We start from the raw sequence: 1,008,183 nt of genomic DNA on the forward strand, positions 1-1,008,183 counted from the left end.
CAGCAATTTAAAAAATGCTTTGATAAAATTATGTTGGTTAAGGGCTACCCAGCCAGCTGTTCTGGGGGGGTCAGTGAAGCACAGCATGGTGTGGACCCCCTCCCCCACTTGAGGGACATCCAGCTAAGTCTGGACACCTTTGGTTTTCACAGCTGGTGGGGTGGGGTGGAGGTGCTCCTGGCGTCTAGTAGGGAGGGCCGGAAGATGCTCCTGCACCTTCTACGATGCACAGGACAGTGCCCACAGCGAAGAAATGTCACTAGTGCTGAGAGAAAAAGGAACTGCCTCCAATTATGAACTAGAACTGCAGAGAGCCACGCTGTGGTCCAGGTGGGCTCTCCCCGACCCAGACAGGCCTGTCCAGGTCCTGCTCTTGCAATGCTCTCAGATGGTATTCAGGTGACCTGAAGAATGGGGTGCAACTTTGGGAAATGCCTAATTCCTATCCGCAGAGAGAGAAAATGCCTCTGATTTTTCACCTCAGTTACTGTTTTAGGAACAAATTTAGGGACTCAAAACTCACCCTCCTCCCTCACTACAAAGTATAATGTGATACATAAATAAAATATGGAGGCATAGAAAAGAAAGTAAAATTCAGTGTCTTTAAAATCACAGGTAGAATGTCATAAGGTAGCCAAATCCAAAAAGGAGCGCCTTGAGCTGGTAGATTGGTGAAATTGCCAAACAATGGAAGCTTACCTGAGCGTTTTCTTCCACTTTTCCTCCCCGGCAGCTACGTCGAGTTTAGCTGTAGAGATGAGGATGTGAAACTTCGGATCAGCTGACCAGAAACCACAAACAGTAATTAGGAAACACACTTCCAATTCTCATTTTGTCCCTCTCCTTTAAAGGACCCAAATAAAGATAGTCGGGAAGGAGCTGGACTCTGAACGCCCTCCCTTCACCACGGTTGGGAGGTCACCAGTAATCGGGCTATCCCCGTCTCCCCATGGCTCCGGCGGCTCAGGAAGAACAAGGCAGAGCTTGCTCGGATGTTAATAATTGCTCACAGGCGTGGAGTGCATCCCAAACGAGGTCTGAGTCACTGGACACGAAGGCGGGGTGTAATGCAATGTCCGCAGGACTCCCACGCTCCCTGTGACGTCTGTCATCGCCCCGAGGGGAGGCTGGATGAGATGGCACCATGTTGGCAAACCTGTTATTGTGTATGTCGTTGCAAGGTAAGGAGACAAGAAGGCTTAGGATAAAGCCTTACATGAGGATCTGACACGAGCAAGCTGTCTAAACCATGTAAAACCTGGCCACATTGCGATGACAGGGTGGTCACGCTGATCTGTTAAGAGCCACATGTCTTGAACAGAAGTGCAGACGGGATTATACTGGCAATAAGGCATTTTGTTCTTTTCTACCAATAAATAGCAACCATGAAAATCAACTAGCTTTTGACCTCCAAGCATCTAGGAGCAAAATTCTTGTTAGTACACAATTTACTTAAAGAAAATAACAAAGTGGTTTGTGCTTATGTTTATAAAGACCAAGAAAAGAGCCAGATTAATCTTAGGGTTGTTACTAAATAGTAGAAAATAATGATACTCATGTATATAGTGCTTTGGTTTATGAAATATGTTTCATAAACATTATTTTGTTTGAATATGTGCTCAAAGGATGTTGATTAAAGTAAGTAAATGTGGCGATTCTGGTTAATATTGGTGCACTCCAAAAGGAGCAGAGATTTTGCTCCAAAACAGGATGTATCGTCAAGTGAGAAAATAAATCTTGGTTTAAATCATTATGTTTGTGTTATGTTTGTGTATTAAGCATTTTTAAAATTTTCTGTATGTATGATGCTTTGATATCCTGGGGCCTGGCTGACTGAGGAGGACTGCCCTCCCCGAGGGAGCTGACCACACGGAAACCAGCCGGAGTCCACACCCCACCCCACCCACCTGCCTCACCTGGCTCTAACTCTGGGAGACACAACCCCCCAGTCGCCCCAGGACCAGGCATCAGACAAGCAGGGGCAGCCCCTGCACCCAGGGCCCACTGAAATAATTCAAACTCCCAAATCCCAAACCTGCTCAGCCTGTTCCCCCTGGTGCCCAGTCCTGTGGGATGCTCTAAGTCACAGCACCACCTATGAAGTATGTGGCCAATCAAGGCCTTAGATCCACAGCCCACGCTGCAGGCTGTCCAGGCCACAGAGGGACCGTCCACAGAACAACTTAAATGAAGCCACAGAGAAATAGCCAGATGAAGCCGGAATGTGGGACATTTTGTGGGACAGCCGGCCTGGTCTCCTCAACAAGCACTGGGATTAAAAAATAAGTTTGTGTGCCGGGTCGATTCTGGGCTAAGACAGCCAAAGACTTAACAGCCAAACGTGCTACGTGAACCCTGATTGGAGGCTGTTTCAAACCAACGTGATAAAATGCATCTTTGGGGGCCATGGGGAAATTTCAATACGGACTGAGTATTAGGTGATGTTAGGGAATTGTTGTCGATTTTCCCAAATGGGCTAAAAGGTATCATGGTTATGGAGATGAATACGCTTATTTTTAAGACAAATACCTGAAGTGCTGGAGTCAAGAGCGGTGACATCTTCAGTTTACTTTGAAATAGCTCAGCACCGTGTGTGTGTGTGTGTATGAGTGTATGTGAGTGTGTGTATTATGAAATAAATAACAATTGTGAAATAATTAATAATTAAAAATGAAGTAAATTAATAATTGTTGAATCTGGTGTTTGGTCCATGAGTATCCATCTTATTTTTAAAAACACTTTTTCTGTGCATTTAAAAACTTTCATAAGTGGGAAAATGTATTTGATCACTAAAACAATTTTCCGGCCCGTCTACACAGTCCTTTTCCAGTTCCAGAATAAAGGCAGCACAGTGCAGAGGTTATGGGCTCCGCTGCGGAAGCCAGACCGCACGGCTCCATCTGTGTGCACACTCCAGCTATGAGATCCTGGGCATGCTGCTTACTTTCTCTGTGTCTCGGTTCCCTTTTCTTGAAAACAGGGTGAATACCTGTACCTGCCTCTGGCTGACATTTGGGCCGCACACGCCAGTGTGGCCATCTTGGGTGTTAAATATTTAAATTCTTCCAAAGCGGTTGGTAAAGAGCTGATTTCCAGGATCCCCTAGATGGCTCCGTGATCCAGTAACTAAAGCTGTAGAACTGAATCGGCTGCTAAATATTTTGAGTTTATCTCACAGGATCCTTGGGGGAATTCAACGAGTGAATACGTTCAATGAGAGAAGCACTCACCTTAGGAGTACTCTGTAAGTGTTTGCTATTATTAGTAAGCCTTTCATTTTTACAGAAGATTGGAAGTGCAATCTTTGTTTGTTTTATGTTGAAAGAGTAGACTGAAGGTTAATGTTGAAGTAATTAAGTTTTAAACTGAAGTGCATAATTAACAATTGAAAAGAAGACTAGATATGGTCTGCAAGAGGTTTGTGGCTTCGCGCCTCGTGCTGTAATATTACTTGTAAATTCAAGTCGAGGTGCCTTGAAAGTTCTTGTTGTAAATTAAAGCCTGTATGCAAATGAGCAACAGGTTAATCAAGTGGACCTGGGACACAGGTGGCACCCAGACGCTGTCAAAATCAGTTTCAAATCCAGGCCATTTTATTTCGCTTCTTAATGACGACTTTGGTAACAGGCATTAAATTACCAAGGGCATTATGCAGGAACCCACTAGGAGATCTGTGGAGAATGAGAGGCTGACCTGGAGTTGGGGTACAGCTGGGAGAGGAGAGCGCAACGAGACTCATCTGAAGCCCTGGGCACCTGCCGGGGTCAGGGGAGGGCAGGAGGGGAGCGGTGCGGATCCGACGTCAAGGACTCCTTCTATTGTAGGTTAATCAGTTGGAACTCAATCATGTCAGGCAAGCATTGAGGAGTTTCAACACTAAATGGTAATAAAAAAGTCTGGAGGGGCAGAGAACCGCCATTGTGATGTGGGACATCCCTGAAGGCACTGCATCCCTGGTGCCTGGTGGAGGATGCTCTGGATGGGTCTGCTGACGCCCAAGGTTGGAGGAGCCAGCGTGAGGATTAAAGGGGTGTGTGCCGAGGTCCCTGGGCCCCGTGTGTCCGTTTAACTAGTGCTCCCTGAATGTCCACGTGTGCCTGTGTGAAGCCATCCCTGGAGTGGAAAGACGAAATGATGAGACATCTTCTGTGCTGCCCCCCAGGAGCTCCCGGTCCAGGAGAAGTCAGAGGAGGCGCCTTTACCCGTGTTATCCCAAGAGGCTTCTATGGGCTGAATGTTTGCGTCCCCCACAATACGTGTGTTGAGACCTAGTCCCCAAGTCGATGGTGTTTGGAGGTGGGGCCACTGGGAGGTCATCAGTTCTTGAGGGTGGTGCCCCCACGATGGGATCAGCGCCCTCAGAAGAAGAGATGAGAACTTGCTTCCTCTCTGCTCTCTGCCGTGTGAGGACACAGAGAAGAGGGCCATCCACAAACCAGGAAGAGGACCCTCACCAGACACTGGATCTGGTGCCACCTCAGTCTCGGACTTCCGGCCTCCAGAATGTGAGAAATCAGTGTGTATTGTTTAAGGTCCCCCGTCCGTGGTAGTTTGTTACAGCTGCCCTAACACACTAAGACAGAGGTTCACCCATCAGATATGTCTATCTACATTTATGCCTATAATGTGTATGCATTAAAATATTTATTTATTTATTTATTTTTAAAGATTTTATTTTTCCTTTTTCTCCCAAAGCCCCCCAGTACATAGTCGTGTATTTTCAGTTGTGGGTCCTCCCAGTTTTGGCATGTGGTATTTAGATGAGGAAATAAGCTCAGGGACATTCCGTGTTTTCACTGCCAGCAAGAGTCAGGCTGGACTGCATGTGTCTCTGTAGCCAGAGCTGCGTGCGCTCCGCGACCCCTCTCTCTTCAGGGTCTGCATTAGTTTCCGGGGCTGCCCTAATGAAGTGCCATAAACTGGGTGGCTTAGAACAACAGGAATTTGTTTTCTCACTGTTCTGGAGTCCAGAAGTCCAAGATCAGGGGTCGGCAGGGCCGTGAAGGCCCTGGAAAGGGTGTGTTCTGGGCCTCGCTCCCAGCTACTGCAGCTCCCTGGCTCGTGGTGGCAGAAGCCCCACCTTTACTCTCGGTCTCCCCATGTGCTGTGTCCAGACTCCCCTTTTTATAAGGACACCCATCTTATGGGATGGGGACCCATCCTAATGACCTCATTCTAACTTGATGACCTCTGTCAAGACCCTATTTCCAAATGAAGCCACTTTCTGAGGTGCTGGGGGTTAGGACTCCCAACATATCTATTTTTGGGGGATGGTGCACAATTCAGCATAACAGGGTCCTTCACTGAAACCCGGTGATGTCCCTGAATCCACATCCTGTCTCTCAGTGCCTCATTCTATTATCTCGTCACTAGATGATGCTAGAGGAAAGCTTTCTTATCCAGAAGTGCTTTCCCACTGTGTTTCCAGAGTTTATACATTTGCCAGACTTTAGAAGTATCATTACTGTGTTTCAGTTTTATGATTTCACCTTCAAGACAATAAATAGCATTTATATAAATTCCAAATATCCTTGGAATTTATCCTTTATATAAAATATATTTGATGGGTAATGCATGGATACTGGTTGCTGACATCAGGGGCGACATTCCAGCAATATGCGGTGTTCACATCACATGTAGGGTTCTCAGGGTGCCGTTCCTGGACAGAAATCCAGCAGCCGCTCTGAGACAGGGCAAGGCAGGAAGTGGGTGCTCCGACTACAGGATACGAGGGAATCAGCAGAGAGAATGACTCATGGTCACAAGCCTGGGGTGGAGCCGAGAACCCAGTGCTCTGCTGCGGGACCTCTTGCCCAGTGAGGGCCTCCCGGATCCACTGTGCATGTATTTATGGCTGGGGGGCAGGGGAGGGCCAGCTGGCAATTCCTACAGGTTCAGGCAGGAATAAGCTTTGTAATAAGTCATGGGAGGCGAGACACATCACTCGTCTTCGTATGACCTACTGTAACCTCGGGGACACAGTTAGGGGTCTTTGCGCTCTCCTCCTTGCCTCCTCGTTCACCTGCGTAGCCTTATTTTCTCGATATTTCTCTTCATTTGGGGTGGAACATGAGGGAAAAGGTTAGGGCAGGTGGAAGCAAAAATGAGAACTTTGATGAGAATAGTGTGGCTTCAGGGACTCAGCCTCAGGACATGTCATCTCAGGAGGTGATTACTCAATTAGGAGGCAAGAGGGACCCTTTATCCCAGGTGGCGGGAACGTCCGGGATGTGACCCGGAAGCTCAGGACAGGAAGGGTACAGCCTGCCCTCTGGTCAAGCTTAAATTCTGCTGGATGGGGTTCTCCGTCCTCTGCGGTGTGCCCCATGTAGTCATTGGACGTCTAGTGCTGTGACCATCCTGTGACAGACAGAAAATCCTCCTAAGGACTCGGCGTGGGACAGCAAGGCGGCATACACTGAGAGCAAGAAGTGTACAAGTCACTCCTGACAGTGGGGACAACCCAGAATTCTGATCATGACGGCTGAGGCCACAGCCATGGTCGCAGTCCCCAGTGTGGAACGCTTGGACTTTGGCCGCCAGGCACGGCTGACTTTCTTGTTTTGCAGAATGCGTTGGGTTGGAGGGAGTTCTTTGTAATGTTCTCACATCACAAAATGTAAACTGCCAGAGACTTAAGATTTAAACATTTTCCTGCATCAAAACAATGCACAACAAAACCAGGACAGGCAGCCACAGACCACACATTTGGACCAACGCCCCAGAGTTCTGTCACACCACGCAGTGTTCCCAAGTGAAAAAACACCAATATTAAGAATTCAGGGTACAAACTTCCAGCAATAAAATAAATAAGTCCCGGGATGTCATGTATAGCATGGTGACTAGAGTCAACAATACCGTATGTATTTGAAAGTCGTTAAGAGAGTAAATCTTGAAAATTCTCATCACAAGAAAAACTATTTGTAACTATGTGTGGTGACGGATGTTAACTCGACTTATTGTGGTGATCGTTTCACAGTTATACAAGTATCTAATCACTATGTTGTACACCTGAAACTAATACTATGTTATAGGTCAGTTATACCTCAATAAAAATATAAGAACTCAGGGGAAGGAGAATTTCATCTGCCGCATTAATTTCCTAACAGCTGTGTGTCTTTGTGGTTGAGTCTGTATGTAAGCAGTCTCAGATTTAAAGATTAGAATCGAAGATTGGACTTATTTCCATCCCCTCCTGCCCATCTCAGAGTATAGGTCTATATGGGGAAAATGTTTCCATCCTGGAAAAGAAGAAAGGGTGAGTGTCATTTTCGGAGCCATCGAGCCCCTCATGTGGCATTTACCGGGGGCTTCCTGGGTGCCAGCTTGGTGCCCGGTAGGTTACTTGACTTTTCTTGAGATTTTTCCTCATGGCTCATGAGGGGAGATTTTTACCCTCGAGGTCACGTCTGCACTTTGCTCATGTTGTCACGGTCCTGTTTAGGTGCTGGGGATCACGACAAGTCGTGCCTCGGCTTACGCACAATTTAACGCTTACAGTGTCTGCGTGTCTTCCCATTGCCTCCAGGATGCTGAGTCCCCGTGCCCCTGGTCCCTTCTCCTGTATCTTCTCCCACAAGCCTCCCCTCCTGCCATGCCAGGTGGGCCTCTGTCTCCCGCCCTCACTGTTGACCTTCACCCCTGTGTTTGACCTTCAACCTGTGGGCTTTTGCTCATGCTGCTCTCTTTCCTGGGGTCCCTGCTCGTCCTCAAGACCCAGGCTATGGGGCTGCCCCTTCCGGCCTTGGCTGTCTGTCACCCTGGAGGAGCCGCTCTCCATCGCCAGCACAGCTTCCTCAGCGGGGTTCTTATGGCCATCTTAGGTCACTCTCCATCCGCGGCCACATCACTTGTGGTTCTTTACTATGATCGCTCCTTTGTCTTTCTCTCCATGGTGACTTTGTACTGTGTCAGCTTAACTAAGCTGGACCCTCATCTTTCAGAGTTCCCTTGCCCGGATGGTCCCAAGTTCCTGTTGGAGGGGAGGGGGATTTGCATAAAATTTGGCAGGTGCACGCCCAAGGGCACCCATTTTGGACAGACTCTGTTATCACCACACTTCCTGAGGAACACTAAGCCCTGCTCATCGCTTTCCCCTATCAGCCCTCCCCACGCCTGTCACGGCCCTGAGAGCCTTTATGGAAGAGCTTTATGGGTTCCATTTGTAGGGTGCTCGTTGTTTCAGAGCAGAGAAAGAGAAGAAGCGATGAAGATAGTAAGAAGTAGAGGGAGGAGATTGGGTCCTTGGCAGATGCCAGCCCAAAGGCCAGGATTGCACAAAGCTTTCTCTTGTCCAGTGAGATCCACCTCCCATGATGGGATGCTTCGCCTTATTTAGAGCAGCCGTCTTCTCTGCCGTGTAGGTCGGAGTGGCTGCCAGGCCCTGGGAGGGCTGGTGTGTAACTGCTGCAGGTCAGTGGGCTCTTCTTGGTGGCAGAAGCACATTTAAATCACTCCATCCATCTATCCATCCGTCCATCCACCTGTCTATCATCTACCCATCCATCCATCCATCTATTCATCATCTAGGTTTATCATCATCATCATCACCTATTTATCTTCATCCATCTAATCTACCACGAGTTCACACTGATTTCTTCTATTCCAATCCAATGCCACAGGGTTTTTTCTAGCTTTCCCCATATTTGCTTCCTCATATTTCACTTCAATAGTGAAAAAACTTATTCGCATCAACCTCAGTATATATTTTTTTTACTGTGGTAAAATACACAAAACATATAATTTAGCATTTTAACTATTTTTAAGTTGAAGGGTAGTAAGTACATTCACACTGTTGTGCAGCCGTCACCACTCTCCAGCTCCTGAACTTTCTCATCTTCCCAAACTGAAACTCTGTCCCCAGGAAAAGCTAACTCCCCATCCCCCACCCCAGGCCCTGGTAACCAAGTAACCTTAATGTATCTCTGCTCAGTTCCCTGTAGGGAGCCCAAATACTGGACAGGTCACCCCTCCCCACTCCCTCAGCCAGAAGCACCACGCAGGATTGTTCAGTGTTGCCCACTCCAGGAGGAAGAGGGAAGGGAAGGAGGAAAGGCCACTTATTCAGAAAGCATGGCTGCTGAGATGCCCCCATGCCCACCCTGGCCACTGGGTGTGCCAGCCCGAGCAGGCCCCGACCTGCAGCCTCCCCGGCTGGACGAGCAGCCCAAGCTCATCCTGACAAGGGATGGGAAAGAGGTCAGGAGGCTGTCAGACAGCCTGCTCTGGTGTCAGCTCCTCCACCAATGCAATGGCCCCAAGCTGTGAGGACACTTGGGGACCAGGAGCTGGGCCCCAGTACAGCGGATGAGGAGGGGAGGAGAGGAGAATGGGAGGGAAGCACAGATAACTGAGGTCCCCCCCCCAACCTCCTGCCCCTTAAATACACCTCTGGCTTCCACTGTTCCTGTGGAGACTCAGCTCTCCACCCCGTTGCTGTGGTCCTAAGATAACACACCCTTTCCTCTGGCTGCCCTGAAGACCTGCCTCTTTGCCTTCCGTACTCAGCAGCTCTGCTAAGCTGGCCCAGGTGTGATTTCCCCCTCTGCACATCTTGGCGTTCTTGGTGCTCCTGGCAGCGTGCTGCCCTGCCTTTGATGGTTTTTAAGAATGGTCATGGGCCGTGGTCTCTTCCAAGATTTCCTGCCCCACTTTTTTCTTCTCTTCCGGGACTCCAGTGACGTGCATCTTGGACCCGTTCACCTCGTCCTGAATGCCCAACTTTCTCTCACATTCTCTCCTCTGTTTATAGCCTCCTTTCTCTGTGTGTCTCGGTCCATGAAAGTTCTTCTGAGCTCCGTCCACTCTCCTAATCCTCTCGATTGCTGTGTATGATCTGCTCGGGTATCATTTTCAGCCAGTTCATTGTTCCTTTCTAGAACTTCCACTTCATTTTATATATATTTATGACTTTCACTTTTCTAGTGAAATCTCCACCTGCTCATTTCAGTACCTGAATAGAGCAATCACATATGTTTTTAAAGAATGTATCTCATAACCCCAAACTCTAGAGTCCTGTGGATCGGCTTCTATTGTCTGCCTTTATCTTTTGGTTTTTAGTAATTTTTTTCTTATATTATCTTGGCTAGGCAATTTTATTTATTTATTTTTTTTTTGGTGAGGAAGATTGGCCCTGAGCTAACATCTGTGTCTATCTTCCCCTATTTTGTAGGTGGGATGCCTGCCACAGCATGGCTTGATGAGTGGTGCCATGTCCGCGCCCAGGATCCAAACTGGGGAACCCTGGGCCCCTGAAGGGGAGTATGCAAACTTAACCACTGTGCCACCCGGCTGACCCCCTGATGGTTTTTGATTGAATGTTGATTACTGCATATGAAAAACTGCAGAGGCAATTTCAGGCTCTAGATGTACCATCTTCAGGCAGCATTTTCTTTTACTCTTGGCAGGCATGTGGGTGGGGCAAATTATTTTAATCCAACCTGGGACTGAGTTGATTCGGGGCTGCATTTCAGGGTTTTTTAAATCAGGTGACTAAATCAGATATTAATATGTTTTGTGTTTAGGATCACAGATTTGAAATTACTGTGTACCTCTTGGCTCAGCCTGACAAGAGAAATGTGAGTTCACAGCTTAACATTCTCAAATTGTGGCAGCAAATAAGTCAGTGAAAAGTCAGCCCCTGCGTCTGAGGCCACAGTCCTGGGCGGGAGGAGGGCAGGTGGCTGTGGCTGTGAAGGAGGTTTTGGTTGGTGGGGGGCGGGGGGGCCCGTGGCCAGAGGAAGAGCTGCGGGAGGAAGCCTTTGTCACTGGCTTCATTTCCAGGCCCAGCACAGTTCTTCATGAGTTTTATTTTTTCTTCTTTTGCAAGAACAAACCAACCAAACTAAAGTGGGGAATAGTCTTTGTTAATCTCCTGCCTGGACACCAAGCATGGGCTGGGTAAAATGGGAGATAGGAGTTCGTTTAACTTTTTCCATTTTGTGCGCAGCACCTACGTACGTTGGTCTCCCTCCCTCCCTCCCGTCTCTCTTTCACTGTCTTTCTCTCTTTCCTTTCTTCCCCTGATGCATGGAATGATTACAATGTTTGAAACACAAAACTGGACTCCAAATAATGAAATAGTTTATGAGGTGAGGCCGGCCCTGTGGCTGAGTGGTTAAGTTTGTGGGCTCCACTTTGGCAGCCTGGGGTTTGCTGGTTTGGATCCTGGGCATGGACCTGCACACTGCTCATCAGGCCATGCTGTGGCAGCATCCTACATAGAAGAACTAGAAGGACCTACAACTAGGATATACAACTGTGTACTGGGGCTTCAGGGAGAAAAAAAAAAAAGAGGAAGAGTGGCAACAGATGTTAGCTCAGGGTCAATCTTCCTCACCAAAAAAAAAAAAAGGGAAATGTATAAAAAAATAGTTTATCAGTTAAAACAAGAATTAAATCTGTAAATTATATCACCCATAAGCTATTGTGGAAAACTCCCCAGCTCCATTTGGACAGCGTCTGTGTCTGAGTTATCTTTGCGGTCTATACCACCTGACACACAGCCTTCTCCCAGAGATGCTCTGTCATTTCATTTCTTGTTGCTGGGTGTGACAGTTTATGGAGATGCCCCATGTGGGGTAAACACCCGTCTGTCCACTGTCTAGTGTCCGTTCATAAGTATTTTGCATACGAGAAATAGCTGTCAGTGGCAATGATTAGTTAGTTAGTGGGTTGATTTTGACTAGGGATTCAAATAAAAGATTTGTCTCTTCCTCCTCTGTATCATATTAATTTTCTTATTAACCCAACATAGAGTTTACTCTCAAGTCCTGTCCTGTTAGTTCAGAGGAGACTTGTTAGTTACAGAATACAACAATTATCTCATGTTTAGCAGCACAGCTGTAACTTTGTGACAGCTCGTATCAAACTGCTCCTATTCTGAAATTCATACAAGGTTACAAACCAATGTCACCTCAATAAAAAACAACAACAAAACTGCTCCAATTTTGAAATATAGTGTTGTTTTACCAATCCCTGTTTATTCAACATCCTTGAGCAAAAACCGAATGTAAAAATAACATTGACTTGATGGTTGTTAACTTAAAAGTCAGTGTTTAATGATGGTGTTTATAGTTGTCACTGCTGATGGGAGATGAGACCGCCTTCTTCCCAATGCAGAGGTGCTGCCCTCTGGTGTGAGACCTTGAGCGCCGTGACACCCTTCACGCTGTGTCTAAGCTGGCGAATCTAATTGCGTTTGCCTGAAGCCAAAAATATCCCCAGGCAACGATAATAAAATATGTTTTACTTTAGAAACAAAGTTGTTTCCAAAGTGTGTTGGGGCAGTGCCTTATTAATGCATAAATCCATAAAACAGATTTTCTGGGTGCCAATTACTTAATTCAAATGAAGACACCCTGTTCAATTTCTTCACGGTTATTATGGTGAAAGCAGGCTGGCACTTCAGAACAGGAGATGTGCAGGGAATGGCTAAACTCAAAAGCAAAATCCAAATCTCGCCTCCGGAAGCTTCAGTCACTCACGTTTCAAATAGAGACGACCTGAGGGTATTTCACAGGCAAGTTGCTTGATCCAGATTAGGAATGCAGAAGAATCTAGAATTTTGGTTTGTTTGGAGTATCTTAGGAAACTACCTTCTTTGAATACAGTTAAAATGAGCTCTTGTTAGAGCTAAGCATTTTAAATATTCCGTAAGTTTTTATAAAATTACAGGTTGAACATCCTTGGTGAGCCCAAGACCACCTAGCAAGGCTAGTTGGGGAGAATTTAGGGAGCACTGGAGAAGGTCAAAGATTCACCAGGAGGAGCGTCTGGTGTTAACAAAGGAGAATCACGTGCGAGTAACAGGAGCTCCAGCCAAGGAGACTCTGTGTCCTGCGTGGGGGGCTTACTGCTCAGGGCCAGCTGACCCAGCGGCGTCCAAAGGTCCAGGCTGCCTGCGTGTGGCTCAGGTCAGAGTCACCCAGGGACTTGGCGCTGGCAGCGATTATAGTAAAAAAATGAGGAGCAGTGGGGTTTGAAATAGAAAAGCAATATGGACACAACTAGAAGGACCTGCAACTAAGATATACAACTATGTACTGGGGGAGGGGGTTTGGGAAATAAAGCAGGAAAAAGAAAAAAAAGATTGGCAAAGTTGTTAGCCTAGGTGCCAATCTTTAAAAAAATAAAAGAAAAGCAATATGGAGACAGAGGTTGAAAAAAACCGTCACCCGGGTGATCTCTCCCGCAGCGTAGGCACCTAGAATTTTTTCAGTTTCAGAACGAAAATTTACAAGCTGATGGGAAAGACGTCCTCTGGGGTTGTTCCCATCCTACATGTCTTCGGCAGGTGTGTTGAGAAGGCAATGCCCTGACTGCTCTTCCCCGCACCATTTCTCAGGCCGAGCTCAAGCTCGCTGTTGGCAACCTTGAGGGTGAGGCAGTATCTTCCTCTGGGATCAGGAGCCGCTGCCGTACGTTTGACTGTGAAACAGCGGGTCCCCAAATTCAGCGTTTCTCTGCTGTGACCAAGCCCGGAGCTCATGCAGTGTCCATCTGGCTACCACACACAGGCCCAGTGGAAGTTGGGAAACAGAGCGCATGCTGATGGTCATGCTGTTTCCCGTGTGGTGAGTAGGAAGGTTTTCTGATCTGCAAGTTTCACATCTTTGAGCCACGTCAACAAAACAGTAACATGCTAGCTTATTAGCTTGTAAGTAAAGCAAAAGAAATTCTGTGACCCTTCGCAGACCCAACACTATTTTGGAGTAAACCTTCTGTCTGGTAGTTGAACCTAAGCGCAGAATCCACGACTCTCTCTCTCTCTCTCTTTTTTAACTACAGTATCTCCAGCATGGTGCCCAGTACATAAATGTTGTTCAATCAATATTTAATGGATCAATGAGTGACTGGTAGAGACACAGAGGAGCTGGATGCATTCATTCATCCAGTTGGTCACCTATAAGTGGGTGTAAGAATATTGTGGATGTATATTCGGTGTCACACGCTTTATGGGGAACCAGAGATCTAAACAGGAATTTGATATATTTCTTGTGCTCAAAAAAGCTCGCAATCTGATCCCAAACTGGTTAACAAATAGATTCTGCTTAGTGTGACATATTATAACAGATGCAAGGTTGAGCATCGTTTTGGGAGAAGAAAGAAGACAGTGATCAGTTCACTTGGGAAGGACAAGGGAGACCCTCCGAGGTGACAGTTGAGGTAACTCGAAGGCTTGGCAGGAGTTTGCTAAGGATGGGGCGCCCAGGCGAGGTGGAAGGCTGTTCCACGAGAGTGAACAGCAGGTACCAGGTGAGCTGTGAGACTGAACGGCGCACGAATCTGGGAACTGCTAGTGATTTGTTAGAGCCGGGAAATCCAGGGCACAGTAGGCACGGGAAGAGACTCAGTTGGAGACGGGAATGGGTTCAGATGATGAAGAGTCTTGTGACAAGGAGCCATTGAACATTTTAATGGAGAGGCCATTCCAGATCTGAATTTTAGAAATGACCTTTTGGCAGTATGGGACAAGCCAATGGAAAATCGATGTTTGGTGAGCACCAGGAGAGAGGATCCTGGAGGACTATATGATTGATTGTGATAAGGAAGATAAATGAGAGAGAGAGGAATGGACACCAGCTGCCAGCCGGCAAGTGGTGCCCCAAAATGCCTACACGGGAGCCAGGGTCTCAGTTCCCAGGGAGACGTGGTGCTCGGGCTGGGGGTCTGGTGTGGAGAGATGGAGGAATGGGTAGCAGGGTGGACACTGGAGAACGGGGCAGGAAGGACAGGGAGAGGTGGCTGCTGACAGCAGCGTCCCTTCCCCTCAGGGCTCTTCAGCATGTGGAGTGTCTGTGATGGACGCCCAGGAGGAGGGCGGGAGCCGGGCCAAGAAAACATGCAGAAATGTGTGCATTTGGAATGTGGTCTGCATTGTCGCTGAATCTCCGCTTTGCAAAGCGTGTTGTTGGTATAAAACTGAATTTTTCACACTCTAAATTGTAAAAGACCATAGCGGTGTAATGAGATCATTTGGAAATGGATTTTCATTGGCACTGGTCTCTAATTTTTCAGGGAAAATCCATCTAGCCAATTTTAAACTACCATGAAAGTCGTATGGCGCTCTCCCAAGAATTTGGCTGGATGGCAAGGCTTGAAGTAGTGTCTTCGGAAATCGTGGCTTCTTTCCTGATACAACATCTGTGTGTTGCTCTTCACCTTAACCAAGAAGCAGGGAACAATTCTCTGAACATATTAAGTGATGCTAACTTCAGAGTTCGCAAAATAAAAATAAACAAAAATAAGGAGCAGAACTCTTTCCAATGCCCTAATTTTCAGAAGGCAACTCATTTAAAATTTCAAACAAGGAAAAGCAAGCTGAAAACATCCCAATTGTTGCACCTGACTTTTTCTAATCATTGCTTCTCGTTTTGAGGTTGTGTTTTTTAATTAATAGGCTATTTTGGGGGAGCATTTTCTTTTACAGAAAAATTGAGTGGAAAGTACCGATGAAAATAACAGTAAGAAGTTTTCACATATTGAGGGATATGGAGAAACCATTCTGGTTTAAATCTGATTTGGCCTAAAACTTGTTTTTCCCAGAGCAGCCTGACTTACGGCCCACCAGACAGGTACCGTACATCTGTTTCAAACATTTTTCCCAAAGCAAAGAATGCCCTTTTTAAAGATAGAGATGAATGTCTCCCTTTCTCTGACACGGATACCAGTATTTCTTTGAAGATAAGCTTTGCTGCCCAGAGAACCAAGGGCAAGTTGACCTGCTGCGTCTGTGCTCCAATGCAGCAAAACATCTCCTTGTGATTTTGGGGAAAAAAAGTGTATTCCTGTCATGCTGGATGTATGTTCTTTGTTCTGAAATGATATATAACCAAGCTGTAAACTACACTTCTCCAGAGCACCTTCTTCCCTGGGGAGGATAACACTTCTGGGCTAGTCCTCACATTAGCTCATTAAAGCTCTCTCGTATCTATAGATTTGTTATTGACTATTTGTGTCAACAGTCCTGAGTTCCCACATACCTCTCCCCTCATCCCCCCCCCCCCACCCGTGCCCCTGTTAGTAACATTTTGCATTCCCGTGACACATTTGTTACAATTGATGAGCCAATATTAATACATTTTAAACGAATATCATGTAACTTTCTTTGCACTTTGACTGAGCCCTGGGAAAACAGTGATAGACCATATGTGGATAAAAGTATAAAGTTTTCAATGAAATACCAAGTAAATTAAAACTTTTATTGACGGATTATAGGATTAAAGACAGGAAAGTATATAAAGCTTTCTTTAAGTGTGTTATAGAAAGCAATAGGCTAAAAGGGAGACTAAAATAGTAGATATGTGTTCTCGATTTATTTATAAATGCTTTCTCTTACCTGAACATTTTTATACATCGTGATTGTTGTAATGTGAGTTAAACGGAAAGGGCACGCACAGGGATTCAGTTCCCTCAACAGTCCTATCACACCAGGACTCAAGGACGTCAGCAGAATTCCCAACCAAGCACACAGCTCACTGGGAGGAAGCTAACAAGTGGTCTCACCAGTGGTGACTTTCACTCCAGATGCTTCCTTCACTAGCCACCTCTGTCAACGCACCTCAAAACCTCACCGAGGCTGGAGCAGGCGGAGGGGAGGAAGCGGCGGCAAAGTGCACGAAGCACCGTGCCTGAGAACCTGGGGCAGGTGCTGTGACAGCGAGGTGCCCTCCCTCAAGACCTTGGTCCGTGCTTCCGCGGGGGTCAGAGGGAGAGAGACTCAAAGAGGGAGCCACCTACCGTGATATCCCGCAAGAGCTAAGGGACAGGTGGAAGGAAGGCTGTAGATGCCTGGGCAAGCGGAAATTTCCAACTAAGGGGGTGCGAATCTGGAAGGCAACAGACAAGAGAAGGCGGCCAAGGCACAACAACACACTGACAGCAAGGGATCAGGGCCTGACTAGAGCAGGGACAGCCCACACCCACCGCAGGAGATGACTGAGTGCTGCTGGGTTGGTGGGAGCTGGAGCCCCGGCCCCAACACGGGGCCTGGGGTGACTCCTGACACTCCACAAGGCCCTGTCCACTCAGGCCAGATCTGTAGACCGACACAGTGACCTGACACGTGTCTCCTCTCATTGCAACTCCAGACAGTCTAAAACAACCGTTTCCTAAATACCGTAGCATTTATTAACTTTAAACTCACTTTCATCTATGCCATTTTTGATGAAATCTGTAGGCTTAAGAAATGTCCATTTCTTCTTAGTAGATGGAGAAACTGAGGCTATTTCAACAGTGAAATAGATAATGGAGGAAGGGTGCAATTGTTTTCTGGATAAAACTCTTTGGTCTATGTAATTTTCCTGAGTTTAAAATAACACGAGAATTCACTCCAATAAAAAGCAAACATTAGTTTTCTCAAAAAATTTAATTGCAGAACTATTTACAAGAGGTGAACTTCAGCAATACAGAAATTGAATGAAAGGCATTGTCATGGACCAGTTATGGAGGAAATGGTGAGCACATTTTTCTTATAATCAGCTGAGAGTGAAAAAAAAGTCATGGAAAAACAAGAACTCAAATAACGCAATCCTTAAAGGCCCTAAAGTATTGGCCAACATTCTGATAAGAAGCTATTAACAAGAAGCAAGAAATTGTGGTGACGAATAGCATACTGTACACTCAGGGTAGGTATCCTGCATGCTACTGAAGAGAATTTATCAAAAGAACCATAAAAGCATGAGAAAGAGAATTACATAAAAAAGTTGAATTCCAGTGAGGTGTGACTTTGTACAGACGTCGAATATTTGGCACTCTGTTCATCCTCATCGTTGATATGATTTCATATGTATATATATTTATATATATATATTTGTATATATATATTTTAAAACTTTAACTAAACAGCTAGTTTCCTGGTTCTAACATTCCTTGAATTTCTATAGGAGGCATTTAATTCAGTCCTCAGGCCACACCTGGGTATTTTGGCATGTAGTATGGGGGGCGGGGGTATGAATTGGTCTCTGCACGGGAAGGACCCGTCCAGGAGGAAAGTGGCTTAGCATTTGGAAATAAGAGTTCAAAAGTAGCCTAGGATTTACTACTTGTGAGGGGAAAGCTTTTTGAATTCAGCAAACCAGTTATAATGTGGAGGGAGAGCGACACACGTGCTGAGCCCTTTTAGAGTGATAGGACCGTAATATTGAAATGGCTGGGGCTGGGGCATGGTGGTGAGTGAGGGGTCAATCAAAGAATGGGCGAGTGGCATCCAGAAGGTTCCAGAAACAGTCTCAGAGCTTCCTTCATGTACATTAGCAGACAAAACCCAATATACACTATGGCCTACTTGGAAGAGACAATTCGGTACCGAAATTTGCACAAGAAACCTGGCATAAATCTTTTCTTTCCTCTTTGCCTCTCCTCCATCGGGTCCATGGAAGCCTGGACTCCCAAGACTGTCAGGTTCGGAATAAGCACCCATGATGAAGAGTCACATAAAATCTAAGAAAGTAGGGAGGTAAACCTCTGTTACCTTAGTTTGCGTATATACAAAATCTTTTAAAAAGTAGTTTTATAGTAGGTAACTAACATTTCCTCTGCAAAGAAGACGTCTGTCAAGAGTTGAGATCAAAACTCGAAATAATTTCTTTGAACGCTGGATAAAAACGCCAGGGTTAGGAGAGCAATGCATAAAATTATGGGCATTTCTCAATGCTGTGAGGATGAGAAGATGGTTATTTCTTGGAGTGTCCCCATGGACCACTTCTGCATTCTCTGAAGTGTGAAATAGAGCAATTATAAAGAGCTGGAATCAGAGGGCAGACGTCACAGCTTTAGCAATTTGGTGAGTGTGTCTGATTCCGTTCTTGGCACTCTCCCGTGAGCTCAGTTTTCTGCTTCCAGATAATTTTTTTCTTCATCACTTTAATGTTTAGCTTAGTGTCTCTTATTTTTATCTAAGATGCAGCTGAGCTTAAGTGATGGTGCCTGGTTTTTGTTCATAGAACCATCTAGAAACACTTGAAATCAAAGCTGGAGGAAATGGAGAAATGCCTCCTTGTAGTTATTTCTCCATTTCCAAACCTTCAAGAAGCTCTTTTTTGGTCTCCTGGCCACCCCAAACAGTATTGCAAAGAAAGAACCCCTGTGTCTGGTAGTCCTGGTTACCTCTGAGACAGTTATATCTGACTTGATGTCCTCGAGCATCCCACACAGCTGGGAGGATGACAACTGGGAAGAGGACCGTGGCACTCCATGTTTGACAATAACTGACACTTTGACGACCTGTTTCCAAGGAGGTCAAAGGACTGTACAGCCAACAGGTCATTAATCTTCATAGTCTGTCTGTGAGAGAGACAAGGGCCTGGAGGAAACGGAGACGTGACGTTAAGCTAAGGTTAACTTGGTTGCCTGACTAGCCGGCTAGAGATTTCTGGGCTTCCCATTCATTTCCAAAACATTCTGCAGCCACTCTGTGCTGAGGGGCATTTAGCTAAATGTGTCAAAGGGCACCTTCCCTCCGGCATTCTGATCACTGCCCACATTTACTGCAACTATCAACACAGCAAAAGTGACGAGCTGGGCCTCTTGCTGTGAAGGCACAGGGATCTGACTTGACCCTCGTGTCGTGCTTTATGACCAACGGTGCAGGGGAGCGGAGTGAAGCCGTTCCCATTGTTCCAGCCCCGTGGTCAGACACGCTCACCAGTCAGCAGCTGACTCTATTCTGGATCTCTTACCCTCGCGGTTTTCCATTTTATTTTCAAGTATGGGAACCCTGTATTCGACCAAACTTTCAAACAAGTGTAAACAGAGCCACAGATAAAAACAAAAGCAAACCCTCAGGGAGTCCAAAGGGGTATGGTTTGAAACCCACTGTCTTCAGCTACCTGATTAGTATGTCGAATTTGCAGTAAAAAGAAAAAAGCTGGAGATTCAAGGGTGGAGCAGAAAGGAGTTGGCTGGAATGAGCGCACATGAGGTATGTAGAACTTAGCCACGTATGTAGGCCCGTTTCTGGGAGACTTGACTCTGTGCTCCCGGCCGGGAAGGCTCCGCTTCTCAGAGCGTGGGCCAGGTGCAGCGTCTGTGTGCGCACCCTCAAACTCATCCTGCTGGGGCAATACTTTCACATTCACGGTGGGACATGCGGCCCTTGGGCGTTTCCTGCTGCCTCCCCCACCGAGACTCGCGGAGGTGTCCACCCGTGAACAACGGCGCTGGCCACTCTGCGCAGCCTGGGGACGCGCGTGTTCCTAAGCTGATTCAGACATGGCACAGGGGACCGCATGTCCATTCGAAGGTTCTGGGAACCCGTCAGCACTCTGAACAAGGCAGATTGCTCTTCCTAGAGCTCAAATACCGTCTGCATCTCCCTGAAAAGGCTCCAGGGCCTCCAGATCTCTAGGGCCACATGGGGTCCCATCTGATTTGATGGGGTCACTGCCAGCGGAAAAAGACTTCCTGGTGAAGACCATTATCCCTCTCTCCCACTCCCTACTTGCCACCAAAAGGCGAGCACATATTCCATAGTCACCGCAGGCCCTTTGACCAGGTGTCTGCCATAGGACTGTTATTTCCTGGAAGGTTCCACCTGGGAGTGGGATGGGGTCGGGAGGCTCTAAGGGCCGGCTCACAACAGAGGAGATGAGTCGATACACAACGCAGGGTCTTTCAGTTAAAGTGACGGGAAGAGTGGCAGCTCAATATGATCCTGAGAAAGGCAAAAATCAAGACAGGGCACATGTGGACAGAGACCCCAAAGACACGGTCACACCGAACGCGTTCGTGTGCCCTGGAGCTGTGTTGTCTTCCAACCGTAATCTGGCCACTTCCATAGGAGCCAGAAGGGAGAGTCCTTCTACTTTTTGGGTCACGGATTTTGTGGCTATTTTTTTTTTTAAAGAGGGAGTCTTAAATGTAATTTGCTTTTTTCCTAATAATACGCTTTCTATTTAATGTTGGAAGTCTTTAGTATTGATCTTGAGGTGAAAACATCAACAACACTTCCTTTCAAACAAATATGTAATGTTTTGGTGTCATACAACAGTTTGATTCTTTATATATCATTCTAGATGGTTCTATAAACTTGCTGAGAAAAAAATGGTAACATCTGTCACTGATAACACGTACTTTTACATCAAACACAATGATAACAGATGAAGATGTGTGAGATGAATTACCCTGAAAGCACTCTAGTTCACAAAGGACATTCGCCTTTTCTGGGTTTTGTTAAACACTGGGATCCTGTTTATTATACTTGTGTTTTGACTTCGGAAGTTAACTAAAGCCTTCAACATGGCAAGATCAACTCGTGGGTGGGGAGGAAAACGATTTCCAAAGTAACACATGAGTTTTGACAGTTATCGCTGGATCTTTTGGGCATACAGGTAGGCGATCACAGAGAACGTCGCACTCTTTCATGGCAACCTTCCTAGAACGTGGTGCATTATCATTGTCAACCATATTCTCAAATCTGTGTGTCATCTTTTACTAAAATTACATCACAATGTGGTTAAATGATCACACCATAGCTCTGTGTTATGTGTCGGCTGGAAGTGACTGAAATAAGTCAGTGTGACTGACTAACACAAGTGTCATAAACAGTTTTATTTTTCTTTACATGTACAATATGTAAACATGGCTTGTCTTCTGCACGTCGGGATGGAAGGTCACCTGTGTGAGAACTGGATATATTGCACTTCATCATGTTACGTGTGAGCAGGTGACGCTCCAGCAGACCCAGCAACAGGCACCCGCTCCGCTGTGGCAGAACCTTCTTTGGAACACAGAGGACCAAACAGGAGTTCACACACGATCCCACTTGCAATCGATGAAGCCGTCACATTTAGCTGTGGGTTAATTGGCTCGCCTAGGGATGGTTTAGGCCAAGACTTTTGGGGATTTTAAGATAAAAATAAGTATACAAAACATAAAAAAATTAATCCAAATCCAGTGAATACTTTCGTTCGAGTCAGGATCAGAGAATCTAGGATCTAAAATTGATAATTATTGTCCAAATTCATCATTTGTTGTTATATATTTTGTACAAGTTGAAGGAAATGGGATAAAACACATCAGCTGCCAGTAAACACGCACGTGTGAAAGGTTGGCACGCATGTGTGCGTGTCACGTCTCTTCTTCCTAGGGAGTAAACATCGAATGTGCTTTCCGGTGCTTGTTTCCAAGAGCAGCTCATCCTAAATAACACACCGATTTTAAAGTCTAAAATGCCAATACTTGCAAATACATTTGTTTTTAACATAGTATAGTGAGTATAGGAAGAAGCATCATTATTGTACACTACTCAGGATTTAGGCATTTATTTAGGTAGAAAAAACGCTTTGAACACTCTGGGGAAATAGGTTTCATTTATAGAAGAATATTTCAGGGAATTTTTTTTTTTGCATTTTTTCAAGGATATACATTCGTACTGATTTTTGCTTCCAAATATATTTTAAGGCTGTTTGGTAAAATATATACCAGATATGAGGCTCAACTTACAGGGTTTTGTTCTTACAGGGAATTCTTAACTACTTGGCTTTAAAAAACTAAAACTTTGAAGATAAACATGCTTTAATATCAACTGTGCTCCAGTGAGCCCCATGCTTCGTGGAATGGAGAATATGAGGAAAAGGAAAAACCGTCGTCTTAAAGAATGCCCCAACCGTGTCAGTACCGCACTGAATGCTCTTGGTAATGTGATCGGGCCACAGAGAAGCTGGGTACATTTTAAAGTGCGAGTTAGGGGAGGACAAAGTGCTACAGGGCAGCAGCCGGCCTTCACGGCCGAGTACACGGTACTCCAGAAGCCGCAGAAGGAAGGCCTGGTGTTCTGGTGGAAACATCTGTCTTCCATCGCAATCCTGCTTTGACCTTGAGTTCCCGTGAGAACTCTGAGTTTGGGATCAAATGGATAAATGTCATAGGCTTTTCCTTTGAAGATGTGTCTGCATAGCGACACACGCGTCATGTTGGAGCAATGCTCACTGACTGCATCTAAGTTTAGTTAGACAAATGGAAAGCCTTCTCATTGGATTTCTTCCTATTTTTCTCTGGTGCCAATCGGAATCATGAGAACTCATCACCTAAAGTCCACAGCTGGAAATCACAATATGTGACCTTTTTTTTTTTTCATCATGTCTAAAACAGGCAAGAAATACATTCTTGACTTCAGCAATACTGCATAGGACAAAAGAATTCTTGAAAAATACAAATGTAAACTACATTTCTTCTTTACCATTTAAACTGAGATATACTTACCACTCACATTCATATTTCTTAAACTTTTTACAACATCACAACTGTCATTTTAAACAAGCAAACTTTTTGTTTTTTTGTGTTTTTTTTTTTAAGGATACCCTGGAAAGTCAACTGATAGAGCAGTCCGAGAATATATACACACATGTCGCATGAATGGTGAAACTTAAAGACAAAACCGTGTGCGATGTTTTAAGTTACAAAGGAAGAAAAAACACAATGACTCTTTCATCAGAGCAAGCATATTTTTTTTTTCTTTCTACTCCTGCTACAGAAGAGTTAGCTTGTCTGAAATCTCCCGTCTCTTCTCGTCTGTCACTCCCTGGTGTGAACGAATATTCAGCTTATTTTTGATTGTGCTGATGCTGGGTTGTTTGAAAGGGTTTGGACTTGTAAGCCCCTGGGCTTCAGGAGAACCACATGGTGGGGAGGTTGGTGGCTGCAGAGATGTCGTCTCACGCCATGAACTTGGCACAAGAAACCTAGCGATGGGTCACTGGATTCAGGGAATAGTAGCCCGAGGTTAGAGGGGGCGGGGTCTTCTCTCCTGCACTTCAAGCTGTAGCACCTTCCACTTGGGTATCTAATGCCTCTAGTGAGCGGTGAGATGCACCCATTTATAGTTATTTGTTATTCTTGCCTCTAATTATCTCACAACTTATAAAAATATAAATAACAAAATGTAAGCTGGGTTCCATCTCAAGAGGTGTTTCTCGTTATCCTCTGAGAACAGAGTGGCTAAGTTAGCTGTCCCCACGCCTATCCATCACCGCCGACGGCAAGTCAGACCATCCAGCGAGAAAAAAGGAGTCGTTCTGGCCGTGAGCTCGGCAAACCTCGGAAATCAAAAGCATTCCAGTGTGTTTATGGCACAAAGAACACGACAGCGAGGGCGTATTCGGTGGAGAAACAAGACAGAAATTACCAGGTGGGGGAATAAACTGTACAAGTGTTTTGTCAAAAAGAAAAGAAGAGAAAGCAGGTGAGAGTGGGCGCCTTCGGTTCCTAGAGCCGGGTCTGGGCCTCCGGGATGTAGATCTCGATGCTGTCGGCCCGCTCGGTGGCAGAATTCTGTCGGAAGGAGGCTGCCCTCTTGGCAGCCATGAGCCGTCTTCGGGCCTCTTGACGCTGTCTGTCGGGCAGGTCCAGAGACTTTTCTCTCGTAATGGGAAATTTCCCTTTGGGGGGCTTCTTTGGTATTGGAGGGGGCACCTTTCTTTCTTCCTGAAAAGCATCACAAGTCAAAATTGGGGGCGAGTCAGAGGAGAGCAGCACCAGTCCATGGACTCGGTCACACCTGGGTGACCACCTGTGCGTGACATTACCCTACCCACACCTATATCACACCTACCCAGATGTGCCCTGGGTCCTGACCCCCATAATCACAGCTTGCCTTCTGCATGGTATATACTTTGTATAACTTCCCTCAAATTCTTCAAGGTTGAGGGAGCAAAGCGTTTACAAACAAGAATATATGTTCTGTAATTAACGTTTAACATCTCCTTCCTCTCAGGTTTATTTTGACATTGCTGCTATGCCGTCTCTGAGCATTGGCAAATACGCACAATTTCAAGCTCTTGAGTATCCCTGGTATTTTGATGCCACTTGACATCCCTGTCATGTGCCACAGTCTGTTCAACAGACTCCAGAACTCCAAGGACGTTCACGAAAACCGTCCTACGTGGGTGTCCTAGGGAACCACTGGCCAAATTTCCTATTGTGGGCCTAAAACCCCTGACATTAACAAGATTTATATATGTAAGGTTTTTTGTTTGCTTGGTAAAAAGATGGACATAATTATCTCTGACCCTTAGCTCATATTCTCAAATAAGTCACACCAAAATATGTGTATGCTATTTTCAGAAAGATAAATTCCACAGTTCGGCAGCAAATGCAATATATAACACTTGCAACCAATCCGGGGAAATGTCTGTGTCCCAAACTGTGTTGTGTTATCTCATGTTGATCCTAATTAACAAAGTGGGACCTCCCATTGACTCTCCGTCCTAGTGGAGCCAGGGCAGGAACTCTGCCGAGACAATGTCCTTCCCAGCAAAGGGTACACCACGGAAGGAGCCAGAAACCTTCTTTCCCTCAGCAGGTATCTAGTTGTTGGGGTGGCGGGGACAAAGCCAGCACCGTGTCTTTTTCCCTTCAGCCTCCGCAAAATTCCAAAGGGGGCCAGAAGTGCCTGGACGCTGGGGGAGAGGAAGCAGCAGCTGTGCCAGTTCAGGGGGAACAGACGAGGCAGAATCCCACTGTTGCGTCATATTGTTTTTGGCTGGAAGATTGTTTTGGTGCCTGAAACTTTGTTCCCGTGACTTATTTTAAAATGACTTGCACCAGAAGCAATGAGTCTCCCCTGACTTTTTGGCATGCATCCCGAAAACGGGGTAATTAATTCATTAAACCTTCCGGCTATTCCAAAAGTTAATTCCTGTGTTAGCACACGCCTGTGTTTGCCTGTCTCTTCCCTCTTCTCTTGGTGGCCTCTGAAATATGGGGCTGTAAGAAATGCAGTTCCTGGCAGAGTCTCCTTTTTGAAGGGGCTCACAGCCTCGAGGGGGCCCTGCCGTTGGAGAGAGCTAAGCAGGTGCATTGCAAGTCCATGGGGTAGTGTCAAGAACCCCGCCAGAAGGACACGGCATGGGGCCCTAGTGGTGCTAAAGAGCTGCTCAATTATCTGGACCAGGGGTGCTAGATCCTCAGTAAGAAATGTTTCATTTTGAGGACCATTCTTTACATACAGCTTAGGTAGAAGGGGATTACGTTAGCTGTCAATTACTGAAGAACAAAAAATAGGAAGGATTAATACCTATCTGTAGACTGGTCTCGCAAGTTCTATGTTTAGTATTTTATTAGAATAACCGTTTCCTTTAGAACATTACTTATGTTCTCCTTCAGTTTAAAACCAAACCGTAGATTACCTGGACCCGCTTAGGTACCATTTAGGGCTCACGTACAACCTATGTATTCGCACACCCCCTGCCCCTGTGATCTGTGGTAAGAGGGAATTTGTCAGTCATCTGTGATGGCATCTACAGCATCCAGCCTGGAACTCCACTAAGACAGTCACCAGCACTTTTAGGGAAGAGTAGATGACGAGGTGGTGACTCTCATTCTAATTATGCAGATACACATCCTCAGCTATCTACTAAAGACCACTGTCCAAAAGTAGGTTGGATTAATTTTCTTTATCATTTTATTTTCATTGATAACACCTGTCTAGAAAAATCAGATTATAATGACTTAGAACTTCTCTAAAATGTGTTAGGAAATCGATGTATTTATTGCTAATTCAGACCTATCTATTAGCCCTGTGAACAGGGAAGAAGTGAAATCATAGGGTTCAAATTTAATGGAAATTTTATGCCTATTTTCAGGAAGTTTACATCATCAAACTCTTCAGTAAAGTTCCAAACATCTTCTTGTCTTCAACTGCAGCTGTGCAACCGGGAAGTTGACCTGAGTAGAACATGGTCATTGTACCCAGGCCTGAAACTTCCCTGTTGGAAATCATCTTCCTACAACCCAAACAAAGGTTTGATGAAAATAATTCAGAGGACAGGTGCCTAAAAGGCACAAGACTATAGGTTTACACGGGATGTTTGGCTGGTGTCTTCTCTGAATTGTCTGTGTCCAAGAGATACAGCAAGAAAGACACTTGTTTCCTACACACAGCCGATGAGTTAATTCCACCCCAGTTTATGCACACACACAGATATACGGATATGAAAATGGGACCCTGTATTGCTAACCAAAGACCAGCAACCGCATTTTAATGTAGTATTTGGAACAGACCATTTCTGCCACCGGATTAGCTCCCGGGACGCCCACCGACAGCGGCAGCGGGGAAAGCACACGGTGTGGCCATAATTACCTTCTTTTCTGGAGACTCGATGATCTTCCAGTCGTTGAGCTTCAGCTGGTGCAGCTCGTCGAACTTCATGCTGACGTCCTCGATGGACAGCTGCAGCATGTCCCAGTAGCCTGCAAGGTCCTGGGACGTCGGCCTCGGCATGGCACTGGGGTCCTGAGGACACACACGGGGTTCAGAACCATGAGAATCTCCAGCTGGGAGAGGGCTCGGGGTGGCTGCTCTTTCCCACGTGTGCCTTTCAGGGCATCCATTAGGGGGAAGCCTGACTAATCCCAATTCTGATGTAAATCTTCAAGAGGGCCCATGAGGATTCAATAACAGAAATAGAAAGTATTTGCCAACAGTTCAAAAATATGAAAAGGCTACGTCCTGGATGATTCCAACCTTATGCCTTTCTGGAAAAGGCAAGACTATGGAGGCAGTAAAAAATCAAGAGTTGCCGGGGGTTAAGGAGGAGGGGGAGATGCACAGGTGGAGCACGGGGTATTTTTAGAGCAGGGAAAATACTCTACATGATTCTATAATGGTGGATACATGTGATGATACATTTGTTCAAACCACAGAATGCACAACACCCAGAGTGAACCCTAATGTAAACTATGGACCTTGGGTGACGGTGACGTGTCAATGTGGGCTCATCAGTTGTGACAAACGCACCATCTGCTGGGGATGTTGATAATGGGGGAGGCTGTGCATGTGGGGGCAAAGGGGTATATGGGAAATCTCTGTACCTTCTGCTCAATTTTGCTGTGAACCTAAAACTGCTCTAAGGAATTCTATTATATAGACATATATGTAGTACGTTCACTCATTGTTTCATTTTGGAGATGCTGCCTCAGAACCTGGGAATGATGGTAAATATTAAAGTTTTTAAACACTTGACAGTTCATAAAAGGCACAGGGCCCTGTGTTTTTGATCTCCTGTTGATTATTCAGAGGCTGGTGCCTGGGACGGGGATGACGTGGGTCTGCCGTGGTGCTGGCGTCGGTGGGTTGGTGCTGAGAATGCGCTTGGACCAATCCTGCTTCCTTCTGATGGTTCTCTGATGGGTCTCAGCTCTCATTTTGCCCGTCAGCATGCACCACGTACTCAATCTGCCTCCACGATGAGGCAGGACGGACACGTCATCTCATGAAGGAGCGGAACGATCTAAAGGATAGGTTCTCTGTGCCCAGAAGGTACAGGTGATGCCACAGAGCCACAGACAGGCAGCCGTGGGCTGAATGTGCCCAAAGATGTGTCTTGTTTCTCTGCACACACAGTGCCTGCTGCGTGTACAGTTTCAACGAGCTGTCTGCATTTAAAGTTGGGTGAACTTCACAAGATCAGAGCACGGGTCATCTGGCTCATTCCCACACCGCACATCGCTGGCCGGTGACCGCAGCCTGGTGGGCACCTCTCTGGCGCCAGAGCCCCACGTCCTCTGTCCGATGCAGGCTGGCTTCACTCGGTCACCGCACCTGCCACCTCTGGCTTAAGGGTACAGATTTTTCTGCATGTGGTTCCCTCGATTCAGTGGGAGGCTATCTCAGATTAAACAGTCAGAGAAATTTCTGGTCGGTAAGCATTTATCCAAATTTGCTTAAAATATACAATTTTCAGTTTACTCATAAATTGTTCACATTAAGCACAACAGGAACTTCTGTTTGGTTTGCCTTAAACTTCCTTTAACCCACGTCTTAATCTGTTCTGGCTGCTAGGCTATCACACACTGGGGGCTTATGAACCACAGAAACTTGCTCCTCAGGGTTCTGGAGGCTGGAGCCCAGGATCAAAGTGCCCGCAGACTCAGGGGCTGGTGAGAGCTTCCTGCTTCATAGACGGCTGTGTTTTTGCTGTGTCCTCACATCAGGGAAGGAGAGGGAGCTCTCTGGGGTCTCTCTTATAAAGGCACTAATCCCATCGTGGTGGCTCCACCTTCATGACCTACTCACCTCCCTAGGGTCGCCCTCCTAACACCATCACATGGGGGTTAAGTCTCAACATGTGAATTTTGGGGGGGACACAAACATTCAGTCTATAGCAGTCTGGTTAGACATCCATAGCAAAATGATCACTTTTGACCCCAGTGTCATTCTGGGCACACAATCAGATGGCCGCTGGTGCTAAGAGAGAGGGTCAGAGGGTAAGACTAGCTGCCCGAAGCGACTTGCACAAATTGCCCTCGTTTCCTGATCCTCAGAAGTGAGAATTGCGATTCTGGGCGGCTTTCCGCAGTTTGAGGCCCGTTCTGTTGAGCCACAAGAGGGCCACATGGGCCGTGAGGATCCCTAGGAGCAGAGCACTCCCGGGTGCAGCAAGGGTTTCATGGATGCGGCCACCCCGAATGGCAGCTCTGACCCGGAGAAGAGAGGCTTTGGGTTTTTCACTTACTTGGATGAATCTGAACAACCAAACAAACAACTGCGGTGGGGCCGCATTCTGCGTGAAGACAGAACAAGGAGCCTGAGGGCCCACGGTCAAGGGCGGGGCTGGGTTGGTGGGAGGAGGGCTTCTCACACCACAGGACGCCTCTTTACGTCCCAATTCGAGCTTCTCAGGGCGGTTCGTGTTTCCTCCTTCTGGGAGACTTCACAAATACGACGAGCTTTCTTTCTGTAGCTTTAGGCATGACGGCGCCCAACGCGTGGGAAGGAAGCAGAGTGCCGCTCCTGTCAAGGCCCAAAGGCCGGACTGCGGGGCTCTGGTCGTGTCTTCAGAGAGAAAATCTAGAAAAGCATTCTGGGCAGCCGTGGTCCAGGCTCTCGTCGACGTCTGTCTTCTCTGTCACTCCACGAGGCAGAGGGAGCAGCCTTGGGCGCCCTGGGGGCAGAGGCTGTGGTGTAACGGGGCACAGCCAGGATCTGGTCCCAGGTCCTCTATTCTTTTTTGGGGGAGGTCGTTGCACCTGTATCCACTGGATGTTCAGATACCCTGATATGTTCACAAAATTTTTTTAATGGCAGCCGTGTATCATGCTGTTCCTTCTCCCCCAGCAAAGCGAGACAGTGCTGCATATCCCAGTCAATCGCAGTCACGTAGAGTTCTCTTAGCTCCCGGCTCGGACACCTAGGGTCCCTGTGATATGGACTCTGATGCTCCCATGTTCTGGAGCATTTCTCCATGTGGTGGTGGTGTGGCGGAGAAGGGCTGAGAAGCCCCAGTGCATGCCCCGTGGATCCTGCTCAAAGGCAGAGCTAGACCCACAGCTGTGAGTGCCATTCTGCACTTCCGCCAAGCTTGCTGCAGATGCCACCCTGCTGGTGCAGGAAGCACACACATCAACCTGCAAGCGTCAAGGGCAGACGCTTTCCAGGGTTGTCTCACACTGGTCATGCAATGAATTACTCGGACGCCCTTACCTTGAAGAAAGTCTGCTCTGTAGTCTACCCGAAATATCCAGGCAGGTTTTGACTTACTTTTTAGGGTCATTCCTTCGACTTAAAACTTAGTTACCAACCTAAGGCTTCCAGCCACCAGCAACGCTGCTTTTAATCGTGGGCAATTTGGCTTTGATGAGCAAGACATCTGCTTATCCTCCCAGCATCCCTCCCCTGCCAGGCCTGTCTTAGACACCCCCACCTCCCTTCTCCAACAAATGCTCCCGAGTTTTTTTGTCTAATCCTAGATGGAAGCCAAAATAAAAGGAAGTAGCTGTGTCAGATATTCCAAAACTCAAGAGAATTTTGTTATGGTTAACAAAAAGTGCAATCTGACGTGTGTAAGAGGCAGCAAAAACGTTAGGATGGAGACATTCTAAGTCTTCTGTTAGCTGCTTCTGGCAGAGAGGACGCGAACACTTTGCAGGCTTGAGGGACACACCTCTGCTGCGTGGAAGGAGGACACTTTGACGATCATTCCCTGCAGACAGGGACCACCTGTGCTTCCCCGACTCAGCGAGATGCGGTGCAAAGCCCTTTAGTGGCCTAAATCAGTTCTTTGAAGACAATAATTAAATAGATACTACAGTGGAGGCAAGCACATGCCTGGTAGACACGATAACTGGATGTCTTGATGGCTCTGTGTCTCCTTCTGCTCCCGCTTTTCACAGGTTGATTACAACTTCACATCATATGGGTGTGTTGGTGGCTCTTTAAATTTCGTAATGAACTTTAATGGGGTTAATTGGAGAATATGAGAGAAAACACACTTTTTAACAATCCTCCTAAAAGGGATGAATTGGCAGCTCTGACACGCTGTGCTTCCTTTGATGTAGAAGAACCTTCTATACGTTCACGTCTCCTTGCAAATTAAAAAATGAAACAGGACACAATCAAACCCCTCAGCACCATTGCTACGTGTGTGAAGTCTAGAGGGACCTATTTGCATTTTAATGAAAATGTTTGGTCTGAAAGAAATCAATGTATGGTTTGCAAAATGGCCTATAAAGTAATGTGAATACTATTCAGTAATTTCTCCAAATAAAATTAAATGAATACTTTCTTTAGTAAGATAAGATATATCTATAGACACACACATTCATACATAGATATAGTGTATATACATGTACACATATGTATATGCGAGTATATATGAATACATGTATCAATACGTGTATAGATACATGGTTTTCTTTCCTTTGCTTTTCAGGAAAATCAGAACCAAATTTAATGTGAACTGTATTAATAATCTAGTTTATGGCATATTCATTTCACTGCTAACTGTAAAATGTAAAGCCCGAATTATTTCTAAAATCTCTGTGAATGTAGTTGTTTGTGTTTTATTCAATCCACCTCATATCACCATCTTTATTTGTGACCTTACTTTTTAACTCCTTTCCTAAGTTCTCTGGTGGAAACCCAGCCACCAAGGCTCCACCTCACAGCGTGGGGACCTTTCTGTCTTCCCGCCCAGCCCTGCTCCCTCTTTGCCCAACACCCCACGGCCTCTCTGCCTGGGGTCACCTCTAAGCCATCCCAGAGCCAGGGAGCACCTCTCTTCAATCAGTAGTCTCACAGGCGTCCTTAACAAGCAGAAAGGCAGTGAGAAGGTAAAGAGAGAACATTCAGCTTGGTTACAAGGCCCGAGGTGACCTGAGGACTCACTTACCATGTTCTGTTGGCAAAGCCAATAAAACTGCTGGAATTTCTGGGACATCAGAAGCTGGGCGCTCCCCACGGCACTCCTGATCTTACCAAGAACTACGCGAAAACAAGAACAGGTTTAAAACGGGGTCAATTAAAGAAACCCAAGCAAAACCATTACCCCGGGAGCGCGCTATCGTCTCTTCCACCAGGGGCCACAGCTCTGCGTTCACTGTGGGGACACGTCCACCCACTGCAGTTTCCTTCCACCTGCTCATCCCCGATCCACCATAGCAGCTCTGGTAGGTCCCAACTCCCGTGATGCGCAAAGGCACTTAAGAATCCGCGGGGAGACGTTTCCTACTCTAGACCCTGGGCCCACTCATCTCTGATCAGTTTTATCGCCTAAGCAACAATTCAAGTTATTCACAGACTGTCCACAGCATCTACCCCTACAGCCAGCAGCTGTATTCCCACCTGCTCCATTTTGTCTTCTCTGTTGCTGCTCCCTCAAGACTGTTTGCAGAACACAGATAACGACTAACTAGCCCAGCCACTCTCAAACTCAGATGCTGCTAGTGACGAGTTCAGCCCGTCGTCTTGGGCTTTCACATGAAGAGAGCCACGGACAGCTTGTGTCTGCCGACGCCAGGCGGGAATGGTGAAGGCTATCTGTTCATCACGACCGCGGAGGCAAGAGAACCCCCCCCACCCACATGATATGTGTGTTAAGATTTATCTACTTCAGGTTGGAATGCTTATGTGCTCGAGGTCTCATCTAGAGAAGACAGCGATTAGAGCTCAAACGGTCAGCACATGAGTCTCCCGGGGTCTTGTTACGAGGCAGATTCTGGCTCTGCGGGTCTGGGGTGGGGCCTGAGACTGTGCATTTCTCACGAGCATCAGGGCTGCCCATGCTGGTCCACGGGGTACACTCGACTGCGGAGGCTGTAGAGATTGTCCACGGAAGCAGAAACGGAGGTCCAGGGAAGTAGCTTCAGTTCCACTAGCTTTCCCCCAAATTTCCCCAAACCTTGGTAATTTTAACATGCAGTCTCCAAACCAACTGTTTGTGAGATTCATTCAACGTGCGTTAGAAACCGGCTTCAAAGACTCTGATGTCCTAACAGCCAAGCCACGCTGCTGCTGGATTCCATTTCCTAGGCCTCACTCTGGGGGAGAAGGAATCATAGACAGTGGTTGGAAACACCTTAAAATCCACATAAAGAAATGCTATGAGGCTATTCGAACCGATATCCCAGAAATAAACCTGCTGATGCGAAAAGGGGCTTATGACACGTCGTAACGTAAAGGAAGTCAAGCGCAGAGCAGCAGGTGCAGAGCAGAACTCATGTTTTAAAAACGAGGATCTGGCACTACATATAACATGTTCTGAAAAGTGCTCTTCTCCTGCGTAGGACGATGGACTTTGAAACGTCCTCATTTGTCCGTATTTTCTCATTTGTCTGCAATGAACTCAGGTTGCCGTTCCCCACAGCTTTCCTATGCAAAGTTTCACACATCCAGAAAATTCGAAAGAAAATTCTAAGAAGCACCTCCATCCCTGTCACTCGGCAGTTAACGTCCTGCCACGCGAGTGTGTTGATTTCTCTGAACCATCCAAAAACAAGCTGGAGCCAGCCCTTTCCTGCCATTGTCCTGTACCACTCCGACGTCATTATTGCCCCTAAGAAGCTAATAATTCTCTAAGAGCATCTAATTCCAGACTGCTTCTAGGATATTAAAGAAGAGTTTTAAAAATGTAACTTTTAATAAAAAGTGAATAAATTAGATAATCCTTTGGCATCCTTTCAGACTCAAAAAAGAAAAGGAATTGTATGCTGTCATGTATCGCTGTACCTGGCCCTCTGACTGTTACAAGTCCATTCCAGGAGGGGCTTGCTTCCCCCAGACCCCATCCAGCCTGCCCACTTCCTTGATCTGATTTGCCAGCAGCCAGCAGTGGGGAGGGGAGTGGGGAGGACGCAGGAAGGGAGCAGGAGCCCCCAAAAGCGGTGTAGGGCAGAGGGTAAGGGATGGGCTCAGGCAGGGTTTAATGTGCAGCGAAGAGAGAGGTGGGTAGCTGTGGTGGAGCATTTCCAGGAAGGGGTGAAAGTCCTTCATTCTTTGTCCACATTTTGATACTCAAACCAAATATGTTTCTGCAGCTTAACAAATGGAAATGGCAAACATTAGGATATATTGGAGTATATAAGGAAGACATTTGGTGTAAAACTAATTTGGCCTGACTTTGTTTTTCCAAAAGGGCCTGATGTGGCCATTAAGCCTGCTTTGTACATCTGCTGAAGCATTTGCTGTGTCCCAAAGACAAGAGCAAATGGCCTTAAGACATAGATGCAACTTCCCCCCACATGGCATTTCCTTAACGATAAGCATCTCTCCCTAGGCTAGGAACTGATTGCTGTGCCCACCCTGTGACCACACAGCTTGAGACAACAGACCTGCCACCTGCTGTGTCCACCGAGACGGCAGACCTACTACCTGCCGTGTCCATCAATTGCTGTGCCGACAGAGCAGTCTCCTGACTGTTGTAAAAGGGACATTTCAATGATATGTGAAACATGCTCTTTGATGGTATATAACCACTCTGTACACCCGCTTCTTTGGTGCCTTTCCTTCTTTGGGGAAGGAAGGCCCTGGGCTATATGGTCCTCACATTTGGCTCAGAATAAACTCACCCAAATTTTCATGTATAAATTGGTCATGGATTATTTGCGTTGACAAGCTCCAGTCTCATTGCTCTGTGTGAGGAACTATCTCTGGTTTTGAAATGTTGAATTTCCACTGTAAACCCCCATCACCAGCATGACTGATGAAAACGTTCAAAGAGACTCATTTTAACCAAGCTGACGCTGCAGGAAGATATGGGAGTGACAAATAAATGCACTTCTTTTTACGGACTCCATGCTTCCTCAAATGGTAATTAAGAAGTCAATCAGTTTTATACAATTTGAAGTTTTAATCCCTAATTTTCATATTCTTCTTAAAATGTAATTGAATGGAAGCATTCACACCAAGTCCTTCACTTTATAATCTTTAGCACAGCATGGAGAGACGGGCGCCATCTTGGTGTTGATTGAATGTAGTGAAGGGTTATTATAAAGGGTATAAATTGATTATTGCTGGGAGTGATCATGAATGTCAAACAGTGTAGCTGATGATGTGATGGCTAATGGCAGGAAGGTTTCGCTGTTCACAGAATGAGGATCATTCTATCTGAAACCGATCATTTAAATAGCTTCCAACAAATGCAAAGAACTTGAAGCAAAAATTCAACTCATTGTTTTCCACCACACCTCCCTAATTTTGTCATAGTTTAGATACATTTTCTTTCAAGAGCTGCAGATAAGGACTAATGCTTATCAGAATGCAAACTTACGAAGAACCTGATACAACCCTTGCCTTTGACGTACAAGAAATCTGATTAACTTACTTGCTCCTTTCATTTATTCTTCACGTGTCTTCTATAATTTCCAATTCTACCGAAATTGCTATGAAGTGCCAGGACAACATTTTACACTGTTCTTTTCTTTCAAAATTTGAAGTGGATTTTTGTAGACTTTGCAGATCATTGGAAACGATCTTCTGAGTATTCATTACCTCTCTGATCTCTTGGGATTCCTTCATGACTAATGTCAAAGAGCAGGTGGAGAGAAATTGCTGCTTCCACAAATCTCCGCCCTCCAGGATCTCAAGCTCGATCATCTTCATGTTTATCGAGCACATGTTTCTTTTTATGCTCCTGTTCCCCATGGTCATTTGGTGGTTGGGATGTATGGGGACGTCCCCTAGGGCACTTCCCACATATTTAGCAAGAACCTGGGCACAGACCCTGGTCAGTGTCTCCCATCGCAAGTCTGGGAGCAGTGGCTGTTCCATCAAGCTGTGCAATACGTCGGACCCCCAAGGCTCGTACAACCAAGTCCATGCAGCATTTCTTCTGCTCAGAACGATCATCATTGTATATGATTCTTCCATCTGTTATTTTCTCTGTTGATCCGAAACATCCGGGGCAAACAGCAGACACAGGTGCAGCTTCTCTCTGGTCACGACCTCCTCAGCCCCCTGCATTAGGATGTGGCCCATGTGTTCTCAGGTCACTCTGAGCTACTTGTCATCTCCTCTTCCGTGTGCTACAGACACTGCAGCTGGACATGTCTCCCATCCAGAGATCACTGCACCTCAGCACGGATGAAGGTCTGAGAGAGCCTGTGCCACACATCTAATCCCGACTCTCGTGTTAGTATGGCCTGTGAATCTGGGGGTTCCCTCACTCTGTCAATAAAAGGAGTCCTTTAAATGAGGAAATCACTGAAGCCGCCCAGCTCTATGAGTCTGTGGTTCTATGCATCTGACCAGCTGCTATTTAGATCATTAGCCATTTTGGGCATTTTGGGCAGAGTTGTTTTGGGGCAAGACTTCTCAACACCTCTCGAAACACCCCATCATCAGGTTCATCATGTGATTCACTCTCCATGAACCTTTTGAACAAGACCTTCATAGCTTTGGAACAATTTCTTTTGTTTGAGAAAAAATACTATTTTTTTGTTTCACTTTATGCCATTTACCTGTTTGATTTAACATAATTAAAACAAAAATCCCCAAACACTAGTCTACCAATGGCTCACAATCCCTACAGAATATATCTATTTATGTGTTAACAGTAGGAAGCCTGCGTTAATCTGACTTAACTTAAGCTAGTATTGATTTGGGCTCACGATGGTTTTTATTAACCACAGAGGACTGAATGAAGCTACATCCCTTCGATCAGTTCAGTGAGCTGTGATTATAAAATTACGCTTTGGCAAAAGATTATTTCACGTAATGGAAATTTCAGTCTTTGAGCTCAGAGCTTTGGTTTAACAAGCCATTTAATTTAATCTTTACTTTTAAAAGTGCAGAAGCCAAGAACCCTGTTTCTGTTCTTAAAATTAGGACTAGAATAGAAGGTTACTCTTCCTTTTGAAAATTATCAGGGAAAAATTTAAATGTGATTAATATGGCGCTAGTTTTATGTGCAAAGCACACCGAGGAGATGTATAATAAGTGTTTTGTCATCTGTGTCCACAAAAAAGATCAAGATATCTGGGTAACTTAAGAAACGAGGAAAATCACAAAAAGCTTTGAATGGATCTATTCTCTGTTCCTTGTGTCCAAGGGTCACAGCAACGCAGTTACGTTTAGTCATGAAGTAGTGGTGGGAACACCCACCCAACGTCAGAATTATTTAGCTGGTATCTACAGAATGGGAAGGGCACGGGGCACTCCCAGCCCCTCACTGAGGGCGACTGAAGGATTCGCTGGGATTCTTGATGCTGCACTTTTGGGGAGATGTGAGCAGGAACGTGAACACCCTTGTTTATTAAGGCTGCCCATCTCTTCTCGCCTTCTCTTCCCGCCTCCTAATTCTCCGTGCAGAGGATTTCGCTCCAGGCACACGTGTATTAAATGCCATTTCTGCATTCAAGGCACCTAGATCTCAGACCACAGCAGAGGGGCAGAGCTTCGGGAAAACACAAGGCTGTGCTGTCCTTTGAGAAAAGCATGACCCTAAAGGGGTGGAGGATGACAGAGCCAAGGGATAGAGAGGTGGGCAGCCCAGTCTCTCCCCCAGGCAGGCGGGAGGTCCAGTTTAAATGAGGGTCTTCTCAGAAAGGGCCCCAGGCCCCACTTCTTTGCCTGGACTTGTGCCCTCAAAGCTCCTTTCTCTTCCCTTGTCTCACTTTTCGCCCTTCACCCTTCAGCAGGATGCCACCTCCATCATGAAGCTTTCTGGGAGTTTTCCCCTTTGAAAGCATCTCTCATACCTCTGAGATTTAAAAGCACTTTATCTGCACTTCTCTTGTTACACTTCATCTTTCCCGATCGCTCTGAGCAGTTTCGCCCTGGCCTCACTTCACCCCTCTTAGCTACCACAGTCAGCTTCATACTGTGTCTGGTCACTTTTGCGTCCCCCTCCAGCCTCTCAGACAGCGGCCGGCTCACAGTACACATTCAATAAATATCTGTTGGATGTTTACATTAACGAAAGAGTCCAGAAGAAGATCCCAAAGTTCAAAAAAGGTTGTAAAAAACTTGTTTAGGGAAAAACAATTGAGGGGGCAGCAGAAATTCACTTTCTGCTGTTGAAGAAAAATGTGCCCTCCAGATGCCTAATAATAAGAAGGCAACTGAAATTTAAATACTGTATATCCTAAGAGGATGGAATCTTACTGTTAATTTGGGTCATTGTAGATCTTCAAATTGAATTTCATTTACAGAACATTTATGGCATTATTCCCAGAATTTTCTTGAATGCCCCCAGTGACAAGAAAATCATGACTTATCATGACGCTGCCTCAGCGCGGAAGCCTGTTAATTGTTAGATCCTTCATGCCTAGTTTGAGAAGGAATTTGCCTCCTTTTAACTTTCCCCTCTGGATTTCCAATGGCTAAGGCTCGATGACCTCAGTATATATTTTATCAGCTCAGAGATTCTCTCTCTGGACCATAAATGGGTGTCACAGCTGCAGTGGATGAGAATGAAGTAAATGGCCAGGATTAGGGACTCTACATTTTCTAAAATAGCAGACAGGATAGTTCATAAGAACACAGAGTGGTAGGAAGCAACGTCGGGAGGAAGTTTCCAGCAAAGGGACAGTTTGATGTAAAACTTCCGACAGCGTAGTGGAAAAGCAGAGCTTCCGACAACAGAGAGCTGTAACTTTGAGTCCTGATCCATCGCTGCGCTCTGTGGAATGTGGGGCAAGATATTAACCTCTCTGAGCCTCGGCTTCATTATTTTTCTAATGGTGACAATACCGTCTACGCATCACAGTACGGTGAGCATCTAATGAGGTGTGTAAGGCACTTAGCATAGGACTCGGCAGGTGGTAAGTGTCCAGAACGTGCTGGCTGAGACATGTCTTTTTAAAAATATAGATATCTATTTTCCAACTATAATCTTTGAAAAACTGTGACTAAATTAAAAGCACACACTAAACATGGGAAATTATGATGAGGCAAGAATTGCTCTGCGTTATCTACAAATGCAGCGATGGCTGATGTCTCTGTTTCTTCCACACACAAAGGGAGACCAGAACCCTTCGAATGTGTCGGAAATGGTGTAAATTCAAATGGTTGTAGAAGAAAGTTTTATAGACATATTATGGGGCTAAGAGCTGACAAATGTTACCTCTTGCTAAACTTTTTCCTGTCGGGTCCTCTTCTGAGGTGGCCACTGGGAAGCCACAGGATGTAGAAGGTACATCCTGACCGATGGACATTTAGGCCCCAGGGTTCCGAGCCTGAAAGGGTGCACACCCAGCAGTCGGGCAACTGGAGCCGACAGTTTGACTCAAGTTTCACATCAACTTAGGTAATTCAGTTTTTCTGTGCCTCATCTTTGTGATAAAGATTATAACTCCTTGTTAGAATTAAAACAATTTTGCCAAGTTGAAGCACAGACCGACAAGTGAAAAAATGCTGTAGGAAATGAGTGATTTTTAAATATCAGAACTGTGAGCACTCACTCTATTAAATGTACCCTAAACAGAGGGTAAATTTAGACAAGTGCGTGAGAACAATTTGGATGCTGCCACATTGACCTTCGTCAGCCACAGGCTGCAATGCAGGCACAGCCAGCGGGGGGCCGGGGGGCGGTGAACCCTTCCCCATGACAACACTTCCTCCAAAAGACTCTGTCTAATATCCACCCAGGAAAAGGGTTTGTGGGATTTCATGACTAAGAAGGAGACGTGGGAGAGGAGAATTAGTGCCTCACAGGCAATCTCTCCCTTTCTTCACAGGTTAACACCCTAAGTTCTAACAACTAACGACCAACAACAATGACTTCCCAGACTCCTTCAATTCTGGGGCCCCTGTGCTCTGTAGGTCACAGTGCACGCCACGGCATCATTGCACTTCTGCTTCTAGGATGACTGACATATCCCGTTACAGCAGCCATCCAGAAGCGCAACGTCAGGGCAAAATTCCCAAGGATGTCAGCGACCCTCCTGAACTTCAGAATTTACAGTGATCTAGCGAAGGTACAAAGGAATTCGTGGAAAAAGAAGAAAATACTTTAAAGGGAACATGATTTGTCAAGTCAAGATGTTCAGAAATTCCTTTGTGAAACTGTATTTTGGTAAAGACCAGGGTTAATTCTAAGGATATTGCAAGTATTCTCGTGGTCTTCTTGCTCTACAAACAAGGACAGTTAGTGTTTGTTTAGAAAGCACACGCAGCAATTCACGAAGGATGCTGCTTCTGGACAGGCCTGACGGTAGCGTCTTTAGGTAAATGGGAGGCAGGTGGAGAATAAGGGATGCTGTCCCGGTCTACACAGGGAGGGAGGGACCCAGGATAGGGAAGCACACAGACCCCCACTTGGCCCTGTGGTCAGAGAGCTGGCAGCTCTCGTCACGTAGCCGACTGGGTGAATCTTTTGCTTTTTTCCAATTTTTCTTTGGCATAAAGCCAAAGCAATTTCTTATAAAGATGGGGTGGTAGCGATTCTAGAAAAGGGTTGAAATACTCCAACTCAAGTTACTGCCAGAATTCAAGAGCACCGGCAAGTGGAATAGGAGATAAACGACACTACCGTAACACTCAGCACGGACTCTCTCGTTACCTAAGGAGCAAACCCAAGGATGCCCTCAGGGTTTTAGTGACGGCGTTTCTGTCCATTTACTTCTAACTTTTTTTTAGAATTGAGTGGGATGTGGTAGGAAGCACATTTATTTGAATTTCCTCGAGTGTAAAGGAACTTTCCTCCATCACTATTGCCACCTGCTTGTCTAAAAGCCACAGAGGAGACCAGTGCCCTTACTTTCCTCCGAGAGGTCGTTTTCCTCGGCTTCTCCTTCCATCTCTTTACACCAGCCTTCCATCCTCTTCGTCTCCGTGTGTAGCAGCTTCAAAAACCAGGAGCCATCCCTGCGGCACGGGGACATCCTTCCGGTTTCTACCGTCTCGATGGACGGTTCCAGCCAGGGGTCGGGCGGGGGCAGGTTTGCAGTGTCCACTGGGGTCCGATAGTCTTCTCTGTAGCTGAAGAGCCCCTGGGTCCGGACAGTTCGTACCGCCCCGTACTGGGTGGGCGTGCTCGGTTCCGAATGCCGCTGGAAGGAGGAACCGAACTGCAGGCCTTTGTCCTCCATGGTGATGTGTCCCGGGAAGCCCTCAAGCTCCAGGTCCGCCTGGACACCTGCCGTCACGCTGTTGGAACGCTTAAAACGCCCATGTCTGCAGAGGGGAAGGAAGACAAAGGGAAGCCTTTCTGAGTCGACTTTGTGCAACAAAACCTAAAGATAGCTTACAAAGAACATGCGTGGACCACAGCAATGTAAGAACTCAAGGAAAGGATGAATGTTTTCATTCTTATTATTAATATTTTGGTGCTTTATCCATGAAAGAACATTTGGTTTTGCAAATAATTAACCTCTAACATCTACCTAAGTCTCAGTGTCTAAACAATGCCACTCAAGATACAATGAGGTTTAACGTATCCATGAAACTACTATTTTGGAATGGTTATCTTCCTTGCAGAAATATGCTACAAGTTTACATAACTTCCACATGTTGCATATATGTAACACCAGCCCTGTGTTGCTTATGTAAACAGCATCTGCACCCTCCGGAATTTTGGTGACCATGCTTGTCACATTTCAGGACGTGAGTTTCTTCTCCTATCTGAATAACTTAATATAAATCTCCGTGAAGTCTTTTATGCAAAGTAACGAATCCAAATTCTGACTTCAGCAGGTGTTTTAAAAACATTTTCGTTGTACGTATTTGAACGGTACCCATTTCCGCACAGCCAATTACTGAAATGATTGGCAGGAATGAGCTTATAATTGGAGTTCAGATATCGCTGGGTGAGAATGGTGTGTGTGTGCCTGTGTCTGCACAGCCATACTTTACCTAGTTACACATTTGGGCTCCTTACCAACTGAACCCGCAGGTGGCACACAGCTGTGGGGGCAGCTGGTTAATGAATTTGCCACTTATTTCCTGTGCTGGAGGCAAAGGAGATGAGAAGGAGCCACCCATGGGACCCAAGGCAGCCCAGATCCCCAGGAGCAGAAGGCGTCCAGGTTCTAAGATGTCTACAGGCAACCTGGGGGAGCCATTACTTTGTGGTCTGAATTTCTTTGAAACCAAAATCTTTATAGGTTGGGTCCCAAAACCCTCCACTATGAGCAACGTCGCCCAGGACTTTACCAACTAGATGCTAATGGGAGTTCAAGATGTAATATGTTCATTAAAATACGACTTTATGAAATTTACAAGATACATTATTTCAAATATAAAATTAAACCATCATCCTGCCCTTGTTACAAAAATAACCCTACTGTAACGGACACCCCTGTGTTCCACAGTTTGAGGGAGTTCTTTTGAAGTGAAACACTCATGGTATAGCTAAGGTCTTGAACTTCCTTCACCCTCTCTCTCGTCTTTCTGTCCACTTTGAACACTATCAAGTGAGAAAACAGGCATTGGCTTCATCCTCAGCCCATGTTTTCCCTGTGGACAAAGGACTTTGACTTTCAGGGCTGTCAGCCGCTCTGCTCTCATAGGGGGTAAATTACTTTAGAAAGAATTATTCCCCTGCCTCCCGCAAAAACAAGACACAGGCGGATGCTAATTCATACTTGAACGATATAAATTGAAAAGTATAAATATATGACCCTGTTTCCACAAACGGCATGAATTATTGATGGGCAGTGCGATCTAGAGGCTTGCAATCAGGGTTTTAACAAATGGCTCCAGCCGGGGAAACGGCATCTATCTGGAAGGGGCTGAGTTACCGCTTCTCATCCTCCACCTGCACGCCGACAGAGTGGTACTCCCGCAGGCCACGGCTCTCGGTGTCCGAATCGGTAGCTGTTTCCACCTAATTCAACACAGAACATCTCATTTTAGAACTGAGACCTGGGACCCGGGCAAGGGGCTGTTTGCGTGTGTGTGTTCACTCGCTGTAATTAATTACTCGTCTGTGTAATTAATGCCTAGAAGCCCTCGGCGCAGTAACATCACAAAGAGGGAAGGCATTCATACTGCTGTCATGGTGCTGCTACTGTGTTTCATCCCGCTTTATGTAACTACTTGAACTCAGCGCTGCACTCGGGTCTTTTAAATGTGACCAAACAAAATTGCTTAGTTCAGCTCAGGAAAAAAAATAGGCTTTGTTGCAGCGCGTTATCATAGGACGGGAAAGCTCTTACCAAACCCTACAGTGAAGAAGGTTAAGTACAGCATGAACCGGATAGAGCTGAGGACAACAAATAAGCGATTTAATAGAATTATACTGATGGCTGCATCCACATACAGAAACACACGGAAAGGAACTTAAGCATTTCTCGGGGACACGGAGGCAGTCTCTCCCTCTGTTCTACAGGTAACTGTCTCACATTCGCTAACAGGCCCGTGCCCAGCTGGGTGAGGTTAGAACGGAACAGACATCGTGTATTCTGCACAGAATCCTTATTGGGGCCATTTTGCCAGAAAGTCTCCCCAAACCCACGAAGCACTTCAGTGATGGTCAGCAGTGTGAAGTTGACACATGAAGGAATTCTAGTACAGCACGTTTTCTAAAAAAACCCCAAGCTCTCAGTACAAAAAGTCTGTGAAACCAAAGGTTAGTTCAGTCATAAATATTATCCCAGATACTCAGCCAGCCCTTTCCTTTTCACAAAAAATATCACCTATTGTACCAATAGGACTTCTGACCCCAATCTAAAATGTCGTAACTAAGCTGTAAAACACATTTTTTCTTCAAAATATTAATGATCACTACAGGGGTAAGCTATAAACCATTAAACAAATAATTACGACACTCTCTTCTGTGAGTTACGAGAGAGAAGGTGTTCTTTACAACTCTGATTGTAATTTGAGATTGCCCTATGGCAAAGTGTGTGCCATCGAGGGCTGACTCAATTCGTCGTGAGTAGAAGTAATGAAAATAATAGCTGATCTTCATTTTATGCTTACCACTCACCAGGCGCTGTGCTATGGCATAATAAGTATTTTTGCACATACTCCACACGATAGCCCTGTTGTGGTTTCTAGCCACATTGGACAACTGAGGAATCAGAGAAGGTGAGTAACTTGCCCAGGGGTACACAGCTTGTTGAGGGCAGAGCCAGGATTCATGCCTGAATCTCTCTGAGCACAGAGCTATGCTCTGTACTGCTTCTCTGTGGCCAGAATAAATATGGCCTCATGAAGACCCTGGAGCTCCCGGTTAGTTACTGACCTGTGGAGGACGGCCGGGTACACCCTATTTTTTTGTTGGAATAATACTAGAAACGTGCATCGAAGTTGTACCTCATGTGTGTTGCATGTTTGGATACGTGGAAGAGGAAATAGATTGACGACAGGAGGAATAACATTCTGGAACGAAAATCCTAACCTTGGTGTTAATCATCATTTCTCCTTCTAATTTTAGGTGGGCTATGGTTTTAACAAATTTTATTGTGCTGGACAAGGAGATTGCTGTTACTCTTATTTTATACAAAAGGATTGCAATAAAAATCAATATATTTAAAATGTTACCCCATGTCTAATCAAATAGGGCAGGCTTGTGTTTTAACTGTACACAATTCCATTTTATGAATATAACCTGACATTTAATGAGTCTTCAATGGCTATATTTGGTTATTTCTAGTTTTCTGCCATTATAAATATACGCCTGCACGTGTATGAACGTGCAAACTTCTGTGAACAGATTCACAGCCCATGTGGTTGCTGGGTCAAATGTATTAGATATTACAATTTTGGTAGATATTGTCAAATTTGATAGATACATGGAATGGTGAAATCATTTCATATGAATACTTTTAGAGAGACTTTTGTCAAGAGCTCTAATTTTTTATCGTAAAATTGTTCAGAATATTTGCCTCACTTAGTCCACTTTTAGGGTTGTAGTCTAAAGAAATTACATTTAATTCGGACCAGTGTGTGACATCTTCATGAGAGCATCATTTATAAGGTGAAACGTGGGGAAAACTAGGGTGGTGACGTAGGGTGGTGACACACAGTCAAGGAGGATGCACTGACACACAGCACCGTGCGGTCACCCGACGTAGGGTGGTGACACACAGTCAAGGAGGATGCACTGACACACAGCACTGTGCGCTTGCCCGACGTAGGATGGTGACACACAGTCAAGGAGGATGTACTGACACACAGCACCGTGCGCTTACCCGACGTAGGATGGTGACACACAGTCAAGGAGGATGTACTGACACACAGCACCGTGCGCTTACCCGACGTAGGATGGTGACACACAGTCAAGGAGGATGTACTGACACACAGCACCGTGCGGTCACCCGACGTAGGATGGTGACACACAGTCAAGGAGGATGCACTGACACACAGCACCGTGCGCTTACCCGACGTAGGATGGTGACACACAGTCAAGGAGGATGTACTGACACACAGCACCGTGCGCTTACCCGACGTAGGATGGTGACACACAGTCAAGGAGGATGTACTGACACACAGCACCGTGCGGTCACCCGATGTAGGATGGTGACACACAGTCAAGGAGGATGCACTGACACACAGCACCATGCGCTTACCCGACGTAGGATGGTGACACACAGTCAAGGAGGATGCACTGACACACAGCACCGTGCGCTTACCCGACGTAGGATGGTGACACACAGTCAAGGAGGATGCACTGACACACAGCACCGTGCGCTTGCCCGACGGTGGTTATAAGGATCACAACACGAAAGGTGCTCATGATGCAGGGAGGACGAAGGAACGGACTTCAGGAGGTGGCATGAACGATAAAATCACAGGACACGTGTACACACGTAAAACAGACACATACCCACAGACATGTAAACATGCGCCGCAAGGGACTCACAAACACGACCAAGACACAACAGAAGAGTTTTCGTCTTCCTTTCTTCAGGCTTCACATTTTCTCTACTATAATTCTCTTATTTCTATGGTGAATGAGAAAAATATCGTTTTTGGAGCCGGCCGGATTCTCCCACTTGCTGGCCATGTGACTCTCAGGTAAGTCTTTCAAATTTTGTTGAGTTCTTTCTTCCTAATCTCAAAAATGAGGGAAGATGGCCCACCTTGTCTGATTGACGTAAAAGTCTGTGTGAAGCCCGGTTCAGGTAAGTCTGTCCACAGCAAATACCAATGCTCTGTCCTGTCCCCTCAGCTTCTTAGATCATCAGGTGAATAATGATATGGGTATTAAATTCGAGGAATGCACACAATGAATTTAACAGATTTTACAGTGGTTGTCGTATGAAACCTTTCTAAAAAAAAGGAAGGTATTTCTATTATCAGCAGTGAAGGCCAAGGGGAATCTGATACAGTCACACACGGCCAGGATGAGCTAAGTGTTTACCAATTTCAGAAATCCTGGGAGTAGACAGCTTTATATATGGGAAAAACCCAGCCAATTTAGGACAAAGGAAAGGAATTTCTATTTTGCCTGGTGGGAGGGAAGTCAAAGGAATCTTTTCCCAAGAGGACATTCTGGCTAGAAGAGTAAACGGATGTTAAAAGTTTTGAGAAATATATGCACACGCTCATTTTCACAAGAGCCGCTGTGTTCTAGGCGTTGAGAAGGACGATGAACCAGCACAACACCGTGTTTGAGTGAACTCTGTCGGGAGCAGACGCTGTGTGTGAGGGGCTCACTGAGGCATGAGGGACAGACACGGCCCAGCCGCTGCAGTGAGCGGGGCCCTTCACAGGAGGGTCTCCAGGCCCGCGGAGTCCAGAACCCTCACATCACGTCCCCGGGCAACGTCACAGGGCTTTACGCTGGGCCGGACGCCATGATGGGAAGGGAAGCGAGCACGTTCCCAAACGTGATCTGTTTAAGAAGGAGGTTAGTGCATCTGGTGTGTGCAAGTGAGTGTGCACATGTGTGAGTGTGCACGTGTGTGAGTGTGCATATGTGTGAATGTGCATGCATGTGTGAGAGTGAGAATGTGCTTACATGTACAGACGTGTGTGTGCGCACAGACATATGAGTGTGTGCTGGTGTGCAAATGCATGCACACGTGAGAGCATGCACGTGAATGACTGCATATGTGTGGGTGCGTACGTGTGCACACGTGTGCATGCACACACAAGCACACATGCGAGAGTGCCCTCACATATATGTGAGCGTGTTCACAGTGTGAGCATGCACAGAGTGTGTACATGTTCACACAAGTGTGCACACATGAGTGCATGCACGTGCAAGTGTGCATATGTGTGAGTGCACGTGCGCATGAGTGTATGCATATGTGTAAGAGGGTGCACACATCTGTGAGTGGTGCATGTGTGTGCATGTGTGTGTTGAGAAGCGTGAGCTGGAAAGGAGGCAGGCCCCAGGTGCTGGTCCCCATCTTGCACGTGGCCAGGTTTGTGGGACGTCAAGGCTGGGTGGGGACCTGGGAGAAGAAACCCAGGCTGGGAGCCATTACCAGAAATAGTCGGCTGGAGCTCTGATCTCAGTGTTCGCTCTCTAAACTCAGCTCATTTTATGCTCTGCCTTCGAAACCCTGCAGGTCGCAAGGCAGGAGCATTGCTCCAGATGCAAAGTCACTGTTTCCCTGGGGACCTGTTAGAAGACCCAGAGTTAAACAGGACTTGCCTGCCTGCTGCCTGAGACGCTCCTGCGTTGGCAGCCGTGGGAGCCGGTGGGGGAGGCATGTGGAAACCTGGAGGGCGCAGGCTGCCCAGGAGGGGTTCCCATCACAGTAAAGCAGCGTTCCTTATGGAGGACGCTTTGATGGAACAGCAACAGACCCGATTCAGGGTCGCTACCATTTACTCCCACAGCCTGGTGACACACAGGGTGGTAACTGCCCCATTATAAAGACGGGGCTATTCCTGAGTGTTAACCAGAGGCCAGTATCTGGGAACACGAGCCGTTCCCAGTGGACTTTCACACACACACAGGAAAAGTGAAACCTCTGCAATAACAGACACATCACATAAAATGAAAAACGAACACACAGAGAACAGTTAAAGGTCACCATCGTGATGAGAAGGGAGGCTGGGCCAGCTGGGGAAGCCGGGTCAGGAGACAGCCGCTGTCTGGGCACCCTTAGAAAGGGCCCCGCAGGAAGGGGTGGGAGGGTGTCCTGTGACGTCCTGGGAGCCGAGGCAGTCAAGACCCCAAACCCAGTGTGGCCTGTGGGGCCTGAGCGTCACAGACAGTGCACGCAGTGGGCCGTCTCCAACCCTTGGAGAGAACCGTGGTTGTAAACTGAGACCCTCCCCCGTCCGCGTTCAGACGACGCTCTCCCGTCTCCCTCTGCAGTGGCTGTTCCCGTGGTTCCGGGAAGCGTCGGTGGTCAGGCGGGACCCCATCCCATTAAGTGCTGGTGGAGTGTGGAGAGTGCCAGCCAGCTTTCTGTACAAGCTGCAGGACAGAGCCACCCCCTCAGTGTGCAGAATGGGGACAGGCTGCTGCTCTCGCACAGGCTCAGGGACGAGGACGCGCCCGGCTCACGGGGCCCTGCACCCCACCCCTTCTCTTCTCTGGGAAGCAGTGGGGATGGCGGGCTTGGGAATCCCACCCTCCTGGCTTCAACCTCGGCTTTGACACTTACGGCTTGGACCCGTAGGCAAGTCACTTACCCCTCAGAGCCTCAGTTTCCCCATCTGTAATTTGGATGTGAGACCTACTGGCACATAGTGTTAACACGAGTATGGAGCGAGCACGTGCGCAGAGCCAGGGTCACAGCGACGTGTCCATAGCTCGCTCTTTCACTCATCACCGTGATGATTTTTACTTGTGCGTTGTCAACACTGCCATTGACCTCAGCTGTTCTAGCGCCTTGGAGGAATCTACGAGTGTCTTTCCATCTGCTCACCTCGCCATTTCTTACTGTTCCTTTGTTCTTTGCTCTTTGAGTTGGCCTCCGACACTCATCTATCTGTCCTTTCTTTTTTCTTTTTTTCATTTTTTTTGCTGAGGAAGATTGGCCCTGAGCTAACACCTGTGCCAATCTCCTTTATTTTGTATGTAGGGTGACAGCCACAGCATGGCTGACAAGTGGTGTGGGTCCACGCCTGGGATCCAAACCTGCGAACTGGGGCCACCGAAGCAGAGAGCACTGAACTTCACCACCAGGCTATGGGGCCGGCCCCTCATTTCTTTTTGACTCTTATTTATCCTAATACTTGCATCTCTGTGACTACGGTTTCTCTTGGCTTTTCAATTCACGTCAATCTGACAACTGCGAGGTTACAAGCTCACGTGGACGTGTGCATTGTTTTACTGCCATAAGAGACAGTTGGACCCGCTAGACATGTGCATCCCCCCGTTCACACTTATCTTCACCAGCCACTCACCCACCGACTCTCCCACTTCACTCGCATCCAACACTTACGGAGAACTTGCTATCTGCCAGGCCCTGTGCTGGGTGCTGGGTTGTCAAGAGGGGGAAGGCGCAGCCTCGGCCTTCACAGAACGCGCGGCTTGGGGACGGTGTAGGGAGAGGCTTCCAGGGGGGCTTGGCGTGAACTGCGCGTAGGCAGGCACAGCAGAGTGGGAGGGGGCGTGGAAGGACGTTCTCTCAGAGGGAGAGGCCCGGCTGCTAGAAGCAGAATGGGCTACAGGGTGAGTCAGGGGATCCTGAGGGGGAGGTGGGGGCAGGGAGCGGTGGTGTCTGATTTGATGGGTTCCTGGCACCCCGTTCCCACCATTTTCAGGTAAAATCAGCAGTTCCACGTGTTCAGAAGCTGACATCCCGACCCCCGTCCGTGGTGCGAGCAGGCAGCTGAGAGAAAGCTTGTGGAAGGGGCAGGTGAGAAAGCCAGGGGATGCGTGGGCCCAGGAACGGGAAGCTGGCCTCACTAATTTGGGGACCTCATGAGTCTTGTCTGGACACGTGACTTCAGAGCCAGAGCGACAGGCGCAGGGGCCGGGCAGCCCCACGTCCCAGCCCTGTGGCCCCAGCGAGTCTGTTGGCTGCATCAAGTTCCTGGCCTGTTTTGTGCCCCATCCTTGTCCTCATCCGAGAGGGGCTAATGACACACCCTCAGGGGTGCAGGGTCCCTGTGACATGTGGGAGCACCTAGCATAGTGCCTGGCACATAGACTAGGACAGAGAGAGGTGACAAGAGCGGTTGTATGGAGAATCCAGAAAAGGGAGTAAAATGAAATTCATGCGTGCTTGGCTTTGCAGTATGTTTGGTACTTACATCTGACCTTGGGTATGGCTGATGCTCTGGGAATTCAGAATCCTAAACAAAACAATGAAGCCACAGTGTGGAGACCTGGTGCGGAGGCCCTAGACAAGCGGGCGGGCTCCCCAACCTGCTCTCCCGCGGCCCCGTGATGCCCAGGACGGTGCTCCCCCGCTCACACCAGGACCAAGCACGCATGGCCTCAGCCAGGCGCCGCTTGCCCTCCTCCCAGGCAGCAACGAAGCCTTCTGATTCTTAAGGCTTCCGGCTGACACAGGCTGGACGGAGGAGCGACAGGAAGCACGAGGTGGACCGTGCTCCGGAAGGACTTGGCGGGAACCCTGCCTTGCCAGGTCAACACCATCTTGCGGGGGAGCCACCCAGATAAACCAGGGTGCGCTGTGTCGGTGGGACAACTGTCCTGTGAGGTCCCTGGGTGGGGAGGGAGCTGGAAAGGGTGTCTGTTGCTCAGCTCAGAGGTTTCCCTTCCCCAACTGGGGACACGGGGTGGACGTGCTGAGTGGAGTTAGGAGCCGGCAGAGGGCAGAGGGGAGGAGGGAGGGCATCGGAGAAAGGGCGCTGCCAGGTCTGTATCTTGGGCAGATGCTCGGGCCTCAACAGAGGTGGTCAGCGATCGGTGGTCTGAAACCACAGACGCGGCGTTGGTGACTACAACCAACGCCCAAGAGCCCCCCGTGGTTGGTGAAGAAGCACCTTCGGGGGCCCCACTTGGGTCCCTGTGAGCATCATATCCTCCTTTGTACCAAACAGGCCTGTCTTCTCCACTTTATTATCAATGCCTTTGTCTCCCCACTCAACTGTTTGCCCGCAAGACTGAAAAGCTTTTGAAAAATCAGGTTTGAAGAAAAACCATCCTTCCTAAGCATCAAAATGACCTACTTCCACGCTCTCTAAGCAGCCAGTGGCCCCTAGAAATGCCCTGGGGTGGGGTGGGGTGGGGGCGGGCGGGAGACCCGGGGACCTGAGCCGCGCAGACAACGGGAACCGAAGACCTTCTGGGCGCCTCACGGCCCGCGAGAGCCTCTCGCTTACCGCGAAGGACCCAGGGCCGCGGCTGGGTTGTGGCTCAGTGTACGCGATTAGCAGAGCCAGGCGGAGCAAGCGCCAGGGCGCGGCAGAGAGCGGTACCTGGATCCCGATGGAGGAGCGCCGGCTCTTGAGGAACTCCTCGGCCTTAGACGCCAGGATGGCCTTGTCGCTGGTCCGCGTGGAGCTGGTCTGGCCCTCGGAGGCGAGGCGCTGGGCGGCCGTCTCCAGGGCGAGGTTCATGGCCTTGTTGCTGTCCAGGCTGTCCGTGGAGTTGTAGAGGCTGCGGCCATCCTGCGGCCACGGGGACATCCTCTGGGCGCGGCTGTCCTGGTAGGCATCCTGGGTGGACTCGGTGCTGCTCTGCGCCGTCACCGAAATCAGAGGCTTGGAGGTGGTCCGAGGGGGCACGGGGGGCGGTGTTTTTTTATAATTAGTATAGGAGACAGCTGCAAGGAAAACAAATGTGCCAAGTCAACAAAGGCTTATTTCCCCTCCTCCCACATGGAAATCTGGCCTACATCGTGCACGTGTTCATTCCCTATGACGGTCAAGCAAGTCTATGCCTGACGTCCAGCCTAAGAAAACAACGCAAAATACTGGGGAAGCGCTGTCTGCTCAGAGAGAGTCTACACGGATGTATTTATAACAGCGAAAGTGGAATATATTTGTAAAGAAAACCTGTATGAAAAGAGAGTAGAAGGACATAAAAGGGTTAGTCGTGGTCATCATCAGGACAATACGGGGGATTGTCTCCTCTTCCACTTACCTGTATGTTCTAAAAATGCTTCTATTGGAGAAAATACATGTTATCAGAAGACTGGGTGTGCATTACTGTGTCTACACCGTAGAAGTCAACTGAGAAGGGACAATAGGACTCCAGTTCTGTCCCTGCCCAGGGCTCCTTCACCTTCAGGCCGATGACGGCCACTTCACCTCCTCCTAACCCCGCAGGACACACTCGAGTTCCACACACTCTGGCCGTATAGTAAATCCACCCAAGAAAAATGAATGCACTGGGACATGAAATTATGTTAAATATTTCTTAGAAGCTCCCCAAAATTCCTTAGATATATTTGCCAGGCTCTGAGTGTTACTTATTTTTACAGCAAGGATGAACCACTCCTGGTACTCTGTGTTGACATGAATGGGTTTCCCATTTCTGGTGACTATTTTCCTTTATCTGGAGAGGAAAAACCGACAAGTGCTTCTGACAGTGAACCTGGGCGCCCTTCACCACCGTGCAAAGCAGACGCGCCGGCACGGTGCGCAGACGTGTGAGGGCTGTTGCCGTGCTCCGTGACCAGACATGCGCACGAGCTTCTCCAGGAGGGGCCTCAGCATCATCTGTGAGCAGAGACTGAGCAACAGTTTCCTTTAAGAACTTTCAGAAATTGTGCCCAGGAATCACCATCCTGCAGCTGTTTGTGGAAATACATCATTTCTGCTGTTCTGTTCCTGGGGGTTTCAACGTATTTCCTATGGCTTACCCTCTCCGATCATCTTTAATCTGTGCGAATGGACTTTCCTAAAAAATAAAACCTCAAATGTCATCGCAAATAAACATCAGCAAATAACAACAAATGAGTTCGTCACGTCAGGACGATCTGAGTTTTAAGGCATAAAAATTGCACATGAAAATTTATGACATGTTTTAGAAGAAAGCATTGGAAAGAGACTCCGAGGGAGAAAACAGATGGAGGAAGACGGCTGTTAGAAAAGTGGGCTCGGAGCTCTGTCTACACCAGAGGAACATCTATAATCCTCTCTTTTTATTTTAAGGACATTTTTTCCAGTGTTGATCAACCTCTAAAGGAAAATTACTGAACACTGACTATATTCAGGGCATTGTCCCAGGAGATCCAGAGTTTCCCAACCTCTGACACATACTGGTTGACGTCTTAGACGTAGGTGTGAAGTCCCCTTCACGGAGGCAGCCTGTTGCCAGCAGGAATAGGCGGTCCTGCCCCGGGCATGGTCCTTCTCTCCCCTAACGTCTCTCCCATCCTTCTCTTCCCCACCATCATCCAAACTCCAGCTCCTTTCTCCCTGAATTCCTGCCTTCGCCAGGGTGGCTTGAACATCCTTATCCATGACCTGCCCCCCGCGCCTTGGTGTCAAAGTGGCTAAAATATTTTGGCTGGTTTAAGAAAGACCTTTGTCTCTGTCTGATTTCAGAAAATCACAGATGCATTCCCCTCCAAACCTCAGTCCTCCGGAAGATGCTCCTCCTGCCTCCACCTCTTCCTCTCGTCCTCTCTCACTCCCACGCCTTCACTCTCGCTAAACTTCAGAGACGGCCAGACCCTTTGCTCTAGTGGATTTTAAACCTTCTTCCCACGCGTCGTCAGCCTCTTCACCTCTCCCTCACAAACCTACAGTCCCGGCTCCCCCGCCAAGCTCCCTCTCAGGTCCTCCCATTAGGTCCCCTGGATCAGCCAGTGGTGCTCAGCTGGGTGATCCTGTCTCCTCTCTCTCCCAGGGGACCGTTGGCCATGTCTGGGGACATTCTCGGCTGTCACACCTGGGGTGGGTGGTACTACTGGCATCTAGTGGGTTGGGGCCAGAGATGCCGCTCAGCATCCTCTGGGGCACAGTCGGTCCTCACCACGAAAAATCACCCAGCTCAGAACTGTCAGTAGTGCCGAGAGTGAGAAAGCCAAGGTAGGCAAATCATTTCGTCTTGCTGGGTGGGACTCGTTTGCTCCTCTGCGCGATGAAGGGACACGTGTGTGGGCAGATCGTCCCGTAATAACCGTCCTTCTCTTTGGCTATCAGCTTTGACGATTCCCTCTTCTTCGCAACCTGGTATCAGGATTACCGGTTAGAGTGCATTCGCCTGCCCTTCACAGTGGTGGCCCGCTCACATTCTGCTTTTTACCAAGGGTTTCTCAGTAGTATTTCATAGTGTTGCCCTCTCGAGGGTGTTAAGGGCTACATATACACAGGAATAGGAGAAGCGGCAGGTAAAGTGGGAAGGAAGCTCAGTAGGATGGAAACCAGGTGGTCGTTTTCATGGTAACCCATCGATGTGGTTCGTTTACTGAAAGAAGAATCTTTATCCTTTAAGAGCCTGTCTCCAGAGTCTACGGATCCAGCAGAAAGGAAGCCCAGCCACCCACCGTGCTCTGCAGAATAACTGTGTCTAGGCGCTCTTGATAAAACCTTGCACCACAGAGTGAACTCTGCTTTGGTTCTCTTAAGCAGAAATATTGGTTCTGAAGAAATTTCATGTCCCAGCAACAGTGGGAGTGATGATGCAGGGTAACGGAAATACAGGAACATGGATGAGAAAGCTATGCCTATCTTAGCATAGTTCTGTTTCTCTTCACAGTGTTGAGATGAGTAAAAAGGTTACAATAAACATGCCAGACGGGCCGACGTTCCCAGCTGTGCTCTTCTCACCCATGATGATGCCACCCGCACAGGCACCGTGACGCCGCCTCACGGGCACATACGGCAGAAAGATCCCACAGGAAATCGAAGCAAACCCACGCAGCAAAGCCATCCTTGTTTGGCTCGCTAACTAGGTCATGGTTATTCTTAAAAGTTTCCCTTCACTCCTGTTCAAAATGAGAAATCTTACCAAACGGATCCAGTACAATTTAAAGAGTCGGAAAATTTGACAAAACAATTAAAACTTCTTCCCTGTGTGGATATCTTATAAATAAAAAAAATACAGAGTGTTATGATTTATCTCCATGATCACAGGAAATCTAATATCACATCTTCTCACCTTATAATGTGTTCGCGACAGCATGATAATATGAATTTGTAAATTGATTTCCTTGTAAAAATGTAGTTGGGCAACATAATTTCTTAACAAATTAATTAAAAAGGGGCCATCATTTCTAGAATTGACTTTACTCAAGCCAGGGAGGGTGAAACACAGGCGCTTTTCCTGGGTGACAAGACAAAGAGGTTATGCTGTTTTTAAACCTGTGTGCACGTGCCAGGTTCCTTGGGACCACTAAGTGGAAACATGCTCTGACGCATTTGCTGCGTCATTTGTCCAGAGCGGCATGGGTGGTACAATGTTCGTGGAACCAATTTCATAGCAGATCAGAGAGACTATTACTGATTGGCTTAATTGGTAAAAGTTATAGTTAGAACTTTTCTGGAAGAGTAATGTTCTTCCCCATGTCAGCAAAGCACAGATGTTGGAGTCTTTATTTAGGCTACTCTATTCTCCTAATAAACAGTTTAGAAAGTACATGCAAATACATGTTTTTTTTCTACTGCTTAAAAAATTCAACTGCTTACTGGCATTGAACCCATATAATCATTAATTTTCACTGTCAAGTCATTGATGGAGATTTTATAAAGATACACAGTCCGACGTGAGGTGTTGCTATGGATGCTGTTGTTATGGACGTTCCAAAAGCTGCAGCTCAAGGAGACTGAAGAGACCTTACAGCTTCTTTCATGTGGGACCAATGTCACTTGACCTTCAGGCATCATCTGTTGCTATAATACTGTAAAATTCACTGGTTTCAGTGCTCATGTATCTAGAGCCTAAGACACCGGCTCCAGTGTGCTCACAATCTAATTGAAGAGATGGGCAAAGGAACCGAATATGCATTGGATTCTAGGAAAATCCTGAGAAGAGAATGACCCAAGAGTCAAAGGGAGGCGTCCCAGAGGAGATGGCCTTGGGGTGAGTCTTGGAGGATGGACCCAGCTGGCCCTGTGGGAAAGGATGAGTGGGGAGTCCCAGCAGAAGACAGAGCTTGTCCGTTCCACGTGTGGATGCAAGTGTGCATGGACTCACGGTGCTTGAACTAGAGATACAGTACTGAGTAGAAGAGGGGTCTAGAGTCAGTAGGTCAGTACTTACTGATAAAAAGACTCTTCTTTCACTTAAAAGAGACTTTAAAGTTTAATTTGATTTTTCGCCCCTGGTCCAGAGACTCTCATTGGAGGGCTAAATTGACTAGTTATACTAGTTTTTTGGGGATGCAGGCTACTATGTCTTTTCCTTATAAGTGTCATAGAGTTTTCTTCAGTTTATTTACTTCCTGGGGGAAATGTCACATGACCCTTCTACCGCTCTCTCCCCTCAAACGGACAGTCTGCTTTAATGTTCGAGCTCTCGCTTTGTTTCATTTCAGTGCTCTCATATCTCGACCTGTCGGCGCACTTGTTCAACTTCTTGAACACGACGCCGACTGTTCGATCTCTTAAACTCACTGCAGTTGACCTGAAATTACAGCCTCTTAGGACTCACAGACAAGGATGCTCACAGATCCCTTCCACCAAAATCTTTAGAAAGGGAAATTTCACACTTCTCCTCTCTGGTTCTGTTAGAGCTAAACTAAATTTTCCTTGTTTTAGACTTAAAATGACGTAATTGTGTGACCCTGGAGAAATTATCTTCTCTTAGCCTCAGTTTGCTCATCTGTAAACGGAAACACTCATGATACCACCTTATCTGTTGTCTCGAGAATCAGGAACAAAGCACACGAAGGGGCAGGCAGACGCCAGTGCTCAGGAAGGGTTCCTGTTACAATGCCGGGTATTTAAAACCACTCGCCATATCCACTCTCAACAGAGAGAATAAATACCAACAGCAACCACAAACTGGGCACCACCCTTCATTTCTTTGGAGATTGTTACTAAGTTACCATATGTATATTTATAAGATACAGTTATGAGAAAGAAATTCTCCCAAGAGTGCATGCGTGAGCGAGCACGCACACGCATACACACACACACACACACACAGCCACAACTGGGTGAGTGTCTGCTCTGTAGCAGGCACCATGCTGAATGCTCTATACTTCATTCCTCATGTAAGCTTCAGAACATTGCCAGGCAGATGGTGTTTGTGTTTCCATTTCCCAGATGAGAATATGGAGGTTCAAATGGGTTTACACATTTTCCTGAGGTCAGCCAGCAAACCAGTGGCAGGGCTGGGATTCAGACTCCCGTCCAGTGTTGACGACAGCAATTCTTTGTTCCTTCTCTGACCAGTATGTAGCTCAGTCTTATTTATCATGGCCTGATCTGACTTTATTCTCTTTTAAGAGACAGCTTCCTCACCCGGGCACAGAAGCACATTGGGATCCTTGCCTAATGCAAAGTTAAATGGGAGAATCATTTATTGCTTTAGCAAGGATTTCCTCTGAATTATATCAGTTCCAGGTTTTCTAAAAAAAAAGGAAACCAAAATACATTTGGTTGGAGAAGAAATTTTAGATTGTACTGTTACTCAATGACCCAAATTGTTTGAAGAGACTGTTGACTCATGGGCTTAAGACCAAGAAGAGGAAATTAATTGTAATTATCTCTCAATTCCTTAAATGATAGAAACTAATGGAAATTATTTTGAGGAAAAAGGCCTTCTAATATCTGCCTACTCTCCTAATGACATAGTCCCTGGTTTACAGAAAGCTCGTGTGGGACCCAGTGATTTTCAAAGCATCGGCATCTCTACTTTGTGGTACTGTGGAAGCACCATCATAGGGAGTATTTCTTCCCTCCGGCCAACGAGCATGCTGGCAGAGCACACAGGTTTTGCATCCTGAATAATAAAACTTTGCATGGGAAGTTTTTGTGCTCTTTTTTAGCTGAATAACGGTGATGTTAAGCTGCTCTCCCTTCTCAGCACTGACTAGCCGTCTGCATACAGAAGAGGAAGCAGAGGAGATGTTGTCACTCTATTAACACGGCCAGCGGTCACACAGCTGTGACAGCAGGTGCCAGGCCTAGCGAGCTCAGACCGGTAGCGTTCTCTTGGTGTTTGAACTGAACAGGCAAAAAATTCTTCAACGAATATGGAAAGGATTTCTATTTATACAAAGTCTTCTTGGAAATAGCTACATTGGATGAACACCAAGTGCCAATCACTGTGTTATTTTGACATGGATCATTGTGTTTAATCTTCCCCCATCCTATGAAGGAGAAATGGGTTGGGCAATTTTCTCCCGTGTTGTGCAGAGGCTGTGCAAGAACTGCTCTGAGCACCTTACAGCAGAAGTTGTACCATTAGCCGCGGTGCTGTGACGCCTGCTCTGTGTGTCTGCCACCTGCTGGAGGGAAACGCCTCCCATGATTCCTCTCAGACCTTCGGATGCTCTCAAAGACACTGGGATGTTTAGCTGAGGGGCCAGGGAAAGCTCTGGTCAAACATCGGAGGATTTCCCACCCACAGGATCCAACCCACCGACAGCTCAATGGTGGGAAATATGTGCCTTGGCGGGACACTGTCAGCCCTGAAAATGTTTATCACTTTTCCATTTGGTTCCCTTTGTAATGGCCTCATGGAAAATCCAACACAGATTTAATAGAGATAAATAAGTGATACCTAATGTTCTGAAAACAACACATTGGAAACAAGCTAAAGAAAGAAACAGATTTAGAAATTCAGGTAAAAACTTCTAGGCACCATGATACCAGACTTACTTTTTCTTGTCAGTGTAGAAGGCAAAATGGGCTTGTATCTGAAGACGCGGGAGAGCATCTAACACATATTTGGAATGCGCCTTTGGCCACTCCCCCCGGGGTCCTCTATGCAAACGATATGAATCCTTATGGGTTTCTGAACGGGGCTGTTTATAGCAGAACACTAAATCACGTTTATCTTCCTGGGTAATTGAACATTTTTGAATTTTATAATTTAAAAATTAAGACTCAGTTGTCAGTCTTGATGTTATGGTACATAAAATATTTTAGATAAGTAGAATAATTTCCCATCTTGTGGGACAGAATTCTACATTCCCAAATGACTCATTATGGCTAGAATTAGAAGCTGGAAATATAATAAAGAATTAAAATGATCATTCAATTGTGTTAATTTGCTGCCATGAATTAAAATAAACAGTTAAAGAAATTATTTTACACATTCAAGAAAAACATTCAATTATTCAGTTGGATAGCTTGGGCGATAATAATTGTCTTAATTCTGTGTATGTGAATACACAGTTAGAATCCACTTATCAGAGCTAATCATTATTAGTCACAGGCTGTGTTCTTTCTCATTTTCTATATGCATGTCAGGCAAACATTAAAATACAATTGAAAAATTTAAATTTCATTCAGCAACATAATTCTATTGAAGTATGTACATCTTCAAAAAGCAGATGAATCAACAGAGAGATTTCTAAATAATCATATGAGTTATTTACATACAAATGATCAAATATGAACTTTGAAATAAAAACAATGAAATGATTACTTAATATCTTAAGGTGTCTGAAGACCTGAATACTCTATTTTTTTAAAATTGAGTCCAGGCAGGAATATCCTTCTGGTTTTAAAAGCCCATCACTGATTTCTTTTACCACGTGTCTAGTACCGTGAAAATCCCTGGTGGTTTTTCAAGTGGCTTCAAAATTATAGGGAGAAAGGTTAAAATATACCTATGCTTTTGAATCCAATTACTGAGTTAGTCTGGATTTTGCTTATGTCTCAGAGATTAGATAAGTTGGTGACAGTCACCCCGAAAATAAGGGGGGTGACGGAAAGAAGCTGATCCATAAAGTGCCTTCTCTCGTGAGAACAGCGACACGAACGTAAGCCTCTATGCCATGGAGAAAAGGTTAATTACGCTATTTAAAAGATGGAAGGAGCCATGCATATAATACACTCTAGCAAGATTTCTATAAAAATTGTATTAAGCCAGAAGTAGTGATGCTGAGAGGAAATTTTGCTCAGGTGGATTAACTCTTCTCTGCTAGAGCTAAATAAATGAGGCGAGGAAGAGACATGTAACAACGACTTTTTCAGATATATTTGGGGTTGAGTTAATCTCATTTGGAAGCCCTTTCTGAAGAAATTGCTCAAAGACCTGAGTCCAGATGACCGTCGGGCAGGAAGACGGGAGGAGGTTGCAGCTGCTAATACTGCTGGCAGAGCAAAGGGAAGGATGGAAGCTTTATTGCACTAAAACTGGGCCTAAAAACTCGCAGATTTCTCTTAATGGTATGAGAAAGGTTATGTTCTAGACTGCTTGTCCAATAGCATAGCTACTAGCCAAGTTTAAATATCTAAATATCTAACCTCCAGTAAAAAACCAGTTCCTCTGTAACACTAGCTCCATGTCCACTGCTGGACAGTCACACACGGTGGATGGCTGCTGAACTGGACAGCACAGTCACAGATCCTTCTCGTCACCGCACAGTGCTGGTCTGGAACATTTTTTGCCATGCAAAGTCAATACCAGGACGTATCTACCTGTCTGCTCAATAGACATCGAGCAAATGAAATTGATCTCAAGGGCTTTGCTTTGGGTCTTCAAGGTGTTGGGTTAGCAAAGCTATTGAAGGAGAATTTGGAGAAACACATTTTGTTTGAGTTAAGCTAACCTGAAAGAGATGAAATAAACTGTTGCCCAGTCTACACTTTTATATGACTGAGTAATCTCAAGTGTGAACACATCATTACTTTAAATTATCCATGTACACCTGGAATTCTGGACACCATTTCTGAATTCAACCCTTGGAAGTCATTTGCAAGCCAAAAAGGAAATTTAGAAATTAGCATGATATTGTATAAAGCACAAATGCGTAATCAAGATAAAATATATTTCAATCGGCAAGCATGGCCCTAACAGCCACACTTAAATTCATTGCACTCTCTTAATTAGAACTTCAAAGATACAGCATAAAAGCAATTACAGTAATCAAGCCACGAATGTCTAAATGAGAGTCTAGATATTGGAGAAGGCAAACTTTGAAGGCAAAAGACTCAACGTAAAAGATTAAAGCTATTTTGACGTTTTAATTGATGTTAGTCTCCAGACCCGAATGCAAATCAAACACAACAGAGAAATGACATGCCACGGGCGTGCACACAATGGTCTCCCCAATGTTACAAAAAAACCCTGCGGCCACCCAAGTTCTGGGGCAAAGACACGCATTTCCAATGTGTTAATTAGCAAGGAATCATCGTCTAACCAGCATTTAACTTCTTGTAGATGGTAAAATAAAGTGATGACAGCTGTTTCACTGTTTGAGACACTTTCCGTTTTCATTTTAAATACTGAAAAATCAAATTACACAATAAGAACTTGGATTTTCTGAAGAATAACTGAGAAGGAACCCACTTTTAATGACGTGGGTCACATAAGTTTCTAAGTATGGACTTCTGAAGCTCAAAGGGCCAGGAAGTAAACAAAATGATAATCCTCCCATGGATTTCACTAACGGTGATGGCCCGGGCCAAACCTTATGATGATCGGATAACAAGATGAAACGAGACAATCGCATCAGCAGCACAGTGTGGTTCCCTCCCGAACGGACTGTTCAGTAGAACATGATTATGTCCCGAGTCTTTGAGAACGGGAAGCTTTAGACTGAGATGAAAAAATTTTTGAAAAGAAAGATTTTTTTCAGTGGGAAAGTTGACAGAACAATAACAGAGACGCAGCTAGATGACTCTGATCAATCTGCTCTTTGAGAAGTTCAAATTGTACGGCAGATGGCACTTGTCCAGTGTCTTCATAATCCATACGTGTGTGTGTGCTTCGTTTCACTTGGGACACGTAATTGTGAGTGAAGTTTACATATATTCAAGTTGTCCTGGAATTATATCTTTACTATCAAAATTTGGGGGTGAGGGAGTCATTCTTAGGTGGTGTTTTGTTGTCTGACAAAATCACTGACTTTCACGTCTGCATATGGCAAATCGGGAGTGCATGGTTGTTGACCCACATAAGACAATAACATGTCTAGAATTGCTACTTGTCTTTATTCAAGGAAAAGAATGTGATCTCCCACGAAAAAATTCATAAATGATAAGGCAAATGCTACTTAGAAGGGTGAAAACAACACACGACGTGTCTCATTTACACTTACTGATGCTCATGCTCAACTGGATACGACCTAAACACTGTCTACTTTTCCCTAAAGTTCCACGAGCAAGTTGGAAGGCCCCCAAACTTAGAATACGGACGACACAGTCCTAATCTCAAGGCAACTATAATAGAAAGGAAAACACACTCCTCGGCCCCCTGAACCGCAGGCCCAGCATTCAAAGTGGCCTCTGTGCACGTCTGGCGACAGTGACCAGTCAGAGGCTGATGTCAGCGGTGGGGATGAATCAGAGCTACCCCCACAAGGGGCCTCCTGCTGGACTTTCAGAACCTGCTTCAACCAACGCGCACCACCAGTGTGAGCTAGCCAAGCACCAACGACTTGCGTGGCCAGGGAGCCGGCGGCCATGAGGGAAGTGAGGTCGGGGTGGTGGCTCTGCCTGGACCTGGTGAGACCAGGGCTCTGTTGTGGCCCCACCAGGAGGAGCCGTGGGGCTTCGGGCACTCCTTGACCTTCTGCAAGAGAGACTGGATCACAGCTTCCTAACCAGACTCCCAGTCCCAGGTGAGGGCCAGACACGAAGCACACACACACTGATGGGTAAACGCCTGCTTTGCCCCCTGAAATACAGCTGCTCCGAGTGCCCCGTTAACGACGGTACCCTACCCTGAAGACTGAGAGCTCCTAACACAACGGAGACGGCTCCCTGCCGCCCCTGTAATCTCCAGGAAATTGTGTCCCTCGCTGGCCGGAGGCAAAGGGCACACCAAGGGAAAAGGTTGCGGTGAAAATTGCACGATGAATCATCCAGTAACTCGGCCTGGAGAGGGAACACGTTAGAAATGATACATGGACCAGAGCGGCAATTCACTGTGTTTTCCAGAAACTGCTCATAACGTTTTGGTTTGCCGGCTGACTCTCATTACTGTGTTCTACCCTGCATGTTATTCTTTATTAAAAAACAATCTGACCTTGACTTCTGGAGTTAGAGAAACAAATGATGCAAATTCTGTAATGAACTATGAAGAAATTCTACCATAAGTCCACATAAAGGACCGATTCATCAATTCATGCATCCCCAAGTGTCCATTGATTGCCTCCAGCGAGCTTGGTGTTATCAACATTGCATAGAAGGTTTTATTCCCTAATGCCTCTAAACTCAGAAAAATCATCCACGGAAGGAACGCCATCTGCAAGCCAGCAACAGAACTAACATCTTACGGTAGTTCAGAGAGAGAAAAATCCTTTTCGTTCAGCAATGCATTCTGTTTTAATTGTTTTCATTAAAAAAATTGACAAGTAGTTATTTAATGTCTACTACACACCAAACATGATTCCAGGCACTGAGGGTTCGGCAGTGAGAACTCGGCCTCCTGGTGCTTGTCTTCTCCTGGATGGGCGGAGAGACACAAAACCCAATCGACTATGACAATATACAATCGTGCTCCAAGACAGCAGACCTGAGGGGCTCAGACAGACTCCAAGAACTTCATGAAAACGTTTAGAAAAGCACCACGATCTGAATAAATAAAACATGCTCTGCTCTTTGGCCTAAACCTGGGGTTCAGTTTAATATCCAGTTAGCACCAGGTTAGTGGAATAGTGGAATTATTTAAAAAAAAAAAAAAAGGAAACAGAAACATTTCTAAGTTTCACACCTCATGTTACTGAACGTAGGACTGGGACAAAAAGCCAACTTAATCCTCAAGGGAAACGAGAGAGAATTACCAGGCAAATGGCGCTTGGAAAAATGGACCACATATGTTGGCGTGTTGGGCCTGCGGGGTGGGGCCCCTGAATGCTTGGCTGGGTTCCACAAGCAGCTCTCCTGGAAATGCTTCTTATCAGAGCTTAGAGGTCCATCAGTGTCTGCCCGGAGTGCAGGCGGGAGCTGGCTGTGGGGTGTTCACACATGGAAGACAGTGTCTCATCTTTTTCTTTTTAACTTTTCAAATTTGCTTCTGGGGGCTGGTCCCGTGGCCAAGTGGTTTAGTCACACTCAAGTTCACACTCCGCTTCTGTGGCCCAGGGTTTCGCTGGTTCGGATCCTGGGCGCGGACACGGCACTGCTCGTCAGGCCATGCTGAGGCGGCGTCCCACATACCACAACTAGAAGGACCCAGAACTAGAATATACAACTATGTACTGGGGGGCTTTGGGGAGAAGAAGGAGGAAAAAAAAGAAGATTGGCAACAGATGCCAGCTTGGGTGCCAATCTTTAAAAAGATTTTTGCTTTGGATGGGCACAAATCTAGATGGGCAGAAATCCTGAGAATAAAAACAGAAGCTCTTCTGCAGCCTGACGTTGCCTCGTAAACCAGACATCTTCCCACATGACTCACCTCTCAGGAGAAGGCTGCCGTCTCCCCAGCAGTTCTGGAGATGGATGCAGTGAATGGAGGCAAGAGAGCCACACGCGGAGGCAGCTGGAGGCCAGGAACCCGCGGCCGAGGCGGGAACGGCCGCCGCAGACCATTTCCAGGAGGAAGGGCCATCCTGCCTGCCAAGGGCTGCGGCTACTTCTGCTGCCCTCACCTTCTGGAGGAGCAGCCCCGTTGGGGCTTCCTGGCCCACGTTGTATCCCAGGCCTTCACATCTCTTTGATAACGGAGCTGAGGCCTGACTGATGACCCGGGGAGCTGGGCTCCCCGATCAAGAGCTTGAGCTGAGCAAAAAGCTGCTCTCGGCCTGAACTCCCAAGTGACCCCCAGCTGCTGTTGACATGGCCATTCTCATATCTGTTGGCCTGAGGGCCACCCAAGGAAGACCTGTCACACGGAAACGGACAGATTCCAAGCATTTCAGCCACATACTTGTGTCCCGGGCTCCTCCGGCTCCAATTCTGGCCTTCTGTGGACAGCAGAATTTGGGGAGGAAAAAGATGGGATCTGAGTGCAGAGAGTCTGCCGACGCTGTCATCTCCATAACGCGGACCTTGGCGGTATGTTTGAGAAAGTCAACGCATTTTTTTGTTAGCACTATTGCCCAAAATACTCCCTGTGTGATCCCAAAATTGTGCTGAGTGGGATTTTCCTGGTCATGGATATTGGAGACATGCATTTGAAGCCACAGTAATAGTTCCCATATCTACCCCGGCCCCAGTATCTCCGCTTCAGAGATCCTCTGTCCTCTGAATCCAGGAAATGAAGGTCCAGACTCTCGGAGCATCTTTTGAAAAGCACACAGTGTCTGCCCCTGAATAACCCCAAATGCCAAAGTAATCCATTTCTTTTTAGTATCTTTTTCCGGATAGTATGCCTTTTAGAATACCCACACGGAGAAAATTAAACCTCAGTCTGCAAGAAAGAACGTGTGGGAGGAAACTCCTGTGTCCTTAGAGTTAAGATCTACGTTCTAAGTTCATGCTGTAAATATTCAGAAGAGAAAAGAACTTGGACCATTGTATGAATCATAGAATATTGTGTAATAACTCAATACTAATTAGGAGAAGGGATTAAATGTTAAGCAGCAAGTCTTAGTAGAGAAGTATTGAACATGGTGATTATTTATCTATTTGCATCTATATGGAGCTTCTAAATCTACTTCAAATCCTGTTTCCTTTCATTTTATGAAGCATCTCTATGGTGTTTTACAGACATTAGGCACAAAATAAATATTTGCGGATTTGATTCAATTGGTTATGTGATTGATCAGAATGGCCGTGAAGGAATGACCTGTTATAAACCAATAAAGTGATAAAAGCAACGTTCTGTTAGAGAAAGAGATCAAAGCACAGACAGACAATTACAGCACCGGAAATGGAACTGTGCCTCATATTTCCCACGTAGGACTTTTCTCCAGGAATTCAATGAGCCTGCAGTCGCCTTAGCTAATGAATCTTTTCATTTTCATTTATCTCACTTACTCTCATGGTAACATTTGACATGATCAGTCATTCCATTCTTCCTTCTCTCTTTGCTCCTTGGCATCCAAGAAACAATAAATGGATAAACAGAGGTATAAATATTCCCCATGATAAATCCACTGGGATTTTCAAAGCTCTCCCATTACTTGTGTTTAAAAAGCGCAGCAGCACGGTCCTACGTCTTAATGGCTATGACAGGATGAAATCAATCCAGTGTAATTAAATATTTTAAAGAGAAATGCTTTACACATAGGAATATATGCTTCTAGTCTATGTCACTGTTTCCTCACTACATTTTACTGTCATTCCAGAGTTTTAGTAGAGATATAAATTTACAACCCATCTCCTAAAACCATAACCCAGCCATATATGTGTGTAGCTAGGACTCCACATTTTCGGTGTTTGAAAAGGATTGAAAGATTAGTCTCAAAATAATCAATCTCATTCAATCTCTTCCTCCAGACATTAAATGGACTAAACAAAATTCTGTTTTAGCCCCACACCTCTCCTGAAAATAAATGATAAATACCCAGAAGTAAGTTTGGGTTTTGAAAAGCTCTGGTGTCTTTCTAAAGGCAAAAGGAAGTTAGTGATGCAATTTTTCCTCGCTTAAAAAAAAATGTTTTTGAGATTTGTATATTTAGCTTTTGGACATCTTGAATTTCAGAGAAAGGCAGTTCCCTCAAATTCAATTTACATGCCTGAACGGTTCTCGCTTTCCCAGAGAATCAAATTAAATTTTGAAGGATCACAATGGTTTTGCGATTAGTGGGCCACCAAGGACCTCCCTTCCAGAAGCGCGTTCAGACACCATCAGTGGAAAACCTCTGCTCTTGCCCTATGCTGCAAAGCAAATCTTTGAGATGTTATTTGTATTTTTCTCACAAGCCTTCCCATTTCCAGTGAGCTCTGGGGTTCCTCTCCTCAGAGATTTTGCTGGGGGAAGACAACTCCAGGATGCGCTCGCCTTGACTTTTGTGAAGGGCTGAACTTGAGAGAGAGACTGCCCAGGGGTCAGGGAGGAGGGAAGAGAACAGAAACCTGCAGAGAACGGTGGCAGCCAGGAAGAGGGCTCTGTGGTCGCAGAGCAGCAGCAGTGCTGACGATGCCCCGGTGAAGATGCAACAGGCTTGAAGGGGCCCATGCAGAAGGGGACACGGAGACCGCAGGGCAGCTGGTGACCATGACCAGGAGGTCCCCAGAACCCCGGATGCCATGTGGGAGTCCTGGTGTTGGTAATGCCCAGGGCTCAGCCCCAAATGACTGAGGCTGAATTTTCCTAGTACGCCAGGCAGGACGCATGGGGCACTCAGGAGTGGAACGAAACTGACTTAAAGAAAATAAATTAATGTGTGATTTCTTGCACACCTAAGTTGTAGATGATCAAATCCTATGCCACATGGAACATCTGACAACGCAGTGGGTCCTCACGAATTGGTACTCTCCAAAGAAAGAAACTCGAAGAGAAAAAAGCTCAACCAGATGTTTGAGATAATAGCCAACATGGCTGGAATTTAAACATTGAATTTTAAATATTAAGTTAGTGCAAACTGTTCATGTAAACGGGTTTAAATATTTTATATAACTGTAAATTCTCAGGTCAATCATTCATACACTCAACACATACTCACTGAGTCCTGCATAGGATGGGTGTACAGACTGGGAGATGAGCTAAACCCACACTCACGTGGAATGCATCCACAAGTGCCTTGAGCAGTTGTGGCCCCCGGTCAACACTACAGATGAACTACATTAACTAGAGATAAATGATGTCCTGCAACTACAGGTCTGTGGATTGTTTTGGGGCAGAATGTGCCAGTCTGTGAGTACCAGCATAGTTTAGTAATAATAATGGGATTTGTGATTTCCAGCTGGTTTCACTGGAGCCTACTGGGTGGAGACTGGTCATTTAGCTGAGGGTGCCCATGGAGCAGCTCACCATAAGAGACCCCCAACAAGAGCAGGCTTGGGCTCCCTGGCACCACGGTGCTTGGCACACATGCTGGTGGTGACTCGAGACCTGGAGACGAGGCACGTTCCGTGCGAGTAGCAATGGGGGGACAAAGAAACCCCTCGAGACTTCTGCACCCCTTCAGGTGCCTTTGTTCCCCTGCCACTGTGCACCGTGTCCTTTGATCCCCAAGTCTGACCCGTGTGAGTCCTGAGTCTCTTCAACAAAAGAACAAAAAGGAAGTTCATGTGTGAGGAATTCAAGCCCCTACTCTGTGCAGACACCGTTCTAGAAGTTTCCCATAGAATGTTCAACAACGAGTTGCCTGCTCTCACGGTGCTTACATTCTGGCGGAAGGACACAGTAGACAAGAGGGTAAAAACTGACTAATTTCTGCTACTGAGATCACCCATCCACGAGAAAACCTAACAGGGTGAATACTGAATTCCTCTGCTGCTCCAGGGGGTGAAATCTTCCTGTGACGCCCGAGGCTGGCGTGCGGCCCCAGAGCAGGGCTTCTGAACCGTTTTTGTGTGATGACCCCTTTAGCAGGATGGTGAAGGCTACAGACTCCTTTTCAAAATAATGGTTTAAATGTGAAGAATAAAATGCAGAGGATGAAAAAAATTACATCAGAACACAGTTATCAAAATGTTAAACATTTTTGTGATAAATATGTATATTAAGGCAGTAAATAATGAGGTCTGGCAGTGGGACTAATAGCTGCTCTAATTTCAAAGCAATGAGCATAAACACTGCCTTGAAACCGCTTCAGGAACCGCGCAGGGATGATAAACCGTCCCGAGTTCAATCTGATGAGTCATGGACACAGCTAATGGGAATGTGTTTTGTTGTCTACATTCATAACGGAAGGAAATTTCAAAGTTAGAAGTTAGTAAAATAAAGATCCACTTTTTATCCCATCTAAGTTCTTGCAGCCCTGAACTCTTGAATATATTAGGGGTCCCCTAGGGGCCCGTGGAGTCCAGCATGGGGACCTCAATTCTACAGCAAGTGACCTCTGCTGAGAGAAGGTCTCCACTTTCCCCGTTACGGTCTCCTGCAGGGCGTTTCACGCGGACCCATCCAGGCGAGGACGTGACCTCTGTCCCTGGAGCACATGCCTTTGACCCCAGCAGACCTTTCTGCTCCTGAGAGCCAGCAATCAGGATGAGCTCCCAGCCCTGAGGCTCTGCTCCTGCTGAGGTCTCGGGTCCTCCCTCAGCCAGCTAATTACCTCTGAGGTTCTGATTTTGACCTCTCCCTTGCGTCTCTATGGTGACAGATGCTGGCTTTTCCAGCTCTCACCCTTGGTTCTCCTTTCTGGACCAGAATTTCATTTGCCCTCTGGCTCCACTCACTTCTGACAGATCTGGCTAACTGGTCACCACCCAGGGTCAACCCAGTCCTGCCGGCTGGGACGCCATCTCAGGGACGGACCGAGCAGCCAGGCTGGCTTCGCTTCTCGGACGTCCATGGCTCAGAGGAGCATGTGGTCCCTGGAAGGTAAGTAGCATTTGCTGCCTTGGGGCTGAGCCTCTGCCCCACGTCCCACAGGGAGCCCGTTGTCCTGGGGGGCCGGCTCCCAGGAGCCACACACGATCTATAACTGGGATATTCGGCAACCACTTCCTGAAACTAATGGTGGTGATTTTTTTTTTTTTTTAACTTTTAGATACCTGATTGATTGTTTTACAAACGCAGCTTATCCACATCTGTGACAATATCTTTTATTTTAATGAACCCTCTCCCACCCCCAGCCACAAGGAGGAAAGTTTCTGATCTATCTTTTTCATGTCAGAGTTTGCCGGAGTGAAGGGTTGCGGGTGAAAATTCTCTGAGTAAATAGTCTGAGCAATTTAAATATAGAACCTGAAGAAATACTCTCTGAATATATTGTATAACTGGGCCCGTCCAGAGAAACAGAACCAAGAGGATGTATACCTACACAGAGAAAGAGATTTATTACAGGCACTTGGCTCCCACGCCTAGGGAGGCTGACAAGACCCATGAGCTGCTGGGCCAGTCGGCAAGCTGCAGGGCCAGCAGCGCTGAGGGTGTGTGCAGCTCCAGTCTGAAGGCTGACAGGCTCGAGACCCCAGACAAGCCAGTGTTTTAGTTCAAGTTCAAAGGCAGGAAAAAGCTGATTCCCCAAACTGAAGACAGTCAGGCAGGAGGAAGCCTCTCCGGCTCGTGGGAGGGTCAGCCTTTTGTTGTATTCAGGCCTTCAACTGACTGGATGTGGCCCACCCACTTTAGGGAGAGCAGTCTGCTTTACTCAGGCTACAGATTCAAATGTTTACTCATCAAAAAACACCCTCACAGACACACCCAGAATAACGTTTGACCAAATATCTGGGCCCAGTCAAGCTGACACATAAAATTAACCGTGGCAGGCATCAGACTTGTAATTTTCCAACATTCCGCAGTGTAGCGAAACCTTAATCTTCAACCACCAGTCTGAAGCACAAATTGACCGACCGGGCAAGACAGTAAAGGTGAAGGAAGCGCAGGTGGCAGGATGTACGCTTCCCTCCCATTTCTGTACGACACTTCAAGGATACATTTTATAAAGGGCTAATTCCCCAGAATTTAGAAACACTTAACAAGAAACCATTTGGTGTAAGTCCAAAAATGTCACCTTAAATTGTCCGTTTCTTGGAACCCACAAGCAAAGAAAGAAAATTGGAAGTTACAAAAGTAACAAATGAATTATAATTTTTGAATGCATTTTAAAGATGGTATATGTGAAATTATTAAGTCCAGATGATCAAGAAACTCAAATGTGTCTACAGGACTTTATGACCACATCCCTCCCATTTTCAGTGTTAGTTCTCATTCCACATCACTGCAAGGAAAGAAAACTAAATACTGACACTGAGGGGCTGGATTTAAAAGCATTACTACAGTTTTTTTCCTGAGAGCAAAAGTATTTTATTTTCAATGTTCTCAGATTATTTTTATAATGTCATGAATTTAGACCACTTGTTTTAATGTAATGCTTTTTAAACTAACATATTGTAAGGAATAAAAGCCATGGTGTCAATGCTTCTTGTAAATATTTATGAGACAATGTAAATATATACAAATAGTAAATACAATTCTCCACTGTAGCCTGAATTTTTTGGCATCTAATATCTCTATATCTTTAAAAGAGAAGTATATTTTAAAAATAAGTGAAAATTAAGATTTTTTTGTTTTAATACATGTGTTCTTTTGTTGTATTTTTCTGATCAGGGAGTAGGCAGGGAAGGAATTTATGTTGGCACCTAAACTAATTAGGTAAAGAGTGAATCAGGGAAGGCTTCCTGGAAGAAGCGATTCCTGCATTGAGTCTTAAAGCATAGCTAGGAGTTAGGCAAGAAACCCAAGGAAGCAAATTCTAGGCTGAGCAAATAGCGTGTGCAAAGGCACAGAAGGGAGAGAATTTCAGGAAGAGTGAGTGTGGGGGGCGGGGAGGGGGCAGTGAGAAGGTGGCAGGAGCGCTGGCTGGGTCAGGTCATCCTGGGTGTGCACTGTCACGCGGAGGCCTGCAGCCTGTACTCATCGGTAACAGGAAACAAGAGAGGGTGCCCTGCGGGCAGTGTTGGATCAGGCTGCATTTTTAGCAAGGAAATCGGCGGCAGTGTGGAGGGCGTCATGGAGAGCGATGAGAATTCCAGCCAGGGGACCAGCTGGAGGGCCACGCAGAGATCCACGTGAGTGTGACTCGGGCTGCAGCAAAGAGAGGTGACGCAGGTTGGGGTGGGACGCTGACGGAGGGGGCGTGAGAGGAGGAGGTGACAGGACTCGTACCTCTGCAGCATCTTGAAATCTGGGGAGTGACTCATTCCTTCATCCATTCCTTTATGCGTGCACTCAGTCATTTAGTCATTGGTTGTTTAGGTTATAGGTTATTTAGTTTACATGATGTTAAATGACCAATTCCACTGGTTTACTTCTCCACGTGTTAAACAATTATGCCTTATAGTAACTGATCACCTTGCTGTCTTGGTGACACAGAATTTCCTGCATGGATCTCTACTAACTCTCCATCCACCTGTACCCTCTCACTGTACTCCTATTTGAGGTGAGAGATCGAGTTACAGGATAAGTTGCAGATATTGTAAAGTACAGGAATCCTGGACTATGAGTCAGGAATCTGCGGTTCTAGTTTCAATCCTATTACGACGAATTGATCTTGACAATGACAGAATACACTGGAAACCTCATGACCATCAGCGTTTACACTCTTCTCCCATTCTATGTAAGTGGCCATTTCTAAGAGAGGGACATGAATTACGTGAAAACAGGTGGTTCTGAAGGAAAGAGCAGGCTGCACACCTGGGGAGAATCTTCTGAGCATGTTTGTCCCCACCTGAGCAATTCCATCTCACACATGGAGCTCCTTGGACAAATCGACTACTTGTCTGCGGAGCTCACTCTTTCTGAGAATTAGGAAGCCCATTCCACCACGTTTATTCCAGAGAGGTACGTATTTTACTCTTAGGAATCGCCACTGGACGCTGGCTCACTCCTACTCCTTCTTTACACTCAGTCCAGGGTCTCCTGCCCCAACCCCCACAACGCCCCCTATCACTCCTGGGGGCCCCGCCTGCAGCCAGGTAAACTCAGGTCTCACTCCTCTAGGCTCAGGCCCCCTTCCGTGTACTTTCTCTCACTGGTCCTGAGGGCGGAGACTGTCTTTCATTCACTTATCTTGAAGGTCCGGAGCATAAATGGATAAGGCGGTAGATGATTCTTTGATTATAGTTGAAAGAAATCACGGGCAATTAAAATCACACGACTATTTTTTATCTTTTAGATGTTTAGGCTGCGTATGTTGACTTCTTCTAAAACGCAAGTCTGCACGCAGAGGAGAAGCACCAAGTAGCATTCCTGCAAAGACCTTTTCCCACCTTTCACAGAGCTCAGCGCTGTGGTCAGACTCATCAAGAGGCAGACGCCCTAGTTGTGAATCCGTCTCTAAACTCCAGGCACGGGGAATGGGGTCCTTTAAAGACACGACCGGGCTCCGTGTCAGGACAAAGAGCTCCAGGGCGGCCTTCTCAGGGGTTCACGGAAACCACCACTGTTGCTGTCTTCTGAGGAGAAGTCCTCACGGTGACCATGACAACCACGGGGACATCTTGGACCACTTGGCCATTTGCTAGGACGCTTCCGGGCTGACGGATGTGTGACGTCATCATTTTCCTGTTGCCTGAATGACAACATAGATTGATGCGGCGATGCAGGGCAGAGCCAGGACTCGGGCAGTATCTGACCCCGGGAGAGCTTGGAGGAAGAGGCTGCCCTTCGTCACGCGGTTCCCACCTTGCCACAGGGGACACCCGCCTGGCGGCCTCCACTGGACTTGTTTGACATCATCAGCACGAACTTGAATTTATTACAAGGATTAGCTTAGCATGCCTGGGAGGGTAACGGGCTCCCCGTTCTTCTGTCTGTCTGCGAGTAGATCAATGTTGACACGTGGCCTGGCTTCAGAGAAGACTTCATTTATTCATTCATTCATTTATTCCCTCATGCACTCAACCAGTATTTGTTGAAATCCTATTATGGTAGACAGACTAAGGGCTCCCCCAAATGTCCACGTCCTAATTTCTGGAACCTATGGCCATGTCACCCTACATGGCAAAAGGCACTTTGCAGATGCGATGGAAGTTCAGGGTCCAGAGATGGGAACACTACCCAGGATTGTGTCGGTGGCCCAGTGTAATCACCAGGACCCGATATTCGCAAGGCCAGAGGGGCAGAGTCAGAGAAGGAGATGTGATGAGGGGGACGGTCGGAGTCACGTGGCCAGGAGACCAGGAAGGCAGCCAAATTCTAGAAGCTGGAGGCTATCTTGGAAACTGGAAATTATGATGTACCCTAGAGAAACAAGTCGCTATAGAAATATGAACAATAAAATAAAAATAAGTTTATGGCTGTTTCCTCTGTCAGGGTTTGTATGGATTTTCCCTTTGTTTTAATGACTTCTAGAATCAGCTGTGACATATGCTGAGAAAATTTTTGACCCAGAGAAAAATCATTATAATCTAATTTTATAGCATTTTCCTCCACGATATCTATAACGCTCCCTCCCTGGGAAAATCGGGCGAAATGCATATTGAGACAAGTAAATCTATCTGATAAATCATTTCACAGATGAGAAAGAAACCATGTGTGAAATGAAAGTTAGATGTTTTCAAAACCACTTCACTTAAGGAGAGAACACTAATCAATATGCAGAGTTCTCCGTAATGAAAGAAACAGCGGGGTGGAGAAACGCTTCTGGTCGTGGGTCATCCTCCCTGGCAGTGTATTCTCGTCCTGTCGAGCTCCCTGGAGATTAGAGAAAAAGGGCCTGTTTCAGCTGGATCACCACAAGCCTTTAAGGACCGAGGGATGAACAACTGGACTCGAGTCCCCGAGACAAGCACAAGCTTCGCTGGCGGCATCAACCCGCCCAGGTTTAAAACTGAATGCCTGATACATATTTAAAAACTCTTAACAAACCTTTCATGCATATATTTGATATTTAATTATTACTAGATGAATATTAAAATTATATATTTGCATTTATACAAGGCGAGACAATCTAAAAACACCAACTTCTACTTTTCAAGCATGCAAAAAAGCCCCCATATTTAAATAAATCTTATTCTTCAAAATCGTGTGAATATTTTTTGAAAATAACTTTTTTCGGATTATTTTCAAGAGCCAGTTTTAGAACCAGAAAAGGAGATCAATTTGTCAAAATCGTCTCTCTCTCTCTGTGCAGGTGTGCGCGCGCACACACACACATCAACAAAGGACAGCTATTAAATGTTAGTTTATGATCCTCCAAATGTTTTGACACAAAATTATGAAAATCCTGTTTTGCCTCAAGGACAGGATGCTCTGAGTCGAACAGGAAGGTCAGGTCTGATAAGGAGTAGGTGTTCACAGCCGGGATGGGTAGAGAGATTTTATCCACACTTTCGTTTTCCTGTGTTTTTCCAGATATTTTTCATTTCCGTGGTATCTCTCGCAGTCTTATCAAGGGCCCTATTGCTGCATGCCATCTCAGTTCTGCTTAAGGAAGAAAGATTATAAACATTTTGTGGGCGATGCTCAGAGTAAATCGGGCAAAGGCAGGAACTGATGTACCTGGCTCATGTCCTCAGAATGGCCGGTCGTCCTCGACATGCTGAGCAGCCCCACTCACCGTCTTCCATTTCTTCTCTCATCTGACTCGCAGGCTGTTCCCGAACTCTGCCCCCACCCCCAACCGTCTAGAGGAAATTTGTATTCAATAACCAGGCCAAGATCCAGCAGAAACTTTGAAGAGAAGCACTTTTTGTAATTTATTTGGTGCATACGTTTTGAGACTACACGAATGTACTCGGTAAGATATGTACATAAATTAGAACTGTAGTCTGAATTCGGCACCGGTTCTTGTATTCTCTCTACCAATTCTGTTTTCTTCTTATTTTCCCTATGATGACAGCTCTAAAAACAATAAAGTCACTTTCGACAAGGTAATTATTGTTCCAAAGCATTTCTGAAGATCATGCAAGTGCTTAATTGTCACTTGCTCATAAGAGACACTCAACAAATATTGGCGAATTTATCCGTAATGATCTCCAAAAGTGTTTCTTAAAACACTGTGATTGTAAAGCTCGTTACGTCCCGCGGTTTCAGATCTGCTCATTTTTCCCGTTTCATTTTCACCAAGGGCAGAGCATGAGAGGCGGCCCAGGACGCCGCCGAGAGGAGGGAGCAAGTGGGAGAGGACAGCAGAGGGGAGAGCCAGACACTGAGCACCCCCCACCACAGACCACCACGCCCCCTCGGTGGCACCTGCAGGATGTTGGCAGTCCTGCAGGTGTCCCACGGAACAGGTCCAGCACCGCCCTGTCGGTTCCCACAGAGCTGTGCTGAGCTGAGCGCCAAGATCCAGGACACTTCTTCTGAGGCCCCAAGGCTTAGCCATCAGGGGACCATCATGGTGCCACAAAGCATCATGAAAAGACCAAGAGGACCCAGAGCTCTCTCTGAAGACTAGTGATCAGGTTTCCTTGACACATTTTTCATAGCTATTGCTTCTTTTGAACACCTCAGAAAACCAAGAGTCAGGAAGGTTAATGTGGCTAAGACCTCCGAGTGACAACGTGATGGAACAAGGTTTGAAGCCAGTGTATCCTGTTCCATCCAGGGCTAAACCACAATATGTTTTCCTCCCAAAGTGCCACGAGGGCAGCACGAGCTCTGCAACCTGTAAGGACGTGTCATCTCCCCAAATTCTCACTAAATGCCTCAGCTTTGAAACAGACCACGCTGTGTCTACGGGATGGGGACACACTTCTCCCCGAACTTCCACTGTCTTCCCCACTCTGTTCCTAACGCTTGTTATCGGGAACCATGCTCTTTCTGTTTCTTCTGAGAACTGTCCCCGAACACCTCTGACACGTCCGCAGCATCCGAATTTGCTAACACTCAGATCAGCTCGCTCAACATCGCTTGCTTTCGAGCTTCCCTGCTTGGCCTTTCTAGGTAGCTCGGCAGCTTTTATCACATGCTGTGTTTTATGGGTTTCTCTGGGCCATGCATATTCATTGTGTTATATAAAAAATAATAGTGCACTGAAATATTAGGCAGTGATATTTAGTTTAGGTGGTAAATTTTCAAAGGGGTGGATACGGTTTTCCATAAGACCTGAAGGAAACTGTGACATTGAATCTGTTGAGCCCTAAGACGATTAGTGAATTTACATTTATGATTGATCTGCTTTGCAGCAATGAATCATGTTTATGGATCTGCTTACCGAGCAACAGAGCTTCAGGCTGGACAGCACTACGAAGGAGCCTGGCATCAGTGCTCATCAGCTGAAGCTTTACTGCAATCTATTAAACTTTGATATTTAAAACACAATCACCTTCCAAATGTCAGCACTTAAATTTTTTTTTCCGATACAAAATGTTACAAAAGTTATACTTGATTATCTTAAAGAAGCTTGATAAGTAATAGATTTCATTCTAAGAAAAAGAAAGGTTATGAAAGAAATGTTTCAGAACATCATTGCAAATACGACAATGTAACAAACACAATTTGGAAAAGTAACCAAACGTCTGGAGAGTAAATTGTGCCCGCGGTACAGGTGCGCCCCGCGCCTTCTAGGACGAGGATTCAGGCACATCTGTACACTTTTCGCTCGGAAGGTCGGAAGGGGCATGCTCCTACCTGCTGTGGATCTGATGGTTGAGGTGATGTTGGAGGGCGTCATCGCGGGAATACATTCGTCATCTTGCGAGTAACCAGCTTGAATGGCTCGAAGGTAACTGTGACTCCTCGTCCGGAAGCAGCCGGGGAGGTCCAGGGCGTCCATGGCCTGAGACTCGACCTCACTGAAGACCGATTCGCACACCGACTCGAACTGCCCGTTGATCTCCGCCTCACTCATCTGGAACAAGAACGACACAGCTGACGGCGGGATCCAGCCGGGTGACGACGGCCATGTCACAACACAAGAGAGAACAATATTCACCCCGATCTTCACTCCCAAGCTTACGTTTTCAGCCTAGTTAGGTCGAATCAGCACTGGGAACCTGTCAAGCTTGGGAAATAGCTTATTAGGTCGTTACTTACAAAACACTAAGGTAAACAGCCAATTCCAAGACGTCATTGAAGTTCGATGGACCCACAAGGCAAACCTTTAAAGGACAGCTGACAGTTATTACTAAGTTTAAGAGCGAGAACGTGTTTAAAAGTTTAGCACCATACCTGGTACAGAGTAATTGTTCAAAATGTTAGTCCTTCCCTCTTTTTGTGTTTTCCGAATGACCCATCCCCAGCTGTTTAGAGCCCAGGCGGCTCCAGGGGTCGAGGCCAGTACATGAACACACTTTAAGTAGGGGAAGCTAGCTTTAGTCCTCTTCTACTCATGGTCCTGGAAACCAACAGCAAACTTGTCAGTAAGCTCCTATCCTTCTCCCCACGGGGCAGCATAAACCCGAGTCCAGAGGAGAGGGGAATGGCTGGACGGCTGTGCCTGCCCACAGGCAACAATGGCATCACCTAAATTCCAGTTTTGTTCTTTTTCTTCCTCAGCCTGAGTTAGTGCATTCACTTCATTTGATAACTTAGCAGGTAAAGTAGTTATTTTCAAGCCTGAGATTTAATTTCTGGGTATACCATCAACCTGGGAGCCCAAAAATTCGAACTATATTTGAAAAAAATTATCCAGGCTCTGAACAGAGCGGGGATCTCAAGTGGCATGCACACACGGGGTTGACCGTCGGTGGGTGGAAGGGCCTTTGCGCAGGGTCGATGACCCTGGGAGGACACGCTTTTCCTGAGGTTGCTAGATGGAAATACTCATGTGTTTCCGGTGAGCCAAATCTAGAGGTTTCAAATGGAAATCCAATAAAGTGAAACATACTGCTAAAACAAGGTTGAAGAGAACAGGATGGGAGAAGAAATGAGAATTTTAAGAACGAGAAGCTGAAACTGGAGAGGTAACATGTAGCTGCCCACAGTCCTGAGGACGAGAGGCCCATGGTTAGCGGGCAGCAGTTAGCGGCTCCAGGGGGTGATGGACGCCTTTGGGGCTTTGACAAATGACCCTCCCAGGTGCTCTTACATTTGGGTATGTCCCTTGGGAGCATGTTACGTGAGCAGGTCCCGGATGCTTGTTCGCGAGAGGCATGAGCAAGGGCTGCGGCTGGTGGAGAGCAGGCACGTGGAGGTGAGCAGAGTCAGAGCTGGGGGAGGTGGCAGGCACAGCACACCCATGGCCTCCTCCTTCCCTCCATCTTATCTCCTTGGCCCATCCCTCCTGCCTGAGTTGACTGGGGAGCCCAAGCCCGAAACCTGGACGCGTCCCCACGGCCAGCTGGATCCTCTAGTCCAAATCCGGCCCCCGCTGTCCCGCACTGACTCACTCTTCCCGCCACATCCCCACGACCCCAGCCCCGGCTCAGGCTGCCACCTCGGATTGTGCCATCCCAATGCCTAAGATGTCACTGACAACATCCTCAACGCCGGGGTTATGTTGGCAGATAAATAGAAAAGCATTGTTTTAAACCCCAGATTAGTTCCCCTCCTCTAATTGTTCACGGAGTAAACACAGGCAGAAGAATCCACTTTCCTCTTTTATAGGGAAAATAAAACAGGCACCCTCTGCCCGCCTCCCTGTGCCTGATGGACCTGCACACGGCTTCCGGCTGCCTGGGTTTCCCTGAGATTATTTCACGACTTCTCTGGTTTTCCTGATTATTTACATGCTAGAAGAATGGCTCTCCCACTCAACAAAGGCGAGCGAGTCTAAGTAGTCACCATCCTGGAGATGATGGATCAGGATGCCGAGGAGACTCAAAGGCAGGGCTGTTTGCCTGACGCCACAGTGTAAGAAAGAGAACATTTAGGTTGTGCAGGCAAAAAAGAGCAGAGAAAGATGAAGGGGCCCTGCATTCATCCAAACGGTTTGAGGGTTCCCGATGTTGGACAGAGACAGACAAATTCAGAGGGAAGACAGACCACAAGCTCCTGTCATGGGAGCTGCAGGTACCCCGTGAAGGAACCGAATCAGAAACCCCTGAAATACGGCATTTTCTGGACTACAAATTTCTTTCGATCTAAGTTTCCCCTGATACGGAATTACATCAAAAAGCCTCAGATTGGTTTGTCATTTATGCCAAAGATCCACATTAGACACTTGAAAAGGCCCATTTCTGAGGGATGTGGCCCCGTCTGCCAGCACCCGGATGTGGGGTTTCAGTGGACACCTTCTGCAAACCCACCCAGGCACAGGAGCTCTCCCCTCTAAGAAGAGAAGCTGTCAAACCTGTACGTGCATTTTACAAACACAGGATTAAAATTTCAGTAAGGACCATTTGGCTGGTGCTTCCAGCAACAAAAACCTATCAGCAAGGTTCTGGAAATGAAGATGACTTTTCCCCAAACAAATACTAAGTAGTTGAGAAGGATCTCAAATTGGTCTAGAAAGTAACTGAAATAATCTGTTTTCCGGGAGCTGATTTGTGCACTGAACCCGAGGGAGATTTTGAGAAGTGGATATAATTTTACGTGGGAACTCACACCATGACTCAGCCTCCTGGAGACGTCCCGCAGGGATAGGAAGCTAACGGGGTGAGCTATGGAAGCAGCCAGTGCGGCTCAAAGCATCTTACTTCTTCTTTTGTGAACCACAAATGCAGAAACGCAACTAGGACTGCTCCTAGATATCAGCACAAAGCAGAGAAAATTGGGGAAGGGATGAGGGGGGAAGGGAGACTGTCCAGCTTGCGGCAGAGAGCTCTACACAAAGCTGAGCGTGGGCCTCTCCCAGGTCACGACAGACGACATTTACGGAGCAAGCGCGACACGGGGAGGATGCGGAGATGATGGGACCCTGGAGCATACCTGCCGGGAACATGACTCAGTGCAGCCACTGTGGAGAACAGTGTGGAGGTTCCTCAAAAAATAAACATGCACTCTCATATGATCCAACAACGCCACTTCTGGGTAGCTATGAACAAAAATTGAAAGCAGGGACACGAACAGATACTTGACACCATGTTCATAGCAGCATAATTCACAAGAGCCAGAAGGTGGAAACACCCCAAGTGTCCGTCAACAGGTGAATGGGTAAGCATAATGTGGTCCATCCATACAATGGAATATTATTCAGCCTTAAAAAGGGAGGAAGTTCTGTCACAAGCTACAACATGGATGAACCTTGAGGACATTATACTCAGTGAAATGTCAGACACAAAAGGACAAATACTGTGGATTCCACTTATCTGAGGCCCCTAGTGGAGTCACATCCACGGAGACAGGAAGTAGATGGGGGGCCAGGGGCTGGGGGAGGGGGTGGGGAGTGAGTGTTGCCCGGGGACAGAGGTTCAGTTTGGGAAGATGGAAAGTTCTGGAGGTGGATGGGGTGACGGTTGCACTACAACATGAACGTACTTACTACTGAACTGCGTGCCTAAAAATGGTTAAGACGGCAAATTACATGTTACGTATATCTTACCACAACTTAAAAAAAAGGATGCATGACAGAAAGAGAGGCTGTGATCATGGGGAAACACCTTTTTAAAGAGAAAGAAAGAGAACGAGACAATGGCACGATCTGAAACTGTGAGGAAGGCGGACGTCTTTCCTGCCATGAGGACGCAGAGGGTGGCCTCCTGGTCCACGCGGGTCTCCAGCACCGCCGCCCTCCGCACAGTCCGTCTGCCACATCCCTGAGCTCGTCTGGCTCCCGGAAAACGGCTCAGGTGGTCGGAATTCTCCCCATTGCTGATGGACAGAAACAAGGTCAATGTGGAGCCCGTCACAGTGACGGTGACCCCAGCAGGGTCCGCCGGCTGAGCCCTGGGGCAGGTGAGAGATGCCGCCCCCAGGAAGATAAGATCGGGGGACCCGGATGGCAGCCCGCTTGTTCTGCACTCGCCCTCCAGAATGGTTTCCATCTTTCGCCCTGTGAGCTGTCAGTGAAACCGTCACAGGTGCTCGCACACACAAAGTGGCCACATTGTGAACCCCAATATGGCAGGAAAAAATTCAGTCAACACTAGAGGTTCATTAGGTCATAGAAACACTGTGAGTTGGGTGTGGAGGTATATAAAACGATAATTAGGGTTTGAACAGGTGACGAGAAATACATTGTAATGGGGGAAAAGGGAGCAGGTCCATGCTCTGTAGGAACACGGCTGAGGCCTCCTCAGTGGGTCCCCTTGCGGTCTGTTCCCTCTGCGACCTCCATCCCCATCGTGCAGTAAGAAGCCAGTGGAAGATCTGGGGACAGAGTGAAGCTCGTATCTGGACACACCCGCCACTTTGCAACCTAAAATAAGACAGATGTGTTCCGGCTGACTCGCCTGGAAAAACCTGGACCTGATAAGAGCTGTGTGTCCCCAGAAGCACCAGCAAATTTGGGCAGCCAACATTTGTGTGACCTTTGGGGCAGGACTCAGACCCTCCACGTGGGGAGTGGGCATGTGATGCGGGAAAGGAAGCCGCTCAGTGTGGAGGGGATGGAGGGCGGGCAGGAAGCAGAGGGCTGCTGGTGCCTCTGCTCCCTCTCGGGTGACTTTGGGATCTGCCAGGCATGGGGGACATGAATCCCCACGCTGCCCCCATCTGGCGTCAGACAGGTAACTGCTTTGAGACTTGGTTCCTTATGGCTGCTATATGTCTCACTCCGCTGTCTCCCCAGTCCCAGCACAGCCGGGAGGAGCTCCAGTAAATAACGCTGAGTGTCATGTCTGCCGGTGGGAAAGGCATGGCCATGCCCCACGGGGTGGCTCCTCATGATGGTAATGGACAGGGCAGCCCAGAGCAGTGGCTGTGGATGCAGGCCTCAGCAAACCACACCACCGTTACATTATTATTTATCAAATGAGGGGAAGGTTAGAGCATCTTCAAGTCTGCTGTTCCGAGTGCATTTAAGGGATATGAAAAATGTGGGCACTATTCCATTTAACGTGTAGATTATTTCTATATATAACAACACTGGCGCTAAATTAAGAGTAAGATGGGGCAGCATAATTCACAAGAAAAACGCAGCTGTGTCCTCTGAAACTTTAGGGAACATCATTCTGAGAATGAAAAGGACGTGTGGGGGCCTGTTCGATGAACTGACAAATTGGTGAGTCCCAGAGAGCTCTGAGAAAGGTCAGTGATGACTAAGTGGCCCAGAGAGCTCTAGACGCGCGGCCTGGAGGATCGAGGGGCTGCCGGGCTGCTGAGTCATCTGCTGACGGTTCCCGAATAGCAATAGTTCCAATGTGAGTTTCTAGCATTTTCAGTGAGATTCCCCCAGGTAAGAAATTTTATGGTAAATGAGCAAATCCGATTCCTCCAGCTGGTCAGTAAGAACTTGTTCAAACTGCGGGTGCGAGTTCCATGTGCAATGCTAAATGTTCACTGTTGGCAAATTCCAGGATATCGGCCAGAACACTTAAATCACCTAAACGTATTCTTCCCAGGTTCATGAGCTCAAAGAAAACAAAACTAACAAAGTTCAAATCAAGAAACGGCTTAGAGACAAGCCAATCTCACAAGACCCCTGTTAGACTTTTAATTTCATTTTTGCACAGGAGAAAAAATTGAGCATTAAAGGTAAAGAGTGAAATTTTAACAGCTTCAGCCACTAAATTCAAGTGTCTCAAGGACACTGGCGGATTCCCAGATATATCATCTCCAATGCATCGTCCTCTGTCACTGGGAATTGCCCTCCTCCTCCTGGAATTGGCAGGTCACAATGGCCTGGGGCTGATCCTGAATTACCGCAAGTCTCCATGCAGGTGTGCAACAGCCCCCTCACAGCCAGGGTTCCAGGATTATTTTAATAATTATTCTAATAGTATTATTACTTTAGTGATCATAATGGGTATCGTTTGTTGAGTGCTTATTATTCACTGAGGTCTTTACATAATAACACCCAGAATTCATTAGACACGTGTTCTGTCACTCTGCTACCGCATTGCACCTGTTACGTCATTTATCCTTGCACGGCCACACAGCAGGTGTTACTCTCTCCATTGATGAGGAGAGAAGTTCACCACGGCTAAGGACTCCTTAGCTAGCCGAGGCCAGAGGCAGGGGTTCTGAGCCCAGGTTTCTGGCTGAGAATCTCTACTCTATAATAAGTGGAAGAAAGCATTGAGTGAGCCTGAAAACCTCAGGTTAGCTTAAGCACTATTTTTAAAGGCAGTTAAAATCAGTAAGCAACGTGTCTAATTAAAATTTTAAAAATGCAATTCTTATTTATCCTACAACATATGGCAGTTAGAAGTACCAGCGACTGCTCGTTTTGCTGTGGCGCATTCTTCCAACAGTTCAAAACAGGGTGGGAAGGCGTGCTGGGCTCCTCCTTCTGTCAGTCAGCCGTGCCTCTGGGCCTGATTAAGACACCGCCATTCACCTGGGGACCCCGGACCCTACTTGGGGCTGCAGTGCCTGGCGAGAAATAAGCCCTGTGAGCCTGACAAACACAGTTGTCTGGGTGACAGCAGCACCACAGCATGTTTCCAGCTCTTCTTACTGGACCTTCAGGGGTTCAGTTTGGAGGACGCGATGGAAAGCCACTGCAGTCTGAGCCCCGTCCCCACAGAGCTCTCCCCCTGCCCTCCTTTTATTGGGGGAAACCTCTGGGAGAGGAAGACAGCCCGAAAGGAGGTAGAGGGGCAGCTATCAGTCACTCCCCACTCAGAGGAGATCAGCGTAAGAATGACGGAGCCATAAATGTCAGGAAGCATGTCAGGAAGCGAGTCTTACAAAGTTCACGGGTTTGTAATCATTTCAAGATAATCCCAGGCAGGAAGTTCACGTCTGCTCGTGGCTCTCCCCTAAGACATGCTGAGCCACTGTCTCTCCCCCGCAGGCAGATGTCTGTGACGACACGGGTTTAGAGACCCCAAGGGAGAAGGGAGGGAGAGAGTTCCCAACCTGGCTCACGCAGCTGGCCTGGCTCAGGGTGCTGACGGCTCGCATGTAGCTCTGGTTCCGGGAGCGAAACTTCGGGGAGTTGTAGCCGGCAGACGGGTCCAGGCTGTGACCAGCGGGCACGTCGCTTGCAGTTTGCAGGTAGCTCTGGCTATAAGAAAAAAGAAACGAAGAGAAAAGGCGTTCCGTGAACATGCACTGAAGGGGCAGAGAGGCGATGGTTATGGGACCAACGCCAAGAGGCTGTCCAAATTTCCAGCTGAACGTCAGTCTTTTGATGGAGCCTCGCCTTATGTAAATATTCTTGAGGTTCAGTTGCAAATAGGCACTGCCTAACAGTCACCGGGGAGGCTATTTACAAAACTGCTTTGAAACCTGACTTTTTATGGCCAGGTGGTGGAATTAGGATCATTCCACATTAAAACAAAGAGTGCGGAAAGCCTGGTAACTCACACGGCCTTGTAGGGAACGAATTCGAGCCAAAACCCTGGGAGAGTCTTACAAAGATCATTTAGCCTTTGGCAACTTGACCTACTCAGAAACACCAAAAAAAAGTGAAAGGCTCGCCCTCAGTTTTAATTTATGCAGAGTTGTCTGGATTATGCAATACAGGCAGACGGAGCGAGAGGACTGATCATTTCCTTCCAAAGTCCCCTAAAAACCAATGTCCTCTGGTCTCCCTTCTTGCCATTTCGTAATGTGTTAGAATGGGGGAACCTGGAGGATGTCAGGCAGACGGGGGTCAGCTTTGCTTAAATTTCTGGCTAATTGAACTCTTTCGTGTCAAGTTTTGTGACGATTTTTTCACAATATAGTAAGAATTCATTTTATTTGATCAAAAACTGGCATAATATGGACAGAAATGATTAATGATTCCTCTTTCCTCTTTTGGATCACAATGGGGCCATTACATAGGACCACTGCACTGGTCTGTGTGTAAAAACGTTTATAAACATTCTGCTGCTGATTCTGACTCCAGGGTCAGCTGGTTAAGTGTGTTCCCCACTTCTCAAAGTAAACTCTTTTTTTTTTTTTTTTTTAAAGATTTTTTTTTTTTATTTTTTCCTTTTTCTCCCCAAAGCCCCCCGGTACATAGTTGTGTATTCTTCGTTGTGGGTTCTTCTAGTTGTGGCATGTGGGACGCTGCCTCAGCGTGGTCTGACGCGCAGTGCCATGTCCGCGCCCAGGATTCGAACTAACGAAACACTGGGCCGCCTGCAGCGGAGCACGCGAACTTAACCACTCGGCCACGGGGCCAGCCCCTCAAAGTAAACTCTTAACGTAAATGGTTTCCTCTGTGATTTACTCCTTTCTTTAAAAATAGGGCAGCAAAGGAAAAAATTGGACTTGATTATACGTTCTGATTAAGTAAAGCCCATTTATTATAGATTTAGTCATTATTTCTGCTAAAATTAACAATATTTTTATATATTAATGGAATATAACTTATATTATAAATAACTATAATTTCTGCTTTAAAACCAGGTGTATAACACCTCCTGGGGCTTTGGGGAGAGAAAAAAAAGAGGGAGATTGGCAACAGATGTTAGCTCTGGGCCAATCTTCCTCACCAAAAAGCATACTTAAAAAAAAAAGTCATTATTATAGAAAGCTAATTTTTTCTTTTAAACAGACTCACAGTAGTTGACATTTGCCGCCTCCCACTGTTCTGGGTACCTTGTAGGCATTTTGCTCTGTACTAACCCATTCGATCTTCATGGGAATCCCATGAGGCAGGGCCATTTATAACCCTTACTGTGCAAATGGGGAGCCTGAGCCACAGCAGCGCTGAGTCGCTGACCCAGGCTCACACAGAGCCAAGGGCAGGAGCAGACTCTGGGCTCAGGCAGTCTGGCTCCAGAATTCACAGTTTTGGACCCAAGATCGCAGCTGCTGAGTCAAAGAAGTAGAGAACCCAAAAGGTCCCGTTCTGCGTTACTGTCTATTATAAATAGCTTAAAATCCCCCCAACTTCAGCCTCATTAGGCTTAATAGATTTTTTTCGTTATAATGGTTTAGCATTTTGTAATATAGCGCCCAAGAAGCCAGCGAACTCAGAAATCACAGGCCTGGAGACTGAAAGTCAGCCCTGACATTGGGAGGCGCAATCGAGGCCAGGAACGAGAGGTCAGGGCTGCCTCCTTCCATGCAGAGCACCCAGGCCGCAGGGACCTCACTCCAGGACGCTCCCTGGCTCTTCCTCAGAAGTCTGTCCCCAATTCCCACATCATTTTAAATTCCCTTAAGCCCCTCGTTATTCCCTCAACTTGATAATTCCTACTTCGGCATCCAGTTGTCAGGGATGGAAACACGCATTCCTGTGCAGACCGGGTGGTGCTCAGAAAATTTGAAAAGGAGACCACACAAAATTTTCTGGAATGACACGGAAATATCTTTTTTGTAGTTTTTTCCCCTTTGCAATGATGCCCACCTTGGACGGTCATATACGCACAAATGAGGCTGGACACCTAATTAGGAACACCGAGAGAGCGAGAAAGTCGTTGTAAGAAAGAGAGTAATAGGTTTCCTAGTATTTTCCTTTCATCGGCAAATTGTTCCAGAGTTGTTTGCTGAATCCTAGGCTCTCGAACCTCTTCTGTGACTTCAGATCATTGTAAAACCAAAGTTACGTAACAAAATACGTGCCTTTCCAGGACTCTGCATTTAGCTATTTAGATCCACATAAATAACTCAAAAGTCTAGACAAAATAAATCATCCCTTTGTCCTCGTCACCTTGGAAAAGCGGTCAGGATTCTATGCAGGTTGTATGAAGAAGAAATATAAGAAAACATTGTTTTCATACTAAATGTGTTCATTCCAAACACAGGGGGCATCTTTCTGTTTCCCCAAATGGAATCTGACAGGAGTGGCTGCAAATATGAAACCTCTTTCCTCCACGGCATTAAGTGGAAAACGGAACATTCTAAACAACGCTGGGGACCGACAGACACTGTGTGCGTGTGTGTATGTAACATTCCTCCTATGAAATGGAAACTATTCTAACATCTCTGAGTACACATTTCACATAATCTCGCAATTAATCAGCTGATTTCAGCAAATGTTTTTTTCCCCAGGTTATTTCCATATTTAAACTAAAAGTGTCCTCTAAGCTGTGAGTAGAGTTGCAGGAGAGGAAGGCAGGCCTGTTCCCTCCACACAGGTTTTGAGCGGAAAACCGTGTCCACACCTAACTGCGGGTGGGGACATTGTCGGGTATCCCCACATCCCTTCTCTGGGGACCACACCGGCCAGGACTCCCTCGCTGGGCTCTGCTCCTTCACGCTCTGCATGGCCTTTGCTCTGAGCCAGTGCCAGGCAGGACTTCAGTGACGTGCCACCAAAAGCTTCCTAAATGCAACACAAGGAGAAGGCTGCAGCTGAGGGGCATCTGCTCCGTGAGTTGGGTGCTAGAAAGACCCTTTTAAGAACGCAGTCAGAGACGCACTGAGAGCTCACACTGGACCCCGCCCCCCGTCACTTGCCTCGAGCACTTCGACACGTCCATATTTCTCCCCAGATCAGCATAGGGACCCCAGACAGCTCACGGTTGCACCACCACAAGGCCCTGGAGCAGGGGTCTGAGTCCAGGACAAACCCCTCGCCTTCAGTGTGGGGTGACACACGGACGCCCACATGTGACAGCGAGGCCTCAGGCATTCTGGGTTTTGTACGTGGAGAAAGCTCTGAGCTGGGTGTCAGCAGGTGATAATACTGGTACTCAGACCCTAACGTCACACGGGGGGACTTAGCACAGGGGGACTGAGTGTAGACCGTCCCTCTGGGGACAACGTGGCCCTTTCTGCCCTCTATGGAGGCTCTGGAGAAGGAATACATAAGGCTCCGAGTTGGTGCTCTTTCGCTCACTGAGAGGCTGGGAGAGTCCTGTAGGAATCACTTCACTCCACACATTTGGACGCAGCCCGGGGCAGACACGGCTCGTGTCCACAGTGCATCAGCAGCGTCCGTGATGTTTCTGCGGAGGGACGAGCTTCCACCTCACTCCCCGCACTTCTCCCCGGGTGCCTCCTTTCCCTGCTTGAACTTACTGCTCCGTTCTCCTCCTCTGCTCCTCGTGTGTTTATTATTTTACTCAACAGCCACCCCTCCGCGGAAAGGCACTCCCACCATCCCCTTAACTCTGCAGATCTTTCTTGAGCAGAGTGCCAGGAACAGAGTTGGGGATGGAAGACAAGATGGATGAACAGGGCTGTCAGGTAAAACACAGGACACCCAGCCAGGTTTGAATCCCAGATCAACAAGTGCTTCTTTAGTATCAGCATGCTCCCAATATTGTCCAAATATGTCCCAAATGGGACATACTTACACTAAAGAATGCACTGTTTATCTGAAATTCAAATTTAACTGGGAATCCTGTGTTTTTATTTCTTAAATCTGGCAGCGCTATGAAGGAGGCACATTCTCTTTCCCTGTGTCGAGGGCACAGACGTGGGCACCAACCTTCTTCACGCATGGTGCTAAAGGGGCATCTGCAGACGGGCCACCACGGAGGTGGCGGGGCTGCTCGGCGCGGCTGGGGTCTGGATGGTGCTGGGGAACATGTGCTGGGAGAGAAGTTTGCAAAAGCAGACCACTCCAGAGAGTCTCAGATTTCTTCCACAGGCAGCAGGAAAGCGCCACGGACGCTTGGCGAGGGACTCCTAGCTGTGGGTCCTCCACGCTCTCTGTGGCTCGGAGGATGGAGAGTGAAGCCAAGGGCCGCGTCCAAACAGACCCCGTGAGAAGCAATGTAGACCCTGACTGGGGGTTTCACGTTAGGGATGGACGGATGGGTGGGAGTCAGGAAGCGACTGGATGTGGCCCTAAGGGAGAAGGACATAACTGAGATGATTCCAAGGCTTCCAGACTTTGCTCAACACAGAGAATACGCCCCAGGAAGGGCAACGAGTTTTGGAGGCTGAACATGAGTTTGATCTGGACCTGCTGAGCTGAAGGCACCTTGCAAGAATAGGGCAAACGTGTTGGGGGCGGCCGAGGAGGTGTAGACTATAGAGGAAGCAGAGTCGTGAGTGTCACCCAGATGGGGCAACGTGGGGTCATGAGAGACCGTTGGAGAAAAGCTTTGGGTGGATTTGGGGCAGAAACCAAATTGCAGGAAGTAAAGACGAGAAAATGGCAGTAAAACTGACAATTTTGAGCAATTTGTCCAATTTGTCAGTAAAGAGAGGAGTGCAGGGTAATTTGAGGAAGGCTGTGAGATTTTTCGGAGGGGATGAGTCAATGTGAGTATTTATTTTTAGAAAGTGATAACAAGACACATTGGAGACATTCAGAGAAGGCGAGCAGGGTCAGCCTGCCGTCTGGACAAGACGCTGCCCCTGTGTCGTTGGGCCCTTGACATCAGATGTAGGACACGTCACGGCCCCAGAGGCTGGCTGTGCTCGGGGTGAAGCACGTTTGTGAAGTCAGCCCGTGTTCAAACCCCGCTCAACCACCTGCTAATGTGTCGTTTTGGACAAGTTACATCATCTCTCTGAGCATCTGCAAGGCGAGGATGATGGTAGCAGGACTTAACTCCCAGAGCTTAGTGAATACTGAACAAGGACGGTGTGCAGAAGACATTCAGAGGGGAGCCCGGCGCACAGTCAGGACTTGGTTAACGTTAACAAGCACTATATTTAATTTGTCCTCAGAAGGCCTGGACGGTGGGGGACAGGGGACCAGTTTTGTCTTGCGGAGTCCGGTAGAGACGTCTGGGGACACATCTTGGGGGAAGCTGATAGGGAGGGGCGGACCAGGTGGGATCCCCATTTTTCCATGTGACATTTTGTCCAAATAAAACATTTCAACTGTTTAATTTTTTTTTGAAAATAACAAACCTAGGTGGAGTCATCAAAAAGAAAATTATTTTTTTTCTAAAATAGAAATCATGGAACAGAAAAATAAATACTCATTACATTTTTATTAATTGAGACAAAATTGATAGGTGGTGAGATGCACGGATCTCAAACGTACAACTCAGTGATTTTTGAGATGTTTAGTTTCTGTAACCTCCACTCCACATCCTCACTGGCATTTTCTGTTGTCATTCCGCTTAATTTAAGGCAGTGTAGTGGAAGGGAAGTGGCGTCTCCTTCAAGGTTTCCTGGATGACTAATGATGTAATTATTGGTTATTTGTATATCTTCTTTTGTGAAGTGACTTTTCAACCTTTTCTCCTATTTTTTGTTGGGTTATTTATATTCCTGCTTGGTAGGAGCTTATATTCTGTCTTCAAATCCTTTGTCAGATATGTACTTCAAATATTTTCCTTCACTCTGTGGCTTGCCTTTCCGTTTTCTTAATGGTGTCTATTGATGAGCAGAAGTTTTAAGTTCTGATGGTTGAATCACTCTCCTGTCACGCTGATTTATTCTGTCTTTCTGGGTGGACCTTAACCTGGGAGGGTTCACCTCCCAGGGGACATCTGGCCACGTCTGGAGACACGTTGTCTTGTCACACTTGGGGGAGTGCGCTGCTGTCATCTAGTGGGGAGAGGCCACAGATGCTGCTCAAAATCCTACAGGGCACACATAGCCCCCATTAAAAAAGAAGCATCTGGCCCCAAGAATCAGTCGTGCTGGGGGTGAGAGGCCACGGTCTATTCTGACATCAATATCACACTGTCTTAAAAGCAGATAACGTGACTTGTCCAACCTTGTTCTTCTTTGTCAAGATGGTTTGGCTTTTCTACGGTCCCGTGCATTTTCACACACATTTTAGAATCTTCCTGTCAGTTTCTCTAACAACTGAGGTTGTTTTGAGTTGAGCTGGTTTTGACTGAAGTCGCCTTGAAACTATACCCCAGTCTGGGAGATTTAACATCCTCCCAATACTGAGGTTTCCATCATCGTATCTCTCTCTATTTATGTCCGTCTTGAATTACTTGGATCGATATTTGTAGTTCTCGGTGTAGAGAATCTATATTGCTGTTGAGACGTTTAAAACCCTCTTAAATTTTCCAATTGTTCATTGATGGTCTGAAGAAATACAGTTGATTTTTACGTATTTCACTGGTGGCTTAGCGCTCAGAAATGCCATTATCTGTTTTGGTATTTGTTTGGTGGTTTCCTTAGTTTTTCTGTGTAAACAATCTTGTGGTCTGAGAATAAACAGAATAAACTTCTTCCTTTTTAATCTTGATGCTCTGTATTTCTCTTGCCTTCTTACTGGGGGCGACGTTCACTCTAATGTCAAACGGAAATGGTGAGGGTTGATGTCCTGTCTTTTACCTAATCTTAGATAATATTAATATTTATATTGGCTCTCCATTTTATGTAAATTCCCTTTATCCAACTGAGGAAGTTTCATTTATTCCTAGTTTGCTGGGAGGTTTTCTTTAAATTACAGATGAGTGATTATCAGAAACTTTTTGGGGGGCTGGCCGGGTGGTGTAGTGGGTAAGTTCTCGAGTTCACTTGGCGGCCTGGGGTTCGCCAGTTTGGATCCCAGGTATGGGCCTACACACTGCTCATCAAGCTACGCTGTGGCAGCGTCCCATAAACAAAATAGAGGAAGGTTAGCACAGATATTAGCTCAGAGCCGATCTTCCTCACCAAAAATACACACTTTTTCTCATATCTTGGTATAATCATAAATTTTTCTTCTTTGTTAACTAATGTGGTAAATCTTTTGATTGAGTATTGAATGCTAGGTCAATCTTGCATTCCTGGAATAAACCTTATTTGGCCACGAATAAATTGTACATGGTCAGTCTTTTATATATATTACTGTATTTGGATTGTAATTTTTATTAATTAAAAAATATTACTCAGTAATTTCCTTTCTTTGGTAACATTTTTGGTATCAGAGTTATGTAGGCTGTTGAATCTACAATGATTTCCCTTTTCTATTCCTAATATTTGTAATAGGTGTTTTCTTTCCTTTTTTTGGTGACGTCTTGCTGAGGGTTTATCATTCTATTAATCTTTTCAGAGAACCAATATTTGGCTTTGTAATTTTTCTCTATTGTTTATTTTATATTTTACTGATTTCTACTCTTTTTCTTTCCATCTTTTGATCTGGATTTAATTTTCTCTTCCTTTCGTAGCTTTTTAAGGCGGTAACTTAGATTGTTGTTTTTAAGCTTTTCTTCTTTTTTAATATAAGCATTGAATGCTACACATACTGCTTGAGCTGCACCCAAAAATCCTTACACGCTGGATTTTCACTGTCATTCTGTTTTAAACAATTTTCAATTTTCCTTCCGATTTTTTCTTTGATCCACAATCTATTCAGAAGTGTGACATATGCTTTCTAGACACCTTATTGTTTTTGAGAGACCACCCTCTGTAAAATTTCAATCTTTTAAAATTTATTAGGATTTACTTTTTTTGTTCAGTATATTCTCTTTTTCAGTGAATGTTCCATGGGTACCTGAAAAAAATGTGTATTTTTCAGTTCTGGGATGTAGGGTCCTATTAATATCAATTAGTACAACGTAGGTGGCAGTATTGTTCAAATATTCTCTATCCTCACTGATTTTTTGCCCAGTTGTTCTACGAGTGGTTGAGAAAGGGATGTTGAGGTCTCAAACCATGTGTGATTTGTCTATTTTCCATGTGTCAGTTTTAGTCAGTTTTCCTTCACGCATTTTGGAAGCTCTGTTATTAGGTGCATATAGATTTATGCACCTAGTTTTTGGTAATTCTGATGAATCTACCTTCTTATAATTATGAAATACTCTTCTTTATTCCTGTGGTCATATTAATTATTCTAAAGTTCCTTGATTGGTACCAATATAGCCCCCCAACTTTCCTTTGCTTCCAGTTTGCATATCTTTTCCACTCTTTTACTTTCATCTTGGGTCTTTATATTTAAAGTTTATCTCTGTGGACAGCATATATTTGGGTTTTGATTTTTTTCCCTCAGGGTTAGAATTTCTGCCTTTTACTTATTTATTCCCTTTTACTTAGTGCAATTATTATTAGGGTGAAGTTTAAACCTACCACTTTGCTGTTGGTTTTCTATATTTCCAATCTATCTTTTGTTCCGCTACAGGCTGGTACCTGGAGGTGTTTTTTTGTTTTTAGCCAATCTTGTGAAAAATTTGCCCATTGTTTCTGCAAATAATTTTTTGCCATATTCTCCCACTTTTATCCTCTGGTCCTCTAGTTACATGTATGTCAAGTTACTTTTTATTATTCCATGTATTACTGAGGCTATGTTCTTTTTTTCTTCAATATTTTACTTCTTTTTTTCTTCAGATTTGATACTACTTATTGATTTATTTTTAAATTACTAACCTATTATTTTCCTTTCTGCCACTCAATCTGCTCTTAGGCCCATCCAGCGAGTTTCTCATTTTCAGATATTGTACTTTCTTTGTCAAATGGCTTTTCTTAGAGCTTTCATTTCTCTGCTTTTTGCTATCTATTCACTCATCAAGACCATGTTTTCCTTTAAGACCTTGAACCTTACAATAGTTGTCTTTATATTACTTATTAGACCTTTTAACCTGTTTAAAACAGCTGTGCTTTTTATCCAAACCTCTGGTTCATCTTAGGTTTTGTATTTATCTTCATTTCTTTCTTACTTATGAGTTTCACTTTGCTACAACTTTGCATGTTTTTTCTTTCCTCTTTGGAATGATGGACATTGTTGGCAGGGACTCTGATCCCGTCACCTTCCTCTGCAGTGTTGCTTTTCATTCTGGCAGGTCATCCTGCACTTGTGGATGAGCGGTGTCGCGCTCTGACAGCATGGGTCTGCAGAAGGCTCCAGGTGTTTACGAGGTTGTGTCTTCACCACGTTCTAGATATCATACTGCTTTTTGGAGACCATAACTTGGTGGCCTTCAATCCCTGATTTTTCTTTTCATCTTCACTTAGGCAGCAGCTAAAAACTAAACTCAGTTCAGGACTCACCGATTTTTACAGAGTTTGAGGTCTCCCCTCTATGGCGCCTTCTTTTCTGCACTGTCCCCACCCCCAGTACTTCCTGCCAATCCAGAAGCCCCAAATATCATCCTTTAACTTCTAAATTCATGACTGCAGCTATCAGCTTCAGTTCTTACTGCCCCTTACTTCAAGGAACAGAGAAAGTGCTCAGAGGAAATTTGCATAAATGTGGATTTCGCTGAGTGAGTGTGGCTCCTTCTTTCAATGTTTGCATGTCCTCCACTTCCTGTCTGCTTGTGTTTGCTGTCCAGTTCTTTTGTGTTTATATATGTGAGATCCTTGTTTTTACTGAAAATACTGTTGATCCCCAAACCTTTTAAGTCATAATCACAAACAAATATATCTCAAACATATAGATAGATACATATATATTTCTAACTGCTAAGTAATATATTCCAGGGTTTTTGATTGTTTTCTGTAGGACAGCCAGTTCTCCAGAACTCCTAAACTCCTACCCATTACATTTTATTTTTTAAATTATGTCGTTGTGGTGGCATTTGTCATGTGTTTGGCTCACTGACACCTCAGTTCCTTAGTTGCTGTTGTTTGTTCAGTGAATTCACCACTGTGAGAGGCAGAGACTGACTCCTACATAGGACTAGACGTGTTCGATATTCCCTTTCACGGACTCCCTTAAAGCTAAGGTGTAGGATTATGATCTATGTTCCTCCAAAAAGATGCACTTCCTGAGACTTGAGGCAACAGTAACACGGAGTGGAATCCATGCTGTTGACGGTCTCTGTGGTGGTGGTCGTGTCTCATTTACAAGGCAGCTGTGGCCGTGCTTCAGATAGTGTCCCCGTCCAGCCCGGTAGTGTCCACCTCTGAGGTCTCTGCACAGGGGGGCTGGCCATTACTGCCTTCACTAAGTGGTTCTGGGGTGAGGTTTCTTCCCCTGGCTGCACAGCCTTCAAACCTGGTTCTCCTTCCCTACTGGAGATTCTCAGAGATATTCCATATTCTTTTCATAAATTTCCTTTCTGCTATTTAAAAAGTCTATTTTGAGTTTAAGAGTATTGAGAGAGTTTGTGTATGATCCATTAAGTATTCCGTGTGCTGATGAAACTGTGTTTCCTGAACGCCAAGTGCGCAAGGTGACAGTTGATGCCATGACATGAATTTATGGTGAGCAGTGTCTTCTAGGGTCCACCTGGCTGTGCTAAAAGGCTCCCTTAGGTCTATTTTTACTGAAAACACTGCTGATCCCGAGAACTTTTAAGTCACACATCACAAAAATTGTCCTTACTACCAATATTTGTACTAGGAATTGTTGAGTATAACCAGAATTGTTGTTGTTAAGGTCATTGAATTGATTCCGACTCCCGGCAACCCTGTGCACAGCAGACTGGAGCCCTACCCAGCCTTTTTGCGCCATCCTCTTGCCCTCCAGTGCTGTATCGGACAAGGCTCCGCCGCTCTTCACAGGGTGTTCATGGCCAATTTTTTGGAAATGGGTGGCCAGGTCCTTCTTCCTAGTCTATCTGAGTCTGGAAGCTCCACTGAAACTTTTTCACCATCGGTGACCTGCTTGTGTTTGAACTACTGGTGGCATAGCTTTCAGCATCACAGCAACTTGCCACATGGATGTGTGGTTCCCTGACTGGAAAATAGAGTAGACACTATCAATTTAATCCTTTGACATTCAACATTTCTGAGCTTTATTTTTTCAGTTCAATTTGCTAACACCTTTCCCTATAATTTATTTTTCCAAAGAGACACAAAACAGAGGCCGGTAGTAGTGAACGGCGCATAAAAGGAGGAATTCAGACACACGGACACCAACATCAGTAGGACCAAAGCAGAACAGACTCTCTAACAATTTTTTTGTGTTAAGATGCTCTCCCAAAATATGTTTCTCCAGCAAAATGAGTCATTCATCTAACAAACATTTATTGGGCACTGAGGATAGAAACAAAGATGATTGAATCATTGCCCTTGTCCTGAAGGAGCTTGCTCTGCAGGACATAAATTTTAATAGAATTCGATTTTCTGAAGGATAAATTTAAAGAGACCCAATGTCTTCCTAAAAATCCTCTTTTTCTCTCATTCAAATTGCTTTATAGCTCAACTCCTGAAATGTATTTTAAGGAAAAGATGGCAATATTGTGTGGAGGAGTATGAATTAGATTTCACTTTAATGAGGGCAGAGATTGAAAAATCAGAAAGAATGATGGGTATTCAGGAAAAGTTCCAATTATTTATCTTCCGTGTCATGGATGCCAATATATCAATACCAACAGATACCAATATATCAAAATGGGTCAAAAAATCTGCTCTTATACAAAATTATGTATCTACAAGCTTTTAGAGATTAAAGCAATGAATATAAATAAGAAAAGCAAATTTTAAAAATGAGGGATAAATTTTATATAAATATGTGTATATTTACACATATAGTACAGAATACATTGAAAACTTATATTATTAAATAGTATACGAGGTATAGCCACTTTAAAAACAGTCTGGGAGTTCTTCAAAAGGAGCTTAAACATAGTATCATGAAATGATCCAGCAAGTCCACCCCCAGGTATACGTCTAAGAGAAGTGAGAACAAGTCCACACAAAACTTGCATAAAACTATCCACAGCAGAATTATTCAAAATAGCCCAAAAGAGGAAACAAGCTAAATTTCCATCAACCGATGGATGTGATGAATAAACGGTGCTGTATCCATGCAATGGAATATTATTCAACCTTGAAAAGAGGTGAAGCATGACACAAGCTACCACATGGATGAACCGTGAAAGTGCTGTGCTAAGTGACAGAAGCCAGACACAAAAGGTCACATACTGCAGGATTCCATTCACATGAAATGTCCAGAACAGGAAAATCCATAGAGACGGAAAGGAGGTTAGCGGTTGCCCGGGGTGGGAGGAGCTGGGGGCAAATGGGGAGTGACTGCCAATGGGTATAGGGTTTTTTTTGGTAGGATTGACCCCAATGAAGGTTGCACAACTCTCTGAATATACTAAAAGCCACTGAATTGTACGTGTCAAATAAATGAATTACATGGTATATAAATGATATCTTAATAAAGCTGTTAGAAATCAGATATGAACACTCTATATTTACTTTTATGTCACTTGTAAATTGAAGTGAGCTACATGTTCACAGAGTAGATTTGGAAGGAATTTTCCTCGGAGCCTTTGGTTCAGAGTCTCCTGGGCGCCACAGAAGAGAGAACGAGCGGATGCAGTACATTAACAATAATAAATCTCCCACAAAAACCTCCATCGTCCTTATCTCATTTGATGCTGGTGTTGACTCTCTGAGGAAGGTGTGATAATTAACCTTGTTTCATAAAGACGAGAAAACCTTCACTGAGAGGTAACAATGCCCAAAGTTCGCAGAGCATGTGACTCAGTTGGGATTCAGGAGCAAAGACCTCTAATTCCAAAGTCTGCATGTGTTACTTGAGTATTGTATACTTATTTTTAAAATTTGCAATGGATTATTACAACTGTGTGATAAATTAATAGTTCAAATGAACACAAAACTGTGGAATAACCCCCAGAACAGGGAGTGTAGCTTTCATTCTAGTGCCATCACTGATCCAGCGGCCTCAGAGTCATCAAAGGGCCTCATGCTCCACTTCTCCCTTGGAATAGAGAAGGTCAAGCTAGCCAGAGTCATCGCAGGCGGCGACGGCCATTGCAATGAACAGGGCGCTGAAGTCTTAACTGCTCAACGAGAAAACCCCATCCTAAAGAGGCATTTTAGGCCAACAGCATGGAGACAGTTTCCAAGGCTAAGGCAGAGAGTGGGGTGGCCTCAACAGACTGTGAATTTGTGCGTTCAGGAGAGATCCTTGCTATCATCCGCTTTAAGCTGCGAACAAAAAACTCAGAATATGGAAACTGCCTTGCCTCTCAGGATCTGATAATCTTATCCTCTGAGAGGAGCTGTAGCTCACCATCCGCCTGAATGTCGACAGAAATGCTAATGAAGAGTTTCCACCAGCCTCCCTTCAATTGTTCAGCCCCTTAAAGAGGCGAGGGATGAATCTCGAGAAGAGCAGAGAGTTGAAGTCAGAAGACCTGGTTTTGTTGCTTAAATTTCAGTTCTGTCCATCCTCCACGTCTGAAGCAAGCAAGTCACCAATATTCTTGAGACGAGGTTTCTTCCTTTTGACAATGAAAGCAATGATTCCATCCACCCTGCTCGTGTCAGGGGCTTGTCCTGAGGGTCCAGAGGATTCAGGCAAAGGCAGACGCATGTGAACAGCGCAGGGCAGCGAAGCTTGCTGCCTGCTCATGACCTCTGTCCGCTCCTGTTACTGCTGCTTCTCTTACTAGACAGAGGTGCCTGCAGTGTACTCATCTTGTCTGCATCCCAAGCACCTTCAGATAAAGTGACTCTCAGACCTCTGTCCAGCAGAGACAGCAAACAGTGAGCCCCACGGCTGTTCATATGAGACCTACCACAGAGGAGGTACGCTTTTGCCTAAGATCCCTTCATTATCATTTACGTCCAAGCCTTCTTCTATGTTCGCGATTTTTTCTTTAATCAAGTAAATAGCTCCTCTTTCTAAAAATTTCTGACAGTTGCGGTTTACATTTAAACGCCAGCGTCAGGCAACAGGAAAGCATCCAGCCACGGTTTCACGAACGCTAACTTGTGTCAAAACCCCCGGTGCTTGCAAATAATGTGGATTCCTGGATCACGTCCCCAGAGATGGACTTAGAGGGTGGGGTCAGCCCCAAACCCGTATTTTAATAAACATTCTAGGTGCTTCCATTGCAGGTGGTCTGTGGGCCAGACCACACTCTGAGAAACACAGATCTACATGGATGGGGGGATTGGGGGCCCCACTGAGGGACTTTTCAGAAAATCTGGATTTTTATCCATTTCATCCACAAATAATAGCAAACACACTAGTGAAACACCTTTCCTCTGGTGTTGGCAGACAGGGTTTATATCTGAATAATCAGCAAGCTATAATGCATTTACAGCAGGGTCCTCCCCCCTCGTCCCCGCCAGATTCTAGAGCCATGTTTCCCGGAGAATCATAAGCCTGAAGCCATGTGGATGCTGGCCGAGTGTGAATGGTCTACAGTGTCTGCAAAGTCAAGAGCAGAGCTTCAGTGGTTCCTCTGTGCGGCCATTTGTTGAAGCATCTTTAGGCACTTACTCTGAACCAGCTTTGTTTGCAGCAGTGAAAAGGGAAACATCTAGTGATGGAATCCCTGACATCAGGTGAGGTGGTGGGGTGGAGATGCAGAAGCAGGCGGCTCTGGATATCGTGCGTAGGCCGAGAGGCAGCATCGGGAACACTTCTCGTTGCGGTGACTTGAGCTTAACAATTTGCACTGGATCTCATCAAATATGAAACGGTCAAATATTGAACAGCAGTTTCCTGCCTGGAGAACACTGAGGGAACAGGAAGCCTGGCTTAGAGCATCCGCATCCTCCCCAGGCATAGCCCCTCAGGCAAATAATAAGGAAGACAGGAAATTCTGACTGCTCGGCTCTGACTGGGAGCTGTGCCCCATCTGCGTGGGGAAACAGCAGCAGGAAGCAGGGCAGACGGGGTCTCTGCTCTCCTTCCAGTGTGGGGGACACGGCAACAGGTGCACAACATAATCTTAATGCCAATGTCACTGCTGTGCCCAAAGCAGCCATCAGTCTCTGTTGGTACCAACGGGGCAGGATGTGAGGGTGTGGTGAGTTGGAGAGGCCCACTCCCTCAGGGAAACGTGTTCTCGGAGACTAGCTGAGCAGGCTGTGCATTCCAGCGACCAGTTATCTGAGTCCCCACAAAATAAGTCAAACATTCAGAAGAAGCCTAACAAACTGGACAAAATGAATACGGCTGGCCAGGCTAATCAACCTATATGGCTCACAAGTAATAATAGATACATTCAAGAGTTAATTACACTAACACATTAATTAGTACATTTAATGAATACATTATCATTAACTAATTAACTCATTTAACCACCATGAGCAACAACCACATGTGAGCCACTGTGCCAGCCACAGAAGTGAAAGAGAATCCAGCCAAGTGCTCATGGAGCCAAGCATCCATGGAGCTTACATCTCGAGGGGGAGCGAAACAGTAAATAAAGAATAACCATGAAGGTATCTAAACAGCTTCAGATTGTGAAGATCAAAGAAACGTTAGAGTCTAGGTTCAAGTGCTCCATCATGCACTTGGCAAAGAGAGGGAAGATGATGGAAACTCTGAAGATAATGGAAAACCCAAAGAATTCTCATGTGATGAGTGAGGTTGGCCAACCAGGAAGTAATCTGTTGTCCTGGGAAGCAGAGCATTACATGTTCAGTGTCCCTCCCTGCCTCTTCTGGGTTGTCCAGAGCAGTTAATGCAAGATGGTCGTGAGACCAAGGTGGGCCCAGCAGCCTGGTCAAGGTCGATCTTGGCTAACGCTGGTCCTCCACCCACTCAGGGCGCAGAGCTGTGCAGCTGAATGTGGCCGGAGGGAAACACAGCCATGCGGCCGAATGGTCTCCCCTTAGACTGGTGGCCGTGAACCTCAGTGGGTCCTAGTTATCTGCAACCTCACTAGCACCCCAATTCATTCACCCCATTCTCCTATCCATAACTGCTATTTCATCCAGTCCCTGCTCTTACACATCCCCCTTCGCTGAGAAGAAACTGACACAGTCAGGGAGGAGCTCCCACGGCCCCCATCACCCCACATGCCTACCCACTGGGATCTGGGCTCAGATACTCTGCTTCCCTATCTCTCCAGATAGACCCCATAGGCTCCTGCACAAACCAGCCCCTGTGCACGGAGGGCCCCACCCGCCTGCCCACTCTTGAACATCGCTCCAGGGGTTCTCCCGTCTCCTGCCCGACCAGTTGCCCCTTTCTGCTGGATCACTCTCATCAGTGTAGACACTCATCTTAAACGCATCCTTTCTTGAGCCTACTTCTCCTGACATTCCATGCGGCCCCATCACACCACTCCCCTTCACGGCCAGCCCCTGAGGTGCTGTCTATACCTGCTATTCCTGAATCTACTCCTCCCTTCCTTAGTGAACACACTCCGGGGATTTCACATCCACCACTCCACTGAAGCTCAGGAGTGTGCACCGTGATTCAGTGTCCTCATCCCACTGACCTCTGGATAGTGTCGATTCATTGCCTGCTCCTCGTTGGAGCAGGTCTTCACAGGCATCCAGCATGGACCCCCTGCTGGGTCTCCCTCCAGCTTCTCCATCTCAGTTAGTGCTGATCCCTTTTCTCCATCTCTCCAGTCCAAAGCATGGATTCCTCATGGAATATCCTCTCTTTTTCTCACACCCCCATCCAAGCCCTCAGGAAATTCTGCTGTCTCTGCTTTCAAAACATACCCAGAATCTGATCACGTCTCACCATATCTTTTTCTTATCTGATGATTTCTAATAAAACAACATGTTTCTCCTTAAGTTGTATTGGCCCATTCAACAAACATTTGCTCAGCATCTAATATGTATTAGAAACTATGCTAGGCATTAAAAATACATTCATTCATTCGCTTACTCAACAAATGTTTACCAACGCTTCTGTGTCACCCGCATCTTTCCATGTGTGAGGGATGTCACAGGGAGCATGGCTGAGAAGGGCTTGTAAGGGGGAGACAGACCATCAACAAACAAGAAAGGTGCAAATAGTGATAATTAGCAAAAAAGACAATTAAAATCAGGTTTTACGATAAAAGTGACTAGGTAGCTACTTTAGATTGGGGATTCGGAAAAGTCTCACTGAGGAGATGCCATATAAGCTGATACGTATCTCAACGACCGTGAGTAATGCGAAGGTGGAGAGGGACCATTTAGGCAAAGGAAATAGCTGGTCCACAGACTCTAAGCTAGGAAAGGGCCTTGCACGTCTGAGGGAATTCAAGGTCAGAGGGGCAGCTGGGCAGGGCTCGCTAATGTAGACATTTGTAAGCCACGTCTGAGAGCCTCCATTCCCTCTAAAGGTGATGAGTGTCGGTCACAGGGTTTTCAGCAGAGCAGGGCCATCATCTAATCTATGTTGAAAAGAGCAGCAGCTGCTGTGTGCAGACAGGTTGCAGCAGATCAAGGTTGGGGCCACATGGAGTCGAGATCCTTTAGACATCTTTATGGAACCATTGCTAGGCAATTCTATGTGCAAGTCTAGAATCCCAGATAGAAGTGAGAGGTCAACATGAAAATTTGGGCATCATCAGCCCAACGATGGTATTTATGGCCGTGCAAATGGATATGGTCCCACAGGAAGAGTAGAGAGAGAGATTGGAGAAAGAGGCACCCATAGAGCCCTGGATGCTCCAGTATTCAGGGGTCGAGCAGGAGAAACAGGTAGAAGAACAGACGAGCTGGGTAAGATGTGCGTCAGCATCATGCAAGCTGGAGGTTTTATTTGTATGGAATAGGGTGGTTATGCAAAATGCGACATCAGAGAAAACTTTCAGTGCAAGTATAGAGAGAAAATAAAAGCTCAATGGACAGTAAAACTTTAAGGAAGACCCTCAGGGAGGCTGGGGAGGTGCAGTCAGGGAGGGAGGCCGGGAGGAGGTGGGTGGTGGAGCTCAAGGGAGCAGAATTGCAAGATGCGCCTCTAAGTCACACGAAGCTTCTTTTATCAATGAACAAAACCACAGGGAGTTGAAACATTCTTTACTTGAGAAAACGCAACAAAGTAAACATGTTTCCTTTCCCTGAGTTCCCTGAGCTGTTTCCTAAACACCCATCCTTCCCTGGAGAGCTTCTAGAAGGGCTGATGGAACCAGCCTCTCTGTCCCCACAACCCACCGCCACCTGCCCCTGCTGACGCCACCACTGGAGGCAGGGTGGCCCGTTCCTTCCTTCCAGCCAAATCCATTTTTCCCACTCTGTACTTGTTTTATCTCCCTGTGCTTCCACTTTTGACCATGCTCCTCCATGAAACTTCCCCTTCCTTTGGCTTCGATGCCACCTCCCCCTCCCTTCTTCCTGGACACTCCTTGGCAGGCAATTTTCTCTCTGCTTCCCCGCCTTCTGCTCCGCATATCCCCCTGGGCCTGCACATCCACTCATGTCACTTCATCCACATAGCTCTTTTCTTGCTAATTTCCCAGTGGAGCTCTCTGGTCGTGTCCATCAGGATAGGCTATGCTGAGCCGCAGCCACAAGATCTCTGAAATATTGGCTCCAAATAAAAAAGGATAATTTTCACTCCATGCCATGTGCCCATTGTAAGTGATCTGGGGACTCTGATCTATTCGTCCTTACTCTGGGACTCAGGCTGGCAGAACTGCCACTACCCAGAAATCACTGGTCTCCATGGCAGAGGGGAAGAAAATTCTGAAGGGTCTCACACTGGCAATTAAGTGTTCATCCCAGATGTGAGATGCATCACTTCCGCCCAAAACTCATGGCCATAACTCAGTCACATGGCCCACTTAACCACGAGGGCAAAAACAGTGCAGTCCTGCCCAGCCCAGAGGCAGGGAGCCACAGTGGTTCAGTGGGACGTCCAGATCCTTTGGGGCTTGAGATGACCATCCTGCTGGGGCTCTCATACCTCATCATCAGGCTTGTGGAAGATACTCCCCTTGGCCACTTCAAACTCCACGTCCCCAGAGCTGCACTCAGCACATTTCCTCCAACTGCTCCTCCCGTGTCTTCCCCGTCTGGCTGGATCTCACCACCCATCTTGCCTGCTTGGGGCATCCTTTGCCTACTTCTTTGGTGATTTTGCACCTCCACCAAGTCTTGTTCCAGTCCATCCTTTAACATCTCTAGTATCTGCCCCTTTTTCTCCATCCCCACTGCCACAGCTAACGCAATCCTTTATACCTCACCTGCATTTCTCGAAAGGCACTTAATTGTGTCCCCGAGTCCAATCGATCTTTCTAAAATAGAAATCTGCTCATCTACTTGAAATTCTTCAGTGGCTCTGTGACCTTCAGTGACCTCAGGAAAATATTTTCAGAAAATTATTAGTCTAACAAACGATTACTGGAACACAAAGTTACAGTAAAAATATCATTTGAACAAGAGCTCCAGAGCATTACCCAGTAATAACCCCATATAATTGGCCTCAGTTAAATTTCCTGATAAGCAAGGCAGTCCATCAAATACTATTAAACACCTCCTCTGTGTGAGGGTAACTAAGACATGCTCTCTGCCCTCAGGGGACTCAGAGAGAAGTCTGGTGGGTGAGACGGACGGAAAACCAGACAAGCTCAGTGTCACACAGTGGGTGCTGAGGAAGAAGCATGTGCTGGAGGAGGCATCCTATTCTGTCCTGGAACAGCCACCTTGTCACAGCTACTGTCCCAGTCAGCGCTTGAAGTTAAATATCCCCACAGCAAATATGTTTCCCTACTTTTCACCTCCGTCATATTTTTTGACTGTTGATTTTATAGATTAAACATTTGATTACCTACCACTCTGTAAAAGGAGAAGTACATACTACTCAAGAAGAAAGCCTTCTTTCACCATTGCCATGTTTAAGGATAAATGATGAATTTAATAAATATTTGAATACTCTATGATATAAACGTAAAAATCAATAGACAGCAAAATCTACCATCCTCTTGTGACTGGAGATAATCACCATATGGGCATCCACTGGAAATTAAAATAACAGTGTAGCCGTATCCTGTAAAAGATCATAGATACATAGTGTCCTCCGCAGCTAACAGTGTTTGTTGAACATTTACTGCATGACAATTACTTTGGGATAATAAAAAGAAATGAATGTTCACTGTCCTTCCACTTAAGGGGTCATAATTTAATTAGGAAGTAGAGAAAAACACGGAAGATAAGAAATAAGAATTACGACACTACTTGTGTAGGAAAATGACAAATGAAAAGCTCTCGCTATGGGAACTTTCCAATAGTCAGAAGTCATCCAACAATGATCAAATCTGAGGGAGGACTTTCTTGAGTGGATAAAGTAGGGGTGAAATCAGAGGACTCCTGTGATCTGGGAAAGGGAAGAGAAGGGCATTTCAGGTCAATCATTGATAGCATGTGAAGATTACTCAGAGTTTGCGTGATGAGAGTAGAGATTTTTACTGCACATAGTCAACCTCGGGGCGATGAGAAGCCCTGAAGGAGTATTCTGTGGAGAATCTTCAGAAGTGTGGATGGGACTGCATGGGCAGCTGGGCACAATCAGAGAGGAATGACCGGGACACTGCTGCCATCGTGAGGTTGGCTGGGAGTGCGCTAAGAGCGAGAGACGGGTGGCCATCTTGCAGCTGGATGCCAGGAGTGTCTGGGTTTGGGTGAGAGCTGTGGCCGAGAAGAATGGATGTAGTGGACACACAGTGCTCTGATCACAGCTGATCAGGTACCCAGTGGGACAAAGCTGGAGGACTATCCAGGAGGGGAGATGCTGCATTTCCAGGCCCCTAGGCATGCCACCTTTTCCCTCCACTGTCCACCGGTCTAGATGGGAGGAACCCCTGCAGAGGCTGCAGCTCTTGACTGCATCCTTCGCTGCACACTTTCACCTCATACTGCAACTTCGTAGTTTGCATTAGAATTATTTGTGTAGAGGCAGAAAGCACGAGCTCCAGAATCAGCAACAGATATTTACAAAGTGAATAAACAGTCTCCCCCCTGTTGGGGACTGGTGAGGATTTCTCCTCTTCCTGATGCCCCAGGATGCTGTTGGGGCCCAGAGAGAGGTGGCAGGTGGAGAACCGGCTGCACCTACACCTTAGGGTAGAGCAATCCTATGCATATGCCCCATAGGTGAAGTGGACGCTCCAAAGGTGTCTGGTTTTGAGCCATTTTACCCTTACTGCTCCCCAAAGCAAGACGCCCAGTAGTACAGGATCTGAAGATGCTGTGGGAGTGAGCTACCTGAGGTGATGGTAGGGAGAAGGGAAAATGAGTCATCTCTCCCATGCTAGGGAAGGAAGGAAGGAAGGAGAAGACAGGCTCAGGACGCTCAAAAGAACCGAAAGATGCACCAGTCAACAGGCCAGCCATAAGAGAAGTAGTGGGGCTGGTCCCATGGCCAAGTAGTTAAGTTTGCGTTCCTGCGCTCCTCTTCAGGGGCCTGTGCTTCATTGGTTCGGATCCTGGGCATGGGCCTATGCACCACTCATCAGGCCGTGCTATGGCGACATCCCACGTGGAAGATCAAGAACGACCTACAACTAGGATATACAACTACGCACTGGGGCTTTGGGGAGAGAAGAAAAAAAAGAGGAAGATTGGCAATAGATGTTAGCTCAGGGCCCATCTTCCTCACCAAAAAGCATACCTTAAAATAAAAACCTCTAAAAAAAAGGAATGTATAAAACGTTGTCACATTTATATCCAGATGTTTCGAGGATCCTTTAATTATACCAAGACTAGAATCATATATCTTTTGCTTGATCCTTTTACGCCACCTAGAACGGCTCCTTGGGCGGCTTAAAGAATGATGTAAACGGATAGAGATGTGCCAGTCCCAAACAGTGATGCTGAGAGTGGAGCCCTCCACTGCTGGGGGGACTCAGGAACGTAGAGTGGCTGTCTTTTCTTTTTTGTTTCGATTAAACCTTTTACTGAAATCTGACTTATCTCCTTAGGATCCCACAAATTAAACTAATATTAATATTTTTGATATATATTGCCAAATTTCTCAATGAAAGAGATTTTAAAAACATTTTTATCCTAGTGAAAACGGTTACTTCAAAAGCAGTTTCGTTCATCAAAACCTCACTTTTTTAACTCCATGAAAATGACTTCTGTAATTTTTAACTAACTATTTAGCTTTAGGCACCTAGTTAATATCCTGACAATCTGTACATTTATTTATTCATTTAATTAAACTTGATAGTTATCTTATTTATATACTCAGTCCTTAATATACACTTATTTATTGGGTGAATAAATAAATGAATTCATATTATGTATCCTACACCAATGATGACAATGAGTTCAACAGAATAAATCATGTTTACACATTTGGGAGAATTATGTATAATACGACTTGTTTAGTAAAACCCACTCCTACTTTAAGTTTAGTATTATATTTAATTTTTCCCCAAAACCTTACAGATTAGTCTCTTTTTCTCTATTCTCTTTATTCGATGCATTCTCTAGAGACACAGTCTGTCCTTCAACACCATTGGATTCTGATTCCTCAACAGAAAACCCTGCCTGACTTTTATAGAAATATTCAGCTGATCCGTCTGTGTCACTACTGTTTAGACATTGCAACGTCTACAAAAGGAAAGAGAGTGACTTGTGTTCACAGAATGAGGGCTTTCAACACTCTTCATTGTTCAAATGTGAAAAATTCTCTGTCCATTATGCTATCAGAACTCTGTCAGCAGCGATGAGATGAAAGTAGATAACACCCTCAGTTTCTGGGCAGGAAAGCACATATCATGTTTAGATGAACAGTAGGAAAAATGCACAGAAAAAGCTCACTGGCAGCTGAAGAATGAGTAAATGCATTCTGAAGCTAGAGAGTTATCAGGAATGACTTGACTTTTTTGGAAATTGAGAGCTCATATAATCAGAAATAGGAAAAAAAATGATAATATTTTATCTACAGCTCTAAATCTAGCTCCCTGCCAAAAGGGCTGAGAAGGAAAAGTGGTCAGTATTAAAGGACTTAAGACATCACAAAAGTTTGAAACAGTAAATAAAAGGAAGAAAAACAATTAATTGTGGTTATATTTATCCTAGTAGGACCATCTTTCCTTCGTTTAATTCATTTATCCTTTGATCAAAGTGGAAATCAAAATGAAATTACAGAATATATGGAAAGCAGTGAAGACAAAAGCATGGCATATGAAGATGTCTGTGATGTAGCTAAAGATACACTTTTAGGAACATTCATAGTCTTAAACACTTTCATTGCTAAATAAGCATTCAGCTGAAGAATGGGAGAAATACCAAAATAGATCTAAGGAAATAAAAAGAAAAATATAACAATAAGAGTATAAAGTAATGAATTAGAAAACAGGAAAACAATAGAAAATCGATAAATCTGTGCAAGAGCTGATTCCAAAATCTGGCCCTTACGATGCTCTCCAGCTTCACCCCAGACCCCCATCTTCTTTTCTCAAGAAAATCCCCTAAAGTTGACAGCCAACTGTACCCTAAGCTATTTTCCTTGACAAGTCAATCCATAAGAATATTCTAAGAACTTTATTTCCTGAAATTAAATGGTTTCTAGAGATGAAAGGATTGGCAATGGATTTCTGCAAAGAGACCAGTATTTCACATAAGGCTACACTGTCTAAAATTAAGAGATTTTCAAGCTGTTCTTCAGAAGTATAATCTTTAAAGATAGTGTCCAGTTACGTTTATAGGGAAATGGGCAATAGGCCAGTCTCAGCCAAATCCTTACCTATCCCTCCAGAACTTTGCAGAGGTAGAGGGTTAAACCGCTCATGGGTTAAAGATACAAATGAACCCATTAAAAAACTGCCAATTTGGAATTACCTCCAGTCTAGTCAGATTCTTATTAGCCTTACTGATGAGGATAAAGACACAGAGGCAGCCAAATCCCAATAGAATTCCCCCATGATGCTGTCAGGAAGGGAAGAAATATCCTGGCAATAAGTAGGATTGGTGGCTGCACATTCACAAAGAGCTATTTTCTTTGCGACATTATATGCAATCATGAATGCTTAGAGTCAATTCCCCAAGAATAAAGCAACAGGTAATCAATTATAGCACATCTATTCATTGACATCCAGGCAGGCACGAGAAGGATGCATGAGGTTTGTAAGTGTGTCATGGGAGGATCATGTGAGAGTTGTGTAGGCAAGATTTTGATGCCTATGATTGTCAAGCCATGGTATTTCACCTGTGAATGCGTATGTTATGTGACAAAAGGGAATCAAAGTGGCAGATGGAATTCAGGTTGCTCATCAGCTGACCTAAGACAGGGAGAGTGTCCTGTATTTTCAGGTGAACCCAGTGTCATCATGCAAATCCTCTAAAGCAGAAGAAGACAGAGTGCGTTAGCGATGCAATGACAGAGACAAGGCAGGAGAAATTTGATGAGCAGGAGGGTCTCTCCACCCCCAAGCTGGTTTTGAAGACACAGGCAGGGACCATGAGTCAAGACACACATGCGAGTGGCCTCTAAAAACCAGGAACTGCCCTCAGCTGACAGCCAGCAAGGACATGGGGGCCTTGGTCCTCAAACTGTAACAACTCAAATGCGCAAGGAACAGATCCCTCCACCCAGAGGTCTCGGAGAGCAACGCAGCTGTGCTGACACCTCGATTTAGCCCAGCGGGACCTGCGTCCGGCGCCTGACCTACAAGGCTTTCAGATGACAAGTCTTTCTTACTTTATTGTTATGATAGCAATAAAAACCAACAAAATAGTTGAGAGAAAAAAGGAAATTGTACAGTAAGATGCACGGTATGATTTTATTTTTGTTTTAAATGTAGGTACATATTATATTTTACATGCATATGAAATGTCTAGATGGGGCAAAATTGTCAGCAATCAACACTCCTGGGGGCATGGGAATGTGAGAGAGAGAGAGGGACGTTCTACTTTATACAATTCTGTATTGTGTTATCTTTTTACACTGACTATAAATCATTTTGTAATTTAAAAAATCAATTTAATAATTCAGTTAATTAATGGACTGATGGTGTATCATGAGGCTGGCCACAATATTGCACAGACACCACTCATGGCTGGGGTGTGAAGGCTCCGTGTTATCACTTTCCCAAGAACTTCTCACTGTGTAGAATCTCCCAGAGCCACATTTCTTGTTTGCATCTGCAGTGCTATAGTTGGTTAAAAAATGATATATTTTGGGGCTGGCCCAGTGTGCTCTGCTTCGGAGGCCCGAGATTCGCAGGTTCAGATCCTGGGTGTGCACCTGTACACTGCTCATCAAGCCACACTGTGGCGGCATCCCACATAAAATAGAGGAAGATTGGTACTGATGTTAGCTCGGTGACAATCTTCCTCAGGAAAAAAAAAGTGTTTTGTGGATTATGGACTTAGGTGTGCAGTGCCCCATAAAAGGGTTGGACAATTGGTGACGAGCACCCTGCTGCAGCCCAGGGACAAGATGGCCCTAGTGAGTATTAATGAGCAAAAGAAGGCCAGGCCTTAGGACGCTCCTGCCTCCCAGTCGTCACTGGAAAGGTCCTAGTTACAGCAGGCTGAACACTAGATAGTGAAGTAAAATACTAGACATAGAGAAACAGTAGAAAAGAATAAGTAAAACACAAATTTTTTAAAAAAGGGTTTTTAATTTGCCTTTCTTTTTTCTTAGTTTTTGACTTTAAAAATGTCAAAACAACAGGAAAAGACCTAGAATACGACTGGAGTTAATGCCCATTTGAAAAAAACAAGAAACAAAATCAGGCAAAAAGCTAAGAATTTACTAGAGAAACAGTTAAGATAAATGAAGAGGAGCAAGGGGGAGATCCTTGCAATACCCACGAAACAAAGAGACAGACAGACGCGACAAAGTTGAGCGGGGCCAAGTTCCCTTGTAGACAGACGCCTGCGGAGTCTGCCAAGCACGCAGTGGGGCTGCCTCTCCTGCAGGGGGGGGGCGGGGACCTGCGGGGCCCAGTGCCAGGTGCCTGCCGTTCCTACCCCTTGGTCCCACCTCTCGTTCAGACAGTGCACCTTTGATGAGAGACATTTTCAGCTCCCTGGGAATCCAGAAGGTTGGACTTGGCAGGGCTGTAAACACGCGCTCTCAGTGCCGGCAGGGGCTCCCACACAGCCTGGCACGGAGAAACTCCCCCCGGCTTCCTCCAGCTGAAATGAGAGATTTGGAAGTCACTAGCCCACAGGGGTAGGGGAACTGTGAAAGAGGATACCTTCTCCACGGGAACATATGGTTTCCTATTAATTGAAGGATTGCACATTTAAGGTGTGTGATATTTTCCGGGAAGCTAGCATCTGGTCCTTTTTTGACTAATAGACAAGAGTTTAAGAAATTGTGTGAAGGTGAACCAGCTTTAGACACATCTTTTAAATTGATGACCTTTATTTTTAGAATCTTTAAAAAGGATTTTACTGGTGCCCTTAATAGTGGTTCATTTATTAAGCTGATTAGCAATGATCCCTGACAAGTGTTTCACAAGAAGCTCGTTTGATTCATTCCTTCAGTGTGTATGGAGCACATATAACATGCTGCACAGTGAAGATAGAATGGCAATGATCTTAAGACATCCTTTGCTCTCAAGGAGTGTACGGGGTCTCGGGGAAGAAGCAAGCGTCTGGTAGAGATAAGCACAGGTTACTAAGGAAGAATAATGCAGGGGCACATAACTCAAGGAAGACTTCCAGGAGGAGGCAATCCTGAGCTGAGTCTTGAAGGATGAGCCAGAGCATGGACGTGTTAGAGACTATGGGGCATTTGGGAAACTGCAAGTAGTTTAGTAGGACTGGAAGGTGGATTTCACGTTTGGGGAACGTGAGAACCAAAGCTTGACAGGTTGTCAGGGGCTGGATCATGAAGAACCTGCCATGGACTCAGCTCAGTGACCTGGGTGCACGGACGGTCAGAAGCAGAAAGCTGAGGAGGGAGGGTAGCCTGTGACGGGAGAAGCAGGGTCTGGGGTTGGTACTGGAGAGATGCGAGGAGCTGAGAGTTCTGGAGGAGATTTTGAGAGCCCAAACTCAAAATGGAGACCCGATATCAGGAAACGGCAAAAAGTCAAGATGGATGGTGCTAGAAATGAGGAAAGGGATGTGAGGGAGCTGCAGTTAATCTTTCTCAATGGGTTCTGCACACTCTGTGACTTCTTTCAAAAGCTTCTCAGGTTTACATCTCCAGTAGACCTGACTCCTACCTGGTAGCAAGTAGCATAACCATTTGCCCCAGACCAGTGAATTCCAGGAGATTCCTAGAGCAATTATCCAGTTTACCTAGAGGACTATGTTACTCCGTGCTTGGAGTGAAAGGGAGCTCACTTTTCCCAGGGCAGTTTGAGGAACCCGAAGGAGCATCTGACCCCATTTCTGGAGCTCCTCTCAGATAGGGCACCTGAAAGGCAGGGTCCTCTACCATCACTCATTCAATCAACTCACCCAACCAATGGCCAAGGGGGAGACAGAAGGTCTTAGAGCCAGCCCATGTCTTATATTGCCTGGATATGAGAACATCAAAAAAGGGAAGTGAGGCTGAAGTATGCCCCTCCTCTTCCTGTCCCAGAATAAAGTTTGTTTCTCCCCACAGAGGAACTACTGGCATAGATGCCATTTTGCTGCCCTCTGTCCTTTGGTTTGGCAAGATTTGGTTTTGCCAGTTCTGGTTCAGCTTCTGAGTCCATGGGTATCTCTCAATTTCTGCACAGCTCTACGCATTTTGGCAGATGTACAAAGTCATGTCGCTCCACCACAGTCGAGATCTGGAGCTGTTCCTTTCTTCGCAAAGTTCCAAATGTCTGTCTCTTATCATACTATTTCATATCCATGTTAAAGGACTTCCTTTAATATTTCTAGTGCTACAGTTCTGTTGGCAATGATTTCCCCAGCTTTTGTTTTCATAAAAAGGTCTTTATTTCACTTTCATTTATGAAAGACATTTTTGCTAAGTCTAGAATTCTGGGTTAATAGGTTTTTCTGTTAATACTTTAAAGATGTCACTTCATTGTGTTCTGGCTCAAATAGTTTATGATGAAAAATCTGCTAAAAGTTTTTGTTTCTCTGCATATAATGTCATTTATTTTTCTCCAAGATTTTCTCTTTATTCTTGGTTTCTGCTACTTTGAATATGATGCGCATATATATGTGTGGAGTTTTGTTTTGTTTCTTTTTATTTTTTGGTATTTATCTTTCTTGAAATTTTCTGACATTCTTCAATCTGTGATGTAAAGGCTTTCATTATTTTTAGGAGTTCTCAGGCATTATATCTTCAAATATTTCTTCTATCCTGCTCCCCTTTTGCGTTTCCTCCTGAGATTCTATTTATATGTGTGTTAGACCATTGGATATTTTCTCACAGCTCTTGACTGCTCTATTTTGCTTTTTATCTCCCACTCTTTTTTTCTCTGAGCTTCCGTTGGGTAATTTCCATGGACCTGTCATCAAGTTCACTGATTTATTACTCAGTTATGTTGAGTCTACTAATAAGTTGATCAACAAAATTCTTTATGTCTAATACCATGATTTTTTATTTGTAGTATTTCTATCTGCCTCTCTCTTATAATTTTTCTCTCTCTGCTAATTCCCCATTTATGTGTGCAAGTCATCCACCTTTTCCATTAGCTCCTTTACCCCATTAATCAGTGATTTTAAAGTTCTCTCTGATGGTTCCACCATCAGTGTCATGTCTAACTCTTCTCTTGGTTGCTGTGTCTGTTGAGCGCGGGTTTTCTTTTCTTTTATTGTGTCTCCTAGGTTCTGGTGGAACACTGGTCGTTGTGTACAGAGCAGTAGAGATGGAGGCAGATAGCATTCACGTCTGGAAGTGTACCCACCTCTTCTTCTGTCAGGCTTTTCATGTAGGGGATCCCGACGACCTCATCAGGAGTTGAGCTGCGTCACAGTTTTGTGTTGCCATGGTTACCTTCAGTGTTCCAAAGACTTCGATCCCTCCAGAGTTGCCCTTTTCTTAGGGTGATGGCTGGAGTTCATCCTCAGTGTTCCCATGGCACCCTCAGCTACACGCCATCGCCACACGCCTAGGCTAGTGAGGGGCTTTCTACCCACCTTCTTTCCCCTCTCTCAGTCTCCATGTCTTGGTGTTTGCTGTGTTGCGGTGGCAGCAGGAGACACTCATTGTCCTGGGACAGTGCACCTTTGGCCGACTCCGTGTGCCTAGCTGCAGGAAGCCAAGGCTTTTTTGCTGTTCCTGCCTCTCCCCCACGGCAGTCAAACTCTGCCTTGTGTTTGCATCAGGTCTTGTGCGCGAGACTTTTCCTAACCCTCCCCAGTGGAAGGAGAACTCTTCTGGCATTGATTTAGATTTGTGAGCCCAGGACAAGAGGGTTTTTATTTTTCTTCTCTCCTTGCCCCAGCAGTCTTCACCCGTGCCCCCTGCAGCAGCTGAAGGCTCTGCTCCGTGTGGAAGCTGGTCCCGGCAGCGTCATGAGCTTCCATGCTTTTCCTGCGGGGCTCACTAATCTCTTCCTGTGCACCTGTTCCAGCAGGGTGGGCCGAGGGGCCCTCTCCAGTCTCCAGCCCTGTTCCCGATCTTTCTTGTGAGCACCCAGTGAAGGGTCTGGAGAAGAGACTGCTTTTAGCATTTGTTAAAACTTAGGCTGATTTCTTCCTCACTACCTCTGCAGAGCTGGCTCCGCCTCACCCATGCTCTGCTATATGCAAGGCAGTCCTCATCCTGCTCCTTCTTGGAGGGGTCTGTCCCTCCTGTGATCCAGCCTACTAGGCTGCTCTGCCAACTCAGCTTTCTGCTGAATCACGCCTTGTAGTTATCTCCTATTGTCAGGCTGGGAAAGATGGTCTTCCCAGGTGTCCACATCCAGTGGAATTCCATGTTACCCACTACTTTTAAACTGCTTTTTCAACTGAACGATTTACTGGACAATGCCTCATTATTCTCAATGGCTACCCAGTATTCCACCATGTGGATGAATCACACTTTAATACAGTTCCTATGTTTATTTGTTTCGTTCACTACATTTTTAAATAGATGGCATATTTGCATAAATTAAGGGGTTAACAACATATATTTATTAAAGGTATTATATTGAGATGTCCTGGCCCCATCCCTGTTGCATCTACTTCCTTCCTCCTCACTCCTTAGAGGTAAACATTTTTTATTAGTTTCTTATTTGTTCTTCTATTGTTTCTTTATGTAATACAAACTGGGATGAATTTTATTCTTATTTTCCCATCTTTACGATACAAAAAGTGGCATGCTACATGATGTTCTGTAGTTTGCTTTTTAAAATTAATATAATCTGGATCTCTCTGTATCAGTACACAGAAGTCTTCCTCATTTTTTACAGCTGCATAGTATTCCAGTGTGTTCTATTAATAATGTTCTACTATTTTAATACTTGTGTGTCTATTATTCAATCAGTCCTATAATGGTGGACTTTGGGTTATTTTAAACTTTTGCTCTTACCAACAACGTTGCAATGAATAACAGTGTACATGTGCCACTGCTCACAGGTGCAGGTGTATCCAGAGGAGAGATTCCCCGAAGTGGGACCCAATCCCCACCGAGGGGCATTTAGGTAATTTACAGTTTCTCACAGCGATATACATGTTTTTCAGGAATTTCTTTAGAATAAGATTTTAGGTTTTTAGGTTTAAATGGTGTGCTAAAATACCCTCCAGGGAGTTTTAATTATTGATAAGTAGGTGAGTAGTCTTTTCCAGCCTTTATCCATTTTTGTATTACGGTATATATTTCTTCCCTACTCATTTGTAAGGCATCTCTGCGTAAGAAGAATGTGAACCTGTGTCCCTCATACTGCGAGACATTTCCCAGGTTTATCACCGTTCTACTTTGGTGACATGGTGACCACATTTTCAGTTGGTTGATTTGTTAGTTTGCTTTTACACGAATAAGTTTTCCATTTCATGAATAAAAACCCTTCAATATCCTGCAGTTTCTCACTGTGGAATCTTGTTTGGACATGTCTGCTCCATCCCTTTCTATCTCCATCCCAGGATCATGAAATATTCATACACACATGCACTACAGGTATATACACACATGCACGTGCACACACATGTATGTACACACACATGTGCATATGGACACACACAGATTCCATCGTGATTCTTACACTTATCTCTTTAACCCACCTCAGTTTATCTTTGCATATGAAGTAGCTTTTGAAATAAGCCCTCCTTTATCTGTGAATATAAATTGCGACCTTCCTGAGAGAATGACTCAGAGATGTCCAAAATTATTAGAGCTTTGACTTCTCAATTAACCTAAGCAGAGCCCCCCCACTCAAGCCCCAAAATTAAATTAGTTGGTGTATGTTTTATAACTATCAAAATTGAATTCTCCAAATCTAGTATCTCAAATACTAATACAAAAGCTAATTTAAAAATCCAGTAAACTGGATTCAGTAGTAACTTGAAATTTGCATTTCACTTATAGTAATTCTCAAAGGTGTCCACACATGGGCAGGCTCCGACCCAGGGCAGACGGGATCTGTGCGGTCCCCGGATCCATCTTCCTGATCAGTCTGCACAACCGCTGAGATTCCTGCACCGAGACAGAGGGCACAGGTGTTTGCTGTTTGTTCTGCTTCATTTTTCTTTCTAGAGTGAAGACTTTCCCTTACCTTGGGCTGTTTTAGAGAACACAGAAGGTGAAAGCAAAGATCCCTGTCTGTATAATAAGGACGTGTATTCCATTATTAATGAGGGGACTGACTGTTTTCTCGGTTTAGCAGCAGGAAGACAAGACGGTGTTCAACAGAATCGCTGTTCCAAGAGGTCAAGCATTTTGAACACCTGCAGCCTTCACAGAAGGGGTTTTATATTATACGCTCAAAACGACCGGTAGCAGCCAATTAAAGACCCAATCTTCTCCCAGGACTTTAGCCAGGCGGCTTGAAAAAGGGCTGCTGGTCCAACACACTTTATGTGAGTGTTTATCGTGAGGCAGGAGGTGCATGAAATTCCTAAGGTTTTAGCGTGCCAATGGGATAACTCAGTGATGAGAATGTACATCCACACTTATCAAATTAAAACGGAGGTATAATTACTAGGTTCATCTCACTATTTCATTCGCATTCTTGAATATTGTTAATAGAAGTTGTTCGTGGATACCAAGAGGAGACTAAAAGCCTAAAGGAGCTCAGCAGACGTTAATTCTTATTTTTGTCATTGCAATCACTGTGGCACCGTAAGACGTTCTGTGGGTCAGCTCCCGCTGGTGAAAGTTTTGCGGTGTAAAAGGGGAGACACATTCAGTCACTCTTAAATCTGACACTTTCAAGTATATTTTAAATACAACTTCAGGACTATCGATTTTGCTTAAAATAGTCTTTGGGTATAAAATAAACTCCAGAATGAATATGGTCAACTGTTTGTAATTTACTGGTGGAATAGCAGATGAAGTTAATTTAAATGATCTCCACACCTTCTCGCCCGGCAGCAGCCCTGAGCATCCCCATTTGTCCCAAGGCAGCTCCTCGGAGGGACCACGGGCAGAGGCTGCAAGTCCCGTGGGGACAGGAGGTGAGCTGACCACAAGGTGAATTTTGATTCCTCTGATTACTTGTCTCTTTTCCAAAACATAGGTTTGCTAATCTGGGAATCCCCACCGGCTCCTTTTATTCCATAGTAATATCCCCATAGTGACATTATTATAAAATATTATTTTCCTTTCCCTAGAATATCATGCCGGTCCCCAGGAGCATGCTCCTGCCATCAGAAGGAGAAATACTTTCACTGGGCATGGGATTAAAATAACTTTTCATTTCAAGCCCTTGGTCACTTACGTGACCTTCAGACCCTCACTTCTCTGAGTCAGGGTTCTGTTCCATAAAACGGGCACAGTTCTAACTTCCCGAGTGAATAGTTGAGCTTCTGTGATGTCATTTAAAAGGAAAATAGATGAAATTGCATTTAAATCTATAAAATTCTAACAAATGAAAGATGTGCTAAGATGCTAACAGGCAATAATAATGACGTAATTGACGTACCTCCCAGCAGCATAGCTTATTTTTTTAACAGAAATTCCATATTTAACCCCAAAGAGCGACTGACCACGGGAATTCCACGGACTCGGCAAATCAGCAGAGGAGTCCCGTGGGTCACGGCACCATCTGGACGCATCACAGGGCACTGACCTCTCCACTTCATTATCTCCACCGAGGATGGAGCCAGATTTCGGAGAAGAGGATACTTCTCACACTTATAAATAGAATTTAGCATAGTGCCCCAACCTTTGTTGGATGGATGGACAGAGGGATAAATTATAGAATAAAGGACAGGATGCCCCCAGCTGGTGGGCTATCTCTGCAGATGGAGAGGACAGCGGTGTGGGAGGCAAAGGCAGAGGTAAGTTTGAATTTAGAACAGGAGCAGCTGTTGGGCAGCACATTTTATTTTCCTCAGTTTTACCAGGTTTGAAGCAGTGGTATGTGTCCTGCCGGGGACTGGGAACCATCTGCGGAGGGACGCCCCGCTTGTTTCCACACTTGGACGGAGGGTTAAGTCAATGTTTAGATTTCGCTCTAGGCCGCCCTTGGCCTCTTCATCACTCCGTTGGGCTTTCGAGGGAATTGTTACTGTATTGGGTAACGATGTACATTCCTTTCATTGTCTTGTGAACGTTGTCAGCACTGGCGCCTGTGCAGGATCCCGGGGGAGTCCCTGAGACGAGGGGAGGGACGAGAAGGGTCTCTCACACTAAAGGAGGCAGTGATGGCAGCACGGCGAGGAGAGCTGGGGGGTGGGGAGACAGGATGCCTCCAAGCATGAGGGGTGGGTTAGCAGGCACCGGGGAGGAGGAACCTTGTTAACATGAAAAACTGCAGAATTCTTAAAAATTCCTGACCCCTGCTCACGGTGGAAACACTGTCTGCTTTTTTGGTTTCTTTTTCGTGGCTTGCTGTTAACACGTACAATCATAAAATGAATCACAAACTTTCAAAATGAGAAGTGACGTCAGCGGCCACCTACCAGGTGGTTCAGCAGCCCGGGCCAAGGATGGGCGTCAGCGGCTATGAGCCCCCAGGCCTGCTAAGCACAGCTGTTGCCCAGGGAGAGGTTTCAGATAACTCAATTCTCACCCGTGTCTCTAAGCACACCACATAGAGGCGGGGACACCTTGTCTAGTCCAACTCCTGACTGTGGGGGTGTTGGGTCAGTGGACCGCCTCTGGGCTCCCACCCGCTCCTTCCAGTTCCCAGCACAACCTTCCAGCAAGAACTGCTCTCCTGCTGTTTCTTTGCTCACTGGGCTCCCTCCTCGTTTTCCCTCCAAGTCTGCGGGCTCCTCCAGGGCGAGACTCAGGCTTGGTTCCCCGTCGTTCCTGAACCACCTTCCCCGACCATCTTCTCTGTGTGAGGCAGAGCGGAGACTGGTGGATGGAACGAGACAGCCTCACCCGCTTCCTGTCTGCCGCTCTCAGCACGATCGCTGAGGAATTTACTCGTCCTAGGCAATCAAGGGATGGCTCACGTTCGGTATGTGTAGATCGAGTTGCAATTGAAAATGTTTATTTTGCATCCTGCGAGCTAACATTAACGAATGACCGGATTTAGTGGGAGAAATCACTCCATCATTTCTCCACCCCGTGGGCACCGGGCACTGGAGTGAATGACACAAAGATGGCGCCTTAGTCTGTGGCTTCACCGTCTCACCTACGCGTTACAATGAACGATGTGTGCAACATCACTTGTGTTACAGTGAACAACCCTGCACGCAACACTGGCGAAGCATCGGGAAGCTGTTTCACCCTGTTGAACTTTCACATGGGATGACGGACAGCTTGCAGAGGGAAAAAACAGACCGTCCTTTGCATTTACCTCCAAACTCAGCTGGTAGGACCAGATGTACATAACAATGTGACTGTTAAGAGTAAGAGTCTTATTTTCATAGTTCAGATGAATAGCCAATTTCCAAAATAGTTTTCTCGGTTTATATTTTGGAAATTAGTTAAATTTATCAGTAATATGGCTTCAGACCAATATACAAAGTGTATGCTGTTATATTTGTAAAACTAATCCATTTCCTGCCTCCCACAAAAAAAATGTTGCCCACAAAGGCACATACAAAGTTATAGTAAACCAGAAATTCCCTACTATGATGCTCACGCACACACACATATGCTCCTGATGAAAATAACGAATGATCTGAAAAGATACTGATGGATCACACTGGCTATGGTAATTTCTTTAAAATTAATATTTGACATAGAAATTGCCCAAGTATATTTCCTTAATTACTATGTAATAGACAAATAACCAAAAGCATGATTTTTTTAAATGGGCTTGAAAATGATGGCCATAAAGTCTAACTTTTTTGACTCAGGAATTGATGACAACCGGCCCGTGCTTAGACCATTTTGAGGAGACAAGGGTTCTGACACAGTGGAGGAGGGTTCAGAAGAGAAGACGGGTCAGGCCTTACGTTTGCAGGTCTCCGAGCGGCCTCTGGCTCAGGGACCGGAGCAGCGGCTCGGGCCGGATGGCCGTCTTGGGCGACGTCTTCGGGCTGGAGTCTGACTCTCCGCTCTCCTCGTCGCCCATGGCTTTGATGTAGCTCCCGCTCCTCATCCTCCTGCAGGGTATCTCCTCATCCTTGCCCCCAGTGGGGTACCCTCCCCACTCATCCTGAGGCACCTGGGAGAGAAGAGACACACAACATGCATCAACCGTGTCATTAGAATCCCGTAACTGGCTCTTCTGAGGGAGCAAATTCTGCACGATTCCTTGAAGACACAGCTCTTTATGGTCATTTATCATCGAAAGTCAGGTGCATAAAGATAGATGCTTCTTAGCACTCTGTCATTCAAATCCTAAAAGGACATTAATATAAAACCATTGTTTTTTTTCCCTTACAAAAGTGACAGATGAACCTTACGGAAGAAGTGAGAATGTCATGAACATGGAACGAGTGAAAACCCCGCTTGTAATCTCAGGACCTGGGAAAAAAACCACTGCCTCATATTTAATTTATTTCCTTCTGGTATAAAAGGAAATTGAAACCTGAGGAAACTGGAGAAGAAAGAGTTATCCAGTGTGGAAAAGAAAGGAGAAACATAAGAGAAAAAGGAGGAGAGCAGAGGGAGAAGACAGTGCCCAGATGATTGGAAGTTCACCCCTTAAGAGCAGGTGATAAAGGAGCGGGGTTAGCTCTAGAAATCAAGCTTATCATCCACACTCTCTCCGCCCTGGTCACATCGCATGCTGCTCAGTGCAGAACCGAACAACTGTCCTTGTTGCGCATCCCATCAGGGCCCCCACACAAACCTACTCAGTGCTTGGTGTCATGTCCTTTGAGGTGGGTGAAGCCAGGAAGATGACAAAGCAGGTCGGGATCTGAGAATACCCCACGTGAAACCTGAGCTCCTCATCACACAACCAACAAGAACTGCAGAACTTTAGGACACAATGTTTGCACCGGGGCTCACCTGTTCCCGGCCACTCACTCGGGGTGGAGCCTTCCTTTGCACAGCCACCTGGAAGCTCCGGGTAAAGCTGACCCCTCAGTCAACTCACATTTATGAAAACAAAAGCCACACGGCACGGCAGCTGAGGGCAGAGAACCCCAAAGTCTTGCAAGCTCGCCCATACATCGCACGTGGTCCCGACGGAAGGCCCTCACTCAGGGGTCCTTCACGCTGGAGGAGAGAGTCTCTTATACGCCCTTGACGGAGGAGGAAAATGATAAAACTCCGTTTTTAAAGAGTCTTCAGAGTCAGTATTGTTCCCTTTGTAAAATATGCAGGTATTTATGTATAGTCTTTAAATTGCCCTAAAGAGAATCCTGCTCTCTTTCCAGTTCCAATTTGCCAGGAGCCCACTCGTCAAGCACCCAGCAGGGAGCTGCCTGCCTGGTTGGAAAGGCTGCGCTTCCAGCCGAATGCACCTTGTATTTGTTTCCTTAAAGACATGAGACTCACAGAGCTTCGGCAGATCAGACATCTTCCACAGAACAGCCCAGGACAGGAAACCGAGGACGGCAACTGCTGCTTATTGGAGTCCCAGCCCGGCAGGGACCAGCAGGACGCGCTCGGCACCTCGCTCAGTGTGGCAAGGCCCAGGCGTCTAGACAACAGTAAGTCCCTCGGTGGCGGGGGGTGAGTCAGATGGATCCTGTCTGCCGTGTTTGTGTTCTTAAAACAGCCGTTCCCTGCGCAGGCTGAGATGCATGGGAGGGATGTGGAAGAGTGCCGTGGGTCCAGACGCTGGGACCAGGAGAGGGTTCCAGAGAACGGAAAGCTCCAGGTTCCCAGTCAACTCTGACCCCAAGACGTTGAGTGGCTTGGGAGAGCTGACACAGCCCCGTCTCCTCAACCGCAGAACAGAGGTTGCGTGTGGCATGGACGGGCCCGCTCAGCTGGGCATCTCTCAGCTCTTTGAGCCGGCTCCACAGGGGTTTAAAGAGGAGCGCGACCGTGTTGAAGGGCACTGTGGATGCTCGGGACCTGGGCAGGCAGGGCCAAGTCGCACGGACTGCAGCGCAGAGCGGTCAGGACATAGGCAGAACGAGATAATGCTCGGTGACACCCAGAGGGCTCTCTTGGAAGAAAATCAGCAACTGAGAAACGGGCGTAAATCATCCACGTAGACTTCCTGACACTGAGGGTTCCTGAGCCCCGGAAAGAAATGACTCATGAAGAGTGAAGGATTAACTTCTCTGGGCATTTAAATAATTCTTACCCATGTGTCTTTTTACCAAAGTCAGTTTTCAACAGTTAGGAAAAAATTGCCAGGATGGAGAGAGACGCAGGAAACGGTCATCTCCACGTCGTTTCACGCCAGGTGGTGACGTGGGTCCAATCTTCGTGGCAACACATCAGAGGACGTCTGACTGTTGATGTCCTCTGACCCACAGCGTCACTTCCGCGAAGGTGTCCTCAGACATAGGATTCGGCGCCTGGGCCTGGTGAATTGTCCGTTAGGGTGACAGGAGGAAACGCTGATAACCTCCTATAGGAGATGACTTGAAATATTTATCACAACCGCACAGTGGATGCTGTTCTGCCCTCAAAAGTTGCAGTGCAGAAGAATATATATTTAGCCATGGAAAGATGATCAGGAGGGGACACGCAATTTTTAAAGCACTGTATACACACAATGTTTTTTTATGCAGCCATGCATCGCTTAACAATGGGGATACTTTCTGAGAAACGCGTTGTTAGGCAATTTTGTTGTTGTGTGAACATCATAGAGTGCACTTACACGAACCTAGATGGTGTAGCCACTGCACACCTTGGCCATGTGGCACTGATCCTATGGGACCACCGCACAGCAACGTAGCTGGAAGGATGTGGAACAGGGGTCATCACTAGGAGGTGGGGATTATGGCATTCTCAATGATTTTTCTCTATACTTATATTTTTGGAATTTTCTATATAGACCATATCTTGCTATTGCAATAAAAATAAACCTATTTTTAATTTAAGAAAAGTCAGTCCTCAATGACAATATATTTCAGTAGAAGGGACACAGATAAAATGAGATGAATTATGGTTTAATTAGGGCACAAGATACGGTGCAGAGGGCAAACAGAGAAGGGGTCAATGGAAGCTGTGGACAGAGGAGGTGATCTGGGAAGGCTTCCTGGACGTGAGGTCTGGGGTTCTAACTAATTTGCAATTGACCAGCAGGAAGGCACAGGCTCCCATTCCCTGCACTTAGGAAGGAGGTGCGGCCAGCTGTGTGGCGCTCCAGGGTGGGAGGCTGGGGGGCTGGCCGGGGACAGGCGGAGGACGGCCACATGCCATGGAAGATTCTATCCTGTTGGCAGCTTTATGGAATTGTCGTGAATTAAAAGCATGTTTCCACAAGAAACAAAGGAAGGTTTTTTTTTTTTCCCCCAGCAGCCTGTGAATTAACTGACAAAGGAGACCAGCTTGTATTTTTCTGTTTCTGATTTAAGAAGTCACTTTTGCAGTCTGTGACAGACGCAACTGCATTACAGAAGGAGTGGGAACCAGAGTCGAGGGCAGGGCACGGATCCCGATCCCAGAGCACGTGCCTCCAGACTCAAGGAACAGAGCAGCGATCGTCGGACGCCACTGCGTCTCAGCAAATGCATCTTTCTCAGGGACCTCACGGTGCTGGAAACCCACGGCTCAACGCTCGAGAGTGGCCAAGTGTTCATTCCGGCACATTAAGTGGCTTTACGGTTTCCAGTGAATGAATGACGAATGATTTCTCTGCACAAGAGCCACCACCCTGGGCAAACCCAATTTGCAGTCTTTGCTGCATTTAATGACAATTACCTTAAATACCCACTTGCACACAGTGGTGAGCGGTATTTATATTTCTCAACAGGCGTTTTCCTAAGGGTCACCTTAGTGTATGTTCGGTGTCTCTTGTTTCTTGCTTTAAGGATAATGTGTGTTAAAAGATCCTTCTTATTTTTCAAGCAGCAGGCACAAGAGAAAAGAACCAGGGTTTTGTCATAAGATTCTCTTTCAGGAGCTGAATCCAAGGAGGAAAATACCATCAAACACTGCATCTCTCTTGGGGAAAGGTCGTCTTCATTTGTTCAACAAGTTTTCTTGTTTTAAATGCATACCAGGTTCTCTAGCCACTGGGGAGATAATTGAGAGCAAGACAGCTGGGCTTCTGAATTCCAGATTTTACAGGAAAGGACAATGGCTCCAAAGGAGGGCAGCCTCTTGGGGCCATCGTAGAACTCCATCTGGGCTGGTTGTGACTGTCACACAGTTAGGGGAGCATTATGGGAATCTGGGGGTCCAGAGAGGCTGGTTTGGGGGAAGCATGAAGCAATCCCACCCAATGAAGAATAGGCTCCTGTCTCATATGATTTGAATGTCTGTTTTCCTGTCTCTAATTGCCTGAGCCTTGCATCTAACTCTGCTTTGTATGTAAACCAAAGGGGTTTTTGTTTTTGCACGGTTATAAGCAACAATGGATTTTTCAAGAATGCAACTCACCATGTAAATTGAGGAAAGAGAGAAGTTTGTTTGGTTTGATGCTTTACCAAGAATTGTTTACCATTTCCAAAATCCCATCAGGTCGGCGAATCCACTGGAGGTTAATGAGTCATTTCACACTCATCTAGCGGTCTCATTGGCAGCTCTAAATTCCAGTGAGACGTCATCCAGAAACAGACTTCCGAATGCTTCATTCTGTACACGTCTGTCATTGTGCCCAGACATTTGTATCCTAAAATTTATGTTTTTAGTTAATAGCTACCTTGCTTTTATTTCTCTGTTACGTTAGATTTCGGGCACATTATACAAATAAATAAATACATTAATATATACATATATACTCAAAATAGTGTGTGTAGGTCAGTCATACATAAATTTCATTTTAGAACCGTCCAGGACACATTGTGAAATATTTGCTATAAATGGGACACTTGGTTTGATAAGTTTACGGGCCATTGTTATGGACAAGAAAGCTGTTTAGACAATTGCACGGATGCGTCATAAATGCAAGGAGTTTGAGGAGCACGTGGTGGGGTTACCAGGCAAATCTCGCAGGACCTGAGGAGGCTGCTCGTAAGACGCTGAGCTCAGTGCACCTGGAAGGCGGGCGCGGTGGGGACCAGGATGCAGAGCTCAGAGGCGGTGCAGGAGGAGGCCAGGCGTGCTCACCAGCTCAGGGACAGCACGGGCTTCCGAGGAGCCGAGTCCTGGTTCTAAACCTCATGATCCTTGGATGACACCAGCGGTTCTCAGCTGCAGGGAATTCTGCCCCTGGGGACACTTGGCAACATCTGGAGACAGGTTTGGTTGTCTCCAAAATGGGGTACTATGGGGTACTATTGGCAGCTAGTGGGGAGAGGCCAGGGACACAGCTCAATGTCCCCCACAAGGGAGACCTGTCCACCCAAATGTGAACAGAACCCAGTGAAGAAGTGCCGGATTCCAAGGCGGTTTCTGCCAGTGTGTCTGCGTCTCAGCAGATGGCATCAGGATCATGCTGCTCAGGTCAACTCTGGAATCTCTAGTGTGATTTGGTTGGGGAAGTTCTTTATTGTTTATTTATTTCTGTCTTTTGGGTTTTCCTCTGAGCCGCTGTTCAGTCGCTGACTTCATTTTCTTAAGGCCACACCTGCTTCCATTTCACTCCTTAAGCATGGCACGACCTGGCCTTGCAGGGCAGTGGTCCCAGGCTCCACACAAGCATCTCCAGCCCAGCCTGTCGTCACGCTGCCCCGCGGTCACTCAGTGACCTAGCTTCGTGTGCAGACCACCAGATCCGCCAGGGTGAAGACACACAGTGACGGGAAAGAGATCCCCCCAGGCCAGGGGAGGCTGTTGTGCGGAGGTGGGAGAAGCAGAACAGAGATCTCTACAGCCCTGTGCAAAGATCTGAGGGCTGTCCTGATAAGTGAGGTGCCCGTCCGGGCTGCACGAATGAGGACGCAGGCCTAGAGCACCGTGGACCCTCAACAAATGCTTACTGTATGGACAGGCACGGTCTCTCAGAATCTAAGATCTCTGAATCAAAGGAACCCAGGAGGTCTCATCACAACAGACCTTTGAGTTCCTGTCCTAAACCTTCCTATTGACAGTTTTAGTCACATCTCTTTCTTAACTGGTAAACTTAGATAGAACAGACTTACCCACACAATCCTGTAGGTTTATAGAATGATTTATGACTTTCAAAGTGCTGTTATTACACTGTCTGAATCTAACCACAAACTCCAATGTCTACAAGACCAGTGAGGTACAAGGTTGACCAGACTCACAAAACCCCAACATCCTTCCATGGAGAATTTATTCCAACAAACATTTCTTTTTTCTTTCTTCTTTTTTCTTTTGGCAAGGAAGATTGGCCCTGAGCTAACATCTGTGCCAATCTTCCTCTATTTTATGTGGGACGCCACCACAGTGTGGCTTGATGAGTGGTGTAGGTGTGCACCTGGGATCTGAACTTGCAAACCCCAGACCACCAAACTGGAGCACGTGAACTTAACCGCTGTGCCACTGGGCAGGCCCACCAACAAACATTTCTTGAATGCCCGTCCCAGGCACAAGACTCTGCCAGGTCCCCCAAACGATGCACTGAAATGAGACACAGCATGCCGGGGATGGCCCATATGCTGGTCGCTGTCCTGCATGCTAGTCACTGTCCTGTGTGCTGGTCATTCATTCTTCCTGTGTACAGGTCACTGTCCCTGTGTGCTGGTCACTGTCCCCATGTGCTAGTGATGGTCCTGTGTACAGGTCACTGTCCCTGTGTGCTGGTCACTGTCCCCATGTGCCAGTGATGGTCCTGTGTACAGGTCACTGTCCCTGTGTGCTGGTCAGGGATTAATATTTTGCATAAGTAAAACAAATTAAAAGGAGGGCAGAAAAAAGGATGCTCGGCAAAAGGGACAGTGGACAGAAAGAGCTTCAGGGGACGGTAGATCTGAGGGTGTGAGGACTGCAGAGGAGGGTGGCCCCGGAAGTGTCTGGAGAGACGGCGGGTCTGGAGTCAGGCCCGAGGGGCCAGAACACCACAGCGACGGCATCACCCTGCAGACATTTCCAAGGTACGAACACAGAGAAAGATGAGAGCGTTTTGCTTTTCCAACAATGACTACAGTGAACCCTGAATCTACTCATCATATTCCTTTAGATACATGCAGGTAAAAATTCTATATTTGTCTATTTTTAGGGTTTGCTAACTACAAGCAGAGTTGAATTCTCTCCCACTGCCATAAAAATGGTATTTTATCCAAGTACCAATTTGTCTCTTTGAATAAATCTGCCTATAAAAGCCACTGGGCTAGCCTTTCCCTTTAAAACAGAACCCGTGGGTTTTGGGCCACGCACCAGGATGGCAATTGGAGTTGCTGAGATGATTTGCAACCACCTGACTCCTGAAAAGATGCGCAGTTGTTTGTCTGTTCCATTAATTGACTGCCTGGTGACTCACCCGGCATCCAGCACTATTACTCATCGTGGGAAGATCTCTCCAAACCCAGGCACGGCCCCCAGCAACTGCTGCCAGGCAAGCAGAGGTGGTGGCAAACCGGGATGCAAATTATGTACCTATGAAAGAAAAACTCCAGACTTCCAAGTTTTGCTAGTAGCACTGTTAGTTGATACAAGTAACTGCAGAGGCATCTTTATGGGGGGGTGCCTCTTGGGGGCCTGATGCTTCCCCTGGGGTACTCACACACTCAGTGATGGCGTGATTAGGAGGCAGAGAGGAGAGGGAAATGATAGAAAACTGAATTCCGCGATATGCCCCCTCTAGCCATCCACTGTCTTTGATTTGCTTTCACCTTTGGTAAACTCGTTTCCTCCACACCCCAGAGGAACAGCTGCATTTTCCGTAATCATGCTCATTGCTATTTGGAAACTTAAAGATGCTACTCTCGGGTGTGGTCGGAGAACTCACTCAAGCCGATTTCCAGCGGGGCAAACCAGCCACTTTGCAAGGAGAAAACATTACAGTGGGCTAATACATTTTGTTGCCGTTGCTAAATCCTCCAGCCTTGGAGGTACTGAAGGAACGGCCCTTCATACCTAGGGCTGTGGTTTAAAGGAAGAATTAGGATGTCCACGGCTTTCCCAGAGCAGGCCAGCCCACCTGCCTGCCACGGTTTGCTGGGAAGACGTGACGGGAAGCAGCAGTCACGCCGCGGGCGTCCTTACCTGAAGGTAATGGCACGGCCTCAAGGGCGGCTTGATCTCCGGGTGGACCAGGGGCTTGTCCAAGTTCAGGGAGCTCTTGCGATAAGCCTCCTTGGCCTGGCTCACGGTGAGCGTGGACCAGGAGCTGCGCTTCATGTACTTGGCCTCGGGCGTCATGGCCAAGCCCTCGCAGGCTGAGCACTTGACGTCGTTATTACTTTTGGAAGTCTTCAGGGAGAGGTCCCCAAAGGGTCCCTGCAGCGGGCCCGGGTAGCAGTGGGAGGCGAGGTCCATGTGGTGCCTGTTGATCACGCTGGAGGTCCGGTAGGTGCTGTCGCTGTCCAGATTGTCGTCGGAGCTCCACCAGCTGCTCAGGCCCGACTTATGCTTGCTCTCGGGCTTGCGTTCCTTGCTTTTATTCCGTTTACTGTGTTTAACATGGTGGCCGTGGTGGTGGTCATCCACCCGGCTGTCCCCCTTGGTCCCGTTGACGTTGCTCTTGGAAGAGCCTTCTAAAGAATGGGACTTGGTGAAGAGCTTTTGGACGGAATGGACGAGGTGTCGTATCCGCCCCGGGCTCTCGCTGCGCTGCTCCGCGGCACTGGAGGTCCTCTGGTATTGCAGCGTGTGGAAGCCGTCCCTGTGCAGAGGGAGCTGTTTCTCAAACTGGTCCAAAAGATTGGCGGGAATCCGGTTGATTTTAGTGCTGGCGTGAGACATGGCACAGTCGTCTCTGGTGTCGTAGTGGGAGCTGTAGTGCATCCTGGGGAAGGTGCTACTGGACATGTGGTCGCCCAGCATCATGGGCATCATCATGCACTCGGAATGGATGGAGCTCCGCGGGGAGCAGCGGTGGTGATCCATGAGGCAGCTCTCCGCCGGGCTGAGCAGGTGGGGCTGCCGCGCTTCCTGCCCGTGGTGGAGGTGGTCGTGGGCATGCTCACAGTCATCAGGCGGTGTTAAGCCACAGGTATGACCCGAACACAGCTGTGGTTGATTTCGACTCCCGGATAATCCTTTCATATTCCTAGGAGCAGGCGAGTATCTTTCTTCATTGAAGTGCTGAGTCGGCGACCATGAATACTGCTGGTCTGGGGAGAAAACACAGAAACGCCATTTACGACTTTGTGGGAATATCGACAAAAGCCCTTACGTGTTGGAGAAGTAAAATATTAACACCCCATGCAGGAACTACTTTTATCCAGTAGTCAGTGGTCATTTTCCACCGGGCATTCAAGTGGGCAACTGCTTTTTTATACCACACTGACTTCTTCAAAGTGTGAGAATATTAGAGAGAGTAAACTTTGATATTTCCAAACACTCCTGAATGTATTAAACAAATAAACAATTTGGGGGAAAAATGAGTTATATTTCAATTAGATTTGAGTACTGTGGTTCAGTTTAAGAAGTTTAAAAAAACAACAGCCGCTATTTAATCAGCGGCATTGCCCGGGGAGCGAATGTGCTGCACACTAGTGTACTAACCACGAGGTCGTTCAAGGCCACGTCCTTGCTGTGCAGGTCAGGAGAGGGGCTTTCTCAGGGACGTCTGTCTGTGTCCAAAGGAGGACGAAACCAGGACGTCCTGACATTCTATTTCCAATATTCGGCTTTGAACTGTAAGATTCTGCCCAGTCAAGAAAACAAGGGTTGATTATGTGACCGGCAATGTTATACACAGGTCAACAGGAGGCGACCTCGCAGAAGACGTTGGGTCTGTGGCCGTGGGCTGTGGACCGGCCCCTGGACTTCTTGCTAGGGAGGCGGTCGGTGCAGTGGTTGAAATGCTAGCATCTGGAGATGGACTAGTTGGGTCAGGGCCCTGGTCCGGCCACCTCCGGGAGTGAGGCTCCAGGCGGTGACCTGTGCTCTCTAGGTTCTCCTCCCTCAGCTGTGGGCAGGGACACAGGACACCGGCAAGGCAACAGGCCGTGTTCCAGGGGGAGGACCCTCAGACCATTCATTACCTACACTATTATTGTTGTCATGGTTTCATTTGAATTCTCTTGGGTCAGCATTTACAAAGCTCAGAGTTTGTTAAACCTGAGGAACTGGATCCCGGGATCCCCAGAGAGCCCTGCTTTGCCTCTGCTTCCTGCTGTCCCAGCGTTTCTGTTTCAGCCCCAAATCAGGGCCTGCTTCCAATTGCTGGCCAAACAGATGCAGGAAACACAGGCTCTGTTAGAGTATGTAATATACCTATATATGTAGTACATATTGCATTTATGGAATGTAATACGCACGTAATAACATGCAGGAAACACAGACTCTATATAGTATGTAATATGATGTATAATGCACAGATCCATATGTAATATGCATGTAGAGTATATAATATGCATGTAATATAATATATACAGGAAATACATAATATAATATTTAATATGCATATATAGTGTGTATACAATGCATATATGTATACATAATGTGTATATACAGTACGTAATATACATATAATATGATATATTCAGGAAATACAGATTCTAGTATATAATATGCATATATAGTATGTATATAATATGTATATCCATATATAATATACATGTATAGTATGTATGGATAATGCATATATCCATACAATATGCATATATAATATATAGTTCATATATAGTATATAATATATCCAGGAAATACAGATTATATTATAGTATATAATATGCATATATAGCATGTATATATAGTGCATATATGTGTATATAACGTGTACATAGGGTATGTAAAAGGCATATATAGTATGTATATAATATGCACATATCCATATGTTATATGTATATATAGTGTATATATAATGCATCTTTGTATACATAATGTATATATAGTGTGTAATATGCACATAACATGATATATTCAGGAAATACAGACTCTAGTATATAATATGCTAGTATAAAATAATAGTATGTATGTAATACACATATATCCATATATAATATGCAAATATAGTATGTATATAATGCACATATGTATACACAATGTTTGTATATAGTATGTAACATGCATATAATATGATATATTCAGGAAATATAGACCCTAGTATATAATATGCATATCTAGTATGTATATATTCACATATTATATAAATGTGTAGTATGTATATAACACATATGTCCATGCAGAATATGCAATATATAATATGTATATATAGCATGCATGCATAATGCATATATCCATATAGAATATGCATATGTAGTGTATAATATGCATATTATATGCAGGAAATACAGTCTATTATAGTATATAATATGCATATATAGTATGCAAACAGTGCATATATGTGTATATAATGTGTATATATAGTATATAATATGCATGTACTATGATATATTCAGGAAATTCAGACTCTAGTATATAATATGCGTATAGTATGTATATAATATGCATATATCCATATAGTATATTACAGGTATAGTGTGTATATATAATGCACATATCCATATATAACATGCACATAATGTGATATATGCAGTAAATACAGGCTTGGGAAGCTGATTCCAACAGGAAAATGGTGGGAAGAACCCGTGAGGCAGAGGGCCCAGGAACGGCCTGTGGGCTGAGCCCAGAGAGGCTCTGAGGGCCCAGCAGCCTCAGCCCACTGGACCTGCGCAGCCAGCCTTCTGTCCCTGGGGTAGTGGAGACCAGTTGGCTCCCCGGGCCAGGGCCCCGTGTCCCTCTGCACAGCCCCACGAGGACGAGCACGAAGGCTGTGCACTCCTCTCCCGCCTCCCGCTAGGAGCCCTGCTGTCAGCGCCTGCAGAGCTTGCTCCGAGTTGCCAGGAGCCCTGAGGCTGCAGTTATGACACAGCAGAGTCTGTTTCGTGACACCTGAGGCGGCTTCCTCTCTCCGTCTGCCCCAGCAGCCCTCTGGAGAAGGAGGCCCTCTGATGTTCTCCCTTTCTCTGCCTTCCCTCTCGTCTCCCGACTTACTCTCACTTCCTCCTCTGCCCCACCCTGGTCCTCAGCTCACCCTTCACTTGCTGCACCCGTGGCCTTCAGCCCAAGGCCCTGCCCTGCTCAGACCCCACGTCCTCAGCCCCGGGGCCACAGCAGGAGCCCCCAACTGCTCTTCTTTCGTCCACGTCACCCAAACATCGCTGCAGGCCTGTGTTTCCCCAGACACCCTCACCAGCTCATTCCCTGCCCAACAGCTCACCCGCTTACCAGCAAGTCCCAGCACCTCCACCCGTTACCAGGGGCCACCTCTCCGACGGCAGCCTCCGTGATGGCGGGGTTTGCTCTGAGACGGCTCTAGGCCAGCCCCAGCACGTGCCAGGCACAGAGCACATGCCCAAGGCTTGTGATGACCAGATGAGCCCGCCGGAGCCCCTCGTTCAGACCCTCGTGCACATATCTGTGAAGCTACTGGGTTTGATCACACGGAACTACTGCTAGTTCTAATCAGTACCCCACAGGTTCTTTCCACCTTCTGCTCCCCAGGCTGCTGCACCGTCCTCTCCTGTGTTCACTCTCCGAGACCCAGCTCCAGTGCAACCCAACCTGCATTCAGACAACGCCTGGAGAGTGCCTACTGTGCGCTGTCCTCGAGGCGGAAGGTCCAGACCGGAACGAGAGGTGGACCTCCTCGAGGTGCTAGGGCATCAGGTCCTCAGGATGAAGCTGTCTGAGTCCCGCTCCCCTCACCCGCACGGCCCAACACCCCTCCCCAGGGCCAATGGCACCCCTCAGTCCAGCTCGTGTAACTAACCCTGCCCGCCTGTCCTCCACCACCAGGAGCGTCTCTCCCACTTACTCCTCTCTAACGTCCCCTCCCCTGAGAGATACGACCTCAATCCTGGAGCAGGCGACACCCAGAACTCATAGAGCCATCCACCCTGACTCCTCCCCCAACAGACTCCATGCAAACACCTAGGGGGACCGCAGGAAACGGGAGAGAAAACTGAGACTCCAGGCTCCTCTGGATTACTTTTACTCAACTCTCTTGGGGGTCGATGTCAGGAAACACCATCACTTCCGAGAACATTTGCCAGATGACTGGTGCTAGCTATGGGTTCAAAGGTCTGCATTTCAGGCTCAGGGACCGCCCTCATCCAGGCCAGCTCAGACATGGAGATATCTCGTAAGGAAGGGCCATGACCTCACGGATCCCTAAGAAGTTAGGGGCGAGACCTATGACACCGGGAACGATCGACAGCAGCAGAGAGCGCAAACATTGCTTGAGGAACCCCAGTGGACTCAGAGTAGGAGTGGGGCTGCCTCTCATCCCAAGGGCACACAGGGATCGCTCCTGCATGTTCTCCGAGTCACGGATCAGTGAATCCTTTATCTCCAAAGGCAGCTTCCCTTTATCTCAATTCAAGGTACTTCGCTGTCTCACGGGAGTGGGGATCCCGTAAACCTCCTCAGTCTTTCCTCTCTCAACAGCCAAATTACCGCTAGAACACTTCAATATATTAGGAGGGGATATTTTAGCTTATGTTATATTTTAATATAATTAAAGGCAAGTTTTCAAAGGAAATTCAATATTCAACTCATAAATAGCAAAGCTGTGTGCTGTAATCTAGACGTTATAGCAGCACAAAGTGGTCATCCTATTATCTTTCGCTTTATTTTTCCATTAACACGTAATTTAATACAATCCTAATATTCCTCCATATTAAAAACCAAGTCCTTTACTGCTCCACTCACGTATCGTATGTCTGCCTCATGTTTATCCTGGAAGCTACGTTATGAATGTAGCTGCATAAAAGAACAGCATAAAAGATAAAAGTTCAACTGAACGGAATTAAATTTGATTATGCGACACGTTGATAACACATTCTCATTTCCAGTGTACAGGATGAATTCCCTGACGGACGCCTGGAAACTTACACATTACCCTCGAAAACAATACCACAAGCACAACAGACAGGATAAGTGGACTGTAACTAATGGCAACACCAGAGCGTCTAACAAGGACTTGGACGATTGCTTTCTTATAAGTCCATGTAACATGTCATAAATCCTTAGGGCCTGGCAGTTTCTCTTTGTGACAGTGAGGTGACAAACAAAAATGTGGATGATGTCTTAGCTTCCTAACTTCTAGCTACTCAGGACATCACATTTTTTTTAATTGGTTTTATTTTTACTGGTCCTACTTTTTTTTTAGGTATGCTTTTTTTGGTGAGGAAGACTGGCCCTGAGCTAACATCTGTTGCTAATCTTTCCCTTTGGTCTGCTTTTCCTCCCCAGAGCCCCAGCACACAGTCGTGTATCCTAGTTGTAAGTCCTTCCGGTTCTTCTATGTGGGACACTGCCCCAGCAGGGCTTGGCCAGTGGTGTGTAGATCTGTGCCCAGGATCTGAACTGGCGAACCCTGGGCCACCGAAGCAGAGTGTGTGAACTTAATCACTCGGCTGCGGCGTGGGCCCCCACGACACCACTTTTTGTTATTAAGCAAGAGACGTTAGCAGTTATTGTCACTATCCGTTAACTGTGTCCCCACATTCAAACTCGAATGTCAAGGCACATTTTAGTGTTGGATTTCACCAGACTGTTGGCCTACATTCTAAAGAGTGCATTTTGAGGGTAGCAATAAAACCTTTACGACATGGCTGATGTGTGCTGTGCTCGCTGTGTGTGGGTGCTGTGTCCCAGGCTTTACCGTCCTCACGGCCCTGCAGGGGGGTGTTGCCTGTCCTCATCGCAGGCTGAGGAGGCCGAGGCTAGCAGGGCAGGTGGGACAAGGTCCCCGTGGTCGTGCACGCACACAGACACATAGACACACATGCGGACACACACACAGCATCGGAGCTGCACTGGAAGCCAGGGATCCAGCTCCAGGTGGCCTGCTGCCAACACCAGGCTGCTGAGGATGCGGGACGCTGGTGGGGGGTCCCACGTGCCCCTTCTGGTTAAGCCAGGCTAGTAGTTCCACACCAAGCCTTAGCCCGAGCCAACCAGGCTGGGCGCACACTGTGGCAAGGGGCACGGGCTCCAGGATTTTTGAAACAGCATGGAGCCTGTGCCCCCATCCCAGCCCTGGGAGAAGTGGCAGTGCAAGGACAGACACTGGCCAGCCTTCCTGACCTTGGGCACTTGGAGGTCCCTCCCCAGTGAGGAAGCAGCGTTGTCTCCCTCTGCCTTAAGCTCCCTTAACCCAAGTTGCCTGCTTTCAACCATCTGATTTCATCTGCCCCCACGGGGAGGGACAGACCTTCCACTGTGTCATTGGGTCTTGCCATCCACCTTAAGTGGAAAATCCCCCGTTGGAGGTGGGAGCCCACTGAGCTAAAGGTAAAAAACAAACCCAAACAAAACAAAACGGAACAACAACCTAAAGTGGATCATGGAGTTGCTTGATAAAAAAAAATATATTCTCCTATGAAGCATTTTCGCCAAGCTAGTTAAACTTGCCAATATTTGTTCAGAAATTTCAGTTGGGCTTGTGCAGAATTGTGAGGTAGGCTGGTTGGTCCCTGGAATCACCCTGGCTCCCTCTCTCTGCTCCCCACATCCTTGTCGCCACTCCTTCATCCTTCCTGCCACCCCTCAGTGCAGCACCTGCTTAGCTGCCTTCTCTTATGGGCCCTGTGCCATCTGGTCAGGATCCTGCAACACAAGTGCAGGTTAGGGAACAGGATAAGAGACAGCCATGTGAACCTATTCTTGTACCCACCACGCGAGGGTATGAAAGATGGGGCCCACCGTGTGTCAAAAGGCATCCGTCTGAAGCTCCATTACAAACAAGATTCCTCAAAAATTCAAGAAAAAAGTACAAGATTTGTATGCTAACAACTACCAATCATCCTGGAAAGAAATTAGTGATGCTCGAAGTAAATGGAAAGGTATCCCGTATTCATGGATGGGAAAACTTAACAAGGTTAAGATGGAAATATGCCCCGAGATGATGTGCAGAATCACCACAATTCCTAACAATCACAGTTGGCTTCTTTGTAGAAATCCAAAAGCTGATCTTAAAATTAATATGGGTAGAAAAAGAAAATTAAACCTAAAGCTAGTGGAAGGAAGAAAGAAATAATACAGCTTAGAGTGGAAATAAATGAAATAGAATCAATGAAATGAAAAGTTGGTTCATTGAAAAGATCAATAAAATTGACAAACTGTTAGCTGGCCTGAAAAGAAAAAAGAGAATAGTCAAATTACTAAAATCAGAAATAAAAGTTGGGGATCACTACTGATCTTATATAAATAAAAAGGATTAGAAGAGCATACTATGAACAATAGTATGCCAGCAAATCGATAAACTAGATGAAATGGACAAATTCATAGAAACACATCAATTACTTTGAGAAGAAATAGAAAGTTTCTCAACAGGACTAAAATGAGTAGGGAGAGCGAATCAGTAATCAAAAACCTCCCAACAATGAAATGTCCAGAACCAGATGGCTTCCTGGTGAATTCTACCAAATATCTAAAGAAGAATCAGAAACAATTCTTCTCAAACTCTAACAAAAAACACAAGAGGAGGGAACAATTCCTAATTCATTCTATGAGGCCAGCATTACCCTGATACGGGAGCCAGATAAAGACATCACAAGAAAAGAAAGTTCCAGACCATAATGGATTTATGAATACAGATACAAAAATCCTCAACGAAATACTGGAAAACCTAATCCAGCAGGACATTGAAAGAACTACACATCACGACCAAGTGGAATTTATCCGAGGAACACAAGGGTGGATCAACATGACAAAAATGAATCAACGTATTACAACGTATTACTAGAATGAACGGGAGAAAACACATGATCGTCTCAGTTGATGCAGAAATGGCATTTGACAAAATTCAACACCCTTTCATGATGAAAACACTCAGAAAACTAGGAAGGAAACCCTCTTCAATGTGATGAAGGCACTTGTGGAAACCCCACAGCTAGCATCCTACTCAGCAGTGAAAGATGGAAACCTTTGCCCCTAAGAACAGCACGAGAGAAGCTTGCTCTGCTTTTGCTGCTGCTGTTGGACAATGAACTGGAGGTTCTAGCCAGAGCAATTAGCCAGAAAGAAATAAAAGGTATCCACACTGGAAAAGCAGAAGTATCTATTTGCAGATGACTTGTTCCTATATAAAGAACATACCAAAGAATCTACAGAAAGCAATTCGAGCTAATAAACAAATTCAGCAAAGTTATAGCTTACCAGATCAAAACACAAAAATCAGTTGTGTTTCTATACACCAGCAATGAACAATCCAAAAACAAAATTAGGAAAGTAATTCTATTTACAATAACATCTAGAAGAATAAAATACCCAGGACTACACTTAACCAAGGAAAGATTTGTGCTCTGAAAACTAGAAAACAGTGTGGAAGGAAATAAAAGACTTAAATACGTGGAAAGATGTCCTGTGTTCCGGGTTGGAAGACTTTAATAGTTTTAAGATTTCAATACTACTCAAAGTGACCTACAATTTCAACACAATGCCTGTCAAAATTCCAGCTGGCTTTTTTGCAGAAGCGGAAAAAGCAATCCTCAAATTCATATGGAAATGCAATGTGTCCCCAAAAGCCAAAACAATCTTGAAAAAGAAGAATGAAGTTGGGGGACTAACACCTCCCAATTCCAAAACGTACTACAAAGGTACCGTCATCAAAACGGTACTAGCACAAAGACACACATATGGATCAATGGAATGGAATCGGGGGTCCAGAAACAAACGCATACATCTATGGCCAATCCATTTCTGATTAGGGTGCCAAGACCAAGAAATGGGGGAATAATCGTCTCTTCTACAAATGGCGGTGGGACATCCAGATTTCCATGTGCAAAGGAATGAAGTTGTACTCACTCCCTCATACTCTACACAAAAATGAACTCAAAATGGATCAAAGACCTAAAAGTAAGGGATAAAAATATAAAACTCTTAGAGGAGAATATATGCTTATTTCTTTGTGAATGTGAATTAGGTAATGGTTTTTAGATATGTCATCAAAAGCACAGAAAAAAAAAGGAAAAAATAGGTAAAATAAACTCCCTAAAATTAAAAACTTTCGTGCTTTGAAGGACACCACCAAGAAAGTGAAAAGACAACCCACAGAATGGGGAAAATTTCTTGCAAATCATGTGTCTGATAGGGAAATTGTATCTAGAGTATACAGAGAACTCTTAGAACGCAATTATAAAAAGGCAAATAAATCGAATAAAAGCAGGCAAAGGAGCTGAAATTTCTCCAAAGATGATACACAAATGGCCAATAAGCACGTGAGAAGGTGCTCAGCATTATTAACCATCTGGGAAATGCAATTGAAACCACAGTAGAGACACCACTTCACATCCACTAGGATGTCTACAAGAAGAGAGACAGACAGGGACAAGTGTTGACGAGGACACAGAGAAAGTGGAACTTCACACACTGCTGCGGCGGCATGTAAAATGGCACAACCGCTTTGGAAAACAGCCTGGCAGTTCTTGAAAAGGCCAAACACCTCCCAGTTATACACCCAAGAGAAATGAAAGCGACTGTCCACACAGAAACTGGTACATGAATGTTCACAGCAGTATTAGTCATAATAGCCAAAGAGTGGAAGCAACCCAGATGCCCATCACCTGAGGAGTGGATGAGCAGGACTGGTGATATCCATTCAATGGAATCTTACTTGACAACAGAAACAATTAAGTATGGAAACATGCTACACATGGACGGACCTTCCAACCACGACGCCGAGTGAAAGCAGCCAACCACAAAGACCACATAGTATATGATTCCATTTATATGAAGCGTCTAGAAGGGGCAAATCCATAGAGACAGACAGTAGGTTGTTGACTGCCTGGCGCTGGGGAAGGGAGAATGGGGTGTGACTGCTAAGGGTGATGAAAATGTTCTAAAATTGATTGTAGTGATGGTTATATCTGCAAATATGCTAAAAACCATTGAATTGTACATTTTAATGAGTCAATTGTATAGTATGTGAATTATATTTCCGTAAAGCTCTTATAATGAATAAATATATTTGATGAAAGAAGACATAAAAAAACACAAAATTGAATATATACGAATTTCAGTTTAAAAAACTTTTCCTCCTGTGTTTTAGACCGCAGTAGAAGATCTGTTCAGTAAAATTTAGGAACGCGGTATGCTTGTTTGCTTCTAAATGTCCTCTCTCCTCCTCCCTGGCAGACAAGTGTGGTTGAGGCTGTCTCCAGTTTTGCTCTGATCGTCATACGGCTCAGAGGCAAATTCGGGCTCCACTTAAAGGTCCTCATGTCAGTCACAGTGTCCTCCTTTGTCCCTTCATTCTCAAAGATCCTGCATGACTTTGTGTTCAGATTGCTATTTCATCAGTGTATTTTATGTTTTTGTTATTCATTGCTTCATATTCTTGTAAAATGAGACGAGGTGTAAATTAGTAAATAAATTAACCCTCACCGATCTGATCTGATGACATTAGTTCAAGTTACATGGTTAACGGTTGGTAGCTGTTTAATCACCCCCCAGGGTCGCCATTGAGGAAAGCGCACAGCAGCCTGGCTGAGCGGGGCGAGGTCTGGAACCCAGTGCCTTGGTGAGTATTTCTCAAGGGTGTTATCTAAACTCTGGCCCTATGACAGCTCACTAATATCTTGTATTTCCTTACCTATTTGAGGTTTTGCCCTTATTTATCCTCTAGTTCAAAGGTCTTCAAACCCAGGCCATGCACCAGAATCACCTGGGAAGCATTTCAACGGCAAATTCCTGGGCATTACCCAGACACAGCGAGACCTCATCTCTGGGGATGCAGCTCGTGAACCTGTAAGCATCAGGAGCTGCCCTGGTTCTCACGTTCTGCATTGTTGTCTTGCATTATTTTTCTTATGTGGCATTGCGTCTCCCAACCACTTCTTTAATCTCTTTGAGTCTCTCTCTACTTAGTAGAGCTCCTTGAACTCCTATCGCAATGTCACAAAGTCAGGTGACGTTTCAGTTACCGAATCGATACACAAACGAGTCAAGCTTCATAAAAAGGATGTGCGCACTTGGAGTTTACCAGGGGTAGCATCTGCCTGACGGTCTCACCAGGTTACTAGGCAATATTTACACCCTCCGCTAAATTCTAAGGCTGGACTTGCCCAGAATAACAAATAGCTAATATTTTCAAGCGCTTGGAGCCCTTTTGAAGCGCAGACTGAATGAAACCCCTGCCAGTTTCCAAACGGTGAAGCCCGAGCTGAGTTCAGTTGAAACGATTCTGCTGGTGAGCTTTCAGTCCTTCTCTGTGCTTTTTTCTTTAAATGTTTTTTTAAAAAGCTCTACTGTTATAAAATCATGGCCCCAAATGGACAAAACCCTCAAAGTCGGTGTGTTTTCAAACCATTTTCAAAGGAAGAGCTGTCATCCGCGAATGGCTCTGGCGTTGCTGTGTGTCTCATTTCTGAGAGCCGCAGACGGCCGCCCTGGGGCAGGTGAGGGGGCCCATGCCCTGCCCACCTCGGGGACTCTCCTCCCTGTGGCTTCAGACGCTCACTTGTCCAGCTCCGCTGGTCTCCCCCGGGCGCTGTCTGCAAAGGCAGCCGAAGGGGTCAGGCTGCTCTTCCGACTCAAAGGCGTCGGGAGGAGCTCCCTGTGGGTCCCGATCACCAGGGGCGACTGTTCTGTCTCTCGTGGGTCACAGGGGCACATCGTGGGGAGGCTGCAGAGAGAGCTGCTGGCAGAGTGTCCAAACAGCTGCTGAAGTGCCCTTGCCCCTCCCTGCACTCTCCCTCCGCTCTCTCCCATTAATCGCACAGTTCAGCCTTCAAACAGAAGGCAGGGAGCACCTGCTCTGAAGCAAGCACAGAGACAGGCAGTGGAGGAATGCAGCGAAGGAGACAAAGCCACTGCTCGCCGGGTCCTTCCAGCAAGACCCACAGTAAAGGAACGAATAGACAGGGGGCCGGTCGGATGGTGATTGACACTCAGGAACGTCCAGGGTAAAGGACTAACAAACACGGGTTGTCCCCACTCCGTGGCTTGTGGGGGAAGGTCTCCTGTGGGCAGTGGCATTGGGGAGAGACCCTGAGGCAGGGCCGCTGTCTCCAGGGCTCCAAGAGCAGGAGGAGAAGAGAGGAGGTGGAACCTATGTGACAGCTTGTTCCAACTCTCTCAGGGGTGCCTGTGGACACACATGCTGTTTGTTACTAAAACAAACAACTTGAGTGTCAGGTCACTTCCCAGGGGATGTCGAGAGAAACGAGGAGTGGCCCTTCCATACTGGAGCGGATGCGCTGGAGTTGGGAAATCTGTCCTACTGGATGCACAGACATGTCCACCTTATCCTGAACTTGGCCTTTTGAAGGTTCTAGGTGGTTGTCAATCACATTCACAAGGGGAAAACGCCGTGGGCCTCTGTTTCAGACCACAGACGTTTGAGTTACGATGGTGGAATCCAGTGCCCAGAAATGGGGTCACAGCACTTGGAACAATCTCAGCGGAGGATAAACCGAGACCCGCGTCCCACCATCTGGGAGGAGGAAGGAACGTCACATCGTCGCTCTACCGCACGCGCACCTGCACGCTGCCAGGGCTGTCAAGGACGCGCTTTCATCTTTTTACAAAACCTTTTATCTCATCATTTCGCCGGGGCGCTGAGCCTTAGAGAAATCAGCCGAGGGGTCTAAAAGGAATTTAATATGCTTTTCATTTCCTCTCCATTCAATTCTGGTCGCGCTTTCAGGGAATTCTGTATTTGTGGAGAGAGCCTATTTGGGGTGAGAAGGGGGGCACAGCCTTTCTGAGGCAAATGGAACAGGGAACAAGAGACTGGAGGTCAGGAGAGCACTGCCACTCGAGAGAATCATGGACGCTCTGCAGGGAATTTAGTTAGTTACAAAGTACATTTTGGGTAGATTTAGATGGAGATAAAAAGAAGAGAAAATTGAGTGTGAATGGCAGGGAAAAGATGAAGGAAAAGGAGAAAGGGCCAAGGAAGAGAGAGGGGGAGAGGGAGTGAGCAGACAGGTGCACACGTGAAGCTGCTGGAAGCAGTGAAGTGTGTCTGCCAGCAATAATGACGCCACTGCTCTGCCAGGAGCCTTTACAGACTGCACTGCCCACCTCTGCGGGTTCCAGTTGGCCACCTTGAGCCTGAGGCACGCCACAGTCAGCTACAGCTGCCTGAATTCATGAACCCAAGTCCCAACCGAGGCAAACAGCGCTCTCTTCCCTCAGATGACCCCCTTCCCACCGAGCGCCTTTCCACAAATTAACTTACTCGCTGCCTGAAACCCCACCAAGTCTAGACGACCCCCTGCCAGTGCTTTCTCCTCCCATGAGTATTTTCCCAAACTCTCCCACCTAAATTCAATCTCCCCCTTTCTGGACATCCCTAGAATGATTTAGCTGTGCTTTCCTGTGACGTCATATTCATTCATTCATTCATTCATTCATGCGTGCACTCATTCATCCTTGCACCCCAAAAGCTATATATGCAGCATCTGCAGTGCACCATGCTCATGTCGGGTGTTGGGGATAGATGGGTGAATGAGATGGTCCCTGTTCTGAAGAAACAAGGTCTGAAACGCATAGTCTAGTAGGAGGAGGAGCATGTAAGCAAGTCGTGGCAGTGGAGTCCTTTCTGTGGACAAAAAGAAGGCTGTGTGGTGTAGGTGCGAGTCCGGGGTGAGAGAGACGGGGTCAGCAAGGAGGAATGGGGAGGCGATCCCAGTTATTACCCACAACTTACAGATGACAAAACCATTGCTCTAAGCGGGTGACTTTCCCAAGTTAAAACAGCTCATAAGAGCCCAAGTTTTGCCCCGAACCTCGGTCCCCTGACTTTAATTTATTTCATTCAACCCATCAGCAATTTTACTGAGTACTCACCGCATGCCTTGCCTGCTCTCAGTGCTGAGGCTCCCACGGGGCTTTTCCCTGCTCCACTAAATTGACTCAGTAAAGTTTTAATTCCTTAAATGGATGAACTGGGGGGAAGCTACCCACGTGTCGCGACTTTGAGGCATCCTAGCAGGGACAACAGCCTTCTCAGAGGACAGCCCGGGCCCAGAACACAGGGGAGCAAGGACCACAACTGCCATGGTCCACAGCCCACCTCGGTTCTCCTCATGCTTCTCCACCTCCAGGATGAAGCCCTTCACCTCCCAGCCAAGCCCCATCCATTCAACAATAGTCTAAACTCGGAGGCCCCTGGGGGCAGGGACCGGGCCACCCATTCACTTCCTCCAAACTGTGCAAGTGTCTGGCTCACATCGGTGCTCAAACACAGAGAACTGAGTGGAACTGCATGAGATGTCAGAACTCAGCTCCTCCTGCAACACTATGACTGTCTTGTTGAGGTGAAAAAACAACTCTGTCTTGTAAAATCATGTCAAGGAAGAGCGTAGGAAGGGCGCCTTAAAAATAACCCCAAATTCACTATTTTTAGTAAATCGTATGCATATTTGGACAAGAGTTGAAGACAATGTGAGCGTCTGGCTGGCACACCCACCTGACGGCTAGGGACCTTCACACACATCATCTAACCTGCACCATCCACCCTGCTACCCTGGCCATCCTCCAAGAGACGGGGGATCGAGAGACGGGTGCTGATCCACCAGAGGGCGAGGCCAAGCAAGTGCATTCCACGTGCATTGGTGATGGAGAGAAGAAAGCACGTCCTCTTTCCCGGGGGCTGAAACGCACACATTCAGAGAAAGAGTTTGTTGGCAGTAGCAGCACAGCAGGAACGTCTCAGCTGCCGTGGGGGGTGCCCAGGTCCAAGGGCACGACGACCAGAGCCACGGTCACCCCACTGCAGGTCATGATGAGGTGACTGCGCTCCCTGGAGCGTGCTCTGGTCCCCTGCAAGCAGAAGCGGGGCAGATGCTGACAGGCTCCTGCTTCCCTCAGCTGCCCCTGAATCTCTCCTGCAAACTGCCTTCCGCAAGCTGACTCAGACATCGGCTGCTTGCAACCAGAAGGAGCTTAATAAGTGAACACTTGGGGAACAGAAACTGCATGCTTAGGGAAACCGAGTCAAAGGGCCAGCTGGAGATGGAATTGACTGAAAGGAAGATTTCATCCATTCAACCACAACCTCAGCTGACACTTGGATTTTATGAACTGGGAGGATGTGTTCCATAGTGCGCCATGCCTACTGTCGATTTCACATGAATCAAAAGAAGACGCTAGTGACTTAACGTGGTTCTTCGATTGGCAGTTTCAATAGCACAATCAATAATTTGTAAGATATACAAGCAGCTTTTTTTGTTTTTTTTTACTCCCACTGATGCCATATACATCAAAGTGCCAATTTAAAAGAAAAATTGCACACAAATGTCTTTTGATAGTATAATGTGAACATAAGGAGTTCTGTGATGCTAAACTCAGGTGTTCAATTTTTCAGCTTTTTTTCAGAATTTCATTATATTTTCGATTAAGCATTTATGGCGAGCACATTTGCAACTTAATTGCACTTAATTACCAAATGATTTCTTATTTATGGGCTAAATAAATAGCTTTTAAACAGACCTGTAGTCTATCGCTCAAAAACAATGGCTTTCAAAGCACAAAAGAAAATTGCTATCAGTTGTAAGCCTAATCCCGTTGCTCATGAGGCCGAAAAATCATTTCTAATACTTTCTGTTTTACAAAATTTGCCTTGTGAAATAAAGGTTAGTTTCACAGAAGCAATTATAATTGTTTTCCAAACTTCTTTCTCCTGAATTTCTTTTGATACAAATCAGAGAGTCTCCTTAATTTAAATCAACAATCTTTCTCTCAACTTTTATATGTTTTTTGATGATTATTCTATATTTTTGCTTTCACAAAAATTTATAACCTGTCAGAAATATCTGTTGCTGATTCCTAAATGGATATATCAGATTTTAGCAAAAGAATGCTTGTTATAAAATATTTGATTTTAGAGAATTATTTCATAAGAAAATATAATTTTGAAATAGGAATTCACAGTAATTTTTAAGGTAGTTTTGATGACTTTCTCATTTTATAAACTTGAAGTTTAATGAAAGTTAAATTAGTTTTAAGTTCTTAGATGATGGAAACTCATGTTACAACCCCTGGTATAAATATTTTAATTTAAAATCCATGCTATCCACCAGAAAGTAGTCAGACAGTATCCATTTATCGCTAAGGGTTCTGGGTAATTTCTAGATAGCTGATCTCCTAATGGCGACTAAAGCCTGCCTTCTTCCTGGAGACTGCGGGACAGTCCCCTTCTGGGTTTTCTGTCTGCTCCTCTGTCTCCTTTCTCGGTTCCTCCTCCTGTATCTAAACTGGAGGCCAGAGATGCTCTCGCCTCCAGGAAGCTCACCTCATCAGCCCAGGCACCTGTTGGGACCCCATGGGGCTCCCTGCTGCTCAGAGGATGGAGGGAGCCTGGCACCGGCTTGGTGGTCCCCTCCCTCCGGCTCCCTGTCCCTCTGCCTCAGCCTCCCTCTCGCCTCTCAGGCCCTCCCCAAGCCTCCTGCCTTCCATGAGGGACTCTGCTCAAGCTCCTGCGACGTCTGGATGATCCTTCCCTGCCCTGTGGCTCGGTCACCTCCCACCATCCTCCATCTCTGGTAAGAAATGGTCGCTCCCCCAGGGTGTAGGTACCTTGTCTACCCTGACCTGTACTAGCGGGCCACTGCAATTCTGTGTTGATTTAGGGGAGTGATTGAATAATATCAGCCGCCCCTGCTAGACCCTAAGCTTCATCAGGATGGGAGGGCCCGTGACAAATTCTCTCCTTGACCAGACCCCAGCCAGGCCTCTCTGCGCCCTCTGCTCCATGAGGCCCCAGCCCGGGCCTGTGAAGACTTGAACAAACAATAACATAGTTTCCACGAGCTCAAGGCCACAGCCCTAGGAGAGCCCAGCCCCCTTAAAGTGTCTTCCTCAGAAAACTCAAGGCTGCCAGAGGAATTCTCTGTGCTCCAGTGACGCCTGGAGGTGGGGCCCCTGTGTCCCAGCCTCTGTGCGGGGTGGGAGCCCAACTTCCACAGATGCCAGTCAGCAAACCCAGACAGTGTTCTGGGGACCGACATCTCTTCCAATTTTGTAATGTTCACCCCCTGCCTCTACTGAGCCCCCCACCCTCCGCCCTCCTTCTCCCTTTAAACCCCAGCCTCCTCTGCACAAATCCACGTTGAGTCCCGTGCCCGCTGGACTCTTCTCACTCTTGCCGTAGTTATTACTGATTCAATCTGTCCACTGCTCACTTAGCGTCTGGCCTTGTTTATCTTTTTGTTGTTTTTTGAGGAAGATTAGCCCTGAGCTAACTGCTGCCAATCCTCCTCTGTTTGCTGAGGAAGACTGGCCCTGAGCTAACAACCGTGCCCATCTTCCTCCACTTTGTATGTGGGACGCCTGCCACATCACGGCTTGCCAAGCGGTGCCATGTCTGCACCCGGGATCCAAACTGGCGAACCCAGGCCATGGAAGCGGAACATGTGCACTTAACTGCTGCGCCACCGGGCTGGCCCTGGCCTTGTTTATCTTTGACCCGGGGCCAATGCACCCTCAGGTGCCGCATGCTGTGGGTAGAGCCGTGCGAGGCAGAGCACCCCCAACACGAGCGTCTCCCGGCACAGCAGCCTCCTGTGTCTGCAGCAAGTCCACACACCCGCTCTCTGCCCAATTCTGTGCCCCCGCCCGCCACCTCCTGCACTGATTGGAGGACAGTGACGATGCCTTGCCATCTCTGAACAGGTTCTTTGGTGACAAAATCCATTTTCATTAAAAAGATTGGACTGTTGGGTTGAGAAGTAAAATGTTTAAAAAATGAGGTAGGAGGAAGAAGATATTATTATAGGTTGATAGAGAAGATGAAGTTAGGAAAAGACGAGAGGCCACCGAGTGCCAACTCAGGCAAACTCTCCCGTCGCTGGAGAGGGACGTGGCCAGGACTGGGGTGATGGGAAGTGGCACCAGGTCCTGAGACTGTGGCTCAGACATTGATTTCTTCTTCCTCTTGGGGAGGGGCTGGGGAAGGGAGAAAGAGTGGTGGGGGGACTGAGGGAGTGATGCTCCGAGGCCAAAGCCAGGAGCAGTCCTGATGGGGCCATGAACCGGGCTACAACGAAGGAGAAAAGAGCACAGCCTCATGGAGGAGGAGGCGGGAGATGTTCGAAGGAGTGCACCGTTCTCTCATTCCTTCTCCCTCCACGTTACGGGCTGAAGTGCGTAGCCCAAAATTCCTACCTTGGAGTGCTAACCCCTAGTACCTCCCAATGTGGTTATATTTGGAGACGGGGTCTTTAAAGAGGTGATTAAGGCAAAATGAGGTCATTAGGGTGGGCCCTGATCCAAGAGGACTGGTGTCTTTATAAGAAGAGAAGATTAGGACACGGACAAACAAAGAAGGACGACCCTGTGAGGACACAAGGAGAAGACAACCGTCTACATGCCCAGGAGAGAGGCCCCAGGAGAACCCAGCCCTGCAGACACCGTGATCTTAGACTTCTAGTCCCCAGAATAGTGAGAAAATAAATTTAGGGCACCCAGTCTGTGGTGCTCTGCTGTGGCGGCCTGAGCAGACTAAGACAGGAGCAATGCAGGTCTACAAACCGTCAAGCGCATCCCAGAACTGTGTGAACCAGCTCCTCCTCCGTGTAACCAACAACGTGAATCAAGCAATGCAATCTCGCTTGTCCCCACTGCCTTAGAAAGACACCGGTCAACAAGAAACAATTACGGATCACTCACTGCATCCCAGACTCTGTGACAGGCTTTGGGACATGAGGCTGAACATGGCCCCATCCTTTAAAAGCTCTCTATGACTTCTGCTTGAAAGTCATGGTCAGCACAGTTTTTGGATGAGTTCTGCTATCCAGAATACAGACATTCCCTAACTATTGAATCGAATGAACGTCCCCAAAGATGAGAAATAATTTTCTGAGGCACACACAGCTTGACGTCCGATATTTAAAATCTTGAACGTTTGGCAGTCTCTCAAACCACAGTGTCCTGCGGGACGCCAATTCTTATGTTCACGCATGAATTCATTTTTTCAACAATGTAATGGCTTACAACTTTCCTGGTCCCTGATTTAAGAGGTGCTTCTTCCCGATTCACGAGTGAAATTCAATCCAGTTATTGAATTTGTTAAGCTGAGTTGTTCTATTCAGTCAATTCATTCAATAGATTTCTTGTAAAGCCTTCTCACGTACAAGAACTGCTGAGAGATGCCAAGATGGACGAGCTCTCCTGGGACTTGGCTTTTAGGCCACACAATGTCAGTGAGAGGAGAGGTACACGAGGGCTCTGATACAAGGGTACTAATAGTGCCGTAACAGACAAACACAAAACAGAGAGGGCTCAGTGGGTATTCCCGGCCTGCCCAAGCCCTGCCCTTGAAGATCGGGATGGCTCCAGAATTTGGAGCCGTCGTAGTCTGAACAAAACTTGGGATTCTGCCCTGGGAGCATGTAGAGCTGGGCGGTACAGAGGAGTCCTTTCCATTTTCTGAACCACAGCTCCACAGCCCCATGGCAGATCTGTTGTGGGTTTTCTAGGATGGCCAAAGACCCTGGGACCACCTGTGTGTGGGGTGTAGCTCTGCACTCGGGGGGTGGTCAGCAAGTCCCCATCTCGATGTTGTGAGGCAAAGAGAGGACTCAGATGGAGGCTGGAAACTTAGTCTGCAGGCCAGTGATGCTGTTTACAATCAGGGCACCTACAGTCCCTCCCTACTCTGGGTCCCAGCTCTCTCTATGGATGCAAACGCGCAGGAGAAGCTAATTCCACTTGAAGTGTTTTATCGCAGGATTATGTCTTCATGTCCTGGTGCTCCCTGGCAGGACCACAGAATCTGAGCACCAAGAGGGAGGAAGTGCCGCCGTTTTACTCACTGCCCTTCCTCATTTTATGTAAAAAAGCTCGAAGGTCCATAAGCTGAGGTCACACCTTCAAGGTCATCCTGCTGGTTTCTGGCTTGGCCGGACTAGACGCCGACGCTGATCATTCCTCGGTCAGTGATCTTCTTAGCACCCTCGCCTGTCTTTACATGGTTGTTGTGAAGAACAAATAAGATAATGTAAAGCCACATCCCCTTTAGTATTCAAAGCTATTCCCTAATTTTTGTTCCAAAATTTGTGACATCATATTTTTTTTTACATGAGAGCACTAAAAAGAATAAATGGTCGTCTTTGCTAGTTAACCTGATTTATTTGTTTGGAAACATTTGGTGCCATATAATTTGAAAGTCTTTTGAATTATCTTCCAAACAAGTAATTTCCATCTCCTAATTCTGCTTGCTCATTTTTCTTCTTTCTGCCAAAACAGAAGCTCCCGCATTAAGCTCCCACGTTTTGCCAGCTACGTTACAAACATGACCTTCAGTCCTTAGTTCTTATGATAGCCACACTAGGAAGGGTTTCGTATCCCCATCCCCATGACAAAACAACCTACAGCATAAAAGAGATAAGAGATTTGCTGATGGCCACATGGCCCTCAAATCACAGGCACCAACTCTGAACCCAGGATCTGTGGGGTGGGGCTTTGATATGTGTTCTCGGCATCTGGCACGAGCTCCATAAATATTTACCAGCTGAACAAATGGAATCCTCAAGCCACAGCTGCCATGATTTCTGACCTGCTCCTGACCTGCTTCAGTGCCCACCGACAGACAGTGGCCAACTTTCTCATGTGCTCAGCTGATCCAGGTTAAGCTGGGGGGACCTGGACATGCTGAAGGATTGCAATTTTAGAACACAGTCTCATGCAGAAGAGGAAATTTGCCTGTGACTGGAGGTACCATGCTAGCAAAATCCTTTAACACAGGAGGGGTCGAGAAGGATCATGGTGAGGGCATTGCAGATGGCTCGCAGTTCTGGCCGGCAAGATACACAGTTCCACCAACTATTAGCGGTGCTCCATTAAAAAGTGCTCTGTGTTCATTACATTTGGTAAATTCTACTTGCGCTATCATTGTGAAATTTAAAGCATATCGATGGCTCCAGAAGTCTTGTGTTCTCTCTGCAATGTGTCTGCGTTTTTCCCCAACACCCTGCCTCTGTCCAAATGCAGGTCCTTGCTCCCCTCACGTGGGTCCTCCAATAGCTCCTTCTGGTATGCCCACTGCCAGAAGCTGCCCTGCCCCTCCAGTCCACGGTGGGCATCACGACAAGCTTTCTCTTCCAAAAGCACAGCTCCGATATTGCTGCTCCTCTTTAAACTAACAAATAAACAAATCCCGAGGTCTCTGAATTGCTTCAGTATAAAATCCAAGCTCTCCAGGCAGGAAGGTCCTCTGTAGTCTGTCCTCAAAAGGACTTTCCACCTAAGTTCCCAGGTTTCTCATTCACGGGCTAGTTGCTCATCATCTCCTTTAGTTCAGCCTAACCATCAGCTCCTCTGCGGGCTGGGCCCCTGGCGTCCTAAATTGCTGGTGGTGCTCACACTCTGCTTTCTGCCTGCAGCATCTTCTCTTATTCCCTATCCCAACCTCCCGCCATTTCTGTGTGTCTGAGTCCTTCCTCTGTATTAGTTTCCTATGGATGTTTTAATAAACTACCACAAACTCAGGAGCTTAAAACAACACTCATCTGAGAGCTTAATACATAAATATAGTCAATTATAAATATAAATACAGTAAATATTAGTATAAATACAATACATACATAAATAACAGTCAATTAATATAAAGACAGAATATAGTCAATCTTTGACAATGGAGAACAGGCAATTCAATGGAGAAAGGATAGTTTTTTGTTTTTAAATGGTGCTGGAATAATTAGACATCCAAATGTGTAAAAAAAGTGAATTTGGATACAGACCTTCACCCTTCAGAAAATTAACTAAATTGGATCATAGACCCAAACGTAAAGTGTAATACATATCTCTTAGAAGATAACAAAGGAGATAATCTAGTTGTCCTTGTATCTAACTATGAGTTTTTAGACACAACACCAATAGCACAATCCATGAAAGAAAAAAATTGATCAGGTAGAGTTAGTTAAAATTAAAAACTTATTCATAATTCCCAAACTTGGAAGCAACCAAGGTGTGTCCTCCAGTAGGTGAACGGATAAACAAACTATGGTCCATTCAGACAATGGAATATCATCCACTGATAAAAAGAAACGAGGTATCACACCACGAAATGATGGAGGAAGATAAATGCATATGAGTAAGTGGAAGAAGCCAGTCTGAAAAGGCTACATACTGTACGATTCCAACTACACGACATAGTGGAAAAGGGCCAATCTACAGAGACGGGAGAAGACCCGTGGTCGTTAGGCGTTGGGGAGGATGAACAGGTGGAGCACAGAGAATTTAGGGCAGTGAAACTGCTCTGTGTGATGCTATAAGGGTGGACACGTGTCATTATATGTTTGTCCAAACTCACAGAACGTACAACACCCAGAGTGAACCCTAAAGTGAACTACGGACTTAGTTAATAATAATAATGGATCCATATTGGCTCATCAACTCTGGTAAGTGTACCCCACTAAGGCAAGATTTAATAATAGGGAAAACTGGGGGGATCAGGGAATATATGGGAACTCTGTATTTTCTGCTCAACTTTTCCGTACACCTAAAAACACTCAAAATAATGACGACTATGAATTAAAAACAAAACAAAGTAAAAAAACCAAAAAACGCAGCATCACACATGTTTATCTTCACATTGTGGCACGTGGAAGTCTGAACTAGATTTCACGGGGCAGAAACCAAGATATGGGCAGGCTGCATTCCTGTCCACAGACTCTGGGGGAGAATTAGTCCTGCCTTTCCCAGCTTCTAGGCCCACACTCCTGACTCATGGCTCCCCTCCATCTTCAGAGCCTGCGTGCCAGGAGAGTCCTCCTCACCAACCTCACCCTACTCCGACTCTTCTGTGCCCCTGGAGGACCCCTCAGACTACACTGGGCACCCCTCAGAGTCCAGGATAACCCCCTGATTTTAAGGTCAGCTGACCGGCAACCTTCATTCCCCTTTCCATGGAACCTACACATTCACAGGTGCCAGGCATCAGGACAGTGACATCTTGGGGGGTTGTTACCCTGCAGACCACCCACCCTTCACACGACCAATGCAATCTTCTTGCCGCCAATTCCCGCCTTCCTTGACCACAGCACTCGCCTCCCTGTGCTACGATTCTGTCTTTTGCATCTTTTTTCCCTCCCTCCACCTTGGGTTTTGAGTCAGGTTCTGTACTTGCTTTATCTCGGTTGGCCACCGCAGGTGACTAACCAACAGGTGTTGAATTATTGCTGCACACAGACTGGCCAAAGGATTTCCTCGTATAAATATTACCCATGCTCACAAGACGCTATGGTCAGGCCTGCTGTGTGTCTGAGAAAACTGGGGACAGGACACACCAGACCCTTCCCCTGTGCACCAAGATGGGGGCACAGATGAAGAGCAGCAAGAACTCAGGCGGAGAGCGGGCAGTGAGTGTCTGCACAGCGCACAGAGACAGGACGGCACCCACCAAGGAGGGGCCCGGTTCCTTCAGACGTGGCCAATAGCAGGCGGTGATGCCTCAGCCTACTCTATCAGGAGGCTGGCTCATCCTCCCTCCACAGACTGGAATCTAAGGCTTAGAACAGGGATGCCGCACAGGCAGGGCGTGGTGGGGATAGGTCCAGCCCCATCACACAACGCTGGAGTCCGGAGTCTCCATCCCAGCCCAGCCCCTGCTTGTCCCTCCCAGCTTTGCGGAGGAATGAGCTCCAACAGGCCAGGCCAGGGAAGCTGTGGCCGGAGTGACTGGGAACCCAGCTGCCCTCAGGACCCCGTGCGTCTGGCTTTATAGGGGCAGGAAAGTGCATTTAGCAACCCAAACCCACGTTGAACTTCTTGACTTTTCTTTTGGGTCTGAAACAGAGAATCTATGCCAGACAAGGAGTGGAGTGTGAAGAGGCAGGGAGCACAGGAGAAGGTTAACTGGGGAGAGAAACGAGGCTCGGGACGTGGAAAAGGTGAAGCGAGGTGAGTTAGGGTCTGTTCTCTTTGACATAGTAGGGTTCAGGCTGTGCCTTTCTAAACAAAGGCTCTCATCAAAGACGAAATAAAGTATCAAGCTGAAAAGAAAGCCTTCAACGAGGTTTCTAATGGGTCCACTTCAAATTCCAAGAACTCTCAGCATCCTCAGATCTCAAGCCCACCTGGCCGGCCCTAGAAATCGGGGTAACAAACCTTGTTAGGGAAAATATTGACATTTCAACAGCAGGTGGAACTGGAGCAATTGTTGGGCTTACAAAACGTATGCTTTGAGTTTTTGAAGAAAAGATTTCCATATGGACAAGGATGCTATTCATCCATTTTTGTTTTCAGGGGTAGGACGGAACCCGCCACAGCACAAGGCCGAGTTGATTTCTGTGCTCCTTTATGGGCGACCCTCTCCGTTTCCCACCTGTGACAGCTGAGACAGTCTTTGCTTCTGACACGTGCTGTGTCAGGTCTCACAACTTAAACGTCAGGATCCCTTTCCTAGACCTGGGCCCCTTCAAAGTAGAAACGTCTCAGGGGCTCAGGGCCCGAGTGTCTGGCATGTGACAGGTTCCGAGCTTTTCACAATTAGCTGGAGAACAGAAGACTGGATTGCCTTGACAGACAGGTGACCATCCACGCCAGGGTTAGTCTAACCTGGGGGTGCGTTGGAAAGAACATGGACACTGGAGCGACATCTCATTCTGCTCAATATTCAGTGATCACCCAGCACCGTCACGCATATATGTATATATATATATACTTACGTACGTGTGTGTATGTGTGTGCGTTACGTGTGTACACACATATGCACATTTATTAGGTCCATATACATGATAGATAATCAATAAAAATTAATTTTCAGTAGTCAAAAAAGGTAGCTAGAACAGAAATGTCTCCCACTGGCCTAGGTGGATTCTCAGAACCACTCTATCATTTACATGTTACTATGACAATGTTTGGAAACTAAGAAAAATAAGACTCAAAGATTCAATAGCTTACTTAAATCCATAGTAACTGGCACAGTGAAATTGAATTTCTATTATCTGACTCCATAGCCACCAGACACACGGAAGCTGCCAGGAGTCCTGGGTCCACACAAGCCTCCGTCATGTGTTAGCTGACTGGCGTTTTGACAAGTAACTTGACCTGCGGGACCCAATGCCCCTATCGGAAAATAGGATACTAACCACGACCATTCTGCCAGGAAGCTCCAATGTCATACAAGTCAGTTTGCTCTATTCCATGCGCCTTATGTATCCACCACGAAAACGTGTTATGTAATTTGCTTTTTCTCTTTTTACTGTGTATTTAAAAGTCCATTTTTAACTTATACTTAGTCTACCACAGCCAGAGAATGGACCATTTGAAGACGAAAACAAATAGCACTCTGTTCTGGTTAATGAGGATGAAGCAGACAGATCTCATTACAGCCAGAATGCAATTCGGGAGCAGCAGCCACTCAGGTTCACATTGAGCACCAGCAAACCTGATTTGTGCCCGACTGGAAGACTAGTGGTTCAGATATGTCACACAGCACGAGGACGCAATGGTCAACGTTTTGGACATACCCACAGGACTGCTCCCAGTAAGCGCCGTCTGACATACACCAGACGCCTCAGCTAGCAGTGGCTATCAGTTTTAATCACTTCTAAATTTTTCTACAGATGCCATTTCAACAACAAAGTCTACAAATCTGCCTGGAGTGAAATTCAATTAGGGTGTTGTTCCCAGCGATGGGCATTCCTTCTGGCAATTCCCCGGGTGCAAACACCACACCGTGGAATGGCCATTTTACGCACTGCTCTCTAATTCTCCATCTGTCTTCTGTTCCTACCCCGGGGCCACATTACAATGCTGTGTCTTGTTTCTGAAAAATAAACACAGCTTTGTGCCTCCTAATGCACCAAGGAGATGGTATTGACTTCTTGCAGATTTCCATGACACCAAAAATCCAGGCGTAACTGCAAAGAGAGTCTTGTGGACGCTGCCTCACGCCACGATGGGACAGCCATGTTCAGAGACATGATTACACGTCTGAGTGCACGGTTTATTTTAGCGGGTGTGCATTTGGATCAAGGAGGGTCTCTCAATAGTGGCCTAGAGAGGACACTTACTCAGAGAAGACCCTCTTAATACTTTTGCAAAGAGGAGTGACTCCTTCATTTTCTATTTCCTTGAGATGGCACAGGCTTGGCAGAGAAGGGAGGCGGTGCCGTCAGTGTTGCCAGTGATGGCGAGAATGGGGTGCGCAAGCATCTTGGAACATCACGGGGGTAAGGTGGCGTGTGCACTGGGGGTAGGGGAGGGAGCATGTGGGTTCTCTTTGCTCCCTTCCCCATCCCTGTGGCCTCTGGGCTCACCCAGGGTATCCTCACTGTCTTTCTTCCATCACTGCCATGGTCTGACCACTCCAAATATGCCCCTTCCTGTTCTCTTTTCTAACCTCCAGATGCACAGATGATTCAACTTCTCCTTTGCCTACTGCTATAGACCGAACTTTTGTGTCCCCCTCTAAAAGCATATGTTGAAGTGTAACCCTCATCTGATGGCATTGTGGGGGGGGGGGTGCCTTCGGGAGACGATTAGGTCATGAGGGTGGAGCCGCCATGATGGGATTAATGCCCTTATAAAAGGGACCCCAGAGAGCTCCCAGCCCCTTCCACCACATGAGGATACAGAGAGAAGACAGCTGTCCTTGAACCAGGATGAGAGTCCTCACCAGACACTGAATCTGCCGGTGCCATGATCTTGGACTTCCAGCCTCCAGAACTGCAAGCAATAAATGTCTGTTGTTTATGCCCTGCAGTCTACGGTGTTCTGATATAGCAGCCAGAGCAGACTAAGACGCCTGTGGGCCCGACTTCCTCTACACGGCTGCCAGAATTCTCCAGCACGCCTCTTCTAAAAGACGAAGGAAACACAACTTTCCCGGTTCCATCACCTTCTGTGTGTAGAGGACCTACACAGCTGGTGGTCCACCCAACCTCGCGTGGCTTCCTTCGCAGTCCGCCCAGCTCAGGCCTTCCCTCCCCCACGGGCGGCGCCGGGAATGTCTGTGGGTGGAAAGGGCTGGTGTGCTGACCCCGAGAGTGGAGCGGGTGCGGCTGCCTCGCGGAAATGCTTTCTGGCAGTGCCAGCGCTTCTTGCCCTTCTAATGAAGCCAGAAATCCGGGCTATCGAGGGAAATCTCCCACTCTTTTCTTGGCTCAGGCGGTTTAAAGAACATCATGTGGGCCACTCAATACACATCAGAGGCCCGACGGAGCCATCAAGCTGCCAATCCCTACACTCTGTCAAAACAGCACTTCTCGAACATTGTCGGCGGCAAATGCTTGTTCTCACTCTCCCCTCTCGAGGGTCTGACGCACACCCACCGGGGAGGGCCGTGCCCTCTCTCAGCCCAGGCTCACTGATCCAGGCATTTTCACTCTCTGGTGGCCTCGTCCTCTTGGCCCTTCAGTGTGGGCTTGGCCACTGCCACGCCTGGCTCTCCTCTTGTCATGCTCACCCCTGGCACCTGCTCTTCCCTCACTTGTCATAGTTACATCTTCCCTTCAGTAGACCTCTGTGGGCCAATATGGCCACCACGAGCCACCTGGAGAGACTTAATCTTATTAAATTGAAATCGATAGAGTTCCTCAGTCACACCGGCCACATTTCAAGTGCCCAAAGCCGTGTGTGGCTGAGGCGACCGTGCTGGACAGTGCAGGTCGAGATCCTTTCTGTCACCTGAAAGGCTCCACAGGAGGGGGCTGCTCGGGGCAGCTGAAAGCCTGGAGGGCAGATGCCAGTCTTGGTCCTTTCTCCGTCCTTCTCCCCAGGCCAGCATGGTGCCTGGCTCCCAGTGGGTGCCCATGATTCCCATTTGCACAAAATAGAACAAGATGCTTCTCTCTATTGAATGCAGATGTTGGGGAGCTGTTCTCAGAGTTGGGACACTCCAGTGGCTGACCGCTCCAGCCACCCCCTGCCTTGTGATGCCTTGGACCTGCTCCCTTCATTCTACAAATGAGGGCTGGAGGGGATTGGCTTTGAAGTTCCTGCCCTCACGATGTGCTGATTCTGTGGGCTCGCTCTGGTCCTACTGCTCTGGCGTGGCACGGTCTTTCCCACCTCCTCGGTGGCGAGGGCTGGCAGTCACCGTCAGGCACTCTCTCCATGAGAATGCATGTAACACTTTTCTTTGAAGGCAAACAGAACAGAGATCCAGTCATCAGCTCAAGCTGCGGGGGACTCCCGCTCTTCAGAAGAATTTCCACGTAATAACCAGGTGAGCCCGGTGGCCTGTCCCACGGGGCCGTCCCTTCCCCAGGCTCACTTCAATCGCTGGGAGCTGGAAAACGAAGGCACACATCCTGCTCCCTTGCTGGGGCGACTGCATGTGACATTCGGGGGTCCTGTCTTCCCTTGTCAGGAGGACAGAGAGCCTCAGCAGAGACCACAGGGGCTGCTGTCCTTCGACACTCGTCTCTCATGTTCTCACGCCATCAGGGCTCCCTCTCCTCTGGCACCTGTTCTTTGGACCCACTTCTAACACGGATCGCCTCCTGGGACCACAGAAGGGGCTTCCCCTCACTTTCCATCGGGGGCCGCGGTCGGCTGGCGCTCCCTGCTCTGCCTGACTCCGCGTCCTCGTGCTTCTCACCAACGGCTTCCCTGCTTGCACGCGTCTGGAGCGGCTCCTCCTGGGCCCCAGATGTGAGTGTTGTGCAAGTATGTATGCATGTGTGTGTGTGCGCGTGCTCGCATGCGTGCCTGTGCATGTGTGTGCACACGCATGTGACTATGCATGTGTGTGCCTCTTATGCCCTGTCTCTCTCCAGGGAAGCCATCCACGCCTGTCACTCACGCCAAGATCTTTTTCATATTAAACGACAGGAAGGCACCTTAACACACAAAGACCTGAGGTCCTAAGGCGGGTTCTGTCCACATCCACACACAGTAAGGCTCCTCTACAGCCTCCAACGCGTCCTCACTCTCCCTTTGGCTAGATTCCCTCCTCATGTTCCAGACCTTGTTTGCATTTTCTGTGTCTCCTTCCACACACGATTCCAGATCTCGATGTGACCTCCGCAGGTGGTCCACACTCCTTGATTTCCCTCCTCTCAGACGCGTCCAGGCTGTTACTGGTGCACATGTCTGCCCATCCCTTGCCGTCCTGTTGGGCAATCCTGTGGCATATGTGGCTGAGGAGCTCGGCCCCAGAGGTGGGCGGGCTACAAACAGCACCCCCTTCCTACACCCGCCTGACCACCGTCTTCACGCCTCACCTCCCACCTTTAAAATGGGAGAGACCTACACCACTTACCACAGGGTCGTGGAGGGCACAAACCAAGTCAGCTGGTCCAAGTGCGGTGCTTTGGACAGGAACATCAGACAGGCCCATTAGATGGTAGGTGAAAATTCCATGCATGTTCCCACCTGACCCACATTTTTAACATTTACTTAACTATTAATGCTAATAAAATGATGTCCTGTTAGATTCTCTTTCTGAGCGTAAATTATTCTTACACTGTTCTCTCGATGCAGTTGCAACCAAACTAAATTTTATAAAATGTCATTGAGTTTTAAAAATGGAGATTAAAATGCACTCACAGATTCTTTACTATGAGTAACACAAAGCAGAAAACACATACAAGATGTTTGAAAACACCTGGGTGGTTTAGAATTAACCTCGCTTTGTAGGACATAGGTGGCCTTCCGGGGGGAAGACTGGAGCAAGGAAAAAAAGAGAGTAGAATGCAGAACCAGGCAGGGAGCGGACATTCTTACGGGACAGAGAATCTTATTTCTGATTAATTACAGACACTTTCCCCACCTCCGATTCCACCGTCCTCCTGCTACCTCGTGGTCTAATTAGGCGCCGTCCTCAGCAGTGTCCGCCCACAGGGACACCTGCACATGTCTCCTCCTCGGGGGGGACACCCGAGCGCATGTTTGTTAAAGCAAATCTAAATGTCCTGTGTGGCCTAAAAGAACCGAGGATTTTGAGAGAATACTTAGACTTATTTGCATCTTTGGTTCAACATCTAAATACCGTTTTGTTCATGGCAGGGTTTCAATAAATACTTGAAAGAGTGAATGGATGGATGGATGAGCGAATGCACAGATGGGTCTTTGAGCTCTGTAGTGACCGTCTGCCATGCTAGATGTTGTTATATCTATGACGACATAACAGTCGTGGGAAACTGGGTGAACGTGCATGGGACCTCTTGGTATTGTTTTTCTGAGTTCCAACGACTCATTATTTACAAAAAGTGCTCCTTCTGGCTCTGAGGATGGAGTGTAGTCAGGGAGCTCTAAGTGAGGAGGAGCGCAGCTCCCACGTGGCTCACACGGCCTCATGAGCTCAGTGAAGCCTCACCTCCGTTTTTGGGTCAGAAATTCAGCCTCATTCATTTCCAGCCTCTATGTGCCTCTTGGAGGCTGGCATATGTCAAACGACGAGAGGCTAGCGTGTCCTCAGATGGCTGGTGTCGGTGACGGCAAACGGCCCCCGTGACGACCCAGTGGGTTTATCTCTCTCTCTCCCTCCTACTCTTGCTGCTGGGCTGGAAGCTGCAGAGATGGCGTCTGTGTACTGCCTCCTCGCAGGCGGGGCCCGGGGCCACGCGGACCAACCCACGCCCTCCGCTGTGCCTCCGAGACACCAACATGGGAACTTAGAGAGAAGAGCGGGCTGCACATTCACGCCCCAGGCCAGGGGCAGGTCCCTGGGAGGCCAGATTACAGCTTGGGTTGAGCCTTTTCTTGGAAAATGTTGGTGATAGTCACACAATTTGTCTAATTAACCTTCAGATTGGTAAGTCAAAGGCGGTAGAGCTTGCCCAGGTCTCGGCTCCATGGACACGGCAGCGAGCTAGAGCACACGGGCACTTGCGATCGGCTGGAGTTTTCAGTGTTTTCAGCAAGAACTGCTTGTCTGAGCTGGTCCCTCTGTTAGGTGTTTATAATTATTAGCAACCTTCAGTGTAGTGTTCTGCTGCCGTGTCTGCTTGTGAGTCGTTGGCTTCACTTAAGGGTGTGTAGTGAGGCACATGTGGAACCTGAGGGTCTTCTGGGCTGTAATTTTCCAATCCCAGCTTTGAAAGCATCAGTGCATTAAGGATCAAGAGGGAAGCACCACACACCCACAGCTGAAGCAAATATGCTTTCACCCCCACACCTAATACCTCTGGTAATTTATCCACAATTTGCAGGAATAGTGGTATTTAATTGGTGCTGTTCTGCTCAGGATATTGTGTGAAATAACTGATGATACCGTCAGGGTAAGTACTATACGATTCCTGGGTTATTTTTACATTTAGAGGGTGTTATTCTTTACAATTTGTGAGCATAAGCTCATAGTCTTCTCCGATAACGTCACTAATGTTTGGCGCCCGTCTGCTAGCATCAGGCTTTCTGCAATGCGACAGTGAATTCCACGCGGTCTCTCTGCCCAGCTCTTCCTGGCTGGAGCATGGGAACCGTGGGGTGAGTGGGCCTGACGCCTCTGCCTGCCTGCGTGGGCAGGCGCTGAACCATTTGGGGGCCCTCATCCAAGGGTGCCTGGGACAACAGTCTCAGTTAGCTGTTTATGCTAATTACAGCTGGCATTCACTTTACAGCAAGTTTATGATTTGGTAGAGCCGAAATTGACAGAAATATGCATGCTTTTTATCCTACTCTGATAACACCTGGAGCATAACGTCTCCCTTGTCAATTATTAAGCAGATTTTGGGCTTCAGCCTTGCTCAGGAGACTGGTTGATTACCGCAGACTATCCACCCATCATTCCCATGGGCCATCCACTACGGAACCGTATCTATCCGCCCCACATTGTGCTGAAAATGGGGATGCTTGTATGTAAAAAAGGCTTTAAGCTGAATTAACTCACGGCCTGGGGCGAACAATCGCTCATTGAGAAGAAGAAACAAGTAAAGAGGTGCCTTCTGACGGGTTTACAGGGAGAAGTCCATTTCCTGAGATCCGGAAGGTGTGCCCAAGCGATGAAGCAGGTAAACCTCGTTAGCCCATATATGCATCTTAGCTCTATGTTTATTCTACACACAATTTATTATTAATCACATAACACTTAATTCAATTTCAGGTGTTAAAGGCAGTGTTCGCCTTTTGTTTATAAGTTAGATCCACTGGACCGGATATATGATATTTTGGTTCCCTGCAGAAGGAAGATCCAAGTGGTTGACAGACCGAACCGGGCTCGGAGTGGCTGCTGATTCATTAGTGACCTTGGTCAAACCACTGAGTCTCTTTCAGCTCCCTCCTCTGCACGGGGAGAACGATAATCATATTTACCGCGTGGGTTTGTTGTGGGATTACGCTTATCGAACGAAGGTGCCCAGGACAATGCAGGAAGCAAGCGCAACGGGTCCTCAGAGACGCTCAATCCCTTCCCCTGCTCCTCTGTCATTTTGTCCAGGCCCTTGTATTGCCCAGCAGCTGGCACTTCTCATTCTCGATGCCCACAATAAAAGTGGAGTGGTACAACCATCGCTAACTGGTACAACTCCTCAAAACCACAGAGAATTGGCAAAACTTCTCAAAACCTCAGTGCATCTGCTACTTTTCATTTGTCACAAACTACAGAGTTGTTCTAGAAGCCTCACATTTGGCCAGATAATCCTGGTTTCATCCTCTGAAAGCTGACCTTTCATTTACTGTGTCCCGGAAGCCATGCTCCAAAACCATAGGCGACCATCCAAGTAAATCAGCGAGTGTTCCACTCTTCTCAAGAGCCAGCTGCCCCGTTTCTACTTAACTCTCCGTCTACACGACAAGCACCTCCTATGAGTTGCTTCTGACTCATTTTTTTTTTGGTGCACATCTGCTTATGAGTCATATACAGTTGAAGAGGCAAACCCTTACACACAAAAACATCTTCAGAATCTAAAAATTATCTTGGAAGTCCGTGTTCTCAGTCATAGGAATTTGCAGGTGAATTTAGCAGTCAGGGAAGTTGTGTTGTAGATTGGCACCAGGGGAGCCGGACGTCTTCAGGGAGATTCACATCTGTCTTCTTGTGCTCATTCTCCGCACTCACATTCCCACAACCGCTGACACTTGCTTTTATTCCTGGATGAGTGCAAGTCATCTGGTGACAGCATAACAGTAATGACCATCACAGTAATGGTAACCGTGATAAAAGCTAACATTTGTCACACTTACTGTGTTAAACCCACCACGGTCTTAGATGATCAGATTGAATCGTCTTAAGAATTTTATGAGATAGAGAGGAGACTTATTATCCCCCCGTCTCTTTTAATAAATAAGGAATCAAAGGGACAGGGCAATTAGGTGAATTGCCCAGGTTCCCCAGTGGGCACTGGCGTCAGCACACACTGGGGTCCCCCACACAAGCTGCTCCCCGTCCCAACACTGCGACAGCACGAAGTCATCCCCTCTCATCATCTCACTCCAATATCTACAAGGCACTACCTGCCAGGGGCTTCTGAGCTTTTTTTGATTATGATGCACAACACGCAATGTGTTTTACATTGGAACCGAATACACACATCACACACGCATGTACACACACCACACACGCACACACATGTACACGCACACACCACACACATGCATGCACATACACACATCACACATGTATGCACACACACACATACACACACGGACACACACATGCACAGTTTCCTTGAACAATACTTGTCCTTATTATGTGTGATATACTTTGACATTTTCTATTCTACACATTCTATACATTTCTGTTTCTTTTTTCTTTTAAAAAATCGCTGGTAAGAGAACCATTAACTTGAATTCATGGCCCATAAGTGAGCTACAACCCACAGTTTCAAAATTGGTGTCATGTAAATATAGACAACTAGAAAGATGAAATGAAGTGAAAATCCCTTACTGGCTTAGGAAGAGTCAGTTAAACTGTATCTTCTACTATTAAACAACACGTCCATCACCTTATTTCCTTCTCTCCCATATCTGTTTTCCACCCAAGATGGCAAAAACCATCATTTACTTATTTTAGAAGTTGCCGGCTTGAGTCACTACTGCAATAAAAGTGTCATTTCAAAAGGAACAGCTTTGAAAGGTGAAATAAAGGCTGTTATTCAAATTTGCCTACATGTGTGCGTGTGCATACAGATACACGTGTGAAAATATCTCGCTTCCTTTCAGACAAATGGATTTTCTGGAGGAATGGACCTGTGAGCAGGTGCATTGCAGAGACAAGAGGGTATCTGGGTGGGAGGTGGGAGGCAGGGGCTGGATGCCACATGTGGAGGTTCAGGAGGCCCGCATGTGTCTGGTTGGGGCTCCAGTAGCAAGAGGAACGTCAGGCTGGGGGCTGCACGCCCTCTGAGAGGGGTTCTCTTCCCTGATGGCACAGGCTCGTCTCTTCTGCCGGTAGACACACTCAGCATCCCCTCACCACGTCCGCAGCATCTCTTCCTCCCTCGCGACATCTACTCACCCTCCTGGATCCAGGTCCAGCTTGGACCGAGTTCTCAAATAAGCCCCAAAGCCCAGCGGCACTTCTTGTTGCCGTTAGTCCCATGTTTTTAATACTTATATTATTCAGAAGGAGTCCATCGAGCTACTTTTTGATTAGTAGTTTGAGGGTTTTTTTTTTTAATGATTTCAAAGCTAAAATAGAATCTTGTGAGTTAAGTTTTTTTTTTTTTGCTTTCTGTATTTGTTATCTTTTTTTTTATAGAAACCCCTCAATTTTAGTGCAGGTCAGGGGAGGGTATGGAACAGTGGTTCTCAGCGAGGGAGGGTGCCTTGGCCCCGAGAACACAGGGCGATGTTTGAGGCATCTTTGACTGCCACACTGTGGGGTTTGGGGGTGCTCCCGGCATCTCCTGTGCAGAGGCCAGAGATGCTGGGGAACACAGCAGCCTCTGTCAATCATCCTGCCCAACGTGGAGAGGCTGAGGCTGAGAAAGCCTGGTCTGGAGCTAGCAGGACAGAAAGCAACAAATGAGCTTCCCCTTGAAACTCCTCGCACTCTCTCCTCGATGCCACTTTCCCTCCAGGGTCTAACTCACTTCTCTCTTCCACTGTGAAGGGATTATGCTAACTGAACGTATGCACTTCACTTTCCTTCCTCCGTGCTCAGCTTGTACCTGTGGAGAATCATATTCACGCATCCTCCCAAAGGCTCCCTTACGGGGGAGAGGGTTTTTCTCAGTCTGCAGGATCCCGGGGATGGGGACCGTGTCTTTCTCACGCTCGGGAAGTATTTATACATCACGCACCTCGTCTGGTCCAGTCCGTCTCCAGCAGGGCAGGGTGAAAACGCCAGCAAGCCCATCCCAGCCCGCGGTCACACACGTGACCTTTCCGCACAGAACTCCCTGAGGGGCGCCCACAGCCTTCCAGAGCCATCGCGTCAGCTCGCTCCTTCCAGAGGGAATGCTGTGCAGGCCAGCATTTGGCTCCATAACCAGTCCTCTTTTTTCCGGAATGCACTGAGCTCCCGAGTTCACACATGGACACGACTGACGTGCTGAGAGCTGCTCTCAGGACTGCTCAGTCGGGGTCCAGACGACACGGTGCTCACGCAGCGCTCCTCAGATCAGGTGGCTCTCCCCACAGTGCACTTGGGCTTCTCCGCCCAGCCACTTCCCACGCTGGCCCGTCCAGTCGGAAAGGGCCCCGTCCCCACACGCAGGCCTCTCAGTGCTCAGGTGATTGCCAGCGGGAATGGCCTCACCGCTCCTCTCTGGAAAGCCTGCCAGCCCTCTGAACCCGAGCCTCTGCCGCCTTCCTCTCCGTGTTCTCTGGTTCCTTAGTCTGCGCTAATTCCATCTTTGGCCGCCTTTTTAGAGAATATTGTCAATGCCCCTCGAACTGCACTGACTTCATTTTCTCTTGTACGTGCAGCAGTTCTGTGTTTGTTTTTCCCTCCTGACTCCTCCGCTCTGCAGAGCTTGCCATGTTCCAGGAGCTTGCTGGTCATTCGGTTGGTGCATCCCCAGAGGAGAAGACAGTAGGTGTTGTCTGAATGAATGAAGTCTGCTGTAGACAATGTCTGCGTCCTCCCAGAACCCATATGTTGAAACCTAACCCCCAAGGTGATGGCATTAGGAGGTGGGGCCTTCGGGAGGCGACTAGGTCACAGGGAATCAGTGTCCTTATAAAAGAGACCACAAGGAGCCCCCTTGCTCCTTCCACCACGAGGACACAGCGAGATGCTGGCTATGAGGCTCCTCACCAGACAGCACATCCGCCCAGCTTGGTCGTGGACGTCCAGCCTCCAGAACCATGGGAAATCAATGTCTGTTGTTAATAAACCGCTCTGCCTACGGTGCTGCAGCAGCCACGCACACAAGGAGGCAGGAGTGAATTTATAAGATTTATTGTTCTGAGGAAGGGAATCAATCCGGGAAAAAGTTCTATAAATCATCTGGCAGTGACCAGGCTAGGAAACTGCGCAAGTCAAAAATTGATATTTAGGAGAAAAGCTAGAGAATGCATTCCAGAAATTTAGATGAAACATCCCAATATCCTAATTTCCACAAATATAAATATTAAGCACTTTAAAACTGAATTTAGTTTGCTTGTATAGAAATAAAGTTTTGACATGAAATTCTCCAATAAAATGTATCTTTTGGAGTCCTCTCTTGATTGACGTCTGACCTTGCCTCTTCTCCAGACCCTCCCCCATTTCTGCAGCACGGGATGACAACTTCGTGGATGTCACACGCTCTCCCCTGTGGTGTCTGAATTCCCACGGGCAGTGGGGTAAGAGAGCGTGTGGATGTCCTGAGGGGACTTTGAGGTGAAGGGGGATTGGGAGAGCGCAGGAGAACAGGAAGGTGGGGAGAAATGGAGCAATGGAGGGAAGGGCTCCGGGCTGCCGAGGATGCAGCAAATGAAGACATTGTTGCGTCTAGACAGAAACAGCACAGCACTGTTGCCACTATTTCTAGAAACTTCCAGAAATTCCCCTGAATGAAATAAGTGTGGATGCCCATAAAGTTCCACGTCTACAAGATGGCCAGGGGTGTTTATGAAAGGACACAAAAAATAAATTCCACAAAGGGGAGTTCTTTTTAAATAACATAATTACTAGGAGACATGCATGCAGGTAAATGGTGTACAGACCTTAAAACGATGCAGTAACATCCTACTACACAAACATATGTTCATAACGTATGTGCCTGTCCCACAGACGGCTCTAAGGATTGGTAGGTACTATTTTAATATTCAAGCATTTTTAAAATTGCATGTGCATGCATTTTCTCAGCGTCATGTGTCATATAATACGTGCCTAATATTCTTTGATTGCTCATTTAATCTGCTTTTTTTTCATTTCATTTTTCAATTGACATCATTTCAAAATTTGGTTCAATATGAAAGTCCTCATAAATGCTTATAGATCACCAGTTCTTTACAACTGCTTTAAATATAACATTCAAGAGATTAAAGAAAAGCCGTCCTCAGAAATAACATCTTCTACAATGAGCCAATGTCACAAAATTACTGGTAGAACAATTTAATTTTAGTATGTCTGAAGGTCTTCCCTCTAAACGTTTCTTCTGGAAAAAGTGGGTTTATCTCTTCCATTGTGGTCATTTTGAATGTGTTACATTAATGTACTTTTATCACTGACTTTAGATTAACTTTATAGAAACCTTCCTTATCTTGCTATAGTCCACGGCCATTTCCTCATGGTAAAATTACTTCTTATACATTACATGACACGAGCGCAGAGAATGCAGGCGCCCTTAAAACGTGATGGGCAAATGGTGTGGATATGAGGTGCGATGTTCTTTTTCTAAAAAGATGCCTTTATGCATTTATCTGTCACTACAGAAAATTTGAGGTCTTTCAGTCAATGTCACTCACCTTTCCTCACAGCTTTTAGAAACTGAAGCCAGTTGGAAAAAAAAAAAAGATTGGTATTTTGAATGAGACCAGAAGCAAATGTTACCTCATCATTTTACGACTTTAACCTACACCATGCTGTGAAATGTCCCACGGTATTTTGGAAATGGTAACTACTCAGTCCACTATAACAGCATTACATCATTATAAAGTGTTTTTAATTTTAATTTGTGCAGTAGAATTATAGGTCCACGAATCTGGAACGCGGAAGAGACTTTAAAAATCCATGTAGTTTAACCCCTTCAATTTGGAGGTGAGGATGTTGGAAAACTCAATTTGGAAAAATAAATGTCTAAAATTATGACATTCGTTCCAGGCTGGTTATTATAATAACCTGGGAATAGAAGGCAGACTTTTTCTCCTCACTCTCCCCCTCCTTTGTTTTTTTTCCCTTTCCATTAATTATCCTTTCCTACGCTTTACATCCGTGCCCTCCACCCCGGGGGCACATTAGAATCACACAGGGGACTTCGAAGATGATTGATTTCCGTGCCCCACTTCAGGGGAACGGCACAGACACGGCGTGGGGACCAGGCTCAGTATGCCTAAATGCTCCGTGAGTGACACTGACGGATGAGGGGTGGTCACTGGGTCTCTGCAGTTTCTGTGTCAGTCTGTCCTGCACCATCAGAGGCCTAATGTCGAGTGCCCCCACTGTGATGCACCCCCACCCACTCACCCCCACCCCCAGCAGGAAAGCTGGGCAAGGCAGTCGAGAACGCCTCACAGCCAACAGTCACCACATCCTCTCGTTTCTTTCTTTCCAAATTGCTAAAATCTGACTGTTTCTTTTCATTCTTACAATCACCAACTACCACCGCATGGCCGGATGGGACTGTGGAAACAGCTCCCTGAATCCTTTCTATCCCTAAACAGTATGTGGTTCCTCAAAAAAAAGTTAAAAATAGAATTACCATATGGTCCAGAAATTGTACTTCTAATACCCCAAAGAATTAAAAGCAAGGTCCTGGAGAGAGATTTGCACACCCATATTTCCAGCAGCAAGATTCACAGTAGCTAAGAGGTGGAAGCAACCCAGGTGTCCATCAACAGAGGAACAGATAAACCAAACGTGGTCCATCCATACAACAGGACAGTGTCCAGCCTCAAAAAGGAGCCGATTCTGACATGTGCTGCAACATGGCTGAACCTTGAGGACGTCGTCCCAAGTGAAATAAGCCAGACACAGAGGGACAAGGATGGCACCATCTCACTCACCTTAGAGACCTAAGAAAGCCAAACTCACAGAAGCCGAGAGGGTTGGTGGTCACCAGGGTGGGGTTGGGGGTGGGGAAATGGGGAGATGTGTTTAGTGGGAACAGAGGTTCGGTTTGGGAAGATGAAAGAGATCTGGAGATGGATGGTGGTGGTGGTTGCACAAGAATGTCAATGTATTTCACGCCACTGCATGTACACTTAAAAAATGGTCAAAATGGTAAATTTTATGTTATGCATCTTTTACCACAATAAAAAAAAAGACTTCCCCCTGTGCCATCTAGCCAGCACAACGCCACCCAGGAGACGTTGTGACTCCCTCGTTCCTGTCTCCATCCCTCTGTGCTCAGTCCATGTGGCTAAGGGAAAAATTTAAGGTCCTAGTCTGGGACTCAGCGGTAAGAACATGGCAGAACCTGTGACCGCATCTTAGCTTCGTGCCCCACGCTCCTCCCTGCATCCCCCCGAGTGAGTCAACCCCAGGGTTCGCATGCTGACTGACAAAGGCCTCTCCCGGAGGTGGACCGGCACCAGCTGGCCTCCACTCCGCCCCATCCTTCTAGAAGGTGAAAGCATAAGCCCCAAATTCTTGCCTGCCACAAAAACGTGGCTTAAAGATGCACATTCCTCACTTATTTTGGTATGTCCCCCTCATTCTAAGACTGTCACAGAAAACAATGGGCACTACAGACCCACTCAAGAGAGTAAAAATTTTTCAGACGCAGGGCAAAACACAGGTGAGCCACTTTTGAAGCCTCAACGAAAGAAAAGTGAGGTGAGCCATACATCCAGTGGAAGCCTCTTTAGACCTGCTTATGGGGGGAAATTGGTAGTGACAGACAGCTTTGCACAGTGAGACAAAAATAATTAACTTGTTTCAAAAAAACTCATTCAAAAGGAGATAGCCAGTACTCCTTTCTAACAAGTAAAAATAATTTTATTGGCATATTTTCAAGTGAAGAGAGCCTTGTTTAGAATGTCAGGTTAGAAATAAATTTCGAACTTGACCACAGTGGATAATACACTGTCATTCTTTTAGAAATTGAAAAGTAAACTTTTTTTGCCTCTAATTTTCTTTAAAAGAAATCAGAGCTTTACACAAATGGACTTTCTCAATTTTCAACATGATTTTTTAAGCCAGTCAAACGGGCAACAGATCCATTGGCTGAAGATCTGAAATAAATTAAGAAAAACTCAAATTTAAATATAAGTCGAACTTAGGATCCATTTCACAGCCCTGAGGGTTGTGACAGCATGTGGCCATGAGTGACCCGAGACAGGGAGCCGGAAATCGTCAAGGCTGGCGAATAACCCCGTCCCAGAGTCTGTGGGAGGGTTTATTTTCTCACTGTTTGACGTTGAATTTATTCAACACTTCACAGTTCTAACAGAAGCATTTGCTCCTTTTTCTGGAAGCATGACTCCACGTCAACGATGACAGCCAAATACAGCACCGGCTTTATTGTGTCCGTGGCAGCGGAAACATAAAACTTCCGCATGATTTTAACTAGCACTGGGGAAAATATAATTTGACAGTAATCGGAGCTCCCTTGAAAGAAAGCACATAATTGTCCTTGGCATCCAAACCACAGGGTTTGCTTGGCTCGCCTAGAGAAATCAGCTGTTTTATGTCTAGTAATAGAGTTGCTTGAAAAAAATGCAAATAAAAGACCTTATTCTTCCTTATAGTTACTTAGAGTAAATTGCCATCATGAAGGAGAAAGGGGAGAGGGTCTTTGTTCATTTGTAGGCATGTATCAGTTATGTTAATAACTGCCTTAATTAATAAAAATAATTAGCTGCCTTAATAAGTAATCAGTGATGTTCTGGAGTGAGTGTGATCTTACCTGCAGCTCCCATCATGCTCATAAATCACCATTAAAAAATTTTTTTTACCACATCTTATTTAGTTCTTATTGCAACACTCTAAAGTCAAACATTTGCTCGAAACGTTTTTGTGGGAAGGTTCACCAGCTCCTGACGTGCAGACGGTCACCCCAGCCCGGAGTGTGTCTGGTTACCACTACTCTCTGCAGTAGCCGCGATGGTGTTTGTACGCTACCTATGTCCTCCTCTGTCGGCCCCGGAAAGCTGATGCCTGGCTGGACCAGGTCCCCGGCCTCTTCCTCTGCAAAGAGAGAAACAGAGTCACTGTTTAATAGGTTTCTGGGGGGGCACCGCAGTCACCCCCAGCACATCTCCAACACCCGCCAGCACAGACGTTCAAACACAAGAGACACTTTCGAGTTTGTTCAAACGTCCCTGCTCAGAGCAGGTGTCTCATGCTGAAACCTCAGAACCACCACTTTTCTGTGCAGACAGCAGGTGAAGACCGCCCCGCGTGGTCCCGACGTAGGCAGTGCGTCCAGCGAGTCTCAGCCTCGCTGCTGGTTTAACTTCAGATTTATTGGACTCTGTCAGAACGGAACTCTGTACAATCGTGCCGCTGTTATTTTCTCCGGCTACTTCCAGCTGGTTGAACCCAGTAGGAGTCCCGTGCCGCCCATGAAGACCTCCTCTATTTTCTAGAAACTTTATACTATCTGAGGCCTCATTCGGCAATACTCAAAGCCTGCAGTCACTGCTTTAATGCTTAACGTTAGTTCATCTTAGGTTAATTTCACCCAAAACACGCATCCTGTCTCCCTCTGTTGGGAGAGCGCTCTCACTTGTTCATTTTGTCTAACGCAGAGAGAGCAGACGCGCTTTCCCAGAGTGGCACCATTGTGTGGGTGTAAAAGGTCTCGGGGGGGTCCCCTTCCCAGAGGGCAACAGAGGCCAGGAATGAAGGGACCTGGTTCCTCATCCAGCTCCCCGGCCTCGGTCCTGCGCTCTGCCCAGCAAACCAGGTGCCTTCCCCTGAGGCTGCTCTGGATTCCACGTGCCCCGCAGGGCGGTTCAGATGCACTGTGATGCCCACGGATTCCCCACCCCGCACTGAGTCAGAAGTGAGGGGTGCAGACAGCCAGTCTCCACATGAGACAGGAGCTTTAGATCAGGGCTCTTTGGATGATATGTTATATAAGTCATCATTTTGAAACATATTCCATAAGTATAATTCTGAATATAATGATATATTCAGACTCTACAGGTGGATATGCAGGCTTCCAACATTCATGAGTAGGCTTTGCGGCAAACATTCTACGATCGCATCCTGCTAGTCGTGTTGAACACAGTGAGCCATGGCATGGTCTGCAAAAGGATTCACGGTAGTCCACTGTGATCAGACCCAGTTATGCCATCACCATCCTGCATTCAGCAGAGGGGCATCTGCCGTTTTCAGTACGTTTACAGATCGCTAAGAAAGGAGGATGGATGGTTTGGCAATGGAAGATGCTGAGGAAGCTGGGACCATTTCTCATGTAAATTTGTAGTAGCATTTTATTTTATGGGATCTCCCAGTCACTGAGTTTTAAAATATATATATATTATACTTTTATATAGGTATAATAACTGTCTGAATTGAGTTAAGTGTTTACAAGGCAGTTTATTCAAATTATTGAACATAATTCAACTGCACCCCATTTTTGCACGGCGAACAGCACTTTTTGCACACTTTAAGTGGCGTTTTCCTGCTAATGAGGTCTCTAGTACAAAGTTGGTCAGTCAGCTGAGCACATTAACTATAGTATGAAACCAAAGATGACTACGTTTTCCTGTGTTTAGAAATATAATGCAATAAGGTGCACAGTTCTAATTAAATACAGTTGCCATGGAGACTATAGTCACGTGGTCAGTGTTATTAACTCGAAATTGGTCCACATCACTTGGGTTACGACGGAGTTAGAAGAATAAACCAAACAACAAATCTACAATTTCGGGTCTTACTGGTTCTCTTTGGCATAAACACACACACACACACACACACACAGAAAACAAAGGACAAGCTTTAAGCGAGTGAGTTTGAAGGATGAGTTCACATTACATTGCTGAAACCCAAGTGTGAGAGCTCAGCCAAGAGCAGTGCCCAGCACACGAGGACAAGGGGCAGCGTGCCCACACCGGGTGTACAAAGCTGTGCATTTCACAGAGAGCACAAACGCAGCGAAAGCCACCTGCAGCTTTCTGCGGGGACCGTAGCTCATTATTTTGAGAACAATACTCTCAGGATGATCGTGAGTCTGTCTGAAGGTCAGCCCTGAATTGTGAGGCTGAAAATGATTCCTGCATATTTTACCTCTGCGCTTGTCCTTTATCAGATCAAGATACAGCTTAACTCAGGCAAAACCTCCCACAGTGACAAAGCCCGGCGTGGGTTGAGGGGAGATGCATTCTGAGTTTCTGCTCTGGGTTTTACCTCTCAGCTGACAAGGCTTCATTCAGAGTGTGTGTTGGTACAATTGGCGGCTACAGTCCTGCTGGACCTAATCAGGCTTTGTCTTTGCAGCTTCAGTTTTGTGTCTCCACGATTCACCCACTCACGGTCCAGAGTACCCACCCAGGGGTCTGCGTGCTAGTCACCCTGACGTCGCAACATCTATGGTGGGCGCCAGCAAATATTGAAGCACGAGCTGAATGCGTGAAACGTGGAGGGTGCACGAGGCTCGTCTTCTTCCTATGACAGCTGTCACATCTCAATGACGCAGGGCCCCAGATCTGCCCCCATCTACGCTTACCGGGACACATGAAACCCCATTCTTCCAGACTTCTCTCTCCTGCCTCAACTTGTCTTCAGGAACCACCTGCTCCACCAGTGTCATCAGGACCAGCAGTCTGACCTAAGAAGCAAAGTGGGGCTGGAGTGACGGGTCACACTCTATGTGCCTTTACTTAGCGTCTTTATTTTCCAGCGTCCACACTAAATACACCACGGCCAGGGTGTGTGTGGTGGGGCTAGCAACGTCCAGATGACCCGTGTGAGATTAGTCAGGGCTGGAAGACTAAGGTCACCTCCATCTGATACGATGTTCAAATTTCTACCATGTTTCCTTAGCAAAAACAGAAACGTGCCCTAGACAGAACCATCTGGGAAGCCGTCCTCTGACAAATTTGAGGGCATCTGAGGAGCTCTGGTCTTCACCAGAGAAGCCTACTCCTTGGCTGTTATGACTCTTGATGGCACCCTCCTTACGTCACACTGCGTACTTGCCATACTCTCCAGCTGACTTCACTTTACGAGCTACCTTTCTTAGGGACCGAAATTTAACAAAACACGTCTGAGTGTCACATGCTCTTGCTGTGGCCCGAAGAGTACCGATCAGCCACCAACAAAGGAGACATGGGGCACGTCTGCGAACGTTTCTGTGATCACCTGCAAACTTCACGTAGACGGCCGGCCTGGCCCCTGCACCCGGGAGTTCACGAAGATACCTGAGACGACTTGTGACGACACACCACTAAACACAGGGCATCACCCTCATTCCAGAGGAACACACCGTTCCCCCCTCATTTGTCACGGGAGGACTTGTTTCAAGGCTGTGAGCCCCTCAGATTCCCTTGAAGGGAGACCGAGGCAGCACGGTGTTTCCACCCAGTCAGTCCTCATGAGCCCGTTCCAGGTGGCTGTAGTATCAACATTTTCCAGTGAGGAAAATGAGGACCAGGGAGGTTGAGTCCATCACCTGAGGACACACAGTCACAGGCCGACCTGGCTGGTTCCATTTTCCCTGCCGTCTCTCTGCGTCTGTGCGATGCTTCCACCATGACCACAGGGCCTGACTTACGGGAGATTCTGCATTGACCCTGATCAGTAGAGTGTTTTCGGACTGAAAATGGAATAAGCTGAAAATCCCCCCAATAAAGAGACAGAAAGGGACAAGAGAAGTGATTTGAGCAGGTGAGCGACAGGTGCACCAGGTGACTCCCCAGGTAGACTGACTTCCAAGAAGAAAGTCGACTTCCACGGAAGTTGGTGGACATTTCACTTCCGTTTATAAGGCAGGCTCATGCTCCAGGACCCACCTAAGGGGGACGGTGCCTGGGGCTCTAAGACCCCCTTGGACAGTCTTGGGTGTGGCGATTTGCATTCTCTTTCCTCCCAGGAGGCACACCAGATGCCCCCTCTGCTCTCAGAGGCTCTCCAGGACGGACTCGTGGGATCCCACAGGGTGTCCGGCGGCCTCGGGGCCTGTCGTGCGCTTTGCTGGTGCACACATGAGCTATTTAACTTCCAAGACCAGCTCAACCAACTGAGCTGGATTTGGATAATCAGTGAATCATAACACCCGTCTGTGGACACTAGAGACACTCCACACGCCGCGAGGTGGCCCAGCTGGGACAGAAAGGAGGACTGTGGATACAAGGGCAACAGCTGGGCCTGGAAGAACAGAAGAGGCGGTGATCTGCTGTCTGCGAAGCAAAGGCGCCACTCAGCAGGGCTGCAGACCAGACCCGGGTCCTCCATCGGGGGGGGTCCAACCCCAAGAGGGGTCAGAGCCGAATACGTGACGTCAGCACAGCTCTTTGATCAGGACTGGCTTCACCACATTGAGGTCACACAGCCAGTTTATTACCCACTTGTGGGAGTGTTTCAGTGCCTCATTGAGAAGGGTCCCTTGGTAACTGTCGTTGGTCATTTCAACCACCCGGCGAGTTCCTGTGAATCAGGGTCATGGGGAATTTTCACCGTCTGTGATTCTGAGGCAGCACAGGAGACTGGAAAGAGGAGCTTTGTCTTCCATGTCAGCCGTGTATGGTGAGAGACGATCAGCTTCTTGGCTCATTTCCCCACCCAGAAATGGAGACAACGCTCCCCATCCCGGCACCTAATGCAGCCATGGGCACGTCGCCGTGTCTAGCACGTGGTCACATCCGTCTCGCTTCCTTCTTTCTCCTGCTGGATATAATTCTCAGGACTCGACTGGCATTGAAGTTGGCCCCATTTCCAGTCCTGGAAACTAGGGATTGGCACCACAACCACCAGGCGGCTCTGGCTGGTCCACTGCCGTGTGGCTCTTCCTAATGCCTTCTTTTGGAGAAGCAGTGAAGAAAAGTAGTGTGTATAATAACTTATGTGCATTTGCAAGTCCTCATGGCTCCATCACTTCATTTTATTGCCCCAACCACCATGCATTTAGGGCAGGACGGGTCACCTCCATGTGACGGACGCAGAATTCGAGGCCTTGGGAGGTTAAGCATCTTCTCTGAAGTCACGTAAGGGACAGATTCCCGTGAAGCCACAAGTGGACTCCGGAGTTCAGGGCCCTTCACCCCACATTGCGAGGGCCTCAGCCACGAGGCCCCTTCTCTTCCCAGAGGCCTGGCCTCTGAATGCCCGCCGCCAGGCTCAGAAAAGCAGAGGAGAGGCAGGCTTCAGTCTCTGGGTTGTTAAATCTTCTGAAGTACAAGTACAAATTACATCTTTCGAGGAGGAAAATCTCCAAATCACGCTAACTTGGAAGGAAAATAAGAAACAGTTAAGGCTTCAAAATAGCAGGTAGAAGGAAAAACAATGTTTATATGTGAAAAGGGAAACGGCTCAGAAGAAAATATTTGATTTCTTGGTGTAAAGGAATACAATAGCATTATTGCCTCATAAACCCCAAGAAAGCGGAACGAGAGGCTTTTATCCACTGTGCTCGGGACTCAGCAGCATTTCCTGCTCTGCACAGCGTTTTTATTTATGTGCTTAATCGGTTTATCCCTGTGGGTAACGAGAGGGCAGAGACATTTGTCCTTGTCGACAACCGCAAAGGCCCACAGTGGGTAAGTGGTTTGCCCACAGCTCTCACCAGAACTGTGATTTCCACACTGTGTTTTCAGTAGCACCAGCCTTTTCTTTGAATAAAATCTACAAAGAACCCCAAACTGTAAAAGGATGCTCTCAGCACAGCTCTGGAGAACTGCGACAGGAAGCGAGCGAGGTGGGGCGTCCACCTGTCCATCCTCTCTCCAGCCCCCTCGAAGGTTCTCTGCAGAGTCCAGAGCTGCAAGGGACACGTGACGGCCCAGGGCGCGTGCGGGAGTGAACCCCAAGCTTACTTCCTTTTGGCTTCAGGAGAGGACATCCACTCCTTCTATCGATGGATAAATACGTTTTGATTGGATGGAAGTAGAATCTGAAGCTTTTGCTACTAAACCAAAGTTTCAACATCTGACTGACACACTAAAGGGCGTTCGTCATTCCCACCCTGTATCCAGCTGTGTTTCTGGGTCTGCCCTTGGGATTGGTCTCACTAAGGGTGTGTCCATTCCTTTTCCTCCAGGGGATCCATTTTGGGTCAGAAAAGCATTTCTCAGGTCACGCAGGCTCTGCTTTGCCTTGACACCTCCAGTCCCTCGTCATCTAATGCGTCCGGTCTACCTGCACGCTTTTCAGTTAACTCGCCGTCTGCCCTGCTCAGGTCCCTCCCAACCTCTGCTCACGGCGGAATCTCTGCTAAGCGGCAGCTGCCCCTTCAGACCGGGGAGTGCCTCGTGCCCGGGTGAGAACTTCCGTTCAGTCTCTCTGTGTGAACACACCTCATCTCCTCAGAGGATGGAGATGAAGGTGGAGAGTGGTGGGCAGGTTGAAAATGCCACCTGTGAAAATGTTTCCCGACTGCACGACCGTGGTCTGGGAACTGCTCCTCGTTCACAGAAGGGGCACAGGACAAGGAGCTCACGGTTATTAGGGTTATTAGTGTGGGTAGAATGACGACACGTCCAGAGCACCGAGGAGCACGGCCCCGGCTCCAGGCACGACCGAGTGGGACTCGCACAAGAGATGCTCCGTGAACTCACTGTGCCGAGAGAGTAACCCCCCGAGTTTACGATCTGACAGTCTGCCCCGCTTCTGGATTCTTCTACTTCTTTCAAAGTTTACTTTTAAAGAGAGCATTCGCAAGTCTACATTTCAGCCGTTTCCCTGATGACAGGATTTGAAGGCTGCTGAAATTAAGGATTCATTTCTGCTCCGTTAGGACAAAGGCGTTGATTGGTTTTTTAATGTTCCCTTCCCTTTCATTTCATTCACAGCTGTGCCACCAGCCTGCGTTGAGCCGCTGCTGCAATGATTACTAATGGCTTTTCTTTGAAAGCCACAGAAATGCACATAATTTCATTTTGGACCTAGGATCAGGCCTCAGGAGTAGCCGCCCCGAAAGTCTGCAGAGTTTTCAGTGACAGTTAGATGTCACTCAAATCAGGCTAAAAGAAAAACTCAAAGTCACTGATGAAGCAACCCCGCTCAACTAGGAATGACAACTAAATGGCTCTCAAAACAGGTGGCAGCTAAAACACGTGACAGCCGGGTTTCAGCATCCGAACCACAAAGAAGACCTGTGACTCACCTCCACGTCTTGTTTCCAAGCTTTGGGGGCCTCGCCGAGCTAGCCACCACTGTGAATTCAAATAAATTACAAACTCGTCTCCCGAGGAATTCACTTACAAGAGCAACAGACGCTTAAGTCTGAATTTCTCTGGACTCGGAAAAAAGATTAAAAAATGCTGAAGTAAAAAGCAGCCTGTTTCTTATTTCCATGTCTGAAAGCTTTAAGGCGACATTGCCTCTGTCTGCTGTTGAACTGCAACATTATTTGCTTCAAAAGTGACATTAATTATATTTTATATAATACGTTTTAAATCTAAATTCCAAATGAATGCGGGGTTCAATCCTTTGTGCTACCTTCTGCATTTAATGAGGTTTTATGCCAAAGTTTGCTTGAAGAGATGCCCACCATGTTTAAACCGGAAATGCTATTTTGACAACAGAGTACACGGCATTTTACAAAGCTTAGAAAAACCCGGCCTCAGCACCTGGTGTTACTGCTGCCCGTGTCTACATTACGTAAATGTCTCAGAGATCAGAGTCCACAATATGGAAACCAGACGTGCTCGTGGTCTCTGACGCGGTTCCAGGGCCTCGCTGAGTTGGCAGTTCCTGGGTAGGGCAGCCAGACAACACACAAGACACCCACTTAGATGTGAGTTTCAGATAAACAAAGAATAATATTTTCGTATATCCCATGCAATAGCTGTTGCTTATCTGAAATTCAGAGTTGCCCAGGCACGCTGTATTTTTATTTGCTAAATCCTGCCTCGGTACCCCCAGGGAAATTCTAGAAGGATGCAGACACTCACGCCTCACTCCCAAAGATCTTGGCTCAGAGGGCTTGGGGCGGCCCGGGGTCCGTTCATTTCACGGCTCCAGAGGTGAATCTGTTGTGCAGCGGGGGTTGAGAACTCTCAACTTAGAGGAATGAACAAAAGTAATTTACTGAAGGCCCCCAGTTCACCCTGTCCCGCTCCACCTGAAAGCAGGAGCCCTGGCCAACCAACCCAGCGACCCTCGGGCTGTGGGGACGCCCGGCACTGCCGCCTCTGCGCCCACCCTCTCTGGAGTTCCTGACTCTCCATGAAGAAGCGAATGGAATTCTCTGCCTCTCTAAGTTCTGTGTTATATGCCACCTGCTCTCTGCAGAGAAGTTTCCAGGCATTTTAACATTAAGAAAAGCCACAATGTTAACTTTCAAACACTCAAATTATGTTTTTGACACATTGTGTTAATTTTGCACACTTGAGGAATTTCCCATCTCGCTTTGCGCCTCCCTCTCCGCGGGGAGGATTTCCACCCCAGTGCAAGGTGCTTCGACATGGCAGGAGAGACCAGACCTCCAGTTATCTTGGGCCTCTTCCTGCGTTTGGAGCAAATGACTTGAGGGTCACTAGTGATGCGGCACTTTTTTTTCCTTTTAAAAAATTGTCAAGTCTTGGTTTTCAAATATCCAGTGAAAGCAGAACGGTTAAATAAATTATGAACAGTCACAGCACAGACTTACAGAGCTTTTAACTCTTTTAGAAATTCCCAGTGCAATGCTAACTGAGAAAAGCAATATGCACACTCTGTGTTTTATGTCCTCATTTTGCTCTGAAAAAAAAGACTGGAGGCAATTTCCCACGATGCACAGTGATTGTCGCTGACGGGGGGAATTACAGCTCCATTTTATTTTCCTCTTCAAACTTTTTGTGCCTTCCAGATTTTCTCCAACCAGCCTGTCTGTGTTTCATAGTACAAAAGAAATTATAAAAATACTTGAGGTTCAATAGTCTTCAGTAAAGCCCGAATCTGAATTTTCTTCTTTATTGGAATTAGATGGTCTGGAATGAAATGGACAGTGGTACAAACGTAAGGCTTCAGTCTCCCTCTGTTACAGACTAGCATTTATCTATTGCTCTTTCCTTCATGCATACAACGGTAGAATTAAGATGTAGAAAGAAACTCCTAAAGAGCAGGTCATTCATTCATTCAGCCAGTGGGTCTCAGCACCGCGTGCACCATCTGTGGGACATGACGTTGGGAACTCAGTAAACACTGAGGGAAGGGACAGCGATGGTTTCTGCCTGCACACAGCTCATGGTCCCGTTTTTCTTTGAAATTCAGTGTGCGTAAACCAGAAGCGCATGAGCAGCCTCTGGAAGCAGCTCAAATTTTGGCAGGGACCCTTGCTTTCTGGACATTTACAGTCTATAGGAATAGGAAGAATTTATTTTTCTCTTACCCTCTATCTGTAACACACAAAGGGCTTCTTGGGCATCGAAAAGGCAATTTTGAGGATAATTCTGAGAACTGGAATACCTTAGTTCCTTACAGAAATTGAAGACAGTGCAGAAGTTAAAAGCAGAGATGAGGGACGCTGAGTGTCAACTGTCTGTGAGTTCTGCCAAGCATCTTCCCATGAGCCCTTTCAAGAGAGAGACGTGAAGCAGTGGCTGTGGAGACGACACGCCCACGTGCACCCACTCGCCCGGCATCCAGGCCCTCAGTCTCCATGGATGTCCCTTTCTTCCAGGTCCGAAAGAGTCAACCTATTGCTGTCTGGACTTTGCAACAACCTCACCTCGGAGAAGGGGCCTTGCTAGCTGAACACTTAAGACGAAACGTCATGGTATCCACTTTGCAAATGAGGAAGGTGTGCTTGGGAGATGTTGGGTAATTAGCTTAAAATCCTATGAGGTATAAACGACATTTAACGCTATTAGTTCAGGTGTGCAATGTAACGATTCGATATTTGTATACTCTGTGAAGGGATCCTGCTATAAGTCATCATCATCTGTCACCACGTGACACTTTCTTTCTGGCTCCAAAGTCCACGTTCTTTCCTGCGCTGCACGTCGGCATTAACTGCTCATCTGTTTGCCTGAACTTTTGCAACCAATCTTGGTTCACTCTGGGGTAGCCGATTAGGATCTGTTTTTGGAAAAACAGTGGGGAGATAAAATGTGTATCTGGCTCTACTTTTACTTGGCTTTTGGTGTCTTTCTTAGGTTCACGTGCATACTCTCCTTTCCAACTTCCTCTTGAAAACACTTCTTTTCCATCATCAAAATCTGGGCTCAGGAAAGAGAGATGCCAAACTCATTCATACTAAAGTGTAAATGGATGCCGACAAGCCTTTCCTGGGTCTCTACTCTGTGTCATATTCTGTCCTTCTACCATGGCCAGTTCCAGGAACTGTGGTCAATGCTCAGAGAAACCAGGCTTCACATGTCAACCTGTTCAGGGAGCTTGCAACGGCATGAGAGAAGCGCATGAAAGAAGGAGTCTTGAGTCTTCCACAGGCACTCACTGCCACTATGCGAGGCGTGGGCTTGTCAGGAAAGCCTGAGGCATCCTCTGGAACGTGAACCTGCCCGAGGAACTAAATATCTGTGACGACAACATGGACTAGTCCAAATTATTAAAATTCCTTCTTAGAAATATCATTGAAAAAATAATATTTTCACACTTACTATTTCACTGAACCTGGCATTTCCTGGAGATGGAAGTTGAGAGAGTTTATTTGAAGAGACGGGCAGAGCAGCTCCTGGCTCTCTCGGCAGCCACTGTTCTTCTAGTTACACATAAACGCTATGGTGAGTGCCTGTGGACACTCAGCGCCTGAAATTCCATTAACTACTCATTCAACAAACACTTGTTGATTGACACTAAGTTTTGGGCACTGTGTTACACACTATGGGCCACAGTCTGGTAGGAAAAGTACATATAAACTAATGATTGCTGTACAATGAAGTAAGTTCAGTAATGGACAACATACCAATGAGAGCCTTTCATGGATTCTGACAATGACTCTGTAATAGGGCAAGCTAATTAAAAAATAGATTTTTAAGGGCCAGCCCTGGTGGCCCAGTGGTTAAGTTCAGCATGCTCCACTTTGGCGGCCTGGGTTTGGTTCCTGGGTGCAGACCTATACCGCTCTGTTAGCGGCCATGCTGTGCTGGTGGCCCACATACTGAAAATAGAGGAAGATTGGCATGGATGGTTAATTCAGGGCTAATCTTCCTCAGGGGAAAAAAAATGCATTTTTAATTCCAGTAATTCTATTTAAAATTTTTTGCATTGAGTTGTTACACAGACTTGAATAAACCCAATTATATTTAAAATTGATTATATAAATCTATATAGTAAAATATTTCATAGCCAAAATATTATGCTTAGCCTTATTTTCTAAAAGAAAGCAACTTCAAAAGTTTGATTTGTGGTTGGTTGTTTCAGATCCTGAGTCTTTGTAAATACCCACTTTCAGTACACTTAGCCATAAAACTGAATTTTGATCAATATCCCCAGGCCTAGCCATTATTCATTTATCCCACTTTGGATATTAATAAAAGTGAGTAACATTCGTTAAAAACCTGACAGGTGAAGCTGGCTACCTATTATTCACGGACAAATCACGCCGAAGGCATCGTTCTTTTTTAAATATATCACACATCGAGTTTACTCGCAGGAAACCAAATAAGTACAAGGGTTTATGGCAGCACCTTGATTGCAATTCATTTTTAAAGCCCGATCGATGTTGGTTTAACAAATTATGGAGTCCTTGCCCTGAAAGCTGACCGAGAAATAAGGGCGCCAGGTCGCACAGCTTGGACGCCTCAATATTGTCTCCATGCATGAAATGGCCGGCCTCACGGGTTACCCGGTGACACGAGGAAAGTGGAGACACATTCAAAGCAGAGACGGCTCCAGCTTTCCATCTGGTGGTGCTGTGTGCCATCCATAACCGCACAAAAGCACGCATTTCAATGCCGTGTTTGTGACACAGACGCACGGTTCTCACATTCGGGTCACTGGCAGCATGCTTGCCTCCAGCAATTTATGTTTTCTATAATGAAGAACCCTGGCAATTTCATCCCATTTGGCAGGAAGCTTGGAGGTATCATTTAGAGCTGGAAGAGCAAGAAGAGACAACGACCAGGACTGGATCAGCCCTGCCGCCCCACGTGGCTTCCCAGCCCCTGTTCCTAAGGAAACGCAGCTTCCCCGCCTTGTCTCAGAGCCAGCTAAGTGGATGGCCTTCCCTGGAGGACCTCTGCCCAGAACACGGCAGACTCATCCCCATCACATGCTGCCGGCTTCCCAAGTCTCAGAGACCCAGAGACTGCGCAGCCCAAGCAGCCCCCAGGAGCCGAGGTCCCCGTCTCCCCGAGCAGACTTCCTGGATCCACGCACCTTAGCGTGACTGCCTCCCCAACGCCCTGTGAGCACAGGGACCGTGCAGCCTCCCATCGCCCTCCTCTGAGGCCCCTCCTGCCCAAACCCAGGCTGAGGCGCCTTCAAGAGTATACGATCTGGGCAAGGAGCTGAAGCCTGGGTTCCCACATCTGTAAAATGGGGTCAGTAGCACGAGCGAATGTCCAAGGGTGGATTAAAGATGAAGGGAGGAAAACCTGCACGACGTCGACGTCCCTCAGCAGCGTGTCTGGACTCGCACGTCCTCAGCGTGAGCCTCCTCTCTCCCTTCCCGGCTGCTCCGTTAAGGTCCACACGTCTTGGGAGAAGGGCAGAGATCCTGAAGACAAGCATGCTGAGGGGTTGGTTGATCTTATTTACTGAAGCTCCACCTGAGTCCTCCTCATGCTCACTTTGTCCTTCATTAACGGGCTCGAGACTTCAGACCACCCGCCCTCAGCAGGTGAGGCTGGGCGCTCCGGAGAAGGACGAGCTCGCTGAAAATCTCAGCCCGAGCTTGTCCGCAGCCTACTCCAGCTTTCAACAACTGTCTCCACAATAAAGGCATCCAGGCACTGAACGGACCCCACTAAAACACGTGCCTTTCCTCCTCTTTCTCACATAAAGCCTCACGGCTCAACACGGGTTTTCCATGAGTTCTGAATGTATACAGCTGCTTTTAAAAACATTTCTGCATTTGAATAGCAGATAAGTCCTCAGGTCCCTTAAAGCCTGTGCTTTAGGGTGGAAAAAATCTGCTATTCATTAGCTGCGTTTATAGTGTAGGGCAGGTCTGGCTAATCAACTTAATCTAAATTATACTAAAAAAGCTTATCATAATTATCTGGCAAGAAGAGAGAAAAGGAAGGCAAAAGTACATCTTTTACAGAAAAATGACAGGGCAGCTGCATTAAACCATCCCAATTTCCAAGCTCATTTCTGAGGCTTCCTATCAAGGCATATTCTTCAGTGTCCGCATAATTCTCTACAGCCCTGCAAAAGAGCCCGTGGAAATGCCTGATGTTAATGTATAATTTTCACCCTCAATTTATTCACTCTCGTCAAAATTTAAGATAAGAGCTCCTTATTGACCTGGCAGCCATGGTGGCAAAATCAAGTTCCGACAGGGCAGACGTTAGCAAGGAAAACAGTGCGGACATCAGGGAGAAAACATGATGAAGTGCAAAGGAGATAAATCAGCTTTCTGTTGCCAGGAAATATTTCGATACAGTCTGATGGCTCGGTTTGAGAGTAAGTGCAAGAATCTCAGAAACCAATAATGACCGATTACTGTCCCGATTCCTCGAGTCACACGGTCAGTTAGGGTTGGTCTAATTTTCCACAGATCGCCTGTAAGACTTTACGAACTAACAAGCTGAATATTTTTGCATCGAATGCCACAGCCATGTTGCACAGAAATTCCCATCTGGCTTGTGACCCTGGTCTCCACTAGTTCTAACAGCTGGAGCAGGATGGGCCCTGATGGCTGCAAATGAATCTGGACCCGGTTCTGGATCCATCGTCTGCGCTATCATCAAACAGTGTCGCTCATGATGAGAAATGAATGCGCCATGAGGTACACCTGGGCTCATCTAGCGTTTCCTTGGGATGGAACCTTCTGCTTGCAAGTCTAGGCCACAGGGTTAGAATTTTTCTTTCTTTCCAGCGTCTCTGGACAATGAGAATCTACAGAACTCACCTTAGCATGTGAAAATAACCACCATTGGAGTTTCTCTTTTTAAATCAGAAATGTCGAATTCTGGAAGTCATGGCCATTTATTCTGCTGGACCAGGGCGATAATACAGGTCTGATTGCTGAAGAGGATCACTCCAAAAATTATGACAGCCCACAGGACAATAAGCTAGTTAATAGTTAGTCACAGATTCACGGAGCTCATCAGGGTCTCTCTACCATCTGGGCTCCGAGCCGCCTCATCAGTCCTTCATTCCAGCTGCTCCAAGGACCCCTGCCTCCTCCTTTCCTTCACTCCAGCTGCCCCCTCCACACCATGGCAGCTTTTGAAATGGGCACAACATCCTGTTCCCCAAGTCATGCCAAACCTTTTTTTTAAAAAATGATTTCAATTCTGATTACTATTACTATTGCTATTTTTGAGTCTAACAGGCCCTAATCAGCTAACAATCTCGAGCACATGACGGTTTCCAGACCCTCACAAGAACGCCTCCAGCTCCGTGATGGCTCCTGGAAACTCAGTGCCTGCCTTGTCTACTGACATCGAGGGGCGGGCCCACCACGTCCTGACACCTGCCCATCTCTCCTCTGCGGAGGCCCTGCAGACCGTCTCTCAGCCTTTCTTCACAGCGGTTATGCCTCCAGGAGCAATTAAAGTGGACACCAGGTGCACAACGACATCGCGTAGCAGTTCAAAATTCTGAAAATGTATGAGTGGTGTCACACGCGCCTAGCTGGGCCTCTGCCCACTGTGGTCCCTTCCTCACACAGTGGACTGGACCCCATAGTGATACTTTATAGCTCCACTGGGATCGCTCCCTTGTGAAAACCTCCTGAGATTCACCGTGAAGTACACATTCCCCAGGTCGTTCAAGGACCCTCACATCAGCCACAAATTGTGTCTCCTACTGCTTCCTTAGAAACGCCCCAAGTGACAGCCACGTCCACAGACGGGCCCTCCCCTGCGGGTCACCAAGCCTGGCCTGTGTCTGCTGGCCATGCAACTGTTCCGTCAAGCCCTTTGCTTGCGAGTCCTGGAGACCCACTCAAGCTACTCCAGAGGAGGGGGGCACCTGTGGTGGGAAGAACCTGTGGACAGCGGGCCACGCGTGGGCTGAGGGGGCCGAGGAGCTCCCAGGCCACCCTCACCCTTTGCTTGGTGGCCTTGCGTCGCTGACATCTTTGCTGCCCTGTCTGCTGTCCGCAGGCTCCCGTCCTCCTTCTGACTCCAGCCCAAAGCCCCAGGGACCAGCCCAGCCCAGTCGCACACGCAGACCAAGGGCCACTCTCGGGGACTAGTTCACCTCTCTCAGAGGCTCTGACGGCTCAGCTGCTTCAGGGCGAGGGCTCCAGGCCAGATGTCCGTCCCCAGCTTCATCAATCAGGCCAGAGGGAGTGGGGCTGAGAGAACAGGGGACTGCGCCTCCCAGGAACTCGGGGGTGGACGGAGCACCGGGCGGGGCCAGCAGGTCACCGTACGACTGGTCCGTCAGAGCGAACTAGGGTAAGTGATGGAGCTCCTGCAGACTTCCTCAGCAGCTATAAGACGTCTGACAGGGCTATCGTGAGCATCACGAAAAAGTATTGTAACTAAATTGCTTAACAGAGCAGACGTTTGATAAATCCTAACCACTATGATTTCTGTAAATCCTTTAAGAAGTAATGTAATGAATTTCAACAAATGTTAAACTATATTTCAGATATAAAAACTTATATAAACTAAGCGTGAAAAAGCAGAGAGTAGAGAACCACAAACACCGTGCAAAGCAAACACAGTCGTGAGTTAATAATAGATGTTAATCTTAGATCTCAGGCTCTGTCCCGTCCAGGGATCAAGAAGTAGACCAAACGGCTTTTTGCATTTCTTTTAAAAGGAAAACAATGACTTGGAAAAGCAACTGTTCTGAATTTTAAAATATCTTTAAAACCCACATATTCTCAAGCACACAAAATGTGATGTAACTAATGTAATTTCTCCCAAACTGTCACGTGAGCACGACACTAGGGTGACAGATACACAAACGCCGGGACGCTCTCCTTTCTGCAAGCACGGCGTCTTCGCGCCCTGCCATGGACTTGTCGTCAGCTTTCTGCTGAGGAAGACGGACTTGATCCCAAGGGCGGCGCCGAGGCGCAGGGAGGGCGTGGGCGGAGGGGCCAGGCCCTGGAATCTCCTCCCAGCTGGTCATTCTCGACGACAGTGGTGACCGTGGCCAGATGGGTCCGAGGGGATTGGGAGCTTGAGTCCAGATGATGCTCAACACACGAGGATGCCCTCAGATGAGTTTAATTTTCTGGGCCAGCTGAGGAGTTGGAGATTTGTTTTTCATTCATTTTCCAAAAGTTTAGTGCCTTAGAAAATAAAATCCAATAAAACGTCATCTAATTTTGACTTTTCTTCCTAAGGTTTTCCTGGAAAAAGCCTTTGCCATTGGAAAGAAAAGTATATTTCCTGTTAGCACCTGAGGCCGGGTCTGGGGATGTCACACTGATCAGTCATCACACTCTATGTGTGCTCGTGTCATTGATGCTGACCGTGTGGAAGCGCACGAACGCTGGACCCCAGGAAATTTAAACACGCTGCTCAGCTCTCTCTTATTTTTGTTGTTCTCTTATCTTATTTTGTTAAGACAAACCTTCTTTATTTGGCAAACCATTTACATATGATGTCATGGGCCACCCAAAGTTTCAGCTGTCCTGCATATTTCCTCAAATAACCATCTTCTTTCTTGGTTTAAGTAGTTTGTTTGCTGCGGAAGATTCGCCCTGAGCTAGCATCTGTTGCCAGTCTTCCAGTTCTTTTTGAATGTGAGCCTCTGCCACAGCTTGGCCCCTGACAGACGAGTGGTGTAGGTCCTCGCCCAGGAGCTGAAGCTGGGCCACTGAAGTGGAGCGCACCGAACTTAACCACTAGGCCACCGGGCTGGCCCTTGGTTCAAGTTGTTTGAAAGCAAAGTGTGTATGTGTGCGCCCCGTCCTTCTTTGCCCATGGTGGCTATTTAATAATAGTGCGAGGCCGAACAGAACGGAAGAAAGAATTTGAATTGGCCCTGAACCTTCCCCATCACACACGCTCTTCATCTCTCAGAGAAACGCAGAGGCAGCCTCATTCATGTGTGGGCTCTGAAGAGCCATGAAAGCGAAACTCTACTTTTGGAGATGGACATCCTTACCCCGCCACCTGGTGTTTCTCAAATTAAGGGAAGTCAGGCGGGAAGAGAGCAGGGGTTTCCTGCAGGTGTTACTGAAGGTGCAGACCCAAATCCCACCCGGCTGTGGGATGCTCTTGGGAAGTTTGCCCTCACTGGGCACCGCTTCTGCCTTTGTAGGTGGAGATGATAACGCACCTGTCATATGGGTTCTTGTGAGGATTAAGTGGATTACTGTATGGAAAACATTTAGAACAGGGACTGGGCATTTATTTAGGAAAAAAAATGAAAACACACCAGCACAACCCGACTTAGATACGCAACTCAGATTCTTCCACAATAAGTCCTACCAGGTGAATGACTGCAGCACGCAGACCTGCCGTCCTAACGAAGGTCTCCACACCAAGGTTCTGCGTGCTGTTCATATGACTTTGTGGCAAAGCACTGAGGAGCAGAGACACCAAAGATTGACGGCCAGCATGGACCTGGGGTGCTTTTGATGAGGGACAAGGAAGAGACCACCGCAACATCAACTGTTTCCTTCGTCTTAGGATTGGCCAACCCCTTTGTCTAACAGCAGCGTATACAGGGGTTGTATAAAGGAGACAGAAATCAATGACTTAGCAAAACGAAACAGAGAATGGTGCCATTCATTGCATTCAAGAATCAATCTGCAGGGGAAGTGAAATGGACAATCCTGTCTTCGGCTGAATGAACCACATCCTCCAGGTAAACACTTGTGTCTGCCATCCCCTTCAACAACGGGGCCCATTTCCAGATACCCATTTCCAGTTCATTGATGCATAAGCACACCACCGTGCTCGAGCAGGTGCGCAGGAAGTCCCACCAACTTCTCAGGGCAAACTCCCTCCTGCAGAAACACACAGAGGTCATTTCTGTCCTCAGAACCACCCGGGATGAGTGCTCGGAGCAGATGCTAATTATCACTCTGATCAGCTTCTTATTCTATGGGCCCCTTACCATTCTTGTTTGCATTTTTTGGCGGCTGAGCAAAGTTTAGGAAGTCCCTTCAGTTTTCGAAATGGAACATCATTTTAGACTCGATTGACTACAGCCAGCCAGGTCACTGGAAAAAGTCCTACAGCTCGCCTGTGCCCTATTGCTGTGAAGACCACTGATCTGGCTGCCCCTTGAATTTCTTGGTGACATCGCTTGGTATTACGGGACCTGAAGAGGTTGCTAAATTTAACCGTGTCAGCATCATTTATGGGATGTTAATAAATTAACATTTTTCTGGAGATTTTGTTCCATGAATCATATTTGGCTAACGATGCACGCTGACCTCCAGTTTCTCCTTCAGTTTCATAACTTGCCTCAAGCCATCCCCTCCTTCATTTGCACGTGGCTAATGACTAGTCTTCATTAAGGAATAAGATGGAAGGATAACCCCTCCAGGACAAGGTTTCCTGGATTCCCAGACAAAATACTGCCCAGCTCTGAGGCCGAGGAGCTGCCTAACTGAACAGGAGACAACATGCATGGAGAGAGAAACAGGATGACGTGGTCCTGAGGAGGAAGAGTGGCCAGGAGTTATGGACGGCTACGGGCTCACCGAGGAAAGCTGGGATTTTAAGCTGTGCGCTTAATATTTTGGGAAACCTTATGAAAATCTTATGGAAACCATAGACAGACTTCCGGAGAAAATAAACTGTCTACACACTACACCTCTCGCATGACTTGAGGAGGTTCTCATAACTCCTTGACACCCATTTGTGTCCTCCTGGGTCCAAATTCCCAGTGTAAACGAGGGCAGCCTGAAGCCTGGAAACAGGTCACCGGAAGTCACCTGATGTCTCAGCAGCAGAAGAAACAAACAATGACAGCAAATAGGCTCTCTGGTAAGAGAAACGCAAGGAGGTGAATGGACAGCTAAGGTAGAAACAAGAGAGGATATTTAATTAACGGTGTTTAAGGTCATATGAGCAACAGCTCAGATGTTGTCAGAAAAGGTTGTTGCTTGGAAACTTAATGCCGAATTATTTAGGCAACAACTTCCTGTTTGGTCAAATTTGCATAATAACCCAGACAGATTTCAGTTGGAAATCGGGCTGGAACCACGCGCCCAGCTCTGCAGCCTCCTGAGAGCTGTCAGATGGTGATGGTCCGGTTACCGTAGACTTGGGTTGAATTTAATGGCCTCGGCCGTTTTAACTGATGGGTTAAGATGTGGTGATTATGGTGAAAAATGACAATTGGGGAAAAGGGATGAGTTTTGAAGGTCACATTAACCTTTACACATTAACCCTTATGCACAAAGAATGAAAAGAATTAAAGCAAACTTATGGAAGGTGAGTAAACAAGATGCTGGCGCCTCCTACCAGTAAAGAAGGCTTCTTGACTCTCCAGACCCGTTGACTCTGCCCGCCAGGGCAGAATGAGCGAGGACTCTCTCTTTCACTCCCATGATGGTTTCCTCAACCACATCTGTATTGGTTTGAGTTATAATTTCATCGGGCAACATTTTTTTCTTTCCTATCTTTCAAATTATTCTGGGCCACATAATCTAATTTCTGGTCGGCTCTGAGTCTGTGAACCCATCATAATCCATATGTTTAAACATGAGAAAATAAATGTCAGGGAAATAAATAAGCTAGCTATTTTGGATCCACATTCCTCTGAGCATATGGGTAGAAGAATGCTGTTTATTCTTTCCATAGACAGGTGAACTGTGAGAAATTAGGTACCAGATCAGACAGACGCTCTGAAGATGACTGACACGGCCAAGGGCCCTTAAGCTCTAAAGCTGCATATCTAAGCCAGAATTTCAATAAAAGAGCACGATTCCTCACACTGAGACTGAATGGAGAGCATTCACTTGAACTGGGCCACGGGGGATGGTAAAATAGAGATTTCCAGAGACGTGGAGGGGGATTATTCCAAGAGGCAAGAACAGTGTGTGTGGGACATAGGGCAGGCGGGCATGGGGAGACGGCTTCCGCCAGGATACCCACCTTACGCAGCACTGACCCCCGACGCGGTTCATGGGAATGACATTTCTACTCCATCTGTCTCCATGTTTTATACGTCAGCCCTTATCCAAAGACCCGAACTATGCAAACAGGGTGGGTGCTCAGGTCTTGGCTCCTGTGGGGCAATATGCATCTAGAACACACCTGTCTTCAGTCCATCCACAGCTCTACCACACGCACTCGTGGGTTATTCCCACTAGAACCAACCAAATGCTCTGAAGGCAAAGGCTGTCTGTCTAGTGTGTAGGAGTAAAACGACCAATTCTGCATGCAGAAGATGCTCTATTCTGCATGAGTCACCTAAGAATGAGCCTGTCTTTACAGGTATTTAGACTCCAGAGTGTCAGATGAAGCACAGAGACTACAACATATAGTGTGACTTAGCAAAAATGAGCTAATACGTTGGATGAGAACACACAGCATCACGAGGGGGTCTTACTCAAGGCAAGTCATTGAGGGGAGACTGACCCCTTAGGAAGGTCACTCTGATGACAACACTGCTAAAATTTGCATTGAGGGAGGAACCAAGAGGAAGTGTGTGATCAAAATATCCAAGCTGGTCTCCACAGAAATTAGCTTGACTCAGCTAAAAATACACACTCTGCACTCAGCTAAACCAGGAAAAATCAGAGAGACTGCAGGAGAGTGGATCAAGTGACACTCCTAAGATCACAGAAGAAAGAAGGAAAATTATTAGCATCATAAGGCAAGATTTATTTTTTAATGTGGTTTCACACATGCTCTAGGAAAATTATGAGGGTTACATTGTTTTTCTCACATAGATGTGCATGTAAATAAGGCTTCAAAAGGATTTATTCTTCTTCAAAAACTTATAAAAATGGAGCAAAAGCATTTTATGCTAAGAGACACACAAAGGCAAGAGCATCTTTAATCATGAAGTTAGAGACAGTTATTATATGTCTTGAATTCTATCTACATAATGGGTGAACTTGTGTGGTTTCTTTTTGTTTTTTTTGGGTTTTTTTTGTGAGGAAGATTGGCCCTGAGCTAACATCTGTCGCCAATCTTCCTCTTTTGCTTGGGGAAGATTAGTACTGAGCTAATATCTGTGCCAGTCTTCCTCTATTTTGTATGTGGGTTGCTACCACAGCATGGCTCCGTGAACAGTGTACGTCCACACCTGGGACCCAAACCCATGAACCCAGGCTGCCGGAGCAGAGCGCACTGAAGTTGACCACTATGCCACCAGGTGGGGCCCTTGTGTGGTTTCTGTTTTTACCTCCCCTACAATGCCGACAGAGCAGTGACACCCCCTTTGAACAAGGCTTTGGGCCCAGGACTTGCTTATTCTAAAGGACTCTCGGCCAGCCCTGTCCACTGCAAGATCAAACTTTGGAAGCCTAACTACAGAAAATATTTTTCTGTTTAATGAAGAAAAGGCACCTCTGAGATTTTTCAGAGATAGAAAAAGGAACCTGAGAATTGATTCTTGTCCATTTGGGTGGGAGGAGTCAAAGATGTATAAATCACACTTTTTCTAGTTGCTGAAAAATAATTCTACTTGGCAAACATTCCTTGACTTCCCTTTGCCAGCAGACAGTGGGAACGCTCTAGCCGCCTCCTGGCCCTGGGCCTGCAGTGGCGTCCGGAGACAGCCAGGGGCGCCGTGGAGGCCCTTGAGGTCCAGGACTGTGCAGGGCTGGGGGTGGTGGCTGGAGGCACGGGGACGTAATATAATTAATCCCCGCCCTTCACCCATCTCCTAAAATACCCCGCCATGAACAGTGGGGCTCCGCCAAAACAAAACGCCCGGCTAACAAGTCTTCTTCCCATCTGACCCAAGGCTTTATTTTGCACACACAGGGCACTCACGTGGGATGAGAAGACATGTGGCTGCTCTGCGTGACTTCTCGGCAGATGCCATTAGAATCATAGCGGGAGCCTATGTGCTTAGTTAAGTGTACCCACGCGCCATGACACGACACCACCGTTTACTAAAACAAAGTGAACACCGGGAAGTGGGCACTGGGGGATGAACAGACCAGCCCTGTCCTCGGAGAGTTGACAGTGCAGCGCAGGAGACCAGCACAGATGGTCACAACTCCGACCCACGGCGGCCTGTAATAACCGCTACGGAGAAATGTCACAAAGAAGGGAAAACGGGGCCTGTCACCAAGTCAACAGGTTCCACTGGCTTCATGTGGCTGACGGACTGTGTGACTAAGCTCACGGAAATGTCCAGATTTCCTGGACATTGTCAGACACAGGCTCAAGCTCGAGGGCATAACAGAGTTAGAAGGCAGCAGGATGGACTCCTCTCCAGGCCTCAGCTGAGACTCGGTTCCCGAAACACTCCGCAAGGTGACGTTTGTAAACTGCAGTCGGTGACTTGTCAGTGGACCGTTCTGTTTTGGAGTTTGTGGCCAGAACTGTTTCTAAAACAACAGCGTGGAGCAGAGTAGAGCAGAATGGGACAGAAAAGACCAGAAAGTCCCCACGTGGTGCAGGTGAGAACCTGCCTTGTGAAACCTTCTGCCCGTTAAGCACACAGGTGCACGTGTGTTTGTGCGAGTTCGTGTTCCAGGTCCCCAGGTAAAATGATTTCTGACAGTGAGCTGTGGCCCAAAACGTTTAGAAGCTGTTGGTCTCATAAAATGGTTTTTAGGTTTTTGGGGATCCCAGATCTCTTCAAGGATCTGATAAAGTCTGAGGGGTCTCCTTCAAGAAGGATGCACACATGTTGGTAGATTGCGGCTTACGGTCTGGACTCTGATGCCCGGGAGGAAGAAAAGGACCTGACGGGTGACGAGATGAAGGCCACAAACGACTTCACCCAGCTCAGCCATGGTTTCAGAATCTGCGTCCACGTCCCCATCGCAGGGAACCAGAGGTGGCGAAGCCTTAAGGAAGAGCCGTCAGGGTGGCCCCAAGAGAAGTCCCAATTTGCCGCTCTGTTGGCCTTCACTCCTGTAACACCCACTCGTCCCTACACCCTCAGCTCCTGGAGGCATCCTCTGGGCTGTGGCCATGGACAAACAGCTGGTGACACGTACAGTGCCCTCGGGAGGGAGACGGAGCCTCACATGCACGTCCTCGTTTAACCCACACCATCACCTACAACGTGCGTGCTCTCTCACCCCAGCTCACAGGCGAGTGAGCTGAGGCTCAGAGGGCGCAGGCCAGGTGCCCAGGCAGCCCAGCCAGAGAACCAGGGCCGTGGGCAGCCCTGCCTCCCCAGCCCGGGTCAGAGGCCCTGTGGCCAGGACGTGGAGATGCGGGAGGGAGTGGACATCGCTCAGCCCGTTCTTGGAATAAGCAGAGTTCCCATTCGAACGGCTTGTATGAGTCAAGTCCATTATAACTCTGGGATGCAGCCACGACCCCGCCCGACAAAGGAAGAGACTTGAAGCCCAGAGAGAGGAGTAAGGAACTAGGACCGGGTCACACACTGTAAGTGGAGAGCTCGCAGGCACACTGACCCCGGAGTGCGTCCTTTCCCCTGGCCCACTCCAAGTCCTCTCTGCTTCTCTGTGCCCCTACTCCAACACGAACCACTTCTCTGTTTTCTCATCCGGGAATAAGGTTAGTTACACGGTCCCCTTATCTGGGAGGAAATTATCAGGAAAATAATGCAATTTCCTGTAAGTCCCATTCGTCTAGGTGTGATTTCCACACGGTACAGTTCATCTTTACTGGGTGCGGTGTGTTTGAATTCTGACCAACGCATACCCCTGGGGGAGCCACACCACAGTGAAGATGGAGCATGTTCCACACCCCACGCAGTCCCTGGGCCCCACCGATCTGAGCGCCCGGCAGCCAGAGAGCTGATTCCTGTTTGTTTAGTTTTTCCTTTTCAAGAAAGTCATGTAAATAGGATTGGACAGGATGTAACCCTTTGTCTGGCTCTTTCACCACACCAGCCGCTTTTAAACCTGTTCAACGGCAGCCACATCACTGCATTTGAGATTCATGCATGCTGTCGCTTGTTTCAGCAGTCTGCTCCCCTTATGGCTGGACAATATTCCATTGTTTGGATGGACCGCATTTTGCTATCCATTCCCCCACTGGAGGACATGTGGGTGATTTCCAGTTTTTGGTGATTATGAGTAAACCTGCTATAAACATGTGTATAAAGGATTTTGTGTGGATGCAAGTTGTCATTTATTTTAGGTAAGTACCCAGGAATGGGACTCCTGGCCTGTCTGATAAGCACGTGATTAGCTTTTAAGAAATTGCCAAACGGTTTTCTAGAGTGGCTGTTCCATTTCGTGTTGTGAGAGTTCAACCTGCTCCACATCCCTGTCAGCACTTGGGAGTGTCTGTTTTCTTAATTTAGCCATCCCCACAGGTTTGTGGAGTAATTGCATTTTAAAGGAAAATCTAAAAATGAGACACATCTTCCCGATGGATTTAAAGACAGAGTCCCTGGTGTCCCATCTTCTCGTGAGGTTATCTGTGCATGAAGGGAGAGCTCAGCTCTGGTTTCTGGAACTTTCTTCCTGACAGAACTGTACGTGCACACGTCAAGATGACAGTAGGTGGGTCAGCCCGACGGCAATCGTGTGACTGCAGGACACTAGACTCAGCTCTGAGGGAAGCTGCTCAGTAGCAAGAGGAAAGCGTAGCACCTGTGTCCCTTCTCCATCAATTATGCACCGAAAGTTTACCGCGGATAGGCTCTAGGCCTCAGGGCAATGAAACAGACACAGTCTCTGTGCTCCTGATGACCTCGACCGTGACTGGTGGTCATGGTGTGGACTGCGAACAGGCCAGTTAATTAATCACTGGCCTCTGAGCATGCGTGGATCACCTCGTTCCACTCCTGTGTTGGCTGCTGGAGAAGCCAGTGGTAACCTGGCCCCTGTCCTAGGGACACTCAGAGACTGTGCTTGTCACATCTTCACCCAAACGTCACCTTCCCGTGGGTGCCTGGTCACCACCTAACCTGCACTCCACTCTCAGCCTTCCAGTTTCTCCTTTGGCTTCCCATGGTTGCAGATCCTGTGTATACTCACTTGCCTTGTCTGTTCTCTGACTCCAGTCCTAAACCTTAACTCTCCATGAAAGCAGGGATTTTCTAATCTTTTGTTCACTGCTTTGCCCTTAAACTACTTTCTGGCACAGAGTTGGTTGCTAATTCCGTGTTTATTAAATGCAGGGTTAACGAACGTATTGATGATGCTGGCCTGGACACAAAGAGTGGTTAAAATGGTGACCCACATTCAGAATCTCATTGAACTGCCCCACTGGCTTAGGAGGAAGAACCTGAGGCCTGGAGACTTGGACCTGCCCACAGTCACTCGGCTTTCCACCAGAAAGCCAGAATTCGAACCCAAAGATGAGAAGCACATGAAGGTACCCTGAAGCGGCTGGCTTTCCCCTCAGCGTGTCACTTGTCATGTCCTGCTGCTCCGTGTGCAGCCCTACGTGGTCCAGAGAGACACTTCTCGTGGTGAACAGGCCCTGGAATCTGAAGGGTGAGTGAGACGGGACGGGGGTGTGTGGGTGTATTATGTCCCCTAGCACACAAAAGGCTGGCCAGGGAGGACGAGGGGAGCGGAGGCGGAGGTGGCCGGGAGGGGAGCACTTCCTGGAGGTGAGAGTCGGCCAGGGAATCAAGAGCTGCCAGAAGAGGGGACACGGCCTGAGAAAGGGCCCCGGGGGTCGGAGGCAGCACCTGAGCCCTCTGTGACGGGGTGCCGAGGCCAGCAGGCAGACGGGAGCGTCGTGGCGTCATGGGAGGGAGGAGACGGTTGACAACTCCTTTTATCTCAGAACAGCTGGGAAGGAAAAGCTCACAGGATGGCAGGATGGTGCGGACGATTACTCACCTCCACTTTCATTCTGTTAAACTCCTTATCCGATTGCTTGAGGATTTAGTCAAGCACCAAATATTTAGGAGAAAACAGAAAAAGATTCCCATATGTGTGTCTGCTTGTTTCCTATCCGCTGGTTTGGTTGTTTGTGAACTATTCCGTGAAGGTACGCAGAAGGGAATCATGACAAAATATCATATTTCAGCGGAGGTGATATTAAAGATATTTATCAACGGTTATGTCACAGTACCAACGTTGCGAATGAAGTCCAGCCCCCACTGGGGTGACGCTGGTCGTCGGGACCACCGAGGCCATCTTGGGGCGGACTGTCTGAATGGCAGCCCCAGGAACTGAGGGGAGCATTGACTGACCACCCAGCCCCGAGGACTGAGCACGACAGGCACAGTGGGAAGACCCAGCACACAGCAGGGGCTACACAGCTATTGTGTAGGCACTTTGCCTCTGAGTAACTAGCCATGATTGAGTTCTACAGGATTCCTTAGTGATTACAGCTCCAGGGGAGACCATCGTGGGCCATATATCGCTGAGGGGGTCACAGATGCATTTCTGTTAGTTAACTCCTCTTATGCAAAGGAAACACTTCAGTGAGGGCTGTTAGGGGTGTAGTTTTATCTAGAGCAACAAACAGTAAATTTAGGACAAGAATGAATTGCTGGGTAAAGGCAGAAGAGATGCTTCTGACCTTGAGAATAACCTGGGGGTAAGAGCAGAACATGAAGCTTATCCTTCAGCAAGTCTGTGTTGCTGGAGAACGTCTAGTGAAAATATGACAGGGATCTGCTGAGCGAGGTAAATCTTGACAACAAGAGAGCAGCTAAAAACATCTCTCCTAGGCTACTCTCTCTCCATGAGCTTCTGAAAAAACGTCTCCTGAATAGAAATAAAACATGAAGCAAAATCTACAAATCTGCTGCACGGGGCGGCCGGTGCTCCTGAGTCTCCTGAGGGGATGGTGGCAGGAGCCACAGTCCTGCGGGTAGGAAGCAAAGGAAAACATCCTTCATCCTTGGACAGGCTTCTCTCCAAGCAGGATGCGGCCCAGAGCTGATGCTGGCTGGCTGTTTCACTGGAGCTGGAGGAGCTGTGGGCTGTCAACGGGCAGCTGCCCGCCGGCCACAGTTCTCCTTTCCTGTGCGGGAGCTGGACTGAGGGATAAAGAGCTAGACCACAGGACCTTCCTCCAGTGCTCCGTGGGGGAAGGACTCATGCTGCGTCTTCGTATCCCAGAGCCTGAGGTGCAGAAGGTGTGCACAGAACGAATGTGGCACCTGCTCTGCGTTGAATTGTGTCTCCTCCAAAAAGATATGTTGAAGTCCCAACTTCTAGTACTTGTAAATACGACCTTGGTCTTTGCAGATGTAATCAAGTTCAGATGAGGTCATACTGGCTGAGGGTGGGCCCTAAATCCAATGACTGGGGTCCTTTTAAGGAGAGACTGATTTGGACAGACACAGGGAAGAAGGCCATGTGACTACAGAGGAGGAACCTGGAGTGATGTGTCAACAAGAAAAGGAATGCCAAGGACGGCCAGCACCCACCAAGAGCTGGACGAGGAAGGGAGAGTGTCTTCCTTAGACCCTTCAGAGGGAGCATGGCCCTGCCAATACCTTGATTTTGGACTCCTAGCTTCCAGACCATGAGAGAATAAATTTCTGTTGTTTGAAGCCACCAGTGAGAGGCCATTTGCTATGGTGGCCCTGGGAAACTAATCCAGCCAGGACAGCGTTGGCCCCAAAGCACAGGTCTTCTTGGGGCTCCTTCTCAGGATGGAGACCACACTAGGTCCTGACCTGGAGGGGCTAGGCACCTAAGGACTAAAACTCCCCCCCATCTGAACAGATACGGTGATTCTCAGAACCAGCCAAGATTCCTAGAGAAACATGGGACCAGCCCGGATGAATCTGCCATCCTGACCCTGGTCTGCATCTTGGGCAAGGTATTTCTGAAGGTGGCTCCATCGAATGGCCAAGATCCAACCAAAATTCCCATCATTTCACAGCACAAAGAAGCATGAGGGTAATAAATTCTCCCTCAGAACGAGGGGACTGGGAAAATCAGCATTCCTCTAGCTGGATCATGAGTTCTGAAAATTTTTAGTGGCAGAATTATTTTCTTTGGTTGTACAAACTCGGATGAGGAAACGTGTAAGGGATGTGCTCTTCTGGCTGAGGTGGACTTGGGGTCTCAGAGCCCAGTCACTTCTCACCCCTGTGATGCCCCCTGCAGTGCGGAACAGAACCCTAGGGCCCTGTGGAACACAGTCTGAGAACCACTGTGGGTCTCATCCTCTCTGCCCCTCATCGGCGGTGCTGAGCCGCACGGAGCACCCAATCCCTGCTCCTTCACTCCCCCAGGGGTACCCTGACTCCGGCGCTCGAGGAGTTCAGAGAACAGACACAGAGGAGTGCTTTCCACCTAATGTGAACACTCCCTGATATTTTCCCCATGTTTTCCTCACACGCTCCCGTTCCTTCATGGATTCAGCAAACCTCAGGGAGCGCTTGCACACGTGGGCTCGAGGCCCAGTGTGGGGGACCCAGGACGTGTGACAGAAGCCCTGCCCTCGAGGTCATCTGCGGAGGGGGGCATGTTTGTGAGTCAATGTGACACGGAGTGAATGCAATAAAAGGAGGAGGCCCCCATGTTTGTCTGGAGCTCCCGTGAGGCATCCCAGAGGAGGGGCTGGTGGATCTGGGTTCTTGGGGTGGAGACGGGGGCTATGGGGGACTGTGGGCAGAAGGTTCAGGAACACATCCAGAGACGTGGGATCTCAGGAGCAGGCGGCCACCAGGAGGGGATAGTTCTGAGGGATGAGCAAACAGCATCTGGCTGCAGAGAAGAGGCTGCAGGGTGGGCTGGGATCAGTTAACCGGGGCTGCTAAGACCACACTGGCCGTGGAGGCCGAGTTTAACAATGAAAGGAGAAATGCCAGATGCACACCATAAGGTCTCCAGCGTGCCGTGCCTGCCCTCGCCCCCATCAGGGGCCTCAGGGACCTCTGAGACCCCCCTCCATGGCCGCCTGCACCTGTCCTTGGTTTCTAGACTTTCTCCTCGTTTGGCTGCATCTCCTGATTCTCCTCCCGTCCAAACCCAGGGCCCGTTAGTCAGTCATTTCTTCACCCTGCAGAGAGGAGATTAGCCCAAGTTTTCCCCAGTTTATTTAAGCTTCAAAATGTTTAGTCTCTTAGTTATCTTTAAAAATATGGTGGGATTGTAAACTGGTGCAGCCACTATGGAGGTTCCTCAAAAGATTGAAAATGGAACTACCATAGGACCCAGCAATCCCACTTCTGAGTATACATCCAAAGAAATTGAAATAAGGATCTCAAGATGTGTGTACCCCATGTTCACTGCAGCATTATTCACAACAGCCAAGACATGGAAGCAACCTAAGTGTCCATCGATGGGTGAACAGATAAAGAAAATCTGGTGTGTGTATATATATATAAAATGGAATATTATTTGGTCATAAAAAAGAAGGAAATTTCACCATTTGCAACAATATGGAGGGACTTGGGGGCACTATGCTAAGTGGAATAAGTCAGACACAAAACAACAGATATTGCACGACCTCACTAATATGTAGACTCTGAAACAGTCAAACTCACAGAATCAGAGAGTAGATGGTGGTTGCCAGGCGCTGAGGGGTGGAGGAAGTGGGGAGGTGTTGGTCAAAGGGCACAAACTTCCAGTCATATGATAATTAAGTTCTAGAGATCAACGTACAGCATGGTGACTGTAGTTAATAATACTGTGCTGTGTACTTAAAATTTGCCAAGAGAATAGATCTTGAGTGTTTTCATCACACACACAAAAATAATAACTATGTGAGGTGATGATATGTTAATTAGCTTGAGTGTGCTCATCATTTCACATATATATATCAAAATATCACCTTGAATATACACAATTTTTTATTTTTTGGTGAAGAAGATTGGCTCTGAGCTAATATCGGTTGCCAATCTTCTTCTTTTTGCTTGAGGAAGATTGTCGCTGAGCTAACATGTGTGCCAATCTTTCTCTTTTTTGTATGTGGGATGCCACCACAGTGTGGCTTGATGAGTGGTGTGCAGGTCCCCACCCAGGATCCGAACCTCTGAACCCTGGGCTGCTGAAGCAGAGTTTGCGAACCCGACCACTACATCACCGGGCAGGCCCCTATATGCAATTTTTATTTGTCAATTATATCTCAGTGAAGCTGGAAAAACTCTAAAACTCAGTTCCATAATTAGCTTTATTTTAAACTGATTTCTAAAAAGCATGCTTAGTCTGCAGCTTAAAAAAAAAGGAAATAAGTTTTCTACCGCCTGACATCAGCAGGGTATCAGCTCTGTGTTCTAGATTCTGGTCACTCCACAGAAAACAGTAATCACCACAAATGGCCAACTTAATCAAAACATACCATTTTCTGTGAGGTATCGAAGATTTCCTTCTTTCCCTTGATATATCTCTGCCACATAACTTCTACTTAACAAAGAAACACAAGCGAGCAGAAATAATAGCAGCTCATTAATTCAAAATGTTGTCATTCTGTATTTCGATAAGTACCATGAACCCAAAGCTTCTTGAAAGTGTTGGAATTAAATTTTTATCATATGTGAGGCACAGAAACCCCCCAACTTTTGAGACATTTGACAAAGTTATTCCCTGGGCTATGATAAATCGTGCCAGGAAAAACAACACCCGTTTGAACCACTGAGTCTTGGAACTGTCACTGCACACTTGTTTCCAGTGGGCAGAATCCAAAAGAGGGAAAAAGGAAGAGAAACAATGTTTCCTCAGCAGTCACAACATAAGGATGCAGTAGACGAAGGTCGGGAACACTTTGTTTTGCTACATTGGTTCTGCGTGCAATGCGTGGCGCCAGATTATTATTTTAAACTATTAAGTCAAAATGACAAAACTCGCTTTTCCTGGGAGGCAAAGCCCAGTCTTTGAACTAGTAAAGATTCCACTGTATTTTTTTACTATCTGGCTTGACTCCTCTGACTGGTTTTCTGTCTAATTCAAAGAAAACACTCTAGCTTAAAACCTAAAGACTCTAAAACACACGTGGTTTATTACCGGAAATGCAACTTAACGCTGGAGAGCATAAGGCCTAACTATAATTTTCTTTTTGAGTGCTCCAATATTCTCCCTTGAAATTCTTGTTTAAAATGGATCAACTTTTGATGCTATAATTATCATTCTCCCGTTACTTGCTATTTCTTTCACTGTGCTCTGATGTCTCCACTGAAGACCAAGAAAAGGATGGCTTATGCAGCGAGCTCTGTTTTCAGGTTCCAATGTTTAAGTCATGGTGTGAACACGTTCAGAGTGAAGGGAGAAGAGGTAGCCGGAACCGAAGGAAAAGTCACACAGGAGACAGTCTGGCTCCAGGTTTGGGGGGAACCAGCAGAGCGGATTCCAAAAGGATTCCTGGGGCCACAGGCGATCCAGTGGAATGTTGAAGAACTATGTTGTTGCTTCTCTTTACTTACGGTTTTTATCTCATTTCAGTTGCCTATGTAGGTTTTACAATATACACAACACAGTAGTTCTGTACCACACGTCACTGATGAAGACATCAAGTCGGGGGCCACTCATCTAGCCAGCGCCTTGCTGGATCTTTATTGTTGCGCAAAATTTATCACATAATGGGATGAAGAGCAACATTTGTTTGAATCATTTGCTGGAAGGTAGCATTTCCTTCTTGAACCAATCCTTTGAAAATAAAATGGATCCTATAAATTATCTGCCACCATGCCCGTGGGGGCCGGGGGCCTGCTGTGTTTCACGGGGATAATCCTTTTTCAGAAAGTGGCCCCAGTCCCTCTGTATTGATGCGTCCGCTCGCCTGCCCTGGGACGTGCTCAGTGCTGGCTCCCTCGCCCTCCCACCAGCACCTGTTGCCAGGCAACCCACTCCGCTCAGCGAGTCCTGGAGGCTGAATCACAGCGGACTGAGCAGAAGAGGAATTAAATTAATTTGTGTCTGCCTGATGCAACACCGACCTGGTGGAAACAGTGTGTCCTTTTCCACATGAACTCAGCCAGTCTCTGTCTCTCTCCTTCCTCCTCCTTCACCAGAATCGGTTCTTTACCAAGCTCGCCGAGGGGTCACTTATTTTGGTCCCTTGATGGGGACAGGAAACCTAGGCTAGATTTTCCAATTTCAATTCTTCCCAAATTTTCCCTTGCTGTTTGTGTTCTCTAGAGAGTGTGTTTTCTCTATCCCCACCAACCCAGAAACTTTTCTATGGAAATTATATTGAATAAGAAAACATACTGGTTATACAGATGCCTACAGTTTCTATCTGCGAAATTACAGTCTCCACCCATAAACTATGTTCTCTGATTTAAAAAAAATCATTTTTCACTTTTGACTTCACCTCAAATTCTCCAAAGAGACTGCACCACAAAATAAGTTATGAGATTTCATCCCTGTAGAGTTGAGAAAATGTTGCCCTAATCCAATTTATGAGAAAATGCACAAGCGATTATTGAGAGAATCTCTTTCTCCAAAGAAAGGAATCAAATTCGCCATTCCTGTAAATTAACGCATCAGGAAAACCATGAAGGGAACGACTCAGGCCCCGGTGGTTTGGATGCGACCCCTGGGGTCTGCAGGCGAGCCGGCGGTGAGAGAGCGAGAAGAGAACGCATTTCCACCCCAGTCCTGAAGCTCAGTTGCAAACGTAGGGAGGCACTGAACTTCTCGGGAGTCATTTGGTTCATCTGTAAAATGACGTCACCTTAGTCCTCAAGGAGTTGTTGTGAGGAGGATGTGAAATACGACGAGAAAAGTCCTAGCAAGGGTCTGGATAAATATTTGTTTACAATTTTCCTTTTAAATGAAAAACTCCATTAATATTTCCTTAATAAATCAGAGTTAACAGTTTGGTTTCTTCACAGCTAACCTGAACAGTTAGTCACAGGACATAAGTCCAATAATAAGCTGCTTGGATAACGGGAGTAATAGGCATGTTTGGGTAACTGGTCTTGAATACAAAAGACTTTTCAATTGACGGACTCAGTTCTTAACCCTACAAGACTCCATGTTTCAAGGGGAAAATGCCCGGCAGACCCCCAGAAGCTAGGAGCCACTTTACATAACGTGTTGAAATTGCTCTTGGCGGTGTTGCACATATTTTCACCTAGTAACTATTTGGTTATAATCAGAGTCATTCTGTCAACACCAGGAAATGAAAGTTTATTAACTTCATTCCATTAAAAGCAAACAGGTCTCAGCATACTAAACCTTTCTCAGCACTTTTTTGCTCCCCGTTAAGAAAACAATATAATTTAAAATGCCAAAAGAGAGGCACTAAATGAAACTGTCAGCGTGATGGGCCTGCTTCCACTTCACTGTACATGCAATCAATCAATTTTACAAATAATACATGCTTGGTATTGCAGCTAATCTGAGGAAGAAAGTGAGTCCAAGCCCAGTTAAAGTTTTCCTGGCAGTGATAAACAAGCATACTCTGAATGGAACATCTTGCAAGGATTCCTCAGTTGCAATATTAATTACGGATAATGAATATCATGATTTCAAAAGAGAAATAAGATGTATGTGACAAGCGACAGTCTCTCAACACAGTACTTAAAATACCCAGGATAATATAGTGACCCCTCATGTGTATGGGTCTGAACTGGCTGGGCGTCTCTCCAGTCCCGCACACATTTCAGTCTGGGAAGGAGGCAGAAGAGATGGTTGGGAGGTCAGACGGATGCAGAGTGCAGGAGCCCTCACAACTGGAGAAGCCTCCAGCTCTCCTCTTTGTCCTGGAATTCCCTTCCTGGCTCCCCTCTCCTGTTCCTCTCTGCACCTTGGGGTGCAAAATGGACTCCCATGTCCTCTTGCTAAGCCTGCACATTATCACCACGTCCTTAATGCTGAGAGAAAACTCTGTTTCCCCACAGAAACACACCTGCGATCTGGGGCCCTTGCAGCAACCTCAAGACTCAGCACGTGCATTCTGCTGGAGACGCAGAGGCTGTGTGCAGACTGATGCAGATTCACAGGCACATTTACACACCATTTTGCAGAAATTTCCAGAGTTTCATTAACTGCCGGAAGCCTAACTGTTATTCAAAATGCCAGCTAACAACCCTCATCTAAATATATTGGATTGAACCATAGGAAACTGCCATTTTGGAAGGTCAAAAATAGAGAAATGTTAGTCATTCTGTCTGGTTTAACGTAATAAGAGGAGAGGAACCATACATATTAGAATAACTTCCACCTGAAATCACAGAATAGAGTAAAAGTTTTATCCTTACTGCGGAAAAGCGTTCAGTTATCCAGAACACGAACCTAACCTAAGTTACTAAAAATTCAAAAACTGTGTATACGTCCAAACACAGTGCAGGAAGTACACGTGGGTCTCACTAAGACTCGAGGACAGACACGATTATAGCACCGTCACGTTGGTCGGTTCTCCGCATCACAGGTTAAAGCAATTGTACGAGCTCTAGAAATGTGTACGCCCTCGAAAACAGGATGAATGAGGAAAATAACAAATAGTGGAGCCTGCCGACTTTGCAGACATCAGCTATGCATTGCTGTCACAAAGACATCCTTGGAAGAAGAGAAAATCTTCCAGGATGAAGGGACGGGGTGCTCGGGAAGGAGGCTGGAATATTTCACTCTTCACAAAGGAAGCTAAACTTTGCAGTAGAAGAGAAGAGAAATATGGCAAGTAACCTAAAGTGAAGAGAAAGCATCTATAGGAAAAATGCCATTTTTAGTAAATATCAGATATCAGTTTATTTCAAAACGAAGCTGGTTGAAACTGTTTGCAAGGAGCCATCTGTCTTATCAGAGTTGAAGCTTTGATTTGGTGCCACCAGCTTGTCCTATAAGCATTCAAAATGGATCTTTAAGCTACTAATTAAGGGTACAAACCTATGTTTCTAGGAGACAGGGTATAGACGAAGAGGCTGGCACACATTTCTCCTCACATCTTTCTAATGGTTACACAGCCTCCGTGAAGACTTGGATCACCCTCCAGAATAACAGCGAACAGTTCCACTCCCTGGTTTTCTCTCTGCAATGATTTGTATGGTTGACAACCAATGACCATTTTCTATGGATTACGGCTGTAACTTGAGAACAACCCTTTGGATTTAGATATTTTTTAAAAATGTAAACAAGCAAAATGAATAAAATGAGAAGGAAAAGTACACAAAAATGTCCAACCTAGCATACTTAATTTGCTGGAATATAAGAGTCCCTTAAACATCTTGCAACTCCACTGACAAGTCACCTGAGGCTCTGAGAGCACAGAGAGAACAGTTTACATAAAGCTGGGATCCGCAGAGCTCGGAGAGACCAGAGCTCTGAGCTTGAAGATGCTAATTGCAGGCCTGGGCACGGGACACGTCAATCCACTGTGCTCTGTGCCACCTGGACCCCTCCGATCTGATGGAAGAACACTGGGCTCATCAGCTTCATTCAGAGATTCTCTTCAGAAACGATCTCACTAATGCACAGACGGCTAAAGTTCAATTACAGAGACACTCAATATTTGGCAATTAGGAAGCATGAAGCCTTGGAGACAATTCGTCAACAATGTGTCTCACTTTGATTTTTTAGTGAATGTGGTTTGTGTTTCTTTGGCAGCCTTTTTTTTTTTTTTTTTTTTAATTTAAAAGCTTAGTTTGCTGCAAAAAGGTGACACTTCTGATAGTAATGTTTAAAAACCAGTTTTTACTGTTAAATTGGCCATTTCCGAGGCTACATTGTAACAATCTCAAAAGTCCCTTATTTGCAAGCAACAAAATAGACACCAAAGCCAGTTTTGAACAGTTATGTGATTGCCTTGAAAACACTCTGCTGGAACACCCACATTATGTTATTCTTTTAGTAAGACTGACAGAATTTCAATCATATTTAAAAGGGCAAAATGAACATTAGCAGCGTTGGCAGCTCAGTGGAAGCTGCGTATGGAAATGTTTCTTTACAAACTGCAACACTGCCTATATTAAAAGACACATCCTTCTGGGTAAGTTGAGTGCCTTGTACGTGGTGTTTCTGCAAAGACGGGAGAAAACTTCCTATTTGCAAAATACTGTAGAATCTGCTGCTTCTTAGGAAAGAGGTTGTTCCAAAAGCCATCAAGAAGGTCACTTTCGAATGAAAAGCAAAATGGTAGTGGAAACTTTATCCATTGAAAACTGCTAGAAAAAAACTACAAGTCAGCCAACGACAGGTTCCTCAGAGTAAACCAATGAGTTAATATTGGGTGAATATTCAGCACAGTGAGTTGGTTCTTTTCCACAGTGGCAGGATCTGTAACAAATCTGGACACGATCTGGAGTTTCTAAATGAACCTCTTACCATACACACTGATCCCAGGCCACACTGAGGCTGGCACGGTGAACAGGACAGACTGCCACCTGCCTTCACGGCGCTACGGTCCACCTGGGTCATCCACATGGGACAGGAGGTTACGAGTAAGGTGAGTTTTGCTAAAAGGAGAACGCAGGATATCTTGCACACTTACTTAGCCACGTGATTTAGATTAGGCTGGGGGTGGAGAAGTGCTTCCTGGAGGAAGGGACATTTAATCCAAGATGGAATGGGCTTCCATGCCCTGGGGGTGGGATGGCCCACTGGAGGCTCTGAGGAGGAGAGCAGGCATAATCAGAGAACAAAGAAGTTCCTTCTGGTCGCGTAGGGTCCAGGGGGAGACAGAGAGGTTGCAGGGAGTGTGCCTGTGTTAGAGAAGGACTTGCGGGCAGAACCCCACCACTCAGTTCTTTGGTCTCTCCTAAGTCAGACAAAAACAGAACCAGGACAAAAGGCATCTTGGTTCGTTCTGTCTACACACATCTTATTTCCCCCAAATCTAGATCCTTGGCAGGCAGGGTTTGGGGGCCCCGTGGGACATCGCTGTAAGCTTGGTTCTTGGTCTGCAGCACCTCTGTCCCCTGGCGGGTTGGACACAGCCCAGGCTGTTGCAAACCAGCCCGCTGCATGCCGGGCCTGATGCCAGGCAGCTCTGTGAGCATGTCCTCCCCCCCAAAGCCCCACCTCCAGATCACTAAAATTAGTCCCACCAGGACGCAAATCAATCCATCTGCTCCTGACCAGGGTCGGTGCCAGGAAGAGAGTGGAGCACGGCGACCTGGAGCTCCCCCCGGAGTCAACCCCAGGAGCTCACGGCCTGGCCAGACAGACGCTCCCAGGCAGCACCCCTGCTGGACTAGAAAATCAAAGTCACAAGGTCCCCTGGGGTGACGTGTGCACATGTTACACATGGTCAGGCTGCATCTCAAGGCAAGACTCGGTCTCGTCCAGAACCTTCCTTGCAAGACACGACTCCCCAGACTCACAAGATGGAGCTAAAAGTACCCAGTGATGGTTGCGCTTTACCCAACTGGCAGATGTGGGAGGAGCTGGGATCTCTGCAGCGTGGAAGCTTGGAGGCAGCAAGGCTCCTGGTTGACCTGGCTGCAGCTTTGGGGTAATGAGGTGAACATGTGGCTTCCCTGGGAGGGTGGTGTCCATCCCAGGGAAGGGTCTTGGGGTCCTGAGCCCATCGTACAGGTGGGGCAGCTGAGATGGGGCAGTACAGCGAGCAGAACTGGTGCCAGAACAAAGCAGGAGTCGCCTTCCCGCTGTGTGTGTGCCCCTTGGGGTCTCCTCCCTGTTTCTGCCCTGCCTTGGCCATGACAGCGGAGGAGATTCCTCACGTTGGATCACAGAAGACAGAAAACTCATCAACCATAGCCGGAGCACCTTAGAGAAAAAGTGATGCAACAGTTGCACCCGCAGTTGTGGAAATGTTTCATTGTTTCCTTTTCACCCCTGCAAGGAGCCCAAAAAGGTACAGGCATTTTATCTGAGAAGACTCTGTTTTCCTTGAAATAAACGCTCTCCTCAGCAAACCTGTCCCCACCACAAAGCAAGCCACGTGCTGAGGCTGCTGCTTCTAGTATTTTTGGTTCACTTCCCAACCAGCACGGCTGTACTGGGAGACCGTCCCTCCTGTGTGGGAATGAGCCAGCCACTGTCCTCAATCAATGAGGAAAATCCCTGCCTTCAGATACATTTAAGAAGAAGAGGTTTCATTGTAATCTAAAGAAAGTCAAAATTTTACAGTGGAAGCAAAACCTCACTCAAGCCCAACGTGTTGTCGATGCTGCCGTTTGGGAGGCCGGAAGCCAGGCCACGGATTTCCAGTCTCCCTGACAGGGCTGCTGCTGAGGACAGCTGAACCTGATCTCCTGATGGAAGCCGCTTTGCTGATGCGCTTGTCACACGCACACCCACATCCTCACGTGCTGACTCTTGCTTTGTGAGGAAGACCCGGTCCCCTCCCAGGCCAGTAAATGTCAGACCTCTCTATTTATATGAAGTTTCCACGGCTTCGTTGTCCCTCGGGTTGAACTTTGCAATCTGCCATTCAACAGCAGCCACTTCTGGTTCTGATTTTTGGACGAATTTCACGGCCCGGCGTGAGACCCCTCTAGTCCACGCCTCGCATACCATACGTCGCATCTGGCTTTTTGTCTATGCACATGTCTAAATCCCACAACACACAAAAACTCCAAACATAAAAACATCTTAATGCATCTGAATATCCGGTTTCTATGGAGACTGAAATCAAAGTGAACTGTCTAATGAGAGAGCTGTTTTTTTTAAAAATAAATTCCAGCCTGATGCTTTACAGTTTTGGAGCCTGTTCAAACGCCTGTGAGCCCGTTATTATTCCAAACACATTTTGCTAATATGCAATCGCGTATTCTAATGAGAATTGTGGATGACAGCTAATTTTCATTGCTGTGCCCCTCACTGACCCTCACAAACACTCTGATTACACAGGAGACCAGTGGATCCAAAACTTTCAAGGCTCGGAGAGAGCTTTCTCTACTCCTTCTCAGGCCTGGACATAGTGTTGTGCTGGGTTGGCGTGGTGCCACAGGCACGGATTAAATTATGCTTGCTGCTTTCAGGGGACCCCAGGAGAGTTTTGTAAGATGTCACCAAATGCAGTTTGCAAATGACTCTACTTCAGAATAATCCACTTAATTTCTGGGTCTTTTGCTCAGAATACATAATGATTTTCAAAGCAATCACACATATACACTGGCACACACTCAATTTTGTCACTCATGTTGTAGAGGAATTAGATTGACCCTGACAATAACCCAGTTAGAAAAGTAAATTTCATTATGGTCTGTGTTGCTCTCAGAGATATCTGCAGGAAACACACAGGAAAGACGGTCTTCCGTACTCAGAGATAACCACGATGGAGGAAAGAGATGTTCCCACACATGCTGAGGTTCACATTCTCTCTCCGTGGCCCCGTCTCCATCTCTCCAGTCTTGCTGATCTGGGGCCACCCTGTTCTGTCTCCTGTATCTTAAGCTCCAGCCCAATGTGACTAATGACCACCCTCAGTTCCCCAAGCTTAGCAGGGCATCCTGTTCATTCCACGAACGTCCTCACTTTGAGCAGCTGAGAACATCTATCCACCCCCAGTGGCTCAGCTCGAGAGTTAATCTCCCAGGCGGGGACTTTGCCCTCCTCTCATTTCTGTCCTTTGGGCCTTATGCGCACAGCAAACACCCCAAATTTGTCACTGCAAGTTGTCCCTTCCTTCTGAGTTGTGGATTTCTTGGGCCTCATTCACCTTTGTATCCTGTGCCCAAGCTCGCTGCCTGCAGACTTCGAAGCCCGACAGTCCACGGCAAGCATCCACTGATAACACATCCAGCAGCCCCCTTGGACCCAAACAGTGGTTCTCACACCTGGACAGGCTCCATCCTCTGAGACTCTGGTTCAGTAGCGCGGGGCAGGGCCCATGAATTTGCACTTCTAAGAAGCTCATGGGTGACACCAGAGTTGCTGGTCTAAGGGCCACATTTGAGAACCCCTGATCTAAATTGGGAACGGGACCAGCCATCATGGTGAAAGCAGCCTGAGTCTGTAGAATGCGCCTTTGCGAAGAATGTCCCCATCTGCTGCCTCCCGGGCTGGTCTGTTTGCCTCCAGAATTGTCCATCTCCTCTTCCCTGTGTCCTGCCTCAGCCTCTTTGATCGGGATTTGAGCCCTGCCATCCGGCGCCCACCCCCCCTGCAAGTGTCATTTGTCGCACCTGCACGTGAGTGTGTAGAACTGGGTTTGTCCTTATGGCGTGTTGCCTGGCACCAAAAGGACAGACATCTCATCCTCATTGTCTTTTCTCATTTGGGGCTGATGAATCTATCACACCCTCAGTAGCTTGCACTCAGTGTCCACGTCTCGTCCTGTTTCTGATAAACGCCTTTGGCTGGCGGATGCCATCAGCTTCCTGGAGGACATGTGGCCCCACCACACCTTTTCATGGACCATCCACGGTGATGGGGATACAGTGACGTCAAAATGAGGCAGGGCTTCTTGACAACATGGCTTGGAAACATGGTCCCAGCGAGCGTATGTTTGCTACAATGGTGCCCACTGGCAAATTCAATACATGGAACAATTCTGGTAACATTCTGTGTTATGGCCTGGGCACACAGCGCTGGCAGGCCACATGCAGGGCAGAGGAGAGAGGCTGGGGTCTTAGCCAGAACGGTGTTTTCATTTCTTGGTATCTGAACCGAATAAACTCCTGAGCCCAGCTAAGCCTTGGTTTCCTTCTCTGGAAAATGACAATGAGAAAACCCGACTCAAAGACTCACTCTGAGGTTTAAATTAAAGATGATAAGGCTCATGAGAACTCTGTGGAGAGCTATCCGAAATCCACCCTCAAGTCAACAACGCCTCCGGCCAGGACAACTCTGCGTCTCCACATGCGGAGAGAAACAAGAACAAACCAGGGAGCACACGGTCCTCTTCCTGCATCATAACTCTGCTCTGGGTGGGCCAGGCGGTGGTGGTCCCCGGGTGCCTCTCCTAGCGGCTGACCCCAGTGCCGTCAGCGAGTGGAGTGTAGACAGTCCCCCCGACATGCAAGCACGAACGCTTCTCCTCACTCTGCTCCACGTCTCACGGGTCCTCCTTCCTCTGTCCTTGGCTCCCTTTCGTCTCTGTGCTTCTCCTGGCAATTTCCTGTGTTTGTCACTATGGAAGCCTCTACGCTGACCTGCTGCCATTCTTGATTTCTGTGAGTTTTCATTGTGATGGAAAGAGGAGACAATGGCCTGTTAGAGGCGCACAGGACACCTCGCATTCACACCCTCTTCAGAGCTCCCCGTGTCTCATCTCCCTCTGAGAGGACCGTGGGAAAGGACACAGGCTGACGGAGATGCGACCGCGGACCGCGGCGCCGTGTGGAGAGAGCTCTGTGACCGAGGGGCAGAGGCCGGGGCACAGGGCAGGCGGGGGTTTTCCTGGGGGCTGAGCAGGGTCTGGAGAGCGGGCTGAGGGGCCAGTGGGGCAGGGCCTGGGCGAGGGGGCAGTGTGCGCCCGGCAGAAGCCGTGCCTGTGGAAGAGGGTCTGTCAGGAAGAGCAGACACCGCGAGTAAGGAGATGCTGAAGGAGGCAGGGGAAGACCCACGTCAGCAATGGCAGTGTGGCTGGGAGTCGAGATGCACGGTGGAGAGCGGTCAGAGAGGGGATCTGGGAGTTGGGATCAGCCGGGTAGGGTCTGCACGCTCCTCGACATGAAGAGATGCCCCAAGGTCCCCAAGTGATGGTAGCTGAGGTCCAGGTACTGCCCTGAGTGCTCCGTGACTCATTAGTCCCTTGATCCGCACAAAGCCCTCTGGGGAAGGTCGTTCCACCCACTTTGACAAATAACCTGAGATCAGGGAGTGCGTGAGGAGTGACCGGTGGAGCAGAGACCCAGCCCCAGGAGTTCAAGCTCCAGGTCCCATCTGTGTCACCATCCGCCCTCTGCCAAAGCAGAGCAGGAAACGACAGGCTCCTGGTCTTTACAAACGTTCCTCTGGAAGCCACACGGAGAGCATGGAGAGAGGGCAGCAAGCAGCGGCTCGGCCACCATGTCTGTCTGTGTGGGGGGCAACGGCGCCTCCCCCAGGCAGTGACGATCAACTTGTCCTTCAACTAACGTTGAGGATCTGCCAGCTGTTGTTCTAAGGTTTGGGTCCAGCATTGAAATAAAGAGAGAAAAACCAAAGACACTATCATTCAGTTTCCCTAAACTAGATTCTTTTTAAGGATCCCACGTGGGAGGGGCACACAGTGAAAGTGTGGCTGTGTGGACGTGGGTCTGGTGGAGGGGAGAGGACGTGTCTAATTGAGTTTATAGTGACCTCAGTGCCCTCGGGTCCAGCTCTCTATAAGAAACTGAGAGAATTATCTTGGGGTTAAGAACAGGTTGAAATTGTAAGTGTTGATGGAAGTCGTGGGGGTGGATGAAGCTCCAGAAAGGAGGGAGCAGCTGAGACCAGACGAGGCTGGAGAGACAGCGTGGGGACTCCAACTTCAGGGGTGTGAGAAGGAGAAGAGGAGGCCCAAGAGGCTGAGGGAGAGTCTGAGAGGGAGGCCCAGGAGACGAGGGTCCTTGCAGCGGAGCAGAACTTCTAGGTGTGAGCAGGTGTGGTACAGATGTCACGGAGGGAGATGACAGAAAACGGACACAGGGACACTGGCGCTGGTGACCATTCAGGAGCGACGTCTACAAAGTGGTTTCCTTTGATGGGGACGAGGGAGGTGATGAAAGATGTCGGGCACACCCCGGGCTTGTGCACCAGGACTTGCTCAGAGTGGCCACCACCAGCATTAGAACAACCGCGGCAGAGGTGGGATGGGCTCGCGGGTTTAGTTGTGTAGCTGGTCGGCTTTAGGGGAAGAAACCGCGCTCAAAACACCATCTGGGGACAGCAACGCTGGCACCGGCTGGAGCGTGTCAGAAGCCTGTACTGTATGTTTCACATTACACAGACGAATGTGTGTTTTATAGTTTCCCAGGTGACTCATATGCACGATAAAGGTTGAGAGGCCCTGAGCCCAGCCAGATGCACAGACCCAATTATCTAGCAAATTGGCACCAGCTAGGAATCTGTGAGCACACGAGTGCCCCTCATTCTCTCTCGACACGCCAGATGCACAGTCTGTAGCAGCATAATTAACTCCGGATTCTGCATGTTGCTGCTTGGTCCCAATGCAGGTGGTTTAAATGAAACCTCTATCCATGGAGGGCTTATCTGAGCCCCTTGTCACACTGGGACCAGCCTCCCTTCTCTGGCTGAGCCTTCCTAGCAGTGCTGGGTGACAGATAAGGAAACTGAGGCTCCGGGTGTGTAAGCAACTAACACGCAGTGTAAACGAAGGACTTGGGTTAAGCCGTGTGTGTCTGACTCAACGTTTCTGCTCTTCTTGTCTATGCAGGCTGGAGGCGCTGATGCTTCCCGGTGCTGGCAGAGGCTGAGTCAGGATTGAGTTGGGTTGAACTTGCCTGATAAGACCTTCAAGACCTCCAAATGGGTCTCCCCGATAAGGGCGAGGGTGAGCTGAGGCTCGAACGTTGGAGAGGAGGAGCCTTCGCACATAATCAGAACACAGCAAGCGTGAGACTCAGATCTTTCCATCACCATTAATGTCAGCACTGAACTGGGTTCCAGCTGACTGTTAGGCATCTCTGTTTATACCACCATGAGACACAACCGAGACCGCATTATAGATAGTGCGGGCTAATGACAGGGGGTGCACCAGAGCAGGAGGCTGGAATGGTAGAGGGGGCACCAGACAGGGAGGCAGGAATGTTACTTCGGGAAACCTGGCCCGCTGTCATGGAGGGGCCCACAGATGGATGACCACTCTCTCTGGCCAGGTGTCCTTGGGGGTCTGTCATATTCACTCAGAAGTGGGAGGACAGTTTTAGAGTTAATGCCAAAATCTTGGTTTTCTTCTTGACTGGGATTAAGGAAGTCTCGGTATTACGAATCCAGAAAAGTCTAATCTAGAAAGGGGTCAAAATTTATACAAAATCACGTTTCAATATCTTCCCCTCAGACAAGAATGATCCAGGCCTCAGAACCACAACTGCTATATCCTGAACTATTATTTCCCAGACACTGTGCTAAGTACCCACATGTTATTCCATTTAATCCTCAAAATAATCATGGGCGTTACCTCCAGTTCTTACTCCTATTTCACTGAATTTAGGACTGAAAGATTATGAAATGTTCATCAGTTCACCCAGGTGGTAGGTGATGGAACCAGAGCAAACTCAGCTCCGCCCCAAAGTCAAGGAAAACAGCTGGAGAGCAGGGCTGTGGGGGCTGCGTTCCGACAGACTCCTACAGGTGGAGTTTGGGGTTCGGGAGGCAGACGTCCGCCAGCGTTCTGTGGGTGCACAGTCAGCCTTTGGCTGCTCAGTCAGCGAATTCCCAGCTCTCCTCAGTTACTTCTCATGTTAGATTTTTTAAAAAAGGTGATCTACTTGTTCTTGAGTCCTTCAAACAAACAGTTCTGGTTCTGTGAAAGTCCTTATCTGCGTGTGATGGGTTAAATAGTTTAAGAGCACTTAATCTAAGAATAAGAGGACATCTACCGCCTTTGTTTATCTAAATTTGAATAAACAACACTGTTAAAACAATGAGCACCTTGGTATATCCGACTTATCATTCTTCTGTGCAAACGACGCGTTCTCCATCCTCGGAACCGATTCAACATTTCAAACTCAGCATGAAAAAGCCCTAGGTCCTCTCTTTTTATTAACAACGTGTGTGTGCATGAGTGAGGCTGAGGAGGTGGTGAGGCTCAGAGCCGCCTGGGGATGTGGAGCTTGTACATCCCGGCCCTTTTCTGTGTGGAGAAAGAAGAGCCCCTGGGGGAATGGCACGCAGGACTGATGCCCACATGAAGACCAGGGCAGCGAGTTGGGGAGAGACCAGCCACTGCACTTGGATCAGTCCAACTTAGTGGAATAGAATGTTGGGCGCTGCATAAAAAATGTTGTGGCTGCTGATGTTAGACCCCAGGCACTCTGTGCCCACCCGTGTGTGCACTCTCCCTTCCCCCAGCCTTAACTTAGTGGTGCTGGAGTGGTGGTGGGGGGAGGGTCAGGCATTGGGGTAAAAGAAGAAGGCTTTGCTATTCATGCACCATTTCTGCCCATTTTGTCCTCTGCATTGACACTTGCCCTTTTCTTTCATTTCTTCTCTTGAGTTTTGCTCTCAAGACCTACAGCCTATAATCTCTCAACGCACAGTTTCTATCTTCTTCCTTTCCCACCTGAAAACTTAGCAACAGTACACAATGATATAGGGTACTTCCTAAAATAGAAAGACGGCTGAAACCGAATTGTTCACTTGGCAGAGTGGTTCTGGACTCTCCAGAAAAACGCACGCACCCTCAAATACCAACGGGTTTGTAGATCTTCTTGAGCGCGCTCATGGAACTCAACGGTACAGATCTCGTGCTGACGTACTCAGCGTCAGCTGGCTGACTGCTCCCAGGTGGACGCAGAACCTCTGGAGAGAGCCAACCTGCTAGCGACTGAATGTCTGTGGCCCCCCAAATTCATATGTTAAATCCTAACCTTCAAGGTGACGGTGTTAGGAGGTGGAGCCTTAGGGAAGTGATCAGGTCACGAGGGTGGAGCCCCCATGATGGAATTAGTGTCCTTATAAAAGAGACCCCACAGAGCTCCCAGCCCCTTCCACCATGTGAAGATATAGTGAGAAGATGGCCGTCTGCAACCCAGAAGAGCGTTCTCCCCAGAGCCTGACCATGCTGGCACCCTGATCCACGACTTCAGCCTCCAGAGTCGTTAGGAATCAACGCCTGTTGTTTATAAGCTGCCTAGCCTATGGTGCTCAGTTACAGCAGCACGAACTAAGACACAAAGCATCTGAAAGCGAGACCTGAAGCCAGATGCGCTGTGAGCATCTCCAACTGAGCACAGACTCTGGGGTCAGAAACAACGCAGAGTTCACTGGGTTCCTAATGCTAATTCCATTCTCTCCAGTCACATCTGGCCATAAAGAAAGAAGAGTGAAAGAGCGTTCGCTTTCTGGAGAACTCTTTTGAACGACATGCATTCCTGTACTTTGAAATCCTTCCTGGGAGCTGGAAGGTGGTGGCGAGGGGAAGTGAGGATGCCCACTTCTATTTGGCATTTGTACTTGTGTGCACGGCACGCCCTTAAGTGTGAAGCCAGCCAATCACCAAGGAAAATGAGAAATGCAAGGGGAACCGCTCTCCATGGGCCATTCTCACCCGGCTGAATTCAGAGGTGGGAGAAGGAACGAAGGCAACATGAGGCTAGCTCTACATACAACAGAAGGGATGGCCAATGGACTCAGCTCTTCAAACAGGAACTCAGAAGCACCAGCTTCTACTTGCTGTTCCTCAGATGCCTGAACAACCAGACTTATGTAGTTTTCATATGTCCGCCAATTTTCCCAACACACGCCACTTAACACAACGTGCTCGGACAACTGCTGGTGGAGTCGAAAAGGCTTGGATGGTGCAGTGATTGAGCACGACCCTTGTTCATGAGTCAGACAAGAACAGAAATGACAGCTCATCCACTTGATAGCTATCCATTGAACAGCTCTCTCTCTGAGCTTCAGCTTCTTCGCCTATGAAATGGTGGTCATCATTACACTTACTTTGCCGGGTGATTAAAAAATTAAATGAAATAATGCACATACGTGCTTTGTATGAAATGCTCAATGCGTGTTGGCTATTAAAATCATTAGTGATACAGGAAGGTTATCTTTTGCAAACCAACATATATTTACTGACTAAATGATGAATAGTACAGAATGTATGCATGTATGTATATACAAAGGTTGAGATTTAACAAAGTATTAATAGTGGTTATCTCTGGGTGATAGGACTCTGGTGAGTTTCATTTTCTATTTCTCTTTTTAATACTAAATAGGACCTGTATTACTCACAGAATTTTAAAAACTGCCATGGAGACCATCGAGAAGTAAATAGTCTGGAATTCATGACAACTGGGCCTTGAAAAGTTTACAATTTGAAGGTATGATGAGTTATCAAATAAAGAAGGTAGTTATACAAATATAAATCAGTGTTTTAACCTAAAAATCACCAGAAAATATTTTAGTGAGCAATTTTCAAAGGGCTGCTTATTACAGTACTTCTTTTAAAATAAGAAAAACATTTGTACATTATTAGTTCTAACTCTTTTTCTCTCTTCTAAATATTTGCCCAAATGGCATTTTTCTGTCTCTCAGACTTTAGAACATGTGAGCAAAAAAAGACACAAACATCAGATGAGGAGAAATTTTTCTTTGCCACTCAGCTGCAGTGACAGCTGGCATCCTCACACAACTTCATTTTGTAGCATTTTTCTCATCCCAGAGCACTCGGCACATCTATTATTTAGAACTGCAATGTCAAATAAATACAGTGAGAGAGAACTAGCAGGAAGAAAGATGAAGTTTGGAAAGGAAAATAGGCACTGCAATGAGGATGGGCATGAGGAAGTGTTCTCGAATGGCCCCGATGAGGATGAGCATGAGGAAGCTCTCCTGGATGGTCCTGATGAGGATAGACATGAGGACGTGCTCCCAAATGGCCTCAGTGAGGGTGCACATGAGGGTGCACTCCTGAGTGGTCTCAGTGGGGATGGACATGAGGAAGCCTTCTCAATGGCCTTGAGGAGGATAGACATGAGGAAGTGCTCCTGGATGGTCCCGATGAGGACGGACATGAGGAAGTGCTCCTGGATGGTCCCGATGAGGACGGACATGAGGAAGTGCTCCTGGATGGTCCCATTGAGGACGGACATGAGGAAGTGCTCCTGGATGGTCCCATTGAGGATGGACATGAGGAAGTGCTCCTGGATGGTCCCGATGAGGATGGACATGAGGAAGTGCTCCTGGATGGTCCCATTGAGGATGGACATGAGGAAGTGCTCCTGGATGGTCCCGATGAGAATGGACATGAGGAAGTGCTCCTGGATGGTCCCGATGAGGATGGACATGAGGAAGTGCTCCTGGATGGTCCCGATGAGGACGGACATGAGGAAGTACTCCTGGATGGTCCCGATGAGAACGGACATGAGGAAGTGCTCCTGGATGGTCCCGATGAGGACGGACATGAGGAAGTGCTCCTGGATGGTCCCGATGAGGACGGAGATGAGGAAGTGCTCCTGGATGGTCCCGATGAGGACGGACATGAGGAAGTGCTCCTGGATGGTCCCGATGAGGACGGACATGAGGAAGTGCTCCTGGATGGTCCCATTGAGGACGGACATGAGGAAGTGCTCCTGGATGGTCCCATTGAGGATGGACATGAGGAAGTGCTCCTGGATGGTCCCGATGAGGACGGACATGAGGAAGTGCTCCTGGATGGTCCCGATGAGGACGGACATGAGGAAGTGCTCCTGGATGGTCCCGATGAGGACGGACATGAGGAAGTGCTCCTGGATGGTCCCGTTGAGAATGGACATGAGGAAGTGCTCCTGGATGGTCCCGATGAGGACGGACATGAGGAAGTGCTCCTGGATGGTCCCGATGAGGACGGACATGAGGAAGTGCTCCTGGATGGTCCCGATGAGGATGGACATGAGGAAGTGCTGCTGGATGGTCCCATTGAGGACGGACATGAGGAAGTGCTCCTGGATGGTCCCGTTGAGGACGGACATGAGGAAGTGCTCCTGGATGGTCCCGTTGAGGATGGACATGAGGAAGTGCTCCTGGATGGTCCCATTGAGGACGGACATGAGGAAGTGCTCCTGGATGGTCCCGTTGAGGATGGACATGAGGAAGTGCTCCTGGATGGTCCCATTGAGGACGGACATGAGGAAGTGCTCCTGGATGGTCCCGTTGAGGACGGACATGAGGAAGTGCTCCTGGATGGTCCCATTGAGGACGGACATGAGGAAGTGCTCCTGGATGGTCCCGATGAGGATGGACATGAGGAAGTGCTCCTGGATGGTCCCATTGAGGACGGACATGAGGAAGTGCTCCTGGATGGTCCCATTGAGGACGGACATGAGGAAGTGCTCCTGGATGGTCCCGTTGAGGATGGACATGAGGAAGTGCTCCTGGATGGTCCCATTGAGGACGGACATGAGGAAGTGCTCCTGGATGGTCCCATTGAGGACGGACATGAGGAAGTGCTCCTGGATGGTCCCGATGAGGATGGAGATGAGGAAGTGCTCCTGGATGGTCCCGATGAGGACGGACATGAGGAAGTGCTCCTGGATGGTCCCAATGAGGATGGAGATGAGGAAGTGCTCCTGGATGGTCCTGTTGAGGACGGACATGAGGAAGTGCTCCTGGATGGTCCCGATGAGGACGGACATGAGGAAGTGCTCCTGGATGGTCCCATTGAGGACGGACATGAGGAAGTGCTCCTGGATGGTCCCATTGAGGATGGACATGAGGAAGTGCTCCTGGATGGTCCCATTGAGGACGGACATGAGGAAGTGCTCCTGGATGGTCCCGATGAGGACGGACATGAGGAAGTGCTCCTGGATGGTCCCGATGAGGACGGACATGAGGAAGTGCTCCTGGATGGTCCCGTTGAGAATGGACATGAGGAAGTGCTCCTGAATGGTCCCGATGAGGACGGACATGAGGAAGTGCTCCTGGATGGTCCCGATGAGGACGGACATGAGGAAGTGCTCCTGGATGGTCCCGATGAGGACGGACATGAGGAAGTGCTCCTGGATGGTCCCATTGAGGACGGACATGAGGAAGTGCTCCTGGATGGTCCCGTTGAGGACGGACATGAGGAAGTGCTCCTGGATGGTCCCGTTGAGGACGGACATGAGGAAGTGCTCCTGGATGGTCCCATTGAGGACGGACATGAGGAAGTGCTCCTGGATGGTCCCGTTGAGGACGGACATGAGGAAGTGCTCCTGGATGGTCCCATTGAGGACGGACATGAGGAAGTGCTCCTGGATGGTCCCGTTGAGGACGGACATGAGGAAGTGCTCCTGGATGGTCCCGTTGAGGATGGACATGAGGAAGTGCTCCTGGATGGTCCCATTGAGGCCGGACATGAGGAAGTGCTCCTGGATGGTCCCGATGAGGACGGACATGAGGAAGTGCTCCTGGATGGTCCCATTGAGGACGGACATGAGGAAGTGCTCCTGGATGGTCCCGTTGAGGACGGACATGAGGAAGTGCTCCTGGATGGTCCCGTTGAGGATGGACATGAGGAAGTGCTCCTGGATGGTCCCATTGAGGACGGACATGAGGAAGTGCTCCTGGATGGTCCCGTTGAGAATGGACATGAGGAAGTGCTCCTGGATGGTCCCATTGAGGACGGACATGAGGAAGTGCTCCTGGATGGTCCCATTGATGACGGACATGAGGAAGTGCTCCTGGATGGTCCCGATGAGGATGGACATGAGGAAGTGCTCCTGGATGGTCCCGTTGAGAATGGACATGAGGAAGTGCTCCTGGATGGTCCCATTGAGGACGGACATGAGGAAGTGCTCCTGGATGGTCCCATTGAGGACGGACATGAGGAAGTGCTCCTGGATGGTCGCGATGAGGACGGACATGAGGAAGTGCTCCTGGATGGTCCCGATGAGGACGGACATGAGGAAGTGCTCCTGGATGGTCGCGATGAGGATGGACATGAGGAAGTGCTCCTGGATGGTCCCATTGAGGACGGACATGAGGAAGTGCTCCTGGATGGTCCCGATGAGGACGGACATGAGGAAGTGCTCCTGGATGGTCGCGATGAGGATGGACATGAGGAAGTGCTCCTGGATGGTCCCATTGAGGATGGACATGAGGAAGTGCTCCTGGATGGTCCCGATGAGGACGGACATGAGGAAGTGCTCCTGGATGGTCGCGATGAGGATGGACATGAGGAAGTGCTCCTGGATGGTCCCATTGAGGACGGACATGAGGAAGTGCTCCTGGATGGTCCCATTGAGGATGGACATGAGGAAGTGCTCCTGGATGGTCGCGATGAGGACGGACATGAGGAAGTGCTCCTGGATGGTCGCGATGAGGACGGACATGAGGAAGTGCTCCTGGATGGTCCCATTGAGGACGGACATGAGGAAGTGCTCCTGGATGGTCCCATTGAGGACGGACATGAGGAAGTGCTCCTGGATGGTCCCGATGAGGATGGACATGAGGAAGTGCTCCTGGATGGTCCCGTTGAGAATGGACATGAGGTAGTGCTCCTGGATGGTCCCATTGAGGACGGACATGAGGAAGTGCTCCTGGATGGTCCCATTGAGGACGGACATGAGGAAGTGCTCCTGGATGGTCGCGATGAGGACGGACATGAGGAAGTGCTCCTGGATGGTCCCGATGAGGACGGACATGAGGAAGTGCTCCTGGATGGTCGCGATGAGGATGGACATGAGGAAGTGCTCCTGGATGGTCCCATTGAGGACGGACATGAGGAAGTGCTCCTGGATGGTCCCGATGAGGACGGACATGAGGAAGTGCTCCTGGATGGTCGCGATGAGGACGGACATGAGGAAGTGCTCCTGGATGGTCCCGATGAGGATGGACATGAGGAAGTGCTCCTGGATGGTCCCGATGAGGACGGACATGAGGAAGTGCTCCTGGATGGTCGCGATGAGGATGGACATGAGGAAGTGCTCCTGGATGGTCCCATTGAGGACGGACATGAGGAAGTGCTCCTGGATGGTCCCATTGAGGATGGACATGAGGAAGTGCTCCTGGATGGTCCCATTGAGGACGGACATGAGGAAGTGCTCCTGGATGGTCGCGATGAGGACGGACATGAGGAAGTGCTCCTGGATGGTCCCATTGAGGACGGACATGAGGAAGTGCTCCTGGATGGTCCCATTGAGGATGGACATGAGGAAGTGCTCCTGGATGGTCCCGATGAGGATGGACATGAGGAAGTGCTCCTGGATGGTCGCGATGAGGACGGACATGAGGAAGTGCTCCTGGATGGTCCCGATGAGGACGGACATGAGGAAGTGCTCCTGGATGGTCCCATTGAGGATGGACATGAGGAAGTGCTCCTGGATGGTCCCGATGAGGACGGACATGAGGAAGTGCTCCTGGATGGTCCCGTTGAGGATGGACATGAGGAAGTGCTCCTGGATGGTCCTGATGAGGATGGACATGAGGAAGTGCTCCTGGATGGTCCCGATGAGGATAGACATGAGGAAGTGCTCCTGGATGGTCCCGATGAGGATGGACATGAGGAAGTGCTCCTGGATGGTCGCGATGAGGACGGACATGAGGAAGTGCTCCTGGATGGTCCCGATGAGGACGGACATGAGGAAGTGCTCCTGGATGGTCCCATTGAGGATGGACATGAGGAAGTGCTCCTGGATGGTCCCGATGAGGACGGACATGAGGAAGTGCTCCTGGATGGTCCCGTTGAGGATGGACATGAGGAAGTGCTCCTGGATGGTCCTGATGAGGATGGACATGAGGAAGTGCTCCTGGATGGTCCCGATGAGGATAGACATGAGGAAGTGCTCCTGGATGGTCCCGATGAGGATGGACATGAGGAAGTGCTCCTGGATGGTCCCGATGAGGACGGACATGAGGAAGTGCTCCTGGATGGTCCCATTGAGGATGGACATGAGGAAGTGCTCCTGGATGGTCCCGATGAGGACGGACATGAGGAAGTGCTCCTGGATGGTCCCGATGAGGACGGACATGAGGAAGTGCTCCTGGATGGTCCCATTGAGGACGGACATGAGGAAGTGCTCCTGGATGGTCCCGATGAGGACGGACATGAGGAAGTGCTCCTGGATGGTCCCGATGAGGACGGACATGAGGAAGTGCTCCTGGATGGTCCTGTTGAGGACGGACATGAGGAAGTGCTCCTGGATGGTCCCGATGAGGACGGACATGAGGAAGTGCTCCTGGATGGTCCCATTGAGGATGGACATGAGGAAGTGCTCCTGGATGGTCCCGATGAGGATGGAGATGAGGAAGTGCTCCTGGATGGTCCCGATGAGGATGGACATGAGGAAGTGCTCCTGGATGGTCCCGATGAGGATGGAGATGAGGAAGTGCTCCTGGATGGTCCCGATGAGGATGGACATGAGGAAGTGCTCCTGGATGGTCCCATTGAGGATGGACATAAGGAAGTGCTCCTGGATGGTCCCGATGAGGATGGAGATGAGGAAGTGCTCCTGGATGGTCCCATTGAGGACGGACATGAGGAAGTGCTCCTGGATGGTCGCGATGAGGACGGACATGAGGAAGTGCTCCTGGATGGTCCCGATGAGGATGGAGATGAGGAAGTGCTCCTGGATGGATCCATTGAGGATGGACATGAGGAAGTGCTCCTGGATGGTCCCGATGAGGATGGAGATGAGGAAGTGCTCCTGGATGGTCCCATTGAGGACGGACATGAGGAAGTGCTCCTGGATGGTCGCGATGAGGACGGACATGAGGAAGTGCTCCTGGATGGTCCCGATGAGGACGGACATGAGGAAGTGCTCCTGGATGGTCCCATTGAGGATGGACATGAGGAAGTGCTCCTGGATGGTCCCATTGAGGATGGACATGAGGAAGTGCTCCTGGATGGTCCCGATGAGGATGGAGATGAGGAAGTGCTCCTGGATGGTCCCGATGAGGATGGACATGAGGAAGTGCTCCTGGATGGTCCCGATGAGGATGGACATGAGGAAGTGCTCCCAGGTGGCTTCAGTTGACATAGAGGGAGAGTAACAACAGCCCTAACAAAGCTCTACTTATGATGGGTCTTCCCAGCACCAGGACACTTTCAATGTTGCTTTTAGATCTTCATGACAATTGTTTGAAGAAAGCAGTCTTTCCTTGCAGTTTTCACATGAGAGCCGGGCTCAGTGCTTCTTACCTCATCACCCTGGGTCCTTCACAGTAAAGCCTGAGCTTGGTTTATGATTACAGATTTGAGCATTCCCTGTTTCCACCTTATGCCAGAAACCTTTGCCTTTCAAAGTGTGGATCCAGGACAAGCAGCCTCAGCATCGTCTGGGAGCTCATTGGAAATGCAGACGCCCAGGCCCATCCCAGAGCTTGAGAACCAGACTCTGCATGTTGACAAGAGCGTTGTGTGTGCATGAAAGTCTGGGAAGCTCTTCCCTAAACACATGGACTCACCCCAGATCTGTGCACACGATGTGCTCTCCAGGGCTGCCTTTCCAGGTTCTTCCTCTTGAAATGCTGAACCCTACGCTGGCTTCATCAATTTCGAGCCACCCTGGAACGCCAGCTTCTATGTCAGCTCTGTGAAGACTTCTTGGATCCACTCAGGCTGAGCTAGCCCTGCCTGCCTACACCCCCATCACCCTTTGCTCATTACATTGGTTCATGTCCACTGGCTCATGTACAATGCTCATTGCATTGGTTCCCAGCACCAGCTGCCATTGGAACCACCTGGGGAGCTTTGAACACCATCTCTGGCCTGACCTGTCTGAGACAAAGTACCCTGGAACCACTGGGGTGAGGACTGAACCTTAGAATGTGTGAAACCTCCTCAGGTGATGCTAAGGCTCAGCTGGGGCCGAGAGCTACGCAAGGTTAGGGTGACATGGAATTCACTTTCCCATTCATGGCAAGCTTGGGAGGGAAAGCGAGCAGTAACAGTGACTGTGCCAGGACAACAGGCAGAGCCAGACTGTCAGGGGGTGTTGGGTGAGCCCACCTATGCTAAGCCTCATGAGATTACTGTACCATGTTCAGCATCTGGATCAGCCTCCGAGCCAGACTGTGAGCTTCAGGAGAGCACAGAGCCTGCTGTAATGATCTTGGAAAGGCCAGCGCCCACCATAATGCTGGACGTTCAAGAGATACTCTAAAGACATTCTCAAAGTTCACAGAAGGAGACACGTTATGAAGAGTCAGGGTCAAGACTGGAATCCAGGCTTGCTCCTTCCTTCCACCATCTTCCCACTCCAGTATCAGGGTTATCAATGCAATGCACTGATTTTTAAAGTAGTGATGAGAACAGTAATGCTAAACGAGAAAGTTGAGTCTCCATGTGAGAAACAGATGTAAACAGAACAGCAAAGAAATATGAAAGTTTTCAAGACACTTGCTCAGAAGGGTTCAGTTTATTTAGTCCACTCTCCTTGAGCCTTTACTTGAGCAAACAAGCACCAAGAGGCTGGAGGTGTGATCAGGCAGTGACTCCAAAGGCTAGTTGGGAGTAAGCACGTGAGAAAAGAAGAGATTGTAGTTAGTGAAACTGTAATTAAAATGATAGGGGCATAAGCTTGAAAATGAAAATACTGAAAGAGTGATGATGGAGGAAGAGTTGGCGGGAGGGTTCCAGCAATGATGCAAGAATGTCCCCAACATGTTCCATGAGGGTCCTTTTCTTTAATTCAATAATGAATGCAGAGTTCCACCACAGAAATGACAGCAGATGAAAGATGTCAACAAAACAAGATGAGGGAAAGCATTAAATATGGAAATATTTGAGAGGCTGATCTTCAGAAATAGGGAAAACCCCACAATTTTCCTTTTAAAGAACCATTTGAGGATTTGATAGTGTGGTAGTTAATAGTTAAAACTTTAATATGGGGTAAGCATCCATTGATATGGGCTTGGCTAAGTGAACTGTGTCCCAGTCATCTTGTTGGAGATGATGCTGATATGAAGATGACGTCGGGTTTGGCGTAGAGGGAGGGCACAGGGCGTGTGCCTTCTCTTCCACCACAAAGGCAGCGTGGGCAGAATGACCACAAACACTGAAAGATCACAGCGTTGGCAGAAGTGTGTCAATTATGAAGCTTAAGCCATAGCTCTATTCATTTTGTTACAGAGCTGACTGCAACTTTTAAAAATCAAGATAGGTTTTTATTTTTCATCAGTTCTACTTCCAAGTGACCCTGAACATTTTAGCCTTGTTACCTCTGTGTTACAGAAAAAGATTCAGTGATGTGAAGATATTCATAAAATATTAGGTGATAATAGTATAAAGAAAGAATGATGTTTGATACTATAATTAAATATACGTGTGGGAGGGAGAATCGGAAATATAAACACCCAGATGTTAACCATAATCATCTTCGAGTTGTGGGATTATGTTTTAGTATATTTTCCTGTTTATCTTCATTTTTAAAATTTTCTATAATCATTATGAATCACTTTTACAACATGAAAAACATCTTGTTATTTTTTAAGTACATATTAGAGCTACCCAGTATGATTTGCAGTATTAAAATGACAATATAATTAATGGCTGTCTAGAAGGAGAAATGCACGAAACATTAAATGAATGATCAATGAAGTTAATTGAAATCACAATTAGAAGAATAACTTCCGCCAACGTGCATGCTTATTTTCAAATCTCTTATTTATGGAAAAAGCCTTAAGCATATCTATATGATAAAAACAACCAGATATAGGGAAATCTGGGATACGGATACAATCACAAGGGCTCAGATGATCAATAGCATGCAGGGTCGAGGTAGTGATCAATTACCTCTCTGTCCAGGTTGAGGAAAAGCCGCAAGTCCACTGGGCAGCCCCAGAGTTTACAGAAGTCCCCGTGTGGCACGTGGACAGTTCCCCACAGAAAGGGGCCAGATTAGCGAAAGGCCACTTTTGCTGTATGTTATAAACTTGGGAAACGAATTTCAGCTAGAACAGTGATTCCAAATAGGAGTTTTACTTTCTGTGGAGCCTCAAGGTAATAAATGTCTAAAACAGCAGACACTCGACAAAACTGGAGGCTTGAAGACATTTGTATTATTGAACAAGCATAGACATCAGAAAGGTAGTAATTTTATGCAATTTTACAATATCGTGATAAGTAGTATATCCATAATTAAACCTCCAGCATTTACGAAAACTCAGAATGCATTTTAATGAAGAGATTAGCACTAAATCAATACCGCACATCCATTATATTAATACACCCCTTCATTCAAAAGTTCCTTCCTCAGAATTGCCTTTCTTGGAGCTTGATTTTTATTCTCAGATGACATTCCTACAGAGAATGTTGCTTTCAGTGGCTTTTACACGGTCAGACTGTAACCAATGGCCTCAGCTCTTCAAACAGGAACTCAGAAGCACCAGCTTCTACTTGCTGCTCCTCAGACGCCTCAACAACCAGACTTACGTAGTTTTCATATGTCCGCCGATTTTCCCAACACACACCACTTAGCACAACGTGCTCGGACAACCGCTGGGTATTTCATTTTTCCATATCAGCCCTAATCATTGGTGAGAACTCAGCGTGGGGAAGGTCATCCTGCAGACTTGGGTTTACACCAGGTTCCTTTATAAAAGATATTTCAGAAGGTGCCCCTCCAACTTGGGCACAAAAGTAGCAGTTTAAAATGTGTAAGTGAGTGAAGGGTTATTCAAACTATGTTATAACATAGAACTGAGCACGCCGATGAATTCCGCAGTTAGAAAAATGTAAAAAGAGCTGGTCATCACGATAAGTTGCGTGACACCTGATCTCCAGAAACCAGTTCATCACCAGTCCTGCCCTCCTCTGCTAATGGACGGATCGTTTCTCCCGTGAGCAGGTGTGGAGAGAAACTGAGAGCCACTCACGGCTGTGAGAACGGTTGACACCACCGCAGGAGCAGGATAGACAATCCGTCATCAACTTTGCACTGGCTCAACCATGCTTCCATTCAGAACGGCCCACGGTCTCTCTTGATTTCTGCCATTCCCCCCTTTTGGCCTTAAGTTACTCTCATGGCAAACGCACACTGTACAGCTAACAAGTCTCTTTCACCTTCTCTTCTCCTTTCTGCTGGACGAACGGCTCCTGGAACTCGGCATGTGGGCCAGGCGGGCAGGCCTATTCACAGGTGGGTCTACCCACGTCCCCTGTAGCTGATTTTTATATGTATCTTCGAAAAGTGAGCTTTACTGCAAAGTCCAGTGTATAAAATATTTTCTCGAGTGAGTCCATTTTAAAGGGAGATTCAACAGACCTTAAAGTACGGAATTTAAAAGTATGACAAAACAGACTGAACTTGACGCAGGTGCCCTCTGGATATCACAGTTGGGGCTCTCTCTACATTCTATGTTTGTGGGGAGTTGTACCTGGGTCTTTTTGCCTCTTACTTTACACACTTCTTTTTTTCTTCTGTAAGAGGAGTAAAGTCCAATTTCCACTTCCTATGACAATGGGACGTGAGAGTCAGCTGGGCCGCGGGGCTGAGGACAGACCACCTGTCTTGGTTCCAGGCCCATCCCTTGCAAGTGGTGCACCTGGCTTTGGTAACGTGACTGCCTCAGTTTCTCCATCTGAAAAGGGAACAGCTCCGGGAGGTGTTACAGGTGCTAAAGGAGTTAAAGTCCAGACAGCACTGGGAGCAGCATCTTGAACCAGCAGATGCTCAAACACCAGAATATTCTGTCACCTTAATACAGACCGGATCCCAGTTCACTGCCCAACGACAGACACCTACCCAGGTTTGCAGCCTCAGAGCTCTCCTCAGACCTTCCTGTGCACACAGTGTCTCCCGGAGCCCTCCTCACGCCGCCCAGGGCGTCTGTGTCAGACAAACGCCAGGCTGGTGTGCACACGTGGGTTGGCTCCATTGAACCCAGAGAATAAACAGAGTCTGACACCAGGAAGGCGCTGCTTCTCTTGCTGTTTTATTTCCATTCTTCTGCCCCTCTGCTCACTCCTTCTGCCTGCAATGTCTAGAGAGCGAGGGGGGCAGCGGACCTGAAAACAGGTGGGTTTTGGAACCAGTGGGCCTTGATTTGATTCCCAGCTCAGATGGAATGACTGTGCGACTTTGGAAAAGTGACCAAAACCCTGTGAGCCTCAGTTTCCTCATCAGCAAAGTGGGACAGTAATACCTGGCTGCCCGGGTTGTTGTCAAAAATAAACCCAGGACACGGAAAGCGCCCGGCTCTGTCCGCGCCGGGGCACAGTGAGCGACACCCAGTGGTGCTCATCCTCGGAGCCCCTCGTGACATCGCAGTGCTCCCTCCCTCTGCCCCACGCCCTGTGGTCCTCAACCACGGGGCACAGGCTACCCCAGACTGCTCCTCAGTGTGGGGCACGCGACCGGGCTCCCCAGCTGAACCAAACTCTGACGGCAGAGTCTGTGCGGCTTGTGATTTTTTTTTAATCCTAGCACCCAAACATGCTCTACCTGGACTCAGTAAATTGTTATCAAGGATGAAGTTAGTAAGTTCCCCGACTACCTAATTATTTCCCACTTTTCCCTTCTATACTATCTAGGTCTAAACACAGGCTGTTATTTCTTTATAACCAAGAACTACTTTTAAATGGCCAACTGGATTTTAGCAAAATGTTCCTATTTTCATGCTTATATTGAACAACTGTGAAAATGATGTTATTTCTAATAAACAAAATCAATTAATGTTAGGATATCCGTATTCGACCCCATTCAGATCCCAGCTAGATTCTGCTCATGAAACGTTTGTGAACCAGTTTCCATGGCAACGAGCGATGTATTTTTAGCAAACACTGCTGCTTCCCATCCTATGACCCTCATTGTCTTCAGTCTACACACGCAAAAGCCATTTTCTGAAGGAGCTCGTATTGTGAGAGATCAGATAACACCCTCGAAAAAAATCTTTGTATAGTATTGCCCTGTTTCTGCTCCCCATACAAAAGATTTCTCATTTCCTCCTTCGTTGCTAGTTTCACAAAAATATTTTCGACATCATTAATTCTTTTTAAAAAGAAAAATTGCTTAGTTGCAAGCGTGTGGTGAGTCAGCACTTCCAGGTGTGCAGCGGCCTTTCCTAACAAACCACAGCTCTTTGGGTCTTGATATTGTTAAGTTAGAGTAACAATTTTATTCCTTAGAAAAATGCCCTTAGCAATCCATGAAGATGGCCTCCTAACTGAAGCAGAGGATCCCATGGGATGACACAAAAAAGCCACTTGTCATTGGTCTCAAGGTTTTAATTCTCAGTAACGGAAAGGCCGGCAACCTCCCTCCAGCCCAGGAAAGGGACTCAGTGAGTTTCCGGCACTTTTTCAAAGTCACACAGTCATCACGTTCCTCAGTGGGATTCAAATTGAGGCCCATTGATTCCCCAACCTGCATGTTTTCAAGCACACAGCACTACCCTAGCCCCTAGCCCCCAGCCCCAGACAGAGGAAGAGGCAGAAAGACCACACAGTCTAAAATATAGAAAAACGGGCGGCAGTTCTGCAAAGTGCCGAGGGGAAGACAAGTGGCCTCTGAGGATAAATACAAGTGTTTTTAAAGTGGAAATAGCCGAAAATTTGGCAAATCCTTTGCACAAAATAAGTATTTTAACTTAAGCTTCTTTCTCCACTGTTGGCAAAAATATTCATTTTTAATGTATAAGCTGGATGCGTAATTACTGACAGAGCTGATGGAGGTGAAAGCATCTTCACTCACACAGTCAGGAACGCGAGAGGAATTCAGCCGCCCCTGGAGGACGAGTTCCCTGTGCTCCCACGGCCGTCGCGGGCGGAGGAAGCGCTGCCTCAACAGTCCCCAGCTCCAGGGAACTGCCATCAGTCAGGTCTGTCTCAGAACCGCTCAGAAATTTGGTTCAACAAAGCTTTCCTTGAACCATGTTCTCATGCTACAAGCCAGTGTGGATCCCACCTCTTATAATTAGAAATAATTAGTATTTACGCGATTTAGAGATTATGAAGCACTTGCATCCTTATCCCATTTCCTACACATTCTTAAAAGGTGGGCATCATTGTCCCGTTCCACCACCGAATGGAAACAGATGCACAGCCCCGAGATGTCAGTAACGTGACTAAGTCACGCAGCCAGTGTGGAAAATCTGGGGCTGAAACTCAAATATCCTGACCCAAAATGATGCCTGTCTACTAAATAAGAGGCGAGGTTGGAAGGGCACTGGGTCTCTATATCAGAAATAGTCAAACATCTCACAACAGTCAGCAAGATGGGGTTGACGTGGCTGGTAAAATGTTGGCAGAACTGCAGTTTTAGGAAGAAAACAGAGAGAATACGTCATGTGTGAGCATCTAGGTAGACAACTTCAAGACCCTGTTCGTGGCGGCCCAAGAAGTGTTGACCGGGCAAACACACTCACGTTAGGATCTGCTTGACGACGATGATCATCGATACAACTCGTGTTTATAGAGCATTTTCTATTTTTCCAAATGCCTTCACTTTCATTTGCCAAGCTGTATTTTCAACAGTCCTCTTATGGACGTGGAAAAAATGTTCCAATCTCTGTCTTACGGACAAAGAGACAGATTTTTAGGGTGAAGAGCTGGAGGCTGACTCTAAAGCTACTTTCAATATGGCTCCTCTGGCATCTTGTCTAGTTTCTTCTCTGATGCATCCTGGCAATTCCACGACCCCATCCCGCAGACTCTTATAATTTGCTGGGGCAGCTAAATGCAATTTCCTCGGGGTCACTCAGAGAACGTTCCATGTTTACCAAGAGAAAATCTGTGTGAAGAGAGAGCATAACCGAGCTGCTGGCAGCGATGATTAACCTCTGATGGCTAAGATGTAACCTGATATGGGGCCCTCTCCAAGCTTGGCCTGCAGGTCAGCCCAGCCCTATAGGCTAGAGTCCTAATTAGGTGCTGGTGGTTGAGCTGTCTGCAAAGTGTTTATTTGGGAGGAATGAGTGGGCCTAGTAACATCCTCATTTCCCTTCTTCTCTCTAATAATATTTACATAAAGAATCTTGGCTTCAGGTTTTCAGAGACGTATTATTCTCTCTGTTTTTGAGAGTCTGAAGCCCCTTAGGGGCTGAAGAGAACATTTGTTATTCTAGACTACATATGCAAAGCAGAGAAAGAGTTGCAAGAAGTAGACAGACATTTGCAGCGTTTGATAAAATTTGGATTCCAGCTTATACGACCTGCTCTGCTCACTGGCATCCCAGGGTCAGAATCCCTCTAGGCTTGATTCACCCATTCCTTTATCTTCAGTATCTGGCACAGTTCTAGGCACCTAATGGGAGTTCAGTAGTTTGCTGAATATGTGTTTGTGGACACAGAAAATTCCCAACCAGTTAGTCTGATGCTTTCGCTGCCATAGGGATACGATGGTGATTCCAACATGCCCTCCAGCTGAAAGGCTTTCCCGGGTTGGCTCACCACACAGTAGATGCAATTCGTCCACTCCAACCTCCAAAACAGTATTATCCAAAGCAATCCTGAGGCTCAGGAACATGTCCTTTTGCAAAGGTTTCTGTCTAAAATATGTTACTCCAGGCTCAGCGTCTGCCACCTGTGCCTCTAGAAGCTGGCAGCAGCAGGTCACCCATCCCTTATGTTCCGCCATGGATTACATGCATTCTGTGACCAAGTGTGCCTCACCCAAAGTGACAGTCGGCTGGCACAAGAGTGGTTTCAGAACTCTTAGAGAGGACTTCTGGGTGGGTTCTGTTCCCCAAAATACAGGAAGCATCTATGAGATTTCTTTTCAAGGTGAACTCCTTTGAGAGTTTGTGGAATGCAAGCCCAGCGAATTTTTCGGAGGGGATGTGAGTTTGGTGTCCCGACCCTCCTTTATCTGTTGGACTCCAGAGCATCACATATGGAATGCGTGGTCCCGCCAAGGCAGTCCATGGCAGAGTGTGCTATTAGAAGTCTTTGGACTAAAACGTGCCTGAAGCAAGAAGAGAGAGGGCTGTGGGGTCATCTGCTCGGGAGGTCCAGAGGTCCAGAGAGGTGCAGTCTCCTGTAGGCCATGAGTGATCGGTAGAATGACTGGGACTAGGACCCACTGCATTCTGGAAACTTCCATGAGATTTTGCAAGTGAGCTCTTGTTTCCATATCTAAAATGTCTCTCCCTTCACGTGGTCTTCCCCTGCACTTCCCTACCTCAGCTTCCGAATTCACGCTTCAGGACCTGATGACCCAGGCTCCCAACATCAAATTGGACCAGACAACCCAGCTGAACCCAACACACGTTGAGGGCAATTAAATGTGCTCTCCAGGCTAACAGGCCATGGACGAGCCATTGCTGCCCTGTCACCATATTTCCAAATATTCATAGCATGCCAAATACAACAGACATAGAAAAGAACAGCTTGGTGTAAGTGCTTTCAATGAGAAATTGCAAATGTGTTTTTACTATTAATAAAAAAAAATGGCCATGACTTTCTAGAAACAAAAATAAAAAGAGATAAGCTTTCATAAATTCAATACCCAGCACTCTTGTCTATCTCATCTTACTTTGCCCTCCCTCCCCTGAGTCAACAATTTCAGTGGCGACTTCAGGAGAATATGTCCGTGAACCTTTATGGGACAATTAAAAATAAACATGCAGTTTCCTTGGTGGGACTAATCTCTTGGCTCCAACCCCTTTAAATTAAGTGGATATTTCGTCCTCCCCACCTCTTTTTTTAAGGCACAGAGAATTTCTTGAACATAAAAGCAGTTTCTCAGATTAAATTTGGCAGCTGCTTTTGTCGAGAAGGCAAAGCAAATCAATGAAGAATTTTTAAATGCTATAATCTTGATCTTGGCAACTAGCCTTTACAAATTGCCTACGCCAGTGGAATACGAAGGAAAAAAAGAAAGTAGAAAGAGAAACACCTGTTCCCAAAATGAGTGTGTGTGGTGGAAATGGCACAGATGAGCAGAACGCCTGTGTTCAAGCTCCAGGGGACGACCGCAATGGTGACTGGCCAGCATGGGGGGCTGGGTGCCAGCCAGTGTCTCGGGGCTTCATGACACATCCACGTGGTCCACGAAAGAGATATGTTAGTGTCTCTGTTTGACAGATGGAAACACCCAAGTGAAGAAAGTGAGTTGCTTAGTATCCCTAAGAGAGTAAGCAGGGAGTCAAAACTCACTAGGTCACTAGACTGCAGTCTACACTCAGAGTCCTCAGCTCCATCTCCTCTGTGTTTCCCAGGGAGCAGTGTGATCCTGGAGAGCTCACTCCACTTTGCATTTCAAGTGGGGGAACACTACCAGCTCTGCCTGAAAGTGAGAGCCTGTATGTGAAGGGGTCTGAGCCCTGGAGAGACTGCGGTCTCCTCCTTTTCTTCTTTCTCTTCTTGTCAGCGCTGTTTCTGATTCTGTGTGTCACTATCCGTTCGTGGGCAGACCCTGACTGGTAGCAGATGGGACTGAGATTAGCATCGTCTCTGACACCCAGTGGGTGGTTCACACCTATTAGGCACACAATCAATGAATAAATAAAACTCTTACTCTACTAATTGCTAAAAAGTTGAATTTAGTGATTTCCAGTCTTTAAAAAAATCCAAAAAGTTTGACTCAGTGCTTAAGCCCGATGATTCTAATCATGTGTCAGATTAACGCAAGATGCAATTTTTATGCATGACCTGTAACGTGTACGAAAGACATTTCAGCTTAGTGATTTACGCTTGAATAGCAAGTATTTTCCCTCCCAAGTTCTGTAAACTGAACTTTCCTGATGGTGATAATAGCCACCTTCTCTTGGTCTCTACAGTTTACAGGTTCATGTTTATCTTTATGCACAAATATTTCCTTTCCTCCGCATAGCAGGAGGGAAAGCTGCGTCCGCCTCATCTCAGAAGGAAGCATCCGAGGTACAGAGACAGCGATGGCGCGCCCGCCGCCCAAAGGTGGGGCTCAGTGGAGCCGGGATAGAGACCAGCTCTTTTCTCTACTCGTTCATGGTTTCTGATGCCTAATATTTAAGACATTGCTGTTCCCTTCTTGGTTGGATGTGTCAATATCGTCTTTCGTTTCAAAGACTAATCAATTGCCTTTGACCAACCATTACGTGTTTTTTTGTTTTTTTGGATGTTGCAGTTTAAAGCTACTTCTGAGTGGAAACAAACTGTGATAGAGAAAAATACATCAAATGATCAACTTTGGTTTTTCATCAACAAAGTATGGGCGGCAGGTCACAGACTTCTAGGTCTTACAGAAGAGCAAGTGTGTACTCAGATTTATAGTCCAATTCTTGTTTTAAATACCCAGAACCTGAGGCCTTGGGGGGAAGGTTCTGTGTTTCCTGGAGGCACGGCAGCCCCAGAACACAGCGATCCAGGCTTTCTGAATATCAGCAACCCCAGGCTCCCTCCACCAGAAGACCTCCCACCGTGGAAGAGAGGCCTCTGCTTTATGTGGTTGGACGCAAGCTGGCCTTGCAAGAAACATCAGCACGACTTCCTTGTAATCGAGAAAGCACACACACGACATAAACACACCTAAATAGTTCCTCTATTAAAAGTAATGAAGCCTCATAATATTTAATCTGTACTGTTACTTTCTTCTTATTTTTAGCAAAGACAATTTCTAATGCCTATTTAAAATCCAAATTAAAATCTAACCAAAGGAATCACAGATCACTGATGATATGGAGGCATTAAAATCTTTTTGCAGAGAATGTCATCTTTCAAGTGTGTAGTGAAACCTGTTAATGAGCCATAAAATTATCCTAAAAGGCAAATTCTATTGCAGTGGTCTATTCTGCCATGCTGTACCATAACCATTCTCATTAAAAATGAACCACATTTTCATACATACACTGTGTCTCCACGTACTACTTGTGATTATGCACAATTCTGTCTAGCGCGCATCTGAAAATTATCTAGAAGGACATATACAATGAATCTAAAATGTATTCTGAGCTTATGCTTTTGACCCCACAATCAGTGGCCCAATCATCTTAGGTAAATCAGATGAATATTACTTGAATCTTTTTTCTTTTTAATGAACACAAAAATACTGCTTTTCTGCCTTAGAGGAAAAGGTACCAGAGGGCACATGCATTGAATATCTTCTACGCATGGATGGAATGTGCTAAGACATTTGAACTGTTTGGAGAAACCACCCAAGGGGGAGTACCCTGCCTCCACTTTGAATATCACCCACATGCCTGCTGCATGTGAACGTCTGCCAAAAGGCTGGTTTCAATTATGCCGATTGACTACATATTGGTGCATTTTTCTCTGATCGTTTCTGTGGCTGCAGACGATGTCCTTAGCAATTATTTTCTAGTAAGTTCTCATTGTAAGAACGTTTCACAAAAGGGCAGCCCTCAGCGTCGCTGAGTAACTTTCTGCTTGCACACTATCCACGAATTAATCCAGTCTGTCATTCTGCAGACATTCATTCAGCATCTCCTGTATCTCCAGTACTTCATCCAGCACTGCAGTCACAAAAATGGACAAGACACAGTCTCGGGCCCCATGAGATCACCATGGCGACCGAGAACATCATGGAAATGCCCAAGTCTTGATAAATCAAGGGAGGTGCCACGCGAGGGAGAGGAGCCAGGCACTGGAGGAGGAGGTCCGGGAAACGGAGGAATGGCACCGGGGCAGCTTCTGAAGCAGCTCACGGTTTGTCTGCCCACAGGGGTGAATACGCACCTGACAGCAGCACACATTTGCCTCCTGTTCTTTATGACCCCTTGTTCTGATACATGTGCTGATTGTCAACCATCTTCTCATTCCTGAGATAAACCTCACTGGGTCTGGAGCAATTACTGTATTAAAATTAAGAGTCTGTGCATATCTATCGTATATACACATACCTGTCATTTTCTAACATCTTATTTGATGTTTTCCATCTGCAGCCACAAGTAAAACTGACTTGTCATTTTCCTTCCTTGGCCTGTCCTTGGCCTGTGTTGGGCCCAAGAAGACACTTCACGGTATTGGCCGATCTTCTCTGGAAGCGCCCTTAAGCCTCTCCTCCTTTTCTAACATTCCATCCCTCCCTTCCTTCTTCTTTCTCTGCCTTCCCCTCTGCCTAAGAAGAGGGAGATTCAGATTTTTTATTGCGGTTTTATTTACTTGTAATCGGTTTATTTGGGTTTTCAATTTATTCTTCAGCCAATTTTATTTAATTTTCTTAAAGTTTGGCACCTGAGCTAACATCTGGTACCAATCTTCCGTTTTTTTCCCTCTCCCCAAAGGCCCCCAGTACATAGTTGTATATTCTAGTTGCAGGTCCCTCTGGTTGTGCTGTGTGGGACGCCACCTCAGCATGGCCTGATGAACAGTGCTAGGTCCCTGCCCAGGATCCAAACCAGCGAAACCCTGGGCCACCGAAGCAGAGCACATGAACTTAACCTCAATTTTACTTTTTAAAAATTCATCTTTTTAATCTAAATTGTAAAATTTATCATGAAATTGCTCATTGTGTTATGTTATGATTTTTGACAATTCTACTGTGATTTCAAAAAATTTTCTGATTTTTCTTGATCAGTTTTTTTTTCCACTTTTTTTTTAAAGAGTGGCCTTGAGCTAACATTTGTTGCCAATCTTCTTTTTTTTCTTTCTCCCCACCCCCCAGTACACAGTTGTATATTCTAGCAGTAGGTCCTTCTGGCTGTGCAGTGTGGGACGCCACCTCAACATGGCTTATGGCTTGATGAGCGGTGCCACGTCCGCACCCAGGATCCGAACTGGCAAAACCCTGGGCCGCCGAGGCAGAGCACGTGAACTTAACCCCTCGCCCATGGGGCCAGCCCCCCGATGAATTCTGATAGAGGTTTTTCTACTTTTAAGGAAGTAGCCTTTTCTGCTTTCCATTCTGATTCCTGTTTCCTTTATCTTCATCATCTTCTTTCTCTTGATTTGGCCCTCTCTGCTCCTTCCTCTAGCTCACTTTGCTATTTATTTAACTCATTTTTTCCCATGGTCCTTATCATTTTTCAGTAAATGCATCTGTGGATTTTTAAAATAACAGTCTAAGTACCATTTTAGCTGTATTCTACAAGTACTGATATTAGTTTATTTGATGTTATTTAATGTCCAAATGTTTTCTGACATTCCTTGTGGTATCATCAAGTCATCAACTACAGAGAAGACTATTTCCCTTTGGCATCTGATCATTTCCAAATGTACAGAAATCTTTCTTCATATTATGGTTTCTAATTTAATTGCATTATGTTTAGAGCAAGTAGCTTCATCATATTTATTCTTTAAAATTTTTGCAGTTGATTTTTGTAAACGTTTCATGTGTGCCTGAAAATCATGTTTTATTCTATATTTGTTGATATATAGTTATATTACATTTGTCATTGTGTTGTTCAAATCGTCTATATCCTCATTATTTTCTTCTCAGCTTGATCTACTTTTTTCTAGAAAATATATTAAAATCTACTACAATTATAGATTTGTCAATTTCTCCTTTTTATTTTATAAAATTTAATGCCATCTTGTGAGGAGCATATTAGCTCATGCTTACTATATGTCCTGGTTGGATGTATTTGTAATCCCATGCAGAGCTTCTTATCATCTTTTTTATGAATTCTGCCTTTACTAAAGTTATTTGTTGTGACAGAGAAGGATCTTAAAACCCTTTACCTAGTGAAGTAATTTCTTTAAATTATTCAAATAAGCATTCAAATGGTTATTTTTTCTTCTTTTGGTGAGGGAGATTGGCCCTGAACTAACGTCTGTTGCCAATCTTCCTCTTTTTGCTTGAAGGAGATAGGCCCTGAGCTAACATCTGTGCCCATCTTCCTCTATTTTGTATGTGGGACGCCCACCACAGCATGGCTTGATGAGTGGTGTGTAGGTCCACGCCTGGGATCTGAACCCATGAACCCCGGACTGTTGAAGCAGAGTGCATGAATTTAACCATCACACCACCAGGCCAGCCACCAAAAGGTAATTTTTAATCCTCAATAATTAAACTTACAAAACTTTTTATTCCTTTCTCTGCTCACTGTTATTGCTTGTATCTCATACCTTCCCTCTGTATTATTTTTTCTTGCTTAAACATACATTTTAGCAACATTTCAAGTATAACGAAAGGTTGAATTTTTGTATATCTGACACTACAGTCATGTGCCACATAACGACGTTTCAGTCAATGATGGACCAAGTTCCCATAAGATTAGTACCAGACAGCCTAGGTATGTCGTAGCCTGTACCATCTAGGTTTGTGTAAGTGCACTCTATGAAGTTTGCACAATGATGAAATCGCCTAATGATGCATTGCTGAGAACATGTTCTGGTTGCTAAGCTATGCATGACTGTATATTATTCTACAGTAACTAATTTTTTACCTAGACATAAAAGTTTGGATGGGACGTTATTTTTCTTCGGTACTTAGAAGCTATAATTTGGCCATCTTCTTGCATGATTGTTGCTAATGAGGAATCTACTGTGGTTCTAACCCTTGTTCCTCTGGAGACAGCCTGTATTTCTAGCTGACTGTAGTATGAGTTCCTCTTGATCATGGATGGTCTTGAGTTCACCTACCATCTGCTCAGGTCTGCAGTGTGCTCCTTGCAGGCTGTAGCTGAAGATCTTCAGTCTGGTGATGGATGAGATCCTTCTGGTTAATTCCCAGCTACTATTCTCTGGCTATTGCTTCCTTGTCATTCCCTGGAATCTTTTCTTCTGGAATTCTTACTAGACATATGTTGGCATCTCTAATATTTTCCTCTCTCCATTTTAACTTCTGTTCCATACTTCTCATTTCTCTGTGTTTCTCAGCCATATTCTGGTGAATAACTCAGACTCTCTTTCCCAGATAGACTTTGAGTACATCCAGTGCAGACTTTACCCTGCCTAGTGCATTATTTTTAAATTTAGTGACCGTTTTCTTAAATTACTTTGTCTCCTCATTTTTCATATCTGTTCTTAATTCCCATCTTCTTCTTCCCTCATCACTTTGAATTTGTTTAGGATGGATGTCGCTCTTCTCTCCTTAATTTTGGTGTGGATCTTAACCAGACTAATTCTAAAACCATCTTATGATTGTTCTGCTACTTGCACTGCGTTGGCAGTGAATTTGTCTTCCAGTCGTTGCATCCGTCTCTCTCTCTCCTCGTCCTGCACCCCAGGTGCTTCCTCCTGGGACCCTCGGTCCAGGCAGTTCTTTCCTCACTGCGGGGGCTCAGAGCTCTGTCTTGCTGTCGTGGTAAGGCCATCGACACCCAGGTGTCTGGGTGGGAGGCCAGGTGCTTTCTGCCTGCTCTCCCACAGGTACCTGCCTCAGGTAGTGGCTGCATCCTCTTGTCTAGTTTCCTTAGTCTCCGCTCTCTCCTGGTTTCAGACACTGAATCTGGTTGACCCCTCAGCTCACATCCGTGCTCCCTCTCAGGCCATGACCTTCTGGCTGTCTCTGATTGCTTTTGGGTTAAGAGCCCCGAAGTCCCCCAGCCTCAGCCCCCACAGTTATTGCACTGTGGATTTACCCTTTTAATGGTACATGGAGATAGTCTTCCTGACTCACTAGCCCACACAGGCCACATCCTGATACAGGACAGGAACCCCGCTTGCCATCTTGGCAGCCCCAGGCATTCAGGGGATGGGTTCCCACGTAAGGACACACCCCATGGGGCATGCGCAGGGGCTGCTTGGATCAGGAGAGGCTAACACTCCCCGATACGACTGCATCGCCACAGCAGCCCGGGTTCCACAGGGGTGCGCTCAGCTCTCAGTCATCGTACTCAGGGAAGACCCATGCGTGGTGTCCCCCTTGATGCTTATCCTTCCCTTGGTCCTGACTCAGTTTGCCAGCCAGGGTCACTGTTACCGTTGGCACTGTTGCCTCGTAACACAGTTAACATTCTTACTCTTGTTACATTTGCAGGGGACGGAGCTAGATAGTAACACAGGGTCACACTCTCGCCTCCCAGGGGACACGATCCATTCATCTTCCACTGACAGTGGCATCGAGTCATTCACATCCTTTAATAGACATTTTGCTTTCATTGAAGTCAGTTCAAAGGCTGAATTTGCAATGTTTTCATGTCTGAAGCTACGTAATTAGGTATAATTTATAAATTTAAAAACTCTTATATTGCTCAGTGCTGAAACATAATTAAAACAATAAAGACCTTAGTTTGCAAAGTGCTGTGCAATTTACTAAGAAATGAACATTTAAATTGTTTTAACTGTGGTAACTACGTGTAACATAAACTTACCCTCTTATCCCTTTTTAAGCGTCCAGTTCAGTCGTGTTGAGTATTCACATTGTTGTGCAACCAACACCCCCCTCTGTCTCCAGAACTCTTTATCCTGCAAAACTGAAACTCTGCCCCATTAAACACGCTCTCCCCTCCCCGCCCCCAGCCCCTGGCAGCCACCACCTACTTCCTGTCTCTTGAGGTTGATAACTCCAGGTGCCTCATATAAGTGGAATCACAGAATATTTGTCCTTCTGTGACCAGCCTATTTCACGCAGCGCAATGCCCTCAGTGTCAATCCATGCTGTAGCCTGTGGCAGAATTTCCTTCCTTTCTGAGGCTGGATAATATTCCATCGTATGGATATAAAGAACTGAACATTTTTATTTTCATTATTTCATTGGGAAATCACAACCACCCCACTTCCCAAAGTGTCAATATGCTCCAGCTGAAGAAAAATGAGCTAAGGGTCTAATGTGGCCCAAAACACTAGTTAGTACTCAATACATATGTTTAATAAAAACTTACTTAGGTCTCCTTTAAATTTAGCAATTGGGAGACAGACTAAAGAATAGGATTCCTTCAGCTATAACATACTTTTTACCTACGTCAAATGATCAGCCCAAGACCAGGGGAATGTCCACACGTTTCCAAACTTGGGTAAAGGCTGCCCTTGTGTTTCCTCTCGAGGGGCTGCAGCCCACCCTCCACCCACGGGGACGCTGTTTCAGTTAACAAGGACACTCGCGTGGACATCGTCTGATGACTACCTTAAAGTACATAATCAAAAGGAAAACCTCAGTCCAATGGGCTCCCCAATGTGAGCTTTGTATTATTTGGCTCTTATTTTTGCTGAACGCATTCAAATCATGGTGCTTACAGTAAGAGTGTGTCTATTTTTCAACACTGCTTGGTCCTCTCAGGCTATCTTGAATACGTTATATTTCTGCTTTCCTAATGTTCCACTCTGGGTAATGATCACGTATGCGCACTGTAATTTTTAAAGAGAGATTAACCTGCATGAATTTCTTCAATAACCAGTAGTAGCTCAAGCAGTGTGGCTACTTGCTCCTGCCCCTAATTACATGCAGTCTCGCCCGCCCCCTTCTTCCGCCCTCCAAGCTTCCTGCACACCTTGCTGATAATATTAACAGGCACCGTGTATCGCATGTCGGCGTGGTGCCAGCCTCTTATGCCGTTTGAGCGATTTCTATGAGAGTTCAGCAAGGCAGAAGCAGGTGCCATCAGCCTCAGCTGGCTGAAATCCCGTTCAGTCAGTTCTAAGGGCAGTGTTTAGAAACAGTGACGGTTAACACTTCCAGACTATTCTGGAGCCAGTGCTGGGAAATGAATGCCTTGAGGGTTGATGAGCCGGGCAAGGAAGGTCTGGACAGTCAGCTGTTGGACAGCAGGGCACAGTCATCAGACATCAGGGAGCACAGGAGTGGCTGCATGGTTCCATTCCACACCCACCCCCGCTGAGTCAGCACCTCTAGGGGTGGTCTGCGGAGTGGGTCCCCCAGATCTGCACCCACGTAAGCTCCCCACACCATTCCCATTCAGATCTGCCTTCAGTTACTGAGAAACGCTGGCTAACGGGGGTGACAAAATCAGGACCAACTGGGGTTTACAAGCTCCACACGCCGATGGACGTGAAAACGTTAACTCTCTGTGATGGAACTTAAAAATATACATTAAACCACCGACCTGCCACCTCTGCATTCGCTGCTGAGATTTATTCATTCATTCATTATTTTGAAGGTAGAGTTTCCCCCTAAAAGATATACAGGAGTCTACGTTGTTAGGGTAGTCTAAACATTTCACCTCGTTTTCATGTCTAAGCCACTGTATGAGCATCGCCTGTTTCGATGTGCTACAATGTACCATACTTACACACACAATGCTGTGTGCAGGGACCACCCCCAGATTTGAGGTGGGGTGGCAGGTCCAGGGCGGCAGCGGGGGCTCAGAGGGAGTGAGGGGGCGACGGGCGCAGCTGAGTTACATTTTCTCAGGCACTGGAGTTCCCAGACCTGCCCTGCTTGTGCCCAGATGTTTCATCCAATTTCCTTCAGTCAATTCTCCTAGGAGAGCCTGAAATCTCTTATTCACCTGTAGTAGGGGAGTCCATATGCCCATGTGTCCTTCCAGCCCTTTATTAACTCTTCTACTTTATATTAGAATGAGACAGCCAGACTTCTTATCTCAGCAGTACATTTAGCTACATTATCAGGACATGAGATATTCCTCACTAGGGACTTGACCATATGAACAAAGCAAATCACTCTACGTCAAGGAATAAAAAATTCAGAATTCAAAATCTTTGAGTCTATAATAATACTCAAAAAAAGACACAGAGAAAAATAAAGGAAAATTCTTCCTGACAGTTGGAGGCTAGCTAATAAATCTGGAAGGAACGGTTCAATCAGGAAATCAACATTTTTCCAAACTGGTGAAATAACTGAATCCGGCAAGGACTTGTGTGGCGGTTGTTGGGCAGTAGGCTGTTTATGTAGAGTTGAACTATGACCCAATAAATTATTTACTAATTGAAAATGGGGAAGCATAGTTACAATGGAGAGAACTGTCACTTACCAGCCCAGCTGAGAGACACAATGTTTCACCACCAGCGGAGCCACCCGCCATTACTGCCTCAAGCACAACACAGAATCCCCTGGGAAGCATGCTTGCCCAAATCGTCCAGCCTGAATTTAATCCAGACAGATTTTTTTGTTTAGAGGAAATACAGAGGAAGAAGAAACAAATTACAAAACCGGCTTGGACTCTTTAAAAAAACAAGGTCGTGACAAAACGTCCAATATTTAGAGACAAAAGTGATAAAGTAACCAAATGCAAACACAGGAAACCTGAGTGATTCCTGGTTTGAAAAATGAAGTAAAAGCTATAAAAACTGAAAAAGCTTTAAAGACACTTTTGGAAGAATTGGGGATATTGTACTATTGACAGAATATTACACAACATTATGGAATTACTGTCAATTATCCTCGGTGTAAATGTGTTGCGTTTATGTATGAAGATGTCTTTCTTTGTAGAAGAGTCACGATGAGGAATTCAGAATTTAGTTGACATAGACAATCTTCTTTCAAATGTTCAGGCATCTATGTGTGTGACTGTAAATGTGAGCAATACGGCAAAATATATAGCCAAAAATAGGGCAAAATACTGAATCTGAGTGGTGAGCACGCAGGTGTACACTTGCTCACCTTTGCTAAAGGTTAGTCTATTTTCATAATAAGAATTTTGGGGAAAACTCTCAGTGGGGGGAGATTCCTCAGAAATACTCACCCCCTACTCTATCTGTTCACTGCCTCCCTGACTTTCTGGAGACCCCGGGTTGGGGACACTATACTCTCCCTATTCAGGGGCCGCTCCTGGTTTCATTTTCTTTCCATCCGTCTTGAATTCCGAGGACAATAATCTTAACCGTTTTCATACAAAGACCCTCAAACGTCATGGCCTTGCTCGCTGCTATGGCTCCTGTTGGCAAAGCCTCAACTCGGATAAATGCTGAGTGCTGCCTGAAGGTCCTTCCCTGCCCCTCTGGCCTTCCTGTGGGTCCCCAGGAGACCCCACCGGTCTACACTCTCCTGGAAGAGCCTTCCCATCTCCTCTCGTAGCTCCGTCTCTCCTTTCCCACAGCAGTTATCACAAACCTTCTTCATTCTCCTCAAGTTTGGACTCCCTGCCTCTAACTCTTGGCAGGTGAACTCACCAAATTAATTTACAAATTACTTCCTCCAGGAGGCCTCCCATAGCTTCACAGGAGCTGGGTGGCCAGCCCTCTCTGGTGAATCCCTGGCGCTGTGTGCTTCCCCTGGCAGCGTCTACCCACTGCGTTCCAATTGCCCATTTCCCTCTTGGAATTGCACTAGATGACAAACTCCCCGGGCAGGGGCCCCATCCAGGACCCAGCCCCTGGGGGCACCTAGAGGGGCATCAATAAGTGAGTATTCAGTGGACCAGAGAAGCCGGCCGACCTGCCTCCAGAGTGTGGCCCTTCCTCCCAGCTTCCTGAGAAGCCATGCCTCTCCTCCGTTTAACAGCTCCAGCAACAAGGATTTCTCTACATCCCGAGCAGCTCATTCTGTTTTCAAGTAGCTCCTTCCATATCGTCCAACCTCCGATGACTCCAACCTCTCAGTCCCTTGATTTCTAAAACAACGCAACATACACTTAATCACTTAACATTCCTAACATTTGAAGACAATTTCTGGGCTAAACATGCCCTCTTTCTTTAGCCTTTCCTTGGTTGACAATGAAACATATCCTCCCACGATTCTGGCAGTTTGCAGCTTCCTGTGTTCCCTGAAAATGTAATGAACACTTGCCACGTATCCCCTGATGTGAGCACTGACCACACACCAGCCAGTGGCCGCCTGCCTTCCAGCTGACGGACAGTAAGTCTGGTTCTCAAGTTTACCTAACTCTGTTGTCCCTTCCCCAACATCCCCTTCTTTCCCAAAGAAAGTCCTTTTCCAACACTCTTCTCCTTCATGGGATCAAGATACAGATGTATGTTTAGTCCATAAAAACAGAAATGAGTTTTCTCTGGCACGATTTGATCTCAGTGAACCCAGGCTCCATCACAGACATTTCTGCTTTTCTTTCTAAATGTTCACAAACTGGGTCTTTGTAAGTCAGGTTGCATAACTCTGCCTGCAGCAAACTCAAATTTCACCAGCACATACTTGATTGTTGGAACCACGTCTGAAAACCAGAATGGTATTTTTCTGCCCCAGGCCTTCTGGCATCTTTTCCATTTTCTGTAACTCCTCAAAAATTACTGTCAGCATCTTAGTGATCATATCTACAAGCTCTTTGGGTTCCCTGGGTGGAAATCATCTGGGATGAATTCAACTGCAAATTTAAGTTATTTTAGGACAATTATGTTCTCTATAATCTCCTCACCTATCTCAGACTTCACTTCTCTCCAGAAATACATGTTCTACCCTTTCAGTCAGAAGATGACTCTTCTTGATAGGGAAAATGGATTCAAAAGAGACTCTGAGTTGATCGGCTTTCTCCTTGCTGCCCATTGGCAGGAAGAGCACCAGCTCAGCCTCTTGTCTTCTTGCCTCAGATCGTACCACGTCAGCAGAGGTCCTCGCTGGGGCCCCGTCTTTGTCACCACCGCGATTCAGGTCTCCCTGGTCTGTCTTAGGTCCATGGGGTGGTTCTGCACAAAGTCTGTCTCCAGGAAAGACCCGTAAGCTGTCAGGGAAACAAGTCATGGGGGCTGATGTCAAGCACGGGACCAGCGGCCACAGCGCCCCGGGTGGGGTGGGCGGAGACAGACTGAAGACTGTGCCTTCAGGGCTGTGTGTCTGGATAATGGCCCCTTACATGTAGCACCCGGGAATGCCAACCGTGAACCCCAGGAAAGAAGGGCACAAGAAAAGCAAAAAGTGCCGTGCTCAAGCACCCCTTGGTTGAAGGTGTAACACGAAATGCAGACAGGGCTCTCTTTCACCTCGGTCAGTGAGCAGGGTGTGGCTCTGGCCCCCGGGCTTCAGAGAGTAGAGCCCCCGATGGGCTCACGGGTGCCTCCACCAACAGCAGGGCCCCTGCACCTGCCAAGGGCAGACCAACAGCATCGGGCCCGGCAGCCTCGGCAGACGTGGATGCGAGCGGCTTTGGAGAGTCCGAGAAGGGTTGTTGGGAAGACAGGAAGCTGCTTCCTGTAGTTGGTGTGTTTTCCTACCTAGTGTCTCTGTGACATTAGGAAATGCCATCCACCCCATCAAGTCTTAGCTATGCCACCTCTATAATGGGTGTAGAATCCTATGTACCTTGTAGGGTGTTTTAACGATTAAATGGAATAATGCCTAACCCTCAATGCCTGGCACAGATCAGATGCTCAGTAAATACCAGCTACTGTGGGGGCTAATATTTTCACACACCACTTTCATTACAAATACTAAATATATATGTTTGCTTCTTGATCAGCATTAATCTCTATCCTGGCTTCTTGCCACCTTTGGTCTCTTCAATATATGGAAATATAATTTTCATAATAGTCTCAACTTTATCAAAATAACTGAAGTTTTACTCTCCCCCAGTGGACTATTACGGTATTATATTAAGACCGAGCACATAGCACAAATCTGATCCTGTCTTTTCAAGCTTTGTTGGCCCATATATTAACTCTGTGTGTATTGTTCCAGTGTTTTTATTCTGGGAGCCTCAATTTGATGTTGATTGATGAATTGTAGTCAAAACTTTATGCAAAACACAGCTGGCAGATTCTAATATATGCACGACATATAGGCATGTTGTTCCGTTTAAAAAGCATTTGCAAAGAGGAGCAAATGCAGGCTGCGTCCACAGATTATCACAGCTCTTAACATGTGACATAAAGGAGCTGGACGTGAAAGCTCTCTTCCAGGGAAAATGAACCAAGCTCCCTGTTTATGAACCACAAAATGCGAAAGCCTGAAAGGCACGCTTCAGATGTTATTTTACCATTTGCTACTTGTCACTCTTTGGAGTGGCTTAAATTTTCTCTGGTGTATTATTCCGAGTTGAAAAGATGAGAAGACAACTCACATCCTCCTCGGTGGAAACACAACCGTAAGAAAAGGCTCTTTCCCTCGGGAAGCTTACACACCGCGTGGCCTTAAAGTAGCCACTGGAGCTGCTAAAATCCAAGATGGGGAAGTTCTGTGCTGGTGCCAAGGGGGTCTGGGCAGCAGACGGACCAGACAGGACTGAGCAGACCAGGGAGCGCGGTGGAAATGGGACCAACAGGTCTAAACCCCAAAGATTACAGGATGTCAGTCAAGGTCGATGGGGGGAGGGTACTGTTAGCAAGGTAACAAAGAACCAGAGTAGACGAGTACACGATGCTAGGGACCAGCAAGGGTTTAATCTGCTTGGAATAGGCGGTTGGAATGAGCGATTGGGCCCAGATAGTGTGGACCTCCATTTCCAGGCTAAGGCCCCCATGCCAAATGGAGACTATAATACTGTTCACATATTCAGTATATACTGCAGATATCCGAAACATTTTTGAGTAGAGTAGTGACGTGCATAAAGTGCAGTTCAGGAAATTTAATATAGGAAGAATTGGAATGGGAAGAAATTCAAAATGGTGAGATGGATTGGTATGCTAACATGGCAATGGAGCAGAGAAATGATTTCAAAAAATGTTGATAGAAATAGATTTGTTTTCAAGTTCATTTACCTAAAACACTGAAAGTAGACTTAACTCATTGGATTTGGAGCTCAAGAGAGATAAGGAAGTCAACGTGACAGTGATTCAGGCTAAGTGACAGGAAAAATAATTACTTTTTCTAAAACATGCCAGAATTAAATCTATTCTCTAGATTTTTTTTTTAGTGACTTGAGGATATTTCCAAAATTTAATAGTTTTTAGGCTTCAGACCATTTAAAGTGAGGTCGTATAATTTTTTTGGACCATATAGTTTAATGAATGACAGAGTTATACTGAAATTCATCTCTTCGATGTTCAGTGGTAGAGAATATGACACAATAATTCTTTTTGGCCAACCAAGATCAAGATCTTTGAAAATGGATTTCAAGAATAATGCCGTACACGTGACACCCTGCATGACTGGAGGTGCTTCATCCAACCATGGAGCAGGATTCAGATTTTTCCTGCTAATGAAGTCACAATATTCTCGAGGGCATCTAAGTCTCCACTTCCCATGTTTAGAACATGACTGAAGACACAGGTTCCCTTCTTTAAACGCGTGCACAGATATTTCTTTTCTTCACGGTGGATGAAGGTGAGTGGTAGCTACGTTCTGAAAATCGAATGTTTCAGGACAACAAAAGGCTCCTGGTGCTATAGCTTGTGTGTGGTGAACCTCTGAGTTCCTGCCAGCAAGGACGAGGCGGTAATTGAATTCATCAAATACATTAGCTGCATTTGGGTAGACATTGATCAATTTCCCTGAAATCATTCCAGGACCCTCAGTGGTCTGTTCAAAGACCTCCCGGGCTTCTCTACACCGACGTTGCCAAGTGAACGAGGGAGGGAGGGCTGCCCCATGGGGCGCATGGAAGCGAAGCGAACCACAGAGCCAGCATCCCTGTGGTTTCATCCACTCTCCACTTCTTTCCTCTTCTCCTCCTGTCTCCCCCTCTTCTATCCTCCCCTCCTCCCTTCAGGCTTCTCATTTCCTCTGGGAGTTTTCATCTCTAATTTATCTGCCACACTGACCCTGGTGAAGGGACCACACACGAGCCTGGCTAAAATCACTTTTATGATGCAAAACCTTCAGAGGACAAGAAGACATGACGTCAGAGAGAACCACGTTTTGCATCAACTCTCTGAGCCTCAGTTTTCTGGATCAGCGTAAAGGCAGGGATAGTGACGCACGCCTCAACGGCTTCAAACACACAGAGTGAGAAGGTATCCAGCATCTGCACTTGGCAGAAGATGGGTGCTGCAACAACGCCAGTCTTCCCCTCCTCCTCCTTTTTCTTCCACGGAGCCCACTGGGGTGGGTGGGGGCGAACATTTTCGGCTGCATAAACTGCGTTGATCATGACTCTCCACTCCGACAGCAGCACTTACAGTTACCGTCCCTGGAGCCCCACAGCATCAGTGACTCGGGGCTTTCTAACCAAGTAAACCTATTACTTGGAACAAAAGCACATTCTTTATAACTTCAATAAGCATTCACACTAACAGGTTTTATGCAGAGAATGGATTTATGTTCATACTTTGGAACAAATGCCTGGAGAGAGACGGGACGTGCAGAAAGAAACGCTGGTGCAGGATGTTCATAGTAAAAATTCAGCTGCCAGAAATATTCCTTTTAAACAGACACCCAACCAAGAGGCTGCCAAGTATTTAATTCCTTTTTTACTTACTAAGCTGTCTGATCGATGCTTTGGCTAAGTGCAGCGCTGTTCGTCTCTCTGGCAACCTTTTCACAGACAGGGCTGAGAAGGAGAGCAAGGCGTTCCTCCACCAGCTCTTTGACCTTGGGCGGGTCATCCAATGTTGTTGGAACTCATGTGCTCATCCGTAACATACAAGCAATAGAATCTGACTTGACTGCCTCCCACGAGGACCAGACACGTGTATGGGTGATACACAATCACCACAGCGAAGACTTTGGAAACCCCACTGACATAAAAAGGCATGTATTAAGTTAAAACTTCAGATGCTCCACTAATCACCAGAAATCAACCTACAAAGGTGATGACAAGAACCCAGGAAATGTCACGTTAGGTCAAGTTAGCAACCATTGTGCATTTAACATTGGTCTAGAAGGAGAATTTGAGCGCAGCATGGTTGACCTTCAAAGTGAGTATTTAAAATATTTTGAAAAGTATTAATAGGCCCTCTAGCTTATATTAGGAAATGCCCATTGTATTTCCATCATCTAAAAACATATCAACCTCCGGAAGTTATTTTTATCTTCAACCTTCATCACCTTTGCAGGGGTAATCAGTTCTATCCCCCATCATGCTTCCCCAATCTTTATTTTAAAAACTATACTTTAGTCATGAGATCATCCTCTTAGAATCTAAAGGAAAAATAGAAAGTCGAAGTAGAGAATTAGAAATGAAATTTTTCGTATCACAAAGCCAATTTATGGTTTCCTGAACTAAAGATAAGTTCACAGACTGAAGATACAGATGAGACACAGAGAGGCACATTAAAGTTGCCTGTGTGTATGTGTGTGCACATGCATGCACACGCACACGCAAGCACACACACACACACACGTGACTGCAGCTAAAGGTTGAACGCACGGAATGCAGTGACCAAGCCTCTTTACACCTATTCCACAAGTTGTATGCTGCCTTTAAGTCAAGACATATTGAAGGAAAAAGCCGCCTGGACTTGAATGGATAATGAAAATCCTGAGGAGGCAGCTAAGGCATGCAACACAGTCCATCCAAGCGCCCCGCCCCATCCCACTGGATTTCTACTCTCAGCTCCTGACTACCCTCAGTCTCCTGGCCTGATGTGCACCTAGCACTCAATGTGCTTCTTGTCTCCCAAACTGGGCATGCCCCATGGGTTCCTGATCTGATGCTTACCTTGGAACCGCAATTTCTGTCTCGCCCTGAAGTGGTCCTCGGTGCCTCTTCTTGGCTGCAGCCTTCAACTGCCCTCGCCCCACTGACCATCCATCATGTCCACTATTGACAAAAGACTAGCCTCCAATTGCACGCTCAGGATACTGTACCTGGGCCCAAACCACACCCCTCCATCCCACTGAAGGATCACACAACACCCCATCCACACCATTTCTCCTGTTTTTTCTCAGACTCCATCTTTCCTAACATAAGTCCATTTCTCTTAGCTGTCTCTCAACAGACAACTTTCTCTAACCCTGAATATTTTAGTTTTCTTTCTCTTGACCAGCTCTAACTCAGACATTATAGAACCTTGAAAAAACATCTTTTCCCAACAGGACAGCTTTTCCCAACAACATGACAAGGAAATGTTTTCAGATATGAGACCAAGTTTTCACTCAATGATGCCCATATTTTGTGGAGCTTTTTGAATATTTGCTTTCAGTCTCACCCTTCTATTGGTTGGTGTCTTCAGAGAGCAGTTTATTATGACTTCAGGGTTATTTTTGGGAAAAAGTGATAAACAAGACCTTATTGCTTAATAAGTACACAGTTGACACTATATGTCTGTAAGTGCATTTCCTTCCAGAGGCCCATCTGACACGTCTGCCCACTCGTGGAGCCTTGTGAGAATCTCACACAATCCATCTCCATCGTCTTGTCTTGGCACTATTCAAAACACCTACAGACTCGAAGACCTTGTGGTGCCCTCCTAACTCAAGGTGGTTTAGAAAAGACAAACAGCAAAGCCGGTCACTGATCGTTAAGGATTTGATCATCTTTTATATCATTTCTCCACCCAGAGAAGGGCTTCAAACATTTCACATGTCCTGACTTTAAGACAATATTTTTCTGTGATAACCATTTTTTCATTTCCATTATAACTGTATTTGACAGATTTAGAGCAAAATAGTCAACAGCTTTTTGAGAATCTAAATAAAATATACATAGTGATTTTGCTTGTCCTTTAATATATTTGACTCATCTTAAAATATTCTTTTTTCAGGCTATTTCAGCATTGAAACTATATTAGCTTTCCTCTAAAAGGTTCACTTATTGATATTAGAATAAATAGTCATCCATTCCTTCATCTGTTCTCATTTATATCCATCGACTTAGCCATTCTTCTATACATCTTTCTCTCCTCGTGTTTCTTCTTTTATTTAATTTAGTTAAAAAATACTATTAATGAGTAGCTGATAGTAGACATATTGAACAAGGCAAAAGGACTACAAGATAAAGAAGACGTGACATTACCCTGAAGGAGCCACAGTCCAGTGAGGAAGAAGACGGGCAAGTACATACAATGTCGTCAATGCTCCAGCAGAGACTTGCAAGGAGTATAGTGAGGGCCAAGGAGACAGCAGCCAAGCACACAGGAAGGCAAGAGCCTCCACAGAAGGGCAGCGTTTGAGTTGGGTGTTGGAGGGTCTCCCCAGCTTGAGCTGTGCAAAGGCACTGCACGTTCAGAAAGTGGCAGATAGTCCTGTGCGTTTGGACGTAGGGTATCAGACAGAGAGTTGTGAAGTGGGAAGGAGCCAGTAGGGCCAGGACAACCATAATAGCTAACAGTGACCTTAAACCTATCGAGTTCTAACCACGCGCCCAAGAACAGTACCAAGGACTCAATAATTACAGGTGTGAACTCAGCTGATCTTCACAAAGAGCCCCATGAGAAGGTTCAATTATTACCATTTCCGATTAGAACCCTGAGGCAGAGAGAGGCTTAGGAACTCACTCGGAGCTGGTTAAGATTGTCAAGGGTGCACAGGGCCAATCTAAGAAATGCTTCCTTTATTCTCCAGGTCGAGGAGGAGCACTGGGGATTTCTGAGCACTGAAGTTGCGTGATCAGATAAATGCATCAGCAACATAACAGATCAGTTGGTGGGAAGCAGACTGACAGCCATGGGAGTGGGTGAGGTCTCCAGAACCCTCCAGAACCTGCACAGCTATAAGAAAGATGGAGGAGGAAGAGCCCATGAAGGAGGAAAGACTGAGAGAGAGAATGGCAGAGGTTGCACAGGAGGATGCAGCTTGAGGGAGAAGCTGGAGAACAAGGCCCAGGCAGCAGAGCAGGAGGTGGCTGAAGGACGTTCCTGCCAGTTACAAGGCCCCCAGGATGGGGGAGCAGGTTCTCTAGAGGGCAGGGGTTTAAAAGAGTGAATGTGGGAGGGAGAAGAGGCAGAAAGCACAGACAGCCCTGGAGAGACACTTGGCGGCAGGGGCAGAGGAAGAGCCGTTTCTCAAAGAGGAGACGAGATCGTGCTGGAAGGCTTCCCATAAGCTTGTGCAACAGGAGCGCACGGCCCGTTGGCCCATGGTTTCTGCATCTCTTCCCATCCCTCATTGTCTTTTCAGGTTTCAGGAGCATCTGACTAAAAGTAGATAACATCGATGGGGCTGCACACGCACCACCACACATTGGTGCCCCAATTACGTGGACAAATAGAGACTTGTAACATAATTAGAGAAGGGCTCTAATGCACTTTGAGGGCAGAGTCAATCAGGAGAAAATTCTCTTTAGGATAGAGACTTCATGCTCAGCTTTCTGTAAATTCGAGTTCTGGAGAGTTGGTGAAAATAATTTTGGAAGCTACTTCAATGATGGTAGAAACAGCTTTGCGAGCTTGTGAGGTGTGTGTCGTAGGCATTGTTTGAAGTTTAACAGATGGTTTGAAACAGGAGGGAAAGGGAGAGGAGTGGATGCACAGGACCAGGAGGATGAAGCAGGACCTCACGAGTCTCCCCCAGGACAGGTGTCTGCGTCTGGTCACGTCGCTTCATCCTCCCAACAGTCCACCCACACGGAGGTTCATTACTCTACTGTACAGACAAGGTACCTGCGCGTGGAGAGGTGAACGTGACTTGGCTGGAGTTCCAGGGGTCTGCACAGACACACGTGGTGGTGGTGACACTGACGTGTGTGAAACGTGTGTACTGTGACCTCTTATTTACCAGCTATGCGGAGGGTTTACAAACATGACGTGTCCCCTTCATTTCAAGAGAGCTGATGTGCTGCCTGACCTGTAGCCCCTTCTAACTCGACCTGATCGTGAAGTGAGGCAGCCCCTGCAGACAGGCGCCTGAAGGGAGCTCTCCTCCAGCCACCCTCTTACACTGCAGGACATTAGAATAAAAGGGATCCAGCTAATGAGTATTTTAAAGGGAAGAAAGTTGGCCAACGTTTGAAGCTCTCACTGTATTGGCTTTGTTGTGACCTCCTTCACCAGGGGGCTGGGGGACCACGACACCGTGCTCACAAACTTTGTTTTCTGTGTCACTACTATCGGTGTCCTCACTGCCATTTTCCTCAAAGCCCAAGGGTTCTGTCCCATTCTGATGCAAGTGAGATGCTGACAAACCCCCGCATGACTGGGCGCTGGGAGAAGCTTAGGGTCTAAACAGAAGACTGTCTTCTTGTCCACTGTGTATGTCAGAGTATGAATCGTCCTGGAAATCACGCCGTTTGGCTTACAGACGAGTCAGATTTCTCAGTCAGCCAAGGGTCCCCACGCTTGCAGTGATGGGCGTGGGACAAGGAAGATTTCTGAACACTTTAATCATACTCATCTCCTCTCCTGAACTCATGGCCTGGGGAACTTCTGAAGTTGATCTTTATGGTGCCCATTTCCCCTGGTTCTCAGTCTGTCCCAGACAGACATGCTCAGGACAATAACCACCAAGATGAGACAGACGCTCAGTACAATAAGGAAGGGGGTTGGGCAGTGTCCCAGAGGTAGAATGAATTCTGGAACCAAGACCTTGTGGCCGCCTTTTTCATATGCGGATTCATCCTTCATGAAATTAGCTGATGCTTCACCAACAGACACGGATAAAATGCCCATCTTCTTCAACATGTATGCGGATTCCACAAGCCCAACAGGTCACCAGAATCAGCTCTGTGAACTAGGCATCCTGCTTGGCACTCTACTCTCTGTGCCTTTAAAATATTAATATTAAAATGGTAATTAAATCTTCTAATTGACAAAATGAAAGTGACACATGAATGGTCTTCCAGCGTTAGAGGTATGAGGAGTTCACCAACATTCCCTGGTTTTGATTTTATCAGAAAACCTTCACCTCTTTCATGCGGAAGCTTATAATCTAACAGGCTGGAGGGTCATCAAATGTCTGAGATGCATTTTGCAAGTTACAAATGATAAAATGTTGGCTCCTCCAGACAACAGGTTTAAGAATTTGAATTGCTAAACAGTCAAAATTGCCTATATCTGTACCTGACAACATTGGTATTAATAACCAAAAGAACCATAACATCTTAATCATCTGGAAGCACAAAAAAGGTCATTCTCCAGTATCACCACGAGAGAAGTGCCACCAGGACTCCATGACTAGACAACGGTACCTACTGAGACCCTTTTCATTATACCAGGCCCCCCAGACGAGCTGAGAGGTTAGATGGGAAAACGACACTCTTGGAGGATGGAGGTAGGTAAGCTGAGAGTCTGGGATAGGTTATTACCGGAAAAAAACATGGATATGTCCTGGAGCACAAATGGAAACTGTCAGAAGCTCTTAAGAAGGAAAGAACAGATCCTGATTATCAGGAGGAAGAGATGCCTTTGCAAATGGCATTAAGGAAAACTGAAAACTTGTTGGGTGAGTGAGGCAGAATCTGCAAGAACCCAAAGATTCCTGGACAAAAGCTTTATCCGTCATCTCTGCAAAGAAAGGGAGGGTTGGAGAAGAAGTGGCCAGACTACGATAAAGACCAGCCAGTCTACTGCGGATGACTTGATCCCCCAGGGATATCTGGAGACATTGTTATTGCCGTGACTGGTATCTAGACAGTAGAGTCCAGGGACACTGATAAATATCCTACAACGGGCAGGACAGCCCTTCCCCCCAACAAAGAATTACATGGTCCAAAACGTTAATAGCACCGCTGCTGAGAAACCATGAAGCAGACCACCAGTGCCCAGCAAGTACTTTTAATCAATAGTTTTGGATGACAATGGTACTATGAAATGCTGATACCCCCAAATGCCTTCATGAAGTCTTTGTTCCATATTTATAACCAAACCAGTCTGTCTGCATTATGGGAGAACAGTTGTGGAGAAAAAGAGTCACATTTAATGGAGATGCAAGCCCCATTCAGACACATATACGTGTACACTTTGGCAAAGTCACATTGTGGACGCTTGGTAGCACCAAACCGTGGTTATCCACAATACGGAGCATGAGGCACGAGGCTGGGCTGCTGCACCATCATTGGGCCCAAGCCCAGCGCATCTGCTAAAACAGGGAACTGCTGACCGAGGGACTTGCTGAGTCTCCAGAGCCGCAGAGGGAACTTAACAGTTCATTAGCAGGCCTGTGTGACTCTCAGTTGGCTTCAACACCATGTAAGGTCACAATTAAAATTCAAAGTTAATATGAAAATAACCAGTCTATTTTAGGCCATTTCAGACAAGGGTTATTTGCTTTCAGCCCACTGCATCCTTACTCAGGGCAATAAAGCACAGCGGGATAATGATACTTAAAAGAAGGGCCGTGCAGTGTTAGAGTCAGCAGATTGAGACTGGACTCCCATTAGAAAACCAGGCTGACTGGACCCAAAAGGTTTTGTGAGTGCTGTGAGCTTGTGGGAAGACAGCGAAATCTTCCTTCTGAGAACACAGGTGACGACGGGCAACCCGCACAGCCTTGTATCTACACAGATCCGATGCCAGATCTGACAGATGAGAACAGGATTCACTTTGTCCACTTTCTAAGGTCACCCCAACAGTAAGCCAGGTATTTCAACAGTGGGCAGGGAGCCTCCGGGCCTGGGAGTCAGGAGCCTTGCTTTCTAGTCCCTTCTAAGCCTCTGGCATTCCGTGTTTCTCCTCTGAAGAATCAGAGGGCTAGGTGAAATTATCTGCATAGCTGTTCATGCTCTCAATCCTATGACCCAGGTTTTCCTGGAAGATTTCACAGTATTGGAACAACCTGTTAGCCATTTTTCTCACAAATACCTAGGGCTACACTGTGATCCCTCACAGCTCCTTCCAGGTGGACGTGCGATCATGACGAGGGAGGGACAGACACTGAAGACCCGATAATGCAGCCACAGAGCTACTGCACCGGTTGAGTGAAAATCCACTTCTAAAGATCAGCTGGCTTGAGGGAGGGTGCTCATTTAAATCTGGACGGAGGAATTTCTCACACTGATGTCAGCTCCGTCAATAACGGGGTAAAGGGAAGAACAGAACACGTACAGCAGAACCACCCCAAACACCTTTCGTGAATTCATCATCTCCCCCTACAGAGCCTGTCGCCCAGCACTCTTTCTGGACCTCAGGACAGGACCAGCTCTGCAACGGACTCCACGCAGAGTGTGCTGGACACGCCCTGACTGCCCAAAACACCACCGCTTCTCTGACTGCCAGGGCCAAGACTCAACTATCCTGTAGCCTCCATTTTCCGGGGCATTGCTAGGTATCCCCTCACGATGTCTTCAGTTGGATTCCCACCCTTGGAATTCTAGATGAAGCCCATGTCTCCGTCACGTAGAAACTGGCCTCCTACCTCTCGACGACTCCTACCTCCAACGCATTCTTGCAGTCCATGCCGCGCCGAAAAACGCTTCCCTCAGGCCCTTCACTCTCTCACTCAAAAACCTCTAATATGATCCCATTGCCTAACTTTGAAGCTCCGAGTGTACACCCTTAGATTCACAGTTCTGGGCAGTCGGGTCCCATGGACACTTCTGAGTTCATCTCTTCCAGTTCCCCATTACGAACCCTCCAGTCTAGTTAATGGAGTTTCTCATGGTCCCCAGACGTTCCTGCCCGAATGGTTCTTCCTACTCTGAGAATGTCTTCCCCTTTCTCCTGAGTATGCTCAATCCAACTCATTTCTCGAAATGTAGTTTATATTGATCCATGAGTGCTGCTCCCGATAACCCCAGTTTGGAGTAACTGGTGCCTTCTGCTCTCAACATATTTCCTGCCAGTCCACCTCCCTTGGTCCTACTATTTGCAATCTGCCTTGTTAGATTTGATGAGAGCTGTGCCCTAGGTCCTTCTCACCCTTGTCATTGGTGAGGGCAGCAGTGTTGGCCTATGATTCTTTATATCTCTCCCACGTAGCACGGTATGTTTACACTTGTTCTGGGCTCAATCTGTCGGCTAATAAATTTGAATAACGGGTTTATCAAAGAGGTTAGGGCTTAAATCCTCCTTTTGTGTTCTAAGGCAGACCCCTCAGCCAAGTAAAAACATCCCTGCTCACCACATTCCAGCAAGAGCACTTGGACACGGAGGCTGGTGATTGAAGGAGGTGAGAGGGTGGGCAAGACTGCAATTAGAGGGCAGCAATCCAGTCCTTACGCGAGTAGGAGACGTAATGAGTCCAGATGCCCACACGGAAGGAGCGCACAGTTCAGACAAACAATAATTTTCTAATTGCAGTGCAGGACGCAGAGGTCTCAGAACGAGCCTGAAGGGTTTGGAGGTGGACCCCAGAAACAACCCTGACAGGCAAAGTTCACGGCCAGCTGTTTCATTTCAAGCCTCTACAAAAATAGATTCATTCTCTCCAGCAAAAGGGATAAGGAGAAAGAAAAACAGAATTATTTTAATAAATAGATAAAGAGAAATGATGCACAAGAGTTTGATAAAGGAAACGAGACTCTGTAAGAGTGTAGGTGACAGAAGCCTTTTCCACGTCTACCAAGAAGCGAAGATGAAATGCTTGCATCTGGTTGCCGCCAACATTATCACTCACAGCAGAGATTGTCCCGGGTTCAATTGACTTACATCTCAATGGCCCAGTTCTTGACTTCGTGGTACCTTTTCCTTTAAGCTAGACACTCCGCAAAGGGCACCACAAGCCCCATCAATGGATGGAAGCATCTGCCTTCTCATTCCTGCTTTGAAACAATTTCAGGCACATCAGTCGGGATGCACCCTTGCAGACTGGATCTCTACGGCCTTCTGGTTAACGCATTAGAAATTGTCCACTTTCCGTGTGTGCTCCCTAAGCTTCTCTGTGTGGAAAGTGGGTTAGCTGTTCTTTGGACAATTATGGTTAGGCTTCCTGATTTTCGTAAGACGATGCCACTCTGTGGGTGATCTGCTTCTCTCCCCTAAGGGATACTCACTCTGGATCTTTGCCTGCATTGTAACCACATACTCCCTTGCTACTCAATGTTATCTAAGGGAAGGGTTAGAAAACTGGTGTCTGTGAAGAATATTTTGATGGACAAGCAGTTCTTGTCCTTCTGTTGCACCCTTTCTGCAGAGTCTTAGGCCTGAAAAAATGTAATCATTCAGCTTTTCCTATCTAGGCTGCTGAGCATGGCTTGAATAAAGATCATGAACCATGTAGACTGGGGTCACCGAAAACCTGTGGTCTCTGCCCTTGCTGTGCCCTCAACACTGTCTCGTTCCATCTGCGTGTGCTACTCAGCCCCCCGTCCTCTCTCACTCTGTATTCCACACATTTCCCTTTTCCTTTGACCATCTTCTTTCTGTAGAGCCTTCTGACTGCACTGAGACTCTGCAGCACCTTCCTCCTGCTCACATCCTACAGATGTGCCCTCTATCTCCCACCTCCTGTCTGGGAGCAAGCCACATCTCCTATCATCATCCTTCCCCTGGATCCCATGGCCTCCCATTTCTTTTCCTTTCTAGTGGCTTTTTCCAATAAAAATGTTCAAGCGTCTCCCATCACAAAGAAACCGTCTCCTTTCATACACCCCTACTCTGTGTTACAACAAGAGATCCACACAGCACCTTGCCTCAACTTCTCCACGACCCAGCACTCTGGAAACCACTGACACCTGGCCTCCCTCTCCCACCCCCCCCCCCGCCCCCCACCCCAGAGCATGCTCACCTGTCAGGCAGGTAAGCATCTTCACCAAGCCCTATAACCTCCACCATTGTTTGTAGGCTGGCAGCCTCCACTCTATAATCCTCATCTTCTACAAGCCTAACTTTGCTGAGCTCCAAACCCCACATCAAAACAGCTCATAGCACATCTCTGCTTGGATGTGCCTCAGTCGGCAGGGATGTATCCCTGAAATTCAACATGTCAAACTGACATCAGTTACTTCCCTGACAAGCTCACTTCTTCTCCTGGTTCTCATCACAGTGAAAGTTACAACTCTCCACTCTGTTGTCCAGGTAACACCTGGACACTCCACTCTCCCTCTCGCTCCTCCACCAATCAGTCACCAACCAAGTCAAGAGAAAAAACCCACTACCAAACTTAGCTCCCTGTCTTCTGTACTTAAAACTTTCAACCAGACACTTAATCTCTCATTTTTTTTCCATTCTGGTAAAATTCACCATTTTATCATTTTTTAAGTGTGCAGTTCAGTGGCATTGAGTACATTCACAATGCTGTGCAACCATCACCACCGTCCATTTCCAGAACTTTTTCATCTTCCCAAATGGAAACATTGAACCCATTAAATCAGACATGTAGTATTAACCTTCTAATGCATGTCTTCCAGATAGTCGAAACCCATCCCTTCAGTCTATTCCCGTCACCACTGCCTAAGTTCAGGTGCCTCCACTGTCTTCAAACTTACTTCATCCTTTCTTTCAATTAAAAATTTCAACTTTATCTTGTTTTGCATGTGTAAACTTTTACAAAAATCGAATACTACAAAGCTTGTTAAGAAAATCAGCAACCCTGGGGCTTGGCCCCTCTGTCCATCTTGAATACCCCTCCCCTAAGGCAGCCACTTTCAACTCTCCCAGCTGTTTTCTTTAATATTATCCTCCTTCTTTATAATGACCATGATTAGACTGCTATTTTGGTGAGTTGAAATTTTAGGTTTTAAGCTACATCTGCAATACAAGCTTATCCCTACTTCCCCTCTTCTCCATCGTTCCAATAACATAGCACTTGTTAAAATCAATATTTAGTATAAACATTATTTCTAGGTAAATATTATTCACTGAAAATCCATGTAATAAACTAATTATATTTCCCTTCTTGTGCAATTTTTCATTTTCCCTGGAGGTATTAATTACTTTACTTTTTAATGTGCATAATTTCTTGGTTCCTGTTATTGAAATAGCCTAAAATTATCAACATAATCATAACATTCTTTTCTATGAATATGGTCAAACCCATCCAAAATTTACCAGTCTTTTTTTTTCCCTTTAGATCCCACCCTCCAGCCTCATTCTGCATCAGATGCTGTGTGGACTTTCCTTCATCACCCAGAGCATCACCTTTGCTCTTGCCTATGCTGAGTTCTTTCCTGGATCCCCAGATCTGTCTCTTGATTGCTTCCTCTCTCATTTTCGGACCATCACATCCTCCAAATCTTCTGAGAGATTGTATATAGGAAGAAAAATTCCTGTTTTAGAATAGCCTAAAAACTACCCATAGTTTTCGGGATACAACTGAAATTCCCTCCACACTCTGCTCCCTGTCCACCTCCCCAGGCTTCCTGCCACGCCCTCTCCCATATCCCCATTTCCCTCTGTGTGCAACAACCAGCATGGGCATCATTCTGCTCCTCTGAGGCTCTGCACCTGCCCTCATCCTCTCTGGAATTCTTTGCTGTCTTCTCTCCATCCTTTTGTGAGCCACTATCTCCTTCTTGCCCCTTAAACCCAGCTCAAATGTCTCCTTCTGGGAAACCTTCCCTGAACCCCTGTCCAGCTTGGAAATCCCTGTTGATGTCTCACGGTGCCACAGGGACACTTCTGTCCTGGACTAAAGTGTGCATTTTCCTTTGATTTCTCTAAGTCCTTCAGGAGACCCGGGCTCTTGGATGAGCAGGGGGGTGGAGACCGGGCAGGAGGGGGACAGCACTTACTGTTTGGCATTTTCAATTTCTCGCATGCTGTCGAACGCAGAGCAAGCCTCAATAGATGTTTTTCTGAATCAACAGATAAATTTTTTAGTTATCGTTGGCTTTGTTCCTGGTTTAACCCCACTGATATGGCCTCCTGCAAAAAACGCTTTTGATGAGTTGCGTTTGGACGTTCCTCTCCTGGCCAGATCGAGGGGCGGGGCTGCAGAAACCACCCATAAACCAGTAGCTGTGTTTATTTTAAAAACAGGTGAAGGACATTTCTTAAAACACGGTGCTTGTCTCTTACATGAATTTTATGAAATAAATTTGTTTACACCTAAGAATCAAGAAAATCTTTATTTCTTTTGAAGAACTGGCATGTTCTTTATGATAAGGGACCATAAACCTTTTGTCACTAAGGATGCTTCCTTTTTTGCACCTCATGGCCTGAAAGCTCAAAATCGAAATAATTCAAGGTCATAGTAACCAACTAGCGTGTCCATTTTCACAAATACGGACTTAGGATGCTAACAATGAAATCTGATCTGGTGCTTTCATTAACTGATGCTTAACTCAGAGCATATTCTTCTCCAAGTCCTGAAAGAGCTCCTGAATAATGAAAACCCTTTCATACTTAGGTTCCCATATTTCTTCACTAACTACAGACACTGAATCTTAAGGCAGGCCGTGCGAGCGTTCCTCTATGAGCATACTACATCTGAAGGGAAGAGACTGAAAGCAGAATGACCTTCTGTCTATCAGAATCTATTGCCAAAGGCATCTGCAGCTAATGGGCTCTGTCATCCATGAAGAATAAATAGATTTATGAGTTTACTCAGCTGGAAAATGCTAGCTGGGAACTGCCAGTGGTCATCTGACCAGGAATTTAATTCATACTTCCTGTCACCATAAAGCTAACGTGGGCTGTAATGTGGCCACTCAAATACTGAGATGTTTTCACTCTCCTTAGAGAGAGAGGACCTGAAGCGATCAGGGTGCTGAGCAAGGCAGAACCCAGCCGCCCATCCCGGCCATCAGGAGGTGGGATACACAGATGAGGTTAAAAGCAGCGAGATTGAGCCATTCCTTCAGTAGCTGTCATGCTTCCCCCAAAAGAAGACAACAGCAGGACAGCAAAAGTCTCAGACTGGGAGCATCGCTAACTCTCTCGTGTCACTAAACTGCTTCCCTCCTTGAGTTGGTCAATCAACTCTCCCCATCCCAGTGTCCTGTCAGGAAAGAGCGGGGCATGCACCGTCGATAGCATCCTGCAGCATCTTCCTGTGTGAGGCTGTTTGTACCACTTATCTTCCAGCATTGCTCATCTTCTTATGTTCTGCAGCACCCAGCACAGAATAGGCAGTAGCAGCACCATTTTTTAAACACGCTTTCCATATCTGACAATTTTAAATACCTTATTCCCTAAACTACTCAGAGGGTACTTCTTTTTTAAAAAATAAAAATACCCTACTTTTCTAGTTGTAAAACTAATGAATATACATGATAAAAGTAACTCTAAATTTGCTAAAATACGTAAAGGAGATTACCATGCCAATCTTACAGCATAAATACGGCACAGTTCACGGTTTGATTTAATCTCCTTCTTCTGAGTATTTTCTGTGTATACATAGATGCTTAGATTCATGTTTTAACAAATAAGATGACACCACATATGCTATTTTTATAGCCTAATTAACACAATATTGTAGGCATAATTTCTTATTGATTGGAGTCCCTCTCTCTACACATACACACACACACACGTTCACCATACACAAGCACACACACACGCACACACTCACCACACACACATCCCCTCCATAATTTAATTGCCCGCAGAGCTCCACTTATGTGGACGTACCAAAGCTTATTTACTCAATCCTCTTCGATGGACATTCACCATGGCTTCTAATCACATGCTATTATAAAAATAAACTCCACATACTTATGCACATCAATCCAAGTATATTTGTATTTTTTCAAGATTCCATAAATGTATATTCAAAGCTTTCTGTGTATTTTACTATTCTAGGTGCTGGCATTCACAGGGGAGCAAGAAGTTTACATTTCCTTAACGTCAATTTGCAGAAGTGCAGTTCCTGTCTCAAGGGTTATGCTCACTTTAAATTGCCAAACTTACCTACAGAAATATGTTACATGTATATGCAGAGTGAACAGAAATGAGAGCCCGTTTCTCACACCTTTGCTAATTTGCTAAGATTGGCTCCTATTGATCTTTGCCAATCTGACAGGAAAACAAGGACCCTCATTTAGCGTGCACGTGCCTTCAGTGTGAGGTGAATGCCCTCGACCGTAAGCACTGATTTCTGAGAGTCTTCATGAACCACCTGCCCTGACGCCCTGTCCACCTTTGTACAGCATCTTACAAAGCTTTCTAATACGTTAAGAATAATACCTCCTTCTCAATATCTGCTAGGGATTCCTCTACTTTTAACTTGACTTCTAAGTCTAATTTTGGTTAACAAAGGATTTCCTTAGTATGGCTGCATGAAATCACATATAACAGCCTTTATTTTTTTTGGAGTAACGTCCTCACCAATTCTGAGATGATACCAACGGTCACCTTCCGTAATTGTTATGGTTTATTTTCTTACATTTGACCTTTCAGATCCCCTGGGATTTAAGTTAAGCTGTTAGGTAGGAATCCACTGGCTATGTTTTCCCAAATAGCCATCCCTTTGTCCCATTAATAGCCTATAGTTATCACGTTCGTGACATGAGTAGCCAAGGGATTTCTAAAGTTGTTCAAGGACACAAATGGCTGGAAACGCTAGCCCAGCCTGAACACAGCCACCTGGGTGACCTCTGACTTCGGGAGGGAGTCAGGAACCCCCACCTGCGAGTCCACGTTACTCTTTCACACGCGCGTCCGCTCAGCTCATGGTGCCATTAGGTGCCCTGGAGCAGGTCTGGACGCTGGCCCAGAGGAAAGCCTCGTTCGTCTCTGAGCAGCTGACTACCTTCTTCACGCTCTGGATGAGCTCTGTGCACCGAGTTGTGTTTTTCAGTCCACGGCTTGGTTCAGCTCAGGAATGGTATTTGAAGTACTTCTGAGGTAACCTACCATCTCGTTTCACAACTTCTGGAGCGCTGGCTGCGACCACTGCCCAGGTGCAGCTGCTCTGCAGCGCAGGAAGCCACAAGGCTGAACCCCAGGCTGTGCCCGAAGCTCACTGTTTGCGTTGCCAACGCTTCTGTGCACGGCCTCGCAGACGCTCTGCAGGTGGGAATGCCAGGAGGTGCCCTTCACGCATTGCAGAACTCTTTTTACAGATTTCTGTACATATTCATTTAAATGTATTTACTGAACGACTACGATAAACCAGCGACTTGGCAAGGCCAGGGAGAGAAGACTTCGCACCTGCCCCCAGGAGCTCAGACACCAGGAGGGCGACAGCTCACACGCCGTGGGGTGTAGTGCTGGATGGAGCTGTGCTCAGAAGAGGCTCTGAGAGGGGAGCTCGTGCCCCAAGTAAGGAGAGCTTCCCAGAGCAGCGAGGCGCGGAGGGCAGAGCATCTCGGGGTTGCTCTGTATCACGTCCTGCCGCGACCTCTGCTGAGCTGGCGAGCCTGGGTTAGGTGGGCTCCTCGCACACCGGTGGCGCACACCTCTCTCACGGCATCGGGGGCACTTAAAGTACTGTGCCTCCACCTCCCTAATGATAAAACAAACTCTTGTCTCCATCTCTGTATCACAAGGACCCCCAAAGACCTGGTTAATAACAATAAGAGAGGTTCCTATTATCATAGGAAGAGAATATGAAGAGAAAGCCACACATACGTGCCCCAGAAGTGGGTGGCTGAAGAACGAATGAATGAATGAATCAATGAAATAGTTAGAGGAAAATGAGGAGAGAGAGAAGACTCTGGAGACAGGCTGCCTGGTCTGAGTCATGTGAAATATTTAACTTCTCTGCCTGTTTCTCCATCTTTCTAATCAGGAGTAAGAAATGAAGCTGCTGCAGACAGTGGCTGTGCCAATGAGCAGAGACGGAGCAAAGGCACAGAGGTACACCACGCGGTTCAGGCGGAGGGCACCCAGGGACCCAGCGTGGTGACCCCCGTAATCTGGGCGGGGTCAGACCATAACAGGCCTTGTCACATGACTTACATGTCACACTGCACGGTCTCATAGCCGTGGAAGCCAACTAAACTTTTTTGGGAAAGAAATTGATTCTTTTTTTCCATTTTTAACTTGAAGAGCTATCCATTGCTCAATGTCAGCCCCAAAGCACGAATGCTTTGGTGGGCCCTACAGGGACAGCCCGAGCTGGATGTTCTTGAATTTTTTTAATGACTTGGATGCTGAAGGACAGACGGCTGTCAGACGAGCTGGCTGCATTGCACTGAATGAGACGGCCGACTCAGAGAAAAGAGTCGGAACTCAAAGTGCCTGGGAAATCGAGGAAACGTGAGAAGATACACAAAGAAAGGACTAAAAAGTGTGAGTGTAATTAGGAGTGACAGGAAGGTATGGTGTAAGCACAGAGGAGTATGAAGCCTGGGGTGGCCAGGGTATGCGCAGGAGCCAGGACTGGCAGGTGACACCTGCCTATCGGGCGTCCACACTCAGGAGCAGGGCCCAGAAGTCCTGGGATATGTGCCTGGAGAGCTGAGCACAGGTGGGGCGGGCTGGGTACTGAGCACAGGTAGGCAGAGCTGGGTGCTGAACACAGGCGGGACAAGGTGGGTGCTGAGCACAGGTGGGGCTGAGCTGGGTACTGAGCACAGGTGGGCAAAGCTCGGTGCTGAGCACAGGCGGGGTTGGGCTGGGTGCTGAGCACAGGTGGGCAGAGCTGGGTACTGAGCACATGTGGGCAGAGCTGGGTGCTGGGCACAGGTGGGCAGAGCTGGGTACTGAGCACAGGTGAGCAGAGCTGGGTGCTGAGCACAGGTGGGCCTGGGCTGGGTGCTGAGCACAGGTGGGCCGGGCTGGGTGCTGAGCACAGGTGGGCAGAGCTGGGTACTGAGCACAGGTGGGCAGAGCTGGGTGCTGAGCACAGGTGGGCCTGGGCTGGGTGCTGAGCACAGGTGGGCCGGGCTGGGTGCTGAGCACAGGTGAGCCTGGGCTGGGTGCTATCACAGGTGGGCTGAGCGATTCCACCTAGAGGAACCGGAGAGGGAGGGCAAGTCTCAGGGCCGAGGCGAGTGACTTAGGCCAGGCTGGGATGGACGGGACCCCAGGTGGAGCTGCAGATGGCCTGGAGGGGAGACAGCGTGGAGGTGTGCACAGACGCGGCACGGGTGTGTGTGTCTGCACAGAGGTGCACGCCCTCTATTAGAACGTTTCTGGGCCACTTCACCCCAACAGACAAACAAGATGCAGTCCAGCTGAGACGCAGGATCCAGGTCTCATCTTGAGGAGCTCGGGCTCTTCACTGAATTGGAGTCTTAGAACACCACAGATGTCGAGGAGATTAAGAAGCTGTATTTGTGAAGAATCTCTCAAAGAACTGATGTTGTGTAGCTGGGTGAGGAGACAGCTCCCAGCTGGTTTCTTCCCGACAAGGACCCCGACAGAACCTCGGTGCCCCGCCCGTAATCCCAGGGTGGAGCTCACCAAGGACTTGACGCACTGGCATGAGCTTTCCACCTGGCAGCCTGACCCTCCCTGTGGCATGGAGACTGGTGTGTTAGCAAGCCCCCGTCCTGCGTGGTCCCCAACGCTCCCTGCTGCCCCTTCCCCTGGCTGCGCCTTCTCTGGGATGCTAAGGCTGCACTGTGCTGACCTGTGGGGTCCAGGCCTCATCCTTGAGCACGGCGCCTTTTGCGCTGTGCACACTGGCGATGTCCACAGAGCCCGTCTGGGAGCTCAGGGCAGAGTGGTCGCAGCCTGACGGCTCCTCCAGGTTTGGAGAGCAGGGGACCACTCATGGAGGCTGACCTGGTGTTCTGCCGCAGGATGCAGGCGCCTTATGGGGTATTTTCATTCCACGTTATGATCAGAAACCAAATCAAGTCCCACTCTTCTAAAACTGCCTCCAACCGGGGCCATGAGATGCCCAGGTCCCTTCTCTGCCTCGGGTGTCACTGAGGACTCTGCTCTCCTGCAGATGCACCTCCAGCAGCCCAAAGGATGCCCGTCAGAGGCCTGCAGGTCCCACTGAGATTATTCTGAGCCAAGGTCGCGGCAGCCATAGACCATCCACCGTCCAGCTCCGCCCGCCCCTCGGCTGTCCGTGTTGCTGCTCCCAGCAGCGCAAGGGCAGCTTCTAATGGGGCGTCTCTTCTGGGGAAGGCATGTTGAGGTCACTGGCCACGCTTCTCGCACAGTCAGAGCTGAGTTCTGAGTCGTCCGGGGCAGCCCCACGTCCAGGGTGATTCACCTGTGGACAGTGAGGGCAGCCACACCTGGAGGGCTTGTCGCAGGAGGTGCTCCTCCCCACATGGCCTCATGACTGACTCTGTCTGGAGGAAGCGCAGCTCCAAAGAGCCGGCTGCTGGAGGGAGAAGATGAGGCACGGAGAGCGGGCGGCCTGTGCAGAAGCCCGCATGCTGCCATGTCTGCAGGACAGAAAGTCCTGCAGCGGTCTGTCACCGAAGGCTGGGTGTCCCCAACTGACTCAGGCGTGACCACATTCCTCAAATTCCCTTTGGGGTGACATCCATCTCGTTTGAAAAACACTGACTCCGAGTTTAGGAGGTCTGGGCTGGATTCGGCTATCTGGGCAAAGTGAATTTCTGAATCTTATTTTCTGGAGCATCATGAGATTCACAGAGGGGAGTGATGGCCCCGGTGGCCACTTCGGGCTTCAGGTCCCCGTTCATAAAATAAACATGTCAGAGAAGACAGTGTCCCAACGTAGTGCTGGGCACTTGGGATGCAATCCCCAGGGTGTATTTCTACTGAGTGGCAGGTCCTCATGCCATCCCCTCCGCCGGGCTATCGAATTAGAGAACCAAGTAGACTGCAGGGATCTCACAAGCTGACCAGCCCTTTCACACCTTAATGTTTTGATAACACAAAGTAAAACTAATGAAGTCAAACAAGATGAACAATTACAGAATCAGAACAGCTCAGAGGTGGACTTAGAGTTCAGATCAGTGCACCCAAATATTCTCTCAGCGACACGGCTATACGGTGGGAAGAATTCTTAATTTTCAGAGACACCATTAAGCGCAGTAAGAACAAATACTTCCCCGATGTTCTTGGATACGTAAATGGGAGCAAACAGAAATATTCGAAAGTCCCACGGATCTCAGTGACTTGTAACTTCTGGCTTGGTTGTCCTAAAATGGGGAAAAATAGGATTTGGCCCAAGAATACCAGTCCGCCTTCGACAGGAGAGCCCAGCCCTGCTCGTTCGCCCACCTGGACGAACGTGCGCGCTCGGGGAGTAAGATGGACGTCCTGGGTCTTGAGGGAGCGCTGGTCATCCGTGAGGTGACAACTCTGGGAAGTTGCCCAGCCTGGTCACTGCCGTCTGCCGTAAACACTCCCAGCCTGCATCTTCCACCTCAGGCCCCATTCTGTGAGCTTTTGATTGAGATGAGGAGAAACCTGGACCTTCCGACGGGAGCGATTTTACCAAATGGAGATGCCCATTGCCGTCACTCCTGGTGCACAGTGACTTGTCTGTTGTTTAAAACTTTGCGCCTCTATCACACACACATGACCCTCCCCATGAGCAACGGGGGGTCGGCACATGGAGCCGAGCTTCTGGAAGGAGCTCTGGTCTGTACAGTGGAGACTGGAAGGCGAGGCGGCGCCGGGAGCTGTCAGGGGGGCGGAGCAGATGAACTCCTCATCCGTGGCCGCCCCCTGGACGGAGGACTCGAAGCAGCAGCCGGCGGAGGAGCCGAGGTCTGGATGAAGACAGCGAGCGGGAGGCCCTCTTGCCTGGGAAATGCGGTCTCAGTCCCTTCAGGCCGCTGGAACAGAATACCTCAGACCAGGCAGCACAACCAGCAGAAACTTATGGCAACAGTTCTGGAGGCTGGAAGTCCAGGGTGAGGGGCCCCCGAGGTCGGGCTCTGGCGAGGACCTCCTCTGGGTCGCAGGCTGCAGACTGCTCACCGTGACTCTTACAAGGACACTAATCCCATCACGGGGCCCCACCCTCATGACCTAACCACCCCAAGGCCCCCCCTCCCAACACCATCACCTTAGGGTTAGGGCCTTCAACGTACGAATCTGGGCGGAACAGAAACGTTCAGTTTATAACAAATAACATCACTAAATATTGAGAGAAGCTGCATCCTGGTAAGTGGAACCACCTGCCTCTGCTGCCTTCTGCGGGCAGCTGTGACCCCATAGGAAGCACAGACCCGCTACTGATATGCAGGTTGCACCCGGTCCCCCACTTGGGTCTCCACAGACAAGCCCCTGCCTGGCCCTAAGACCATGGATGCTCTGCCCTGCCGGGCAGGAAGCCCGGGAGCCTCAAGCTGCAGGTGCCCTGAGTCCAGCAGCATATAACCAGCAGACCTGTCAAGGCACAGACCTCTCCAGAGGCACAGGAACCGTCCCAGCTCCCCCCACACATTGCTTTCATTACCTCATGAGCCCCGTGGGATATACTCAGACTGCTTGATGGCTCAGTCAAATAGAAGTAAATGTAAACATTCAAATGACCAAACCGCATTTTATTCTTAGAGATGCACCGTGCCTTGTGTGCAAACTACCTCCCAAGACACCAGCGCTGTCACAGGGATCACTCCTGGTGGCTCAGAGCCCCAGACCTCCAGGAGAAATGATGAGGACAAACCCAAGTTTGGTCCCAAAGGACAGCTAAAATAGGAACTAGACTTTTATTTTGCAAACATCACCGTATAAGTCAACCCGTAACCCCTGATCCTTTCACTGAAACAGTGAACAGCACACTCAGAAGAGCTTGCATGAGTGTTTGAATTAAACTCCTGTAGCTCCACACCAAAGAACGAAACACACACCAGGGAATTCCTGCACTGGAATAAATTCTGATTTGGTTGATTCTAACTCTATGTCCACTCGGCACAATGTACTGTCTTCATAGCAATACTATAAACAAGAAATCAGTCACAAACAATAAATATAGGGGCCGGCCTGGTGGTGCAGTGATTAAGTGCGCACGTTCTGTTTCAGTGGCCTGGGGTTCGCCAGTTCAGTTCCCGGGTGTGGACATGGCATCGCTTGGCAAGCCATGCTGTGGCAGGTGTCCCATGTATAAAGTAGAGGAAGATGGGCACAGATGTTAGCTCAGGGCTAATCTTCCTCAAAAAATAAAAAATAAAAACACCCAAAAACATAATAAATATAATTTTACATCTCTCCTCCCCAGTCCTCCCCAACTGACCCATCCATCTTACTCCAAAATAACTCAGATCATCGGCTTTGAAGTTGAAGAGGTCAGGGTCCGACTACCAGCTCTCCATCAGCAGCTCCATAACTTTGGGAAGCCACCAAACATCTCTGTTCTTTTACTACTGTCGACGAAAATAATCCAGAACCACTCTATAAATGAAAACTGGGGTGAGTTTATTATGAGCCACATCTGAGGACGAGCTTAGCCTGGCCTTCCTTCCCTAGGGAAGGAGGGGCATCAAAGAAGTGGGGTGCACAGAGTGGTTATATACGTTCAAAGAGCATGTTTCACATATGATTGAAATGTCCCTTTTACAATAGTCGTGAGACTGCTCTGTCAGCACAGCAATTGATGGACACAGCACGTAGGTCTGCTGTCTCGGTGAACACAGCAGGGTGACAGGTCTGTTGTCTTGAGCTGGGTGGTCAAAGGTGAGCTGGGTGGTCACAGGTGAGCACAGCAATCAGTTCCTAGCCTGGGGAGAGATGCTTATCCTTAAGGAAATGCCAACGTGGGGGAAGTTGCACCTTCATCTTAAGGCCATTTGTTCTTGTCTTTGGGACAAGCAAATGCTTAAAGCAGATATAAATGCATGCTCAAAGGCCACATTAAGCCCTTTTGGAAAAACAAGGTCAGACTGAATTAGGTTTACACCAAATGGCTCCCTCGTATACTCCAGTATATCCTATTGCTTGCCATTTGTTTGTCACTGCGAAGTGCTTCTGGTGCCTAATGGGGAGAGGCCAGGGAGGCTGCTAGACATCCTACAATGTCCAGGAAGCCCCACAGCTGAGAATTATGCAGCAACTTGTGTCAACACACTGAGCTGAGAAGCCCTGATGCAGACTGGAGTTGTCGACGTCTGTCTTCCCCACCACAGGAGAGGGAAGGGCCCTGTCCGCTTTGCTCACCTGCAGAGTTGGCACCCAATAAATATTCAGAGAATGATCAAGAGCTTCTCAACTAGTCGCTCTGCCCAGAGTTTCTCTCTGGAAAATTTACCTTCAACGTTGAAAACAGATTTTTTCTCAAGTGCATAACTGTTCCCATCACTGCTGCTGAACACACCTTGGCGCCTGCTTCTTGCTTAGAATACCGGTTTGCAAACTGTGGTCCCTGGACCACCAGCAGCATCAGCTGGGCACTTCCCGGATGTGCCGATTCTCGGGCCGCACCCCGGAACCACGGATCAGATCTGGGCTGGGACCTGGAGCGTGTGCTGTGAAAGCCCATCTGGAGAGTCTGATGCTCACGGAAGGTTGAGAACCACTCACCCAGAGGTGAGTCTTAGACTTCACAGTCGGCCCACGTGATGCCTTCAGTCTCCTTGTCCGTCACTTAATTCCTGCCATTTGCTCTGACACCTGAGGCTCCGCCTGCCACCTGAAGCTTCCCAAACACACCACGGTGTTTCTTCCTCTAAGTCTTTGCTGTTCTCTCTGCTTGAAGTCATCTTGTTTTTTCTCCTTAGAGAAGCCTCCCCCCCTCCTGCTTTAACGAGGCAACCCCCAAAACAATTGTTCTTTCTTCTAATTTCTTCTGTTTTGCCCTGGTTTTACATTCTAAAGTGTAGGCATAAAGAAAAATTGCATGGAGTCAAAATTACTTCTGTAAGTCCTCTATTCTGGGACTTGACACATGGTATCCATATAATTTAGATACAAAGATAGATACACACATGCATAGTAGGTAGAGATTTAGACATAGATACATAGATGCAGGTACAGATACAGACATGGACGCAGACGTGATGCTCTTCCTGAGTCCGGATCTGAGGGATGGAAGGAGAGAAGGCAGGAAAGGATGGATGGAGGGAGGAAAGAAGTTTGAATAAATGTCAAATTCAGTAGAGTGGCTTTTCCTATTTAGCAGCTTATATTTTTTCAGCTCTATTTTGAACAAAAATTATTTAAAAATGCCAATCACCGGAAGTATTTAGGAAACCCACAGCAAATGACCCCTATCAGATGGTTATGATAATACTTCTTAATTGCAGAAAGGATGGACTACAGAATACATCCTGCTGGAGGCAGTGCGGGAAGAAGGACAGCAAGGCTGCGGGTGAGGGCCGGTCCTGGAGCTCTCCAGCATGTGCCGGCCAGTCACCCGGGCAGGTCCCTTCCTCAGGGCGGGTCTCGGCGCCTCTTCTGCACAGACAAGAGGCTGCTCCACTAAGCTTACTTGTAGCATTAAAACGCCAAGTCCTTGTAAGAAATTCTTGCCTATTCTCCTTGCTTCTTTTTTCAGAGCTAAGTGGCATATTCCAAAGAGCATTCCACTCTCTCTCTCTGATTCTCCAGGACTCAGTTTCCCGTCTAGAAATGACAACAGAACAAAGCCCACCTCACAGGGTCAATGTGACGATTCCAGGATGCAAAATAAAGCACTTTGAGTATAGGAGAAAACCATGAATATGCCCTTCCCCTTCCTAACCTGGCACTGGCACGCAAGCTAAGCACTCCGACCACAATCCTATTCATTCCACGTAGAGCCCTGAGAAATCCTGTTAGTGATGATTTATTCACCTCAAATTTCAACATCCAGTTTCATTACCATCAAACACAAAACACAAAAGCTCTTTAAATTCCTCTTTCTCCAATCAAGCCGCGGGAAGTGAGAGAATAATAGAGTTCAACTGAAGAGATTTCCAATCACGGAAGCCACAGACCACCTCTGAATATTAATCCTTCCGTGGCCGGGCAGCGAAGATTTTGGGAGAACGCTAATCCGAACCCCTTCATCTTTGCCGCCCGTTCTCCTTGTCGCAAGTCCAGCAAACGCCCCAACTTTGGTCAGGCTGACAGGGGCACCGAGGCTCATCTCGGGTGTGCAAACTGGACACAGGACCCAAGCAGCATTTCAGGTCCACAACAGAAAGGAGACAAATAGCCACAAATATGGGCCCCATTAAAGGTTTATTGCAAAAGAGAATATTATGTTAGTTCCACTCAATACCTAGCTAAGATTGCCTGTTAGGTGCAGGCACTGCCTCTGGGTATTGGGCAGAGAGCAAAAGAGAAATACAGCTTCCCTCTCTGTCAAAGCGCCAACATGTGTACTAGGGATAAAGGAAATGCACATGAAACAAATAGAGGAACAAAATAAGATGGTACGCAAACCAATTTTACATCAGATGACAACTATCGCAATGATCATGCTGACAGAAGTAGCTGACGTAAAGTGCTGTTAACAGGCCATCTACTTAATCCTCAGAACAGCCCTACGTCCTGGGTTACTCATCTTATCCCCATTTTAAAGATGGGGAAACTGAAGAAGAGAGGACTTCAGGACTAGTCTGAGGCCAAACCGCTGGTGCTAGCAGAGCGTGGGGGCTGCGGTCTGCGGTGCTGGCAAAGGAGAAGAAGAGAAACGGCCGAGGATGAGGTGTTTGTGGGAACAACCCCAGGGGGGACGTGCGTCAGCCGGCCCATTCCTCCGTTGATGCCATCACGTTCCTCACTTGACACCATCGCTCTCTGCTTTCCCTCCAACTGCAGCTACCGCAGGCGACAGAAGAGAGCTGCTCCTCCTTAAATTTATTCTTCACCGTTTTTATTTTAAGTAAAGGAAACAGGAATAAACACGTGGCTTATTACTTGAGTAGAGAGAGTCTGATGCTAACAGAAGGTAAAGGAGAGGCAGAATTCCTCGTCCCACTCCCGGTTCGTTTTGCGGGCGTATAGAGTGAGATCTATCGGGAGGAGGACTCGTCGAGGCCAGATGGGTGGAGAGGACGGTGACGGGGTGGGAGGCCCACCAGCCTGTGAGCGCAGTGTTTGGCTGGAGTGACCGCACGACCTTGTTGACCTTCAGGGGCTCTCCGAGGACCATTTAGGGCCGGGCTCGCCTAACTGCCTCGTCTGCTGTCTGGAAGGGGGACTGAACCTGCCATCTACGGCTCTGCAGGGTGGTACTAAGAACTGGGTGGACATTATGAGGGGAAGGTCAGGTGTCTACAGCGGGGAGAGCTGTCCACCCACAGGAAGAGTCCAAAGACAGTGGCACAGCGGCCGCTCTTGGACCGTGTCGGCACCGTGGAGACGGCCAAGGGCTGGACCAGGTCTGGAAAGCGTGTCATCGAACTGATGAACCTGAGAGAAACTGCACAGGGAAAGCTTCAAGATGCCCTTCCATTCCCAGCGCTCGGGATCCCCAAAGTCCCCACATGCCGTCCGTTCTGTCGCCCCTCGGCCACTGTTTCCCATCTCCGATGTGCACGTGGACTTTTCTGTTTTCCACTTTGCTTCATTATTTCAGCTCCATCTTGTTTGTTTCTTTCACTCTTCTTCACTCTGGGAAGGACAGACTGAGCCTTCACAGATGCCACCAGGCGGTCAGACCCTCCCCTTCTCCTGGGCACGGCATCCCCCGTGCTTGTGGCGTGGTGCCCTGAGGGAGCCACTCAGTTAACAGGGTTAAGTTGACACTGTGCATCGAGCGCACGCCTGTGTGCACAGGGCCTGTGGCCTTCGGGACAGCGTCGCCTGCCAGGTCGAGTCTGGAACCTCCTCCAAGTGTCTGCTGTGGACACTTGAAGACGTCTGGATAGCCCAGGTACTTTCCTATATCACTGCCACGTGATTCCCTTGGGCGCCAAGTGTTAAAACGTTCAGGGCATGCAGGACTTGGTGCAGCCCAGGATAAACTGGGAAAGGCCTTATAATGGCAGGGAGATGGGAACCAGCCGAGGGAAGGGTAAGATTTAGATAAGAGAACAAGGCGTTCCACGCATTCCTCCTAAGAAGATGCATCAGCAGGATAAGGCCCTTTGGCATGCAGGCACTTCTGGAATTTAAATTTGATGCCAAATGAAATAAAAGGAAAAACATAGAGTAGGGGAAAGAAAAGACACAGTGGCACTTTTGTGGTGCAGAACCAACAGTGATGGGCTGAACTGTGTCCCCCCAAAATTCACGCATGGAAGCCCCAGCCCTCAGCACCTGAGTGTGACTGTGCTTGGAGACGGGCCTTTAAAGAGGGGATTAACGTACAGTGAGGTTGTAGGGTGGCCCTGACCCAATAGGACAGGGGTCCTTATAAGAAGAGGAGATGAGGACACAGACGCACCCAGAGGGACGACCATGTGAGGACACAGGAAGGAGACGGCATCTGCATGCCAAGGAGAGAGGCCCCAGGAGGAACCAGCCCTCCTGACACCTCGATCCCAGACTTCCAGCCTCCGGAGCTGTGAGAAGTAAATGTCTGTTTGTGAAGCCACCTAGGCTGCGGCATTTTCTTACAGCAGCTTGAGCAAACTAATGCACCAAACTGGAGCACCCTGATGAAACGCTACACCGACTGCTGATGGATGGTGGAATTCTAACATCACCGACCAGCCTTCCGCACTCTGCCTGGGATCGCAGGCTCCGTGCAGGCAGGGGCTGCGGGTCCAGGAGCTGCCATCCTGGGGGCCGTGTCCATGTGGCCCAGTGTTCCGCACAGCTCCTGGGACGTGGTCAATGGCCAGGATTTGGGAAATGGGTGCATAAAACCTCTGTAGAGGCCATATTAAAGGGATCGGTCACATGGAGCCACAAAGGGCAATGCACCTTTTTACTGGAGGGATGCACACAAGGAACGGGGAAGTCCTCAGGGTTCGATGGGCCGGCACAGGCTGCCGCGACTATTTTTTGGAATCACCCAATAACTCAACTCCATAGCTTACCATGTGGTTTACCCAATATTAAAAATATACATATTTAAACTTACAAGAAAGACAAACAGGCTAATAAACACCTCAGTCACCTCAAAAGACTTCGCCTTTATCTATTTGCAATCATTAATCCTCCAAAAATAGGGCCATGTTTACCCTGCGGGGGGGCCAGAGTCAACATCTTCCATAAACACTTACCCCAACAAGTCTCTCCATGGTTCTCTGTTCACAGAGAACGGCATGAGAGAGCGTGGGGTTTAAGGAGGAGGCATCTCAGAGCTCACAGGGCACCCTGTGGCCCACAGACCTGCAGCCCTGCAGGACCTGGAGCTTGCCAGAAACTCCGGCCCCACCCCAAACCTGCGGAATCAGAACCTGCAATTTCACCAGAGTCCGCGGTGATCTGTCTGCTCATTAGGGAGTGAGGGAAAGTCAATATCAATACAAAACAATAAACACTCCCCTCTCCCCCACTGCACCAGCCCTGGGGCGCAGAGTGCAGTGGGATGCTCAAGGGCTGCAGCCACTCATATCCTTCACGGAAGATCCTAGGGTGCATCAGGACACACAAAGAGTGTGCATCTGGCTTTTCCGCCCCATCTTTCCTCTCCTAACAGTTTATATATAATTTACATCTAGACAAAGGCCAACTAACTTGACATTTAATACAGATACGTCGCAAATACCACACAACAATTTTCTGAATCACAGTCAAGAATGCACATAAACAGCACATATCTTTTTCAAAAAGCAGTGTTCAAGGAGACGTGCATTGAATGCTCTTGGCTACAAGACTGCGATAGAGCATGGGTTCCAAGCACAGGGACCAAAACCACCTTCCAAATGCTTTCCATCAGCGATGTGTGAGCCCTTCCTAACTATGTGGAAGATCAGCACAGCCCTGGAGGGTGGAAGACGCTTCCACTTTCTTTTGTTGCCCCTGGCAGGGCGGGTCTGAAGCTCAGGATTTCCACCCGGGCTGGGCTCCCGGAGCCCACAGCACGTGAGCTGAAGTTTGTGTGCACACTCATCTGTGAATTCTCCCACAGACAGTAACACATTCTCACCCAATTCTTCAAGAGGTTTGGGGTCCAAAAGAATAGTCTTTAGACTTCAATTCCTAGAGGGGAATTTGGGGTTGACATATTCTGCACGACATTATCGAGTGAGTCTCAGAGACGATAACCACGCAGCGGTCAGAATCCTCACATTTTGGTTCAACAACCACCCCCTCGTTCCTTAGAGAAGCTGTTTCTCGAAATGTGAGTTGCAGTTAATATATCCCACTGGCAGCTGGGCTCCATGGTCAAGTAAGTGTGTGTGTGGATTAAATTATGCAAATGCAGCCAGTTCTTTACTGTAGAATGACTCGTAGCTCTCAAAAACGCACTTAACACCGACCTCATTATTTGGTTCTTATTCTGAGCAAAGGCACCTGCAAGAACGCTTTGGAAAACGTAGACCCCAGGGGCGACCGCCTGCTCTTCAGCTTCTCAGTGCCTGAGTCTTCTCACCACCCCCTCTCCCATCACATCAGGCTGTGTCAAGTGGGTTCTGACTCCCTGCCAACACCACCAGGCTTCCTGCTCAGAGGCGCTGCTCCTGCACGGTCCTCTCCCTGGAGCACCTCTGCCCCTCCCCACATACCTCTGCTCTTTACACTGGCCCTCCCCCTTCATGGCTGAAGCCTCAGCTCAGGCACCACCTCCTCCAGAAAGCCTTCCTGGACTGCCCCTCCTTCGGGCTGGGTCCAACGTCCGTTCTCTTTACCTCCAGACACAACGGGCTTAGTTCTATCACAATACGCCCTTCAAGAAGAACGATGACCAGTCACTGGAGGCGCATCCCTTGCTAGACTGTGAATTTCTTGAGGACAGGACACAAGTCCTATTACTCTACGTCTCTAGCCCTTGGCACTGAGTCTGGTAAAAATTAGGTAATAAATATTTATTTTATGAAGAAATAAACAAGAATATTGACAATTCAGAAAACGACCCATTAGAATTCATCTTACAAAGAGAGCAAAAGAGAGAAAGAGGAAAAGAAACAGGACACCTTCAAGCACTGAGGCTCCCTGAATTCACGGTGTAGGGCCTGAAGGTCTGGGTGCTCGGCTGTAAGTCAGAGCAGCCCCGAGGCGGCTGTAAATTTACGGAGCTGGAGCCTCTGTAGCAGCAAGCGGCTCTGACAGCCCGGCGAGGGCACGGCTTCTACAAGGACAAACGCCGTGGAGCGATTTCTCTAGCGCACAGACGCATGGCACTCATCCCTCAGCCGCGGCACGTGTGGCCCTTGCCGCCACCTGCATTGCCTCCTGGGCAAACATTTATTCTGGGCAGTGAAAGGAAGGGACACGACATCTCTATCTGAGCCCCCAGGTCCTGCTCACACTAATGCAGAGCGCACTCCTGTCCCGGACGCCCTTCCGCGGCGCTCCCCCCGCCCGGGCCCCGTCCTGGGGAGATGGGCGGTGCAGGCTCTGTCTGCGGGGACCCCAGATTGATTGTGCTTGTCTCTGAGTGCTGGCATACTTGGCTTCCGAGACAGGTCAATGTCATTCATATCTGGAGGACGTTCAGGTAGCAGCTCTTGGTTCAACAAGAATTATTTCATCTGGGGAGCGAGCTTCCTGAAGGAGCAGCCCTGAGCTCCAGGGAGCGCCTGCTTGATGATGTGCGCTTTCTCCTTCCTAACAGGGAAGCACGTGGTTCACAGGGAGCTCAGGTCACCCTTCCTGACCCACAGGAGGGAGCGACAAGCCCTGCAGAGGTGCAGGGCATGGACGAGCTGCCTGTGACTTCTCCATGTGCTGTCTGTGTCTCCCGACATCCCAGGACCCCCGGGCACGTGCACGTGGTCTCTCTCACCTCGGGGTCCTCTCCAGGGCTCAGCGCCCGAATGAAGGAGCAGGACTCCGCCGTGTCCACGGAGCTCCATGCGCTGGGACAGCGAGGGGTGTCATCCACCAGCCTTCAGGTTGTGGACCGGACGGAAGGGACCAGCACGGCCTTGGCGTTCCCCTCAGCCCTGACCCGCGGACAGCATTCCCTGGACCCTTCTCCCTGACTCCCTTCTCTTAGGGCATTTCCTTTAGAAACCGGTCATGGCCCACTCTCTCTCTGCCCCTCTGAGATGGAGGTGAGTCTTTTTGGAAGCCTCCTGCCACTCTTGCCCCCAGGACTGTCTTTCTCAAGGACCCAGGAGCCACCCCTCGGAAACATCACCGTCCAGGGGTCCAGGGAGAGGAAGCCCCCCTCCCAGTCTCTGGGGGAGGCGGGGAGCCTGACTTCGGTGGGCGCCCCCCCGACCCCGGGTTGGAAAACGACCCCCGTCATGAAGACAAGAGAGGGCTCCATGTTCCTTTGGGTAAAGCCCACCAACAAACATGGCTCTCAGATGCCCCCCCTTGTCTCAGCAGAGCTGCTGCCGCACAAAGGCCTCCTCGTCCGTCTAGCTCTGCCTCATGCAAGGTTTGCTTCCACGGAACGCATCCTGTAACCCACTGAACAACCCTAGGGGCAGGGTCACGACTGTTCCACAGACGAGGAGGTCCAGCTCAGGGAAGCCTGCCCGCTGCCCAGTGGCCCGGGAGCCAGGCCCCTGGGGACGCACACGGCTCCTTCTCCAGGGACGGGCAGAGGACGGAGAGAGCCAAGTTCTTCAGGAAATGCCCTTAATCCCACAACCCCCTGGAGTAAAACCCACTGAAATCTCCCGTTATCGTTTCCTTCTGTGAAAGGAGGTGTCGCTGAGCAGTTGAGGGAGAAACGTCTGGACAGTTTCTGGGAGGGGCTGCTCGTCCTGCATCATTCCTGCATCTGTGGGTTCAGAGACGGTGGCTGAGAGGGAGCAGAGTCACAGTGTCCAGAGGAGGGTGCACGGTCTTTCTCGCTGCTCCCACGCACGCCTGCACTTCCATTTGAATCTCACTTCCTTTCTTGTAAGAGGTGATGAAAATGTGCGGGCCAGCAGCCAACTCTACCTGCAGACGGATTCCGTTTGGCCCACACGGTAGTTTTTTTTTTTTTAATTTTAAATGAATTACTTGTCAACATCTAAAAATGAGGAGATTTCAGACAGAAACCAGATTTGGGGCTTCTCTATAAAGCTCAGAGGATCCAGTAGCGTGGTGGGGCAGCAGGTCCCTCCTAGGTGGCGTGTGCGCCAGCCTGCAGGGTTCCGGCCACCCAGCATCCCACAGGCCGCCTGCCAGGCCCCTGCAGCCTTCCAGGTTGCCACCTCTAACTGCAAAAGGATAGTGTGATGAAGAGAGATTTGCAAAATGAGAAGGAAAGGGAAAAAGACAAGGGAAACTAGTTACATGCTTTGCAATTTTGTGCTAAATGACCGAAGGGAAGTTCAGAAAGCCATGAGGTCACGCTTCTTAACCTACAATGAATATTATTAGCAGTCAGTGCTGTTGCTCAAAACTAAGGTTTTAGGGGCCGGCCTGTGGCTGAGTGGTTAAGCTCGCTCGCTCTGCTTCCATGGCCCAGGGTTTTGCCGGTTAGGATCCTGGGCGCGGACATGGCACCACTCATCAGGCCACGTTGAGGCGGTGTCCCACATGCCACAACTAGAAGGACCCAAAACTAGAATATACAACTATGTACGGAGGGGCTATGGGGAGGAAAAGAAGTAGATTGGCAACAGATGTTAGCTCAGATGTCAGTCTTTAAAAAAAAAACCCTAAGGTTTTAGTGTCATGAATGAAAAGACAAATGAGAGGAAAAGAGATTGAATTATTTCAGCGTTGGGCAGCGAAGTTGTAAGATATTTCCCAGAAAGCTGATGGCAGGGGTCATGCTAAGGCTGACGTTAAGGAGAGACTCTCGATCCGCCCCGATGGTGACTGTAGGACAGAGATTCAGGATCCGTCATTAGTGTGGAAACCCCGGCTTAAGGGAATCAGGCCACAGTTTGGGGGAAAAGGAGGGATAAATGAGCTCTGACGGAGTGGCCCGAGTGTGGATGCTGCATGGGGCACCTCACGTCCCTTTGTTCAGAATTTGCTGAAGGAGAATTTCCGTCTGCACCTGTGCTATGAGAATGCAAGCTCAGAGCCGTGCTGTGACTCGCCTGAGGTCATTCACGTAACGGCAAGGTCGGGGTCCAAACCCAGGTCACCTCCTTAAAATAAGGACTTGACCCACTTTATCTCCCCCGGCCCAGAGCGGAGGCGCCGAGGACTCTGCAGTCCCCACAACGAGGAGATGCACGTGTCCCCCGCGTGGGGCTTTCTCACACATAGCTGCTGCCTGGCCTCCTGGCCGGTCCCCAGACTGGTCCTCGGATAACCGAGCATGGTCAACAGGCACAGTCTGCTGCAGGTGGGTCTAACGCCCAAATCCCAAATCTTCTCCTTCATCCTCCCCAAACGTCAACCGTGGGAGACTCAACGCGTCTGCTTACGCGGAGGTGAACCAGCCCGTCCTCCCTCCACAGCCACTTTCCTACACTGTCCAACAAGGCAGAGAACAGAGTGAGCATCAGGTCAACAGGAGGAATAGGAAATCTCCAAAAAGCAGAAGTAACGTTACCCGCCTCCAGACTCTACCTCCACACTCATGTTTTAAGAAAGAAATTTCTCCTTGAAATAATACATGCACTTTTCACTTAAGAACTTTGTTAAACGAGGCAAATTCTGGAAGAACTTGTGTCTTGCATTAGATATTTTTGTACAAACCGCATCGCCAACTAACTCGCAGTTTTCTTTTGTGTAGCTCAGTTGCTGCTTGAAGGAGAGTGGATGGCGCGCACAGAGAAGATGCTGAACACATATTGATTAAACGGAGAAATCTATCAGTCACAGACAGGTGAGCCCCTGGACCGAGTTCGGATTCTGTTTCAACTACAGTCAAGAATATCAGCCAAATAACAATTCATCAAATAGCATTCACCTAAAACAACGACAACCTCAAAGAAGCTGGAGAAATGTTTATACACCTCGCAGCATCAGACAGCTGTCTACAGGGCTGTGCGTTAAAATTAATCCTGGCAACAAAAGGAAAAAACCTACGGAGACAAAGATGATTTCTAAAGGCAACACATAGATTTCCCTTTGGTTTCATTTTCATAAATTGTTAAGAAAGATAAATCCTTGTCCTTTAAATGTAATCTGAAGTGAAAACTATGAGTTAGGGTCAGGGCTCAATGCTCCCAAGTCTTTTCTGGGGGGATTTGATCCACGAAACGCTGATGGAGAGAACGGGGCCCCGCCGTCCTTCAGCAGCCGGCTCGTTGCAGGACGGTCACTCGGGGAGGGCAGCGGCTGCGTTTGGCACTGGTGGAATCACGGTCATTAATCTTGCTTACTGAGTCCCCAAGGGTGGTTCCAGCAACAGCCATTTTAACTCCTCTGTTCAGTTAATAGGGTTAACCTGGGTCTGGCCCCAGCACAGGTGGCCACACGGAGGCTGAAGGGAGAGGAGCATAGACAATCTCCGTCCTGTTCTCAGGGTGACAGTTTGACTTGGTGACTTTTTTGTTGTAATCACCCGCCTCCCTTGTAGACACAGCCTATGTATCTGGAACACATGTGGCTGATAAGACGTTCCCATGTCTGGTGGGTCTACACAACACACGTGCCAGCTTGCAAGGGAACAAGGTCGGGAGACAATTAACTCAGAAGCTGCGAGGAAAACCAGCCTCCACCTCTGGACCGAGCAGGAACAGGGGCGGCCGTGATGCGCACCTCGTGGGCCTGAGACCCTGTGCATTGCCGTCGAGAGAACGGCAGAGGCACACGTGGCTGGAGCTGGCTCTGTGGTCCTGGGGCTTCGAGTTGGACAGTGGTCTCTGCCCCCGTCCCTCCGGAGGAAGGAACCAGCAGACGGGAGCATTTAGTCAATGACCCTGCAGGGGATCACATAAATGGAAGACCACCCAGGCCACCCTGACACCCTGACAAGGAGGCCTGAAGACTAGGTAGTGTCCACCACCAGCGCCTGCACCAGCTGTGGGCACGGACAGCCGGGAGCCATGCCCGGCCCTCTGGCTTCCCTGTACATTCTCTGCTGGGCCACAAGGCTCCCAGAAAGCAGCCTCGCTACCCAGTGTCCCGCCTTCCCCTCGCCCAGGAACCCCCAGCACCTGCTCCCCCGCCCCCACCTGACCCTCGCCCTGCTGCTTCACCGGACGCCACTCCTCAGCCTCTTCTTCCTGACCTCTTAAGGAGGAGAGGCCCCAGTTTCTGTCCTTCGTCCACTCAGCCGGCGTGATCTTCTTCCGTCTCCCAGCTTGTGTGACCCAGATGCTGGAGACCTCGGGGCAGAGCGCACTGCAGGGGCTCAGACACACACGTTCCACTGCCTCCTGGCCAACGCCACGTGGATGTCTGTAAACTTCCACACACGACAGATCTGCACTTGAACTCTGATTTCTCTCCAGGAACTGCAGAGAAGCCCAGCTCCACCCCTCCCCGGCTTACACCTATCTCCCAGGAATCACGGACTCTTTGCTCTCTCCCTCCCTGCTGGGTCCATCTCGAAACTGTCTGGAAAATGAACCTTCTTCATTTTGGGTTGGCTCCCAGGCCCCTCTGGTCTGGTGGCTCCCAGCCTGGCTGCCCACAGTCGACCCTCGGCCGGGAGCCCTGGAGCCGTCCTTTTAGAACACAAGCAGATCGCAATGTTTCCCTGTCCTCTATGTCCCTAGCAAGTGAACGTCAAAGTTCTGCACGGAGCTCCATAGCCTGAACCCGTCCACCCTCACCGCATCCCTGTTTATTCACACTCTGCTCACCCGCTCCAGCCACACCGGCCTGCACACACCGATAGCCACGCCCATCCACCTGCTGGATCTCTCGTCTCCTCCACGTCTTTGTCCTTGGCAAATGGCTGCTTTGATGACACCTGTCCTAACTACCCCATGCAATTCCTCAGTATCCGTTACCTTCGACATACTCATAACACCTCATTTACTATGGTCCCCTCCACCCCCCACCAGAATATCACCTCCATGGAACAGGGCTGTCCAGAATGTCCACCGATGGATCGCCAGCACTTAAAGAAGGACCTGGTTCAGAGAGGGCACTCACGCACGCTTGCTGAGTTCCTCAGTCTGAGCGTGCATGTGTGAGCGCATGTGTTTGAGCATGTGTGCATGTGTGTGAGCACGTGCGTGCGTATGTGTGTGCACATGTGTGCTTCCTTCCCTCCCTTGTTTTGTGGTCTCTGCTACTTCTGTGTGAACCTCCTCCTGGGAAGGGTTAGCATTCTGGTGACGGCACTCATCTCTTCTCCATCTCGGGGAGTATCCACCCCAGGCGACACGTAGAGAGACCCCAGAGGTGCTTGCTGGCTCCGCACTGACTGGGCGGGCCATAAGCTTGAACAGCTCAGAGCAGAACCACCTGGAGACCTCAACCCAAGCTCCACTGAGGTCAGGTGCACAGACTCTAAAACATGCAGGTGCTTTTTCACTGTTGCGGCCTTTGGACGTGATTATATTATATTATATTTACTCTCTCCTTGTACTGTCATCATTCGCTGATGTCCACAGCTCTGACAGCTCGCGGGCTGTCTTCTCTTTCCTCTTTTTCCCTGGGCTCGGCCACTCCTGCACAGTTTGTTCCTGGATGTAAACACTGCACTGTGCCTCTGAGGCAAGTGGATAACACGCCTGCATCAGCTACAAAGTAGGACGAGTGACAACGGGTGCATTTCTGAGCGATGCGTCCCCGGGGCTGGTCCTGCCATGGAAGCGTCTGCAGGGAGCCTCCTGGGAGAGGCTGCAGAGACGTGGGTGGGTGGTGAGCAAGCCATGGTGGTGGAGGCAACAGGACTTCCAGTGGGGCTGCCCTGTTCAAGCAGCACAGCACAGCATCAGGCCACAGTGACCGATGGCATTGTCCCTGCCATCAAGGGGGGTACAGATGGGTTTTGGGGGGCTTGGGGGGTAGAAAGGGAGAAGTAATAGGAACATCTGAATGAGGTGGCTGTTGAAGTCCCATCCCTCGGGTCCTTGGAGGCCAGTGTACCCGACACGTTGCTCGACTTGCTTGTGAACAAATGATCACAATTTAGACCCTCGGTGTGTCAGCACAGGCTCTCTCTGCCTGTACCACACGCGTTCTCACACACGTGACCACACTGTCATGATGCACCCACTCAGGACAGTCTGTGCCTGCTTCCATCCATTCCACATTCTTCTGCCACATCACCCTGGTGGCTGCATAGTATTTCACTGCATGACTATTTTCTTTTACTTAAATAATCTACCACTCTTGGGCATTAGCTAGTTTCCAACTTTTCATGCTGATAGAACATCCTTTACAGTAAATTTCTAGAACTAGAATTTTTAGGTCAAAGCAAATGAACATTTTTAAGGCTTCTGATAAATAATTGTTCCCCAGAAGGCTCCATCTATTTGCCATCTCATAAATAGTGATGGCCATTGTCGTTAAAAAAAAAAAAATAACGATAGAAGTAGAAAGAAGACTTTGTGTTTTTTTCAATTTCCACTTACTTCATTCCTGGTAATACCGGCATTCTTTATTGTGCTTATTGAGTTTGTACTTTGTGAAATACCTATTCTTTCTTTCGTTGATTTTTTTCCCTCTAGGAATGTTAACTTATATGTACTATATTGATTTCAGATATTTTTTCCTATATTAAAATCTCTGCGTCAAAATGTTGCAAGTATTTTTCCTCATGTGTTTCTGCCTTTTAATTTTGTTTACAATGTTTTTTGATCTAAAGAAATTTGATTCTTATGATAGGTTGATTATTTTTTTTAAAAAAGATTTTATTTTTTCCTTTTTCTCCCCAAAGCCCCCCAGTACATAGTTGCATACTCTTCGTTGTGGGTCCCTCCAGTTGTGGCATACGGGACGCTGCCTCAGCGTGGCCCGATGAGCAGTGCCATGTCCGCACCCAGCATTCGAACCAACGAAACACTGGGCCGCCTGCAGCGGAGCGCGCGAACTCAACCACTTGGCCACGGGGCCAGCCCCTGATTATTTTTTATTGATACGCCTGCATTTGACTGCACGCTTATCAAGGCTCCCGGCCCCAGGAGTCGTCTCAGTTTATCACAGTACTTCTGTCCGCCTGCACCTAACGAAAACCTCCTACGGGGGTCAGAGATAAGAGAGAATTGTATCCTCACCTGCCGCCACAAGTGACAATCTAGGTGGACACAAGAAGCTGAGAGACACAACCAGGGGACTGGACACTCCCCCTCCAGCATATGTAACAGGTGGTCATTCCACGGCTCCACGCCTGCCAGGGCCGTGCAGAGAGAACGGGACAGTGTCGGGAAGCTATCCCATCAATGGAGCTATAATCTGCCTCCTGGTAATTTCCACGTGTTGTGCAGGGTCAGAGCTCTCGTACCATCAGCATCTTTAAACCCTGATGGAAGCCCGGGCTGGGACAGAACACCATATCTGCTGTGATACTGAGACCCTATCCTTGGAACGACACAGCCCTTCATCTCTCCTCCCTTCTCTGAGATCCACTTCACCTCTCCTGGAATCGGTCCTTAAGGGATGGGCAGACTTTGAACAGGTAGACGGAAGGTGGCATTCCATCCTGGAAACACACCAAGCATGGGCGTGTGGGGAAAGGCATTTTCAGAGCCCGGCAAGTGGACAACAGGCTCCGCAGAGAAGTAGAGCAGAAAGAGGGAATGTGCAAAGACCAGCTGGGCCAGGGTCAAGGTTCCGTGGGGAGCAGTGAACAACTGAAGCTTTGATGTTCCAGGGAGGGACACGATTGTGAATTAATTAGTGCAAATGTGCATGAATGTAAAGATATTACAACGCACATTGCAGAACATTCATATAATGGTGGAATTACAGGGATCCAGTGGGGGTGGGGAGAAGAGTTAGGCGGTGATAAGAGCTGCGACCAGGGGCGGCTGTCAGCGGGGGAAGGGAAGGAAGACCCTGAGGAGGCCCCAGGGAGAGTCGTCTGACCCGGGGACTGATGAGGTGGAGGAGACCACTCCACGTAGCTGCTCGGGGCTGACTGGCCTTCATACTTCTTTTGAGAATGTCCTGTTCTTTTCCATACTCGCTTCTCTGTTGTGAAACTACGTGTCACAAAGGAAGCCAGGTTCCTGGGATGTCAGACTAACAGCTCTGATGGGAGATGCGTGTCCAGCAAACCCCGGTCCTGGGGCTGGAGGTGGGTGAGGAAGAGGTGGGGTGGCGAGAATGAGTACCCTCTCCATTCAACCCTCGTAAACCTTCCCTGACAGATGAGGGACGAGGCTTTGGTTGAGCACCAACAAGGGGCTCATGGAAGAGCTCAGTTTCAGGTGAGAATGTGGGGAGGGTAGCCGGGGAGCTGTGGAACCCCAACAGAGAGGGAATGACAGCAGAGGCTCTCCTGCAGATGAGCGGTTACAGCGCCAGCACCACCCACCCGGAGCCTGAGTAGGGACCTGCCCCTCAATGCCTTCCCCTGCAATCTTGTTTTTACAGCATTTCTGCATCACAAAAGCACAAAGCACATGGTGAGGCCATTCATTTCTTCCTGGGTTTTAATAATTTTACAAATATAAAGAAATTATTGCTGCTTTTAAAGGAAACAGTTCAATATGAAAGCCATATTTTTCTGCCCTTAATATTAGTTTTAAAGTTATATTTGTTGGTTTCGGTTGCTGGGGAAAAAATGGAACATCTATAAATATAGCGTATTCCTAAGAATTTGCATGGAGCCACAGGCAAACGTGTCTGTCTTGAATATTGAGCAAATATGTATAGAGTATACAATGTAATTGGTCTACAGAATTTATGATGCAGCAATACAAAGTTTTAAAGTAATTCTAGGTGTGTCGTGAGCATGTGTTTCTCTTTAAAACCACCTGTAGCACACTGTGAGCCGCGTCCATCCTTCTGTCGTGTGACCATGAACGTGGCAAGAGCTGACTGCCCAGTTCTCAGAACAGCTCCGTTCTCTAACACCTAGCTTATGTCTCTCAACTATTTTCATATTAAATTTTAATATTTAATGTTACACGTACAACATCGTTGCATTTTATAATGTCATTCCGTGAAAGTTACTGGGAGGGAAAAGAGCACTGTGGGGTCCATCAGCCCTTAAAAACGGCAGCTTTCTCTACGTAGTGCCTGCTTGAGCAGACCTCACAGGAGCAAACGACCAAATCTGACCCTCCAGTTAATATCTCGCTATAAATTCCAGAAAAAGTAAATGAACACCAATAATATTTCATATTTAATATCTCTTAGCAAGCTTCAGACCTTGGTGGTCATTTTCCAGAATAATTCAAGACACATCTAAAACCCACCCTGAGCTGACTCCACGGATCCTGAAAGCAGGAGGAAGATCAGGGACGGGGGAAGCCAGCAGATACGTGGCAGAGGGGCTCCTGGTGGACGCACGTGACGTGGAATCCAGCCAAACGCCCCAGCCACAATTGAAGGGCTCGGGTCCCCCCACACCCAACGGCTACTGTGAACACACAGCGGACGACTCAAGCCTGGCCCGTCTGCAGGACGCTGGACACCAGGGATGACACAGAGGCTGGAAGCTGTTTCCAGATGCAGGATGCTCACTGCCATGGAGGTCAAGAGCTGGCCTTGTTCTTTCCTGCCTTGTCGAGTCATTGCACCTCTCTGTACAGTACTTTCCTCCTAGACAGATGCCACTAGCAATGATGGCAATGACTACTCTATAAACATGCTCATTTAATTTTACACCTCTGATGTAGGTATTACAAACATCATTATACTGACACACACACAGAGTTCAGAAAAGTTAAATAATTTGCGTTTGAAGCATGTGGTTCCAAAGCCTGGGCCCCCGACCACTGTACCACTTGCCTCTTTACGAACTGGAAATTATTACCTGTCCATTCCACGTCCTAGGATTATTGTGCACAGTTCAAATAAGTTAATACATATAAAGAGCTAGAAAAGCCACAGAAAAGTCTATAAAGGCAGAGTGTTATGTTTTATCTATAATTCCACTGCTAAAGGAAAGCACGCAATTTTAACCCAATTATTTTGCAGCTTATAATCTATTTTCTTAAAATAATCAAGATGGCTTATCATATTTAAATGTATAAAACAGGAGAGTTCATGTTAAAGGAAAAAAGAAGTAATATCAGAAACAATTTTCCAGGAAGAGAGAGAGACTTTTATCTGGATCCTGAGGGGAAACAGTTTTTACGATTTTGAACTCCACAGAACCTCTGTAGATTTTAGCAGCCAGGACAAAATGAGGGAAATTATATAATGTGTTCTCAACAACTGATGAAGGAAATCTTGTTAGATAAACTTGTTAATGTGGAGAAGAAAACCAGAACACACTGACAGTCTGCTCTGACGGGACCTGAACCTGCGTCTTCAAGCACAAGATACTGCAGTATTCCTCAAAAGTCTACTCCACACGAAACACACTGGACCCCGGTGAGTTCCCTGGGTCCTAACACCACATCACAACTCAATCACACCATTTGCACGGGCGGCTAGGCTAATTGCTCCATAGTGATGATCTTTGCAAAGAGCCAGATAACATGTGTCTGTAAATTTCTCCTCTGGATTATCCGTTGCCTCCATATCAAATTTGGAAGCAGCTGAAAGTGATGAACTGGAGGGTGAGCCCTCGTAGGATGTCCCTGTGCTGAGCCATCTGTACCAGGAACACATCCTTGACTGTAAGTGGCAACATTTATCCCAATAGGGGGCCCGTCATCATACTTTGGTCTCCTTCATTCATTCAACTATTGTTTGTGCTGTTCCTGCTTTGAAAGAGGCACCTTGGAATCGAGCACAGATGCATGACATGCCTCCCACGCTCGAGGAGGAACACTTGTAACCGAGCCCAGCAAAGTCCAGGGGGCAGAAGAGTCCCTAATCTGTACTGCACATGACGGGGACAGACATTCTCTTAGTCTAAGGCATGTGTCGTGCCACTGCATCCTCGTGACGACCTTATGAGGAAGCGTGAATATCTCCATCCTACAGATGAGGAAACCAAGGCACAAGGAGGTTCCAGTAACTGGCCCAAGATCAAGCACTGGGTGGATCCTGGAAGTCTGAGTCCAGACTGCAGACTTTTAGCCACATCGGCAGCCAGTACAGATGCCGGACCATCTCAGCCGTGACAGGATGAGTGTCCCCGAGAAGGGGGTGCTGAAACTCTGAAGGACGTGTGGCTATGCGTCAGACACTCACACGGCATGGGGGATGTGGCCCGGCAACAGGAGAGTGGATACCCCGCACTGAGCCCCGAGTCTGAAGCTCTGCTGAACGTGGGGGTGGGCGAGTTATCCAGAACGTCGGGACCGCAGGGAGGGCGGGGGAAGCTGGGCAGGAATGAGGCAGATGTGGACGTTTCACGAGCCCATCCAAGTCCCCTAAATAACAGGAGCCGACGTAGGATCACCCACATCTTATTTTGTCAAATAAGAAAATAAAAGCAAAAACACCATTCATTTTCATGATAAAATTATAAAAGAATATGAAAGTATACGAAGGATGTAATCTCAGAATAAAAAACAGTCCTTTAACTTAAATATATTTAGTTTTTTAAAAAAGATCTCACCAAGATGTCCCTATGTTTCTTCATTTGCTGCAGGCCGGGGGAAATCTTCTCACAGGCTCGCCCCAGCTCTGGAGCTGGAGTCTGGAACTCATGGCTATAAGCAATGGGTTTTACAGGTACCGATGGGTTTATTAGAAGCAGATTACTGTTATGGGCTGAATTACGTCCCCCACAAATTCATGCGTCAAAGCTCCGACCCCCAGGACCTCAGAACACGACCCTATTTGGAGGTGGGGCCTTTAAAGAGAGGGTTAAGTTAAAAGGAGGGTGTTAGGGTGGGCCCGAATCCCATCAGCCTGTGTCCTTATAAGAAGAGGAAATTCAGACACACTGGGAGACACCAAGGATGCACGTGGACCAAGATCATGTGAGCGCACAGTGAGAAGATGGCCGTCCTCTGGAGACCTTGATCTCAGACTCCCACCTCCAGAACTGTGAGAAATACATTTTTGTTGTTCAAACCACCCAGTCCGTGTGCCTTACTCAGTTCTGGCTGCTGTAACAAAACACCATACACTGGGTGGCTTGTGAACAACAGACATTTGTGTCTCACATTCTGGAGGCTGGAAGTCCAGGATCAGGGTCCTGGCAGATCCCGTGTCTGCGGAGGGCTCCTTTCTGGTTCACAGATGGCGTCTTCTTGCTGTGTCCTCACATGCGGGAAGGATCGAGGGAACTCTGTGGGGCTCCCTTAAAAGGGCCCTAATCCTGCTTGTGGGGGCTCCACTCTCATGACCTAATCACCTCCCCAAAGGCCCCCCCTCCTAACGCCGTCACATTCAGGGGTTAGGACGCACCATATGAATTTTGGGGGACACTGACATTCAGTGTCCAGCACTGTGGTATTTTATGATTGCAGCCCTAGCAACTAATGAGGTGACGTAAAACAAATAAATGTGCAGCCTCGACCGGAGGAGAGCAAATACAACCTCCATTCATCCCCTGGTTCTTTTCTTTCTGTAGCTGTTAACAGGGCCAGACATTCAACCTGAGCGTTTCTAATGCTCCCGCCACTCACACTTCCTCTCGCCTCCTGCAGCATCCAACATCGCTCTTCACGTACAAATTGCTCGTAAAAACTAGATCGTGCAGGGGCCAGCCCAGTGGCACAGCGATTGAGTTGATGTGCTCCACTTTGGCGGCCCGGGGTTCAGCAGTTCGGATCCCAGGTGTGGACCATGCATCGCTCATCAAGCCATGCTGTGGCAGGCGTCCCACATACAAAGTAGAAGAAGATGGGCACGGATATTGGCTCAGGGCCAATCGAGGAGGATTGGTGGTGGATGTTAGGTCAGGGCTAATCTCCCCTCCCCAAAAAAAAGATTGTGGAGAACTCATCTCCTTATTCTTATAAAAAATAAACAAGCTTGTATGTGGTTGGTGTGCAGTAAAGGGTTAACTCAGCGGGTCTGGATTTTCAAACCCTGCCCACTCCCGAGAAGGGACTTGCCCTTGACCTTCCCGGGAGGTGACTCTGATGTCCTGCCTTGTAAGAGCATCTTGGTACACCTGGGGGTTGGGCCGTACCAGACAACTGATGCTGAGGATGTGGTTTACGGTGACCGCCCGTTTTTGTTCGCCTGGAGCCCTGGGCCGTGAGGTATCCGTTTGACCTCTGGGGGTGCTGGAGTTTGGGTATCTCAGCTCAGTCCTATGGGCGTTCCAGGCCTAACTGACTGACCCCCAATAAAACCCTGCACACCAGGCTCGAGGAGCTTCTCCATGGGTGGTACTCCGTATGTCTCATCCCACATTGCTGCTGGAGAAAGACGCGCTGTCTGCGACTCCACCGGGAGCCTGTGCCTGGTGTCTCCCAGACTCTGTCCCATGCACCTCTGATTTTAACTGTCATCCTTTGGCTGTGATAAACCTGAACCACGGGCATAGCAGCTTTTCTGAGTCCTGTATTGCATCCTTGAGCCTGACGGCGGTCGGGCTCACACTTGGTGAACGATATATTATCATTTACTACAAACTGCTCAATGGGTATGTCTCAGCTCCAAGAAATCTGAGAACAAGTAGAAAAATGAATGTGGCAAGAACAGATTTCTTGGTAATCTGTGAGCTCCCTAGCACCTCACCTCCATGTGTGATCACCTGCCCAAACCTAACATTTAAGGAAAAGAAGAAACAGCTGGACCCTCAGCACCTGTTTTACTATTTCAGTTTCCTAGCTGAGGCGACCCTTAGAAAGCAGCGTAGGATGAATGCAGAAGGGAAGGGAGAGAGCTGGGAATGGTATTTTAAAATATCGCTTTAACTTAATCGATGCAGAAGAAATGCCAAACTCGGAGCAGATGACACTATTTGGCATTTCAACAAATACGCCATATTTTACAAGCTCGTTAATTTTCATTTTAAAGTTCTGTTTAGTCACTTTCAATCGATGTTAAGAGGAGGACATAAAGTTGGAGATGAGAAAGCTCATCAGAAAATTCAGCATTCATACATCATAAAGCGCTTGCTGAAATTCCAGCGCAGCTCGTAAATCCATCTTTCTGCACTTGTACATGTCAGGAATCAAAACTTTATGCTGAAGCCTGAAACACACCAAGCCTATCGGAAAAACAACAACAAAAACAAACCACGAACACCCGGTAAACTCAACTTCTTAGGAACCCACAAGTCACCCATCAATGCCCACAAAATCATACGCAGGGACGTGACCTCCAGTTACAGTCCCAAATTTCAGGCAGGACTATTCTTTTTCTAGAATTTTATTCTTAAATAAGAATTTTATATTTAAGGTGTGCAGCATGATGATTTGATACCCATATACACAGTGAAATGGTCACTACTGCTGAGCTAATTAACCTATCAGCTCCACTCTTAGTTGTCATTGTGTGAGGCGAGAGCACCCGAGGTCGAGTTTTGCGGCCGAGTCCCAGCTCTCAGTGCAGGACTATTCACCAGTCGCCAGGCTGCACCTGAGACCCCTGGACTCCCTCATCCCCATGACTGCACCTCTGTGTCTTTCACTAGCATCTCCCCATTTCCCCAACTGCCCGACCCCGGGCACCACTGTTCTGCTTTCTGCTTCTATATTCAACGTTTTTAGGCTCCACGTATAAGTGACAGCTTGCAGGTTTTTTCTTTCTGGGTCTGGTTTATTTCACTTAGCATAATGCCCTCCAGGTTCATCCACGTTGTCGCAAATGGCAGGCTCTCCTTTTTAAAGACTGAATAATATTCCATTGTATGGATATGCCACATTGTCTTTATCCATTCATCCATCAATGGACGCTTAGGTGGTTTCCTTATCTTGACTATTGTGAATAATGCTCAAGCAGGACTATTCTTAAGCCCTATAGACACTTCTCCTTTTCTCTACTCGGTCCCTCATCTGAATATTTATTGAGCACCTACAGAATGTGCTGTGTTGTTACTGTACCGCATCCACATCAGGCAGCATGGACGCTCAGAGAGACAAAGAGTCTCTGCCTGAAGTTATTCTCAGTCCCCAGCGGAAGAGGACAGAGAATGGGCAGCCACCTGGAGAGGAGACACACGTGACAGAATCCTGTAGGATCGGGGAGAGGCACACGCCTTCCTGCAACACCTGCCGTCTCCAGCCAGCACTGCTCGTAGCGCAGCTGGAGCCACGCCATTCCTGCCTCTCTCTTACGCCCTCTCTCGCACCTCGGCTCACCTGTCATCTCATTTCTCAAGGGCTCCCTGGCTGCCAGGAGTGCTCAGGTGAGACCTCTGCCCACTGCACGTGGCACTTCCCAGCCGTGTCCACACGTCCCCCAAGGGCTGTCAGCCATCTGAGCAGAGGAAGTGTCTTCCTGTCCCTCTGTCAAACCCAAAGCCTGACACACAGCACGTTTTTAATAAAAGCTTATTGGATGCATGAGGAGAGAACGAGTGGAGCCAGAGCACAGCGATGTGATCAACCCTGTGAGTTTAGAAGACTCATACTCCGTGACAAGAAGTGATGCTGGAAACAGGAAAGTGCCTGATGATGGAGATCGTGCTCAAAGCCTTGGGTTTTCTTCCGGACTCAACAGGAAGCCTATGAAGGAGCATATTTGCAGTTTAGAAAGATCACACTAATTAGCTCAAAAGGAGGTTGAAGAAATACTTAAGGGGAAGAAATATATTCCTGATTTCAGAGTCTCAGGAAATGCTGGGAGCTTGTGGGGTGGGCCGGGGTTACGGACACTGAACTTTGGGGAACATGATACAGAATACGGATAAGACACATTATCTAACAGTAGATCTGAGATTTCTTTAAAAGAGTAGAGACGCCTAAGGCCTGTTCACCCCTAGAAAGACATCCGCTTAGTCTGCCTATGGAACTACTTTGGAAAAGGTAAGTGACGCCAGGATGCTCCAGCTGAGCGTCCGTGTTCTTCCCTCATCACCGGCCAGTTCCAGTCTATTGGATGAAGGGTTGCTGTGGTGAACTCAGAGCTCGTTGGGTCCCTCAGCGCAACCACGTGTTGACGTGTGGAGTCCCCTGAGGAGCTGAGTGTCCGCACAGCAGATTCATGCACTGGTCCAGCGGATGCTCACTGAGCGCCTTCCACACGTCAGGTGCTGTTCTGGGCTTTAGGGACTCAGGGAAAATCGTTCCCCCACGGCCTCCAGCTTATTCCATCAATGTCTGAAAGAGACTGGGACCCTGACGGGAAGCCATGTAACCACATGGATGCGTGCTAATTTTTGAAATTTGTAATGCGAGAGGAGGACATTTCAGCAGGTAGAGTGGAGCCGTCTCTGCCCTTGACCCCACCGGCTTTCTGCAGCCGCCCTAAATCAACCCCGGAGTGTGGGGTCTGGCCTCTTGTCATTGCTCGGCCCACTCTCCTCCAATCAGGCCCATCAGGGACTTCTCCCAAATCCTGGTCCCTGTGCTCCTCTGCCCTTGAGGGGTGTGACCTCTGTCTGTCCCTGTGCTTGGTGATCCTGTTTGTCCTTCTTGACCCTGGATCCCACCTCCATTTCAATGATCTCCGTTAACATAATCCCACCAGGCTCTTCAGTTTGCTTTTTGGCTAAATGGGCAAAAAGCTGTTATTTCCAAGACTTTGAACATTTGGGGGAAAGACACTTAATGTTACAAAAATGATTTTTGCAGATGCCTTGTCCAAATACTAATTGCTAAAAAGGATGCCCCCAACGATGGGATGACCTTTGCCCTGATGGCTACTTAGATGCTGGCAGCCAGGCATGGCCTGCCTCCCTGTGGATGAGGCCCCTGCGAAGAGTAGGCTTCTTGGATGCAAGGTTATTAAACACATTTGTGTTCCTGTCTCACTCAACATGCTCTGACACATTCAAACCAGGAAGGAGACAGAAGATATCTCCGAGCTGTGCTAGAACTGAGGACGTTACTCGTCACTCATACAGCCCGAACTTTCTGCTGAGGCTTCTCCTTTGTGACTCCACGTCCCCTTCACAGTCAGTGAAGTGCCTGAGTAGGACTAAACAGAGCTTTGACATGAAAGTTAATTAATTGCAAAATTTGGTTTAAGGATCAATTTGGTTTATGGAAAATGCTTGCAAAACTGCATAGCTTATTATCATTTCAACATTGTCATCAGGGGCCCCCACCTTCCAAATGGCCTGAATGCAGCTGAGGTCTTCCTGCCCCATCTCTGCCTTGGTCCAGACCCTCCGTATCTCCTGTTCATACAGTAAAGTGATGGCAGCCTAAAAATACGCGCTCTGCTTAAAAGCCTTCCCTGGCTCCCAGCACTTACAGGATAAAGACCACAAGCACGCCCTTCCCAGGAGTACCCTCCAGCCTGGCTCCCCATGATTCCCCAGGCAGATGGGGGCGACCCTTGCTCATCGCTGACCCCAGGTCTCCCACGCCTTTCTCATTCTGCGCCTCTGATTTCCTGGCACCACGTGCCCTTCTGCAGGGCGGGTCCTCTCCCGTGTCAGCTGTCGGCTGAGAGTCCATCCTCAGTCCTCAGCGAGGCCATTCCTGAGATCCTGTCTGCAGCACTGTCTCAAGCCCCAAGCAGTCATCCCAGCCCTGCCCCCCGGCTTGTTGCCTTTGTCTTGATTTCCAAATCTACAGCTGTTGCGGCTACTTGTTTGACTTCCCATCTGCTGTCTGCCTCTCTTCCTAAAATGTAAGTCCCACGAGGCCATGAGCCTCATCTGACTGGTCACCGTTACATGCTTCATGCTTGGCTGGAACCCTGCCTGGACGTGCACAAGTCGCTCATTAGCTATCCCATGACCAGTGCATCCTCTCCCAGGTTCCTCATCCTGTACGGTGCAGGCGATTGCATCTTTCTCCTCCTCGTCTTTCCTGAGGTCTGAGGACACATCTTCTCTTGGTTTCCCTGTGGACACTGTGTGCTCAGGCAGGCCCTCAACCAATGTGTGCTAACCTCATAAAATGTTGGTGAGCAGGTAACGTGGTTTTCAGAAAGTATCTGACGGGCAACTGGGCACTTAATTATAATAAAAGAGAGTTCAACGAGGATTTCTTTTTAACAGGTTAAGGTAGAAGATCAGAAAGTGTGAAGGTTTCATTGATGTGATTATTACCAATAACTAGGTTATTACTAGCTTATCCATAAAACACACATTTGAGCTTAAACTAGAAATTCTCCTTGTGGTTTCTCCCACTAACTGTATCAAAATGGAAACTGGAAGCTGCCTCCCAAAGGAGAGTTTCCTTCCTACAGACGATTTTATTGAATAGGAAATGGTTAAAGAAGGGTTACATTTTTGGCCCTTACTGTATAACACGTCACAACAAACATATTTGTAATTTAACAATGAAGAAAAAACTGGGGCCGGCCCCGTGGCATAGTGGTTAAGTTCGTGCACTCTGCTTCGGCAGCCTGGGGTTCGTGAGTTCAGATCCCAGGTGTAGACTACACACCACTCATCAAGCCATGCTGTGGCAGCATCCCACATACAAAATAGAGGAAGATTGGCACAGATGTTAGCTCAGGGCCAATCTTCCTCAGCAAAAAGAAAGAACTAAGAATATAGAAAGAATATAAACACACTCTACACCATTAAGTCTCCTATACCAGAGGATGGCAGACCATGACACCCTGTGGCCAAATCTGGCCCATGTCTCTTTTTTTAAATAAAGTTTTATTGGAACTCAGTTTTCATTTACGTATTGCTATGACTCTTTTCATACCACACCATCAGAGCTGAATGTTTGTGAAGAGCCCACATGGCCCGCTACTAAAATGTTACCTATCCGGCCACCTGCAGAAAAAGTTTGCTGATCTGTGTTCCACATCATTTTATAGCCGTAGAGTGGTTCAAATATTATACATCCTATCTAACTGTCTAACTCAAGTCAAAATCAGGAGACTCTCCACAATGTCACAAATTAAATCCACCATTTCTGGTACCCAGCAATTCCCAGAGTTGGCAAAAAGTATACTCTCACACGGCCATCCTGTCTTGGATTTACCTGGAGCACCTCACTTATCACCTCCTGGCCTCGGCTGCCTTGTCTGCGGGCTAGGATCCTACAGGGAGCCTCCTGATTCAGCTCCACCACCCACGGTTTGGAGTCTATCAGACGCCCAGGTTCAGAGCCCACGACATCTGTAACATACCAGGACCACCACGAGGAACAACACAAGGGATGGCATTTATAGCGCAGTTCATAAATGGCCCCTGGTTAGCACACCTTGTCTATGAACCCCTGCAGTGATGACAAGATGAGCCACCGAGGACCACTGTGCCTTGTCTTAGCTCCTCTGGGACCCCTCTGGTCAAGCCTGGGCTAGCTGATGGCCTGCAAGTTCATATTTACCTGTGAGACTTCTGGGAAGAAACACACGGCACTAATTTTTGTACTAGGTCAGCACTGCTCATTTCCTTCTGACTCTGACTATCCTGAGACCCCACTTTAACTAAGACATCAAGCTCACACAGCAGAACTGCTGACAGAAGCATCCTCTTAAAATCCACCTGCATGTGCTTCAGAGAGGAGTGATTTCTGGAGATCACATTCAATAACAGTTTGGCTATAAAGGATTTCTTCGTAAGAACTATCTAACAGAATTAAATGTACTCTACAAAGAAAATGTGCCAGAAGAATTAAACACAGCTCCACGGGAAAATGCTGGTGGGTAAAAGGCATTCATTTTTAAATGAAAAGGAGAATATTTGAAAACTTATCTTGCACGTACCCCTGGATGTTACACTGTCTAACCTTAAGGGGTCTGGATGCTTTCCCATCGACACTTTAAACAGGGTAACATGACACTGCAGCTTCCTGCAAATACACATTTTATCACTGAATCACGGGGTCCCAGAGATAAAAGAGGAAGTTCTACTTTTCATCTATTATCAGGACTTCTTCTACAGAATTCCCTCCAGCTGAGAGATTAACTTCCATATTTTTTTTAAGTTTTTGTACCAAAGAGGCACAGTAGTGGGGAGGACGGCTCTGGGCTCAGATGTACCGTGTTCCAACCTTTTCCACCACTTGGCCTCTCCGAGACTCGGGATTCTCACCACCACATGAAGGTAATATGGGCTGCCTCCTACGATCACACAAAGCATTAGATGGGATAATGTGGGTGAAGCTCCCGTTACAGTTTCTACAGCAGTAAAACAGACACGATTACACACAGCGATTCTTCTGAGGATTACGTATGTCCTCATGAAGCTTGGCTCCTAGTGGGAGCTTCAGTAGACTGCACCGGCATTCTAGAACTCATCCCCCAGAGAGCCCTTGCATGCCCCACCCCTCCTTTACCACAGTCTCCACGTTCCTGGAGGCTGGGCTTGGGTAACACCTTCTCAAAGAGGTCTCCCTGCATTTCCAGAGTGGATGGCGTGCCTCTGCCTCTTGATCCCATAGTTCTTTCCTCACAACATCTTCATGGGGTGCATCCTGTTCTGGGGTGTTCCGTGGCCTCGCCCTCCCCCATCCTGGACTGGACGCTCTTGAGGCTGCACGGATTTTGCCCCGTTTGCTTTGCCTTTGGTTGGTTGGTTGCTTTGCTTAGATTTCCTAAATTGAGATATAATTAAAATATCATGTGCAGTTCAGTGGTTTTAGTATGTTCTGTATTTACAAATCTGTGCTAACCATCACCACTGTGTAATCACCGCAGAAGGGAACTCTGGACTCATTATCAGTTACTCCTCATCCCGACCTCCTCAGACCCTGACAACCACTCACCTACTTCCTCTCTCCGCGGATCTGCTGTTTCTTCTACATGGAATCATACAATATGTGGACTTGTGAGTCTGGCTTCCTTCGCTTAGCATAATATTTTCAGGGTTCATCCATCATAAATCAGTACTTTATTCTTTTTATAAAAATATTCCACGGCATGGATAGACCTCATCTTGTTTATCTGTTCATCAGCTGATGGACATTTGATGGTTACCACTTTGGGACTATTATAAATAATACTGCTATGAATATTTGTGTTCAAGCTTTTGTGTGGACATACGTTTCCAGTTCTCTTGTGTATATATCTAGAAGTGGAGTTGCTGGGTCGTACAATAACTCTATACTTACTTACTTACAAATGTTTTTCAAAGTGGCTGCATCATTTTACGGTCCCACCAGCAGTGGACAAAGGTTCCATTTTCTCTGCACGCTCATCAATACTCATTATTGTCTGTCCTTTTGATTGTAGCCATCCTAGCTGCATGTGAAATTGTATCTAACTGTGGTTTTGGTTTCATTTCTCTAATAACTAATGATGTTGAATATGTTTTCCTGTGCTTGTTGGCCATTTGTATATCTTCTTTGGAGCAATGTCCATTCAAATCCTTTGCCAATTTTTAAATAGGGTTGTCTTTTTGTTGTTGAGTTGTAAGAGTTCTTTCTATATTCTGGATACTAGACTCCTATCACATATATGTTTTGCAAATATTTTCTACCATCCTGTGGGTTGTCTTTTTACTTTCTTGATTGTGTCCTTTGAAGCACAAAAAAATTAATTTTGATGAAGTCCAATTTACCTAATTTTTTCTTGTGCTGCTCGTGCTTTTTGTGTTTCCTATTTAAGAAACTATTGCCTGATCCAAGGTCACAAACGTTTACACCTGTTTTCTCCTAAGAGTTTTAGTTTTATCTCTTCCATGTAGGTCTTTGATCCATTTTAAGTTCGTTTTCGTATATAGTGTGAGACAGGACCCCTTTTCCTCTATTTGCCTAACAATACTTCCTACGGGCCTAGCAGATTGGGGCTTCTTGCTCTTATTTGTTGAATAAATGTTTGCATGAACAAAAACGTAAAGAAGCACAGGGTCCACTTTTACTAAATCTGTGATATGTTTTAAATAGCTTAATTTAATTTAGCTTTTTGAGAGTTTAGAACAGAGACCACACACGTTTTCAGGTTTATTTGGCTGCATCATTGCGTCCCCTCCCTGTACGCCCACCGATGCTTGAGCCACCAGTAACTCCACACTTGAGAGTGCTGACGGAAGAGGTCTTCTCGTCTAATTCACCCTCACAAACACCCTTGAAGGAGGCGATATTATTCCCATTTTCTGAATGCAAGTGAAGTGTTGATAAGTTGAATTATTTCCCCCAGACCTGAAAAGTTGGAATTTACCTCAGCATCTCTAGAAACAACGGCAGGAACAAAAGGCTGACCTTTCACTCAGTCCTCACCATCTCCTTTTCAAACCCCTCAGTCTTGAAGCTGAGGATGACTGCCGGCAACCTCGTGCCAGGAACTGGGCAAAATCTCGTTCCTCACAGTGACGTGACTCAAAGGCACTGAGATTCTCCCAGTCACAGGCTTAGCAGAAAAAAGAGACGTAAGACCCCCCCAATTCAAACGCCAGGGATGCACAGGATGGCAGTGTCTGCTGGGCAGGTGTCTCATCCCCGCGGCAGGTGCCGGTCACATCACAGTCCTTGTGCACAGCTCCCCCTGGAGGTGTGCGCCGGGCATCACCATGCTCGCACGAGGGGGCCCGGTACAGGAGCTCAAAAGGTACCCCACAAACACCCTGAATGCCCCCAGTGCTTATGAGTCTTGGGAAGGGCCCTCACAAGAGGAAGTACAGGCACACAGTGTACTTAGAGGGAAAGATGTTGAGGACAAGTGTTCGGGAGGCATTTTCATCCTGGAAGGGATTTCCTATGGGAATCTTGAAAGAACTTCTGATAACGTGTATTTAGACCTCTGGATAGGCATCTCCACTGTTCTATGTCAACACTGTTTTGGCTTCATTGTTTATTCTCTTCCCCTGAACAAGCAGAGGCACATTTTCAGTTTGTCTGTGAAATAAAACACGCACTTGAGATTTCTTCGCAGGGAGACTCTTCCTCCAGGTGGGAAGCTCAGAGGTTGCAGCCCCCACGAGCTTCCTAGAGTGGCAAATATGACGATGAGTAACAGGGAAATGATGGCAGGCAGCAGTGTGCCCCTTTCAAGTCTGCATTCCCAGAGCGTGATGCCCAGAAAGCCACAGGGACTCTTGGCGTCATCCCACTGAAATGACACCTCTCGTGGAACTGGCTGCCATGCGCCCCGGGCTCCACTAACACGGCCATGCTCCACGCCGGCATCCCAGGGGACCCGTCCTGACTGTGTTCTCAGAGCCTGACACCAAAAACGTCCTCGATTCATTGTTTTTATTTGGATGGATGAATGCATGGATAGATGGGGACCCGACATGCCTCTTTACCTCTGGTAAATCGACCAGATGGACCTACATTCTTCCAGAGTCAGGCGTCTACATCAGGAGACAGCAGTCTCCCACCTCCTGCCACAGTGGTCGTAACGAGTAGTTCTCTCTGTCAGGTTGCTGGGCTTTGTCACGACCACCCCCTCCCCCCAAATTACATTAGGCATAAAACGGCAATACAGTAGTTTTTGAAAAACACTGTTCTTGAGGAGACATTTTAGCATTTAAGTGCAAATAATTTCTTAAAAGAAAGAGCAAATTTTTATTCACATTCCTAGCTGGGAAAGGCTGTGCTGTTTTCCCCACTTCCCCCAGAGATTGTCTAACCAAGCAAGGAGGGTATTGCAAAATGGAAAACAAACCAAAAAGAGGAAAAAAAGGAAAGGAAGCAACGAGAAACACTCGTGGTCATATGGTTGTGTTTCTACTCGTTCCCTGGACTGGACTGGCAGACTGTGTTTCTGGCTCAGCTGCAGACACGGGTTAGAAAGCCTTGCGCGCAGTCATCCACGGCCCAGCGCATCCTGCCTGGGCCCCACCAGGCCTTCTCCTCTCATGCACGCCCCTCCATTTTCTAGGCAGGGTGTAGCTATTTAGACATTCACTCTTCATTTTGTCCAGGAGACTCTTGTGACAAAAATCATATTTTACAGATTTGAGAGAAAAGCTTTGCATATCAAGTTACATCACATTTCCTACGCCACCACATTTGTTCATCCCAGAAGCTTCGAGGAGTAGAAAGAGTACTTAGTGAGCAGGGTTCTCAGAGCACTTTGCACCAGCCCTATAAAGCCTAACCCACAGGCTCAGGAAAGGTGGCCCCACCAGACCATCATCATCGTCATCGTCATCATCACATCATCGTCTCTTTCTTCTTCCTCTTCTTTATCACCTCACCGTCATCATCAGCATGGTCCTTATTTCTTTCTTGCTCCATGTCTCCCTTCCTCTTCCTCCTCCTTTTTCATCATCATCGTCATCTCTTTCTTCTTCTTCCATCTCCCCTCTCCTTGTTCTCCTGAGTTTTCTTCATCATCATCTCTTCCTCCTCCTCCTTCTTCTCCATCATCATCATCATCCTCATCTCTTTCTTCTTCCTCCTCCTCCTCCGTCATCATCGTCTTCTTCCATCCTCCTCCTCCTCCTCCTCTTCTCACTCTTCTCCTCCCCTCTTTCTTCTTCATCACATTATCCACAATTGTTACTACACACAGACCACCAGTAACTACTCTAGAAACTTTCCCGGACTCTGTCTCATTGCCCTCTCTCATCAATCCTGAACGTCAGTAATATCTCCATTTTAGGATGAGACAATTTGAGTTTAGAAAGTTTGAGCAAGTTGCTCAAGGTCATTTTTTTAGTTAAAACCATGTTTTCCTGACTGCTGAATCTATACTTTTTAATGATACTACAAATTTTGCTCTTGCTGGAAAGATAAGGAAAAAAAGCCTATCTGTAGAAGTGAACACCAGCTCCTGAAAAATTTATAACTAAGGATGAGAGCTCATCGCTTTCCATGGTTAGCTGAGAGGTCACCAAGCCACTGACCTCATATAAGGGGCCAGACCTCAACGTTTCAGTCTTCTACTCACAGGATCCTGGGCCTGCTCTAGACATGTTGGAGGTGGAAAAGCCACTGGGGGCTGCTGCATTCACGGGGCCCCCATGGTTCTAGTCAGCTGGTGACAGAACAGGCTGAACCCAGTACAACCTCCCCTTCTTGGGCGTTCCTGCCCTGGGGAAAGCTTCCAGAACAAAGTGGCCTGGTATTTGAGTGCCAACAGGAAACAGTCTGCACAACAGAGGTCTGTACAGATGAGGGGCGGGAAGAACCAGGCCCCTGCCCGCTGTCAGTGGAAGCCCCTGTGCTCCTGGCGCCTTCCCCTCCCACTCCTCCTCTGACCCTTCCCTTCCTCTCTCCCACCTCTCCTCCCTCCTCCACTTCCGGCTTCTCCCAGAACCACAGTGCCCCTCAGATCTCCGTCGTTCCACTGCCTCCCTGCCAGCACTGAGTGGGCATCTCCAAAATAAACCTCGGTAATGAAAACAGCAATGAGAGGAAACATTCGCTGCACACAGCATCTAGTGCCCAGAACCCCAAGGAGGAGTGAGACTGCCCCCGACCCCCCGGGGCACGGAGCTAGGCAGGGGCAGGGTGCTCTCGGACCAGTGTCCGGGTACCAGAGGAGACGGGCTGCACTGTCCAGCCACGTTCAGGCTCTGCTGGTGGCAGAGGAGGCTTCTCTCCATGGTTATTAATCCAAGTTCAAAGACAGTTCACCAGGGACGTGTGCCATCCAACCCTGGGCACAATTTTGCACACCAGACTCTCATACTCTTGGGGACGGTGCTACAGGTGACGGGGTCCTGGGTCAGCCATCGCTCCGCCCCAACCCCACTCCCAATGCATCCAGTCACTTGAGGTTCCCTCCCTTTCTGGGAGGCCCCACGTGAGAAACTTTTTTTGTGTGTGTCAGGTTTGATTATAAGGAATACCTGGTTTTCTTTTTCTTCCTAGTTTATTTTTCCTGAGCAATTCTTTGTTTCTACCACTTAAATACTCTAAATCCTGAAATAAATTGTGCTGTCTGCTCCAGGACACTTAGCCCCATCCGTAGCCAGCGCACAGGACTTACATGGTTCTGTACACATTTATCACATTCCAGGTTCCCCCATGGGCACCCAGGATGAGACTGGAGGGAGAGCCGAGCGCTCGCCCTAGGGAGGCTCAGACGCCCCTGCTCAGCGCTCGCATCCCAGGCTCTCACTTATTTTTCCTTCCTGCACTATCCTTTGCTTGATCTTTTTGATTTATTTGAAACTTGTTTTATCGTACCCTTTTTGGAACAAGGCAGGGAACGAGTCAAGAGAGCAAGAAAATCCATAAACGATACCCAGGGCCCCCGCCGTTCTGCGTGTCCCTCACGATGCTCCCTCTTCCCCCAGCCGCTCTCAGCTCTTTCTCCACCTGTCAAACTCCTGCTCTCCCGTGGAGGCCAGTTCAGAAGTTCCTTGCTCTGTGAAACCTCCTCCTCTCCCCCAGATCAGTCCTCCTCCTCTGGATTCCCAGAGCACCTGGCACGTCTCCCTGTGACATCAGGTTGTACGTTGTGTTGGGATGACTGATGTGCCGTCTGTCCCTCCAGGAAGCACACAGCCCCTCTCAGCTCTGAGTCTCCAGGACGGACCATGATGCCCGGTTCCTAGAAGACGCTCGTACGTGATGTCGAGAGCACAGCCGCAGAGCCTGCGGGTGCAAACGTAATCCAAACTTGACTCAACATTACACACTCCTTATCCAAAATGGCCAGCTGAAGGCTGTTTCTTCAAAGCGTCCCATGTAGGCAGCCACCCTAGATGGTCCAGGTTCCCAAACACCAGCCCAGCACGGCAGCTTCAGAGCCTCCTGCGGTTTCCTGTTAAGATGGATCAGCAGGGCCACGCTCTATTCTGTGACAGCTTCTTCACGCCTGAGGGATCCAGAACTTCTCAGGGTGAGGGGCTCCCATCCACAGACAAGTCATCCCAAGGTCCATAGGAGTGAACATTCCTTCAGATTTGCCCTGAATTTGCAGACAGCTCAGCACTAGCCAAAATTTACCCGGATGCTTATAGCATTTCTGCATTTTCAAAGACTTAGTGAAGTGCCTGCAAGGTCTGGGTCCTGGGACTCCATCAGATGGGGGGTGCAAAGCGACGTCGCAGCAGCAAATGGGGAGTAGGGAAGCTGAGGGGCAGGTGGTGATGGAGAGGACAGGTGGGGACAGGTGGGGACAGGCGGGGACAGGAGGGGACAGGTGGGGACAGGAGGGGACAGAAGAATCAGAGGAGAAGAGGGGAGAGAAGGAAGAGGTGGGTGTTCATGGGTGACTCAGTGCCCCTTCTTCACTGCAGCCCATCAGCACATTCCTCCCTTTACACCTGCTCCCGGGGAGGAACAGGGAACTGTGTTGCAGAACTACAAAAGGCGCGAGGCGAGGCTGCTATGCAAACCTGGACCGTGGCGGCTGGAAATGTCAGGTTGCAGCCACGTGGATCATTCTTTGGATCCGAGCCATGGTAGAGAGCATCCTCTTCCCTGTATCGGGAACGAGGGCAAGAGGGGGCGCCGCCTGGCACACATACATCATGTCTGCACAGTTTCTTAATTGGAAGCTGCTTTCTGAGTGGTACCGGTGGCTGTTAAAGAAGATGGAGTGGAACAATAAAGGAAAAATGAGAAATTCACAGCTTGCTTCTGTACTGTGTGCTTAGAGAAAATTCGATTTAACCCCTTGAGAGTTCCCACCGCTCAGAAGCTCTGCAGAGGACATCGAGGAACAGCACGATGACGGATCAGCGCCAGGAAAGCCAGCTCTGATGCTGAGTGCCCCACGGGTGTCAGCTGCTCCAGCAGCCTGCTCCCCACCTCCGTGGCTTTCTTTGCTTAAATAACTCAGGTTTGCAGCTGGAAAGCTGTCAATTTTCATCACACTCAAACTTCCCCTTTCCTTTCAACTCAGTTGCTTGCAAGGCAGCCTGCCGGTTTCCGGAATAGCACCAAGGGGCAGTCTGCCTCTGACCCTGGCTCGCTGATATCACCCACCCAGTCCGTCACCCACATATCACCCTCCCCTCCTGGCCCAGGCTGCAAGGTGCCTCTGAGGGGAACTATGGGCACAAAAGTCCTGGTGTCACCGGCGTTTCCCAGGTGTGTCTTGAATCTGGTCTTCTCCACGCAAGGAACCACTTCCCTCTGTTGTATGCCCCTCCCATCAGCAGATCGCATCAGCCTTTGCAATGTCCGTCCCCACCCACCCTCTCATCTGCAACCTCAACAGCCTGCGTGGGTCAAGTTCAGAGAGTGGGAGGCAAGGAGACACCAGAACCTGAACTCCCGTGCTGCCCCTGCGGCTGTCAGAGTCTGGCTAACTTTGGGATGGCACCACTCTGGTCTGACCCACTCTGAAAGGAAGTGCCCTGCTTCACATCGGGTGTCACAGGTGGGGATCCCTGAAATGGAAGGGAAGCTGCGTTCCACACCGGCAGGGTCACACCTCTGTGGAACGTGGTAGGAGAAGACAGTGCAGTGGACAGGCCCCCACCTTTCTGACTCCGCAGCCTTGCCTCCTGCCTGGTACGTGACATCACGACATCGGCTCCGTGGAAGTTCATGTGATGAGGCTGATGAAATAAACCCTGCCCACAAATAGGTCTCCAGGGAGGTGAGACGATGCACATTCGGGGAGGAATGGCGGTGCCCAGGGTTTGGCCAAGGAAAAGCCAGAGGGTTGCTGTCACATGACCTTGTTATCTCCAAAAATACACTCAACAACTGTATGGAACACACTGATGATACAGTTTCTCCCAGTGGCCAGCGCCTGCTCACCGATGCTCTGAGTCCAGAGCTGGGCGTCCCCTTCTGTGAATGACCAGAGAGGCCAGGGGTCCTCTGAGCCTTGGGCACTGTGTCTGCTTCTGCCACCACCACGTGTGGACCCTCAGCAAGCCACGGATGCGAGAGGAGAGACTGGAGGACCCTGAGGCTCCTTCCCAGCTCCAGAACTCCTTGCCTTCCTGCTTCCTGGGCGCATCAGACAGAACATCCTACAGCCTATTCAGTGATGTCAGGGACACTCAAGGTCACAACATTTCACGTAAAAGATGGCGCTCTCCCCACCCCAATTCTCTCCTGGAACCTGCTGTCAGGATAGTCTGTCCTCTCTTACACATCTGCAACACAGAGCTTTGAGAGGCTTGACGCAGGTGGGACGTGAGTGAGTGGCAGGTGCCGCCCTGCAGCTGGGGAGCGGTTACAGAACGCCTCCAGGACCCTCCCCACATCCAGCATGGAAGGTATGTCCACCTTCCCAAGAGCGACTGTCCATGGTGCTTAAACAACCGGACCCAACACAAGAGACACACAAAGGTCAGGAGGCGGCTGGAGAGAAGCAGGTGAGCACGTTCCCAGGCGTTGCAGGTTGAAGACGAAGGAGCCCGGGCTCAGAACCTCGGGATGGATGCGCTGTTGCTTACTGCTACCACCCGCTGGGATCTGGACCGTTCAGTCTGCCGCCAGGGGTCAGGAAAGGGCCATCAGCTGCCCGGCTCCCCACCGGCCCCAGTAAATCCCCGTGGGGAACGGAAATCACTTCTGCTCCCTGTCTAGTAATTAGCCCCTTCAATGTCGCCAGACCGCTAATGCACACAGGGTGCTGGAGACCCCTGCTCTCCTGAGACTTTTATCTCGGGAACACCGAGGTGACGTATACACGCGTGTCAGAGAGTCTCAGGCGGTGCCTGTGTTGTGACAGGGGGACTGATGAGGAGCAACCGAGAATCTGCGAGGCTCGGCCTTCACCGCGTGCAGCGGTCTCCACGCTGATCAGAGCTGCCCTGGGCGTCCCACCTGTCCCTCACTCCTCTCTCCCACGTGTCTTTGACATGGGAAAGCCACCAGCCACCAGGAGACACGGAGCAGGCGGGACTCAGCTCCCCGGAGAAATACAGAACCTGGAAGGCAGATGAGAGCACCTGGAACCCACCACAGTCACTCGGTCACCACAGCTGCCCGGGCACCCTCAGCCCTGAGTGATGAGAACACCTGAAGCGGAAGGTGATGCGAGGCCAGGAGGAGCTCCCACGCCTGGGGGACGGTCACGTGCACCCCTGGGTGCCATCGCTGGGCAAGACTGACTCATGAGATGCTAAGCAGAGTGGTGCAGATGACCCCTTTCTTGGAACAGTAGATGCTGACGGCCTTCCCCTGAACACCTGGTGCGAGCCCCCATCTCCTCCGGACCCCCAGAGCCTCCTGAACTGTCTAGTCGTCCTGCCTCCACCCTGCACCCCCGGCCCTCCCAGACTAATCTTCTAAAATGAAGGGTGTCCTTCCTCTCCTCCAAACCATCCACACCTCCCGCCTCGTCTGGAGCAAAGTCCCGCCTTCACAAGGCGTTCACGGTCTCACCTCCCAACCCCAGCTGTTCCCTAGGCCTGACCCCAGCCCCCTGCGTCCTGCTGCCTCCAGCAGCAATTTCCGTCAGTCAGTGAAGATGCTGGACACACTCCCATCTGAGGGGCTGCATGCTTGCCGGCCGCCTGCCTGGAATGCTCACCCCAGACACCCCCGTGGGTCCTCCCCACCTCCTTCGGGTCTTCCTACAAATCCCCTCCCAGCAGGGCCTTCCCTGCCCACCCGACTTAAGTCCTCCCTGCCCACCCGACTTAAGTCATCCCTGCACTTCTTTTTCATCTGACTCGCCGTGTTCCATGTACTTATCTATGCACACACGTGCATGTATGCACACACACACGTATGTGTGTGTACGTATACGTCTGTTCCCACTAAAACACAAGCTCCACAGTGCCAGATTCTGCTGCTTTTCTCCCCACAGAGGCCCCCTGTGTGCAGAGGCCACCGTGTGGCACGTGTAAGTACTCAATAGATAGTTGCTGGATTAACGGATTAGTCATCTCCCTTGAACAGTGCTAAACGCTTTAAAAAGCCCCCTCGTTCTTTAGTCTCCACAACCTGGCAGTGAGGCTGGTGCTGCCATCCGTGCACGTGGATGAGGAGACAGACTCGGGGGGTCCCGTCACTCACAGAGCCCGCAGAGGACACGGGGGAGCCGGGAACAGCCGAGTTCAGGCCTGTGGGACTGGAGTGCAGGGTCCTCAACATCGTTCCCTCCGTCCGTGGACAAGCTCACAAGCACAGGCCTTTAGACAGCTGGACAGCAGGCTGGGGAGGCACGGGGAGCCGGGTCACGGTCATGCTGCAGGTGATTTGAGCGGGACCGCAAAGCGCTAGATCGTGGACAGATGAAGAGCGTCCTTACAGGCTGCTTCCTCTTCCCGCAGCTCACCCAGGAGAAAGGGAAGACCCGCCCCCACGGGCCGCTCTCCCGGAGGCTGCACTGACGCTCCCCAACGTGCATTGATGGGACATGCGGCCCCTGTGCCACTGTCCTTTCCAGTTCTGGCCTTTGAACAACGGGGAGCACTGGAGCCATTACCACGCTCACAGGAACCTGAAGAGCCTGGTTCAGGAGGAAACTGAGTCCACACAGGGCACCCGCCCAGTGCGGGCCCCGGGGGTGGGAGATGAACCAGGATCTGAATCCTGCCTGTAAGCCTGTAAGGTGGCTGACTGCATGACCGGCGGCGGGGGGGGGGGGGGGGGGGGTGGGGGGGGGGGCCGGGGGGGGGTGGGTGGTTTCTAACTTCTCTGAGCCTCAGTTTCTCGAGCGGAGGGAACCCTAGGGCTATTGAGAGGATTAAACGCACCTATAAGAGCTGAATGTCCAGCACATGGTAGGGTCTTAGGGAAAACACAACATCCTTTGCTGTTTGCTGTGAACTGGGGCCAGCAGCCTGCGGGGCCCCAGGCAAGTCCGGGAGAGCAACAGAGTGAGCTGGGAGGATGTCTGCTCGCCTCGTCAGGGACGCCAACGGGAATGTCCCAGCTGCTGCTGGAGGGGCACAGGCTGGTTTGGCCCTGCTGGCAAGAGTTCTGACACCAGCACTTTTCACTTAATGGGCTTAAAGAGGCTCTCCCATTTCCTTCAGTGGCCCGTATCTTTCTTTGCAGGACAAAAACAGGTGTTTTTCCCAAGGGTCAGTCCTTAGTCACTCTTGTCTTTTCTTCGTTGGAAAAGTCAAGAATTACGCAGGCTTCAACTCTCAGCTTGAGTCAGGCAGTCTTCAGTCTCTATATAGCACCTACATGAGCCCTCGCTTACCCTGTGAAATTCAGCCCCACGTCACCGACCATTTGCAGGTGCCCTCCCGTGGTCCAGAGTCAGCGGGAGCCAGCCTCCCCCCCCACCTGCCAGAGCACAGCTTCGTCTGCTCAGACACGAGGGCCGGGTACTGGCGATGATTTTTGACTCTATGTGCCTTTGATTCTTATTTTCATGCAATTTCACTGAGTCCAATCAATTTAACCCAAAAAAAGAAATATCAACGTATTCACAAAGTTGATTTTAACACTTCATCCTCATTATGTCCTAAGCCAGATTACTAGATTCTTTTTTTAAAGAACAGCTTATTGAGGTATAACTGATATGCAAAATCTGTACATCTTTAAGGTTCACGATTGGTGAGTTTGGACCTCTGCATACACCGTCTGCAGACACCAGCACAATGAAGGTGACCAACACGTCCGTCACCCCAAGGGTGTCCTGTGTCCCTTAGTTTCTTTGACTCGTTGTGGCAACAGGCCTGAACAGGAGGTCTGCCCACGGGCAAGTTTCAAGGGCCCACCAAGGGGCCTTGGCCACAGGTGCCATGGCACCACGGGGCTCCAGAGCAGAGTCCTCCTGCACGAGGGACACCCCAGCTTACAAGTCTTGTGTCCCAATAATGCCTGGACCTGGTTTCTGGTATCCAGATCCGGCCACGTGCCCGCTCAGAGCCAGGTCTGTTGAGAGTGAGCAGAGCGAGAGTAGATGGCAGTTGGGACCACAGGCTCGTGGGCTGGGCTGCGTCCCTGCTTCCTGGGCCCGGGAGTCGGGGGATAAGGAACGTGGGTAGGAGGGGCCAGGAGGAGCTCAGGGGTATACCTGAGAAGCTGCCTTGAAAATGTTCAATGAAATAAAAAGCTCCAAGAAAACACAGCAGCACCTTGGAGCCGACCGGGGAGCTTTTCCAGGATGCAGAACGGCGGGCCTTTCTTCCCCTCCAGCCTCCGCATCTCTGAAACGAGCCAGGAGGAGATCCAAGAAGACTCCTGAATGTCCCAGATTTCCTACGCTCATTCCTGCAGACAGGGGTGCAGTCAGGTTAGGCGGAGAGACCCCCTGCTCCTTCCAGAGGTCTCGTCTGCACAAGAGCACCATGTGCAAGGAGCTGAGAGGCTGCCTGGTTTGAACAACCTGCAAGATGTTACATAACTGCCTTTGAAGTCCTGTAATTGCACTTGACACCGTTGGAAAGGCAGTGGGTGTTGCTCCTGGGTGATCAGACGCGTTGGAAGGAAGAGCGTCGCTGGGGGCTCTCCAGGGAAAACATCCTCGAGGCGGCTCTAGTCCCTCACATGTCCAACCGTTTCTCCAACACCAGCTGTTTGCTGTGCGGCTGATAGAAATCCTATCAGCCGTGTGTGTTCCTCCCGGTCTCATTCCAGCAGGCGGGTTTGATGTCTGCCTATTAATAGTCAGCGATTGTAGAAAGCTACCTGGAGCCATGAACAGCTCTAAGCTGATACGGTGTGAGAGGTAAGCACTGTAGGTCACTACTGGGTCGGGGGTGAATTCTGATCAATCTCTGCAGCTTAGATGGCGCTGAGCCTGGGAGGGCAAAGGCACTCGGGGTGGACTCTGCTGGCCTGTAGGATGGACGTGGTGCTGCTCTGAAAGTGTGCGGATGGCCACAGGGAAAGAGGAGCATGCGTATGAGTGTGTGCATGTATACATCTGTAGGGTGTATGCACACAGCCCGCACACACAGACACACTCATATACAAGTACGCTCTCACACATACACACTCCCGCATATATACAATTATACACACACACATACAATCACACACACTCACCTTTTTTATATGAGGACACTGTCTGGCTGGGGTGAAGGAAGGCAGCTCTGGGTGGAGGAGAGTGAGGGATGGGGTTTCAGTTTACGATGCTCCGTTATAGCAGCCAGCACTATCCCAACTGGTTCTCCAGCAAAAGCGAGCAAGTGCCTTCATCCATTCTCTACCCTCACTGACCTGGAGCTTTCAGCGAGCTGGCGGCAGGTGGCGGTTCCCTCCCCCCAGGAGGCCATGGAAGTGGCTTCTTCGAGGGATCCACATGCTAACAGGTGGAGGCCTCCAGGTGGAGCTGGAAGGCATGTGGTCTAGCTGGAGGGGCACAGGCCCCAGAAGAGATGATGCTGTGGACTCTCCCCTCACCCACTGCCTCGTCTCAATTCCCTCGCTGATAAATGTGTCTACAAATATCTGAGAAACAGATGAGGTAATGAATGCAAGGTGCCAAAATAATCTTAGATGTCAAGAGGACCCTTCAGTAAGTGGAATCATCTTTCACAGGATTGAAAAAACGTCACCATATTGGTCACATGCCCAAGAAGGTGTCAAAGAAACAAGATGAACATAAAGGAAACGTCCAGGACACAAGACGGATCGTATTATCAAGTTGAGAGCCAAGATTCCAAATGCAAAAAGAGGTCATGAAAAATGTCGAGATCACCGACATTCCAAGTCATCAGAAAGGCTTCCTGGGGAAAGAGGAATTGGAAGTTTACTGATAATGTCCAAACACACTTTCTGGGAAGGAGGGCAGGTTTGGATGTTTGAAGAGGAGGGGCAAACACATTTCAGGTTGCAAGTATAAAGAAAGCACAGCCTGGGGGCAGGCGGAGTCGGGTACGTGAGGAGAGAGTGTGGGTCGGTCCACCTGGAGCCAGCATATACTTTGCAGAATTGTGAATTATTTCATCTTTGAGATGCTGTTGTGGGAATTCATGGCCCTATTTCTGGCATGTGAACATAACTTTGGTACATCAATTGTCATGCTGTTGCATTCTTCCCTGTTGACTATGAACTGAGCATTCATTTTGCCCCTACGTTCTACGATGGTGACTGGATTATCAATAAACAAACAAAAGGGTGTTTGTGATAATCCACCAAGTGGTAGCCACACATGAGCAGGACCAGCTACTCCAATGCGCACTCCTTGAAGGGCTCACATCTTGATTTCTGACTCCCAGGTGTCAGCATCATGGCCAGCACACACTTGTACCTGCTGCTGCTGACAAGGACCAGCCCCCTAACTCGTCACAGCAGCATGTCCCACTCGAGACAAATCACTTCACAAATAAACCTTGGCCACAAATGACGGACCACAACCGACCACGAGCACATGGCATTGAATAAAGCCGCTTTAATGTTACGTGTCCATTCTATGGGCAGAGACCAGGGTTCACTTCCTCCCAGCCCCAATGAGACAACCAAATGGATTAGACCAAGGAGGTGGTAACGTCTTAGAGCAAGACCAACTCTTCTCTCACATTGTACTTACTATAAAACATTCCTAAGGAGAAATACATTTCACTCCTAGAAGCTTATAATCCAGAAGAAAACATAACACATGTTTTCTTTAGGCACATGTTTACGGGGTGGCTAGTAGGTTCTAGACATTGTTCTGGGTACTGAGAACAGCGGTGAATAAAGCAACATCTGTTCTCCCACGGAACCAACATTGGGAAATACAGAAAACTAGCTAATACATCTGCTTATATTTGTGTGTGTGTCTGTATGCACCTGTATGTGTGTATTTGCAAAATGGGATCGTTCTACAGAGGCGAATAGAGCAGAAAGGGGAGAGAGAACAGGCAGGACATGCAGGAGGAAGTGAGGGAGGTCTTCTCTGATAAGATGACTTTGAGCAGAGATCTGAAGGAAGTCAGAGCATGAGCTACACACGTACCGATATAGACAGAGGTGAGGACCAGAGGTGTGGATCCCATAAGTATGCTGGACCCAGATCAGCGAGGAAGAGCAAGGAGGTCTGTGTGGCCATGGAGAAGTGAGCTGGGATTAGAGAGGCTGCAGGCACTGCCCACCTTTGGTAGAGACCATTGGCTGTCCACCAGAGGTTCAGGTTCTTTCCCAGAGCGTAGAGCTGGGGCTGGGAGCAGCCGCCCAGCTATGGGTTACATTTTACAACTCCCTCTGCATCTGAGACGGGCCATGTAATGTGCTCTGGCCCCTCAGATGTGAATGGAATCAACAGCCTGGCTCCCATTCAGCACACTCTCCATCTCCTTGTCTGCCAGTTTGCTGTCAACATGCCCAGTGGTCATGGAAGCCACATACTGGAGACGGCAAAGCCTCTTTCAGCCTGGGACCATGAACGGGTGCTGAGTGGCACCACACCCTGTCTCTACCCTGAGCTCCCCAACAATTGGACTGGTGAACTAGAAACGATTGTCTCTTCTTCTAAAGTATTGAGATTTTGTGGCCTACCCTGTGATAGCAGCTTCTGTTGAACACTTAAGGAGGAGGGATTTCCATTTCATGGAGGTTGGCAGCCTTGGAGGGTTTTGGTTGGTGGAGAAACGATATAAGGCCTCAAAGGAGAAGCCCCTGCTGCGTGGAGAACAGCAGAGGGGGTGGTGGGCAAAGCTGGTGCAGAGCTACCAGCTAGGAGGCTACTGAAGTCATCTTGACAAGAGGATACCCGCTGGACTGGGGGAGCCATGAAGCTGGTGAGGTCCGGACGTGTTCTGAAGGGGCGCACATGGAAACTGCTGTTGGATTGGAGGCAGGGGTGCAGGAGAGGAGCGCAGAAAGACCCAACTGCTTCTGGCTCAGCAATAAGTAGAATGGAACCACCGTCCACAGAAACAGGGGCTGTAGGAGAAGCCACATGGTGGGATGCATGGAGGAGGGGTGTTGTATTTTCAATTAACAGACTTTGTTTTTCAAGCAGTTTTAGGTTATAGAAAAACTGATCAGACAGTACAGAGTTCCCAGGTACCCCTCTTCCATGCTCGCAGTTTCCCCTATTAGTAACATTTTGCATTAGTGTAGCATATATATTATAACCGACAAACCAATATTGATACATTATTGTTAACAAGTCCGTAGATGATATGTACAACTCTTGTGCTTTACATTCTGTGGCTTTTGACAAATGGATAATGACACGTGTCCACTATTACAGCATCAGACAGAGCAGTTTCACTGCCCTAAAAACCCTCTGTGCTCCCCCTGTTAATCCCCCGCCAACCCCAAACCCTGAAAACCACCCATCTTTTTACTTTCTCTCTAGTTTTGTCTTTTCCAGAGTGTCAGATAGTTGGCATCATACAGTATGTGGCCTTTCCAGAGTGGCTTCTTTCATTTATTCATATGCATTTAAGGTTCCTCCATGTCTTTTCATGGCTTGATAGCTCATTTCCTTTTAGCACTGAATAATACTCCATTCTCTGGATGGACCACAGTTTATTTATCCATTCATCTCCTGAAGGACATCTTGGTTGCTTCCAGGTTTTGGCAATTATGAATAAAGCTGCTGTAAATATTTGTGTGCAAGTTTTTGTGTGAACATAAATTTTCAACTCATTGGGGCAAATCCAAGGAGCATGACTGCTGGATTGTATGTATGATGAGCCTCTGCGTAGCTTTGTAAGAAGCTCCCAAACTGTCTCCAAAGTGGCTGCACCCTTCTGCATCCCCACCAGCCATGAGCGAGAGTTTCTGTTGTTCCCTGTCCTCACCAGCATTTGGTGTCGTTGGGTTTTTGGATACGGTTTGCTTTTTAACATGTAAGATCTGACATGTCTATCAGACGTTAAGTGAAGATCTGGGGTCGATTGCAGGATATATGAGTTTGGAGTTCTGAGGAGACATTTAAGTTGGGTGTGTCGGTTAGAGAATCATCAATAAAAAGATTGCATTTAAGGCCATGAGAAGGATGAGATGACTCGGAAAATAAATATAAACTGAAAAGAGAAAAGGCCCAAGGATTGAGCCCTGGGGCACGAAAGCATTTAGAAGCTGGAAAGATAAAGAGGAACCAGAAAAGGCCACGGGGAGAGGGAGAGAGAGAGAGCAGAGCGAGTGTAAGGGAGGGAGAGAGAGGGAGGGAGAGGAGAGAAGGGAGGGAAGGGGAGGGAAGAGAGAAGTGTCTCCGAGCCCAGCTGAAGGAATTGTTTTAAGACGGAAGCAGGTGGTCAACAGTGTTGACATGCCCATTCAGTGGCCTTCTAGGTCCCTGGTGACCACGACAAAGGAGTTCTTGTTGTTGTCGTTGGTCAGGAGGATGAAAGCCTGAGTGGAGTGTGCGCTGAGCGAGCAGGTCAGAGGAATGGAGAGAGCTGTGGGGGCTCCTGGGTTTTCTTTGAAGGAAACCAGAGAAACGGGATGTGGTTGGAAGCAGATATGAGATCAAGGGAAGACGTTTTTCTCTGAAGAGGAGCCGTGCGACACGTGGTCAGCTGAAGGAAACGCTGCAGCAGAGAAGACAACCAGCGACGGTGCAGAGCCAGGTCTGGGAGGCACAGGAAATGGGGCTCGCTACTCACGGGTGTGGCCTCGAGGTGGGCACTGGTGGGCCACAGGTGGATGAGAGTGTGAGGGCAGACGCAGGCGTGGGGCAGAGTCTGTGGTGGGAGGTGTGGAAGTTCTCTGATGGCACAGATTTTCTCAGCACCAGGAGAAGGAAGAGCATCAGCTGAGTGGAAGGAGAAGTGCTGGAGATTTGCAACAACAGCAGAAGGTGGGAGATCAGCTGGCAGGGCTCCAAAGCAAACTGCTGAGAGAAATGCACAGTCATCACCCAGAGACAGGTGGTGTCCACAGAAGTGAGGGCCGTGGTGTGAAGTGGGGCCTGTCAGCACGGTGGGCGCCTTTGTCCAGCCACGTTCAGTTGCTCAGGGCATGTGGAGGAGTGGACGGTTGGGTTCAGTCACAGCAGGGCTTTTGCTCAAAGAGAGTGAGGGCATATGAAAGAGAGTTGTTCTACGAATGGGATTTACGACCTGTAAGAGGTGGGCGAGGGCATCATGAGCACCAGGGATGGTGTAATGCATAAGGGTCAGGGGCTTGGTCATTCCTGTGGATGAAAGAACTGTCAGGATTGTAGGACAGGGGGAGTGAGCTGGAAAGAGAGGACACAGCTGCCAGTTGGAGAGGGGACGGTCTTGAAATGGAGATGAGGTGGGTGTGCAGGTAGTGGCGATGCTAAGGTCTGGATTTTGATCCTGGGACTGAAGGACTGAGAGGAGGTGAGGGATGAGATCATCAGCAGAGGAGAGATAAAGAACTGAGAGGCCAAGGCGTCAGAAGGAGCAGAAATAATTCTGGAGAGGAACTGACAGCATGCCTTGTGGTAAAATCTTCAGGGAGGAGGGAGACGGCCCGGGGGCTCAGAAACGGACTCAGCCAGACCGAGAGACGTCCTGGCTCAGAAGAGCTGGGGGTTTGCATTGGTGGTGTTCGTTTGTTTTAAGAAGGGGTGCAATATTCTGAAAGATTCTAGAATCTTCCAGGCCTATCTGGTATGAGAGACATGAGAGAAACAGCAGCTGCAATTGAGCAGGGCTCACGTGACTGCTAAGTCGGGTTTCGGGAGGCGCCCGCGACCCCTCCACTACTGCCTGGTCTAAAGGCTGCTCAAGTCCCCCAAGACGCTCTCTCTTGTTAGAATGTGACGTCAAGTTCGTCAAGTTCGTCATTAAATCCTTAGTCATCTTGGCGTCCCCAGTCGCAGCACAGAACTGGAATGTAGGAGACATTCAACAAATCCTGAATTGAATTTCCTCAAAATTTCAGAACAGAACCTACTAGCTCTTTAAACACATGAGCACACACACTCATGCAATTAACCACTTTTAGGAAGAAAAGATAGAAATGTAACATTTCAGAAACCATTATATTTTGTTCTAAAATGACCTTCCAAAAGTAGATCTGGTCTAATTTAACCAATTAATAAAACATTGAAAAGGGGGCAATCATTCTAAAACGAAATACCATTTAATCTCAATTGGCAGGAAGTTTTGGAGACTGGACCATTCTGGCACGCTCTGATGAGTAGAGAGTTAATGTTCCGTCATAAGAGAATTCCAGAAATTAGAAGTACCATTAAAGATTGTCTAGAAGAATCTTCATTTTATTTTTTTTAATCTAGAAAGTTTTCCCAAAGTCTCTCAACTACTGGGTGGCTGATCTGGGCCCACCTTGGACTGCAGATCATAATCCAGTTCTGCTGTGTCACCGTGGGTCCTGCTTTGTCAACCTTCTCGGGACTTTTCTTCCTGCCTTCTTGCTCGTCTATCTAGCCAGGTCACCACAAATACAGTTCACGTGACTCCCTCAGGAATCGCCGCTGTGCCTGACTCCAGCTCCCTCGAAGGTTGAGAGGCATCTTTCATGCAAATTCGCGCCTTAACCTACTTGAAGTGTCAATGTTGTAGATAGTCAGACACTCCATGCTTTAACCTCCAATTTCCAAAAGCCTCCAGCATGTTTCTTGGCCAAAGTGCAAATCATTGACGTGTTCATGGCAAATATCTACTTTCCACGTTTCTCAGAAACACAGCTCCAGAAAGGAAAATCCAAATACGGAAGTCGCATTTTGACATTTCCAAGTGCTTTCCATTATTATGGGGCGTTCTGTTTATTTGGGTTGTTCTGTCTTTACTAATGGTTTTTAAGAAGACTGAAGAATAATGATCACTGACTGTAGGAAGGAAATAGACTAGTTGTACAAAGATCATCCAGACAGAGACAGTCTCACATTCACCCACGAAACCTGGGAGGCTCAGCGTGGCCTACACAGACTCAGCCTCACCTTTCCCAGGCAGGAATCCTGTCCTTCCGTACAATCAGAAAGATCCACCCCTATCAGTGAACACCTGAAGAGTGGATCTGTTTACCATACAAGTTTGCAATTTTGAGAACCAAATGGGGTTCTTAACAATCTTATATTCACGCAAATAGGCGTGAATAGAAGATGTGTCCCCTCAGAAAGAAAAACAACCATAAAAAATTACCCGGCACAGAATGCACCCCTACCACCAGGACTGCAATTGCAGGGCTAAGAGCAAAAAGAAAATGCAGGTCTCTTGTGCAAAAATTGTTAAGAATTTCAAGCAGCAACAGCAGAACATTAAACCAAGTGCGGGATCCTTCTGGGTGTGGGGCCTGTCGCTCTGATGGAAGGCTAAGCGCCGGGGCCAGTGTCCTGGGGGATGGGGGGGGCTGTGTGGCGGGGGATGGGGGACTCTATCATGGGGGATGAGGGAGATGCTGCCCCAGGGCCACAGCAGCCAAGACTCCACAGCGGAGACATGGACTCCGCCTCCCGAGGGCAGTCTTCACTCAAAATCATCACGCCAGAGCCTTTAGGCCGGTCAAGGGTAAACTTTATGCTGTTCTACTAACTAAAATAATATAAATTTATTACTAGTTCTAACCCACGCTCCAAATATGGCTTTCAAATAAGGTTCCAGCTAGTTTCTCCTGGAATTCAGGGACTTTTCTGTTGCCCATCATGTTCCCATATTCAGAGGGAAATATTGACTTTTACTTCACACAAGAGCAGGATAGTGCCTCCAGGAGCCAAATTACTGTTTCTCTGCATGCAGGATATAAGTAGCTCATCCTGAAAGATTTTACTTTCTACAGTTACATAATGCACCTACCTTGCAAACACATTCTAACTCATTGCATTGTATCTTTTTACTTTCTATGTTTTTTTACTGATCCATTAGCTTTGCCTAAAGCTACTTCATAGCAATCATTCAATTTCCTCCCATGTTCGATTTACCTTTTAGTTCCCAGAATTTTCTGAAACACACTCTCAGATTCTGCTTTCCCAGTATTGCTTGTCAGTTGCAGGACATCACTAACTATTGGTGTTTTTGTATTTGTGGCCAACTGTTTCTCAGGTGCTATAGCCCGAATGTTTGCTTCCCCAAAATTCACATGTTGAAACCTAACCACCCTGTGATGGTGTTAGGAGGGGGGTCCTTGGGAGGTGATGAGGTCATGAGGGTGGAGCCCCGGGGATGGGATTAGTCCTTATAAGGGAGACCCCAGAGAGTCCCTCGCTCCTTCCCCGTGTGAGGACACAGCCAGAAGACACTGTGTGTGAACCAGGATGCGGGTCCTCACCAGACACCGAATCTGTAGGTGCCATGATCTTGGACTTCCCGCCTCCAGAACTGTGAGGAGTAAACGTCTGCTGTTTAAAAGCCGCTCAGTCTGTGGTGTTCTGTTACAGCAGCCACAACGGACTGACACCAGTGTTGGGAGATTTTCTATTTCTTCTCCGAGTCAGCGGACCACCACTGCTGATGTGGGCTCTGCGCAGCCCCACGGCGCTCCCAGATACCTCACACGACGCTTCAGCGAAGAACGGGGTCTACCCACAAAACCTCTCGAGAAACACTTTCAGTACGCAGGATGGAAACTATCCGCCCTCACAGAGGGGAGCGTCTGACGGCACACAGGCCATCGGCCACCGAGTGTCGGCATCAGGGTCACACACCTGCTCACCAGCCCGCCTCAGACAGGTTTGCCGCATTCGTGTCGTATTCTGTAATGGCTTTCCCGTGGGCCTCAGGAACAGTTAGCTCTAAATGTTCTCCTTGCTTCGTCCTCTACGACATTTATTTACTCCCCCAAAAGACTTAAAGTTTTTCAAGAACATCAAGTTCAACACCTCTGGATCGATTTTTCACAAACTATAAGCTAGTGAGAATCAAACGAATCAGGTGTTACTAACCTAATTGACAAGACAAGGGAAGAGAGTAAACAATGACGGGGGCATAAACAAGGATTTCACGTTGGATGCGGCACATTGCAACACGAAATTAAAGGGTTTGAGTTAGTTTTGTGCAGCATTTCCACTGTTCTGTCAAGAACAAAATACTCCTGTGCATACCAGTGGCGAAATAGAAATCCTATGATTTCTGTGATTCTGCACACAAGTTAAATGCTGTCTTATTTTTATTTAAAACTGGGATTGCAAAGTTTAAGATGAATGGTAAAATTCATGCTAAGAATTAAAATTTAAAATTTTTCTTTACTTAGAATGCATTAAAGAGTAAATAAAAAAATCCCATGACAAGTAAAGAGACCACGGAAGAAAGGAAAAGCTTGATATTTTAGTACTTTGAGTTGCACTTTTCCCTGCTTATGGAACAAGCGTCCCCATATTTTCATTTTGCGCTGGGCCCTGCAAGTCAGGGAGCCGGCCTGATACAAGTTCTCTTTCCCACGGGCTTACAGCTTAGTGGGGAGGAGGTGATAACACCTGTAATTTAAACTGTGGTAAGTATCACAAAAGGCAGGACTGGGCTTCTGTGCTGCAGTATGTCTGGGAAGCTAAGACTACGGGGGATCCTTGGGAAAAACTCTAAAAAAGGAGACTGGGACAACCCCTGACACAGTCATCTAACATTCATCTTTCTCAAGAACACAGATCTGAGTTTGGCCATTTCTCATTAGCAACATACCAGCCAAGGTTGCTGTAAACTTTCTACACAACGCCTGCCCACAGGGATAACGAGCAACACGTGCAAACCCTTGTTTGGGGCTCCTGTGTTTCGGCTCTTTATAATACATGTCATCTTAATCCATTTAGAGAGAAATCCCTACTGTATCTTAAATAAAGAAAAGAAAATGTTAATAAGGTTTAATTCGGGCTGAGCTAGCAATTTATGCATAAGAAGTCTGTAAAAAAATAAACTCATCAAGCATCCCAAATCTTGAAACCAGGGAAGATAATAAAAACTCACTTGAATGACAGAGAGCTCCAACATTTCCTGCAGGAGCTTGGCTGCAGTGTACGCGGCAGGACTGGCTCCGACGACCAGCCTTTCTGGAGGTCGGAACATGTCCACCCTCAGCTGGAAGCTGCAGACAGGACGGGCTCTCTCTGTGAGTTGTTGGGGCTCAGCCTGGGTTAAGGGATCAGAGGTCCCTCCATGTCCCTGCCCTTTGGAGAAGGGAAGTCAGTCAGCTCCTCACTTCACTGGGCTGTCAAGAAAAGTTTTGTTTTAGGCGTTATACCTCCTACTTTCTCTTCACTGGTATTTTAGGAAGACAGATAGGACAGGAGAAACTATCTGCCCAAGGGTCTTGTATATATTAGTTCTCCATAATTAAAGGACTGATAAATGGCTAAAAAGAATGCAGCTTAAGGAAGCAGGAGTTAGTCTTGCTCAAAAGGAATTTTCGTTAGGATAACACTTTTTGTTTCCCATATCATAAGATTTGGAAAAAAACTTTTATAGAAAGTGGATATAATATTGGGCCTTGGGTAATTTTGTATTTGGAGCAATATGTTAAATGTCTTAAGACGATATCAGAAGAGATAACAATACAGACATAAACTCCTATTCAGTTTTAAAAGGGTGGCTGGACCGTCAGTCCAGTTCTCTTGCACGTTTGTGAAGTCAAAGCAGGGCTGGGTTTCCACTCGGCACAAACGTGGACGTGCTCTTGGGGACAAGCGGTCTGTCGCTCAACTGAAACTCCATTGTCATTGAATTACAGACGTCGATCTGTTGTTGTTGGGCCCAGACAGTGGTTTGCTCTCATTTGGAAAAGGTTAAATAACGCTGCAAAGCAGTAGGACAGCAAACAGTGTACACTCATGGCACAGAGACAGGAGTGGCGTCCTGCTCCCTCACTTAACCTTCCTACCGGACTAAGCCCAACGGTCCCAAAGACTGGACATTACTTCTGGTCTCTCCTGTGGGATGTTATGGAAGACACCCACTTTAATTGACAAATAAAACTGAATTCATCCAATGTAAAGATACGGCAAGTTCTCTACTCTTCAAACTATCCAACACACTAACCCTATGAAACAACAACCGGGCCTTTCGGAAAGAGGCAGGGTGTAGAGATAAACAAAGAGTTAAGGACCATGAAAAGCTTTCTGCTAAAGACAGGCATGATTAGGGAACGAGACGTCACGCGAAGCTTTTTATATCCAAAATGTCCAATAGTAAGCTGTGCTAGGGTCCACAAACAGCAACTTGATCGTCTGAGCAGAGGTAGTACACTGGGTTTCAGGGACAAATTTGTGATCGTTCTAGAACATGGGACCACAGAGCAAGTGACATCAGAGAGATGACAGCATTGCTGCCTGCATCCCACACTGCCTCTCTGCCCTACAGCAACCGCCCTGCCTGTAGGTGAGTGAGGAGGTGAAAAAGCCTCACCTTCTCCTTGTCAATGTGCCGTGACCACCCAGACTCCACAGCCAGCACTGGTTTAACTCTCTTCCCTGGGGGGGATGAAGCCGTGTGTCACGGTCGCTTATAAAGAAACTAAAAGGTTTCTGGTTTAATTTAACACAACCAACATTTATAAAGTACCTACTTTGTCAGGCGTGGAGGGGACAACAGTGATTTTTTTTCTTAGAAAGAACCCTACCTTCAAGGAGATCATAGTCTAGAAAGTCAGGCAGACATGTAAAATAATCATAAATAATAATGATCATTATGCATTGTGATAAACGAAACAACGTATAAATCTAGAAAGAGATGGAAGCGAAAGAGCGATGACTAACGCTCAGCTTATCGGAGAAGATCGCACTACAGCAGGTAACATCCGAGCTGTGTTCTTAGTGAAGAAAAGGAGTTTTCCAGGATAGAAAACATGGGGAAATCATTTCAGGCTCAAGAAAAAGCACGTGCCAAGTCACAGGGGCCCGAAACAGCATGCCAGGCTGCTGAATGCATTTCCACGGGATATTTCTTATTATTAAATCTCCTTGTTTGCCTCATTCGTATTAATCGTGGTAAAGAATGAACATTCTAAGCTTGGCATTTCAACGTTTTCAATATGCTTGGCTTTTAGCTGAACTTATATTTTATAAAATAGGAAATATTCTAAACTTCTGTTAAATTATGTACATCTGAAATATTTAACGGTTTTCTAACTAATTCAAAATTAAATGTTCACCTAATGTCTTTGTGTCATTGGTTCAGTGTTGTCCAGCATGTCTGCTAACCTGAAGATTGATTCACAAGATGAAACCCACCAGAGATTAGAGCTGTTATACATTTTAATTTACAGAATTAGAATATGGTTCAGGGTTTATGCTAGACTTTATACCACGAGATAAGATCAAAATGCTGTGTTCATTGTGTCATTAGTTACTTTGGAAGCTAAAGAGGCGGTTTAAGAAAATTGGCTCTACAAATCCACAGCAAAAATATTTCTATTTCTCCAGAACCCAAATAATCACCAAGCACAACTAATTCTGCCTTTATTCTTCTAGATTTCTAAAGTCAGAGAACAACTAAATTTTAGATTTTGTAGACAAGGAAACCGAGTTGCAGAGAAACTCTGTGAGGTTCCCATCAGAAACTCCAGCCCGTGTTGATGTTCCCAGTTACCCCGGGTCCTGACTGCTTTTCTGGATTCCATTCCTCTACAGCTGCCTGCCTACTTGACGTCCCCGTTTGGGTCTTCACTATACTCAGCAGGGCTCCCAAAGGACCCGCGAGTTCCCCTGCAAATCCGTTCCTCCCTTAGTGTTCCCTTTTCCGTTAATGACACTACCATTACTAAACACTCAGATGCTCGGGTCAAAATGAAGCAGCCCTCTTCGATTCTTCCATTTCTCTCTCACCTCACAGTAAATCCAATAAAAAATCTTGTAGGCTTTCCCTTCAGCTACATCCAGCATCCAACCACTTCTGAACTTCTTAACTCCACGTTCCAGCTGAGTCATCTCTTGCCTTGATATGCAGTAATCTGCCCGTTTGTCCATTCTTGGAGCCCCTCGGTTACTCCAAGCAGCAGTTAGCACCTCCCGTAGCTTTTACTTCAGCCAGAGTGAGAGCTAACTCCACAGCACGCTCTTAAGACCCGGCATGTCTGTCTCTTCCCTCTCTCTGACTTCGTCTATTGTGGTTTTCCACCTTAATTTCACCCCTCCAGCAACACTGACCTTCTGGGTGTTTCTTATGGTCCAGATCTCCTTCCTGTTTCTGGTCCCTGACACTGGATATTTCACTGCCTGGAATGTTCCTCCTTCAAAGCTCCCAGTCTTGCTTCTTCTCACTCTTCTGATGTCCACTCAAAGGCCAGTCATGAGAGAGGTCTAAGGCCCTACCTAAAATCATCTGCCTTCTCCAATCACCTGTTTTCTTATCTCATCACAACTGATATTGCTTGATGATGTGTTAACTTAATAAATGCCCAGCTTCCCCAGCTGAAGCATCTGCATGAATTCAGTGACTCTGACTTTTTTTTCCTGCTGTATTCCTATAGTGAATGAATATTTTGTTGACTCTGTAGTGGCTTACTCTACATTCATTCTAATCCTGTCTAGAGTACAGAGGATGGAAGGATGGATAGTCAGACAGACAGATGGATAAATATGATAGGTGATGGATGATGAACAGATGATGACGATAGATAGATATGATAGATGATGATAGACAGATATGATAGATATAATAAATAGATAGATGATGGATAGATATGATAGGTGATAGATGATGAATAGATGATGATAGATAGATAGGTGATAGATGATGATTATAGATAGGTATGATAGATGATGGTAGACAGATATGACAGACATAATAAATAGACAATGGTTAGATATGATAGGTGATAGATGATGGATAAATAATAGATATGATAGTAGATAGAGATATATAGATAGCTATGAGATATAGATAGATAGATAGATAGATGCATTTCCTAGAGTCCTTATAAGGAGGGTTCCAAGATGATTTCTGTTCCGCCAATCAGCTGCTCTTGCATGAGTCTCTGATTTGAATTTGAGTCAGAGGAGGTCAGTTTCAGGTTTCAGAGAATCTATTTTACTAGCACAAATTGTGGCAGAGAGGGTAGTAAGGAATCCAGGGAGATGAGTTCACAACTGAGCAGTTTGCTGGAGTCCCTGACCAGGGAGCCCCTGACCAGGGTAGAAGACAGAAGCTGTGAGGTCAGCGGCAGTGGCCACGAGGTTTCCCAGTCCCTGCAGAGACAGAGAGAGCCCAGGGAACTTGCCCAAGCCTCCACTCCAGTCCCAGCAACACCCACGCAAGCTCCAATCCCACCGCATCCCTTTCCACTTAAACTAGAAAATGGGAGTTTATTGTTTACAAAGGAGCCCCCACTGATACACCATCTAGATCTCCTGAAAAAACACAAGGAGATAAATCGATTCCAATCTTATGGGTGAGAAAAATCTATGCCGAGTTTTGACTTCATCCTAAAATCTATGGGCACCCACCGAACCCTTACAAGTGGTAAAAGGACACAACTAATTTTGCATTTTAGAAAGATTGCTCTAGCAGCTGTTGGAGAACATATTGGAAGCCCCGGGGGTGAGGAGAGTAAGGAGGCTGATTGCTAACAACAGATATTAGTTAGAGAGACGTCCAAGTGGACTCCAGTCTTCACCTCTGCACTTTCATCCTCATACACAAGATGAATGATGGTTATATTCTGTTAACCTAATAATGAGCTATTTCACAAGAAAAGAAAACCAGAGTTAAATATGTGAATGTGTTAACTTCTCAGTATTCAGTCACATATACGAATGGGAAGCTATTGCCAAAACCAGGGACCAATACTCGCCTGATGAATACATCTCCACTGACCTTTGAAGCAAAATGTGGTCTTGTGTGTGGGAGCTCGCCAAGCTAAACCTAGATATTAACCTCACTCCTATATAGATGCGTCTCCACCACAGTCTCACATTATTGCTTATTCATTGCTCTGTAATAGCCCCCTAACTATTTCATGCATTTTGCAACAATTCAGGCATCAGCATTAGAAGAACAATGGGGTGTGGGGATTACATGGTTGGTGGTGCTGATTCAAGGTGAACAGATTTTTCAGCAACCCTGATTGAGAAAATGACCTCCCTATGTACATTATTAAAAGCAGAGACCCCAAAACTTTTTTGTACTTGCACAAGTGTATCACTCAACCACGAGTTACAGATTCTGAGAAAAACAACCTTTGCCAGTGACCAGCGCTGAGTCAGGTGATCAAACTGACTGGCTGCCGTATCTTCAGACATTCTCCTGGCTTCTTCGCTGGCTGGTGGGCCAGTAGCTTCCCGCAGGATTAATTCACTTACTCATTCACTAACTCACGCAAAAGTAAAGTAACTGCCCTGACTTGAGTTAAGATGAATCAAATGACTAGGAAAATCTTTTCCTTGTTCAAAGACCAGAAAAATCTTTCGGTTAGAACAATAAAACTGATTACAAATTTAAGAAGCTTAAGGTAATTGTAGAAAAATGATTTGAACAAGTGCTTGTGTTAAGTACTTGGGTTAGTTTACTAGAAGTTGCCAAAACAAAATACCACCAACTGAGTAAACAGAGAAATTGACTCTACAGTTCTGGAGGCCAGAAGTCCCAGATTACGAGGTCCGAGCCCCCTTCTGAGGCTGTAGGAAGTCTGTTCCAGCCTCTCCCGCAGCTTCAGGCAGCCGCTGGAAGTCCTTGGCATTCCCTGGCTTGTAGAAGCATCACCCAGATCTCTGCCTCCATCTTCTCCAGGCTGCTCCCTGTGCGGGGCTGTGTCCACGCTTCCCCTTCTTGCAAGGACACCAGTCATGTATGATTAGGGGCCCCCTTACTCCAGTAAGACCTCATCCCAACCAAGCATATCTCCAAAGACTCTACTTCCAAACAAGGTCCCATTCTGAGGCCCCGGGGGTGAGGGCATCAACATATGAATGTGGGACAGCCGCAATTCACCCCGTAGCAGTACTCATCAAAGATAACATATAATCTCAGGTTACCTCTTGACCAGAATAAATCTAAACGTTTTACAGCATTTGGATTCATAATGATTCTAGTAGCCATTCAGGCTGAACACCAGCTCCCTTTTTCCTTCCTTTCTTCTTAAAGAATAGAACAACATATTATCCCACATTCCAAGGGCCCCAATGCATGGCTACTCCGCATAAACTTGAAGGCAACATCGGGCTCCCTCAGTCTTTCCCCTCCACCACTCCCCACACTGGTGTCTTTGAGCAGAGCCCAGGGCTCACAGGGCGCCCAAGGAGCCCCGCTGAAGGAGAGGACAGCTCTTCCTGTTCTGCTCTTTTTTTTTTAAATAGAGAAAATTGGATTTTCCAGTTATCAGCTGGGGATTGAGGAAGCTTAGCAAATTCCCTGGTGGCCCTTACCAGTTCCTAAATGGATTTTTAAAATTGAGGTGTAATTTACATACCACACATTCACCATTCTAACGTGTACAGTTTGGTGGTTTTTAGTGTAGTTACAATGTTGTACAAACAGTACCACTATCTAGTTCCAGAACATTTCATCACCCTAAAAGGAAACCCCACACCCATTAGCAGTCATTCCCCATTCCCACCTCCCTGAGCCCCCGGCAACCACCAGTGCTTTCTATTTCTATGGATTTGCCTGCTCTGGATATTTCACATAGGTGGGATCACATCATATGTAACCTTTCGTGCCTTCGTCCACTCAGCATAATGTGTTCAAGGTTCATCCACGTTGTAGAATGCGTCTGCATTTCACTCCTTTTTATGACTGAATAATATCCCATTGTATGGATCTACCACATTCCTTCCTAACTTCCTTTCCTCCTTCTCTTTTTCTAAACCACAAACCTTCTTCAGATTAGACACTTAAAAAATATTTTTATTCCTGCTACATGCCCCAAATCCTCACCTACATTTGGGCACAGGGAAAGCACTTAACAGAAGTTGGCTGTATGAGTGACACAGCGAATGAATGAATGAATCCATCTACTCACCAGGCAGGAAGGGCTTAGGGGCCACATGGCAGGACATAACGCCCCTTCCTGAGATGAGACTCCTTCCATTGCTGAGGAAAGTCCAGCACGACCCCGAGTCCAAGGCACCTGCCTTCTGAGGGCCACAGCTTCTACTGAAGCAGAAGGTGCCTAGTTGTGGTTTAGAGCCAACAGGTATGGCTTTTTTGTAATCTTTTTTTTTGGTGAGGAAGACTGGCCCTGAGCTAACATCTGTGTCCATCTTCCTCTATTTTGTTTGTGGGATGCTGCCACAGCGTGGCTTGATGAGGAGTGTGTAGGTTTATGCCCGGAATCCAAACCAGCAAACCCTGGGCCACTGAAGCGGAGCACAGAACTCAAGCACTGCGCCCCTGGCCAACCCCGACACAACAGGTTTTATCGTGCGCTACCTTCCTCCATCACTACTCTGTGGCTGTCAGTGTGTGTCAACAGAGATCCAAAAGTGTATTTAGCTGGGCATCAGTATAATTAGAAACTTTATTCTGGAATCCTTCTAAGCGTACAAAGTAAGTGATCACATGGTATTAGCTTTCCAGTCGCCTGGGTTTCCAGTCCGTGTGTTCGCACAGACAACTAAAACGGAGTAAAATTATATTAAATTTTCATACAAGCCAATTGATTTTCATCTAAAAAGTAATAAATTAATATATTGGTCGATAGTACTTAATTTATAGCCTCAGACTCCATTTTGGTGACGTGAGAGAGCTGCTCTTCTCATCCACCGAGGAACCTGTAGCCCACACGAGGTGACCCATCAGTGGTGTGGGGAGAACGAGCCTCGCGTGGAGGCTTACACCCCAGTTGGAAGCGGCCTTTACAACTCAAAGACGCTAAAGGCCGCCATTTTGCTGAATGGCATCTGCTGGCTGCAAAGAAACAAAGGTCACTACAATTTTAATGTACTAGATATGTACAGCGCATAACAGTGTTGGAGAAATAAAACACTGAAGTGTTATTGAAAACAAACCCAAGGAAGGGAAACCGAAGGAAGGATGGAGAGCCATTTCTGGACCACGGCAGAGGAGATTCTGGACCGACAGAAGTTCTACTAAGTTGCTGACCTTCTCCAGTCAACAACACCTGGCAGCTACTCCCTTTTTCTTGACTTCCTTCAGGAAGTTCTACTCTTCTCAAAATGTTACCCATTAAATGGGTCATTTTCTGAAGACAACTCTCTAGTGAAAGCTCTAGGAAAGCATTTCAATTTAGTGATATTCTAGAATCATATTAAGAACTCAGAATAAAGCAACTGTGGCTTATAGCTTCCACGTTCAGTGCACTTTCAGTCGACGTCTTACATCGTACTCGGTACAGTGCGTGGGAGATCTAAAAGGAGACAGACGTTTTGTCTTCAGAAGGTCTGGAATGACCTGGAGAAGTCTAGGAGAAACAGCTAGAAGCGGACGACCGGTTCAGCCCCCTGAATCCACCACATGAAACAAACAGAAACTTAGGCAGGAATTCAGGGAAGGGAGAGCAATGGTGGGGCAGGCCAAGGAGAGTCCCCGACCTCGGAGCAGAGGGGGGTGACTCCAGGGGGTTGGGGTCGGCGGTAAGGGGGGTGGGGAGGCCCCAGCAAAGGCAGGACAGACCCCTGACAGCTGAGTGTCTGCTGCGCCCAGGAGCTGCGCCAAGTGCTTCAAATCATCGCACCATCTCCCTCAACACAGACCAAACTCGGAGGTGGTCAGAGAAGACGAGTTAAGAGAGCACAGGTGGGACCCGAGAGGAACTCGGCCGGGGTCTCCCTGACCTGTTACAACGTTGTCTTGCAACGGAGAATTCCCCAAATATCTTATCAGACAACAGACAGATCTACAGTGTAATGCTTTAAGCAGATTAAACAAGACATTGGGTGACCCCCATTCCCTCTCCACTGCAGACCGCAACGCGCTTCTGAGGCCCGGCGCCTGCAGAGTCCCTTCAATTAGCTGGGAAATGAACTTGGCCTTCAGAGTGAGAAGAAAATCTCCATTTTTCCAAGGGTCATTTACCGAAAATATTTCACATGCTTAATTGACTTAACAGTAATGAACGTTCCAGAGGGAACTGGAAGCCTGTGTTGCCATAAACTCTGAAGCAACTGAACACGTGTGTTTCTTATAACACATTTTCATGGGGGTAATCTTCAAAATCTACAAACAAAGAGTTAAGTTTTATCATCTTAGGTAGGAAAGCTGCTCTTGGGCAGTTTCTGGCAGTGAAGGGAATTATGTGCTTTGGTCTTGGAAGTAACTAAGGACCCCGAGGGAAGAAGGCATTACTCGGGGGTCCGCGCTTTGCTCGCTCTGTGCTACCCCCTACACACAGTTCACTCTTTTTTCTTTGATGTATATTTTTAATTTGAACCTTTTCTTATCCTCTGATTGGAAAATATTTTGCCTTTTTCTAGACTGGCCTGTTGGGAGTGAATCCCGGGAGAGCAGGACAGTCGCCGGTGTAGACGAGCTCCAGGCAACCCTCGCAGAAGGATGCTTGTATTGACCACTGCAGTTCTCGACCGACCCCGGCTGACTCTACTTAGGTTCACTCTTGTAGAGAGAGAAAAGAGGAAGGTTTTTAAGGGGAATCCACCCTCACTGCTGTCTGCTCGTTCCTGAGTTTTTAAAAAAGATTTTATCAAAACTTTGGAATTTACAATTCACCACAGTCACTGCCTGGAGGACAGAGGAAGCGCCACACCTGCAGAGACCGAAGGGCAGTTTCATTTTTAAATATTCATGGAGCCCTGAGGAACCCAAGTAGAGAAAAAGACAATTACTTTTATTCTGTGATGACCTCTTAATTTACCTATTAAATCAACACTAATATTTATTATTAAACCACATATAATATTAAGTATATTTCATATGTATTGTTAAATCAACACTAATATATATAATACATATATAGTGCATGCACATGGTAAAGATAAACATCCCAACTATTATCAAGTGTGAACCTGTTATTCTCTTCACAGGTTCACGGGTGCTATTTTCAGAGGTGTGCTATGTCTATACAGGCATACATATCCAACAACCCCCCGAGGGATAACATCCAAACATTTAACACCTGGTATGGCTTAGCACCCTCCCATTAGCATAGACAGTAGTGTGCACTGGCTTCAGTTCTGACCTCAGCCTATTTTTACTCAACGAAGCACATTCTGAATCTCACCTTTTTTTTTTTTAGTGAAACACACTATCTTTGAAATCCGCTCATATTGCACAGAGGACTTGACTTATCTCATTTGATCGGCTCCACAGGATTCCATTATAGAGATGCACAGTCAAGTGACCATTTTCTTATCGATGGACAATTATGTCCATTTCCAGTCTTTCACTCCTATAAATCCTCCTAAAATAAACAGCCCTACCTCTATATATGTGATCATATGCGTTTTTCTATGGAATGAATTCCAATTTAATTGAGTCAAAAGATGTGTGCATTTTATCTTTTGTGAATATTTTTTATTGTGGTAAGATATGTATAACAGAAAATGTGCCATTTTTAAACCATTTTTAAGCGAACTATTCAGTGGCATTAAGCACATTCCCAATGTTGTGCAATCGTCATCACTATCTATTCTGAAGCCTTTTCATCACCCCATATAGAAACTCCGCAACCATTTCGCAATCACTCCCCATTTCCCCTCCCCCGAGGCCCTAGGAACCTCTGTCTACTTTCTGTCTCTCTGTTTCCTCATTGTTGAGTTTTCATAGTTCTTTGTAGGTTTTGAATACCAGTGTTTTATTGAACATGTATGTTGCACAGATTTTGTCAACTCTGGTTTGTCATTTCTTTCTCTTAACAGTGTCTTTTGCAGAGCAGAAGTCTTTAATTTTAATGAAGCCGATTTAATCATCTTTTTTCTTTCAAGGACTATTCTGAAGTGTTGTATCTGCAAAGTCATCACCAGACCCAAGATCCCCCAGATTTGCTCCTATGTCAACTTCTACAAGTTTTATAGTTTTGCGTTTTACATTTACGTCTAGCATCTATTCTGAGTTAATTTTTGTGAAAGGTGTAAGATCTGAGTCTAGACTTTTGGCTCAGAACGCGGTCCACCTTGGTGAACATTCCTGTGACCTTGAGAAGAAGGTGTATCCTGCTGTTGTTGGATGAAGCAGTTTACAGATGTCAGTTAGATCCACAGTTGTTCAATTCAATGATGTCCTTACTGATTTTCTGCCTGCTGGACCTGTCAATCACTGATGGTGGGGGGTTGAAGTCTCCAACCATAATACTGGATTCTTCCATTTCTCTTTGCCGTCCATCAGTTTTTGCCCCATACATTTTGACACTCCCTGGCTAGGTGCACACACGTGAAGAATTGTTACGTCTTTTTGGAGGACTGACCCCTTTATCATTAGGAAACGCTGGACCAGAAACTGGAACTCTCAGCTGTGGGTTTTTCATAAATGCCCCTCATCATGTTGAGGAAGTTCCCTTCTATTTCTAATTTTCTGAGAGTTTTTAATCATGAAAACTTATAAGATTTTGTCAAATGCCTTTTCTGCATCAATGGAGATGTTCAGGGGGTTTTTCTTCCCTTCTTTCTGTGTGGTGTGAATTGACTGCTCTTCTTAGGTTGAACCACCTTTGCATTCCTTGGGGTTTGTTTTCAGAGGTTTTTTCCCCCCCATCATTATTGAGATGTAATTGACTTTCATTCCTTGAATAAATCCCACTTGGTCATCTGTCTAATCCTTTTACTATACTGTTGGATTAGATTTGCTGGCATTTTGTTGAGAATTTTTGCATATATATCGATAAGAGATATTGGTCTGTAATTTTCTTTCCTTGTGATCTCTATCCAGCTTTGGTATCAAGGTAATGCTGGCCTGAAGGAATATGTTAGGAAGTGTTCCTCTTCTGTTTTTTGGAAGAGTTTGAGAAGGACTTGTGTTAATTCTTCTGTATATGTTTCACAGAATTCACAGAGAAGCCATCTGGTCCTGGGCATTCCTTTCCCCGGAGGTTTCCTATTACCAATTTGATCTCTGAACTTGTTATAGGTCTGTTGAAATTTTCCGTTTCTTCAGTTTAGGTAATTGGCATTTTTGTAGGAATTTGTCCATCTCATCCGGGTTATGTAACTTGCCGCTGTACAGTTGTTCACTGTGTTCTCTCATAACCTTTTCATTCTATAGAGTCTGCAGTAATGTCTCCACTTTCATTTCTGATTTCAGTTGTCTGTGTCTTCTCTCTTTTTTCCTTGTCAGTCTAATTAAACGTTTGCGAATGTTTTGATCTTTTCAAAGAATCAACATTCAGTTTAGTTGATGCTCTCTATTATTTTTCTATTTTTTTATTTTAATTATATCTACTTTACTATTGATTATTTCCTTCCTTCTGCGAGCTTTGAGTTTCTCCAGTTTCTCAACGTATAAAATTAGGTTACTGATCTGAGATCTTTCTTCTCTTTTCAGGTAAGCATTTGCAGCTATTAATTTCCCTCTGAGCACACAGCCTTCGTAACGTTCCATAATTTTGGTACACAAAATTTCATTTCATTCATCTATAAGCATTTTCTAATTTCCCTTGTGATTTCTTCTTTGACCCACTCATTATTTGAAAGTGTCTTGTTTAATTTCCACATACTTGCAAATTTTCTAGTTTTCATCTGTTATAGATTTCTAGCTTTATTCCATTGTGGCCAAAAAGATACTTGGTATGATTTCAATCTTTTTAAATGCATTTGAATTTGTTTTGTAGCCTGACACATTGTCTATCCTGACGGACGTTCCACGTGCACTTGAGAAGAATGTGCATTTTGCTCTTGTTGGGTGGCGGGTCCTTATATGCCTATTAGATCTAGTTGGTTTATAGTGTTGTCCAAGTTCCTCTATTTTTTATTGATCTTCTGTGTAGACATCCTATCGATTATTGAAAGTGCTTTCAAATCTCCAACTGTTTTTGTTAAGTTGCCTGTTCCTTTCTTCACTTCTGCCAATGTTTGCTTCACATGTGGTAGAACTCTGGTGCATATTTATTTAAACTATTACATTTTCCAATGAATTGACACTTTTATCAACATATAAATGTCCATTTGTCCCTCATTTCCTCCATTACTGCCTTTTCTGTTGAGCTGATTTTTTTGTAGCAAACCATTTTGATTTCCCTGTAATTTCCTTTGGTACATATATTTTTGGATATTTTCTTTGTGGATAAATTTACAATGTTAGGATTACACTTATCATTCTAAATTGATAACAATAAGTTAGTTTAAATTGATGATACAAAATTGACTTCAACTGCATAGAAAAACTCTGCTCCCACATAGCTTGATTCCTCTTACTGCTTTTCACAAATTACACCTTTATACATGGTGTGCTCAATAACACAGATTTATAATTCTCTTTTATGCAATTGTCTTTTAATTACTATAGAAAATAAAACATGGAGTTATAAACCATAACTACAATTATGCTAGATTTCATATTTGCTTATATATTTACATTTACTGAAGATATTTTTCTTCATACAGCTTTGATTTACTATCTACCATCCTTTTATCTCAACCTGAGCAATTTTTTTAGCACTTCTTGTACAGCAGTTCTAGTCATATTGAACTTGCTCACTTTTTTTTTTTTTGGTGAGGAAGATTCACTCTGAACTAACACCTGTTGTCAATCCTCCTCTTTATGCTCTAGGAAGATTGTCCCTGAGCTAATGTGTGTGCCCATCTTCCTCTATTTTGTATGTGGGATGCCGCCACAGCACGGCTTGATGAGTGCTGTGTCTGTCTATGCTTGGGATCCAAACCTGTGAAATGTGGGCCGCCGAAGTGGAGTGTGCAGACTTAGCCATGACACCATGGAGCAAGCCCCAAGACTATATTCTTTGTGGTATGGGGTCACCAAAGTCTTGCTTCTGAGCTTGTGTCCAGCTTGAGTTTTGACAGAGATTTCCTTAAATTCTAGGAGCTAAAAAAACAAAAAAACCCAAAGAACAAACGAAAACACCTTTTCCCCATCTTTGCAGATTTTCTCTGTGCTGAGGCCTTCCTTCAACACATAGGCAGGCTTTCCAGGAGCCTAGACACCAGCCTGAAGTGAAAACTTCGAGTTCTCATGTCTTTTCTGAACACGTGTATTGACCTGAGTACCCGCGTGGGTTTCTAAATTCCCCCATACAAACAGGTGCTTTGTTTTAATTGTGGTAAAATATATATAGCATAAAATTTGGTGAGTGAGTAGGGCTAGGGCAAATAAAAATTCCACAGAGCTTTCTTATCATTTATAAGTTGCATTTTTCTTGATTGGCATTTGCTCCATTGCTGTAAACTTTTGACTATTTTGACTATTTTCCAGTGTTCCGACAAAGTTATTTCTGACTGTTTCATCTTGTTTTTTGATGTTTCTATGGGTGGACTGGCACATTTTTCTGATGTCACTCCTGTGAATCTCAATTTCCCTTCAAAGAGGTTGTATCAGTCACGTGAGGGAGCATCGAACACCTTCACCACGGTGGTGTGTTAAGAAATGTTTTGATCTTTGCCAATATGATGAGAAAAAATAAAACACTTCATGAAAAAGTTTCATCATTAAAAAGGCTGAGCATCTTTCATATGTTTAGAAATCATTATCACACGTGTACAATGACGTGCACTAGCCGCAATCTAGTGAAATACAGTAAACAAAGATGAATCCCAGTGCCTGGTCCAGTACGTGACATAAGCCACAATCCCGTGTGACTCTGCTCAGAGCAGGAGGGATACGCGCAGTAGGCGAGAGACGCAGGACGACGGCGGGAATGGAAGCACAGGGAGCTCGTCGCATAGAACACGGAAGCTTCGCAGAAGTGGGGCATCCAAATCGGCTCATCCTGGGGCTGCGAACGTCCGTGTGATTCAGACTCGCTGTTTCCTACAAGTTTTCTCTGCTCTGTTTCATCTGACTTTCACTGACTTCTTTCACTAGAAATGCAGAAAGATATTTAAAGGCAGCTACGACTCATGGTGGCCAGTTTTGCAACCATCCCACGACTCTGGTCAAGAATCGTGGTGAAGAAAAGCAGACGTCATTCACTAAGATGAGGCAAGGATAGTGTCCTTCTTTCAGAGGCTATTTTCTTGCAGGTAAGGAAGGTCTCAGTGTTTGAGAGAGACAGGCTGTGGACCCCCACTCTGTGGCAAACTGAGGTTCTAGTCGTCGACTGTCAGCATTAGTGGCTTCTCTAGACTCGTAGATGCTGCAAAGTGTCCTGGTAGTGTTTACACGTTGTTCTTCTCAATAAGGGCTTGAAGCCAATTAAATGAGTGCTTTCCAATTGCAATTATCTTGGGAGTTACATAGCAAACCCTGGTGAAGTGACTCACTTTGTAAGACCCAAACAAGCATCTGATCTAATGACTGTCCCAGTGAAACAGCAGTGATTGGCTATGTAAACAAGAAAACACATAAAATAATCTTTCAGCTAGGAAAGAACATGAAATTCAGGGATAACTTGCTGACTTGTTGATTATAATTCAGAAAACTGACTGTAGAATTAAAAAATATATCAATAAAATAGTTTTGAAGACCAATTAATCATGTATTGCTTTGTGAGAATCTGTGAGGAAAGCTGAGGAAAAAGAATACTCTATCTTTAAAGGAATACAACTATTATCAGAGACACATGTAGAGAGCAACACGTGATGGTAACGTGCGCACCCCCAGTTGTCACGGCTCTGTCACACACCAGACACTACACAGCATCCTCTCCTGCGAATCTTGTAGGGTTGCCCACTTTCTAAAGGGGAAACTGAGGCCTAGGGAGGATAAGTAGAACAGAACTTGTCCGGGGCGGGGCCAGCATTTTAACCAGCTCTTCTGAAGGCCCACACCACTGTTTCCAACAATGTTACACAGTCAACTACCAGGCTTACATCTCATGAAAATTGTGAGAGCTCACTATTTTAAGCAAGACCTAAAATAAATACGTGATTTTTCCACACCAAATGGGGCAGCACTGAATACCTACAGCTTCGCGAGCCCCGTGAAGTCATTGAAACGGCAGCTTCTGTGACTTGAGATCCACCGAGGACCAGGCAGGTCTGCCCCATGCGCTATTTCTGACTCTGCAACTCCCTAAGATACACAGACTCCACGCTCATTTTCTAAAGAAGGAAACCAGACTCAGAGTCTTGAAGTCACTTGCCAGGGTTACAGAAGGGGAGGCGGTGGGGCAAGCTTTAAACCCAGACCCCTGCGGCTGCAAAGTCCAGGCAATTCGAGCTTGCAGTGCCCCTGGCGTCAGCCAGGAGGGGACCGGAGGGCACTGCCTGCCCTTGGGCTCACCTCAAGGGAGGGCGCTGCCATTTTTTACCTCTGCTTCACCCCCGAAATGGACGAGACCCCACTTGGTGGTAACTGTCCTATTTCAGCTGGGTCTGCATATGATTATTCTGGATGATGCACCTCTGCACAACATCTCTGTGGCTGATGAGTGGGGTAGGTCTGCACCCGGGATCTGAATCCATCAACCCAGGCCGCCAGAGTGGAGTATGCGGAACTTTAACCACCACTCGGCCACAGGGCCGGCCATGCTGTAAGCTTTGTATTGGTTATTTTGGTGCAGGTGTATTACCATTATTTAAAAAAACTTATTTATTCCTTTCTTCATAAGTGGAAGCCTGGGAACCTCAAATTTCTCCCCCATTTGAGCACGTACAAAGGCCTCCCTACATAAGTGAGCCTGTGTCTTGTCTGTCATTATCGACCAGCTGCCCCCCTGGCCCCGGTCAGTCCCCACACCCACCTGCCACATCGCATCTGGGGCTCAGGGTAGCCCACGCCGTGCACTCTGCCACTCACCAGCCCTGCTGTGCTTAAGGCAGAATCCAGATGTAACACAGAGTTTCCTGGAGACACTTCAGCACCCTTTCAAGGACATGCTGACCAGCTATTGACGTAACCTTTCTTTTGGCTTCAGTTGCAATTTCATGAATATTAAAAGGGCCTCTGCATGGGAAAGTGCAAGCAAACTCTGCCCCTGATTCCACCAACTGACCTTCGCAACTTGAGAAATAAGTTGCCAGGGAGTCTGAGCCGTTAAACCATCTTCTGGGCCTCCTGTTTCTCCTCACAAAGGGGAAAATGACCACTTTTCTTTCCTTTCAGAATGCATTAGCTGCTCCATTTACTAGGGAGATAAATGTGCCCTAAGATCCTGTCTCTCTGTACTCCATGCGCGATTCGACTGAGAAGAGAGGATGCTGGATGCGTCAGAGTGTGCCTAACCGGCAGCGCGGACTGTGCCGACGGTCTGGGTGGAAACCAGATGTAGGAGTTAATGAGCCTACGTAAGAAGCAAAATCCCAAAGCCCAGAGTAGAGGAAGGAGAAAGTGGCCTGGCAAGGAGGCTCCACCAGACACCCCTCCCCTCCTGCCCAAGTCTCTCCTCCCTTAATGCTGCTGCTGATTCTCCAGCGTCCGTCCGCGTGGCAGGCGCGGTGGTGCCGAGGGAGGGGCTGCCTGGGGTGCTTAGGTTTAAAGCATAGACAGAGGAACCTTACTGACTCTCTGTTAATGAAAAGTTGGCCTTTAAAAAGCAAAAGCGAATTGCTAAGTGGGTGACACCAGGGCTTGAGCGCTGTATCTCAGACCAGGAAGATCCGTCTGGTAAGACACACTTGGTGTTTCAGGATCCCAGGTCCCTCCCATTCCACGTGAAATCGGAGTAAAAACGCCCCCATTGACCTTCCTCCTTTTTATTCCATTGGGCTTCTTCCTCTTCCAGAAAGTTCTTTTCCCACTGGAAGTGGAGTCCAAGAGCAGCCAGCCAGCCCTGTAGCCACGTGAGCGACATTCTCGCAGCCGAGAACACAGCCAGCTAAGAAACTGTCCCTGAAATGACAGAACTCGATGGAAATGGACGCTTTGAGTTTACTGAAAACATGGCGGAAATGGAAGAACACAGTCAGGAGGGTTTAGAAAGCAAATAATAAACAGCTATAAACTGGAGCAGAAGCGATTCCAGCAGAGTTGCTGGTGGGCAGCCCGGATGGAGAGAGTATAGGGTCTGTACAGAGTCCAGGGCAGGGTCCTCAGACCCACAGCTGCTGGCTGGGGCAACGGCCTTCCTCTCCACCATCTGTGAAATCGGGTAATATTGGTGGATATTTTTGTAGGGCCGTCTGATGACCGGATAGGGGAGCTTACTCATGGAACATATTTCACAGAGTTTCAGGAAAGTGCTCCACAAATTACGTGGTTTTCCTTCCCATCTCCACCGCCCACACCCACCTCCCTCCCTCCAGTACACACGGGAAAAGGAAGTCCTGGACAACACTTAAGAAAGAACACCTAGCTGTTATTTCTTTAATTTCTTTTTTGGCTTTGTTGAGGTATAATTGATATACAAACACTGCACATGGGTAATGCATACATCTTGATGAATTTGGACATATGCACACAGCTGTGATACCATCACGGCGCTCAGGGTACTAGACATACCCATCGCCTCCAAAAAATCTTCTTTCCGTTCTTTTGCGGGTGTGTGTGGTGTGTGTGAAGCACTTGCCGTGAGATCTGCCCTCAGCACATTCTGAAGCGCACAGATCCACAGTTTGACCTCTGGCAGATCTCTGGAACACACTCACCCTGCAGCACGGAACTTTCTACCCACTGAGCAAAAACTCCCCCCCACCCCCCAGCCCCTAGAAGCCACTTTTGCTTGTTATTAAATCATCCCAAACTGAGGATTTAATAATTACCAAAAATTGTTTTAACTAATATGTGTGGGACTTTTCTGAACCACCTTTTCCCTTCCTTCCCCATGTCCCTGGCCCGGTGACACAGCCATTTCAGTGAGCAGGTGCTGAGCGAGAGCAGCTCCCCCAGGCCCGGTCCCTGCGGAGCAACGAGGAGCTGAGTTCTGGCTCTCTGCCCGACGCAGGGAGGGAATGAGCAAAACCAGAACCATCACAGCACAACCAGAGGACCCTGTGGCTTCCTCTACAGGACTCAGCACAACCTGCAATTATCTTTTTCTTTGTTTATTTGCGATATGGGAAAACTATTTTTGGTCCTCGCTGACACTTCACACGCTCCCTGACGTCAGGCAGAGGTGCCCAGAGCACAGGCAGAATTAAGCTCATTGTCACAGGAATGCAGAGAGAAAGCAAGCCGGGGTGTCGAGCACGGGCTTCCCAAGTGGCTCTTGAGAACTGTGTGAGCTTGTCACCTGCAAAGAAAGCTTTGTTGAGAAAAAACGGGGAAGGAGTTTCTAAATTCCACAGCTTCTTGTCTGTGTGGAGGGCAGAGCTCAGAGGAGGGAACATATTTTCCTGTGAGTCATGGGTATGGAGAACCCGGGGCAGGATACACAGGTAGGAACCATCCACTTAGGGAAGAAATGCAGAGGCGTCCAGTCGAGAGAGAGTGGGGGACAGGGTGGGGATCTCCATGGAAGGGGCTGGAAGGCTGCACGTCTGCGAGGTGCATGGCTAGAGGCAGGAGCCACACAGGGCTGGCCAGGCCACTCCCACACCGTGAGGGTGGTGGTCTCCTCCCACACCCAGAGGAGCACAGCCAGGAGGCATTCTCGAGACCCAGCTGGCCAGAAATATTAGCTCCCGATGAAGGTGAAATCATATGTGGGAAACAAGGGAAACCAACCCATATATTACCCACTCGTTGTGGGGGCCACTGCAGCTGTTTATTTTCTGTCTCCCCAAATTTGAGGGCCTGTCTTGTCCGTGGGGCAGCCCGGGCCCTGCTCAGCACTCAGTAAATATTTGTTCCATAAATAAGGGACGGTCGCCTTTCTGGCATCCCTGGGTCAGTGCCCAGGAAGGTGGGACGCCAGGCAGAGCTGCTGCAGAGTCGGGCTCTGTTTTCTTACAAAAATAGTGCAGCTGATCTCCAGTTCTTTGATTTATTAAACAAATATTTGTTGCGTGCTGACAACCTGCCAGGCTGAACAAGATCGACGTCCCTCCACCGGCACCATCAGCATTTGATGTAGTTGAAATACGGCTCTGTGTTTTCTAGACGTTTAGGAGAGGCAAGATGTAGTTAAAATCGTGTTACGTGTCGGATCAATGCAGAGCCGTGTTTTAGCAAACGCCAGCGGAGAGAGGGAGACTCTTAGTGACAAAAGTCAAGGCAAGGTCCCTTTTCACACCTTGTGCTCGACCTTCCCGCAAGGGTCCAATATCGCCCACTCTAGGGGTCCGCTCACATATACATTATGGCGGCGTTGGTTTTCAAAGTTGCTATGGGCTGAATTGTGTCTGCCTCCATCCCCCTCAATTCCTATATTGAAGCCTCACCCCCACTGTGACCGTACTTGGAGAGGTGATCAGGGTTAAATGAGGGCATGAGGGTGGGGTCCCGATCAGATAGGGTTTGCGCCCTTACATGAAGATGCCCAAGGGATCTCTCCACAAGGTGAGGCCACAACAAGAGAGTCTTCTGCAAACCAGGAAGAGAGAGGGTCCTCACCAGGAACCAAATCCAGGCTCCTGGATCTTGGACGTCCAGCCTCCAGAACTGCGAGGAACACACGTCTGTGGATGAAGTCCCCAGTCAGTGGCGTCCCGTTACCGCAGCCGGGGCCGCCGAAGACAGAAGTCATTTGAATCGTGTACATTTTCACTTACACGAGGAAGTCTCTTCAGACCAATCCTGACCTACTTTAGCTGTGCAGTCCAGAGGGAACTGCAGATGATAATAATTATGACATCAATTGGGTCTTATACCTTTTTCTTCTGAAGAGCTCACAGTGCTTCAAAAAAAAATAATTTGAAAAAGTCGGAAAAGGAATAGCATTATTCCTCCTAACTTGCAACCAGCATCGAAGACTGGGTTTTACAGTGAATATCCCCGTATGAACTAATCCGTTAGTTATTGGGCTAAAGGTAAAATCTAATTCTTAAAACAGTGTTTGTGTTATTAGGGAGCACTTTCTTCATATGATTTCCTGTTAAACTTGCGCAAGTTTGTTTCCCAAGATTATTATAGGGAAATTATTGTTAAACATCATTATAACTTAACAGTAAAACACTAGATGAAATCCACGTGTGAAAAAGTACAAGGAGAATCCACTTCCAGATTCCCTACTCATTTCTTCATTTATTAGGTCGCATGACGGGAAAACCCAGCCAGGCGGACCGATGGTGCGTGAAGTCCTGGGAGCTGCCTGGAATGGCGGTCTCTGAGGGTCTGGGGCACACAGTGGTCTGCTTCCCACAGCAGCCACCTCAAAGCCTAGCACTGTGCCGTCCAATACGGTGCCACTGGCAACTCCCCGTGCATGAAACGTGACAGGTCCAAACTGGCCTTAATTTGCCTGCTCCTCTGGACTCTTTGAACCGTGGCTACTAGAAAATTTAAATTACTCCCGGGGCTCACGTTCTCTGCTGACGGCACTGATTTAGAAAGACATCTCTGACATTCTTAAGAACCTCTCTCTCCTTGGACCCCTTTGGGGTTTTCAGCCTGTGTCGCAGAGAGGGACCTGAGTTCCCCAGCTCGGCCACCAGCCCCAGGGAAGTGGGCTTCCTTGCTCCTCCCTCAGGCTTCCAGAAAGCGTGCTTCTGCCCATGGGATCCGGTGGGTACCTCTAACCTACCATCACTTTTCCATGAGCTAGCCACAGAATTACATTGCCTCTCAAGATTAGCTTTGCAAATGAAAGCTTTTATTTTTAAGATCCCTGTAAAGAAGCCCTTTTGCCCTTTTAATAATTTCAGTTACTCCTCTCTGATGTGAGAGGTCCCCTGTCCTGACAGGTTGCGTGTTCACCATAATCACGAAAGGCTGGCAGCCGGGTTTGTGCCTGTGGGTGTTCTCTGAGATTCTTCCTTATGCTCACCGTCCATTACACACGGGAAGGTGGGCTGCCTCCTCCTGGTCTTTGGGGCCACAGCATCACATGGCACTCAGTTCCCTTCTCTGTGTCCCTGTATTGATGCCTCACTTACAGAATGTACCACGATCTGAATTTGGGCCTCCTGCGTGTCCCCATGGCTGCATTGTGACAGTGTCCAGTGGAGCATATAGCACACAGCAGTGCTAACCCACTGCAGGATGGATGGATGGGTGCATGGACGGACAGATGGGTGGAGGGATGGATGGATGGACAGATGGATGGATGGATCGATGGATGGATGGATCGATGGACGGATGGATGAATGATTAAGGAAATGAATGAGCTTGACATATAGAGTTAGAGAATTAAGATTCTATTGCTTCTACCAATCATCTATAAAGATGTCAAAATAAAATTATCCCCAAGGATCCTCATTGCCAATTATGTTCTATTTGCTCCTGGTATCCACTTATGCATATGAAATCTCTCATCAGAGAAATACACAATTTAAAGCCCCTAACTGAAGCTCCCATTCTTAGAGACAGCTGACAACCTCTAGAACATCTTCCTCCTAAATGCAAGGGGAGATGGATGTTTTTCTAATGTATGTTTATATATATGACTATTAAAATTATTTATAGAGATAAATATTTATCTTTCTCTGGATACCCATAATGAGCTCCTCATTATTTGAATTTCTGTGTCATTAGAATTGTCATGAACTCTAGGAAGCCATCTTTCTTCTGCTTGATTTCATGGAAACCATGCAGCAGAGAGAGAGAGAAGGAACAAGATTTGAAAAGTACATATTCTGTGCCAGGCACAATCCTCGTTTTTTTGTACACTTCCTTTCATTTCATCCTTGTTACAGCCACTCAAGGCTGTAGGGCTCTCTATCTATACAGAGAACTAACCTCAGGCTTAGGGGTTAAATGGCGCATCCAACGTTATGACCTGACAGGAGAGTCAAGACTTGGAGCGAAGCCCTCTCAACACCCAGTTCCTGAGCACCCTGCCCTCTGCGCTGTCTGTGGGTGGCTCAGGGGCCACTCCTCCTTTGCACCCGCCACACCATCTACCTAACAGTGTGAGGCTCACTGGACTAAATGGACACCGTTCCTCTGAATGAATCTGAAAGGTTTTAGATTCTTTCAGGGTTACTTTTTAAAGTAGAGTAAAAGGGCTGTGTGCTTTGTTCAAAGATTTGTCAAAATTCAAAATTCAGTAAGGCTTCACATAGATTATGAAACCAGCCTTTATGCTGCTCCACGCATATGTTTATTCATGTAGAATCTCAAAAAGAATTTAATAAAATGCTCTGCAAGACAGGCCATGAGAAAGTATTGCACACATTCTGCCACTATCTTCCTAAAGACAAGCACATAAATGGAGGCTGGGAAATATCAAGTGATGACACCCTCATTTGATCTTGACTATCATGATGGAAATTTTTTTGGAAGTTATGAACCATATGCAACCAGAACTCCATGTGAGATTAAAGGTACCCTGAGAATCTCCTTAAGGCACAAGTTGGAATTTATTTATAAAGTTATAATTGAGGTTCTGAGAAAGAACTCAAGGTAGCCAAAGTCTACAAGGATAATACATATTTAAGAAAAGTGTCAGATCTTACATACATTTATCCTGAAACCCTCAGTTGTTGAAGATCCCAACCCACCTGCAGCAAGGGATGGCAGCCAGAGCCCAGCGGCCAGCATTTTATCCACTGTCACTCCATGCCCCAGAAAACCAGTACTCAGGGCAGAGGTTCAAAACCATTGGGCTAAGAGCAGACAACAAAAAAGGCTGTTGACAGATGTATTTCCAGGGGATTCATTAACTCACTGGGTGATTCCAAAGCTTGCTCCCTCTCCTGAGCCAGCCTGCCTACCAGCGAGACTGGGATAATATTTCTCATCCAGCCCACAGGCATGTTGTGATGCCTCCTTCATTAAGATCCCTAAAATGATTTCCAAGTCTCAGGTAGGTGTGTGGAGAAGGTGTGTAAATGATGAATTTTGCTTCAAGCAAAACAGCACATCTCTCTTCCTTCCCTCAGAACAAAGAGGTTACCACCCAGATGTGCCAGGACAGCTCCTCGGCAGAGTCATGTGCCATGGGATCCATGCCTGCACCAACGAGAAGGCGTGGAGCCATGAGTAGGGTTTCTTCTCTGATTTTCTCAAAGGATCATAATTGCCTTTAACAAAAACATTTCACCCCTTTAGGATAGATATAGATATAAACACATATATGTGTGTCTGCTTGTGCGATTATACATATGTTTGTATATGTGTATATATATGAGTCCGTATCTCTCTATGTATGTTACACACACGTAAATATATTTACAGGAAGGTCACTGTTAAAGATGGTAAAACAGTAAAGCAAAACATATGTGGTCTGCACTATACTCCTCAAGAAAACGCCGGAGCCGTATTCTGGACTTGTATCGGAATACAGCCAGAGGGGGCAAATTCTTTAAGTCAGGTATTTAATTAAATGCAATGACAACTTCTTCCACCATTTTTAATAACAGGAAAGAAAAGAGGTATTCTAGACAGCTCAGCAATACAAAAGATTGCAAGCGGTTTTTCACATTAAAATATCTTCTGCAGAATCAGCTGGTACAGAGAGGGTGCCTCAGAGACAGGCAGACCTCACGAAGACATCTGCACAGCCTGGAGTTCTGGATGTGGAGCTGGAGGCCACCTGTGGGTGGGTGTGTTGGCTGTCTCCCTTGGTCTAGTGTGTTTGTGTGTAAGGAGAAGGGTAGACAGAGGCACACGCATCAGAGATCCACACCCCAGTACCTCTGTGTAGAGAGACGCTGGAGAGCAGCAGCCCACCGAGAGACTGCGTCTCCCAACTCCTTTCCGTCCACTGGCGCCAAACTGCTAACTTGCACCAATGGACGGGGCGGTGATGCGTCACTTCCTGGCTGCAGAGCTAGGAACCAGTTCGCCTGTACTCCTTGTCTCCCATGTGGTGGCTGAGGAGCCAGCCCGAGAAGGACTTGGAGGCCACACGGAGGAGGGCAGACCCTCCACTTGCCTGGGCTGGGGCCATCTGCTCCTCGGTCCATCAGGAATCAAGGCTGAAGGCGGCCCTGTCACCTTCAACACGTGCCTTCCAAGGTCACTCTACACGCCAGTATCTAGCTGGCAGACAGAAACCAGACAGAATGGAGGGTCTGAGGGACGTCTGCACCTTCAGTCGGGTTGGTGCTCAATCTCGTTGCCACATTGAGCCTAAGGGGAGGCTGGTCTGTCCAGGCAGAAGAGGAAATGGTTGGTGAGCAGCTAGCCAGTCTCCGCCCCACGTAAGACACGGTTCTAGCTAATCTCCTGCTGGATGTTTGCCTTTTCCAATTATTTTCTTTATTCTGCTTACCAACGTCTCCGTCTAACTAACTGTGATTATCTGGCTTCTTTTTTCTTAAATGAATTAAGTTAACCGTCTCACGGTAAAATCCCAATTTATAGCATTTTCAGTGTGTAAATTATAAACCACTGCATGACCCATTACCCCAACACAGTGACTCAAAACAAAAATTCACTTTTATTATCACACACACACATACACACAATGTTGCTTCAGGAGGGGGATGCGTATTTTGAAAATTTGGTAATGAACAGCAAACAGCTGTTTACTCCCTTAATTTTAAAAAATAACTCAACATTGATCCAGTGTTTCCCATGTTCCTGGGGTCATGCTTGGCCCTGGGGACAGTGGACGGATGACACAGCCCTTGTCACAAGGGACGCACACGCAAAGGGGAGATGTACATTCATGCCCACACCCGCAGTTAGAGTGTGACAACTGAGTTTCCTTAACATGTGGCATCAGTTACTCATCAGAAAAATGGGTAAAATAGTTCTGAAAAAGGAGACAGCATAACAGAATCAGCGGCCACTGTTAGACAACAAAGGAGAACGTGAATCACGGTCTGGCTTCTGATATTCTGACATAAAAATGGTATTTTCTGCCACAGGACAACGTTCACTAACCCCAGTGTGATGTGATCAAGAAAATTCAGTTCTTAGGGTTGGCCCGGTGGTGCAGCAGTTAAGTTCTCATGTTCCACTTTGGCGGCCCAGGGTTCACCAGCTTGGATCCCGGGTGTGGACCCATGTACCACTTGTCAAGCCATGCTGTTGCAGGCGTCCCACATATAAAGAAGTAGAGGAAGATGGGCACAGATGTTAGCTTAGGGCCAGTCTTCCTCAGCAAAAGGAGGAAGATTGGCACAGATGTTAGCTCAGGGATAATCTTCCTCAAAAAAAAAAGAAGAAAAATTCAGTTCTTGTGAAAGACCTGTAAACCACACCATCCACAACGGGGGACACAGGAGGCGAAAGCATTGCCCTATGGGATGACAGACATCTCCATATGATTCGGTTTGGACTTCATGGAGCAATGATGACTCAGTAAATTCCCCTCCTTTCTCAGTCAGGGCAGCACTGGGGTCAGCAGAGCCGCCCTCCTGGGTGGGCTTTGGCTCCTCTGAAAAGCCTGTGATCTTTCCTTCCACGGTGGAGCTACAACCTCTCAGCCTGATATTTGTTTTGCATCAAAATCAACCCAGTGTAGGTCCTCAGAGTCCCTGCTTCTGAAGAAAAGAAACTATTAAGAAATACGTTGATCAATACCAACGCCAGATGGAAATAGCAGCGATATCTAATAAAAAGAAAATTGTCAAGCACAGGAGAAGGAAACCCTGGTTCTACTTCCTATCTGTTCCAAAATGTTACTGCTCATTTGTTTGTATTAATATAAGGGTAGGGGCGGGGGTGGGTCCCTGGTTCTCTGGCTCCAGAGAAATCCTACAGAGCAGGCATGAGAAATGTTTTTCTGTTCCAATTAGGGGTTGGCGGCAGAGAGTGCGAGAAATAAATTTCAGCACGAGATGAATGGGAGAAATATGAAGATTATTTCAGGAAAAATTCCAGAACCAAAGGAATGGGAGAATTTCCTGCAGCATTAATCCCCCTGAGATAAACCGCACAAGACGAGACGGAAGGGGAACTGGCAGGTGGTGTCTTGAGAGACAGCTGCCTGTGTCACCCACCAGGGCTGAGGGTGCCATGCGCCTGCACTGTACTAGGAAGAGGGGAAGGGGCGTGTGCATGCGCATATGTGGGCGTGTGTGAGAGAGACAGGCAGAGACACAGAGAATCAGAGAGAGAGACGGAGAGAGGGCGAGAGAGAGATGAACTGAAAATGGGGATTCTGCTCCCGGGGGTCTCTTTTTCCCCACAGACTGGATGAGGCTGACTTGCTCAATTCAACTTTTGCTCCAGCTGGTTCCGTAGACACCAAATCATACCCTGACCGCCCACCTCCAGCCAGCACGTGTCCATGCTGCCCAAGCAAAAGTGGCCACGTTCATATCGTCCGAAAAAAGGAAGCCCTCGCCTCGCTGGGTGAGATGGGCCGTTTTAAGTGGTCTACAGCACCCTACAGTGGGCTACAGAATGTTAGAGGGCTTACAGCAGTCACCCCCTCATGCTGCCCCTCCTATTACCTCTGACCAAAGGAACCGAGGCACAGGGAATGCGAATGCATCCACTGTTCCTGAGCATGAAGCCACACGGCTGGCTTTTCACGCCAACAGTGCAGAATGGACACGTGCAAAGCATGTGCTCCCCATCGAGCGGTACTTCTGGAGGCTGTCTTAACCCATTTGGGCTGCTATAACAACGCTACCAGAGGTGAGGCGGCGTAAACAATGGACATTTATTTTCCCCATTCTGGAGGCGAGAAGCCCAAGATCAAAGCACTGGCAGATTCGGTGTCTGGTGACGACTCTCTTCTTTGTTCATGGATGGCTGACTTCTCTCTGTGTCCTCACACGGGGGAAGGGCAGGAGCTCTGTGGGGTCCTTTTACAAGGGCACTAATCCCCTCCTGGGGGCTCCACCCTCCTGACCTGATCACGTCCCAAAGACCCACCTCCTAACACCATCACCTTGGGAGTAAGGGTTTCAACATCTTGATTTTTGTGGGGACACAAAGATTCAGCCCCCAGCAGAGTTTGTTGAGGAGTTTCTTCTAAGCAATGCAGGTCCGGCACGACACTGCACAACTCTTCTGCTCTCAGAGTCAGACATTCTTCTGAATTTTCCTCACTGACGTTACATCTTTAAACATTCCAGCTACAAACATCTGTCTCCCATGTCCTTACTGACAACCTCTCATGTGGCTGAGGCTGTCGGCCCGTGGATTTTGTTTTTCAGAGTCTTTGCAGAGTAGATATTTTGCAACAGCTGAAAGTAAGTCAAGGTCAAGCATGGTGAATAAATTGGGTGATTACACGGAGCAATATGATTTGGGGCACAAAATAAGGCGTGTCTGGATGGCATTGAGACTGGTTTTCTTGTACGACTCAAACTGGTCATGAGGAGCCTTAGGTTTTTGGGGTGACGTGAGGTTCCGAGCATCTCTGAGGAGACCGGTTTGAGGAGGATGAGGTCTCTTTGAATATCTATTCACAGAATAGTAGATTTTTAATGTGGAAGAGACTGAGGTGTGACTTAGTCTGAACCCCTAATTTTAAAGATAAGGATATGGATGCTACCGAGGATCAGAGCTCCGATTAGAAATGGGGGGGCCTAGAAAACATCACAGAAGCCAGCTCCCCGTGCAGACGCATCTCTCTGTCCCCACAGGGAACGTGACCAGGAAGGAAGCCACCTCACGGCTTTCATTCTTACCCCACCACGCGACACGTTCCCTCTGACCAACAATTCACTCCCATGTGTAGAAAATATGGTTTCAAAGGTCAACACCAATGAAACGTTCTGGAGATGGACAGTGGAAATGGTTGCACAACATCGTTAATGTACCTAACGACACTGAATTGTACATGGAAAAGTGGTTAAAATGGTACATTTCATGTTTTGTATATTTTGCCACAATAAGAAAAGCAGTGCCATTTCTTTGAAACCTCACCTCAATTTTGTATGTGTGCACAGCTCCGAGCCATCCAGGCCTGAGCCCGGGTTCAGGAGGGCTGGAACTTTGTGTCTTTGCACAGCACTTTAGTGTTTAAACCACGTGTTCTATTGAATATAAAATGCTTCCATAGTCTAAGAAAGTCCCCCAAAACACAGGAAAGCACACAGGAGAAATCCACAGCTGGCCCTTCCTTCCTGAGGTCCCCCTTCCACAAAAGCACCTGTTTGTAAAGCCAGCTGCACGGTGACCTTCCTTGTCCCATAAAAACCAAACGTGGAACCTTATAAAGCGTTTAGAGCCTGACATGTTCATTATCCTCTAACAGGAATTGAAGACATTTAAATAAAATGAGACCTGGAAGTAGTTTTGTGGGACGGAAGGAGCATGGATTGTTGTCAGATGGCCCTGAGCTTTAATCCGGTCGTCAGTCATGACAGAACATGTATGCTCAGGTGAGACGTAAGTGCGTCTGGGCCTCACTCCCCTCAGCTGTAAAGTGGGCATAACACTATTTATCTAGTGGTGTATTTTCAAGTGAGAATTAAGGAAGACAAAAATGGGACAAAGAACAAGGGCAGCAAATAGAAAACACCATTGAATACAGGGGATGCTGATCCAATTACATCAATAATCACTCTGGATGTCATGGTCCAAACGCACCGATGACAAGACAGAGGTTGTCAGAGTGGATCAGAAAACAAGACCTGACTCTACGTGTCTGCAAGAAACCCACTGTAAAGATAAAGACACATAGAGGCTTAAAGTAAGCAGATGGAGTAAAACGTGAGCACCAACCTAGAGAAAGCAGGAGAGCTCCACGAATTCCAGCAGAGCAGCCTTCAAAGCAAGGGAAATCCTCAGGGACAAAGAGAGGCATCACCCAGTGGTAAAGGGGTCAGTCCTCCAGAAAGACATAATTCTTAAATGTATGTGACTAATAACAGGCATCATACTATGTGAGGCAAAAGCTGGTAGAACCACAAAGAGAACTAGGAGAATCCACAGTCGTCCATGGAGACTTCAACACCCCTCTACCAAAATGGCAGATCCAGCAGGCAGAACCTCGGCAAGGACCTAGGTGAACTCAGCAACACCATCAATCAGCTGGATCAACGGACATCTACAGACCACTTCATCCAACAACAGCAGAAAACACCTTCTTCATAAGATCACATGGAACACTGGCCATGATAGACCACATTCTGGGCCGTAGGTCACTTCTCGACGGGTTCAAATGAAAATTAAATTAAACTGAACACACCGCTCGGCAAGCACGGGTCCCCAGCAAACATCCTTCCTTTCCCCTACTTTCTCCAGGTTTGCTAACTTCATGTCTCCACTTCACCTGCCTATGGCTGTAAGCCCAGAAGCCCAGCTGGGCTAGGGCAGCAGGATATCTTGCCAAGACACCAAAGAAACGACCCAGAGACTGCGAACGAGACATATAGGTTTATTGGGTCCTACTTATGGGAGTGTGTCCAGTGGCAGCTGGCTGGACGGAAGTACGCACCCACAGCTGCTCTCCAAGAGAAGCTTGCTTAAGTAGGCAGAGGAACAAAGGCTGCATGCTTGCCAAAGGGCTGTCCTTGGTACGACCAGTGTTCCCAGGAACAGAAGCTCACAGGGAGGGGCTCTGTGTCCACATAAGACCTGAAGTTTTTCTCACGGGATAAGGGAGGATCCGGGCTGGCCAGGCCCAGACCGTTACAAATCCCAGTAGCTGGGCTGCCTGCCCAGAAGGGAGCCAGAAGGACTCATGGTTGCAATGGGCCTGGGGGTTTCTGCTGAGCAAGGAAGGCCCAGGCCCTACACTGGCTAACACATCTGCTCCAGGAAGCTATGTGTTGACCCAAGTTATACAAAGGGCTCTGAGTTTCCTGTCTACCCCTAACACTCATAGCCAAGTAGGAATAAATTCCTAACACCAACCGTGTCACTGAAATATCACAGTTTGGACCCTAAAAACTGGTTAGCTTCAAGCTTGGCTCATAGAGCACTTTCCAGTGGCCACCCTCATCCCATTTTATTGTCATATCTTCTCTCTTCTAGAAGCTACCATTTTATCTTTCTTGAGTATCATAGATGGTCAAGAAATACTGAATTAAATAAAACCACTTTAGATCTTACATATCTTAGGAGAGATCCTCTCAAATTACATTTGCTGCTGAAATCTGAAGACTGACTCCCAGATGCTGAGAAGGTTCTCCCCATCACCCTTTGCTAGCACACAGCAGAGGCATTGCTGCAAGATGGCTGCGATGTCCCAAATTCTCCATGGAGGCCAAGCTCTGCTGGGGTTGCACGATCTTGTGAAATTTTAGCTCAGGGGGGTACTTCTGTATGAAGGCTGCGTGATGAAACTTGGAAGTCCATCTCACAGGCAGCAGGAGAAACTACATAAACACCAGTCTAGGTAAACTCCACGAGAGCAGGTATTCCCAGGGGTGCACAGGAACTGGGTGACACACAAGGGGTGGCACTGGGCACATCCTGTGACTTCAAGTCTGCAGGAATGAAAGCAGCAAGGTATGACCTCTGACGGCTCTATTATATATATATGTATATTTAATAACGTCCAGCGTGCAGAGGAGCTTACAAGATTTAGAGAAGATAACTTTGCGAAATAGACAGCATCAACCACTCAAAGAGCTAACTGTAGCAACAGAATGGCAACTGAGTCTCCAACTAAAAATCAGCATTTGTTACAACTTCTACATGTCATAATATATTAACGATTTTTATTTCCTGCAATACATTAAAAAAGTAGGTGCTTACATTTATTAGCAATTCTGTAACAAACTAACCACTCCATTGACCTCATCCAGTCTTTAAATGCTTTTGAACAAATCCTTTGCTTCCAATACTGGTTACTGAGACATAAAAGCTTAAATCCAGAAACTAGTTCTCTCACACCCAGGAGTGGTCCAGGGTCTCGCTTCAGGGCCCTCATCACGTGCATTTACATCACTTGCACCAAGGAGAAGCAAGAAGAGCTCTGTATGTCAACGTCAAAGGGAGAACAGATCTACAGGGATTTTGTTTTCCTTAGACGTTGTTTTAAATTCAGTAACTCTAGTCCATAGATGACTAGAACTTTTTAAGTGCTGAGCTTCATGTTGAAAATCTTACATGATTTTCTGCAAAGGAAGCCAACAAGCAACCAAATTCATTTGGAAGAGAAGGGGCAGTGAACAGCTTGCAATATTTCCCCTTCCTAAATGAACAAAGTCGTGTACACACACACGTGCATGTGCGCACACAATGCACACACACACAGGCATACACACACACACGCACAGACACAGGCACACACACTGAACCCAAACACAGCCAAACAAACACTCAGTCACGCGATTAGGTCACAATATATAACTGACTCTTTTCTTTCTAAAAATAATTCACAGAGGCTAATAATTGTCTAAAATAACTTGCTGTGGGTTAATTTACACATAAGCCCCACCCTAGAGTATGGAACATTCTCAACATACTCAAGACTGGTGTTTACAGAAATGAAGGCACTTTTCCCATATTGTCTAAAGCACCCTGTTTCTTCCATGAAGGAGACTTGAATTCAGAGACTGTTGGGTAGGTTCCATATGGAACAGCACACAGAGGACACCCAGTGAAGACCAACGTGGACTAAAATTCCAATCTCTCCACTTCATGCCCTGAAACACAATAAGGCCCTCATAGGACTGAACGGGACAGCGTGGGGCCCATTACGAACACGAACACAGGCTGGAGGACATGTGGAGCTCCACCATTAGAAAGGCATATGGGGTATGGATATGGGAATAAGAAAGCTGACATTGATCGTTGGGCTCCTGCATTATTCCAGTCACAGTTCCGGGCCCTTCATATATGACATTGTCTCCATTTTATAAAGAAGGGAACTAAGGCTGAGTCCTTCTCTCAGCTGATAACTGGGGACCCTCTTTTGAATCCAGAGCTGCTTCCTGAAACCTTCTTCATTTTGATTTCTACATATTATATTTGTTGATAGAAAATACAAATGTGAGCAACAAGTCAAAAAGGAAATTTAAGGTACATTGAAGGTGTCTCACTTCATAAAAACATCCTTGTTTACAAGCTATTTTTCTCTGCTTAAAAAAGCCATACTTTTTGTTTGAATGAGCAGAATCGTTTCCTCAGAGAGAAGTCTCATTGTCGGTGTAACTGGACGGTTGGCTATGATTACCCTACAAGACTGAGACACCAGATATTTATGCAGCAAACCAGAGCATGTCTTATATCATCTCCAGGACAATTTCTATTTATAAGCATGTTCTTTTTAAACATCTTCTAAAGCTCATCTAAATGCACAATGTTCCATTCATTTGTTAGTGTCCCTTTTGATATATGACTGAGCTTTACGGAGAAAAATGAATCACCAGATATCTTTTGAAAAGAAAAGTATAAAACTGTTTTTCCAACAATGAATACTGAGACAAGCCATTCATATGGTAGATACCAAGATGCTTTAACTAAAGACAATTTTTTCATCTACTTATATTCTTATCCCACTATGAAAACCATTGAGAATGTGATCAATGAAGCAGAATACAAGAATCTATGATGAAATCTAAGGTCTCATCACTAAATTTCATGTGGAAACTAGCTTATCTGGTAAAATTTATACGACATATAACCTGTTAAATAGTGCAGGCATAATCGTGTTAAATTCTTGCAAAACAGCAAATGCAGGGTAAATGAGGCAATTTGCAGGTCGTTGAGCCCTGGGAATTCAGTGCAGAGATGGGCAGGCAAAAAGATGAATAGAAGCACAGAAGGTCAAGAATGAAGAGGAAAGGAGTTTTCTGGATGCACAGAGAGCAATGAAAAGAACAGAGAAACCAGCAGATGCTAAGAAGGATGGAATGACAGCTCTTCTTACGTCAGGATCATCATTTTGTTTTGGAGCAAGTCTTCATTTCCTAGTATTGATGTTGCAAACAGTACTGAGAGGGGGAAGCCTGCATTTTCTGCTGTCTTCTTCTCATGTTGAGCCTCAATTGTACTGCTAGCATCATTTTCATGAGTTTCTTTGAAGCAATCTGGAAAATCTCTGCTGGAAAGACAAGCCTACAATGGACTGCATCAATGACCACTGGCAACCATAAACCCTAGAAATCGGTGCACTGAGCTACTTGCATGGACAAGTTGTGCAATCTGGAATGCGTGTTGTGTCACTTGCCTGCTGGTCTCAGGATGAGGCAATAGCAAATTTTAAACAATATTTCCCATTGTCAAAAAAACTCACAAACTAGTCTTAGAAAATTTAGAGTATTTGGAAAAGGAGGACGAGAACACAGGAACCTAGGGTTCTGTTTTACAGACGATTCCTCTTCACATCACTATACTTTATCTTTGGATAATTTGGGGAGGCTACTTAAAACAGATTACACCATAGCATTGCCCACATTTTCAGACACGCTGCAAAGCACCACACTGAAAGGCTACGTATGGATTCATCGCACGGAAGATACATGGTTTAACGGCGTCCCCTTACTACCTGACCAAAGGTGGTTTCCAGTTGTTTGCCTTATGAACAAAATTGCAATCAACATGCTGGTATTAAAGCTTTTTCTGTAAATTTACTCACGCTCATGAATAGAGTCCCAGATTAGAATTATAAGACAACAGCGTATGGACATTTTCAAGATGCTTGTTAGGTGGTAAAGGGGATTTTCATTAAACGGAAGTTGAATATTCAATAAAAACCTCATCAGTATCATCACTGCTACTTTCCGGAGTTAAAAAAAAAAGCCAAAGAGAAAAGTAGAAATTAGAACAAAGCAAAATTGAGCATCACGGCTGAAAGAAACTGTCTTTTGCGGCTGCTGAAGTAATTAATCTTTTCAGTGGAGCAATGGAAGATATATTTACATTTTATTTTAAAATAACCTGTATTCAATAAGTTAAAACAAATCTTACACCCGAAGAGCCATGCTTTTTCTTTGATAAAATGGAAAGTCTGGGACAGGAAGGAAACGGAGCAGAGACAAACCCAGGAGCAGGTTCAGACCAGGTGCGCGCTCCTCTGCTGCCCATCGCGGAGCGTTCGCTCACTGACGGTGACCCCTATCCTCATACGACGACACCCCGCTGTCGGTCCAGAGCTTCTCCCAGAGCAGATCAAAGACAAGCGTGATGGAAACAGAATTCCTCCTATGTCTCCACCATCATTTCACCCGACCAGAGTTCTGCAGAAGCTTTAGGAGGAGGGAGGAGCTTCTGCTCTGCCAGGTCAGCCCCTCCTTATGGGTCTGGGGAGTCGGATCAAATGCCAAACACGTGGTGCTATTGTCTTGCCCACGTGTGAAAAGAAAGAAATGCTCAGAACTCATCATCCTAGAAGGTGCTTTTGTTCTTTGATGTGGCTTAGCCTACGGGCTGCCCAGGGGGCTGACATGTGACAGCCTGTGCCCAGGGGACAGGAGGGCTCAGAAACTAGCCGCAGTTACTGAGCACTGAGACTTAAGCCATTTGGGGAGCCTAAAGGACAAGGAACCCAATCAAGGTCACGTTGACAGGAAAAACCAATGTGCAAACTGCCTTCGCAAGAAACTAGGGAACAGAGACGCTTGGCTCAAAGCCCAAATCTAAAACTTGGCAAATGTGTGCTTTCTGGGGTTGCTAAGTCAGCACTGCTTAGCCACTTACAGGATGAAGACTAATTAAAAAACCCACGGTACACGTGTCTATATATCTAAGTACCTCTCTATATGTCTATGTCTATCAACTGAACTATTACTATGCGTCAGGCGTTATAAGAACTTTACACACATAAGCTCGCTTAAACTGACAACCCCCTCTGAGCTGGGTACTGTCATCATCCCACTTCTGCAGAGAAAGCTTAGGGGCCACTTCTTGCTCAAGGTCACAGAGCTATCTCTAACCCTGCCTGCCATGTCCAGCCGGCTCTAAGCCCCAGGTCCCCGACAGCTTCTGACATGAAAGCAATGGACTTGCCCCCAGAACATTGCACACAAATTCTGAACATAACTACGGGGGTAGACGTAAGACAGCCTATGCCCCAGGATGCCCGCACACGCCCCACATGAGGATCTGTGCACCATAGTGACATCTGCAAATGGGAAGACGGCACAGCGACTTGACCCCAAGCTCCCTTCCCAGCCTCGTCGCGCACACACCTCTGCATCCAGCTGAAGGACGGTGCCCGGTTCTCTCACCTCGTCTCTCCCCCAGGTCCACGACACATGAATCCGCACACACGGTTCCCTTTCCCTTCTCTGCTGAACAAAACCCTTCTCCTCCTCAACACACACATCAAATGTCACTTCTCCCATGCAGGTTTTTTTCATCTTTAAGCCATAATTAATCCCTCCTTCCTTTATAGACTCCCGAAATATCACCTGTTCTTAATTCCTCCTATTCAATCCCTTCCTCTAAATACCTAGAGTGGGGTCTGTTTTCCTGATACACAGAAAAATCAATAGACGTCTATTAGGTAAACGGATATAAATAAATAACAGTCGTGAACCAGGTGGGTATTTTGATTTTCCCCAGTTAAATATTCATGGGTCACTCTTCACCTCAAGGAAATAGTTGGGAAGTGGTGGGCATGCAGCCAGATTGCAACCTAAGTCCACTGCTGGTTCAATCGTCAGCCACAGGCCTCACTGCGATTTGATCAATGCAACTGGCCAGTGGAGGGGAAACCTCAGCGGCGTCTAACCAGTCAGGAAGCAATGACCACAGCCGAGGGACAGCAGTTACGCAACCCGAGAGGCCAGGTTTGAGGATCAAAGCAAAGTCAGAGAGAAGACGCACGTGAGGGAGAACCAGGAACCGCCAAATCCTAAGTGGGCGCCCGTCAATATGCTACTAGATTCTCAGCCTCCCGATGTGGGACGTTTTGCTCCTGCTGTTTCTTCACCTGGGTGCAGCGAACAGATGCTAGCGGGCCCTGGGGATCCCCACCTCGTGGAGTTCATGCCTCTGTGGGGTCCCCTCCCCCTGAGTGTGGGCAGGGCCCGTGACCAAGAGAGGATGGCCAAGGTCACGGATGTCGCCCTGGTGACTGGGTTACACGACGATGGAAGACTCCGTCCTGAATGCTTCAGGTCCACTGGCTCTGTTTCTGGCTCCGAAGAAGCAAGCTGCAACGAATCCTACACCACAAGGGACAGATCCAACCAGCACACCGAGTGGACTTGGAGCGGGCACCAGCTCAGTCCCTGACAGGTGAGGACACAGCCCCGGCCAGCACTTTAGTGAAGCCTGGAGATCCAGCTCAGCCAGCCCTGACTCCGGAGCCACAGAAGCTATGACATCATCACTGTGTGTGTCATTTTAAGCCGCTAAGTGTGTGTGGTAATTTGTTCTGCAGCAATAAAAACCTAATACACCTAGAAACCCAACTTCCCCCCAGAGCACGGTCTTTGCATGTGGATTAGGACACCTGTGTCTGTCCTGACTCATAGCTCTGAACACATCTTTCTTACTTCTTGATAAATTCAGTTAGGACAGGCCTCCTGTTTATATGTCCACCAGTTCACAGAGACTAAAGTGTGAAACAGCTTCATTGGCGGCAGGTGTTATAAAATTTAACTGAATTGAAATTGAGTTGAAAGACATTTTCAAGGACAGAATGAATGGACAACTGCACAAATATCAGAGTAATCAGAAGGTTATTACTGACTCTAGAGCTGCTTTTACAAAGGGCTTTGAGGTTGAGACCTAAACTAAGATGACTATTACACGCCTATCAGACCCCACGAGGGACAACGCTCAGTGGCAACTTCACGCAAGCCTCCATCAGAAAAATGCTGCTTTGTTCTTTGATCAGCTTTATTGAGATAATTGATGTATAGAATTGGGTAAGATTAAGGTGTATGATGTAATGATCTGACATACATATATATTGTGAAAAGATTACCACAGTAAGGGTAGTTAACACCTCCCTCCCTCCCATAATTACCATTATTTATTTATTCATTTTGTGGTGAGAATATTCAAGTTCTATTCTCTTAGCAACTTTCAACTGTGTAATACAGTATCATTAGGTATAGTCATCAGAACTTGTTTATCTTATAACTGGAGGTTTGTACCCTTTGACCACATTCACCCATTCTACTCTGTTTTTGGGAGTTCAGTTTTCTTAAGATTCCCATCATATGAGATCATATGGCATTTGTCTTTCTCTGTCTGAATTCCCTCACTTAGCATAATGCTCTCAAGGTCTACCTATGTGGTCACAAATGCCAAGATTTCCTTCTTTCTCATGGCTGAAAAATATTCCATTGTGTACATATACACACACATATGTATATGTATATACACACCACGTTTTCTTTATCCATTCATCCGTCAATGGACACTCAGGTTGTTTCCATGCCTTGGCTATTGCGAATAATGCTGCTGTGAATATGGGGGTGCAGACATCTTTTTAAGGTAGTGTTTCCTTTGGATATCTTCCCAGAAGTAGAATTGCTGATCATATGGTACTTCTATTTTTAATTATTTGAGGAATCTCCATACTGTTTTCCATAGTGTCTGCACCAATTTACAAACCCACCAACAGTGAACAAGGGTTCCCTTTTCTCCACATCCTCACCAACACTTGTTATCTCGTCTTTTTGGTAATAGCCATTCTAACAGGTGTAAGGTGATATCTTAGTGCGGTTTTGGTTTGCATTTCCCTGATGATTAGTGATGCTGAGCATCTCTTCATGTGCCCGTTGGCCATCTGTAAGTCTTCTTTGGAAAAACGTCTATTCAGGTCCTTTGCCTATTTTTTTAAATTTGATCACTCTATTTTTTTTACAGTGAGTATGTATTACTTGTACATCGGAAAAGTTTTTGTAAAGTACAGGATGTGACATTGCATCTTTTTTTACCTATTTCCTAATTGAGTTGTTTGATGCTTTGCTATTGAGTTGTAGGAGCTCCTTACATATTTTGGACATTAGCCCCTGTCAGATCTATGATTTGCGGGTACCTTCTCCAACTCGGGAGGAGGCCTTTTCCTTGTCTTGAACTCCTTGCTGTGCAGAAGTCCTTCAGCTGGATGACGTCCTACTTGTTTATTTTTGCTTCTGTTGCTTGTTTTGCAAATTTATGCAGTTAAAATTGATTCCCTGGAGTGAACCAAGTTCATCTCCCCCCATTATTGTTAATTTTCTCTATGTTCTTTCTCCCAGTCTACACTAGAATGATCCCCTTCTGTATATGGTTTATCACTGTGCTAGACATTTCTGCATAAACACCTCCTACAGTTTCCTCCTCTGAGGGGAGTGAGAAGTGCTCACGTTTTAATCAATTGGAAGACGGAGTATTTTTATAGCTTTAAGCCCCTCATTGTCAAAGCGGTCTTCACCACGATTCACTTCTCAAATGTTATAAGCACAGACACATAAAATATAAAGAGGGTGGTTACACCACTGACTAGATAGAGTACAGATGATGCATTTTTTCCCTGAACACACAATCAGCCTCACAGGGATCTCTTTTCTTTAGTCAACCTGTGGTTTGAGTAAAGAAATATATCATATTTATTAAAACCTGTATTTTAAAGATTCAAGTTACTGCCAGCACGAGTAAGCAAATAAAATAGTAGAAAGTCTGTTTTTAAGTTAGCATAAGGATTCAATTGCATTGGGATTCATTTATTCTTCCTGGCATCTATTCCTTCAGCCAACAAGAAAAGTAACTGAGTATTGACCATGCTCAGGATTATGCAAAGGACGTGGAGAGTAAAGCCTCAGGGTTTAGGCTTCTTAGAGTCAAGGATCATGCCTTCATTGTATTCTCTCAATCACTGGGTTTTAGAACTGGAAGAAATCTTAGAAAGTGTGCGGATTTTCTTTTTTACTGTTTTATGTAAATAGATGGAGAAGCCAGAGATTAAGTGACTTGTCCAAAGTTGCCCATCTCTTTGGAGGCAGAGAAAGAACGGGAACACAGCTCTTCCCGCTGCCATGTGTCTGCCCTGCCTGAGCCCAGCTCCTGGGTCTGATCCCGTGTTGGTATTTATCTGAATAAATGGGAAACAGAAAGACCGTGTCTCCTGAATGTTGGAAGTGGAAGAGACCATTAAAAACTTATTGTTGACTAATGCCAATTAAGAATAACAGCTGGTTTGTTCTTTCAGCAATTTGATGAGCTCCCATTCCTACCAAGCTTTCTCCCAAAGGTCAGTACAGAACTGCGTTAAATTAACCAGATTCAAGAGAATTTTTCCACCACAAGTTTTACAATACACAGGACACATCTACTTTGTTCCGTGTACATTTTTGCCCCAGCAGGTTGGGGAGATGGACACCTTAAATGGATTTGGGGAAGGATCTCAGTTGGGAGCAGACTGACTCCAGCCACCGATCCGACGTGACCCAGTGAGTGAGCGCTGCTGGTTCCTGTGCCCAAGCTTTGCCTCAGCTGTGCCCTGCTGCCGGGTCCCAATGCTGTTTATCTCCCTGGCCAACACTTGGACACCCTTCACCACTAAGTTCAAGAACTATCACTTTTATTATCATTTTTTATAATCCACCTGCCTCCTGGTAAAACTGGCCATTCCCCCTGGACACTGCATCCATCACAGTGTTTCCTTCTTATGTTATACTCTTCTTGACTTATGTATTTCTCCCAACAACAGCTCTCTGCTCTATTACTTTCTTCTTGCCTACTGCTTAGCATGGAGCCCACTAAAAACAGGTTATCTAGGTATCTGTGAAATAATAATGGTAATAAAAATAGAGCTTCCAAATATTTGGTGGAGTGGCCATATTTGCACGGATATGTTCTCCCCTTCAGGATGGTAAGGGAAGGGTATGTTCCAGATCACTACTCCGTTCCAAACATTCATTAACAAAGTAACCACACTTTGAAATAACAATTGTATTTCTAGGATTTCTAGAATTTACCCTAAGGAAATAATCACGAATGAGCATACAGATAAAGCTATGAATATATTCATGAAGGTATAATTTATATTAGTAAAACGATTAGAAATAGCTCAAATTTCCATTAAAAGGGGATTAATCCAATAAATCACAGTGGACCAACACAATGGAATAATATGTAACCACTAAAAATGATATTCAGAAGCATATTTAATGCCCTGGGATAGAGTTCACAGTCCACGGCAAGTGAAAATGCAGATGATAATGGAAGAGGAGAGATATGATTCAATAAACAAACGTATCTATTCCTTACTTATGACATTCCTGAAAAATCTGCTATGAAGTGAAAAGCCATAAAATGAAAACTTAATTTTATTCATTTTAATGAGAAAATGATAACATCTCCTTCCAGTCCAAGACACACAAATCATTTTCACCCACCGAAAAATATATTTAAACAAGGCAAACAAGTTTATCTTTGTCATCAACAATACATTTAAAGTAAACCAACAAATTTGGGCCATAAAACATAAGCAACGATGGTTTGTTATAGTCAACAAAGCAGACTTGCTGAGCGGGGAGACGGGGTGAGGGGGTGCTCCTTCAGAAGCTGAGGGAGAGGCACAGAACTGGCTGTCGGACACACGACATTTGGGACGTCCGGTTATCAGCTCTCAAACTGCACTTGAAATCACAGCAAGAAAAACACAGTCAGGGCAAAATAAAGGATAAGCACGTGTCGCTGACACGCACAGGCCCAGGAGACGCGTTCTCGGGACCCTCCCTCTGGGGACAGCCCCCAAGCGCGGCGCTGACGGCTTCTGGAGCACGGCCGTGATTCAGATTTGCTCCCGACGAGACTGTCTGACCAGAGTCATTTCCAGGTGAAGGGATGTGTCAGCCCAAACTCTAATTTTGAAGTATCACTTCTCATAGTGGTTTTGGGGTGAAAGAGTAGTTTTAATGATTTTTTAAAAGTTGTTAAAAAGAGATATAACATTTCAACATCTGCTCTGTTGAGGGGTTGTGAATCAGAGTTTTAAAGCCAGAAGCTGGCAAACACACACACACAGAGCAGAAGGCTGCATGCCCTCGGATGTCCCGGGGCAGCTGGACGATGGACAGCTTCTGTTTTCACTTTCCTTAGAGATATTTCATGATTGTGCTCTTTGTAATAAGGTCAAAATAAAGTGATTAGGAGAATAAAAAAGCAGTGCTCTATATGGCAAATCTAAATTAATGAATGTTTCTAGAAAGAGTAATACAGATTCTTTACAAAAAGCATGTTTTATTTTAATCCTTATAGAGTTCTTCCCAAATCCTGATTTTATATGAAATTTCAGGTATTTTTCTCTTTTTGGATTGGGGCAAAGTTCCAGAAGCCCTGTATGATAATTACTCACTTCGGCCCTTTTCCTATAAACTTACCAGAAGTGGAGATTTCATATTTCCTTCTTGTCTTCGTGCCGACATCAAGATCTGAGAAGGGAAAGCAATTCTGCTCGCGTGAAATGATGCTCTGAGGAGGCTCAGCTGTGTAAGGGATTTAACGCTGATGTCGGAGAGATGAAACCATCACCCTTCAGCCTCACTCCGCTGTCCAAGGCACCTCGGTCAGTGTGATTGATGGGACCTTCCCTCGGCGTGCAGGGCACAAATCCAGCCCAGTGCTTCACTCTTCTTACTGCAAGTTCTCCGCACGAGCTGGAAAGTGGGTTTGCCGTCTGCTCCCTGAAGAAGTGCTGTGCAATCTGGTCCGCCCTTTGCCTTTCTGAGCCTCCATTTACTGAACCGCAAACCAAGGGATGTGGATGGTGTCATTTTAAGGTCTTACCAATCCCCCATCTTTAATATCATGACCAAATTATATCTACGTAACAGCAAAGCTGCTTCTGTGTAATGCGGGGAGACATTCGAATCCAGCCTTCTAGTCAGATGGCCCTAAATTCAGATCCAGGCTCTCACGGATCATACAAGACTGGGCGGGCAAATTTACTGCTCTATTTATTACAGTTTAAGTAACAGAGAGAAGAAATCAGACAGATGTAAAATACTGAACACAGTGCAGCGTCTGGTGAACACGCAGTTACGGCGGCTACAGTTATTACTGCTCTATCAGGAAGGGTCCACGAAGAATCTTTAATACAAGCTTCCTAACGAAGGAATTAAGGAAACGCAGGCATTGTGAAGTTAGTAAATTAGGAGCGGAGGAGGCCCTTCTCTGCTCTTGTTGCCAACCTGAATCCTCAGCACATAATTCTTACTTTTAATTGAGCTTGACCGCTACTAAAACGAGAAGAGAGAAAGAAAACCAACTACCTCCGGAAATGAATCCAAAGACACTCATTTTATGTTTTACGTTCTTATATATGTTAACCTAGTATTACATTCACGTGTGTGTGTGCTCGTGCGTGTGTGTGCGTGTATAAGTGCGTGTGCGTATCCATTCCAGCACGCATACACTGGAGACAGAAGAGTTGTCAACACTATTTTAAATAATCTTGTCTCTAAATACATTAAAATATAGTTTAAAAAGGCATTCTCCATAAATGTAAAAATATCTGACAAACGCAAATTGTGATAAACAGTGCTATTAAGCTGAGACAACATAGCATTTTCAACGATTTTATCACAAAGCTATTACTTAAATTGACAAGACCTTCATATATGAAAAATGGTTATTGCATGACTCAGGTTTTGAACTAATTTCAAAATCAGAAGAAGTGTTAATAAGTATACAGCCAGTTGCCCAGCATCGGAGCAGATTCTTGGCTATCTACAAAGGTATTAAATAGAGGAAAATTCATTTAAAGTTCCCCGTTTGGAATTATCCATCAATGTCATTCTAGCCTCACTCTTTGAACAGAATCCCATTTACCTCACTGGGAATTCTACAACGAGTTTATCTTAATTTAACATGCACTATATATCCTAGTTCATTAAAAACAGCTTCTGAGTTGAAGCATTCACAGTGGCTGGAGAATTTGGATTAAATTCAAATTCAAACCAATGTTTTTATGCAGCAAACTCCAAGGATCTGTGGAGAGCTGGGACGCCTCTGGAAAAGAGGGAGCTGTCTTTGCACATCACTGAGCTTCAGTGCAGCGTCTAAACTGACAATTTCTCCCATCCCTGCCCCTGTGCACACTTACAGCCACACCCCCGCCCCTGTGCACACTTACACCCACGCCCCTGCCCCTGTGCACACTTACACCCACGCCCCCGCCCCTGTGCACACTTACACCCACATCCCTGCTCCTGTGCACACTTACACCCATGGACTACAGCAGTTTGGTCTTCTTGTCATCCCTCCTGAGTGTAAACTCAGTCAAGTGATACCAATGATTAAAAGCTATAAGATAAGCAGGAGCAGCATGCATTAGCATCCTGGATCTTGCGCTTCATTGCAAGCTGCAGGACCGTGGGTAAGACAGGAGCCTTATGCTCCTCAAGCACACACTTGGCAGGTCAGTGACAAGCGCAGTCTCCCATTGGCACAACTGGTGGAACTTCCCACTGCTCCCTGTGCTTCCCAGAACCCAGGTGATAAGGGTTTGTGGTCGGGGGACGGCCTGCTTCTAAACTGACCCAACCATAGCAATCCGGACCCACAAGAAGTACTGTCCAGAGGGAGCACTCAGTAGCAATTTGGAGTTATTTACTCATTGTTGTCATAAGGGTTGGCCCAAACGAAGCAGGAATTCAGGAGTAGAGCCAAGATCAATCCCCAGTGGTCTAGTGGATTTTGTCAGAGACAGCCAAGGCAGCGATGCACCCAGGGAGCACTGAAACATTAGTAAACAGTGCTCCCTTCCAGGTTCCCCATGACCCACCACAAGGGTGTTGTTCTTCTTTTCACCATTTTGTGGTCACAAATCTGTAAGAATCTGATGAAAACTATGTGTCCTTTGTCCCCAAAAGCACATGTAGACCCTTCCAAAAGTTTGCATACATTTTAAGGTATTCTCAGGCCTGTAGCACTATACATGACAGGAAAAGCTGCCCACGATCCACGTCTGTAGACCCCCAAACCCCACCACCGTGGTGCCTAAGCCTTCGTCTGCTTTTAGGGCCCAGCTCATCACTGATTTCAGATGCCTCTCCCATATCCAGTGCTCATCACTGAGTTGTTCCTCCCCCAGCTGAACTTCTTTGCATCTTCTTCGGCACTATCATAACACAAAGTTAAAAATGTTATGGAATTTACAAGATGAAGATCCCTTTCTCCCCACTAGATGTTATTTGTCTGAAAGTCCTTGTTGCCTAGCTCAGTGCCCTTACACACTGCAGACTCTCTCTATTGGCCCATGTGAACTGAGTGTTTCAATGGCCCGAACCAAAACCTAAAAATAAATGCTAATTGCAGAGATAGCAATTCAAATTCAGTTCATCTTATGTTTTACTTAAAATGAGGATACTCCACTTACCTCTGAAATGTGATTACATTAACCTTCTTATTTTGCTTTGCGATATCTAAGTAACTATTTTAGAACTTGAGAAAATGGAGCATATTGAAATTCTAATTTTATTATTTAAAAACAATAATAAGCATACCGGTTAGGAGAGTCACATCAGGTCAACTTTCTATACAGAATCCAACCAAACTGCTCAGTGGTGATGTGGGATCGATATCAGAGCCGTGGTTCCTGCCTCCATATTGATTCAGCTTAATTCTCTAAGGATCCGCTCGTAAGTTAGATTCCAAAGAATGCCCAACTGGTCATTCCCAGAAAGACCCAAATGAAAATCCCATTTGACTCAGGAGTCACTGAGTGTTTTTTAAACGAAGAAGTACTCTGTATCTCTGTCCTCAGGACCTCTCCCACCTCCCACCTTACGCCTCTCCCCACCTGAACGCTCCCGAGGGCAGGGTCTGGCGGGACTGACAAAGGCCATCTGTATCTGAAGATTCGCTGCTCTTCCCTCTGGCCTTTCACAGTCAAGACGACAAATCTGGAAAACTTCTACCATGCACAATTCCCTATTGAGTCTGTGTGTGGGCCAACAACGAGGGAACCCGACAGCCAGTCAGCAAACATCTACTGCCTTCCTACTATGCGCCAGGTGCTGACATACGTGCTGGGGGCGCAGTGATGCATCCATCAGATGTGGTCTCTTCTATTCCCTGTCCAGGAAGAGGAATGTTCTGGCAGACAGAGTGGAAAGTTTCTACAGCTACTTATCACAAGTCCTAAAATGTGAAAGAAAACAGAGTCCCTCTCTCCACCCCCCACTCTCTCTTACCCGACGTGCCTCGTCACCTACGAGCCAAGCAGCCCCCTCTAGAAATCATGCATATGCCAAAGCTTACTCCACTTGGGAAACACTTTTCATAAAACAACAGATTAAAAGTCATCATCAGCACAATGCAACGATTGGTTTATTTGTAGCCATTTATTACAACTATTGCGTGAATTCTTAGATTTCCCTGAGATGCACGACTATCCCATTCATTGCTGTATTTCCCAACACCTGGAACAATGCCTGAAAAATAGACATGGAGTAAAAACCCAGAAATGGAATAATCACAACCGAACAAAAAAGTAAATAATAAAATAAGCACGGAAGTCACTGAGTCCCTGTGGCACCAGGCACGACGCTAACCACCCTCGTTTGCAAAACTGCCTCAAAACGTAGGGACTATTTTAACCATTTTGTAAGTGAAGACTTCAGATTCAGTGAAATTACACAACCTGTGCAAGGCCTTCAGGTTCTAAGGGAAGAAAGCTGGACTTGGACCAAGAGCTGCATAGTTCTAATCTTGAATTCCTAATTTCTTTTCTTCTTTTCTTTTCACACATTTTATTCTTTGTGCACTTATCATTAGTTTAATTAATAACTTATTATTTAGTCTGGTAATGGTTGAGCTGCCCTAATTAATGACCAAGGATATCACGAAGGTGTGGATATCAGTTCCCTTCTGCCTTCCTTGCCCCATGTCTGACAATAAGACACAGAGTTTCACTAAACAGCAGGTCAATAGTGCAGAAGGTCACGGAAACCAAATTTATACCTATGAAGAATATCTGGAAAATGAAATCCAGATGCTTAAAGCAAATACTTCATTCTGTAGACACGCAGATGTGTAGACACACAGTTTTAAGGCATATAGACATCTTAGCAAGAGAATCTCAGGTTCAGAGAGGTTAGGTTCTCATGGAAGCCCACACTTCTAATTACGGCCCAAGAAGCTGGGATAGTGGCTCCTGCTTCCTGGCCCGACTCTCTTGCCACTAGACTCAGAGCTTGTGTTTCTCCCTAGGAAACCCGATAATCCTGGATATAAGGTGGGAGTCAAAACAGAAGACAGGCACTTCAAAGATTACTTCTTAAAGCAAAGCCAATGATTGTGTTCCTATGAGTCAATAAAGTTGTGAGGATCAATAATCACATCTGTTGATGGGCTCTCCCTCGTCCACATCACATTTTCTACTTTTCTTTCCTTTTCCAGTCTCAGAGTAACAGGTTCCAATCAGCTTCCAGACTTTGCTGCTCCCCTCATTCAAGGCCCTTGAGGATATATAGTCAACACGATATATTGCCTGCCTGATCCTGTGCCAACACAGACCCTGACCTGTGGGTGGTTTCCCGTCTTAGTAAGACAGGGCCCACATAGTCTTCAAAAACCAGAACAACACATGGTCCACAGGGAAAACCAGAACAACACATGGTCCACTGTGAGCTGAGCTCAGAAGGGAAAACAGTATGTCTACAGAGACCAGGTAAAGGACACTTCTAATGGGGAAACTGTAAGAAAAATAAAGAGAAATGGGAAAAAGTCCATCACTGATAGTATGTTTGCAGGTAAGGCCTTTCCCAAAAACCTCCCGCAGCCCAGGAAAACATGGACTTCAAGATTCACAATTCCTTCCACACACATCATCTCACTTGAGCCTCTCAACAATCACATGAAGAGGGAACAACCGTGGTTCGATTTCGTGAGGCAAGTGAGTCCTACATCTAGTTTGCTTTTGTTTGTTTTCAAGACCACTGGTCTGCCCATTACTCCACAGCGATTCGACTCTTTTAAAAATGTGATGTCCACATCTGCAAATCCTTGCAAGTGTTTTTGCTCACTTCTAGGTTCACAGCTTGAGTTCTGGGTCATTTGATCACAAGTCTGATTGAGGGGAGGCCACAAAGTAATTCTATGTTGGAACATTTTCCTTCCAAGGTCATCCTAGAAAGATAGATGCTGTAAAAATCTCAATCATTTGTTATTCATAACGTTGCTAATGAGATGTAACAATCAGAGAGAAAAGCAAAATTATGAATACATATCATTAATAATCACAAGGGATTTCAGCAAGGAACGTTTTCTCATTTCTGTCAGTCACTTAAAAAGATGAATAATATCTAAAACCTCGCCCACATTTATAAGCAAAAACACTGGCGCAAGTGTTAGAGAAAGGTCGATGGTTTGACCTTGGGTTCACGCCACCTCCTCTGTGAGCAACTAATGACAGATGCTCCACCCATGATGGGGGGTCTTTCCAGTGTGTTCTCAAGCACCAGGGAACTCCGACCGGGCTGTGAGCTCCTTCCAGGCTGGAACACCCTCCAGCCCTCCTTCCCAGCACACAGCACAGCGTCTTGGGACTCCCTGAAAGCTGGTGAGACGCAGGCAGGAAAAGGAGGGAATCACAGAGAAGGGCAGGAATGAAGCTGTAACAAATGTCTTCAGGACAGGAGAAGGGCAGAGGGGAAGGGGAGAGTAAGCCTGCGGTTGCTCAGAAGCCCCCGATATTTAGCCTGATCACATTCAAGTCAATGAGCTCTTCTGTTTAACCAGGGCTTCCGTTCTGTTTCTACCTCCAAGCTCTGCCTCAGACCGATGGGCAGGGCCGCGTGCTGCTCTGCAGAACTCACTGGAGGAGGAAGGGTTTACACAGGCTGCTGGCACTGGGGACAGAACTGGGCCACGAAGGTAACTCAGCCAGAAGGTCCCAGGCAGAGAGGTGCTTCTTTGTCTTTGAAAATGTCTTGGCACCTGCCATGTCAGAATGAGACTCCCAAAAGAATTCTCACCACATTTGCCAGTGTGTAGCATAAAGTACAGGATAGACAGTTACAGGAAAGGGAGTAGTAAGTTGAGATAATGTAACTACTGCGTTCACATTTCATTCTCAGGAAACAGAAACACTCAACTTCTTTGTATTCCTGGAGCTTAAGAAGATCATAAGAATTCTCTGATGGATACTTAACTCTCAGCAGATCAACCGAAAGACACTAAATTTGGGGTATTTTATGTATATATCATGAGATGGCATGGAAGATATTCAAATTTTAAAAGAAAGTTCTTGCTTTCAAAGTGGCAACATTCTAACATGGAAGAGAAATGTCAGACCCTGACCTAATGTTAAATTTCTCTCTTTAGCCATTTTTCAATATTTTAAAAAACTTTACTGTGGATTACTAAGAATAACTCTAATTTGACTCTTCCTCAGCATTCAATCGCATATATTCTATATGTATTTTCATCTTCCACATACATTTCAAAATACAACAAATAGGCATAAGTTTAGCAACAAGAAAACAGTCATTTATCTAAACATGCTAAACCTGAAACCTGATATTTAAATTACTCAGTGACCAGAAAAATAAAATATTTATTTATTCCTTGAGCAAATTAATGAAGCGAAATTGTTTCAGCGCCAGCTGAATGCCTGAATCTCAGATATTGGATAATCTTTAAAAAAATAGAAATTTGCAAATTAGGGTTCACTTGTGCATTTTAAATCATTCTGCATAAATGCATAATTGTGACAGAGTCTCAGACACCAGATGGTATATGAAATTCATGCCTATCTTCACTCTTTTTTATCATATTTAATAGCTATCTGGCTTCACCTCAGAGTCTAAGTGTAGTTTACAAAACTGCCTTTGTTGGTAATAAGACCAGACAGCCTAATGGTCAGCTTTATGCCTTTGATTAAAAAAAACATGACTATGAAGTGTAAAGGGCACTGCGGGGTCCAAGGATGAAATGACACGGTTCCTCTGCTGAAAGTGCCGACAAAACCAGCGCTCAGCTCCACGTCTGACACGCAGCCTGCTCTGACTGACATCTGGGGAGGAAGGAAAATGGGAGGAATGCCAAAACGAAGGACAGCAAGGAAGCCACCAAGAGGGACGAGTGCAAGCTCCTGGTGGAGACGGTGCAGAACGTGTCATCAGGAGAGGGCGTCTGAGCGAGCTTTGACGGCTTTTCCCAGACTCTGCCACCCTCAACACAAAAATATTACAAGTCTGCAGTCTCCTCTCCCCTAACCTCTGCTGAGACAATGAATGCAAACCACTCCTGGTGCATCCCTGGATGCCTTTCTCTTTGCTCATCACACACACACACCACACACACACATGCAGTGCGCACTCCTCCTTCCTCTGTCCATCATAGTAAATCCTTTGAAGTCCACGGTGCACTCACGGAACCATAAGTTAGCATCCGGTGACCAGAATACAGATGGTGGATGTGCTATGTGTGGCTAAATGGGGTTGGAAAGGCAAGCTGGGGCAAGTGTACGGAAGACTTTGAGGATGGGATTCATCCCACAGGCAAGGAAGAACCTTGAGACCATTTGAGGAAGACAATGACCTGACCTGACGAGCTTCAGGAAGGGGTATTCACAGCTGCAGTAGAGACGGGCGGGACTGGAAGCTGGGTTCTCCGAGCTTCTGGGGGCCCCAGGAAGGGGAAAGCAGAGACACTGCTTCCTGCTTCCCACCCTGCCCCCCACAGAGAATGCAGTTCAGGTGAACCTGTGTTCATCCTGAAACCAGGTGGGTCCTGGATTTCTGCAAATACTTCCAATGAAAGCACAGGAGATTTGGGTCAGCATTTGCTGAAATGCCATTTAAGCCACAAATACAAAAGGACTGAGGTCAAGCAAAATATTAAACTTTTTGAACATGGCAAGGACTCGCTTCCATAGATGGTAGGCAGTGAGCCCGTCAGAGACAGGAGGTGAGGGGTGGGGAGGAACCTTCTTTGTGAGCTCGTCTGCTCTCCACTGTGTGAGCAGCTCCCTCCAGGAAGATTCTGGGCACTGAAATAAGGGAGTCTCCCACGAGAGTTTTGGACTTGTCAGTTTCTCTTTGTAATCTTCTTTTTTCATTTGAATATTTTGAGTCTATTCTAAAGTAGATGATGCTTGTTGGAGCAACGTCCTTTTATCATTAAATAATGACCTTATCTATAAGAACACTTAAGTCATTTCTATCATGTATTATGTGTTACCTGAACCTTTTTCCTCCTCTGTCTCTCTCTCTCTTTCCCTTCTCTTCCACTTTATATTGACCTTGTGGCATTTTCTTTACTCCCTTTATTTCCCCCAATAACGTTTAGATCTTATTCTAAAGCCACATAGCACCAATTTTGAGGAGAAGCTTTCTGGAAGTCACTTCACTGTAAGTCACATGTACATTCTCTTTGGTTATATTTAAGATTATTTATTTGTTTCATATTCTGAAGTTCCACTTTATAAGATGTGGGTGTGTTTTTATGTATTTGGTTTCAGCACTAGGAGTCTTTAGATGAAAGAGACACAACAAATTTCTTCAGTTCTTGGAAAATCCCCAGCCTTTATTTCTTTGAGTAAAGCCTCTCCTCTATTCTCTTCATTCTCTTTAATTTCTCATTTAATTCTGGACATGTGTTTGTGTTTCTAAAGCCATGTCCCCTGCATCTGAACTCTTGTTTCATATTACCCTTTATGGTTTCATTCAACACTCTAGGTGATTTCCTTGTATCTATTTTCTAGTTTGCACATTCTCTTTCCAGCTCTCTCTAATCCACCTGATACCATATGGACACGGTAGTGAACTTAAATGACATTTCTTGTTGCTAGCTATTCTGTGTGTTTTTTAATCTGTCTTTTTTCATACTAGATAGCTCTCTTATTATGGTGCCTTTTCCTTTTGAAAGTCTATTTAATAATTTTAAAACCACCCAATGTCTGTACAGGTCTGCTATTTCTTCACTTTGGTTGTTCACCCTGCCATCGCATCTTCTCACCTCTCTTAAGTGTCTTTATATGGGTTACAATCCTTTACAGCATGTTTCTATAAAGTAGGGGTTAGCTATTTTTAGTGGAGGGGGAGCCCCATGAGTCCTGTGTTGTCAAAGTTTCTGTAGATAATTTGTGATTTTGATTCTGCCACAGCCCTCAGGTTCTGACAGAATCATAACAGATTCTGTAATAATTTTCACATTAATTCAACCATGTGGTCCTTATGCAACACACAGGTGTGGAAATTCAGATCTCACCTCCGTGCCTGGAGTGTGCATTTCTTGTTGGTGACTTCGTATTCCACCCATGACCCTGGAAATGTGGTAAGCTTGCTTTGTACTTTCTTGGGCCAGTGCTGTCTAGTCCTTTTCTCACAAATGGAGAAACTGGTTGCGATTCAGGTTTCATTCCGGGGTTCAGTTCCAGCCACATCTCTCACCTGCCCGTGTTAGAGCACCACCACATCCTCATGTCCCTGCTGGGCCGTATTTCTCATGGGCTACTGCAACCTTGATTCATGCCTATCCTCTGGTTAAAATCCTGAATTCTTGGGACCTAGGGGATGCCCTTTCTTTCTTTCATTCAAACTCCACTATACATTGAAAGGAAAACTTGATCTATATTATACAGCGAGTTGTGTGCTTATCGAGGGGATGGGGCAGGGTCTCTGCATCGTCTCAGTCCTCTATGCCTCTGACATCCTCCATCACAGACTTCCATGAGGAACGTACCCTCTCTCTTACCCTAGACTATGTTTTCTGATTTCCACTAAAACACTAACCATTTCAATGGTCCTAGAAGACAGATTGGCTGGAGCGGAATTCTGTTTTCTCTCAAAAATTAGCTGAATTCTTTAGTTCCTAAGCAACACTAATTTTTTCTAGAGAGCCTGGCACATGTTGAGAACTTAATAAATGCTGGTTATCTTCCACTAACCATCCAAGAATAGCAATCAGAAAAGCCCATTTTTATCCAAAGCATACAATTAAAGAGGTAAGATCTCCAAATGAGAGGGGCAGCAGTTATATTCGAAAAGGTGACGCCCTCCACTTCCACGGACGGGGGCAGCGATGAGAGCCGGGAGGTGGGAGAGAAATGCTTCTTTATAAATCCTTTGATGCCCAGTTTTCAAAAGGCAACCTTATTATTTCCCCCCAGTTGTTGAGAGGTCTTACAATCTCAGGATGACACATATTCAATTAAGGTACAAAAATAGTGTGGAAATTTTCTATCGTTTAGAGTCATTTGTAGGGAAAATCTCGAATATTTGTATTAAAAAATCAAGAACATAATGCTACTAAATACAGGGAAAAAATTCTCCACTTTTCCTTACTCCTGAGCTATGAAGGAGTAGAGATAGTCTTGGTTCCTTCTATTTGTAGTAAAATACAAGAGTCTGTCTGTCCAAAATTCCAACAGCAGTATGAACTTTGTGTTTTTAAATGATCAAAGTGGAAAAAAAATACCAGATTTAGAAATTTTGCTTTTGGACTGAAATTTCTACAAACAACATTTTCCAAATAATCTACTGTATATTTATGTCACCACAAATGGTCCCCTGCTTTTGAAGTTATAATCTTGAGGCCTCTATTGCTGAAAAAATCTTTCACGCTAAAATCCATCCTAACATTTTTGAAGCATATTCCTTTATGCCAAAGTTATATCATTATATCTTATTTTATTTCTTAATTTAAATTGGGTTAAATAACATAGATGTAAAGCATTGCTACTACACTGAGGCGGATTTCAAGTATGTTCTCCTAAACTCTGCCAGGCATCACTATTCATCTTCCCATATCAGAAAATCTATTTGCTAGGAGGGCAAATTGAACCATAAAAATGTAAATGAACAGAGAAATCCATGAACTGACATCTGTGGTCCCACCCAACATCCATAATTTTCCCTATGGTCTTGTTAAAAAGCAAGTAGTATCCTGTATCTGTCAACACAGTTTGGAAAGGATCATATACTCTTCAATTATTTTCCCATATTAAATTGATGGGTTATATCATACCAAACCTTCAGGGATGTTTGCAATGTCAAGATAAACCAACAAAGTAGTCTTCTTGCTATATAGTATCCAGTTACTTCCAATGTCTAAACAGGAACCACTAGGGAAAATGATACAAATTGAGACAGTCTCACTATTTTAAAATAGCAAACTATTTTAATAAATGGCATTGTTCTCAGTAAATTTAGTTTTTTTTAGGATAGGTCTCTAGCACAGCAAACACGATGGTCACTGTAACCCTGCCAATGGCATGATGGATCTGATTAACTAAATACTCCTCCACCTCCATGCAGCCCTCTCTTTCAAGCACTCAGAGTTGAATTGTCTGTATTGGCAAGAAGAAAGATACTGACAAATAACAATAAATTCCATTAAACGTTCTCATCTCATAAAAGCTTAGTCACCCAAATTTCAGAAACCTTGCAATGCAGAAAGTGTAAGCAATTTGCATACTGAAATTATGATCTACATTTTATATACAATTAAAATTTAAGTTCTCTGAAAAACAGGCCACATCATCCTAGGGATCCACAGCCTTTGAATTCTGAGGTCTTTAGCATGCTGTAAACTTGGTGCCTCGTCTCTTCAGTGTGACGGATATTATCATAGGAGATAATGGTAATTATTCAATCTGATCCAAAGACCCAGCCATCTCCCAGAGAACTAATCATTAGAATGCAAATAGGTGTTTCCCACTTCACTGGTTTAGCGGTGAAAGACTGTTAACAGCTTTCTGACAAGAAAGAGAGGAGCTCCATGACTGGATGCCGTAACCTTCTGGATGCCAGGAGCACAAGGCACCCGGACCTGAGCTGCACATTCTGTCGCCAGCCTCTGGCTCTGATCCCTTCTGTGCAACGGCGTTTACCAGTTAACTGATAGAAGCTGCCGAAGAAATTACTGAACAAAAAGGCTGATTTCAGATTCTGCTCGCTGCACCCAGCCAGCTCTCACTTAGACTAATTACTTAAATGATTTAAAAATGTATGAATATTCATGTGATCGTGCTTTGCAAAAAATAAAGCACAGCTGAGACCATGCCATCAAGTCTTCCCTGCCTTCCCTGATTTGGAGCGAGTCCACGTGCAGATCTGAAACCTGAAATGGCTGCAGAGTGTCACATCACAGTGGAGCGGAGGAGAGAACAGCGGTCAGAGCCACCATTGCCCCATCACCACAGCCCATGACGGTCAAGTGGCTGCAGCCTGAGCTTCTCCCTAACCCTTCCTTGCCCCTGTGGTGTGGGTTGACTGTATCTGTGATGTGGAAGTTGGACAAGGCAGGTGACTGGAGGGACAGCACACCTGAGATCGTCCAGGTTGGGCAGACGCTGGTCTGCCGTCTGAGGGTGGTGGGGTCAAGAGGCTCCAACACGGGGCCAGGACCCTTGGGGGCAGGAGGACCTGACCCCTTCTCACCATGTTGAAGGCTGCTGAGGCCATGGAGGTCAGCCTGGGAGACCTCGGGTCCACCTGGAGTCCAGCCCACCACTGTGGATGTCACAGAAACAGACACAGCCACCCATGAGCAGGTGCTCCTGAGGCGACCCCCCGGCCTTGACTCAACCAGGCCTCGCCTCACAGCATGTGTGGGACTGACTTGGTGGATCAAAACCTGCTTTTATGGCAGCACGAGGCAGCAAACAGCTGAAAACCATAATCCACACGATCTATACGGCCTTCGCAGAAAACAGACATTTGTCAACAGAAACGAGTGGACGAGAAAAAGGTGATGCAATTCGGACAAGCCCCAAGTTACGAGATGTTGACATTTCACAATTCTCTAGGATACGCAGCACACTGAAAACTTTCCATAAAAAGTGTGTGTGTGGGGAGGACAAAGAGAATTAAACAGGAAGGCAAGCATGACATGCATGGTCCCGGCGTGGGAACGACAATGAAAAGTTGTAATGAGAAGAAATAATAAAACTACCAAATGCCTGAGGACACAAGACACGCTGGAGAACCTCATCAGCCACCTCGCCACCCTGGGCACAGCGAGGAGAGGCCCGTGGGCATCCGCACGAGGCAGCCCCACACGAAACCTCTCTCAATGGTCTCCTGGAACAGTCATCCCAACAAGGACCATGAAACGCAACAATGCTTCTGGCCCTGGAAATACCAGGGGTCCAGAGTCTCATGGCTTACATCCCGGTGAAGCTCAAGACTTTAAACACAAGTGACTGCCTTCCTCATGGTCACATCTATGCCTTGTGTTTCCTTACACACATGGGAACAGTTCCGAACTTGGTCATCATAACTCAGAGAACCGCAAAACTGAGCAAACAGTGTTGGATGGAATTTCCAGGCTAACCCTAGAGTCACTTCTTGTTTTCAACTCCTGGGTAAAACTCCTTCCAGGGATGGTGGTTAAGAGTGCATGGCGCAGTGCGTATATTAGAGTCTTTCTTATTCTGGCACTTTGGGGTCCTTGGCCATAGTCCCTCACTGTGCTGAGACGAGAATTGGGTGGGCTGTTCTGACCCCACATCATATTCTGGGGTCAGCCTGTCTCACAGCTCCCTGAGGCTGACTGGTCTTCTAACCAGTTGGCTTCTTTCTGCTAAAAGCAGACTCCAACATCGAAACTCTGGTTATTTCAGAGGCCCCGCTAACAGTGATGGGCTGTTCATCAGGTTCCTCTGTTCCTTCTCATTACCACACTGAAAAATACGACACACATTTTGGCTTTCCCTATTTTAGAACACAGTTAACAAACAATCTACGCAGGGGCTCCACTTTTAAAGTATTTTAGACTTAAAAAGTTCAGCTGAGATTCCGATGATAACAGGCTGTTAACAAAGTTTCCTACCCACCCCTCTCAGCTTTAGCATCAATAATAAGGAAGAGTTCTGTGAGGTTTTATTTCATGTGAGGTTCGTCAGCATTTTTAGCTAATATATTTAAAGCCAATAAATACGTATTTCTAATATTGGCATTTATTATCTGGAGAAAACTGACTAAAATTTCTAAATCCCAAACAAACAAAAAAAGAGAAAGTGTTGCCATTGGTTGTGATGTCCATTTCCCTTTAGACATTAACTCCCTGGCCTGACGCTCATCCTGTGCACGGGTCTGTTTACTTTGTTCACTTTTCCATCAAACACCACAAAGAACAAGATTTCGACTTTTACGCACTCTCCGATATGCTGCTCAGCTCTCCGTCACCATCGAACACAACACATGCGCCATCACCGTATCCCCACCCGGCCCACCTGGGGCAGGTGTGAGCAAGGCAGAGCACACTCACCTTCCGGCTCCCCGCAGAGGGTGCACTGCGACTCTGCAAACAGAGAAGAGACAGAGAGGCCGTTACTCCCAGGACATCCAGTTATACATTAGAGACTCATCGACAACAGTAGCACAACTGTGGCTTGAAAGATGATACAATTCTGCTGAACCGGAGTTACAGCATCTCAATAAACAACACTGGTTCTGACCTTGACCCAAGCTACTTTATTTTTAAAAAGCCACCACTGGCAAATATTTCATATATTACATCTTGTTAAGACAATTTCTCTTTGTCTCATGCACACGCACACGTTCAACATATTTTCATAACTGTATATGTCTCAACACGGACAAGTTACTTCGCTGAAATAAGACTACTTTAGCACTTAATTTTAATATCTAAACCTTTACTTTAATTACTGTTATATCTTCTTTCAGACACAAATAATCATGAGCAAAAGTGTAATATTATATTTGAGTAAAAACACTAAAACCTGAAAATATTGGCTGAGTTCTCAGTAACAGGCCCAGGAGTTTGCGTGACGCCTCGAATAGAACAGATCAAGATGCTCAGGGATCACGGCATGTAATTATATCAGAAAATCGTAACACACACACACACACAAAGTGAATTGAACTGCAAATTACTCTAAGATATGGTTCCTGAGGGGAGGGGATTCAGACTTTGGGGCCAGTAGACCAAAGTCAGCCATTGTCCACTTTCCTGAGTGACTCTGGGCAACTGACTGAGCCCTTCAGGTCTAATGTGGGGATGGTGACATCCCCGTGTGGGGACGGGGAGAGGAGAGTGAGCAGAACACAGCTTCCTTCCTCGCCAGCTGCAAAGAGGCAAGCACAAGCTTCTGTCTTTGGGGGCAGCAAAGGGTTCACAGAGGACATGCCATGTGGACTGAATCTTAACAGATAAGTACGATTTCAACAGACAGAGACATGGGACAGGAACACCCCAAGTCAAAGGACGGCTTGAGTAGGGGCAGAGAGGCAGGCGACAAAGGCAGAGTCTGCTGGAGGACGGGCTGGTAAAGGCGAGTCAGTCACAGCAGGCCAGGGACACACACGTCACGGCAGGCCAGGGACACACACGTCACAGCAGGCCAGGGACACACACATCACAGCAGGCCAGGGACACACATGTCACAGCAGGCCAGGGACACACACGTCACGGCAGGCCAGGGACACACACGTCACAGCAGGCCAGGGACACACACGTCACAGCAGGCCAGGGACACACACGTCACAGCAGGCCAGGGACACACACGTCACAGCAGGCCAGGGACACACACGTCACAGCAGGCCAGGGACACAAACGGAGGGCAGTTGATCAAGGCAGGGGACAGTGAGAAATCTAGGACCATCCTGCCCGACCTTGATCAGAAAGTGTGTGGGGTGGGAGGGCAGATGGGTTCTGAGGGAAGTGCCAGAGAAAGTCAAATCGTTCTTCACACTGAAACTAACTCTCAACTCTGACTTCTGGGAGGTGGGACGATTCCTGTCAGGGATCATGGGTCCCTGGGCTGCTCCTTGCCCTGCATGGAGGTGGGTGGAGGGGGAGGGCCCCTGACGAGGTCACCGTCTCCAAGGCACTGCCCCTTGTGGGGCCCAAGGGCAGGAACCACGATGTAGGCGCCTTCTGACATACACAGCTCTGAGCCCAGAGCTAAAGGACTCTTCATGACAAGATGGGGGGACCTGGAAGGCGGGGAGCCCAGAGTCTCAAAGGCGAGAGACAACAGCCAGGCACACAGCGGGTTTTGCTCATTTCTGACACCACCTATGTGCAAAGTCTGCAAACACAGTCACGCCTCGTGGGAGTGGAGTCCAGGGGGTCGGGGCGTGGGCGGCGGCATAGGCGGGAGGCCATCCATCTGGGCACCTGTCTTAGCTGCAGCCGGCCCTCAGGGGCCGAGAGAACCAGGAGCACACACGCCACCCCCTCCTGCGATCTGCAGACAATGGAAAAGGGGTGCAGACGGCGGCTCAGCCTCCCGGGAGCCTCGAAGGCCGGCTCCCTGCCCTGATCTGCGTGCAGAAGGCACAGCGCCATCTCCGTGCTCCCACAGACCTGTGGGGGCAGAGGCAGCAGAGAACAGTGCGTGATACCCGACTGACTCAGACCTATCCCCAGGGAGGAAAGAGGCGCGGACCACAGACGACACACAGGAGGGGCCTTGCTGGGTGCAGGACCGGGGAGCTGAGACCAGCAGACAGCGCCGTGCACCCGCCCGGCCACCAGACTTTCCCACCAGAAATCTGAGAGACTCTTCGTTTTCCTAGGAAGGGCTGCCGGCCAGAGGCTCCCAGGAAAGAAGCCACAGTCAGAAAAACAAAAATTGATTTAAAGAAGAACACTCATTCCCGGAAACGACCTTCCTGGAATCTCTGCATTGTGTTGAGCACTGTGTGCGATGTTTGCATAAACACTGATGCTCAGACCCCTCACCGAGCTAACACGTCACTTAAAACTCCCGCTCGTGCGACGACCTCAGTTATCCTCCCAGGACCGTCCTGGGTCGTGTGAATGGAAACACGTGAATGACGCCATTCCTTGGTTTAGAAAACCCGCAGAGAGGCTGGCGGCCTCTGGAAGAGGAGCTCGTGGTTAAACATGAGGACGGCTGGATGGAAGGGCTGCTCAATGAAGAAGCAGCACAGACTCGGAAAAAAGAACAGCCGGCAAACTGTGAGTTTCACAGCACGTGTGATGGTGCGGGGCGGAGGAATGTCACCCGGTTTTCTCTGTAGGGGACGCGCCGGCGCGTCCCAAGGAGGGGGACATGGGCACAAAGGCCCAAATCACGAGGCACTGGATGCGGGAAGCAGCAGGAGAGGCCAGGAGCCGGAGGGAGCAGGACATCGAGGTTCACACGATGGTGAGGGATGGGCCACAGGCGAGCGAGGCGTGGGGCGTGGGTCATGGAGGGGCTCTGGGGGCTCATTTCTCCTGAAAGGTAAGGAGCCATCAGCGTATGTCGGTAATCCAGGAGATGCTGCCATAGTCCTTCTTTCCAGGAGCTTCGCTTGCCACAGGGAGGGCCAGGCAAAAGGACAGAGTCACTGGTCCCCACGACAAAGCTGTCAACGTGGACAGGGAGGAGGGAGCAGACCTGAGAGGAGAACAGCGTGGTCTGGGGACGGAGGAAGGCAGGGCCTGAGTGAGAGGGTAGATGCTGATGCCGACGTTGACGCCATGAAATCCGCAATATCGGGTGGCGTCTAGCAGTGAAGCCCTTTCCTCCAGCCCTGTTCTGGGCTCACGTGAGCCTGAGAGTCTGGAGCAGAAGCTGGGCAGCTGATGGCGCTTCACTTCACTCATGATTTACTACAAGTGACTAGTTCACACAGAGTGTCAGGCTTAATGCCCCGGAGGGAAGACGCTGCCATTCACTCAGGGTTTCCACGCTGGCTGGCAGTGGCCTCGGGGACGCCCGGCCGTTGGAAGGCAGTGAACCTCTCAGCCTTGGTTTCCCATCGAATCCTCACCTCAAAGGGGAAGTTGAGCCATTGCTGGTAATAAGTGGAATTAAGCGTATTTAACTCTCACAGGGCCTGGCGCTAGGCTGGGCTCAGTCAATGATAGTTCTGGTCCCCAGGAGTTTCTAAGGCAGGAGAAGTCGGCTCCTGCCTTCAGGTCCCCCAGCGGCCCCCCCAGCCTGGGCGCCGGCCTTCCTCACATCCTGGAGTTCATTACAAGGAAAGGTGCGCTTCCCGTGGGATGCGGCGTGACAACATCCGATCTACTCTATCGCGTTCTTCCCCGAGGAACACCCATTAAAGAAATAGTCACAATGTAGAAGGGAATTAAACTTGATACACTGTGGATTCATCATCATTAGTGCAGAGTCTCATTTAGATTAGGAGAAGACTACACTAATTTATGCTAATTGACACAAGGTAGAGAAATCTTCCTGATGACTTCGTGTACATGCGATCCCTACCTGCACCAGACGCAGCCCCGCGAGAATCAGCTTGTTCGCCAAGCTCTGAAACACGGAGGGTGAGAGCCCGCCTGCTTTCTCACTGGCATGGGGCGTGCATCCTGTTTTAGTCTCCCAGAAAAGAGGGAACTGTGGCATCTCCGGTGTGAATCCATGAAGTATTCTGTCTACGGACGTTACTCTAAATTTATGCATATATTTTTAGAGCAGCGGCTTTCAGCCTGTAAGTGAAGCAATGCACACACACGGCGTCTCTCTCTCATCTTCTCTCCTATTTGAGCATAATGATGTCCCCTCCCTCCAGCCTATGTGACCCACTGGGTGTGGGGTGAAGCTGATGCAGGTGAAGGAGACGCCGAGGCCGCTGGGGCAGCCTCCAGGGAGCCCCTGGCAGCAAACAGCTGACTTGCACACAGAAGCTCCAGCAGCCAAGCTCAGGTGACACAGACACAGACCGTGCTAACGCTGCCAGATCTCCTGGCAAGGCCCATTTCAAGATCACTGAGAACAGGACATCACTTTCCTCAAGGCAAAAAGCATCAATGTTCATTCTGCAGAGCAGAGACGGGCTCGCTCGGCCAGGACGGGCACTGAGGGTGAGAGGCACGTGCTGTGGGCTGGGCAGAGAAGGGGGCAGCAGGGGAGGCTGGGAGCTGGGGGGCTGGCAGAGGAGACTGGGCTCAGAAGGCTGGCATTGGGCTGCTGTGCCAAGTGCATTAATTTGCCACTTCCCACGTCCTCCTCTGCCTCCCTCCAGCGGGGCAGCGACTAATCGGGGCGAGAGAACACCGCTTATGCCCTTCCTCTCCTGAGTCTCAAAGCAAGCTGCAGGATGCTTCCTTGTGCTCATCGCTGAGAAATGCTCCACATTAAGAGCCACTGGAGGCAAAACATCAAGACAGCTTTTGAATGGGAGGTGGAGAGCTGGTCAGACCTGCCGGAAACCACAGGACCAAGGCACCACTGCGACTGTCAGCACATCTCAGCCAAGTGAAGAACATGAAAATACGACCCTCTGCAAAGAGCCTGTGAGCAGGCGCTCCCTCATCCAAGCACTGGAGGCCATATAACACGACTGGATGACGCGATGACTATGTGACAATACATGACGTGAGACAACATGACTGCACAACAACACATGACACGTGACTGCATGAAAACACATGACATGTGACGACACGTCTCCATGACAATATGTGGCCACATGACAACACATGACACGTGTCTGCATGGAAACACATGACAACACATGGCATGTGACTGCATGAAAACACATGATGCGTGACTTCATGAAAACACATGGCATGCGACCACATGACAACACATGACATGTGACTGCACAAAACGCATGGCACATGACTGCATGACAACATACAACACATCACTACACATGACAGGTGACTGCATGAAAACACATGGCATGTGACGGCAAGAAAACACATGGCACATGACTGCATGAAAACACATGACATGTGACTGCGTGAAAACACATGACATGTGATGACATGTCTGCATGACAACACCTGACATGTGACAGCAAGAAAACACATGACACATGACTGCATGACAACTCATGACATGTGACTGCTTGAAAACACATGACACCTGGCATATGATGACACATCTGCACAACAAATGACATGTGACTGCATGACAATACATGACATGTGACAACACACCTGCATGACAACTCATGACATGTGACTGCATGACAACACATGGCATGAGACAATGAATCTGCATTATGACATGTGACAAGGCATCTACATAAGACATGACATGTGACAACATGACTCTATGGCAATATAATGCATGTGACAACACGACCACATGACAAAACATGACAACACGACTGCATGACAAAACATGACATGACCTGACAGCATAACACATGGCAGTATAACAAGACATGACAGGTGACAACATGACTACACGACATCACACAACATGTGACAACATGACTGTATGGCAAGTGGCATGATTATATGGTCATACATGACATATGACAACATGAAAAACATGACATGACAAAATGGCTGCAATGACAATAGATGACATGTGACAATATGACGGCACAGCTATAGGACAACACGGTTATTTGAACGTCACTTTATGATAACATGACTATATGATATCATGGATAATATGACTACATTATAACATGGCAATGGCCATATGACAACATGACTACTTAAAATATGACTATAGGACAGCACAACTACATGACAATACAGGACACATCACAGCGTGAGTATACGAAGACATGACTGCATCAGAACATCACTTGATATAATAGCTCAAGTAACCTGACTGTTCAGCAACTGAGGAATGCTTAAATAAATCATCATTTGTTGATACTATGAAATCTTATGTGCTAAAATGGAAAAATCTCAATCGTTTGAAAATAAAGAGAAAGAGAAAAGGTAGAACATTGCATCTCATTTCCACTTTGGAAAGTGTATTCTTTAATATTTATTCAATAAATATTTATAGGGATCCTATTGTGTGCCAGGCACTATGCTGGAAGATATGCACTGATAATACTATATTATGACATACTGGTGCTGTGTATTTATAAATGCATAGAAAGCCTGGAATGATAAACTGTAGATTTCTATCAGAAGTTATTTCTAAGGAAGGAAGTGTGATGACAGGAGTGGTTGCTGTACGGGTTAGGTAGGGAGAGAAGAATGAGAGTGAAACTCTCAGTGGACATATGCTAATTTCCAATCTGAAAAACATTAACAAATGCAAATAGCTTAAGTATAAAAGAAAAAATATTCCTGGCACAAAGTCAGTCCTTAAATATTACCTGTTAACATTACCATCATCTGAGCTTGTCTTTGTTCCAATTTCAAAATAAACAGGACACAATTTTACCATCCAGGGAGACTAACAGATTCTACACCTACAATTGTTTCAAAAGTAAATGAGACAATCATGTAAATGCCTTATCCCCAAACCTAGCACGCTGATCAGTCACCAGATTTAGCAATTTAAAAAGAATTCTCACTGACTATTAGTTTATAAAGGTAAGAATCATCTCACATCGGCAGACACTAATGAGAAGAACCAGTCAACACAGTAAGCACTATGACAGAGAGAGACGAAGTGTGTTCTAGACGCCCGTGCAGCCCCTGGTGAAGCTGGCTCCTAGGGGGTCAGCAAGAGTGACCCGGGCTTTGAAGAAGGGTTAGGAGTTGTCCAGATAGGGAATGGCCCTTTTGGGAAAGGAATTAACTTAAATGTCTGGGGAAGAAATTATGCAAGTTTTGTTTCTAACCGTTTTCAAAATAATTCCCTCAAGCAGATCGTTACGTGCAATCTCTTTCTTACCTGTCAATCTACATGCCAGAAATGCACAATAGCAGGAAAGGGTAGAGTGTTGTATTTAGGTTCTTCAATAGTTAAGAAGCACATGGAGAAACCACATCGGAAACTAACCAGCTGGGAAACGTGCTGACTGCAAGCGTGCTCCACTGTTCATTGACACAGAGAGTAGGACAGGGCATTCAATCAAATAATTGCATGCCAACAGAATTCTAATGAGTTTGTTTTAATAAAATTAAAAAATGTGAAGACAAACCCAGAAATCAATAGCTTTAATAAAGCAATGAGGCATAGGGAATCGAAATAAAATCCATGGACGAATAGATGAGACGATGTTGTCTTCTCTTGTCTGGAAGCTGCGGTTTGCTGGTCATGGGCACCACCTCAGGATCCATAATAACATATACAATTGAATTTTCATGATCAGTGCTGATGGGCGGACGCTCAAACGTCTTGGAGAATCCTTTTCTTACTCCCTTCCTTCAACAAGTACTGGTAGAAATCTGCCATGTCCCCAGCATCTCTGAGCTCCAGAGACCTTTCCACGTCTGTGGTCGGAGCAAGCACACAGTGTGAACGAAGCGTCTGAGCTGATCCGGAGTCACGTTACCTGCGAATTTACATCTCTTCTCCTCCCCTTCCCAGCTGTCAAATCCCAAAATGTCATATTTGACTTTGGAATGTTTCTGGGGAGCTGATCTACCTTCAGAGTAAGCTTGACTTAAGAAAGTTAAATAATTTATTGGAATCTCTGAGGGAAGACAGGGTCCCGTTATTATTCAACCCAAATATGTGCTCACTTGCCAGGCAGAAGTGCGCCTGGGACTAAAAGTTAGCCAAAAGGTAAATGGCTCACCAGTGAATAATCAATAGGTTACTCTATTTTATGCCATTTCTATCTATGAAATTCAATGCTGCTTACGACTCCAATCTTATTAACTCTCATGACAACTGTGTGTAAATAACCAGCATTATTATTTCTTTCATTTAGTCAGGGAAAGAGATGCCCAAGGACATGAAGTCCTTGCCTGTGGTCAGCCATATAGGAAGTTAACGATCAGGACCAGAAACTGATTTCTGGGTGTGCCCAACTGCTCCCAAGATGCCTTCATGAAACCCAAGAATTCTGAACTTGTGGTGTTCTTGCCGCGTCCTTTCGCACCATCAATAAAATAAGCAAGGACACAGCAGTCTTTCCCATTAAATCAACCATTCTCACAGAAACAGCATGAAGGAAGCTTGTGTTAAACTTAATTTCTGGTTTGCCAAGGCTCTGCCCCAGTTCAGTCTCTTCCATGTCACAAGTCAACATTACGGACCTCGCTCCTAAAAAGATGATATCCCTAGGGTCCTGTTCTCAGTCCATTGCTTATCTCACTTTTCATGGCCTCCTTGGGTGATCTCACTCAATTTCATGGCTTTAATTACCAGCCGTTTATGCCGCTGACATTCCCCAAGCTCAGATTCATAGACCTGTTGATGCTATAGGGTCCACTGACACCTGAGATCCATCATGCTGGCAAAGAAACCATTTCGCACAGTCTCCTGTATTTGAAGATCTCCTGTGCCTGGCTTTCTCCCTGTCTTCAACCACGTCCTCTGCTTTCACTCCTGACCACTTACAGTCCCTCTTTTCCATGCACAGCACCACTTCCCTTGTTCTTTGAGTTCTCGTTCTTGCCCAGGACAGCGCAGCCTCCTAATGTACCATTCCTGAAGATCTTCCAAGAGGTCCTTGCAATGCACTGAATGTTTGTGTCCCACCAAAACTAATACGTTGAAATCCTAATCTCCAATGTTATTTCACTCAGCATAATGTCTTCAAGGTTCATCCGTGTTGTAGCATGCATCAGAATTTCCTTCCTTTTTAAGGTTGCATAATATTCCATTGTAGGCATATACTGCATTTTCTTTATCATTCATCCATGGACACTTGAGTGGCTCCACCTTTTAGTTATCATAAGTAACATTGTAATCAACATGGGTGTACAAGTATCTGTTAGAGTCCCTGCTTTCATTTCTTTTGGATATAGACTCAGAAGTGGGATTGCTAGGTCATATGTGCTATGGACTGAATGTTTGTGCACTCCCCCAAATTCATATGTAGAAATCAATCCCCAACATGATGGTGATAGGAAGTGGGACATTTGGGAGGTGATTAGGTCTTGGGGATGGAGCCCACATGACAGGGTTAATGCCTTAAAAAAGAGACCCTAAGGGGGCTCGTGTCCATCTTTCTGCCATGTGAGGACACAACGAGAAGGTGGCCACCTGCAACCTGAAAAAGGGGCCCTCACCAGGAACCGACCATGAGAGCATCCTGATCTCAGACTTCCAGCCTCCAGAAGTGAGAAAATTAATGTCTGTTGTTTATAAGCCACTCGGTCTCTGGCACTTTGTTATAGCGGGCTGAGCTGACTAAGACAGTCCTCAACATTGCCACTGATGTGAGCCAGCAAAAGCATATATGACTACGTCACAGATATGACAACACGTTAGTGACTTCCCTAGCCTGACAATGCCATACTATCCATTCAGTTGCTCAAACCCAATCTCAAAGAGTCATCCAAATCATATCAGTTAAATCTTCAAAGTGTGAAGACAGATGGACTGGTTTTTTGTTTTGTTTTGTATAGACCTTATTTTTAAGAGCAGTTTTAGATTCACAGCCAAACTGGGAGAAGGTACAGAGATTTTCAATATACCCCCTGCCCCCACACATGCACAACTTCCCCCGTTATCAACATCCCCTACCAGATGGTCCATTAGTTACAACTGATGAACCTACGTTGACACATCATAACCACACAAAATCCCTAATTTACATTAGAGTGCACTCTGCATTGTACATTCTATGGGTTTGGACAAACGGATAATGCCATTCATTTATCCACCATTAGAGTATCACACAGAGTAATTTCAGTGCCCTGAAAATCTGGGTGCACCAGTTTTCACTCAGTCTGGATGGTATGTTTGGGAACTCCAGTAGTCCACATCTTAAGTCCTCACCATCTCATCTCTATCCACATAGTTGATCAAGGCTAAAATACACAAGGAGTTTTTGATTATTTTCTTTCCCATACCTCCTGAATTCAATTAATCAGCTGGTCATCTCAAACTGTAGCTCCAAAATCTACCATGAATCCATTCACTGCCCTCCATCTCCACTGCCAACCCCTTGAACATCACCTCCACTGCTGTCAGAGCCCCCTGGCTGCTCCTAGTTTCCACTCCAGCATCCAACGTGGCAACTTTAAAGCATAAATCAGACCATGCCACGCCCCCTCTTAAGCCCTCTTGGGGCTTCCCATCACATTTAGGAGAAAAAGCCGAAGTCCTGAATGATGCCCACAGCGCTCTGTGCCCTCAGACCCAAGCTCCTCCTGATCTCAGCACTTGTCACTCCTACATGAGCTAAGGGACAGGACTTGCATCTTCTCTTCCCCTCCAGAATATTCTTCCTCTAAATCTTAACATGGGGCACCATTCTCTGCAATGAGAAATTCATCCTGAACAAACCCTTTCCTTGCCAGTCTCTGTCTCATCACCCTATTTCATGTGCAGCCTAAATCTCATGACTGATTTATCTGTGCATTTGATTAAAGGTTTGTCACTCATCTCTTCCCCATCCAACAGAACATAAACATAACGAGAGCCTAGATCTTGTTGCGTGTGTTCCCCCCTCTATCACCAGATTTGAAACAGTTCCTGGCACAGAAGAGATACTCAATGAACATGTGTCAGATAAATCCAGAATGCTCAAGATTCTTATCACCATAAGGAGTTTCATCACCCAAATGCACAAAATGTACATAATTGTAAATACCAGGATCCATCAGCTGGCAGTAAATGCAGTGTGTTTCTCAGTATCTCAACCAGGCAGGACACGAGTACCTGCTATGTCCCATATTAGAGGAATGCATCGGACACTGGATGAAGTCAAGTGAGAGAACAGGGGAATGTTGGAAAGAGATTTGGAAATGGACCAGCTGCCAGGTGCAATCACAGATAGGACTGAGGGTCATTTGAGAGACCACACAACCTTGTCTACATCTGAAAGCCTAGGAAGCCAGATATGCCACAGTGGTCACGCTGTCACCTCTGCCCTCCTTAATGCCTTGTACTCACACCCCTCTTGACGACCAGCCTCACAGGACACACTCCTGATGGACCAGCTCCCACAGTGCCCAGGCAGAACCAGTTACTACTTTTCCCTTTGGGTCAGGAGGTTCTTTACATTTTAGCCTGTGGTATAGTTGGGTGTGTCCCCTATAGTTTGGGGGTGTCCTGAGGCCAAGGCTGGGCCTTTCCTGGCACTTGTGCCCAGGTAGATTTTAGCATTAGCATAGTCTTTGAAAATGAAGACTCCACTTCACTCCGAAGAGGAAATCTCTGCAAGATTTACATTGTACCATAATTAGTTCCTATCACCAATCTAACTTTGTAATGTTGACTCTCCTTATGTATTTTGTGCCATACCAACTACATTCGCCTGAATATTTAGTCATTCACTGGACTAATATTTCCATAGGGATCCAATTGTAGAAATATATATACATATGTAAGTATATATGCACATGTATGACACATATATTATGTATAAATACAAAATATATAAATAAACATATATAATTACATACACGCTTCTACTACCTATATGCCTTACACACACACACTGGCACAAAGATAGAGATGGACACGCAGACGCAGAAGTGTGTATGTGTGTTTAGTGTGTGTCCTTCCACTGGAGAATGGCATGTTCATAGGTGCTCATAAACTCTTATTAATGTTTTTAAAAATAGATGTTGAGTCATATTCCATACCTATTTCTGATAATCACACCCAGAAAATAAATATTAGCCTCAGGCGACCTGACCTAATTTAGTATTATCAAAATAAAGGACATTTGTACGAAATGCAAAAGGTAGGGAACAGTCTGCAGGATGCGACAACGCAGGCAGAGCTAGGACACGTGCCTCATCATGAGCCCCATAGGCAGTGACAGGTCCAAGATTGCTCCAGGGTCGTTTTCAATTCCCTAAGCCATAAATATTTCCACTAGAACCTTTTGTATCAAATATCCTTTCCCTGACATCAGTGTGTCCTTAGTTTGTTCCAAAAGTGTCAGCAAAATATCACTTATTTTTAAGCCTCTCTCTTTGTTCCTGGCGAGGTATCCATTTATTAAAGTAGGATTCACAAGAGTTGATAAGCGAGGCGGTGTTCAGCACCACGGACAGAGGCTGCTCTTTATTTGTCAAGTCTGGGCTCATTACTCACACGGCTGTAGAGAAAGAACTCCACTGCTCAAGCTAACGCAGTATTCACTAGGTGGTGGCTGTCAAACTTTAATTTTACTTGAATTTGTATTTTATACTTTTTGGCCTATCATAACCTAGTTTTTTCCCATTTCTGTCACTTGTAGGCAGTGCATAAATTTGAAAGGCAGTTAAACCTACCTGAAAAAGTATATAGGATCTTTAGAAATGTTTTTAAATTTACCTTGAATTCATTTTTCAAAGAGAATGCCTTATGGTAGTTTATATAATATTACTCTAAATTGGAGCCAACCATAGCTACAATGGAAGCCTTGTCTCCAATTCTGAGAACCTGGAAATGATTGAAAGTATAGGCTCCTAAAGCCATATTTAATTTTGCACCCTGATGAAGAAAAGCCTGAGCGATCCCCAAATTCAGAGGATCTGCATGGTTCCCTCAGTGAAAGGGGCTGAGGAGAAACAGGGCCAAGAAGTTCACTGATCCTTCAGCAGCCACAGACAAGAAATGTCAGAGGAAGGATGAGGGGTGAAAATTTGAAAACCAGTTAATGTATCTGAAAGCATCGTCATGTCAACTTTTAATTTCCCTGAATATAACTGTGATTAGTAGGAGAATTATTCATATATTTCTAGATTTGACTGAAAGTTTCTAGAACTCTTCCATTTTTAGGTTCGTTTCTCTACTTAATTTCTTAATTTTATTTGGGCCAATTATCCACATCCTGAACATTTAAAGTGACCAAATGTTATGGTGTGATTACAAAGTGTTTAGAAGACACATATAGGAATCCTGTTCATAACAAATTAAAGATATTTAGGAAGCCAAGTGTGTTCATTTGAACTGAAAGGTGGTCATTGACAATACATACATAACAGGAAGAATTCTCAACATAAAATTTCAATTTGGAAGTTAAAAGTGTTGTTACTCCCCTGCTCTGATCCTGCAATATGTCCATGTCCTAAATGTTAGAGCCTTCACCTCTCAGCAAGGAATAGAGGTACCTCTTCCCACCTCCCCTAGGTTACACCAGAGCCACACCAGACCACTCAGTGCTCTCACATCAAGCCAGGCTCTTTGGTCCCCTGGGTCTTTGCACATGCAATTGTGCATGAAGTAGGTCCTCCTGCTGTTCTTTGTGTGGCAAATGGCGACTCATTCTTTTTTTTAGTGATTTTTTAAATAACAGCTCTATTCAGATATCATTCATATACCATATAATCCACCCATTTAAAGTGTACAATAAAATGGTTTCAGTATGTTCAGACTTGTGCAACCATCATCACAATGAACTTTAGAATAATTTCATCCCGAATTCTTTAGCAGTGAAACTCCCATCCCTCATGTGCCCAAACCCTGGCAATAACTAATCTAATTTCTGTATTCGCCTATTCTGCACATTTCACATAAATGGAATCCCATAATATGCGGTTATAATATGTGACTTCACTTAGCAAAATGTTTTTAAGGTCCATCCAGGTTGTAGCATGTGTCAGTTCATCCTTCCTTTTGATTGTCAAATAACATTCCATTTTATGGATAGACCACAATTCATTTATCCATTCCTCGGTTGTTGGTTACCCAGGTTTCTTGCACTGTGGCTACTAGGAACAATGCCTCTATAAACATTCCTGTACAAGTCTTTGAATGGACATATGTTTCATTTCTCTTGGATATACACCAAGGAATGGAATTTCTGATCATATGGTAACTCTGTTTAACATTTTGAGGAAATACCAAACTGTTTTACAAAATGGCCGCACCCTTTCCATTCCCACAGTAGTACATGAGGGTTCCAATTTCTCCACAATCTTCCCAACACTTATTGTCCTTCTCTTTGATGACAGCCATCCTAATGGGTGTGAGTGGTGTCTCACTGTGGTTTTGATTTGCATTTCTCTGATGTCTAGTGATGTTGAGCATCTTTTCATGTGCTTATTGGCTATTTGTATGTCTTGTTTGGAGAAACGTCTATTCAAGTGCATTGTTCATTCTTTTATTGGCTTATTTGCTTTTTTTATGACGAGTTGTAGGAGTTCTTTGTAATTTCTAGATACAAGCCTTTATTGCATATATGATTTGTAAAAATTTTCCCTATTCTGTAAGTTTTCTTTTCATTTTCTTTATGGTAAACTCTGAAACACAAATATTTTTAATTTCAATGAAATTCAATTGGTATTTTTCCCCTTGTCACTTGTGCTTTTGGTGAAGAAACCATTACTTAATCTAAGATCATGAAGATTTATGCTTATGTTATTTGATAATTTTAGCCCTTACATTTAAGTCTTTGATCCATTTTGAGTTAATTTTTTGTATACGGTATGAGGTATGGGACCAATTTCATTCTTTTGCATTTGGATATTCAGTTGTTCAAGCACTGTCTGTTGAAATCCTATTCATTCTTTAAGATTTATTTTAAATATCAACCCTTTTAGAAAGTCAGCTCTAATTGCTCCATAATGATTTAATTAGTAATTAGTTAAGAGGCCCCTCCTCTATTTTTTCATAGAATCTCTTGTTTTTCTTTCTTCTCTCCAAAGCCCCCCAGTACATAGCTGTATATTCTAGTTGTGGTTCCTTCTAGTTCTGCTATGTGGGATGCTGCCTCAGCATGGCTTGATGAGCAGTGCTAGGTGCACAGCCGGGATCCAAACCAGCGAAACCTGGGCCACCGAAGTGGAGTGAGCAAACTTAATCACTTGGCCATGGGGCTGGCCCCATAGCATCTCTTTTATAATACTTTAATTTTATTATAATTTTTTGTCTTCCCCCCTCAGGAGATTATATTTCTATATACCTACAGCCTTTGTAAACATGCTCAGTAAATATGGCACGATTTTGAGTAAAAATGGCTTAAATGCATCATTTATTCTACATTTATTTAAGCACCTATCTAGTGTGTCCAACACTGGGCTAGGAATTGGAGTACAAAGTTCAGTTGACTGGAAGCGAGACAGCCATGTGCGCATATACATACATCAACAACTGCATCACATTCTCAGAGGCACGAAAGGGCCTCCCGCACACAGGGGAATCCAAACATCTGGGCACATCTGAAGCTCAAAGTATTTGTGGTGGGGTAAGGGGGCTTGAGGTGGGAAGGCTAGTCCAGGCCACATTCTAGGGACTGACCAATCTGTTTAATAACAGAACTGTTGAGGCGTTGGACTTAATCATATAGGACAGTGAAGCTATTAAGGGGCTTTAAGCGAGGGAGTTACGTAAATAAATTCGGGCTTCAGAAAGGTTCTCTGGTGGCAGGGTGGATGATGTCCCTGAGGGAAAGAAGACCAGAGGTAAGGTGATCGATTGTTTAGGAGACTCATGCAAAATCGGGGCGTGATCAAAGCCAAGGCCATGGGATGGAGAGGCTCAGTGGTGGGCAGACTGGGATGTATGGGGAAAATAACACTGGGTGGGTTTTTTAAAATCCCATTAGGAAAATAGCAGGGACCATAAGGGAAAATCTGAAGAGTTATTCAGTTATTCTACTTATTTAAATAACAAGAGGAAAATTGAAAATAAATGATTTCACATTTTATCAGGAGGGAGAAGAAAAAGAAAAGGAAATGAAAATGAGTAACATGAAATATTAATGATAGAACTACCATTCCAGAAAAGACCAGGGATGCACGTAAAAATCAATGAATAACATGACAACCAAATGAGCACATCTCTTCAAGTGCACTAATGAGCAAATCAGAAGATGCAAGCCTCACGGCACAGCCTCTGGAGACCCATGGGTGTGCTGGTCAAGACCTGTGCCTGCTGAGTCCGCTCAGCCCAGGTAGCCCTCCTGCCACACTGACCATGAGATGCTCATGTTCTTCTTTTTCTTTCTTTTTTTGGTGAAGAAGATTGGCCCTGAGCTAACACCTGTGCCAATTTTCCTCATTTTGCTTGAGGAAGACTGGCCCTGAGCTAACATCTGTGCCCATCTTCTTCTACTTTGTATGTGGGATGCTGCCTCAGCAAGGCTTGACGAGTGGTATGTAGGTCTACCCCTGGGATCCGAACCTGCAAACTCCGGGCTGCCAAAGTGGAGTGCATGAACTTAACGGCTATGCCACCAGGCTGGCCTTACTTGTGTTCTTCTTTTAAAGGAGGAAAATTTGAAGAACTTTCTCAAAATCACATGGCCAGCAAGTGTCCAGATTGGGATTCGAACCCAAGTCTGCTTTTCCCAACGTCAAAGCTCCTGAGAGTGGACCCTTTTCGGATCCCCTGCCCTCCCCAATTACAGCCCCTCACACCTCACGACTTTGTGCGAATCCTGGGTGGGCTCAGCATAAGAGATGACCACAGCTCACAAGTGTTTGGGTTTATGGTGTGTGTGCAAACAAAGGGATACATACATTTTGTAGTAAGTAGACAGATGTGAAGACCTGAGGAAAGCATGTTTCCTCCCCAAGAAAGCTCTGCCGGGGACCAGGCCGACGCCTTGGGAAGCCCAGCACATGAGCAGCAGGTGTTTGCAGGAGCTTCAGAGGTTACAGCCTGCCCTCCCACTCATTACTCCCCCCCGAACTCATTTAACACAAATATTCTGAGCATGCACGATGCTCCAGGCCCCACGGTGCATGCTGGGAGCATCATTCCACAGGGAGATGGACATGTGAGCCAAATAAATACGACAATAAATGGAAGTGAAAAATGGGGAAGTAACTCCGAGTTTCCTGGACATCAGGAACGGCTCCTCAGAGGAGAGAATGCTGGAGATGATACTTGGAGTGTCAGGACAAGTTTCAACCCATCCACCCATTCATTCATTCATTCATTAATGAATTAATTAATGTGGGCTCCTCCCTCTGGAGCCTTACTGTCAAGTGAGAGAGGTACGTCTTCATCAAGGAATCACAGGAATAAATATAACAGGTCAGCTGTGACCGGTGGTCCCAAGGGAAGGTGCACAGGGCCCATGTGAAAAGATGACCTGACTCTGTAAGCCAGGGAGCTTCCCCGAGAAATGAGCTTGAGCGACAGTCACGAGGAAACGGGTGGGGGAGTCATTCCAGAGCAAAGGAACATTTTATAAGAAGCAAATGAAGTCGGCCACGCAGGTGTTTCCCCATTTTACAGATGAGAGACTCCCAGGGAAATTACACAGGAAACCCACAGTCCCGTGGCTAATGACGGACGGGGCCATGACCCTAGCAGGCGACCCCAGGTCCAGGCGCTTTCTCTTCTGCTCCAGTTCCCCTCTAGGTCCAAGGAGGCAGCACTGACCTTGTGTCTGCCCAGCACCTCTACTCTCCAGGTCCCTGAAACGACCTCCTTTCTCCCTGCCTTCCCTCCGCCCCCTCACACAAGTGGACCAGCCCCTCGCTCAGTCCCTGAGCACCCAGAGCTCTGCCAGCAAATTGGATAAAGTAATTAGTGCTTCCATGTTAATTAACTTTCCGTTGTTTATGTAAGCTACGAGATTTCTGTTCTTGCGATGGTCCCTTTAGGTAAGTTTATCTACAAACAAATTAAATCCCATTATACCAAATTACACTGGAACGTCAATCACCAAAACCAGTCTTAAACGCATGTCTTTCCCTGTAGAACCCTCAGAGATAATCTCACACCATAAAGAGATACGCAACATAGAGGCAACGCTCATAACTGATGTACATTGTCATATTTAAACTTCAAAGAGGTTTCTTAGAAAAGTCATTTGAACAGTGTGACAGCTCTATTTCCTCTGTATTTCTAAGTCGTGAAAATTAAATCATCAGATGTAAGACCATAAGCAACTTTAAATTAAACAAGGCCAATCTAAATGTTTCCAGAATTGATTACACTTCCACCGCTTACATATTTTTTGCTAGTTTAAATCTAAGTCGTGCTCTCGCTCTGAGAAATTACAATTATACAGCTAACCCAAGTCATTTCTATTAGTTAAGATGGAGCACATTACCAGTGAGTAAGCCCAAAGCAGAGTAAAAGAACTGAAAAACCGACTGGTTCCACCCAGGGGAGAATCCCATCAGAGAACCCTAATGCACCACAGTCCACTTCCTCCACTGTTCCTGTAGGTAAGCATCTGTAGGGACCAACGCAATGACTCCAAGGAAGAAATAAATGCTGCTCTGAGACATGAGAAAGATCCTAAACCCAGAACTACCATAATTCAGCATTAAAAAGTGTCTGTACCATGCTCGCTATAAACATTGTGTACTAACGCAGTTGGGAGCACATACAGAGCCCCAACCCAATGACCTGTGAATTCCAAGTTATAAGTTAATTCTCACCATCTAAGATTTTCCATCAAAGATCAACCATAAAACCAAATTTCTTAGCAGCCCCAAAGTCAAACTCAGATTGCTGAATACAATTTTAAGGCTTGTTTTCAAACTGTTCCCTGACACAGGATCGTTTCAGAACTGAAACAATTTGCTATGGGTTGAACTGCAAACCCTCAAAATTCATATGCTGAAGTCCTAACTCCCAGAACCTAAGAATGTGGCCATATTTGGAAACAGGGTCAATGCAGATGTAATTAGTTAAGATGAGGTCAGCTTATCTCAGTAGCATGGGCCCCCAATCCTATAGGTCTGGTGACCTTATAGAAAGGGGAGATTTGGACACAGAGACACACACAAGAACCCCATGTGAAGACAGGAGTTCTGCTGCCACAAGTCAGGATCCATCAGGAGTTAGGAGAGGAGCCTGGCTCGGATCCTTCCCTCTCAGCCTCAGAAGGAGCCACCTTGCCCCCACCTTGGTCTCAGACGTCCAGCCTCCAGAATTGAGACAGTAGATTTCTGTTGGTTAAGCCCCCTGGTTTGTGGCAATTTGTTTCGGTGGCCCCAGGAAATGAATACACATATGACCATAGCTACATAGGACTCTCTCCTTAGGAAGGAGTACAAGAAGACCATTTTCTGGCTTCATTTTTCTCTACAATAATAGGCTAGGGGAATGAAGAACTTCTCTTTGACATTTTACCTTTAACAAATTTTAGAGATTCATTTGGTACTTTCATGGAATCTTCCCCTTGGAGACCCTCTTGATGACCTAGTCAGACCCCTCCTATTAGCTATGAAGTCCTTTGTATGACTGACGTTATTACAATTACTACAGTCCATGCACATCTGCAGGACGCGGTCATGTACAGCACACAGTGCATTTATCCTATGCTACAGCCCTGTGCGTTCAAACAGCCCTTTCCGACGCTTCTATATTTAGGCAAGTTCCATCTTTTCGAGTGGAGATTGAGTTACTTGAGGGAAACTTATATTCTACATATTTATATTTCCTTGTGTTGCTTCGAAAGTCAATTGACAGGTACTCACTGAATTCTTATCGACCAAGAGCATCTATCAATAACTATACATGTGAGCAAAAATTAGGGAGCAGGCACCCACCTTGATGCTTACTAGCTTCAGGTTCTTTTAAACACTATCCAAATTCTTCCTGATCCAGTTACTCTCCATCCTGCCCTTTCAAACCCTCCGTGTTCAGTCCATGGGCCCACCATGCAGGATCTACTATACATCGGGCATTACGTTAGGGATGACATTCACAACAGTTAGTGAGACAGTCACAGGCCCTGCTCTCAGGGGGGCTACGGCTTAGTCTTCTGCTATTAAATTAAGGGCTCCTTAGAGAAGAGCCAAGACAAGATTTGCCCCTTTAAATACAACACATGGCACAGGATCAGGCAAACCTTTAATAAAGGTTAGTGGAACACCCAAAACATGCACATCAATTTCATAACAGCATTACTCATCACAGCCAAAAGGTGGAAACAATTCAAATGTCCATCAACTGACAAATGGATAAGTAACATAGACTATATCCATCCAATGGAATATTACTCAGTCTTAAAAAAGGAACGAGGCACTGACACCTGCTACAACATGGATGGACCTTGAAAACATGATGCTAAGTGAAGCGAGCCAGTCACAAAATACCACCACCATTTTACTATTCCATTTATTTGAAATGTCCAGAATGGACAAATCCATAGAGTCAGAAAGCAGAAGAGTGGTTGTTTAGGGCTGGAGGTAGGGGTAGGCTGGGAATTGGGAGTGACTGTCAATGGGCACAGGTTTCTTTGTGGAGGGCAAAAACGTTCTAAAATTAAATCTGGTAATGGTTTTACAACCCTGTAAATACACTAAAGTCCATTGAATTATACACTTTAAAAGGATAAATTACAGAGTTTGTTAATTATATCTCAATAGAGATTTTTTTTTTTAAAGTTACTGGAAAACATGAATGAGTGAATGACTGAGAGACCTCAGCAAGTTACTGAGCATATGCATAACTTTTTTCTCTGAGAATGAAAATGTCTACTTTACACAGATTTTGTGAGGATAAGAGAAATGTTGTACACAACACCTTGTAAATTAAACACTCAATCAATACCAACATCTATAATCATATAATCTATAATCTATAATTCTTTTTTTTCTGCTTTGTCTCCCCAAAGCCCCCAAGTACATAGTTGCATATCTTAGTTGTGAGTCCTTCTAGTTGTGGCACGTGGGACGCCGCATCAGCATGGCCTGACGAGCGGTGCCATGTCCGCGCCCAGGATCCGAACCAGCGAAACCTTGGGCTGCCGCAGTGGAGTGTGCAAACTTAAACTGCTCGGCCATGGGGCCCGCCCCCCATAATCAATTCTGAAGGACTAAATTATTCCTATACATGTGCAGCCCTGCCTCATTGAGCCTCATGCTAGCCCATTAACAATCCAGCCCATCAGATGTTATTCAACAGACGAGACGAGTTGGTGCAAGGTCGGTTGACCTGGAGGAGGCAAGTTGAAAGACAACGCTTTCCGCTTCACCACCATTCAGTCTGGTGGTCACCACGATGAGGGGGCTGGAAAAAGACAGAGGAATGGAGACCCTGAGAGAAAGGGACAAAGGAGTGCTCCCACCGGGCCCCTCGCATTTGGCTCCTCAAAGCCCATAAACCAGAGGAAAGACATCCCAGTTTAGTGTCCAATCTGCCAAGCTCCAACTGGAATCCCCATCCTCAGTGCCAGCCTCTCGCTTCAGTGGACTGGCGCCCACAGCCTGACAGCCCCCCGCAGATGTTTAAATGGGTTGCCTTATTGTTCAGTTGGCTGAATGGATCAGCCACCATAAAAGTGGTGACTAGAAAAGTGACAATGCTGAATTATAAACTCCCTAAATAAGCATTTCAGACTCTTCTTCTAATTGAAGTAAGAAAGGAATTCAAAATTTTGATTCACTGCTTGTACAGATACTTTCCAACTCAGACAGCAATTCTTTTATATTTAATAAAATGCAGAATAGAAATAGAAGCAGGCTTGGGATCAAAGACTGGACTTCATGCCCCTCTTTAGCTACTCCAGCATCTATATGATTATGACTGAGTCACTGCGACACACTGAGTCACAGAACTCTTATCTTTAAAATAAAGGTAGTGGTAATTACATCTCACAAAGTAGGGGTTTGTTTTTAAATAGTTTTACTGAGATATAATCACATACCATACAATTTACCCATTGAAAGTGTACAATTCAGTGTCTTCTGGTATATTCACAGAACTGTGCAGTCATCACTACAATCAATTATACAACATTTTCATTACACCCACACCTTGTAGCAGTCACACCTCCCACCACTTCCTCATCACCTCAACCCTAGACAACCACCAATCTACTTCTGTGAAGATTTGCCTATTCTGGACATTTCATATAAAGGGTATCCCATAACTTGGGGTTTCTGTGTCTTGCTTCTTTCACTGAGCATACTGTTTTCAAGATTCATCCATTTTGTAACATGTATCAGTATTTCATTCTTTAAATTGGTGAATAATATTCCATTGTCTAATATACAATTTATTAATCCACTCTTCAGCTGATGGAAATTTGAATTGTTTACATTTTTGGCTATTATGAGTAATGCCGCAATGAACATTTGGGTACAAGTTTTTGTGTGGGCACAAGTTTTCATTTCTCTTGGGTAGATACCTATGAATGGAATTGCTGGGCCATATAATAACTCTATGGTTAGTCATTTAAGGAATGCTAGAGTGTTTTCCACAGTCGCTGCACCATTTTACATTCCCATCAGCTGTTCATGAGGGTTCTATTTCTCCACATTCTTGCCAACACTTGTCATTTCTCTTTTTTTATTGTAGACATCTAGTGGGTGTGAAGTGGTATTTGATTGTGGTTTTGATTTGCATTTTCCTGATGACTAATGATGTTGAGTATCTTTCCATGTGCTCATTGGCTCTTTGTGTATCTCCTTTGGAGAAATATCTACTTAAATCCTTTGCCTATTTTTTTTTTACTGGCTTATTTGCATTTTTACATTGAGATGGAGAAGGTCTTCACATATTCCAGATGTCAGTCCCTTACCAGACACATGATGTGCAAATATTTCCCCTCATTTTGTGGGCTGTCTTTTCACTTTCTCAATGGTATCCTTCGAAGCATAATTTTTTGATGAATTCCAATTTATCTACTTTTTGTGTTGTTGATTGTGCTTTCGGTGTCATATTGAAGTAAACATTGCCTAATCCAATGTTAAGATATACCTCTGTTTTACTCTAATAATGTTAGCTATTAAGTTTAAAACTGTGATCCATTTTGAGTTATACATTTTTGTATATGGTGTGAAGTAGATATCCAACTTCATCATTTTGCATGTGGATATCCAGTTGTTCAAGCACCATTTGTTGAAAACACTATTGTTTCTCTGTTGAATTGCCTTGGTGCCCTTGTTAAAAACCAGTTGACCCTAATTATGAGGGTTTATTTCTGGGCTCTCACTTCTACCCCATTGGTTTATACGTCAGTGCTTATGCCAGTGCTATACTGTCTTGATTACTGTAGCTTTGAAATAAGTTTTGAAATCAGGAAGCGTGAGAGCTTACAAGTTCTTCTTTCTTAAGACTATTTTGGCTGTTGTGAGTCACTTGAATTTCCATATGAAATTCAGGATCAAATTTTAGGATCAATTTCTGGAAAAAGATCAGCTGGGATCTTGATGGGGATTTGTAAAGCTCTATGTCAATTTGGGGAGTATTGCTGGCCCCTCATTGTGGTTTTGACTTGAATTTCTCTAATGACTCATGATATTGAATATCTTATCTTGTGCTTATTGGCCATTTGTATGTCTTCTTTGGAGAAATGTCTATTTAAATCCTTTTCTCATTTTTAAATAGATTACTTTTTATTGTTGTTGAATTGTAAGAGTTCTTCATACATTCCGGAATATATAATTCCTTTTATTTCTGTAAAGTTGGTAGTAATGTCTCTTCTTTCATTCGGGATTTTGGTAATTTGAATCATCTGTCATTTTTTTTCATCAGTTAGCTGAAGGCTTGACAATTTTGTTGATCTTTTCAAAGAATCAAGTTTTGGTTTAATTAATTTTTATCATTTTTCTATTCTATCTTTCATTAATTTTTGCTCTATTCTTACACAGGGTAGTTGTGAGGGTGAAATAAAACCTTGAATTTAAAGGATCTTTAAAAATAAAATTGTGTATATAAATATTTATTAATTCAATAACTATTATTGGGTACTTTCTATCTGACAAGCAGATTGTGTTCTAGGTGCCTGGGATATGGCAGTGAAAATTTATTCCACGTGGTGGCACATACAAATATGCACACTCGTATTTCTTATGTGGAAGAATTGTGCCTTACTCATCTTCATATTCCTTTTTCCCGGCCCACAGTAAATGCTCTATAAATGTCAGGCAAATACTAAAGGAGAGTAGGGTATTTTTATGATCTGTCATTTTTCTTGCAATTCCACTTAGATGGTAAGCTTTTTGAGACTAGAAGCCCTATCTTAATCACCTTTGTAGTTTAAATTCTGCCTACCACAATGCCTTAAACACATTGTTTGCCCTGAAACTACTGTTTTGATGAATTAACTTGAATCTACATTCATATTAATTAATATGAAGGGAACACACAAAAAAGGAGAAATCAAAGCTGATAAAGTAATACAGTTGAGGTCAAGAAAGTATCCTGAGTGTTTTCGATGACAAGGACTATGTCTTCTGCTTTTCCATCTCGCACATCGCTTGCTAGAGAATAGAACATACAGTTGGTGCTCAATAAATCTCTGTCTATTGTTCAATTGGTTTTATTTTCAGAATTCCAATAGGTAGTCGTCCTACCTCACTTAAGGAAGATTGAACAGTCATCACAAAACCCTCCATAATGACGGTAGGGGATAACGTAACCAGGGGGGCTCTCTGGGCAAAACAATGCTTATTCCTCTTTTTAAAGAACCTTATCATGGGAACTCAGATAAACTAGTGCCCCATCTCTATGCACACATCTCTAGTGTTTGAGCCAAACATAATTTTTAATAAATCGTATTTCAAAATATCAGCCTATCAAGAAGATGGTTAGTAAACACTATTTTAACTCGGGTTTCTCCTCTCTTACTTGCAAAGAGAAAGAGGAGCAAAGGTCAGCAATTCTGGTCAAACAATTTTCAGGCAGCCCTTCTAACGCAACGATATTTTTTCTTTAATATTTCAAACTTCTAGTAGTCTTGTAGAGGAAAGAGAAACGCCATCCACCCATTAATAGGTTCAAAGCCATTTTTCCTCTTTCCGCCCCGTACAGTAGTCACCGGTTAAAAAACGCAGAGCGATCAGCGTGATGTCTCACTGCAAAATGATAAACAGCTGTTGTGTTAAATAAATGTCTCCTCTTTACCTTGAGTTCTCATTACTTTCCATCAACTAAGACAGACTAGAATTTATCGCCTAATTATGTTACTACTGTTTACTTCATACTGTTTACTTTATATCCAATTTGAGGAAAAAATGAGCTTTTTGGTGAAGGAAGAGAGGACGATACATGCCCATTTATGAGAGAGAATGTGATAGCCGGGTAGTACGGGATTATATAGTGCAGTCTGAGGAGAAAATTAAATTAAAAAATGTATCGGTGGTTCCAGAACAATCAGGACGGAAGTGTAATTCACGTGAGCAGTGATGCATCTTTCTGGAATGTCAACACTTCCCATTTGAAGCAGAGACATGGCTGCTGGTAATTATCACTCGTCATTTAGGGTAGTTGAGACTCTCACGTAACACCTGAAAACCCAAATCTGCCAGGGCTAAGCACACTTTGTCAGTCCCCTGTAGACGACGGAAGTGAACTCTGCAGACATGCGTCCCTGGTCTACACATGCTCTTTAAACACAGAAGAAACTCTCCTAAATGAGAAGGAAGTCTGATTTTGAACTAAGCAACATCACAGACAAACCATACAGCCTCCTCCCAGGGCGCTGGCATCAGACGCATGCATTTCCAAGGCATGGCACACAAGTCAACCTATTAATGTACAATATTAATCTTCCATAGTCCCATCCAGGGCCATCCACCCATCACAGGGCCAGTTAATAAACACATTCCTTTAATCTGAACTTCTCCTCTCTTGCTCACAAATCCTTTATTTTTAACTCCTGGTTAGATGTCGTGCTTTTGTTTTCCTTTCTACAAATGAGATACTCAGTTAATGCCTTCCTTCCATTCTCCCCGCTTTGCAGCACGGCTTTATTAACACCCCAGAGTTCTTCCCTTGATGTTGGTGTCCACTGTTTCCTACATGGATTTAGGTTCTCTCCCTTTTGGTTTTTTGACTATTTCCAGGATGCTTTAAGAGAGAAGTGGGCAGCACAACATAAGACACAGATTAGTATCTCGAGACGGAATTGTCCTGCATTTTGAAACGTAGGCCCTGGTGAGCTTGAGTCAGAGGAGCTCACGCACACCCTAGTCAAGTGCAGGCAATGGCCACATACACGGGAACAACAGAGGCAGATGGTTTTTAACTCATTAGGGACATTATGTATAACCCAAAGCTAGTTAGAAAATCCTGAGAGTAGCAAGAATAGCCAGAATTTATGTGTTCATTCACTGTATCCACATAGATTTATTGCATGCCCACTGTGCATGTGGTAAGAGCTGATCCAGAGCGCTGAATGAAAAGATTCACGCTTGTTAACACTGAGCTCAGGGCTGACTACAGGGGCAGATGGTGAGAAGGAAACTAACAGACCCACAATTAACCGAAAGCCAAGATAAAGACCACAAACCGAGCGAAGAGGAAGCCGTGTAGGAGAACAGCTCTCGCTCCTGGAATCAGACCCCAGGCTGGAGTCCCACCTTCACCCCTGCTCTTTGTCTCAGTTTCCTCTTTGTAATGCAGGGTAATAATAGAATCCATCTAATACTTGATATGAGCATATCAGTGGTGTGCCGTTGACAGTCCCAAGCACGCGCTGCCGTGGTGTGATTACTAATAGCACCTGTTCCCTCTTGACAGCATCCTGGTTTGGCTGACAGGGCACACAGTCACCCCGCTGACAGGGCTGGCCTATGTCACCCACTTGGTCAGCTTGAGCCTTTGTGGCGGTCATTGCTACTATTATTACTACTGCTTTTATTTGGGTTGGTCAGGAAAGACCTTTCCAGGGTATTTGCAATGAGTCTTGAGGAATAAAATGAAGCTATCTGTGTGGAGCAGACTTTGAGGGAAGCAGTGGTGAGGAAGGAAGGAGGAGGGAAGGAGAGTTTGGAAGGAACTACATAAAGATGGAGGGTCCCTGAGGGAACGAGTGTGCATGCTCTGGAACTGGGGCAGCCAGTGTGGCTACAGCATGGGGGACAAGGGGCAGGCGGTCCTGAAGGTAACAAGGAAAGAGGCCAAGGTTGGTCTCTGATTGTATTCGAAGAGCCAAGATGAGTCTCCGTAGGATGCTGAAGAGGGATGGTACGTTTTCTCTGGGCACAGGGTGGGTATTGGATGGGTCAGGGCAGAGGAAGTGTGGCAGCAGTAACGGGCCAAGCGTCTGCTATATGGTCCTTCTCCGGGCAAGCGTGGATCTCCAGAATGACTCAGGAAAACACAGAAAGCTTGGCCTACCAAGGCCACAGAAATGACTGACGCTGTCCAAAATCACCTCATGAGAAGCTGACAGTCACAGATATCTCTATGGTATAGTGCCCTCAGATATTAGGGAAGACATAAGTCCTACACCATTTAAACTGGAGGAGAACATAGCAAAAGAAGAAAAGCTCTTGAATTTATGAAGCTGGCTTATGACTCCTATCGAAACCTGAGAAAGACATCACAAAAAACCTATGCAACCACCTTACTTATAGATACAAATGTAAATTCCTAACTACCATATAAGTAACAGAAATTCAGCAATAATAAAATTAATAATGCAACAAATACAATAAAGATTTACTCTGGAAAATTAAGGATGCTATAATATCAGGAAAATGATTAATATGATGAGCTATTGTCCTAAGTTAATAAATACATGGTGGATTATCATTGTAATTTTAGTGAAAAAACATTTGACAAAATTTAACTTTCAAAACTAGATCAAAAGTTTTAGAAAAAGCACACAGATGTGGACTTCCTTAAGTTACTTTAAAGATCTCTATAAAATAATGGTCACCATTAAGCCTGATGTTGACATGTGGATATCACCCCATTTCAATGGTCACCATTCAGCCTGATATTGACATGTGGATGTGACCCAATTTCAACGGTCACTAGTAAGCCTGATGTTGACATGTGGATGTGACCCCATTTCAATGGTCACCATTAAGCCTGATGTGGACATGTAGATATGACCTTATGTCAGTGGTCATCCTGAAGCCTGATGTTGACAGGTACATATGATCCTGTGTCAATGGTCACTATTAAGCCTGATGCTGACATGTAGATATGACCACATTTAATAACAAACAAGACAGGTAAGAGTTCCATCAGCAAAATAGTTAATACCATTCAATAAAAAAGGGTAGCAATATCATTACTTACAGATGATATGATTTTTCTTTCTAGAAAAACCAAGAGATCTTAGAAAAATGATTAGTTTATAGAACAACCAACAGATTTTAGAAAAATGATTAGTTTATTAGGTGCTGGATACACACTATTCAGTAGTTTCCCTAATTCTCATCATAAAACAAATGAGAGGATTTAATGAAAACTATTTCTATCATAAGAACAACAATAATATATAATGAGTAGGAGTAAACCTAATAAGCAATGTTAATGATCTCCATGAAGAATGCTAAAAGTTTTCAATGGTTTCAAATGAAGAGCTGAGTAAAAGATATACGACCTTTTGCAAGGAGAAGAGTAAATATTACACATGATCGTTCTTATCAAATATCATCAATTTAAGAACACTCATTCAGGGGCCGGCCTGGTGGTGCAGCGGTTAAGTTCGCATGTTCTGCTTCTCGGCGGCCTGGGGTTCGCCGGTTTGAATCCTGGGTGTGGACATGGCACCACTTGTCAAGCCACGCTGTGGCAGGCGTCCCACATAGAAAGTAGAGGAAGATAGGCACGGATGTTAGCTCAGGGCCAGTCTTCCTCAGCGAAAAGAGGAGGATTGGCAGCAGTTAGCTCAGGGCTAATCTTCCTCAAAAAAATAAAAACACTCATTCAATCAAAATTCCAATTACAGGAGAAAGTTAGATCTTGATGAAGTTATACTGGAAAAATAAAGATGTAATAAAGTTTCTTAAGACAAATGCAATCAGCTGTGACATTATCTGCTGGCAACAATCCTTTAAAACCCAGATGGAAGTGACTTCCTCCAGGCAGCCTTCCATGATGGCCGACTTCTGCCTTCTCACTCCAGATTGTAGTTGTTTATACACCTGTCTCTAAACTACACTGTGAAGCACTGGGGGCAGAGAGTTCATCTATTTCATCTCTTTATGGCCAGTACTCTATCCCAAAAACGTCTGGTACAGACTAACTAGACACTAAATAAATCTTTGTTAAATGAATGGATGAATGATTTTAAAAACTTGAAGGATGGTATTATTTGCACTATAATCTCAAATATATCTTTTAATGTCCTACGAGTCCCAACCGAAAAGGAAGGGACGTTGCTTGTTCTGCCTTTGGAGGCTGAGCAACGTTCCCCAACGTTATCTTCCATTAGAGCCAAGAGCAGCTGTTAAGTTCAATCCCTTCTTTTCTGATGGGGTGACGTGCACCCACAGAGGACTGATTTCTAAGTTTCTAGAAGACTTATTAAAATGAGGCTCTTCTGAATTTTGAGCTCATGTCATTTTCCTGTCATTTCATTGCCTTCATTCTTGTGTGTAATCTATTAGTCATTACACATCCCCAGTCCAAATTTTTTATTTCTACAGAAAATAACTGTGCGCCAACTCTGTTATCAGCTTCAGAGCTCTGAATCCGGCACAGAAGCTAGAATCCAGAGCTTTGCATTCTCACAGCAAACCAGGCTGCATCTAAACCACCACAGAACCAGGCAGAGCTATGATTAGTGCTGAGTCATTGAAATAAATGAATATTGATGAACGTATAGGATAATTTTATAATAACCACATCATATAACTTGTGTATGTAATCTTGAAACAGTCACTTTGGATATGATTAGAGTAATTTACATTGAGGTTACAGAAATTTTAATGAATTTTATCTTTGATTCAAAGCCCAACAGCTCCAGGTTATGAAGTAAAATTCTTTTTTGTAATATTCAAGAGCTTTTTGTGTTGTTGTTTCTTTTCTTCTCCTTTTCAGCTCTATTGAGGTGTAACCAAAGTTGTTGTTTTTCTATCCATGTATCTTATGAAAAAAACAAAATAGTTCACTGTATTGGATCTATCACTGCTGGAAAATCCCTTCACATGTTCCACTGATTAGATTTTTTCACTTTTTAAACTGTTTTCCCAACTCTCACCTTGTCTAATCCTTAAAGGAGAAAGCCACTGGCAATGCGAGAAGATGGCCCCTTGGCTGCTGTCTTACTGAGGTCTGTTCATACAAGATCATGTTGCAAAACCATGGGAAACTCTTTTAAACAAGGCTGGAGACACTCAGAGAGAGACATTGCTGAGGGAGACCCCGGGAGCTGTCTAAACGCTGGAGGATTTGGGCGGGACGGCAGCCTGAGGGGAACCATCTTATGAAGACCATGTCTGACACATGGCAGAGCCATCCAAGCTGGGGTGCAGGCGAGTCCGTGGGAAGGGGGCAGCCACGCCAGGGAGGGGACACACCTCGTGTGGCAGGGCTGGCAGGCTCAGAACCCAGGGCCACGGAGCTGCTGGGTCCGGTCATTTGCCAGTTTCCCTCCCTGCCCACAGGTGACGCCATGCTCATCTCTTTATGACGTCCTGAAAAGCAGTAGTCATTGCCAGACAGGCAGGTTACACGGGGAACCTGGCAGGGAGGGAACGTGACTCAGTGCCACACCCCAGCTGCCAGGAAACTCCTCCATGGGCACAGTCCACAGACAGACGCCAATGTTCCAAGCTCACAGGTGAAGGACACATATTTCAGCAAAGCCTCCTGCCCTTACTTCACCACTCGAACACCCCTGTCCCTCCAGGCACTCCTCTTGTCCTTTGGGTAACATGAAAATTCTTTACCATGATCTACTTTCATTGCTTCCCTCCATTCTCCCTCTCAAATCCGCTCCCCCCAGGCTGCAGGATGCTCTGAGCATCTTAAATACCAAATCAGCTTACACCCAGGCTGTCATACACACTATCCCTCTGAGCTGAGAACTCCTGGTCCCAACCTCACCAGGTAACTCCCAGGCATGCTTCAGACTGCACGCGGCTATCCCTGCTTCTTCAGGAAGGCCACCCTGAGTACCGGGGCTGCATTAAATCCTGGTCACAGTAGGACCCTGCACTGCTGCTGGCCCCATTCAGCCAGTCCAGGAACCAGAAGATGGCTAAGCGGAGCCCCAGCCACTCAGGAGCTGTCAGACCTAAACACCGCACTGTGACCCAGCACCTGCATTTCTTAGCATTAAGACCCTTACCAGGCTTCCAAAACAGGAAGAGGAAGATCCTGGGCCAAATGGATTATTTTGTTTCATTGAAGACACTGAAGTTGTTGGGATTACGAAAGTGACATAATATTTGAGTAGTCAAGAAGGTGGGAATTTCTCCAGTAGAAAATGGGTGAACACTGTGATGACCCCCCATTTGCTGGGGATGAACATGAGATCAGGAGAGGGTTGGGTCTTGCATGGGGTGATTTCCGGAGGCTACGTGAAAAATAAATTTACTTCCTCTAGGAAGAGTGCTAATATTACCTCAGTGAGATGCGAAAACTCAGGAGAGACGCAAGAAAGAAACAGACTCTAAAAGTTGCGCAAAATAAACTCACTGAATAACTAATCCTGGATAAATATTTTTCAACTCTTTCTTTAATCATAAAAGCAATTCATATTCACTATAACAAATTTGGACAATACAGTGCTGTAAACATGGGACCTCAGCCTGCTCCCACTGTGTAGCACAGCCTGGAGCACACACCTGGCTGGGGGACAGGAAGACCCCGCCATTACTGGGGTCATAGCATCAAGACAGGGGTGAGCATTCCACACAGCCCTGACTCATCCCTTAAATGATAGATTCTATTTCTCAATCGCTCAGGTGACTACCAGTCTGGAGAAAAGATGACCCTTCTTTCTTTCCATTTTTCCCTGTCAAAATGCAATATGACATCCAGCTCCCTGTGACGTGAGATGGAAGAGTGGGTCTTCAGGGGCATGTCCGCTCAGGGAAGGGAGAGCAGGTGGGAAGTGGACTCCATTTGCATCAGTAGACATGGGGGCCTGGCGGGATTCCAGGCATGGGACTGGGCCCCGGAAGTAAGACCTGCCCCTGACCTCTGAGGGTCTTGAGTGGTGGTAAAGCAGCCAACCACACAGCGAGGTCATTCCAACACAATCCAGTGAGTGCTGTGGACGTGCGGCACATGAGATATTGTGGGTCCCCATTTAATCTCTTGAGATTATGCCTCAGCTAAATCTCAAAGGACGAGAGGCAATTAGGTTCCCAAAGAATACAAGAAGTTTTCCAGGCATGACAAATAAATTGGGCCAAAGCAGAGAGGTGTGAAAATAATTTGGTGCATACTGGGCATGACAGGCAGCTGCATATGGATTGCAAAATGGAGAGAAGGGAGAGATAAACCCAGAGAAATATCACCAGCGGTGTTTACAGCAAGCTCAAAGCCTGGTCTGCACCCTAAATATTTAAGATCACCTCCGGTACACTGGAGGGGGTAGGACGGATCCCTGCCCTTCCTTTCAGAAGTTTCCTAGCATGCTTCTGCATTCTCTCGGGGCTTCCAGGGGACCAGGAGCACAGGCGCAGAGAGGAGCTGGTTATTGCTGGGCTGACGTTTGGGGCAGCCAACCATTTCGCATCATTGATAATGGCAGCTTTCACCTCACTGCAGGGCAAGCGCAGATGGGTCTAATTGATCCAGGGTGCGAATATTCACCAGAGGCTAATGAGTTCAGCACCACAGGAGGCACCGCGTGCCACAGTGCAGCTCCGCCTTGTCAGGAAGAGGGTGGCGGGGCAGGGCAGGCAAGTTCCTGAAATCCCCCTCCAGGATCTGTAGACACTATGGGGAAAGCACGGAATTCTGCTGCCTCTTAACAAGTCCACTCGATTTCAGGTGGTCTCCATGTGAACCTGAGGGCTTTCCCTGCAACGTTGCTTCCCAAGCTCTTTTACTCCCCCTGGAAAAGCTCCATGTGGGACCATATCCACCTCCTCCCACCCCCTGAGGGTTAATCAGAAAACCTGCCTTAATCTAGAATGCCTCGGTCTTACTTCTCTCTTAGTACTTAATGTGTTCCTATCATAAGGTATTGTTTTTATTCTTTATACCGTGCACTTGTGTGGCATGTATCGCTCTTGATGGTTTCATGTGGAGCTCCCTGACCATCCTCTTATTTATCAGTCCACACCAGCGTTAGCGTCACCTCCTGGGTCTCTATCGTCTACAGATTCAATTAACATATGTCCCCTGCAGCTTCCAAACCCTTAATGAAGACCCTGGACTACGCTGGATCTAATTCTGGTCCCAAGAGCATCCTAATAGATGTCTCCCCACAGCGCACAGCTGTCGTTCAAGAAACAAAGATATTAAACTACATTAAGTATAGGCCAGAATAGAAAACAAGGATTGAAAAGAGCTGCTGAACGTTAATGTGAATAATATAGAGTGAAGGTTCTCTCTGGAGTTGGCAACCTGAAGTGAGCCGGAGGGACACACGGGGTGATCTGCTGTGGCCTGGCAGCTGGGGATGTGGAGACACATGTGTCTGCCAAGCCAAATTAGGCCACCATGTCTCCCGTCAGCACCCTCTCTGTTCTCCTGGCGTCCCCTCTGTGGACATACCGACTTGCCCCCTTCCCAACCTCCCCTAAGCTCAGCCTGTGACAGATGCCACCTCTGCTGATGCCCGTGTCAAGCTCCCACATGACAAAATCTTGGTCAGCTCCTAGTGAGGAGCAGGAGAGATGGGGTCTCCAGGCAGTGGAGATGTGAGAACACGAGGAGGAGAAGCCAGAGTGGACTACGGAGGAAAGGAGCCAGAATGTCCGACGTTTTGCTGAAGAGTCAGGAATTCTGGGGTGGAGAGACGAGCTCGTGTGACAAGGGGGCAGGATGAGAAAGAAGCAAGAGGAAGAAGGATGGAGGGGGAGAATGTGGGGGGCTAATCTGGAAGATGGGTGTTATTTGTTGTATAATCACTTGTGTGGTTTTGGACCTGGGTTCCTGGCATAGACGTTCTGCAAGTCCTGGTGCTATGGACTGGCTTGTGGCCCCCAGAGTTCATAGGTTGAAGCCGCAACCCCCAATGGGACTATTTGGAAATAGGGCCTTTAAGGAGGTGGTTAAGGTTAAATGAGGTCATAGGTGGGGCCCCCTCCAATAGGACTGGTGTCCTTATAACAGGGATGTGAGTGCACAGAGCAGAGACCACGTGAGGACAGAGAGAGAAGACGGCCGTCTCCAACCCAGGAAGAGAGGCCTCAGGAGGTACCAGCCCTGCTGACACCTCCACCTAGGACTCCAGCCTCCAGAACCATGGGAATAAATGCTGTTGCCTACACCGCACCGCTGTGGGACTGCGATGGAGGCCTGAGCGGACCAGGGGATTTCCTGAGTGATGAGGGTCGTGTTATGCTAACCAGGCGACTTAGAGGGGCCCCCAGAGAGCTTCAGGAGGGGGCTGGTCACCAAAAAGACCAGCCACGGGATTAGCGGGTGGGGCTCTGAGCTCAAACTACAGGGGGCAGAGGGCTGGAGGCTGATGTCAGTCATGTACCCAATGATTTAATCAATCATCCATCACGCCTACTTAACGAAACCCCAATAAAATCTCTGGCCACTGAGCTCAGGGAGTTTCCTGGTTGGTGAGGACGTGGGTGTGCTTGGGGCGACTCCATGGGGACAGGGCACGGAGGTTCTGCGTCCAGGACCCTCCCAGACCTCGCCCTACACGAATCCTTCACAACCAAACTGCAATCATGAAGATGAGCGCTTTCCTGAGTCCCGAGAGTTAGTCGTTCTGGTGAATCCTTGAATCTGAGGGAGTCGTGGAACTTCCAACTTTGTAGCCAGTGGGTCAGAAGTGTGAGGGGCCTGGGGAGCCCTGAGCATGGCAGTCTTGTTGGGGACCCTGCCCTTTAACTGTGGGGTCTGTGCTAACCTCAGGACATCAGTGCCAGAACTGAACGGCAGTGCGCCCAGTTGGGCCAAAATGGAGAAGTTAAGACAGCATTATGGATGAGTCCATAGTAACCCACGGGGCGGTTATACAGGCTCAAGAGGCGGCGGAGGAATGAGAGGGTCTCAGAGATGCAAAGTGTAGCCCCACAAGGTTACTGACTGGAAATTTGGGAAGCACTCCCCTCATTACACAGAAGGGAAATTTGGCAAATAAAAATTCAGGATGCCCAGTTAAACTTGAATTTCAGATAAACAAAAAATAACTTTTTAGTATAAATATTTCCCATGCGATATTTGGGATATACTTATACTAAAATATGACATCGTTTATCTGAAATTCAAATTTAACCAGCAGCCTGCATTTAACCTGGTGACCTTCTCAAGGGTGAGCTTGCCTCCTCCGAGGGTCCACTGCCCGACATTCTGGCCTCAAAGTGAACACGTGACAGCTTGGCACCCCACTCTGGAGAGGGTGCCAATCCCTGACAGAACATCCCAACCACAACCACTGGCCATCTGTCCCTGGTTTTCATAATTGCTAACAGGACTGATTTCAAGTGGTAGCAAGGGAACAGCCACACCAATTGCAAAATACTGATTTTTTTTTTTTCCTGAGGAAGATTTGCCCTGAGCTAACACCCATGCCAATCTTCCTCTATGTTTTAGTATGTGGCATACCAGCACAGCATGCCTGCTGACAGAGCGCCTGGCACCTGAATCCCAGCCACCAAAGTGAAGCGTGCTGAACTTAACCATTAGGCCACCGGGGCTGGCCCCTGAAACATTTTAATACCTGTGGTTTGTAAAAAGCTGCTTCCCTGAGCCCCCAAATGCCCCACCCTGTCCACTCAGTCCTGTCTAGGCCCCAGCTGCCCCTCGATGGCTCCATGACCCAGAAATTAAAGGGAGTCCTGCCCCAGGGCTGTGGCTGAATGTCTATGACAGCCCGGTGCTGTAGATCTCACAGTCAAATATTTTGAATTATCGTCCTTCATCGTTACATGTACTTTAATAGTTTAAAAATGTTTCCATGTAGGACAGAAAAAAACCAATATTTATAACGGGCCCACCGCATATCACTGGCACTTGCAGGGCCTTCACAGGCATTAATCTTCACAGCCACCCTGTGAAGTGGGTTTTAATAACCCCAATTTTGCAGGAGAGGAGAAGGGAGCCTGAGGAGCATCAGTAACACGCCACCATCACACAGGTGAGACACAGAGAGGGTCCTTGTCTGAGTCAGAAGTCAGCGCTATTTTCTCAACATAATGTCCCCAATTCTGCAAACAAAACACTCAAAGTAGATCTGTGAATACCTTCTTTAACTAAAAACAGCAATAATCTACATTCCAGGTGGGAGTGCACAAGGAGAGATGACACACGGGAGCCGGGCCTGTCCTTTCAGAGCGCAGCAGGTGAAGCGCTAAAGACGCGAAGCCGCACTCGGACCACAGCCGTGCGCACGCGCGTCCACACCCACACCCGCACCCGCACAGCTGTGCGCACGTGCGTCCACACCCACACCTGCACCCGCACAGCTGTGCGCACCCGGGTCCACACCCACACCTGCACCCGCACAGCTGTGCGCACCCGGGTCCACACCCGCACCGGACCAGCCATGCGCACGCACCGCCGCAGGACTGGCGCTTCCGCGGGGCCTTTCGGGAACGCCCCTGTCCACGTGCCAAAGTTATCTTTAAACAAAAGCATTCCCGGAGTCTTGCTTAAAATGTTGAGGATCAGGAGCTGTGCTGTGTCTGATGATAACCTGAATGTCCAACAGTGAGGGATTCCTACGAGAAAAGCGAAAGCTACGGATGCCCGGGTGATGGGCGCACACGCGGAGAGCACGAGCGGAGGAGGAGTGAGGCGGCGGCCCCGACCACCACCCACCCACCCACCCACACCCAGCTGCGAGGACAGCCAGGACGGAAGCGGTGACAACACAAATGGAGAGCTGGGTGGCTGGGGCCAGAGGGATTGCTGCTCCTTACTTTTCTAATTTAGAATTGTGGATTATTGCTATCATGCTGTTCATGTAGTTTTTAAAACGGAATATACATATTAGCTACTTTTCAAATTTCTACTTTGCTTTTGGCTAACAGATAAAACATAAATGCCACTGTTTGACCAGTTATCTGGGTAATAGAGATAATAGCATAGAAATTGGAGATGCTATGTCGTCCATCCAAATTATCTCCAAAGCCTTTTCTTTAAAACAAAATTGGGGTCAGCAAGTGCTCAGAGAGAATCTAAGCTGTTAGGAATTTCAGCTTCCCAGATTCACCTTCTGACAATTCCCTGCCTTTTGTGATAGAAAATACGAGGTTTATACATTTACACACGCCAACTACTGGGCAGTTTCGACAAACATTTCGACAAATATTTGGGCAGGTTCAACAAACATCGCTCGGGCCGAGAATGTGTTGTGATCACACGGAAGCGTTTGCCGGGGTCCCCCTGCCACGTGAGGAAGCCCCTGACCATCCACCTGGAGGGGCCGTTGGCCTGAGCTGCCGTCTGCAGCCCGGCCTCCTCCCAGATGGTCCCATCGGGGAAGGAAGCATATCCACAGGCTGGCACTGCTTCCAGGACCCACACTCACTGACGGGAAATAAAACCTCGTCCTCTTTTAGTAAGAAGAGTAAAGGAATCAAGAATGCGACACCAACTTGGGAATCAGCTCTGACCTTCAGAGCCTGTGGCTCACGTCAGCGAGGCCCCCCCAGCAACAGCACAGTGGCCAGAACTTGGGTCGTTTGCTCACTTTTCTGAAGTCACCATTTGCTCTTTCATTTTTTTACTCAGCACGGAAGACCCAGCCCCACTTTCCAGATCCGCTCACGTCTGTCTCTGCATCAATGACCCTTAGGGGGCTGCAGTCAGAACAGAGGAGAAGGGACACGGGATTTGGTGCAAACAGCTGGGGTTTGGGCCCCAACTCTGTGACACAGGGCAGCCTGCTGACCTCTCTGGGACTCGGGGTTTCATCTGTGAAACCATCACAGCTCCCTGAGATTGGGAAAGGTCATGCCCACGGGACAATGCCCACCTGTCTCTGAACACAAGTCCCCTCCTCACTCACAGATCCGGACGTGGAGCCCGGGGCTCACAGTGACCTTTGAGTGTCCAGGAAAACAGCACTCGGTCCAGTTCACAAGGAACAGAGGCCGCTCTCATTCGAAGGAGATACTGCTTTGTCACGTTTATGAAATTACAGCCAGAGTGACTCCTGTGAGTATAAAGTAAACTTTTAGACTAAGCATCTCTGATTTGACTTATTCTGCAGTAATGGCTGGCAATGCAACCATTTCGTCCCATCTACTGCTTTCCACGGGAGCAGAGCCAAGGGGTGGAGGCAAACTGATGAAAGGAAGAAGATGCAATGGAGGAAATTCTACCCGTTAACCAGAGCTTCCCTGTGACTCGGGACAAGATCGCTGTTCCCTGCTTTTGCCTGGAGCGTGACAGCCTGGCCCCTGCCCTCCTCCCTCAGACACGGGCGGGGGCTTAGTCCGGAGCCCTCCTGGAGGACAGTGGGCCTCCCCGGGACCAGACGCAGCCCCCTGTGGCTGAATTATGTCACTTTCATAGCATCGGAATTACCTCCAGAACCAGAAGACGCTTTTCACAAAGCTAGATTTGTAATAACACTAAGTACTAACATTACTATTGTAAAAACACTAAATCAAACATTTACGGGGTGTTTTAGAGTTTATAAAGGCCTTTAAACCATGGTTAGGGATACGTACAGAGTATATACACGCAGTCTAGAGAACAGCAATAGGCAAACGGACGGTTTAATTTTCAAAACTTAAAAAACGTAATATGTTAGATTGGTGGTTACCAGAGGGGAAGAGAGGAGGGGAGGGTGAAAGGGGTGACAGGGCACATGTGTACGGTGACGGACAGTACTTGGTCTTTGGGTGGTGAACATGACGTAGTCTACACAGACACTGAAATATGATGTACACCTGAAATTTATATTATGTTATAAACCAATGTTACCTCAATGAAAAAGAATTTTTTTAAATCCCATAATATTTGGTCATACAGAAATTGATTAATTGAATTTAATAAAAAACTTCACTCAAGAAATATTAATTGGATGCCTAACATACACTGTGTGCCAAGCACGAAGCCAGGTGCTAGGCAGATGTGAGTAACAGACCCGCTCCCCATCTTCTTGAAGTTTAAACTTAAGGTGGGTAGCAGTCAATAAACAACAAACAAGAGTTACAGGTTCCAGTAAGGCTGTGAAGAAAACACTGAGAAGCCGTGACAGCGACACTGGGGTGAGCTGCGGATGGGCGTCGCCTGAGAGAGGGTGGCCAGGCCTCGCTGACACAGTGACGGAGGCGCCGAGATGGACAGGAGGGAGCAGGTGTGTAAACAGGGGGCGGGCTGCCTGGGGAAGGACCGAGGCATCTAGAGAAGCTGCCGTGGGAAAAGGGTCAAAGGGAGGCCACGGGGCCAGAGCTGGGAGAAGTGACAGCAGGAGCGGGGTGGTGGCAGGCAGGCCGGGTGGAGGGTGGAAACCAGGAGGGGTCTGTAGGTAGTACACACAGGGGGAACCCCAGCATCGCACAGCGACCTATCCCAAGAACTGGCCGGTGACCTTTAACCGTGAACCGTGGTCCTCACACCTGTGGCTCTGGCCTTCCCGTGGCCTCTTCCCTTCAGACTCTCTCGTGGGTCACCAGGACACTCAAGTTAACACCACTTTGCAGGTGTAGCGCTTTACAGGATTTTTAAGGCTGTCATGCTCAACCTGTTTGAGATGGCTGATGAAATTCTTGTCTAATTTGCTAACAAAATCCCCAAGGTCCTCCTTCGCCTTTGAAGGAAAAAGAGTCTACTGCAGACTTCATCCATCCTTCTCAGGTTGAGTAAAGGTCTGTTTGGAATCCCATGAATTTCAATCAAACAGACTCTGTTTGAAAATAGGAACATTGAAAATCTGCTCGAAATCACGGCCTGCCAGCTGCCTCGCCCTCTCCCCTGGCCTTTCCGAGAAAACAGCGAGAAGAGGCTCACGTGCTCCCCACGGGCAGTTCTCAGGGCTTCTCCTAAGAGCACACCCCACTGGGCATCCAGGAGGTGACTGCTGGCCACAGAGGGTCTTCCCGTCGCCTCCCTGGACTCTCCTCCCAGCCCTCTGAGGCCACGACTTGGCGTGTTTTCAGAGCCTCCGCAGGCAGAGTCTGCGCCCTGGGATCCCTCCCTTCGTCTGGCAGCCAAGGCATAATAACCACGCTGTCAACCGCGAGCTGACCCCACTCCGCTCGGCGTGGATGAACCTGGACCCCCGCTGCTGAAGGGCATCCCCTGACACGGCTTCTCACCCACCAGTTAAAGGAAAGAAGAGAAACTACCCCTCTTAGGGCCTAATACTGTGACGGATTAAGAAGGCCTTTCCCCAGGACTCAGGGGATCAGCAAGTGAAAATGCTGGAATGGCCCGTCTGACACCGAGGACACACTGACAGACTCTAAGGGCTGCAATTATGGTTTCGTTTCACAAACAAATGACCAGACGTCACAACGGGACTCTCAACCTACTGCATTAATCTTGCCGGAGGACCACTTTCACCTGCTGCTCCCCGTTGCAGGCAAACACAGCCCTTGTCGGCTCTGGGACCGGGTCCAAACTCGGAGAGGGCTAGTGTTCAAGTCCGGTTATAATTCAGCGCAGCCTCGGGAATCGAAACTCACCTCTCTTTCCACTCTCCTGTCCACACGAATCTCTAATTCTCACGTGTCCTCCATCGTGGGCTGTCTTCTCCCCTCGCCTCTCCTCATCCATGCACATCCCTCCCATACCTCCAAGTGAGTGTCAAGGTCTCCTCCAAGGATGGGGGGAATGAAGTGCCTTCTAAGGGGCTCCTGTGAATAGCCATATAGCGTGTGCCGGGCAAGTCCCTCGGAACTCAAACCTGCATCTGGGTAGATATCCTACATATGATACAGCATAAATGCATAATGCAAATAGTATTCATAGACATACACACACGCAGTCTATCTACACTATCTATACGTATATATTCATAGTGTGCATGTACTATATACACGCATATGTACACATACAGACATACGTATGTATTCTTTGTCCTGTTTCCCCAGCCGTGAAAACTAAGATCAACATATGAAGTCACTTGCTCAGTGTTGCTCACGACCATCGAGTGGTTCCCCTGGGATCTGAGCCAAGGGCCACTTCCTTCCACAGTCCGTGAGCTTCAACCTTATTCTGACATCTGCCAACCATTCTAGTCCCCTCTTCAATTCCCCCATCACCGCAGTCCCTCCACACAATGGCTCTGCATCTGTTCTCTCCTCTGTAGCTCCGAGCTCAGGAAGATGGCTAGACTCTGTACGCTATTATTTAGTTTTAATCGTTCACTGTACCTAACATGTGCAGGGCACGCAGGAGAAGCTGATCTAACGGCACGTAGATAGCTACTGTCATAAGTGTTATGCAGCCCCTCACTGTTCAAATGCTGGTCCCTGGACCAGCAGTGTCCTCATTAATGGGAGAACATTTCAGAAATGTGGAATTTGCATCATCGCGTGAGGATGTGGTAGGTCCCACTTTAGACCTACTGAAGGAGAATCTGCACGTGAATGAGAGCCCGAGGTGATTTGCAAGGTTATTGATGTTCGAGAAGCACTGACCTAGCCCAAATTTTCAGTTAAAACAAAAGCATTTTCAGAGCTGACCGATTTTTGGACACTTGCAACACACACACTCACTGGCAGGCTGCAGGGTGAGCAGGGACCCGTACACGTACCCCCAGTGCAAACAGAACACAGTGCTTACACAAGTGAGTGACGCGTGGGGGCCTGGCTGCGGTTAACCCACCGAGCTAAGACATCAGAACAGAGAAGATAACTTCTGGGGGATGCTGGCTGGGTGAGAACAACGACGATATGTATCACTGTGAAGGGAGAACAATGGGAGAGGAACGGGCCTGAGGATGAAAGAGTTTCCATAATCTTAGCTCTCGGCTCTGTTCCCCGCTCCTTCCTAGACGCAAATATGACTCTTTGTAAGGGCAGGAGGTTCATTCCAATGAGACAGTGAAAGCCACAGGAGAGCGGGGAAATTCCTCAACAACAGACAACCTCTAGATGCTTCTCGGAGAGTCACATCGGTGGGAAGTGTCCCCACTCAGGGCACGTGCACAGCCACAGAAGAGGCACCTCAGAAAGGCCTGTTTCCTCAGAAGCTTCGGTTCTCGGGATGATAAACCTCATGGATCATAAAACTGGAGTATGGACAGCTGCACCATCACATGACACACGCGGACACATAATTTCCAAGCGAAGGCTAAACATGTGGTCCTAAGGAACCAATGATCACGCCCTATTGATCTGGGTTCCCCCTGGCCACGTTACCTGATATCGAGTCAGTCAGCCTAATGGGTTCAACTCAGTCCTTAGGAAACTCATGGAATCTCCCCACACTGTGGACCCCACACCACAGTGTGGATGCCCAGCGTGTCCTTCACTGCCGACCTAAACAGCCAGGACAGCAGCGGCTGAGGACGGCTCTGGGAGGGGGTGAGCGGGTCCACACGTGATGTGAAAGCGCCTGGGCTGTGGTTGCACCTGCTGCCTCAGGGTTGTGGGGACGGCACACGAGCAACAAAGTGCAGGCGGGCGGCGAGGGCCCCTGTGCTGAAGGGGATCCGCCACCTCCCCTCCTGCTCCTGCCGCTCTCAGCAAAGCACCCGGGCGCCGGCTCCTCCGACCCGGGCTCGGTGAAGCGCAGACGCGGCTCTGATGACAGGTGCCTGGCTCCCCAGCTCCTGCGATGCTCTCTGTCACGCTTTGCCTTCCTGCCCAGTCTCGGTGGGGAACGGCCTCTGGATGCTCAGCCCCATGGGTTTTCTCCTAATGGCGACCAGAGTTCCCCCTTTGCCTGACATCCACTCGAAGGGTGACTGCTTCCGCGCTGTGCAGGGCTGACGGAATGGAAAGGCCATCTGTGCAGAAGGAGGCCCCTGGGGAACAGGATCTGGGAACTCGTTCCGGGGTTTGCCTCCAGCCTCCCCGTGACTTGAGGCACCTGGTAGAAGGATGGGCCGTCTTCCCGCGCCAGGACCGAGGGGCTGTGTCCACCTGAAAAGGGACCGCACACAGCCTGCTGGACTCCGCTGAGGGCCAGCGTGATGGGGACAAGAGCATCTGGTTCCGTGCCGAAGATTAACATGCGATGAAAGGACAGCAGACCTCAAAAACACTCAGAGAAACGGCAAAGCAGCACATTCTGCAGAGCCGGGGGCAGAAGCAGAGAACGGCGAGCATCTGGGTGTGGGACAGATGGGGGCAGGGCCTCTGGAAGGGAAGCGGCTGGAATCGCCCAGTCAACGGAAGCTACAGTGCTGTGCAAGCTGGTCAGGAGGGCGCACACCAGCGTGTGTCAGTGAATAATGAACACACAGGAAGCAGCGGCCGTCCGCGGGCGCCAGCTCATTAAACGTTTCAAACAAGGCCTGCGCGCCTTTACTTAGAAATGCAGCTGATCAGAGTTGTTGAGTGACCTGGCCTGTCAGACTGTGGGCGGATCGGGGGGCTCAGCACTCACAGGAGACGAGGATTGAGCGCAAAGGGCGTGAGAGGGGGCATCGATACCGTTACCGTCCTGGGGCATCAGTGCCCATCGCTCACGCCTGAGAGCCGCAGGGGCCTCGCCCTGGACCCTCACCTCCCAGAGCCACGGCTCAGGACGACCTCCGTCTGGTGGCTTTCTCAGCATCTCCACATGTCCCTCTCCCAGGAATTCCCATGCATTAAATCAGTAGGAGAATTGGAATAAAGTTCCTAAAAAATAAATATTGTCTGTCTGCACCTCCTTCTCCTTCTGAAAAAACTTAATGACTCCTGTTATCAGTAAACTCAAATCCCAGCATTTTGGCTTCAGTTTTGCCACACACGCCCCAACCTGCAGGCCTTTACTAGGACGGCTCTCCCTGCCTTCCCATCTGCTCACAGCCCACTCTGCCCTCCACCTCAGGGTCAGCTGTCCTCTCCCCAGGATCCCCCATCATTGCCTCCTTCCCTGGGCTGTCAATCACTGCCTGTGGTACCTCTGTCTCCCCAAGGGGTCCTAATCCCTCCAGATCAGACACCTCTCTGGAGCTTTCGCAGCCATGAGTGTGCACAGGACAGGGTGTGTGAGAGGCTGCAGAGAATAAAGGGGGGGCGCTCTCCGTGACCTTAGCTGAGAAGCGAGTGAGAGCCATGGTGACAGGGACGTGGCGAGGTCCCCTTCCTCCTGCTCACAGAGGTCTGTGAGCGTGTCCACCACAGGGTTTTGAGGTGCCCCCTCCAACGGGCCAGAAAGCACCTCGAGGACACGCTCACAGAGTGGCCAAATTCCCATAAATCAGACCCCTGGGGAATCCTGGCTTCTTTCCTGGCCTTCAGGGCTGCAACCCCTAGAATCACAAATGCATTTAACAGCAAACGCTGGTGAGGACGTGGAGCAGCGGGAACCTGTCCATGGCCGGTGGGAATGCACATGGTGCAGCCACTTCGGAAGACGGTTTGGTGGTTTCTCACAAAACTAAACACACACTCACCATACGACCCAGCAATCTCGCTCCTTGGTATTTACCCAAAGGAGTTGAAAACTGTGTCCACACAAAAACCTGCACATGGGTGTTTCAGCAGCTCTGTTCAAAACTGCCAAAACTTGGATTCAACCAAGATGTCCTTCGGCAGGTGAACGGATAAATAAACTGTGGTCCCTCCAGACAATGGAATGTCAGTCAGTGCTGAAAAGAAATGAGCTATGAAGCCATGAAAAGACATGGAGGAACCTTAAATGCATATGACTAAGTGAAGGAAGCCAATGTGAAGAGGCCACACACTGTATGATCCAACTATATGACATTCAGGAAAAGGCAAAACTATGGGGACAATAAAAAGACACAGTGGTTGCCAGGGGCTGGGGGAGGGATGAAGAGATGGAGTACAGAGGACTTTCAGAGCAGTGAAAATACTCTGTATGATTCTATAATGGTGCATACATGTCATTACACATTTGTCCAAACCCACAGAAGGTACAACACCCAGAGTGAACCCTAATGCAAACTATGGACTCTGCGTGATGATGACGTGTCAGTGTAGGTTCATCAGTTGCAACAAATGGACCATCTGGTGGGGATGTTGATAATGGGGGAAGCTGTGCCTGTGTGGGGACAGAGGGTATATGGGACCTCTCTGTACCTTCTTGTCAAATTTTTGAACCTAAAACTGCTCTAAAAAATAAAGTCTGGGGGCTGGCCCCGTGGCCAAGTGGTTAAGCTCGCACGCTCCGCGGCAGGCGGCCCAGTGTTTCGTTGGTTCGAATCCTGGGCGCGGACATGGCACTGCTCATCAGACCACGCTGAGGCAGCGTCCCACACGCCACAACTAGAAGGACCCACAACAAAGAATATACAACTATGTACCAGGGGGCTTTGGGGAGGAAAAGAAAAAAAAAATAAAAACCTTAAAAATAAAATAAAATAAAATAAAGTCTGGGGGCCAGCCTGGTGGCACAGTGGTTAAGTTTGCACGTTCTGTTTCTTGGTGGCCCAGGGTTCGTCGGTTCGGATCCCGGGTGCGGACATGGCACCACTTGGAACGCCATGCTGTAGCAGGCGTCCCACATAGAAAGCAGAGGAAGATGGGCACGGATATTAGCTCAGGGCCAGCCTTCCTCAGCAAGAAGAGGATTGGCAGTAGATGTTGGCTCAGGGCTAATCTTCCTCAAAAAAATAAAATAAAATAAAATAAAAAATTTAAAAAAATAAAGTCTTTAAAAAACGCATCAAAAAGAATGGAAGAAACATCAGAAACCCTCTCATCAAGCCCTTGTCTTGCTCTGATGAGGACACTGAGCCAAGTGGGCGGGGAGTGACTTGTCCTCAGCCATGGGGCATGGTGGAGCTGGGAACACGGCCGGAGTCTCCACTCTGCTGACGGCTCCCTGGTAGCACCTGCCTCAGGTCTCCTCTGGAGAGAATGTGCGAGTACCTGGTGCAGTAACACCAGAACCACCTGCCTCTCTGGAAGGAGAATCCGTCCACTGCCTGGAGGACATTTTAAAGGTCACCTGAATGTCCTCATGCTGCGGCCGGGTCAGCCGAAACCCTCGGCTTCTCGCTCCCCTTTACTCCCCACAGGAGGAAGCGAGGCTTTATTTCCGCATTTTGAAAAGAAAAAAGTGTTATGACACCCAGAGGGTGCCCAACAATTACGGGCTCCAGGCTCCCTGTCTTTACTTGTACCATTAGGGCCTCTCGGGTCTTTGTTAAACACGTACTGAGTGTGAGAAGCACGGGCTGAGCAACCGTGAGCCAGGCTAGTACACAAGTGTGTCTGCTACAGAGGAGAGACAAGGTCCTGGAGGCAGCGGGTCGGGAAAGCTGACCTCCCCCGGGGGGCGGAGAGAGAGCCCAGAGAAGCAGCGTCTGGGTGGGAGATGAGCGGGGACCAGGCAGGTGTGAGGTTGAGTCTTTAAGAAGCTCGTTGACGAATCTTTCTAACTCCCATCACACTGGACGGAGGGCAAGGAAGGGGAACTGAAAACTGGATCCACTTACTGGTGGGTTTCAGCCCAACAGAGAACTGGTCAGACTGGGTGTGAGCAAAGCCTCTTCCCTTCCACCACAGGACCTTGGCAGCCCCCCCATGGCAGCCCCCAGGCCTCCCCTCCCATGAATCTGCAGTCAGAGCAGAGAGGGCAACGAGGACGGTTGTATTTTGCTTTGTTTCTGCTCAGATAGGAGCAACCATGATGGAACCGTCACTGCCCAGAGCTAGGGAGGTATGCAGCCAAACAGGAAAGCCACGGCCGGGGCTGGGACACCGCTCCCGAGGGGCCTCGACAGCCTGCTGCCAGCCGAGCCAGGCGGGATGCTCCCCCGGAACAGAACCCATCCTGCCACCAGGGCCACGCGTGCTATTTCCAGCAGTCTGCTGAGAACGGAGCATTCAGAGGACAGGGCGGGGCCTCACTCACTCCTTCCTTCAGCGGCTGGGGACGGAGGAGGCCTGGGTGTCACAGCACCGCGAGTGTCCACACAGATGACATCACAAATGGCCTGGACGAGAAGGGGCCTGGCTTCACCCGGGTCGAGAATAAATGCATGTTCTTGAAGGTCACCAGTGGGCGAGGAGTTCCCTGTGCCCCGATACTGAGGGTTCTCAGGGAAACAATAATGCTGCTCCCTACAGGCCTCAAACACTCGCCTGATCCCAGGGTTAGGGCAACCAGTTTTCTGGTTTCCATTTTCTTGGCGTTTTACCAGGATGAACCCCAAAATGCTTCTTAGGGTTAACACAGCACCAGTGCACTGTCTTCAATGATCATAAAACAATGAAAATACTCTTTTCTTTGTCACTTCAACTGTCAGAATAAATTCAGGCCCAAATATCACGTCCCCAGCTGATGTCTCCTTTGTCCTCAGTGTCCCAGGGGTCCTTCGGGCCTCTCCTTCAGAGCAGAGTGCCTCCTGCTCTGAAACCTCGGGGGGAAGCCCACCCAGCGCCCAGCACAGCGGCCTCAGTTTCCTCTTCCGACAATTGGTGTTGATCCAGGAACGTGCCCCGGCTCTGACCAATGAGGACATGACACACAAAGCCCGTTGGCTGGAGGAAGCGGGTGAGTTACTGACCAGGACGCCAGAATCGGCCATCACAGAACACCCTCAAATGCAATGCATCTTAAAATTGTCATAATTTGGGATGGAGATTAAATTACACATTTAAGGATGAAAAAGGCAATGTCTACATAGCAACAGACACACTTCTGAATGGGCAGCATTCAGTGAAAATCGTGGCTCACTGCCCTGGGCGCAGCCCCACCTCGGGCACCAGCTGATCCCGGGGCGAACACCCATCGGTAAGTCAGACAACTGCGCGCAACGATCTAGCAATCGACGCAGGTGAGGATGCGGCGGGGAGACAGAGGGAGGAGCTGTCGCTGGGGACCCTCTGAGGACCTCACCCTGCACCTGGGACCTGAACGCACCCTGAAGGCCCTGGGTCTCCGGGACCTTCATCCAGAGCAAGGAGCGCGAACAGAAGCTGAGCAGGGGAGGGGAGCGCGGACTCAGGGGCGCAGGTGCGGGCAGGGAGGCCAAGGGCGGATCCTAACCCCGAGGTGGAACTCAGGGTGTGGGGCTAGGCGCCGAGGAAGAGAGCAGAAACCCTGACGCCAGAAGGGGCTGCGCAGCTGGCTCGGCAGGAGGAGGGGCCACAGCAGAGCAGGGACACGAGGGAGGGGGCCGTTGAGAGGGAGCCCCCCGCCCCGTCTCCGTGACTCTCCCAGGCCCCCGTGACCGAGGCTGTTCTGGACTTGGCTTCACCTGGCCCTCGCTTGTTAACTGAGGAGGAGACAGCAGACAGTGTGACTTGCTTTGAACCCTCTCCCCTGGTACAGCTAAGCCTCTTCCCTCACCCCTCTTTCCGTTCCACAGCCATGGCAACACAAGCTCCAAAAATAATCCCAGGAGCAGCCTTTTTGGCTGCATCGCACGCGGTTCACACCCACTCCAACCAGAATTCCACTCTCAGGCATCGACGGCACACAGCGAAGATGGACAGAGGCCGGTCCACCCGCGATGGGTCCTTCACGCTCTTCCAGGCCCCCTCCCCGAATCTGCCGGCAGTGAAGTCCAGAGTTACTGCAGGACCCCCGTGTTTCCACGCTGCTTGTTCTTGGGATCTCGCACCAGCTGATAGGATCCCCGAGCAGGCAGGACGGGCTGCGCAGGACGTGGCTCTGCAGGAAGCTCGCACCTGCTGGTGAACTGTGACTCTGAATCAGGAGCTGGTGACTTTCTGCCAGAGCTACGCCAGGGCCACATCTGGAGAACCGGCCCTGGGGAGGCCGCTGCGAGCAAGTGCCCGACGTGGAGGCTGCGGCAGGAGGTGCAGTCCATGGTGACCTCCGTGCAGAGGCCCCACTGCCCACAGCCACAGCCTGTCGTCCTCATCTGTATGGAGAGCAGGGACGCGCCTCCTCCTCCCACCCTGGGCTGCTCAGCTGATAAACTAGGTGGAAACCAGGCCATAAGAGGCACCTGCGTGCACCAGCTCAGAGTCCATCCCCAATGCACACACATACCTGCACACAGACACACTGACACATGCACACAGGCGTGTACACACACACAAATCTGCACACACAGTGACACATGCACACACACATACCTGCACACAGACACACTGACACATGCACACAGGCATGTACACATACAGATATCTGCACACACAGTGACACATGCACACACACATACCTGCACACATAGACACATTGACGCATACATATAGCCACACACACATACACGCACACAGACACACTGATGCATGCATACATGCATGCACACATACACACACTATGTGCACACACTGATGCATGCACACATGCATGCACACACATGCGCACACACACAGACATGCCGACGCATGAACACAGGCGCACACACGCACACACCTCTCTCCAGGGTCACCATCTGGTGCTGAGGGAGACTCGTGATAACTATACAAACCACTGCCTTAAACCCACTGGGGATGGTGGCACACTGGGTTGTGGGGGTTGAGCCATATCACAGCTATTTCATAGAGTCGCCAGGCCAATCACTGAACTCACATAAATTCTCGTAGGACGTTGCTAGTTTTCTGTCTCTGCCATGACAAACCACCACAGACTCAGGGGCTTAAAATGGCACAAATTCCTTATCTTTCCGTTCCGGAGGTCGGAGGTCGGAGTCCACAGTGGGTCTCGCTGGGCTAACACAGGCTGTCGCCGGGCTGTAACAGAAGCGTCCCCCGATGGATGTCCCTTCCTCCAGAGGCTTCTGCGCCCCGGTTCCTGGACCCGCCTCCTCTTCAAAGCCAGCTCCTTGGGCGAGTCCTTCTAACCTGCCCACCCTCCCCTCTCGCCGTCTCAAGTCCCTCCTCCACTTACTAGGATCCTTGTGATTGCGCTGGGCCCACCCAGACAGGCTCCCTCTCCCGAAGTCAGCTGATTAGCAAACTCAGTTCCATCTGGAACCCTAAGTCCCTTTGGCTGTGGTAACCACGGATCCACAGGTTCGGGGGTCTTAGGGTCAGACGTCTTTGGGGCCGACACCCTGCCCGACACCTGACGTGACCTACAATGTAACACACTCACAACCACCCCCAGTAGGAGGTTGTCAAGATACTGTTTTGCGCCTGCTCTCCCTGTAACCTCCCTTCCTCCAGCCGCCTCCGCTCCACTTCAGGCAGGCGGCGGGGCCTCGTCCTCTGGTCTCGGGAAGCCCACTGAGGCCACAGGCAGAAGCAGCTGAGGATCAGTGGGCGTCTCTGGGCTGCTGTGCAGGTCCCCAAGGAGCTCACGCTTCTCCTGAGGGACGATGCAGGGTGTGTGCCTGTGCCAGGCACCACACAGCACAGCCAGAGGGGCAGCCCGGGGACCGGAGCAGGGTCTGCCGTCCCACAGTCTGCAGGGACAGGGTCTCCTCCAGATCGGCGACCCACTGAGGGGCAAGACTCGGAGGAGAAGGAGGCACACACAGAGCTACAGGTTTCTCCCTCCCCGAGAGGGGCTCCCTGCCTTCCCGGAGGCAGCACAGCACGTGGACAGATGGATGGACGATGGTTAAGACAACGGCCATCCCACCAGTGAGCAGGGCATGCCGGGTGTGGAGGAGCCAAGCACGTCCCCACTGCCCCGTCCAGCACTGAGACCTGTGCCCACAGCTGGACGCAGGACCCGGAGAGCTCAGGGGTCTCCACGAGTCTGCCGGACCAGGGCTGGAGCAAGTTGATTGACTAATGTAGAGAAATGTGACAGCTCTACGTGCCTGCGTGTGTGGACCGCGGCCTTTTTACTCCAGGAATCACTTACGTGTTCACAGCCACCAAAGATGGTGATGCTGAGGGTCGCATACATGTGCTCGCTGGAACCACGCCCGCAGTCCTCACAGAGCCTGCCCCTTCCAGAACCAGAGGTCCACAGCACAGTCCGCAAAATAGCCGACACGTCAGCAACGCAGGCTGCACTTCACAGCCTGGCTGAGGACGCCCCCAAACCACGTCTCCCTCCTCCATCCCAGGGAGGGGCCTTACCCCCGGTCCTGCTGCATGTCTGTCTCAGAGCATTTGGCACTAACGCTCACCCACTTCTGCCGGCTCGTCCCGTCTGGGTGTGGACACGGGATCGCCCCCAGCCCTCTCACTGGATCCTGCGGTTGAGACTTGTCATCCGTGGATCCCATGTTGGTGAATCTGCCTCCTCTCTCGAATTCATTGGCAGCCCCAGTCAACACCCGTGTGCTCTCACAGGCATCTGTGGATGGGCACAGAGTGTGAGAAACTCGTGTTCCCCGATGCAAAGCGTCCTTTTGGTGGTCCATTGAGCGCCTCATTCTTTGCATTTTTGTGCTTCTCATTGGTGGCTTTGCTATTTAAAACGGCCACAAGCATATGCTGAAGCACTGCCTACTGTTCCTGAGCACAAGGAGGCTGCCACGCGCCTCACGGAGAAAATGCGTGTCAGACGCACTTTACCCGGGAATGGGTTATAGGGCTGGTAGTTCAATGTGAGTTCAGTGTGAATGAATCCATATATTATAATGTATATGAAATAAGGTGTCTTTAAACAGAATACACATAAAACAAGGTGGTGTGTTGATCGGTTGACAAAACTGTGGTGAACAGGGGCTCACGGTAACCCGACCCAGGTTTCCCGGGAGCAGAGGGTCAGCATCTGCTAATTCAGCATTCTTGGTGACTTCATATGACACAACTGCCTTGAAAGACGAGTCGACTGGACTCTGCCAGCACGCACGTATGCTGCGACATTCTCTTCTTCAGCCTGTGGCTCCTCCTCCCTCTGCCCCACCTGCCCCACCTCCCTGTGCCAGGGATGGGCTCCTGGCCATGCCCCCGTCTCTCCATGATGGGAACCTCACTGGGGATGTGAGGTTTAATTTTATGTGTCCACACGACTGAGCACAGGATGCCCAAACACTTGGGCAAGCATTATCCTGGGAGTGTCCGTGAGGCTGGTTCTGGATGACAGGAGCATTTATATCAGCAGGCTCTGAGTAAAGCAGACTGCTCTCCTTAATGTGGTGGGCCTCGTCCAATCAGCTGAAGGCCTGAATAGACACAAGGCTGAACCTCAGGAGTCAGAGAGAATTCAGCCTGACGGCCTCTGCACCGGGACGTCAGCTCTTGGTTCTACAGCAGCCTGCCGGCCTTTGGACTCAGCCTGGGACGCTGGCTCTGCATTCTTTGGCCTTTCCGGCCTCCATAATCACGAGAGCCAATTCCTCATTTTATGCACATATAAAGTCTCCCATTGATTCTGTTTCTTTGGAGAACCCTCACCAACCCAGGCGGCCTCTCCTCACTGGCTCCAGCATCCACGGAGCTCCCGTGACACTGTCCGTCCTGCCCGTCCTCCCTAGGCCTTGGGGGTGTGGCTCCCACCACTGGTCAGGTTTGTTTGCCTGGCCTGACGCCCATCTTCCACAGGACCTGGCAGGTAACACTCACTCGCCTTCCCTGACATTTAGCACAGTGCCGTGGAGCTCAAACACACTCCTGAGCGGGACTGTGAACTGCATGGATTAGTGTAGAAGGTAGTGTTACTATTGCTCAAGAGCCGACAGTCCATATGGCCTTTGATGGAAAAAAGTGTGTGTGAACAGAAAAGAAAGCTAAAGCCACTGCTGTGTCTGAGTCCACCCCGAGCTTCAGTCCAGCAACATCAGGAAATGTGTTCAGAAATAAAAGCACTGTGGATCTGAGTCCAGGGTCCCAGGTTTCAGCATTTCCTTAAACAGGATCAGCTTTTGAAGGTCAAGGACCGTGCACCGCCCTGAGGCACGCTCCAACCCAACCTTGCCCTCTACCATCTCACTGCAGGTGAAAGCTTTGGCGGCTCTACAGACGTGGGGGGTGGGGACCATACGGTGGGCGGCCCCTTCGGGGGCCTGCGAGGGTCAGTGGCTTGGAGAACTCAGCAAGTCGGACTAGAGAACCATCGTGTAGTTCCAGCCACATCGTCCCCCTCAAGGAACAAGAATCCAGATGGAGAGTTTTGTGATGAACAAGCATCCTGGTATGAATGGAAACACTATGAATCATTCTGAACAACTGCTAGTGACTGTCCTTGAGGAAATAAAAAGACAGCATCGCTGTAACAAGCACCGGAGATAAATGAGGAGGGAAAGCCAGGGGCTGTGGGACAGCACTCAATGATAAAAGGACAAACACAAGTCCGGGGCAAGAGACCAGGGACAGACGAAAAAATCCTTGCCGGAAATGGACATGCACAGAGGACAGACACCAGGGAAAGGAAAGCAAGACCCGGAGCTGTCACAGGGAACAGAGCCACGGCCATTCAAAGGGGCTGCCACAAGCACGCCTGACAGCCTGCTCAGGGGTGCTGGTCCCACGCACCCCAGACCCCAACCCCTCCGCCCTCCTCATGGGGCCAATTGTGCTCCATCCATTCATCAGATTCCTCTTCTCTGAGCATCTCCCACTTCCCACATTGCTTCTATAAAGTGAGTGAGTATGAACTAACACTAATTAGATGCAAAGAGCCTCCTCAGGATCTTTGGGTCCAAAGAGATCATATACCACAAAGGAAAAAGGAGCCTGGGGTCCGCTGGCCATTGAGCTGCCGGACTTGGGGCAGGTCACCTGAATTTTCCAAAACTCACCATTGTCACCCATCTGAACCCCATAATGACCACTTGGTGTTACATTTCCACATGCTTTCATCACACAGAGCGCTTGGCGCTCAAGCGTCCCAGATACAAATGTTTGCCAAGAGCAGGAGCGAGGGAGCACATGGGTGGGAAACACTCCCTACCAGGAGGCATTGTTCTTCACCACAAAGGACGGAACCACCTTCTGGCACTAATGATCCAGGCGAGTTTGGGTCATTAGATCGTTTCCCAAAATCTCCTTACTTTTCTGAAGTCAACTGTTGACTTCTGACCTAGAGGCCCGAGAAGTAACTGTCCATTGGCAGTCTTTCCAGACCTTTCTTTACCTTGACTCCCCGGGTGTGCATCCTTACTGCATTCTCATATTCTACGTTTATCCAAAATTTTAATATGTCTACTAATTTATAATGTGTGCTCACTTTCACAGTCCAGAAATCTACTTTTCTAAGTAGGAAAAAAGGAAATTACTACACAGATTAATAGCCAAAATATATTACAAGGGAACAGCTGAACTTGCTCAAATACTGCAATATGCTTATTTATTTATTAAAGCAGTTTCCGGAATGCTATCAATTTAGCCATTATTTTAATTATTTCCACTTACAGTGAAAATATTAAAATTTCATTTCTATAAAATTACTCCATAGTCCAGAATTCTTTTCCATAAGTCAGTTTGTTTGTGTGTATATACATATTTAAATTTCCTGTAATTATTTCAGATAAGAGTCTATTTCAGTTGACATAATTTTTCTGAACTGAACAATCTGAAAAACTAGAACGCCATCTTTATTCTACCATCTCATCTGTTGATAGAAGTTTAAGGAGCAAATCTGAAACTCACCCCTGAAGATGAGTCCAGATTACACACAGACTCTTTACAATGACACCACGTATATAGAAACTTCTGGGTCCAATTATCGATTTTGTTATTCAAAGAAGCTGAACTGCTGAGAATCCCAATGTGCATGCTTCTTTCTCTGCTCTTCAACTTTCAGAGAAAGAAGGAGATGGACCCCATATTAATTGGGTGCCATTTGCTCATATAACGCCTGTGACAACTCCAAGACACAGACATGATTACCACCGTTTGTGGTGGAAGAGAAAAAGCTCAGCAACGTCAAGTAAATTGCCCGAGGTTGCAAAGTTGAACACAGGTCTGTTTTGTTCCCCGTTTGAACCATGGATCCAAATCCACATTTGCCATTGACCGCCACACACCTTACATAAGCTAATGCATCCTCTGAACTCCACCTTCCTCAGGAGAAAGTAGAGATCACAGTGTCTTCCACACGAGGGACGAGTGAGGATTAAAGGAGGAACCATGGGCTTAGCACAGTGTCTGAGCCCAGAAAGCATTTGTGCAGCAGCAACAAACGCTCCAAGAGGAAAATCATGACTGTTAGCAAGGATGTTTTAATTACAAACAAGAAAATAAAAATAAAACAACAGCAAAACCCATCTGAAACATGGTCTGTATCCTTTAACCACAGACGTCATTCTCTGCGCGCGTTCCCACGTTATCCTTTGCTAAGCACCGATGTGCAGAGTGACGACCTTCAGCCTCGACAGATGTTGCCTCCATGTTCTCAGTTCAATTGCCTTGAGTTCCTGTCATTTCTTGAAATAGGCTGACGGTGCCTATAAATAAATAACTGTACAGAAAGTCCTTGGAGAGCCCCACAGTGTCCAGCAGAGTGATTTTCATATAAACTTTAATCTATCTGTCGATTCATTGGCTTTATCAGGCGGAAAAGGCAGATCTCTAATCAGAATTATTTTGCAAAATTCAACAGTAAATAGCCTGTACTTGACCTAAGTGAACATAATTCTAGGAGGCACGGCTTAACAAGATAGGGCCTATGCACATGGGGATGCGTCTGAGAGTGGCAGTGGGACTTCAAGGTTTCATGGAAGGTGGGGCAGATGACAGCCAGGTGCAGCCAGGCTCCTGGTGTGGGGCAAACGTGCCGGGATCTTTCTCCCACCAAACCCTCAAATACGCCGTCTCCTCCCTGTGTTCCCTCCTTGGAAGATAACTTCTCGTCCCTCTCAGATATAAAGCAGCCCCAGTGTCACGTGACCACTGTGAGTCTGTGTCCTGTCCTCTCCACCCCAGCGCTGCGAGGTCTCAGCCTCGTGGTCTAGAGAGGGAAACATGCTTTTCTTCCCCCTGCAACCTCACCCCCTCCTTCTGGGCATCTCCGCTACGGACCGAATGTCTGTGCCCCCCCAAATTGACATGTTGGAGTCTTACTCCCCGATATGATGGTGTTAGGAGGGGGCCTTTGGGAGGTGATCAGGTCCTGAGGGTGGAGCCCCCAGGATGGGTGATTGCCCTTGTAAGAGACCCCAGAGAGCTTTCTCACTCTCTCCACCATGTGAGGACACAAGAGAAGTCGGCCACTGTGGACCAGGAAGTGGGCCGTCACCAACACTGAATCTGCTGACGCCTTGATCTTGGACTCTCAGCCTCCAGAACTCTGAGCATCACATTTCTGTTGTTTATAAGCCACCCCATTTGTAGTATTTTGTTATAGCAGCCTGAGCAAGGATAGGCTCCCTGTCTCCTCCGAGGGAAAAGGCAGAGGAGACGTCTGCTGCAGGCCTCCCCTCCTGGGGTGCCCATGTCCTCAGCCTGGCAGGGGGCCTCTGGTGCTGTCCTCGCATCAGGCCCATGGGAACTGTCTGCTCGTGGCTCACTGCCGGGGACGCACTCTCGGCTGTCTGCACACTCCCTATTTCTCATTATTGGAGTCCCCTCCTCTAACTGGCAGCCACCCCAGTGGGACACGTGCACGTCATTGCCTCTGTGTAGGGACACACATCACCACTGCTGCCGTCTCCCTCACGTGCTCAAACAGGCATCATGGGCAGGTCACACCCCCCAGCCCAAACTGGCCCCTACAAGAGAACGAGGTGCCAACCCTCCCCCACAACTGTGGGGTCTGAGTCCTGGGGATTAACACACAGCGCGGTGACTAGATTAGCAACACTGTGCTGCAGAGTTGAAAGTTGCTAAGAGGAGATCTTATGTGTTCTTACCACAAAAGATAAAAAGGTAACTACGTGTGGTGATGGATGTGTTAATTAACTTGATCATGGTGATAAAGTCCCAGTGCAGATGTGTTAAATCGTCGCATTATACACCTTAAAATTACGCAATTCTATTTGTCAGTTATATCTCAATAAAGCGGAAAAAAGAAAAGAAGTGTGTGGTGGAAATGACAGGTACACAGACATCACAAGGGAACTCAACTCTCCAGAAGCTTCCGGAACAAACAGCACTTGCTTTTTGGACAGCAGAGGGCTAACACAGAAAGCACCAGAATGCGCAGAGGGGGAACTCTTCATGAAGGATCCTCTCACCAAACGTCCTCTGCAAGCAGAGACTGGAGCATAACTGACACTTCTTTTTTTTCTAGATTTACTGAGATATGATTGACAGATTATTGAGGCTAAATTCAGTGACCGACACAAGGCTGCAGACGTCGCTCTCCCTGCCTCCTTGATGACTGGGACGTTTTAAAGAGGGGCTGCTGCTGTTTTGTGAGTCTTTGTATTGTCTGGTTTGTTCCACTTCTGCAGCCTCAGCTGTTCTAGAAACCTGGAAATTCCAAATTACAGTTGGCTAGATCTCAACCTTCACAGCTGAATCCCCTGGAGACGGTTGGGCACAGAATCCTGGGACCACCCTGCAGGGTCAGAAGGTTTGGGGCAGAACTCGTGAATCTCTCCTTGGAACGGCCTCCCAGGAGATGCTGACACCAGTGGTCCAAGGACCCCGTCAGAGATGGAGCATCTGGATTTCCGAGGTTGCATTGTACATTATAAGGTATTTTAGAATAAACTCCTTATGAGCATCAATAATGAGTCGGGGCCTCTCTGTCTGGGGTTAGAGGAGTTCTCAGACTCTCACTGGTGCCCCCTGCCCGCCCTCACTGCCTTTACTGACCGGCATCCAGAAAGCCACAGGAAGGCAAACGTGGAGAGCAAGTTTGGGTGCTCAACATGGCCACGTTCTTCTTCAAATCATGTGAATTTCAGGACAAAATGCACTGGATGCTTTTGGACCTCTCAAGGAGGCCATCTCACTTTCACATCGTCCCATTCATGGCTTTGGGGAGGGGACCTGCCTGGTGTGGGGTTCTAGAAGCTTCTGTCAGCCCCATCACAGCTGCCTGCCCCCACTGGACCTTCTGAGAGATCCGAGCTCATCAAGGGAGGCGCCGCATAATGAGCAGCAAATCAATTCAGCCAACTTGTCTTGTGGCGTGACTTTGAATGGTTTAAAAAACCAGCCCCGAAGTTAGTCACAGCTACAGAGATCTGAAGCACAATTAGAGACCCCCAGGGGCCCTGTGATGATTCTAAACCTGACACGCTCACAAAAGAAACCAAAAGGCTTCTCTGGTTCACTCCTCTGTGACTCAGGCCAGATTGCTGACCGTGTAAAGCAGACACCACCTTCTCAGAGGACGTGTGCTCTCTCCCTATAGCAAGACCAGGCTCTCCGTCTCCAGGTCAGTGTTGCGCCATCCGGAGCCAGCTCTGGAGGAGAGACTCTGCTCTCCAATCGGAGCTTCCCAGCACCCCAAAGGGGACCCCCATCTGCTCCCAGGGGCCAGCCACAGCACGAGGGGCAGTGCCAACACGTGCCACATGCCCAGAGCGAGCGCCCACTGAAGCAAGCCCCCAAAGGTCGTGAGGTTTCTACCTGCGCAAAGCACACAGCCACCTAGAAATCCAGGAGAGGGGAGCAGGGACAATGACGAAGGTGCGGGAGATCCCCACCCTTCAGACGCCACGTCCCTCCTTCCTCAGAAGACCTCCAGGCAGAGAGGCCAGAGAGCAGCCATGCTGATGGAGGCTTTTCACATGCAAAGAGCTCACACAAAGCAGGCGATAGAGGAAAAGGTGAAGACCCCTTGCTCACGGCACCCCGGGGAGCACACACAGCCTTTCTACCTATGGGGTCTGCACAGGGACTTCCTCAGGGAGCACCATGTGGCACGTGGCCACCTGCCCCTCTGGCCTATCCTGTCGGCCAAAATATGTCCAACTGTGGCAGTGACCCAAGCGTCAGTCCACGCTGTTTCCAGTCAGCTCACATTTATCCCAAATTCGACAGAACTGTACCAGTGAAAACACTTTTTCATAAACACTCCATCATCTTGATTCTCCAGCACAATGTGTGGAATTCAGTCTCTCGACAGACATTTCCTCCCCCGGTTTCCAGAGGCGGGGACTGTAAGTGTCCTCATTTCTATCATTCTCCAACTATTATTGTCTGTAGAACACGCCCCACAAACGTTTGCTGAATGAATCCGTCCAACAGGGAAACTGAGGCACCAAAAGACAAAGCGGGACATCTTGTTTCCTGCCACATCCCACGAGGAGAAGGAACGAGTCCACCCCGACCAAGAGAGTCACACGGTCTGCTCAACGATGCTCAAAGGATGGTGAAATCTGCTCACTGAGTCCACACACATTTACGGCCACACAGACGCTGCACTTTGTGCTCAAACCCAACGATGATGACTATAGTAAATGCTAGAAGGACCCTCACAATTCAGGGCAGTGCGTGGCAGATCCTGGGTGCTGAGGAATCACGCAGGACGGGGGCCAGCTCTGGGGAATTCAGGAGGCTGAAGGGGTGCCCCCAAATTCATACACTGAAGCTCGGACCCCCAGTACCTCAGAATGTGACAGTATTTGGAAGTAAGTCCTTTAAAGAGGAGACTAAGGTTCCATGAGGGCATTAGGGTGGCCCTGATACAGTAGGACCGTGTCCTTATAAGACGAGGAGATGAGGACACAGACACACACAGAGGGACGACCATGTGAGGACATGGGGAGAGGTCGACAGGTGAGGACACGGGGAGAAGACGGCGTCTGCACACCAAGGAGAGAGGCCTCAGGAGGAACCAGCCCTGAGGACACCTTGATCCCGGACATCCAGCCTCCAGGACTGTGAGAAGTAAATGCCATTTAAGGCCTGTCTGCGGGCTCAGCACAGCCGCTGAGTGGACCAGACGGCCTCCTCTTCCCCCTCCTGCCTCTCCCTTCCATTTTCCCCTAGTTGCACCCTAGGCATCTTTAGGCTTCGTATTCTATATTCTTCTAACATTTATTTCCCTCGTTTGAATGACGACTTCAGGAAAACCAAGGCTTTTAACGAAAGGAACCACAGTCTCAGGTTGGGGGACCCTCTGGTGCCCGGGGTCCAGGCCAGAGCGAGCATACCCCATCAACAAGCAGACGGGGACCACATCTTCCTGTCTGGAAAAGTGTTTCACCACGTGATACTCAGAGAGTCACATGGCAAGCCTGCGTCCTGCTGCTGCGTCTGGAGCCACCGCTGTCCCCACAGATCCTCATGGGAAACGCCCGCTCCTGGGAGGAAGCCCCCACACTCGGGCCGCGGTGCTCTCGAGCCTAGGCTGGGGCCATGGGGACCTCAGCAGTGGGACTCCCCGCGGCCACCTACAGCGACCTCCAGAACACGAGGGAGGTGTGCTCTTTTCAGACGCCCACCTTTGTCGTTGAAATGAAGGTGCACTGAGGGCCTGCCCAACGGTCAACCGATTTGGAGAAGACGGGCACAAAATCCATTCTAGAGTCAACCAGAGGGAGAAAATGTGCATTTAGAGACTCCTCAGAGGAGAATTGTGTGGCGTTCCAGAAACATCACTGTAGAATGCGTGTGTATGTGCGTGTGCATGCACGCATGTGCGTGTACATGCATGTACTTTCCCAGTACAGACATATTTACACACATGCACACAATACAATATAACCTATTTACAGAATTTGAGATAATTTACAAAAACACAAAAAACACAACACAAGCGCCGTATTGAAAAGGTACCGTCAACCCACAGCAACAGTTAAGCAAAGGAAGAAAAGACGAGACACGGCCCGAGTCCGTCCTGACGTCTGATTGATGAAGTGTGTTTCGAGCCTGTGGCCTCACCTTCAAGTTTTCTCCTGTCATGAGAGCTATTTGCGAAGAGACTGAATTCTCTTACTTAATGTTGCTTTATCCCAGGTGTGTTAACATTCCCATTAGATGCAAAAGCCAGAAATGGGGGCAACTATTATTTAACCTGGAATGAAATATTCTCATACTTGATGGGAGAATCAGAAAGGCTCAAAGCTTCAGTTGAGACAATGGGTCTCATTTGGAAGATTTTCACTGAATGAAACGCATGCCTCAGCCCTGAGGTGGTGGCCAGAGCTCCTCCCACACCCAGGGCCCCTCACACATCCAGAGCCCCTCCCACACCCAGGGCCCCCCCACACCCAGGGCCCCTCACACATCCAGAGCCCCCCCACACCCAGGGCCCCTCACACATCCAGAGCCCCTCACACATCCAGAGCCCCCCCCACACCCAGGGCCCCCCCACACCCAGGGCCCCTCACACATCCAGAGCCCCCCCCCACACCCAGGGCCCCTCACACATCCAGAGCTCCCCCACACCCAGGGCCCCTCACACATCCAGAGCCCCTCCCACACCCAGGGCCCCTCACACATCCAGAGCCCCCCCCACACCCAGGGCCCCCCCACACCCAGGGCCCCTCACACATCCAGAGCCCCCCCACACCCAGGGCCCCTCACACATCCAGAGCCCCTCACACATCCAGAGCCCCCCCCACACCCAGGGCCCCCCCACACCCAGGGCCCCTCACACATCCAGAGCCCCCCCCACACCCAGGGCCCCTCACACATCCAGAGCTCCCCCACACCCAGGGCCCCTCACACACCCAGGGCCCCTCACACATCCAGAGCCCCTCCCACACCCAGGGCCCCTCCCACATCCAGAGCCCCCCCCACACCCAGGGCCCCTCACACATCCAGAGCCCCCCCCACACCCAGGGCCCCTCACACATCCAGAGCCCCTCCCACACCCAGGGCCCCTCCCACATCCAGAGCCCCCCCCCACACCCAGGGCCGCCTCCCACATCCAGAGCCCCCCCACATCCAGGGCCCCTCACATATCCAGAGCTCGAGGGAGCAACTGCAGGGATGCAGATATACATAGTTCATGGAATTAAAATGCACACAAGTGATCTGAAATGCAGTAAATATACTCGGTTCTAACATCTGATGAGATGTGCTTATAAAGAAAGAACACAATCCTTTGGAAGATATTTTAAAAACAGTTTTCTAGAAATGTCTTAATAAGAATTCTTTTGAAACAACTGGTTATAAAATGAGTAAGTCCTGGGATGTAATGTACAGCACGATGAGTGCAGTTAATACCGCGTCGTACATTTGAAAGTTGCTAAGAGCAGATCTTAAAAGTTCCCACCACAAGAAAAAAATTTGCAACTAAGTGTAGTGATGGATGTTAACCAGACTCACTGTGGTGATCATTTCACAACATATACAAACATTGAACCATTATGTTGTACACCTGAAACTAGTATAATGTTATATGTCAATTATATCTTAATAAAGAATTATTTCATGGGGCCAGTCCGTTGGTGTAGTGGTTAAGTTCACACGCTCTGCTTTGGCAGCCAGGGGGTTCACAGGTTCGGATCCCAGGCAAGGACCTACACACCACTCATCAAGCCATGCTGTGGCGGCATCCCATATGCAAAGTGGAAAAAGACTGGCACAGATGTTAGCTCAGGGCCAATCTTCCTCACCAAAAAAATAAGAAAAGAATTATTTCTTAAGAAGGTACCAGATGACCATAAGCATGTAGAAAGCATTTTTTCAAACAGAAAAAAAAATTACTTTCTTAGTAACATACTTCAAAAAATGGTCTTTCTGTCCACATATATTGTGCAGCCTCGGTATTTATTAAGGCTTCCCTTTAAAAGTAGACTTCATGGGAGCCGCCCCTGTGGCCAAGTGGCTAGGTTTGCAGGCTCTACTTCTGCAGCCTGGGTTTACATGTTTGGATCTTGGGTGCGGACCTACACCACTCGTCAATCACACTTTGGTGGTGATCCACATATAAAATAGAGGAAAATTGGCACAGATGTTAGCTCAGGGTGAATCTTCCTCAGCAAAAGAAAAAAAAAAGACACTTCACAATGCTTTTTATTAATAACATATAAATCTGTATTTTCTGATTCTGCACTTAAATTGTAGGTGATGGCATATATTTTAGCTATGCCTTCATACCTAATACACTGTCTCAGTTCAACTCTTGATGGTTTACTGAAGGCTCATTTGAGCTGGGGCATTACAGGCAGCTAAAAGGAGAGCCACGGGCTGCCCCATTTCACGTACTGTAGATGCATTTCTGTAGCCCAGGATGAAGCAGGGAAGTCACCCTAGCGAATTCTTCATTTCAGGCTCCACTCTTCTGATGTATTTGCTACCATGGGCACTTCGATGGCCACCTGCCACAGTTGTGAGCAATGCTGCGGTTTCTGGATGTCGTCGGTGGCTCACAAATATGACGGCGCTCCTCTGTGACAGCTCGCAAGGAGAGAGGGGCATCTGGAATTCCAGAATAAAGACTTCTCCAACTTTCCACCAGATTGAGGACACAGGGAGGCCCTGAAGGTGGGGGCGGGTAGCGTCATCCGCCCACGTGGGAGGGCCCATGACCAGCAGCCCTGGCAGCTGACAACCACACATCAACAATAAGAGTAAATAAACACGGAGTGCGGCATGGCCTCCAGGTGTGCACGCAAGGAAGGGAGCTCTGGTGTGTACACACATCTCCATGTTGACTGAAACCAGAAAGGGAGAAGCAGCCACAACAAGAGGACTCCTTAGGGAGCAAGGATCTAAATCTTAGGTCCAGGATGTGTCATTTTTTCAATCAGAATCCACAGGCACCAACCACAGGCAAGACCCAAGGCCTGTCCTCCAGGGTTTTGTGTCTCGTGGGGTAGACGAGACACACGGATGGGGAGGCTGAGGCTCAGAGGCCTGCCGTGAGCTCCCTGGTGCACAGGCCGCCACACCCTCTGCACAGACCAGCTGGATTTCTTCCCTGCACTTTCTGTCTGAGTCACAACCCCGGCTCGGCATCCTTCTCAACACAGCAGAGCAGGCAGCCAGCACCACTGGGTTATGAGGAGCACGTAATTTGGACACATTCCTCTTCCTGACAAAGAGGGAAGAGGCCCAGCTTAGACCACCTGCTGGAAAATTCCAGTCTCAGGGCCCGCTGGCTGTACAGTGCGATCGACTTACTAGCCTCTCTTAGCTTCAAATTTGCCAAAGAGGGACCGACACTCATCACAGGGTTATCCCTCAGTGATGCGACAGAGAAAATGGGTTTGAAAATGCTTCTCAAAGAATCAAATATGTCATAATTTTCCATATTGGATAAAGTCCTTGCTTCTTAACATGTGAGGCCCTCCATGAGGAAGCTCCAGTTCACGCTCCAGCTCTGTGCTCACGACGTCCGCCTTCCCTTCAATAGAATGTTCTGGTAACATAGCTCACAGCTCCCTTGTGTGTTTTCCCTCCTTGCCCTGCACAGGCTGGTTCCTCTCCTGTGTGCCCTTCTCCTGCCCTCCAGGGTGACAGCTCACCATCAAAGCCAAGGCAGACGGGCTCTCCTTCAGGAAACGGCCCTGCCTTTCCAGGCTGCACTGCTCCCTCAGGGGACCCTGCATCGAGCCGTCTCTCAGTCTGCCTCCCCCGTCTCCCTCTCGCGGGCGATGCTGTGAGTTATTTCCTTAGACAGCTGCCTCCCCTGCTGGACCACAGGTTCCAGGAAGTGGGGTTTGGGTCTTGGTCACGGTGGTGCCCCTGCCTCGTCAAGTCAGGAAAAGAGCCTGTCAGGGTTTTAGGTTGACCCTAGTTTTTTAAAAATTTAATTTCTGTGAACTCTAGAATTTTAGTTCTATCAAAAGGACAAACAAATAACATTTCTTAAGTCTTCTGAAAAGGACTGCATAGATTTTAAGGCTCCGTTTTATGAGCTCAATCTTTATGTACTGAGAAAACGACTAACAGAATAGGGTAGAACAGTAAACCCTTCCCCACCGTTTATTTCCAAGGCCCCCTCACGTTTGGGGCTCATTCCTAACTTGTCACTCGCTCTGTGGCTCATTCTGGACGAAGTAAGAGGAAGCATCTGGGAATGTCCTGATGCTCCATCCCGATCCTAAGAGTGGACATTCATCAACCATCGGCCAAGGTATTGTTCTAAGCTCACCCCACACCTAGTTCATTTACCACCTCAAGTGCTTACAGCCCCCGGTGTAGTGACGCCATCATCATCGCCATCACCCCGAGTTACAGATGAAGACGCTTGGGCACAGAAAACGGCAGAATTCCTGCAGCTGAGCAGATCCTGGCTCTGCTCCAGAAGGCAGGCGGCCCACACAGGTCCTAACCACGGGCACCCGATGATGCCCACGGGGGAGAGTCCCAGAACCTGTCAAGGGGGCTGGCAAGAGGTGGCGGCCCTCTCCACGTGCACCACAGCGGTCTTGGGGCTCCTGTGCGTGAGCGGGCCCTACACCTGACCCAGGGCACCAGCTCGCTCTGCCGCAACTGGATCCCCGCACCCCAAGAGCCCCCGTCTTCTCCTCCAGCATCTGCTTTTCGGAGCTGAGCAGGCAGGGGGCATGAAGGCCCTTCAGCCCGTTTGCTGTTATAAAGCTGGAGGCTGTGGGCCCGTCGGGGCCAGAAACTACCCCAGGTCACCCAGGGACCTCAGCAGATCTAGGACCAACCCTGTCAGGTCCAGTTTCCTCCAAAGATGGCACGAACCCACTTCTTGGCAGCAAGGGATGTGGCTTCTAGAAACTTCCCTGAGATACAATGGCACACGCCCCCGCGATTTCTGACTCATCTCTTGAAACTGGCAAGATGACAGAGAGAACGTTTTCACATCACAGGGGGAGCAGAACCTGGGCGACCCTCAGAGTGAGCTGGGGGGAGATGCACCACCTTCCAATACAGAGGCGGGTCTGGAGGAAGACCCCTCGGTTCTGCCCCAGACATAGCTGGGGTCAGGCATCCTCTCAGGGGCTCATGGCTGACTCTTTCCAAACCCTGAGGCTCACCATTTATGAACAAGGAGAGACAAAATCTAAGGCTGTGACAGTGGTCAGCTCAGCTGCCCACGGCCCGCAGCGCTCAGACTTAGCCCCTGCAGGTACTCGCAGATGCAAGTGCTTGCAGGCACAGGTGCTCACTGGCGCAGGTGCTTGCAGGTGCAGGTGCCCACAGGTGCAGGTCTCACAGGCACAGGTGTGCAGGTGCCCCACTCTCTGAGGGAGACCGAGACATGGTGGTTTCCGTCCACCAGCAACAGTGATCCTGCTGCCCCCCAAGCTTCACGGTTCACAGATGGTTTTGGGGATGGCTAGCATGTCTTGTAACGAGTTGAGGTAAGTCATCTTGTTCCAGTTCCAGAGGAAACACCGTGATCAAGAGAGAGGAAGTGACCGGCTCAGGCTCACAGGAGGGACCACCACAGCTGGGCCTCAGACACAGGTCTGACTCCAGTGGGCAGGGATCGGATGGCTTCTCTGCCGACGACGCGATCAGCATCGTCCTGCTCAGTGTGGATGGAGCTCTAACTGGGAGGAACACACGGTCACAGCACCCGAGCTTTATTACTACCCTTAATGCGCTTACTTCTTAACCCCCAATGAGGGAGGGAGGCTCTGCCCTTCTCCGGATGCACCCTCAGCAAGGAGCAGCCAGGATCCGCGGCACTGACTCCAGAGCCACACCCCGCCCTGGGCAGACGCCCACCCTGCGTTAGCGCCTCCAGGTCTTCCAGGCCTCCTTGGCGGCCAAATGACCACGCCTCGCAGCGCTGTCCACTTCCCTCCTCCTGAAGTGCACACACGCGCTCCCGCGCCCTCCTTTCCTCCCTCTCCAGCCTTCTGCCCAGCCACCTCCCCTGGTCCTGAGCTCGCGGCCACTGCTGGCTCCTCTGCCACGTGCTCCCTGCATCCCCGTTGTCACCACCTGCCTGTGGATGACACCTTCGTGGGGCTCAGAACACGCCACCCCCACGTGTGCCACTCGGGCACAAGGACTGTTCTGAGCTGAAGGCCCTGGAGGAGCAGGAGCTCGCTGCCCGTTCGGTGGTCCTAAAGAGGACACGAGCTTCCACCTGTAACACGTGGCCCTCTCCTGTGCTGTCTCTGAACCTGGAACGAGGCCAGGCTCCCAGCAGCCCAGATCCAGCACAGGAACCACCCAACACACCCACGAAACAACACTTATCTCACAACTGGATTTCAGGGTACAGGGACCCCGGAAGAAGAGAAACATACAAACAGCTCCAGAGGGTAACAGCTGAGCAGAAATGGGGATCCGAGTAGCCTGTGGAGAGTGGACTGTCCTCCTTGACTCTGCACGTCAGAGCACAGAAGGGGCGTCTCCCACAGCCCAGCATTCAGGATGGCCACATCAGACTCCTTCTTCAAACACAAAGGCACAAGCGGAGAAACGACCCCACATGACTCCACAATGGCGGGCACACGTCATAGTCCACTTGTCCAAACCCACAGAATGTATAACGCCATCTACTTGTTTTTGTGATGAACATTCCTCTCCCAAAAACTTCTGATATGCTAACTGTCCCATTAAATAGTCCATGTCTTAAATTTTAGCTAAGAACCAATTTTACCATCTTCACACTGGACGTCTGAATCCCAACTGTAGGCTCTTGGGTTTCTAAGCATTTATCACGTGTTATCCTTGCTTTCAACCCTGGGTGAAACTCCTGCCCAGGTTTGCATTCCATGTAAAATTAATTCAAATAGTTGAAATGTTGCAAAATGTGACATAAGCAAGGCTCCCGGATGACTAAGAGAATACGGGGTGTCATCGACATTCGGGGTTTTGTTTTGTTTAACAGTTTGGAGTGACAAGTAAGTGGTTCCTGAGAAAGTCACTTCCTGACGGCGTGGCAGGGGGACATCCCAAAGCCTTTCTTCAGTGTGCAAAGCGGAAACATCTTTCCAGATGCTGACAGCTCAGACGCCCTACCAAGGAATCATGGTCCAACTGCTTGCCAAAAAGGGAAGCAACATATACTTAGTTCCCTTGGGATTGTTTGTAGGGTGAGTCACTGTGCTGTTGGGAGGTGCTGAGAAATTTCAAGAGGAAAACATCACAGACGTGCCAGTGTTATTACTGCCCCTATTTTTACACCACAGCTAAGAGGTGGCCTGTGCTATTCTGGTGACACAGTATCGTCTCTGAAGGTACGGAGGAGCTGCCCGTGCAGCTGCGTCTCCATCAGCTGCTCAGAACAACCCTCTTCCACTCAGGGTCAGGGCCCAGGAAAACCCACTTCCGTTCCCTTCAGTGTCAGTGAAGGAACGTCATGATCCATTTCAATCTCGACACCAACCCTGGAAACTCGCCCTCACAAAACCTTCCATTTGACAGGTGAGTAAACTGAGGCTCTGAGGGTCGTGACCTGGCGAGGTTGCCCAGCTGAGAACTGGCCAAGGCAGGACGCAAACCCAGCAGGCGGCCTCCAGGGTCCCAGATCTGAACCACCACACTCTGGGCAACCTTGAGACGGTTCAGAGGACGGAGAACGGGAAAAAGAAAGTGCTGTGGTCAATGCACACTTGCCCGAGGGAGATGACGGGTGGATTGGAGAAGTCAGGTGGGAGGCGCAGTCTTTTCCCGCGAGAAGCCTTGCTTTCCAGTGCTGAGCGGTACCTGCCCGGAACCGCTGGAGTTGGGACCGTGAATATCTAAAATGATCCATTGGATCTCCCGACATTTCTTTACCATTTTCTTCCACTGATCTTGGATTCTTCTGCTTTTTGGTTTGGTTTGGTCTTTTTCGTCTACCATTTTGTGCTACTGAAATAGGGGACCAGTGAGTGACCAGTTAGACCTCGGGATGCTTCCTGGAATGAGGGTTCTTAGAATCTTGATCAAACAACCCTCCACATCAGAAGACCCTTTCCCAGAGCTGACTTCGCATCGACCTACTTCCACCTAATGGAACCACTTAATCTTCTCCTAGCGGAGAACGGAGCGGTCCTTAGGAATGACCTTGTGCCTGCCAGGGCTGAGCGTTCCTGGAAATGCCCTGGAATCATCATCTGATCCAAGATAGTGGACCCAAAGGAACTTCAGCATCACAAACCTGAGTTTACGTTCTTTGAGTCACAGCCCTGGAGTCTGGCGGACGGACTCTCAAGGCCCCAGGGTGGGGCTCGTCAGGTGGGAAACCCCGTCTTACAGTCACGTAGTAGAACCAGTGAAATAATAACAGAGCAGAACTCCAGATAACACGGCACAAGGTGCCCAGCGAATCACAACCCTTCCTGCGGTCGTCAGTACCAGGGCCTCTGCCACCGGGCCTGGAGACAAGCCATGGAAAGGCACGGCCCGTCCCTGACCTGTTCCCGGGACCTAAGTCACTCCTCGGCCCTCCGGGCTCCACCCTCTGACTCTGCAGCAGAAGGTCGCCTCCCCTCCACGGCGTGCAGGGTCCTTGGTAACCTGAGGGGAGGGGATGATGCTGCAGGAGATTCTGGGGCACAGGGAGACGTTCAATGGTTCTGTACTCAGAGGGAACGACCTGGGTTTGAAATCTGCCTCTTCCACGCTAAGTTCTATGATCTGGGGCAAATGAGGTAACCTTTCCATTCTGTGAGCTTGTCTCTAAAATGTGGATGCTTGGGTTCTCTTAGGTATCTTGAGGGGGGGATTGGAGCTCGGCCAGCCCTCATTACACATGGATGCTTTCAGTGTCACATGGCCCTCCCTGCCTGTCAGACTCCCCTCACTCCATCTCTGCCACACCTGGGCGGAGCGGCTTCCTGCTTCCTAAGCACACCCTTCACTTACTGCACTCAAACATCGCATCCTCTGCCAAGATGACCTGCGTCCCACCCCCAGATCACGGTCTGCTGGCAAGTAGCCGTTTATTCTTCAAGACTCAGTCAACACCCTGTCCTGTGAAATGCTCTCTCACGACATGGCTCCCACTCCCATGTGCCCCGTTGGTTCCTGTGGACGAATGGTCTCAACCGCACTGATGCGTCTCCTTCATCCCGCACTTGTCTACACGGTAACACATCACAGACCCCACTGAATCACCACCTGAGCAGTGAAGGGGGAAACAAGCTCTCAGATGACGACATTTCCAGCTGGCCTTCACGCCCTGTATTCATCCCGTCTTCCCGCCATTCTCCAGCTGTGCACATTTCCACCGTGTTTCCCATCTTGAAATGATAAACCGCAAATGCTTCATATCTTAATGCGCAATGTTATCTTAGTTCATCTTGAATTTAAAAATTCAAATAGTACGTTCTGGTATAGTTTTAGAATGATGAGTGACGGACACCTGATAAAGATTCCTGAACAACTTGGAGAGATCAAACGGACTTTTAAAAAATGCAAACATAATTGATTTTCCAAAGCTTTTCACCCATCTAGCTTCTAAGTTCCTCACATAATATTGATATGAATAACTGTAAAAATCCATAGAAATCTTCCTATCTGCCAGTCATCATTCCTCACATACAGTATTTCATTTAACTTTCACAAAATGATATGAATTAGATGTTCTTGTTCCTACTTTACGAAAAAATAAATGGAGGCTCAGAGACGTTAAGTAACATACCTGAGGGTAATAAATAGCAGAAGTCGGATTTTCATCTGTGCCTGAAGGCTTGCGAAATTTCTTCTGTTCTGTGCTGCTTGGTTTAGAATTATAATTCAAAGAGAGTAAATTCCTGTTAATAAAGACGCCATGGAGGGGTCGGTTGTGATAATGTGAACAAGGACTAGAGCAGAGTTTTTTCCCGCTGTGTCACGTGGAGTCGAGCGGCCACATGGTGGACTGCTCTCCACTTGGGAACCACGGCACCCGCAGCCCCCCTCGCCTCCCTGCACCTCAGTCCATCATCTGCAACATGCAGATGTCAGTGCTGTCTATCTCCTAGGCTGCCAGGACTACTAAATCAGTAAATATATTTTCACGTACTTGGAACCCTTCTGGCAAATAGGACATTCGTAGTAGGGCACGCTATGGACCAGTAACGTCAACTCACCAGACCATATACTAATACCAGGAAACACACTAAGTACGGCCAAAGATGAATAACCGTTGGACGGAGTGCACACAGGCCGCCTGTTCCACCGCAGTGACAGAACCGGTGAGTTCAGATTATTGGGGAGTCCCCCCTTCCCTGGCCTTCCTCTCTGGCCCAGTCTTCCTGCGTGGACTGCCCCCACCTCCAGCCCCACGCCCACTTCCTACAGAAGCTCTTCTCCTCGCCTGCCAGAGTCTGGTTCCCCCATCCTAACACAGCTCCTTGCTTCCCATCATGGACTCACTGGACGTGTCTGTACCCATCTCACAAGCCAGTTCAAGGGAATCAAACCAGAATGCCCTTTGTAACAGCATAGCCCTTGTCAAAGATGTTCTGACACTGCTCAGTGTTCTTTAGTAAGGCTCACGTTCCTCAGACAGACATCCACAGACATCCACGAACTGTCCCCGATTTGCTCTGAAGTCTGACTTCCAACAGCTCCGCTTGACAAGTCCCTCACTTCCCCCGAGCAGGTCTGTCCACTCAGGGCATCCTGAAAATTGCTGAGCTCGGCTCTCTCCTACGTTGCTGCCGCTGTTCCCATCGTCTGCAAAGCCATCCTTGTCTCCACCCCTGCCCTGGGTGCCTCTCTCTGGATGTCAGAGCCCCTCCTGCCTCCGACACACACTGGAAGCTCGTCCTGAGCTCCTCGCTGCTTGGCTTGTTACCACTGATTTCTTTCTTCTTTGGTTTTCAATATTATACACATTATTTTTCCCAACAAGATTATAAGATCCAGGAAGATAGGAACTTGTCCCTTAAAATTTCTTTAAGAACAAAGTAGTGTCATATATAAAAAGTACCCCCAAAATCTTTGTTTATTGCCCCCAAATATTTTATTAAGACAATGTACCTTGGAACTTCTACGAGAGGTATCACAGGTTACCTGGGAACAAGCTGGGTCATCAGCCCAACCTGATGGCTCGCAGGGACACTGGAAAACGATGAGCTGTAGTTACAGATTATTGTGGGATGCGTATTAATTGGGACTGAAGTTGATGCACCGTGGTGTGGCACATGACACTGCCTTGTTCACAATGGGGATGCAAATGCCGCTGAAGACCTGCAGCATCTCGGTTCCACAGGTCCCTGTTTTTATTCTAATTCAGCACACTTTAATCCGGGTCCATTCCAATGTGCATCCTTGCATTAAGAATTCTGTTAATCATTTCTAGAACAAAAATGGAAACATGACCTCATTTCATCAACGGTGGAGCTCTTCTCCCACTAAACTCCTCCGGCCTTTATCCTCTGGGCAGAGCATTTGGCAATCAGGTGCATACAAGACTGTGTTACTGTTCATCTTTAGAGTCCACTTTGTCTATAGGACGAGGTGCTTCCAGGTTTTTAGTGTGCTCTCCTGTGAGGGTTAACTGCACGTGTCAACCTGGCTGGGCCATAGGGTGCCCAGTCCACATTTGCCAAACATTACAGTGAGTGTGTGTCTGTGAGGGTATTTCCAGAGGAGATTAACATTTGAATAAGTAGTCTGAGTAAAGCAGATTGCTCTTACTAATGGGTGGGCCTTGTCCAACCAGTTGAAGGCCTGAATAGAACAAAAAGGCTGACCCTCTCTCTAGCAAGAAAGGACTTTTCCTGCCCAACAGCCTTTGAACCAGGACATCCGTTTTTTCTTGCCTTCAGACTCAAAATGAAGCCTCAGCTCTTCCTGGGTCTCTGGCCTGCCAGCCTTCAGACTGGAGCTACACCACTGGCTCTCGAGCGCCTCCAGCCTGCTGACTCACTCTGCAGATGTGGGACTTGCCTCCATAACCTTGTGATCCATCTCTTTCCTTATTTACACGCTCACCCATGCTGTGATTCTGTTCCTCCGGAGAACTCCGGCTGACACACTTCCTACGAGACCCAGACCTCTTCGTAGACATTTCCATTCTCGTAAGCATTCAACTCGCCTATAACTGTTGGCTGCCACCCTCCTGCACACCCGCTCTGAGGTCCAGGCTCAAAGCCGCATCTTCATCTCTCTCCCACCCACGCACAGCCGGTGTCCACTCCACAGAGCGTGAGACAGAGAGCTGCCTAAGGAACTGTGAGCCTTGAGAGCAAGGACCGTGTCCTACAGACAATGGGTCCTCTTGCTCTATTCTTACCGGCATTTAGGAAATACTCGCTGCCGTTGGTAGAATATTCCGCCCTCCCATCTGCTCTTCCCCGCAGTGTGGATTTGGTCAGAAGGTTCTGGAAGACCGAGAGTGAGCTGGGAGTTAGTGCTGAAAGCTCTAAACGCCAGCCTCCGGTCCCGGGCCCTCGTCTCCACAGGAGGAAGAAAGTCAGGACTCATGGTCTGCGTTTTCCGCCGGGAGGGGGCCAGCCTGGTTTGGAGGCTGGGGCTGTGAGCTGGGGACATGTACTTGAAGCTCTGCCTTCTGGGGCGGCAAGATCCCCAGGGAAGGGCCGAGTCAACGACCCAGGGGGAGGAAATGCCCCACATGCCATGTGATGGTCAGATAAGGGGAATGACGACTGCTGAGAGAACTCTTGTTTCCCGTCAATACATTCTGACGGCCACAAACCAGTTCTGAACCCGGTAACCGGCAGTCTAACGCAGCTGTCACAGGTGTGGGAAGGAGGCTCGCTCTCATTCAGCCACCAACAGTCAGGGGCCCTCAGGCGACTAATCAGGGCCATGCGCCCTTCTCCCACATCTGTATCCAGAATAGGGGGTGGTGGTCACCCGTAAGCCACCATGCTGGGAACTTGCAAAGGTCTACATGGTGCTCAGAACACTACCGGAGAGATCACGTGTGCAAACAAGGCAGCAACAACACAACCTAGCATTCCCCACATAGAGTGTAAATGGAAGTGCTTCTGAGCTGAAGATCAATCCTGAGCCAGAACAGTCCACGAGAGGAACGACTCCTTCTCTGGTGGTCTGAGGGCTGCAATCCCCCAGGACGGGTTTCGTGAAACGATGCCCGTAAAACTCCCCTCTTCACCTTCAAATCTGTTTATTCTGCAGTATTTATGTTTGCCTAAAATGTGAACTTCTGTCAACTAATCATGCACAAGAAACAGGAAAAACATGTCCTGGATTTGCACGGAAGATACTGAAGTCATTTGCCACAGAGCGTTGTGGCAGGCAGAAGAGAAATGCTGTGTAACTCAGGACCTCATTCAGGGCTGGCCACCTCTCCCCATTATTGGAACGTCCACCAGCCTACTTCCTCCGGGGACATTCCTGTCCCAACCGTGGTGCCCCCTCGAGGAGCAAGGGGCCCTCTTTGCTTCAATACTGTATGTTTACACTACCTTCCATTCTTGAGGATTGAATGATGTGATCAAATTTTACATTGACTTCTCTACAGACCATAAAAGACACAGCACATATGATGACTTTCACACCAGAGATGCAATAAGTACAAGTTCTTGTGTTAAATTACAGCTGGTCAATTTACAGTGACAGAAATCGGAAGACTGCTTCTGGTGGCAGAGACTTAACTAGAAGGAGCATGAGGAGCCGTCTGGAGTGTAGACGAGTTCTACATCTCGACCGGTGTGTGGGCTATGTGGGCACATGCACACCTCCGAGATCTGGGCATTTCACTGTATGTAAATTATACTTAACACAAAAAGAACAACTCTGGCTTCATGAGAGAAATAAATTATAATTTGCATCCTCACTAGTTTGGGGAAAAAAAAGGAAGAGAGTTTATGTCACTGGGGAGGCACAGCTGTTTTGATTTATTTATGAAACTTTATGGAATTGATAGAAACATAATCTGAATACTCAACAACCCTTTGCAAGTCTCTCTCCCTCCAAATAAAAACAAGTGAGATCACGTTTTAGTTCCAGTAGCTGGTATCAAGCACCAAATATTTTCATTGCATTTACTCAAACAAGAGTCCAATATTTATTTCTACAGGAACACTTTACTTTTTTCTTCTATTAGTCATTTTGTTTTCACATAATTATTTGTACACTGCAGCTAGGGTTACATATTGAATATTTTTCAATCCATTCTTGGCAATCATTGGGTACACATTAAGGGTATGCTATGAAGGCTCAAATATTTTTACTACTTAATTCAAAAATTTTATACAGTCATGCGCCATACAACAACGTTTCAGTCAACGATGGACTGCATAGACGATGGTAGTCTCATAGCTGGGGACCACACAGACTAGGTGTGCAGTAGGCTGCACCACTGGGTTTGTGTAAGTACATTCTACGACGTTCGCACAAGGACAAAGTCCTCTAACACTTTTCTCAGATGTATCCCCATCATTTAGTGACACATGACTCTACTCACACTCATAGTTCATAAAAATACTACAACTCCATGTAAGCATATATTAATGTGGTAGTTGATATTCTGGTATCATTTAATATATTTTTTTAAAAAATCATGATTGCAGCAGGCATAGGAAAACATTTATTTAAAACTACAATGCATAGTCAACTTGGAGAGTTAATCTAATTACTCAGTACATATTTATTTTACCTTCCTGAATTAAAAAAATTAACATATTAATTTTCAGCATTAATAATACTAAATATAAATAAAATAATAAAAGTGCAGAACTCCTATGGCCTTCCATAATGCCATTCCATCAGGCCACGGTGCCCGTCTTGTGGCAGCAGAGTCTCGATCTGGATTCAACTGAAGGAGTGAGAGACAAGATTCCAGTCTCCCTGGAAAGCCGGGCACATGGTGTCTTGTCTATTTCAGCCGCTGTCCGCTGCCACCTTCTCCAGAAAGCTACGGATGCGCCTCCTCATCGAGGCGGCCTCCACACTGGTACCCGGCCATCTTACCAGGAACAGAGCCTGGCAGGAGGTGAGCTCTTTGCAAAGCTGAGTTCCCTTTCCGACTTTGCATCTAACTTCTCTGAAATATTAAGTGATCATTTCTCCCAAAATTGCAAAATGAGAAAACAATATATATCGCCATTTACTCTCTTGGGACACCGGAGAGATTCAAGAAATTAAGTCCATAAAACACTCTAGGCTGTTTGGTATTATACAAAGGTATAGAAAAGTCACTTCAAATTTCTTTTTAAATCAATGTAAGAGTGTGTGTGTTTTAAACTTAACTTCTGGCATAAACTGGGAGTTTTACAGCAGAGGCACAAAATAAATGTGTAGGGACATCAAGCAGGTAACATGGAGACCGAGGACCATGCAGGTGGCTGCCCAGGTGCGGACACACCTCTGAGGGCTGAGGCTGTGAGTGCTGACCGTAAGGGAGCAGAGAGGGGCAGACCATTCCTCCTAATTAAAGGGCGGTCAGAGGGGGCCAACACAGGGCAGACGAGGCTTCTGTTTGTTCTTGTAGCCGTGGAAACAGAAGGTGCAAGATATCAAGCAGGCAACTGCTGACGGGGGGGGGGTGGGGCAAGGTGACCCTGGGTCTTCCCCAGAATTAACAGAGTTGCAGATAAGATTCTTCCCCAAAGACAGAGAAAACCGCTCTCCTGAGTTGGCTGGAACTTCTGCACTTTGTGCCTTCCCCAGGAAACGATTCCAGGAGGGTTTGACGGTGGTGCTGGCATCGTGTGTTATAATCAAGGCGAAATGAAGCAGCAGTTAAGCAAGTGGAAAATAGCAGGAGACCAAATGCTGTGCTCATCAACACTAGGTGATGTGTGGGCTTAGCTGTTTTAATAAGGATTGCTACTTTATAGCAAAAGCATGATAGACAGCCAGTGGATGGGGACCGCTCTCTGACTCAGTCCATGTCACAACCTCAGGAAAACCCACCGCTGGCCACTAGCTGCTTTCTGGAAATGCAGGTTTTGTCGAGTGGGAAAAGAGCAGTGACTGGCGGCAGACTTAGCCAAAGTGCAACTGTCACTCGTCTCTGAGAAATGACCTGCGTGTGCGCAAAGCAAACCAGTATCTTCCGAGATCCAGCTTCACTGCCCTCAGACAGCCCTCCGGGGCTAAGGACCCTCCCCCAGGAGGGCTTACACTCCACTTCAATGACCACACCCACCCCCCTTCCCGGCCCCTCAGCCCAGGTCCAGCCACCGCCGCTGCACTGAGTGGGAGCCGCCACATCCCCGTGACCACAGCCCTTCTCACACCCCTTTCCTTCCGGACGTGAGTGGCTGAGGCATCAGCTTATGCTTCTCTGGGCCCCGCCTGTTTTCTCTGAGACTGAAATGTAATGGAAATAAACACCAGCTAACAGTAAAGACACAAATAAACAGAGCAACACGGTAAGACAACAAACCAGCCAATATTTGACGTGGATGCCGCGTGTCCGGAAGCGGGTCAACACGTGCACCGACTCCATTTTGCACAAACGCCACCAGAGAAGCGAGGACGCTTCCTGAGGACAGATGGCGGAGCCCGGGCCAGGAGGCCACACGCTCTTCTATGCGGGGAACTTGGTAAAGCACTGAGGCTTATGACACCGCTCCTCCCGAGCAGAAAATGCTCCAGGAACAGACGGGGAGAGATAAATAAATATGTGGCTTTGGCGAAGGAGCCAAAATAAAGTGCAATCGTGGGACACAGGCATCCAAGTGGCTGAGCTCCGGGAAAGGATCTAAATGCATCATTGCAGCTCTTAATGCACTGAGAGCTGGTCAGCCACAGGACTAGGGCTTTTAGGAAAAAAATATATATATAATTATATATGTAATTATACACAGAACTATTATATACTATGGATAAAAATTGTATATTTTATATACAAATATAGTTTATATATAAAATAATATATTAGATAATTATATGTATATATATTTATATATAAACAGATGATTAGACTATGTTGATTATATTGTTACAATATCAAGAAAAGCATAATTTTGAAAGATGTTAATACAATATCGACATGATCTCAGGGCTTGGAGATTTTCCCCAGTTGCTACAGCCAGCCCACCACGTGTGTGAAGGTGGCACTGCGCCCCAAGAACTGCCCGGCAACTTCTCTGACGCCGCAGCTCTGGAGACGCCGGGTCCCGTGGGTTCCAGCACTGTGTCTGCTGTCTGCCTGTCTCTGTGATCTCAGGAGTGCATGGAAGGAGCGTGGCCGTCACGTCCTCCCTGGCCAGGAGGCCCCCCGTCAGCCCCGCGGTGACTGTCACGCAGCCCTGCTGTCTGTCCTGCTCTGCTCTGCAGGCACGTTCACCGACAGAGCCTCCAGCCGTGCCGTCCTCCTCGCCCGTGGCTTCCTGCCCACTCTTTCCTCCTCTCCTTCCATCCCCATGAAGAAACAGCGCAGGAACAGTGGACGGGCACGCTCGAGACACGCGGCCTGAGCTCCGATCTGTCCCTGAACGAGCCGCGGCCACCAGGGACTGACGGGGCAGGATCTCCAGAAGGGCCCTTCCAGCTGCCGTGTCTTGTTGCCCCATTCATCCTCGGCATCTGGTTTAAACACTCAGAGTCAGGGTCCAGGGTATAGACCTCATGCAGCTCGCAGAAACTCCGGGAAGACGGGCCAAAGTCAGCCTCTGGGGGAGATAACACTTGATGGGCCATGCTGGTTGCTCCCACGTGCGCTCATCCACTGGTCCTCACTTGCAGATGGCGGCTGAGACCTGGGGCCAGGGCACGTGACACACCCAAGCCAAACATCAATATACGCAGACGTGATGGAGGCGGGGGACAGACGACGGAGCATGGCCGAGGCTCAGATTGTGTAAATCCACACTCCGCGTGCTTCGCGCTACACCGCACGGCCGAGTAACTGCAGTTAAGGTTCACGGTGAGGATGAGACGCAGAAGGAACACACGCGTCCAGCTCAACGTGCAGTCAGTGGGTCTGGAGTGGAGTTCGTGGAGGCGCTGCTGTCTGACCGCACACATTGTCTCCAAGACTCTGAGGAAATCAAGTCACAGTGAATGCAAAGGACACGTTCACTGCGACGCTCTCCAGATTCTCAACGACGGCGGCGTGTCTTCATGCTCCCGCTGCACTCGTGGACTCACGCACAGAACTGGACCTCACGTTCCCACTTTCGGCAGAGCCAAATGCACACGCTAAACAACTTTTATTAGCAGATCAGGTGGGCAAGTTAAGGTTTGATAATAGAGTTTCCTTTTTACAAATGAAGGATCTTTTGGCTCACAAATATAACATCAGTGTGATTTTTACAGCTGATGATGGATGTGCCCCAGAGACTCAGAGAACCGAGCCCGGCACGCACACGCGTGGGTCTCCCTCACGACACCACTGTCGGGCTGAGTCGGACGCGACTTCTGCAGGTTAAACCAGCAGGCACGTGAACACGTCTCTGTGCTCGCCGTGGGCTACTGGCAAGTTGTTTCAGGGTCCATGGCATGAGTGTCATTAGAAAAATGTTCACATTTTAACAAAAGAGATCCTCCCAGATCTGGAGACACAGGAGGTGACTGGGTTGTGGGAGGAAGAAGCCTGGATTAATTCTATTGGAAAATCCAATTTATTGTTGTGCTTCCATGTAACTCTCTGTCTCTACTATAATCTGACTCCTCTTGTGGAGAAAAAGAACATAATTTTCATTCTCAGAGAAGAGAGAGAGAAACTAACTTCCTTATGACCATAACAAGAAGTGTGGATGAGCAACGAGGCCTCTCAGAGCCACGTCCAGCCTGTGTCCGTGGCTCGCCGCCCACCCTCACCCACAGGATCTCCCTGCAGACATGCAAACAGAGATCAACAAACGAATGGGGCTGCTATGGCACCAGTGGTGTGTGTGCAGACTCGTCACAGCCTCTAAGGAACAGCATCTTTCCTCCTGTTTCCTTTCCTCCTAGATTTCTGGAAAATCTAATTCCTAACCCAGTCTTCAACATTCAGCTCAGGGCCCCACCAGTCTCCCTGACCCCGAGCCCTCCACAGCGTTTGTCACCCCAACTCGGACCCCACAGCAGCCGGGCGCATCTCCAACACGAACAGGGGCTCCGTGTGAGCACTCGCTGGCTGGTTGGTCTCCATCACTCTGCCGGGACCTGGAACGAGTCCTTCATCCTTGGCCTGGTACCTCAGGGTCAGCGCAGTAAATACTCAGCAGACGTCTGTCAACGGAATGGATGCCATTGCTGAACAGAATTCTGCGCTCAGCAGCTCCAGATTCCCCTAGACCAGTAACAACTGATTTCATACCAATTCTCCTCAAGAATTTCACTATCTTAATTATTAAAATGAGCTTGAATTATATTCAATATAGTTTCAAGTATTGACTCAATCTGGGTCATTTATTATGGTCGGAGTCTCAGGAAAGGAGGTTGTACTTCACCGGGAGAAGCCTTGGGGGCTGTGACATACGGTAATTCTGTTCATTCGCATTGGAAACACGCGGGTCTGAGGTCATAAAATCCTGCTGCCCGACACCCGGACGAGCTGTATCTCCTGCCCAGCCAACGCCTCCCTGGCCGACCTCCTCCTGCTGAGCCGGTCCCTGCGACACCCTAACGTGGCACGTGGGCTCCTGAGGTCCACAGTGAAAACGGCAGGCACAGGACGAGTAAGGAATGGAGAGGAGCCGTGTTCAGACAACTGTGCGCTGGGGTGTGTGTGACTCGAGAGAGCCGTTACTTCTCTCTTCCTCTCGCGATCTCGGTGGCTGAGGGTTTGTGATGAATCCCATGGAACCAAAACACCGAATGCTTTATTCCCGTGAATTTGAGGCCTCCGCCGGTCCTGTTGTTGCCGCCGTTTGGTTAAATGAGTCAGGAGGCGCCTGCAAACGTTCATCTTTTTCTTCACAAGCTTCATAAGCTGTTTAACACCATCAGCCGTTCATGGAAACTATGAAACTACATTTTCTTTACCAGGGACCATCCTTTTAATCTGTGAGGTTAAATTGTTGTATGATGTTAATGGGGACTTGACGTGACCAGAAAGGATAAATAATTGAAAAATAAGCATCAGCAAATGGCAGAGATATTTCTCACGAGCGAGGGCTCTGCCTGTCCATCAAATGTCAGGGTGACAGGGCATCTCTCCCTGTGAACGAGGAGCAGCGACCACGGCCCTCGTGGAACACACGTTCTCACCTAAGGGCTTTCTCCCTCTCACTGTAGATTCACGGAGGGTCAGACCCCAACAGTCAAAGGTCAAATCAAGGGAGAATTCCACCTTCACTGTGCGACGTCAAGGCCGTGGGCTGCAGCTGATGAGCGTGGCTGCAGGAAACGCATGCACAGCGGATACACGCCCGACGGCCTGAGCCTTGGGCCGGGCCCTGCACAGTGACTCAGGCAGGAGCACGCAGGGAGGAAGGATGTGGCAGCTTTTATAAAAACCAAAAAATTCCTAAAACTGACAGATCCCAAAGAGGTCCAGGGAAGAATGGGCCAGACGTGCGGCAGTTACATAGCTGGGAGCCCTGACGGAGAGGGCTGGAGACCCGCTCACCGGACCAGTCCAGGCCAGGCTGGGGACCCGCTCACTGGACCAGTCCAGACCAGGCTGGGGACCCGCTCAGTGGACCAGTCCAGGCCAGGCTGGGGACCCGCTCACTGGACCAGTCCAGGCCAGGCTGGGGACCCGCTCACTGGACCAGTCCAGACCAGGCTGGGGACCCGCTCACTGGACCAGTCCAGGCCAGGCTGGGGACCTGCTCACTGGACCAGTCCAGACCAGGCTGGGGACCTGCTCAGTGGTCCAGTCCAGGCCAGGCTGGGGACCCGCTCACTGGACCAGTCCAGGCCAGGCTGGGGACCCGCTCAGTGGACCAGTCCAGACCAGGCTGGGGACCTGCTCAGTGGTCCAGTCCAGGCCAGGCTGGGGACCCGCTCACTGGACCAGTCCAGACCAGGCTGGGGACCCGCTCAGTGGTCCAGTCCAGGCCAGGCTGGGGACCCGCTCACTGGACCAGTCCAGGCCAGGCTGGGGACCCACTCACTGGACCAGTCCAGACCAGGCTGGGAACCCGCTCACTGGACCAGTCCAGACCAGGCTGGGGACCCGCTCAGTGGACCAGTCCAGACCAGGCTGGGGACCTGCTCAGTGGACCAGTCCAGGCCAGGCTGGGGACCCACTCACTGGACCAGTCCGGACAACAGGAGACTCACGGGTGGCATAAGGGAAGCTCTCCAGAACATTCTCAGGATGAGTCAAATTTCTTACCAGCAGTACTGCAAGGAAAAAATCAACCACAAAAAAACTTGACGATGGTCAAAATCGCACCCAGTTAAATATGTTGTTATCTAAAAAGTGGCAGAAGTATTAAATCTTCCCGAAAAAAATTAACTTTCTAAAATTTAACCAGGGGAAATTAGGCTTTTTAGAAATGAAATTCACACAAGAAAAATCAAAGTCACAGGAGCTACAAGCTGTAAAAATTTAGTTTAAAAAAAATGAAAAAGCAAATCTTCTTAATGCTGTTTGTAAAATTTTCAAAGGAAATAATTGAGCTAGACAGATCATGTTAACAAATAAAAATGAAAAATTTCAAAAATGAAAGTCATACTTAAAAGCAGTGAACAGCGACTGATGGATCCCATGAGGGCAGGGAGCACGTTCTGCTTCCTCTGCTGAAACACTCTAACATCCGAACAAATAAATATCTAATGAACGAATCAGTTAAGTTAATTTAATTAGCGCAATGCAGTTCACACCACAAACAAGCAACAAACGCACGCTCTGTGAACGCCCAACGTCTGACCGCGGTGCCTGTTGGAAATGCTGAGCCAGCGTGCGGCTTCCTTGGCACCCGGGGGCCCGGAAGGTTCTGGGGTCCCTGATGGCCGCAGCCTCGTTCCCTCATCCGATAGCAGAGGCAGATAAGGACTCTGGAAAGAGCGAGTGTGTGGTGTGGTGGGGGAATGGAAATGCCCTCACGACGCAGAACCAGCCCAGCCCAGCATAGTTTTGGTAACTTTGCATTCTTTACTATGAAACCTGTAATTCCAAGGGTTCTCCAGGATAAGGATTGGCGGCTTTATCCTATGGGAAGCTGCAGATGCGTGTGAAGCAGAGGGCAGGCTGACTCTGCATGGTGAGGGCATTTCCATTTCTCTGCCCCACTGTCAGGAGTTCACGCTCTTCTGGACTCAACGAGTCAGAACGACGACCTTTGCAAAACACGGGGTGGGGACCCAGAGAATCGGGCTTGGCTTTGTCACAGGAAAGCAGGTCCTGGTGGTTTCCACTTCCCTTCATCAAACTTCTAGGTCTCTGACATTTAGGCTCTAGAAGACACCCCACAAACACTTCAGCTACGCCCCTGATATCCAGTGGCAAGAGGAAACCCCTCCCCCACCATCCCTGGTGACATTCCACAGCGACAGCCAGGCCACAGCCTGTTCTTCTCACGGGCTGAACCCCGGTCCAAGCAAACCGAACGAGAAGCGGTGGGTGGCTCAGGGAAAACCCTGTCACTTCCACACAGAAGGTGGTCCTCGGTGTCAGAGTCTCATTGGAAGAGACGCAGGATGCATCTTACAAAAGACGAGAACTAACCACAGTTGAGGAAACCCTGCGGGAGCCAGCGGAACCTCTGGCACGCGGAGAGCTGAGGTCCCGGGGCGACGGGTCTTCAAGGGCAGGCAAGGCAGCTCAAGGCCTATGGGAGTTCTACAGCCTTCTCCATGGCTCATTCCAATGAAGGCTTTTCTCCACTCACCACTCAAACAGCGCAACAGCCCTGCATCTAGGGAGGCCAGTCACCCCCACACATCACTGTTACACGTAAGGGCTCCTAAGGCCCTTTCTCTGCTCCCAGCCCGCCCCAGGCCGCCCTGCTGCCTCCCCCGGGTTCCCTTCCTGAGCTTGGCTTGGTTATGCAACAACACTCATTGTTTACATAGCTCTGTCGGCCTAAAGCACTTTGCACACATTGATTAATCCCACAACCTGCAGGTCCCCAAGTCTTCACAGGCTGAATGAATAAATAATTCTCGCTTGCCTTTACAGTCCGCTTTCCTCTAGGAAGGGTCCCAGGGCACTGCCCACTGGCCCTCATTGCCCGTGACTGTGGCAGGCACCACGGATCCAGTTCTGCAGAGGGAGAGAGGCTGGCAGCGTTTACACAGGCAGCAACACAGCTTGTGATGACCCCACTGGAGCAGTTTAACATCTTGCTCTTAGAACCCCAGGAGATAAGACCGCTGATCTGAGTCAACTCTGTCATCATTACCGCTTCACGCATGGCCCTTCGATGCTCCCAGGCCAGGCGCCGGCATCTGCCCGTGACAGCACCCAAGTGACGGGAAGGCAGGGTCAGCGCACTCCACTTTTTTTTTTCTTTAAAGATTGGCACCTGAGCTAACATCTGTTGACAATCTTGTTTTTTTTTCTTCTTCTTCTTCTTCTTCTCCCCAAAGCCCCCCAGTACATAGTTGTATATTTTTAGTTGTGGGTCCCTCTGGTCGTAGCATGTGGGACGCCGCCTCAGGATGGCCTGATGAGCGGTGCCATGTCCAGCGCCCAGAATCCGAACCAGCGAAACCCTGGGCCGCCAAAGCAGAGCTCAAGAACCTAACCACTCGGCCACGGGCCCAGCCCCTGGACCCCACTTTGATAAGTCCTATCAATGATTTGGTGTCCAGAGCACAGTACGTATAACCAAACACAGACCTTCATTCCTGAATCTTGTCTTGAACCAATCCATACGGACGCTGACCGCTAACCCACCTCACGGCTCCAACACCGTGAAATACAGGCGACGCACGCACAGAAGAATCGCGCAAACTCTCTCAGCCCTAACACGGAATCGAAATGTGTTACATTCAGACGTCAGACCTTTCCTCCTAAATATCATGCACCATTACTAGATTATGGTACAGTTTATAGTCTGACCATTTGAAAACCCATTTAACTTTTGCTGTACATACGGTCGTCATTCCTAACCGTACAACAGAGCGAGCTGCACGTCTTTCTTCAAGAAGAGGAAGTAGACTGCTGTAATTGAAAATAAAGCTGCTTCTCTGCATTTGTCTCTGTCATCAGCGTGTGCTGTACCCCAGCCGTTGCTCAGTTTACAGCTGCTGAAACAAACGTCTAACGGGTTTCTCTCTCCTGCTCGAACCCCGGTGCACAGCGAAGCCCACACGGTGCTGGGTAACAACTGAGCGTGTAGTGACACCCCGGCGTCACGTGGGTGAACCCCAGTCCCCCTGGTCTCCAGCTGTATCTTGTCACATGTGCCGTCCCTTCTACTCGGAACCCTTTCTGCCCTGTCGCCTCCTGTCCAAACTCTGTTCCACCGGTTTACCATCGTTAACGCATAAGAATTAACCCGGGCACTAGTTGCGAATGCAGATTCCTGGGCCTCCCCTGGGTTTCCGATCTAGCTCATCTTGGGAAGGACTGAGGAGGTGGCGTTTTAAAGAGGATTCTGATGCAGACTTGACTCTGCATACTTACTCCCTTTCAAAATCATAAGCCCCTAGAGGGCAGCAAATGTGTCTCATTCACACGTGTGTCCCTCTTACTCCCACACACTCCTGCATTCGCAGGAAGTCATTCAGAGCATTTCAGATGCGGCCTCATTAAATTCCAGCACAGGCCTCCCTCAGGACCTGGTGAGTGGGTCATCGCTCCGTAAGGGGTTTTGTTTATACCACACCGTCTCCACTGGATTATAAGTGATATTAAACAGGGACACTGGGTTCTTGAGTATGACCTGCAGAGCGGGCTTCGCTTTCTTCACAGACTCGAATTGTGACATGCTCGTGCGGCCCGAGTAGAATCAATACTTGGCTCCGTCTGCAGAGCAGAGTTTGCCAGCGAGGAGCCCTGTGTCTGCCCGGGGTTGGCTGGTGGGTTTTTAAACGTGGAATCTGAATGTGCTTCAAAGAGGGGACCATGCTCCCTGTGCCCAGACCCCGCCCCTCCCGGCAGGATTCAGTCCTCACATGGGGAACACGTGCACCATCCCCATGGACGGTGGGAGCATTTCAGCCTTTTGATCTCTGTTACAGACAGAATCTTTGATCATTAAGCTGAGAAGCTCAGTAAAACCTTTCACTCTGCCTGTGAAAACGTACACCCATCTCTCCACTACCATCTACTCTCCAACAATATTTACTGAACACCTGTGACATTTCAGGGGGCTAGTGATGGTCACTTTACATATTATAAGTCAGTTAAGGGTCCTTGCCATGAGCAGATCTCTGAATGGTGGGAAATACAGATGTGTTTACAAATGGCCATAATGCACACTGTTTGGAAATGTGAGACCTCATTTTATTGGTTATTACTGCAATTTATAATAATCATCATAAAACTAAAGCTACTCTCGTAGGCCAAGTACAACATCCTATCACTTCTTCAAATACCTTCAGAGCACACGGGATTAAATAAATCCATTACGATGCTACATAGCTACAGAGCACATTCAGCAAGGATCTCGATATAGTTGCCTATTTTTCCTATAACTTTGGAGAAAAAAATAAAAATTCATGAAGTGAAAAACCTGGAGTAATGAGCAGTCTTCACTTACTTACCTGGTCACTAGAATTAGGTTTCAAAACAAACACGACCAAATGGAAAACAAAGTCAAGTGCTGGTCTTCAAGATGGTGGAAAAATGATGCCAGCGATGCCACCTGTATGGATGTGTCATGAAATATCCAGGCTCCCTGTGAGTCTGCGCTTTTTAATTTGAGCCACACTGACTTCATGGTCCTTCTGGTCCTAGAGTGAGCCTTCTCAAGCACAGGACTGTGAGTGAAAACCAGTGATGCCACGTTAGCTTCTAGAACCTCTCTGTGTAAGGACCAAGTCGTCTCCCCCAAACTGGTAAGCTAATGAACATAAGAGCCACAGCAGAAACCATGTGAACTGTATCCTTCCCAGTTTACAATTTAAAAAATAATCACCAAAGATCCCCTTAACTGAGAAAAAAATTCCCCAAGGCCAGAGAAAATCACACAGACACACACACACAGACACACCCCAGAAAGCCTGAAGGCAACGACCAGCTCCTCCATGCCCTGAATCCTGGAGAGCGGCTGTCCTATGACTAATGCAGAGGGAGAGCTCAGCGCATCCAGTGACAGGGGACCCGCAAGTCACTGAACTGCCCGGAGCACACACGGAACCCATCACAGTACGCTCAGAGGGTTTCCTCAAAGTTGAAAGGCTGCTATAAATATATGAGTGTTTTCTACAATAAAACTGCCTACTTCTAAGTAACGCCCAGGTTCCCCGCTGCCACGCAGGGCACAGTGGTAGGATAGGGACACAGAACTCATGGCGACCAGCTGTGTTAGCTCCAGGCCACAGACGACGAAGGCTTTCTCATGGTCCAGCACAATGGTAGACCTCGCTTTATTATCATCAATAAGAAGAACTCGAGGGCAATGCTACCTCCTCACGCACACGCACTTTATGTGCACTGAGGTGCTTCAGGACGTCCTAAGCACCTAGGTGATGCCCAGTGCTAATTCCACGTCAGAATGGGTCAGAAGGGAGGGAGGTGGCCCTGGAAGTCCCATTGTCACAATGACACTGGGCACCTCAGGGTCAATGACTGCAGAGAAATACCAAAGCTGGATTTTGTAAACTCAGGTCCTAGAGAATCAGTAAACTCAGAGAGAGTCTTCACTTGTCCCTTGAATGCTTCACTAGACTTCTTCAGTTTGTGATTGAAATTACGTAACCACAAGTTCGATACAACTGTAATGACCAAGCGTAGAATGAAAACATTTAAAACAGTCCAGTATCTTCATCTTCCCATGTTGAGGTGCTTTGGATAAACACAGGCATTTCATTTCTCTCATGCAAATCCAGACAGAAAATTACACACAAAAGAGGGTGCTGCTCTGTGAAAGCTTTGCAAAACCCAAATAGCTAAAATGCCGAGTCTCGCATGAGCCAAGAGCAAGGCTCTGAGCGAAATGAACCCTCAGGTACCTGCCTGTTGACCGATTCGCTCATAAGTGACGCAGCTCAGGAACCTGGGCTCTGACACGCTGTCGCTCTGACAGTACAAACCACGTCTGCGGGCAAGCAATGTCCTAAAAAATCGCATCCATTACTCCTGACGCCATTTCCTCACAACGTTTAACTACAACAGTTCCTTGAAAGCATGAAAGTATAGGAAACACTGAGAAATATAAAGTGGTCATTTAATTTCACAGATGGAACAGGAACCCCTCCCAAAAGAATCCTGAAATTTATAATAGCTTCAGAAGGATATTTAGGGACCTCAAAATTTTCTGTATTTTTATATCAGATGTCTTTTTAAAAGTCATACAAATCCCTTAAAGTGACGAGGTCTGCTATCTCCCCTCAGAGAGTGTAATAGACGAGCATTGTCTTTTTAGAAATAAGCCATTCACACCAATGTCGACACGCATGTGTCCTCGTCTCTGCAGAACCACGAGAAAAGGAAAGGAGAAGTCACAGGGAGTTCGTGCCTTTGAACAGCGTCAGCCCGCGCAAGTGCCCTCTGATTTTAGCCAGTTTCAGTTCCACGGGTCAGGCCCGACCCTCTACTCATGTCCTTTGGAAAATGGAAAGTAAGGATTCCAGTAAAGTGATCCCTAAGTGATTACTACACAAGAAAATGAACTTGACAGTCGTCGATGTCGACAGAATCACGAACAGACGCTGCGGGGTTCGCATGACTGAAACACTGGCACCAACACGCCTCTTTATGTGGGTCACTGTGCAGCCTACACGGGCAATGTGCCCATTACGTGGGTAGAGATAAAACCCTAACGATGGTCTGGGAGTTTAAACGCAACTTCGTAAAAGTGGAGAACTTCTACATAGAGCTGATCATTCTGTCGTTATCACCCACAGCCATTAAAAGAGCAATCTCTACAGGTGAAAATATAATACTTATAAAGTCACTCATACGCTTCCCCTGAAATGTAGAATTATATACTAAATCGATTAATAACCCAAATTATTCAGGGTATAGTGATATTAACTGCAAATCCAGGACAAAGGAAAATTGGCATTCTCAAACTTAAATAAAACATTTTGGCACACGTATCTTAAGGGAAATAATAGATTACATGTACACGCACAGAGACACACGTAGATGCAGACACATGTGACCACGTACATGTATAATGAGATGACGTCTGCTTACTGACCAGTGAAATGCAGCATAGTAGTGTCCATTTTTTACATTGCCTCATTTTTTAAATTTCAAAAAGTTGTGTTGGCCAGAAAACAATAATAGTTTCACGGGCAACTTTAGACTGATCAAATATGGTTGAAGTTCCGTGAGTTTTATATAAATACACAGCAGAACGACCTATTCAACAGAAAAAGACACACAGCCTGAGCCTGAGTCTGACTCGCGCTGTCCCACATCACAGCTGTGGCGCCTCGGAGGGTAATGTAATTTCTTCGGTAGCCAGTGTCCTCATCTGTAAAATTGGAATCTATCTCCTGTGTTTTTCAGATATTATTGAAGGCAAAAAAGTGTGGAGAATAATGTTTAACTTTGCAGGGAGCCCAGAAAACTAAACGAGACGGGACTTAGGAAGCACCCAACAGGGCGTGGGACCCACCGTCCCCTCATGAATGTGACGTCCACATCTTCTGTTCTCTTTGACCCGAATAGGAAATAGCTCTGAAAACTACTTAAATTACGAACTCCCGGCATGTGTTGGCAGCTGATATTCTCTACCTAGCTGCCTCGTGTTATTTCACTAAGAACCTGTCACTTGGCACATTTGCCGAGAGGAGCCACAGCCCAAGGAAGCCCAAGACAAACGCAGTAATCGCGTGTCCGTCTAGCTCCGCTAGTTGAGATACGGAGCAGAATCTGAAGGGTCTCCGCAACTTCTGCAAGATGTGGTCAAAACTAAGACTGGTCAGCGGGGCCAGGAGCAGGTGGAAACGGAAGCTTCAGACCTAAGAAGAATGAGCGAAACGGTGAGAAATCTGGTTTCTAATGATGATTCTGCCATTCCTGGCACGAGTCCTTAAAAATGGCATTTACCTGCTCCAGGTAAACAGGAGCTCCTTGCAGGCAGGCTCTGGACCGTCTCCGAGAGAGGCCACTCTAGGAGCCAGCAGAGCATCTGGGAATCACTGACTGGATGAGGTTCTGAACTTCATTTCCTCACCTTAAACTGAGGACCATGGCATGTAACTCAGCTGGTTAACACGTGAACGCGCCACCGTAAACACACAGCGGGTGGTCAACCACGCATCTGCGTCTCCTGCATCCTCAGGGTCTGGGCTGTTCACAAGCAAACACAGGAAGCCCTTATTCTTGCTGTTTTCAGTAAACCCAAAGCCCAGGAAAGACGGATGGATTCTGACTGACGTACGTCAGAAGCTACTTGATTAACTGATGCCACCAGTTCCTCAGCTCATCCTTACTGAACAGCCTCCAGAGGCACCAGGGTGCTGGCCATGCACAGACTTGGACGGAGTGTGGGGTGGGGAGGAAAAATGGGGAAGATAAGTACCAAGTTGGGCAATGAGGATGAAGAGCTCAGAGCGAATGGTGGTGCCTTCCTGAGTCATCTCTCCATCTGTACAATGGAAAGGAGAGCTCATCCGCCCACACGCCCTGGTTCTGACGAAGGTAATGGGATGTGCGGGCATGACAGATGAAGGGGTATGTCCAGCACCGATCAGGAACACGGAGCTAGAGCACAAGGACCCCGGTTTGGGGGAACTTGGGCCAACATCCCCTAATGAACAGTTTGGACTGGAGGATCCGTACCACACGGCAGCGTGCTAAAAAAGAAAAGTGTTTAGGAATTTGGAAGACCTACCCTTGACCCTGGCTCTGCTGTTTACCAGCCACGGAACTCTGGGAAAGCCATGACTTTGAGCCTCGGTTACACCAGTGATAAAATAAAGACCATCCGCACCCCTGAGTCAACCTCAGGATCAGAGGAGGTGAAGGGCAAACCTGAGCCTCCGTCCCTGGCACAGGGTGAGGATTAAAATGGACCGTCTGCAAAACCCACTGCAGACTGCCTGACCCTGGGCGATGCCCTCACCGATGCCAGCTCACCCCTCACAGCTGCCCCTCGCTGAGCCCTCTCCCACTCCCGCAGGCCAGCATCCCCTTCTGCAGAGCAGCTTTCCTTCTCCCCTCCTTTAAGCAGGGCCCAACGGGAAGGAGAGCACGTACCCAGGGCTGGGTTTCAGGCTAATTAAAATTGTCACTTGCAGGAACGTGGAGACACCAGCTCCCAGAGCTCTGTGCCAGAGGAGGGAGGTCAGGGAGCCGGTCCGCCCCCAGACGACCGTAACAAAGCACACGCTGAGCCCTGACGTCCTGGACGCCAGCCTGCCCAGCAGAGGCTCCACAGGACGGCTTGCACGCTCGCACAGCTGCCTCCCCTAAGCAGTGCTTCAGGGGCATCGCTCACTGTGTGGAAGGAAGAGAGTAGTCGGGGACACAGATAGAGAGAAGAAACGGTAGCTGCCGAACGCCCTGTGCCCACGCGAGCCTCTAAAACCGAGACTAGGACGTCCACATAGAAGAGCTTTCTCAAGTTACTGCTCCACGGAGATGTGGCCAAAGGGCCAGGGCAGGGGGGAGGGATCACACGCCTAGGTTGACCTCAATGACCCGTCTCCCATAGGCCACCCGAGGCCCGTGTGGCCTTTCAGCACCCGCTCTCCCAGTGTGGAGTTCCTCTGCACTGGCCTCCTCAGGCGTTCGTCTGATCACTCATTCATTCAACAAACACTTACTGAGCTTCTGCTTTAAACCAGATGTGCTCTAGGTGCCAAGGCACAAAGTCGGCATCACATGGCCTAGTTCTCAAAGGGCTCACGGCCTTGAGCAGGATTTTGGGAACTAAAGAGCTGCTTCGTGTCGAGGGGAAAATGGCGTGAGGAGGCTGTAGGCGGGCCCCTCGGGGGTGGACACAGGGGGACCCTGGGCAGGCGGTGCTTCAGCAACCCTGCAGCAATGGGGGGCTTTCAGATGGAAGGCGGTCTTTCAGAAAACAAGCAGCATGTGTGCTGATAGGAACAGCGGAAAAGGCAAGAAAGGTCCAAAACTGCAAAGGATGTTATTTTCCTGCCGAGGAGGCAAGGGCGAGGGAAGAGCAGACGGAGAAGCTTCGGAGACGGCAGACACGACACGGAAGACCCCGGGATCTTATCAGGATTCTCTGCCTGCGAAGCCAATGAGGGTGTGCACACGTTGCAAGACTGGCTTCAAACACAGCACGGTTGTGGGTTGTGTATCAACAAGAACATCAAGGCAGGAAGCCCAGAGCGTGCTCCCCCCGTCACACACCAAGGAGGACGCTGCACAGGCCTCTCTCCCCACACGTGAAACTAAGGGATCCGGTCTTGCCCAATAGGGCCTTATAGTGCTGGGGCAGTTACTGTGGACGGAATGTGTGTGTCCCCAAAATCCATATGTTACACTCTGACCACAAGGTGATGGTGGTAGGAGGTGGGGCCCTTGGGAGGTGATTAGGTCATGAGGGTGGAGTCCTCATGAATGCGATTAGTGCTCTTATAGGAGAGACCCCACAGACCTCCCTTGCCCCTTCCACCACACGAGGACACAGAGAAGATGCTGTCTGTGAACCAGGAAGACGGTCCTCACCAGACACCAAATCTGCTGGTGCCTTAATCTTGGACTTCCTGCCTCCAGGACCGAGAGAAATAAACGTGCTATTCACACGTCCGTTATGGCAGCCTGAACGCACTGAGCCAGCGACCCAGGACGGTGCCGTGAAGAAGCTGGTCGGGCAGAGCATTGAAGGGTGGATAACACTTGCGTACGTGGAAGCAGCAAGTGGCGGGGTGGGGCATCCCCACGAAAGGAAGCAGGGGATCTTCAGAGACCGTACGTAATCTGGAGAGCAGAGGGAGAGCAGGAGTACAGGCGCCCGTGGGCCTGAGGGTGGGGGTCCTGCATCTCAAGTTGAGGCGTCGGCTCGTCCTTGGGCCGTGATCTGGCGCCACGGGCAGGTGGTGGGAAGGCGAGTCCAGCACTGAGGCTGGAGACATGACAACCAGAGACGCGAGAGCAGGTGAGATCACAACGAGGAAAGGTGATGAGGACTTGGAGCAAATCCAAGTAGGAGGTGGAGGAGGAGAGAGGACACAGACACGTGGGGGAAAACAGCAATTCCAGGGGACGAATGAGGAAGAACAGCCTTGATTGGCTGGAACATCCCAGACGACAAACAGGAGGCAGCTCTGGTGAGCCACAGAGGCGGCGAGGTGGGAGCCAGACAGGAACCCTGGGCACCTGAGTCGGACAGGATGGATGGCGGGAGAGGGGCCAGGCAGCGGAGCTCCGAGGCCCTCCTGGCCCTTCTCTGTGCCTCAGCCCCCTCCGCACCCGCCCCAAGTCCCGCAGCCCGTCTCCGAGCCCTCGTCTCCCAGCCATCCCGTCGCCTGCCCTCCGCCATGAAGGGTGAGGGCCCGATCTCTACCACGGAGCCAGCTTTGCTACTGGGGGTGGAGAGATGCTCCCGGGTGCAGATGTCGATTCCCCATGGTGGGAAAAGTCCCTCTCACGTGACGAGGTCTCAACAACCAGGTGACAAGTGTCAGTAACTGAGAGCCTTCCGTGGGGCTACAGAGCTGGCTCCTCTCACTCGAGAGAGCTGGTTGTTGAATTCTCTAGAAGGTTACAAGCTGGGTGTTAAACACGGCCACTCTTACCAGTGTTAAATTTTATACGCTTACAAACAAATAAATTACATATATTAAAAGCAAAGGCAATAAACGCTAGAATTCACCAGTCCATAATTCTTTTACTTTGTTTCACTGCTTCCTATACCCATGAGCTTATCGACTCCTATTTTATCCACATGATGGAACCACCATACGACGGTGGGTGTGCTCTGCTCATCTCTGCTCTGCCTGTAACCAGCAACGGTGGGAGCATTTACACCGTGGAAATTGGCAAAGCCAGGGCTTTTCCTTCCTGGAGCCGGCTGTTCACCACACACCCAGGCTTTCAAACGGATCTGAAGTCTCTATACAGCTCTTGGCAAAGCTGGGAACTCGGAGGACCCTAGGTGAGCTTCCTGACTTTAAATACAGCTTGTAAGAGATTTTGTGCCCTAGCCAATGAAATCCCAACAGGATTTCCTGTGGTCTGCAGCACCAAGACCCCAGCAGGTTCTAGGCACCCCAGAAAAAGGGCCTCGGTGCCCTGCGGAGTCCGACGCGAGGTGTGCATACTTCCCTTCTTTCTTAGCTGACTGCAGATGCTGAACGACACCAGGGCCAGATTGGGGAGGACTGGGGGTTGCCTAGCAACCTGCCTACACTGCACTGCAAAGCTGCTGCCTGAAATATCCGCCCGCAACAGGAGCTTTTTTGGAAAGTTCCACCGAACATTTTTAGAATGAATTTCCTGAGGTTGCTGAATGGCTACATGGGGAGCTGGGGAGCTGTAAGAAGTGCAGAGAGAGGCCCCCCTCACCGTTCCCACCCTGAGAGCTGCCCCAGGAGGCCACCTGTCACTCTTCCTTACCCAACCTCCCCCGGGCAGGGGCCCTGTGAGCTCCTGGAGAGGCAGAGAGCAGGTGGAAATGATGTCCTCTGGGAAGATGGAGCCGGGCCAAGAGGAAGAAATGCAATGAAGCGAGGACCACCCATTCACGCAGGAACTCATTCATTTACTCAATGAACCTCTGCTGAATGTCTAGTGCACGGATGCAGCGCTGGGCGGGGGAGACACTGATAGGACAGCACGGCCAGCCCTGCCCTCACGGGACCCCACATCTAACAGTCCCCCACACGGGTGAAGCGTCACTTGATGTGGAGTGAACAGGACTCTGTGAGTGTGCACACTGAGGGGGTTCATGTGGGCGCCGGGCTCGGGAAGGCGACTCTGGAGACGTTGGTTCTCCACTGAAGCAGAGCATGACAGGCCGTGAGAAAGGGACCAGGTGACAGAAGGACGTGTCCCCCGATGTTTGAGACCTTTGGGGATCACACAGTCAAGCTAAGATCTGGATTTTCTCAAAGAGCCTGAGAGGCCATTGAGGAGTTGAAACCGAGGAGCGTGTTGCTCTCACGGCTGCAAGAGACCTTCCCTGGCAGAGGCTGCCGTGGACTCAGCTGGGTTGGCTGCTCTCTTTACGGTTTAAAAAAAACCATTTGGATCATTTTGGGCAGGTTGGCTAATTTCCCCTAAATGTAACAGGAACACCTTCTCTCCTCTCCCCGCCTATCAACATAGACATAGAATAAGAACAAGCATTCAGAGCCTTAAGAAAAGGGAAACTGGTTTCCCGAGGCTAATAACGTGGGCTCCATTCTAATGGGAGATGGAAATTCTTCCGGATTTTCACTACAGAGACACCTGAAGACAATGAAGAGGAGGACAAAGAGGAATTATTACTATTATTATCATTGTAAGGTTTCTGGTGGAGGGGGAGGAAAACCCCTGGGAGCCTGGAGGAAAGGATTGAAGAACAGCGTAGCTCAAACGCCAGTCCCCCAGGGGTGAAGACGCTCCGAGAGGGGCCTGATGTTGGGAGACACCAGCTAGAGAGGAGGACCACCAGGAGGACAGCCTGAGTGCCCCAGGGCCCCAGAGGGTCAGAACCGTCACTTGCCCACAGCCAGTCTCGTCCTGAGCAGGAATCCCACAGGATGTGCGCGCGGGATCTGACAGTGGTGGGCCCCGCCACTCACACTCTCCCATCAGCTCTTATGAGAATGTCATTCCACCTGCCTGGACCCAGCCGGTCCGTGAGAGTCAAGGACACCAGCCCACAACACACTGGCCCCCCTCCGCTGATGCCCACCTCACAAGATGGCTGTCTGCCAGACCCCAGGCGACGGGGAGATGAGGAGAAGCTCAGTAGAATTCCTTAGCTGGGAAGCAGGCGCTCTCAGGTGAGGGACCATGGGAGTTCTCAGGGCAGAGGTGGCGGCAGCTTGGACTACGGTGTTGGCTGCACAGTCAAGATAATTTAAAGCTAAAGTTGATAGGACTTGACTTAGCAATCCATTGATTACAGCTCAAGGGACATGAAGGTGTTGAGGATGACTTCTGGGTTGTGTCCTTCGAAGCTGGATGGAGGCTGCCATGGCACAAGACAGGAAACGCTGGAAGAGCGCCAGCGGCGAGAGGGTGAAGGAGGTGGCAGAAATCAGGGGCTTGCGTGGAACACATTACATGTGGCCTGCCAGAGAGCATGTGAGAACCCCAAATAAACAGCGGGACACTGTCAAGCATGTGGTGCTCAGGCGAGATTCATGGGTAAATAAGTGAACGTGGGAGCTACCAAGGGAGTCTCTGATTATAGCCAGGTCTTCAGTCAACGCGCCTGGGACGGTGCAGAGGAATCCGGAGCAAATCCCGCAGGACCAACTCAGAGCGAGCGGCAAAGCCAGCAAGAATCTGCCAGGCGGAGGCCAGGTGTGGCCACAAGAGACAGAAGCCTCGCGGTTCCTGCGTCCCGTCTCTCTTACTCCTCAGCTCCAGAGCCCTGATCTGGAGATGAGCGCCTCCCTCGCCAGAAAATAAATGACATTTCCAGCTGCCCTGGCAGTGGGTGTGGCCGTGTGAATAAGTTCTAGCCCCTGGGGTGTAAACAGAAGCAGCGTGAGGCCTGTGAAATGTCTGGAAGGGTCAGAGGCAGGGGTGTGCCTTCTGGAATATGGATGCGGTGACCACAGCTTGGCCACATCCCAGCTGTCTGAGACCACGTGGACGAGGGCCGTTCCCTCTGGGCGGCAGCATGGAGAGCTGGCAGCAGCCTGGTCAGCGTCAGCTAAAGAACTCACATACCCAGCTGGGTCCCCAAACTTGGAGGGGCGCGCGTGCACACACGTGCGTGTGTGTGTGTGTGCGTGTGTGTGTATAAAACTTGATGTCTGAAGATACTGTTAAAATGGGTTTTCCATCACAGTCAGCTGGTAATTGCAACTGATTCATGTGTGTGTACCAAGATCCCAAGGGCAAAAGTAAAAGCATATTAGCTTAGTAGTTTCGACATCATGACAACCCAAGAACAAACAAGCATGAGTTAGAGAAATGACGACTATTTCTACCCCTGAGGAATACACAGAACTGACATCAAATCTGCTGAGTACTGTCAGACACTCTCTGAAAACGCCTTCTAGTTGGGGAATAAACACCAGGGTCCCAGGCAGACACAGGGATCCAGGATCTGACCCTCAGGAAACAGCTCCCTGGCAGATCCGTGTAGTGTAATCGTACAAATTAACACAGCCCACGGCGGACGACTGTGTGTGTGCGTGTGCACGCGAGCACTGACGTAAGTCAGCTGTAAAAACAGAGACAGTGGGGTTTTGGCTTCATGCGTTTCCACTTAAACCCTCTACTCTACACCTTTGCCATCCAGACCCTTGCCGGCTCAGGGCCGTCTTGATCTCAGCCAGCATGCATTCTACAAGGAACAGCATGTCACTAATTCCCGTTCTTTGCTGACCCACAAGGGAGCTATGTCAGCGGGCTTGGAGAGTCAGGTCTGCGGAGCAATGGAAATCACCCTGAGAGCTCACCTTGGACTCTCAGTGAGGTGAGAGTCACTCCTCCAAAACAGAGAGGAAATTCAGTTGATAAAAATGCTCAATTTATAAAAGGGCAACTCACTGAACCCCAAATGTCAGGGGAGACTCCAGGACACTCTCTGAAAACGCCTTCTAGTGGCTCTCACTCGGCACACACTTGGAAACCAGCTTAAGATCGAAACCACAGGGAACCGCCCAGCCTTTCGGGAGGGTACCACCACCCGCCCGCATGACAGCTTTCACACGCGTGTGGCCACAAACGCCCATTTAATCCTCCAGGGAAAAGAAGAAAGATCACGATCTTCTGTGGCAAGATATATTCAAATCGTCAGTCCTCCCTCACGTGGTCTTAAATTTCCAGATCCCCAATTACACAACAGAGTCACAGAACTGTTCTTTTATGCAGACAGGGAACAGTATAGCATGCTACATCTTTAACACCAACACCACGGATGGAAAACATTGCGTATTTGAAGACTCAAACACCATCCCTCTTGTCAAAATGATTCAACTCTCTGTACGGGGAGGTCAATCCCGCCTCAAAGTGAGAGCATCAACAACAAGGGCTACGAAAACCCAACAGAAATAGCAGACCCTTTGAAGGAGCCCACGGGCAGGAGGAAAAGTCAGTCACACTCTTAGTTATCATAAAATCAGAGGGACTAAGTCTACTGAAAGGTTTGGTGTGTTCCAGTCCAGCTTTGATCGTCCCTGTTCACTTGGTGGGAGCCGCAGAAAAGGAGCGGAACCAGCCTCTCTTGGACAAGACTGTGTTTATGTAGCTTTTCTTCAGCAAGAACCAAGTATCCTCAAGGTTTGGAGTCCTAAATATTTCCTCAAATTAGACACTTATAATTTTACTTATGGGCCCTAATACTTGAGTGTGTTTAGCATTACATACTAAGAGGAGAAAATTCTGATTTTACACTGCGTCCTTCACCCATCTATTTCTCCCAGTACATCGACCTTTTCTTCACTTCCTACCCAAACATCCTTCTCTAAAACTGTATCCAGAACACACCTATGTACCCTTACCTTCCACCTGCACCCTGTGCACATCCCTTTCCAGTTCACACCTGAGCTCCCGCCGACATTTCCTCCTATGATCCTCAGAGGCACCGAGGGGCCAGGTGGACAGAACTTCGCATGTTGACATTGCCAGCCTTCCTGAAGGAGAAGCAAATGGCACCTTGGGGGCATTTGGCCTTAAGCAGCATTATTAAATAAGTGAAACTGAAAGAAAACTAACTCAGAGGCTAAGTACACGTGGCTTTATGATGAACTTCTCTCAAGAGCCAGGACTGAAGACCCGCAGTGACGTCACCCCAGCGGCAGTGGGACGTGGTGATCTGATCTCAACCCCCCAGAGGCCGTGAGGTCGGCTTGGTTGAGGGCTGACCAAGGAGTGGAGGAACCAGAAATCTGGGCCGGTCGTCGGATGTAGCTGGAGTCGACTCTGTCACACTTCCCCAGATCAACACCCGCTTTCCACGGATCCAAGTCACTCTGGTACTTAGTTATCAATTTTCTTACACAAAACAGCATGAACTCAAAACTAAATAACAAAGAAGCAGCGTCAGGATTTCAGGTAAGGCTTCATTTTAACCTAGATGCTTCTAAAGGATACTGACAATGGACAAGATTAAATTACTCTTGACCCCTCGACTCTGAAAGACAACGTGCTATTACACATTAAAAAAAGAAAGAAAATCGCAATCACAAAAGCAGACAGACACAGATTCACCATGTATGAAAATCCCAGCCGCCGTGTGCATTTATATGAGTTCGGGGTAACCTTGAATGAGGAGCACACTGCAAATCTACACCCACCTCAAACCAGCCGGCTGCATTCAGAGATTTTAAGCGCTGAATGCATCAAAGGAATGTAAGGGGTAATTTTAAGTGATTACAAAGTCATTCAAGTGAAATAAAAGTGCACAGCAAAGCAAATGACAGTAATATTAGGTTCACAGGCACTACTGCCCACTGGGGACCCAGTTTATCAACTTCCCAAGACAACAGACTCACCAAGACCCACCCAAGAGACATGGGGTATCTGCCCCCAAACAAATCTATCAAAACAGCCTTTTCCGCCCGTCCCTCTGCCCTAACCGATCACAGCGGTAGGTGTGACTCACTTTTAATGTGAAATATTTGAGTACAAAGAATTGCCCTTATTCTAAGACAAGGCAAAGAAAACTATCTGAGGAAAATTGAGTAAAATACTCTATTTTTTTCTAATTTCTCTTTGAAGCCGTTTGCTTGTTTCTTTTTCTTTTCTGCCTTCTTTCTTTTTTGAAATGTATTTTTAAGAAAGAAAATAGGGAAGAAAGCTACTAGAAAACAGTATTACTGGGAAGAAGGAGCTGGCCGTGTACAGGGAGGAGGCAGGCCAAGTCACACAGTCTGTCACTCACTGAACACATTTTCAAGACACAAATATTTTCCCAAGGAAAGTCCTCCACGTGTTTATCAAGACTTCACGAGGCGGAATTTCATGATTGAAATGGGTCTGGAAAACATTACACTATGTTTCTTAATAATTGCAATTGCAAATGTGGGCCACCAAGCAGAGCTAATGATGTTGAAAGAAGGTTAATGGTCTGCAAAACAAGAAAAGCCTAATTTTGATGGATTGGGTCTCATTAGACCCACGTTTCAATATGCCTATGAAAAGTTAAATCAAAGACACCAGTTTGTGGTTTTCACGTCATGTTGTTTACTAACCGCATTCTAAAGCAAAAAAGGAAAAGAAGTTAAAAACAGGTTAATTAATTCAGGGAGAACTATATAGAGCAACTTTCATAGAACGTCTTTACGGATTCCGTTGGTGGCAGAAGAGGATGTGTGTAATAATCTACAAAACTGATAGGCTTTCTGCCCTACACACCACTGAGAGAATAAACTAAAATGTTCCATGCCAATCAGATGAATGACTGTGTTATTTGAAAGCCTGGCTCCACTGTTTTCACAGCTCTTGAGGCAGACAAGTTTTGACTTAGACACAGTCCATGCCAAAAGCTTACCTTTTCCTTCTGAAGGACATGACAATCATCTGGACAGGTTCTGAATTAAGACAATGACCGTCTGCTTGGACTAAGAGGAACCTGAAACCATCACTGGCAGTCTGAACACTGAGGGGTCCCTCCCCGGAGAAGCAGGGGGAGAGATGTGAAGGCCTCGTCAAAGCAGAGAAAGGAAGGGTTTTCTCAAATGCGATACTTGTGAAATCAAACTTCTCCTTCTTTTAAAGGAAGTTTAAGCACGAGTAAAGGAGGTACATTTCATTTTTAACTTTCTTTAGAACGGCTTGAATTTTTAATGAGTGCCAAATACATTACCAAGGACAAACATTTGAGTGGGCAAGCTTCCACACTTTAAACATGCTAATTCCCCTAAGCGTCGTTTCAAAAGCAAAGGAAGTCCAAGATAGATCGCCGTCTTGGGGAAGAACAGAGCAAGGTCTTTTGGACAGAGCCGCGGAGAGGCGGAGGGCGGCGTAGGTGTGGCCTGTCTGGTTCTGGATGTGTCCATTCGCTGGGACACCTGGGAGGAAGCTGGTTTCAGGTACGCACTTTAACGTCGCAGAGTTACAAAGAGATGGAGGACGGCTCTCTCTGCCCACAAGGGCAGATATGACAGTCCTCCCGACCACCGCACCCAGCTCCGTCCTCCACCACAACACGCTTCCTGGTGGAGTTCCAGTCCATCCTCTGAGCCCTTAAACACTTCATTTGATCAGCCGTCCTCACTGCTTTGTATTTTGTAAGTCATTCAAAGAACAGTGTCCAGGGTGAAGGGCAGCCAAGGACGCCAGCCCATAATATGACTGTGGAGGGTCAGGACACTCCAGCCTAGAACACACCGCTCCGGCTGTTGACCGTTTTGAGCTGAAGGCGCTTGAAAAACAGCAAATGCCTCGAGAGGCTTTCTCTGAACTCCCTTAGCTGCCTAAAGACAGGTCCTTCGAAGGGAACCTGACCGGTATCAACCCCCTGCTGGAGCCTCATCAGCTGGAGGGCCGACTGTGGTCACAGGAGAGGGGATGAGAAGCTGACCCCACACCCAGACAGACTGTCCACAAACTGTCACACCTCCCCTCTGCTCTTCGAAGGCCCCTCCACGTCTCCTAAAATCATTTCCTCTCCCAGGAGGCCTGCATCCCCCACGTATCCCTACTGAGAGGATGTTTAAACTCGGATCCCAAGCCACCTCGGGAGGCACCCGTTTTCCCTGAGCGTCTCCCTCCTACACATGAGGGACACATGTTAATAAACTTCTGCTTGTTTTTCTCCCGTCAATCTGTCTTTCATTACAGGGTGTCAGCCAAGAAGTCAGAAGGGAAGAGGGAAAATTATTTTTCTTCCTCCACAAGGGGAAAAAATGAACACATATTTCCCTATTTCACTGGCAGCAGGAAATAGAATGCAACAAAAATCATCAGTTATTCACAGATTCTGAGGCTCTATCTTATCCCATTTGGATATTTAATGTCATTTCTTTGAGGTAACATGATCCATTCAACTCTGCATTCTAAGAAATCAGAAAATGAATGGCATGTTTTAGGGGAAAAGTTCACAATATATCACAATTTATATGTGTTAAAAATAGTATTTACACAACATAAAGATAAAAGTCCAACCAGAAATGTATTTCAAAAAATAACACAAAATGTCAGAATCAGCATGATACAAAGAATTCTTAGAAAACAATAAGAGAATCATGAACACTTACATAGCAAAGTGGAAAAATATCTGCAAATAAAATTTACAAAAGAAACATAAAGAGCCAGTAAATATTTGAACTTATAGTGTGCCTTTCTAGGAAACAAAGAGATGGGAATTAAAACAAGATACAGTTGTCACCTTTTAATTCGGGAAAGATTAAAAGTGAACTACAATTTAATGCTAGTGAGATTTCGGTACGAAAGATCCTCAAACTTCTCATGAGAATATAAATACGTTCAAACAATCGGAAAAGTAATTTGCCTTTACACTATCATGAGCCTGAAAATGTGTAACGTTCGATCCTATAATTTAACTTCTAATAGTTTATTCTAATGAAATAACCAGAAATGAAGTCAAAGATTTGTGTAAAAAGAGGCTTATAGTAACAGCACGAATAGTAGTTTTTAAAAATTAGAACCACCTAAGTATTTCATTATAGAGACCTGGTTAAATAAATAAAAATCCATTCTTAATAGGATACAAGCCACTCATTACCTACAATGATCTGAAAATAATTGAATGAAATATAAAAATGTTAACCACATGGTACTAGATGAAGAAAGCCGAATACGAAGTCAGATAGATGATGTAATGCCAGCTGCATGCGTGTGTGTGTGTTTTACACACGTGTGCAAACACACAAAAGAAAACAGAAGGAACTATATCAGATGGATAAAGATTATCTCAAAAAGTAATTTTACATGTTTTTCATGTTTGTATCATTTTTAAAATCAGAAGAACTTGTCTGCCAAGTGATGTTAAAATAATACCTTTAGAGTCACGGTATTTAGTTTGTCAGATTCTCTCACAGCTCTTTTTCTCATGTTTGCAAATACTACCTACCCTTTCAGACCCTGACATCTATGCTTTCACTCCTATTTCTTATAAAGCATCGCATTCACTAATTTTGTTGTTCTTTCCTCGACATTAGCATGACGTGCAAATTTAGCAGCATGCGGTCCTGCAGACCACACACGGATGGACCGAGGGCTACTCTCTCTTCTTTCTAGATTTTCAGAAAGCCACTGAAGGTTAATTGGAATAGTGAATGACCACCAATCCTTGCCTCTGGCCCAAGGGGAATTTCAACTGTAAATGGCAAACCCCATCCTGCATTGTAAAAGAGAAGATTCTGCAGCCTAGCCCTCACAGGATGCACAGACATAAGTAGATACGCCTCAGAAAGCGGGTAAAACACGTAAGAACCAGAAACAAAGAGAAGATACTAAGTGAAGCCTGAGATGCGTCACCACCAGGCAACAGGGCAATGCACTGACTTCCCGACAGAAACACTCGAAGGCGGAAGACAGGGAACCGACGTCTTCAAGAAGCTGAAGGAAAGTCACTGCCAAGGTGCAGTTCTTTAAAAGGAAACGCTCTTTAAAAGGAAAAGCAAAAGGAAGACATTTCTAGGCAAACAAAAACTGAGGGAATTTGTTGCCAACAGATGCATATTAAAGCCAAAATTTGGGGAGAAGGACAATGACCTTAGAAAAAAACAAGGAAATACACAAATGAATGAAGAGCTAAGAAAGGTAAAGATGAGGGTAAATAAAAATAACTAATATCAACTCTACAAAACAGTAAGAGTAATGTCTGGCTGAGTTTAAAATACATGCGGAATTTAAATTTGTGACTAAAACAGCACAAACCAGGAGGAAATGAAAGGAGTTTTAAGGTCTGAGCACAGTCTGGAAGGCGGTGAGAACGCTCCATTGACATCAGCCTCCATGACTGAAGGATGACATGCTAATTAACCACCAGGGAATCTACCAGAAGGACAGGTGTCAAACGTGTAAACAAGTCAGCAGAGGAAAAGGTGGAATAACAAAACAAATATTGACTAATAGAACAGAAGGGCAAAAACGGAGAACAAATGAAACATACAATGGATGTTACACATAGAAAATGACTAGTAAGACGGCAGATTTAAATTTGAGTATATCAGGAATTACATTTAACATAAATGGTGTGACTATATTAAAATAAAAACAACCATATGTGTAAGGAGTACAACTTAAATATAAGAACACAGAAAGTGCAGAAGTGAAACAATGGAAAAAGATGTACTATGCAAATATTAACCCAAAGAAAGCTGATACATACTAAAATCAGACAAAGTAGATTTTAAAGTCAAAATCACTGGAAAGATAAACAGGGCATTTCATGATAAAAAGCGAATTTGCCAGAAAGATATTACAATCTGAATTTATATGTCTCACTATATACTTCAAAATATAGGAAGCAAAAACTGACAATTCTAAAAGAAAACGTAAATAAACCTAGATAAATTTGGTAAATTAAGCAGATAGATTAATCAGAAAATACCAGTAAGGATTTGAAAGTTCTGAACAAGAGAATTAATAATCTTGAGCTACTGACATGTACAGACCTTGAATCCAAGAATACAATAATTTCATTCTGTTAAGTGCACACGGAACATTTGCCAAAATTGGCCATATGCTGAAACTTAAAGCAAATTGCAAATGATTGAAAACATCAAGTCTATTTTCTGACTTCAGTGGAACTGAATTTAAACTCAGTAACAAAATAGATAACTAGTAAATGGCCAGTTATTGCAAAATTAAGTAATATACTCCTAAAAGTTCCTTGTCAAGGGAGAAATCAAATGGAAATTAGAAAATATTTTGAGCTGAAGATCATGAAAGTGATACATATCAAAGCTCATGGGAGGTAGCTGAAACTGAACACAAGAAAGCTTTGCAGCCTTAATTGCCTGTTTTAGCAAAGGTAGCAGGCTAACTATCAGCGATTTAACTCTATATCACAGGAGGTCAGAATAGGAAGAGAAAACGAAAAATAATAAAGATAAAAGCAGAAATTAATTAAAAACAATGTTGAGAAAAATCAATAAAGCCGAAAATTGTTATTCTTTAAAGATTAATAAAATTCATAAACCCTTATCAAGTTTAATTAAGCATATGAAACAAAAGAAGGCTTAGAGCATAGTATCAGAAAGGGGAAAAAGTCATTGCAGATCCAATAGACAGTAAAAGATTTTAAGAGGACAGTGTGAACAATTTTCTATCACAATTTTGTAAATTTACTGAAATGGAAAAATTCCTTGAAAAACTCATAACTGCCACAAGAAGAAATTTAAAAATCTCAACAATCCCATGGCTAGCAAAGAAATCAAATCTAGGATTACAAACCTTTGCATAAAAGAAGCACCAGAAGCAGATGCTTCCCCAGGAATATTTCCAATGTTTTAGAAAATAAATAATACTAATTACACAAACTCTTCAGAGTGGAGAAAAAGAACACTTCCCAAATTTGTTTTGGGGTCAGATTAAACTGAATTCCACAGCAAAGGGATTTAAAAAAGAAATTAGGCAATCTCTTGTAAATATACAAGGAAAAGTACTAAACAAAATATTATCAAATATTATGCAACATTTCAAAAGGATCAAATAAACACAAAAATACTGTATTTATTTCAGGAATGCAGATTTAGTTTTTCATTCAAAAGCCAATCAATACAACACTATATAAAAGAATAAAAAGTAAAAATGATAATCTTCTTAAAAGAAAAAGGATTAGATAAAATTAAATTTATGACACAAATTTTAAGCAGATAAAAACTGGAAAGAAATTTTCTTACCCTGATAAAAGCTATATACACATCCTATAGTAAACACCATATTTAATACAAACAGACTGGAAATTCCCCACCCGCCACTGGACTTAGGAGTGCAAGCCGGATACTCAAGATCACACTTTTATTCAACACGGTCCTGCAGGTCCTGCCAGACCAATAAAGCCAGGAAAATGAATAAGACAACTGGGAAAAAACCCTGGCATTTGCAGTCAACTTATTATTGACGTAAAAAGTCTAAGATATCTACAGAAAACATAAATTCAAATAAATTAAAGTGAATATAGCAAGATGACTAGAAACAAGATAAATAAAATTTTTATTTCTGTAGAATAGCAACAATTGGAAAATCATGTTTAATCTGTCTCATAAATAAAATGGCAATCAAATCCCAGTGAGTTATTCTTGGTAGAAACTGAGATGCTGATTCTAAATTTCACGTGGAAATGCAGAGTGGCAGAAATATAAAGCCAACCCCGAGGGGGAGGAATTCAGTTGGAGGTCTTAGAAAACAACCGCCACAATAACCATGGCAGCATGGTACGGCATGAAGTTTGACAAAGAGACCAAGACACCAACAGGCAGTCCAGAGACGGGCCCACGCACCTGTGTTACCTGGTCCACAGCAGAGGTTGCACTGCAGTGCACGGGGTCATGCACTGTTCTTTCAACAAACGCTGCTGGACGAAGGGTGGGAACCTGCGACCCTAAGATGGATAGAAGAAACATCTTTTTTTCCTCTCCTACATGGATCAATTGTATATCCATTTGGAAAAGGAGTAAATCTAGACCCCTCCCTCACTCTGTTCACACACACACACGCACACAGAGTTTCAGATATATTATAGATCTACATACAAATTTAAATAAAGCTTCCTGAAAACCATAGAAGTTCTCACTGCAAAGGTCTACATTAATATATTGGGCTACATTACATTTAAGAAACTCTGGCCATCAACGATGCTATTAAGAGAACAGAAAGACAACCCATAGATGGGGAGAAGATATTTGCAAAATCTGTCCTCTAAAAGGTCTCATATCCAGACTACGTTAAGAAAAAGACAGACAACGTATAATAAAACTGGGCACGAGACGTGCGTAGGCACTTCTTAAAGATGCCCTAACAACAGGAAAAGGAGCTCAACGTGGTCGGTCAGCAGGGAAATGTACGTCAGACCACAGCGAGGTGCCATTAAGTGTCATCTAGAGTGGCTCATAATAAAAGAGTGACATCAGTAAGTGCTGGCGAAGGGGCAGGGCAGGAAGTCTCCCAACCTGTCAGCAGCAGTGTGGACTGCCCCCGTGACTTCGGAAGGCTGTGTGGCAGAATGCGCTAGAGCTGGACACACGGATGCTGCAGGACCCAGCACTCCAGTCCTACCTGTACACACACAGAACGCACCCACAGACTCCCCAAGAATATGCGGAAGATGCTCACAGCAGTGCTATTTGTAAGAGCTCCAAACTAGAACAAAAAGGAGGAGGGGAAGGAGGAAGAGGAGGATGGGAAAAGAAGCGTCCATTGACATTACAGCGGATCAATGAGTTGTGGTCCAGCCACACTACCCAAGACAGCAAACTTGATACCCAGCAGCACAACACAGACAAGGCTCACACACCAAACAGCAAGCGAAATGAGCTGCGGCTGACAAGCGCAAGCTCCAGGCTCCCATGTGCCAGACACGACAGACTGATGGGAGAGAAACCAAAACAGCACTGACCCTTGGGACGGGGCTGGGGAGTACTGGTAAAGTTCTGTTTCTTAATTTGGGAGTCAGTTCCATGGCTGTGTTCACTTTGCCAAAACTCCCATTCTCATAATCTGGATGTATGTATTCTACAGTAGGTGTGTTTTATTGGACAGTTTGAGACTAGAGACAAATAAAAACGCATGATAGAAAAGGCTGCGTGTCTTCAAAGCAGGCTGGCTGTGAGCTGTCAGCGTGCATGCTTCCCTGACACGCTGCAGACTGCAGACGTCTGAGCTGGACTCCCTGCTCCTCCGGCAGCCACCACTCAGCCGGGAAACCACAGGAACAGAGCACCCAGGAAGGCTGCCGAGCTTCAAATCATACTTTGACCAAAGTCCTTCAGACCCATCTGTATTTACAGTGGAAAGGAAGGAAAAACGCATGCGAAGGGGAATCAAGCTATGTAGACTTAATTTTCCCATATTTGTGGGGGACAAAGAACACACAATAGGAAAAGGGTCTACTTTCTATAACCTCTGGAGTTGGCCACGAGGATAAAGACAGATAAGGCAAGAATCCTCTATTTTGATGGATAAAAGAAATGCAATAGCTAGTCAAAGGAATACACAGATTGAGGAGAAACACTTAGAAGCCAAGAAAAAAACAACTCGGGGGTCCCTGTAACACTGATTGGTCTTTCCAGTCTCGATCCCTTCCCGATTCCCTTACAGCATTCCCTCTAACACATAATCCCATTAAACTTGACTAGAGAGCCTCACTGGCCCTATGGACAGTAATTTTACCTCGCAATTTGTTTTCCTCTTTAATCATCCACTCGAATGCTCCACTGCATTTTCTATCTGTTTTCGGAGAGTGTTAAGTTTATAGTCATTATTTTCATAAATGCCTCTCCAGCACACGGCCCTAAAAATGCGCCCCACAGGAAACTACTTCCCTCTTCTCTTTTTGCCTCATCTTTACTGTTCCATGACTTCTCTCATTAATTCACTTGATATAATTGCTCTTGCTCCGGAGGTCCAGGAAAAAGCATGAGCACGGCTGACAGTAATGACAGCTCTAAGAAGTGCTTTGTGTGGAATATGGTCCTGATTCTAGGTATTCTAAAATTCTGCCTGATTATCTGGCCTTTCCTATTTGTTAGGACGTTCATACAACAAACATATGTATGGGATCAGAACTCCAAGATGTACCGCTTTGGGATAAGGGTCATTTTGAGCTGAAGCCCATTGAGAAGCAGATATAAGAAAAGCTCTCTGCCCTCCAGCTATTTGCCTAAAAGCTGGACATAAATTTACAAAGATTCCCTCGCCTCTCTACCAGAAAGGATAGAAGTTAATCACCAGAGACAACTCTAAAACCAGCCCTTCTCCACCATTGGTTTCCCACATATTTGCCCTCCCCCAACTTGTCATCCTAGAAACTCAAAGTCCTTTTCCTTTGTCTTGTCACTTCTTTAAAAATTTATGTTCTTTGTGAAGATGCTCTACAAGCCTGAGCTCTAACCAGCCCTGATTCACTCATGTCTGTGTGCTCCTGTGTGTAGGCACCATGCACATGTCAACAAACTCCTGTCTGTTCTTCTCTTGTCAATCTGTCTTCTGTCAGTCTAATTTGTGGGCCCCAGCTGGAGCATAGAAGGAAAAAGAATTTTCTCCTCCCCTACACATGCATTTGGTCAACTCTACGCTAGTCACTGAGCAAGGACCTAGAAATACAGAGCCGAATCTGAACGGCTTCACCAAGGTGTTCTCACTGATGGTCCAAGAGAAACGAGCATCGTATAGGGTGTGAACAAGCCGGACTAGAGCACGGAGGGGGCTGGTCCCCGGGTGGCAGGTGGGCTGGAAAGAACAGAGGGAATGAGGCAGACAGAGAAATTCAGTGTGGCTGTAGGGAGTGTAGGGCACACGCAGTGAAATGGCGGGAAAGGGGATGGAGAGGTACAACAGGCCACATTCGGAAGCCTTTTCGATGCCATGCCAAGGAATTGCTACTGCACTCCAGGTAGAATGGAGGACCCAGGGACTCAGAATAGTAAAGACATTTAACTTGGGGGATCATACCGAGAACTGTGTATTTAGGTTCTTTTCCCAATTTTCTATGCATAGTTGCTGTAGACCAATGGTGCCGCCCAAAATCCACATCTATCTCCCGATTGTGATGGTGTTAGGAGGGGGGGGCCTTTGCCAGGCGATTAGGTTGTGAGGATGGAGCCCCATGTTGTGATTAGTGCCCTTATAAAAGAGACCCCAGAAAGCTCCCTGCCTTTCCCCACTTGAGGACACAGAGAAGATGCTGTCCATGAACCAGGAAGACGGCCCTCGCCAGACACCAAATCTGCCAGAGCCATGATCTTGACCTCCAGCCTCTGGAACTTGGAGGAATAAATGTCTGCTGTTTATAAACCACCAAGCCTGTGGCATTTTGTTACAGCAGCTAAACGGACTAAGACCATAGCTCTGTGACAACTCAGGGAGTGTCCCTTTTACAGCTTTTGGGAAAAGAAACTGTAAAGCAGAGAAATGAGAGTGTGACAATGATTTTAAGTGGCTAGAATGACGGTGGTGAGATGGTCAATAAAAATCTTAATGCAGAGATTTCGGAGAACGACCTCATCACAGCCCCTCCCTCGGAGAAATCCCACTGCGGGTGCAGTGTTTCAACACACAACTCACGTCAGTTTATAGAGCTTCCTATCTGTCGGGCCCCTCCAAGTGTTTCCATGTTATTTGGATAAGAACTTTGTACACAGACAGAAAATAGGAGAGATTACCTCCCTGGATTTACAAATGCGAAAACATTGGCCCAGAAAGTGGTGATTTGACTAAAATCGAACGGTTAGGTGGTGACAGACGTGGTCTATGGTCTCACCTCCGGATTTCCAGGCACTCGTGGCAGAGGTTCTGCAGAAGGACGAGGTCCGTGGGCAAGGCACAAGTCACATCTCAGGAAAGCACACCTTCCTTCCTACCCGTCTCCACTTTTCTCTGAGAAAACCTCTCTTAGAAAGAGACGAACAGCATGGAAGGGAAGAGACAGGACCACCATGTAGGAGTGGCTTTCTGCCTGCAGCATCACCTGCATTTTCACGAGCATCTTCACTTGCAGGTGCCTTTCTCTGGCCGTAGGTCTGGCCTTCCAAACTTTTCAACTTCTGATCTCCCGACACGTTTCCCCAGCCTAGACATTTCCCAATGTGGAGATTCTTAAGACCTCTTGCTGCTCTGGTTAAAGCAATTCCAACAGCCAATGGAAGGGGCAGTATGCATCTCACACCTAAATGGCTGCATCCATCCAAAAACCATTTGACTCCAGGGCTTTAAGAACAAGGCATGTCAAAATATTTGCCCTTTCCAGCTCTCAGAGGCAGAAATGTCATGCTTTATCTTCTTAGAGTACTTTTACAAAAGATGTTCTTCTATGCCAGCCCAAAATACTTCCTAAATCCCCATCTGTCAAAGTGAGAGGAGAATGCGAGCTTTCCTTCTCATCTCTCTTCATGTTTGAATACTTGATCTAGTCGCTTTCTTACCAATCTCCAGGTTCGAGGGATTGCTGAGTAAGCCTCCTGACTCATCTTTTATTAGATTTTAAATTATGAAGCGTACACTGCTCAGAACTCTTGGCTTATTTAGTGTACGTGTTTCTTCAGAAAAGAAGGAAAATTTTATATAACCTTTCAATTTACTGGTGAGCCACATTATAATTCTTAATTTTATTATCCAGTTAATACACACAAAAATCTCTATAGCAACCTCCCAGAACTTCAAAAATCTTCAGATCTTGAAACAAAAAAACCAAAGCTATTATTCCAAATTTTTGAAAAGATTCCTCGTGAAAGACTATTGTCTGTGAATACTAAGGCAAAAGAATTCTATATGTGGGCAGAAACTGGAAACTTCTACATCCCCTATGAAATAGCAAAATACTGTAAGATACATTTTTCATTTTTAAATAAATGAAAATAAGTGAATTATTTATCAATTCTTCTATATAAAATCTTTATATGACACTAATTATAAACTTAATATGAGTACATTTTGGAAATTTGAGGTAATATTTTAAAAGTATAAAGAAACAAAGCAATGATCTAAAATCAATTTATATCATTTATATTCCGCCTTGAATCATGTAATTTCCAGTTATCTTTATACCCTAAGCATTTCACTCATGTTGTGAAACATTCTTCAAAAATATGAGCTTACTTGCCAGGCTCCAGTACATAATCCATTTTATCATTCCTCTATTTCAGAATTTTAAGGTTATTTCCAAATATTTGCTAATACAGATAAATGCTGTCCATGTCTTTGATTATATCCACAGAAAAATATGCTAGAGTTGGTATAATCTCTTACAAAGGTTATAGCTAATTGGATTCCCATTACTCATGTAGGAAAGATCCCATGTGACCATATCATCAATCATGTGTATTGACTTTTTCTTCCTTTTTCTAATAACACAGACTTTCTTCTTAATACCAGCATGCTTTGAATCTGTGAGTTCTGATTCACGTGCCCATGTAGCAATATTTATATACTATAAAGAGAAATTAAGGGGCCGGCCCAGTGGGCAGCAGTTAAGTGTGCACATTCTGCTTCGGCGGCCCATGGTTCACCAGTTCAGATCCCGAGTGCTGACATGGCACGGTTTGGCAAGCCATGCTGTGGTAGGTGTCTCACATATAAAGTGGAGGAAGATGGGCACGGATGTTAGCTCAGGGCCAGCCTTCCTCAGCAAAAAGAAGAGGATTGGTAGCAGATGTTAGCTCAGGGCTAATCTTCCTCAAAAAAAAAAGATAAAAGAAATCAGGTCTGATTGGATTTCTTCAGCAGAAATTCAGTTTTGCTGGGAATTTTCAGTTGTGGTATTCAAAAATAATTTAATTTAAAAGAATACTCAATTTTCAAGGCCCAATTAAAATGAAATACCTGTCCCTAATCATAATTAATCGTCCCTCCTTGCCATTCGTCGGGAAATGATGACACCGTGTCCATACTTAAGCTCTCCGGTCACTCCCACGGATAACTGCCCTTCTCAAGGCACAGCTGCACGCCCCTCCCCATGATCCCAATGCCCAGCACACGGCAGTCAATAAAGTCTGATCTCACGAAGACTGATCAATAACGATGGCCCAGTGCCATCAAGGAACATCTCTGCCATACCTTTCAATGAAAACGACATGGAGTTTATAAAGAAAAAGGTGAGAACTGTGATTACTAATGAAATACTACTTCAGCGGCCAGGCAAGACGCTGTCTACCTCAAGGATGGGTTTAACGTCAGGATCTGGACACTCACAGGGCTCTGAGAACACTCTATCAGCCGGCTCCCACCCTCGGGTGGGGGAAATAGAGGGAAAGATTAGGGTGGTCAGAGCTGGAAGTCCCCGAGGAGGAGGGGGGAGTAAGGCCACCATCAGGGCCCCCGAGAAGGTGCTGGGGCAGCCGCGGGCCCAGCAGGGAGCTGCGATGGAAGCACAGGCAGGAAGGACCTCTGGGCAGCACCATCGGCAGCAAGGAGTGTGTTCCGATTCACCCTCCTTCTGCCTCCAAACCTACGCGAGCATCCAGCATCTGCAAAACCCCACAGGAGGCGCAGGCAGGGGGAAATCCCAGACAGGGGCGAGGGCTGGGGTCTGGGCTGCCGGATGGACGATGGCCTCACAAGGAGCAGAAAGGCTGTGTCAGCCTGGGAGACGCTGCCATCTGCGCATCTGAGAGCAAGGACAGCGGCCTATGACCTCAGGACTTCAGGGTGAAATTTTACAAGTTCATCAAAATAAAACGATGAATAATTAACAAGGTAGCTAAGGTAGTGTGATCCTCCTCATCAATCAATTGGGGAAGAACTAACGAACAAAGAGACAAAGCCTCAGTGAAGACCTGAACTTTGGTTTCAGAAAGGAAAGATTTCTCCCCAGACTGTGAAAAATGGACAGTGACAATCCACTTAAAGGAGGAATTCTTCAGAACGCTTACTCAGTCCTCTCGAGAGTTAAACTTCCGGTGCCACCTTTTATGTTTCTGATGTGCTTTTAAAATTATCAGTATTTCTTCCTTCTTGCCTTTTCACTTCCAGAAGCCCCAGACCGGCCTCCTGAGCCTTGGAGATAAGCCGAGCCGGGGGGAGGGGGGGGCGGGGGGAGGCGGTGAAGCGCACCTGACAGCCCTGAGGATGGTGCATTCATGCCGCTGGCCAATTGGCTACTCCACGTCTGGGAGGTGTTTCTGCCTAGCTGCAGTGGGAAAACCATCCCATCTCCAATCGTGCACAAAAGAGGTACCCAATGTGGCTACCCCAGGTGCAAATATCTCTTCACTCCCTGCCAGGCCTGCCCAACCCTGCCCACCCACTCCTCCAGTCACAGAATCACCTCTGCTCAGGGGTAGCAGGACAAGCCCTCTTGCCTCTCCCCCACTAAGATGCAGTGTCAAGTGGGATCAATGAGGCTGGAAGTCTCGGTTCGTCCTTGCATTAGATTTCACCAAGAAATCCATCCCCTAAAGAGGGCGGGGAGGGGATGCGTGGGGCAGGTGGAGGGTGGGGCCTGCTGAGCTCCCAGCTCTGATCTGGGTCTTCACTGTGGTCCAAATACAGCACTCAGAATCCCGTGAGCGGACAGCCGCTGTTACTCAGGCTCCCACAGTGTTTACAAAACTCTCACAGCTGACACACAACTTCAGAGAAAGTCTCCCAGGAGCTGCACTGTCCAAGGTCGAGTAGCAGTGAGTGGGGAGATGCCACTGGGAATCACGCACATCACATCCCATCTTAAATCCATTTCACGAATCGTGTGCTGACTTCACGACATCTGAGATTGGAAACGGTTCATCCTAACGTCAACGGGACTGGACTGCCGTGATGGGGCAATGCCCACACGGGGCCCGGGTGGTAAATTTCACTCCAAAGACACATTGACCATTTCTGTTGTTTTCTGGAAAAGCCGTCCATTAGGGAAGTTCATAGAGGAGACGAGCACCTGGTGGAAAGCTGGGCCCAGTGGTTTCATGTCGGACTTCAGGCATCACAGAAACATAGGTGACCCAGGACTCTGACACCGGCAGCATTCAGACACTGGGGTGTTACTAAAGCATTTTTATTAAATCAAATAGAACTTTAAACATCTCTCACTGTAGCAATGTTGAGGTTTCTGCTCTAACATGGGACAAGGTAGAGATGTGACTGGCGGGTCTCAGTGACAGCCCGAGATCACAGGGTCCACACGGTGATGGGACAGCGAGGGCTCCTGGCTAGATGAAGGCCCTGTGGCTCCACCAGTAACAAGATACCCCTGTTCTTGGTCCCTTCTATGCTTTGATGGTGCCATGGACTGAAGCGTGTCCCCCAAAATCCATATGTTGAAGCCCTACCCCTCAACGTGACTGTATTTGCAGACAGGGTCTCTAGGGACATGATTAAGGTTAAATGAGGTCACACGATGGACCCAAGTCTGACGGGATTGGTGACCTTATAAGAAGAGGGAGAGACATCAGGGGGACACGTGCACAGAGGGAAGCCCACGTGAGGACACAGAGAGAACGTGGCCATCTCCAAGCCGGGAAGAGATCTCAGGAGGAGATGGCCCTGGGACACCTTGATCTTGGACTTCCAGCCGCCAGAACTGTGAGAAATCAACGTCTGTTGTTTAAGCCCCCTGTCTGTGGGGTCTTGTTACTAACACAGTGGGTAACTTCCATTTCAAAATGCAGAATTACAGTTATTCAAATATCCACACAGATGAAGGAGGAGCAGGAGGAGCAGGGGAAAAGAGGACCCTCTAGAAAACGATGGCACTATCAAACATTTTCATTGTTCATTTTGATCATTAAGCTATTAAGATAACTAAATTCTGAAAATATATTATTACTATAGAGCAGGCTGGGCCTTGTGAATTCTGGGTGCACCACTGTCAACTGCATGTTTTGCCTCACCCTGGACAAGAACTTTTCTTTCCCCTATGGTCTCGGTTTTCACGTGTCAAGTGCTGCTTCAGGTGATTTCTCAAGGTCCTTCTGGAAGAGAGTGGGGAAATCCATATTCTATATGCAGACATGGAGAAGATCGTCTTCATTGATCATAAGTTCAGCTTGTGTTCGGAGCTGTGGGCCGACTCTGCACCAGACGCTGCCTTGGGTGTTCTACCTTCTCCCCCATAATCCTCACACAGGGCGCCTGGATTCTGCAAGGCCAGCCTGACCGCGTGGAGGATGTCCACCCTGGCCTGTCCGGGAGGGCTTGCTCTACACTGGGTCCCAGTGAGGTTGCTGGTAACGCCCCTTCACTGCCTCAAGTGCCTGCTTTGGACAACAAATCCTGTGACTCCTGACTTATGAATTTCCCTTCATCGCTGAAGACAGTGATGCTTTTTAGGAGCTTGAGGTCTAACAGCTGGGAAGCGTGAGGGCCAGAAACTGAGTCCAGGCCTGCAAAAGCCCAGGCCGTGTCTGAGGGGAGAGAGACCCAGAGGGTCTTCGATGGCAGGCTCCCTCGTGTTCAGCATGAGATCGTATTGCTCACAAAGGAAACCTCGCCTGGAAGCAAAAGGAAGGCAGAGGGAGCTTCCAATTACGCCCGGGGGTGTCTTGTTAGATTGGAAAAGGGTTGGTTTTCAGTCCAGAAACGCGACGAGACTCTTGACTTGAGCCAGGTTTGATTCTTGGAGGGTGCGTCTCATCGAGTCGATGTGTATGTGGCAACAGGCAAACAGTAAAACAGTTTTAATCCAATTTCTTAACCTTGAAAAACGATGGCCTGTGAGCCCAGGACCAACCTCTCCTGCTCTGATGCTCACGCATCCCCAGCGCCCCACAGCTGACCTTGTTACCCCGCTCATCTCCACAAACATCTCCTTGTGCGTTTTCTATGAGAAATATGACCAATTGAAATTGCGAATGAAAATGGCGGGCGTCTCCTGTGTCCGAAGCTGACATATCCATGGTGAGATTTCGCGTTTTTAAACCAAAGGCTTAATATCTAACAAGCAGCTCAGGCAAACGGCTTCTCCCCAAGCCTCCCGGCATGTCCCAACGTGGCAAGAAAGAAATAACACTATCACAACATTGTTCACCGTTAACATGGGTGGTATTGCATTTTTGAAGCATCTTCCATGCTCTTTCTTAGAGTCTCACACATTTTAAGAAATAGGCCAAAAAAAAAAAAAAAATCCCTCCCATAATCTAAAGTGAGAAGTTTGCAAGTAATTATCTCTACCTGGCTCATAAAAGCCACTTCAAACTCTTCACCGACACCCTCAAAGGCTTGTCGCCCCAGACAACACGACTTGGACAGGTGTTAAGGTCATTTAGTCTCACTCGTTCTTCACTTAACCGAGTTCTGTAGCTGCTTTTTAATTCTTGCAATTGGCTTTGGGGCTAAAGGTTGTGCTTAGGTACCCCAGAAAATATTGATTTACGTCTTTTCATTCAAAGACAAAACAAAATACCCACTCTTTTACCTACGAGAACTACCTATGTTCAATTTTTCACCCAGCTTTTCTGAGGTGTATTTGAAAACTAAAATTGTACATATTTAAGGTGTACCATGTGATGATTTAATATGTATATACATTGTGAGACGATCACCACAATCGAGTTCACTAACACATCCATCGCCTCACATGATCACCTTTGTGTGTGTGTATGATGAGAACACTTAGGATCTACTCTCTGAGCAGCTTTCCAGTGTATAACCCAGTATTGTTAACCACACTGTACGTGACACCCCACAACTTATTCACCTTATGGCTGGAAGTCTGCGCCCTTTGACCACCACCTCCCCACCTCCCCTCCTCCACCCCTGGCAAACACCATTCTGCTCTATGTTTCTATGAGTTTGGCTTTTTCAGATTCCGCATATAAGTGAGACCATGCAGTATTTGTCCTTCTCTGACTCATCTCACTAAGCACAATGCCCTCAAGGTCCATCCATGCTGTCACGAGAGGATTTCCTTCTTTTTATGGCTGAATAATATTCCATTTTATGTCTATACCACACGCCTAGGCTTTTAATTTTATGTGACCAATTGCAGGAATAAAACTGTAAGAGACATCCAAGAAAGCTATATATGTGAAGGTGCTAACATCATTGGAGAAAATGGATGGTTTCCAACAAATTAAAATGAGGAGTAATAGAATCATTTTACCAGAAGGCTCTTTGGTCCTAAAAATCATAATTAAAGTTTAATCAAACAGAGTCCTTTCCTTTCATTTGATTTAAGATTCTATTTTAGATTACTCTAATTTACCTTGCTCACTTTAATGTGGTTAATATTAATATAAATTTCTGGCATTTGTGAAGCCGACTGAACTAGAGTTTGATGCCGGAATAAAATCTGAATAATATGCCAATTACACACAAAACACATGACTTGGTAGTCAGAATGACTGGCTGTAGGCCCTTCTTAATTCCAAATCAGCTTTATAATTTGGGCAAGACAAAGTCCCAGGAATCTATTTCTGATAAAGTTGGACTTAATTTTTTACCCAGAAAAATGAATATCTATTAGGCGTCATACTACATCTCTCTTAAAAGTAAAAAAAAACAAAACCATGATTTTTCTTTTGGTTTTCCACACAAACATATGTTTCTCAAGATGACTTCTCCTATCAACAAGACAGAGAATGTTAGGATCACCTAGTTCAGGTTCCTGGTTTTACAGAAAGATGAATTTCTTTATAATCTTCTAAGCATGGTACTCTACAGAGCAATGTACACACATGCGTCACAGTAAATGAATGCACGGCAGAGACAAACCACCAAACCAGCACTGAACACAGAGGCTGAGAGTTGTTTAATTATTTGGTTGATAATTGACCTGTATGCGCTTCCAACCATCAGGTAACTTACTGTAACAGCACAGGAATCTAGTAGCGAACAGATGGATTTCCTGGTCCCTCACCCACCCATCAGGGTTCCACACCATGGTTCATGAGGTCTAGATTTCCTCATAGGCAACAAAGTAAGCCGATGATGTAAGAAATTTTGTGACAAAAACTACCAACAAGAAGGTAAAGGCTCTGCGGAATTTAAAAGTCAATTATCAAAAGCATCACGTTCTGGTTCCACGATTTACCTCTTTAGAGACGGCAGCAGCCTTCTACTCTATGGCAAACAGTGTTTACTTGTTGATTTTGCAATAAACGTAGATAATGAAAAAGCTGTCATTCATTTTAAGAGATCACTGCACTACCCTCTCCACACTATCTGGGAACATCCTCACTGTTCTTGTTTTAGTCCCTGTGACAGTTAAAGGCAACCGATGTTCTTTAATAGTTGGCCCAGCTTAAGATACAGCTGATAACACTCAAATTCAGAACATCTCACTTCTGAACAAATATGCAAAAACTCTAAATAAAATATTCATCAATCACACCCAGTCGTGTGAATCTCAGAAGCAGAGGAAAGACTCGGCATCACAAAACGCAGCAGCATGACTGATAAATCAAGGGGCGAGGAAACACGGTTCTTACCACAGATGGCCCCCGAGAAGCAGAAAATTCAAAGCACATTCTTGATAAAAACCCTTCCCAAACTAGAAATCAGAGGAAATGTCTTTATACTAAGGATATCTTACCAGAACCCCACAGAAAGCTCCTATTTAACGTGAAACTCTGGCAGGAGTCATCTCAAGAAAGTCACTCACTTTCCTAGACACACACATACACACACACACACACACACCACCCTTGACTCACAGCCACACAACGACGGGGCCTCTGAGATCCAGGGGAAGTAGATGGAACATTCTCCCCCGTGAAAGTTGGATTACTGCTTTATTCTTTTATCATATGAATGCATTTGATATTTCCGATGCAATTAAAAATAAATATACACTTTTTCTCAAAATGAAGGAACATAGTGCATATCCTTTTTAAGAAAACTCAGTGCCCAGTAGACACGTGTGGAGTGAAGGTCTTTGGCTCTGCGTAGGGTGCGTTCCATGCAGGGCAGTGCACATTGCTGACCCACAGTCCATCAAGGGAGCCGAGAGCTCCACTGCTCAGGAGGCCTGAAGGATGCTGGCTGACCCTCCCCCGGGGAAAGTCCGTCTGCGGTCTCCAGGCTGGACCTGGCCTGTTGTGCCTCCCTTCCTATCCTGGGATGGCCGCCCTGGACCCCAGGGCTTTGATGTGATGCTCTCAGCCTGTGGGACACGACAGGGAGAAGATTCCGGGCAGCTGGTCGCCATGGTTACAGCGATGCTGGTGTGCAGCCTGGTCCCCGTGGCCTTTTACGGTTCCCAGTGAAAGCCCAGTGGGGACACTCCCTCTGGCTTCAGGGCCAGGTGAACGGTGCTAAGCAACCACCGACGTCTGTTTCATTTAATGGATACAACAAAGCCTGGACTTGATCCCCTCTTCCCACTCATTCAGGCTGCTCACCATTAGATCTGCACGCTTGGCTGATCTCTAGCCAGCATAGCATTTCCTATGGTTAGGTCACTTTTATTCTCTTTTATCTTTTAAATTTTGTTTCCCTTTGAATGTGTGGCCTCATATGTCTGAGTTGCCTCTTACTATTATTTTGAATAAGGAACGATAAGAACTAAGTAAATACATACAATCATACATACATAGAGACAAAACAGAACATCAAAATTCTCATCATCTGAACCAACCTGTGCAAATAGCTTTCTAAATCAAGGGAGCGATGGGTGCCTTTGCTGATTATAACAAGGAATTATTGCTAATTAACTAGAGGGCTAGTCTGCGGCATACGCCGCTCCCTGTCCCATCTCACTGAACCCGTGTGACGCACTCCACACTCGGTAGCAGGTAAGACATGTCAGCTGTGATTACAATTAGCAGCCTGGGAGATTTACAAATGAGGGGTCTGAGGGTCAGAGCGTTTACGGGATCAGCACTTTTTACCGCAAATGGAGACTGCTCCCATGAAGCGTGTCAGTCTGCCACAAAGAATGCTCCTTTCCTACCACAGATGGCAGGGTTAGTGTCACCATGTGAGAAAGTGGACACACACACACACACGGAAAACACAAAACACCCCGAAAATCAAGTCTCACTGTGTTCCCAGGGACAAACACAGCTCTTTAGCTGATTTGAGAAAATAAAGTAGAAGCGTGATGAACAGAGCAGGTGTCCGTCCACCCAGCGCACTGAGGGCGCTTCCACCTGCGAGGCAGCGCCCGCTCGAAGAAAGCGGCCTCCGCGGCGGCAACAGTAACGAGATTTCTCCCCTCCACACTCATTAGCATCATAGCTGTAAATATTAGTGATGGTACTTTCCTGAGCTCTAAAAAGGCAGGCAATTGCCTTTAATTTTTAATCAATTTTACTTTTTTAAGACTACCTTGAAAACAGGACTCCATATCTTAAAAATACGTCCATACACAAAGACAAGGCAGGCCCACGAGACAGGAAAAATTCTGAGTTTGTTTGGATCTGCTGACGCTGAAAACACGTTACCACCAGTGGCTGACAACTTGAGGATCGCCCGGGAGGCGTCAGCATCGCTGTGTCTGCACGCACACAGGCCAGCGCGCCGCAGAGCAGTCCTAATGCTTCTGTCCAAGTAGAACTTGCATTACCCTTTCAAGGTCTATGTCCAATACTGATTGACCCAAAACTAGTAAAGACTAGATTCCCGACTCTTTAAAAATAATTAGCTTTTAATACTCTCTTTCAGAGGAGGATTCGGGCATGTTGAATATTTTGGGACCCTAGGAAATACTTAATTACTTAATTCTAGTGTTCCAAGATTTCTGACACTTCTCCTAAGTATATCAAATGGCAAGTCGATAAATAGGGAGATTTTTGGCTACTCCTTTTTAAAAAGGCAAAAATATCAGAATAAAGAATCTGGTGTTTTTCATGGGAGAATGATGACATTATAAAATATTTTGTATGGTTTATTCATTATTGAAAGATCTAAAAGAAGAATCCACATCTTTTGACTCAGCTCAGGGTCGACACTAAGGCTCCTACAGTTGTTAATCCACTTTCCCGGGGCTGAACTGGGACCCCATGTAGCTAACCTGTAGCGTCTCCACTGCACACACAGCCACCGGGGGGCAGGGACACTGGAACGGGTCTCTGGAGGGCTTCCACACTTTTCCAAAAGCCACCGTTTTCAAGGTTTTATAGCAAGCCAGCACAATTTCACCCTTATCTCTGCAGAACCTCGTTATTATCAGGGATCCTGCCCAGAAACATGAAACAAACGGCCTCGGAGGACCCTCAGCTCTATCCTGTGTCCCTTCACCACGTGCCAAGTTAAAGGAAGAAGCCATTTCTGTCACCTGCAGCTGGACAGCCCTGCGGGGCAGCCCACTGAACAGGGGAGTCACAAGGCCACCCCAGACAGGTTCACCCATGAGAGGAGCTGTGTCCTCAGAAGACAACACACAGACGCTCTAACGCCGTGCGAGAGAGACTGTCCCCCTCGAGGGCCACTGAGACGGGGGCTCTTCTCTGGCTTTAACACCCACGGTGACTTCCCTCCAGGGCTTTCCACCACCAGCTGAGGCCGGACAGCTCCAGCAGAGAGCTGGGGTTACCTCCTCCTCCTGGACACAGGTTGGGCATGGATGCCTGGCATCTCCCCAGGCCTCTGGGGCACGGCAAGGCCACAACTACAGCAGAAAGTCAGAGCGGAGCAGGTGGTCCAGGGCTGCTGACAGCGAGGAGGACCTGGCTGGGACTTGGCCCCAGCCCCCACCTGGGCGAGGCCTCCCCATGTGGGCCATGTGCCCAGCTCTTGGGGTCAAGAGCCGCCAGGGCTCCAGGTGGGGCAGTCGGATGTCCCAAGCCCGGGAGCTCTGCTTTCCAAACGCTGTCCCTCCCTGACCTTTCAGAGTCCCAGCAGGACCTCCCCCAGAGACGACAGAATCCTCCTCCCAAGAGATTCTGACGAAACCAACCCAGAGCTGCTCTCACTTCAAGCCCTTCAAGGGCACCTCATCGTCTCCGGGCTGAAGTCCAGCGTTCTAAGCCCAGCATGCGAGCACCCTCACCTGCCCTCACCCCCCAAGGCCTGCCTTTCACCTGGACCCCCAGTGATGGGACCCCTGCCCGCTGTCTGTCTGTCTCTGTCTGAGTCGGTCTCTGTCTCTCTCTCCATCTCTCTCTCTCCATCCCTCTCTCTATCCCCCTCTGTCTCTCTGTATCCCATCTCTGTCTGTCTGTCTGTCTCTGCCTCTCTCTGAGTTGGTCTCTGTCCCTTTCTCCATCTCTGTCTCTCCATCCTTCTTTCTCTCTCACAAACGCCCCATGTGACTTACCTCCGTGGCTCGCTCCTGCTCTCTGCTCTGACCCAAGGCCCTTCCCCATTTCTTCACTAGGAACCCTCATTGCTACAGACTCTACCATCATCCGGCCCCATGTCATCCCTGGCCTGACTTCCCACTGACGCCTCGCTCCATGCGTGCTGGCTTCTCGCTCCTTGGCACCGGCACCACCCTCCCCGTCCCAGGACCTCTGTGGGTCAGGCTGCCCAGGAACGTGCGTCCAACCTGCTGTTCCCGTGCCCATGTCTGGCCTCAGCTCGAGGCCTCTGCGGTCCTCCCCGGGCAGGCGAGGCCTCGTTTCTCTGTGACACATGGAATCGCATGCCTCCCTGTGAACACCTGTCCTGGTTTGTAAGCAGATGCCTGTCTGCAGGACTGTTGCTCAATGACCAGCTCTCCTGCCACACGGTGAGCTCCAAGAGCAGGGGGCGGCTCTCCATGCATGCGACTAGAGGCTCGAACAAGTGACCAGAGACAGGGGTGCCTAGCAGAGCTTACGGCGGAACCAGAGACGTAGCTGCTGCACCGCACAGACAGCTGCCAGGCGCCTGCGGAGTTCCACTCGTCCAGGGACAAACACGCATTCCAGCAACATACAGCACTGTCCTCGCTTATGCGCTAACAGAACGGATGAACAGATGCATGAATGAAGGAGGGGATGTCCACTGTGGACCTGCCTCAAAAATGCTGGTTCTGAATCTTCCCGATGCCCATGAATACACAGATGCGGTACCGAATGAGGCCGCGACGAGCTTTGTTTCCTTAACCCAGTGGCGGGTGTTGGAACAGTGTCCCAATGATCTAAACTGTGACCGCGTGTGATGAGGTCAGGACATCACCAGGAGGTGGGGTCGGTAAACAAAACAGCAAGATAGTTAGAACATCGACAAACAGCAGTGCGTGAGGCTCGCCATCCTTTCCGTCTACACATGTGCTGTTTAGGAGACTAAATATGAACGTGTGTTTATATACAGGGAAAATTTCCAAAGACCTTCACATTTTAAAAATAAATATATTTTTGAGAATGAAGGGTACACGGCAGTGAAAATCATAGCCCACCACAGCGTGCACGCCTGAGTGGGTCGTTCATCCGTCTACACGTGGAACCTACAGCACCATGCGGTCCAAGGACTCACCAACTCGGTGTATCTGACATCCACACTGTAGTCACCGTTCCCCTCCTCATCCTAGGATGTGTGAAATAAACCACGCACTGTCAGAGCTGGACGGGTCCACAGAGTGGGCGCGGTATTTAGAGAAGAGAGCGGTGGGAGGAAGGATGCTGGGCGCTCACGGGGGGCTGCCCCGTCCTCTCTACCTCCCACCCCCACCTGCCCAGCCTCAGCTCCATAAACCCAGGCTGCGCAGCCTAACCAGGGGCAGCCTCCACTCCTCTGCAACGTTTTGCTCTCAAATTTCCAAATACTTTCTATGTCAGTAAGTTACATGTGAAGCAAAACCTGTCACCCATCGCAAGTCTAAAACGCACAAATAAATCAAAGTGCATTTGCAATAAAATTGTCATTCTTTCATGATCTTTACCTGAAAAAACATAAATCACCTTGCTCCACATTAGACTTGAATCAGACTAGATGGCAAGAGGAAACAGCCCATATTTTGAAGAGCTGAGCTGGTTTCCTTTGCATGATATAACTGGAAGGAAGTGGTGACCCTGAATTCAAACAAAATCCAGGGCTATTTGTTACTGTTCAGCTCACAGTATGTGAAGACATTCAAGGGTAGAGCCCACGAGTGGTCTGACAACAGTGCGATGTATCGCAGGAAACCCCATTTCACGGAGAGGAAGAGCTCACCTCCCACGAAGACACTCGATGGAGACCTGAGCCTCCAGCAGCGTGCAGCGGAACGTCTGTTCCCACGCTCCTCCCATGACCTCGGGGAGCCTCGCGGCCCCAGGTGGGGAAGCGCATCCGCACACCTGCCAGGGGACTTGGTAGACACGACGGGAGCAAGAGGTCACACACATGCACGTGGGAGGCGGGGAGCTCGCTCACTCAGGGCTCGCGGAGGCCGTACGTCGTAGCAGAGTTAAAGTCGGTCCTGGGAAACCGGACCCAGCATGCCAGAGGGCACGACAAGCAACCCAGACACCGAGTGACCTGAGAACCGGATGCAGCTCAGAGAGTAGGAGGTGCCGAAAGCGAACCGTGGCCAGGAATGACCTCCAGCAGGACCGTCTGAGACGGAGCAGCAGCAGCTGTACTGGGGAATGAGGTCCAGAAGTCAGCCCTGGAGTGCCAGCCCAGCTCAGCGTCCCTGAGGGGCCGGCTGCACCTCCTACACTGAGGGAATTCGACCAGAAGAAAGAAAACATCACGTGGACGTTTCAGACAGTACCAACGAAACCCACGAGGTGCCACCATCTTTCAAAACACAGAGGGATCACACACTCGCTGTGTAACAGCACAGACCAGCCACAGCGCCGGGTCAGCGAAGGTCCTGAGCGTGTCACCAGCTTCGTGGTGACACAGAGAGATGATACGTCAGAACATCCAACTCACAACTAGAGGCGACAAATGAGGAAAAGGGAAAATGCACTAATAACTGACGAGTAAACGGAGCTCCCTGGATAGGACTAACGTGAAAACGGGTAGCAGACGTCCCGTCCCCCCAGACCTCTGGGGAGAATCCCGGGTAACAAATGTCGGGGCCTGAACATGTCTCTGTGGTCCGTGGGGGATCAGTCCAGTGAGGACAGATGGACAGACAGATGCCTGTGGCTCCTCCCGCTCAGCCACCCCCCACTCCACGTCTCAGCAGGTCCCGTAGCCGCGAGCAGCGCGCGTCCTCTCATTTGTTTCTGCCGCAGAAAGAAAATAAGATTAGCACCGCTCCCTCTGCTCGTGGTGAGGATGGAATGAGTTAACACCCGGAAGCCCTGAGAACAGTCGTGGACACGCATGTCCAGGCAACTGGACACTCAGACGACCGGGATGGGGACGAGCAGAAACGCTTACTGTTCCTGGGAAGTGCTGACTGGTTATCAAGCATCCACAGGAAGTTAAGCACTAATTTTATCAAATGCCGTGGTCTCTCACTATAAAAAACGATGAGAAGGGGCCGGCCCGCTGGTGTAGCAGTTAGGTTCACCTGTTCCGCTTTGGTGGCCTGGGGTTTGCTGGTTCGGATCCCGGGTGTGGACCTACACACCTGCTTATCAAGCCATGCTGTGGCAGCCATCCCACATAGAAAGGAGAGGAAGATGGGGACGGACGTTAGCTCAGGGCCAGTCTTCCTCAGCAAAAAGAAGAGGATTGGCAGCAGATGTTAGCTCAGGGCCAATCTTCCTCACCATATAAAGAAAAAAGCCAAGAAAAACATCTTCCTCTGCTCTAAGGAGCCACTTAGGAACATATGGTCAGTCATCACATGGTCTTTGTCTCAGAGGAAAGATGTTGCTTATGAAAAACCTAATTTTACAGAAATCAGAGAGAACAGAGCCAATGTCCAGTGGAGAAGGTGATGTTGATCCTTAACGTTGTTATTAGTGAATGTCAACAAATTTACAAAGTATTGACGAGAAACACATTTTAGATTGTATTCCAAAAGGGGTGGGGGGAGAGAGAGAGAGAGAGAAGGAGAGAGACAGAGAGAGAGACAGTGAGAGAGACAGTGAGACTGAGCAGTGGGGGATGGGAAAGAATGAATATAGTGCTAGTTCTACTATTGTTTTCTTTAGGGAACAAACAAAAGATAATTTATAAATTATTTGAAAGGCCCATCCAGGTTTATAACGCATCATTTTCCAGGTTTTACTCCAAATATATGACATCTTAAAGTTTTTCTTTCAGAATCACCAAAAATGACAGGCATCTCCTGCAGCCTGCACTCCTGGAGCACAGTCTGAGGGGCTCGCACTGTGATCCCCGGCCCCGGATTTTGGGTCTGACTGCAGGAGGCCTCACTCTTAAGTCTCTGGAGTTACTTTAGTCACTTTAAACACTGTCACCCGCCCCCATGGAGACTGAGAAATGAAACATGAAAGAACCACCATGTGAGATCTGTGGTAAGAGAAAGCGTTGTTCGTTACTTTTTTCTTTACACTTTGGGATACAAAAGGCACTCTTAATTGAAATTACTGTAAAAGTAGATTAATGGGGATGACTTTTGGTTCATAACTCACAAAACGGTCAAAAGCGCTCATTCAAAGCTTCCGAGCTGACACCTTTTTCCTGCACTGTAAGACAGTTTAGACAGAGAAGTTTGCAGAGTCAGTCAAATACACCTGAACATTGACTGATTCCAACCCAGTTTGTGTAAGAGATTCTACGGCTCACAACGATGCTGAGTTCACGGTCCCTCCTGATCACTCTCCATCCCGCTGACCTAAGTACAAACCCCCAGGTGCACCATGTTCTCAACAGAAGGCCTTACTCTCATCCCTGGGCTTGTCCAACTCAACTGAGAGCCTGATAAATCTTCGCTATCAAATGCGAGGGGAACTACTCGTCAGGGGACACAAGGGGAGTGCTGTGTTCAAGAACGAATTAACCTTAAAAAGAAAGTTCCACGAGAAAAGAAAAAAAAGAGGAAGGGAGGGGAGATTCCACCATATTTTATCTACTAAAAAACTCCTCAAAGAGGACTACCAAATTTGGCCTGAGGTGAAAACTAACCACACGTACTTTTGAGAAACAAAGTCTATGCATCTAAAGCAGGAGAAATGTACGTGAATATAGTCACCAGTGGGAAACTGTCTACTATGGCAAAACTGAGTAGGATGAGAGGGAAGGAGATGGCTCTTAAAGGATGGGTGTTACAGATTCTGAAGGACGCCCTCATGTTCTCTCTAGCCAGACGCATGGCGGCCGCCATGAAGGGAAAATGCCCATTAAGTGTGGTCTGTGCTTCCCAGGTCCCTGCCGGACGTGCCACGTCTGGTGGAGGGACACAAGAACACCACCAAGGACAGGCCCTCGACTCGACTCGTGGAGGGTGGTCAAGGGCCGCCTCTCCTAAAGGCAGGGGTGGTACTCACGTATGCACAGAGCCACCTCCGTCAGAGCCTGCCGTGACACCGCCGACTTGCCGAGGGATTCTGGATCTCCAGCGGCTGAGACTTAGCAGGTGCGCCTCTGCCGTTGATGGAGTCGGGCCCTTGACGCAGGGCTTTGCAGCAGACATTTCAAGGCGGCCCTAAGAATACTGCTTCTCACCTTCACCACCTCACACAGAGCCCCTCCGACAGGGATCTTCCCAGCTCCAAGGAAAGGACGGTGGAGCCGGATGTTGAAGAGGTTGAGGCTGGACCAGCAAGAGTAACAACCTCTCCCAGATGAACCGAAGCTCTCCTGGCATGGAGTTACCACGTTCATTGCCTTTTGTTAAAATCTTGGGGCCAACCACCCTCTTCAGTAAAAGAAGTTCCAACAGCGACTCCTACAGATTGTGCTAACTCTTCAACCTCAGAGGCAGAGTCTCCCTTAGGAGGAGAAAATCTGGGGGAACGTGACTTCAAAGTAGAGTCAATGAACCTCTCACACCTTACATCACTCAAGCCTCAGCTGGTCACGAGAGAAGGTGGATTGCCGTGTGCCGTGATGGCAGCAACGATGAGTGCCAAGAGACCCCGTCATCCCAGCCAGGGAACCTCAGGTGCCCTGCATGAGCCCTGCCACCTCTCCCTCCCACCTGACCAGCTAGAAGAGGAGGGGAGAATTGCGACAGGCAGCCGGTTTACTGTTGACTTAAGAACCGATGCATACAAACGCTAAGAAATGTTCTTGACTTCATGGGACAAAGCCAGCACACGTTCGGCACACCTGGGCACAGGCATGCCCGGGCACCAGCCATGAGGAGCACACACAGATGAGTGAAGTTTCTTTCCAGTTAAACACTCTTGGTATTAAAATATTTTGCAATGAGTTAAGACCCTTACATAATTTCAACAACTGTGGCTTGAAAGAAACTATTTCTACAAAAGATCAGAGACCTACTTAAAGCGTGTGTCATATTCTGCAAATCGAATGCTTCAATACAGGAAGGATGTTTATGCCATCTTAGCGCACAGTAATATAGGCCAAGCTTATTTTTAATTTTCCAATCAGTACTTAAATGAAAACAATCACACATACTTTTTAAAAATGGGATCAGTTATAAAATGTTAGGAAAATAGCTCATCAAACAGTTTTCTATTAAGCTCTCACATATTCACTTAGATGGTTCTCCATATTTAAGCTCACATGAAATGATTATTTAATGCCAAACAATTATTCTATGTAAATGTAACTCTATCCCACTCTAAATAAAACTCAACCACTCTAAATTTGAACTCACTGGAGACGTCAGCGTCTTTCAAGGAAACGAATGATTCTGAAAGATCTGGGTATTCTAGGAAGCCACAGCATGAAGAACTCACTCGAGGACTCCTTTCCCACCATTTCATTCCGTCTAGGTTCAAGAAGGGTCTCAATACACAGTCCACCTGTCTTCACCTCAAAACACTCGTTGGGCTTCCAAGCAGAGGGCAAACCCTCTGAAAGATGCTCGCAGGGTCGATAAACCACATCTTGTAGGGGCCCCTCTGCAGTTCCCTGAAGACTTCTGTTTGGGCCTCAGAACTCCATTTTCACTGATGAAAAAGCCAGAAGAAGCACAGTGCCATTTGTTTCCATTTGCACATTTAGTCTCTTCTCCTAACGCTGCTTTTGGATTATAATGAAGCCATTTGTCCCAGGCAGACACTGGGCTTCTTCTGGCAGCCGATTGAACACTTTGAGCCAGTAGGGTTCCTCCACTGTACTCAACAGTCAGAAGGAAGCCGAATGGAGGACAATGTTAATGCAGCTCCTGGCAGTCTCTACCCTACTCAGCCTGATACCCGCAGCCCACAGGGCTGACTGAGACCTGTGTGCGCAGCAGCACCAGACTGACATGTGGAGCTCTCCCGAGCTCTGATGTGCGTGCGGCTCCATCTTCTGCCCCAAGGACTCTTCTCCAGAACCCAGAGTCGTCGCAAATTTAAAGTGTCACGAACGCATTTCAGAAAAAGGTACAAAGCCCTTGTGAATTGTGGTTAAGTGCCCCCAACCCAGAACCCCCTCCTTCGTCAGCTGAACCTTCACGCTTTGAGGAGCCAAGATACAGCCCTCAGGTCAAAACCACTGAAGATCAAATTAATCCATCAGACCTCTCAAAGTACATCAAGATCAGGGAATTTGCTTTATAATTTCATTGAGCCTATTCCGTCTGGGAAAGGGCCTGTACTCATTAGCCTCTATTTTAAAATGTTTTTCCATGTTTGCATGATAGATATTTGTGTCTGCTTTTCTAAAAAATAATCTGAAATCTAACTGTGAACAAATGCTGCCCGCTGGGGAAGCTGGGAGGCTGTGAGCCCACGCTGGTGCCAGGAGTGCTCAGTAACGATTGCGTGCACCTGCCCTCTCACAGGCGATCCACATGGGACGACTTATAAATGCTCGGGGCCTGAAGAACACCTGGCCTCGCTCATTCCCATCGATGCCTACCTTCAGTCTGGCAACTACCCCAGGGAGGAATTAATAAGTCATCTGAGTTCAAGGTCATCCTACGTGGCCTCCATCCAGAAACCCAACGCCTCCTTCACTCCTTCTCACTCGGTCTGTGCCTGTATTCCTAATACTTACCCGTGCTTCTACATACGTGTCGACCTTTCTTCTCTCTGGATCTGATACTTGATAATCCATCATTTATTACATGTTTCCCACCTTTGACTTCAGTCTCCTGGCACAGAGAAAAAGACGCCTTATAAGAACAGATCCAAACTTCAGGCTATCTTCACATATCTGCTCAAGACTAACGTCAGTAGCTTCAGAAATGGGAACATTGATGCAGCACCATTTTGGGGACTGTACTTTGCTCACGGGCCGACTTCAAGAAAACAGGTCAGAGGGTTGATGTCGGCTTCTCCAAAATCTCTTCTTGACGACAGGCGTCAAGGAGGTAAGATGGTTGAGGTGAATTTCTAAAACCCCATAAAAACTTTTAGCCTCTGAGGCGAAGCTCTGGGTTTATCTGAGGACTACACAGCAGGTTTATCTTTCAGCTTTCTTTTGGCAAAAGAAAATCCTAGGATTTCCCTTTTGCAGATTAAGCCAATAGCTGTTGGCTGCTGATGAGTTTTTGCTTTGGTTTCTGTGTCTTCCCATCAACTGTGTTCAGACTCAAATTCAACTAATTTTTATTCAGTTCCTACAACGTCCTAGATATTGGAGTGAGTATTTTCAAATACAATCTCTGTCCCGCTCTCACTGTGAGGTGAGCACGTTTTCTTGCCCCAGTTTATAAACAAACAAGAAATGAGGAAATGGCCAGAGCTTCTGCAAGGCTGCATAGCCCCCGAATTGTAGGATTTAAGTCAAATCCAAGTTTTATGACTCTAAGTCGTCCTCACTCCCAAACCACAGCTGAAGCCTGTTAAGATGACGCTGCAGAGCCTCTCAGAAGTCAGAGCTGTGGGTGCGCAGCGGAAGCTGCGTGAGGAGCAATTCATCCGCAAAGGACTGCTGACCGTGAGGGAGCGCTGGAGGACGTGGGTGCATCATACACATCTGTGTGCACACCCTTCACTCTTCTCCACACTGTCGCCAGCCATGGCGGGTCGGTACCAGAAAGTCATTTCATGGCATTCCACACAACCTGCGAGGCCACAGTGAGGAGGCTGAGGTAAGGCAGACAGACTGTAGCTTGTCATCTAGTCATTCAACAACTCTATAAACCCAACAAATAGCATCAACTAGACTCAGATAAACAGGACTGTCTTCCTCATTTCTCACCAGTTCAGGCCAAGGCTGACGTCCACTAGTTGACGCTGGTCACATCCAATGAGTAACAGACTCCCCAACTCAAGGCCATGCTCTCGGACACCACAAAGCCCTGCCCGGACCTGCCCCTCCAGCACAGCCAAGAGCCACTGTAAATCCTCCCTCACAAGCACCTTGGGATTTGTCTGCATCGAGCAGGATGATGCTGATGGTGCTGTTGATGCGGATGGCTCCTGGGCCTTGACGCCCATGAGCGAAGCTCTCGTGTCTTCTGAGGAATTCAGACGCATCACATCATATCACTGGGCAAAGAGAAATGTTAACACACCTAATGCAATCCCGCACAGGTGATGGGGCCAAATGACGGACTAGAAGAGGGCCATGGGTCAGGTCCTCCCAACAAAGTGATAAGGGCACATTTTCCTAATTTGTCATTTTTGTATCTTACAATTACTGAGGTTGACCACTGATTGGAATTCTGGATTCTTGGCAGTACATATATTTCACAGTTACAACTTCAGTTTCTTAATTATTTAGATTTTATCACTGTCGAGAAGAAGGATTCCTAGGAATTCCATTGCATTTATACCATTTTACAGAAATGCTCGTAGCCTCTACGATGTGGTAGGTGCTGTTTCAAGCACTTTACAGATAGAAACTCATTTCATGCTTGTAAAAACCCTATAAGGTAGTGGCTTAGTCTGATTAGGCTGCCATAACAAAATAGCACAGATTGGGTGGCTTATAACCAACAGACATTTATTTCTCACAGTTCTGGAAGCTGGAAGCCCAAGGTCACGGTGCCGACATGGTCAGGGGAGGGGCCTCTTCCAAGCCACCGACTCCTGTGTCCTCATATGGCTGCCGGGGTGAGGGAGTGCTGTGGGGTCTCTTCTATAAAGTACTAATCCTGTCCATCAGTGTCCACAATTGACCCAATCACCTCGGAGAGGCCCCACCTCCCAACCCCATCGCATCGGGGGTTAGGTCTCAATATGGATTCTGGGGAACACAGACATTCCGTCTATAACAGGTAGTTACAATTATTACCCCAATTTTCAGATGAAAAATTGGAGTCCCATAAGGTTAAATTTGTCTGCAGTCACCCAGCAAGGAAATGGTGACTGGCATTTGAACCCAGTGATACTGCCCCAGAATCCATGCCCTTCATTTTGCATTGTGCTGTTTTTCCAGAGAATGGAAGGAAATGGTTTCCAGCATTCTATCTGAGGAAGTTAATGGGAAATTGGACCATCACACACTGAGCAAAATCCGTCCACGTTTTCTTTATGCTTAAATTATTTTCCATAATTCAATCATCTCTACATCCTGAACACCTGCTATGAATAAGATGCTGGGCTCCGTGAGGCGTAGAAAGATGTGGGCAGAGACCTCACCTGATTCAAGGGCTCCTCTTCCAGAAGGGGTCGGCCTGTGACGTTCAGACGCACACGCCGGGCCCGTGTTCCAGAACACATCCCGCACAAGCAAGGAGACGAGGCTGTTCCAGTGGAGGTGCTTCTCTCTGCCGGCCGATTGGACACAACTCCACAAGCCAGCGCACCTCCCACCCTCACAGCCACGGGGCCACACAGGCAAGGGCAGAACGCTGGACAGGGAGGCTGCGCTGGGCCTGTCCTGAGCAGAGATCAGGCTGACTGAGCGAGGGCCTCCCTGGGTGCCAGGGGTCTCAGCAGTGACAGCCTGCCACAGCCCAGCCTCTGGACGCCCAGGGCACACGTCCCCCAGGGCAGGCGGCCCCTGTCGGGGAGCTCTGACCCTCCTCTTGGTCAGCGCTTCTTCAATGTTCGGGCTATCGGCTCAGCACCAGCCTAATGCCATGCACGGTGACAGCACCCTAAGAGCCCCCTCAGTGCCCCTCACAGCTGACCCTCCCGTCAGCGTGGTCCCCACTTCACAGAGGAGAAAGCGGAGTCTGGAACCAAAGCCACAGAGTGAATACCGCGCAGCCTCTGCTCCCTCCACGTCGCTGTGTCGCAAATACACCCCCTGCATCTTATTTCTGACGACCTGTGAAACCACCCCAGGCCACGCAGCCACCAAGCCCCATGTCATTAGGAGGGGGATCCATGTCTGGCACACAGAACTCCGCCTTCTCCATGCCGCAGACAGGGTTAGCTTAACACACTGCTGCCCTCCTGCTGCTCATTTGCTAAGACTCTTCCGGAAGAAAATACGTCTGAGGGTTAAGGAAACCTGCTTCTGGGACCCTTAGAATCTTATTCGCCGTGGAGTCCGAATGCTGTACTCTCACTTTGAAGTTTCTCCTTGAACGCATTTCCTCACAAGACATCGCTCACAAATGCTAAGAGAAGGATTCTCGCCAACGGAACACAGCCCCCCCCCAGGAAACGTTCTGTCTGATCGCTCACACATGCCCCCTGCTCCAAACCCAGCTTAAGAGTGGAAACCACCCCTCTGTGCCTCCTTCACTGCTTGCAAAAAAACAAGCAACAACAAAACATTCGTTTGCCCAGGGACAAGATAATTCTCTGAGCACAAAACACTTGGAAAACTCCGGAGCAGAGAGGGAACGCTCCAGAGGTGCGTGTCCCATCGCCTCTGCTCCTCGTTGTCAACCCCCCAGGGGACGCCCGCTGGACGGCCCCTGGAGCCTATCTATGAAACAGCCAGGTCACAGATAAATTAGAAAGGCCGTGAGCATTATTATAGTAGCTACTTTGACCCTTGGGGAATGACTTGATTTACTAGGTTACTTTCAGTTAAATCTTGTTCTCTCTCTGGAGAAAGAAATTCTCTTAATCCTATCAAGAGCTGGGGGCCCACTTCCTCCTGGAACCAGGCAGGGATGCTGGGGCCGCATGTGTTGCTACCTACGATGAAGCTCCCCCTCCCCGGGCAGGGCTCGGAAATGGTCTCAGTCACAACCTGTTTGTCACATGACGGTCCTGGGCCCCCGAGAGTGCAGAACGTGCCCGTGGTCGCCCACAAATCTTTACTGCGGATCCCCACGTGGGATCACTGAGCTGGGTTCCAGGCAAGTCACGGTGGCCCAAAGGCCTGGCCCCTGACTGCCCCCCAGCCCCGCCCACCGGTCTTGGCAAGTGACAACTCAGGAGCAGGGTCTTCTGATTTCAGTGCTTTAATGGAGCCCCCCAGGGCCCGTATGGCAGAGGGAGGAAATGTGTACCCACAGGACCCCCGGGTGTTGCCCTCATGCCCTGCGGGACTGTCACTGTACTGAAGTCTGTGCTACAATTTTACTTTACTTCAAAAATATGGAAAGTTAACAATGTACAAACATCGCTGAAGGCATTTACTAAACAAACCATTTGCTTGTTTCATCGTGTGACCACAAGCAGACCCCATGCGGTCCCTACGCTGGGTGGGGGCCCGACTGGGGTTTCCACGCTCTGGGGTGCCACATGCTCAGCTCCTCTCTGTCATAACTGAATTGGGCATCCTCACGGGAGCAGGACAATGTCCTCTCTCTGCTGTTCCCCACCAAGGGCCTGGAACTGTCGACCCCTCCAGTCGCAGCAGGGTCCCTGCAGACTAAGCCTGCAGTCTGGCGGCACGGCCATGCGGACAGCGGCGCACTCTTCATGCTCAGGACTCACTTCATTCCCAGGCTCCGTGTCACCATTTTTAAGGCATTATTCCCATGTAGGACGGCTCCCTTGGCAAAAGCTGGGGTTAAGCTGGTGAGCTGGCGGCATCTGTGAATCTCCAGACAAACCACTGCTGAGAGCATGGAGTGTGGCCCTCGCACAGCCGCTGCCCCTCCACGCGGTCCTCACGCTGCGATGCCACCCCGTCACCTCCTGCTCTGGCCTCTCCCGGGTAAGCTGGCCGCAGGAGCTCTCCCTGCGCTGAGGGGAGCTGCCACCGCAGATGGGGAGACTTCGCAGATGGAGGCAGCGCTCCTGATCTCTCTCTCTGGGAAAGGACACAACCTCATCAAGGGTCATCAACCCAGCAGCAGGTGCCCGTGGTCCCGGAGGCCGCTTCCCTGACAAGCCTGGGGCTGCACGGCAGCGAGATGCAGAAGTAGCGGCAGCCGCAGGCTTTGGGACCAATGTCCCCTGGACCCCAACCCCTCAGCACTGGGACCTGAGCTCTGTCTGCACCCTAAGAGTCCTCCCTCTGAACAGGGGCAGGAGGAGCACCAGGGACCAGAGGCCCCAGACGAAGGTTTCAGATGCCTAACTGCAGCCTCTCGCCTTCACTGGAGAAGCCAGGCGTGTCCTAACACACTGTAACATGACATGGCTCCTGGCACTGGATCTCCAGGTGATCCTATCAGAACGTCACAGAAAACTGGCGCTCACCCTTCAGAAGGACATCTGCCTGCAAACTTCCTTTATCTACAAAAGTTTCAAATAACAATATAACTAATATTATATAAATAATATTATGTTTTAATAAAGAAATGATTCACCTTCTCTGAAATTACACTTAGAGCTTGCATCTCCCATCCAAGGGACGGACTTAGTTTACTCTCCCCTGATCTTACAGATGCCACGCCAACCACACTGAGTGATTTAAGGCCGATATACATAGAGAGAGATTTGAAATACATATCATTTTACAATAGAAATAGTTTTTTAATATATTTTATATGATTTTTATATATATTTCATAATATAATTTTTTCCTCAATTTATTTGAGCTTTTCCCATGGAATTAAATGTTCCTCTATGATATGGTATATACTGGCTGCATTCTTTTTTTTTGCTCATGAACATTTCTTTCTTTTTTTATGGCAAAATATACATAAAATTTACCATTTTAAGCCATTTTTAAGTGTGCAGTTTAGTGGCATTAAGTGCATCTTACTGCTGTAGTCATCATCACTATCCATCTCTAGAACTTTTTATCTTTCCAAACTGAAACTCTGTCCCCATTAAACACTAACCCCCCCTTCCCTTCCCCAGCCCCTGGCGCCTGACATTCTACTTTCTGTCTCTGTAACTCTGACGGTTCCAGGGACCTCACTTAAGTGGAATCACACAGTATTTGTCCTTCTGTGTCTGGTTTATTTCACTGACACAACATCCTCAAAGTTCACCCATGCTGAAGCGTGTCAGAAGCTCCTTCCTTTTCCAGGCTGAATACTATTCCACTGTATGTCAAGACGGGCTTTTAATACCATCCAACAGACACAGCTATGTTGTTTTCTTTCCCAGTAAAACAGAAACCACTTTTGAAAGTCATTAACATTAAACGTTCAGTAAAAATACTTCAAAGATGCTTTAAGAGGAGGAAAGTTATGTATTCATTGTCAGGGATTTCTCGATCGCTGAAGAGCTTGCCTACTGTTTACTCAGCAAATGCAGATACACGATGCTCCCGGACAGCGAAGCTGCCTGGGTTCTGGCCTAAGACACTCCCTGCCCTGGGCTGGTGGGCCAGACCCACATTTAAGGAGCTGTGTTAGGCAGTCCTGAGAGGGAGCGCTGTCCATCTCCCAAGCTGGCGCACTCACACACAGCTTTTCGTTCACTTAACGTTTGCGTTGTGCCATGCCAAATCAGGCAGATTCAAATGGCTAATGTAAGGGGAGAGCACCATTCTTGTCCTTCCAGCCCTTGAGAGCCGCACGTGCTTGCTGCACTCCAGCACCGAAGACACCACCTGCAGAGCCAGCACAGAAAACCGTCACCCACGGCCCGTCCCCGGAAATGACTCGGGGAAAATGGAATAGAGCTTGTGTTACTTAACTTTAAAGTACATTTCACACGGATAGCTGTAAAGCAGTTGAAATCTTTTCGTTAAAACGGGTCACTTTAAGAAATTGATTTTTAAATGCTATCACCTACAGGAAATTTAAGTCCATTTTGCAAATTCAGTCTCTCTGCAGGGCAAATAATTCCTCAGTTGAAGCTTTTCCTTGCCTGGCTCTACCCTGCTCACCTGATGGCATATGGAGGGCAGGGAAGCCAAAAGGAGCCAAAACACTGTTTGCCTTGACAGCGGCTTACCACACTTGTCAGTCACGACGTCTGAGAATTACCCTCTGACGTATACCCTCTCGACTCTCCTGTACACCTTTATTTTCTTGCATGAGCCTCATGACATGGTGTAAGCTACAGATTTTTGTTGAAATAAGCATCTTCAAGGCATGTCTACGCATATTAAGAGGGAATTTTCTAAGTTTAAGTGAATTATCTTCAGAATGCCAAAGATTGAGTAAATACAAAAGACCTGAGCTATTTCTAAAGACCGTGCACATGAACTGTCAATGTCTAAATGTCAGGCTACTCCTGGCAAGTGAACCAATTGATTTCAAACAAGCCATCCGCTTAACTGCTGTAGAAAGCTCCGTGGCAGAAGATGCTCTGCACCCTGGAGCTCGCGGTAACATCTCCCACTGAAGCGTTTCGACAATCTATGCCTGCTGACGCTTCTGGCATCCCCTGTCAAAGGGACAGGGTCCGTCCTGTGCGGAAGAGCCGTCACTGTGAGTACATGGCAGACGGTAAGCTTCTTGAGGGCCAAGACCAGCTCTGAACTGCTTACCAGTGTCCCCTCTTGGGGCGCGTGAGGCAGACAAACGGTTTCGGAAATGATCAAGTTCTCCACTCTGCACGTTGGGGTCCCTGCATAAACACACACATTACTCCCTGTTCTTTCTACTGTTGTGAAGTTAATTCCCAGAAGCCCTTGGGAGAACGGACAGCAGCTCCTCCAAGTTCTAACAAGAAAGAGCAAATCCAGTGAAGATTTCAAGGCACATAAGGGCTTCAGAAAGCAAGACGCCAGGAGTGGTGGCGCGTGGAGAACTCCTTGTTGTTGTTGTTTCTTTTTGCCTTCAAAGAATCTCCTAAAAATGTCATAACAATAGTATTTTCTAAAATGCGTGTCAGCCCCAGAGCAGAGAGCCATGACGTCCCTACGCCCAGTGATCAGGCAGTTGAAACGCACCCCATCCCACCCAGAGGGCACCACCGAGCAGCACGTGTGGTAAAGAGTAACACAGGAAAGTCACATTTATGATTTCCATAATGTCCAAAGCAAGAGAGAAGGAGAAAGGACCCATTTCCAGAGACTAGGGAGAGATAACAGCGTCTGCAGGAGACCATCTCCACCCGTGGGGCCGGGTGGTCCCGGTTCCCCGCAAAGCCCAGCATTCTGGATTGTTTCTGTGCTCGGAAAGTATTCTCAGATTTGCCCACAAGGTTGTGAGAGAGCAAGGCTGCACAGACGCCCTTTGAGAAGGAAAGCTAACAACGGCCACACTTCAGAGACTCCTGACGCTGCAAGAGCACGTCCCAGGGTGGGAGCAGACGAACGTCGTGCTGGCATCTTATTTACTACTTCACATCTGGAGTGATTCATCTCCAATTTAGTTTCCAAATTGTAAAAATAATATTGGAAACAAACTGGCGTGAGGAAGAGTTTCCATGATTAAGCACAGAGCGCTCTGGCATGGGCCATATTTGGGGCCTGCGTGTTCCCAGGGAAGCAGGTGTATCTAGAATGTCCCACGGATGTTTGTTGGCTTAAAAGAGAGGCAGAGATACATTCTCATTCAGGGGTTCTCCTCAGACCAAAACCAGTGAAATGGTGACAGAGGAGGCAGAAACATGGAAGGCCAAGTGGTCGCATTCCAGCTAAGAGCTGAGCAGTCAGTCAGCAACAGAAACAACATGGCGGCCGTTCCACTCTGTGCATGATGGGGTTTCACTGTGCTGGACGGACGTTTTCCAAGCGTGGCGGGTGAGTTTTTCTTCTTCACCTTTTTACTCTCTGACACGGTTCCCCAAAGCTCCTGACGATGGGCATGACCCAGAATGCTCTTTATAAACACTGGCATTTCTGAGCCCCAACCCAAACCTGTGAAACCCAAGTTTCCATGGAGGACGTTTTAGACAGGGCTTGGAAACCTTGTAATCTTTTAATAAGGATCTGATGATATGAGTCTGGAAAATAATCAACCTATGGTCTGCCGGCAGCCATGATGCAGAGTGCAAAAACAGGCCCAGTCATGATCCAGACGTGCCCACAGCCCTTTTTGTGTATTTGCGTTCCCACAATCATGAAAGAGATTTAGGGAGACATCATTTCTAAACAAACCTATATTTTAAAAAATGTTTACATTAAGTATTTTCTTCATTTAACACCTAGAACTTGATTGCTAAAAAATAAACATTAAGTTTTTTTTTCAAAATACGGCAAGTTTTCTTAAATTGTTAGGTATTCTTAGTGTGGAATTCAGCAGGAGCATCTCTCTGGGGAAAGACAAGCAAACGTTCATTCAACAGCATTTCTTAGACACGTCAGGCTTCCGGTCCACAATGAAAATTGAATTAACTCTTATTAATGTACAAAGTTGCCTTATGACCCTTTTAGTTTGGATTCTAGAATTACAACAGTGTTTTTAATATTGAAAGAGGAAAAGAACATGTAAAAGAACAGCCTCGTGAGAGTTTCCTCCTTCACACAAGGAAGACCCGAGACCTGACACAGGTGATGGCAGCACTGGGGACAATGGTTCTCTGTGCACCTAAGTGCTGGGACTACGCTGAATGGCTTTGCTTTGAATATCTGACTTCCACAACCATCTTGAAAGGTGCGCATTCATATCCCATTATTAAAATTAAAGCACATGAGACTCTTAGAAGTAACCAAGAAAGAAGCTCCAAATTGTATTTTATTCAAGAACCCCTGGGCTGACAACAGGGTCCAGGAACAGTCTGCACCCCTAAACATGCAGCCCTGATGGAGGAGCCGGGAAGATGCCCCAACAGTGTGAGGAGCGTGCGAGTGGAGGGCGTGGGGTCTGGGTGGACCAGGGAGGGTGGGGGGTCCACTGGTTAGAGACAGGCCACGTGTCACACAGAGGGAGTGGACAGAAGGAGACGTGTGGCCCTCCCCTCCCCATGGGCACTCGCTGGCAAGACTCTGTTCCCTCCTAAATTTAGTCCAAAACCATCACGGCCTCCATTCCTGGGCTTTTGTGCCCGTCATTGTTAAAACACCAAGAAAAGGAGGACGAGAGGATCTCATCTCCTGAATGAGACCAGTGTTATCACTATGGACCGAACGTGTATGTCCCCAAATCCACGTTGAAACCTAACCCCCAAGGTGATGGCGTTAGGAGGTGGGGCCTCTGGGAGGTGATTAAGTCATAATGAGGGAGCCCTCACGAATGGGACTAGTGCCCTTATAAAAGGCCCCCAGAGAGCTCCCTTCCCTCCCCCCATGTGAGGACACAGAGAGAAGACAGCATTTATGAACTAGGAAGAGGCCATCACCAGACACAGAATCTGCCGGCGCCATCATCTTGGATTCCAGCCTCCGGAACCGTGAGGAATAAATGCCTGTTGTTCGCAAGCCTCCCAGGTGGTGTTTTGTCACAGCACCTGACGGGACTACAACAGCACCCTACAGACACACCATCAGAAGACGGCTCCAAATTGGAGCTGACCAGCCCCCAGAACCCCACTGGGGCGTCACATCTGAAGAGCGATTCTATTCTTCTATTCCTTCTTGATTCAGCTTTTCCCACTCAAAACAAAAACAAAAACCCACACAAAGCAACAACCAAGAGAAACACTAGTTTGAAGAGTCAGAAAATCTGGCTGGACCACCCTCAGTATACTACTTATGACGTTCCCCCATCCTAAAATAAGCACGCTTGTGCTACACCCACACCTCGAGGGGAGAGGTGGAGACGGTGCAGAGGGCGCACGTGCAGACGTGGACCACGTCAGACACCCACGTGCTCACTGACACTCCGCGAACACGGAAATGCAGTGCACCTTGAAGGCTCTGCGTAAACCCTGGAGGAGCCCCAGCGGTGCAAAGCCACAGAACCCCGGCTGCTGTTCACAGGTGTCTCCATAGAAACAAGACATAGTGGAAGATGCGATATTGTCAAAGGACTGAAAAATTTAAGCCTTAGCAGAAAACGCAGAAAAGCACTTGAAGGATTTTTTATTTTTTACCCAGAAAAACAAAATTAATTATTCATCCTCTGCACCAGAAGTGTTCAGTGTCACCATAAATACTTGGTTCTCCTCCCTGTGATGCATGGTGGACCCACCTCACAACTTGCAACTTCTGTCAGTGGACTGGGAAGAAATCACTTCTACAACATAATTCAAAGATAAAATGCCTGAAATTATGAGACTTTCAGGTGCAGAAAGCTTTCATTGCATTGAAAATGCTTGCCCTCCCGGTTTGCACCAAGTTTCCACCACCTGGGACCCTGGGCTGCTGTCCACCTGCCCCAGTCGGGACCATTACCCAGATAAGCCACTGGGTGGGGACACCAAGCTGTGCTCAGCTCTCCATCGATCCACAGACACCGGTGGGTAACGAGGATGGCCGACAGCCCCTTCCCCCAATCTCGACGGGGCCTTGGGCTAACGCACTTCCAGTGGTGAATGCAGACATCTACTGGAAGTCCCACTGGGCTCGGGCCTCATTTTAGGCATGAATGCTCCAAGAACCACACCAACTGCCTGCCTGGGGTGGTTACTTTCATGTGTAAACATGGCTGGGCTGTGGTACTCAGACGTTTGGTTGACACCAGTCTACGTGTTGTTGTGAAGGTATTTTTTACACGAGATTAACATTTAAATCAGTCGACTTGGAGCAAAGCAGATTGCCCTCCACAGTGAGGGTGGGCCTCAGCCAACGAGCTGAAGGCCCGGATAGGAAAACAGGGAGGTCTCCTGTGGAAGAGGGAATTCTGCCTCCAGACTGCCTTTGGACTCGAGCTGCGGCATCAACCCTTCCCTCGGTCTGCAGCCTACCAGTCTGCCCTGCAGAATTCGGAATTGCCAGCCCCACAATTCTTTAAAATAAATCCCATAATAAATTCCCGTCTCTCCTCTCTCTCTCTGTTTCTCTCTCTCTGTACACACACACATCCTCCTGGTTCTGTGCCCCACGTCGCACAGTGAGTAGCTGATCTGGGCTAAACCTCATATTAAGAGACGCCCAGACCCACGCTTCTTTTCCCTACAAAGTCCATCTCCATGTGCCTGGAGCCCTCCCAGTCAGCCTGCAGCTGGAGGCCCCCCCGCAGCTGTGGGATTGCCACAGGAGTGACACCAAGGCTCCCGGCCGCCTCTCTTCCAACACTCTATCTTCAGCCTCTGCAACACGGGGCCCCAGATCCTCAGGTGCCATATGACGCGGGATGATTCCAGCAGCAGCTCGGGCAGTGGCCTCCGAGACAACCTCCCTGGAGACGTTCTGGTCTCTGAAGACGTGTCCCCCTGTGGAGGGGGCAGATCTGGCATGTGCGGACAGCCACAGGCTCCTCCCTTCTGCAGGGAACTTCCCTCACCAGAGCCCTGACTCTCAGACCTCTGCACTTTTTTTAGGAAGATGAGCCCTGAGCTAACTGCTGCCAATCCTCCTCTTTTTGCTGAGGAAGGCTGGCCCTGAGCTGACATCTACACCCATCTTCCTCTACTTTATATGTGGGACACCTGCCACAGCATGGCTTGACAAGTGGTGCCATGTCCACACCTGGGATCTGAATCAGCGAACCCTGGGCCGCCAGAAGTGGAAGGTGCGCACTTAACCGCTGCGCCACTGGGCTGGCCCCAGACCTCTGCACTTTCACCCCTGACCTTTGCAAGAACACACCTGAGTAAGAGAAGGGTGCAGCCCAGTCATCCACCGGACAAGCCCATTTCAAAGTCACTGATGGGCCTCAGCGGGCAGGGACAGCCCACGCTTCTCCATGTGGACACCACACAGCATGTCTGCAGGACACGCAGCAGGATTTAAGGGGCCTGGGGCGAAAGGAAATACTGGCCCCCTGATGGAAAATTGCTAAGCATTTCAACACGGGGACAGCAGAGCCCCAGCCAAGCATGGGGCCCTTCTGAGCACGAGGCCTGGGCGACCGCCCAGCACAGGTGACCTGAGGGAAGAGAGGAAGGGGCTGGGGAGGGGGAGGAGGTCAGAACCAAGACCCCGGCTGTCTATGGAAGATGGGCAGCCAGAACTCAGAGTCCATCCACGAGAACAGGTCAACAGACCACAATTCCCCAGGGTCTGAAATGCTATGATACAGATGTCCACCTAACACAGAAGATGACCATGAGGGAGGAAGTGAAAGAGAAACCCTACAAAATGGGATGGCAAAATTTCACATTTTTCCTTAAAAAATAAGCCTGTGTGCGTACGTGTGCACATGTGAAGACCGGGCATCTGAGTGGTGGAATTCCAGATGGTTTTTCCATAGGATTTTCCTCATTAGTTTCAAGAAAGGAACAACCCTGCTTCCATTAAAAATAGACGTTCCCAGGGCTGGCCTGGTGGCCTAGGGGTTAAGTTCAGCACGCTCCGCTTCAGCGGCCCAGGTTGGGATCCCAGGCACAGACCTACACCACTCGTCAGCCATGCTGTGGTGGCAGCCCACATACCAAATAGAGGAAGATTGGGCACAGATGCCAGCTCAGGGTGAACTGTCTCAACAACATGGGAAAAACAGACCTTTCCACTCCCTCCACCAGCTCCAGGTTCCACAGAAACTTCTGAAAGGAGCTTATTGCAGACAACGTGTCCCTAGCTTCACCCTCCAGCATTTACCCTGAAACCCGAGGGCCCCTGGGAGCTCGTCTGGCTCTCCCAGTCCTCCCAGGGTGGTGGCTACAGGACAGGAACGAGCACACTGCTCACGGAGTCCAGGGCCCAGCCCCTCTGCCTGCGCTCCCTCAGGACAACGCAGACTGTCTCGCCCCGGAACCCCACCCTGCACGTCACAAGGCCTCGTTCGAGACACCAAGGGAAGCCTCGTAAATCCCCCGTCCTGAGGCTGAAATCTGCGTGCGGTAGGCGGACCTCGGAACCCCGAAGGAGGGAAACATTCCTCTGAAGCAACAGGTTTGGATAAGGACCCGCCGTGGGACTGACCGATTCTAAACAGAAAGCCAGGAGGGACAGAGACGGACGTCAAGGGGAGCATGTACAGAACTTCACGTAAGATCTCCATGAACAAGCGCCCTGGGTGAGGACAGAATTATATTCCCTACGTTCGGCTTTCGTACAAAATTAAATAAGTAAACTTACATCAGGGAAAAAAACTAGAAACAGCAAACCAGAAAAACTCGTCTCCCAGGTGCCCTGGAGTCAAGAGTGCTCCACTGAAGCTCCCGGCACCTGTCTGCAGGGTCCCTCTCTGCGCCCACAAATGCTCCCCAGCAGGAGGGCCCAGCCACTGGCTCCTGCCGGGCCCCCAGCAGGCTCACCTTCCTCCCAGGTGGACAACTGGCTGCAGATGCTCAAACCTTCATCTCTAGTCCTAAACTTCCACACTGCTGCTAGGCCCCACCCCAGCACCGGGCAGCAGGACAGAGGAAGCTGGTCCCGTAGGATGCAGACCCTGCCCCACCCCCAAGGGGCCTGGGAGGGCAAACAGGTGGCCTGGCTCCAGGCCGAGAACCAGCCCTCTCTCCCCCTCCTTGATCGTCCCTCCTTTCTCCTCCTCAGTCACTTCCTTGACCACTAAGATCTCCCCCAGGGACAGGCTCAAGGCCTTGCTGTGGGGAGTGGCCATGAACCCCCCTTGCAAGGGAAAGGACGTCCTCACATTTGTCTCCAGCCCCCAGTGCCAGGCAGACAATCAGAGCTCAGAACAACGAGGTGAATCCAGCAGGATGAAAGCATGTTGCAGGATGTTCTCCAATGTGCTCTGGATGGAAAGAACCTTCCCTTTGTTTTTCTTTGGGAAATATTAACTGGCCATGACAAATGATAAATAAATGATAAAATCCTAAACACAGCACACTTCTTTTTCTTCTGGGTCCTCTCTCCTCTTCCTCATTAGATTAACTAATTCACTATTAATAAGAACAGCATGACTTGGCCCGGAAATCGGTACAAATCTATAATTTTCCAGCATATTTGCAAAATACCTACTTCCAACCCAAACAGTGAGCAGAGGCTCCGGGTACTCTGGCTGCATTGCCAGGAGGGAGGGCTTCTTGGAGGCCGGGGTGAGCAGAAGGGACCCCCAGGAAGGCAAGGAAGCCACCTCAGGCCCAAGAAGCCCCTGACGCTGGGGGGGAAAGTGACAAAGTCCCAGCCGGGCCCACGGTGAGCACCGAGGACAGCGTTCCCCAGGGAGACAGCACACGAGCCCGCGTCAGCAAGGGAAATGGAGATAGCTGCTTTCACAATGAGATGCTACACAGGCTGATAAACCTGTGCAGAGCAACAGACCCACAGCCAGAGAAGGCCAGTGACTGTCTTGGGGGTTTTTACTTTGGTTTTGTTACCAGCTAGAATGGCTATGACCATGGCACAGCCTGAGGATGCAGAAGGGATGGGTGGGGCGAGCGGTAACTTTGCCTGTTTGCCCCCCACCCCCCGAGACCCAGGAAAAGGCTGGGACTAATCCTTACAATCTGCAGTGATGTGCCCAGGGTGGGGATTCCACCACGTCATCCCACTGCTCAGGCACAGAAACACGAGGCACGTGGGGACTCGACGTCCAGCTGTGGTCTGAATTTCCGGCAGTCTCACTGGTCGACCACCACAGAAGGTGGAAATATGCCAACAGCACCCAGATGAGGGGCACGTAAGCTTTTAATCTGGTTCAGAAGGTTTTGGGTGACACAGCCCTGACCGGCCCTATGTGCCATCCCAATGTCCCCACCAAACAGACAGAAAGGAGGATGGATACAGAGCAAGTCTTCATTCAGATCTAAAGTGTATTAATTAAAAGCCACAAGAGTTCAGAGGAGCCAACAGTGAGTCTTGGCCCCAAGGATGGATACAGAACCTAAAGGGGCCAGTGTAGAACGGTGGGAAGACACGTTGGAAGGTAGGCCGCTTGGACCATGGCTGCTCACTGTGGTCCCCACGTCCCCATGGGTGACGGGAACTAAGGAGGTCTCACAGCCCCGAGAGGTAAAGTCCTCAATTCTGGAGCAGCTGAGGGAGAACGGGAGTGGGAGGGACCAGGAGGCATGACGCCAGTCAGCAAACGTACGTCTGCGTCCAGGCCAGGTGACAAGGTCGAGGGCAGCAGAGAGGAAGCTAATGGAGGAGCACACACGAGACAGACCAGAGACAGGGCCAGGGGACTCGGTGACAGCGTGGAAGCAGTGACAGAGGAGAGGCGGGAAGGATGTCAGGGTTTTGAGCAAGTGCCTGAAGATGGTGGGTCCACGAAGAAAAAGAGAACAGCAGGCAGAAGGAGGGTCAGAGCCAGAATAAGGCAGAGTCAGTTCTGGGTGGGCTGTGAGTCAGCGTAACAGGTCCTCAAGGTGACAGTGTCCAGTGGGGTTGGAAAGAGGCTCTGAGGGTCTGGAGACAAGTCAAGGCCAGCGTTCACCTTTGGGGATCAAACTCATTGTGGCGACAGTTGGAGAAACAAGGTCAGACGGACGTGCCAAAGAGGAGAATATAACGGATGAAGAGGACCAGAGAGAACGTTGACAAATACCTACCTTCTGCCTAAAAAGAGAAAGAAGAGCCGTGCACGCAGTTGACTGAGCAATAACCAAAGGGAACGTCTCAGATCATCAATAATCCAGCCAAAAGCTGCAAGAGTCACAGAAAATCAGACGTTGTGCACGGCCTCCGGGAAGCAGCGGCACTGGGACAGGCAAGTCTCTCCTGAGGAGACGGTGCGGCTCCAGGCCGCGCTCCTCACCTGGGGAAGGAACAGAATGAAAGACGGAGGGCTGGCTGGACAGGACAGTGGACGAGAGGGGAGAATCAAGAATCCTGCCCGTTTTAGAGCAGAGGCTCTTTAGCACATTCGTACACGGAGAGAAGTGAGTGGAGCAGTAACAACTGAAAATCCAGGATGGAGTAATTGATGATCGAGATCCCAGACGAGGCAGGAGGGACTGGCTCTCCAGAAGAAAACACAGCATTCGGTACCTTCTGGGGAGAACACATTCATCCTTGCAAATGGTTTTATACCAACAATATGATCAGTAAGACCTCCATATAACATGCCAGAAACCATAGATTTTTAATAGATGTGTAAGTTCTTACTGATTCCAAAGAGACTTTCATGAAACAGAAATGTTGCTTTATTTTACAACTAAATAAGATACTTTCACCATAGACTAAAATGACGCCTAGTAAGATTGAGAAGAGAGACCTCAGAGGGTAATGAGTTCACATTTTGCCAGGAGCACACCCTTTTATTAGCCACTTAGATACATGAGTCACTTTCTATATTAGGAAAAAATTCACTGTGGTGCAAAATAAGACTTTCTGTTTTCCATCAAGGTACAACTCATAGTTCTGATTTCTAACTTTCGGAACTCGATGTAACTGCTGAGTCGTGTACAGTGCTTGCACATGAAATTAATGCTCTTAGATTCTCTTTGTTAATGATCTACTTTAGAAATGTGTGCCCTAACAAAAGACTAATGAATATCAGATAAATTGTCCCAGCTCAGTCAACCATTAAAATCTGATTCTCAACAATTTGTGATGTCATGATAATTATGAGGGAAATGGCCATTTCTAAAATCATACTGAAAATATTCATAAAGCCTGAATACACATATATCCTTTATGGAATGATGAGTGCAATGCAAAATACTAAGAGAATAAATTTGGGTAATGAAGTCAATACAAACAAGCTTCATAAAAGATCTAAAACGACTTTGAAATCCTCCAGAAGAGCTGGTATTTCCTAAAATCAAGCCAGGAGGAAGCAGATATAAACACAGATAACTGCTCTCCCCACCTCCCAAAGGGGCTGGGGTTCTGTGCCCTGTGCAGACTCATCATCTAAGGGCAGACCCAACTGCACCCTTGGCCTCCCCCAAGGGTCAGCAGGACGCATGGCTGTGAGAAGACAGTTTTTGCCCTTGATGGACACTTGATGTTCGTGTCACCCAACGTCCTCTGTGTGTCCATCAGACCCTTGTAGAAAATTCCTTTGAAAATTTAGCCGAATCCTCTCCAAAAGTGACTACTTTTGAAGAAGAGAAAATTATATAATTGGCCACCTCTCTTATGCCTTGACTAATAGAAACCTGTAGTCAAACCTCATAACTGAGTAATTAATTGTGGTTGACATATATCTTCTTCCTTTTTTATGAATTTTCACTTGTATTTTAACATTTCAATATAATTTATAATAAGCCCATAACAGACTCATTTAAAAAGAAGTTTTATAAAAAATTTTTTAATGAATAAGACTAGGAAACAATGTCTAAATTCTACTCTACCCTCCTATCAAATGGTTTCAGGAAGAGCCCATCTCGAATCCACTTTTCCTAAATCAAATAAGCCACCACTGAGTATCTCCACAAAGTGGCATTTTGTTCCTACCAGGTTCTTTCATCCAGATAAAAGCTTACAAAAAGGAAAGAGAGTGTATACCCTCCTTGCATGACGAGTATCTCTGGTTACCCCACAGTCCTGCAAGAAGCCACTTTACTCTTTCTCCAGGAGATGGGCCGTGGACGGAGACAGATTGACACAGCTTGCAGCTGCCGTCGAGCCGAGCCTCACATGTGCCTCTCTGGCAGGCGTGTTCCAGAGGCATGTGTGTTTCCTTTTGAGTTTAATTGTCCATGAGCAGGTTATGAGTCTGCCTCTGAGAGCCACAGTGTCCCTGGATGTGGAGAGAACAGTATCTCCACTGGCATCCCTGATTTTCTGCCCCCCCCTTAACCAGGTCCAGACAATACTATTACACCCCAAAAAGGACATTTAAAAAAAATAAACAGAATGTAGAAATGTGAAGACCAGAAAGAGTCAAAGAAAGGCAAGAAAAAAATTTGAAAAAATGTTTTTCTTGTTTTGGCAAAAAGTCTATGAAATTGTTTTTGAATTATGAACACAGACTTCAAGAATGGCTTTCAACCTGCTACTTCAGTTCTGTCTCTAAAGGATTAAAATCAAAAGTACCAAGATGTTTATGTAAACCACACACACCATCTAACACGGAGGAAGCAGACGCGGCAATGCAAGATGCGTTTCTGCCTGCAGGGTGCCCTGCCCTCTCACAGCAGAAGAAACAAGGTCCCCTGTCTTCCTCTCTCTGGGGCCTCCTCTTCACACCCAACCTAGATTTGAGTGGGCATTTTCCTGTCATCCTGATTAGGGCTTGAAAGACAAACAACAGCCTAGGAATTCATTCACTGCTGCAGAGACTAGAACGTTTTTGCTCAATATTCTTCTTTCTTTGACACTGTGGGTGACAGTAAGTTCAGAACATGTGACAGTGTTTTCAATTCTACAAACTTCCTAGTATGGTGAACAACCTGTATGTAGGAAAGACTCAATAAACCGTGAGTGAACAGAATGGAACCAGTAAGAAAAGAAACACACTATGGATAATTTTCCCTTAAAATAGTCCTTAAAAAATAGTTCTTCAAAGAGTTCTTATTTACCCTATTATTAATGAGAAATTTAGTAACACAAATAGCGATGACTAAGAATGATCACTGAGCTTTAACTATGCGAGGGAAGCTGTGAGGAGTTCACATGGATTAACGTTTTTATTATTACCTATAACCCTGTGAGGTAGATGTTATGGTTATCAGTATTAACATCATTATTATTATTTCAGGAACTAGCAAGCATTAAGAAATGCAGCAGGTTCAAACCTTGCTGTTCCAAATGTAAAAAAAAAAACATACCAAAATGTTAATGCAAATTTAATTAGATTTTGTAATCATCACCTGAATAGAACTTATTTTAAATTTTAATATACCAAACAGAATACCGGTGTCTGCAAATGAAGTAATATACACATAATTTTATATTCTCAAACTATCAGGATATCCGTGGCTTCTCCATTTTCAAAAACATTCTAGATCTAGGCATTTAGAATTTCAGACAATATGTTACTCCTTTGAAGAAGTATTTACTACAGTAAATTTCCAGTACAATAAAGTACCTGGAGTATTCTGCAGAGTGCTACATAAGCGGATCTGACCTAGTATAAATTTACCACTTAAGAGTCACTTTAAAATCCATGATTCCTAACTGGAACTGAGGAAGCTGGACCCAGGTGAGCGGTGAGCTGAAGAGGCACCTCTTCCAGGGGACTTTGTTGAGCGACTGTTATGTGTCCAGCACCAAGGACAGAGCTCAATGGGGGCGATCCTTCTCTAGGGATTTACTTTTTAAGACAAAACAAGGAGTTCCATTTCCTCAATATCTACCTCACTCTGCTGGAGACTCCTGAGCACCAAGTTCCAAGGGCAGACAGCCATTTTCCACGCACGACTAGTTACACCTGCATAAAACACATCTTTCATGAGAGCCCTACATAGAAAGCGTGCACACGAGCTTTACAGGGCACTTGAGGAAGGAGAAGAGGCCCCGGGTAAAAGGAGAACTCTCGGCCTGTGCCTCGCACAGTTGATAGACTTTACGAAGTGTCCACCGTGCACCTGACACAAGCTCGGCATCTTGTGGAAAACAAAGCTGCAAAAAGTTCTAATGTGGAAGTCCACACGTTGGTACACATGCCAGTGCCCTACCATAAGGACCTGCTCAAGGCCACACGGTGGTGAGATGCAGAGGCAGGTTCACGCCTGCCATTAACCATGCGCTCAAGACCAAATCACGTGTTCTTAACCAGCCTCACTCTCTCCCATAGGCCCCCACTTATCCATCTATAGAATCAGAATAATGACAATGCTACAATATAATAATAACGGTAATACTGACCCATGCTAACAAGAGGTTGGAGACGACGTGTATTCAAGCATCTGTTAAACTGTCCCTTAACTGCCTCCTGGCCTCTCACAACACTGTGCAGATCCTGGATGCCTTCCCCATTGTCTTCTGCTTGAAATGACTTCTTTCAATTCTGCTATAAAAATGCCAGTTGCACTTCAAAGTCCAATCAAAAGCTACTCCCTCTGTGAAACCACCACTGAGCCTTCAGACCCGAAGAAACTGACTTCGTAGCCGGCGTCCTGTCGCACTGTGTTCATGGCTTGCTCATGAAAGCTTTCTCACGTGCCATGTATTGCTGCTATTTATGCTCATGATCATCCTCCCAACTGGATTATAACCTCATTCAGTATATGAGTCATATTCTAATAGTCTCCATATCTCTAGCACGGAGAGTTCCTATTCATGGTTCACAGTCAACAAATGTTCATAAAATAACTGCATGACTATTAGAACTTGCAGCCTTGTTGGGGAACTTAGCTATATGAATAAAACCACAAATAGAATAAGGCAGGATATAAAGTCCACATGAGCGCCTGACATCCCGTCTGTTACTCAGAAGGCAATCAATAACTCCGCTAACCTGACTGTAAATTTTTTTGAAGCACAGTTTCAACAGAATAATCCAGAGCAAATTAAAGCATTTCTACTTCTTAAAGACATATATTTATATGCATATATTTATATTCACATTAAAATAGTGCTTAAGAGAATGAAAAGAAAAGTAACAGATTGAGGAAAAAACTCGCAAAATACATACCTGATAAAGGACTGGTATCAAAAGAATTTTTAAAACTCAACAAGAAACAAACAACCCAACTTAAAAATGTGCAAAAGACCTGGACACCTCACCAAAGAATGTATACAGATGGTAAATAAGCATATGAAAAGATGCTAGCATCATACACGCAGCCACTTTAGAAGGCAGCCCGGCAGTTTCTTACAAACATCAACATCCTCCTCCCGTAGGATCCAGCAGACACTCCTTGGTGTTTACACAAATGAGCTAAAAGCTTACGTCTACACAAAACCCTGCACTCCAATGTTTACAGCAGCTTTATTCAAAATTGCCAAAACTTGGAAGCAACCAAGACATCCTTCAGTAGGTGAATGGATGAGCTGTGGTCCAACCAGACAATGGAATATTATTCAGCACTAAAATGAAATAAGCTACCAAGCCATGAAAAGACATCGAGGAACCTTAAATTCCTATCACTAAGTGAAGGAAGCCAATCTGAAAAGGCCACACACTGTGTGAGTCCAACTGTATGACATTCTGGAAAAGGCAAAACTATGGAGACGGTAAAGAGATGAGTGGCTGCCAAGGGGTTGGGGGAGGAGGGGTGAAAGGTAAAGCAGAGATTTTATTTCGTATGATACTGTAATGGCGGACACATAACATTACGCATTTGTACAAACCCACAGAATGTATAACACAAAGACTGAACCCTGACGTAAACCATGGACTTTTGTCAATAACTATGATGCACTATTGGGTCATCAGTTGTAACAAATGTACCACAGCAAAGCAAGATGCCAACTAGGGGAAACTGCATTTAGGGGAGAGGGTAGGTGGAAACGCTGTACTTTCTGCTCAGTCCTTCTATAAACTGCTCTTAAAAATAAAGCCTATTAATTTAAAAAAATAGTGCTAGCCACTGTTCTTACTATCATATTATTATAGATGAATCTAAGTTCTGAACTAGGAGAAAATCCTCTGGTCAGCTAGGATGTGCAGGGAGCTGGGAAGGTGGGAATCCAGCATCATTCTCATTTCAAAGTTCAGGACAATGACGGACAGAGGATAATCTGCCCAAGGACCCAGTGGGACTCCAGTTCATCTTGGCCTCTACCTTCAAGTGCACATCCACCCTCCAGAGTTGGTAACAGCCTATAAGAATGCACCGTGATGACACCCTCCAGATTCAGGAACGAGCCTGTTGCAGGGGAGGCTGTACCAACCCGGGGAAGAGTGCTGGAACAGCCCTGAGCCAGTTATGCACCCTGGGGGAGCCACCTGCAAGGACGCATGCAGCTCTCACCTTCCTGCAGAAGAGGTCGCTCTGATACGTTCAATCACACCAAGATGACAGGGTAGCCACCACGGAGGGCAGCCTCTCCACAGGAACAGTTGGGCAAAAAAAATCGTAAAGGTTCCATGAGCCCACTTTTAGTACAAAACTTGGATGCGGAATTCTGGCAGATTTCCCAATTGATGTGGCATGGCAAATGTCAGTTTAAGAAATCTGGAGTGTTCATCATCGCAACCTCACGCGGGCCTACGTGTCCATGTCACAGTCAGGACGATTCTCTGGATGAATACTGGGAGGCCTGCGGGAGAGGAAGAGTTCATCCACCGCTGTAAACCTGGGACACAGGGGAGCCAAGAACTGAATTTGGGTCCAATGACCTTCTGCCCACAGTGCAATATCTCAGTGACAATCAGAACCGAGAAAGCGACTCGCTTTAAAAGAAGAGGCACTAACACCACCATCACCACCCTGATCCCAAACTCACGGAGGCAGTACCATGGCTGTCTCCCAAGACCAGTTCTCACCGAGCATTAGGGGTGAACTGTGCCCCTCAAATTCATATGTTGGAATCCCAAGCACCATGACCTCAGAATGGAAACAGGTCCTTGCAGGTGTAACGAGTTAAGATGAGGCCATAGCACAGTAGGCTGGCCCTGATCCCACCCAACTTTGCCCTTATAACAGGGGAAATTCTGACACAGACGCACACAGGGAGAGCGACAGGCAAAGGTGGAGGCAGAGATCAGGGTGATGCTCCATACACCAAGGAAAGCCAAGGCCTGCTGGAAAACCACCAGGAGCTGGGAGAGAGGCTGGAACAGACCCCTGAGCCACAGAAGGAACCCACCCTGCGGACGCGCTGATCTCCGACTTCCAGCCTCCAGACTGTGGGATGACAAATTTCCATCGTTTAAGCCCCAGCCTGTGGTACTTTGTTATGGCAGCCCTGGGAGACGAGCACAGTAAGGGTTAACGGCCTTTAATGAGAAGAGGAGATACTTTTTACTTCCCAGATCTACACTTTGCTAGGAAGGAGGGGTGCAGACACCACACTTTCTGACACACCTCCGGAGAAAGCCAGAGACCGGTCAGGGCACGGACCACGCACACGGTCATTCACTCCCTCACACGCAGGGGGCTGTTTGGGGGCCTGAGACACCAAGCTCACCTTCCCGGGGTGCAGCCCAGCGCTGTGTGTGGAGGACCAGCAGCTGAGGCTTTTCCGTCCACTTGTGGATTTTCTAGAGAACACTCTCCTTAAACATTCCTTCTATTTTTTGCTGCTTGTAGGAATCACTTTTTCTCTTGGAAAGGCGCACTTCAGCACGTCCTTAAACCACCCTCTCTTTGGATGATCCCACGTCATCACAATGAAGGACTCCAGCCAGACCTCCTCCTCGCTCCTTTGACAAAGAGCCGCATCAGCGTTTCCTGTGTAAACGTGAGACGGAGAGCGCGATCGGGACAGGACACAGCTTCGTTTTCCACAGTCACCTGGGCTCGGCCTCCACACAGCACTTGAGGATACGGACAGACTGAAGTGTCCAGGAGCTGACTTCGCCTATAAGGACCATTGGCACGGGCTCCAGTGCACGTTTATGTCGAGCTGCCCTCGGATCCCAACACGTGCAGAGCTTCTGGTGTTAAACAAACCGCCCCCCTCCCCTGTAAGAGTGAAAAGGCAATTCCAGAGAAGGACAGAGGAGGGGAAAGTGCGACGGATGGCAGGCACCACAAAATCTCCAGGAACGGGCCCCTGTCCGAGACGAAGCACCTCTGGAAAACCGCTCCAGAGCTTCCTGACATCGCACGGCTCTCCCACAGCCACCTGCAGCACTGGATAGACACCAGCTCCCTCAGCGTCGCCTGCCCGCCCGCTGAGCCATCCTGCCTGAGTCTTCTCTGTCACCAACACTTAAGCAAGATGGTCCACGCTTTAAAAGGCAGCCTGACTGGCAAGCGAGGCAGAAAATTCCCCCAAAGCTTTGCATGGCCCCATTCATTTGAAAGGGAAGAGCTTCCCATTTGGCCCAAATGGGACATTCTCTGGCTATAAAAAAGGTCAAGAGAGGGAGGGAGAAAAAGAGAGGAAGGCAGGAGAGGGGAGGGAAAGAGAGGGAAGGAGTGATCAGGTTGATTCCTAGAATATTTGAAGACCCTTCTCTCTTTGCTGTGCCCGGTTAGGATGCATGGCCTTTGCAGAAACCAGCCCTGTGGAACCCTGGGTCTCATCCTAAAGGGATGAGCTCTTTCAGGCCTGAGGGCATCACCAGAGAGCCAGAGGCGTGCAGAGTGTTTACTGGGCAGAGCCAACGTGGGTGCAGTTGGCCTCTCTGGTCACTGCTCCCCCAGCTGCTGTGTCAGGTCTGCGAGATGCAGCCCAGGCTCTTCAAGTGCAGGGGAACTGGGCGTGGCGTCACCGTGTGAGTCCAGGAGGGTCCTGCTGGGATAACCCAATGCTCCACTGGATGCTGGCGGTCCTCTTGCTAAATGGCACTGAGTTTTCTTGGGAAGAAGAGCACCAAGTTTATACAATCCTAAAGAATAAGCCAGAGACCCTCAAAGATCACCCCATGCCCTAATCACCTGGCTCCTGGAAAAACAAGTGGTGGGATGTTCCCTTTTCTTATCCCAGAAGTTTAACACCTACAGCCCATTCTCCAGCAGCAGATCAGCTGTTGGAGCTCTGCAGAGTAACTTTTCAACAAAGGAGATCCCAGGCTCCCCAAGGTACGAGGGAAAAGGAAGAAAGATGTGGAGTGAGGGAAGGCGTGAGTTCTCTCCATCCTGGCATTAGCTCACTTAGAGATTTTTAGTATATTCACAATGTTGTGCAATGATGACCACTAATTCCAGAACATTCTTATCGCCCCAAAAAGGAGCCACGTATCCCCTCGGAGTCCCTCTCTGCTCGTCCCTCCCTCCTTTCTGTCTCTGTGGGCTGGTGTGTTCTGCAGGTTTCGTATAAAGGAGTCAGACTGTGTGGCCATTTGTGTCCCAGGGTCATCAGACACACTGCAGACAAACAGGGAACACGAGTGAACTGAGCGGCTCAGCTCAGAGACGTGGTGCTGGACACCCACCATCACAGTGAATCCTGAACTCCATCCAGGCGAGCATTTTCACTCCAAAGGGCAAACGTGTGAAAAAAATTCAGAACTCAACCCATGGGGCTCTGTCACAGTACCGCCGAAGAGAAAAACTCCCATGGGCAGAAAAGATGAAGAGTTTAGGTGAAGGCTGCTCGTTCCCAGGATCACCGACTTCCGGCACTGGAGCCCACGTGGGCCACTGGCAGCACGTTCAGCCAGAGGGAAGCTCCAGCCAGGCCAGAAACTCCACCTCAGTCTCACCTGACCCAGGCATGCGCCGGTCTATATCCTCCGCACACGTGTGCTCCACACTCTACCATTCATCTCAAGGAAGTAACACACTAAAGCATTTTTTCCCGGGGGAAACAAATAAAAAGATCTTTTGAAAAGTGAGAGAATATATCCCATTTGTTTTGGGTCAGCTGTGTCATTCTTTTAAATTCTAAGCAAATGAGCTGGTATTCATAATTTTCTGAATCACATATCGCTGACTATATTTTTAACACTGATTTAAAAATATTTTTATTATAGAAATTTCTATAGACAAAGGTCTCACAGCCTCCATGGTCATTAAAGAAGAAGACACTTCAAAGTGACTCTTTCTTAACTGTGCTAGCTACGAAACTTCATAATTCCATGTGATTTTAATAAAGCAAATAATTTGGCTATTTTTGCTATATCCATTATATAACTATATATATATCTATCTCCAAAAATCTTATGACTTTCATTATTTCATTTCCATTATGACTTTTCCTTTTTTGTGTGTGTGAAGAAGATTGGCCGTGAGCTAACATCTATTGACAATCCTCCTCTTTTTGACTGAGGAAGATTGTTGCTGAGCCAACATCCGTGTCCATCTTCCTCTATTGTATACGTGGGACGCTGCCACAACATGGCTTGATGAATGGTGTGCAGGTCTGCGCCTGGGATCTGAACCTGCAAACCCCAGGCGGCTGAAGTGGAGTGCACAAACTTAACCAATATGTCGCTGGGCCAATTATGGCTTTTTAAAATTTTACTATTTACAGTAAACTAAAAAAAGGAATGTGAGTCGATACACTCCAAATGCAGGAGAGAAAATGATCTCCGATATTTTTCTGGGTTTCTATTCAAGAATTGTTTGGGAAGGTTGAAAACCCCTTGAAACTGGAATTTGCCTCAATTCAAAATAACGGCTATGTGATTGGCTTCAGCTGGGGACTTTTTCTCCCTAGGTAAAGTCAGCACCTTTCTGTGTTGATCCTGACAGTACAAGATCAGAGGTGCCTGTGGGGAGTGATAATTAGTGGGACAAACTTAAAAATCAGAACATGTCACATAGAAACTCCCTAATTAAATTACTGCAGAAACCACACACGCCCCTGGAAACCATCACAGTCTCAGTCAGCAGGAAAACTTCCAAGACAGCTCGCTTTTCCCAGCATGGACGCAGCTCCGCCTGCACTGCCTCAGCCAATGGGAAGCCCGAGGGCCGTTTCCCACATACAGGCAGTTTCCCTTCATTTTCGGCACATGCCTGATAAATGCCAGTGACCTCAAATGTGGGAAATCAGAAACCGTGATTCTCCGTTCTGAACAGAACCTGCCGGTGCCCATGGTGTGTACGCTGTGATGCATTTTTAACATGAATCACAGCTTCTCCAGCGCAGGGTGAGGGTGAGTGTGCTTGCTCCGTGTGACATGTTCCTAAAAGGGAAGCAGGTCCGATCACACTAGCACATGGACAACACACCGAGCTCTCGGCTCTCGGACACGAGCTGAGCCTGGCCTCCCCTGCAGGAGCCTGAGTCAAGTAGGGGAAGCTTCACAGGGAAAGTGAGTAAGGTCATGTTCCCAAGAATAATATTCACGGGGACTGAAGTCCAAGTTCTCAAGAACATTCTGATCTTGAAGGACACAAAGGTTGCAATAAACCGAGCAGGCGCTTGTTGAGCCTGTGTGGGATGCTCATGGCCACAGAGGGAGATCTATGGGTTACAGACGAAGAACTGATGGGAGGAGGTTCCCTTTCAAAAATGACAGAGGACCTCCCACAGTCACAAGGGAGGGAGCAAGGAGGGGCCAAGGCGTGACGCCCTCACTCCATCCGCACTGCCTTCTCTGCCGTGGGAACCCACCTGCACGCCCTCCTGTGCTGTGGCAACACTGCCCGAGATTGGAACATCTCACGGTTGAGACTTACATGATGAAAAGGAGCGTATCACGGAAGATTTCATCCCTGATCTGTGCGGCTTCTGGCAGCCATTTCTGCCTTCACTGCCCCCATCACATGGATGGATCAACATCCCTCACACCAGCGAGAAACTGCACGGCAAGGACACACCTCCAAGCTGGTCTTCACACTCACGTGCGTGTCACCTCGCTCAGCTTGTAGAACCATGTCAGAAAAGCACACCACTTCTCAGAACTCCTTCCTTGATTAAATAAGTGGGTGATTAAGGATACTCATTTCACTGATATACATATATATATGTGTGTGTGTGTGTGTGTGTGTACACACATGTATAAGGAAAATAAATAGAAATAAATCAGGAAAATAAATCTAAACTATACACACACACACACCAGGAGCCTTATGCCATAGACTGTCCTTATAAGTTGGATGATATTCACAAATGCTTTAAAGAAAGATGAGTTTTAAAAATTGGACTAGGTGAGAAACTCGATGGGACAAGAGAAATGGGGATGATTAGACACACCAAAGAGAGAAGTGGGAGGAAACACGGCAGTTCTGTTTTGTGAAAGGCAAAGAATTCAAGGGAAAATCTAGAAGCTTCTGCCTCTTGGATGTCCAGGAGCAAACATTTTGCTGAATCAGATCCTCAGAAAGCCTTGCTCAGCTGATACCCGAGGGCGGCTGCGTGTCAGTGGGGTGGGCATGAAGGAGGCGCCTGCTACACCAGGAAGGGGTGTCAGCAGAGAAGCTACCCTTGAAAGTCAAGAGCGGTGCAGCACGCAGAAGTGGTTATTTGTGTCACATTCCTTCAGGCGTCGAGTAAAGTAGTGGTTAGTCCCGTCACCCAGGGGAAAAGGTGATGGGTGGCTGCAGTTTAATGCTGGGTTATGGCAGAGGAGGACAGTTGATAGCCACACAACAGCTGAAGCCGGAGAACACCACTGATACCTCCCCCCAGCCGCTGTTCTGCAGCGAGGCCGCAGGCTATGGGGGACGAACGCAACCTGTGACCAGACAGAGGAGCCCATGAGCAGGATGCGTGCCTCGCTGCCAGACCCACGGCTACTCCCATCCTCACGGAGACCTCCTGACACTGTCATCTGCCATGTGCTGTTTGCTAAAAGGTCTATTCTGACTTTAAAAGGCATCGACCTGCTCATCAGCTGCACCTTAAAGGGGCCTTCTCCTGGGCCTCCAGAGTCCAGGGCCAGGGCACTTCAACACTGACCAGCGGGTTCTGTCCTCAGGGGCGATGTCTGATCACAGCTCCACTCGGCATCTGCGGGATGCTCTCCCTGCCTGGGGCAGTCAGCGCGCTCCCTCCATTCATCCCAGAGATTAGCTGAGGGGGGGAAAGTTTTAAAGGCTAACTTTTCCCCCGTTTTCTTTGCTGTGAATGGAGGGAAACTTAAAAATATATATATATAAGAAACCTGTGCCTTTTAAATTGGCTTTCTGTCCAGACTACGAGTAACCACTGGACAGATCAAAAACCCAGACTGCCCTTCGTGACGCGTTTCACAGTCTGCTGGTCCTGTCTTTCCACAGGAGGTTTCCGGGCTCGGGGCTGACGGACGGATGGCAGAGGCCAGGTCATTCCTGGAACTGCATGTGGAATCTGCACCCTCCTGCTCGCCGCGGAACTAACGGGGCCGGTCCAGCTGCGTCAGGCCTGGCGTGCAGCTGCTCGCTGGGCAGTAACTCCATTTGTGGGCCTTCTCTGTTTCAAGGCCCTTTTTTTCCCAGAATCTACAGCCAGTTCAGGAGGAAAGAGAATGCAGTGTCTCTCCCCAGGAGCCCTGAACCCACCTCCATTAAGCAACCTGCTCCCCCCAAAGCAAGGAAACAGCAACAACGAGAGGGAGCCCGAGGGAAGGCTCCGTCCCATCGAGACGTTAGTTTGAACACAAACAGCAGAGAGCCAAGACTTGGGCAAGAAGCCCGCAACCGCTCAGACGTCCCTGCAGCGGAGGTTTTCAGGCAGCGGCTGCGGGAGTTGGGACGAGCACTGGAACAAGCGCCGATTCAGACGGACACGTCTTCAACACCAGATGAAAACACGTTCCCAAGCAAATTGCGTGTTTATTGGACTTTGATTTGAAAGCTCTTACTTCCCTCCCACTGCTACAGCCGCGGGGGTGGGAGTTCAGCCTGGGAGACGGCCTGGGGAGCAACCAGCGGGCTTTCCTCAGCCACCGCCTCTCTGCGGGCCTGGGGGAGCCAGCCCGCCTTCCAGGCTTTCTCCTAAACGCACATCATGGTTCCTAATCTTACTGTAAAATCCAGAAGCCACGCCTCGGGCCAGCACCGGCACTGAGCAGGCACCAAAGATAGGATAACTGGTCATTCCCACGTTTATCACATTTATGGTATTATAATAGCAGGTTGAGCACAAAATCTGTAATATGATGCCTCATTGTACACAAATAGAGCTCCTTTTAAACAGAAGACAGAACGACTGTGGGGGGAGGAAAGGCAGATTCCAATGCGTCTCAAATACTTAGATCTTCCTGTCCGGAAACCGAGAGTCTAAAGGAAAATCCAAGGCCGCGGTTTGCTCTGCCTTCCGTTTCGCATCATTCTAGGCCGTTGTGGCCTCGAAGGCCGAGAGAGGAGACCGTGAGGAAGACTCTGGCTGCGGAGAAGCCACGGCCCACCCGCGGGCCCAGCCCTGCATCCCGCCGTCTCCTCGATCCTGGTCTTCGTCCCTCCACGTCCAGCCCCTTCGCTCTAGGAGGGCTGCCCTTCCAAAGACGGCTTGGGGACCAGCCACTCCTCCACAAGTACTTGTCTAGCCGACATCATTCCTTCCAGCAACGGAGAACACCGTCACCACGTCAGCGGCCACACGCGTGTGTCCCCAGCGGGAGCAGCCGTCTGTCACCACGACTGGGGATTTCGAATGTTTGCTTCGCTACCAGAACTCTATTCCCATCAGGCACGTCCTTGGGTTTCTTTCACGGCGCAGATCATTGTGGACAGAGCCGGGTAGCCGGGCGCATCACACGAGGGCTGCTCCTTCGTTTCTTCTGCAAAAACCCTCCTTCTGGGAGCATCATCTCGAAAGACAAGCTCGCGGGTGGGAAGAAGGTACAGAAAGTGTCTGAGATCCGTCAGGGACACTCAGAGGCCAGCACACTGTGGGGGGAGAGGGGGTGTGTCCGCGGCAGCCCAGCAGTCGCTGGGCCCCCACAGCTCTGTCGTCCCCACGGTCCCCACACACACTGCTTGGCTTTCTGTGCCCCCACCCTGTCTCCCTGTGCTTGCTTTCTTCCCTTCCCTCCATCGCCCTTTCTTCCCCAAGCATCAGGGAAAACCAGCACGGGGCCCAGAGGGAGCACCGTTGTCGTCCACTGACCGCACCTTCGGTCCCTCAACCACAGGCGCCTCGTCTGCTCACCTGCAAGGTGGGCTCAGGTGTGTGCACCTGGGTGAGAGCAATCGTGACTGAATCGCCCTCTCCCAGCGCAGCCATCCCAGGAGGATCCCTCCTCCTAGGGGCCTCCTGCATCCGTCCCACCTCTGCTCAGGGCCCCGCTGCCCTTCTCCATGAGAGGCAGCTGGGCAGGCAGCTTACTGCACCAACAGCTCCTGCCTGTGACAACCGGCAACAAGAATTTACCAGAAAATCGCCCCTGGCCGGGCTAGCATGGACTCTGTAATCTAAACCCCAACGGGGCGTCGAGGCTTCAGCCCTCTGGATCCCTGTCATCAAAGGACATGGGAGGAGGCGTCGGGCAGGGCTGGGGCTGGACCTGCAGACAGAGGACACGTGGAGGATGGTGGTCGCGCCGCCTAAAAGCTCGACTAGGAGAGGCCCCAGTCAGAGCCGTCCACCCAGCCCTAGACGGCAATGAGGGACGGCAAGGAGGGAGATGTGACAGGCTCATCCCAGGACCAGCACGGGGCAGGGAGCGGGGTGGCCCGGGCCTGACACGGAAGTGACGGCACCACCGTGCTCACTGCCGGGGAGAGGTCAGCGTACTCGGAGGCAAGGGTGGGCTGTCTGAGAACAAAGCAGACGTCACAACCGACGGGGCAGGGCTCACCAGTGAGTGCGGTGGGAGAAGCTGCCCCAAACCAGCTGAGCTCCAGCCTTTCCTGGCAGCAGGAACCCAACACGTCACATGCACAGCTGGAGGACAAGAAGGAGCGCAGGTGGGGTCACGTCCTTCTTTACCCCGACCCTACACATGGAGCTGATGAGCAGACCCAGGTCCCCGAGCGACAGTCGCTCCACAAACAGCCCCTGTGAGCACACCGCCGCTGAGGGCCACAAAAGGGAGGCGAGCCCTCCAGGGGTACGTGAGATCCCGGCCGAGCTCCCCGAGGCCCCCTCGGGCTCCGGGGGTTCTCCAGAAGGAACTCAGGAAGGGCGGCTCCTCCCTGTCGCTGGCCAGGGAGTTGAGTCACAACTTGCAAAACCAAGTCGCTCAGAAGATCCTCCTGGAATCAGGAGCCGAGCCCGTCAGATGGACGCTCCTGAGAAACTGTTTGGGGATGTCGGGTAATTGAGGCCCCGGCTCGGAACAGCCCCACCACGAGCAATCATGAACTCAAATGGGAGAACGAGAAGTGGAGACTGGAGCGGCAACGCAACGCATCTGAGAGACGCTGAGCGTGTGGGAAGAGAGGCCGGACACGAAGCACTTGGTGCTCCCGCAGGAACGGACGCACACGGGTTTCACCATCAGCAAGAAGAGCTCTCACGGGATGGAAACGCATCTTTCGGAAGCTCTACTCCCCATCCCCCAACTCAAGCAGCAAAACACTTTGTGCCATGTGATAAATAACAGAAACGGAAGATTCCTGCGTAAATATGGCGCTTTCCAACCCTACCCAACACACTGCACTTTCAACAAGTCCATGTGGACAGGAAGGCAATTTCACAGCAACTATTCTCTAAATAAAAATGGTATGACTGTTTCCCTGATGCTAGTCATATGAAGAATGCTAATTTTACTGCCAGTTATCACCTTGAAATAATCATGAATAAAACGATGACCCAATGATGAAATTTCTGGCAACTGCTCCATCTTTGAAAATAACCGACTGAGTCAGAGTTTCAGACACAAGCCTCCATGAAGGCTGGCTTATGTGCACAGACGCTCGCAGATGAATAACTTTGTATGTTAAATGGAGAGAGAGTGAATAAGGGAAGTCACAATTTGAGTGTGGAGGTGTATTTATTCAGAAATACCCTGCACATGTTGTACACTGGGTGGGAAACACACGCTGTGTGGAGGTGTCTGGTTCTATCTCAGGACCCACACACAGAGAAAACTGTAAATGCACAGCTCCCGTAAAACTTTCCTTCTACCCTCCCATGATACGTGCAACGCTCCCCCACATTCAGCCCTTACTACTCCTCACACGGATTCCTAAATGAGGTGTGCGATGGGCGGCCGTGCATGTGCGTGCGTGTGGTCATTTTATTCTTCCGAATAAGCATTCGTGCCACTGCAGCAACAGTGCACTGGAAGGACAGAGGAGACGCTCTCTAAAAATTGTCTATCTCATTGGCAGAACTCAATTTTTACACGTTGACCATGTTCAGAGTTCCCTTTCAGCCCTGACGCTGTATTTTTTAAAGAATGTCAGTCTAACCTGCTGATGCAAAGACCTGCTCATTTAAGAAAAAGAATGCTATCCAGTCAAATAGTGTTTAAATAAAAGTGGTGTTGCTTTAGAAAACGAGAAGTGATTGGAAGTTGCTAATGCTGGTTGAATAAAATTAGAGAACCAAAGTTTACCCTCCAAATGCACGACAGCCTCACATAGCTCTCCAGTCTGACGGTGGGAGGTCTGCTCCCGTCACGTTTAAACAATTGTGTGTCCATCTTGCGGCTGCACCTTTCCAGTCTGAACGCTGTCCCTCTACATCGCTTGTTTTCGGGTTATTCTCTTCTGTTTTAGCCATAAACAAATTGAAGTGAGTTGGTGAAAAATATGCATACCTGCTACTCCTTACTTGCAAATGCTTACCACTGAGCAAGCACTGCAGACTGACGACAAGAACTAAACTTCGATAAACACCTGCTACTCGGGTAGCCGTCTGCTGGTACCCGGGACCCCTGCCCTCCTCACAGGTGCGGTGACTCTAAATGGACCTCTGCCGTGGGTCCCAAATGCATCAAAGGGGCCCAGCGCCTGGCTGTTCTTCTGGGGAGCCTGCCGCCCTGCGTGCGAAGCTCTCGTTTACATGAGTGACAGGAGTGATTAGTGATCCTGTGAGCACTTGTTGCTGAGTAAAAAGTGTGATTCACAAAGCCCGGGAAAGTCCCACTGCTTGCTCTGTTTCCTGAACAAATTAAAGACCAGAGAATGTTCCACTCTGACAGAAGCCTCTCTACGGAGACACACTCGAGCTTTAGGGATCAAATTATGAATGAAATAGTCAGCATTCACTGACATATGGACAAACCAATAATATCTTCTTACTGGACATGCTCAGTTCTGTGCAGAGCATAGCAGCGACATACAAGGTACTGTGGTCACTTTTAAAACCAGCAATTACCTTGATGCTCAATTACCTTGAGTTACTAATAAATCCCTTTACTGGCATTCTCTTTCATTAGAAACAGGCTGGCCACCACTATTTAGAGGAGTACATATTTTTGCACAAGATAAAGCAAAAAAAAAAAAAAAAATGTCGGCACAGCAAGGCAAGCAGCACGAGAAGAAGCACCCTCACCAAACAGCTCCTCTTCACCGTTCAACGCCTGCCCGTCAAGGCAACAAAGTTCCTGCTGATGAAGCCCTGCATGGACATCCGAGCCAGTGACCCAGGGTTCTCGGGGACCCTCGGCCAAACGTGTGGGCTTCAAAGCCTGCTTCACCTAAAACCTCAGCAATTCCCACTACACTTCCACCACTGTTGCCTCTGACAAAACAGAGGACAGCTACGCGTCGGCATTAGATGCTGGAACCTCCAGCTTCTGAAGAGGGCTTTGGTTTTCACGGCATAAATACAGGGCAGCACTTGCCAGCACCTCCACCGGCTTCCCCTCTGCTTTGATCCTATTGCATGCACTGACAAGGGGCGCCACCTCACTGCACTCGCATTACAAAGGCAGCGTCTGCACAGGCTTCTCTCTTCGCTGCTTGCACAGAAAAACACAGGTTTTAATAACTGCAGGTCCCTGGATTCACTCACCCCCAAAGGAAGGCTGCAACCAGCCGGGGGCTGCTGCATCTTTACCATGATAAATGCAGAGCGAGCAGGACAGTCCTTGCATTACAAATCACTCCGGTATTCAGTGATTATTGGAATCACGGTTAATTGGAGACTGAACTTGTCTTCTTAGAATTACAGCGGTGTAGTTCTAGACTGCTGTGTAAGACCTTTCCCCCAAACCCTCCCTGGATTGCAGTAGCGGCTGCTCTTACAATGTGTATCGAGAGATGAGTATCTTACTTATAAAGGCAGTGCAACCTACAGCTTGGAGGGAGGACGATGGAAAACATGATGCAAAGTACGGAGGGACAGTTGCCCCCGGAGGTGAGCTGGTCGTGCTCATCGCTCCCTGCTGTCTGCCTGATCCACCACACAAGTGGAAGTCTATATCCAAGGTAGGAAAAGTAAGAAATGAGTCATCCTGGACTTACCGAGGCAAGACTCCTGCTGCACTGCTTGCAGCATCCAAACGCACAGAGAGCAGGCTTCCAGCAGACGGGCAGACGCGCACGCTGGGGAGGCTGAGATCAGTGCAAAGAAGAAGGCCAGAGACGACAAAGTGTGTATCCAAGGACCTGGGCAGTCACAGCGTGGACCCGTCGGCCACAGGACCCGCCAGGCAGGTGCACTGCAGCACGGTGGCAGGCATAGGACTGCGAGGCATGTCCCATATATTCAAGCATAATAGAAAACATGGATCTGGAGTGGATTCCATGTGGATGTGGGGGACGCTGGGCACAGAGCAGAAAAGGGCGGCTCTTTTCCTCTAATAGAATTAGCCGTGGAGACGGATGCCTTAATCATGGTGCAGTGTGATCCCCCAGGATGTCAATTACAGAAAGCAGGTGCTCTCGCTCCTGTGTTTTCAGATAAATGTCTATAATCTCATTTCACAAATGATCCCTCTTTAGACAGGAGCCACCTATTGTGATGATATCATTTGCTCTAGTAGCCATAAATGGGCAACTTCCTAGGGAGCGTCACGGCTCTGACGACACGGGGCTGTATAAAGTGAGTGGGCTGGGTGTTCAGAGGCCCGTGTGCCCAGGGCAGCGTCTGTTTGTGAGGCAGAGTGCTCCCTCATGCCAGAAAAGTTGCAGATGGAGAGGGCAGCCCTCCACTCGCTCGGCTCCGAACAACTCTTCCCAGGGGAGGGTCAACCCCAGACGGGGGAGGGAGGGACGTGGGCTAGGAGCCAGCACGCCGCATCCCTCACACGACCCTGCACCCGGCCCCCTCGGACAGACGGACAGAGGAACAGAATACTTGCTGCTGAGAGCAGAAGTTCCAGGCCTTGTTGATGCTGCTCTTCAGCACGGAGACCAATCCCCGCCTCACCCACGCCCGCACACACGCTCTCTAAAACTCGTGGTTGGAGGGAGGGACCGAAACCAGGACGGGTGACGATGTCCAAGGGAGGCTGGGCCCCTTCCAGGCTTCACGCACGGCAACGTCGTCTCACACCTGGGTTTTGCTTCCAGTCGAGTAGACGTCTTCAAGTGGACATTTGGAGCATCCAATCAGCGTAGATTACTTACACATAGTTTAGTTCTGTCATCGTCTGTGCCCACAAAGAAAGCGGACGGTGAGGATCAAGCACAAAAGAAAGATGCCCGAAGTTGGGTCACCGCGTGGAGAGAGAGGGAGGTGTTCAGGCAGGTCTTCATCATAAAATCTGAAATGCCCTCGGCTGTGGCGGCCGCAGTTCACCTGGAAAGGTCAGGGTCTCCATGGACGTGCCCGTCCTTTGGGAGAGCAGTTAGGGAAGGGAGACATGGGGCTTCCCAGTTACCCCAGCATATTACGGGAAGCACATCTCGTGAATCAACTGTGTGTGCTCTGAGGTGTCCCCTGTTTCTACTGGCTCGAGTTTTCATCTGACCAATTTCCAGCTAACGTTTCCACTGAGGAGGAGGAGACTGCCCTGCGGTGGGTCTGCCCGTGCCCACTGGGAGGAACCACTGAGGACGCCCAGCACAGAGAAGCATCCCTGAGCTGAAGTGCACACATAGCCCACGATGTCCACATTTACGACACAACGTAGGAGTGTCCAAGGAGACAGGAACGCCACATCTCCTGTCCTGAGAGGGTGACATCACATGAGCGAACCCCGTCTGGTCTGCTTCCGCCACGAGTCCAGCTGCCTAGGCCTGATCTCAGGGGGCCTATGGGGGTTTAGACAGTGAGCTCACAGCCCTCTGGGAGGAAGGAAGGTTACCTGCTACGCCTTAGTGAAACGTGGGGTGTTACCCTCTGTGGGATGTCACAACCACCACCAGACCAGGTTGAACAGTGTCCACCTGGAGCCTCGGAGTGTGACTTTATTTGGAAATAGGGTCTTTGCAGATATAGTTAAAGATCTTGAGATGCAATCACCATGGATTTAGGGTGGGCCCTGAATTCAATGGCAGGCATCCTTATAAGAGAGGGGAGGCGACAGTGACACACAGAGAAGAAAGCCATGCGGCCACAGGCAGAGGTCGGAGTGATGTGTCCACAAGCCAAGGAGCAGCAAGGATGCCGGCCGAGCTGGAAGCTGGGAGAGAGGCCGGGAACAGATCCCCGCAGAGCCGCCAGAAGCCAACCCGCCAACGCCTCGAGGTTGGACTTCTGGCCTCCGGAACTGGGAGACAATCAATGTGTGTTTTAAGCCCCTATCTGTGGTCCTTCATTACGGCAGCCACAGGACGTCTGGAAACAGTTCAAAGCATCTACTCAGCAGTTCGGCTCCTACACCTGTAACATTTTATGATGATTTTATGTCGATCATGGAGAACTTCTCAAGCACAGACCCAAGGCCCTGGGACTCCTCTTCCGAGCTCACCAAGTTCTCCTACAGTTGCGTCTCCTCTCTGGATGTCTCCAGCATTTATCTGGCACCCCGGAGCCAACAAGCACCTCGAAATCTCCAGCTTTTATTCATGTGTTTATGCTACTAGCACCAGACTAATCATACTCCGTGTTGTGCCACATGCTGAGTCCTCCGAGCTCTCCCATGTCATCCCCCAGCCTGGAGCACCTTCCATGAGCTCTGTCACCTCATCCTGGTGTTTGCGCCCAAAGGCGGGAGGCACTGCCCCCACCTCGGCCTTCCCGCAGGGAGGCACGTGGCACTTGGTGCAAAGACTCGGGATTGCAGACCATCTACTGGACAAGGAGTCACGAGGGCACACTCTGTGCTGGGAAAGTGGGGGGCCGAGGGAGAACAAGGAGACCAAACACACCTGCATACACGTCCTGCTTCCCTGAGCCAGCAGAGGAGAGACGACAGCACACAGACAAGGAATCACAGCTCATGTGTGCTCCCCGTGTCCTGAGTGCCTCCCTTGCTCAACCCTCCCTCAACCCCTGAGGCAGGCACACTGTGTCCCCCTTCACAGGCGGAGAAACTGAGGCACCGTGAGTGCCAGAGATGAGCATTGGGCCCTCGTGATCTGGTTGAGGAACGCGGCTCCAGATTCTGTGCTCCTCACTGATGCTCCATCCCGCCTCCACCCGCAGGACACGGGGAGAGCCGGGGAGCCGTCAGCATCAGGCAGGGAGGGCCTGGGGACGGGAGCTGCTGGGACCCATGGGGTGAGTGCGTGGGGAGCGGGCGCTGCCATCCCAACAGTGGGTGTACACAGGGGTGCTGGATGGGATGGGGCAGACCTGGGAACCCCAAGGCAGATCACGGTTCCGTCAGGTGCAAGGGTCCTGCTGGGCCACAGGGGGCTGGGCCCCTCTGGTTCTTACTAACAGGCCATGGGGGAGCCCTGGGGTGTCCTCTTGACTCCTCTCCAGAACAAGAGTTCTGTGTGTGTCTTCTCAGAAGAAGCTGCTGTGTATGCGACCCTCAGATGCTAAGTAAAGGTTCGCTGAGTTGGATCTATACTTTCCAAGCTTCTGAACACCAGTTCTATCAGCTTTTTTGAGGTAGATACAGGTGGGTATTCCCATCAAGGGAAATTGATGCTCAAAGGTGTTAGGTCACCTGCATAAAGCCATGTCCGCATGTGCCTCTTGCTCCTACTCCTGTGCTCTGAGGAGTGGTCCTCACATACCACTTCTAACCTGTCTATACTAACACCCATCTTTGTGAGAAGTGACTAAAGGCTAACGGAACTCCAAATTAGGAGCCACAACAATGACACATTAGCCTCCCCTGCCCCAAGTGATGACTATAAAACTGGATTTTAGCGGCCAGCCCAGTGGCATAGTGGTTGAGTTCACGCATTCTGCTTCAGCAGCCTGGGGTTCACTGGTTCAGACCCCAGGCGTGGAGCTACACACCACTCATCAAGCCATGCTGTGGCGCCATCCCACATACAACATAGAGGAAGACGGGCACAGATGTTAGCTCAGGGGCAATCTTCCTCAAGCAAAAAAAACCCAAAACAACTGGATTTCACCTAGCCCTAATAAGCCAGTCTAACTCCCAATTTGAGCTCCTCTTCATGCCCAGGTACTCATCTTTGCTGAACCACACACAACTGCTTGGGTTGTCGCAAGACCACCCAAGATCTGAGAACTGCTGTACCGGTAGCCTTGAAGGCCACTCTCAGAACTCTATCTACGGGACTTACTGGTCAGTGCAGGCTCCAGAGGTTGATGTCTCATAGTGCGTCCCAACTTAATTTGGGCCACTGCCCGTCTCTGACATGCCATTGGGTGTCAGTCCTGTATTAGTCAGGGCTCTCCAGAGAAACAGAACCAACAGATGTAGATACAGATATAGATATAGATGTAGATACAGATATAGATGTAGATGTAGACACAGATGTAGATGTAGATACAGATGTAGATATAGATACAGATGTAGACGTGGATACAGATGTAGATATAGATACAGATGTAGACGTGGATACAGATGTAGACGTGGATACAGATGTAGACGTGGATACAGATGTAGATATAGATACAGATGTAGACGTGGATACAGATGTGGACGTCGATACAGATGTAGACGTCGATACAGATGTAGACGTGGATACAGATGTAGATACAGATACAGATGTAGATACAGATACAGATGTAGACGTGGATACAGATGTAGACGTGGATACAGATGTAGACGTGGATACAGATGTAGATACGGATACAGATGTAGACGTGGATACAGATGAAGACGTGGATACAGATGTAGACGTGGATACAGATGTAGACGTGGATACAGATGTAGACGTGGATACAGATGTAGATGTGGATGCAGATGTAGACGTGGATACAGATGTAGATGTGGACACAAATGAGACCTGTTCTGAGGAACTGGCTCACACGATTATGCAGGCCAAGATGTCCCACGATCTGCCCTCAGCAAGCTGGAGACCCAGGAAGTCCGGTGGTGTAATTCACTCCAAATCCAAAGGCCACGAACCAGGAGCACTGAGGGTGGAGGGCAGAGGAAGACGGAAGGCCCAGCTCAAGCAGAAAGAGTGAATCCTCTCTCCTCTGCCTCTCTGTTCTGTTCAGGCCTCAATGGACTAGAGGATGCTGCCCACATTGCGGAGGCCATCCGCTTTACTCAGTCCGCAGATTCAAACAGAAATCTCTTCTGGAAACAGCCTCACAGACCCACACAGAAATAATGTGTTACCAGCTCTCTGGGCAGCCCGGTCAAGTTGACACATAAAATTAACCATCACGGGTCCGAATGGGAACTCAGGCTTATTCTCACAGCACAAAGTGAGCAACGACCTTGTGAAGCAACATTTCAGTTCCAAAAGAAGGATTTCACCAAAATGGCAAAAATGAGGCCCACTGTTAGTAAATTAGAGCAAATGCCCCATGGAAGTCCACCCCGAACCCAAAGACACCAGGCAGCCCTCATTTGAAGAAGACGGTGAGGCTGTGTAACATTGGCCCTCTCAGAACAGCTACGTCTACCTGAGGCACACGGCTGCTGGAATTTTTCCATAATCATAGATTCACGCAGAACCACAAATAAAAGAAAACAAGTTTTCATGTTTTATGCAGCTTTATGTCTCAGTCCTAATACAGAACGAAGGATTTAAGAATTGGTAAATCAGTGAGCCAGCTCTCAACACCTTTTTCATTTCTCCAGTCTTGAGCATCAAAGCTTCAATAAGTACTTTGTTTTGCTCCATTAAATGAAAGATTATCTTTCTTTTTGTTTTCTTGGGTAGCACGTTAACCTCTAGTGTTGGTATCAATGAACATAGGCACAATTCTTAAGGATGAAAGGCCACAAGCTGTTCACAAATAAATCTCATTCAGAGAAAATTACACCAGAGGCTCTTGTTTGCATGGGCCCTGTTCATAATCTCCAGAAGGATTCTGCTAGTGTTTAGAACAGAGATTCGTAATCTTCTTTCAGAGGCAGACATAAGACATCAAGAGACAGTCCAGCTGGTAGGTTAAAGAGACAATAAATAGACTGTAGAATTCTTAGGATAATGCCATTTATATCTATAGCAGGGAAGAATAATTAGTCGATTAATGATTTATACCCTTGTTTACACAACTATCACAATGGATAACAATTTAGCAAAATTAAAAATACATGCAGCACTTGAATCTTTGGATTAACATGAACTGTATGTCATCCAAATTTACCTGTGAGTATTAGAATGTATTTTAATTTACTTGTGTCTCCTAATAACCTACAGTAATACAAACTGCTAACTTCAATTTACAAACTGTATATATATCTAATGGGGACTCTGTGTGTCCAAGTGTCAAAATTATTCTCAGGTTGAATACTTTCACAGGCTTTAAAGATTAAACTTTGCAGTAATAATTTCACAACTCAAAGGCATTTTTGTAGGGCAAAATGTAATATGGCAGTGCTTATCAAACTGAGGATCTGGACTGCTATCGTTGGTCCCTGAGTTCTCAGGTCTAAGAAGCACTGTCTTTAGTTTCTTCAAGGGGATTCCTCCTTATGACATTTTACCTCATGGTTCCATAGAAAATGAAGGCAGAAAGGATTAAATGGGGACTACTATTTATTGAGCTACCGACCAGGCACTTTAGAAGTTTCAGGGGCACAACTGCCTATATTCACTACAGCTGGTGCAACGTAGGTGGTGGTATTTCCAACCTACGAGCAAAGAGACTGAGGTCTGTGAACCTGAAGCACCTTCTGGGGCTACTGTCTGGCTTGATCAGAATTCAAGTCCTGCTCATCTGACTCCAATGTTAACGTGGATCCCAGCACAACGCTAATAGGACTCCTATCATTCAATCCACATTTTGGCATGAACCAATTAGTGTTCCGGAACATTTTCACCTGGAGTTGAATTTAATTAAACACATGTTGGAATTCATGAGTTTGGGTCTGCTGGTTTAGGGGAAAAACACAATTCTTCTTTACTGGTTCTAAAGAAAACAAGAGAACAAAGAATAACTCCTTGAACTACACATCCAAAACACAGAAAATACCTAAATTTAAAACCAAAAAATAATAATAATAAACTAGGAAAAAGATGAGATAATGATGGGAGAAGATTGAAATGAACTAGAACAAAGGAGTATGTAGAGCCACACGAAGCCAATCCTTCACCATACGCACAGAATAGTTAAGTGAAACGAGACTCTGAAGCTTGTAGACCTTACGGGACCCACATATGCTGGAGAGAAACAGGCTACGCTGTCATGAGCAGAGTGAGCACGTGGCCGGGACTCCTGAAAGTGATTCCACACAATACACTTCACCAAGGCCATCTAGTCAACAGCTACAGCAAGAAACATATGGGTAGGTTTTCTTTAAACATGAATTATAAGTTTTTAAACCCTCTAATGTTATTACGAGTTGCCTTAGGAAGCCACAAAATAGAGGGCTAGCCTTGAGAGGCTTACCCGGCGGTGAAACAATTCTACCTGGTAGATACTGAACTCACCTGCCTCCAGCACCCTGCTCTCCCCATCATGATACACCACCTCGTGCATTTCAACACCTTCTCATAGTTCATCAAGATTATACAATGTTCAGTCTTCCCAAGGACTCTTTCTGCATTCAAACAGGTATCATTGCCCCTTACATTTAACTATGAAGAAGCTGAGGTCCACAGAGATTAAATATTTTGCCCAAATCCAGGAAGTAAGAATCAGGGTTCAATCTCAGTTCTGTCAGACTCTGGTGCCCTCTGCTCCCTGGTAACCTCCTCGGTGGGACGAGCTGTTATTTATTTCCCACATAGGAGACATGAGAAAGTACAGGTTCACGGTGCGGCTGGACAATGGCCAACCTCAGCATGAACAATCACAGGGCTGTTTCTAGTGTCGTAGAGGAGTAGTTGGCATTGAGAAAGGAAAGGCATTTGGCTTTCGATTTTCAATGGGAAATGTTTGCCAACAGGACTGTTAAAAAATGCATTATGGAATCTAAGTAATAAGTACAGAGTTTAAGTGGAAAAATATATTATCTGACTCAAACATTAAGTCAGACAAAGCCCTAAGATACCCATGGATAGACAACCTGGTTCATTTATCACATTAATACTTAGAGCAGGAATAGGAGCCTTAACAATTTTGGATGATTCTAAATCATTGCCTTTATGGTTTAAAATGAAAAAGACAAATCAATTTGCCAGTTTAATAAGTTGAAGCTAACATTCGTAATGAACTCATCTTCTTCTGCCTCCCCTAAAATAGATCTTATCGTCTCAAACCACTAGCAAAAGAACACTTTATGTTTCGAGATTGTCATAGCTTCATCACATAATTGGACACTTAAGAAAGTGGTCTCATAACAAATTCTATTAATAGCCTTCTTTTGCAAAATGTCTGCTCCATAGATTTAATTCTTGGTAAAATGTTTTGGAAAGCTGGTCCTTATACACATCTGACATACACGTGTATTTCATAGGTGTGCAACTGCTCTTCTGAGCATGTGACACTTCAACATTTGCTGCTGTAGGAGCAAACTAATTTTGTATGTGCAATTTAACGCTCAGTGAAGAAAAAACTATTTTTGTGCGTCATGGGCTAAAAAGGCTGTTATTATTTTGTCCTAGTGCTTTTTATAAAACAAACAAAAAGCATTAATGGAAACATTTGATAAAGAAAAATCTTTCTAGGTAAGTTATGATTTTTCTTTACAATTTGATTGTTTGTGAAGAGTTTGCTCTCAGTCTTCCAAAGAGTTTTAAAATCTTCACCAATATAATAGCACGAAATTAACACAATGCAAAACCATAAATCCAAATTTCCAAATAATTTCCATTTCTGCTGAGAAATTCACTTCTGTTTTGTTTTATTTAAATTAAGCAGTGATTCATTATCTGATAATTCCTGGGCAAGCAATCCAAGAGGAGGATGATAAACTACTGTGCGCTTACTTTAATTTTTATATTGTTAAGAAATTCCATGGAAAAATGTAAATATTTCCAGAAATATAATGTATTCTAATATACAGTGCATTAGACTACCTTAATGACATCTTTGATCCAAAAATTTATGCTTATATGATGGTAGAAGAAGCCCCAAAAGCCTAACAGTAATAGCTAACTACAAAGCTGAGGTATTTGTTTAAGAACAAAGCTCAGTCATTTAATAGACACTAAAATAACAACACACAATTTTTAAATACTGAATTTGAATACATACACAACGACTGGGGATCTTTATGCATGGATTTTGTATGTCTCTCTGTGTCTATGTGTGTGTGCTCACACAGGGAAAAGAAAATAAATACATACATGCACAAAGGAACCCTCCAAGAAACACTTTGCAGGCAACATTAGCCTCCTATTTTAGCACTTTAGATGATGGACAGCTCCCCGTAGTCAAACGTTAAGTCAGAAACCAGGAAAAGGAAGGAAAGGTAACAGCAAATTTGTTGTAGCACTAACCACAGATTTCCTCGCACAGAAAGACCCAAATAAAACTTAAATTCCTCAAAAGGACCCTTGTCATCTTTCAGAAAACATAAACCCAATCGCACTTGCTCTAAAACCACTGTGGAACAAGTTTCTATAATAGAATAAGAATCCATTCTGTTAAGAAGGGAAAAACCACAGTGATGATAATGGAAAATAAAATATTAAAGTTTTGGTTCTCAAATATTATAATGATTTTTTTGTTGCTTGCCAACCCGCCGCGGTTACTCGCTTGGTTGCTATGGCGACGTCCTGCTAGTTCCCAATATGTTAGGCAGAAAGACTGTGGGCCCTTTACAATTCAACGCAGGAATTGTCCTGTTTCCTGATGCAGTATATGTCAACCAAATTCTTCATGGTCCTCAGGTCTCTTTGCTTCCTGTTTTTCTGAGACAATCCTCATCAGTCACATGAGTTCCATCACAACATTTTACTTCCTACATTTTCTCATGAGTGGCCCTAAGGACCACTAGGTGGCTGTGACCAGGACAACACTCAGGGCTCACACCTCTTTCCCTGGGGACGTCAGGCTTGCACAAATTTCTTCTTTTCCAGATTTATGAACTCGCTTGTATTAAGTATGCACTGACACATTTATATACATTACCTCAAACCTCACAAGAGTCATGTCAGGAAGGCATTTTATAGATTAGGAACCTGAGGTCAGAAATTACTAAGTAACTTGCCCAAAGGGATACGCTGGTCAACAGGAGAGAGAATTCCACCTCAGACGTAATGTGATTCCACATCATCCATGTTTCTGTTTCGATCTCTTTGAATAACCCCAAATCACAAAATAAAACATAAAGCATCACTTTACCATTCCAAAAATGCAAACAGCAATGCACATTATGTACATTTCCTTGTGTCTGCAAATATGTACACACATAAATTAAAGCTGGGCCTGATTCTATACTAACTTTACAATGAGAAGAAATCTTAGCAAATTTATTAATGATGTCACATTTACATTTCTCTGAATAAGTTCATATATTTGCTTAACCTGGGCATGCCTTGGTTTGCCATATAGACAGACATTTGAGGAAAGATAATGAGTTTGAATACTGAAATTATGAATGAATTGCAAGCATTTCTAGTCTCCTGGTGGAATCTGTCATCAGTCCGTGTTTTTACCAGACATCTCTCAGAAATGCTAACAGCCTTTCTGAAACTAGTGTTACAGAATATTATAAATAAGTCCATTACATGTAACCAAGCCACTGGAAAATCCCTCAGTGTAAGTAACCAGGTGAGTCACTCAAGGTACCAGGTCAATCAGAAAAGGCAAACCTCCCAAATTAGACCAACCAAACATCCAGGTGGCTGTTCCTACATGAATATTTATTAACACTCCATTGCCCTTCTAGCTCTGCCCTATGACCTCCCAACGCTCCTGCAAGGCCAAATCTGAATGCCATCCCCTCCAAGGATTCTGCCCTATGAATTCCAGTCAGAATTATTCTCTCTACATGATGCCTGGGCTATAGTAATCACGGAAAATATTGCTCTCCTTTCTCTCTCCCTTCCCTCCTCTAAATCATAGCCCAATCTCTTCCCATTAACAGTATATGTTGCATTGCCTTGCATTAAAATAACCTGTAAAAACGACTCCTCTCTCCTATTACCTTTGAGTTCAGAGACTACAGTTTATTTAACTTTATCCGTCAGCACTTGACATGGCACTTTATGTACAACAAGTCCTTAGTATTTGTGGAAAGATGGAAGAAATAACGGAATGAGAGGAAGAAGTGAAAGGGAAGAAAAAGGAAAGGAGAGAGATTCCACGACAGTAAATGGGCCCATTAGACACATTGGACTGAATAAACATATCATCCTACAAATGAGTGGGGATGAGAGGCAGGGTGCAGGGAGGGGTAATGGGACCCATGCTTCCTCTCTGCCTCCCTATGACACGGGGAGCTCACTGCCCCATGCAACCACTCTGGAGCTGAGTCACCAGGCATGAGGGACGATGATTCCCCCATTATTTTGCAGAATGAGTGTCGGGGGTGGAGGAGGCGAGCTGGCTTCTGCCTCCATGGGGATCCCACAGTGGGCAGAATGCGGATAGCTAGCATCCCATGGGTGGGCAAATGAAACACTAAATACATCTGTAGACTACACATCTAAGCTCACTTGCTTTCGTGAATTCATAGCATGTCAGGATAGTTTTAAAAAACGGAACTTTAATAGCTCTTCTGGTTGACTCTTCTCCATTCAGAGATGAGTAAGTCACAGCCTAGGGAGGTTCCATGCTTCCTCAGAGGGGTGCTGCCACAGACTGAGCAGAGGTGGGGCCAGAACTCAGGTTTCCAAGAGCCTCTCACAGCCCGGTGTGTGTGTGTGCAGTGGAGGTAAACGCAGCAAAGTGTCCACAGGGGTTGGTTATTTCAGAGTGGCTGAAAACGGACTAACAGACTATTTTCTCTTTCTATATATCCTACATTTCCCAAAGTAGACATTGTTTATATAACCAGAGAGAAAAACACAATACATTTAACGTTAACAAGTAAAGGAGAAAAAGGTAAGTTCTATCCTCACATGGTATTAAATAAGGTGTTTAGAAAGAGACATCAAACATCTCTTGCTGACTGAATCCTCTTAATAGGGTGATATTATTTGGGGGAGTCCCTTGGAGCAAGCCACGGGGAAGAATATGCCTGCATCTTTGAAGATGCTGAAATTATAGAAGCAGAAAAGGCTTTTATACTCAACATTTGAATTTTTAATACTACTCACAACGTCACTACAAATTTTTCCCCAGTAATTTAAGAGATAATGAATATGAAACCCTATGGTATAAAAACTCAGAGACACTCAATAGTCTTTTAACAAATTACTGATGACTTCCTCCTCAAAATCTTTCCTATTTCAAAATGTTTTATTCTCCTCAAAAACTTATCAATGACAGACACATAACTTTGTCAGTTTCTTATCAATCTCAATCTGAAAATCCTACAATTTATTGTATTTCCTGAGAAATTGAGTTCCAGTCATGACTCAAACAGTAACATCATTGCTGTTTTTCTGCCCTTCAGTATATTCACATTGTTGTAACAGTTGTGAAAATCACTTATTCATATTTATCGGCACATGGAATTTGAGAGTCACAGGGTACCTGGGAGGATGCCCAATTCAAGCTACTCATTTGATAGAGAAGAAAAGAAGAGACCCATGAAGGGAAGGAGTTTATCTCAGGACTTTCAGCTTCAGTGGCAGAACTGTGGACAAAACCAGAGTGCCCAACGCCCAGTCTCGTCTGGGATCCCACACAAAATCTCCTCCTGCTCTGACAGAATCCGGGGCCCCAGTCAAAGCATTCTGCTCATACCCAACATATCCAAATTGTGTGGCCCAAACAAATGCACAAAGCATTCGTCATCGTACTCTGCTGGGTCAAAGTCATTTCAGGTAGAAAAGGCAGGACGTTAGCGTATATGACTGGGTGCCTCACAGGGGGAACTACAGGTCCTTCTCCACTTTCAGAGAGTAACTGACAGACGAGCCTTGTTAACGGGAGGTGGCAAGTTCCAGAATCAGCAGTTCCCATACCGGGGAGAGGCCCAGCGCAGAACAGGAAACAAACCCGCGTGGTCAGATGGAAGCGGGTTTGAATCCCACCTTCTTTACTTCCTTCACGGTCCAGGACAATTACACAATTTCTGTGAAGCTTCGTGTCCTCGTTGGTAAAATGGAAGTGCCACCTTCACATGACAAGGATTAAATGAGGATGCACGCCAGGCATGTTCTGAGCAACCTGCGTACGTTCCGTATACTTTCTCACTTACGTGTCATGCCAATTCTATCAAGCGGGTTTTACTTCATAGATTGAGAAGCTGAGGCTTAGGCGGCTGAACAACTTCCCAAGGCCAAACAGTTCCCGCCTGAAACTCTGCCCCACGCAGGAGGCCCAGACCCTGCGCGATACACAGCTCACTGTAACTACGTAGAGCCCACGCCCCACAGGCTTTAAGGGTCTAAGATTTGCAAGCACAGAGGAAAGATTAAATTACATCTCCTTATCCAGGACAGACACGCAGATCCATGGAATAAAAGTGAGAGCCCAAAAATAAACCATTAAAAGGGATTTTCAACAAGGGCACCAAGACCATTCAATGGGGAAAGAACAATATTTTCAACAAATGGTGCGGCGACAACCAGATTTCCACATGCAAAAAAAAATGAAGTTGGATCCCTCTCTCTCACCATGTGTAAAAACCAATTCAAAATGGATGGTACCTAGAGTAAGAACCACAACTGTAAGACCCCTGGAGCAGCTCTGTGACACAGATTTGGCAAAGCTTTCTTGGATGCGACACAAAAAGCACAAGCAACAAAAGACGAAAATAGGTGAATGGGCTTCATCTCAACTCAGAACTCTCGTGCTGCAAACACAGCATCAAGAAAGTCAAAAGACAACATGCAAAGTGGGAGAAAACATTCACAAATAACAAACTTACAAGAAACTTGTATCCAGAACGTATCAATCATTCTTACAAATTGATAACAAAAAGACAACCCAATTTTTAAAATGGGCAAAGGATCTGAATAGACATTTATCCAAAGAAGACATACGAATGTCCAGCGAGCACGTGAAAAGACGCTCAACGTGACAGTCATCAGGCAAATGCAAATCAAAACTGCAAACTACAATAAGACACGAATTCACACTCATGGAACGTCTCTAATAAAAAGATAGATAATAACGAGTGCTAATGAGGATGTGAAGAAATCGGGGCCTCATATGCTGCTGGTGGGAACATAACACAGAGCAGCCACTGTGGAGAACAGCTTGGGGCTCCTCAATGAGTTACCACACGACCTACGAACCCCACTCCCCATTTTAAACCCAAGAGAACTGAAATTGCATGTCCAAACAGATACTGTTCATAGTAGCATTACCCAAAATAGCAAAAGATTGCAAACAAAATGTCCATCAATTGATGAATGGATAAATAAAACACGGTGGGTATCCATACAGTGAAATATTATTTAGCAATAAAAAGGACTAATATATCCTAAAATGTAGATGAACCGTGAAGCCTTGCTGAATGAAAGAAGCCATACCAAAGACACATGGTGTATGATTCCTTCTATACGAAATGTCCCAAACAGGCTAATTTTTAGACAGAACCTAGGGAAGCGGTTGCCAGGGGCTGGCGGAGGGGAGAATGGGCAGTGACTTCCAACGGGTATGAGGTTTCTTTTGAAGGTGATCAAAAACATTCTGGAATTAGAGAGAAGCGATGGTTGTCAACTCTGAGGACGTGCTAAAATCCTCTGAATTGTGCATTTGCAATGAGGGAATTTTACAGTATGTGAATTACATCTCAGTATAGCTGTTTTCAAAACTTACATATTGCTTTAAGAAAGCAGAAAAGCGGGTGCATACTGGACTCCCCCACCTCAAGCACATCTCTGAACGCTACCTGTGGACGAGGCACTGACACGGACGGTCGGGCGGAAACTCATGGAGCTCCCGGTGAACTCCAAATTCAGCAGAAAATTTAACATTCATCTGCAGGAGGGAGGAACTTCTGGGACCTTGACGTCGGGGCTCTGGAGTGGAGAGCGAAGAGCCAGAGGTCGACACAAATGAAGCTCCTGCTGGACACTCAGGGAGCACTCGAGGCTCGAGGTCCTGCTTCAGAGTGAGACCAGGTAGAGCAGCTGGGCTCTCCTCCAGCCCCGACAGCTGCCTGGCACAGGTGCCGAGGAGACGAGGTTGAATTTATAGGATTGGTTTTTGTGGGGTTTTTTGGTGAGGAAGACTGTCCCTGAGCTAACATCTGTGCCAGTCCTCCTCTATTCTGCATGTGGGTCACCACCACAGCACGGCTTGATCAGCCATGTGTAGGTCCATGCCCGGGATCCAGACCCAAAATCCCCAGGCTGCCGAAGCAGAGCACACGAACTGAACCACTACACCCCTGGGCTGGCCCCTAGGGATGCGGTTTTGCCAAGAGAATATGACAAGTCCAGAGACGGGCCGCTAAGCCCAGGAAGAGTTTGCAATCATGTGCACTCCTGTCCGTTTACAACCTTAGATATTCCATTTATCTGAGATGACACTGAGTGACAATTATTTAATGGTTTGCCCTATTTCAGTTCATCTCGACAAAATTTTATCAAGCCTCTACTCTATGCAAAGTGCCAGTGGGAAAGAGAGACAGAGAGATGGACAAGACGGGGGCCTATCCTCTTAAGCTAAAAATCTAGATGGAGAGAGACCTATGACCTGTAATGCAGCAGAAGACAGCCGTGCTCTTTGGGACGTCCTCATGTCAGTTTTCTGCCCTCTGGGCTTCAAGGAAAATAAGAAGCAAACAGCCCGGCAACGTCATTCCACGCAAATCTACTCCAGCTGAGGCCACGTCTTCTCTTCTCTCGACGCACCTCTTACAGCCTGTGTTACAGGGCATGCCTTGCCACGGGCGGCCTTGTTCTCCGACATTCCATGGCTCCACTGGGTCCTTCTAGAAGAGCAGGGCAGGCGAGGCACCTGAAACTCCTGTGATGGATTGTCCAGCGCACAGAATCATGGGTGCATCACCACCCGATAACGTGACACATGTAAACGCTCTCCTCCCCTCACACGCGCTGTCAATGCTGTTGGACCAACAGAAGAGGTGCCTCATGTCCTGTCCTGACCTTTTCATTCCCTGCGGCCCTGCCTTCCCTCTGGTCTTCAGCATCTCTCATCAAAATCACCTCGGCTGACTCTCTGCTGGCTGCCACTTCCTCTGTCTGCACCACAGCTGGAGTGACCTTCCCCAGGCAAGTCCCCAGTGGAGCGCGAGCACCGTGCGAGCACCTCCGAACCGCTCCTCGGCTGACGGGCTTCCTCACGCACCTCGGCCTGTCCCTCCAGCCAGCTCAGGTCCCCGTCAGAACTGATTCCCCAACAGACCAGCACCCTCAGGTCTCCAAGACAGGGCTCCTGACACGGCCTTCCCTCCCGTCAGTCCAGGAAACTCCGACACATCTTACAAGGTTCCAGAAGCATGGTCCCTCTTTGCGCTGCCCCCTGACCCCGGGGGCAAGATCCCGTGTCTCTTTTCTGTACCCCAGCAGTATTGTCTGATGCCCCCCGGCTGAGATCGAGACGTACAGAGTTACGTCTGCACGTCCACCCTCCACCTACTGTGCACTTCCAGGGGTGGAGACGGTACTGCCTGTCTCCTTGGGCCTAACTGGGGGGTTCCCACTTGAACGTGCTCCACAGATGCCGGCCGGTCGTTCCCGAATGGCACTCCATGACTTTCCTCTGCCATTTTCCACGCACACCTCATGCAAAACAGGACCCCAGGCCAGGGCCTGCCCCTGAGGGTCCACTTTTACAAGACAAGAAGCGATCTGACGGGGATTCAAGGTCAGGCATTAAATCATGTGAGGTCTCTGAGTCGTAAAGAGTCCTTCCCAAAACCTCCAAGGGACCCGCAGAGATCTGCTTCTTGAAGGAGTTGCCGGTTTCCTCCCAGCCAAGTCACAACCCTGTGAACGTCGCAATCCACCCTGACAGTACACCACATGCCCCTGCTCCGGGGAGACCACAGCTGATGTCCATCCCCCTGGTCAGACGAGTGGTCAGACGAGGCCCTCAGACCCGTGGTGAGCAGGTCCCTCGAGGAAGGTGGACGGGATGAAACTACATCCATGCGGGTGGCGCACACTCGGGAAACACTGATTCCCCACAGCAAGCAGCGCAGACGTGGTGGTCAGCCTACCAGCTCGCAGTGTCCAGAGTCTACGTCCGAGGACACGTGGCCGCAGAGACCCTGCCTGGCACAGCCGGGTCCACGTGCTCCACAAGGCAGGTGCACGGCTCCATCTAGGGGCCACAGTGAGGCTTTAAGTTCACTCTCAGGAGCTCTTCAGGCTCCTCACTAGACAAAGAGTGTGGTCACTCCGAGAACAGGGGTGGACGTTATCTAGGTCCTTCCTCATCTGCTACCCCCACAGCGAGACCTGGGAGGACCCAGATGGCAGCAGACAATACACACCGTCCTCCAGGCAAGGAGCACAGCACGGTGTCCCCGTGAGCCTCCCACCGTCCTTCTCTCTGAGCAGGCTGTCCCCTTGCTGGACTCTGCCCAACAACGTGACCTGTGTCCAGGCACCTTTACCATGCAGACGCCATAGCTCCCAACCACAGAGAAACAGCAGGAAGTGCCCGGAAAGGTTGATCTCCATTTACCCACAATTCCACCGAGTTTAGTTACGACTCATTCCTGTGTCCATGTCAGGATCACCATCCTTCTCTGGTTTCCTGGTCCACCGCAGATACAATGTGGCAAATGTTCTAAAAGGGGGACCCTCTCAGCGCCCTGACTGCAACAAGATGTGGCATAAAGACGCGAGAGGGGAAACCAGATCTAAACCAGATACAAAGCCACCCAGAGCACAGCCAGAGAGGGTGACGGAGCCACCCACCACCGCCGCAGCCCAGCGCACTTTCAGACTCTCTGAGACTCAGTGTCCTTATTCAAGTGAGGAAGAAGGAGTCGCTTCACGGCACCAAAAGGAAGGGTATCTGCGAGTCAGGACAGATGTGCCAGTTGACCGTCTCAGGCCGGACACCAGCTCCGCTGTGAGGTTGCCTCTCCCAGCTGCAGCCAGCGGGCTGGTCTCGGAGGGCTGGTGGGCGACAGGGGCAGGGACACATGAGGGAGGCTCCCACCAAAACACCCTTACACAGCGTCACTGAGAGCCATGTGCTGCGGATCCAGAGCCTGTGACACGAGGACGCCTGCCGTCCAGGATTTCCACATAAAAACAACAAGATGGTTTTGATACGACGAGCTTGAGGACATGACGAAAGAAGGCTTTCCTTCCTTAGAAAAACCAGGTAAACGAGGTGCTAATATTGATCCTGTTTTATTTCCCCAAATTTAAATGATTCTACAGTTACATTTTGCATTTAGACTTTATTTAAAATCAACTCTATCAGGGGACAAGGATAGTGATCTGACCTAAAGAAGAGAGTCATTCTGCACATTCCCAGACAGAGCGAACATCCACGACGCTTCCCAGGTCACTGACGTAAAGCCCCCGAAGGAGAGATTCTGGCGTGTCCCACGTACTTTATTTATGGAAACATCCAACGCCGTGCAGAGAAGATCCTGAATTACAGCCTGGATCACGCGGGGCCATTACGGGAATGAGAATTCATCCTGGGCAGAAAAGGCTTATCCTGGAGTCAGCGCGGAAGGCTGCCCCCTCGTCAGGAAGGGACTTCGGCTCGGCGCGCCCGGCTGGATCTCCCCCTCACAGCCCGAGGGTAACGCCCCTGAGAGCCCATGCTTCCAAGCCAGCTGATCAAGCTCTTCCACGTGGATGACCTCGCACGACTGCACCCAAAGCAATTGCCGCTGTGAGCCACTGACATGGTGTTGCTGCCTCTATTGCTAAATGAGGACCCTGGGGCTGAAACAGAACTTCTGAAAAAGCACGGATGATGACTACATCCTGAGGTCTAAGCCAGGCCAAGCCCCTCAAAGGCGTAAGAACTGACAGAACCTGGAGACCGTCAAACACCCCCCTTCCAATGGACGGATGCCCCGGGACACCGCAAATCTTTGACACAATACGCCACGGGATCTGGCAAAGTTCTTACAGACGGGTTGATTTTCCGACTGAGAAACCACTGAGGTTTCAACGATGCCATCGACACACATGGTGCTCTTCCCACCCACACACTAAGTCTGACCCGCCCCCATTTCCGGACTTCGTTGCAGTTCTATCCTTCCTTCCAAGGTCTGAATTTCACAGGTCTTCCAGAAATAGAAACCACAGGGAAGAAGGTGGTGACAGTGAGCCACTAACCAGAAAAGGCTTTTAATTCATCCAAATTAGCAGAGCCATAGCAGGGTTACTTCTTGAGAATTACTGCTAACTTTTAATGCTTATTTACTAACGGTAGAATGTTATTTAAGAATTAACAGGTTCTGCCACTCGATTTCCAATTCGACATCTAACAGAGGCTCCAGGGGATGTAAAAAGCACAATTTCATCGGAGGCTGCAGGCTTTTTCTTGTTTCTTTCCCTCAATCTTAGGGAGCGGCCACGAGTGGTACTTGATGCTCCCTGGCATGGAAAATCGCACCCAGGGTCCCCTGGTCATTCTCGAATAAAACTGCCCAGAATTGAGCCCAACAGTACTTAGAGGGGAAAAAATATCTGCCATGATCATCCAAACAGTTATAAGACTCCAACAGAAGAAGAGACCAAGTGTCACACAGGCTCCTGCGTCTGCACAGGGCTCGCCCTGCATCTTCAAAAGACACAGAAGGAGCCACTCTGGTGGTATCTAATACGTGCACATGGACGTATACATGGGGCATACTTCACACAATATACTTACAACTCGTAAGGACATGATAACACAGAGGCAAGCTACCCGTTCAGGTTCCACGCAGGATCTTCTTGTCTCTGAACCAACTCGCTCACTTATGCACGTCAGAAACTGACCACCTTTCTCTCTGTAAGCCCTCAGCTTAGACCAGCGGTTCTCAGCTGTGGTCACTGGACCAGCAACATTGTACCAACACCGTATCGCCTGGGCCCCACCCCAGACCTACTGAACCAGAAGCCCTGGGACCTGGGCTATTAGAGCTCTCGGTGATGCTGACGCACTTCGGCGTGGGGTGGACCTGCAGGAAGGCATCACCTGATTGGTATCTTAACAGTCTCAGTGGCTACAAAGGAGCCAGACCTGCCTGTTTCTCTTTGTTTAAACTTCCAGGATGACAGCTCTCCCAGGGCTCAGCGCGCCTCCCTAAGCAACACGCGCAGCTTCCAATAACAGCAGGCATTTACAAATGCTGCTTTCTTGTGGTCCGCGAAAGTGCACCTAACAGTGAGCGTTTTGAGAGGAACGTGCGCTTGGTCTCCAGGACCAACAGCAGACCGTGGCGCTGCTGGCGTTGGCTCCCCAAGACGCTGAGGACAACACCGCCTCGTCTTCAATTCACACGAGCCAGGCTCTGCTGGGCTCTGGGGGTGCAGGGGTCACAGAAGGAGGCCCCCTCCAGCCTGCCTATCAGATAGGAGTGGGGGAAACGCTGGACCCCAACAACGGGACAATTCATTCTACTGAAGGGTTTGAAATAAAAGGTATAGTTTGGTTTGGACGAAAGGTTAGAGGCAGGGTTACGAAAGGACAGTAAAAACAGGGATCAGCGAGGGAAAGTGGAACGGCATGGTGGGAGGAGAGGGCCCAGAGGGAGACGGGCTGCTCAGAGCACAGCCTAGGCAGCTCCAGGCCCCTCGGCTACCCAGGAGGCAGAGACTCTGAGTGGGCCCGTGCTCCTTTCCCTACTGTCATGGTCCAGGGCAGACACAGCAAGTCCACACTGCCCAGCTACCCCGTGCACCATGAGAGAATTCTTCATTCCTTCAAGGTCTGGCTACCTGGCACATAACAAAAATCTTCAGACCCCTCCATTCCCTCTCAGGGAATTCCTGGGGCTCCTTCATCCATCAGGAAAATGAGGGTACCACTGCTGACCCACGCGGCCCAGGGGAAGCAAAGCCCAGAGTCTGAGGCCCAGTAACAAGAACCACCTATTCTTCAAGACGTAATCACAAGGAAATAATCAGTCTATTATCTTTGAGGGTGCTCAAAATTTTGAACAAATGATTGCCTTATTTCATTTTATTGCCTATTTTATTTACATCCTCCTTTTCACATCCTCCTTCATACCTGCTGGCTAAAGTCCCAGCCTCCAGCACGTCCCCCTTCAGTCCGCTCCGTCCCTCTCAGGCAGGGTGATGCTTCTAAGACACAAGCCAGACCTCTTCCCTCCCCGAATAAAATAAGGATGTGAACGGCTCCCACGACACCAACCACCCAGGGCTGCACCGACCTGCCCCACAAAGAGCCTTCCGGAACCACCTGTCGGTCCTGGAACAGAAGACACTCACTCTCATTTGCATGCCGTGGTATATCATCTTCCCTCCAGAAAAGAGGGAAAAGTGCCCCCACCACTACCACCTGATTAACTTGCGGTCACCCCTCAACACCATGTCCAAGGTCACCCCCGCACGAGCCTGTCCAGCCTCAAGACCCCAGCGGCTGTGGAATTCTGGAGCACAGGGCGAGCCAGCTCCACACCGCGCCACGCTCCCCACCTGCTGGTCAGCCGTGGGTGGTGGGGGCTGTGTGCCAGTGGCCTCACTTTCCTAACGTCCAGCACAGCGTCTACGAACCTACTTAACAAACCCGTGAGAGTGGGTTGGTCCTGAAAAAGCCCGCGGTCTGATTCCCTCCTTCGGGGCTGAGAGGTGCATGGTCTCAGCCAAGTCTTCTGTCTTCGTCCACCTCATCCTCCTCCTTCCTGAACGCGGCTCAGCAACCCCACCCACGTGTCTGCTCTGAGAAGCAAACTGCACGAGAGAGTTTCTCGACCACAGCCACGGGCCCATCGGTCACTTCTGTCACGGCCGCTCCTCGCGCTGCCTGTGAGCACAGCCCTGAGCCGGTGCGCCGTCATCTGCCGCGCCGTGTGAGTGCGAGTCGGGGGCCCACGGCCCGGGCCCTTCTCTGAGACGGGCTCTCTGCATCTTCCATCAGCCACGCCTCGGATTCCCAGTGTGCAAAAGCCACAGACCCACCCATCACAGCAGCATCGTCCCACCTTCTAAATCCATCAAGGGCTCGCCACCCAACGTCGTCCTCTGAGCGCTCCCTCAAACCAGCTCTATGGTCCCAAGGACATAGCACACGGCTGTCGGAAAGAACACACGCCGCAGAGGAAGGCAGACGAGTATTTTAATTGTCTTAAAATACAGCACTGTGAACAACACTTTCTCTACTTTGAACTCTGTGCTACGCCCAGAACGATGATGCTTCGGTGACGAGCCCACGGAAACAGCTCATTTCTACAAAGAGAGGCTCCTCCTACTTTCGGGGTGATCCACGGGCACAGCAGAAGCCAGAACGGTCTGCTGTGAAGAGCAACCGACTCGAATACTCAGAAAGCCTTCCTTCCTGTCCACTCCCAGCGTCTTACTTCTAGGGCATGGTAAATCTTTCGGCACACAATGGACCTGGAGGCAAAAACAGATCAGAAAATGTTTAAATCAACAAAATAAAACAAGACTGAGAGTTCACAATCTCTAGTCTTCCAACGTGTCAGCACGTCGAGGTCATTTTTACCTGGTCTGGTTGGAATTATTCACAGGTGCCCAATGTGTCTTCATGGGGCCTTTGCTCAAGGTGGAGACGTGTTGACCTGTGAGGAGAACGCAAAGCGTGTGAGCCGAGTGGATTCACCAACAAGCAAACAGCCTGCGTCCCGGTGGACAGGGGCCTCTGTGACCGGGGACCTGCTTTTCCCCCGCAGAGCAGGCGGGGACCTGCACGGGGTCCTCCCTCCCACCACGGCTCAGAGGAGGCCACACCTGTCACCATTTTCAGTACTGACTAAATAAAACTCCCGGTCTGTGCCGACTCAGGGCGCAGGCCTTTGAGGCCAGCCAGATACCCCAAGAGGTCTTTCCAGAAGTGCAGGTGTTTTTACCAACGTCACTCGAGTCACACGCTGGACCGAGAGACTTTAAGGTTGTCACTCATTGGCACAGACGGACCACGCTCCTCCTGTGTGAGAAGCCCTGAAAACCCCAGGGGTTTCACCAGGGGAGGCATAGATTTGAACTGGATGGGCTGACTCGCTTGTTTCGGGTTAAAGATCCAGATTTGGAAAACAGCCTCACGGTCCGATGCACTGTGGCCATCAGAGAATTCATTTCCAACTGCAACAGACTATTTTAAAATGGTCGTTTTTAAAGGTGTGGAGAAATCTTCTAAGAATTATAACGATTTTTATTTTTTTGGTAAAATTATTCTTAATAACATGCTAATTAAAACACTTTCCTCTTTCTACAAAAATGTTCTTTTTGAAAGGGATTGTAGATTTTTTTGCACTGAAAATGACCTCAGAGGGCCATCTGATTTAATTCCACTGCTTTATACAGCATGAGAATGCCCGGCTCAAGGGCGCTCAGCTGGTCAGTGGGACCCACCAGCCCGGGGCCCCGACCAGGACCAACCTGCCCTGAGGGAGAGGCGGCCCCAGAGCCTGGACTGCCATCTCCCAGGCGCCCACCAGCCGTCGCCAGGCCTCCTGATCTGGGCTTCAGAAAAAAAAGCCCTTGATGTCTTGATTTCCTCAGACTTCGAAAAGGAAATGAAATTTGCTACTTATGAAGCGAGGCAGAGACTGCACCACGACACATACACAAAACTTGGAAAACAAAACTTGTTCATGTGACAGCAGCATCTCTAAGAAAGCAACACAAGCCTCTCCGGCAGGTGCAGGGAGGGCTCTGAAAAACCGAGGAGGCAGAAGAGCAGACGTGTAGGAAAATCTCTTTTTCTAAGAATTATTATTATTTTTTAAAACAACAAAAGCAACTTACCGTTTTCTGGGAGGTCGTGTGGAGCTGACGAGGGTCACGCTCAGCCGTGGGCCCTTCTGGGATCTGTCTTCAGGCCCTGGACCACTGAGGTCTGACCTTTACTCTCCTCCGGGAGACAAGACGCCGCATTCACGCACACTGGCTGTTTCAGCGCCTCCGGTTTAACTTACGTCTTGAACAAAGGCTGAAGAAGGTAACCTCTCTCGATAGTGTATTACTTTCTGCCACTTGGACGATGTCAAGAGTACCGCTGCTTATATAAACGAAACCCACAAAGCAACCAAAACACAGAACATTCACTGTGCATTGTTCTACAGACAGACTCAATAGCACATAAGTTAATTCACTACAAGCACAGAGCACTGAAGATTAAAACTGTCCTGGGGTGTGGTCAGCCCTGTGACCGAGTAGTTAAGTTCATGTGTGCTCTGCTTCGGAGGCCCTGGGTTCACGGGTTAGGATCCTGGGCATCAAGCCATGCTGTGGCAGCGTCCCACATACGAAATAGAGGAAGATTGGCACAGACATTAACTCAGGGCTAATCTTCCTCACCAAAAAAAAATGTTCTGGGGAGACTATTTATGCTGAATGCTTTAAAAATGGCACTTCTGTTCAACATTTTAAGGAGTAACAAAATACATAATATGTTACAGGCAAGACTACAAAAATCTTTGAATCCAACAGGTGAACTCCTGTTCCAGACACCCTCATCTTAGAATCCTATTTCTTGCAGCCAGCCCTGAAGTTTCAAGAGCCTTCGCACGTTCTGATCAATAAATTTACTTTTGAACAGACTCACATTTGAAAATATATCTATAAATCGTTTCATGACTCCTCAAGAAGAAAATACAACAGAAATGAAGAGTTTGGAGAACAAACTGTGCCAAAACATAGCTGTTCACTCTTTACTTGTAAAGGGGCTGCAACCAGCTGGGAAATTGTGTGTGAACAGACCACAGGGAAAGGACACGGACGTGGAGGGGAGGGTGAAGCGGCACTTGGCTCTCGGGTCCATAAGTGGCTGTGAGTCCATCAGCAATGGTGCAATTTAACGGACAGGTTACAGGAAAAAGGAGGAGGACCTGTAACATAAACGACTATTTCGCCTCATCAAAGTACCCCTTCTAAGAAAAAAACCTTAATGAATTTCTTAAAATTCTTAAGTTGAAATAAAAATGAAATCTGGTACCCCGAGCATTGAACGTGCTCATTCCCCTCGGTTACGACGGATGCCGTGTCTCCAGCCTGCCCCGCTGGACCTGCCGAGCCTCCATCAATTCCCCCCCCTTTTCATATGTCAAGCTCCTCCTTTCTGCTGGCGGCCTCTCTATTAGGACTTAAACACGTTCTTTCACTTCCAGCTCAGGAGCAAACACAGCCCCTCCCTCAGCCTCGCCTGTCCCAGGTGTCGCTCTAAGAGCATCCTCCTCGTCAAAGACACTGACCTGCAGTGAAGACGCTGTCCACACTCACTGCCACCACCCTCCCCTCCTATTCACCTGACTCACTCTCAACCCACGCCCACTGCCTCCCCACTAACAGCAAGAAAACACGCAGGTGCCTCTTGGCAGCGGGACGCTGTTGACCCCACACCCCAGTTTCTTCCCTGGACGTCCTTGATGCCGTGCTCTCTCCTAGCTTCCTCTATGTCCTTGGCCGTGCTTTCTCAACTGCCCCCACTTCCTCTCTGCTCACCCTTCAGCGTTGGTACTCCTTGGAGTCTTGTCCCAGTCCTTCCCCTTTTCTCACCCTGAGTCCTTCCCAAGACATCTCAGCTGCTCTCCCAGCTCCAGTTAACATCCCGATGCTGAGGGGTCTTCCCAAAGCAGGTCCAGCCCAGACTCTGCTGACTCTCCGCCAAGGCATCCGACTGCCTCCTGGATGTAGTCGGTCCCCAAGCACAGCCTCAGGATGGGGCCTGGAAGATCACACCGGCCCCAGTCCCCGCCCTGTGGCCTCGGGTCCTGATCTGCTCTTGAAGGCCACCAAGCCTCCCAACTTCCCAGCAAGACCCAGGAGTCGTCCCTGATCCTGCCCCCTTTCATATCCACGCCAGTTAACTGCCAACACTATTGATTCCACCGTCACCTCCCACCTTCGCATGTTGTCTAATCTCTCCTACTCTCTGCTCCCTGCTCAACTCCAAGCCACCACGTTCCCCCAGGACCACTGGGAGAGTCTTCAGAGGGTCTCTCCCGCTCTTTGTCCTCATCCACGCCTCTGATCCATCCTCCGTACTGCAGCCTTCAGGAGCTTGCAAAAATGCAAGTCTCAGCAAAAGACTTCAGCTCAAAAACCCATCAGGGACTTCTCCTGGTCATTCAAACCCCCAAATTCCCTCCCACGGTTCATGAGGTGTCATGTGACCTGACCCATCTTAACCTCAGGTGCCCCATTTCTTTTCTCGCCCCGTCCTACAGATTGCTCCCCAGCCACGAGAACTTCCTTTGCTTTCTGAAACGCATTCTGCTGTCCACGCTGCATCCACTGCCAGAAACAGCTACGCCTCATGCCCTGCTTGGAACCTATCAGCCTCAACAAATATTTGCTGAATTAATTAATGCGTAACTCACAAATAGGCAGTTTGCTACAATCCTGTTTTATAACAAGTTGTTATGTAGCTGTGAAATACAGGGAATTCTTCTAGTTCCTATTCCATGTTTGTACCTTTCTTAAGTAGTTCACCTAAGAAATCATAACTAAATTCTGAAAATAAAGAGGCATGGCCATGGTAGATGCATATTTCACCTGCCACAAAACCATGTGGATAATCATGTCCAACCTCTCAAATAGGATCCTTATTTTGTTAACTTTTAAGCACATAATGTGAATGATTTTTAATAATTTATACAATGGACCTACCTAAAAGAGAGAAATCATTCCCAATGTTCAGTGACAGTCTTCAGAATTCCCAAAATAGGGAGAAATGAAAATATATTTGTTGGGGGGCAGTGACAATATCATTTTAAAAAGTGTCATTAATCTTGTGGGTATTTTCATAAATATTTTACCTAAGTAAAATAACTAGAATAAATAGAAGTTACTAGATTAACATTAAATGTTGGGGCTGGCCCCATGGCCAAGTGGTTAAGTTCACGTGCTCCGCTTTGGCGGCCCAGGGTTTCACCAGTTCGGATCCTGGGCACAGACATGGCACCGCTCATCAAGCCACGTTGAGGCAGCGTCCCACATAGCACAACCAGAGGCACTCACAACTAGAATATGCAACTGTGTACTGGGGGGCTTTGGGGAGAAGAAGAAGAAGGAAAAACAAAAAGAAGATTGGCAACAGAAGTTAGCTCAGGTGCCACTCTTTAGAAAAAAATTAAATGTTAATTTATATATAAATATATAAATAAAGATTTATATATAAACATTATGTTTTCCTTAAATAAGAAATCTGAGTCATTATGGAAACAACCTAAGTGTCCATCGATGGAAGAATGGATAAAGAAGATGTGTTGTATACACAGTGGAATCCTACTCAGTCATGAGAAAGAAGGAAATGCTGCCACATGCGACAACTTGGATGGACCTTGAGGGCATTATGCTTAGAGCAATAAGTCAGACAGAGAAGGACAAATACTGCATGGTATCACTTATACATGGAATCAAAAAAAAAAGTCAAACTCATAGAAGCAGAGAGTAGAAAAGTGGTTGCCAGGGGCTGGGGTGGGGGAAATTGGAAGAGGTTAGGAAAAGAGTACAGACTTTCAGTGATAAGATGAGTAAGGTCTGAGGATATAATGTACACCATGATTATAGTTGATAACATTGTTTTGTATAATTGAAATTTCTAAGACAGTAGAACTTCAATGTTCTCACCATCAACAACAACAGAAAATAAATATGTGTTAATTAACTAGACGGCACGGGTCCTTTCTCAGTGTATATGTAGATTAAATAATCATGATGTACACTTAAATATCTTACAATTTCATATGTCAATTATACCTTAATAAAGCTGAAGGTAAAAAAAAATCTGAGTCATACGAAATACTTTATAGATGTTTAATTTCAGTTTTCAATATTTTTGATGCAAAAATGGCAAAACAAATATCTAAATAGTAATAGAGCTTCTTCCGTTCTTCTGCTATTGTGGTTCTTTTCAGTTTTCAGATGCGGAGACGAATGCAGTGACAAATTAAGGAAATTGTCTTAATATGAGTGACCTGCAAAGAAAAGGAGAAGAAAGCATTAGAAGAGATCCCGGCACAGCCAGTGGCCTAGAGTCTAGGATGAGCAGGTTGGAGGTACACTTACGGGCAGGGTCCTCGTATGACACATCCCGTGATGCCTCCGAGGAAACGGGCGCTGTAATCTGCAAAACCAAACAGTGAAATATTAGCCGTCAATCAACGCTTTGACATTAACAGCATCTGAAGTCACTACGGGTTGTTAGAGGAGAAGTGTGAATGACACAGCTGCCAGATAATAAGACAGTGCGCTCATAATTTCAGAAGTGCTGGTGCTGAGAATTGACGGCCGCCAAATGTTTCCACAAATAAGACAGCTGCGATCTTTGTGCTCCTCCTCTGCATGACAAGACGCTGACCACAGTTTCTGGAGCAAGCAGGACCAGCGCTGTTGACGGCAAGTGCAAGCTACGCTGGTGCTGGCAGCCCACGTGCGTCTCCTCGCCCAGCATGTGTGAAGCGGGAGGCTGAGGCACAGGGGACCTGGGACCCCTCAACTGCCACAGCACCCTGAGTGATGAGTCTCAGCGCCCCCGTGACTTGATGTCTAGTCCAGAAGGAGAGCTGGCTGCGCCCTTGGGTGCTTACTGATGCCTCTGAACTCTACAGAACCGTTCCATTCTGTTTCTTCCTCTTTTATTGTCTTTTCTCTGTGGATGATCAGCCAGGGTGGCAATGCTCACAGCTAGAGATGCTACGGGGTTGACAGATGCTGAGAGAACTTCGAGGCCCAGTGTTGCTCCCACTGTTAATTCGGAAGGCCCCCATTCTCAGGATAGCCCCACACACCAGACTCCCGCTTCCCCTCTGTTACCCTTTCTCCTCCCTAATAACACAAAATAAGCAGCAAGGACCAAAGGCAGGCGAGGGTTCTCCACCCATCAAGGATTGCCCCAAGGGCTCAAGTGCCACACGTTTGCTCCCTGCCATTTCCTGACTTACCCCAATCAATTAAATCAAAAAAGATTCATAACTACTACAACAGCTCTCTGTCTCCACCACTGTCCTTGTTTATATCACATTAGGGTTATTTTGTAGAGATCCCTTTTCCAACTAGAAAATGAGCTCCTCTGAAAAGGACCATATGTTATGAATCTCTGCCATCCCAGTGCCTGGCTCACAGTAAGTTTGGAGCGAACATTCGCTGAACAGACACAAAACTGAGCTGAGAGCATCAAAACGACACGTGGACTTGGGGTCCTCGGCCATTATAATCGTACAGTTAACTGTGAAGTCTGGATATTGAAATGGGAGCCAGGGAAACTGACACAAAGAGGGAGAGCTCCAGGGCCACTGGTTCACAAGTGGCTCAGGCTGTAATTTGAGAGCGTTCTAGGAGAACCAAGCCACGCAGTCAGTTAGGGCAAACGTACTGACAAAGGGGAGATTCTCCCAGGAGGACAGAACCCACAAAAATCAAGATTTCACCTTAGGTCCTTTTCCAGTTTTATGTGATTGTGTGTGTGTGTGTGTACACATACACACACACACACTCATATATAGATACATGTGTACATACCTACAAGTATACATAAATATACAAACATATACCTATATAGTGATTCCTTGTGTGTGTGTGTGTGTGCAAACACACATATAGAGAGAGCGAGTGAGAAGGAATCACTAGATACCTAGAAAGCAGCAGAACCTTATGAAATGCGAAGACCTTGATCACACACACAGTTAATTCAAATAACCTGTCCAGTCGCCCCAGACTGTCATTCCAGGACTCTGCCCCCAGCTTCCCCCTTCTGATCAGGACCGAACCTCAGGTAGGAAGCAGGGTCAGTCCTTAATCTCAACAATGGGAACTTTAGAGATTATCCAGTCGAATCCCCCAAGATATGGAGCACTTTATAAGGCTCATCTTCCTGCACAGGCAAGTTCTGCTTCTGCAAAGCTGCATGGTGGTCTTTACCCATCCCGAATGAAGCTTCCACGAATTTTACAAGCAAATGGGACAAACCATCCCACTATTCCTCTCCCATCAAGGTGCAAAAAGATAGGTCACTGCCTCTAACTTCAGTTCTGCCTCAGAGCCCACCACTCCAGCAAGGGAAGGTGATGCTATTCAGAGCAAACGGGGGTTCTGCGAGGTGCCCACGTCACAGTGAGTGCAGAGACGAGCGGCGGGGCCTCAAAGCTGCCGTCGCCCGGGGGAACCCACTAACGCAGGAGGAGGGGGTTCCAGTATCTCCCCAGGGGTTCATTTTCAACTTAGAACTCAAGCCAGAAGGAACCACCACTGCCATTCTGCGTGGCACCTGGTGGAGGCACAAAGAACACAGGTGGCCCAGAGTCACAAGAGGTGGTGGACAAGAGAACGAGAGAGGTAAGAGCCTGCAGCCGTCCCCACTGAATGACAAGCAGGCAGACAGGATTCTGCAGAGCATTTGGACAGCAAACTCATCACAAAAACTATATTTAAAGTTTGAGCACTTGCAGATGGAAAGACTAAGGACTATCTGAAAATAGCAGTAAAGACAGACATCGAAATGGGAATGCTCCATCCCACTGCAAAATCATGCGAGACAAAGCTTATGCGGCAGACATCTAAAGACTGCAGAACTGAGTTAATCTGAGGAGAAAAGTGGCTGATTTGGAGGCAGGGCTATGAGCAATATTTCAGCCACACTTTGAATGCTCTTCGCCAGGTCCTCAAGTAGGAAGAACTTGAACCCGCCAACACTATTGCACTCAAACACACACGCACACTTACAGCCACACACACGAAAATATTGCTCATTTTAGAGTTTGGGTTCAGTCATTTTCAATGAATCATTTTGTTGGGTCTAAATAAGACTTCTTTTATATATTACTAGAGAGAGAAAGCTTGAAGCGACCCCACTACAGTTACCCCCACGGAGCCCAGGCCAGCCGGGGAAGTAACATCTTTTACCAAACCTCCTTAACAAACGAGATTCTGCTTTGTATCACAAAATATATTGATCTTTATGGAAGTGAATCAGAACAAACTTTTTGGAAAAAATCACCCAGAATTTAAAATAACTCTTTATCTGATATCTTATAAAAGGTATATCTAGCTAAGATAGTTCCACTTCTGGACTGTTCCATCTCAGATACTCTGAGAACAACCTGATCAGAGATCCTCCATCCCTTTGTCCCTGGGCATCCAGACAAAATAGAATAATATTCTATTAGCAAGGTTCCGTCCTTTGAAAATCTGAAAATCAGCATCATGGCGATGCCTGGGAAGGAAAGTCATGGTGTCAGCAGCATGTTGCTGCACGTTGCTGGGACTTATGCTGAGCTGGATGTCCCCTCTCTATATAGAATCGTATGCACTTGGAACATTCTCCGTGTATTCAGTGCAAGCACGTTCCCAAGGACAGCCTCTACAATCCTGATCGAGGTTGTTTAAATCCGCCACTGTGTCTCAAGTCTGCCAGTTTCAGTGGGTACAGGCAACGCTTCTCGGCTGCCTCTAACACGGACAGGGAAGGAGCATCCACTTTGAATCAATCTCTGCTCCCACCGATGGCAGAAGGGGTGGTTGGGGGGCAGGGTGCTCAGGCAGCCTTTGGGCACTGTTTTAGATTCTTCTCTGCACCTCTTGGTCAAGGCAACCAATTCACTCTCACGAGGATGTGGTACCACTCATTCCTCTGCGTGCCCATGACCCTTCTATGCATCCAACGTGGCCACAGTGGTCTCAGGGCTCCTCCCTACGTGATGTTGATGTCAAGGAAGGAGATGTTCCCAAGAGGCTGAGGATGGAGGAGACAAGTGGTGACGAGACGAGAAGCACAGAGAGAGCAACACATCCATACAGACCTCCTCACAAATAGCAAAAACTGCACGTAGCCCTGACCCCGTGATGGCTGGACGTTCTACAGACAGACAGACAAGAGAAGCATGGCCGAGAAGACACGGGAGCCCCAACCTTCTCTCCAGAGAAATAAACTCTCAGTAAAGTTATTTGAACTTAAGTCTTACAAAGTCTTTAGCCGAGTTCTTATTAATTTAGCAAATTATTTTGGCTCCTTAACTCTTTTTATCACATCAACAGATAGTTTTTCGAGGCCTCTGACTGCTTGAGATCAAGACAGCCAAGACAGGTTCCTGCCTTCCCACAATTTGTTGGTGTATAATTAGGGGAAATCACTCTAATAACTGGTCCGGAGATGTTAGTCGAGCTCAGCGTGGCCCGTTCACCCCTGCAAATAATGGGATGTCTTTACTGAAAGTCAAACAAGAAAAATGCCACAACCCACCCTAATCATTTCTGTGTATCTCACAGAGCATTTTCCTCATCAGGAAATGAAATGGGTCATTTCAACTGTTCTTTCTTGAACACACAGAAGATACAAAACATACTGTACTTTATGGCTGGCAGCTTATGATCTTCAGATCATGGAAGGATCAGCAAACGCGTGCATTAGGATCCTTCTTATGCTTCTAATGGCACTGCAAACCACATTCTTTTAATACTTAGGATATTCCAACTTCACTGGTACCATTTATTCCCAGGAATATACTGAAGTTAATACTGATTACTTTACAAACACATGTGACCATCACAGGAGCAAAATTCCAGGATAAGCAAATATGGTTTTCCATTCTAGATCTGACTTTTGCTAATCATTTTTCATCTCCTCCTTACTGTTTCTTCACTCTCAAACATGCCCTCATTTAGCTAATGAATTATGTAGCCATGACTCCTAGGACCTCATGCCCTTCTTTGATTCAGTATAAAATCAAGTGAGATAACACGTGTGAAAGGTTTCTGAAAACCACCAGGCTGTAACGTTCAAGCTCTTACTATTTAGAGTAAATACAGAAAGCTTTACTCAAAGAAAGAAACCAACAAGCATTTGTTGAATGAGCATAGTCTGTCTTCAAGCCAGCACGGGCTTCAGGATGGTCTGAGAAACCCGGATACTGGACCAAACACCTTCTTTCAGGTTGCTAACTATCACTGCTCACTCTCTAACACACCTCATTGCATCACGTCAAAACTGGTTACTCTGGAGCTCAAAAATTTTTTACTAACAGGATGGACTCCTTGTACTTCAAAAGCAAACAAATAAGTTAATTTTACTTGCAAGACAATCAACAGGAGTTGCTCCACTATACAAATACTTCAATAATTGTATAATTGATCTTTTACTTGAAAATGATGCATTTGCTTTACAGAAATAGTTTTATAGTCACCAAATATTAATATTTATGTCTGCTTTCTGGTGTATCTCTTATTTGTTGATGATTCAAATATTGAACCAAAGTTCATAACGTAATTATATTGCACTGCTGGAGAAACGACCTCTGCCTTTCCCTCCCACGCAGGCTGTTCTGGAAGGGAGATGCCACCAATGTTTTCTCCTTGACTTTTTTTCCTAGAAGAAATCAGTGGCTGTGCCCAAGCCCATGGCTTCACCATTATTTTATCCTGAGCCAAAGGCTGAATCACCAACTCGACATCCTTATGTCTGTCCCCAGCAAGGCAGAAGCAGCAGAGTAAGTGAAAGAAAATGACAAAAACGTAAATTCCACTCACATCTATAAACGTAATCACACCAAAGCGAACTCTGTAAAATACTCATGAAATCCAAAGCCAAATAAGCCACAGTCCCACAGACACAGGGATTACTCAATTCTGGCATGAATAACTCACCTTCAAACCCAGAAATGGTTTCCACCACCAGATGAGGACAGCAAACTCTTCCTGGTCCCTGTACATAGAGGGGAGAATGTTAGACTCAAGACACAGAGAGAGAGAATTCTCTCTTATGTAAGACTCGCAGTGAAAATCTTACTTTGTGGAGTTATCATGGGGTGGTGATGCTCTGGTCCTGATTCTTCTCAGCTTGATACAATTATCTCAAGATGAAAAACCATGACGAGGAGAGGTTCCTCAGCTCCAGACAGTGACACGTGTAGAGCTGTGTTCAAGCCACCTGCATGTACACGTGAAAAGGCAACATGTGATGGGGCATATTTCCCAGGAATGAAAAAACTGCTCATATTCACTAAAAAAGAATAATGCTTGTATGAAAATAAGCAGTTATGACAATAAGGATGGCACGGTGCATGCACTTCAGTGATTCTTCCCAAGAGGAGAGCTGAAGAACAATTTTATGGGACTGACCTTCTCAGTTGCTTCCTCTCATGACTTGAAGATATCTGACGAGTGGACGAGTGGCCATCGCTCTCTGGAAACGTGTCTATCTCAGCTCCAGAAGCCCAAGGCTGCTCTTCTCACCGCTCCTCACTAGCAGCTATTTCAGCTGCATCAGCTGGTCATTGTACGTATCGGATTTGAGGGTTTGAAAAGTAAATCACACAAATAAGGCACCAAATAGTTCTTTAACAGACAGGAAGACGAAATCTCAATTAGCGATGATTTTTCAGCTGAAGTGACTGTTGAAATGTGTTCCCTTTGAATTAACAAAATATTTCCAGTTGAAAAAGAACAAGATCTAGAATAAAATAGCCAATTAACGTAAAAATTATGAACTTTGTTTAAATATCATGAGTTACTTAATTTAGGAGTGCCCAATTTGATTACAAGGATGAATTAACTTTAATTTCTGCCCAGAGGAATGTACGCTTACAGCCCAATATGTACAGAATAAACAAGGACAAGAGCCACTGGTATCTCCAGGCTCTTGGCCACTGGGACTGCTGGTCAACCTCAGGAGGGTGAGCCTGGCTGAGTCTGAGAGCAAATGCAGCTTACAGGGCACCCAAGAGCTGGTGAGCCAACAAATAAGATATTAAATACGATTTGTTCGCAGGAAGACTTCCTGACTTAATGCAGAATGGAATCACACGAAGATACCCTGGGGTCAAATTAATTACTCATGCTTCCTCCTTTATAGCTCTGTTTACTTTTGCACCAAACATCAGTCTAAATCAGTGTTGACAGAATAAAGTCCCAACAGAGAAAAAGTTTGAGAAATGTCTCTGCCTGGCCAGAGAAAAGTATGATAAGGACAGAAGGACAATTAGCACAGAGCTCAGTGAACATTTTCTATAAAGGGCCAGAGAGTAAATATTTTAGGCTTTGAGGATGACACGCTCTCTCTCACAACTACCATTGTAGCAGGAAAGAAGCCACAGGCGGTACAGAACAGTGGGTGTGGCTGTGGTACAATAAAACTTTCTTTACAAAAGCAGGCAGTGGGATACAGTGATTCACTGGCCCTGAAAGACTCTCCGAGCCTGGGATGAAGCTGGCGGCATGAAGAGGACGGGGGAGAAGCGCCCACCAGCAAATAGCAGACCCCTTGCAGAGGTGGGTCAGTCTCTGCTGCTTGCTTCCAGGGTCTCTGGGAATGTTCCTTAGCAGCCCTGGGGTATGGAAACCCTACAGAACACAGTGAGACATGTCCCTGCTGGCCCCTGGTCACCACACAAAGTGACAGCATCATCTGTCCGTTTTCTAGGCAAGGAGATGCCAGCATTGCCCATCTCAGAGGCACTCTGATGCACATGCTCCATGATGGGTGGGCTGGAGCCCTGCAAGAGACCTCCAGGACCAGGACATCACACACCCACCTGACGAGACCCCTTCTGATGCTCCGTCTTCTTGGGAAGCCCTGGACCTACTCTCACGTATTAACTCCAGATTCCCTTCAAGACCCAGGTCCAGCACCACCTCTAGTGAGTTCTACCTAAACTCTGCAGAATCATGGTCCCAACTTCACAGACTAGCACATGAGTCTCTACTGTCTTCTCCTGTTCTTCATTCTGTTCATATTTTTTTCTGATCAATTTATGAGAGGCTAATGGCTCTATTGAATTCTGTATGGGGGCCAGCACACAGGAGTTTAACAAATGCTTCTCAACTTTCTGACACCGATGAGTTGGTTCAAAAGTTCAAAATATATACAGATAGCTCCTGACTATCCATATTCACTAAAAAAAAAATTCAATAGCTTGGGTCTTTCAAAAATCTGATTAAAAAAATTGAGACTGGGAGTAATCATTCTGTTGTACCAGAGAGAACACAGGCATCCAGGAGCCGGAAGGACCCAGGGGGCATTGCGACTGCAGCATTTATTAGCTGCAGGAAGATGGGAAAATGCCTTGCTAGCCCAGTCGCGACGTCTTCATATGTGAAATTGGAACTACACTGGCAGGGCCCTCCCATGTTGTAGGGAGGTTAAATAAGAACACGTACTTTAAATCGTCAGGCAGATAGTAAGCACTGAGCGCGACATGGTTCTTACTGCAGACCCCGACAAGCCTGCTGTGACGAGGGGAGGCAGCTGGTGTGAGAGGGCTCATTCACCGCAGACAGAAACCCCTGCACCTCCAGCTGAACCACGTTGACCAAGACACAGCCTCCCAGGAGCTCAGCTTTCTGAGCCAGGAAGCACCTGTTTTGGGCATGCTCTATCACAATTTCAAACAGGTTTCCAAGAGCGCTTTGTGCATTTCTTCCTTAATTCCTGAAAGAGAGAGGCCTGTGAGAAGGAGGTGAGGAAGGAGGCGCCACCCGTGGAGACTGAAGTGAGCGGGGAGCTGTCTGGGGTGCAGGCTAGGAGGACGCAGATAGGGGCACAACCTCAGGGGGGAACCACAGGCCCAGGGGAGCCGGCCGTGGCCCTGGCTGGATCTGGATAAATCTGGTGGAGGCAGCAAAGCGACTTGCTAAGGACCTGGCGGATGTTGGCAGAGTCTATGAAACAGCCCAAACTCGTTTCTTCTATTAAAGCCATCCTTCTCGACTTGAGCCACTCCAGGAACCGTCGTGAATTGAGCCTGTGCTTCCTGTCCATCTACACACAGTGAGTAGAAGGAGAGAACAACGTCCCCTGACAAAGGACACAAAGCCCTAAGCAACATCATCTGGTCCCATCTCCCGATCCCTCTGTCAGGGTCTCAGACCCCAGGGTCACTTGTCTGGGGCTCATTCTAGAGGATCCATGCTGTATGTAGACCCTGAGGGAGATAAAACCACAACGCTCTATATTTTAGATTTCAGAGGTATTTTTCAAGTTTAACTGGGGACTCTTGGAAACAAAAAGCCTTGAAGACCCTCTGGGATTAATTTCTGAAGGAGGAAAACAAGCATTACAGCAGGAAATTTGGGAGAAGTTTTCTGAAGCCCCTCAAATCACACCCCTGAGGCGAGCGCCTGCTTGCAAAGCTGCACGCCCTCACTCAGAGAGGCTAAATCTCATGAGCTCCATGGACGTCCTCAGCAGAGCAGGGGCTGTAGGCCCGTAAAACAGCTCCACCAGAGTTTCCAGACAGCGCACGCGTGTGTGTGCGTGCGTGCGTGTGTGCGTGTGTATTCAAATAGCTGGTGAATAACCAATTAAAAGATGCTTTTAAAATAATAGTTTGTTGAATACGCGTAAGTCGTTAGCTCACTGATACTAACCCTAACAGCGACCGCAGTGGAGTAATATCACTGTTTTTACCAAATCTCCGTGGATGGGGGCTTCCCAGTTCAGAGCCAGGATTACGTCCTTGACTTCCGGGTACGACGCCGGGCGTGTGTCAGAGCACAGAACACAGCAAACAATACGCACAAGAAATGTGCCAGGGAACCGGTAATTTTTACCTGCTATAATAAGACTCTTTTCAACTTCAGGAAGTTCCTGGAAAGTTTTTTTGAAAGATGAGTGATGCTATGATTCTTCAATTGTGTAATTGAATATGCAAAACTGTGAGCACGTTGTCAAGTACAGTCTCCTATAAGCTATTTTGAAAAGACAAATGGGCCTTCGCCACTGATTACTTCTCTAGTTTAGATAATAACCTCCCAAATTACTCCCTCCTTCCTTCGCAAAGTGCTAGTGTTACGTAAGCGAGGACTAGACTCTTTAAGACGAATGAACGCGGCCCGCTCTGCACGCCAGGTGGGTTGAAGTGAAGGGTTGAGGCTCTGGTTCTTTGTCACGTGCTTTCCTGGCTGAATCAAACGTCTGGACTAAGCCTAGATCCTGGACTCTGCCCCCTGCTGACACAGGCACGACCACCCTGCTCCAGCCACCTCCTCCACAGAGCATTTAAGCTGGACAACAGCCAGCGTGCACAGCTAAGATTCTCACCTGAATTTAGAAATCCCACTTGCTCATCCACCCTCACAGAAAACGTCAGAGCAAAAGTCAGCAGAGGTCTGTTCTAGGCGTGATCCCTGAATGACGACCGAATGCTCCTTAGACGCGACCTCCTTCTGAAAGCCTCTTGTTTGTTCTTCAGGTCCAATAAACCATTATTAGAAGAGCTGGGGCTGCTGGTTAGAGAGCTACCTCACACAAAGTCTGTGAAGTTTCCTAATAAAATGGGAACAGGGTGCACTCTTGCTTTGCATTCTGACGGGGCCTTAATTAACAGAGTGAGGGTATCGTACGGAAGGAGGGAGGAAGGAGACTCAGCAGGGAGAAAGAGGACGGCACAGCCAGTGAATTCAGGTGACCGAGCCCTTACGAGGAGACAAGCAAAACAGGGAGGCGTGGACAAGAGAAGGCTTCATACAGAAGAGGGTCCACGGACACTGGGCCAGGCCGGTCACTCCTGGCTGCCCCACAACAGGCCCCAGCCGTGCTGAAGACGTGGAACAGCAACATCTCCCGTGAGGAGGGAGCGTGTGGGTACAGGCAGATCCATCCGTGTTGACGGCGGCACCTCCGAGGGTCTCTGGGAGGAGGCTGGGAGAGATCGGTGAGAAGGCACCTCGAGTGGAATGTGAGCTGCGGGACCCTGACCGCACGCACTCAAGGGGCCGCCGTCTCTGCCCACCTCCTGTTCCTCTGGGGACCTGGTGTGGGAACGGGGTGGCGCATGACTGGTGTGTCGCCCTTCTTAGTCAACAGCGTCCTTGCATGGAAGGAACCCGGTGGACAGGGGAGGCCAAGTCCCCTCGCTGGGCTCTCACTAGGAGCCCGGGAGCAGCACAACCATGCACTGAAGGACGGGAGGGTTTCCCCAGGCTCAGCTCCCCAGGGGGCCGAGCAGGGCCTTGGCCTCTGCAGGCGCTCATGACAAATAAATGATCCTCCCGTCAGTGTGGACCATTCTTCACTGACCAACCCCAGGCGCGATGAGGGCGACACAGGAAAGCCATTTCCACCAACGGGCACACCCCTTCCAGCATCTGGTAGGACTTAAAATCGTGTTTTCATGTGCTAAGTTTTTTCTCACGTGGGAATGGCCATGTGAAATTACAATGAATCAATAAGAAAATATGATTTTATACACTAATACCTACTTTGTTCTCTTTTCAAGAATACGGCTAATTCCTTTAAAAGTTGAATTACACATTACTAGAATATGCTCATCTTTGTGTTAAAATCATACGATGCAATCAGTATAGTTCTCACTATTTCCTGGCTTGCATGCTTAAGACACTAGTTGTAATAGATGTGAGTACCAAAGGAAGCTGAAATAGTTTAACTTCATAAAAACTAATTTCAATCAAATTGTCAAATGACCTTTATTAGTTTTTAGTAATAGATTTTGTTCTAAGTGATGGCTACTGACATTTACCTCTTCATCAAAATCCTGACTCTGAATTTTTAAAATACTTCCTAATTTCAAAAACAAATATATCCAATGGCAAGATGGACCAGGACCCTGCTTCACTAACCAGCTTGGATGAAGAATAGGAAATACTTAGAAATGGATTCTAGCCTGGAGAATTCATGTCATTTTCAGCTAATAACCTGAAAGCATGTCCTCCCGCCTCTCTAACCCGTCACAATGAAGGAGCACATCAGCTCTCAGACGAAGGGCTTTTCTTCACCAGAGAGGAAACGCTTCTTCAAAACCAAGCCACCAAAGAATGGGCGTGTTCCCTCCCCGAGAACGGCACATTTTCCTCTTTAAAATGCCCTTGCTATGAAATCTGAGAAACATAAATCTCGTGTTTCTGAGCTCAAATTAACCAAAAACATGGTTCCTAAAATCACAATTTTAGTTGAGACACAGAATACATCTCACCCCATGATCAGAGGAGCCGCCTTCCTATATGGAGGGTCCCTGTAACGGCTACCAGAGATTTCTACCGCTGATACGCAAACAGGTGGATGACAGACCAGAGAAGCTCATGGAGTGTTTTCTGCCTCCATCCCAAGATACCCATGGAGGAAAACCACCACTAGCATCTTCGTCTTTAAGGAAACACCCAAGACAGGAGGCAGCCACACCGACCACATGGCTTCACAGTAGATCAGCGGGCTCTGCGTCCTTAGACACAGGATCTAATGACAGAAGCATGTTCCCTTCTGAGATGTAAACAGGTCACCTGACTCTGTCCATGACTAAGGTGTCAGGAGAATTGATCATGATCTATCAATATTAAAATGTAGCAGGAAAATGCCCATCCTTTCTCTTCACCCCATCTCAGTTACTGCACAGCAGAAGGGATGTGAGCAAGGCAGGTGCTCAGGACAGCTAAGTGTCGGGTCCTCCCGCAAATGCACCAAAATCACGACAGCAGTGGAGACAATAAGCTGGAAAACGTGATTGATGAGTCCTGAGCCTCACAGACACATGAGGCCTGTGGAAAACAGCTATTACGAAGGCACGAGGCTCTTTAGAAACACAGCATAACAATGATCAGTTTTTGGCCCAGCTTTTCCTTGATCTCTACTCTCCATCAAAACCTGCTCTGATTATGCCAGTTGAAGGACATCTGGAGCACATTCCAAGAAAACATTATTTAGGACACTAAATTTCAAGAAGGAAATTTGACGGAAGTATGACGAGACGATTACGAAAACAGGGGTCTGCAACCCCTACCCCATAGGGCAGAGTTTAAACTCAGGGATGCTTTCCCCAGACAGGAAACGACACAGGTGTCAAATATTTGAAGGTTGCTATACACAGAGGTGGCTGACTTTTCTATGACATTGTCTGAAGACACAAGTTCCGAGTGGAAGTCATAGGAAGGCAGATTCACCCCAACACAAGAAAGGTCAACAACCGTACCCTCATGAGCTCAAGCAAACAGCTCATCAGGGAACCAGCAGAAGGATTCCCACCTGTCGATGACGTCAGCCATTTCCAACCAGTGTACCACGAACTCTGCACAGATGTGCCAGAGACTGTGTTAAATGTTTTATTTTGAAACAGTTACAGATCCGTAGGGAGATACGAGGAAATACAGAAGGGTGCTATGCATGCTTCAGTGCTGACACCTTGTTTAACCACAGGGCACCACCAGACCCAGGACACTGACTAGGGCACCTCGTATGTGGATGGCTCTATGCCATTTATCACACGTAGATGTGTGTAACCACCACCTCAATCAAGATGCACATCCATTTCCTGGTGTGTCCCCTAGAGCCACCCCTGACTCCTCGGCACTGTGCCAGTGAACTTTGATCACTATGTAATATTTATGTTTTTATGCAACTGGAGGATACACAACATTATGACACTGTTTCGACAGTATGACAATTCAGATACAATGTTGTGCTGAGTGGGTCTTGCAAAGTCAGGGACAGTACGATGATGAATTGGGTTCAATTCCCTGGTACAATGTCAACCCGGCATCACAGAAAGAGTCTGCGTTCACCGGAACATGCTCATACGTCCACGAGAAGGTGGAATTCAGCGGGGAACTAGTTCTGCTCCACGACCGATACAGGGGTTCAGTGGGTCAGCTGTGGATACACCAGATTCCTTCACACATGCTATCAGACAGTCTGAGACTCATCAGTGTCAGGAGGCAAAAATGCAGAGAAGCACCCATTTAGCTTCTGGAACCTGCTTAGATCTCTTCCAATTCTAAATTTAGTTAACTCTACATTGAATATAACCCTCCAAGTCAAAAATAAAATTGCACGTGTATTTGACTACCTACTTTATATAGCAAGTGACAATAATCCCAAAAGGTGAATTAAGGCAATAACTAAATGTTGCTTTTGCTTATCAAGTTTATGACAGTAAAAGACAAAATTAAAATGACCTATCAGCAGGTTAAGCTGCTAGGAAGGGTTTTCTCCTGTTGGCTCATGATTATGTAGATTTGTATGGCTCCCAGGGAAAGCAGTTTGGAAATACAATTCAAGAGTCTAAAACACACCTATACTTTGAACCAGTAGTTCCATTTCTAGGAACAATTCTAGGAAAACTTTAGGAAATAGGAAAATTAAAAATTACGTTTTTGCTTTAATATTATAAAAGCCAAAAAATTGGAAACAACCTAAATGTTGATTCTGTTCTAATGTGTACCAGGCACTTACTTCATGCCAGGCACCACCACAGGAATGAAAAATGGGCATAAGAGATGTTAAATAAATATATTCCTGGTGCTGGAAAAATTTATAATACTAGGGGGGGCACATCAAAATAAAAAGATAATTCCAATAAGACATGATGACAAAAACACAACTGAGGGAAGTTCAAATGGTCTGTGGTATCATCTCTTGGTGGAACGTGATGCGATCATTACTCAGTGGGTCCCTCTTAGAATCCAGCTGCTACACCAGCAAACCCAAGTTGCATTGATGGTCACACCGAGGAGAACGAAGTGCTCCAGTCAACAGGCCTTGAGGAGCTGCTAGCTGACGGCCAGCTCCTCTGCCAGTCACACGAGTGAGCGTCTGGATCATTCGATCCCGTCACAGCTCCAGGTGACCACGACCCCCGTCCCACCATACAGAGCAGAAGCAGCACCAGCTGACCCAGTTCACCCTCAGTCACTAGGGATAATAAATGACAGCTGTTGCTTCCAGCCACTCAGTTTTGAGGTGGTCTGTTATGCAGCAACAGATAACCAAAAGAGATGGATTTGTTAGAAAATTATTTGGCCAAAGAAACATTCATCCAGTGGCTACAGATTTTAGAGTCATCATTGCAGCAGCCTGTAAACTGTGGCACCAGGAACAGGACCTACTGAGCCTCAGGCTGACCAATGACGTGCCAGATGAACTTTCAGCAGACTCTTTTCCAGGCAGCTATCAAAACCAGCAGCCACAAATGCCCACCAAAAGGTGAGGCCCCGTGGGGGCTAATACGGAGGAGCAAATGTTGAGGGTAGTGCATATCTTATGCCCCTGGCTCATACATGTCTACAACTACTGTTGGCTCCAATGACCAAGCCACAGCCATGGTCACACTTAGGGTAGCACAGGTGCCCTGACACCCACCCTTTGGAAAGGGCCTCCCCACAGCTGTGGCCCCATCCCACTCCACCTTGGCCTGGAAGGTGTGGCTATGTGGGAGCTATGGGTCCGGCTGGGGAGTGTGGCTTGGCAGGTCCACATGAGTAGTCACGAGACCCCTTGCAACGTGGGATGAAGCAGCGGGGAGACAGCTGGCTCAGGGACTGGGTCTGCTCACCCCGGTGGCCAAGTTCCGAGCCAGTACATCCCTCTAGAGAGAAACAAAACATTAATTCCAGGCTGGTGTTCTAGGTCACCATAAAAGTGCAAGTGCCATGGTGGGAGCACAAACACACTCCATCTAACATTGTGTTAACTTGATTTATCCGTCCCAGCTACGCAGACATACGGCGCGTGTTTGCCCTTGTCCCGGGCATGTGTGAGGGTGGGCCTCCCCCACCAGGAGCCACGGTCACATCATGTGTCATGAGCCCCTCGAGGCCGTTCCCGCCTGTCAACTGCTCTGCACCTCCCTGCACCACTCGTGACTTCTCAGCTTTATTTTGGTTGCATCCTTCTCTCTCGTCCCTCTAGAAATGGTGACTGACTTAGGAATCAAGAGGACGCTGCCACTAGTCATTGGAGTCTGGCTTCACGTCCCATGTCACAGCACCGCCCATGGGGCTCCCAGCCCAGACAACACAGCCGACCACGCCCTCCACACCTGCTTCCAGGAAGGGAAATCAGACCCTCTCTGCTGCTATGAGTCCAGCACCGCGGCTACTCCAGGACCCGAGCACAGTCCCACGGGCACAGCAGCGACTCCAGAGCAAGTGCTGAACAACCTTCTACTGAATGCGTGCCCCACTAAAGTCGGCTCTTTTAAAGCTTGACTCTGTAGTTAACAGCAAATCATTCATTTCTTGTACATAATTTTCTCAGCATGGGTTTGGTTAAACACGTTAACTGTGACTATCTCAACAAGACCTCTTTCCCCTTAATTATAGCATGAGGTCATAGGATCCCGAGGAAGCACCGAAAGTGCTCTTCAAAAACCAGCGAGAAAAATCATATTTGCACAGCGCTGTCTTTTTTCAAATGCATTGACAAGTGAAAGAGCTCCGGGTTAAGGCACAAGAAAGCAGTGATGCTGAGCAGGAAGGCCATGTCCACTGGCTGAAAGGAAGTCTCCCAGGAGATGGGTCACCTGGCACAGGTGACCTGGATCGCAACCAGCAGACCTGCCCACGTGGATGTGTGTGTGTGTGTGTGTGTGTATGTGTACCTACATCGACAACATATATATACAGGTACACACACAGCCAGATGGAAATTCTTGTGGGAGAAGAGAGACTCTAAGAGAAAAATAAATAAATACTACTCTTATTTTTTAAAGCTCTTAATATTTCTTTCAATTTTTTCTTCTTTTATTCTCTGAAGGCCTTTTAAGGAATTATGTCTCTTGGGGTGAAGAAACATCTACGAGAAGCGCAGCCACGACTTCAGTTTCACATTGATTTATTACTTCTATTGAAATCAAACAGGGGCCTCCCCGGGGCCAAGTTGGTTAAGATCATGCACTCTGCTTTGGCAGCCCAGGGTTTCGCCGGTTCACATCCTGGGCGCGGACATGGCACCACTCATCAGGCCAGGCTGAGGTGGCGTCCCACATGCCACAACTAGAAGGACCTACAATTAGAATATACAACAATGTACCAGGACGGGGTGGGGGGGGCGGTGCTTTGGGGAGAAGAAGGAAAAAAAAAAAAAAGATTGGCAACAGATGTTAGCTCAGGTGTCAATCTTTAAAAAAAAATCAAATAGTTTGGGCCGGCCCGGTGGCACAGCAGCTGTTTCCACACTCTGCTTCAGCAGCTTGGGGTTCACTGGTTCAGATCCTGGGTGTGGACCTAGCACCACTTATCAAGCCATGCTATGGTAGTCATATTGCGTTCCACATGGAAAGTAGAGGAAGAAGGGGACAGAAGTTAGCTCAGGGCCAATCTCCCTCAGCAAAAAAAAGGAGGATTGGTGGCAGATGTTAGCTCAGGGCAAATGTTCCTCAAAAGAAAAAAGATAATCAAATAGTTACATTTCACATTTTCATTAAAAATATACCATGTAGAATATGATCCAATTTACTAAAAATATGTCTAAAGTTTACACTGATGGATTTGGTGTTTAATGATGGTTATTTCTGAGTGGTAGGAGTTCTGATGAACACCCGCTATCTTCTTTTAGTTTTCTATATTGGTTCAATGTCTTATAGCATGTATTACTTTTCATTAAAAAAAAAAGATGAACTAAAAAGGAAAAAAATAGCAAGTAAGAATATCCAGATTTTCTAGATATTTAGACAGTATTTTTAAATTTGTTTGTAATTTTCATGAACTAATTTCCGTATTTGGATTCATTTTTCATGTGAACCGATGGGGGCTGATCTTTCAATTTGAAAAATCAAGCTCTCAAAGCTCGATGCTTCTGAGTCAACTTTACTCAGAAACTGAGCTGAACCAGTAACAAAAGTCGTGAGATATTTTTACAAAACTGGGATCATATTCTGAATCCTGTTTTCCAGTTAACTTTCCACCGTGCGTACGTTACAGTTGATCTGAGCACTTTCCATTGCTGAAGGACACAGCAACTAGTAACTCTGCACACAAATTCTTGTCCACTTTGAATATTACCATCTTTGCATAGATTCCTGGTCTACGAGGTGTTCCAAAGAGAAATTCCGGAAATGATGCAAAATGGTGTAACTCACGGGGAGGCGACAACTTTAATCCATACGTGTAAGTTCTGAGATGCTTGTTTCAAAAGAAACCCGTCACCGTCCTGTTCAGACAGACGTCTGACAGGGTATTTGACCTGTACTTAGGATTTTCTCCATTCCACTGTAAACCACGCCGACAATCAACACAGGCGGGAGAACCAAATGCTAAGTAAACGATGCTTCAGCAGGGAGAAGATGAACTCGTGGAGATTCAGGTTCATGGGATCTTTCAAAGGCAGGTTCTTCTCAGAACAGTATTGAACACACTCAACCCTCTGCAAAGATCCATCTCTACTTAAAGGTTGATAACAAAACCTGTCTCTGTAGCCTTAGGGCACTTACTGAGGACAGGCAGACTCAGTTGCAGAAGGCATTTCATTGATGTGGACACACCCAACCCACAGGGATGCTCACATGCTTTCAGACACACTTACGTCCTGACGCTCACATGCTTTCAGAACCGGGGCCAGCACGCCCCAGAGAATCCAGCCTCTGCCCGCTGCCGTCCACAGACTCGCCCCGAGGAAGCAGGACCCCAAACCTCAGTCGGAGTCTACTTCTTTTCTGTTCCCGTGGTGACGACTGGACCACAGGGAAGTGCTCTGTCCTCTCCAAAAGCAGCCCGGGTGCTCGGGGAGGAGCTGGCAGGCGATGTTTCATCACGGTCCTCCATCTCAAAGCCAAAGGGAAGCAAGTGACTCTCACAAAGATTTCAGTAGCCCCGCGATCCACCTGCCTTCCCGCCCGTGCCGCATCAGCACGGGAGCAGAGGAGCAGGATGGACGGGTCCACGGAAGAGCTCGGAGCACAGGTGCAGGGGACGTCCTCAGGCGGCTGCGGACATGGTTGCTGCTCTCTGAATCTGGTTTCAGAGATTTAACCGCCTCTGCCTACTTTAGAACGACCTAGAGAACGCAGGCGATGGTTGGTGCCAGTGACCACGTGGCGGTCTGGACGACAGCAGGACAGAACAAAGGTCCGTCTCCCCATTGCCTTCTGCATCCTCAGCCCACGCTTAGGGTGATGACTTCCACTCTCCAGGGAGACGCACGTATTGCTCGCTGCTTCCCAAAGCACTTCTCTCTGTGCCGTTACCACCTGAGAAGTCAAGGGCTTGAAGATTCTCGTTGCGGCGTCATCAGACCAGGGTGAGCCCAGTTTACAACAAATCACTCAGCCTTTTTATGAAAGTGATTCAAGTGATTTTAGTATTTCTCTAACTTAAGCAGTTACTGTGTGTAAACAGCTACCGCTGAGTCATTTCCCGTGTTGGTTTCCGTTGTATTAGGCTATCTTAGATCTTAAATAGAAACAGATGTAAGCCATTTCCTTTAGGGGAAAAAAGGGGCATTATTTCGATAACTTAAGCAGTGCATGGCTAGCGTTTGTGTTACCAATTCTATTTGAAAAGACTGCAGGACTATATGTAGTAGAAATACTAAACTCTACCAGTGCAAACTATAAAAGAAAAAATATTAATTCAAGGATAATAAGACTTGGTTTTCCACTGTAGGACATACAAATCATTATGGGTTGAAAGATCTTTTAAGAAGTAAAAATATTTAATTACAAAATTACTATAAAATATATTTGATACTCAACAAGAAATATTTCCATCAAACAATTGCATATAGATCTTAACTTCTTAAAATCAAAAGACTAACATGTCAGAAAAATAACAATACTTCAAATGTGCGCAATTCACTCCCCAACCCCACCTACTTAGTCCCACCAAACAGTCGTCATGTGGTTAAAGCTGGGTTTTCATATTAACCAAAGAAAAGTGCATCTAAGGCAATACAAATATTTTATTTTAATGTCATGTACTCCTCTTCATTAATTCAATCACGTGCAGACATGTTTATGGACTATGAGGTTATTACGTTGAACAAAACGGCATTAGAATCTATTTCACTGCCTAGTCAACACGTATGTATTTCAGGTACTAAATAGATGACATGATCCATGTGAAAAGACCCAGCCCTCCGTCTGATCTGCTCTAGACCTTCTGTCTCCCAAGTCGCTAGAGGAGAACGCACTCCACTGCAGAGCAGACCGGCAGCCTAGGAACGGGAGTAGAGCGGCTTTTTCGGTCTGCTGTTACGTGACCTTGATCACACTGTTTGTGCTGGAGGGACTGGCTTCACCACCGCAAAGGGAACTCGTCTGAGCTGTGACTAGCCCGGCTCTCTCCAGCGCCCCAGCTACCACTGATGATGGGTTGTGTTGTCTCTTCCAGACAGAGCTTCAGCCCAGGTAGGTACATAGATCTGAAAAGGCGAGGTACGTGTACGCCTGTTCTGCACCAGGAGGTCACACGGCTGCTAGAACTGGACAAGGTAGACAGGGCCTCGTCCTGGAGGAACTCAGAGTCCTTTAGAAAACTTTCTGACACACACTATTATTAAAAATCAACACAGGGAGGTTAGCTAAAAATAACCTCCGTTGACTTCCCAAAGTCTCCAGGAACGCTCGCTGACGACCCGTAGCTCAGTGGCACCTGCGTCATCCTGGCACCGCCTGCACCACGCCTCTCGAGCTCCGTGGGGGCTCCGTGTGACAAAAGGCGCTAAGGAACCGCTCTTTACTTCTCTACACCACGTCTACTCCAAAACTATGTGTCAGAGGGGAAAATCACCAGCCAGGGTCCCCTGCTCAGAGCTGGTCTCTAGGGAGTTGAGGAGACACAACTAACTGGGGTGCCCTGTCAGCTGAGGCGCGAGGAGGCCCTCCTGGCAGAAGTGAGGAGAGAAAACGGCCTGGTGTCTGAACTTCCACACGCAGAGAATTGTTCCACTGGCTACAGTAAAATATGAATATTCCTGAGAGGCTTACAAGTGTGTACTAATAGCCTCTATGGGCAAGTTCCAGAAACTTCCATGAGAAAGATCCTTAATAAAGGAGAAAGGCTGCCAAGGGCTGGGGGACGGGAGAGGGGAGGTGCTGGTCGGAGGGCACAGACTTCCCACCTAAGATGAGTCAGTCCCGGGATCTGAGGCACAGCGCGGTGACTGCAGGTAACGACACTGCGTTAGATACTTGAAAGTCACCAAGAGAGTCGATCCTAAACGTTCTCACCCCAAAAAATAAAAGTCAACTCTGGGAAGTGAAGGGTGTGTTAACTAACCTTCCCGTGGCAATCACTAAGGTATCTGCAATGGGAGGAGAAAATCTGAGCAAGAGAGACACACGCCACCGGAAAATCCCTGGGGGAGGAAAGAGCAGGGGCTCCCAGCGTGGGACGGGGACAGGGGGCTTCAGGACAAGGCACGTGAGCACCTCAGATCAGGCTGCGCGGCTGGAGGTCTGGGGCACCCAGGGAGCCAACATCGAGACACAAACACAACAGGTGAAAACTGGGGGTGCCCCTCAACACCGAAAAGGAAGGAACAACACGGATGAGTCTCGAATCAGTAGGACAATCGAGAGAAAGCAACACACGCTCTCCACGTGGATGCCCCGCTCGAGTTAAGTCCCACAATCAGACCTAACCGACGATGACAGAACCAGAACAATGTTTGCCTGAGACGGGACAGGGGAGCGACTGGACGGGTATGAGGAGCTTTCTGATGAAACGGTAAACACCCTCCTCAAAACTCACCAAACGGTACAGTTAAAGCCACATTTTTTACATGTAAATTATAATTCAGTTATTTTTTAAAAGCATTAGAAGAATGGTAAAAAATATTAGTTTTTAAAATGACAAGAGCATGTTGGTGTCACAAAAGATTCTCCTCCAAGCCACTCTGCAAGGACTGGCAGGGGCATCGTGGGTGGGCCTCAATTTCTGAATCCTAAAATAACAGTATCATCTATTTCCCGTAATTAAACTTATTTTGAAATTTTAAACTAAGAGCAGTTTCCAATATTAGGAATTGTTTAGCTCACTCATTTCTCCGATGTTCTGGGCAGAGGAGAACCGTGGACGCTGCTGTGCTCCGAGCGTGGTGTGCGTTTAACAGTTATGAGCCTGGTTCTAAAGCAGGAGGGTCTCTCTAAATCGTGTCACATCCAGATCATTTAAGAAAGCATCAGACACATAAAATTCTGATGCCCCATCAACCGCAGCGGGAAGCCCAGGAGTAGAGGACGGAGGAGGCCATCAACGGACGCAGGAGGGAGCAGGGAAAAGAGGTGCAGCCGGTCAGCCGCACGAGTGCCCCCTGGACATCCACAGTGGATTAGACACCGGGGGAAAAGATGAGCAAGACAGTCCCCTCGCTGAGGCTCTGGGAGAGAAAACCACAGGCAGCAGGTGGAACAGAGGTGAAGGAAATAGGGAGGGAGGGAAAGGGGGGGAGGGGGTGGAGGAGGTGAGGACAGGGGAAGGGAGGGAGGGAGGAGATGGGGAGGAAGGCAAAGAGGGAAGCAAGGGGATGGAGGGGTGATGGGAAGGGAGAGAAAGAGGAAAGGGGTGGAGAGGGAGGGTGGGGGAGGGCGAGATTAACCTTTCTCCAGAGCACAGAGGACTCAGGAGAAATCCTGGGTCAGGCTGGCAGTCCCTGGTCTGGAGTGAGCCGGCGTGAGCCAGGTCAGGTGCGGGCAGTCTCTGAGGACCCCGTCCAGGTGTGCATGTGCTGGGGCAGGGAAAGCCCCCTGCCAGGCTGCGGGGCTCTTAAATGAAAGAGTGACAAGGTAGGATCTGTGTTTTAAGATAAGTCTATTCTGGTGACAACTATCAGGGAACTGGTTGGCGTAGAGGGAGGGGGGTAGAAGGCAGCATGGTGGCCACGTAGAAAGCCTCGGCAATAGGAGACCAGGGCTGACTCATCTTACAGCCAGAAGTCTGTGCGCTGGGACCAACACCTCCCCTCTCCCGTCCCCCAGCCCCTGGCAGCCTTTCTCCTTTATTAAGCACCTCTTTCATGGAAGTTTCTGGAACCTGCCCATAGAGGCTGTAAGCCTCTCAGGAATATTCATATTTTAATGTAGCCAGTGGAACAATTCTCTGCACGTGGAAGTTCACACACCAGGCCATGTTCTCTCTTCACTTTTGGCACCAGGACCTCTGAGACCCGAGCTGCGGAGCAGAGCAGCACGGACAGGAGAGAAACAGTCAGCCTCTCAGAGGGACAAACCCACAGCGCTGGGGAGGCACTCAGATGTCAAAAGAAAGAAAAGCCGCAGGGACAACTCCAGGCTGGAGCGGGGGGATGGGGACAGTGACGCCATCGACAGAGGCAGGAAGTGAAGTGGGGGAGCAGGGCTGGGGGGACGAGGCAGCCACCCACCGGGTCCTGAGAAACAAGCCCAGCTGTCCAGCCAGGACCCAGGAGGGGTGCTGACCAAGACCCTCCAGGCCTTAGGGGTGGACGCAACAGCAGAGCACAGAGGCACAAAGGCCAGAGCCCTGGGCACAGCCTTCTCTGAGGGTCAGGAAGAGGGGAGGCGGGAGGTGCCCGGTACGTGGGCTTCCAGAATGCAGTGTGGTTCAAATGCTGCAGAGGCCAAGCCATTTAAGGGCTGAAAAAAAGAGATTTCTGAGAAAATTCTTGACGATCTATTGTGTTGCCAAAGAAATTTTAAATTAAGAAGAAGAAATTACATTTCTTGTCCTTCATGTGAAATGAATAGCTAAGGAAACCAAGTTAGGTGGGTAATAAAAGAATTTCAGGCTGAGCGTCAGCCGAAGCTTCGGAGAAAAGAATGAAAAATTGCACTTTGCCAAGAGACTTGCAGCGCTCCGCTTGGTAGACATGGATATTTCTAGGTTTTGCAGTGACCCTGCAGCTAAAATCTGTCTTCTTCTTAAACACACATATTTATAAAATTCCATTCTGCACTGGAGGGTGATTTGATACCTACTTCGGACTAAACACTAAAGGGTGCTCAGCAGATAAGAATATTTAGAGAGAGAAAACAGATTCCATGCAAAAACCACGCAATTAAGTTCCAATATATGGGACTGTGAAGACCACAGGGGAAAGTGCAGCTCACGTCAGAGTCTGTGAGAGCCAAAAGTTCCAGAACCCTCTGGAAGGTCTTCCATACAACGGCTCTGCACCAGCTCACATACAAAAACACCATGGCTTTAGAAGCTGTGCCCAGGACCAATGGTCTTCTGACAGATCCCTGCAGCCACAGACCTGCATTAGCTCCTTAACACCAAGCACAGTGTTGAGTACATAAAGAAAACAGAATCACAGGTGAGCTGGAAATCAAATTAGCAGCAAAAGAACCAAGAGGATCTGCTGATCACGTCCTTGTCGGATGCTGGAAGCCAGCCTACAGGAGTCTCTTTGAAGTGAAACAGATCCATTTAAAGAGCAACCGTGTCTGCCAAGGGAAACGGGGCTCATCGTCTAGTTGGACTAATTTCCAACTCCCAGCGGAAAGCCAAGAGTAGCATTATGGGAAGGGAGCAAGATTCCCATGAGCCACAATAAGACCAGGGAGCAAACCGTCTTGACAAAGAGGGGGTTTGTCCTGGTTGTTTGCTGGCTGAGTTTCCAGGGCAACCACAAAACCAACAGTTCCACGGAGACGCTGGGAAGCACAGGATGGACAGGCTGTCGGGGCGTCCAGTGGGATTTCGGGCAGTAGGTGTGCTTCCTCCTTGTGTGGTCACTGATGCTTCCGACCTTAGAGGAACAAGTCGGGAGGGAGATGGAGACGTTCCTCCACCAAGATCCCTGTGGGTCTGCAGACCTGGCCCCCAAGGGCACGACTCCTCACCTCCCAGCCCTTCAGAAAACGCAGTAGGGGCACACACGTCTGCCTGTGCCCCAGCACCTGCTAGGCCAGGGAGCCGCCCGCCAGGGGAGCGTGCCGCCCCCACGGCCAACCTCCAGCTGCACCAGCAGGCAGGGCACAGACAGCACCTGGAAAAGCAGGGAACGCCCGAGGGCGTGCAGGAGAAAAACAAGGATGGTTGAGGCAGAAAATAAGTCAGAATTTGAACCTGATTTCACCAGGTATTTGCTCTTGATTTTTAACTTCATCCTTTGGGGCACGTAGTAAATTAAGCCACATCTGAAAACTACCTGACACAGCGTTTGACGGACGTGGGTGCCCGGTGGACACACGATGCTGCTGGAATAGAGAGAACCCTTGTCTCTGTCCTCAGCATCTGGGAGAGAGGTTGAGCTGTGATTTTCCGCTTAAGTACGAAGTTAGAATTGATGCAGCATTTAACACTAGACGACAATTTGGAAACCATATAAACTAAGGTAATAAAATAGCTAAAGTGAGATTTTTTCACATGGCCCTCAGAAGACGCCATTTCAGAGGCTGACACATCTCATCGGGCTCCCTGTGCTTGACACCATCACTCTCCTGGTCACCAAGAGCTTCCAGCAGACCCCTCCCAACCAGCCACACGGCCGCCAACAAGCATCCCCTGGGCCTATCTTTTATTCCACCAGGAACATCCTCTGAGAGGAAAGGGCGTGAAGAGGATTAGGTCAACATGCTCAAACCCTCAGGCACTTGGTCAGGAGGTCAACCGGGTGAACGCAGCAAGTGATCCACGTGGTTCCGCCAATAATGACCATGCTGCCCTCCTTCGCGCGTCGGGAGGCACGGATGAAAAAGGCAGACTTATCTCAAAATACTTTCCCTTGACAGACTGCCAGTGTTCAGGGAAATTAGCCAAATTCTGCCTTTGCAGGATGTTTGTTCTCAGATAGACACTGAACTTTATTAGAATTTCACTTTAAGAGACATCATTTAAACAAGCCTACATAGATTTGACTGGTCTGCTCTCTTCCGAAACATAATGATTTCTCTCTGCATTAATCACCTCGACTCGCTCAATAACTGGTGAGTAGAGGCGGAAGTCAACATTTTTGAGACCATCTATGTGCTAACCACATGTATTATTCTATCTAATCCTGACAACATGGTGAGGTGGTTGCTATGGCCCCTGTTTGTTAACTACAACGATTAAGGTTCTGAGGAATTTCCTAACTTGTCTCCACAGCATTGGATCCAAGATGAGACGAGATGTCTGACGCTGAACCCCACGTGCTTACCACACCAGTAACAAGCACCCTGCACTACTGAGTACAGACGGGCGCACAGTTACCAAGACAGGAGTGGACAGTCAAACCAGGCCTCTGACCGCATCTCCTGAGCTGTTTCCAGAGATGCCTCCTCCTGCTGGTCAGAAGGAGACCAGCACGAAGCCACTCTGAGCCAAAGATGGATGAACGGTGGACCAGCCTCAGCATAGTCACCATCACAGCCAACACGCGAAAACGCCGTGCAGACGATAAGGCACTGTATAAATACTGGCTTTTCCTTTCCTTGTAAGATTTATTTGGAAGTGTGTCTGCGACATTTAGCTTCTCTCCTGTTTAAGCTCAACATGTAGACGGGTACACACAGGCAGCAATTATTTCGAGGGAAGGCCTGCCTCGGGGTGATCTTTCCTACAAGGAGGGTCGACAGCTACTGAGGCCAATGCAGCACGATTCAGGTCGTCCCCATTTAGTGACCAGGGCACACCTGCTTATGCTGCTTCATTTACTTCAATCACTCACACAACACACAGTAACCAAACACTAAATAATTAAAGACATAAAATCTGAGGCAATAATGGTGCCCTTGTATCTACACACGTGTGCCTCATCCCGTCCATCCTTCCTCCGTGAAGCCACATGTTGACTAGGATGACGTGCACTCCGCCCCCGTTCCTGCGTGGTGACAGCTCTGCGAAGTGCTGTCCTAACTTTCTGGGTCCTTCTTAAGAACCGTCCTTGCAGGCAAGGTGCCAGTCCGAGGTGAGTGGCTTGGTCTGTGGCCATGGACTAGAGCCAGGTCAAGATGATCCTGTGTCCCAGGCCTCGGAAATAAGACTTCTAACAACAAACCAGCCCCCGAACTGGGGACAGGGGCTGCAAGGTCTCTCGGGCTGCGGGATGGAAACTGTTTACAAGATATGGTGTTTTTGTCGTTGACAGTGAAATGAAGTCGGGGCACCTTGAGATTTCACCAAGACAGTGGGTGTTAGCATCAGAAAGGCCCCAAGCATCTCATCCGTCCACCTGTCTTTACATCTGAGGAGACGTCAGTCAACAAGGCTGTGATTTGCCTGAGGTCCTGCAGTGGTAAGTGGGCCAGAACCCAAGACTGTCAGCCTCCATCCAGGGTCCCCTCCACTGGGACGGGTAAGCACACGCGTTTGAGAATTCCCATAAGTGACTTCCTGCTATACTTAGGAACAGACACTCAAAAGCTACATTTGGGACACCGTGTGAAGCAACTGCTCAGAGCGCCCACAGGACCGTCGCTACGACGGCCTCACCATTAGCACCATCTCCTGCAGGAACTCTGGGACAGAGAGACACCAACAACCACACACCCCCACGTGCCAGGCATCGGGCTGGTGTTTCAAACATTCTCTTCTCACCTTCATAGTCAGCCAATTAGCAAATGAGGAAACTGAGTCTCAGAGAAGTGAAGAGACATGTCCAGGGCAGGGGTGACATGGTGAAACTGGAACCCAATAACATGTGGCTCCACACGGTGCTTCTCCATCCATGCTCCAGGCCCAGGGCACAGTCAAGGCCTGCGGGGTCTGGTGTTTTGACAGGACCATATCTAAACACAGCTCTTGTGCCACGTGTACCCAGACTAGTCAGTCAAACACTTAGGTCCACTGTGCCCGGGCCCGGGGCCACCTTAAAAGTGAACAATGGCTCTTGTTGTCCAAAGAACTTACTATCTTAAAGGGAGGGCACAGACAGAAACATGAAATCAAAGCAAATATACTCATTCGACAAATCCTTCTTAATCAGGGGGTCTGTGCAAAGCCGGCGAGGGAGGCGGAGATGCGACAGACAATCCCCTCCTTTATCTTTTTTTTTTCTGCTTTTTCTCCCCAAATCCCCCCAGTATATAGTTGTATATTTTTCACTTGTGGGTCCTTCTATCTGTGGCACATGGGACACTGCGTCAGCATGGCCTGACGGATCCCCTCCTTTAAAAATGTCTCAACATCCTAGGGCAGAGCATAAGCAGGTACACATGGACGACCGCAGACAGGAGAAAGCTGTGGATGACCCGAGTCCAGGGCGCTTGGCTGAGCGTTTTGTCAGAAATAGCCACTGGCTCACCCGCGTTCACACGAGATAGGTCTTGAGACTCAGAAATCCTCAGATTTGCAAATACTCCTATGGCATTTACTTCCCGTGAGCGGATTTCTCTATACAGCAAAGAGTCCTCCTTTTCTTAAACCTCCTCACTTCCTTCCATCAACGGTACTGCTGGCTTTCTTTATAGGGTTGTATAGCAACAGCTTCTTTCACTTCATAAAAATTCTTTATAAACTCTTTCCTGAAATAATCCTGGGATACTAGCTACAGGGCAGTCGTCTGAAGCCTTGGTCGATGCTGACTCTCTCCTCGCCCGAGGAAAGAGAACTAGAGAGGAGCAGAGAGGGTAACAACATCAGTGCTCCCTCAGTCCGGTCGGATATAAAACACGCTCACAGAGAAAGAGCGGCACGTGTGGCGTGTTCCCCACACGCCGGGCAGGGCTCCAGGAGTTCTGTGCACATTAACCCATTAATTTAATCCGTGCCCTCGCTCCCGGAGGGAGGCCCGCTCTGCAGATCGAAAACTGAGACGCGGTGGGTTAAATAACTAGAAGACAGCAGAGTCCGGTCCTGACCCCTCGCCCCTCACACCACGCAGAACAGAAGCGGTCAGATAAGACGAGGAGGCTGCAAAGGGGGCAGCTAGCGCACAGAAGGACAGGCGTTGCCTCGAGATGACTTTCTGAAGTAGACACGCGTGTCTAATCTTTCTGAACACAGGAAATCGAGAAGAAACCTGGGATATTGTCTTAGCACATTTCTAGTCAATATTAAAATTCAAACTCCTCATAAAAAGACAGCCCACCGAGTACGAGAAAATATTCTCAAATCACACATCCTAGAAGAGATTAATATCCATAAAACACAAAGAACTCCTACAGGTCAACAAAAACAAAGCAATTCAAAAGTCAGCCACAGACTTGAATAGACGTCTCTCCAGAGAAGATGCACAAGTGGTCAGTAAGTGTGTGAAAAGATGCTCGACATCAGCAGTCGTTAGGGAAACGAAGCCCACGTCACCAGGACATCCCTTCACCCATAGCATGGCCCCCCCTTTCAAATTCCCTCGTCTGATCTGACCGCTCCTGTTCAGCACAGTGTGAGGAGTGACCAGTTAAGATCAGATCTGCTGCCAGAGTCAGGTCCCAGCGCCAACGCCTTCTAGTCATTTAACCCTGCCACGCCTCAGAGATCAGAAAACAGCAAGTAACCCGCGACATGGAGAAACTGGAACCCTCTACACCACTGGTGGGAATGTAAAATGGTACAGCCACTGGGAAAACAATTTGACTGTTTCTTAAAAAGTTAAACACACAGGGGCTGGCCGGGTGGTGCAGTGGTTAAGTTCGTGCATTCCACTTCAGCGGCCCCGGGGGTTTGCCAGCTCGGATCCTGAGTGTGGACCTACACACTGCTTATTAAGCCATGCTGTGGCAGGCTTCCCATATATAAAGTGGAGGAGGATGGGCATGGATGTTAGCTCAGGGCCAGTCTTCCTCAGCAAAAAGAGAAGGATTGGCAACAGATGTTAGCTCAGAGCCAATCTTCCTCAAAAAAAAAAAAGTTAAACATAGACTCACCATATGACCCAGAAATTCCACGCTTAGGTATGTAGTCAAAGGAAACAGGAATTCAGACACCTGCACGCCAACGTGCACTGCGGCATTACTCAGAGTAGCCAAAAATTGGAAGTAACCCAAGTGTACACTGACAGATGAATGGATAAACAAAACGCAGTGCATAAGCGTACACATACAATGAAGTACTATTCAGCCAAAAAAAGGAATGAAGTTCTGACACACACTACACCATGGAAGAACCTTGAGAATATTATGCTAAGTGAAACAAGCCAGTCATAAAAGGACAAATAGTGTACAATTCACTTACATGAAATATCTAGAATAGGCAAATTCACAGGGACAGGAAGTGGAACAGAGGTCACTAGGGCTGAGGGAGAGGGTGGGGAGTCACTTCTGAATGGGCAGAGTTTCTGCTGGGATGATGAACAAGCTCTGGAAACGACGGTGGTGATGGCTGCACCACATTGTGGACGTACTTAACACCATTGAACTGAATTCTCGATACATGTCTCTCATCAAATATATGGGTTGCAAATGTTTTCTTTTTTCTTTGGGTTGTCTCTTCAGTTCCAGGACGGTGTCCTTGGAAGCACAAATGTTTTTTAACCTTGATAAAGTCCAGTAATCTATATAAGTCCTGAATCTTGATTCATACTCCCAGGTTCTCAAATCACCACCTAAGACCATGGAAAGATCCTGATGTACAAGGAAAGACCACACTACCAATGGGCATGCTCTGAAGTTTACGGTTAAACACACTTAACACAGGTTAAAAATTTTAACTTGCATTCTAGCTTAAGGGAATGTTGCAAACTGTTCAAGCATTGAAATTTTATATTTACTTAGAAGGTTTTAACTATGTCAACAAAGTCAAGATGCTCTGGGGTCTGAGAGGTATCATGGAAAGTCCATTGAAATTCTCAGCTGTGTTACTGAGCCCGAAATCAGGCCTCAGAACATATGAAAACTCTGCCCAGCTCAAGCTTATCATATCGCCAAGTTTACTGAATAACCAAGGCATTTTTCATAGACTAAATTTTAAGAGCATTTCATTGAAGTAAATACACATTTCTAAGGACATAAAATTCATGCATTCCCATTTCTTAGACAGTTACAGGGAGAAAGCTCCTCTTCATTTGAAAAAACAATATACTTTTCCTGGCAAATATTTTCTAATAAATATCCTTAAAAAATCTAACCCAATCACACAGGTTTACTTGAATCCACAAAATAGTCATGTTTTCTTTCTATCACAGAAGTTTATCCCAGGTCAAATAGACAGTGACGCCTACAATAGGAATTATGTCATATGTCCTTACGCAGTGGTGAGCTGGGAAATGTTTAAGAATCATCTCTATAGAGAAAAAAACATGTGTGTGTGTCTTTGTAGATTTACTATGTAAAGAAGGTACAGCACACAATCAAATATATAATACTCTTCGTTGTAAATTCAGCACACCTACAACTTCAGTGTGACTTCCTGTTCCCTGCAAGCCCACCACTGTCAGTGTTTACAAATCTTTCACCAATAGTGTCACCAATAAGACGATGGAGAAATGCTCCATTACGATCTGATTCAGCGAGAAGCCTCCACTGTCAGTGACAAATGAGCGTGGGTCCAACGTGAATGTTGGCAGATATTCCTGTTTAGGTTAACAAGCAAGATCAAAGTGGAGAAAATGAAGACATATGTCAGCATCTCACTCCTTTGTCAATGATGTGAGCAATTTCTTTGCTGAACCAGAAAATGATTTTGAACATTAAAAGAACATTTCCTCAGTTTTTGTGCTGTTTACAAAATGATGGCTGCAGACTCAACACACTTTTAAGCTAAATCTTCGCTAATAATATATCCTTCAGCGTTTCAAGTCTACACAAATCAGGGAAACCACAGATCAGGCCCCGATATGAAACGTGCAGACTTCCGTGGCGTGAACCTTCATCACGGTTGATCTCAAACCAGCAAGGCAACATCACTGACCAGGGAAACGAGGACAGGTGTGCAGGAGCACGCCATTAAATAGTGTTTCCCCAAGAGGCAACAGGAGCAAAGACCTCCAAGAGCACAGATGACAGTAAAGTATGTGACACGATTAGGATGTGACATTTTGAATATTTATTATCTTTGTAATATAATTCACTTAATTCTAAGTTTTATCATTTAATTTTTTAATAGTCTTACATTTTTTTAGAGCAATTTTAGGTTCACAGCAAAATTGAGCAGAAAGTACAGAGATTTCCCAGGCGTTCCCTGTCTCCACAGACGCACAGCCTCCCCCATTATCAACATCCCCACCAGACGGTGCATTTATTATTACTGATGAACGTACACTGACACGTCGTCATCACCCAAAGCCCACAGTTTACATTAGGGTTCACTCTGGGTGTTGTACATTCTGTGGTTTTGGACAAACGTATACTGACACGTGTCCATCATTATAGAATCGCACGGAGTAGTTTCACTGCCCTAGGAACCCTCTGTGCCCCACCTGTTCATTCCTCCCTTCCCCTAACCCATGCATTATTTGACTTTTAAACTGCCACAGAAAATTCCTGGAGATTTAACCATTGGCTCCCACAGGCCAGAAGGAGCCTGCCCCGCACACAAGTGGGCCTGTCCCCCTATAGCCCTGCCTTGACCGCTGTAACTCTCTCACTAGTTTATGTGAATATTTTCCAGGGTACTTAAAAAGGTCGTTCTTTCTTTTGTCTTGAATTTTACAGAAACAGAGTAGAAAAGAAAGATGGAAAGTGTTCAGCTGCTCAAGCCCGCCGCCTGGCCGTCCTGACGCGCTCTCTGGCATGTGCTCAGCACTCACGCACGGATCAGAGAAGCTCTCAGGCACAGCAAGGGCTCCCACAGGCACCCGGTGGGTCCCAGCTACCTTGTCACATGCAGGAGTGAACATCAGAGACGCTAAAGGAACAGCAGAGGCGCGTCCTGGGGCAGACGCGGCTCTGAGCTCCTGTGTGTGGGTCGACTGTGAGCTCCCCCACTTCTAACTGAGTAACTCGGGCTGCATCCCGGTGCTGTGCCGCGCTCCTGTGCTGTCACGGAGGAGTAACGATTCAACCGACGGCAGGAGCTTCCTGTGGAACTGAATGAGTCCACACAGTACAGCCGTAAGAGCAGTGCCTGGTGGGCGGTGAGGATGCAGTCACTGCAGCCGACATCATCCTTATTATTTTCACGGCTTATACGGGATTGCATTCAAGAAAAAGCCAGATTTTTCCAAGTTACAATACAAATGAAACTCACAATTCAGACTCTGCCTGTCTGAAGTGACCAAATTAAGATTAGAAACTTGGGGACTATCAAAAGAAAAAGTAGAATGAATGAATATCAGAGACAGTGAGTGTGTAGGTGTGTGAGTGTGTGTAGGTGTGTGAGCGTACAAACAGGTGTGTCAGCAGAGAGATCACAGACTAAATCATATGAAGGAAGCCCAAGCAAAGGAAATATACCATCAGAATCATTATGCAAAACCACTTCTATGTTGAATATACGTTTTTTTCTTTCTTTTTACTTTTTTTTTTTTTGAGGAAGATTAGCCCTGAGCTAACATCTGCTGCCAATCCTCCTCTTTTTGCTGAGGGAGACCGGCCCTGAGCTAACATCCGTGCCCATCTTCCTCTACTTTGTATGTGGGACGCCTGCCACAGCATGGCGTGCCAGGTGATGCCGTGTCCACACCTGGGATCCAAACCAGCGAACCCGGGCCCCCAAAGCGGAACATGCGAACTTAATCACTGTGCCACCGGGCCAGCCCCTACATTTTTTTATAAAGTAGCAAAACAAACTTGTCTTGGTGATACCTGTGGAGTAAATCCCCAGGTATTTGTGTGTCTCCTCAAAAACATATAACCCATCCAAGAAAAAAATCCACATTTCATTTGAGACAATTGTGCATTTAAATGTTAAAGTGGCTTTGCATGGCCAAACTTTTAATCTCTCCTCTTGCTTCAAACTGAATTTTCAGCAATCCTATCCTCATCTGTACATACAATTATTGTTAAATAATAATAATAAGCCTGAAATTCATGAAGGTACCCAAACAATTAAAGACGTTCACTAAGATTTAGCAACAGTTACTCTTTCTTGGATTCAAACCAGTAAGAAAAATCCACTTATTCTCAAAACCACAAAGATTAAGAAATAATTGGCACAAAATTCTCAAGCCTGTGCATTAACTGAACCCTCACTTTAAAAACGGAATAGACCTCGAGCCAGGAGCACTCCTGTTGGGCTAAGGGTAGAACACACTCTAAGAAAAACTAGCAGTGCAAAACCCAGCTGCCGTCAGTCTGGGGGTGCTTCCACAAATTGGTGAACCATGTGAGAACACAGTGCGGCCATAAGAATAGTGATGTCAACTGACCCAGAGACCTACCCCGGGAACCTGTGCCGTGAAAGCAGCTGCGTGATTGAGAAAGCTGAACACACACACAAAGAAGCTGGTTCCAGCATTTACTAAGAAGGGGAATAATCTAAACATCCTAATAAAATATGCTGGGTGCGTTATTCTTGCAATATCATGCAGCCAATGAAAGGCATGAGGCAGATGAAAACGGGGAAATTTGTCTACAACACGCATCACAGAGGGATGAAATATATTATAGAGTGTCAGAACGCATGTTGGAGAATGAAAGAAGCACAACGTGATCACATTTGTGAAAAAAAGGGTGTACTTTACATAAATATGTGTTATAAGTATAGAAAAACGGCTGAAAGAACACTCACGATATTGTTAACAACAGTTATTTCTAGAGCAGGAAATGGGACAAATAGGAGAATTTTCACTCTTTATTTATTTGCCTCTGTTTTTTGAATAAAACAAAGTCAAAAAAGAACTCTTCCGGTAGCAAAAATACAGAAGGAGATAGAAAAATGACATCTGTAATACACTGTTAGTGAAAAAAATGCTTCAAAACTATATATATTAGGGACTCATCATTGTTCATTTTCTAAAGTTTGGAAGACTTTACACTGAAATCTTAACCATGGCTATTAGTGACAGATCTTCATTTTCTTCCAAATACTTATCACTGTTTTCCAAATTACCTACAAAGAGCAAGTCTTTCTTGTATGATAACGATAATTAAATAATTTAAATATACTTCGTTTTTAAAAACTGATATAAAAGCATCTTCATGGAGCCAATGGATATACTGGGAATCGTTCAATCAACTAGAAAAAGAACGTCTGATTTCCTGGAAGGTTTGCCTCAGAGGTTGGTTTACAATGCAAGCTTGCTCAGTACTTGAAATGCTTTCAAACTCACTTTAGTCACGATTTCTCAGAAACCTGACATCTGTTTTCTGTTTCTCATCAAGGGCTGAAGGTTACGTTGGGATCCTTAACTCTCCCCGGGCCCCAGTTCCAATCGATGGTAAACTCCGTCCCCGGGAATAAACACAGCCTGGACCAACACGCGGACCACTCTGTGAAACTCAGATTCCTGTCCAGCCCCACAGCTCACGTCCTTCCCCACGAAGATCTCCGTGATTGTCACAAATCAGTGCTCACTGTCCTCTTATCTCTCAGGATGTGTTTGAGGGGTCCTCTCCCCCATGTCACCCACAACAGCACGGGGACACCAGGCCGGGGACGAGGCCAGGTGGACGCCACGTCGGAGCTCCGCCACCAGGACTCAGCTGAGATGGAGACACAGCCACCATAGGAGTCGGCTGAGGGGAGAGCTCTGAGGCCCCCACCCCTTTCCGGGGCGCCTGCGTCTCCCCGAGCTGTGAAGATGTCCTTGGGGAGGGCAGGGCAGTCTCGCACGCAGAAAGGTCAGGCTCAGCTGCAGGGGAACAGCAGGAGTGAAGGCCCTGGGATGTAGGAAGCCACACATATTTAATGTCTACAGCTCGACAAGCTTGGAAAGTGCACACCATGAAACCATCCCCAGCACCAAGGCCATGGGCGCCCACGTCCTCCCAAAGTTTCCTCCCGCCCCCTTTTGATGATGATGATGATGATGAGTGTGTCAGGAACACGTGACATAAGAACTCCTTCTTAGAAGATTTAAGCACACAGGACAGTGTTGTTAGCCAGGGGCACTATGCACACAGCAAGTCCTAGAACTTATTCGTCTGGCACGACTGAGACTTTGTACCCTGTGACCAGCACCTCCTCACCCTCTTCCACAGCCTGGCACCACCGTTCCACCCTCTGCTCCTGTGAGTCTATTTGAGATTCCTCACACACGGGGAATTGCGCAGCACTTGTCTCTGTGTCTGACTTATTCCACTCAGCATAAGGTCCTCCTTTCTGATGGCCGTACGAGGAAGCCCGTCTCCTCGCTTCTCCATCCGTTTCTCACCATCGGTCTACAATTCTGCAGCTGGAATGAAACACTCCTTCACTGGTGTCCAGTTGTTCCAACCAGCTCCTCAGAATTCAGTAAAAATGTCCTATGAAAGATCTTAATACCAATTTTAAAATAATGAGCTGCAGGGGGAACATAAGGATGACAATGACCATGATAACTAGAACTTAAAGGGATGTGTCCACAAATACTAACCTTAGAAATCTCACTGACGTTCACATTTAAATTTAGTCATTCTAACTACCAGGTATCTCTAACAGTAAATCTCTATGGAGACAGCAGCCCTGTGGCATAAACGATGACTGTGGAGGAAACACAGCACACGTTGGCCTCGTCGGCACAACCATCCATCACAGTGATCAAATGGTATACAAAGCGTCTTTACTGAGTCCCATTAGTTTTCATGACAGTTTAGTTATTTTTATAGTTTCATAAGAATCTGCCCTTAATGCCAGAATATCAAAATAAATTTACTCTTTCAAATTTTCCATAATCTTGAGATAGCTTAAAAGTTTTAAAAGATAGTTTTAAAAGAACCTAAGAATACTATTATCATGTTACTTAAAAAGTATATTAATTCTAACATCTTAATTAATAAAAAGAAATACTTGTATATAAACAAGCAAAGTTGATCCCATTTAATAAAATGGCAGGCCTCACTCGTACACACAAGGACGGCCCTTCATGTACGGAAATGACACCAGAGGTCCCTCCTAAGAAAGTGAACTGGTGCCTGTGTCGTGGCTTAAGTTCAGCTGTCACAGATCGGCGAGCGTGTCGCTCCCTCAGGCCAGAACACTGGCAAAGTGGATCTCGTAGAAGGAAGCACAGACCCTCGGCACGGACAAGCAGCCTCTGGTGCAGTCAGACTGGATGGTTCTTGGTTCCGAGCCTGGAAACAAATGAGCTCACAGAACTTGAGCACATATTTCTGGCAAGATTCAGGTGGCCAAATAGGACTGTGGGAACTTCAGGACGCCACATGACGGAAGTCTTTAGCCCTCATCTTGTATGGTGGTGGCTCTGCTGCCCATATAAGGAGGGGGACGCACAGCAACCGACACCTTTTGGTGCACTTTGTAAACACATCAGGTCAAACCTAGTAGAACATCCAAAATTAAGGTGCAGGTTCACCCATGACATGAAATAGCCACCACTGAACCGGTGCCACCACAGGATTTTGTTCAGAATCTCTTCCCCAACACAGAAAACTGGTTGAGCGGGACAAGATCGACAGCCGTACAACTGCTTTTGGAAAGCACGACGTGCAGATGCTACAAGTTAAGTCCAGGCCCAATTTCCAATACCCATTAGCCACGTACGTACCAGCTGACTAAACAACAAATTCAGTGAATCTTGTTATACAGACACAATGAGACAGCCTTTTACAATCAAGAACGATCATTAGAGAGATTTATGATCACAGGAGACACTCCTCAGGAATAATTACCCAAAACTTAAGATCAGTCAAAAAGATGACAGATTTCAACACCAGAGCAAACATCTCCTAGGAAGCCTGAAGGAGAGGCACTGAACCATCCCAGATAACATGACTTTGTCTAACGAATTATTACAGCCCAGATATTTACAGCCTTGTAAAGTCCAACTGCAGGAGACCCTTACGGGGTGATGACCGTTTCCCGTCCGGTAGAGAGGACAGTCCCCACGTGGTACTCCATTGCTCTACAGGAGCGTAACGAGCTCCATACGTAACAGACCAGTCTTACTTCAGCACTGCCCTCCCCACTGACCAGGTAAAGCCTTTTGCAGCCAGCTCTTCACTCTGCTGTTTGCCCCACTAACGAGTTCAATGAAACCCTGACGCCTGCCTATATATATCTGAATAGGGAAATTACTGTTTTCAACAATTTGAGGGTTATTGCTTTTATAAATGAGAATATATTCATATATCACTTCTTGAGTTCAAAATAAAAGTGAAGTATACATGGACAAGTTACATGAAGTCAGCCAGGTCTTACGAAGACCTCTCACTCCCATGATCTCAGGTAACTCACAATCTCCACCAGGTGACCAGTTTCCCAGGAGATGGCACTCCAGTTCACTGCAATGCGGGATTTGCCCAGTGGATTTAAGGCCCCGTGGGGAAGCCCAGCTCACGCCGGCGTGTACAGCTCCTCTGTCTCACCAGCTGCTCCTTCGCACACAAGCCCAGTATGGTCTTCAAGTTCCTCAAAGTCATTTTATAGGTTGGCACCTGTCCCCCGGCATTCCCAAATCTAGCACTGCAGAGAAATACTGCCTCCGCGGGTAGCATGTCTCAGGGGATGGTGTCGTGTCTGTGAGGCCCCAAGCCCTGCACATCAGCCACCGTGCATCGATTTTTCCTGGCCAGCGTCACATCCCCCTTTCCTACTCACAGGTTCCTATCCACACCCAGCAACACACCGCAGCAGTTCCGACATCCTGGTTCAACAGCTTAACACTTGGTTCACCTAAACCACTAAAACTCCGTTAGGATTTGGTGTGTTAGACACAGAAACACCCTAAAAATAACACAGAAGTAGGAAATGCTTCCATGTACATGACTTAAGCTTCTTAGAGCTTCCCCATCATTAACATCTCTGAAGAACTTTTCTTAACCTCTAGTTTACCTTCCAGTAATTAATGACATGTAATCACTGGAATGTCTGTAAAATACATTGTTTCAAAAATTCCAGGGGCCGGCCCAGTGGCACAGCAGTTAAGTTCGCATGTTCCACTTAGGCGGCCCGGGGTTTGCTGGTTCGGATCCCGGGTGAGGACATGGCACTGCTTGTCAAGCCATGCTGTGGTGGGCGTCCCACATAGAAAGTAGAGGAAGATGGGCACGAATGTTAGCTCAGGGCCAGTCTTCCTCAGCAAAAACAGGAGGATTGGCAACAGATATTAGCTCAGGGCTAATCTTCCTCAAATAAATAAATAAATAAATAAGTTAAAAATTCCAGAAAAATGGCAGAGTAAGCAGCTGCAAGCTCCTGTCCCCTCACAGAAACACTGAAAAACACAGAATTGCCACATGACCCAGCAATTCCATTCCTTGGTATATATCCAACAGATACACCCAAAAAAGAATTGAATGGAGGGACTTGAACAGGTACTTGCATGCCAGTGTTCATCGCAGCATTATTCACAATAGCCAAAAGGTGGAAACAACTCAAATCACCATCAACGGATGAAAGGATAAACAAAACACGGTGGATATATGTGCAATGGAATATTACTCAGCCATAAAAAAGAATGAAGCACTGACACCTGCTACAACATGGACGGACCTTGAAAGCACTATGCTCCATGAGGGACGCCAGACACAAAAGGACAAGTACCACATGGTTTCATTTATGTAAAATATCTACAATAGACAAATTCATAAGACAGAAGTAGAACAGACGTTTCCGGGGCCTGAGGGACAGACACTGGGGAGCCGTTTAATGAATACAGAGTTTCTGTTTGGGGTAAGGAAGAGTTCTGGAAACAGATAGTGGCTACGGTTGCATAACATTGTGAAGGTTCTTAACATTACTGAATTACATTAAAAACAGTTAAAATGGCAAATTTTGTGTTCTACATATTTTACCACTATAAAAAATATTTTCAAATATTACACATTTCCACATATATCACTTCCTCCACTAATGATAAGAAACTACATTAATCAGACAAAAGTTCCTACCAACCTTACCTTCTTTAAAAATGTTCACTTCTCCTGGAAGAAAATATAAAAACATTGGAATGACAAAGATTTTTTAAAGATTAATGAAACCAGTTCGTCAAGGGTGAGAATTAGAGACATTTTCACTACTGATAACTATTATGTAAAATACTCATTTGACTATTTCAACATTTACAAATTTGTAAGAATTTTTCCCATAGAAATAGCCACAAGTGCACAAAGATGCTTGCTGTGGTCTTGTTTATAAGAGCAGGACCCAGAAACAACCCAGACGTCCATCAGCAGCAACCCAAGTAAACGATGGAAGGTTCAGGCAGATGTTTTTGGAAATGAGGCACTTCTGACGTAAGCTATTCACTCAGGCTTCCAAAAAGCAATAGAGCTCTTAATTTTCTATAATTCAACCTAATGACAACTTTCAATCCCTAACTCTACAGGGCTGACGGAAAACACCCTCGGGCTTTCCCAGGCTCCAGTTCCGGGATCTTGTGCAGTGCTATGGGGACGGCATGGGGAAGCCTGGAGGCCATGCTCATCAGACACCCCGTGCTCGGCTCCAAAGGTCCAGCAGCCCCCGCACCGTCCATCTCACGCTGGGAGCAGGACTTTCCAAAGCTGACTGGAGGCTCTATCTCCCAAGCTTTGCCAAGTGGTCGGGAAATCGCAACCGTGTCCACTCTCCAGCGGGACCTGGGGCCACTGTCCTCTCCAGAGCCCACCCTCCACGACGCTGGTCCCTCGAGCAAATGCCTGCGCTTTACCGTCAGCTTCGCTGTTGGAAATCCTACACCAGGACGTCTGACAGGTACTGTTTCTCTGCCCTCCTGTACACCCTTGAAGCCCCAGCACACACACAGGTGTTAACAAACAGAGCGGAGGCAGGGAATGCAGAAAATTTAAAAAAAAACCTCCAAATTCCTCCCACATACTCATGGAAACATATAAGACATGGCAAAAGCGAGCTGCAGAGCCACATGTGTGACAGTCCCAGCCCACTGAAGTAACATTAAAATAATGGCGTATGAACATGAAAACATCAGGAAAAGCAAAACGAGCTGTTCATAAGGTTACATCTCAGAGGAGAGAATGCAGAGGGACTCCCCTCTACGTCACTGTCACTTCCACGATGTTTGCATTTTTGCAAGCACATTTGTTGGGTCTGTAAGTGGAATGTGTGTGTGTAAAAATAAACTACATGAGTCTAAAATACCAACTTTAAGGAAAAGTGTCTGCTTTTGATGCCTATGACAGCGGCTCTGAGGCTCCTGCATTCCCCGCCGCCCCTCCCGTCCCCGGGGAAGTGAGCACTGTGGCCCCACACCGTCAGGAAAGCGCGGAGGACAAACCAGCTCTCAGGGCAGAGAAGGTGGTGTCACGTAGCCTCCCTGACACGCCAGCCTGACAGGATCTGTGCCCCTCCTCGAATCAGTCACCGTGATTGCCGTCAATACCACTCGTCTGCAAATTAACCCTGAGCTGTCTCGGGACACACCAGCTGTGCCTTCCAGAACGGCGGCCTGGGCTCCTGAAGCAGCTCTGGGCTCCTAGGGAGTAAGCCTGTGTGCTGAGACCCGGGAAGAGTCAAACATCGCAGGTGGGGGAGCTGGCCAGGGAGAAATAAACCCAGCGAGAAACATGCTGGACCTACGTTCTAACTAATCAGAGTCCACAGAACGTGCTCTAAGTGACGGAAACTGTTGGCCTCCAAAATGTGCTATAGGGGGGCCTGATTCTCATACATCCCATTCAACTGGTGAGGAAGAGAAAAACAGGAAGGTTAAGTGAACGGCCCAAGGTCACACAGCTGCAAAGGGCACAGTCAAGATTCAGACCCAGGTGATCTAGACTCAGGGACTGAGTTCTGACCCCTCTGCAATAAACACCACTCTACACCAATGGACTGTGGTTTCCCTGGGAAAACCAAGAAGGAGAACAGAGAGATGGAAATGGCAAAGTGCCACACGATGCTGATGACAAGATGAGACGTTGGAAATGTGTCCATTCTTTCCAAATTAGCATATAAATGCAATGCCATCCTATTTAACATCCAAATGAGATTTTCGAGTTAGTCGGAAAATAATTCTAAAGTTCATCTGAAACAATAAACAGGTAGAAAAAAGCTGTATAGGTTTTTGGGGAAAAGAACTAAGAGAGACTTGTGATTCCATTAATAACAGGAAAACACATTATTAATGTATAATGATCGGTGTGCCCCAGCCCCTAACCGACAAACTAACAAAACAGTCCAACTAGTTCAGATTTCTCCAAGACGGACCTGGCGAGTTAAAGGCCCCGACACGAAAGAGTGAATGGAGAAAGATTTATTTTAGAATAATGTCGTGGGACAATGAATGGCTGTGGGGGAGGGAGGGGTAAACTGACCCCAAATGAGTTCCAGGTGGGTTAAAAGGTAGCTCCCTACTCCTGACACAGGGAGGGCCCTCGGAGCACCGCGGGGCCCTGAGAGAGAATAAAGAAATCCTCACAGATTCGCTACATGAAGATGAAACATCTCAGATAACAGAGGTGGGAGGCTTCCCGGGTGTGAAGACCCTCCAGGCGGTGATTCAGTGTCAACGTCAAACCTCTCGGATTCTTAAGATCTTTCACAGAAATCAGTATCGACCAAACACAAACTGATGAGTACCACCTGCACCGGAAGTTGTTCCATGGACGATGAAACCGTTCTGTGTAAAGGTTGCCTTCGTTTGCTCATCTTTTAAACAATCCTCATCCTCCTACAGGAAGTCGGGGACAACTGATGACACCTTAGTGGCTGAAGAACAAGGACACCTTCCTGATTTCTTTAGTTAAATATCAGACCCAACAAAGTAATACCTGTCTGTTCGTGGTGTGAGGAATAACACAGAGGCCACTGGACAGGACGCTTCCCTGATGTCCATGACCCCAGCCCGTGCCTCTCACCCAGGCACCAGCACCCGCACTGTGCACTGACGATCCTTGCTGTCTGTCACACTGTTGTCACGAGGGAACCATCATTAACACGTTGCTTATTTTCCAGGTTTTTACTTTCTCTAAATTGACGCCATCAAACGTCTTCCTTCATGATTTGCTCTTCATTCTCAATGGATGCTTCTGAGATTCATTGCTAATGTGTGTGGGTGCAGTTCAGTTTTTACTGTTGTACAATATTCAATTATATAAATATACCACAATTTATCAATTTTCTTGTCAATAAATACTTGTATTTCTTTCCAAATTTTACCGTTGTTCTTGTTATTATAGATATTACGTTCATGAACATTTTTCAACACATTTCTTGGTCATTTGGGCAAGAATTTCTCTAGGGCAGTGATTCTCAAAGTGCAGGCCACTGTCCCCTAGGAATTACCGACACCTGTGAGGGGTGCAGAGGTCAACAGGACTGTCATAATCACAGTAAGATGAGATTTGCCTTTTCAGCTCCACTGGCACCTGCTGGGAGTGCAGAAGTGCTGCGAATAAACTGCGGGAGCCTCGGCTTGAGTTACGGCAGCAGCACCAACATGCTCAGGTGCCCATGCGCCCTCCCCAGCAAACACTGCAGTTCAAAAAAGTCCATCCCACCAAGAATATCCTTGGTGGAGCGTTAACTGTTAATTTTATTAAATTTCAACTCCTACGTACATGTCTAATATCCTGGGTCACTGACCAAATGGAGCACGCCCAAGAAGCACTTCTGTTGCATGACAACAAACGCACTTGACTTCTACGTAACTGAGCCCCTGGTGTTCACAGAACTCCATTTTTGCTTGAAAAGAGGACTGACAGACAAACTGTAGTTATTCAGCATTGATTATATGAAAGACATTTTCTCAAAACAATGAGTAAAAATAAACCCTACAACTTTCAAGAAAATAACTTACAGTATTTGCGGCCAATGGTCAAATTTGAGCTTTCAAGCAAAAATGAGAACTTTGAAAAATTTGTATCTACCATCATGAGCTTGACAGCTTTCCAAAATGTAAAGACTTTTCTGATGAAAATGGTGGTGATATTAATAAATGAGATTTTTAGATATTGTGTAATAAGATGTGTCAACATTTCGAAGACCTGCATAACTCACTGAGGCAGTAATTTCCAAATGCATGATGCTACCAAGTTATTTATCCATAAAATACCCTTCAAAGTGCAAAACAAACCAACAGATTTGGTCTATTATGTAAGAAAGGACAAAATATTTATTGATACGGGTGAAACCTCATTTTCTTCATATACTTGAACCAAAACAACACATCACAATAGATCAAAGAAGAAGTAGATACAAGATACCAGATGCTTATTAAGTCAAAAAATTAAAGAGATTTGAGAAAGAAACATAAAATAGTGCCACTCTTCTTACTAATTTAGTTTCTAAAAAGAGAGTTCTCTTGTATAATATATGCTTCTCTTACTAATATGAAATATGCTTCTTATTTTTAAATGAAATACTAAATAATTTGAAATGTTCTCAGTTTTAATTTCCAATCAGCAAAATAAACAAAAGCTCTGGGAAATCTTCAATCATTGGTAATAACGTAAACATGTCCTGAGCTGAAACACTTCAAGAGCTGGGCTCTAGAGTGAATTTCTAGAGTGGAAACGTTGGGTTATAGGGTAGGTGCATCTTCAGCTTTGTTGAACGGTGTTGAATGGTTTTACATCGATGTACACTCCAGGAGCAGTGTATGAGAGTCTGCATCCCTCCACACTGGCGGAGAAAGAAGGACGAGCAAAACAGACAAAAGATGATGGGAACTGACAGCAGAAGAGAGCAGGAAGAGTAGAGACAAAGGTCAGACGATCACATCAGAGCTAGAAACTGGTGCAGAACGAGACACCAGGGGGTAATTCCTTGACTCCTGCAAGTTACCTTGCTTCCAAGTGGTTTCAGTGGTTTTCCTAGGATCTTGAATGATAGTTTCCTTGTGAGGAAAAAACAGAAGTTGTGGAAAGAGGGGCTAAGAAAAACATTTATTTGAGCTTATTTCTAGCCATTAAAATCATTTATCACTCTCTTCCTTTAAGACTCATCTTATGAAGAAGTGTGCAATACCCAAGGTGAAGAGATGGGACACTAGCGCGTGTAACTACAGGCAGCACCTTGGACAGCTCCTAGCACAGCCTTGTCACTCAGTGACCATCTGTCGGATTATTGAAAATGATGAATGTAAATTGGGACAAAGTTTATGAATGCAATAAATATGAAAAGTAATAAAAGTGCACTTACCCTTTAGGACAGAAAACAGACTGCCACCAATTGATCCTAAAACACAGGTAGTGTATGAAAAGATGCTCACATCACAAAAGATGTTTGTACACTAACAAACATGTACAAAGACATTCCTTGCAATACTTTTTTAAAGTAGAAAATTACCAGAAACAAGGTAGAAATCCCACAAATTAAGTGAATTATGGTATAGGCACAAAATGGAATATTATAAATAATGCATTAGAAGAAAGAAACATGGAAAGATATTTATAATACATTGTTAAGTAAAAAATTTACAAAATAGTATGCATAGTCTTCTATTTACATAATATAGGTATAGAAAACGTGAATAAAATACAAACCCAAATAATAACAGTGATTCTCTCTGGGCAGAAGATGTAGATGAGGTTTTCCTTTGGTTTAACTTAATCTCTTAATTTTTCTACAAGGAATGCGTACAGTAATGAGCAAATGTACAGACCAAGCCTAGATTTACTTCTCAGTCTGCAATTCACCAACGGTGTTATATTTCCCTTCAAACATGTCTTCTCACCTATAATCAGAGAAAACACTATCTTAATATGGTGTTGTGAAAATTACATGAGATAATCCAAATGAAGTGCTCAATAAATAGTAATATTTTTATGTGTTACTAGTATAATTAAAATGTTGAGGAAAAAACGCTATTGAATATTTTCCTCTGGAAAGTGCTTTGTAAATCTGTGTCCCTATCAAATTCTATCACATTAGACAAATAAAACAAAATTGGTCATATTGTATTTCATCATTTTGGTAACAGGGTAACAAGGAGTCGCATCTTCAGATGACAAAATTAACTTCAGCCAGGCATGAGACTGAAAACGCTGTGCCGAATCACTGTTTTGGACCGCTCTCTTGCAACGAATGATTTTCCTTGCAGAGTCTCTGAATGTCAAGTCTGAGGTGATCACAGCAGATGCTGGAGGGCACACAATACATCATGAAATGGTCCTCTGGAGAGGTCGGGAGGGACTATATTGCAATGACTCGTCCATCTGTCTTATTTTTGGTGCCTTGTTAAAAATTGTTATTAAACACTGTTGTGCCCAGATAAATATCTTCTGTGGCTCCTATTTTCCTGTTAGCAGAAAACTAACCGTTTTTACTCATCTTCACTCCTGCGGGGAGCTAGGTGGTCTGCAGGCTCTGGATTCCAAGGAGACAACACCACTTACTCAGGTCCCCCGTGCTCTCTGGGGAGCCTGGTGCTTCGGACAACAGGGCTTCCAGCTCCTCCCCTTTAGTTCAACTCTGTGCCCCACGATTTACAGCTCACCCTCTGTCTGTGTCCCTGAAGTGACCTGAAGATGGTCCTGGACATTGAAGTATTTTCTTTGGGGATGAGGAAGAGGAGTCCGAGAGGAGGGCTAGTGGAAAAGAGAGAGAACCTGCCAGAAAGAATTAAACTAAAAGAAGGGTGAGCTCCCATGACAGAGGATGCAGAATCAGAAGACATCCTGTGAGTGTGCACACGAGTGTGCACCTATGGCTGGCACATGCACACACATATAAACACACACAGATGTGCACGCACATGTATTTTTTCCCGCCTGAGGCAGGCACCGAGTTTAGTGTCTGCTCCCTCAGTCTCTCTTGCTGGATTCTCTCCTTCCCCCTGAATTTTAACCCCAGGGCTCATTGTTCAGACCCCTCTCTTCTCTTCCCTTCTCTTCTCCATCCATGCTCGCCCGCTGGGGGCTTCATCTAACCCCTGGCTCTAAATACCATCCATATGCCCATAACTCTCCAGTGTCCCTCTCCAGCATGGCCTCTGTCCTGAATTCCAGACTCACATCCAGCGGCCTGTCCAACATATGTGCCTGAACGTCTAAGAGGCCACTCAAACGCAGCATCGTCCAAAACAGAATTCTTGACCCCTACCCGAGATGTGTTCTTCTCCCTCTCAGTAAATGACAACTCTGCTTTCGGTTGCTCAGTTCTGAAACTTGACTCATCCGTGATGCCCATCCTCTCCTCGTACGGCACGTCCTTTCCGCCAGCAGATCTGACCAGCTCCGTCTCCAAAGCGCCCCAGCCTGCACTTGCCCCTCCTCAGGGCTACGACCCCACACAACCCACCGTCGCCTCTCCCCAATGACTGCAGTAGCCATCCACGGCCTCCCAGCTCCACCTGCCCCAACGCCACCTGGGTCCTGAGGGGTTTCCAACTGCAATTCAGGGCAAGACACTTCTCTGCTCGAAACCCTCAGGTGTTCCCCACGTCACTCGTCATAAAGCTGAAGTCCTCAACACGACCTGTGTGGCTCCTCAGGGGTCTCCCACCTCTCCCAGCCCACTCACTGCCTGTGCATCTTCCTGGAGAACCAGGGTCTGCAGACCCTGCCCCTCACTTCATGTGAATCTCTGCTAAATGGCACCTCCTCAGAGGGGCCTTCCTGGACCACCCTTTCCTGTTCCCCTCTCAGTCCTCAAGTTCTCTTGTCCTTACCCTGAGATAGTCCCGTCTTAGCACTGATGGCTCCCTGACACATCAGGTATTCATCTCTAACTTGTTCTGTGTTGTCCCCACCAGGATGTAAGCCCCATGAGAGCAGGGGGCTTGACGGGTCTAAGGCTCTTCCCCCAGCACCTCAGACAAGCCCTGGCACACAGGCGCTCCACAACCATGCCCTGGACAAGTAGCTCCAGGAGACACAAATTTAAAGAAGATAAGGACGGGGTACCAGGTGGAACACGCAGCATATAAGCAAATAAATGCGATGAGCTATGGTAAATGCAACGGTAGGTAGACTTGAATTTAGTGCAGAATCTGCAGCCACGAGTTACGTGATGCTTGGCAAATCACTGAGCTTCTCCATCTCTCGTTCCCCGACCCGCAAAGCCAGCACGTCAACCGACGCATCTGTAGCCGTTCAGTTGAAGGAGGCCGCAGTTCTAGCAGTCTGTCCCAGAACGTGTGCCTCTTTTCCAGCTCATGGCCTCTCTGAGGATTCGTCACTTTGCTCAAGAGGAGCCACTGGGTCTCTGACTGCTGCCTGCATGACCCCCCACCGCGGCTGCCTCCCGCCTCTGAGCCGGCCCCACAGAGCCAGCCTGTCGCTGCCCTCCTCCTGCTCGTCATAAAGCGAACGCTTACAAAGTAGTGACATTGGCTCCTCCAACAGCTCACGCAGCAGGTGAAGCTGGACAGCACGGAACTCGACCTTCCTGCCGTGACGGCGCAGTCAGTGGCTCCCGGCCATTACCCGCTCTTCTCTTCTTTTTCTTTTCTTGTTTTTAAGCAATAACGTGTGAGAGAAAATGAGTGATGGTTTCACTTATCAAGAGACTTGAGCTCCACACCCTGGGGAGGCCAAAGTGAGGGACAGGCCAGGCTGTGCCCCCTCAGGTGCATAATCCACTGGGGACCAAATTCCACCAAGGCAGAGACAAAGCAGGGAGAGCAGTGTGGAAACCTGAGCGGGCGAAGTGTGGGGCAAGACAGGGCTACACGGGCCACACGTGGGACAAGACAGGGCTATATTGGCCACACGTGGCACAGGACAGGGCCACACGGGGCACACGTGGGACTACACAGGGCCACGCAGGCCACATGTGGGACAAGACAGAGCTACACAGGCCACACATGGGACAAGATACGGTTATGGGGGGGCCTGCCCAGTGGAGTAGTAGTTAAGTTCATGTGCTCCACTTCAGCAGCCTGGGGTTCTTGGGTTTGGATCCCAGGCATGGACCCACACCAGTCATCAGCCGTGCCGCCATGGCATCGCACATACAAAAAGGGGAAGATTGGCACAGATGTTAGCTCACAGCGAATCTTCCTCAGCAAAAACAAAGAGACAGGGCTACACAGGCCACATGTGGGATATGACGGTGCTATAGGGGCCACTGGAGGTTATGCCAGTTCTCTCAGGACCTGAGGAGGCAGAACAGACAGAAGAGGGGCTTCTGATAAATCCGACTTTAAAAGTAAAGAAGAAAATGTGACATCTCCTGGGCTGACGCTACAGTTCCTTCATCTGACAGCTGAGCAGACTGAGTCCAGAGGGAAACGGGGCTGACTCGCGGCTACTGAGTGGCTGAGCCCGAGCCAGGACCCCGTGAGCAGAGTCCTCTTCCCACCACAAGCACTGACTCCCTTGGCCAAATACTTCCTAGTTTCTTCCATGACGGTGGCCTGGTGGAGACCTCCAGCTCCTGGATCCTGGGTCAGCAGCCTCCCCTCAAACCTGCACGTGGGGCCCAAATCACCCCGCCTTTAGTGAGAGCATCCTCTGGGCTCCTCGAGCTGGGGGCCTGCAGCAGCCCTCAGATTGTAGTGCCGACCACTGCACTGCACTCCCCCACATGGGGCCACAGACCCTGGAGTAAGCAGTCGGCACGCACAGCTGTGGAGGCCATGTGCCCCAGGCTTGTGTGCTCCCCTCAGCTTACGACATCCCAGGCCCTTAGGGTTTGTCACCACCCCCTGCAGTCCCAGAGCCCGACGTCCCAACCTTCTCACCCACACAAGGGCCCCGAGAAGACGGCGCCCTCCACACTCCCGGCAACAGGACAGCCTCTCCCCGTGGAGGCAGAGTCTTTCCCTGTGTCCAGCCATGGGGGACGCCGTGGGCTGAGCGCTGGCTGCCAGCCTCCCGTCCTTCCTCAGGACAGCAAGCCCTCCACACGGGATGAGGACGGGGCGCCCACACCCATCTCTACCCTCGCCTCCCACATCACATCCTCAGAGCTGAGCTCTCGTCTCTTCCGCCCACGTGGCCCCAGGGCCCCTCACACAGGGGCACCGACGTTCCTCCCCCATCCGCCCGCCTCCAAGTCCCCCCGCATGGCCCTGAGCCTCGGGCACGTCAGACGCAGCGGCTCCACGTCACACTCTCCCTCTCTGCTGGGCAGCCCAGAACTACGGCTGCTGCTGCCCCTCCCGACTCAGACACACCCAGCCCTGGCTCACCACACACCTGGCTCACACACACCCACCCGGCCACACACACCCACCCGGCCACACACACCCACCTCGCCACACACACACCCACTCTGGCTTAGACACACCCACCTGGCCACACACACCCACCTTACCACACTCACACACATGCCACCACCACACATACCCACCCACCCCGGCTTAGACACACCCACCCGGCCACACACACACACCCCAACTCACACACACACCCCAGACTCAGACCCACCCTGCCACACACACCCAGCTCACACACACACACACACCCCGGCTCACACACACTCAATCCATCAACAAGTCCTTCCTCCAGCACAAGCCCACTCCCGTCTACTTGCTCCCACTGCCGAGTCCCTTCTCTGCTCCCCTCATCTGTGTCCCCACAGGATCCTCGTGGACCCCACCCTACTCTCCCCACACTACCCACAGAGCTGCCAATGGGAACTTGGGCTGGTCCATTCTCCACAGAGCAGTGTGTAAACATGCTCACACTCGCCTAACAGACCCTTGGTGGTCACCACTGGTCACAATATAAAGCTGAGCCCCTCCTCCCCCCAGGCCCACGGGCTCTGCACAGACTCACCTGTGCCAGACTCTGAGGCCCCCAACAAGCTTGCAGTCCCCTCGGCCTGAAGTACTGTGTCCACATCTTCACAGGGCTGTCACCTTGTTCCTGTGCCGAGTCCCAGTTTAAAGCTCATCTCCTAGAAGAACAGCTGCTCCAAGGTGACACTCCACGTAATTAAAACCAAGAGCGTCAACACAGCAATAAACCTGGTCACCAGCATCTCCAGGACCCTGATGAACAGGTTCTGGCCCTTCAGTGAGTGTTGACCCCATCAGCATGGACAGCAGCATCTGCAGGACCCTGATGAACAGGAGCTGGCCCTTCAGTGAGTGTTGACCCCATCAGCATGGACAGCAGCATCTCCTGGACGCTGATGACCAGGTGCTGGCCCTTCAGTGAGTGTTGACCCCATCAGCATGGACAGCAGCATCTCCTGGACCCTGATGACCAGGTGCTGGCCCTTCAGTGAGTGTTGACCCCATCAGCATGGACAGCAGCATCTCCAGGACCCTGATGACCAGGAGCTGGCCCTTCAGTTGCTGGATCCTGAAAGAAGTCCAGCTGTGTGGGGAAAGGTAGGGGCTGTGCAGCAACAACAGGAAGGCACGTGGGGCCACATGGCAGTGTTGTGTAATTTAACAATTGTTCCTACCAGCTCTGGTCTCACCCTGCCCTGTTCTACCCAGCACACAGCCTCTCCCTCCAGTACAGCATCCCATTCCTCCCTTTCTGGAATGTACGGCCCCCTGATGCGCTTGAACGTAGGCTCCGCTCTGACAGAGAGCTGTCGCTCCTGACTACTGTGATCCCAGTGCCCAGCACCACACCCAGCATACAACAGGTGGCAAGTAAACATTTGATGAATGAATAACAGAGATTTCTCAGACGACTGTGGACTGACATTACGAAGATACCTCACAACCCTGGACACAGTCGCTCCTTCTACACTGAGCACAGAGAGCCTGTGTTCACATCTTATTCTTCCTTAGCTCTGTATAGACCCTGTGTTCCCAGATCCATGACCCATACAAAGATAGCAAGAACTGTGTACACGCTTGGCATCACAACGCCTTGATGAATGCAAAGCTCAGCGTATGTGACTCAGTGGTTTGAAACACACGCTGATATCCCAAATCAGCATACACAGTCTTCCCCTGCAGACACTGCGGACTCAGCTTCCATCCACAAATGTGCATGAGGTGCCACCACCCCTGCCAGGCCCCGGGCACTCAGGGGCGACTGTCCAGGCTGAGGAGAAGGACTCGTGGACAGGAAACCATCAAGAACTCTGCTGGCAGCAACTCGCCCATCAACGCTGCTGGTCGGCCGAAGGGTCCACACTGTGGGAACGCAGAGCAAAGGCTCCTTCATGTCCCCTGGGCGTCCGACAGGAAGCGCCAGGTGACAGGGAAGCTGGGACCTTGAGAAGGATGAGCGGGAAGTGCAGACTCTGGGGAAGATCCCTCTAGACGCTGGCTGGGGAGTGCAGGACCGTGATGACATGAAGACACGGTGTGTCTGACAAACAGTGTGGCCCAGTGAAGCCAGCATGATGGGCAGCGTCAGCGCAGGGAGAGAGGCCAGAAAGCGGCCTGTGCCGAGTTGCGGGAGGCCAGGAAGCCAGGCCGAGGAGTCTGGCCTTTGACCTGAGTGTCAGGGGTCGGCAAACTGCAGCTCCCACCTGCTTGGATGAATGGAGCTTTACTGGAACACAGCCCCGCTCTCCTGTTCACACGTGGCCTGTGGCTCCTTTAGTGCAACCAGAGCAGAACCAGGTCCCGGAGACAGAAGGGCCGGCTGGACCATGGGCGGGGCCCAGGGCATGATGGGAATGCAGAATGAGAATCTCCAAAGATTAAGAATTTCAAGGGGCCGGCCCGTGGCAGAGTAGTGGAGGTTGAGTGACCTGCTTCGGCGGCCCAGGGTTTCGCCGGTTTGGATCCAGGGCACGGACATGGCACCGCTCATCAGGCTATGTTGAGGTGGCGTCCCACATGCGACAACTAGAAGGACCCACAACTAAAATATACAACTATAAAGTGGGGGGATTTGGGGAGAAAAAAGGCAGAAAAAAGAAAATAAAAAGATTGGCAACAGTTATTAGCTCAGGTGCCAATCTTTAAAAAAAAAAAAAGGAATTTCATGATGGCGACAGCAGGGCCTCTAGCCACGCACGAGGCCTCTGGGTGCGGGTCCTGCGTCCTGTGTGACGAAGCGGGGAAGGCTAGTCTCGGGCCCTCTCCAGAAAGGGGGTGCAGGTCCCTGATGCAGGCACGCACAGCATCCCCGCAGGAGGCCTTCAGGAGCATCCTCTCCCAGGGCCCGCGGGCTCTCTCGGCATAAAGCGGGGCTGCCCGCGCACGGCCGCAGACCGAAGTCTTCCAGGCCCACGCAGGGGCTCCTCCCGGCGCGGACGGCGTCTAGAGGCGGGGTGACCCCAGGAGGCAGGAGCGGCTGGAGGAGGGGTGACCCCAGGAGGCAGGAGCGGCTGGAGGAGGGGTGACCCCAGGAGGCAGGAGCGGCTGGAGGAGGGGTGACCCCAGGAGGCAGGAGCGGCTGGAGGAGGGGTGACCCCAGGAGGCAGGAGCGGCTGGAGGCCGCAGGCCCCTCCCAGGCCAGACGCCTGCCGCGGAGCCGCCGCGCGCCCACCAGGTGGCGCCGCTGCCCGGCCTTCCCGGGGGCCCCGCTGCCCGAGGCTCGGCCCCTCCTGCGCGGGCGGCTCCGGGCTGCGCCGCGGTCGCACGGATGAGCCTTCGGAGCTCGTCTACGCTGTCTCGGAAGGACGGCCACCCCGAAGAAGCGCCCGGACGCGGAGCTGCCGCCCCGGGATGGCGCGTCTTCCCCGGGGAGCCGGGACCCCGAAACCGGACAGCACTCGGGGGAGCCTGCGGAGGTGCTCACCACGCAAGGGGAAGCGACACCTGCTCTTTGCTTTTATTTATTTTTGGTTCATTAGGCTCCCAAATGTTACTGGAAACGGACCGGTCCCACCTGGGGACACTCGCAGAAAATCATCAGTCTTTACAAATCCAACATTTCGGCCTCAGTGAGTCACCACGTGCTCAGCCTTGGCCACAGAAGCGCCAGTTTCTAACGCTGTCACCACCTCCGTCTCCTTCTTTCCCGGCCCTCTTGCACTTTCACGGTTCTCAGCGGCGGTCTCCCTTCTCCCCACACACCGGGACCCAGGGCAGCGTCTGGAGAAGCTCTGATGCCGAGACCGGGAGGGAGTATGGTATCGGCATCCAGCAGGTGGAGGCCAGGAGGGCTGCCAAACATCCCCCAGTGCAGAGGACGGCCCCCACAACAGAGAGATCCAGCCCAAAACGTGCGGGATCCACAGAGCCGAGGCTGACAAACCTGCCTCAGAAGCACCAATTCCCAGCTCTTTATTTTTTCAGGGTTAAATTAAATAACATGAGTAAACCGTTCAGGAAGTTGTATGCAATACAGCAAAGTTTCAATACATCACAGTTATTATTGGCTGTCTAATATCTAAAGTTCTGATTGTATTTCTCTCTCTCTGTGTCTGGTTGACGTTGCATTGTCTTCTGCAACAGAAACTGGCTCCGGAGTCCACAGAGTTAATCCAGAATTCTCAAAGACCATTATAAACCTTAGTTCTGCTGATGCTCAGGACAACAGAACAGCTTATGAAGTTGCAACCACTTCAACCACTTGTCTTTCTACTATTACCATTTTAAAACTTCACTTAACCTCGAAATAAAAACAGAAAGAAATCCTATCTAGTCATTCATTGTCTTACATGCTGTGCAAGAGCTAAAAAAAACATAGCATAGTTCTCGGAGAAGCATTAAATTATTCAGGCAGAGCCCCATAAAACTTTCAGGAGATCACACACATCATCCATTTGTACACGGTGAACTGTCACAGGGTCAGCCAGAGGAGGGAGTTCTGCTGGCCTCTCCCGAGGAGCAGAGCTCAGGCACGGACCCCCAGGACGTCAGCGGTAGTCATGCTAACAGAGCGCCTCCCCACACAGAACCTACCCCCTGTTTAGCTGTGGGCGCAGGTGCACAGGGGGCCGTACCTCATACTTCCACACGTTCTTGGCTACACTCACTTGCCAGGAGCCTTTCAGGGCAATTACACCCGTCATCTGCAGAAGAGGAAATGCAGAGGGAGAGAGAGTCATGCACCTGACCGCAGGGCTGATTTATGCCAATTTAAGAACGAAAGAGATGAGGCCATCCAGAGATTAAAGAGTAGCACTGGGCACAGCTATTGACCGATTTCCAAAAAGGGCATAAGAGCAGAACAGTGTCATCACTTCCTGGTCACTTGCCATATCCTCGACTGAAACGGGAATTTCAACACACACGTATCACAGACGAGACATCGTGAGTGTGGGCTATTGTGCAATGAAACTTGAGAGAAAACTTAGAGAAAATCGGAAAATGCCCTCTGCCAATTTCGCAGCAAAGGTGCTGCTAAAAAACGTCTTGCAGTCCCCATGCCCTAAATTTGTAACCCACAAGGTGCTGCCCAGCAGGTTTTTAAGAAAAAAATTGTTACACAGTTATGAATGCACTTTAAATGCTGGCATTTTCAGCTCCTCCAGAGGGCTGAGCGAGAAGAAAGGGAGATGAAGGGAGGCGGCAGAGAAAAACGAGGAGCCTCGGCTCAGCACATCCAAAACCTCATTTTTTCCTGAGTTCAATATTTCACGCTGCTAGAAAACCAGGAAAATTTAAAGCCCAATAAAAAACACTAAAATGCTACACATGTCATTCAAGGTCAAATAATGTCAGTTTCAAGGAGGGTCTAGAAACCCCCTCTTCCTCTGTAGGCCAATGACCAAGAATTGAGGAGTGTTTCCTGGCGACACATATGGAGAAAAAGCAAACAGACATTTTCAGGCACCAAGAGGGGGGAAGCCGGCACAAACACGTGGAAACGGGGAGCAGAAAGGAGCCATGCGCGGAGGGGGAAGGGCCATTTGTAAAGGGCAGGAGCCTCAGAGCTTGATGGCTTGGCTTTGAAATATTGCTCATCCTTTTCATAAATTAGTCAGATGAAGGAAAAATAGAAACCAGAGGTCAGGGTTGTGAGGGGCATTTTGTGCACTAAATCTTAATTCTCCCTAATACAGATTTCTGCCAATGAAACCCCCCTAAAGAAACTTCAAACTGAAAAATTCGGGAGGGCGTGAATAAAAAACTTTGCCCTTGAATTTGTCAGACCCACGTAGAGAGAATGAGTCAGACAAATGCCCGGGAAGGATTAGTTACCACCCAGCAGAGCGGCAACAAAATATTTTCTGATCTGCAGTCACACATCTTACCTTCCTAATGAGGGCAAATAATGTAATATAGTTAAACGCCAAATGGCATCTACGTCCAAGCAAATCACAAATTCATAAAAACAGAGTGGTGTTTATATTTGTAATCTCAGGATCAGTCATTTGCAGGGAGATTTCAATGTTTTCATTGTTGGTATTCAACACAGGAAAACAGAGACTAAGGCTGACATCCTGCAGTTCAAGATGAGAAATTTAAGCAAACTTCGAGAGTTCAGATATTCCCACTAACTTTTGACCATTTTAAATCTAATCAAGAAAAAATGTTTCAATAAATAATATCTTAATTCAAAATGTATTGTTAGTTATTCCAGGTAATCATATATTCCAGGTAATCATATATAAACTGACTTTCATTGTGCACGATGCAGCACAGCCCAGTCGGGAAGTACACACCTCACAGCTGCTCTGTCCAACACAGCAGCCACGGCCACATGTGCTACTGCATCCTTGACACGTGGCTAGTCCTAACGGAGATGTTCCACAAGTGAAAATATACACTAGATTTCAAAGACTTAGCACAAAAAATGTAAAATATCTCCTTAAACATTTTTCTATTGATTACATGCTGTGCAGAAAAGAGTTGACAGGGGGCCGGCCCTGTGGGCAAGTGCTTGAGTTTGCACACTCCGCTTCAGCAGCCCAAGGCTCGCCAATTTGGATCCTGGACATAGACCTACACACTGCTCATCAAGCCCTGCTGTGACGGCATCCCACATAGAAGAACTAGAATGACCTGCAACTAGCATATACAACTATGTGCTGGGGTTTAGGAGAGAAAAAAAAAAGAGGAGGATTGGCAACAGATGTGAGCTCAGGGCCAATCTTCCTCACCAAAAAGAATTTTTTAAAAAAATGAAAAGAGTTAAGATAGCAGGCCTGAGGCTACTGTCTTTAGAAAGGCTTGCTTGCAAAGTTGACCCTTGCTGGTGTGTGGGAACTTGCTGTTAACAGTTCCCTATCCTATACACTGATGTAAAATGATCCCTAAGTGATGAGAGTGGCTCATTGTGCCTAAACTCTGTGTAGACACACTGTGGTATATGCTGGACACCTGCTCTCCTTCTGGGAGTCTGGAATTTCAGCGACTGTGGCCAGTCGCACGGGCCCTGTGCAGCCAACCCCAATAACACCCTCGACCCTGGGCTCGGATGAGCATCCCCGACAGACAGCATTTCACTTGTTGTCGTGACTCACTGTGGAGGGATTAGACGTGGCCTGTGCGACTGCACTGGGAGAGGCTCTCGGAAACTGCACCTGGTCTCTTCCAGACTTTGCCCCATGAGCCTTTTTTCTTTGCTGATTTTACTGTGCATCCTTCTGCTGAAATAAATCTCATCTGTGATTAGGACTGCATGCCGCGTCCTGTGAGTCCTTCTGGAAAATCACCAAAATGGGGTTGGTCTTCGGGACCCTGAGGCAGCTGGTGCTGGAATTGGGATTTGCTAGCCAGATGCTGGCTCACTGAAACATGATGAAGGGTTGTTTGGAAAAGGAAGGATGGAGGGGTGGGAGGTGACTAACTTTGATGCCTGGTTGGCTCCTGAGTCATCCATGGTGAGAAAGCAGCTGAGTTGTCTGAGAGGCAAAAGTTACCTATGAAATTTAAAAATGGTAGGTCCAACCGCAGGAGAGCTGGTTCTCTGGATCCTCAGATGGTTTCTGGCTGTTCTGGCTAAGGGAGGGGAAGACTACAGCCCAGGAGATGCCTTTGGGGTCTTTTTTATTCTCTCCTCCAGGTGCGAAGAGAAAAACCCCAAACATTCCTAAGGTGAGCTTTGGACATACCAAAAATTATTAAAAGTTTGTGTCACTCTCCTCAATGTGGGAGGAATAAAGGTTAAATCAGGGCAGAGGCTGGAGCAAAGTTTTAGAAAAACCAGAACAAGAAGAGGGAGAGAAAACACACCAGCCGAGGCAGCAGCGGCCCCAGCTCGCTTCCCAGCCACAACCTCCAGGCAGCTGTAATGTTGACCCTGTAAATGCTGAATTTAATGCTGGGGATTTAGGCAAACTTTCAATAAGAAAGGAGGAGGGTTGAAAAATGTATTTTGTGGCAATAGCATCAGAATATATGATAAAAACTCATGTAAAATGTCATATGCTCACAATTTCATAAATGCTAGAGGGACCATCCCAATCAAGGAAACTGGCGAAAAGAAGAAATTGCTGATGGGAACAACTTCTCGCTTTTCACCACTGGTGGCCGGTTGGAATTGAAACACTTTGAATATTAGAAATAGACCACATCTCACAACGGATGAAAGTTACTATCACTTTTTTCCTATAAGAGCTTGTGGGAAAGGGAGACAACAGGAAAAGAGGCGATCTCCAGTCTGAGACCCAGTTTTGGAGATGTTCTCCAAAGCAACTTTGAGTTTGCTAACGAGCCCTCGTGAAATCAGATATCTACCCCCAGAGGCTGATGATTTTCCAGCCAGATGTGTGTATTTTTGAGTGGGTCATTTAGACCCTAAGACTCATAAAACAAAAGGGTTTAGCAAAGCCTGGCTTGTCTCTTGGACTAACATGATGTCCAGCCACATCGCAGCTTTGCTGCCTCCCGAGAAAAGCCACTGGCTTTTTTTTTAATCCTGGATTTGCAGATCCTAGCTGCTCAGACCTCACTCTAAGCTAAAACCGGACAGTGTCTGCTGTCAGCTGTTGCCATCCCAACACCCACTATACCGAACCAAAATCAGGCAAAATCGCTCTGCTCAGTGAACACGACTCACACTCAGGACCTAGAGAAGAGATTCAGGACACTGTTCTGCGGGGCTATAAGCTATGAAAACACCAAGGACGCCGGCTGGATGGCCTGGGTCATGTACAGGTGCCCATAGGAAAGGGTTTGTTCCCTGCCGGGGCCATCGGACACCACACTGCTGATCAGCTCCACTGCTCTGACACGGAGACGACTGAAACCCTAATGTGGTTCCTGCACACCTCAGAGTCGGGCACGGGGGAGGGCACTCCCCTGGGACTGTTCCTGACAGACGGCCTCTCGAGCCCCCGGGGGACACCTTGCCACTGCTGACTGGCGCTTGTCTTTCCATGGCCCGACTCTCCTTCCCTCACGTGTCCGTCACAACTCACTGCGGGAGGAATTAACCATCGAGGTTAATTAATGACTCCATGGAGAGGGGGCTCTGGAAGCCGTCCTGTTGTCCTGTTTCCTCGGACTCCGCCCCACACACTCTCTCTTTGCTCAAAGCACTTCCTGTCCTTGCGCTGTGACAAATCATCGTCCTGAGCAGGACTGGATGCCGAGCCCTCGCAGTCCCCCTGGTACATCGTGGAACCCGGCGGTGGTCTTGGGGACCCCCATACACATTTGAAATGCTATTCTGGGTACATTAGGATAAATAACCTGCAACATTAAAATTAAATTTCACCTTCTTTCCCCTTTGATATGACCACTAGCTACTTTAAAATGACACGCAGCTCACACCAGATTTCCACTGCCCTTCTGTTCTGCAGCCAGGCTCCACAGTGCAGGTCCAGCCCTCCCTCCTACTGGCTGCAGGCCACCTGCAGAAAGTTACTAAGCTCTCCTCATCTCCGAGCCCCACAGACTCCCTCACCTACCAATGGGGTAAAATGGGCAGCTCTCCCCAGGGTGTGTTGTAAGGTTTAAAGAGCTTACGCCTGGAGAGCAGTCTGCGCGGCACCTAATATGTGGCAAGGCTACATAATGTGATTGTTACAATTATTCCATTTATTTAATTGAAAAAAACAGAGTCAGAGAGGTGGCAGCCTCTCACGGCTAAAAGTTGGATCTTAATCCAGGTTTGATTCTAAAGTCACATCTCTTAAAAAGCACAAAACAGCAACTTAATACCTCCATTATTTTCATTAGCATTTTCTCTCCTTTACAGCATAACTAGCTCCTGTTGAAAACAGGGCTCACGTAGACAGCAACCTCTTAGCATTTCACATTCAATAGTGATCTTCTGAAAATTATTTTAAAAACAAGGATGTGTCCCCGATTTCATCAAAGGCTCACGAAGCTCCTCCTAACAGTGGTCCACCCGAGACTGTGAGAATATCCATCGGACTGGAGATCTGATGCTGATGTTATCTGATGGTATAAAAGCATCTGTTTCCATCATTATTAGGTATCTACCGACACCACCACCAACTTTGTGTACCATATGCTATATATGCTATACACTGCTTAGTGCACATGTGTGCATATATGTGCTAGACACTACATAGCGCATGTGTGTGCATATATGTGCTAGACACTGCATATTGCAAATATATGTGCTAGGCACTGCATAGTGCATGTGTGTGCATATATGTGCTAGATACTGCACAGTGCATGTGTGCATATATGTGCTATACACTGAATAGTGTGTGCGTGCATACATATGTACTATATACTGCATGGTGCATGTGTGTGCATATATATCCTATACACTGCACAGTGCATGTGTGCATATATGTGTTATACACTGAAGTGCATACATATGTACTGTATACTGCATGGTGCATGTGTGTGCATATATGTCCTATACACTGCACAGTGCATGTGTGCATATATGTGCTATACACTGCATAGTGCATGTGTGTGCATATATGTGCTATACACTGCATAGTGCATGTGTGTGCATATATGTGCTAGACACTGCATAGGGCATATGTGTGCATATATGTGCTAGACACTGCACAGTGCATATGTGTGCATATATGTGCGCATATATGTGCTATACACTGCATAGGGTATGTGTGTGCATATATGTGCTAGACACTGCATAGTGCTTGTGTGTGCATGTATGTACTATACACTGCATAGGGCATGTGTGTGCATGTATGTGCTATACACTGCATAGTGCATGTGCGTGCATATATGTGCTAGATACTGCACAGTGCATGTGTGCATATATGTGCTATACACTGCATAGTGCATGTGCGTGCATATATGTGCTATACACTGCAAAGTGCATGTGTGTTACAGACTGCATAATGTGTATATATACTATATACTTCATAGTGTGTACACATGCACATATGCGTTCTATACTGTATAGTACATACATGTGCATGGTCCATGTACGTGCTCTATACTGCATAGTGCATGCATGTGCATGGTGCATATGTGTGCTGCATGCATACAGCACATACTGCAGAGATGACAGAACATTAGACCCTGCAGGGCAGCTCAGAGACCAATGGCCAAGCCTTCCACATTGTCCATCAGGAACCTGAGCTATGTGAGGGAACATCCTACCCAGAGCAAAACCGCACAGGCCACCTGGTGTGAAACACTAGTTCCTTCACGTTCTGTTTCTGTCCCCGGCTCCTGGACCCCACAGGGCCCCGAGCAGCACCGTACAGCACAAAGGGTTTTACAGGTGTTTCCCATTCGTGTCACTCAACTATCTTTAGATGCGGCCATTATTATTACCCTAACTTTAAAGGTGAAATGAAAACTCAGAGAATTTAAGTAAATGTCAAAAGAGTCATAAAATAAGTAGCAAAACTCAAACACTAAGCCCGGTCTTCAGGCTCCAAGTCCCCTGGTCTTTGCACGCTCTTGCACCTTCATTTAAATTCTAAGCATTCTTATTGCTTTAATACCAGCCAAAGGCATTTTTAATTTTAAAGACGAAGATCGCGATTCCCCTACATCCCTGGCTTTCTTTTATTGGTCGTTAAGGGGCCTGGCGAGTGTGTCCACTCATAAATCACTGCACATATTAGCAGCCGTGATGCTCAGATGCCATCACACTGGGACCCCCTTGGCAAAGCCCCCCGGTCTGTCGCCGGCACTGTGTTTATCGCAGGGTCGGTCTCGGTCTTCCTTTCTGCAGTCCTGACACTGGATGTTCTGTTGCTTCTTCACAGGTTAACTTCGGAGGTTTCTGACTAGAAGTATTTTATTTTCTCAGGACAAATGTCCTTTGCTTCTGCCCCGTTTCACACTTTTCCTCTGCATCTGAGGTGCGTTTCCACTGCGTTTCCTTTCACGTCTTGTAAATCCTGTCCTTGGCCTCCAGAGATGGGAGGAGAGCAGGGCCTGGCTCTTCCTCTGGCCTCTGCAGCACCTTGTGCTCATGCACACAGAGGCCACACAGGGCCCTTCTCCTCTGAGAGCCCCAGGGGCCTGAGGCCCAATGAGATAAAGGCAGGACAGACCCACGGCCTCAGCCCTGGGGGCATCCCAAAGCCAGGCATGTAGCTTCTGAGCCAGACCAGGCGCACCAGCGGTCCAAGCTCCTTCCTCACAGCCCGCTGACTTAGTAGGAACGGCAGCCTGTAGGGTCCAAGGCCCTCTGGGATAGATCCAGTTCCAGCCGACAGACCCTGCCCCACCGCGCAATCCACACTGATTTCCTTTCTGCTACATCTTGCTTTAGATTTCAGGCCTCTGCGTGGACTGTTTCTTCTGTCCACACTCACCTTCTCCCCTCCCACTTGTCCCCGAGAGGACTTTCACTCATCCTCAAACATGCTGGATCCTCTCGGGGAAAGCCCCCTCGCCTGTGCCAAGCAGAAGCCATCACGCCATCCTTGCACAGCCACGTCCTCCTACCAGACGGGCTCATCGCGCTTCACGAACTGCTTACGTCTGTCTCCCCGACGGACTCTGAGCTCTGAAGCAGAAGCCCCGTCCATCCCTGCCTTCCCGGCTGCTGGAACAGCACGAGTCACATAATTAACTCAGCGCAGGTGTATTAACATGAGCTGAGCTCTGCACACAGCACGCAGCTCCTTCTCTCTCATCTCATCCAGTTGCTCCCAAGACCAAGCAGACGCTGCTTTTAGCATCTGTGCCTCATGCTGGTCCAAACTGCAATCTACTTTGCACTTTCCTACAAAGTAGAATGAAACAAAGGTAGTTGCTCAATTTTACAATATTCTTTGAGAAGAAAATGCAGAAAAATCAGTCTACTGAACCGAAGATAGAGTGCCACTGTCATTTAGATGAAGCCGATCGACTTAACGTACAACTGGGCCACGTCACTGAGCTTCCTGGCGTCCGCAGGCTCACACTGGAAACAGTCACACGGTGCGTATTCCATGCACCGAGAGAGGAGGGCCATGCCTCTCCCAACTCATGGCACAAAGTAGGCCTCCAGTAGATGCTGTTGGAGGAACGGTCATCCAGAATGCAAAGGATAAAAGGGGTCCAAATTTGAGAGTAGAGAATACTAAGATGCCCTCAGTGTCACCCTGAGTAAATGCTGCAGAAAAGCTGGGATCAGCACATTTGTCCTTCACACCCCCAACCACCTGTAATCTAATCACAGAGTCACTGACACCGAGCGTCAGACCTGGAAGGGCCTGGGAGGCTGGCTGGTCTAACCTCCCCACCTTCTGCAAGAGGAATCGGACACCTGGACGGTGAAAAGATGCCCCTAAGTCACACGGCGTAAGAGCCAGACAGAACACGGTCCCTTCATCATGGGGAGGGAGGAGAAGAGCCTGTCCCCACTGAGATGCCCCAGAGCCCCCTTGAGGGGTTCACGCAGTGCCTGAATGGGGGTGAGAGTCCTGCCTTGCCTGGGCTCCCCACCCCGGAAACACCATAGGAGACCCTCACCACACACACCTCTGCTGTGAGAGGAGCCGGCCGCCCTCCCACAGGGTGCTGGGGCTTCCTAACGCGTGTGACATTCTGAAAGGCTATATTAACTGGCATCCCTTATGTAGTCATGGAGAAAAGTGTTGTTGAGAAAATGAACGATAATTAGACCAGATTTTTAAATTAAAAAGATGACGGAAGACTTAAACAACATTTTTGTTCTCACCTCATACGGCTTTGTTTAAATAGGCGCATGTTTTTTAGTGAATAATAAAGAATATGCACACTATTGTGATAACACCTAGAGGTAACGTACAAAACTGTGTATTGGCCAATAACAAATGCACCTGTGTTCAGCACACACAGCGGAGATGTTCCTCAAAGTGATGAGAAGAAAAGTTTACTTTATCTACATTTGACAGCTGACCCAATAAACCGAGAACCTTGACAAGTAGTAACACGTTTTGCAAGAAAACAGAAGCACCAACCTCAGGCCGATCATGAAAGGCTGGAAGAACATTCTTAAGAGAAGCTCCTAACAAGAACACAACGGTAGAGGCGCCCCAAATGTCTGCCCGTGTGCACATTTGGGGACATCCACAGAGAATGCCTTCACCACAGAGTCACAGAAGCCTGACTACCAGCTCCACAGCCTGCGGAAAATTTAAAAATAAGTCCAGGCATTTAGAAAGGGCAGCATCGATCGCACAGCGGCACCATGTGAAAATGTGAGATGCTTGGTTAAAGTGGCCCGAGATGCTGAGAATGACGACTGGAACCCTCGCAGACACCGCTGGAAACTGTCCCCTGGTCAGGACCGTTTTGTGGAAAAATCTGGGGAAAAGTTGATGAAATGTTCTCTCTCCCCCTCTTTCCCGGGAGTCAGCAAAATCCTCCTTTAAACACCAGCTCCCCTCCCACCACCATGCTGTTCCCTGAGTGCTCAACGCTCCAGGAGTATTTCTGTGATGACACTGCACGTAGCCCCCCCCCCAGGGCTGGGTGTGTGAACAACAGAGGTGGGCCGGCGCCTCTCCCTTCCGAGCTGGTAAGTTCTTAGGACGACGCGCACGGCCCCTGGAGAAGGAATGTTCTCCGAGGAGTCTCCCGACAGAAGCCGGTCACTCTGGCTGTATCCGACCCTCCGTTCTCTGCCCACTGCGCATCGAGTCCTGCACTCGAGGCCTCATCTCCCTCACAGCCCGCTCCTGTAACACGCCACAAATCCCAGCCGTGCACGGACGGGGCCTCCACTCCTCTCAGTCAGAACACGCTGACAGCGCCTCACGCACCTGCTTCAGCCTCAACAGAGTCCATTAGCTGATTTCCCCTGGGGTGTGGACAGTTCTCCACACAGTCCTGGGTCCTTGTTATAAACTTCCCACTCTGCTTCTTAAAATGTTCCTAATTTACTAGAAATAATTTTTAAAATGCTCTCCGCTCTCATGCAGCCCTCCTATTTTCATTAGGCTAAAACGAACGATGATTTATAGACATGTTTACATAACACAGAAAAGCACACAAAGCTTGTCCTTGCTTTTAAAAAAAGCTAACCCAGAATGGCGTCCAGCAAGTGAGAACACGCTGCTTTGGGGGAAGGTATAAAAGTGGGATAGAAAATACGGTTCCCGGGCTCACAGAATATAAAATTCTTTTGAAGATACACACTTAGAAGTGATCAGCTCCGGAGCGGCACCGCAGAATCAGAGCGAGCGCTAAAACATGCGATGGGCTGAAACAGTCTACAAACCGCCAGAGCCACACCGTCCAAGAGAAGCACAACGTGAGCCACGCGGAGCATCTTGATGTTTCAGTAGCCACATTTAAAAAGGAAAAAAAGAGATGAGATTTCTCTTAATATATTTCATTTAATCCAGTATATCTAAAATGTCGTCATTCCAACATGCAATCAACATAAGAAATACTGAGTACTTTACGTTTTTTCATACTTAGTCTTCAAAGCGTGGTGTGTGTTTTACACGGAGAGCCCCTCTCAAGTGGACCAAGCGCGTGTCGAGAGCTCGGGAGCCGTACGTGGCTGGCGGCTGCCGCGCTAGTCGGCACAGCAAGAGTTCAGAGACGCGAGACTTTTCTAAAGCAAAGTGCACGACGAAGCCTCAGTCACAGGTGACTCTGTCAGCGAGACCTCCACGCAAAGCCATCCTCGCGTGACACCTCAGAGTCCCAGACCCAGAGCGGGAGGGCAGACCCCGCACCTCCAGGCAGGGAGCGGCTCAGAGACAAAGCCATCTGCAAATGCCCCACAGGGAGGCACGTGTCCGCCTCGCGCACCCGCGGGAATGCAGAGTCCGCCTCCACGAGGGCAGGGTGACTGTCGCACTGGAGCAGCACAGGGGCACACGTGAGGAAACCCTTGCCCCGGTTAACAGAAGTCAAGTAAATACACCTTCTTACAGATTCTCATACTAAAAACGATTTGGAAATGTTGGAGAGAAAGCTTAAAAAGGTGAGTCTAAAAATGTTGAAAACTCTAGACTTCAGAGAGGGAAGCTGGCCCGGCTCGGGGCGGGAGGGTCCTCCCGAGACAGAAGATCACTCTTCGCTTCTGTACCAGGGAGACACCTGTGCGTCGGACTGGTTGTCCTCATTTATCCATAAATAGCCTCAAACTGAGGACAAGGTGGGTGCTCTTGCTCCCCAAGTGTTCAGCGCCTCCTGAGAGCTGACACACGTTGCTCTGATCCACACCGAGCTCCCGTGTGTAATTATGAATAAGTGTGAAGTGATGATGGCTCCCTTGATTCAGAACATCTGCTCCCAGCGCTCGCTCGCTCACTCGTCTCTATTCTCGGTTGCCCTAAGTCACAAATAGCCGGGGTGCCCAACATCCCTCAAACTCATCTGAGCACTCGCTCCCTCCCCTGCCTTGTTGGCTGCATGGCTGAGTCGAAGTAACTCCAAGCAGCAGACGGACAGAAATCAAGGGAAGACACGATGAGGTGGCTGATCTCCAGCAGCCCCCACTCAATGGAGCGCTAACTAGATCCATTCAAACGGGCCACCATTCCAGCCAAGGGGATGAGGAGGATGAATAACCATGACACAAGCCACACACGGCTTCTCCTTCCCTCCACCCCCGAGTCGTGGCCAGCGATGGCACCCACGCAGGACTGAGGACCCACGAACGCACAGGGATCACAAGGATGTGTACTTGAAGGCCAAGGAAGCAACAGGACATGGTGAAAATTCTTCAACCCCAGAAGGACCTGAATATGGACCACAAGCGACTACTCAGTTTCTGATCATGTGCCAACCAGCCCTGCGAGCCACAGCTTCCTCCTCCGAAGAAAGGGGACCGTGTCCCCACCCCACTGGGCTTCAGCAAGAATTAAAGTGGACAATCTTGGTAGACACCCTGGGAGTCTAGAAAACAGGAACTCAACGAAAATGTTAACCCCTCCCTTCCCCTTGCAGGGGACCCTCAGGCGTATTCTTTCCAGTATTCTCTATCCCTCCCTGAAACGGACTAAGACCCTGCAGAAAGATCAGGAAGAAAAGCTGTTTTGAACAAAGAACTCAAAATGTTGATTGATTTTCTTTCACTCTACTGGCTACCAACATTTTCTTCAACTTCAAAAATGTTTTTTTACTTTTTAATTTTGAAATAATTCCAGACATACAGACAAGTTGCAAAAACAGTACAGGGCATCCCCACATACCCTTCACCGGGGTGCCCCAAACGCTGACATTTTACCACGCTTACCATTCTTTCTCTGCTTTTCACATAATTTTTTTCTGAACCACTTGAGACGATATTGCAGACATAACAGCCCTTTATAACTCATTGTGTGTTTCCTAAACCAAGGGCATTTTTGCTCTGATCACAGGACAACTGTCAAAATCAGGAAATAAAACCAAGGTAATACTATTGTTTCATTCACAGACCCTATTCAAACTTTGACAATTGTTCCACTCTGTGTTTTTTAGACAATAAAATAAATTTCTAGTACAAGATTACCGGGTGCATTTATTTGTCATATCTCAGGTTTTCTTTCACCTGGAACCACTTCTCAGTTTTTCTTTCTCTCTACCGAAGAATCATCCTTTTAAAAATCTCAAGAAAGGAACCACGTGTGGAAGCCCCTACAGTAAAGTGTATGAAAGTCCAAGATGACGACCTTGGGGGACCCCCCCACCAGCCTTTCCATCCCAGAATGCACATGGTGGTCTCGCCTGGAAGCTGTTTATCTAATGTGGTCCCTAAGGTGTCTGAGAACCACGGGTGGGGTGGGCCTGTCAACAGAGAAAAATCGAGGAGACTCGCTCTCCTGCCCACGGCGCGCGTCCACCGGAAGGACGAGTGGGGGCCTCGGAATGCACGTTTTTGCTAAAATATTTCCTAGAAGGCACTTCTGATAAGAGAATGTTCCTCAAATAAAAGAAAGATTACAAAATAAAATACGTGCAAGCTAGATATCCCCCGATTTCCACCCACAGGGACCAAACACAACGCCTCAATTTTTCTTTTTGAGAAGATCAGCCAAAGGGATTCTGGTGAATGGACTCACTGTCTTAAAATGGTGAGCAGCTGGAGTAGAGAAGCGACATTTTAGGTTTTTATATACGTTATCTCATTTAATCAAGATTCATAAAAAACAGAAGTCAATGCATAGCAGGATTATAAAGATTTGTAAAGGAAAAAAATGCCAAGTGGGGTCATTTCTCCCATATCCACATGCCACAAGTGTCAGCACCTCCAGAGGGGCGGTGACTACAGGTACGGCATTTAATCAGAAATTCAATAAACCGGGAGGTAGAAGGTGTCAGGGAGGGAATGAAAACAAATGGAAGCGAGGAAGCTGGGTGACAGCCTGACAGAGGACACGGGTCTGAGTTCTAACCGCAGGAGGAGCATTTTTAGAAGCAGCAGAAACATCTGGATCCTTAATAGAAGTGTCAGGAACCCAGCAGCTCCGGGAAGCCTGGGGATTTGAAAAGAAATCACGAGATGTTCTCGATTCTTTTCCCAGCAGCAGGAGAGCCATGGGGGACCCTCCTCAAGCTCCTGTGGAATGCCCTGCTTTCTCCCGTCCCTTGGTGCGGCTGAGTCCCCAGAGACCCCAGGCTGTGGATATAACCAGGCACCATTTTGCAGAAGTGTCAGCTGCACACGGCCCTCCACCCTCAGAGATGGGGTCAGCCTGTCCCGGTGGTCCAGGGCCATCTCCCCAATCCTGGGTGTTTCAGGGGCTTCCTTCTCGTGTGTATTTCACACACACACATGTTTCTGTTCTGCTGCAAAAATTCCCCTCCTTAACCACCCGCCGCCCTGACATCCTTTCACAAGAGGATTCTGTGATGTTGGAGTCTTTGCCGGTTAAGGAGCCTCAGAAGGCTCCCACCCTCCCACCAACGCAGCCCACGCTCCCTTTCATTCCCCTCTCATCTCCCTCTCCAGAATCACTCCTCAAAATCCGCCTAGTCAGTGCAGTTCCCGTGAGTAAGATCCTCTCCCTGCCGTTACATAACCCGCTGGACATACAGCTGAGCATCCTTGTTTTACAATGAATAGGACCATCTCTCTGCCATAGCTTCTGGGTTTAATTTATGCTCAGACTCATCTCTGTTTCCCCGAATGTCTCTCAGAGACAGCGGGAAGCGTGCAGGTCTCGACAGCCCCAGATCCTCACAAGGCCTCTGTTCCTACACACACGGGCACCCGCTCTGGGCCTCTCCTCCTGCGTCATCGTGGGCCTCTGTCTTCCCCCTGCACCTAGGAGACAGTCGGGCCCGAATGCTCTGCTCTGCTCTCACGTCTCCATGCCCTTGCCCACCCTTCCTCCATGACCCAGAACCCCCACGTTTGCCTGGCTGTCTCCTCGTATAGGACTTGGCTTCACAGTGTCCCCGCAAACCCTGCCCGCAGAGGCCCGCTCACTCTCTGGCTCCCGCGGCAGCGTGAGCATATGCTCCTGTGTGCCCAGAGCTCTGGGTGCACACGGCTAGCGCAGCAGCTAACTTTCATGCAGCCCTCTCCCTAACACTCTACGATTTCCCCCAAAGCAGAGACAACACCTCATCCGCCTTCACACATATGGTAACCAGCAGACTCCACGGAGCACGGCACGAACTCAGTAAACACGTGGCGGACCACAGAAGGCACTGGCCTCTGCCATCTTTCCGTCCCCTAGGAAGGCGAGAAGTGGTGTGGCTTTAGTTTCACAGTTACTCCTGTAAACGCTGTAAAAAGAAGGTACCAGCGTTCTCATGTGTGATTCAGAATTCTCAGCCTTCGACCCCACGCAAATACATGAGGGCGGCCTGTCTCCGACTGAAACACAGTAAAATCAGGACGCAAGCGCAGGCCAATTCATTCCTTCTTGGAGCATAACATGGAAAACCAGAATTGCAATAGAAGGAAAAAAATGACAAATTTCTGAGATGAGAAAACAAAGCCACAGAGACAACAGGAAATTCTGTGGTGCTCAGTGCTTTCCAATTAGGCTGACACCCACACGTCCTTTCCCGGTAATTCGAGTGAGAGTGGAGACGACTTGGAGCCTAAATCCTGGAGGCCCAGATCAATGTGCTCCTTCCCCTCTACTTAGACACAGCCTCCAGTCATCAGATGGTCCCAGTCAAGCCGGCCAAACGTTTGAACGACACCCGTGGGTTTTCATGAGAGGAAAGGGGCCTTCCTGCTTCCAGACACATCTGAAGGGTGGGTTCAAGGCAAAGAGCGTGTGGCCAGACCCCTGGCCCCACCCCAGCTGCTGCCCCATGTGCGAGTGGGAAACCCACTGACGGGCTCAGGGCTTCTGGCTCCTCATCCATGAAGCCAGGCCTGGACGCAGACCACTCCAGGCCCGTCCACTCCAGCCTTCTGTGGTTTTCAGACCTCAGCTCCATCAAGGGGAGAGCTCATTCTATTCCACAAATACACGAGACACCAGGGGAGAAAGAGACAACAGGGATGCTTTTCGAGCCTTAGCACCAACAACTTCTCTTGGTTTGGGGTTTTTTTTTTTAATGCCTCCAAGTAGAAAGTCTCATGCTGCTTTCTGGATGTATCCCGCACTTTGCAGACACCCCTGTCACAGGAGAATAGGACGCAGTTACCCCAACGTCACCCTCCGTTATCACCATCAGAACGGATGAGCGTCTGCACACCTGGCTCAGGTGGCTCTTTGCTTCTCTCCCATGAAGACTGTCTTAAACGGAGCCAGCCAAAGACTTATTATAAATGTCCACGACCCCTAGTTACATAGTAGTATACTTACTAGTAGACGCACACCCAACCTCCGAATGGCCCCCAACCTCGGGAGAGAGTAAGAGATAAATCTGGAGGTGTGATATGTTCAAGCAGACCTGACCTCTGCTCAAGGACCCCCGGGCCATCCTGAGACCACAGTGTGGGCTTCAAAATGCCCACGATTCTCCAACGGATCTGAGATCCAAACACGGATTCCTTCGCTTTACCACAAGAAATGACTCTCACAGAGACCCAAATACCCACAGCCCTGATCACCAGCACCCAACATCCTGCAGCTGGACCCGTTAGGAGGTTACCTGTTGAACGTTATGAATATGAGAGAGAGAGAGTGCGCGCGAGCGCAAACACTCAGGAGCGCGGGCCCTCGGCAGCGTTACACATAATCCAGGAACCAGGATCACACCAGGTGGTTGGCCTCAAGCCTATCGTCCCCCCTGGAGGGACCATAGGACCCTCAGACCCGGGCACTGCCCCTGTCGGCCTCTGCGGCTCGTGTCCGGGGTTCTGTGGCTGACCACAGCCCTTCCCGGCTGACCCACCCCTCCTGAGTTACGCTGACATATTCGAACACGTCCCAGAGGCACCTTACAAGCCTGGCTGCCCTCTGGCTCCGCCTGGCAGCTTTCGCACCCTGCTCAGCTCCTCTCAAACTCTCCAGACTCTGCCTTACTTTCCTCATTGTCTATTTCTTGGGGGACTTCTAAGAAGTGCCAAGAGTCACAACATCTCCAAACCCGAAACCTCGTGCTCCCACCACCTCTGCTGTCCCCACACTTGGGAAGTCAGCACCCTCCCCGGAGCGTTCGTCACAGAAAGCCTGCGTGACGGGCTGCAGTTTCCCCACGCCCTCCTCTCAGCGTGTCGGCCCACCACTCCTGTTAAGAACAAGATGGTTACACTTATGCCTCACTTATAACGAGGAGGTGAAGTATGTTCCCTGGGCCACGGATCCCCCTGCAGGACTTTGCACATAAAGTTCCTCAAAACCGGCCACTCGCTTAAAATGCAGCCCTGATGGGGCTGCCTCTGTCCCGTTCACAACGCCCCCTAAGTGTGCACTTTATGCATCAAGGAGACTTTAAGAACCTGGGGGACGAGGACAGTTCTTGACCCCCCCCCCCACCAAGTGCTAGGGACACGGTAACTTTTAGTCACTCAATCAACACATTCAAGTAAGAAAATATTCGCTGCAGAAGCTTCAACAAACTCACGTTCACTATTAACTTCCGTGGGCACAGATTTCCCATAGCTAACGTTCTGTGAATGGTGCCGTGTCCCCGTGTGAGGGTTCTCCTGAACACTTGGTGCTTTGACACACCTTCACTGGCTTTACCTTTAACACGATCGATCAACTGATCATCCACTGGTTTCGAGGTGTTTGCCATCCTGCCGCTGGGGGCGGCCGCTGGGCCAGCACTTGCTCTGTCTGTGCGGACTGCCCCTCGGGGCGTCTGTCCAAGCCTCTCTCCCTCTCACGCAGCAGACCCGCCTCCAGGACCCCCTTCTTTTTCACTCGGTTTGAAGAGAACACTTTCCCCACAGCATCCCACCCCCCCAATTCAACCGCATTTGCTTCTTTTCAGAAGGGACCGTGTCCAGGACTCCCTCGCCGCGTCTGGGAGCCTCACCCGGGATTATTACGCGACTGGCAACCCGAGTCCCGGCTGGAGGAGGCTGAGCCCTTACGGATGCTCCGTTTCGGTTCCGGCCTTGCCCACGCACAGCGTTCTGGTTCTTCCTCCACGACTGACTGAATGTGACCGCCAGGCAGAGCCGCCGCCCGCCCCTCCCGCCGCCCCAGCTGCCACGCGCACCTGCTCAGCTCGCGCCACCTGCCCACCCCCCAGAGGCACCTGCTCTCTGCGGAGGCGCAGAGCCCACCTGGAGCTGGGAGCGCGTGGGGCCGATTCTGCTTGTTTGAAGGGGGCCCGGGATTTGTCTAAACAGATGCAACAAGACACACGGACACAGAGATGACTGCCTGAAGGAAGGTTACACCCACAGACACCAAGAAACAGGAGGCAGGGCAGGCCACGGGGGCCACACGAGGAAGCACCGGGTGGGTCAGGGGGCAGAGGGAAAGAGGAAATGGGACAGGAGCCTTTAGTGTGGTTTCCTTGGAAGCAACGGTCGAGGCAGGGTGAACAGGCTCAGGAACGGCTGGTGTGAACAACGCCAGCAGCTCTGGGGCTCAGGGGCCGCCCCTGGTGGTCTGGTTCCTGGCCTGGGTGACAGGCGGGGAGGAGCTCTGGGTGTGAGGGCCCCCAGGGGCAGGGGCTGGGGTGCGGGCTCTGGATCTGCTGGTTTGTGTTTGAAAGGTGCCTCTCGGACCAGTTACTCGCCACCCCTGGAGCTGGGTAGCCCCGGGGGCAGGGCCCCTCCCGGCTCCACAGCCCCTGATCACAGCATCAGAAACAGACAGCAAAAGTCGAGGTTAACACACCGGCCTGGCCCCCTGAGCCGCTGAGCCCAGGGCCTCCTCGAGCTGGGGCCCGCCTACACCCCAGAGGACAGCTCCTTCCTCCACAGCATCCTTTCTCTGACTTCCAGGTTCCTTCCTGCCGAGGTGGGCTTACAGCGAGACCACACGAGTACAGACGCCCCTCCCCTCCTTCCCAGAGCCCTGGGATCTCCCCAGGATGCTTTTGGCAGAAGCAGGAGCCCGTGGCAGGTCAGGGCAGCTCAGAGCCTCAGTTTTTCCCGTCCATATGCAACAAGTTCCCTCTGCTCTCAGAGGTTCTACAGAGACGGCAGGATGATCCACGTGTCGTGGGGTCGCAGACGCACGCACGGCACTCGGTGAGTAAAGGGAACGTGTTCATCTTCCCTAACTCACCCATTCATCTGGGAGCCCACCCTGTCAGGTGGAGGAAGAAAGACCCTGAAACTACCCCAAGATGGCAAGCATGGTTGGACCCAAGTGCTTGAACAGGCCTTGTAGGTGCCGGTGCCTCTGAGGGCACCGCCTCCCAATTTCCTCCCCTCCCGCCCCTCTCCAGACAGTGTCAGGCATAGGTGGGTTTATACGACCTGTCAGCGCTGGAAAGGACAGGAAGCATGGCCTCAGCTGACCATGAGTGGACACCGCCTGGTGTGTAGGAAGGGCTGGCTGGTGCCCGCCCGGGACCCTCTGCACCGGCTGCTGAAGCCGGGGCTGGTCTTGCTCGCAGGCTGCGTTCCGGCTCCTGACTCAGGACCCTCAGCCCTGATGTCAGAGCTCACAGGTGAGTTCACCTGTGCCCCCTGGCACCCACTCAAGGTGTGTCCTCTTGTGATGGTGAACTTTCTGTGTCCATGTGACTGGGCCACAGGAGGGCCCAGATATCTGGTCAAACGCTATTCTGGGTGTATCTGTGAGGGTGATTCTGGATGAGATTAACATTCGTGTTGGTGGACTGAGTAAAGCAGGTGGCCCTCCCCAGTGTGGGCGGGCCTTGTCCCATCAGTTGAAGGCCTGGATAGAACAAGAGGCTGAGTGAGAGGGACGTCTGTGCCTGACGGCCTTCAAGCTGGGATGTGGGCTTTTCTCCCGCCTTTGGACTGGAACAGAAACGTCGGCTCTTCCAGGGTCTTGAGCCTGCTGGCCTCGAGACGAACCACACCATCGGCTCTCCTGGGCCTCTGACTTGCCAGCTTCAGATCCTGAGATTCCTCAGACCCCACAGTTGCACAAGCCAAAATCCTTATAATAAGCCTCAATCTCTATATATATGTACACACACACACATATATGTATACACACACACACACACACACACGCATACTGCTGTTCTGTTTCTCTGGCGAACCCGACTATCACCCCTAAGGACAAAGGTCACAGAGTCACTCTGTCCGCCACACGGACAACCTAGGAGGGCCCACAGAGCTCTGTCTACACCCGTCGAGGAGGCGGCCCAGCTCACTGATTCCTGAGCAGAGCCAGCTCTTCCCAGCGTCCACCCGGGGCAGCATGCTTCCCTGCCCTCTCCAACATGCCTTGGTCCAGAGAGGTGTTTAAGAAAAAGGTAAGCCCATTCCACATATAAAAGCCCACACACACCCAGAGCCCTCCAAGCTGCCTCACCGTCATCCTCCTCTGGAGCCATCATTATCAGTATAATCACAAGCTCACAGCTGGCTGAGGTCTTCAGGCTGCTGGAAGTCAGTGAGAAACTAAGAACGATTGGAACAAGTGGGCAGCGTCCACTACCCGAGGTCTCTGCGATGCCCTGCAGGATGACGCATCCACATCACCGCCCAGGCCAGCCACGGCCCCTCCTGAACAGTGACTGCCAGCCTACTCCTCTGTGAAGCCCCTGGACCACCTCCAGGCGGTGTCCAGACTCGGGCTCCCCCAGGCATGTCTCTGGGGCTCCCATCGCTTGCTGCACCTGTGGCTGCACGGATGTCGTGCCTGCAGCCGTGGGGGCCCCTGAGGATGGAGAGCATCTGTGGTCTCTCCATGCTCACAGCCTCGTGAAGTGCCCAGGAGCAATGAGATCGATGGAATCGATGTCACTGCTCCTTCAGAACATAAAACTCCTCAGACGGCCATGAGGAAACCCACTAACACTGGCCCCAGAGGAAACACTCCGACACTTCCTGTAAACTGAGAACTAGGGCATGTTTTTATGGATCCCTCCTTCCAAACGTGCACATTTTCATATTTACACTCTCTTTTTCTATAGTCTTCAATACACGATTTATGCTATAATTTCATATAGACGGGTAACTGCTGAACTCTCAGCAGTATCGACAGCATCGTTCATTCATTCTGGGAGCACTTAACTGGTCGGTCCTTTAGAAGTTAATGCTCGTTGAACGGACCCTGAAATCACTTGTAGCCGCTCTTCCCGGCTGCACAGCTGCTGACTCACCGGGACACGTGGCTAATAAACCTGAGACCTTGGCCGTCTCTGATTATTTATTATCATAAGGCCACAGTTCCCTAACTAGCTATGCTTCCGCCTGTGCCCTGCCTCCAGGAACAGAGCACCAGGCGTCTGATGGAAGCACACGTTCAATTCGGTTCAACACAAAAGCGCTTCTCCTGACTGTCCACCGCATGCCGTGTGCTGAGGGGTCACCCAAGCTGGTAAGCTGGCATCCCGACCCCGGGGAGGCCCACGTGGGTGTCAGTGCCCAGGCCACACCCCTGGTGACGTCACGAGTCCCTCACAGCAACTCTTCTGTCACAGGCTTTCTCCACATGTCGCTCCAGAAAAATGCTGCCATCCAGCCTGGCACACAGGAGAAAACCTACCTGCCACCCTGACGAAGATCAGACTCGCCCTTTACAGACCACGCCATCATCACATAAAAGGACATCTCCTCGGCCTGTGGCAGAGCCGGGTTCTGACCCACCGCGCAGTGCTCTCTCCCAAATCTGGCTTCGTTCTCCCACAAGAAGCATCTTCTTGTCCTCCTTTCGTTATTTGTGTACCAGTCCCCAAGATCCCCAACATTAGCCCCAACCCACACCCAGGAGAATGGCGGCTATAAATCACTGTTTTCAGCAAGATTCATTTCCACCTGGACACCAGTTTAGCAACAAAATTGCAGCTAAACTAGCCCTTGTTGGAAAAACCAGTCTCTGTCTTTATCTGACGCTTCATCGGATTTAAAGAGAGGGTATTAAATACATACCAAAACTACTCCCCGGACATGTGGTTTGTGGTTGCAGATAATAGCAGCTTCTCAGACAAACGCACACAGAAATCATCCTGCACCATATAGTTAGGCAGTGCTTAGAAACAGTCTTTATTTTCAAAACCCGATAAATAATCCTTTTCGTCAAGGATGAAATAAATCCGTATTTCTTAAGAACTTTTACCTTTCATGCAGAGTATCTTTAAAACAAAATGACTTCCTGGCATTATTTTAAAACCTTATTTGGGGCAAATATTAAAACTGTCTTCAGTCTCAAAGCATGAAATCCAGCCTGAGGAACCTCGGGCTCCCTCTGACCGGGGCTCGGGCCTGCCTCCCGGGTTGACGCAGCAGCCAGGGCAGAACACTGGGAGCGACGACGCACAGCCGGGACGAGCGGCCTCCTCGTGCGCAGAGGCGTCTGTGCAGCAACCCTCACGTGGCCTCTCCCGACGCCGCTGAAACGCACAGGGAAACGAGAGGGCGCAGCCAGCTCTGCACACAGGGCCGCACGAGCAGGGGGCCACCTCGGCCGACCCCGACGCCTGCAGCCCTCGCTGGACACCCAAGGGCAGCGCCCCGCCCACCCAGCCGCCCAAGGGACGTGATGAAATCCTGTGTCCCGTGCGGGCGTTCGCTCTGGTTCAGAAACGCATCCTACAGTCCACGTCCACCCCAAAAACTGGACCGACGTCCCGTCAGAGAGCAGCTGTCCGTCCTCCCTGGATGGTCCAGCATCCTCTTAGGGACTCAGACTCGCGGGGCCAGCAGGGCGGGATGGGTGAGCCTGCGCCCTGGTTCCAGAGGGACGGCGTCCACAAGCACAGCTGAGGCGGGAGGGCCCGGGGGCGGCCCGTCCGGCTCAGACTCGGGCAATTTCACAGGCCAGGCAGGAGGGCCCCCGAAGGGCACATCCCCCGCGAGGAGGACGGCGGACAGGAGCTGAGGGGGCTCGGAACACCAGGCTGGACCAGCGCGGGTCCTCTCCCAGGTGGGCAGCCACTGGGACAAGACCATCCCACTCGCTCCTCTCCTGGGAGACCCCGGAGAAAGCAGGTCGCGCCTTATTCCAGGACGGGTGAAGAGGAACGAAGCACGGTGGGCCCCGTGAAAACACGCACGACGGCACACACACCACACGACGGGCCTCACCACACACCTGCACACCTCATGCAGCTGTGACACGAAGGGAGGGACCCACGCGCAATTCTGAGCGCAGGAAGGTGTGCGCTACAGAAACGGGACAAGAAACGCCGAAAACCGCTTATTGAAAAAATGGACGAAAGGATGATCGCTCCCTTAGGAACAGAAAGAGATGAAAGTGGCTGGAGAGGCAAAGAAGGGATACGCTGACCACCCCATCCCTCCCGCCCCCAAATAAAAGGGAGAGCCGAATTGAATCTGCATCAGGCGGAAGTCACAGAGGGAAGAAAATCCGTGCTGTGCAAGAGGAAGCCCAGCGTATCCCAGAACAGACGGACACCACGGCCTCCCGCGTGTGATCCAGACGGCGTCAGAGCAGGACACGTCGCTAATTATGAACGTGCTCAGCGTAAAGCACGCTGCCCACGTGGCCATCAGAGTCCCCGCTCACACGGCACCCAGCAGAGCGTTTACGAATAGACGGGCTCGGGAAGGTGCTGCCGATTTACTTACGATTATTGTGCTGGAAGGAGTCAGGTAACAGGTGCGGGACGGTGGCCTGACAGAGGCCTGCTGGCTCCTGGCCGGGTGGACACTGCATTTGGGGACCACCCTCTAACTGATAAGGGGGCTCCTTGTGCCTAAAAGTTTGTGCAAACATCTGGTTTGTGCTGAGTGCCTGCTTTCCTCCTGGGAGTCTGGGATTTTGGTCCAGCCAGGCAGGGGGGCGACGTGACCAGCTCCCCATAAAAGCCAGGGCGCTGGCCTCTAAGGAGCTTCCCCAGTGGATGATGCTCCACATGTGCCCTCACAACTCACTGCTGGGACATCAGCCTGTCCCGTGCAGCTCCAGGGGACGGACTCCCCAAGCTGCGCCTGGGGGCTCTGGATGCCCCCTCCTCCGCCTCGGCCCTTTGCTGATTCTCTTGGGTGTCCCCTCGTTGTACTAGATCTCAGCCATCAGTTCAGCTATAATCTGAGTCCCGGGGTCCTCCCCGTGAGTCACTGAACAGGGGCTTGGTCTTGGGGACCCCGGAGGCCACTTACAGACATGGGGATGCAGGGAGTTTATTAAAACCGCTCCTCAAGGTCAGAGACATTTTGATTGTAAGACGACTTCTTAGTAAAGGGAAAGCCGTCAGTGACGAGGAGGATGGGCAGGAAGCGTTCCGGACAAACCACAGCCAAATGCTGGGCCTTTCATGCAGGACAGAGGAGCAGAGAGTGTGACACGTGGGCACAGCTAACTAAGCACAGAGGACCGACTGCAGCCACGGCAGCAGCCACAGGCCGCCAGCCTTGTCCTATGTGGCCGCCTCTGGTTCTCAAGTCTCGAACTCCTTTCTCAGGATGAACCCAACTCTAAGCCCGAGTGCGGTGACAGTAAATGGACAACTGCATCTCCCTGGCTGCTCATCGGCGGGTGGGCTTGGCGAGCTCCCCTCCTCTGCTCCCCACGCCCCAGGCCAGCACTCAATTCTTCAGGGCAAGAACCAAGACTCTGAAATACATTGAAAAGCATAAGTGTCCTCACACACAGGTTTCATTCTGGAACCACAGTCAGTAGCCATGTCTACGATTCCCAGAGCCCTGGCTGGGGGGCTCAGGCAGGATGGTTGGACAATTCCCTGATAACACATGAGCCAACTTCAATGACAATATCAAATCCTGACAACTTAATATCAAATAATAGTGCGTTTTTAGATATCAAGAATTTTTACTCTCAAAATACTGCTTTTAGAGCTTAGACTACAGATGGATTTAAAGGTGTTTTTAAAATATGCTTTGATATTTTCAATAACTCATAAAAAATATTGTCAGTTTATCTTCAATTCAAACTAGTTTGCCTTAACTCAAAAACCTCTGTCTAGAAAGCTATAAAGAGAAAGAAAATAGAAGGATGTGATAACATTTCTTTAGTTAGGAACTTAAACTGAACAACTGTGTGGTTAACGTAATTGTCTTCCGGAAAACAAATCTATAGCCCCCATGACTGCATGAGCACGGTACCATCCAGTCCTTTGTTCCGCAAACAGCAAGGCAAAGGCTACAGTGAATCCCGCGGAAACGTCTGTCCAAGATCCACATGGACACAACGGGAGTTGGAGACACGATAAAGCCAATCTCACCTCTTCCACAAGGACTCACACGCCACCAAGATGCACCATCAGCATACGGCCAAGAGCTGAGATGGGGCGTTACAACAGCCCGTCTATTGGCGCAGGTCATCAGACGACGTCATAAACCCTGATTTCTACGAGAGCTCACAAAACGTCAACAACTCTCCATGTTTGAAGGGATCTTAACCGACTGAACCAAATGACAGAGTACATTTCAAAACAGGAGGCTTAAATCTAAAATGTTTGAACTTCCAATAATTACAATACTTACAGAATTCGGAGGAGATTGAGATGCGAGATCTGGAAAAGCTAGGAAATGCCAGAAAATTCATTTCAATTTTAAATCCTGAACTCCAAAATGGCAGCACGGATACCTCATCTGCAGTCATCCATCTCACCCGTAGCTTTAGATTAAAACTGACCTAGAGATTTGTCTCTGCATCTGCGAGTCCATGAGGGACGTCTCAGAAGTCAGGATACGCTCACACTGCCATTTCATTTGTATTTATTCAGTTTGCTAAACTTCACTTCACAAAAGAACACGTGCACCTTGTAGACGCTGTCCCGTGACCAAGACACAGAGTCAAGGGGAGGAGCGACGTTTCCCGGGAAATCCTTCTGTAACGTGGGGCTTGGCTCGCTGGTTCAGGGGCTCAGAAGGATGTCAGCAGCGCTAGCACAAGTGTTTGGCACACCGGGGACAAACGGTGATTTTCCTCTTCACTCATCCAGCTAGCCTCGCTGTGGACGGCAGTGGCTACTACTAATTCCTCACGTAAAACTTATCTATTGATGCATAATGAACCAGTCCAAAACTCAGTGGCTTAGAATAACAACCAGTTGTTTGCTCATACTTCTGCAGGTCAGGGGGCGGGGCGGGGCGGGGCGGGGCGGGGCGGGGCTGGGCTGGGCTGGGTGGTCCATCTGCGGGTCCTGCCTGGCTGCCTTGTGGAGGCGAGCCAGCGGGAACGGCGGGAGATGCGAGGTGGCTTCACTTGTGCACCCGGTGGTGGATGGCCCTTCCCTCCCCCTGGTCATTTGTGCCCTGGAAGGCTACTCCAGGCTCCTTTAAACGGCTCCACCCAGAGGCCCTGCTCAGAATGAAGACAGTATCGTTTCCGCATCATTCTGTAGGTTACGGCAAGTCCGAAGGCCAAGACCAACTGATTCAAGAGGTTGGGGCACAGCCCCGGGCTCACCATGGGGAGCAGCAAGGAATTCTGAAAGTCTTCAACCCACCTCACCCAGCAGGAAAGCGCCTCTCACTGGGAACTGGATTCCTCTCACTTGGAAACACATCTGAAACCAACGACCCCAGCCACCCTTCCGGCAGCTGAAATACCAGAAGTAACAGTTTAAAAGAGATGCAGCATGTTTGTCTAGATCTAAGCGTACAGCAGACTAGAGCAGGGCTGCTGTGGACCGTGTGTCGGCGTCCCTCCGAAATTCACAGGGTGACGCCCTAACCCTGGATGTGATGGTGTTAGGAGGCGGGGCCTCTGGGAGGTGATCAGGGCATGAGGGTGGGGCTGTCATGATGGGATTAGTGCCCTTGTAAGAGGAGACCCCAGAGAGATGACCTCTCTCCCTGTCACATGAGGACAGGCTGAGAAGATGGTCATCAACACGCCAGGAAGCGGGCTCTCAGCAGGAACCGAATCTGCTGGCACCTTGATCTTGGACGCCCAGCCTCCAGCACCATGAGAAACGAACGTGTGCTGTTCAAGCCCCTGGGTCTGTGGTGTTTCGTACAGCAGCCAGAACGGATTTAGACGAGGTTGCTGGAGCTCCTTCCAAGAAGCAGAGCTGTGCACGCGTCAGGAAAACCAGAGACATCTTGCCTGGTGCTCCCCGACCCTCTGCTTGCCCCTCGACTCTCGTGCACCACCTGTTTGCAGTAGCAGCTTTGGAAAGAACGCTCACTTCCAAACCTAAGTGTTCTCAGCGGGGAAAACAGACAAAGAGGATGACTTAAAATTGCTTTCCTATTTCCAGCCCTTCACTCCTGAAAATGTATGCTACGTGTCTCATTACTTTTTTACTCAGAAGTAGGACAAGCCATGAAAAAGCTGGAGACCACAGCTTCATGCATCTCACACCTTCCCCTCGGTAATTCACGTCTTCCCAGCAACAGACAAGCCCAGAGAGAACGCTGCCCTTCCCGTCCGGGGGACAGCCAGCGGCAGGGACCTGTTCTCACGGGGGAGATGAGCCCGGGGCGCAGGGGCACTGAACCGCCCTGATCTTAACGCAAATCTTTAGGAGCTTAATTCCTGACTTCCAGAACCGAATCTCCAAACCAAAAAGCAGAGATCCTTGTTGCTAGGTTATCATTTCCACTTCCACCCCCCTAAGAAATCAACATTTTACGCTGGAATAATAAGAGGCGGGTGATTTAAGGCCTTTCATTCTTCTGTTTGGGTGACTGGAAGTCTAGGTTGGGTTTGAGGATGAACCACAGCTTTGGTTACAACCCTTATTTCTGTGGATTTTATGGATGTATGAATGAATGCATGTCTTGTCTTATACTAGAAAGGATTTAAGGTGGCTTACAAAAATACATGCCCTTCAGCTGTTTTTCGGTGCACTACAACAATGCAAACTGTGAGTGAGAAAATTGGGGCAGATAAGATAACGTGGGTAGAGAACTACGGTCAGTGCAGGCCGAGGGCACACGCTGTGGGGTGAGCGGGTGGACTGATGGACAGGAGAGCAATAAACAGATACGGGACACTACAAGTCGGCCACACATGTGGCTTTATTCTTCCAGCAGCCACTGCAAATGCGCAATCAGTCACATGGTTCAGGAAGTCCAGGGAAGCAGCAGGCAGGGAGGGGACCACAGGGTCCTCAGCAATAGTCCCGTCCCGGCAGTGAGTTTCATAGGAGGCTGATGACATCCCACTGAGGCCACTGAATGACCACGGGGGACGAGGAGGCATTCAGGACGGCACAGTCCACCCACAGAGCCCCCTCTCAGTTTAGGGACAGACCTCACTTCAGGCCATTCCCCTCCCTCTGTAGATCCTGTTTCTCTCTACGGGCTTTTGAAACGCTCCAAGCAATGTGAACATGGGGGGACAAAGCCTCCCAGGTGCCTAGAGTCCCTTCTCTGCTGCTGGTTAAATGCCCAGTCAGAGGGCCGGCATCCAGCTGACTGTGGGAGGCAGATGAGGAGATGTGACCGAGACGCACCTGCCCGACTCCCCAAGGCGAGACCTGCAGACAAAGCTGAACATCTGCATCAAGAACCCGGCATTCAGGGAACAGAAAAGTCACAGCCCTGAGACCTGCGCCACACAAGACGGGCCCAGTAATTTGTGCTGGTGTATTAGTAAACCAGGTGTGAGCAAACGCCAGGGTTAGTCACGGAGCCTCTCAGCAGAGAAGCGTCCACAGAACCTCTTCACGTCCCCACATTAAACGGGCAGTGAGCCGCAACCTAAGTAAATAAATACAGTCGCCCGCCCCAGGGCGGAGGGGGTACGATTTGTGCTCTGCCCCAAGGCGCCTGCCTGGGCGTGCACAGGGCTGACACCCAGCTTTCCTTTAGGGTCTCACTTTCCCAAAGGGGTGACATTTTTCCACTTGGCACAAAGATGCCATCTAGGCTAGAAGTCGGCCCTTGGGGTTAATCAGCCACGTGGAATAAAACGGTTTGGCCTTAAAACTACGGATCCATAACCTTTCATTCTGGCAGTAATTAAATAGCACAACTAGTTTTCTAATAAGGTCATTTTAAGTTTATGAAATGAAGCCCTTTTTTTCTATCTTCAGCTGGTGCACAGGCAGAGGGCAGGCAGGAACACACGCTCTGCCCGCTCCCAGGCGGCACCGGGTCACTGAGATGTGGGTTAAAGAAGCAGCAGCTGTGCGGCTGACGGATCCGCTTTCTTCATCAAGCCCGGCTTGGCGATGCCTTTGTTATTCTTAGTTTATGAATCATATCATATGGCATCCTGTTTGCACAACCTCGATCCTTTTTGGAAAGGAAAAAGGGTATTATAAATAATTCCAGCATCTGGGTAAAAGAAACTTACTAGAAGTATTTGGTCTTTCAAAGAAGTGACATCTTATCTTTAACCCAGTATGTTAAAAGGCCATTACCTGACATTTCGAAAAAAGTTAAGCCTCCCATGTGTGAAAATTTTCCACTGAGCATCTTTTTGGTAACAAACCCATCTCACATGCTCCCCCATCTCCCGTCCTGAAGCTCCAGGGACTGTGCTGGTGGCTCCTTCTCCCTTTTGCTCCAGCATCGGGATTCCCAGTCGGTACCATTCTGTTCTGCACTGTATTTCAGAGGAGAGTCACACTGGGATAATTAAGGACTTCTTATGGGTCCTTATGGTATCATGTACTGACTCAGAGTGAAGAGCTGTATTTCAGTCACAGTAAAATGTTTATCGGCCGTGTGACAACGGAAAGTCACAGGGACCTCTGGACCCACTTCCTCCTCAGCAAAACAGGGCAGTCTTGCCTATCTCACAAGAAAGTCGAAGGACCAGCCAAAATTAATGTGAAAGAGCCTTATAAACCGGAAACACTATAAAAATGCCACGTGCAAATGTCCCTATTAATGTCAGAACTTAAATTTAACACTAGGTTACATCACCGTCTATATATCTTTGGGAATCACGTGCAAGTTAGGCAGGAAACTAAGGAAACAGCTTCACCTCCACATACACACCCACTGCCAACCTCTTACTGCTACCAGTTATCACAGCCACTTCTGTGGACGGGTCTGTGGCACAGAGAGCAACCTTGTACACTGATTTTCCTTCATTTGTCCATCAGGAAATTAAAAGCTTTTTAACACCTTCAGCTCAACAGAAACTTAGGGATTTAGACGACCAGACAACATCCGTCCCACTATTTCAATGATGACGTCCCCTCTGCCTTTCTGAGGTCCACCTGCACACGGCCCCAGCGGCTGTCCAGATGTCAGTCCTGCTCACTGAACAGGTCAATAACGTGTAATCAGGTCTACACCCTGTGGGCTTCTCGAACCTTGTGTCATAGAGCATATCTACTCAACATCCACCTCTAAATGACAAAAATGTTGACTCAACCCACGTAGATTTTTTTAAACTAAACACCCTGTTACGAACATTAAATTTTAATCCAAGATTTTATTTAGCCGAAACACAAGAGGACGACCTGCTGCCATGGAGAGAGCACACCTTTGCCACAGCCCCTGAATTAAACCCACAGGGGAGACACCAGACGGAGAGGTAAGAGCCAGTGGTGACATGGACCCAGCTCCCACCCGCTCGGGAGAACAGTGACTGGGGAGAATTCCTCCCGAATCCACATCCAGTAACTTCACGGGGAGCATTTACACCCAGAAATCGGCAGACACCACACCCCAGGGCTTCCCACCCGCCTCTCCCTCCAGGCACAGGAGAGTTGGCTGTAAACTCTGACGAGCACACGTCACTAGTAGGAACCCAACATCAGAGTCCGTAACACCCATGTCTTCAGTGAACATCACATTACATATTTGCAAATACACAAAAATCAGTCCCACAAAATAGATGGAAAATATTTAAAGTCTTTCCACCCCACTTGTTACATGAGAATTATTTCACAATCATCTTGCATTCAGTGCCAAGTAGAGATGTAAGGTATCTCAAAAATCAAATACCACCGCGTGCTCAATCTAAGTGAGGTTTCGTGATGCAGCTGTTATTAGCAAAGTCTGCATAGGTAAGTGCTGCTGCTTTATGCAAAATCAGTTCACTTTGAAACTTCGACTTATTCTTAGCAGTCAAACAGGCTGTCTCCTGATAGAGAATAAATGCTGTGAGGCAGCCAGGCTTGGAGTCAGAATCCCAGCCCACTGGGCAGCCTACATGAAAGAGAATTCATTAAGCTCACCACTGCCTAAGCTTGATTTTCCCAGATGACGTGAATTCTGAAGGAACTCCACTGACGATCAAGATAAGGAAGCCAGACTGTCCAAGAACTAGACAGCTCCCAACCTCTCCACCGCTCAGATTCTCCTTGTTACGGAAATATGTTTTCATAAGCTGCATTTTCTTTCATGGAAGGCTGCCACTGATGAGTTACCTAATATTGGTTGTATATAAATTATGTACAGATCTTATGAGACATGGAAGAGCAGGAGAAAGATTAATTACTTATGCTGTGCTACATTTCACACCAAGGAATCCAAGTTCCTCCTCCCACCAACTCAACAGTGAAAAGCACTAAAGCAACTACAGGAGAGCTCTGGTGCCTAGAGGACAAAACTGCCCGTAAAAACTCAAAGAGCGGTCAACTTTAGTCCAGAAAACAGCCAGTCACGATAAAATGATGTTTGTGAAGAAGACACTGCTCAAAAGAGGGTTCTAAACCACACAGGAATGAGCGCCATTTTGGACTCGTTTAACTGATGGTGTCCTTGAGTCCCACCAGAGACCAGCCAGCCAGCCAGGATTCAGACGCCAAGGTGCCAGCCCTCCACTGAAGGAGCGGCTTGTCCAGGAACGCTGCCCTGGCTCTGAGGGCTTTCTGAGGTGGCTCCCCCAGAGCGGGGTGTGAAGGCAGGAAGGACCCACGGCCCACATCTCAGCAGCCATCCTAATCACCGTTGGGCTGGACTCAAGCCAGAGACGGTCACCAAAGTCCCAGACATACACTCAAGTCCCCTTCTCGTCAGCTGTTCCTCGTGGGTGGATCTGCACTGCAGGTGCCTGTTGCACACGGACGGCCACAGCGGGCCTCCCAGGAAGGGGCAAACCCAAGACACAAGAGGGGGCGGAGTCACGCAAACGAGGAAAGGGAAGAATGGAAACGTGAAAGAGCTGAAGTGCCTGTGCACCGTGTCTGTGCTTGTGCAAAAGGAGCTCCCTGGCTGCGTTTCTCCTTCACAACATAAACATGCTTTATCTGCCCAACTCTCAGTTTTCCTGAGAAAAACATGAAAAATAAGGCAGCATACAGAGGTAATCCATAGACGTCACTCTAGCTCTTCCTATCATTAACCCAAATTGTCACTAGCAATCAAATAGCAAGAGAAAATGACATGTCTGTCTTTCAAAAGTAGCCACGTTTAATTCAGAGAAGGGCTACATAAAACTCAGGGGCTGATGTCGCCCCTCCTACTTCGTCGCCAGCTCTATTTGGTGTACCACTTCTACAACAGGGAAAAACACCTGGAAACAGGGGTGTCTTTTTCCAGATATTCAGCTACAACATACGTAAGTTAACGGAATATACAGCATTTCTAAAATAAGTAAAACTCAAAATGCAAACAAAATGAAAGTCAGGATTCATCCCAAAGTTGGTCTTTTTTTGAACTGTGGTAAATACACATAACATACAATTCACCATCTTAACCATTTTTCAGTGCACAGCTCAGTGGCACGAGGCACGTGCACGTTGCTGGGCAGCATCGCCACCATCCACCTGCAGAATGTTTTTCACCTTCCCACACAAACTTTCTACCCTCTCCAAAGCTGACCTTCTCAATCAAACACCTGAACAGTCTTCTAGAAAACCACCAAGGTGAGAACAGACTACGTTCAACTTTATAAGGACCTCAAAAATCACTAAAATGCAAAAGCAATAAGAACTGTCTGAGCCTGAAGAAATCTCCAAACAACCTAAATAATCAAGCAGCTTTGGACATATTAGATCAAATTATAAGGTAAAAACTAGAATTGCCAAACCTTTGAATTCGGGATGAACTTATACTTTGAAGACTTATAATTTCAGCCAGCTCTTTTTTCTTCCTTTTTGATATAATTCCTTCCCTTTTCCATACCTAATGCCACAGCCTCGGGTCTTCTAGAACTGACTTCAAAGTGAAATGCTCTATAATATAAAATTACTTTTAAGGACATTCATTGCCTGGTAAATGTCCTCAATATTCAAGTCTTAACAGAAGGGAGCTTTTCGGTTCTAGAGGTTGATAACTTGAATTCTCATGAAAAGCAAATAAAGCATATTTGGCAATATTTCCCATACTAACTTGAAACTTCTTACATAAACTGTCTAAAAATATAGAAAACTCATTTCAATATTTAAAATCCACTTAGATTCCCACAGAACAGTACTTAACTTTATCATTATTTCTGATGCTTTTCAGAATCAAAGTAATGACTCACCCGGAAGATATAAGCTAATCTAGAAAATTCATTCCTTCTGTAAATCATGTTACACTCACTGTCATTGATAGACACAGTTTAAAAAAAATCTTTGTTTCTTCACACGTGACTTGTTCATATATTTTCATCACTAACCAAGACTTTCAGAATATAGACAGAGGCCCAAAAAATAGCCAGCCATGTTCTAAGCAAACTTCCCCATAGGCAGTAAATATGCTCAAATTCGCAGCCAAGATCCATTTGAACAGGTGACAACAAACAAAACACGGGCAACTCCATGAACTTTTTTGAAACATAATAGGGTCAACGATGTAATCTCTCCATGTTCATAAGCCAAAAAAAAAAAAAAATGAAGATCCTATTTTTCCCAAAATACCTGCTGTTTTACATTGGAATGTATGATATAAACCAATAACTTATTGATCACTTAAGAATGGTACCCCAGTAATGATACTAGCTGGCTAATATGCTATTTATAATGGAAGCCGAGTAAATCCCAACCGATTAAATACTTCTAATTCTCACAGAGAGCCCATTATGATTCATTTCGTTGTAGCTAAAAACACACAGGGAATTTCTGCACACCTCTGTTTCATACCCAACAAAAGTATCCTGGGATGCTAGCAGACCTGTTTACAGGACACGACCGACTGTAGGAGGGACCAAGCTCCATCAGAACCCTTTGCTGAAAAGATGCAGCACCAGCATCCTCCGCCTTTTGCTCAGGACTTGGCATTTCAGGACTTGATGAAAATACCTTAAATTAGAAACCCTGCACGGGAGAGTACCTGAGACATAGATCCACAGGATAACACACTCCAGATTGGTTCTTTTTTGTTTGTTTCTTAATTTTAAAACAACGAAAGTTCCAAAGATTTTTTTTTGACTTTTTTTTCCCCCTCCAATGTGTTTCCTTAAAAGTAATGCAAACCACCTCACTTACAACACACAGTCACATACATCTGTGAGAAATTACACAGTCACATGCTTTCCCATCCAAAGACATCCACCCTCTGGTTTCATTCACTGAGATCCTGAAGGTTTTAAGAACATAAAATCTGGCCAGTTCCTATCTTGATTGCAAACAAACTCCAAATATATTCCATGCTAGCCAACGATGGTGATTTTCCTCAATAAATAAGTATAATCAACAAGAGAAACAACTTTGAAAATAATACATTCACCTTTGCAAGACAACCAGTTTCCCTTAAAAATCCAAGATGACAACCATCCAAATCTATTTCCTTTGTCAAATAAAAACAGATCTCTCAGCTCAGGTTACAACTCACTGTAGGACTGAATAAGCCATTTTTTCGCTTGTTTCAAAACCAACAATACAATCCTGCACTAAAATAACAACCAAGAAAACAAAAACATCTAAATTATGCAATCATATTTCTCAATTTTCCCACTGATATAAAACCCATAATCTCAACTCAGAAGAAGGAAACGTATTTACCTGTATTCCTGTCTGGTAAGATACAGCAATGCTTCTGCAGAATGCCAGGCAAAACCTGTTCCAAAACAAATAAATAAAACACACTTGGTCATCATTCAGGTAGAGAAAGACATCTCATTAACTGTTGCAAGTGTTTTTCTAATAAGGTCGTTCAATGTTGCACAAGGTCATCACGCCCAGAACGATCTAACAAATTAAACAGCACAGGGAAATTCTGATGACACACATTTTTCACCAGAAAGGTGAATCAGGTAAGTGCTGATTATATATGCCGTTCTGTTTAACGTATGCCCCTAATGGGTCCTGAGACTCTCTGGAAAGCTACACTCAAGGGACTCCTACAATAAGGCAAATGGCCCGCCAGTTTCCGTGATGGCTTTTAAAATATGAGATGCAATTAGACCCTGAAAATGGAGGACTGTGGGGCTGTAGCCTGGCTCTGTCTTCTAGGATCTCAGCAGAGATGCTTTCATCAAGGATGAGTCACAAAGGGAATGTGAAAGAAAAGGCTGTGTTTGCATTCACAGCTTGGTGGTGAAGGAAATATCTTATTTGATAAGGGAAAGAAAGGTGAAAATAATTGAGAATGGCTTTCCCCAGAAAATTCAGCAAGGTAAGGCAATTGCAAAGCACAGACTGAAAGAATTTGCAACTGAAGAGATCTCTGCGGGAATCTGATGGCTATGCTTTCCAAACTCAATTAGAGTAAAGGCTGAGCTTCCTCTTAAACTCTCTGTGGAGGAAGCTGCAGCCATCCCTCGGCCTCGTGGTCCCCGCCATCCAAAGTTCTCAGCCCAGAAGCCAGCGTCACTCATTCTGGAGCAATGCGCTCAGCGGAGAGGGAGAAGACAGGACCAGCTTGCCCTTGACCAACTTACGTCCAACTGAGTAAACAGCAGGTTCTAATAAATAGGATCAACACATGAGAAAACCAACGAAGGTTTTCTCTGGAATAAGAATTCCCTTCCCTTCCACATCATCCACTATCCCTCTGTGTTGAGATAAGAAAACTCTCTCCAGAGGCCGACCCAGTGGCTCAGTGGTTAGGCTCTCACATTCTGCTTTGGTGGCCCTGGGTTTGTGGGTTCCCAGGTGCGGATCTACACACCACTCATCAGGCCAGGCTGTGGCGGCGTCCCACATAAAGTAGAGGAGGATTGGCACAGATGTGAGCTCAGTGACAATCTTCCTCACCAAAAAAAGAATATTCTCTCCCAAGTATAATCAAACCCAAACAAGACAGTATTACCAATTTGTGACTCTGAACAAATCTAAGATTGAAAATAAAGCAATAACCAAATCAGTACCTAGTAAACACTGTACAAAATGTGGAATTAAAAGTTCAAAAACATGTCTGTTAGTCTATGAAGTTGACTAGTTGGGACACAGAACAACAGTTTGGGAACAATCAGGGATCAATTAAGACTAAACTTTGTGATAAGAACAGCATCAACTCCTGACTCTCCCTTGTGTACATGGCATCAGCGTTCTCCCTGTCAGCCAGGTCTGAAACCATGGCATCCTTTCTGACACTCTCTCTCCCTCAACCACCCGTGGCCCTTGATGTTGAGTTATGCAATCACACACACATGCACACACACACGGCTAAAATCCTGGGCTCCTTGGGACTCTGCATTCCTTCTCATTCCATGGCCAACACACATGCTCACTGATCTTTTCCAGCACTTTCTGAAGGGCCTTACAGGTTAACACAAGACCTAAGAAAGTCTCCCTCAAAAGAAATAAATGACCCTGTAAGTTGGAAAAATGCTGCAAAATATCTGATCCACTTGGAGGACGAAAATACAAGTTCCCATAATAAAGTTCTCCAGTCCTGCAGTTAAATTTATCTGACCACAGAATACTTTTGTGTTCCTACCACCCATTAACCTCCAGAGGGGAAAATGCTGGCCCAGTGCATTGCAAAAGCCACGTAATTGGTCTACCTGCAGATGCCTCCCCAATGAAATAATCGAAAGTGTTGCTGCTGGGTTAATTTTTCTAAGGAATTATTGCCAACAGATAGACCACAAAAATGTTCAAGATGGAATTCTAGGTGCTTCTCTAGTGCCAATCCTTAGCTCCAAGCATATACAGCCAACTGCATTCCACAAACACACCTTGAAGGTGTGGAGACAGAGGCTGGATCCACTGGATCACAGCATGAGACCGGCCACCACCAGCGCTGATCCACCGTAGCGTTGGCGGTATTTTTATCCAGAGGAAAACGAGCTGAGAGTGGCATAATGAAAGCTTTGCAGAGGGTCGTAACTGGCAACCAGGAGGTGTATATGAGGTGAAACAAGATGATGTGCTCACACTGGGGGTGGAAGTGAGATGCAGATGCTAAGCTGGTGTCTGGTTAGCCCTAAATAGCTCAGCACAGGCAGCTTCCCTCCCCAGTAAGCCCCTTCTCAAACGTGGCAGCCCAAGCAATCAAACCCGCTAGATCTGGGGTTCTGGACAATTCACAGAACCGCCTGGGAGAGGTCCAGGTAGTACTATGGGGTTCCTTCAGATTCGGGGATTCTCACTTGGGGTGGGGGCCTGTTCTCAGAACTACAAACACCTCTCCCCTGAGGTTCTGAGGCCTCTGTCAATCCCACACCACTGGTAAAGTGGGAGTCCCTCCTGTGGGGTCTGGGTCACACAGCTAAGCTGTGTTAGGGAAGAAATAGCTGATTTAAACTAAAAAGTAGATAAGCTTACTTGACAGATGATTCTAAGAAGAAATCCTAATTGTTCCCAGGCACAGCTTCCCTTAGTTAATTTTCACTGGGCCCTATATGCCTGACCCTGCTGATTCTTCCAGTTCCAGCTTCCAGCTTCTCTCCAACATCCTAGAAGCTGCCTCACGCTGCTACCAACCAACACAGCCACTCGCTCCATCCAAGGTCCCACCAAAGCAACACTCTTGCCCACCACCCCACAAGCCTTTTCTGAACATGCCAAGTAGCTCTTTTCATTTGAGGCCAACCAGGAAAATACAAGGATCCATGACATCATAAACACTCCATAGCAGAATTCACTTTGACTTTCCTAAGGGCAGACAATTTGTGCTCAAAAATGGCGCTCACATCTAATCTTGACAAGTTCCTCCTAGCTATGGCCACAGGTAAGACACCTGTGTTAAATCTTAGACGGAGCCGCAGCCTCTGAAAATGCTACGCACACATCACCGCCACGCACCCGGCCTCGGCTGCAGGAAACGGGGGAGTGTGCTCTAATAGGTTTATTTCTTCCTCTCTGAAGGATTTACAGAAGACAGCAAAGGAGAATGAGATTATCCTTCTTGCCCAAAAGCACTTTTAAAAGTTCAATTGCACTCAACCTGCCCATTCTATCGGAGCGTTTAACCGATAAGAATAATTGGGAGGCACCGTGTTCTGCATGCCACAAGCAGCTGGGTTAAGTAGAATGTATTCAACTGATGCCAGAGTCTTCCGTCTTCTGTCAACGCTTGCCCACATAATCATGACACGACACCAACTTCACACCCTTTATGAAATCATTCCTGGGTATGTCCTCTGTGTCAGACGTCCAGATTCTTCGAACTGACGACCTGTTCCCAAAATACCAATTTCAAGGTTTCACTCCATGTTAAATCCAAATTCCTCTCTGGTGGTGCCAACCTAAACAGGGTTTCCCTTAGCTGATATGCTGGGCCAAGAGTGCTGGGGTTGTAGTACCCTCAGATCAACTCCTGCTCACCCAACGTGGCAGTCACTAGACACAGGGGATAATAAATTTAAATAAATAAAATCCATTCGAATTTAAAATTCAGGTCCTCGGTTGCACTGGCCACATTCAAGTGAATGTGTGGCTTGTGGCCGCCATATTGGTAGCGCAGATAGCGAATACTTGCACTATTTTTCAGATGAAGAAAATAAGGTCCCAGAGGCAAATTCAGGGCTCTGGTCATCCAGACAGTGCCTGTCTCCGCACAACCCTACCCTATTCTCTCATATCCAGAGGACTGTGTCCCAACAGGCCGCACACAGATGCGTGCTCGATTCTGTGCCCTCCCCTCACCCTCACTGACATCTCCAGTAACAGCTCAGCTCCGCTGCCCGCTGGCCCCTTCCTCACCTCCAGAGTAGAGAACATGGCTGTTTACTGTACAAAGTCCACTTCGGATTGGGAAAAATTCTACCCTACGGTGAGCGACCTTCCTGTGGCTGCTGTAACCAAGCGCCACGGACTGGGTGGCATAGAACAACACAAGTGTGTTCTCTCGCAGTCCTGGAGGCCGGAAGTCCAAGATCAAGCTGTCAGCAGGGCCTGCTCCCCTTGAAAGAGCTGGCGACATCCTTCCTCGTCTCTTCCGGCTTCCGGTGGCCCCAGATGCTCCTCAGCTTCTGGCAGCGTCACGCCAGTCTCTGCTCTGTCTTCACACGGTCTTCTCTCTACACGTGTTTGGGTCCAAACTCCCCGTTCTTATAGGGACCCCAGTCACGCTGGATTGGAGCCCACCCTAGCGACCTCAGCCTAACTTGGTTAAATCTGCAAACACCCTACTTCTAAATAAGGTCATGTTCTGAGGGACTGCAGGTGAGGACCCCGACATATCTTTTTGGGGGGACACAATTCAACCCACAACATACAGTAAAACTCAGCGGTTAGGGAATTCGAGTCAGGAGATCTTGGTGTCCTTCCTAACCACGCCGTTTCCCAGCAAGTCACTAAGTGGTAGTATTGGCAGTGGTATTATTTACTCCTTCAGTTGCATTGGAGGGCTCCACCGTGATTCTGATCATTCTGTCCTGCTCTTGAGCTGTTTCTGAGCCAGTCAGTAGGTCATTTACACGTGGCTTGTTCCACAGCCAAACCTGGCTACTACCAAGTATGGTCACTAATGTCATGCAACATCCTTTTTTTTTTAAATCTTTTGCCCCAACCAACTCATCACTATTTCCAGAAATCAGGGATGAAAATGTCCTGCCATGGGGGCTGGCCCGGGGGCACAGCAGTTAAGTTTGCAGGCTCTGCTTCGACAGCCCAGGGTTCATAGGTTCGGATCCTGAGTGCGGAGCGCTGCACCACCTGTCAAGCCATGCTGTGGCAGATGTGCCACATACAAAGTGGAGGAAGATGGGCACAGATGTTAGCTCAGGGCCAGTCTTCCTCAGCAAAAAGAGGAGGATTGAAGTTGGATGCTAGCTCAGAAAAAAAAAAGTCCTGCCATGAACAAAATCAAAGAACATGCAAGATTCCACAAAGGAATCCACCAGGATTCTGGTGACCCGCATGTAACTTACTGCCTGAGCTCCTAAGACCCACAGCTCACTTATCCCCTCCTCTGGAAGGCCCCCCGCCCACCGTGGAGTGACTGCCATCCCACTGCATTTAGCTCCTTTATCAACCTCCACCTCCTTATATTTTAGCCATGTGCTTCCTTGTGTTTTCCCCTCTCCAACAAGTCTAGGATTGTGTCTGACTTAAATGCTCCTTACCTAGAACCTGGCATGCAGACTCTCCCTCAGGTTGCATCCCTCTTCTTGTGTTCGCCAGGCTAGCAACTTTTGAGGCCCTTGAAGTCTTCCCTCTCCGCAGCTGTTTGCAATATGCTCCTAGGTCCTGTGACCTCCTCCCCGAACCCTCAGGTTTGCCCTTGAGTCTGTCCCTTCCGCCTCTGCTGTATTCTATGTCTTCACTCATGAATTCAACAGGATGCCTGTTACGTGCCAGGCATGGCAGGGACTCAAAGATGACTGATATTAGGTAGACAGGGACCAGGGCTCATGGGAGGAAAAGATTCACTGCTAGAGAAAGTCAGAGGGAGACACGACAGCTCTCAGTTGGCAGTGGGGCATGTCATCAACTTGCAATGAGGACACTGCAACGTCCTCCTAGCTGATGTCCTGTCTGCCAGTCTCTCCCTCTCTAACCCTGCCTGCACCAGCTACGAGGATGATGTTCCTGACTGTTCGCCCTGCTCGTGGACCCCGCGCAGCCTCAACACTGACGGCATTGAGTTTGAATGCTCCACGGTTCATCTCACCGCAGAACATCTCCAGGATGTCCATCTCGAGGATCCAGTACAGGAAAGGCCCCTTCTCTTCCATCCAGGTTTCCCCCTCGCCAAGGTCACCCGCCCATTTGTGACTCCCGTGACAGAGACAGCAAAACTGGCAGTGGAATCCAGCAGCTCTCACCCCAACCTGAGCCGGGGGACTCTCCATAAAATGCTCACTCACTCAGAATCTCAGGATCCGTCTGTAAAGCGGGAATAACGACCACAACCTCACAGGGCAGTGGGGCTACCAAGTGCCAGGACGCCTGTGAAGTGCTCACCAGGGAGCCTGGCCCGTACAAACGCTCACACATCGGGGGCATCGTCGCCATGAGGGCGCCCGGTGCTCTTGCTGACGATCTTCCCTCTGCTTACCAACTAATTCTAAATTCAGGTCCAAACTCTCCCCTCACAATCTCACTTGATATTTGCTTAAGCATCTCTCTCTCTGAACTGCCATCCAGGACCTCTCAAATCTATTAAGTATACGTCTCATCACAATAATTCCACCTTTGACCCCTCTGTGGTTACTCCACCTGCCCATTAATTACAGGAGTTCTTGCATTCATTCTCTTTGTAAGAAATTCAAATACTATAGATATGCAGGGGTTTCTGTATTTCCATTTAATCCTTTGGGACCCACTTGACTTTTAAAATTTTGTACATATATAATTTTAATAACAAAAACTCACGTCCTTCAACTCTTGCAAGTTGAAAATATTTCTCTTTTTCTAGAACTTGTATTATTCAGATGTTCGATCTAATTTTTTTTAACTTCTCACTTCTGTTTTCTGTCTGTCCTTTTGTTCTACTTTCTGGAAAGTTCTCTCAACTTGATATTCCAACCCGCTAATGAATTTTTTACCTTCTGCTGTCCCATTGTCACCTTCTCTGAGCATCTCCTTTCTGTGAATGTGTCTTTGGTACGTCAGCCCATTCTTGGATTATACACACACTATCGATGCTGAAGCATTCCCACCCCCGGGGGACTTCTGACGAGGGGCACAGTATCTGCGTGGTTTTCAAGAATTCCCCCAGACGGCTTACGAGCCACAAGGGATGAAAAAGAAGAGTCATTCTATCACCCATCACCCGAGAGACGGGTGACCAAAACGAGCATCTCAGTGAGAGGAAGCGGCCGGGTCTCCAAGAGAGACACTGACCGCTCGCAGCTTCACCTGCTGTCTGTCCTGTTTTTGCTTTTGCAACTTTTATAATTGAAATTATTTCCAATATAAAATTTTTAAAAACTGTTGCTCTTTTGTCCCCGTCCATCCTCTCTCTTGGCTGGTGCCTTTTCCTTCCTGCACCATCACTTCAGTTGGCTCCAAGAGACTCACTCTCTGCAGTTCCTACAACAAGGACTCGGGTGTGCTGTTCAAGGATGTGAAATAATAGCGAGCAATCCAACGTGCTCCTCAAAGCACTCGAGCGTCTGAGACACAGACGCACTCTTCAGAGTGTCAAGAACATTAATAAGCATTCAATTAATTCTTCCTGGCTAATTTAACATTGAAGAGACCGCCTCAGGTTTGTTCCTAGAAGATGCCACATCACAGGTCTCTTATGAAATGAGACTTAATGACACTTCCACGTTGGCAATGCCAGGACTTAATGACTCTCATATTTGTTGCATAACGCTTTCTCTCCTGTCCTCTCTCATGTGGTATTAAAAGTAATTAAGAGATTAGGCACCCGCTGGAGTGTACACAGCCGGATAAGGGCTGGGACTAGAACTCGCATGTGCTGACTCCCAGCCCAGCAATCTATCTGTGCATTTCACAGATCCCGCATCTCCGCTTCTCAGCGTTGCTGGCTTTGGAGGGTCGAGTCGTGTGCTCCTCCAGGCGCCTGACAGCAGCTGGCCCGGGATTAAATGAGTAAGGTTTAAACGAGTTCACACGCGTTAGACACCTGGAAGGGTGGACTGGAGAGGGCTGGGCAAGGGCTGGAGACGCCACTGTTACTAATGTTTTAGGCTGTCATTACATAAAACCTTCAGTGCACAGCACACACACAGGAACTGTGGTGGAGCTAAGGGGCCAGGAGCCTGGACGCCTGCATCAGGACCTGTGCTGCGGGAAGTCATTTAAACCCTCTGGCCATCAGTATCCTCGTCGTAGGATGGAAATAACACAAGGATCAAAAAATGCTCCGTGTGTTATAATTGGTGAACCGGCGCCCTCCCGCACAGCAAAGGTGTGTGAGCTCTGCCTGCCCCAGAATCAGGTTGTGAAACACTGAAGCTGGGCAACCCCGGGGCGTCCGACCCAGGAGGCCTGGGGCCAGGAATTAGCATTTCCCCTAGAAGAATGACTCCAGGTTCATCCACGTTGTTGATCACAGCAGATGAGAGAGTCCCAGAGACCCGCTGTGCAGCACAGAGCCTACAGTCAGCAACCCTGCATCGTACACGTGGAGACTAGCCCAGGGCAGAGCTCACGTCCAGTGTCCTTACCACCATGGGAAACGAGGACACAAAGCCTTCTGGATGTGACAGAGGTGTTTATTACCTTGATTGTGGCCATAGTTTCTTGGGTGTAGGCATATATCCAAACACATCAAATCATATATGTTAGGCGCAGTTTTTAGAATATCAATTATACCTCAATAAAGCTGCTAAAAAAAATTTCTACTGCAAGTCTTCAATAAACGTCTGCAGGCGCCTTTAAGCACAGACACAGAGAATCTGCACTTCCACCAGCTCCCGGGTGATGCAGATGCTGCTCCGCCAGGAAACACTCTGAGAACCACGGGTACACAGGCGAGGGCTCAAGTCAACACTGCAATATATCGCGAGGGCTCGAGTCAACACTGCAATATATCCAGTTAAACCGTCCTGTCAAGGCACCCAGTCAGACAAGATTTTAAGTTGGCAGAATGGCTGAGGTAAAAACTCATTCACAAAAGGAACAGAACGTGCGAGCAACTATGAGAAAGATCTCAACGTATTTTTTAAAATAAAGAGCAGACGGGGGGCTTCCTTAGAAGAGCTGGAAATCGGGGGCCTGACTTCTCCAGAGCGGGGTCTGGACGAGAACCCTGAGCCCTGGGCTGGAGCAGCTCAGGCCTGGGGGCACCAGGGTCTCAGAAGGTAGGAGGGAAACCGACCTCCCAGAGTGAGCGGTCTCCAGGCCCCCCGCCCCCCACGCAGCCAGAGCAACACAGGGTTTGGGGATGAAATCAGAAAATTACATACAAGCTTGTGCGCTCAGCAGCGCTGCCCTCCACCTCCTCCCACCTTCTTCAAGAGTGAGAACAGCTGGGCTTTCACTACTCTATCCACCACCCACCCCAGCAGGAGACTGGAATGTTCTTCTCTGAAAAATAAAATGGGCCCAGAGGAAACACCTCCTCCCAGCGCTGGCCCCCATCACAGCCCTGGCTTACCCCAGACCCCCAGGAGGCAGATCCACCGCCAACGAGCCCCAGTGGTTCACCAGAAAGACCCCCGAAAACGTCTGATGCCCACACGTAATGAAGGCTCATAGCTGAGGGCATCATACGTTTGAAGAAAGCCCCCACTCCGAGACACCAAAACAGGCAAAAAACGAGATTAGAGCGAACAGAAACATCACAGGAAACCAGAGAACATTTTAAAATAATGAGAATTAATCTTTCAGAGAGACAGAGGGGATGTTGTGTCCATGACTCGAGAATAGGAGGCCATGCTCATAAAAGGAAAATTCACAGAATAAGAAAGAGCTTTTGGAATGGAAAATGGGAAAAGCAAATTTTAAAAAATAAAGAAAAATTAGTTCAAGGAAACACCCCAGAATGTAGAAAAAATAGAACGAGTTAAGCAAAAAAAGGAGGGAATATGAAATTATTTGGCCATCCCTGGAGCAAATAGACTATCTGACCAACAGGGGGTCCAGAGAAAAGATCCAAGAGACACACGGGACAGTGCCGAGCAGAGCAACCTCACCACGTGTCTGAACGACGTGACTCAGGTTCAACAAGCCCAGTGAGCACGGAGCACCGTCGATGCAAATGGCCACCGGAAAACACGGAATAGTGAAAATTCAGCATTGAAGATGGGTTCCAAATGCAACCAAAACAGAAAATACTAGAAGATAGCAAATAAAAGAACCGTGCTTTGGAAATTCTGATGGAAAATAACTCCCATCTTAAGCCATCAATGAAAGAAGACGCTATCAGATGAGCAAGGAGTAAAACTGGTGACTTTCTAAAAGCACCCACAGAACAGTGAACAGGAAGCTGCTGGAGAACAACCTCCACCACCAAGAAGAAAGCAGAGGGATTCTCGAAGCAAGCACCTCCTGGGGGAAGGCTCAGGGAGCTCTCGGGAGGGTGGTCCCAACATGGCGCCTGGGCCACAGGCCAACGGGAGAAGGATGGAGAACACCAGGAGGACCATCCCAGGGCGAAAAGCAGACTGATGTTGAACATACGGACGCGAGAGAGAGGAATGTGATGACGACGTTAAAGAATAAGCAGAGTTCATCTTTTTTTAAAAAAAGGCAATTAACAATGAACGAAAAATACTACAAAAAAGCGGCATAATCCTGTGATTTAATGTGATATAAGCACTAACTTAATTTATCCAGAAAGCAGGATGATTTTTGATTATTGTCACTTAAATATAAGCATTTGACTTACCTCCTTATTTCATAGCCCCTGGTAAGCATCGTATCACAAAGTGACTCTGGATCCGGCCAGAATTTGCTCAGATTTTGTTCCAGCTCTTAATCCAGAGTTTGATTCTATTTTGGGTTTTGTGGATATGCATTTTGAATAAGGAGGCAAAGACTATGAGTTCAGTGTAGATAAATTGTAATGAGAAAGCTGTAAAAATGTCTAGAAGTGCTTTAATTCCAAATGGGCATCTTGGACATTTTAAACTTTCTTAAGGACATATTAGTATTCATCCAAAGATCAGGACGTAACCGTGTTGAGCACATGGGGAGGGGAATGCAGGTGTTTGAAGGGGAGCTCGCCCCATCCACCACCCACCCAGCGGGAAGTTAGGAGACGGGGATGGTAAAAGAACGAAAAACGAGGGCCTCAGGGGAGCGGGATGGGGGGGGAGGGTGAAGCAGCTGACTCTGCTCTTCATCACACGCCTCTTGAGACTACCTCACTTTTATAGCATGTACCTGTGTAAATTAAGTGAAATTAAAATTAACTCACACAAAATAATATATGGCAAAGCTGCACAATGATTTTTACAACTATGAAGAAGCAAATCTTTCTTGGAAGACGATGTGGGCAGCCTGGAGGAGCAACACTGGCTCCCGGGTCACGGTTACTATGCGAGCTTGCCAGAGGACCCAGGCTGCAGGAGGGGGACAAACGGCAGCAAATGTGGAAATGAGGCACCGGGGCGGACTTCTAAAACCAGAGACACCATCAACAGCGGTGTCCACACAAAGCGCACAGGCCAGAGGAGGAGCTGGAGGTTCTCCCCGCACGGGGGCAGGGTCTGCACCTGCCCTGGCACCACGGCCACCATGTCTGCCTCGCCCTCCCTCTTCCTGTGGGGGTTCCAGAACCTTCCGTCAGAGCTTCTGCATCTTGCCTGAGGCAAACCAGAGGCGGGCACCTCACAACATCCCTCTGAGTCCTTCCTTTCTGGCCGCGAGATTCTGAAGACCCGCTGGGAGGTCCTCCTCCTGAGTTGGCTCAAAACAAACCTCTGTGATCCGCAGAGGCAGCTCCAGGCTCCTGGTGTGGTGAGAGGGTCACCTCGACTTAGAAAACTAACCCCTTCGGAACAGCCTGACTGCCAGTCTCAGGGAGGAGTCAAACACCTCGTCTCTGAGAGCCAAAAACTGGACACTCGTCTTCTGCACAGGAAGTTCCAAAACGCCCACGCCTCGTCCCAAACAATGATCCCCGTTTCACATGGAGAGCGACCGAGAAAAGTTGCTGATATTTCTATTCTCATAAAAGAGACCACTTAAGTTAATTCTACAGAACGTTTGTCCGAGCTTAAAAACAGCAGAAATCGGTACGTAATGAGTTTAGAGCAGCCGTTTCACAACACTGGCGCTCGCACTTGTTTTTTCTAAATTTCAGGAACTACTGATTGACGAAGTTAAGAACTAATGAAGAGCTTATATTCTGATAAACAGATTGGAAAAGTCATAAAAATTTAAATTATAAGAATCATCACTTCTAACTTTTTTAACAGGCCGATCACTTAGGCTGTTGGTCATTTAGCGTCCCCATTAACGGGCCACCACTTAATGCGCCTGGTCCTTAGCCTGGTCCTTAATGCGGGGTCCTTAGGTGCCCCAGAGAATTCAGCCCACGTAATAAGCAAAGGGAAGTGGGGCCACCGACGTTTCAAAAACGTTTTGGGGCTTCAAACGGCTCCATTATTCTTGTGAAAATAATGGTAATTATCTTCTCTGAAGAGTCAACGTTTAATGTTATAAAGTAACTCATTCGCTTTCTGGTCTAGGTACTGCCCCTCTCCAGAAGGTTCTGAGCGACACGCGGGTTCTCCGTGCCAGAACCCCTCGCAAACCACTCTCCTCAGCTTCACCATCACACTCCTTTGAAGGAGGCCCAAGATCAACTCTCCGTCGGCACCCTGCCCACCCCCACCCTGAGCCGTCATCCCTCCCTTCTCGGCTCCTCCTCGGTCTCCTCCTCAGGCTGCTCCTCAGGCTCCCCCCGCCTCTTGGTTCTGGGTGCCGAGGACACAGCCCCCGGTTCCTCGGTCTGCATTCATCTTCCGGGTCACCACACCTGGGCCCTGGTGGTGAAACACCTGTGTGCTGAAGACTCGAATTCTCTGAGTGAGCCCCAAGCTTTCTCTTTCTCTTTCCCGGGTTCCAGGACCATATACCCACTGGCCTGCTCATCACCACGTGGATGTCCAAGGGGTAGCTTGAAATTAACATGCCCACCCAAACAATAACCTCCCCGCCCCAAGAGCCCCCAGGCACCACCATTCTACTCCCCTGGAGCCAAGTCCTCAGCACAGTCCTGCTTTCCTCTTCCAAACCCACGTTCAGTCCGTCACCTGCTCAGCAAACCCTCAAAACAGAGTCAGAATCCGACCACGTCTCATCGGCCCACCACTGCCCACCCCAGTCAGCACCTCTCACCTCACCTCAATTAGTTCAACATCCTCCTGACTGTCTCTCCGCTTTCATTCTCACCTGCTTCCGATCTATTCTTCATACTGCAACCAAAACGGTGCTTTTAAATCACAAGTCACAGTAAGCCATTCTTCTGCCCAAAATGCTCTGATGACCCCTCAGAGCACTTAGTCCTCAAAGGCCCAAAAGGATGTGGCTGAGCAACTCATCTCCGCCATACTCAAAAGCTCCAGCTGTTCCAGCCCTGTGCAGCTCCCGCACCCGCCAGGCACACCCCAGGGCCTTGGAACGTGCTTCTTTGCGCTCTGCTGGAAAGCTCTGTCCAGGACACCGTCACAGACAGCTCGCTTCAGACCCTCGCCCCAGGCGGCCTCGTCAGGGAGACATCCTTCGATCAATGACAACCGCACCGCTCCCCATCCCTTCTTCTGCTTTGCATAGTCCCTCACGGTATTTACACGGCCCGGCGGTACACCTCGCTGGTCTGCCTTCCATCTGCCCAGCTGGGACAGAAGCCCTGTGGAGCCAGCCTCTCTCTGTCGGGTTCACTGTCGTATCCCTGTCCCCAGGGCCACCATCACAGGCCCTGAATAAATGTCTGTTGAAGTAATTGGAGTAAAACATACGTGAGGGGTTCTCAAACACTTCCGTGGATCCACAGCCCTTTTAACAAACACAGTCCATGGAAGGATCCATCAGACAAAGCGGACAGGAGGGACCGGCTGTGTCCCGGGTGGGGTCCAACGTGGGGAGGCCAGTCCCTCTGCCCCCGCAGTCCTGGGGGAGCCAGCTGTGCCTTCCATGATCAGGTGAAGGCTGGAGGCCTGATCTGCACGGTCAGGGCACCACGGCTGTGGACACACCATGGATAAAGGACCTACGGTTATCTCGGCCCCCTGCCGGCCTCAGACTGGGATGGTCACGCCGAGCGCACGACTTTCATCATCTGATTCCATCTCTGCAGCAGCTTTGTGAGGCACGCAGTCACCTCCCCACTTTAAAGGCGAAGAGACGGAGGCACCGAGAAGTTAACTGACTTGCTCCAGGCTGCACAGCACGAGCAAAGCCAGCACGGACTTCAGCAGCCACGCTCTTCTCTGCGGGAACTAAGCCGGTCTGGCTGACGGCTTCTCGTCAAATGCCACCGACAATGCGGCTGGGAATGCTCTATGAAACATGGACACCAGCCTCACTCCCAGCTCCTTGGCAACGGCCCACAGAAGTGTGCTGACCCCGCTGACGTTTCCCTGATGCCGACATCCCGGGTGACAGGGGAGCGGTGGGTGGGCTACGGCCTGGCACCGCCCAGCAACAGCAGCCTCGTGCCCCCGGGGGAGAGGCAGGAGGGATGGGCCACGTCCCGTGTGGGCACAGCACCTGCCCAGAGCCGGGCTCTGCAAACGCTTCCCAGAAGAACCATGGTCAGTAGGGGCACAGACAGACACACAGACTCGAGGGCAGCTGGACTCTGTGGGGAATTACAGCGTCCACTGCAAGGGCCGGACTTCCTGCCCACGGCCCCGGGCCAACGCCTGTGGAACGTCCTTGCCCAAGACCCGGACCAGAACCTCCTCCTTCACGACACATTCCTCCCACTTTTCTGCTCTAACAAGGATGCACATTGTTCCACCTACTTAATTAAATTTACGCGCAGTGCAAGGAAACGGAGCACAGACCACGGGAACTGACATAAACCACGGCTCACGCTCATGCCATCCAACGCCTGGGCTCCATTAAAACAACACCTTCCTTCTTCCGCGTTGTCCACGAGCTTGTCTTCCTTTCCACCGAATGGAGGAAACGTCGTGTTAGTCGGGATTCTCCAGAGAAACAGAACCAGCTGGACGAGAGGATCTACACAGCATGTGTGTGTATATGTACATGCATGTGCACATATATGTACGTACACACGCACGGAGCGAGGAGCCTCAGTCTCTGTAACCGCGGGAGCCAGAGCCTCTTGGCTATTGTGAATCACGCTGCTGTGAACACGGGGCACAAGCACCTGCCTGAGCCCCTGCTGTCAATTCTCTGGGGTTTACACCCAGAGGTGGAATTGCCGGATCATGTGGTGGTTCTATTTTTAATTTGTTGGGAGCCCCCGTTCTGTTTTCCACAGCGGCTGAACCATTTCACATTCCCAGCAACAGTGCCCAGGGCTCGCTTCCCCACATCCTCGCCAGCACTTGCTGTTTTCTGTTTTTTGACACCAGGCGTCCTCATGGGTGAGAGGCAGCCTTTGCCAGGACTGTCACTCAAACGCACGTTTACGTCCGACCACACGAAAGCACAGTGCTCCCCCCACCCAAGTCCAGCCGCACAGTCAGCCGAGAGCTTGAGGACGCCCCCTCCCCACTCTCTACCTCTGGTCCCGTCGTGGAAACTTCCAGATGCTTCCACAGTCCTTCCCCGACTCCTGGGCTGACTGCAATACTCTGATACTTTTCACTGCAGAATATATTTTAGAATTCCCTCTGCAATGCAACTCTTCCATTTCAAGCCCCTTATTTATCATTTCTATTAGCTATTCCCAGCCTTTCGCCACCTACTATGTGCTCCCCAGATCAGCCACCTTCTGAAGGCCCCAGACCCCAAGGCCGGCCTCCACATCTGCCTGGAGACAGAGGGGTGCCTTGTGCCCCCACGGATAAGGGCTCCACTCCCCGCGGCCCCGGCAGCTGCTTCATCTGGGGTGAGAGAGAAGGACCGTGTTCTCAAGCCCCCACCTCCCCAGCATCAGCTGCTGCCCGTCCACCCAGGCACTGAGCCCAGACAGGAGGGGCCGTCCTGGAGGCCTCTCTGACCCGCACGCTCCTCACTGTTGCTGCCCATTTACATTCTCTACCCGCCTGACCTTTGGACGTTCTCTGTTTCTCAATCCCCACCCGCCAGCAACCTTTCTTCCTCTTTTCTGTCCACTGAGCACCAGCATTTTTCCAAATTAAGCTTAAATAAAACACCCTCCTTGACGTGTTCAAGCCAGATGGGTCACCTTTAACTTTCAAAAGCTGCCGCCTACTGCAGTGCCCCAAACTGTGTCCCCTAACTGGAGCGCAGCCGCCTTGGGGACGCGAATGTGTCCTCTCACACCTCCGTTCCTCGAGGCAAGCGTCATCACACTGGAAGAGAAGTCCCCTCTTTCTGTCACGAATGTTTGAAGAGCGCCTGCAGGTGGAGGGAGCAACGCCAAACCCTGAGCGCCGGTCCCACAGGAGCACGGGAGAGGGGACACAGACCTGCAGACCCCGGACACTACGGACACCCCCAGGAGGAGGAGGACGGAGGGGAGGGAGCAGATGGCCCAGGGCGGTGTGCCGGCCGGGTGGGTCAGGAAACGCCCAGAGGTCACCCCGGGTGCACAGCCACAGTGCCAGGAAGAACAGTGAGAGCACCACGCCCTCGAGTGAAGGCGCAGAAGGAAGGGACAGGAGACTCGGGGTGGAGACAGGCTCTGCGTGGGCACCGGGTGGAGCGTCCACAAACAGCAGACGGCCAGGCCCTTGGAGACACGGGGAGGGCGGGTTACGAGGGCCCACAGGCTGTGCTGGAGTCTCGCTCCGTCCCGCAGCAATGGAGAAGCTCTGAAGAAATCCGCAAGGAAATGCCGGCGTCAGATTTGCACCTGAGCGCTGTACCTCCGAGAGGAGAGCAGAGGACAGAGCAGAGGGAAGACAAACCTTACCAGTTGTAAGACTGGCGGCATGTCAGTCAAATGATGAAAGACCAACTTACTGCAGTGATGGAGGAGAGGAGATGCATTCAAGGGGCCAGAGAAGAAAAACGATCACAAACGGGCTGAGTAGACACAGAGGACAGGAGAGAACCAAAGACAACTCACATTTCTAATTTTCCTCTAGGCTGAAACTGTTTCCCAAATTATATCCCCGGGGGGAAAGAGTGTCATGATCAAAGCAGCTGAGGAAACAGAGTCTTACATCCTCCTCTCGGTGACGGACAGCCACAATCAGCATATTAAGGACTCCACAAAGTCCTGCAGGAAAAATGCTGCTCCAGTACGGGGCGAGCGTGCGGTGTGTGTTTTGCTCTTGGTTAAACTTAGCTTTTCTTAAATGCCCAAGGATCGGTATTCTAAACTTCTGTGCAGCCAAGAGATGGAGTCCAGGTGGTCTTCACAACCGTCCCCTGGGGGCTCCGCCCGCTTACTCAGAGGGCAACGAATCTTTATCCTCCAAACGGTGCCCAGGAGACTCAGCCACAGCGACTCTGGGAAAGCGAAACGCGACAGCCCCGAGCGGCTGCAAGGGGAGAGCAGCGACCCCGGGAGGGACGTGGCAGGCAGAGGTCGCCAGACGGGAGAAACAGTTTCCGCTCAGGCCACAGACAGACAGCCGTTCTTCTCCAAGAGAGCAGAGTCTAACGCAGCCTGTCAACACCGCACGCAGGGCTCACAAAATCAGCCGGCAACCCAGCCACGACACACAGCACGGAGACCACGCGGCTCGTTCGCAGGGTGCCATCGGCCTCCGTTCCCGCGAGATCCACAGCCGCGGCTTCAACCAACCACGGATCACGCACGTCCTGCGTCACCATCTGCGGTCGGTTGAATCCGCGGAGGCGGGACTCGCGGATACAGAGCCTGCAGCTGTGCGGCCAACTGAGGGGCCTGAGCGTCCGTGGTTTGGGCATCGATGCCCCGTGGGTACCAGCGATGACTGTCTAAAGGAGGGAGCAGACCTTAGCAGTGTCATCTGTAAAACTCAACACACAGCATTAATTCCGAATACTTATTCACATAGACACTGACGTGGAGACAGACGGAGAGCCACGCAGAAGGAACAAGCGCTGGGGCCACAGAGAAAAGAACCAGGAAACTCGGCGCGCCACGGAGAGGGTGAAGCACGACCAGGACCACCCTCGCTTGCAGGGACGCCCACGTGCTCTGGCAAGGAGCGAAGTGAACGAAGCCAGGGTCTCCTTCAGCGTCTCATTCACACACAGGGACACTGAGGTTGACTGCACAGTAAAAATACACGGGTATACATGTACGTGTGCAGGTGCGAGCACGTGTGCGTGTACATATAAATACACAATCGTGTACGTACGTAGGCAGGTATTTCTCATTCAAAGTACCTTTGACTGTTTATCCACTTCTCCATGAAGGCACCATTTCAAGTGTTACAGAGACACGTCTGCACCGGGGGCTGTTCCCCGACTCCTGACACCAAGATCTCAGTGCCCACAACGTGCACACGCCACCAGCGCCCATCTCCCTGTAAACGCGACTGGTTCGTGCTCTGAGCCTGCGCACGGCGGAACCCAAACATTTCCGAACGAACAAAGTCGGCCGGCGGAGGGCCGGGGACTAATATCTTTTCAGTTACATTTCAGTTTATTCCCCAGGAATGAAAGTCGCAGAGTGTCCGTTACCAATAAACAGGGAGATAAGGACAAACGATGTGCTCTTTTAAATTTATTTCTCCTCGGGTATTAAGCTGTTTCAACTGCAATTTTGTTTCCAAAATATAACAATCTGAGAAATATGAACCGAAGAGGAACCAGAATCTCTGCTAAAATATCCTACAACCAGCCAAATTACAGGGGACACACGTCTTCCACACAACTGAGGGGTCAATGAGGTCCACACCTGCAGATCCAGCGCCACCCGGAGAGAGCTTCACAGCTCAAAGACAGACTGTCACTCTTCTGAAAAGTAAACATCCCTATCCTAGCTTTTACAACTTTGCTGAATTGTTTTAAAAAGAAATATTCTACTTTAAAATATGTAAGATTCCATTTATTACGGTAAGTCACATTGCATGTAATTTTTGCAGGTTCTTGTGAATCTCACTGTAGCTCTGCAAAACGGAGGCCGATCTCACTCATTTATTCCACCGCGTGCGGAGCACCTGCCGAGCGAGGGCAGGTCGGGGATAAAAGCTGCGTCCCATCAGAGGGGAGGTGGTGCTCCCAGCTACAGAGTAACTCGCAGCAGCTCAGCCACGGGTGAGGAGGGAGGAATCGCTCAGAGGCAGTCGCAGCTGCGCTGGGCCGAGCGAGCAGGCGCCAGCCCGGCAGAGAGGGAGGGGACGCTGTTCTCGGCAGAGCCCCCGTGGGTGGGGTCTCAGCAGCGCCGCCTGGACTGTGGGGTGCACACAGATGGGACAGTCACCAAGGACAGTCCCAGGGGTGAGTCTGGACACTGTCCTGGGAACCACTGACGGGGTCTCACACAAAACACGGCTGGGGTCTCAGACACGCATCCGAGAGGAGAGTCTGGCAGCAGAGCGCACGAGGGGCTGGTGGGAAGGATGCTGGGAGCAAGCAGATCGGTGAGGAGGACATGGTAATAATCGGCTCAAAAGGAGTAAAATGAGGGAGCAAGCCTGACGGGACGAGGTCAGAGGGAGTGGAAGGACGAGGCGCTGAGAACACAGGTGGACAGCAGATCCACCGACGAAGGACATGCCCACCCCCCAAACAGAGCAAAGGAGGAAAGAAGAAGAGCAGTCACACAACTCAGAGGAGCCAGGGGCAGGCGGGGACAGCGTTTCCTGACGACCTCTGTGCTTCTGTGTAACATAGGAGAGCTTGCTGGTTGCCCCAGACTCAAAGCGGAGACCGTTTGGGGTTTCCATGTTGTTTCTTAATCAGCGTCCACTGCACGGTGACAAGGTTTTCTGAGCAGCAGCCATCTCCTCCGGGTGTCGAGTCGGGAAGATCCGTTATGGAATCGTCCACACTTGGAACTTCACTAAGTAGGAAAATGACAGACTTGGGGGAGGAGGGTTTGGGGGGGCGGTGGCAGAAGTAACTAAACAACAGATTCCCCAGGGCTGGCTCCTCAGGAACCACACCCAAGACAAGGGATGCAGAGAAGGACATCAGAGGCGCCCAGGGACTGGGTCCTGAGTCAGAGAGAAAGTGCCTCCCAAGCCAAGCATGGCTGTTCCTGGAGCACAGCCCCACAGGAGGCAGGTGAGCGCTGATGGACAAAATCGCAATGTTTGTTGATCGCACGGCCACACACTTAGATCCCCACCCTGCTCCTCAAGCAGAGCCTGTTGTTTTGGTGAACACTCCAACAGAACACCTGCCCCTCACAGGACGATGACGTAACTGGTCTCGACAGAGTACTGCTGGGGGAGCAGAGAGCGCTCTTCCCCCCAGTGGCTGGGGGAAACAGTCATGTTCCTCTGGACTGGTTCTTGTACCTCAGCAAAGGCACTGGTCAGACCCAAAGGGAAACACCCAACTTCCCTCTCCGATCCAGTAAAATCTGTCCAGTTAGCATCTGTGCAAAGGGAAAAACTGAAAAGTTAAAATAATGGACATAATTGAGGTTTCAACACATAACCTAGCCAGCTTTGGTCAGTAAGGACCCTGGAAGCCCCCTCAATATATTCACTTTAGGTTTATTGAGGAATAATTGACAAATAAAGTTGCAACATATTTAAAGTGAACAATGTGATGATTTAATACACGTACACATCGTGAAATCATCGCCACAATCAAGTCGATGAACACATCCACCCCCCACACAGTTCACTCGGGAGTGTGTGAGTGTGAGCGTGTGTGTGTTTGCATGCGTGCACACACGCTGAGAGTGCGTGAGATCTTCCCTCAGCAACTTCCACATATACGATCGAGTCGTGTTAACTGCGGTCACCAGGCTGTGCATCAATCCCTGGAACTTACTGAAAATCTGTGCCCTTTGACTGACAACTCCCCACTTCCCCAGCCCCCAGCCCCCAGCCCCCGGAAACCACCATTCCACTCTGTGTTTTTATGACATAAGATTTTTTTTTTAGATTCCACATTTCCACCTACAAGTGATACCATAGAGTATCTGTCTTTCTCTGTCTGCATATTTCACTTAGAATAATGTCTGCCAGGTTCATCCATGTTGTCACAAATGGCAGGTTTCCTTCTTTTATATGTGAATGTACACCTCACATTTTCTTTATCCACCTGTCAGTGGACGCTTCGGTTGTTTCCAAATCTTGGCTCTTGTGACTAATACAGTGAACGTGTGGGTGCAGAGACCTCTTTCAAGATATCGATGTCATCTCCTTTGGATATATATCCAGAGGTGGGGTTGCTGGGTCATATGGTAGTTCTATTTTTAATTTTTTGAGGGATTTCCATACTGGCTGTACCAATCTGCACTCCCACCAACAGTGTACAAAAGTTTCCTTTTTCCAACAAATAATCTGATTAAAAAGTAGTCAAAGGACCTGAACAGACATGTTTCCAAAGAAGACACACAGATGGCCAACAGGCACATGAAAAGATGCTCAACAGCCCTGATCACCAGGGAAATGCGGATCAAAACCACAGTGAGACACTGCCTCACACCTGTCAGAATCGCTGTTCTCAAAGAGACAAGAGATAAGTGCTGGTGAGGATGTGGAGAAATGGAAACCCCTCAATCCAGCCTTAGACCAGCACACCATCAATCCTGGACTCCATACACCATCAGCATGATGAGATCAAGAGTGTGATCCTGGGGGCTGGCCCTGTGGCGTGGTGGTTATGCCTGACATGCTCTGCTTTGGCAGCCTGGGTTCGCAGGTTCGGATCCTGGGTGCAGAACCACACCACTAGTCAAGCCATGCTGTGGTGGCGTCCCACATACAAAATAGAGGAGGACTGGCACAGAGGTTAGCTCAGGGCTAATCTTCCTCAAGCAAAAAAAGAGGAAGATTGGCAACAGATGTTAGCTCAGAGCAAATCTTCTTCACCAAAAAAAAACAAAAAACAAAAAAAGAGTTTGAATCCTGAGCCCAGTTAATAACAACTGTTGGCTGATAAGTCTAGAACTACAGTGTATGGGACTCTCCCCCATACGTCCTAACTATAAATCCTAACACGCTTTCCTGCAAACACTCTCTCTCTCTTCCCAGCGGCTGCATGAGCCTTGTGATTGCTCCCCGTGCCCTCTGACCCACAGCCTCAATGACCTCCTCAGAAGGAAGAGCAAAGCCATGCACAGGAACTCTGAACTTCGCACTAAACAGACCAGGGGTCCCTCTGATTTCTCTTCATTTGGAGACGCGTCCATGTAGCTGAAGCTGAAGCCCCGACTGTTCCCCATCCCACGCTCTCCTTAAAGGGTTTGCTTCTATTATTTTCGCATCTCTGTCACATGTGGAACCCGCCCCCCCACCACTGACCTTTCCACACGAGCATCTCAACACGCTCCAATTTCTCCCATCATTAAACAGGAGACCCACAGCTGGCACCAGAGCACAAGGACCGCCACTGCCGATTCCCCTGAAAGTGGGGAAAATTACAACAAAACAAAACCACCATTTACAGCCTCTGGAAATGGTCCTGAGGCAAACAGCAAGTGGAGAAATGTCTATTTAAGAAAATCTGAAAATTTGGTGAAAAAGGTGAAAGTCTGTGGCATTTGAACCAAAACCGATTCCTCCTGCCTCCCTCCCAGCACTCAGGACGGCCACAGCCAACAACAGGCCACTCACTCCCTAGCCGTTCTCCGGGGGCGGGGGCGTGGGGGAGGCTCTGCAGGGACTCACACGCTGCCCCCTGGGCCCGTGGCTGAGGCCAAGCCCCGGTGAACGCGGTGGAGAGCCACAGGCCCCCTCCACCCACTGAGGTCCCTCACACGGCACAGTCTCTCCCTGAGTGCAGCACAGAGAACAGTGGGACACCCATCACCCCGCCCGGCACATGATGTGGTGACTCCAGGCCAGGACAGGAAGCTGAGGAAACCCCAGGCTGCTGCCACCCCACCAAGCGCTCAGCTCCCAGAGCGGGGTACCACTCAAAGAGAAGCTCACGTGGTCCCCACCCCCTGCTCCAGAGCCCTGGCTCAGAGACTGCACACAGCGGAGAAGCCAACGCTTCCAACTGCTTCACTGGCAACAGAGCACAGAGAACTTTCACACCCAAGGGAGCCCCCAAAACTAGTGGAGGTTGAGGTGAAAGGTGACGGGGAGGAGATCCGGACACAGGGAGAACTGGGGAGGAGGAGGCGGGAGGAGCCCACTCAGGTCAGATCAACAATCAAAAAGGGGCCAGAAACTTCTCCTGATCCAGAACATGAAGTGAGTTTGAAACGGGCTCAACACAAGGTTGACGTGAGGGAAGCCACATTGTAGAGAATAAAGCTATCTTGTAGCTTTGAATGACCCCTGACTGACTAACCCCACTGGATGTGCCCCCTCCAGGAGATTCACCTTCTCTGTAGATTCTAGGACTCCTGCTTGTGCATATACCTCCCAGCTGTGATAAGACAGTAACTTCGTTCTTTTGAGTTCCTTAGGAATGTGGTGACCCCCGAACAGAGAGTCTGTGCTGACAGCCGTCATCAGTGACGACTGAAGATCTGGTGTGGCCACTCCCAGTCTGTAACACCTGAGAGTCAATATTCCTAACGCTCCCCTACAGCCCACTGGCCTCTGTAACTGCTTCAAGATTCTGTGTACCCCGTAAGATGGTTCTTTAGGATGCTGGTACCCCCATCTTGCGATTTGCTAGCTTATCGCTTAATAAATGCCCTTCTCTGCCACCGTCTTGCCTCTTGATTGGCTTCTGTCTCACACTGAGCAGATCATGCCCTTTGTGGGGTAACAAGTTCGCTCACCCGCTGCGCAGAAGCCAATCTGTGACACCAGGTGCAGTGGAAGAAAGTAGGAATTTTATTATTGCACAGCACTGAGCAAGGAGCAGGGGCAGCTAACGCTGAAATCCCAAACTCCCTGAAAAGCTAAAAGGAAGGGTTTTTACTTGAGGTTTGAGGTAGGGGAGGGGGAGCACACGGCCTCACTGGTCAGAGCTTTTCCACCAGGCTGTTTGGTCTTGAGACTATTTGCAGGGAGGAGGAGGAAATAAGGAATCCAGGTGGCTGTCCTTGGTTGTCTTCCTCCATGGGGGATGGTAGATTCTGGAGCCAGGAAGCCAAGGAGTAAACAGGGAGAGTGCTTTGGTTTTCACCCCATACACGCTGGGTTCAATGTAGGGAAACCAGTATCAGGGCCGGTATCACTCCCTCCAGGGAACTGAAATTTGACCGGATTCATCTGTAGAGCAACTGATGCTCCAGGGCCCAGCTGAAAACTAAGGACAATCTTCCCAAGAGTCATGGAGTTTACCAGATGGAGGTGGATGGGAAAGAGAGGGAGGAAGCCCTGCAAGCCCACGGCATCCCAGGGGAGGTGGGCACACCCATGGTTGTGTCTGCCTGAGAAGCGGCACCCAACCCTTAACACTGGGAGTGGGGTGCAGGATGCACTTCCCTAACATGGTCCAGCCAGTCACCAAACAAATAAGCAAATAACAGCAATGAGCCCTGGGACTAAAACGAAGCCACAACTTATAAAAATAATTATAAATTCTCAACAGAATAGGATTAGAAGAAAACTTCCTCAACCTGATAAAGGACATCCACAAAAACACCCACAGCAACATCATACTTGACGGTGGAGGACCAGACGCCGTCTGCCTCAGATCAGGGACAGACAAGGACGTGGGCTCTCAGCGCTCCCATGCATCACTGTGCTGGGGTCCTGGCCAGGCGATCGGGGGATGAAAGAAAGAAGAGGCACCCAGACTGGAAAGGAAGGAGTGAAACTACCTCTGTTTGCTGATGACATGGTCTTGTATATGAAAAGTTCTGAGAAATCCATTAAAAACAATTAGAACTAATATATGAGTTCAGCAGGTTGAAGGATACAAGATCAACATAAAAAGTCAATTGTAATCCTATCCACTTGAACAATCTTAAAATAAAACCAAGGAAACAATGACAAATACAACTGCATCAAAAAGAATAAAATACTTAAGAATAAATTTAACAAAAGAAGTGAAAAACTTACACTCTGAAAACTATAAAACACTGCTGAAAGAAATCAAGATCTAAGCAAATGAACAGACACCCGTGTTCACAGATCAGGACTCAACTTTGTTGAGGTGGCAGTGCTCCCAAACGGACTGACAGATTCAACACAATCCCCATCAGAAGCCCAACCCTCTTCGCTACAGAAATTAACGAGGTGATTCTGACAATCGTACGGAATCACAAGAGACCCAGAAGAGTGAAAACAATCTTGAAAAAGGACAACAAAGTTAAAGGACTCACAGTTGGATTCCAAAACTTACTACACAGCAGTGTGGTGCTGGCCCAAGAACAAATCAGTGTATCTACTTCATGATCAACTGATTTCCAACAAGCACACCAAGACCACCAGACGAGCAAAGAAGAGACTTCCGGAGAGATGGTGCTGGGACACCTGGACAGCCACACGTGAAAGAACGACGTGGGAGTCTAACCTCATAGCACACACAAAAATTAACTCAAAATGGATAAAAGACGTATATAAGAGCCAACACTATAAAACTCTCAGAGGAAAACACAGTGGTAAAATTTCATGACTTCCAATTTGGCGATGAAATGATGATGTAAGAGGTCTGGAGAGAGAAGACGGGGACAGTGGCACAGAAACGTGAATGTACTTAATGCCACTGAGCTCTACACTTAAAAAGGGTTAAAATGGTAAATTTGGGGGGCTGGCCCCATGGCCTAGTGATTATTCAACACGCTCGGCTTCAGCGGCCCAGGTTTGGATCCCAGGCACAGACCTACGCCACCCGTCTGCACTGTGGCTGCGGCCCACACACAAAATAGAGGAAGACTGGCACAGATGTTAGCTCAGGGCAAATCTTCCTCAGCAAAAAAAAAAAGTCAAAAAGAAAAGGTAAATTTTACATTATGTATATTTTTCCACAACCATAAAAATTTTTTAATTTTTAAAACATTTTAAAAATAAACAGAAAATTTCACAAGGAATGAAGTTCTGATACATGCTACAAGATGGATGAACTCAATGTTGAAAACATTACACTAAATGAAAAAAATCCAGTCAGCAAAGACCACATGTCACATGATTCCATTCATATGAAACACCCCGAACAGGGAAATCTACAGACACAACGTAGAACGGGGGTGCCTGGGCTGAGGTAGGGCACAGGAGGATGGGGGATGACAGCTAAAGAGCACAGCATTTCTTTTTAGCATGAGGAAAACATTCTAAAATTCACTGTGGTGACGTGTATATACTAAAAATCATTGGATTGTACACTTTAAACGGGTGAATTGTGTGGAGTGTGAATTACATCTGAATAAACCTATTTTTTTTTTAACGAGACAAAAACTTTCCTTGGGTAGAAGGAAAGTTTGGACGTAGTTAAAAGTGTGAGTGTATGTTTCTTCACATTTCTTAATAGTTCTTGCTTTGAAATTGAATAATCAAGAAACAGAGACTTCAATATATTATTTAAAACAAAATTTAAACAGTAGAATAAATTTCTTCTAAATTTATGGGGAAGAATGAAAAGAAATTACACAAAATATGCACAGCATAGAGCAAAGTACGTAACTTTTTAAAAAGTTTTTAAGCCATAATATAAACTTAAGAATAGCACAAATAAGTTATACTAAACAGGATAAAATTGCCCAGAAAGAGAAAGACTCAGATTGTTTCAAAAATAAAATCCAATTCTCAAGTCTCCAAAATACACAGGCAGACAGGAACTGAGATGCTATGACAGAGCATCGTTGGGTTCAAGGAAAACTGTCAAGAAGAGGAAGACGATATCATAATGGATAAACAGCAGAAGTCGTAGTCGGTCATGAATCCAAATGTGCTGAAACGGCTAAAGCGAAAATTATAGAATCTGTAAGAAGAAAGTCAACAAAAACGCAGTAGGAAACAACATCCACCTGCCGTCTCAGGTAACACCAAGTAGGGTGTGAAGACTCCAATACTAACAAAGACGACTTCAAAGATAATCAAATAAATGGAGCAGCACGCACGGCTGTGTGGTAGATGGTCTCAAAGTGCCAGCTCCTCCTGACTTTATCTGGGAATCCAAAACAATCCCGATCATAATTCCACAGTGATTCTTGGGAACTTGAAACACGATTTTAAAGTTTATCTGGATGAATAAACGTGTGGAGACGTGAAGAGGGGATTACCCTGTCAGACATTACAAACTATTCGTAAGACAGTATGACGTTGCTACAGCAACAGAAGAAAAGAAAAATGCAGAAACAAACCAAAGTACACACGGAAATTCAGTGCACAATAAAGGTCCATCTAAACTCGATTAAGAATTGGATGAAAGATGGATTAATCAATTAATTTAGGTGTGGACAATCGGACAGCCATTGGAAGGAAAACACGGTGGGTCCGAGCATTGGTCTGTGATCTGAATAGGTCTGAGGCCGTGAGAGACCCTGCTTCTGTGGGAAGGGAGCACCAGGCATCCATGGCATGGGTGGAAAAATCACTTAAATTATCACAAGCAGACGCTACAACCTGGTGCCAGCAAAAGGAAAGGCTGGCGGTGACTCTGGATTTGCTGCCACGGAACATTTAGGGGAAATAATGGGGTCGTTTGGTTGCTTCTGTTTATTCTGAAGAATTAGAGGAAAGAAAACGCTGAGCCCGGATTTGACATTCTGCTGCCATCACGCATTTCTGAACTGGGGAAACAGCCAGAGGTGGTCACGGGGACCTGCTGGGCCTACCACATCGTGCTTCTCAGATTCCACAGAGCTCTGCCCACACGGCCACATGGGAAACAGAACTCCCAGACCCCAGGCCCACCCCACAGCCGCATCTCTTTTCTTCCCACCCCTCATCACTAACATCTGAAGGCACAGGACAAGAACACACATGGAGACCCACATCCCACGGCAGGGGCTCATTAAGTGTGCCGCAACGTGGCGGATGCTTCTGGAAATCTTTCACAGAGAAGCAACAGGCAAAAATGTCAGATAATGGGCTGAATTGGGGCAAGGACAAAGAAAAGAAAAATAGAGACTGAAGATGTGCTGTGAAGAAAAAACCACGGAGACTGTTGACAGACTAGAAAGTGAGTGGGGAGCAGCAAGTTCCATTAACACAGACAGGCCGGTGTATGTAACGGGCAGCTGAGTTTTCAGGGCAGCAGGAGAGACGGTGAATGCGACAAATTCGAGGCGCGGTCAGTGCACCCCAGCAAAGAGGGCTGGTGCCGGAAGAGAGGCCAGAGTGGAAGGCATGAATTTACAGACATCATCTGCTTGGAAGGAATAACTGAAGCTGTAAAAGAAGACGACAGCTCCCAGAGCCTGTCAAGGGAGAAACACGGATTACAAACCCTGAAAAATGTCCACTTCTGGGGCAAGATTGACAAGAAACAGCCATAGAAGAAGGAAAATTAGGGTAATGTTGTGCCAGAGAAGCCAGAGAGAAAATTCTAAGAGAGCAATAGTTTTGTAGATACAAAATGGTCAAGTGTATAATGAAGAATGGAAAGAGGACCTAGAATTGGACTTTTAACATCAAATGATTGTCTGTAAATTAGTCGTGACAGCTTTCTCACTCCTTCCCTCACCCTCTGCGTTCCTGAAGGGACCACCGTAGCCTCATTCTCCAGTCCTTCACAAGCTCCCTTTTGGGGAGCAGTCAAGCTGTTGGGAGCATGTCACACCCAGCAGGGCGCCCAGCAGGGGTCACTCGATCATTATTAGGCGCCACTGTATCCAGAGTGACCCAGAGCCCGGGGAGCAGTCTTTCAAACTGAGCAGTTCCTGGTCCCTAAATGTTCCAGCTACGATGCAAGATGACACGTGCATATTCATTATGAAGATGAAGGAGTCTTCCATTTTTCTTATTAGGATTATTAAGTTCAACTTTATCCAGCCACTAGCCTGGGAGCAGACATGAGGTCTTGGGGTCATTAAAAAGTCTGAGCTTGAGATGTGTTTTCTTTTTAGTGATTCGCGATGACTGCCTATCACTTTCCACAGAGTAAAATTAAGAAACATCTACTTACTTACTGGACATTCAAGCTCTCAGACTACAAGTACAAACGGAATTTTCTTTTGCGAAAAGAGAAAATACGCTCCATCACCTCAGCTGGAGGTGAGGAACTGTTGAAGAAATCCACCGGGACACAGAATTGGGGCGGTGGCATCACTTCTCTGAGGGAAGAAGCGTGGGCACACTGGGACGAAGTAACCCGACTTCAGTGCATGGTCTGCGGCTCCTCTGCGGGCGTTAAAGGAAGGAGAGTCGACATAAGAGAAAGGCTCCGTGACTCCCAACCTCACAGGAACTGTCTAGGGTGGCTGATTGGTAACAAAGGGGAAAATAATAAATTGGCTCAAAATTATGCAAAGCTTTGCATATGCAATAAAAGTGAAGAGAAGAGAGATAAGAGTTAAGGCCTTAAAGGGGGGAGATGAGCAAAGCTGGTTGCAGGTTGCGATGGACCAAAAATACCAGGAGACATGATGACAGAAAACCACACAACACTGCACATCCACGCCATTTCTAAACCACCCGACATTCCAGTCTCCAGCTATTTGCTCTCCAGGACTTCTTGATCTGTGATGGCATTAGACAGAAGAGGGGCAAACTGTCCATAGGGTGTGCAGCTCTGAGAAGGTGGGAGTGAATATGTATCAGATCCACCAAAACCTATACGTTCCACTTCCTTCAAAGTGTTACACCCTCAGGAGAACAGCAAATACTCAAAGAGGCTGACACTCATTAAAATGTTTCTGGAGCTCTTCTTTAAAACCATCTTCAGAAACTCAAGCACATTTTTTGGATTATCCATGGCAGTGACAAATCTTCATCCTCTCCAGCTGCTTTGATCTGAGGTCAGCGCTGGGCAGTGCCGGTCCCAGAGCTGTGACATGGTCACGTGTTCCACACCTCGGTGTAGCCTCTTCACGGGGAGATGTTTTCACGAGTGTTTCATAAAATGACAAAGACGGCTCGCTCTTCTGTAGATAAATCTCTTATGGATTCACAGTTACTAGATTTTCTGAATCAAAAATGAGAACAGGAATATATGGTCTTCCAAGTACCAGCAAACACACGTAGACAATGAAACAATGTCTGGAAGAGAGAGTCCCAGAGACAAGTGGGACCAACAGCAACTCTGATACAAGGCAGAGCTCACCGGCACCTAACGGGTGATAACCACGTGGTTATGCAACAGCATATATGATTCCTTAAGACAAACAAAACAAGAGTCTCAAGAATAAATAAAAACAATTCTCTTTCCCTTTTATGCCCTTTCTCATCCTATCCTTAAGGTTAATTATACCAGCTTAGATATAAATATTCAAGGGAAAAAAAGTGAAAACATTTTTAAATAGCTAAAAATAAAGCATATAACCATAATTTATAAGTATTTACATTTGAAGCAATGAATGCACGATTGAGGGAGTGATGAGAAAGTTTTTTTTTTGAGGAAGATTAGCCCTGAGCTAACTGCTGCCAATCTTCCTCATTTTTTTTCTGAGGAAGACTGGCCCTGAGCTAACATCCATGCCCATCTTCATCCACTTTATATGTGGGACACCTGCCACAGCATGGCTTGCCAAGTGGTGCAACGTCTGCACCCCGGATCCGAACGAGTGAACCCCGAGCTGCCGAAGCGGAACGTGCGCACTTAACCACTGCACCACCGGGCTGGCCCGGAGAAATTTTTTAAATAACATTTACAATGTTGAACTATCTTTTCAGATGTTAAACTTTTTCAAAAAGAGTATAAAACTGGTACAATTGTGGGGGCCAGCCCCATGGCCTTGTGGTTAAGTCAGCCTGCTCCACTTCAGCAGCCTGGGTTCAGTTCCCCGGTGCAGACCTACACCGCTCATCAGCAGCCATGCTGTGGTGGCATCTCTGGCACAGATGTTAGCTCAGGGAAAATCTTCCTCACCATAAAAAAAAAAAAACTGGTATAACTGTCACAAGAAAGCTGAGTAAATATGTTCACAATAAATGCTTGAGTGGAATACAAAATATACCACTTAAATAATACTAGGTTCATGTCCTAGAATTTTATTTGAAACAGATTTACTCAAAGCTTCATTTCCCCAACCGGAAACTAACAAGAACAGGGATTACACACTGAGAAATCTGAGACAGCCACCCCAACATACAGTATAGATGACAAGGTTCATGTCTAACATTAAATAATAATACTAACCCTCAGCCACATCAGGGTGATTTATTCATAATCACGAAAGTCAAAACCTAAAACTCTGCAGAGTCATGCGTATGGCTAGATTGCCGCCAGGTCCACCTGAACATGAACAGCAGACTCCACAGGACACAGCGTCACTGTAACAACGTCGTCCTTTTGCTCTCGAGTAGCCTGGATGTCAAAACGCAGTCACAGTGTCATGAGGACCCAGCACCTGCCAGAAGCTCACACCTGACCTCAAGCCTTGCTCCTCCTTCCCCACCCCATCAGGAAAATCACAGCCTAACGGGTTTATGTTTGCTAATTAAAACTATCAGGGGCGTAAAGTTTAGATAATGAAACATACTTGAACTCAACGCGTTCCAACATGAAACTGTAAAAAAAAAAAAAAAAAAAACAGCTGCTTTGGCCGGGGAAAGACACAGAAAACGCAGAGTTTCTCTGCCTGGAACAAACCAGCCCCCAGAGACAAAGGTACAACATAATTTGCAGGTTCTGCCTTTGAACCCGCCTCCAAGGTCGCTCTTCCTATGGTGACGGCAGGTGAACAGTACACGTGTTGGAGTTACAGAGTTAGACCCCTCACAGACAGACAGAGGGCAGGAGGGCCCGACTCCTCCTCTGATCCACCCCATCTGGGAGGGAGAGCGGCTGCACGCTGGAGAGCGAAACAAGCAAAGAGTAAGCACCAGGACATCGAGATGGCGAAAACACTAAGGACCCTCCAGTTCAACCTCGGGGCACTGAAGCGACAGAAAAAAGTCACCTCTGAGCCGTGGGACAGGAAAAGATGCAGGGGGCACAGGAATGATAAATCCTGGCCCGATTGACAGAAAGGAAGAGACGGTAGGTTCTAGAAATGAACAGGACCCAGTTTGCTGGTCCTCGTTAACGATGTCTGGGAAAAACTCTTAGAACCACTGTCATGACCGTCAGAGGCTGCGACAGGCTCACTGAGGACTGGCTGACGGCATGTCCTTGAGGACGGGCGGTGTCCGTGGAAGTCAACCATCCCTGTGCCGTAAAGCAGGTGCCCTCACTCACGCGCTGTCAGAGCACGTGGACAGAGTGGGTCTCTGAGAGGCGGGTTTACCAGGAGGTGAGGGGATGGCAACAACCTTATGTGGCTAGGAATTAAAAACGCACATATTTAACTGGAGGAGACCTGATGGGGACGATGTCCTCAAGCTTTTCCTGGACCCTTCTCCTAAGGCTGAGCTCCCCCCAGTCAGTGGCACCCGCCCATAGCACCAGCACACAGACGTGTCCTGGGGGTACCCGACGGGAAGAGGGGAGTGAGTGTGGGCGGTTAGAGGACAGAGTTGGCACCACTGGGCAGAAGAGACACAGCGAGAGAGATTTGGGTCCAACGTGGAGGGGAAGCCTGATCGGGCTCCTGGCTTCCAGTCGCTGAATTTCCAGGGAGGACTGACTGCCGTACACTAAGAATGCTGGAGACCCAGTGGACTCTGTCCTACCACTGTCCTTGACCTAAAATAAAGCAATTAAATAAACACAAGATACCCCAAAATACAGCCCTCAGATCACGTATTTTCTTCTACACAAAGATTAGGAAGAAACTCATGAGAATGATGGATTAGAAGACTGTGCCCTGCTAACTAGTCCCCTTAACCTATTTTTAGTATAGATCGAACAGGGAGGATGAGAAATAAAAGACTGTTCTTACGCTAAGGGCGCACTGTAAACCGCTGACTACCACACGCACACAGACTGCACACCCTCCTCAGGACAACGCGTGCAGGAGCACAAAGCCGGGGGGACCAGCCGAGGACGTGGAGACACCAGAGAAAGCCCGTCCCTGCCACAGGGAAAACAGTTCACAGACACAGGTCTAAGTGGATTCACAGCAGGCTTGGCAGAAAGAAGAGAACACCGTTCAGGAAACCAAGCTGCCACCACGATCTTAAAGCTATATTTAGCCATAAAGTTTATCTCTTCCCACAACTAAAGACCATATAAAAACCTACACTGGAGAGACATGAGCAATTTGGAAAGTAAAGGATGAGGAGTCCAATGGAGAATGATCGATTGTGGACGCACACAGGGTGCCCACACTAAACCCAGCCTGAGGCCTATTATAGCACCAGATCCACGCGGAAAAGCTCCTTTCTACTCTGAAAGTAGAACTGATAGCGCAAATCAAGAAAGCCTAGCTTTAAAGCACAATCTTAAAATCAATCCTAACAGCCAGAAGCTAACAGAAAAGCATGAGACGTGGGCTCAGCACTCAGGAGTGGCCGCACTCTCCTCTGTGTCACTCTGTATTAACTGGACTCCAACAGTGACGGCTGGGAGACTGCCGAGGGAAATTTCCACATCCCAATCTAGCTGAAGCAGAGAGACTAGAGACAGCACATTAATTGAGGCCAAGAGGTAACACGGCATGGCGGGTCCAGCCCATTAACACCTTGCGTGGGCTCCTCTGGTTATATCTACGATGGTACATGGAGAGGGCCCTCGCCTGTTAACTGAACACTGAAAACCTACCGTTTCCAGACTTGAGAATGGATACAAGGTCACTCAGTCTAGAAAAGATTCAAATTTTCAACAAGATTATATCGGAGATTCCTAAATCCACTTTGCAATTTTCCTGTATCTGGGAATACACACAACTTAAAATTTCAAAGCAGAAAAGAGACGTTAAAAGAAGCAAGTGTATAATTTATCTTATCATCATAAATGACAAGAATATTGACTAATATAGATATTAATTTTTGTTTTAAAATGTCTTACTATTTTTAATGATCCCTTTTAAAGAAATAAACTCTCAGTGTGAATGCAGGACCTGACCACTTGTGAGTGTGTCATGAGCTTCCAACACACAGATAACACTCGCCACTTTACCATCATGAAACGTTTACTGACAGAAATGATGTTTGACCGCCATCCTCGAATCCCACATTTTACGGCTCCTAACTCACAACGAGCGGAAATACACAAATTTAATCAAAAGCAAGTTCAAATATTCTATCAAAGCATCTTGAGAAACCGTCAGAGTCCCTCCTGCAGCCACGAGACCAACTTCACGTGTTTTCCAGAGCTCTGAGAGTTTATTTTCCAGAGACGCGGACACCAGCTGAACGTTGAAATATAATGAGATACAGTATCTGCCGACACTGAAATGAGAACTAAGAAATTACTCTTCACGGCAAGCCGAAGGTCACCAAATCTGACATCTTGGGGATTTAATCATTATTTGTTGTGTAGGACAGTCAACCACTCAGTCAGTGACACGGGGATTAGTTTAGAACTGGGCCAGAGAGAAAACTACACCGTTGGGGTTAAAATACACCCTTGGATAAAGCTGGTCCCAGCCGAGGGAGGGGGCAGGGCGAGTGTAAACCCTCACTGCCATTCGGATCCCAACACCACCCTGCTCGTGAATTCCACTGGTCACGTAGCCATTCTGTGGGCAACATGAGTCACACACACCAGAACAACCTCACGGGACTCACGCAGTCTAACGTGACAGGTAAACAACTCATAACAATGAGGAACAGCGGGCTCTGGAGCACATACCTGAGGTGAGTTGTGCTGCCATGGCCTGTCTCTAGATCTGAAGGGTTACACACACCGACTCGGACACTCAAGGACCCACACCTATGTGGCAACGGAAAGTACTCTGACTCATCTCCCCCACTTTGCTGATCAGTTATATGCGCTGATAAGGAAAAGATCAAATAATGTCGAGACCGGACACCACTCACAGTCCCTTATGGGTGTGTCAACACCAGCATCTGGGAACCTGGAAAATCTCCATTTCACAAGCTGAGGCTTCAGAGTCAATCGCTTTCAGGTTTGACTCAAAAAATGTGGATTCAGGGGCTGGCCCGGTGGCATAGTGGTTGGGTTCATGTGTCCCGCTTCAGTGGCCTGGGGTTCATGGGTTTGGATCCCAGGCATGGACCTACACACTGCACATTAAGCCATGCTGTGGCAGCATCCCTCATGTAAAATAGAGGAAGATGGCACAGATTTCAGCTCAGTGCAGACTTCCTCACACACACACAAAAAAAGTGGATTCAGAAGCAACCCTGGAGGTGGTCTATTCTAAGCTACTTGGTTTACAGATGATGTAACTGAGGAGGAGGTAGAATTAAGTGAATTTCCCAGGGCCACACAGTTATTTCCAGGAACAAAACTTGAGGCCTATGCTTCTGACGTCCAGCGCTCTCTCCAAGACACCCAAGAGACGGCCGGTCAGCCACAGGACGCAGTGCTTCCCGCGTTGGTCAGAATGCCCACGGGGGTGACGCCCCGCCTCCAGCTTGTTTCTCACTCCAGCTCAGGTGCGGAATCTTCTCCCGCTCACAACATGATGCTTTGTCCTCAGCTGATACAGGAGCTAGTTAATTTCTCAATGGTTCTGCCCCTCGGCATCCACGTGTCAGACATTGCACAGTTCAAGCAGTGCTCAAAAGATAGGTTTTAATTTATTTCAAATTCAATTAAATTTGGATCTACCAGAAGAGCACAATCATGACAAGTTCATGAAACCATGAAATTATTGCTTCTACGTATATTTCAGAAGAATTACAGAAAACGGTGTTGAAAACATCGATGCAGAAGGTTGGAATTTCTTTCGCAAGTCTGCTAATCTAAACAGTTGGTGGGAGGAGAATTTCTACCTAACAGCCTTTTGAAATAATTTCCTGATGATTTCAAAAAAGATAATCTGCATTTATTTACCCTGAGCCACACACAGTATTATCTGAGGCATAAAACGGCATGCGAATTATCAGCAGAGAGAAATCTCCTGGCAAAAACAGCGAAGAGTCCACCAGCAAACCCATTTCCACTTGGAGGGCAGACAGGTCCTGCTGTTCCAGTGACACGGAAAACGAGCAAATGCTGCTCCACCTCCAGCCAGCACCAATGGAATACGTATCAGGCTTGCTGTGTCAATACTTTCAATAAACGATTGCCATGGTTAAAACTGTCAAATACAGTTCTTGTTGTTTTCTGAACAATTTCCCAGCTTGTTTGGAATTCTGTATTTGATTTCATATTTAAAGGTACCAGGTTTGCAAAATTTCTGTTTAGAACAAAAACTGAGCAACCATCTTTGAATCTCCTTCATTTGTTCTCTCTCAACAGTACCTAATACGCATCAAGAACTACGCTGGGAGCTACAGACCCAAGAAATATTTGTTCTTTAAAAAAAAATGTACAAATCACATTTAGTGTTAAGACCTCAAACTTCTTACACAAGTATTTAGAACTTATATTGAAAGTGTGACTAGAGAAGCATTTACGTTCAAACCTACAGCTGTAAGTTGAGAGTGGCAGCCATGAATTAAGTACCAGTATTCAATCTTTTCTTTCCTTCTCAGCTCCTTTTTAAACTAATTTTGAGTGTAAAGATTACTTTGGTTGTAAATGTTGCCTCCAGGGGGCAAGAGAACTTCAGTGCCGTGGATACCCTGGTCCACACTGGCACATGGAGTGCAGGTGGCCAAGTTCTTCCTCTCAGTGGTCTATATGTTAACTAAAGATGAGAAAGAAAACCTTCTAGACAGCAAAAAAATTAACAGACTACAAAGTTAATACAAAAATATGGAAACAAAGAGATCAAGTTTATTTTGCAGATAATACAGCAAGCCATATGGAGGATCCAAGAGACTCTACTGACAAACCGAGACAGTAGCCAAGATTGCTGGGCACTAAATCAATAATAAAAACTCTGTGGTGCACATACACAAGAGGAGAAGCCAAAGAGAATGGGCAACAGATTGAAAAAAAAATCCCATTCACAACAGGAGCTGCAACAATAAGATTTTCTAAGTGTAAATCTAACCAAGGACATCCAAAATCAAAGTGGATAAAATAACAACCATTATTTAGAACATCAAAGAAATCCTGAATATATGGAGAGATACACTGTGCTTGTAAAAGAGAAAACTACATATGGTAAGGATATCAGTTCACCAATGATTAATCTATAAATTCAAACTGATTTGAGCCAAAATCTCAGGAGCATTTTGGGGAACTTGATGAGCAGTTTTCATGTGGAAAAGTAAAAGGCCTAGAACAATTAAAACAATTTTTAAAAGAACAATATGGAGAGACAAATTCTGCTAGGCTATTTTGTTTTAAAGGCATAACAATTAAGAAAGAGAATTACTGCCAAAAAGTTTAATAAACACACCAAGGAAACAAAACAGAGAGCCCTGGAATAGATCCCTACCCGTGTGAAAACTTGACCTATAACAGTGACATATTTCAGATTGATGGGAAGTTGACTGAATTGGAGAAAACAGATTATCCATATTAAAAAATAAAATTACATCTCTGTCTCGCCCCATACCCCAAAAAACAATTCTAGGCAAATAAATATGCAAAAGTGAAATGTAAACTTTAAAACCTTTAGAAGAAAATAATTGGCACCCTTTATCACATCGAGGTATAGAAGACATTCTAAAGTGAAATAAAAAATTGTAAAACAGAAAGTAGATTTTAAAATTTAACTAAAATTAACATTTTCAAACACATGCATAACAGAAGACACTATGAAACAGGTTACAAAACAAGTCATAGCTGACAAAGGCTTACTATCTTAAATATATAAAGAATATTTATAAATTAGTCAAAAAAAGACAAACCACCCAACAGGAAAATGAGCTAAGGACACAGAGTCAATTAACAGAAAAGGAAACATGAAGAGTCAATAAACTTTAGAAAAATACATGCAATCTCATTAGTAATCAAGGATTTGCAAACAAACAAAGAGAAGAATACAACGAGACCGCCCCACCGCCTTCAGGATGCAAAACGTCAAGTCTTACAGTAGCAATGGTTGCACGAGAACTGAAGTAGGAGGAATCGTCACACGGTGATAAGGAGGGGACGCCACACTGCACACCAACCTGAAAATAATGTCAAGGTAAAGATTCTCTCCGTCTACAGTGCAGACATCCCCTCAACACGGATCCTAGAGCAGGTTCTCAAATTCAAGCTTGGATCAGAATCACTTGGGGTGCTGCTTAAAACCCAGATTTCTGGGCCTTAATACCAAACCTTCCGATTCCAGAGGTCTGAAGTGAGGCCCAAGAATTGACGTTCCTCACAAGTTCCCAGGTGACGCTGAAGCTGCTGCATCTGGGGCTCCCCTTCGAGAACCAGTGTCTAGTGAAACACCGTCCTTTCACCCGAGGAGACACACAGAACTGTCGCTGCAGCACAGCTGTGACTCTGGAAAGTCTGGAGCCACCTCAACTCCACCAGCCCCAGGAAGGGCCAGCAGAGTCGTTTTCAACACGCAACAACTAGGCAGCAGCTTAACTTTTAAGGTAAACGTATCCACAGGAACAAACTTCCACCCGCACACGCGTGCAAACACCCCTGCATATTATTTGTGGACACAGAAATATGTCATCTGTGATAAACACATGTCTGCGAATGCCACCAGATGCATGACGGAGACTGGTCCCGGGGCGGGAAGAGAGAACGGAACGGAGGAGGGTATGAACGATCCTCCGGGAATTGCATCCTCAATGCCTATGTCTTCGAAAAAGGGAAGCATGAAGCCTATTAGGCACGATGTTACGATTTAACAAACATGAGGAGTGACAGAGTGGTGAGCAGTACCTTGTTCTCTATTCGTAAGTGTGCCCCTGAAATAGTTTATAAAAAGTGAAGAAAATCGTACATCAGCATTAATGGTCTAAGAATTAACTGCAAATAGATGAATGCTTTATAAAAGCATTTTACTCAGATAAAACCTTACATCAGATTCTCAACAGCCAGGTGTCTATGTCTGCTGGCACCGTGGGCACCTGGCCCTCCAGGCGCTTAGAGCTACGTCCAGAGAGAAGGACTGAAGTGGTTAAAACAAATGCCCCGAGGGAGCCGGGCCCACTGGGGGTGCCGTTCGGGAGAAGGTGGAGGCAAACAGAACTAGGGCACACTCACAAAGATGAGCTTTCAGTTGAACCTTAAAAAAGACATTTGTCAGGTGAAAGGTGGGGAGCAACCACCGCCTGCGGAGGAGACACCACGTGCAAAGTGAGGGGAGGGCAGGGGGGCTGTCCACCTGGAACCCGAGGTCTGATACGACGGCCAGCGGAAGGTGACGCAGGAACCTGATAAATGAAGACAACGCAGTAAGTGGCGCACCATTTACCCAGTTCTCAGGCCAATACCCAACGTCGCCCTTGACCACGCTCTTCCTCCCACACCACATCCACCTAACTCACCACTCAATTCTGTTAGCTCTACTCTCAAGAGGCACCCAGGATGGAAGCCCGTCTCCACCACTTCTCTCTCCTGGACCACGGCTGGGGCTGCTGTCTGGCCCTCCACTCACTCTGCTACAGTCTCTACTCTCGACAGAAAGGCAGAGGGATGCTGGCGAATTCAAGTCAGACTGCGCCCCCTGCCAAAGCCCTCCAGCAGCTGCCCACCACACGGAGAATAAGACAATTCCCCGCGGCCCCTCTGGCCCCAGGCCACCTCCCCTCCTCCCTTTGCTCCAACTGCTCTGTGGCCACATCACACACAGCCCCACCTCAGGGCCTTTGTCCCTGTGGTTCCTGCTGTCTGAAATATTCATCCACAGGCTCTCATCCTCACCTCATCCAGGTTCCCGTCCACGTCACCTCCAGAGAGAGGCCGTCTTATGCGGGATAACCCCCCATCACTCTCTCCCCCCTTTTCCTATTTCATATTTTCTTCACAGAAATTACTATTTTGCATAATATTCTATCATTATTTGTTTACTCGTCCTTTGTATCTCTCACCAACTAGACTTTAATCAGGGGTTTACCTGCTGGGTATCTGTCATCCAGACGCATGCCTGTGACACACACATGACAAAGAAATACTTGTGGAATGAATGAACAAAACAGTGAATGAACACTCGTCATGTTTATATATTTGCAAAGAAACGAAAGAGAGAAACCGTCTCAATACAGGGTGATCGGTTAAGGATTGAAAAGAGAAGGAATACTCATTCAGCTTACTTCAATCACTGAGACTCAATGCTTTCCTGAGAAACACGGATCCCTACAGGCTCACTACCAGCCTTAGGAAGCTGCTCGGTCCATGACGAGGAAGATTTCCCCCATCAGGATGGAGAGCCACGGTGATACAGGGATGGAGAGCCACGGTGATGCAGGAATGGAGAGCCACGGTGATGCAGGGATGGAGAGCCACGGTGATACAGGGATGGAGAGCCACGGTGACGCAGGGATGGAGAGCCACGGTGACGCAGGGATGGAGAGCCACGGTGATGCAGGGATGGAGAGCCACGCAGATGGAGAGCCACGGTGACACAGGGATGGAGAGCCACGGTGATACAGGGATGGAGAGCCACGGTGATGCAGGAATGGAGAGCCACGGTGACGCACGGATGGAGAACCACGGTGACGCAGGGATGGAGAGCCACGGTGATGCAGGGATGGAGAGCCACGCAGATGGAGAGCCACGGTGACACAGGGATGGAGAGCCACGGTGATGCAGGGATGGAGAGCCACGGTGACGCAGGGATGGAGAGCCACGGTGATGCAGGGATGGAGAGCCACGCAGATGGAGAGCCACGGTGACGCAGGGATGGAGAGCCATGGTGACGCAGGGATGGAGAGCCACGGTGACGCAGGGATGGAGAGCCACGGTGATGCAGGGATGGAGAGCCACGGTGACGCAGGGATGGAGAGCCACGGTGATGCACGGATGGAGAGCCACAGTGATGCAGGGATGGAGAGCCGTGGCGACGTCTTCTAACTACAGAGCTGCCTTTATTTTTAAGTCACGGCAAACAGGCCAGTCGATTTGCCATTTGATAATATCAGCAGAGTTGGCAGCAGCAATGAGTTATTGGTAATTAAAGTGATTTTTCTGCAAAACCTGGGAAGTCATCCCAGAACTCCATTGTAATTTCTAACCAGTGGATTTGAAAATTTGCATAACAAAGGTCACACTTGAAAGGTTGTGGTTAGTGCTACTCGAAGAACAATGAAAAACTCCTCAGAGCCATTATAGAATCTACAGCAAAAGGACAAAAAGACCAAAAACCAAGAAATATTTATCCTTCTTGGTTTATTTCTTTAATTGGGAAACAATGATATAAAACAAAAACCAAATTTAGTATGTAAAGAAACCATGTCAGCTAACAAGAATTTCAATCGATTTTTTATCACCATTAACACTAAAAAGCTGCAAAAAAAAAAAAAAAAAGGCAAAACCTCAACATTAGAAGTACTATGAGAAGCTGTTTGAAGCCTGTCTTTCCATGTCTTTCTCTGTAACGTAGCCAAGGCTTTCATCTCAGCTACCGGCAGCATCCTTCCTGCACCGCATCCCTCACTCCAGGCAGGGCTGTGAATGAGTCCACGCTGGCTGTTCGGACAACCGGACCCTGGACGAGACTCGTGCACCAGAGCAACCACAGGGGACTGTAGCATCCCAAGGACATTCCAGTCCTTTGTCAGCGCCGCTCCTCACCAAGTGCATTCATGTGTCCTGATGCCAGACGGCACACCACAGTCCGCAAGATTTACAAGTCTGAGACAGGAACTTCCCGCCAGAACACTCCAGCAGCGAGGCAATTAGCTAATGAGTTTCCGTGCTGTAGACAATGTACTGAGGCCCGAAGCAGACGACCTCTTTTCGAACCCTGAGTCCTGCCACCAACTAGCTCTTCCAGCAAGGTGCTTACGGTCACCCAAACACAGGGCTGTCCACCTCTCCATTTTTTGGTGACAATAAAATAAGTATGTAAACTCATTTTTTAAATAAATAGACTTTATTTTTTAGAGCAGTTTTAGGCTTACAAAAAAATTGAGAGGAAAGCACAAGAGTTCACGTATAACCCATTCCTCATCCCTCCCAGTTGCCCTTTATTAACGTCTTGGGTCAGTGTGGAACATGTGTTACAACTGCTGAGCCAATATTGACATATTATTATTAACTACGGTCCACAGGTCACATTAGGGTTCACTCTCTCTGTTATACACTTCTACGTGGGTTTTGATAAACACACAACGTCATGTATCCACTATTATGGTACCATACAGAATAGTTTCACTGCCCTGAAAATCCTCCTATTCACCCTCCCCACCCCCAAACCCTGGCACCCACTGATCTTTCTGCTGTCTCCATAGTTTTGCCTTTTCCAGAATGTCATAGAGGTGGAATCATACAGTATGTGGCCTTTTCATGGCTTGATAGCTCATTTCTTTTTATCACCCAGCAACATGCTCCACTGTATACATCTGCCACAGTTGGTCTACCCATTCGTCTATTAAAGGACATCTTGGTTGCTTCCAAGTTTGGGCAGTTATGAACTAAAACTGCCATAAACATCTGGGGGCAAGATTTTGTGTGGAAGTAAGTTTTCAACTCATTTGGGTAAATACCAAGGAGCATGTTTCTTTGGGTCAAATGGTAAGAGTATGGTTAGTTTTTTAAGAAACTGTTAAACTGTCTTCCAAAACGAGTGTTCCATTTTGCATTTGCCAGGAGCAAGGAGAGTTCTGTTGCTTCCCACCCTCCCCAGCACTTGGTGTTGTCCGTGTCCTGGATTTCGGCCGTTCTAACAGGTGAGTGGTGGCATCTCATTGCTGTCTTACTTTGCAAGTCCCTAATGACATACGATGTTGAACTTCTTTTCATACATGTATTTGCCACCTGTATAGAGATATTTGTTAGATTTTTACCCACGTATTTCTTCTTTGGTGAGATATCCATTCAAATCTTCTGTTCATTTTTACATTGAGTTGTTTCTTTTACTGTTCAGTTTTAAGAATTCTCTGTATATTTCAGGTACTAATCATTTGTCAGATATGTCTTTTGCAAATATTTTCTCTCAGTCTGTCGCTTGTCTCTTTATTCTCTTAACATTGTCTTTCACAGAGCAGAAATTCTTTATTTCAATGAAGTCCAGCTGATCAATTCTTTCTTTCATGGATCACACCTTTGGTGCTGAATCTAAAAACTCATCACCCTACCAAGGTCATCCAGACTTTCTATGTTATCTTCTACAAGTTGTATAGTTTTGCATTTTACGTTTAGGTCTGTGGTCCATTTTGAGTTGGTTTTTGTGAAGGATGTAAGCATGTGTCTGGATTCATTTTGTGTGTGTGGATGTACCATTGTCCCAGCACCAAGTGTTTTTCGCCATTGTGTTGCTTTTGCTACTCTGCCAAAGACCAGTTAAGTACAATTATCTAGGTCCATTTCTGGGCTCTCTATTCTGTTCCATTGATCTATTTGTCTATTCTTTCACCAACACCACACTCTCTCGATTACCATAGCCGTGTGTTTGTATGTGCATGAGGAAGGTTGTCCCAGAGCTAACATCTGTTGCCAATCCTCCTACACTTTGTATGCGGGGCACCACCACAGCATGGCCTGATGAGTGGTGTGTAGATCCACACCCAGGATCTGAATCCGTGAACCACAGGCCACTGAAGTGGAGTGCGCAAACTTAACCACGACACCACCAGGTCAGCCCTTGTAGCTGTATTTATGGTAAGTCTTGAACGTGCATAGTTCCAGTCCTCTGACTTTGTTCTTCTCCTTCATTACGGTGTTGGTTATTTTGGGTTTTGTGCTTCTCCAAATAAACTTTACAATCAGTTTGTTGATATTCACAAAATAACTTACTGGTGTTTTGACTGGAATTTCAATGAATCTATAGATCAAGTTGTGAAAAACTGACATCTCAACAACATTGAGTCTTCCTATCCATGAACATGGAATCTCTCTCCATTTATTTAGTTCTTCTTTGATATCTCTCATCAGAGTTTTGGAGTTAGCCTCATATAGATCTCGTACATTTTTTGTCAGATTTTTACCTAAGTATTTCATTTTTGGTGCTAAAATAAATTGTTTTTTATTTCAAATTCCAATTTTTCATTTCTGGGATATAAGAAAGCAACTGACTTTTGTATATTAACCTTGTATTCTGCAACCTGGCTATGATTGCTTACCAGTTCTGAGAGGGTTTTTAATGGTTCTTTGTCATTTTCTACAAAAACAAACATGTCACCTCAAACAGTTTTATTTCTTCCTTCCCAATCTGTATGCCTTTCACTGCCTTTCCTTGTGGTGCTGCATAAGCCAGGAGTTCCAGTACGAAGTTCCAAAGGAGAGGAAAGAGGAGACAGCCTTCCCTTGGTCTTGATCTTAGAGGAAAAGAATCTAGTTTATCAGCATTGAGTATGATGTTAGTTGTGGGGTTCTTGTAGATTATCTAGTGTGGAAGCTCCCCCTGGACTCCCAGTTTGCTCAGAGTTTTTATCATGATTAGATGTTGGATTCTGTCAAATGCTTTTTCTCAACTGTCGATATGATCATGTGACTTTTCTTCTTTGGCTGCTGAAGTGATGGATTACATTAATTGATTTTCAATTGTAGAACCAGCCTCTAATACGTGGGATAAGTCCCCAACTTGTTTTGTTTGCCTCAAAAATTATAACTTACGTCCCTGCTTCCATTATTCCCGTTCCGTCCCCAACCAAATGAAATCTGTCCTCAATGGTACAGTTTCCCAGACATTTTACCATCCTCCTTCCTGACGTGTCTATCCCAGGAGGTACTGATATGCACCCCCACCTTCTTGAAACCCTCTGCTCTTGGCTTCCTCTCTATGCCAACCTCCTGGTCCTCCTTCTGCCTCTCTGGTCACCCCTTTTTAGTCATTCAGTCATTCAACAAACATTTCTGGAGTTCATAATAGATTCGAGCACCAGTGTTAGCTGTTAGGCATGTAGTACAACCCAAAACATACCCAGAATGCTGGTGGAGCACCCAAGTCAGTGGAGAACAGAGGCGTTACAAAGAAAATGCTCAAAACATGGTGTTATAGGTTGACGTGTGTTCCCCCTACTCAAAGTACACTGAAGTCTTAACCCCTAAAACCTGAATGTGACCTTATTTGTACACAAGGTTTTCACAGAGATAATCAAGCTAAATGGAGGTCATTAGGGTGAACTCTTATCCAACAGGCCTGGAACCCTTATAAAAGGGGAAATTTGGACACAGAGACAGACACGTATGGAGGGAACAAGATGTGAAGAGACACAGCGAGAAGACCATCTGCAAGCAAAGCAGAGACCCCTCCCTCACAGTCCTCAGAAGGAACGCCCCCCGAGGGCACCCACCTCCAGAACTGGGAAACAACAGATTTCTGTTGTCAGAGGCCATTCAGGGCGTGATGTGTTGTTACAGCAGCCCCGACAAACTGAACACACGGTGAGCGTCATCCTAGGCAGAAGGGTGAGAGAGCACAAGAGCCCTGAGTCCAGAACAGGCTTGCTGTTCTCAACGCAACATGACAGAAAGCCAGCCTGCGCTGGGGCGGAGGAGGGAGCAGCGGGAGATGTGACAGCACATCCAACACTTAAGCCATCAGAGAACAAACTTTTGCTGTAAAAATCACAGCCATGAGTACGACTGTATGCTGAGCCCTGGGAGCCCTCCCCATGGACCGCCGAACCTGGGGGTGTCCTTGGGGACCCCGACACACAGCTGAAGGGAGCGCTGTACTCAAGCTTTAGCACCCAACTACAACGAAAGCTCCAAGCACTGAATTTCTTCTTGAGAGCACTTATCTATCGTTATTTAATGTGTCATCACTGAGCCCATCTCCCCAAAGACTTTTAAACTGCGTCTTCCATGAGTCTGAAGACCCGTGTGCAGCACCCCGTCCACACAGCAAACACTCAACAAGCTCCAGAAATACCTGTGATGGAAACAGCTGAACTGCTCACTGGATTCATACGTGAAAACAACACAAAGTGAAATGGAACCCTTTCGTAAAGCAACAGTCGATCCATGTGAGAAAGTGAACACACAGCATATGGATGCACCACCCAAAGCCACGCTGGGTTTTGGTGAATATTTTATCCTTTATGAAACTGGGAACCAGCAAGGATGCTAATGTGACAGGAGGTAATGTAATCAGTACAAACACTGTTTCTCAGAGCATAATATTCTGTCTGCAATTTATATTAAAGCCTAAGAAGTAGAGGATTTGGATTTGCTTATTCATCACAGGCAGACAATCAATTAAGCTGGCAGAAGAAAGACGAAAATGGCCCACAGAATCTCGAGTACAATGAAGCTGACAATTCATTAAAATTTACAGCCCATAAACAGACAGAAGACAGAGAAAAGTATCATGACAGTTTCATTGGATTTGCCATTAGTTGTGTTATAGGTTGACGTGTGTTCCCCCTACTCAAAGTACACTGAAGTCTTAACCCCTAAAACCTGAATGTGACCTTATTTGTACACAAGGTTTTCACAGAGAAAATCAAGCTAAATGGAGGTCATTAGGGTGAACTCTTATCCAACAGGCCTGGAACCCTTATAAAAAGGGAAATTTGGACACAGAGACAGACACGTACGGAGAGAACAAGATGTGAAGAGACACAGCGAGAAAGATGGGCAAGAAAAGCTGCTCCAAGACACCAGGCAGGAGGCGATGGTGACCTTACACATGGAGATGTTGTCTTCCCTAGGTGATGATGGTGACGTCACTGTATGGTGATGGTGACTTCACTATAGGGTGATGGTGACTTCACTGTAGGCTGAGGGTGACTTCACTGTAGGGTGAGGGTGACTTCACTATAGGGTGATGGTGACTTCACTATAGGGTGATGGTGACTTCACTGTAGGCTGAGGGTGACTTCACTATAGGGTGAGGGTGACTTCACTATAGGGTGATGGTGACTTCACTGTAGGGTGATGGTGACTTCACTATATGGTGAGGGTGACTTCACTGTAGGCTGATGGTGATTTCACTATAGGCTGATGGTGTCTTTACTGTAGGGTGATGGTGACTTCACTATAGGGTGATGGTGACTTCACTGTAGGCTAATGGTGACTTCACTATAGGCTGATGGTGACTTCACTATAGGGTGATGGTGACTTCACTGTAGGCTAATGGTGACTTCACTGTAGGCTGATGGTGACTTCACTATAGGGTGATGGTGTCTTCACTGTATTGTGATGGTGACTTCACTATAGGGTGATGGTGTCTTCACTGTATTGTGATGGTGACTTCACTATAGGGTGATGGTGTCTTCACTGTATTGTGATGGTGACTTCACTATAGGGTGATGGTGTCTTCACTGTATTGTGATGGTGACTTCACTATAGGGTGATGGTGTCTTCACTGTATTGTGATGGTGACTTCACTATAGGGTGATGGTGTCTTTACTGTAGGGTGATGGTGACTTCACTGTATTGTGATAGTGACTTCACTATAGGGTGATGGTGACTTCACTGTAGGCTGATGGTGTCTTCACTGTATTGTGATGGTGACTTCACTATAGGGTGATGGTGACTTCACTGTAGGCTAATGGTGACTTCACTATAGGCTGATGGTGACTTCACTATAGGCTGATGGTGTCTTCACTGTAGGCTGATGGTGATTTCAATATAGGGTGATGGTTCTTTACTGTAGGGTGATGGTGATTTCACTATAGGGTGATGGTGTCTTTACTGTAGGGTGATGGTGCCCTCACTATATGATGATGGTAACTTCACTGTTGGTGGTGGTGTCCTCACTATAGGGTAAAGGTGACTTCACCATAGGGTGATGGTGTCTTCACTGTATGGTGATGGTGATTTTGCTACATGCAGGATGGAGGCAAATGAAGCCCATGACAAAGCACAGGTCCCATCAACAGTTCCTTCTGCTCAAACTCTGAGACACAGGGAGACAAAACAAAGAGGTGCATATTCAACAGACAGAGAGCAGGGTGGGAGAGAAAGCAGACTTTCTTACCCCATCCTGTGCAATCCTTAACCTGCAATGTTGGATTCTAGCCTCGAGTGTGTAGATTCCTGGAATCTCAGCACACGCATGGTGACAAGTGAGTCTCGGTTTTTCTCCAGAGTGAAGCCCTTGGCTGGTTGGAAGGCAGTGGTCGTCTTTTGGCTCATGAGCAGCACAGCACAGCAGGAGGCGCCAGGCCGACCGGCTCTGTATCCCAGCTCCTCCACTCACCCACTGAGTGACCTTGAGAAGGTTGTTGAATCTTTCTAAGGCTCAGTGTCCGCCATGATAAAAGAGGGACAGCAGTAATGACACCTCGGTCTATGAGTAAATGTTGGAGACTGAGACATGGAGCCACTAGCACTGCCTGTCACCCAGCATCAAGTAGCCCCATGACAGGGACAGCATTGTGCATCGCTGGGTGCGTGGCCCCTAGGAGATGCCAGTGAACTTGTTAAATGAACAGGAAATCCACACGTCCTCGTATCCATTGCACTGATAACAGACAACTGTCCACACACTTTCTGGTCATTCGTCCCGATGGTCAGGTGGATGGGTAAATGCCCTGAGCTACTACACAAGCCCACGGACCCCTTCTCAGAACAACGTGCACAGATGCACATGATAAAACACACAGGATGGTTGCACTGAAACTGAGTAATCAAGTATTCTTAACCATGATGTGACGATATCAGATGTTTATTAACACGTTACATTAGACGATGTAGCGGTAGGTATAACACTGACACTAATTTCAAAGCACTGACGAGCTCACCACTCAAGATAACGTGACAACATGGACGTGACACGAAAACATCTGCCGTCTCTCTTGGTCACAGGTGACAGTGCTGTGGCTTGCTGCCTACACTGATAATTAAAGGAAATGGTAAATTCCAATCAGAAGCTGCTGAAAACAAAGACAGTGTCTTTCCTATCCAGGCTCACAGAGCCACGTGAATTCCTACCCGCTAACCCCTTGAGGGGTCCCTGCACCCCAAGTTAAGAACTCCGCTCTAAATCAAAATCGCGTGTCTTTGTTTTCTAGGGAAATTTCACAGGATGTGAAGACTCAGTTCTGTGTCACAAATGTCTTAGGGCCTTTTATTAACATTATTATGCTATCAGTATGTATCCGTCAGGGTCCCAGCAAAATCCCTGACGCCATCTGGGTAACTGGAGGAGAGTCTGATAAAGAGCCCCACAGAAAGGTCTGTGCGGGCACACGAGACAGTGGGGTGCTGGCGGCTGCAACCTGGCGCCGACCCTGGACCTGAAGGGGCAGAGACTCACTTACTCTCAGATTCTTTATCTGCAAAACGGAGGGATTAAACCAGGTGGGAAATACACAGTGGGCGCCACAGAATGTTACTCAGAGGGCATCTTTGACAAGGTGACCACGGCCTCTGCGATCAGTCACGCTTCATTCCACGTTGTAAAAAAGGAGCTGAATTATTTGGATGACGTGCAAATCAAACATACACTGTCAGGACAGGGTTCCGATAATCTGCCTTGTAAAACTCCGATGGACGCCACAGCGCAAACACACCAAGCTATGGGCTCACATTTCTAGAAGGGTTTTCGTATTAAAGCTCACAAATCAGAGTGCCGGCCACAGGCTCCCTAAACTAACGGTCCTCCTCAGTGAAACCGCACTTCACAGAACCGGCACCCAGCCAAAGCCCTCGACGTTTACTTAAAAGAAGGAAGATGCAGCCCTTCGGAAAAGCTGTCTGCCGATCCTGCCAAGCGTCCTGAGGACTTTTACAGATGGACTGCACTTAGCAAAACCAACTGCTCCTCTGAAAGTCACCAGAAACAAAAATAAGACAGAGACCAGTGCGTGAGGAACAAACCTCATGTCACCTGGTCTGCAGAGCACTTTGCAAGGCACTCCCAGCTTGCTGGAAGGCACTGGTAGAAACAAACACCAAAGGTTCTGCAGAGCAACAGTCACATCTTCAGACACGACGTTCACCAAGCAGGGGCTGCTGATTCAGTTTCCGTAGGAGTGATCATCAGCCTAACCAGGACTGGAAGATTCTCTCTTCACCGAGGCAGCACCAAGTGAATCCAGCTCAACCAGTCACCCACGGGGACGGGAACAAGGCCACAGGAAAACGGTCAGTCACTGACTCTCTCCAGCTCTGAAATTGAAGACCTTGGCTGAGTCAGGAAGACGATCTTTAACACATGCATTTACACCTGCCTGCAGTGGGAAGCCACTGTCTGGTGGCTTTTTTTCTATCCTCTTGATGTTATTTTTCTAATTAAGACAAGGATAAGGGTTAGTAAAAATAATAAGCATACGTCCCAGAAATGTGTCCTGAGAACCAGGTAGGGGGAAAGTTACAAACCTGTCCATGAAGAAGAATAGAACCCTTTGGGCTTAGACACATTAGGAGGGACGTTTCACAGGCTTTTCCATTAGGCCCCCTTCACGGGCAAACATCCGCTGCACAGAGACGCAGGAAATCTATATTAAAAAAACAGTGTTGCGATAGACAAAACCCCTTCTGGAACCTAGAAAGTGTATCTTTCATCATCCGCTCTCACCTCCTAACATTTAAGAACATGCCTCTGTAAATTGTCTCTTTACAGAAAACGTTTCAATGGTGTGAATCTTGGTTATTTCAAGGATGAAAACAGACAGGGTAAAAGACGATACTGCACGAGCAAAACCGTTACCAAATTCCACGAGTACCTCTAAATTCTTTAAAGTGAAAAAAAAACATTTTTAATGATCATTCTGGTATCACTGAGATAGGATTTGTTTACCATTAAATCATACCAAATTAAAACAGTGTGGCATGTTTTCAGTATGAGTTTAATAGCAGCCAAATAGCTTCACAATATTTAAAATTTCATCCTACTGTAAAACAATTATAAAATATACAAAGTCCAAAAATGCACACATTGGCTTCTGTTGGATCCTACTTTTATTATGTGGGCATAATAAAACACGCCAGCATTTACCTGGATTACAGAAACAACAAACATATTTCATAGACCCACACACCCATAAACACACATATACCCATATACTATATCACATTGTTAAAATATTAGCTGCCCTATTCTAAAATATTCTTATTATATATTTATCTTAAGCATTCTGTGAAACAGTAAAATTACTGAAAAGTAAACTATGGTGATTTTTTTTCTAAAAAATACTGTAACTTGGAAAATACAATTTCCTCACAGGTAAAGTGGTTCCTGCAACATGCAGTGGTAACATTTCACCTCTCCTACCAGCAACAGATGAAAAGTTCAAAAAACCGCTCACCCAAATTTTTCATCACCTCTTCCCAAGAAACCAACCCAAACTAGAGCACTAAGACATTTGATACAAGGCAACATCAAACTGACACAAGGTTGCAGACCACTGAGAGAGTGACAGACACCAGCTACTGCCCCACGTTCCTGCTGCAAAAACACACGTGTTCCCTGGGAAATCTCAGGGACTCCAGAGATCACTGGCTTTGCTCTGGTAAATACGGAGGAGGCTTTCTGGTGGAGGAAACAATGCACCAGAAGAAGTCAGGTACGGGCAGATGATAGATACGGAAAGTGGGAAGAGTTAATGAGAGCAGAACGTCCTAACAAGTTGCTTTTCAGCTCTCTCTTAATTAGGATTCTCAGCAGCGGTGGGGCTGGTACCCGCCACCACCTCCCTCTGGCACTCAGACTTTATTCTCCACTGGAACTCCTTGGAAGACAGCAATTCCATGTCTGGAGACAAGAAAAAAATCAGGATACACATGAAACATCCTGTTGTTACTAAAAAGCAAGAATAACCTCAAGGATGCCAGGGGCTGTGCTAAAGCGACAAAGAGTCACGTGAAGCCGGGAGGGGGTTTCAGTGGACAAGTTGTGACCATCAGACCAAAACTTAATAATAAGAAGAAGAAGAATAGCAAGTGGAATAAGTTAAATCTGTATAAAAGCCAAAGTCCATAATGAAATTCAGGTGAATAGAATTAATATAGTGTTTTAAGAACACAATTGAAATACCAAGAAAAATATAACTAAACATCTACTTGTTATTGATTTTAATACATAGAAACAAATAGGTACATGAGGATGTTTTGTTTCTTCTGATCAGCATTAGTCTGTTCATAAGCATAATTATGCTCTTTATTCTGTCTTTGAAAGCAGAAAACTGAATAAAAGTTGGAGTGAGACAGATTCTGTAAAAGCAGAGACTATACAAGAACAGAAAGGATCAAGCAGCAGCAGGTCACATATAATTAACCAGAGAGAAAGTAGCCAACAATTTAGGGTACCACTTGTCACAAAAGAAGAAAGTTTATTCCAAAATGATAAATTAGCCAAATCTCCTCAGAGAAGAGCTAACCACACAGACCCAGCCCTCATCTCCTAGGAGACAAAACCTCTAAACAGTTCTCCTATTTATAATGAAAGCTGTTAAAGCAACACATACATTTTTAGTAATAATAACAGACCAGATTGATATGCCATAAGAAATACAAGGTGCACAAACCTTTAAAAAAAATGCGACATTAGTGGAAAAAGACCAAGTCTCCCAAAATCCAAAACCACACAAAAACGGGGGCATAAGAGTCTAATGACATAACACTTACTTGACCACATAAAAGGGATCCATCTGAATATCAGTGGTTTGTGCCTCAACTGCCTGGCTCTGCAAAGCTGCCCCACTCACCAAAAGTCCACTGCCCAAGACCCGCAGAGGCAGCTGGGAAACCTAAGACCTGAGCCTTTTAAAAGTTGTAGGAGCGTGAATTCCAAAATTATAATCTTACGAAATAGATTACTTAGAGGAAGAAGGAAAATTTTCTTAATATGGTTAGTCAAAAGTATAACATTTTATAATATCCTATAAGGGTTTTTACTAGCTTCAGAACCATTGTGGTATTTTTGTCTGTGTTTGTCAAGAAGTTCAGAACACAGTGTTTAAGAGATTCTGCTATGTGAGAACTGAGAATTAAATTAAATGTTTCTAAATGGCTGCATACTTTCTAAATTGGTATTTAAATGTTTAGAAAACTCTTCTTTGTTAACTCCACAATGCATTAATTAACCATATATATGATGTGCAAACACATGGGGCAAGGTTGACTGTTTAATGCTAAAATAAAAATTATTTAATAAGTGCATAAAATTAGTTGAGTATCAAACAATATAAAAAGTGAGTAAATAGTTCCTTCCCAAAAACGTCCCTGCAGAATGAAAGCATCCGTGAAGAACTAACAAATTTTCTCTTCCCAAGAGTGTGGTTGGCCAGACACTCTGTTTACACGCACACTGGAAACAGACATTCAGGATAAAACCATTGTAAAAATCCTTTTTAAATATAGTGATGTGCTGAAAAATATTTTTAAAAGTTTAAAGAGCAAGTGAATCATATGCAATAAATAAATGAACAAACTTTGAGCTATTTCTTCACATCTTACACTAAAATTAGTCAAAAGTAGATCATAGACTTAAATGTAAAACCTAAACTATAAAACTTTCTGAAGAAATCATAGAAGAAAATCTTTCTCGCCTTGGGGTAGGAAAGAGTTCTTAGACACAACTTCAAAAGCACAACCCATAAAAAAAAGTGATAAATTGCACACTAGTAAAATTAAAATACTCTTTCATTCAAAAGAGACTGTTAAGAAAAAGAAAAGACAACTCACAGATGGGGAGACTATATTTGCAAATCACATACCGCACACAAGACTTGTACCCAGACACATAAGGAAATTTCAAAATTAAACACTAAAATACAAACAACCCAATTGTTTTTTAATGGGCAAAATACTAACAGACACTTCATCAGGGAATAACGATGGAAAGTAAGCACATGAAAAGAGGCTCAATGGCATCAGTAATTAGAGAAACTCGGTAAAATCCTTAACAGAGACACCCCACCCACTCCTGGAAAATCTGGGAGAAATTACACGGACCCCATGAGGCGCCTGCAGGACCTGGAGCCGCGGGGATCCACACGCGCTGCTGGCAGGGACACAGTCGTGCAGGCACTGAGGCAACAGCTCAGCGGTTTGTTATGAAGTTAAACGTACACCGTTTGACCAGCTATCCCCATCCTTGGGGTTGAAGTGAAACACCCACGTGAAATGAAACCCTATTTTCACATAAAATCCTGCACGCGAACATGTATAGCAGCTTTATTCCTAATTGCCAGAAGCTGGAAACAGCTCAAATATCTTTCCACAAGGGAGTTGATAAAGAAACTGGCACATTCCTGTAGTGGAATATTACTCAGCAATTTGAAAGTCTGAACTATTGACGCACACAGTGGTGTGCATGACTCTTAGACGCATTATGCTAAGTGGAAGCAGCCAGCTCGAAGCCTATGCACCATGGGACCCCACTTACAGGGCATTCTGGGAAAGCGACACTCAGGGACGCAGAGCAGATGTGCAGGTGTCTGCGGCTGGGGGAGGGGTGGGGGTACAAGGTGTTGAGAACTGAAGATTGTGCACCCAAATTTGTGGAACCCAGCTAAAGTGATATCTCACAGGAAGTTCTTACCCCTTAAAAACTCATATTAAGTAGAAAGAGCAGCATAAATAAATAAACAAGCTGAGCATACAACCTAAAAAGCTAGAAAAGAGCCATAGGATATAACAAAGAAAGCAGAGAAGGAACAGTAAAGGGGGAGGAGAAATTAATAAAAACTAAAGAGAAAAAAGTACACAATAGAGATGACCCAACAACCACCAAAACAGGGCTAGTCCATCGAGAAATTCCAGCCAGAGTTTATAGAAAAAGAGAAAGTATATAAACTATATCCCAATTAAGCTGTTATTAGAGTTATTTTAATGTTTGTTAATAATAAAAAGGCACTGAAATAAAAATATCAATGAAAAGGAGAATATAACTAAAACCAACACAGACACCAAAGAGAGTGTAAGAGGCACCGGGGACTTTTCCAATAAATTTGAAATCGAAGATGTTTTGGAAAAGTTTAGATTAAATTTTCCTGAACCATCTCAAGGAGAAACAGAGAACCTGACTATTTCTGTAATGACTAGAGTTACCGAGTCAGTGGATTTGAATCTTCCCTCAAAGAAAACACTGGGCCCACCCGCTTTTAACGTCAAGTTCTACAAAATATTTAAAGTAAAAGAATTCCAACTGTACAGAAACTATCCCAAGTAAATAAAAAGCACCAAGTTACAACTCAGTGTATTCATCTGGCATGAAGTTAATCATATCGACAGAAACCAGGGAAGCAGAACAGCCTAGAATCATGCAGGTACACGGATGAAAAAAATCCTACGCAAAATAAAAGCAAGTCAAATATGGAAAAGCAAAAAAACAAAATTGGTACAAGTTAAACCATAACCCACAATGCAAATCTGAGATTAGAAAATATATTAATATTTAAAACAGTAACAGATTAAAGGAGAAACATTATATTATAATCTCAACAGAGGAAGAAAAAGCATTCGTGAAAATTTAACATCCATTTGTGGTTTTTAAAATGACACAGCAAACTGGGAACAGAAGGGAACTTTTTAAACCTGATAAACCTAAAGGAAACTATAATTTACAGTGATGACAAACCACACAAATGTGCCCCAAATCACTTCTTTTCATTGAAATCAGAAACATGAAGAGATAGCTGAAGGATTAGATAGACTGCAGGTGGATTAAAGACCTGGGGTACAGGAAAAGGACAAAGCTTCCAGGAGACTCCACAGAGGAGCCTGGATGCTGTGTGTGCTCCAAACCCTCTAGGAGACTCCACAGAGGAGCCTGGATGCCGTGTGTGCCTCGGACCCTCTAGGGGACTCCACAGAGGAGCCTGGATGCTGTGTGTGCCTCAAACCCTCCAGGAGACTCCACAGAGGAGCCTGGACGCCGTGTGTGCCTCAGACCCTCCAGGAGACTCCACAGAGGAGCCTGGATGCCGTGTGTGCCTCAGACCCTCCAGGAGACTCCACAGAGGAGCCTGGATGCCGTGTGTGCCTCAGACCCTCCAGGGGACTCCACAGAGGAGCCTGGATGCTGTGTGTGCCTCAGACCCTCCAGGAGACTCCACAGAGGAGCCTGGACGCCGTGTGTGCCTCAGACCCTCCAGGAGACTCCACAGAGGAGCCTGGACGCCGTGTGTGCCTCAGACCCTCTAGGGGACTCCACAGAGGAGCCTGGATGCTGTGTGTGCCTCAGACCCTCCAGGAGACTCCACAGAGGAGCCTGGACGCCGTGTGTGCCTCGGACCCTCTAGGGGACTCCACAGAGGAGCCTGGATGCTGTGTGTGCCTCAGACCCTCCAGGAGACTCCACAGAGGAGCCTGGATGCTGTGTGTGCCTCAGACCCTCCAGGAGACACCACAGAGGAGCCTGGATGCTGTGTGTGCCTCGGACCCTCTAGGGGACTCCACAGAGGAGCCTGGATGCTGTGTGTGCCTCAGACCCTCCAGGAGACTCCACAGAGGAGCCTGGATGCTGTGTGTGCTCCAAACCCTCTAGGAGACACCACAGAGGAGCCTGGATGCTGTGTGTGCCTCAGACCCCACCTCCTGCTCCTGGAAGTTCAACTTCTGGGCCTCTCCTGGCACCACCTGTCCCCACTTACTTCCCGCCGGACTCGTCCAGTTGGTGACGGTCAAAGTCAGGAGGACAGTGAAGTTGCCCTAGTTACTTCTCAGTGCCTGCCCTGATGGTCAGCGGGTCGGCAATGTCTGGGTTCCAAACAAATTTTGAAGTGTTCACAAATACTACTACCAACCACAGCTCCCACCGGCAGCTCCCTTCTGGTGTTGCATCTTGCTCCTTCCCCCCAGAGAGAGTAATGGTTTCCGGGAAACATACCACAAAATATCCCCACAGTCCCCTCACCAAACCTTCCTCAACCACCTCCCCTCAGGGGCCACCTGCCTCATTGATACAGCCACCGACCACGTAGAAAAACATTAATGAATGGACTTCACTAAAGTCAAGAATTTCTCTTCCTGAAAAGAAGCCATAAAGAACATGGAATCACAAGCACAAATGGGGAAAATAAATTTGTAACACATAAAAACGATGCATGTAAAATATGAAGGACTCCTAAAAACCAGCAATAAAAAGATAATCAAGTAGAAAAATAGACAAAAATTTTCAATAAGCACTTACTGCAATAGGAACTATGTACAGCCAACAAACACAAAAAGACCCAGTTGCATTAGTCATCAGAAAAATACAAATTAAATGACTTATCACTTTATTCCAAGAGACTGGCAAAAACTTTTTAAGTCTGACCGTGTCAAGAGCTGTCAGATACTGAGAAAAACCGAGGCCCTTACATGGAGCCAGGGGGAGTTAAAATGAGACAGTGACTTTGGAAAACGACTTAGCGTCACCCAATACACATGAAAACAGGTCGTTCATGTCACAGGACATCGACATTCGCGTACACAGGTGCACCAGGAGACACGGACAAGAATGTTCACAGCAGCCCTGTTGTGAGAACAAAACTGGAAACGATGCCAAGTTCCTGTAGAGGAGAACAGAGAAATAAATGGTGGTATATTCACACAACCGAAATTTCCAACAAACGAAGGTTGGGTACCAGCAACGCACAGATGAATCTCAAAATACTGAACTACGAGAAAAAGTCAGAGAGGAAAACAGACACCACGGTTAAGTTCAAAGACTTGTAAAACTAAGCAATATTTTGTTGGGGGAATAGAAATATTTTTAATAAAACTATTTTTTTTAAATTTTTTTCAAAAGGCAAGAGATTACCTGTCTGAGGCTCAAAGGATTAGAGGTGTCCACAGGGAACTTGAATGAAATCGTGAAGTCTCAATTTCTTCTTAAACTGGATTTTTATTGTATCATTATCTTTCACATACATTTTAGAAATATTTTTATAGCTACACAATATTTAATAAACAATTTTTAAATGAAAAAGAATGCTACTGCCAATACAAAAGATGTCTTACAACCCAAAAAAACTTATGTCCGCCCCTAAATCATAGCTCGTCACCAATTAGAGGGAAAGACATAGGTTTCCATTGTTCCAGTTTCTTTTATCGTTTATCACTAGCAGGAAACATTATTAACATCTGAACGGCTGATCCTGTACCATGTGCCTGTATTCAGAGCATAGTGCTAACTAGTTCCATGAAAAATCACTTTGAAAGAAGGCCGTGTCTAGGCAAACTGAACTCAACCTCAGTAAAATAAATAAAAGTAAAAAGCACGTGTGCTGCGTTGCACCATTCTACTTTGGTCATTCTGAAGAATAATGCTAACGCTAACGCCCACAGCTAATGCTGCGCATCTGGCCGACCTGGGGATTGCCCCTCTCGTGAGGTGGTCACTTAATACGTGTAAGGTCACTGCCCCAGACCAGGGTCCTCAAAGGGAGACTGATGCTGAGGGAGTCTGGCGAACCTGAGAGAGCACTGATTGTTTTCACAATTACTGGGGTTACTGCTGGCATGTAAAGAGCAGGACCAGAGATGTCAGGTTGCCTGTAATGCCCAGAGCACTCCCACACCACAAAGAAAGGGCCCACCTCGCATGTGACTTTGAAATGTTCCACAGACACTCGTAGAAACCAGCCAATCTGGTGAATAGTTATCTGAGCCTAGAACTTAGCTCTGTCATGAAAAAGGAACAAGAAAGCTTACTATGTTCCGACGCAGGCTCACAGACACATAAGGAGGAATGTACTTTCTTTTGTCTGAAGCTTTACTAAGAGTTCTGCTTTTTAAAATTTTTTTACTATTTTGGAAAATCGTTTCATGGAGGACAAAACGTTAACACGGTATTGGAGTCGCCAAAACAGCTGCATTTATCGTGATTCTCTAGACGTACAGAGACACGTCTCGCAGCCCGCATCACAGACTGTCAGCTATGAATGAAACATGCATTAACATTCACTTGAATATCAAGCAAACACATTCATTTTAAGTATATGCAAGTATGTGCTTCTTTCATTGTCATTGATGTCGGCACGCCTAAGCATATACTTATTAAAATACATATTATATTATTATAAGGTTGCTTCCTCTTATTTTATTTTTCTATTAGAAGTGGGCATTTTATCAGTATTTAATTATGTGTATAGGAAAGTTATATTAGCTGCAGACTTCATTCCAGGATACTAAAAGAATGTGACAAAATATTTATTTAGCAAAAAAGAGAAAGTGTTGGACATAATAACAGTGTGAGACTGCCCAAGATCTAGCCCTGGCCACCTTTGCTTCTCTCTCCTAACAGCCAGACTTGCCAAGACAGAGCCTGGATTGTTAACTGTATCACTGGCATGTTTACAAACATACTTTTAATTATATTGTTAGCAAACGGTGGAGGTTGAACATGCAAAAAAGTATTCATGATTCAGGCTGGTGTAGTAGAAATAAAGATCACAGAGTCAGGGGGACCTGTATTTAGAGAGGCAATCCGCCATGGGACTGAGCCGCCCAAGAATGCGAGGCGCTCACAACTCTCTTTCAGGCCATTTCCAAACACTGCATTGCAGCAGAACAATCTCGAGTGTTAAGGTTCCTGCAGCACAAAGAGCAGACTCCTTACTGCTCAGGATAATAGTGAGGGTTCCCCAAGCTCAGTGTTCCTCAGATGAAACTCACACCCACGGCACACGCAGCATCCATCAGGGTCCCTCTGCATCTCCCTCATGGGACGTGGAGGGCAAGGGGGACTGACACAAACATGTTATGATCATGGTGTCTGATGCTCTGCGAGTAGTAACTTCGTTTGTCTCTGACCCAGGAGTATGGTGTCTTCTTAATCATCTTATGATCTTGAAATAGGAGAAGATTTATTAAATAATATAAAAAATAATCCTAGTATACAGAAGAAAATTTAATTATATTAAAAGTGAGAACATCTGTTAACGAAAATATACAATTTGGAAAGTGAAACTGAATCACTGAATGGGAAAAAATAACTGAAGTCAAAGATATCCAGAATATATAAACTATTACTACATAAATTTTTTAAAATTGTATGGGGAAGACAACTCATTGTAAAAATGGGTAGAATGTTTAAATAATCATCTTGAAAATAAGCCAAACAGCCAAAAACGTATATATAGGTGCTTAATTTCATTAGTCATCAGAGGATGCAAATTAAAACTATGATAGAATACCATTACACTCCCCAGGATGACTGAAATGAGAAACACAGCAGATACCAAGAGTTGGCTAAAATATGGAGCAAAAGGAACTGTCAAACACTGCTGACATAAGTGTACACTGATAAAACCACTGGAAAACTGTTTGGAAATATCTGTTCAATCTGAATACAGGCAAACTTATGAACTATAAATTCCAATTCCAGTATACACCCAAGGAAATCCAAACATATGTTCACCACAGGATAAACAAAAGAATGTTCAAAGCAGCACTACTCATAATAGGCAAAACCTGTAAATTAACCAAATATCTATCAACAACAGACTGAATAAATAAAATGTGGAAAAGTCACACAACAGAATACTATACAGCAACGATAACAGTCTACAATTACTGCAACATAGATAAATCTATAAACAAACGTTGAGGGGGAAAACCAATAAAAGAGAATATATACTAGATTTATCCTAGGAATGTAAGGTTGGTTTAACATCCAGGGATCCAATTAATGTAACATGCCATATCAATAGAATAAAAGACCAAAAAATCACATGATCATCTCAGCAGACCAACAGGAAGCATGTGACAAAATTCAACGCCCTTCATGTTAAAACACTCAACAAACTAGGCGTAGAAGGTAATTCCCTCAACCTGATAAAGAGCAGATATGAAAAATCCACAGCCAACATCATACTTAACAGTAAAAGACTGACTTCCCGCCAAAGATCAGGAACAGGACAAGTATGTCTGCTCTCATCATTTTTATTCAACATTACACTAGAGGTTCTAGCCAGAACAATTAACTAAGAAAAAGAAATAAAAGGTATACGGATTAGAAAGGAAGAAGTGAAACTATCTGTCAGTAGATGGTATGACTTTGTACAAAGAAAATCCTAAGGAATCCATTTTTAGAAACATTAGAGTAAATGAGTTCTGTAAAGCTGCAGGATACAAGATAAATATACAAAAATCAACTGCATTTCTATACACTTGTAATGAACAAATGAAAATAAAATTAAGAAAACAATTCAATTTACAATAGCATCTAAAAGAGTAAAACACTTAGGAATAAAATTCTAAAAAGAGGTGCAAAAATTATACTCTGAAAACTACAAAACATTGATGAAGGAAAGCAAAGATCTAAATAAGTGGAAAGGTATCTCATGCTCACAGATCATAAGACTTAATATTCATAAGACGGAAATCAATCTACATTTTAAATGACATCTCCATCAAAAACTCAGCTGACTTATTTGTAGAAGTTGATAAGCTGATCTTAAAATTCACACGGAATTGCAAGTGACTCTGAAGAGCCACAACAACCTTGAAAGAAAACAAAGTTGGATGACTCACATATCCAATTTCAAAACTTACTACAAATTTCCACAAAGTACCCAAAACAGTGTGCAGCTGGCATAAAGACAGACTTATAAATCAATAGAATAAAACTGAGAGTCCAGAAATAAACTCACATATCTATGGCCAAGTGGTTTTCAACAAAAGTGCCAAGACAATTCAGTGAGGAAAGAACAGCCTTTTCAACAAACGGTGCTGAGACAACTGGATAGACACATGCAAATGAATGAAGTTGGATGCTCGCTTCACACCATATACAAAAATTAACCCAAAATGGATCAAAGACCTAAATACAAGAGCAAAAAATATAAAACTCTTAAAAGAAAACATAGCACTGTCATGCGTCACTTAATGACAGGGATGAGTTCTAAGAAACGAATCATTAGGCAACTGCATCATTGTGCAAACGTCATAGAGTGCACTTACGCAAACCTAGATGGCACAGTCAACTACACAACTAGGCTACAGGATGCTAATCTTACAGGACCACCGTCATAACTGCAATCTGGTTATGTGGTGTATGACTGTGTTAATCTGCACGACCTTGACTAGGCAATGTTTTCTTAAGTATGACAGAAAAATCACAATCAACAAAAGAAAAAATAGATAAACTGGACATCATCAAAAGGAAAAACTTTTATGCTTCAAAGGATACTATCAAGAAAATGAAAGACAACACACAGAATAGGGAAAAAATATTTGTAAATCATATATCTGATAAGAACTTGTATCTAGAAAATATAAACAACTCTTACAACTCAATGATAGGATCTGAATAGATATTTCCCCAAAGAAGACAAACAAATGGCCAATGAGCACATGGAAAGGTGTTCAACATCATTAGCCATCAAAAAAATGAAGATCACAACCACAAGGAGATACACTATACAGTCACTCTGATGGGTAGAATCAAAAAGAGAGACAATAGGGGCTGGCCTGGTGGCACAGTGGTTAGGTTCACGTGCTCCACTTTGGTGGCCCAGGGTTCACAGGTTCGGATCCCGGGCGCAATCTACACATTGCTCATCAAGACATGCTGTGATGATGTCCCACATAAAATAGAGGAAGACTGGCACAGATGTTAGCTCAGAGCCAATCTTCCTTACAAAAAAAAGAGACGGACAATAACACATTTGAGGTTTTAAGTGATCCTTGTTTGTGAAACCGAGGACAAAGCAGTTAAAGTTTCTGTAGATTAGGAGGAAACCATGCATGTACCCACAAGGTTAACGTGGGAAACAAAGTGACCAAAGTGTCTGAGCTCGCCTGGCAGAACAGCAGGACGACCGCTGACAGAGAGCAGCTTGCTGACAGCCTCCACCTGACTGAGCATCTCACAGGAGCACTAAGAAGCTACAATGATTGATAGAAGCTTTACACAATGCAGGCTAAAGATCCACCACATGCAACACATAGAACCCCCCGAATTTGCACATGCATCCCACAGAGAAATATGAAAGACAGTCATCCCTGTGCTGAGTACTCTTAGAAGTTCATTCAGCCCCCAGGGCCACGCGCTCCCCTCCCATCCCACTCTCACAACGTGCTTTGGAAAAACACTTAGAACTGCACGTAGACAAGCTAACCAGGGAGCAGTAGAAAGGAATGCTTGTTAGCAGAAAATTCACGTCCTCAGCCCAAACTGTTCCCTCTGTCCCAGAGAAGGAAGGAGCTGAGGGTTTCTTAGACCCTCAGGAATGTCGCCTTCAGCAGATCTGCTATAGAGAGGCGCCCAACGTGGGGCGGTCATCCATCACCTGAGCCCCCTCCCCAACCCTGGTTGCCTTTATAAGTCATTTCCAAATCAGCTCCTTTGAGATGGTTTTTAGGATGATCGCCCACCATCTCCCGATTTGCTAGCTCACCGCTTGTTGAAGTCCCTTCTCTGCCACCTCCTGGCCTTGTATCTTGTGATGAGCAGATGGAGCCCTTGTTTGGTAACATGTGCAATAGAAGAAATGCAATTGCACTGACATGACAACTTTGTAGGAGAAAAATACGAAGGAACTGCAAGCTCTGCTTTCCCTTTTCTGGTCTCAGTGCGCTCGCCCAGGTCTGAAGGCTGAACACCCCTGGTCAGTGATTATCTCCTTTTACTTTTGTACCAAAGACTGAAAATTACAGATTAAATGAAATTCCTAAGGCCTGCATTTTATTAGTGTACTGCAGTGGTCCACAGTGCCTGTGGCACTCGAGAGTTTTTGAGGAAGTATTTAAACATTCCTGATGCCTGGACCCTACTCAGAACAAGTGCACTGGAATCCGTGGGAGGGCCTGCGTTTCCTTCCATTCTCAGCTCAAGACCCCTCCCTACAGTGAGGCTGAAGTATCATTAACACTGAAAGAGGAAAGAATTCTGACCACTTTTCATTTTTGAAAAATCAACAACTTGGGGCCGGCCTGGTGGCATAGTGGTTAAGTTCATGCGCTCCGCTTTGCTGGGCTGGGGTTCACAGGTTTGGATCCCGACCCAGACCTACACAGTGGTCATCAAGCCACACTGTGGCAGCAACCTACATACAAAAAACTAGAGGAACACTGGCACAGATGTTAGCTTAGGGCCAATCTTCCTCACCAAAAAAAAAGAAATCAACTTAAAATAATAACCATCATTAATAGCAAGCTTTAGTTAGTTGGACAATTTTAGGGGGTCTAAACTTTAGTCAGGGAGGGACAAAGGGAAGGAAGAAAGGGAGAAGCAGGAAGGGGAAGGGAGGATGGAACAAAGGAGGAGAAACAAGCATGAAACACCACGAATATAATCTAAATTTTTTTAAAGTATGTTTATGATATATTCAGGAGTCTGTATGTATTTAGTTCAATTTCCACCATCATCTACACTACAGTACCCACATTAGGAAAACTCATTTAACGTTCGTTCAACAAACACATTGAATTTCCACAATGCGTCAGGCAGGGTCCCAGGCTGGGAAAGCCATGTAAACCAGGAGGGTAAGCTCCACTCCCACGGGTCCTGCACACTGTCAACGGCAACCTTAAGTCCAGCAATCAAACAAAACTCAGTCGCATACCATGATTTACTGAAATAGGAATGATGCTAAACACTCTGTACACATTTTACAAAGGAGAACACTCAGAGATGAAATTTCTTTAAATATTACATTCTCTAGCATTCTTGTTGAGCTTAAGTTTATAGTCCTGGTTGAAACTGGTGTTTAATAATTCAATGAACAAGATTTACTACGTGTCAGGCACCACAGAGAGTGCCAAGAATAAAAAGATGAATCCGACCCAACCCTCGTCTTCAAGGAGCCACCCTCTTATTCTGTGGGAGCCACAGCTCAAAGGAGCATCCGAAGCATTTCTCAGAACGAGCCCGCAAAGCTGCGAGAGACGTCGTCAAAACCGGAAAGAACAGCTCCTGTTCTACAGCTCTACGGCAGGCAGCATTCGAGAAGCTTTGCACACATTAACTGAACCCTCGCCTACGGGGTGGGGCATCTCATCTCCATCTCGCAGATGAGAACACTGAGGCACAGACAGGGCAGGTGATGGAGACGCAGTCTGATGCCAGGGAACCTGGCTCCAGAACCTGTGCTTTGAGACACGGCCTCACCCTTCCAAGGAAGACAGGACACTGCTCTTGTACTTGATGGCACTGGGGACACTGAGGACAGGACACTGTAACCAAGACAACCCTGTGTGTGTGTGCATGTGCGCGTGTGCATGTGCAGAGGAGAAAGAAGAGAGAGAGATTGTTAAGGAGGAGACAGAAAGGGTAAGAGCATAAAGGGAGGAGGAGCAGAGGCTGACACTGTCATTTAAGGGGAGGCAAGTCTTGGTACCATCTTCACACAGGCATTTGCTCACGTGCACTCATCTGAGATGACATCCTCTCCTCAGCAATGCAGCACTGGCACCAGGCATGACCCCCTCGCCAAAGTCCCTCCAGGGTGAAATACTCTGCAGTTGAGGCCCTCGGATGCTTACTATCACCAAACGAGGGACTCTGAGCTCTCCCCCTCAGTTCATCCTGCTGTCAGCTTCACGATTACTTCTACAGAAATGCAAACCCACCAGCAGGTCACTCCATGGGGCCTCTGCCTTCTCCTGTAAGTTCCTGCTGTTCTGAGCCTTGATCACAGCAGTGGACCTCCATGCCTGGCTTTGTAGGAGCACACAGGAGACCTGTGTTCCACTGAGGGTGCACCTTCGAGACCAGAGGATCATCCTGACCCAGTGCTTGTTAGTGGGAAGGCTGGGTGCCCCCAGACCCGCCACCCCACCGACGCCCTGCAAGACTCTTGGAGAACCGTCCTACAGAGATCACAGGACCAAGTCAGCGCCTCCCCACTGACACATGAGATGAGCCTGCTGCCACGTCCACCAGTCCCGGACCAATGACTAATGACTGGCCATTCATTCCACTCAAAATTCTTATACTGTTTTCACTCTATTTCACTCTTTAGAATTTTAGGTCTTAAGCTGTGTCACACATTATTTCTCACATTGTTTCTATAAACCACCTTTAGAAAATTATTTCCCTTAACTAGATTCCTATAGCCTAACCCAAATGGGTCAGAAAACGGCTTTGCAAGAGTCTTTGAGCATCATCTTCATTCCAAATCGCGCTCGTCAACATGACCACGACATAAACAAGATGGATAACTTTAAACTCTCCCAGGGAATCTGAGAGATTTATAATGTCCTTACTTATGGGAAACTCTTTCCTATGTTTGTCCTAAACGCCTCCACAGCAGTAACAACCTCATAAAAATCTGGGGTTGGAACGACCAACCTGGACTCGTCACACGGATCCATGACATCATCTCTGAGAAACCACTTGATTATCTCGAGTCACAAGAAAGTCTTTGTTGAGGAGATCTTGTCAAGATGGCAGCATAGGTAGACTCTGAACTCACCTCCTCCCACAAACACAACCAGGTTACAACCATTCTTGGGAAAATTACCCCGGAGAGGAAACTAAAAACTGGATTTAAAAAACCCCACAACAGGGGACAGTCCAGACTAAGGTGGAAGAGGCAGAAATTCCTTCTCAAGAGAAAAAAGCCACCTTTGTGAGCCGTGGAGCTTCTCAGCCGGCCAGGCGGGAGCCACCCTGAGGTACACAGCCTTCTCTGGAGGAGTGAGGTCCAGAGCGGGGGAGATACTGCTATAAGCATCCTTCAGACTCAGCCCAACTGAGATGAGTGTCCTGCTTTCTGGCATCGCTGGCTGTTAACTGCAGTGGGGATACCCCCAGAAAAGCTATCGGACAAAAGCCGAGAAAACCTGGCTCTGAAAGGGCCCATGCACAAACTCACCCGTCTCAGAGAGCAACATAAAATCACCAAAAAGACAGCTGCACAGTCCTCTGGTGAAATGAGACTCACCTGGTAGGCTCTGGGTGCATCTCAGTGAGAGGTGAGACCTCTCCAGAGGCTGAGACATTGGTGGCGGCCATTGTTGTGACCTGGTCCAGGGGTGCTGACACAGATGCTGGCAGATGCCATCGAGGTTCTTCCCCTGGCCTGTTAGCCCAGGGAGCTGCCACACCCATTACAGCACAGATTTAATCCAGTTCAGCCAGGGCAAGCAGCCTGCCCCAGAGGCCAGCCGCACCCAACAGCAAGCCCTCAGGCTACTTGTCAGCCTGCACAGACTGGGAGCCTTGATCCTCTACTGGTAGGTGACTGTGTCCACTTCTGTGTGGCAGGGCCTGCGTGAAGAGCAGGTGAAGTGCGGGGGACATTGATGGAAAGTGTGGGAGCCTCTGCAATGGTGTGACTGGATCTGCTCCAGGGGATCAGGAAGTGTGCACGGGCCAGGACTGTGTTGATGGTGTGTGTGGACCTGTGGGGGTGAGGCTTATCAGTGGCAGAAGACCTGTGCTTCACAATCAGCCACAAAGAGAATTGATTCCACCTTTCAAAGCCTGAAACAACTGAGTGCTCCTGTGCCTGGGGCCAGTGCCACTCAGCTGCAATCCTAAGAGAGCTGACAACAGCCTTGCAGGCCTGAGGCCTACAGCACCTGTAAGCCCCTGACCCTAGCAACCAGCTACACTGGGTACACACTCAATTAACAGGAAAATTTCAATAGGAGTGTGCTACTATACCTTGCAGCCAACAGTGCTGAGGCTCCCCAAACCAGATTTACAAACAGCAGGCCATGGAGGGAAAGACTAGAGTCCCTGGGCACCTGCAGTAAGAGCAACCCTGCGACAGCAGAAGGACACAAGGAGCCCACACAGGGGTCGCTTCTGGATCTTCTGGACTGGTGATGAGAAGGAAGCACACTGCTGAGCCTCAAAACGTATCTCTTACATAGGGCCACCTCTCCAAAATCAGGAGACATAGGCTGACTCATCTAATACACAGATATAAGCACAGAGAAAGAGGCATAATGAGGAGACAAAGAAATACAATCTAAGCAAGGGAACAAGACAAAACCCAAGAAAAAGAACTAAAATAAAGAGAACCAATCTATTTACCTGACAAAGAGTTCAAACAAAAACTCATAAGGATGTTCACTGACATTGGGAGAAGATTGGATGAACACAGTGAGAATGTCAACAAAAAACAGGAAAACATAAAAAAGAACCAATCAGAAATGAAGAATACAATACTGGAAACGAAAAATTCACTAGAGGGACTCAACAGAAGAGCAGATGATACAGAAGACCGGATCAGTGAGCTGGACAAAAGACTAGAGCAAATCACCCAAACTGAACAGATAAGAGAAAAAAGAATTAGACAGAATGAGGACAGTCTAAGGGAATTCTGGGACAATATCAAGAGTGCTAATATTTGGATTCTAGGTGTCCCAGAAGGAGAAGAGAGAGACAAAGGGGCAGAAAATCTATTTGAAGAAATAATAGTTGAAAACTTTCCTAACTTAAGGAAGGAAACAGACATCCAAGTACAGGAAGCACAGAGAGTTCCAAACAAGATAAGTCCAAAGAGGCCCACACCAAGACACATTATAATTAAAATGCCCAAAATTAAAGACAAAGAGAGAATACTAAAAGTTGCAAGAGAAAGGCGACAAGTGGCATATAAAGGAAAGCCCGTAAGGCTATCAGCAGACTTCTCAGCAAAAACCCTACAGGCTAGAAGACAGTGTCAAGACATATTTAAAGTGCTGAAAGAAAAAAACCTACAGCCAAGAATACTCTATCCAGAAAGGCTATCATTCAGAGTGGAAGGGGAGATGAAGAGCTTCCTAGACAAGCAAAAACTAAAGGAGTTTATCACCAAGAAACCAGTTCTACAAGAAATGCTGAAGGGACTTATTTAAGTGGGAAAGAGAAGACCACAAATTGGGATAAGAAAATTACCAAAAAATAAAAACCAGGCAATAAAATCCCTGGTAAAGGCAAAATACAGTAAAGGTAGCACATCAACTACCTATGAAGATGATATATAGGTTAAAAGACAAACGTATTAAAATCACCTATTACAATGATAAGAGGGTAACGGACAGACACACACAAAACAAGAGATTAGATATGATTTCAAAAACGTAAGATGTGGGAGGAGGGGAGTGAAAAAGTAGAGCTTTTAGAAAGAGGTCAAGCTAAAGAGAATATCAACTCAATATAGATTGCTCTATAGGTAGAATATTGTATACAAACCTCATGGTAATCACAAATCAGAAACCTATAATAAGTAAACAATTAAGTAAGAGGAAAGAAATCAAGCATATTACTAAAGAAAGCCAGTAAACCACAAGGGAAGAGAGAAAGAGAAGAAGAAAGGAACAGAGAAGAACCACTAAAATACCCAGAAAAAAAGTAACAAAATGACAATAAATACATTTTTATTGATAGTTACTTTAAATGTCAGTGGACTAAATGCTCCAATCAAAAGGCATAGGGTGGCCAATTAGATAAAAAAACAAGACCCATATATATGCTGCATACAAGAGACACACTTCAGACCTAAAGATACTCACAAACTGAAAGTGAAAGGATGGAAAACATACTCCATGCAAATGGCAAAGAAAAGAAAGCGGGGGTAGCAATACTTATACCAGACAAAATAGACATTAAAACAAAACTGTAACAAGAGACAAAGAAGGGCACTACATAATGACAAAGGGAACAATGCAACAAGAAGATATAACACCTGTAAATATCTATGCACCCAACATAGGAGCACCTAAATATATAAAGCAACTACTAACAGACATACGAGGAGAAATAGACAGTAACAAAATAATACTAGGGGACTTTAACACTCCACTTACACCAATGGATAGATCATCCAAACACAAGATCAATACGGAAACACTGGCCTTAAATGACTCATTTGACCAGATGGACTTAGTGGATATATAGAGAACATTCCATCCAAAAACCACAGAATACACATTCTTTTCAAATGCACATGGAACATTCTCCAGGACTGATCCCATAGTAGGCCACAAAACAAGTCTCAATAAATTTAGGAAGATCGAAATAATACCAAGCATCTTTTCTGATCACCAAGGTATGAAACTAGAAATCAACTACAGGAAGAAAATCAGAAAAGCCACAAAAATGTAGAGATTAAACAGAATGCTACTGAACAACAATTGGGTTAATGAAGAAATCAAAGGAGAAATCAAAAAATACCTAGAGACAAATGAAAATGAAAATACGACAAGCCAAAATCTATGGGACACAGCAAAAGCAGTTCTAAGAGGAAAGTTTATAGCAATTCAGGCCTATCTCAACAAACAAGAAAAATACCAAATAAACAATCTAACAGTGCCCATAAAGGAACTGGAAAAAGAAGAACAAACAAAGCCCAAAATCAGCAGAAGGAAGGAAATAATAAAAATCAGAACAGAAATAAACAAAATAGAGACTAAGAAAACAATAGAAAAAATTAATGAAACCAAGACCTGGTTCTTTGAAAAGATAAACAAAGTCGACAAACCCTTAGCTAGACTCACCAAGAAAAAAAGAGAGAAGGCTCAAATAAATAATAGCAGAAATGAAAGAGGAGAGATTACAGCAGACACCTCAGAAAAACAAAAGATTATAAGAGAATACTATGAAAAGCTATACGCCAACAAATTGGATAATCTACAAGAAATGGATAAATTCTTAGAATCATACAACCTTCCAAAACTGGATCAAGAAGTAGAGGATTTGAATAGACCGATCACCAGTAAGGAGATCAAAACAGCAATCAAAAACCTGCCAAAAAATAAAGTCCAGGACCAGATGGCTTCCCTGGTGAATTCTACCAAACATTCAAAGAAGACTTAATACCTATCCTTCTCAAACTCTTCCAAAAAATTGAAGAGGAGGGGAGGCTTCCTAACTCATTCTATGAAGCAAAAGTTATCCTGATACCAAAACCAGAAAAGGACAACACAGAAAAAGAAAATTACAGGCCAATATCACTGATGAACATCGATGCAAAAATTCTCAACAAAATACTAGCAAATCAAATACAACAATACATTAAAAAGATCATACATCATGAGCAAGTGGGTTTCATTCCAGGGATGCAGGGATGGTTCAACATCTGCAAATCTATCAACGTGATATACCGCATTAACAAAATGAAGGATAAAAATCACATGATCATCTCAACAGATGCAGAGAAAGCATTTAACAAGATACAGCATCAATTTATGATAAAAACTTTAAATAAAATGGGTATAGAAGGAAAGTACCTCAACATAATAAAGGCCAAATATGACAAACCCACAGCAAATATTATTCTCAATGGAGAAAAACTGAAAGTTATCCCTCTAAGAACAGGAACCAGACAAGGATGCCCACTGTCACCACTCTTATTTAACATAGTATTGGAAATCCTAGCCAGAGCAAGCAGGCAAGAAAAAGAAATAAAAGGGATCAAAATTGGACAAGAAGAAGTGAAACCATCACTATTTGCGGATGACATGATTTTGTATATAGGAAACCCTAAAGAATTCACTGAAAAACTTTTAGAAACAATAAGTGAATACAGTCAAGTTGCAGGATACAAAATCAACATGCAAAAATCAGTTGTGTTTCTATACACTAACAACGAAGTAGCAGAAAGAGAAATAAAGAATAAAATCCCATTTACAATTGCAACAAAAAGAATGAAATACCTAGGAATAAACTTAACCAAAGAGATGAAAGATCTTTACATCGAAAACTATAAAACATTGTGGAAAGAAATCGAAGATGACACAAAGAAATGGAAAGATGCTCTGTGCTCTTGGATTGGAAGAATTAACATAGTTAAAATGTCCATACTTCCTAAAGTAATCTATAGATTCAACACAATCCCTATCAAAGTTCGAACAATGTTTTTCACAGAAATAGAACAAAGAATCCTAAAATTTATATGGAACAACAAAAGACCCTGAATAGCCAAAGGAATCCCGAGGAAAAAGAACAAAGCTGGAGGTATCACACTCCCTGATTTCAAAATATACTACAAAGCCACAGTAACCAAAACAACATGGTACTGGCACAAAAACAGACACACAGATCAATGGAACAAAATCGAGAGCCCAGAAATATACCCACACATTTATGGACAGCTAATATTTGACAAGGGAGCCAAGAGCATACGATGAGGAATGGAGAGTCTCTTCAATGAATGGTCTTGGGAAAACTGGACAGTCACCTTCAAAAGAATGAAAGTAGACCATTCCCTTACACCATGCACAAAAATCAACTCAAAATGGATTAAAGACTTGAATGTAAGACCCGAAACCATGAAACTTCTAGAAGAAAACATAGGCAGTATGCTCTTTGACATCGGTCTTAGCAGCATATTTTCGAGTACCATGTCTGACCGGGCAAGGGAAACAATAGAAAAGATGAAAAAATGGGAATACACCAAACGGGACTACACCAAACTAAAAAGCTTCTGCACAGCAAAGGAAACCATCAACAAAATGAAAAGACAACCTAACAAGTGGGAGAAGATATTTGCAAACCACATATCAGATAAGGGGTTAATATCCAAAATATACAAAGAACTAATACAGCTCAACAACAAAAAAAACAACCCAATTAAAAATTCGGCAAAAGATCTGAACAGAGATTTCTCCAAAGAAGATATACAGATGGCCAACAGGCATATGAAAAGTTGCTCAACATCATTAGCTATCAGGGAAATGCAAATCAAAACTACAATGAGGTATCACCTCACTCCGGTCAGAATGGCTATAATTAACAAGACAGGAAACAACAAATGTTGGAGAGGGTGTGGAGAGAAGGGAACTCTCATATACTGCTGGTGGTAGTGCAAACTGGTGCAGCCAGTATAGAAAGCAGTATGGAGTATCCTCTGAAAATTAAGAACAGATCTACCATATGATCCAGCTATCCCACTGCTGGGTATTTATCCAAAGAACTTGAAAACACAAAGGCATAAAGATGCATGCACCCCTATGTTCATTGCAGCATTATTCACGGTAGCCAAGACTTGGAAGCAACCTAGGTGTCCATGAAGGGACAAATGGATAAAGAAGATGTGATATATATACACAATGCAATACTACTCAGCCATAAGAAATGATGAAATCCAGCCATTTGTGACAACATGGATGGACCTTGAGGGTATTACGCTGAGTGAAATTAGTCAGAGGGAGAAAGTCAAATACCGTATGATCTCACTCATAAGTAGAAGATAAAAACAACGACAAACAAACACATAACATTGGAGATTGGACTGGTGGTTACCACGGGGGAAGCCAGGAGGACAGAGGGGGAAGGGGTGAGGAGGCCCACGTGTGTGCGGGTGGATTATAATTAGTCTTTGGGTGGTTAACGTGATGTAATCTACACAGAATTCGAAATATATTATGGTGTTTATCTGAAAGTTACATAATGCTATAATCCAATGTTACTGCTATAAAAACAAAAATTAAAATAAAAAAATAAATCAATAAGTAAAAAAGAAAGTCACTGTCTCCACGGAAATTTTTCCCTCATGGGAAACTAAACTGCGACTCCCTGAGCCTTGCATCCATCTGGGCTGGTACCTCCAGGGCCAGAGTCAGTGAATGTCTTCTGAAAATGGCCAAACAGTAAATATTTCAGGCCTTGAGGGGGCCACAGGTCTCTGTCATAACCATTCCACTCTGTTGTCGTGTGAGAACGGCCACAGACCACCCGTCCACAAGCAAGCGTGGCTGTGTGCCAGTAAAACTTTACTTCAAACACAAGCAGCTGTCTGGATCCGGTCCGTGGGCCAGTGTGGCAACCTGGCTCTAGGAACACACCGAACGAATTTAACACCTCTTCCACCCGACAAACCGTCACTTATTTCAGGCCCTTCTCAGGGACCCATACAATTCCTTCTCGTCTAGACAAAATGCACGGCAGCCGTTCTCCAGGAGACAGCCCGGGACCCCATCCTGGCCCTTCCTCAGTGAACGCACTCGGCTCCGAGAACGGAACACAGGGAGTCAGAGGCAACTCGACCTTCGCAAACATCAACGAACAGTCAGCTCCTTCTTGCTGGGGACTCTGCATCTGGTGCCACAGCCTCCACCCAGCGAGCTCTGCCGAGAGCAGGCCTGCCGGGCACTGACCCCGTCGCTCTCCCTGGTCTGCGTCCCCTGCCAGCTCTCTGTGCTGCCTCTGGTCCTTTCTCAGGAGGGCCTCCCTGAAGGGGGCTCATCCTTTTCCAACTCAACTCTCTTCTCAGCAAACAACCTTCTTCAGCACTAAAAATAAATGAGCTCTCAAGTTATGAAAAGACATGGAGGAGCCTTAAATGCACGTGACTAAGTGAAGGAAACCAGTCTGCAAAGGCTGCACACTGTGATTCCAACTGGGCGACATTCTGGAAAAGGCAAAACTATGGGGACAGTAAAGACCAGTGGTTGCCACAGGGTGGGGGTGGGAGATGAACAGGTGGAGCTCAGAGGATTTCAGGGCAGTGAAACTACTCCATGTGATTCTGTAATGGTGGACATGTGTCATTAATTTGTCCAAACCCACAGAATGTACAACACCCAGAGTGAACCCTAATGTGAACACGCACTCTGGGTAATGATGACGTGTCAGTGTAGGTTCATCTATTCTGACAAATGCACCATCAGGTGGGGGGTGTCTACGCATGCCTGTGGGCACAGTGTATATGGGAAATCGCTATATCATCTCAATTTTTTTAACATAAAACTGCTCTAGAAAAACAAAGTCTTCAAAAGAATAAACCTAACCTATATTTTCAGCTCTAAGGGATATCAACCACACCAAACAAACATTTTAACCTGCCCAACACCCCTCAAAGATCAACCGAGTCAAATCAAAGACTTTGTCCTCCCTCACACCCTCAGAGTCGGCTCCCACCTCCTAACCACCAGGTCAGCCTCCCTGGTTCAAACTCAGAACGCAGCTCAGCTGACCAGCCTCCGCGGGCACTGCCTTCTCAGTGTCGCCACGTCCAGTCTCTTCTCTCTAAATCTTCTGACACTGCCATTCAAACCCTGCTGACACCTTGCTATAAAATGACGCCATTACATGATTTATTAACCCCGAATCCACAAACCACAATGCTCTCCTTGTTGACCAGTGACTCACTCAACCTCAAGGCCTCGGGGAGGCTTAGCACATGTGCCCATAGTGCTGGCCACTCTCCACGCCGAGCCGCCAGCTCTTCTCTGACAATGACTCTCTAACAGGGCACTTATCACACTCGTGCTGTCACAGGAGGCACGAAAACCCCACCAGCACGCCGTCCTCAGCACAGTGACTGATGGTCTCATGGGTACCTTACTGAGGCGGGACTGGAGAGCTCTATCAGGCTGCCCTGAGATGATAATTTTTTTAATTCATTCATTCTGAAAGATTTATTGATCACTTACTATAGGCCATGCCCTGTTCTTGGTGCTGGGAAGGCATCAATGAACAACGTGGAGCTCACACTACAACAGGGAGACAGACGATAACACGACAAATCAGTAAAACGTGAAGTGAGACCATGACGGGCGCTGAGGAGACAGACAAGGCAGGGAGATGGACTCCGCTGTGTGGGGAGGAGCGGCTCATTCTCAGCGAGGTGGCTGTGAAAGGACTCACTGGACGTGTCTTCAGTCAGACCTGAAAGAGCCGAGGGAACAGCACGGGGACACCTGCGGATCATTCCAGAAGCAGGAACCACAGAGGCCCCGAGGGCACCGTCAGCAGCAAGCAGGCTGCAGGAAGGGAGAGAGAAGGGAGACGGAGGCTGTCTTACGAGACAGTCCGTCAGCGTGGCCACGAGAGGAGAGAGGCGAGGTCGGGAATCGAAGTTTATTGCGCTCGTGGGTCCCAGAGACAGCACCACGCTGGGCCACACGAGGCAGCACTGTGGGGTCGGGAGGCGGAAGACAGGAGCGAGGGAAGGACTGGGCCATGGCCTTTCCCGGGGTTCCCACAGGAAGGGCAAGGAGCATGAGATGAACACTTGGGACTGGCTGGTTGAATAATTTCCTTGGGGTCTGGGTGATGGGGTGGTCCTGGCTGCCTGGCACCCGGCCCTGGATGATGAAGGCAGAGGAATCTCGCTGCTGGGCGCAGGGCAGGTGGAGGGGCCAGCTCTGGTGGCCGGTGGGCATGTCACAGGCCTGCTCCTGCTCCACTCTCTCTTAGGATCGGCCAGCTGCGAGGGGCCGTCTCTCCCAGCCAGGAAGGGTTTTAAGATGTCAGAACATCATAATACACAGAAAATTAAAAACACATACAAATTTGGAGTCAGAGGTAAAACAGGAACCAGGTCAGAACGAAACGGAAATGGTTCTGAGGGTTTGTTCTCCAGGAGGAGACACAATCTGACTCACAGGATCGTGTGGGCTACTCCTTGAGAACAGAGCCCTGGAGGCGTGGGGCGTGGGGTGGAGGCCGGCAGAAGCCCTGGGGCCAGCTCGGAAGCGGAGGCATCACTGCGGTCCCAGGAAGCTACAATGCCTGGAACACAGTGGAGCATCGAGGCGACGCAGAGGTCAGACTAGCCACATCCCGCAGGTGGAGGTCCCAGGATGGCGCTGAACCCCGAGTGTGATGTGAGAGAAGAATGATGGAGAGACACCCGGGACGCGAGCAGCAGGCAGGTGGGACGCACAGAGGTGCCGTCGCCGACTGAACTGCGTCCCCAAATCCTCATGCTGAAGCCCTAATCCCAGGAGGACTGTATTCTGACGTCGGGCCTTTAGGGAGCAATTCAGGTTACGTGAGGTCATAAGGGGGGTCCTGACCCAACAGGACTGGAGTCCCCGTAAGAAGAGGAAGGGACTAGGGACTCGCTCACCGAGATGACACATGAGGACACAGGAGATGCCGGCTCCAACCCAGGGAGCGAGGCCTCAGGAGAACCGGCCCGCCAGCACCTCCATCTCGGGCCCCCAGCCCCCAGACCGAGAGGACCTCCAGGCTGTTCAAGGCCCAGACCTGTGGCACTTTGCAATGGCAGCCAGGCCAAGCAGCAGACACGGGAACAGGCGTGGGAGCGGCACGTGGGGCTGGAGGTGTGTGACCACCCTGACGTTAACTGCGCTCTGCGTGGGTCCACTCTGCCCAGCAGATCCAAAGGAACCTCAGGCATCAATAGGGGCAGTTCTTGCCGCCTGGCCTCAGCACCCACCAAGTACAGAAGCCGGGGAGCAGGTAACACCCAGGGAAGGGCTCCTGCGGGGCCTCTTCTTCCCGAGCCACAGGCAAACCCCTTACAGGAGAGGCCTGGAGACGCAGGCTGCATGTCCGCACATCTGCATTTCTGCTCTGGGCTTCAGACAACATACTGTCAACATTCCTTCAGTGCAAACTTCCCAACTCTCCTTAAAAATTCTCACCAACCATCTGCACCCCAGCAAATGCATTTACTTATTTAAACACCAACTCACCAGGACTAACTGCAGCCTCGACATTTTTAAACGTAGAAATGTCACAATTACTACAATTTGGAGCAACGTGAGAGCTAAGCAGATGTGTCTCTCGGAAGGCTGATGGTTTTATTACAAACAACGGCACAAGGACAGCATTTCACACACATTCTACAGGAGAGAAAGGCAACAAGGAGTCAGTCACCCTGTGGAATCAGGGACGGTGCGCGTGACCGGCAGGAGGGAACCAGGGCGTTTAGCTGTAAACTGAGCCACACTCGATGGCCCCGGGCTGCCCTGTGCCCTGCCCCCAGTGGCACCTTGTCGGGAAGGGGCGCCAAACTGAAGACCAGAGCAACGGCTCCGAGAACAACACAGCCGCCTGTGATGGCCTGGTCGCTGCTGCAGACGGTTCCTCACCCCGAGTGTTCGCTTTGTTATCTAAGCACAGACCTAGTCGCCGTGCAGAGGAAAGTCTTTGAAGGAAAGAATGCATCTCGAGCCAAAAGCAAAGGCCTGAGTTTCACACACCCAAGCAGCAAATGGAGGACCGTACACGAGGCTGTGTCTGAAATAACCACGCAGTCAATCAACAAACAAGGGGTCTGAAGAAAAGCTCCGATCCAGACGTGTGACCGCAGGAATTAATTATGAAGGAACAGCCCAGTCACGAGTACACTCACTGCCTGACCCCCTCCAAGTGTTTCAGGAACTGGTGGCTCAACCTAGTGCTGAAAAAAGAACTGTCATTCCAAGTTCCCAGGCGCAGACCGGAAGTTCACGACAAGGACTTGCTCCACACACTGGGGAAAGTCCTACGAAAGGGCTAGGAGAAGCAGTCGCCTCTCTCCTAGCTCGGCCAGCCGGGAAACGCCTGCCAGAGACGCGAGCACTGACGGCAGCCAAGGTGGACTGCAACATGCCTCAGAATAGTAAGATCTCAAGACACAGCCACCTGTCTGAGACAGAGACAGAGAGGGAGAGATAGAGAGACAGACAGAGGAGGGAGGGACAGAGAGAGAAGGAGAGACAGAGACAGACAGAGAGACACAGACAGAGGAAACAGAGACAGAGAGAGAGGGAGGGAGGGGGAGGCAGGCAGGGGAGAAGAGGCGCAGGGAAGCTGCAGGAAAAATCAGGTAGATTGTAAAACACAGCCAGTGAGCGATACTTTAACATTTTAATTTTTCAATCCACTTCTCCCAAATGTCTGTGAAGAACAACATTTCAAACCCCAGACGTTGCTCAGTAGATTGGAGAAGTAGATAATGTTTAAACGCAAGTAGGTAACATTTTAAGGCTTTAAAGAGAAATGTAAATATTTAAATTTCAGTATTTTAAATAGTAGATAATATTTCAAATACAGCGTATTCCTTATGTCACGTAGCTATTCAGTTGTTGTATAAACTCAGTTCAGGGTGCGGGATCACGGAGGAGCCCTGATGCCTCCCAAGCAAGGAGCCGCCCCTCCTCACCACGTGCATGCACACATGAACATGCACACAGACACAGAGACACACACATGCACACAGAGACACGAACATGCATACACAGATGCACATGCACGCACAGGCACATACACAGAGACACGCACATGCACATGCACAAGCACACAGACATGCACACATACACAGACACGCACATGCACCCAGACACAGACACGCATGCAGAGACACACATACACATGCACGCATACACAGACACGCATGCAGAGACACACACACATACACAAGCACACAGACATGCACATGCACACACATACACACACCTGCACATGCATGCATGCACAGACACCCAGACGCACATGTACACACGTGAACACACGTAACACTGAACATGACAGACAAGCTGGAGTTAATGCAGCCTCTGTCTCGACAGTCTTTAATGCAGATTAAATGACTGTTTGAGAAATAAAGCAGTGCATTTGGGAAGAAACTACAGTAAAACGGTCAGGATAACCATTGTAAACCACGCCAGGGAGAGAAAACAGACAACGACAAGGACAAGACCCAAAAGCTGGATTTCTGAGTAGCTTTTCTTTTTTCACACCCATTCAATAGAGGAAGACAGATTTTGTGAAGGCAAAAAGATCCAATCACACCAAAAAAGAACGAGTTAAAACGCAAATAAGGGTGCCCAGCCATGAAATGTACAATTATCTTCTAAACTAAAATTCGTTCATTCTGTTCAACAAAGATGAACCGAATCACGTGTTCAGGGCACGAAGAAAAAGGCAAGGAATGCCCCCACTCAGCCTGTGTTTGCTCGGAATCTGCTACAAATCCCTAAAACGGCAACGGTTCGCAACGCCCCGGCTTGTCCTCTCTCCGCGGCTCCCACTGCTGCACTTACAGCCCACAGTCGGAGCGGCTGCTCCTAGCAGCACCAGCAGCTTTGTCTGTGGACCTGAGCGACAGGACACCAGCCTGTCAGGTTCCTGAAGCGCCTGACGCCCGCTCACTAATCAGCTCCTACATCGTGACTCACCTCCTGCAGGAGAATCAAGACTTTCTCCTTCGAGGGGCAGAGTTACAAAATTAAATATAATTAATTACATCCTGAGATGGATCTTACTGTTCTCGCCAACTCTGATTTATTGGAGGCGAGTAATTCAACCTGAGTTTCCCTTTTCACATTAATGAATCCTATCCTTTGGTTATTTCATTTTTAATCAGGGCAACATCTTAATTATGTTTCTACATGTCACAGAAGAGGGCAAGCCCATTGTACTGATACGAAATTACAAATTCAGCTGCTGAGGAACCAACAGCCTCAATAAATAATTTTTTCAATACTTTAAAAATGGTAAAGGAGATAATCTGACCTGGTATGTTCTAAAATATAGATAAAAAATGAACAAGTTACTTTGCAATTATTTTTTCAGGAAGTGTAGAAATTTTGTTCAAATCCATGGTAAAAATAAAATCTCTACAGATGAAAGTTAAACATGGATTGAAATTAAAAATAAATACTGTGGCAGCAGAATGATGGCCCCAAAGATGCCCATGCCCATGTCCCCAGAACTTGGGGACATGCTGCCTCACGTGGAAAAGGGCTTGGCAGATGGGACCGAGTGAGGGACCCTGGGATGGAGAGAGAATCAGATGACTCATAAAAGCAGAGGGAGGACCAGAGAGAGGGCAGCATCAGAAAGTCTCCCGCTCTGAGGATGGAGCAAGGGGTCAGGAACCAGGGGATGCATGGGGGCAGCTCTGAGACTAGAAAAGATGAGAAAAGGGATCTCCCTGGAGCCTCCAGAGGAACAAGCCCCATGGACAACCTTGATTTCAGCCCAGTGGGACCTGTGCCAGATTTCCGACCTACAGAACTCTAAGACAATGAATTTGTCTTGCTTAAGCCAACAAGTTCGCAGTAATTTGTTAAGGAAAAAAACCCTAATTCACTCAGGATAAGGGCAGTAAAGTGCTCCCTCCACCACTATGACTGCCTGGAAAATTCCATGAACTATTTAGCAATGTCACTGCCACCTGTCATATCTCAAATGTCTGCATTAATTACCTCTGTACCATTAGTAAAACAGAACACGTTACCACATAGCAAGAAGCACGAGCAAAGAGACCTGTCCACCCCCCGTCCTCTCGTGGAACTGGACGGTGCAATAAAGACACTGATTGGGTTTGTAACTGTGTCCACACAAACTTGAAAGTCAGATTAGCTGTGCTAATGTGCAAAATCAGAGTGAACAGGTGCCCTGTAGATGTCCTTTCACCACAAAGAATGACTCAAGGCAGGTACGGCCCCGTCTCTAGAACACTCACCCTGCACTGTTTCTTCATCCTAACTGATCACACGCAATGTTTTCCCCAGAAGCCAAGCACAGCTGTGTCTTAGGGATCATCAGAGGCTTCGTATGAACGACAGCTTACATTCTCACACAGACACGATAGCTGTGATGATCTCAACAGGCACATGGAAAAGAAAAGGAAAAAAGAAAGCTTTAACGTAAATGTTTACCAAAGAAAAACAAGGGAAAGGAAGAGTAACAGAAGGTTATACCATGACCCCAATTAGCATGTTCTCAAAATACAAAGATAACCCAATATGGGAAAACATAAGCCTAGCATTTCTCAGGAAATGATGTTACAGTAGCTGGTCAGCCAATTAGTGACAGAAGTAATACAGCCTTCATACATAAACCAAAATAAATCCATCAGAATGAAGGATTTGAATGTAAAAAATGAAACAAAAATGTTAAAGTAAAATATGGCTGAATGTATATGCAAATTTTGACAAAGGAAGGCTTTTCAAGAATGACACCAAAGAATTCATATTTTCTTATGTCCTTATCTATCTATATATGTCCACAATTTATATTAAATAAAATGATCAGGCCTATTATTTCAATAACAAATATTTCAACAAATTAGTATATTATAGCAATCTCCTCGATAGATATGACTATGTGAAAACTTACTTCTTACATGTAAAAAAATTATAAAGTTGAAACTCAAATGGCAATCTGAGAAGGAAAAAATATTTGAATTGTAAATACATGCAAAGAGTTAATCCCTTATGGTTTTGATTTCAAAACAGTGAAATAAACATTTTAATAAGACCGAAATGAGTAAATGACCCAACCACGTAACTCACACACAAAAAGATGGAAAAGAAGGAAAGAACATATTCAACAGAACGACTAACATAAGTAAACGAAATTGTCAATTATGTATCATCTGTCAAACCAGTAATTATAAAGAAAATTTACAAAGCAAACGTTAGTGGGCAGGCTTGGCGAGAAGACACAAAGGTGTATTTTTCTGGAAATCCTATTGAAATGTACACTGAAAATTTTAATATTCATATATTTTGAAACATTTTACGTCTAAAATTTATGCTAAGGAAACAAGTAACTGAACAGAGATAATTCATCCAAGCATTACTCATGTTATCAGAAAACTGGACATCATTGTCAACATAAGAGACTGGCTACGTAAATTGAGGTCTGCCCACATGATGGCATTCTTCATAGCTATGAAAACATTTTTATCGACAAGGAGAGTGGCCATAATATAATAATTTGTTAAAATATCTGTTACTGATTCAACTGGCATTTTATTAATATAAATTGTGGACATATACATAAGGATAAAGGAAAATATGGAACATAAACCAAAATGTCAACAATGACCATGTCTGAATCTTTGGTTTTGCTTATATTAATATGTCCATGGTAAGAAACGTTGCTTGCATGGTTTTTAAAAAGAGAAGAGACAAATAACTTAAAATGATTTACAATAATAGTGTCCAAATTTCTACAAGCAAATCTCTGAATTAGCTAGATGGAAGCTACTTTTAGAAATAACTTATTTTTAACATAAATTAATAGAAATTTAATATAAATTTACCTGCTGAACTAAAAAAGTTATAATTATTTATTTACGAAAGTGATACTATTCACCACCCCGTGCTCAGAAGTGCTTGCGGATGAGTGTGGTCTTACCGTGAGATCTGAGAAGACCCTGGGGCTTGTAACCCAACCCTTCTCTTTCACGATGACAAAATGGGACAGGCAGATGAATAAACTTTGTCACGGTCAACAAAGAGTTATCGACAAATCTGAATTAGAACCAGGCTTCCAACCGCCATGCAAATGCTAGTTACTCGTACACATTCTGGCTCCATTTTGTTTCGTGACACTAGAAACTGGCTTCTCCACCAACATGACAGAGTTGCGCCCTCAGTGGTTTTCTTGTTCACAAGGGAGACTCGGAAGAAGGCACTGCCAGGTTCAGCCTAGTGAACAATGAAACCAAGTTGGACTCACGCGTCCCATAAAGAAAGAATTTACGTTTGTCCAAGTTACACACATTTCAAGAAATCAGGGCATTCCAAAACCCTACATAAAAGTGAATACCTCTTTGCCCAATGAAAATGAACAACGTTTCAATAGATAGCCACTTCTTGATACATGAATCTATTACATATTGACATTTCGGCTCAAGTGGGTGCTATTTTGTTTCTCTTTCTACATAATCTTTGTCTCTGAGCCACACAGATCTATTCATAGTTACCTTGAGGGAAGTGAATTTTATTTTGCAAAATAAATTAGATTTCTACATTCAGAATCATTGTGGCTTGACCCAGAACCAGTGCTAAGGCTCTTTCTATAATTTCTATTACTTTAAATAAGATGAAATATCGCAATTCAGCCTGTTCTTATCTTTGTCTAAGCACAACAGAAATGTAAACACTGTTCTAAATTCTGTGTGAGAATTGCAATAATTACCAATGTGAGGGTTATGCATGCAATTACTCACACTGAACCATTATAGCAATGAAATGATGACCATTTGAATAATTCCAACAGATTGTTTCAAAGACAATTTATTGTTATCCTGAAAAGTTCCAAATGTGCACTTTAAATATAATCTATCTAAATGAATTTGCATGCAAGCTGGTGACCATTCAGTGTCCCAAGAGACCCCATGCAAAACTCTAACACTGAAGAGAAACGGTTCTATATCAAGATTTTCTACTTATCTTTCTTATTCAGGCTTTTGAAGATACCTGAGTATTCAAGGTTAGATCATAAAATTAAAGCAAAGTTTCTCAACCCTGCCTCTTTTGACATTTGGACCAAATCATTCTTGTGGGGCTGTCCTGTGCACTGTAGGACGTTTGTGGGGCTGTCCTGTGCACTGTAGGATGTTTGTGGGGCTGTCCTGTGCACTGTAGGATGTTTGTGGGGCTGTCCTGTGCACTGTAGGACATTTGGCAGCATTGGGGCCTCGACCCACGAGAGACCAGTGGTGCCTTCTCCACATCTACGAAAACCAAAAACCTCTCTGGAGATTGCCAATGTCCCAGGGGGCACAACCGCCCATTTGAGAATGTCTGACATAAAGGGGGACAGAAGACCTCGCCGTGGAATCTGAAGCTGCCCTCCATGGATCTGACACACACCCTCCAGGAGAAGGACAGTGAGGCCACGACAAAGACGGGACCCAGGTGAGCACAGGAGGACTCCACTAACCTCCCTCCCTGCCCAAACCCACACAGATGACAGTGGTGAAAAAGTAAGAATAAACCCCAAACACAGCTGCAAAACAAGAACAGGCCACCTATAAAGCAAGATCAACACATACACAGAATCAATATGCTCTACAATCAAAACTAATATAATGTGAGTCAATTAAACCTCAATAAAAAAAAGAAAAAAACCAAAATTTTACTAAGGAAATTCTAGAAGAAAATAGATGGAATCAGAGTGAGGAGTGAAACCCAAGCCCAGAAGCATAGACAGAGCCGCTGTCAGCACGGGTGGGCAGCTGGGGGACGCCGCGTCCAGGCAGCAGGCGGGGTGCATCCCACAGAGGGAGGGCAAGGAAGGGCTTCTGACAAATTCGACCTGGCAAAACCCGAAGGACGATATTGTTTCCATGAAACTTAACCACCTTCAAGAATATTTATAGAAACACAAAACCTCCAGCACCGAACAAGGTAAACTTCCCAGGGAAATTTACAGATGAAATGCCGACGGGAGAAGAGAAGTCTGCACTTTGACCTTTAAGAAAACTGAAGAAGAGCAAATTAAAACCAAAGCATGCAGAAGAAAGGAAATAATGAAGACCAGCCCTCAGTGAAAAAGAGAATAAAAAAACAACAACTAAAATCAATAAACCAAACCTGGCTCATTGAGAAGATCCATAAAATTGATAAACTGACTGATGAAAAAAGGAGAGAAGACTGAAATCAACATCCAGAATGAGACAGACGACATCATTTCAGAGTCTACAGAAACTTAAAGCATAATAAGGGGAAACTGTGACCAACTTTATGCCAATGAATCTGAAAACTCACGGTGCTTCTCAATGGGGGGGGGGGGGTGATTTTGCCCCTGAGGGACCCTTGGCAATGTCTGGGGACATTTTTGGTTTTCACAGCTGGAATGAGGGTATCACTGGCATCTATGGGTGGGGGTCTTGGATGCTGAACATCCTACCACGCCCAGGACAGCCCCCATTACAAAGAACCATCTGGTCCAAAATGTCAATAGTAGTAACCAACGCCTTTTAAACATCATCCCTACACTCTTCTGGTTTCCCACAGTGAAAGTTCCACCCTCCAAAGGCAGAATCCAACAAAACCACCTCTTTCAGCAACAGTGTGTCTACACTGAAGGCATGTGAACTGCTCCGCCGGTGTAGGCATCCATGCCTAGGGCAGAGGTAGCAGCAGCACAGAGATGCGATGCAGGCAATTCTGAGGGGTCACTCGGGGGCAGTAAGAGCTGTGGCAGCTCCCTCTCAGGCCATGTTTGCTGTAGAGTCCTGGGGATTGTCCCTAAAAGCCTGTTCCTCCAGGATGTGGTGTCTATGCTGGACCAGGAGCCAACACATGGTATTTTCCCTCCTGTGGTCAGGACACACGGCTGCAGGAGCCATTGAGGAGGCCGGGGTGGCACTGCTCAAAATTTCTGCTTCCTGTCCCCACAACTCTCAAGTTCTGCTGCTTTAACTACCTTAGTATCCAGAGGAGGAAGAGTCCAGTGGGGAACGAGTTATCAGTGGAGAAGTTCGGACGCTCCAGTGAATGGCAACTGGAAGCAGAGTTGGAAGTGGAGTCGCTCACGCCACTGGACCACCAGGAAACAAGGAGGTGAGTGTGACGGACCTACGTCATCAGGGCGAGGGGAGCTTCTGCGATGAGTGAGGGCAGAGTGACTAGAACCAGGGATCCTCTGAGTTGCCTCCTGGTCCTCCCACATCTATTGGAAAAATCTCACGGAAGATCGCAGCGACCCCACCCGGGCAGAACCACCTAGACCTCAGACACCTGAGGAATGAAGCATCATCATTCATCTTAAGATCCCAGATTAGAGCTGCGGGCCAGGGGCCAAGGGAACGTGGAATAGATAGGGGAGAAAGGAAGTCATGAATACCAAACATGCAACCCTCTGTAGAAGCTGGAACTTTATTCACTACCCACAATTTTCTTTGCTGTGTCATGTATATATCTATATGTGAAAACTAAACCAACCTGTAACCTACTTTCCCATAGGCTGTTGGTGGCATTTATATCCACCATCTAGTATACAGGTTACAGAAATCAGGATGGGGCTGCGCTGCACTAGAATGAGCTTGTTCCAAGATCCTTGACTAGGAATTAGATTGTTGATGAATGGGATCTGGACATCTGCTTTTGGGATAAAGGTAAAGCTGTCTTCATTTATACAGGACAGTTGCCTCTTATAAGATAGCTGCTATTTTAATTTGACAATACGAGGATGAAAGAAGGGTGTCGATGGGTGGGGAAGCCAAGTAGTAGACTCGAGCAGAAGGCTTCCGTTTGGGGTTGCCCAACATTTTCGAAAAGCTTCCCTACACTTTTGATAATTCTCATGTTGTGAATGACCCCTCCCGAAGGTATGAAACAAAAACAAACATCGACAACAACAACCACAAAAGATGTTTTTCAACCTTTCTGGCAGCCAGATGTGGCAGCTACGTTCTGCTCACCCAACACTTCCCTGCTTGGGGCATGAGCCTCCCGAGAAGGAGCTCAATGCACAGACAGCGGGGGGCTGTCGCCCATCACACTGTGTCCCTGGTGGTGGGGCTGACAGTCTAGTGTGGGACCTCTTTATCCAGCCCCATCAAAAGGTCTGTGATGTGCTTAATACCCTCTGTGTGAGTACGGGTGTGTGTGAGGAAGATTACCCCTGAGCTAACATCTGTGCCCATCTTCCTCTACTTGGTATGTGGGATGCCACCACAGCATGGCTTGATGAGCAGTGTGTAGGTCCACACCCAGGATTCGAACCCGTGAACCCCAGGCCACTGAAGCAGAGCACCCAAACTTAAGCACTACGCCACCGGGCTGGCCTCCCTAATACCCTTCTTAGTAAATTCTTTTTCTGCTTAAATAACCCAGAGTCAATTTTGTCCTCTGCAGTTAAGAATGCCACCTAACTCATGGAACAAACTTGCAATGGCCCCCTGCTGGCTGCGGGGAGCTGGACCACAGAGTCCGTGAGAACCCTGAGACCCATAAGGGATTCTCTCTGCTGAATCAGAGGGGAAGCAGATTAAAACAAAACAAAAGAAAGACAGGCCTTCCTTACATCGCCTCAGAAGGCTCTTCCACAAAACCCTAAGTCCCGCCAGAGAGCGACCGTGCTCCTTGCTGTGCAGGCTCACACCCAGAGGCAGCGTCGTCTCGGAGACATGGAGGCCGTTAGAGAAGGGACTGGGATCCGAGACCGAACGGTGGGACCACCAGCGAGAGAGATGGACGGACGGGGAATGAAACACGTGGGAGGAAGGGGACCAACAGGCAGGGCGGTGACAAGGGTCCACCTGAAACTTTAACACTGCTCTCTCGGAGAGAGAAACAAGAGGCCGTGTCCAGTCCCCTCTCTTCCCTTTGAAAAATCAAGAGAAAACCCTCTGTTTATGAAGGAGGCTTCAACTGACTTTTGTCTTTACTCTCGGGCACTGGGGAGGGTCGAAGGTGGCAATCCTGCTCTCAGATATTCTCCACCACGGGTGTGGTGGGTGTGGCCCTCTGGGGGTTTCCTGAGATCACACCCAGCACGTGCTGCTTTAGAAGGTGTGGGTCAGAAGGCTGTGGTTTGGGCCTGTGTGTCCCTGCTTCACGAACCATCAGCTCCATGGACTCGTTCCTGGGCACCCCCGCCCCCCACCCATCACACACACAAAACCAGAACCACCACCCCCGATTCCACATGAAAGCCCTTTAAAAACCACAATAGAACAATCAGACCACTGTCAGAAAAGCTCCATCCTGGGGGTGTTTGGGTTTAATTCATGGTCACCGCCTGCATGCACAGTGCGCAGACTTCCTTCTCTGGGCACACATTTAACCACACGTGCAACGTGAAGTCAGCAATCCCCAGCGTAGACCTCATGTCACTCTCACCTTCCTGAAGTCCTGGAAGTCCCCACACCACTTTCTCAACTTCAACGTAGCAACAAACACTGCATTTGCCAGAGTTTGCAGACCCCACTCCCCATCTGAATAGGAAAAACATCCACCTGAAGCCAAGGGAGGCCCCACACCCTTCTGAGCTCACACCCTCCGAATACTTACCCATCTCGCTTTACCACTATCGGCTCCCCGGCTCCTGGCCCCGGAGCAGTGACCCACGAGCGAGCGAAGGAAGGAAGGAAGAGGAAGATCGAACAGTACCTGAGCCGTCCCCATTCTGGCTGCGCTGGGTGCTGGCTGAGGGCATTCACCGGCAGCTGCTGGGAAACCGGGCCGTGCTTATGGCCGTGCCTCAGATGGTGGGAAAGCCTAAGATGGGGGATGGACAGAAATGGGGAAAATATGGTAAAAAAGGGTAAACAACCTCCGCCCATAGGGGAAAAAAAACATATGGAATGCACATAAAAAAAGCATGACACTAGGCAATAATTAAATCAATTGAGAACAGCAATATGGCAAGAACTAAGTAGGCAGAGAAACTACATAAAAAATAGCACCAGGTATTTTTAACTAAGGCCGTGAAATAGCAGACTGCATAAGTACATACAGCATGTATACGTTACGAAAAATATTTCCACTTTCAAGCAGGGTTTGAAATTATGATAATAAGTTTCACAACTTCAAAATATTCAACCAAAGAGAAATAATGAAACCATACTTTACATCAGCGCTTACGATTCCCCGTATAACCTGAGGATAGAAACAGGATTTGCAAACTTAGACTAGTTCTGCAAAGAACCAGGCAGATTTCAGGAAACCAAAGCACAGTACCAGGGAGTATTAATAATTGATCGTTTTCCTTCCAGTGGAAAAAGAAGTGCTCTACCTAGATAAAACTGAGTGGCAGTTTTTTAAGAAAAGCGGCGCTAGTACGTGTATTTCGATAAATTATAAAATTCTCTGTTCCTTTTTTCATTGCTTACTAATATATGAAACGGCTATTGCTCCCCAAAATGAATCAGATGACACAGGAACAAGAGGTTTTCGAGGAGGTTTGCTTACAACATCATGCTGGAAAAATACGCGTGCTTTTTTTCCACCTGAGCTGGTGTGACCACGAAAGGCTCACCTACCTACACTGTACGGGGCCCTCAGGAACTGGGGTCGGGCTGCATTAATGTCCCGACGGCCAGAAGCGCTGGGTGTTGCAGACCATCTCCTGAAAACTTTGTTTCTCACCAAAGTCTCTGACCAAGCGTCCATCTCATCATGTTACTAAACGCCACGTACTTCCTTTTAAACGGACATCCTAATAAGGTACGGAAGTCAGCTGTTTTGTATTTCTGCAAGCACACTCGGCAAATATTATAAGAAAGCACGCAAACTGAAAACCCGCCCTTGGTTTCCAGTAACCAGTTAACGTACATCTGTGCGGACTGTCGGCCTAAACTGTGTTTCTGTCATGGCATTTACTGCCCAAACCCTCTGCCTTTCCTGAGCCGACACCCTGCTCTGTGCTCTCATCGTTCACTCACCACACGGAGACTTCTCCACATCAGCACAGACAGAACCCCCCAGTACTGTCTCTCGCCCTGCAGACTCATAGCTGACCCTACAAACCCCTTCCTCTTGGGCCCTGGGGTGGCTCCCAATTCTTCCCAGTTGCTAACAATTCTACACACATCTCTGCACACTTCCCAGCGTGTTTGTGCAGAATAGATTCTAGAAGTAGAATGACTGGGTCGAAGGATATGCACATTATTAGTCCAAAACGCTGCCAAAACATTTGTACCAATTTACACGCCACTTATCAGTTTTTTGTTTATGCCTCTGGTGAAAAAGTTTCTGTTTTCACAGAGTTTGAGGATCTTTGAACATAATTATTGATCAAATGTATTTTTTAATTTATTTTTTTTAAATTGCAGTAACATTGGGTTATAACATTATATAGCTTTCATCATAATATACTTGGAATTCTGTGCAGATTACATCATGTTCACCACTCAAAAACTAATTATAGTCCATCCCCTCACATGTGAGCCTAATCACCATTTTGCCCTCCCCCCTTCCCCTCTGGTAACCACCAATCCAATCTCCATTGCGATATGTTTGTTTGTCGTTGTTTCTATCGCCTACTTATAAGTGAGATCATACAGTATTTGTCTTTCTCCCTCTGACTTATTTCACTTAGCATAATACCCTCAAGGTCCATCCATGTTGTCACAAATGGCTGGATTTCATCATTTCTTATGGCTGAGTAGTATTCTATTGTGTATAAATACCACATCTTCTTTATCCATTCGTCACTTGATGGGCACCTAGGTTGCTTCCAAGTCTTGGCTATTGTGTATAATGCTGCAATGAACATAGGGGTGCAAGTATCTTTAAGCCTTTGTGTTTTCAAGTTCTTTGGATAAATACCCAGCAGTGGAACAGCTGGATCATATGGTAGATCTATTCTTAATTTTCTGAGAAATCTCCACACTGTTTTCCATAGTGACTGCACCAGTTTGCACTCCCACCAGCCGTGTACGAGGGTTCCCTTCTCTCCACATCCTCTCCAACACTTGTTTCCTGTCTTGTTAATTACAGCCTAAATGTATTTCTGAGTTCACAGATTACCCTACTTCTTTTGGGGGATAAACTTTTTAATCACTATCTAGTATCTCTCTATACATTCCAGACCATTTGCCTGCTCTGTAGGTTGCAAATGTTTTCTGTCTCTGACATACATGTGTTAACTTCGTCAATGGTGTCTTTCAACAATTTAGATGGGTTTCAGATTATTTGTTTCCAAAGCTGTCAGTTCTTTCCTTAATAGCTCCTGTAATCACAAAGATCTTCCCAATTCCAGTATTTAAAAAATATATTCTATTAAATTGTCTTTTAGTACTTCTATAACTATTTTTAATGATTAGATCTTTAATGTTTGAAACTTTTTTGAGTTGTGAAGAAGTTAATTTTATTTTCTCTTCAACAGCTAACCAATTGTTCCAGAAAACTTACCAAATAACCCATGTTTTCTCCACCAACTTGAAAATGCCACTCATACGAAAAAGCCTGTCCTACAGACCCCTTCACCTCCCGTGGCCTTAGCTCTCTAGGAGAGCAGAACTCCCACCATTCAGATTTTCTTTAAAACATTTCATTGGACAATCTTCTGAATTTATTTTTCTAAGTTCACCTTATTATCCCTTAATCAACTCCCTCTCCTCACCTTCACTGCCCTCTGAGCAGGATTCTGACTAAAGTTACATCACACACAGACACAGACAGACACACACACAGACACACAGACACACATATGGACACACGCACATGCACACGGACACACTCACACCCAGACACACAGGGACACACACAGAGACACACTCACACGGACACACACAGACACACAGAGACACAGACACACATGGACACACGTGCACGGACACACACACGCACACCCAGACACACACACAGGTACAGAGACACATACACCCCCCTGAAGGCAAGTGACACGTTTTACTCATGTGAACGCAGTTTAATGCTGTTTGCATTCACATCTCTCTCCACACCGAGTACGTGGTGATGTGTCACAGCCTTTCCCAGTATTTATAGTTTTTCCTACAGATCTGACACCTTCCTGTTTCACCCCCAGGTCTTCTCTAGGTTTGTGGTTTCTGAGAATGGACCTATTTTGCCACGACTTTATCGCATACGACACAGTTAATGCTTTTTATTTACTGACCTTGTATTCGTTCTACGCAATCATGTTCCTGCATCTAACAGATTTCGTATCGTCTTTTCCATTTTCCACACAAAACGTCTCAATTTCTAATATCTTATCTCTTTTTGTTTTCCCATGTAATCTTAACTAGAGACCCCAGAATAACATGGACTCATAGTGACCATTCTGGCCTCGCTGCTTTGTTCCGTATTTCAGTCTTTCCCCAGTTCCCACTACGCCTGCTGTGGGGTTTCGGGTTATATTCTACCATGTTAAGGAAATTTCTTGCCATTACTTGTTCATCTAGCATTTTCTCATAAATGGCTGCTTGATTGTTTCAAGGTCTTTCAGTAACTATTGATGTAACCATATGTGTGTTTTCTCTTTTAACATGCTCCTCTTATGCATTACTGCAATGAAGGTCCTATTAATGAAATAATCTTGCATTTATGGAACAAAGCTTACTTGGTCATATTTAATATACAGCTCAATTCAATTTGCTAATATTTTGTTTAGAAAATTTATATGTATATTCTTAACTGAAATAAGCATTTTTCTGCTATATTATCAAGTTTTGGAATTATTCACTAAAAGAGGGGGATGTTTCAGTGGCCAGCCCCAGGGCTGAGTAGTTAAAGTTCCCTCGCTCCTATTCGGTGGCCTGGGTTTGCAGGTTTAGATCCCTGTGCAGATCTGCTCCACTCATCAGCCATGCTGTGGGGGCATCCCACAGACAAAGTAGAGGAAGATCAGCACATATGTTAGCTTAGGACTAATCTTCCTCACCAAAAAAAAAAAAAAGGATGTTTCTTACTTTGAAATAGTTTAGATAATATGGAACTATCGATTCCTAAAAGTTTATGTACAATTTACCTATAAAACCACTGAGCTCATGCCTTTCATAAAAGTACATCTATGAAAAATTTTAACTTTTCCATGGTTACTGGTCAACTCATATTTTCTAACTTTTGTTCAATCGATTTATGTCACTTATATTCACCAAGAAAACAAATTATTTCATCTTGATTCTCAAATTTCCTGTCAGAAATTCCTACAGATTATCATATGGTTCTTTTAACTTTATTCTCTCTGATTCTTTCACATTTTTCATCCCTAATTCTTTATGTTCTTGATTTTTCTCTTTATTTTCTTTATTAATCTCACCACAAGTTTGTCTATTCTGAGTATGTTTTTTGCATGTTCTTTTAAACATCACAGGACTCGATGTTGTAATTAGTCCAATCTGAGAGTCTGTTTTTAATGTTTAAGTTTTGCCTGTTCATGCTTATTTTGATTATGAATAAACTGGAACTTATTTTGTCCCAATAGTTCATGTTTAATTTAATGTTTTCCTTTGTACTATTTTTCTGCTTTACTGTCTTATCTAGGATTTTCACTCCTCTACTCTATATTTTACATAAGTTTTAACTTATGCAATTATACATATACTTTTCTAGCAAAGCCATTAATTAATCAGTATCTTTAGCATTCTTCTGAACAAAAGAGGAACCTCAGTCCACGCTCATTTTCTTCCAAGCTCCCCTCCCGTCCCCACACCATCGGCTCCGATACCACTGTTCTGCGGATCCGAGTATAGGTGCTTACGAAACAAAGGAAGGCGCACTACTTATTCTCAAATGAACGCCACTTGGAAACATATCTTTGACCCCTTTGCCAGCATCCTTCTGGGTTCATTTTCCTCATGCTCAAAAATATCTTTTTGTTCTGATTTCAACATGGTCTCTGTGTGGTAAACTTTCTAAGTCTTTGTACATCCAAAAATGTCTTTATTTCTTCCTCAATACTGAATGATAGACTAGGTATGGAATTCAAGACACTCAGTAGATACCTTCAGGCACCTACTGTTGCTGTTGAGACATCTCTTATCTACAAGCAGCTTCTGCTTTCTTGACCAGGTCTCTCAGGTCTGTCTTCACTCTGTCACTGTGGTGTTCTACAAAGATGCATCGGGACATGCACCGTGTCTGTCTTTATTCCAGCCTCGTAGGTCGTAGAAGTTTTCAATCTGAAAAAAATTTTCCTCAATTTTGGGGAATTATCAGCCATTCTATTATAAACATTGATTCACCACCTTTGTCTCTATTATCTCTTTCTTTGGCTTCTATTAGATGCATTTTTTTTTTTTTTTTTTTTTGCCTTTCAGATCTACCCCACTGCATTGTCAACTGTCCTTTCTCATGTTCTCTCTCTATCTTTTTGTGCTTAATACCAGGAAATTTCTTCAGCTTGGTCTTCCAGTTCACTAATTTTTTTCAGTTATGTCTGGTCTGTGAATATCTACTGAGTTTTAATTTCCAGGGCTCTAATTTTTAGAATATTTCTAATTGGTCCTTTTAAATAATTTTCTATTCTTGCTTTATAGGTGTTCCACACAGCATGGTATCTGAAGCAGAGGTCTGAATCCAGGATCCAGTATTTCCTAGTAACACATCCTCAGAACATAAGTTATATAACCTCTCCATGCCCATTTCCTGATGTGTGGAATGGACCTACTCCATTAGACAGTTGGAAGGATTAAGTGAATTATTCATGTAAAGTCCTCAGAACATTGATGGAAACATCTTAAGAGCTCAATGAATGTTACAAACACAGTCTCTGGAGCCAAATGCCTGCATTCAGATCCTGTGCACTATGCGCCCTGGGCCAGTTACCTAGTTCAATTATACTAATCCAGGTGTTGGCAACATCCATTTGCTATTGATTTGAAGAGGAAACACAACTAAATTCTTGCTCTAAAATTCTTCCTTTTTCATGGCATCCCACTCTTCCTTTACAGATGAAATTTGAAATCTCCTTTCCAGGACACTTTAAATCTTTTTCTAAGTTCTCTTCTGATTTCTCCTTTAAATTTATTTTAATAGGAGGTCACCTTTTATTATGCAGTGTGTTTTCTCTTTCAAGTGATGGCTGCCTTTAGATGGCCTATTTTCCATCACCTCTCCATCCTCAGCCCTCATGCTCAAAGCAGCGAGGAGTCCTCCTTCTGGGGCTCCAGCAAGGTGACAGGGAGGCAGCTGCTGAGTGGATGACAGGCACCTCATTCTTGATTAGCTGGAAAAATGTGGACCCCTCAATCCGTGAAGGAAGGCGGGCTCTCAGATTTGTAGGCTCTTCCCAGTATGCGGAGCTGGGGAGGGGAGGCTGTTTGCTCCACCCCCCAAGCCCCTGCTGGTCCCAGAGGGAAAATGTCCAGCAGTGGAGCTGCCCCAGAGGAGGCCCAGTCAGCAGCATCCAGGAGGGCTTTAGGCCCTCGATCTCCTTCAAAACTGCACTGTGTAACTTTAATGTAAATTTAACTTTCCATTTTTATTCCTCAGTGCTGAAAAGGAAATAATAGGTCTGAAGAAATTTAACACAGACACAGGCTTCAAGAATGCCAAGCAGAGCGTGGTTCATATTTATATTCTACTTAGGGCCTTTTCCCTAATAAAAGAAAAATAAGATAACATTATGGGAATCTACTTTCCAAATCACAAAATAGTATTTCCCCAGTTACCTCACATACAATGCATAGAAACACCAAACAGTCCATGTCCACTTTACGATATTCATAAATATTTTAACTGACCATCCCAAAACATCTCAGCTTCTTCTTTTTCCCTTTTAAAAAGGAATATAAACCATTATGACATCTATGTGATAAGAAGAACAATCTGTTTGCTGCCCTGATCTTTAATAAGACGAGAAAATGAGGAAATGTCAAGTTGTATTTCGTTGGTTGAAAGCTAATCTTGAGTCAAGGTAATACAAAAATAAGAGCATCTATTCTAGCCGAGAAGGGGTGGCTGCAAAGCATACTGAGCAACATGAAAACTCCACATGTGATCTACCTTTTTGTCACTCACGTGATACACAGAGATCAGCCGTCTCTCGCTTGGTCCCTGCAGCCAGGGCCAGCACCATCCCTATTCTCCAACGAGCCTGAATTTACCACCTTCCCCAAGTTCACAGACACAGGAAATAGAACCTGTTCAGAGAGGTGTGCACACACCTTGACTGATCCAACTCTTCTAAATATCATACACTTACGTCAAAAACCCCGCCAGAAAGTACACACAGAAAAGGGACAATTTGAAAATAACGGACTCAACAGTTTATCAAGCCAGGTAAGTACTAGCATTTCTCCTCCAGGCACGACACTGACGGCCCTCGTTTAACAGCAAGCTCCCATGTTCAGAGAATGAGAGATCCTCTGATGAAGTAGTTAAATACATCGACATATCCAGAGGCACCAGTAAGTTTAATCATCATGTTTTAAAAGGAATTTTACTACAGGCATGTTAGCATAATCACTATGTGCCTTCAACTCAGTTTTTCCTGTACTCGGAAGCTGAAGGTCCTAATTTTGATCTGATTTTCAACCCAGTTTAGGAACTTAGCTCATGTATTCACGTACGTCTTCCGATTGATAACCTGTTATCCCCATCTTTATCAACACTTTGATGAAATCTCCTCAGCACCAAATGCAAGGATGTGGAGTTGATTTAATGCCATCTGTTTTTACCTGTTTGTTTATAACATATTACTCCATAATTATAGATTTAATTGAAATGTCACAGGCTTCTCATTATCAGCTAAAGAAACCATCCCTAACCCGCTTCTCTAATGACACCACATCTTCTCCGCCACAAGTTGATTCTTCCTCGTCTCCCATGCACCTGATTCCTCCTACTACCAACTCAGCTACCCTTTCTCCAACTTCTCATTCCTCTGCGGGAAGAAGGCTGAGGGGGGCGCCGTGAGACCCTTGGGGCAGGCAGAGAGTGAGGCAGGAGGAGAAAGTCAGCGTGGGGGAGGCAGGACACAGAGTATTACTAAGTGTCATCTCCCAGCACCCTCCACGGCAGTTGTCCACATTGAGATGACACAGCACAGGACAAGCATGCACACCACCATGTGGCACGGTGGGCTGTGGCTTCATCTCCAGATGGGCTTCGGACTCCAGCTGCAACAGCAAGTCTTCCCTGGGTCTCCAGCCTGCCGGCTTGTCTGCAGATTTCAGACCTGCAGCCCCCACAATCGAGTGAGCCAATTCCTTGCAATAAACCAATCAACCTTTCTCACGATGGAAATATAGCTATAGATACACTCCTACTGGTTCTGTTTCTCTGGGGAACCTTGACCAACACACATTCTGGGAGGAGTCTGCAGGCACTGCTGCCCCACACCCTCGCAGAACTCCACCTCACAGCAATCACATTGTGTTTGGTGGCAGGCAACAGAAAAACCAACTCAAACTCACTCAACGGTAAAGGCGAGCTATTGGCTCACACAGACGCACAGTCCAGAGCCTGGGAGTTGGTCTGATTCCCTGGCCCAGTGATGCCCAGTGCTTGGTTTATTTCCATCTCTTCACCTTGAATCCCATGATCGAAGCTTAATGGTAAAGCTGATTAGGAAACCTCTGTCTCAGAAACCCATTCTCCAGTTTCAAAGGCTTGAGTCAGTACACGTCCACCGCAAACGCAAATCCATGGCCACGTGATGGAGCTCTAGCTTTCTCCAACATCCTAGGCTGCACGGGGACACGTGGGGATGGGGCAGTGGTGGTGCTGTGGACATTCAAACAGACATCAGCATCCTCATCAAGAGAGCAGAGATGAAAGTTTGATGATAACCCCAACATCTTGCATCCTGTCGCCGTCCAAGCTTACAGCTTCAAGTTCACCTCCTCCGTAAAGCTCTTCTTTGTCCATAGATATTATAGCAGAAGACCCAATTCTGAGGCTACCTCTAGATGTCATTACAGCCATGCACCAAATAACAACATTTCAGTCAATGACAGACCGCATACACGATGATGGTCCCATAAGATCAGTACCATTTGGCTAGGTGTGCAGTAGGCTATGCCCTCTAGGTTTGTGGAAGTGCACTCTATGATGTTGGCGCAATGATGAAATTGCCTAACGATGCATTTCTCAGAGTGAATCCCTGTCCTTAAGCAATGCACGACTATATTAACAAAAGATCATCTAATTGAGCTCTGCTATTACATTTAAACATGTGTCCCTATGTGACGTAACTGCATTATAAACACTAGAAATGTTTCGAACGGGAACTGAGTGCTGGCATATGTCGGCATAGCAGACAACCAACTGCATGATGATATTAGGAAACGACTCACAAATCACCAGGAGCTCTTTCTTACTCTGTCCTCAGTTTAAGAAATCACTAAGAAACAAAGTGGACAAGAAAACTCAATTATACCTTTTTGGGGTTGATTATCATGTTGAAAATAGTAACAAATATGTTTAGTAAACAAAGGTTATGGAAAATTGTGATGTGATAAATAAGGATTATAGAAAAGCAATTGGCAGAGTAATGAAGCTTCATTTACAGAATGTACTTCAAAAACAATAGGTGGCAAAGAGCTATGTGTGAAACCCAATTATCGGAGCTTTAGCCATTCACAACTTCATATTTGCAACTGTTTTATAATCATCGCACTGCCATTAGCGTAAGATGTGTAATGGTGTGTACCCATTAAGTTACTCTATATTTTGCTTAATATTTTAGTTAATGACTACAAAGATAATAAACAGCATTTCAGTACAAAACGCATTTTGAACAATATTGAATCATCAAGTGTTGCAAGAATCAGTAAACTGGAGGAATTGAAGACAGAGGTTAGAGACGGAGATGGGGGGGGGGGCGTCAGATCGTGAGGGGAGTCCTCACGATCCACAGAGAGAGGAGAGCAGGCAGAAGGGACACTCAGAGATGGCTGACAGGTCACAAGTAGGTAGGTTTAAAAGCATTTGCGAGTGGATCAGGCTTAACCCCAGTTCAGCAGGACTGATCTCCACCGACAGGAAGAGTTTTGCCACAAACGTCAGTTGCAGATGGAAGCCCACAAGGGAGGAGTCCAGACTGGAGTCCAGGGCCTCAGAAACCAAAGGCAGCTGGAGCGAGGGCAGGCGCTGCTCAAGGCAGATGCACAACGGAGCAGCTCTTCCCGTGACAAAGTCTGTGCAGAACACAAGACGATGGCGGAAGAAATCCAGATAACCTCTCCTATGTGCCCGAAGAATTACGGTATTTCTTTCCGCTGGTAGCGGCCGCTTTCTGAGACTGGCTGAGGAAGATATTCAGGCAGCCAGTTATTTCATATTAAGCAGGTATATTCACATGACAACTCAATCTTTCACTGATGTCAGTCAAGTTAACTCACATTGGTAGACACCTTCTAACTCACGACAAAAGAACTTTCATCGTAATCTTATGTCCTTTTTCTAATGTTATACCACCAAGTAGCCACTTAAACTAGACAGGATCATGCCATGAAGAGAGAAACTGGAAATGCCTAAACTATCTGGGCTGCATGACATAAGCCACACACAAAAACGGTGTGAGAGAGAAGAGTGCATACTTACTCTCAGCAAGTCATTGATGCAGATATTTTCTTAGCAGTAAAAATTTAGACCAAAATAAAGGGTCAAAAGAAAATTAAAAAACTACTAGGCAAAATTTCAAATGGTGAGAAACAGCCACAGGCGAAAACAGCTATTTGCACACTATGATTAAGGGTATTTCAACAGTAAACCAGTGGACATGGGCCCACATGATGACATAGAAAGAACAAACAAAACGCAAAGAAGAAATTCTAGTGGCATTTGAAAGGTACCATTTTGAAAGGTACTAAGTAGCTAAGTATTAAGTACAAATGTTATTATGGGGTAAATTAGGTATTTCTCTCAAAGAGGAACGGTTAGTCTGCTATTAAAAGATCCAGGGTTCAGTAAATATCTACTGGAAATAAATGGTGGACCATCAGCCGGCAGGTTGGCCTAGGGAGAGCCTGTACACCTCCACTCCGGCCAACACCACCTCCTACCCCGTCACCCACCCTGGGTAGGCTGAAGGCTCATGTGATGACCACCATCACACCCGGGGGATCCACCTGAAGGCAGCTCACAAGTTCCCTCTGCCTGGGCCGCCCTGAAGGCACAGGTCCTAATTGGCAGCTCCCTGTGGTTTTCTTCTGGCAAGGAGGGGGGACCTCATTCCCAGTCCTTTCTGGTGCTACAGTCCCCTTCCTAGGCGAAGCTCCCTCCCAGGGGCCTACTCCCTCTCTCAGGAGTGAAAGGGCCCTCTCTGGTCTCAGCAGACCCAGGACATATTCTGATCATCACAGGAGATGAACATAACCCACACACCTTAGACTTTGGGTTTCTCCTTTTCCAGTAAAATACACCATCACTTATCTGGGCATCACACACAGGCCTCCCCTGAAGATCTATATGCAGACACTGATCTCACACCTTCTCCCACCCAAGATGCACATACACAAGCACGTCATCAATATAGAACATTCAACCAACACATGGTTCATGAACAACACAGAAAGCACCAAATCTTCTGTAAGCTTCACAACAACATGAGATAGAAGTCTATCCATCACTGGATAGGTGAAGCTGAGATGCATTAGCAAAAAGCAATACCAGGACAGGAGCCAAGGCCAGGACTCCAGCTCAGATCTGACTTCAAGCTACAATCGCTTAAGACTCGAAGTTGCCTAGTCAGTTACCCATCTGCTCTCTACTTCATGTTCTAACAGAACCCAGTTCTTGGCTCCCCTCCCAGCTTCTCCACATGCCTTTATTTCCCTCAACTTCCCGTTAGCCACCGTGCTCCTCATTTCAAAAGCAGCTTTAAGTTCAAAGGGAAGAGAGCCACGGGGAAGAGAGAGAGCTGAGAAACTGCCTTTTGGTTATGGGGAAAAGGCAATCAGAGATTGTACAGAAAACTGATACACACGTTAGCTGTAATCTCATTCCTCGGGCTTTTGACAAATGAAACAGAGAGAATGAGAATATCTTCCCTTCATACCAGACCCGAGGAGACCCGTGAATATTCTGTGCTACCCCCCCACTGGGAGAACTTGAGCTAACTAAGGACTCTCGAAGGAAGTAGAACCCCAAAACAAGAGCGTATGAAGAAGCCGACATCTGAAGAAGCTGCTGTAATTCTCAAGAGTTGTCTGAGGGTCTCCATCCGAGGCAGGAGACGCAGGGTCAATGTGGATGCACACGGTACCCTCAGACACCTCCTCGCCGGGGGAGCCGCGGGCTCACACAGTCCCAGCTCACAGCACGGCAATCAAGCACACTGCTCATCGCTCCTTCCAGTCTCGCTCCTGTGTGCCCTAGTCACTTCACAACAGGAATAACATTTGCTCGTTAAAGACTGGCCTCTCATTTATATAACCTCTTCAAGGAGAAGAGTGACGTAACATTTAAAACTGCAGGGGGGTAGGAAGCCTGCGCCTCACTGAAACGGCTGCAGAAAGCAAAGCTGTTTAATCACGATGTCTCTGAACTGCATAAAAAGTGCCTAAAAGAAAGAAAACGGAGCCAGCCGTGACTTTCAACTCCAGCATCTAAAGTTTTAGCAGGAGCCATAGCAAACACTAAGAAGGCAAAAACTGTTCATACATTTATTCATTGTCTCTGCCTGTGGAGCATCTCTTCTTCTCCCTCTGGTCTTGCCTTAACCTCCCTTTGGGGTCCACCTCCCTCTCAGTCCTTAAGAGGATCTGCCCTGCTTCAGGGTGGACATGTGGTCCAGACCTGACCGACCCCTGCAGTCCATCCCCGGGTGTGGTGACCAGTCCAGAGATGCACACAGCACTCACTGATCCAAGGACAGTCACTGGTTTGGCTACTGCTGGAATGACTGGGAACGACCATGAGGACAGTGTAAGGCTACAGGTACCGCGGGCTACCACGTGGAGAGGGCCACTGAGAGAAGCCACAAGACCTTGAGGCCGGGCGAGAGTCCACACCCAAACAACATGGTCTGAGCTCTCTGGCACCACTTCCAACTTCGTGATCCCACAGAATCCTGTGCACGTGTGACCACCATGAGCTGAGACCTTTCACTTACAAGCCGATGGAGCCTGCTAAAGGAGGGAGCCGCAGGTCCGTCACAGTGAAATGCTGCCGGCATCTTCTGGTCCTGAGGTAGCACCTTCCAACCAGCTTTCCACGGGGTTTCCAAACAGTCTTGGCAAAGATCATACGCAAAGGAAATTAGCAAAATACAGCATTCTGCCTTTTTCTTCTTCAAAATGGAAGAGCTAGAAGGGAAAACCCAGCAGGAACTGACAGTCCAGGTTGAAAGCTGAATTCAGTTTCCCACAGAAACATGATAACAAGTGCTGGTTAGGTTCCCAGCCTGGATCATGCCCAAGGAAACAAGGGAAGATTAACCCAGAGTGGTACACAGGACACTGGAAACTACAATTTAAAAGTCACAGCACAGAAACTTCTCAAACCTTAGAAACTACAGGTGGTTGGAGAGTTCAACACAACTTAACATTAAAGACACTCGAACACGACCCTCCTGCAAGTCAGGAATCACCGGGACCCGGGTCTGGGTCAGCATTTCAGGGAAACTCTTTAGAGAAGGCGAGAGTCGAGTAGGACGGGAAAACGTGCCCACAGCACTTGGTGAAGAATGTCCCAGCTCCCCCAACTCAGCAAAGGCCCTGGCCGTCCACGACCCATCGCAGAAACAGCTCCCCCGGAACCAGAACCTGCCCCGCAGAAGTGAGGGAGGGCTGAGGAGGACGGGGAGAGCGGGGTTTCCCTGTTCTCAGATCCCCACCACAACGCAACCTGGTGAACACCTTCATTCTGGGGCATAAAAGGAAAGAAGAAACTGCGCACCTGCCGTTCACCCAGGCCGAGTCCCTCCCCTGTCAACTGCTCACCTGAGTAGCTGGAGCTTTAAAAAGGGAAGCTGCTATAAATTAGCAGGGGATCGTCAGTGCCCTTCCTGGATGACCGAAGCTGAATCAGTGTGAAAACATTATCAGAAAGTTTCAAACATCTTGGGGAATAAAGAAGGAAAGGATGAACTTTGCACTTCAGGTATTCTCATGTTATAACTTTCCTGGCAAAACTCTGGGCTGCCAAGCCAGTGTTAGTTTCCTCAAATGACCACAGACTGGCAATTCCAGAACACAGCACAAGCTGTAATATGTCCACCCTTCCTTCTGTCCCCACAACCCTGACAAGACCCAGGCTATCAGAGGCTCAGCCACCCTGGGATCTGCTCTGAAACAGAAAGACATGTGCAGTCCGCCCCAGCTCCCAGGTGCGACAGAGAACATGGACTCATCGTGGAACAGGCCACAGTCCATTATAGCTTCCCTCTCGTGGAACTTACAACATCTAAGAAGATAAAAAGGAATGCAGCTTCCTTAAAAATCCCAGAATCACAGAACCAAAATAGACTTCAAGGAATCCTCTAGAAGAGCTCTGATCTCTGGGAATTCAACAATCTATTAAAGCAAGTATGCGACTCCTTCTCTTCCTTTTACAGATTTCTGCGACAGGAACTCTACAGGGCCCCGCACAGCATGATCTGGCCTCCAATCGCCTATGATGTAGAGACGCTTGTTTCTTATTCTGAACCAACATCCCTCTGGCTGCCTTTTAAATTCACAATACACACCCTTTCCTAACTTAATAAGAAAAAGGCAGCTTTAAACTCACATTAGAGCTGTAAGCTGAATGCATTTAATGGATACATCTTTTTGTCTATAATTCGACTTCAATTTTCTGTTGAAAGCCCTTGAATTGTATTTCCTTCCCAGCGTTAGCAAAATGTTAATTTCCAATCAATAGAGCAGTACAAATACAATGTGCTCATTCATTATGCTCATAATTTTTAGCATAAGTATTGCAGAGTGGGAATGTAAAATTCAGGGGAATACACTTCTCTGGCTAAAACAGAAAAAAGTCCCTTTGGCTCAAGCATCTCTACATTCCAGGGAAGGCTGATACATTGAAACAGCCTCTTGATGCTAGCAGTATTGTGTTTTGAGTTTTATACAGGAAAGAACTGACAACTAACTTAAAAACCAAAATCCTGAACGTGCACATTACATAATCCTCCTCTCCAGCCACCCCCTTGCAATGTCTGAGTCAGCCCTGAGTCTGGAGCCATCCCCGAGCTTTCCTGGGCTCCCATGTCCTCATCTACATGAGTCAGCTGAACTCGAGACGGCCTGAAAGCTCCCCTCACTTTCAATCAATAAATATTGGAGAAAAGATTATGTGTGCAGAAGTTATAAAAACAAATCAGATGTAGATGTCACTTTTTATAGGGTTTACAGTCTCTATAGCAAGGGATGAACCATGAGTAAAAACAACTACAATATAAGAAAAATACCATAATTCTACAAAGAGAGGTACAGATAAAATATGGATTCTAGATTGGAAGAAATTATTCTGTGCTGGAGAAACATGGAAAGGTCTATGTGGGTTGGTGGCATTTGAGCAGAAACCGATGGGAGGTGAACACAGTGTCTGGGGATGAACGCCCGGGGAGCCACAGAAGTGCGAGCGAGTCTGAGGGACAGCCAGTGATGGCGTTCAGCTGCAGCATACGGTGCACGAGATCCAGCAGGAAAAAGGAAGAGGAGAGGCCACTTTGCCCAAGATCACGGAGACACTTGAGTGCAGGCTGAGAAATCTGGATTTGACTTTAAGAGAGTGGGGACGCACTGACCCGTTTCTGAACAGTGAAAGGTCAGATTAGAGCCCCTCTGGGGAGGGATCTGAGGTCCCCGAACGTGATGCGGGGTGGGGGGTGGGGGGGCGGGGACGACGTGACACAGCTCAGAATGTCTGGACAAAGGAGAATGGATGCAAAGTCAAGAAGGGAGGGTGAGGGTCAGCATGGGGGTCAGGGTGGAGCTCTCGGTGGATCTGGGAGGCAAGAAGGAAAATGCCAGACAACGTTGCTGAGGGTGTGGAAGATGACATTCTAGCACTTTCCACATTCCCTCCTGGGGGTCCAGCGTGAGCACACATCCAAGGTCGCCCACACAGAGCTGTGCTGGCCAATGGTTCTAGGCAGGGCACGCCACCCAGGCCCGCCCAGGTCCACAGTCCACTGCACAGGGCCACGCCCTCTGGCATTATCCCAAAATCCCCGGGAATGGACACAACCCCCACACGGGACGGAAAGCTCCCCAGTGGCCACGAGAACCCTGATGGACACACAAGCCGTCACACTCGTCCTGCCTGATGGCCTTCTGAAGACCCCTCCCACACGCTGTTCCAACGTCCACTTTCTCTCTGCCTCCCTCTTGCCTCTTCTCACCTCCTCAAACCCTACAAAGCATTCGAAGTCCCAGCAAATCCTGCCTTTTCCATTGTGCCACGTCCACCTCTCTCAATCCCACACATTTCTCCTTTTCCTGAACTGTCTGTATTTAAAATTAGAACCACACCTGGACCCAACACCGTTAACTGGATTTAGTCTCTGTTTGCAGTTGCCTATGTGTTAGCTCTTTGCTCACTTATCTCATGGGCAGCTGTACCGGCCCCAGGGGGTGAAAATTGGTTCCAGAGGGTTGACTCTATCTTACATATTACATGGTTTGTGAGCTACCAAAGAGCCACAGTATATAACTGATAGACAGTTTATCTCCGCTATTAAAAGTTCATGGGAGCAGGGGACAATGAGGGAGAAATATCTAAAAAGGCTTCTTCGAGGGGTAACAATAAAAAAATTGAGAAACCAGCTTTCATTGGCTGTGAGCTCTGACAGTGGCCACACCTCATCCAGACATGCACCCCAGTGTATAAGACAGAGCTGGACACGTGGTAAGGGCTGAAAACAAGACATAGGTAGGGCAACTCTCCTCGTCGGTCACCATCACACAACCAAAGCAGAGGAGCAGATGAGGAAAATGTGGCCGATGCGACCCCAGAGCAGGAGAAAGAAATACAGACACCATCAGCGTGGAGAAGAGGTCACGGGCCTTCAGCTGAGGAAGGAGGTATGGGGTATGGAGAGGACACCGTGGAAGGAGTCCACCGTGGAAGGACGGCAGGAGACCGGAAGGGAGCTGAGCCGAGGTTCCGAGGCTCTGACAAGATCTCACCAGGTGCCCGCTGCAGGACGGCACACCAGCCCAGCAACCTGGCCCACGTGGACCCGACTGAAGCACACGCAGCTCCCAGAGAGGCCGCTCGTGGAGGCAGCCCGGAACACTACAGGGGGGCCCTCAGCAGCACACACGATCCAAGCAGAGACCTCAGAGGGGGGTGACACATTTAAACTCCCAGAAGGTAAGCACTGTGAACTTTTTTGTTTAATCAAAGTGAGTAGAAAGTTGCCTTGTTGGAGAGGGGAGGGCACCGTGGGCTGACCACAGCCGTCCACCCAGAGAACCCGTTTCCCAGCGGAAGCAGATGCTCCACAAGCCACTGAAGCAACCCCAGCGCTCAGCAGGCCGCGCCGCCCACAGCAGCAGCACGGGAGAGACCCAGCGCCGCGGGGACACGCAGGGAGCCATCCCGTCAGCGCTCTGCAACTGTCACCACTCACTTTCCTCCTTTAACCAACACACAACCTCCCGAAGCGTTCACTTTCCATTCCACTTACACAAGGGCCGCAGCCTGCAGAGTTCTGCACAAGACTAGGGCCCGTGAGGTCTTATGCAAGCCCCAATATTCCCCAGTTTCTCTTTACAAAGGAGATAGAAGGCAGCTAGAAATCAAGGCAAGACCCACTGGTAAATTCTTCAAACTATTTCCTCTTGGAGATGCCCTTTGCTAGATCATTTTCTTAAAAGGCTTCATTAATTCAATAAAGACGTATTAATAATAATTACTGCTCAATGGCTGCGTACTATGGGTCAGAACTATGCAAATTCACAACGAAACAAGTTCCCAGAATTCTGTGAGGTGAGAAGAAACTGCCCAGAAGAGGTGGTGCCCAATGCCACCCTCTACGGTCAGTTTGTCTGGGTGGTGTGGTCCAAGGACAGGGAGGAAAGCAGACGGGCTGTTTGGAGAAGAGCTGACATCGAAAGGACTCGAGAGAGTCCTGAATGGCGAGCCAGCCTCTGCAGGGACATCAGGCTCAGGTGGGTGACGAGAAGATAGGAGGTCACCCAGGAAGAGAGTGTGGCAGAGCAAAGCAAGGGAGGCTGTAGGCAGGGACCCAGGCCACGTGGGTGGAGAAAGAAATGATCCCACTTATGGGACTCAGGACATTCATCTCAGTCTTGTCAACAAATGTGCCAACCCCCACCTGCACAACCCACTCTGAGAAAACACACGTGCGTGCACACAAACAGGCACACATACACCAACCTGCACACCAAGCACACACACATGCGTATGCACACCTGCACAGGTGCACACACATGCATATGCACACCTGCATAGGTGCACACATGTACATGCACACCTGCATGGGTAAACACACACGCATATGCACAGGTGAACACACACACAGGCATACGCATAACTGCACAGGTACACACACCTGCATATGCACAGGTGAACATACACACAGGCATATGCACACCTGCACAGGTGCACACACACATGTGCACACACAGGTTTCTTGTGGACACCAAGCTAGGCACCTTGTCACACCAATCTCACTGTCCTGAGGCAGCAGGATGACAAGCCCAGCCCAGCTGGGAGGCTTGGTCTCCATTCTCAGCAGACGGAGGCCACTGCACTGTGCGAGCAGGTAAGTGGATCCTGGGGTGGCGGCTGCAGAGTGATGTTCAACTGTCAGAACTCAGTGTGCAAAGAGCTCCTGTGTCCAGCTGATTCCCCTTCCAGTGTCAACACTAAGTGACATTATAGGACTTCACTCCTCTCCCAAAACTGCCTTCTCGTCTTTAAAGAGACTGTCTCTGAACATCTTTAACACACTGCAACAGCCCAGGAACTTTTTTAGACACCATTACACAAAATCCTCACACAGGTCCAGAGCATCTGGAGTCTGAGAATAACGACTTGATCAGAAGACTGATCTGGCCATGCTGAGCAGATGAGATCCGGCAAAGAACCGGGGGAGGAGCCCCTTTAAAAAGTGCACCTCTTGTAAAAGTTTAAAAACGTCATTGGAAAGGGCAGTTTTCGCAACGTGCTTCTGTGTGAGCATCGCAGCAGCTTTAATTAAGGCAAAGAGAAATGCTTATCCAAGTACTGTAATGATAGCATTAATTCACAATATTTAAGCCCTTTTAATAACCCAAAGTGAGTTCACAGTTAATATCGACTATTTGATATGCATAGTTAGCAAAATGCATTTTTGCAAAGTATGCCTTGTCATCACGCTGACTTTGTGAGGTACACAGAGCCAGCCCCAAAGAAAATGTGAAGTAAGCTGAATTTGCGCACTTCCTACCTATTTTCGAGCTCCCAGCTCAGCCAGTGTCAGATACACCTAATTCTCCTACTCTGCCGCCTCTGACCCCAAAGGCCTGGACTCTTCGACTGGACTCTTTGACACATGACTTCTGCTCTCCTGCCTCCTCTGCCCCACGAGCCAAGCACACACATGTAAACAAACCTTGTGCCCCTTCAGTCTCCAGTTCCTCCTGCGTCCACACTCACTAAGCAATACCGTGCTTATCAGGGGACGGGAGCAGAGAAATGGGTCCAGGATGAGCTGGAACATGGAGAGAGGCTTCAGTGTCAGCTCCCCAAAGGATCCCTGTGTTCAGAGGGAGGAAACCAGCCCACCCAAAATGGGGCAACACTTAATGTTGGCCTGCGAGTGGGTGACACAAGCAAGGGGTAACATGGGGCACCTCCAGGAACCTCCTAATTCCAACATACATCAAGCTGCCTCCAGTCGCTTGAAATCCAAGGTCAGAACACACAACAAACCCCCAAGATTCTAGGAAAATATCCAGTGAGAAGCCTATCAACAAACATTAACCTTTGGTGTCAAAAGAAACAAGTATCTATTGATTGCTTGGTGTTGGGTACGCACCACTGCAAGGCCCCAAGGATGAAGCTGGGAATGGAGTTGGAGGAAAAATTGGACCCAGTTCCTGCTTGGAAAGTCTTGGAGATAAGAGACAAGAGACTGGAATAGAAACAACCACGTGGACTCGTGACAGGGCCCCCGGGATGATTAAAACCATAAGGAATATGAGCTCCAAATGTTGGTGAGGATGTGGAGCCCTCTCATTCATTGCTGGGGGGGGACAGAAAAGAAACAACCACAACAGAGGACTGTGCACAAATTTCTTACGAAGTTAAACCTACATGTACAGCCCAGCAATTCCACTCCCAGGTCCTTACGCAAGAGAAATGAAAACATACACCCATAAAAAGACTTGCCTTATTCACGAAAGCCAAAAGCTGGTAACAACCCGGGAGTCATCAGCAGGAGAAGAGATAAACAAGATCGTGGTGTACGCATATTCGTACAATGGTCACTGACCAGCAACAGAAGGAGACACACCACTGATACGTGCAACAACGTGAACAAATCTCGGACACTGTGTCAAGTGAAAGGACCAAACACAAAAAAATGCACATCATACAAATCCATTTTGTTTTCCAGAGTAGGGAACTGCAGTAAAAGAATCAGAAAGCCATTGCCTCTGGAGACTTGTTGGGGGTGACTTCCTGGAAGTGGGTACAAAGGAAGCCCCTGGGGTGAGGGGATATTCTCTATCATGTTTTGGGTGGTGGTTACATGATTATGTACAACTGTCAAAACTCCCTGAACTGAGGATTTCATAGCTGTCCATTTTATTGCATGTAAACTTTTCCTCAATAAAAATTTATAGAAGAAGAAAGTGATACTGGTGTTCCAATGGAAGCGAATTTTAAGTTCAAGACAGTACGTGCAGACAGCTATTGGCAGTTGGGGAAGGCTTCATCGACAAAGGGACCGCTGACCTGTGTTCTGAAGACAAGAAGGTGTTCGCCAACCAAGTGGGAAGCATTAAAACCCTGAGGCGGTTGGCAGAGGGAAGGAGGTCCTGGGGGCTAGAGACAGATGTGATCGGTCTGGGAGGGAGGACGGGAGGCTGGAGGGGAGCTGAACATCAGGGGGACGTGGCTGCAGAACTGGGCAGGGCTTAGAGGGAGAGCCTTGCATGTCATGCCAAGGAGCCTCAGCCCTCCTCCTGGAGGTTGGGAGCTGGTGAAGGATTTTAAACAAGGGAACAGTGTGCTGGGGCCTGTTCTTTTCAGAGAGCATCCGGCGGTAACATGAAGGATAAAGAGAGGGCTCTGAGACCACAGGAGGAGCCCATTCAGACGGAAACCTCAACCAGAGAAAACTGGGGAGTGTCTGAACAAGGCGGTCGCTCTGGGAATGAAGAATCAACAGAAGAGATGGTTCCTCGCACACCTTCTCCCTCCCAAAACCACCAGATATCATGTTAAAATTTCTTAAAGAACAGCGCTAAAAATTAAGAAAGAATTCACCCAATTGTGCAGAAACCTTGAGGATTTCCTGAAGGGCAGAGGTCCAGTGGGACACTAGGGGAGTCACGAGGAAATCACCCCAGGAGCTGGTCAGTAAGGTGAGGAGCACCCAGCAACCCTAGATGTGCAGACCAGGGGGGGCCTGGGCAAACGGTCCATCCTCACTATTGGGGGTCGTGTGTGGGAATTCACCCATTCACTACAATTTATGTGGAACCCCCAAATCAATACCCCATTAGAGTCGTTTGCACAAAAAAATTTGAGTTGCCAACACACACATTCCCCGCTGAGGTCAAGCAAGGCCCGCTCCGCCTTCCTCTCTCAGCTCCCGAGCTGTAAACAAGTGTCCTTATCACGGTCTGTCCAGTGCATGTTTTGCATTTTAGTTCTTTTTATTGGTGATTTTGCTGTTTAAAACGGCCCTCAAGCCTAGTGCTGAAGTGCTGCCTGGTGCTCCTAAGCACAGGAAGGCTGCGAGGTGCCTGACGGAGAAAACACGTGTTGGCTGAGCTTTGTTGAGGGGTGAGCTATAATGCTGTTGGCCATGAGTTCGATGGGAATGGATCAATAATATATACTAAATAAGGTGTCTTTAAACAGACACACCCATAAAACAAGGTTGTATACTCATCGGTTGATGAAAGCGTCATGACCAGGCCTCACAGGAGCCTAACCTGCATCTCCCCCGGTAGCAGTGGCTCAGTGTTCACTGACTGAGTTCACAGTGACCTTGTAGAACACGGCCACCGTGAGTAAGGAGAGCCAACTACAGTCAGACAGTAGAGGAGAAATGCACTCAGGATTTCTGAATAGCCCTCCCCTCCTGGTGCTGTGCATGCCATGGGTGGTGCTACTCTTCTCCTCAGACTAAACCAGAGGACCTCAGGAGGGAGGCAGCAAAGTGGCCCCAGTGGCTAATGTCACCCAGGACAGGTGGAGAAATGTCACCCATGCCTACACAACAGGTCACTGGGACACCACACACGGTGGCTGATTCCAACCTCACTTCAATCACTAGGAATGAAGTCTTGCTGTTAGAAACAATACCCACCATCAGGCCAGCAGGATTCCAGAAACAAAGATGGACAGACAACCATGAATCACTCAGCACTTGAGGACATCACGCCATGAAGGAAGGGCATCCAGCTCAACCAGTAGAAGAAGTAACAGAGAAACAGTGAGCATCACACAAGTGGTTTTGAGAAGTGCCACGAAATGCTGTCCTAAATTCTATGAAAAAGAACTAAATAGAGGTGTTGGAAATTAAACATATTTGTCACAATAAAATAGAACAGGTGGAGTGCATGAGAATACTGAAGAGCAAGTCAGGGAGCTGAAAGACTTAGTCGAAGATTCTACCAGAAAACTAAACAAAATGCAAGGACTTGACAAATACAAAAGTTAAGAGATGTGAAGAATAACTCCAGGAAGTTCAGAATCTTTCTAAAAGGACTCTCAGAAGGAAAACTAGAGAGAATGGAAGAAAGAAAAAGAAAGAACTAAAAGAAGAAAAATCCCCAAAATGAAGGAAAAGAAGCAGCTTGAGCCTGATGGAGCCCAATGAGAACAAGCAGCATAAACGAGAAAAACAAAACAGACCAGCCAACAACCATGAAAACTTCACGCTGAGACACGTCGTTGTGAAATTTCACAGCAACGTGGATCCAATCAGAGGGAGAAAGGTGGACACGCACGACCTCCAAAGAGGAGACACGAGCTTGACAGACTTCCCAGTCGCCACCGTGAGTGGTGGATGGCGGTGGTGCTGAGGGACAGACACTGTGATTCAGACTCCAGCGCTCAGTAAAATTAGATTTCATGTGGGAATAAACATATTTTTAGTCCCAGAGACTCTAAAAGCTTTCCCACTCACAGATGTTAACAAAGAGACTAGAAGACAGGCATCAGCCAAGTGAAAAATGAATAAAAATTAAGAAGAGACTCGCAGAAGAGCCAGTGGCCAAGAAAGGAGGAAGGAAGATGGTGAGAGAGCTGAGTCACGTCGCTGTGGATCCATAACGCGCAGTCAACAACGACGGATGGGAGGCGGCAAGGAGAGTGACAGCAGAAGCTCTTGTTGTTAAGTACTGACAGGAAAATATGAATCAAATGTGCCAAACTAAAGACAGACTCCACCCCACCAATGAAAATACAAAAGTTCTCAATAAAATACTAGCAAACTGAATCTAGCAGTGTATTAAAATAATTCATGACTACAAAATGCAAGAATGGTTCAGTATAAGAATATTTATCATTTCATTCAACAGGTATAAGGAGGGGGAGAAACTTGTTTATACAGGTACTCGATAAGCCTTTGATAAATTTCAACACTACTTCCGATTTTTTAAATAATTTGTAAATGTAGATTAAAGGGAAATTTTTATCATGTGTAGAAAGTTATTTACCCCAAGTTTATAGCAGTCACACTATGATTAACATGAGAATCATTTTTATTAGAGTCAAAAATAGAAGGACATCCGTGATTATTTCAGTATTTAACATCATGCTACATGTCCTAAACCATGCAATAAGGCACAAAAAAAAAATTTTTAATAAAAACGTTGCAAGGGGAAAATAAAATTAGCACTTATGATGACTTATCTACTTAGAAAATCCAGGGGTATCAGCTGACAACCAATTAGCAATCCTTCAATAAGAAAAGGAATACACAGTATAACTTAAAAAAATGGGAAAACATGAAAAAGTGACATGAAATAATACCTAATCATCACATAAATACTAGTATCTAATAAATTATGTAAGTATGTTCCACCTCACTGGTAATCGTGGCATTTTAACTACAACAGTGGTCTGACAACTCTTCACCAGAGTGGAAAACATCAAGGTTGATAGAATTCAAACTGGTAAATACGGTATCTCTCAAAGTCACACGTGAACAGTCACGGCTTCAGCAGTTGCACACATTCAAAAAGATGAGCATGCAGGGATGACTATTACAGCTCGGCTTATTCTAGGAAAAAGTACAGAAATGACCCACGTGACCATCAACAAGGGATGGTCAAGCAGATTACGGTGCATCCGCACTAAAACAGATGACGCAAATAGAAGCAGTGAAGTTGGGGGACTTAAGAGACGTGGTAACCAAATGCAACATCTGATGCTGAGCTGGAGTCTACAAAAGGGAAAAACGCCAAGTAAACCAGTATCGGGTCAACGGACAAAACTGGAACGTGGGCGGTGGGTTAAACATACTGTTTGGACGTTACGAGTACAGTTGATCGCGGTCCTGTGACCGTGCAGGGAATGTCCGCGTTCCTAGGAAACACAGGCTGAAGAATCTGGAGGTGAAGCAATGACACACGCAACTTACTCCTAATTGTTCACAAAAACGTATATCGTGTGTGGAGAGGAAGGGCGCGCGAGAGCGAGAGCAAACGGGTGAAACAGTGAGAACGGTGAACACGGGTGAGGCACAACGGTGCTCTCTCTACCAGTCTTTTCTTGAGATTTTCCTTAAGTTTGAAATTATTTCCAAATAGAAAAGGTTTTGTTAAAAAGGAGTAAAGTAGATTTATAAGCACATACATAAAAATAGATCTACTTGGCACATGGAGTGAAAAGAGTCATTGCAGAGCACCACACACGGCACGACCTTATTTATGTCACAAATCTCTGCAGGGACATTTAAATATACACTCACAATAGATACATATTTATTCATATAAATATACAGAGACGCCAATTCTGTGCAATAATACCTAGGGACGGCAGGAATACAGACGATTTAGAAAGTTTGCATTCAACTGAATTATCTGCTATACTTTCAAATCTTTTAAGAATATCCTTGTTTAATCTGTTCTCACTTGATAATACCAGCGGAGAGGGAGGGGAGATGACGACGGTGAGGGACAGATGACGACCTCGAATGACTCTTGGCTTTTCAGTGTAGAGAACGCCTGGCGGTCACACAATTCACAGGAATGGGGACAGAAGCGTCACTCGCTCAGGAAAACACAACAAAGTGCCGGCAGTGGTTCCATCGGGGGTAGGATCCTGACTGATCATGACTCTCCTCCTTTTATCCTCGACACGCTCCAGATTTTCTACAAGGCACTTGTATTACTTTGAAAATTCGAAACATTATATAAAGTAAATAATGCCATCACAAATCCAGTGTTAACACTGACAAAGAATGGTTCAAAAGTATGTGTCCAATGAAGGCAAAAAGGCGGAGGGAGCAAATGGGCTTTTCCCCATAAAGAAATAGAGAAATCGGGAGAGGAAACGCTGCTTTCCTGTCAGCACAGGCCAAACAGGATTTTGTTGCAAAAGAAGTCCGTTCGGATTTCCAACGGGGCATCAGGACAAATCCGTCGTCGCAGCCGACTGGTCCACGTGTCTCCAGGCACCGCCACTCAGGGGGCTGCAGTGCATGCTGATCCTCATGCTTCTGCGTTCATAAAGCATCTCTCACCACGAAAACCATGAAGACACACGAGAAACACAATTTCTGCAAACTCAAGGGCCGCAGAACTGGAAACAAGTCAAGACCCTCAGACTCGCTGGCCTCCCTGCACGTCGCTCACATGGCCCCAGCTACGTTCACTTGATCCGTCTCCAGGTTCCTCAGGGTCCAGGCAAACCTTCCTACCTATTCCCCGGGAAACACATCTTGCCTTCCTGGTCTCCACAGCCGCCCGGTCCCCTCCTGCCCCCTTTCTCCTCCAGTCACGGTCCCCTCGTTCTCTGCTGCCTGCACTGACCTTACCCGCCCCGCAGGTCACTCCACCCATCCCAGATGACACTCCTTCCAGAGAGAGACCAATGACCATTTCCACAGGCCGCTTCTCCAGGCAGGGCCTGCACCCAATTCACTTCCATACACAAAGGACTGGAACCTGCTGGAATTACAGGGAGTGTCTGCTGCACAGTGTGATGGCGCCCACTCTGGGGAACATCTAAAATACACAACAGCATGTTACCGAAAAAAGAATGAGAATTCTCTAACTAAAGATTTAAACATTTGTGATTGAAAGGCAGTTTCCTGTAAAAGAGACCATGAAAAGCTGGAGACCAGTAAGAAGGACGCACAGTCTCCTACCCACAGGCTTCACAGCTCCAGAAGACGTGAGGAACCCTCAACCTCATGGGAAGAAAACAAACAACCCAGGTTTTCAACACGGGCCGAAACGTGAGCAGTCACTTCACCACAAAGACAAACAGGGGCCAGAAAGGTCGCTTCCCGCCCAGTCCGACCAGAGCCCCGTGTCACCCGTGGGCATGTCTGTGACACAGGAATGACCACGCGCATCACCCGAGGCCCAGAGCCACCTCACAGGGAAACCTGCCTCCTAGTAACAATCGGGGAGAGAAGCCCACACGGATGAATTAACCTTCTGATCAAGTGGAGCAGAAGCCGTCATTACTGGGGGAAAACAAGTGACTTCTGGTGTATTTCTTTATTGCCAGTATCACTCAACTACGTTTTTTTAAAGTTTCTGATTAAAACTGCCTCGGGTAAAGGCAGGCTGTTGTTTAATTTGAGAATAACATGCTCCTCTCGCCTTCGTTTTTGCTCTAGGCACCAAATTCTTCACTTGCAGCCTCGGCACCTCTGAGCTTTTCCTCCAGTGGAAATGTCTCACCTGACGAGGAAATTTACTTTATCAAAGGTGTGGGCAATCTCTGGACGACTCTCACCTCCTCTTTAAGATGAAAACACAATCACGAGCTTCTCACGACAGCATCAGAAAGAGTGTGAACTCCCAAGAAAACACCCACGGCCCCAGCAGCCCAGACCACTGAAGACGCACTTCTCAGCAGAATGACAACAACGCGCTGTCCTGGGAGAAACAGAGTTCGATTCCAGATCTGGGGGAAAACGTAAAAGCTTGAGAATCCGCCAGGTGTGACCGCATTTCCTCCCCAAAGAGCACGCGTTAACCAGGCGTTGTCTGACTGCCGAAGAGAGGCGGATTTATCGGGGAGCACGTGTGGTGAGATCTAACACGACCGCTTTGCACAGAGGGGCAGGCAGGCCCAACATTCCCCAAAAGAACGCTGTCCTCCTTCCGCGCCGTGTAAACGTCTGAGCCATCAAGTTTCCCGGTTTAGGGGGTGATGGGGTCCACAGGCTGCAATTTTGATTTTGACTTTGATCGTAAGGCTAAAAGCAAGTAGCCCCAGCGCCCCCCACATCCCTCTCTCGATTCACAGGTGCCAGGTGAGCACAAACCCAGGCTTCACGTGCTGGCTCCACGCCCTGCACAGGGTGTCCTGCAAATGGAGCTCGTGAAACAAAATTCTGTGTGAAAATTCTCCTGTAGGCAGAGACAGTCCTGCCTTAGAACATATTTCCTACAGTTCTGGAGCTGGAGGCCAAGATCCAGGGGCTGCTGATGCGGGTTCCGCCGAGAGCTCGTTCCCTGGCTCACAGACAGCCACCTCTAGCTGTGTCCTCACATGGAAGGGAGGGAGACAGAAGCTCTCTGGTGCCTCCCCTTACAAGGGCACTAATCCCTTCATGGGCCCGACCTCATGACCTCCTCTAACCCTAAGCACCTCCCGAAGGTCCCACCTCTAGACACGACCCCATTGGGGTTAGAGCTTCGAGACATGAATTTTGAGGGGACACGAACATTCAGTCCACAGCAAGTCCCCAGGTAGAGGGATCTAGAATATTAAGAAGGGGCCATCTGTCAAGGCAGGGCCCAGGGCATAGAGAAGTCGAGTGGGACAGACCCAGAGAGGGACACAGGCTGAGGGGACCCCACGCTGGGTGGGCTCCCAGCCAGTACGGTGAGCCAGGCTCCTGGCAACCACTTCACACCCCAACATCACCCACACAAGGGGATTAGAACAACACAGAGCAGCTTCACAGGCCGATTCCTCCAAATTCTGAGCCTGTTCCAGCTGAATGACCAGACAGCAAGACCTTTCCTGCCCCTCCTTCAAATAAGCACAGATTAAAAAAAAAGGCAGTTCTCTTTGGAGAAGGGGAGAGAGAAGAAACAGGAAATATTTACAAGAAGCCACAGTTCTCAGTGTGACATGAGCACGGCTCCTCAGTGGATTATGACAACCACGCAGGAAAGAAAGTTCCTAAGCATTTCAGATTATTAATCTTGTAACGGAAGATAAACACACTGGATGGAGGGAAATTGGACAGATACCTACAGAGACTGGGACCTGGATACGGGACCCTGGTGTCGCCATGGATACATAGAGAGATGGTGCTTGGATACGGAACCCTGGTGTCACCATGGATACCCACAGAGACTGGGGCCTGGACAGGAGACCCTGGTGTTGTCATGGATACCTACAGAGATGGGGCCAGGATACGGGATCCTGGTGTCGTCATGGATACCTACAGAGATGGGGCCAGGATACTAGACCCTGGTGTCGTCATGGATACCTACAGAGATGGGGCCTGAATATGAGACCCTGGTGTTGTCATGGATACCCACAGAGATGGGGCCTGGATACGGGATCCTGGTGTCGTCATGGATACCTACAGAGATGGGGCCAGGATATGGGACCCTGGTGTTGTCATGGATACCTACAGAGATGGGGCCTGAATATGAGACCCTGGTGTTGTCATGGATACCTACAGAGATGGGGCCTGGATACAGGACCCTGGTGTTGTCATGGATACCCACAGAGATGGGGCCTGGATACAGGACCCTGGTGTTGTCATGGATACCTACAGAGATGGGGCCTGGATACTAGACCCTGGTGTCATCATGGATACCCACAGAGATGGGGCCTGAATATGAGACCCTGGTGTCGTCATGGATACCTACAGAGATGGGGCCTGAATATGAAACCCTGGTGTTGTCATGGATACCCACAGAGACTGGGGCCTGAATATGAGACCCTGGTGTTGTCATGGATACCTACAGAGATGGGGCCTGAATATGAGACCCTGGTGTTGTCATGGATACCTACAGAGATGGAGCCTGAATATGAGACCCTGGTGTTGTCATGGATACCCACAGAGACTGGGGCCTGGATACGGGATCCTGGTGTCATCATGGATACCTACAGAGATGGGGCCTGGATACAGGACCCTGGTGTTGTCATGGATACCTACAGAGATGGGGCCTGGATAGGAGACCCTGGTGTTGTCATGGATACCTACAGAGATGGGGCCTGGATACAGGACCCTGGTGTTGTCATGGATACCTACAGAGATGGGGCCTGGATACAGGACCCTGGTGTTGTCATGGATACCTACAGAGATGGGGCCTGGATACAGGCAATTTAGAAGGAATGCACCAAAGATATTTCAAAGGGAGAATCAATTCTTAAGAGACTGAGTAAAAGTTTGATCAGGTGGGGACAAACAAGCACCAAGGAAGGAGACTTTTCTTTGTAAAGAAGAATCATGAGTCGGTGAGACTAAAGGGCCTGTTTGTTCACCTACAATAATATTCAAGTTCTATGGGTACTTTAACAACAAGACAAAACAGAGAAAGAAAGCAAAGAAAATGGAAGAGAAGGCTATTGCTCCTGGTTACACTCTGACAAGGAGGGCCCCAAGCCTTTCTCCACCTTCCCCTGGAAGAAGGCAAAGGACCGAAGTGTCTCTGCCTTACCCAGCGTAGGTAGCAGCGTCGGCCAGGCCGGCACATCAGAGGTGCGAGGGCTCCTGCCCACCGCTGGTGCTCCCTCCAAGAAGCTGTTTTTCATTGGCCTCATGCAGATTGTATTTTAAAAATTAAGACGAGTTTTATAGTTTTTCATAACTGTTATTTTTTTAAGAGTAAGTTGTGCGATCATCCACTTGAAGTAGGTTGATAACAAGGAAAGCACCTTCCCGCGCCAGCCAGTCCTGACCCCGGGCACACGTGGCTGCTCCTCAGCACGCTCTGCAGGCACTGGCTGCAGCACCACGCCTTCTGAGGGCTTCTCTCCCCTGACTCTACGTTCAGTAATGGCACACGCGTCAGGGCACGCGTCAGGGCCTCGTGGCCTCGCGGTCGCACCCACTTGCACAGACAGCACCCCACACGTTAGGCACAGGCTGCTCTGACGTTTAAGTGGGGGTGGGAAGAAAAAGCTTTGAAAATTGTCACAGTTTCTAAATCCTATGCCAACTCTTCCTTCTACTCATTCTTTCAAAAACTTCCTTCCAAAATGAAAGCTGTGGCTCTGCCCAGGAAAACAGGGACGAGCAGTGGGGGGCTGGTTCGTCAGCTGGGAGGGTGTGGGCCCTGACGCCGGCATTTGCTGGTCCCCATGGCGTCAACACTCCAGCTGGGCCACTGGCACAGGACCATTGTGAAACCACAGAACACAGACAGGGAAGACCTGCCATGTCCACCCCTAGAGCTGGCGTGTGGAGACCCCACTGCTGGCCCGACTGACAGCGCGCTGAGAGGGAGACGCTGGAGAGAACCAGAAATAGATTTAAGAGACAAACAACTACGGCAAGGATGGGGCGGGCGCGGGGCCCAGCACCCCGCCTCGCTAGCCAAGTGAGAGCACAGAGATGTCTCTAAGAGGCCCAACTACACTGGGCATGGAGGCACGTGAGCTCTGCTTAAGGGCCAGCTCTGGTGGAACCCACTTCCCAGAGCAGCATCACGCTGCCTGCAGGAATGCTCCAGCTTCCCACTCGTTCATCCCTGGGTTCATTCAGTCTTCACCGAACCAGGCAAGGCGGCAAGGAAGCCAGGGTGGAGGGACGTCCTGGAACGAAAAGACCACAGGGGTGTGCAGAGCAGGGCACCCGACCTGCAGAGAAAGGGCCCTGGCTTTCCGCCTGGGGACAGCAGTGACATGAGGGACCTCAGGTTCCAGAACATGCTTCAGCTGCCCTTCTGCTTCCTCCTTGTCAAGTTTCCCAACCAGAAAAAGTAGCTAACACTGTGGTTTGTTGTCCCTTCCCCACAGCAAGGATCAAGCTACAGCATTGAAAACAATAAGGTAGATAGAAAGCACTGCCCCGAGACACCCGTCTACACGGTTTTACAGGATTCAGGAGAACTATCATACGCACCCCCGGCACGTGCTCAAGCTAACACTTATCTAACCTTCCCAAGCGTAACAGTGGCCAAGGGAAGCGAGATCCAGCATAACCTACGATGGTCACTTTGAGATAACACTTTCACATCACACCCTCTTACACCGGTCAGCTGGAATCTAAACGCCACACTAATTTGACACCAACCTTCATCCATGTGAAAAACGTGCACAAGTTCATCTTTAATGGTCTAAAATATTACATTATTCATCTTTTGTCAAACTCTTCTACCTTCCCCCACAGAATTGTATCCTACAGTAATGTATATTTAGGTTTAAGAGAATTCTGCCTCTCCTTCTCTGTACACACACACACGTACGTATATATACACGTATGGACATAAAATAAAATACGTATGTTTGAATTTTCTGTGACATAAAAAATTCTAAATGATCAAAAAATTTCTACGTGACTAAATTATCATTGCTCTTAGAAGTACATAATTGACCCTAAAATATATGATAAATTTTGATGAATGAGTATTAAATATAAACATTAAAACTTAATTGGAAATGTATCTCTTAATGAGATGGATAGAGTTTTTTTCCAATTCACTAATGCATTCATGAATTAATCTTACTTTTTTAGTGAAAGAAACAGTTCAGCATCAGTGACCTTTTTCATAGCTGTAAGCGCTGAGAAACTTAGATTACATTACTAAGTGGATGACAACGTAAGCATTCTGTCAGGGCAGTGACCCTCAATTCTTGGAACTCCTTCAGAAATCATTGAGTACCTACCATCAAAAGTATTTTTATTAATTAGCTGGTAACTCTATTTTATCCTCTTTCAATTACGCTGAAAGCTAGAAATTGGAAACCAAAAGCAATTGTCACCTATTCATTAGAGTCATTAATTTTGTCAGCAGCGGACACGCCTCCCAACCGTACCCTCCTCTGACAGACGTTTACACCCAGGCCACCACCCAGATTCAGGAGGGGACCGCAGGGGCCCACTTTTCCTTTATAGAGACAGAGAAGGGTGGGCATGAAAACAGAGAAGGAAAAGGGTGCACAAGCAAAACTCACTTTCTCAGATTCAGGTATTTTAGGAAAAAACACAGATGAGACTTAAGATCAGAGAACTTGTTTCCTTAAAACTACTAATACCGTGAACTCCATAAAAAGCTGCGTGCAACATACTGCAGGAGTGAGCACCCCAGTTTGAAGACCACTCTCTTAAGATAAAGTCATAGAACAAGTCCCTTTCATATTCAAATTCTCAAGAAACTTAAACTCCAAAAATGCCACGAGTGATATTTTCCCATGTATGCGCTATCGCGAGATGGCTTTTGAAGCGTGAAAACCAAAGGCTAACCCAAGACAAATAAAACAAATGTTAACAAGCATTTTAATTCTCTTAACCGTGTTCTTGCTCTGAAACAAGTTTCCAAGGGCAGAGAGGGGAGACAAACCACATTCTACAGTGGTTTTGAGCAGAGAAGTTTGTTCAAGGTTGACGTTGCTCAGCAGCAGCACGCGGAGGCACGCTTATTAACGTGTGGGGTATTTCACGAGGTAAGGAAGGGACAGGAGACGTCTGCAAGCACAGTGAAGACCTGCCTTCCCCAAGGACGCTTTCACTGTTAAGTCATTTCCTAGAGAAAGCAGACTCTTTAGTGTGACTCCAGTGACCTGAGTGTGGCTTTGCTTAATCGTGCAATAACTGATTACCCTCACCAGCTGCTACAGGCATCTCGCCATCATAGTCATAATCCCACTTTCTCGGATCAGGCAGCGCCGCCAAGCACGAGTTCTGAGCCAGAAGGTGAGCCACGAGGTTTGGGGTACGTGCCTTGTCTCTTGTCAGCTGATAGTCGGCTGAAGGAGATCTGGGGAGACCTCAGAAGTGTCCCTGAGGAGTGCTAGGTCTACGAAATATTTCTACTCCTGAAAACATGTTAAGGTAGACACGTGATGGGCAGGCAATGAATTCTCATGAATTAATACGCTGTAAGTAGCATGAATAAGACAGAAGCTATCGACTGAGAGAAACGGTGGATGAAATTAGTGCTCAAGGATGAGGTGGTGCAGCCCTCAATCACTGTGACATGGACACTATCACTTCAGTTTTTTGACGTGTTGATTTCAATTTTCCGTAACAATAATTTAACCCAAATTTTTTTCAACTCTTTTTATCAAGAATTAAAATATTTCATTGAGCATTAAAATTAAGTGGGACATAAAGATGGACTAAGAATTGAGGATGGTTAACCTTAAAATACTCATGTGCACGAAATAACAAAGCATCTTAGTATTACAGCATTTAGGTATTCATAAATAATTGGCAGTCTGGTGACACAGAGTATTTATTATTTGTCATCCATTCCAGAGACAGTCTGAAGCCTTGCAGAGTTTGAAAGAAGCATTCAAGCTGGAAGTCTATGGGATACCAACAGCTATTAGAAGTTAATTGCAGTATTCTGACGAGCAGAAACCCATGCACTCCCCCATCTTTTGAATGATAGTGGTATTATCTCCTAAATGCATTCAACTTTTTCTTTTCAACAAAAGAAACAAAAATTACAGCACAAAAATTGGGTTAAATAATAATTGTTGCTGCAGGAAATTCTAACAAACATATGTCAAGAAATGAGGCTGTGTTCCCATAGCAACAATTACACGGGCCTTTAGACCAATTCTGTACATATGTTTTCTATCGCTCTAAGACGTAACTTAATTCCTCAACATGTCATTTAAATGTTCAACCAAAACACTGTGTCACAATGAATTCTTTTTTTCTTCCTGTGTTAATGGCCTTAGAGCTCCCATTACCACTGTCATCTTCCAGCCTTCATGGAATTAAAGTGCTACTTTAGCAACACTTCATTTTTAAGAGGGGTATGTACACGAAAAAATTAATTACAGCACTTAATCACAGTTGTCTCAAATGCTCTCATATCTTCATTCATTGTTTGCATTTCTAAGCTATTTAACACCAAAAAAACCCCTGAGTTAATATCAATTATTTTCTATGATGTTCTTTACCCTTCTATGAGTATAATTAGGAATCAAACCTCTTTATCAACAAGACTCAAGAAATAATAAGAAAAAAAATTAACAGCATTTAAACAATGGAGAAAATGTGAGCAAAAATTTTGAAGAAAAATTTTAACATCTAATTTAATGAATTTATAAATTTGACACTATTTGGTGTACTATGCCAAGCAAGATAGTACTTATTAATAATAAATATGAAGTGTTAATGCAAAGAAATAGCAGTAGAAATCCTTAACAGATACATAAGACTTATTCTTACATAAATAAAGCCCACTCAATAATAAAAGTTAAAAAAAAAAAAGGTTCTATATACATATTTTCACAGCTGGGCTAAAACAAAGCTACAAGGTGATTTGAAAATCACCCAGCACCGTACAGCTACAGGGAGAGAACTGCACTCTCTCCCCACATGCTAGATCCCCTCACACAAAATCCCAACAGGTGAATTTATCTTGGTCTACTTTTTGCTATCTTCAGTAATTTCCATGCTGGGACAGGGGAGTGTCCTTGCAATCCTCAGGAAAAGGATTTGATACTGTGATAGAGTAAGACACACACATTGGCCTTCATCCCAGTCCTGACACAAGAGCTTCTCAGAGCTCTTCTCTAAGGTGACGGCTGAGAGGAGCACCTGCTGCTCTTCACAACAAGCCCCTTTCAACTACTCCTGACTTCATGCTAATAAGGTGACTCCTGGAGGGTGGGCTGGTTGACAGGGGAAGCAACATGTCATTGGAGGAGTGGAACTTTTGGCCCCACCCTGACCTCCCACGGGGGGGGGGGGTGAGGATTGAGTTAGACACCAATGGCCAATGATTCAATCAATCACGCCTACAGAAAACCTCCACGAAAACCCTAAATGAAGAGGTCTGGAGAGCTTCTGGGTTGACGGACTGTGGAGGTGCTGGTGCTGGGAGGGTGGCACCCTGGAGGGGGTGCGGAAGCTCCGAGCCCCTCCCCCATGCCTTCCCTGGGCATCTCCTCCATCTGGCTGTGCCTGAGTAGTATCCTTTATGATAAACCAGTAAACACAAAGAGCCTTCCTGAGTTCTGTGAGACGTTCTAGCAAATTATTGAATTCAAAAAGGGCACCGTGGGAACCCTAATTCCTAGCCAGTCTGTCAGAATCATAGGTGAGTCCTGTGGGCTGAGCCCTTAACCTGTGGGGTCTGCAGGAGCCCTGGACAGTCCTTGTCAGAACTGAACACCCACTTGGTGTCCAGAGAGTTGGAGAATTGGTCATCGTGGGGAAAACCCCAGGCACTTGGTGTCAGAAGTGTTGTCACGGAAAAAAACAGATCAGAGGGATAAAAAGGAAGCAAAGACAACTGGAAGACCACGCAATGAAGCTTGCAGAGGAAGAGAAGGAACGCTGGTACGAACATTTTGTGCCACTGTCTGTGGATAAGCCAGGGAGGTGAAGGTATGCAGGGGGTTGGGTGGTCTATGATGGCGGAAAGAAGGTTCTGGAAACCAGAGAACATAACTACTACCACCTTCTTAGGATAACTTAGCAGACCTATCGAAACATATATTGTGCATTCTCTTTCACCCAATATATCCAAGATATTCATGCTGCACAGCTGTAACAGTGAACAACTGGAGGCCCCAGGCTGGAGTACACACGTGTGCTAATGGCCAAATGCATCCTGGTTGCCCTACACAGACTCCAGTACTAAGCAGCCGTTAAACGGAGAAAGAAGAGCTCTACGGCCTTACATGGAAAACCCTCCAACATACACCGGTAAGTGAAAGGGGTTATTCTCAGAATATGTCATCCCACTTATGGTACAAAAAGCCATTTGTGGGCACAAGAACAGGTCTGGTAGTAACTGTTCAACACAGAATCCACTAACGTGTGTTTCTTGAGCACCTGGGATGCGGCTGGTCCACATGAGATGTGTGAAACATATCGGATTTCGAAGATTTAGTATAAGAAAAAGAATGTAAGATACTTTATTGATAATTTTTATAAAAATTATGAGATAATATTTTAAATATATTCGCTTAAATAAAACGTTATTAAACCTAGTTTCATCTGTTCATTTTTGTTTGAACGTCGCTACCTGCGAACTTAAAATTGCATACGTGCTTCACGTCGTGTTTCTGTTGAACCGCTGGTCCAGAAGGATACTCCCCGTGGAATGGACTGACTTTGCTGGATGGAGAGGGGAGCCTCCCATTCTTTATAGACTTATGTGCTGCTTTCATTTTTATGGTAAATACAAAGTACTTCTAAAATTTTTAAACAATGTGATTTTTAAAAGAAAAAGGACTTTTGACAACAAATTTGTTTCCCTTAGCGTTGAGAGGTGGCCAAAGCTGTGTTAAATACATCTAAACTCTGGGCAGTGGGGACACGTGTCACTGTGGTTATTGTTACTATAGCTAAACTACCCAGATTAGACTAGCATCGAATGCCCTTTAACTTGGGGTTGAGAGTTAAGCCCATGATCCACATATTTTGGGTATGAAGCAATTAAATGGCAGATGCTCGGTGACACAGCCGGCAGACCTGTTTCAGACCCAGCTACTGTGGGCACAGGGACTTCAGACTGTTAAAGAGGTCAGTAAAAACTAGAAGGGTTTCCAACAGTGTTTTCCTCTATTTAACAAGGGAGACCTAGCTCATTTCCATATGAAACTTATTTTAATCTAAGTGTCAGCAGAGGTCTCTCAATGCCTTTTATGAAAAGCATTTGCAAAAGTGTGCATTAAAAAATTACACCTTGGAGTTTTGAGCATCTGCACAATATTCTTAGGGGCATTTTCAAGTAAATATGGCCAGAAGAGTAGAAAGAAACATGATGGAGTCCTTAGAGTTTATGGCAACTTAAGCAATCACTGACATAAATTAAGGGGCTTTGCAATTGCAGCTCAATCCTGACCCCAGCAGAGGAGGCGGATGTGACCAGTTGCCAACAGTGCAGAATGAAGAGGGAGCCGGAGGAGACCGAAGCCAGCGCAGAGGTCAAGTGCATGGAGAACAGAAATTAAACTTGGATACACTGGGTTCAGAGCATAATGCTCCTCTGATGACACTTTTGTTGGTGTCATTCAAAGTCCAAAAATAAAAAGATCATCCAAAGGTAACATTTCTGATGGTCCCAGCTAGGACTAAGGAGACCAGGTTGACAAGCCCCACCGAAACCTGCCCCAAATTTCCACTTGGTGTGCAAGCTCCTGTGGAACCATTCCTAAAAGTCACTGTGCTTTTTACCAAGTACAATTTTTAAACCAAAATCAGGCTTACGAGTCAAATGCTGTGTCCAATGGCAGACAAGAGAAATAAGTCCTTACCTAACCATGTGAGGCCTGAACCCAGTAAGCACGGGCTGCCCACCCCCTCAGCAGCTCTAAGGGAGCGGATGTCCACAACGCACATAATTCACTGAAGTTATCAAGAACGTCTGTGTTCACCACAGCCGGCTCGGCACTCACATCTCACAGCCAGTGAAGGGAAATCAGCATTGACAAGGGGGATATCAGGACCTCATGGTCAAAACGGGGATGGAGGGAACGCCTGGAACATTCTCCAAGCCCACAGAAAATGCCGAGGGAAACACCGAGCACAGCACAGAAATCGACTGAGGAGGGAGGAGGGTGTTAGCTTAGCTCGGGGCAGCCCCGTGAAACTGGAGAACATACGGCTTTCTGCAGTGAACAACACACATCTGCTGTCTCAAAATTCAATTTCTAGAAGGAAAAACACGTTTGGTCATCAGTCAGAGAGTCTGAAGTCACAGACAAATTGGCATAATTCGAGCCCGTAATTAAATGAATCAGAAGTGTGACCTACGCGTCTGGGTGAGCAGGCAGAGAACCGCGGAGCAGGAGCGATCGACAGCCGCGGCCTCACGTTCTGTCCACCCCGGTTCTCAGCGTACAACGTACGTGCCGCCTACACCGTCTCAAGGTGCAAGCGCTGGGCAGCTCATCGTGAATTCCACGACTCCAGCGGATTTTGAACAACCTTGTGATGTGAGAATTAATTTGAATAGTAGGAATAACGTATGTTCTTTGCAAGAACATACAAACTAGCTAATAAGATAACCTAGCAAAGGTCTTGAAGGCACTGGTAGAAAAACGATACAAATATAAGACCCTCTTATCATGATGACTATTCATCCCCACAGACACCTTCCCTCAAAGGTTTACTCTTCCAGACGTGGGGAAAACTCCCCACGCAGAGCCGCAGGAAGGACGCGGTGACTGGCACGCGCAGCCGCTGCTGCAGGGCCCCATCAGTTCGATGGCACTCCATCTGCGGGGTTCCACTTGCCCACTGCGCTTCTGCAGCCCAGCGAGGGGCTGCCGGTGCACCTGTGGCACATGAAGCATCGCTCGGCTGCCAACCAGTTGTCATTTTTGGTGGGAAGTACCTGCGGAAGACAACAGGCTCTCGTGCCTGGAAGGACATGGGTGGGATCGAAAGTCCTTCTGTCGTCCCTAATCTGGATGACCTCCAGTTCACGGTGACAACACAAACACGGCCAGCTGAACCGGAGGCCTGAGCTTCATCTGAGTCACTCAGATTCCACACATTCTCCTCCAGACATCCATAACTCATCAAGACTTTGAATGAATATTACCTGAGATTTACTCCTCCATTCCTTCCCAAACTTCATCAAAGTTTTCTTATAAACTAAAAAAAAAGAGAAGACCCATATGGACATGTGAAAGTTTACCGAGATTATCAACTGCGACATCTCACTGGACAAGTTCTCTCTCATTTCTCCTGTATTTGAGGTTAATGGACGCCCCTCCGGCGTCAGCCCATCTTTCCCATTGTAGGGAATCCTGGTTTGTAATCGACTACACTACCAATCGCAGTTAAGTTCCTTTCTGACGCTTCCCTGCTGGACGTCCGTGTGGAAACTCACGAAGCCAGCCTTTCTTCCCTCCTGAGAGCCAATGCCACAGCACTCGGCACATCTTCATTCCTTAGAATTTCAACTTTCAAATTACTCCAGATTACTTCTTGGGATTTTTCTGTTTATCATTATTTATTGACCTCAAAAGATTTTTGCACCAATTTTCTTTCTCTGGAGGGTCTAGCTGAGCACGCTTGTCATCACTGATACTTACCTACATGGCCCAGGACCCATTCCTAGCCATCCACGCACCATCTCACTTTGCTGATTCAAAGTATTCCTCTGGTGTCACCCTCAACATACAAATGGGGATGCGTCACCTGAGAGGGAGTCAGCAACACCCCACGTTGCACGTGCAGGTGGATGCCCCACGTTCTTCAGCCACACACACCGCTCTCCCTCCTACCCCAGACACATAACCCGCTAAATAAATATCAACACAAGATACCTCATGAGTTTTACATTTTTAAATCATCCCAAATTTAAACCTGAACTTGTTGATAGACACAGCTTTTAAGTGTTTAGTTGTGCGGTGTCTACAATGATGTGTTGGCTTAAGAGGGAGTTACACTGGGGTTGGTGTCAAGAAGGCGGCGTGGGCGGACTCTGAATTCACCTCCTCCCACAGATACAACCGACAACTATTCTTGGAACAATTACCCCTGAGAGAGAACTGAAAACTGGATGAAAAGAATTCCCGAAACAAGGGACATTCCTGACTGAGGCAGAAGAGGCAGAAATTTCTTTCTGGAGAGAAAAAAGCCACACACAACAGAAACTACTCAGCCATAAGAAATGATGAAATCTGGCCATTTGTGACAACATGGATGGACCTTGTTGTCCATCCTAAGTGAAATAAGGGCTAAGTGAAATACGTCAGAGGGGAAAAGTGAAATAGCATTTGATCCCACTGATAAACAGAAGATAAAAACAGCAGCCATCTCTTAGAGACAGAGATTGGATGGGTGGTGAACAGAGGGGAAGGGGGAAGGGAGAGGACGAAAGGGGTGCCTGGGCACATGTGTGTGGTGATGGATGGTAATTAGCCTTTGGGGGGTGAACATGATGGAATTACACAGGTATCAAAATATAATGATGTACACCTGAAATTTACATAATGTTATAAACCAATGTTACCACAATAAAAAAGAAAAAAGAAGTTACACCAAAATTATCGATGCCTTTCATTTCTGGCTTCACGACTAGGTCACTGTAAACCTACAAAGAAAAGTAAAAACACTAAAAAAAAAATAACCAAAAGAACAGTCATTTGCCTGAGTGACAGTTACAGAAAACATCTGTGATGCTATGGTAAGTAAGTGGCCCAGAAGCGAGGCCGGGGAAGACCCAGGCCCACAAGGAAGGTGACAAAGCCCCATAATGGGGGCTCCCGTCTGAGAGGATGTGGCCAGACGCCCTCAGTGCTCAGCGCTTCATGAACAAAAGGACGCCCCACCTCCCTCCACCAGCGACAACAGAAGGACCCCAAGCTTATTTGCTTCTCATTTCAGTGCAGACACATCGTGAGTGACAGGTGCTGTATCTGCGTTCATTCTGACTGTGTTCCGGGAGCACGAAGGAAGCTAGAAAACAGGGAACTGAGGAGGACAAGCGAAACTTCCTCACTTCCACCAAGTCCAGTCGGCACCATTTTAATTACATCAGACGTGTATCGTTTTTCTAAAGTAACGTCTTTGATTAATTTAAGTTGTAAAAAAGTTTAAATAACCATACGAAGAAAGCATTTATTCTGCTTTCACAGGGCACAAACGAGACATTCTACTCCAGGAAATTTCCTCCAGATGATCCAGTTCACTGAATTTGATAAAAACCTTACCATCAGTTGCTAACACATAAACCACTCACCAGCAGCTCTCACCCCAACGTTCTGCTGCTCACACACAGTGGTGACCGACCGAGGGCTCGCCACCCGATGCACACAAAGAGCCAACTCTGATGGCCTCGGCCTTTGGGAAAAGAAAAATAGCTTTATTTGCGAGATGGATCTGCCAGGAGACAGGAGAGATAGGCTCTCACATCGGTCTCCCTGACCCAGGGCTTGGGGCAGCGCGGTCTGCAGTGTGGACACAGATGACTGGAGGGGAGAAGTGAGGTAGCTGATGACCCGCACAGTCGAGCTTCACGGCTCTTCCCAGGGTACATGTTCACAATGGTGCTGTTAGCATGGTCTGAGGTGGAGTTTTCAGACCTTCGACGTCAAAAGGGTCACTTATGGAGCATTTGCAAAGGCCCAGTTGATGGGTTGGTGGTCTCAACCAGCCTGACCTGGACAAGGGGGTCTCAGATCCTGAAAGACAACTCTCAGTTACTCTGTTGATGAGATGGGTCAGTCTGGACTGGCTCTAGAGGGCCCGTGGTTACGCAGTATCCTGTGTTGCAATCACTCCCAATATCTCCTTAAAAACGCTCTGTAATGTCCTCGTTTCCCTCACAGGTGGTGTGTAAGCTCCTCACACATCAAACAGTTAAGTGACCAACCAACTGAATCCGTGCATTTCACATCCGTGACTCCCGGCTTTATCCTAAGACGAGGCTTTAACGTGCTGGTACGTCCTTGTCGGAAATGAATAAAGTTTATGAGAGAGAGCTGTGCAGGGTCCGCACAGGAGCAGAGTGGTGGATGGGCCCTGGCAGGGAGGAGCCACTTCTAGAAACATGCGGTTCAGAAATCGGAACACCCACTTGAGAAGGAGGAAATACACGACCGGCCATGGACCCGACCACACTACCTGAATTTAATTTCTCTTTCGTAGAAGGTAAAATGCTCGAGAAGCTCGATTATCCAGAATCTCACAGCCCGGGCTCCAGTTCCCCGTGGCGCCGGGTCCAACCCCAGCTGGGACTCTGGGAGGAGGAAGACACACATCTGCTGAATCACTGGCCTCAGGATGTTCTCAGCGACCGCCGGCCCGGTTGTTCACACTTCAAACTCTAGGCCATTTCATTTACTTAGGGCACTGAGAAAGCAGCTCGTAAACAAGCAGCTCCCTGCTTTCAGGCAAGCCTGCGGGAGGAACACGGTGTCCGTTCCAGACTGCATTGTGAGACTGTCGGAAGGCTGGCGCATTTCAGGATGACATTGTTTTTGGAGCTTGACTCTTGGAGGGCAGAATTTTTTTTTTGAAAAAATGAATATCATCATCATAGACCTGCAAGGTCCCACCAGTCAATGGAAATGAATGCTCCAAAATATCGTGCCTGGTTCTCCTCACCCAGAAGGAAATGTGCATCTGAATAAGCTATGCCTCCATCCCACCAGACCACACACACATCAAAGACAACCAGGGACTGAGACGCAAGCTGGTAACTCACCCACCATCAAAACAGACCTGCCGCCCCAAGTGAGGCCACTCCAGATTTCCAGATTTTCCAATTCTGGAAATCATTAGAAAGATTTATCTGACCCATCTCAATGCATGCCACAACTCACCCAGACAGTGGTCTCCAACATAACCATAACTTTAACATGCGTGAGTGTTTGCAAACGTCGGGAGGCCAGCCCACCCAGTTAGCTCACTGAGAAAGGATGTGGAAGACAATATTATACGTCCCACACCCAGGATGTGTGCGCATGTGTAGGCATGCATGTGTGCTTGTGCATTTGTGTGTGTGCATGTGTGTGCATTGTGTGCACATTTGAGAATATTGTGTACATGTGTGTGCATGTGCATTTGTGCGCATTGCATGTGTGTATGTACATGAATGCGTGCATGTTTGTGCACTGTCTGCTTGTGCATTTGTGTCCAAGCATGGATGTGTGTGCATGTGTGTTTCATGCATGTGCGTGTGTATTTGCATGGGTGTGCACACACTCATGCATGTGTGTGTGTGTGTACACATGTACCATAAGTGGAGAAGAATGGAAGGAAAGACAGCTGACATGTGTTTTCTCCCCTGTAAGTCCTCCTCCTTTGTCAGCCTCCTCAGCCCTGGCAAACACAGCACAAGCCCACCACCTCTTAATCCAAAAGTCCAAAACTCAAAAGGTTCTGAAAACCACAAGTGTGTTGGCCACTCATCTGGCAGCAAAACAACCGACTTGAACCATTCATCTTTTTTTACCCCAACGGTGTGAATATTCCCATTTTCCCCTGCAGAACATTAAGCTGTCAGATACCAGGACACTGCCCCAGGCCTTGTAACAGAGACGGCACGTGGGTAGGTCCGCAGCATACCAGCTGAAAGGCAAGTCTCCGTTGAGGAGATAATTTAAGGATTTTCTGACCATTCCTCTTAAACAGCCCCACACTCTCTCGACACTCTTTTTCTGACTTCTTTTTCATCACAGCATCTGCCACGACCTGATACTATTTCATATACATATTTGTTTATTTGCCTGGATGCTTCTGCAGAATATAAGATCCATGAGAATAGGCTGTGTTTGTTTGTATGTGTATTTGTATTTGTTGGGCTAAATTCCCAGAATTTAGTGCCTGACAAACACCGCCTCTTCATAAATCCCTATTGACTAAATTTTATTTAATCCAGAGATTTAAAATTACAAAATTTTGAAACTGGCTTACAGTATATGCTACCAAAAACACAAGGGTATAGACCCTAGGGACAGAACACTCCCACACTCATGAACATGATTCTGAACCAGAAAAGCCCCGTGTGTCCTGGTTCCACCACTGTCACCCGCAAGGCCTTGGAAACGCACATGAACAACTCGATCCTAACTGTGTTTATTTGTGAAACAGAGACAGCGATTCACTAGCACAGATGTGAAAAACACGTTAGACAGAAAAGGACAGTTTAGGCCTTAAAGCACCACAAACATCACTCTGGTTGTCTGGTGCTACAGTTGGAGATATAGCAGCTGTGGGAGCTCAGGTGCTTAATTCTAAAAGAGAACCAATTTCTTCCCTCCCTTTCTAATTCTACGGTCCACAAGCTTATGATTTCACAACAACGCCAACCAGCGTTTCCTAAATCAAAGGGAACTTGACAACGGAGGAGAAATGCAGGACGGAGAGAACAAAATCCTGCGGGGGGAGCAGACGGAGGAGAGCCGGAGGTCTTGGCGGCACAGGCGGGAGGCCCAGGCATCCACACACACGGCCATCGAGGCCCCCTGGCAACAGGCACCTGCGTCTCCAACACCGAACCGCTTTTCGTCCACGCTGAAATGCAGCTCCATGTTGACAACAGCCAGGGAGAAAGCAGCATTTTATTTAAAAAATTTGCTTAGTTTTCTTCTATAAAACATGCGTATTCCATTAAGGAACAGATACTTTCCAGTACTTACACCGTCACGACAATGGGAACACAGGGCTTTCCGCTTGTAAGGAATCTGAATTCGAGGTTTGTGTAAACCACTGCTCAAAATGATTTCGGCACTGTCTGATCAAGACTATGTAAAACGCTGGTGAGAGAAATTTAGAACCCGAGGGAGGAAGCTGAAGCAGGCCTCAGAGCACTAACACTGACTCTTCGTGCCGGCCGAGTCCTCATTGCTAATTACGCATTTGGCAGAAAGGAGCAGAGAAAAAATACACAAGAACAGGGGAGGCGCCGGGTCACTGAGAGCACCTGAGTGGCCAGGACTTGACGGGGGTTCTGTGCGACAGGAGCGGCCACGAACCCACCAACAGGCCGTGCTGTCCACTGTTCCCACCAAAGTCGCAGGAAACAGCCTGAGAGAGGTGTGCACGCTCAGCGCACCTCGCACACGGAACGTCTGTCACATGCTCGATCAACACTTTCCAAGAGAGTTTAAGAAAATGTACAGACTGGAAAACCAGCAGCAACAGACACAGATGACTTCCAAGCACGAATTAAGACCCACATTCTAGACCACGCTGGACTGCATGGCGAGAAGAGTCTGGGCGACAACAGGTCAAAGGAAGTTTAGAGGATGGTTTACGGCAGGGCATTCCGGAGTCTTCCATTCACGAAGGCGCAGGATGAATTCCAGGAGGTGAATCCAGTGTGCACGGCCCCTAGACACCTCTGACCACTGACGCCCCCGAACTAGACGGCGGAAAGGGGAAGAAGCCGTCTTCTCCACAGACTGAGCCCACAGCAGGAACACGCACCCCTAGCCCTGGGTTCCGCCAGAACCCCGAATGGCAGAAGGAACCAGGCAGCTTTGTGGGAAGGAAGAGACTGTGCTGTTACTACTCACCAGCCCTGGGATGAGGACCCCACGACCGCGAGGGGAAGCCCTCAGTCCTGAAGCCCCGGAGTGGTTCCCCAGGCAGCGAGGGGCTTGCCCTCGTGGGGAGCGCCAGGTGCACGGGGGCACCCCACCTGGGCCCCTGCATGCCCAGCCCTCTCTGGGTCAGGATCAGAACCCCACGGTGGGGGACTTGGAGAGGCCATAATGAGGAGCAATGAAAGCTGCGCCTCTGGAACTCGTGCAGGAAAAGAGCACACGGAGAACTAACTATTCTGTGACCCAGAGCCTGGTGACGCTCCCTTTTCACTGAGGGGGACGATAAACAGAAAAATGAAAGGGCCGCAGCCGGGTGGAACCCCGTGCACAGGGAGGAGCGTGGTGCGGCCAGGTTTGCTGTCGAGGCACCAGCAGCCAGACACGCAGGAAGGAAGCAGGACCGTCGCCACAGCAACCTCCCAGCCAGGAGGCCCCACAGCAAACGACAGGCACGCAGCTGCTGAGACACACGGACCAGAGGGAAGGTGCTGCACAGAGAGGTCCTGGCAGACAACAAGATGCTCGCACAGGGCTCCGGGGTTGTCAGCATTTGCTTAGAAACTCTATGCAGCTCCTGACTGATGGCTGGGAAACGCCTGTTACAAAAAGGATTTATAAGCCACCTTCTGGCGGAAACGTCCCTGTCCTGAGACCTCAAGAGAGGGAAGAGGGAGAGCAGGCGAGTTCGCTCGGGGCTCCTCCAGATGTGCCGGCGCCCCCAGGGCGGGGCGAAACCCACGCAGTGAGGCCACAGGATAAAGGTTCTCACAGGCATCGTGTCTATCTGAAATACTCGTGCAAACTCTGCCTTTTACTCCACAATATCTGACTGTTTTCCTAATTAAGAACTTTCCTTTGTATGTGTTTATTTCTTATTCTGAATTTCTAATGTGACAGAATAGAAAGGACACTGTAACTACTAAACTGTGCGGCCATCACTTACATTTTCTTAAGCAATAAAACATCAATGACGGAAGTCCTCTCTGCTGCCCCGTATCCCCCCTCCCCCAAGACCACTGCCCCGTCTTTTACACTCACCCAGGGCCGTGCTGTTGTTGAACTCTTCCTTCCCTTGACCCAGAAACAAACACATCATCCACGTGTGTGAATGTACATCCATCGCATCCGACAGGACAGCCCTTACGATGTCTGTTCTTATGTTTCACTCAAGACTCTTTGCAGGACCTACGTGTGCGTCACTGACAACACGGACACAAACACCGTGAGTCCTGGGGCTCGGGTGTAAGGCTCTCTCTGGGTGAATGCAGGAGACGGATTTGTGGGGTAAGGCATTTTCAACTTTCCCAGACCTGCTAGGCTGCCCTCACAGGCGGCTGCACTAACTTACAGTTCGACATGCAACGTGAGCTCCCACTGCCCCACGTCCTCACCATGATGTGATATAACCAGCCTTTCTTAGCTTCTGTGAATGTGATCGGTGTAAAAGCACAACTAAGACTTGAATTCATGCTTCCCTGATCACTGTGTTATTGACTAGCCAGGCGCCCTCATGCGTGAATGGGGTTCCATCGCTAGAATAGGAGTGTGAAGAGCTTCGTCGACCCCCTCTCTCCTCAGTGAGACAGTCACAGTGGGTGAAAACGCTTCCTTAAAAAGGCAGCCATTTAAAGTCTGGAAATCGGCCCATGGACCGCAACAAATGAAGAAACATTTATTTGAGAAAATCCACTAAATCTCAGTAAAAGGAGCCCACAGTAAACACAGCCCACTCGCTCCCCCTCCCCCTGCTCAGCACATCGGAAGCTCCACTACAGGCGGGTGTGGCCAGGCCTCCTCTCCCCTCAGCAGCAGTGAAAGGGCACAGATTCTCACCAGGGGCCAGGCCACCAGCATTTCTCACTCCCCTAACTCTGCGTTGCAAAGACTAAATTCCTGTTGAGTGACACCGGGAGGTTGGAACGTCCTTCGCCCACCCAGCCCCCACTGATAGGGTGGAGGCTCTACTCCAGGAGCAAAAGCCACGATTACTGAGACCCCAAGTGTTCTTTCCCCAGCTCATCCACGGAACAGAAATTCTACGTAAGAGAGGGCTACAAACTGAACATGTGTGTCCTCCTAAAATTCATATGTTAAAACCCCAATCTTCAATACGATGGTATTAACTGGTGAGGTCTTTGGGAGGGAATTAAGTTTAGATGAGGCCAGGAGGATGAAACCCCGTGACAGGACTAATGCCCTTATAAAAAGAGGAAGAGACAGGAGATAGCTCGCTCGCTCGCTCACTCGCTCGCTCACTCGCTCGCTCTCTCTCTGTGCACACAGCAAGAAAAGGTCAGGTAAAAAGACACCCAGGAAGAGAGCCTCACCAGAACCTGACCATGCCAGCCTCCCGAGCTCAGACTTCCAGCCTCCAGAACCACGAGAAATGGGCACTTGTTATGAAGGCACCCAGTCTACGGCAATGTGTCCTAGCAGCATAAACCGACTGAGACGAGAGGCGAACCAAGAAGACCGGATGCCGCTGCAGCTGCCCCGCACCCTGCACGTAAGGCAGGGCTGTCACTCAGAGGGAAGCAGGGCACCCCACGCCCGGCTCTGGAGCCATGGCTCATAGATTCTTCCCAGAAGGAGAGGGAGTCCATAAGAACAGAAAACCCCAAAGCTCTCCCAGAAGGAAGTGACTATTTGAAACAGAATCTGAGAAGTTCAAGCCCAAGAGCCGCTCAAACAATGGATACTTATGTGTAGAGCAATGAAGAGGAGGATGGTAGCTCTGCGAGAGCAACATGTTTAGCAGAAAGCAGCATGGAAATACACAGCTAAGAAGGGCCCCTGGGGTCAGAACAAATCTCAAACAATGACCTCAAAAACTGACTCTGCAAAGGGGCCTGCATATAACTGATCAGACTGTGGCAGAGTGCATGCCCGTGGGCATTACAGAAAACAGGCTCCTCTAGTGTCAGCTTATTATTCTACCAACAGCTGGGTGTGATACCAAATGAGGCAGAAAGTTAAGAGAGAAAAAGGGAGAGATGGGCAAAGAAAACTCACTAAAATCACTATTCTCAAGGGGACTGTGTGCAAGGCTGTACCCTCTGAGGAGCAACCTGAAAAGCGTCACACTGCAGGGGATGTGGTCTTCACTAAAACAGTCAAGGCTTCAAAAAGTTAAACAAGCAAAGAAAAATAAAAGCAAGCCCCAGAGGGAGGATCAGTGTCAAGACAAACTATGAGTTATGCAAAGAGACAGGAAAGTGTGGCGTGTACCAGGGGAAAAAGCAGGCAACGGAAACTACCTACCAGAGGACCAAACATTAGATTTAACAAAGACACTACAGCATCCGCAATAAATATGTTCAAAGAACTAAAGGGAATCAGGCTTAGGGCATAATTGACGTCTCCTCAAACAGAGAATATCAATAAAGACAGAGAAATTGTAAAAAAAGAACTAAATGGAATTTCTTGACCTGAAAAGTACAGTAATTGACATTTTCACTTGAGCTCAACAGCAGATCTGAACTAGCAGAAGAATAAGCAAACGAGAGAGGCCAATAGAGGTTATGCAATATGATGAGCAGATGGAAAAAGAGAATGAAGTAAAGTGAAAAGAAATGTGGGACATCACTAAGTTAATCATCATGTGTGTAGTGGGAGCACCAGAGAGAAAAGAGAGAGAGGAAGCAGCAGAAAAAATATTCAAAGAGACCATGACTGAAAACAAAACTTGATGAAAAACATTAATATACACCTCCATGAATCTTAACAAACTCCCAGTAGGATAAATGCAGAAATCCACATCCAGACACATCATAATGTGAAGAGCCAAACACCAAGAGAAAATCTCAAAAACAGCAAGAGAAAAATGACTTGTCACATACAAGGGAACTCCAAGATCAGTAGCTGAAACCTCATCAGAAACAATGAGTCCAGAAGGCAGTGGGACCACATATTCAAAGAGCTGAGAGAAAACACTGTCAATGAAGAATCTTATATTCCACAAAACTGCTTTTCAAAAATAAAGATAAAATTTAAAAATTCCTAAATAAATAAAAACAGAGAATTTATTGCTAACAGAACAGCCTTAGAAGAAATACTAAAGTAAATTCTTCCAGCTGAAAGCAAGTGACCCAAGCCAGTAATTCAAATCCATGCAAAAAAGAAAGAGAGAGAGAGAAAGAGGGAGTGAGGGAGGGAGGAAGGAAGGAAGAGAGAGAAAGAAAGAAAGAAAATAATAATAATACCAGTTTGGTAAGCAAAATAGCAGCCCCCCAGTATCCCCACACCCTAACATCCAGAAACTGTGACTATGTTAGCTTATGAGGCACAGGAGCATTCAGGTTTCAGATGGCATCAAGGCTGCTAATCAGCTCACCTGGAGATGGAGAGCCCACCCTGGATTATCTGAATGAGTCCAGTGTAATCACAAGGGCCCTTAAAGCGGCCAGGGAGGCAGAGACAGAGAACCTGCGAGATGGCAGTGTGAGGGCACCGGCTGAAGCCTGCTGACTCTGAAGACGAAGACGGGCTGTGAGCCCCGAGGCCTCTGGAAGCTGAAATGAAAGGGGAATGGACTCGACTCTTGCAGCTCCAGAAGGAACAGAGCCCCGCAGTCGCCTCGATTTTAGCCCAGTGAGACCCATTTCAGACTTCTGACCTCAAGAAATGTAAGATAATAAACTCATGTTCCCTTAAGCCACTAAATTTGTGGTAATTTGCCAAAGCAGCAATAGACAACTAAAACAAGTGGTAAAGATAACTATGTAACTATAAAATACAGTATAAATACCCATTTCTTCCTGTTTCTTCCCTCAACCAATTTAAAAAGCAATTGCATAAATAAATACATATAATTATACATGTATATATTTACATCAAGTTATATATATACAATTTATCTGCTTTTTCTTTTCTTGTCTGTGCTTTTGGTGCCGTATGTAAGAAATCACTGGGTAATCCAAAGTCATAAAGATTTATGTCTAAATTTTATTTTCAAGAGTTTTATAATTTCAGCTCTTGTACTTAGGTCTTTGATTTATTTTGAGTTAGTTTTTGTACATGTGTGGGGGAGGAGGTCCAATTTTATTCTTTTGCATGTGCTGCGTATCCAGTGGTCCCAGCTATGAGTGTTGAAAGACTATTCTTTCTTCACTTATTGTCTTTGCTCCCTTCTCAAAAATCAGTTGGCCATATGGCATGAAGATAAATGAACAGACCAATGGAACATAACAGAGGGCCCAAAAAGGAACCCCTGCATATACGGTCAAATGATCTTCAACAAGGGTGTCAAGACTACACAATTGGAAAAGGGTAGTTTCTTCAACAAACAATGCTGGGAAAATTGGAAATCCTCAGGCATAAGAATGAAGTTAGACTCTTACCTTACACCAACTACAAAAATTAACTCAAAATGCATTAAAGACCTAAACATCAGACCTGAAACTATAAAATTCCTGCAATAAAAGATAGGTGAAATGCTTCATGACGTTGGCTTCGGCAATGGTTTCTTGGATATGACACCAAAAGCACAGACAACAAAACAAAAAGAGACAAATGAGACTACACGAAACTTGGAAGCAACCAAGACGTCCTTCAGTAGGTGAATGGATAAATAAACTGTGGTCCATGCAGACAATGGAATATTATTCAGTACTAAAAAGAAATGAGCTATCAAGTCATGAAGAGACATTGAGGAACCTTAAGTGCATACGACTCAGTGAAGGAAGCCACTCTGAAAAGGCCACATGCTGTGTGATTCCAACTATGTGGCATTCTGGAAAAGCCAAAACTACGGAGAGGTTGGGGAGAGGGAGGGATGAACGGGGGGGCACAGAGGGCTTTAGGGCGGAGTAACTATGTGACACTGCATGAGGGACACAAGCCACTATACACTCGCTAAAACACACAGAACGTGCACCCACTGAGAGTGAACCCTAATGTAAACCATGGACTTTGGGTGACAATGATGTGCCAACACAGGTTCACTAACTGTAGCAAACGCACCATCTGGTGGGGGTGTTGACAATGGGGGAGGCCGTGGGTGTGCTGGGGCAGGGGGTATATGGGGAATCTCTGTACCTTCCCCTTAATTTTGCTGTGAATGTTAAACTGCTCTAAAAACGGTCTTAATTTTTTTAAACCCTGTTTTTATTTGGATTAAAAAACTGTTAAAGCTAATAAATGAATTCTGCAAAGTTGCAGGATACAAAATCAACACATAAAAATCAGCTGTTTCTATACTAGCAATGGGCAATCTGAAAAAGCAATTAAGAAAACAATTCCACTTATAATAGCATCAAAAAGAATAAAATAGTTAGAAACAAATTTAATCAGGGAGGTAAAAGACTAACACACTGAAACCCACGAAACATTGCTGGAAGAAATTAAAGGAGACACAAATCAATGGAAAGACATCCCATGTTCATGGATTGGAAGGCAATTATTACGATGATAATACTACTCAAAGTGATCTGTAGATCCTACATGATCCCTATCAAAGTCCCAATGTGTTGGGGCCACCCCTGTGGCCTAGTGGTTAAGTTTGGCGTGCTCCACTTCAGCAGCCCAGGTTTGACTCCCCAGGTGAGGTCCTACACCACTTGTTGGTGACCACGCTGTGGCAGCATCTCGCATACAAAATAGAGGAAGATTGGCACAGATGTTAGCTTAGGGCCAATCTTCCTCAAGGAAAAGGAGGAGAATTGGCAGATGTTAGTTCAGAGCCCAATCTTCCTCAGCAAAAAAAAGAAAAAAGAAAAAAAATTCCAATATGCTTTTTGCAGAAATAGAAAACCCCAGCCTAAAACTCATATGGAATCTCAAGGGATTCTGAATAGCCAAAATAATCTTGAAAATGAAGAACAAAGTTGGAGGACACACACTCCATGATTTCAAAACTTACTACAAAACTACAGTAATCAAAACAGTGTAGTACTGGCAAGCTGATCGACATATAGACCAATGGAATAGAATAGATAGCCCAGAAATAAACCCTCACACATATGTCAAGTGATGTTCAACGAAGTGTCAAGACCATTCGATGGGGAAAGAATAGTCTTTTAAACATACAATCCTGGGAAAACTGAATATCCACATGCAAAAATAATGGAGTTGGACCTCACTTTATACCACATTCAAAAATTAACTCAGAGTGGACCAAAGAACTAAACTTAAGAGTCGAAATATGAAATTCTTAGAAGAAAACACAGGGTCAAAACACAGAACTTTCGTGCATCAAAGTACAGTATCAAGGGCATGAAAAGACAGCCCACAGAATGGGAGGAAATATTTGCAAATCATTTATCTGATGAGGGATTAATATCAGGAATATATAAAGAACCCCTCAACTCAACAACAAAGACAGAAAAATTCAAAAAATGGTTAAGGACTTGAATAGATATTTCTCCAAAGCAGATAAACAAATGGCCATTAAGAACATGAATAGACACTCAACCTAACTAGTCATTAGAGAAATGCAAATCGAAGCACTGAGACCCCACTTCACACCCACTAGGATGGCTGCTATCTCTCCCTGGTACACACACATTATCACCACTCCCGGCTCCATATCTTAAAGAATGGAAGGCAGACACTCAAACAGCAAGTGTACACACATGTTCACAGCAGTGCTATTCACAGTAGCCAAAAGGCAGTAACAACACAAGTGGCATCAACAGATGAATGAATTTAAAAAGTGGTAGGTACATACACTGGAATATTATTCAGCCTTTAAAAGGAATGCACTTCTGACACACACTACAACATGGATGAATCTTGAAAACATCAAGCTAAGTGAGATGAGGCAGACACAAAAGAACACATATTGGACACTCCATCTACACGACTTACCTGGAACAGGCAGATTCGTGGAGACAACGTAGCATAATGGTTACATTCTGGGGGCTGGAGGAGGCGGAAATGAGGAGTCTGTTTAATGGGGACAGAGTTTCTCTTCCGAGTGAAGAAAAAGTTCTGGAGGTGGATAGCAGTGAAGGTTGCATAATGTCATGAATATATTTAATACCACCAAACCATACACTTAAAAATGGTGAAATGATAAAGGTTATATATTTTACCACAATAAAAAAAGGAATGAAGTGCTGAAACATTCTACAACATGGGTGAAGCCTGAAAACACGATGCTGAGTGGAAGAAGCCAGACACAAAGGACCACGTAATGTACGATTCCATTTATGTGAAATGCCCAGAGAAGAAGAATCCAGAGAGACAAAAAGTGGATTAGGGCCAGCCAGGGGACAGCGGCTGGAGTGGCTGCTAATGGGCACAGGGCTTCCTTGGGGTGATGAAAATATTCCAAAATTGGTTGTGGTGATGGATGCACAATTCTGTAAATATACTAACAACCACGGAATTGTACACTTTAAATGGGTGAACTGTACGGTGTGTGAATTATGTCTCAATAAAGCTGTTATTTTTTTAAGAAAAGGAAAAGACACACCAAGTTTATCCTGGGTGTTCGCAAACTCCCAGGGCACCACTATGTACAGGGCTCCTGGACCCCAGTTGAAAAGTGCAGAATTCTATCACAATTACTAACATTAAGGTATTAAGGTAAGACGTGGAAACATGTTCCTCATAAAGGTGATACTTTATATATTCCTACTCTCATCTAATATTAAAATATGATCATATTAAAAACAGTGCCTAATCAATACTTGGCGGTTATTAGTTTTTGGTTTACAAAAACCTTTCGTGTTTGCAAAGAGACTCTGGCCTTGTGGTTCCTGCCAGAACCATGCGCACGTCTCTGGTGGGACGAGCAGCTTAAACATCTGCATCTGAGGTTCCCAAACTGGAGGCCAAGATCAAGATAATGGCATATTTTAGAAACATAAATGGCATAAAAACACAAAATGGCATATCGTAAAAACAGAAAGTCACTCGGTTTGTCACACCTAAACTCTCCTTAGGAACGAGCCAGCTACATACACACCTGACTTGAAGGCACAACCTTCTGAAACCTAAAAACGCCACTTCTCTTAGAAATTCACTGCTGCACACTGAACACGTCCTCCTGCGCCCCAGCTCCATCCCACCATCCACATGGGCTGACCATCTGTGCCCCCAAATCTATGTGCTGTAACCTAACCCCCAGGGTGACGGTGTTAGGAGGGGGGCCTCTGGGAGGTGATCAGGTCCTGAGGGTGAGCCCCCAGGATGGGATTAGCACCGTTGTATAAGGACCCCACAGAACTCCCTGCCCGTCCCCCGTGTGAGGACACAGCAAGAAGACGGCACCCACAAGCCAGGAAAAGGGCCCTCACCAGACCCCGAATCTACCAGGAACCTAATCTTGGACTTCCTGCCTCCAGAACCGTGAGAAACACGTGTCTGTTGTTTGTAAGTCCCGCCATCTGTGGTGTGTTGTTACAGTAGCTGGAGCTGACTAAGGCACCTCCCAGTGCAGAACTGTCCCCATTTCCAAAGTCTGTCTCTGGTCAAGAACAGGCGGTTACAGGTCAACATTTGCTGAAAAACTAAATGAATTAATTAAATTCTTTAACTCTTTCTCTATTTCAAAATGAGAAATCTGGGGCTGGTATGGTGGCACAGCGGTTAAGTTCGCATGTTCCACTTTGGCGGCCCAGGGTTCGCTGGTTCGGATCCCGGGTGTGGACATGGCACTGCTTGGCAAGCCATGCTGTGGCAGGCGTCCCACATATAAAGTAGAGGAAGATGGGCACGGACGTTAGCTCAGGGCCAGTCTTCCTCAGCAAAAAGAGGAGGATTGGCAGCAGATGTTAGCTCAGGGATAATCTTCCTCAAAAAGAAAAATGAGAAATCTACTATGGATGCCAATCTAACATTCTGCCTTCAACCTGGCTCCAAGACCCACACAAAACACACAACTAATTTTCTGGCTCTGCACTTCCAAAAGACCGAAGCGGAAGTCGCAGGGTCGCTCCCGTCACAAGGAGAATCCTGTCTCACAGCCTCGGTGGCAGGTGAGCCTCGACCTCCAGACTGGCCCTTGCAGAAGCGGAAACTATGAAGCTCAGCTCTTTAGAGTCCCGTTCAAATAACTCTCAGAGCGCCCTATGGGGCCATTTCTTTCGCAATATCCCATGTTTCCTTAATACACCTTATGCTGCACAGGGCCCAGCGTTGCGCCTGGTTGACTTCTCGGGTCTTCAGCGGTCTGCCTTGTGAACAGTGACTTCTGAATTCCCCTGGAGAGAAGACCTTCAGCTGCAGACTTCTGTCTTGACCGGGGCCCCAGAAACAATCGCTGCCCTGGGTGTTCCTGAAACTCGTTCACATCCAAATACATTCACCAGTTCAGCGCTGATTCCTCAGGGGACCCACGGCCCCAAGTGTCTCCCACAGCAGACGGCGGGCGTGGGGCACAGACTGACGCCCGGGGCTCTGAGGCGAGCGCTCTGCCCCAGTGATGGGACCGTTCTTTCCCTGATACGGAACCGTTCTGGGTGATTCCTCCTCCCCCGTCCAGATCCAGCTCTGAAGAGGCCGTGAGACCTTCCTTGAGCTCCCTCCTTCTGGGGAGTCAGCGGCTGGTTCTCACGACCCTCAACAACCCAGACTCCCCCAGACTCCCAAAGACGTCACAAGAACCTGCCTCTGTCACGTAACAAACATGGACCCAGGGTGAGGAGCTCTCCACCCGGCCGCCCTCCCAGGCCGGGGTCCCCCTGCCCGGCTGTCCCGCTCCCTGCTAGTGGACCAAGGCCCTTCACACACTGCCCGGCATTTTATGTCCATGAAGATGAGTGTGTGGCCAGCCCTCCAGCCTCCAAAGTGACCAGATCTGACAGAGAGCATGAACTGTCACGTGAATAAATCACAGACCAAGAGAAAAAGGGAAACCCACAAGTAGACTCAAGCGCCCAACAAAATATAAACGCTTACCTTAAACCATCGAGCTGCTGAAATCTGAGAACAACCAGTTTATTAGATTAGACTGAAGGCTGCGCTGAAATTGAGTTAGGCCAACACAGGGAGGGGTGGAGGTGACCAGGAAGAGGGAGAAAATCCAGAAAGCAGGTGCATGGCCACATGTCCTGCCAGGGAATGGACCACAGAGGCTGGTGCCCAGGACACATGCTGCCTTGAAAAGGGGAAGAGGCCCCACAATCAACTCCCCCGCTGGTTCATCCAGAGCCCTACTGTCGGGGGCACACTCAGTAATGAATTTGCAGGATTGTAGGTTTGTTCTACAATCAATTCTTTTTTCTTGGTGAGGAAGATTGGCCCTGAGCTAACATCTGTGCCCATCTTCCTCTATTTTATGTGGGACTCCACCACAGCATGGCTTGAGGAGTGGTGCCAGGTCCATGCCCCAGATCTGAACATGTGAACCCTGGACCACTGACGCAGAGCACACGAACTTAACCACTAGGCCACCGGGCCAGCCCCTACAATCAATTTTTAACGTAAGACTTACTGAGAATTAGGTGGTCTTGATACATCAGCTCTGCATCCATCTTTACTGAGGATGGAACAAACACACGTGTCCTGATGGATGCCCTGTGACAACGGTGCACTGTTCTCTGTGGACGAGCCTGTCCCCAGCCTCCCAGGGACACGCCCTCGGAGCTGTTTTCCAGGAACACTGTGAAGTACCCAGAGCCGTGTCATCATCTTACCTGGTCTCCTTGGAAACCAACGACTTGTAGAACCTTCTCCTTTGAGTCATAAATTCTGCAAAACCTCTTTCCTTAACACCCCGTACAGAGGCGCAGGTGCAAGCAGAACTGACCCATACAAAGAGAACTAGAGGCGGCACGCCCAGAAAGACAGATCCATCGCAGTTAACAGGGACTCACCCGGATTGCAGCATTTCTGCTGCTGACTGGTGGTCCTCAAACTGGGTTTTATCTCAATAAATAGTGGTACCACCACTGTGTGATTGTGGACAAGAGGCAACCTGTCTCAGGGAGCCCTGGGTGCCCCTTCCACAAGCGCGGAAACAGCCGACATCAAGCAGACCAACCCGGCAGGTGCCGGCCGCATCAGGGACCCTCCACAGCGGCCGCTGTCCGCCCGACGGACTTCACAAGCCAAGCAGTGTCCAGGGCTCCAGACACAGTCTGCGGCTGTGAAAGGCCTTCTCACGGACACGAACTGGCCTTTATGGCCACTGCACTCGGCCTTTCGAATCACCTGTATCACGCTTAAGAAAACTTGACTAATCCGTCTAAACACCTATAAATTTAAAAAAATCAAGAACAAAGCCACGACCTGTTTCTAACGCTGATATGGTTGCATACGCTGTTGTTTTAAGAATAATTCTACCAACACACCAGAGTCAGAAAGACGCCGATGACGAATACAGTTGTTTTTCTACACCTGAACTCAATAACCATTTTATGTACAGAAGAACAGATTTAACACGTATGTTTTAACCACTGTTATGGGCTGAACTGTGTCCCCCAGATTCCCGTTTTGATGCCCTAACCCCAGGGTGACTGTGGTTGGAGACGGGGCCTGGGGGGAGGGGATTAAGGTTAAACGAGGTCATGGGGTGGGGCCCTGACCTAATAGGACCGCCGTCCTCCTCAGGAGAGAAAGAGACACCAGGAGCAAGAGCACAGAGGGACCACCACGCGAGGACACAGGGGGAAGACGCTGTCTGCGAGCCAGGACGAGGCCCTCGCCAGACACCACCCCGCCGACATCTGGCTCCGGCCTCCAGCCTCAGAACCATGAGAAACCGGGGCCTGTTGTTCAAGCCGCCAGAGGCCGCATCCTGTTAGGGCAGCGCGAGCAGACCAGCACGATCGGAGAAAAAGAAACGAACGCGCACGTGTTGATGTAACATCACTCTGAGGGCAAACCGTGAAACACTCTGCTTCAACAGTTATGCGAGAGGAACAAATGAGATTCAGAAAGAAAACGCTGAAATTTTAATTTGAGAAAAATGATAAGATTTATCCTCATTTTCTCAATTATTACTTTGTCATCAAATATTGTGCCCAAATCACTACAAAACAGTTGAAAATCATCAGAAAAGGAACCTGTGTCCTTTCCACCGATAAAAGGCGGATGTCCATAAAGAATTAAGAAGGATATTTTTCATATTCTGATAAAAAATGAGAAACCCCTTTGCTGAGCGCTGACCTCTTCCCTCCTCCGGTGGCACCTGGAAGGACACGTCCAGACAGCAGAGGGCACCACCGTCCCCCGTGTCCCCGTGCTGGCACTTGGACGGCTCTGTGCCCTCGCTCGCCGTGCCCTGGAGAAGCACTTTTCCTCCAAAACTGCCAGGCCGTCAGGCCCTGTTCGAGCGCAACTCGTCCCGTATGAGGACAGAGCCGTTCTGCAGATCACAAGTCTCTCCTTAGTCTGCATCCCGAGGCCACCACAAGCATCACTGAGCGGCAAACTTGAAGAAGAGCTGATGAGCAACAAGCGAACTAACAGACGCTGAAAACGAAGCGGTGAAGTCGGTGTTTCTGAAAGGCGGCTTAACCCAGAGAGAGTCACCTGACCGTGGTGAGGACACGCCACACGAGATCTGCCGTCGGAGCCCCTCCTGCTGACTGCGGCGGATGCTGCCCGGCCGCTCTCCAGAGCCCACCCCCTCGCTGACCTGAAGTCCACGCCCCGAGCAGGAGATCCCTGTGTCCTCGGCCCAGCCCCCGGCAGCCACCGCCCCACTCTCTGAGTCCGTGAACTTGACTTTCGTCGGCAGCTCTCGTCGGTCTGTCCTTCTGAGACTGGCTCAGTTCACTGAGCGTGACGCCACCCTCGATGCCACCCGTCTGCAGCCTTCCTTGCTTTATCCGGCATCCTAGGACTCCCCGGCCTGGCTCTTCATGATCAGGCCCAGCGGGGACTTCCCACACGGCTCGTGAATTGAGGGGCCCGAAGGCATCAGCCTCACCCACAGCCAAGCCGGCTCTTCCAGTAACCGGGAAATGGGCAGAGACATGGAAGTGCCCTCCACCAGCCCTCTGACGACGTTCCTGTTGGTTGGTTGATACTTCACTCCTGCCAGATGAGAGACGCACAGCAAGCAAGGTGGGGAAGGATGGACGGCGGCTGTGGTGGAGCCCGGGGGCAGGGGCTCCTCAATGGCGCCTGGAGGAGACTGAGCAGAGGGTCGGGAAGAGCCCCACGATGACTCGTAGATGGTGGCTCAGTTTACCACGTGGTTCTGCCCCGATAAGCGTCAGTAATGATGATTCAGATGTTAGAAAGTAAGTTCTTATTTGGGACAAATACATGAGGTTTTCAAAATAATCTTAATATCATATGTCTAGGAAAAGTACGTTCACACTTATAGGTATTTATGTTGTATACTATATAACAATGCTAATACAATTCAAAGCTAAGAAGCTTAAATTATGAGCAGACAAAACAGAACCCTTTGTCAGCACACACGGGAATATGTCACTTACCCTCGCAAGGTCATCACGCTCTGTCCGAGGAGCGTCTAACAGACCCAATCCCACGAGGTGGAACGTGCTTTCTCCACCCGTGTTCCCCCAACATTGCAGCCGAGACCGTCAAGGCGACTGTCCAGGCCACCTCTGGCCCCGCAAGGACAGGCCGTGGCTCACGCGGGTTTGAAAACTACATCAACAAGGCCCACAGTGAAAAACGCGTGCTGTCTCACACAGACACCAGAAAGTTAAAATAAACGAGCCTAGCAGCACGGGGCCCGTGAATAACACGGCGACACCAGCAGGGGAGAGCAGCCCGGCCAGGAGGAGGCGCCTGGTCCTGCTGCTGGCCCGCCCCACCTCGCTCGCCCGCCCGTCCCCAGAGAGGCACCTCTGGATCTCACCGCTGAGCATCCTCACACCGTCACCTCTCCCCTCCCTGCCGTTCCTCAGCCCTTGGCTCCAACCACACCCCCCACCAGGCAAATTCTGGGGAAAACACAAAGGATCGACTGGATTTGTTGCTTTAGACATCTTAGTACCCAGGAGGAGGGAAGTAACACGGTGAAACAAAAGGAGCGTGGGCTCTGAAGACAGAAAAACCTGGGTTTCAGTTCCCGCTCTGCCACTCACCAGCCACACAGACTTCAGCCGAGTTACCAGGGACCCTGAGCTCCGCTGGCTGCACCCACAAAACAAACAGGTGGTTGCGTGTGTCAGCTGTGGCTTCCGTGCAGCGCTGGCACGTGGGAACCAGCGAGTATTACTGCTGCCATCACTCCTAGGACAGCTACGGCCCAGGCAGTGGAATGCGGACAGTACGTGAGGAACAGAAGCCCCTAGAAACCCCGAGCCAGGCACTGCTGAGCAGGTCAGATCGCGGGTCGGGAGGCAGGACTCGTCTTTCCCCTGCATCCTCCTGCCTGAGGGTCAGGGCAGAGTCACGTAATCACAAGCAGGGGAGGCCAGCAAGTGCCAAGGGAGAGCAAAGGGAGGCAATCTTTTTTTTTCATTAAAGATTGGCCCCGAGCTAACATCTGTTGCCAATCTTCTTTGTTTTTCTTCTTCCTCTTCTTCTCCCCAAAGCCTCCCAGTACACAATTGTATATTCTAGTTGTAGGTCCTTCTAGTTGGGCTGTGTGGGACGCTCCCTCAGCATGGCCTGATGAGCAGTGCTAGGTCCCTGCCCAGGATCCAAACCAGCGAAACCCTGGGCCACGAAGCAGAGTGTGTGAACTTAACCACTCAGCCACGGGGCCAGCCCAGGAAGATGATCTTAAGAAGACGGAGGAGAATCTTACAGAGAAGCAACAGGAAAATTAGGATGTTTCCTAACAAAGGAGAGAAACTAAAGGGGTCAGCAAACGCTGCAGAGTACAGAGGGGGGCCCCACGTCCCCGGATTAACAAGCTCAGTCATGGGCAAGGTGGGCTTGGGGCGGAGCACAGGCCAAATCAGGACCTGGGCTCAGGTTTGAAGTAAAGCGCATAGAGAGACCCAAAAAGGCAGAGTGACAGACACCTGTCCTCCTGCCTACATCGTCCTTCTGCTCTGAAGCGCCGTCATGGAGGGCCCCCAGGCAGAGGGCTCAGCACTGCCTCCACCGTGAGAAGCCCTCTGGGCGAGGCTCCTCCGTGAAGTCGACACCCAGTGTCACAGGCGCCCTTCCGTCTGCTGCCACGAGGCTGTGGGGCACAGGAACCGCTGACTCATCTCTGAGCCCGCAGGTCCCGCAGCAGAGTGGGAGTCGAGGGACCAACCAGTCGGTGAGTGAGCAACAGGCACTGCGTGCATCTCGGAGCGAGATGAGCAGGTCACCAGGCCACCCCACAGTCCGTGCGACGGGCCAGAAACAGCCCTGAGGGACCGCGCCTCCCAGAGAGTCACCCAGACGCCGTCAACACAACCGTGCCAACGCGTTCCTCGACAGTCACTGTTTTCCGGAAGAATGAAACTGTCTTAGAAGCTTCACCAACAAGAGAATTCTGTATTAATTAACATGAAGAGACAGGAAATCAAAAGAGCAAAATGAATAAACAAACTGAAGGTTACAGATAGTCATCCTGGAGGAAAAAAAATTGTAAAAAATGAAGAAGGGGCACAAAACAGAGAAAAATTCATATTTTATACCTACAGAGTTACTGCTGCCCCTACAATAATAACAATACATTAGTAACAAGGCAACACAGCTTCATCATAGGTGAAAATATTTTTTAAAAATAGTCGTGTTCCTCAGAGACCCTGGAAGTCACGTCAGGGTCCTCTGGTATGTGGAGGACCTGCAGAACCAGCATTTCCCGAGCGCCCGTGAAGTCCCGCGATGCTGCTGGCCGTGAAGGGAGACGGCGTAAGAGACGGCGGACATGTTTGAGCCCCAGGCTGAGGACTCAACACACCCCTCTCGTCGATTCTCAGAACAACCCTGGGGAGTGAGTGGAACAAGCACCCCTTTTCAGGAAGGAAACCAGTACTTAGACTGAGTGACTGACCCCAGGCTATTAATAGTGGCTGGGTCAGAATCTGAACTCAGATTTATGTGGCTTCACACCCACTTTCATCACTGCTTGGCCGAAGAGCTGTACCACACAAACGCACACACGTGTGCCCCAGACCAAGAAAGATCTACAAACGAAACTCGAAACCAGCTCCCGCGGATCCCACCCACAGCTCTGAACAGCCGGATGGGGTTAATCGGATGGGGTTAATCGGGGCAGTGGCCTCAGAAATGGTTACAGGAGCAGAGAGACGTCAGAGAAGGGAGGAGGGGATCTCCACGTGGGGAAGCATCTAGAAACAGAAACACGTGGATCCTCGGAGGGCACGGATGCTTCACAAGATCAGCTTCACCTTGAAATGTAAGAGGAAAAGTCTATGTGACGAGAGCTGCACATTCTGTTCCTGAAGACACTTTCTACTTTATATTCTGTGCTCCTGGACGAAGAGGGGAATTTACTGTCCCCGTTGGCCAGGCTGCACATTACACATCATTTTAACTAACAGGTTTGGATTATTTTCATATCTCCAGGCAAGAAGGACTAGAAAGCCTTTTGTAATAATACACAGTTAACATATGTGACGGCACCTAACGTGTTTTATGTACAGAATTACTTAGAGGTGATTACAAAGTATGCACACATTATTTTTTTTTAATTATGAGAGAGGCTGAAGGCCCCTGAAATGGGATACGTGCGAGCAGAGTGCAAAAAGCACCACGAAAATTTATTTTAGGATTTCCAATATATCAACAATTCTGCATTTTAATCCTTTAAAATCTAAGACAGAGAAGAAAACATGGAGTGTTCCAATCACATCACCTCTTAAAAATCGACACCTGTCATCAAAAAATAGTATCTACGGGGGCCAGCCCCGTGGCAGAGGGGTTAAGGTCGCACACTCCACTTCAGTGGCCCAGTGTTTCGCTGGTTCAGATCCCGGGTGTAGACATGGCACCACTCATCAGGCCATGCTGAGGCGGGGTCCCACATGCCGCAACCAGAGGCACTCACAACTAGAATACACAACTATGTGCTGGGGGGCTTTGGGGAGAAGAATTTAAAAGAAAAAGAAGATCTGCAATAGTTGTTAGCTCGGGTGCCAATCTTTAAAAAAAAATAGGATCTACAGTTATTATAAGTGACAGGGGCAAAGTCCACCTTCAAAAGAGAGAAACCCTTATTACTTTGGCTCTTCCAGCATCAGTGAAAAAAAAAAACTGTATTATTCAGGAAATCATACACTCAACATCTTCCTATATACTTCCTATTGTGGTAAAATATACATAACATAAAACTTACCATTTCAACCTTTTTTAAGTGCACAATTCAGCGGCACGAAGCACATTCACAATGTTGCACAACCACCACCACTACTTACACACTTATTAAAATATTAATAGCAAAGAGGCTTAGCACACACACAAAGAAATAGAACAAATCAGACACAGTCCTAACACCTCAGTTTCCAATCAGGAAACAAGAAGAGCTGAACTGAGTACAAGGTCATGGGGACAGATCCCAACATGGATTCAGAAACCGGGATGCAGACCCCGCCTGCCCACGGCTGTGTGAAGGTGGACGTGACCCAGCTGCTCCAGGCCTCGTCCTTCTTCCATTGATGGGGAGAAGGCCCCCCTTGCACTGGCTGGCACGGGACACGTTCTGAGGACATATTAGTTCAATACAAGCCTAGCGACTCAGAGTAGCTCTAATGAGAATTACGAGACAGGTATGACGGAGCTTCCTCAAGAGCTCACTCCCTTCATATCACACCTCAGTGACGGCCCAGGCAGCGGCCGGCCCCGCCCTCTCCCCCTCCGCTGCGGCCAGCACTTGGCGTTTCTGTGATTTACATGTCGTGTCTCTGCTCGTCCGAAGGCTCTGTGGCCGTGATGGACACGTCCAAGGACCCGGCCATGGCTCCTTTGCTCATCTGGCTTCTCCTTTCCCCACATCATCCCAGGTTTCACACTTCTCCTCATCTGCCAGGACACTGCATACCGCCATATCTCGACCACTGTATTCAGGGGCCTTATAACATTTTTTAATCCCATAAAGTCATAAACTGTACATATTTAATGAGTAACAACATATTCAGAATTCATTAGGCACCAGTGAAACAGAAATGTATTACCTGGCGCTTCCCTACCTGTGGGCAAAGATGCGTTAGGAGACCACAGAGTAACCGCAGGAGTTTCACATCCGGTGCGGATGGAGACGCTAGACTAAATTAAGATCTGATTATATATATGTATATATATATAGCTTCCTTTTTCCAGCTTTATTGAGATATAATTGACATGTGACATGTAAGTTTAAGGTGTACAATGTGATGATTTGATACATGAATATATTGTGAAACCTTTACCACAATAAGGTTGGTAAACACATCCTTCATGTCACACAGTTACCGTTTGTGGGGAGTAGGAGGTGTGTGGTGAGAACACTTAAGATCTTCTCTGTAGGAAATTTCCAGGATACAAACCAGCATTACTAACTACAGTCACCAAGCTGTACGTTAGATCCTCAGAACTTACTCACCTTATAACTGGAAGCTTGTGCCCTCTGAGCAACATCTCCCCGTTTGCCGCCCCCCCAGCCCCTAGCAACCACCATTCCACTCTCTCTTTCTATGAGTTAGATGTTTCCAGATGCCACATACAAGTGAGATCACACAGTATTTGTCTTTCTCTGTCTGAGCATAATGCCCACAAGGTCCATCCATGTTGTCACAAATGACAGGATTTCCTTCTTTCTCACGGTTGAACAACACTCCATTGCCTATATACACCACCTCTTCTTTATCCATTCATCCACAGAGGGACACTTGGGTTTTCCCCAAATCTTGGCTACTGTGAATAACACTGCAGCGGACACGGGAGGGCAGATTCCTCTTCAAGATGGTGATTTCACTTCCTTTGGATATACACCTTAGATCTTCTTTTTTTATTTTCTCAAAAAATGTATACTGATGCCAATATGCACCTACCCGTTCTCTGTGTCTATGTGTTTTTTTGTTGTTGTTGTTTATCTTCATATGAGTGAATCATACAGTATTTGACTTTCTCTATCTGACTTATTTCACTTAACATAAAACCCTCAAAGTCCATCCATGTTGTCACAGATGTCAAGGTTTCATCTTTTTTATGGCTGAGTAGTATTCCATTGTGTACATATACCACATCTTCTTTATCCATTCATCTGTTTATGGGCACTTAGGCTGTTAAGGCTGTTTCCAAGTCTTGGTTATTGTGAATAATGCTGCAATGAACATAGAGGTGCATTTATCTTTTCAAATTAGTGTTTTTTCTGTTCTTTGGATAAATACCCAGAAGTGGAATAGCTGGATAATATGGTAGTTCTATTCTTAATTTTTTCAGGAATCTCCATAGTGTTTTCCATGGTGGCTGCACCAATTTACATTCCCATTAACAGTGTATGAGGGTTCCCTTTGCTCCACATCCTCTCCAACATTTGTTATTTCTCCTCTTTTTAATAATAGCCATTCTGACAGGTGTGAGGTGATATCTCATTGTGGTTTTGATTTGCATTTCCCTAATAATTAGCAATGCTGAACATCTTTTCATGTGCCTTCAGATGCTTTCTCTGCATTGAAATGATCACGTGGGATTGCTCCTTCATTCTATTAATGTGGTCTATTACACTGATTGATTTTCACATGTTGAACAGTGGTTCCTTTCATTCCCAGGATAAATCGCATTTGGTCATGGTGCGTAATTCTTTTACAATGCCATTGAATTTGGGTTTGCCAGTATTCTGCTGAGGATATTTGCATGTATTTGCAGTATTATCTTATAATCCTTTTTATCTCTATTAAGTCAGTAAAAATGCCCCTGCTTTCATTTCTGATTTTAGTAATTTGAGTCTTCTCTCTTTTTCCCTTAGTCAACCTAGCTAAAGACTGTCAGTTTTACTGATCTGTTCAAAGAACCAACTTTTGATTTTGTTGATTTTCTCTACTGATTTTCTCTACTCTATGTGTGTACCTCCACTCTGACTTTTATTATTTCCTTCCTTCTGCTAAGCCCAGGTTTAGTTTGTTGTTCTCTTTCTAGTTCCACAAGACGTACAGTTAGGTTATTGATGTGAGATCTTTCTTGTTTTTAACGTAGGCATTTGAAGCTATAAATTTTCCTCTGAGTGCTGCCTTTGCTGCATCCCATGAGTTCTGGTATGTTGTGCTTTTTTTTTCATTTGCCACCAGGGATTTTCTTATTTCCTTTGTGATTTTTTTCTTTGGTTCATTGGTTATTTAGGAGTGTGTTGCTTAATTTCCACATATTTGTGATCTTTGTCTTCCTTCCATTATTAATCTCTAGTTTCATTACATTGTGGTCAAAAAACATACCTTGTGTTATTTCTACCTTTTGAAATTTATCGAGGCTTGTTTCATGGGCCTGCATATGGTCTATGCTGGAGAACGTCATACGTGAACTTCAAGAATGTGCAGTTGCTGCTGAGTGGAGTGTCAGTACAGGCCTCTTAGCTCCACGGCATCGTCTGTTTTCAGCGCGGCTCAAGTCCTCCAGCTCCTTATTGTTGCTCTGTCTGGTTGTTGCATCTATTACTGAAAAAGGGTTATCAATGTCTCCAACTGTTACTACAGAACTGCTTATTTCTCCCTTCAATGCTATCAGTTTTTGCTTCACATGTTTTGGAGCACTGTTGTTAGGTACCTATACGTCTATAATTGTTATATCTTCTTGATGGATTGAACCTCTTATCAATATATAATGTCCTTCTTTGTTTCTAGAACCCCTGAGTTTTAATTGGACTCCTGGCACTCTAGAAGAGGGGTCGGCAAACTCTGACCAGGAGGTCAATTGCCACTGCCTGTTTTTACATGACCCACAAGCTAAAATCTGTGTTTACATTGTCAAATGGTTGAAAAAAATCAAAATAACATTTTATGATGTGAAAATTATATGGAACTCAAATTTCAGTGTCCATAAAGCTTTCTTGGAATATGGCAATGCTTACCCATTTCTCTGTTGTCAGACTGCTTTCACATGATGACGACAGAGACAAGCAGTGCATAAGAGGCCATGTGGCCTGACAAGCCTCAGATATTTATGATCTGACCTTTTACAGAAAAAGTTTGTGTACTCCTGCTCTAGGATAAGCACTACCTCCCCCAGCTTACCCTGAGGATAGGAGTTATCATTTGACTAACTTTTGGATGGTGAGATGTTAGCAGAAACGCTGTGTGTGATTCCCTAAGAAATGGGCTTAACCACAGGGAGTGTGCCATCCTCCTTCCTGCTTACTCTGGCTGGAAAGCAGATAAGATGGCTGGAGCGCCAGCATTCGTCCTCACCCAGGAGACGGAACACACAAGTTCAGGCTGGCAGAACGATGAAACAGAAGCCCGTGCCCCTGACGCTGAAGGAACTTTCACAGAGTCCTGGAGCTCCTCAGTTTGGCCCTAGTTTATATTATGGAAAAAATAATTTCTTTTTAAGTCATTGTTATTTCAGGATCTTTCTTCACGTTGTGTTAGAACCTAATCTAGACTGATATTCACCTCCCCCTAAGAGCTGCTGTATTTAAATGTCAATGTCACTGTAATTAAGTCAAATGCAACGCATTTGGCAAATCATTATTTTGCTCCTCTCCCCACAAATCAACAGAAACTGCCTCTACCAACCATGGGACCCACACTGTCAGAATCACTTGGTGAAGAGTTTCTTCCATTTTGCTAATCATTCTGTAAGGCTCAAGGATAGTCTCAACAAACTACACACACACAAAGGGAAAACGGGTCTTTAGGGAGCACAGAGCTTCACCTTCACTGAGCCTCAAGTCACCCTAGGCCCACAAGGGCCCTTGAAAATCTTCTTGTTCATGGTACCATTTGTTTTTGCAACTGAATTAATTTCAAATAAACTGTACACAAAAACTCCAATATAAAATACAGACAAAAACAGAGAAACTCACATTGAAATCTAGGTGGGGTGAGGGGAGCCCCCCCCCACAGCTGCCCCTAATTCTCACCTCCCTCTGGAGTACTCGAACGTCACTAAACACTTTCTAAACGCCAAGTCGAACTTCCCAATCAAACTCGCTCACTACCACCACTCACTGTCAAACCGTGTAAGTGAGAGCCACAAGCTTTATTGACTCTGTTGTGGTTACTGAGAAAATTTTTTCCTTCCTGAATCTCCACTTTGCTCTGAATAGGTTAAATTACAAAATATCTGGAGCTGTGGGTGGATTCTAATACAAACTTTTTAAAAGTTCTGTGATTAGTATTTGCGATAGAGGAACAGCCTTTTGTCCGGGTCGTGCTGGGATCTACGAAGGAATCCGTGCGGCTAAGGCCTGCGCTCAGCTGCTCCAGGGACAGCACACATCATCCACCTGCTGTAACCACAAGCACATAAGCAGGGCCCAATTTCACGGTGCGTGTGGTACAGGTTACCGTTGTGTAGAAGCAGAAAACTAACTGACCAAGAACACATGGGTGAGTTTTATTACCTAACGATGAACAGAACCACTTGAACTCGGGGAACAACGCCAGGCCACACGGCACCGAGGATGTCGAAGGACACCAAACAGCCATATCCCAGTTGTTATTCTGTCAGAAGACACGGTAATGGGCTTTGGAAGAAATTGATAAGTTCTTTTTTAAACACCAACATGATAAAAGTATATAATAAGTGTTTATGTAAGTTTTGATCTAATTTTTTTCTCTTGGATAGAGTAATTCATAGGAAGCAAGGCAGTTACGGAGCAAGTGTTTAAAAAGCATTGTGATAGAAGTAATTCCCTAAATAGGAACTAAAAGATGTTGCACAAACACCTCCTCATCTTTCTGCAGAGAGAAGCCTGTCGACGCTGCCATCTGAATCCACACCTGACTGCTCGTCAAAGTGGAGAAACCAGTGGCAACCACTTGCACAGCACAATGGGCCCCAGCACTGCATTTAGACAGATGTCACACTTTCTGCAGGAAGGAATCATGACTCAGAATCTCACCAATATATTTAAACCATAAAAACTAAATTTGGTTATAGATTAGGAAACTGTAACACATAAATATCCTATGGGAATGAACTAGGCTCTTAAGAGTGAAGCTTTCCAACTAAAAGCATGGCCAAATACGGTCAAATTCCCAGCTTCCAAAAACCACTTCATTTACCTTGCGATGCTGTCATTTTTTGTGAAATTTCCAATTTTGTTTTAAATAAGGAAATTATCAACTAAGGTTCAAGACTGTAATTAGAAAGATTTTTATTTCAGTTTCCCTGATTCTTCTTATTCTTTTTGGGGGTGTGTGTGAGGAAGATTGGCCCTGAGCTAACATTTGTTGTCAATCTTCCTCTTTTTGCTCAAGGAAGACTGTCACTGAGCTAACATCTATGCCCATCTTCCTCTACTAATATGGGACACCACCGCAGCATGGCTTGATGAGCGGTGTGCAGGTCCATGCCCAGGATCCAAACCGTGAACCCTGGGCTGCCCAAGCGGAGCACACGGACTTAACTGCTGCACCACCAGGCCAGTCTCTTCTTACTCCTTTTAAATTCAGCTAATGTGTATTGAGTTCCTCATGTCTTCCACAAGCACAAGGCATCATGCTCAGGAAGGATTCCTCCACATGTGAGCACATGTGACACTCTCAGAGAAGAATGTATCGAGTACTCGGCTGGGTAGGCACCTTTTCTCAGCCAGCATCACATCCTTGCACTGCTACTGACCAGTCACCATCTGTTCATCTACCTAAATCGTCTTTGACATTCACCGTGAATTTCCATAATTATAAATTGTCACTCCCTGTCTCCTATTCTTCCTAGATCCTTCCAGGCAAATCCTGCCAGGAATGGTCTTGAAAGTAGGAACCGCTTATATAACAAAATCCCATTTCAAGGTCTATTTATATGTCACTCCTTTCCAGCGTTCACTCCTTAACAACTCCTGAGAGGACAATAGCAGAGTCGAGATGGTCAATCATAGCCCTTCAGATTCAAGCAATTTTACTACAACAAAATCTGAGTAGAGGGCTCTTTCTCTTGATATGCAAAAACGGTTACTTGAAAATAGTAACACTGCACTTTGCTTAAATAAGATGCAACTCTTTAAAAATTAAGTTTCTCAAATAAGTATAATAACAGCATGAAAGATAAATGTGGTGTGAACCCGAGACCCAGAGGTGGTGAGGCCATCGCTGCAGCTGCATGCAACCTTGTGATGCATTTCTGCGGCATCATCTTCCTCCTAGGGCGTGAGCAGCCCGAGCCGGGTTTCCTAATGTCCCCTTCCACCCTTATCCCCACGATCCCAAAGCCACCTGATTTCCCAGTGCCTGCGTCCCTAAACTAGTGGCCTCCACAATTCTTTTGCTTGAGTACCCCTCCGAAGAATTCTGAATAACTAGTAAAGCATCACGAATTATTTAATTCCTAGTATATTGTAATTACTGCCATTTTAAACAAAATTATTGCTCATTTTTTTAAACGTATCCATTGGACTTGAAATGACCATCTCCATTCAATGGCCACCATCCTCAGGGCCATCCCATGTGGCCCGCAGATCAGGCCCCACAAAGGAGACAAGGTATCAACTCTCTTTAGACCACGTGAACCCACCAGGGAGAAATTGTACTGTTACTCTCACTTCTGCAACTCTTCACTCCACTTACTCCAGAGAATTTCACCCTAAAGTAAAACATTTTATGCTTGAAAGTTTTTATTGATCATTTCATACTTCCGTGCAACAAAGATATGTATGAGGATTAAAATTCACATTTTAAGACATCCTGTGACCACGAGGTCCCACAGATATTGCAAATTTTTATCAATAATTTTAAACATAAAAGTAAACTTTACCACTTCGTGACACAGGTTTTTTTTAATGTATCCTTGAATAAATATTACTTTTGCTGGACTAAAACTGAGTCGGGCATCACTTCCATACTATATTTATTTTGGGTTTTTTTGATCTAAGCATGAGAAACATTTTTCACAAAGTCAAAAGGAGTCTTGTTACTGTATTGTCGCTCCAGCCACGGACTCCCACAAAGTTATACGCCAAAACTCACAGCAACATTTCATCAAAAGTATTCTCAATGACCCCCAGATCACAATTCAATTAGGCCCTCCTTTGGTTCTGTTGAAAACAAAGAACTCAGAACCACCTGACTTGAACCAGGGCACGTACCCCGGGCCTTGGGGTCATCTACCTTCTTACTCCCCTCACCAGCGTTTTGAGTCCCCCCAGAGACGGGTACACCCTTTCCTCCCAGGGTCCTTACAGGCCAGGACCAGGCAAGGGATGCAAGAGGACAGACAGGTGTGACAAGAAGACTGAGGAGGGCTCCTTGATCTCAGGCACCTTCTCAAGCATTAATTTTAGGGAAAAGAGGGAGCTTGCATAATGTTCTGTGTTTCACTGTGTTCTGTCTTCTACAAGGCAGGATCGTGCACACACATAACACACACGTTTATGCACATAGGAGTAGGTCTCTCTCTACCACGGCTGCTAAGACGCCTGCTTTCAAATATCAGAGGGAAGTGTTCCCCACGGGAAACCAACACACAGACCTATTGTCCACCCAGGTCAAAATCATCACTCTGACACTCGGTATCTCCACACCTACTCGTGAAATGTTGAAATCCACAGATGTTTTGAAACGATGCCATGGAGACACAGAAATGAGGATACTCTTACCAAAGTTCTGGCCAATGTTGTTTAAATGATGATAGAGAATTCTACTACATTTCCAAGCTGAAAAGCATTCATACAATAAAATGGTAGTTTATGTCTGACTCGAGCTGGTCCAGAGCCCACTGTCGTCTACCTGATGTGCATTTACAGGAAGTGGGCAAGGAGGAGGCAAGTGATGACCCAGAGCAGAGGAGGTGACGACAAGGCAGGTCAGAGCCAAGAAGGCCCACCACCCGCTGAGGCCCTGAGACACCAGGACCGGCCACTGGGAGAGACAAACACAGATCCAACGCAGGGGGGTCGAGGGAAGCCAGTGTGAAAGGAATCCGTGCAAAGGGCTCTGACATGGCCTGGCACACAGCGAGCCATCCCTAAACGTCAGGGAGGCCTGAGGTACCAGGAGTCGGTCTTCACGTCCCTTCCCACAAAATGCCCATCAGCCTGACAATCACCCCCACACGTGACACTGGTGCACTCCTGCTTTCAAAACTAAACCTGATGGCTCCCGATGAATCCGAACTCTGGGACTCGGGTTCTCCAGCCACATGGCCAGCTCCACCCAGCAGCCTCCAGAGAAGCCACCTGGGACAATTCCACCTGCAAACACAGAGCTGGACCCAAAATGAACAGAGCAAGTGACCCAGGGCAAAAGAACAACAACAAAAAGGAGAATTAGTCTCCACAGAGAAATCTGAGAAGATATTGGGCCTTAAAAAGAAAGAAAGAGGGAACAAAAATGGGTCTTAGAAATTAAGAATAAAATTGTTGAGATTACAATTTCGATGGAAGCATTAGAAGATAACATTGAGAAAACTTGCCAGAAAGTAGAACAAAAATTTAAGAGACTCAAAAGTATATCCTAGGAAAGACACATGACATGAAGAGTCCACCAGGAGGGGGTCCTGCATGCAAAGAATCAATGCTTATAAAAGAAAAGAAAAAGCCAACAAGAGCAAAGATAGATGGGAAAAGATTAACAGAGAAAGAGCACACGAGAGCTGACAAAATCGGAAAGCACGTAACTCCAGACGGAGGAGTCCACACAGCCAAGCGTCTCCACTGAGAGGGGAAAACCTCCACCCAAGCACAGCCTTGTGAATCTTCAGGACAAAGGCAGAGAAGAAACCAGACGTGTGCAGAGAGAAGTCAGCTACGACAAAGGAACAAGGATGAATTAAAACGAAACAAAAATGTCTTCAGGATTTTCATGCAAAATCATCTAGACCCTAGAATTCCAGCCCCAGGCGAACTTGCAACATGAGGGCAGAATTCCGATGGGCGAGATCAGAAATTTTACCTTCTACTCTTATTTTCTTAGGACATTATTTGAAGATGCGCATCAACAAAACCAGGGTGAAAGTCAGACAGAAAAAGACAGAAGATTTAAGAAACAACAGGTCTAACGAGGCGAGAAACAAGACTGAAAAAGGGCAAAGCTCACTGGAAAGCCATGAGCTCTGAGGGTCCAAGACAAGGGTCAAGAATGGGGGGAAGGAGGCAGCGACATTGAAGAAACGTACGCTATCCCGTGAGCACCTGGAACACTTCAGAAGGCAAAAAGGAAAGAAAAGGCAAGAAAAGAAAAAGTCACTGGACACTCGAGCAGGAACAAGAAGCTGTTTGAGAAAGAAAGTCAGAAATGAGCCCCGTGGGCTCTGCCGCGAACAGTCAGCATTCGGAAAACAAGGCCAACACAAACATTTACCTGCAATTTTCAACCCACAGAAAAAGCGCCCAACTTAACTGGGATTACTAAACAGAACTCAAACGCCGTCAACCTTGACAAACATCGGCCAGTGGAAGGGAAACAAGAGAGTCAAGAGGCCCACGTTACAGAACGGCCAGAGCTGGGAGAGGAAGAAAGAGGTGTGGAATTGTTACCATGTTAGCGAGTTAGCAGAGAGAACAAAAAGCAACAACCTCCTTATAACGAGGGAAGGGGAAGCTGTGGTAAAGAGTGAACAGCATCTAACATAGATGAGTCAGGAGCCACGGAAACCATCCACGCAGACCCAAACACACAGACACAGTCCTGAGTCACACAGGGAACCGCTCTGTCTGAGACCTGCTGGGGGAGAAGCGTCATCACACCTTTGTCCAGACAAACAGAAGGCGCAACACCGAGAAAGAACCTAATGTGAACTGTGGACCCCGGGAGACGAGGACGCGTCAACGCAGGTCCATCCATCGTAACCAACGTAGATGTTGACAGTGGGGGAGGCTGTGCGTGTGCGGGGGGCAGGGGACCTATGGGGAACCTCTGCACCTTCCTCTCACTTTTGCTGTGAACCTAAAACTGCTCTAAAAACAAAGTCTACTTAAAAAAAGGGAGTTCCACGTGACTCTCCTGGGCTTTGGGATGGCCAGGGGTGGAGCAAGACGCTGTTGCTTTTCATTCTAACTCCTTCTGTCCTATTTGATTTTTTTAAACTATGTGCAAATGTTACTTTAATTTAAAATGTATGTAAAGTCATAGATTAAAATTAAACAGTGTTTAAACTTTAATACACAACAAACCTGAGAAGCAAGAACAAGGAAACAAGAGTCAGGTTTTTCCTCCACCTGAAGAAAGGTCTTCACTGTTGTTTCGAAGTTTACACAGAAAGTACCAGCGTCACGCTGAGTTGTTATGGAGGAAACACCAAGAAGGCTTCCAGGACAGGCGATGCATGTGGCAGCATCATGCCTCGTCCCCAGGAGCCCAGAGCAGGGCAGACCCTGTCCCCGGAGCCAGCTTGGAACCCTCGGGCAGCTCAGCCCTGGGCTTTGGTCCCCTCATCGCTGAACCTGGTAACAGACATCACCGCGGTTTTCTTTTCTTGTGGGGTCTCATCTGGCCTTGGTATCAGTGTGATGCTGGCCTCATAAAATGAGTTTGAAAGTATTCCCTGTACTTCTATTTTTTGGAAGAGTTTAAGGAGAACTGGCATTCATTCTCCTTGGAATAGTCAGTAGAACGTAGCCGTGAAGCTGTCTGTCCCGGGCTTTCCTGTGTTGGCTTCTGATTACTGATTCAATCTCATTACTGGTTATTGTCTGATCAGGCTTCCAATTTCTTCTCAATCCAGTCTTGGTAGGTTGTATATTTCCAGAAACTCATCCATTTCTTGTAGGTTGTCCAATTTGTTGGCCTATAATTGTTCATAATAGTCCCTAACGGTCCTCTTTTTTCTAGGCATCCCTTATAATGTCTCCTCTTTCATTTCTGATTTTATTTGAGTTCTCTCTCTTTTTTTCTGCTGGTCTGGCTGAGGGTTTGCCCATAGAAGAACCTTTCTCACAGCGGTGTCACAAACTCAGTGAGATGTGTCCACACAGCACCCAGCTCCATGCCTGGTGTCCTCGCTCAGTGAGATGTGTCCACACAGCACCCAGCTGCATGCCTGGTGTCCTCGCTCAGTGAGATGTGTCCACACAGCATCCAGCTCCATGCCTGGTGTCCTCGCTCAGGGAGGTGTGTCTACACAGCATTCAGCTCCATGCCTGGTGTCCTCACTCAGGGAGTGCATCTACACAGCACCCAGCCCCACGCCTGGTGCCCTCACTCAGTGAGATGCTGTCCACACAGCACCCAGCTCCATGCCTGTTGTCCTCGCTCAGTGAGATGTGTCTACACAGCACCCAGCTCCATGCCTGGTGTCCTCACTCAGTGAGATGTGTCTACACGGCATCCAGCTCCATGGCTGGTGTCCTCACTCAGGGAGGTGCGTCTACACAGCACCCAGCTCCACACCTGGTGTCCTCACTCAGGGAGATGCGTTTACACAGCATCCAGCTCCATGGCTGGTGTCCTCATTCAGGGAGGTGCGTCTACACAGCACCCAGCTCCACACCTGGTGTCCTCACTCAGGGAGATGTGTTTACACAGCACCCAGCTCCATGCCTGGTGTCCTCACTCAGGGAGGTGCGTCTACACAGCATCCAGCTCCACTCCTGGTGTCCTCACTCAGGAAATGGTAGCAGCTGAACCTTTTACGTCTTTCCATGAGGTTTGAAAATAATCAATCACAGTATAAGTAAGCTAGGTACAATCCTGCTGAACAATTAAACCCAAAGAAGAGAAGTTGATGTTTAGGACTGAGAAGAACTGTAGAAATTCCTAACACAGTTCCACCCCCACAGCCCAGACGAGGCTGGCTGCACATACGCATGGCTGTTTAGGGGAAAGGCCAAATTAGAAGGAACTGAGGGTTATATGTATACAAAAGTCAGCTATCAGGAAAGTAACAAATGGACGTACGTTATAAAATTACCTCTACGCAGAAAACACAAGTCACTGTGACCATCAGGGAGAGAAGCTGAGCGACCTTCAGAACTCGGAAGACCCCCAGGGGACTTCACCCCGCCCGGGAGAGATCCCCCTGGAGAGCGCGGACTGTCTGCGCAGGGGCACCGCCGGCTGAGAGGGGCAGACCTGTGATGAGGTGTGATGAGGATGCCCCGGGAAAGACCCCACGACAACAGGTCAGGAACCAGACAGACCCCGGGAGAGGGACGCGGAACGGCCGAGACACCCTGGATCCGCTCACTGCCCCCCTCAATGTGCACAACTAGGTCCTGCTGGACACGGAGCCAGCACTGGGCGACTTATTTAAGGAAATCATCCAGACCAGAAACTGGAGAGTCATGGAAGCATACATTTTCTAAAGTTCCCAGGAAAACCTGCAGAGTCATACTTCAGATGTGTCAGATAACAAGTCGTTTTGATGTGTCTAATTTAACAAAAATACTCACAGTTTTTTTAAATCAATAAAAACAAAAGACCCTGTCTCTCACAGAGATTGCTGGATCTAAACAAACAACAATCAGAAAGCGATTAAAACTGCTTTGCCATAAGTATGGGGTGCACAACACTGCCTTATAAACACAGCTCTTTCTGTGGTAAAAAGCGCCTTCACAATGTGGGTGCAGGCGAAACTCACAGAGAAGCTCCATGCAGAGGAGCAGAACAGATCTGAGCCAAGAACACAGCCAACCAGGGGCCCCAATGTCAGTCCTGGCTCCACGGCCACCAGCCCTCACCTCAGCCCATCACCCCGTCCTGGGGCCTCGGTGACCTCGTTCCACTCTGATCCTCACGACCACGTGAGGCAGGCGGCGCGCTCCCCGCATCCCACCTCACAGGGAAGGTGACTGAAGCCAGGGGACTAAGTGTCAGGGTCAGTGCCCCGCCGGCACGGGCAGAGCCAGCTCTCAGCTCACACGCCTGCACGGCGCCAGGCGGCCGCCCCACCACCATGGGAATGAGAAGCCGAGGGAAGACACGTTTGAGAACTCCAGTGTACGCACACGGAGGGCTGTTTAAACACACACAGAGAACGGACCGGCCTTGCTTGCACAGGAACTCCACGCGGAGCACCCAGGGAACGCGCAGAGCTTCCGACCAACCGCAACACCACCTAGATTCTGGTAAAACACGCATCCAAAACGGGAAAATCAAAGGCACACAGTCTCCAAACCACAGACTTCTGATCTCGGGTACGGTCGTGCGCGAGTCTGAGCTCCAGCCCGGCCATGGCGCTCAGCCCGGTGAGTCAGCAGCACTTCCCGATCACTGTGCTCGCGGGATGCTGAAGGAGAGCGCTGGGGTCCAAACTCCACATGGGCGTCATTCTCAGGAGACTACCGGAAAATCCTACCAGCCAGGAAAACACGGTGTAATGCAACATCCCTGAAAACCCGGTGTGAAATGAACCAAATCTCATGTAACTGCATCACTGCCAAGACACAATGGAAACGATTCTTTTAAAGAAAGCTCATAGTGAGGTATTTCCTAGTATATTTTCATAAGAAACCTAGCTAACCAGTACATGACGACTGGTTTGCTGGATTAAGATACCTTATTTAAGACATCTGCTGAATGTCGTGAGCTGAATAACTGATTGCTAAAGGAGCCATAAGGTAAACGCATGGCCAGAGTTGGGGGGAGGTAAGCATTTCTAGAGTACGTTCCAGGAATAAAAGGGTTTCTGAGTTAGATAGGAAAGAGAAGTGGACACAGATCAAGGAAGAAAAGGAACACAAGCAACAGGTTGATAAAGACTGTTCCAGGTGGGTGATATGGCATGAGCAAAGGCCCAGTGGCAGGCGACAGTAAGATGCTCCCTATGGCTCATGATGGGCACCCTAGGAAACAGGACATTCTGCAGAAAGCTCTGAGAGCAGGGAGGAGAAATCTGGATTTGACAAAAGGCAAAACAGCATGCCGAGAAGTGACATGATAAAAACGGCTTCAGAAAGATTATCCCAGCAGCTGTGTGTAGGATGGTTTCAAGCCGAGAGAGACTGGAGGCGGCAGGGAGACCTGCTAAAGAATGTTCTACTAATTCAAGCACCGTTCAGGGAGGGTGTGGTCGGGGCGCAGAGCCCAGAGGAGGGGAAGGAGGCTCCGCCAGGATGAGGGATTCGGGCCCGGTCCTCAGTTTCCCCATCTGTAAACTGTGAGGCCTGACAGGGCCACACACCCCGTGAGCACTTCCTGACCCCAGAGCTGTCCATTCCAGGAGGTGTGACGGTCCAGGGTAAGGTGTCCTGAGGGCCGGGCGTGAGTATGGATTCAGAGAGAAGGAAGAAAGCAGATCCCAAACTCCATGCCCAACAGCAAGGCCTGGATGGCAAATCAAAGTTCCTGCCGTGTTTCATCCTCTTAAGATTCTCTTAAACATATGAAAGTGCATCTTCACTAACTAAACACAGATTAGAGAACGCCCTGGCGGGCCCTCACGCTGCCCAGCACCACAGCGTCCCGCCGGCCGGGCGGAGCCCCGAGTCGCCTAAAGGATGCCCTGCAGCCTCTCCCGGGGCTGGAAGACGGGCAGTCCCCTGCCAGCCCTGCTCCGAATTCCTACTCTTCCGGGCTTGCTGAAACGACACCTCCACCCCCACCTCCAGCTGCCCCCGCCGTCAGTCACAGCGCCCGCGCTCTCCTCCAGGCGGTCCTCACAGCCGAGCTATGATGATGACAAAAAAAGTCCTTAGTCACTTAACTGTTAGATATTTATTTAATATTTATCTCCCTGCACAGACTCCCATTCCAGCAACGTCCTTCTTTTTCACTAAAATATACGAAAGGCTGAGCACAGTGCTTGGCCCACTGGGAGCTCACAGACAAACACATCAAATGAACGAATTGTTCATCAGGAATAAATGCGAAATTAATGTCTGCTTTTGTCTCCACCAGACATGTCCAGAAAAGCATCGGCCACAGGACCACACGATCAGCAGGTGTCTAGGAATTCAGCCAAAGTCACCCAGGTTGTTACCAACCGCTAGGATGATCACCAGATGATTAAACCACAGCCTGGTGACAACAGCACACCCCGTTCTTCATCCCCGCTCTGTGGCTGCAGACACCTGACTCCCAAGCATTCCTCTTTTTCTCAGGGAATGAGGACACCAACACTGAACCCTCGTCTCTGACCAACCTCACTCCGCCTTCCACGACAGGCGCCAGCGTGCAGCGGCCAAGAGGGAGAACACGCAGATCCACGCTTGAGGAGTGCCTTAAGTTCACAGACCTCCACCCAGCGAACGGGCCGTTCCCCGACGTGTAACGAGAGAGGGGTCCCTCTGTCTGAGGCACAGTGAGCCTCGTCAGCACCCAGCCCAACGGGGCTGCAGTTCACCCAAATCCAGGATATTCTGCGGGTGGAGCCGGAGGCTGGACAGGGAGGAGGGCAGACACCCCTCAGGGTCGGGCCAGCGAGCCCAGGAGAGGAGGAGGTGGCACCCGGACACCCCCTCGGAGGCCGCAGAGCCGGTTCAGAAATCACCCGCTCTGGAGGCCTCTCACGGCCTCGCCCAGGACCACGCACTCCAGCAGGAGACCTAACGCCAGCTCCTCGCTCGGGCCCTGAGCTGCGCCAGGAGGAGCTGGAGGCCACGCAGGCGGAAGCTGGGCATCGCTTCAAACAGGGAACAGAGTGTGTCACAGCGTTTCCACGGCTGTGGACGTCGGGGTCTTGAAACGCCGAGCTCATCGCAATCACACAGACAGGGCCGCTGTCCCTACCCTGTGGCAGATTGTAAAATGTACTCTGCTTTCTCTGTACATACTTTTTTTTAAATACCTCAAGGAAAATGATGATTATGTATCTCATTTTATTATCTCGGATCATCTTAGAGAAGGACGTACAGGCAAGTTTAAGAAAGAAATAAAGCTCCATCTGCTGTGCTGATAAATTCTTAATACCTACAACATGTGAACAGATGAAGAAAGATCTACGCTCAGGAGCTTCTGGGCTGGTGAACCAACACTCCTCCCGGGACTCCCCCTCCCTTCATCCTCCTCTTGACTCCCTCTAACCACCCCGGGCATCTCGCACCTCCCGCGGCCTCACCCAGAACTTCTCGCTCCTCACGTCTGTTCACAAGTTCTAAGACCTGTAGCGACACCTCCTATCTCACAGAACCTCTTTCAACTCTCCTTCCCCAGAAGGAACGTCTACCGGGCACGCTTATGGCTTAAGCACCTTTATTCTTCCCAGTCACTGAATGCCCGAATTTCCTTACAGACCGAGCTCAAGCATAAACAAATCGTGGCCACATTAGCCCAGACATAACAGGAGAAAACAGACTCCCTAACTTGCCCTAACGCGGACAGCCCTCTGAAGACACGTTTCTGAAGTTCACGTTCTGAGACGCAGGCAGCCACGCCGCCGTCTCCGCGGAACGTCAGCCCCACCGCCACTCGCAGGCCCGACTTCCGGGTCCACGTCCCGCGCTGCAGAGCTCCTCACTTCTTCAAGGCCTCTGTCTTCAGGTTTGCAGGAGGGAGACGGTACTCGACCCAAAAACGTCGAGTCAAAGACACTCTCTTAGCTGCAATCTGTGTGTTCCTTTAAGATGGGGTTTAGGAGAAAACAAAATGATGGAGTGACCATGGTTTTCGCCACATTTCTAAAAACAATCACTGGGAAATAGGAGAAGCAGGCGTCTACTTAAATGGACAAAGGGATGAATGTTCGCGAGGAGGCTCCTGAAGCCAGGAGGCCACCTCCCGCGGGGCAGCCATGGGGGGAGGACACAGCTGCTCGGCTGAGGGACCGGCACCTGCACCCACAGGCTCAGAGGGGCCAGCACCAGGACTCTGAGCCTCCGCCCCACGCAGGGTCCACTGCCAGCCTCCAGGGGGACGCCTGTGACTCCGACGCTTCTTGGCCACCGTGTGCCACCCCAGCTGTAAATTTCAAAAGAGAATCCAGACCCCCTCCTTCTCGGTGACATCCACCATGTTTAGCACCGAATCAACAGGCCCGGAGCACGAAGCCAGGAAGACAGACAGGAAGCGCTCCTCTGAGCGAGTGAGCACAGCCTCATCCACGTGCCCTGGACCACGCGCCCTGTGCATCCAGACAATCAAAACACCAGGCCGCTCACAGAGGCCTCGGGGCTCAGCAGCCCACCCCTCTTTCCACCTGTCCTGCGTCCACTGTCACATCTATGCTCCTCACCACATATGAACCCCTGGAGGGCAGGGGCCGAGTCTCGGTCACCTTCCTAACCAGCAGCGCCAGACGGACAGACAAGCTCATCCCCCGAAGGAGCAGGAGTGAACGTGCTGAGTGCTCAGCTCACTGGTCCCCGATGGCAGCAGGCTCTCTGGGAGCCATCCCAGGTCGCCCCTTCCACGCTGCCATGTGACAGGGAACAGGAGAGCATGCTCTGCCCACGTGGACCCCGAAGTGTGCGCATGGCAAAAGAATAAGGTGATGGGGCGATGACACAGCGCTGCTAGCAGAAAACGGGGTGCCCTGTCCTCCCTCAGGGCAGGAGAGGCGCCAACAGCTGGGTTAACCGAGCACCATGTCACAGAAATCAAGAGAAGACCCTCCCCTAACCTGACAGGAATGCTCTTCTCTAAGAAAAAAATAATAATAAGCTTGAAAAAACGTCAGATGAGGCAGAAATTTAAAACTTACTGTAAGGATTAGGAAACGACAGGAAACCCAAAAAAAGCCTTACTTTTTTTAACCCTATGATTCATCTTTTTTAATGTCTTCAAAAGAGAAAAGAATAAGGACTTGTCAGGAGAACCATGAGGTGGCCAAGTCAGAGGACGAGGGGGGAGGGGGAGGCTCCTGGACGGCTGTTGGAACGTGCTAGAAGATTCATCGCGCATCAGAGGCGGCAAGAACACAGCGAAAACCAGTCCCTCTGTGAAGGTGGCTGTGAGGCCAGCCTGGCCCCGGACACCTGTTTGCTGTCGGAGCACAAGGAGGAACGACATCCGGCCCCGACGATTCGGCCGCTCACCTGCTCAGATGAAAACAGCTCAGGCCGCAGCAGACATTTCGGAATAGACCTATTTTCAGTCCGGACATTTTTCAGACACTAAATTTACCCGACTTGAATTCTGCTTTTAAAATGCTATCCCATTAAACCTTTGAACAGGAAAGCCACATTTCACGATGAAGTTAGAACATGGTGCTCCGATCTGCCGAGGGGCACACGGCACAGGAGCCGGGACAGCCAGGCTCCCCTCCACAGACGGAAACGCCTCACGGTGTAACTGCGGGAGGACTGCAGACGGGCCCTCTGGAGGGAGCGAGGCTCTGAGACCCCTGGATTCAGACCTCTGGGCTCCAGAACTGCCGGAGGATCCATTTCTACTGTTCTAAACCACCAAGTTTGTGGTCATTTGCTAGAGCAACCCTAATAAACTAAACACATCCATTAATCCAATAATCCTGCTTCTAGGAATTCACTAGAGACAAATTATCTAGATTTTCAGAAAATATTAAAAAAAGATACTAATCACAGAATAATGGCCAAAAATTTTTGTGAGCAACTTAAACACTGAGCAACAGGAGACTGATTGAATAATACTGCACACTGGAATATTACACTTCAATTAAAGTCAAATTCTTGAAGAATATTTTGAAAATACGGACAAATTCTCAGAAAAGAATACAAAGTGAAAAAAACAGGATAGTTCCCAATTTGGGTTTAAAGAATAAGACAGGAAAGAAGCATGCCAAGACACAAACTGTAATTATTTCTAGGTCATGGAATTATTGGTGACTTCCAAGTCATTAATTTGTGCTTCTCTATAATTTCTAAACATTGAGCAGATTAGATGACCAGGGGAAAAAAGAAAAGAAAATGTATGAAAGTAGCCCAAACAGCCATGTGAGAGGACAAACAGATCACAGGAGAGAAGTTTTCAAAAGTGGAAGAGACATAACAAAAGGTAACAGCAAGAAAAGATCTGGTAGCCAAGGAAATGCATTACTCACTTCGACAATAAAACACCAACCTCCGGCTTCGCCTAGTCTTATTCACTGGGAAAACACTGCACACTTTCCAAAGAATGTCCTAAACCCATAACGGAGAAAAATTTTAAAGGAAAGGAACAACGGCTCACAGGCAGAGCCAAGAAAGGGACTGCGTGCCGCTGATAATTAAGAACTCGAGGCGTCCTTAGTGGTGCTGTTAAATTTACACCTCTGTGGACCCGGGCTCTACCCAGTGTGTATACATACGTATCTTCCTTGAAAAATACTAAGACCTGTTGTAAGATGATACAGATATTTTCTCTCTCACCTTCTCGACAGTCTGGACTCCAAAGCTTTACTGGGAAAAGGGCCAGGCAAGGGCTTTCTGCTCAGGTCACAGGGTAAGGCTGGACATGTCCGCCTGGCTGCTGTTCCACGTGGCCCACTGCCATCCCCTAGCCCAGGTGCCCTGCACTCCTCTGGCTAAAACAGAGCAGATGGCCCCAGCTAGGCCAGCTCTGTGGAAGCTCGGTCCTGAGCACAGCGAGGCAGTGACAGAGAGTGCTCGGAGCTCGGTCCTGAGCACAGCGAGGCAGTGACGCAGAGTGGTCGGAGCTCGGTCCTGAGCACAGCAAGGCAGTGACGCAGAGTGGTCGGAGCTCGGTCCTGAGCACAGCGAGGCAGTGACAGAGAGTGCTCGGAGCTCGGTCCTGAGCACAGCGAGGCAGTGACAGAGAATGCTCGGAGCTCGGTCCTGAGCACAGCGAGGCAGTGACGCAGAGTGGTCGGAGCTCGGTCCTGAGCACAGCGAGGCAGTGACGGAGAGTGCTCGGAGCTCGGTCCTGAGCACAGCGAGGCAGTGACGGAGAGTGCTCGGAGCTCGGTCCTGAGCACAGCGAGGCAGTGACGCAGAGTGGTCGGAGCTCGGTCCTGAGCACAGCAAGGCAGTGACGGAGAGTGCTCGGAGCTGACTGTCACCGCAGCGACGCTGGAGAGGCTCCTGCAGATCGTGCTGTGGAACTGCCAGGCTCCTATCTTCCTGAAGCTTCTCCAGCGTCCCCTTCAGGTCTGTGAGCTGGTCCGGGTCCCTCCAGTTGATTCTGTCTTGCTTATATTAGCCGGGACTTGTGGCCAGAGAACATAACCGACACAGCGGTGAATCCCACAGTGTAAGGGACATATGACGAGCCATCCGTGGTGGAGGAGCCACCGCGGGTTTAACGGGTTATCAGAGGATGGTTCTAGTCCCTACGTGCTTTGCAACATCTTTGCAATCTTTTACTGGATGGATGCATAAAGAAGTCTTCAGGACACTTAAATTACAAAAGTACTATCAGCCCTACACACTTTATAAACTCAGAACCACAGTGTAACAGGACGCTGTTGCTAGATGATGAACAGCCGCCTGCCTCCTGATTTCTAAGGGAAACCAGCCCCACCCCCACCCCCAGGACTTACCCTCCTCTGCAGGGCCTCAGGGATAACCAGCACAGCTCAGCCCAGAGTGGGTCAAGATTAATCTAATCCCAGTGACGCTCCCATTGTTCCTGCCAGGAACTGGTTTAGACCTGACAGGACAAGAGGTAATGTGTCTGGAAAACCTCCGGGTAGGGTCTCTTCATTCCAAAAGTGACACAAGAAATGGGCAGCTTCCTCTTTCTCCTGGGCCTGCAGGGTCTGCATCCCCACCTCCCTTGCAGGTAAGCAGTCATTGGACAGAGGCCAAGGAAGGAGCAGAGGCCGAGTGTGCACCTCCAGGCCGACCCCAGAAGCTCTCCCCCAGTGCCATCCCCGCCCGGCCCTGCTCAGACAGGGATGAGCACGGTGGCCCTGGAAACCTCATCGACAACAGAGGAGCCACAAGACAGAAGAGCCTGGCTACAGAATGACCACTTCCAGGAGAGCCACCTGCTGACCGAGAATCTGACTCTACAGGAGCCAGAAACCGACTTCTACCATGTCATGTCACAAACAGTCAGAGGGTCTCTGTGATGGCAGCTATGGACCCCAACATAGGAACAAGTCCTCCTTCTCCACCTGTTGTTGTCACCCGGCAAGTGACGACCTTGAATGGGGACAGCCATTTGCACACGAGGGGCTTACAGACACAGTGAGGACCACAGAGTGGAAGAGTGACAAAACCCAGGATCCCTGAGACAACCCCCTGCCAGCCTTTATTCTGTGAGCTGACAGATATCCTGTGTAAGTGACTCTGTGGGGACTTTCCATGACCTGAGGCCAAATGCATTGTGATGCAAACAGAAAAAAGAAGACGAGAGTGGCCGTCCAGCCCAGCGCTCACAGATGAGCCCTGTTGGTCCCTGGCCCATACAACCCCCTCGGCAAACACTGATGGAGCCCCTGCGGCCCAGTGGTATTCCAGGAGCTTGGGACACAGCAATGAGCAACGGCACAAACCCTCCACCCTCATGGAGCCACAGCCCAGCGACAGGCACGGGGGCAGCGGCCATGACTCAGGCTCTGCCAGACCACACAGCAGCCTTCAACATCACCTCAGTCTCCTCATCCACAAGATGCAGATGACAAGTATGCCCACCCCATGGGGCTCGCAGGGCGGGACAAGCTGCCCTGGGTAACGCATTTGGCAGAGGTACCTGGTACCTCTGTGTATCTGGTACACGGTAAGTGCTCAGGAAAAGCAAGCTATTATGGGGGGACATAAATAATAACACAGGATATTGGAAGGTCAGTAGGGAGCAAGGGAGTGCAGGAGGGACTGGGCCACCAAGGAGGAAGTGCCACCTGGGAGGGTCCAGTGAAGGGGGGGAGTGACCCAAGGAGAGGGAGGCCCTGATACCAGGACATCCCATCAGGCAGCTCAAGGACAGCACGGAGGGAGGGGTGCCTGGAGCAGAGCGGCAAGGGGAGAGATGAACTCAGACAGACAACCAGGGGTGGTGTGGGGTGGTGTGGGTGCTATAGGAAGCTGGCCTCACTCTGAACAAGGTGCAGATGCAGTAGGTCAGCCAGGGCCCCTCCCACTGGCTGCCATAAGTCCCTCCAGTCTTTTCTCTGTGCTGCAGACGGAGTGGCTTTAGGGAAATGGGACCATCCTGAGCACACTGTTTTGAAATCTGCTTTCTTCACTTAACATAATATGAACACCACTTCATAATATTAAATATTTAACTTTTATCTTTTTAGTGGATATGTATTTTTTTATAACATGGCTATATCACAATGAATTTATCCAATCTCCTGTTATTGCTACTTCCCAATGTTTTACTATGAAACGAAGCTGAGTGAACATCTGTTTAGCTAATTTCCTGTAAATTCATGATTATTTCCTTAGGATATGTTCCCAGAAGTGAAATTGCTGGGACTAGTTATATGCGAAAGAAGGTTGCTTCTTTTAAATTGAATGCTGTGACCCTCGACAAAATATCATTAAAGAAACAAGCAAATGGACAAACTGAAGGCTAAGAGATACTACTTGGTTGCTTTAAGAGAACGTAACCCATCTTTCACAACAAAAATGAAACTTTAATTACAGTAATAATCTAGAACATTGTGTTGTAGACCCAGGAATGTTATACACTAAAATGGCCAAAATGAAAATTTGAAAATACAACATTCAACTGCTTAAGAAACTTTCTAAATTACCATGGTGTAGATTCTACATTAACTTTTTAATACAATCAGAAAACAGTTGTTTAGAAATTTTTTCAGAAACTGTCAAAATATTACAAAGAATGTCAGAGAAGTGGAAATCATTTTTAAAGACCCAAAAGTTTCATATTACAAGCAAATAAAAAAGGTATACAAATCCACTGACATGCTTGTAAGGCCTCTCATCTCAATCACTCTCAACTTAGAGAAGTAATGGGTAAAAACATGCAAACAAGGAGACTTTCTTGTAGTGCCTGAAGAAGCTAATTGGCTGTGGGTTTATTCCTTCACTAAACATTCACAGAGTAATACGACCTAAAACACTACAGTAGAAATTGGGGCATCACCCAACCTGTCCCTTCATGGCTTCTCCTCAGCACCAGGGACAGCATCCAGCACCTGGTGGGAGGAAGCATCAGGAAGGCTCCCTAAGAGGCACAAAGGACCACAGGTAACTTAATTCTGGCACCGCAGGACTGGTAAACATGCCACAGAGGAAGTCGCAGTTCAACGAGGTCCAAAAGGATAAATAGGAGGAAAATGTAGAAAAGAGGAAACGGTCAAGTGTGGGCAAAAGCATGGAATCCTGCTGCTGCCTGGCTGAGTCAGGAAACAGGGACAATGCAGGGATGGGATCCGAGAGAGAGTCTTCAACAGCACAGAAGGGGCGATGGGGATGAGAGAAGAGAACATAAGGTCAGATCTGGGGAATCTTGAATGCCAGGCGGAGGAATGTGCTGTTCCTGTGCTCATTCACTCCCTGGAACAGAGAGCAAGATGGACCAGACCTCCTGTGCCAGGATTCGAGGATGAGTGAGACCAGGCAGCCCTCCTCAAGAGCGGTCATTCCAAAGGGGAGATAAGGAAAGGGTTAACAGCAGTGCCGTGTGAGGTGCTACCATAAAGCAGGTGCAAGAGAAAGCCACCAGCCCAATCTCATGGAGTTGGGGAAGAGTTACTGAGCCGCTCCCCAAACGGGGTCAGGACAGAAGAGAAGAAGAGACAACGGCTGCAACAACTCCTCACGTGGTGTCATATTTAGGACAACATGGTCACCTGTCCTTGGCTAAGACAGGCTTATTGGGCATTTACATGAAAGCATTGTGGGAAATATGAAGATACGTAAGACCTAAGAAAGCTGAGTTGTCCACAGGATACATGACGTGAGTTCACATATAAACACTAAACTGGGGCAGATCAGGAGGTGATGCAAAGACATCAAGACCTGGCTCCTGAACCCAGAGTTTACCAACTGGTCATGGAGACAATGCATGAACACCAGGAAAAGATAATTATACCCTCTTGTCGGTTGGGTGCATATGTTCTGATTTTGGTTTCTTTCAAAGTCTATTACAAGACACAATCACGAAAAACACTTGTGTATTTGTACAACAGTTATATATTATATAACCCCAACCCCTTTCTATACAGTCTTCTGTGAGAGCATCTTGTATGAATTAGCACTAAGGGAAATATTTTCTTCACTGAAAAAGGAGAATGCAGTGTCTACCCCAATAAGGTGATCAAAGAAGGGCTCGTGTGTGCTTTGGTTTTTGTTGACTTGGCTTCCAGGAAACTCATTTAGACCTGAAGCCCCAAGAATTGTGTTAACCCTCATGGTGATCATGTTTGTTTGCTCAAATTATCCGTTTCTATTTTATTAAGGTTTATGCCCCTGTCCCTTTGCGGCTAAGTTAGGTCAAAACTTTTCAGAAAGAATTGGCAGAACTTATATTATTAAAAGAAGACCAGAAATAATAAATACTTAAGTTTTACGAGAGTCCAGAGAGTGACCTGATTACTTCCAACATGGGATGGCTCAAACTGGGCCCCAGTTCTATACCTTCACGATCAAACGGTCAACACGTACTGAGCACTGACTACGTACACCGCTTGGAATGCTCTGCAGCCATCAGTTCACTGCACTCTCGTGACAACCCTATCAGGTGAATATTGTGTCTGTCCCTCTTCCAGTGACGAGGGGCTGAAACTCAGTGAGGCTGAATACACCGCCAAAGCCACTCAGCTGCCCCACAGTCTGACACCAGAACCCGCACGCTTGACCACTACTTATGCTGCCAATATAAACACTGCTGGTCGGTGCCACACAAAAACAGTAGGACACATTTTCACTAATCACCAGAGTATAATTTTACATTGACTAGTTCAAAATATATACCGTATGGGCCCAAGGGATCATTTCAATGTTTTTTCCTTTTTTGCAGAGTATAGCACATCACTTTAAAGACACTGACCAAAGAGATTTACAAAGTTACTTTTTAAAATTTTTGCTACAATTTTACCAATGGGCTGGTTGACAATGTTTTTTCCTTGTAGCACCAATTTTAATTTTCCTTTTTTTTCTGTGGACACACAGAAAAAGGTTATACTGACCAAAATATCACCTGAAAATGGACAAATCTTGCCCCTCAATGAGAAAATTTTTTTAATGTGGAAATTTTTAGAGAAACTAAAAACCCTCAGATCCCATTTGGTCGTCAGGGACAGAAAAGCCACTCTGAAGGGGGGGTGGGGGGAGTGTCTTGGTTTACACAACTGAAAACGAAGCAGTCACGACGGTTTCAGACACGACATGATCCAGGGCTTCAACGACGGCGTTGCACCAAGCGGTCTCCAGCACAGCTGGGCCCTGCCCAGAGACGGGCCTCTCCTGTGCTGGCTGCCTTCTCAGGCGGGCCGTCCCCTGCAGGCTGCAGGCCGACCACCACCACTCCAGGCCCTGGATCTGGTTAGCCTCACTTCCTAAACCTCCCCTTTCCTCAAAAGGCGTACATAATTCTTGGCTCAAATAAAATGCCGTGTTCTTCTCTGACACACTTACTCCTGAGAGATGGGTGGTGTTCTGTGACTTCCTTTAGCCAACCAGGAGCCCACCCCTAAACAGACAGTGGGTCCGCCACAGCCAAACCTTATAAGTGGGCAAGGGTGACTCTCCAAAGAAACCACTGCAGTTATCCTGGAAGGGTGCCTAGTAAAACCGGTCTAGTAAGTTTAACTCCTTGAGGGTCCACCAAGAAAGACGGAGATAGAGATGAACTTGACTGACACCCAGCACAGAGGACCTATTGGCAACAACTCCAGAGAGACCGCTTCTCTTAAGAGTGACTACAGCCGACGCTGTTTGTGGGAAATGTCAGAGCAGCCAAAGAAACAGGCGGTCACCCTGATGGGCGACAAGTAGGGACAATGTGAGGGCCCTGGGAGCTGCAGTCTGAGAGAAGCTTTTGCATAAGCAGATGAAGCCGGTACACAGAATAATGCTATGACAAAGGAAAACAGTGGTTTTACATACGAAGTCCAATTTCCTTTGCCAGGGAGATTAATACTGACTCAAATCTGTTATTTGTCACTGCTGTTAAGCCCTGGAAGGAAAGGGTGACTGTAAAGGTGAATGCTCTTCCAACAGCAAAAGCAAGATTTAACCAGAATCTGCATGCGGTGAACCACACTCTGGATGCCAAAGCCCACCACCTAGCTCCCCAAAAACGAGAGTGTCTTGTCGTGAATAAACACAGAATGAACCATGCTCGCTCTTCGCACACAAGTACCTAGAAAACAACATATTTTAAAAGTTGGCGATCAGCTAGGAATATGGTTATGTGATAAAAATAACTTGTACGTAAAACTATGGTGGATTAGGAATGATTTTTAACTGAATAAATGTCTTGCTGGCCCCTGCATGGTAGTCTATAATTCTCTTATAACAACATGCTGGCAACGCTCTACATACGACTCCCATCTGTCCAAAATGATGAATCACAGTTATTTTTATTGTGTCCAATGGATGACCACAGCACATCCGTTCCCAGGGCCGGTAAATAATACGTCTAATTAATGTCTCTTTAGAACTTGCAATCGAACTGTACATCATTCAACTCCTTGGACAACTGAGAAATCATGAAGTTTTTTCTCAAATATAGTTATAAAATAACCTCAGCATTTCTTCAATTTCATCATGTAGGCATGTTATGGAAGGTACTCTGGAAAAAACAGAGATGGCAAATCCTCCAACAATTTAAAAAATATTAGATCCTCTTAATTTCAGAATTAGTCAGCTTCCAAGTATCCGGAATCCAATGTGACAAACTCTGCAAAGCACCTTTTTTGCTTTTTTTTTTTATTTTTTTTAAAGTTTTGCACCTAACAACTCTTGCCAATCTTCTTTTATTTTTCCTGCTTTTTCCCCACAAATCCCCCCAGTATATAGTTGTATATTCTAGTTGTGAGTGCCTCTGGTTGTGGCATGTGGGACGCCACCTCAGCATGGCCTGACAAGTGATGCGCTGTCCACGCCCAGGATCCGAACCAGCAAAACCCTGGGACACCGAAGCAGAGCACGTGAACTTAACCACTCGGCCATGGGGATGGCCCCCTATTTTTGCTTTTAATAGTTAATTTGGAATTTCTACCAATTTCAAAAATGAAGTAGACAAAAGTAGGAGAAGTAACAGATTGCCACAGGATGGCATATTTACGTCACTGGGGAGAAACAATGCAAAGTGACCGAACTCTCTAAAAATAGAAAAATACTGTTACTAATTCATTCACATCACAAGTCACCTAAGGCATACAAAAATATTGTTAAAATATCTTAACCCTAACAAAAACACTGGTGAATAAATACAAGTTTATCTGTCTCAAGCAGTACCCTTTTGGGTAACTATACCGTAACGCAAAGTTTTCTGGAAGGAGAGGGAGTAAGTGATTGACAGCATGAAAAGTTGACTTAGAAAGCTTATCTGAGAAAACATCTTTGTGGTGAGAAAACTTTAATTTTAATTACTTCATCACTTTGCACTATGTGACATAGCACCCATTCTGCTCACTAAGAATTCCCTTTAACCTAAAATGTAATGTGCAGACTTGACATGATGGATCCCGGGCATCAGTCATTCGGGGCTCACTGACTTCTTAACCCAGAACAGAGGGAACAGCACGGAGAGTTGACAAAGGAGCGGCTCCCTGACAGGCCACCACTGGGAATAAACCCACTGATGGAACCCCCTGACCTGACGGGGGACAGGGAGTCTGAAGCGAGGGTGGGAGAGGCAGTGAGCTTTACCACAGGCCTACTTCTTACTTGTCTGTCCAGTGGGTCCAGAACTCCCACAGCCCAGATGTGCGAGCCCATAGTATCCCCACAGTCTGCCAGTCACGTTGCCAGATGTGGGGAATAAAATATCCTAATTTGTTCTCTTGCAAGCAACAAAGAGCCACACCATCTGAAAAGCAATGGTACACACTCTACAATTACTATGAGAGCCAAACCTGTGAGTCACCCAGCTGCCTGCACAAGACAATTTGGCTACTGGAAAATCCTGATTAATGATATTTTTTTAAACACCAGAGTAACAACTTGACCTGCCAAAAATTACCATTTTTTCATCATTTCACCATTTTTTGCCTTGGTTACCTATTACCTTTCATGGGAATATGAAGTAAAATGAAAATGGTGGTGTAATGCACATTCAGCTCAGATCTAAACGCTGTTCCTTCCAAGGAGCGGGGGAGGGGGTTCTGTTCCGCCAGCCCAGAGACCCGGAGCGAGCCCTCTGGGACGTGGTGCACGGACTCCCCAAGGCTACGCTGAGAAGCCGGGTGATTTTCTGCTAACTAATACGATTAATCCACCATCTGCACATAACAGCCTTCGCTGGTCACAGGCGTCAGGTCCGAGAGTTCCAATCCAACGCCCTGTCCCCGTCTACATAGCAGAGCAGGCCACGGGACGCACAGCTCAGGCCCCAGGAGAGCCCCTGTCGGAAGTGCCTCCGGGGCCCTCTCCAGCCTCCACGTCCGAGGACAGAGCGGTTCGCTGTGCATCTCGAGCTAACACCTCCCACGGCCCGTGCTGGGTGCTGGCGGAACCAACGCACAGAGGGAGAACCAGCTGCCGATCGCGCTGTTCGTAATCGATACAAGACAGCCGGCCGATGAGTCCCGAACCCCCAATGCAAGCCGTGGCCCGAATCGCCATTCATTCGGGAGAAGCGACACGCAGGCGGCTGGACCCGCGTTAGCTGAGAAGTGTGGACGAGCCAGAGCAGGGGAGGCTGCTTCTGAGTTTCCGACGCGAATCGCCGGCCAGCCGGCACGCTCCCCCACTCCGCACCTGCGACCTCTGCCATCTCTAGGGCGCTCTGCCTCGTCGCCCTCTCCCCGCCCTCCAACTCCCTCTCCCAGGCCCCCGGTCCCCGGTCCAGGTCCTCGGTCCACTCTGCTCCGAGCTCCGGCACCGCGCGGAGGGAGCCGGTGGCCTCGCGCCCCTACCCACCGGCCCCACCTGGCCCGCAGCAGAGCCCGCGCCCCCGCCTGGCCCCGGCCCGGCCCCCGCCGCCCCCGGGCCCCGCGCAGGCGGTGCTAATTACCTCCTCGCTATTTCTCCCCCGATCGTTAGCGAGCGAGCGAGCCGAGAGCAGCCGCGCGGCCGGGGGAGGCTTGGTTACGGTCCTGCGCCGGGAGCGCCGCGCTTAGCAACCGCCCAAAAGCCCCCGAGCTCGCGCTCCCACTCGGGAGCGGGCGGCGGCCGCCCTCCCGCGCACCCCCGGCCCCGTCGCTGCCGCCGAGCCGCCCGGCACCAGCGGCCCCTCCGGCCCCGCGCCCCCGCGCGCGCTGCCATGCACCGGGTCGAGTCGGCGCCCCACCTGCGCTCGGGGGGAGGCGCGGGGCGATGCCGGCCGCCCCCACCCCTTGCGGAGGCCCCGCGGGAGCCGGGCGTGCAGCCCCCACCAGCCCGCGCCCCCCGGTCTTCCCCGGGGCCGCCGCGCGCAGACTGTCCCGGCTCCGCGGCGCCCGCTCCGCGCCCTCCCCCCAGGAGCCCAGGTCCAGGGACCCCCACCCGCAGCCAGCGACGCGCAGCACGAGCACGGGGCTCGGCGCGGGACCCGCTGCGGGAGAGGTGCCCGGCCACCCAGCCCCGGCCCCCGCCCTCGCGGGGTCCCCGCACCTCGACGGCTCCGCGCCCCCGCCGGCCCCGTTCCCGTTCCCGTTCCCGACCCCGCGCGCTCCGGGCCCCGGGGCTCGCACCTTCCTCAGCGCGGACATCCTCGGCTCCTGGTTCAGCGGGAGCAGCGCGGCATGGCGGGCCGGCCCCTCAGGCCGGGAGGAGGCTCGTGGGTCTGCCCGTCCGTCCGTCCGTCTGTCCGCTCTCCGTCCGCCGCCGCGGCTCCGACCGCTCGAGCCGCGCACGGTCGGTCCTGGCGGCGGCGCCTGCGCACTGGGCGTCCGGGGAGGCACCGGCGCACTGGGGGGCGGCCGGCGCGGCTTGGGGAGAAGGGCCGTGCGCGCGGGGTGGGGGTGGCGGGGCAGGCCTGGGCACCGCGACCCCTGCGACCCCGGCCCGCCCCCGCCCAGAGCGCATGGCCCGAGGAGCGCACCGCCCGGCCCGCCACCTGTGGCGCGGGGAGCGGCGGGTCACGCGGGGACAGCGAGGGACCCCAGGCGCCCCGAGCACGCCCCCGCCATCCGCGGCCCCCCCACCCCGCTGCGCGCCGAAAAGTTAGCCGGCGAATCCCACGCGCACCCAACACCTGGGAAGGTGCAGCCGCTCCGCGCGGGACGCGGGACGAGCGGGCGCATTAGCGCGAGGGGCTCTTGCACCCGGTGGAGTCGTCTCCATCCCCGTGCTCACGCGGCAGAGGGGACGCGGGAGCCGGTGTGTGTTCTCCGTGCTGGAGAGGGAGTCCACCCGGCTGCTGTGGGGCCCTGGAACGGAGCTGCCCTCTCCACGCGCGCCTTTCCCTGGAGAGGACACGTGCGGTGGTGTCTGCGAGACGAAGGGGCCGCGGCGCGTCCCCAGGCCCCGCAAACAGGAACACTGTCCTCTTGATGAGTAACCCCGGGTCAGGACGGGGAGCGCCGTCTGCGGGGTCTGTCCGCCGGCGTGTTTGCTGTCGGCCGCGTGTGGACGACTCGAGCCAAGGGATGAGAAGGAGAATTAATTCAGTAGAAGGTGTGTTGACAACTTGCAGCGATCTGGAAATTTTAGCGGCTTTGGCCATATTTTGATAGACCATAATTAAATTCATGGGAATGTCCATCCAAGATGGGATTGCCAGCAGGGAAGGAAAGTCGCTGTGGCACGGAGTGAAATGCACTCGGCAGGTAACCAGACTGACTGCTCCACGCCCCGCCCGGTGCAGTTACCTGATCCGGGGCCGTCGGGAAGCCCCATTGTTAATGCACCTGCAATAATGGAATTCGCCAAGTCTCTTAACTGGGTGGTTATGAGTATACGTGAGATAAAAGACTTGGAAGCTGCTAGAAAAAGTAAAAACGCGAAGATGAAAGTTTATAAGAAAATGGATAGGGATTAGAATAAGAACAGAATCAGGTGATCAAAAATATTTGGAATGGGGGGCTGGCCCCGTGGCCGAGTGGTTAAGTCCGCGCGCTCCGCTGCAGGCGGCCCAGTGTTTCTTTGGTTCGAATCCTGGGCGCGGACATGACACTGCTCATCAAACCACGCTGAGGCAGCGTCCCACATGCCACAACTAGAAGGACCCACAACGAAGAATATACAACTATGTACCGGGGGGCTTTGGGGAGAAAAAGGAAAAAATAAAATCTTAAAAATATATATATATATTTGGAATGGGACAAACCAGTCTTTTCTAGAAATTCAAAGACCTTAAAACAAAAACACTGTCTCTGTGAGATTTTTTCATGTGATTGATCACTCATATTGATCAAATGCATTTTATTTCACAGAAAAGTTCCAAATGCTGAGGGGAGTGGATACAAGATGAATCGAAGAAACCTGCCCACGATTGCATTTCTCCTTAGTGTTTCTAGCATCTTCCAATTTGTATCCACTGTCAAAATCTCATGAAGTTGTGTGTGCCAAACTGCAACCAAAAATCTAGATTCTAGATCAATTTTTTAGTTTTAAAATTTACTTTCCACCTCTCCACATTCATCCCCATTCTTTCATCTAAGATTCATTTATTTATTGTCCTGAACACCTACAACAAAAATAACAAAAATGTCCTCAGTGCCTGTCATGTGTTCTCAATATGCAAGCAAATCAGGGAAACAGCCACTAGCCCATGAAGCTTTCAATCTAGACAGGGAGTCACTTTTCACAATAACACAGTAACATGATTATGGATTATAACTGCTTCTCTGAAGGAAAGATATACAATGTTGCCAGAGAATATTAAAAGGACAACAAATATAGATTGTGTTATCAGAGAAGAACTCTTTGAGGAAGTCATAATTATGTTAAATCTTTATCTTCCTCTGGGTTCCCCCACAAGCAGTGGATTTGGGACATTGATTTGGGAGACTGATCCAGGAAACCACACAGAGGAAGTAGGGAGAAAAGTGAGACAGGGAGGGCAGGAAAGTTAACAGAATGCATTATCAAGCTGGTTACCTGTGTGGACAACTAGGGGCTCAATCTGGGTGGGTGTTCCCCAGAGGGAACCGTGTGGAACGCACCTCAGAATTGCCTGCCTGAGGGTTGGAAGGCTGGACATTTTTCTGACTTCCATCCTCCAAGACTGATGATTGCTTCCCCACCCCACCCACAAGTTCCTCTGGCTGAGCAACTCCCATAGCTTCAGAGACACCCCTGAGGCCAACTGGCAAGGTTTGGAGTGGCAGCAAGTGGGCACAAGGGGATTGTGCAGCAGAACCAGGGTGAAGTCAGACATCCCTTCTGCCAGAGCCCTGGAGAGGGAATAAGATTCAGGCAAAGAAAGAGCAGGCCTGAAGAACCAGGGAGATGGAAGGGTGTGATGCTCTGCATGGTCAGAGTAACCGGGATAGAGTGAGAAAAGGAGAGTGTCTGCAGAGAGTCAGGGGTGTTTAAGGGACGTTTTAAGGACTTTGAATTGTATCCTATATACAATGAAATTTGATGTAGGGTTTTGAGCAGGGAAAGAAGATTTTCTACATTGTGACAATTGTGTCATTTGTGGACAGAGTTTTATTTCTCCATCCCCACTCTGTATGCCTTTTATTTCCTTTTCTTGTCTTACTGCATTAGCTAGGACTTCCAGTGTGACATTGAAAAGGAATGGTGCGAGGGGCCATCCTTGCCTTGTTCCTGATGATGGAGGGAGCATCTAGTTTCTCACCGTTAACTGTAGAGTTAACATGATATCAACTGTAGGGTCTTTGTTGATGTTCTTTATCAAGTTGAAGAAGTTCCCCTCTCTTCTTAGTCTGGTGAGAGTTTTTAATCACGGACTTTGGGTTTTGTCAAATGCTTTTTCTGCATCTATTGATATGAACATGTGATTTTTCCTCTTTAGCTTGTAAATGTGATGGATTACATTCATTGATTTTTGAATGGCAGTGAGATTTTTAAGAGATAATTTGGTGCTATGAGTTGAAGGTGGGATGGGAGTGAGAAAACAAGAGTGGAGTTAGGAGATCAATTTAAAAATGCCTGGAAAAACTCTAGTGAGAGACGATGAAGATATGAACTAGACAGTGGAAGTAGAAAATACTGCAGACAGAATGCACTTGGTATGATTTTTCTGGATGGTTGTGGGGGAAGAGAGAGGGAGAGGAGCACAGTGAATACCAGGGCTGGCCCTGCAGTTGGGCCACTGGTGCTTCTGGGACCACAAGTGGTTCATGAAGACTGATAAATGTGCACTGGAACTGGCGACATGGAGATCCTTGTGACCTTAGCAGAAGGAGTTACAGTGGAGTAGTGGACACACTGGGCAAGAGTCCACTGAAGATGACCAAGTGGACACTGACTTTGTCGTCAACTCTTTCAAGAAGTTTGGGTGTGACCGAGATTTAAGAAACAGGACTGGAGGAAAATATGCAGCCTAATCAAGACATTATTCCAGCTGTATTCCCTCTGTCTCCTGCACCGTTTATTTTTTAAACAGACTTTAGCTTTTAGAGCAGTTTTAGATTCACAGCAAAACTGAGGTGAAGGTGCAGAGATTTCCCTTATACTCCCTGCCCCCCACCATGCACATCCTCCCCCATTATCAACATCCCCACCAGATGGTGCATTTGTCACAACTGATGAACCTACACTGACATGTTGTCATCACCTAGACTCCACGGTTTACACTAGGGTTCGCTCTTGGTGTTGTACATTCGATAGGTTTGGACAAATGTATAATGACATGTAAGCCCCATTGTAGTATCATACAGAATATTTTCACTCTCCTAAAAATCCTCTGTGCTCCATCTATTCATCCCTCCTCCCCCTTAACCCCTCGCAACCACTGATCTCTTTACTGTCTCTGTAGTTTTGTCTTTTCCAGAATGTCATATAATTGGAATCATACATTATGTAGCCTTTTCAGATTGGCTTCTTTCACTTAGACATATGCATTTAAGTTTCCTCCATGCCTTTTCACGGCTCAATAACTCATTTCTTTTTACCATTGAATAATATTCCACTGTCTGGATGAACTAATTTATCCGTTCGCTTATTGAAGAGCATCTTGGTTGCTTCCAGGTTTGGGCAATTATGAACAAAGCTGCTATAAACATTCACGTGCAGGTTTTTGGGTGGACATAAGTGTTCAGCTCCCTTGGGTAAATACCAAGGAGTACAATTGCTAGACCGCATGGGAAGAGATGTTTAGTTTGGTAAGAAACTGTTAAAGTGTCTCCCAAACTGGCCGCACCATTTTGCATTCCCACCAGCAATGAGTGAGTTCTTGTAGCTCCGCATCCTCGTCAGCATTTGGTGTTTTCAGTGTTCCGGATTTTGAACATTCCAATAGACATGTAATGCTATCTCACTGTAGTTTTAATTTGCATTTCCATGATGACATATTATGTGAAGCATCTTTTCATGTGCTTATTTGCCACCTGAATATCTTCTTTGGTGAGGTGTCTGTTACAGTCTTTGCCCCATTTTTATCATGTCATTTCTGTTCCATTGCTTATTTTTCAATCTCAACTTGGTAAGGTCTTTCAGCACACATATTTGCTCTGTGTGTGCTATATGTTCTGTTTTTTAAAAAACTCTCTTTTGATTATATGTGTATACATTCTGTCTTTAAAAACCTCCAGCTACTGCCCTATTTCTCTGGTCCCAGTAGAAAGTGGTCCACATTCAATGTCTTCAATTTCTCTCCTGCAGTTCTCGCTATTGAATTCCCATCAAGCTTTTGCCTCTACTCCTTCAACAAAATTACTGTAATCAAGGTCACTAATAACCTGCACTTGACAAATCCAATTGTCTGTGACCCGTCCTCCTCTTAACCCGTCAACATCATTTGAAACAAATGATGACATCTTTCACTTGGCTTCAGGACAGCTCGCTGTCTTTCCCTGTCCTCCCCGCCCACTCCCTCTCATGTGCCAGAGCTGGGACCTCCTCATCGCCCCTCTTTCCAAAATTTAGAGCACCTCAGAGCTCAGTTCTTGGACCACTTCTTTGTGTACACTCACTCACTCTTATAGCTTTAAATGCCACCTATATGCAGACAAACCCAGCTATATATCTCCATCCTGGGCCTTTCTCCTGATCTAGTCATATTCAACTGCTGAACTGATGCTTACATTTGCATGTGTAATGAGCATCTCAAACTTAATGTGTCTAACACTGCACACTACCACCCAGTGATGATGCTTCCAGAGCCTTCTCATCTCCTCACTGCAACTCCAGCCTTCCAGTTTCCAGACCACAAATGTGGAGTCGTTCCACACTTCTTTTCTGTCACAGCCCACACTTGATCAATCACAAAATCTCTTTTGCTTTGTTTTCAAATATATCCCAAATCTAACCACTTCTTCCCATAACCTCAGATGCTGCCATCCTGATGCTAGCCACCCAGGTCTTTCTACTTGCAAAGACTCAGGCTGGACTCCATGCTTGCTCCCCTAAAAGCTACTCTCAGCCCAGTAACTCGAATGACTTCTTTAAGATGGACATCATATCATTTCACTCCTCTGCTCAAAACCGCCTGTGAATTTCCATCTCGCTCACTGGAAAGGTAGAGTTGCTATATTGCCCTGCCTGGTCTGGCCCCAACACTGAGGCCTCCCTTCCGTGTGTGATGGCCTCTACTCCTCCCCCTCACTCACTGAGCTGCAGTCACACTGGCCTTGGTGCTGCTCCAAACACAGTCACCCCAGGCCTCGGGGACACTCACTGTCCCTCTGCTCTGAGCCTCTTCACCCTCTGCTTCAAGCCTTGCTCAGATTACCTTCCTGACCCCAATCTCCCACCTTTGACATCCCCTTTTCCACTGTTTTTCTCCCAAGCACTCATCTCCGTGTGACATGCTGCCTATGTCACTTCAGGCTTTTCTGTCTCCTCTGGTCAGGCCATCCTGGAGGTATCCTCAGGAGCTAGAACAGTGCCCGACACGGACAGACACTCAGGAAGGATGTTTTCCAGGAAATGAATTCAAGGAAGAGGGTTAGAGGTCCAGACCCAGCGGAATGGGGCTGGAGGGGGTACCGGAAGGGGTCCTCCTGCTGGAGAGCACCTGCCCAGCTGTAACGGGGAAAGAGGGCAGCAGTGTGGACGCGGGTCGGGGACAGGGGCGGCGGTCTGGCTGACGGCAGCATCCAGACTCTCTTCCTCCCAGGTCCCCTTTCCCCTCGTCCCAGCTTCTGCGGACCTTAGGACGCCCAGGGCGGTGGGCACTAAGCAGACCCCTACCACTGCTCCCCTCCCTGGCCAACCCCGCGCCCTCCACGTGGGATGCGCGCGCTGGGACCCAGGGTGGGACCGTGGGCGGTCACCCAGAGACACAACCCGCCCCCGCTGGCCCCCTCACGCTGACCCCCCCAAGCTGACCCCCGTGCAGCTGACCCCCTCCCTCGTGACCCTTCTCCATGACGCCCTCCGCAGCCTTGGGGGCCGGGCTCCCCTGGATTCGGCCACGTCCCTCTGAGCATGCTCGGAGCCCCAGCACCCGCCCGCCACGCCCATAGCCAAGTAAGAGCCAATCCTCGGCCAGAGTGTAGCTGATTGGCATCCAGCGGCAGAGATCTTGGATCCGGATTGGGCACACCTGCTGTGGTGGGCGGGTCTACAGGGGCGGAATCCGGAAGCGCCTTCGCGCGGCTCGAGCCCGGCGGGGTCGTGGGGGTCGTGGGGCAGCATGGCGGCGTCCAGGAGGCAGGGTAGGCGGACGGTGGTCCGGGGGTCTGTGGGCACACGGTAGGAGGGCGGGGGTCCCGGGGTCTGTGGGGACACGGTAGGAGGGCGGGGGTCCGGGGGTCTGTGGGCACACGGTAGGCGGACGGGGGTCTGGGGGGTCTGTGGGGAGACGGTAGGAGGGCGGGGGTCCGGGGGTCTGTGGGGAGACAGTAGGAGGACGGTGGTCCGGGGGTCTGTGGGCACACGGTAGGAGGGCGGGGGTCCGGGGGTCTGTGGGGACACGGTAGGCGGACGGGGGTCCGGGGGTCTGTGGGGAGACGGTAGGAGGGCGGGGGTCCGGGGGGGACTGGGGGACGGTGGGGGGCGGGGACGTTGGGGGGACCGAGGGGCCGTGGGAAGCGGAGGGACCGGGGGTCATGGGGGGATCTGGGGGTGGTGGGGGTCTGGGGGTACACGTAGGTGGGCGAGGGGCCGTGGAGGACAGGAGGACACGGCAGGCGGGCGGGGGCACCAGGGGTCCGGGGGGGCGTGTGCAGGGGACGCCTGCCCAGACCCCTCTCTCAGCCCGGGCAGCCTTGTGCTCGACCCAGACCCCGGCCCCGCCGCAGCCTGCAGGGTGGGACCAGCGGCGCGCGAGTCCTGCAGGGTGGCCCAGCGGGGTGTCCTGCACCCGCCCCTACGCCCGCACCCGCACCGGCAGGCTCTTGGCAGAACAGAGCTCCTCTGAGCCCGGTCTCTTCGTCGGTCGGGCGGAGGAGGTGTTACTGTTTACCTGCGGCGGGCACGCTAGCCTTTCTGAAGCGAGGGCGGTATTTTTAACCAGGGTGCCATGTGTTCCACTGTAGTCTGGCAGTGCCTTAGGATTCAAGGTCCGAAGATACGGGGAACTCCCAACTCCTTATAAAGCCCAACAGACTGTGTCTTCTCATTACCCCATAATCGTCAACACTAAAATGAAGAAAGGGAAGGTTTTATTTTTTCCCAGTTTTATTGAGATAGAACTGATATACATCATTGTGTAAGTTTAAGGTGTACAGCATAGTGACATACATTTTTTTTCTTTTTATTTAAACCTCCAGGGCAACACAATCCCTAGTGAACAATTTTTTTTTCAGAAGATTGGCCCTGAGCTAACATCTGTTGCCAGTCTTTTTTTTGTTCTCCCCAAAGCCCCCCAGTACACAGTTGTGTATTCTAGTTGTGAGTGCCTCTGGTTGTGGCATGTGGACGCCGCCTCAGCATGGCTTGATGAGTGGTGCCATGTCTGTGCCCAGGATCCAAACCGGCGAAACCCTGGGCCAGCGAAGTGGAGTGTGTGACCTTAACCACTAGGCTTAGGCCCCCTATTTCTGGTTTTTTTGGTGATAGCCATTCTAACAGGTATGAGGTGATATGTCGTTGTGGTTTAGATTTGCGTTTCCCTGATGTTGAGCATCTTTTCATGTGCCTCTTGGCCATCTGTGTGTCTTCTTTGGAAAAACGTCTATTCAGATCTGCCTGTTTTTTTTAACTAGATTGTTTTTTCTTGTTATCGAGTTGTTATGTGTTCTTTATATGTTTTAGATATTAACTCCTTATCACATATGTATGGTTTGTAGATATTTTCTCCTGCTCAGTAGGTCACCTTTTCATTTTGTTAATGGTTTCCTTTCCCGTGCAGAAGCGTTTTGTCCCACTTGTCTATTTTTGCTTTGGTTGCCTTTGCTCTTGGTGTCACATCCAAAGCAATCGTTGTCGAGATTGACATCAAGGAGCTCATCGCCTGTGTTTTCTTCTAGGAGTTTTATGGTTTTAGGTAAAAGTGAAGGCTTTAGATTGTTTCTCAAGTTATTTGGATTAGTTTGGGCTGTGATTATTTCTTTCCTGTTTTACGTTTCAAACACATGATCCTGTTTTTGCCCTTTGAAATGAAAAGCCCAGCAGCCACTATGGTTAATAAGCATTTCCTTAAAATAAGAAAAGGAAACTAATTTCTCAGCAGGGCGGAAGACAAGAAAAGTCAGTATAGTTCTCAACTTGGGGGCTCCTTTTCAGAAAATGTCGAACTGGTGCTTCCCTGCTGCTCCAACCCCCTGCTGCTCCAACCCCGGGAGTTAGGGCTTCCATCTATTCAGCTTTAGACACGGAGCGTCTGGTTGATTACAGTGACTTGATTTCTGAGCATGGACTTTAGGCTCTTGGGTGGGCGTGATGGTGTTTTCGTGAGTGCCCCCTTGGAAGGAGGATCCCCGGGCTCTGCAGGTCGACATTGGGGCTCTTGGGGACGGGCCTGAGGAGGCGGCTCTCCAGGTCTTTGTGCGGACGGACGGCTGTCCTCTGCTCTCCTCCGTTTCGACTGGGAACTTCTGCTTCGCCTTGGATTCTGCTTGTTTTACGGCAGACCCACCTCTCTCTGCATCCTCCTCTAATTCCTCTGGTTTGCGACCCTTCCACGCCTGATGGTAAGTGCTCTTCCCTCCGCACCTGGTCGACTTGCAGCACCTCCTCAGCTCACTGGATTGAGACGAATGAACCTTCTCATTGTCATCAGCCAGGAGTCACGCTCCCTGAGACAGGCCTCCTACTCCCATTGACATGTAACAAACTGTTGGAGAAGCCTGGTTGTTTCAGACGTGCTTGGAAGGATGGGTAGTAAGTCTTGCAAGGAACCAGTGGAGGTGGGAAGAGGATGCTGGCTTTGCACGCCCCCTCCTAACGAGGGCCCCTGGAGAGCGCTTGTGCTGGTGACTCGTGAGCTCCAGGAGCACGTAGGGCTCTACACTGGGGAAAACCCCAAGCTCTCACCATTGCTGAAGCGTGAAACCCGGGCACCGCTTGTGTCCCATGTCTCATCTTGTGTGGCTCGTGACGAGTGTCACCTTAGGGCACGTGTGGCAGATGGGAAGACGGCTGGGGCAGACTTGCAGAGTCTTTGCTCTCCAAGAACAGCGTCCCCCAGGTGGGCAGGAGGCCCTGGGCCGTCTGCCTTTATGGGCGGGTGGGGAGCTGGAACGCTTGTAGCCCATCAGCTGTAGCCTGTCCTTGGGGCTCTGCTCCCTGCGCGTTCCTCGTGCCGCGTCTGCTAAGCACCTCTATCTGGGTCTGCAGCTGCAGGGGCCCCACTCAAACTCCCTTCCCTGTGGCACCTGGGCCTGGGGCTGTCCTTGGCCGTCCTGTCTGGGCTGGTGGCTGCTGCTGAAGGAGCATCCCAGAGCCGCAGCCTCCGCGTTCAAAGAAGGTGCCCAGCTCAGGCCCAGAGCGAGAGAGCTCGACATGGGGTGGCTGGCAGGCCATTGGAAGCGCCGGCCTGAGGTTTCCCTGGGAGTCGATTACTCTGCTGAGGAATGCGGCTCCCAGTGCGATTTTCACAGAGCTCCTCAGGGTCAGCAGGGAGGCTTTTGCCTTTGAAGCCGCGCTGTTAGAGTAGGAAACAGGGTTTTCAGCGCGCTCTATTTTATGCCAGGCAAGGACGAACAGCCCTGGAGGGTCACTGGGGCCTGGCTCTGAACCTCTGAGTTACCAGGCAGCCCCCACAGTGGACAGCCCGTCTGACTCAGGGAGTCGTGTGAAGGGTCCCCTGGCGCACAGCCAGCAGGTGTGGACGGCTCACAGGACGCCTCTCAGAGGCTCGGGGTAGCTTGTCCTTTGTGCCACCCTGCTCCCCGAGGCTGCGCATGCGATTCGAGCGCCTCTCAGACCCGCACGCTTGGGTGGGACTTGCAGACAGTGGCAATGCCTGAGTGCCAGGCGAGGAGAGCCTGCGTGAGCAGGAGGTCACCATGGGCCAGGTCCCGGCCAGGAGGGGATGCTCGGTTCCTGTGCACACCTGCCGCTCCCCATGGTGCCACGGACCCCACCGCCCACGCCCCCTGCTCCTGTATCTGAGAGAGTCTGTGGTGGAGGAGTAAGTGCACAGATGCCAGGAGAACAGAGCAGTGACCTTGGCCCCAGCGGCGTGCCCTCCACCCACAGCCCCCACACTTTAGGCAGTCACCTACCTCTTTAATCCTGAGATTTCTCATCAAGATGGAAATAGTAAACCCTGCCTCGTGGGCTTAGAGGATCGAAGGCCTGGATGCCTGTGATGCTGCTTTCTCACAGTCTCATGGCACTTGTGCAGGCCTCAGGGGCGGCCTCGACTGTCTGCGCCTCACGCCCCGCCTGTGGGCCGTGGGGCAGAGCGTGCCAGTGTGGGAACGCGTGCTCTAACGCAGGCGGTCCAGGGCTTTTGTAGGAATTTGTTCCTGCTGAGGACTTCCTGCCAGAGGGCCAGGCTGGGTCTTCCCAGTGGGCCGCTCCCGGGAGTCAGGAGTGTGCAGCAGCCTGGTGGATGAGGCCCCCAGGCCATCGGCATCACCAAGTCTTTGTCCTCCAGGGACCCTCCTCAGATGAGCTGGCAGCTGTCAGCGGGCCTCACTCACTGGCCAAACCTCTGATATCCCCACGTCCTGAGGAGGGCTTTGTGGTCAGCATGACATACCCCCTTATTGGGGCATTCCCTGTGGTCCAGGCCCTGATGCGAGTGTTCTTGAAGCAGCGGGAGTGGGGCTTGTGAGTCTGTGTGTGTCTGTGCATCTGTGTTTGTGTGTGTGCATGTGTGTCTGTGTGTATGTGCATGTATGTCTGTGCCTGCATGTGTGTATATGCATGTCTGTATGTGTGTACGTGTCTCTCTGTGTTTGTGTGTGTCTGCCTGTATATATGTGTGTGTCTGTATATATGTGTGTGTCTGTCCGTGTATGTGCCTATGTGTCCCTGTGTGTTTGTATGTGTCTGTGTATATATGTCTGTGCATGTGTCATGTGTGTGCCTGCATGCATGTATATGTGTCTCTGTGTGTGTGTATATATGTATGTGTCTTAGTGTGTGCCTGCATGTGTGTATGTGTGTGTGTATGTATCTGTGTGTGCATGTGTGTATATGTGTGTCTCTGTGTGTTTGTGCACATGTGTATGTGTCTTCCCAGTTACACGCCCGGACCTAGGCACACTGGCGGCAGCCCCCTGAGTCCCAGAGCCGCAGGTGCTGGGGGTGTGGCTTGGCTGGGAGGAGACCCGTTCTCTGTGCTGAGCTGCCTGCAGGTGTGGCGGGGTGGAGGCGACGGTCTGGCAGAGCTTTGTCCTGGCAGTGCCTGCGGGGCCCCGTGCAGACAGGCAAGCAGGGCTTGCTGACCTGCGGGAGAGCCCCCGCTCTGTTTGTCCACACGAGTCTCACTTGGGTGTTGTCTCTGTGTTCTGTGAGATACAACAGATCCTTTATTCTGGAATAGAAGGAACCTCTCTGTGGTCAGTGCTGCCTAGGGCAGAGCTGGCAGCAGGACCGGCTCCCTGCTGTTCCAGGTCCTGCACGCACTGTTTCCTCCATGGGCTCACGTGCCCTCTGGATCATCACTGCCCGATCCCTGTCTGCTTCTTCCTGTGAGGAGGCGTCCCATGCTCCCGGTGCCTGGCACACAGCAGGTTCAGCAAGCGTTGCTGAGTGAAGGAGTGAATGAAGGGCCTGGGTTTCTGTGAACAGAGGGGGTGTGTGCATGGTGGAGAAGGTCGCTGTGCTGGCCCCCAGGCCAGGGAAGCTTCCGTTCTAGGTAGGAGCTGGGCAGCTGGTACAGGTTTCAAGTGGAGGGTAGGTGTTTGCTTCTATAGAAGACAGATCTGAAAGTGGACAGGGGAGGTGTGGCACGGGGCAGGCCCAGCGGCAGGCTGGCCGGCCAGCATGTTGTTGGCATGTCTTTGGGGGCATGAGACGATGTGGAATAAGGCAGCAGCCGGAGGCATGGGTGGTAGGCATAGGGAGAGAGATTCCCCAGAAGCTGGCGTGGTGCCTGCCGGGCTGTGCGAGGCAGGAGGTGTGCTCTGTGGGCAGGTGCAGTGTGCTTCTGGATTGGATGAGAGTCGGGCTGGGGTGCGGAGGGAGGGGCTTCATCATCTGGATACCGGGTGCCCAGCTGTGGGAGATGGGTTTACAGTGGGAGGTGGGCCTGTGCCCTCACACGAGTTCCCTGGGACCCTGAGGTGCCCAGCGGTGGGAGGCTGCACTCACAGCAGCAGGTGGGCCTGTGCCCTCACACGAGTTCCCTGGGACCCTCAGGTGCCCAGCAGCGGGAGGCTGCACTCACAGTGGGAGGTGGGCCTGTGCCCTCACACGAGTTCCCTGGGACCCTCAGGTGCCCAGCAGCGGGAGGCTGCACTCACAGCGGGAGGTGAGCCTGTGCCCTCACACGAGTTCCCTGGGACCCTCAGGTGCCCAGCAGCGGGAGGCTGCACTCACAGTGGGAGGTGGGCCTGTGCCCTCACACGAGTTCCCTGGGACCCTCAGGTGCCCAGCAGCAGGAGGCTGCACTCACAGCGGGAGGTGGGCCTGTGCCCTCACACGAGTTCCCTGGGACCCTCAGGTGCCCAGCAGCAGGAGGCTGCACTCACAGCGGGAGGTGGGCCTGTGCCCTCACACGAGTTCCCTGGGACCCTCAGGTGCCCAGCAGCGGGAGGCTGCACTCACAGCGGGAGGTGGGCCTGTGCCCTCACACGAGTTCCCTGGGACCCCCAGGTGCCCAGCGGTGGGAGGCTGCACTCACAGCGGGAGGTGGGCCTGTGCCCTCACACGAGTTCCCAGGGACCCTCAGGTGCCCAGCAGCGGGAGGCTGCACTCACAGCAGCAGGTGGGCCTGTGCCCTCACACGAGTTCCCTGGGACCCTCAGGTGCCCAGCAGCGGGAGGCTGCACTCACAGTGGGAGGTGGGCCTGTGCCCTCACACGAGTTCCCTGGGACCCTCAGGTGCCTTGGCTACAAGATGCGGGCTGTTCTTTGTGTTTTATGAGACAGTCAGTCAGCTTAGCCACAAGAGGAGAGAGGAGCGCCTTGGGAATCGAAGTTTATTGTGCTTGTGGGTCCCAGAGCCAGGCGGCACACTAAACCACACGAGGCAGCAGACAGGAGCAAGGGGAAGAACTGGGCCATGGCCTTTCCCGGGGTTCCCACAGGAAGGCAGGCAGGGCAGGGGAGCACTCAGACTGGCTGGATGGAATCGTTTCCTTGGGTTTGGGCTTTAGGCAGAGGACTCTCGCTGCTGGGCACAGGGCAGGTGGAGGGGCCAGCTCTGGTGGCTGGTGGGCATGTTAGAGGCTTGCTCCTGCTCTGCGCTCTCTGAGGATCGGCCAGCTGCGAGGGGTGGTCTCTCCCAGCCAGAGGGTTTTAAGATGTCAGAGCATCATGATATACAGAAAATTAAAAATATATACAGCAATGGGGAGACAGTAGGGTTGTTGTGAGGATTAAATCAGGTAATGTGTGTGAAGTGTGTGGTCCCACTGTCAGCCGACTGCCCAGCGTGGGTGTGAAGGAGGCCGGGGCACTCGCCTGGCCCTGAGAACAGCAGCACAGATGACTCGGGCGGTAGGGGGTTGAGGGGGCAGGGGTGTACCTTGTTCAAGGGGAGGCAGACACCCATGGCCTAGAGACTAGAGAAATAGCCGGCACCTGGGCGAGACAGGACCCTGCCTTGAAGACGCAATGGAAGGAGCTGGTTCCTCGAGCGAGGTGGCCTAGGGATGCCCGCGGGGTGGTGGTGGGTGTGCTGTGGCCTCCTCTGGCTCTGGGTGGGTGGCCTGGCGGTGTGGTGCAGAAGTGGAAGTACCGGCATTCCAGAGCATCTGCTCCTGACATCCTCCCAAGTGACTGGCTCCCTACTTGTGCAAGGACCCGTGTCTGTGTACTGTGGTTGAGTTCAAGATCCGGCTGATGAAGAAGCCAGTGTTAAGGAAACCGGAAAGAATTAAAATATTGGAGTAGAAATGATAATTTACCCTCTCCCTCCCAGTTATGACGAAGCACGCCTCTGAATGGCCGTCTGGGTGGGCCCTCACCTGTGTGGCCCTGTCCCGTCCGTCCTCAGCATATTTGGGTGAGAAAACACCTTGGAGAGCACAGCGGTTGCTGGGGCCCCGTCCTGGGGGCCCGGAGCAGCGTCCCTGCTGTCCTTCTGTCCCCTGGGTTCAGGTGTGCTCACCAGCCCCTGATGAAAACGATAACAGCTCTGAATGGTTAGGGTACAGAAGTGCTGCAAACGTCTCTACAAGGAAACATTTTGGACAAAGTTTAGAATATTACAGGGGTGTTTTTAGTGTTAAAATTTGGGGAGAAAATGAATATTTAGTGTGTACCAACTACTTGGGGATACCACATCAGAGTGGTCGTGGTGTAAGATTCTAATTATGTCCCATTTGAGTACTATTTCTGGTCTTATTTTGAGTACTGTTTTCCTTTTAATTAATATTTCAGAAAGCTTGCCAACTCTTGCTTAAATCTTAGCTAATTATTTTCCATTTCTAGTTCCATTATGAAACTCATTAAGAAACTATCACTCACTGGATTAGCATACTGTACTGCACTTTTCTTTCTTATGAAGTGACGAGGCACTATTACCAATTTATTCCTTTCTTCCTAGATTATAGGCAAAGGGTAAATAACTCATTATAAGAGTAAAATGAAAAAAAATTGAATATGGTTTCTGAGAAAGTTATGGATAGGCTAGCAGATACTCAGCAGGTATTTAAACATGAGAAGAGAAAATTGAAAATTTCAAATTCCAAGAAATACAAAAACCCTAAGAAAATTTAAATTTAGATTCTGTTGACACAAGATGCACAGATGTCAGGGTGGAAAAGGGAATCACCTGAGCCGGTTTTACTGAGATAGGGGGATTCTCAGTTTTCTTTAAGACTGTGAGTTGGCGGCGTGTGTGTGTGTTTAGTGGGAGCTTGTGGAAGATTTTCTCTACGGCTGAGGTGAGGAGGGACGCCACCAAGTCGGCCATGGAGAAAGTTTCTGTGAATGTCCATTTCTGGTCTTATTTTCAGTAGCAGTTTTTTGTTTAAGTGTAATTTCAAAAAGCCTGCTAACTCCTGTGTCAAATTCTGGATGATAGCACTTTTCCATTCATAAGTCTGCTAATTGGAAACTCAGAAAAGGGACGTCAGAAACCTCTTTGTTCCACTGTCTGTGTGTCTTTCCAAGTGAAATATCAAGAAGCCACATTTTCAAGTTATCTGTAGTATTTGTGGTCTCCATAATTTTCATGTAATTCCAATGAGGCTGTGGTCCCCTCACTTACTGCTTCCCGTTAACATCTGCCTTTGAAGCAGTTTTTGAACTAATTTCATCCCTCATGTCCCCAAATTGTGTCTACATGTCTTTTGTCCCCAGACAGTCGTGCTTTTCCAAGAGATGCAGGTGTGTAGGCGTGATGACACAAGTCATGAAATATTTGGCTGGAGAATCACACAGAATGAACATCATTTCTGACCTCCTCCGTTATGGGAAGGCTCTCCAGATGCACAGTATGTATCCACATAGGAAAAGGACAGGCATGGTTTCACCCCGATTTTACATTGAGTACACTGTGTACACAGACACTGTGGGGGGCAGATGCCACTTTGCAATCAAAGTGAACTTTTGTAAGGAAAAGAAAAGTATTCCTGGTGTCAATGGGGTAACTCATTGCATGGTCTCAAAGGTCATGGGTTGCTTTTTTTTTCTACCACGTATTTTTCATTTTCCTTTGCTTTTTTCAGATTGGAATATTATAGAAGAAAAAGTTGCTATTTCCATGCTTTTTCCCATAAGTACCTTTTCAAATGGAATGCAGCCCTCGTCCCGAGTCGGGAGACTTTCCGGCTGGAAAGCGACCTAGAAGGGGCCGCTCTTTCTTGTCTGTTGGTTTACCCTCTTCCCTGCAGGAGCTTGTCAAACGCTTCACAGTTCTTGGGCTTCTGCCCTGACACCATAGCAAACAGAGAAACAATTCCTTGAAATGCTGCCATTAACACCTTTGTTAAAAATGGAAGAAGCTCTTCCTTTTTTATACCCCACTGTTAGATTTTAAATCAAGTAACAGCATTGAAGAGTTTAGAATTGAATAGGTTTACCGCCAGCAATCAAACTGTTTCCTTTGGAGGTATATATATTTACAGTTTTTCCTAGGTTTCTAATTTCCAAAGAACACCTTCTTGAAAGATTTTATGTTTATTTGGCTTGTGTCTTTAAATTGAAATGTCAAGTTCAGGCAGTCCTCTCTGAAAATTACATCAACATCCCTGGTTCCTCTGTGATAAGGAGGCTTACCCTCCCTGTCTGGTGTTTCACAGATCAATTTCAGACACTGTTTCCTCCTTGGTGCCTCTCCTGTCGATCCTGATGCCTGTCCACGTGGTGGTTGTACTGTTTTCCTGCACGGTGGTTTTTCCGATTGGTGTAAAACATCCATTTCCTGCTTCTTCGCTTTCTTGTGATTGCTTTTTGACGGACAGCAGAGTTTCAGGTCAAAACTTGCTCCTGCTGCTGGAGGAGCAGCCGGTGGACGAGGTGTGAAGATGCCACGCCTCGGCAGCTGTGGTGCAGCAGAGCACTCTCCCTGGCTCACGTGGTTTGGGGGGCTTCTGAGAGCTGGGTGTGACACCGAGCTGCCTTCCAGGGCAGAGTGCCCTCCATTTGTTTTGTTTTGTTTTTGAGCCATTGGAAAATAAGCAGAAAAGAGACTTTTAACATCCAAATTGATTTATAGGCCTACATTTGTAGTAGGTACACATTCACACACACACACATGCACAGTAGGTTGAGAGGAGCATTTCAGCAAACCAAAAATGACGAGTGCTTTTTAAAAACGATGCTTCGCTGTTTTTCAGTACCCTGAAAAATAACTGCTTTGCATTCTGCTTTCAGCATGAGTCACTAAGTAGACGTGGCCGGTTAGAAGACCCACTCTGTTTACAGAATTGAGTCCACCGTGTAGGAAACCAGCCAGCAGTCCGAGGGTGCTCATCTCATTCATAACTCTGCAGGCTCGACATGGCAGCGAGAGTTTAAGTGGCTGTACAACTTTTTTTTTTGGTCTAAAATAGCTGGTTGTTTCTGTTCAAATAAACTGTGAGCTCCTTCAGGGAGGGGAGACTTCGTGTGACTGCACCAGTGCTTGGCGGCCACTTCGTCCTTAGGAGTCCAGAGGTGTGGGGACCGCTGGGGGGCGGTTCTTGAGGGCGCTCCAAGGGCTTGGTCACAGTCGCAGAGTACGCTGCGTGCAGGTGGCTCCGTGCTGCGTTCTTACTCCCTGTGTCGTTGGGATCAAGTGACATTCGCCAGTGAGTCTGCTAGAAATATTAGTTGGTAGAAAGTAGTTATTGATATTTTAATTTTGCTTGTTACACATTGCTCTTTTAAAACTGATTTAAGAAGATTAAAATCATAGTACTTTTAGAAAGACTATGCTTTAAACGTTGGCAGCTGAAACTATTAGATGTATATTTACCAGATCATTTTATTCTGAAGTTGCTGGATACTCGGCTTGTGTTAAGGTTTATTAGTTGAAATTCTAATTGAAGACAAAGCTCCCAGTTGACATTGAGATCCCATTACAACGTCTCTTTGAGGCCGTCTCTTCTTGCGCTCTTGACTCCACACGTTGTGAGTAACTCCTGGATCGTGGGTATGGCGACGTAAACCAGCGTTCTCCAGGACACGATCTCCAGGTTGTCCTGAGCCCCTCAAGGAGGGCCGGAGTGTCCAGGCCGTGTGCCCAGAGTAGCGTTTGTGACAGGTCCTTGGATAGGAAGGAGCTCCTTGGACCCAGCCAGCCTGTGGGAGTGTGCTGCGGGGTGCGGCGGGCACCAGCGGTTCCTGGAGGGGCATGTGGTCCCGCTGGGAGAGGCATGCTTCCTCAGGAGGCTTTGACATGCGAGTGTGAGGTGGGAGTCTTGCCGCCACCTGGGTTTACGAAGTGCTTACCCCAGTCCAACTTAGGATATCGAAGGTTTTCTCTCTGTTTAGTTTTTTGGACTACTGCGCTCAATTTTAAATTTAAAATAGAAAATTGTTCTCATATTATGTGACCGAGGACACGAGTCTTCAGGGACGCGCTCACCTCTCCACCGCGTGACCAAGAAGCCCGGGCCCTCCGCAGCGTTCTGGTGGCCGCGCAGGACCTCTGCCTGCTGCACAGCAGCTCTCCACGCTTTGTCGACTCGTCTCTGAGTTTGACGAGGTTCAGACAAATGCGTGTTACTAACATCTCCCTCACCTCTTCCGGGCGCGTCTTGAGACTCGTAGCTGTTCATGGTTCCCATTAAATCAGCATGGAAATATTTGTCCGTTATGGCAGCTGTTTTCCTCCACTTGGAGCAGGATGTAAACTGAAATGAGCAGAGTGAAGTCTCTGTGTGCTTGTTAGGACGTCCTAGAACGCCCAGCTGCCTCCCGGCCATGGTGGTTAGGTGTGCCGGAACCCTGCTCGGTCTGCCTGCCTCAAGGTGAGCCCAGCCTCAAGGCTCTCCGTGTGACCTGCCGGGGGACCGAGCCTGTCTAGGGGCGCACTGGGTACCCAGGACCTGAAGCCCCGAATTCTGAAATGGGCTCACAGTCTGCTCTTCACATGGAAATTCAACCAGAGATGAGAACGTTGAGGGAGGACGGGAGGCCAGCCCACCCAGCACCAACCCCAAGTCCGTGTTCACCATGGCAGCCTGCCCTCTTCCTGCGGCTCTCCTCCCCTGAGCACCTGTGGGCCTCCCAATGAGGGTGCTTGGCGGGGGGGGTGTCCTCTGAGGACAGTGCCGGGGGGGTCCTCTCATGGAGAGTACTGGGGGGTCCTCTGGTGACAGTGCTGGGGGGTCCTCTGAGGACAGTGCTGGGGGGTTCCTCTGATGGACAGTACTGTGGGGGTCCTCTGATGGACAGTGCTGGGGGGTCCTCTGAGGACAGTGCTGGGGGGGGTCCTCTGGGGACAGTGCTGGGGGGGTCCTCTGAGGACAGTGCTGGGGGGGGTCCTCTGATGGACAGTGCTGGGGGGGGTCCTCTGGTGACAGTGCTGGGGGGGTCCTCTGAGGACAGTGCTGTGGGGGTCTTCTGATGGACAGTGCTGGGGGGTCCTCTGAGGACAGTGCTGGGGGGGGTCCTCTGATGGACAGTGCTGGGGGGTCCTCTGGGGACAGTGCTGGGGGGTCCTCTGAGGACAGTGCTGGGGGGGGTCCTCTGATGGACAGTGCTGGGGGGTCCTCTGGGGACAGTTACTTTGCTCTCAGGTCAAAATGTCAGGACGTGTGTTTGCCTTATGTGAACTCATGTGCAGTTTTAATAACACTGCCTTCAGTAATTCCTTCCTTTCTCTTGTCAATTGGTTGCCTTTGCAGTGTTTGTTGAAAAAGTGCTGAGGAGACTTTTTCCTAAAGTTCCGCATGGCCAAGAAAAGGGGGCACCAATGACTCTGGCCTCGGAAATACCCCCTGAGAAAGTGGCGCCTGAGACGGTGACAGGCTGGAGCGCCCCTCCTTTGACAGGTGAGGTGTCTGCAGGTGACGATGGGCCATGGACATGTGGTCACGGCCACCTCTGTTGCCCTGCAGCATGCGCAGGTGGTCGAGTTGTTCAGGGCCTTCTGGGGGTGGGCCAGGGTCGTCTGCACACGCTCTGGAGTGTACAGTGGGTACAGTTCTGCTGTTTGTCTGGGCCGTTTGCACGTGGTGTTCTGGGCATAGAGACAGGAGACCGTCAGCCAGCTCCGTCTTTCCTTGGACAGGACACGCCTCTCCCTCTGCCGCTGTTGCTCCGTCCCATCACTGACCCAGTTCGTGCATCCACCCAGCCGGGCTCCTGGTTCCTCCTCTGTGTTGGTCTCCCTTGTCCCTTGTCTTTGGCAGGCGTCTATCCAGGATCCTCGAGTGGTGGGAGGTCTGCAGTGGCAGCTTCGTGGACTCTGGGTCCCGGCAGCACAGCAGTGTCAGCCTGGCGGGGGCCGCCGTGTGGCAGACACAGACAGGGCCACGGGAGGGCCAGCAAGGTTGGGGCATTGGAGGGGAGCCTCTTGGTTGCAGGTGGACACAGAAATGCACAGGGTTCTGTGCATCCTTTCTTGGGGCCCTTTCCATTTCTCTCTGGCAGTCATCTCTCGCTGGGCTTTTGTCCGATGTGATTCTGCTCCTGAGCGCTGGTTCTCTCCTCTGGCCCAGCTGAATCACCTTGAGAGAAGAGACTCGACTTAGTCCCTGCATTCTCCTGTCTTGTAACGCTCCCCTGACTGGTCTCAACAGGCAGGTCCCGTAGGCCTGCAGGTCTGCTCGCTGCCTGCAGGCCACATCTCCATTGACTTGGATCACATTTTACCACAGGAGGAATGTTACACATCATGATGGGATTTCAGGCAAGGAAATTTCCATGCAAAACCTGTGTGCCCATAACATAGTGGATGCCCGTGGGCACTGCTCTGGTGAGCAGATGCCACACAAGCAAGAAGGAAACTGTTTCCTTCACCTCGTAGACACAGGTTACACTGTGTACTTTCCTCTGGGGCAAACCATGTGTGCTGTGTTCCCCCCTGCATCCTTCCCGTGGGCCGTCACGTGGTGAGGATGGTGCGAGCTCCCAGCGACGCGTCCCACCGAGACCACCATATGCAGATTGTGGGTTAGAGTTAAGATCACATGGACTAAGGCGTAAATGGCTGCTGTTACATGTATTTTTACTTTTCAAAGAAAATGCATGTTATGCATGGAGTTGTGTCCCCTAAAATTCAGACGTTGAAGTCCTAACCCCCAGGACCTCAGAATGGGACCATATTTGGAGACGGAGCCCTTTAAGAAGTAATTAAGGGTAAATGAGGTCACTATGTAGGCCCTGATCCAATAGGACTGGTTCCTTATAAGAAGCGGTGCTCAGGGCACAGACACACAAAGCGGGACGATGAGTGAGGACACAGGGAGCAGGCGGCGTCTGCACGCCTGGGAGAGAGGCCCCGGCAGAGCCAGCCCTGCCGGCACCTGGATCCCGGACGTCCAGCCGCCAGCACCCGGAATGAATGTGTTGTTTTAGCTCCTCGTCTGTGGTATTTTGCTATGGCTGCCCACGCTGACCAGGACAGCACCTGTCCGCCCTTGGCCATGTGTGTGTTGATCAGCCTGGCGGAGCCGTGGAGAACGCAGGCTGTCCCACTCGAGAGGGAGGCCAGCCCGCAACTTCCTGTTTCTCTCTGAGTTTTACTGAACATTCTTCATCTTTTTAGAAATTTTTGTTTTTAGGGTCTATTTGCACTTTCTTCCCTCATCTAATTTGACTGTTTTAACAGTGACTTTTCACCAATAATACAGCTGGTGGAAGGTGAAGTAAGGGGGAACAGTGGACACTTTGTGCATGGGTGATTGTTTCTCAATTAAAAATTAGCATCTACACATTCCAGGCCAGTTTCCTCCCAGAAGATAAAAAAATAATTGTCAGTTCTTTTGCGGGATGACAGACAGTTCCTTTGTCACATGTGTGTTTTCTTGCTGAAAGTGGTTGGCTTTTCACTTCTAAAATCACTGTTTAAAAAAACACGCTCGAAGACCTTGCTTCTCTTCCTGAATGTGGTTGCAAGACAGTCTTTTAAATTAGGGTTCATGTTTTACTAAGACAAGTTGTATCCGTGTGTAGTAATAGCAAATGAAAAGCTTAGAATGTCAACATGACTACTTCAAGTCAGCGTGGGGATATTTTTAATTTTAAATGCCGAGTCCATTTCACTTCTTACAGATCACGTGGGTTTCCTTAAAGTTAGTCCTGGCCCTTTGGGTGACGTCTTTCCGCGGAAGCTTCGGTACAAGTTGCTTCCTTTCAACAGGCATGTGTAAGGTGCTGTTAATTTGTATGAAGGTGAATTAAAGATCAGAATACGGATATAAAGGTGGTTTCCGAGTGTGATTATTACGTAAATCCTCTGATTTGAAAGGTGCAAAAGCTGTTGACTGAGTAGATGCCTGATCCAGGTGAAGGAAGGATCTTGTTGGGCATCGAGACAGTTTTCATCCTGTCTGCCGGGAGTCTGGGCGTAGTCAGAGACCCTGAGCCATAATCAGGTAGCAGAGGGACCTGCAGAGCCTGCTGAAGCCCGGTTCTGTTGGGCAGAACAGTGTGGTTCTGTTATTGGTTGGATAGTGGAACAGCATGGGTGTCATTGTCCAGGTGGAGTGTCAGAGCCGGCATGGTGACAGGGGACCGGCCCCACTGAGGGCTCATCCGGAAAAGACAGCGTGAGGACTGCAGAGTCAGGATTTAGAGAGGACTCCTCATGAGAGCCGGGGTGCGAGGCACCCCCCCGCCCCCAGTGGTTTGATCCCATGTGTGGTTTTCAAGGCTCCAGACTGTTCTGTGATGCCTGGCATCTGAGCTGTAGCGGTACACAGATCTCAGTTTGCACGGACAGTTTAGACTCTGGTTACGAGTGGCTGAAACCACTTGGCCCTGGCTCAGATTGAAAGGGAAACTTGAATAACAGTGGAGTGTCACAAGGGCGGTCACACCAGAGCCTGGAAGGGCATCCAGATTCCTGGTTCTTTGTGTCCTGCACCTGCTCTCTGCACCCTCCTCCCCTGTCAGGAGCCCTCCACCTCTGAGAGGGCAGTGGTGAAACATACAGTGAGCAGACCACGTGCCGTTTCACGTGGCATTAGGAAACAAACAGAGGAGTAGGTATTTCTGAGAGTTTCATTATTTCCCAGATGCAAATGAGCCTGACGTGTGCCTGTATCTGAAAACTCCACACCACACACAACAGCATATTTAAATAAAATGTGCTTAACCAAAAGTTCACCATTTTAACCATTTCAAAGTGTACAATTTAATGATTTTTAGTACGTTCACAATGTCGTGCAGTCATAACCGCTAATTCCAGAACATTCTTACCACCCCAAAAAGGAGCCCCGTATCCCCTAGCAGTCCCTCTCCATTTGTCCCTCCCTGCTTTCTGTCTCCGTGGGCTTGTGTGTTCTGCACGTTTAGTATAAAGGAGTCACACACTGCTCTCTCACTTGGCATCATGGTTTTGAGGTTCACTGTGTTGTAACGTGTCAGGACTTCCTTCCTTTTTATTGCTGAAGAATGTTCCACTGTGTGGAGGGACCACATTTTGTTTACACGTTCATCAGTTGATGGACACTTGTTCCGTTTCCACTCCTGCCTGTTACGGCAGTGCTGCTGTGAGCACCCGTGCACGGGCGTGTGTTTGTGGACGTGTGCTGGCAGCTCTCCTGCTGTATGCCTAGGAGCGGGTTGCTGGATCAGATGGTGGTTCTGTGTTTAATGTTTTGGAGAACTGCCGAACTATTTTCCACAGCTCCTGCACGTCTTTCCCTCCTGCAGCAGTGCACGCAGGTTCCAGTGTCTCCGCATCCTCGCCAACACCTGTTATTTTCTGTTTTCTTCATTATATCCATCCTAGTGGGTATGAAGTGGTATCTCATTGTAATTCTGATTTGCATTTCCCTGATGACTAATGAGGTTCATCTTAGCATGCATGTGTTGGCCATTTGTGTGTCTTCTTTAGAGAAATGTCTAAGTTCTTTGCCCATTTTATTTATTTATTTATTTATTTATTTATTTATTTATTTGCTGAGGAAGACTGGCCCCGACCTAACATCTGTGTTAGTCTTCCTCCACTTTATATGTGGGTTGCCACCACAGTATGGCTGATGAGAGGTGTACACCGGTCCACACCTGGGATCCAAACCCACAAACCCAGGCCACCGAAGCAGAGTGTGCCGAACTTAACTGCTATGCTTGCCCATTTTTAATTTGGATTGTTTGTCTTTTTATTGTTGAGTCGTAAGAGTGGGTTAGAATCTTGATATGAGACCCTTATCAGATCCATACCATGGATTGTGTTTTCACTTCCTTGATGATGTCCTTTGAGGCACTAAAGATTTTAATTTTGGATTAAGTCTATTATATATTTTTTTTCTGTTGTTGCTTATGTTTTTGGGTGATATTTAGGACACCATTGCCAAATCCAAGGTCACAAATTTTACACCTAGTTTTTCTTCAATGAGTTTTATAGTTTAAGCTCTTACGTTTAGGTCATTGGTCCATTTTGATTTAATGTTTGTATATGGTGTGAGGTAGGGGTCCAAATTTGTTCCTTTGCCTGTGGATGTCCAATTGTCCCAGAACCGTTTGTTGAAGCAACTGTCCTTTTCCTTTTGAATGGACTTGGCACCCTTGTCAAAAATCAATTGGCCGTAGATATATGTGTTTATTTCTGGACTCTCAGTTCTGATCCCTTGATCTATATATCTGTCCTTTTGCCAACACCACATTGTTTTAATTACTGTAGCTTTATAGTAAGTTTTGAAATCAGGAAGTAAAGTCTTGCAACTTTGTTCTTTTTCAAGATTGTTTTAGCTATTTGGGGTTCTTTGCAATTGCAAATGAATTTTTGGGTCTGCTTGTCCATTTCTGCAAAAGAAGCAGTTGTAATTTTGATACAAATTTCGTTGGATTTGCAGAACACTGGGATTATTGTCATCTTAACAATATTAAGTTGTCCATTTCATGAATTTAGGATATCTTTCCGTTTGTCATCTTTAATTTCTTTCAATAGTGTTTTATAGTTTTCACTATAAATTTTACACTTAAAAACGTTTATTCCAAAGTATTTTATTCTTTTGATACTATTGTAAATGGAATCTTTTTTTTTGGAATATTCATTGCTAGTGTATAGAAGTGCAAGTAAATCTTTGACCTTGGATTAGGCAATGGTCTCAAATATGGAAATACAGATTTTTGTACATTGATCTTGTATCCTGCAACTTTGCTGGACTCATAGCTCTAACAGTTTTTTTTGTGGATTCTTCAGGGTGTTCTATATATAAGATCACATCGTCTGTGAGTAGAGATGTTTTACTTCTTCCTGTTCAATCTGGATACCTTTGATTTCTTTTTTTTCCTTGACTCATTGCCCTGCCTAGAACTGCCAATACAATGTTGAAGAAAAGTGGCAGGAGTGGGAATTCTGGTCTCATTCCTGACCTCAGGGGAAAGAATCCGGGCCCCTCCACTGAGTGCAGTGTTAGCTGTGGCTATTTCATGCACTTCCTTCGCTATGTTGAAGTTTCCTTCTATTGCTAGTTTCTTGAGTGTTTTTTATCTTGAAAGGGCAACATATTTTTTTGAGGCAATACCCCTTAGAAATTTTAAAGGAAAAACATCATAGTTTCTTTGCAGCTGGAAAAAGAAATCTTGGCTACAAGCAAAACAATAAAATCACTATCAAATGGACAAAACTTGTGTGAAGCTTCTGTAAAGGTCCTCATGAGAATTCCCTTGGAGGTGTGGTGCTCGCGGAGGAGTTTGGTGATGATCAGAGCTGTAGGTGTGCCCATGTCTTTTAGGGTCAGAAGAGGGCAGCCAGGATGGGAAGGGTGCCTTCATCAGCCAGTCCGTGGAGTGAGATTGAGAAAACGCTCTTGGTACGGTTAGGACCACGCTTGGTAATTACTTAGCCAGTTCACTGATATTCGTTCACTATACAGAAACCTTTTCTTTTTTGGTTCTAAGAGTGTTGCTACGTCCGTTTGTTCTTAAAGACAAGGGCGTAATCCATAAACAGAGCTCAGAGTCCGATGGCATGTCCCCGGGGTGCTGTTTCTCTGAGCGCACATCCTTCAGTTTTGCCGTTTGTTGCCAGCTTGTCTGTGAAGTAGCTGTGGTGCTCTGTGCCCACTGCAATCATGTCCGAGGTCTCTTTTCTCCGGGTCCTTGTAAACAGATAGTGTTTTCCTCTTCTGGTCAGACGCGAGGACCCTGCCTCTCACTTTAGTATGATTTCTGAGTTTTAATGAGGCTGAACAGCATTTTGTATATTTACTAACCGTATGTTTTTGCCCGTTTTTCCCTTGGGTTGTGTATAGACTTTAGGAGTTCTTTTTTGTTCCACATCCCAATTCTTGGCCAACTATATATGTCACAAATATCTTCTCTCTACGGGTTGTCTTTTCATTTTTAAAAACAATGATGTCTTCTATTGTTTGTGAGTTAATCATAATATAATGTGACTTCTTGATCTTTTAGTTTATGGTTTGTGCTGTTTGTCTGGTTTAAGAAATCTTTCACTACCCTGATAACAAAGGTATTTTACATTTTTTTCTAAAGGACATGCCTTTCCTGTTTAGGCCCTTTTTCCCTTTCGGACCATTGCCTATGGGGTGAGGTAATGATCTGGTTTCGTTTCCCCAGTGTTCTCAGCCCCATTTGTGGAAGAGTGTGTCCTCTGCTGTGTGGGGGCCGCCCCGTGGAAGTGGGCTGTTTCCGAGCTCTCCTGTCTGGCCGTCGGCCCCTCTCCCAGCACCTCACTCTCCTACTTACTGTGGCTGATGCTGTGTTCGTGCCCCTTCGGCACATCCTTTCGGCTTTTCCTTCCTCAGTTTTCTCTGCTCTTCTTGACCCTTTGCTTTTCCACATGCATTTTAAAATCAGATCGTCAATTTGCACACAGTAGAATCTTGAAAATTTGTTGCCTTATCATACTTACACTTACTTTGGGAGAATTCATATCTTCACTGACGTTGTGTGCAGCCTTGCTGGCCCTGTGTTGCTCTCAGGATTGCTCCCCTCCCTCCCTGTTGGCCCGGATCCCCTCCTTGTCCCCGAGCTCCTCCGCACAGTGAAGGAGGATGCCTGCTGTATGGAACCGGGCACTCCTCGGGCCTTTCAGGTTATCTTGCCGGCCGCATCACTGAGAGGGAAGCCTCTCACTGGGGATGTTTCTCCAACACTGTGGTCCCTAGTTGTGTCCTTGGCGGACAGCCTGTGACAGCCGCGGGAAAGCGGTCTGCCTCTCACTTTCTCGGGATGCTCACTGGAGCAGCAAGAGTAACTTACGTTTTGTCTTTAAAAACAGATATGTTCAGTGTTCGAATATTTTAGGAAATCGTATCCTGAAAAGGAAGTGCCTCTGGAAGCTACGTCTGCTCTGCTGTGCACGTCCGAGTGGTGCAGCGAGGCCAGTAGACAGTGGGGTAAAGGTGGTGGTTTCTGAGTGGGGGCTGTCTGGGTGCTGCAGATAGGTTCACTGCTCACCATCCAAATGAGAGTGGCTCACGAAGCCGCCTGCTTGACAGATGCTACCCCACCACCATGAGGCAGTGTGCCTTTGAGCAGACGGAGGGCCGCTGTGCTGAAACTGCGGTCTGGACGGTGGAGTGAGAGTTGGCCGTGGTGCTGCGGGTGTGTGGTGCGCGCTCTGAGATGCAGGATGCTGCACTTCCTTCATGTGGGATGGAAATCAGGAAGATGCGAGCAGCGGCGGCTGCTGAAAGCTGCTCTGCGATGGTTCCCTGGGAGGCGGAGGCCACGGGAGGAGCGCGCACAGCATCCACGCCAGAGGGCAGGGACGCCCACCACGCCTTCGGACAGCCTTCTCGGCACATTTCCTCAGAGATCTTTACCTCTGCAAAAGAAACTGGTATGTTTTATGGACACATTTTTATGTAGATCCAGTTTCTTGAAAGGTCGCAGCACCAAGAAGTGTTGCCCAGACAGGGAGTCTGGTGCGTAGTCTCCACTCTTCAGTCCCACGTGACCTCTGGTGCCATTTCAACATTACTCCAGGCAGGAAGGAAGTATTTTCTGTTTTTTTCCTGAGAATAATTAACCTGAAATATTTCCTGTTCAGTTAGTTGTAGCTGTGGTGTGATTGGGCTCGACCGTGCCGGGGTTCTGAGCTGAACTCCAGGACTGTGTGGAGCAGTTGTGCTTGAGCCCGCTGCTCCCCCTGCGACCACTGAGACCCTCCCTGGGATAAACACGCAGGTGAAGCGGCCGTAATGCTGCTCTGTCTACCAAGGCAACAAAGGACATGTTGAAAGTACGCCTGCTCCCTTGTCATCGGGAATGGAGGAAGGGAGTCCTCAGAAATTGCTGGTAGAAATGTCACTCAGTACAGCCCTATAGAGGTGGTTTTATAGCATGTCTTAAAATATCCAACTTATCTATCCTTTGATGTAACAGTCCTCTCCGCACATTAAATTGACTCATATCCACACTCCCCGAATGTTGGGGTGCCCCAGACTATCTTATCCACACCCACGTACCAAGTAACTTAACCTGGTCCCATGGCTTCTGTGTCCATATATGGATAGTTGTGGCTCCCAAACTGAGTTCTCCAACTGTGCCCATCTGCAGGCTCAGGGTTTTATGTGGGATGGCTCATGAAGTATCATCACCTCTGCTTGATGTCTGTTGGGCGTCTCACCCCCTCAAAGCTCCACAGCAAGTGCCTTCCTCCATCCCCCATCTCAGGAAATGGAAAGTGCACAGCATTGTCACCCTGGTCACCCTCTTCCTGTCAGACCCTGAGCACTACCCGCCAGCACGGCCACACTCTGACCCTTCTCAAAGAAAAGTCCATTTTCTTGACCAGTGTGTTTTCCTTACCTCCTAAGAGGAGAGTCTCTCTGAGTTGCTGAGGGCGTGCGTGTTGGCAGCCCAGGACTTCTCCACAGGGATAGGACATCTGCCTGAGGTAGAGAAGGAGGGGCCGGGGAAGCCCAGGCTGCGGACATTGAGCAGAAAATGATCTGACCCCTCCCTCAGATCTCCCGCAAAGTGACCCTGCTCTCGTCCACACAAAACCTGCACACGGGTGTTTCAGCAGCTTTATTCAAAATCGCCAAAGCTTGGAAGCACCAAGGCGTCCTTCAGTGGGTGGATGAACAAACTGTGGTCCATCCAGACAGTGGAACAGTATTCAGCACAAAAAAGAAATGAGCTGTCAAGACATGAAAGACGTGAAGGAACCTTAAATGCACATGACTAAGGGAAGACGCCAATCTGAAAAGGCTACATACTGTGTGATTCCAACCATATGACATTCTGGAAAAGGCAAAACTATGGAGACGTAAAGAGATCAGTGGTGGCCAGGGGTAGAAGGGGCGGGAGGAACAGGTGGAGCAGAGGATTTTAGGACCTGAAAGTACTCCGCACGATACTGTAGTGGTGGACGCATGTCATTAATTTGTCCAGACCCACAGACTGTACAACGCCCAGAGTGAACCTAATGCAAACTATGGACTCTGGGTGATGATGACATGTTACTGTAGGCTCATCAGTTGTGACAAATGCACCATCTGGTGGGGGTTGCTGATAATGGAGGAGGCTGTTCAAGAATGGAGGGGGCATATGGGAAGTCTCTGTACCTTCCCCTCAATTTTGCAGTGAATCTAAAACTGCTCTAAAAAAATAAAGTCTTTACAAAAAAAATTTTTTTAATTACTCAACTCTTGAGGTGCTTGGGGTGAGTGGACGATTTGTAGAAGAAGGAGGGGCTGAGCTGTGCATCTGGATCGACAAGGGACAGAGGAGAAGCTGGTGCACAGACGTGGGCCTGGGGCAGAGCAGATGGTGAGTGGGTGCTGCCTCAGGACTCACAGGGTTGCAGGCCGTCTCTGGACCGCTGCAGGCCGTGTGGTTGGGAGCATGAGCCACGTTTCTTTTGCTGTCCAGGAGGCAGAGGACGTAGCTGACGCCTGCTTCCTTCTGGAGGCGCTAACAGTTAGGAATCTGACTGCCTGACAGCTGGAGTTGGTTGAGTGAACAGTGCTGCATTCCTAATGGAAAAAGCCAGTTAAACCACTGTTTGGTGGTGGTTGTCTTAGTGATGGAGCTGTGGGGAGCTTCACGCGCTTCCTCAGTTGGTGGCCACTGTACCTGAGGCTTCTGGAGGCTGGTTGTGGTTATTGTTCTTTTTGAGACGCCGGGCTGGAGACCCGGAATTGGCTTTGTCAAGGTTGGCTTGGAAGCTGCTGTGACCGTCATTGGACGTAGAGTGATAAAGCGTGGGGCGTCCACGTCAGAGCACACTGAGCTCCTTAAGTGAGGCAGATCAGTGCGTCTCTGTCAACGACGGGCAGTGTGGATACAGATGGGGTGGAAGGGCACCTGGAAGGCGAGAGCTTGTGTCCCCACCCGTACTTTCACCCTTTTCCTCCACTCGTGTCCGCCTGCGAGCGCGCAGCTCACACCAGTGCTTCAGTCAGAATCGCGCTTACTCTCTGAGGGTCTGTGACGCTCCCACACCTTTAGGAGAGTGAGTTTCCCTGTGTGCGCGGGCTCCCCTCCTGTCAGCTTCTGTCACGTCGCCTCCATTGTTTCCTCGTGGCCCTGCATGTGCCGTAGGCGAAACGCCTGTGTGCTCGTGCTCTCTCCTTTTAGAAGACAGGGCTGTGTCGTCGTGACCATCACACTGTCCCAGTGCTGGCACAGTGGCTGGCACAGAGGAGGCAGCAAGTGAGTTCAGGCACCTGCACCTGAGTTCCCCCTGGGTCTGAGGAAGGGGCTGAACCAAGTAGACAGTGAGGCACATGTTGGGGATGACCGTCTAAACCCACTTCCAGCAGTGTAGCCATGAGAATCTCCCAGAATTCTCTTCCACTTGGATGCAGCCCCCATCGTTACCAAGACCCGCTGAGTGGTTGCCGTGGGCAGGGCTGCTGAGAGCAGGATGTGATCTCCAGTCTCCAAACAGCCCTCTAAGGTGGGGCTCTGACATCACAGGAGGAGCCTGAGGCTCGGATCGCAGGGCTGTGTAGCGGGACGAGCTGAGATCAGAGCCCAGACGGGGTTCTAGAGCTTCCTGCGGTCTCGTCCCCCATGCTGTCTTGTCTTCCCGCGGTACTCAGGTCCTGACAGGTTTTGAGCAGTTGCACCAGAGTTGTGGAGTCACCGGGTCTGTGGGTGTCTGATTCACTGCGTGCAGCAGAAGCTGCGCTGGGAGCACCAGCCAGTCACTGGTCATTCAGAAAGCTGCTGGGTGACGGCTGCGGCTGAGGATGGAACTTCCTTGCCACCATTAGCTCAGTCTCCTTCGGGACGCGATGAAACGTGAGTAGTGACTGCAGGATACGGAAGAATAAAGTCACACAGCGCCCAGCATATGGTGGGAGGGCAGATGTCTTGGTCACCTCGGGCTGCCAGAACGGAACTGCATGGACTGGGCGGCTTCGACAACAGACATGCATCTCTGGAGGCTGGAGGCCCGAGATCCAGGCGCTGAGGATTCGGTTCCTGGTGGGGCCACTCTCTCTGGCTTACGGGCGCTGCCTCTCCCTGCGTCCTCATGTGCACCTGCAGAGAGCTCTGGTCTCCTCCTCTCCCTGTGGGACACCAGCCCTGTGAGGTCATGGCCACCCTGTGACCTCATGGAACCTTCATCGCCACCTCCCAGGCCCATCTCCAGATACAGCCACCTGGGCTTAGGCCTCAGCCTGTAGGTCCGGGGGCACAGTCTGGCCCATGGCACCTGCTGAGAAGGAAACAGGATGAGTTAGAATAAGGGGGTCACAGAGACCTTACTCAGATTGAGTCGTCACTGAGGAGAAGTTCGTGGAAAGAAGCTGGAACCCAAAGGACAAGCAGGTCCCAGAGAATAGCCTGGTAGACACAGGCAGCAGCCTCACGACATCTTACAGTCCAGGGAGTGGGCATGTCTGGTGGACAGGGAGTGGGTGACAGCCTGAGTGAGCCGTCGCACTGCGCCCAGGCGGAGTTTGGAGCTGAAAAGCATACATCACTTCGCAGGGATGGCTGCCGTCATGCACGCACGCATGCGTGTTGAGGAGATTTACTTTAAGATCTCTCCTCTTGAGATTTGAGACCATTTAAGAAGGTGTTGAGAGTGCTCCAGAGGAAAGAGTTCTTAGCTGATGGTGTGGCCTGAGTGGTCGGCAGGATCAGGAAGGCAAACCCACTTAACACAGGGATGAGAAGTCGCAGAGAGGACAAGCTCGGCTTGAGGGCAGGTGAAGGTGGTGGCCTCTTCCAGGCAGCCATCCATTCACAGCTATTTAAATTCAAAGAGTAATTAATTAAAAGTAAAAACTCAGTTCTCTAGTCAGCTCACCCTACGTTAAGCACCTGGGGGTCTTGAGGCCAGTGGCCAGTGTGTTAGATGCACAGATGGGGACCGTTTGCATTGCACCCGCAAGTTCTGTTGGACGCCACCTGTCTGGGTTTGAAGACACAGTCAAGCTGACGTTCAGGAGTGAATGGGGTAAACGAGCGGGTGTGGGTTACACAGAGGAGCAGGAATTTAAATCTAAACCATTGAAACCATCGTGTTATGAGAAGAATCATGGGAGAACATTTCCCCACAGAGGTTCATACACAACCAGAGGCACAAAAGGAAAGAGTGATGATTTCCCCTTATAGAATCTGCAATTCTGCATGGCAAAAGACAAGTGCCACGAGCAAAATCAGAAGATAAATAATAAACTGGAAAGGCTATTGCAGCTCTTAGTACTGACAGAGGGCCCATTTCCTTCATATATAAAGAGCTCATAGGCCAAGAAGAAAATGACTAATTGCTGAAAAGAGAAACGCACAAAAAGGGTAGTAATAGGCATTTCACAGCAAGATACATGTGTGGCTCTTTCAGCATTAAAAAAAAGAGGATGTTCGATCTGTTGATAACAAGAGAAGTACGAGTGAAGAGCCTATAGGGATCTCGTTTCTCACATGTCCGATTTTCACAGATCTAAAACTTGTTAATGCACTATTGGGAATGGCAGGCATAGGCTCAGACATGGCTGTTTGAAGTACAGCTTGCACAGTCTTGTGAAAGGCAGCTTGACGCTGTCCTTCCAGAGTACAGGTGCACACCCCCGACCCAAACCTATAGATAAGGTTACGTGTGCAGGGATCAGCATAAACAAGGGTGTTCAGAAGTGCGTCGTTCAGAATAGCGAGGGGTTGGGAGAAGTCTAGCTTTTCATCAGTCAGATAGATAAGTAGATGTTTAATCAATGAGGTTGGTGGCATTGTATGCACTCCTCAAAAGGCCTGAGGGGCACTCTGTGTCTCCTGGGAGTGAGCACCCAGATTCTCATTAAGTGAAAAAGCAAGAGGCCATGTGGAGAGTTTGCTACTGGATTCATTAAAAAAAGAAAAAAGGAGACAAAGGAATAATGTGTGTGTCTGTTTGTACAGTAGAACAATAACATTGGCCGCCTCCGGAGGGGAGCGGGTCTGGTGGTGGGTGGACCTTTGTGCCCAAGGACCTGGCGCTGGGCACCTGCAGCCCCTGGTGGGGAAATAAGGAATCCTCTGAAAGAGGCCAAGTAAAGATGGCACATACCCACAGAGCATGAGGGATTCACCACCCACAGCCCCTGGCTGAGAGAGCGAGAAACAACCTGCTTTAGCAAAGGCAAAAAGGAACCCAGAGAGGAAGCATGGATATCGGAGTCTGCAGTGAGGTCAGAAATCCATGTAGAAAATAAATTTTGGAAGTGTAATTAACTGTTGACTCTGACAAAGAAGTAGTAATTTTTCTATGTTTAGCAAAACTTGGAAGCCACTGTGACCCTGACGAGAGAGACTTGGTGAGGGGGCAGTGTTCAAAAGAGAGTGAGAGTGCAGGAAGTAGAGGTGGGGATGGAAGGGTGCGATGGGGGGACAGAGTGGAGAGGAAACACTGGTAAAGTGAGAGGGAGAGAGGGATGGAGAAGGAGGGAGAGGGAGAAGGAGGAAGAGAGGGAAAGAGATGGAGAGAGAAGGAGGGAGAGAAGGAGAGGGGAGAGGGAGGGAGAGAGGAAGGAGGAGGGAGGGAGAGAGGGAGAGGGAGAGAGGGAGAGGGGGGGAAGGGCGGGAGAGAGAAAGGGAGAAGGAGAGAGGGGAAGGGAGGGAGAGAGGGGAAGGGAGGGAGAGAGGGAGAGGAGAGAGAAAGGGAGAAGGAGGGAGGGAGAGGGAGGGAGACAAAGAGGGAGGGAGAAGGAAGGAGGGAGAGAGAGGGAGGGAGGGAGAGGGAAGGGAGGATAGAGGGAAGACTTCCGGAGCAGCGCTCTGGGTGGCGGGAAGGATGGTGTGGAGTGGCCAGTGTGTGCAGCTGGAGGGAGGGCAGTGTTGGCTGAGGGTTCTGAGTAGAAGCCTGGGCTGAGGGGAGATGGGAGGAGCTATAAAAACTTGCTGGGGAGTGAGGATGGGGCAGTGGGGAGATTTTCAGGCAGCACTTGGATCCAGTGGGAACTGTGTGGGAGGGCGGATGGGAGGACAGGCGGGGTGGGACAACGGTGCGAGGCGGTCCTGCGTGCGTTCGAGGGCTGTGGGCAGCGTAGCCCGCGCTTCTCCATAGCCGTTTGGCTGCCCCACAGCCCAGGTCGTGGAGAGCTCAGTGATGGCCGCATCGGGTTGTTTCAGGCAGTGTAGCCTGGGAGAAGGCAGGCGTGCTCTGGGCCAGGACCACAGTGAAGGACCAGCGGCTGGGTCTGGCATCTGGGTCAAAGAGAGGTTGAAGGATGAAGTCGGCCTCCAGGGCTGTTGTCCTCCCGAGAACAGTGGGACTGAGCCAGAGACCAGCTTACTCGCCAGCAGGCTCTCGAGTCCTGTCCTCTTACACCTCGCGGCCCCTGTGCTCCAGGGAAGCTTCTGACTGCCGTCAGCTGGAGATGGGGTGTCCCGGGAGCTCTGCCCCATCCGGCTGCGGGGACAGGCGCGGGGCTCTCGGCCAGGATGAGATGAGGGGTGCAGTGTCCCCTGCTGCTGGCTGCGCAGGAAAGGCCAGAGGTGTCTCTGTGCTCCCACCTGAGCAGTGAGCATAACGTCTGAATGTGAGACGACAAATGTCCACACAACAGACCATGGCTACCCAGAAGAAATTAGAAAACGCAGAACTGGAGCCGTCACCATAATTTATAGATGAGCAGACTGAGGCCCGGGGCCTTCTGAGGCCTTGCTTGTCTTCCCTGATGGCAGCGCTGGCCTGGGAAGCCAGCGTGTGGCCTCTGAGATGAGACGCACTTCCCTGACATGTTGCATTCTGAGTTCTTTTTCTTAGATGCGTCATTATTTTTCACTGTATGAGTCATCTCATGCTTCATTTCCATGATGCCTCCTGTATTCATCCTAATAATTAAGTGAACAATGACATTTCTAAGTTCTGTTTAACTTTCTTATTAAGAAAAATTTAGCTGATCAAAAGCTTCCAAAAATATTCTGTGAGAAATGGTCAGATGTTGACATTACCCCACGGGGAGTCTGCCCGGAAGCAGTCTGCACTCCGCCCTGGATTCCGGCAGCAAATCCCATGGGGATCCATCAGCGGGTGGATCCAGGTGACCACAGAACTGGAGCTCGTGCCTCGTAGCTGCAAGAAACTGAACATATTGATGACAGAAGAGTTTGAACATGTGTCCACATTTTTACATTGACATGTCTTGAAACCACACATTCTGTTACTTGTAATGGTGATTTCATGCAATCCTTGTTATTGTCGTTGTTTTAAAAATTGAATATTCATTTTTCTGTGAAAGGCTAATTGGGATATCCACTTGTGTTTGTCACATACAAGAAAGTTACTTTGCCATCCTTTGAATGAAAATATGAAGATTAAACAGATTGATACTGGTCAGTATTGGAAGGAGCGAGGGAGGAAGCCTCATAGGTCGACTTCCAGACAGCGTGTGAAGGGCCATCAGCTGGTGTCCAGGGATTAGTGAGGGAGCTGGACAGTTGACTGTGCAGTCAGTCACATACAAGGATGATCACGGCAGGTGTTCGTGATGGTGAAAATGTAGACTCAACGGCCATCGCAAAAGTTAGGACAGTGGTTAAATTACAATTTGCCCATAACATGGAATATTATGTAGCCATTAAAAGAGTAGGTAGATCTAAATATATCTTAATATGTTATCACATTATATTCACTTTTGAATGATATGATACATGTAATATACAAATGTATAATATACAAATGTGTAATACACAAATGTATAATATGTGTAGCATGATGTCATCATGTGTGTGTGTGGGTGCACATGCGTGTCTGTACACACACTGTGTATGCAGGTGGTTAGCACATATGGAGAGCATGTTCCAGAAGATTATGTACCAGAATGTTGAGAGATTCATGTTGTGATAATGAGGGGTATGCTATGTGGAGTATTTTTATTTTCTGCTTCCTACTCATGAATTAGTTATGTTTTTAAATTTATTATGAAAACCCGGAAGTTTACATAATGAGTAACTTAATGTGAATTTAAATAATCATAGATGGTTCCTTTTTCCTAGCTGGATGTGTAGCTGACTTGCTCTTCTGGCAAGACGCTTGGCTTGTCAAAGTCGGTATTTATAGCGGTGGCTAGGTTTTATTCAGCTGTTGGAGTTATGTCTTCAGTGAATTTGATTGGAGAAAGGATGCTTGGGAAGTAGTGTCTGTCTCAGTGTGTGACGTTTACCAGGCCTGCTGCTCCCCTGTCCTTGCAGATGGCGACGCCAAGACCCAGCCTGGAAGACGGCTCTACACCGTGAGTTTGCCTCCGGAGGGCTATGTTCCCGCTCCGCCAGAGCCGCACAGCTGCACAGAGTCCGAGAACTCCACCAGCAGTGACGGCACGGGAGGTAAAAGTTCTCTAGGCGGGTGGGGTGAGGTGACACCTTTCACGTGAAGCGTGTGTTTCTAGTTTTCCAGTCCTGTAAATACGCTTTATCTGATTCCCAGTGAGAGGGGCGAGTGTGTTGTACGACCACACAGGGCTGCTATGTGTCGTGCGGTCATTGAAAATAGCTGTAAAGAACTTGTGCTGACAGGAGCTGGTACTTAGGATGGGAGCTTGGAAGCGGAATGTGGTCAGAGACTGGAAGCCGAATGTGGTCAGAGCCATATTTGTTAATGCATTGGGAGAAGTCTGGTACTAAATGCATCAAAATGTTCACAGTACTCGTCGTGGTTTAGTAGAACTTTTTTTTTTGATTTTCTAATTTTTTTAAGATTTCTAAGATTGTATATCAATTTTGTAACCATGGAAGTTACTTATTTTGCATCTCTTCTGGAAGAATTGCATTATTACATCTGCTTTTGTTGTTGAATGTCGTATGAATGAAGGAAAATAATGTGGTTCAGTGCTGCGGTAGAGGGGCTGGTGGTGGTGCTCTTTGAATTTCTACCTTGTAAAGTAAAAGGGGAATTTTTTCCCCCTTTAACTCATCATTTCAAAACTTCCTTAAGAGGGATTTGGAATTTTCAAATAAAAATTTTTCCCAGATGATTTTTAACAAATATAAACTAAGAAACTCTATTTTATAAGCCTTAATTTGAATATTAAGAAAATGTGGTTTTCTAGTATATTCATCTTTCTGATTTCCTAATTAAAGGATCAGAAACATAAAACCACGAATGGGACAGCTCAGGAATAATACATTCGTCTTCAAGCCCTGCTGAAAGTCTTTGGAATACACTTAGTAGATAAATAGGTTATGTAAACAGAAATTTTACCTGTGCTTAGGAGGAAGAATTCCTTTGGCGAACATACTTCCTCACGTGTTAGTATATTTAGTAAACAGTGTGTCGGCCTCGTTCGCCTGCTGTCATATACAGTTAGCTGTCCTGCACGTGCAGCTGTACACAGTTGACTTGGCTGATGATGCAGTGATGGCAGATCTGTGCAGGGTGTCCCAGCTGAGAAACTTCTGTCCGTCCTGTGACCAGATACCACTTCCCAGACTGGTTCCACGGGGACCGAGCTGGAGTGATGTCCCCACAGGAGATGGAAGGTGTGTGTACAAGCAGACACAGGTCTCCTGTAAAACGCTGTTCCCTGAGCTCTGCGTGTGGGTCCCAGCGGTGTCTCCCTACGGCTGCTGCTGGCCCTGGAAGCGCACCTCTCTCGCCTCCAAGAAGCCACTGGGGAGCACTCGTCTGGGTCACCCACACAGGCTCTGCTGTCAGCCCGTCCTCACGCGTCAGCATCCGTTGTCCCTTGTCCTGGCACCTGGCCTGGGCCTGGTCAGACCATACTCAGGGGTGATGAGCTGTGTCACCAGGTCTGTTCCAGGGCCAGATGTGTCTGCCATGAAGACGAACGTGCTCAGAAAGCAAGCCAAAGGGACCTGAGTGGCAGTTGTGTGCTCACTCTCTGTGCTGCCTTTGTCCCGCTCTGTGGGTGATCTCTGGATGTACAGATTTTGAATTCTTTTAAAATGTGTTAGGAAGAGGTAGAAGGGAGTTGTAGGACAAGGAAGTAGTAGTGTTAGACATAATTCCAAACTTTATTCTAGGACTCCCCGCCAACCTATGTTTGATTCATTTAAATGCCTTGGTGTAGCTTTAGATAAAACGAAATGCAGTCGTCCTCCATCTCCACAGGGGATTGGTTCCAGGACCCCTGCGGATACCGGAATCCTCAGATGCTCTCGTCCTGTAGACAAAATGGTCCAGGATCTGCATATAACCTGTGCACAGCCTCCTGTCTACTTTAAATCATCTCTAGATTACTTATCATACCGAATACAATGCAAATGCATGTAAATAGCTGTAACACTGTATTGTTTAGGGAATGATGACAAGAAAAAAGTCTGTACACATTCAGTGCCAACTGTGTGTGCTCCTCCCACCTTAGGCATCAGGCATTTCTCTTCTCGTTAACGTGGCGCTACATGTTGTTCTCAAAAAGTTGTGGACTTCTGGCCTGTTGCTGGTAGAACAGCCTGCTGTCTGTCCTGCCAACAGGAAGCTGCTCTTGTGGCCACTGTTGAGGGGGAGGCTCACCAGCTGTACTTGGCATGGCAACACATTTCTCCGGTGGGAGCACCGTCTTGCTCACTGTCTTGGTGCATCTATGGGAATGCTGTCTGATGTGGGGTTACGTAATCTGTTACAGTAGCATCAGAACTCCTCTGGGGTGGCTGGGATAGTGAGTGATGTTTGTCCTCAGAGTGTGCTGAACCACAATCAGCTCCTGGATGAATTGCGTCACCAGATTCTGGGATTCAGGTGACACGAGTGGAAATCCTTAACAGACACGGAACTCTTAGTTGGAAAACATGTACCCTTCCTACAGACACCGAGACCTTGTCCCCGAGAGGCTGGTGAGGAACAAGTCGGGCCATTTACTTGTAGAAGAAAATATCCACAGTGTCCCCAACATACCTTTTCCCTGGGTTTTTATATGGCACGCACTGCCCAGCAGCTTGTTTATGCTGGTGTGCTGTTGAGCTCCCATCAGTCCCTCTCTGCTGGTGGTGAGGGATGTGTGGAGGGAAACCCCCTAGAGAGTCTGGTTGGAGGAAAGCACCAGTCATTCAGTCCACTGGGATTTGTAAACGCTTACTTTATGCCATGTCAGATGATAAGAAAGCTGTATACCTAGATTACGTTATTATATCTCTCTATGAAAATATTGTCTTAGAATTTCATTTTGTGTATTCATTTTTAATGTAGGTTAATTAAAGGCATGGAGAATGTTTTTTCTTTCTAGCTTGTTTTTGTAAAACTATCATTTTTTTTTTAAGATTTTATTTTTTTTACTTTTTCTCCCCAAAGCCCCCCAGTACATAGTTGTATATTCTTCATTGTGGGTCCTTCTAGCTGTGGCATGTGGGACGCCGCCCCAGCGTGGCTTGATGAGCAGTGCCATGTCCGTGTCCATGATTCAAACCAACGAAACACTGGGCCGCCTACAGCAGAGCGCACAAATCCAACCACTCGGCCACGGGGCCGGCCCCTGTAAAACTATCATTTTTAAAGCCTTGTTCTTCATTCACTGCACGCTCACTAACGTTTATTTAAAAATCCAGGTGAAGGGGGCTGGCCCCGTGGCCGAGTGGTTAGGTTCGCGCGCTCCGCTGCAGGCGGCCCAGTGTTTCGTTGGTTCGAATCCTGGGCGCGGACATGGCACTGCTCATCAAACCACACTGAGGCGGCGTCCCACATGCCACAACTAGAAGGACACACAACAAAGAATATACAACTATGTACTGGGGGGCTTTGGGGAGAAAAAGGAAAAAATAAAATCTTAAAAAAAAAAAAAAAATCCAGGTGAAACATTCCTTTTAGGGTTCACTGCTGGAAGGATGTTGGTGCTCATGAACTGATATGCTGCTGCTTCCTGAATAAAAGATGTATTACTCATTTATATGCTTTTTGCTTTGGCTGCCAGGAAGCTCAAGTCTCAGCTTTTCATTGTTTCTATCCAATTGCAGTTTTTCCCTTGACCTCCATTTTCTGATGGTTACCTTTCCCCACCCCTCAGTTTCCTAACTCTTTCTTTTTAGATTAAGTCCTTAAAACACTGATGTTTCTAAGTGATGCCATACCCTTTTTGGAAGTGAGCAGAGTAGACAGGGTAGCACCACTAGTTCACTGGGATAAGTGCCTGTGGGCAGGCCCTTGCCTCATGGGAGCTCCTTGCAGCTGGGGAGGGTCAAGTGTAGGCAGTCATAGGAGGTTTGGCATGTTGTCTACAAACAGGCAGGTGTGCCCTAGGAGCACCAGGGGGGGTGTGGAGGGAGGTGATGGCGTGTGATCTGCTCTGAGTGAGTCGTCCGCCTGTGAGGAGGGCAGCAGCACTGCTGAGTAACACTGCCAGATGCAGAAGCGCTAGGACACCGCTGGTTGTGTCTGGGGTGATGAGCTCGCTGTGCTTAGCATTGTGGGGCTGAGCAGACTGCTGGGGACAGGCGAGAGGTGGTGAGTGGTTCAGACCAGCGTGGAAGGACTTTAGAGAACCCCTTCCGACCCAGCCCACTGTGAGTCCAAGGGGCGGACACCTTTCAGGGTCTGGCCTTGGTCACTCTGGGAACCATGAAGGAGAGAGGGAACCATGCAGAGGGACCACCCAGCCTGACCCACAGGTGGTGAGAGGGAAGGAAGCACGTGGCGAGGATGTTTCCATGTGTGGCTGTTAGAGTTGGTGGCGTCGTGAGTGTGAGGCGAGGGGAGCCTCCACCCATCGGTGATTCTCACTCTTCAGTGGGTGAGATGCTGCACCAGCAGCCGAGCTGGGACAGAGAGGCGACCACAGTTCCTGTGGGCCTCTCCCCTTTGCGTGGTCTTGGTTGTGACCGTGAGGTTCCTCCCTGTGTGGAGGTGAGTGTGCCTTCTACTTGGCTGGTCCCTCAGAGCTCGGCTGGGGAGGGTGTTGACCACCGTCCTCTGCATTTTTTTTCCACGGGCTCCCTGATCTGGAACCTGAGCCAGAAGAAATAGCGTTTCTAACCATTGGCGTAAAGGCTGTTGAAAGTCTTCTGTGAACTATCTGGAGCCAAACAAATCTAACATATTGTTCCGAGAATAGTCCGATGCGCTCCAGTGGTGAAGAAATTCACATTTCCTATGGGAGCGTCTCTTCTGGATTTAGTTATGGCAGCTTGTCTCCTGGAATCTCACAAGATCTGAACTGCCTCCTCCAGCGTCTACGTAGGCTTAAAAGGCTGCTGCTTCCCCTCAGATTTCACAGACCTCGGTCACACCACAGGCATTACATCACTCTGCCAACAGCTGGGTGTGTCAGAAGAATTTAGGTGCTCAGCTCCTGTGCAGAACTGGCCGTTACATGGAATAGTCCACCCGTATGAGCTCCTGCTGACCGCAGGTACACCGTGTGCCACATGGCAGGTGAGCACATCAGAGCTGATGGCATCAGTGATCACTGAGCATACATGAATATATTCCCACAGACCACCTCCTGGGATGCCTCCCCAAGGTTGACAGAATTTGTGTTGTCCACATTTAAACTATCACTGTGAGTCAAGTAAGGGAGATCAATGTTGAAAACCAAATTTAATGCTGCATTTCCACTTTTAAGAATTATGTATTTCGTAAAAACTGTTTTTCTTTTGGTGTGAAGCTATTCTTTGTCATTCCAATAACTGATATGTTTTAAACTGAAATTACAGTTACTCTTTGCATTTCTTTGGTAGATTTCTAGTCTTCTCCAGCAAGTCTTAATTTTAAGCTCTGGGGACCTTCATTGCTTTCTCATACCCTCCAACAGGAATAGTCTGTGTTCACTCAGCCTCATGATGTATTAATTTTATAATGAAATTTGTCTTTCATGCTTGTATGTTTTGTGGCTCAATTACCATTTTTCACATGCTTCCCTTTGCCCCACATTTGTTAAATGCCTTTGAGTAGATGAATCAAGAATTCAGCTTTTCAACAGATAGCAACAAGCCTTAATAACCCCTCTGTCTCCTTAGAAACAGAATTGTAACTAAGGTCTTGTGGTTTCCAGTCTAGCTCCGGCCCGTCAGCAGCTGGAGGGGCTGTCTCATGTCTGCATTATTGGACACACTGGTGACCTTGAAGCAGGACAGGTCAAAGTGCACTTACTAACTAGTGTAAACACGCCTTTCACGACCAGCACTTTCTGCACTAGGATCTCCCCTTTTCCTTAGTTAAAGTAAACGTTCTTGTCCCCTCCTTGTCCGTGTACCCTCCCGACCTCCCGTGGCCCTCCTTCTCTCGTTAGCCAGCACCTACCCTCTGAGCTACAGTGGAGGGAGTCACACTGCCGGTGCCCGCAGCCTGAGGTGCGCTTCTCGTCCGCAGAGGGGCTCCATCCTGCTGTTCCGCACAGTGGCCTCAGCAGCTCTGGAAAGACCCTCTCATGATGAGAAGAGCACGGTTCCAGCCTGCTGCTGGCGACAGCTTCCATGCTGGGACCTCCACCAGGAAGTCTGCATCCGCAAACTTGGCATGGGAGCAGAACCTCGGTTTCCGTAAACTGAAGACAGGCTGGTCTTTGGGAAAGAGGCCCTTTCTCCTGCACACCCATTTTGGGTGTTTCCTCTTTTTCTTGCCCATGGAAATACTTACTATAGACAAGTCAAGCATCATCGAAGATGCAGAGGAAGTGGTGCATCCTGGTTTTTAGGGCATGAGCTGCGGGCTTTCTAGTCAGCATCTTTACAACGTCTCCCCTGTGCATAACACGTACACTTTAGGAATTACCATATTTTGTATTTTGTGTTATAAACCACTTTTTGTTCTTAATATATTCAAAAGGTTTTCCCTTTTCAGTGCTTATAGATATATTTACATCACTTTTTAAAAATAACTGAAATCTATTTTATGAAAGCAGCTTGTTTATAACTAGCCCCTTCCCCCCAGTTGGAAGTTGCCCTGGTGCTTCAAAAAGCACTTTGCACGTAAACTCCATTGTACGTAAATACAGTAGTCTGAAGACCTCCCGAGTATAGATTCTGGGAAGTGGGAATGTTAAGCATTAGAGCATATATGTTTTTAGGTTTTAAGACATATTAACAAACTGTCTTTCAGAAAGCTGCCCCAATTTACATTCCTGAAGGCAGTCTGAGGAAATTCACTTTCTTCTGTAGCCTGGACATTTTCAGTCTTTTAAAGTTTAGCCATCTCTTACGTTTTCATGTGAGAAAATTGTGCATTAAGAAAATTTTTGGTATGCCAAAGAGCTTCACTCACAGATTTGACTCTGGAGAAATTTAAACTTTGTTGATGGCAAAGGGCACTATAAACAAGGTTGAAAAACAAAGGAACGGAATGGGAAGTGGTATCTGCAGCTTTCGTGGTAGGTAAAAGTTAATTTCCTTAAATCTGACAAGCTGTTAGAAATCAGTAAGAAAGACCATCGCCCCAGAGAGCAGACAGAACAGAAAGGACAATACCAGAGAGCAAGGAAAAACAACTAATGATAAACACACGAAAGCATCCTTTTTTGGCTCCTTATTTTTGTATTTCTTACATGAACTATTGGACCCATGTGAAATATATTTTACTAGAATAAGGTAGAGATCCACCTTTTTAAAAAATAGATTTATCCTTTTAAATCCTATCCCTTTTCTGGAAATATGTTAATTTCTTTAATGATTTTAAAAACACCTTTATAATGACCATGTTCCTGCTCATACTTGGTCTTCCTCTCGACCGTTCTGCTTGCACCTCCTTCTGGGGCAGCCTTTCTTCCTGCGGCCCCGTTGGCGTGTGGGGCTGGGCGGTTCTCCACTGTGTGGGACTCTCTTGTGCTGTCTGTGCAGGCCGTGGAGGACATGGCAGTATCATGTCCCGTTAGTGGGAGAGCCTGAGAACTCCTGCCCTCATCTGCACACCCTCCCCAGGGCCACTCAGGTCCCAGAGAGCCAGACCCGTGGTGCGATGAGGGCCCTGTTCCAGTGGCACACCTGTCCTGGTACGGCGCCACATGAAGGGAGGGCTGCCTGCCTGTGGTTCCAAAGTCTGAGCTGTCTGCCAATTCTCATAACTGTTTAATGTTTTAAAAGAATCCCATCACCTGAGTGACCCCCAGCTTTACTGATCTGTAGGTTGATCACTTATTAGCATCTTACGTGACTGTTTACATTTCTCTTTGGCCTTTTCCTGGATTGACCGCTGTGTATTTCACGATGGCACCCACTTATTTTATGAACTTTCCGTAGACACCAAAGTTTGACGAGGAGTGAAACTCTGAGGCTCTGGGGTCTGTGTGTTTCTAATATGGTGACAACTGCAGACACCACGATGAAGTGACTTTGCTGAGACAGCTCATGCTTTCCCTTATGCACGTCACCACTGGGTGGTCCCACACCTCTAAAGTAAGGAACACTCGGACAGAGCCTTGAAGACACGTTCTTCCTGCTCTTGAATGGTTGGTGTGGTTGCAATTTCCTCCAGCATCGACCTTCCTCCTGTAGCACCCCATGAAGATGGGCCATGGGGGCTCAGCTCTGCCGGGCTGTGTGCTTGGCACCACAGGGAGAGTGCAAGGCCAGAGCCCACTCCCATGCACTGGCTCCTTCCTCCATCCTTGTCCAGCGAGGGCTCCGGGGCTGCATGCCCTGCAGCACAGCACAGTCTCCGGAGGGTGGTCAGACCACAGCCACTACGCTCGCTGCCACTGAGGCATGGCCCTGGGTAACAGCACTCGCTCCTAGAATTGTTAAAGCTGTGTGCAGGCCATTCCCAATTTCTTTATGCAACTTTGAGAACGTGTTGAGAAACTTGGTCAGACTGTGCAACAGAATGGGGTTTAGGCAGCACCCTCTGCCCCTCTCCCCTGCACCGCATCCTCTGCCTTCCTGGTTCATGAACTGTGTTTACGACAGACTGGATTCAGCACCAGAGTCATTTAGTAATCACATAAACCCACACCTACTTCCATCTCTTTATGGCTCTTCTAGAATTTACCTCTGTGGTAATGGCGCCTGCTGTTTTAGGATATTATAACATTTATATATCGTTCAAGTATTATAGTTTCAGTTATTATGACAGCTATAGTAATTGTTTGCTGAGCGTCGACAACCCGGGATTTGTTTTCCAGTCTGTCATTTCAGTTCCCAGGAGGTTGCTCCCGGCACATCCTCACACGTCCCACTGCTTGTTGTTGGACAGTTTTCCTCCTGGCGTCTCTGGGCGCAGCACCTGTGAGAGTTCTGTTTTGGGATGTCTTCCCTTTTTCAGTCTCCCTGTGAAGTACAACTCTCCCCTCTGTGCTCGACAGTCTTGGCCTGGTTCCCCGCCCCTCAGACCTTGGCTTTCCGGGATCGTGGCTTGGCCTCTTTGCCCAGCCTCAGCACACAGGCGGCTGCGCCCTCTCTCCTGTCTCCTGGCTGTTTTTATCACTTCCTGTTCCTCCCTCCTTACCCCCAGCTCTTGGAAGACAGCACTCCGACTTGCCCAGCAGCAGAGCATAAAGGGCTCTGGGTTTGCAGCCCCGTGCTGGCTGGCGTGACCTTTCCTCCTTGGGCTAAGTTTCCATGTCTACCTAATGTGGCAGCAATCCTGGACCAGGAACTCACATTTCCTGTGCCAGTCAGATTGGGTGTACTGCAACACTTGTACACAGGCACATGTTACCAGCTTTTTATCCCTGAGGCATGGGTGCCTGCTGGAGTTAAGTTTTCAGTCAATATTTGGTGAACCGGGTTTAGTAATTATTTATAAGAACAGCCTATAAGGCAAGCGTCAGTCTCCCAGTTTGTAATCACAGGTGGTTTTGACTGTATTGACATGGTTTTGGTGTTCAGATCAAGCTGCAAAGTCATTAAAATCAAGTCATTTTTATGGGAAGCTATTATGATTATTATTCCAATAGCAAGCACCAATTGAAATAGTTATTAACTTTGTGGCTTTTGGAAGCATGAGCTAAATGTGCAGTTCTGATATGGATTCATTGGGAGTTAAAATCCATCCTTTCAATTTGTTTTGACAGATCTAGGCCTTAGTTCTAAGGCAGATAGTTTTCAGATCTTTTTGGCACCGTCTGGGTTGATCCGTGACTTCTTTGAGCCTTCTGAAGTGATCATTGCAGTGCATAGCTGGGCATTCCAGCTCATTCAACTAATAATGTGCAGTTTTCACCAAATGCAGCCAGAGTCAAGGTAGAACCCTAGGTGAGTGCTCAGCCAAAATCTGCTGACCAGGGGCCACATTCCATCCATGTCACATTTGCTCAAAGGTGTGACAAAACCAGGTCAGAGTTAGCAGTTTTCATTCTTGTCCTGCTGATTTACTGAAATGAGACTTAAAACATTTAATAATGTGGAAGCCTTTCCTCTCTCACGGTTAAGTGAGGGTGTCTGTGAGGGACACTGGAGGTGGAATCATTCTGAACTGCCATTGTCTTTTGATACACCTGACTCTTGCTTAGATCACCTGCCCCAGCTGCCATGCACCTGTCAACAAGGTGAAATAAAAGCCCAGACATAGAAGAGATTTCATGCATTCTTAGGCCATCTAAAAAGGCCTAGATTGTTTCTGAAAGGCTAGGACCATTTTGTATGCTTATGTTTCTGTTTCTTTGGCATCTTATTGGAAGGCATACCTGACTCCCCAGATTCCTCCCAGTCTTGGTGCAGTCAGCTAACATAACTTTAGAATGTCCGATTGAGGACTGTCTGGGTACAGGATTCAGAATATTAATTTTGAAATAAGTTACCAGTGGAATCTGTACAACTCTGTAGCCTGCTTTGAAGAAAAAGGAAAAAAAAACCCACATTGGTTCTGATTGCCATTTATTTTCTTAAAATATAGTTACCTAATTTCCAAACCATTGTTGTCACTTATTCATAAGAAACTTGGATTAGAGAAATATTTAGATCTTGGTAAAAACCTTTACTCTACTTTAGCTTTAAGTGAATGCATTACAGTGGTAGAATGGACTATGAATACATTTATTGGATATTGATTCCGTTAGGTGACACTGAGAAAAGAAAGTGGGAAACTATTTAAGACAAGGATGCCCACTCTTGCTGCCTTTATCCAACACACTACCAGAAATTCTAGCCAGAGCAATTAGTCAAGAAAAAGAATAAAAGGCATTTAAATTGGAAAGAAAAAAGTAAAACTGTCACTTTTGTAGATGACATGATATTATATATAGAAAACCCTAAAGACCCCACCAAAAAAACTGTTAGAACTAATAAATTCAGTAAAGTTCCAAGATACAAAATATACACTTGTGCATTGCTTAATGATGAGGTTACGTTCTGAGAAGTGTGTCATTAGGCAATCTTGTCATTGTACGAACATCATAGAGTGCACTTACACAAACCTACATAGTATAGCCTACTACACACCTAAGCTATATGGTACTAATCTTATGGGACCGCCATTATATACGTGGTCCATCATTGACTGAAACATTGTTATGCAGTGCATGACTGTACAAAAGTTAGTTGCATTTCTATACACTGAAGACGAACTATCAAGAGGAGAAATTAAGAAAACAGTCTTATTTATTATTGCATCAAAAAAAGTAAAATAACTAGAAGTAAATTTAACCAAGGAGGTAAAAGATCTGTGTGTGAAAACTATAAGACATTGATAAAAGAAAGTGAAGAAGACACAAATAAATGGAAAGATATCCTGTGCTTATGGATTGGAAGAGTTAATGTTATTAAAATGTCCATACTATCCGAAGCAATCTACAAATTCAATGCAATCTCTATTCAAAATTCCAATGGCATTTTTCACAGAAATAGAACAAACAATCCTAAAATTTGTATGGGACCATAAGACCCCGAATAGCCAAAACAATCTTGAGAAAGAAGAACAAAGCTGGAGGCATCACACTTCCTGGTTTCAAGCTCTATTATGAAGCTGTAGTAATCAAAACAGCATGGTGTTGGCATAAAAACAGACAGAGCAATAGAACAGAACACAACCCAGAAATAAACCCACACGCATATATATGGTCAATTAACTTATGACAAATGAGATAAGAACATACATTGGAGAAAAGACAATCTCTTCAATAAATGGTGTTGGGAAAATTGGACAGCCACATGCAAAAGAATAAACTGGACCGCTATCTTACACTTACACAAAAGTAAACTCGAAATGGATTAAAGACTTGAACATAACACCTGAAACCATAAAATTCCTAGAAGACAATCCAAGTGGTAAACTCCTTGACATTGGTCTTGGTGATGATTTTTTGGATTTGACACTAAAAGGCAATAAAAGCAACAATAAACAAGTGGAACTAAATTAAAAGAAGCTAAAAAGCTTCTGCACAGCAAGGAAACCATCAACAAAATGAAAAGCAGCCTACCCAATGGGAGAAAATATTTGCAAATCACATATTTGCTAAGGGGTTAATAGCCAAAATATATAAAGAACTCAAACAACTCAAAAAAAGCTGATTTAAAAATGGGCAGAGAATAATGAATAGACATTTTTCCAAAGAAGATATACAGATGGCCAACAGGTACATGAAAAGGTGCTCAACATCACTAATCATCAGGGGAATGCGGATTAAAACCACAGGGAGATAGAACCTCACACCGTTAGAATAGCTATCATCAAAAAGACAAGAAATAACAAGTACTGGTGAGGATATGGAGAAAAGGGAACCCTTGTGCCCTGTTGGTGGGAATGTAAATTAGTGCAGCCACTATGGAAAATGGTATGGAGGTTCCTCAAAAAATTAAAAGTAGAACTCCCATATGATCCAGCAATCTCACTTCTGGGTATTTATCTGAAGGAAATGAAAACAGGATCTCGAAGAGATATCTGCATCCCATGTGCTGTGCAGAATTATTCACAATAGCTGAGATACGGAAACAATGGAAGGGCCCATCAGTGGAGGAATGGATAAAGATGCAGTATATATATACAGTGGAATACTACTCAGCCATGAGAAAGAGTGAAATCCTGCCATTTGCGACAACATAGATGGACTTGGAGGGCATTATGCTGTGAGACGTCAGAAAGAGAAACACAGATACTACATGATATCACTTATATGTGGAATCTAAAAAAAAATAGTCAAACTCATAGAAACAATATAAAAGTGGTTGTCAGGGGCTGGGAGATGGAGGAAATAGGGAGATGTTGGTAAAAGGGTATGAAGTTTCAGTTATAAGATGAATGAGTTCTGAGGATCTAATGTAAAAAAAAAAACCATGCAAATTGCCTAAATCTGAAGAGAGACACAGGTGTAGAAAGAAAGGCTAATGCAGAACCTAACCTAATAATGAAAAAAGACCCACACCCAGAAGTATTCCACAAAACGTCAAAGTACCAAGCACCAGGAGAAGATGCTGAATTCCAGAGGAGAGCAGATGTCCTGACAGAAGAATGAGAATTCTGCTAGAGGCCTTAGAGCCTGCAGCCTTCTCTGTGCCCCCATTTAAAAACTGAACCAAGTGAGCTTTAAGCTAGTTTTCAACTCAAAAAGTCACGAGTCCAAGTCCAGAAAGAACATTTGTACCACACTCACAGTGTCAGAGCCTTCCACATACATACCCTCACTTGATGCTGTGCTCATCCTGCCCGTCTGTGCACATAACTTTTAATAATTTGATTAAATAAAAAGTCATTAGGCATAAAGGCACATCACGTGGAGGCTAACAGTAGGCGACGGCAGTGAAACGGAAGGAAGAGTGTGCTGAGATCAGGAGATCTGGGGTTTTGTTTCCGTCTCGTTTATATAACCTGCCAGGCTCCTGACCCATTTAGCTCACATTTTTCTAATCTGTGTAATGAGGAGTTTGAACCCGATGGTCTCCCAAATTCTCTTCTTGTTTTAAGATTCAGTGAATTTAGACTTCCTTGAACTAATTGTCCTGTAGAGTAATAATGGGTAAAGAAGATTAATTAAAATAGTTTTAATTCTGAAGCAGCATCTTTGATCCCTTCGTTGGTCAGACAGCCAATCAATGATGTGGAGACTGAAGGCGGCCGGTGAGCAGACCAGGGAAGGTGTGTGCTCAGCATTGATTAATCATGTAATATTGATAAACGAGCAAGTCGCTCAGCCAGAGTGCGTTCCCAGGGAGACTAGCATAAGTGAGAAAGAGTAAGAAGCAGAAGAGCATGAATGAGAGAGAGCAGAAAGAAGAATGAAGAACCAAGGCAGAAAGAGTGACAGGAGATGCAGTAGTGGAGAGAGGCCAGACACCCGGAGCCCCTCTTGCGTTTCACAGATGTTTGTGACAGCCCAACTGTAAGTTGTCCCATTAAGTCGGTCTCTTTCCATTGCACCTGTTGCCTAGCATGTCACAGGCTCGTGGAAATACTCCTTGAATGGTGGATAGCTCCCCTGTGCAAAACACTAGTCTACAGGCTTTCTGATGTGCTTCGGGGAGTGGATGACGCAGACACACTATGTTCTCCGAGTGTATTCTCTGCCTGTGAAGCTGTGGTCATTTTCCTTGACCACCAGTGGTCAGCTTACTTTAGAGAGTCACATTGTGAAGCAGCAGGCCTTAGGTCATCATTCTTCCATGCCTGCCCATTGTCTCATATTTACGTGGATACAAATTTGGTTCTTAGTTGCACACAGTTTCACATAGAATTTGTACAAATTCTTCTCAAGGGCTGTCTACACCTTCCTATAAATTATCTGTGAAATAAGGAATGAAAAGTATTTTCAGACATGGGACAATTTTGTATGGTTACTGCAATCAACTGTGGGCACAGTATAAAAATGGTAATATGGAATTAAGGATTTTCATAAGCCTCTACTGTACCCTAAAATAATGGATTAGCATAAGAATCTATGAATTCAAAATGTACATTCCACTGCATTCTCATGTTCAGTCCAATTCTTGATCTCAAGGTAATCTCAGCCTCACAAGAAACTGTATGAAACCAGTCACTGAGGTAGCAGCTGGCCAAGAATGAGCCAAGGCGGTGGGTCTCCTCTCCTTCCAGTTGGCTGACAGTGTGAAGGTGACCTGGTGCTTCGCTTCCACCAGGTGGCTCTCACCTTCAACTTGGCATCTTGAAGGGCTGCCCAATGCCACCAGGTCCTCACTCATCCTGGACTCTGATTGTTCTGTGTTGGTTGTAGAAGCCATTGGCTGTGGGTACAACTTAGATAACTCATGGATAGCCCAAGGAATGCCCTGGTAGGAAGAAGTCAAGGAGACCAGATTTCCTACCTAAATTTACCCTAATCAGTCTGATTAGGAGAGAAACCCTGAATAAGCGAGTGCCTTTTTGGTTGTGTGAGTACCAAGGCGTGACTGATGATCAGTAGATTTAGATGGACCACATGTAGCTGTACTGTGGGCTTCAGAAGACACTTGGTTCATATTTGTAGAGAAGATAAATAAGCAGCTTTGCTTTTGACTTTCAGAGCACAAGGAGTTCTGTCCTCTGATTGTGTTGTCTCCTTATTTCCACAGTGTGGCTGGATCTGAAATACGAGTTATTTATTGAGAACCTAGTATGTCATACGTTGGAGAAAGAAGAGTGACTGTATCGCGATCCTTGCTCATGTGGAGCCTGTAGGTTAGTAAGCGGAGCCAAGCCAATACCAGATTTTATCCTTCAGTACTGAGTGCTGTTCATGATGTGGACCAGGTGCTGTGGGACACAGGGATGGAGAAGCTGGCCTTGGGAATGTCTCATAAAGGACTGGAAGTTTGAGCTGGTACTTAATAGTGAGAAAAAGCTGGCTCATAAACATGAGGAGTGATTCAGCTTTGTAATATGAAATTAAGGATTTTCATAAGTTTCTGCTGTACCCTAAAATAATGAAGTAGCTAAGAATTCCGTGAATTCGGAATGTAAATATAGAGAGAAAGAAAAGTCATGGAAAGGTCTCGTATGTTCAGGGTGAAACGTTGTAAAGGGTCAGGTTTATCATTTCTTCATAGTTTTATAAATTATTTTACATTATATTACATTAAATTATTTTACATGCAGGAATTCTGCGTGTAACCTGGCTACATCCTCTTCTTGTGAAAATAGAATAGGAAAATGTTTCCTCTGGGAAGTGATCTGTGGCGACCATGGTCAATGTAGGAAGACAGTCAGGTAAAGGGGACTTGGTATGGTCGCTCTGCCTGCAGGAACGATGTCCCCCATCTGTAAGAAGAGCACAGGATGTGACTGGAGACTCAGGGAACAAATCCGTGCCTCAAGAGGGCTTCGGGTAATGAGTGTGTCTTCAAACTAAGCAGCCAGTTCCGTCAGGTACCACGAGCAAGGCCGACGGTGCCTGTGGCGTCTGAGCGGACCAGGAGCAGGCTCACGCTCTGAGTGTTACCCCTCGGGCGGCCCCGCCTCCTTGGAGAGGAGCGGAGGGAGCCGGGGGCGCCTCTCCTGCGGGGTCTCCGCGGCCCGGCGGCGCGCACGGCCAGGTGCAGCCTCGGGGTTGTGAGGGTCGGAGGGCGCCTTCCCCGTGGGGCTGGGGGCTCGGAGAGCGGGTTCCCCGGTGCCCGCTGGCGCCCTCTCCCTCTGCGCCCCCGGGGAGGCCTCGCGCGTGGCCGACCGACCGTGGCCCCGGCTCCAGCGAGGCCTCGCGCTCCTCCGTAGCATCTGCCCGGGCACCTCCCTTTTCCCTCTGTTTCTGGAGGATGTATTTACTCTATTTAACCATTTATGGCTTTATATTTATCATTTATAGGTTTATGTTAATTAATAATTTCAGTGCGTGTTTTCCTCTTTTACACTCTTAATTACTCTCCTAACTTTCCCATTCTTTAGAAAATTCCCCTTCATCTAATTTTAACTTTAATTTAATGGCTTGCTTCATGGTTTTAAGATTTTATTTAAGGGATTTGGCATTTTATTGCCCTATTTTAAACCATTTATTTTATTTACTTATAAAATTTTCACCATTTTGTTGGTCATTTTATTGAAAGTTATCGTAGAACATTTATTAATATAAATGTGTTGTTTTGGAAAACATGTCTCAGGGTGTTTCTCTGCGCAAGGCACTATGTGATTGCTCTGCCACTGAATGTCGGCTTCTCAGTGTTCAAGACCCAGATAATAAACATGAAAAATGAAAATATCTTCTGAATACATATAATTCAGAACTAACCTAGGAAATTTGGAGACTGTTTTAGTATCACAACCTTTCAGAAGAGAATGCAGAAACTAATCTTGTTGAGGATTGTTGAATAATGTGCACTGACCACATGTTTACGATGTCTTCATAAAGTAGATACTTAATGCAGCAACAGGTAAGAACATCTTTGCTTCTCAGAGCAGGTCCATCCCATTGCCACCAGGCCTCCGACTTAAAATCATGAAAGTGTAGTGTCTAAATTGTTGTCTTTTAACCCAATCCCCCTTCTAGAACATTCAGGCCCTGTGTATTCTTCCAGTGTTATTTGGAATTAAAAGCTAATTTCTATCTTGGCACTGAAGCAAAGCGACGGACGAAACTCCACTGTGTTTCCAGTTGTCACATTGCCTTGCCTCCCTGGAAATTACTGCTCTGCATGTTCAGAACCAGTTTTTTTTTTAATTGGCACCGGAGCTAACATCTGTTGCCAATCTTTTTTTTTCTTCTTCTTCTTCTCCCCAAAGCCCCCCAGTACATAGTTGTATATTCTAGTCGTAGGTCCTTCTAGTTGTGCTGTGTGGCATGCCAACACAGCATGGCTTAATGCACCATGCTGGGTCCACACCCAGGATCCAAACCAGTGAAACCCCAGGCCACCAAAGCAGAGCGCGTGAACTTAACCAGTCAGCCCTGGGGCTGGCCCCAGAACCAATTTTTAAAATGGGAGAGAATCAATTTTCTAAAGTTATAGGGAATGCTAAACCCCCCTTTGCTCAGGATGTGGTTGGGCACCACTGCTGAAGTGTGCCTACCCCTTAACAGGCACTCCAGCTCAAGGCGGCCCGTTCCCTGCACCTGTCCACCTGGTCTGGGTTTTATCCTCAAAGACCAAACCAAACAGAAGAATCCCTCTCCCCTGTGTTGGCTCTTCTGGCACCGAAGGTGGATTGGCTTCCATCTTGGCCACACCCATCCCTCCCATCTCTGCACTGGCAACTGGGTTCCCACCTGGTCTTCTGGGACCTTGACCCGGGGCCTGTTGCCTCTACCCGCTTCCCTCCACAGGCCCCTATTGGTCCGCATGCAGCTCCCAGTTTTCACATTGCTAAATGTGTGTAATTCATACATGGTATTACAAGATATTGTCCTGGTTTTAGGCAACAGTAGACTGTGGAAGTAATTGAAGGATCTCATATCATTAGATTTTAACTGACTTTGACATACATGGTTTAGAGCAACATTGAATACACGCCTACTGCTTTTTATTTAACACCTAGAGGACTTCAATAGCTGGAGGGTAATTATCACGTGCATTTGTAGCCTTAGCCTGGAATCTGGAATAAAACTCCTATTTCCTTTAGAATACTTAATTTATTTTAATGTAGCATGGTACAGCTGCAAGAGCTGGAGGAATCTGGGGACTGCGGCTATTTCTGGTATCCAGCTATTTCTTCCACAGCAGTTCGTCAGAAAGTAGGTGCCAAATAGTAGCTGAGAGAATTTGACAAATTGTGATTATTTTTAAAATTAGCGTGTCTGAAAGGTATGTTTTGGGGATGGCAGCTTTTCAAAATTAGTGTGCTCCTCAGATTATAAATAGCCATGCCTCTGGTTCTGTAATGTAAGTTTTCCCATAGCATTTGCTGTGCTCGGGGGTACGAAGAAGGGGAGACTGTGGGCTTCCTGGGAGGCCAAGGAAGAGTGGAAAGTTCTGGAGTCTGGAGTAGCAGGCTCTGCAGAAAGTCACCTGAAGGAGCTGCACTGTGGGTTCTGCTGTGAAATGGACATTCTGGGACAAACTGAGAAGATCAGAGACGTGACAGAAAATTAGCACTTGCGGTGCTAGACTCTGGAAAAGAGCCTTGTCTCTGAGGGGCAGGGACTTCACAGGACAGGAAAGGTAACAAACTGAGGATTTCGGAGTTGTTCCACTAAAGCTCTAGTTTTTTCTCTGTGACTTTCCAGCTGAGCCGGGCTGTGGGTCTGTTCATATTCTTTACTCCATCCGAGTGTCTGAGGTGGCCAGGCCGAGCCCCTGGGGCCACTGACGCTCAGGACACCCAGCTCGGAGCAGTGACGTCTGCAGAGCTGTCACATTGATGACTTTTCTTCTCTTTAATGACTGCTGGAACCTCCTGGGAAATTTGGGAGGCAGCAGGAGAGGACACAAAATGTGTAGCATGAACAGGTGGGGTGGGCCATGGGAGAGCTTGGGCCTGGTTCTTTCAAGGTCTGGTAGCTCTACCTTTTCTCGTGGACCAGGCAAGCGTACGATTGCAGGGAAGCGTGGAGCCAACCTTGGGTCAGCAGACCAGAGCGGCTGGTTAGTTCAGCTCGATTCAGCAGACTTAGAGCGTGCCGTGTGAGCCAGGCCCGCTCCAGGCTCCAGGAATGAACGTCAATGACCGAGTGCGCTGTGCAGAACCCGACTTTCACCCCAAACTGTGAGTTAGGAAAGCAGGCGTTGTTTCTGCGCCGCAGATGGTGAATCTGAGGCCCAGAGCGATGCCATCTGGTGCTGGTGTTAGAACCATCTTTGGCTGATCACGTGGGGCAGCCATGCATTGCGGATTTGCGCCCTTTATTCCAGCATCATTACAACAGCGGCCTCTTTCCTGTCTTTCCTTCTCAAAGTGGTCAACATTGACACTGCCTTTGATGTCCAGTATGGATAGCAAATTATCTGGTCACCTGGTCACCATGTCCCAGCATTTGTGGGGACAGCAGAAGTACAGGAGGAATGATACACAGTCCCTGTAACTGGTGGGGGACAGACAATTATCAGCCCAGTGTGAGCCTGGAGGTAGTGGGCACGGAGGGAGGCACATGTGCATCAGGGTGGCAGGAGAGGAGAGAGAGCTGTTCAGGAAGGCAGAGGAGGCAGTGCCTGCATTGAATCTTAATGCTTAATGAAGAGCGAGCCCGATCAGGAGAATGGGAATCCTAGACAGAGTAAGAGCATGGCGGGGCTGGGACGAGATGAAGCTGGAAAGCAGGCTTGAGCAAGAAAGTGGAGGCTTCACGCCCTGTGAGGAGAACTTGGGGGACCTCACATGCAGCACGGTGGCCACAGGTAACGGGACTGTCCTGTCTGTCGACGTCACTCAGAGTAGACCTCACGTGTTCTCGTCACACACGCCTGCGTACACGGTGACAATGAGACAGATATGCTAGTTAACTTGATTGTGGTGATCATTTCACAATATAGGCATATCAAATCATCACACTGTACTCTTTGAATTACACGATTTTTATCTGTCAATTATACCTCAATAAACCTGGAAAAAATAAAGAGAAGAGGGACTTGGGGTTTCTCTTGATCACTGATTGTCAAACGTCTTCCCTTCCTTCCTGTTTCTCTGCCTCCCTTACCTACACGTATGTATGTGTCCACCATCCATTAAAGTCAAGCTGGAAAGTTACTGTTCATTGATGGGGAACAGTTGAAAGTTCAAAGGGAGAGAAACGTCACTGTCATAATGTGGCGGGATTGCTCCATGTGCTGTGCTGAGGAGGGTGAGGACAGGACTGACGAGGCAGGGACAAGGGAGACCATGGTGTTCCTGCAGGGAAGCTGGGCCTGCCTGAGGACTACTCATTTAGGTCATGCTGAGTGGGAAGAGCCAGAATGAATATCAGAAAACATTGGCTGCAGGTACCAGAAACCTGATGGCAGAGGGCTTTCTCCTCATGATGCTCGCAGGCCATGGCAGAGGGTCCTCTCGTGATGCTCACAGGACATGGCAGAGGGTCTTCTCCATGTGATGCTCACAGGACATGGCAGAGGGTCTCCTCATGATGCTCACAGGCCATGGCAGAGGGTCCTCTCCTTGTGATGCTCACAGGACATGGCAGAGGGTCCTCTCCTTGTGATGCTCACAGGCCATGGCAGAGGGTCTCCTTGTGATGCTCACAGGACATGGCAGAGGGTCTTCTCCTTGTGATGCTCACAGGCCATGGCAGAGGGTCCTCTCCTTGTGATGCTCACAGGCCATGGCAGAGGGTCTCCTTGTGATGCTCACAGGACATGGCAGAGGGTCTCCTTGTGATGCTCACAGGACATGGCAGAGGGTCTTCTCCTTGTGATGCTCACAGGACATGGCAGAGGGTCTTCTCCTTGTGATGCTCACAGGACATGGCAGAGGGTCTCCTTGTGATGCTCACAGGCCATGGCAGAGGGTCTCCTTGTGATGCTCACAGGACATGGCAGAGGGTCCTCTCCTTGTGATGCTCACAGGACATGGCAGAGGGTCTTCTCCTTGTGATGCTCACAGGCCATGGCAGAGGGTCTCCTTGTGATGCTCACAGGACATGGCAGAGGGTCTCCTTGTGATGCTCACAGGCCATGGCAGAGGGTCCTCTCCTTGTGATGCTCACAGGACATGGCAGAGGGTCCTCTCCTTGTGATGCTCACAGGACATGGCAGAGGGTTCTCTCCTCATGATGCTCACAGATGATGGCAGAGGACATCAAGCCATGCTGTGGCAGTGTCTCACATAAAAGAAAAAATTCATTAGGTAGTTCATAGATGACAATTCATATAGTTTTCAAAAGATGTGAACACTGTTGATGAGGACAATTGTGTTGCACTAATTTTGTGTCTCACACTAACACCAGCACAGAAATAAATGTGTAAATGCACTAGCAGCTGATTACAAATGGGCTGTTTGACCCGAATGTGGAATAAACTGTTGGGATCTGTTGATCCAAGGCTCGTGGTTCCCCCACCTGAGTTCCCTGTGTGCTGACCCCAGCCGTCCGATGTTTGTACACCCACGAGGCTCACCTTTCCTTGCTGGTACCTCCACGTCCTTGCACTGTGCAGTTTTCTGGTGAGACCTGGATTCAGAGGACAGCAAGGAGCTCTCGGTGCCCCTTTTCGGGGTCCCCACACTCCCTCCAGCGGAGTCAGCCACCCTTGGGACTCACACCCCTGTTCCCTCCTCTCGGGTCTTGGCCCTGGGTGCCGCGTCCGCCAGGCACAGTGCGTCTTGCTGCTGTCCCAGCCGGTCCCTGTGCCCCGTCTGGTGAATAAACATGTCCCCATGCTGGGCATGGGCAGCATGCCAGGGACGACTCCTACGCCTCTGAGTCAGCATTTACCCATCAAGAAGTCAGTAACATACCGTCAAGAAGGCAAACGTTTCTTTAAAAGTGGAAACTGACACTAGTGTTACAATTTATGAACTGAGACCTTCCGTCCTGCTTGCTTCATCCTCCTCCCGTTTCATAAACAGACATGTGCGTCCTGTCAACAGAGGCTGCCATCCAGTCTCGGACTAAAGGCGAGCCTCTGTCACGCCATGTCCTCACGGAGGGGAGTATAGTTTTCTCACCTAGAGATGGAGCAGTGTGGCCGCAGCCCGCGGTCGCCCCAGGAGCCTCTGACGCTCGCGTCCCCCAGCTCCCCTCTCTCATGCCGGAAGCCGAGCGTTTTCCTAGGTGTTCTCTTACGAAGGGATTCGTGTGGCTTGCAGTCTGTGGTGTGTTTGAAGTCCTGTAGTTTGAAAGTTGTCTGGGCAGTTTTAAGTGGATCGTCAAAAAAAATTCTAAAAGTATTATGTCTATTTAAATAGAGAAAAGCATCAACCTTGAAAAGTCTCGTGTTGAAGTCTGAGACTTCTGTGAGGTATGTAAAGATTCTCTAAAGTCTTTTTCTTTTGTGATGTCATAAGTAACAACAAATCTCTATATTCTAGTTAGGCATCCAATGAATGTATGAGTTCTACCTGTAATATATAAACAAACGAAAAACCACCATCTGCAGGAAAGCCTTGTGAAAGGAAAGCTTAAAGCAGAAAGTTTGAAGGGGCCAGTTATGTCCACAGGAGCTGACAATGTGGTCCTGTCAGATGGGAGGGCCGGCCCTTCAGGGCAAGTGGTCCCCTGACCATCATCCCATGCCAGCCTCCCCAGGCCGAGCACCCCAGCAGGACCTGCAGGCCCTCCGCACCCCTTGCTGCATGGCCATCCGTGGGCCCCTGTTTGGCCACTTCTTCGTGATGGATCTTTTTCTCTGGGTCTGGTGGCCCCTCTCTGGGTGGGAAGTGTTGTGTCATGATCCCCCCATGCAGACGGGGCTTAGGTCCTGAGCTCCAGGGGAGGGAGCTCATCCCTTGTCTACCATGTGCTCAGCACTCACTCCTGGAAGCCACTCAGGAACCTGCGGGATGTGCTGCAGAGAAGAGGTTGGACCTGGTCTGCTGTGGAGACAGGCAGGAGCGAGGACAACCAAGTGACGAGTGCGGGACCTGGGAGCTGGCACAGCGAGGCCGGGGGAGACCTTCCCAGGTCAGCTGACGTCCGACTGCATCTCAATGAGGCTTGAATTTGCTGCTCCCACCCCCTTGGGGGCCCTGTGAGTGGTGGGCATCCAGTAGACGTCTGCTGTCTGTCTATGTCCTTCAGCTTGATTTGGGAAACACAGTAAGCACGTTTCTATAGGTGTCAGAGCAGGCATGGTCGGACGCCTGGGCTGGTGGTGAGGAAGGTTTATTCGTCACTACAGACGGAAGGGGAGAGCTGAGTGCCACCCCATTGGCACAGAAGCAACGGGCGAGTTAGGGGAGAATGAGGAAATTATCTGGACAACCCTGCACTTCTTCAGACAGGACCTCGAGGCAGGCAGGGCCGTCCCAGGGACGCGGCCTTGTGGAGCGGGACACCGCACAGAATGGGTCCACTTATCTGTGGTTCTTGGAGGACGCTGGGTTAGTTTGGTATTTTGAGCGCTGTGTGTGTCAGCAGTGTGTCAACTGTAAAGAGATGGGAAGGAACCAGGAAAATGGGGTTCCCAGCTCCGGGTAACAGAACTGGCCACACCGGAGCCCCGGCTCAGGGCAGCCCGGTCCCCAGCAACAGGGCCGCGTCCCCACACAAGTGTGTCACCACACCTCTGATATACGCTGGGCACAAGTCTTAATCTGCCATTTTTTAAAAAAGAGACAAAATATTTTATGGTTCTGCCTTCAAGGGCTTAAGTGAAGATAAACAAGATCGGTTATAATTTCCTTTGTTTGCAATCAAGGAATCCTGCGACCTGCCATTAGTGGGTAGCTCCCCAGGGCGTCCATCTGTCCCTCGCTGGTCCTTGTAGGTCCAGTGTGGGGTCAGTGGGCTGGGTAGGACCGAGTTCACCCTGTGACTTTCCAGCTTTAACTGGTTACTTTCGTGCTTTCTAAACAGGAAACAGATGTGAGTGTGTGATAAAATACGTCCCTTAACTGATGTGGCAAATGGCTGTCGAACTGACCCTCTTTCCCGGCCTGTGTTAGACGTCAGGGTGACAGGGCGGATGTGGTGTGGCCCCTGTCCTCCGGACTGGCCACATGTGGTGTCACATGTCGATTTTAGTTCACTGAGCAAAATTTCGAATCCAGCCCCAACTCTCACTGGTGGCCCCAACACGTCACACAGACACAAGCCCCCACTCACTCTGGTGGCCCCGACACGTCACGCAGACACCAGCCCCCGCTCACGCTGGTGGTCCCGACACGTCACGCAGACACCAGCCCCCACTCTCACTGGTGGCCCCGACACGTCACGCAGACACCAGCCCCCACTCTCACTGGTGGTCCCGACACGTCACGCAGACACCAGCCCCCACTCCCACTGGTGGCCCCGACACGTCACGCAGACACCAGCCCCCACTCTCACTGGTGGCCCCGACACGTCACGCAGACACCAGCTGTCATCATCAGCAAGGAGGTTTCCTCCATGCTACTCCCTGAGGCGGGGCCTGCGCAGCTGGGCTGGGCTCTGGAACGTGGCTGCAGCCCCGTGAGGACAACCACCTTCCCCACAGTGTCCGCAGTGAGCCAGGCTCTTCCTCAGGCTGCCGGGGAGACGGCCTGCTCAGAGGTCCTAAAAAACATGTAGGACATACAAGATTATGAAAAGTTTCAACAAGATTGAGAGTAAAAAATTTAAAGATGCTCATCTGATCAGGAAATAAGAAGAACCAGATTAATACTTTTGTGGTTAATCTGTTTCTTTTCCCACATAGAAATACTTTATTCGTGGATATTTGCATCAAAAATGTAAATCCCAAACGAGTGGCTCCTGGCTCTCTGTGTGGTTTATGCTGTTGCTTGGGGAAAGTGTAGGCACGGATCGCTCAGAACGTAGCTGTGCCACAGCCATCAGTGTCTCACTGGTAAACCGTCCCTCATGGCCACCTCTGCTGAGTCTGAGGACGTTCTCGTGGTCAGCCTGGCAAGGACCTGCCCCTCTGAGGAGCCTCTGCTGGATACCGCCAGGCGTGTGGCTGGGCTGCGTTTCGTGTCCTGGGCGTCTTTCCAGTGAGATGGAAGTGCAACCCTTGTTTAAGAAATGTTCTCTGGTTTGGTAGGAAACTGGGCAACGTAATGGAAAAAGGAAATGGGCACGTCTGAGTGAACAGCAGCTCAATAGCTGTGAATAGATGAGCTCCATGGCTTTGGGCAGTGCCACCTGAGAAAGTCTCTGTAAATTAAGTTGGAAACACAGCTTCACAGTCATATTTAAATTTCCTTCCTCTGAGTTATGATTGCCCTGCATCTGGCCCAAGAGGATTTTTTTTAAACTCCAATCTCCCAGGAAACTTTCTTCCTTTGTCTCATGTGGAAGTTTCTCGTAAACGTCTTTTTCCTCAGTTGCGAGTCTGAGTGACTGACAGCAGGGCTCTCACTGCCGTCGTCAGTGTGTTTACAGGGTGTGTGTTAAACAAGACAGAGTTGGAGTGTGTTATTTTTCTACATGAGCTCACATGTGAGATGTTTTGTAAATACGTCATTTTCCAGAAGCATGAGAAACGTTGCCTCTGTAACTTTAATATCCAGGAGTGGGAAGAACCCCATGTGGAAACTGAAACTGGAGACAGCAGAGCTCACCCTTGGCAGTTTCCTCCTGTGCCCCGGGCGGCCGTGCTCAGCACCTGGGCCGCTGCGCAGTCGTCCACTGCTGCTCCGTGAGTCCAGGGACCCTGGAAGAGCCACTCCCCATGCTCTGCTGCCCTGGTTGGCTCGCGTGTTCTGGAACTTGGTGTGAGGGGGATCACACGGGTTGTACTCTTGGGGGCGCGGTCTGGATTCTTTCCCTCCGTCACTATTTTGCCATTCATGTTGTCATGTGTGTTGAGTCATTTCCTCTTTATTGTGCGTAGAATTCCATAGCTGTTTGCCCACCTGTGGACAGACAGTTCACCTACAAAATCTTGTGGGTTTTCTGTATTTACAGTAATGCCATCTGTGGTTAATGGCAGTTTCTCTCTTTATTTCTTTCTCTTTCTCACCCTCCTGCCCTTCTGCTGTCCCCAGGAGGAAGGTGACCAGCGGTGATGACAGCAGTGGCTCTCTCTTTCCCAGTCTCAGTGTTTCACCGTTAGCTGTGTGTCCACCGTGGGGTCTGGGAGCCATGCTGTATCAGATTTAGAATTTTCCTTTACATTCCAGCTTGCTACAAGTTTTTATCATGTGTTGGTGTTAAGACTGATCAGATCCTTTGTGCTGCTGGAAGCTGTTTGCTAACGTTTTGTGTAGAACTTCACGTTGCTGTGTGAGAGGGTGGCGGCCGCCTTCCCGGGCCTAGTGCCCTCGTGGGAGCTGGAGGGAAGGTTACGTTGCCTAACAGGCGAGCTGTCACTGTCCCCGTCCTACTGTGCGCTGGACACGTTTGTGTGCATGGGGGTTAGTTTTGTGCTTAGATGTTTAATAGGGGTCCCAGGTGAATCCAAGAGGCTTGAAGTTCTTTCGTGGGATCATTTTTAAGTAAAGATGCTGTTTTTGACTAGAGATAGGACTATTAGGATTTTCTGTGACCTCACAGGTCCACTGGGAAGTGGCGCTCGTCTCAGAACTCCCCACGTCATGCAGGTGGATGGTCGATTTGTTTGCACGGTGGTGTCCACGGTGTCCTTTGCTCGCTTTGACACCTGCAGGCTGCATGCCGACCCACACTCTCACCCCTCCCGTCTCCTCTCAGCCGGCGTCACGCTGTCTGTCCGTCTGCTACCTTCAGAGTGTCTGTGCTGGTTGATCTCTCTCGTGTGTTGTTTTCTCTCTTTATTTTCTGCTCTTATGTTTGTTATTTCTTTCCTTCTACTTTCACTGGGTTTAATTTGCAGCTGTTTTTCTAGCTTCCATCGCTGATTTTCAGCCTGATTATATTTTTCTTTCCTGATTATATTTAAGATTATAACTTTCCCATTAAGTAGAAGTTAGGGGCATCCCATAAGTGTTGAGATGTCATAATTTCATCAAGTTTGAAATAATAAGTTTTCCTCATTATGAAAGCAGTATCTCTCAGTGCCCTAAAGTTAGAAATCAGAAAAGTACAGTAAAAAATACGCGCCTTTACTTACCACCTGATGGTGAGCACAGCCACACCTGGCACTGGACTCCCAGTGTCTTAGTGTGTTAGGTTTTCCTTTTAAAAGTACACATGCATATTTCCATGAAAAAGTAGATATACTTATCATGTTACCGCCTTTTTTGCCACTACCCTTTCTTAAACTACTACTTTATAATCTTTAAAACAGCAGATCGATGGTGTCGTCGTTCTCAGCAGGCAGCAGTTTGTACTGTAGCCTCACCTCCTACAAAGAGAAATAAACCAGAGTGTAAAGCAGGCATTCAGCCAGGCTGGAAGGGCCCCCGGAGAAGGAGCATGTTCGCAAAGACCTAGAGAGTAAGTGAGCGAGCGCTCAGTGGACAGAAAGGACATGCCCGGGGCTCAGCCACCTTGGTTCCAGGTCGGTTTACTTTGGGTTGATACAACACCTCATGGATTAATAAAGGCAAGCATATATTTTTTGAATAGATAACAATGAGGAGAAATTTACTTTTTTCCTCTTTTAACTGAACTTGAGAAATAAAAATTCCATAAGTAGTGGTCATTTTTCAAACATTCATATTTTACAGGAGCAGCTCAAAGGTCGGCTGCTGAGAGGTGCTTGTGAGTAGGCTTCTGTGTGTCAGCTGTGCTTAGCAGGGTCTGATACTGATGAGCACTTGCTGACGAAATGGAAAAGGCCTGTACTCAGTAATCCCCTGGTGATGAGGGGAGAGAGCAGTATACTGGTTGTGGGACTGGATGGGATCTTATCTCATGATTTTGGGAGTAGTTTTGGCTTCACACCAAGTTCAAAGCAGCACCAGGTTTCATAGATGGGGTTGTCGAGAGAAAAATGAGAATTCTTATTCAAAAATTAGTCGTGAAATGTTTTCACCATTTCCAGAATGCAGCATCTAACTGGACAATGACACAAAGTTGGTGGGGTGGGGACAGTGGATGTCAGCTGCAGGGACGAGGTTTAATGCTTGTTCAAGACCTGTGTACTTTCAGAGGGAAGGAGCATGGTGACTGCTGGATCTGTCCGTGGGAATCTGGCTGCATAAGCAGACTCCTGTGTCCAGGACAGGGAGGAGCGAGCCGTTACTGGAGAGCACCAAGGGCGCCGTGACCAGCAGGGCCCATGTCTTGCACATGCGGTCATGTAGCTGCCTGCAGCTCGGTGCTGGGCAGCGCTGTGGAGAATCAGGTGAAATGTGAAGGTTGCCTTGAAGAATGCAGCATGGGGTGAACTAGACGCCTTCTGTCTGATTTCAGAGGCAGAATAAAGCCCTCGAATAGAAATCTTAAGGGAAGAGATTGTTACTTAGCATAATAACGTCCTGCCTTTATACAGCGTTTCACAAATTTCATGCACATTAATTTCTCACAATAATCTGTGATGGGTGGTGGTATGCAGCTCAGAAACGTCTAACAGGAGCTTCCTAAAAGTGAGGACTGTTGAAAATGAAACCACTGTGCAGTTGGAAGGCCAGTGTTGTCATCGGGTCTGTTCAAGCAGAGCCTGGAGGGCCGTGTGTCACAGTGACGTGGAAGGGGTAGTGCCGACCAGACTGTGTGCTCAGGGTGTGCAGACAAGCTTTGGATGTTGTGCAGGATTTCTACAGTCGTGATTTTCTCTCGTCTCCATATCCACGCTCTTCTGCCAACCCTTCCTGATGCCACTCACTCACTGAGACCCTTGTCGTGCGAGGAGTGACCATCAGGCTTTTCTACCTAGAAAGGCTGTTGTTAACCACTTACCAACACACCATTGGCCTTCTTCATTTATATTCCAACCTCTGCTAACCAGGAGCCCAAGCTTGGTCTTCATTTCAAAATGTGAGGTATTGCTGACTCAGATGAGCAAGTGATCACTATTTATGTTTTATTCTCACACATGTAGCTTTTAGAAGGTACTAAAGTAAAATTTTAAAAAACATAAGAATTCATGTTTTTTTCTCCAAGGCCAAAGGAATGAAATTTTACTCCCACTAAAATTGCAACAAATCCTATATCCTTAAAAAAACAGTATAGGGGCCAGCCCCATGGCACAGCGGAAGTGCGCGCGTTCCGCTTTGGCGGCCCCTGGTTCGCCAGTTCCGGTCCCAGGTGCGGACATGGCACCGCTTGGCATACCATGCTGTGGTAGGCGTCCCACATATAAAGTAGAGGAAGATGGGCACGGATGTTAGCTCTGGGCCAGTCTCCCTCAGCAAAAAGAGGAAGGTTGGCAGCAGTTAGCTCAGGGCTAATCTTCCTCAAAAAAAACATAGCATAAATCATGACTGTGACAACGGTGAATGGGTATATATCTGTGCATGCCTTTTTTGGAAGAACAAGTAAGCTGTTAATTTATTGTGCTAAGTCCCAGGATCCTTGATAGTATAATTACTTGAGATAAGGTTGAGAATCACTGAAGTAAATATTTTAAATTCTTTTTCTACTAAAATTACAAGATCCTAATGGAAAACTTACTTAGCCTAATATGTTTGTTATGATTCCATTATACAGAAAATTGTTGTATTTGAATTTTTCTTATAGATCAGGATCCTCAGGATCAACAAAAGAGAAGAAGAATTAGAAAATATAAATCCAAGAAAAAATTTAAAAACCCCAGTAACGTTCATGTAGAACAAGTGGAATTAGAGAAACAGCAGAGTCTTTTACAAGAAAAATTGCAGCCACGGCTTGCAGATGGCCCCACAATAAGCAAAAATAAAAAAAGGAAACTGAAAAAGAAGCGGCAGATTAGAAGGAAGAAGGCAGCTGGCTCCCCAACACAAGCCCCTGGCCTCAGCTTCATGTACCAGCCGGAGGAGAGCGGCAGTGAGCGGGAGCACAGGAGGGAGTCCGATGCAGAGGAAGTCCCAGCCGCCAGCGAGGAGGGTGCTACAGATGACAACGAGGAAGATGTCAGAGATGCCAGAGAGGAAGGCGTTAACAGTACCAATGAAAAGGCAGATAGTATCCTAAACTTTTTGAAGTCAACACAAGAAATTTATGTTTATGATGGTATGTTTTTTCCTGTTTTTCTTTTGAATAATGGCATTCATTTAGAAAATATTATAAAACATTTAGCTGTTTAAAGTACAAAACATATTAAAATATTCAATATTCAAAATAAATCATTAGTTTTGAGGCAAAAATCAGAATATTTAAATTCTTCCCACCAAAGATCTGGAGGTCTTTGTTCACAGCAGACCAGGAGAAACCTCACAGCCGCGTAGGGTGGTGACTCCAGGTGTGGTTGGTCTCCATCCCTATGCCTCTAAAACCCAGCTTTGGAGTAAGTTGGTCTTCTCAGCTGTATTTCCAAAGAAACGGTAAATCCAGATTGGAGCTCTGATGAACTCATGTTTGTTTCATCAGAGAAGTACGGCTCTCTCCTTTAGAACACACTTTACTTTCCCGCGTGTAACTTACTGATTTAAGGCTTTTCAGAGAGCATCTCTGAGCTGTTATTTGTATTGATACAGGAGATGAGAAATAAAAGCAGATCACTCCCATGGATGACAGTTTGTCACACGTGGGGCTTTCCTAGCTGCCGAACTGAGGCTCAGGAAGGAGCAGGAGCCGACTCGGGGACACGTGGCTTCGCCAGGCCCCAGACCCTCAGAATAAGCAGTTTTGCTGTAGTGGTGCCGTCTTGAGAGTAGGGGAGTGTCCTGGGTTTAGTGTACCAGGTTACAGCGAGACATCTGGCAGTGTTCTCATGAACAAGTTTGAAAAATATCAGCTCTGTGATATTTGGGAGGCAAGGAACTGATTTAAACAATGATGCGAAGATGCCCTTAGTAACAGATTGATTTTAACCCAGAAGATGGTCACAGGTTACTCTCACCCTTTCCTCTTAGTGAGTTTACCAGCACTTTGTATTAACAAATTGGAACATACTTCACGGACATTGGGATGACTCTGGTGGGAAGACAGCGAGTACACTGAAGAACAGGGTGGGTTCAGGCAGACCTCAATGGCTTGTCCATCCTGTGTGTGACAGAGGAGCTGTGGCAGAAAGCCCCTCTTGCCAAGGAACTAGAAAAGCCAGATTAAATGTATACAGATATCTGCTGAGGGATCTAAGAGCAACTGAGGAAGAGCTCCTAAGAGGACAAATCCCAGAGCAGGTGAGACCCAGGAGGAGATGAGCCTCCTTTCCCTCCCGGCTGCCTGCCGATTCCAGGCGTGGGGTGTTGGCTGAGGGCCCAGCTGAGCACGAGGAAGCAGACAGACCACAGAGCTCTGTGGTGTCTCAGGTCTAGAGAGAGAGCTGCCGAGCCGGAGGCTAGGACCAAACCCTCTTCCCCTGAAAACCCTTGCCTCCTCTCCGCTGTGGGAGGCAGGTTGGAAAGCGTGCAGAGTGCTTCAGAATGCACGGTGGACTTCCTGGCAGGCTGTCCTGAGGTGCTGAGCCGACCAGGACTGCCAGCCGCCAAGTGCAGCACAGGGAGCCCCGTGCTCAGAGCAAGGGTGGGCCAGGCGTAGATGACCCCGTGCCAGACACGCGGCCCACCCTGAGGTCAGCTCAGGCCCTGAGCGGATCCTGCTGACCGCCCTCTCTACCTGCTAGCAGGGACACCAGGATACCGCTCTGGAAGAAAGTACAGTTAGCAAGACTGCTACAAATTTTCATATTCAATAAAACTACCAGGCTTGCCAGGAGACAGCACATAGGGCCAGAACCGTGAGAAACAGCAGTAGGAAGGCACCGCAGTGTGGAGACACCACTGTCGTCAGACAAGGAGCTAAATAGTGGGATTAGGATGTTCAAAACATAGGGAGAAAATGGAGGAACAAGATGGAAAATTGGAGAATTTCACCAGGTGATTTGAATCTATTAAGATAACCAAATGGAAATTCTAGACCTGAGAAATACAGTAACTGAAAAGAAGAACTCAAAGGTGAGTTTAAATGGCAGATTAGATTCAGCACAGAAGAGGATTAGTAACTGGGAAGCAGCCAAGGAGAATCCAGGGTGAAGGAGGGAGAGAGGAGGGAACAGAGATGAGCACAGCAGACCCGCGGCCCAGGGGTCAGGAGGGCAGGGGTGACATCTAAGGAGGTCACAGTTGGGAGTTTTCAAAGTTAAGAAGGCCATGAAGTCGCAGATTCAAACGGTTCTGTGAGCACCAAGCAGGACTAATGCAAAAAACTCCACACCCAAAGTAAAGCACATGTGGTCAGATGGCTGAAAACCGTGACGAGGAGAAGAGACGAGGAGAAGCCAGGGCCTTGCTTTCTTAGTCTCCAGATGGGCCTGGACGCCCAGCGCGCGTGCTCTGGTTGTCTGTCGACGTGGGAGCTCTGTGAGCGCGGCCCCGCGTCCTGTCAGTCCCCCTGCCGTTCTTAACCGCTGAGCACCCTGCGGGGAAGCTGCTTTGCCAGGTCAAGTGCACGTGCACGGACGCAGGTTCCCACTTGGCCTGCTGTCTGCTTTTCAGAGTCCTCCTCTGCTTCTCTCTCCTGGTGGCTTTTCATACCCCAACATCCCATTCATAGAAACGTATATTTGAGGCTTTCCTTAGGAGAGGAGAGCTCTTCTTCAGTTTACCAGAATAAGAGTAAAGATCCGATTCTAATGACCCTGCCTTTGTTTAGGTCTCTCCGAGGATGCGGACCCAGCTGTCTTTATGGAAACCACTGAGGAGCTACTTAAACGTCTTGAAACTCACAGCGTGTCTCCCTCGGATGTGTTCCTTCTGGATCACATGAAAACGCTGTTACTTTCGCGAGATACTGAAAGATTGAAGAGCGCCGTGGACCTGTTCCCAGAACATTGCGTGATGCCGCCCGGTATGTAGAGTTATTCCTTCTGCTGCCTGAGATGCTCCTGTCTAGGTTTGCCTCTGAAAACTGACATGCCTCTAACAGTCAGGAGTCAGAAAATGTAAGGATCACGTACAGCTGAAGAATAGAGTCCCACAGAGGAGTGTGCCACCTGTCTCTCTGCTGCCATAAAAATCATTCCCATGACCCGTGCAGAAATGCATGTGCACTCTAGCTTTCAGACTGCTAAGCTATCTGCAGCTCTTAGGGCCAATGTTCATTAAGTAGAAGTAAGAGAATTCGTTTCTTCTCCCTTCTCCTCTGCTGGGCCGGTAGAAGGTACACGTTTTGTCCTCAGATACTGTGTGGGCCTTACTGAACGCCTGCCGTCAGAACGAGGGTTCAGTTACAAGATGGCATTCTTTGTCTCCTTCCTCGGTCTTCATCGGGCGCCCCTTCCGTGCACACTGCAGCGTGCGGGAGCTGACTGTGCTCATGTCTTCCTGCGCTGCGGTGGTGCCTTCTCGCCGGTAGCTTGGAGTGGGTTGTGGGGCTATGTCGGCCCCAGAAGCGTGCAGCCCTGGGGCCAGCACTCAGGGCTGTCTGGAGAAGCCCTGCGCCTGCACCCCACTGTGCAGAGTTCCACGCCGCCCAGGACAGGCGCCTGGCAGGTTTCAGCTGAGTGACGGAATGGAAGCAATTCTGCAGGCTACTTTGAGGGCTTCTCAAAATAAGTGTAAGGCATGCTTTCCATCCTAGAAACCTGTAGCATAGCTGAAGAGTCAAAAGGCAGACATCGCACCCAGGTGAATAATAGCAGAGCTGCTACAGTCGGCCCAGAGCATTGGCAGGTGAAGGCAGGAGTGGTGAGCACTGTGACTCCTAACTGACGAGGTCTCTGAGGGCCAGAGGAGCTGCCCCACAGGATGTTAATTAGCTTGTTTGTTAGGAGATTGCTGTCCACATCCACCTTGCCAGGCTCTGTTCTCAGCTCTGGGGTTTCCCCAGACAAAAACCCTGCCCTTTGGTACCTTCATCCTGGGGGACAGAAAGTGAGCATGAAGAATCCGCGCGGCGTGTATTTGGCAGAGAGAAGCCTGTGGAGAAGAAAGCAAGCAGAGCAGGGTCTCTGTGCTGACTGCAGCCGCTCTCAGACAGGTGCGGCTGTGTGTTGAGGGTAGCCAGGGGGTGTGACCAAGCTGGGCGATGGCCGAGGGCAGAGGCTGGGGTAGGAGAGGGGCCAGCCCTGAGGGTGTGGTGGCTGCAGCTATTACTCTGAAGGAAAGGGGACTGCTGGAGGCTCCAACCACAGGACCGCCTGCTCCAGCCAACTCTCTGCCCTCGCCTCCAGACTGGAGTGAGCTCTGGGCACAGAGAGCAGCCCCTGCCCCAGGCATGGTCAGGTGGCATGGGTGTGGTCAGGTGTGGCAGGTGTGTGCAAGTGTGGTCAGGTGCATGGGTATGGTCGCGTCTGTGCAGGTGTGGTCAGGTGTGTGCAGGTGTGGCCAGGTGTGTGCAGGTGTGGCCAGGTGTACACGGGTGTGGTCAGGTGGCACAGAGGTAGCATCAACAGGGTCTGCTGACTGCCGACCAGAACTGGGACGGGAGGGAGGAGATGCGTCTCTGGCCTGAGCCCTGGAGAACCAGGCAGCCCTCAGGAGGCAGGAAAGCCTGTGAGAGGATTCACCACTAGCTGGTGTGGCGTGGGCTGAACTGCTGGTGCTCACTGGACATCCGGGTGGAGGGACTGAAGGTGGGGCAGGTGGCTGGCCCGCCCCCTTCCCAGAGCAGAGTGAGGCAGGGCAGAGGCTGTGTCCAGGTGGGGTCGGGAGGGAGTGGAGGGCAGACCTGCAGAGCGGGTGCGGAGACTGCCATCCGGAGGAGGTGGGAGGTGGGCCCACCGAGGGGAGCCAGCCTGAGGCCCTGCTTCTGACCGGGAGGAGCGGCGTGCGTGGCTGCTGCTGGGACGAGCCGCAGAGGACGAGGTGGCCGCCGGAACGGCTCTGCCGGAGGAGGGGAGCCTGCCCCAGGGTGACTCCTCCGCTGGTCCTGGCTGCTCGCTGTCGGTCGCTTGCAGGCTGTGTTAAGGGTTTAGCAAATTCAGATTTCCACAATAATGTTTCATCTCAAATTGCAAAAAGCCAGTTTTATTAAGTTAAACAATATGACGTTTCTATGAGAGATGAAAAGAAGTCATTCAGAAGATTCCGCATTTCTGCAGTGCTCCTCACGGCAGACTTTGCTCCTGCCGCTCCGACCACACCAGGAATTCGGGCACGAGCGGCTGAGCAGAAACGCTCCTCGGGTTCCTGTGTCGCAGCGGCTGGACCAGCCTGTGTACAGGCGCTGACTGTGCGCAGTTGGCACAGACGACTTTTCCTTATGTCCAGGTGTTTTATAAAAGGAAATTTTACAAGTGGCGAAGCTTAGTTTTCAAATATCGGGTGTGTCTGATGCCAGTGGCACCTTTTGAGACGTTTCTTTTTCGTAAAAGCAGCTCCGGAGTCCGCTCAGGGCGAGTGCGTGGGGACAGTGCGGGCGGAGCGGTGCGTGCTGTTCGCTGGCCGCGCCTCTCCCCGCGGCTCCTCATCCCGGATGATGCGCTGGCTGGATACGGAAGCCCCGTCTCCGGTGCGCGCACGTGTTTCACAGTCTTGGGTGAAAGTGGGGCGCAGGAGACCTCGCTGCCTCACCCCACGTGGCACGTTTCACCGCGTGCGCACACACGCACGTTGTCACAAAGAAGAGCTGCCGTTTCTCGAATTTCTTCACTCTGCGCGCACAGCGAAAGGTGCCGTAGGAACTGGTGCCCTTTACGCCCTGCATGTGAGCGAGGTTTCAGCAGCCTCCTGTCGAGGAAACGGGAGGAAACAGGGCTTGCGGAGGCAGGTGGCCGCCGCGGAACACAGGGCTGTGGGAGGGCCTAGCCGTGGCGTCCGCGTGCAGGCGGCGTCCCCAGCCCCGCGTCCCGTCCGGCTCGGGCGTCCGCAGCAGGAGGGTGCCAGGCCCGGGGTCCGCGCTGGCTCGGCGGTCAGCGCTCGGCCAGCGCCTTAGGAGCGGCCGTCCCTGCGGGCGCAGCGGGAACACAGCCCCGGCGCCGGGGGTCCGCGCAGGCCCTGAAGCCTGGTCCACAGGAGGATCTTGACTCGGCTGAACGTGTCCCCTGAAGGAGTGGAACGGGGTGTGGTGCCAGACTTGCTCTCACGGCGTTTGAGGCTGTGCGGTGCGCGCATCGGCTCACTTAGAATCTGCCCGAGTCCTGCTGGTTCCTTCACCGAGACGTGATCCTCTTCCCTTTCCATCTCGATTTGTACGTGGTCTCCTTCAGCTCCAGGTTGAACCTCTGATACTGTGTTGTGATGTCACGTCTAGCAGAACCTGTGAGCCTGGAGGGCTCCTACCCAAGCAAAATAGAAGTATTCAGAATTTATCCGTTCTTTTTTGCTGTATTTCTTATATAATGTATGATTCACAAGTGTATTTCACTATCAACATAATTTTTATACAAAAGTTGCATATTTTTAGATTATTTCATAGTTTACTTTGGGCCCAAAGCAAATATCTACAAAATAATAATTCATAATTTTTCTTTGTGGGATTTTGTTTTGTTTTTGCTTTGCAGACCATGCCAGCGTCATCTCAGCTTTCTTTAATTACTGGATCACACACATCCTTCCTGAGAAAAACAGTGAATAGAATCAGTACATCTATTTAAGAAGAGCTAATGTTTAGCACAAAAATATAAAAGACAAATTGAAATGGGCTGAGACTTGATTCCTACGTACAAAGAAGTTGGGATTCCCAACATTTCCTCTGTGACCCAAACCCTGGGGACTTGGAAGACATTTCTGCCATGTTATTTATTTGTGTATTTGTATATAATGGGAAGATATCATCTGACTATAAAAGAGAAATTACTACATAGTGATTCTGTTTTTCTGATTCCTATAAAAATTGATAATGGACATCCTGTTAAACTGAATAAACTGTGCAGTTTGAAGCTGTTATATATTTTTATAAAGTTTTAAATCACCTTGTATCTGAAAGTCTCTGTTTAAAGAAAGCTTTATGGGTATTAGAATGTTCTGGCCGAAGTAGTTTAATTCTAGTTGAATTTGTTGTTTTCTTCCTTTTCCCTCTTCTCTACTTTGAGAGCAGCGTCAGGAACACTGTTTGTGCTGTTCAGTCTTCCTCTTGTCGTGGAGACAGTCACCAGTTTCCAGGGTTATGAGTTTTAAGAGCACCGTCGATTCTAGGAGGGCACTGGCTCTATCCAGGGACATATTTTCTTATCGTGGTGAAGTACATGTAACGTGACATTTACCACCTTCACTGTTTCTGAGTGTGCAGTTGAGTGGCACTAAGTCCATTCACAATGTTGTGCAACTGTCACGACCGTCATTCCTGTTTAAGGCTGAGTAACGCCCCGTCGCATGTATACACCACGCTTTTTATCCATTCCTGTTGATGGATGGTTTTCCCATTATGAACGATGCTGCTGTGAACATCTTGTACAAAGTTCAACAAGTGTGTGGGTGTTTGTTTTCCCTTCTCTTAGAGTAGAACCCTGGGTCACATACAGTAGGTCTGTGTTTAACTCTGGAACTACGGCGTGTAGTCCACAGTGGACCCCCCTTTCCGTCCCTACCGCAGGGTTAAGCATGCCGGCTCCCACATCCCCACAGCACGTGTTCCTTCCCTCTTTCTGGATGACAGGCGTCCTGATGGGTGTGCAGTCATCTTGTGGTGGTTTGGTTTATATTTCCCTGATGAGGGATGTTGAACATCTTTCCACGTGCATATTGGCCGTTCTCATCTTGGAGAAGTGCCTGTTGAAATCTCTGCCCATTTGTGAACTAGATTATTTGTTTTTTGTTGTTGAATTATGAATTCTTTACCTATTTTGCATATTAATCCCTTATCAGATATGATTTTTAATCCCTTCTCAGATATGAATATTTTCTCCCATTCTGTGGCTGCGTTTTCACTCTCTTAGTCTTGTCCTTTGCACAAAAGTTTTTAATTTTGATGCAGTCCAACTTGTCTCTTTTTTCCTTTGTTGCCTGTGCTTCTGGGGTCATACCAGGAAATGTTTGCCAGATCAATATCATAAAGATTTTTCCCTATGTTGTCTTCGAAGTGTTTTATAGTTTTTTATAATTCTTACCTTTAGGCCTTTGGTCCATTTTGAGTTAATTTTTGTGTGTGGTGTAAAGTAAGGGTCCAGTTTCATTCTTCTGCATGTGGGTGTCCAGTTTTCCCAACAACGTATGTTGAAGAGACTGTCCTCCCACCTGGGAATGGTCTTGGCACCCTTGTTGAAAATCAACTGACCGTGGATGTGAGGGTTTATTTCTGGAGTCTGTTCTGCTCCCTTGGTCTGATGTCTGTCCTCCCACCGGCACCACACCGTTCTGATTACTGTGACATGGTAGTAAGGTTTGTAAATCCTCGCACTTTGTTCTTCCTTTTCAGGGTTGTTTTGGGTATTTGGGGTCCCTTGAGATTCTGTTGAGTTTTAGGCTGGATTTTTCTGTTTGTGAAAGCAACACGTTGGGGTTCTGGTGGGGTCGCGTTGAGTCTGTAGGTCGCTTGGGGCCGTGTGGACACTGTGACCGTGGGTCCTCCAGTCCATGGACGCGGGGCTCTTTCCACTTATTTGTGCTTTTCGTTTCCTTAGCAACGTTTTGTGGAATTCAGTGTACATGTCTCTCCTCTCTTTCATTAAGCTTATTCCTAAGGATTTTATTCTTTCTGATGCTATTGTAAATGGAATTGTTTTCTTAAGTTCCTTTTGAGATTGTTCATTGATAGTGTATGGAAATACACCTGATTTTTTGTCTGTTGACTTTGCATCCTCCCGCTGCTGAATTCGTCTGTTATCTCTGACGCGTGTGTGAGTGAGTGTGATCTTGAGGTTTTGTACACATGAGATCATGTCATCAGTGAAAGCGATCGTTTCGTTCCTTTCCTTCTGATTTGGGTGCCCGTTCTCCCGCGGACCCTGCCCTCCTCCCTCCGTGTCCTTAAGAGATGTCTGTCCCACTGAGTAGAACCTTCCGGAGGCGACTGAGACAAGATTTGTTATTGGTTCTGGAGGCCTGTCAACTTGCGCCTAGCTGCTGTGAAGTGTCCCCAGCTTAACAGAAGCTGCTGAGTGAGCCACGGCCAGGTCTGGTGGGTCCACCGCTCCCCCGGGGCCGCTGCCTCAGATGTGAATGATCCTGACAGAGCAGGGCTTGTCGTAAACCAGCACACCGTCTTCACACAGCTGAGAACAGGTGCAAGCCAGTACCTACAGGAGGCGTCTGGGGGCCACACCTTGAGGTGGGCCCACCGCCTTCACAGAGATGTCACCCGCCGCCACCTCCCTAATGTAAGTCAGAGGAAGATGTTGGCGTGCTCAGAGGCCCCAGGGTCACGTCCACTTCACCGCAGGATGAGGGAACACTGGGCGAGGGGTCACATCAATCTGCAGCTGCCTTTCTGATACACTGGGTGTAATCCTCTCTCAAGTGCTTCTCCGTTAATAACACGTGTTTGTTGATTGAAAATAGACTAAATATTGACACACTCATGATTTTTCTATTCTGAACATCAGTTCGAGTCTTTTAATGATGACCCACCTCCAGCCTTTCCGTGCCCAGCAGGCAGATGCGCTGTGGACCGAGGGAAACGGATGTGCAGAGGACTCGACCCTCAACTTGGCTTTGTCCCATTCTCAGCACAGAGTCCCTGCAGACTGACTCCTATGCTCTCCTTGGGTCTCACCTGCGGACGGCTTGTCTGTCCACCCGCTGACCACACCCTAGAAGACAAGGGAGGGGACGTGACTGCACAGGCGGGTGGTCGGGGTTCATCAGTTTTGCGTTTCACCCCAATTTCAAAAGAAAAGCTCCTCTTCTGGAAAACGAGCAAACACCATGTCTCCGACTTGTCAGCAGAGATGCGAGGGTCATTTATCCCTCCTGGCTCAAGGTTGGGAATAATTGGGTCACTTTGTGTTTTACAATAGTGCAAATTCAGTCCATCTAATTTATTTTCCGTAAACCGTGGCCCACGGTTAAGACAAAGACGGAAACGTGGGAATGGGTGTTTGCCGCTGGTGTTAAGACGACTGAGCCCAGAGGGACACCTGGGCTCCTCCAGGCCCGTCAGCACTTCTCGGCAGTCCTGACATCCCTCGTCACATCCCTGGAGACCCGAGGCGGTGAGAGCACGTGCACGCGGGCGTCCCCTGCCCTGCCCGCCCGCCACTGCCGTGTTCCCAGAATAACTGCCCCGAGTCCACACGCACCCCTCGGACAGTTCTGGGTTTTTCTTCTCTGTCTGGTTCCTGCTTGCGCCCTGTCTTCCCTGGGGACACATTCTTCAGAGAATCTGATGAAAGCACCAGACCTTCTCCAGAATAAGAAATGTGCACTGTCACCCCACCACACACACACGAATGTGGTGGCACCTTTAAAGAGGCTGCAGATTCCCCCAAACCCGTTCAACGGTGTGTTGACTTTCCGCTTGTGCATGACAGATGGCCACACACCTGTGGATCCCGTGTCCATGGATCAGAGCCAGGCGCGGCCCCACTGGCACTGTGCTCAGGGTCTCGCGGGGCTGCATGCCCTCTGGAGTCGGGTCACCTTCCGGGCTCTCGTGGCTGTTGGCAGAATCGGTTCCTGTGGTCAGAGGCTGAGGTCCTGGTTTTCTTTCTGGCTGTCGGCCAGGATGGCTCAGCTCCTTGAGGCCTCCTGGCCTGGCTCGACTCCTCCAAGGCCAGCGGAGAACCCGGGCAGGCCCAGGCCCTCTGGAGGCTCCCCTGGTAGAGCCAGGCCCCCGGGATGCTCTCCCTCTGCTTCGTTTACACTGACTGCTTAGGGACGTCAGGATGTCGCATCTGCTCACCGCTGCGTGCAGGCCGGCTTGTCTTGCAGTCTCCCATCCCCTTTCCACCGCACGGCCTCCAGCCCAGGGTTTCACTCTGGCTGAACTTCTCGTCAGGCCAGGGCTTCAGACATCACCACAGAAACTGAGTTTTCCAAAGTGGATCGTAGTTTTCGGAGAACACCCCTCACACACGTGCACTTGCACACATGCATGGACACACGCACACACATGAACACATGCCTGCCTGCACACTCACACACAGTGCAGGCTCCTCGTCTCAGCGGGGCAGTGCCGTGTCTGATGTGAGCATGCTTCAGGTCACCCTGCAGACAACGTACAGCGCAGGCTCGGCTCAGCTTCCTTTAAAAAGAACGCACTGCTCACTGCTCTCGGCAGCGGCTCTCTGCATGTGGTCATCACGCTGCTCTGGGGCCAGCCACTCAGCCTCACATCACAGCCTCACCAACACTGGTCTGCGAGGTGGGCAGGTCCACACTTCCCACCGATGCACCCTGCCATCCATCTCCACCCCACTCTTCAGATCAGGTGGCCCGCATGTCACACAATGGGGTCCCACGTCCCCTGGCCTCCGAGGGTCAGGCAGGGCAGACACAATAGAAGACCAGAGGGAGGGCGAATGGAGTCAGGCGCACGGCCCTCTGTGGGCACTGCCCAGGGCCAGCTGCTCAAGGGGCTGCTCCAGCCTGGCCCGCATGGGCCCCGGCCCACCCACCACACTTCAGCAGCTGAAATGGGCTGTGCTCGGTTGTCCTCATCGTTCTGCCAGATCCAGGGCGACACACTCCCCATGCTGGCGGTCGGATGCTCTTCAGGATTTCTCAGATTGTACAGAACATATATCTGTTTGTTATAGTACACATAGGTGTCTGTGTGTGGATATATGCATTGTAGTACACGTACATGTTGATGGATAGTGCATTCATGCATGATAGTACACATGTGTCCAATATGTTGTACTAAAGTAAATACGTGTCACTATATGTGCATTATAGTACTCATATGTCTAAATTATATGTGTGATACAGTACAGTGTGAATTATAGTACACATATCTGTATATACACACACACCTATGTTAGGGCCCATGTCTGCCTGTGTATATGCACATATATTATAGAACACGTAGATGTCTGTATACACACACGTACCATAGCACACACAGGTGTCTACATACATGCACACCTGTGTATCAGAGCACACTTGGTTGTCTGTGCACGTGTGTGCACATGGACGTCAGTACGTATTTTTCAGTGCTCCTAAGCAGAGTTTGAGCCCTGCTCTGATCAAACCTGTAGCGCCCTGCCTGAACACACGGGCGGTCTTCTCATGCCCATGAGTGACACGTGTGCTCGCACAGGCCAGGCGGGCCTCGCCCAGGATGGCGTCAGCACAGGGGGTGGGTGTGGGGCATCTGGGTCTTGGGAACCCTTTGAGGTTGGAACTGGGAGGAGCAAGGTGTCTGCCACGGGCTTCCCCAGCGGCCCAGGTGGGTGTCGGCACAGTCCGCGCCTGGTCAGTTGCTGCTGCTGTCGTGTTCTGGAGGCAGAAGATCTCTGGGGCCAGGCATCTGTGGTCGTCACTCGACAGGCCTGGCTTCTCCCCAGGCTGCCTGCCGGTCGTCGTCAGGGCCTGGCTCCGCTCACCTCCTTTCCCGAGGGAGAGCCTGCCAGAAGCTTCTCTCTCTCGCAGCCTGCCTGTGTCCTCGGGGGGGATCCTGAAGCAGCACCAGGACTGCACGTGCAGCTGCTGTGAAAGTGGTGGCTCTTCTTGAACCCAGTCGCTGTTTCTGTGTGTCACGTCTGTTCCCAGGCACCTCAGGAAGGCCAGGGAAGCCCGAGGCTCCTCCCCTGGAGATCAGCCCCAGGAAGATCTCCCCTTCACGCTTTACCACCACCAGCCCTGCTGGAAATGTGCCCGTCCTAAAATAACAAAGGTTTCCTTAGGGGATTAGAACATTCCAGCGTGAACGCAGACTGCAACAATGGCAGCTGCCAAGAGCCAGCCGTCCAGGCAACTGTCACAGAGCAGAATCACGCCGTGTCTGCGGACCACGGGGCACCCCGTCCTCGTCCTCACGTGCTCTGCCGTGAAACCCACCTTCTCATCTCTCGAGGCTCCTGCTGCAAACTGAGACCTTGTCCAATTTGCACTCGTTTTCACGATGGAGACGAAGAGGATGAGGGGAGCTGATGTTCCCTGAGTGCCATTCCCGCCATGTGCAGGCGCAGGGTGAACTCCTCGCACGTGGTGTCTTCCTGTTCTCACAAACTTCCGTCCAGGTGTCAGCACCTGTCACCGTGCCCACTTCGTGGGTGGAGAAATGTCTGTTTGATCTGTACCGAGTCACTGTCGCCCACGAGCAATGACGTGTCAGAGTCCCCGCCGCCGATGCCAACCCTGCCACCATCCCGGCTCACAGAGGCACATGTCAGACTCACTGGCGGTTTTCTCCTGCTTCTGGCAACAGCCGATATCCGTGGCGTAGACTCAGACCCGCAGTGTCAGCTGCCTGGTGACGACACCACGAGGACTGGGCAGAGGGCACACAGCGCCTGTCTGGAGGGCTCCGACCCCAAGGGACGTGCTCGTCTCAGACGCTGTCACCTTTTTCAGTGGCTGGGCAAGGCCGGCACCATCTGAACTTTCCACGGGGGCACCGAGACCCAAGACCCCCACTCACGAGCTGTTTTCCAGGTTCCCCGGTCTGGACACAGAAGATACAAATAGCATCAAAGACACACTCACAGCTGGCGGGACAGACAGACCTGGGAACAACCGTCCGTCTGAGTATTGTAATTCTGGTAAGTGCCGCACAGGAAGTTTTCAGGATGTTGTGAGAGTCCTTAGGGGCCTTGTGGATGCTGATTGCCCCGTGAGTGTGTCCCCACGTAGCAGATGCATCTATCATTTTGAATCAGCGTCCCTTGGACCGTGTGGGGTGCTGGCTACGGGGATGAAAGTGTGGCCTCCTCCTGAGGAGGTGACAGCCCGGTTCATACTTGGGGGTCGGCCTGTTGCTGTGTGTCTCACGGTGCCAAGTTGTGGCCACACCCTCAGAGGACTAATCAGAGTGGAATGGTCACCTGCAGGCTGGAGGAGTCGCTGACGACGTGAGTGAAGGAGCATCAGTGAATTGTCCCCAACACAGCTGGCTTTGCTGCACTTGGTGGCATGGCTGGGGCCTGCGGGGTTCGCCCAGCCACGGAGGTCTTCAGAGGAAGCCCTGGGGGCTGCGGTGCAGAGGGATTCTGAGGGACTTTCCGCTGAGAGCCCCGCCAGTGAGAAGAGCAAGCCCGGGCAAAGCTGCCAGAACAGAAGCTGAGCCGTGGAGACCAGGGCACAGCGCCCAGCACCAGGAGAGGCTGGCAGCGCAAAAGCCGGCACTGAGAACACTGGGCGAGGCCTGAGTCCCCACAGGTTTGCAGGACTACGGTGCACACGGCAGCCAGAGGCCATGGCCCAGCACCTGCCACCAGGCTGCACAGAGCTGGGACCCATGGCTGCACGGGGGCTTCAGGCCAGGCTCCCCAGAGGCTCAGAGGGTCTTGTTCATTGTTTTTAAGAAATATTATTTTCGTGGGGCTGGCCCCATGGCTGAGTGATTAAGTTCACACACTCCACTTCGGCGGCCTAGAGTTCATCAGTTCAGATCCCAGGCATGGACCTATGCACTGCTCATCAAGCCATGCTGAGGCGGCATCCCACGAGAAGAACTAGAAGGACCTACAACTAAGATATACAACTATGTGCAGGGGTTTTGGGGAGAGAAAAAAGAAGATTGGCAACAGATGTTAGCTCAGGGCCAATCTTCCTCACCAGAAAAAAGAAGAAGAAGAAGAAAAAAGTATACCTTAGGAAATATTTTCAGGGGCCGGCCCCGTGGCCGAGTGGTTAAGTTCACACGCTCTGCTGTCGCAGCCCAGGGTTTCACCCGTTCAAATCCTGGGCGCTGACATGGCACTGCTCATCAGGCCACGCTGAGACGGCATCCCACATGCCACAACTAGAAGGACCCACAACTAAAAATACACAACTATGTACCAGGGGTGCTTTGGGAGAAAAAGGAAAAAGAAAATCTTTAAAAAAAACCAACAAGTATTTTCATACTATTAAAAATCAAAGCAATAGGAAAAGTACAAATAAGAAAGTAAAATATTTCCCCTCAGATCCCACCATTGAGAAACATGGCAGGAACTTAGAGCGGATCCTGAGTGGGTGACCACCACGCCATTGTTGGGAAGAACTTTGTAACAAAAGAATCAAAGATGTTTATTAAAATTAAAGGGGATCACAGTTTGTTTTACTTGAAGTCAACAAGCAAAAAGTTACTTGTTCAAGGAAAAGAAACTGAAATGATCTTAAGGGAGGTGCTAAACCTTGTGAAAATATTCCTTCACCCAAAGGAATATTAGTTCCTAGAGGGTCCTTGCAGTAGTTCCCTGAGGTGAGGGCTGAACCGCCCCGGGGGCTCTGTGAGCTAGGGGACATCACGGTGGCTGGACTGGAACGGGCACAAGGACACCAGCCGCCTCACGACGTGCGGTCAGTGCTCTGTGGCAGGCTTTCCCCAGATGCCTCCCACCCTTCGATGTTCACCCTCGGGCAGCAGGTGGGAACCTGCTCACAGCGATTGGAGCTGAGCACCAGCTCCATCCACACGTGGACACGAGGTCATGTCTACACAGCACAGCACTCACCACGTGATTCACGAACATCCAGCTTGCGTGTTCACGGGGTCACAACGCTGCTCCCTGTTGTACCCAGAACTGTGCACCTTTTCAGGAAATCCCGCCCCCAGCAGCAGCCACACTCATGTTGCCTGAGTCCCCAGCCAACGGTCGGGTGGCGAGGGGAGAGGCGGGTCAGCGGGTCGGCGGCATGCCCAGTCCCTCAGGACAGACGACTGTGGCTGTCACGCAGCAGGTGGCACAGACCCCCGTGAGGGGCGCTGCCTGGAGCTCACGCTCCGTCGAGGGCTCGTGGCCTCCCGGCACCCCGCGCAACGTGAGGGTGGGCGACTGCTCAGCAGCCTAAGGGAAAGCCGGTTTTCGGACACAATGTGATGGTGGCCATCGCCCGGCCTGTGGAGTGTCAGTGCCACACTGAGGGTGAGCCCGAGGGAGGGAGTCTGAGGACTCAGGGCAGAGCACACTTCTGCAGGACGGGCCGCAGCCGCTGTGGCCCAGCTGAGTCTGCCGGCCCCGCAAGGCCCCCCGGGCAGCACGTGAAAAACCCTCCAAAAATGCCAGAGAGGACAATCTGTGAATGTCGTTCCCTCTGCAGGTCGTCTGCCGGCCTGGAGACCCTCCGAGTGAACCTCGAGGACCACAGTGGAAGCCTGCTTACAGAATAAACGCCCCTTCAGCTCTTGTTACGGACAAGATGGTTTTCATGGCTTTGTTGGCTAAAGAATGCCTTGGCAAACTGATGAAAGAAACATGAGAACTTCCGGCACATGCTCATTAGTAAAGTTGACTGTGTTTTAATTATTCTTCTGAACCTCCTTCCATGCGAGCAGAAGAGCACATGCTGTCTGTGCTCCCGGGACTTGAGCCCATGAGGTGGCCCGTCGGGTGGGAGCGCAGAGACGAGAGGAGCCATGAGGGGAGCCCAGCAGTTAGGAGCAGGCAGAGGAAGGACGAGCCCACAGAGAACCGGGCGCTGCCCCTCGCTGCCACATCACGTACACAGACGGCAGCTGAGCCGGGTGCTGCATCCTCGCCATCCTGGCGGCTACAGGTCCGGGGTGAGGTCCCAGCAGGGCTGATGTCTGCTGGGGGTGCTCCTCCTGGCTTCCTGCATCCTCACGCACTCACCCTGGGGGCTCTGTCGTCTCTCCCCTCCAGGGACTCCAGCTCTGTGACCTCATTTGACGTAACCTCCTCCCTGGAGACCCATCCTCAGTCCAGTCCCGGTGGGGTCAGGGCTCCAGCTTCTGAGAGCTGGGTGCACAGTTCCGTCCATACAGGAGGAGCGACAATCAGAAGAGGAAGAGAGCAGGAGACCGCCGTGCCCAGGGACAAGGATGGAAGGAGTCTGGGGCCAAGGGGGTGAGTGTAGAAGGGGCTCTGGTGCCTCTTCTCACACTCAGCCGCCACCCTGGAGTCTCTGCCCTTCCTGGGGCTCACGCTTGACGCCCAGGAAGCCCACTCCCACCATCCTCTGGACAGAACCGTTGCACAGCTATTTACCTGCTGAGAGGTCGGGATGAGGTCAGCCTCGGTTTCCCCTGTTGGCAACTGCATTTCTGGTCTTTGAAGTAAGCAAGCCCTGCCCTCTTACAGAATGAGGGTCGCTCCCTCGCCCAGTTACCTGGGGCATGAATGAGGAGGGAGAGTAGCTGGCACGCGTCCTGGGCGAGGCCGGGACCTCCCAGAACCACGTCCCAGAGGACCCTGTGACAAGCGGTGGATGAGGAGTCAGTCTGCCTGCGATGTGTTCCATCGCAGCCAGTGCCCGTGGCTGCCTGGAGCCCAGCAGTATGGAGACTGGGGCAGGCATTCTGAGCCAAAGCCGCAGGGGTCCGGGGGGAGCAGCGGGAGCTGGGCGAGGACTGAGTGGGGACCGTGAGGAAGCAGTTGCCCAAGATGTGGGGAGGGCCCTTCCTGCTCATCCAGGAGGTGGTGCAGGAGGAGCACTGTTGATGTCCGAGCTGAGGGCAGATGCTGGGGGTCCTAGGCACAGAGTTCTCAGGCAGAGAATCCTAAAAGAAGAGAGAGGAGAATGCACAGAGGGCCATGTCATGAACGGAAACAGGCAGACGCACCTGGGGAATCAGGACAGGGGGCGGGGGCACCGGGGGTGGGGAGCGGTCCACAACCTCTGCCACCCACCCCCAGCTACGGGGCTCCCTCAGGATCAGTGCCGGCAGAAGACTTTGAAAAGGCCATTCACTCAAGGACGATGGTGCTCTTGGGAACAAAGAGCAGACTGGCCGGCAGAGCTCCCTCTGGCTGCTCGAAGCCGCGGCGGCTGTGATGTCACAGGAGCAGCAGAGAGAGGCACAGGGATGCGCATGGACAGGGCGCCCCAAGGCAGTGGAACCTGCAGCGGGATGCTCTGGCTTGTGCGACACATGGTTGCACTGTGCACACGCAGCTCCCACAGTGGAGCTTCTGTGAGTGGCCCCGAACCTGTGCCTTCCCACCTCGCTGTGGTCGTCACTGCACCAGACAGCAGAGATCCTCCCGTAGCTTGTGTGTGAACCTTGCAGACATGCACCTTCGGTACGCACTTGCAGACTCTACCCAGCAAGACGGGCTGCATCCATTGGGCTCTGGCTGTGTGCTCAGCCCGCTGGAGACGTGGGCTCCCAGAATGTGGCGGGGGCGTGGCTGAGCCTGGCCTTGGCTTCCGTTCTCATGTCTTCCTTCCCTGGAGGGTTGTCAGATGGACCAATTAATCCAAGTGCAGAAACCCTCTTCATAGGACTTAACGTGTTTACAGTTTTATTTCCTTGTGACATTTTCATCAATGGAGAGAGAAAAACAGTGAAAGAAGGAGACTCGTGTGAGGTATGAAAATAACACAGAAACACCTGACTCTTGACCAAAATGTGTTCACTTGAAAGCAAGTCTTTGTACAACGTCCGCACATCGGGGTCGATGGAGACCTCTGGGCGGAGGGCCAGAGCGGGTGAGGGGCGCAGGTGCTCTGTGAATGGCTTGTTGTTGTTCTCAAACCCTTAATCCTGCTTTTAACCCAAGTGGGCAGTTTTGCAGTGGAGGGTCACACAGGTGTCTTCAATGCAGATGAAAATGAAAACAGTCGTGAGTCTTTGACTGTCTGACCCGGGGAGGAAACATGCACAGAAGGAAAGTTTGCTCTGACTGTCCTTGCAGATCAGATGGGAAAGGGCTTCAGAAGTTTGAAAACTGACAGCTTTGCCAACAAGGAAACGGGTGCTCCTGTGGCCAGACGGGGACTCGGCACACCACCCGGAAGGTAATTTAGGACCCAGGGAACAACTCTGCCCTGTGTTTACTCAGCCCTGCAATCTGCTTCTCAGACCTGCCTCCAGGAGTTCATCCTGAATTTACGACTCCAACAATTAAAAAAATATATACACACATATACACACACATATATACACACATGTATGCATTTTATGTATATATAATGCATACATTGTACATAATGGACTATGTCTGTATAATGCCTACTGACAATATTTGTTGCTAGTGATAAAATTCAAATTTTCACTCGAAAGCTTAAATTTTGAAAAACAAATTTAATCACCATTACTGATATGGTTCATATTCCATGTTGCAACCAACCTTTAAGAAACTACAACTTGCTGAGTTTTGCCGTTGTGTAAATACCTGTAGCATCTGGAAAGACACTGACACACTCTCTTTTCCCATTCTATAGTAAATTTGCTAAAGAGTTTGTTTTTGAAAATTATACTTATTCTACATTAAAATGCATTATTTGTGTTAACATGTGGGGGGTTTATTGTTGTTCTTTTTAAATGAATGAAGACGTATGTTTAAATTTCTGTTTTAATTTCCAGCATCGTAAATACTGATAGGCACATACACACAGACCAAGCTACGTGCTCCTCGATGATGTCTCAGAGCATAAGGGGATCCTGGGACCAGAAGCATAAGGACTGATGCTCAGACCCTTCTGCACTAAACTAACCAGACTCCTTGGAGAAACGGCTGATTCCAGGCGTGGAGCAGGGAAAGCGCGAGGTGAGTCTGGAATATCTTGTTCAGGAAGCAAGTAGGTGCTCAAACTTTAGAAAGACTTATCAAAATGAGCAAGGAGCCAGCTTAAAGAGTCTCCCACTGGCCAAATTTGGAATAATTTAAGCGTCAAAGAAAACAGTGATACTAATGGATGATGACATATTAAACAGAAGAAAGAATCGTAGTGCGGGGTGACACTGGAGGAGGGGAGGCAGGAGAGCGAGGAGAGCTGTAGGGACAGAAAGAGCTGGTTTTTATTTCATTTTCGTACTTACAGAGGTGGAGCTTGTCTGACAGCTCTGTATTGTAAAGCACGTTCTCGACAACTGTGGACTGTTATGTTTCAAGTCGTCTGTATTTTTATACGTGACTTTTGTCTTGAAAAGTGGTAAAGCCATAGACTTGCGCGGATCAGATTTCAAATTTGTAAACATTAAGTATGTAATGTAAAAATACTTCTGCCCGTGTGGAATTTTTAGGGGATTAACGCAAGAACATTGGAACAAAGATTTTAATGAGCTGATACATGTGGATAAATACAGAAGATCGATAAAGGTAGTTAAGACAAAAAAAATGGGAGCAAATAAATGTCAAAGAAATAACAGAAAAGTATATTACAATTTCCAGTGGAATAACTGATTCAGACAAGGAATCCCCGGCCCCCATGATGCTAAACCCCCTGAGTGAGATGTTGGGAGAAAGAGGGGGGTCACCTGGCCTCCCAGGCTACCCACCCATCTCTCACTGAGGACCAATGGGGAAAGAAGCATTTCCAGTGAGAAGGGTGGCCGCCTCCCCTTGACCACGAGTGTGAGCACTTCCCTGAGGACACGCGGGGGTCCCTGCTCTCGGGGGGACGCACAACGAGATTTCTGCAGGGAGCTTCAGGATGTCTGCAGTGTTTCTAAGGATTCAGGAAGAAGTGTTCTGTCTACACACACAGAAAGATACGCAAAGATGGGAAAGGCCAGCCCTGTGTGAATCTGGGTGGAGGGCACACACGTTCTGTTATTTCAGCTTTTTCTAAGAACATGTTCAAAACAAAGAATTGGTAGGTGAAGGGTTTGCTTCAGGAATGCCACGCCGAAATCACCCTAATTTGGCGTATAGCCTTGGGGCGGTCTGTTTATAAGAGCTGACCCAGAGCAGCTCCTCCCGGCGTCCTGAGCACTGTGCATGGGGCCCACCTCGCCGGGTAAACGCCAACGGTTGGTCCTCACTCCAGGTCACAGCTCGCTCGCTGATGGCCGCCTGAGGCCAGAACCCGGCCAGCACTGCACGGGCCGCGGGGTCAGACTACAGCCGCCCTTGGTCAGCACGCAGGTGCCGTCTACACCGCCGTAGGAGGACCAGCAGGTGCTGGGGCGGGCGCAGCAGAGGCCGGGCTGGAGAGAAGCGGGAGGCGCACCGGGAGCCCAGGGCTCCTCCCTGCTCTGGCACCACTGCTCCAGCACCGCCCCGCTCCAGCACCGGCCTGCCTGCTGGCAGCCCAGACCCTCCCGAAACTTTCTCTCACTTTGTTGCCAGAACCACTCTTTTCCCTCCTCCCTCTCTCCCGCAGGGCTGTAGAAACCAAGCCCTGTCCGCCTGGACATCTCTCCCTGACCCTCTGCTGGGTAGCTGCCTCTGAGCTCAGCCCTAGGGGCAATCGTAGGCTCTATCCTTCCTCCCTGCTCTCCAGGAAACGCCCTGCGGTCAGTTAAAACACGTCCATGGCTGTGTTGTAGTTAATCCCCACAGCCACGTGACCGAGCCCCCAGGTGGGGCCAGGGGCTCACGGCGCTTCTGTGCCTGGCACGGGATGGTGCTGGCCCGGACTCCGCCGCATGAAAGGGCTTTGAACAGTCAGCCAACTGATGAGGAAGGTGCCTCCCCAGAGCCTCAGGCTGCGTTTCCAACATGTGGGCTGGTGAGTAGCAGCAGAGACGAGGGTGTCATCAGCCGATTTCTAACACAGAGTGCTCCATCCACCTGCTGTAGCTTCCTGGTAGCTCAGAGTGATTCCACTCAGCTCAGGAGTTGGTGCCGATTGTCCCATCAACGTGTTCTTCTTGGAGACAGCATGACAAGTCATCTTCACTACTTGTCTTTTCTTCCTGTTATAAAACACTGCCTCATCTTCGCAGAACTAAAATCAGATTATTTCACTTGAATAAAGCCTCTTTCAGGAATGGCAGTCCTTTGGGATCTCAGTCTCCTGTGAAGAAACCCTAGCAGCCGGCTCGACGCTGCCTCCTGATGAAAAGCTCTCACGTTAGACAGACCAGAGGCTGCGTCCTGACTGTCCTCTCATTCAAATTACTGGTGCTTTCTGCCCCTGGTCTGTGAAAGGGAGCCTCAGTTCAGTAATTTGCTAGAACAGCTCACTGACCCCACGGAAATACTTAGTTTACCAGGTTATCACAAAGGTTACGCATGAACAGCTGAAGAAGTACACAGAGCGAGGTCCACAAGAGTCCCAAGCACAGGAGCTTCGTCCCTGTGGAGCTGGGGTGGGACACCCCCCCTTGTGTGGATGCGTTCACCAACCCAGAAGCTCTCCAAGCCCATCGTTTAGGGGTTTTATGGGGTTCCATTATGTAGGATGACTGATGCAATCATTGGCCGTTGGTGAGGAAGTCGGTCCACAGCCCATCTCGCCTCTGTTCTCTCTGGAGGGAGGTCAGCTCGTGGGGATGAAAGTTCCAGCCCTCTAATCACGTGAGGGTCCTCTGGCCACCAGTCCCCATCCTGGAGCTCTGGGGCCACCAAGAGTCACCTCATTAGCACACAAAAAAGACCCTCTTACCACTTGGAGATTCCAAGGGTCTTAGAAGATCTTGTTTCAGGAACCTGGGACAAAACCCAAATATTACATTACAATATCACACCTACCCAGCCCCAGGCCCAGCTGATCCTTACAGAGGAGTCCAGGAGCAGAGAGGAGGCAGGTCTGGAAGTGACAGGACAGAGTGGTCAACGGTCACAATCATTTTCCCACCTGTCCACGATTTGCGAAGAATGGAGAGAGAGCCTCTCCTCGGGGCCAGGGCACGCACCTCCAGTCCTGCGTGGAGGAGGCATTGTGTGCAAAGGGCGTGAAGGGGACCTGGGCGGAGGCAGCAGCTGTCATCACAGGAGCCACTGGGGGCCCTTGTGTCAGAGGCCAGTTGTAGCTCAGATGTCCTGCTCTCCTTCCTTCTGGGGCCACACAGAGGACGCCCAGTCCCTTGACTCTCATGGGAAGGAGGTAGGCATTTTGGGTTGGGGAGTTCAGTCATGATCAGAATGGACATGCGTGTCAAAGCACTTGTGTGACAAGTGGGCTCCACCCTCCACGGAAACACCAAGACCAACAGACGTGGACGTCGTAGAAGAAAATCTGGGACAAAGTGTGCGGACATTTTAGTGAAGGTGGCGGAGTGGACAGCTGCTTCTCTCCTTCCTGAAGCCTTACCAAAGCGCAGTAGACACTTCTTTAAAGGCATAAATTCACGACCCACAATGATGAGAAGAATGGGAGAGGAAGCAAAGACATCAAATTTTGTGAGGCTGAAGGCACCTAGCACATGCGAAAAACCAAATCCGAGTCTCTTGGTCTATTGGTACGAAAGAACAAGAACCAACGCAACTTACTCAGAATAGCCCAGGTTACGGACTGAATGTTTGCATCCCCTCAAAATTCATATGTCGAAGCCCTAAGCTCCAGTGAGGTGTTCGGAGGTGGGATCTTTGGGAGTAATTAGGGTTAGATGAGGTTGTGAGGGTGGGTCCCCTGTGATGGTGTTAGTGCCCTCAGAAGCAGAGGAAGGGACCAGAGCTCGCTGTGTCATGTGAGGACACAGTGAGAAAGCAGCCCTCTACAAGCCAGGAAGAGGGCCTCTCCAAGACTCAAATAGGCACCTTGATCTTGGACTTCCGGCCTCAGAACTGTGAGAAATAAATGTCTGTTGTTTATAAGCCACCCAGCCTGTGGCATTTTGTCGTAGCAGCCCGAGCTGACTAAGCGCAGAAGTTCGAGATTTGGCAGCATCGCTTTCTATAGAAGAAAGATGAAGGTCACGGCTGAAATAAGCAGGCTCGTGTGACAGTCGGTTAAGGAGCTTTCTGATAGCTCAGGCCCTCCTTGCTCTGTGCAGCCCGTGGCTGTGCCTTTCTCATCCCTGCAGAGGTGGAGCTGAGTCTCTAGAGAGGACAAAGCAGAGGTTCCCTGGATGGGACCAGGCGCAGCAAGAGCAGGGCTCCAGCCTGAGCGCGGGCGTCAGGAGCACTCTCCTCCTGTTCTCTGCTCATCCCTCAGGCCACGTTCTCATCACCCCCTGGGGCTCCCAGCGAGTCCACAGCTGACAGCCCTGAACTAGTCCTTCCCAGCACTCACCATGTATAACCATGTGCTTGTCTGCGTGACGTCTGCCCACCGTGTCCACTTGCAGCTTTCAGTGCCCCCCACAAGGTCAGGGAGCACGTTGTCTGAGCTTGTTTACATCCTGTCCTCAGTACTGCAGCCTGTGTTTGCACCTAGCAGGACTGAGCAATACCTATCAAATGAAACAATGGATGAATGAATAAAGGCCTAAGATTGAACGTAGGTCGTGTGGAGGCAGAGCCGGGTCTAGGGCACTGTGGACCAGAGTGAGAGATGGGAACCAGGAGCCAAGGGTAACACCACCAGGGTGGCAGCCAGCCCGAGAGGACCCCCGCCTCCAACGCACAGGAAGCAAACCACGCCGGGGTCCTTTGTGCGCTGAAACCCCAGGCTGAGCCAGACAGGACTTTGTAAGGCTCTGGGAGGAGAAGTAAAAGCAACGAGGAGAGTCTGGGAAGCTGGACCGTGTGAGGTGTTGGTGAGGGTGCCAGTGTGGGTGAGGGTGCCAGTGTCAGTGAAGGTGCCGGGTGCTAGTGAGGTTGCCGGGTGCTGGTGAGGATGCCGGTGCTGGCGAGGATGCCAGTGCTGGTGAGGGTGTGTGTGCTGGTGAGGGTGCCGGTATGGGTGAGGATGCCAGTGTCAGTGAAGGTGGCGGGTGCTAGTGAGGTTGCCAGGTGTTGGTGAGGATGCCGATGCTGGCCAGGATGCCAGTGGTGGCGAGGGTGCAGGTGTCAGTGAGGGTGCTGTGCTGCTGAGGGTGCTGGTGCTGGTGAGGGTGCCGGTGCTGGTTGAGGGTGCCAGTGTCAGTGAAGGTGCCGGGTGCTGGTGAGGTTGCCAGGTGCTAGTGAGGGTGCTGGTGCTGGCGAGGATGCCGGTGCTGGCGAGGATGCCGGTGCTGGTGAGGGTGCAGGTGTCAGTGAGGGTGCCGGTGTCGGTAAGGGTGCCAGGTGCTGGTGAGGGTACCAGGTGCTGGTGAGGGTGCCGGTGCTGGTGAGGGTGCCGGTGTTGGTGAGAATGCTGGGCTGCACTGCTGGGGAAAGCGTGGGCAGTGCAGCCAATCTGGAGAGGATTCAAGAACAAGTTAGTCAAGTTAAGTGCAGGCCTCGCCTATGACTCTGCAACTCTGCTTCTGGGTGCACAGCCCAGAGAAATGCACACAGATCTTGCGTTACGTACGCAGATACTCACTCCAGCATATTTGTGGTGCTGGAAGCAGGAGGCTGCCTGCTGTCCATTCTAATGGGAGGGAGGGGGATTGTGACAGAATGACGTGTACATGTTAGAAGCAACAAATTGGACAGATGTACAGCCTCCTAGTTGGAGCACTAAGCATCATGCTTGGAGGAAAAAGTAAGAAACATGATGATGAGATGTTCACGTAAAACATTTTTGTAAATCAAAAACGCATGAATGTGAAACAGTAGAAATTCTGCAAGAATGTATTCCAATAAAGAGACATGAGGTAGAATGACTGCCTATGGCAGAGAGGGGAGTGGACTGGGGAACAGACAAAAAAGGGGCGAATGGATGAGGACAATGAGCGAGCAAGAGAAAAGGCTGTGTGCAGATCAAGAGTGGTCCTGTGGGAAAAAGTAAGCAGCACGATTAATTCAGCTAGTGGCTCCAAGAAACAAAGGAATAACCAACCAACCACCACATAACTGACCAACCAACCAACTACACAACCAACCAACCAACCAACCAATCAACTACACAACCACACAACCAGCCAACAAACCAACCAACCAATGACACAACCAACCAACCAACCAATCAACTGCACAGCCACACAACCAGCCAACAAACCAACCAACCATACAACCAACCAGTGACACAACCAGCCAACAAACCAACCATCTATACAACCAACCAACCATACAACCAACCAACAAACTACACAACCACACAACCAACCACACAACCAACGAACCGATCAACTACGCAACCACACAGCCAACCAACTACACAACCGTACAACCAACCATATAACAGAACCACAACAAAGAAAGAAAAGAGTGAACTACCTGATGCAGGTAGGTGTGTGGTTTACCAGAGCACTCACAGTTTGAAACATGAAATCTGTGCTTTTGTAAAAATTGCGGTCTATGTGAGAGAAGAGCAAAAGAAAACTAATGAAATTCATATTAGATTTTTTAAATGTCGGAGGATTCCAAGAGTGTCCTGGATATGCTGACACACACACACAAATCTCTGCAGGCCTAATTATTATTTGCTGTGTTTGACTCACTTACAACATGCCTGTGGCTGTAGGGCGTCTGAGCGTAAGAGTAAAATGTGAACCACATGGCCAGTCTCCTGTCTAGACACAACAGAGGCCTCCTCTGTCAGAAAATGCTGGACCAGGATGAAAGCACAGCCACACACCACCGCTCTCCCCGAGAACCTGGGCTGGTGCTGAGGTCCACGTGGGCCAGGCTTGCAGGGCCGACCTGTGAGGGCCGGCGAGAGCACGGCCTCCTGATCTCCCAGCGTGTCGCACAGCCTTCTGTTGTGACTGCGGCTAAGGGAAAGTGTGACTAATGATGATTAAAGCACTCAAGTTGGCAAATTGTCTGCTTTTTAAAATAAGTTCCATCACATGCTCACGCATGTTTTCAACATATATTTTTTGATAGTAAGATGGATTTTATCCACGCAGATACCATTTTGAATTAGGAAAAATTCAGTGTTTGTTCATAAAGTTATTAATCAGCGTTGAAAACGGGATTCAGGGAGCCACGTGTCAGTAGCAGAATAGGAGGGAAGAGGTGAGACCTTCCAGAGACTTCTTGGCAAGCCATCCGCGAGGCCCCTGCAGGCTGACTGTGCGCAGCGAGCCGCGGCTGCTGGCGGTGGTGCTCGCTCCTGCCTTCTCAGAACGCCCTCCTTTGGTCTCTCCCTCTCCTCACCTGCTGGTCCCAGAGCCTTTCCTCCCTGCTCTGTTAGCCCTTGACAAGCAGGAGCCTGGGAGGGGCCTGTCGGAGGTGAGCGGGAGGGACCATGGCCCCGTCAGGTGGAGGGTGTGGCGTGAGAGCTGGGCAGCCAGCAGCCTGCATGCCGAGGCCCCCAGTCACCCTTTCACCCGTCGACGGAGTGGCGCGCCCGTTCTGACCTGAGCTCCGATTTGCAGCCTCCGGAGGACGGAGCCTCAGCCTCCCATGTTCATGCTTCCCGGGACCTCACAGGAAGACCCCCGGCCTAGGAAGTGCGGTTGAGGCTGTAGAGGAGGAACCGGAGCTTCCCTCTGCCCTCCCAGGGTCTGCACTGGGGCCTGGAAGCGACACTGAGCAAAGATGGACTAACACGAGGAGACGGCGCAGTCTGTCCACACGCATGCGGAGAGACAGGCAGCTCAGAGGGGCGCTCGGAACTCGGGCTCATGTGGTGTCTGAACAGGGACAGCGAGCTTGGGGAGAAGTGACAGGACATGGGGCGGGCTGCAGGCTTCGGGCGGCAGCCTGTGGGAAGGGAGGTGGATGGGAAACTGGTGGAGATGGGGTGGTTTCGTGGGTGTGTTGGGTGGTTCCTGTGCCTGATCTGGGCTGCTGGGAGCCTGGCCTCGTCTCCAGGTTCAGAGTCTGCCCTCGGCCTCCTCTTCCAGGCACAGGCGAGGGCCACGTGTTACAGGTGGAAGCTCGTGTCCTCTTTAGGACCACCAGGGGGCAGAGAGCTCCTGCTCCTCCAGAGTCTTCAGCTCAGAACAGTCCTTCTGCCTGAGTGGCACATGTGGGGGTGGCGCGTTCCGATGGCTGCAGTGACCAGGGGACATTGAGTCTTCCGTCTCCTTCTGAAGCCGCTCAGCTGTGTGCAGAGCGCCGCAGGCCTCCAGTGGAAGGGCTTGGAGGAGGAGGCTTGAGGGAGGGGACGGGGCCGCAGGAGCCCGTATAAGGAGGCGGCCGCTGGAAGCAGTGCTGCCTGCTGTGTGTAGGGCTCCTGTTGGCCTTTCCAGGAAGCCCGGAGGACTTGGGCAGAAGACGGAAACTTATGGTGAAAGACGGTCTATCTTCTGTGAAAGCAAAACTGCCAAGGGCAGCCTCTCGGGAAAACAGGTGTCCTTGTTCCCCGTGGTCATTTTCTTAGTGTTAACTGATCAGAAAACAAAACAACAGCAAGAACACCATTCCCTCCTCTGGAGGCCAGAGGGTGGGAGGCACGGCTGCGGCAAGTGGGTCCCCCTCCTGGAGCAAAACCCACATTTCTTGTCTTCTTTGGAGAAATGTCTACTCCAGTCCTTTGCCCATGTTTTAGTTAAGCTGGTTTTTGTTTTTGTCGACCACACTTTTTATAAGTGGTCTGTGTCATGTGAGCTGTGTGGCCCTGCTCTGTTTGGGCAGCTTACCTTCTCTGAGGACAGGCATCTTCTAGGAATAAAGCCATCCTCCTACCTCAATACTGATATTTGTACCTAAGAAAATTAACAGTAACTCCCTCAGTTTTGAGTGACTGTGAATTCCACCCCAGCCGGGAGCCTGTGGAACATGAGCTCACGGTGCTGACAATCAGGCAGAAGAGCAGGCGCACCAGGGCTGTCCCAGGCGAACCGAGACGGCCGTCACTGCCTGATCCCAACTCTGCGCCGTCTGTTCAGTCTCCCAGTGGTCCCCAGACGTCCTCCAGACCAGCACAGCCAGGCTGCACTCTGCGTCCCGTCCTCATCTCTGCAGCCTCCTCCTGCCCTTTCCCCTCCGGCTGACTCTTTGAAGTGACCGGGTCAGTGGTCTGGGAATGGCCCCCTTTCTCCCTGAGGCCGGGTGTTTCCTCACTGGGTCATTTGACCTCCTCCTCACCCCTGTGTCTCCCATCACTGCAGGTTAGTCCAGGGCGTCATCGCCTCGAGTTGGTGTGTACATCTGGGGGCCATGGTTCCACACCTGCACGTGCTCTGTCCCGAGTCTCTCCTCATTGCTCTTCCGTCCATTCACCATCCTTCCCCGAGTCAGTGATCTCACCTGGGCTGCAAAACAGGTGATCTTCTAATTCCGCCGTTCCTTCCAAATCATTACCAGACGTTCTTCTGTGAGAAAGGCCTTTCCCTCGTCAGCTGAGGATGGACCCCAGTTCCTCTAAGAAGGCAGGACAGCAGGACAACTTCAGTAACCGGTTTCAGAGTAGAAGTAGATATGATGGTCTCATGGTCACCTCCAGGGGCAGGTGAGATGCTCTCTCAGCCTGTCTCTGTGTCTTTCTGTGTCTGTGTGTCTCTCTGTGTCTCTCTCTGTGTGTTTCTGTCTGTCTTTGTGTGTCTCTCTGTGTCTATGTATCCTCTGTGTCTGTGTGTCTCTGTGTGTGTGTCTCTCTGTATATGTCCATTTCTCTGTCTGTGTGTCTCTCTGGTTCTGTGTGTTTCTCTCTCTATGTGTCCTCTGTCTCTCTCTGTCTGTGTGTGTCTCTTTCTGTGTCTGTCTGTCTCTGTGTGTGTCTCTCTGTCTCTCTGTGTCTCTCTCTGTGTCTCTGTGTGTATCTCTGTCTGTGTGTGTGTCTCTCTCTGTGTCTCTCTGTCTCTATGTGTCTCTGTCTCTCTGTGTGTGTATCTCTGTGTGTGTGTGTCTCTCTCTCTGTCTCTCTGTCTCTATGTGTCTCTGTCTCTCTGTGTGTGTCTCTCTGTGTCTCTGAGTGTATCTCTGTGTATCTCTGAGTGTATCTCTGTGTATCTCTGTCTCTGTCTCTGTGCGTGTCTCTCTATATATGTCCATCTCTGTATCTGTGTGTCTCTGTTTCTATGTGTGTCTCTCTCTGCGTGTCTCTCTGTCTCTGTGTGTCTCTCTGTATATGTCCATCTCTCTGTCTGTGTGTCTCTCTGTGTCTGTGTGTTTCTCTCTCTGTGTGTCCTCTGTTGTCTGTCTATGTGTGTCTTTTTCTGTGTTTCTCTCTCTGTGTCTCTGTCTCTGTGTGTCTCTCTCTGTGTCTCTCTGTCACTGTGTGTCTCTCTGTGTCTCTGTCTGTGTCTCTCTCTCCCCATTATGAGCTTGTGGATTTTTCTGTGTCTAGCGGGGCCCCTGCAAGCTGGCTCCAGGCCCTGTTAACAGCCCCGTTGATCTCTGAGTGCGTCCTTTCTCTCTGGGTCCTCCATGCCTCCCAGACCCGTGCCCCAGAGCCGAGATCAGCCGTTTCTCCAAGAAGCACATGAATGATTTTTAAAATCGATTTTAGAATTGAATGTATTTTTCAGAATCGTCCTCACTCTTCCCCACATGCACCCACCCGATGTGACTCATAGCAGCAGGCAGGTTTGGGGCAGCTTCACCCCTATAAAACCCAGCACAGTTCCTGGCACACAGAGGCACTCAATAAAAAATAAATAAATCAAGTCGTTTCCTTCCTTCCGCTAGACTAGCAACTTGAGCTGAACCAAAGCATGAATTTAAGCCCAAAATAACCCTCGCTGATTCACTGTGTCTAATTCAACTTAATCAAAATATCAATTTTGTACTGAATCAGACACTGAAAAGAATAAACCAGGGAGCTACAGCTTTTGAGCAACGTGTTTTTTAAAACCGCTGAACCCAGGCGAGACCAGAACCCCAAGGTTTTAGATGCACAAATAATCTGATACTTTATTTGGCTAAAATTACTTCACGCCATCTTTCAGCTGTTTTTAAACCACCCTAGAGATGGATCCTCGCTCTGTTTCTAAATCATACTGAAGGAAGTTCCACTGTCTCCTTGGATAATACAAGCCAGTGCTTTAATTCGGGATCTTTTCATCACGAATAAGCATATTTAAAGTTTCCTTCTGCGATTTCGGCCCCTCCTCCTGCTTGATCGAGTAGCCCCCAGCTCTGCATACGCCACGTGCTGTGCCGCCCGAGCCTGTGCTCAGCAGCACGTTTCACAGAGGGCGGCTGGGCAGGTGGCCTGGCGGGCGAGCCTCACTCTGTCGGCACCAGGGACACAGTAGCCCGTCGGTGTCCGCTGGGCGGTGCATCAGCTCCTAGGTGATGCTCCGATGTTAGCCGGCAGGGGCTCCCGCAGCAAACCCCGCAGACAGTTTCCTCACGGTTCTGGAGGCCGGGCGTCCCACATGAAGAGGCCGGCAGATCCGGTTCCTGGTGGGGACTCCTCTGGCTGTGTCCTCACACCAGGTGCCCTCTGGTGTCTCCTCCTCTTCCCATGTGGACACCAGTCCTCTGGGGTCAGGGCCCACCCTACGACCTCATTTAACCTTCATCACCTCCCGCCAGGCCCATGTCCACAGTCACACTGGGGGTTCCAGCCTCAACCTATGAATCAGAGGGGACACAGTTCAGTCCACAGCAATAACCAACCCTTAAGAAATGCTGCATCCTTCCATGCACTTGTAAAGCATCGGTGGTTCTGTGACTCCATTTTGCAGACGGCACGGCCCAGAGGAGGCTCAAGGACAGGAGGGTTCGGCCCATAAGTGGCAGCGTGGTCTGAGTTCACACCTGTGCTCGCCGTCTCTCCTCCCTGTTGTCTGGAGAGCACAGTACCCACTCTGTTTGCAGGGTGGAGGCGGGAGACGCCCAGCTTCTGCGCCTGGAAATCCTTGGCTGTGCTGGGCTGCCTGACAGATGCCCTGTTGGTGCTGGGCTGGCCTGGAGCAGAGATCTGGGACCAGCCGCCTGACGGATGTTGCTGAGGGGCCTCGCCTCAGAGGACCTGCTCCCCACACCCGCCCCATAGTTAGTTTAGGACGTGACAGGGTCCTGCAGAGGAAAGTGACGGAAATGGACATACAAAGCCGACAGTGCCTGGAGCTGCCGCGTTTCGTCATCAGACAGTCACACCCAGAGTCAGAGGTCAGTCCCCAAGGCAGGAAAAACAAACGTTTCCTCGATGTATCCTCTCATCACAAGGCGTCAGTGAGATCTGGAGCGGGAAGGTGTAGACAGACACGGACCACGGAGCCAGGCCCACCTGGATTCACGCCGACAGGAATTGGCTCCGGCTCGCTGAGCTTCAGCTTCCTCATCGTGAAGCCAGACTGGAAATACCCACCTCGGAAGAGAGCACAAGAAACAGGACCACAGGCCGGCTTGCCCCAGTGTACACGTGACTCGCAGAACTCAGCCCCACGTGCTCCCAGTAGGAAGGGCAAATGCACGAAAGCCACTGTCCGTCAGATCGTGAGCTTCCTAAGCTCCTCAGTCTTCTGAACAACACAGCGGAGTCCCGCGTGCTCCTGTGGACGTGTCCTGTGCGTGCAGGACAAGCCTGGCAAGTCCTGAGAGCAGGTGCCCACCTCCCAGGGTCAGCGGCCCAAGATGGTCCCAACCGCATGGTGGACACGTGACCCTGCCTCCCACATGGGTGTCTACGCTCTCCCACGCCGGTGTCTACGCTCTCCCACCTGGGTGTCCATGCTCTCCCATGCAGATGTCCACACTCTCCCACCTGGGTGTCCATGCTCTCCCACGCAGATGTCCACACTCTCCCACATGGGTGTCTACGCTCTCCCACGCCGGTGTCCACGTTCTCCCACCTGGGTGTCCATGCTCTCCCACGCAGATGTCCACACTCTCCCACACGGGTGTCCGCTTTCTCCCATGAATCCCTGGGAATGTCTTCTGCATGGACTCCAGCTTGCTGTGGTGGCTTGAAGTCCTGGTTTGTCACCGCCTATTTGCCAGCCTCCCTGCTGCCCGTCTCCCACACTTCAATAGATGATCTCTGTTATCTTGGGAACCCAGAGCTGCCTGTCCACACGCTCTGGGCGAGCAGCCCAGTGTGGATGGTCCTCGGTGCTGTGGATCCGTCTTCTCTGGTGCCTCTTCCAGGAGGGGCGCTTGCTAACTGGAACCCGTCTTCTTAGGGGAGGACCCAAAGGAACCAGCACTGGCCCCTGTGGCAGAGAGGGGCTGACTTACCTTCTGAGGCGGGTCAGAGAACGTCCCACAGACGGGCAGGGGCCTGTTTAGATGTTCTCTGTTCTTGGCCTTGAGGGCAGCGCGGGGTAAAGAAGACCTCGTTCCTGGCCGAGAAGGCAGTTTGCCACACGCTAGACATAACAGCCATTTTGCGTGACTATGTTTCATTTTCACAACCTCCGCTCTCTTCTCAGGGTGAAGCACGGAGATGGCGTGGGGTCCACACGTTGTTTAGCTAAATCTTTACTCTGAGCAGAGCCCCGGAGAGCAGACGCCCGTCCTCCAACCCCACTGGATCTGGTGGACAGGAGTGAAGCGTGTTTAGCCTAAACCCCAGGTCTAAGTTCACCAGGTCGGTAACACACTTCCTGTCTACGGGGACACTCAGGCCAGAGTCTCCGTGGTGGCGTGCGGCCACGCGAGAATCTGGCTTCCAGGAAGAGCATTTGATTGAAGGTGGCGTTGTCCCTCTGAGCTTTAAGTGCTGGCACCGTCCTGAACATGCCAGTGGGCTGACCCACCAAACACTCACAGAGACGATGGCAGGAGGACGTTACGCAGAACCGTGGCGGGCAGCGCTGTCTGGGAGGGTCGCGGTTTCCCGCATGAAAGGACTCTCGGCCGCGATCGTCAGGCTCCCTCCCTCGTTCCCATTTTCATCTCTGATGTGAAGTTTTCTCCCAGCATCAAAGACAAAATAACTTTTTCATTTGCTTGAGGAGCCGCCTTTCCAGCGCTTTCAGAACCTGGAGCTTCCTGCACCCTCGCGGCTGTTCCAAGGCTGCAGCTGCAGTTCGGGTGGGCCGGGCCATCCCCCTGTGACGCTCAGCCGCACCAGGACAGGACGCGCCTGCCCCACAGTACTCCCACCTCTGTGCTGCCCGCTTTCCTGGGTCCCCACATGCCCACGTGTCTGCACCCCGACCTCGACGGGCGCCCCGCTTGTGCAGCTGTGTCTTGTCTGCGTCAGTAGCATTGTGCAACAGTGCTCGCTCGGCTCCTCTCGTTTTTCCCAGGAGCCGGGCTTTGAGATGTGCACGTCCTGCTTGTGTTCATCTAGTTGTGGGCCCGACTCCGTCTGACCCCTTATCTGATGGCTGCCATCTCTGCGCTGACCACATCCTGCTGTCCGCCCCCGTGGCAGGAGACACCGTGCGCGCACCTGTCCCCTCCTTCTCTCAGGAACGGATCTCAGCTGTGACTTGCTGCTGGGGGTGGCCGCGTAACTGCATCTCACCTACGAGATTCTTAGGGGACGCGGAGGGTGTGCCTTCCAGGCCAGGGGTGTGTTCCCACCGTCCGTCCCTCCTCCCAGCGGCTGCACCGCCCTGACTGGCCTAGAAACCGGCTACAGCCTGCAGACAAGGCAGGTGAGACGGCCACGGGAGAGCAGGAAAGGACGAGGCCTCTGCTGACCCCGCTGCCCCGGCCCCTCCCCTGGGTCCAGGCCGCCTCCAGGCCAACCTGAGGAAGACGGAGGCCCACGTCCCCTCACAAGTTCTCCCCCAGTGGCCGCAGCACCGCGGACGCCTCGTAAGCACCACTGCGAGAGTGAATTTCCACCTAAGAGCAGGCTGCGTCCCCTCCCGGCTGGCCAGACGCTGTCCAGAGCGCCAGCCGCAGCGGCCAGCTCAGTCACCACCTGACGCACTGGCCCCACTTACACACCCACCTTGCTGTTTTTCCTTTTGCCGTTCCGATAGCGTAAAGTGCTTCCAGTTTACCTGGCGTTTCTTGCTCACTAGTGAGTCTCCGGAAGTGTCCGCAGGTCTGCTTCCCTGAGGCCCCCTCCAGGACTGGCTGCGCGTCGGCTCCTCATTTTCTGTAGGATTCCCTTCTTCTCTCGTTGACCTGAAGTCCTTGAATGCTCTGCGTGCAGCTCCACGTCAGCCTCAGACGTGGTGAGAAGCCTCCTCCGGAATCCCGGCTGTCTGCTCACTGTGTGTTCAGGGACCGTCCACCGGTCCTTCACCTGGTGATGTGTGCTCCTGGAGTTTGGTGAGAATCCCTCTCCTGTTCCTGGGTCTCAAACAGCTGCACTTTCTTCCGTGAGCTTTGTAATTTTACCTCTCACGTTTGAGGGTTTAATCCAGGTGATGTCCACACTGGATACAACAAAATTAAGGATCCGACTCCATTTTTTTCTCCATTTAATGAGCAAGTTTCTCAACCTCAACCTTTGAAAGAATCTGTCCTTTCTCTCTCGGTTGTGGTCAGTCGTGTTCACTACATATCCAGTCCCCCTGTGACTCCAGGTCTGTCTCCACATCCTCCTTCGTTCTGTGACTCCATCTGTGGCCCTACAGCAAACCGTATGGCTCTGTCAGTGCGGTTCTGTCATATGTCTCATCACAGGCAGGGAGTCCCCATTTGCTGTACATTTTAAAATCGACTTTGCTGTTCATGTATTTTTGTTTTTCATATAGATTTCAAATTATATTTTTCAGCTTACCTAAAATTCCAGCTGGAATTTTTGTTTGCATTGCAAAGAATGCATTTGAGGGGCCGGCCCCATGGCCGAGTGGTTAAGTTCGTGCGCTCCGCTTCCGTGGCCCAGGGTTTCACTGGTTCAGATCCTGGGTGCGGACCTAGCACCGCTTGTCAAGCCACAATGAGGCAGCATCCCACATAGCAGAACTAGAAAGATCTACAACTAGAATACACAACCATGTACTGGGGGCTTTGGGGAGAAGAAGAAGAAGAGGAGGAAGAGGAAGAAAGAAGAAGAAGAAGGAAAAAAGAAGATTGACAACAGACGTTGGCTCAGATGCTGATCTTTAAAAAAAAAAAAAAAGAAAGAATGCATTCACTCAGGATTGACATCCTTACCATTGCACGTCCAAAAGCTTGTCTCCCCATTTGTCCACATCTTCGTCTCTGTCCTTCAATAGAGTTAAAAATGCTTCTTCATAAAAGTCTGGTGCATCCTTCCTTAGGTCAATTCCTGACTCCTCATTGAGTAGACATTCATTCCTTTAACACACACTCACTGAGCGCCTCTCACTGTTCTGAGCACTGAGGACACGGAGTGAAGGAAACAGAGCAGCCCGACGAGGCGAGATTCCGTGTCAAGATGTGGAATGTGGGGCTGTATGCAGATCGTAGCTGAGTGTAAAATGGTACAGAATGTAAAGGGATAGCCTAGAGCTTATGTTTTTATTCTATCGTAAATGATTATTTACTTATTTACTATATATTTTGCTTTTTATTTTATTACCGTAATATTTCACCATTAGAGCATTTGAATACACTTATTTATTTACTATGATACTTTCTAGTTGATTATTGATGAGGTAGAGCAATGATTCTGATTTTTGTAAGCCAGTCGTGGATCTGGCAACTTTGCTCAATTCCCTATTAATTCTAAAAGCTTATTGATCCTATTGAGGTTTCTGTGTAGATGAGCTTTTCCACTGTGGGTAATAACAGTTTATCTCTTTCTTTCAATCTTCAACCTTATTATTTTATTTTCATGTCTTATACCTTTGGCCAGGACATTGAGTGTTATGTTAAACAGTAGCAATGATACCAGGTACCTGTGTCTTGTTTCTGATTTTGGTATGAATTATATAAGTTTTATCTATCGAGTGTGATGTCTATTATAGGTTTTGATACATTGCCTTTCTCAGGTTAGCAAATTTCCTTCTATTCTTTGTTTTCTGAGACTTCATCATAGACAAGGGTTAAATGTCATTAAGGGAATTTTCTGCATCTGCTTAGAACACAATTTGATTATTCTCCTTTAGTCCACTGTGTGCTGTGGTAGCTTAAGAAAAATGGTCATAAATTGTTTGACAGTCTTCCTATTGAGAGGTGGGGTCTCTGTCCCCTCTCCTGGACCTTGAGAAGACAATTTCTTTGACCAAAGGACATGATGAAAGTGACGTTGGGTGACTTTATGACAAGTTAGTAAGTCCACCTGATTTCCTGGGTCTCTCCATCTGGGGGAGACCAGCTGCTGTGCTGGAAGTCTGAGGCCACCGTGCTCGAGAGACTGATGCAGGCGTGTGGGTTGAGCCACGAGAGTGAACCATCTAAGAAGCTGGACCCAGTCAGAAGGAGACCCAAGCAGAACTGCCCGTGTCCCAGGCTTCTGACCCGTGAAGTCCTAGCCAGGCAAGCCGCTGAGTTGGGCAGTTTGTTCTGCATCAGCGGTCGCTGGAATGTGGCTTCTCACTGACAGGCTTCCCAATGTTCCCGTATCCGAGCGTTCCTGTCTGGGTTCGTTTTCCTGCCCATCACCCAGGATTTGCGTAGCTCCTTTACTTATTGGCGTCTTCACATTTACACTCACAGTGAGGTGGCCCATGCTCCCCTTCCCACTTCCTTTGTGGCGGTGTGTCGTTCAGACCTCCTTCAAGAGCACAGCTGACCCACGGCCCCGGTGCTGCCCCTTGGGCCCATGGCCGCTTCACACCGTGACCATGCTGCCCCAGCACCTCCCAGGAGGACCAAGCACGTCAGCAGGACTCACCCAGTGCAGGCCTTATTTACCGAGCTCAGTGCTCAGGTCCCCTCGGCCTGTCCACATCATGCTGTCACCTGCAGTGTGCCTGGCGTGCTTCCTGCCTGTCCTCTCTCCCTTCTCTCTCCACTCACGGGTGTTAAACCCACATGTGCCTGAGGCTCTCCTCTCACTCATTCTCTCCTCCTTGTTAGGCATTGAAGTGTGTCCCCCAGAAATCCATGTGCTGAGTCCTAACATCCAGAACTCAGACGGTGACACTGGAAGGAGGGTCATTGCAGACATGATTGGTTAAGATGAGATGAGGTCGTACTGGAGCAGGGTGGGTCCCTAACCCAAAATCACTGGCTTCATAAAAAGGGGACACAGACATGCACACAGGGAGATGCCATGTGAAGATGAAGGCAGAGATGGGGGATATCCACAGCCAAGGAAAGCCAAGGATTGCCAGCAAAACAGCAGAAGCTAGAAGAGGGCCGTCCAACAAATTCTTCCTCATGGCTTCATAGGGAACCAACCTGGCAACAGCTTGATTTCAGACTTCCAGCCCCGGAACTCTGAGATGATATGTTTCTGTTGTTCAAGCCCCCACTTGTGGCATTTTGTCACAGCAGCCCTCGCAGACGGACACACTCTTCGTCTCTCACAGATACGCCCTCCAGGCAAGCTCTGTGTTTCTGATCCCTCTTTGCGTCTGCTTCTCTGAGGACCTTCAGGGACACAGTGACCTAAAGCCGCTCTGGGACTTTCTATATTAGAGACAGCAGATAGTCATGGAATTGCCTGACGAACATCCCCACAGAAGAGCTTCAGAGGACAGTGGAAATAAACTGAAGATAATTTCTGATGACATCTCATGAGTCCTGTTGATCTAGTTATCGATAGAGAACTTTGTTGGCGGCAGGAATATTGTTTTTCTGCTTGAGACCACTAAGCAGAAGAAAAACTATGTTGAGGATTCACATAATAGACATAACTGGAGTTGAGTTTTTACCCTGTAAATAATATTGTACTATATTCAATCCAACTGTCTGTATTAGGGTTCTCCAGAGAAATAGAAACAATAGGAGATATATATATGTATATAAAGAGATTTATTGTAAGGAATTGGCTCACACAATTGGCCTGGGAAGTCCATAGCCTGCAGGGAGGACCAGCGGGTTGAAGACCCAGGAGAGGCAGTGTTCCAGCTCAAGTCTGAAGGCTGTCTGCTGGAGAATTCTCTCTTGCTCAGGGAAGACAGTCTTTTTGCACTATTCAGGCCTTCAGCTGATTGGATGAGGCCCACCACATTCAGGAGAGCAATCTGCTTTACTGAGAGTCCACCTGTTTATGTATTAATCTCATCCGAAAACATCCTCACAGAAACACCCAGAATGATGTTTGACCACACATCTGGGCCCCATGGCCCAGTCCAGTTCACACATAATGTTATCCATCACATTGCTTTCCAAAGAATCAGAGAGAATTGAGCTTCCATTGAACAGGAATAGCAAACAGCACACAAAACTACGTTCTACGATACTGTCAATTCAGAGACAGAAAGTCTAAGGTTAAGGAGGGGAAAGAGAAAGGGAAGGGAGACGCGGGACAGGGGGAGGTGGGGCAGGGGGCGGCAGGCAGAGGCGGGGGTGCGGGGAGAGGCGCGAGAGAAGGAACTGCGCGCTCCGGGAGGCCCTCCCCGAGGAGCTCAGGCCGGGCTGCGGACCCCGGTTCCAGCTCCTCCTGAGATGCTGGGCCGCGGCTGTGCTCACCGGTGGTCGCAGCTCGCCGGTCTCCGAGGGGACTGGTCACAATGGTCCTACAGCTGTAGCTGTTTGGGGCGAGGGCGACCTCATTTGTGTCTCAGGGGAAATCGAACACAGACGCCCCCGCGGTTCCCTCCGTCGTCGTCAGCGAGGGCGCAGGTCTTCAGGAAGCCGCACAGCTGTTGCCTCAGTCGAAGTCCGGAACCAGGGACCCGAATTGAAGTCCTTGGCCATTCTGCTGACGAGCATGAGGCCTTGCAAAGCTTGACTCGCCCCTCAGGGCCTGGTTTCCAGCATGGAATGATGATGCTGTGGACGGTGCTCCTTCCTGAGGGTTGTTTGTGGACTGATTCCCTCTGGACACACTGGCCGCGCTGGCGAGGTGCGTGTCACGTCCGCAGATGTCCCAGTAGGGCAGGCGGGGGCAGCTGCACAGCCCGCTCTGAGCACAGACTGGAGGGGCGCGGTCCCCAGTCCACCGCGCATCTCGGGAGCCTCTTAAGCTCGTCCTTTGTGTCTCTGCTGCGTGTCTCTACCGTCTGTCCTGAAGTCGTCTCCATCTAGGGTGCTTTCATGAGGGGTGGTCCCCGTGGTCACTGCAGGGCCTGCGGCCCCAGAGCCACAGAGAAGTGACACCTTCACCCTCGAGAGGGAGGAGGGGGAATTTCTCCTCCATCACATGATCCCCAGGTAGATTACTTTTTAAATCCAGGTAGCATTTATAACAGAGCCCAGCAGAAATTTTCTAAAATCCTTATCAAATATTGAAAACTGATGGAAGAGGTCTTGTGAATGTAGAATTTCTTCTGCTGGCAGATGAGCGGCACCATGGAGCTGGGCGTCAGAGACAGAAAGACTGCTTCTCAGCGACGTTACTTAAGGGGTCTAAATTTCAAGAAAATTGTTCAAGTGTTCAGTGTTTGATAAGTGATTCATCCATTTTTTCACATTAAAGATTCTGCTATAAATCCTGTTTATGTCGTTATTTCAGGAGGAAGTTTGGATTGAAGGTTTTTCCAACTATGGGAAAGCTTTTTTTTGAGCAAGTTCCAGTCTGCCAGTAGAATTCGTGGTGTTTTCTGGTGAATCACAAGATGCTGGCGGCTGTGGAAGCTCATCCTCGTGCTCGGAGGATGTCGTTGCTCCGTCTAGTCCTCCGCAGGCATCAGTGTGGCTGGCGTGTCTGTCCCTTTGTTAACACGATTTGCACAGACGTCCAGCCCAGCGTCAGCTCACCGTCACTGGTTCACTTGGACTCTCCTCTCATCGCAGATTCTAGATTTTCTGGAGACCTGGAACTCAGCATCCGCCTGAGAATCGCCGAGTGCACCATCATGAGAAATAATCACGGGCGCATCCTGACGGCTTCTCTGCGGGTGGGGCCCATGACTCGGAAAAGCTGTGAACCAGAATCCTCATAATAACTCACCTGCTGTGGGGTCAGCACCTAGGACCTCGAGTGACTCTCGGAGATGAGATTAGATCTCGCCAGAGGGTGGACGGGCTGCCCCTGTTTCCCCACCCACAAACCAGGATGATAGCAGCACCGGACAGGCCTTGAGAAGGGTCCAGTGAGATGGCCAGGTAAGATGCTGAGGGCTCCGGGCACCTGCCCGCTGACGCTGGGCTGCTTTGCTGCATTGGGCTGAGCTTCCACTTCAGAGACTCAGATGCTGGGAAACCAGGCCCGGGGCTGCATCTCGTTGCCTCCAGGGTACCCAGCATGGTGGATGCTCCTGGAGCTGCTCGGGAGACAGTCTGCTGAGTGGATTCATTGCCTGTGTGGTTAATGGCACACACCACAAGTTCCCTGTCACTGCTTTCCTTCTTGATAAACGGTGTAAATGTTGGGATGGGGGCCCAGGCCCCGAATTGTCTCCTGGTGACCCCCAGCGAAGGAGTGGAAATGAGGACGACCTGACCCAGCCGTCTGCCTCACCTTGTGGACCCGAGAGAAGTGAGCGTCGTGAGATACCGCTGTTTGGAGTCACACATTAGTTTCCTCTGAGACGCTGCTCTTATCTTGGGATGGAAGCACACTCCGAAACCAAATTTGATTCTGTATTTCATTAAATGTCAATTTAGGCAAATTTCTCAATTTTAATCTTTGCGAGAGCTGAAGGTTTTTCCCACACTTTCCTTGTCACTCTGATATGATAATTCTTTTTAAATGTGTGGAGGATCACTCTGAATACATCAGGTTGCTACAGGTAGGGAGAAAAATTCTAATTTTTTCTCCTTTTAATTACAGCTTTTGAAACACCATATCGATTTTTCTCAAAGTCATTCTAGCTTGTAATAGTGTAAAATTAATTTGAGTGAACGCAGACTTCCCCTGGCTAACTCTGTAATAGTTCATGAAAGTCTTAATTAAGCATCTGCTAAAAAGTAAATGAGTTATGATAATTTTTGATAGTGGCTATCATTTTGGAATAGCTAATGCCAAACATTTGGAGGAAGAATTATGACAGCTCCTGCTTTAATTAAATGATAAACATTTCTCCATTCGACTTTGTACTGAGGTGACTGCTGTTGGAGGCAGTGGAGAAATTTAAATACGAGAGCAGCCCATGACCAGTGTCAGTGCAAATAATCCAGAACCAAACTATAAATGAAAACTGGGGCAAGTTTATTAGGAGCCAGATCTGAGGAGGAGCTTAACCCGGCCTTCCTTCCCCAGGGCACCAAAGAAGTGGGGTGCACAGAGTGGTTATATACCATCCTGGAACAAAGAGCATCCATCGCATATGATGGGAATGTCCCTTTTACGAGAGTCACGCGATTGCCTAGCCAGCACAGCACAGCTATGCACACAGTGGGTGGCAGGTCTGCTGTCTCAAGCTGTGTGGTCACAGGTGGGCACAGCAATCAGTTCCTAGCCTAGGGAGAGATGCTTATCCTTAAGGAAATGCCATGTGGGGGAAGTTGCATCTTATCATAAGGCCATTTGTTCTTGTCTTTGGGACACAGCAGATGCTTAAAGCAGATATGCAAGGCATGCTCAACAGCCACATCAGGCCGCTTTCAAAAACAAGGTCAGGCCGAATTAGGTTTACACCAAATGCCTTCCTCATATACTCCAATCTATCCAATTGCTTGCCATTTATTTATCACCAGTCAGGCAAGTGTCTCAGCAGCTGTGGACCTGCAGGCAGGAACGCAGCCCCCCTGTGCCGGTGGCTCAGATAAGCGCCTAGTTACGTTTTATGAAGCACCAGCAGCCAGTGTAAACCACGCTGGAGTCTGGTCCTAGTTAGGGTCAGGGCCACAGGGAAAGACCCCCGGGCTGAAGGTTTGCACCAACCCTGACCTTCACAGTTCCCCACCGCCATCCTGCCACCGAGTCAGCCACTGCTGGTTCCTGGCTAGGGAGCCAGATGACTCGGGGGTCATAGGTGATAAAATGCCCCTCGGGGTCGAGGCGGTGGGTCCAGCGTTTTGACTGGAGGCCTGTGGGGTCAGCGGGAGGGAACTCTGCCCTGTAGGGACCTCTCCTGTAGGGAGGTTCTGAACCAAGGAGCAGGGACTGTTGTCACCGCTCAGGGTGGCGCTGGGTCCGGCCCGGGGCCGACGGGCAGCTGCTGTGAGCGGCTTCTTATCCAGGAGCCGGCCCCTTCCACGGGGTCTGCCTTCGCCTTCGCACCCCGTGGCTCGTCCTTCTGCGCGGCCCAGGCCTGGAGCTCCGCCCCAGCTCCGGCCTGGTCCTCCTTCCCCGGAGTCCGGGCCACGCAGCCCCGCCGGCTCCGGCTCCGGCTCCTCCGCGGAGGCAGCAGGACCCACGTCCAGGAGCTTCTGGGACCCGGAGCCCGTCACTCGGGGTCTGCGCGGCGCTCCGGGCGCGCGGTGATGCTGACGTTGAATGCGTGTGTCCGTGCCGGGGCGAGTTTAACACGCGGTGTAGCCGCCCGTGTTAAACGCAGGCGTCTCATGCACACAGACGGGCGATACGGTTACAGTCCGGGCCGTGAGCGCTAAGTCGGCCGCTACCGTGCACGGGAGCAGAAGGCGGGGCTCCTGTTCCCTTTTCTCTGCCGTCTGGACCGAGAGTCCCTGAAAATAACGCGGGAAGCGCTGCGACGGCGGCCAGGGGCGCAGGTGCCCGCGGTGTCGCAGCCCCTTCCGCCTCGGGACTCGCTCGTGCGGTCGCTGTGCTGCCACCTTCCCGGCGACGAGGACGACGCGCCTGGACCCTCGCGCTGTTTGTTGCGGCTCCTGCGGGAGGAGGGCGCGCAGCGGGACCGCGTGGTCTGGGTCGGCCGTCGCGAGCGGAGCCGCCGCCGCCGGGCTCTGTCGGGGTGGGTCTGCAGACGGGGCCTCGCAGGGAGAAGCGCAGCTCCAGCTGGAACAGGATCTGGGGTGCTCTCCGGCCTTAGCTCCCTGCCCCTTGTCATGTCAGGTGTCCTGTGCCCTGTTGCGGTCTCAGATATAACCATCTACTTGTAAATGTAGTTTTCAAAAAATTAGCACACCGCCCTACCTACAATTAAAGGGAGAAATACAGGCGAATGTGTGTAACAGGCGAGTGTGCGTTGCACGGTGGAGACTCGCGCACAGTTGTGAGAACACAGCGGGCACAGGGGTGTCACCCTGGTGCCACAGCTGCAGACGCAGAGGGCCAGCCGGCAGTGCCCGTGTCCCCAGCGTGTGCTCGCTGGGGCTCATCTTCCCAACGGTGAACAGCACTGGGTGAGGCTGCCAGCAGAGTTCTGTCAGAGCCCCGAGGTGTCAGTGTGGACACCTGTGTGGCAGGGACGAGGACGGGGCAATGAGAAGGCTGCTTCACAACTGTGGGAATCACCGGGAGTGGTCCCAGGCCAGTGAGGGGGTTCTGGGAGCTGAAAGGAGGGAGACCGTGGCCACAGGGCCCTGCCCCTAAATGCGGGAGCCCCCAGTTCCGTGACACTTCTGTTCCTCCCCCTGAATTGAGAGCTGCCGGATGAGAGCTGGATTGTGATGAGGCTGAAGTGCCGCCCCGTCAGAGGCGCTGGGAACAGATGGGTCTTTTTAATTCCTGCGTGCCCCACACCCTCATCCTGGCACTGCCTGACAGGAACAGCCGTATTGGTGAGCACAACGCACCTGTCTACCAGCTCGCTGTTGAGGGTGCAGAACCCGCCACTGAGAATACGCCACTTTGGCGTGTTGACCATTCTGAGCTGAAGGTGCACGAGAGGCAGCAGAGGCAGGACAGGTTCTCTGACCTTATGTAAGGAGGTGTGTAAGCTTTGGGACCTAAGGGCTCCTTTGGGTCTTCGTTTCCCTTCTGAAGACTCGATGTACATGTAAAAATATTAAATAAATTTGCATGCTCTTCTCCTGCTAATCTGTCTTATGCCAGTTTAATTCTCAGGCCCAGGGATAGAACCTAAGAAGGTGGATGGAAGTTTTTCTTCCTCTGCACATTATCTGCCTCGTGCTTATTATTACCTCCTTGTTTTTCGCACAAGGGAACTGATAGGAATGGCACTCGAGGTGATTAATGACAGGTAGGACGTGGGCTACAGATGCCAGCTGTGGATGAGAGGAGGGTGCAGGATGCCCAGCTGGGCCAGGCATGAATCCTACCACCAGGTCTTGGAGAGGATTGGGGTCCTGGGGCCACGGAGGGCTGTGTAACCAACTGATTTTCTCGCTGACGACAGCATCGCTCAGTGAAACTGCATGATTCGATGAAGGCCTGCGGCAGGTGGGTCTGATCTAGGTGCTCAGATTTAGCCCCAGGATGAACCGGCCTCAGTCCGGCTCCTCAGCCTGAGTCGCTCCCATTAACTGCGCCGTGCTGCCTTCTAAGGGCCGAGGGGGCAACACATGAGTTGTACTCAATTTCCCAACACCTGATCCGGCAGACTTCCAGGTCTGCAAACACGTTTATCCGGTCGAATTGGCCTCTGAGCAGACGAGGACCCTGCGCTGACGGAGGTGGGTGCTTTGTGAAGGTTAACGTGGGAGAGCACAGGTGTGAGACAGACTGACTGACACCCGATTACAACACACGGAACGAACCAGTTCCAGTGACGTGCTCATGTGGTTTCTGTAACTTAAAAAATAAGTCCTTTCCAGACCATACTATTCTTTATATCGACGTTCTTGGCAGCAGTTGCCCCACCAAGAGGAATCAGAGCAGAACACAGCAACATGGACTCGAGCCAGCCTGCGCAGCTAGCAGAGTGCGCTCCTCGCTGGGGACTCGCCCTCTCCTCCGCGGTGCCCGCCACCTGGACGGGCTGCCAGGGACATCCGAACAACATGGCCTGCATCCAGGTGGTGATTTAAAAAATCTACACAAACACACACGCAGACACACATACACACACGCAGACACACACACATAACACACAAAACACATGAACACACACATAAACACACACACAAACACACACTCATAACACACAAGACACATGAACACACACAAACACGCACACTCAAACACATATACGCTCACACACACACAAACATACACGCATGCAAACACCTACACAAACACAGAGACACACGTGCACACATGTAAACACACGAACACACGCAAACACACATAAATGCGTGCACACACAAACACACATAACACCGACACATGAACACACATACCTAAACACACACAAACATACACACATGCAGACACACAAAGACATGAAAACACACATACATACAAACACATAAACACATGTGCACACACACACCCCCTCCTTGTGTACACTCACCAGAAGTAAAATAACCCGCATGAGTTTCTTCTTTTTCATTTAAATAGGATCCTGTGAGGCAGCCACTGCCACGTGTCCTCCTCTGCTCTGAGCAGCACGGAGGCTGTAAATCTATTATTCACTTATTTAGCGATGAAGAAACATGCAAACAGCTGCTGTGCTGAGGCCAGTGGAACAGAGAGAAGTGAAGCGTTCCCTCTCCTGGACTCGAGAAGGAAGGAGGAGCAGGTGAGGTTTTGTGTGTCCTTCTGACACGATGGTCGAGACGGCCCAGGGAAGAGGATGCTCCACGAGGCGTGGAGAGAAGGGAACCACGGCCAGGAGGCAAGAGGAGCCTCCACAGATCAACAGGCTCTGACAGGACCCCCTTCTCCCCTCCAGTACATCAGATGATATCATTAAACTGCGATCTGAATAATCTTTGAAAGAAGGTCTCGCAGATGTGGGACCAGAGGGGCCCTTTAAGAGATGCCTTGGGGTACGGCTGTTAACTTTCGCCAAGCTAATCAAAGCCTGGAGTTACAACTGTGAGTGGGTGTAACTGCTTTGCATCAGTTTCCTCCAAGATTGCTCCTGGGGCCTTGGGGATCTCTCTCTCTCTCTTTTTTATTTTTTAATTTTGAAAATGGTGCTCTGTCAACAGTGCTTATGTTTAGCCACTAAGGGGCATCCTAAACAGCTGATTTTTTAATGGATAAAGATTGTTCCTTTCGGCATTATTAATTACAAAAAAATTTATACCACGCTGAAGACTTTCCTGCACAAGAATTAATTCAAGGAAATTTGAAAAATGAACTCTTGGTCAGGTTCTAACACATTGCCCATCATTTTCCGCCAGTGTGTCTGTTTACATATAAAATTACAGATGGAGAACGTGTGCAGCCTCTGCCTGGATGTGTCCAGGGGGAACGGGAAAACGTCAGCCGCGTCCAGGAATGAGAAGCCGAGCGTGGCTCAGGCAGAGCCTGACGGGGTCAGTTCTCCCACAAAGGCAGAAAGTCAGGGAATTCCAGGCTCGGCGGAAAAGGTAACCTGAACTATTCTGCAGCGTTCGTCCAATTGCACATCTCCCTCAAAACCTCACTGACCCTGGAAGCACTTGTTTTAAAGTCTTGGTTGAAACAAAACTGGGATTTTTAAGAAAAATAGCAAATTTCTGGTACTTTAAGATGTGAACAGTTTTAAGTTTTTACTGGCTTCTGTCAAAATCAAATTGGAGCAACTTCAGTCTCAGCTGCACCCAAAGTGGACGAAAACCCGGTTCTATCCCCAAGGAACCAACAGCCAGGACGCGGCTGTGAGAACTGTGATCCAGCCGGCATCGCTGTCGGTGGTGTTCTCCTGTCCGGACGCGGGGGTGGGGCTGGCCGCTCGCTGTGCCTGTCCAGTGGGTCACCTCCCTCCACTGCCTGCCTGTGTCACGTTGTGTTTCACTGCGAACAAGATGAAAACAAAGACTGAAAGCATAAGCCCGAATGGGACTAAAGCTGGAAAGCGGCAATTACGTGGAGCTGACAAGGGAGTTGCTGACGCTCATCAGACGAAAGTGAATGTCCTTTTCTGTGGGAACATCTCATTAATGCACGTTTCTTGGGTTTGGCTTTTCAGGATCACAAGCAGGAAGACGTTATAGATAAAGAAAACACACGTGTATCTAGGACATTTGCTGTGTTACTTCAAAGGAGGCAAACTGGAACAGGGACGAAGTCGTCATGACCCGACACGGCCTGGCCTTTGGTGGGCTCCGAACCTCCGGACTGTCCGACCGGCTGAGACGCGGGCTGGGAGAGGGGCTCAGAGCAGCCCCGGGGCATATGGGATGCTGTGCAGCCCAAGGCTGGGGCCTGCAGACAGCCTGCTGGGGTCTGTGAGTCGGAATTGACTCGAGGCCACTAACAACAAGGGTGTGTGCACCTTCGTCTTTGCGAGACAGTATCAAGTCGGCCTCTGCGCTGGTCACACCAGTTCACACTCCCACCAGCAACATCCGCAAGTCCCAGTTGGTCTACGTGCCCCCAGTGCATCTCAGGGTTTCTTCCTCAGCACTCGTGACTTCTGAGCTGGACAGTTCCCTGCGGGGTCTGTCCTGTAGCTGTGGACGTTGAGCCGCATCCCTGGCCTCTACCCAGTAAATGCCAGTAGCACCCCGGTTGTGACGATCAAACATGACTCCAGACGTTGCCGGATGTCACCGGGGGACAAAGTCACCTCAGCAGAGAACCACTGGTGTGTCTCAAGTTTCGTCAACGTCGTGTCAACGACATCACTCTTGTCTTGGTTGCGTCTCTAACGACGAGTACGACTGAGCCTCCTGTCAGGACTCGGGCTTCGTGTTTCCTCTGTGAGAGTTTCCTGTTCGTAACTTGTGCCCATTTTTATATTGGGTTGTTTGGTTTGTTCTTACACATTTATACATTCCTTCAGTATTTCAGATACTTATCTTTTGTTAGTTATTCCAGTGGTCTTTCTGCACCAAAACAATGTTCATAAATTTATGCTTATAAAGATGGGAAACAAGCATATTGAATTAATAAAGCTCCATGCATTTTTAAATAGATGAGCTTTAAGAATCCTCGGACAATTTGATCTTTCACTTTCTTTTAACCTTAAGCAAGAAGAGACAATTTTTTAAAAATTTCTTTCTGCCTTGGCATTTTTTAAATTTTTTCCTCAAGTGCTGATAATCAGGAGTTGTTGTCAAGACTTTGGTTGAAATCAATCACAATTTTGAGAAAAATTATCTCAAAGATTTTTTTATCTGCAAACATTAACTAATGAAGTTATTAATTAACTCTAAAATGTTAAAGATTTTTCTCACTGTAAGGATTATGGTGAGGTTTAACATAAATTATTTTCTTGCTTTCAAGGAAGATTTGTGGAGGATGAGGACCTGCTCTAGGTAGGGCACTGCAGATGTTACAGAGTTGAGCAGAACAGCCTCCACGTGAGCAGTTTATGATCAGTTGGAAAAATTAGACACTGATGAGAATAATGTAACAGCAGAATTTAACAGTTCGTAAAAACAAAAAGTGCTCACCTGCAGCCACACGCCTTGATTCTGCAAACCTTCCCTGTGCACGAAATTCAGGTCAGAGTCTGCCCTGAGGGGCGTCCAGTCCAGTGGAGCAGTCGGAGCGTGTGCCCCAAGGAAGCCGAGGTGGTTTTTTCTGGTTGTGAAGCTTCGAAAAGGTTAAAGAAGCAGAGACCTTCCGATCCAGGCCTTAAGGAACAAGGAGACCGTCTCGAGGAGAAGTCTGCGTTCCGGCCGGCACACGGCTTTGCACCTTTGCGTCGCAGAAACAAGTGCAGCCTTGAACTCGGCAAAGGCTTGTGGGCGGAGACCTGCACCCTGGGACCCACGACTGGGGGACTCCACTGGCCCCTCGAAGCCCCCTTTCCTCGTCCCCCAGGACATCATCATATAAAAATAGTCATTGCCTATAAAAATGCCAATTCTTGTGTAATTTTTAAGAGAACTACAGAGAAATGCATTTATCTTCATCATCCTCGATTAAAAGTCCAGTGTGCAGATTCGTTGTCTGGAGATGGAAGAGCTGCACCCACTGGGGGCGGGTGGGGCTCCTTCAGAGGCAGGAGGACTGACCTAGGCTCCCTCCCTCCCGCCTTCTGTCTTTCATTCGTTCTCAGTGTCTAACTTAGAACCTGTGAACAAAAAAAAGAAATGAGTGTCTGGCCAGCTAGTCCTTCAGCTCCTGGATGCAGGCGTCACGGAGAGAGTGCTGCCCCGGCCTTGACGGGTGTGAGCCATTAACCTTCAAGCTGATTCTGGAGACACTGTTGTGACAGTGTAACTGAAAGTTCGGTCTCTGAACCCGACGCCAATCCAAATAACGAGAACAGAGTCTTGAGTGGAAGAGGAAAGGTTTTTACTATGCCAGGCACAGGGAGCAAAGCAAGGGCTCGTACCTCAAAAATTGCTAGCTCCCCAATGAAGAATGGGTAGGGATTTTTATTTGGGGTTTTGGGTAGGGGAGGGGGCGCAAGTAGCTGTGCAGGCTGGCGTTTTCCCACCAGCCTGCGTTTGGCCTTGAGAGGCTGCTTGCAGCAAGGCGGTGGGGGGGGGGGGGGGGGTGAGAAAGGAGGATGGCAGGTGGGGGTCCTTCACCGTTGTCTCCTCTTCTTGTTTGAGGCGGGTTCGAGCGCCGGGAGTGAGGACTTGAGGTGTGGGAAGCCTCCGCTCCTTGATACTTTGAGACAGTGGCTTTCCTGGCAAACTCAAGGACACATGATGAGCTAAACTTTAGTGTGCCTCCAGCTCCAGGCCACCTGGGCTTTTAACAGTTTGTAACTCCCATTTGGTTGTAAAGCTCAAAGAGTCCAAGTTTAAGGAAACAGGTATTTACATATGAGTGGAGCTGGAGAAGCAGGAAAGGGGGTGGTGGGTTTTAGTTTTAACCCCATATCTGCTGGGTTCAATGTGGGGAGCTGACATCAGGGCTGATGTTAAGAGCCTGTAACAGCAGCGGGGCTGTGATCTGGAGCACCCGCACAGACCGCGATGGGGGGAGCGGGGATGAGACCCGCCGACACGGACCCTGGGCTGCGCAGATGCCTGCAGACTCCTTCAGAAATGAGGACAGGCAGGAGGCAAACACTACAAGGAACCTGGCGGGGTTTTTATAGGGGGCGTGTGAGTATTATTATTTTGGTTTTGTTTTTCCTTTCAAGGAACAAGTACCAAGTGAGATTTCCTTCGTGTAAATTTTGGTGTGGTCTTCCCCGTGTAAAGGGTGCAGGCGTTTCTGGTGCTCGCCCAGCGAGGTCGCTCCTCTCTCTGCACCTCCTCCCCTTCTTCAGTAAGTTTCTATAAGCATAATCACCAGGGTGGAGATTGGGGGACCTTGGAAGAACGTACAGAACTCCGAGTGTGTCGGCCTGTTTTACCATAGTCCTGTCATTTCCCAGTGGGAGCATCAGAGCTCGGGGGGCTCAGAAGTTGGGGGGCATGGTATCCACGTTCGGGCTCCTGACTCTGGCCCGGCACTCCGTGCCCTCCCTGGAAGAAGGAACCCAGAGTCCTTCGACGGATGAGTGGATGACAAAATGTGGCCTGTCTGCACAATGGAATATGATTCAGCCCTGAAAAGGAAGAAAATTCTGACACATGCTACAAGGGGAACCTTGAGGAGATATGTTAAGTGAAATAAGCTGGTCACAAAAGGACAAATACTGTAGATCCCTCTTATCTGAGGGACCTAGAGGGGTCGCATCCATGGAGACAGGAGTAGAAGGGGGTGCTGGGGAGTGAATGTTTAATGAGAAAGTTCTGGAGATGGAGGGGGCTGACGGTATATAACAGTGGAGGGTACTTAAGGCCGCTGAACCGTACACTGAGAAATGGTAAATTTTATGCGTATTTTCCCACGAGGACAGAGCCCCTCCCTGTTGTCTCCTCCCCTCCCTGCAGCATGGGTGGCGGGGAGGAGGCTGGAGGGTTGGAGTCACGAGTACTCCTCGCCGGCTCTCCCAGGCTGGGCGCACGGCTTCCGAGGGAAGAGTGTAGGGGGCTGAAAGCCCCTGAGCTTCCCTCCTGGTCACGCACCTCAGCGTCTGTCCCCGTCCCGCCTGCCCCGCACCTGCCGCACAGTCCAGGCCCACGTCCGTCCCCCTGCCTCTCTCTGAGCACACAGTGCCTCCGCCAGGCCCCTCCTGCCCCTGAGCTTTCTCAACAGCCCCGTGGGGTCCAGAGCAGCAGGACTGCTGACACTGCTGTGGTCACCAAGAGCAGGACGGTGGAGACGAGTCACGGTCAGCGTGGCACTGGGAAACCAGGGTCCCAGAGGCAGATGTGACGGAAAACAAGAGGCTGAGAGGGCCCCTCCTCACCCTGGAGAGCTGCTCCCGGGAGGGGATCTTCCCCGGGTCCCGGCCCCTTCCATCTGCCCCATAACAGGTGGTTGTGCACAGAGGGCTCTGTTTCCATCACCTGCTCACTCTGTCTCCACAGCCTGTGTGCAGAGTGGGTTTAGTCCATCTGCACAATCTCTGCTGCCTTTCTAAAGCCCTGAGTGTTGAGAAGAGGGAGGGGCTGGTTGGAGTCGGGGAGCGTTTACGACCAGGATGTGGGGCCAGATGGGACCTGGCTGACAGGGTCCCACCTGTGACCCCAGCCGCACCACGGGCCCTCGTGTGGCCTTTCGGTGGTCCTCCTCCTCTCGCCTCCCGAGACGGACTGGGAGGGTCTCAGCTCCAGCTGGGAGCGTCTGTTCTGCTGGCTGACAAGGCTGCCCCACCTCAGTGGTGCCTGACTGCTCGGCGACGCGCTCTCTGCAGGGCCACGCTGGCTGCCTGTTCCAGAGGCGACGGTGTGAGATGCCGGTTTAGGGACAGAAAACCTGAGGCTGAATCCCCATCTTGCAACTTGCGAGGATCCTATGCGGTCTCCAGAATCCTCCCAGAAGGCCTGCGCCACGCCGTGTGTCCACCTGCTCTTGTCTCCAAGGATCTTCGGTCAACCCTGCTGGGAGGGGCCGGGCTTTGTCCCGAGGACCCAGAGTCTCGCCGAGTCTTTGTCCAAGGACAGAGTGATGGTGTGTCAACGTCGAGGAGCATCTATGGAGACGAGACGGAAAGGACTGTCGTTAGAGTCGGTATCCAGGGACAGGCTGAGAACTACAGGCCAGGTGAGTTCCCACCCAACCTGCTTCTTCAGCCTCACAGTCGACCTTGAAGAAACCTCGAAGGTCCGTGTTGCTTCCACACAGCTCCCTCTCCTTCCTGCCGGCACCCTGGGCGGGCAGAGGAGGGGCCGCGTCAGACGAGGGAGGGGCGTGGGCACTGGCGCCCTGCGGTGGGAAAGCCCCCAGCAGCGGCCTCGCTGGCCTTTCTCTGCAGGGCCTCGGCTCTCCAGGCCTGCCCCGCGCCTCTGCCTCCTTCACCAGGGAGGAGGCACCAGACGTGAGCAGAGCCCGACCCCAGCCACCAGGCTCCCAGCCTCCAATGCTCACTGTCTCGTTGCCGTGGCCGCACAGAAGGACAGCTGTCGATGGTCCGTCCCTTCCCCCGGAGAAGGTGGCCCTGCAGAGGCCGGGCCAGGCAACCTGCTGCTGAGCCCCTGGGGTCTGGCGGGGGGTCTGGTGCTGAGTCTGGTGCGGGGTCTGGCGGGGGTGGGGGAGCGTCCGGCACGGGTGGGCAGAGCGGTCTGGCGTGGCCGGGGTAAGGACCAGGCTGCCCGGGTCGGGTGGTCTGGTTGTTGCCCAGGGAGGCGAGGCTGGCGAGCCAGGCGGCGTGAAGCTGGTGAACGTGAGGAAGGCCCTGGCTTGTGGTCAAACAGTCTTCTCCAGCAGCTGGATTTGGGTCGAGTTATTGGACTTCTCTAAAACTCACTTTCCTTATGTGGAAAAAAGCGGTGGATCATTATCGTCCCTCAGAAGGCTTGACAGGAATTAAATGAAATAACATAGGTGCACGCCTGGCCCATGGAAGATGCACAATAAAAGTTTGTTGAAAATACCACATGAAATTAAGGTTCTCAGAGGCTGGGAGAGCTAACTTCTCCCATTTCGGGATGAGAGGAGAAAGAACGATCGATTATTCAAGCATATTATGTATTTGGCCCTTCCATCCTATAAGGTAAGTATTATGTGCAATTTACAGTTGAGAAATCTGAGGCTCAGAGGGCTTGGGTGAATTACCCAAGGTCGCAAGCAAGTAAATGACCAAATATAGACTCAGACCCAAGTCTGCTGTTGTCCCTTGTCAGATCTTCCTAGGAGTCACGACCTTGGCTGACGCCAGGTATCCGACACTGCTTCCATCTCCGTCCAGCTGGAGCCCCACAAGGCAGAAGCGAGGCCCACCACGGAGGAAGAAACTATGCGTCAGGCACCCTGCTGGGTGCTTAGATAGTAAACTGAATTATACTCTCCTCCTGCGAAGCGGAGCTGGGATCTTCTTTCAGGAGAGGGACCTGGCCGGTCCTCGCAGAGTTTACACCAAAATTATCCGAGAGTCTCTTCTCAGCAGAGGGGTCGCTGTGTCCCGAGCACCCTGACTTGCATTTTACGTGTGTCTGTTTAGCTTTGTACCGTTGCTCAGAACGTGCACTGGTGCTCTGAGCCCGGTGGCAGGCTCTCAGCTACGGTTTTGTTTATGTCTCAGAACTGGATTAATAAGTACCTGCTCGCCTGGAGCCGCCTGGAGCATCGACACCGCAGCAGCATCGGAAGCGGCTGCTCGCCCTGCTCTGCCGATGGGTGCAAGATGCAGCCAGCAAAGAAGGGGGGAGGTGTCAGGAAAGCTGCCCTGAGTCATTCTCTTTCAAGCTGCGCTCAAGTCCCCACTGTTTGAGTCTCAGAAAAATATTCAGAAAGGGGGCTTTTCTAAAATATCACAATTTCTAAACAGACTCAGACCTAATTACAGATGCAAACAGCGTTGTGCAATCTCTCTTTACGCTTCCTTAAGGCACCCTCAGAATCAGGCAGTCTTCCTGAGAAGGCCACAGAGAAGGCCAAGGTGGGCAGGAAGCGGTTCACACAGCTGGAAGATTTGTACCTACAGAGGGAAACAGTGAAGCATGAAGGGCGTTCCTATCGCAGAGGGGATGGAAATGGAATAAAAATCACATTCCTTGTCAGGCAGAACATAAACGTCTTTAAAACAACATGGCTGTGATTTTATGGGACAGAAAAATCCGGACCATTCTTTCGAAATGGCATTTCTGCCGCAAACCTTTGAAGAATCACCGTAGCCCAAGGTGAAGACGACACCGCGTAACAGAAGGCCCAGCTGGGACGCACACATCCCCAGGTGGGAGAAAACGTAAGTCTCCTGAAAACTTCAGAAACGGGCTTAAAATTGTGCCCGTTCAGAAGCGGGTTTTGCGCACTTGTTACAGTGAGAGTAAGTTCCTGTCTAAAGATGAAGTCTGAGTTTTGTCCTTCATTATTTTTTAACACACTTGAGGTATAGTTCACGCAGTTAAAGTTTACAATTCAAAGGCTTTTCGTATGATCACAGAGTCGTGCAACCATCAATGAATTTTAGAGCATTTTTACTATCCCAAAGAAACCCCACACCCCTTAGACTTCGCCATCCACTCATACCTTATGCGCTCAGCCTCTGGCAACCCCTAATCTACTTTCTGCCACTACAGATTTGCCTGCTCTGGACATTTCATATAAATGGGATCATACAGTATGTGGTCCTTTGTGACTGGCTTCTTTCAGTCAGCATCACGTTTCAAGGTTTATTCATAGTGTAGCATGTGTCAGAGCTTCATTCTCTTTTATGACTGAGTAATATTCCATTGCATGAATATTCCACATTCTATTTATCTGTTCAATGGTAGTCATTGGGTTGTTTCCACTTTTTGGCTATTATGACTAATGCTGCTATGAACATTTGTGTAGAAGCTTTTGTGTGCACGTGTTTTCATTTCTCTTGGGTATACACCCAGGAGCAGAGTTGCTGGGTCATACGGTGACTCTACGTTTAGCTGTTGGGGACTGCCAGACTGTTTTCCAAAGTGGCAGCACCATTTCACATTCTCATCAGCAGGGTGCGCAATTTCATTGGTTTTATCTCAGTGATTCCAATTTCTCCACGTCCTTGTTGACACCTGATGTTACCTGTCTTCCTGATTATAGCCAACGGTGTTGGGACAACTAGGTACCCACACACAGAGGAGTGAATTTGGGCCCCTCCTTAAACTACATACAGAAATTAACTGAAAATGGACCCCAGATCTAAGTGTAAAACTCTTAGAAGAAAGCATGGGTGTAAACCCTCACCACCTTGGATTAGGCAACGGTTTCTCAGATTTGACACCAAAAGTACAAGTGACAAAAGAAAAAATAAATTGTAGTACATTAACATTAAAAACTTTTTTGTTGCAAATGATGTCAACAACGAAGTAAGACAACGACCCACAGAATGGGAGAAAACATTTGCAAATCATATATCTAATGAGGAAGCGGCATCCAAATTATATAAAGAACTCATATAACTCAATAATACAAACACAAAACACCCCACTAAAAATTAGCAAAGGATTTGAATAGACATTTCTCCAAAGAAGATGTCTGGATGGCCAACAGGCACATGAAAAGATGCTCAACTTCATCAACCATCAGGGAAATGCAAATCAAAACCACAGTGAGACATCTCTTCACACACACTAGGAGTTTCTATTTCCTCTTGAGTCAGTTTTGGTAGTGTGTGTTTTTCTAGGAATTTTCCATTTCACTTAACCTTGCTGGCGTACAATTGTTGATAGTATTCACTTATAATCCTTTTTTATTTTTATAAGGTCATTATTTTTATAAGATGTCCCTCTTTTTCCTGAGTTTGGTAATTCAGTATCTCTTATTTCTAGTCAGACTAGCTAAAGGATTGTAATTTTGTTTATCTTTTCAAAGAAACAACTTTTGGTTTTGTTGATTTCTCTGTTGTTTTTCTATTCTCTGTTTCATTTATTTCTGCTCTAATCTTAAGTATTTCCTTCCTCCTTCTGGATTTGGGTTTAGTTTACTCTTCTCTGTCTAGTTTTTAAGGTGGAAAGTTAGATTATTGATTTGAGATATATGTTTTTAATTTATGCATTTATAGCTATAATTTTTCCTTTGAGCACTGGTTAGCTGCATCCCATACATTTTAGCATGTTGTGCTTTCATTTTCATTCATCTCAAGATTTTTTTAATTTCCCCTGTGATTTATTCTTTGACCCATTGGTTACTTAGGATGTATTGTTTAATTTCCACGTTTGTGAATTTCCCAAATTTCCTTCTATTATTTATCTATAGTTCTGTTGTACTCAGACAACATACTTTGTATTATTTCAGTCCCTTTAACTGTGCTGGAGTTTACTTTATGATGTGCCATGTGGTCAACCCTAGAGACGTGTCATGAGAAGAATGTGCATTATGATGTGCCATGTGGTCAACCCTAGAGACGTGTCATGAGAGGAACGTGCATTTTCCTGTTTGGGGAGAGAGTTCTGTAGGTGTCAGTTAGATCCAGTTTGAAAGCGTTGTTCAAGTCTTCTGTTTCCTTGTTGATCTTCTGCCTATTTGTCCTATTGGAAGTGGGGTATTGACTTTGTCAACAATTGTTGAATTGTCTATTTCTCCCTTCAATTCTGTCAGTTCATTTCATGCATTTTGGGGCTTCACTGTTAAGAGCATATAGGTTTATAATTGTTATATCTGCCTTATGAATTGACCTGTTTATTATTACAAAATGTCCCTCTTTATCTCCAGTAACATTTCTGTTTTAAAGTCTTTTTTTCGTGACGTGAATATAGTGTCTCTGTCTCTCTCATGGCTGCTGTTTGCATGGTGTATCTTTTCCCATTCTTTAGCTTTCAATCCATTTGTATTTTTTGAATCTGCACTGGGTCTCTGTAGACAGTATATCTATGAGACCCAGTGTACAGAAAACATATATATATGTTTTCCTTTATCCAATCTAACAATCTCTGTCTCTTAATTGAAATGTTCAGTTGATTCCCATTTAGTGTTATTATTGGTATAATTGGACTTATGTCTGCACTGTGCTTTTCATTTTCTACATCTTTTTTGTTGCTCTGTTTCTCCTTTACTGCCTTTTTTCATATTGATGGATATTTCCTAGTATAACAGTTTTATTCCTTTAATGACTTTATTTTACTGTTTTTTAAGTTGTTTTCTTAGTGGTTGTTCTAGGGCTTACCATATACACCTTAACACCAAAATCTGCTTCAGATTTGTACTCAGCTGCCACCAGTGGAGCACGGAAGCGTGACCCCGTGTACTCTGTCCAGAGACTTCTCTTTGTGCTGTTGTTATACATACTGCCTCTATCTATGTCACACACCCAACAGAACGTTGTTGTAACTGTTGTTTCGTACAATCTTAACCTCTTCAAGAGGCTGAGGGAAGGAAGGAGAGCGAGCGTGTATTGGTACGGTTCGCTCTATGAAACTCCTTATTTACCGTTTGATTCTGCGTGTCCCCCTGTGGTTGCTGGTGACCATCTCTGTCCTTCCCTTTCTCCAATACGGCTTCGTCCTGCTCGCCTCCTATGTGCAGCTATTTTCAAATATATTACGTCTCTATATGTTATAATCTAAATAATGCAATTCTATCCATGTTATTTTATGCAGTTATGTTTTCAATCAGTTAAGAGAGGAAAGGGGTAGAAACGTGCTCTTACCCCATCTTCATAACTACCTGCGTCGTAGCTTTACCACTCTCCTTGTCCCATCGTGTGGACTTGAGTGACTGTCTGGTGTCGCTTGCCTTCATCCTGCGGAACTTCCTAGTCTGTCTTGTAAGGAGACTCTGCAACAGATCCTCTTGGGTTTATCTGGAATGTCTTCATTTCCCTCCTGTCTTTGAAAGATACTTTTGCTGGACGTAAGATTCTCGATCCGTGGCTTCTACTTTTGGCGTGTTGAGTTGCTTCCGGTAGCTCAGGTGTTGATGCCACTGGGCTGCACTGGACGGGGCTGCGCGAGGAAAATCCGGGAAGGTTTAGAGCCTGCCCCTCATCCTGCTCTGAGAGCTCCTGAGCGGTGCAGCCTGGTGTTCGGGACGACCTTCCCACCCCAGGGCGGCCGTGATCCGAGAAGGCCCACCTGGGCCGGCTCTTCCCCTGGTTCTCTCTGTTAAACTTCGGGCTGGGCTGCTGTTGACTTGTCACCTCTAGTACCTTCGAGCTATCGGCACCTTCTCACGTGCTCCCTACCAAGGTCTCCATTGGTTCAGACACCTTTGAGCATGAAAATCTCCACAATTTGTTCCAAATAACATTGGTCCCCTTGGGCAGAGCCGTGGAGCTTCATCATTACAGTCGCCTCTCCCTGGCAGGACTCCTAGGCGCCTGCCCAGAAGCTGGCACAGGGCAGGGCCTGCTTCTCCTGAGTGGTCCCCGTGCCGTGAGCGCACTCTGAGGGTGTGGGCGGTAGCAGCCCCTGGTCCTTTCTGCTTGTCCTCTGGCACGGAACCTCTGCTCTACAAACGCCCTGGGGTAGGAGATCGAGGGCCCCAGTGTTCTTCGTCAGCCACACCTGGGGGGATGTCCACCCTATCAGCAGGGGTGTGGGGGAGGAGACTGGCCCTCCTCCTGTGCCCACCAGGAATAGAATTTCTGCACCCGAGGCTGGGAGAGGAGAAACACAGCTGGCCTGGCCCCCACCCCAAGCTGCGGTGGGGGACTCCATCTCTTGACCTCGTCTGTGCAGGGTGGAGTCCTGATCAGCTTCCCTGAGATGGACTCGCGGGGGGGCGGGTCATGGCTCAAACATCACGGACTCACTGTTCCTCCTGAGATTTCATTGACTCCCTGAGTGGATGTGTCTCCGTGGCTGTGTGACCTCAGGATGATTCCAGAGACTCTGAACGATTCCTGACGTAGTTGTGTCTGTTAAACGGTTGTTTTGGGAGTGACGCCCCTGTGCTCCAGCCCTTGCCTTTGGAAGCCCCCGGCAGGGCGCGTGCTGTGGGGGCTGCTGTCTGCGGTCCGTCTCAGTGGATGTGCTCCTGCGTCGCCTTTCCGACAACCAGCGGCCGGGACTTCCGGATGGTGCTTGGCGTTGTCGTCTAGGAGTCAGAACTGAGCAGAGTTTTCGTAGTTCGTGGTCACTGGCTGCTTGGTCTCTGCGGGAGCCCCGAGCGCTTTGCGAGGAGTCACAGCTTGTCTCCACCGCAGGCTCGGGAGACACACGTTCCTACCCCACTCGGTGGCCGAAGCCTGGAGCCGTCGACCAGCTGCCCAGATCTCTGGGAGTGGGAGGCGGGGCTGCCTGGGCTCTGCATGACCGCTGATGGCCCCACTCCAGCCTGGCAGGTGGCCTCCCAGCCGGGAGGGAGCAAGGAAGCCAGCGGCAGGAGCCGAGTGCAGTCTTGGGATCTGCCCAGCACCCTGAGTTCCGGGCGCTGCTCTTGGCAGTGGAGCAGATCCCAGGGGCCCCTGAGACCCACGGTCCAAGAGACTGCTCTCAGAGTCAGATGGTGCAGGCCAGGCAGAGGCGCCGGTGCAGGAGGAAAGCGAGGCGGGTCGGGAGACGGGACAACGTGGGGACGGTGGATGCGGGACGGGAGGCCCCTCTGAGGACGCGCCGTGGGGCAGGTCTGAGGCTCGGGGATCTTGGTTCAGGGACTGGCCCAGCATTCGGGGGAGCCCCCTTCCCATGGGGCCTTTCATGGAGCAGCAGGTCCCTGAGGCCGGACGGTGCCTGCAGGAGCAGGCTGAGAGCTGGTCACACCAAGACTGCCCATGCGCCCTGACCCGCCCCTGCCTTCTGGAGCGTGTTTCCTAATCTGGAAGCTGGAGGAACATTCACCACCCTGTGGTCAGTGATGGCGGGACGGCCCGAGTCAGGTCCCCAGGTCCTCCATTGCCTCCTCGTTTTCTTTCCTCTGACCATTTGCTCCCACTTGCTCGCTCTCTCTCTCCCTCTGTCTCTGTCTCTCTGTCTCTCCATCTCTCTCTCCTTCTCTCTGTCTCTCTCTGTGTCTCTGTGTCTGTCTATCTCTCTGTCTCTCTGTCTTTCTCTCTGTCTCTCTCTGTCTCTGTCTCTCTCTTCTTCACTCTCTCTCTTTCTCAGTCTTGTGCTCACTCTACCTCTGGCTTCATTTGATTTTTCAGCTCAAATTCCCTAAGGAATGAACTGTGGTCTCTGTGTGTCAGTGCCAAATTCTGAGAAAGACGCTCTGACCGTCCCCACCTGGACTGGTTGTCCAGCCTGCGTCCATCAACTGCAGCCGGAAGACAAGCCTGTGTGGAACGAGCGGGAGCCTCGCTCAGCCCTGCAGCCACAGCCGGGCGCGAGCAGCTCTCGGAGGAGGCGCCTGCTGCACGGTGGCTGCAGTAGCCAGTCCTGGGTGAATTCACGCCCTCCCTCTCGCCGGCCCACCCTCATCCCCCAAACAAACATGAAAGTTAAATGCCACCAAGACCTGTGCCACCAGACAATACGTGGACGTAGAGAGATCATGGTTAACTATCGTGTTCTCAGTGTGGCTGTGCTTTTCAGGTTACGGAATTTCTTTAATTTGCACCTTTAAGTTTAATATTTAGGACTTAATAAATAAGTTATCCATACAGGGAAAAAAATTCCAGAAACACCATGTGCTCCTGTGCGTTTCTGGATGTGACGTGAAACATGCCCACCGGGCATCTTGCCAGGTAAGAAAGAGTCGTGCATGTCCCCCTGCAAGTCCCTGACATTTCCATCTTTAAGAAAACAACAGTCTAAGTCACCTGGAAAATCTCCCCTTGGTCATTAAAGAGGATCATTGTCTTAGCTTCTCTCTAATGCAGCATATTCACTAAAGAGAAAAACTAAATATTGACAGAAAACGGGCTGGAGATTGGCAACAATCTGTTCCATCAGAAGGTGAAAAGCTGCTTTCTGTCCGCTTCCCGCTGGTCGTTTCTCTCACCTGGGTGAAGTCCAAAGCAACAGAAGATGCAGGATCCTTCCTTACAACCACAATGCTGACTGAGCGTTCCCAAGTCACTTCCATCAGCGACGGGCGGTCGGCACTCGTCTCCCTCCGGCCCGTGGAGACTGACCCTTGCATTTGTGAACAGCTGGTGGAAGCCCGTCCCCACAGAGTCACAGGCACCATGTTCTGAGCACTGCCTTTTGCAGGAGGGGCATCAACTCCTTCAATCCTCGTGGAGACAGTGGCCGCCCCAGATACCGCTGCAATCGCTGGCCGGGTCATCGGCCTCATTTTTACACCAGAGGAAATGCAGCTGAGCAGGACGAGTCTTGTTACCTCCTTCTCCCCAGCAGTCGGCACCTATCTGTGGATCAATAAATGTTGAATTAAGATGAAGACGATTGAGCTCTCTCAACCAGATATTTCAGGAGTCCCAAGCAGATCTAAGACCAGTAAATAGGAGGAGGGATAAACTCCCACTGAACTGACCTGAAGCGCCGATTCAGCCAGGCGGGTCGGAACTGAGTTCATCTTCTCTCAACTGTGGCTTTTTGTGTGGTGAGTAACTGTCTTAGGAAAGACCAAGGGACCCGAGATTCAGCGATGCCGTCAACCCCACAGGCGAGGGAGAGCAGGGATTTCCAGTGACCATCCTCACCTGCCGACATCCTCACCGTCTGTCCCCCGGGATGGCTTGAATGCAGCCATTGGATGGGTTAGCACAAGCCCACGGCTCAGTCACATCCTCTCCTCTGCTAATAATGTGCTCCCAGACGGCTGCTCCTTGGCTCCACGCAGCCGAGGAGCTCCACTGGCGGGTGGGTCCCCTCCACACCGCCTCCCACCCGTCGCGAAGGATGCTCTCTTCAGATTAACCCGTCTCCACGTCAGCCCTGGTGTCTGGCACGGAGCTGGGCTCAGGAAACGTGTCGGATAAGTGAACGAATGGATTGAATGGACAAATGTTGACAGAACACTCCTTCGTACCTGCTGTTTAGTCCTACACGAAACACAGAAGGCAAATAAATCACAGTCTTTCCACGAAGTACTTAGAATTTGGAAGGGGACAAACACACGCCCAGCCATCAGCCTTGTTGACACCGTTAGCACCACCAGTCTGACAGATCTAACATGACGCCACCTGTGTGGCCCTGCCCCTGTCTACACAGATGCAAAGGGTCGTGGTGAAGCTGGAGTCAAGTGAATCCCACGTGCAAATGCTAACACACTCCGAGAACTGGGAGATTAAACATCTGTGGACACAGGACACCTCACCAGGTGGCGTTGGCTTAACAGAAATGAAGGTGGCGTTCCTTTCTCATTTCTGACAGGTCTGGTCCCGATTCTCAAAGTAAATGGATTTCGAACAGCCTGAGCCGTGGTGCCCCTTCCATCCCTCAGGCGGTTGAACGGCCATGTGCAGGTCCCCAGTGGAAACAGGCGCTCTCCACCACACTGGGACAGGGCGGCAGGGGGACTGGAGACAGCGAGCAACAAGGCACTGGATCCTCACAGAGAAATAGAGGATCTGAACACAGGTTTTCAGGAGTAAAGGGCCTGTGATTCCCTTGCGGAAATGAGCTGGTTTTCAGCAGGGACTGGAAGACCATCAGTGTTGCTGCTCCCGTCACTGAGGAGGCCGTCCTGTCATCTGCACGTTGGTGATGCCGGCACTTCCTGAAAATGCTACTGGAGTCGGTGGGATGGTTCACAACCACAGGATGCCCTCCCTCCAAGGACTCACCTACCTCCACCGCCTCCCACGTCACCTTTGACTTAGACCTGCTCCCTGGCACCTGCACCAAAACCAGCCCCACAGAGGTCCAGGCGCCCGAAGTTCCCCTCAGTGACACGAACAACTGAAAGTGAAAACTCTGAGGTAACACTGTTTGCTGAGAGAGAAGTCGCCTCTCTGGTCCTTGTTTCCATTTGTCAGTGGGATGGCAATACAGTTGTTCGAAATTCCCAGGGGTCGCCCAAGAAATAAAAACATTGTTTGGGCTGCAGGATCAGGGCCTGAGGATGCGGGTCTTTTATCCACAGACGTTAGATAATGAGGCTTTGAAAGGAAGCCCTGATTGATTGTCTGAACTAGCAAGAATCTTCTCGTCAGAGCAAAAGAAATGAAATGAGTAAGTGGATTTGGTCTTGGGAAAAATAAGCATCTTTCTCACTAACACGTGTGTAAGGAAGTACTCAATAGACATTTGACAGAAGAATGAACGACCACTAAGTCGGCTCAGCACAGATTTAGAATTTTCAAACCAGTTGGGACTTTATTCAAGTTTGTCAGCTTTCCACAAAGGAGCAAAGGCACAAGCAATGAAGGCCGTGGAGGATCTTGGCCAAATATTTCACGATTCTTTCATTCATCAGTTTTGACCAGGATTTTATCACACATTTAACTTTGCATATTTTTTCCTTTATCAGTTTCCCAGATTGAGTCTTATAAATATTTAATTTCTGTTTTAAAAAATTTGGTTGTGTATAGACCACTATGTACTGGGGCTTTGGGGAGGGAAAAGGGAGAGAAAAAAAAGGAGGAATATTGGCAACAGATGATAACTTAGGGCAAATCTTCCCTGGCAAAAAAACAAAAAAATTGGTTGTATTTTATATATAAAATTTAATCAATTAGGCATTCTTGTAACTTAAATTTTCTCACTAAGAAGACTAATATATTTTGAATATGCCTTTGGTGCAATATTTTGGCTATACCTAACAAAAAATGCTCTACTTCACATTTGGAGTATTTTCCACTTCATACACATTTTATCTGTATAATGAGGTTTGTAATTCATCCTTTAAACAACATTTCCATTTTGTGCATTCTATATCTATTATGCACACATACACACAGATACTTTATTGGTCCACAGATTCCACTTACTGTCATCTCATTTTAAAGAAAAATTAGAAATTAAATGAAAATAAACCTTTTTACTTGGATGAGTGAACATTAATAAAAGATACAACAAATGCAAAGATTTTAATCATCCATGGAAACAGGGCTTTGGGTAGCTGGGTAACATCTTTCAACCTCCGCTGGTTATTTTGTTAGACAAACACTGATTCATGTTGAACCGCACGCTACCTTCAGTTCTCGCTCCACGTCGTTACAGCAGGCACTGGATCGTGCTGCCTTTGTGTTATTATTCTGTGTTACCATTGCCTTCGAGCCCTTTGTGTAGAACAAAAAGCTTGTATGTACCATCAACTGAAAAGATCCAATCTGGCTTATCCAAATGATCTCCATGGACCATAATGTTTTTGCTCTTCCCTCTTCTGATCCTAAGAAATTAAGTTGAAAGAGAAAAGAATGATGATAAGACAAAGCTACTTCTTCTATTTTTTGAGCATGAACGTCTGTCTGCAGGGATGTATTCGTTTGTACGTCTATTGGGATGAGTGATTTAAACGGGTCAGGAAGGTTTCGTTCCCGTGACTTTTGGTCATGGAACTGCAGACGGGTCTGGGCCTGACGCAGCCGTGGTCGTTGGGAACCTTCACCCTGTGGCGGCAGACTTCACCCAGGCGGCTCTGAGAAGCTTGGAGGACTCGGCTGCAGCAATAAAGCAGACTTTCCCCAAATCCCCACCCCGCAAGTGACGCCTCCCCGTCCTCCATGACTCAGCCCGCTCGGAGTCCATGGGACCGCGTCTGCGGTGTGGCCTTGTCTGGGTCAGTTCCGACTGCTATAACAAAGACCATAGACCCAGTTGCTTGAACCACAGACACGTACTTCTTAGAATTCTGGAGGCTGGAAGTCCAAGACCAAGGTGCCAACAGAGCCGGTGTCTGGTGAGGGCCGGCTTCCTGGTTCATAGATGAGTGACTTCTCTCCGTGTCCTCACATGGGGGAAGGGCAGGGAGCTCTCTGGGGGTCCTTTTACAAGGGCACTAATCCCATGATGGCGGCTCCACCCTCATGACCTGATCACCTCCCGAAGGCCCCACCCTCCTAACACCATCACATCGGGGGATTCAGTTTCGGCGGATGGACTTGAGGGGACACGATCATTGAGTCTACAGCAGCCTTGCACACGCCATGGGTTCCTGCTTTCTGTAACCCTGACATGAGGAGACTAGACGGGGGTCTCCAGGAGTCCTTCCCCATTGTTCCCATCACTCGACGGCCACAGGATTACTCTGCTTCTTCAGGAATAGCAGAGGCCAGGGATCCTACTGCATCCGCGGTTCCTGGGAGTCGAGCCCAGTTAGCTGCCAAGACTACAGCACATGGTCAGTTAGAACTTAATAAAACTAATGAAACCAGCTGTCTGGTGGCATCTTCTGTTGAAAGTACTGTGATCTGTCACTTGGTCGGTGACGGTGAGCTGGAGACGTTCTCAGTGCTTCATGTCTGTCGGTCGTTGTCAGCTTCAGAATAACCCCGTGGAGTTGTGACCATGATATTCCACGTTCTACGGATGAGAAAATCGTCATCGTCTTCCTCCTCTTTAACAAACTGTCAGGAATGAATGGAGAAGGAAGCTGATGTGGAACGTGGAAATCTCAAAGCGAAGCTGCAGGTGTCGTGGTCTCTCTTCTCAGTCATAGCTCTCCAGTTCTGAGCTTTCCTGCAGGTCATCCAGGGCTGCCGATGGGGTCTTACGCATGGCGACTGTTACTTGGGACTCTCTGTGCTAAAAAATAGAGTCCCTGGAATAACACTTTTGCAGAAAATCTGAGATTCTCCACACAGGGCGTTTCACCCTTGGGCCTTACACAGTGATTGCTTGTCCCTGTCTGGCAGCATAATCCTACCAGCAAACTGCATTTTAGAATAAACAATGCAGGGTGTTCGTGGCACGATTTTAATCTCCAAAAAGTCATTCTTAGGTCTAATTACATAAAAAGAAATTAAAATAAAATAAATAGCAGTTGAAACATAGTTTATCTTGGCCCAAAGAAAACAAACACACAAATCATTTGTCTCCCAAGTTGATAGAAGTCTGTACACATCACCCTGTCACACCTCTATTTTCTCGAAAATCACTCTGGGACACTCTCTATGTCCCCAACTTAAGATTAATTTTCTTGTGTCTTTTTGAATCAAACCAAAATGTCTTTGGGAACATTTGTAGGCACTGTCTAGAATTTTGCAGGTAGTAATCCTCAATCTTCACAAAGAAGGGAGTCAAACATAGAAACATCTCCAAGTCAGAGGAGATAATGCCAGTAGCTTTTCAAATCAGGGCACCCGAAAGGATGGAAAAAAAATATATACAGAGCTTAAAGTGTGGGGCATAATGACACTTATTTTTCCTAGGTAAATTATCATATTAACTGCCTTCTAAAAATCTATTTGACGATAAAGGAATTGGTTTTCACAACAATCAACTCCAATCTCTGTGATCTGGGCTGTCAACATGAAGATCAACTTGCAATAGTTGAATATGTACTTAACTGCAAGGCCTTTTATTTTAGGAAGTGAAAGCCATGCTTGCCACTTTTTCTATTGGGAAAAAGACGTTGTGGTCTTTTGGTAAGTGGGTAATTTTGGGAGAAAGGGTTTTACATTATTTTCAAAGCATTTTTCAAACAGATGCTAGTTCTATACAAACGCAAATCAACCAGAAAATTAAATAAATTAGAAGATCAACCTCTGTTTTGTTGACAGGAACTGACCTATTAATTTGCCATTCGCAGACAAACGTGCTGCTGAATATTTGTTTCATTCCATTAGATATCAGAGCGTTAAGCTAAGTGGCATAAATACATTTCAGTAGGATTGTCTCCTTGGTACACCCTCTTTCATCTGCTAATTGATTTACACATCCTGGAAGCCACACGGCTCCACAGTCGAAGAATCCATGAAATGTGACTCTAAGGACAGACCTTCATCCACGGCCGCCAGGCCTCTGCAGTTGTTGTGTGTAGGTCTGCACCTGGGATCCGAACCCACGAACCCCAGGCCACCAAAGCAGACCACACAAACTCAACCGCCATGCCACTAGGCCGGCCCCTGGTCTTAGTTCCTTTTCTAATGACTGTTTCCTAAGTCAGTGTTCCTTGGTTTCCCTGGCTTGCGTAGGGCCTGTGCTTCCTCCAGGACTCGGACAGACAGAGGCCTTCTTCACGCTTCCCATGGTTCTCGGCTCGCTGCGGATATTGAAGACCAAGGCATGAAGAGGTGTTTGGCAGGATTGGGGGCCTGCTGCCCAGCGGCCCTACATGGCGTGATGGAAGTGACCAGTTCCCTTGCTGGGGGACGCCCAACGTGGAGTCCCCCTCCTGGCTAGTTAGTAGCCCAGAGAGGGTGTGTCGTCTCTGGTCTGTCTGGGTGGCACCGTGGGAGCACAGGGGACGGAGGAGGTGGGGTCTTGTCATTCAGCAGGTGGGTCCTCGTCACCCCTTGGCCCGCCCCAAGCCAGGCCCTGCTGTCCTGGGCCCCTGTGTTTCGGTCGGGGCTCAGGCTGACCCCCGCGTAGGCTGGGCAGGTGCCTGGTGCCTGCCCCCCACAGACCTCCCGACTCCTCAGGCCCACGCGCTCCAGGGCCTCTCGTTTCTGAGCATTCCTGGCTCCCGAAGGGACCGCCCGCCTCCTGGCTTCCCCACCAGGAACGCTCAGGCTTCATGGTCCTTGCTCGAGGCCAGCTCCTCTGCCCTGTCCCTTCCAACTTCCTGTTTGGCTGACGCTCCTGTCCTCCAGCTCCTCGAGGTTTCTGGTGTTTTTGTTATTGTGGTTGTGGCCTTTTTCTGCCTTTGTAATTACTTTATTGTCATTTTGATTGGATGGGGGACGGAGCAGAGAGAGGAAGCCTCAGTCTCTCAGCCCTTTGGCAGAAAGACGTGACTGGTGGATAAAAGATACTCGTTGACCAGTGACGACATGGTCCCTGGGCGTTTACTAGCAAGTACTGGGGTACCAGCTTGAGCCTAACCCAGCATCAGGCAACTTGTCACTGGAACTAAGGTGATGCTTTCGGGAACAAATTGGCATGACATCGTGTTTTTGTTGTTCTTGTCATTACTGGCTGATAAAGAACCTAGAAGAAAATTTTGATAAAGTTCTAGAAGAAAACCAGTGTTGTTGGCAGGAGACCAAGACAGTGACCACTGGGTCTCTCTCAACCTGTGGTGTCTCTGTCTGGCGCCCAGACCAGGTCTGAACCCCAGGGAGGGAGGCAGAGAAGACGTCTTCATGTGATGGCAGAGCACAGGCTGCTCTGCTGTGGTACCAGAGACGGTAAGACCTGGGAGTGGGTCCCCATGCCACATGAGGCCATGACAACAGTTCAGGGCTCTCCAAGCGGTATCTGTCTTTCTGTGGACATCGGCCTTCTCACAGAGGTCATTGGTGGTGGGGAGACACTGCTCCAAGGGCCTTCCTGGTCAGTGGACACCAGTGAGGCGCCCAGGGCGGCCAAAGAGAGCAGCTGTGTGAGGAGGGCAGCATGCCCGAAATGTTTCCTCCAGGTTCTCCAGCACCTACGGAGTCAGGAGACCACAGGCCTTGAGTATTTCTGCCTCCGTACACGCTTTCTTTACCCTTGTCTGGAAGCTCTCTGCATCCTTCTGCACTCACCCTCCCAAACCCAAATCATCCCAATCTTTCCTGTCTCCTCTGTTCAGGAGAATCTCTCTTCTCTCTAAAATCATGGAATCGGCCCATAAAGTAGCAGAACTGGGAGAGACTTAGAGACAGTCTTGTCCACTGTTTTTAGTAGCAGATCTCAGCCTGAAACTTGACAAAGCTCCCAATATTGGTGAAATTGGTGTCATGTCGTGTTGGCAGAGACGAGATGTGTGGAGCAAAAAGGTAAAGAAAGCTGGAGAAGTCGGAGAAGCCGGCGGGGCTTCACGTGGTTTGAAAGGAGAAGAAGGCTGCAGGTGTTGTAGAAAGTGTGTGTGTGGTGGGGGTGGGGACACAGAGGACGAGGAAAGGAAGAGGAGGAGGAAGAAGAGGTGGTTCGTTTTTATTGTGCACTGTAAATAGAGTTTCCTCCTGGGATTTCGAGAGAGGCTTCAGGAGAGATTTACTTGGCCCTTCTTTCATCCTTGTTGGTAAATTGGAAGCTCCCTGTGGGCTCTGACTTTGTTGGGTCTCGGGGTCTTGCTGGTGCTACTTCTGCTCGTCCATCTCCTCCAGCCTCGGCTGCCAGGCGCATCACAGCCTTCCGTCATGGTTCCTTGAAGACCTGCTGCTCACTCGAGTATGAATCCATTGACGGGCTCGTGCCTCATCCACTGCCGTCCCTTGAGCAGAGACACATATTAATGTGCTCGACTCTCAGCGCAGAGTCTCTGGAACGTGGAGGGTCTGCCTCACTGGTGTCCTCTCTGATAGATCCGTGTCACAAGCACACATGATCTTCCATCACTTAGAGAAAGACACGAACATTTTGAAGACCATCTCGCTCTGTTATTCTCTGCCTTTATAACATAAATAAATTACACTTTGGGAACACTTGCTCTGGTAGTGGCGTCTGTTGGGTCTGTTGTTTGCTGGGTGAGAGGTGCTGCGTGGAGTTGGCCGAGGGTCTCGTCCAGCACAGGGGGGTTCTGAGGGCTCACGTCAGGCTCAGCTTTTGGATGGAACTCAGTTCCTCACACTTGTAGGACTGAAGGCCCCGTCTCCTCACTGACGGTCCCAGGGGCCCCTCTCTGCTCCTTGAGGCCACCTGCACTCCATCCCACATGCCCCCAATCCCAGAAGCCAGCGATGTGTGCGGCGTCCATCTCAGGCCTTGAGCCCCTGGCTTCCCTTTCGCCGCCGCTGGGGGGGCTCTGCTTTCAGGGCGCCTGTGATTAGATGAAGCCCCTGATCGTCCCCCTGCTGCCATTCGACTTAACATAATCTCTGAGCAACACCGGGTGGGGACAGTGACGGGGCCATCCTAACGTCTACCTGTCACAGAAGCCATTACCGTCCCCAAGCAGAGGGACAAGGAGGGGAAGTGACCCCGGGGCCCACTGAGGGCTGGAGCTGCATTGTGGAGGGGCGTTTCCTGGGCCAGAGACACGTTCAAGGAGGCAGCAGGGAGGAGAGGCCCTGGCCTTCCTCCTGCCTTCACTGTCCATCCAACAGGAAGCCGGCCGGCTGGAGACGGGGGAGGCGGTCCAGGAGTCGGCCTCCGGTGGAGCAGGTGATGGAAAGAAGAGTGAACAACGCACGAGGGTGAGAAGGCAGAGAATGAGTGGCTCACTCGGCATTTTCTTGCTCTTATAAGTGCAACTTTTTCCTCCATTTATAACTTCTAGTTTGCCAGCTGGCTCCAGAGTATTTTCGTCACTCCAGAAGGCAGCCTTGGGCCCATTACGCAGTCACTCCCCGTCCCCTCTCCTGTCTCTGTGGATTTGCCTACTCTGGATGTTTCACATAAGCAGGATAATATAATACGTGGCCTTTTGTGTCTGGCTTCTCTCACTTAACATGGTGTCTTCATGGTTCATCCATGTGTGGTGCGTATCAGTATTTCATTTCCTTTTGTGGCTGAATGGCATTCCACTGAATGGGTGGGCCACATCATGTTTATCCATGCGTCAGCTGATGGACACTTGAGTTGTTTCCACTTTTGACCACAGCGAATAATGCTGCCATGAACATCCATGCACAGCTTTTCCTTTGAACACCAGTTTTCAGTTCTTTGAGGTGAACCCAAAAGTGGAATTGCTCGGTCAAATGGGAGTTCCATGTTTAACTTACCGAGAAATTGTCACACTTGTCCGCAGCAGAGGTAACTCTTTACAGGCCCTCCAGCCACACACGAGGCTTCCAATTTCTCCACATCCTCACCAACACTCACTATTTTCCTTTTTAAAACAGTATAAACGATGGGGCCGGCCCCGAGGCCGAGCGGTTGAGTTCACTCGCTCTGCTTCGACGGCCCAGGGTTTGCCCCGTTTGCATCCTGGGCACGTACATGGTGCTGCTCATTAGTCCACATTGAGGCAGCGTCCCACATGCCACAATTAGGGGGACCCACAACTAAAATATACAACTATGTGCTTGGGGGATTTGGGGGAAAAGCAGAAGAAAAACCCAAAAAGAATGTAAACGTCCTATTGGGTGCGAAGTGGTATCTCGTGGTTTTGATTTGCATTTCCTGACAGCAATGATTTTGAGCATTTTTCATGTGCCCGTTGATCACTTGCAAGTCTTCTTTGTAAAAATGTCTATTCAGATCCTTTGCCGGTTTTTAATTGGGTGTCTGTCTTTTTGTTGGGTTTTAAGAGTTTTTGTGTATTCCAGATCCTAGACCCTTATCAGACACATAGTTTGCAAAGATTTTCTTCCATTCTGTGGGTTGTCCTTTTACTTCTTCATTTGTGTCCTTTGAAGCATAAAGTTTTTATTTTCATGAAGTCTAATTCATCCTTTTTTTCTCTTGTTGCCTGTGGTTTTGGTATCATATCTAAGAAACTCTTGCCGAATTCAAGGTCATGAAGATTTATCCCTATGTTTTCTTCTAAGAGTCTGATGGTGTCAGCACTTATATTCAGGGTTTTGATTCACTTCGAGTTAAGTTTTGTGTACAGTGTGAGGTAAGGGTCTAACTTCACTGGTTTGCACCTGCATGTCCAGGTGTCCCAGCACATTTGATGAAAAGACAGTTCTTCCTCCCATTGAATGGTCTTGCACCCTATCGAATATCCCAATATGCATTTCAGAGCCTGCAGATCGCTTTAGCTCCTCCTTCCTAATTGTTATGCTCTATTTTCTTTCTTTCATCCAATTGCACACACTGATGCCTCCAGTATAATGTTCTGTAATAGTGGTGGAACTGAGGATTTTGACTTTTTCTTGCTTTCAGTGAACGTACTCTATTAGGCATGAGAATTGATTTTATATTGGATATATTTTCTAATAGTAAGGAAATATTAATCTATTTCATTTTATTGTGTTATTTTAAAGAATGTTGTAAAAATACTACTACAGCAACAAGAATTTTAGAATTACTGGTACAATGAGCTACATTGGTAGATGCTCCTTGATGGAGCTGTCCTCGTATTCCTGGTTACCTCACATTGCTGTTTTTTTTAAAAAAAGATTTTTTATTTTTCCTTCTTCTCCCCAAAGCCCCCCAGGACATAGTTGTATATTTTTAGTTGTGGGTCCTTCTAGTTGTGGCATGCGGGACGCCGCCTCAGCATGGCCTGATGAGTGGTGCCATGTCCGCACCCAGGATCTAAACTGGAGAAACCCTGGGCCGCCGAAGCGGAGCGTGTGAACTCAACCACTGCCATGGGGCCCACCCCCAGCATTATTTTCACTGTGCTGCTGAACTTTGCTTCAATGCTGGACTTATCTTTTGTGTGTTGACATTGGTGATAACCTGTAGTTTTCTTTCTGCTGCAGTCTTTCCAGGTTTTGGTCACTAATGTTAAATTCACTTTCTAGAAAAAATTGGAAGTTTACCTTCTTTTCTAGCACTCTGTAAACGTTGTTAAAGTGTTGGAATTATCTGCTGTTGAAAGTTAGTTACGATTCCCCAATGACGGTGAGGAGTGGAATAGTTCTCAACAGTTTTCTCTTTTTTTCTTACAAAGTGGTCAATTTAGATTTTCTATTTCTTTTGAGGTCCATTTGGTTCATTTTTCTTAGAAAAGTAATCATTTCATCTAGGATTTTGTTTTGGACTGAATGTTTGTGTCCCCACAAAATTGCCACGTTGACTCCTAACCCCCAAGGTGATGGTCTTTGCATTGGGGCCTTTGGGGTGATTAGGTCACTAGGTGGAGCCACCGTCATGGGATTGTTTGCTCATAAAAGAGACACAGAGCCGGGTTCCTCTCTGCTGTCCACCACGTGAGCACACAGCGAGAAGTCTGCCACCTGGAAGAGGGTCCTCACCTGGCCGTGCTGACACCTGATCCCAGACTTCCAGCCTCCAGAGCTGTGAGCAATAAACATCTGCTGTTTGTAAGCCGCACAGTCTGTGGTGATTGTTACAGCCGCCCAAATGCACTGAGACACTTTGTTTGGCTAATACATCGGCCAGGTCATTAGACGTGGTTAGTCACAGCCACCATGAAGGGACCCAAGGACGAACGAAGAGGATCCCTGAGGTTGAAGGACAGGGAGGAAAAGAATCAGAGCCGCATCCTTACGGGGTCAGCACCAGGAACAGAGCCGTGAATCCGGAGAAGACAGTTCATCTTCTGATTCCAAAATAAAATTTCTCTATACGTTTTTAACACAGTCTAGGGGGAAATTTTTAATGAGAAACCACAGGTTAAACCAGGACAGTTATTTATGACTTTCTGATTCCCCAAAAAGGTTGAAGTAAAAACAGAAATTCTTCTTATCCAAATGGGGTCAAGGTTAGCTGTATAGGAGCCAAGATGCAGAGTCAGAAGTAAGGACAGAGCACCAGCGAATACCATGTGGCCAGGAAAAATGATTCAAGGCCTACAGTCTTTCAAAATATGTGGGTTTTGGGGGGCCAGCCCTGATGGCCTAGCGGTTAAAGTTCGGTGCTCCCACCGCTTTGGGGGCCCCTGTTCACTTCCCAGTGACAGAACCATGAAACCCGTCTGTCAGTTGCTGTGCTGCAGTGGCTCATGTAGAAGAAGTAGAAGCACTCACAACTAGGACATACGGCCACGCACTGCGGCTTTGGGGAGGAAAAAAAGGAAGGTTGGCAACAGATGTTAGCTCAGGATGAGTCCTTCTCAGCAAAAATAAATAATAATAATGTGGTTTTTTCATCTCCTGTGTGAGTCCCTCTGTCTGTTGCTTCTGCGGGGCGGCTGCTTCTGTTCAAGGACAGAGTTGCTCCTGACTTCGCCTGAGCTGCTGGCCAGCATCTCTGGACTCGACTCTTCTCTCTGACAGGAAGTGACGTGAATCACAGGCATTCGGCGTGCTGTTACTCACTGATACTCATAATATCACACAGTTTATGGATGACGGCAGGACAGGTGGTGGTACCAGGGGACCGCCGTTCCACGGAGGAATTCAGACTTCCCTGTGATGTAATCGTGGAAGTGAGTTCAATATCATTGCAATCCGATTGGTCTGCGAGGACCCTGAGTCAGCCTGTGGGTAACTGATTGAATCCACAGTCACGCCAGCAGGGCCAGGGTGTAAACATTGTGCAGGGTAGGAATGCCCGTCTCAGACACACAGGCTGAGAGACGGATCCGCCTGAGGCTCTGGGTTGTTTTCTTTACTGTGTGTATTTTCTATTCTTGTTGGTTTGCTTCCTCTCAGGAGCTCACAGCGTCACTGTCATCTGTCCTCGGAAGTCTCCTCTCCTTCATGATTTCTTCCTCTTTGCTCTTGGCTGTGCTCCCTTCTCAGCTGGTTGTGGCTCCACCTGTCGTGTACTTGAGATCCCTCCTTAAACGTCCGTGTGGAATGTCAACTCCATAAGGCCAGGGATTTTAATCTGTCTCATCCACTCCCGGTCACAGCATCTTGAACAAAGTGTAAATGCTCAGTGTTTGTTGAGTGGCTGCGTGGTGTTTGATGTTGGGTGTGTTAATTTCATAAACAGCATTGTGCAATTAACTCCGCCCTTTTTTCACTCTTTTTCTCTCTGTTGTAAACGTCTATCCATTTGCTATGTGGACATCTAGGTGGCTGCTTCCAGCAGCTGCTGAGGACACCATGCAAGGTACTCACCGCTTTTGCCCATTCCTCCTGCCACTGGCAGGCACATAGCTTCCCTCCGGTGCCTCCTACCACACCCGCACCATGATAAATGTCCTCCGATGTGTCCCCTTAAGGACCTGTGCCAGATTCCTCCTGAATTGCTGCCAGCTGACTGCCAGAAGCTTCTCCACACCACTATCCTCACCAACACTTGACAGGACACAACTTTCCAGGTTTTCAACACTGATAGATGCAGAGTGGTGTCTCACTGGTACCGAGTGCCCGTTTCTCTGATTCTGGGGACTGTGAGAAACTCCACGCCGTGGAGCACTCGTGGCTCCTCTTCTGTGGCTGCTGTGTTCGTTTCCTGCAGCCGCTGTAGCAACTCGCCCCAGATGCAGTGATGCAACACGACACACACTTACTCTGCTGCAGTCGAGGCTGGAAGCCTGGACGTGGTCCGCAGGGCTGCTTCCCCGGGAGGCTCTGGGCAGAAGCTGCTTCCTGGACTTTTCCAGCTTCCAGACACAGCTGCACTCCTGAGCTCGTGGCCCTGCCTCTCTCTGCCTCTGTTTCTGCCCTCACATCTCCTTTTCTGTCCCTGCCACCCTCTTATAAGGACCCTCGTGATGACACTGAACCCACCCAGACAGTCCAGGATGATCTCCCATCTCAACTCCTTAATCACAGCTGCAAAGTCCCAGTGGCCACGTGAGACACAGTCACAGATTCCCGACATCAGGACCTGGACGTCTGGGAGCGGGGGTGTCATCATTCTTCCGCCAGAAATGCCTTTCCATATCATTTTCAAATTTTTCTGTTGGGTTTCCTGTCTTTTTCTTGATGATTTTCAGGAGCTCCTGGTGTATTTTAATATAATATAATCCTGGTTGTTTGAAATATTGCAAATATCTTCTCTCTACATGGCCTAGGTTTATGAACTCCATCCACAGTGGACTCATGGATATAAATCATTAATGTTGACATAAGATTCTACCCTTTTTTTTTAACTTTATGGATTGTGCTTTGGGATTCTTGTTTAAAAATCTTTCCCCGCCTACGAAGATCCTTACTATGATCGTCCTAGTTCCATTTTTAACATTTAAGAACTAGCCCATTTGGAGTCCATCTTTGCACTAATGTCGTAATGTCGGCACTGGTTCTATTTTTATCCATACAGTGATTTTCTCAACACCTCTGACTAAATGAACCACTACTTTCCCCTCGCTTTGAGATGTCTTCTGTGTAATTTTCTGGGTCACTTTTTGAAATCTCCTTGTTCTATTCAGCTGTAAAAATGTTCCTATGTCAGTACTGAATTTTTAAAAAAAGATTTTTGTCATTGAAATTTTAAAACAAATATGCTAGAAGAGAGACTAGTATGAACACCCCCATGTGTCCACACCCAGATTCAACGACAATCGGTCTTTACTCACACTGTTATTTGATTCTACGACTTTGTATTATGACTTAGTGTTGGGTAGTAAGGTCATCTTCCCTCCTTTTTCTCCTTTTGAAAGAGGTCACTGTCTCTATTAACAGGCATTTCTGCTTTCATATAAGTTTAGAATATGTTTATATTAATTATAATACATATAATATATATTATAATATATATTATATAATAATCATATTAATATGTTATATTAATATGTTCATATAAGTTTAGAATGTGTTGAGGTCATCAAAAAATCCAGCTGGAAGAGGAAAATTCATAGCTTGCAATGCTTATAATAATAACAAAACAAGAATGACTCCGAATAGATTAATTAGGCATCCGACTCAAAAACCTGGAAAACGTGGGGCTGGCCCCGTGGCCGAGTGGTTAAGTTCGCGCACTCCGCTGCAGGCGGCCCAGTGTTTCGTTGGTTCGAGTCCTGGGCGCGGACATGGCACTGCTCATCAAACCATGCTGAGGTAGCGTCCCACATGCCACAACTAGAAGGACCCACAACAAAGAATATACAACTATGTACCGGGGGGCTTTGGGGAGAAAAAGGAAAAAATAAAATCTTAAAAAAAAAAAAAAAAACCTGGAAAACGTACAACAAAATAACCTCGAGGGAAGCAGAAGGACGGGGTTAAAGACAAAAGCAGAGCTCACCCAGGGAAAAGGGACGATGGCAGAAGCAACAAATAAATTACTAAGCCCATTCTTTGAAACATAAAGATAAATCAGGAGCTGATGTTGTCAAGAAGACAAGGTGAGAACACAGACGCACAACGCGAGGAACGACGAGGGGGAAATGACTTCAGAAACGCATGGAACGAAAGCGTCACATGAGGCCGTGCGCCCAGACTTCTTCATCAACCTGACATCTGTCTGGGCTGCTGGGCTGTGTAACAGAACACCTCAACTTGTCAACTTATAAGCAACGGAAACTATTGCTCGTGGTCCTGGAGCCTGGAGGTCCAAGATCTTGGTCCTGGGGAGGACGCTCTCCCCAGGCTGCAGTTGGCCCCCTTTTGCTGTGCGTCACGTGGTGCAGAGGGACAGCTCTGGTCTCTTCCTCTTCTGACGGGGACACTGGTCCCATCATGGGGCCCCACCCTCTTGACCTCATCTAACCCCAATCACCTCCCAAAGAACCCCCACCAGGCCCATCCCATTGGGGGTCAGGGCTTCAACACGGGAAGCACCAGGGACACCCGCACCCCGCCATTTCAGTCCTGAGGTCCCATCTGCTACAGGGCGCTGTGAGGGGCCAGCACGGCAGCCTGTGGTCACTGAGCGGACAAGCGGCCAGCGCTAGAATTGCAGGCCGAGTGGTCACCAGCAGAGCTGGGAGGACCTGCGAGCGTTTCTGAGACGCTCTGCTGCTTCAGGGCTGTGCAGGACGCTCAGGGGACACACACATGGTAAATGCCCCGTCGAAGGAGCTGCAGCTGCAAGTGGCCCCTCAGCCCTCAGAACACAGGGTCACGTGTATCATCATTTCCTCTCCAGCAGCTGTGCTCCGCCCGTCTCTTTGGTGACCCCATTTCTCCTAGAAAACTGCTGAACTCCACACAACATGCCCATCAGGGCTGCAAGAGACTGAAAACACGTCGTGGCCCCTTGTGGGACCCCAAGAAAATGTGAGGGGTCTACAGCTACAGAGCACTGCCACCTCTTCTAGCAGCTCCGTTAGCCGCAGGAACCCCTCGCATCCATGTGGGGAGACTGAAATTGTTGCTACGCCATGGAAAAGAAATAAGCTGGCTTGACAGAAGGGCCGGGTTTCATAACATTGGGTGGTCTGCACGAAACGTGGCCTTCGTTAGACAAGGGGCGAGTTGGGGAGAGGGTTTTTTAACCCAAATTGAATAAGCATGACCAAGAATATGTGTTTTATCGTTACCCAGCCTGCATGTTGTAATCTTAGCTGCTCTGGGGAGATGGACCTGAAGGAGACCCTGAGAAGTCTTCTCACGTATGTGGACAAAGGAAGTCTGTTTGAGGAGCAGCAGGCACAGGTCCCGGGCGGAGGTCACCTCCCCTGCAGCCCCAGTGACCCCTATCCGTCCGTCTGTCTGCAGGGCTTCCAGGAGGGGCCTGTGAGCAGCCTGCGCCTTTTAGGAGATATTTGCTGCAATTTATTTTCTCCCAACAAGGAAAAAGGAAACAATCCTTTGTTACACGTGGTAACCTAACTCAGTGCAGACGCAGCCCCCCGCCCCTGTCCACGGCGTGGCCCTGGGTTTCCAGACGGATGAAGCAAGTACAGAAGGGCCAGCGGCCGGGTGCCCAGGGAGGGTCCTGCTCCTGGACCCCGACCCGTGCTCTCCCTGCAGACTCCACGGCTCACGAGAAGAGTTCTGGCCTCATTCTTCTCCAGGCGGAATAAGGCTCTCAGAGTGGCTGGTACGTCCAACGAGGGCCTGGGAGGAGCGAGGGACAGTTAGAGCTGCTGCTGGGCGTCCCACAGAGCTCTGGAGAACTGCGTCCTGGCCATCCGGCGGGACGCATTCTCTCAGGCAGGAGGCATCCATGCACACCCACGTGTGTCACCAGTGAATGGGCTTCTGTTCTGTCACTTACTACCTCACCAGACAGGCGAGGGCCCGTCTGTGTCTAGTGTCATAACGTCAGGCTTAAGACAGCTCCCGGTCCACCCCAGGCCTCGGAGTTCCCCAGATCGCCTGGTCACAGTGAGCCACCCCAGGGGCCCCATGTCTGGGCCGACAGGTTCGTCTCTGCATGCAGGTGTAAAGGGCTGGCTTACAGCGTAGCTGGCAGGCTGGCACACGTCCCCAGGGCTACTGCTGGACATGGAAATAACCATGATCAACACCCACAGCAGGAGAAGGCACTGAGACAGACATGATGGACCCCGGCCCCTGGCGCTCGGGATGACTCTGAAGATCACTGGACAGAGGCTGCCTTTGACAGACAAGAGGACCCCTGGAAATCACAGGCAGCAGGACCAGATTGGTGCCTGAGCAGAGCCAAGGGCACTCAGCACTGAGACAGCCGTGGGCGACCAGGACAAGAGTCCACACGCGGAGTGAGGAAGGGACGGCACCTGGATCTGTGCGTGCAAACACGGCCTCCTCCTCCTGGTCACAGGAGGCGTGGACAGACCCAGAGTTTCCATTCTCCTTGGATGCTGCGTCCCACAAGCCGCCTCAGGGGAGCACAGACTGAAACCAGTGAGAGAATTGGGTCCCCGTCCTGCCACGGCTGGGACGTAACAACTGGCCGTGGCCCGTGATGGCAGCTTGTGCACACACACACTCACTCACATGCTCGCACAGACACACACACCCTTGAGCCCATCACTCGTCATGCCAGCCCAGGAAGCGACTCCATACCAAGGGAAGGACGCAGCCTGGCCGCTGCGGTGCCGGCCACCCTGGGCCCCCGCGGCCGGCCCACGTGCTCCTTCCAGAGTTGATGCTTTAGTTCTCTGCCCTTTAAATTGCTCAAGATGGACACTCACAGGGAGGCGTTGGGGGTGGAGGGGCAGCGATCACCAACAAACAGGAGACATTCTCATGAGACAGAGAGGCGTTTTCTGTGCAAATAAAAGACCTGAAAGCTGTAGGATGCTGCTTTAAAGCCGGAGAAGTGGTTTCAGTGTCCTCTGGGTTTTAAAGTCGCCCTTGGGTTGCAATTCCCTTGTTCAGCCCGTTTTGTGCAGCCTTGTAGGCCTTTAAAGGCTTTCTGTTGTTGTGAGAATAACACAAAAGGAGGCGAGTCCGCTGGGAACCGCTCATCCTCCCGGTCAACTCCCCACACTCCCTTATACCTGCCTCCTCTCTCCTTTTCTTTGTTGAGGCACTTCCAGTGAATTTTAGATGTGATGCCATTTCGCTGCCACCCCCTTCGATGTGTGACACTGAAACAGGATGTTTCCTGCATAACCAGCATCTGGCAGGCTGTGTGGCTGGAATCTGCAGCTGTCGCTGTCATCTCAGTAAAATGGCAAAGCGGGGGATGCCCTACAGGCCACTGCTGCTGCGGACGTCTTCCTCAGTCAGCCTCACTGGGATGTGGCAGTGAAACTGGCAGAGTCAGCCATTGATGAGTAAGTAGCTAGGAAGCAAGTTTTTTTTTTCCTTTTTGCAATTACTGATTATAGCTTTTAGCTGTTTAACCCACCTATCGTTAACTGTGCTGTTTGGGCAATACGCTGACTGACTCCCACCAGGCTCCTATAGATACCATCTCCCTGGAGCCTGGGTCACCATGGGAATGGGTGTGTGAGCTGTTTCTCAGGAATTAGAACTCCTTGTCCACTTAGGGCCAGTTGAGACCACCAACCCATCAACTGGGCCTGCGCAGATGTCCAATAGGTGACCTTTTGATGTCAAAAGGCTAAAAACTACCCCCTCAGATCATGCTAATGCCACCATTTTGTGAACATGGGTCCTATAAAGAGGCATGAAGTCTGACTACGCTTGTGCAAATCATCAGTCACCTCACCTCTCCTCACCTCCAACCACCCCTCTCCAGATATAGCAGCATGAGGACCGCTCTGGCTGTGGCGATGTTCTCCCCTGACCCGCCAGGACAGGACAGGGGTGTGAGGCCCTCAGCGGGAAGGGCTTTGTGTGTCTTCTGCCCACCTCCCTCCCCCTACTGGATTCACAATAAATGCTTAACAAACGCACACTGATTGCACCTGCACAGCTCTCTGCCCAGCCCACCCCAGGCCCCGCTTCCAGGAGGTGGCGCCGGGCCAGTGCTCTCCCGGCTGTGGCTGTCCGGAGCTGCTCCTGGCCCGGGTGTCCAAGTGTCCGCGCTTCTCACACGCATCCTGCAGGGGGCAGCCGCCGGGGTTCTCGGGGGCCCACTGTCCGTCTCTGGGTCACATACACGGGGTCCTCACACGTGGTGTTTTCAAATGTTCCCACGTGAAGTGGGTTTCATTCTCTTCTTAACCAAATAACTTCAGCCGTCAAGGCTGGTGTTTCAAATGTTTACATTTTTATTCCCATTAAAGGAAGAAGATGTGTCTGTGCCCCCTGTTGGCCTCAGAGGAGGCAGGCGTGTGGTGCTCTGTCCCTGGGTCTGGCAGGTCCCTGGCCTCTCAGGGGTTAAAGGTCCTTGGTGAGACGGGAGCGACCCGGGAGCAGCACGTGGGGCGGTGCGGATGGCAGGGGCGCGGGGCGCAGGCGCAGGAGGCAGCGCAGCGGAGGCCAGGGGACCAGAAGGAGGCCAGGACAGCGGCGAGAGCACGTCCCCAACGGAAGGCTTCAGGATCGGAGACCCAGGGTGCCAGGCACCCGAGGAGGATGTATTTACTTACAAACAACGGAGACGATCGTCCTAAAGGACCCTGACGTTTCCTTCAAACAACCCCCCAGGCGCTATTCCTGCCAACGTCTTATTCCACTGTGAGAATCACAGAGCTGGGAAATCAGCGCGGTGGTTTCTTCCTAAAAAGACATGTTAATGGGGCGGCTGCGGTGCACAACATTGCTGGACCCAGTGTGTCCTCGCCCCGACCCATCGCTCCACATCCGGGTCTTGGAGGGAGGGAGGAGGCCGCGCCCACAGGGCCCGCACGGAGCCGGGTTGGCACCTCGAGGAGGCACCTCTCCTGGGCCTGGGTCCCGCCAGTGTGGACACCGCCCGGCTGGATCCCCCGCAGACCCCGGCCTGTGCTCTCCACGGCACAGCACCTTCCCCTCTCTTCCAGCTGCTCACTGGCAACAGCCTGTCGCCCAGTTTCCCGGTTCTAAATTCGCGATGGAGGGCGCAGGACACCCACCGCAGGATGCACCATGTTGGCATGTTGATCACTTTGAGCTGAAGGTGCCTGGGAAACCGCCTCTCTCTTGATAACGCCCTCCTCCAGATTTCGGAACACGAGCAATAATGAAAAACCCTGCTATTTGAGACAAAGTCAGAATCTCTGACTGACATGGTCTCCATCCTCATCATCAACTCAGAAAAGTTGGGCCCCAAGGATTTACCGACAGGAATTTTGTACCAAGTGTCAATCTTGGGGGAATGCCCCACGCAGACTGCCCAGCACCTGGAAGGGACAGTTTTCCAGGGAGACACTGGCGTCGCCCCAGAGGCAGTGGGTGCTGTGGCCCTGTGACAGTCCACTGCAGGCCTTGCACCCCCAGGGTGAGGGGCCTTTGATCTGGGACCCTAAACAGTGACCGTGTGCTAACCCCGTGGTGCTTGAAGGAAAGTGTGAGCTCCAGTCTTGTGCACCTTACAGCCATTCTTCTACACATTCCCTTCGTGAATATAAAAATCCACCCGTAGGTTTATGAAACCACCAAAATCCAGTCACAGGTCAAGCAGCCTCCTTGCTGTAATCCAAAGGAAAACATTCCGGGAATTTCCCTCGGGGGCTATGGGCGAGAGGAGACTGGAGGGAAGGAGAAAGCGGGCTCTGATGCTCCCAGAGGTCAGCTTCTGTGCTCAGATGCTGTTCTGAGTCCGTATCTTGTGTTCCTGTCCTAGAGAAATGTCTCATTCAGTTGTAAACCAAACCATTTCTGAAGGAAACAAAAAGCAATGTTTTCACACGAAGTCAGCAATTAGATTAGAAAAAACTCCCCCCAAAATGCCCATAGATTTTATCCTCACTCCAAGGAGACAAACATGTTTTTCACTGTGTCGGGGTGGGGATGAGGGTGGGGGCACATAAGCCGATGAAAGATTAGACAACGTTTATGATGCACTAACAGTGGAGACAGGCACACAGCAAGAGTGCCAGGAGGAGGGAAACCGAGTCCTGCTCTGGAGGCACGGAGGGACAGGCATCCTGAGAGTCCGTCTGCAGGTGGCAGGAGTGTGGAGGCCGAGGACGGGGCCTCCTGGGAGCCATCCAGGCAGGAGCCTGGTGAAGACACGGACAGGCAAGGCTGTGGCCCAAGACCACCTTGGTCACTCTGCCCGTCCCCACCGCGTGGGGGAGCCTGGGGCACTCAGCGACTTCCTAGGAGGCACGTCCTAGAGAAAACGTGTCTGTGCTGTGTGTCAAGGCCCTGAGACACAAAATAAAAGTGTCGACACAAATAATCCATAACCTATCTATAAATCAAAAGTGGGGAGATTTATTATGAGCCAGATCTCAGGATCACATTGCTCCGAAGAGTCCTTTCACAAAGGAATGGAGCGCTTCAAAGTGGGGGTGCACAGAGTGGCTACATACCATCAGAGGGCGTGTATCACAGATGACAGGAACAGTCACGAGATTGCCTAGCCGGCACAGCACAGCGATTAACACAGCAGGTAGCCGGTCTGCTGTCTCCAGCTGGGTAGTCACGGCAGGTCAGCGGTCAATCCCCAGCCTAGGCAGAGAAGCTTATGCTTAAGGAAATGCGGGTGTGGGGGAAGTTACATCTTTCTTTACCTTAAAAGCTATTTGTTCTTGTCTTTGGGACACAGCAAATGCTGAAAGCAGATATACAATGCATGCTTAACGGCCATGTCAGGCCCTTTTAGAAAAAGAAGGTCAGGCCAAATTTGCTTTACATCAAGTGGCTTCCTCATATACTCCAACATATCCTATTGCTTGCTGTTTATTCATCAAAAGGAAGATTGTACATTTGAGTAGAAGGATCCACTGTAGGCACTTACCCGTTAGAGAGACGGTGGTTTAATTGAGCTGGTCAGTTAGCACCGTGAGATATGTTTGAAAGCAATAAAAAACAAAAACAGAACAACTCCTTTGCTGTCAACTTCTTCCTAAATTGTGCAGTTCCAGAAAGCAGAGGGACCTACCGTCCCACAGCACCTCACGAGCGGGTCCGCCCCTTCCTGAGCTGTCCTGGGCCGTGCGGCCACGCGGGTTTGCCTTCTCCAAGCTCAGTGGTCGGATTGTGAACTTGTGCAGGTGATTGTGCATTGTTTTACTGTGTTCACGCAGGGTAGCCTCCCCAGCAAGGCTGTGGACCAGAGGATGATGCTCCTGTACAGCTCTCTGCTCCCTGCAGATGTGCACCAGGTGTCTGGACACTCTTGCAGAGCGCCAGCTCACACAGACATGCTCATACCTGCCATGTTGGTGTCTGGGATTTTTGTTCGGAAAATACAATCATTACGTAAAGAGGCCCACTGGGTTTTTAGCATGCAATGTTTTAATTGGCTTATTAAAATTAATGGACCTTTAAAAGTAATTAGTGGTCCTCTTTTGTCACCCTTTAGAGCAAAGCTCCCAGAACGTGGTTCTCGAGGCCTGTGGCTGGAGCTGCAGCAGCCCTGGGACTGGTCACAGATGCATCCTGGGGCCCAGCCCACGTCTCCTGGGCCAGGGGCTCGAGAGGCCTGCGTTTGGCAAGTGCACTCCCGCTCGCCGTGACAAGCTGAGGGGACAAGCGTTGCCCTTCTCCGTCGGCAGCCTTTTCCAGATAAAAGACTCAGACTCAGACAGGGAGCCTGCTACCTGGAAGTCATTCGGCCCCTTTGTCAGGAGGCCCTCCTAGACCGACGACCTAGGAGAACGTTTGAAAACCACAGCCCTCCAAGAGCCGGCAAGCAGCAACTGCAGGGCGGTTTTGAACCCTCAATCCACAAAAGACCCCTTCCCCATGATTTGCTGTGTAATATATTTATTATTGCTGTGAACTGTCTTTTTTAAAGAAAAGATCATTAGGAATATCTATGAGCTCCTATGTTTTCATTTGTGCTTTTAGGGTCTGTGATCTAATTACTTCCAAGAAGGACTTGTTAGTTCACACAATTAAAACTTTACACAGAACTGAACCAAATAATGTGAGCAGACATCGGATTTCGTCCTGGTGAGCAGCCCGCCACTGCACGTGGTTCCAGGTTAGGTGTCGACTTCCCTGCGGAAGTCTGACAGCAAGCTGAATGTGCAGTCTCTGGAATTGGGGGCAAGGCACTTTAATTTCTGACTAAAATTGTTAAAACCAAGTGCAGTTAGCGGGTTATTCAATGTATACGCTCATTTATGTGAAAGGGATCAAAACATAGGAATTCTCTCGGGAAAAGGTAGAAAACACCAAATTCGCACAATCTCACCCCAAGCCGCCACCACTGAAGGCAGCCCTGGTTGCTCCAAGACGCTTTGTGAGCTTCCATTAGTGACGGCAAACTGAAGTCTTTCATTCGAAACATCTCACACTGCTCCCAAACTGGCAAAATTAGAAGCTAATTAGAAAAATAATTATAAGAAATAGTTCACGAGCATTTAGATTTTGCATTCCCCTCAGCGATCAGTGGGGAGGCGGGCAGTGGGATGTGCAAACTCATAGCTTGTGAGAAATCCCCCCAAGAGAGACACCGAGCCTCCCAGTGGCAGGCCCCACCTGGGCGCCTGCAGGCCCAGGATGCTGAGTCCGCGCCTCCAGCCCGTGGAGAGGCTCTGCTCTGGTTTTCTGAAGTAAAGGAACATCCGGCCACGTTAGTTCTTTTGTGCCTCGGTCACTCCTGAGTCTTTTCCTTCCTCAAGGAATTGGAATATTCCGGTCTGGGGAGTGGGAGACAGCAAGCTTCTAGTGGAAGGAAATGCAGTGATCGCTAAAAAATCTTTGATGCCTAGATTCCCCAGACAAATAACTCCAGAAGAACAGAGAGAGAAGAAGAAAAAGGAGAAGAGGAATTCATTTTGTGCATAGATAGAAATCTTTTCCTGGAAACAGCAACGTTCAGAGGGTTGTACTGCATGGAAGCTAAAGGCAGGGGTCCTCTCAGGCCCTCTATCTCCTTATCTAAAGGGCACTGGCGTCCTTCTCACAGCCCCTCCCCTCAGCTCCCACTTCCTGAATGGACTCTGGTCTCAGGCTTTGAAGCCTGTTTCTGTGAAAAATACCTGAACTTGAGCAACTTGTTTACAGACAAGAACAGAGGAAAGAGGAATTTGGACAAGGCACGGAAATCTACTCTCTGAATGAAAAGGTACTTTTACAGAATGAGAGGACAGCAAAGGTGAGTATGTTAAAGGTCAGTGGTTGGTTGCTCATCTGATTCTGCAAAAGAGTTCTTTCTTTTGTCTTCTAGTGGGAACTTTTGCACCACACCCAGATGCTTCTCTTTTATGTCAGTAGGTAAATTTTGCCTCCAAAAGGTCGGATATGGTTTTTTTCACTTCCTTTCCTAACGTAAAATCAGGGACTCTCTCTAACACGTCTGTGTCAGAAAGCACCCATTGTGCACTGTGTTCACTTGGTCTTCCTCTAATCACCGTCGCTCTGCAGTGATGGCTCACGGGGCATTTCTTCTTCTTCTTCTTCTTGGGCCAAGGATCCTGCCACAGACAATTCCTGCCCGTTTTGAAATCTGTAGGCACCAATTTGAACCAAGAGTCAATCATTGAGCTCATCATATGGAATTACTGGCTCGTCTACGCAGCAGCGTCGGGGCTGGGGCTGGGGCCGCCCTGAAGATGGTCCCACGTCCGGGGCTATTCTTCTTTCAGGACAGGCCTTGATGTAGTCTAACCTGAGGGACTGAACTACCTGCAAAACGAGCCAGGAAACTCAGGGCGCAACTGAGGGAGAGGGAGGGGAGCGCGGGGCAGAGACAGAAGACAGCGAGCCGCTCCCTCTGATTGGAAATAGTTTCAATCAGGTGCAAATGATGCCGACCAGCCAGAAGGGCTGCATGAGCCCAACACACCTGTTCTGTGCTGATCTTTTTGTAGCCAACTGACTCATTTTCTCCCAGGACGTTAATAAGACTTTCTTAATGCTTTTTTAATCTAGGAAATATTAACTCCTCATTATAGTTGTTTGTAGAATCCTTTGCTACCGACTTACATCTCTGTAACAGGAAGAAAAATGCATGTTCTCATCTTCATCTGCTGGTTACTAAAGGAGCTGCCTATAGAGAAAGAAACCTCAGCATCTTGTTTCGTCGGTGAGATAAGAGTATGAATGTCATCTGGAAAGAAGTGGTACCCAAGTTAGACCCCACGAACATGGGACTGCAAAGTGGGGATCGATGGGGTCGGCTGCAGCTCCATCATTTTGAAAAGCCAGTTTTTAAGGGTTACGTTCTTAGCACATCTATTTAAATGGACAACAGCCAGAATATACACAAAGGTAAAACTCTGACCCACAACCTGCAGCCACCAGCCCGGGAGCTGGCTGCTGGAGATCAGACCTGCAGGAAGTCAGACCGCTGTCTCCAGCAACCAGTCCAGGAAGCCCAACAACAGCCCCTGTGACACTCGGCCCAAATGGCAGGACTTGATCAATGACTGACATCTTCCCTAATTTTGTCTATGCTTCCAACTTAAGACCAGCCATAGAAAGCCAAATACGCCCGCTAACCATCATACAGGACGCCCTCTTCCAGTCAGCCACCCACAGCCTCCCCACGCTGCAGCCTCCATCAGGACACTCCGACATACCGGAACCTTCCCTTCCCCAGTGAAGCTCTCCACGCCTTGGCCTGCCTTTGAGTCTCTGACAAACACCGGTGACCATGGCCGACCCCTGCTCTCTGGCTGGTCTTGCTTGTTTCCCATGACTGAGAATCTCTCGGCTCCTCTTGCTGTCCTGACCTGGCAGTGTCCTCAGGCTCTGGTGTTGATCTATTAGTTTTCCCTTCTGAAAATACCATATACATTCTTGGTATCAATAATCTGTAATATCTAGGGATGAATTGATCTGACTAGTGTACACTTTACCAAAGCACCACATGCAGCTTTTTAATTTAATTAATTAATTAATTAATTATTTTGAGGAAGATTAGCCCAGAGCTAACATCTGCTGCCAATCCTCCTCTTTTTGCTGAGGAAGACTGGCCCTGAGCTAACATCCAGGCCCATCTTCCTCTATTTTATGTGTTGGACACCTGCCACAGCATGGCTTGCCAAGTGGTGCCATGTCCACACCAGGGATCCGAACCTGCTAACCCCGGGCTGCCGAAGTGAAACGTGCACACTTAACCGCTGCGCCACCGGGCCAGCCCCTACATGCAGCTTTGAGGAAAGCCCCCTGAGCAATCAACCCACAGAAACACTGGCCAGCTTGCAAAATTTTATTTGAGCTGCACTTTCAAATAACACAGCAACCTGCCATAAAATGGCTCTGTGGCTGAAAGACAGAGGGGCACAATTCTATCATTGTTTGCCTCCACTTCCTCCCCGAGGTACCTCATTTTGGATATGATGTACTTATATGTTCCTGGACCTACTCATCTTAACGAAAAGATGTTCATACAATTTGTACACCGAATACAACAATTCTTTAAGACTTATCTTATCTAAAGCCTTTCTTATCAGTAAAATTATTATCCGTCTATCTGTGCCAGCCATGCATAGGGATCGTCAATGCCTTCCTTCTGGAATGGAGCAACCCAGGCATTCAACCCACATGAATGCCATTTCCTTAATGAGTTCAAGATCCTGCATTTTCCAGAAGAATCTCATTTTTAATGGACAAGGATCCTTTGAAAAGGCATGGTGAGCAGAATTGCTTTGTGAGTTGACCCATTTAAATCTATCCAATCAACCAACATTTATTAAGTCCCTATTCCATGGCAGGTGGGGGACTAGATTCTAAGCACAAGTATGAGTAAGACAGCATTCTGCTCCCCAAGGACTGGACACACAGTCACGAAGACCACAGCCCTGCCTGCGGTGGAGCTGTGACAACGCTGTGCAAGCACGGAGAAGCACTTACCTTTCTTGGCAGTTTTTTTTCATCCCTCGTATATTTATTTCGTTCTTACAAAAACAGAAGAAACACTGCACAAAACTTATCAACTTTTTTTCTTTTTCGTTTCTCAGCGTCTGGTATTTATGTCCAATATGTGTTTATTGAATGAATGAACAAATGAAGGCTGGCTTGAGGAGTCCAGCTGCTCCTCCAAGTCCGTCTTCAGTCTCTGCAGGCCTGGGAGCCTCTGGAAGGGACTCAGCCCCAATGGTGGGGGGTCCGTGACTCCCCTCCCGACATCTCAGCAGACATGGAGAACTGGATTGCCCCCCGAAGTTCTTGCTTTAGCACGCCCGGAGGAGATGCTGTCTTTATGGCCAACTAGGCACCTTCAGTGGGGCTGCTCCTGGACCATCGGCAGCCTGACCCTGGGAGACGCAGGATCCTACAGAGCTATGGGGAGGTTTTTACAGTGTTTAGAGATTTGGCTGGGAACATTCCTACAAAAAATACAGATTTATATCCTTGAGAATTTTTAATATCATTGGAAAATTCTTACTAATTGACATTTAGCAAAAAAAGCCTAGAGGAAAAATTTGAATTGAGAGTATAATTTTTTAAAAAGGCAGAAAAAAGAGTGAGAGAAAAATTCATACACGCTGAAACAGAAAATCAGAATGAGGTTTCCGAAAGGCAGTGGATATTATCTATGTGTATTAGTTTCCAGTTGTTGCTGTGACCAATTACCACCAACTTACTGGCTTAAAACGACACAAATCTCTCCCAGCTCTTGAGTCAGGGTCTGGGATGGTCCTACTGGCCTAACATCAAGGTGTCTGCCGGGCTGGTTTCCTCTGGAGGGGGGGGTCTGTGCCTGCCCTTCCAGCTGGCAGAGGCCACTGCACTCCTCAGCCACCGCCTTTTCCATCTTCATAGCCTGGATGGCTGGTCGAGTCTTTCTCACGCTGCTCTTTCCCTGGTTCCCCCTCCTGGCCCCCTTCCACATTCAATGACCCTTGTGGTCACACAGGGCCTACCCAGATAATGGGAATAGTCTTCCTATTTTAAGGTCAGCTGTTAGCAAACTTAATTCTGTCTGCAACCTTGGTTCTCCTTTGCCACATGAGCAAATACATTCATACATTCTGGGGATTAGCACATGGACATCTTTGGGGGCCATCTTTATGCCTCCCCTACTGTGCATGGTGGGGTTCAATATTAATTTTACTTTATTTTGGTGCTTTTTTCAGTATTGTTTAGATTCTGTTTTAAATGAACATATATAATTCATAAAATGAAATATTTGTTTTTCTTTTCCCTTAATCTTTGGAAAAAATCTTGTTATAGACCAAATTTAAATGTCTCCATCATATTTCAATGTGTGGATGTCCCCGTTTGGGGACTTTATGAATGCTGTCAGGTAGAAAAATCTTCTCTCATATGTAGTTAGCATCGTCCTCGCAGTTGGAGTTCTGGAGAAGTGTCTGGACTTCAGGTGTGAATTCTGCCTTTTCTCCTCAGTCACCACGAAGGGTGTGGAATCGTGACTATTTAGGGTCACCTGGTCACTTTTGACACTTCCAACCCACGGCAGGTCCTGGAGGAGGGAGCGACCTTCCTCCTTCCCCACCCTCGACATCCTGTTACTGGGGAGAGATTCTCCTGAATCCCAGCTCTCAAGCCAGCTTCCTTCTCATCTGGAGGAGACTGAAGTGGGTGTTGTCCGTCCTCCCAACGTTCAGTCTTGGTGGTGGTTTGGCTGCAGTAGGCAACAAGGGACTCAGACTGGCTCAGGAAAAGCAGAATTTATGAGGAGAATACGGGGCATTTGGCCCCATCGCTGGAGCAGGATCCAGCTGAGGCCACGACCGGACTGGAATCAGGGGCTGGAACCGAGCACCTGGCTTTTCGCTGGGCGCCTGACATCGTTCTCAGCCCTCTTCACACAGGCTTCCTGCACTGAGTGAGCTCAGGGCAGAATGGGGCCCACGCCCCGCTTCCCAGTGACCAGCGCCGCTCCAGCTCACCTGCTGCCTCCGACCCCCAGACTCCAGTTCCCAGGGTCTCCACTGAGGGTGCTGAAGGTGCGACCCCAGAATATGTCGCTTTGGTGTGTTGACCACTTTGAGCTCAGGCGCCTGAGAAGCAGCAGATGCAGGACGGGCTTTCTGACCTCCTCCTTCTGCCGGAAAGCAGGTGACGAAGATTCCAGTGAGGAAGGTGCCTCCTGGCACCGGGGGGAACAGGACATTCTCCTCACAGAGACGGGGTCATCGCTGACGAGGCCCTGGACAGACCGACCTGTTTACAGAGCCCTGATCTCCCATTAGGTCCCTGTATGTTTCCTAGTCACGGCCCCACAAGTTACCACCCCGCCCAAGCCCCTTTGTCTTGTCACAGCCCCACAAATTTTTCATATCTTTGCTTAAAAAGTATATAAGCTCTGGGTCTTAACAGCTTCTCTGGATCTTCATTTTACTTATGAAGACCCCCATGTGCACACAAAAATATAAAATAGAATGTGTGTGTTTTCTCCTGTTAATCTACCTTATGTCAGTTTTATTCTCAGGCCCCATCACCGAATCTAAGAGGGTAGAGGGAAGTTTTTTCTCTCCTACAGTACCTCCAAACAGAACTCCTTAATGGAAAATGTGGTTGACTCTGTCGGTGTCAGTTATCCACTGAGGAAAATTAGCCGTGAGCAAGATCCTGCAGTATCAGGACACCTTTCGTCTGTGATGAAGGTACACGGAGAATTCTCAAAGGAGGTGCTGGCCCAGAGAGGCTTCCCAGAAGGGGTCCACATGGGGTTTATTGAGGGACCGTTTACAGCAGGAACTCGAGGGAAGGGTAAGTACCAGCTGGCCTGTGGGTTCCAGGAGTGCGACACCAGGGAAGACAGAATGGAGCCCACTCGTGGCAGTCAGCTCTGCCACAGGCCAGCTCGGGTGTGTGCAAGGTTGGAGGACGAAGGGCGAGGGAGAGAGGCAGATGTTTGATGATGAGATAGCTCTCAAGACCCGAGAGGGTTCTGTCAGCTCGGGCACCAGGCCGACCCCAACAGCACGGTGGGGTGACTCCATGCATCTACGGGTTGTGCGGTGGGGGACAGTGGGGCTAGCGGGCCGTGGAATCACACTACAGTGGAAACCATAGAATTTTGCGGAACAACAGCGCTGTTTGTCCTGCATTTGGTGAAGTGCCAAGTTGCTTAGCTCAATGATTAAGTTATTGCAAGTTGGATGATTTCTAGTTACTTTGTGCATTTCATTATTTACCAAGTGGCCTTTTGTGGATGAGCATTATTCTTGTAAGCAGGAAAAAAAATATTTTTAAAAGATATTGAATATTTTAACAGCAGTGCTTATAGCAAACATGTAGCTATTAAACTGAATGAAAAGGACAGCACTTATATAAGAAAAAAAACCTTTAAAAATACAGTTATTAAAAAGAAAGAAAGAAAGAGACAGACAGTTACATTTGGCAGTGGCTGGAGCCAGGAAATGCAAAACTGAGGCTGCGATCCTGTACTGGGTGGAAGCCAGGAGAGCCGCCTCGACCCTGGGGCAGGGTTGGGACGCCCAGACTTCCTCGGCTCCTCTGGTCCGTGTCTCTGGGCACACTGAGGAGCTGCCGCCACCCGCACCTGATTCCTGCTGCAGGGCCACCACTCTGCTCCTTTGCACAGCGAGCAGGAAGGGCAGCCGCCCTCCACTGAAGGCTGTGGCACCATCGTCCTGCTGTTGTTCTTAGAAAATCTTTTTTACAATTGACGTCTTAAAGAAATGACAAATTGAATGGTTGGATGAGATTTACTGTGGATCAGAGAAACTTTATTCTCCAAAGCCTGTCGCTGTTGCTGGTCAGGTCTACCTGAGTCCTCCCCACGGCCTCAGGGTCAGCAGGTAGGGGGTGGGTGTGGTGTATGGCCGATGTGTGTGATGTGTGTATGTGTAAATATGTGTGTGTGTGTGTATACGTGTGTGGTGTGTATGGTACGTCTCTGTGTGCATGTGGTATGTCTGGATGGGGTGTGTGTGTGTGATGTGTGTATGGGGCATGTGATGTGTGTGTATATGTGTGTGGTGTGTGCAGTGCATCTCTGTGTGCATGTGGTGTGTGTGTATATGTGTGTGTGTATGTGTGTGTGGTGTGTGTATGGGTGTGTGCGGCCCGTCTCCATGTGCGTGTGGTGTGCGTGTAAATCTGTGTGTGTGATGTGTGTGTGTATATATGTGTGTGTGTGGCATGTCTCTGCGTCTGGTGTGTGTATGTGTATATGTGAGTGCTGTGTGTGCCTGAGGGCTAACATGGGCACGGGCCCTGGGGCAGAGCTCCCGGCCCTCCCTGCAGCCTTTTTGAGGGAACGGGAGGGAGTGCCTGAGCTCAAGCCCCGGGCAGGGCCTCCCCCAGGTGAGGGCATGCAGAACAATTCCATGTCCATTCCGAGGCTCAGCCGGAGCAGAGCTTGCAGCTTCCAGCCGGGCTGGGGAGGGCTACTTGGCGGAGCGAGTCGGCCTGGGACAGGCGCCGCAGGGGTGGGGGAGGAGCGGCGCGGGGCAGCGCCCAGCAGTCTTATCTGCTCTGCCTCGGAGCGGACCTGCCCCAGCCATCTCCTCCCTGTTTTTCACCTAATCAGGGCCTGGCTGCTGGCTTCCCGGGTGACTCTGCAGGTCCTCTGGTACCGATACCAAGACCCCAGGTTTACTGAGCACTTACTGGGTACCAGGCACTGTTTTAAGGTCCTCCCAGCCGCCTCGTGAGGCAAGGACTCTCATTACTCCGCCCTCACAGACGAAGAACCCGAGGCAGGAAAGGTGTTACAATTTACCCGAAGTCCCAGGACTGGCCACGGGGGAGCCTGCGTTCCCGACGGCTGCTTCCGCGTCGGGGTCTTAACCTCTGCTGTTTTGTCTGTGATTATAGGTTCTGATTTTAAAAATGCATATATTTATGAGTTTCAGTTTCCACATTTTTAAAAGCATGTAGATATGATTTAAATACAGTATAACCTTTGAAAATGATAGTTTAAAAAGGGAATGAATATTGCCCTTGTTAATTAGATATTGGGGCTGATCCAAATGAGACACCAGATAAAATTATCATGTGTGGAAGGTGAGTGTATTTATTGGTCTTCTCAGTCTTTTATTAGTCTTTTAATCTGTGGTTATACTTTTACCATTTCTTTGAAAGGAAATGGAAATCAATTAAAAAGTATTGGCCTTTGGTCTGGTGACAAAGAGAATGGATGCTAACTGGACATGGAGGTAACCACAAGCCTTCCGAAAGTGAGCATCTGGGATGGAGATGGTTGCAGGGAGATGCCCCTGGGGGCCGGGAGGGAGTTTCTACTCTTCTGTGCTTCCATGCCTAGTTTTGGAATGTGAGGGGCGAGTGCTGCTCTAAGGAGGAGCAAAGGCTGCGTCCTGAGCCTCAGCACTTGTTTAAGCAAGACACATGCTAAAGGCCGTGGGAGACCTTGTTCACGAGGGCTCCCTGTGACGGGCACTGCAGCGGGACAGACGTGGGGCCCAGCTCCCAACACAAGGACAGTGGGATTCTCGTCCAAGGAGCAGGGCAGGGTCCTGGATGGAAAATTACTCGGAGGAAGGCTCAGGGGCGAGGGGCTTCCAGCTCAAGCAGCCTCACAGGATTCTTGAAGGCAGGCGGGCGGGTGATCAGAGCCTCCGGGTGGGTGGGGAATTTGACCAGGTACTGAGGGTGTGGTTCTTGCTGAGCTGACTTAGCAAGGTTCTTACTGAGACTGGGCGATGGGGGCCCTGCAGGACCCACACCGAAGGTCAGACACTGAAGGTCGCGGCCCTGGAGTGGCCCGACTGGAGTTTGGTCAAGGAGAGAATTTTGTTGCCTCATCACAGGGCGCGTTTGTGAAATGAGTAAAAAGCTCTGATGCAGGTCACCAAGAGCAGGGGAAGCTCTGATGCAGGTCACCAAGAGCAGGGGAGTCCGTGCTGCATTTATCCAGACTTGTCGACTGAGGAAAGAGCCTCTGTATTACAAACAACAGGCATTTATTTGGGCAATCAGAACTGCAATTCGAGAGGCACAGACTCAGGTAGAAACCCAAAATGTGCTCAGAGGAAGACAAACGAGGCAAGGCTTTATAAAGGCAGAAACAGATAAATCACACAGGTTGTTTTTCCAGATTTGTGTTGGTGCCGGCAACACTGTTGCCTCGTGGTTGATCCTAAGACCATTGCTGAGGCAAAAGTTCTCACCTATGGGAATAAGCACATTTCTGGAAAGAAGGTCAGGATGACGACAGTGAGGCTCACTTCAAAAGTCACTCTACCTCTGGGTAGAGACGTGGTGGGCATGCACAAGCCCCACTTCCTTGAGGACTCCCAGCCCAGTCTTAGAAGGCTTGACACATGTCCCTGCATTTTGCTATCCTGTCCACAGACTGTGAGTTAGAGGCTGTGCTAACGGGAGCTTTACAAGCAGTAGAGGAATCATGCTCGGGTTATGGGTGGAACGAGGCTCAGAGAGGGCGAGGAACTCTTCCAAAGCCTCACAGCAAGTGCACATTGGGTCTTCACGCTGAAGACGAGCCCTCCCATCCTTATCTCATGTGTGCTGTGACCCTGTGAGGCAGTCTCATTCCTGTCTGACAGGATAATAATAGCTCAAAATGCTCAAAGGACTGCCCGCAGTCACAGAGTTAGTAAGTCAAAGAGCAAGATTGTTTATATTTGCCAAGGAACTTTTTAATTTGGAAAATATAGAAAAGTACAAAACCAGAACACAAATTTCACATAAATATACATGGGTTTGTTAGTAATATTGATGGTGTACATTATATTTAATCGCAGGAATGTGCTTTTTTATATTTGCCATTGTTATGTATATATTTGGTTGTAGTCACTGAGGGTATTTTAGGGTTTTTAACATAAAAAATAAGAGAAATAAAGAAGAACAAATCAATCACATTTAATTTAAATTTGTTGTAAATTCCCTATCTGTTGCAATGTGCAAATTGTTTATATTTTATAGAGTAGTAAATTTCTTAAAAATTCAAAGCAGCAAATACTTTTTGAACACCTTTCATGCACAATACATACCGGACACATAATATGCCTGACTTACACATGATATGTTTTTATATGTGTATAGTATAATTCATTTCAATAACTACATAAACTAGAGTAGAATTTTCTCACTCTGTCCCCCCAGCTTACTTCCCACAGGTAACCAGTATTAAAGTTTGGTGCAAATCCTTTCAGACGTTTTTTTTCTAAGTAGAGCTAAAATTGTAATCCAGGTCAATGTGCTCTAAATTCTGTGTTCTTTCCATTAAATGAAGCAATGTATACAAAATACTAGTGAATGCCTGGAATGCAGTAACCGCTCAATAAGTACTAGAGTAGCTTTCGGTTTTATTTCTGTCAACAGTGTTAAATTGAGAGAATTAGTTGATCAATATTTATTTGGCACACATTTATTCTCAGGACTACACAAGGCATAGAATCTATGTGAGGGGTATTTATAGAGAAGGTATGAAGGGCATAGAATATTATTTTACTACATGCCTATGATTAAGGGTAGTACAGAGAGAATGTGATTGCAAGGACATTAGGTATAAATTTTGGTTTTTTGGTGAGGAAGATTGTCCCTGAGCTAACATCTGTGCCAATCTTCCTTTATTTTGTATATGGGATGCCGCCACAGCTTGACTTGACAAGCGGTCTGTAGGTCTGCACCCAGGATCTGAACCTACAAACCATGGGCAGCCGAAGCAGAGCACATGAACTTAACCACTACACCACCAGGCTGGCTCCTTAGGTATAAATTTTAATACATCAGGATGTGAAGGTTGCTCTTCAAGCCCATATTGATCTTAAAGTTTGTAGATTGTCTCAATTCTCCAGGTGTGATCAATGAGCATTCCCTTGATATTAATGGAAACCAACTGCAGGAGACAGTGGCAGTTTCTGCGTGAGTCTTTGATGTGGCGCATGTAGCCACTAGGATGTGGGAGCTCAACTGCTGTTGGGAACATCTGCCTCCGTGGCTCACAGATGTTGGAGGAATGCGTCCCTAGACAGGAGACACAGCCCACGTCACTGGAATAACACGACTTCAAAGTCAAGAGGACTGGCCGTCCAACTGTCTTCCCTCTTCAGATCAGCCTCTGCTCCATCACCTCCCAGGAGGAACCCGCTGTCTCCTGAGGCAGTCCCTTTCATTTCAA

The 1,008,183-nt window shown here is 47.9% G+C and overlaps 2 protein-coding genes and 3 long non-coding RNA genes across 35 annotated transcripts; 3 read left to right on the forward strand and 2 right to left on the reverse strand.

The window, feature by feature from the left end:
• Nucleotides 1–13,294: 13,294 nt before the first annotated feature.
• Nucleotides 13,295–15,245, forward strand: LOC111770955 (uncharacterized). The gene is made up of 2 exons (XR_002804455.2): nt 13,295–13,574; nt 15,019–15,245. It is a non-coding gene; the product is annotated as an uncharacterized lncRNA (long non-coding RNA).
• Nucleotides 15,246–21,521: 6,276 nt separating this feature from the next.
• On the reverse strand, nt 21,522–844,706 carry DLGAP2 (DLG associated protein 2). Of its 14 annotated transcripts, none has more exons than XM_070253515.1 (16): nt 844,488–844,706; nt 750,264–750,470; nt 662,166–662,220; nt 379,760–379,792; nt 170,201–170,266; nt 128,296–129,365; nt 120,123–120,334; nt 84,288–84,435; nt 77,073–77,292; nt 51,401–51,747; nt 50,267–50,308; nt 42,895–42,980; nt 40,914–41,329; nt 32,109–32,200; nt 27,080–27,232; nt 21,522–24,423 (listed from the first exon to the last, which is right to left on the reverse strand). In XM_070253515.1, exons 2-16 carry the CDS (start codon nt 750,375–750,377, stop codon nt 24,205–24,207), a joined length of 3,273 nt encoding a protein of 1,090 aa, XP_070109616.1. In that variant the 5' UTR covers nt 750,378–750,470; nt 844,488–844,706; the 3' UTR covers nt 21,522–24,204. The 14 variants fall into 14 exon arrangements, with proteins under 14 accessions (XP_070109616.1, XP_023486581.1, XP_070109621.1 ...); XM_023630813.2 differs by having other exon boundaries at nt 750,363–750,470; nt 844,488–844,680; XM_070253520.1 differs by lacking the exon at nt 844,488–844,706 and adding an exon at nt 843,830–843,968 and having other exon boundaries at nt 750,363–750,470.
• On the reverse strand, nt 573,276–579,731 carry LOC111770953 (uncharacterized). The gene is made up of 5 exons (XR_002804452.2): nt 579,584–579,731; nt 579,252–579,392; nt 579,110–579,167; nt 573,542–573,599; nt 573,276–573,450 (listed from the first exon to the last, which is right to left on the reverse strand). It is a non-coding gene; the product is annotated as an uncharacterized lncRNA (long non-coding RNA).
• On the forward strand, nt 679,798–756,422 carry LOC111770952 (uncharacterized). Of its 3 annotated transcripts, none has more exons than XR_002804451.2 (3): nt 679,798–681,017; nt 704,709–704,788; nt 713,179–714,960. It is a non-coding gene; the product is annotated as an uncharacterized lncRNA (long non-coding RNA). The 3 variants fall into 3 exon arrangements; XR_002804449.2 differs by lacking the exon at nt 713,179–714,960 and adding an exon at nt 756,194–756,422 and having other exon boundaries at nt 679,801–681,017; XR_002804450.2 differs by lacking the exon at nt 713,179–714,960 and adding an exon at nt 712,576–712,775 and having other exon boundaries at nt 679,801–681,017.
• Nucleotides 844,707–851,422: 6,716 nt separating the features above from the next.
• On the forward strand, nt 851,423–996,113 carry ERICH1 (glutamate rich 1). Of its 16 annotated transcripts, none has more exons than XR_011433150.1 (8): nt 851,428–851,528; nt 864,657–864,803; nt 881,524–881,658; nt 911,112–911,582; nt 914,166–914,360; nt 927,518–930,178; nt 930,747–930,930; nt 995,551–996,113. XR_011433150.1 is itself a non-coding variant. In XM_070252837.1 (7 exons), exons 2-7 carry the CDS (start codon nt 860,723–860,725, stop codon nt 995,826–995,828), a joined length of 1,320 nt encoding a protein of 439 aa, XP_070108938.1. In that variant the 5' UTR covers nt 851,437–851,528; nt 860,683–860,722; the 3' UTR covers nt 995,829–996,113. The 16 variants fall into 16 exon arrangements, 9 of the variants coding, with proteins under 9 accessions (XP_070108943.1, XP_070108940.1, XP_070108938.1 ...); XR_011433154.1 differs by lacking the exons at nt 927,518–930,178; nt 995,551–996,113 and adding exons at nt 940,279–940,423; nt 971,604–974,530; XR_011433149.1 differs by lacking the exon at nt 851,428–851,528 and adding an exon at nt 856,832–856,943.
• Nucleotides 996,114–1,008,183: the final 12,070 nt, after the last annotated feature.

This window comes from Equus caballus, chromosome 27 (genome assembly GCF_041296265.1).
Source record: "Equus caballus isolate H_3958 breed thoroughbred chromosome 27, TB-T2T, whole genome shotgun sequence".
In the NCBI taxonomy this organism is placed as follows: Eukaryota; Metazoa; Chordata; class Mammalia; order Perissodactyla; family Equidae; genus Equus; species Equus caballus.

Excerpts from the sequence above, each read along its gene's own strand:
- DLGAP2 (XM_070253515.1), bottom strand. The coding sequence starts at position 750,377 with ATGGGGACGGCTCAGGTACTGTTCGATCTTCCTCTTCCTTCCTTCCTT. Across the intron at positions 41,330-42,894 it reads CAGGTGGAGGATGAGAAGCG|ACATGGGCGTTTTAAGCGTT; the intron begins GTAACTCAGCCC and ends TCCCCTCTGCAG. Across the intron at positions 32,201-40,913 it reads AAACGACCTCTCGGAGGAAA|TTCTTGGTAAGATCAGGAGT; the intron begins GTAAGGGCACTG and ends GTTTTCGCGTAG.
- ERICH1 (XM_070252835.1), top strand. The coding sequence starts at position 856,847 with ATGGGCTCACGTGCCCTCTGGATCATCACTGCCCGATCCCTGTCTGCT. Across the intron at positions 864,804-881,523 it reads GAGCGCCCCTCCTTTGACAG|ATGGCGACGCCAAGACCCAG; the intron begins GTGAGGTGTCTG and ends CTGTCCTTGCAG. Across the intron at positions 911,583-914,165 it reads AGAAATTTATGTTTATGATG|GTCTCTCCGAGGATGCGGAC; the intron begins GTATGTTTTTTC and ends GCCTTTGTTTAG.